Source organism: Aotus nancymaae, unplaced genomic scaffold (genome assembly GCF_030222135.1).
Source record: "Aotus nancymaae isolate 86718 unplaced genomic scaffold, 86718_ANA_hifiasm-v0.15.2.pri h1tg000058l, whole genome shotgun sequence".
NCBI classification, from domain to species: domain Eukaryota; kingdom Metazoa; phylum Chordata; class Mammalia; order Primates; family Aotidae; genus Aotus; species Aotus nancymaae.
In genome coordinates, this window is record NW_026988472.1 from 47157124 (window position 1) to 47986851 (window position 829728).

The window sequence follows — 829728 nt, forward strand, 5'->3', positions numbered from 1 at the left end:
ATCAGAATATATCCTTTGATAGTAAGATATGTGTGTTTGTAGAATAGTCTCTCAAGGGAATAGAAAGAATACTGAGGAATTTTCTAGGATCTCTGATAAGAGGATAGCTTGATGTCAGTCCAAGGATTCTAGAACTTTTATTGGAATATTCTTGTGTCATGACCAGATGGAATGGATAGCATAGATGTTTTTTAAATCCTAGATTTCTACAATTATCATGGGGAACGAACAGTGAACAGAATGTTCTGCTCTTTAATAAAAGGTATCCCAAGTCTTTGATTAACTTTGTCTCTGAGGAAAAAATTAACAAATATAGTGACTATTTTTTTAACATCAAATGCCCTAATAGAGAAGCAAAGCAAAGTCTTAGAAACCTGTTTTTAAAAGTATACACATTAAAACCATTTATTTCTTGACTACCAATTATATTGCTTCTGAAGCTAGCTGATGAATTGTTAGAAGAATTCTGGGAAGCAATGTAACAAAATGAGCCATTTTTTGAAATTGGTAACCAAAACCCAAGGATCTTTCTTAATTGAATTTGGCATAACCTGACAGTTGATCGTAAAGGCCAATGTGAGTTGAGTCTACATAAGCAAAGAGAATATATAACAAACAAGAGTTAAATAAGATGCTTTCAATAGAAATGAATGAATCCACCATAAGCCACCATGACTGCAAGGTAAACCTAATAGCAGTCAGGTTGAAAATCAAAATACTTTTAAAAATTAAAAAGAAATCCCAAACGATTCTTATGAAGTCTTTCTTTCCAGCAAAACATCGACATCCCCCACCCCATGTATTAAAAGCACACATACTTACACTGAGATTTTAAAAGGACCCCCAGTCGAATTTGATTAATATTTAAAACAATTTATTCACTGTTCCCAACAGTGACACAAGTTTCCAGTTTCCTGGAGGGTCAGGAACATTTGGAAACTAGATGATGAATTAACTGGCATGTGTCTGCTCCAAGCCCTACGAGTGCCAATAGAAGAATCCCTCCGCTGGTCGGCTCTCCAACACCCATGACGAAGAATGTATGCCCTTGTGCCTGGAGGGCATTCATACTAGGCTATATAGTCATAGCAGGAGTGCGTTTGCTACCCCATGGTCATCATATGGGCTTAGAGAAATAGAACTTATATGAATCATCAAATACAATCACCAAGTTGCTCAAACCCCTTGAGTTACTACTGGTTCTGTGAAGTGATTCTGTTAACCATCTACCCTGAATGCCAAACTCCAATGAAGCATAACCATGCAATGAGGCATAACCATGCAATGGTATCCCAGTGGTAGAGACCTTGTGTTTCCATTACTAGTGATAAGTTACACAGTTTTGTTACTAAAGAAGGGGCAGACGAGACCCACCCACTTTTACATCTAATGTGACTTGTATGAGGAGGGAAGAAAGCCAATGCCAACAAGCCCCCAAATGTAACTTGGCCTGTGTATGTAGTCAGGCAGGGGAGCAAGAGCTCTTTTTAAAGACTGCCTTTCAGCAGTACACCTGATTGACAGCCACTGAAAATACTTAAGAGGCTCAGGGTGAGAAGAGATGGACAGCGATGGGGGATGGGAAACTAGAATCACACACCGTCTTCAGGCAGCAGATAGCTCGTTAAAGCTACTGGAAAAAACTCACCGGGTGCAGTCTGTCCCGCTGCGTTTACCAAAAATGAGTACAGCCAAAAACTGGCAGTCCGACGCCCTTTGTGGAGGCATAGAATTCTCCTAATTAGATTTCACGACACACCTCCAAAGTAGCTGAACACCTAGGAACACCAAACACGCTTTTCAAAGAGTCAAAGGTAACTAACTTTTCCCCTGAAAATGTCATAGGGAATAAAGGAATTCTTCCAAAATCAAACTTGGACAATTCTGGTAGATATGCAAGACAAATGTTCGTGTCAAACACGTGTATTTATAACTTCATTGTAATTTTTTCTCCAAAATAAAAGAAATGGTAAACGAAAGTCACCGTTACATTTGTATAAAATTTTCTTCATCCCGAAGTGATAAAAAAGGACACAAACACAAAGTAGACGTTTCCAACATTATCTGCTCCCTGCTGAGATGGTTGTAAGATGCATTGCAAAGCTTAAATGTTACGTCAAAAAGCCCTCCAAGACGAGGGCGAGGCTTTGCGCTTTATAGATTCCAGGGGTCCAACAGCGAGAGAAGCTGCTCTCAGACTCAGCTCCTTGCCAGGAAGATTGATTTCACCAGCGTTCTCCAACTTCCCAGGATTGTGGCCACTGCGCGCTGCGCCCAGAGGCGTCCCAGAGCGGGACTCCGAGACAGATTGCTTTGTGAGCGCCAATCTCTGTAGCCTCAGGGCTGAAGCTGCGCCCGGCGCCTACCCCCTGCCCGGCCTCACTCACCCTTCCTCCTAGAGCACGTTTCCTCACGTGCTCAGGACCCCTTCGACAGCGAGGACTCCTCCCCCTCCTCTTCTTAGTAGGTCTCCAGCTCCAGCTCATTCATTGGCAGCCACTGCTTTTAGACTGAGTCTCCTATCTATCCTTCCTTTTTAAAAACAAAAACAGCCGAGGGAGGGGCGGTGGGGGCGCGGGGAGGAAAGGCAGGAGATTTAACTCCAACTTCAGAGCAACCGTGCCGGGCTGCCCATCTGACACCAGTGGGTGGGGTGCAATCTGACACTTCCCTTCCTTTCCAGAAACGTGAGTGGAGCTGGCGCGACCCTTGATCTGGGGGTGGGAAGAGCGGGTAGAAGGTCCGCACTTCCGTCCTCACGACTTTCTCCCCAGGAGACCCGGTATCAGTGGCAAGCTGCCTTCTCTCCGCGCCGCTGGCAGGTTTGGCGCCTGGAAAACTCTTCACGTTCTGCTTTCTCCTGCTCCTGGCTCCGCCCCAGCTCCAGCCCCGGCATTCCTCCAGCCCTACCCGTTCCGGCCGCCCCTTTCCCGCTGCCTCTAGCGCTAGCGTGCGGGGCATCTCCGCGTCTGCCCTGGGCCCAAGGCTGGGCTGCGAAGATCATGTTCCTCTCCGGCGGAACACGCGCGCTCGGTCTTGGGGCTCTCTCCTGAGCTCCCTCCTCCACCGAGAGCGCTGAGCGCAGCCGGGAATTCTCTTCCACCCTGGGCACGCAGCCTTTGGAGGTTCTGGGCGCAGCACGCTCGGTGTCGTCACACCGCAGCAAGACTGAGACCCCGAGGGAACCTTGAGCTTGAAACCACCCTTGAGCCCCTCCAGTCGGAAGAGTGGGCGCAGCAGCCCAGCGGAGGCCAGGCGCGTAACCTCGGGCGCCGGAGCAAGGAGAGGGTGCTGGGTTCAGGAGCCAGAGGAAATTCTCGCGGCGCCGGGAGCGCGGTGGACGCGCCCGGGGCGCACTCCCAGGCAGCCTCCTCCCTAGCCCTCGGGACTGTCCTCGGGCAGCAAGGAGGAGCTTGCTGGAGACTTAGAAGCTGTCCGGAGCCAGCAAGCAGGAGCGCCGCGTTTTTTGCCTCAGCTGGGAAGGGGGAGTGGCGCTGGCAGGCTGGAGTTGGGAACTCAGCGAGCGCCTGACCTTCCTCCTCTTCTTCCTGACCCTCTTCGCGTCTTGGGCTCCAGAGGAAGGTTGTAGCGGCTGCAGGAGGCCCCCAGACCCACTTTCCTAGAAGGCTGGTGATGGATTTGCTGCTTCTGCCCCCGCTGGGGCATATGGAGCGCGCCGGCGGCGCTTGAGCCAGGCTTTGCTCGCCACCGCCCTGGACAAACCCCCACGGCCAGTCCCGCCTGGCAGCTTTGCCTGAGTCCCTTTGCGTTCCGGACCCAAAGCCAACAGCGTCCTTCTCAGGGAGAAGGTGGTCCTCAGGCGCAGCCCCGCCGCGATGTCCGGGCAGAGCCTGCTACACAGCGTCTTCTCTTGCTCCTCTCCTGCCTCAAGTAGTGCGGCCTCGGCCAAGGGCTTTTCTAAGAGGAAGCTGCGCCAGACCCGCAGCCTGGACCCAGCCCTGATCGGCAGCTGCGGGGGTGGCGAGGCGGGCGCGGAGGGCCGCCTCTACTCCCCATCACTCCCAGCCGAGGGTCTCGGCCCTCGCTTGGCGTCCTCTCCCCGGGGCCCGCCCCCTAGGGCCACCCGGCTACCGCCTCCTGGACCCCTTTGCTCGTCCTTCTCCACACCCAGCACCCCGCAGGAGAAGTCACCATCCGGCAGCTTCCACTTTGACTATGAGGTTCCCCTGGGTCGCGGCGGCCTCAAGAAGAGCATGGCCTGGGACCTGCCTTCTGTCCTGGCCGGGCCAGCCAGTAGCCGAAGCGCTTCGAGCATCCTCTGTTCCTCCGGGGGAGGCCCCAATGGCATCTTCACTTCTCCTAGGAGGTGGCTACAGCAGAGGAAGTTCCAGTCCCCACCTGACAGTCGAGGCCACCCCTACGTCGTGTGGAAGTCTGAGGTAAGGACCGGTGCCGCGCGTCCCAGGGCCCAAGGCTGGGCATTCCAGGCAGTTCCAGGGGACCGCCTTTAATTCCATTAAATTTACAGAGCGAGGCACCCACTAAGGGGTTTCCCTCTTCTACTTGCTAAATGGTGCCTAGAAATGGGACGTCCCTAGTGGCCACCTGCGTGTGTGTCTTGCAGGACTTGTTGGCTCCACTTTGGAGCAGTCGTGGGAGCTGGAAAAGGAGATGGTGTTCCGGTTTCCTGTTTGTGCTGCAGGCAATTTCAAAGGGTCACCTTATCCCTTCACCCAATGTTGGTATTTTTCCAAACTCAAAGGATCTATTGCTAAGTTGTTTGTAAAGATTGGATGAAGTATATTTTGAAATATGTTTGCCATCTTGTTGTTCTATAGAGAATTCAGAAACATTATTTTGGAGGGTGTCGTTGGTTGTATGAGAGTGTGTGTGTGTGTTTGGGTGGCAGAAAGGATGAGAATTCTCTAGTTTTCACCTTTTCTTTCCCTAAAGGGGCAATTCCAGAAATCTATGGTACTGAGTAGTAGTTTAACCTACAGAAGAGGAAGAAAATCACTGTGTAGGGGTGTGAAAGTTCGTGGAAATATGCTGATGCCTAAATTCCATTAAGAACAGTTAGTAGTTTCGTGAAGAATCAACAATACATAGGGAACTAAAAGGAGCTATCTGATACCTTTAAAATGTTTGCTGTCCAGTTAAGAAGAATGGTAAATTGAGCTATTGGGAAAGTATCACTGATGGCCACTTTGAAAACAGCACACTTTCAGAGAATAAATAGTAGTTGTTTTAAAAATGAACAGCCCCTATCCCTTTCACTCCACAAACTCTATAGATTTGCCTTGGCTCTGTTTCCATAAAGGAAGGGAGATTCCATCAGTTGTAATTTAATATTTTAAAGTACAGTTAGCATTACAGAAATGAAATACCATGTAATTGCTGGAGATTTAGGCTAAATACACAACCAAGAAAAACTATTTGAAAATAGCATATGAGATCATACTCAGCTGTGTTAATGTGAGATAACTTAGACTTTGGCTTTAATAGGCTGTCTTAGAGAAATAAGCATCATTTATCGGAATTATTAGCATCACATATTATTAATGTTAGTTACTGTGTCAAAGTAACTGATGCTGTTAGATGTTGGGGTGCAGATTACAAAAAACTAACGAATACTGCCAAGTCTTCTGCCCATTTTCTTGAGAACGATAGGCAGTAGAAAGGAAAGAGGCAGAGGGCAAGATGTCACCTGCAAACCAGGGAACTCAAGATTAGAAAGAGGATCAAAAATTGAAATGTTGAATTTCTGTTGGTCTTTAGGAGGGGTTGGATTCCCACTGTATTTCGGAAGCAAACATTATCAGATTAATCTGTAGGAGTTGAGAGAAAGAAATGCAAAAGCAAGCCAACATTTTGGACTAGCTAGCCACTAACATTTGTGCTTAAAACCAATTGCATCACTAATAACAGTTCCTGCTTTACTTAGCAACCATATACATAGTTGCAATATAGTATACAGATGCTGCTCATTGCTTTTATCCTCAAAAGGCATTTGGCTGTAGATGATTTCACTTGTTGCAAATTATATTCTTATCCATTAGCATCTCAATCAATGGGCAAGGATCTGAACTGCAGCAATACTGGGTGGCTTCTATTCCATACAGTGGGCAATCTGCACAAGACTCGTCTACCATGTTTTTCACCTTTTTGCGGTGATTAAAAGTAAGGATGTAGCCATCTAGCAAAAGAACAAAATTTTCTCATAGAATGTGTGTGTGTGTGTGTGTGTGTGTGTGTGTGTGTGTGTTTGGTGAGAAGGGGGTGGAAATCCCTTTATGCTTGAGGCAGACGTGGAGTGATTGGATAGAACTCTAGCGTGTAGAGCCAACCCTAGTTTTGTTTAATAAAGGCAAAGATATCCTAACATAAGCCCTGGATCTCTAATTTAATGGTCTGGATTACCTTTCAAAGGTTTAATGCCCTGGAATCCTCTCAAAAAACAAGAAAATGCATCTTATTGGGCACTGCCTGTCCTTTTCACTTGCAGGCAAGCTGGGTCTTTGGTCCTTAAAGGAGAATCCTTACTAATGACGTCAAACATCAGCAAATGAGCATCTTGCAAGGCTGCTTAGAGGCCCTGGAGGGAATATCTGGTTTATACAGATTTGGTTCTTAAACTTTTCTGGTTGCTCTGGCTCGGGGTTTCTCAGCCTTGGCACTATTGACATTTGAAGCTGAATGATTCTCTGCCATGCGGCTGTCCTGGGTTTTCAGGGTATTTAGCAGCATCCCTGGCCTCTTTCCACTAGATGCTAGTAGTGCTCCTCCAGACCAGTGTGACAACGAACAATGTCTCTAGACACTGCTGAATATCCTCTGGGTGTCAAAATCGCCCTAGTTGAGAACTGCTGTGTTATTAAGGTTGAGCATAGTACCCCATGCTGGCTATCAAGAGAGTGCTCACAAAAGTGTTTACAGCTGGCCTAAAGTTTGCCTGGGATCTTCGTTTGATTCCAAAACCACGAGGATCCCTCTGGAGTCATGTACCCTTTACAGTCTGTTCAAATTGTGTTTCTCTTCTATTGAATCCATAGGAAATCCTAAGAATTCACCTTCAGGTTCAGCCATTGACGGATCTCACCCATTTCCACTTTGTTCTTTCAGAATATTGTCTGCTTTTAACCTAAATTGTTCATACAACAGCCCCTGCTCCTAAGACTCTCACAAATGCCTGCAGCTGTGTTACTTGTGCTCACTCAAAGCTTACAAATGACCATTTTATGGCATAAACCTGGGAGATGTTAGGCAAAGTCGGTTATGACCTTGTTAGCATTTCCTTACTAAGTGTTTCAGGATTGCTTTCACAAAATCTGATTCCTGGACGTGCTGTGTAGATTACCTATTGAGTAGAAACATGGAGGAGATAAAGGGTAAATGGTACATGGTAACACAGTTGGAATATGTTTCTCAGCTTGTGTTCTTAGCAGCCAAGCTCTGCCCCTGAGTCTAATCACAGGAAAGGGAATAAAGTCACATTTCAATCCTGAGCTTCTCTTAATTCTTGTTGATCAGAGCTGGGATTATGTCCATAGCTAACCTGGAGTTTGCCAACTTCTGCAACCTATAATTAAAATGATTTCTATATATCACTGGCATCTATACTTTTCTTCATTCATGGCACAAGCATTTCTTGAGCATGAGCATTTCTGTAGGTACCAGGAATGCAGAGAGGCTACAATGTGGGGTTATCCCTTAAAGAGCTCACAGTCTAATTGAGGGGACAGGTGAGTTAACTGATAGGGAGATTACAGAAGATCAGCACAGTGAGAGACCAGAGAGGGGAGGGTAATGATTCACTGTGCTTTGGGGGGCCTTGGAAGGATTCACTGTGCAGAGAACATTTGAAGTTGATCTTCAAAGATGACTGCCATTTACAAGGAGAAGAAGGAAAATGATTCCTTGATGAGACAAAAAAGAGTGGACAGGCAAAGGAACAGAGGTGTTGGTGATGCTACAGCTCCCCACAAAGAGGACTTAGAGGACCCTAAGTGCAATAATTTGTTTGGAGGAGGAGGTCTGCAGTTTGATATATGTAGCAACCACATAGCTTTTCATGTAATAAAAGCCTGACTTAATAAAGTCAGAGATCAGACCTGTTGGGATTTTTTTTTTTTTTTTTTTTTTTTGGAGATAGAGTCTCACCCTGTTGCCTAGTCTAGAGTACAGTGGCACGATCTCAGCTTACTGCAATCTTTGCCTCCCATGTTCAAGCGATTCTCCTGCCTCAGTCTTCCCAGTAGCTGGAACTACAGGCATGCACCAGTAGAGAGTAGGTTTCACCGTGTTATCCAGCCTGGTCTTGAACTCCTGTCCTCAAGCCATCTGCCTGCCTCAGCCTCCCAAAGTAATAGGATTACAGGCATGAGCCACCACCCCCGACCTCTACTGCGGGGATAATTATGGGTATGGATAAAAATGTGACACCGGTCAGAGCCCGTGGGCATCACAACTGCAGAGAGTGAAAGCATATGGAATGATTCCCAAGTGAAGTTTGGTGTGCCTGCAGCAGAGGATGTATCTTGCTGTGTGTAGGATAATAGTGTTCAACATGTAGGATAGAGGCAATTACGAAGAGTCTCACTGTGCTCTTCTCAGGAGTTTGGACTCTATGCTGATTCTTAACCTGGAGGTGACTTTGTCCCCAGGGGACATTTGGCAATGTCTGAAGACATTTTGAGATGTCACAAATGGAGGTGGTAGTGTATTAATTTCCTATCACTGCTGTAATGACCACAAACTTAATGGCTTAAAGCAGCACAAATTTACTGTCTTACAGTTCTGGACCTCAGAAATCCCATCAGGTTTCACCAGGCTAACTTCAAGGTGTTGGCCTATGTTCCTTCTGAAGGCGCTAGGATCTGTTGTTCCTTTTCTAGTGGCCCCCTTCCTTCATTTTTAAAGCCATCCATGTTGCATCTCATCGACCCTTCTTGTGCAGTCATTTCTCTCACTGACTCTTTTCAGGACTCTTGAGATTGGTCTCACCTGGATAATCCAGGATAATCTCATTATTTTAAAATCGGCTCATTAGTGACCTTTAATTCCACCTGAAACCTTAATTCCACTTTGCTATGATGTATTCACATGTTTCAGGGATTGGGGCATGGGCATTTTTGTTGGGACATTATTCTGCCTACCACAGGGGAGTTCCTACTGGCATCTAGCAGGGAGGCTAGGGTTGCTTCTAAATGCCCTACAGTGTACAGCCCCACAAAGAATAATCATCTGGCAGTCAATGTTAAGAGTGTTGAGACTGAGAAACCCTGCTGTAGAGAGCGGGGAAAATTGGTGATTTTTAAGCATGAGGGTATAGCATGATCAGATGTGTTTTAGAGGTGAACTGGTATCTGGGGGAGCATGGATTGGAGGCATGAAAGAAGTGGAGGACAGATCCTCAGAGGAGATGGGCGTGGGGAAATCATGCCAAGAATCCTGTAAACCATTGGTAGTTGGCATATAAACATAATACTTTTATATTTCCCACAGCTCCATGTTAGCAAATTGTTCTCTTGCACTGTTGATCTCCTGGAAAGCAGAACTGTTACTCATCTTTGAATTCTTAAAATCCGGCCCCTATACTCTGGGGGTTTTAGAGAGATCATCATAAAGACCAGTGGTTCTCACCCAGGAGAAAGTTTGTACCCTAATGTATGTTTGGCAATGCCTGGTATCATTTTTGACTGCCACAACTGGAGCAGGAGTGTGCTACTGGCATCTAATGGGTATAGGCTGAGGGTACTAAAAACACCCCAAAACACACACAATGGCCCCCACAAACAAATACTTATCTTGCATAAAATGTCAATAGTGCTGAGGTTGAGACGCCCTGTATACAAGAAACTAAATTCTAGGTTTTGCTTTTCAGTACCATTTTTTCTCATGCTTGTGGCTTTACTATTGGTCATTTTCTTCTTCTTACCTAGTATATGTCAACCAAGGCTTTGAAATTGGAAAAAATGACTTTCAAAAGATATTGAGCATATGAAAAAAATATGCGATGTCTAAATATATCTATTGGGAAGAATTGAATGGTAAATATATAATGATGGAGACTGGAATTAAATTTTAAAATGCAGGAGAGAGGAATATTGTGTTTAAAAATAGAGGCTCACTCATGTCACCAAAGAGAAAATAATTAGAATAAGACAGCTTCAAAAATAAATTGACAAAAAGTGTTTTACAAGGATTTTTGTGTGAAATCAGTATAATGCTTTACGGTTTTTAAGTTAGAAAAAAAGTTATTCAACTTTCACACACACAGTCTCTCAGGCTATCTCTGCTAGAATTCCTTCTGAAGGCAATTTTTAATTTAAATGGAGAATACTCTGAAGATAGCTTCTCAGATGCCTTAGAATTGAGTTTTCACCAGCATTTTGGGATCTGAGGGTTGGAAAGAGCAAAGTTTAGACTCAGAAAGAAACTTGGGTAGCATCTAGCTCCAAACTGCTTATTTTACAGTTGAAGAAAGGGACTGTAAAGCTTATGCCACTCAAACTCAGGCAAAGAGCCAAGGACAGAACCACCCTGAAATCCTTCTTGACTCTCTATATAAACTGCCAAGCTTCTGGAAAACATAAGTGACCATGACTACTTTTGTTCTCTGGTGAGCACCTTAAACCTTGGCAATCTCTTTTCTATCCCCTTTACTTACTGAAACCATTCTCTTAAAGTTCCCTAAGTTCCAAGAATCTTCTTAGACCCCTTTGGCTAGACTTCTGGGCGAGACTGAGAGCACCATCTCCCCTCCCTCCTCCTCCTATCCCCATCACACACAGATAATCTCAATTTTCTCTTTACCTTTCTTCCTACTCTTCTGTCTCCAGGAATTGTCTTTGGCCATCCCTACAGTTCTGTGATTTTCCTTCAGGTCATTGTCCCTTGATTGTCCCATTTACTTTTGTGACTTCAACCATCATCCCTCTAGGGGAGACTCCTCACTCTGTGCCTATCCAGAATCTTGTAGTTGAGCTCCCAATATATATTTTCTGATTTCTTCCTGGATATCTGCTCATCATGCCCAATGGGCTCAAATTCTCCATGTCTGAAACAGGACAAATCAGCTCCCCTTTCCTCTGAACATGTTTCATTTTATGTGTTCCTTATTTTGGTTGGTATCACCATTCTTCTGCTTGCCTAGGTTTACCAGGCCAGAATGCCTTTACTCCTCCCCCTTTTGTTTCCTCTTCTCTTCTTCCATAAGTTTTCAAATCCTGTAGTGTGTACTTCCCATTTGCTCCATTCTAAAAAGGATTTGAAGTAGAATGTGTCTGAGTTCTTACATCCGTCTCCAACTGTTCACTCACAATGTCACTGCCTAGTTTGGGTCCTCGTTTGCTGGGTCTCGGAGTGTACAGAATAAAATCCAAATTACTTAGCTAGTCATTTCAATGCCTTTTACAACATAATCTCAGCCTGCCTTCTCCCAGGAACTCTAGTCCAGTAAAGCCAAGTTGGCCACTCAACCAGTTAGTCATCAAATATTTATTGCATGCCAGCTATGCAATGGACACTAGAAATGTATGTGAAGCAAACAGGAATGGCTCTGCAAGGTGGTTCCAGTTTATGAAAACAATACCTTCAAATCAATTAATCTCTATAGTTTTTCAGAGTATTGTGGCATTATGATGAGAGAACTGTGGTAGACAGAACAATGTTCCCCAAAGATGTTCATGTCCTAATCTCTAGAACCTGTAAATATGCCACTGTACATGGCAAAAGGGATTTTGCAGATGCGAGATTATCGTAGACTGTCTTGGTGTGGCCAATGTAATCACAAGGATCCTTAGAAGTGGGAGGCAGTAGGGTCAGAGTCAGATAAGGAGATGTGAAGATGAAAGTAGGGAGAGAAACAGAAAGAGAGAGAGAGGAAGTGGGGAGGGGGAGGGCGATGAGAGAGATTTTGAAGATGCTACACTTCTGGCTTTGAAGATGGAGGAAGCAGCCATAGCCCTTGGCTGTGCCAGGCCCAGAAGCTGGAAAAGGCAAAGAAATGGATTCTTAGAACATGTAGGAGGAATATAGATCTACTGACATCTTGATCCTAGCTCAGTGAGACTTTTGATCTTGAGGATTGTAGAAGAACATGTGAGTTGTTTTATGTTACAAAATTTGTGGTAATTTTGAGCAGTGATAGGAAACTGATACAAGGACTAAACAGGTGTGGGATGTCTCAACTGAAAGCATTGTATGAGGAGGCATTTGCCAAACAAAAAGAAAGGCTACAGCCCTCCTGCAAGAAGGAATGGCCTGTACTAAAGAGGGAACACAGCATGCTTCAAGAGTTTAGAGAAATCCAACTAGAATGGATTATGGGAGTGGGAAGATGGTGAAGAGTAAGTTTCGCTGGACTTTGAGCTTAATGATATGGATTTCACCATTTAATGTAAAGATTCCCCACACAGATTTTGTTTCCTCTCCTTCTCACTTTACTTTTGATAGCTTGGTCCCATATCTACCTGAGAAGGCTCCATCTGTACTTTATGGCTCAGCCAGATGCCGCCAAATAAATGAGCTTGACTCTGGTACATGTCATGACACATTCAGGGTTTGCAAGAACAGAAACTCATGCTTTCATAGTGAGATTCACATTCTTCCAATCTCGTGCTTGAATAAGAAAAAGTATGTTTCATATCAACATCTAGTAATGACTGAGGGAGTCTGCATGCAGATAGCAGTTCTCCCAGATTCCTATCCCTTTGGGGCATGACATCTTGTTCTAAAATTTACTGCATCCTCTCTGAGCCATTACTTAGATAAAGAGTGAGACTGTGATTGCAACTATGTTACGATATGGCAGAAAAACTCTTGGAATGTAATGTGTGAAAAAATGAAATTAGTTGTTGTGTTATCTGGAAAAGAACGATGTTTTCATTAGCTATTGGGAAATGTGAATCAAAACCACAATGAGGTATTGTTTATACCCACTAAGATGGCCATAATAAAAAAGATAGATACTAACAAGTGTTGACAAGATGTGGAAAAATTGTAACTCTCATACATTGCTGGTGAGAATGTAACATGACACAGCAGCTTTGGGAAACAGTTTGGCAATTCCTCAAAAAGTTAAACAGTTATTCCATGGCTCAGCAATTCCATTTCTGGGTATATACCTAAGAGAAATGAAAATGTATGTCCACACCAAAACTTGTATATGGATGTTATAGCAGCATTATTCATAATAGCCAAATGGTAGAAACAATCAAATATTAATTAATTGATGAATGGTTAAACAAAATGTGATCAATGAAAAATTACTCAACAATAAAAAGGAATGAAGTACTGATGAATGCTATGACTTGGATGAATTTTGAAAACATTATGCTAAGTGAAAGAAGCTAGTCAGAAGGGTCCACATATGGTATATGGAATGTCTAGAATAGGCAAATGCATAGAGACAAAAAGATTACTTGTCAGAGGCTGGTAGGGAGGGATATGGAGTGACAGCTAATGGGTACAAGGTTTCTTCTTAGGATGACGAAAATGTTCTGGAATTAGATACAGGTGATGGCTGCACAATCTTGTGAATATACTAAACAATCACTGAATTGTACACTTTAAAAGAGTAAATTATATGGTCTGTGAATTTTACTGAAAAAAAGATATCTATAACTTTCAGAAAATATACTAAATATTGTTGCCACATCTTGTTTTCAATAAAACATAAACATAAATGTAGAAGAGCAGTTATGTAGTCAGTTGAAGCTCCATGTATTCAACATGAAGCGAGGGAGGTAGTACCAGCCTCTGGCAGATTCAACAGAGGAGTGAGCAGTCAGCCGTGGAGTTTTCTGAGATTGGTTACTGTGGAAATTATATGTCTTGATTATTGCACTTTGAAAGCAAGCACAGAGACGCTATTAAAAGATTGCTTTTTCAGAAGAGGCAAAGATTTTTAAATCTACTTAGAATCTTGCAAAATTGCCTGGCCATATCTCACCTGAACAATTAAAAAGCCAATGATTTTCAAGAGCCACTAGAAATAACAGCAGTTCTAGAAACCACCCATCAAATGATATGCTGATGGATCCAAGAGGAGAATGCTGAGCCTAAGAAGCTATCCAACTCTTTGGAGAAATTGGAAGTGAATTGAATTACGTAGCCTGATGGACCAAAAAAATAACGTTTTCATTTCTGTAGAACTGGGAAGCTCATGGAAACAGGTGAATTAATATGACCTAGAGGAGCTAACTGTGAATAAGCATTGTATCAGTTCTCAACTTGTATTGCTGATAACTTCATCCCTCAGGGGTTTGAGAAACAGCTGGGCAAGCTGGTACTTTGAGGCCCAGATGTAGATGGAGAAGGGGAAAGAGAAGCATTGGACAACAATAGCCATGCTGCCTCAGAGTTTAATATAACAAGGCCTTTACTCTAGCTAATAATTTGATTCAGGAAAATCTTGGACTGGGCTGCCAGACTTTCTGAGCAAAGTATAATTTTGCTCAAATTGGAACTTCCAGGTGATTCCTTGCTCACTTATTTCACTCGAATAATCATTGATGGGTGATGATGATGATGATAAACAAAATAACAATTAGTATTTGTAGAATGCACACCAATTTTGTGTTCTTAGAACAACTCTGGGGTGATAGTATCAACCTTCATTTTATGGGTGAGGACACTGAGACTCAAATTCAGAGGTAGCCAGATTTAGCTGCAGAGAAAATGAAGTGAATTGGGTTAGCTAGACCCTGAACCAGACTGCCTAGGTTTAAATCCCAGCTCTGTTCTGATGTTAAACAAATTATTAAGCCCCTTTTGTGCCTCAGTTTCTTCATCTATCAAGTGGGGATGACAAAAGTGCCTACCTCAAAGAATTTTTCTGAGGATTTCATGTAATAATTACCTGGAAAGTGCCCAGCACATAGGAGTGCAAGTCTAAATAACATTAGAGATGTGGTCACACAGCTAGGAAGCAACAAAGGTAGGACTTAAGCTAAAGAATTAATTTAGTCAAAAATACTTATTGTGCACCTACTATGTGTGCCAGGAACTTTGGTCTTTCCACCAGGTTAGCCGAAGAGGGTGTAGGTGATCAACGACTCAGTGAGTAAGCCTAGCTGCATCAGACAACAGCAGAAGACAAGTGAGACTTTATTTTGTAAGCTGTTAAATAAGGTATAGTTTTTATGGTAGGCATTGGAGTGACAGCAGGCCTAGTGACTTGGAACACAGGAATTTGTCAGACTTGTATTGTGGATTTGGTGTAACCCAAGGCATGCCAACAGACCAAGGGGCTACCTTCATTCCAATACATGGTAACTTCACTGCATTTAGACACTTTTTTTAGTAGAATATTTACAATGTTGCAAACTGGAAAGTTCCCAGTCCAGCCTTGGTTCTTTAGCTGGTAAATGGCAGTGTGCTTCTCATTTCAAGCCAGGTGTGTTTTCATTTCCACATACTACAGTTATTACATGAGACCAAGTTGACTGCTTTTCAAGGTGCATCTCCACAACATCTCCAGGGGAACAAGGCAGCAGCACTAAGTTAAGACAATCCTATCTACAATCAGACCCTCTTTTTGCTCAAAATCTAAATGTAACCTCCATTAGCATTTCTAGACTTGTTTTAGCATTCTATGAGCAAATAGAATATTAGGAGGAAAAAGCCCTTGAAAGTGCTCTATTCCAAACATTCATGTCATGCTTAAATCCCATCTACAACACCCACAGTCTATGCCTAGCTATCACCTGCAGAGACCTTCATGGTTCTGCCTTTAGATTATAATGGACATAAAAATTCTCCATGGAACTGTGTTCACAACCAGTCTCCCTGAAACTTCCATCATGTCACAGACAAATTCTGCCTCTTTGGTTTTACAAATAATCACCAATACCACGTTATTATTGTTGCTAAGGAAGTACGGGTTGGCATAGCTTGCTTTCTGAGCATCAGCACAAAAGTTTGGGTCATATTTTCTCTCTGGCAGATGAGAACTGTGAATATATCCAACTATAACTGGAAAATATTTTAAACTAAAGTTAAACTATTGCCCCCAAATACATTTTGCAAACCGCTTATAGAAACTAGGATTAGGTAGAGAATCCTTCCCCATTGCTTGTTTTTGTTGGGTTTGTTAAAGGATTCCCTATTCAGTAAATGGTACTGTGATAACTGGCTAGCCATATGTAGAAGATTGCAACTGGACTCCTTCCTTTCACCATATATAAAAATTAAGGTAGATTAAAGACTTAAATGTAAAACCGAAAACTATAAACACCTTGGAGGATAACTGACGCAATACCATTCAGGACATAGGCATGGGCAAAGATTTCATGACAAAGACAAAACCAATTGCAACAAAAGCAAAAATTGACAAATGGGATTTAATTAAACTAATGAGCTTCTGCACAGCAAAAGAAACTATCAACAGAGTAAACAGATAACCTATAGAATGGGAGAAAATTTTTGCAATCTATGCATCTGATAAAGGTCTAATATCCAGCATCTAAAAGGAACTTAAATACATTGGCAAGAAAAAAACAATGCCGTTAAAAAGTGAGTGAAGTATATGAACAGACACTTTTCAAAAGAAGGCATAAATGTGGCCAACAATCCTATGAAGAAAAGCTCTACATCGCTGATGATTAGAGAAATGCAAATCAAAGCCACAATGAGATACCATCTCATACCAGTCAGAATGGCTACTGTTAAAAAGTAAAAAAATAACAGATGCTGCCGAGGTTGTGAGGGTAAATTAGTTGGACCACTGTGGAAGACAGTGTGGTGATTCCTCAAAGACCTAAAGACAGAACTACCATCCAACCCAGCAATCCCATCACTGATTGGGTATATACCCAAAGGAATATAACTCTTTCTATTATAAAGATACATGCATGTGCATGTTCATTGCAGCACCATTCACAATGGCAAAGACATGGAATCAACCTAAATCCCTGTCAATGATAGACTGGATAAAGAAAATGTGGTACATATACACCATGGAATACTATGTAGCCATAAAAGAGAATGAGATCATGTCCTTTGCAGGAACATGGATATAACTGGAGGCCATTATCCTTAGCAGAACTAACTCAGGAACAGAAAACCAAATACCACTATGTTTTCACTTATAAGTGGGAGCTAAATGATGGGAACTCATGGACACAAAGAAGGGAACAACAGACACTGGGGCCTACCAGAGATGGGAGGGTGGGAGATGGGAGGAGATCAGGAAAAATAACTAATGACTACTGGGCTTAATACCTGCGTGATGAAATAATCTGTACAGCAAAACCCCTGTGAGACAAGTTTACCTGTGTAACAAACTTGCACATGTACCCCTGAACCTAAAATAAAACTTAAATAGAAGGAACCTAGGACTAGTACTCATGGGCTCTAGGTTCCTGCTGCTGATGCAATGAATCAGGTTTCTTCATTTCATGATTTATAAGAGAGCTCAAAGACAGGTGCAGTTTTCATATCATATCAGAGTGTTACCCTGGGTATTTCAGCAAGTCCTCAAGGAGGCATGTTGAATCTGGCTTCTAATGTTTTAATATATTGTCAATAAATGATATTGTCAGAATGTGTCAAAATGCTGAGAAAGCAAACATGAAAGGTGATATGAAATTTATCCATAAGCTTGAAGGTCACAAAGTGTGATATGAGTCCCAGATCAGCTCCAGACACTCCAAGGTATGAGCTCAGCAAATATACTGTTGTTCTGCAATGGCAATATTTTAATCTTCTAATTTATTATTCAATTGGAAATATATTACTTTTTCTCATGCAGCTGAAAGTGTATGGTGAAAGATAGGTATAGTGTTACGGAAATGATCAGATATTTATTCTTGTTCAGAGTTCTTTTAGCTGAAATTAGTTATTCAGAATTACAAGTTTAAAAAAATGTGAAATAGTTCATTTTCTTTGAAATATTCTGTTTTGGTACTTCCTGGGGAGAGCCAGATGTGTCAATCGGTCTTGATTGTCTAGTTTGCCCTTCCTTATCAAGAAATAACCTTTTGTACAGAAAATGTTTAAAATCCTACTGTGTATTTTGCTCTCCTTATCAGGTTATCATTTCTAATTTATATAAAGATATGGTAAATGTTGCTTATATAAATGTTCATTGTCTGAATCTAAAACCAATCTAAAAATAAAATTATTTTTTTAAAAGTTCATTGAATAAGAAAGTTGAGTGGTTGGGCCAGGTGCAGTGACTCATCCCCTTGAAAGCAGGCTGAGGCAGGAAGATCACTTGAGGCCAGAAGTTTGAGACCAACCTGGGCAACATAGTGAGATCCCATATCTACAAAGGAATTTAAAAAATCAGCTGGGTGTGGTGGTGGGTGCTTATAGTCCCAGCTACTCGGAAGGCTGAGGCAAAAGGATTGCTTAGGCCCAGGAGTTTAATGTTGCAGTGAACCATGATCATGCCATTGCACTCCAGCCTGCAACAGAGGGAGACTCTGTCTCGGAAGAAAAGAAAAAGAAAAAGAAAGTTAATCTCAAAAACAAACAAAAAAAACAAAACAAACAAACCAGAAACTTGAATGGTCAAGAGTAATAATATATTTGCAAAGATTCCTTCTAATTAATTAATTAAATGTTTTTATGTAATATTTTTATAATGCAGAAAGGTTATTTTTTATTTTTATTTAAAAATACTTCTTACAGAGTTTTAGATCACAATCTATTCATATAATTTCTCTGTCTATATGTACATACATATAACTTTTAATAATAACTGGCTTTATAATAAAAATGAAAGGTTGGTTATTACCATATGTAATTGGAGCAATGTGGATACATTATTTTTATGAAAATACAACTTTTAAAAACTTTGTGAAGAAAGTATGAGAGTGGAAAAAGCTCTGTTTCTCAGTCTGAGTTTTCCCAAAGGCAGGTCCTGGGTGAATGCAGTTTATTTGGGAGGTAATCTCAGGAAGTAGTGGAGAAAGGAGAATGAAATGGGAAAGGAAGGGAAGTAAAGTTGTATCGTGGAACTTGTAATTGTGGAAAAAGGGATGGTTCAGGTTCCACCAGGAATGCTGAAAAGTGTGTAGAATGCCTCTCGAGATGAACTACCCATGTTTTAATTCTCTATTGCTGCATAACAAACCACCCCCAAACTTAGTGGCATGATTCTGTGGGTCAGGAATTAGAACACAGCTCAGCTGGGTAGTTATTTGGCTCTGCATGACATCAGCTGGGTTTGCTCACTTGGCTGCTTTCAGCTGGCATCTGGGATGCCTGGAAAGTTCAAGGTGTATTCATTTACAGTGATTCTCCACGCGGCCCTTCTGTCTCCAACTGACTAGTTTGGGCTTTTTCTTTGCATGTCGGTCTCGTGGCATTTGATCAGAGTGAGTCACAGGGCCAGCCCAGATTCTAGGGCAAGGGAAAAAGAGTCTACCCCTTGATGGAAGAAGTGAAAAAGAATTTGTGGTCTTCTTTAATCTGCCACAAGCTAAAGGATGGGAAGCTGGAGAATGTCTCCACTGGTTTTCATGTTCCATTGGTTAAGATTGCTTCTGGGGTTTTAACTACCTTGTGCTTCTTACATATGATGAGGTGTGCACTAGAGATGAATCACTAGCAGCATACAAGGTCAGTCCAAGCTTGCAAAGAACTGCCCAGCATAGTTGCAGCAGAACTCAAAAACTTTAGCACAGGTTCATGGGAAGTAGCATTTAGAATCAGTCACCCATAATCTTAGCTACTCAAAAACATAACTGGAGGACAATATGATCTTAGACAAGCCTGGGATCAAATCCCAGTGCCACTATTCATTAGGTGTGAATTTCAGTTTTCTCAATTTAAAGAGAATATAACAGTTCGCACTTTGTAGGAGATTGTGAAACGAATTGGTGGGGGTACATGTGCTATAAGGGGTCATGTAGAAGTGTTTGTTGTTTATTACTATATCTAATTAGTTCTCAAATGCTGCCATAGGAAGATGCATATCAATTTTATAATGCTTCGAGGGGAAAGGGGAGGCAACGATACAATGGTAAATGTGGATAACAATTGTAAGATGCAATTTTAGGTTTTTTAAAGTGTAGGGAAAATATGTAGTAGTTGGAGAATTATGATACAGTGTAGTTTATCCTCTACATTCATGGAAACTAAGAAATAAACTTTGGCAACAGTTTTATTACTGGGATAATCTTGGTAATAGTTTCAATACTTTAGCAAAATTTATAATTGATACATAACAGTTGTACATATTTATGTGGTACAGTGTGATATTTCAGTGCATGTATACATTGTACAATGATAAATTCGGGGTAATTCCTGTGTCTACCACTTTAGACATTTATTATTTATTTATGGAGATAGCATTCTATACCTTCTAGCTATCTTGAAATGTACACGTTATTGTTATTAGCTATAGTTACCCTACTTACTGTACAATAGAACACCAGAACTTATTTTTCCTAACTGTAACTTTCAAATACTTTAAACTGAAATATAGAACTTACTTGGATTTTTATCAGTTTTTCCACTAATGTCCTTTTCCTGCTCCAGGATCTGATGCAGAATCCCACATTACATCAGGCTGGCAAGGCTTCTTAGTCTCCTCCAATCCGTCTTTATTTGTTTTTCATAAGCTTGCCACTTTTGAAAGGTATTGGCCAGGTATTTTGAAGAATGTCACTCAATTTCAGTTTGTCTGACATTTTGCATGATTAGAACGGGATACTGGGAAGAATACACAAAACATCATTTGAACACCAAGTGTCACTGTTTATCTATGTTAGTTAAATACAAGGTTTCTATTATTGGTGATGCTTTTCACCCAATCAGCCCTCATTCTCCTGTCCCGTCTGCCTGGTCGCATGGTGTATGCTTGTTGATAAGATGCAATACTGAAGGCTGTGCTAAGGGACTGAAAAAAGTCACCTTATAACAGTGACCCCATTAGCAACTAACTGACTTCATTGGCCCTTCAGGTGGATTATCTTCTCTGTAATTTGGATTTGCCTGCCCTTTTTTTCCATTATATGGGAAGCTCTCTGGCAGGCTATTGCTTTGTCTGTCATTATTGCCTCCCTGGGGCATCAATAGTGTGTCTTTGGGAGCTACATTTGTTAATGTGTGAGCCTGGGAGAAATCCAAGATGAAAATATTCCTTGTCATTCCCCTATCAGAAGCGGGAGGGAGAGCTAAGCTGTGAGTACATATTCATTTACATCAGCAGCATTCTTCTGTGCTCATTGGTTGCTTACTTCTCTGTTATTAAGAGTGCTAGAATAAACACACAATTCTACCGAAATATTAGCAGTGTGTGCTGTTTTCTTTCACTTGCCAGGATTGTTTTATAATAAATACCATTGGAAAAAATACCACTGGCAAGCATCCTCAGCAATTACGTTAACATCTTGAGAACAAAGCATGGTTTTGGAAGGTTCTTTGCAAAGAGAAGCAGAACATGTCTGGTTTATACTGAATTCCTTGAATATACTGATCTTGTTACCTATGAGTTTGATTTTAACTTAAGTATTTCTTTTGATTGACAAAAATTGATGGCCATTATTTTGTACAATATTCACTAATTAATTAAATATATTTTGGAAGACAAATCTAACATAAAGCTTCCTTTAAAATGAAGTGGCACTAAAACATGTTCATAATGTGCTTTCATGGTAGGAATTTGTAGATTAAATCAGATATTCATGCTTATCAAAACGTTTTAGTCAAATGGAATAAATGAGTTTTCTCAATGTTGTTTGTTTGGCTTATATCATGTCTTAATTTATTTAAACTCTCATTTCTATCCTTTAGAGGTACAAATTGTTATTTCTCTCCCCTGCCGAACTCTAGTTCCATATTTCTATTTGCAAACAAAATGTTTCTACTTGTTGATTCTACCATCACTTCAAACTCTAAATGTTTAAAATAATTACCAGTCCATTCCCCCAAGAAAAGAAAAGTAAATACATGAACACACAAACCACAAACAGCCCTTTCTTTAAACCTTCCTGTTTTCTTCTGTAATAACCATTTTTGTAACCTTGGAATCTTGAACAAATTTCTCATTGTTCCTCTGCATTTATATTCTGTATTCAAATGATCCCCAAGACTTGTCTGTTTTTCTAGGCAATGTTCACATTTAGCCTTTTGTCTCTGCTTCACTGGGCATTGGCCCTCGTTTCTCATGCTGGGTGATATGGTTTGACTCTGTGTTCCTATTTACATCTCATATCAATTTGTAATCCCCTCATGTCGAGGGAGGGAGGGACCTGTAATCCCAGGTATCGATAGAGAGAGGTGATTGGATCATGGGAGTGATTTTCCCCATGCTGTTCTCATGTTAGTGACTGAGTTTTCAAGAGATCTGATGGTTTTAAAAGTGTGTGGAAGTTCCTCCTTCCCTTTTCTCTTTCCTGCCACCGTGTGAAGAAGGTCCTTGCTTCCCCTTTGCCTTCTATCATGACTGTAAGTTTCCTGAGGCCTCCCCAGCCATGTGGAACTGTGAGTCAAACCTCTTTCCTTTATAAATTAACCAGTCTCATGTATTTCTTTATAGCAGTGTGAAAATGAACTGATACTCTGGGACTTCTAACTACTTTCCTGGGTGATGGGTTCTCCTTGTTTTAATCTATACCTTCCTCTTCCTTAAGCATTAATAACATCATTTAATTTCCTGTTATGAAGTCCCTGTTACCATCAAGACAAAATCTCATCTGTCATACAGACCCTTCCTACAGTCATCAACCCCTTGCCCATTCTTTTCCAGTAGGTCTTCTTTGTTCTTACTCCTTTCCTTCTCTTCTTTCCTAAATCCAAGCTTCTTATTTGCACTCTTCAACCACCTTATTCAAATTTCACAGTCATATCTTTGGCTCTAAAAACCAGTTAAGGAGAACACCGAAGTACTTTATTTGAAAAGACATTTAGAGACAATTAAAATAAGTATGGCTTGTCTAATTTCTGAGACAATGACTTAAAACCATTTTCCATGTAATCTGTGATAGCATCTTTGGAGTTGGGCAATTTGCTGAGAACCTTGGTAACCACTTCATATTGTTGAACTATAGTTTCTCTTCTTTAGAAATGAAGTAAAGTTTCCCCGAAAAACTACTGTGGATGAGATGTTTGGAGTATTGAGTAGTCCATATTAATGTAAGGGATAGTGAAAAGTTTTATTTTTTTTCTTTTGGAGTATAATTCTATAGATTTTAACACATATATAAATTTGTGTAGCTACCACTACAATCAGAATACAGAACAGTTTCAGTGTCCCTCAAAAACTGTCTTGAATGATTGCTTTATCATTCCTAACCTGCCCCTACTGGCAACCACTGATCTGTTCTCCATCACTATAGTCTTGTCTAAGAATTCCATATGAATGGAATTGTACAGTATTTAACCTTTTGAGACTGGCTTATTTTGCTCAATATAATGCCTTTGTGATTCATCCAACTTGTTGGATTATCAATAGTTTGTTCTTTTTTATTGCTGAGTAGTAAGTTCCATGATATGGATGTCAAAGTTTGTTTATCTATTCACCTGTCAAACTAAATTTGGCTTGTTTCCAATTTGGGGGCAATTAGAATGGCTATAACCATTTATTTATAAGTTTTTATGTAGGTACAAGTTTTAATTTCTCTAGAGTAAATTCCAGGAGTGGGATTGCTGTGTCATATAGTGAGTGTATGGTTAACTTTATGAGAAACTATCAAATCATTTTCCAGAGTGGTTGTACCATTTTCATTCCCATCAGTAATATATGAGAGTTTTAGTTGCTCTGCATCCTTACCAGCACTTGGTATTGTTAGTACTTTCTATTTTATTAATTTTAATAGGTGTATAGTGGTATCTTGTCATGGTTCTGTCATGGTATCTTGTCATGGTATCTTGTCATGGAATTTCTCTAACAGCTGATGATGCTGATCATATTTTCATGTATTTATTGGCCATCCATATATCCTCTTTGGTGAAGTATCTGTTCAAGAACTTTGCCCATTTTTAAAAATCAGGTAGATTTAATTTTTGTAAGAAAATTCTTCCTAGATTTCTCTAGGTAACAGCATAATGAAGGCATCCATTTTCTAGCAAGGGTGGCTAGAAGCAGAGGTTTCTAGCTTTTACAGGCAGCAGTGGCAGCACAGTTGAGTTTCTAATAAAAGTGACATCCATCTGGTGACAGTGTAGTTATAGCAAAGTTTAGGTTTGGGAGGCAACATAAATTATAGCATCTGGAGCTTGAAGAGGGCCAAATTCAGTTAAATTACCAGGTCAGCTTCATTATGTGGTTTTGAAAATTTTTCTGGGAAGCTTGGTTCTGAGCCTCTCCATGATCCCATTAGCTGCCCATTATCCTCACAACTCCATTTTTCTTTAGGTGGAGTTAGCTTCTAAGAACTTAAAGTACAATGTTGAATTACCTACTGCACCAGTTATCTATGGCCATGGATAAAGCTGTGTAACAGACAACCACAACACTTGGTTTCATGTAACAATGAATAATTAATTTTGCACGAGTCTGTAGGTTGGTGTAGTTTGGTTGATGTGGGAAGGGCATGGCTGACCTCTACTAGGTTTGCTAATGCATATGCAGTCAGCTAGCATGTTGGTGGGGATAATTCATGCTGATTCCCTATGGGCTCATTCTCCAGCAGGCTAGCACAGATTTGTACTCATGGTGGAAGCAGAGTTGTAAGAGAGAAAGAAGATGCTCCAAGCCTCTTGAGGCATAGGCTGGAAACTACGCACTTCCACTTCCGCTATCTTCTATTGGTCAAGCTACAAGGCCAGCCCAAACTCAAGGGATGGGGGCTAGACTCCATCTATTAGTGGAAATTTCTGCCACAATGTAAGGGGTCAATTCTGTAATTAATCTCCTTTATATATAGATGGCTTGGAATTTTTAAATGAGTGTAGTATAAAAAGAGAACCCAGAAAAACACATCAAAATATTTAATTATAGTATCTCTGAATGAATTGAAATCCTCTTTTGCATTTTTGTACTTTTAGTTTTTCTACAATAAATAGGCATTACTTGGTATAAGTTAAATAATAGTTGTAAAAAATTTATAAAGTATGTTGGAAACAAAGAAGAGGGAGTGATTAATTCTGGCTGTGAGAAAGGTGCTAACATTTCTTCCCAAATTGCCAGAATTGTAAATAGTCCTGCAGAGTGTAAACTTGTCCAGAATTTTTTGGGGCCTAAAATATTAAATACGCTATTTGTGGATGGGAACCTCTGACCTTTTTCAAACCTTCAGAGGTTTTAGACTTATTTTTTACGATAGCTGTGAGCTAAGAAGAAAGACTATAGAAGGGGATACAAGGCTCTGGTATTATCCTCTTAAATTTGGAAGACTAGAATCATGCTGGGGAAGGGACTCTATAGTATGGATTTTTATGTGTGCTTAATGTTGAATAGACAGCTTGGTGGTGGATCTATGGATGGCGTGATGGCTACAGAAAACAGCTTTGCTTCCCCAGTGCCTTCTGACAAATCTCAAATGAATTGTTCACAAAAACAGAAGCAGGGAAATGCTACAGGAGAACCCATATTAAGTAGATTTCAGTTATAGCCATTATTTCCTTTTTTTAAAAAAAAAAAAAAAAAACCAGCTTTATTGAGCTTTATCTTCCATGTAATTCACCCATTTAATTTTAGAATTTTTTTATCACCCCTCAAGAAGAAATCTTGGCCCATTAAGCAGTCATTCTCTATTGATCCTTGCCCTCAGTTTCTGTCTAATCTACTTTCTGTCTCTGTGGATCTGCGAATTATGGATATTTCATATAAATGGAATTATAGCCGGACACGATGGCTCACGCCTGTAATCCCAGCACTTTGGGAGGCTGAGGTGGATGGATCACAAGGTCAAGAGATCAAGACCACCCTGGTCAACATGGTGAAACCCCATCTCTACTAAAAATACAAAAAATTAGCTGGGCATGGTGATGCGTGCCTGTAATCCTAGCTACTCAAGATGCTGAGGCAGGAGAATTGCCTGAACCCAGGAGGCGGAGGTTGCAGTGAGCCGAGATCGCGCCATTGCACTCCAGCCTGGGTAACAAGAGCGAAACTCTTGTCTCAAAAAAAAAAAAAAAAAAGGAATTATATAATATGTGACCTTTTGTGTCTAGTTTATTTTACTTAGCAAAATGTTTTCAAGATTCATCCATGTTTATGTTATAGTATGCATCAGAACCTCATTCCTTTGTATGGCTGAATGATACTCCATTGTGCGGATAGACCACATCTTGTTGATCCATTCATCAGTTGATGGATAGTTACGTTGTTTCCACTTTTTGGTTATTATGAATAATACTTTTGCCAACACTCTTGTGCACATGTTTGTCTAGATACATGTTTTCAGTTCTCTTGGGTATTTATGTAGCATTGAAATTTCTGAGTATACTGAGGCTTAAATAAATTTATTGCTTAGGCATGTTTGGCAAATATGATAGTTGATTTTGCTGGGAATATTTTTTTTGGCTTAAACACAGTGTGCATATAGGACATTTTATGAGTAAACATTCTAGGAGAGTTCCTCAAAAGCAGGTCTGTAGATACTTTTAAGTGATAGAACACAAGTTGGAATAGGTGCCCAGCATCTGTAGCTAAGTAATTTGAAGTGACGGTGTAAATTCTGTGGCTTGTTTACAAGATGTACTACATCTATTAAAAATTAAATCTTTGCACATTGATTTTGTATCCTGATACTTTGCTGAAGTTGCTTATCAGTTTCAGGAGATTTTGGGCTGAGGTGATAGGGTCTTCTAGATATACAATCATGTCGTCTGCAAATAGAGACAATTTGACTTCCTCCTTTCCTAATTGAATACCCTTTATTTCTTTTTCTTGCCTGATTGCTCTGGCTAGCAAAAATCACAAGCATTCCTATACACCAATAACAGACTTAAAGAGAGCCAAATCAAGAACGAACTGCCATTCACAATTGCTACAAAGAGAATAAAATACCTAGGAATACAACTAACAAGGAACGTAAAGGACCTCTTCAAGGAGAACTACAAATCACTGCTCAACGAAATAAGAGAGGACACAAACAGATGGAGAAACATTCCATGTTCATGGTTAGGAAGAATTAATATCGTGAAAATGGCCATACTGCCCAAAGTAATTTACAGATTCAACGCTATCCCCATCAAGCTACCAATGACCTTCCTCACAGAACTGGAAAAAATCACCTTAAACTTCATATGGAACCAAAAGAGAGCCCGCATAGCCAAGTCAATTCTAAGCAAAAAGAACAAAGCAGGAGGCATCACACTACCGGACTTCAAACTCTACTACAAGGCTACAGTAATCAAAACAGCATGGTACTGGTACCAAAACAGAGATATAGACCAATGGAACAGAACAGAGACGTCGGAGGCGACACAACATATCTACAACCACCTGATCTTTGACAAACCTGAAAAAAACAATCAATGGGGAAAGGATTCCATGTTCAATAAGTGGTGTTGGGAAAACTGGCTAGCCATATGCAGAAAGCAGAAACTGGACCCCTTCCTGACACCTTACACTAAAATTGACTCCAGATGGATTAAAGACTTAAACATAAGACGTAACACCATAAAAACACTAGAAGGAAACCTAGGCAAAACCATTCAGGACATAGGCGTAGGCAAGGACTTTATGACCAAAACACCAAAAGCATTGGCAACAAAAGCCAAAATAGACAAATGGGACCTAATCAAACTCCACAGCTTTTGCACGGCAAAAGAAACAGTCATTAGAGTGAATCGGCAACCAACAGAATGGGAAAAAATTTTTGCAGCCTACCCGTCTGACAAAGGGCTGATATCCAGAATTTACAATGAACTAAAAAAGATTTACAAGAAAAAAACAAACAAGCCCATTCAAAAATGGGCGAAGGATATGAACAGATACTTTACAAAAGAAGACATACATGAGGCCAACAAACATATGAAAAAATGCTCATCATCACTGGTCATTAGAGAAATGCAAATCAAAACTACATTGAGATACCATCTCACGCCAGTTAGAATGGCGATCATTAAAAAATCTGGAGACAACAGATGCTGGAGAGGATGTGGAGAAATAGGAACACTTTTACACTGTTGGTGGGAGTGTAAATTAGTTCAACCACTGTGGAAAACAGTGTGGCGATTCCTCAAGGACCTAGAAATAGAAATTCCATTTGACCCAGCAATCCCATTACTGGGCATATATCCAAAGGATTATAAATCGTTCTACTATAAGGACACATGCACACGAATGTTCATTGCAGCACAGTTTACAATAGCAAAGACCTGGAACCAGCCCAAATGCCCATCGATGATAGAATGGACAGGAAAAATGTGGCACATATACACCATGGAATATTATGCAGCCATTAAAAAGGAGGAGTTCACATCCTTCGTAGGGACATGGATGAACCTGGAAAACATCATTCTCAGCAAACTGACACAAGAACACAAAATCAAACACCACATGTTCTCACTCATAGGCGGGTGTTGAACAAGGAGAACACATGGACACAGGGAGGGGAGCACTATACACGGGGGTCTGTTGGGGGGAGGGGGGATAGCGGGGGGGTGGGGAGTTGGGGAGGGATAGCATGGGGAGAAATGCCAGATATAGGTGAAGGGGAGGGAGGCAGCAAATCATACTGCCAGGTGTGCACCTGTGCAACAACCTTGCATGTTCTTCACATGTACCCCAAAACCTAAAATGCAATTAAAAAAAAAAAAAAAAAAAAAAAATTCCTTAGTTTATAAAACCTGAAAAGATATTAAGATTACTACTTTATTCTTGATAGTAGTCAATTATTACATAGTTGTTTGTCCAATAAAGACCAATTTTTATCCTTAAAAAAAAAAACAAAAAAATTAAATCTTATAGTTAATATTCAATATATGAGGTATCAGCATGCATTCAAGGTGAACTGAAAAAGAGAAAATGCATCTGTGCCTGTGGCCTGAAAAAAGTAAAAGAAAGGGTAAAATCGGTCTGTCAAGCAATGTAGAAAAACTATGGATGTTTGTTATTTTTTAAATGGTATTTTTTTTTCATGGGGAGAAAACAGAAAAAAGAAGAGAAAGCAAGTGATGATGAGATGATTGATAAGTAAATGCAGTTGAGCAGAAACAACATGGACATGCTTAGAATTTGCTTTAGTAGTTTCTATGCTTCCTTCCCTGGAGGCTGTTAAAACTCTTTAGCATAAAAGCATTTAAACAAGGAGAATATTGCCTTTTTTCCTCCTACTGCATCTATTCAAACATGCAGAATGTATGTCTTGCTGAAATGCTCCAAAGATAGCTTGTGGAAATATTTATAATGTATGTACCAGCATTTTTCACATAATTTAAATACATGCTTATAAAGTTTTTATTCTTCTCTGAAGTTTTGCAATATCTTATGACCAAATTTATTTTATCATCTGCTAACTTGACTGAGTTGTTAATGTGTGATGTGACCTTCTTCAGGTTGAAAGTGACGGTTCAGCATATCACAAGGAAAAGGTTCTCCTTAAACGTTGAGACTTTGAGTTACTTGCCACAGTTGTCAGTATGCCAAGTCCCAGGCTACTTGCTGCTCATACTGAAGCACAAAATATCTTTGGAAAACATTTTCTCCCATTTAGGCCATCTTTTTGGAACCAGAAATTGCTACACTTCTATGCGAGGGAATAGGTTTTTACTCTCTCCATTCCCTGTATCGTTTGGGCAAGTTCTTGTTACTGTTAATTCGGGGGGGCTGCCAATTTGAGGGATGCAACGAATGTCAAAGAGGCCATATCTGTCCCATGTTTTCCCTGAGGCAGAATGTAATTTTTACATTGTGATCCTTTGTGAAATCAGATAACTAAGGACCACTGATTCCAAAGACAAGTCTTCTCCCTATATTTTTCCCACTTACTAGTCTGGAAAAATAAAAATGGCTTTATCAGTCTCTCTGCCAGCAAGTGTTTGTTAAACTCCCATGCCCTTGTTACTGTACACAGGCTTGTGATATAAAACTGCCTTAACCTTCATACAGCTTACTGTTATAGGTAGGTAGGACACAGGGAAATTTACAGAATAACACATCAATGTTAAATTGGGGTAAAACTATATGAGGATTCCTGCCAATTCCATATATATTTAGAGAAGGGAGAATTTGGGATGATTGAGAGTGAACAAAGAAGACCTCACAGATGGGGAAAACTTGAGGTGGCTCTGGAGGTAGACAGAACAGAACATCAATATATGAAGTAGAGACTCTTTTGGGTGTTTGAGGTTGGGGAAGAAACATAAACAATGCCTCTAAGAAAGAAGCAGCCTAAACAACAGCTCAAAGGAAGATGGGTGTGTGAAATCCACCATGTGTGTGAAATTACAACAGGAGTCCCAGTTATAGGATAAAGCAGCAAAACCAAAAACCAAGTGTTTAGACAGTTAAGCAAACCTCTTATTTTCTTACCTGTGTTTGACCCATCACATAATTTACAGTTGAAAGTTCTTTAAGACGAGGCAGCACTGTTCATCAGGCTTCCATTTATGTATTCAATTTTGAAAACACTATGACTTTTGGAAGCAAACAAAACAGAATTAGGCTGAACACCCAACTCCAGAGTAGGAGAATTTTTCTTCAACTCACTAAACAAACGAATATTTTGGGGTTTCTGTAATGTTCAGATGGGAAGCAAAATGCAGTAACAAGCCTAGAAAATAATGTAGATGCCAAGTTGATGTGTTATTGAGCAATGGACGTGGAATCAACAAATAGTCTGATGAGAGAGCAGTGAGGGTGAATTAGGAAATGGAATATTCATGTTTGCTTTCCCAGGGCGCTGCTCTTACATCTCGTTTACATTTTATTAGATTTAAAACTAAGGAATCAGAAGCTGATAAAAAAATATTACTGTAACACAACACATTGAATAAAGGAGTGGTGAGAGGATTCATTCCTCTATTAACATCAGCAGTCATCTAAACATGTACTTTTTGTTCTGGCATAAAATCATAGCTGTAGCATGACCTTCTTGCTAAAGATCACTTAAAATTTTTAATAAAAATTGGCTTAAATTTAAAAGGAGGCTTTTAAAATGTTAAGTATGGTTCTCATCTACTTTTAAAAATCTAATGGTTGAGGCCAGGGGAATGGGGGTTAGAAGTTGGTAGGGGATCAGGAGCACGTTGGTGATTATCTTTCTCTCTCTCTCTCTCAAGCACTCTTTCTCTTTCTCCATTTCTCTCTCTCTTTTCATCTCTCTTTTTCTTTCAGTCTCTCTCAATCTCTCACTTTCTTACGCTTTCACATTCCTTAGACTCTGGGTTTCCATTCCTGATTTTTGGCAGTCAGAAATCCCTTCAAATGAGGCTGTCAATTTACGCTTCCTGTGGCCTCCAATTTTCAGATTAGCCAAATTATAAACTTTCCCACTTAGAAGTGTGGCATTCCTCCGCAGCCTAATGTTTATCTAAAAATGGTGTTCATTATCCATTAGGTCTTATTTACTCTAATTTGTAAATTGAGTAGTTTGACCTCTTTTACTAGCTAATACACTTATTTAAAAATACTTTTTATTTTTAATTTTTGTGGATACATAGTAGGTGTTTATATTTATGGGGTACATGAGATGTTTTGACATGACTTTGTATTTAATAGTCTTGGGCTATATATAATTTTTCCTTTATCTGCTAGAAATTACTCTATTCTTCCTTTGGGTTGGGGATTAAAACTTGCATTTAATAGGGGTGTGGTAATAATTTGGCCCTGTTTTCTCTGTATGCTTGCTGACTCCTTGTTCTTAGGACAGATACTGGGAAGAATTATTTTTGCAACTGAGGACAAGTAGAGATTTTAATAGGGGGTATAGAATGAATTTTAGATGACAGTAATCACTAAAAGTATCTAAACAGTTCAAATTAGTTGTGTGTCATGTGGACAACTCATCGAAATATTTGAAGTTTGGTTATTTGCACACTATTTCAAGCTTTAGGTTTTAACATGTGCTGACTTGTAAACAACTTTCAAAAATTTAAGGCAGGCAAGTTCACCTCAGCCCACTGAATTTGAATTGCTTTTGTGTATATTTTCAGCATTACCCTTGTTCTTTTTTGACTTTGTCATTTTCTTCAGTCCAACTGAACATGTTAGTCAGAATTTATTTTACATTAGAGTATATATTCCTAGATGCCAAATCCCTGAGTACAACCTTTTTTACCCTCTTTTGTTTCTTCTGGTGATACTTATTTGCATTTTGCGTTCAAAAGGTGTCCATCCACTGGATGCCAAACTTGTGTTATTAGCTATCTTTATCTGCCTAAGCCTCTGGTTTGCTTCCTTATGGGAATTAAAATAAGATTTCTCTGAAAAATCATCATTCTTTCAGCTTTGACCATATTGTTTTGATAAAAAACATCTGATTTGTATTATTGAACATCTTTCTCATTTTTCTTTCTCCATAAGGAGAAATTCATCACTATTTATTACCTGAACATTTGTGAAACCAATTTTAGAGAATCCCAAAAGAATCAATTTAAGCCACCTAGTTACTGGTAATTAAGATGACTTTAAAATGCCCCCAAAATTATCAAAATTACAGCTAACAAATTCAGAGGAAATGATAAAATCAATTACTGAAAAATCCAATCAGTTTTGGGAAGAAGCTGAACAGAATTTTATTTAAACTCAGTAAAATGTCTTTTTGAGATTTTCACATGGACCCATTTGAGTTAAAACTCTTTATTATTAAGAGCTGGTTATATCTTTGTTTTCTGTTAGTGTAGTAGGTTTGAATAGGAGCCCTTGAATAGGAGCTGAAATAATTAGGTTAATGGTTTTTCTTTTCATACATTATTAGAGGAATAATACAGATGGAATGAAAATGAAAGCAAAATTTAGAATAAAACTTTTTAAAAAGTTTATGAATTGTTAAAGTTAATTGATGCACTCCCAGCAGTGTCTGGGAAAATGGTAGGATTTTATGCCAAATATTATTACTGTTATCTTTTGCCAGAGTTTAGTGGAATTGCCCTGAACATCAATTTGGTCATTTTAACTCTCTTACGTTTGAGGTCTGCTGCCAATAGTCAGACCATGATAAAAACCGATGACGTGCTAAGTAACGGATGCTAGGCAATAAGGATCTTTCTAAAAATGGCTCTTCTTAAAAAAAAAAAAATCATTATCTTGCAACTGTAAATGGCCTGTTTGTTAATAGATTATTTTCCTCCTTTTGGTCAAGATTTTCTGCTTATGTTTACAGCTTAAAAGTTTATAAATAAAGTACTGCCTTGAAGCAACATTTTTATTAGTAGATATTTCAACTTGGATGTTGTAAGGGCCTTTTAATTTCACTTTGCACAAAGTGAAATTATAGAAATATTTTAACAAATTGATCATGGCCTAAAATCTTCTGCAACATATTTGGTTGACTGAAGTTATTGTTAAATTTGGCCTGACCAAAATTAGAATTTCATATTTTATGGTTACCAGTGTGCTCTCTGTAACAAATTGTACTTTTCTCGTGATTACAAGAATTCTGAAAGATGGTTGAGTTAGTACTTTGAGTTTCACATTGTACTGAAAAATGTGGATGCCCAGCTTAGCCTTGATATGACCAGGAAAAGAGCAGCACTTAGTTGATTTTAGACAAGCAAATCATTTAATTCTGTGAGCCTTACACTCTGTTTCTTAGAAGAAAACTGGAGAAGAAACCCTATCTCAATCCTTGTCCTGGAGAATCCTAGAAAATCCACATAATTATTTTTCCCAAGTCATTGGAGACCCTTATTCATCCTATAAACTCTAGACATGCTTGTTACCGTGAAGCTTTAGGAGCCTTACTAGTATCTACTGTAGTATCTTGATAGCTCTACAATAAAAAAAGAAAATAATATGCAAAAAGTGCTCTGATGTATAGTCCATATCTCTAATTGGGTATTATTCTGCAGTGACAGTAAAAAAATTAAAACAAATTGCCCTTTACATTAAATTCACACTCAGTGAGAGAAGAAATAATCTGAATGAACAAACATTCTCTTTTTGATGCTGATAGTAATTATTATCTATTGAGCAGATCGACTCAATTTAATGAACATAGATGCCCTCTACTTAGGGTGTTCATATAATTTCTTGTCAAAATTGTAGCATTTTGGAAAGTGAAAAATGGCACTATTAATAATTACACTAAAATAACAGGCATGACCTGAATCGTCCCTGTCAAACCTCACCTGGAATGTATTATTCTCCTCCCTTCCATGTGTATTCAAGTGCTACCCATTTTTGATGGCCCAGATGAAGTTTTGTCCAAGAAGGCTCTTTAGAGTACTTTGTCCATATTTTACCTGAATTAAGGCATCAGGGGTGCCAGCATGTGAGAAATTAGGATGTTTTAGGTATTTCAAGGAAATAATTATTGCTGTTATTTGACACGTATTTGTTCTCTCTTACCAACTAGAATGCAACCTTCTTGAGCACAAGGAATATGTCTTATTCTTCTGTCTTGCTGAAGCACTTAGGTATTTTGCAATGCCCAAAGTGAAGAGAAAGAGTAAATTCTTGCTGCATTGCTATTCATGGTAACATTCCTCTCTATGTTTGTGAATAAAATAATGGGTGTTGGTGCCAAAACACAGGTTATTTAAAAAATTTTCTTCTGGATTTATAATCTTATGCAGTAGAAAGGGATAAGAATCAAACCAAATACAGTAAAATTATGGCCTGAATACCCATTTAGTCACCAGATATTTGAAAGTGTCTGCTCAGATTTAGATATTTAAAAAACAACCAGACCTTTACTAGGAGCACTGTATCATACAAAGGATCATTTGAGAATATCTTACTTGTAGCATTCTGAGCAAAATTATAATTAATTTTTACTATTTATTAAAAATATAAAGTGGATAGTTTTCTAATTATAAAAGTAATATATGCTCATTGTAAAAAAAATCTCATAGAATACAAAAAAATATAGAAACAAAACCAGAAACCACCCATAATCCTTTATTTTAGAGATAATTACATGGACTATTTGGGTATATATCCTTCTAGCAATCTTCTGTGTTATTTACATACTATACAGTGATCCTTGCCTTCTGGCATTCACAGCCTTGTGTAATCCCCTCTGTATAACTTGCCTATAACCAATAAGAGATGACAAATTTGGGAGGACATTACTTACATGATAAGGTCACAAAAGATTGTGAATTTTGACTTGCTAGCAGGTTCTATCTTGCTGGTTTTGATGAAGCAAGCTGTCAGGTTGGAGAGGTCCACATGACAAGGAACTGAGATTGTTCTCTGGCTAACAGCCAGCAATGAACTGATTTCTCAGTCTAATAACTCTTAAGGAACTGAATCCTGCCAATGACCATGTGGATGAGCTTGAATGTGAATCCTTCCCCAGTTGAACCTCCAGATGAGACCCCAGCCTCAGTGAAACCTTGATCATGGCTTTATGAAAGTCTGAGCAGAGGACTCAGCTAAGTTGTGCCTGGATTCTTGACCCACAAAATCTTTGAGATTACAAATGTATATGGTTTAAGCTGCTAAGATTGAAGTATTTTATTACATAGGAATAGGTAACTAATACAGTTAGAGAGTGTCTCATTTATATTTTTATAGCATTTTTGTTTAACATTTTCTTATTAAAAATCTTCTGTGTCATTAAAAATTGCTGAAAATGTTATTTTCTTTTCCAGGTGGAAAAGAACCACATAGTAAGGATATGCCAAATTTTAATTATTCTTATCTAATTGGATATTTAAATTATTTCCAATTACTGGCTACTGTGACTAACACTAAAGTGAACATCCTCATACATCCATCTTTCACTAGAATGACTGCATATCTTATTATCCCAACAACATTCATTCCCATAAGATAAATGATTCAAAGAGTATGCATAATTTTAAGGATTTAAGAATATTGCTAAATTACCTTTTAGAAAGTTTAGATTATTAAAGTGCCTCTGAGTATTTCAGTGTACCTTGGCCAACAATGGTTAAAAAAATTAGTCAACTTGAGAAAGAGTATCTCTTTGTAATTTTAGTTTTTATTTCTTGTAAATAAAAACTATATCTTCGCATGATTATTAGTTGGTTAAAGCTTATTAAGCATTTAAATAAAAATAATTGCCAGCCTGGGCAACATAGGGAGACCCCATCTCTACAAAAAATGGGCATGGTGGTTCACACCTGCAGTCCCCCTGCCCAAAAAAATAGCTAATAACATGGCCTAAACCACCCAATCCATAAGTAAATATATACGTAGGAGAATGTTTTTCAGTGAACATTTATCAAGTGCTTCTTACTTGTTTTACAAATATTAACATATTTGATCCTCACAACAACTCTGAGTCAAGTACCACCATAACTGCTGTTTTACAGAAAATAGTCAGAAAGCAACTTACTGAGATGAGAGCAGCACAGCTAGCACAGAGCTAAGAGATGGAGACAGGAATACCATTGACTAATATGTAATAGACACCCCGCCCCCATTTCAAACAAAAGGCCACATCCATTCACCAAATGCCAAAGGAGGCATTAATTCCTTCATCATAGATCAGAAAAATGAAACTCAATGCATCCTGTCTAGTGAATGGTTCAAGGTTATGCAGCTTGTCAGTACTATGATTTAGAACTCAAATGCTAGTCTGTCCACCTGCCTTCCAATTCCACATTTCCTATAAGGAATAAGCACACAAAGCAGGTGGTCAGTAAATATAGGTTGATTGAACTCCAACAGACCACATGCAATATGAGAGGGTGATGGAATGTCAGTGAATTGGAAACAGTGGGTATAGTGGAGTGATGCTAAGAATGATCCATCATGGCAGGTCACAGGAGGACTCCCAGTGGCTCAGCCCTTGGGAAGAAGGTATGGACAAGTGATGAGGGAGATAGAGAGAAACAAAAGACAAATTTAAAGAGATCCTACTCCTAGACAAGCTTATGACTGTTTCTGCAAAGGCATTCATGACATTGGGACAGGGAGGGTGTATTGGCACACAGTCAATACTGTAAGGGAAAAGGTAAAACAAAAACCAAGGCACGTTTGTCCAAGTAGCCATAGCTGTCACCAGCAGCATTTAGATAATTGTATATGTTTTAGGTTGTGTTCTCCCTGAAGCAGACAGAGCCAAATGTTTGAGTGCTAGTGATTTATAGGAAAGAGCTTTAGAAAGAAGCCAGAACAGTAGTGTGGTAGAAAGGGGAAGAAGACAAGCAAGGGTGTAGTTTTGGGTGATGTCCCAGGCTCAGCCTGATCCCATGGGGTGCTTGGGAGGGTAAATTATACCTCAGAGTTTGTTCCACCATGAGGCAAAGGCTTTGGGCATTGGTACTCACACAGCAGTCAATGGATAAGTGTCTCATGCACTTCTGGCATGGGTGAGCTGGCTTCAGCACCAGAGGGACAGATGCCAGTTGCTAGCAGCAAAGCCCACAAAAGCCAAGGGATGGGGACACAAAGTTAGTAAAAGGGATCTTAGAAGATGTTGTAGCTACCAGAAGTGCCCATTACAGCATGCTTTAAACTACATATGACAGTGCATCCACTTAAATACATGTATTTGTAAGAACTGGAAATTTCTAATTTGACAGTTCTTATTTCCTCAGTTCCTGCTGTGTCTTAATGTACCACATAGAAGTAGAAATTTTGTTCAATTCTTTACACTGTGACCATTTATGCAGAATCTGTGGGAATTAGAATTAGGTCAATTAAAACTGCAATTTGCTAAGGGAAAATGAAAAATAGAACAAATAATTCCAAGTCTCTAATTTAGAGGGTTAGTATTCAAATCAAATTGGAGCTTTGCAAATGGTAATAGATAAGCTATGGTTAGGGCATTTCAATTCTCTACTCATAAAGGCAGGTTTTAATAAAGTCACGTAGATGATAATCCCAAAGGCTTTCTAGCAGCAGGATGGCAAGTTGTTATGTATTATTGGGAAATGAAGTATATTTAATACCTTTCTAATTGTCATCACTCTAAAACACACTTCAACAATTGATTGAGTTGAAACCAGAAGCAAATTATTTCCCCTTACTTTTGTTTTCTTAATCTAATGTCTTTGCTAGAAAATGTAGAGATTAGCTAATATGGGTCTGGCAGCAAATAACTGCATGTTTTAAGTATTCACGAATTTCACTAATAGAGTATCTTGATAACAGTTCTTCATTTCTATGTAAAATATTAAATATTATATTTCTTAACTCTTACTGTCAGATTAGGAGAACATTTACATCATATTTAAGGCAAATATACCTGAGTTGTTAAAGCACTGTAGCTGGGTATTTAAAAACTGCCTGCTATAGACCAGGGATCAGTGAACTATAGCCCATGGGCCCGAGTCAGCCTTTCATATATGCATTGTTGTACATCCTGGGAGCAAAGAATGGTTTTTAGAATTTTTAATGGTTGAAAAAATCAAAACAATATTTTATGACATGAAAATTACATGAAATTCAAATTTCAAGGTCCAAATAAAGCTTTACTGGAACATAGGTACACTCATTTATTTACATATTGCCTGTGGCAACTTTGGTGCTTTTACACCAGATTTAAGTAGCTATGACAGAGACTGGATGGCCCTCAAAGCCTACAATAGTTATTATCTGATCCTTTACAGAAAATGTTTGCTGCTTTCTGCTTCCCTTTGCCCATACTTTGTGAACTCTCAAAACAACATTAGAACACATAGAACTTGGGTAATCATGACATGGAGACACTAGAAATAAAGTCTATTTTCATTTTTGAGGGAAGCGTTGATTATCTTGATGAGCATTTTACTGAAACACATATGGCTACAACACAGACATTGCACAAGATCTTTTATCTATGCATGTTTGAAGTGATTGTAGATTTCCAGGGTCCTACATTATCTGAATTATTATCTCTTTTCCATTTACATGAGGGATATGTCCTTTGACATAGAGACAATCATCAACTCTCTTCAATTTACCTTTTAAAAAAACAGTGCCAGACAGCCCAGTGGCCCCTTTCATTGTTATTCCATTCCATCCTCTCAACAACCCTATGAATAAATTTTATTTTTCAATTTTAGACATGAGGAAATAGGACAAAAAAGGTAATGTTATTCTTATTAACATTTCATAGCTAATCAAAGGTTGCTTCAGGATCCACATTTTGATTCACCTAACTTCAAAGCTTTGCTCAGAGTGTTTTGTCTTATTCCCAGTAAAAGGAAGAATGCCATTAGCATTGGTCAGAAATACTATCCTAAATCATTGATTATTCTCTACCCCAACTCATCCTCCACCTGTCTAGGTAACTATATGCATTCATCTGCTTTTCTATCTGTTCGTCCATGCACCCATCCATCCATCCTTTCACTCACCATTAACTCAAACATCAAATGTTTATTGAGTACACGTCAGCCATCTTGCTAACTGCACTGGGCAGTAGAAATACATTTGTAAACAGAAGAGACATGGTCCCTGCCCTCACAGAGTCCTTTTTTACTTGGAAGAGCTGCACAGAGGATGGGTTTTATTTGTCCACAGATTTATAGGGCCCAGGCATCTATATCATAAGAGAGATTTGATGTCTATATGTTTCATAATCTTCGCTTTTGGAAATCATTTGACTTGTACCTCTTGGATGTTTCGCTTTTACAAGTAGTTTAGATAGTGTATTGAAGATGTTATAATCAGATTTTTTAATTGAAGGATAAAAAATATATGACATTGCATCATTTATTTTTAAGTAAATGTAACACTTTACATAAACATTTCCTTCAAAGCTACTAAACACATGCCAAATTCTACTAACAACTATCTATCTATCTATCTATCTATCTATCTATCTATCTATCTATCTATCTATCTATCATGTATATGTATTTGGTAATACATTTTTGTTGATCCTATCCCAAAAACTTTCTACCCATTGCTTGTCACTTTGAGAGAACAGAAACTGACAGGAGGTAATTAATAGACTTCAGCTCTAGGGTGAACAGACACACACACCAGTTGGGGGAGCCTCGATTCTTTTCAAAGGACTTTGTTGGTGAGACTTGAAAGTGCCATATGACTGCTGGGAGTTTCATTTTGGTAGTAGTTACTGGTTAGGCTTTGGAAATTTTTATTTCCGACAACTGGTTGGTTCTCAAAAATTGCCTTTAAGAATTTTATTTTGTAACTTAAGAGCAGAGGCTATTATTAGCTGTGTGTTTGTGGTTGAAACATGAGGTCAGGTTTGGCAGGGAACTCTTAAGGGTGTGTGAAGGCGAGCCTCAGCCCAGCCATCCTGTGGCCACTCAGTGCCGTAGGGAGCAGCTTATTCCTGGGTACAGAAGGAATGCCTTTGTCTTAGAATTCGTGGGAGTATGTGCTTTAATAATGGAATGCTTCCTTTGGGATTTAGGAGTGACTTGCAGTAAATTTTTATTAAGGATTTAATGTCCTATTGGGAATATACATGTAGGAATATATACAATATTCATATTCATAATTGCTTTATTAGATCAGGGATCATGTTAGTCTTCTCTATCATTTTACTCCCTGTTCCAAGTGCAGTGCTTGCCATACATTATAAATATCAATATTTGTTAAATAAATGAATGAGTGAAAAATGACCATAAAGAGCAGGTGTAGCTTTCTACACCTGCTCTTTATGGTCATTTTTCACTCATTAATGTCCTATTGGGAATATACATGTAGGAATATATACAATATTCATATTCATAATTGCTTTATTAGATCAGGGATCATGTTAGTCTTCTCTATCATTTTACTCCCTGTTCCAAGTGCAGTGCTTGCCATACATTATAAATATCAATATTTGTTAAATAAATGAATGAGTGAAAAATGACCATAAAGAGCAGGTGTAGCTTTCTACACCTGCTCTTTATGGTCATTTTTCACTCATTCATTTATTTAACAAATATTGATATTTATAATGTATGGCAAGCACTGCACTTGGAACAGGGAGTAAAATGATAGAGAAGACTAACATGATCCCTGATCATGTTAAGGACATGTGTTAAATTGAAGAATAAAAGTTGGCAGTCAGAGAACATTTATAGGTCAAGCACTTCCAAGTGATGGCAGATATCTAAGATGGGGTGACCATACTCATGAACTGCAACATTCGAATAAATACGGAATTCTCTCTACCTGAGAAAAGTGTGGAAATGTGAGGTAATAGTATGCTCTGATGTTGAAGCCACTAAAGGTAATGGCGGAAGAAGGAGGTGGAGGTGGAGGAAAGTAGGCAAGTTCCCTCCTTTCCTGGCTCTCTCTTAGAATGAACTAAGTAATTTTATATAGCTGTATAAAGATAGAAGATCTGCAAGACTCGAGCTCTAGCTCGTGTACACACACATACACATGTATCTGAAGCATGGAGATGATCATGTGATAGTAATAATAATTAAACACTTATTGTAAGCAAATGACCAAAATTAGCTGTGGTTGGACGTTATGGAATGATTAGTACACACAATTATTTTCTGCTAATAGCAAGACAGGAAGTATTTATACCCACTTGAAATATTTAAACAGGGAGAAAACATCCCCGATTTTCTCAAATGTTTGTTTTATCCATTTTGTGGAAAAGACTCCATACTAGGGAAGAGGTGTTGACCTGTTCATTGCTCACTTGCTTTCATGTAACGGATTTTTAGCGACATTTACAGGGTGAGCTCTGGAGGAAATGACTAAAATTATTCTAGTTCACAGCAGTACCTAAAATTGTGAATGGTTAGAATCTCTTCATGCTGTGATGACCTAACTAGCCGTAGAGTATCATAGAAAGAAATGTTGTTTTGCTACCATTTGCATGTATGCAAAATATACAAAGAATTGAGCTGTTTTAAAAGTAAGCTTTGTAAAAAGAAACTAGTAAGCTTTCAATAAGAAATCCTTTAAATCCTCAATGTTACACAATAATACAATTCCCTCTTTACCATACCTTTACTGAATCAGAAGATGATGTTGGGGGAAAAGTTGCTTTTCAAATGTAGCCATAATAGAATTTTTCCTGTGGCTTTCAAATAATTGTCTGTGAAGTCATTTTGTGATTTCTTTTTCAGAAGTTTAATCATGACAGCACAATCATAAATATTTTCCTCTATGTCAGCCATTTTAGATGACAGACAGATCCATCTAGTACATTTTGTTTTCTTCTGAAATCTCCAATACTACCTAAGTCAGCTCTTTTTAAAGCTGTGGCCTAATAAACAATTGGATATTGAATTGCTTTATTGCAAATAAAATGTCTCGTTTTTGTTTCAATTTTTTCTCAAGTTACCAGTGACATTCTGTAAACTTTTATATTACATTGCTAATGAAAATTTACCTGTGGATCTAAAAATAAAAGGCAGAGAACTGACTGGAAAACTAACCATTAGGGATATTAATTTTTTTGGAAACAGTAGTTTTATTCTAAATAGTGTGGACTACCTGAAGGCTTGAAGGTTACAAATGTCACAGTCTCTGAACTCCATAGTGGAAATGGTGTCTACAGTAGCAATCATCACTTAATGATAAATTATTATTTATTATGCCAGGTACTGAGTGAATTAGATTAGTAATTGGATTTTATCTCTCATTAATCTCATGTAAATAATGTTAATCCTCTACACATGACAAAACTGATACCCAGAGATTAGATAATATGCTCAAAATCACAGAATCAGTAAGGGCAAAGCCAAGACTTGAAGCCAGATACATGTTCCTAATCACTTTGACTTAATTACTGGGAGAAGCATAATAATAAAGATAATTTATTGTGACCTCTATATTATGTATTCATGACTGAAAAGCATTTTTGCATGTTTCAAAAATCTCTGTAAGTGGTATTATTTGATAGGTATTATTCTGCAGCATATTTTCTTTACTCAGCATAGTTCTAATTATCAATTTTAATTGTTATATATTCCATTTTATAAGTATATCAATTATTTTATCTCTTTTTTCTATTGATGAACAGAGTATTCTTCAAAATTTTCTTGGCTATTCTTTAACACTTCTTCATTTACATAAGTTTTATGGTATGCTTATCAAGTTCCTGATTAATCATGTTGGAATATTGTTTGGAATTTTTTTGTATTTGCATATTAATTTAGGAAAATTGTCATATGTATGATATTGAGCCTTCATGTCATAAAATGGTACACCTCTCCATTTACTAAAGTAATGTTATATGTTATTAACAATATTTTAAAATTGTTTCAACATGCCCTGTACTAATTTTCTTGCATGTATTCCTAGGAAACTTAGAGTTATCATTAACTTTTTTTGTATGGGGTGTTTGCTTTCTAATTTGTTATTACTCTTATATGGTAAAGGTATTGATTGTATGTTGATCTTGATTAAGTAAACTTGCTGAATTCTCTAACTTGTTCTAATAGTTTTTCTATAAATTTCTGAGATTTTCTATGGGATAGCATCATATTTTTACAAGTATGGGCTGTTTTATCTCTTTCTTTCCAATTCTTATACATCTTAACTCCTTTGTTTTTGTTTTGTTTTACTTACATTGATTGTGGCCTTCAGAAAAGTCTGATGCGGAAAGTGGTGATCTAACATCTTGTCTCAGATTTTTAAAATAATGTCTATCAAGTTAAAAATTGGGGGTTCTTTAATTTTTGATTAAGAGTTTTTAAAATAATGAATAATGAATTTTATGGATGTTTTGTGAGATGCAGATATAGGTTTTTATCTTTAATTTACTAATGTGGTATATTCATTTTTATATTTTCTTTTCCATTGAACCATCCTTGCTTTTCTGATGTACATTATATGATGCATTAGAAATACCAGCTGTATTTTTTTTCTTCCAGACTTTAACATCTATGTTCATTGTCAGGTTGATCTCATATTTTAATTTTTTATACAATCCTTATCAAATTAGTACAAAGAACATTTTAACTTCTTTCAGAGATTTGGGTAATTTTTTTTCCATTTTCTGAAATAGTTTGTACAAATCATAAAACCCTCTGGGCCTGGATGTCATTTTCAAGGCAGACTTCAAATTGACAATTGAATTTCTCTGATGGTTCTTTATTTGTTCTGGTTTTATTTTCTCTCTCTCTCTCTCTCTCTCTCTCTCTCTTTTTTTTTTTCAGACAGAGTCTCGCTCTGTTGCCCAGGCTGGAGAGCAGTGGCATGATCTTGGCTCAGCACAACCTCTGCCTCCCAGGTTCAAGTGATTGTCCTTCCTTAGCCTCCTAAGTTGCTGCAATTAAGGCATGTACCACCATGCCCAGCTAAATTTTGTATTTTTGGTAGAGACAGAAGTTCACCATGTCAGTCAGGCTGGTCTTGAACTCCTGACCTTGTGATCCGCCTGCCTTGGCCTCTGAAAGTGCTGGGATTACAGGCATGAGCCACCATGCCTGGCTTAATTATTTTTTTCTCTCGAATAGTTTTTGTAATTTTTATGTTTCTTGAAAGTTATCCATTTTACCCAAGTTTCAAAATGTACTGTATTACATTCATATTATTCTGATTTAAGATTTTTATTGTATTTGTATTTTTGAATTCTTAATATTGTGTATTTGTATATTTTATTTTGGCATATCTGACTTATAGGTTGCCATTTTACTAGTTTGTCAGTAAAAAACTAGCTATTGGTTTTACATATCTTTTATTACACCTTGTGTATTTCATCAATTTCTGCTTTTCTCTTATTCTGTTTTTTCATGGTTTTATATTTTGTTTATTTGTGAAAATGTGTTAAGAATATATTATAGGCCAGGCACTGTTTAGAGATTTGGCATACACTTAGTACAAAATTTCAGTAGTTACTAGAAATGTAATGACTCTTGTAATTTTTTTTCATTTTTCATTTTCATGGATACATCACAGTTTTATATATTTATGAGGTATATGTGATATTTTGTTGCAAGCATACAATGTGTAATGATCAAATTTGGGTAACTGGGATATCCGTCACCTTAAACATTTATCATTTCTTTGTGTTGGGAACATTCCAAATCTTCTCTTTTACCTACTTTGAAATATGTAACAAATTACCATTAACTATATTTGTCCTATTATACTACAGAATACCTGATCTTATTCCTTCTATCTAATTTGATTTTGTACTTATTAGCCTAGCCCTCTTCATTCCTCCCCACTACCCTTCCCAGCCTCTGGTAACCACCATTCTATTCACTATCTCCATGAGATACACATTTTTAGCTCCCACATATGGGTGGGTATGTGAAGTATTTGTCTTTCTGTGCTTGACTTACTTCACTAATGTAATGTCCTCCAGTTCTATCTGTATTACTTCAAATGACAAGATTTTAGTCTTTTTTGTGACTGAATATTTCATTACACACACACAAACATACACACATACACACGCACACACACACACACCACATTTTCTTTATCCATTAATCCAGTGATGGATACTATATCTTGGCTATTGTGAATAGTGCTGTAAAAAACATGGGAATGCAGATATCTCTTGGACAGATGGATTTTCTTTCTTTTGGATATATATCCAGCAATAGGATCACTAGATCATATGGTATTGCAGTTCTATTTTTAGTTTTTTGAGGAGGCTTCATTTGTTTTCCATAATGGCTATACTAATTTACATTCCCACCAACAGTATACTAGCACTGCCCTTTCTCCACATTTCCACTGTTATTTTCCGTCTTTTGGATATAAGCCATTTTAATACAGGTGATACGGTATATTGTGGTTTTGATTTGCATTTCCCTGATGATTAGTGATGTTGAGCATTTTTTTCATATACCTGTTGGCCAATTTTATGTATCCTTTTGAGAAATTCAGATCTTTTGCCCATTTAAAACTTGGATTATTATTATTATTTGCTATTGAGTTTAGTTCCTTATATATATTCAGGTTATTAACTTCTTGTCAGATGAATAGTTGACAAATATGTCTTCCATTCTGCATATTTTCTCTTTAATTTCTTGATTTTTTTCCTTTCCACTGCAGAAGCTTTTTAGCTTGATGTAATCTGATTTGTCAATTTTTGCTTTGTTTGCCTGCATTTTTAAGGTCTTACTCAAGAAATCTTTGCCCAGACTGGTGTCCTGAAGCATTTGCCCTGATGTTTTCTTCTAGTAGTTTCATACTTTTGGGTCATAGGTTTAAGTCTTTAATCCATTTTGATTTTATTTTTGCTTATAATGAGAGATGGGGGTCTAGTTTCATTCTTGTGCATATGGATATTCAGTTTTCTTAGCACCATTGTTGAAAAGACTGTCTTTCCCCATTGTATGTTTTTGATGCCTTTGTGTAAGGTGAGTGGGCTATAAAGTGTGGATTTATTTCAGGGTTCTCTATTTTGTTCCATTGGTCTGTGTCTATTTTTATGCCGGTACCATGCTGGCAGTATATTTTGCAGTATATTGTGAAGTCAAGTATTGTGATGCCTCTAGATTTATACTTTTTGTTCAGAATTGCTTTGGCTATTCTGTTTACTTTTGTGATTGCATACAAATTTTAAGATTTCCTATTTCTGTCATTGGTATTTTGATAGGGATTGCATTGAATCTGTAGATCACTTTGGGTAAGATGGACATTTGTACAATATTAATTATTGTAATTTATGAGCATAGGATATCCTTCCAATATTTTATGTCCTCCTCAATTTTTTAAAATCAGTGGTTCATAGTTTTTATCGCACAGATCTTTTACTTTTTTGGTTCAGTTTATTCCTAGGTATTTTCGGTAGTTATTGTAAATAGCTTTCTTGATTTCTTTTTTGAGATTGTTTGCTGTTGGCATCTAGAAATGCTACTGATTTTTGTATGTGGATTTTGTATACTACAACTTTACTGAATCTGTTTATTAACTCTAACAGTTTTTTTTTTTAGAATCTTTAGGATTTTTATTAAGCATCTTTAGGTTTTTCTAAATACATGATTATATTGTCTGCAAACAAGGGCAATTTGACTTATTCCTTTCCAATTTAGATGCCTTTTATTTATTTTTCTCATCTTGTTGCTCTGGCTAGGACACCCGGCACTATATTGAATAAAAGTGTGAAAGTGGACATCCTTGTCTTTTTCCACATCTTATCTTTTGCAATTCTTATCAGCAAATGGGAAAGGTAACATAGAACATAGTTCTTTGACTTATAAATATTAAGATTGTAGTTAGGTTGTTGATAATTACTACGTTTTTCTTCCATGATATTTATTGAATATTTACTACGAAAAACTTGGCATAGAGCCATGGAAAAATACAAAATGTTTTCTTGGGAACAGCAAAAATTCTAATCCATATACATATTTCAAGGTTAATATTTTATACTTGTGACTACTAGATCACTTATGCTCAATAGTATAGCTTAAAGATACTATAACAATAACCTTTTAGATTAACCAACACCTTTGATCAAGGATCAAGGAAATTTGATTTCCCTTAATCCCTTATTTTTCCGATTAAGCAGTTGAAGTAATCAGTCATTTTTGTGACACAGCGGGGTCCAGGTTACAATAGTTCTCCCCATTTTTGATGGTCTAGACCCTTCTCCTACCTATCTTCCCCCAGCCCTCTGGTTTGGTAACTATTTCTCTGAAGAGTCTTTCTGTTTCTTTGGTACATTTTTTTCTGTATATTATTGATTTATGCTAGTCATTTAAAATTTCTATTAAAGTCTCTAAATGCTTTTCCTTGCCCAAATTTATTTTTCATGGCATTTCTGGGAGTGAAGCACCTTAACTACCACAGCAATATCACTTGTTTTTCATTGACAAGAAACACAAAATTGTTTTCTTTGTCTCATGCCTTTCCCTTGAATTCACCTATATTTTTGCTGAAATAGATTCTTTCACAGTTCTTTAATGAGAGCCTGTGGGTATAAAACAGTCTTAATGTTTTATGTTTTGTAATATCATTGTTTTACCCTCAACATTGCATGATGGTTTCTCTGGGAATAAAATTCTATATTGACAGTTATTTTTCCTCATCACTTTAAAAGGCATTGCTCTAGGTTCTTCTATCCTCTGTTGATGATTATCAGAATTCTTCTGTGTGTGTGATAGTAACTTCTTTACAGGTCAAACTGTCTTTTGTCTCTGCTAAATTTTAAGACTGATACTTTGAAGTTTGACTAAAATGTGTCTATGTGTAGGACTTATTTGATTTATGTTTCTGAATACTCATAGGGTACTTTCAACCGAGGATTCTCATTTTTCTGATTCTGGAAAACTCTTGGATATTAATGTTCAAATTCTGCTCTTCATTAAAAAAATCTCTAAACATAGGTTCTAAATTTCAAGTAAGCCTTTGAAGCTAGAGACTGTCAAACCATCTGCCATGATTCTTAAATGTTTCTTTACAAGTTTTTATTACTTTTTCTCTTTTTTTCTGGCTTCTGGGTAATTTTTTTGGTATCAAAATCTAATTCACTAAAACACTTTCCAGCTGCCTCAAATCTAAAGATTATCCTATCCTTTTAATTTTTCATCTTAAAACACTAATTTTTTTCAAATCTTTATTTTTTTGTATTTACCTCTTCTTATCTCCTTTCTGGCTGATTTTGTGTCATAATCTGTTTGATTTTTATACCTGTGATTTAATCTATCTTTCCGAATATTTTAAACATGCTTGTTTTGAAGTCTTTGTCAAGCTATTTTATAAAATTAATTTCATCATAGCAAACTCATATTCTGGATATTGATATATTGGCTGTCTTCTTCAGTGTTATATTTCTTCAAATTTTTTAGAATTTTGATTCACAGGCTAATTTTGAGTGAATTTTCTGTTTGTGTTTTTCTGTCTCTTGCTTGCTGTTCATGTACTTTCATTCTCTCTCACTCACTTTCTCTCTCTGTATGAGCATCTTTTTGTGGCTGGCATTTTTCAGTTGACGTCCACCCATACCCCAGGACAAAACTACATTTTAGGTGATGGTTTAGAGCTCCTGCCATAGAGTAAAATAATGCAGAGCCAGTCTCCAGGTCAGTAGCAACTTGTTTCACATCTTTGTCTAGACAGAGGCTGTGTTGATGTTTCTTATGTCTGTAGTTTTTAGCTTTATATAAACCAGGATTTCTCAGTAGGACACTGCTGACACTTTGGACCAGATGATTCTTTGTTGTGTAGGGCTGTCCTTTGCATTGTAGAATGTTTAGCAACATCCCCAATCTCTACTCACTAAATGCCAGTAGTGCCAACTTCCCTCCAGTTACGACAACCTAAAATGTCTCCAGACATTGGCCAAATGTCCTCTGGGGAACAAAGTCACTGACTCCGTCGTCTGATAACCAGTGGTAAAACCTCTAAACCCTGGAGTCAATTGGCAATGTCTGATTTTAGCTTCCTTTATCAAGCAAAGGGTGCCAAATCCAGTCCAGCTTTAAGCCTAAAGCCTAGCTTCAGCCTTTCATAGTAAGTAGAGGACCTTTCATCTCCCATGGGAAATAAATTTCAAAAAGGAGGAGTTCATGTCCTTTGCAGTGACAGGGATGAAGCTGGAAGCCATCATTCCCAGCAAACGAACACAAGGAAAGAAAACCAAACACTACATGTTCTCACTCATAAGTGGGAGTTGAACAATGAGAACACATGGACACTGAGAGGGGAATATCACACACCAGGGCCTGTTGTGGGGTGGGGGGATAGGGGAGGGATAGCAGGGTGGTGGGGAACTAGGCAGGGATAGCATTGGGAGAAATATCTAATGTAGATGATGGTTTGATGGATGCAGCAACCCACCATGGCATGTGTATACCTATGTAACAAACCTGCACGTTCTGTACATGTACCCCAGAACTTAAAGAATAATAAAAAAATTCTCTGTTTCATTGCCTGATTTGGGGCTCAGTACCCTTCAGGCTGTGGCTTCAGCCACACTCACCATTACTGGTCCCTGAGGATGTGTATCTTAATTTCTATTCTGTTGTTGTCTTTTTGGTATTCTTTTGTTACATTTCACTTATCACAACTGCATGTTTTGAGCAGGGGGACACCATACAGCATGAACTTAAAATTCTTTCTTAACCAGAAGTCATAGAAAAAAGTTTTCAAAAACTGTTGTTGTTTGTATAATTGCACTGCTTGGTAGTTCAACATCTTTAAATGCCTTATTACCTTACTGCCCTGACTTGATTATGCGTTTGCTTCTTCTTTATTTGTGATTAACAAAAGCCTCCATAAACCTGCTTTAGTTTTAGCCAAATTCTATACTTGGAGTATTGATAAGACTAATAAAACTAGATATTTTTGAACGATTTCTACAGACATCTCTATGACTCTGTGTATGATCTCATTGGAATTGAGCACAGGCATTGCATTTGGGAAATTAAGACAATGAGGAGATTGTCCTACAAAGTCAGAGCAAAGGAAGCCTGTAGTTAGTTATACTGCAGAGTGACAGTGAAGACTGTGAGGGAGAGGAGGGCAGCAGGAGGCTTAGACCTTGCTGGAAAATCCTCAGGAATGAAGCGAAACGTAGCCAAGTTGGAACCTACCCCAGCCCTTTCCCTCCATGTTAAAGTTAGTTAAATCAATTCCAGTGCCTATTTATAGTTAAGCCTTGGTTTTGATTAATGATGTTGGAGAGAGATAGGAAAGGGGGGAGGAGGACTGTTAGGAGGAAGGGAGGAGGCAAAGCTGTTGAAGCTGATATGTTCATCTGTTATTTGGACCCTACTCTTCATCACACGCAGATTTCTGGCCAAATATGATAAAAATTATTTTTATTAGAGGGCAGTAATCCATGTCAACATTTTCAATGTATGCCAAGTGAAGAAATAAAATACCTAAACACTGAATAAACCATATGATAAATCATGGTGCCCTTTTTTATTGAGTCATCCAGCATGCATTGTCGTGGACACAACCTAAGATTTAAATGTCTTTAGAAGTTATCCTTTTATACGTGAACAAAAATGAAATCGTTAAAACAAACCCGCATTCATGGTTAAGCATAGATTGTTTTTGAGATGCAAAGAGCTTTAGAGACACACAACTGGTCCAACATTGAATATTGTCTGGAAAAAACCAAGATTTGAGAGTCCAAAGGACTTGCTTAAAGCTGCACAATACCTTGGTTGCAGAACAGGGACTAGATCCCTTGTCTTCCCGCCAATCCAAAGATCCTGTTACTTCTGCCCAAAAGATAATCAATTTTAATTTTGGTAGCTAGCCATAAATACTTTTCTGGTTGACTTATTCTCTGCTTTTAACGTTGGAAATAGATTAAAGTTCATAGTTCTCATAAATTAGCTTCAGTTACTAAGGAGATTAGTGTATTATTAATCCCTCCTGTTTTTTAAAAAAAGTTTTACTGAAACCCACTTTCCTTGAAAAGTGATATTTTCTAAAGAATTAGCTCTCTAGCTATGTACTCAAACACAGAGGATTGTGAATAGGGATTGTCTGAATTAAAAAAAAAAAATTGCTTTCCTGGTAATCATGAATTTAAATATTATAGACAGGTAGAGGGACTCACAGCAACTATGCTCCTACTTCCACTTAGGTGGCTATGTAAAATGTCTTTTCCTTGATTTATGTAATTGTTGTTTATTCACAGTAATTTTATTTTATGTCAGGATCTCAATAGCATGGGTTGGGTAATGACTATCCATTTGTTTATCTACAGGAAAATAGTATTGTGTATGAAGCAAGTTCATTATATAGGACAACTGATTTTTTTCATGGAGATAAAATATCCTTAATACATTTTATTACAGTTTAAGTTCTAGGGTACATGTGCAGAATGTTATATAGGTACACATGTTATATATTGTTATACCTATATATGGTTGTACCTATATAACAATATATAATATGTAACAAAATACAGTTATATATTGTTATATAGGTACACATGTGCCATGGTGGTTTGTTGCACCCATCAACCCTTCATCTACATTAGGTATTTCTCCTAATGCTATCCCTCCCCTAACCCCCTACCCCAACAGGCCCTGGTGTGTGATATTCCCCTCCCTGTGTCCATGTGTTCTCATTGTTCAACTCCTACTTATCAGTAAGAGGTGTTTGGTAGGACAACTGAATTTTTATTTCATAACTTTATCTTCTTTTTCTCTTTAGTGATTTCTCTTTGTGGCCCCATGCATATTGTGCAAATTAATTAGTCATGCATGAGCTCAGCAAAATCCAATCTACAATGATTCATTGGGTAAAGTAGTTTTAGGGAATGCATCACATTATAAATGTGGAGATGGGATAGACACCTAGAATATATTAGCTATCAGTGATGTCCTTAATCATAGTCATATAGAGTTCTACTTACTAAAATGGAGTCATGTATTTTGGTAGAATCTTTTGTTTTGAAGGAAAACTAACTTGCAGCATAATCTATGTGTATGTGCATAAAGCTGTATTAATTTCCTGTTGCTGCTGTTACAAATTACTACAAATTTAGTGGCTTACGGTTCCAGAGATTTGATGTCTGAAATGGATTTCACTGGGCTAAAGCTAAGGAGTTTGTGTATTTTGTTTATTCTGGAGGGTCTAGGGAGGAAGCTGTTCCACTGTCTATTCTGGCTTCTATTATAGAGGCTGCCTGCATTCCTTAGTCTGTGGCTCCTTCCACCATTTTCAAAGCTAGCATTATACTTTCTTCTATTTTCTCTCTGGCACTGCTTCTATTATCATATTTCCCTCTTGCTCTCCTGCCTCCTCTTTCCCTTAAAGACTCTTGTGATTATCGTGAAGCCCTAAGCAGTCAAAAGAAAATTGAAAAATGGAATTACCTGGCAGGAACATAAATGAGTCTGGGGAGCAAATATTTTGAGAAATGGGGTAAACCACAGAAGGCTCACTGGCACCCACAGCATCCTGTTACAAGCATTCAGCTCATGGTCCACCTGCACTCAAGCATTCTGTCTGCAAGCATTCAGCTCAAGCAGCACGACCTTATAAAACTCCCTTTCCAGCCCCTGACTCTTTGCAGGTAGCAGACAGCCTTCTTTCTGCTGTCTTGAAATGTATCTCCCCTTTTCCTCTAAATAAAACTGACTTTCTAAACTCATTACTATCTTGGTAAATTCCTTTACCACCCATACATTGGCCTCAGACAGTTGTTAACCATGACAATTCCATTGAGTCTACCTAGATAATCCAGGATTATCCCTCATCTCAAGGTCTTTAACTTACTCACATCTTCAGGGTCCCTTTTGCCATGTAAAGTAACACATTCAAAGGTTCAGTGGACATCTTTGGTGGGGGGTTATTTTCCCTGTCACAAAAGTATATGAAATTGGGAGACTATTTTGCAATAGCCTGTACTTGTGCTACTTTGCATGATGAATATACTGTTTAAATTATACTGTTTAAACTACTTATTTTCTATAGCAGCAATCTCTATAGCACCAATGGTCATAGAAATACAATGTAAGCTACAAATACAAGCCAAATCTGGAAATTCAAATTTTCTAGTAGCCACATTTAAAAAATAGGAGAAATTAATGTTAATTATATATTTTATTTAATTCAGTAAATCCAAAATATTATATCAACATGTAGTCAATATAAAAATATCAATGAGATATTGATATTCTTTATTTTATACTGTCTCCAAAATCCAGAATATATTTTACACCTACATCACATCTCCATATGGATTAGACACATTTCATGTGCTCAATAGCTGCATGTGGCTCATGGCTCTTACATTGAGAAGCACAACTCTGTAACCAAAGTTTTTATATCTCCACACCCATTTCACAGCCACATTGTCTACTCAAAGGAATTTTGTGTGATGGCTCGGACATTGAATAAGACCAGGGTTTCTCAACACTGGCAGTATTGACATTCTAGACCAGGTAGCTTTTGGTTGTGGGAAGCTCCTTTGTATTGTGGAATGTTTAGCAATATCTCTGGTCTCTACCACTAGATTCCAGTAGTAACCCTCCAGCTATGACAACCAAAAAATGTTTCCAAATATTGCCAAATATCCCTTGGGTGGCAAAATTGTGCCTAGCTGAGAACTACTAGGCTAGACATAGAAAGTGTGTTAGTCTGTTTTGTGTTGCTGTGAAGGAATGCCTGAGGCTTGGTAGTTTATTAAGAAAACAGGTTGGCCTGGCACAGTGGCTGACGCCTGTAATCCTAGCACTTTGGGAGGCTGAGGTGGGTGGATCACTTGAGATCAGGAGTTCAAAACCAGCCTGGCCAACATGGTAAAACCCTGTCTCTACTAAAAATATAAAAAAATTTAGCCAGGTGTGGCGTTGGGCACCTGAGTCTGGAGCAGAAGAATTGCTTGAACCCGGGAGGCAGAGGTTGCAGTGAGCCAAGATTGCACCACTGCACTCCAGCCTGAGCTACAGAGCAAGACTCTTTCTCTGAAAAAAAAAAAAGGAAAAAAAAAAGAGATTTATTTGGCTTATGGTTCTGCAGGCTGTACAAGAAGCATGGCACTGGCATCTCCTTGGCTACTGGCAAGGACTTTTGTGCTGTGCCAAAACATGGTAGAGAGGTTCTAAGGGGAATCTGGCACATGGAAAGGGGGGCCAAACCCAGGCCATCCTAACCATTCTTGCCAGACCTAATCTATTCCCTTGAGAACTAATCTGCTGTCACTAGAGTAAGAACAGCACCAAGCCATTCATGAGGAATCTTCCCCCATGACCCAAACACATCTCTCTAGGCTTCTCCTCCAACACTTCTACACTGTGGACCAAATTTCAACATGAGATTTGTTGGGGATAAACAAACTATACCCAAGCTGTAGCAGAAGGGTTGAGTTTGAATTCTGTTCTCCATACATTACTCTGTGACCTTGAAAGAGGAGCCACTTTAAATTGTTAACAGTTTTATCCTCTTTAAAATTAAGTGTTATCTAGGCTGCTTGAGCCTCAAAAGAGACAGTGTAGGTAAAACAGCTCTGTAAACTGTAGATACTCGGTAAGATAAACTCAGCATTGTTTTTATTTTATTTATGTTCAGCACTTGAGTTTAAGTACAGCTATTTCAGTACTCATGTTATTTTCTCAAAATATTTGGCTTATTTTTTTAATGCCCTATTTATAACAATTGGACTACAGTGTAGACAAGATGTTTTAGGTGTTTTGTTTTCCTGTCCGTGGGTGCTATGGGAGTACAGAAATACGTAGAACTGGGTCTTTTCAATGGGTGGATCAAATTTGAAATAACTGGGAGTTGTTCTGTGGCCTTCTCAGCTCTCACAGGGTATACCTGCCTAAGGAACTTGCAAAGATATTCTGTAAATTACTTTGATTGACCCAACAATTATTGAACACTCATTCCTGTTAGGAATAGTGCTAGGTCCTGGGAGTAGAAAAAAGAATGAGGCAAGGTTCTATCCCTCAGAATGCTTGCAAGAGTAGTAGGGGAAAAGGCATAGAAATTAATGGAAAGTATTTAGATGGAAGTGGTGCTTGGAAAAGAGTCAGGAGAATGCAAAGAGAAGGTTCAGTTTGCACAACAACATTTATGGGAAGGTCAGAGAAAGGCCTGAGAAAGGTACAGAATGAAAAAGTGCATGGACTGGTTTGACATTTTGGGAAATGGAACATAGCATGAAGGAAAGAGAAAAAATGGAGAAAATAGGAGAATAGCCTCCCTAAGAAAGGTGGGTCCCTTTTTGCAAAGGCCAATTCTTGGGAGAAGGAGTAAGCTAGGAGTTCTTAGCAACTGGGAATGGGTTCCCCAGCAGTAAGAGTCTGGGGCAGCACCACAGCATCCACTATAGACTCTAACGTGTCTCTACTTTTTTTTCATCATCGCCCCCTCAAGGAAGCTTTTTAAAACATTTTTGTCTAATGTCCCCAGCCCACACCCATGAAATTTAAATAGCACAGATATCCTATTTATCTATTTGTGTGGTGTATTTCTGCGCTTTATACATAAAAATAATACGTTTTCTTCACCTCTCCCAAGAATTGCTTTTCACCTCATCGGTGGCGATATTGCCTGGTCGAGAATACACGTGCTACACTTGTCACTCATGAGCTGTGTTCTCGGCTTTGGTTCCCTTGACTCATGAAGGGTTTAACCATCATTCTGTGTTTCAGGGTGGTATGGTTTAGTTCCGTGTCCACACCCAAATCTCATGGTGAATTGTTAATCTCCAATGTTGGAGGAAGGGCCTGGTGGGAGGCAATTGGATCATGGGGGTGGATTTCCCCCTTGCTGTTCTCAGGATAGTGAGTGAGTTCTCATGAGATCTGGTTGTTTGAAAGTGTGTAGCAGTTCCCCCTTGGTACTCTCTCTCCTGCTCCAGCCATGTAGGACGTGCCTCCTTCCTCTTCACCTTCCTCCATGATTGCAAGATTCCTGAGGCCTCCCCAGCCATGCTTCCTGTACAGCCTGTGGAACTGTGAGCTAATTAAACCTCTTTTCTTTATAGATTACCCAGTCTCAGGTAGTTCTTTATAGCAATGTGAAAAAAGACTAATATACAGAGGCTGCACTGAAACAATCCCTTTCTCAACCGTTGGGGGAGAAAGCTAGAGTAAGAGTTTCTGAGAGGCATAGGGGTGTGATCCTGCTTGTGTGCCACATGTCTGCCCAGCAGATCCTTGTGGATAGGGTTGGGGTGGAGGTGGCTAGGTGGCCATGGAAGAGGTCCTGTTTACTGAATTTGCCATATAGGGAAGTGGGCGGTGCCTGCACATGGACCATATGTGTCAGCGTTCTGGGATCCCTGGATGTGGTGCCATGATGGTCTGCAGATCAAAACCCTTCCTGGTTCCTCCCAAGGATTCTTGGCTTCATCTGGGGTTATTAGGAAAAGGCCCAGCTAAAAGTAAAGTAGAACCTTGTTTTCTGTTTTGATATTTTTCTTTGTGTATGTAACTCTCCCAGGAACTTCTGGGTAGGGGATAGAGAGTGAATACAGTTAGGATTTGGCCCAAAGCTATCAAACAGCACCAACCATTGAGTCTTTCTATGAGTATGATTCTATTTTCTCTTTTCCAAAGAATGACATCCTGGTCACAAACTACATTGCCAGAAGTATTATGGGACGGATGCTCAAAAGCCTTATAGTTGAATTATAGACAGGGAATTCCAAGGAAGAAATGCTGTGAGAAACCTCCACATTTGTCGTTTATCATTTACTGTTAAAAAGCTCTGTCAGACCTTCCCAGAACTTTATTAGATAGGGCTCTGGTCACTAGTAATCTAAACTGATTGAACTAGCTAAAGGACATTTTGTGAAAGTATATAGGAATGTCTGTGGGCATCAAAAGCAGGGATGGAGCCAGATCTCAGAGAAGGCTGAAACCTAAAGTTAGAATTATACATGCATTATTCCAGAATCTCTCATTACCATGCATTTCCTTTATTCATCTTTCTCTGTTCACTGTCCTTCTCAGATTCTCAGTTTCCTTGGTGGCCAACAGGTAGCCTGTCTTCAGAGGTTATATCAAATGAGCCCTGCTCCTCACAGAGCCTGCTAACAGTTCTTCAGCCTTGCAGTCTCAATTCCCTGATGCAAGAATGTGATTCACCCTGCTTGGGTCAGTTTAAAGCTCCAGTTTGGTCAGATGTAATGGAAAAAACATGGCTGCTGGAGGCCAACCTCTGGAATAGGGATGCAATGAGTAGATAAGTAGATGGAAGCTCCCAGAGAAGATAATATCATATTGTTGGCTTCTGAAGCTATCTACTGCAGACCGTGATCACTGATTTTTCCAATCCAAATAAACCATTTAATTTCAAGAAACTATGGGCATTTTGAATAATGGAAACTTTAGTGTTTAAACAATGTTCTTTCCTTATTCTAAGTTTACAGCTAGTAGGCTTGGTTGGTTGGTACATAAACAAGGAGTGATAACTTGATTTGAGTCGACATTTTGGCTGTCTACCTCTTTCTTAATTCTTAACCAGAATTCTAATAACCTATTATGGATCCAAGGGGAGTGAGTGAGAATGTTTAAGGACTAGCTGGATCATAATGCCACTTACTGAAGAACCCTGGAGTTGCATCACTATGGATGCTGAGTTATTGTAGACCTCTCCTCTATCAGAAGTGTTCTTTCTTTCCATCTTAGTCAGTTCAGGTTGCTATATAACAAATGCCTGTAGATTGGGTGGATTATAAACCATAGAAATTTATTTATTATGGTTCTGGAGGCTGAATGTCCAAGATCAGGATGTCAGCATGGTTGGGATCTGGTGAGGATCTATTTCCTAGTTCATAGATGGACAGCTGTCTTCTTGCTGTGCCCTCACATGGCAGAAGGGGCAAATGAACTATCTAGGGCCTTCCAAAGGCTCCACCCCAAAATACCACCACATTGAGGATTAGGTTTTAACATGTAGATTTGAGGGGTACACAAACATTCCATTTATAGTACTTCCTATCTCAAGTGACAGCTTTTTAGATAAGAAGTGGATACTTACCTGGCAGGGGAGATACCATGATCACGAAGGAGGTTTTCCCAGGGCGAGGCTTATCCATTGCACTCCGGATGTTCTGACCCCTGTGATTTCCCCAAATGTGGGAAACTCGACTGCATAATTCGTGGTAGTGGGGGCCTGCGTTCGCGCTTTCCCCTGGTTTCTATTGAAAAAAAAAGAAAGGAAAAAAATAGACAAGGAGTGGATACCTGACCCAGATGACAACCTGGCTTTTCTCTTCTGAAATTTAGAATTGAGATTGGAAGACCTTAGTCAGTTTGGACATCTGCAATGTGCCAGAAGCTAGCAGTTGGGTGTACAGTATTTAACAAGAGAGAAGTTGTTGCTCACATAAAATGTGCATTTCAGCTTTATGTTCAGCTATGTGCAGGCAAACATACATGTGGAATTATGATGATTTTCACTTCTTCCTGAATCTAGCTATACATGTGGCCCTTCCAGGTCTGTGAGATTGAGATCACATTATCACATTATCAGTGATCACACTAGGAAGATTGAGCTAGTTTGAAGTGAATTTTTATTACCTACAACCAAGAATGTGTGTATATCTCTGTATATTAAATGTTTTTAAAATTTATTTGATTGGTTGATTAGTCTCCATCTTTTTCAAAACAGGGTAAGTTCTTTGAGGGAATTTTTTTGTGTACTTTTCCATCCCCAGGGGGTACTACCCACTATGCTTTGCACATTACAGTCACTCAGTTGTCGCTGCATGTCATCTGGTGCTCCTGAGCACTCAGTAATATGGCGTGAAAGAAAGGATGGTTATAACTTTGGGGAACTGCAGGGAGACTTGATGGAGTAAGTAGCCTTGAAGGATGAAAAACTTGTAAGTGGAAATGGAAGGGCAAGAAGTAAGACCGGCTACTGTAAAGAGGGGATTTACTGCTTGTTGGTGCGAATTGAAAAAAGTCATTGGCACTTCCTTTGGAAGGTTTTAAGAAGATTTTTTTTCTCAGCTGTGGAGTGAATGTTAGGCAGGGACATATAAATCATTAGATCTTCACTAGATCCCAACTAGTGATTCATTCCTTGGAAAGATAAGCTTTAGCAACTACATCTTTTACCCTAACGGGAGTAATTCTGTTTGTTCCTCGTCATGCACTAAGTCAAGGGAAAAGAATGCTGGATAACTTTTTCCCATTGTTGTGTTCAGAAATGTATTTACACTCCATTTTAGCAAGCACATTATGCCCTAGCTTCTTGCTATTTTTCTTAAAGGTGCATTTCACTCCCTACAAGGTCTTATATTCTCTTGTAAAGTGTCTTTTATTATGGGTTCTTCGTAATTGTTCCCTTCAATAGTTAGAAAAGTTATGTTTTAGAGCCCTAGCTGTAGAGCTCTTTCCTCTTTATGCCACAATGGATTATATGAAAACAATCTGAAGAAAACTAATGCATATTTAGAATTAAAACCCAAATGTTGCACACAAATGTTTATAGTAGCCATACCCATAATAGACAAATAATAGAAACGACTCAAGTGTCTGTTGACTCACTCGTGAATGGATAAATAAAATATGGTACATCCATAAAATGGAATATAATATGGCAATAAAAATGAAGTACTGGTATATGGTACAACATAGATGAACTTCGAAAACATTATACTAAGTGAAAGAAGCCAGACACAAAAGACCACATATTCTATGATCCCATTGATAGGAAATGTCGAGGACAGGCAAATCCATAGAGACAGAAAGTAGAATAGTGGTTGCCAGGGCCTGGGGAGAGGTTGGAGGAGGGGATGGGGCATGACTGCTAATGGACATAGATGGTATTTATTTGTGTGGTGATGAAATATTCTAAAATTAAGTGTGATAATGGTGGTACAACCCTGTAAATATACTAAAATCCTCTGAATTTTATACTTTAAATGGGTGAATTATATCATACATAAATTACATCTTCATAAATCTGTTTACAAAATAAGACATTTCTCTGTGTGTGTGTGTGTGTATAATATAGGTTTCTGTGTGCATATATTTACATATATTTGTGATGTTTCAGATTTTGTCAAGTGCAGCAAGCATCATTAGCATGGGCACTTGTTCCATATGACCACTGGAGCAATTCAGAGTGCATATAACAATCCAGGGCTCTGCCATTGGCTATGTGAATTTGGATGGGTCATTTCATCTTTCTCAGCCTCAGTCCCTCACCTGAGAAATGGGAATAAGAAACCACATTTGCATGGTCCCTGTAAGAATTAAATGATATATGTGAGGTGAGGTGATTCACTTATTAGGCACAGAAGGGCACAGTGCCTGGGACTGACAGTACTTCAAGGGCCCATGAAAATGTTTTTATTTCTTTTAAACGCAGAAGAAAGAAAGATGTCCTTTTAGGCCCAATAAAAAGTTTTAATGTATAATACTAATTTATTTGTCTTTCTACCAATGTGATCATATATTTTGTAATTTATTTTTTTACTGGAGGAAGAGACCCATGAAGCCAAAGTGTCTCAGGCCCGTGGAAGGCATCATGGGCACTTGAACGTGGCAGCTCAATGACACAGGCTGGGTTTATCTTATTGCTCTGCAAATTCAACAAAAACCTACTCTAAAATCATACCAACAATTTAGCAACAGTGCAAGCAAAAATCATACCAGTAATTTAGCAACAGTGTAAGCAGTCTGTGTTGAGCAGCTCACCTGCACACACCTGGAGGCATACACTTAGAGGAGAGGAGGAGCACTGGGTTGGCCAGCCTGGGTTACTGGCAGTTTCTTCCGTTTGGTAGTGCCCAGCCTCCTCTTCTAGGGCATCTTTGCCACCATTGCTCCCATTTGTTGAGTCCCTGTTATGGACCAGACACTTTAAATCCCTTATCTCTGATCCTCACAGTCTCCTGCAAAGGTGAATAGTATTGTCCTGAGTGTAACAGATGCTGTTGATGCCCTTTCCACTTCCATTCTAACTGCCTCGTATTCCCTGTAGCTTTACAGTGTGCAGTTTTTGGTATGCTGATAGGTTGCCGCTGCAAGGTCCTGCCATTATCTTCTTTGCCATTGCTGCCTCTCCTCCTTCTCTTCCTTCTTAAAGTCTGCCTGATGGCTTCTTCTGGCACCCCAACAGCTTGCTTTATTATATATAGAGGCAAACTGAAAGTGTCAAGAGGGTTTGACACCTTAGAGAACAGCCCTCAAGTAACGGTGGATAGAAGTAAGTAGAAAAATGTCATAGCCCCCTCCTTTCTAGTGAGTGATTCTGAGGTGTGTTCCTTGTGGTTTCTCAGAGAGAGCTTGACAAGATTGAGCCCTAAATGTCCATAGCAGCAACTGACTCATCTATGTACTTTTCACTTTTTTTTCCTTCTTTTCACATGTCACTTCTTCCCTTGGGCCTCTTGAGATCACCTCCTACATGAACTCCCTGTATCCCCATACTTCTCCAGGGCCTTCTTTTGGTGGAACCCAACGTTAATGAGTTTGTAAATATGAAAACTAAGGCTACGAAGAAGTTGGGGAACTTGTCCCAAGCCCACTTCCCCTAAACAATGGAGCCAGGTTTGCAACCTACATCTGTCTAGTCGCAGGGCATTCTGTCTTTCAGCCATTGCAGTAACTACTATTACAACCCAGGAGCTGTTTTCTTAATTATAATGGAATCTGCCATTCCTGGTGCCCCATAGGTGTTCGGCCATACCTTACGTGGGTGTGTGAGTCTGTTTTCATACTGCTGATGAAGACATACCCAAGACTGGGAAGAAAAATAGGTTTAATTGGACTTACATTTCCACATTGCTGGGGAGGCCTCAGAATCATGGCGGGAGGTGAAAGGCACTTCTTACATGGCAGCAGCAAGAGAAAATGAGGAAGATGCAAAAGCAGAACCCCCTGATAAAACCATCAGATATCGTGAGACTTATTCACTACCACAAGAACCATATGGGGGAAACTGCCCCCATGATTCAAATTATCTCCTATGGGGTGCCTCCTACAACATGTGGGAATTATGGGAGTACAATTCAAGGTGAGATTTGGGTGGGGACACAGAGCCAACCATATCAGTGGGCAGAGACCACCCAGCTAAGAGGACGCAGAGTCATGACGTCTCATTGCTAGATCTGTCCAGCTTCAAAGTCTGGGTTTTTCTCCAAAGGCCTCATGCTTCTTCTTGGTGGTTATGATGGTGGTGATGATGATAATATTGATGATGGTGGTGACAGATTTGGTTGTCAAAGTTTACTGGGCATCTATTTTGAGCCTGGAAATGTGCAATGTATCATAACCATGTTTTCAGATTTAATACATTCCATAATCCAATTTTGCAGAAAAAATATTTTGATATTTTGAACACTAAAATGTGCCAGAACCATCATTTTCTCATTGATGATATTGTTCTGTTACTTAAATTTATTTGTTTTTGAAGGTAAAGTATCATTTCAGTTACTGTGCTCATATAATCCTGCCATGTTTGCAGGGTTACCTTAGGGTTACTTACTCTAAAGTTGTAGCTATGAATTATCACTTTGTAAAACTGAAATATATTTATATAGTGGTACTAAATGGGAGATTAATGAAAACCAGGCTTTATCTATTTTTGTCCAGTAAGGAAAAAACATTCTTAAATAATAATCTGCTGTATCCACAAGATATAATTGCATACAGATTGCAGACTTAATTCTTAAATTAGTGTTTTTGAAGCAAATACCCAAAGAAGAACAAAATATGATTATTTCCCCTTATTTTTCCTTATTTTTCATTGAAGCCTGTAGTATCAGATGTGCTGTTAGGCTTTTGCACTGGTTCGCTCAAAACTTGGTTGAAATAAGCCAGAAGATCATAAGTTATTTGTTGCCCCACCTTTGTGGCTATAATCAAACATAAATTTAAAGTCGACTATAACGTCACTGTCACAAGATATACTTTTATATATGCCCTAACTTAACAGTAACCAAGCAGCCAATAGTAAGAAGTTGATTACATTCCTTTATGGCTATTTTAAAAATACATATTTACAAAGGAAGATGGAGATTTTAAACCCTGAACATAACCTCAGATTCTCAGTTACTTTGTCTATAATTCTGTTAGCTTCATGAATTTTTCCCCTGAGTAATTTAAACATCACCTGACCCATCTCTGAACACTAAATAATGGTGGAAATACCTTCTCAGCTTGCTTTTTATTAGGCAAAGAAGTATGGAATCAACTATTGTGCTGTAATCACTACCAGGGATCTGTCCTTTTATATCCATTTATTTCTGGATCTGGCCTTTTCAAAGTATTTCAGACACAAAATGCTGCCTCTAGAGGAGCTTCATCATTTGTACATTGTCACTGCACAGCATCTCTTTGGACTTCTGTTGATATTATTGCTTGAGGTGACAGATTATGACGAGAGAAACAAGGTTCTCTGTAAGGCAGCATTGACTTCAGGAAGAGGCGAGAATTGTAAGTTGTCAAAATGCAAAAGGCAAAAAAGTGTAGTCTGCCAGGAATACGTTCATACAGATTATTATATACACTTACTGTCTATAACAGCTAAGCACTCAAAGATTACAATGAAAATGCTTCCAGAATTTTTAATGGGAACTATGGATTAGTGCATGAGTTGGCAATTGTAAGAAAAAAATCCCACTTAATCAAATTAATACTGACTGAGGCAGAAGGATTTGCACATCTTGTTATGAGAAATCAGAAGAATGAAGGAAATAAGAAACAGATTGGAGAGAATGAAGTATTGAATGAAGTGGTTTTGCAATGTGGAATTTGTAATCACTACATTTTGAGCAACATTTATGTTTTGCTAAGTGGTCCTCCTAATGTATTTAAGCTTTTAAATTACTCCTTATATATATGTTTCATTTGAAAGTGAAAATGGTACCTAAATTAAACAATGACTAAACTTACTATTGGATCCAAACGGAGTTTTAAGATTTTAAAGAGTAGCCGGGCGCGGTGGCTCACGCCTGTAATCCCAGCACTTTGGGAGGCCGAGGCTGGTGGATCACGAGGTCAAGAGATTGAGACCATCCTGGTCAACATGGTGAAACCCCATCTCTACTAAAAATACAAAAAATTAGCTGGGCATAGTGGCGTGTGCCTGTAATCCCAGCTACTCAGGAGGCTGAGGCAGGACAATTGCCTGAACCCAGGAGGCGGAGGTTGCGGTGAGCCGAGATCATGCCATTGCACTCCAGCCTGGGTAAGAAGAGCGAAACTCCGTCTCAAAAAAAAAAAAGATTTTAAAGAGTAAAACTGAGCCTCGAGAGACCTAAAAGTAATTTAAGAAATGGTGTCCTCACACTAATAAGATGCTCCCACTGTACTTTCCCCTATTTATTCCCTGGACTATATCTAAGGGAGATCCTGGCCATTGATTTCATTTTCACTCTAATGATGTGACCCCATCAGGATCCATTCATTCATTCTCACAGGTTTCATTGATCCTGTTTGCTACAAGGACTGCTAAGACCCTTGGATCTGCATGGACAAACCTTGCTTTCGGAGAGATCATAAAGCATGTACACATTATAAATAAGTGGAAACTGCAACAAGAGCACCTTCCTGGGATTCTCAGAAGCAGATAACACAGCAAAGAATTTAATATAAATGCAAGACAACCGTTGGAGAACCATTACAAGGAATTCCATTAAGTGTAGCAGCTTTATCTTGGCAAATCTTTATTAATTATCTCAGTTCATTTGTATTACTTGGATAAAGCTAAGCCACTTCCTATCTAGTCCAGTGAGTGTCACATTCAAACCAACACAAATTCAATAAACTCCTTGAAAGTTGAAAAGCAATTTAAGTATTTGTTGCTATCTTCTTTACGGTGAAATTAAGTTGCATAACACAGCAAATCATCCTGAAAATCTTCAAGAATCTAAACTCCCAAATCCTATTCACCACAGCGAACTTCCTTTGCATAATTTTTTTCTTCCTTATCTTTTCTTCCCTCTCTTCTCTTCCTTTTCCATTCTCTACTCAGCGTCCTCTCTCATAGCACTCCATGCCCTACAACTTATTTTCTGGATCTATTCTTTTCTCCCTGGGATGGGGTTGCTCTTGGCTCTCGTATAGCTCATACTCTCTTCTCTGGGCATTTTTTCAGTTCGCTTTTCTATCCATTACCCGGATAATACAAATGAAGGGCAGACCCTATACTCTCAATAAAAAAAGACTCCATCTTTTTGGAGGGCTGATGGGAGGCTGTGAATATTCAATTGTTGTTATTATGATTTTCCTCTGTCACATCAGTTTCATGGAGTGTTTCTGGGAGAAATAATCATATTTCTTAGCCCTCTTGGGATATCCAGATTAGAGGAAAAGCTCTTGAAATTCAAAATTACAATGAGACATTTAAAAGAAAGCATCAGGCACCCAAATGCCTACATACTTGCCTTCCTCATATGGCAGTAGAATCTTAACAGTGTCCTTATTATTTGGGAGAATATCCAGAGAGATCTTGTACAAGTAACACAGACTAGTTAGCTGCCACGCCCATTGCCATTCACCCTGTTCTTCTTCTTCTGCCCCATCTCCAAAGCTTCTTCTCCAGCACCTGCCCTGTAGCAGAATACCAGTGTCTCTATCACCAGGAACTCCCAAATTCCCAGTCCTCCATATGCCAGTTTGCTGCTGGCTTCCATGTAGAAGTGAGGAAGAGTGGACAGCTCCCCAGCTCTGAGTCAGGCTTTGTCATTTTGACCTGAAGCTTGGGTACTGAGTCTCCCCTGGAAATTTAAGAGTCTTAACCAGAGAACTCAAACCCAAATTTAGGGAACAAATGGAGAATATTGCATCCATTCTCTTCCTCCTTCCTCCTGTCCCTTGTGTACAATCACCAACTCTTATCTCCTCCCTCTGTTACTCAGCATGTCTTCCCAAACAGATCAGTGGATACCAACTGTAGTGGATTCTGTAAGGCTCCATCCAGGCCTCTCTTCAGGAACAGCTCATTCAATCCCAGCTTCTGGGAATGGTGTGTACTGAAGGCTCACAGCTATGCCTCTGACCAGAATTGTCCTTGGCCCCAGGGAACTGGCTGTCCAAAGATTATACTTCCTCTGAAAGGGCAATCCAGTACCATTGACTGGCTGATTTAGGGATATGAAGGCCTGGCTTCCTTGCCTCTGAAGGGCCACCACAGCTCCATAGCTCCTTGTTGGGTGAGCTGAGGCCTCCATTGCAATTGTATTACAGGCCAACTCTTCTTTCTGCCTGATCATTCCTTGCTCACTTTCTCATAGGTTTATCTGTTTAAAAGATTTTCAAATAAACCTTTTGCATGAAACTCCCTGACTCAGTCTTTTTCTAGAGAACCTAATCTAAGACCCCACAGATACTTTTATTTGGAGAGGGTGGGGCTTGAGAGACGCCCCAGATAGGCTAGGTTTCCACCCAGTTACACAATAAATAGCAGCTATTTATGCATGAAGTATGTGGATTCCATGTGGACACTGGGAATTTCTAGATATTTGTAGAACTCAGCCTCCCAATTCACTCATGAAACTTGAGCCACTTTGTGACTTATGTGGCAGTTTCCCATTGTTGATAAACTCAGTGACTAAGTCACTCATGTCTACCGTCTACACAAAACTATTCTTCATCAAAATGTGTTTGGGGTGTTTGATCTGTGCCCTTTATGAGTCAAAATGATGGGATTCTTGTACAGTGTGATACCTTGGTTGTGTTTTTAGTGCTTCATTCTCTCCTGGGCAGTATGATTTTTCCAGTACACTAGAGTGGGTTGAGTCTATTTTTGCACCAATAATTGATGTTGGGGGCCATATGACTTGCTTTAGCCAATGGAATGCTACTAGCTATGATGCAAATGGAGGTCTTAACATATGCTTACATGGTTAGACTTGTCCTCTGGTCTCCCAATATTGCTGTGATTAGAGCATGCTCCAGGTACTTATTATTCTTTCATCCTGGGCTTCACGAAACAGACCAGCCTGAGCCAAACCAAGCTGACTGCAGTCTGAAATAGAGCCACTGAATGGGATTGCATGAGACTTGTTACCGCTGGACACAGAGCTATAATTCAACAATTTGGGGTAGCACTTTTGATAGCTTCACCCATAAAATTTTCTGAATTTTTCCTTTCCATTTTGTTGTATTATACTCTTTTATCTTGTCAAATCGGAGACATTATGCATACAGACCACAAAAGTGCACCTTTAAGAAGATTTTGTTCCTTATGTGTAAACCTCAGTCTTTTCTACACACAATCCTGTTTTCTTCTTTAAGTATAATATGATTTTACATACAGAAGTAAAATCATAAATTTTTCTTGATAAACTGTATTCTGATGCAGTTTTTTAATTTTTTAATTTTTTTTTTTTTTTTTTTTTTTTTTTTTTTTTTTTTTTTTTTTTTTTTTTTTTTTTTTGAGACGGAGTTTTGCTCTTGATACCCAGGCTGGAGTGCAATGGCGCGATCTCGGCTCACCGCAACCTCCGCCTCCTGGGTTCAGGCAATTCTCCTGCCTCAGCCTCCTGAGTAGCTGGGATTACAGGCACGCGCCACCGTGCCCAGCTAATTTTTTGTATTAGTAGAGACGGGGTTTCACCATGTTGACCAGGATGGTCTCGATCTCTTGACCTCGTGATCCACCCGCCTCGGCCTCCCAAAGTGCTGGGATTACAGGCTTGAGCCACCGCGCCCGGCCAATTTTTTAATTTTTTAATCTTTTTTATTGCATTTTAGGTTTTGGGGTACATGTGAAGAACATGCAAGATTGTTGCATAGGTGCATACGTGGCAGTGTGATTTGCTGCCTTCCTCCCCTTCACCTATATGTGGCATTTCTCCCCATGCTCTCTCTTCCCAACTCCCCACCCCCCGCTGTCCCTCCCCTATTTCCCCCCAACAATAGTGCTCCCCTCCCTGTGTCCACGTGTTCTCATTGTTCAACACCCGTCTATGAGTGAGAACATGCGGTGTTTGATTTTGTGTTCTTGTGTCAGTTGGCTGAGAACGATGGTTTCCAGGTTCATCCATGTCCCTGCAAAGGACGCGAACTCATCGTTTTTGATGGCTGCATAATATTCCATGGTGTATATGTGCCACATTTTCCCTGTCCAGTCTATCATCGATGGGCATTTGGGTTGGTTCCAGGTCTTTGCTATTGTAAACTGTGCTGCAATGAACGTTTGTGTATGATGCAGTTTTTTGATAAGCTGTATTCTGACATATAATCTCATCCCTTTTTTTCTTGATAAACTGTATTCTGACATATAATCTCATCCCTCTTTCCTGAGTATATGGATAAGGTAAAAGCTTCCTGTTAGTAAATAACAAATAATATCTAATATCAGAGTCACAGAACCCACAGACCCCTTGATGTCTCAAATCTGATGTACTTAAAGCATCCCCCTCTATACATACATACACACAAATGAGGTCTGTAAACATTGCACATACACACCCACCCATGCATCTGTAAGTCAAAGCAGCAATAGACTGAGGGTAAAACACATTCTAGAGCGTTATTTTGTACCTCGTTTTGTGTGAGAAGCAAAACAGTTTTCACATTGAAGCTCTGTCGATTAAAAAAAAAAAACCATTATAAAAACAGGACTGAAGTGCTCACATCTGTAGATCCTCTTCATCAGTGTAGCTTTTGCGATTTCTCAGGATTCAGATACTCTCAGTGGATTAAGTGGCCTGAACATCGATTTAGGAATTTCACAGTTTCTGCTCAGGACTTAAATGCTGCTTGAGAGCCACTACCAGCGGGATGGAATGAGCAACCTTAGTGCTACTTTCCAGGGCAGAAATTCTACTCTGCTTTTCAGAGCCAAGATCATGTTCATGACCCTTTCTGGAGCACATAGCCTCAATCAAGACCATGCTGATGAAAATGTATATCACAATCTTCATAACTTAAGAATAATCATAAAGTCAGGTGGACCAGTTTAGTGGTTTTCAGTCTTTAGTGATTGTTTAATGTCCTGTCACTCAGACACATCTGGTGTTCTGGGCAAAGTATGAGTCCATAATCACTCAAGTGAGTTGAGCTCACTTCCTCAGTGGGAATCCTAATGCTAATGCTTGCATGTAAGTGCCCTGATTTCCAGTGTCTTCCAGCGTCAATTGGGGATAATGGTAATTGACCACATAGAGGTTTAGTAAAGTGCTCCAGCGTGGGTCTGGCAGATAAGCACACCTTTAGGTTGTGGACAGTTGGCAGTGCCACATTAGCAACCCTTTCTTCAACTGGAAAATACCCACCGTGTGAGTTGGTATGGGAAGCATATCCCTACCTCCTTCTTCAAGAGGTTGAGGGGGAAGATAATCAGTCCCTCTCACATCCCCAGCTGGGCAGAGCAAGGGTTCATGACATACACTCAACCAATCAGTTATTTCTTCCTGAGCTTGTAGCCTGGAGGTGAGTGGCAGGCAGTGTGGCCACTGGCCACTGGGTCCCATGACACTAGCACTGCACAGGCACTGAGGCAGTGTCAGGTATCCAGGAGAGACACTTCTGTCATGTAGCTTCCCTTGATTCCTGTGCATTTTCCAAGCCTGAATCTTCAGAAAATGCTAATATTCTTTCAATATATTGTAATATACCTCTTTGCTTTTTAAGTTAGATGTAGATTTCTTTTGCTTGCAACCAAGAATCCTGGCAGATACCCAGACATATGTTTTGTTTGATAAACTTTAAAGCATTTTACTGATGGGAAGCATTGCTTTTTTTATTAAGATATGTCACAATCTAAGGAACAAGTTATATATATTTATGAAGTATCAAAATAAGACTTAATTATCAGTTACATTTTACTATCTGGTGGTAGGGAATATTTGTGCTGTCCACAATTATGATATAAATATCCCTAGTTCTTTTTTCATCTTTAATCAACTCTTGAACTCACTACATTTTTGCTAAGCAACCCCCTCTCACCTCAATACAGACAACACCACCATGACCAGTAAAACTGCACTGTAATCATAGGTTCTTTCAGGCTCTGTCTTATTTTTTTTTTGGTACTTACTGGCCATTTGTTCTTGGCTTCTTTCAAGTGTTTTGTTTGCTCTGGTTGTCCTTCAGATATTGGAGTTGCTCAGAGTTCTTCTGTTCTCAATGTTCGTGCTCTCCCTGAGCATGTTCTTAGCCACCGTGATTTCTGCCAACATTGATGGTTGGTTGTGCTGTAAGCTTCAAGAAGGAAAAGACTTCTTACTTCATATTCACAACTGCGTGTCTCTAGAGATTGACACATTGGCTGGCACAGGCACATAGTAGACATTTATTTTAAAAATCTCGTTGAATTAGTTTTATCTCATGTTGGATGCTATGAAATATTTGTCTTCAGCATGGACTGCTTCTGGGTACCCTACCAGTAATGTCCATAGCGTGCTTTTATTTGGATACCCAATAGGCCTCAAACTAAAACATGTTAAAAACTAACTTGTGATGCTCACTCTGAGGCATAAATAAATGGTCTGTCCCTCTGTGTCCCTGATATTGTGAATGGTGCAGCCATCTGGTGTCTGGAGGCAGACATCTGAGAATCTCCGTCTTTTTGTGATTCTTTACTCTGCCCCCATTCACCACATCCTCTTGATTCCATTCCCTCTCTCCAGCTCTACCTTCTTTCCCTACCACTAGGCGTGCATCATTGCTCTTTTGGATAAGTTAACCAGTCTCCCACCTAACAGGCCTCCCTTCATAATGGCACCTTTCCCACACAATGCTGCTGTGACTCTCTCACACCTCTCTCCCAAGCCCCACTGGCTTCTACTCGTCCTTCAGAACTTATCCCAATCTGTCACTGGGAATTGCTTGCTGATACCCTCCTTCCTGGTTTGTGCTTCTCTGTGCTTAACATTCACTGTTCCTGTATGGTCTGACTGTTGATTTCCATCTACCAGCCCATGTCGTCCTCTGGATATGCCTCTGTGGATGCTGCAGTCTTTCTAGCCTCTGCATGGTGAAGGCTGGAAATGCCAAGCAGTCACATCTGCCAGGATCAACCCTCAGCACATGTCCAGTGGGCATTGGTACATAAATACCACCGGCTTCCTTAGCTTTGCTAGGAAATCTCTGAGACACGTTCTACCCAGGCTTGCAAACGTCCCCAGTAGAACTGAACCCCAGTTGCCCATAACGGTAAGCTGTGCTACTGGCTTCCTTCCCTTGCCAATCTCACTTAACACTCTTCTATTAGTGTTTCCTGGGAACATCAGCAAAATAAACTTCATACACTCATATGCTTTCCCACTGGGCTCAATCCTGCCAGAAGACTTTGGGAGATAGTATAAAATACCTCTCAGAGTTATCCCAACTGGGGACCAGGGAGGTTGATGTATTTGCCCACCAATACTTCAGTTGTCATTGGTAAGGGCTGCTTCCAAGAGCATGAACTTTCTGGTATTTCCACTTAGCCCTGCACAGGAGGTCTTGCTCCTTGAGCCAGAAGAAAAGCCCTCAGGCAGAGATTTACAGGTGTTCCCAGTAGGCAGGCTTCAACAAGCAGAGGTGGAGGTCAAGGGTGGGGCATCAATAATATCTGCTCTACAAGTTTAAATTATATAAAAGACTTTGTTATTCTGCTGCAATGCTGAGATTTTCCCTATTTGTTTCTGGGCTTGGAGCTTATGAAATAGAATGCAAGAGTGTTTCTTCCCCAGCATTCAACACTGAGAGCATCTGGTCCTTGACAGTCTAGTTAATCTGGTGTGTTACCATCCAGATATACTCTGGGATTCTTATATAGTCAAAATTGCAACTGTCCTTCTGGATACTGTTTTCCTTTGGCTTACCCCGGATTCCCAGGAATTCATGTATGGGCAGCATGCTGTGCCTGTGTTCTGGTCAAATGGCTTTTGAAAGTGGTGCATGGTATCTTGGCTATTATTGCAGAGCCACCCACCTATGAGAAAGTTTCCAGAAAAAAAGCTTTCCTGGAGCATAGGGTATTATATCACTGAAATCCCAGACTTATTACAAATAGACACCTCTGTTCCATTTACTCTCTGCATTCTTTATTTTGTACAAGTAGAAACATTTGTTTTGAAACTACACATTTCATTGTTCTACTGTGTTTTCTTTTGATGTATGTTCTTAAGGTGTACAACTTTATGATTTGGTATACATTGTGAAATAATCACTACAGTTAAGTTTATGGTCATATCCATACCTCACATAGTTACCGGGTTCGTGTGTGTGTGTGTGTGTGTGTGTGTGTGTGTGGTGTGGTGTGTGGTAAGAACACTTAGGATCTATCCCCTTAGCAAATTTCAAGTATACATTTCAGTATTGTTACCTATAGCCATCACGCTATCCATCAGAGCCCCAGAGTTTATTAATCTGGCATAACTAAAACTTGTACTTCTTTACCAACATCTCTCCATTCCCCTGTTCTCCCAGCCCCTGAAAATTACCATTCCACTCTCTGCTTCTATGAGTTCGGCTATTTTAGATTCTACATATAAGTGATATTATGTAGTGTTTGTCTTATTTAATTTGGCACATTGTCCAAAAACACATGAAGATTCTTCAAAAATTTGAAAATAGATTTTTGAGTATTGCTACCATAAAGAAATAAAAAGTGTTTAAAGTGATGGATATGATAAAACTACCCCAATTTGATTATTATACTATGTATGCATGCATTAAAACATCATATGGTACCCCATAAAATACGTACAATTATTATGAAGAAATTAGAAATTTAAAAAATAAATAAATAGAACTATCATATGATCCAGAGATCCACTTCTACATATTTATCCAAAGGAATTAAAATCAGGATCTCAGAGAGATTCCTACACTCCCTTGTTCCTTGCACTATTATTCACAATAGCCAAGACATGGAAACAACCTTAATTCCCACAGATGGATGAAGGGATCAAGAAGATGAGGTGTACACACACACACATACACACACACACACACACACACACACACACATGGTTTACTACTTAACTTGAAAATAAATGGCTTTTTTTCTTTTCTTTTCTTTTTTTTTTTTTTTTGAGACAGGGATTTGATCTATTGCCCCGGCCAGAGTGCAGTGCCATGATCATGACTCACTGCAACCTTGACTTTCCAGGCTCAAGCAATTCTTCCATCTCAGCCTCCCAAGTAGTTGGAACCACATGCATGTACCACTATGCCTGGCTGATTTAAAAATGTTTTTCTAGAGATGGGATCGCACCATGTTGCCCAGACTGGTCTCGAACTCCTGGGTTCAAGCAATCTTCCCACCTCAGCCTCCCAAAGTGCAGGGATTATAGGCGTGAGCCACCGTGCCTGGCCATGGCTATGTTTCTTAAACGGAAACTATGTATTTAGAATATAAAAATGTGGTACATATATACTGTGGAATACTGTGCAGCCATAAAAAGAATGAAGTCACATCCTTTGCAGCAACATGGATGGAGCTGGAAGCCATAATCCTAAGTGAATTAACACAGGAACAGAAAACTAAACACTGCATGTTTTCACTTCTAATTTGGAGCTAAATATTGAGCACATATGGACATAAACGTGAGAACAATAGACACTGTGGACCACTAGAGTGAGGAGGGAGTGTGGATTGAAAAACTACATATTAAGTACTTTGGTCACTACCTGGGCACAATATACCCATGTAGCAAACCTGCACATGCACCACCATATCTAAAATAAAAGTTGAAATTTAAAAAGAAAGAATAATAAAAGTAACTATGTATATGTTTTTTAAAAAAGTGGCACTGTAAGCTCGCGCTCTTTGTAGGTTCTTGTCAACTTAAGAGTCAGTATATAAAACAGCTGAATTCATCATCTCCCCATCCCCACTCATCCTCTTCCAGACTTTCCATCCCTGTGAAGGGCACCAGGTTCACTGATTGCCGAAGCCAAGTACTTGAATGTCAGTTTCTGCCTTTCTGTCCTCCCATGTCCTCACCTCACATCCAATCAGTTATCAAGTGATATGTTTTCCATTTTCTAGTCATCTCTTCAGTTTCCCTCTCTCCAGTGTCCCATGTGAGATCACACCATGACCTGTGACAGTTTTAGAACTTGACTCTCTGCCTCCAATTTGACCCGCCAACAATGCACTCTTTCCTTTTGTTATTTGAGTGATTTTTTGAAAATAAACATCTAACATCTAATTCCCTGCAGAAATGTTTTGATGGCTCTGCATTGCTCTTAGAATCAAGTCTAAACTCTGAATTCACTTCTCTACTTTTTTGTCCTTAACCCCAACTCTCTAACCTCTCAATTTTTCTTCTCAAACAAAACACACTTGTAGCTTCTTGAATATGCCTCATGGTTCCTCACTTGTAAGTCCTTACTCACGCTCTTCTCTCCGCCTGGAACAATGTTGCTTAGTCTTGATCGCTTGTGTTTCTCAAGAGCCAAGTTCAAGCCCTGACCTTCTGTCAGTTTCTGATTAAAAATGTTGATTTTGGCTTTGCTTTTTATATTAACAGTGATAAACTCTATAATTCCTTACAGCTTACAGAATGATATTTGCTTCTCCCATGGGGATTCAAAGTAATTTTTAATGCAATATATTTGACAAGGAGAAAAGGGTAGATTCAATACTATCACCACCAACAAAAAAGGTGCTAGAACAGATGCTAATCAGCTATATTAAATTGGCCATAAACTTTACTCCCACTGAAATATTTCTTAGTGGTCACAGATAAGATGTAGACTTAGTTAGCAAGGATTTTCCTAGCTGTTCCATGTTTTTTAAAAGCTATTAACATTTTTGACTTTGAACTTTTCTTTTTCTCTTTATGTTTAGGTTGCCAGGAACTGGCAGACCATTTTGTCTAATTATAACAGTACTTGGACCTTATGATAAATTCACAGAAAATCACTGTTTTGGAAATGGATGCTTAAAAATGCAGCAACAAAAATGCATGCAATTGAAATTAATCACAAATATTTCTGAGTAAATGTTATACTTAAATCCCTAAATTAAGCCTGTGGAAAACACAGATAAGCTCATAATTTAAATAAAAGGGTATAGGGTGACGAGCCATCCCAATTTGCTTGGGACTGAGTGGGAGAAGGAGTCCTGAGAAATAGAATTTTCAATGAGATAAAACAGAAGGTCCCGGGAGAAATGGTATGAGTTGATCCCCCTAGCCACATACCAAAATAATAGCAGGAGTTGTTTTATGAAAAGTGCCACACATTAGTTTTTAACAAAAAATAATTTGTTAAATGCTTGGGTCAGGTGGGCAAAGAAGAGATATCAAGACACTCACAAGCCAGGAAAATGGCTATGATCAAAGACAATGTGCCTTGAAACCTTTAAGTGTATCAAAGATAAGTGTGGGCCATGAGACCAGAAAATTTAGAAGAGGCTGAACTTGAACACCTTTCCAGTTCCGAGTCTGGGGATCAGACCTTATTCTTTAAGGACTTGGGTGCTAACTTTGGAGAATTTGGGGCAAGTTCGACCAAAATTACAATATTAAAAAAGTGACTTTTATGGAAGAGTAGTGTAAGTTCTTTTTTGATTCTTCATTTTTAAGAGAATGAAGAAATCTGCAGAAAGTTGTTTTTACCAAGAAGACTGCATCATCTCAGGCTTTGTTTTTTATTTTGTAAACAAGAACGAGTGTTCAGAAACTTGTGCGTCTTAAACAACTAGCAACATGACAAGCAATATTGAAAACTACGGGTTTGCCTTATTTTATATAAAACTACTTTGCAAAATATAGATTTTTACATATGAAGCAATTAGAACAGCATCTCCAGCCTTTTTGCCACCAGGGGGATCAGTTTTGTGGAAGACAATTTTTCCATAGATGGTGGGTGGTAGAGTGGTTTCAGAATAAAACTGTTCTATCTCAAATCATCAGGCATTAGATTCTCATAAGGAGTGTGCACCTTAGATCCCTCGCATGTGCAGTTCGCAAAAGGGTCCATGCTCCTATGAGAATCTAATGCCACTGAACTGACAGAAGGCAGAGCTCAGGTGGTAATGTTCACTCACCCACTGCTCACCTCCTGCTGTGAGGCCTGGTTCCTAACAGACCCAGTGCCAGTCTGTGGCCGGGGAGTTGAGGACCCCTGAATTAGAAGGCTATTTCTTGCATGAGAAAGGTATTTTTCTTTTCTAAATTAAATAGCATTTTAAAAATAGTGTTAAATATATTTAAAATAGTGTTTGATATATAATATAAGCATTGATTTACTTAGCTGTGGCCTCTCTGCTGAACTAAGACCTGCAGGATCAATAGCAGAGTGATGAAAAATGGGAGGAATTGTATTCCAGGTAAGGGAAATATATACAAAAGTCTTGAGGCAAAGGGAGCATGGAAAATTTTAGAAAGTAAAGGAAGCTTTGGGTGACTAAAGCACAAAGAGTAGGGTGGGGCTGAGAGAAATAAAGCTGAAGGGGTAAAGGGGCTGGGAGATCATGAAGGGCACGTCAAGCTAGTTAAGGACTTCCAACTTTCTCACTGTTTACGGAGGACTTTGAAGGGTTTTAAGCAGGGAACTGCATGTCAAGGCCAGAGCCAATTTCATCAGCATGTGATGAACGCCCATTGTTTAGAGAGGACCCATGCTTGCTTTCATGCTGTTGCCACCATTTTGGAATTTTAATTTTTGACCAAGTGGCTCTGCATTTTCATTTTGTGCTGGGCTCTGCCAGTTACCTAGCTGACCCTGGCCAAGGCTCTAGGTCAGTGGGATATAGCGAATTAATGCTTACTGAGAGGACCATGTTTTTCTGCTCACTGTTTTTTTTTTTTAAACAAACTTTATATTTTAGAACAGTTTTCAGTTCAAAGCAAAAATTGAGAGGAAGGTGCAGAGAGTCCCCATACATCCCCTGTCTAACCCCCGCAACAGCTTCTCCCACTATCAATAGCTTTGTACCAAAGTGATACCTTTGTTACAACTGATAAACCTACAGTGACATATCTTTATCACTCGATGTCTATAGTTGACATTAGGGTTACTCTTGGTGTTGTACAGTCTATGAATTTGGAAAAATGTATAACACATGTGTCCACCATTATAGTATCGTACAGAATAGTTTCATTACCCTAAAAATCCTCTATACTCCACCTACTTGTCCTCCCTAAAGTCTGGTAACTAATGATCTTTTAATGTCACTATGGTTTGGTCTTTTCCAGAATGTTACATAACTAGAATTGTACGGGATGTAGTCTACTTAGATAGGCTTCTTTTCACTGCCTTTTCCCCTGCTAGCTTCAGTTAATTCTGCAGGGCACTCTATGAGAGCCAAAGGTCACATTTCTACTTCTGGAATAATCATGAGAACAGGAGGTTTTGCAGGAAGAATTGACTTTAGAGGTTTAGAGGACAAATAAACATGCCAGTGGTTGTGATATTCCTGAGCAATAACATGAAGAAAGCATTGAATTTTTATTCCTCCGGATTTTTGTATTTCTAGAATAGTTCAAAGTATGTGCAGAGTTGACAGATCTTTTCAACTGACTGGTCACTCATTACAAATTCCAAAGAAATAAACTGTTTAAGAAACAACTAACTGATGAGATACATTAAATATCATTTCTCTGATTCTAGACACTAAAGTTATTTTACATGTCCAAATTTTGTACTCAGACATTAATTCTGGGGTCTGCATAGAATTAAAGGTGCAAATACACTCTAATAGAATGCTGCCAGGTAGTGAGGGTCATATTCTGGCCAGAACTTCACCAGAGGCTCTTCAAACTTTGCTTTTCCCAAAGCAAACCCTACCACCAATAGTTTCCACTGAGCTAACAAATAACTCCTTGTCTTCTGTGATGGTTTGGATTTTAATTCTCACTTCTTCGAAGAAAAGGCAAGTACATCTTCTCTTAGAAATTTTCTACAAATTTTATATACTGTCTCAGAAATAGTGTCCAACTGTTATTATGTACATGTGTATATATTAGTATATATATTAAGTGTATAATATGTACATATATACTAAATATATTAGAGATATAATCACTAATACTATAATACTGTATAATGATATGCTATATTTTTATATAATATACCAGAAATATACTTTTTTTCTATTTTGTCTACTTCTGCCTATATAATAAAAATATGCTTGTTGAAGATGCTGCCAGAGCTTCATCTATATTCTCATGCCTCCTTGTACCATTTATTGAGCACATCAGTTCCTGGGTGCTTTCACTCCCAGCAGTCAAGTACTCATATCCCTTTCTTGGAGGATCAGCTTTAGGCTGTGGCACACAAAGAACCACAGGTTCCTGTGAATTTACTATTCCAGGCAGGGATGGAGGTAGGGATGTCAGCCAATGGCTGATTGGTGTTGTGTGTTGCATGTTTGTATGGGTGGTACTGTAAATACTCCAACTTCCTGAGCAGATGACTTTGAGTGGGACCTACACTGTCTCGTCAACTTCCCCTTCCCCCATTTTCCTCCTCTGCAGGATGGAGCCATAGTTAACCTTCCCAGGCTCTTTGTCTGATGTCACATATTTGCTTGGCATTCTTACCTACTTAGTCTCACTTTCTCATGCTCCTATTTTTTCCTGGGACTACTGCTTATGAATCGCTTTCACACGATTCTTCATCTCAGGACTACTTTTGGGGAACCTAGTGTAAGAATTTGTTGAGGTTGAAAAGTTACAAATCATTGTGAAGTGTAAAAAACAACAGGAAATGAATCATACTATTTCTCTACCCCCAGGAAACCTGCTGTCAGTCTTTTTCTATGAATTTTTAGAAATTTTGAGGCATACTTTGAATATCATTTAATTTATCCTTTCAAGTATACATTTCAATGATGTACTTAGTAAATTTGCTAATCAGTCATTTTCTTTTTTTAAATATTTAAAATTTTTTATTTTTATACTTTAAGTTCTGGGGTACATGTGCAGATCGTGTAGGTTTGTTACATAGGTATCCACGTGCCATGGTGGTTTGCTGCATCCATCCCCCCATCATCTATATTAGGTATTTCTCCTAATGCTATCCCTCTCCAATCCCCCCACCCCCTGCTATCTCTCCCCTAGCCCCCACCCCCCAACAGACCCTAGTGTGTGATGTTCCCCTCCCTGTGTCCATGTGTTCTCATTGTTCAACACCCACTTATGAGTGAGAACATGCTCTGTTTTCTCTTCTTGTGTCAGTTTGCTGAGAATGATGGTTTCCACCTTCATCCATGTCCCTGCAAAGGACATGAACTCATTGTTTTTATGGCTGCATAGTATTCCATGGTGTATATGTGCCACATTTTCCCTGTCCAGTCTATCATTGATGGGCATTTGGGTTGGTTCCAGGTCTTTGCTATTGTAAACAGTGCTGCAATAAACATGCGTGTGCATGTCTTTATAATAGAATAATTTATAATTCTTTGGGTATATACCCAGTAATGGGATTGCTGGGTCAAATGATATTTCTATTTCTAGATCCTTGAGGAATCGCCACACTGTCTTCCACAATGGTTGAACTAATTTGCACTCCCACCAACAGTGTAAAAGTGTTCCTATTTCTCCACATCCTCTCCAGCATCTGTTGTCTCCTGATTTTTTAATGATTGCCATTCTAACTGGCGTGAGATGGTATCTCAATGTGGTTTTGATTTGCATTTCTCTAATGACCAGTGATGATGAGCTTTTTTTCATATGTTTGTTAGCTGCATAAATGTCTTCTTATGAAAAGTGTCTGTTCATATCCTTCACCCACTTTTTGATGTGTTTTTTTTTTTCTTGTAAATTTGTTTAAGTTCTTTGTAGATTCTGGATATTAGCCCTTTGTAAGATGGGTAGATCGTAGAACTTTTTTCCCATTCTGTTGGTTTCTGGTTCATGCTAATGATAGTTTGTTTTGCTGTGCAGAAGCTCTTTAGTTTAATTAAATCCCATATGTCTATTTTGGCTTTTGTTGCCATTGCTTTTGGTCGTCATTTCAAGAAGACCCATCATGCCCATTTAAATGACATTAATCTTCATTTTCTTCCACTCTATTCCCTGGCAACCACCAATATACTTTCTTCTTCTATGGATTTGCCCATTATGGACAATTTGTATAAATGTTACCATAAAGTATGTGATCTTTTGTATGTGCCTTAATTTGGCAACCATGTTGTAGTATGTATCAGTTCTTCATTTCTTTTTATGGCTAGTATTTCATTGTATGGACTGAGCACTTTTTGTTTATCCATTCATTCCTTGATGTCCATTTGGATAGTTTATCCTTTTTGGAATATTATTAAGGCTGTTATACACATTCATGTACAAGTCTTTGTTTGGCTATATCTTTTCATTGCTCTTGGGTATTTATCTAGAAATGCAACTGCTGGGTTATCTGATAACTCTATGTTTAAAGTTTTGAACTGCCTGTTTTGCAAAGTGACCAAATCATTTTATAGTCCATCAATGTATAAGTGTTCCACTTTCCCCATATCTTTGCCAATACTTGTTATTATCTGTCCTTTTGAATATAGCCACCCAGGTGTGAAGTACTGTCTCATTGTGGTTTCCATACCCTTGATGACTAATGAGGTTGAGCACCTTTTCATACGCTCCTATGAATTTTAACCTGATTGAGATATTACTATACATATGATTTTGCATTCTTTCACTTACTAATAAGACAGAAACATCCTCTCATGTCATAAAACTACTTATAAAGATATCAAAATGTGATATAATATTTTGATATATGCATGTGCCACATTTTATGTAATGCCTCCTTAGCTCCTTAGCATTTGTTTTCAGATATTTCCTTAATCTTATTTTTCTTTAATTTTATTCTTTGAGACAGAGTCTCTCTCTGTCATCCAGGCTGGAGTGCAGTGGTGCAGTCTTGGCTCACTTCAACCTGTGCCTTCCCAGGTTCAAATGGTTCTCGTGCCTCAGGCGCCTGAGTAGCTGGGACTACAGGCGTACACCACCACACTGGGCTGATTTTTATTTTATTTTATTTTTTAGTAGAGAATGAGTTTGCCATGTTGTCCAGGCTGGTCTCAAACCCCTGAGCTCAGACAGTCGGCCCACTTTGGCCTCCCCAAATGCTAGGATTACAGGCGTGAACCACTGTGCCTGGCCCCCTCAATCTTATAAATCAAATAATTCAACTTTTTTTATTTTTATTTTTTGAGATTGAGTCTCGCTCTGTCACTCAGACTGGAATGCATTGGTGCAATCTCACTGCAACCTTTGCCTCCCAGTTCAAGTAATTCTCATGCCTCAGCCTCCCTATTGGCTGGTACTACTGGTATGCGCCACTACACCTGGCTAATGTTTGTATTTTTAGTAGAGATGGGGTTTCACCATGTTGGCCAGGTTGGTCTCGACTCTAGACCTCAAGTGATCTGGTCACCTCAGCCTTCCAAAGTGCTAGGATTACAGGCATGAGCCACCATGCCCAGCTGATCCCACTTTCTTTAAGTTATTTGTATTCATTTGTTTAATTTTGTTAATAATTCAACAGTTTTTAAGAGTATTTTGCCAGGCATTGTGTTTGATACTGGAAATACAGGGTTATATTTTTGAAACCAAATTTCAGGGCATGATTTGACAATTGCATATGTGTTATTGGAGATGATAAAACAGAGCTTTGGAAGTCAAGATTGGCGAGAAATAATTTAGATCATAAAAAGGGGAGATACAAAGAATTATAATATAGTAATTAACCTCCGGGACATGCTACCTTTGTACAGTTATGATCTAAATCTTTCTCAAATCTGAATGGATTTTAAAAATCTCCATATAGACACCATTGCCATGTATTTTTAAGGTATCAGATTCCCATTCAGGGCCATAGAAATCTTAGAACACAGAAAGTCAGTTTAAATTGTGTTTACCCTTATTCTCCTTCTCTTCACCCTGCCCTTCTCATAATCACTTCTCTCTCAAGTTCTCTGTTTCTTCAGGGCTGGTACTTAAAGGCATGTCTCATTAGTCTTAACCGTTTCTTTCTCATCAAAGGCTGTATAATTACCTTGTAGATTCCAGTGGGAGTGTGAGTGAGTGTGTCTCATCACTGAGCTTCAGGGTTCTTATAAGCTAGTGATAAGGTAACAGTTTACATAGATGAAGGGGGACTGGAAAAGTGTGGGTAGAGGTTTTTGCAATGAGGTAAATTTTCTTCTGCAAGGCTCTAATGAGACATCACCACATGAGTGGGCCGGTCTGGATTTTGTCACTCTCCTGTATCAGTCTTTCCCCTCCAAACCAGCCTATCAGGCTCCCTATTAGATAATTTTGTTTGGACTCAGCATTTCAGCAGATAGTAACTAAACACCTTCTTTCCTTCACTCAGAAAAGTACCCTGTTTTTATAGAAAACAAGAAGAGCTTACTGAAATCCTTCTCAGAGGCAAACTCTCCAAGCAAGTATATTTTCTCAGACTTTTTATAGTTTAATCTACTTACAAACTTCCAGAAGCATAGTATGTATCTTTCCATGCAGTCTTCTGCCTGATATCCATGTATGAGAAACTGCAAAAAAAAAGTTATATTTGATTTATAAAAGTTCTTCATTATTTATAAGTGTAGTAGAACAAGTCAGTAGAAATTCCAGCACAGGCCGGTGGAGTGACTTGCGCCTGTAATCCCAGCACTTTGGGAGGCAAGGCAGGCAAATTACATGAGGTCAGGAGTTTGAGACCAGCCTGGCCCACATGTGAAACCCTGTCTCTACTAAAAATACAAAAATTAGCCGGGTGTGGCGGTGTGCATCTGTAGTCCCAGCTACTTGAGAGGCTGAGGCAGGAGAATCGCTTGAACCCGGAAGGCAGAGGTTGCAGTGAGCTGAGATCACGCCACTGCATTCCAGCCTGGATGATAGAGCAAGACTCCGTCTCAAAAAAAAAAAAAAAATTCCAGTGCAGCAGACAAATGTATCTTATTATCCCATATACAAATATTGACAATAGAATTACAGACAAACAATAGAATACAGGATTGCTTTTTAATAACACCTTTTTTGGAAATATAATCCACATAGCATAAAATTCACCCTTTCAAATCATGCAGTTCAGGGGATTTTACTATATTCCTGAGGTTGTGCAACTATCATTATTATCTGATTTTAGAATATTTTCATCAGCTAAGAAAGAAATCCTGTGTCCTTTAGCAGCCAGCCCTCATTCCGTCCTCCCCCGCAGCCCTAAGAAACCAAAAATCTACTTTTTGTCTCTATGGATTGGTCTGTTCTAGACATTTCATAGAAATGCAGTCATACAATATGTGGTCTTTTGTGACTGACTTCTTTCATTTAAAATGATGTTTTCAAGATTCATTCATTTTGTAGCATGTATCAGTAGTTAATTTCCTTTTGTTGCTGAATAATCTATTGTATGGATGATCACATTTTGTTTATTCATTTATCAGGTGATGGATAGTTGGGTTGTTTCTACCTTTTGGATATTGTGGATAATGCTGCTGTGAACATTTATGTATAAGTTTTGGGGTAGGCAGATGTTTTCAGTTCTCTTGGGTATATACCTAGGAATGGAATTGTTGGGTCATGCAGTAATATTATGTTTCTAAGTTTTGGAGGAATTGGCAAACCATTTTGTAAAGCTGCCACACCCTCTTAAACTGACAACAATCATGGGGAACGATGATTATCTACCTTTGTAGACCAGGAAGTAGTGGCCCAGAGAGCTTAAAAGAGTTGCCTAAGTCAATAAGATAAACCTATATTATTTTTCAAAATGTTGGATCACTCCAGAAATGAAGCCCTTTCAGATTCCTTTAAGAATTTCCAATGACAGAGATGGAAGCCATGAGGTTGGGACCTGAGTAATGGATGCGTCTGCCTCAAACTCTGGGTATCTCAAGGGCAATTCCAAAAATGAAAAACACATCTGTAAAAAGCATATTTCTCTTTTTAACAACAGAAAATGTTAATTCTTTTTAAAATGAACACATATTTTGTTCAGGGAGAAGGCAGGGGGATTAAATATGTACAAAACATCATGCCACTGAAACTATCATACTCTAAGAATTTATTCTATTGTAAGGTTAACTCTTCTCCCTTTGCTTTCTATATGCGAAGGTGAAGAACCCTATGGCCTATAGATTTTTACAGTGTTCTCCATCTTGTAGCACATTAAGGAGTTAATTCCTTTCAGGAAATCAATTTTGCTGAAGGGCTGACTTTTCCAGCCCCTGAACAGCATATGTGACCTATGGTGGTTATTCCTAGCAAACTTGTTCCCAGGGCTGACCCAATAGGAGCAGCATAGCTTAGTCTTTTCATAAAGAGAGAAAACATCTCAGATTCTTTTCATGTTTTAAATTATTAGGAACTGATGGCTCAGAACTATAGCAGTTATAACTAACTGCATTATCATCTTCCATCCTTCTATGCCAGTCTTGCTAGTCTTTCTTGCTGGCTGTAGTTCTTGGAACTGTTTAACCAATCTTGAATTAGGGTCTTCTTTCAGATTGCTCTCTATGCCTGTGATTAGCTCCCAAATTCTTATCTACAAAGAATTTTTTTTGGTATTCATGTATTCTTCATATGCATTACCAAACACATTGCTTTAAAATTTATGTAGATACCTCCAAATAATAATAGCCATCTATGACAAACCCACAGCCAACATCATACTGAATGGACAAAAGTTGGAAGCAGTCCCCTTGAAAGCCAGCACAAGATAAGGATGCCCTCTCTTACTGCTTCTATTTAACATAGTATTGCAAGTCCTGGCCAGAGAAATCAGGCAAGAGGAAGAAATAAAGGGGATCCAAAATCAAGAGAGAGAAAGTCAAACTATCCTTGTTTGTAGACATGGTAATTCCTCAAAGACATAAAAACAGAACTACCATTTGATATAGCAATCCCAGTACTGGAAATATATTTGGTATATACCCACAGAAATATAAATAATTCTATTATAAAGACACATACATGCATATCAATAGCAAAGATGTGGAATCAACCTAAATGATCATCAATGATAGACTGGATAAGAAAATGTGGTACATATACATCATGGAATACTATGCGGCCATAAAAGAGAAGGAGATCATGTCATTTGCAGGAACATGGATGGAGCTGGAGGCCATTATCCTTAGCAAACTAATGCAGGAACAGAAAACCAAACACCGCGTGTTCTCACTTATAAGTGGGAGCTAAATGATGTGAACACATGGACACATAGAGGGAAACAACAGGCACTGGAGCCTTTATAAGGGTGGAGGATGGGAGGAGGGAGAGGATTAGGAAAAATAACAAATGTGTACTAGTCTCTGTATCTGGGTGACAAAATAATCTATACAACAAGCCCCCATGACACTAATTTCCCTATATAATGAACTTGCACATGTACCCTGAACTTTAAAAAAAAGTTGAGTTTTATGCTGTTACACATCTGCAGTTATTACTGCTGTAACACTTTAGAGCTAAACAGACTCAAAGGATCAGCACTGCCAAACAGTTTTGACAGCAGAATAATCTGAATAGATACGAGATTCAAGTGGGCTTTTGCTTAATAAATGAGGTTGCTTATATTCTTTGAAATAGTATGGGAATTCATAATACTCCAACACATGACTGCCTGTGGGCAGACCCTCCTGCTCAAGGTACTGTGTGGGGTATCACAGAATACTGTCTAGGAAGATATCACTGGGGCCTTCTACTCTCCAAGGGGTTGATAAACACTTGAGAGCATGAGGATAAATACCCAAGGGATTAGGTGTGCTTTGGGCTCTGAAGCTGGCCACATCAGTAAAATATCACTTACTTGGCAAATTAGATTTGAGTAATCGAAGAGAATAATTCAGCATCTCTCCCCCGTAGAGTTTTAGTAGCTGATAATAGTTTTCATTTGATGATAACTATTGATCACAGTAATCCTCAGCAACTAGCAGCTTTTTACTTCTGTAACTTTCTTATATAGATTCGGCACATTTCTTGTTAATTTTATTCTTCAGTAGTTTACAGATTTATTTTTTTGTTTCTTGGTTGTTTTTGCTTATCTGAGTGAAATGTATTTTTCCAATATGTTCTCAATTTGGTTATTTATGACTTATAGGAAGTCAATTAACTTGTAAATTGCTCTTGTATCTAGTGACATTATTGCTTTCATATTAGTTCCAATAAACTTTAAATTGACAAGTTGGATTTCTAGACAGAAAGTCATTTATTTGGTAATAATAACATCCCGTATAGTCCTTTTCCATATTTAAGGCTTTTAAAAAATCTTCTTTTCTTACATATTGCTGAAGACTTCTGGTACAATATCAAATTTGGGCATCTTTGGCTTGCTCCTGAGTTTAATGGGACCAATTTTTAACTTAAGTGAGATAAACCAGTTTCCTTCTATCTAGACTTGTTGATAGTTATATTTTTCTTTCAACTTGGAAAGCCTGCGAAATTTTCTAAAATATATCTCAGCATCACTTGAGATGATCGTGTTTTTTTCCTGCTTCTTTAATATAAATACATAGAGAATTCCATTAATAGCTTTCCTAAAGTTAAACCTCCTTGAATTCCTGGGATAAAGCCTGGTTGATTGTGATTTATTGTTGTGGAGTTCTTTATTTGCTTAGCTTTGCAATCATTCTCCATTAAAAAACACTTATTGGCTAAGTAAACCAAAATATCTAATGAACCATGAAGTTATTTGAAATTATAGCAAGGAATACAAATAGACTAGTTGGCTATGCTGTTCACTTTTTAAAAATAATTTCATACCATGCTGACATGAGCAATAGGATTTGATCGTAATAGAGAGAGAACTTCTTGGCTGTGTAGGCCATATTTTTCCTGATAAAATATCTAGTGTTTAATATCGAATAGGCCTTATGGCTTATTTTGTATGTTTAAACAATCTGGTCCAGTTCTCTTAAGTGGCAACAGACATCACTTACTATCAAAACTTTTCTGAGCCTTTGGAAATTACTACAACTGTGGAATGTACTTGATTTCAATGTGCTGCATTAATGTTTGCCCAGCAATTTCTAGTTGCAGAGACTATAGCTTGTTCTTCCACCAATCATCCTGGAGAGGAATTAGAAAGGTGTAGTAGTTGATAGCGTGAATTATCTGCTTTCACTTCACAGCTCTGCCATTAACTGGCTGTGAAAACCTTAAATTCCTCAGTTTTATTATTTTTAAAATGGAACTATTTAAGGTACCTTTGAGATCTTGTGAATATTTAGTTGAGTAAATATAAAGCACTTAAAATGTACTCGGTACATAGTAAGTGTTACATATGTGCTAGCTATGATTTATTTTATTTTCGTTTCAATGTAATTTATTCTTTTTTAAATTTAAAACTTTTCTAGCTTTATTGAGGTATAATTCACAAATAAAAATTGCATATCCATATATATTTATAGTGTACAATGTGATGTTTTGACACAGGTATACACTCTGAAATGATTGTTAAAATCAAACTATCATATCTATTACCTCACATAGTTATATTTAATATTAATATTTAAGATTATTCTCTTAGCAATTTTCAAGTATACAATACACTATTAACTACTAGCTATGACTTTATTTTATTTTATTTTATTTTATTTATTTATTTTGAGACAGAGTTTCGCTCTTGTTACCCAGGCTGGAGTGCAATGGCATGATCTCGGCTCACCGCAACCTCCGCCTCCTGAGTTCAGGCAATTCTCCTGCCTCAGCCTCCCGAGTAGCTGGGATTACAGGCACGCGCCACCATGCCCAGCTAATTTTTTGTATTTTTAGTAGAGGCGGGGTTTCACCGTGTTGGCCAGGCTGGTCTCGATCTCTTGACCTCGTGATCCACCTGCCTCGGCCTCCCAAAGTCCTGGGATTACAGACATGAGCCACCGCACCCAGCCTAGCTATGACTTTAAATAATCAAGATAGAATGATCAATTTGCCAGGATTTTTTGTTACAGATGTCAGAGTCCTATGATCACACATGAAAGGTTTGCTTTTTTTCCTTATATATGACAAATGGAAACATATCCCTTGTGGAATTTGACTAGTCTTTTACTCATTCAAGGAATTTCTGAAAATAGGCAGATTTGTTTGACTAATGTTTTCCCAATAAAAAAGGGCTGGCTGTTTTTCTCACAATATTTTACATTTTCAAAAATTCAAAGAGATGAGATTGAAGCTGATTATCAGAATCTGTCTACTGATACAAGGAAGAAATCATTAAACATTGGCCAGCTATAGTAAATAGCAATGGAAGGGCAACTTACACCTCTTTGCTCTAGAGGAGGCTCTTCTGTCACCTCTGTGTTGACTGGTTCATAGTTAGCAAAAGTATCTTGTAGGGGGACTCCAAAGACAGCGAGACTGTGTGCAGCTTCTGCTCTCAGACTCCCTGGGTCAAATCTGAACTTTGCCACTGGTCATTAGCCAGTTGACTTTGGATGTGTTTCCAATGCACCAGTTTCCTCTTTTGTAAAAAGGTGATAACAGTAACAATTACCTCACAGGGCTGCAGGGAGAATTACAAGAAAAAGTCTCTGTGTAGGACCAACATAGAACCTTGCACATAGGAAGTGTTCAATAAGTAATGTGTCATTTAGTACAAAGCATGTGTTATTTGGGAGCTTTTTTTGGTTCTAAGTTGTAAGTCATTGTATCTCCAGTTAGGCAGTATGTCATACGTGAAAGTTTGGAACAGGGGGATTCATTTTTTAAAAAATAATTCAGTGTTTTTAATATAATCACTGATATGTGTAACCATCACCAAAATTGATTTTAGAACATTTTGATGACCCCCAAAAGGAACCTCATACCCAATAACTCTCGTTTCCCCCTACCCCATCCACCTAGCTAGCCCTAAGCAACCACTAATCTACTTTTTGTCTCTATAGCCAAAAAGTCTAAAGTCTATAGATTTGCCTATTCTGGACATTTCATACAAATTAAATTATACTATAGTCTTTTGTGACTGGCTTCTTTCATGCAGCTTAATATTTTCAGTTTATCTATGTTGTAGCAAGTATCAGTACTTCATTTCTTTGCATGGCATAATAATCTTTCAGGGTATGGATATACCACATTTTGTTTATCCAATTATCCATTGATGGACATTTGAGTTGTTTCTACCTTTTGGCTATAGGGAATAATGCTGCAGTGACTATTCATGTACATGTTTTTGTATGGATGTATGTTTTTATTTTTCTTATGTATATGTCTAAAAGTGGAATTGTTGGGTTATATTCCATTTGAGGAACTGTCAGACTGCTTTTCAGAGCTGCTGCACCATGTCATGTTCCCACCAGCAATGTATGTTTGAAGGTTCCAATTTCTCCACACTGTCGCCAATACTTCTTATTATTTTTGTTTATAGCCATCCTGGTAGATATGAAGTGATATTTCATTGTGATTTTAATTTGCATTTCCCTGATAACTAGTGATGTAGACCATCTTTTTATGTGTTTACTGGCCATTTGTACATCTTCTTTGGGAAAATATCTATTCAGATCTGTTGCCCATTTTTTAATTGGGTTGCCTTTTCAATTATTAAGTTGTAACACTGATAATTTTTATTGAGCCATTAATTGCTGTTCACACTTGACCTTGCACACAAATCCCTGGGACTTGGTTAAAATGCAGACTCTGCTTCACTTAGGTCCCTTCGGGAACCTAAGAGTCTACATTTTCCAGTAGTCCCAGATGGTGTAGTACATGGACCCTACTTGAAGTAACAAAGACACTTTATTTTTTTTTTTTTGAGACTGAGTGTCACTCTTTCATCAGGCTGGAGTGCAGTGGTGCGATCTCGGTTCACTACAACCTCCACCTCCCAGGTTCAAGCGATTCTCCTGCCTCAGCGTCCCAAGTAGCTGGGGTTACAGTTGCACACCACCACGCCTGGCTAATTTTTGTATTTTTATTAGAGATGGGGTTTCACCATGTTGGCCAGATGGTCTCGATCTCTTGACCTTGTGATCCACCTGCCTTGGCCTCGCAAAGTGCTGGGATTACAGGTGTGAGCCACTGCAACTGGCCAACAAAGACACTTTTTAAAATGCTTCATGATTGGGTTTTTATGTATTACACAGAAAAGCCATTTGAAGAGAGAAACACAAAACCTACATTTTATTTCTTCTTTTCTATCTTCACTTCCACAAATTGAACTGTTAAAGAAACGTAAAATATAATGTTTTCTCACTATTTTTAAAGGGAGTTAACAATGTATTAGTGTCTGAAAATGAAGATATATTTAGAACAATTTAACTTTTTCTCAAATACTTGTATTATAATTTAAAGCATTTAGAAGCAGTATTTGCCAAGTGATTAGATGTACTTTCAGTTTTAAAAATAGTTTTGGCTACAGATGTAGCTGTAAGTTTGGACTTTCTAGTACTTATTTATTATCTTTTGCCTTTAAAAAACAGTTTGAGGCACACTCTCCTTCTAATGAAAGTGCATTCATCATCTTCTTTGGTCATGCTTCATTGGGAGGCACTTGTATTGATGTAGGAGAGGAAAAAAGGAGAGGGGCCCCGGCTGAACCAGCCGGATTTGTAGAATTAGTGGCCAACACGTGTCTCATAGACGTATGTGCCTACAGTCTTGGCAGCATCCCAATATAATGGTATACTATTCCCAGGGACTTAAATCCCCCCACAGTGTAAAAGAGCAATGGAAAACAAGTTTGGAAAAGAAACTGCAAATGAAAAAAATCAATGTAATGAAATGAATTGTGAACACTAGAGTTTGTTCAAATTAGTTGTTTTTTGTTTAGTTTTGGTAGCCATCATCTTTATAGATACCCCAGAGATACCCTACAGGACGTATGATTTCACTTTCGAGGGGATTTTCTGGCCTTTAATGAGTCGCAGCAGTAGTTACCACTAGTTGCAGTGGCTGGTAGTATAATTTGGAGGTGCTTTCTGTTCTGTAGTGACATTAAAATAGAAAATATGAGCACAGAAAATGATTTCTCTAGGGATGCACATACATGGTTACAGCTCATTATGAACCTGTCAACATCTTCTCCTCTGCCCTTCCTTGGGGGAGATTTTGTCTCCTGACACAGTTTTGAATGAGAGTTTCCCAGTGCTGAGTCTCGTACCTTTTACAGTAAAATATTTGCCCAGATGAAATCATCTCCTTCAGAATTTAAAATTTCCCTCTGAAAATATGGCTAAACCCACAAGCTATAAAGAATCATAATAATTCATTTAGAGAGATATATTTTAAGCAGCCGGAACCACTAGAAATTTTCTGGAGTATAGATTTTGGTAAGTTAGGCCAAACAGCTCTGCCCCCAGATAAGCAGCCCTTAGGGAATTTTCCATCTCTGCAGGTAAGAAGGACTATGGGAAATCAGTTCATTGATAGAGTTAGTTAATCAAGATGTTATTTCTGGCACCTTTTAATAGTTAACATTTATTATACACAAACTGATAAAGTTAAAAAATACTCTGAAATATTGGAACTATAATTTTTAAATTTAGCTTAAATAATAAAATTATCATTTATAACATTATACTACAGTAATACTATAGTATCACCATACAGATACCACTATGGGGCTGATTTGTTATAGAAATGTTTCATAATCTGTTATTTAAGATTATTTTCTTTTTCTCAGTGGGCCCATGATTGTCCAAATATTTCTCTAAAGAAAGTCCCCTTGAGTAAAAGTGGCGTCTTTGGTCATGAAAGCAAAAGAGATCCTCCATATGCAGAGTGGAAGTGATAACCCTTCATTGGTGAGAAAATATCCCATTATTTGGATGAGGGAATCTTCACATTGTTACGCTTTGACCTTAGAATATAGAGGGTGGGGGATGCCCATGCCTGGCTGCTGGGGCCCGGGGGCCTCATCTCTTCTGCGAGCAACAGTGTTGCCTTTACATCTTTTCCAGTCTACATCTCCATTTTTAAGCCACTTCTTAAATAGTATCAAAATATCCTCTTCTCTTTCCTTTTTCCCCCTTCCTTACTTTTCTTCTTTTCTTCCTTCCTTTTATCCCTCAAAATTTAATGAGTACACTCATGCATGCTGGAGAGTATGCCAGGTATGAGGATAGAAGTGGTCCTCAAGATGATAAGTATGATATGACCCCTGAGACAGTCATAGCCTGGGGCCCAGAAAGGAGGCAATATAGATATAGGCAGAAAGATGATGAGTTTCCTTCTGGCTGTATTGAGTTTTAAGAACTGGGAGCATGTGTCAAGGCCCTGATACAGTGCCTACCACATAGTAGCCTGAGACACTGAATGGAAGCCACCATCAGTGCTCTTCTTTGGTCATGTGACCTTGGGCAACCTCCACCACTCACCATTCTGGGCCTCTAGTTGCTCTTCTGAAAAAAACGATATCGTTGAATTAGATGACTCTAGAAGCTTCTTCCTTCATGAGAAGCTGTTGGTACCCTCTATATGTTTCCTAGACACACACCTGATGCAAGTACCTACTAAGAACACCTGCAGCTCTCTTTCTAGTACTTTCTTTCTGGTCATGGGAACATACTCTGCCATCACAGGGCAAGCTTCAGAAGTGACGAGAGTTAATGACCCTAGGAGCAGCCCTCAACTGGTGATGGATGAGGAGTCAGTGGGAAATTCCAGGTTAACTCTTTCAGGGTAACTCTGAAGCATATCCACTCTATCTTGCAGACTCTCCCTGCAAGACTGAGTACCAGTTTCCCTCGGTGATAACTATATTGTTAACTCATGTTTTATTGACTTCTTTCTCTTTCCTATCTCACCTCTTCTCACTCCCCTACCACTGTTTCCTGGTGTTACCTCCTGTGGTCAGCAGAATAATACCCCAAGAGATATTCACATCCTAACCCTGGGACTTGTGACTCTGTTCTCTTAGATGGCCAAAGAGACTTTGCAGATGCAGATTAAATTAAGGATCTTGAGATGGGGAGATTGGCCTGGGTTATCTGGGTGTGCCCACTGTAATCACAAGGTTCTTATAGGTAAAAGAGGGAGGCAAGGGAGTCAGATTCAGAGAAGGAGGTATGACAACAACAGAGTTAGAGAGAAATGGGAAGATGCTATATTGCTGGTTTTGAAGAAGGAGGAAGGTGCCACAAGCCCAGAATTGCAGGGGGCTTCTAGAAGCTGGACAACGACAAAAAAAGGGGGGCTCCCCCCATAGGACCTCCAGAAGGAATGCAACTCTGCCAATATTTTGGTTTGAGCCCAGTGAGATCCATTTTGGACTTCTGATCTCCAGAACCAAAAGAGAACAGATGTCTGTTGATTTAAACCACTAAATTTGTAGTAATTTGTTACAGCAGTGACATGAAATTAATACTCCTCCTAAATAAACCATTTGCCCAGGAATTGTTGTTTCAGCATCTGCTTCTGGGAGAACCCAAATTCAGACACTTCCTAATCTGATATTGTACGCTTATTTTTACCTTAGTTAAAATATAAATGTTTTTCAGTTGTTCAATAGCAATTAGTTATTGTGTCCTATATGCTTGATGTTCCTGTAAGGCAAGTCACAAAGATGAAATTAACTCAGCCCTTCCTTGCATAAAGCTTACATTCTAACAGTGGAAATAGGAAATGCCACAAAAATTGTGGTACGTGTCTTGTACTATTGAGCACTTTTTTGTTGAATAGTCAGTTAACTATGAGCATTTATAATGCATCTCCTGTGAATGTTGAGCAAAGCATCAAGTACATAAACATATGCCGTACACAATGAGGTATAAAACAATGTCATAGTCACTGCCAACAACAACAAAAAACACATTCTCAAATCTAATTTTTAATAAAATGACGGTATTACCCTAAAAGAGGCCAATCTTATTTTGTCAGTAGAAGAAAAGGAAGAAGAACAAGGAGTTCTCAGTGTAAACAATGCAGGGATCCCATTTTAGGGAAACTGAAACACTGATTTCACCTTCTAGATTCCCATAAAAAGCATGGAAAGTTTATTTTGTTCCCAAGGAAATTCACTGTTGTTTAGCTTCTGAACCATCAGCACATTAAAAAAAAAAAAAAAAGATAATTTACTGCAGCATTTTGGCTGTGAAATATGCGGAAAGAAAGTTGAAGTCAGATTCACAAGGTATGAGTTCAAATCCTAGATCTGTCACTTCATAAAATCATGAGCTCTCAGGCAACAATTTAACTGTTCTGAACGGCAGCTGTAAAATAACAGTCGTGGATGGAGGCCAGCACACTAATGTCCCAAGCCCTTTCTCTGTTTTATATGGTTGGGCATGTAGTAGAGTAAGCTTTTTCAACCCTTTAGGCTGAAATTCTGGAATCCTTGTTGCTTTCATTTCTGCTTTCAAAATGGCCAATTTCTCTACCATCTCTCCTCTACCCACTTTCCTTTTAATCTCTTGTCAGACACAGTCAAGAGTAGCCAACATATGCTAACATTTTGATTCTAAAGGTGCTTGCCTTGAGGGTGTGTGGTCGGCCTGCCACGTTATCACAGGTGAAAGTTGTAGCAAGTTTTTTGCTGCCATATGATATGAGTCACCTGTCTTTCTATCCTCTGGTATCTAGTTCCTCTCTGTTACCTGAGGGCTAGCCAGTTCTAAATTCATTATTATGTCTTGGTTATGGCAGCCCCTCACTTTAAGATTCAAATATCTCAACTAGGGTAGTCCTGTTGCTGCATCAAAAAGCTAATTGCTGGAGGCCAGGCGCGGTGGCTCATGCCTGTAATCCCAGCACTTTGGGAAGCCAAGGTGGGCGGATCATGACGTCAAGAGATCGAGACCATCCTGGCCATGGTGAAACCCCGTCTCTACTAAAAATACAAAACTTAGCCGGGCGTGGTGGCACACACCTGTGGTCCCAGCTACTCAGGAGTTTGAGGCGGAATAATCGCTTGAACCCAGGAGGCGGAGGTTGCAGTGAGCCGAGATTGCGCCACTGCACTCCAGCCTGGCGACAGAGCAAGACTCCGTCTCAAAAAAAAAAAAAAAAAAAAAAAAAAGCTAATTGCTGGAAAAAATGAACTGAACATTTTTGTAACTTAACACAAATTTAGTTTTTGCTTGCACTGGAATTAAATCAGGTATTTGGAGAGCACGCTTCCATGTGGGGATTCAAGGACTCAGGCTTCTTCTGTCTTATGGCACCCCATGTTCAATCTGTGTGCTCTATGGAATGGCATGGGAAAATTACAGATTCCATGAGCCTGACCTGGAAGTGACACACATCACTCCTGCCTTTGACCAGAACTCTGATCATTTCATTGACCATTACTTGATAACATGGCTCCATCCTAGCTATAAGGGAGGTGGGGAAATGTGAACTTCGGCTTAGCATAATCCCTTAGTCATTAGCTAGCCATCTCTGTCTTCTTGTGCTTACTTCAAAATGTCGCTATGTGGATGCAAAATGTAAAATTGATGTGAGAGTTCCTTTTAGAGTAAAAGATATGGTACAGATGAGAGGGACTGATTTTGTTCAAAGAAACCTCATTACCCATTATGATTGGATTATCCTGATAGTACAAATAGTTCAGCACCTAATCGATTAATCAATTAAATGGACTTGAGCCCTAATCAACAGGTGTTAACATTGCCTTTTGGGAAAATGCCTGTTTCCTTGCTAGCTGTTGACAGCAGGTCAATCTCAGCTTTGAGAGGCTGTCAGCATTTCTTGTTTCATGATCCCTCAGTCTTGAAAGCCAGCAATGGTATGTCAGGTCCTTGTTATGCTTCCAATGTCTTTGACTTCCTCCTTTTTAATTTTTTATTTTTGAGACAGGGCCTCTGTCTCCCAGGCTGGAGTACAGTGATGCAATCACAGCTCACTGTGCCCCAACCTCAAAGGCTTAAGTGATCCTCCCACCTCAGCCTCCAGAGTAGCTGGGACCACAGGTATGCAGCACTCTACTCAGTCAGCTAGTTAATTTATTTTTCTATATACAAGGTTTCCCTAAGTTTCCCAGGCTCATCCTGAACTCCGGGGTGAATCTATCCTCCTGTGTTGGCCTCTCAAAATGCTGAGATTACAAATTCACACCTGAAAAGCCACCATGCCCAGCCTTTGACTTCTTTCCTTTAAAGGGCTAATGTGATTAGAGCACGTCCACCCAGATAATCTCCACATGTAAGGGTAAGTGATTTGAGACCTTAGTTACATCTGCAAAATCCCTTTCTAGCAGCACCTAGTTAGTATTTAATTTAGTAACCATGGGATGGGAATCTTGGGAGGCTATCCTTAGAATTCTACCTACTGTAGTTATCTGAGTTGCCTGAATTCACATGACTAGAGTAGTGAGTAAAGCAAGGATTTAAACCCCAGTCTATCTGGCATCAGTTTATGCCTCTTCTACCTATCAGGTGGCCTCTCTATGAAAATAAGTGATGGACATTATCCCCAAAAGAATTTTCTAGAAGGAAAGCCCAACCCTAATTCCTAACCTAGAGGAATGTCTTAGTTTATTTGTGCTGCTGTAACAAAATACCATACACTGAGTAATTTATAAAGAACAGAATTTTATTTCTCACTGTTAAAGACCCCAGCAATGTCATTTTCTGGTGAGGGCTGCTGTCTGCATAAAAATGATGCTGTCTGCATCTTCTAGAGGGGAGAAATGCTGTGTCCTCACACGGCAGAAGGAGAGCAAAAGGGGCCTAAGCTAGTTATCTCTGGCCCTTTTACAAGACACAAATCCACTTTCTAGGGCTGAGCCCTTATTATTTGACCATTTCTCCAAAAGCTCGCACCTCTCAATACCACCACAATAGGGATTAACTTTCATCATAAATTTTCGAGGGGACAAAAATATTCAAACCTTAGCAAGGCATATAATTTAAATAATTATTACATTTAAAATTGTAGATTTAGTATTTAAAAATTATGTACCAAAGTAATGCTGGATCTTTCTCAAATGCCACTACCAAAGAGATGGTATTATTGTGGGCTATGTAGACAGATCTGGATAAAGTCTAAGGACCACCACTTACATGCTCTGTTTCCCCATGCCTCAGTTTCTGCACTGTGGGGATAATAATAATAGTATCTTCTGGTTGTGTTGAGAGATTGAAATTATAACACTTATCATAGTTCCTAGGACACCGTAAGTGCTCAATAATTGCTAACCACCACCATCACTACCATTATCATCATCATGTTATTGTTATCACCAACCTTCAGCCCAGATGTTGGATATCTATTAAACATACTATCAAATATTTATAATTTTATATCAATAACATATAAAATAAATCATGTCCATTCATCAAATGAGCAGAAAAACTATCATCCCATAATCTCCTTTTTAACTTGCATTTGCTTCTGAAATCTCAGCTGTAGATTAGTAAATGTAATACTTGGTAATTTTTTGATCTGATGTTGTATCTGCCCTTCCTGTAATTTAGAGTTTGTACACTTGGTTCTAATTCTGTCAGTAATTTAAATGAATATAAATTTAATGTCATAGCTCATGAGACTTAGTGTCACTTTCAAAGTCCTCCTGTCAACCTGCCCTTCTCCTTTTTCCTCTTGATCCAAGACCCATTATTCTAAGGTTTCTAACACGTTTCATTTTACTTATACTCCAGACTTGAGCTTGCTGTAAACAAGAAATTTATTTTTAGATCTTTTTGCTCTGCATTTTACTCAGTGCCTTTCTCTTTCTGAGTTTTCACAACATTCCTAGGCTTCTGCTCAGCCAACATTTTTTTTAAATATGACAAAAATAAATGCGATGGAGGGAAGACTCTGTGGCAACAACAGAAGTGCCTGTTGAGTCCCCTGTGGATGGAAGCCTGAGACCCCTGGGTGGTTTAAGCAGAAATTTGAGTGAAGAAATGTGAAGGACAGAGGTGTCAGAAGGAATCTTCAAGAGTGTTTATAAACAGTATATGCTACAGAAGGTGCAGGGCTACCGAGACCTCAATTAGGATTGGGGGGTATGGTTAGGAGAGGCCACTATGGTGCAGACATCCACCCACCCCAATTTCTGTAGAAATCAGCGATGGAAATGCCCAATGGTCCAATAATGTTCCCATTGGTGCTAGACCCAGAGCTTTGGTTTTTATCACCTTACATGGATTTTACACATTATTAAGACATAAGCTAGAGGAGAGAAATTTCTTATTAACAAAACCTGAAATCCTTCTAGCACTGCTACTTTCCCCCAACACCTGTACTAGCCACCCATGACGTCCTCTACAGATTAGTGTGCCTTCTCTGCTTTCCATGTTAACCTTTTAGCATCCATATCATTTCCTCTAAAACAGGGCTTCTCAACTTTGACACCATTGACATGTGGAACCAGACAAATCTTTGTGGTGGGGGCTGTCCTGTGCATTGTGGGATATTTAGTGGCATCTCTCACTTCTACCCACTAGATGCCAGAAACCCCTCCTTAAGTTGCTACAACCAAAAATGTCTCCATAAGGATTATAAATGGTCCAAAGGATTATAAATCGTTCTACTATAAGGACACATGCACACGAATGTTCATTGCAGCACTGTTTACAATAGTGAAGACCTGGAACCAACCCAAATTCCCATCGATGATAGACTGGGCAGGGAAAATGTGGCACATATACACCATGGAATATTATGCAGCCATCAAAAACGATGACTTCGTGTCCTTTGTAGGGACATGGATGAAGCTGGAAACCATAATTCTCAGCAAACTGACACAAGAACAGAAAATCAAACACCGCATGTTCTCACTCATAGGTGGGTGTTGAACAATGAGAACACATGGACACAGGGAGGGGAGCATCACACACTGGGGTCTGTAGAAGGGAAATAGGGGAGGGACAGTGGGGGGTGGGGAGTTGGGGAGAGATAGCATGGGGAGAAATGCCACATATAGGTGAAGGGGAGGAAGGCAGCAAATCACGCTGTCATGTGTGTACCTATGCAACAATCTTGCATGTTCTTCACATGTACCCCAAAACCTAAAATGCAATAAAAGGAAAAAAAAAAAAGAAAAAAAAAACCATAAATTAAATAAATACATATGATTTAAAAAAAAAAAAAAGAATGTCTCCAGACACTGCCACATGTCTCCTGAAAGTCACGATGGTCAGTGCTAAAGAACTACTAGTGTAGAACCCCCTCTTTCCTCTCCTCTACTAGTTTGTCCTTCCTTGGTTTCCTTTATAACTCGGCTCCTAGCTCACCTGTACAAAACAATTCATTCATTAATCCCACCTAGCTCTGAGCTTTTTCATCACTAAGTACCTTCTGTCCCGCTGGGCCTAGACATAGATTTTACCAATTATGTTTTTTGCCATAGCCTTCATTTGGAATAAATCAGTTTTTGTTGCTCCTTCCATATGTAAGGAAAGAATAAGTTTGACTTCACTTTTAAAAGTATCTCCAGAGTTCCTACTAGCATATTGTGCACAAAATGGCTTCAGTAAAACTTTGATTCAATGAGCAGAACTACATTTTTTATTTTTAAGGCAGAGTCTTGCTCTGTCACCCAGGCTGCAGTGCAGTGGTGCAATCTCAGCTCACTGCAACCTCCACCCTTGGGATTCAAGCAATTCTCATGTCTTTGCCTCCCGAGTAACTGGGGTTACGGGTGCCCTCCATCACACACAGCTAATTTTTGTATTTTTAGTAGAGAAAGGGTTTCGCCATGTTGGCCAGGCTGGTTTCAAACTCCTGACTTCAAGTGATCTGCCTGCTGCTGGGATTACAGGCGTGAGCCACTGTGCTCAGCCAGAACTGCAATTTTCTATTACTACCAGTTGCATTGCTTGAATTTTATTTATTTAGCACTTTTACCATTACTGAATTGCTTCAGGATTGAAGAGAATGAATCTTTAGAATCTCTATTGAAATAAGGAATTAAAGAATTGTGATTTCTTTTATTCTGCTAAGAACTTCCAATGTACTCATTTGATGATAAATACATTTTGAAAGTAAATATTCCCCACATACTTTGGACCACTGTACCTTTCAGCTATATGGCATGTACCTGAGTGTGCAGACACTACACTATTTTTGTTGTAGATTTAGCAGTTATTTTGTGTACAATTGACAGACTTTTTTTTTCCAGGTCCTCCCTGGGATTTAATTTTGTGATACTCTTTGTATTTTCTCATGTCCCCTTAGTATTCACTCTATGCATGGAAGGCTGCTTATTGGGAACACCTAAAGCTCTGCCACCTGAGGGCATGTTTTTCTAACAATGAGAATTGCCTGAGTATTAATAGCCAAGACAGCAATTCTCCCAGCCCACAGCCCTTAGGAAGGCTGAGGTAGGAGAATTGCTTGGGCCCAGGAGCTGGAGACCAGCCTGGGCAACATGGCTAGACCCTGTCTCTACAATAACAATAATAATAACAACAACAATGATAATAACTGGGTGTGATGGTACATGCCTGTAGTTCCAGCTACTTGGGAGACTGAAATGGGAGGATCGCTTAAGTCCAGGAATTTGAGGCTGCAGTGAGTCGTGATTGTAGCACTGCACTCCTGACTCCAGCCTGGGTGACAGAGTAAGACCTTGTCAAAAAAACAAACAAAACAAAACAGAAAAAGCAAAACGAGAAAAGAAAACAAGCAGCTCAGCTGGATTGATGGGGATTTGGCAAACAGCTGCCCCAGCTTCCTAGTTCCCCAGTTAGGACAACTCTGAGGCATATTCTATACTTTTTCTCAGTATTACCTAGTAGGATTGATAAAATTGCTCACAAAAGTAACTTGTGTGATAACACACCTCTGTTGGTTTCTTTCCCTTCTCTATCTCACCTTCCAAATAAACTACTTACACTCAAATCTTTGTTTCAGACTCCACTTGTAGGAGAACCCAAACCAAGAATCCATGTTAAAAACATGACGATTTAACATGTTTAGAGAAATCTTGAGCTAATTCACAAAGGCTTGTTAATGAAATGCTGTTGATCAGTGTTGTCACCAAATGTTCTAAGGCCTACACTCTGGGTGGGCCAGACTGCATCAGGGACTGCTGTGCAGTGATATGTATGTCTGTGGTGATGTGGGCAATGTTATTTTTCTTGGGTTTGTTGTGAGTAAAGCTTTTGGAAATTATGTTTTCCCACAAGTTCCACAAATGTTTTCACATTTTAGAAATTGTTTGAGCATTCTCTAAGCCATAACTTTGAAAGTCAAACAGTTTGGCTGTTGATATTATTTTTAAAGAAACAAAAGTTTTGTTTTGTTTTCAATTTTGGCTTTTGTTATGCTTTGCAATGCTTGCTTGCTCTCACAGCCTTAACTTACTTTGTCTTGTAAGTACTTTTGCATAATACTCATGGAGATATTTCACAGACATTTTTGTATGGATATGATTGTAATAATTTTTTTACTGATAATATTTTACATTCTAAATCTCTTATACATATATTTTATTTAATTCTCACAAACCCACTAAACAATAAGATTATAATCACGGTTTAATGATAGAGAAGACCAAGTTCCAGAGAGTTTAAGTGAGTTTCTCTTCAGCACTTTTATCTTGTCATGAATTAGCAGAAACATTTTATTCATGTGATAAGCAATTCTACAAAGACAACAAAGAGTGAGAATGTGATCTTCAAGGGAAGCAGAGTGTGTATTAGCAAAGCTGTAGGGTAGGGGAACTTGGGGATGAATGGATACAGACCTCAGCAATCTTCCTAGGTCTGGTTTTCTTTTAGATTTGTTAATTCACCACATTCTCATGTAATGGAAAGAGTAAACATTCTCTGTATGCTAGCATTCTTTTACAAAATGAACACCAGTCAACCAGACATCAAAGCAGCATTTTCCCAGTGCTTTTTTCACCTTCTAGAAAACCTCCTTCACTATTGCTGTCAGTCTCTGGTGGATTATCAGCACCATCAACACTATAGTCCATATTTTCTGTATCACCAACCAGGACACCATGAGCACCATGTGTTGGTTTACATGCAGTCTTTATTGCACTTGCACTACATTTCTGTCTAGGGTGAAGTGGAAGTGCATGCACCATCATCTCAAATGTCAACACTAAATTTTGAAGTCAGGTCCAAAGCTAGTAGATGCTGTTTCTTCCAGGAGCTAGAATCCTGCCTTTGATAGCCAGCTCTGAATAGGTCCCTACTTAACAATTGCCATCCCTTATGTTGGACTCAGTATGAGTCCTTTGCTTGTTATCTGCTGTTGGTACCTGAAATTCTATGGAGGCCAGTTAACCCCCTTTGGCCCTTCCACCAACAGTGAACTTGAGTTATGACTAAGCCATTCTGCACTGGCGAGGATTCAGTTGGGAAAACAGAAAACCTGTAGATATTTCAAGAAGAAAGATTTATTACAGGAGAGAAAGGCTTACAAAAGCATTAAAAAGGACTGCAACTAGCATTCAAGAAATTAGGAAGATAGTAACAGCAGGTAAGCACCACTGATGGTCTCAGATACCTACTGCACCTGAAAACATCTAGCAATACCTCCCATTGGCCGTCGGCCCACGCCTATTAATCTGTCTGTCATCACTATATTGGACTTTGGCTTCTCTTCTGCCTTGTGAATGTGTCGCATTTGTGTGACCTCACCCTGAAGTGTATGGCAAGGAGTCTGGAAAATGTAATTCCCAAACTTCTAGCTGCTGGGATACAGAAAAGAACATATAGGAAAGAATATAGTTCTGAGTACCCTACTGATAGTTCAGGCCATATTGTGTTTCTAGGAATTTTCTGAAACTGATCTGTGAGCCTGGGGTGCCCAAAGAAGAGGATGTTATTCCTCCAAAACTGAAAGTGCTAAGAAAAACATTTCTGATCTGGGACAGGGCAATAGAATCAGGGAGAAAAGCAACTGGGGATGTGATGACCCTCAAAATTATGATTCAGTCATAGTTGTTGATGTGAAATAGGAAAAGACTGGGACCTATGCTTCACACAGAGCTACCAGAAATATGTTGTACACTTTAATCAGCTGGCTGAGTGTCTTCTCTACCCCTGTATGTCAAGGTCAGAGTCTTTGGATAAGTTTTCTCCTTCAGAGACAAACCTTGGAAAAAGTCTCCGGGAGGCAATGAGATATGTCCAGGAGGTCATCCTTGCACACCTGCTCCATCCAGCCAGTCCTGTAGGGCATGGGACCTGGCCAGGAGTGGTAGAACAACTTTTGGGATTGTTTTTAGTGGCATATTCTACTTGTCATCTGATTCATAACATTTGCTTCCAGAAGCCTGTGTTTTTGGCCTAGATACAAGACTGAAAGGCTGAAGCATCCATGAAATTGACCTAATGCTGTATAAATATGTTACTACATGTTACAAGTCAAAGTCTGATTTATTCCTCATAGAATGCTATCAGTCAGTTTTCTTTTCATCATGATGTGAAATAGTCTTTGTATATTCATTATTACGTTTTATGAAGAAATCTTATTTAGATGAATTAATAGTAAATATCAAATAATGGTATTTTTTCCCCTCAAGAATATATTATAAAACCAGAACCCTGTAAGAGAAATTGTTTTCTTGGATAAGTCAAATAAAAAGTACTATAGCTAAGCACTTAATTTAATCAAACTGAGATACTAACTTCTAATTTTCTTAATATGTTATTAATACTTTTAATCTTTTCTTAGGAAATTTTTATGGAAATTGTATTCAATAATATTCTGAAGATTTTAAAAACTTCTAGTTGGAAGCCTATACTTTCAGGAATCATTTCTATAGTTTCTTACTAGAGAAGTTTCTCTGAACGTGTAGAGCACCGACCAATATCACCCTGATACCAAAACTTGGCAGAGACACAACTAAAAAAAAAAAAATTAGGCCAATATCCATGAGGAACATCAATGCAAAAATTTTAAATTAAATACTGGCAAACTGAATGCAAGAGCACATCAAAAAGCTTATCCATCAAGATCAAGTAGGCTTCATCCCAGGGATGCAAAGCTGGTTCAACATATGCAAATGTATAAACATAATCCATCACATAAACAGAACCAAAGACAAAAACCACATGATTATTTCAATAGATGTGGAAAAGGCCTTTGACAAAATTCAACAGCCTTTTATGCTAAAAACTTTCAATAAACTAGGTATCTATGGAACATATCTCAAAATAATAAAAGCTATTTATGACAAACCCACAGCCAATATCATACAGAATGGGCAAAAACTGGAAGCATTCCCTTTAAAAGCTGGCATTAGACAAGGGTGCGCTCTCTCACCATTCCTATTCAACATAGTATTGGAAATTTTAGCCAGAGCGATCAGACAAAAAGAAATAAAGGGTATTCAGTTAGGAAAAGAGGAAGTCAAATTGTCTCTCTTCACAGATTACATGATTATATATTTTGAAGACCCCATTGTCTCAGCCCCAAATCTCCTTAACATGATAAGCAACTTCAGCAAAGTCTCAGAATACAAAATCAATGTGCAGAAATCACAAGCATTCCTATATACCAATAAAAGAGAGCCAAATCATGGTCAAACTCCCATTCACAATTGCTACAAAGAGAATACAATACCTAGGAATACAACTAACAAAGGACGTGAAGGACCTCTTCAAGGGGAACTACAAACCACTGCCCAATGAAATAAGAGAGGAGACAAACAGATGGAAAAACATTCCATGCTCATGGTTAGGAAGAAGCAATGTCTTGAAAATTACCACACTACCTAAAGTAATTTATAGATTCAATGCTACCCCCATCAAGCTACCATTGACCTTCTTCACAGAACTGGAAAAAGCCACCTTAAACTTCATATGGAACCAAAAAAAAGCCCACATAGCCAAAACAATTCTAAGCAAAAAGAACAAAGCAGGAGGCATCACGCTACTGACTTCAAACTGTACAAGTCTACAGTAATCAAAACAGCACAGTACTGGTACCAAAACCAAGATATAGACCAATGGAACAGAACAGAGGCCTTGGAAGTAATGCCACAGAACTACAACCATCTGATCTTTGACAAACTTGATGAAAACAAGCAGTGGGGAAAGGATTCCCTGTTTAATAAATAGTGTTGGGAAAACTGGCTAGCCATGTGCAGGAAGCTGAAACTGGACCCCTTCCTGACACCTTACACAAAAATTAACTCCAGATGGATTAAAGACTTAAACATAAGACCTAACACCATAAAAACCCCAGAAGAAAACCTAGGCAAAACCATTCAGGACATAGGCATAGGCAAGGACTTCATGGCTAAAACACCAAAAGCAATGGCAACAAAAGTCAAAATAGACAAATGGGATCTAATTAAACTTAAGAGCTTCTGCACAGCAAAAGAAACAATCATTAGAGTAAACCAGCAACCAACAGAATGGGGAAAAAATGTTGCAATCTATCCAGCTGACAAAGGGCTAATATCCAGAATCTACAAACAACTTATACAAATTTACAAGAAAAAAACAAACAACTCTATCAAAAAGTGGGTGAAGGATATGAACAGACACTTTTCAAAAGAAGACATTTATGCAGCCAACAAACATATGAAAAAAGGCTCATCATCACTGGTCATTAGAGAAATGCAAATCAAAACGACATTGAGATACCACCTCACGCCAGTTAGAATGGCAATCATTAAAAAATCTGGAGACAACAGATGCTGGAGAGGATGTGGAGAAATAGGAACACTTTTACACTGTTGGTGGGAGTATAAATTAGTTCAACCATTGTGGAAGACAGTGTGGCGATTCCTCAGGGATCTAGAAATAGACCATTTGACCCAGCAATCCCATTACTGGGTATATACCCAAAGGATTATAAATTGTTCTATTATAAAGACATGTGTGCCTGTATGTTCATTGCGGCACTGTTTACAATAGCAAAGACCTGGAACCAACTCAAATGCCTATCATTGATAGACTGGATAAAGAAAATGTGGCACATATAGACCATGGAATACTATGCAGCCATAAACAAGGATGAGTTCATGTCCTTTGCAGGGACATGGATGAATCTGGTGTCCATCATTCTCAGCAAATTGACACAAGAACAGAAAACCAAACACTGCATGTTCTCACTCATGGGTGGGTGTTGACAAGAACACATGGTCACAGGGAGGGGAGCATCACACACTGGAGTCTGTTGGGGGGCGGGGGACTAGAAGAGAGATAGCAGCGGGTGGGAAGACTGGGGAGGGATAACATTGGGAGAAATATCTAAGGTAGGTGACGGGGGGATGGAGGCAGTAAGCCACTGTGGCATGTGTATACCTATGTAACAATTATGCAAGATCTGCACATGTACCCCAGAGCTTAAAGTATAATTTAAAAATAATTTTAAAAAACTAAGGAGAAAAAAAATTCTAGTTGGAAAAATACTTCACAGACTATATATAATATTGAAATTTTGTTTCTTTTATAATGATTAGGATGCAAACAGAAAGGCATAGTAACCTCCAGTTAACTAATTGCTAGGTGTGTTATTTAATCTGTGTATATTGGAGATCTCCTTTAGTTGCACTGAATGCTGGTTTATCACCTATTTTTGCTATCTCTCATTTTATTGTTTTTCATTGGAATAATGGCACTTTTTAGACTTTGTGTGAATTGTTTGGTTCACAATGATATGCTAACATGTCAACAAAATGTTTTATAAATGAGTCATTTTAGCACCTGCCTCTCTTTGTGACCTTTAACATACAGTGCTTTAGATCTCTAGACTAGAAAAAGTGACAAGTCAAAACTAAGAATGCTAGGAGACATGTTACTGAAAATAAGGCTTGCAAAAAAATCATTTTAAGTTAACCAACAGTAACTTATCAAAGAGTATTGTGTTTCACATTGTAGGAGAAACTAAGAATACCAGTATTTGTTCCAGAATTTAACTTCACTTTGATTTTAAGTACAAACATAAGTGTGAATTTCTGCCAGTTCCTTCTAGACTTAGGTTATGATGTGAAATTAGGAACTTGATTGTAGCTGCAATCAAATTCTTAATTGTTATGAATGATTAATGTTTGCAAAGTATGTTTCCAGTCTTTGCATAGATGTGCTCTTCTGGCTCATGGGAGCATCTTTCTAATTAGTAGGTGGATATGTACTTATATGTGTGTGCATGCATGTGAGAGAGAAATACTTTTCTCAATGTACTTCCAATTATATACATCTTGTGAGCTTTCATACAATTGAAAATTAGCTGGAAAGAACAATAATACTGATTTGTCTTCATAACACATTTTCATGATGCTTGCTCCATTACTCTTGTAATTTATATATTTGAACTTCTTTATTGTTATTAAATTGGATTATCTTATAGTTTTTTAATAGTGGGTATTCCAACTCTTGGCTCACAAAATTACAATTAGTAATTCATTTCTTCAATGAATTTTAATATTGATAAATTATTTCAAATGAATTCAGTTAATATCATTTTTATTTTCTTATGAGTTTTCTAATAAAAACGGTTTTCCTCTCTCCCTCTCGTTTTTAACTCAATGGCTTTTTAAAAAATGATATTAATGTGTAGTTATAATTACGAATTTTTTCCAGGTGCTCAATGGCCCTTATGTCTCTTTTAAAAATAACTTTTATTTGTTGTGGGTTTTCTCCCCAAAGCAGAAGTTATTCCATACACATGGCATAGAAATTTCACAATTAGGCAATTAAACTAGAAGTATAACAGCTGACATGTGTTCAAAGTAATAAAGTTCCAAAATTAGAAAGTGAATCAAATTAACATAAAGGCATTATTAACTTTTTCTGGGAGGCGTGAGTTTGCAAAAGTCTTGGGTAATTTGATTTGCTTATTCTCAAAATAGCCAGTGAACCTTGAGTGACTTTGCATTTCAAAGGTGGGAGCCAGAGGGAAGGTCACTGTTAGTACTGGAGTGGCAAAGAAGAAAGAGGTTTCACTTTGAAATCATCCAGGGTAATGCCTGCTGCTCTGTTTTGAGATTCTTAGCTAGATGCTATGAAGTTTTGTTTTGTTTTGTTTAGTTTTTGTGAGAATCAGAAAGTTAATAATTCCTTAATTTGGAACTTCATGTGGTTTTTAAAACTTCTCCTTGTTTTATAGTTTTCTCCGTTGTTTATATCTTACTAACATTCAAATAATAAAGCCATTTTCATTTTTAAAAGAAACAAAAATAATACCATTGTGTGAGAGATCGTTGACTCTAAGCTTCGTGATTTCTTGACACACCAATTACATGCTAATAGGCTTTGAAACATCTATACAGGAACATTTTAAGATTGTTTGAATGAATAATTATGTCATTTCCATTACAGGCTGTTACACTGCAGTTTCATAGACTATTGATGTGGGTCTGAGGGCAGTTCCGCAAATTAATATGGTGAATCCACTGTTTTGAAAGACCATTTCCATTTTACACAACTTCTGGCACGTTCTTAAAAAGAATTACACACACACCTTTTAAGTAGTTCCCCCAGTGCGGCTGCTATTCATTCTGTTGTCATCCTTGTTGTTCAGGTCCGGCCTAGTCCCTTCATGATATATTGCCCCCGTTGTTCTTGCTTTCTTGCCCTTCCTAAGAGCTCCTGCTCTCTTTTCTGGTCCTTAGGTGGAGCAGCACTTTTCTTGTTGCATATAGATAGAGTCAGCCCTGCCTCTGGCCCCTCTCAAAGGACATGCTGTATCACCTGCCCCAGGAGGTTCAGTGGTACGCCCACAGGGCTTCCACTTTGTGAGTGTTGCCACTGGCCTCTGTCTGAGTGTGTTTCACTGCCCTAGCCATATGTGGACATCCAGATGTTGCATCCTTAATGTTCATGTGGGACAACCAATGCTTCCTGATACCAAGGAGGCCAGGGCTTTCTGCATCTTCCCTTCTTTGACATGAAAAAAGGAGGTGGACAGGGAAACTTGAAATAACTAGTCCATTTTTGTCCAGAGCTGGTAGAAAATTTGGATTGGCCAGATATAACTTTATTTCCTTTAGGGTCATAGCCAAACTTGATTTTATTTAATGCATAAATTTTCAAAAAGTGTTATTTTTATATACTTATTAATGTTGAGTGCATGTATAAATGCAGTTAAAAAATTGAAATGGTCTAAAACAATATGTCCTTTTTTAAAGGTCTAATTACCATCTCGATTCCTGAGTCTACCATTTTACTTACGCAGAGACAAGTGATACCAATGTCTTGCATACTTTTCCATTTTTCCTGTGTTATTGTATGCATTTATAAGCATGCCCATGTCTGAATCTGTCTCTATCTCTATGTATACCACTTTTGTACAAATTATACTACCCAGTTTGTACACAATATCTTACACTTAACATACCTTGGTGATAGTTTTATATCTCTGGGTGCACAAATGCTTCCTTTGTTTTAGCTTTTATTTTTAAGGGTTTTATAATCTACTATATGGAGATTAACTATAAAGTAGTGATCCCTTAATTTGTTTAACCTGTCCTCTACTGATGCATATTTCTGTTGCTTAGCATCCTTTGCTTTGGATCACGGGTTGGCAAACGTCTTCTGTAAAGGCTAAACAGTAAATATTTTACACTTTGAAGGCTATGTGGTTTCTGTTGAAACTGCCTCACTCTGTATTACAAGAACAGACATAGACTATATGTGGCTATGTTCCAGTTAAACTTTGTTTATAAAAACAGGCTGCAGTGCAGATGTGGCCCCTGCCCTAGATGTTTCATTTTGAGAGACTGTCATAGCACCTAGCACTGTGATTGGCCTGCAGCAAGTACTTAACGGATAGCTGTTATTTGATTGATGGGTAATTTGTCTGGAAATTTGTCGTTAGAATAAAGAGAATTCTAACCAGTAAAAGATTTGAAAAATACATTTGTATCAAAACAGAGAAAATAGAAAAATGCATGAATTTAAGAGCATTTGACTTTCTGGTGTTTTAAAAAATTGTTTAAGATGATGCCCTGACTTCTTTTCAAAGTGTAGTAAATAGGAATAAGAAAATGATATAATGGAGAAAGGATTATCTACCTCTTTGTAGCACTACTACCCTTTGAAATTTCGCTTCCTGCCCCATGGGCCATCAGTCTGACCAGTAAACTCAGATTCAGCCACAAAACTGGGTATGTAACATAGTTCATGGTTATTAAACCCACTTGGTTTTAGATGCTGAGTGTGTTTTCTTGAAAATTCGTGTCATCCTTATCATGTCCACATACAAATGGCCTCCATAGGCTTTTCCCTGTTTCTGGGGTTCTAGAGAACACATGAAAGTACTGCCCTTTTCATTAAGTACTAAATTTGATGCTTTTAAATTCTTTGAAGTTCTATATTAGGGATGAGTAAACTAAGGCCTGCAGGCCAAATTCAACCTGCTGCTTATTTTTGGAGGTAAAGTTTTATTGGAACACGGTCATATGCATTTGTTTATACATTACCTGTGGCTGCTTTCATGTGACAACAGTCAACTTGAGTAGCTGAAATAGAGAATGTAGAACTCACGATAATGAACAAATTTACTCACCTTTATGAAAAAAAGCTTGCCAACCTTCTTTTTGATTGCACTATTTTTTCCCCCAACTTTGAGAATCTAGTGCTCTCTTCTCTGAAGTTGTAGGGGATCTATTGTTATTTTTTTAGGATAGAGAACTTGCAATCAGCATGTTTCTTAGCTTTTTAAAAACAGGTGTGGTTGTTTGGTTGATTTATCTTTTCAATATAGTGAATTCCTAGATTATTTGTTGAGCAGTTATTAAATTGTCTCTTAAATAGTTATTAAACCTCTTATGTTCAAGCCTGGGAATACAAAGACAAATTAGATTGATTTCCTGTTTGGGAAAAAGTTTGGGGGCCAATAGTTAACATAGATAAGTAAATTAGTGATTATAGAGAGTTACAGAGGTGTGAAGGAACTGTTATGGGAGGAGGAGCCCTCCATATTATCCTAGAGGACAGCGAAGTCTTGCCAGTGCAGAAAGGTGACATTTTGAAGGATAACAAGGAATTGGACAAACTAGGAAGAAGAACACATTCCAGGCAGGCAGAAGGTACACTAAGCATGTACAAAGGTGCTGAGATCTTAAACAGCTTTAAGCAGCTTGAGGTAATGGAAGAAGTGGTGACAGAAAGAGAAATGAGTCTCATCATTTTTTTTCATTACAACACATTCTTATTGTACAAATTTGGCAAATACAGAAAACCAGTAAGAAAATTAAATTTATCTGTAACATCATCATCCTATGCTAATAATTTTTAACATTTGATATATGTCATTCCACTTTTTTTATACATAGATATTAATATACTGTATTTCTTTTTAAAAACAAAATTAGAATTTTACAAGTCTACAATGTTTTTTACTTTTTAAATAACATTACACACATTTTCCATGTCGTCGAGTATTCTTCTATAATATGTTAACAACTACATTATATTTTATTGCATATGTATGCCACAATTCCTTTAACTAATCTCTCATTGTTTAACAGATTTTTTTTTTTTTGCTGATTTAAAAAAATGGGTACTTTTGTAGATAACGTCTTGTTCACCTTTTTAATTGTCTCCTTTGGTCTCCTCTTTTCTTTTTTAAATATTTTATTGCACGTTAGGTTCTGGGGTACATGTGCAGAACATGCAGGAGTGTTGCATAGGTACATACATGGCAATGTGATTTGCTGCCTCCATCCCTGTCACCTGTATCTGGCATTTCTCCCCATGTTATCCCTCCCCAACCCCCTACCCCCCACTGTCCCTCCCCTAGTCCCCCACAAAAGACCAAAGTGTGTGATGCTCCCCTCCCTGTGTCCATGTGTTCTCACTGTTCCATACCCATCTATGAGTGAGAACATGTGGTATTTGACTTTCTGTTCTTCTGTCAGTTTACTGAGAATGATGGTTTCCAGATTCATCCGTGTCCATACAAAGGACATGAACTCATCATTTTTTATGGTTGCATAGTATTCCATGGTGTATATGTGCCATCTTTATTTCTGCCTTCATTTCATTGTTTATCCAGTTAACATTCAAGAGCCAGTTGTTCAGTTTCCATGAAGTTGTGTGGTTCTGAGTTAGTTTCTTAATCCTGAGTTCTAATTTGATTGCACTGTGGTCTGAGAGACTGTTATAATTTCCTTTCTTTTGCATTTGCTGAGGAGTTTACATCTGCTGCAGCAGAACTCCTAACTGCCTTTTTTTCCCAGGTGCTCTGTCCTGGGAAGGTGGGGCTTCATTTATAAGTTCCTGATGGGCTGCTGCCTTTTTTCAGAGATGCCCTGCCCAGCGAGGAGTTAGCCTAGTCATAGTCTGCCAGCAGAGGCATTGCTGAGCTGCCGTGGGCTCTGCCCAGCTGCTGTGTGAACTTTCTTATGGTTTTGTTTATAGAGGTATAGTTACAAGTGCCTCGGTAATGGCAGTCTCTCTTGGTAATGGCGGACTGCCTCGGTAATGGCAGGATGCCTCAGTAATGGTGGACTGCCTTAGTAATGGCAGACTGCCTCGGTAGTGGGGACTGCCTTGGTAATGGTGGATGCCCTTCCCCACACGGAGCTGGACCGTCTGTCCCAGGTCCAGCTGTGTTTGCTGTGAAACTCTCAATCCAGAGCATCTCAGATTGCTGGTCTTTGTGGGGGTGGGACCTGCCGAGCCAGATCACCTGGCTCCCTGTTTCAGCCCCCTTTTTTTCAGTTGAATGGGCGACTCTGTCTCCCAGGCATTCCAGGCACCAGTTGAAATGGCTGCCCAGATTTGTGTGAGTTTTTGTGTGGAGACCCACTGTGCCGGCTGAAACAGCCATGCTGGAGACTCATGGCGCTTTTCCGCCCATGAATCTCCTGGTCTGTGGGCAGTAAAAACTTGTTTGGAAATATGGTGATCACTCACCCTCTGCATTCTCGCTGGAACTGCCCTCCAGAGCTGTTCCTATTTGGCCATCTTGGATCATAGGTCCACGAGTCTCATCATTAAAGACAAGAGCGTTGATGATGTAAGAGGTGAAAGTGGCATTGCTTCTCCCTTCCATACCGGCCACCAGGGGGCCATGACCTAGAGATTGCTAGAATACCAAGGACTGATCTTCTTGAGGAGCTGTTGCCATTTCTGATCCCTTTAAAGGAAGGGCTAATAAAAATCTGTCACTATAGCTGAAAAAGCTGTAGATAGAGCAGACGAGTAGACAAGCAGAAGCAGAACAAAAGGTCCCAATAAATTCTGAAAGCAGTTAAACGTAGTAGAGGGAATTTATATGACTTAACTCTAGAATTCTCCATAAGGGGAGCTTCTTCATGGAACTGTGTAAAATTTCTCCTTTTTAAACTGTAGCTGCAGCTCTTTATCTTAGTGCAACTAGAGTTGATAAAGTCTTCATGATCTTCTGCAGCCTAGTTCAAGTTAAAACCAAGAGAGAAGAAAACAAAAGCAGATTAAGCCCATTCCTTTGCCAAGAAGAAGTGTTACTTGATTTTTATTTGCATCCTGAATGTTCCTTGGAGAAGAACATGACGTTTGGCAATGTCCAAATGCCTGTTGACATTCCTTCGACATCATTTTCTGTTTCCATTTTTTCACTCAGCACAAGGGCTCTCATAAGCTTTCCAGTCAACGATGAAGCCCAGATGTTATGGATAAGCCACAGACTTTGAGGGGAAAATAAGTAAATACCAATAATAAATAATGCCTTGAGGACATACTGGCTATTCTCTAAGTATCATGATGGTCAGGCTTCATTGTTTCCCAAGCAGATTGCTTGGATTTTATTTTGGCAGCAAATAACATGGAGCATATGAGTTTGTAAATGGTAGCTCTGTCCCAATAATTCCAGATGATGAGCCCATTCCAGCTTTCTTTGACTTGGAGATTTGAGCATGCATTGTGGTAGGTCTACTCAGCATATCTGTCTAGAATGATTCAGAGGGGCCACTTCTGAGTTGAGTTATTTCTCATACATACATATCATTGGAGGCCATATTAGCCTGCAGTATAACTTGAGAATTAAGATTTGCTCAAAACCAAGGCTGAGTTTGATTAATAGGTAGTAAGTTAGAAACTTCCTTTCATGTGTTCTGATCCCAAATTCCCACTTTATATTGTGGCACCTATAAAATTTTTCTAGTTAAGTATGACTTGATGGTGCCTAACATGAGGATGGTTTATGGATGAAGTTCTTTGTGCTTACATGTTTTTTTCCCTGATAATTAACACTGGGATAAATAGCAAGGCCCATCTTCGCAAAAGGCAGTTTCTTTTCTCATTTTTTGAGGATTATTCCTGAAATGATTTTGTTCATGTTTTGGCTTCTGTAATATTTCTATTCATTTTTTTCACAGAATTTTTTCTTTGGGGCTTTTTTCATATATATATATTTTTTGCCTTTCTGTAAACCTAGAAACAAATGGTTAAGATTCAAGGGATTGTTGTAGCTCTGAGGGTAAAACTTGCAGCCTGTTGCTGTCATTTGCTACCCGTACAAGCTCTTAATATTTTATTTCTGTTGCAGCATTGGGGTTGCTATCTTTCTCATCATGAGTAATCTAGCATTCATGCCGCATTCTATTCATAGCTGTCATACTGTGTCTGACAGGGTGTTTTCAAAACTTTGATTTGCTTCCAGAAAAGACTTCTACATGGGTAGTAGGATTTATGGAGGAAACTTTCAACTGAATACCAGGTATTACCTTCTTGGAAAGAGCAAAGTATCAAACATGAAATATCTCCTTTTTCTTCTTCTTCTCCTCTTCTTCTTCTTCGTTTTTATATTATCAAAGCTCAGTTTTTAGTAACTTTATGTTTCCTTTTTATTACAATATCTTTGTACTCTTCAATTGCAGTGTCCAAGGGGTAGAAATTTGATTATTGTTGTAGGGGAAGAAGCAGGAAAAACTACTTATTTCAACGAATATTTACCGAGCACCTAGTATGTGTCTGACTATGAGCAAGTTGTTGGGGTACAGAGATGGATAAGACGTAGTCTCTGTCCTTGGAAATTTCAGAACCTAGTAGGTAGATAGTCACATTAACAGAAAATTTCAGTATAACATAGGAAGGAATGAACAGGATATTCTAGAAATATCAAAGGCTCTGAAAGTAGGGTGATTTCTATTTTTAAAGAAGGAATTTAGGTTCTGAAATTAAATTCCTGAAAAGAAGGGCCACCCTAGACCATACCATAACACAATTAGCCACAGTTAGTTATGCTATTAGTAACCACTTTCCTGTCCCGAGGAACTCCTTTTCTTTAGTCCACAAAGAGCCCCACCTTCACGGGAGATCCAAAACAAGAAACTCCAAGTCTGGTTTTGAGTGTTGGTCTTTTTAAGAAACTCTAATCCACAAAGAATAGGTCTGTTGCAGGAAGTTGCCCAACTGGAAGTTGCCCAACTGGATGTTAACTAGTCAGATAGCAGCCTTGCTGTGGTATAGCACAAGTTGGCCAATTCGTACTGGCATGTGACCTGGCCTCTTGGGTCTTCCTGGTAACTCAAATTACATTGCAAGCCCTGGTAGCTTTACAAAAGTCAGATGTACCCTTAAGTCTCACCCCATGCACTCAAATATCCTGGAAAGAAAAAGGTGTTAGATCTTGGCCCACTACTCAGGAAAGTGTATTGACCACTGGTTGTATAGTTAAGTAATAGCATTTTGAAGATGATAATGATAGTGATGATGGTGTTGATGATAATGGCATTGGTGGTGCTGCTGGTGCCAGTGCTGTTAATGATAAGGATATGCGATGATAATAATAATAATAGGGCAGGAACTATATCTTATTCCTTTATACCTGGTATTTGTCACAGAGTAGGGATTTCAAAAAGTTTGTTGTAGATGGACTGAGCAGTCAGAGTTTCCCACTTAAAACGTGACACAGAGCATGCCATTCCACTTACTCAGCACCCTCCAGTGGACTTCCATTTTATCAGCATCACCCTGTATTATTTTTTGCATTGACCTATGTATTCTGGCTCTCCTCTTACTTATTTATTTTTATTCAAACACATCCACGGTCTGAACTGGAGGTCTCTGCATATACTCTTCCCGCTGCCTGGAATGCTTTTTCCCCAAATATCGATGTGGCTCACTTTTTGTTGTTGTTGTTGTTGTTTTTGAGTTGGAGTCTCACTCTGTTGCCCAGGCTGGAGTGCAGTGGCATGATCTTGGCTCACTGCAACCTCTGTCTCCCAGGTTCAAGAGATTCTCCCACCTCTACCTTTCCAGTAGCTGGGATTACAGATGCCAAGCACCACTCCTGGCTTTTTTTTTTTTTTTTTTTTGTATGTATTTTTAGTAGAAATGGGGTTTCACCATGTTGGCCAGGCTGATCTCAAACTCCTAAATTCAAGGGATCCACCCACCTTGGTCTCCCAAAGTGCTAGGATTACAGGTGTGAGCCATCATGCCCGGCCCCAATGTGGCTCACTTTTTAGCTTTCTCAGTTCTCTGCTTAAATGTCCTCTTCTCAGAGAAGCCTCCCTTCACCACTGTGCACCCCTCTCTCCATCCCACGTCTCTTTATCTGGCTTTATTTTTCTTTGTAATATTTACATATTAAGCATTATTTATGTATTTGTTGCCTATCTCTACTCACTCCATCTCCACTGAATCTAAGCTACAGGAGGACTAACTCCTTTGTTTTCATCATAAGCATTTCCCCAGAACCTAGAACAGTGCATGGCATATAGGCATACCTCTGTAAATATTGTTGAATTAATTTGAAATGAGTTGATGAATTGCTTATACCATCAGAAGACACATTTCATGAACTGGCATATATTTCTAGGTATCTTTCTAGGTTTGTCTTTCTTATCACCCTCTTGGTTGTGTGAGCCCCTTCAGAACAGAGATCCTGTCAGATGTCTTTGTTTTTTGGTCCCAAATGGAGCCCAGAACAGACTCATTGACACAGTAGTTGTTCAGTAAATGCTTATTCATTGGTAGATTGCCTCAAAGGTCCTGCTTAGGATTATTACTCTTCTCTCTTGCTCTCCTTCACCACATTTTTCAGTTACCATGTTTTCCTTCCTGTATTTTGATGCGTTATCAAACTATATTTTTTCATTGTAGACATCTATGGGAGGGAGAGATTATACAAAAGTATTTATATTTCCACTGTCAAATAAATGTGGTGGCATCAGGTTTAATTTTGTATTATTCATACCACTGCACCAAAGACCAACTACCAAGAAAGCTGTAGAAGCCAGGTAATATATTTTCTATTCCTGATGAAATGCAGGTTCTGTAAGAGAAACCAAATTTCTAACTTCAAAAGATTAAATAGGATGATTCTTTTTAAAAATTGACACATACTATTAGTTCATATTTATGAGGTACATGTGATATTTTGTTACATACATAGAATGAGCAATGATTTAGTCAGGGTATTTTTAGGGTATTCATCACCTCAAGCATTTATCATTTCTATGTGTTGGGAATATTTCAAATCTTTTCTTCTAGCAGTTTTGAAATATACAATACATTGTGGTTCTCTTTCTGTGCACGGCATATTTCGCTTAACACAATGACCTCCAGTTCCATCCATGTTACTTCAAATGATGGGATTTCATTCTTTTTTTATGGCAGAATAATATTCCATTGTGCATATATAAAGCACATTTTCTTTATCCATTCAGTGAACAGAATGATTCTTAAAAGCAACTTCTAGCTGATTACATTTAGGCGATTACATTTAAACATTTACCATGGTTTTTAGCATTTTAGTAGCTTTTGAATATGCTACATTTTGCCTACTCAATGCCCTTGAAATGTCTTTCTGAAATAGTTAAATTCATGTTGATATTCACATTGGACTCTATCACTGCGTCCCTTACCCAAAGGAGTTTGGCTAGTTACTTGCTAGTTGAAACCAGCTTGGTACAAGCCAACACATTTTTTCAAGAAATAGTTATGCAATACCTGTTGATATTCTTTGTTCTTCCTTTCCTTATTCATCTATTTGACTCCTTTCTTCGATATTCTTTGTTCTTCCTTTCCTTATTCATCCATTTGGCTCCTTTCTTCTTTCCCTGACTCTATTCCCTCCTTCTTGACTTTTTGGAAGCCATTATCTGCTTTAGTAAACTTAATGGTGAATTACCTCAAGAGTAAAAATGCTCTGCTTTTCAAATTAGAAAGGACTACTTCCTGTATTCTTGGGTGTCTCATTCTGTCATAGCTCTTCTTTAAAAAGTTCTGGCCAGCTGCAGTCACTCATTCCTGTAATCCCAGCACTTTGGGAGGCCAAGACAGGCAGATTCCTTGAGCCCAGAAGTTGGAGACAAGCCTGGGCAACATGGTGAGACCTCCTGTCTACAAAAAATATAAAAATTAGCTGGACATGGTGGCACACGCCTGTAGTCCCAGCTACTCAGGAGGGTGAGGTTAGAGGACTGCTTGAGCCCAGGAAGTTGAGGCTACAGTGAGATATGATTGCATCACTGCACTCCAACCTGGGTGATAGAATAACACCCTGTCTAAAACAAAAACAAAAACAAAAACAAAAATAGAAAATGTTCTAAGCAACTATTTTGTTTGTTTTCTTGTTCAAGATTGGATTTTCTACTCATTTAAGCCTGATTCATCACAAATAAAGCACTTTCTCACATCCATTCTCACAAAACGTAGTCTCAACTAATTATTATTTTCATTACTAGCACTGTCCTAATTTTATAACAGATAAACTTCCCCTGGTTTTATTTTTAATGTCTTGACATATGTATACATTTTGGAATGACAAAATCAAGTTAATTAACACATGCATTACCTCACATACTTATCTTTTTTTGTGGTAAGAACAGTTAATATCTACTATCTTCGCTATTTTCAGGTATACAATACAATGTTATTAACTGTGGTCACTGTGTTTTACCATAGTACTCTTAAACTTATTCCTCCTAACTGAAATTTTGTATCCTTTGACCAACATCTTCCAATCCTCCCTCCCCATCCCCAGCCCCTGTCAACCACCATTCTACTCTCTGCTTCTATGAGTTCAACTTTTTTAGATTTCACATATAAATTGATATCATGCGGCATTTGTCTTTCTATGCCTGGCTTGTTTCACTAAACATAATGAATTCCAGGTTCATCCATGTTGTTGCAAATGATAGGATTTTCTTCTTTTTTTTTTTTTTAAGGCTGAACAGTATGCCATTGTATGTGTGCGTGTGTCATATATATATATACACACACACATACAATGGCATACTGCATGAGCCAAATGGATGAATAAGGAAAGGAGATATGTATGTATATGTGTGTGTGTGTATATATATATATTCTTTGTTCAATACATTTCTGTATATACACACACAAACACACACACATGTATATATGGCACATTTTCTTTATCAGTTCATCCACTGATGGACCTTTAGGTTGATTCCATATCTTGGCTCTTGTGAATACTATCACAGTGAACATGGGAGTGCAGATATTTCTTTGACATACTGATTTCATTTCATTTGGATATATACTCAGTAGTGGGATTGCTGGATTATATGGTAGTTCTATTTCTAATTTATTGGGGAACTCCCATACTAGTTTCCATAATGGCTGTTCAAATTTACATTCTCACCAACAGCGTACCAGGGTTTCTTTGCCTCCACATCCTCTCCAGCACTTGTTATGTTTCATATTTTTGATAATCATTCTAACAGGTATGAGGTGGTATCTCATTGTAGTTTTGATTTGCATTTCTCTGATGATTAGTGATATTGAGTATATTTTTTATATATTGAAAAAAATATCGGTCATTTGATGTCTTCTTTTGAGAAATGCCAATTCAGGTATTTTGACCATGTTTTAATTGGGTTGTTTATTTTTTTACTGTTGAGTTGTTCCAGCTTCTTATACCTTTTCCAGGTTTTTATTTCATCTCTACTATCTTCTCTCACAGTTCGTTGTGTTAGTCTGCTAAGGCTGCTATAATGAAGTAGCACAAACTGAGTGGCTTAACAGAAATGTATTGTCCCACGGTTCTGGAGGTTACAAGTCTTAGATTATGGTGTTAGCAAGGTTGGTTCCTTCTGAAGGCTGTGAGAGAGAATGTATCTATTCCAAGTCTATCTCCTAGTTTTAATGGTTTGCTGGCAATCTTTGGCATCATTTAGCTTGTAGATGCATTACCCTAATCTATACCTTCATCTTCACATGGCATTCTCTCTATGTGCATATCTGTCTGTATGTCTAAACTTCCCTATTTCGTAAGGACACCAAACATATTGGATCAAGACCCACTCTAATGACATCATTTTAACTTGATTACTTCTGTTTATTCCCTATCTCTACATAAGGTGTCATTCTGAAGTAGTGGGGGTAAGGACTCCAACACATCTTTTTTGGGAGACACAATTCATCCCATAACACTCATCTTCTGAAATGTAAAACTCCAGGGTTAGTAAAACCAAGCAAAGTGTTCATTGCAGCATTATTAACATGGGTTAATAATGGGTTCTCTGGTTTATCAAATGTTTAACTTTGACTCTTTAGATACAGTAAAACTTTAACTGAGTAGGATCAGAGATTCTAACAGATGGAATTTTCTAATTTTCTGGCAATTAGCCTGTAGATGACTATGTGAGATGCCAGCTCTGGTTCCTTCAGTAGAATATACATAATTGAAATTTTGATGATTAACAATCCTTCTATTTAGTATTCATCCTGACCTCGGACTCTTCATTTCATTTAATAAGCCTGCCTGCCCATTTTGGCACAATCGAGACGCTGTGATGTTGTCCATGACATTTATCTTAGTCCCAAGTCACCCTTGTGTGGTCCATGACTTTTATCACAGTCCTTTCTTCCTTGTTCTAACCACTCCTCCAGCTCCCGAATCTTGTTTCTCTCCCTTACTTTTGTACATTTTTATTTGTTCTCTAGATTTTTTTTTTACTCATTTCCCCCTAAAGAATTTGTTTTATATATGCTCTACTGGCTGTCCCTGATTCAAATCAAATTGTTGGATGGGCCATCCTAACTAGTCCTTTAGACATCAGTCACCACTGCCAACGAGTCTGCTCACAGGCACACAGACTGGCCCCCCTTAGTTTCTCCACAAAGTGGAGAATTTGATACGGTGATATGCTGTCCTCTCATGATATGTATTGTGTGATGCCCTTTTAAGAGACTTTTCAAATGGCTAGTCTCTACCCATCTGATTACATTAATATGCAGTTATTCAAATCATCTTCCTAATGTGTAATTCTGAAAAGCAATTTGTGTTCAAAATCCATCAAGGCCCCTCCCTCCATTGCCCACTCAATGAATGCATTCTTCAGACTGACGGACGTCTCACCTTCACATACCTACTAGAGCTCCAAACAAGTAGTTCTCACCCTTGCTTGCACATCGAATCACCTCAGGAGATTTAGAAACTAAAGATGCCTGGGCCGTACCCAAGAGGATCTGATTTAATTGGTCTGGAGTGTGGTCTATGCATCAAGATTTTTAAAAGTTCCAATATTCAGTCAGGGTTGAAAACTGCTTATTTAGAACAACAGGTCTCCAATTTTAATGTGTGCGGCAATCGTTTTGTTCAAATGCAGATTCTTATTTGGCAGGTCTGGGGCCAGTCAAGGTTCTATATTTTTAATAACCAGTGATGCTTTTGGTTCACACTTTGTATAACAGGGTGATAAATGAAGCTCTGTCAGGTCCAGTACCACATTTTTCTCATCTTTGTGTCTCCAAAGTATAGTGTAGAAGCTCTTAGCAAATGTCTGAAATCAAATTAAATTACAACCTTCCACAACTTTCCAACCTTTTTCTCTGTATATTGAAATCCATATAAGCTTAGGCTTATCTCTTTTGAAGCATATCCCTAGCCACAAGCAGATGGCCAGTGTTTTTTTTTTCTAAGTTTCTTTTTCTTAAGAATACATTATTTATGCAACATATAGTGGATCTATTATTTTTAAATGACTAAGTACACATTAAAATATTTTCAATTTTAATTTTGTTTCTTTTTCTTTTAAAAAATTTTTTTTTTATTGTACTTTAAGCTCTGGAGTACATGTGCACATCCTGCAGGATTGTTGCATAGGTACACACATGCCATGGTGGTTTGCTGTCTCCATCCCTGCCCCCACCTCCCGTCGCCTACATTGGACATTTCTCCCAGTGTTATTCCTCCCCATCCTCCCCTGCCCCCCACCGGTGTCCCTCCCCTCCCCTGCCCCATGCCCCTGCCCTGCCTACCCCCGTGTGTGATGTCCCCCTCCCTGTACAGATGGCCAATGTTTTTTACTCATTCTTTCAACTAACATTTTCTAAGTGCTTTTTATGTCCTGTTACCAAGCATTCTATAGATAATAAAATGTAATTTCTGCCTCAAGTTTGCGTGTCCAAACAGGGGATTATCCTCGAGGTATGTGCTTCATTGATTCTCTGTGCTGAAAGACCAGGTGTTTTATTGTAATATGCTTTACCTTTGTAAAATACAAAATTCAACATTGAATGTCTCTGCAATGTCAAGTTGCTATAAATGTTTCTAAACAGTGTGCTCAAATTCTCTCCTTACGAAATGGCAGTAAGTAATTTTCAGATCACATTGGTTCATGGACCACACTTTGAGTACTACTGTTTCAGGGCCTTCCCAGACAAAGTGGAGTCTGTAGACCAGCAAAACCAGCATCCTTGAAAGCTTCTGAGAAATGCAGAAGGTTGGATCTCATCACAGGCCTACTGAATCAGAATCTGCATTTCTAGGTAATTTGTGTGCACATTACAGGCTGAGAAGCACAGCTCCAGAGCAGTGACTCTCAACCTTGGCTACATATTAGATTCACCCCTGGGGCTTTAAAATATTCTGCTTCCCTTCTTTTGAGAATTGTCTGTTCAGATCCTATTTGTTTTAGTTGCTATTGAGTTGAGTCCTTTTTATATCCTGGATATTAGTCCTTCATTGGATGAATAGTTTGCAAGTATTTTATTCTATTATATAGGTTGTCTCTTCACTCTGTTGTTTCCTTTCCTGTGAAGAAACTTTTGTTTAATATATTTACATTTGCCTATTTTTGTTTTTGTTGCCTTTGTTTTTGATGTTCATAAAAATTTTATGGCATTACTTAAGTCTAATAGGATTAGCTGAAAGTAGTTTCCAAATGTGCATCTCTACCCCTTGCTTTGCAACCTTCTGAAAACCAGACAACACTCTGATGGAATTTGGGAAAGAAGATATGCGAGTTTAGGCCTAATGTCTTAATGTCCTGAAGACCTTCCCTGTGTTTTCTTCTAGTAGTTTTATGGTTTTGGATGTTATATTTAACTATTCAATACATTTTGAGTTTATTTTTGTATATGGTGATAAACAGGGGTTTAGTTTTATTCTTCTACATATGTAGTACATATACACAATAAAATACTTTTCAGCCAGCTGGGCATGGTGCCTCATGCCTGTAATCCCACCACTTTGGGAGGTCAAGGTGGGTGATCACCTGAGGTCAGGAGTTTGAGAACAGCTTGGTCAACATGGTGAGACCCTGTCTCTACTAAAAATACAAAAATTAGCTGGATGTGGTGGTGCATGCCTGTAATTCCAGCTACTCGGGAGGCTGAGGCAGGAGAATCACTTGAATCTGGGGAAGCAGAGGTTGCAGTGAGCTGAGATCACGCCACTGTACTCCAGCCTGGGAGACAGAGTGAGACTCTATTTCAAAAAAAAAGAAATAAATACTTTTCAGCCATAAGAAAGTGAAATTCTGTCTTTCTTGGCAACATAGATGAGCCTGACTGACATTATATTAAGCAAAATAAGTCAGGCACAGCAAGATAAATGCTGGATGTTCTCACTCATATGTGGTAGCTAAAAAAGATTGAGCCTAAGGAAGTAGAGAGTAGAATTGTGGGTATTATAGGTAGAGAAGGTCTGAAGGGAGGGAGTATGGGGAGAGATTAGTTAATGGATACAAACTTACATCTAGGTAGGAAGAATTAATTCTGGTGTTCTACAGCACTGTAGGGTGAATATGATTGACTATAACTTACTGTATATGTCAAAAAACTAGAAGAGAGGATTTTGAATGTTCACAACACAAATAAATGATGTTTGAGGCAATAGATATGTTAATTACCTTGATTTGATCATTACACATTGTGTATACATATATATATATATATATAAATATTCTGTATCCTGTAAATACGTAGAATTATTACATGTCAACTAATCATAAAAGGAAAAATAATTCTGCTGCCCAAGCTATATCCCGATGAATTAAACTAAAAATCTCTGGGGGTGACCCCCAGTCATTGATATTTTTTTTAACAGCTCCGCAGGTGACTCTGGCATGCAGCCTAGAGTGGGAACCAGCACTAAGTCAGCCCAGCATCCAGAAAGTCCCAGAAAGTGGTCAGCCACTGCTCTAGCCTTCAAATCAGCTCAGATTCTCAGATGCTCTTTTATTACTCATTCCCTTCACCTAGGAAACTCAGGACCACAACTAAGGTATTCCTGTGTGGATATTTAAAGAGGACTGATTAGATCAGTGGTCCCCTACCTTTTGTTGCACAACAGTTCCTGAAATTCAATGGGTGCATCTTTAAAGTGCAATTGCAGGGCCTGTGTCTTTTTTATTGAGGTGGAGCAATTGTGACCCTGTTCTGGTCAGTAAGACATAAGGAAAATGTGCTGGGTGGCTTTCTCCATGATAAAAAAGAGGAGTACAGAAATAGAAATATTATTAGAAACAGAATTAGAAATAGATAGAGGTCCACACTCATGAATGTTCACCTGGACTTTTTAGTATCTCAATTTCTACTCATGTAAGCTTAGATTTCTCAGTGAGCCAATTGGCAAATCCCAGAGAAGGACTAGAGAACAGACCTCATTTGGAAATACTCTATTATTTCAAATGTGGGCCATGGACCAGCAACATCAGCACCATCTAGGAGATCATTAGAAATGCAGAATCTCAGGTCCCAGCCAGATCTGTGAAATCAGCAGTGTGCCCAAGTGATTGCTATGCACATTCAAATTTAAGATGTGGTGGTCTGTAAGAGGCAAATTTTTTTTTCTCAAACTACTTTTCAATTCCCCTCTTTTCCTTCTGCTGTCATGGAAGATGAGCTTGCCACAAAGGGAAGCTATGAAGAATCTAGCACATTCTTCCCTTGGAAATTCAAACACCCATCTCTACACTGCAGTGGAAGTGTTGTGACATGTTCTGTTGGGAAACCACTACCTACATGCCATCATGTGGAGCCATAAACTATTTTTAGATTTTCTGGATAGGCCAAAGATTCTGCTGCCCAAATGACTCCAAAGAACGTGAGGCTGATGTGTCTCAGATTTTATTGTAACTCTTGCATTTCTAAAAATATCTTGGGTGTTTACTGTTGAGTTCAGCCCTGTTTTACTAATAAACAAAGCCTTTTTATCTACTATGTCTCAATTGGTAGGTTGTTATTTTCTCCCTTTTCATTTCCAATGAGACATCATGTTTCCTGATACTGATTTATCAGAAAAGTAGAACAAGAAATTGATTCAATATGCATAATATTTTATCAAATGACCATCTCTATCTCAAATTTCTCTTGGAGTTTGAAGTGGGGAGGAACATTGGATGTAGACCTGGAAAAGTGAAGGTGTGGTGGAAGTTCAAGTTTCTTCATTTTTGTTAGAGGAGTTTGAAAGCTACCAGCAAGTGTTTAACAAATAAGAAGGCAGCCACCTGAGATAGTCCATTGAAATGGAAAGAGTGATTGTAAAATACAAACAGCAACATGTGGTCCTACAAAGAAAAAAAAAATAGCATGGGCAGGAATTACTTAAGTCTAATAGAATTAGCTGGAAGTAGTTTCCAAATGTGCATCTTTACCCCTTGCTTTGCAACCTTCTGAAAACCAGATAACACTCTGATGGAATCTGGGAAAGAAGATATGCGAGTTTAGGCTTAATACTTTCCTAGTCTTTATTATAATATAGGATTTTCATAATGTAGATTTTAAAGATTCTTACTACCATAATTAAATTCTGCCCAGTATGATGATCAAAAAGGGCTTACTGGATGGAGAAAGACATTTATATAACAGCTAGCAATCATTTATTCAAAGCCAATAAGTGCCAGGCATTAGGGATATAGCTGTAATATCCCAGAATAAAAGGCAAACATATATTTATTTGCCAAATATACATATATTTTATGTTATACATATTTTTCAGGAGTTCACAGAAAACAGTGAAATAACCCTGAAATCATAGTTAATTTCTTAATTTTCCCAGTAGGAGAAGGCTCACTTTTCATACTTTTCTTTATTATTTTGAAGACAGGACTTCAAAAAGGAATAAAAGCAGAAGGTCGATTGCAGGGCAAATCACAGCAGCTCCATTCTTACATATCCAGATGAGCCTCACCCTCGTTCACCTTCCTAAATTGGCAATCTTTACATCCTTTCACAAAAACATGATCCATAATTATTTTCTTCCAGTTCACTTTTTTAAACTGATAGAAAGCATGTTGTTAATGTTATAGTATGAACTTACTCTGTGAATAAGAAAATGATCAACATTTTTCAAGCCTGTGTTTTGGGGAGTTACCTTGAGCCCACATTGTGCTGCTCTTAAACACGTCAGCTCATGCAGTCTTTGGGGCAGCTCCCTGAACTAAAGACTCTCATACTGTCATTTTAGAGATGTTGCAATTAAGGTTTAGGGTCTAGTTTTCTCCTAATCTCAGCTGACTTCTGAGATATCAGAAGTCCAAGTTGGTATCTGCCTGACTTCTATGCTTAAGCTTCTAAATGTTGCCTTGCATACTGTTTGTTTTGTAATCTGGGAGTCATAGTTTATCTGCTATTTTGAAGCACAAATTACTTCTTTACAAGAAAAAAAAAAGCCTGATAGCTTTATCTGAGAGAATTAGCTCTTACTATACAAAACTTTTAAGGGAATAAACTATATAGCTACCTGAATGTTTGTATTTTAAATTTCAAGGTTATTGAAAGTACTAGAGATGTACTTCATAATATTTGCAAATAAGAAGCACAATATCTTATTGAAGTCAAGATTGTTGAAAGGCATTATTACTTGGTAAATTAAACATTGCTTTGCCAAGTAGATTTTTTTCTTATTCTGGAGAATTATATAATAGTATCATGGGTCTTTTGTAGTTGCCAAGAATCACTTCTTGTGACATGTAGAACACTCCTGACTCTCTCGCCTCACATCATTGTATAGATGAAAAAATCAGAGAAGGAAAGGCACATGCCCCAAGTCACACAACTTGCTGGTGTCTGAAATGAATGAAACCTGAGAGATTGTCTAGGCCACACTGCAGTGGATCTCCAGCTGAATGGTAAACATAATTACGAACTATCTACATATTTTTTTGTAGGGAGTTTCAGAGTCATGAGATCATTTCTTCAAAGGTTTTGTTTGTTTGTTTGAGATAATGTTTTAATTTCTGCCAAATAGATTTGGCCCTATGGGAAGGCTTGCATTATGTAAGTCTAGCATAAAATATTTATTATATCCTTCATTTGCTAAAATGTTTGATCTTCTTACCACTGCATCAAAACAAGCTGGGTTCTGAAAGGCTGATGGAGAATTAATTTATTCGCAAGAAAGAAATCACACTATTCAAATGACCCAAGATGTCAGTGTGAAATTAAACTCCACCAGAGAACTGATGATACTGAGATTGACCCTTGCTTGAAACAAATAAACAAGATGAACCATGAATTGAACCTCTTTCCAAACATGGCATCAACAAACATAAATGAAGACCTAAAAAGTGACTTGTTTTGGGTGCCAGATTTTTCAACCTCAAAATTGAAGTGGTTGTGAACCCAATTTCAAAATGATAGGCATAACCCAACCTTTAGAGTTTACTGGAAACTAGGTTATGTTCTTAAGGCCACTCATTTTTGGCATGGTTTAAAGATTTGCCACTCTGCCCTACATATGATGAATCTGTGACTTTTGGCTAGAGTCTGGCCTATAGAACTTTACCCATATGTGGATCTTAAGCTTTCAAACATGTTGCATTCTTCTAAATAAACATTGGGCCACTAAGCATCTGCTGTTAATGTGAATCTTGTAGTCATGCTTTTTTTAAAAAAATCATTTCATTCATTCTCTTCATCTCTTACTGAGCATTATCCATTACATGGACAACACATACCTTTCACATGTTCTGTGTTTCACTTTGCGTGCGTCATGATTATCCCAAATGCCTAATAACAATTGAACCAGCCTAGATACAAGAAAAGGGCCAGAGGGAGCCTTAAAGGGTGAAGGTACCTTCTAAATAATGAAAAATTGAATTACACTTGATATGGCTTTAGCATTAAGGCAATTTCCTTGTATACTTCTTCTTTCAAAATTGGGTAATCAGTCTATGAAAAGTATCTGTTCTTAATGCATTGCTCTGTTCCTCAGAGAATCTTAACAAAATACTTCAAAAATTGAGCAAATTAGCAAAATAAGCACTAGAATATAAAACTCTTTCTGTACCTCTTTCTACACACACACACACACACACACACACACACACATACACATTTGCAATTGTTTACAAGGTTCCTGGGCTATGCATATAGCATGCAGTTTAGGAGTATAGGTTTTAGAGTCAGACAGTCTTGGGTCCAGACTTAGCTTTGTCTAGTGGCAGTGTCACTTGTTGACATTGGCAAGATCCCATCCTCATGAAAGCAACCAAGAGGGGAGAATAATACTTACCTTTTGGAAATTTTATGGTCTTAGTGAACTAATTTGGGCAAAATACCTTTGCATTGTCTAAACTGGGATCTCTCAACTTCAGCACTATTGATATTAGGAACTGGATAATTCTTTGTGGTGGTACCTGTTGCATACATTGAAGACCTTTAGCAGCATCCATGGCCTCCAACCACTAGATGCCAGTAGCATGCTCCTTCCCTCTGAATTGTAACAACCAAAATGTCCCACGACATTGCCAAATGTCCCCTGTGGGGCAAAATTGCCCCTGGTTGAGAGCCACTGTTCTAAAATTATACAAAATAGCCTCCTTTTGCTAAAGCAAAATAATTGTTAGACATTCTAAGACTCAGAAGAGAAGGAAACCTGAAATGATTCAAGCCACTAAGGACATTTGAACTGAGAGGTTACATAGAACAGAAGCTCCAAGGAGACCCCAAGGGTCCCCCATCTATATTTCCTGCTCTCCTAAAGCTCCATTAGTATCTGCAATAAATCAACTTTTTTTGTAAAATCCACTGTCTCCATTTCTTAAATCGTTGCTTCATCTCTCATTTGTGAAAGCTGTTGTTTTTGATTACTCCCAAATATGATATTTTCTTTCCTACCCAAAGGAGATCCTTCCTACTCTGTACCCTAAAGTGTCTGTGTTGACTCAGTCAGTAAGGTGGTTGCTATGTAAATTAATGTGCACTAGTTGATCTTTTGGTTTGCTCTCCTGGCGTATTTGTCAAGCTTGGAGGGTTTTCTAACTTTACAACTTGGACTCAGAGACTCCTAGCCTCAAAGAAATATTTTTGCACCACCCTTAAGTTAACATCCAAGATGTGACAGATTGCATGTACTTGGGGTTGAGATGACAGAGGAGGGGAATAAATAAACCCATTTTTAGGAAGTACAGTCAGCACTTACACCCTTCCATCATGCCTTTCTGAAGGCAGCACCCCAAACCCAGACTTGAAGTTGAGCAGACTGCTTGAATTAGGGGCATGGGCATGATCTATCCGTAAACCATAGATGGTTTCTTCCTCCCCCACATTCCCCCTCTTTTGACTCTATTGACCACTCCCTCTCCCCACGAATTCTCTCTTTTGATTTTATTGGCACCAGGAAATCTTTTTTTTTTTTCCTTTTTATTGAGATGGTGTCTTGCTCTGTCACCCAGGCTGGAATGCAGTGGCACGATCTTGACTCACTGACAACCTCTGCTGCCCGGGTTCAAGTGATTCTTGTGCCTTAGCCTCACGAGTAGTTGGAATTACAGGCACCCACCCACCTGGCTAATTGTTTTGTATTTTTAGTAGAGACAGTTTTTCGCCATGTTGGCCAGGCTGTTTTCAAATTCCTGACCTCAGATGATCTACCACCTCGGCCTTTCGAAGTGCTGGGATTACAGGTGTGAGCCTCTGTACCCAGCCAGAAATCTTAAGATTTAATTGGCTTCCAGTGAATGAGCTGAGAGAAATAGGATTTATTTAAGAAGAGTTGTCTTCTCCCTTTGGGAGTGAGAAAAAACAAAAGTAGGGATTTGCCTAACCATTATTTACAGCTCTAGAAAACCAAATGCACAGTCTAAATCTAAGTAAGGAAAAACACAAACACAACCTTAGAAGATAGAAATCATTTGTATTCCAGTATGTGATGTTATATGCTTTCAGTTCAGTTCAACTGACATTTTGAAAACCAAACACTTATACAGTGTTTGCAGTATTATTATTACTATTATTATCATCCCCATTTCACAGATAAGGAAAGTGAGGCATAGAGAGGTTAACTAACTTGCTTAAGGTATGCAGCTAGTAGTGATGGCTCTACAATTCAAATTTATTGAGCAACTACTAGATGTGCTAAGTCTTGGGCGACAAAGACAAGTAAGAAGCCAGCAGTTTTGTGGGGAAGACCTCTGAATGTTTAATCCTGTGACGGAGTGGTGAGTGCTATGTTAACTGCTGGATTAATTAAGTATTTTTAATTTCTGTATTTCTGATCATTTGATATCCGGAGTCTTGCTGATCCTGAAGGGACTGCCCCTCCGAGGGCTAGCTAATTCCTAGGGATAGTAAACAACTCACCTGGAATCATACCTTTCCTATGCAGACCAACCAATCCAGAGCTCATACCCCAACCATCTCCTTAATTGGGCTCTCACAGGGCTCTCAAACCCTGGGCCACTATTCCCTTGCCCTAATCACCCCAGGCCAGGTACCAGACACTAGAGACAGCCCCAGAGTCCACTGAAATTATTCAAGCTAGCTAATTCTAAGCCTGCTAGCCCTGCCTCACCCATTGCTTCCCACGCAAACCACAGTAAGGGCTCTTGCCCGTGTTTTCTCTTTGCTCCCTCTTTCCCCTGACCAGCCCTGGTGCTTCCCCACGTGGCCCTATGTGGTGTGGCATGACTCTCCTCTTGGGAACTGTGAGAAACAAGCTGTTTTTTTCAAAGGCAATTGTCTCCTGATCTGTTGGCCTCACTATACCTGAATAATAACAAAACCTACATTTAGAAACATTTGCGTGCCTGTGGAGTTCCATACAGGCACTCAGGAGACAAGTACAGCTGGACGCTATTGTCAAGCTGCTCACAGCTGTGCTGCACTGTGCCACAAAATGCAATTCTTCTGCCATGGTTGGTGCACAACAGCTGTTTGGCTCCCCACTGGTCTGGTTTGTACAAGTGCAACAGATGACTTCCATGCTGTTCTTAAATTACAGCCCAGAGAAATCAGTTGGTTTAAATAGTCTCACTTATGGACTACTTCCAACACCCTATGATTGCTTTGTCCCTTCTTTATTTGAAGGTTCACCATGTTCTTCTTTATAGAAGGACACTGTGTTCTTCTACAGAATTTTCTGTGTGTTCTCTCAAGCCTTCTTGGTGTCAATAAGCCATCTTCAACAATGAAAGCCATTGGTGGCTGCTGAGTAGGAGTTGGTCACCTTTGGAGACCCCAAAGAGGGATCTAAGACTCTCTCAGGCTGAGGGACATCAAAATGACTAGCTATTTGGCCAAGGAAAGACAATTAGCTCTCAGATGGGTAATTTTGCTTGTGGAACTCTGCGGTCTACCCCAAAGGTGACCATTTGCCATGATTATTGAAAAGAAGATTCTAGAACTGGGTGAACAAATGAAATTTGAGGTCTCTTATAGCATAGGGCCTCCTCCTTCTCCTATTAGCTGCTCTGTAAAGCTGAAGTATTGCTCCTCATGGTAACTTTTCTTATTTAAATCTTCTCAATATTGCATTTGTTGGAGTTTTGTTTTTTGTTTTTTGTTTTTCTTAATTTTTGCCCCTGGATAACCAATGCGATTAGGCACTAATTAATCTACTCTGGCTAGTTTTCTCCATTAAGCTAACTGATTTTCATTCTAAACAGGTTTAAAAGAGCTGTTTATAGACTTAACTAAAGGCTAAGGGGCTGGTGATTTGGAGGTCTGTATTCTTTGCCAGACTAAGGATAAACTCACATTCCTTTTTCTATCCCCAACTCCTCCTAAAGCAGTGGGAGGCCATGGTTAGGCACTCCACTAACATTTACTGCGTGTGGGTATTTTCTGATGTTGAATCAGTTAGGCTAGTTCAGAAGTGGGAGCTGTGGTCTGGGTCTTTGTAAAACATTTCCTGAGAAGATGAGAAAAAACTGTTTACTCTCGAGTGTCTGAGGTTATGCCCATGTAAATGATTAGGGGGTCCGTCATTTGTTCAGCAGAGTGGGCAGCTCTGCAGATCCCAGGAAAATTACCTTTCTTGGAATCCATGGAACAATTTTAAGTTTAAATCATAGTAATGAAACAAAGCTGTTATGGGGATCGTGCCAAGAAAGTTCAGTCATATTCTGAAGTCCTCTAAATTTGCATGTGAAGGGTGTGTTGTCTCAACGACCCATTTCTCAGACAGTTGAATGATAAATTGATAGACCTGTAGCAATGGTTCTCAGCCAAGAATGATTTTGCATTGTCTGGAGACATTTTTGATTGTCACCACTTGGGGAACGTTACTAGCACCCAGTGGGTAGAGGTGAGGGATGCTGCTAAACATTGTAAGTGGTACACAGTGGGCCGAGTGTGGTGGTTCATGCCTGTAATCCCATCACTTTGGGAGGCTGAGGCCTGTGGATTGCTTGAGGCTACAAGTTCCAGACCAGCCATGCGTGGTGGCACATACCTGTGATCCCAGCTACTTGGGAGGCTGAGATATGAGAATCACTTGAACCCAGGAGGCGGAGGTTGCAGTGAATTGAGATCACGCCACTGCAGCTGCACTCTAGCCTGGATGACAGAGTGAGACCTTGTCTCGAAGAAAAAAAAAAAAAAGGCACATAGTAGTCCCCACAACAAAGAGTTTTCTGGCCCCAAATGTCAATAGTGCAAAGGTTGAGAAATCTTGATCTTTATTAATCTAATAACTGGATTAATTTCAGTGAATCTATACTAAAAAATCAAGTGTCCAGAGTATTAAGAAATGGAGAAAATGATTATTTTAAAATGAAGTACCTTAATATTTTTAAAATTAGAAGCATTTCCTGATGAGACATTTAGTATTTGGTTATTATTGTACCCATTCTATGAGTTAATTCTTTATCAAATTGAGAAAAAATTATAAAAATATTGAGTTCTTCCTGAAATCTACATAAAGAAAAGAGCCATTCTGGGTCTTCTTTCTGGGTAATTGATATTTTGGGGTACAGCTTGTGTTAGTTACTCTTCTCATAAAGATAAATTTTATTGACAGGTGCTCAGCTATAAAGGGCTAGGAAAAGCAAAGGAAATATTATTCAAGATCTTGAAGTCTCTTTTTATTACCAGATTTCATTGTGCTTGGGCACATAAAATATGAGACCATGATCTTTTGATAGTTCCAGATGTCTCCAATTACAAAATGCAAATGACTGTTTTTCTCAAATGATCTCTAAGAGCCAATGTACATATTCAATATTTTAAAAGATCAAAAGTTGCTGTTATCATGTTATAGTTGATTTTTGTTTCTCTTGTTTGTATACTTTGGGCCATAGAGAAACTATAAGAGACAAGTCTTTGTATGCTTTAGAAATGAGCATATATTTACAAGGAGAAAAACTCTTTTATGTCGCAAAGGATACTAGGATATTTATCAATTTTTAGGTCTTTAAAGTGATGCCTATAGTCCTGCAGTTTCCAAAGTATGGTCTGAGAAACTATTGGGTTTTCTTTTTTAATTCCCAAGAGTTCCTTGAGTTCAAAATTATTTTAATAATATGAAGATATTATTTGTGTTTTTTAGTTCTTGTTCCCTCAAGACTGTACAGTATGAGTTTTCCAGAGACCACATGGTGTGTGATGAATATCATGCTGATAGCTGATAGAATATGTTCTTGTGTTTTAAAACTTTCTTAGTTTTGATTGCTGATTCAATAAACAGCAATAGATAAAACATAAACACAAGCTTTTGGAGCTTCTAACAATTTATGAGTGTAACGGGGTCCTGAGACCAGAAAGTTATGAAAACTACTGCTTTAGTGAATGACATAGAAAATGAATCAAGTTGAACAAAAGTTCAGGACTTGGGATATTTCAAATACCACGGCTAATAACATAAGCCAGCATCATCTTTTATTTCTTTGTAGATATCAGAGAAGTGAAAAACCCTTGGATTCTGTGCCAGAGCTTAAAAGAACCAGAAGCAATTGTTTCTGAGTTCTTGTTTCAAATCCAGTGTCTAATTTGGAGTTTTGTAATCTCTGTGCCATTGACATTTTGGGCAGGGTAATTCTTTGTTGAGAGGAGCTGTCCTGTGCATTGTAGAATGTTTAGCAGCAACCTTGGTCTCTGCCCACTTGACACCCGTAGGAACCTCAGTTGCAACAAGTAAAAATGTCTCAAGACATTGCCACATGTCCCCTGGCTGGCAAATCAACCAGTTGAGAACCACTATCTCTTAAGGTGAGTTATCTATTGTTACAACAGGATGTTTCTGCTTACCATTCATTGTTCAGAATTTATTCCCATAGCCATTCCTAATTGTAAACGGGCTGAGTTATCTAATACTCATTCTAGGTGGGTATATACCGGCTAAAATTGGATGTTCTATTACTGTGACAGAAGAAGAGAACAAGTATTGTGGGAAAGCTCCAAGTTTTCATCATGTGTGGAAAGAGAATCTATGCTTGAAATATTTGTGATAATGATAGCACATTCTATCAATGCTAGAAAAGCAACAAGTCACTGGATTTTTTTTTTTTTTTTTTTTGAGGCAGAGTCTCGCTCTGTCACCCAGGCTGGAGTGCAGTAGTGTGATCTCAGTTCACTACAACCTCTGCCTCCTGGGTTCAAGTGATTCTCCTGCCTCAACCTCCTGAGTAGCTGGGATTACAGGTGTGTGCCACCACACCTGGCTAATTTTTGTATTTTTAGTAAGATGGGGTTTTGCCATTTTGGTCAGGGTGGTCTCAAACTCCTGACCTCGTGTTCCACCTGCCTCAGCCTCCCAAAGTGCGGGATTACAGGCGTGAGCCACCATGCCTGGCCTGTCACTGGATTTTACTGAAGTATTTAGGTGTAAAACATTGAAGGCCCTTCCATGAAAAAGTTCTAATTGGTAATTTCTATAATTTGAAATTTCTGTAATTTCACATAATAACATAACACTTATTATGTTATTATTTGAGAGAGTTCAAGCATACCTTTTATCCTTGGTAGATATTACACAGTAAAAAATTCAACTATCAGAGACAATATAAAAATAATTGGACTGACTCTTTGCTTTGTTATTTTTTGTCCAGAAATATGTTTTTGTGCATATTTTCATACCACAAATTCAATTATTTTTCAGCTTTCATTAAGGTTTTATCATCTCTCTTGATGGTGACTGTTCACAAAGAAACAAAACATGTATCTATTAAGCAAGGTGTGATTTGCCTGAGATTCTCCTGGAAGTAGCATCTGATTTGCATGAGGTTCTTCTGGAAGTAGCATCTGAGTCAAGGACTCATATTCAAGGGGTTTATTTGGGGAATACAAGTAGAGGAGTGGAGGTGTGAGACAGAGAAAGAAGAAATCCAATAACGGGTATACTATTATTTTTTTAATATATACTTTAAGTTCTGGGGTACATGTGCAATTCTTGTAGGATTGTTACATAGGTAAACTCATGCCATGGTGGTTTGCTGCCTCCATCCCCCATCACCTACTTTAGGTATTTCTCCCAATGTTATCCCTCCCCAACCTCCCCATCCCCAACTATCCCTCCCCTGGCCCCCTACCCACCAACAGACCCCAGTGTGTGATGTTCCCCTCCCTGTGTCCATGTGTTCTCATTGTTCAACACCCACCCATGAGTGAGAACATGTGGTGTTTGGTTTTCTCTTCTTGTGTCAGTTTGCTGAGAATGATGGTCTCCAGATTCCCTCCAAAGGACATGAACTCATCCTTTTTTATGGCTGCATATTATTCCATGGTATATATTTGCCACATTTTCTTTCTCCAGTCTATCATTGATGGGCATTTGGGTTGGTTCCAGGTCTTTGCTATTGTAAACAGTGCATGTGTCTTTATAATAGAATGATTTATAATCCTCTAGGTATATACTCATTAATGGGATTGCTGGGTCAAATGGTATTTCTATTTCTAGAACCTTGAGGAATTGCCACACTGTCTTCCACAATGATTGAACTAATTTATACTCCCACCAACAGTGTAAAAGCATTTCTATTTCTCTGCATCCTCTCCAGCATCTGTTGTCTCCATATTTTTTAATGATCGCCATTCTAACTGATGTGAGATGGTATCTCAGTGTGGTTTTGATTTGCATTTCTCTAATGACCAGTGATGATGAGCATTTTTTCATATTTGTTGGCCGCATAAATGTCTTCTTTCGAAAAGTGTCTGTTCATCTCCTTGACAGTTACAGTAATCAAAAGAGCGTGGTACTGGTACCAAAACAGAGATATAGACCAATGGAACAGAACAGAGGCCTCAGAGGCAATGCCACACATCTACAACCATCTGATCTTTGACGAACCTGACAAAAAGAAGCAATGGGGAAAGGATTCCCTGTTTAATAAATGGTGTTGGGAAAACTGGCTAGCCATGTGCAGAAAGCTGAAACTGGACCCCTTCCTGACACCTTATACAAACAAATAACTGAGGATGGATTAAACACTTAAACATAAGACCTGACACCATAAAAACCCTAGAAGAAAACCTAGGCAATACCATTCAGGACATAGGCATAGGCAAGGACTTCATGACTAAAACACCAAAAGCAATGGCAACAAAAGCCAAAATAGACAAATGGGATCTAATTAAACTTAAGAGCTTCTGCACAGCAAAAGAAACAATCATTAGTGTGAATCAGCAACCAACAGAATGGGAAAATTTTTTGCAATCTACCCATCTGACAAAGAGCTAATATTCAGAATCTACAAAAATGAAAATAGGTGTACTGTTGAGCACATTTCCACTTTAGGAGATGGGCTGAAATCCCACTAGGGAACCCTATAAGGTAGTATAGAACATAACTCAGAGTTATCCCACCCAAGGGGCAAGGACACTGAGGTATTTATCCTCCAACTCTCCTATGTTGGCTCAGGGCTACATCCAGGGCCATTAGCTCCCTGGCACTTCTGGCTTTCCTTTTTTCCCTGGTCAAGAGCAAGCTCTTAGGCAGAGAGCTGCTTATGTGTGAAGCAGGATGTCAGGGGATGTCCTGAAGTAGCAAATGCTGAAAGGACATGACAGGGTACTGACAGCATCTGTTCCACCCTCTACACTGGTTGGTTGGCTTGGCTCATTCACCAGCCTCTGGCCCACCAGCCTTGCTCTATGTTATGTTGTAGGCTTACTGAGGTCGGATAGTCAAGGAAAAATGAGTTAAAGCAAGACTTCAAAAGGCTGCTAAAAAAATTCCTTGCATGATGAATAAATGGTGAATGAATTTCATCAATTTGATGGTCAGGAAAACATAAACATTAACAAAAATTTGAACCTAGTTTTTAGGAGTAATAGCAATATAGTTTTAAATTCCAACCCAAAGGAGATCTGCAGAGCAACATGGGAATTGGAACTTTTGGCTATTGTCTGCCTTGAACATATCACAGATTCCTGTACTCTAGGATGCTAATCAGGGCCATCTTTGGATCGTACTTACTGTCAGATGTAAGCCAGACCACTGTTAATGAGACACTGGAATGCAGCCCCAGAATCAGTGTCTGCTTCAACCCAGTGGGCATGGGAATGAGAGATGCTGGGTGGTTGTGGAATATGGGGAAACAATATGGTGACTTAAAGAAGGGCAGAGGCCCTTAAAACTTCCTTTTATAGTCCATCAAAGCTGTTGATCATTGGGAGAAAAAGCTTAAGGTGGGCTACTGAGACCTACTGCTTTTAGCAAGAAGGCTCATTATTTTGAGGATAAGTAAAACGAATAGCTTCATGTAAGGACCAAGTGCTCATCAGCAGATGTTGGTTGAGTCCATATGGTTTGCAGAACATCACATTAAAGTTTGCTGACCCATTCCTTACAAGATTTAAGCAATTTTTCCAAGGAGACGATATGGCTGTCTCCATGTAAATGGGAATAATTCTAGAAGGCTAATTTTAGTCAGCAGAGAAGGTATGTGATGAAGAAATAGAGACTTCTATAGGCAATGGGGGTAGCCACATCACAGGTACATGGGATGCAGAGTGGCAAAATGCAAGTGTGTTTTAAGCCAACAAAGCTAACAGTGGCCATGGTGGAGGAGCCGGAGAGAGGGGACACTCGTTGGTGATTTATTCCACCAGCCCTTATTGCAATAAAAAGGAACTGTGTAGTACAGTGTGTGCTTAAAAATATAAAACTAGTAAGATAAAGGGAGATGACGGCAAAATAGGGGAGAAGAAAATAAGATGATGTCAGTATATAAAAATGTACACTATGAGATGCTGTCTCTGTGCTGTCCAGTATAGTAGCCCTTAACCCATGGAGCTGTTGAGCACTTGTAAAGTGGTGAGTCCACGTTGAGATGTGCTGTTGGGTTTAGGTATGCACACTGGATTTCAAATACTAACATGAAAATATGTAAACTATATCATTGATAATTTTTATGTAGATTACATGTTAAAATGATGATATCTTGGCTATACTGGGTTAAATAGAATATAGCTTAAATTAGTTTCACGTGTTTCTTTTCACTTTTTTAATGTGGCTACTAGAAAGTTATAAATTACATAGTGACTCTCATTTGTGGTCACAATATATTTCTTTTGAACAGGGCTGTTCTCTACTATGTACTATACCAGTGGTTCTCAACCTGGGGTGATTTTGCCCCCGAGAAGACAGTTGGTCATGTCTGAAGACATTTTTGGTTGCCACTGCTGGAGGAGAGGTATGCTTCTAGAAGCCCTCTAGTGGTAGAGGCCAGGGATGCTGCCAAACATTCTATGATACATAGGAAAGCCTCCACCACAAAGTATTATTCAAATGTCAGTATTGCCAAGGCTGAGAAATCCCACTCTACACCATAGATATAGGGTGCTGGGAGCCCAATATGGGGGTACAGTAACAACCTAAGCATGAGGATGTAAGCATCTTCTCTAGAGTGTATACAGCGGGACCCATAATATCACCCTTCGCTGCTCAACTGCATTTAAACAAGCAGTACATCAAGCACTTGATATTAATGCTATTTTATTTAATTCCCTTGAGAGCACTATTGAGGTTGGTAGCATCTCCGTTTTGAATCTAAGTCAGTTGATTCCAGCTTATGGGCTTTATCATCCACAGAGATAAGAAATGTAACTGCTTCAAGTTCAAGTATCTTCAGTCCATTTATTTCTTTCCATTGTAAGGACCCACTACCCTAGATAAGGCCACCTAACTAGTCTCTAGTCTTGACCACTTCAGTCCTCCAGTTCTTTCTCCATGTCACAATGATCTTTCCAAAAATCCAAAACCTTTCAATATTTTTTTCATTACTCTCAGGATATAGCCCACATTCTTTATCATAGCCTAGAAACTAGGATTTGGATTCAAAACATTTTTGTCGAGGATGCACAATGTATTTTGGACTAAATATGATAAGAATCACAAAATCACTGTAAGATGTTGCATGTTAATGGCTGTCACTAACAGAAATGCATCTTGAAGACAGGATTGGTAACCATTCTCTCTGTAAACAAAGACTTTTAGGGCAGTATTTTGTTTGTGTGGGACCTGTGATCATTTGGATAAAACATGTTTATGCAATTTAAATGATTATCAAACCAACAATAAGTTTATTGAAGTGGAAGATTTTAATTTGGAAATTCACTAGGAAGATACATGTTGTTTGTTTTACTTTAAATCTACAAATGACCAGTTCTTTGGAGGGAGAGGTTCTGATTTGTATCTTTTTCTGTGTCTCCAAAAATAACGAGTATAAAGTAGGTTTTGATAGTTCCACCTTAATTAAATTACAAGCCTTGTGGTGAGTCTGAAATGTATGTTTTGAATAAAGGATCTTAAGTGCCACCTAGTGGCGGTGAGGGGATATATTACACATTACATTACAAAATATATTAGTTTTGAAAGTATAGATGATCTTAAGTGCCACCTAGTGGGAGTACAGGGTTATATTACACAATATACTACAAAATAGAGCCGTTTTGAAAATGTAAAATGTCTTAAGTACCGCCTAGTGGAAATGGGGGGATATATTACAGTTATTTCACAATATGTTACGGAGAAGTTGCCCCCTTCTCAGTGGTAGCCCCAGTATGACTTAAGCACTGTGAATACAAAGCATGAAAATAGCATCTCCTTAAAATTATGCATTCTTGCATTTTCTTTATTTAGTTTACCTGTCTGTCCCACTGTTCTTTGGACATCTAATTTTTATAAAAAGAAATTTTTGTATTAGTTGAAACAGATGAATCCTGAAATCTGAGTGAAATTTTAAAACTGAAAGTTTATTTCTCTCTTATGTAAGAGTCCAATAGGATATTTGGTGGTCAGCTTTCCTTGTAGTGATTTGGGGACCCAGGCTCCTCCCATCTTGTACTTCAGCTAAACTTTAGGGCAGGGATTAGCAAACTGTTCCTGTGAATGGCCAGATGGGAAATATTTTAGGCTTTGTGGACTTTTTGGTCTGTGTCAAAACTACTCAGCTTTGCCTTTTTAGTCTGAAAGCAGCTGTACACAATATGTAAATGAGTAAGTGTGGCTGTATTCCGATAAAACTTTATCTTTGGATGCTGAGATTGGAACTTCATATGTTTTCCATGAAAATAGTCTTCTTTTTAAAATTTTCTTCAACCATAAAAATGTAAAAAACATTCTTAGCTCACAGGCAGTGCAAAACCACTTTGGTAACACTTGCCCTAGGGCTTCGGAATCCTCACTTCCAGCCAGAGCCTGGAGAAAGATCTTGCATGGGAAGTTTTCTTCTAGGCCAGCCTGGAATCAGTCAAGCACCATTCCATTGGCCAGAACTCAATCACATGATCACAGACAAGATGGAGAGGGAATAGGTTTTGGTGAACACATAGCAGTGTACCCACAATCTCTAATACAGTCCACCCTGTTACTTTAAAAATATAATTTCATCATTCATTCGTTTATTCTTTATCAGTTGATGCCATTTCTTAGCCATGTTTTCTTGCTATTTATCATTACACACATATGATTCTGAACATATATGCACTTTAAAACCTTGTCTTTAAATTCGATACATACATTTAAAGGGATTATAATGAACTTAAGAAATGGCATCAACTAATAATGAATGAATGGAATTGTATTTTTAAAGAAATATCATGAATTATATTAGAGATTGTGGCTGCAATGCTGTGTGTTCATCAAATCTTTAACCTCTACCCACCTGGCTGAAAACAAAGGAGCCTTTGAACCCCAGCTCATTGTAGCACCAATGCCTTGATAGCATCCTTGGAGCAGAGCTCCTCAAATGAGAATGTGCATGCAATTGTCTGATAAATATTATCAGCACAACAATGGGGTCTGAACTTCAGAATTTTTAATATTGGTGATGCTGATGTTGCCAGCCTGTGGAACACACTTTGAGTTGTAAGAGTAAGTGTACTAAGTTAATAAGAGAAACCACGTTTCTTCATCTCTGTAATGACCAATACTTTTGACTGTAATAGCTGGGACCCCAGGAAGCTGTCTGGATTTTGGAGAAAATAAGGATATAAAGGGAATGTGAACTGAAGCTCAAAGCCTGGGATAGCTGTGGATTATACTAAATTTTAAAGCATTAACTTGCAAACAAATGGGCATTACATATCTGATGCAGTTCAGGTTTAAAAAATAAATCTTACAGCCCAAAAAAAACCCCGTCATTAATCTAGGTTGAAAAACATAAATGAAAAGTTTATCTAGGAAAGAAAAGAAACAGAGAGATGGAGAAGAAGGGTGAGGTGGTTGGGTGCATGGAGGAATGTCTTAGACTGACTAGAGAACTGGGAGTTTTGCTTCATGTGATTTTTTTCATATTGCCAGGAGAGGGCAGCCAGTCCCCACTTTAAAAACAATGTAAAGTTTTACATTTGCATCTACCATTTTCAGAAAGTATTATGATATACAGTGATTTTTTTTTTTTTTTTTTTGAGACGGAGTTTCGCTCTTGTTGCCCAGGCTGGAGTGCAATGGCGCGATCTCGGCTCACCGCAACCTCAGCCTCCTGGGTTCAGGCAATTCTCCTGCCTCAGCCTCCTGAGTAGCTGGGATTACAGGCACGCACCACCATGCCCAGCTAATTTTTTGTATTTTTAGTAGAGACGGGGTTTCACCATGTTGACCAGGATGGTCTCGATCTCTTGACCTTGTGATCCACCCACCTCGGCCTCCCAAAGTGCTGGGATTACAGGCGTGAGCCACCGCGCCCGGCTACAGTGATTTTTTAAGAAACTTACTTCTACTGTTTGTTCTATTAACCATAATCGGAAGCTCAATGTATACAAAGGGCATTAAACTAAGAGTTAAACAAACATCTGAATTTGGAAGGTCCTTTTTCCTAGATCTTAGCAATTCTGTGTCTGCAGGCAAATTGATGAACATCCTAGGTTTCTTTATCTGTAAATTACATGCAGTAAGACTAGATCTGCCTCTTGAGAGGTTGGCAGATAATTAATGAATTTTTTTGTGAAAATCCTGTATAAACACATTAATTCATTCATCTATCCATTCACTTGTTCAGTCACAGATTTAAGCCTTAATGTGTTGCAGTGCTGGTTGCTGAAATACAAAATGACCATCACACAGATTCTTCCTTCAAACAACCCATTGCTAACTAAAGAAAAATAGGATGGTTATGCTATAATTTAACTGCAAAGTGACAGTCTAATAAGGCGTGGTATGAGCACCCTCTACTGACAACCGTGACCTGCCGTCCTTTTCCCCCCGTACTTGGCACTTCACTCATTTCATTCCATTTACACAGGTCTCCCCCAGTTGTTCCTCAGACTCAACATATTCACTGTATTTTGGGGAATTTGAATTTCAGTCTCTTGCCTGAAGTGTTTTTCCTTTAGTTATCCACATGGCTCACGCTCAAGGATTTTTTAAAAAAGATCTCTGCTCCCCTGTACAACTCTTAGAGGCCACTCAGAGTACATTATCTAAAATAGCACTTCAGTTACTCTCTATTTCACCCTCTCTCAGTCTGAAATTCAAGACCTTATTCCCTAAGGCATCCATTGTGTGCAATGAATTAACTTCTCTCTTATGTATCTAGAATAGTAATAGCTGTGCATCATCTTTGGGAAAAATTGACAATATAGTCTGTCAAAGCACTTTCTGTGTTCTGTGGTTCAGATGAAGATAGCAAGTTAAGTCCGTGTTTTACTTTTCTTTATAACACTTTTCACTTACCAAACACAATATTATGGATATATTTAATTTGTTTTTCTCTCCTTTCTCCTCATTAGAACACAAACTCCAACGAGGTAGGAACCATGGTTTGTTCCATGTTGTATCTCCAGCACCTACCCTACCATGTGCCATCTCCAGCTTGGCACATGGTAGGGTAGGCAATAGACTTTTGTTGGATGGATGAGTGTGAATAACAAACGAATGAATGAATGTTCAGAATACACTCAAGAGGCAACTCTTGATCTTGATCTTGTAAGATCAGAAGAATCTTCCTTGGTAGATGGGGATGGGAAAGGTATTCAAACACAGTATGGTTTAATGCCACAGTCTTGTAAACTTGAGAGAGCCATATCCATGTAAGGCAGTGGCTTTCTGAAGTGGTAAATCCATACCTGTTGTAGCTTTTCTGATTTTTGTCCTTCTTTGGAGAGTATTATATACATATACATCATATTATTCACAATACATTTTGACAGAAATAAGTTGTATTTCCTGAGTAGACACCTCCACTCCTTGATGGCCTGTATACTAAGGAAAATACAGATTTTAACATTAGCCTAAATACCACATAATTAGAAATTTAATCTACTAAGGAAAAGAACATTAAATTCTCATAGTCCATATATTACTTTTGCTTATCAGAGTTATTCTACTCTTATTAATAAAAGAACAAGATGTCAATTTACTAACTGATGAAAACAATCATATTATTCTATTTCAAGAGCCTATATTTTCAATAGTGAAGTGCATCTTTAATGATCATTAGATCCGTACTACTCAAAGTATGGTCCCCGGACAAGTGCCAGTTCTTAGATAGTGCTTGCAGGTCTACAAGGAGATAAGCAAATTCAGCTTGGAGTGGAACTGGCTTCAAACCAGGTGACAGTGCCTGTTAATAGTGCTGATGGCTGGCATTTATCAAGTACTTATTATGTTCCAGACATTACACTAAAGACTTGAGAGATTTTCCTTGTGGCAAGGAACTGAGAAAAGTAAAAGTAGATGGGGGAGAGGGAGATTGTGTGTGTGTGACATCATAAGCACAGGTGTTTCTTGCTCTATCCGACTTCTTTCAGGGATAGAAAGTCTAGAATGCCAACCACTCTACTGAGAGTTACACTGATTTGAACATTCATTTTCTTTTATTTCTGGGTTGGTATTAGCAATGTTTTGGTAATGTAAGCCATTAGGCTTACCCGTGGGTGTAGGAAAGGCTAAGAGTTTCAGGTTGTTTGTTTATGCACGCATGCATGCCTTGGAGACCTCATAGAGAACCCAAAAGCTTAATAGAGGCCTTTGCTTAAGGAAAGCTGACTACTTGACCCAGGGGCAAAGTCATTAGTGTCCAGGATGTGGGCCTTGTTGCATAAAGATCTTGTAACTGGTTCGATTCTAGGAGGTCTGGGGAAATAAGTTTTTTAGAAGCCCTGGAATTCACAACCTTATTGTCCATTGTGGTCTTTTCAAAGCATTCAGAGAATCTGCATTGATAACAGTCTATAGATTAAAAGGACAGGCAACCTTTGCTATAGTTTCCTGCATTTGGAAGCCCTGTGGACCCTGCTAGGCAACACTTTTGGTAAAAGGCAGGCAGTGAAATGCAAGAATCGGTGGAATCTACACAGCATCTGGGCTAAATCAGAAGTGTGCCTGAATGACAGAGGAATATATGCCTTGATAAGCTGAACTTCAGTAGCAGGGCTTCATTTCCCTCTGTGCTGAATGGCTAGCAAATATTTTATATAAACGTGCCACAGAAAGGTACCATAGGAACTATCTATTGGTAGAATAAATAGTTCAATCAAAAGCTCAGTGTAGTTTAAGTGGAATTTAATAAGACTTTGGAAGCAAATGGACTAAAAGAAACAGACACCATTTGGGGCCCTGGTTCTGTAGTGATTACTCATACAAGAATGTGAATCTTTAGACTAGGTTTCCTAGAAGGAATCCAGCCATGCTTATTTAAAATTTTAATGGAATTTGTAAAAACTGAACTAAAACTGGTATCCACAAATACTTAAGCCTTTTGACTGCCTCTGAGATTAGGCATATTCATCTAATATAACTACTTGACAGATTTAGCAAATCACTCACTTACATTTGAATTTCAGAAAAATAAATATTTTAAAAGTATATCCCATGTGATATTTGGTATTTATAAGTAGATCCCATGCAGTGCTTTGAAAAGACCACAATGCACAATAAGGCTGAAAATTCCAGGGTTTCTAAAAAGCAAACCCATCTAGAATCATGCAATATTTGGGATGTATTTATATTAAAAATATTCATTTTTATCCGAAAGTCATTTTTTTTTTTAGATGGAGTTTCGCTGTTGTTGCCCAGGCTGGAGTGCAATGGTGCAATCTCAGCTCACCACAACCTCCACCTCCCAGGTTCAAGTGATTCTCCTGCCTCAGCCTCCCAAGTAGCTGGGATTACAGGAATGCGCCACCACACCCGGCTAATTTTTTATATTTTTAGTAGAGATGGGGTTTTTCCTTTCTCCATGTTGGTCAGGCTGGTCTTGAACTCCTAACCTCAGGTGAACCACCCACTTCGGCCTCCCAAAATGCTGGGATTACAGGTGTGAGCCACCGCGCCCGGCCCTGAAAGTCAAATTTAACTGAGTGAACTGTATTCTGTCTGGACAAAAAAGATGCAGCAGACAATCATTTCTTTTTCTTTTTCATGTGGAATCTCACTCTGTCACCCAGGCTGGAGTATAGTGGCATGATCTTGGCTCACTGCAACCTCTGCCTCCCAGGTTCAAGCGATTCTCCTGCCTCAGCCTTTCAAGTAGCTGGCATTTACAGGCATATGCCACCACAGCTGGCTAATTTTTGATTTTTAGTAGAGACATGGTTTCGTCATGTTGCCCAGGCTGGTCTCCAACTCCTGACCTCAAGTGATCCACCCACCTCAGCCTCCCAAAGTGCTGGGATTACAGGTGTGAGCCACCATGCCTGGCAAAAATTGGTTAATTTGTAGCTGAAAGCTTTATACATATATCTCACTTAAATTTTACAACAGTCATAGAAGAAGGACATATACTCATAGAAGAATCTTGTTTTACAGATGTAGAAATTCAGGCTTGGAGAAGTTAAATCATTTGTCTAGGGTCAGACAGCTACTTAAATCACAGAGGTAAGATTCAAGATCAAGTTTAACTTTGGAACCTAGACTCTTAAACACGTCAGTATAGTCTTATGTGACATTTAATAATACTTTGGAAGAAGATGGATTAAAAGACACACATACACATGCTCATAGACACACACAGAGAGACACACTCTCCTCATATTAGCAAAGCATCATTAGGACTAATTCTCCTTTAATGTTTTCCAATCGTATCAATGGTTTCCAAACTTTTAAATTATGGACACCTCTCCTCCATTTTAACCTCTCATGGTTAGACTTACTAAGCATGGTAGTTTTAGTTTTGTTGTCTAAGAAAATATAATGACAGAAATTAGCAAATTAGTTTGTCCATCAAAATGAATTCATAAAAATTTTTCACAATACAAGTAGCATCTGACAGCATATGAAAGACACCAAAACACATCTTCAGATAAATGATTTATTCTAGAAATGATGTTGAGTATGCAAATAGGTTGAAGGAGTCCCTTATATAACTTGAGGCTCCCCAACTCCCACCTCAAAGCAGGTCATGTCCTACAAGTTGGGAATCTATAACTTAGAGCAATTAAACCTTAGAGATAGACCCAAGATGAATGAGCTTCCTTTTTCTGTATGCAGAAATGAACCCAAAAGAAAACAGACTACTGAAGTTGGGGATAAATGCAAGAAGCAGGGGAGTGGAGGGTCAATGATTTAATTCTGGACCACAGCAGGTGCTTCTGGTGCCCTGCCCGCATCAACCTGAGGCTTTATAATACAAACACTGGGAACTCTTGACCTGATGGCTTTCTCTGCCACCTCTCCCTATGCCTCATGTTCTGTCGATAGGAGAGCAGGGAAGTCTGGAAGTGGTTACACTTAGGAAACAACACTTAGCACAACGAGCTTCCTTGCCCTTTGAGTGGGATGACTCAGAGTAAAGCTCTACCCAATCTCCCAGAGGTCCCCAGAAGGACTAAGCCCCAGGTTCCCGCAGTAGTCACCAGTTCATGCGTGCATTTGAATTGATCAACCTTCCCTTCCTTATCTCACTTTCATCCTTTCCCAGTGCTTCCTGGGATCTCTTACCAATTAAACTACTTACATGCAAATTCTCATCTTACCCTCTGCTTCTGGGAGAACTCAATGTTAAGAAATGGATTAAGGAATTTTATATTTTTGAACTCTGCCATAGGTATCAGTACTAGAAGAGATTAGCTCTCATTTATTTTTCTGATCCTCAGTGCCTTGAGAATTAGTCTAGCCTTTTGAGAGTAAGCTGATTGGTGAGCCTGGTTAATATCAGTTCTCAACAGAGGAGCCCATGTAGTTACTAACAACATGGGTAAATAGAGCCTGACGTCAATTAATTATGCTTACTTAGATTTTTTCCCTCTGTAAATTTTGGTCATTATAAATAAAGAATTGATAGATTTTTGTATACAGTATGTGGCGAATAACTGCTGTCCTTCAGTGCTTCCCTCCTAGCATCTTTATTTGGGCATTTTCTTTGAACTGAACTATAAAAGATAAATTTGATTATTTTATTGGGTGAGAAAGTTGTGTAACAATAAAGCAGAATAATGTATTCACTCAGTCTTATGCCAGGCAGTATGGGGTAGTAAAAGCAGAATTTAAACGGGAGTTGGGACCCTAATTTCTGCATGGCATGTGACACCTCTGGGTCTTATTTTCCTTATGAACCGAATGAGCTCTAGCAATCCATTCACCAATAAGTGTCTATGATCTTTTCCACCAATAAAATTCCCAGTGTCAGTTGCAGAGTTGAAAAGGATTGTTTATTATGCGCAGACTTCAACATCTCAAGATTTCCTGCTCATCAACCCCTGGAAAGAGATCATGCATGCAGCATTGTGAATACCTCTGAAGAGGAGTAAGAGGAGTTACTGGTTAGTTATGGTTAGATCGGCTATACCACTGGTATTCAACCAGGATAACTTTGCTCTTCAGGGGACATTTGACGATGTATGGAGCCATTTTTGGTTGCCGACAACTGGAGTCAGGGAAGATGCTAGTGGCATTAGTAGATAGGGATGCCTCCAAACATCCTATAGTGCAGGGGTCCCCAATCCTCTAGCCATGGACCAATACCAGTCCATGACCTCTTAGGAATCAGGCCACACAACAGGAAATGAGTTGTAGACATGTGGGCGAAGCTTCATCTGTATTTACAGTGGCTCCCCATCACTTGCATTACCACCTGAGCTCCGCCTCCTGTCAAATCAGCTGCGGCATTAGATTCTCATAGGAGCATGAACCCTGTTGTGAACTGTGCATGCAAGGGAGCTAGGTAGCACACTCTTTATGAGATTCTAACTCATGTCTGATGATCTGTCACTGTCTCCCATCATCCCCAGACGGGACAATCTAGTTGCAGGAAAACAAGCTCAGGGCTCCTACTGATTCTATATTATGGTGACTTGTAGAGTTATTTCATTATATATTACAATGGAATAATAGAAATAAAGTGCACAATAAATGTAATGAACTTGAATCATCCAGAAACCATCCCCCTCCCCTCCGGTCCTTGGAAAAATTGTCTTCTATGAAAGTGGTCCCTGGTGCCAAAAAGGTTGGGGACTGCTGCTATAGTGCATAGGATGGTCCCCCAACAACCTAGAATTATCCAGTCCCAAAAATCATTGGTGCTAAGGTTAGAATAAGGCAACAAATAGACCAAAGCATTCAATGGCTGAAGACAATGGAAATTTAATTTTTGCATCTATAACAATCTAGGATTGTTTAAGCTAGACTAGAGTGGGGTTGTGGGAGTAGGCAGTGGAGTAGGAAGGTAGATCCAGCTCTGCTCTATGAGAGAATATCGACTGATGGCGTTCCTTTACTTGCAGTATATTGTTTCCATAGCTACACCAGGCTCCCTCCATTTCAGCCAGCTGAAAAGGGGAAATGGTATGGAGGAACATGTATAGGAGGTTTAGATGGGTAAAATCTGGCAATAACACACACGCCTTCCTCTCATGTTCCATTGACTAGAAATCAGCCAATGCAAGGCAGACTAGGAAACATAGTATGAACTAATCCATTACTCAGAAAGAGGAGGAAAGAATATTTTGCTAACTAGTTAGCAATATCTGCCTTAATGTGCAACTGCATCACTTCTTTCATTATAATAATGAGTGATAATAACTTCAGTTTTTGAGTACTTGTATTTTATGAATTTGTATGTATTTTGCATATGTTAATTCACTGAATTCTCCCAGTACCCTAATAGGCTACATTCTGTTATTAGCTCCATTTTACTTTTCAGAAAACCAAGGCATGAATGGTTAAATAATTTCTGTAAAATACACAACTAATAAATGTCAGAGCCTGCTTATAAACCCAGACTGACGCTAAAACCTGAGTTCTACCCATTGTACCACCATGCCTGTTTTCTCCTTGAATACCCTGGTTGTTATTTCTTCTATTCAACCCAAATCTGCCTTTCCACACCCTCCCCTTCCACTTGCTGATTCTACTTTTGTTTTCGGGGAGAAACAGGACAACCTTACTTAGAATTTTCAATATAGGCAACTAGAGGCATGGGTGGAAGTCAAGGTAATGTCCATGTGGGCTGGAGAGAAACAGGCAGATATAAGAGATGCAGACTCCATAGGATAATTCAATGGCCTGGAATTTGTTTATAAGGTAACTGGTAAGATTATCTAACTGTTAAAGAAAATTGGGCAAGGCACAGTGGCTCATGCCTGTAATTCCAGCACTTTGGGAGGCCAAGACAGGAAAATCGCTTGAAGCCAGGAGTTTGAGACCAGTCTGGGCAACATAGCAAGACCCCATCTCTACAAAAAGCAATTGAAAGTGATAGCCAAGTGTGGTAGTGTGCGCCTGTAATCACAGCTACTCAGGAGGCTGAGGTGGGAGGATCATGTGGGCCCTGGAGTTCAAGGCTGCAGTGAGCTATAATTATACCACTACACTCCAGCCTGGGTGATAGAGCAAGACCCTATCTCAAAAAAAAAAAAAAAAAAAAGAAGGAAAAGAAAATTGAAGACAGGAGGACAAACTGATTTGAGTTGTGAATGAGTGATAGGGTGAGGCAGATACTGACAGTTTCAGATTTTAAAATGTTAGATTAAGGTATTTGGGGCTGGGATGTTTTCATGATTATTTGATTTTTAATTTTTTAAAAAAAGTTTTATTTTTTTTTCTGGGGTACATGTGCAGGATGTGCAGGTTTGTTACATAGGTGAATGTGTACCATGGTGGTTTGCTGCACCTATCAACCCATCACCTAGGTATTAAGCCCAGCATGCATTAGTTATTTATCCAATGCTCTCCCTTCCCCGACCCTACCACCTGACAGGCCCCAGTGTGTGTCATTTCCCTCCCTGTGTCTATGTGTTCTCATTGTTCAGCTCCTACATATAAGTGAGAACATACGGTGTTTGGTATTCTGTTCCTGCATTAGTTTCCTGAGGATAATGACTTCCAGCTCCAGTTTCATCCATGTCCCCTCAAAGGACATGATCCATTTATCACAAACCTACAGCCAATATTATATTGCTTGATGATTTTAAACCAAACTCATAGGTTTAAAGCTTAGGAGAGAGATGAGAGCTAGAGATAAGCATTTTATCATTATCTTAATAGATATGACAGTTGAACCTATGGATGTGGAAAGGATTCATGATAGAAAACAGTGTGCATGAGAAGATAAGATTAAAAGCAGAAATTGGTAAGGCCAGTTGTTTTATTGGCCTTGATTCCTCACCTACCCTTGCATCCACACCCCCACACGCTTGTAGACTTAGAAGTTCCATGTACAAAATGGGGAGAGTATGTATTACACTGTCCCTTGATGTTTAACTCTTTGACTTGCTTTGGCCAATAGATAGGACAGTAATGACAGTGTGCCAGTTCCTAGCCTAAGCTTAAGATGTTTTGCATGTGTCTGTTTGTTGTCTGGGCTAGCCAAGTTTTCTTGGGTAAAGGATGAATGACATGTGAGACAGAGCCCAGCCTACATTAGCCAGCCTCAGCCTACCTGGACACTCATGAGCTACATCAATGCCTCTTGTCATATTGTTATGGGCCTCTGAGATTTCATTACTTTTGTTATTGTTATTATTGTTATGCAGCACGGATTTTGAGTTCTGGAGGCCTGCAGATAGGCATAGAAGTTTATTTTCCAAGAAACGGTAGTTGAAGCTGTGAAAGCGAATCGGGGCCTTGATGGAGAATACAATCTGAGAATGCCTACATTTACAGTTCTGGAGGAAGTGTGGAGATGATGACAGAGAAGGAGGCTAGAGTGTGGAAGAAGAAGACAAGGATAGCATAGTCTTTAGACTTGGAAAATCTCTGCATTATCATACATTTACCATTTACTAGCAGTGTGACCTTGAGCAAAATATGTTTTGAAACACACACAATATGTTTTAAAAGAAAAATCAATAAAAGTGAAACGTTAAACTCCCAAGGCCTCAGTTTTCTCATCTGTAAAATTGAGGAATGAGGACCTATGTTGAATATTACTACAATAAATAAGTAAACTTATCACGGTATGTGTTAAATCTAACAATGCTCGGTAAATGTTAGCTGTTCTCTAAGAAACTCAATAATTATGATAGCTAAAATATTGCATACACACTTGGAAAGATATTGGAAATATCTTCTTAGGAGAAAAAGGATGCATCTCGAAAGAGAATAAAAAAAATGAAGTCAAAGGCTGGGGAGAGGGAGGAATCGGGAGTTGTTTAATGCAAATAGAGTTTCAGTTTAGGAAGATAAAAAAGTTCTGGAGATAGACGGTGATGATAGTTGCACAACAGTGTGAAAGTACTTAATGCTACTGAACTGTACACTTAACATGGTTAAAATGTTAAATTTTATATTATGAATATGTTACCACAATAAAAGAAATAAAAGAGAAAGAAAACATTTGAATGAAAGGAAACTTACAAACTATAACTTGAAAAAATACTTAGTAGATTAACTTCTCAACTGACAAGTATTAGATCCGAGATATAGTAAGTGCTCAGTAGCTGTTTTTGTAAATAAAAACGTGGTTGCAGAGAGAGTTACCCCAGAAACAACATTAGAAATAGCCAGATTAGATTGACAGGAGACCTTGATGGCCGATGTCTAACCCGCAGACAATCAACTTTAATAGGAAAATTGTTGGTTTTCATTGGGGATTTCATGTTTGAGGGTGAAACACCCCTGATGGGGGTGGTCTAGCAATGCAGAGGTTCATGGGGGCTTTTGACTCCATCTCAGTCTTCATTTTTTTGTTTTAGGAATACCAATAACATTTCATAAATCATGTGGGGTTTTACGATAAAGTTCAACTAAATTTTAGAGACTGTTTTGTGCAAATCACTTACTGCTTCTGGAAAGGACAGATTTCTTTCATTACTAATTTGTATGAGTCATTTTGCAATAAACAAGATGATTTTGTGCCCATGACAATGACACATCTAATTCTTTTAATAAAAATATGTCTTAAGAGAAAAATAAATAAAAATAAAACATTAAGGAGACAGATGTCCAAAAACATATTTTAACTGGTATAAATTTTCATGGCCTGTAGGTTTTTAGCCAAGTGCAGAAATTTAGCCAAGATTATTGAGGGAAAGGTTTGGTTGTTTAAAAAAAAAAATGGGTTGGGGAGAGGTATAGTTATGTGCTTCAGTATGTATATAATGTATAGCTGCTACTCAAACTGATAATTTTGATGAAACCAAAATAATGTTCCCTAATATGACACTGTGATTGACACAGAGCCTAGGGAATGATTGCATCAGGACACAACTTTTCCATCTTGGTAAATGTATTAGGAAAATGTTTGGGGATGATTTCACAAAGTTATATGTACTTTAGTGACTTATATACTGATATTTTACTTTCCAAGACAGTTCTTCCTTCTGCATGAAACGCATATCCTGCTTTTAACGAAATTATACTAGGACTGGGAAAAGTCAACAGAGAGCAATATAAGACAATCTATCTTGGATGGCATGGCTACCACCATTCTACTTCAGGTCCATGACAGACGTTACTCTTTGATCGCAACATACTGTTGCTGAGCCTGTGTATACCCTCACTTTTTCAATGCTATGCTCCAGGTGGCCATTGTCAGTTATGGTTTTTCCGTGAGATGGAATCCATTGTTCATTCTGTATTAGACTATATGGCTTCAATAATTTACAGAGAGGACAAACCAGTGAGGGTGGAATTGAAAGCTTCATGGGAATGGATAGTAGGATCAAACACACAGAAGTAGAAATGTGTGGATGAATGTGTGTGTGTGTGTGTGTGTGTGCAATGCATAGACAAAGGTGAAGAGGGCAATACAGGGAGATTCAGTTGATGTGCTAGACGGTAATTATTAAGAACTTTGGAAAGTAAAATTGGATCAAATCAAGAAGATACTGAAAATCACATAGAGGACTTTAGATTTCTAATTATAGAGAATTGTTTGATAACTAGATGAGTGAAACCTGTGCATACCAAATAGATGAGAAATGGGATATAGTAGGCATAAGAGGCCATTGGGTCTCAAATGGAGGAAATTTGTCTTCCCAGGGGACATTTGGCAACATCTGAAGAGATTTTGGTTGTCACAGCTGAAGGCAGGAGGCGGGGTTCTACTTGTGGTGGAAGCCAAGGATACTGCTGAACATCCTATGTTCAGGATACAATATCCTGATAGGATACTCCACCATGACAATGAATTATCCAGCTCAAAATATCAGTAGTGCTAAATTGAGCAATTATTGTATATGCTAGTTGCTGTAATCTATAACCCCAAATCTCAGTGATTTAATTCAACAAAAATCTATCTTGCTCCTGAAAAGACCAAAGCAAGTATTTTAGGTGAGGTAAAAATTCTGGGAGTTCTCTTTCAAGAAGTCACTCAGGAATTCAGTTACTATTCATTATGTAAAACCTCTTTCTTTTCTTTTCTTTTTTTTCTTTTCTTTCTCTCTCCCTCCTTCCCTCCTTCCCTCCTTCCCTCCCTCTCTCTCTCTTTCTTCCTTCCTTTCTCCCTTTCCTTCTCTCTCTCTCTCTCTCTCTCTCTCTCTCCTCCCCCTCCTCCCCGCCCAGGCTGGAGTGCTCAAGCGATTCTCCTGCCTCAGCCCCCTGAGTAGCTGGGACAACAGGTATCTGCCACCACGCCCAGCTAACTTTTGTATTTTTAGTAGAGACAGGGTTTCTGCATGTTGCCCAGGCTGGTCTTGAACTCCTGAACTCTAGTGATCTGCCTCTCTTGGCCTCCCAAAATGTTGGGATTATTGGCATAAGCCACGATGCTCAGCCTGAGCCAGTCTTTAATATGTAGCCACCAAGGTAGACATGGAAGGGGAAGGAGAGTGTGTTCATAGAGAAGGCATCTTTGCTCTCACCTGTCTTGGACAAGAAGTGACCTATCAATCCACTCACATTCCTTTGGAAAGAATTTATCACATGGTTCCACCTAGATGCAGGGTGCCTAGGAAATGTGGTTTATCTCTGTGCTCAAGGAGAAAAAGAACTGGGTCTCATATGTTTCATAGCTCAGCTGGAAAAGTATAGAGATCCAGTGCCAAGTTGTAAGCACCTGTGCAAATGGTGGCATGAGGACAGAGGGCTTAGCAGGAGACTCAATTTAACAGGTAAAACAGTGCAAGTGTCCAAAGCAAGTCAACAATGGCAAGTCTGAGATGTTACTTACACCTTCCCACTAAGCTGTAATCTCCTTAAATGTGATCTTGAGTCTTACTGCTCTTTGAAGTCTCAACTTTCTTGGGCATAGGTTTATGGCCCACAGTTCCATGCAAGAAAGTATGGATATGTGGGAATAAAGTAGGAAAGAACAAAATCTTGTAGGTTTTTTTGGTTGTTGTTGGTTTATTTGTTTTTGCTGAGGGTTCCTGGAGGAGGGAATGATTACTTAAGATTTCAAACATGATGAGTTTTCAGTGATGGTAGAATATTCTAAGAGCTGGGCCCTAGACTATTAGATAAGAGTGCAGCATTGCAGATGTAGTTTTAGAGGCATTATTAGTTGAGTGGATTTCACTGCTATATCCCTGGAGTCCAGTTCAGAACCTGAGATAGAATATATGGTTGATAACATTTTGTTAAATGCATAGATCAACAGGTATTTGACTAACATAAATAAGGAAAAGGATACTTTTCCCTTTCACTAAAATGAAAATAAACCTGATGCTTATACATCTTTGTTTCAGTTAGCTATTGACGTGTAACAAACCATCCCAAACGTCAGAGGCTTCAAACAGTAGATATTGATTATCGCCATGCATTTATGAATCAGCCAGATGATATTTCTGGTCTCGGCTGGGCTTTCTTATGCATATGCAGTCAGCTGTGGGTCATGGAGAAGGCTCTGCTGATCTTGGCCATCTCTTTCATATTTTTGGAATTCAGCAGGTCTATGATGGTCATGCATGAGAAAACTGGTTTCTTTTCCATATGGTTTCTAATCTTCCATCAGATTCTCCTGGGTTTTTCTTATGGTGTGGCAAGGATCTGTGAGAAAAAGTAGAAACACTCAAGATATCTTACAGTCTAGGCTCAAAACTGAAGTACTATCTCTTGTGCCACCATCTGTTAACCAAAGCAACAAACAAGACCTGCTCGGATTCAAAGGTGGAGAAATAGATCCAACTCTTGATGAGAGTGATTGTAACGTCACATTTCAGAAGTTGTATATATGGAGAAACTATTAATAGGCTTCATCAATAAGATAAACTCACCACAGCCTGGGAGGAGGTTGCTACATAGTGTGGAAAGAAAGAATGCTAAGCTTGATTTATTCACTTCTGAACATCCTGATCTCCACGGTAATTAATGAGATTTCTAAAATAATTTCCAGGCTATGTTTTTATTACTCTTGATCAGTGAAGAATTAATTTGAAAGGCCCAAGGTTTACCCTGCACTTTAAAAGTAAATAGCTGTCACACAAAACTAATCTCTTTATAGGTTAAATCCTGACTCAATTTGCCCCAAGTGTATCCTATCCATTTTCAATGTCATGGCACATAAAGAAAAAATAATTGTCATTTTGTGGCACACTAAAGGAAAAGGACAAGGCTGCTTGTGATTGGGGGGAGTAGTCTCAGGGGCTCTGGCTTCCCCAGGTCTGGTTCACTTGGCTGGTTCAAGGGATGAGTTGATTACCACCTCCACACACGTGTAACCCACCAGCAGAGTAAGCCAGGTAGGATGTTCTGTCGTGGACCAAAATATCAGTGGGTCTAGGGAATCCCATGACTTAGTTGCAGGGTCAGGTATAGAAGCCAGATCTCTAGACCTTCAGTCCCATCCCTTCTTTATGGAACTATGTTGTCTTCAGAGATACGTCTTTAATCAGCACATGTTTCTCATTTATCTGCTGTTAGCCTTGAAATATGCAAGATATCTGAAGGGAATATAAACACTGTACAAGACATGGCCACTGTCCTCCAAGGGGTTAGGAAAGAAACTCTCATCCACCCATTTTGATTTCCTCTCTGGGTACAGTATCAATCAGTATCAAGTCTAATGCAAGGTAAGGAGGCAAGTGCCCATTTCTTCTGGAGTTGCAAGCATTGCAAAAATGTCTCCTTCCTCTATTTCAGTCACCGTATTTGGATGCAAAATAATCCAGCATGGCACAGGAAATATAATCAATTTACTCAAGAATCCCTGGCAATATGATACAATAGGAGGCTTGTATAACCCATTCAGGAACCAGGAACCAGTAGATCTTCTGATTCTTCTACATTTGTGTTATTTTAAGTATGTTCATTTCCTGTAATGCAATTACTAATAATTATTTACTGCTCTTTTGTAGGGGAAAATCACTTGCATATTGCTGCAAAGTAAACCACTTCAAAACTTGGTGTCTTCAAGGAGAATCAAAAAACTCTTTTTTGGAAAGAGCTAGATAGTAAATATTTTCAGGTTTGCAGGTCATATGTTCTCTGTCCCAGCTACTCAACTCTGCTATTGTAGGGCTAAAGCAGCCATAAGCAATACATAAACAAATAAGAATGGCTATGTTTTAATAAAACTTTATGTATGTATAGATACTGTGATTTGAATTTCATAAGATTTTTTATGTGCCACAAAATCTTCTGATGTGTTTTCTATGCTTTAAAAAATGTAAGATCTATGAATGGTTTGCTGATAGAAGCTGGATTTGCCTCAAAGGCCTTACTTTTTTATCTCCTAGCTTGAAACAGACATCATTATCACTCAATAGTCTTCAGATTGATTGAGAGTGGGCAATGCAAGCTTGGGCTGTGTGACTCTGATTCAGGTTCTGGATCCACATGACCTTGGATTCTTACCAAAATTGGAATAACTTTTATCCTTGTGTATTCACTTTGGGACCCAGGCTGGGTGGCAGCAGGTTTTTTCACAGCTGTCATGGAAAAGAGTGCAAGCCCAACCATCAAGTGCATCTGTGGCATCAAGCTGGCTACCATTCATTTGGCCATTCCATACGATCACATGGCCAAATTCAAATTCAGCAGGCAGGGAAATGCCCTCTTTAGTGATAGAAATTTCACAGGGTATGAATTCGGGGAACCATGAAGAATTGGGACCACTAGTGCTGTCTATCACACACACCTTCCCTTTTTCTTTATTGAAAAATGTAATTGTCTCCTTCTTATTTTTCCTCCAACTTTCTTTCTAGACAAAAAAGAAGGACATATATAATCTATTTTAGATTCTTTCTGGAGGGAATAACTTCCTATCAGTACTTGTCTTAGTCATCTGCAGGAAAATGCTGTTTATAATTTTGCCCTGATCTGATATCTGTCATACAGGAAAGTACACATTACATATCTTTTACTGGACATTCCACAGCTTAATCTGATACATCAAAGGTCAACTGAGTGTTTTCCTTGAGAGAATTTTGAACCACCAACTATTATCTTTGAATATTCTTTGTTTGGCATCTGAAGGTATCCCTGTTACCCAAGAGGTCCTCTCATTCTGAACACAGGGAAGTGAGAGGAGTTATTCCTGGAAGTGGGGCCTATGAAAGCACTGGACATTTTCCTGACAATGGCTATACCGACGTCACTGACCGAGGGCTGTTTAACGTAGCTTTTCTTGCCTTTAACCACATTCCTTCCACTTACCATTTGTTGATGCAACTTTTAACACAGGACAAAGTGTCTTATGTTTTTCTAACCTTCCTCACTTTCTGGATTTTCTTTTCTGATAACCTTCTGGAGTCTAGACTTATGATTTCAAACTCCTGAATAGAATATTTCTCAAAACAAAAACCAGTTTTTAAAAATATGTACCCTGAAATTAAAAAGTAATGAATCAGTGAACAGAATGTAGCAAATATCAGGGAGGACTGAGAATGTGAAGGTCCACCTGATAGGCTAGGACAGTCACTTTCCTTGGCAGAGCCTCAGTGTTTGCATATGAAAAGAAAAGTCACTCCCAACTTGGAAATCATTTGATTCTGAGGTTCCACAAAATGCATATAATCAGAATTCTGTATAGAATTTGAGATACAACTTAAAGAAGACCTCTCTATCCTCTGTATATAGGCTATATGTTGGGTCTAAAACATTCTTTTTCAGCTCCCTAGCTATCCCCCTTCTTTTCTGCTTCCATCTGTTCCTGGTTCTAGATACAGAAATCTCAAATTTTATTTTGTTTAGCTGAATAATATTAGTCGTGGAGATGCTCTTAAATATATGATGAATGGCAAATAAGGAATTTGGAGGAGTTTATCCAGTATGATGAATTCTGTTAACCGTCATTGTAGGGATCAGATATTTTGATCAAAAGATCTTCTCATGGGATTATGATCAACAATGTAAGTAGATGGATTACTTGTTTGCAGAGCTTTAGAATCAATAGCATAACTTAGCACCCAAACTCAGATGGGTATAATTTGAAGTTTTGATTAATGATTCCAATATCAAGGTTATCAATATGTTGATGAGGGATCGTAAATAAAGACATCTAAATGATAAAAGGCCAAATGGTGACTAGCTTGCCATATAGATTGCATGTGTGATAAGTAGTGTGTGTGTGTGTGTGTGTGTGTGTGTGTTTAATAACATGAGTTGGCTCAGACATGAGGCACATTTTGGAATTTCATCAGCATTTGAGGTAGTGAAGAGGCAAGGAAGCTGAGATTTGAAAGAGGTTGGGGCTGGAGAAATGATGGTCAAAGAGATATCTTAGACTCCAAAGACTATGCCAAGCACAGGTGGCGTACAGTGGAAGACTGGGGAGGAAAGCATATTGCAAAAGGACTCCAGTCCCTGGATGGGTCCAAAGGCAGCTGGAGTCAGTTTTTGGGAGCTATGAGATTGCCAGGCTAGGAGTAGCCCAGCCAAGCTGACTGGCATGTGGTTTAGAAGGAAATGGAAAGACAGACTTAGTGGCGTGGAGTTAGGAGTTGGGGTTACGGTCAGGGTCAGGGCAAGCCTACATCTCTAAAACTACAGCTATATTTTATCTCCCTAGGGTTGCCAGGTAAAATTCAGGATGCTAAGGTGAATTTGAATTTCAGATAAATAATAATATTGTTGGTATGAATATGTCCCAAATATAGCATGGGACATACTTATGTTAAAAAGTTAGCCAGATGAGGTGGCTCACTCCTATGATCTCAGCTACTTGGGAGGCTGAGGTGGGAGGATGACTCGAACCCAGGAGTTCAAGGCTGCAGTAAGCTGTGATCACACCACTGTATCATAGCAACAGAGCAAGACTCTAACTCTTAAAAAAAATACTCATTTTTAATGTGAAATTCAAAATTAGCTGGATGTCCTGTGCCTTATTTACTAAATCCCGTAACCCTACCTACCGACATCCATGCTAGATAAACACCCCATACTTTTCTCTCCTTGTACCTTTCCATTATATGGGTGATTTTTTTCATTTAACAACTGTTTCCCTCTTGAGAAACCAAGCTCCACGAGGGTGTTTTGACTTTCAACATATTTTGTGCAAAATCATAGGTGGGGCTCAAAAAGTATGTGTTGAATGAGTGCATACTACTTTATTAGCAGTGGGACTCCTTTATAAGCACCACTAAAAGTCTCTCTTGAGGCTGCTGGCCAAAGTTTTACTCTATAATAAGGGCTTAGGATTTTATCAGTAGAGACAGCTGCAAGGAGCTGGGGGCGAAGTGGCCCAGACAGGAATGACAGTCCCCTAACTTTATAATTATTCTCATATCTAAATACACATGTCTGCCTGGGGGCACAATTTCCTCTGTTGGGATCCACGGCCCTCAATGGAGAATCAGATGGCTTGCTCTGTCATTAATTGGCACGATGGCTTTAGGAAGGTGCCTCAACCTTTGTAAGCCTCAGTTTCTCTCTACAAAATAGGAGTGAATCTCTTAACTCACAGGCACTCACAAGGATTGAAAACTCATGACATGAAAGTGTGTATTGGAAATAATTATACTGTTTTTTTTTAAAGATAGAAATGTACATTTTATGTCACAGAAACAGTAGAGGCCCTTGAGATAAATTTCCCTGTCACCTGAGCAAATATCCCTTGTTCTAATGACATGGAGAGTGAGATGTGGAATCCTTCTCATGCAAGCACACCCTCAGTCATTGTTTAAAAGCTGTGCTGCCATGTCCATCCCAAGTGCCACTGGAAGGTCACATCCTGGAAAGTGTAGGGAAAGGATTGCCCCTGCAAAGAACTGATAACTGCCCTTGTTTCTGAAGGGTCACAGAGTCACAAACCTCTAGATATTTCTTAGGAATTTCTCCCCCTTTAGAATGAGGCTTTTATGACTCAACTTTCTCTACTGAATAATCAGTAGGGATTCAAGAGTATATTAATAGATAAGGCTCAATTAAACAAACATTTTTGGAGTCCTACAAGGCTCTGTGCTTAGTAAAAACAGAGGAGAAAACAAAGATGATTAAGACGCTATGTGCTAGATTAGGAAGAAAAAGCCCCCACTCAGATAATGCTAATGAAAGAGCAAGCCAAAGGCTAAAGAGAAGAAGCTGATTCTTCTGACTGAGAGCTGGAGAGAATCAGGGGAGACTTCAGGGAGAAGGGTCTCTTCGTTTGCATAGAATCGATGTAATCCCCATTCAAGCTCTTCTGTGTTCTTTTTTTAACTTTGATTTTAGGTTCAGGGGTACGTATGCAGGTTTGCTATATAGGTAAACTCATGTCGTAGTGGTTTGTTGTGCAGGTTATTTCATCACCCAGGTAATAAGCATAGTACCTGCTAGTTATTTTTTTCTCCACCCTCCTACCCTCCACCCTCAAATAGGCCCTAATGTCTGTCTTCTCTTCTTTGTCTCCATGAGTTCTCATCATTTGGCTCTCACTTATAAGTGAGAACATGCAGTGTTTGGTTTTCTGTTCCTGCATTAGTTTGCTAAGGATAATGGCCTCCAGGTTCATCCATGTCCTGGAAAAGGACATGACCTCATTCTTTTTGTCTCTGCATAGTATTCCACGGTGCATATGTACCATACTTTCTTTATCTAGTGTGTCATTGATGGGCATTTAGGTTGATTCTGTGTCTTTGCTATTGTGAATAGTGCTGCAGTGAACATATGCATGCGTATGTCTTTATGATAGAATGATTTATATTCCTCTGGGTATATACCCAGTAATGGGATTGCTGGGTTGAATGGCAGTTCTGATTTTAGCTCTGGGAGGAATCACCACACTGCTATCCACAATGGTTGAACTAATTTACACTCCTGCCAATAATGCATAAGCATTCATTTTCTCCACAACTTCACTAGCATCTTGTTATTTTTTGACTTTTTAATAGTAGCCATTCTGACTGATGTGAGATGGTATCTCTTTGTGGTTTTCATTTGCATTTCTCTAATGATCAGTGATATTGAAACTCTTCTGTGTTTTACCACTCAATAATAGTATGAAGCCTCAAGTCCATGAATCTGTGCCATTTACATGTTTGACTAACCCAAGTATAAAACAAGGGGAGTATAACCTGCTAGTCTGCCACAGAGAGCCAAACAGGAGCTCATAGGTGAAAGTGTAATGCACTACACTGGTAGGAGGAAGGTCTTTTGTACTGGCTTGTCACCTGCCTAGTTTGGATTCGGTTACTCCTTCCCTCATTATGTTGCTCTTTGCAGGGAAAATTTCAGGGAAGCTCCCACTTTTCTTCACTAAAAGCCACCCAGACTTCTCAGTCATTTTTTACTTTGAAAAAAAAAAAAATCCAGTCTTCTTTCAGATGTTTTCATTTACCAGGGCTAGGGAGGAGAAGTACAAAAAGGAACACGTGCTAATTTTTGGGTTTACTCTTCTCATTAAAATTTATCCAGTGTGGCATTGATCTATCTTTCTAACATTGTTGGTGGCTGTTAACCATTTGGGTTCATTCTCTCCCTGTGTGTTTACCTCCAGGAAAGGCATGAAACCAACATCGTCCATTTCCTGACTTTAACTCTGTGTCTCTTCAGTCTCAGTCTTCTGGCTCAGTAAGCTAGTATGTGCATATGTGTTTTCCTCATTTGGTTAAAGACCTGCTTATTTGCACTAATGTGGGTAAAGATATAGTTGGGGTTTTAATCAATAATTTTCATTGCATCTTCTTTAATAGCTGCTTGGTGAGCAAGTTTAGATATAAGGGCTTAAAGGAGTTCTAGAATACTTATTTACATAGTTAAGGCACTGATTCTTTACAGGGGGTAATTTTATCCACCAGAGGACATTTGGCATGATATGGAGACATTTTTGACTGTCACAACTTGGGAGTGGTGGTGGTGACACTGCCAACATATAGTGGGAAGAGGTCAGGGATATTGCCTAACAACCTACAATATGCAGCACAGCATGACAACAACAAGTTAGCTAGTCTAAAATGTCAATAGTACTGAGATGGAAAACCCCCAATTTAAGATATGTACTCTACCTGCTTTCCAAGGAAGCTTAACAAAGTAAACATAATAACAAAAAATAATTACAAATAAAAGTAGAACTGAAACAGAATAGAAGGAGCAGAAGCAAGGATGTCACTGGAGCCCTGAAATGACTTAATCGTTAGGGTTGAACATTTGATTGAGTTCTGTATTTCCTGACAAAAGAGAAAGAAAGAAAGAAACAGTTCTTGGGTCAACCCTCGCCAAAAAAAAAATTTGACACATAAATTCATCAGCCAAGACCACTTTTTTTCCTGCCATTGATTTTAAAGAGAAATATATCTTGTAGGGCATTTTATGTGGGACATTATATAAGAAAATAGATAATTTTTCAACCATGGTTTTGCAAAAGACACAGATCTCTTTGTGTGTGTATACAAATGGATATTTCTGGTCTAAAGTCTCTACTAAAAAAGTAGCAGAGGGTATATAACATTAGGTTTTGTGAAATGAAATGCATTTCTTTGAGTTGCAGAACGAATACATTCTGGGTATTGCCCTCGCTTGTGATCAAATGCATAAGGAGTCATGTCTCTGAAGATCTGAGAGAGAGAGAAAGAACATTTCCATCGAACTTTGGGAATCTCTCCCTGGATTATCAAATGACTACAATTAGTCTTTGGCAAGGGCTAAAGAGTAATCAACTCATGGTGGCATTTTCCAGTGATCATCCAAAGTTCTTGAAATCATTTGGTAGTGTTTATTCCTAGTCTGCTTTAGATTGGTCTATTTGTTAGTCTTTGGGCACACAAAGATGATTAAAATATAGTCCCTGTTTTCAAGTAGCAGGAGTCTAACCCTGGCAAGAACATATATAAATAATCATGAATTAGTACACACAGTAAAGGAATGTGCAATGTGCCATGGAAACTCCATGTAGGAAGTGACTAAGTCTGTCCCAGGGCTGCAAGGAAAGTTTCACTGAGGAAACAGGATTAAAACTGTGTGGATTACTGAATAAGTCTTCACAGGTTGTATTTATAAATACTGATCCCTGAACAATAAGGGGTTAGGGGTTCCTACCCTTTGTGCAATAGAAAATCTGCATATGGCTAGGCGTAGTGGCTCACACATGTAATCCTAACACTTTGGGAGGCTGAGACGGGTGTGTTGCTTGAGGTTAGGAGTTCGAGACCAGCCTGGCCAACATGGTGAATCCCTGTCTCTACTAAAAATACAATAATTAGCCAGATGTGGTGGTGCACGCCTGGAATCCCAGCTACTTGGGAGGCTGAGGAAAGAGAATCACTTGCACCTGTGAGGTGGAGATTACAGTGAGCCAAGATTGCCTCACTGCACTCCAGCCTGGGTGACAGACCGAGATGCCATCTGAAAATTAAAAAAAAGAAAAAAGAAAATCTGCATACAACCTCTGACTCTGCAAAAACTTAACTACTAATAGCCTACTGTTGACCAGAGGCCTTACAGATAACATAAACAGTGGACTAACATGTATTTTATATATGAGTGATACCCTGTATTCTTCCAATAAAGTAAGCTAGATAAAAGAAAATGTTATTAAGAAAATCATAAGAAAAATTCATTAAGTAGAAGTGGATTATCATAAAGGCTGTCATCTTCATGTCTTCCTGTTGAGTGGGCTGAGGAGAAAGGAGGTCAATGAGGAGTTGGTCTTGCGGTCTCAGAGGTGGCAGAGGAAGGAGAAAATCAGCATATAAATTGACTTGCATATTTTAAATGCATGTTGTTGGAGTCAACTGTATTTTATTGATGCCTAAAGTGCATGCAGAAAAGTGTACAGATAGATCATAATACACACCTTACTTTGTTTTCACAAAGTGAACTCACCCATGTGACTAGCATCAGATCAAGAAATAGAGCATCATGAGAAATAGAACTGCAGAAACTTCTCAGGCCTCCTTTTCTAGGCATTATCTGCCCCTGTCTGCCAAAGGTAACCATTATCCCAACTTGTAACCCCATAGATTAGTTTTGCATTTTATATAAATCACATGTTATATATTATTTTGTGTCTGGCTTTAACATTTCGTGACATCTATCTAGGTTGTCACATGTATTTGTAATTAATGCACTTCTATTACCATGTGGTATTTCATTGTTTGAATATGCAATAATTTACTATACTGTTGATTAACATGTGAGTTATTTCCAGGTTTTGGCTATTGCAAGTCATGCATTGTTGTAAAAGTTTTTTAATAAACACACTTGTGTATTGCATGTGTCTATACCTAGAAATGAAATTGCTGAGGCTTCATTTGTATACACACATACACACACGTGCACACACACAGTTATCTTTCAACAACACAAGTTTGAACTGTGTGGGTCCACTTATATGTAGATTTTTTTCTGCATCTGCCACCCTTGAGACAGCAAAACCTAACCCTCCTCTTCCTCCTCTTTCTCTGCCTTCTCAACATGAAGATGATGAGATTGAAGAGCTTTATGATGATCCACTCCTACTTAATGAATTGTAAATATATTTTCTTTTCCTTATGATTTTCTTAATAACATTACTTTTTTTCTAGCCTACTTTATTGTAAGAATGCAGTATATGATACATGACATACAAAATACATGTTAAACGACTGTTTATGCTATTGATAAGGCTTCTGGTCAACAGCAGGGCATTAGTAAAGTTTTGGGGTAGTCATAAAGTTATACACAGACTTTTGACTGCATGGGAGTTTGGCATCCCTACTCCTCTCATGTTGTTCAAATGTCAATTGTAATTTAGTCTTAGTTTTCCAGCTTGCTTGTACAAATTTACATTCTCGCCAACAATGTATTAGAGCAGGAACTGGCAAACTGTGGCTAGAAGACCTGTTTTGTTTTGTAAGATCACAACTCACTGCACCCTCAAACTCCTGGGCTCAAGTGATCCTCCTATCTCAGCCTCCCAAGTGACTAGGACTACTGATATGCACCACCACGCCCAGGTAATTCTGTAATTTTTTTGTAGAGTCAGGATCTTGCTATGTTTCCCAGAGCAGTCTCAATCTCCTGGCCTGAAGCAATCCTCCCTTCTCAGCTTCCCAAAGTGCTGGGATTACAGGTGTAAGTCACTGTGCCAGCTTGTAAGTAAAGTTGTATTGGAACACAATCTCAGTTTTCTTTTCTAATGTATTGTCTATGTCAGTTTTTCTGTGGCAAGGGCAGAATTGAGTAGTTGTGAAAACAACTGTATGTCCCACAAAGCCAAACATATTTACTATCTGGCCCTTTACAGAACCAATTTGCCAACCAGTATATTAGAGTTTTGAGAGTTTCAAAACCTTGCCAACAACCATGCTGTTGGCTGCTTCATGTCAGCCCTTCTAGTGTGTGCTCTGGTGGGTGTTTCATGAATCATGTTATGGGATTAATGTCCATGATCCTATTGAAATCTTCATATACATTATAAATATAGCTTACAGGAGAGAGTTGTCATTATGGTTAAATGTTGAGCTCAACTTGAGATTCTATAACCTTCCCCCCAAAAAGATTTGATTTATTTTATATGATTTTACTAAATGGTATACTAGTAATTTCACTTTGAAAAAATATTTATCTTTGCTTCTTTTGTGTTTTTGAGGCTGGAGTGCAGTGGTACCATCTTGGCTCACTTCAACCTTCGCCTCCCAGGTTCAAGCAATTCTCCTGCCTCAGCCTCCTGAGTAGCTGTGATTACAGGCAGGCATCACCATACCTGAGTAATTTTTGTATTTTTAGTAGAGACAGGGTTTTACCATGTTGGCCAGGCTGGTCTTGAACCCCTGACCTCAAGTGATATGCCTGCCTCAGCCTCGCGAAGTACTGGGATTATAGGTGTGAGCCACCATGCGTGGCCTTCTCTTTGCTTCTGAAACTTAAGTTGTGGGATTTAATGAAAAGTTACTAAAATGTACTTGGGAAAGGGTATTTTATTCTCAGTGGAGTACAGCATAGTAGGCAAGTCAATAAGGAGAGGGAGCCCCCATGGATGAAGCAGGTAGATGACCAAGTTACTTGGGAAGTACCTTCCAAAGAAAGGAAGGGTCCATAAATATTTATTAATGGAATAAAAAGAAAAAGTGGTTCAGGTGGCTCAATGCCCCTTCAAGTCCTTTCATTTTATAAAATCACAGGAAAGTTTCTACATGTGACTAAACAATTCTCTCCCTTCTTTAGATATCCTCCTATTCTAAAGACTGTTGGAAAATAGTATTACTCTTCCAGTAAGAAAATTAAGCAAGTTAAAAAAAAAACCCACAAGACCTAGGTATCTGAATCAGTCTTTGAGAAGAAAGCTGATATGCACACTCATTAAACTGCAGAATATGGCTCAGTAAGTCTTTCTGCCTCGAGATTGTTTCCAGCTGAAGTCATCCTTGGCAAATCTGGGTGCTTCAGAATGTAAAGATGGCCCTTGTCCAGGGGCAGACCTCCATGCCACTTCTTCCTCTTCCCATTTGCATCCAGCAGTGCTTGGGAGAGGCAGGGATCAGAGTCCCTTCAGGCAGTAAGGATGAAATAGATGAAAGACGAGAACATTAACACTAGGAGCCAGAGGTCAGGAAACCTAGAGCCCAAGATAGCAAAAAGATGTGAGAAAACAATCATTATATAAACACCTAAAAACCTTTGCTCTTTGGAGATGAATTACTGCAAGAAAACTATTCAGAGGATCTTTAAGTCCTGGAAGCCCCAGAAGGGCATGGAGAGGGAGAATGAGGAGATGCCATTTTGTTTAAGAAAGCAAAGGAGTGGAGAAGTACAGGACTACTATTTTCAACATAAACAAATTAATCGAAAAAAACTTCTACAGTATGTTTAGAACAGAAAACAAATACTGATTGCCTGAAGTTGAGAAAATATTTTCATAAACGTAAACTTCACAAATATCTTCAGCTCAAGCACATGACTAACTAAAGATGAATGACTCCCAATGCCACGGTAAACATTGAAGTTCTGTCTACACACAAAAGTCAGCTTGACTCAATGTATTAGAAGTAGAAAAGATAAAGTCAATGAAACAACCTGTTCTTAGAGTGCCAAGTACCTGATTTGCCTGTGTGTTTTAGTTTTCACTTGTTTTGGCATTCTTATACATAGCCAGAAAATATTACAACAGAAAAATCTCATTCTAGGATATTATTTTAGTTACTGGGACAGGGGAAGAGAGAAGTGCTTTCCAAGATATAACTTAGTTGATAGTACCCTGGTTCTTAAAATCAGGGAAGTTACCAGAGACCCTGACCAAATGCAGCATAGTATGAATGCCACCTCATAAATATGTACATTTATTAAATGTCAATGAAATAAGCAAAAGAAATAATGAAATGAAAAAAATGCTTCCAGGTATTGCTTTTTACCAAATGGTTTCAAAACATGGACGGGATTACTGAGGTCACTTCTTCTACCTGAGTATAATTGTTTATTTCAACAACAACAAAAAAGTATTTGAGAATTGAACCATTATTTTATCTTTAAAAAAATTTCCCCTTGCCCACAAATGCTTCGATATAATCAAACTTTGGATTACTTTTTACTATTTACTCAGTGAGGTGAATCTCACTTTGATTAAATCTCACTTTGATTAAACCCCACTTTGATTAAAATGAGACCAAAGTTCAGGGAGCTGATATGAGTAGCCTAAGATCTTATTGTTGGGAGGGCACAGACAGGTTTTCCTACTCTGACACCCTCATTGAAGTGAGCACATAGTGGGCCCTTTATCAATGTCTCTTGAAGGAGCGACTGAATGCACAGATGGTGAGAGTAGAATGAGGTGGAGCTGAGTTTGTGATATAGATACTTCTTTTTCAGTCATCTGCCAACAGGCACAGATAAATTTTTGGAGTTAATGAAAGTGAAAAAAATAAAGACAATATATATGAAGTTCTCATCCATTGCTTGTAAACATGTAAGCATATAAATTGTACCACCTCTATGGAGATCAATATAGTGATGTCTAGTAAAGTGGACGATACCAGGCTCTTGATCATCAACTTCACTTCTAAATACATACTCTAGGAAAATTCTCATACACATGCATGAGACTGTTCATTGCAATGTTACTTGTGATGAGAAAAAATTGGAAAGATCATACCCTTATGAGAATAGATAAATTAATTATGGGATAATATTTCAGTAAAAATAAGTGAACTGGGCCAATATGTGTCAATATGGATAAATCTCAAATTTTGACACAATATAATTTATATATTGAAATTCAATCAAATTCAAGGTTACAGCAACAATACTGTTATGCTGACTTATATTTTAGCATCCTTTTCTGATTGAAAGAAAAAGGGTTGCAGCTAATTGTACACAACGTTGGGATTATATCCTCATGGAAGAATGTCATGCATGTGAGCATCATTGTTTTATGTGTTAAAGTGAACAAAAAGAAGGTTGAGAACCATTACTCTAGAGCTTTGTTGTTCAAATAGTGATCAATAAGGAAGAAAAATTTTTGTGAACTCTGTCTTAGTCAGCTCAGGCTGCTGTAACAAAATACCACAGACTGGGTGGCTTAAACAATGGGAACTTATTTCTCATAGTTCTGGAGACTGAGAAGTCCAAGGTCAAGGTGCTGACAGATTCAGTTCCTAGTGAGGCCTCTTTGCCTGGATTATAAATAGTCATTTTCTCCTTGTGTCCTAGTGAGGCCTCTTTGCCTGGATTATAAATAGTCACTTTCTCCTTGTGTCCTCACATTGTGCTGAGAGAGAGAGAGACAGAGAGAGAGAGAGAGAGAGAGGGAGAGAGAGAGAGAGAGAGAGCGCAAGCAAGTATGGGAATGAGCTCTGGTCTTTCTTCCTCTTTTTATAAGAGTATTAATCCTATCATGAGGTCCCATCTTCATGACTTCATCTGGACCTAATTACCTTCCAAAGACCTTCCCTTCACATACCATCACATTGGGGGTTAGGGCTTAAACATAAGAATTTTAGGGGAATCATTCAGTCCATAACAGACTCTCAGTGTTGACTTACTCTAATTTTACTGAAATAGAGCTATAGTTATTTATGTAAGACTATGAATAAACTTCTTATATTCAGAAATCTTATCTATATAATCTAAGTTTTTATTAGTATCATACAAACATGTCTGGATGTATTACATTAGAAATTGATGTTTCTTATGATCTTACTTAAAACACAGGCTTCGTAGCATACAGTAAATTCACTTTGATGGCCCTCAGGGAACTGCAAAAAGTTAAATCCTCCTCCTCCAGAGCAGCTGAAGCTAGTGCAGAAGAAAGAAGATCTAGTGATGGCTAAACCAATAAAAGATGTACACATAGCAGAGAACATAAACAGGATTTCAAACATGGGCCCCAAAAGAAAGTCACCAAAATAGTCACTACAACTTCTAGGGCTGATGTGTGATACAACTTCCTACTAGGCAGCTCTTTGGTGCTACAAAATAAGGGGCAGGAGGATTTATATATTCTCTGGGATGTTCCTCTACTACATTGAAACCACCTACTACTAAATCTATAAATCAAAACAAATACTTTATGTATAACAATCAGTAAGTTTCACAGTAGCAATATTAATTTAATTTGACAGATGATTTGGCTTTGTTAAAATCCAGTGATGGATGTATGGTTAAAAAAATGAAGACTTGGGTCCAACTCCATGCTTTGATTTCAATAACACAAATGTAGAAAATATCTGTTTGCATAAAAATGCTTTAAAATGTTACACATAAGCACAACAATTATTTTTCACTTACATGGCCGTACCTAACTGTTAATGGGGCCAAGAATTGAAGTGTAGCTGGGAGGCTATATGCCAAGCTACAATTCTATTATATACAATAAATGAAGAACAAATTTTGGTAGATAGTGACCTAATCATCTGGTTTGTTCCTTCTCTCTTAACATAAATAGGACTATAGCATATGAGCACATTTCCTTACCTTCAACATTGTCCATGTTAGTACATATAAATATTCCTCTTTTTTCACAACTATATTAACTATATTACTCTTGACTTTTATGAGGCTCATGTATAACTTTCCCCCATCAAGTTTATCAGATTGGTTTTCTGAGCACTTCTGTCTGTTTAGTTGTTGATTAAATGCTCAGCACATAGAGGACTTGGTCAATAGAGAGCAGTGCTCTTTGAATGGCTGGCTAGGGTTTTCTTTTTAAGCCATTCTTTTCTAGCATTGATATTTTCATTCTGATATAGAATGTTTAGTTTCTAATTATTTAAAACTACATATTAAAGAACTGGGCTACTCAGCCACAGCAGTTTGCAAAAATTGTTAAGTTGTATTGTTTATTATTGCACTATTAAATAATGAGGGTCATTAAAATGATACACTGCAAATTACATTCTGTTTTCCAAGGCTAGACACAAATTTGAATTCCCCCAAAGTCTGTTTCTGGCTTGCTTTTACACTGTTAACATTCCTCAGAAGTGGCAAGAATAAGCAGAGAATTATGTGATGCCTGTTTCAATTCCAACCTCTTGACTGCTTCATTCTTACCCTTCACCATTCACATTTGGCATTACGATTCCAACATTACTCTTTTTAAAAATGATTAAGTTTTTATCTGATGTTTAAATGTTTATATACTATGATTGGGTCTGATTTTTCACAGTGAAGTCAAATTCGTGTTTAAGTAAAATGATTCTAGCATGGTCTTATTCCACCTCCAACCCATTATTTGAAAAGCGACAAGAAAATGTATAAAGCTGGTAATAATTGCGGCATTTCTAGGCTTGGGCCTTCCAAAGACTGGGAATAGCCATAAACTGGCAAATAGAATGAGACCTGGAAACCAATTGCAGTCTGAAATCACAGCACCATCTGGGACACCATTTTCCTAATTGTATTAGTATTCTATTGCTACATAACAAATCACTGCAAACTTAGAGGCTTACAACAACACACATTTATTATTTTGCAGTTTCCATAGGTCAGGAGTCCAGGCACAGCTTAACTGAGTCCTCTGCTCAGGGTCCTATAAGGCTGCAATCAATGTGTCAGCTGAGCTGTGTTTCTCTCTGGGGCTTCAGGTCAACTTCTAACTCATGTGGTTGTTGGCAGAATTCATTTCTTTGTGGTTGTAAGATCAAGGTCCCTGTTTTCTTGCTGACTGTTGGCTGGGGACCACCCTCAGCTTTTGGAGTCCACCCTCATTCCTTGCCTCTTGGCCCTTTCCCAGACCTCTCAACATGGCAGGTCACTTCCTCAAAGTCAGCAAGGGAGAGTCTCTTAGCTCAGCTTGCTAAGATAGAGTCTTATATAATGGAATATAATTATGGGAGTGGTATCGTATCACTTTTGCCATATTCAGTTGGTACAAAGTAAATCATAGGTTCTGCCCACACTCAAGGGGAAGAGATTGTATAAGAGTGTGATTCATTGGAGGGGGTGTCACCTTAGGATATGCCTGCCACCCGCATTTCTGGTTTAACTCACTACCTTCTTTACATTTCACCTTTAGTGCCCTTCTAATGCCTATCTGGTGCCTGGTTTCAAATTCCTACCTGTCCGGTCCCCACATTTTCAAGGCTCTCACATGCTTCCTGATTACCTTTTACCTTACATTTCCAACACCTTCACAGAATGCATCCCTTTACCTGTCTCTATGGCCTTCTTTTCTCTATGGTCAAGTCACCGATCCCTTGCCTTTGCTAGCCCTCTCCTTTTAGTGTTCAAGCGCAGCAAGGGTAAGATGAAACTGATGCTGCTATGTTGAATATCTCCTCCTCCCGGCTTTTCTACTCATCTTAGTGTTGTGATCATTCTTCAAGTTACCCTAAGTCAAAACCATACAGTTACTAATATCCTGGACTCCTCCAAACCAGGGTTTGGCAAATTATGGCCTGTGAGCCAAATTTGATCCACATGCCTGTTATTGTAAATTTGTTTAAGTATGGTTTATGGCTGCTCTTGCACTACAATGGCAGAGTTGAGTTGTTGCTACAGAAACTGACCTAAAAGCTGAAAATATTTAATACCTGGCTTTTTTTACAGAAAGCATCTGCCAACTTGTGCTCTAAACCAAAGAAGACAAAGATTGTTTCTTTTGCCTTTAAAATTCCAGTAGTGTTCATTCCTTACCTTCTCTTCCTTCTGCCATTGTTCACCTTGGTTAGCGCTTTTGTTATCATATACCTGAATTGACTCAGCCATCTCCTAATTGGGCCTAAGTAGCTATTCAGAACTTCTCTTTTTTGAAGCTCTTGGTTCATTGCTATTGTTTGTGCATCTGAAGATCTTCCTTGTCTAGTTCTAAATTCTTTCTCTTTATTTTTCGATGCTTTTTACAGAAACTCATCTTCCTTGGGTGGGCTGAGAGCAAACACTAGCTCAAAGACTTTACCCAGTTTTGCATGTATGATTCATTTGGAACGTCTCATAAACTGTCTGGATTTAATAGTTACGTCTTACCCTGCATAAGCCCTAGATCCTCTATATATTATTATAAAATCATTGCATACAAGACTTATGTCATACATGTTACATGTGATAAAATGCTTAACATTGGGTTGAACTGGACAGAGAGTTATAGAAGGTGTAGACCCGTGGTGCCCAACTGTTTTGGCACCAGCTACCAGTTTTGTGGAATACAGTTTTCCCACAAACCAGGGTTGTGGGGAGGATGGTTTCAGAATAAAACTGTTCTACTTCAGATCATCAGGCATTAAGTAGATTCTCATAAAGAGTGTGCAACCTAGATCCCTTGCATGCACAGTTAACAATAGGGTTCGCACTCTTTTGAGAATATCATGTCACTGCTGAACTAACAGGAGGTGGAGCTCAGATGGTAATGCTCACCGGTCTGCCAGGCCATGGATTGGTACTGGTCTGCAGCCCGGGGGTTGGGTACCCTTGGTATAGACTATTGATAGGTCTCTGTGACAAGCTGCTTTGCTATTTAAAAATAGAGCTTTGTTTCATTTTATGTTATTTTTAATAGTAGCACTTAAAGATACTTAAATACATTTACACTTACAAAAAGGTTGAAGTAATGGTATAAGGAACTTTTTCTCTAAATCATTTGAGAGTAAGTTTCCAACATGATGCCCCATCCCTCCTAATAATTTATTGTGTAGTTCCTAGAAAAAAGTAGCCAGAATACTATCATCAAAATCAGTAAATGAGCATGGTACCTGATGGCCATTTAGTCCCCATGCTCTAGCAAGTTTAATTAATTGTCTAAGTAGTCTCCATTGTATCAAAAAGATCTAGTCCAGGATCATGAATCGTACTTAGTTGTCATATCTCTTTACTCTCTTTATATTTGGAACAATTATTCAGTATTGTTTGACTTACATGACCTTGACATTTATGAAGAGTACTGGAGAGCTGTTTTGTAGAATGTAAAATTGTATTTTGTCTGATGATTCCTTATGATTAACTTTAAGTTATATGTTTTTGACATGAATATCACATTTGAGGAGGTATAAATATCTCATTTGACATCAAACTTTCACTCACTAGTTTTAGTGGTGTTTCTCGGCTAAATTAATTATTACTGTGATAGTTGACATTTGATAATTTTCTATTTCCATCACTCCTATAATTATTATTTGACATTCCATCACAAGGAGAAGAATTATTCTCTTCCTGTTAGTTCATTTATATCACCATGGACTCATGGATTCTTATTTTATTCAATGGGTTATAATCCATCACTTTCATTTATTTTGATGCTCAAAGGGTTCCACATTTAGCGGTGGGATAAGGTTGCCTGATAAGATATAGAACACCCAGCTAAATTTGCATCTCAGATAAAAAATTAATAATAATAATACTAGTTTTAGTAAAATATGTCTAAAATATTGCATATACATGCTTAATATTGCATAGACATACTTAAATTATTAGTTGTTTATCTGAAATTCAAATTTAACTGGGCATCTTCTATTTTATTTGCTGAATCTGAAGCCCTGCAGTGGGAGCCCCTTCAAGATGCTTTCTGTGTTCCTTTGATATGTCCCCATCATTTTTTGAATGTGTCCTTGATTTCTGGCCCAAGAGAATGCTCTAGTCTCACCTTGTACCTTTCTTGCTTCAGCTCTCAAGCCACTTCCCCAAAGAAATCTGGTTCTGTTTAGTATAAAATGGTATGTAGAAACTGAGATCCGTACATAGAGTATACTCATTACTATTGAATGTCACAACTCTTACACCTTCTCAGTGAAGAGATTCGGGACAATATATGTATTTATCTATATACACATATACATATGTGTACATGCATCTACATATGCATGTACCTCTATATCTATCTCCATATATTGAAAAATCATGAGTTCACACCAATGTTTCTAATTCCAATCTAGTGCCACATGAACATTTCTTGTGTTTTTCCTTTTCTACTTCTCTGACAATGAGAAATTTGGTGCTCCCACCCTCCATATAACCATAATTGGTCAATTATCCCCATGTGTACCCAATCTCCCATTGCTACCACCAGCCCCCACACCTCTACATGTATGCTTTTCTCAACTTTCTTGGGCTCTGACAACCCACCCTGTGCTTCCTCTCACTGCCTCAGGCTCCAAAATCCCATACCAAGCCACTGCCAGTACCACTTCCCCCCACGTGGCACATGGCATCTTATTCACTTGATTCAGGCTCTAGCATCCCATGCTAGTCCAGCACCATCATCCCCCTGCGTGGATGCTATCCTCATGCCACTTGGGCTTGATCCCCAGCAACAGACTACCCTGAGTGAACGCCCTCCTCTTGATACTTGATACACTGTGCTGGGTCACCACTCCTGCCCCACCTGATGCAGATACCTGTCCTGCAAGGCCTGACCTCATGGGTCTTGGACTGAATTTCAGGAAAGGAAGGAAGGAAGGAAAGAAGGAAAGTATTTCTCACCATGTTACACTATAACTGATTTATTATTTTTTATAATTGATTTACGTTTTCATTCTCTGTTTTCCCTTCAACCTGGCTCATTCATTGGTAGATTACCTTATTACAAAAACAATGTCTGCCTTATCAGCACTCAAAGATTATCCATTGAATAAGTGAGTGAATTAACGAACAAATGAATATGTAGAGATCTAAAGTTTCTACACGTCCAAAAAATTTTAATTCTTCTAAAAATTTCTTTTCTCTTGGCCCTTGAACTTATTTAACTTCTGATGTAGCTTTCACCCCTGGCAACCCAATGATTGTTTGGGGTTTTCTACCTGACTTAGCATGACATCTGGGTGAGTTGATTTTCAGGTCACTGTAACCCAGACTTTTTTGTTGCAAGAGTGTGGTCAAAACATCATTTTTCCTTATTAGGAGGTGGCTTGTGTGTTTGTGTTGGGCTCACATTTCATGCCTCCCAAGCTTCTCCTGCTCTCATCCCCTGTGCAGACTCAATCATATGCCTAACTGTGATTTCTATATACTGAGATCAGAATCAGCTTCTGTTTCTTGTGCTATCAAATAAAATATCTACTGAGTAAAACTCCTCCTACATATCAAAGAAAGAATTGGGGACCAGCTCTTCAATTGATATGAATGAGTTGGAGAGAAGGGACAGTAAGGCACCCACCCATAGGTCCCCAGGGGTCAGGAAGCGATGTTCGGTGTTCTCCTCCTGTCACTAGCTAGCTATATTGTTGTGGGAAAAGTCCCTTCCTCTTGACCTGCAAATTGAAGAGATGTAGCAACTGGGCTCACTGATCCCACCCACCCCCACCCTGCCCCAAGTCATCACAAGGAAAATGAGCAGTGCGTGCGTGAATGGGTATGGCATATAAAATTATATTTTCATTTAGCATTTATTAGAGCTGATTGGAAAAATCACATGAAAACTATTACAAATTGCTGAACAGTTTCAAAGTTTGTTTTACTTATGTGTATGGAGGAGAGACAAAAGTAGACGGGAACTTTAAAAATAATGTTTATTGCATGACTAAGAATTTGGGGGCTGAGGAGGGAGACTAACATTATGTAAGCTCAGAATATTTTTGGAAATTAAATGGCATTTCCTACAATTTTATTTCCCATGCATTCAGCTGCTCACCTCTCTGAAAACACCTTGTGCCTTGCATGCCTTTTGGAAGCTTACTTTCCCCTCTCTCATCTCTTCTCCTTGATAAATCCTCATTCATCATGGAAGACTAGGCATTAAAAACATTTTCTCTATGAAACTTGCAATGGCTCTTGAGTGAATTCATTAGAACAGTGGTCATGATTAAAACTACGTATTTACACTGTCTCCACCATTGGCTGTGAACTTCCAGACAGGGGAATGTTACATTTCATTTTGTTTTCTTTTACTTATATTAAGGATCTCAAATATACAGAATTGGGTAATTACACTGGCTAGCTCATGACACCTAAGTGATAAGTTTATATTTTTTCATTCTCAGTGAGTGTCTTCAGTGGCATTTAGCACAAGTGTGGCTGAGAGTGGGGCTATGGACTTAGGCACACCTGGGCTAAATCCCGGCTACCCACTTAACTGTGTGACTTGGGGCAATTTATGTAACTTTTTGAGCTTCTGTTTTCTTAAATGTAAAATAAGAAAAATAAAAGTTCCTATTTAATAGTTTTTCTTTTTTATTTTTGAGTGTTAAATGTAATATTGCAAACTAAATGCTAAACATGATTTCTGTTACAAAAAGCAGCCAGTAAATTTTAGCTTTTTAATTTTTTAATGGAGTGGGGCTCAACAGATACTTGATGAATAAAACATCCATGAAGCTTTTTGTAATCCCAATTATGTGTACAATTTTATTCCTTTCCTTTTTCTTTTTGCTTTTTTCTTTTCTTTCTCTTCTTTCTTTTTTTTCTTCTTTCTCCTCTTCTTCCTTCTCTTCTTCCTCCTCCTCTTCTGCCTCCTTCTTCTTCTTCTTTTTTTTCCTTTTTTTCTCTTCCTTCTTTTCCTCTGCTCTTATTTTTCTTCCTCTTCCTCTTCCTCCTCATCCTCCTCTTCCTCTTTCTTCTTTTTCTTCCTCTTCCTTTTCTTCCTCTTCTTAATTCCATCTTCCTTCTCTTTTTCTTCTTCCTCCTCCTTCATTCTTCTTCCTCCTCCTCCTCCTCTTTTCCTCCTCTTACTTCTACTTCCTCCTCTCTAAAATTCTTCTCTCTCTCTCTCTCTGCTTTCCTTTCCCTTTCCCCTTCCCTGCCCTCCTCTCTTTTTTGGACATCTCTGAGCACAGCTGCTACCATACCAGGGCAAAGGTGCATCAGATGCCAAAGTCTTTTCAAAGGAGGCCAGTTTTCAAGCTCGGGCACACTGACTTTTAGGATACAACTCAAATACTGTTGAATAACAAAACATTAAGATTCTTTGCAGATAAGCCTGGAATACCATATTCTCTAGGTATTTAAATTTAAGAGAAGTGGAACCAGGCAGTTTACAATTTGAAATGTTGTTTCAAATTATTCTCATAGCAGCCCTGCATGATGAGAATTATTATTCCCACTTTACAGATAAGAAAGTTGAAGATGATGTCACCACAAGACTTAACATTATTATCTCATCTCTGTTTCCTTCTCTGCTGGCTTTAATTTCTTCCACTACATATGTCTTTCTTCCTATAGTCATGAAAGACAATCACAGTCCAACAGAGGCATCTATCCTTATAGTTCATGATACCAAAAGAAGTGAGACCATTTCTATTATAGCATCCAAATTATTAAACAGTTTCATGAGAGGGCTGTGATTGGCCTTCATCACAGGATATTTTCATTGTTAAGCACAGGAGTAATCAGCAGTGGCTTAACTGAATAGGAAAAAAAAGACATTTGATTATCTCACAGAGCTAGAAGTTTGGAGGTAGGGGGCTCTTGGGTTGAGTCAGTGACTCATTGATAGCAGGAGCTGAGCAGTGTCTTATGATCCTCTTGAGTTCATGCTCATGGTTGCAGATGCTTGTTGCAGCTCCAAGCATCACTTCTTCATCTCAGCATCACAGGGAGGAAGAAAGGATAGAAAGAAATCATTCCTCTGACTACACTCTTATTTGGGGGGTAGAAGATCTCTACTCTATAAAACCCCAGTGGAGATCTGTTGGGGGGTAGGGGGCTAGGGGAGGGACAGAAGGGGGTCAGGAGATTGGGGAGGGATAACATTAGGAGAAATGCCTAATGTAGGTGATGGGGGAATGGAGGCAGCAAACCACCATGGCATGGTATACCTATCTAGCAATCCTGCAAGATCTGCACAGGTACCCCAGAACTTAAAGTATAATAATAAAAAAAAAAAACCTCAGTGGATTTCTCTTTATATCCCATTGGCCAGAAGTGGGGCACGTGTCCACTCCAAGACCAATTACTGGCAAGAAACAATGGGGTTAACATGAGTGGTTTGGAGCAATCATGACTTGGCCTCTGAGGCTAAGTGAAGGGACAACTTTTCCTGAAATCAAAGGTTCCTGCCTCTTGAACACATCGCAGGTTCTGTGTGCAGGGCAGAAGAGGGTGTGTGTACAGATAGTTGTTGGTCAGGCAGTGGTCAATATCTGCTGCAGCCCATTTGGGTCATATGTCTATCCCTCAAATCTGCTGAGGACAGCACGTTGAGTTCTGCCTTCGACTGTGTTCCCCCGGTGCAGTCTCTAAGACTAGGATTAACAGGAAAGGGATTGGTCAGGAAGTACTGTTGGGGAAAAAATGGTAGAGGAAGTAGGTGAAGAAGAAAGGGAGGCTCCACAGGGTTCATGGTCTCATAAAATTCACCCCCCCCAGAGGGTAACTTAAGTGCAACTCCATAGAGGAGAACTGGGGACAGTGTATACCCCACTCAATGCTGTATTCCCCATCAGGATAGCCCCACCAACACTGTGGGGAGAGGATATAAATTTCCGGGCACTCCTGGTTCTTCACATGTGCAGGCTAAAGTGTTTCTGCAAGTCTGTGTGTGGTTCTCCAACCAGGAGACACAAAACTGACCCTTTGAAGTAAGAGCCTGTTAGAGCCACTAAGCATAATACTGAGGATTTGGCTGGGATATGAGCTGAGCCCCAAAGGCATTTGCCACAGGGTACACGAGAGTCCAGACCGGCATCAAGTCTGCACACAAGAGCCACGGTGTGGGTGGGCATTTCTTGATGGTTGCCAAGAGAACCAGGACAATATGAGCTCAAGGAAGGTGGCCCCTATGGAAAGAAAAATGCCGACAGCTCAACATCTCAGGACACCCACTCATCAGCCCTCTGCACATTCCCCAAACTCATTAGGGTGCCTCCAGGAGCGGTTTTACATGAGAGCAGAAATGTTGGCTGCGCAGATACTGTGTGGAGTCTGCTGGATTCTCTTTATCTCCAGCTGCTGGGGTTATACCAGCCGTCAGTGATAACTTCTAGTGCCATTCCTCTTTTCCCCATTTAGGCTTCTCTTACTCTTTAGCTGACAGTAGAATTTCTCCACCCGAAGTACTATTGACATTTGAGGCTGGATTATTCCTTGTTGTGTGGGACTGTCCTGTGTACTGCAGAATATTTAGTAGCATATCTGGCCCTTCTCCACTTGAAGCCAATTCCACCAGTGTTCCCCCACCACAGTTGTGACAGATATCCCCCAGACCTTGTCAAAACCCACTCCTGCTTGAGAACCACTGGCTTAGAATACTGGGCTCCTGCAACTGTGGTTTCCAGGTTTCACGTGCTCAATTGGGGAAAATGCCCTCTAAACTGTGGATCTCTATGAACTTCATGGGAGTTTACCAGATCTAGTGTGACCCTTTTACTCTTAGTGAGTTAATTTGGCATTTGTGTCTTGTCTCCTCTATGCTAGGGGTGTAAAGAATACTGGACCTGTATTCAGCATTTCCTCTCCCTCCTCACATTTACCTGGCATTAGTGAGCTGAGGCTTTCTTTCCTTAGAATTAGGACTGCTAGATTAAGCAAATAAAAATACAGGGAATCTAGTTAAATTGGAATCTCAAGAAACAATGTTTTAGTATAAGTGCATCCTGTGCAATATTTGAAATGTACTTCTACTACAAAAGTATGTGTTCTTTATCCAAAACCAGGTTTAACTGGGTATCTTGTGGTTTTTCTGGCCACTGTACTTGGCATGCATTCTTTCTCTAAGGACTCCACTAGGAAATGCCTGCCATGACTGTATTCTGGTACACTCAGCTTATCCTTCAATCACTGAGTCCCCACTCTGCCTATTGATTAGCTCGTACTCCACTCACCATGGCACCACAACTTAGGCTGTTTCTATCACAGCACTTTCAGCATTGCTGCTACTTTCCATATCCCTTCTTTTAGCTTTTATGTCTTTCCGCAAGTTCATTATATGGAGTTGGATTAAAGCCTGCAGCAGTTATGTGTGGGTGTGCATGCATGTGAAAAAAAATTACTCTTAGCTTCCCTAAGAGAAGCTCATGGGAATCCAATCATTGAGTAATACAGCCGTGGAGGATCCTGGGGAAGGAATTCTCCAGCATTCCACAGTAGCCTCTATTCTGAAAGCCTCCAGTTAGTATCACCATGAAAATATCAGCGGGAGAGGAAACAACCCTCTGTAAATAATAGCACTCCAGGGGAGATCCTAGTAGTTTGCATTTTTAAGACCAGATACAGTTAACCTTTCATATATTGTACATATTTTAGGATGATTTTTTTCTAAATCACTTTTATTATTAACACTATCATGACCTAAAAGATTAGCTGATTTGTGAGTTATTTGAATAAAACAAACTAAAAAATAAGGAAAACAAATGCTGCTTGTCATCTTCCTTGGATTCACTGTGGCAGAAAGGACAGCGATGAGGTCTTGTTAAATAAGAGAACTACAGCAGAGGTGCAGCATGCAGCATCATGGGAACCAGTGTTCATCCGAGAGACTCGATAACTCTGATGACTGTTTATTTAGTGACCCAGGGGAAATTTGTCTTGAGTTATAGTGTGTGTATTGCTGAGTTCTTTCTGTGTGTCTTGGTTATTTCAACTAAAAATGATTGAGGGGAAAAAGCAGCTAATAGGCTAAAATTGCAATGATCACTTAACATTACATTTTGGAAAAATGGCTTTATTGAAATATAATTCACTTATCATACAATTCATCCATTTGAACTGCACAATTATATAGCTTTTAGTATATTTACAGAGGTGTACAGCCATAACCACAATCAATTAGAACATTTTTATCACACTACAAAGATGCTCCATACCCATTAGCCAGCCATCACTCCCCATTTCTCCCATTCCACACCCACTCATCCTCAGCCGTCGGCAATCACTAATCTACTTGCTGTCTCTGTGAACTTACCTATTCTGCATATTTTATATAAATGGAATTATACAGTATGTGATGTTTTGGTTTCTGGCTTTTTTCATTTAGCATAATGTTTTTAAGGCTCATCCATATTGTACCATATATCTATACTTTATTCTTTTTGTTGCCAAATAACATACCATTGTGTATGTCACATTTTACATTCATCAATTGAAAGTCATTTGTGTTTTCAGTTTCGGGCTATTATGAATACTACTGCTGTGAACATTCGCATACAAGTTTTTGTGTGGATTGGCAAAGACGAGCAGAGAAACAAACTGGAGAAAGAACAAACTGCAGAAATCCAAGTGAGAACAATTAAGAGCTCAATGGTAGTGTGTTTCTTTTTCCTTTCCTTCATTATTACTCTGACTTTATCCTTGCCTGGCCTTCCTTTCATTTTCACAGTATTCTGCTCCCACCCTAGCTTGTGTATTTCAAGGAACGGCTTTTTGTAGAGCCAAATTGAAGGGCCATCACCTGGCCAGATTTGCAAATGTAAATGTAGAGTGGTACATAGATTCTCCCACCACGGTATACCCCCAACCCCCAGTGAGTTTAAGAACCAAATAAAATATATAGATTGGCTTTTGATTAAGAGCAGCAGGACCAAGTTTCCCTTTAAGTCTCAAGATCCAGGAGAGATGAGCACTTGTAGTTGTAGTAGCATCTGGGACTGGCTACATAATTGGTAGGACCCAGTACAAAATGAAAACATGAGACTCCTTTTGCAAAAATTATTAGAATTTTAAGATGGTGAGAAATAAGCCTTAAACCAAGTGCAGAGCCCTTCTGAGCATGGAGCTGTATGCATAGGTCATGAACCCATTAAGCCAGCCCTGAAAACAGTTCTAAGTTTGAAAATATCTAGATTCTATCTGCCATAGAGTACCAGCTTGTAATCAGAATGTCACATTTGCAGATACTTCCTAAGCAGCTGAATGTACACCATGACGTATTGATCAGAGGGATGGTACCCTCCAGAAATGAGTGTGTTACTTGGTGTCTCCAACATTAAATCTCTTTGGAGCTGTGTTCTGATGAGCTGAATCAGGATGTTGCCCTTGTTGGTTGTCCAGTCATACCGCTTCACATTTCATGATAGCGACAGTAAAATACTGTGAACTAAGTGTTGTTTCTTGTGTGGCAGGCACTGTTGTTCTCATGGCCTGTGAGAAACATTCCAAGGCACAGTGCTTAAAACTCAGAACACTGTAAGTCAGATAAACTGTGACCGCAGACTACATGAGTTGTTAGGAGTAACTCTGGGAGAAAGCCACATTTCATTAAAGTGGGGACTGAATGGATTCAAATGCATTTTAAGACATCTGTCATGGCCAGATTGCCATTTCAATAGCCCCATTGCCTGACTGGAGCTTTTGCATGCATGAGTATTTCTGCTAGGAAACAGAAAATGTTTGGATTCCCAATTTAGAATCCCTTCTGTGAGTTCAAAGAGTTTGGGCTTGCACCGCTCAGCAGTCTCCTGGTTTTGTTTCTTTGTGTCCTCCTGAAACTAGAGCTCTGTGTCACTTTGCTCTAGGAAGAATATTATTGTTGGTGAAGAATATTCTTGATAACTAGCATCTTTGAAATCTCTATGAAAATGAGAAAATAAGCACAAAGGAACACAAGCTCTAATGAACTCTCAACCCCCCAAATCTTTCTGGCTTCAAATTTTATTTTTATGTTTTTTTCATGCCTTGTAAGGTACGTTTTACATATAGTAAAATGCAGCAATATTAAAGTGTACAGCTTGATGAAATTTGAGAAATGTACATGGCCATTACCCAGATTAAGATATAAAACATCTTCATCACCCCAGGAAATTTCCTCATGCCTCTTCCAGTTAGTTCTCCTGCCCAGAGGCAACTGTCATTCTAATTTCTATCCACATAGTTTAGTGCTGCCTGTTTTTGAAATCCATATAAATAGGATAATACTGTATGAGTTGATGTGTGTTTCACTGTATACAGTGCTTTTGAGACTAAGTTGTTGTGGGCATCATTAGTTTGTTCCTTTACACACCAGAATTTGTTTATCTACTCTCCTGTTGATAGATATTTGGGGAGTTTCCAGCCTTTGGCTATTACAAATAAAGCTTCTGTGAACATTCTTTTACAAGCCTTTTTGTGGACATACATACTCATTTCTCTTGGGTATAAAGCTAGGAGTGGAATTGCTGGGTCATAGGGAAGCTGTTTATTTAACTTTAACTGCCAAATAAGTTTTCCATCAATGTACAAGGGTTCTAATTATTTCATATCCTTGCCAACACTTGGTCTTACAGTCTTTATAATTTTAGTCATACTGGAGTGTATGCAGTTGTATTTCTTCTTTAAAAATATCACTTTTATTGAAGTATTATTAGCATACAATAAAATATGCCATTTTAAGTGTGTAGGTTGATGAAGTCTGGCAGGTATTTATATCCATGTAATCACCACATCAAGATATCAAATATTTCCATCACCATAAAAAAATGTCTTCATGCCCCTTCCCAGTCAGTGTCTGGTAGCAGGCAATCACTGATCTGTTTTCTCACCCTATAGATTAGTTTTATTTGTCTCGAATTTCTTAGCAGTAGAATCAAGTTGTATGTGCATTTTTTGGCCTAGCTTCTTTTTCTCAAAATATTTTTGAGATTCATGCATGTCCTTGTGTATATCAGTACTTTATTTCTTTTTGTTGTTGAGTCATATTCCATTCTAGAGACATATCAAAATATGTTTACCTGTTCATCTGTGGATGAATATTTGAGTTGTCTTCCATTTTGTGCTATTATGAAAACAGCTGCAATAATCATTTGTGTACAATTCTTTGGGGGAAATATGTTTTCCTTTCTTTTGAGTAAATACCTAGAATTAAAATGGCCAAGATGTATAGTAAGTGTATGTTTAACTTTATATGAAATTGCCATACAGTTCTCAAAGGGTTGTCACATTTTATGCTTCCATCGGCAAGGCATGAGAGTTCCAATTGTTCCATGTTCTTGCTAACATTTATCATTCATACAGTAATCATATAGTCTATTTTTAAATTCTAGCATGTTTAATGGTATCTAGTGTTTTAATTCACATTTTCTTGAAGAATAGTGCTGATAAATATCATATATTATGTATTTATCAGTCATTCATTATCTTATTTTGTAAAGTTCCAAATCTTTTACCAGCTTTAAAAATTGGATTTTTTACCATAGTTGGAATTCTCATAACTGAAAAATATTGTCAATTTTTGAGTTATAAGTTCTCTCTATATACTCTGAAAATAAGTCATTTGTCAGATATAAGTATTGTGGATATTTTTTCTAGTCTCTGTCTTGCCTTTTCATTTCTTTTTTAATGATATCTTTCAAAGAACATAAATTTTAAATTGTGATGAGGTCCAATTTTTAATATTTTTATCTGTTCTTGTTGAGTTTTTCTCGTATCTTAAGAAATCTTTGTATACCACAAGATTGCAGAGGTTTTCTTCTATATTATCTTGAAAACATTTTATAGTTTTAACAATTTCATTGAGATCTATGATTCATTGTGAATTCATTTTTATATATGATGTGAGGTTGAGGGACAGTTTAATTTTTTAAGAAAACATTGTTACACCATCATTTTTTGAAACTCGCTCCTTTCTCCATTAAATTACTTTTGACACATTTGTTGACATCAGTTGACCATATTATGAGTCTGTTTGTAGATTCTCTATTCTGTTCCATTGTTCTATATGTCCTTCTTTATGCAAATACTACCCTGTCTTTATTTCTGTAGCTTTATAGTAAATCTTGAAACCAGATATAAGTCCTATAATTTGGTTCTCTTTTTTCAAAACATATTAGCTAATCTGGGTTCTTTGTATTCAATACAATTTTATAATGTTTTTCAATTGCTGCAAGAACTGATGTGGAGATTTTGATTAAGATTGCACTGAAATTATAGTTTGATTCATTTGTCTGTTTTCTTTCCTCAGGAATATTTGTAAATTTTCACCTTTTAGGTCATTGTATATATTTGGCTAAATTTATTCCTGAGTGGTTTGTGTGCTTTGATTAAATTATAAGTCATATTGTTTTTCTGGTTTCGTCTTCCACCCTTCATTGATTACAAATAGAAATTTAGTTGCTTTTGGATGTTAACCTTGCATGCTGAGGCCTCGCTCAGTCTACTTATAGCTCTAGTGGCTTTTTAAAGTAGATTTCTGGATTTCCATCCTACATAATTAATACATGATTGTGTTTTCTGGGGGAAAAAAAAGCTTGGTATTTCTCCTTTGTTTTCAATGTGTATGTCTTTTATTTCTTTTGATTGCTTTGTAACACTGTCTCAGATATCTTATTCAATCTCTCTGTGGCTTTAATATGCATTTCCTTGCTGGGCAACTCTTCATATATTTATTGACAATCTAAGTATTTTATTTTGAGAATTGCCTGTTCATGCCGTTTCCCCCATGCCTATTGTTTTGTTTATTTGCATTATTTATTTGTAGGAATTTAAAAAAATTAATTACAAGTCCTTCATTAGACGTGTGTTTCTTAAAATTTCTCCTAGTCTGTGGTGTCTTTTTTTTACTTCAGCAATGGCGTCTTTTCATGAGCAAGTGTTTTTTTTTTTTAATTTGATGAAGTGTATGAAATTTTGTATTGTAAGAAATGTTTTCCTACCCCAAAGTTGAGAAGATATTTTCCTATATTTTTGTCTAGAAGCTTTTAAGTTTTTAGATTAATGATTATTTTCTTGATAGGTGTGTGTGTGTGTGTGTGTGTGTGTGTGTATGTAGTTTTTAAAAATATTACACTCAAATGCTTTTTTACCATTTTTTTGTGGGTAACTTTGGCAAAGATGAAAATCATATAATATATAATTCTGGTAATTGGATTGGGGAAGAAACACTCAAGATATGCTGCTGGAGGTGCAAATGCATACATCTTTTTTGGCATGGGTAGGGAACAATTCAGTAATAATAATCAAAAGCAGTTGGAACCAAATGCCTTAAAGATGTTAATTTCTGAAACTCTATAGGTTCACATTAAGAAATTTATCCTATAGAAATAATCCTGTGTGTGTGCCAAAATTTAGCTTCAAGGATGTGTTATAATAGTCTTTTTTTAAAAAAAATAGGGCAAAGGACGAATGGAAACAGACTATAATAGTGGATTGGTTAAATGATCATATATGGAATACTGTTTAACCATTGAAGATAATACTATAGAATATTAAATGCCTGCCTTTGTCTGTTTTGTGTTGTGATAAAGGAATATGTGATGCTATGTAATTTACAAAGAAAAGAGATTTATTTAGTTCATGGTTCTTCAGGCTATAAAAGTACTATGATACTGGCATCTGCCTGGCTTCTGGTAAGGGCTTCTGTGCTATGCCAAAACATGGCAGCAAAGATCAAAAGGGAAGTGGGCACATGCAAAGAGGGACCAAAACCCAGGGGCATCCTGGATTTATAATAACTTTTTTTGGGAGAAATAATTCATTCCTTTGAGAACTAATTCTGTTTCACAAGAGCTAGAGCTCACTCCACCAAAAATGGCACCATTCATGAGGGATCTGCCTCTATGACTCAAACATCTCCTACTAGGTCCCACCTCCCAACACTACCACACTGGAGATCAGATGTCAACATGAGATTTTGTGAGGGCAAACAAACTGTATCCAAACCATAGCAATGCCATGGAATGCCACATTTTAAAATGAAAGGCAAATTATAAAACTGAACTTAAACTGTTGATTGCCATTTGATCTCTGTGCATATACATAAATGCCAACATTCTTACCCTTGAATTTTGTACTTGTGTGTTTCTCCAGTTGCTTAAATGCACATATATTCCAGAAAAAGAAGCACTTATAAAATGTTTGACTTTAGAAGCATAGAGAATATGAGGGAAGGAGAGACATGAAGGTAATTGGTAACTGGAAATGAATGTATTACAGTGAGAGCTTATGTACTTTTAAAAATGATTAAAAGACAAATTCCAGCATGCTATAATTTTTATGCTATTTGTTTGCTGCTTTATACTTTTAATTTGTCTCTGATTTCATATTTTTATTCTTCTGTATGACTAAGAAAAGGGGCTTTTTGTCCCCTGCCTAAGAGTTGAAAGCATATCAAAGAAGGACCACCATCCAAAACATTTCTCTTGCTGTCTAGCATTCCATCTTCTGAGTTACGATGACTTGGGCCCCTTATAATTTGGTGAGATTTATGCATCCATTTAAATTTTTATTAGCTGGTTATGGAAGTGGATGTAAACAAGAAGCATTGATTAGATCTAGAGAAGTTGGTATGTGGACCCAAAGGAGCACCAATAGACAAGGCCATAGACAGACTTGGGGATGAAACCATTGTGTACTTCCTGGCATTTTGCTGACTCAGTTGTGGTGCAAGGGTGATACCTCTAGAAGACTGTGTTCAGGTCTCTTTGGAGTAGTGTGTGCTTGTCAAATTTACAGCTTGTGGTAAAGAGTAATCAGAACATGCAAAAACTCAATCAACATTTACTGAGGCTTCCTCAGCCATGGTACTCAGGCTTCAGGGCCCAGAAGGTGCATATTGAATTTCACTATGCAAAGAACCCAGCATGAGAGCCTGGACCCCAGGAGCTTGGGTCTAGTGGAGCAGTTGAGCAGCCAAAAGGAGTGTTGAGAAGGCAGCTTTAACAGGGCATATGCGTACAACATCAACTGAACTCAGAAGGTCAAACTGCTGGAGTTCTTCATCTTATTAACCTTCATCATTCAAATAGTCTGTGTTACACCTTTTCAACAGGAAATTCACATGTACTTAAAATGTACTCTTTTTGGCCCAAACTGTCTAAATGTGAATTGTATTAGTTTCCTAGGGCCACCAAAACAAATTACTACAAACCGGGTGGTTTAAAACAAAAGAAATATATTCTCTCTCAGTTCTCAGTTCTGGAGGCCAGAAGTCCAAAATCAAGGTGTCAGCAGGGTCATGCTCCTTCTGAAGGTACTAGGGGAGATTCCTTCCATGCCTCTTCCTAGTTTCCAGTGGCTCCTGGCGTTCCTTGAAGTTCCTTAGCATGCAGTTACATGACTCCAGTCTCTGCCTCCATTGTCACATGGACTTCTTTCCTGTGTGTGCTTGTGTCTGTATGTGTCCCCTCCTCTTTTTAAAGGACACCCTTACAAATTTAGGGCCCACCCAGCTCCAATGTGACCATCTTAACTAATTACATCTGCAAAGATCCCATTTCCAAATAAGGTCACATGCACAGGTAATATGGGGTCCTAACCCCTTGACCATATCTTTTTGGGGGACACAGTTCAACCCATGATTTCAGTCACTGTTTAAGTATCCCTTTAGGGGCTATTATGTTGTACTGTACATTCCTCTTTCTTGCATTTTTGACCCCTGTGTGTACCATGTCTTTTGTTCATAAGATGACTCTGAGAAACTTCCTAGACCCTTCTCTGGAATTTATGATGAAGATAATTCTTGGGTTTCTATATTCATAAAAACAGAATGTTCAGCTTTAGCTCCCGAGAGACTTCAAGTTCTGGCAGTGTTTGGAGGGAAATCGGATGTAAGAAAATGGCAGGGAGGCTAAGGGAAAATGAGGTTGCTGGCCATGGAGCTCACTAGGGCAGTAGTCAGGGGTGACGTATTAGAAGATGAGGGTACAGAGTGGGGCCAATATTCACAGATTGAGCCCAAACAGGAATGCAGCAAATCTGGCCTAGTTGGAGGCAAGAGTGGATTTCCAACAAAATAAAGACAATAGGACCCATCTTGCCAGACATCTAAAGGGGAAGGGGAACTTGTTGTCCATGTCCAGTCTATTAGCAAGGCCTCTCAACTCCATCACCATATGACATATCTGTCCAGTGTCTCCCATTTCCTTCACTAAAACCCCATGTCTGCTCCCACCATCTTTTTTCTTAGGTTAGGAAATTTCCCCTTCTATTCCAACTACCTCAAATTGTTCTCCACAGAGCAACTGAATTGTCTTTTCAAACATAAACCCTACGTTGCTATATGATCTGGCCCCTGATCACTTATTCTATGTCATCACACCTCAGTCACTCTGTTTTCTTTATGTTCCTTTAACATACCAAGCTCCTCGCCACCTCAGGAACTTGTCATCCACTGTTCCCACTGCCTAGAACTCCCTGCCCTCATATACCAATGCCTGATTCTTAGCCTTCTCCCCTTGAAACATCCTTCTGTGACCCTCCAGTCTAAAATGGTGCCTCTCCATCTCTATGCATCATCCAATTTTATTTTCTTCATACTATTTATCACTATGTGAAATTATTGAGTTCGTTTATTTCAGTGGTTCTCGGCATGGAATGATTTTGTCTCCCCAGGGCAAATTTGGCTTTGTCTAGAAATTTTCTTGTTCTTACACGTGGGGTGGAGGGTGCTACTGGCATCTGTTGGGTAGAGACCAGGGATGCCGCTAAAATCCTACAATGCACAGAACCACCCTCACAACAAGGGAATCATTCTACCCCCGGTGTTAGTAGTGCCAAGGGAGAGAAACCTATTTATTTGTTGCTTTTGTATTCTCTACTCTGTGCTTAACCTCATTTTTGATTGTATATCCCAAGAAAGCAGTGTGGGAAGTAGAAAAGTTCCTCCTCAAAGTTTCCTTTCTTGTTTAAGAAAAATTCATAAATGTTAGAAATAAGAGTTTGTTTTAAACACTTTCTTCAAAAGCCTTTTGCCTTTTTGTTAGAAACCCTATACTATGTAGCTGTTAGATATGCTTACAGGCACGTAGTACGTTCTATGTCCTTGTACTTTAACCAAGGTATCTATGCTAGACATGCTTACGGACATATCCCAGCTCATAGCCTATGCCCCTTTCTTATTTGGACTTCCTTTTTTGCTCTCCATTGCTTGTACCTGTTTAGAAAAGTTTCAAGTTATTAGCCAGTCGGGTTTTACTTGATTGTAAGGTCTGGCTCCAGCCAACAGAGATCAGATGCAGCAGTAAGGACAACCCCAAATGCATAAGAAATTAACATGTCTGCTTTCCTTTGTTTGTTATACTCTTGTGGCAAGATTGCTAGTGTGAGTACCCTTTCTGGAAGAGGTAAATAGAATTGCTTTGCTGAGAGATCCTTTGTCCCAGTACTAATTTTTCTTTGTGGCACCAAAAAGAAAAATTTTATACATAACAGCAGGGAGCAAACTGATATGGTGTCTGGTTTGCTTCTCTATCTCTCTACCAGAACAGTGTCCTGGCTGGCCAGAGTTGGTGATCAAAAAATAATTGATGGACAAATGAATGAGTTAATGACTGAATAAATGGCTTCAAGCCCTGGTTCTGTCCTTTCCTAGCTCTTTGAGCCTGGGGACATATTTTTTAAGTGAATTAACCCATTGTTGACCTGGTTCAGCCTCAGTTTGAGGTAGGCCCTGTATCCCTGGGTCTCAGGATCAGACTATGACATTGTCCTTCCCCCCAGGATGCTTCCCTGCACCCTTCAAGGGTATAGAGATTTTTCATTATCTTTTTCAGATTATAGAAAGATTTTTAACATGTGTTACTTCAGACAAGTCTAATATTTTTATGAAATTAAGCATTTCTATCCAGAAATGAGATATGATTCATCATTAACTTGGGTCTTCTTTAGTATCTTTTAGCAAAATTGTATAGTTTATTCACACATAAAAACACATACACATATAGTTAATGCACATTTCTTACAAAAGGGATTATCATTTTTGCTATTGTTGAGTCCAAAAGTAGACTTTTGAGTTTTAAACATATTTTTGCTATATTTAAACAATTCTAAATAAATCCTTTAATGGTTTTATAAAAATAAAAATTTGGAATATATTCTCAAATTTACAATTTCCATTTTTAATTTTCTTTGATCAAGTGATTTTTAAAGAAGAATGTTGCTGTTTGTTTTTATTTTTAATTTTCAAGTGTGAGACTTTTGTTGCTGTTATTATTTCTGGTTGTTTTACAATTGTCTCTTTATAATTACTACCTTATTTTTTGAATTGATGATGAGCTGGTCTTTATATTTTGCAATAATTTTAGATTTACAGAAAAGTAGTTGCCAAGATTATACAGATAATTCCTGTATACCTTGCACCCAGTTTCCATTTCTTCTAATGTTATCATTTTACTTTACTGTTCTTTCATCCTCTTTTTTGTCCTTGTGGTGGGCCAAAGCTTTCAGAGACTCACCTACTAAAAGATACATTTTAAATTTAATATGACTAGAGAATCCTGTATATGCAAAAAAGAAGTAAAGATGCCTAGGAAGGAGGTAAAAGTAAAGACACATTGCTGTTTCTAGGATTGCAAGGCCCAGTGCAAAATGAGAATGCAGAGCCCCTTGTTCAAGAATTATTAAGAATTTCAAGATGGCAGCAGGAGAGCATTTAACTCAGCACAGAGCCCTTTGCAGTGTGAAGCCCTGAGCCACTGCCTGGTTGCATGCCTGTGAAGCTATCCTTGCTGTTACTACAGTTGAAAGAAATCTTTCAACTTCTTCCATGATACAAATACCTCAGTAAGTTAAGAGAAAGTGTCCTGTACGACAAAGCCAAAGCTACTCATATTTGAGTTTTTCTAGAACATTCAAAGTCATAAGCTTTGCAGCTTGCCTGTCTTCTAAATCTAAGTTCAAAAGGCTTTGAGTTGAGGACAATAGTATTAGCTACCCCGAAATGGCAGTGAAGCTATTTCTAAAATAACATCCACATTAGCTCACACAGGCTGATATTTTCTTTGCTGAAGATCAGGCAAATGGAGTGTTTGTTTTGACTGCCTTCCAATAATACTTATAAGTAGCCAAGAATGCTTGGGCTCTTGGAAACTGTACCTATGCCCAGAGGCTCTTGGTGAATATATTTTTTTAACCAGGTTTACTCATTTAACTTGTCCAAATGGGGCACTTTCACAAGGGAACCCATCCTCCAGTCATTTCTGATGAAATACCAAAAGGACCTGTGAGGAAATGAAATATGAGAACTCTTGGTAAGCTGAGATTTTGAAAGTATCTGGGAAATACATTGCTGGAAATTGGTTTAGCTTCATCATTTATTTATCGGTGTTCAACAGCATTGTATCTTGAAATTTGAGGGCACAATGTCCACTTACAGTATTTGCTTAGCTATGCTAGCCAGTTAGCAACATACCTTCAACTTACAACATACACACTGCATGGGCTACATAATTCCAGTTAGGCCCATCTTCCCTTCTGTGTCCCTTCTGTACCCATGTTCTATTCATCATGGTAAAAGAAGGTATCCTGGATTGAGGCTGCTTCCTCCTGTTTATACAACATGGGCACTGGCTCCACTTTGGAACTGAATCCCATTGGATAGAACAGATATACCCACCTATCTCTCCTGCCTCTTTTGACTCATAAGTGTGCCCCTCTAGTTTCTGGGAATTAACTCCCACTAAGAACAAATGGACAGGTGACCTATGATAATGACATGGAGTTAGGCTTTTCTTCTGCTATTATTCCCTTCCTTGTAGGTAGGGATTGTGTGCAATTAGTGTGAAGATCTAATACTTTATATCCTCCCACCCTTGGATCTTAGTTCCTGGGGTGCAAAGAGGTAATTGTCACTTGGACTTTTGGCGTGTATTTTAGTGGATTAGAGTTGCTAGAAGTCTGCAAGAGATTTCAAGTCAAAGACTCCTCAGGAGACTATATCAGCATTCTATAGACATATATGCAAACACACATCTCTGTAGATATACACACATTTGACTATAGTATGGTACTTGTGTTTTTAAAAAATCAAATTTATTTAAAAGAGTACAAAATAGGTCAGTTCAAAGAGCAAAACTGAAAAGGAACTAAATAAGTTTCTAGAATTAGAGATAGAATTGCCTTAAAGATTGCATTGAATCATTTATTTTTAATAACATCATCACATTTGTTTTCTTTTTTCAAGAAAGTCCTAACTTATGTGCAAATTATCTTCCATGGAATTCTGACATAGTTTCTTTAAAAAGCATTATCATATTCTAAAAGACTTAATTGTCCTTGTGTCTTAGCTAGTTCAGGCTGCTGTAACAAATACCATAGACAGGGTGGTTTGAACAGTAAACATGTATTTCTCACAGTTCTAGAGGTTGGGAAGTCCAAGATCAGGATGCTGGCAGATTCTTTGTCTAGTAAGGACCTTCTTCCTGATTTGTAGATACCTGCCTTCACTCATGTCATCATGATCATCTCTCTCATCTTTCTTCTATGTTAGTGTCTTTGTAAGACATGAATTCCATTCACGAAGGCTTTACCCTCATACCTCATACCGAATTACCTCTCAAAGGCTCCACCTTCAAATACTGTCACATTAGGTATTAGGCCTTCAATATATCTACTTTGAAGGCATACAAACATTCATTGCATAGTACCTTGATATAATTACATTTTCATAGCTTTCCCTTTTTGTCATTTAGAAATTGTCACTTAGCATCAATTCTATGTTTGGAATTTTGTTGGGAGAAATGGTCTCAAAGTGGAAAGCAAAAAATGGATTATAAAATATTTTCTAGAAGTCAATTTAGGTATTTTAAATACTTCTGCTACTAAGCAGATACTGCTTGATTAATATTTTTGTCAGCAATGTCCATCTCAGATCAATGTTCTTTACATTTAAAAAATATTGCTTTTTATTAACTATTGAGTAGATTCAAAATAAAATTTGTGGTTAAGAAAAGAAGAAAGCGATAGCTAGAACACTAGAAGGTACCAGGATTTAAGGAACAGAGGTGGAAGAGAAAAAGCCAATGAAAGAGAGAAGGCAGAAGACTTTAGAAAGATTACTGTGAAATGAAGGGGCAGGGGTTGAACTGCATTCAGCATAATTTCCAAATGTATCCTCCAGGTGACTGATTCAGCTATGCTTAATCCACTTTTGAAACTGTTCATTGAGTTTCATTTTTGTTTCCATTTCTTATTATACCGAAGTGTATTATATATACACAAAAGTATACAAATTATAAGTGTACAACTTAATGAGTTTGCACCAAGCAATAACTGCCATATAACTAGCACCCTGATCAAGAAATAAAACATCATTGGATAGTCAGTTTTCATGTCTATGTGCTTCAGAAAGTCAGAAAAAAATTAATCACATGAGCTTAAAATTCTAAACAAGAAAAGCTCAGCAAAATACATTGTATTGAATGCACAGTGATTTCTTTTAAAATGAAAAGGTAAATAATTTCTCCTTACGTGGAGGTAAGGCGATAGCTTTATAAATATTCCTCTTTGGGAAAAAGTTCCACTGTGGTTTACATTCAGCCACAAAGAGAGCATGCTTCTTATATTATATCTCAAAGTGGAATTCATTTTGCATTTAAACAATGTGTAGATGAGGAAGAGGTTTAGCCACATCTATCCAAAAACTCAACCATAGCTGAGAAAGATGGGAAGTTATTGTTTTCTCATTTAGAGGAGACTGGAATAGTGGCTTCACATTTACTTGGGACCCAGGTTTCTTCAAGCTCCTTCCTCCATCTTCCCAGCACATGTCTTTAGTCTCAAGGGCATTTCATGGTTTAAGATGGTTGTTGCTATAACAGCCAACTATGAAACAGTTTGACTTATAATTGAAGGCCATGTTGTATTTTAAGCATGTATGACTTTGAACACTAAATGTAGTTCATAGTTTAGCTTGGTGAGGTGCTGTCTGTGGAAAGCACGCAAAGGCAGATAGCGACTGAACAGTCAGTCAGCTGTGATCACTTTGAAGGAATCACATTTTCTTTTTTCTTTTTTTTTTTTTTTTTTTTTTGAGACGGGGTTTCGCTCTTGTCACCCAGGCTGGAGTGCAATGGCACGATCTCGGCTCTCCACAACCTCTGCCTCCTGGGTTCAAGCGATTCTCCTGCCTCAGCCTCCGGAGTAGCTGGGACTACACGCGTGCACCACCCATTTTCTAAGTTATGTGCACTCCCAGGGGGACATACTCGTGAGTGGAATGTAGCATGGAATCAAATATTTGAATTACAGGCTGGGTTCAGTAGCTCATGCCTGTAATCCCAGCACTTTGAGAGGCCAAGGCAGGGGGATTGCTTGAGCCCAGGAGTTCACGGCCCTAGCCTGGGTAAGATAATGAGACCCCATCTCTACAAAAAAATAAAAAAGTTAGCCAGGTGTGGTGGTTAGTGCCTGTAGTCCCAGCTACTTGGAAGGCTGAGTTAGGAGGATCACTTGAGCCCAGGAGGTCGAGGCTGCAGTGAGTCATGATCATGCCACTGCACTCCAGCCTGGGTGACAGAGTGAGACCCTGTATCAACAAACAAATAAATAAAAGAACAAAAAAACCCACAATAACTGAATTATGTTTTCTCACAGGCATTCTCCCATTTTTCCCTCCATCCTCCCACTCTACACACCCCACCCATGCCTTTTTCAGAGCACCCAAGTTGAATTAAAGGCAGATATATTAGCATGTTACGTAACTTCACCATATAGTGAAGTCTCCCTACTCTACCAACACTACCTTCCACTCTGCTCAGGCGATCTGTGGAACCTGCAATTCTGTACCAGACACACAAAGAGAGAAATTCACCAATACTAATTGGAGACATCTAAAAGGTAACAATCACAAAGTATAAAGATGGCTACCCAGATTTCTGGCTGGGGCAGACAGCATTTCTCAGCCATGGGGCAGACTGCAAGAGGAGAAATGTAAGAATACCCTCAAGTACTTTCAAGAGTCTTGGCACTACCTTTTAAAAGCCGTTTCAATCAGCCATGCAGTTAGTGGAAACGCCTGTGACAATCTAGCAAAGCACTGGCAGAGGTCCAGTTTTTGCTGACACTGTGTCTTTTTAGCTTTTGTGGTGTCACCATAGGTATTTGGCTTTAAAAGTTGGGAGCAAATTCATCATAGAGTCCTTACCACACAACATTATAAATTTGAATCCCATGCAGCTATAGCCTTTATGTTAGATTTGAGGGAAGAAATAGCTACTTTCTAAGATTTGAGGAATCAGAATGTCATCCCAAATCTCATTATAAAAATCAAATTAATCGATTTGGAATGAATTGTCAAACACAGTACGATGGTAATGTTTTCTTTCTTGATTGAGTCATTAAACTACAAAATCACTGCTGTGTTTCTATTGTGTTATTCCTGAACCACAGCTGAAATAAATTTGGAAAGTGTTTTTCAGACAGTTTGGATGGAGGAAACACAAGGATGCCATTACTACACCGTACAAACAATGCAAAGGTCGCTTTCCCACATCATCCCAAGGCTTGCTGTTAATCTGGGACAAACACAGTTTGATATTTTTTGATGGAGAGGGCATTGTTGTGGGTGGAGGAGAGATGAGACAGTTCCCTCTGACCCAGCTGTGACTCAGCTCAGGTCACAACCTGTAGCCTTAAATCTCAAAGAGAATTAGCTGTGTGTGATTTTACAAGTTGGACTTTTTTATTGAACCTATTTCTAAAGCACAAGAAGGAAATGTGCAGCCTACCATGCATTAAAAGGGCAGTAGACACTTACTATCTTTATGCCCTGGTTCCTTTTGTGTCTCATAATAAAATATTTCTACAAAAATATGGAAAATATCCTCACTCTAAATTAGGAAAGCGGCCTTGCTTTAATTTCCTTCTCTGCAAGTTGGCAACTGGGTAAAAGAAAATATTTTGACTTCCAGAGATGCTATTGTCCCTCCTCCAGTCTCCCTCTTAGCCCTGGACTGCAGGCAGTCTGCAGTGGTGTTCTTTCTGGACAGTCTCTGGTCAGATCTGATATGTTTCTTCTTGACAGAGGCCCCTGTTTCTCAGCCAGCAAAACCTGCAGTGGGGAAGATTTGCTGTCTGCAGGAAGTCTAAAGTCCAGTCACATCTTTCAGCTCTATCCTTAGCCTACAAGATAGGAATGTAGTTTCCTTGATAATATTCTGCTGAACTGTCTTGTACACAAGATAATTTGTTTGCTTCACATCCCTGAAATATGTTTCCAAAGCTTGGTTGTGATGGTTAAGAAGCAGTCTGTACCTTGAAGAGGTCTGGGGAATAAAAATCAGAGAGACAAGTATGTCAACCCCACCACCTCATTCATGTAGTCATTCAGTAAACAAAGTGTCTGAGGTTCTCCCGAGTGCCCAGCAAGTGTGTTAGGCAATTGGGGGACAAGTGACAAGCACAGATAACTCCCACTTTTGTGTGGCTACGAGTCTAAGAGTTGCACTTTCTGTTTCTCTCACTCTCTTGCTTTTGCTCACTCTGCGTGAACTTGCCCCTCCCTATCTCTCCAATGATTTCGTCTATAACTCTTGTCCTTAGTCACCACACAACTGTCACACTGAACGTCTTACTCTTTCGTGACCATGTCAGTCATTCCTTCCCCACAGCCTGTATACTGGCTGTGCTCTGTACATGAAAGGATTTCCACATGGTGGGCTCCTAGTTTGTTGTCTCTTTTCAACCAGCTTGAGTTAGGTGAGATCACATGACTGGTTTTGCAGTATGGACTGTGAATGGAAGTAGCATGTATTACTTTCTGTCCAAGAAAGTAAATGACCCTCTGCCCCTTTATAGTCCAACTTCTACCAGGTAGCCCTTCTAGCACCCCTTTAACTGTTTTTCATTAAATAAAGCTATTGTGGTGTAGTGATTTGGCACTCAATACTTGAGTCAGAATGTGTTGTTTGACCTTTCTTTCCCGACTTTCTTGCTGTGTGGCCTTAAGCAATCTACTAATTTCTGTCTGCTTCAGTTTTATCATCTCAAAAATAGGATAGTACCTCTCTTAAAGATAGTCTCATCTCAAAGAATTCCTGTGAGAATCAATTTACTTGATAGATAAGAAACCTAAGTAGTTCTTGATACATCATGAGCACTAAATAAAGGCTTACCATTTTTTTTAAATTATTGTTATTGTCAATATTGTTCAATTAAAAGCCACTATAAAGATCGCTAGTATAAATTAATGTTCATTAAAATATATTTATGTATTTTCCTGGAGCACTCGTCCCCCAGATATCAGTACTCCAACTCCCTCGTCTTCTTTGAATGTTTTCTCTAATCTCAAACTCTCATTGAAGCCTACCCTGACCACATTATCTAATACTGCAGGCTTTCTTACCTCACCCCATCCCACTCCCTCTTTCCTGATGTTTCCCTACCCTGCTGTACATTTTACTTCTCCCTGGTATTTATCACCATTAACATCCTAAATAATTTACTTGTATATTATATTTGCTTTTTATTGTGTTTCTCTCCGTGGTAGAATGTAAGCTCCATGAGGACAGAAATCCATGCCTATTTTGTTTGCTAATGTATCCCAGGCTCTTAGAACAATGCCTAGCACATTAGCAGCACTCAGGAAATACATGCTAAATAAAGAAATTGGAACTTATGGCATAAGATTTATATTATCACATATAATCCTTGCAACAAAACCATGAGATGTAGATATTATTACTACCTTTTAATAAATGAAGAAAGTAAATCTTAGAGATGTAGTAGCTTGCCAGAAGATACACAGTTTAGTTGGTACTACTCCAAGACACACTTTTTTTGACTGTAGTATTCCATATGGAGGAACGTGGAGGAACCCTAGGGTGGATGTGATGAGTCAGGCATTGCTGCCCAGCTCTAGTAACCCACAAGCAATTTGTATGTTTACATGCACTGAGTTTTAGATCCACTGGCTTATGCCAAGCCAATTTCTTATTCCTACCCTGCTGCTTTTCAAAATACTGAAGTGGCAAGAGGCCGAGGCATATTTCTGAAGGATGAGCTCATTCCCTGGCTGGCAGCCTTACTAAAGTCTTGAGTAAATCTGTTGAATCTATTGCAGGAGGTTCAATTGCATCAATTTAGGATTATTTTGCTTTAATACAACTAAGAACGTAGAAGAATGAAGATTTGGACCATCATGTAACTCTGAATCAGGGACCATCTTATTACAGGAAAGATCTTTAAAGTATGACTTCCTCCATTTTTTAGGCAATGTCTACACATCACAAAGTAAAGATGTCAGTTGTGGACACTAACTGATGTGGGTTTATTTCTTTGCTCTATCTATCTTGGTATGGATTTTCCAAAACTAGGCCCTGAGACCAGGAATTGAATTTAGGTCGTTTATTTGGGAGGTAATTGCAGGAACTCAGTGAGAAAGTAAGGAGGTAAGATGAGGAAAGGAGGAAAGCTAGTAAAAGCTATGTTAATGAGTTAATGTTAAGCTATGTTAATGAGTTAAAAGCTATGTTAATGGTTACTGCTGTGGGAAAGTGGGGCTCACTGCGGCTGAGGGCCTGTGTAGAACACAATTCAGAAACGTCCCAGTGAGGGGTGTTGACGCAGGGGTATGTATGCCATCATCTGTAACCTTTTCTGGGCCCTCACTGCCCCTGTACTTCCAGCCTGCCCAGTGCAGGTGATCTGGTACACTCCCATTGCCAGAGATTGCCCTGAAGCAGTCTGAATTTAGGGGAGCTTTCTGCAGCTGACCTCTGTTGAAAGACAGTTCTCCATGCATCACTGGCATTTCTAACATCTTGTGAACAGAGACATTGACACTTTTCGAATATCTTTTCAAAAATATTTCTTTAGTGAACAGTCTCAAGAGAGATAGAGGTCATGTCTAACTCTAGAGAGAAGGGCATGCTTGTTTTCTGTCCCTAAGGAAGAGACTGTCTTCCTTAGGGAAAAAGTTTAGGCAAACTTACCACCCATCACAAAATATTTAGGTTCTCTAAGCTCAGGGTTGATGCCTGTAATGCAGTCCATTATGTGAGCAGGTGTCACCTGACTCTCTTAAGTCACCTTGTAGGGACTGGAGCTTGGAGGGACTGGAGCAAATGCTGATGCTCTGGCTATTACTATTGCTGTGAATAATGTATTGTCCTTGGTCTTGGACTCAGGTGTCTCATGTCTTTTAATAGCATCCATGAAACTGGCAGAATGACTCACTAACTTGAAAGTAGAATAAAATTTCAGACCTATCACAGTTTTGGGGTTCTTCCATGGTGGTTCTAGGATATATGGACAGGGTTCCAGCTGTGACTACCAAATGCTATGCTTCTTTCTATTGATAGCAGTATTAACAGGACAGTACAAAATCTCTATTATGTCCTGCATGTTTGATTGAGCCTCAGACCTAAGCATTGTGTTCCTCTAAGTAGTACCAGCCCTCTTTTAAGGATAACAAGAAAAAAATAATATTAGGCGCAAAACCTATGAGTGTATACAAATATATTACCTATTGAATATAGTTAATATCACTATATATTACATTTTTTCAAGGCAAGACATGTTTTCTATTTTGTAATATTTTAAATAGAATAGATTCACTGATTAGTGAACATTGTAATTATTCTTTTTTGAATTTATTATGTTGAACACATTAGAAAGTTGCTAGGATTGTCTTTTGTAATGGATGTTTTATGTTGTTTCCATTTTCAAGGAGTTCTTTCATGTACTGTGATATGCAGAGAAGGGTTGTCTTCTGCTGGGCCCGAGGAGGCATCAGTGGGCTTGCCCTACCTCCATTACTTGCTGCTGGTTAAGTTGGGTAATTGAAGTTCATTATTCTGTGAGGCCAGGTTTGTCATATATCAAAATTACACCAGTATGATCTGGATCTGTAGCTAAATTCTGTTCTTTTTCAAAGTTTTCTTTGTTTATTCTTTCACCCTTGCCACATTCTCTTAATGACATTGGGCAAGGCAGGTCTGTCTACCTGTTTTTTGTTTTCCTTGAAGAAAATTTTGGACACTTTTGACCTTTTCCTTAGCGACTTCAATTGAAAATAATTAGTTTGGATTTTGATTGGAATTGTAAAATATCTATAAAAATTTGGGAGAATTAACATCTTTATTAATATTTTGCCTTCATACTCACAAACATGGTATTTCTCTCCATTTATTCACATTTCTTTAGTGGTTTACAATAGTTAAAATGTATAATTTTTTACATAAAATATTGGACATTTTGATTTTTTATTGTATACTATATATTGCAATTATAAATGGCACAGTTTTTAATATTAATATTACAGTTTACAACTGCTGGCTGAAAGTTTATAAAAATGCACTTTGCTTTTGTATATTGAAATTATTGCAGCCACTTTACTGAACTCTCTTGTTAATTCTAATAATTTATCTGTGGAGTCTCTTTTTTTTAAAGAAAAAAAGGAAGAAAGAAAGAGAGAAAGAAAAAAAAGAATGAAGAAGAGGAAGAAAAAGGAAGAGAAAGAGGGAGAGAGAATGGGAATATTGCTTTATTGCCCAGGGTAGGATGCAGTCTAAAAATGGGAACTGAAAACCTCTTTTATGCCAATAATTGTGCTTTACAATGGAGACAGGAAGGAATAAGGGAAGAAAATAACAAACAAGCAACCAACCAATATTTCATTTAAACCTATGAAATGCTATGCAATTATTGAGGAGTGATTTACTTCCAATTATGTAGTCACTTTTGGAATAGGTGTGATGTGGTACTGATAAGAATGTGTGTTTTGTGTATTTGAAGTGGAGAGTTCTATAAATGTTTATTAAGTTTACTTGTTCTGGGTCTCAGTTCAAGTCCTGGATGACCTTGTTAATTTTCTATCTCGTTGATCAGTCTAATATTGACAATGTGATGTTACAGTCTCCCACTATTATTGTGTGGGAGGCTGAGTCTCTTTATAAGTCATTAAGAACTTGTCTTATGTATCTGGGTACTCCTGTATTGGGTGCGTGTATATTTAGGATCGTTAGCTCTTCTTGTTGCATTGATCCTTTTACCATTATGTAATGTCCTTCTTTGCCTCTTTTGATCTTTGTTGCTTTAAAGTCTATTTTATCAGAGGTGAGAATTGCAACTCTTGCTTTTTATTTACTTATTTATTTTAGCTCTCCGTTTGGTTGGTAAATCTTCCTCCGTCCCTTTGTTTTGAGTCTTTGTGTGTCGTTGCATGTGATATGGGTCTGGATACAGCATACCGATGGGTTTTGGCTTTTTATCCAGTTAATAATATATATGAGTTTAGTACTGCCATTTGATGCTAGCTTGCTGTTTTGCCCATTAGTTGATATAAGTTCTTCATTATGTTAATGCTGTTTACTTTTTGATATATTTTTGGAATATTTTTGGAAAGGCTGATACTGGTTGTTCCTTTATATGTGTAGTGCTTCTTTCAGAAGCTCTTGTAAAGCAGGTCTGGTGATGGTAAAATCTCTAGGTACTTGCTTGTTCGCAAAAGATTTTATTTTTCCTTCTCTTGTGAAGCTTAGTTTGGCTGGATATGAAATTCTGGGTTGAAAGTTCTTTTCTTTAAGGATGTTGAATATTGGCCCCCACTCTTTTCTGGCTTGTAGGGTTTCTGCTGAGAGATCTGCTGCAAGTCTGATAGATTTCCCTTTATGGGTAACCTGACCTTTCTCTCTGGTTGCCCTTAGTATTTTCTCCTTCATTTCAACCCTAATAAATCTGGCGATTATGTGCCTTGGGGTTGGTCTTCTTAAAGAATATCTTTGTGGTGTTCTTTGTATTACCTGGAGTTGAATATTGTCCTACCTTACTAGGTTGGGAAAGTTTTCCTGAATAATATCCTGAAGAGTATTTTCCAACTTGGATTCATTCTCTTCGTCACATTCAGGTACACCTATCAAACGTAGATTAGGTCTTTTCACATAGTCCCATATTTCTTGGACACTTTGCTCATTCCTTTTTATCCTTTTTTCTCTAATCTTGACTTCTCGTTTTATTTCATTAAGTTGGACTTCTACCTCTGATATCCTTTCTTCTGCTTGATCAATTCGACTGTTAAAACTTGTGTATACTTCGCGAAGTTCTCGTGTTGTGTTTTTCAGCTCCATTAATTCACTTATATTCGTCTCTAAATTGTCTATTCTCGTTAGGATTTCGTCAAACCTTTTTTCAAAGTTCTTAGTTTCTTTGCATTGGGTTAGAACAAGTTCTTTTAATTCACAGAAGTTTTTTATCATCCACCTTCTGAAGCCTACTTCTGTTAATGGAACGCACTCATTCTCCATCAGGCCTTGTTCCGTTGCTGATGAGGAACTGTGATCCTCTGTAGAGGGAGAGGCATTCTGATTTTGGGTATTCTCAGTCTTTTTACGCTGGTTTCTTCCCATCATTGTAAATTTATCCACCTGTCGTCTTTGTGATTACCGACTTTCAAATTATGTCTCTGAGTGGACGTCCAACTTGTTGATTCCCAGCGCCGAAATCTGAGCAATCCACTGTGCCGGCCAAAACAGTGGTGTTAAGATTGATGGTGCTTTTCTGCCCAGGAATCTCTGGTCTAGCTCCCTTCTTGAGTCCGTCCTTCAATCAGCTGAATAGGCGACTTTGTCTTCCCTGAGTTCCAAACAACATCGGCCAAAAGGGGACCCAGTCTCGCTCACTCTGCACCAAGAACTTCCGCGCCAGCCACAAGAGTCACGCTGGCAACCTGTGGGGCTCCTCCGCTGGGAATCTTCTGGTCCATGAGCAACAAAAATTCTTATGAAAGTGTGGCATCCTCTCGTTCTCTGCACTTTCACTGGGAGCTACAATCCCGAGCTGCTAGTGATCAGCCATCTTGGATCTCTCTCCCTCCTGTGGAGTCTCTTGAGTTACTTATGCAGATAGTTATGTCATCTGCAGATTATAACAATAGGTTAGACATTTTCAAACACTTTCACATATATTATGGCATCTGACTTTCCCAGAGTAAGTATTATCATCTCCATTTTAAAAGTGAGAAAATAGATCAAGGGATTTTTGTTTGTGTGTGGGGGGGGGGCGGTGGGCAGAGTCTCACTATGTCACCAGGCTGGAGTCCAGTGGTGCAACCTCCACCTCCCAGGTTCGGTTCTCCTGCCTCAGTCTCCCGAGTAGCTGGGACTACAGTCATGTGCCAACATGCCCAGCTAATTGTTGTATTTTTGGTAGAGACAGGATTTCACCATGTTGGCCAGGATGGTCTCGATCTCTTGACCTCATGATCCATGCGCCTCAGCATCCCAAAGTGTTGAGATTACAGGCATAAGCCACTGAGCCTGGATCAAGGGATTTTAAGTGACCTGCCATAGGTACCAGGTACCAAGTGATTGAAGTAGAAGAATCTAGTCTCATGTCCTCTTATTTCAGTATAACATTGTGCCTTCCAAAATCATTTACTTTGAAAAGGACATGAAAACTACAACTAGAGAGAAGTCACAGATAGTGAGGGTAGATGGAAAAGAGGAAAATAATTTCAGTTACCACATGAACATCAAAATATCATGAATTGGCTAAGTCTTGATTTATTGACCATAGGGACTGACAGACTCCTTTTTGTTTTTTTCCAGTTTGCAAGGTTTAATATTATTGGTATGTTTATAAAAGTTAATATTTCAGTTTTGTCCCAATGCTACTGAAGTAATGTAGTTGTTGGCTGCAATTACACAACTGTGGCAAGATCCAGCTACTGCAGTTTTTAATGGTTACCTCATAAGTGGTAGGAACTGGTATTAGTAACTATTCTGCTTCTTGTAATGCTTTGTAGAATGGCAAAGATGTCACCAAAGAGTCTAGCCATGTTTATGTCATCCTAACCATTATTTCAAATAGAAGGTCACAATTTCTTCTTTTGTCTTCCCTCTGTAAAATCTGCAAAAGTACTTTAGAGTTTGGATTCAGTAAGAGTATATCCCATTTCTTCCTGTGGTTATTTTCAAAAGACGCCTGGAAAGCAAATAGAGGAATTTCCATTTAGTAAATATAGGAATTTCTTCCACTGCCTTGGAGAATATGTTTTCTCTCCAATGTCAAGTAGATATATTGAAATCTACCCATTGGATAATAAGGAAATAGAGTCCTGGAAAACTCACGAGAGATTAAGTGTTGGTTTCCATGTTTATTATAAAGATTTGGCATCTCCCCAAGTTGTACTTGAAAAAAATACTTGTTTTGTTATAAAGCCAGCTCCTATTCCCAAGTAGTTCAATATTGGTTAATAGTCTGCAGTGATTCCGATTATGAAACCAAACTGGACTGAAGTGTATATACTTAATAACAAATATTTTACACTGTACATGTCCTGTGTCATGAGGTCTGTTTCAGGCCAAATGCTATCTAAAGTGCCCAGTGCAGACCAAGAACTTCTTAAGTTCCCTTGTTGAACCATTTTTTTCATATGGAATTGGAAATTATAGGTTTTTAAGCAGGACTTCTTGTCACTCATGTGAGGCTGGGCTACACTGACTGTCCAACCAGTAAATGAAATGATATAAACCTAATCAACTCCAACACCTGAAAACCACGCTCCTTGATTCTTGCCAGTACAACCCCATATGGAAACTTACTATATGAAATACTCCAATGAATTCAAGTGCCAGATTGTTGGAAACCTTCCTTAAGAAAAAAGAAATCTCTTTTATTCAGGTAATTATTTTCTTTAACAAAGATGCCCTCAGTTTTATTTATGGGAATTAAAATTAGGTGCCTTTCTTTTTTTCTTTACTCTGAATGCTTCAAGGAAAGGATTTTAGAGTTTATATTTTAAACTGTGATTTTATGGAAAAGGAGCTTCATCATGGAAGGTTCCATGCAAACCTACTAATGTTTGAAATGATCCTTTAAGAAACAGCTTTTCTGGTTTCTGGGACAGCATGAGGCAAAGCTGAGGAAAGAAGATGAAAAAACACCTGAAGTGCAAAACCACAACAGATTGCTTAGGAAGATACATTATTAGTGCATCTTAAAATGTAGCCATTACCAAAACTGAGAGCTGGCGTGTATGCTCTAAACGCTACTTTGCTTACTTTTCTTTTGGAAATACTAAACAAAACAAAAACAAGTGGATTGTTAGGCTTTTTTATGAGCCTTCCTGAGCAACAATATATCTTCAGAGGACTGTGGATATATCATATAACCCATGTGTGGCTTAGTTTTAGAAGAGTCAAGAGAATACTATTGGTACAACCAAAAGTAATTTTAAAACAACTCAAACCATTGACTTAAGCTTCTTGGAAACAACTAAATATTTAGTACCCAGAACTACTGCTTACAATGTCTTCTTTCCTCTTCCATGCACCATCCTTAAACACTATAACCAGATTTGTACCTCTTTCAAGTGCTCAAAAATCTCAAGAACAAGTTTTGCAAGGGTCCCACTTGGAGGCCAGGGCAGGTACATACTGAAGCTGGATGAACCAGAAGATCTTTAACATTCTGGAGAAGGGAGTATCTAGGAACATTCTTAACAATTTGTTTAAAAAAAAACACACAAAAAAAACAATTACACATAAAATTGCAGAAAATAAATTTAATCCCAAATGAAATTTTAGCTTGACCACTTCTAAGTTCTGAGTTGACAAAGTGTAGCTAATTATTTCTGGGTTTTCCAAATCCACACTAATGTTACTTTATTTTGAGTAGGGGCTTTTATAATTGCCCATGTAAGAATGTCTCTAAGACAATCTTTCAACATATGCTAGCAAGGAGTAGATTTGAAGAACTTGACTTTCACAACTTTGCAAGGCTGAGAAAAATTGTAGAATTCATTTAGCTTCTGCTTGACTTCCCTTTGCTATTTATCTTAATAACTAAGTGAGCTTTCTGCCCTTGGACAAAACCCAGGGGACAGTCACAAAGCGAGAGTCTTGTGTGCAAATGCCTGCTTCTTTGAAAAAATCTCCATAGAGTAAAATTCATTAGCTGTCATGGTATGTGAGCAGAATATTGAAGTTTTGAAGGTTGAAAAATTCAGTTATTTGCTTGTTGAGAAGCATGCAATTCTTCAGAGGTATCATTCTGAATGGAAGTTGTAAAAAGAACACTAAGCATAGCATTGGTCAGAAGAGCCAGATTTCTCACTTTTATATGATTTTAGGAAATGCAACCACTCAACGTGTTTCTGGATATTCCTCTGATTAGGTACTGTGGATGAAACTGTTGCATGGACCGTAAAACCTTATAGAAATATAAAACATGACCTGGTGCAGTGGCTCACACCTATAATCCTAGCACTTTGGGAGGCTGAGGAGGGTGAATCACCCAAGGTCAGGAGTTCAGGACCAGCCTGGCCAACATGGTGAAATCCCATCTCTACTAAAAATAGAAAAATTAGCCAGGTATGGTGGTGGGTGCTGTAATCCCAGCTATTCAGGAGGCTGAGGCAGGAGAATCACTTGAACCTGAGAGGCGGAGGTTGCAGTGAGCTGAGATCATGCCACTGTACTCCAGCCTGGGCAACAGAGCAAAACTCAGTCTCAAAAAAATAAAAAATGTTAAAAAACCATTATTATTCTCATTTGTCATGTACTTGGCCTATAATAGATATTTAATAGATATTCCTTGAATGAATGAATAAATGAGCAATGTAGTTACTCTGAACCCATTGATGGATTATTTAGGATTTCAGATTGCATTTATAATAATCTTATATCTCCTGCCAGAAGTCTGGGATCAGGGGTTGATGCATAATTGTGGTTTTTCTTGTTTTTCTAATTTTTGCATAAGTTTCTTTTGTTATCTGTTTATTTTATCTCAAGTGCCAAACATAAAGAGTCATTTCAATTCAACATTTATTAAACCCTTATTAAATGCCAGAGGAGGCATCATCTCTACCTTTAAGGAGTTTCCAGTCTAGCAGTAATTTCAAACATGTAAAGAAATGGCACTGCAGTGGGGCCGATTGTTACCAAGGTGCTATGCATATGGAGAAAGGGCATTGTCTTAGCCTGGGTAGGAGGGGCATGACACCAGTGCAGGGTGCAGAAGGTACTGTAGAGAGACTGAGCAGGAAAAACAAAGCTGAAAATATAGATGAGTGGAGTTGTAGGTCTCCAGAATTTTGTTCTTCAGAACTTTTACTTGGATTGCTAGATTTGCCTTCATATAAAACCCTCTTTCAGCTTGAAGAACCACATGTTTGAGTGTTTATCATCCGTTGTAACTAAGGTTTTGTTTCTTGAATTGGTAATCCTTGAGTGGACTGATTGTTTCTGTGTTAGAAAATCAGATGACACCAGAAACCTGCACTGTGAACTCAAGGGGTACAGTAAATATACTCTGGCTTTGTTGCTATGGTAAAAAGTGGTTCTCCTGCTTTTTAGTTCCATTTTAGGCCATGATGATAACATTTTCTCTTTGGGTAATTATGAAAAATAAAGGAGAAATAAATAAAAGTCATATGGTGGTGTTTGCCCCTGCATCTAACAGCTGAATTATAGTCCAGCAACTGTTAAAGGCATTGGAATGAACTCTTGTAAGGGGCAGCAGTTGTGATAACTTTTCCCTGAGGGGCCATGTGATATTGGCTTTAAGAACACTTTTAGTATGTGCAGGGTACAGGGAGACTAAGCATCCCTGGGCAAGCTATGTTGCACAGCCAGATCCATGAGTGGGAATGTTGAAGTCTCTCACCTGGGCTCATATTAACAGCCCTCTTGGTAATTCTCCAGCAAGATGCCATCCTTTGGACCAGTGGTTTGTGATGGAGTTGGGGGGTAGGGAAATGGGGGAGGATTTTGCCACCCAGGGGACATTTGATAATGCCTGGAGACATTTGATTGTCACAACAGTGGAGGGAGGTATGCAAATCGCATTTAGTGGATGGAGACCCAGGGTACTGTTAAATGTCCTCGAATGCACAGGACAGCCAGCACTACATGGGGTTATCTGACCACAGCTGTCCATAGTGCCGAAATTTAGAAACCCTACTTTGGACCACGATTTTCAAGTTTTGGAATGCTGGCATTCAAGAAGTACTAACATAACAAAGCCAGCATATGAATCTGAAGCTGTAAAATGGATATCTTCAGGGTGAGTTTTCTGTGACTTCTTAGAGGATGTCAGAGATGTTTGACCTTGGAAGAACGTGCATTACAAAGGGCAGGCTTGCCAGAGCCTTGCAGTAAAGGGCTCATCTCACGCTAGCATGACTCCAAAGCCCAGCAGGCTCAGGTGCTCAATTCTAGAAAAACATTTCTCTTCTCCGCATATTGTGTTACTTGTTTAGAATTTCACGTAGGTAGCTGAGCACATTGAAATGACACATTTGTTGTATTTTGAACACCGTATGTTGACAGGGCTGTAAGCCCAACAAGCTGTTTTGTTTTTTTTTAATAGGATTTCAGCTGTCATCCTTTCATCAACCTGGGATCAAACACACCATAGACAGCAAAATAACACTAACACACATACACACACACACACACACACATTATTTATTCTACAAAGGGGATTTCAAGCATAAATCACTTATCACACTATGCAAATATCAACTACATGTCAGCTTCTTATTTTTCTGGAAAGCTTTCCCTTAAGGGAGCAAGAAAAAACTGCCTTGTTGTGGGTATCTGGGGGCTTTTCTGGTGACAATTGTGAGTATACATAGCTGTGGAATGTGTCCACTCATCAGCCATTTCTCTCAGGGTGAATACCTCACCTGTCACAGGGAAATGACCTGTGTAAGTGTCTTAGAGTGTTCCCTGGCAGCACTGTGGAGCTTCACAGCCTGACATTTTTCTTCTTAGCCAAGATATTTCTGACATGTCAGTCCATGTGTGTTTACTCCTAGATTTACCTAAGGCATCTATGATCACTGATGCCAGTCAGATACAAATCATCCTGGAATCCTTCCAAATCCCTGGACTTTGACACATCCGTCCATGTAGCCTTTGTCAGCACATCCAACAGTGTGCCAATCCCTGTGCTGAATGATGCAGATGTAAAAATCAGGAAGTTGTGGCTCATGCTTTCAGGGGAACTCGGTAAGGGAAAGAAGGCACATGGGGAAAATAAATGATGACTTTTAATCCAAGAGAAGGCATGTACAGGGGCAGGGTAGCCCAAAGAGGGAGGGATGCATTGGCCTGTGGGTGTCAAAGGAAGGCTCCAGCAGAGGAGGTGTGACTTTAGAGCTCAAGCCTAGAAGTCTAGTGAGAATGTGCCCAGGCAGGAGAGAAAAGCTGGGATACATGCCTGGGAGCACAAAACAACATGGGGTCTCCCAGGAACTCTCAAACAACACACAATGGCTGCCTGGATGTCAGATTTCTGTTGCTAATCGGATGTAATTGATTGAACTGGCACTTGAGAAAGATAGTTTGGCAGTGGAGAGTAAAATATATGGATTGGGGCTTGGGAAGGTGGGGACAGCAGGCCAAAGCCAGGGAGACTAACAAATATACTATTGGTGGTGAGGACACAAAGGAAGTAAAATGTATAGATTCAAGAGAGAATTCTGACATGGGGCCCCCTGGCCTTGATGGCTTGTTGGGTTGGGGACCAGGGGTGGTGTCTCAGCTGGCAGCGACAAAGGAAGGCTAGTGAATAATATGCTTCTCATAGCTTTCACAAGCATCTTGTTCCTAGCCACCTCAGATAAGCATAGAAACCAAGTCAACAAAACTTAGTCCCAGCCTCTCACACCAAATGACATTGCTGCGTATAAAATCCTGGAGGTTAGAAATTTGGATGAAGGTGAGGCATTTCAAGGAAACACACTTTATGGTAGGAGAGAAGTATGGATCATGTTTGGTATTTCACATGATAAATTTGAGATCCCTGTGGAATGTACATGCAGGGTGTCCAGGGAGCTTTATGGTAGGAACTCAGAGAAAGAGCTAGGATGAACATGCTCATTTGGGAGGAATTAAGGTCTAGACCAGTGGTTCACAGCCCTGAGTGAATCATCTGTGGAGCCTTTCAGAATCCCGATGTCCAGGCCCACCTCCAGACCAATTATATTGGGACTACACGGCAGCATATTTTAAGGGATGGAGAATTGGTTAGTTCTCAGAAAATCATGGTTTCTCTGTGAGAGGGGAAGCAACTTTAAGTGGTACCAGTTTATGCAAGGGCTTGAGAAAAGAAGTAGAGTTAGTACAGGCTAAGAGCTGCAAGTCCTGGAAGAGGGAGGAATGCAATGGACTGATGGCCAACCAGTGCTCTGAACCCCTCTGGGATAAGAATTGTGGATCTGTGTCCAGTCTGCATATTTGTGCAATTTTTTGCCCCAGTGTACTTACCATCCGACTTGGGGAAGGGAGGTATGGTGGTACGGTCTGAGACAATGGAAGGGCAAGAAGGGTTTCTGCAGCTGACTTTGGAATCCAGGCTGGATAAGGAAGGCATGAAAGTCAAAAGGGGCTGATGATCCAGAAGAAAATCAAGTAAGAAGGAAGGACTGGAGACTGTGCTCAAAGACTGGAATATTTGAGGTTGAGATTTCCAAGTGGTACAGTTATAGTGGATGCATGACAGAGAGTGGCTGAATATGCTTGGAAGTGAAAACTGTTCCAATTGAGGTGGAAAGCATAAGTGTGGATAAATATTTGTTCAGTCTTCTTGTATTCCTTTGTTCTAGAAGTCTGCCTTGGTTATTCCCAATTTCCTTAACATAAAGGCTGTCTAATGGTGACTGCAAGTGTTTTAGCACAGCTGTCTTCTATAGAGTGGGTTATTATATCTGTTATTTTAAAACATTCACAACAACAAATCAAAAACCCTCATCCTTGAATTAACAAACGTACATGTCAGCCAAATTCCTTATATTAATTAACAATTATTTCTGAAAATTGCAATGCTTTAAGTGAAAATTTTGTGGAGCCAGCATCACTTAGAAAACCTTTCTTGCTAGAACCGTGTGTTCTTGCTTTGTAACTGTTTGCATATTTTATTGCTAAGTCTGTAGATAACATTCTTTCTTGAAGATTATTAATTATGTATACAAATACCCCTGTGTAAAAGTATTCACTTGGAAGAGACCCAGTAATCTAAGGCAGGGGTCAGCAAACTGTTTCTGTAAAGAGCCAGAGAGTAAATATTTTCAGCTTTGCAGACTAGACAGTCTCTGTCACAACTACTCAACTCTGCTTTTGTAACCTTAAAGCAAACAGACAATACATGAATGAGTTGTGGCTGTGTTCCAATAAAGCTTTATTTATAAAAATAGGCAGTGGGCTGAATTCGGTCTGAGAGCTAGTTTGTTGACCCCTGATCTGAGATAATAAAAGACTCTAGTGGATTATGTAATTTTGTGGGAAGGTTTCCGAGTTCATATTTTAATTGATTTGACTTTTCAATTTTGGCTTTAAATAAACCATTTATATCATAGTTTGTTATGGTGCTATAGAAATGAAGTAACTTGTAAATGATGACACGTGGAAGGTTCTAACTACAGATGGGTTTGTGGAAAACTAATAGGTCATGATATTCTGATGTAGACAGTTGTCAGGTTTGTCATCTTAACTTCCTTGAAGACTCAAGTATCTCCTCCCTCATCTTGGAGAAAGTGTGTGTCTGACATTACAGTGTCATTTCCTTCAACCACATAATCCATAGGCAAAAGTGAAACAGTGTAATTCAATGTTGACTAGACCAATTGTGGTATTTTAAACTATTTCCTTATGGAAATTCAGTGTCTTCTGGGAAAACTAACATTAGATTGAAAATCTGTTTCTAGCTTTTAGAGGAACAGATTAATTAATAAGCACCTTTTAAATAGTGAAATACGGCCTAACCAAAAAAAAAAAAAATCTCTGACAAGATGTGAGACTCCATGTTGTTCTTAAGATTTAGAAGGCACACTGAAGTGAGATATACTTCCCTACAAATAAAATAGATATTCCTTAAAATATCAATGAGAGTTCTGTGGTTTCATTGTCCCTGTAAAATATTTACATATTTACAACTAAGGCCTATCAAATATTTACCATTAAGGTTGCCACCCTCTGAGGTGGTTTGATGTTTCAATCAGGGCCCAGAGGTTTTTTTTTTTTTTTCATCAGTCATTCTTTGGAATTAAATGTGTGTACGTTGGTAGGACAGAAAAGGAACGGAATGTCAGCTTTCTGCCAACAACTCTTCTGGCTGCAAGAGAATTTCTCATTTTTTTTTTCTTTTCAGTGTGAGTCACATGGAGAATTTATCTGAGGAGGGCATCAAATGGAGTGAAAAGCAATTAAGGAGAAAAAACAGCTCCTTACATCCATTTTGGTCCATATTGGAAAATGAGTACTGAGTATCATTGCTGGTTATCAATTTCTGTTCTTTTTAAAGCTTAATTGCTGAATTTTTCACTTGGAACATGCCCAGTTGGGATGAAACTTATTCAGGCTCCATTCTGAAAAAAGGATACCAGAAGTCATGATCTGCTTTTCTCACTCTGGACATGGAAATTCTCATCACAGTGGTCAGCTGGGGTGATTTCAAAGAATAATACCTGAAGGGATCCTTTAATTCAGGTTGTAGAACAAAAGCCCAAACAAATCATTAACAATAATTAACCTCTAGGATGTAATAAATTACTTTTAAATAAGTTAGTTTATTTAGAAATATAATTTGAACATATATAATAAAAAGAGTCTGATACTAACTTCTGTATCCTTTGCTTGAAGTAACTGGGGAACCCTGACTGTGGTGTGATGGGAAGTTAACTTTGCTCAACCTGTGAGACTGGATCTTTCTTCTGCACCATCCATGGACCATAAGGCTCACGCTGATATGCTTTGGAATGAGCATGACCCATTCTATCTATTGCTCTAGCTTCTGCTGGCTTTAATTCAGAGTTTCTCAACCTCAGCATTGTTGATATTTGGGCCACATGTGGGAGGCCATCCTGTGCACTGTAGGATGTTTAAGAGCATCTTTGGCATCTACCCACTAGATGCCAGTAGTGCCCAGCCCCTGACTCTGGTCATGACAACTAAAATGTCCCCACACATTGCCCTATGTCCCCTGGGAGGTAGAATCACCCTGGTTGAAATCACTGCTCTAATAAGATATTGAAAAGCTCCAGGTTTGATATCATTTAATTGATATTCTCAAAAGCATTGGTTACATCTGCATGCTGCTGCCTATGCTTCTGTCTGCATATTTGATTTCAACTTTGCATTGAGTCTTGCAGGGAAGGGGCCATGTGTGTAGGAGGTCCGTGCAACTAGGTTTGCCTAGGATAATCTAGTTTTTGTCTGTCATCTGGATGTAATTATTAAGTAGCACCACCTTGAAGAGTGTCCCAGTAAGAGTGAGAATTATCTGGCCCCCATGTGGCTTTGGAAAATAGGGAAGCGTTTTGAGTTCTTACAATGTCAGAAAACTCTTTTACTTTGCAGAGGTTTTTGATGCCTTCCTGTCCTATTTTAAGAGCTTGGAAATTCAACTATTTCATGCCCATATGGGCCACATACTCAAGTCTTCTGCCTTAACTCTTAACAGCTTCATTTTTTGTTCAAGTAGGCAAAGTGAGCTCAGACAACAAGGAAAAGAACAGTGCTTTTAAAAGAATGTTCTTCTCACTAAAAATAAATTCTGAAGTTCTAGTAGGAAGTTACTGCTGAGTTTGTAATGGCTTTTATATTTGCTTTTACAATCACAGTATTGCTGGGCTCAGGCTTCCTGCTTGGAAAAGTGCTTTGCAATTCTTCAGACAGAAGAGAACGACTTTAGAACAGGCTGGGCTACAAGACAAGAGAGTTGAAGAAACCAGAGGTGATTTGAAAAGCAATCATTCCTTTGGTCTTAAAGATACGGGCAAAAAATTGTCCCTCCTTATTAAATCCTGTCACATGTAGACGAGAGTGCTTGTTAAAGCCTCGAGTGGACATTTGCATTGCACGGTTCTCTGGTATGTACCTTTGCTAAAATAACTATGCAAAAGTCTCCAGGTAGTAATATACCCTTGACCCTGTAATCAGAATCAGTCTTTCACCTGGAAATGTGAAGACAAGATGTTCGGCTGGTAATGAAATTAAGATAATCATGTGGGACCACACCATTCAAAAGGTTGTCTCATGCTCACAAGATGAATGCTACATTTCCAGCCATCATGTCCATGTATCAGACAGAAGGAATAAGAAAGAGGGGAGCTCAAAAGGGCATCCTTGCTGAGACAGCTTCCCCAAATTACTGAAGCCGTGCACCTAACACTTGGTCTCCAATATCTATAATTTTTTCAGCCACATATTTTGACTATCTCCTCCAGTATTATCTTACCAATAAATAACAGAAGAATGGATATTGGGTAGACAATTAACAAGCTCTGGTATATAGCCCAACTTTTGCTAATGTTTAAAAGTCGAAACCACACAGATCTTCTAAGCCAGTCGTGGACATTCACTGCCTGTGGACTAAATCCAGCCCCCTGACTGTTTTGGTAAATAAAGTTTCATTGGGACGCAGCCACACCCATTCATTTACATATGGTCTGTGGCTGCTTTTGTGCTATCAAATAGAGTAGTTGTGACAGAGACTATATATAGCCTCCAAAGTCTAAAATGTGGTCTGTCTGACCCTTTACAGGAAAATGTTGCCAACCCCTGTTCTAGACAGATAACTCAATGGAAAAATGGGCAGAAGACCAGAACAGACACTTTACAAAAAGGATATCCAAAGACCAATATGCACATGAACAGGTGTTCCAACTCATTAGTCACCAGGGAAATGTTAATTTAAACCACAGTGGGATAGCACTACTTTCCCATCAGAATGGCTATAATCAAGAAAGAGAGAACTGACAATATCAAGTATTGCATTAATATGGGACAACTGGAACTCTCATACATTGCTGGTGGCACTGTAGGTTGGTATAAAGACTTTGAGAAGCTATTGGGCAGTGTCTAATAAGGTAGAACGTACGTACCCTCTGATGGACCAGTTCCACTCCCAGGTATATGTCCAACAGAAATGACTACATATATTCACCAAAAGGCATGGACTAGAATGTTCACATTGGCACTATTTATTAATAACCCAAAATTGGTTAATAACCCAAATGTCTATCAACAATAGAAAAGGAACAAATGTGTTTTATTCATACAATGGAATACTTTTCAGCGACGAACAGGAGTCCCACTACCTGTTACAACATGTAATATTGACTAAAGAAGCCAGACAAAAAAGACTGATTCTATTGCCTTAAAGTTCAGAAACAGGCAAACAAAGTGTTGGAAGTCAGAATATAGTACCTTTTAGGGGTAGAGATCAGGAGAGGACTCTTCGTGATTTGGGTGGTCATTATACAGGGGATTCGCGTTGGCAAAATGCATTGAGTTGTGCACTTATGAGTTCCGAATTTTTCTGCTTATATATTGTATTTCAATAAAGATGTTCAAAAACAGAAAAAAGAAAAGAATACACATCTCTTTAATGATAGAAATGTATCAGCATTGCTCTCAGCCAGTTATCTATTGAAAATGATACCTATGACATGTCCCTCATGAAACAACCACATGAACCTACACAGTAACTCTGGCGCTTTTGATTCCGATCTTATTCACAAATGAAATAAATTTTCTGTTTTCAGTTTTTTTGCATTGGACTACATTGACCCTGACAGTCTGGTTGAGTAGGTGGTCTCAGCTCCACAAACTCCATGGCAAGAATAAAAAGGTTGTATCTAAACTTCAGTGGATTAACCCACTGAGCCGACCGTGTGCCCCTAGGCTTTCTTGCCAAAGGAGAGAGCAAAGGCTGCAAGGAAGCTGAATGTGGAATACCAAAACGCCCAAGGAAGGCAATTTGGAAGGATTTTCCCCCATTTCTGTTTAGTCTTGGTGAAGTTGTGAAGAGGTGCTGGAGACTGGGGGAGCTGTTTTTATGTGAAGTGTTGTCTGCCTCAGTTGTGCTCCTGAATTTTGACTGGCTGCCCAGTCTTATATAGGAAGCTGAATAAAATGTGCATACTTCTTTAAAAAATCGATTTAAGATTTTAAAAAAGGATTCAAATATTATTACTCTCAAGGGAAGGATAGAGGCAGTTTTTTTTCTTTAAGAAGAAGGTCAGAAGAAATAGCCAGGTCTTTTTTAAAAAATCACCCAAATTTTTAGCTGACATATTGAGTTAAATTTGTCCCCTCTCATTGATGCAGGTGGGGAGTTATAAAGGAAAGAAAAATAATAAATGCTAAAAATGAATAAAAGGTATGTAATAATCCAAGTATTAGGGCAATTGAGGGTATTTTTTTTAAAAGACACTGTTATAAATGAAATTTAAATAACTGTAACTAAAGCTAGGTATTCAATCCAATAGTTATAGTATATACATAAGATGTACTAGTTTTTGTCTCATAATTATCCAAAATGTTTCATTTAAAAATATCATTTTATGTTTCTTAGACTATATATGTGTGTATGTTACATATATGTATATATATATGTATGTGTGTGTGTGTGTATATACATATATATATATACTTCAAATGCATATGTGTGGACATTCATGAGATTTTTTTAAAAAAATTACCACCCTCCAAAGGAAAAAAAATCTGGCAAATGATGAGAAGGAATTGGAGCTGTTTACAAGAATCTCACAAGATGGCCAGGCACAGTGGCTCACGCCTGTAATGCCAGCACTTTGGGAGGTCAAGGCGGGCAGATAATGAGGTCAGGAGTTCGAGACGAGACTGGCCAACATGGTGAAACCCTGTCTCTACTAAAAACAATACAAAAATTAGCCGGGCGTGGTGGTGTGCGCCTGTAGTCCCAGCTACTCAGGAGGCTGAGGCAGAAGAATCGCTTGAACTTGGGAAGCGGAGGTTGCAGTGAGCTGAGATTGCGCCACTGCACTCCAGCCTGGGTGACAGAGCAAGATTCTGTCTCAAAAAAAAAAAAAAGAAGAAGAAGAAAGAAAAAAGAATCTTAGGAGATTTAGGTGATTTTCATGCAGTCTCCCAGGTCTGGTGTAGCACCTAAAAGGATCATTCTGTAAAAAGAGTTCCAAATATTAGTTTAGGAGAAAACACATAAAATCTCATGACTCTCGTTTTTGTGGAAATTAAAATCTGACAGTAGAAGGCAAAGTGGCATGGCCCCTGTGCTTGGGTTACTGCTGCTTCCCAAGGGGATCCTCAGGGAAATAACTTCCCTGTTCCTTCTCTTTTTTAATTGGCAGTCCCAGGTGGACAGTTGAGTTGGGGGCCTGGGGGCATGGGAACAAGGGTGTCCTTGCCAAGCTCCTGTGGTTGGCTGCTAAGTGGGTTTCTCACTTTGTGAACCAAAACATTTAAAAAGTTTTGTCTTAGGGAAAGCAAATTATTCTGCCCCATGATGGCCCTTCAGTGTGGAAACACCAAAGAGATAGGTGTCACTGATAACAGAGTTGATCAGGGGCGAGTTTGCAAAGACAAGACTCAATTATCAAAGCACAGCCTTTTCAAAGGGTTTTGAATGGATTGCACTTGTTTTGTGAGAAACAAAGGTAGAGAGCCCTGCCTTCTAAACTCTACACAGACTAATGTGTTGTTGGGGAAGCACCCCTGCTCTGGGAGCCGCATTTACCTCTTGGTCATACTGAATTCCTTTGTAGAAGGGCCTTTAATATATTCTATAACCAAAAATGGCAGCTGTGAGATTGGACAGCATCCCTTCGATTTCCTGTGGACTGTCCTTTTCTGGTGATATGGTATATTTTTTCCTAAGGGTCAGAATTATGATTTTCAAAGTTTTGCTTTTGAAATACTACATCACAGTGTCCTAATGAGAATGGTGAGCCATCTACAACATTCAACACGTGGGCATGGCAGTCAAGTCTGGGCCCAATGAATGATTCTGTTATATAAATCACCAGGTACCTCCAGGCAGCAGTCATTGCCATTGTAATTGATTCCTGTTGAGACTATTTCTTGATTTGCTGGTGCTGTAACCACTGATGCTGATTGTTCTCATGTCCTGAAATTGTATTTAGTAACAGCGTTCAACAAATTTTCCTCAAGTGGTTATTGTATAGCAGGAATGGGACAAGGCCCTGGGGCTAAAAAATGAATATGACAGCCTTGTCTTTGAGGAGACAGTTGTTTCAGGAGGAAACAGACAAGATGAGCATCCTAACAGAGGTATAAACAGGAAGCTAGCAGAGCTCCTATTGGAGAATTGTGAGGTAAATCAGGGAACGTCCCTCCAGGAAATCCAGAGAGGCTAATGGGAATTACACAGGCAAAGGAGAAATGTTTGAAATGTAAGAAACTTCTGTGAATTAAAAGAACTTGTTGTAACCCAATACAAAGAAACTAAGAACTTTGAAAAAAGGTTTCACGAAATCCTAATGAGAATAGACAATTTAGAGAGGAATATGAGTGAATTAATGGAGCTGAAAAACACAAGAACTTCGTGAAGTATGCACAAGTTTTAACAGTTGAATTGATCAAGCAGAAGAAAGGATATCAGAGGTCGAAGACCAACTTAATGAAATAAAACGAGAAGTCAAGATTAGAGAAAAAAGGATAAAAAGGAATGAACAGTCTCCAAGAAATATGGGACTATGTGAAAAGACCTAATCTACGTTTGATAGATGTACCTGAATGTAACGAAGAGAATGAATCCAAGTTGGAAAATACTCTTCAGGATATTATTCAGGAAAACTTTCCCAACGTAGTAAGGCAGGGTAATATTCAACTCCAGGTAATACAGAGAACACCACAAAGATATTCCTCAAGAAGACCAACCCCAAGGCACATAATAGTCAGATTCATTAGGGTTGAAATGAAGGAGAAAATACTAAGAGCAGCCAGAGAGAAAGGTCAGGTTACCCACAAAGGGAAGCCTATCAGACTTACAGCAGATCTCTCAGCAGAAACCCTACAAGCCAGAAAAGAGTGGGGGCCAATATTCAACATCCTTAAAGAAAAGAACTTTCAACCCAGAATTTCATATCCAGCCAAACTAAGCTTCACAAGCGAAGGAAAAATAAAATCTTTTGTGAACAAGCAAGTACTTAGAGATTTCACCATCACCAGACCTGCTTTACAAGAGCTTCTGAAAGAAGCACTACACATATAAAGGAACAACCAGTATCAGCCTTTCCAAAAATATATCAAAAAGTAAACAGCATTAACATAATGAAGAACTTATATCAACTAATGGGCAAAACAGCCAGCTAGCATCAAATGGCAGTATTAAACTCATATATATTATTAACTGGATAAAAGGCCAAAACCCATCGGTATGCTGTATCCAGACCCATCTCACATGCAACGATACACAAAGACTCAAAACAAAGGGACGGAGGAAGATTCACCAACCAAACGGAGAGCAAAAATAAATAAATAAATAAAAAGCAGGAGTTGCAATTCTCACCTCTGATAAAATAGACTTTGAAGCAACGGGGATCGGGAGAGGCAAGGAAGGACATTGCATAGTGGTAGGGGGATCAGTGCAACAAGAAGAGCTAACAATCCTAAATAATGGTAGAAGGATCAATGCAACAAGAAGAGCTGGTGATCCTAGGTGTATGTGTGCCCAATGCAGGAGCACCCAGATACATAAGCAATATTAGACTGATCAACGAGATGGAGAATTGGCAGGGACGTCCAGGGCTTGAACTCAGACCCGGCGCAGGTAAACTTGATGGATGTTTATAGAACTCTCCACTTCAAATACACAAAACACACATTCTTCCATATCACACCTATTCCAAAAGTGACTACATAATTGGAAGTAAATCACTCCTCAATAATTGCATAGCATTTCATAGGTTTAAATGAAATATTGGTTGGCTGCTTGTTTGTTATTTTCTTCCCTTATTCCTTCCTGTCTCCATTGTAAAGCACAATTATTGGCATAAAAGAAGTTTTCAATTCCCATTTTTAGACTGCATTCTACCTGGGCAATAAAGCAATACTCCCATTCTCTCTCCCTCTTTCTCTTCTTTTTTCTTCCTCTTCTTCATTCTTTTTTTTTCTTTCTTTCTTCCTTTTTTCTTAAAAAAAAAAAGACTATCTTTAAGTACTTCTCAAACCAAGCAACCTCACAAATCCTTAAAAAAAAAGGGGGGGGGAATTACACAGGCAAAGGAGGAATGGAATGGGGGTGACAGAGGAAAAAAAGCATTATAGATGGAGGGAAATTTCTCCTTCAAAACAAAGGAATCATGTTCAATGTGTGACGTAGAATTTCAATGGGCATCTCCTCTGGTAAGAAGTTGAGTAGAAAGATGGCTGCATTTTGGAATGTTCAAAGTATGGAAAGGATGCTACATGCACTGTAATAAGTACAAAAAATGGGTTGAATATTTGAAAACCTCCCCAAGTCTCAACTAGCCTGAAAATTTTGTGTACAGACATATTTATCTGTACAGTGTGACGTGACTTAGAAGTCATAGCCTGTTGAAAAGTTTATGCCATAAAAATAAGTAACAATTCGAGTTCACTTCCTGTAAGTAGCCTAGGGTTTTTAAGACAAGACAGGATAATAGGACACCAAGGGCCAAATATAGACATGGATGTTTTAGATCCTCCGCTTTTCTGATCTCAGAGCACGTGGCATTTTGTGTAATTGAATCCAGGGCATATGGGTGCAAGCCCCAGTCAACTTTGGAGGGAAACCAGTTAACAAGCATGTGTCCAAATGTAGGATTAAACTTTCAAGGCAAATGAGTTGCTTCCAATAACACTTAGAAAACACTAATTAGTGAGAGGGAAATACTTTGTCAAATGGTTTGAGAATAGTAAATACAAATGCAACAAGGGATCATTGTTTTTAGTTATAATTCATATTGATCTAGAAGAAATGGGGCTGCAGGTGTTTTCCACAGGCAGAATGAATCCCACATACATTTACCTAAGACTTCTTGAAATAATACAAATGTGTCTTTAAAAGCTCAGATACATAAAGCAGTGGAATCCAATTTAGAAGTCCTCTTGACCTAAGCAGTCTGATTTCTCTTTGGTAAGTTGCCTGTCTTTTTACAGACTATAAATGAAACAAAATAATTGCTATGTTAATAGAGATGAATATATAGAAGATAATTTTTTCTTTTGGGCTTATAAAACTCCAGGAGGGAAAAGATGAAAGTCTAAAGTAGAAAAAAATTCAAAGGAAACAAAGTGCAATTTTAGTTTTCTAGATCAGGGATCGGTGAACATTTTCTGTGAAAGGCCAGATATTTTAGGTTTAGCGAGCATGCGGTCAGTCTCTGGCAACTGCTCACCTGTGCTGGTGTAGTGAGAAAGCAGCCATAGACAAGTACTTAAATGAATGGGTGTGACTATGTTCCAAGGAGACTTTATTTGTGGATGTTGAAATTTGTATTTCATGTAATTTTCACATCATAAAATATTATTTTTTAAATTTTTTCCAACCATTTAAAAATGTGAAAACAATTTTACCCACCCTGTGCTAGGTCTGAGACAGTTATCACCCCACAAGTTTGTTCTGTTAGAAACTCCTGGGTTGAAAAGCAACATGCTTTCCTTTTGAAGTTTTCATAAATTTATTAAATGATGATGTTTTCTGCTACTGGTATTTTCCTAGGTTTCTCTAGAATGCTCTGTGCTCTCGTAACACTTTCTAACAACCATTATCATCATGCATTTATTAAGCACTCACCATGAACTGAAATGCTGGGGACAGACGTCAGAGGAAAAGAAAATATTAGCAATAGAAAGTGGTACAGAAGCTCCTCTATTTATGGAATTTCAACTTGTGCACTTTCAGAGATACAAACAAAACCATACTCTGGAGCAAAGCCCTCTGGCTCTCTCCTCATCACCAAAATATGCGTCAAGAGGTTCTGGGAGCTCTTTTAGTTTCTGCCCTTTTAAAAAAGAATTTCTCATTTTTCAGTCTATGCAATATTTGCTGTCTTTCTGCTTGGTGTTGAGGAATTTTGCCAGGAACCTAATCTTACGTGATACCTCAGAGGACTTGAAAGAAGAAAGTACTAGTAAGAAATAGTAGAAGTAAATGCAAGATAGAAACATTTTTTTTTTTATTGAAATATGTCAGAAAAACTATTGCAAGCCCTTTGGCAGGAAGAATGATTTTGAGGACAAAGATCCCGTCACATAACCTGAAAGAAGTTCTGTACCTGTGTAATAGCAAACATTGATACAGAGCTTCTATGTGCCCGGCTGTGTTTTAAGTGATTACACGATCATATGAGTGTGCATATGCAGTACTTTAATCACCACCAAATAAGTGTAAATCAACTAATGAGCTCATGAAATGATTGATGAAACAGAGAAACTTGAAGTGTGTGGCTCCGGAATTAGCATCATAGGCCTATTTGTGTTAATTTAGGAGAAGGAAACCGATCTGATAAGTGTACCCAGTCGTGGATGGTTCCATGGGTTTGCAGCTTTTGGCATCTGCCCAACCTTCAAGTAAGAGGCAGAAGAGCAATGCTATTTTGGGGTGATATTATAGATGCTAAAGCTGCTGAGGAATTCCCTATGGTGCTTGTGGGTAGATTCGCCATTTCAGAAGATTTTCCGCGAATGAAAGGAAACAGGTCGAATATAGGCAAAGATGCCAGCCAAAGCATTTATCAGTAAGGAGGAAAATGAAAAAATCAACTCATACCTCACTTCAGTGGAAATCTGGGGGTTGCAAGCTTCTACCCTGTTCAAGACCTCTGGACATAGGAACAAAGTCATAAATAGCCTTTGGAGCTTAACGTGTCTTCACCCAAAAAGCATAGTGGACTCTGTCTGTGCTCTGCCTGGAATATCTCAGATCTTTTACCAGTTCTATGTGCCTGCCCTATTTACCAGCTTCTGTGTAGTTTTGCTTCTAATGACTAACATGTGTGAACATTCTGTGGGGTTCTGGAGCAGTTGCCCCATATTCACAAAGAGCAGGAAGTGCCTTGGAGTTTACATCACCCTGGAGGCATCCCATAGCACATGACTGGTGCATGTGAAAATATTAAAGCCCAAATTCTTTGGCGAAGGCAAGACAAAGCTTAGATGTAATTAATACTCCAGAGCTTCCCACAGGACCAGATTGAGACCGGGACTTTGCTAGAAATCACAACCTTACTTCACTTTATTCCCTTCCCTACCCTGTTATGCTCACCCCTTAGCAGTTTCTCCTGGGAACAGGTTCTTAATAAATCACTTGCACACCAATCCTTATCTTAGTATCTGCTTCTGGAGAACTCTACCTAAAGCAACAAGCACATATATTATTAAGAGAGAGAAATATTGCAAGGCTTTACGTTAAGTTAGCAATGAAATATTGAATGAAAGAATGGACTGAATGAACTGATAGAAGCCAGTCTTAGCTTTGCACAACTCATGTTGCAGTTAGGGAAACAGGAAAAGGAGAAAACATTGAAACAGTGACTATTACGTTTTAGAGTTTGAAGGTCATATAATGAGACTGCCTACATAGTGCAGTCTCTCTGGCTGATGGTAATCTAGGCTCAGCTTATATGTGGCCAGGGAAGAAGATACTACCACCTCCTGGGACAGTTGCCTTCCATCTAGATTTGTTATAAAGTCAGCCTTTCCTTCCTTCCTCCATCCCTCTCTCCATCCCTCCTTTCCTTTCTTCCTTCCTTATTTCCTTCCTTCTACTTTATGGAGGTAAAATTCACATGCCATGCAGTTCATTCATTTAAAGTGAACAATTCCTTGGTCTTTAACATGTTTGAGTTGGGAAATCACTATTACCATACATTTCAGAATATTTTCATCACCCTGTAAAGAAACACTGTATACTCTAGCTATCACCCCCTCAACCCGCAAGCTCTGCAGTCCTAGGCAACCCCACATCTACTCTGTGGATTTGCTTATTCTCGACATGTCATATAAATGAAATAATATGCGGTCTTTTGTGACTGACTTCTTTCAATTAGCTTATAGTTTTTGAGGTTAATCCATGTTGTATCATGTATCAATATTTCATTCCTTTTAATGGGCAAGTAATCCTTTATTCTATGGATAGATCACATTTTGTTTATCCATTCATCAGTTGATGGAAATTTGGTTTCTTTCTACTTTTTGGTCATTATGAATAATTCTACCATGAACATGTGTATACAAGTTTTTGTGGACATATGCTTTTATTTCTCTTGGTTATATACCTAGGAGTAGAATTGCTAGGTCAGATACAGAAAGTTCTTTCTTATATTCAGACAAAATCTGAGTCTCCTTAACTTCCACACTTGGTACTTGTCCAGCTTTCTAAAGAAATATGGACAAGCCTTTTTTATGCATGACATCCCCTCAAATTATTCGTCATCTTTATGTCCTCCTTCAACTTTCAAAGATTGAATATCTTCTGTTCTTTCAATCACTCCACTGCAAAAATGGGACTTACAGAAATGCAAACTGATAGCTTTGAGGTTGTCACATTATCTGTCATAATGTACAAAACAGCTTTATTTTGTTCCAAATCTCAGACTTTCACATCAACAACAGGGAAAAAGTGGCTAAGTTTATTTTGCCAAGATAAGAGACAACAAATTATTTTCTGGATAAGAAGGCTTTTCAATAGACTCTGCAGGGATTTTCCCTTTGGAAAATCAAGAGGACTAATGATTTGTGTAGTTTATGTATACATTTGTCATTTCTTGACATGTTAATGTGAGAAAAAATTCTGTGCTTCTGAAAAATAAAATTTGATGGAAATCAATTATCTTAAGAACTTTAAAAGAAGTCACATGTAGCATTCTTTTTACTCTTAGTCATGAAGACAATGGGGAGAAAACTTAACAAAACCACAGGAAAATGTAGCAAGTTACTTAGCAGGCTCTGGATCGTGCTGAACTGGGCCAAATGCTATGGTCGTTTCTTCTTCTGTAGCTATGAATGGATCTGATCCTTGCTTATTAGTCATACACTTAGGAATATTTTCTGTCTTTTTTTAACATGAAGTCCAGAGCTCAGGGTGGCTTCTGGCATTGTCTCATGCTTTCTGCATGACATTGATCAAGTCACCTGGACTTTCTGAGAGTCAGTTTCTGCACCATACTACCACTGTATCAGTGGCTTTCAAACTGTGCTGCACGGGATAGCAACCAAGGGATCTTACTAAAAATGTCAATCCTATCGTGCCGCAAGGGATTCTGCAAGTAGGTTCTGGGGAGGTCCTCACGATCTGTTTTTAAAAACCAACCCAAGTGATGCTGATGCCCGTGGTCCTGAAGACCATACCTTGAGAAAACCTGACTAGCCATTTCCTTCTGGTCCCTCTTCCTCTTGTTTTGTATTTCACTGAAAGGGAGAAGAAATCTTATCATTTTTCCAAGTACTATATTTTCATCTGTGCTGTGTGCAAAGACACTAAGGAAGACAACCAAAGTCAAAATAATGAAAAAATCCCAGTCTGATGCTTAGATTCTGATTTATTAGAATTATTTTGACCATAACAATTTTTACTGTAAAGTAGGGTTTCTTAACCTTGGCACCTATTGACATTTGGGACCAGATCATTCTTTGCCTTGTGTGTGGGAGGCTTTCCTGTACATTGTAGAAAGTTGAGCAGCATATCTGGTCTCTAACTACTAGATACCAGTAGCAGCTCCCCCTCCCTCCAAGTTACAGCAACCAGATATACCTCCTAATATTATCGAATGTGCCCTGAGGAGAAAATTTGCCCCTGGCTGAGAACTACCTTCATAAGTCCCCAAAGCAAAGAGTCAAGATATTAGGCTTGGAGCAGTTTTCTTTGGTTAGTTCTTACTGCAGAGCAAGGCAAAGAAAGCCCTGCTAAACTGTTGGTGCTTGACCTTTATGTACCAAGCATTCCTTGGGGATCTGGAACTCCCTGGCTCATCCTCTCTATTTGCTGGATTAATGGGATACAGACAGTTTAAGTGACTTGGCAGGAAAAGGACATTCTGTTTTATTCTCCTCATTTTATTACACTCCTGACAACAAATTCTTAACATTTGCCTTATATGTTCTGCTCCCTATCATAATCACAAGATAGATTAATTGCGGGAAGGGAAACCAATATATGTGAAATTACTTTGAAACCTACAGGCACCAGAGTAATGCCAGGTGTCATCATTCATCCTGTTCCTGAGCTTTTGAAGCCAGGAGTTTCTTGAGGTTACAAAAATGGTGTGGGTTTTTTTTTTTTTTTTTTTTTTTTTTGGTGACTAGTCAAGTACTCCAAAGAACTCCAGAGTGGTCAGTTTTGATCACACAAATGGCCAATTTTTACCCAATCTGTTAGCCTTTTAACAACACGCCATGTTGCGTGGAGACCTGCTTGTGTATGGGTCCCCAATGCTGGGTGGAGACCCAGTGCCCAGCTCTACTCTCCGGCTCTGGGGAAGTTTCTCTTTGTTTTCTTGGGTGGTACAAGACCTACTTCAGTGAAAGAAAATATATTGTTCATGTGAGATGCACTGCTAAGTGGAAATTATTAAAGGATGAATTTTGTATGTCCGTGAAAGGTTTCTCCACCTTGGCACTATAGACAGTTGGGAACAGATCATTCTCTGTTGCAAAGGCTATCCTGTGCAATGCAGGATGTTTAGCAGCATCTCTGGTCTCCACCCACTGGACGCAAGTGACACCCTTCCCCTGCAGTTGTGACTTTGGCTTCAATATCTGAAGCCAAAGATAGCTTCAGATATTGCCAGGTTTCTCCTCAGTGGCAAAATATTCCCTGTTGAGAATCAGTGGCTCAAGGGATATGGATGAGACACCAGCAATCTAATGAATGGGTCTGACTTGTCCAAAAGAGTCTCCACTTTGAAACATATTGGAATGGCCCACAAAGAGATTGGGGTCCAACTACCATTTACATCTCAACTCCACCATTTCTTAAATGTGCAAAACAATTTAATTATCCTCATAAATAGAATGAATATAATCATACTTTCCTTCCCCAGTTGTTCTGAGGATCCAGATGTTTGCAAAGCATCTAGTTGAGCCTGTGATGTAGGTGTTTAATGAATAATGGACTTGTTACCATTTCAAACAATAATTCTAGCACCTGCAGTGTTGATGTTGTCATGGAAATTCTGCAGACTTTAGACAACTGAAACACTGCAAATGTGCAGAAGAAAGGAGATTATGATCAGAGGGATGAAGGCAATAGACTAACATTAGATTATGGATATAAATGAAAAATCATTTCTTAATTCCCAAACTACTATTTGGAAAGTCATAGCTGGAAAAATTGCAGTCTCTCCTCTTTGCCTAATGACCATTGCATAGAACATGTATTTTAGAAATGTCTCTTTTTTATTATACTTTAAGTTCTGGGGTACATGTGAAAAACATGCAGGTTTGTTACATAGGTATACACGTGCCATGGTGGTTTGCTGTACCATCAACTCGTCATCTGCATTATATATTTCTCCTAATGCTATCCCTCCCCTTGCCCCCAGCCCACAACAGAACCCAGTGTATGGTGTTCCCCTCCCTGTGTCCATGTGTTCTCATTGTTCAACTCCCAGTTATGAGTGAGAACATGTGGTATTTGGTTTTCCATTCTTGTGTTATTTGCTGAGAATGATGGTTTCCAGCTTCATTCATGTCCCTACAAAGGACATGAACTCATTCTTTTTCATGGCTGCATAGTATTCCATGGTGTATATGTGCTACATTTTCTTTATCCAGTCTATCATCGATGGGCATTTGGGTTGGTTCCAGGTCTTTGCTGTTGTAAACAGTGTTGTAATGAACATATGTGTGCATGTGTCTTTATAATAGAATGATTTATAATCTTCTAGGTATATACCCAGTAATGGGATTTGCTGGGTCAAATGGTATTTCTATTTCTAGATCCCTGAGGAATCACCACACTATCTTAGTTCAACAATGATTGAACTCATTTACATTCCCACCAACAGTGTAAAAGCATTTCTATTTCTCCACATCCTCTCCAGCATCTGTTGTTTCCTGACTTTTTAATGATTGCCATTCTAACTGGCATGAGATGGTATCTCATTGTGGTTTTGATTTGCATTTCTCTAATGACCAGTGATGATGAGCTTTTTTTCATATTTGTTGGCTGCATAAATGTCTTCTTTTGGGAAGTGTCTGTTTGTATCCTTTATCCACTTATTGATGGGGTTGCTTGTTCTTTTTTCTTGTAAATTTGTTTAATTTCCTTGTAGATTCTGGATATTAGCCCTTTATCAGATAGATAGATTGCAAAAATTTACTCCCATTCTGCAGATTGCCTGTTCACTCTGATGATAGTTTCTTTTGCTGTGCAGAAGCTCTTTAGTTTAACTAGATCCCATTTGTCAATTTTGGCTTTTGTTGCCATTGCTTTTGGTGTTTTAGTCATGAAGTCTTTGCCCATGCCTATGTCCTGAATGGTATTGCCTAGGTTCCCTTCTAGGGTTTTTATGCTTTTAGGTCCTATGTTTAAGTCTTTAAACCATCTTGAATTAATTTTCATATAAGGTGTAAGGAAGGGATCCAGTTTCAGCGTTCTGCATATGGCTAGCCAGTTTTCCCAACACCATGTATAAAATAGGAAATCCTTTCCTCATTGCTTGTTTTTGTCAGGTTTGTTAAAAATCAGATGGTTGTAGACGTGTGGTGTTATTTCTGAGGTCTCTGTTCTGTTCCTTTATATCTGTTTTGGTACCAGTACCATGCTGTTTTGGTTACTGTAGCCTTGTAGTATAGTTTGAAGTCAATAGCATGATGCCTCCAGCTTTGTTCTTTTGCTTAGGATTGTCTTGGCTATGCAGGCTCTTTTTTTGGTTCCATATGAAATTTAAAATAGTTTTTTTCAATTCTGTGAAGAAAGTCAATGGTAGCTTGATGGGGATAGCATTGAATCTATACATTACTTTGGACAATATGGCCATTTCATGATACTGATTCTTCCTAACCATAAGCCTTGAATGTTTTTCCATCTGTTTTTGTCCTCTCTTAATTCCTTGAGCAGTGGCTTGTAGTTCTCCTTGAAGAGGTCCTTCATATCCCTTGTAAGTTGTATTCCTAGGTATTTTATTCTCTTTGTAGCAATTGTGAATGAGAGTTCACTCATGATTTGGCTCTCTGCTTGTCTATTATTGGTGTATAGGAATGCTTGTGATTTTTGCACGCTGACTTTGTATCCTTAGACTTTGCTGAAGTTGCTTATCAGCTTAAGGAGATTTGGGACCAAGATGTCAGGGTTTTCTAAATATGCAATCATGTCATCTGCAAACAGAGACAATCTGGCTTCCTCTTTTCCTAACTGAATACTCTATATTTCTTTCTCTTGCCTGAATGCCCTGGCCAGAAATTCTAATACTTTGTTGAATAGGAGTGGTAAGAGAGGGCATCCTTGTCTTGTGCTGGTTTTCAAAGGGAATGCTTCCAGTTTTTGCCCATTCAGTATGATATTGGCTGTGGGTTTGTCATAAATAGCTTATTATTTTGAGATATGTTCCATCAACACCTAGTTTATTGAGAGCTTTTAGCATGAAGCGTTGTTGAATTTTGTCAAAGGCCTTTTCTGCATCTATTGATATAACCATGTGGTTTTTGTCATTGGTTCTGTTTATGTGATGGATTACGTTTATTGATTTGCATATGTTTAACCAGCCTTGCATCCCAGGAATAAAGGCAACTTGATCATGGTAGATAAGCTTCTCGATGTGTTGCTGGATTCAGTTTGCCAGTATTTTATTGAGGATTTTCACATCGATGTTTATCAGGGATATTGGCTAGAAATTTTCTTTTTTTGTTGTGTCTCTGCCAGGTTTTGGTATCAGGGTGATGATGCTGTCTTCATAAAATGAGTTACAGAGGATTCCCTCTTTTTCTATTGTTTCAAATAGTTTCAAAATTAATGGTACCAACTCCTCTTTGTACCTCTGGTAGAATTTGGCTGTGAATCCGTCTGGTCCTGGACTTTTTTGGTTGGTACGCTATTAATTACTGCCTCAATTTCAGTATCTGTTAATGATCTATTCATGGATTCTACTTCTTCCTTGTTTAGTCTTGGGAGGGTGTCTATGTCCAGGAATCTATCCATTTCTTCTAGATTTTCTAGTTTATTTGCATAGAGATGTTTATAGTATTCTCTGATGGTAGTTTGTATTTATGTGGGATTTGTGGTAATATCCCCCTTATCATTTTTTTATTGTGTCTATTTGATTTTTCTCCCTTTTCTTCTTTATTAGTCTCACTAGCAGTCTATCTATTTTGTTGATCTTTTCAAAAAACCAGCTCCTGGATTCATTGATTTTTTGAAGGATTTTTTATGTCTCTATCTCCTTCAGTTCTGCTCTGATCTTAGATATTTCTTGTCTTCTGCTAGTTTTTGAATTTGTTTGTTCTTGTTTCTCTAGTTCTTTTAATTGTGACGTTGGAGTGTCAATTTTAGATCTTTCCTGCTTTCTCTTGTGGGCATTTAGTGCTATAAATTTCCCTCTACACACTGCTTTAGCTGTGTCCCAGAGATTCTGGTACATTGTGTCTTTGTTCTCATTGGTTTCAAAGAACATCTGTATTTCTGCTTAATTTCGTTATTTACCCAGTAGTCATTCAGGAGCAGGTTGTTCAGTTTCTATGTAGCTGTGTGGTTTTGAGTGAGTTTTGTAATCCTGAGTTATAATTTGATTGCACTGTGGTCTGAGAGGCTGTTTGTTGTGATTTCCATTCTTTTGCATTTGCTGAGGAATGTTTTATTTCCAATTTTGTGGTCAATTTTAGAATAAGTGCAATGTGGTGCTGAGAAGTATGTCTATTCTGTCGATTTGGGGTGGAGAGTTCTGTAGATGTCTATTAGGTCCACTTGGTCCAGAGCTGAATTAAAGTCCCGGATATCCTTGTTAATTATCTGTCTCATTGATCTGTCTAATATTGACAGTGAGGTGTTAAAGTTTCCTACAACTACTGTGTGGAAGCCTAAGTCTCTTGTAGGTCTCTAAGAACTTGCTTTATGAATCTGGGTGCTCTGGTATTGGGTGCATATATATTTAGGATAGTTAGTTTTTCTTGTTGTACTGATCTCTTTACCGTTATGTAATGCCCTTCTTTGTCTCTTTTGATGTTTGTTGGTTAAAGGCTGTTTTATCAAAGACTAGGATTGCAACCCCTGGGTCTTGACTCTATCCAATTTGCCAGTCTGTGTCTTTTATTTGAGTCATTTAGCCGTTTATATTTAAAGTTAATATTGTTATGTGTTAATTTGATCCTGTCATTATGATGCTAGCTGGTTTTTTTGCCCTTTTGTTGATGCAGTTTCATCATAGCCTCAATGGTCTTTACAATTTAGTATGTTTTTGCAGTGGCTGGTACCAGTTGTTCCTTTCCATGTTTAGTGCTTCCTTCAGGAGCCCTTATAAGGCAGGCCTGGTGGTGACACAATCTCTCAGCATTGCTTGTATGTAAAGGATTTTATTTCTCCTTTGCTTATGAAGCTTAGTTGGGCTGGATATGAAATTTTGGGTTGAAAATTCTTTTATTTAAGAATGTTGAATATTGGCCACCACTCTCTTATGGCTTGTAGGGTTTCTACCAAGAGAACTGCTGTTTGTCTGATGAGCTTCCCTTTGTGGGTAACCCAACCTTTCTCTGGCTGCTCTTAGCAGTTTTTCCTTCATTTTAACCTTGGTGAATCTGACGATTATATATCTTGGGGTGTCTCTTCTTGAAGAGTATCTTTGTGGTGTTTCTCTGTATTTCCTGAATTTGAATGTTGGCCTGCCTTGATAGGTTGGGTAAGTTCTCCTGGATAATATCCTGAAGAGTGTTTTCCAACTTGGTTCCATTCTCCCTGTCACTTTTAGGTACACCAATCAAATGTAGATTTCATCTTTTCACACAGTCCCATATTTCTTGGAGACTTTGTTCTTTTCTTTTCACTCTTTTTTCTCTAATCATGTCTTCTCCCTTTTTTGATTTATTTCATTGAGTTAATCTTCAGTCTCTGATGTCCTTTCTTCTGCTTGATCAATTTGGCTATTGATACTTGTGTATGCTTCATGAAGTTCTTGTGCTGTGTTTTTCAGCTCCATCAGGTCATTTGTGTTCTTCTCAAACTGGTTATTCTTGTTAGCAATTTTTCTAGGCTTTTTTCAAGGTTCTTAGCTTCCTTGCATTGGGTTAGAACATGCTCCTTTAGCTCAGAGAAGTTTGTTATTACCCACCTTCTGAAGCCTATTTCTGTCAATTCATTAAACTCATTCTCCATTTAGTTTTGTTCCCTTGCTGGCAAGGAGTTGTGATCTTTTGGAGGAGAAGAGACATTGTAGTTTTTGGAATTTTCAGCCTCTTTGTGATGGTTTCTCCCCATCTTCATAGATTTGTCTACCTTTGGTCTTTAATGTTGGTGGACTTTGGATGGAGTCTCTGAGTGGATGTCCTTTTTGTTGATGTTGATACTCTTTCTTTCTGTTTGTTAGTTTTCCTTCTTACAGTCAGGCCCCTATGCTGTAGGTCTGCTGGAGTTTACTGGAGGTCCACTCCAGACCCCATTTTCCTGGGTATATATAACCAGCAGAGGTTGCAGAACAGCAGATTGCTGCCTCTTTCTTCCTCTGGAAGCTTTATCCCAGAGGAGCACCCACCAGATGCCAGCCAGAGCTCTCTTGTATGAGGTGTCTGTCAACCTCTATTGGGAGGTGTCTCACAGTCAGGATACATAGGTATCCTTGACGAGGTAACCTTTCCCTTATCAGAGCTTGAACACTGTGCTGGGAGATCCACTGCTGTCTTCAGAGATATTAGGCAGGGACGTTTATGTCTGCTGAAGTCACACCCACAGCCACCCTTTCCCCCAGGTGCTCTTTCCCAGGGAGTTGGGGATTTTATCTATAAGTCCCTGACTGGGGCTACGGATTTATTTTTCAGAGATGCCCTACCCAGAGAGGAAGGATCTAGAGAGCAGAAATGTCTCTTTTTAGGTACTTTTTAAGGATACTCTCCCTGGCTCCATGACACAGAGTAGAAATCCTTCAGTGAAAATATCAAAATGGCAAGAACAAGAAAAACAAATAATACCAAATAGAACCTACTGTAATGGTCATTTTTTTCCTCACCCTTCTTCACTTGTTTTCTTTCCCTGAATTCTCAGATTATCATATTCTCAACTTCAGTTGATGCATAACTTTATGATGTTCTTTGTACTAGGGTTTGAGGCCAAAGACAATGGTAGTGGGCTGTGCCAGGATGTTCTCTCTCTTCTCCATCTTTCCTATGTGACCGCAGCTCCAGGCATCATTTTTGAAAACACCAGGAATTCCTTCTTCACTAGTCTTCAGCTCAGCTGTCTTCAGGCTGGGGGTTGTCTTTCTAAACTTACCTGGAAAAAAGAATGAGGACCTTCATTATCCCTTAGATTTCTCTTATCTCCATATCCCTAGAAGGGTTAAGAGGGTGGGAAGAAATTATGGCTGTAGAGCAAAATGATAATTCCTAAAATGGCATATATGTTTACAGTTGTTAGGTTGAGATTTTACCCCCAGTTTGCTGAACTTCTGCCTAACAAGATATTTTCCCTCAAAAGCACATTTGGTATATCCATTGCTCTTGTCTGTGCGTATGGGTGAAGTCAGCTTTAGCATTGCCAATGCCAGGGCCTTAGCAGGGCTGGTAGGTCCGTCACTTATAGGAGACACATGACTTTGGACAAGGAGGGCCTTAAGCTGCTACTCCAGCTCTCCTTTCTGATCCTGGAGTTTGATTTCCTTAATTTTATCTTTGTAGCCCCATGAAAAAACTTAAAGAAGAGACAACTCTAAACTATGTTCAGTCTTCATATAAACTGTGTTCAGTCTATTTATACAATAGTGTAAATAAAGATTCTAATTAATACAGTTTGGAAAACTGTTGGGCATTGTCCAGTAAAGTTGAAGATATGCATGCCTGTGACCCAGCAATTATATTCCTGGGTTTTCCCCTATAAAAATGCAAGCACATATGCACAAGGAGATAGGTATAATGATGTTCAAGAAATGTGGTTTTCCGTAGCCCAAAATTGAAAAGGACATAAATGTCTATCAACAGTTGAAAAGATAAATAGTAATAAACACATGTAATGGAGTACTAGACAGCAATGGGAATGAACAAACAACAGCTACATACAGCAACATGGATGAACCTTAGAAACAGAATGTTGAGCAAAAGAAGTCAGCTATAACAAAAACATACTTATAAATCTGTTTACATAAAGTTAGGAAACAGGCAACACTAAGCTCTAATATTTATGGATGCCTGACTTCCTAAAAAGCAGTGGATTTTAACCATGGGTGATTATGCCTTTCCCCACTCCCTGGGGGACATCTGCAATGTCTAGAGTCATCTTTGGTTGCCACAATTAGTGTAGGGGGAATAATACTGACATGTAGTGGGTAGAGGCTGGGGGTGATGCAAAACATTCTGCAATGTCCAGCCTCTACCACAAAGAATGATTGGTTCCCAAATGTCAAGAGTGCTAGGGTTGAGAAATGCTGCTGTAAAAGGGAAGTGAAGAAGTGAAGTCACGACAGTGTCTGCCACTGGGATAGGGAAGGGAAATGCAGACAAGGGACATGGGGGTCTGGGGTACTAGCAATATTCTTTGACCTTAGTGAAGGTTAGACAGGTGAATATTTTGAAACAATTCATTAAGCTGCACATTAAATGCTATTGATTTTTCTATTTCAAAATATTAATACTCTAGGGACTAGATTAACAGGACAATATGATGGTATAGTGTGGGCACTGGGTTTTGGGGAGGGGGTTCCCTATCTAAGAGGGTCTCATAGCCACTCTGTTAACAATGGTGGGGCTGGGCCTCCAAGAAGGGCCTGCCCTGCCATCCGAAGTTATTTTTAGTTCTCAGATGGGCCTTCAGCTCTTCCTACACTGTGAAGTTGAATTTGCTTCCACAGATTGAGGTAAAGGTTTTCTGTAAAAAAGTAATCACCCTTGCTTTGGCACTAACTATGGAAAATTTTAACTCAGCCTATAGGCAGGCAGAATAAATGCAAACAAGGATTTTAATTTAAATGCTCTGGCAGAAAGGGCAGCATTTAGTCCTGGAAATGCTGTAACGTTTAGAGACAGGAAGACGTGGAAATTCCATAGTTAGCAGGGCACGTTTTCTCTTAAAAGTGATGCTAGTAGAGAAACTCATAGAGATTATTTTTAAGTCCTCTCTGGGGTGAACTATAAACATCAGATAAATTTATTATTTTCTTTAAAAAAAAGAAAAAACACTAAACAAAAAAGAACATTAGCCTGGCAGGCTCTTAACCAACAAATAGGATGAACTTCAGCCTCCTCTGAAGTGAGGTTGTATGCCTTTCTTGCTCCCTTTTTATCTCCCTCCATCACCGCAAAGGATCAAATGCGCATTTTGAAACCGTATGCCATGTCAATATACAGTTTAGTTGACCTAGAACAATACCTGTGCATAGTATGCATTTAAAAATATAAAGTGTGGAATAATAGACAATGGACACTCAGAAGGATGATGGTACATTACTTAATGGGCACAATGTACTTTCTTCCATTCTTTTGGTGATGGATACCTTCATCACTACACAATCTATCCATGTAACAAAATTACCCTGGTACCTCATACATTTATACAAATGAAAATGTAAAATAATATTTGTTGAATAATAACCAAGTGAACAAATAACATGGGCAAAATACTGGGAAGTAGATATGCAAATAAGAAATTTTTATTAGGGTGGTGTTTTAAATATACCCTGAAATATATTTAAATGAAATGATGAATAATGTGTGAAATTCAAATCGTTTGATTGAACAGACTTCTTAGAGTTCTGCATGGTCTTCTAGATCCCTTCTGGATCTTTGAGCCTTAAACAGTTAGACTAAGAATTGAAGGGGGTGAATGATTCATTCCAAGGTGATTTAAGAGTCTAGCAGCATGAACTGATCATTTCTTTAAGTGCTTTGCCCAAACTCACAAAACTCGTCAAACACAGAGAAAAAACAACAGTATTGCACTTGAACATTTTACTCCAACTTAGCTATGGCACTTTAGCAAGAAATAATGCTATAAGGCAGAAGTCATTCCTAAAATGTAAGTACACAGTTTGGGGACGATGGAGTATTTTTGGCTTACAAGAATGTCATTTAGTAACTTACTACATTTTTCAAAGAAAGAGTACAAACAAAATCTAGGATGACCCAATTTTAAGAGGTGACTTACTCAAGAGTAATGATCAAAAGGCTATGGTTAAGGTTTTAAAGACCCAGGGATATACCTTGTATTGTTTAAATATATTAATATTAAATAGCGTTTTTAGGGAAAGGGATTTTTAGCTTCAGGGCCTTAAAGGTAAGCATGACAAAAGAAAAAGTCCTAAGGCGGGAGTGTTCATCTTTTGGAATAGACCACATGAGTGAAAGTCCCTCAACTGGGGCTTGTCCAGGCCATTGAATTGCATCTGTATACACACGCCCCCCTCAGGCTGCCCTGGCTGCAGTTCTCTGAAAGATGCCAGATGGTGAAGCTTGAGCTCCTTCTCTGTCTTATTCTAAGGGTCTTTGATGACTTTGCTCTAAAGGTTGCTTTTAGCAGCAGAACAGAGTGAAAGTAAAAAGGGAACTTTAGTGTGTCATTTTTCCAGCTCTGCCTGGACATGTTGCAGAGCAGGGAAGTCATCCAAGGTGAATGGGCATACTCTTTTCTACCACAAAGCAGAGGAAAGGAAATAGTTCAATTGACTTTCTCATAAGACAGGCAACACTGTATTTGGAAGTTCCTGTTTTTGGCAAGGGATTGATTTTAAATTTATTTTTATTTTGTATTGCAGTATAAAATACACATAGTAAAGGGTATAAATTGCACTAGTCTGAACTATACTGCTCAGTGGATGCTTACATATGGGTGTACTCCAGTAGCTGCCGTACAAATATACAGATCAAGATATAGGCCATTTCCAGCACCCTAGACGGTTCCCTTGTACCACCTTCCTGGTCAATACCACCTTCCTACTTTGGTAACCACTATTATGACATCTATCACCATGGATTCCATTCACCTATTGCACTTAAACATTTGAATTTCAGTTGCAGCATAAATAAGTAAAATCTTACAGTATGTACATTTATGTCTGATTTCTTTGTCTCAATGTAATGTTTGTGAGATTAATCCATTCGTTCTGTGCATCAGTAGTATTTTCCTTTTTATTCCTGAGTAATATTCCGTCATGTGCCGAGACTACAGTTGGTTTGTCATACACCAGTTGATGTACATTTGGATTGCTTTTATTTAGGGCAATTATGCCTCATTCATGTATATGATGAGATTCTTGTACTCTGTATATACCTTTGGTTGGAATTTGCTGGATCGGAGGGTAGGCCTGTTATTGGCTTTAGCAGATATAACCATAAACTTTTCCAGGTGGATAAACCATCATGGAACTATCTAATGGTAGATTCCTCAGGACACTTGCACCCCTGACTTCACATTCCCACTGCTAATTAAAATTATGCTGCGAATTGTTTTAAAATACTACATACCAATGGATGGTTCATTCAAGTAAATTGTAAGGGCTGAAACTCAGGGGCCACATCCGATTTTCCTCCCCGCTCCCCTTACACAGAGCAGGTGGAGAGTCATTCAGCCAGATCACTGCAGTGGGACCCTGACAAATTGGCACAAGCTACCCCCAAACACGTCTTCCACTTTGTAGCCAACCCTCTGGGGCTTGCATTGGTTGATTTCATGAGTCTGGAGTCTCCACTCTGGCCCCAGGCTTTGCCTTTGTCTGGGCTCAACTTGTGGGAGGCTGGACGCCAGTTACAGAATGTCAAGGCTGTGGAGGGAATTCATTGATCTTCTCAAAGGTGTTTTAAAGTGCAGGTTTCAGAGGGGATTTCAGAGCAGAGGCCAGTTTTAAGGGTTATTGTGAACCTACCAGATGTGTCCTGCCAGCCCACCTGGAACTCGGTTCACCCTAAGTGACCAGCATCCCACGCAGCCTTGTCCCCTCAGCAGTTCCCCGGGGCAGCATGATTTAGTTCCTCTCAGTCCTGCCCTCTCCAAGGGTCCCCGTATTTGAGACTGTCAAAGCAGAAGGCTTTCTAGAAAGGGTAACCGCCCTCCTGGGAGAAGATTCTGAATCTCCTTCCAGTGTCAGGCCCACACCTCCTTCAAAGTTAATGAAAGTCTCTCTTTCTTGGAAACCCAAGTTCGCCTTCTCGCTGGCATTGAAGGCGTTGGCAGTCCCCGCCTCAGCAGCCAGAGTTCCACAGGCCCGGGGAGGGTGGGGTGGCAGGAGGCTGGAGAGCCGGTCAGCCCAACACCTGTCGTGGGCGCTTTCGTCCTCCGTAGCCCCCAACAACTGTCAGCGGCGGCTGCCACAGGGACCCGCCAGGAGCGGAAGGAATTAAACGCCCGCCCATCGCATCAGAGTCAGCCAGTCCCCCCCCCCCCCCGCCTCCTCCTCCTCCTCCTCCTCCTCCTCCTCCTCTTCCCCCTCCCGCTTCGCACCGCCAGGTCCCCACCGGCTCCGCGGTGGGACGCTGTGCCAAGGGCGCTTTGCACAGCACTCAGCGGGCACGGAGCAGGGCTTGCGCCCTGGGGCTGCCCCGGGATGGAAGTGAAGTAGGGGGAACTCCGAGACACCGTGACCCCAGGCTGAGTCCAAGGCGAGCCACTCCTCCCGGCGGCGACATGGGGCACCCGGTGTACCGCGGCGAGAAGCCCCAGCTGCACTACGCGGTGAGTGTCCTGATGTGCGCAGAGGCCACAGGGGGAGCCACTGGGCCGCTCCAGGAGGGGACTCTGGGGGGCGATGGTAGTCGGGGCTCCCCGCAGGTCCACGGCTGAGGGAGTGGCGGGTGGCCGGGTATGTCACCCCGAAGTGCCACCTGCTCACTAACTCAGAGGCGCTTCCCCAAATCCTGTAGAAGGTACGGGGTAGCCCCAACCCTGGAGTCAGTGTTTCTTTGCCCCAGAGCCGTGGTCACTGCATCCGGGACCGGGACTAGACTCTGCTGCCGCCTCGCTATCAAGGGCTGACAAATGGGGTTCCTGGGGTTGGGCCTAGGTCGCTCATTCAGCCTCTGGTCAGATACGTTGAAAGGACGGGAATAAGACTGGACGGGAGGCAGGGCCGCTTCACAATCTCAGTTTGTGTCGACTGCACTTGCTAGAGAAATGCAGAGAGCCTTGGGGTGCAGCTGTTTCACTCTTTAGAAAGGGAGTGTATTTCCCTCCTACTTTGTGGCAGGACAGAAGGTTGTACATTATCATTAATGTTGCACGTTAATACAAGAGAATACCAGGGGCTCCTCTGTCACACCTTCCCCCTCCCTTATGGTGGCTTCTGTTCTCCCTGTTGATACAAAGATTTACTGGGGACCTACTATGTGCCAGGGACTGCGCTAGGTGCTGCAGGTACTGCAGGAAACACAACAGATAGAAAGCTCATGGGATTTGCCTTCTTTGAAGAAGGAGTCAAGATTTCAAGGTTAACAACCGACCAAATGCAGATACCAGATTGAGTATGTTTTTTGAGAGAGAGAAAAGAAAGGAAAGAAGGAAAAAAGGAAAGTTGTTTCTGAGGAATGACTATTACTTCTGAAGATTTCGAATGCCCCCTCCAGGAAGGGGGCAGGGAGAAGGTTTACTTTACTCCAGTCTTCAGACATTGATTTTCCACTTGTAAGATGTGTCATTTTGAGTTGGGACACTGCAATTCTTCTGCCACTTGCTAATTTACAGAGTTTTCCTTGAATTGATTTGCACTGTTGAGACTGGATGTCATGACTGCCAACTTTAAAAACTGGAGAGAAGCAGGCAGAAAGTTGACAGGAATCATTAATATTTATAATAAGGCAAAGAGTTAACTGTCCAGAATTTGTGTCTTCTAAAATCCAGTCCCCAACATCCAAAAAAAAAAAAAAAAAGAGGTTTTTTTGAAGAAAGGAGTTGAGGTGGACAGGGATGGTGGGCTCAGACATCCCAGAGCTGCTCCAGTTGGTTCCTGGTGTCGCCTGGGGGCTCCTGGATCAATTGCAGAGCCATTAGGCAAACTGCACACCTCTTCTACTGCACTTTCCTCCACTGGAGAAATGAAGGCCTGAATTAGAAAATTGTTAAGATACCTTCCCAGGCAAATGTTCCAGAAACCTGTGACAACTCTTTCTCTGGTTTTTCTATAGTTAACTTAACTTGAAACACCAAATGAGACACTTGTAAGTTACTAATGCTCGTTCTATCTTTGGGCACACTAGTGACTCAGTGATTTGCCTTTTAAAGTGGTTTAAAGGGCGACCACTTTTTGACAAAGGTTGCTTTGCATTGAAGGAGGTAGAGTCTGTGCTCATTGTACTCATCGGGCTCATCTCCACCTTTTCCAGACTTTGAACTGTGTGCTGGTGCCTTTTGATTCATAATGTGAGGTCTTTTCCATTTACAAGAGTTGGGGTGGGGGAGGAAAGGTGAGAATGTGCTCCTTAATTTAAAAAAAAATCAATCTATTCAGTCAATGAATGGTTATTGCCTCAATTATGTAACTACATCACAAACATATTTTAAAATTTTATTTTAGTTCAGCTGTCTCATTCTTCTAAAATCATAAACTGAAGAATCAAGCTGATGCTAATGTCCCCTCTGGGGCTCTGAAGACTGCTGATGAAATAGCCCTTTATTTTAGTACAGATCATCATGTATGTGTATTCTGATTTAAGACTATAAAAAGGAAGATTCCAGAGGAAATTCATTGGGATTCCTGGTTGGAAGAAGTCACCCGGGCTGTCTGAAGTTTCCTATGCATACTTTAGGATAATAAAGCAGCAGCTCTGAATCAGTCACGTGTCCAGAGAAGGTTCTTTATTAAGTGTGACCTGTTGCTTTTCATATTGGTATAAACCTTGATGGTGTAATATCTATTCTAACGCTGCACTTATGTTTACATCCCTCATGTGGGTTTTGATAATCCAGAGCTTGTTTTGCCCTTCAGTACAAATATTCCACTTTACTTAACATGGTTTTGTCCCACTGTGCATTTTCCTGTGATCTTAGGGTTTTTTGGGTCTGTTTTCTTCAAAATGAATGCCCCTCCATGTGTCCTTAATACCTCCTGCCTCCTCTGAAATATAATTTAGGGATAAGTATCTAATGTTCTTCCTTCAGTGTTTTTTCAGTTGTCCAAGGTGAGACTGCATGTAAGAGGTTAGTGGCTCACATTTGATTCATTCAACAAACATTTGTTGAATGCCTATTATATTCCAGCTATTTGGTCAATTTTCCAAAGAGACAATTAGATAGTGAAAATGTTAAGAGTTACTATGTACATCTTACTCGTCTTTTTAAATGGTCATAATGGTCACAGAGAGCAAAATACAATTAAGTAGACAAGAGCATCCTCTATTTATATAATCAGACATTTTCAAAGTATAGCACAACTGTCTTCTTGCTTTATCATCACACACACACAAAAATTGTTTTAACACACAAAAAAATGTGTGTTAGCAGCTAATGTTCTCCTCAAAGATTTCCTCCCAGTTTTCCCACATTCATGTTATGGTGACTCCATCCTTCTAGCTGGGCATCATCCTTTTTGCCTTTTGGTGTCTGAATCAGATTTATCTTTTCAAAACCCTATCATGATCCTGGCATGGAATCAGAATAAGGAGGAGCTAGAGTGCATCCTGGTATTTGGGCCTGGGAGAAATTCAAGAAGATGACCGACACTCGGGTGGCAGCTGGGCAGGAGGTTGAGAGCAGTTGGTGTATTTGAGAAATGCTTAGAACATAGAACCCATCAGACTTAGTTTGGATGGGAACCAGAGGTGATAGAGTATGAAGGATGAGGATGACATAAATGAATCAATGATTTTTCTGGCGGCACTTCTAGAAAAACTCTAGAAGTTTATATAATAATCAAATAATCATAATAAATATTGCCCTCGTTATTGTCTTACTCAGATTGCAAAACATTTGAACACAGTCAAGGTCAATTTCAGTCTCAAATCTATTAGCTGCCTTATGCAGGTTTTCTATTTCCTGATTGAAGACAGCTAAGCTCAGAGCAGTGGAATTCAAGATGGCACATCTGTCGCTGTTGACAGAACTGAGAGCTTTATCCAGGTGCCCTGATCCTGCGGTGCTCTTCTGAGTCATTTAGATAATTGGGATAGTTGAACCAAATCATCCCTCTGTGATCCATGTTGCCACAGTAATAAAGCAACAACGAAATATTGGACCTTCAGTGACTTACTGTGACTATCTATATTGGCAAATTGCATAGTCAAATAGCTCTTTAATTTCACTAGTGTAGACAAAAACTAAAAATTTAAGTATCCATTAAGTTCAATGCCATATCTTTATGTCTTTCTGAAAGACATTTTAAGAAATCTGGATTAAAAGCTTGGCCTGGTGACTTACTGAGGACTGTAGGAGGCTCAAGCTCTTCTCTCTTGGCACCTCAGCCTGTCTTTGCCCTCAAGTGGGGCAGAGAAAAGCAAATCAGTGTCCATTATATGGTCACCATCAGGAATCCCTGGACTGACATCATTTATTTCTCTCTGGCTGGCAGGTTGAAAACTTGCTGGGAGTAGTACTGTGTGTGTCTTGTCCCTGCTGTCACCTAGTCACCTAGCAGAGTGCTGGAAGCCCAGTAGGTGCTCAGTAGATATGTGTTGAATGACTTCATGAATCTAGTAGTTGAGACTTAGTTTTTGAGGTCCTAAGCTGCTCATTCTCCTCCTTTGTACTGGTCTAGTCTGAGCTCCTCTGCTGCTGATGTCACTTCCTGTTTGGTGCAGTCACCACACCATCTGTGCTTTTGACCACAGCTTTGTAATCAGATGCTGACTGTGCCCTTGTTCCAGTTAACCCCTTCCTTCAGAACTCACCGGAAGTGCCAAGCTGCTTACCCTGACAGAGAACCTGTTTTCACATAGAATGGTTAAAGTCTTACTATGAAAGTTTCCAAATTTGTTCTCTATGAACATTCAATTTTCAAAGACTTTGAAGTCATTAAGTTTGCTTAATAATTCAGTGGTATTGAATATAGGACACTCTCTGGTAATTCTAAAGATACTCAGGACTGGGTGCCGTTGCAAGCCTGTGCTGATATGAATCAGTTATCATACATCAGTGCTAACAGTGTAGACATCTTAGGAAACAGCAGAACTTGTACTGACCTGTGGCATGGCACAGAACTTACTTTTATAAAACCATTCCTAATTAACTCTGCTTGTCATTTTTATCATCAAAAAAGCAAATTTTTTTCAAGTTACAAATAAGTGAGAGATTACCGAATCATCTTAACACCTCTAATAACTGTAGATACCTTTTCTACTCCCACCCCACCCCGGCATGCTTACTTTTCTGTTGTATGCAGAAATTTTCCTGGACAAGGCATCTTTGGTGTGGAAGATTCATCATCTTAGGAAACTACATCTCCCATCCTTCAAACCACTCATTAAATACGACTACTAACTGATAATCATTTTTCTGTTGGGTGTTGCATAGCAGATATATCTGCCAATCATTTGAAAACAGTTACTGGCCTTTGCCTAGTCCTTTCTGGTTATGCACTTTTATCATTTACATTTCCTGTTCCCCACATTGTGATAACCGTGAACCATGCACACTTGCCTCTCAACTTGGTTGTGAAGTGATTGTCCAGTCATACAAAGTCTTCATTGGGTTCTTGATTCCTCACTTTCCTGTCACCTGTTTCATTCTCAGACTTTCCCATCTCAGTGAATGATTGGTTATCCCTATGTCCAGTGCAATCTTTTAAAAAGGTAATTACATAGTGAAATTTCAGTGCTTAAACTCTTTGGTTGGTTGCCATTAAACTTTGAATAATAACTTGATCCATGACTTTGACTTTCCAAGTGCTCCTTACATGATCTTCTCTGCCTCCTACCACCCTCTCCCAGCTTATTGCCTGGCCACATTTGTGCCCTTTCTGTTCCTCAAATGCCACCAATCCTTTTCTGCCCCAAGCCTTTGTACTTGCTGTCCCTTCTGCTTGGAATTTCCTCTGTGTGGTAAGCTTTTTTTTTTTTTTTTTTTGTATCCTTCAAATTGCAGGAAAAATGTCACCTTTCCTGACTGCTTTCTCTGAAGTGTTTCTGAGCCCACTCAGTTACCCTGGTTCATATCACACTAGCCACTGCCTTCGTTGTTCACGTCAGCACTTGGTATTATATTGTATATTCATTATTTGTCTGTCTCCTCTGACTAGTGTGTAAGTTTATTCAGGGCAAGGACCCAGTGATCCTTTCCCACTGTCTTTCCACTGCCTAGAGCAGGTCCTGGCACAGGGTAGGCACATAATAAATATTTATGAGAACATGAATCTGGCTGCCTGTGTATTTTCCCCTAAGTTACGCTAGGAGTTTCCAAACTTAACCCTTTGTTACTTGATGATTGAGGTCAGAGGGAGAGACGAGACTAAAAATTAGCTGTGGGGTTTCACTGAATTCTTACTAAGTGAGAATCTCTAAGGACTAGACTTGGAATCAATCCTTTGAAAAAGCTTTGGAGGTGTTTCTGATATCAGCTGGCTTTGGCAACTACCGATTAATTTACACGGTGAAGCACTTACTACACAAGCAACACCTACAAAATCTAGGATTCAGCAGCAAAGTAGATTCAGAAAGTGCAATGCAATACTTCACCTCAGCTGACTCTGAGGTGACCTAGTACAAGTTTGCAGAGAGGTCCTTTGTTTTACCACCTAGTGTTTGTTTCAGCCAAACTCTCTAATGATACAGCAGGTATAGGAATACTACCTCTATATAATGTCATCTGGCAATATGTCCCTCAGTATCCATATTCTAGGTAAAATCAACCAGTGGTTCTGAACCAGAGGACCTTGGGCAAAGTCTGGAGGCATTTTGGGTTATCATAACTGGCACAGGTTGCCACTGGCATCTATTAAGTAGAGACCTGACATGTTGCTGAACATTCTACAAAGCACAGCACAACCCAACAAGGAGTTGTCCAGCCTCGAATGTCAATAGTACTGAGATACAGAAAGCTTGACTTAATTGCATCTCAGTAGACATCAAAATCTTAAATGTTTTTGAGAACAATTTTGTGTGGCACTTTCTAAAATACATTATTCGTAATTTCCTGGGTTTTGAGAGATAGAAGTGAGAAAATGTGCCTGTGGTTCCCTGGCGTGAGTTACAGTTATGAACAGTATATTTCATACTGCATGGGGATTACTCTGGAGAGGGTGTTGGTGGTCCTTCCAGAAGCCTCACCATCTTGGACTTTTTGTTTCTTCACTCCTCAATGCCAATGCCCTTCCTAATCTTGGGTTAAAAAATGTTTACTGTCTTCTCTCTCATGTGAGACATTAGTTAACTTCTTCATTTATGAACGTCTAATAACCTTGCGTAATTTGCCACCTCTATTCTGATTTAGCCAGAATACCCGTTTAACAAATGTGTTAGTCGCGGGCCTAAAATTAGAAGTTATAATCTCCAAATGAGGACGTGTGGGGTGCTCGGCAGCCTTGGCGTGTGGATATGGGATCTGCATCTGTATGAAAGTGAGAAACTAGAGTGCCTGCTTCCGTCCCCACTCCTTGAGGATAATGACGCAGACTGGCCTGCTCTGGGGAAAAGCGAAGAGATGCTGAAAGGAAAGCCAAAGGAAAGAGGAGGGAAACCATGGCTCCCAGCATTTCTGTCTCGCTCCAATGAGGATTCAAAATCTCCTGAGCAGCCCAGAGTAGCAGGAGGGTTTGTAGCCTACCTATTCTCCCATTGAATTGCAGAGCCCTTTCTTAACTCCTGGCCATGTCACTGAATGTTCGTTAGCATGGCCTGTTTTAGATTGTGAGTTCTGAGATGATGTAGGGGTAGAGATAGATTTAAAGGTCTTGGGTGCTTGCCAAATTTTGGACTGAGACCACTGTTTACAAACACAATTAATTAATTTAATATATTTTAATGTACCTTCTGTTCTCAGATTTTCTCATTCTAACCTTATTTTCAAAAGACCAATTTTTCTGGTTTATTCCTAAATATACCTGAATACTTAAAAACTTAAGGATAGATCCGGTGATGCAACAAGGACTTCCACCAGTCATTATGTGATACTGCTTTCAATAGCTTTGTGGTGACTAGTTGGATGTGAATATGGGATACTTTTCAATATAGGAAACATACACAAAATATATTCCCATTTTTTTTTCATTCAAATACAGTTACTGTTACTGAGGACTCTTCCACTTCCAACTTCCTTAAAAGATGCCATGACCCTTTGAAATGAAAACCTGTCAGAATTTTTTTTCTCTTCTCTTTGGCTATTTGTCAGATTCTTAGAACTTTTCTAACATTAAAAAAAATCTTATAGTAAAATTTGAATGTTTGGGATGTCAGCTAATTTAGATTTCTGAAATAACATTTTTAGAAGAATTTGGAGTTGTGGCTTTAGGGAAAAGTTGTCATGGCAACAGCAACAGAAGTAGTATAGATGAATAAACTTTTAACATATTTTTGAATGACTTCTTTCTACAGTTGACTGAAATATCTGGTAAAGAAATGTGTAAACCAGTCCAAGTGCAATACAGAGGCTAAAAGCATCTCACCAGCTTGTGGAGCATGTGGGCTCCATATTTGCCAAGCACCTCTGTGCCAGGTGGGTGCCTCTCCACATAGGCACAAATCCCTGGACATTGCTCTAGGTTCCTAGCTTGATGATGCCATATTAATTAGACCCACAGAGGAATAATAGTCTAACAAGGGAATGGAACATCAAGTTTGCTAGCAGAATTTGAAAATGGTAACATAATACATAGTATCATTTCTGTCATGACTTTCAACAGTTCCATTTGTGTTAAGATGTCATTTTGACGGTCTGAGCAAAATGTAAAACACAGTCTTAACTTTTATCTCAAAAGTTAAGGCATCCTCCCACACTAGCTACTGATTCACAGTCAAGGACATTTTGTTGATCAGTATCCAAACAGGAAACAGATAAGTCACTCAAAAGGCTTAATTTGAGGAATGAAGTATGCCAATGTGTTGACAGGTTTAAGGGAACCAACGGTGAGTGGTGAAGCACCCAGCCATTAGCAACATTGGGAAGCTGTTACCAGGGAGGGACCAGTGTTACCAGAGCCCACTGACTTCCAGCCTTGGCTGGAAGGGACCTTGGCAATGTTCCCAGAGGAGACTCCAGCAAGGGCAAAATATGGAGAAGCAGGGATAGACTAGAACAGTCAATACTCTGACCTCTTGGTCTCCCTATTCTCCATCTCCTTCTGGCCCCAAGCCCAGCCAATCCAGTGAAACCAGCACAGAGAAGGGCAGAACATTTTATTTCCTATTTTTGTTGAGGGCTGGGGCTTTGGTGTTGACAAACACAAAGTATCATCACAAGCATTTTCAGTCTTGTCTGGAGTTTGCTTCTATTTATGAAAGACCTTAAATTCCTAAGTATGTAGAAGACTCCCAAATTGCTTCAAATGTCTCTTTCTTCCACACTGTGGATTATTTTAACTACCACATTTAACCTACTCAGGTGCTATGCCAACTCCATACGTGGTGTGCTTGCTTTAAGGACTTTTATATCACAAACCTATTAAAGCACTTAGTAGAGAGTGATATACTCTACATATATTTTGTCGTTAATTTAATATTGGAAAGTTCCATACTTTAAAGTGCCCTGGTCTAAATTTATTAGTATTTATTAATATAATTCAAAATATGTAAATGTATTAATATAGACTAGAATTAGATTTTTTTTCCTCGAAGTCCATCAGGATAGTCTAATGTAATTTACTTCCCAAACAATGAAAAAGGAACATTTTGTTTGGCTCTCTTTCTGGTTGATGAGTTTTAACCCTTAAAGTTGCACGTCAACACAAATGAGCTAACATGTGCTTGATTGAAAGGCAATTTTCATTTATCTCTGCTGGTCAAGGAATGGTTGCACCTGAGCACTGCAGTTTAACCACCCTGCACCCCAGTTAATTTTAGAAGAGAGAAAATTCTCATTTCAACCTTGACTTCAGAAAGTGCCTTCTATTCTTAAGTTAGTTCCTCCTTGAGTCTCCTGTGCACCCACTTTCATAACATTCATCCTGCTTGTTTGGAGACCATATTCACAACAGAACCAGAAAATCCAAAAGGGCAGAGACCAGAACCAGGGACCATATTGTGCGTGACTCAGTGCTTGGCCATTTATAGCATGTGCCTGATGCTTAGCATGTACTTGAGTGTCAATGAAATTAATCAGAGATTTAAATCTCTCGGAAATATTTAGTATGACTTAGAGTAATCATGGCCAATATTTACTGAATAATTTCTATGAGTCCTGCTTATTCTACATATATTATCTCACTTAATCCTTAAAATAACTCTGTGATCTAGGCTCTATTATCATCCTCATTTAAAAGATGAGTAAACCAAAGCACTGACTTTATGTCTGTTTCAGAGCCACACAACTAGTATGTAGTAGGGCTGGGACTCAAATCCTTGTCTCTTAATTTGACTGCAAAGTCTGCATGCTTGAACCACTGTGCAGTGGGTGATTGATGATATGCCATTGGCTTAAGATTATAGTTTTGAGGTAATACTTTTTAAAGCCCTTTCATTTTATAATAATTGAAGACTTACAAGAACTGACAAAAATAGTACTGAGAGGTCCATGTACCCCTTATCCAGCCTCCCTCAATGGTAGCATCTTATATGAATAAATATAGTACAATATCAAAACCAGGAAGCTGATGTTGGGACAATCCTATTAACTAGACTACAGACCCCATTCACATTTCACCAGATTTTTACATGCATTCTTTTTACATGTATGTGTGTGTGCCTGTGGTTCTGTGCAATTTTATTACCTGTACAGACTGGCATATCCACTACTACATTCAAAATACAGAGCTGGTCCATTACCACAAAAGCACTCCCCCATGCTACCTCTTTGTATTCACACCCACCCTATTCCTGCCCGCAGCCTGAATCTGGGCTACTACTGAACTGTCTCCATAAGATGACACATTTTAAATTCTTTCTCCTGTTCTTCCTGCATGGTGGAAACATTTGTCTCCACTGATTATTTATACCCAAAGCATCCATAAACATAAACAGTGTTTAATCAAATTCTCCTGAGAATACTGATATTTTTAAGCAGGTGCAAATCTAATCCTGATTCTTTTTTTCTATTTTGTCAGCAAGTTCTTTCTGTCATGGATGTCAATATCTATGCCATCATTACCCAATTAAATGGCAAAGGCAGGGTTTCGATGTTCTCTCACTGATAACAGTTCCCATAAATCCACAGTGATTGGATATAGACTGAGTAGACATTAAGGGGATATAGAAATAGACTGAATGATATTAACATTTAAGCAGAATTGCCACAGTCATTCCTGTTTTCTTGTGTGTAGCAGCTAGGGTGAATTAATAGTGAGATAGAGAGGATTTTGGTATGTCCTTGTTGCCAGCAAATATATGTATCTGCAAATAAAGAACATCCTGTTCATCATTTTTAAATTTTATAATTCCAACTCCTGTGTTTTCACTAGCAAACTGCTTTTGATTGAAACATGGCAGTTTATCTCCTGTGTAAATGCGGCACACTCCCTCTTTGCATGGCTGTTCTAATGGCACATCCATTTCTGGACCAACAACTGCGTGATTGAACTTGCAGCAGCCTGGAAAAGGTACATGAGAGCTGGCACTGTGCCCTTGTCAGTTTTCCAAAAGTATTTATGAACAAAGATAAACACGAATCCTGCATGGATTTGAGGTAGCCATGACCGAGCTGGGCTCTGGTCAGCACAACAGTTATGTAAACCTTGGCATTCATGGCACACATGCATTTTTATTCTTTCATTTCAAAGGGAGTGGCAGTTTATAGACCCCTCTTGGGGAAAGGTTTGAACCTTATCAAGATGAACTGGTTCAAAAAATCCTTAATAGCTGTTTTTATTCAGGATTGCTGCATAGGGAAACCTTATCATCGGGACACAGTTAGAAAGACTTCCTGCATTTATTTGGTTCTCACCATTTTAAAAAAGGTGTCCAAACTGCTGATGCTGTCTGATTCTGCAAACATGCCCAATCTTACTAGATACTTCACATATTTCAGTTTCACCATATGATTATGACTTGATATTTATTAGAAAGGAAGAACATTTTTTAAATGTAGACATACTGAGCCCAACCATTGCTTTTAATGCAATTTAATGCATTACAATTAGGCAAGTAATGTCACCATTACCATGCAGATACTTCATATCACCCGTTGCAAATATCTATAAAGGATCAAAGGCTCTTGTAGTGAGTCTAAGAGGAACCTGGATTTGAGAATGGGGCCTTCCAGCATGTTTCTGTACTACTGCAGGTGGGGGAGGGGACATTTTTATTTAAGGTATCATTAGAAAGGAATGAAATATAGAACTCCTAGCATGCATACATATATGCACACAGACACACAAAATGGTGCTTTACTTTATAGCTGTGTTGTCTAAAATGTAGAAGTGTGTTTATATCAGCTAGCTATCACCACACTAATGCTATGTAACAAACTACTTTGACATTCAGTGGCATGAAACAACCATCATGGATCCTTTTGGATTTGTGGGTCAGCTGGGGTTGGCTTACCTAGGCAGAGCTCAGCTGTTTGACCAGAGGTCAAATTGTCAGCCCCAGAGGGCATGGCTCTTCTGTCAGTTCTGTTCCATGTGTATGTATTCTGGGGCCCAGGCTGGCAGCATCTACCCAAAGAAGTTCAGCAATGACAAAGGCACAGGATGGCAGTGAAGACTCTTGAGACATAGGCAGAAATTTGACATACTGTTTTCTCCACCCACCTACCACTGACCACGGCAAGTCACATGTCAAAGCCTAACTTCAGTGTGTGGGGAAATGCACTCCTTCCATGATGGGGCTGTGGTAAGGATGTGAAGCAATGAGGGATGAAGAGATGGGGGAATTGATTCACTTTACCGAAGCATTTAATCAAATTCTCCTGAGAATACTGATATTTTTAAGAAGGTATAAATCTATCCTGATTTTCTTTCTCTATTTTGTCAGCAAGTTCTTTCTGTCATCGATGTCAATATCTATGTCATCATGACCCAATTAAATGACAAAGGCAGGGTTTCGATGTTCTCTCACTGATAACAGTTCCCATAAATCCACAGTGATTGGATATAGACTGAGTAGACATTAAGGGAATACAGAAATAGACTGAATGATATTAACATTTAAACAGAATTGCCACGGTCGTCCCTGTTTTCTTGTGTGTAGTGGCTCTGGTTCCTCAAACTATCAAAAAGAAACCATTCAGAATCACCTCCTTGGAGACTTTTTAAAATTTATTTTTAAATTGATAATTAAAAATTAAATATATTTATGATGTACAATGTGATGTTTTGAAATATGTATGCATTGCAGAGTGACTAAATTGAGATAATCAACATATGCATTACTTCACACACTTATTTTTTTGTGGTGAGAACACTTAAAATCTATCATCTTAGCAGTTTTCAAATATACAATACATTGTTATTAACTATAGTCACCACGTTGAACAGGGAATGTGAACTTACTCCTCCTGTCTAACTAAAATTTTGTATCCTTGACCAACATCTCCCTGAAGTTTTTTTTATCTGCTTCTATTTACTAGTGTCACTTTTAAAAGATTTCTGAATTTAGGTGCTGTTTCAAAACCTAGAAGAAATTAAGGATGAGGTGATTTACGAATGGAAGAAAAATGCATTAGTCCTTTAGGTCAAACACACCCGAGGCAACATTTGGCAATTAGATTGTTAATTTGATCAATTTTGACATGTAAATGGATAAACTACATTAAAAGCAGTGCACTTAATGTACACACAGACAATCTCGTCTCTTTGAGGTTTGAACATCTACCATATCTTCCTCTATTATGTCAACTTGATTGGACAGTTGCCAAGCCCTGTTTTTTCTTTTTCTAGTTTGCTCTGTATGTGATCATAACTAGTAGACTGTCTGCTATATTACAGTAGCTCAGTTCTTAAATCAGGGGTCAAAAAACTATGGCCCACAGGCTAAATCCAGACCACTGCCTGCTTTTGCATTTCCTATAAACTAAAAATCAGTTTTACGTTTCAGATGGTTGAAAAAATACCAAAAGAAGAATATTTTATGTCATGCAAACATTTTATGAAATACAGATTTTAGTGTTCAAAAATAAAGTTTTATTGGAACACAGCCATGGGCATTTGTTGACATATTGTCTTTGACTGTTTTTGTACTACAATAGCAGAGTTGAGTGGTTGGTTGCAATGGACTGCATGGCTTGCAAAGCCTAAAATGTTTACTCTCTGGCCCTTTACAGAAAAAGTTTGCCTATCACTAGTCTAAAGCTATGTCTCAAATTACCACAGACATTGTAGATAGATCTACTGTTACATCAGTATGAAGGCAAAAGAAAGAGACACACGTTGTTGGTATGGAGTGGAGTGCTGGGCATACTTCAGATAAGGGCAAAATATCAGTGAACATTCCTTGATTCACCAGTATATGTGGAGAACTGGGTATGTGTGTAGCACTAAGGCAAACATTTTTTTAAAAAGGATAGTATCCAATTTTTACTCTAAGGCTTCTTCATGAATAAGAAGATGCATCTGCAAGTATAGTATCTAAAACCTATTTGCCTTGTCCAATCTCTACATCAATAGCAAATGCTTTAAAAATTTTAGGTTAAAAATAGTATCTGTTTCATGGTTTATTTTGCAATTATTATAGGCAGAATAATTTTCATAAACATTGCTATTCTTGCTAGTGCAAAAGGGAGACTTAAATTCAGAAAAGCGTCATTTACTCACGGGTTTAAAATGCTAGTTCTCCTTTGGATGTATTTGAGATTTTTACATTACTGTATCCAGAACTCCCTCAGAGGCAAGAATGTAAAGGGCCTCCAGGAGCTGACTCTAAAAATGCCAGCCTCCTATTCTTTAAACCGTGTAACTCGCTGAGCGCTCAGCCGCAAGAGCTAGGGGGTGAGCCATGTCTGGGTCCTGCCAATGCAGCTGGTGTTGTGCCAAAGGATGTGGCCCTGTCTTATACTTTGTGATGTTTCTTTTGGCTGACTCTTCCACATTCTTGTGACCCTTTGAATGAAGACATCTTAACAGCTTTAGCTTTACAATATGGCCTCCCGCTATCATTTCCTGCAGGTCTTGTCTTAGATCTCAGCAGCTTCCTGAGTAAATGTCACCTTGGTGTCTTCTAAGAGGGTCTCAGAGGCTTACAAAACTGTGGCTCCCACCAGATTGAAAACATAACGTCCACGAGTCTTCGTCTCACTGGACTGTGCAGGAGGATGAACCTGGAACTCTTTTTGGTTTTGAAGTAAGGGACTAGGTCAGGGCATCGAACAGAGAACCAGGAAAATGTCTCTGAGGGTGGAGATCAAATGACCCCAGAGGAGGAAATTCCAGTTGAAAATAGAAACTGGGTCAGCACCCTTGTGAGAGCCACAGCATCCTAGACTTGGAAACTGGCAACCTGTGGCCTGTGAAGGCTGCTATCAGAAGTCCATGGACTGGCTTGAAAAGAGTGCTGTGTTTTATGGCAAACCCAAATTGAAACAGGATTTATCTAGTTTCACAGATGGTGCTCTGCTGGAGAGTTATGTGGAAATGACTCAATTTCATAAATTGTCTTTAGCAGAAAAAGACAATTTGGGAACAATATTTTCTTGAGAACTATGATATATGTATACATGATGGTAGTAACTTCCAAATTACCATGGTAAGAATTCTCTCCATTGGCAATTAAGGGGAAAAGGGTTATTTTGTTGCAGCTATATAATGTTCCTTCATTAATTAAATAAAAAGATCTCAATTAGTGATTATTCCTTAAAATGACAGATCTATAATTAACTTGGAAATGACCATAATATTATCATGTTGCTATGAAAACTGGTGGTTTTTAAGCTAGTCTAACATAATTCCAGATTATCTTTAAAGAGAATTTAATGTCTAGAAAAGTTTCTGTAGCTCTAAAAAGCTGCAGAATAGGATGTCATTTTTGGAAGTTTCCTTTGCTTGATTCAGTTTGTGATTTAAATTTGGAGGAGACCAGGAGTTTTGTCTGCAAATTAAATGAACAATATGTGCTCTAAAGTGTTTTGGATTTTTGTTTGTGGTGGGAGCCTGGTCAGTTGTGGAGCAGGGTATAATTGAAAACTTTTGGCTTTAATCAGGAAAATGTCGCATAATTGCAAAGTGCTGTCTATTAATTGGTTATTATAAGCTTTAAAATAGTATATTATGGTGGAGAAACGTCTTATTTTAGGGACTGTTTTTCAGAGGCTTTGTGGCAACTTTTAGTTATTACTTAAAAATTTTAAAGATCACAGACACTGATATTCTGGTGTAGAGCTAGGATTTTGTTAAAAGAGAGATGTATTTTTGATATATTTTTTTATCTGTGTGTGAAAGTATAATGCTTTCCAGAAATCCATAGAAACAGAAAATAGATTAGTGGTTTCCTGGGGCTGTGGTTGGGAAAGGAGAGTGACTGTCAGTGAGCTCCAGGGATTTTATTGAAGTGCCAAAAATGTTGTAAAATTGGATTATGATGATGGTTACCTAACTAAGTAAATATACAGGTGAAGTTTGTAGAATGTAAATTACATCTCAATAAAGTTGTTTTAGAGTATGCATTAATAAGAAAATCAAAAAGCACTTATTTGCAAGTAAAGGATAAAAATCAACCTTATACAATCAAACTTAAAATATATTAGTAATGGTATATATTTTTTCCTTTCTAGGCCACCTCTTAGAAAGTTCAAAATGTGATAAATGAGGGGAAACACCTTTTTATTTTTATGCTAGTTGTTCATGATTCAGCGATCTGACCAAGCACCCATTTGTAGTTAACATGTAAACATCCCACTGAACTAGGCCAGACTTCTAAGAAACCCAGCTTTCTAAAATCCAAAGCAAAAACACATCTGAGCAGCGACCAGGACTGTCTATATAATTTGATTAAAATGTTGCAAAACTGAATTAATAGTTATGGTTACACAATTTTGTACATTTACTCAAATATCATTGAATTGTACACATAAAATGGGTAAATTTTATGCTGTATAAATTATACTAAAATAAAGTTATCTTCCTACAAATATATTTATTTCTTTTTATATATTTATGTTTATATATAAACATAAACATATAACATGTAAACATATAAATATATGTTTATATATTTCATATATATTTATATATGTTTTATATATATATATACACATATATATATAATGTCTGCCAGTGACACAGACCCAATATCTATATTCTATATAATGAGGTCACAGCAATAGGGCCATAATCTTATCTTCCTCATCCTATTTTGGGATTTTTGGCCTTAATTATGTGACACTGAAATTTGCTTGGGACTGTTGAAAGCATTCCCTTCGTTTAAAAAGGCTAAAGACGACTTTTCACCCATTCTGTTGTTGTTGTTTCTCTTTGTTTTTTTCCTAGCACAGAGGTAACACCATATTTCCACTTTAACTTCTTTTCCTCCCTTCTTTTTTGAAAATTTTCTAACTTGTATTTATCATTCTCTTGCTCATCAAGGTTATCCAGACACTATGGTTCTGTTCAGGTGGATTTTTAGTCTCATAGCAATCAGGAAGACTGTCTCATGAGAGCTGGAAATGTGTTCATTCATTTGAGAGGCCTTCCTGCTAAGTGGTCAACCATGGAAAAACAAAGTTACGTAGGGACATCTTGCTCTGTAAACTCAAGGTACAGCATCATTCATTTAAAAGCTCTATTGAGATACATTTCACATATGATAAAATTCACCCATTTAAAGTGTACAATTCAATGGGTTTCAGTGTATTTACAGACTTGTACAACCATCACCACTAGCTAATCTTAGAATGTTTTTGTTCCCCTAAAAGAAACTCCATGCCACTAGCAGCCACTGTCTTTTTATCTCCTCCACCAACGCTACTCTGAGCCCCTGACAACCATTAATTTGCTTCTTGTCTCTGGATTTGCCTGTTCTTGACATTTTACATAAATGTAATCATATAATACGTGGTTCTTTGTGACTGTCTGCTTTCACTGAGCATGTTGTAAAGATTCACCCATGTTGTAGCATATAATAGTACTTCATTCCTTTTTATTGCCATATAATATTTAATTGTATGGAAACATCATACTTTGCTTATCCATTCATCAGGTAATGGACATTTGTGGTACTTTCAGTTTTTCTGCTTTTATGAATAATGTTGCTATGGAATTTTGTGTATATGTTTTGTGTGGATGTATGTTTTCACTTCTCATGGGTATATACTAGGAGTGGAATTACTGGGTCACTATGGGAACTCTATGTTTAACTATTTTAGGAGCTGCCATAGTGTTTTCTAAAGTGACTGCATCATTTTATATTCCCACAATGGTGTTCAAGGGTTCCAGTTTCTCCACATCCTCACTGGTACTTGTTGTTATTATTATTATTATTTTTAGTAGTAGTAGTAGTATTTAGAGACAGCATCTTGCTGTGTTGTCCAGGCTGGTCTTGAACTCCTGGGTTCAAGGAATCCTCCAACCTCAACCTTTTGAGCAGCTGGGACTATGGGCATGTGCCACCACACCCAGCTTTGTCTATTTGATAATAGCCATCCTAGTCAGTGTGAAGTGTTTTTAGTTATAATTTTTATTTGTATAATAAACAAAAGGCACGTTAGATGGTGATCATTTACTTTACAACATTATTTTCTGTAGTCCTTCTTTTAAAATCACAAAACCACCTATGAATTTAAAACCAGAACCTTTTCTTTAAAAATACTCCACTGTAGTCTGCCCATATTCCAGCAGTATACATTATAAAAGTAAAGTGTACACAAAAGGCTCCCTCCACCTCTCCTTGCTTGCGAATCTGTGTCCTCCCAGTATGGATGCCCTGCTCTACTATCACAGTGTCACCTTGGAGGAAGTGGCAGGGGGTCCTCCACTTCAACCATTTTCTAGCCCTGGCACTTGGCAGCAAGACTCAGAGAGGCCAGAGGGCATGTGGCCACAGGTCCCTGCTTGTGCTCCTGAGTGAACACTTGACATAGATATCCAATGAATCATGGGGTGCAAGCCAGAGACAACCCCCACCCCCTTCCCTACAGACTGTGGATCTACCTGACTGTGGCCCTAGTTATTATATCTAGAAGTGAAGCCTAGGCCAAGACCTACAGGCTGAAGATTATTAGGTGGATGAACATAGGGAAAGCGCTCTAGAAAACAAGGAAGAGTTTGTGTAAAGATGCTGAGGAACAAAGTGGCATGGCAGGTTCAAGCAAATGAGCGAAGAGAGTAGCAGAATGAGTGAAGGAATAAGGAGAACAATAGCAGAACAGACCTTTGGAGAGATGGATGGGGTGGTCAAGAAAAATGGCAGAGACTTACAGGCCGCAGAGTAAGGATACTGGAGCAAGCGAAAGCAATAGAAACAGTTAAGTAGTGTGAGGGTTGGAGGGTGTGTGTGTGTGTGTATGTGTGTGTAAGATGATCAATTTCCTCAATTATAAAAAAAAGACAAGATGAAATTGTGTTACAGCCTTTTAGAGACTCAGAATAGGAGGTCCTTTATTGCCAGGATACCTATAGCTTTGCCACCCTCAGAGATCTTGTAAACTCTGGTAGGAAGAAATCATGGATGATTCCTTTGTGGTCCTACTACCTTTCAATCTGCTTCTGTCTGTTCTCGGCACTGAACAGCAATTTCTACAACTCTCAATTTGGGCAGCAGCATTCATACTGGGAAAACGTTTCCATCATGCCTCCTCATAGACCCCTATTGATTGGGTAATTACTGCATCAGTCACCTCCCCTTCCTGGGTCTATTATAGCTATGACTAAGGGTGCTTCTGTTGTACCTGGAGAGAGTTTTATGCTTATAAGCTGCTCGTGGTTACTAACCAGAGCAAGAGGCAACTGTACATGGAAGAAACTTTGTTGCCCTTCTCTGTTATAGACAAGCAAACCACCACCGACAGCAACAACTTTTAAAACAAACCCTGGCAGAGTTGTGGCAAGGATAACCAATACTGTAGTTCACCCACGAAACTTATATCATGCTTGCCACACAGTCTGCATTGAGAATCTGGTTGTGATTTTTGTTATAAACTGTTCCATTCCACTTCCCCCCACACCCCCCACGACACACACACACACACACACACACACACACACACACACGTTCACTTCAGTGAACTCTGCTTGACAGACTAACCAGGCTGAAGTCTCAATCTGTGACCTAGGAGCCACTGATAACACCTTTGACCAATGGAAAGAAGACTTATAGTTCTATTTTTGTTGTTTTTGTTTTTTTTTAAGTTACGGTGTTGAAGTCATTTGTTGTCTTTAGTTATTAATCTTACTTCTTCATTCAGAATTTTGTCAAATAGATTTTCATCATGGTTTGGTTAAATGATTTATAGTTAGCTCACAAATTCCAGGCTCAAGATTAAAAAGCTACTCACAAAGTCCTTAGAACATTCATTGTGACAGCTGAAAGAAAAACATACTGGACTATAGGATATCATTCCTGTATCTGATTCCTACACAATTCTATTGAATACCATCCCACACCTCCTCCCCATTCACCTCCACATGGCCAACGAACACATGAAACATACATATGGTTAGCCAAAAAGAACATGAAAATATGCTCAAAATCTTTAGCAATCAGGGATATGGGAATCAAAACCACAAGGAAATACCACTTTACACCCACCACAATAGTCATGATAAAAAATACAGAGAATAAGTGTTGGTGAGGATGTGGACAAATTAGAACCCTCATAAACTACTGGTGGGAATGTAAAATGCTGCAGCCACTTTGTTTATATATATATATATATATATAGTACTTTAGATTCTGGGGTACATGTGCAGGTCATGCAGGATTGTTGCATAGGTACATATATGGCAATGTGGTTTGCTGCCTCCATCCCCCCCTCACCACTGACAGCCTGTCAGTTCCTCAAAAAGTTAAGTTAAGCATAGAGTTACCTACTATATTACTCAGCAATTCCACTCCTAGTTATCTACCCAAGAGAAATGAAATGTGTGTACACAAAAACTTATACATGAATGTACCTGCATTATTCATCAGAGCAAAAGAGTGGAAGCAACCCAAGAATCCAGCAAATGACTAACAGATAAACAAAATGTGGTCTATCCATACAATAAAATATTATTCAATAAGATAAAGAATGAAGTACTGACTCACACTCTAACATGGATGAACCTTGAAAATATGGTGCTAAGTCTCCCTTGAGCTGGACACAAGAGATCACATATTCTGTGATTCCAGTTACATGAAACATCCAGAATAGGCAAATCCATGGAGATAGAATGTAGATTGGTGGTTCCCTGTGGCTGGGAATGGAGTAAAAGGCAGAGTGACTGCTAATGAGTATGGTGTTTCTTTTTGAGGTGATAAAAATATTCTAAAATTGGTTGTGGTGATAGTTGCACAACTCTGTGAGTATACTAAAAACCATTGAATCAAACACCTTAAATGTGTGAGTTGTAAAGTATGTGAATTATATCTCAATAATGTAGTTATAAAAAAAATGAACCAAGAAAGCCAACCAATGCTAGACGAGAGTGGTCTATTCCACTGTAAGGTAACAGTCGGTCTAGGCACATTTACTTATTAAAAAAAAACAAACTCCCCAGTTTTCTATTTAGATGTTGCTTTGTTATATATGTACTTAACAGTCTTCTTAGTTTACTTGCAATTTGTAGGTGACAGTTTATTTTATGTCATGGGAAACTGAAACAGAATGCACCAGAAATATTTATGTGAACACCGTCTGGCCTTTTGCTGGACACTGGGATACAGTATATTTCAATACCCCCACTCACACATCCCACACACATTAATCAGGGCCAACATGCTGGGAGCAACCACGACAGCCAACCACAGGAAAGTAGGATGCTTTTTATACAGACATTTGTGGGCAAATGTACCATAATCTATTTAACTGGCTGATAGTCCTGGTGGCAGTGGCATACGTTTGTGTGTTTATATTGTGTGTGAGTGTGTGTGTGTGTGTGTGTGCAGTTTATAGCAAGCTCAGTCAGAATCCCGTAACCCAAACAGTACTGTGAATCTCTCTAAAAAAAAGATCATTATCTTTGAAAGTGCATTCTTACATGCTGTCAATTATTTGAGAATTGCTTTTCCTAGCTGAGGCTCAGTGTAGTCATCTTTAGTCTGTTGCCAGAGGATCAGCAATGGGTAAGATCTCCACCCCCATTTCAGTACCCACTCTGTGTCAAACGTTTTCCTTGATGACTTACGTGAGTATTCTATAATCCTTACAACTCTCGCTGGGCATGGTGGCTCACACCTGTAATCCTAGCACTTTAGAAGGCAAAGAAAGGAGGATCACTTGAGCCCAGGAGTTAGAGACTAGTCTGGGCAATACGGCAAGACCCTGTCTCTAAAAAACTTAAAATATTAGCTGGGCATTATGGCATACTTATTAGGCCCAGCTACTCAGGAGGCTGAGGTGAGAGGATCACTTGAGCCAGGGAGGCTGTGGCTGCAGTGAACCATGATCATGCCACTGCACTCCCGGGCAACAGAGTGAGACCCTACCCCCAAAAAATTCCTTACAATTCTCTAATGGGGTTTCTTTATATCATTTTATAGATAGGAAAACCGCGGCTTGTAGAGGCAAAGTAATTTTTCCAAAGTCACAAAAATAAGGGCTGCAGTTGGGTTGTAAACTCAAGTCTGCTGATTACCCTGACCATACTCAGGGTCCCTTCAGTTAAGCTGTTATACATCTTCCCAAAGAGAAATGACATGCTTTACTCTTTTGCTACTGACTTAATCATAATCATTAACAAAACTGAAGTGGAAATTTATTATTTGACTAGAAATTGATTACACAACAATTCAAGGTTTAGACTAAGAACCAAGGATTTCCAATTTCTATGCCAGAGCTTGACATTAAAATTTTTTAAATTGTCATTTTTTTCTTATGAATATATAATAATAATACAGTAAATGCTTGATTTTTAGAATACCAACCTGCAGGAATGACTAATAATATTTTTTAAAAGAAAGAATGAAGAAATTCTCCTTAAAAGTAGAATTGGGATACAGATGTGTTTTTACTCAGCAGTGTCTTCCTGCATAGATTTGTCTTATAGAAGGAAAAAGACATTCCACCCCAATGGTGATAGGTGCATGAGAAGCTCATTTTGAGAACTAAGTGTGGAGAAAGCAAAGAGGAGCAGAGTGGTAGCGATCACAGTGGCAGCAGCACTGGGGTCAACTGAGACCTCAGGGTGGGCACTCATGGCCACATGGCGGTGGAAGTGAGAATCAGCAAACGGATAGCAGTTTGCCCTTCCTGTTGACAGTGGAAAAGAGCAGCAATGACAAGGTAGAGTCAGGAACTGCTCTAACGTTTGCTGGAGGGGCAGTCAGCAGCCCCTTATATTACACCTACCAGGATGCTGGGTGCCATACTGAAAAGATATAACAGTCATAATGGATTGTCAGTGTGAATGCCTGGAGACATTTGTTTCATGTGATAACACCATGACAGATTCATTCAGCTCTTTATTTGATCTGTATTTTCACTTGTAATTATGCTTATATGACAAACTGTTCAATGGTTTTAAAAGACATGAAAATGTCTCCATTAGAGGAATAAAAGCTCTTACAATAAGATAGTTAGAATATTAACCCTGAGCTATCCAGGATGTGTGCTTATCTAGAATGACTCATTCCTACATGATCCAGGGTCACTGAGGATTTACCATACTGGGCCTTAAGAGCTATGATCTGCTCTTTTATTTTTAATATTTTTGGAGATATTTTTCATTCCTGAGGTTACCCACAGCTGTATCCTTTGACCACATTTTCTTTGAGCTCTAGATTAGAAAAACATTTATTACCACCCACAAACACAAAACTTCTTAAGATGAAGTTTTGAGTGGTAAAAAGCTTATGAACTGAAGAGAAAATTTAGTTCCTGTTGGCAGACAGTGATACTTTCTTTGAGTTCTAATTATGTGGAATAATTTCTAAATGAATTAACCAAATGCAAAACAAAGGGATTATTTTATGTTTTAATTTGAATGCTGTATTAAAAAGGCTGAGGATTGACGTGAATAGATTGGAAGACTACTTCATTATTAATGTTTCTCATGCTTGTCTTTGGAATCTCTTGCTTGGCTGGGTTATATAGAATTGGATTTTTAGGCTTTGATGCAAGGATGACCTTGATCCTGGGCTGCTTGCTACTCTGATAGGCTCTTGAGCCAAAAGTTGAGATGATTTGCAATGGTAGGAGGACAAGACAGATTAACAATAGGAGATGCAAAGTGTAGAGAGGCTCATCAGAGAGATGACGAAGACAGCTTTGCCTCTGCCCCAGGTATGAAACAGTTAAGTGGTAGAAATGAAAATGAAGAGGAGATGCCAAAAAGCAAGAAGTATAGGAAGGCATAGACTGGTGAAACTTGGATATCTGTAACATATTTGCATTCATAAACGCAACGTTTCCTCTCTTGCCTTGTGCAGACCTGGCCTTTTTCCATCTATGTGTCTTTTTGAAACATTACAGGATATTCAACATTAGCACCTAATTATGAGCCCATTTCAATCTTAGAGCCTGTTTTATCTCTGCTTTAACATGGGTTAAGTATGTCTGTAAAGGAAAATTTAGTTACATTGTTAACCATCTTTTTTCATGTCTCAAAGAGTAGAAGATTTGTTTATCTAACAGATTTTGCCAAGAAGACAGTGAATGAAACTTCAGTTTTGAAGTATATTTGAAGTTAACATTTTGAGATAGGGAGCCAAGCTCAGTCAAGCAACACTTTTCTATGGAAGCGCCTTCCTTTGAGCTCAACATAAATTATGCCTTAAAGTAACTTTCAGCCTGATTAGTGCTGTCCAATAGAAATGAAATCCAGACCACATATGTAATTTTAAATTTTGTAATAGCCACATTTAGATACGTTTAAAAATAAAAGGAAACAGTAATATATTTTATTTAACCTAATATATCTGAACCTAATATACCTGAAATATTATCATTTTCCTATTCAAACAATAGAAAAGTTACTAATGAGATATATACATTTTTATGCCAAGTCTTTGAAATATTATGTGTATTTCTCACTTACAGAACATTTTAATTCTGACTAGCCAAGCCACATTTCCAGTCACTTGGGGCTAGTGGCTGTCGTATTTGACATCAGGACTTTAGAGAGCTGAATGAGGAACCAAAAGATGACCGATTTGACTCAGTTCCCTACTGGAGAAGGTTTCACATCAACTATCTCTAATTCTCCCCTATACCTACATGCAGCCCTGAGCCCTCCAAGATTGCTGTTCTTTTCTCATGCTAAAATTGTCAGGATGTCTTAATAGGTAGGGAGAATACAGAGCATTGTTTTAACATTGCATAGTAAAATTCAGTTGCTCTTCTCTGCCCATATTCTACTGGGCTTTGAATTTCAACCCCTTGACTTTCCCATACTGAGCAGCCAACGCAAACTATTGTTTTCAATGATACCTGTTCCTTTATAAGAAGATGAAGGCAGTAAGCAGATTTGTGCTTAGTACAAGGTGTTCAAGTGAAATTACCTATTTATTTTGGTGATCACCCTCCCAGATTGCTAGGGTGTATCTTCATCTGGGCTTATATAAATAGGACTTGCCCACCTCCTAAATAGAGTGTGTGATAATGGAGGTAACCTAGGCATCCTCCTACACCCTGCCACAACTGATGCTCAATTATTCCCCAGAACACCTAATGCTTTATGTAACAGGGCTCTGGGAGAATAGGGGAGTGGCAGGCAAAAATGAAATAGATATTTCAAACATCACTCCTTTGTGAAACATTTAGATTTGGCATTTGGGTGGAAGGCTCTTTTTTCCTTCCACTTACGGGGTTTGTTAAATTGCAAGCATGGCTTGGTGTTACCAGAGCAGCGTCTTGGAGCTGATACTCACAGAGAGCCAGTGATTTGTAGACTTCTCTATACAAGCATAGTTGTGGACAAAGCCATTCTAGAAGGGAGGTGACCCCTGTACGATAAAGCCTGGGTTGTTGCAACGTGAAATAGAGCAGGGCAATCTTCTATTTTGCTAATTAATCTGCTATATAAAGTCTTGCTTAAATTAGGCATGGGCTCAAAGTCTGACTCACAGTCTTTTATATTTTGAAAATGTTCAAAGAAGGTAGAACCAAAATGGGTGAAAAAACTTGACACATATTTGAATTGTTCTCAATTGTTCATATTTGTAATTCTTTAAAACTAAGCAGATGAACTTAAGACACTTAGGTACAGCATACTTCTATGGCCAAGAGCGTGGGAATCAGATCCTGAATTTCATTGCAATGTTGTACTTTGGGTTTGGGTTTGGAATCAAGCATGGTTTCAAATCTCATCTACTAACTACTTAATGGTATCTACTAACTGGAGGACTTCTAGCAAGTTCTTTGTGAGCCTTGGTATTATCATAGTATAATTGAGTCAGCAGATCTATCTCTCTCAGAGATGGAGTCAGAATTTAGCAGAATGCTATACATAAAGTTATTGGACTGTAATGGGACACAGTAAAGCCTGACTAAATAATAACCCTACTGAGTCTTAAAATTTAACATGCTGTCAGATCTCTTTCAATTATTTATATGTATATATGTATGTAATAAAAACATATGTACTAGCCTTTTTACTGACTTATTCTAAAACAGGAAATATATGCAATCATATGGTTTTATTTAAGTCAACAAACATTTGCTGAGTTTGGGTAATGTCAAAGAACTTGCTGTTGGGTGATGAAGGGTATATTATTGTTCAAGTTGTAAGTATTCTAATATCCTGTACATATGAATGGCTGTTAGGTCACAGCCTCCCTTCTGTAGTTCTTAACATGTAATGCCTCTAGTCCTGTGGCTCAAAACTGGGGGCAATTTTGCCCTCTCCCACCCCTGCTCCCTGACCAAGGGACATTTGGCAATGTCTGGAGACATTTTTACATATTTGCTTGCCACATCTTGGGGAGGGGTGCTATGGGCATATAAGTGAGTAGAGGTCAGAGATGCTACTAAATATCTTACAGGGCACAGAACAGCCCCTACAACAAAGAATTATCCAGCCCTAAATGTCTATAGTGCCTAGGTTAAGTAAGAAACATGCTCTTGATATTATGTATTTTTCTAGAGTTTATTATGTCTTCCGTCATTTGTGGCTTTGCCCATGCTAAGAGGACTGTATAGATAAAAATTGTCCAGTCATGAGCTGGTTGAACATAAAGCTGTGTCTATTTGAAGTCAAAGTGATTCTTACCTAATAGCATTGTCAGAGGGAATTTGTTCATTGGGCAGGAGGCTGGATTAGCTGCTTTTGAATGTTCTTCCAATCCCAAGAATCCCATGCTTTTCCTCTTTTGTCCTACAGAGCTATGTTTCAGCAGGAATCTCTCCCAAACTTTGTGCTCACTATGACCAGCTTCTTCTCAGATCCTGTGATCAGGGCCAAGCAGAATATTTTTGGAATGTGGATGAATGTGCCGAGAATGTTATTCTTAAATGGCAATTATGCTATGCAACACCATGATACAGTCTCCTGAATGGATCTGATTCCAACTGGAGACTTGACCTCTAATATCTAATAGTAAACTATAGAAACCTTATCAAGATAAGCAGCATTGTTTTCAATTCTATTTACACGACTAAAAGTTGACATTGATGTCCTTTTTGAAACTCAGACCCTCAAATATTGGGAAAGTCAAGTACAGTACGGCACAGTCATAGGATGAGTATCATACAGTGATAGATCATGCAAGGTTAATGTCAGCCATTAAGAGTGTAATGCTGAAATATTTCTGGGTGAAAGATAGAATATCTCGGATTTTGTTCAATGTAATCGAGTGGGACAGAACTCTAAAAGTTGGTATTTTAAAGAGAAATTGGTAAGCCACAGCTGTGAAAATGGAGACTTAGATTGTTTGCATATTGGCTGCCTTGAACTGTGAATTCCACCTGAAGCAGAGGTAAATGACAATGCTTTTAGCAGGGGAGGGCGCAAGTTCATTGACAATATTATTACAAGATATGTTGGTTCTTTTTTTCATGACTAGAACAATGACCAACTTTCCTTTGTCACCATCTTCATCGCCTATGAAATGCCTTCTCTCCTTAAACCTAAATCTAATGCATCCCTGAAGACCTAGCTCAATTATCCCCTCCTCCTGGAAGTCTCTAAGGTCTTCTAAATTTTATTAATATTTCTCCACTGAACTCCTCCAGTGACACGTCTTTTGCATATTTTAAGAAATTGACGTCTGGTTCACATACCATAAAATTTACTTTTAAAGTGTACAATTTAGTAGTTTTTAGATATATTCACAGAATTGTGCATTTATCACCACATGTTCCAGAACATTCTGATCACCTCATAAAGAATTGCTGCTCCCATTAGCAGCCAACCACCCCTCCATTTCCTTTAACACCTCTGGCAACTGCTAATTACTTTCTGTCCCCATAGATTTGCCTTTTCTGGATATTTCATAAGAATCGAATCATACAATATATGGTCTTTTGTAACTGTCTCCTTTCACTTAGCATACTGTTTTCAAGGCTCATCCCTGTTGTACATGTATCCGGATTTCATTTTATGGTTGAATAATCTTTAATTTTATGAATACACCATATTTTGTTTATTCATTCATCAGCTGATGGACATTTGGGTTATTTCCACTTTTTAGTTATTATGAATAATGCTATGAACATTCATGTGCAAGTTTTTGTCTGTACATGTGTTTTTGTTTCTCTTGAAGTGAAATATAGCTAGGAGTGGAATTCCTGGGTCATATAGTAACTCTATATTTAAACTTTGAAGAGCTGCCAGACAGTTTTCTAAAGTAGCTGCTCCATTTACATTCCCACCAGTAATGTAACAGTGATGATTAAAAGCAATGGCAAAAACTGCAATTACTTTTGCACCAACCTAATACAGGGATTCAGATTTCTCCATATCCTCTTTGGCATTTGATGACACTATTTGTCTTCAGGATTGATTATCCCACATCCCAAATTAATCTCACCTCCCAAATTAGTCTGTAAGCTGCTTAAGACAATGATCCATTTGTATGGTCTTTATTTAAGCTAGTGTTTTCTTGATTGCTTATTGCATGACAGGAACTAGTAAGTGCTAAGGCCTTGATTAAGAAGCTTTGTTTTGTGGGGAAGGCACTTACCATCCCCCTGGCCTGTTTAGGGGTGATGGGTGCAGTAATAACAGCCTATTCAAGGTATAGCCTTTGCTTCATACAGTTTCCCTCCCACAATGTCATACTTACAAACACCACTCAAGTCTACTATTTAATACATTCTATTAAAGAAAGAACAGATCTCTGTGTGTGTCCTCTTTTTAGTCCAAATGTAGAAGCTCTGATTTTTCTTTTGGCCCTTTTGTGTTTAAATGTGCTTAGAGAAACCAGTGCCAGCAATATTTCTAGCAGTAACTTTGGATGTACCATATAAGTTATTTTGAAACAGTGAATCATCACGAATGTTAATCTGTTGACTTGTATGTATAAAAACTGCTTCGGATTCTAGGCTAAGGAGAGACACAGCACCTTCAAAAATTTAATTCTTCTGGATTCAGAAATAAATTATCTACGTGCTGTTTTCACCTGCAGTTAATCTGGTTTTATGTTTGTCTTTCTGCAACTCTCAGTCAGTGTTTTGGAGAAATTAGGACATTTAGAATTCCCTAATGACATCAAGGATAAAAGGAATCAAACTGCAAACTGTAGAAAAGAATGCATTGTTATATATAAAGATATAATTATATAATTGTAAGACCATAATAATTAAAGCATACTATATTGTGCTTAACAATAGTATCAAATTGTTTTCATCTGAGTTATTAATATAAATATGTTTATGCCAGCCATGCCAAAGCAGGTACCTAAAGGAATTTCTTGTATCTAGGAAAAAACTTGTTGATCATTTGATGCATTTAAGGGAAGAGAATGGCACTTTCATTCCAATTTATAAATCATGTCAATTTTAACAATAACTTAAAAATTCTTTTGTGATTTGTTTAAACTCTGAAAAGAGGCTTGTTTATGTTAAAGAAAAATCAAGAAACTGAGAATGAGTTATGTGCTCATGTTATATATAGATGAGTAAAATTCTTACTGCCTCTGCAAACATTAGAAAACAATAAGATACACGGTTTCTTTTTTCTTTCTTTCTTTCTTTCTTTCTTTCTTTCTTTCTTTCTTTCTTTCTTTCTTTCTATTTTTTTTAAGCAGTTATGCAGTCCTTACTATTTAACAGGCACTGGTTTAGAAGTTTTACAAATACTTCTTTAATCTTCATAACAACCCTAGGAAGCACATACAATTATTATCCCCATTTTACAGGTGAGGAACCTGAGAGTTTCAGTAACTTGCGTGAGGTCACCCAGGTAGTGTAAGCCCATGAGATTTGGCGCCTGCTCCAAAGTAGAGTAGACCTGCTCCAGAGTAAAGAGTGCCTGCTCTAGTCTTTATCTCAAAGAAAGCAGTGATTTAGATAATATCAGTATGGGGAATCTGCTGGTCTGACATCATTCCAGGTTTCAGGGGCAACTTGGCTGCAGGTTTTGTTTTTGTTTTTGTTTTGAGACAGGGTCTCACTCTGTTGCCCAGGCTGGAGTGCAGTGGTGTGACCTTGGCTCACTGCAGCTTCAGCCTCCCTGGGTTCAGGTGATCCTGCCACTTCTGTCTCCTGAGTACTTAGAAGTACATATTTGTGCCACTACGCCTGGCTAATTTTTTTTGTATTTTTTGTAGAGATGGGGTCTCGCCGTGTTGCCTGGGTTGGTCTCAAATTTCTGGGTGCAAGTGATCTGCCCACTTTGGCCTCCCAAAGTTCCAGGAAAACAGGTGTGAGCCACCATGCCAAGCTTGCAGGATTTTTTCATACAGCTTAGGAGAGCAATGAAATTAAGTGTGAGAAATAAAATATACATTGTCACCTACCTGTTCTGTGGTCTATATAATGGATTATCTATACCATACATTATAGATCATATATATTATATTACATTTTCATATTATTTATAGTTATTCTATCTGTGGTATACATACACATATATATGCATAAATTATACACACACATAAATGCTTAGCCCCTTGCAGGCTACCCTTTCCTATGTGCTTCCATGGCTTGGATAATAATTCTTCTCAGACTTTCAGGAAGTACAGTGCTACTAATATTCCTGGAAGTTATTATTCTTTCTTCTTGGTGAAGAGGATATTGAAAGATCAATAATGTCAATCTATCTCCAGATGGTAAGGCTGGCTTGTGGAAGAGAGATCTGAAGACCCTGACATGTCCACAGCTTTGCAACCTGATTCTGACCTTTCTGCTCTTGGGGAAACTTCCATCAAAAGGAGTTTCTTGTCACAGTTCTTATAGGCAGGAGCATCTCACAGCAGTTGCTAGTAATGATATCATCTACTTCCAAGAATGGGAAACCTATACTCATCTACTTGGCTTCCCAAAGATGGATCCCATTTAGAGTGTGTGTGCACATGTGTGTGTTTATGTGTATGTATGTTTTAATGGACCAAAATAATGAGTGTTGCCAAATCTCTAGGTGTCCATGCCTAGATCTCTAATTAAGTAGGACATTCTATGTGCTCATACTAGACAGTTATAATGGCAAAAAAGACACTAGATTAAAACTGATAATGTCCATATAGGTTCTGAGATTTTTTTTTTAAGGACCAAGCTTATGTTAAACAGAGATAATGAAAATAATCAGTCATCTAGGCTTCCCTAATGTATGTCAGTGTCTCTTATCTTGGCATTCATTCCAGAACTTTTTTTAAAGAGGCTTCCATGTGTACAGTATATTACCTTGCCTTCCAAGCACTGTCAGAATTGGACTGATACCTAAGAAACATATCAAAATTATGAGTCCTAGAACAGTGCTTGGATGTAATAAGCACTCTGTAAATTCTTTTGAAAAAAAGTAAGTTGATCAACTACAGTTTTATTAGATAATTTTAAAAAGATAACTTTAACCCCTGCCCTCTTTGGAGGAGAGAGTGGCTATAGTAAGAGGGAGTTGTTATCTCCAGACCTCTCTTTGATGCTTCTGGGTGTTAGAAGGGCAATTCAAAAGGGATTTAGGAAATGCCAGGCATGCTGGGTGAGTAATATGGCTGCCACCTAAGAGACCATCAGGGAAGTGTCTTCTATGGTATCATGCCCTGAGCCAGAATTTGGTTGACTGCTTGACTCTGAAGAAATTTTAAAGTGTTCCTGAGGTTGGGAGAGGTCTTTTGAATTAGGAATTCTCAACATAGCCTATGGTGTTTTGAAATGTTTACATTTTAACATCACACTCTCCTTTCTATTGGAGGCAACTAAAACTGTCAGCGAAGACTTAATGCTTTTGTTGTAAAGACTAAGAGTTGCATATCTCCGGTATGATAGTGCTCCTAGAGAGTGATTCATAGGTTAAAACATTGGAACATGAAAGAGGAAATATTTTTACTTGGCCATGCTCTCCTTTTTAAAAACAAATATTACTATTTTTTTTAAAGCTGTATCACTGGCATAGTTTTCAGTTGTTTTTACAATTGGTTGCTCTTTAGGCATGCAATTTTTAACTGTGAAATTATTCAGAGATAATTATTTTTGGAAGAAAAATGACAAGGGAAATAGTTATATAGTCAATTTTTTATTATCCAAGATAATTTTGCCATTGGAATTAGAATCCTATTTTAGCAAATAGCAACAGTCACCTTCTCTCTTTGCTAACCCTTGGAACAAAATGTTTTATAAGGAACAAAACCGAATTTTATTTCTCCTCTTGTGCCCCAGGCCTGTCTTATATTTTCACTGCCGGTAGCACCTAATGTTTTCCCCATTTCAGCAGTATGCTGGAGCTGGCTTACATTGGTTGGAGAACCAATTGTGTGCATCTCTTCCTAATTGCATGTCCTGCATTCTCACCTTGGTACCTGGAATCTGCCACAATGAGTATTTATATCATGGAAATTGACAAATGCTGCAAATCAGAGCTCTCCCCCAGACAACCAGTTGTTAAATGTTTTATCAGCACACTGCTGCCCCATTGAGTCCTTCCTTTTTTTGATGAATATTTTCTAAAATGTATTAGATGTCCTTGCAAACAAGGTATAATAGAGAAAGTTACTCTTTCCTGGCCTCATTATTACAATTCATATAGCTGGGTTCGCTTCTTAGTGTTTCTTCACTTTTCCCCTTCAGAAGAGTGCTTCTTCCTTTTGAAATTTTCCAGTCAGTTCTTATGTGTTGATTTTGATTGTCCTTAGTCCATCAGATGAGGTAACCAAGTCCATAAATTTGTATATAGAATAAAATGAGAGTTAGAGGACTTCTATTACAGAATAAAGCTCTTGAATAAAATGCATGGCCTTAGTCCAGAGCTTTTGTGGCAACTAGTTTGATTGCCAGGGACAGCTTTATGAGTATCCTACTTGTTTGGTCACACAGGGCCCATGCTCAGAAGGACAGCATGGCTGATGCTCTGCTGTCATCATTTAAAAATTACTGGTCTTCTGAGCAAGAGGTCCTTCATTTTCATTTTGATCAGGGCCCCATAAATTATGTAGCCAATCCTGACAGTTGTTCAGATGGCTTTTTTTGCTTATGATTTTATAAAGTTGAATTTCTTAGAAGTCTGGTGTCTATCTAGATCAGTGGGCTAATTCTATATTAGCCACAGACGGATGCTGGGTCAGATCCCTGTGAATCCTGAATAAGTAGTAACAAAAAATTATGTTTATTCTCATTCATTATATTGTAATTTTTCTAAATGGATGGCCTAGGAAGGAAAATGATACAATATAATGTTACTTATTTATTTTGAATGTATAAGATTGATTTTAATCCTTCTCTTGCAAGTAAGTACTTTCTGGTTCTCTTATTGATGTATACTTTTAAAATAACTTTATGGATGGCCAGGCATGGTGGTTTATGCCTGTAATCCCAGCACTTTGGGACAACGAGGTGGGTGGATCACGACATCAGGTTGTTGAGACCATCTTGCCAATGTGGTGAAACTCCGTCTCCACTAAAAATACAAAAAACATTAGCTGGGCATGGGGGTGCGTGCCTGTAGTCCCAGCTACTCGAGAGGCTGAGGCAGGAGAATCACTTGAGTCAGGGAGTCGGAGGTTGCACTGAGCCAAGACTGCACCACTGCACTCCAGCCTAGAGACAGAGTGAGATTCCATATCAAAAATAAAAATAAAAATAAATAAAATAACTTTATGGAAGTAGTAATTTTACATAATAAAATTTACTCAGTATAAGTATACAATTCAGTGGTTTTTAAATAAATTTACGGAGTTGTGCAACATTCCCACAATCTGTTTTAGAATATTTCCATCATCCCAATGAAATTGATCATGCCCATTTGCAGTCATTCCCTGTTCCCACCCCCAGCCCCAGGAACCCATGAATCTACTTTCTATTTGGAAAGATTTACCTTCTGTGGACATTTCATATGAATGGAACCATACAATATGACATGTGGTCTTTTATGATTAATTCATTCAGTATAATGTCTTTGAGGCTCATTCTTGTTGTGGCAGGTAAATGCACAACTTTACACTAAGATTCAGAGGATATGTGAGGTTGGTGTAGGAGAAATAACACTAATCTACTTATTTGTGAGTGCATATTTATTTTGGCTCAAATTTACATTGAGAATGGAAAGGTAGCCCCATTGCATTATACAGGAAGTCCATTTTCAGCATGTAATGCTTATCATTTTGACACCTTATGGATCAACTACTCACCCTACCTTCTGAAGAAACTTTAAGCTATTTATGACGGTCTAAATGAACTTGATATTTGAGTTCAATTACTACCAAGCGCACTTTCTGGAATTACTACTAAATTGCAAACATATTCCAGCAGTTATAAAGATGCTTTTTTATGTTAATGTTTGTCAATATTTAAAAAGTATTTTTCTCAGCATTAAAACAAGTTTAAAATGCCATTGATAAGAATTCAGGCTTTTGACTGAGACAGTTCTCAGTGGAAATCCTAGCTCTGCCTCTCAAAGTCATGACCTAAAATAAGCTATTAAATCTCTCCAATACCTGATTTCCTAGATTATGAAATAATACTATACCTTATTGTTGACAGAATTAAATAAGTCAGGTAATGCGTCGAACACAGTGCTTAGTACAGCAGATGTTACTAGATGTCAACATGATCATGAGTGATGATTCTGTTATGTACAGATAAATACCACCATTTGCTAGGGTATCACAACAGAATAGAACAAATCATGTAATATGGTCCAAGCTATATTAATAACATATAATGTCTATGCATGTATTTTCTTATATCCATAGAAAAAATTTAAAAACAGCAGTGTGGCCTTTATTACACTCAATAAATATTATCATATTATTATTATTATTATTATTTACAATGGCTTTCTCTAGGGGGTGGAACTATAGGGGAGTTCCTCTTTTCACAGTATATTTCTGCTATTTTTGGGTTTTACTTTTTTTTTTTAAATATGTATTACTTTTTTAAATAGGAAAAATTAAAAACTAAAACCTTAAATTGTTCTTTAATAGATTTGTAAACATTATCATATACTTTCTTAGATCACTGTTATTCACCTTTTACAATCTTAGTATAAAAATTAAAACTTCCATTTCCTTTAAATAAGAAAATCATACTGCTTTATAAATAGTAATACCAAGTAACTGACTATTTCATTAATTTGATAGTGTTTTTTTCAGGATATCCTTGGTGCTTTTAATTCAGTAAATGGAAAGGGCTCCCATTAAAAATCACATGGAGAAAGTAGGGTGCAGGGTTGGGACAAACACACCAATGTGACTAGCCTTGTAGCTCTTATTTTAGATGCTGGTGGGTTAAATTTACTTAATATCATGTTTAAATATATGTACAGTTTTAGGACTTGGTCCTTGGTTCTTAAGAGTGTGTTGTAAAAATAAAGAAGTCAGCTAGGAGAAGTTGAAAGACCTTAGATTTTTAATTCAGAGGCCTGCCTTCAATTCTTCCTTCTATGACTTTTGTGCTCTGTGGCATCTCAAAAACTCAGTTTTCCTACCTTGAGAATGGGGAAAATCCCCACCCTATGAGTTTTTCCTAGGCCTCAAATGAGACAATCAATATGAGATAAAGCCATAAATTTAAAGACTTCTCCAAAGTGCCAGCCAGAGTGATTTTTTAAGATCATACATCATTTTTCTTCCTTTTAGGATTTCTTTCTCCCAAGACCCCTGTACTGACCAATAGTCAGGCTTCATGCCGGTTTCAGCAGGGCGTGGGAATGGTTGTGGGTTTCTTTGCCCTCACTGGTCATTTATTGTTATTGATTAATTAACTCGTGATAAACAGCTGGTGAAAAACCCAGGATAAGGAAATTAGAGTGATGGGGTGGGGTTGGGCGTGATACCTAGGAGGAGGCCGGAAGGATGAGTAGGAAACAGCCATGCAGAACTCTGCTGAAAGCCTTCCAGAAAAGGGAACAGCAAAAGCTAAGGCTGGGGCAAGTTACCTGTATTAATATAAGATAACATCAAATGGGCTGTCCTTCCAGAGGAGTAAATGCACTTGTTTTGGCCTACATTGGAATTTCTTCCCATTAGAAATCCGACCCATTTTTTCTTGAGAAAGGTAAGCCAAAGATATGTGGATTGCATGACAGTGATTTAGCGATTCCTTATTTGAGGAATGCTTATTTTTCTATTTTACTTCTGTGCCCACATAGCACCCAACTTAAAACTAGGAGCTTAGTCATAGATGGTTCTCAATGCTGGCAGCACATTATAATCAACTAGGAAGATTTTGACACCTCACTATTCCAAGTGTGGTACTTAGAACAGCACTGTTGACACTGCAAAATGCAGAATCTCAGGCACACCCCAGACTCACTCAATTAGAATCTGCATTTTACAAACATCCCTAGGCAATCTACATGAACATTAAAGTTTGAGATGTGCTATACAATACTGTGCCAAAGATCAAGCCTCACTCCTAGAGTTTCTGATTTATGTGGTCTGGGAAGAAGCCGAGGCATCATTTTAAGAAAGAAAAAGCTTGTAATCTCCAACTGATGAGAACGTACAGCCAAAGGTGAAGACCACTGACTTGATTGTTCTCACTCACACTCCCCCAATCATTGATGACTATCAAGCACGTGGAAATGGGCTTCATCAATTATTTAAATTGCTTGTTTGAGCGTACCAGTCATGTTTTAATGTTTTCTGGCTTATAATGAATAATATTAGTCTGTAAATCTTTCTCTAGAATAGTCTTCTAGTTCCTATTAGAACTAGACTAGTAGTTAACATTACTGTTATCACAGATCAGAGACTGGGATGAATGATAAGTTTTCCTTGTCTTTCTAAACCAGGTAAGACTTTTTCTCCAGCTCTAACTACACTGACTTTCTCATGTTTGGGGGTGATATTACTTCTCACTGTTAATTTGCATTGCAATTCTGAAAAACACCTTCCTATCCCACCTCTGTTTTGATTTTCATGAAGTGAGTAAATTTACCAAGTGGCTTGGAAGAAATGAATATAAATGTATAGCTTAAAAAGCCTTTTTTTCCTACAAATGCATGATTTAGGACATGTAAAATGTAGTAAACATAGATATTTTAAGCATAATTTATTAAATATTATGATAATGCATTCTCAGATGTCTTCATTTAGAGGACTCTCAATTTGTCTGAGTGTAAACTCAACTCCAACAATCAAAATAATTTGAAATCTGTTTTTTTCTTTAGCAACTTCACTTGGTTGGCCAACATTCTAACTCTCCAGTCCTTGATCTCTCATTGTGGTAAACCCACAAGATAATTTTATTAGTGCTTTGATTTTCTGCAAGAGGCTTTTTTGTTTTTCTTTAACTCAGCATATAATTGGTGCATGTTGAAACCTATTTTATTTGTGTTTTGGTTGAAAGGCAGTTATTAGTAGAGAGTATCAATAGAGAGTTATTATAGAGAGTATTAGCTATTATTTGCAGAATGTTAACCTTACTGTCTAGAGCAGTATCTCTCTGCCTCAGCACATTGATATTTTGGACTGGATAAATTTTTAAGGGATTTTTAGTGCATTGTAGGGTGTTTAGCATTGTCTGTGGTTGATCCCCAGTAGATTCCAATAACAAGCTGCCAATCATGATAATCAAAAATGTCTGAGCTTTGCCAAATGTCCCCTGAGGGGGCAAAACTGTCCTCAGTTGAAAACCATTGATCAATAGAGATGAAAACAGAAAAAGAATCTGTAGATAGTTTGTGATCTAAATAGGACATTCTTATCTCAGTGTTGCTAGCTTTTATTTTGTAGCTAGGTGAATTGTTATCTGTGTGAAAGCCAATGATGTTATTGGATTTCTATTTAAAGATGGTTCCAAATATGTAAAATAATTGATACTTTACAAGCCACCAAAACATATTTCCCCACTTCCTTTTCTGAGTTTAGTTGAGAAAAATTTCTTCCTTTTTTCCTTCTGAGTTTTAAAGCTCCTTAAGCCAAGTGAAAACTCTCTAGTCGTTTACCTGCCAAGTTCAAATAAGGAAATGACTTGGGCTGCAATTATTGGAGTGTTTCAGGTGCAAGTGGCTGTGTGGGCCTGATAATTTAGAGATATGGGACCTCACATTTACTCTCTCTGTACGCAAAGCAGTGGGTCTCAACCCTAGTTGCAAATTGGGATCACCTAGGAGCTTTAGAAACTTCATATGCAACCCCAAACCCCAGAGATTCCAGCTCAGTTGTCGAGGATGGGGCATAGGTAGTTTGTAGATCTCCCCAGGTGACTCTAGAGTGCAGTCAGAGTTGACACCCACTGATGTAGGTAGATAGGGCTGTGCTGCCTTTCTCCTTCACTGATCACTTTCCCACATTTCCCTGTAGCCTGCTTTCTTCCTGTCTGTAATATCCTGGTCAAACTCTTCTGCCTATCACTTGTTATTATTTTAACCAAATGATTTTTTTCCAAGTGTTTTTCCTTTGTTCAGTCCTGGACTTGCATGTAAATTGCTGGGTAAGTCTACTTAATCCATGACCTTCCTTCAACTGCTGCCTTCCTTTCAACTGTTAACCTCATTCCACCTTAAAAACAATTATTGTTTTTAAGCAGGTATTTCTTCTTTTGTCAGCAAATCATTTTCCACAATTCCTGCCTGTTTCCCACCACCACTTGCCTCTATTTCTTTTTTCTTACTGCTATTTATAGTTTAATTTTTTCTTTTCTTTGTGCTCTTTCTTATTCATGTTTCCATCCTTAGATGACATGCTCACATTTTGGGAATTAAGTGTGTTTCAAGATGCTGGGAAAGTAAATTTTCTGTACTTTATAACTTCAGACCTGTGTGTTTGGTTCGTGTCTTATTTAAAAATGCATGCTCTTATGGCCCTGTTTGCCCCACCTAAGCGTTTAAATGTGACACCTCATGTCTGCTGGGCTCCCAGGTTCCTATTATGGCCGATGGATCTGGGCCAGGCAAACCATCCCAGGCCTCAGGCATCTCGTCACGTCTAGATTCACCTCTCCCCTTCCCACAAGACAGGCTCACCTGCCTTCCAGCCCTGTAGCTGCTGGCCTCTCCCTGAACTCCGTGGTCTCTAGCAACCTTTGGACTTCTAAGTAATATTGCAAAGATCTTTATCCTTGGCTTGCTTGAGAGCATTTCGGCTAATCCCCACTAGCAACTTTCATCTTGTTTCCTCAGATAGTTCTTCCAAAATAAATCATAAATTGCCCCATTGCTAAAACTTACGTCACATTCTTTCAATTCTAGTATCTGAGTCATTGCAAAAAGGCATCTCAGGTTCATTCCAGAGATTTGGCAGGGGAGCTTCCTACAACACAGCAATGCGTTGGGCCCCTTTGGGCCTTTTCATTGAAACTTGAGGCTAGATTCACTGTAACTGCTCTGTCCTTTCCCTTCTTCTAATTTTCCAGGAATTGTCTTTGCTGTCTTCATATGTTCTCTGAGATCACACTTCCACACCTGTTTCAGAAACATCACACCACTTGTATATTTTAAAGCCTTAGCTTTTGTTTGTAGGTTCACTTGTACAAGAATATTAACATTGAATCTCACTTTGTGTAATAGTATATCAAGTTAGTCTTTTAGAAAAAGCTTTTTAAGCCATTAAGCTCAATTTATACATCTTAATTTATTTGTAAATTTATCATTTTGCATTAATGTTTAAAAACAAAACAAAACACCTTTCTTTTGATCCCGTAAATACCAGCCAGTGAGTTTCAAAATGAACACTTAAATTTTTACTGAGCATCTAAATATTCCTCACACAATTTAAACTTCTAGATTTAACTAATCAGATTTCCTCAAATATTTAAACAGAGATTACAAACTGAAATCATTAAATTCCAAGTATTTTAGTTAAAGTCATGAGTTCAGTATGTCAGATTCTCCAAAAGAATTCAAACACCTCAAAAAACAAATAAAACTTGCATATCCTAACATATTGACTCCAGAAGTTATTTTTACACTCAACAGTATTAATACCAAAGTTTGGTGAATTTCTTCATTTGCTCCATGTATTTTATCAGTATTGCTACTAGTACCTGATTACTATTAATATTAGTAGCAGCATTATCATTAGTATTCATAATAGTGTTAATGTTAGAACTGCCATCATTATTAGTACCAGCACCAGCACTATTAGCATAGAATTAGCCTTAGTCTTAGAATTATATTAGTATTAGTATACCTCTCAGAGTTGAAGGTTACTGACAAATAAGGAAAACAGAGATGATGGATACAGTTATTAGTTGAGAATGTGACTTCAAATTTATAAATTTGGGGTTTTCAGTCAGAGATTTTTGACCACGGCACCAAAAACTAGGGTTTGCCATTGTGATCCCTCAACCTCATTCAGCCTTTATTATGCTATAGCCATTTATACAGTAGTAAGAATTTCTAAGCTTCAACCTTTTCTTGCAATCTGGGGAATCATGGTCATTTATACTTATTTTTCTTACAGTGTTTTCTTATGTAATTTTTATTGAAAATTTCTGTGACAACTTTTTGTTGCCTGTTTGGAGAGGGTAACCAGTCATCCTTGTTTGTCCAGGACTGAAGGGTTTGCTGGGACATGGGACTTTTCAGTGCTAAAACCAGGAAAGTCTCCAAGATGACTGGTAATCCTACATTCTAGGCCAGTGATTCTCCACTTCCACTAAAATGGTCTGGGAAAATTTTCAAACATACTAGGACCTAAGCCCTACCTCCAGAGATTCTGATTTAATTAATCTGGGGATAATGCCCAGTCATCGATATTTTTTTAAATTTTCTCAAGTGATTTTCACGTGTAGCCAAGGTTGACAACCAGCATTCTGCATTCTCTACCCAATTTGAAACACCCTATGCAACATTTTATTGTCCACTTTGACCTACTGGAAGTTAGCAAAACTTGAATTTGACAAGCATGTGTTTGGGTTCATCAATGTGAAGTATTTCCAGTAAATATTTCAGGGGGAAGTCATGCACATCTTTCTTGAGCAGATCATGCTATTTGTTATGCTATTTGTTGTTTTTGAGTATATGTATTCTCATGACTTTTCACAGAGTTTTTGGTTGTTGCTTAAACTGTCATGTTTTCATAAGTGACAACTGCATTAAGCTGGCCATTTGTCCAGTAGCACCACCCTTGGAAGTATTCAAGATTTTTGGTGACAACAAAGTGTTCCGGACTCATCCTGAATTTTCTTGCCACAGGACATGGAATCACCTACTTTTCAAGGATCCCTGTGTCTTTAGATGAAAGTTTTAGATGACAAAATCTTGGCTACCCGGGGGCACATCAGGTTGCTTTACAAGAGCATTGGTAGTAGGTAGATCTTGGATCCATGATCTTGTCTGAAATTGAAATTCTTAATTCTCTCATGTGGTTTTTATGCATCCCCATTGTCCATCCTATAGAAACTTTTTATCCTTATTATTTTTTTCTACACACCAATATGGTGTTCTTTGTGCTTTTTTCAAGCATTAAAATTCTGTCACTCCTTTACTCTCCTTTCAAATTTCAACTGCAAATTAGGAAAACTGTGTGAATAGACTTTATTTATTTTCTAGTTTATACTGAGAGGCAAGGGGAAACACCCTGTTCTCTTTTCCAGGAGCAGACTCTATTTCCTTTTATAGTTTGATAATTTATTCATTCTCCAGTACTCATATTTTCTGAAGAGTCATCACTCCTTAGCTTACTTCTTCATAAGTTATAGCCAGCTGAGTTTTATACATAAAGTGGAAAATGGATTTTCCTCTGAAATGAGAGGAAATAGCTATTTTGTTGCCTTTTTAGAAGTGGTAGAAATGTGTGAGCAGATGACCCTCTCAGTCCTCATATGGGCTGATAATTTGTATCTGAGATTACAGATTTAGGATATGGGGCAGAAACTGAGATCAGAACAATACAGCCACCAATGGCAGGGACCACAGACCAAGGCTCAAAAATAAAACCCACATAAATGTTATTTTCGTGAGTTTTGTCCTCATCCTGGGTTGCTTTATAGGAAAAGTGATGGGAGAGAGAAGGGGGCATATCTCAAGAAGGCAGTCTGTTTTGCAATCTTTTTTGACTCGATCTTAGACCTAACTCTTAATTTTAGAATTCACTCTGAGAAGATAGTAGGTAAACTCTTACTATCAAAGGATTTCCCTCATTTGGGATCCTGAGTTTCGTCAAGTCACTTCAAATCAGCAATAAAACCCCCTTGAGAGTTTCCAGATTTTTCTCCACAAGGAACCATGAAGCATGCTGTTTATTTGTGGAACTCCCAGTCCTGGTTCTTCAGGACGCTTTCATTTGCTGATCTAAAGATAGCAAAAAAGGCTCTTAAAAATACACGCCTTATTGATTTTGGAATGTTCTGGTAAATGCCAATCTGATTGATGTCATTTATGTAGGGGAGGCTTTGGCTTAAGCCCCAAAGTTGTTTTAGCCGAAAAGAAATAATGTATCTAATAAATAATGTGGAGTTTATATATCCATCCACCAAATAATTATTATCACTAAAAATATGACTAGAGATGCCACATCCACTTCTACATTGAGGTAAATTTCTAACAGACATAGCCAAGTGAAACTTGATGTCAGTATAAGCTGCTTTGACCCCATTGTTTCTGACTTTCATTACAGGTGAATTTCTATTTGTATTTTGTTGTTGTTGTTGTTGGTTTCCTTGGTACTTTGATTTGTTTGGGTGAAAATTCAGTGACTCTGTAGTGATTTAGTAAACAGTTTAATCAATACGTGCACGCATATTTCAGACTCAGACATGCAGCTGATATTTATTCTGGATATATTTGGGGGAGCTACACCTTGCATTTTTTCTAAGATGACAAAGCTGCATTATTTTATATATAACACACACTCATTGTAAAAAAGTAAAAAAGTTGCAGCGATAGAAAAAATTATAAAGTCATCTTTATCATCACTACCACCATCTCTACCATGACCAATGACATTACAGTCACCAACAGTCATCACCACCATTGTCATCATTGTTATCATGTTTTAATACTAGGTTTGAGGAAGCTAAAGGGAGCCAAATGTACATTTCTGTCTTACGTAACGTTAATTTTACTTGTCTTGTTCCTAATGCCTATCTTAAATGTAGAGAAAGCAAGAAGACCCAGAGATAGTTAACTTTGTCATGTCTTGACTCCCAGGATCAAAAATAGCTGTTGCTGCAGTGTTTGGAATAAAAAGGCTTAAAAGGACCTTGTATACAAAAGTGGTTCGTACAGCCTTCTCTCGTGAATTCATGCCAGCAGATATTTTTATCCTGGTAGGAAGTAACTAAAAGCTTTATTCAACCCTGGTCTGTCAGCCTCCGTAATGCATGTCTGACAAATACATGTGACTCTGTGAGAAAGTTTGATTCTCCCCCTGGTGGCAAAAAGAAAAACTAACATTAGTGCTCCTTATGGGAGGGTATTGATAGGATCTGAGATATGGAAATACAGCTTTACCCTTTTTACCAGTTTCGCCTGAGATTTTTGTCTCAGCCCCCTTGGTTATTTTTGTTCTTTGGACAACAACTGGTTTTTATCTTCTATGGTTGTTGGAATGAAAGGGATTTGACAAACTGACAAAGCATTTTGCTTCAGAAACAACTTGAAAAACACATCTATGTTTCAAATCAAAATTATTTCAGGATCATAACAGTATGCTCGGTGTGTTAGTCATGGAACTAGATTTTAAGCTTCATGATCATAGAGATAGATGTTGGGTTTATTTTATTGTTATTGCCTCTGAACTGAGAAAAGACTCTAGAATTCTAAATATAATGTACACACTTGAACTCATTAGACAGAAACTTACCCTTCTATGATAAACAGAATTTGGAAGATATTGCCTCATAGAAAGATTTTTTGATGCAACACTCAGGAACCTTTATAGACTGCTGCCTTGGGGCCAGGCCTCATGCCACTTGACTAAATACATCCTCACTTAAACTGTCCCTACAACAACTCTATAGGGGAGGCATACTCATACCGATGCTTTAGCCATGTGGACACTGCTCCCCTGAATCACATGGGGAGTCAAATGGTTAGGACAGATTTCAACTCAGGTCTCTTTTGTTCAGGACCTATCCTTTAAGCCAATAGTTCTCAATGGGGGTGATTTGGCTCCCAAAGGACACTTGGCAATGTTTGGAAATATTTTTTGGTTGTCACACCTGGAGAGATGTTACTAGTTGGTAGAGGCCAAGGATGCCCTTCAACATCCCGTAATGCACAGTGCAGCCCCCACAACAGAGAATTACTTGGCTCCAGATGTCAATACTGCCAATGCTGACAAACTGTACTCCAAACAAGTGCTGCTCAAAATGTGTTCCACAGAACAGCAGCATCTGCAATACATGGGAGCTTGTTAGAAATGCAGAATCAGGAGCCCTGTCCCAGATACAGTGCACCAGAAACTCCATGGTTGCAGCTTGGGAACGCGTGGTTCTACAAGCCCCCAGGTTCTTACTTGTGCACTCAAGGGAGAGAAGCTCTGCTTTAAAACATCAGATCATTCTGTGTCTATTGAGCTGGACACAATCGTATGGTTTCCTCATCACTTTCCAGTGTTCTGTTGTTGCATAGAAGTATCTCTTCAGGCATCTAAAAGGGGAAGGTCTGGCATACACTAGGAACAAATGTGACTCACGGGGAAATCAGTGCAATTACAAATCCAGGAGCCACGCCCAGCCCAGCTGAAAATCTAGGAAGGTTCTTTTTCTCTTATTTTCTCTACTTAAGGAGAGAAGTCTTGGAGACTTAGTCTAGGTTCAAAAGATGTTAACATATATACAGGTTTGGTTTGGGATTTTATTATCTAAAATTAAACCTTAAATTAGGTAAAACCCATTTTGGAGAGCCACAGAATTCTAAATTGCAAATTACATTGAGTTTCATATTTACTGGCCCAAATAAGTTATCTTCTCTATTTGTGCATTTTTCTAATCACAAATTGTCTTCTGAAAGCCAGTGAAAATGATTATTTTTATATGGGTCTCTCTCCAATCATTGCTCATTGCATGGTATTTTATGTGATTTTTGTGGGGCATACATTATAGGCAAGGATACATTGTAAAGGATACAAATGTCAGACAAAACATCTGTGTTCAGGTAGTTTGTACTTCACTGTCCTCCATCCCATTTCGCAGATTCCTACTGCTTGGCTATAACTAAGAGAAGAATTTAAGGCTGACAAAGGAAACCAGATAACCAAGCTCATCAAGTAACCTTAATCAACTCTGGCCAGAGGGTGATTTCAGAGCTCCCCTATCTCGAGAAGAAAGTTCATGAGAAAACTCTGGGGTTACCTTCAGATTAAAGATTATGTTCTGAATAGTTCAAGCCCTCAACAACAGACACATGAATAAATGGAGACATTTCTATCATACTTTTTCAGGGTGTGAAGATATAAATATTGGTATTTGTTGTAAAAGGATTTTGTTTTTAAACCTGATGATGCATATATTTTTCAATGTGATTTCATAGTATTCCAGCTCTTCAAAAACCTAATTTGTTTGTAGATCCCTCATTGTCATCTTTGAAAGGTTCCAGTAGACTTCAGTTTCTGGAATACTTTCTTTTCCTATACCAAATAACAGCAGTGACCAAGAAATCCATCTGAAGGATTTGGATAGTGTGGTAGAATGTATTGATGGACCTAGTGTTTCGCTCATCCCTGTATACATGCTCTTTAAGTAACATGGCAGTGCTCTCTAACTCTGACTCTGGAGTCAGCCTCTTGACTGGCTTTGGTCAATAGGGACATGGAGCGGTGATGGCATGCCTGCTGTGATCCTAGACCTGAAGAGGCCTTGCTTGTTCCTACTTGCCCATTTGTGCTTCTGCCATGCCATGAGAAGGACGTATCTGAGCTGGATTGATGGAGAGGGATGAGAGACACATGGAGTCGAGCTGCATAGTTAGGCAACTCTACCCAAGCCTGGCCTAGATCACAGCCCCTTGCAGATGCCCGAGCTAGTCAATTCAGGATCAACCACTCTCCAGCCTCTGAGTAGGTTATTACACAGCAATAGCTGACTGATACACATGAGTAGAGAAGAAAATAGTTTTCCAAGTAAAAATAATAGTATTGATAAAACCATGAAGAGAAGGGTTTATCAACATGTTGGATCATGAGAAAGTTGGCTTGAGTGAAGTAGAATATATGCTTATTGAGAAATAGTCAAAAATAAAACTGGATAGAGAGTGCTGACTCAAATTACAGAGGAGTTTGAAGGCCAGCCAGAAGAATCATAGTATTGTGTGAAAGTACCATAGAAATAATCTGGTGCCAGGTCTTCAACTAAGACAAAGTGAATTAGTGGCCAAACAATAACGGTACTCAATTCTTAGGTGTTCATAGATGATGCAACAGGAAACAGACAATGGAATGATGGAATGGGGATTTTAATACGGTAAATATAAGTGTGAGTTAGAAGGAATGGTTTGGCTGTCCCCAGACATATTACCTGTGAGACTTTTGTAGTGTTATGGAACTGAGATCATGAAGCTCTGGAGCAGAGGATGGTCTTGAGGAATGGAAAGGGTAGATATGGAAGAATTTTGGAGAAAGAAAAAATATTGAGGTTATCTATTGATGAAACCCATGTTTCTCTCCTGGTCACAGTTGGTATTTAATGAGTGAGTTCTTGTTAAAAGTAACCATGTCCGGCCGGGCGCGGTGGCTCAAGCCTGTAATCCCAGCACATTGGGAGGCCGAGGCGGGTGGATCACGAGGTCAAGAGATCGAGACCATCCTGGTCAACATGGTGAAACCCTGTCTCTACTAATACAAAAAATTAGCTGGGCACGGTGGTGCGTGCCTGTAATCCCAGCTACTCAGGAGGCTGAGACAGGAGAATTGCCTGAACCCAGGAGGCGGAGATTGCGGTGAGCCGAGATCGCGCCATTGCGCTCCAGCCTGGGTATCAAGAGCGAAACTCCGTCTCAAAAAAAAAAAAAAAAAAAAAAAAAGTAACCATGTCCATGAAGGATCTTATTGGGATAAAGAAAGTGTTCTAAAACTGGTTTATGATGATGGTAGCACCACTTGGTAAGTTTTCTAAAAATCATTGAATTGCATGCTTGAAATTGGTGAATTTTATGATATGTAAAATATATCTCAATAAAGCTGTTAAACAAACAATGAAAACCCCCACCAGTTATGTTCCATACTCCCTGGAAGGGGCTGTTTTCATTTGAATACCCAAACTCATCCTGTCAAGCACAGGTGGCATCCTACCCTTCTTTCTCAGATGACACTATACACAGTGAACCATTGGGGTGCCCACATGTTCCACTCAGTCTAGAGCCATCACTGTGCCCATGCCAAAGGTACTCCATGTAGATGCAGGGGAGCTCTTCTTCTTCCTGTCCCTGACTGTCAGAGAGTAACAATGACGTGCTGTTTGTATCCATCATGAAAACAGTCCCTTTCATCTTGGCCAGAAACCCTCTTTTCCTAGATCTCAGAAGTATATCCTGGGCTTGCACCAAGGGATCAATTCCTTGGCTCCTCTTCTCAACCTTTCCTTTCAGTTGCTATCCTTCTTGCTTTTTCTGTCCTGGATCTATCTCTCTCACTGTCATAAACCCCCAACCTCTTTTGAATGTTAGCAACGAATGAATGGTAGCAAATGCTACTACTAAAAACCTGCTCACAAGTGAACTAATTAAAGGTGACGTTGAGGTAAGTCTTCTGGATTTTAAGCACAATATAGGACAAATCAGGAAATTGATAAAATCTTTGTAAAAAAAACTTTAATAGCATTATTGAGCTCTGATTCACAGACCAAACAATTAACTGATTTAAAGTGTACAACTCAGTGGTTTTAGTACATTCTTCTAGTTGTGCATCCATTACCACAATCAATTTTAAAACATTTTCATCACCCTAAAGGAAACTCCATACAGATTAGCAGTCACACCCTATTTCCCCCATCACCAACCAGTCTCTGCAAACACTAATCTGCTTTCTGCCTCTATAGATTTGCCTATTCTAGGCATTTCATAGAAATGAACTCACACAAACTGTGGTCCTCTGTGACTGGCTTCTTTCACTTACAATCATGTCTCTGTGTTCTTGATTCAATTAAATTAACACAAAACTTTGGTAGCCATTTTGTGCCAAGCACTATGCTGGGCGCTAGTTAGAAAAAGAGCTTACCTTTCTGGGAGAATAGAATAACAAGGAAGCATTGAATCCCATTTCATTTAAAAGAGGAATTGATCATTTGGAGTGTGCAAGTTGAAACATGAGGCATGGGACTTATACTGGAAGAATTTTGCTCTGCAGGCTATCAAAGTACCAGAGTATTGAACCAGGCAAATAATTTTAATTATGCTCTTGAGTTTATTCGATGTGAATGTCTTGCTGGTAATCATGGTTTTACTACAGAAGCATTTCACGGTCTTAGAGAGCTCATTCCGTCCTTAATTCTAACATTTAGTATCAAGACCTTGGACATGGTACCTCTCTAGGCCCCCACTTGTCTCATCAGCAGGGGTAAAATTGATGGTCTTTGCTTATATTCCACAGGTCTTAGAAGCATCAGACTAGACAATGTATGTGAAAGGGCTTTGTATGCTGTAAAATGACACCCAAGCATGATTTTAACAGTCGTGCTGCACAAAATAAGCATTTGACTGTAATCATTTGTGATTCTATAAGTATTAGTCTTCTATTGATGCAATAGTAAAGTGTCTTAAAATACTATAAATGTATTATCTTCCAGTTCTGTAGATTAGAATTCTGATACAGATCTCACTAGGCTAATATCAAGGTGTCACCAGGGTTCTTTCGGGAGGCTCCAGGGGCAGATCTTTGCCTTTTGAGTTTCTATTAATAGAAGCTGTCCTCATTCATTGGCTCTTGGCCCCTTCTTCCATCTTGAAAGTCAACAATGTTGCATCTCTCTGTGCCTCTGTGCTTTTCCTCCATCTCCCTTTGACAGACTCCAACTGGGAAAGAGTCTCACTTTTAAATACTCATGGGATTAGACTGGTTTTGCCTGGATAATCCAGGATAATTTCTCCTTCTCAAGGTCTATATATTTAATCGTATCGGCAACATCCCTATTACCATGTCAGTCAAAATATTCACAGGTTCCAGGGATTGGTGCGTGGACATCTTTGGGGCCATCTTTCTGCCAATAGATGAGTTTCTGTTATTTCTCTCTTTATCACATCTCACTGTGTTTGTATGTGTACATGATCATCTTGTTATTTTCTCTCTTCTGTATTTACAGTCTTTTTTGGTTTTCTCTTTTCATGCCATACCATTTTTTATCCTTTTTTGCTGTCTCTTTTTCCCTTGCTACACATTTCTTTTTTTTTTTATTGTTACTATCCTTTACTCCTCCTTAGTATTTTCTTTGTATTTCTTATTCATTTGGCTATTTATGGATGTTTTGAACTTGCTTTATCTTCCTGGTTTTTTCTCTCTAATTTAATTTTCGTATCATCTTCCTTTGAACCCTCTTGGTCTCTATTTTTACACATCATTGACTCAGTCTCCTTTTCTGTCCTTCTTAGCTTCCCCTTCTAACCCTTGCTCTCATGCAGAATTCTTATCTTCATGCACACACATTGTTTAACTTTTGCGGCTCCTTCAGCCCTGACTGTGTGGTTTATATTTTGACAAATGGGAGGCAGGAAAGCAGACATAGCAGGGAGAAGCCATTGGTACTGGGAATCACAACCCAGATCTACACAAAAATGCCCCAAGGTCTGCAGCCAAACTTGAGCCTTTTGGAGCTCCTGCTAAAACCTCTTAGGGAAATCTCAAAGACAAAAGGTACATGATTATTGATTACACATGTGGATATATATAGGTATGTTTAATAATAAAGGTCAGAAGAGAATTTGGATTGATCTAAATTACCTAGGAAAGATGAAGTTCTTTTTGGTGTAAATTCTCTTAGAATTACAGAAGCAAAAACAACAAGCCTTTTAAATATAAACTTTTCATGTCATCGCTTTTTCGACTTATGTTTATTTTGTATGATTCTATTTTTTTCTTTCATATTTTTAAATTTTTTATTATACTTAAAGTTCTGGGATGCATAATAAAGTGAGCATTTTATCAGTTGCAGAACTTTCATGTATGGACATTGGAGAGAATGATGTTGCTGATAATGAAATGGGATTATATATGTATAACTCTGGTTTTTAGTCTTTGTAAGCCCCAGAACAAATCTGTTCAGAATAAGACCTATGTTACACATTTGCTCTCCAGAGGAAATGTATATAAACAAAATTTTGTATCTGCTTTCTGGAGGTTCCATTCATAAATTCATTATTTAAGTATTTACTAAGGATAAATAAAGTGAACAAAACAGAGATACTGTTCTAAGCATTAGGGATACATCAGTGAATAAAATACAATACTTTCTTTTAAAGAGATTATGCTGTAGAATAGGGAGACTGACAAGCCAATAAGTATGTAATATGCCATGTGGTAATACAGAAGATAAGGGGATAGAATGATAGAGAGGAGTCAGTAGGATGGTTAGGGAAGCTTTCTCAAAAGGTGACAATCAGAGATACACGACATAAAGGAGACCTGATATTTAAAAGATGACTCAACCATTGTTAACAGCTTGCTATCACCTAGGTTCCTGTGTGGGAAGTCAACTTAGATAATCAGACAAAGCACTGTGAAGAACAGGTTTTAGTTTAACGTCTTATGCATAGCAGTGAGTAACTAGAAATTAGCACATTCCAGGGACAACATACTCTTTCAGATTTATTTGATTTTCCAATTTGACTAAGCAAACATATGATTATTCATTGAAAAATTAGCTCCAGGGGTGGTATTAGATTGCCTACTTCTGGGGAATTAAGAGAAGAAATGGTTGCAGATAAATTTTAAAAAGCTTGTTTTCTTTTTTGTAAATTTGTTTTAGTTCTTTGTAGATTCTGGATATTACCCCTTTGTCAGATGGGTAGCTTGCAAAAATTTTTGCCCATTCTGTTGGTTGCTGATTCACTCTAATGATTGTTTCTTTTGCTGTGCAGAAGCTCTTCAGTTTAATTAGATCCCATTTGTCTATTTTGGCTTTTGTTTTCATTGCTTTTGGTGTTTTAGTCATGAAGTCCTTGCCTATGCCTGTGTCCTGAATGGTATTGCCTATGTTTTCTTCTAGGGTTTTTATGGTGTTAGTTCTTATGTTTAAATCTTTAATCCATCAGGAGTTAATTTTTGTATAAGGTGTAAGGAATGGGTCCAGTTTCAGCTTTCTGCACATGGTTAGCCAGTTTTCCCAACACCATTTATTAATCAGGGAATCCTTTCCCCATTGCTTCTTTTTGCCAGGTTTGTCAAAGATCAGATGGTTGTAGGTATGTGGCATTACTTCAAAAAGTGTGCAAAAGATATGAACAGACACTTTTCAAAAGAAGACATTTATGCAGCCAACAAACATATGAAAAAATGTTCATCATCACTGGTCATTAGAGAAATGGAAATCAAAACCACATTGAGATACCATCTCACACCAGTTAGAATGGCGATCGTTAAAAAATCAGGAGACAACAGATGCTGGAGAGGATGTGGAGAAATAGGAACACTGTCGCACTGTTGGTGGGAGTGTAAATTAGTTCAACCATTGCGGAAGGCAGTGTGACAATACCTCAAGGATCTAGAAATAGAAATTCCATTTGACCCAGCAATCCCGTTACTGGGTATATACCCAGAGGATTATAAATTATTCTATTATAAAGACATATGCATATGTATGTTCATTGCAGCACTGTTTACAATAGCAAAGACTTGGAACCAACCCAAATGCCCATCAATGATAGACTGGAGTGGCACATATACAACATGGAATACTATGCAGCCATAAGAAAGGATGCGTTCACCTCCTTTGTAGGGACATGGATGAATCTGGAAACCATCATTCTCAACAAACTAACACAACAACAAAAAACTAAACACCACAGGTTCTCATAAGAGGGTGTTGAACAATGAGAACACACGGACACAGGGAGGGGAACATCACACATTGTGGTCTTTTGGGTTGGGGGACTAGAGGAGCAATAGCAGGGAGTGGGAAGGTTGGGAAGGGATAACATTAGGAGACATACCTAATGTAGGTGAAGAGGGGATGGAGGCAGCAAAACACCATGGCATGTGTATACCTATGTAAGAATTCTGCAAGATCTGCACATGTACCCCAGAACTTAAAGTATATATATATATATAAAGCTAACATTTTAAATTTTATAGCACCTAGATATACATCATTTTCCAATAGAAATTTTTGTGATGCTGGAAATACTTAATATCTGCCCTGTCCCAGTGAATAGTGTTCCTCAGAGGTTTTCTTTATAGCCTCCACGTCTCTGTTGTTTGAGATGTCCCAAGGAACGTGAAGACTGAATCTCCACCCTAGAGCCTACCTGAGAGGGAATGACTACTCAAAGCCTCTTGAAGAGCAAAACTGTGGCTCCTAAGTACCTGTCCAAGTCAACTACAGTCCTCCAGGATCTTATTTTGAATTTTAAAACTGCTCTTTCTTGGACCCACTCCATATTACTACCACGGAGAGGGTAACTAGACCGCAGTGCTTCTGTGAAGGAGGAAAAGCCCCTTCAAACTCCAGTCCTTTATCTCAACAGACTTAGCTTTAGGGATGTCTCCTCAGGCTTGTGATTGTATCTTCTTATAATTTCCATGGGATATTGGTCTTGATTATTTTATTCCACGTCATATAATCAAAAGGATGATAATTGCTTGGTCTCAATTAGTAATAAAACATTGCCTCCTCATTGAAATATTAATCAGAATGGTAGGTGGCTGCTATCTCTGTAGAGTACCAATCAACTTAATCTCATTTGGATAAATTTGAAAATTCAGGAAAGAAATGTGGCTACAAACACCATGTTTTATTTTTCAGCACCTAGAGTTCCATTCCGAAGGAAATAAATTTATCTCACTAACCTTACCAAACAAATCAAATTTACCCACTAACTCCACCTGTACCCACCCTGCCTAGGAGTTCACACTTATTCAATGATTCCATTCCATTGCAGTCAAAGCGAAAAAGACTGGTTGAAATTCAGGTGTGGCCTTTGCTTAAATTTCATCCCCAAATTGTGCCCTTCAGAATGTCACATTCTTTTGGTAAATAGCCCTTTCACAAAGTGAAGACACAATTATTTCATCTTATTTATATGCTTGAAATGCAGACCTATTTTCCAAATGCACAAAAGCAATGATTTAATTTTCAATAGTTAGGATGTTCTTGGGTCAAATTTTAGCCACCATGCTTCAGGATAAATATTGCTATCATTTGTTTTTTTCTATCTCTTTTTTTAAAACAGTGTCTTTATTATGAACTTGAGAGGGCTGGTGATGATTTTGTTTTGTTTTGATTTATTTTCCCCAAAGTAGAGAAAGCAAGGACTCCTGTTTTATATTTTACTTTTTATTTTACTTACCAAGCAGGAATTTGTTGGTCTGTTGTCTTACCTACTAACATCTATGTATCCTAGTATTGAAGATTGGCAACCACAAGCTCTTTAAAAGGCTGATACAGATGTGCAGAGATTTAGCATCCTAATTTAAAATATGTATGTGTGTGTGTGTGTGTGTGTGTGAAAAAATTAGAAAACATTCATATTTAAAAATGCAGAATTACTAGAGTCTTTAGTTTCATGGTTAGGAATTTGTACGAATAATTTTTATTTCCATATTTACATATGGCAAGCATTCTATAAGCATTCCAAGTTTTTTTGTACCTGATAAGAAAGAAAAGAATAAAGCAATATTAATTGTGCTTGGCTTTTGAATTTCCAAAGTCTTTCCTTAACCTTTCAGCATAAGTAGAATTGTAAATCATTTTTCCAATTAAATTATCAATAATTTCTTAACTATTCTGTACAATGCACATAGAATAAGGAATATGAGATCCCAAAGTGAACACAAAGATTTAAAAGAATCCCAAAGTGAACATGAAGATTTAAAAAAAAAATCCATTCTTTATTAATATCCACTTAGTATATATTTAATCACTGACTCATTAGTCAAAAAGTATCTGTCGTGAGAAAAATGTTTAGTTTTACATATTGGTTTCATGTGGGGAAAAGTTGATAATATATAAACACATAGTCCGGTATATACTTTATTTACTAAGGAAACATAATTTTGTTGAATTTTCCATCTGATTAAAATGACACATCTAGATATTTTAATAATAAAGCTACAGCAAATGCTTGAGGGTCTTTGAAAGGCGAAAGGAAGTTCTATATTTCAAAAGTAGCTTGGATATAAATTGCAAAATTTTTTCTTCAGATGGGCTTGTTTCCCCTTTTGTTTTATCAAATCTAGATATTTATGTCTTAAAATTAACTAAAGCAGGACACAGGAATAACCCCTTTCTCCATTTAAATATATATTTCTTTCATCCGGGCTCTAGATTATCAAATGATTATACATATACATTGTTAAAAGCATATAATGAGATACACTAAATCTAGATTAAGGTGATAATGTACTTTTAAAGAGACATTTCCTATAGTACTTCCCGCAAAGCCTTAGATCAAATCATCTATTCCAAATTATTGTGTAGATACCTAGGATATGAGCATAAGCTCAAGCACTAGTATTTACTTTATGATATACTGGCAGAAATCAGAGATATTGAATGTCTGTGCTTGTTATCTGTCATTTTCATTAAGATTCTAATATATAAAACTAGGTATTATCTTTCTCATAAATAATATTTGATTAATTTTTTAGTGATTAACCATATAGTAAAGGGATATTTGCATAGAAATTTTTATTCCAAACCTCTTAATGCTAGCTTTTAATTACCTCTATTAAGGATTATAGTAATTTAAAATTATTAAAGATATCCATGACTTCTTCAGACTAAATCACTGAAATGTCAAGGCAAGCTTAATGCTTTTGTTGTTGTTTTTGGTAAAGTAGCATGGTCTTTTAGTTAGTTAAGACCAGATAGTAAATATTTTAGGCTTTGCTGACCATATGATCTCTGTCACAACTCTGCTATTTGAGTACAAAAACAGTCATAGACAATACAGAAATGAATGTGCACGGCTGGTTCCAATAAAACTTTATTTACATTAATAGGCGATGGGCTGGATTTTGTCCATGGATTATAGTTTGCTGACCCCTGCTTAGAGGATAAATAGCTGTGTGCTTGTAGAACCAATCTGGTGAGAGAAACACTTAAGGAACCATGTTAATTTTAATGTTGCGCAGATCCTGGCTGCTGTTCTCTAGGAAACAGCCATCCCTCCCGTCAGATAATGAAAATATGCTGGTGATTTCTCTCCCTGTCTGCATGGAAATCTTCTTAAGGGATTTTGAGAATTATCCGTCTAGTGAGATCTGTCAGTGCCCAGTGCAACCCTGGTGGAAAATATGAATTAGTTATTCCTACTATCTCTATAAGTAGGCCCTCCAGTTGTTGTGATAGTTGGGTCAGTCTTTGTTAAGAACATGGTTTTTTTGGTTTGTGTTGTGTTTGTTTTGTTTTGTTTTTATAGGCATACTTTGGAAATGACCTGCCATCTAAGTGTCAATAATAGTTAACTCAAGTTAGAATCATGATAGACTTGTAGAGTGTAATGGACCTCAGGAAGCATACCCTGGTAGTTCTATGAGTTCTCAGTAGGGAGAGACATTTTGTTATGTCCTTCATGCCATAGGTATTATGGTCTAAGCAAGCATACAATGAATAAGTCAATGAATTAATCAATCAATGGAAAATATAATCTATAGTGAGCTTTGAATTGTAGGAGGTGAACCTATAACACATTGTCACTTCAAACTCAACATCCAGTTTTACAGTGACTAAGTAGAGATTTTCTAGTAAGAAAATTATCCAAGTTTTTGATATCACTTTCCTTCTTTCATTGGTCACTCTACCCAGAGAGAAAAAACATGGGTCCTACATTAGGACTGATATCAGAGGAAAGAGAAATGTTTATAGCCAGAAAGGACCTTAAAGATGAGAAAGAAGATAACAATTTTGATGACTACAACAATGACGTTGACCCTATAGGTTTAAATAGTAAATTGTTATTTACAAAATGCTATTTCAGTCCTAACAAAGGTTTAGATTATGTGACTTTTGAAAGGCTAAAATAAAGTAAGTGAAACTGAAATACTTGGAATTCTGCTACCTGATACTCAATTAGGAAACAGAAGAGACAAAGTTTAAAACAAGATCTAGGTTGAAGAGTTGGTTTGTTCAACATTTCTATTTTTCTAATATTCATTCTCTTTCTTCTGCTGGTAATTCTGGGTTTAAGAAGATTGTATACTGTTGAATTGCTTCTGATTGCTGCTATTGATGCATGCTAACTAAGGGAGGCAGCCTCAGCCCAGAGAATTTAATCCAGTCAAGTGATAATTATGCATCTATGAATTGGAGTTAATTACCAACTTTTGGCCTTTCCTGTGGATCTGTCCAAACCTTAATTGTAATTCCTTCATGTACTGACAACTTCATAATTTAGCATATCCAGGTGTCCATTTTTAAGGCCCTGTCTAAAATGTAGCTCTACTCATTACCCTCTGATATTTATCTAAACAAATACCTTCTGACGTTAAGCTTTGAGTGAAATGGGGGAAATAAATGGCAGGGAAGAACTGGACAGAGTGGATGGCGGAGGAATTCAAACTATACTTTGATGACTATGATGATGACAATTTCAGCTACCACTATTTTTGAACATTTACAATGAGGGAAGACAATACTGTTTTATATTATTTCATTTAATCCTCACATCATTCCTCTGAGATAGTTATTATTCTTTGTATCTCATATATAAGAAAACTGAGCTTCAGAGAGATCAAGACTTTGTGTAAGGTCACAAAGGTATAAGTGATGAGGGCAAGGTTTGACCTCAGCTCTGTGGTTTCTAATGAGTATGCTGTTGAGCACTAAGCAATGTTATGTCATAACAGCTGGGCTCTAAGTCGTGGCTAACTAGGAAAGCTTGGAGACCCTTGTTACTCAAACTGCTGTCCTTAGCCCAACAGTATCAGTAGCCCCATTCCAGACCTTCTGGATAGGATCTGTGTTTTTATAGAAGCCCCTAATGATACATTAAAGCACACTAAAATTTGAAAAGCATGGTCCTAGACTCTTCCTAGACAACCGCTACCCAGCAGTCTGAAGGTCCATAGAGACACTTCGTCATCAGGAAGGGGAGCAGGAACAAAACAAACAGAAACCACCACAATGTCTCGTAGAAAGAAAGCTTTCTCCAGCTTCTGAAATGCACATATAGAATTTTTCAGAGGGGCTCAAGGGAACCAGGGGAATAGTGGTTATGGGGTCATTCAAACTGGGATACTTTTGAAAGGGAAAAGATCACTAGGAATAATTACCCTGGGACATTAGGCATGAATTGGAATGGCACTAAGCAAACTGGGACATAGGGTCACCTCAGTTATAGCACCTAAGTCTTATTTGGTGAGAATCTACCAAAATATCACGATTCTTTAGACTGTAAAACATGACAGCAGAGAGATAGGAAATTTAAAGTCTATGAATTTAAAAGGGTGACAATTAGTTATTGATTAAATTATTTATTCCACAAATATTTATCAAGCTCTTTCCTTCTTTGTCAGGTACTTTATAAGCTACAGAGATATGAGATGGACAAGACACAATCGAACTTAACAGGACTAGACAATACTCTTTAACTGGACAACATCAATATTAGGACACATAAAATAAGAGTTAACCTCATGAAAGTCATAAATCGCCAGCATCCTGGTTCTATTTCTATCCTGTATCTTAAGAAGTGATACAGTCTAATATTTAAATTCATGGAAGAGGAATCCAAGTGTGACAATTAAGGCAGGTTGGGAAGCTAGAATTGGAGGAGGGATGAGAATGCTATTTTAGACGATAGCTAAAAAGCTTGCCCTCCCTAATATGTCACCTTGATCTTCTGATAGATATGGAACTCTGGGCCAGATGGGCCATGATGAAAATTAGAACACATGTAAGCTTTGGAGTTTATCATCTTTTGTGAGTTTTAGAAAGGAGTATTTATCTTAAGGCTTTGTTCGCCCGGAGCTGTACCTTGTAAATTAAAAGTACAATGTGTGCATCTTCCATGCTGAAAAATAAACAGCAACCTTACCCTTTTATAAACAGTAATGCAATATGTTCCAGCAAGATTTACAGACGCATCCATTTAGATAAACAATAAGAATCCTTATTAACAATTAGTCCTCATGCAAGACCCACAGCAATCAATGCTATATAGGAAAGCTATTTTATGATCACCATGATTTCTCCAGTGCCTAGGACAGAGTCTAGTATATGTATAAATCAGTTAAAACCTGTGGGTTTAGTAAATGAGTCAGACAGCATTTCAAAGATGCTGAAAGAGTAGAACCGTGCAGTCCTTCCTGCTTTAATTCTGTCTGCAGAGTGCAGAATTGGTTGAAGGCAGTTCAAGTAGGTAGTCTCAGGTCAGTGCAGGAAACCAGGAAGGAGAGGGCAAGGATTGACCTTGCGGCTGTGCCAACTGACTCTTCTATTCTGGTTTTGTTTCCTTCATCTGGAGAAGCAGATGTGCCTGCCTGATAGGGCGGAAGCCTGGAAGCCCCACAATCTGGAGGTAACATCCTGGTCTCTAAAACTTCCTGGGTGATTCATTAGCCAGCCACAAGTACAAGATCTGTCGCTTCCGGAAACTCAGCCCCATCAGTGTTCTTGTAATATGACTTTAAGATCCAGAACAAATAACAATAATTGGGAAATTTTAGATGGCCATACTATTTATACATAATACTTTGTGAGGTTAAAACAAGCTCACTTAAAACTTTAAATATTCCTTTGTTACAGCTAGTTCCATATGAAAGTACTGGGTCAATTTGTCCTTGTGGTCAAAGATTCATCACAAATGAAATTCAAGAATGGGCAGCACAGGACCCATTTCCTCCAATCTCAGAGGCAAAGCTATCTGTCATTCTTTCCAAATCCCACACAGTTCTGCTTCATCAGGGTCACTCCAGATAGCATCATCTTAACTCTCCCCCAGCTTCAACTTCTACACACCCAGTCTTCTAGTCATGCCAAAACCCTTCCTTGAGCAAACCTCTTCCAAAAGCCATCTCTCTTTTGCAGCTACATCTCCCATAAGAATATTTTACACTCAAAGCTAGTTCACATGCTCATCTATCTACTCCTGAACTCTCTGCTATCTGGCTTTCACCCCATCACTCTTTTGAGTCATCTTTTTTCAAGGTTATAGGAGACCTTATTACAAATTCAGTAGAGTAAGTCCTTACTGCATGTTACCTCTGCAACTTTTGAATCCATCTGGTTTTTATTTTTTCCTGACAACCTCTTTTCTTCCCTTTTTCTGTTATTTCTTTTCCTACCTCTGGGAGTAATATGTCTTGGTCTCCTTTGAAGACATCTTATCCCTCATCTGCTCCTTAAACATATTTCCATTTAGTTGTCTTCTCCTCTCATTGTAAACACATTCCTTTCACCCTTTTTTCAATTCTGTGGCTTAGGCTACCACTTTGTTTTATATTCTTCCATGTTGCAAGAAACAGAGACATGCTTGGTTATTTCAGGTAGGAGAAATCCATTGTAAAGTTACACAGGAAAGAACTTAAGAGGAGAAAAACATCTTAGCCCTCGCAAAAACTAGAACACCACTTCATGCAAGACTCAAAGGGAACTAATCCCTGTGCAAAGTATGACTCTAGTAACATTTGACGTTTGCCAGACTGTAGACTCAACTTCTCTACCCAGCTAACTAGCTTTCTCTCTTTCTCCCCACATCCCTCATTTACTCACTTCTCTCTAGTCTACTCTCAAATACCTTTCCTTGACTTTTCTTCCCTTTCCCTCATGGTTTCTGCTCCTTTGTGTCATCTGCTATCTCTTGGTTTCTGCTCTCTCTTTATCTATCCAAAGTTTCTTGATAGATACAATTTATTCTGTAACTTAAAACATTGTCATAATTGTTATATTTACTTTCCGGCTGCTTTCAATGCCTTCTGGAACTAGGTGGCATCTGAATGTATGTATGTATAAATGAATGAATGAAGATTCAGTCAGATCTATTCACTTTGCCTTTATATCCTCACTGGCTGCCCATGATGTCATAGTTGCCAGTTATTGAGCAACTACTATATAACTGCCATTATGTCTTTGATATATTTTTTCAACCTTTACACTTTCTTTTTTATTTATTTTTTTTTTTATGATTATTGGCCAGAATTTTTATTGAAAACAGTGGGCTATTTGTTTTTTATTTGAAATTTTCATGCAACAATATTTTCTTAGGTAGTTCAGACACTCTAGATGTTCAAACTTTTACAAAGTACTTATTTTCATTTATTCTGGGCATTTTCTAATTCAATGTATTAGCAAGTAGAGAAAACACCTGAATGCCAAAAACAAAAGGAAACAAAACAAACATAAAATCCAAGCTCTCCATAAAGAGAAAGATGAGATATATTTTTAAATGATTGACTCACTTATATCTAACAGTTAATTAGTTTTAAATACTTAGTTTAAAATCTATTTGAAAATCATTAAATAGAACAGCTACATTCTGTGTTTTTCCCAATTTAAGGTAGTGTTTAAATACTATAGATTATACAAAATTGTCAGTTATCTAAATTACCCTTGGCTTCATCATAAAATCATTGACTATTAAAGTTAGACTAGAATTTGAGACCGTCTCCTCTGGCTCTTTCATTTTTCAGATAAGAAAATGATGCCAAGAGAAAAAAATGTTTCAATATTGCAAAAAACACACATTCTTAAGAAGAGATGGTTTTATGGACTGAATGTTTGTGTCCCGCAAAAATTCCTGTGTTGAAGCCTAGCCCTATAGCCAGTGTGATGCTATTTGCAGGTAGGGCCTTTGGGGAGTGATTAGGTTTAGCTAAAGTCATGAGAGTAGGGCTCCCATGATGGGATTAGTGCCCTTATAAGAAGAGGAAGGGACCAGACCTTGCTTTTTCTCTGCCATGTGAAAACACAGTGAGAAGGTGGTTGTCTGCAAGCCATGGAGAGATCCCTCATCAGAACTGGACTCTGCTGGCACCGTGATCTCAGATGTCCATCCTCCAGAACTGTGAAAAGTAAATGTCTGTAGTATACACCAGACAGTCTATGGGATTTTTTTTTATGACAGCCATGGCTGACTAAGACCAATGGTATCCCTCTCCTGTTTTTTAATGTATAAGAAAACTATGGCTCTCACAGATTGAATTACTTGCCTTAGATCACAATGCAAATGGTAAGGCCAGGAATTAGAACCTCAATACCTGAATTATTTTATGGTTTTCTACATTCATTTTATAAAACAATAAGCCAAAAGATAAATGAACAATTATTTTTAAATGAATGTGAGCCTGACATATTTAATGAATTTTATATTTTTTTTCTGCTTTTCTATTTTGGTCTACATGACTATAACACATCACTATAGGCATATACATTAATATTGCTAAGGCAATAATCAAGATATATTTTGCTAATAGTGATCAAAACAAGAATTGATTGGTCTTCTATGTCTCTAGAATTTTTAGCTTGTGAAAATACAAACCAAGAGGGAGAGATAACTGCCTTTAAATTTGTAAGGCCTATCGGATACGTTGAATAAATTTGAAGACATTTGGCTGCAAGTAACAGAAGATTCCCCCTCCATTGGAAATAAACACTAATGAAATTGCCATCTAAGATGACAAGAAGTCCAGCATGGCTTAGAATCTGGGTACTGTACAGAATGTCAGGTTGTTGGGTCTTTGTTTCCACAGGCTCTGTCCTGCTCTGTGTATTGTTGGCTTTGCATTCAGGCTGGTAGCAAGATGGCTGCATCAGTTTCAGACATCACATTGCGATGTGACACTGATCAGAGGAGGAAGTACAGTTCATCTCTTTCTGTTTCTCTTTCATAGCAGGAGACATTCCCAGAAGCTTCATATTTCGTAGACTGGATTTTGGGCCACATGCTGTGACAATGACTACTGGTTGCCTCCCCTTCTCCCTGCATTTCCCCCTCCTTCCTTTCACTACCTCCTGTATAGCTAACTGTGGTCATGTGAGTAAGTCTCCTGCAGTGAGGGCTTCCTGTTAGCTGAAGTTGTCCAGGGCTCCTAGCAACAGTGCTGAACCTGAAACAACACAGCTAAATGACAGAAAAGTAAGCTAGTTGGGAGCGTCATCCCTAATGCATAGGGGTGCCCCCCATTGCCTAACACCTGACTTCTTTTCCCCAATAGGGAATTACATTTGCAACTTATTTAAAACCACTGTTATTTTCATTTCTTGCTCTTTTTTTGTAGTTATGCAGCCAAACCCAATCTGATATGTATGCATTTCCCTTCTTAAAACATTCCTGGCAAATGGACTGGTGTAACCACAACGGATTAAAAATAATGAGGATCTATCTTTGGAGCCAGGATGGGTCATCTACCCTTGGTCACATGGGGAAAGGTTGAATAGTCAAATAACATTAGACCTCTCTTTGGAAGGAGGAAGAAAGGGGAAATCACTGTTGGGTAGGCAACTAACTGAGGCTGCTAACAAAGTTAAGTAACTTTTCCAAGGTCACATGGCTAATTATTGATGGAAGAGTAATTTCTTTTTTAAAAAAATATTTTTAGTTTCAGAGGTACATGTGAAGGTTTGGTATATAGGTAAATTGCATGTTGTGGGGGTATGGTGTAGAGATTATTGCATCAACCAGGTAGTAAACATAGTACTCAATAGGTCGTTTTTTGACCCTCCACCTTGCACCCTCAAGCAAGCCCTTGTATCTGTTGTTCCCTTCTTTGTATCCATGTGTACTCAATGTTTAACTCCCACTTATAAGTAAGAACATGCAGTATATGGTTTTCTGTTCCTGTTACTTCACTTATGAAAATGGCCCCTAGTTCCATCCATGTTGCTGCAAAGAATGTGATCTTGTTCCTTTTTATGGCTGCATAGTATTCCATGGTATGTATATACCACATTTTCTTTAGTCTACTGTTGATGTGCATTTAGGTTGATTCCATGCCTTTGAAATATTGTGGATAGTGCTGTGATAACCATACATATGCATGTGTCTTTATGACAGAACAATTTCTATTCCTTTGAGTGTATACCCAATAATGGGATTGTTGGGTTAAATGCTAGTTCTGTTTTAAATGCTTGAGAAATTGCCAAACTGCTTTCCACAGTGGCTCAAGTAATTGACATTCAGAAAAGTAATTTAGACCTAGGTTGTCTAAAAGCAAGTTCAGTGGACTTCTCTTTATAAGCTAAGTTTAGTCAATGATTTGTCATTGATATTATAAGGGAAATTCATACATAGCTGGGAGATGACACCTAGCTGTTAAATATTAATTGCTTCATCAATTCCCTCTTAATAAGATACAAATGTGAGCAATTACCTCTACATTGCTGAGAATAATATGCATACAAGTCAATGTTATACTCATATGGAAAGAAGCAGACAGAACAGACCACCTCAAAGTTATATATTTGGCCATGGGTAATAAGGTGAGAAAAATTTGCGTTGCTAATGTTGTCCTGAGCTAAATATTGAAATAGCATGCATTTACTTAGCATGCGAACCAGGCAGTGTGGAGTAAGGCAAACTGGGATTGTTTTTTGTGGTGGCACAAAGGTGATCCAAATGTGTGCTTTTTAGAGTTTGAGGCCAATTTAAAAAGCAGTCTGCACTGCACCATGCACATGGGTTTCTTTGTCAACACCATCTGGGTGCTGACTCTAGAAGTTTCGCTTCCCTTAGCATACTGTGGCTCCATTAGGAGATGGGGCACAGCACTTTGATTTCAAAGGTGTTTGGCCTCATTAGCTATTTGTGGAACTCAATAACCAGCAGAAATTATGCTGCTGGAAAATCATCTACCTCAACTTCAATTCATATGATTTTATTTTTTTCTTCTGGTTTTGAGGGACTTTCAAAGTGAAGTATCAGAAGGAAACTGTTTTTTTATATGCACATGTGTGTAGTTTTTTTCTTAGTCAACTGAAAAGATAGAAAAAACATTCTTTGTGGATAGTATTCATATAAAATTCAAAGGCAAATTTTATCTGTGTGATTGATTAACAAATTACTAATGCTGCTAATCCCAGTGAATTATACAAAATGGTTTGACTGGCGCTGAGAGACAGGAGAAAGACAGCAAAACTGAACTCTATAAAATCCCTGAAGGAGTATCTTCTTAGAAGACCAAGGAGGAAATACTTTTTTCAAATGTGAAGCAAATCACAATATAGAATTACAGTGTTTAATAATGCATATGCAAAGATTATTAGGAATTTTGAATACATTGGAATATGGTGATAGGAAGTTTGGTACTGATACACATGTTTTGCAAGCCTTTTATTATAAGCTAAATAAGATTTAGAAGTTGTATTGACAGTACATATGAGCAAGACTGGTTACCTTTAATCTTTTCTAAGTACCATTTACAGAATTAATTTGTTTATTAAACGTGGCATCGTCTTATTATCTAACAAAGTTTCTTATCCTAAAAATCTGAATGATTATGTGTTCCTGAATATAAAAATGTTTACATGGAAAAACTTGTTTATTTCCAGTGTCACTAATTCAGATTGGTCCCTTTGTCTCATGTAAGATGGGTTTGACATTACCAGATTTTACAGTGAGCAGAAAATGCTTCTGTATAGATTGATACTATCAGCTCTCAGATGACTTGACATTCATATAAGGAAGAAATGATTTCTTATACCTAGTACCTCAGGTGTTTGCTTTTTTAAGGAGATGCTATAACAGATAGTAATATAACAAAGTATTATGAATGGGGAATTTACCCATTTTGTTACGTACAGAATTCTTCTAAATCAAATTGAATTTATTTTTTATTTTATTTTTTTTTTTTTTGAGACGGAGTCTCGCTCTTGTTACCCAGGCTGGAGTGCAATGGCGCGATCTCAGCTCACCGCAACCTCCGCCTCCTGGGTTCAGGCAATTCTCCTGCCTCAGCCTCCTGAGTAGCTGGGATTACAGGCACGCGCCACCGTGCCCAGCTAATTTTTTGTATTAGTAGAGACGGGGTTTCACAATGTTGACCAGGATGGTCTCGATCTCTCGACCTCGTGATCCACCCGCCTCGGCCTCCCAAAGTGCTGGGATTACAGGCTTGAGCCACCGCGCCCGGCCGAATTTATTTTTTAAGGAAATAAGTACTTAGGATTTAACTTTCTGAAGCACTTTACATTAAAATGTTTCTAGACATGAATGGAGGACCTTTATGATGATAAAATAGAATAAAATATACCAAACCAATTTTTCAATTATAAAAAGGGAAGAAATCACTAAATAATAAAAGAATTTACAGAAGAATTGAGACCACTCATAGCTACCTGAGGAAAACAGTTAAGATATAGTTAAAATATAGAACTACCATATGACCCAGAAACTCTACTCTTGGATATCTACCTAAGAGAAATGAACATATATGTTCATGAATGTTCAGAGCAATGTTGTTTATAATAGCTAAGAAGTGAAAACAATCCAAATGTCCATCAACAAATGAACAAATGTGATATATCAATACAAAAGAATATATTTAGCCACAAAAGGGATAATTCATGTGAAAACACAGGCAAACCTTGAAAATGTTTTGCTAAGTAAAGAATCCAGACGCAAAAGGCTACATATTGTATGATTGGATATATATGAAATGTCCGGAATAGGCAAATCCATGGTGGCAGAAAGTGGATTCATGGTTGACAGGGGCTGAGGGAGAGGGATGTGAGGAGTAACTGTTAATGGATATGGTTTTCTTTTTAGAGTGATGAAAATGCTCCAAAATCGATAGTGGTAATGGTTACGTGACTCTGAATGTACTAAAACTCACTGGATTGTAGACTTTAAAGTGGTGAGTTTTATAGTATGTGAATTATATCTCAATTTTAAAGAAAGATGCAATTAAGATTCAAGCTTGAGAAAAAGCAGACCTGGATAGTATTTCTAGTGTTTCCATCCACACAACAGATATTTATTAAGTAAATTGCTATGTCCCTAGTGTATTGCTATTCGTGACTTGTAGGACACCCAAGATAATTTCTGGGTTTTAAAAGACTTATTAGCAATGGGGAGATGCTATCTGTCACATAGGCAGAATCTTTGCAGCTGGCCAGAGACCCCATATCCAAAAAGTACTACAGCTGTGGGGGAAGAAAGGAGAAAAAAGTACTACATCTATCTGAGCACAATGAATAGAATTAGGAGTCTTATTAATTGACCAAATCACATAAAATTTGGAGAACAATAAAGACATGAGCCAAATCATAAGCATGTAGGATGTGAGTTTCCCTAACCCAATCCCTCATCTAACTTAAAAAGAGGAAACATTTTCCATCAACTGAGTGGGAGAAAAGCCAGGAATCTCCATGAATCAGGGCCCCCTGGATTTCTTCCATCCTCATTGCTTTGGAAGTGATTAGGTCCAATGATGAACCAGTGTCTATAAAGAATTATGCTTTCTGTATAAGCCTGTAATTTTGAAATTAATTATAAAATGTAAATAAAAGAAAATGACTTCACAATTCAGTGCAGTTTCAGGTTGGTTCGTAAGCACAATACCATTGTAATTAAAATCTAAAATGAAATACTCAGAGACAGCAGGATCAAAAGCCATGGCATTTTAAATTGACCTGAACTATCACTTACTGGCAGATAATATGGCTGTGATGAAATTCCCTAGCAAGAAAAGATCAAAGTGAATTAATGAGAGGTACAGGCTCAGGTAGCACTATGTGTGTAGCCAACATAGCAACAAGGAGGTAAAAAGGATATTTGAAAATGTACTCCCTCCATCAATTATGCTCTACAATATTATTCTAACCTTGCTTTAACACTGTAGCATCATTTTTCTCATTTCTGGGTCCAGGCAATATGTATATTTTGTGTTATTTAATTATGAAATAAATTCTCAATTTGCTTTGGTGTAATTTAATATATAAATAGATGTAATTCTTCTAGAAAGTTTTGTTAGATATTAAGGTAGATATATCAAAATATAATGTATGCTATCAAATTATATTAAATCACTATAGTGTTGAAGCAGTCTAACAATATTCATTAATGTCTGATCAGACACTAAAAAGCATATTTTAAAAAGACAAATTTTAAAAATTAACAGTGATCAAGAGATTTAAGAAAAAACCCACATTGACATACTACTGTGATAGTTTCTCAAAAAAAAAAAAAAACAGCAAAAAAGTTTGTTATCTCCATGTCAAAATACTTCAACTTAGGTTGGGGCCATATATCCTAATGAAAGTAGTCAAGCAAATAGTCACCTTGCCAAACTAGTTTTTTGTTTGTTTGTTTGTTTGTTTTTGTTTTGTTTTTTAATTTACTTTAAGTTCTAGATACATGTACAGAACGTGGAGGTTTGCTACATAGGTATACACGTGCCATGGTGGTTTGCTGCATCTATCAACCTGTCATCTAGGTTTTAAGCCCCACATGCATTAGTTTTTTGTCCTAATGCTATCCTTCCCCCTGCCCGCCACCCCCTGGCAGGTCCCAGTGTGTGATACTCCCCTCCCTGTGTCCATGTGTTCTCATTGTTCAACCCCCACTTATGAGTGAGAATATGTGGTGTGCCAAACTAGTTTCTATTGTCGACTAATCATTCCTCATTCTTTAACCTGAACTCCCTGGAGACAAAGGAGAAAGTTAATCAAGCTACTGCCTAAGTTGTCGTGAGGACTGTGAAAAAAGAATAAAACATCATTCCAGCATTCAGAGGGAATGGATTAGGCCACAGGGCACCAAGACAGCTGTCTTTGATTCAGTTGTCTTTAGAATAGGACTAACATTTAATACAATTCCAAAGTTTGGTTGAACCTTTATTAATTAATTAGTATAAATTCGTTTATCATGGGAATTATACTACCTGCTACACTCCTCCACCACCCAGAGTCAGCAGCATACTGCTCTTTCCCCATTTCCAGCCATACCCTTCTCTAATAAACCCCTCCCTCTTCTTCATATTGCTCATTGACACTTTACCTAGGAGAACTGAATTACAGTTGCGGCACCCTAACTGTCATGTTTGGCCACTCACCCAAAACAGGACTCCTTTTCACCACATTCAGGATGGATAATCAGATGATTATCTGTATGAACCTTTAAGTATTAAGAATCCCCTTCCCCCTAAGTCACTTATCCTTGGGTGAGTATTTTCTTTCATTAGAATCTCCTTGAGAGAGGCCCAGGCCTACTTCCTGAAATTTTCATTCTGTCATTTGAAATCTGCTCTCTTGAAAGATAGGCCACATCTACTACTTCACTGTACAAATATTTTAGGTCGGCATTTCCATTACTGCACAGTCTTTGCAACTTCAGACTCAATATCAGTTTATTTCATGGATTTCAAAGGTGGGTCAAATGACAAAATGTTCACCATTTTCCCCTCCCTAGCCTCACTACCCTCTTCAGAAGTTGCTGGATATATCAATGTGTTTCAAAGGTGTGACCTCCAGAACAGAGTTTAGTGCTCCATGTGTGCTCTGGCTGGACTGGAATCCATCGCATGGTCACTTTCTTCTTTTCTTGAGTTATTTTCCAAAATTCTTTTCATGTAGCCCAAGTTTCCATTGCCTGGTGTAATGCTTTTGTCCGACTTGGAGTCCATTTGAGCTTATTGAGCAATTGTTGGCTCATTAAATATTCTACCTATGCCTTTTCACAGAATTAAACTCAAGTTGCCTCTCTCTGTCTAATTAATTGTTACAATTTAAGTGAAATTTCTAATTGCTTGAATTTTTTTCAATACTTTAAAAAAATTATTATACTTTAAGTTCTGGGGTACATGTGCATAACATGCAGGTTTGTTACATAGGTATAATCATGCCATGGTTGTTTGCTGCACTCATCAATGTATCATCTACATTAGGTATGTCTCCTAACGCTATCCCTCCCCTAGCCCCCCAACCCGCAACAGGCCTGGTGTGTGGTGTTCCCCTCCCTGTGTCCATGTGTTCTCATTGGTCAACTCCCACTTATGACTGAGAACATGCAGTATTTGGTTTTCCGTTCTTGTGTTAGTTTGCTGAGAATGATGGTTTCCAGCTTCATTTGTGTCCCTGCAAAGGACATGAACTCATCCTTTTTTATGGCTGCATAGTATTCCATGGTGTATATGTGCCACATTTTCTTTCTCCAGTCTATCATTGATGGGCATTTGTGTTGGTTCCAAGTCTTTGCTATTGTAAACAGTGCCACAATAAACATATGTGTGCATGTGTCTTTATAGTAGAATGATTTACACTCCTTTGGGTATATACCCAGTAATGGGATTGCTAGATCAAATGGTATTTCTAGTTCTAGATCCTTGAGGAATCGCCACACTGTCTTCTACAATGGTTGAACTAATTTACATTCACACTGGCAGTGTAAAAGCATTCCTATTTCTCCACACCCTCTCCAGCATCTGTTGTTTCCTGATTTTATAATGATCGCCATTCTAACTGGTGTGACATGGTATCTTATTGTGGTTTTGATTTGCATTTCTCTAATGACCAGTGATGATGAGCTTTTTTTCATGTGTTTGTTGGCCACATAAATGTCTTCTTTTGAGAAGTGTCTGATCATATCCTTCACCCACTTTTTGACAGGGTTGTTTTTTTCTCGTAAATTTGTTTAAGTTATTTGTAGATTCTGGATATTAGCCCTTTGTCAGATGGATAGATTGCAAAAATTTTCTCCCATTCTGTAGGTTGCCTGTTCACTCTGATGACAGTTTCTTTTGCTGTGCAGAAGCTCTTTAGTTTAATTAGATCCCCATTTATCAATTTTGGCTTTTGTTCCTATTGATTTGGTGTTTTAGTCATGAAGTATTTGCCCATACCTATGTCCTGAATGGTATTGCCTAGGTTTTCTTCCAGGGTTTTTATGGTTTTAGGTCTTATGTTTAAGTGTTTAATCCATCTTGAGTTATTTTTTGTATAAGGTGTAAGAGTTTCAGTTTTCTGCATATGGCTAGCCAGTTTTCCCAACACCATTTATTAAATAGGCAATCCTTTCCCCATTGCTTGTTTTTGTCAGGTTTGTCAAAGATCAGGTGGTTGTAGATGTGTGGTATTATTTCTGAGGCCTCTGTTCTGTTCCATTGATCTATATATCTGTTTTGGTACCAGTACCATGCTGTTTTGGTTACTGTAGCCTTATAGTATAGTTTGAAGTCAGGTAGTGTGATGCCTCCAGCTTTGTTCTTTTTGCTTAGAATTGACTTGGCTATGTGGGCTCTTTTGGTTCCATATGAAGTTTAAGGTGGTTTTTTCCAGTTCTGTGAAGAGGGTCATAGGTGGCTTGATGGGGATAGCATTGAATCTATAACTTACTTTGGGCAGTGTGACCATTTTCACAATACTGATTCTTCCTATCCATGAGCATGGAATGTTCTTCTATTTGTTTGTGTCCTCTCTTATTGCCTTGAGCAGTGGTTTGTACTTCTCCTTGAAGAGGTCCTTCACATCCCTTATAAATTGTTTTCCTAGGTATTTTATTCTCTTTGTATAATTTCTTGAATTTTTTAAGTTCCATTCTAACCTTTTGATTCAATAAGATTATTATACACAAATTACAATTATATTTGAAAACCCCAATTCTCTCTTCTATCATAAAGATATCATGATTTGATATCTTTACATATTTGATATGTAAAGATACATATCATTACGTATTCTTCCTAGCTTAGTTGTCTAGTAAAAATTTGATAATCACAGCCCATGCTTTTATGTAAGTTGCTGATGAAGATCTTAAACAAGATGGGACCAGGTACCTGCCATGGTAGATTTGCTTACTTTATTAATTAGTACCTGATATGCATAGTTCTTCAGTCCATTTGTAAGTACAGCTATATTTGCTACATTTTACAGTCTAATTCACAAAGTTTCCAGAAAAATTTGTCCAGCACTCTGCTGAAATCAGCGATTTATCTAAATCTTTTGGGGTCAGGTTCCATGGTAATGAAAAAAGTGGATATATGGTTTGTTGGGAAAATATATGGAGACTGATGAACTCTCAGGGCATCCTTCTACATAGAAGAACTATGTATTACTGTGTTTACCTTTCATTTTATTCTATCATGGATGGCACTCTTCTTGTCCTAACTAAAATTTTATAATTAGTAGTCCTCATTTCACAAAAAATATGGCAATGATGGTGGTCATGGTAGTGGTGGTGGTGATCACGATTATGATGATTATGATGATGAACATAAATATATATATATATATATATATATATATATATATATATATATATAGCTCTTTCCATGTGCCAGGCACTACATAAGTACTTTATAATTTTTATCTCATTTACTCATTACAACAAACTTGTAGGCTAGGTGTTGCTCACTGACCCTAACCAGTTTAGATGTTCACAACTGTTAGGTTGTCTTTGGTAGGTAATGGAAACACTTAAGAAGTGACAAGTGGTAAAAGTTAACTACTGTACTACTATGTCACTACCAGGTTGTATGAAAGACCAAATTCTTCTGTATAGATAACGATTTAATAGCCAGCAGGCACCAAAAATCCAGCCTGTTTTGGTAGCTTGGAAATAATCAATTTCTCTGTCTTTTCAGGTTTTCTGAGCATTTCTTTGCATGAAAAATTTGCCTGATGCAGTCACAAATGATTGTTGGCTCATTAAAAATCCTAAGCAGTGACTTTTCTAGAATATGGCTTCACTCACTTTCTGGGTACACCCTTTCTAATGATGGGGTCAAGGAAAACGATCAGCAAGTACAGAGAGGAGGCAGAACAATTAGGGAAGAGAGGACTAAAATAGAAGTGAGGGATCAGACAAAAATTAATTTGGGCTACTTGCCACATTTCCAATTTCAAACTCCTTATCCTAAATTAGGTTTGTTCAACTATCAAGAAATAGGTGTGGCCCTTGGAACAAGTTGGCACAGAGTGACATACTACCATGTGCACACACCACACACACTCACACACACACACACACACAGACAGAGAGAGAGAGAGAGAGAGAGAGAGAGAATGTAAGCAATACTGTTGCCTGAGACATGTTGTTTCTGATTAAATAAGGACACCCTAGCAAATACCTCAACACTAAAGACTTCTAAGCACTGGCCAAGTTCAGTAAATTTCCTGAAAGGAAGAAGTTTAGTTCTCAGGGTGACTTGAAATTAGAACTTTTTTGCTGTTTTTATTTTAAAATGCTTTTGCCTGGGAGAGAGCACTATGTAGAATTAATATCCCCTTCTGTTTCCACAGCACCACACTGGTCAGCCTAACAGGGAAATTCTTTGTTACCTTTTTTTCCAAATACCTGTTAAAGAACTTTTGCTGGGGCTTATGTCTGTGTGATCAAACTGCAAATTTTCAAAGGATCTGAGGCTTCTCTGGAGCGTAGACTAGTGTTGAGATTTCTTCAATAGTGCAAAGTATGATGTTCTTCACAACCAACACAGATATGCATGTTTACAATTTACCTTCAGTCTGGAAACATGTTAGTGAAGCATGAATTTCTAATTGGCTACCCACAGATGGGTATGGTACTAAGTATGCTTGAGCTGGATAATATAATTTGAAGGCATTTCTAAGGGTCAGTTGACATCTATTGTATAACAAAGAAAGATTATATATATATATATATATATATATATATATGCCTATGCATATATACATCTGTAGTATATATACCTATACATAGTATATACACATCAATCCAGGTGAACATAGTATATATGTATAATGTATAGTCTACATATGTGTGTGTATCTGTATATTATATACCAACTAAAATAACATTCTCAGGCATTTATTTTAAGAAAACAACCAATCTGCTCTTACCTCATTTCAGATTCCCCATGGGTGCTGGAATATTTTATCCTTGGGGATAATTAAGTAAGAAAGATACAATACCAACACTGAATTATCGTTAGTGACTCAGTCTTGGAGAATTGAGAATTATTCAAATGTGTTGAAATCTCTCTTCCCACCCTCTACATAGAGAGCAAGTCACTACACTGATGTTGGCCCTTGTCTGTGCCCTTGCCCTTTGGTTAAGAACTTTGATCAACTGACTTAAGACAACCTCAGATTTGGGAGACCCTCTGCTTTTTCATGCCCTAATTTGGTCTCCAGTGGCTTCTGTGATGTCTTTGATTAGGTAAGGGAGGCTCTACTTCTTTCTGGTGAATAAACTGAAGATATACCAAAGGTACCTGCTTCAGCATGACCATTGCTTTATTTGGACTGGTCAACAGTGCTTACTTAAGGCTCCCAGGCAGTGAATATCCTTCATCTCCTATAAGATTACAATCTGCTAATATAATCACTCCCCATCTCTTTTGCATTGTTAGCTGTCTTTGTGTTTGTATTGTGTGTATATGTAAACTACTTGACCTTGTATTTCATCAACTTATACCAAACTACCCCTTTGCTATTGATGAAAACAGTATTCTTTCTACACTTAAGTTCCACTTATTCAAGAGGACTATTATGTGATAATGTCTCTCAGTTGATTAGAACATGGTGTTACTGAGGTATAATTTATTTTTATAGTCATTTTATTAATGGAAACAGTAAAATATACCCATTACTTGCCATGGAACAGATCATATGCTGAATGTTGGACTTGCCTTATGTTTCTCTGTACGAGAGTTGACTCTCATGATCACTAAAGTATTTCCAGAAGGGAAAGGTGAGAAGTGATTGGTCAATGCCTAAGGCTCTCACAACTTGCGGTCTACAGCCCTGTTTGACAGTGAGTTGTTTGGGCCTCAGTAGGAATTTTCCCACAGAAAGGATGTTCTCACTGGCAGGCTCCCAGGACCGCCCACAAATCCATTTAACCATAACAGAGCTGACAGCATTGTCAGGGCTGGAGTTGGCTTCCAAGTGGGAAGTCAGCTTAGTATTAATAGCACAGTTCCAGCTGCACTGTGGGTCCAGCAGACTTCTGATGGACCGGCCTGGGAACCAAGGCAGTCTTTGTAACATTTATGGGAAATGGAGTCCTCATTGAGAATGGTGGGAAGACAGTACTGTGGTGGTACAAGGCCCATGGCTTCTCACTTCCCCTTTCTACTCTAATCACTTCCAGTGCCACTATCCAGCAGGAAGAGACCAAGGGGAATCCTAAGGAATCCTTCTCTAGCCTTCAAGTCTGGGGAGAGCCTGCCCTGTTCCTGGCCTGGCTCACTTGGGTCGACTGTTCTCATGTACAGGATATTTGTAAGTTGGGTGTTTCTAGGTCACCTGTATTTAGTTATGTGATATGAATGTTTATTTTAATATATTAAATCTTGATCCAGGCACAAATATATTAGAATGTAAGGTTCATTTTTATTTTTAAACCATTTTATTCATTTTGACTAATTTCAGTTCTGATTATGATCTTCTGCTTCTTTAATATTTTAAAGCCATCATTTTTATGGAAGTAAAATGTGTGTGCATGGTTGTAGTAAAACATTAAATTTTGTGGTTACAACAGGAAATGGGAGAAGTGGGTGGTGCATTATGTGCGTGTGCATGTGTGTGTGTGTGTGTGTGTAATTCGAATATGACCTAAAGGATGGGTGTGTTTGTTACACCAAGACATACTTCAAGGAATTAAAAATTGTGTTGTACTAAAGGGAGGTCTTTTTCACTAATGTACTTAGAAGTACTGCAGACCATTTTTTTTTTCCATTGGTCAGAAGTATTATAATTAAGAGATTTTTTTTTTCCCCTGGGAGCTCTTTGAATACATAATTTCTTTAAAAAGATTTTTAAAGATTGGCCAGAAACTGGTAAATTATTTTCTGCTAATCCCAAATAAATGTCTCTGTAATGTAAGTGCTGCTTTAAAGTTATTTTATGGGGTACATATAATACAAAAGGAAAATAACTTGTTTATTAAGTTGATTTTCTTTCTTTTTTCATGATTCACAAATTGTCAAATTAATCCTGTTTGGGACAGTAGAAATGTGGAAAAAGGTAAATGAATAACAATTTTAAAGTGTAAATCAACTAAAATGTATAGAAAACCATGCTGGATTCTTAGGTGGTCTCTTGATACTTCTAAACACACTTCTCTCTTCTAGGATTCTATATTGTGATATAGTCATAAACACAAAAGGAAGATTTCAGCACCAAATTATATGCATATTTAAAATATTGGGCCCCTTCATCCCCTTCCAAGCATTGGAAAACTCTGTGGAGTTTGATTCGCCAAGCCATGGGAAATTTTTCTTCCAGAATATTTTTAAGAGGAAATTATATTTTATGGTTATGAATGTAGAATTATAACACAGATAATCTACCATATTTAATAAGCCTCTATAGCTAAGTCTAGGTTCTCTTTAAAAGACCTTGTTTTTTCACCCAGCCCCATAGTTACATATTTGAGGGAGCGAAACTGAGTATACAGGATTTTTGGAGCGGCAGGTCCATTTGAAATCATTCTGATCCAACATGTTCATTTTTTTTTCTATTTTTTTTATTGCATTTTAGGTTTTGGGGTACATGTGAAGAATATGCAAGATTGTTGCATAGGTACACACACGGCAGTATGATTTGCTGCCTTCCTCCTCTTCACCTATATCTGGCATTTCTCCCCATGCTATCTCTCCCCAACTCCCCACCCCCCGCTGTCCCTCCCCTATTTCCCCCCAACAGACCCCAGTGTGTAGTGCTCCCCTCCCTGTGTCCATGTGTTCTCATTGTTCCACACCTGCCTATGAGTGAGAACATGCGGTGTTTGATTTTGTATTCTTGTGTCAGTTTGCTGAGAATGATGGTTTCCAGGTTCATCCATGTCCGTACAAAGGACGTGAACTCACCGTTTTTGATGGCTGCATAATATTCCATGGTGTATATGTGCCACATTTTCCCTGTCCAGTCTATCATCGATGGGCATTTGGGTTGGTTCCAGGTCTTTGCTATTGTAAACAATGCTGCAATGAACATTCATGTGCATGTGTCCTTATAGTAGAATGATTTATAATCCTTTGGATATATACCCAGTAATGGGATTGCTGGGTCAAATGGAATTTCTATTTCTAGGTCCTTGAGGAATCGCCACACTGTCTTCCACAATGGTTGAACTAATTTACACTCCCACCAACAGTGTAAAAGTGTTCCTATTTCTCCACATCCTCTCCAGCATCTGTTGTCTCCAGATTTTTTAGTGATCGCCATTCTAACTGGCGTGAGATGGTATCTCAATGTAGTTTTGATTTGCATTTCTCTAATGACCAGTGATGATGAGCATTTTTTCATATGTTTGTTGGCCTCATGTATGACTTCTTTTGTAAGTATCTGTTCATATCCTTCACCCACTTTTGAATGGGCTTGTTTGTTTTTTTCTTGTAAATCTGTTTTAGTTCTTTGTAAATTCTGGATATCAAAAATTTTTTCCCATTCTGTTGGTTGCCGATTCACTCTAATGACTGTTTCTTTTGCCATGCAGAAGCTGTGGCATTTGATTAGGTCCCATTTGTCTATTTTGGCTTTTGTTGCCAATGCTTTTGGTGTTTTGGTCATGAAGTCCATGCCTACGCCTATGTACTGAATGGTTTTGCCTAGATTTTCTTCTAGGGTTTTTATGGTGTTAGGTCTTATGTTTAAGTCTTTAATCCATCTGGAGTTAATTTTAGTGTAAGGTGTTGGGAAGGGGTCCAGTTTCTGCTTTCTGCATATGGCTAGCCAGTTTTCCCAACACCACTTATTAAACAGGGAATCCTTTCCCCATTGCTTGTTTTTGTCAGGTTTGTCGAAGATCGGATGGTTGTAGATATGTTGTGTTGCCTCCAAGGCCTCTGTTCTGTTCCATTGGTCTATATCTCTGTTTTGGTACCAGTACCATGCTGTTTTGATTGCTGTAGCCTTGTAGTATAGTTTGATGTCCGGTAGTGTGATGCCTCCCACTTTGTTCTTTTTGCTTAGAATTGACTTGGCTATGTGGGCTCTCTTTTGGTTCCATATGAAGTTTAAGGTGTTTTTTTCCAGTTCTGTGAAGAAGGTCATTGATATCCTGATGGGGATAGCATTGAATCTGTAAATTACTTTGTGCATTATGGCCATTTTCACGATATTGATTCTTCCTAACCATGAACATGGAATGTTTCTCCATCTGTTTGTGTCCTCTCTTATTTTGTTGAGCAGTGGTTTGTAGTTCTCCTTGAAGAGGTCCTTTACGTTCCTTGTTAGTTGCATTCCTAGGTATTTTATTGTCTTTGTAGCAATTATGAATGGCAGTTCGTTCTTGATTTGGCTCTCTTTAAGTCTGTTATTGGTGTATAGGAATGCTTATGATTTTTGCACATTGATTTTGTATCCTGAGACTTTGCTGAAGTTGCTTATCAGTTTCAGGAGATTTTGGGCTGAGACGATGGGGTCTTCTAGATATACAATCATGTCGTCTGCAAATAGAGGCAATTTGACTTCCTCATTTCCTATTTGAATACCCTTTATTTCTTTTTCTTGCCTGATTGCTCTGGCTAGAACTTCCAGTACTATATTGAATAGGAGTGGTGAGAGAGGGCATTTTTTTTTTTTTTGAGACAGAATTTCCCTCTTCTTACTCAGGCTGGAGTGCAATGACGCGATCTCGGCTCACCACAACGTCCACCTCCTGGGTTCTGGCAATTCTCCTGCCTCAGCCTCCTGAGTAGCTCAGATTACAGGCACACACCACCATGCCCACTAATTTTTTGTGTTTTTAGTAGACACGGGGTTTCACCATGTTTACCAGGATGGTCTCGACCTCTTGATCTCGTGATCCACCCGCCTTGGCCTCCCAAAGTGCTCGGATTACAGGCGTGAGCCACCGCGCCTGGCCCCCAACGTGTTCATTTTATAGAAAAGGGAACTGGAGCCCAGAGGGGTTCAGTGACTTGAGTAAGGCTACTGCTGGTGATGGCAGTAGTAGGAGTGACCATCATTTACTGAAGTTCTTCTGTTTCTGGGTTTCCTTATGTTTTATTTTACCCTCCCAACAACCTTGTAAGGCAAGGGGCCATATTCCAGTTTTATAATGAGAAATCTGAAGTTTAGGAAGTCCTTGCTGCTCAAAATCAACAGGCACTAAGAGGCAGAGCAAGAATCCACTGATTCTGGAGACCTGGTGGCTTCTGCCTCAGGGTATTTTCCATTGTACCAGACATTTCCCAGGCCTAAGTAGAAATACAAGAAGCATTCCTTCTTTATACATGTTTACTTCTAATATATCAATAGCATCTCTATCTAAGCAATCACCTTGGTTACTGAATCTGTTGGGTAGTAGTGTGGGGTGTTGGGTCTCCTTACCTTAGTTTTTCTGACAAAAAATAATCTCCCTCCTACTGGATTTCATAATATTCCAAAATTTGTCTTTAGTTGATGCCTCAACATATACTTTGAAATATCCATTTTATTTAGATCTGAAGAAGAGTATACTTCTTTTCTCTCATTCAGTGATTCATCCATTTATTTATTCACTAAGTATGTTTTGAATACCTACTATGTGCAGATGCTATTCTAGGCTTTGGAGATACAGTTCTGAACAAAACAGAAACAAATCCCTGCCCTGATGGTACTTTCTTTCTAGAGGGCCAAAGGATGGCCAATACATACATAATAAAAAAAGATAAGGTAAGTGAAATTGTGATAATGGTGATAAATACACAACAACAACAAAGAAATTTGTTTAATAAGGAGAAGAAGATACCAGGAAGACAGGGTAGGAGTTACTCAAAAAGGACTTCCCTGAGAGGGGGAAATTGGGGAGTGTGTCTTATCACATTGTCAATTCAGCAAAAAATGCAGTGTCTATTAAGTCTTCAATCCCCCACCAATAGTAAAATGCTTATCCTAACTCTGTCTCTATCCTCATGATATCTTTCCCATCCACCCTTTATGAAACCTATTGTTATCACTATTATACAGAAAAACAGGAGTAACAGGAGTTATCCACAGATCTAAGGGCAATACAGTTTGAAAGTAAGAGAAGCTTAGTGCCTGGTCCGCTTTTCCCAAACATCTAATTTATTAGAGGAGAAACCTGAGTCTCAGAAATATTGAAGGAGAGGGGAGGCTGGGGCGGGAGAGTTGCTTGAGCTCAGGACTTCGACACCAACCTGGGTAACATAGCAAGACCCTGTCCCTTAAAACATTTTTTTTTAATTAGCAGCTTGTGGTACCCACCTGTAGTCCCAGCAATTTGGGAGGCTGAGGCAGGGGAATCGCTTACGTCCAGTAGGTTGAGGCTGCAGTGAGCCAAGGTCACATTGCTGCACTCTAGCCTGGGTAACAGAGCGAGACGCTGTGTCAAACCAAAACAAAGCAAAACAGAAAAAAATAAACGTTCAAGTGACTAAATGACAACCTCAGATCATAATGCAAGGTGCTTATTATTTTATTTCCAGTAAATGATATGCTGAGTTCTCATGGTGGGCCAAGTGATTGTGCTGGATCCAGGGACCTCAGCACTGGCTTCAGAGGAGATGGTCTCTGGCCTGGAGGCACAGAGAAGGAACTGATACAGACAAAGGCTTCTGATCTCAAACCAGTGTTTCTTCCCCTACCCCATGATGGGGACTCTTCTCTGTTTTCTAGGGTCTCAGAGGGTGAGAACGGGGTTCCCATTTATATTTGTACTTCCCACTCTGTATTTCAAGTGTGTCATAGGTTAAATGAGACTACCTGAGCTGACCTACGAACTAAAACCGCTGTATCATTATGTCTGTGGGAAAATGCATGTGGACTCTGAAACATCCAGCTATCTTAACAGACTTTCAGAATTGGGGAGTATCTGAGTTGGAAAATAGAAGCAAAGATCACTTAGTGTCCAGTGAGGCAAACTCTGGCTGCCCAGCCTCTAAGATATTGACTATCTCCTAGAGAAAACACAATCCTCTGTGGTCCTCAAGGAAACATCAGATGAGATGCGAATAAGTAGTAACAGTTTCTTCAAAACTGTATGGAAAAAGTTCTCTTCACTATGAAGACAAACTGATAAATAGTCATGATGGGCCATGGGGATCTATCAGGGGATTGCAGCTCATTTAATCTGTATTTACTACTTTACCTATGGGCTGGACTCATGTTTCTGTTAATGGTAGTAGCCAGCATAGTGCCACAAATGCATGCCAAATGGCGTGGAGTGGAAGGACATGTTCTCTTAGCTATTCTGTATGCTAGCAAGTGTCGTTTTCCCATCTGCCTTCCATAATGGGAATGCCATGGACATTTCTGTTCCTGTTCTACATTCCTATCATCACCTGATTGATTGGAATGATATTGCTATATAATAAGGACTTCAAGCATATATAAGCACTCAGAGGAAACATGAGGTTAGGTTGAACTGCAGTGGATGCTCTAACACAGTTCAAGGGAAAGATGATTATGGTTGCCTTGGCAACCATAGCTCTGCACTCTCTGTTTTATTACATACTCTTTTCCTATTTGGGAATACTTTTGAGGAGAAACAAAAGAAAGAATGTTAGTAAGATCTCATTTTCAATTTATGAGGCTTCTGGGAATGATAGAGTTTTATGTTGCTACAAAAAATCTCAATTTCTTAAAATTTCCCCTAACATTGGAAAGTCCAGGCATATGAAATGAACCAAAAATAAGCTTTTACTTATGTCAAAACACAAATATCATCTTTGCTCTCATTAGAGGTAATTATTTTGTAAGGACTGAAACAAAAAGATTACTTTTCTATTTCTCTCTAGCATACAGCTGTGACTTCTATTTTTCTATAAAAAGGGAAATATTTTTGCTTGCAAATTTTCCTTAGTAGTTTTACCTGTAATATAGTTATTTAACTGCAAATAGGTATATAAATAAAATAATCTTACTCTAGGAAATGCCTAGGTTGAGAGACTGTCAAACAGTGGTATTTTAACAATGTGTTAAATTTTTAATTACCAACACATCCTCTTTTAGGTTTCCTTTGTAGACCACACAAGTTTTTAATTTTTTAGAAAAGAAAAGGTCGTCATATTTGGGTCTTTATGATTTTTTTTCTGTATTAAAGCAAAAATATAGTATAAATATATACTACTGCATGACTATAAAATAAAAGTCATTGAGAAATATATTTTATTTTGTCCACTCACTTGTTATTAAGTCTGTCTTTTCTTTTCTTTTCCTTTCTTTCTTCTCTCTCTCTCTCTCTTTCTTTTCCTTTTTTCTTTGCTTTCTTTCTTTCTTTCTTTTTTCTTGAGACAGGTCTCACTATGTCACCCAAGCTGGAGTGTAGTGGCATAATCTTCGCTCACTGCAACCTCCATCTCCTGGCTTCAAGTGGTCCTCCCACCTCAGCTTCCCCAGTAGCTGACACTATAGGCACCCACCCCCATGCCTGGCTAATTTTTATAGAGACAGCATTTCACCATGTTGCCCAGGCTGGCCTCGAACTCTTGGGCTCCAGCCATCCTCCCATCTCGGCCTCCCAAAGTGCTGGGGTTACAGTGGCTCTATGGAAAAAATTTATGTTAATACTCTAGGACAGGAGTTAGGGAACTTTTCTATAATGGGTCAGATGGTAAGTGGCTCAGGCTTTTGAGGCTATACAGATTTTGTTACAACTACTCAACTCTGCTGTAGCTGAAAGAAGCCATAGATAATATGCAAACAAATGGAGTGGGCTATGTTAAATTAATACTGTATTTACGAAACAGACAGTGGACTAGATTTGTCCCGGGGGCTGTAGTTCGCCAACTTCTACTCTAGGAGAAAAATTGTTTTGCTTACTTATCTGTCCACAGTCTGTAGGGAAGTGTAGTGCTTCAGGCAAATTGCTTCTTTTATAATATATGCCTAAAGTAATGCAGTGGTGTACACCTGTAATCCTAGCTACCTGAGAGGCTGAGTTGGGAGGAACACTTGTGCCCCAGGAGTTTGCGTCCAGCCTGAGCAGCATAGAGAAACCCTCATCTCTTTAAAAAAAAAATTTGCCTAAAAGGCCATCTTTTCACACTGCCTTTTGTGTAAAATGTCCCAGTTGTTACCATATTGGTTCTGTTAGAGAGAAAGGCAGGGGTTACATACTTTTGCAACTCATTAAGGAGGGTAGAAGCAGATATTGATAATAATTTCCTTAGTTTAAAAGCTATTAGAACATATGAAAAAAAATCAACTACTAAGATTTCCTTACACCCTGGCTGAACTGCTCAGTTAGAACTGCTCTTGAATATCAAAGGCCTAATGTGCCCTCCCTGCATAAGCTCGCAATATAAACTGAGGTACACACTGTAGGACTCAGCCTCTTGGGCCCCAGCTGGCGTCCCCATCCCAGTGGGGTCTCCATAGTCACCTGGCACCAAGAAGAACATGCTTTCTTCTTTTTTTTCCTTTGAAGTATTCACTGGTGCTTTGTTCAAACTGATTTTAACATCCCCTTTGAATTTTAATCAGATACTTCAAAGAAAAGTATAGAAAAATGAAAACAAATATCTACATACTTGTTACTCAGATTTAATAACTGTTAACATTTGTTAACTGCTTTGGATATTTTTATCATTTTAAAAATAAAGAATACACTTACAGACACAATTGTAACCCAAGATTTTTCCCCATTCCAACAATTTCTAAAGAGGCTATTGTCAGAGGAATCTGAATTCTTTTCCACTTATTAAAATTGGTTATTGAGAAGCAAAAGAATAGAAAGAATATCTATTTTATAGTATATATTCAGACCATCGCTGGTGCATAGTATGACCGATTTGATCAAATTTATATGGTTTCCTGCCCATAGAAGACTGAATAATACCATGAATCTACTCCCAAGAGAGACTTAGAGAGTACATCACATCCCTTTCCTATTGGGAATGGGATATGCATCTAAGAGACAATAAATATAAATCATCCTAATTCATAATGAAGAGCTGGATACATTTTTCACTTTCAGTGGCAACTTTGAAAAGTGCATTGTTTTGCTCTGCTGCCTTTAACATACTTATTGCCTTGTGGTACAAATGCTTTCGTAAATGTTCTCTCATATGATCTTGTGTGGTGGTTAGAACAGATGATGTTAACAGCTCTTTCCCAGGTAAAGGCATGCATGTACTGGGATGTCTGTACAGTGCTTGGCAGTCTTGGCTGGACCTTTGTACCACTTACTGAGCTTTGAAAAGGCACTGATCCTGAGCCTATCCACGGAGGTTAAAGCCAACCAGGCTGCAGGGCATCAATAATCTTTTTTTTTTTTTTTTGAGACAGAGTTTCACTCTTGTTGCCCAGGCTAGAGGGCAGTGCACAATCTCGGCTCACTGCAACCTCTGCCTCCCGGGTTCAAGTGATTCTCCTGCCTCAGCCTCCTGAGTAGCTGGGATTACAGGCACCCACCACCACCACTCCCAGTTAATTTATGTATTTTTTTAGTAGAGACGGGGTTTCACTGTGTTGGCCAGGCTGATCTTGAACTCCTGACCTCAGGTGATCCACCCACCTCCGCCTCCCAGAGTGCTGGGATTACAGGCAAGAGCCACCACATCTGGACGGGCATCAGTATTCTTAATTGATTCTACTGTACTGCCAAGGTTGAGAACCCCCAGTGGACCAGGGACTATTTGCCCCTACAAGGGGACATTTGACAATGAGACATATTTGATTATCACAACTGAGAAGGGGCATACCCTGGCATCTAGTGGGTAGAGACCAGGGATGCTGCCAAATATCCTACAGTACCCCTCCAACATAGAAATATCTGGCCCCAAAGGTCAATAATGCTTGTTGAGTAACCCTGATTTAAGCTGGACTGAAGTCCCTCTGAGGCTAAATCATATTGTTACTTCCTTAGTCTCAAGTTGCTAGGTTATTCAAATTAGTCATCCTGTTATTATTGCTGCTAATAAAATATATTTTAAGTAGGCTGCTCTTCAAAACTATGATGTTTACAATGACTTTTTAGTTTATCAGGACCAAGTCATCTTGTGTCATAACCATATTAGGATAGGCAAAAATCCTTATATTAAACATTTTCAATTACTTTTGTCAAAATACAAAACAAGCAAACACACAAAAAATAACACGCCATCAAAAAGAAGAGCTACTTCTCAACACAAATCGCTCTGTATGTATTATCCCAAATAAGCGATTTGTATCATATAAAGCAGTGGATTTCACACTTGAGAGTGCATTGATGTCACCTAAAGGGCTTGGTAAAATACTGACTGCTGGACTCATCTTCAGAGTGCAGTAGGTCCGGGGTAGAGTTCAAACAGTTGCTTTTCTAGTAAGTTTCCAGCTAAGATTCACATTTCTTGCCTAGGGATTATACTTTGACAATTGTTAATGTAAAGAATTTCTCTGTATTAGCATTTCAAATGAATATTAACCCAGTATCATCTATTAGAGCCACAAGTATATATTCCTAAAAATTGAAAAATCATTTTATCATAGTATACAAATAACTTAAAATATGATTCGAGAAGTACAGAGGGCTTCCTAGTTCTACAGTTACAGTCAGAACAGCCCTATAGAATCAAACCTTTTGCTACCACTTCTAAGAACAGCAAGAGCTAGCTACAGCAAGTGTTGCTTAATAACAAGCCTAGTAGTGTTAAGAATGCACAGCTCTCTACCTGATCAGAAATGAAGGGATGCCAGTTCACTGAGATGTTTTTAAATGCATCTGGTCAATGAGAAAGTTGATATTTTCTGTTTCTTGTGTATGCTTCAAATTATATATAAGTGCTTAAGTGAAAGAAATAACTTGGTCCAAATTCCCTTAGCTTTGGATACATTAACATATGCTTATGGAAGTGGATGGGATATCTAAAATTTTATTGAAGTGTATTGCCTCTCTATAAAATAACAAATCTTAATTCCTTAAGTAATCAAAATATTTGGCAGAGATGGCTAAATAATGTTAGATTCAAGTATGGAATTTGAAACCCATTTCAAGTATTTCAAGAACAAGTCAATGATTGATCCAGTCAATCAGCCAAAGACACTTTAATTACTTTTGTCACGATATAAAACAAGCAAACAAAGTTTAAAAGACAGACAGTAGTGACATGGTGTTTTGTAAAAAACATTTCCATAGTACTAGTGCCCCCCTTTTGTTGTCATCCAGTAGAAAGAAGTGTATATATTTGTGAAAAAATGCATGAGAATAATAAAAATGTTTAAAAATCCACATTTTCTCAATTTAGATGGACTTTTCTTAAACCAGTCAAAAGTTAGATGTCACAGGATATTTTGTAGGAGTAAAAATCTAAACCCCAAAGTGGCAGAATTCAAGAGTACCTGTCCCTTATTTCCTACAAGATCTCATCTGAATCCCTTGATAGTAAAGATTTTCTTTCTTTCTAGAACCTGACATAATTCCTAGTACATACCAAGTGATAAATAAATTCACTTTCATTTTATAAATTAGGTAAATTCACTTTCATTTAATTTACTTAAATAGCTATATGAGAGGTCCATGCATTTCTATATTTCATGAATTTTAAATTATATATTTCAGTCCCATTTGAAGTTAGGATCCTTAAAAAGAAAATTCTGAAGAGGATCCAGATTGTAGAGTCCGATGTGCAGATTTTTAATTGTGAACTAGAGAATGAAAATAAAGGAAGGTTATTGGAAAATTTTCCAAGAACTAAGTCTTTCTGTTGTGCTGATATTGATGATATTTGGCAGTCAGCAATGAGACTACCAAAGGTGAACTAAATAATCCCATACCATAAAATATTATATAAAATTTAAACTAAAAAAATCTAAACATTAAAAAATGTACCTATTCACATAGTTCTGCTGTTGTGTGTTTAAGAGTAAATTGGGAGGTTGCTATGGCATTACTTATGCGTGCATGGCAACAGAGTGAACTCAGTGATTCAGCTTGATAAAAGAGGAAATTAGCTCACCATTTCCCTTTCCCCAAATCAGAGTCAGATATCCAAATATTTCGTTTTGAAATGGTATATCCATCAACACATTCTAATGGACGAAAGTCAATAATGGGGGTGGGGGTAGGGGTGGGGGAAAGGTCATAAGATGAAATTTGTATGTCATGTGCTTACTTTAGAGAATACAACTTGTGTCTAACCAGTCTATTCATAGCTCTGCATCCTTCTTCCCCCTTGATAGGATGGGGTTTCTCAGTGCGCATCTGTTGGGCGAATATACAATGATGAGTAACGCTTTGGCAGAAGGCAGCAATTTATCAGCCCATATAACTTTGTTCTAATGAAAGTGGATCATCCTGGAATTTGAGAAAGAAACATTGTTCAGCTGTGAAACTATAATTCCCTGTGTATAACAGCCCTCCAGGGAAGGAGTAGATTTTGCCAGCATAATATGTGAAGTTTAGTCATTATCAACTGCACAAAGCAGAGGTCAGCCGTGGGTGTACATGTGGGAGGCACCATTATGAAATCAACCCACAGCCACTGCCCTGCTGGGTGATCCAATACAAACAGAGCCAAATGTCACGAATAAATGCTGACATTTTATCACATGATTAGTTTAAATATTACTACTGTGTCTTTTCTTGTATTGTTTATCTTTCACATCTTTATTTTGTTTCCGGTTTCCTTTCTTTAAACTGATAAATGAAAAATAGGGAAGTATGGTTTGAGTCAGTACTTTGACCATAAACACAGGAAGTTAACTGAACCCACCACCATCCAAAAAAAAAAAAAAAGCTCCAAATTGTGAATCTTGGAATCTTACATTTGTTCTGGGTTGACATGGGTTTGGGAATCATAATTTTATTATTTTTTAATTTACATAGAGTAAAATTGACCTTCTGCGTGGTATGGTTCTATCAGTTTTGACAAATACATAAAGTTGTGTAGCCAATATCACAATTGTGATACAGAATTCTATCATATCCCACCCCCCACCCCTGCCACCACCACTAAGTCTCCTCATTCTGCCTTTTTATAGTCAACCCCTGTTTTTACCCTCAGGCCCTGGCAACCATTGACATGTTGGAACTGTACTAATATGACTGTTTTCCTCCACTCTATCCATTCATGCAGCAGCCATTTATTGATAATCTACTATATGCTGAGCTCCATTTTAGGTGCTAGGGATGAAATGGTGAACAAGACTGACATAGATCTTTCTATCTAGAAACAAGATAATAAACAGTAGTAAATCAGTAATTCCAAATTGTGGCAAATGCTGTGTAAAGAACAGAAATATTTCTGTGATAACAGATATCCAAAGACAAAATCTATTTTAGATAGCGTTAAGAATTTTGCTCTGAGAAGGCAGCATATAACCTGAGGACTGGAGCAGGAGAAGAAGCCATCTATGTGAGGTGGGCAAGGGGTGGGGACACATGGGGTAATCATTTCAAGCAAAGGGAACAGTATATACAAAAGAGAGTTGGGAGTCTAGTGAGTGAAGGGAGCAATGGCATGGTGTACTGTGGATAGATAGGCAGAGCCTCACTAAGGGATGTGTACTTTATTGCATTTAGAAAATCTATGGTAGATTAGCAAGAATGGATACAAGGGACGAGTTGGTTTGCAGCCACCATCCAGTTGACTGTTAATGGAAGACTGGGCTTCGAAGCAGCTGTGGAGTTGGAGAAGGGATAGATTTGAAATATATTTTAGAAGTATAAGCAACAGGGCTACGTGTTTAATTAGATATGGCAAAGTGGCTGGTGAAGGAAAGGGAATCAAATGTGACTCTCAAGGTCTTGCTTGAGCAGCTGGGTGGGTGATGCTATTTACTAACATGAGTAAAATAGAGAGAAACAAGATTGTATTGGGGGAAAATTTAAAAGCTGGGGTTTTGGACAGGGTGAAATAGAGAACCCCATTAGACATCCATTTGGAAATGTGAGACCCTTAGATGGGTATATGTATGTAGAATTCAGAGGAAAGCTCAGAGATGGAGAGAGAAATTTTTGTCATTTTTAAACTTTTAATTAATCATCATATAATTAATATATAATTTAAATATATTTATTGTTAATATATTTTGATATGTTAACATTAATATAAAAATACATTAACAATTTGTTCACTGATATTTATTGAGGGCCCACTGTGAGGGAGACTTAGGAAATCGTGGTATGATGGTGAGTGCAAGCCTGCATGATCTGAGACAGGCTGGCAGGAGAGAGAGGATTTCATTAACAGTCACATAGATATGTGTAAAATTAAAGTGACCTCAGTACCGCAAAGGAGAGGGTTCTATGAAAGGGCACGAGAGGGAGATTTGACTGAATCTGGGTGGAGGTGAGGGTCGGGAATGGCTTCCCTGCACATTAAAGAATGAGGAAGTGGGAGAGGATATCAGGTTAAAGAAAGAACATGAATAAAAGGCAGTGTGGTAGAAGACCAGAGATTTTGGTCCTCAGATGCACTGTGATTCCAATTTAGGAGTCCAGAAGGGTATCCCAGGAGCATCTCAAGCACTTTAGGCAATTCACATTCCTTCAGCAAATATTTGTTGAGCACCTGGAGTGTGCCTGAGATTCTTTCAGGTGTTGGGAATTCAGCAGTTAATATGCAAAGGTTTTTTCCCTCATGAAGCTTGTTTCTTTCTGGTGGGGCTGATTCAGGAGGTTCACAAATTCCAGGCACATCTTGAGAAGGATTGACTAAAAGATGTTGGCCTGGAACAGAGCCATGAGGAGTGCCAGAATTTAGAACTCTAAAGGAGCAGAAGCAACATCAAAAAACCTAGAGCAAGTGGCTAGTGAAGGAAAAAGAGAGGAAAGGGGTGTGTATAACAAAAGCTGGGGGAGAAAACTGATTCCAGATGGCAAGGCCAATGACTGGCCAGCTAGGTTTAGTGGTGGTGAGGGGTCAAGTAGAATGAGAACAGAACAGTTCCCCTTCAGCTTTACAACATGGCAGCATTGGGAATTTTTACCAAATCACTTTTATCTGAACAATGGAAGTAGAAAACAGATTGAGTTGCTTTAAAGAGTGTCTGGGAAGTGAAAACTGAGAAAGTGAGAAGATATTGGCAACTGCGAAGTGAGAAATTGCTGATGACTTTGGAGAAATTTGCCTTCAGTTTGGGACTTCATTATTGTCCTGCAGGAAAGCGTCTTCTGGTAGTAGTAAGATTAACTTACTTTTGCCTAACTTGTCTATCTAAAAGGAAGAAAGTAGTAATACATTATGAGACTGAGATTGCTGAGGACGAAATAACGTAGTATATGCATGCAGTGGATACTCACTAAAAATAAGGGGTTGTATTTATAGTGTTTTAAGTTTACCAATGCCACTCTACCTGACATAAAACTTTTAGTAATTATCTTATTAAATGCCAAGTAGTATTTGAATTATTAACTGATACTCAAGGGAGGAAATAGGATAGGTTAAGCAAATTGCCCTAATAACGCTACTCATAATCCATGGCCCTTGGAGAATTTGAATCATATTTGCTATGTTTGGGGCATGGTTTGTTTGTCCCCATCAAATCTCATGTTGACATTTGATGATTGACATGGTGATATTGGAGGTGGAGTCTAGTGGGGATATCTGGGTTCCAGGGTTGGATCCCTCATAAATGGCTTGGTGCCCTTCTCATGGCAGTGAGGGCATTCTCACTGTCTTGAGACTAGATTGGTTCTCAGGGGAAATGATTAGTTCCTGCAAGAGTGGGTTGCTAGAAAGCCAGGATGGCCCTGGGTTTGGTCCCTCTTTGCACGTGCCTACTTCCTCTTTGACCTTCTCAAACATATTTTAATGCAGCACAAAAGCTCTTGATGGAATCCAAGCAGATGCCAGTGCCCTCTATCTTGTAAAGCCAGCAGAACTTTGAGCCAAAATAAACCTCTGTTCTTTATTAACTACCCAGCCTTAGCTATTCCTTTATAGCAACACAAAATGGACTAAGACAACATCTTTTGACTTGGTTCTATGCTATGTTTGCTCCACTTGGTGTTGTAATTTTATTCCCCTGTAAAAACTGTAACTGCTTAAGTGAAGACTGAGTATTCATCTGCTTTATATCTCCACACCACCATTGCATTTAACCCAGTGCCTGGCACAAAGTTTTCAGTTGTGAGTGGCATTGATTTCTCAGCCCTTGGCCCAACCTTCCTGGGCTGCTCTTGTTTTTGAAGCTCCGGTTTATATTCAGGAGAAATGCTTTGGACTTCAGACCCCCAAACTAATTCATGTACACATATTGTCAGTGGAGAAAGTGGGAGAGAGTAAAGGGTGGAGATAACTCTTGAACATGACAATAGAAATGGTATGATGTGAGCAGAAAATTAATATGTGCACATTTGACTGTATTGAGAAATAAATACTCTATCAGGAAGCCAATAAAACTGATAATTGCTAGGTGTCATATATATGTAGTAGATAATGTAAAAATGCATATGTAGTGTGTGTATATTATGTAATTGTATATTCCATTATATATCATGTACAATGTACATTTATATATCTATAGATATCTACCCTTGTGCATTTTTTCCTCCAAAATGAAAGACTTTCACCATCAGAGAGTACCAAGTAAGAATATTCCCAGGACAATTTGGGAGGCCGAGACGGGCAGATCACGAGGTCAAGAGATCGACACCATCCTGGCCAACATGGTGAAATCCCGTCTCTACTAAAAATACAAAAATTAGCTGGGCGTGGTGGCATGTGCCTGTAGTCCCAGCTACTCAGGAGGCTGAGACAGGAGAATTGCTTGAACCCAGGAGGCGGAGGTTGCAGTGAGCCGAGATTGTGCCACTGCACTCCAGTCTGGTGCCTGGCGACAGAGTGAAACTCTGTCTCAAAAAAAAAAAAAAAAAAAAAAAAAAAAAGAATATTCCCAGGAGGGTCAGAGATTGGGATGCAATCTCAGAACTCATTAAAGAGCCTGGGGACAGGTGGGCTGTAGGAGTCCTGTGGAGAGCTTGAAAGCTGTCTCTCACCTCTTGAAAGAAAGGACTATGAGGGCTGAAGTAGACTGATTCAATTTACATCTCCTTGGGATATTACTTACTGACTTTTAGACATTACCTAGGACATGCATTTAGGGAATGTTCCAGTATCATGCTTGGTTGCATTATTTCCCTGTAGTGGCAAAAAAGGCCTGCAGAAGCTGTGCATTCTGGGTCATTACTAGAACCCAGATGAGTATTGCTTGGGACCTGGAGAAAGAAAATGGAAACAGAGCACTCCCAAGTTCGTTCCCAAATCCCTTGGGTTGAAACATCTTAAATTGCTGTTTTTATATTTCCAAGATGGTCAAATAGTAATCATTTCATGCAGCTCCACCAAAAAGTATGATCCAGCTACTATAGAGATGTGGACGTTGGAAGGCCTTCTTGTTGGTTTAAAGTTTTGCCAATCGGTAGACGTCTGGGGCTGTATATTAAGGTCTCTTGATTTTCTGAGCCAAAGCAAAGGCATTCTTGTTCCTGTCTCTATTTGAATAGTATCTTGGGTGAGAGAGTGCCAGCATCATCTATTTATTACCCTTCATGCTCACTGACTATGTGAAAAGAAAGGAAAAGACCTTTAAAGCTGGGGTGATTGTCTAGACAGTCCTAAAATAGCTGCTCCAGGTGCAAAGGAAGCCATAAAATGCAGACAAAGCATGAGGCTCCTTTGGCAAAAATACAGTGTTTTTGAACTCTCATAGGCTCCTTATAAATTATGAAGTAGAAAATGGCCAGGAGACTAGATTCCAATAATTATAATCATTAGTTATTTTAAATTACCACCACTTATTTCACACAGAGGCATTCTCTGTGTGCTAAATTATATTTAAAATATTTTAAAATAATTATTTGGATAATTCAGAGCTGAAATAGTCCAGGCTGAACTATTTAGCAAGCTGAAACACATGTGCAAGCTTTAATTCAAAATATACTGAAAATTGACTTCATTTTTCACTCCACTGTGGAGGTCTTGTAATATAAAACAAGAACAGTACCTTCAGCAGGAGCCCATGCCCCCTTGATCTGCATCCTCTTGCTCTCTACTCTGTCCTGTGGCTACCCACTGTGCTCTCAAGGTCAACCATGACCCTGCCGCACTCCAGCCATGTCCTCTAGGGGATCTCTGCCACCTTTCACCCAGGTCTCCCCACCATGGCCTCTGCCAGAGCCAGCTCCTTGTGGGCCCATGTGGAAATGAGACCTCCAGATCCCATCTTGGGAATCACTAAAGCCTTTAAGAGGGACATCAATAGGAAAAAGATGAGTCTGGGAGTTAGTACCTACTGGAATGATAAGAGACCCAGTTAGATTGCCATAAAAAATTTAGACAAGGAATACCTGCCCATTGTAGGACAAGCTGAATTTTGCAAGGCATTTGCAGAACTAGCCCTGGGTGAGAACAGCAAACTGTTGACAATTGGCCACTTTGTCACTGTGCAGATCATTTCTGGAACTGGGGCCTTAAGAGTTGGAGCCAGTTTTGTGCAAAGATTTTTAAAGTTTTTGAAGACAGATGTCTTTCTGTCCAAACCACCTTGGGGAAATCACACACCTATCTTCAGGGTTGCTGTCATACAGCTACAAGGTTATCAGTATAATGACCCCAAGACTTGCAGTTTTGACTTCACAAGTGCTATGGAGGACATTTCAAAAATAGCAGAGCAAAGTGCTCTTCTCCTGCATGCCTGGGACCCTCATGCAAAGCAGTGGAAGGAAATAGTAACAGTGGCAAAGAAAAAGAATCTCTACATTCTTTGATATGGTCTACCAAGGCTTTGCCAGTGGTGATGGTAACAAGGATGCATGGGCTGTGTGCTACTTCATTGAACAGGGTATTAACATTTGTCTCTGCCAATCATGCTCCAAGAACATGGGCTTTATATGGTGATCATATGGGAGCCTTCACTGTGCAAAGACAGTGAATGAAACCAAAAGAGTAGAGTCACAGTTGAAGATCCTGATCTATCCTGTGTATTCCAGTCCTTCTCTCAATGGGGCCTGTATTGCCTCTACCATTCTGAACATCCTGGGTTTGCAAAAATAATGGTTGCAAGAAGTGAAAATCATGGCCAACTGCATTATTAGCATGCAGATTCAGCTGATCTCCAACAGTAAGAAGGGTTCCTTGCACATCTGACAACACATGACTGACTAAATTGGTATGCTTTGTTTTACAAGGCTAAAGCCTGAACGGGTGGAGAAGCTAACCAAGAAGTTCTCCATCTATATGGCATAGGTTGGATGCATCTCTGTGGCAGGGATCACCTCCAGCAACATGAGTTATCTTGCCTATGCCATACACCAGGTCACCAAGTAATGTCCCTGGTGTGAGGGGACAGATAAAACTTTTCTGTTTTCAGCTGCTGCTACTGTGAGCTTCACATGGAGCATGAGGGAGGGTAGATGCTGGTAAGTAGATCATTTTTTTCAACCACAATGCATAATACTGAGTGATTGAATGCATTTCTCAGAAAAGAACATGTAATGACATTGGGCAGAGGCATCTGTGACTGGTGTCTGGAACTTTGTCACTCTAAGCCAAACTCTCCCCCATCTTTCTATCTTCAACTTTTCTCAAAGGGTTTACATGTGCCAGAAACTCATAGCACCAAGAAACCTGCTAATTATGGCACTACAATATTTCAGAATCTTTAACTGAAGCATCTTACATTGTCAGGGTTCTTCATGAGAAATAGCACACATTAGAGGCTTTGAGAGAAGACCTAGTTCTGTCATTAACAATTGGTTTCATGTTTGTCCTCCCGTGATGGAGCAACCTTATCAACAGACCATATTGCAGAAATTGTGTTTTATGAAAACCAATGAGTCTGCTGACACTGCAGCAAGGAAAATAAAAGGTGCTCTCTCCTGTCTTATTTAAGAAAAAGAGAAGCCTCTGTCTTCTCCCTTTTCAACCTGTTCTTTTCCTTATGCACAAAGATTTTTAACTAACCTAGATTTTCATTCCATTCTACTGCTGGATTGACCATCTACCCTATATTAGTCTGTTTTCATGCTGGTAATAAAGAGATACTCAGGACTGGGTAATTTATAAAGGAAAGAGTTTAATTGACTCCCAGTTCAGCATGGTGGGGGAGGCCTCAGGAAACTTACGATCATGGTGGAAGGGGAAGTAAACAAGTCCTTCTTCAAATGGCAGCAGCAAGGAGAATCGCTGCTCAAAAGTAGCAAAAGCCTCTTTTAAGCCATCAGATCTCATTAGAACTCACTCACTATCATGAGAACAGCATGGGGGTAACCATCCCCATGATTCAATTACCTTCCAGCTCCCTCCCATGACATGTGGGGATTATGGGAACTACAATTCAAGATGAGATTTGGGTGGGGACACAGCCAAACTATCTCAAGCCCCATCCTACTTGGATTTATGTAAGAATAAAGAACATAATTTTCTACTGATGCCATAGCCTCATTTTTCTCAGCAAAGAATAGTGGAAAAGGTAACTACTTTATCTGAGCATCCTCTTCAACAATTGTGTAATTGTCTCCTGCTGGATGTTGCCTCTGCCCAGTTGGACCTCCTCTTTTCATTGAATATGGTTGTATAGTCTCTATTTTCACATCATGAGTCAAGTAGTACAGGAAAGTACCAGGAAGAGGATATTTTAGGCTTTGTGTGCTGCTATCTGGGTTCAGGCTTCACCCTTTGGAAAGATAACCACCATATGCTCTAATCATATAGACTTATTGCAACCTGGATTCTCTGTTACAATAAAATTACTGTAGACCCTCCCCCTAAAAAAGAACAAGATCATTTATGTAATTCCCCATCAAGTGATATGATATACTACAGCACTGGTGCAGTTAATAAAATTGTATCAAATCAATAATTTATTTCTGGTTAAACAAACTGTGGTATGACCATACCATAGAATACTATTCAACAACAAAAGGGAATTAACTATTGGTATACTCAATAATTTGGATGGATCTCAAGAGCATTATGTTGACTGAATAAAGCCTGTCAAAGAAGGCGACATGCTGTATGGTTCCCTTTATATATCATTCTTGAAATGATAGAATAATAAAAAAGGAAAGCAGATTAGTGGTTGCTAGATTTAAGATGGTGAGTTAAGAGGGAGGTGCAAGTAGCTATAAAGGGGTAACATAAGGAATCCTTGTGGCAATGAAACTCTTCTGTGTCCTGACTATTGTGGTTGTCACACAAAGAAACGTATGTGATAAAATTGCATAGAATTTAATACACACACATGCACACATTCACACACAAATGAGAACATGTAAAACTGGTGAATTATAAATAAGATAGTTGAATCAATGTCAGTTTTCTGGCTTTGACATTTACCATAGTTATGAAAGATGTTACAACTTGGGGAAGCTGGGAGAAGAGTATAGGAGATAGCTCTCTATTACTTCTTGCAGATGAATGTGAATCTACAATTATCTCAAAATAAAATTTTAGTCTAAAAATGCATTTCTCAACGTGATCTTGAGTCAAACCATCTTGGAAGAGAGGCACTTTGATGTATTCACTTCACAAAGCATAGGAAAGATTTCTGGTATTACCAGCAAGCCAAACCACATGACTTTCTGCTGTCTGCACCCTATGGTCCTGCACTGTGGATGAGGGAATGTATGTGCTCTCTAGAACAGTTTAGTTTTCTTTGTGTTTGTTTGCATCAAGAAAAAATTTGCAAATGAAGGAGAATATATGTGTACATATCTAAGATTCATCAGCACTCAAAATACCAGAGCAAGCTAGACACCATAGAGAAGCACTGAGCAGAATATACAAAAAGAGATTAAATAATTTGATTATTCAGAGAAACCATATTTCTAGGAGATGGATCTAAGAGGAGCTTGTTCATGAAAATGGAAAAATTATAGCGGCAAGAGGGTCACTAAGTGTAAGCAATGTCTAGTTTTTGTGAGAACCATACTTGAACTAAACCTTTAAAATTTAATAAAAGAATGAAAATGAATATAGTGTGAGAAGGTAAACAATCATTTGAAAATAGTCTTGCACTTGGGTACTTTGCTCTCATTGATGCAGGACTATGCCCCATTTTGTTAGTTATTTATACATAGCCTCACGGTTTTAAAGTAAGCATAGCCAGTTATGGCTATGATTTCTCTGTAGTCAGTTATGTTTGCCCAGGAAAGTCCAATCGACAAAGAGTTATCAGTTATCTTACCCATGACAACATTGTGAGATGTTGTGAGATGCCAAGAATAGACCACAAGAGTGATGGTCTCAGACTTTCAAAACAAATGAAGAAGACTAACACACAGTAAATCAGTAACAGATCTATAGCATTTGAATTCACATAGAGAATTTGGTTAGTGGACGTACTAAATGCCTTCACTTTGCAGCATATTTCTTAATAAATACTTTGCACTCTGTTTATTCTACCTATCTTAAGCATGGTTTTACTCATTTAGTGGGAGCAGTTGGCTCATGTCTTTTACCTGTTTTCATTTACTAACTCTAAGGAAGTGAAGGAGAAACTTTCCCTTTGCCATCTGAAGGGTCACTGGAAAAATCACTGGTGTGAGGCAAATTGATTAATAGAAGAAAAGGAATACACATTTATTTAACTTGTATGCACAGGAGCCTTTGGAATGAAGACCTAACATACAGGGGAAGTTATCTATTTTTATGCTTAGGTTCAACAACATGTGGACAGCCGTGTAGAAATGTGATTGGATAGAAAGGGTCTGATTTGAATGCTAATGGACTGAATGGGGGAAACCCAGCAAGGCCTGTCTGTCTAGATTCTTCTTAGCTTCTCTGAGAAGCATTTCTTCCTTCTTGGTGTAAGAGAGGACTTTGTCTGGAACAGGAATCTTAGGACCTACAGTCAGACAAGGTAGGTCAGATCATTTCTTCATGAACAGTTTTTATGTAGAATATTTTTGGGTTTTATGACTGACTTATGGGTAAAGGGGTTCTGATTTGTATGTCCTATCTTGGGGAAAAGGGATTCTAATTTCTATGGCTAGCCTCGGGGCAAAATGGGACCGAGAGACAGGAGGACAGGAGAAGATAAGAGAGAAACTTTTGCTTCTGAAGCTGCTCAGCAGCAGTCTTCATTTTGAGGTACTGTTTTCTAAGCCCCAATAAAACTCTTCTAACCTGCTGAACATGTGCCCGGCACTATTCTAACAGCCATGAGAATAGAGAGGAGAGGAAGAAAGGGATCCTGCAACTTACCAGTTGGGTGCTGAGATGGTGACACCATTCACTGAGTGACTCCAAGTGATTAGCTAAATATATTCTCTTCATTTTGACTCTGCCTCCTTCTTACCATGGGTCTATGAGCAAGTTTCTCCACGCTTCTATTAAATATCTGTGAAATGGGAGCAATGGTGGTGTTGTGATGATTAGATGAGTAAATACATCTAAAGCATAGAGCTCTATGCCTGGCACAAAGGAAGCCTTCAGTTAGTATTTATAGGTTCTGTAAAAAATCATGTTTATTTGGTTTTCAAGACCATCATCTTCAGAGATGCCAGCGAGATAGTTACTATGCTTTCTGGAGTTTTAAGACCCACGTGCATCTTGTTAACCCTTGGGAAATCTAGTGGGCAGTCAGAATTTTTAAAACTGTATATTAATAAATTATAATTGTATCTATCTGGTAAAAAGTGATGTTATGATTTTTAATACAATGTGAAATGATTAAATTGAGCTGATTAACATATCCATCACTCAAATATTTAACCTTTTTTCTGATGAGAACATTTGAAATTTACTCTCAGTAATTATGAAATGTACAGTAGTCAGTTATTAGCTATATTCACCATGCTGTGCAGTAGATCTCAAAAAAAAAAATTCAAACATCTTCCTCCTTTCTGAGGCTTTGCACCTTTTGCACCCATTGCTGACATCCACCAACTTCACCAGCTTGGTGGAGCACCTTGAGATGTGCTGATAACAATAGCTGGCATCTAGTCAGTGCTAAAAAATTGTTAGCTTTTGCTGTTGTATATGTGGTTGTTGTTGTTATTGTAAAATGGTGACTGAAATTTGCTTGTGAATATGCAGTCATGTGCCAAATAAGGACGTTTCTGTCAATAATGGACCACATAGACAACAGTGTTCTCGTAAGATTATAATACCATATTGTTACTGTACCTTTCTATGATTAGATACACAAATACTTACCATTGCATTACACTTACCTACAGTATTCAGTATAGTAACATGCTATACAGGTCTGTATTACAGGAGCAATAGGCTGTACCATCTAGCCTAAGTGTGTAGTAGGTTTGTGTAAGTACATGCTATGATGTTCACTTCGTAGTCCACTAGGTCACTGGGAAGCTTTCCTGTACCTTTTTGTATATTTCTCTTTGTATATCTGCCACACGCAATGATAATGCTTAGGTGTTTGTGTAAATACACTCTATGATGTTCACAATGAAATCATCTAATGATGCTTTTCTCAGGATGTGTCCTCATCATTAAGTGACACGTGATTATACTTTAACAGAGATACAATTCTTGAACAGCTTGTTAGAATGAGATAGGAGAGATAACAGAAATAAGGGTAGCATCTTGAATTATTCAAATACTAAATGAATCAATTCATTAAAACAGCTGTCATTAATTACTTAAAGGCAGACAGGTGAGGGAAAGAATGGCTTGACATTTTCTAAATTATCACCCTTATGTGTTGCCTCTGGCTAGACAACCTGCGGCTACTGCTGCAGCTAAGTATGTCAAACTGTTGAATACCCAAGCCAGGCTTGTGAAATATTGAAAAATGACTACTCCCATGTTGATCCATTAAATCTTTACCACCTTACAGAGAGCTGATGAATCACCTTTCTAGCACCAGGTTCAGGTACTCCCTATAACGATCTCATAACTAGTGCCAACATTGCCCAGACTCGGTAGCCTTTATGAAATTCATTATTAAAGTTTGACGTTTGTTCTTGTGTAGGTGTAATGGGATTAGTCTAATTGCAAAGATGATAGAGCTGCCATTTAGAGAAAAAGCTCCTTTCTAAAACTTGCCTCTTCTAATGAGTCACCGTAATACCTCTGTAATTATTACACTAGTTGTCTTTCTCAGAATTGGATTTTTTGTACCCTGGGAGATTTTGATTAGAAAATTCAGTTATTTTGTCTGAAGAGTGACCTAGCTATATCCGTTAATATTCTTTGGATTGAATGCATTGAAAATTAAGTTGAAATTAGAATTTTTGTATACCAAGCCTTTAGGTGCCCTTTAGCAACTTTGGGACATGAAAATATCTCTACACTCAGAAATAAGTTTTACTGATAAGTTTTTGGTGTTGAAAAAATAAAATATCTCAAGTTGCAGAAACAAAGATTTTCCCAGAAATTCTCAACAACTATGAGGATAGGTAGAAGTTCTGCAAGGGCAGACACTCGTCTATCATGAATCCTTGCCAGAATTAGTAGGAATCCTTTGGATTTTAGCCAGTGTGGCAGAGTACCCTGAGACATGGCAGAAGAGAGTGGTGGTGGTCAGGCACTGAATTCAGTTAACTTAGTGGTTTCTAAGAACTCATCATGCATTCATATAGAATCTTTGTCAACTTCTCAAAAATCCTAGTAGAGTGAGATTTTTAATCCCCATTTTAAAAGTGAGCCAGGTAGGTAACTTGCTCCCAAATTACTCAATAAATGCTGCATCTGGATTAGAATCTATCTAAGGCTGGCTTCCCCTTCTGGATTTCAGGATTACTCCATTAGTGCTCCCCATCCTATCCAGCCCTACGCTGGTCCACTAGTCACTGGTATACCTTCCTATACCATAACTATATCTCCCACACAGAATAATAATGCTTAGGTATTTGGAGATGAATGTGCAAAGTTCAGAAATGACATTAGACAACATTTTATCTTCCTTCACAGTGAAATAAGAACAATTAACACCAATCTAATACCAAAACAATTTACAAAAAAAGTGATTTTCTTGTAATGTGAAGGATTTAATATAAACTATCACCGAATATTGTTTGAAAGGATTCCACATTAATGCATGTCAGAGAAGCATGCCAGATGCTGACTAAATCAGCAATGTCTATGGTGATGCTTTTGGCCTGTAAAGTATCTTTAAAACCTTGTAAAGTATCTTGTAATGGAGTAGAATAATCAAAGACTTGGGATAACTTCTGTGGTCAGCAAGCCTGTTGTAAATGAATAACCAGGCCTTTTGTTTTGATAAATTCAATCTACTTTCCTCTGTAGCACAAGATTATACTCAAAAGCAGGTTATGTTTGCCCCCAAATTCCTAGTTACCATTGTGAAGTGAGGCTCAGACCTGACTTTTTCATATCTTTTTACCCGAGCACCTACATCCCTGGCACCGATAGAGGGCATGGTAAGAAGTCACTAAATGAACCCACAATATGTGTTTAGGAAGAGTGACTTTTTTGGCTTTTAATTGGTATTCAAATACCTCTTTGCTCACCTATCTTTGACAACATCCCTCTGGATTATGGTACTCAGTGTGCCCTTTCTACAGGTGTTCAAGATTCCAAAATTATTTGATACTTTGCAAAGTAAAGTATCCAGCAGCACCAAATATTTTTCAATCTTTAAAAGGCTGAATTTAGTTTGGCCTTAGAACAAAACAATCTGATTAAATAATGCATACTAAAAAGTGAATGGCTAATATGTTTTATTTTGTATTATTTGAAATTTTCGAGGAACATTTTCTTCCCCACTTACAAGTCTTTAAAATGAAACGTGTGAGCAAGGTTTTGTTTTCTTTCTTAGCAGGAATGAATGTCAGCCGTCCTTTTCTTACCTTAGCTTCTCTTTACTACCCATTTAGAAACTTGACACCTCTCTCCTGAAGTGTTGATGACATAAATCTAAAGAATATCTTGGACACTTAGGAAAATTAAACACATAGGAAACTTTTTTTTTTCCTTCCTAATATGAAGTTTTCTATTTGTCTTTCCTTTGGGTGGGGCAAAACATTAATAACTTATACAGTGCTACTCCCTAATGTAAAATTATAAAGTAATTTATATTTAGGGATGTAGATTGTTATTTTAGATTTAATGTGTACTTATGTAATCAGTGGATGATTATGTCAAGCCTATAACATTATTTAACTAAGTGGTCTGCCATGGCATTATTTAATGAAATAATTTTTTAAATGCCTTTATTTGGAAAAGATACTGTAAGCCATTGAAGAAAAATTTTACTCAAAGTTTAAAAAGTCTTTAGTTCATGATGAGGCATTTGCAGCTGTAAGCAATCATATTACTGTGCCATTTGTTTTATGGAAAATGAAGACATTTACTTAAGGCTGTTAAACATTTGATTTTAATACTGCCTCCTAAGCGATACAGACTATCACTTACTTTTGACATTGGAGGAAAAAGAGTTACTCAAATTCACTCAAGCTTTAGCTGTATTGATTTATAGGATGGATTTTTGTTAGCATGTCAAGTGATTCCTGTTTTATAATGAAGACATTACTTTGAGTCAATATCAAAGTACATGTTTCCCTCAACCTTCAGTTGACGTTTCCTGCTTTTTGAGGTGCCAACAGTAGCAAGAAGGGGTAGTTTAAATTCCACTTTCCATAGAAAAAGAAAAATCCTGGCAGGTGTGGTGGCTCACACCTGTAATCCCAGCACTTTGGGAGGCCAAGACAGGTGGATCACCTGAGGTGGGGAGTTTGAGACCAGCCTGATCAACATGGAGAAACCCTGTCTCTACTAAAAATACAAGATTAACTAGGCATAGTGGTGCATGCCTGTAATCCCAGCTACTAGGGAAGCTGAGGCAGGAGAATTGCTTGAACCCGGGAGACAGAGTTGCAGTGAGCCCAGGTTGCGGTTAGCAGAGATTGCGCCATTACCCTCCAGCCCAGGCAACAAAAGCAAAATAACTCTGTCTCAAAAAAAAAAAAAGAAAGAAAAAGAAAAATCCCTTTGGTAAAACATTATGTACTCTCTGAACAGGGATTCTCTTCACACCATTTTGAATTTTATGCTTCTTGCTTTGTTGCACAGATTAAACTGGGAAACAATTTTATATGTAGAAGGGTTTCTAAATCTCAGCTCTATTGACATTTGGGGCCAGATCATTCTTTTTTGTGATGGGCTGTCCTGTGCATTGCAGGATGTTGAGCAGGATCCCTGGTTTCTAGCCACTAGTTGCCAGTAGCACCTTCCCCTCAGTTGAGACCACCAAAAATGTCTCCAGGCATCCCTAAATGTCCTATTGGGTATGCAGTCAGTCTCAGTTGAGAACTACTCATCTAGCAAATTAGCTTATTTCTAGCAAAATAGCATAACGATTTTAAAAAATAAGTTTGGTCTAGGATGTTTTTCTCTCAAATGAGGAATATTTTAGATCATTATCATTTCAATAATAAATAATAATTACAGAAGCCAAAATACAGGTTTCAGATGTTATCTGTGTAGGAATGTGAATAACGTAACAGTGACAGCATTTTCTGAAACAATAATTTGTAGAGACTAACAAAGGTGTTTTTTCTCATTTGTCCATTAAATTATGATATTTAGTAGTGATTGGTACACATTTTGATCTCTAGATTTATTATCATTAAACAATGCAGACACACACTTTAAACAGACTTAGTAGAAAAAAATTGCTTATTTGTCTTATTTGGAACATTTCTCAGACTAAAGAATTTTAAGTGAAACCAACCACTACTTTGTGCTGTATATATGAGAGGACTTCAAAAAGCTCATGGAAAAAATGAAATTAAAAGATAAAAAATAATAGATAGAAACTTTATTTCTCAGCATCAAGGTCAAGATACTTTTGTAAGCAATGATACCAGCCATTTTAGTCCATCTCTAAAGAACTAAGGGTCCTGGGAATTTTACCATGTCATTGCAGTCTTTTTTACATTATTAACTGAAGAAAAATGGGTGCCCTTTAGTTATATTTTTTAAGATTAGGAAGCAAAAAGAAGTCAGAATGAGCCAAATCAGGACTGGAGGGTAAATTCTTATTGATTTCCCATAAAGATGCTCACAAAATTGCCCTGTTCAATAAGAGGAATGAGCCAGGAGCATTGTTGTGGTCATTTTTTTGCTAAAACTTTGGCTAACATTCTCAAAATACTCTCATAGTAAGCAGATGCTAACTGAGTTTTGGCCCTCTAAAAAGTCAACAAACAAAATGCCTGGAGCATCCCAAAACACTGTTGCCATGACCTCCACTCTTGACCAATCTGCTTTTACTTTGACTGGACCACTTCCATCTCTTGGCAGCCACTGCTTTGATTGTACTTTGTCTTCAGGATGGTACTGGGAAAGCCATGTTTCATCTTCTGTTACAAATCTTTGAAGAAATGCTTTAGGATCTTAGTCCCACTTGTGAAAACTTGCCTGCAAAATCTCTGCTTTTGTCTGCAGCTGATCTGGGTGCAATGGTTTTGGTAACTTTAGGGTGGAAAGTTTGCTCAACTTTAATTTTTCAGTCAGAATTCTGTAAGCAGAACCGATTGACATGTCTATGGTGTTGGCTATTGTTTCTGTTGTTAATCATTGGTCCTCTTCAATTAGGGCATGAACAAAATGAATATTTTTCTTAAAAATTGATATGGATGGTCTGCTGCTGTGGGCTTCATCTTCAACATCATCTCATTCCTTCTTTTTTTTTTTTTTTTTTCCTTTTTTGAGATGGAGTTTCACTCTTTTCACCCAGGCTGGAGGGCAATGGCATGATCTCGGCTCACTGCAACCTGCACCTCCTGGGTTCAAGCAGTTCTCCTTCCTCAGCCTCCTGAGTAGCTGGGATTACAGGTGCCTGCCACCAAGCCCAGCTAATTTTTGTAATTTTAGTTGAGATGGGGCTTCACCATGTTGGCCAGGCTGGTCTCAAACTTCTGACCTCAGGTGATATGCCCACCTCAGCCTCCAAATGTGCTGGGATTACAGGTGTGAGCCACCACATCCAGCCCTCACCCCTTCTTAAAATGATTTTTCCATTTGCAAACTTGATATCTTTGGGGCACTGTTCTCATAAACTTTTAATCAAGCATCAGTGATTTCACCATTGTTCCACCCAATCTTCACCATAAATTTGATGTTTGTCTTCAATTTTAGCAGAATTCATGTTTCCCTGACAGGGATTCTTTTCAAACCAATGTCTTATCTTTCTTAATGCCTCAAACTAGATCCTGTTCAGACAGGTTATAACAAGTTAGTAAGAATTTAATTTGGTGCAATATTTATTTCAAATTTTTGCATAGTTCTTTCATAATGCATATTTTCTATGAACCTTTTGAAGTAGCCTCATATTTTCTCTTTGTTCATTTTACTAGCATGTTTAACTAAGATAAGTTTTAAAGGCAAAAGTATGACTTATATGGTTTTTATAATTAAGTATTTCTGTAATATTCCATATTATTGCCAGTTCTCTCCAGGGAGAATCCTTTCTAGCTCTTTCCTGAATAATTGTTATAAACTATTCATATTTATCTAAGATATTTCTGATAACTAATATCAAAACCTTAAGAATTTCAGGGTATACTATGCTTAGCAATATTACTTTGAGCTTCTATTCAAACAGCAGAAACAGATTGTTTTCCTTTATCCAAAATATAAGTTATATCATGTAAAGCAGTGTTAACATTTTGGGTTATGCCCCAAATCACAACTTCTGAGTGAGAATCCTTGAAATTTTTATATAATCAGCAGAAGCATTCTAGTAGAGTTTAAAAATGTTTATACCTAAGAAACAGTCACTCTAGATTTATCAGTTTATTGTGCTTAAATATGAAAAAATGTATACATACAACACAGGCAAAATTCACAGAATGAGTTTTGTATGAATATAAAATTGTGGACAGTTTTATCCTATTTACCACATCAATTGATTAAATAAGTTTACGTAAATGTATGCTATTATGGGAGGCCAAGCGGATAGATCACCTGAGGTCAGGAGTTCGAAAACAGCCTGGCCAACATGGTGAAACCACACATCTACTAAAATTGCAAAAAAAAAAAAAAAAAAAGACAGGTATGGTGGCACATTCCTGTAATCCTAGCTACTTGGGAGGCTGAGGCAGAAGAATTGCTTAAACCTAGGAGGCAGAGGTTGCAGTGAGTTGAGATTGAGCCATTGCACTCCGGCCTGGGCAACAAGAGTGAAACTCCTTCTCAAAAATAATAATAATAATATATGCTATCAGTGTTTTTCACGGGGTGAGTTTTGCACCTCCCCCCAGGACACATTTGCCAATGTCTGGAGACTTTTGTGGTCACATTTGGGAAGGGTGATTTACTACTGGCTAAGGATGCTGCTAAACATCCCACAGTGTAGAAAACAACCCCTCCACAAGAACGAATGATTTTACCCCAAATAGCAAGAATGTCAAGATTGAGAAACTCTGTACTGTAGAGATGATCAGTAAAATGTTTTCTTTATTCTCCAGCAATTTTCTTGAGATGTTCTTCAGATTTGGGACATTTTGCAAATGTTAACTTGCATCACCGTATCATTGGGTATGCCAACAGTCTCACTCGCATATGTCACGTCACAGCACAAAGAAGAGATAATCTCTTAATTGGCTCCTTATCTCATTTTCCAGAGCGTCACTTTAACTGCAAGTTCTTCACAAAGATTTCTCACCAGGAAACTGGCAGCTCTGATATAGTTTCTTTTTTATTTTTAATTTGTTACAATTTTTAATTTTTAATGTTTGTGGGTATATAGCAGGTGTATATTAATGAGAAAACGCCACTTGTGTAGCAAATGTTTTTGAATTTTTGATGCAGACTTGTTTTGTAACTGCTTTGTGCTTTATTTGTACTTTTTAGAATCTTTTCTTTTTGAATAATATGGAAATTGCTATAATGGCTGTGGCTAAACTATGCATTTTTTTGGTGTGATGGAAAGTTACAACTTCTTTTAACACAGGCTTATTTTTAATAGGATAACATTTAATTTGAAAGTATGTATATGTATGTGGCTGTTGAAGTTCTGGGAGCTAAGATCTGAGAGCCAGCAGATTTAGATGTATTCTTTTATTCACTCATTCATTTTATTGAGAAGCTACTTGTGAGTAGCATTTATTGAACTACTTTTATATCTAAAATACTACATTTTTTAGAAAAGATACTTATTTTGAAAAATGTTTGATTTTCCTGCTTTTATAATAAGTTTTACATCAAAATACCATTTTGCAACTAAATTTTTGCCCAATTAAACAAATTTTCAAACAAATTAGAACTTCAGGCCAAATTGTTACATCTAGAAAACACTTAGAAATGGTCACCATTTCTCCTGTTTTGTTGCTTCCAGTACATTTCCTTCATGGCACAATTTACAAAAAGGAATAAATATTGAACATGTATTTAACATTAAAAACACTACTTACATGCATATACAGTTATAGATCTTAAAATGCAGACTTTTCTATTATAGCAGTCTATGAGTTCTCTCTTTTGTGAGATATTTTTCTTTGTAGTAATCGCTTTATTTCAATGTTAGATGACTATATCTTTTATTCAGTGACTATTTGCTGAAGTATTTGCAGCTAGGGGCATTTTGAATGTCTAATGGGAACAAGGAGACCTTATATACAATTGGAATTATTCCATAAAGTCTGAGTGTGTATATGCATGTATGTATATATAGGGGTGTGTGTGTGTGTGTGTGTATGTGTGTGTATGCATACACATATGTGTGTGCATATATATATACATATATTTGGGTGTGTATATTATATACCTATGTGTGTTTGTGTATATAAAGAGATAATTTTCTTTGAATTGAGCAAAACACACATCTTCCTTGTCTCCGTTAGGGCACAAGTTTTTTTCCTTTTCCTTTACTCTGTTCTGATACCATAAAAGCCATTCACAATGTTATAGTTGGCTGTAACTTATAATCATTTCAGTAGTGAAATTCGTCATCCCTGGGATTATTCCCTCTCTTCTCACATGTTAATTCCTGGCTTCAGATTGTCTTTGCTGTGACCTTATCTGTAAAGATTTGCTTCCTTTTTCAATGTCTGCTTTTCACTTTCTGGAAATAAAACCTTTTTTTCTCAAGATCTGAATGCATGGAATATGAAACTTTCCCCAGCTCCACCAGCACAAGTGACCTCTCTTTCTCTCAACCCTGCAGCTGTTTATTCATTATAATTACCAATTATATTTCCTTTTATACACATCTTGTCTCCCACTAATTGGTAGCCGCTGAGGTCCGAGACAGATCCCATATTCTTTAACTTGACCCTGAGGAGATACAGGTCTAGCTTTTATTTAGGTTAGGGCTGGCATCTGAGGAACTGTGTTTCTATTGCATGCTGTAGTCATGAGCAAACAGAACCCTTAAATCAAGAGCTGTCAACCTAACATGAAAAGGCAGCCACAGAGCTGTCTCTGAGAAGCTTTATTCTTTGACTCACATCTCCAGTATGGGTAATGTGGTTGAAACCTAGCAAAGTCAAAATTTACTTGAAGTGATATGGTGGATGTGGTGCTGTAGATGATGACTGTAGACCTGAAAAAAAGGAGTTAGGAGAATAACATCTGCTTTTCTGTGTGTATCCGTCCCCCCGAGCTGTTTAGAGAATTACAAATTGCTCTGTCAAGAGTTTGTGTACAAAAGGCTGGCCAATTTAAAAATGAAGCTTGCCTTTGAATTGTCCCTGTTTCATCTCACTGTTTGGAAAATAAATATGAATCATTAAGATGTAAATATATAAAGTGAAAAGCCAAAGGCAGTGAAAACCAAGTAGAAGCAAGAAATGTACCACAATTTAGCTATTCTTCTGAGGGGGGAAATGGTAATAAGTTTTGTATCTTATACTTTTATTATTAAATTAAGGGGAGATAAATTTGAAATTAGCATAGTATCTACTTTGTGTAGTATTTAACACTATGATTTTTTTTAAAAAGAAGAAAGAAAGAGAGAGAAAAAAAGAAAAAAGAATGAAGAAGAGGAAGAAAAAGGAAGAGAAAGAGGGAGAGAGAACGAGAATATTGCTTTATTGCCCAGGCTAGAATGCAGTCTAAAAATGGGAATTGAAAACCTCTTTTATGCCAATAATTGTGCTTAACAGTGGAGACAGGAAGGAATAAGGGAAGAAAATAACAAACAAGCAACCAACCAATATTTCATTTAAACCTATGAAATGCTATGCAATAATTGAGGAGTGATTTACTTGCAATTATGTAGTCACTTTTGGAATAGGTGTGATATGGTACTGATAAGAATGTATGTTTTGTGTATTTGAAGTGGAGAGTTCTATAAATGTTTATTAAGTTTACTTGTTCCGGGTCTGAATTCAAGTCCTGGATATCCTTGTTAATTTTCTATCTCGTTGATCAGTCTAATATTGACAATGTGATGTTACAGTCTCCCACTATTATTGTGTGGGAGGCTAAGTCTCTTTATAAGTCATTAAGAACTTGTCTTATGTATCTGGGTGCTCCTGTATTGGGTATGTGTATATATAGAATTGTTAGCTCTTCTTGTTGCATTGATCCTTTTACCATTATGTAATGTCCTTCTTTGCCTCTTTTGATCTTTGTTGCTTTAAGGTCTATTTTATCAGAGGTGAGAATTGCAACTCCTGCTTTTTATTTATTTATTTATTTTAGCTCTCTGGTTGGTAAATCTTCCTCTGTCCCTTTGAGTCTTTGTGTATCGTTGCATGTGAGATGGGTCTGGATACAGCGTACCGATGGGTTTTGGCTTTTTATCCAGTTAATAATATATATGAGTTTAATACTGCCATTTGATGCTAGCTGGATATATTTTTGGAAAGGCTGATACTGGTTGTTCGTTTATATGTGTAGTGCTTCTTTCAGAAGCTTCTACAAAGCAGGCCTGGTGATGGTAAAATCTCTAAGTGCTTGCTTGTTTGCAAAACATTTTATTTTTCCTTCGTTTTGAAGCTCAGTTTGGCTGGATATGAAATTCTGGGTTGAAAGTTCTTTTCTTTAAGGATGTTGAATATTGGCCCCCACTCTTTTCTGGCTTGTAGGGTTTCTGCTGAGAGATCTGCTGTAAGTCTGATAGGTTTCCCTTTGTGGGTAACCTGACCTTTCTTTCTGGCTGCTCTTAGTATTTTCTCCTTCATTTCAACCCTAGTGAATCTGATGATTATGTGCCTTTAGGTTGGTCTTCTTGAGGAATATCTTTGTGGTGTTCTCTGTATTACCTGGAGTTGAATATTGTCCTGTCTTACTAGGTTGGGAAAGTTTTCCTGAATAATCTCCTGAAGAGTATTTTCCAACTTGGATTCATTCTCTTTGTCACATTCAGGTACCTCTATCAAACGTAGATTAGGTCTTTTCACATAGTCCCGTATTTCTTGGAGACTTTGCTCATTCTTTTTTATCCTTTTTTCTTTAATCTTGACTTCTTGTTTTATTTCGTTAAGTTGGTCTTCGACCTCTGATATCCTTTTTTCTGCTTGATCAATTTGACTGTTAAAACTTGTGCATTCTTCACGAAGTTCTCGTGTTGTGTTTTTCAGCTCCATTAATTCACGTATATTCCTCTCCAAATTGTCTATTCTCGTTAGCATTTCGCCAAACCTTTTTGCAAAGTTCTTAGTTTCTTTGCATTGGGTTAGAACAAGTTCTTTTAATTCACAGAAGTTTCTTATCATCCACTTTCTGAAGTCTACTTCTGTTAATGGATCGCACTCGTTCTCCATCAGGCCTTGTTCCGTTGCTGATGAGGAACTGTGATCACCTGTAGAGGGAGAGGCATTCTGATTTTGGGTATTCTCAGCCTTTTTACGCTGGTTTCTTCCCATCATTGTAAATTTATCCACCTGTCGCCTTTGTGATTTCCGACTTTCAAATTAGGTCTCTGAGTGGATGTCCAACTTGTTGATTCCCAGCGCCGAAATCTGAGCAATCCACTGCACTGGCCAAAACAGCGGTGTTAAGATTGATGGTGCTTTTCTGCCTGGGAATTGGCCAAAAGGGGACCCAGTCCCACTCACTCTGCACCAAGAACCGCTGCACTGAGGTGCCAGCAAAACCGCCGCGCCGGCCGTAAGAGTCACGCTAGTGACCCGTGGGGCTCCTCCGCTGGGAATCTCCTGGTCCGTGAGCAACAAAAATTCGTCTGAAAGTGTGGCGTACTCTCATTCTCTGCACTTTCACTAGGAGCTACTATCCTGAGCTACTAGTGGTCAGCCATCTTGGATCTCTCTAATACTATGATTTATACTGACAACTGGTAATGAATCAAAGTCAAAGTATGTGAGGCTAACTGTATGTTCATTAAATTAGAGTTTGGTAATGAGATGGAGAGAATGAGAGGTATACCGGTGTAAGCAGGAGTTCTCAAAGTGTAGACCCAGAACCAGCAGCAGATGCATTACCCTGAAACATGAGAAATGCAAATTATCAGGCCCTGTTGAAGACCTACTGAATCAGAAACTCTGGGGATGGGGCCCAATAGTCTGTGCTTTGACAAACCCTCCAGGGAATTCTGATGCACACTCCAGTTTAAGAACCACTTCTATGTAGATGGATGGATGGTTGGATGGCTGGCAAGATATATGGGTACAATAACGTACATATATAAGTGCAAGTATAGGTATGGGTATAAATACAGATATGAATGCACATATAGATATAAATACATATATTTGGAGATAGATATAGATATAGATATTTGGAGTTACCATCACAAGATTTTTGTAGAGGAGCAAATTATTTCCTTTCATTTATTATATGATTGGATAAAAGCTGTTCTTTTCTCTAGGCAATGGGTCTGTCACTTAAAAACTGAGAAAATCTACTCGTGGTTCATTTGTTGAACCTTTTTCCATTAGGTTCATTTAAAGTGTTTGTTCCATCAAGTCTGCCACCCAGGTGGTTTCTTTCACTGCAAGACTGATTTGCTCTTTTCTCCCCTCTGTCCTCTTGGTGGTTGCTGTTTGCCCTGGTTCTATCCATTGGTAGAACTGATTGCTTTGGAGATTGGATCAACAGTTGAATCCTCACAGGATTCTGAAGCCAACAGTATCCTACATCTTGGTCCATTTTCTGGAATTACTTCATTTTTGTTTTCTCCTTCCATTTTTGTTTCTAAGCATATATAATTTATTTAGGTTGGTGCAAAAGTAATTGCAGCTTTGCCCCAGTAATTGCCATTTGCCCCAGTAACTGCCAAACTGCAGTTACTTTTGCACCAACCTAATAATTTCAGCCAAACATTCATATGTAACACTGATTACAATGGGAATTAATAAGTAACAGCTAAATGTCTGATAAAGGGGTGTGTTTTAAATATTGCAGATTGCAAAATAATATGCTATTTGAGAAGAAAATTTCAATATGCAAAAAATATGAAGGATAATATTCATGAACATAATGATTGACTGGGATTATGGATGATTTTAATTTTACTTATTTTGTTTATTTTTATATTATTTTAGTTTTAAGCTCAAATTGTTGTTATAAGCAAAGATAATACATATATATATATATATATAAACAGTAAAATAAATTGATTTTATTTTTTATCTTCTTCCTCTCCCCTCTATACCTTGAACTTAAAGGCCAACAATTATGCCAGCTGTATCTTTTCATCATTTGTCACATCAAACTGGCTGGTAGAATTAAATGACAACTCTGCTTTTGGAAATGACAGGAAGTCTGCTGTAAATAGATAATTGATGTAGACGTTAAAACCACATAGAATTGCCATTTATGGAGAAGGGAATATTTAAGGGTATGTGGCTATAAGAAAATATTTCTCTTTGCTTTTAACACAAGCTGTAAGGTGATTTGTCATGCTCAGGATATGTTTTGAAGTGGATAATGGCACTTTCCCTAATATTTGGAGGCACAGGGCTTGATCCTCTTTTGAAGGCCTTCCTTTGAAGATAACATAGACATTGGTTTCAGCTTAATTCTTCTTCCCTAAAATTCCTTCCTTTCTAAAATTTTATAATTCCATAACAAGAGTGTATAAGCAATAATTATGAAATGGGAAAATAAGCCATTCTACTTGTCATCCTTCATGTAAAGCTGCACTATGGAATCATGCTCTAAAGTGTGGCTGGGTACATTTCTCCAAGCAATATGATGCCCTAGAAGAAAGTAATGTGCAGTGGCCTGTGATGCTGGACCCTGGATCAGTTTGATACCTTTGGCTTATAATAACAGCAAAATTCACTTAAATCAGCTTAAATAATTAGGAATTTTAGAGGCTCATGTCACCAAAATCCATAAGTATGTTGGGTTTCATCCAGTGACCTGATCTTTTTCCTGCAATCCTCTTCATTTTATGTCCCTCTAAGTGTCACTTCTAAACCGATAGCAAGAGAACCTGTGGCAGTTTGGGGATATATATGACAATGTGTAAGCTAGTGGTTCTCAACTGTGGGTGACCACCCCAGGGGACATCTGGCAAAGTCTGGAAACATTTTTGGTTGTCACAACTGGAGAGATGCTACTGGCAGCAAGTGAGTAAAAACCAGAGATGCTTCTAAACATCGTCAGTGTACAGGACCGCACCACAAGAGAGAATAATCCAACCCAAAATGTCAATAGTGCTGAGTAACTCTGGCGTAGAAGAAGAAAGGTTTCCTTTGTCTATATCTCTCATTTACATTCTAGAAACATTTCCAAAAGCTTCCAGCCACATTTCCTTCATATGCTTCATATGCTGCTGCCTATAGTATAGAAGGCTTTAGGCCTGGGTTCTGAGATCAATCATGGATAGGGAGCAGTATTAATAAGATCAGCTCAACGAGCCCCAAAATACTTGTGGAATGTCCACACTATACACTGTCTACTAGAACAATAAATGTCCGTCATGTAATACTAGTATTTTGTATTAGCAAGAGAGGGGAATTCAGACATCATTACTATTCAGCCCTAAAAAAGAAGGAATTCCTGTTATTTGTGACAACATGGATGAACCTGGAGGACATTGTGTTAAATGAAATAAGCCAGGCACAGAAAGTAAAGACAAATACTGCATTTTTCACTTACATGTGGAATCTTAAAAAGTTGAACTCATAGATGCAGAGACTAGAATGGGGCTTTCCAGAACCTGGTGGTGGGGCTGGGGGTTGGAGAGATGTTGGTCAAAGGATACAAAATTTTACTTAGACAAAAGGAATAAGTTCAAGAGATCTGTTGCACAGCATGGTAACTATAAGTAATAGCAAAATGTATTTTATTTTGAAAATCACTAACGGAGTAGATTTTAAGTATTCTCACCACAAAAAGTGATAGCTGTGTAAGTAATGCATTGTTAATTAGCTCAATGAAGCCATTTCACAATTGTATATGTATGTCAGGACATCATCTTGTACACAATAAATATGTACAATTTTTACTTGTTATTTTAAAATCCTGTGAATAAACATACTCTCTATTACAATTTAATCCTTTCTGTGGGATTTGGGGAAGTCTTTCTTCATCTGTGTTTTTTTCTGGGTTATCTGCATTAATATCTTTCTAGAAAAGGATATGACTAGAAGTGGCTTACTGACAATATGAAGATTTTTCCAAGAGAAATTACCTTCAACCAAGAAAGATGACTACTTTAAAGAAGGGCTTTGCAGAACTATCTCTTTACTGAGTCATTCAGCAATCCAGGTGAGAGATGATGTTAGCTTGGACCATTGAAATTATAAGAAGAGATCAGATTCCGGCATGTTTTGAAGGTACAGCCAACAGGATTTACTGACAGATTGACTATGGATTATGAAATGGATCCATTGGTGATACAGAGTAGAAGTTTTGACCTGATCTACTGGAAAAATTGAGTTGCTATTGACTTAGATGGGGAACACTATAGAGAAGCAGATTGAGAAGAAGTTGAAGAACTCAGGGAATTCAAGAGAAAAATGTCCTAGTTGGAAATATAAAGTAGGTAACTCTCAGTGCATAGATGTCATTTTAAGATATAAGGTTGATTGAAATCACCAAAGAGGGATTGCCGATGAAACATAAAGGAGATCCAAGAACAGAGGTGTGGTGAATTCCAACATTATGTTACAATCAGAGAGATGACAGACACTCAAGAGAGTGTGGCATCCACAATGCTTATTGCCATATTTGTTAATTGACGTCAAAAACTTGGCTGGTTGTTTTGTTTTTGTTTTTAACTTAAGCTCTTTCAAATTCTGGAACTTGGGTATCTTTACCTAAAAGAGAAAAAAAAAACAGCCTTCTTTGTCTTTTGAGCAAGCCGGGAAGCCTCTTCCTGCTGTCAATTATTATTTTTCTTAACATTATCCACTTATCATCTAAAACAGGGGTTCCCAACCCCTGGGCCGCAGACCGGTACCAGTCCATGGCTTGTTAAGAAGGGGGCCACACAACAGGAGGTGAGCGGCGGGTGGGTGAGCATTACTGCCTGAGCTCCGTCTCCCGACAGATCAGTGGTGGCATTCATTAGAGTCTCATAGGAGCCCGAACCCTATTGTGAACTGTGCATGCGAGGGATCTAGATTGCATGCTCCTTATGAGAATCTAGCTAATGGCTGATTATCTGAAGTGGAACAATTTCATCCCAAAACCATTCCCCCCATCCCCCAACCCCTAGACTGTCTGTGGAAAAATTTCGTTCTGCAAAAGCAGTCCCTAGTGCCAGAAAAGGTTGGGAACAGCTAAAAAGATAACCAAGCTATGGGCTAAGGAACTTACCTTGCTTTTTTTTTCATCTGGGTAGTAGTTCATGCTACCCCTCAAGGGTGAGAATTGCTTGCACAGTTCACATGCCTGTCCCTTTCTCTCAATCTGTACATGCAGGCTAACAAAAGGTATTTTTCAGAGATGATTTATTTTACCAGAAAGATTATTGATAATTTGCATTTATGGACACTTGGTGACCTTATCAATATTTTTATGTTTTCTCTTTTTTGACTTTTAAGTTCAGGGGTACAACTGTAGGTTTGTTACATAGGTAAACTTGTATCATAGGGTTTTATTGTACAGATTATTTCCTCACTCAGGTGTTAATCCTAGTACCCATTAGTTATTTTTCCTGATCCTCTCTCTCCTCCCACCCTCCACCCTCTGAGAGGTCCCCAGTGTGTGTTATTCCCCTCCAGGTGTCCATGTGTTCTCATCATTTAGCTCCCACTTGTAAGTGAGAACATGCAGTAGTTAGTTTTCTGTTCCTGTGTTAGTTTGCTAAGGATATACACCTTGGAATACCATGCAGCCATAAAAAGGAATGAGATCATAACCTTTACAGGGACATGGATGGAGCTAGAGGCCATTATCCTTAGCAAAATGTTTTCCCTTTTTGTGAGACATTATCTTGAATGTCTCGGAATTCAACCACGAATTTAAAGAGTGAACATTGGATATCTATTGTAAAATTTTCTAAAAGAACATACGTAAATCTAGCTAAGAGAAAAATAGTTTTCAAATTTTATTTTTCACAAGAAAAAGTTCTGTATTGATCAATTTGGGACTGGACTCCAGTTGGTCCATTTCATCCATCCCACACCATTATCTGATTGCAGGGCAGAGGATCCACAAGCTGTTCAGGAACTCATACAAATTTCTGCAAGCTGAAAAGGAAATTGTTAATTCCCAAGGTACTAATGTAAATACCTATATATCTAAAAACACAGCAAGTATCAATTTCATTGTCAATTAGTATTTTTAACAATCTCATCACATGTAAAAGCAATTTTTATGTACATTTTGTTCTCTTAACAAGTATTCCTGAACATACACAATAATTACTTTAAAAATCACAGCCAAACAAGTATCTGCTGAATTACTTATTGCGAAATCATGTCAAAATCAAAATTGTAAAAATTCTTGATAATACAAGGAGATGGACCTCGAAAGTAATTGCTTAAAATAGCTCAGAGCTCTTGGAACTCTACTTTTGACAAAAAGCATCCCCAGGTGATTCTATATTTGATATTTTGCCCACATTTGGAGAATCTAAGGTCTATGTGGTGATGTTTCATATCATCAAAGCATACTTATCTTCTTTCATGTACCAAAATTCTTAGCACCTAAATCTAGCATCTTAGCATTGTCCTAGATTATAGAAATACAGTGATAAGCAGTCTTTCTAATTGTGAAGCCTCCAGCCCAGTAAGAGAGACAGCCAGTAGACAAATGCACAAACAAGTGAAATCAATTACAAGTTGAAATAAGTGCTAAGAAGAAAATCAATCATGTGTTGAGATCAAGAAGCCAGGAAACATTAACATCAGATTGGGGAAGTCAAGGAAGGCTTTCTGAGCAGGTAATATTTAAGCAGAGACCCAAATAAAAAGGAGCCAGACCTGTGACTGATGCCTTAGGAAAGCACTTCAGACACAGGAAACAGCACAGGCAGAAACCCCTAAGCAGGACCCAGCTTGCCTTGTCCATGAGTGTTTAAAGAACAGGAGGAAAGAGAGGAGGCATGAAAGGTGAGGCTAAGGAAGTTGGTCTAGACCCTTTGACATAGTTCTATGTGGATGGATTTTATTCTAAGTGCAATGGAAGCACATTGATGATCTTTGCTTGCTTGTTATTTTGTAAAGGTTGGATATGGTGTGGTACATTGTACGGCAGTTGACCACATAGCTTTGGAGCCAAAGTGCCCAGGAGGGAATTCTGGTTTTTCCTCTTACAGGCAGAATGAACCTGAGCATGTTACAACCTCTCTTTACTCAGTCCCTCACTGTAAAATTGAAGTAATAACAGTACCTACCTCATAAGGTTGTCTAGAAGGTTTAATAAATATTGATATGTTCTATATGTCTCAAAGTGAAGAACTGTCTTTAAGAAAATTACTGTTATTTCTCCTGCGAACATTTAATTGAGTAAAGACGAGCGGATGGCTAGGTTGTTTAGAAGACTGCTAAATTTGTTTGGGAGAAATACAATGGGGGCTGGAATTGGGATGACGAAAGTAAAGATGGAGAGGGGGGTCAGATTCCTGATTTATTTTGGATGCAGAGTTGACAGAAGTTGGTAATAGAACATGCAGTGAAGAGAAGAATAAAGAAAAAGACTTAGTTCCTGGCCCAACTAACTGGGTGGATAAAAATAATCATTATTAATCATCATTATCATCACCACCACCACCATCATCATCATCATCCACAACATTGATTAAGCAAGTGCTGCATGCCAGGCAGGCACTGTGATAAATGCTTTGTACACACCTCTAAAGATGTGGGAGGCTAGGATACCAAAACGTTTGCCAGAAGAGAGAGTCAAGAGTTCAGTAATGGAGAAGGGAAGTTTGAGATGACCCTGAGATACCAGGTGGAAGGGTCAAGAAGGCAGCTGGATAGTTGGCTCCGTAAAACACAAAGATGACTGGTTTGGAGATAATATTTGAGAGTCCTGAACTTTGCAGTGGAATTTACCACCATGATTTTTTGTGTAATGACTTGGGCTGCTACGATTATATTTTTATGTTTTTTGGTCAAATTCTTTTTAGTTCAAAACCTGCTTCATAAAAACCTTAGTGTCAATTAGATTTTCAGTCAATTCTCCATAGTGTAGAATAAAGTATTGCATTAACATTTCTGACTCTGAAACAGAATTCTGCTGAACTCATCTTACTTAATCCGAAGTTTGTGTTGTGTGTGAAACATTTCCTAATCAGAAATCAAAGAAACTTTAGTTCAAGTTATGGCCTGAAATCAACAGAATTACATTAATTCATATGGATATAGAAAATAATTTATTTACAGTGTTTAAATTGACATTTAAACAGTTTTTCCAATCCCACACAGTTAGTGGCATAAGGTCTTGAGAAAGCATGAAACATTTTTTTATCAGCCTCATATTTCGTTGAGCTTGCCAAATACAGTTCATTTTCCATAGAAATTTGCAAACCTGAGCAGTGGCCAAATTTTCAGAGTCGCTGAATGTAAGCCAATGAATAAAATTGTTAAACCCTTTGATTTCCCCCCACTTTTTTTCCCTTAAAAAGTAACATAGTGTGTGCCTGAGTTTTATTATTTGACATCTATTACCCAAAACACTCAAGTGTGTTTCAGAATGAGCCTGTATGGACATTTCAGTACAAAATGAACACAGCTGGCCCTTTGGGAAACATTCATTTGCAGCTTTGTTATCCTTAGATGGGAAGCCTTCTCCTCCATACTTCCATCGACATTTTTCAGAAGGAAATGGCATCAACCTTTAAAAATGGATACTTTCAAGGGCTTTAAAGGTTGAAGATTTTAAGACAAACCCAGAATAGGCAAAAGTTACATACTTGTCCCAAACGTGACTCCAGAAACTATGTGTTGTAGCTCATTGGGGCCACTAGCAAATCTTAGAGACTTTTGTCCTATTAGCAGAATGCACTGATCAAAGTAAACCTTGAGCATGACAGGATAAAACTAGTTATTGTTCAGAAAGTAATGTTCAAGGGCATTGGTCCATTGTACACAGGAACCATTTTGAAAGATGAAGGATATGGAAACAAGCAAAAAGAAGAATTAAAATTAATAATTCAAATGTGTCTATAACTCTAATCTATTGCTCTTAGTGGATGATAAAATTACATAAGAATGTTGACGTTTTCTTTAACCCAACAGTGGCAGTGTCTTCACCGGACTGCTTCCTTCATTGGCATTACCTTCTAATTTCATTTTCACTTATAATAGTGAAAATGCACAATGGCCCCTAGAGGCAATACCTTAATTCTTTTGTTTAAGTGCTCAAAAAAGTATATCCTTTCCCTGTGAAAAAGGCAGAGGGCCACAATTAATTACTGAATTTCAGCTATGAAAAACCCAGTGAACTGTGAGAGTCCACTGTGCTTATGTTGCACAGTGGAGTTGCACAATCTCTTTGGAGACACCAGCTACCTGGGATACAAGAGCAACTGTAAGTTCTAAAAACTCTCATAGATAGGAACCATAGGCATGGAGAAAAGGGACCCACCACTTGGAAATGAAGGAGTCAGGGAGGAGTGGGGCTGAACCATGAAGCTAGAGCAGAAATTTTGTTAATGGCCTAGAAGCAAAGCTGAGAAGAAGGATCCGAGTGTGCTAGGGGCCAGTGGGTGTTGCTCCACACTGAGATGCATTGTATTCAAATGATTTGTTCCCTCCAGCATTCATACTGCATTTCTACCATCTAATGTAAACTGGCATATGTCTATCTCATTTATCTCAACTTTTTTAACTTTTAGACTTTTCTTCCTAGTGGGTACTTGGGGGCTCTCAGCCTTCTGTGGGTAGGGAGGACTTTCAGAACTAAGAGCTCCCCAGGGTGTCTGACTCAGAGGATCACAGTGACCCAAGGCTTTCTCCCTCCCAGAGCCTCTAGTTGTGCATTCCAGACAGGGAGCCTGCCTGGCCAGCTCCTCTAGCACTTTGGGCAGTGTCTTTCCCTGCCTCCTGTCTCCTTCTCTGTTCCCACACTGCACAAGGGCTCTGCGAGAGGAGCATGGGGGCTCGATACTGCCTGGAGCTGCTGCTGTTGCTGAGGTGTAAGAACACTGGAGAGGTAAGAAGATAGAGTGTGTGTATTTCAGGCTCTGGGTTTTGTGCCTGCTGCTAGAAGCAAGGTAGGACCCAAGCCAGGAAGACGTGAAAGATTCCACGGAGTAATAATCCCAGAGCAGCATCTGGGAATGGTGAATATAAGCAGGAAAGAAGGAGAGAAGCAATACCATTGGAGGGATTTGCTCAGTGTGTTCCAGCACTTGAGACTCTTTTAACAAAGTTCAGGTGGTTCAAATGACAGTCACACTGTCTCTGTCTGTTGCTTTACAGTGTTCAAACCAGGCTCATTGGAGCATTACATATCATTTCCAGGACACTTACATTTTTATTGAAAACTCAGAGCAAATTGTAGCAAGGAACCACCATTTCTTCTACACCATTCCTTTTGGCTGTTTTCTCAGTATTTGAAAATCGGTGGAATTTGACTTTAATATGCACATTGGCTTATAATGTTACTGTTACATGGGTCTTAATGATCTTCCAGTTCAGTGTTTTTCTGCTAGAGGTAGAGAAACTTAAGTTCAGAGTGGATCAGGCATTGCCAGGGTCACCAGACTAATCCAGGACAGAACTGACCTGAAACATCATTGCTATGGAGCCTCTCTTTGGGTCTCAATCATTGGGTACTATATAATGACTGATGATTGCTGACAAGGGCACAGGTTGCCCTTTTCCTTAGTATGATGGAGGATCATGATTCTGTGACATCTATGAGTGATTAGGGTACTGACATAGAATCACAAAATGTGGTTCAACTCTGTCCTGTGGCCATTCCATGCAGCAAACACAGATGGCTGGTTCAGAAAACTTTGGTTTTGTTGTTTGCATACAATAAAGGCAGCCTCTGGTATAAATTTTTTTTAATGATTCCAGGATTTTTTTTTTAAATGATTTCATAGAACCTTAAAACTCATCTTTACATATTAATTTAGAAAGTTACCACAGCGTTCATAGAGCCTAATTAGATACTTGCTGGTTTCATATAGCTACAAGTAAATGCGTGAATCCTTCCTAAAGTATCATTGATTTATTTTTTGAATTGTTTTTTAACACCAAGCAAGTGAAGTCACTAGCTTTTCTTCAGATTGGTGATCTAATACCTTAAACAATGTGATCAGGTCACATCAATTCACTTGCAAATTCCTTCCTCTCTCTATCATGTGGTGACAGGTATAAAGTAATTTAAATATATATGAATTATTTAGTTTGTTAAAAGTGAAGTTGCTTTTGAAGGAAATTTACTGCTCTTAGATTATGATTATTTAGTTTGTTGAATGATTTCATTTTGTAGGCAAAGACTTTATATTATGATTCTGATTATTTACAGTAATAGTAACTACCAAATCAACTAATATTGTGGTGATTGCAGATTTTTGATTATCTATTACTGTTTATTGGGAACATTTTTTTCACTACCTGAATGGGAAAAAGCTACAAAAGCAGTAAATCCCATTGATTTCCAAGTGTCTTTGTAAATCTTGCTGACAAGAACTACACATTTTAGCAATACTTAATAAGTACTTTAAAAATTGACAACTGTCTAAAAGAAATAGATTTTGAACTTTCTCTGTTGTACCTGCTTCCAGATTTTAAAAAATCATTTCTGGAAACCAAGTTGATCCCAAGTTCCCAATCACGGGGAGAAGATGGGACTTTGTAAGCCTGCAGAGCCTAAATTTGTTATTGCATGCAGCTGTGCAAATTTGCAAACATTTCCTTCTCTAGTCAGGACCCTATTGAAGGAACCAGTTTGGACTGCTGCCTTGATAGCTAACATTTGTGGAGGCTGCAGTGCGGGAAGCTATTGGGATATTTGAACATTGTCACCTATTTTAATTTGGGCATTAGATGCCAGGGAGAATATGCAAGCCAATTAGTTCTGCTTCATGTCATGGTGGGGATATATCAGTAGCCTTATTATTCTGGTCATTCTCAGTGAGTTTCAGAATGCTGCTTGAAATGGGCTTTCTGTATGTGTTGAGTGTGTGTTCAGTGGGCTGTCTGGGAAGAAAGACAGGGGAGGGCCAAGGCCTGGGTCTCCTAAAACACATCATTATTTTATTGAACTAATCAGTGAGAGAAAGACAGGGCCTTGTGGTTTCTACGAGCACTGGACTTGGGGTTTCTTTTCAATCTATCCTTTGGAACCAGAGAAGGCATGAGGACCATACATGAGCAGGTTTACACTGAAAGCTGGGATAGTTGGTCGTCCCCTAGTTGCCATGGCAATGCTGTCCTAGCGTGAGGTTACTTGCCTATATTTGTAGCTGTCTCCTCCCCATCTTTGGCAGTTTAGGACAAGAGGCAACTCCCTCATGCAATTACAGAGCACTTATTGGGTTAGGGATTCTTCATTTTGAGTTACAGTTAGTTCTCTACTTTTGGGAGGACAAATGGACAGGAAAAATTAAGTCACAGAAGGAGACAAGCTTCATGACTCTAATGGAGTTGAATTTATATTTGCAGTTAAAAATAGCTATAGGTTGTTTAATTAGAATCCCAGAGGCAGATGACGAATTAGTTTATCTTTCAAATGGTACTCATCAAAAATGGGGCTGTGTGTGTGTGTGCGCATGTGTGTGCATGTGTGTTTTTAAAAGAACCTAATTTCTTGTTAAAATTTAAAGTTCAAACAACCCCTCATTTGTAAATTGGTGATAGAGACAATTCTATAATGTTGTGAGAATTAAATGAGCTAATACACGTCATGTGCTTAGAATAGTGCCTGAAATATAATGAGCCCAGTAGATGTTCAATGCTATTATTATCATTACTTTTATATTACAGCATCCTGGGTGTTTAATGCTGATGATGGCTCATTGAGCAGATATTAAGCATATCGACCAATTCCAGGTATTTTTCTAAATCTGCCTCAAGGAGCTTGCCAGCTAGGGCAGAGATGAAAGTAGAAAGAAGTAGTTGTTTGAAATAGAGGCATGGTCAACACATCCTGGGGAACCTCTGAGCCTGTGCACTCCAGCCCATGTGGACCAGTGAGAGAAGGTTTCTAGAAGAGGTGGCATAGAGGTGATGGTCACTGATGGCTGCTCCCAGATGTGCAGGATACGGGGGCAAGGAGACTGGGGAACCTCACTTCCAGGAGTACCAGCCAACGTAGAGCAGTGAGAGAAAGTTTCTAGAAGAGGTGGCATTGAGGCGACGGTCACAGATAGCTGCTCCAAGATATGTGGGATACAGCAGCAAGGAGGCAGGGGAAACCCCACTTCAGGAGTGCCTAGAGTTGGTTATTTGGACAGATAGGGTGTTCGATGGCCTGGGTCTGTCAGATATTCTTAGCTGTGGAAGGTAAGTGCTTAATCGTCTCCTCTCCTTACAATACACTGCTTTATATTCTCCATGCTGTAGGAGTTTTATTCTGTAACAATTTTGTATCAAAAAGTTCTTAATTGAATAATTCTTTTGGAGAGTGGAGATTCTCAAGATCATGAGAATTAAGACATCTTAAATTACTGCCCACTTTATGGACAGAACCACTCATTTCTCATTATTTTGCCAAATTCAAGCAAATCTCAGATCAGAATTTATCCCAGACTAACTGAATAAGCTTGAATTCAGTAGTTACACTCATGGCTAAATTGATTATTTTTCTCCTCTTTATCAGTCAGGTAGACACAATCACTTTTAGAGGTTCTTCAGTCTGATTTACAATTAGCTCCTTAGCACATCTTTGGAAGGTCAAACAAGCAGGAAAAATTAAGTCACAGGTGACAAGCTTCTTGTAACCTCCCAAGAAACAAATAACACACTTCTAAGTAAGTTCTGAAGAAGGAAATAACTATTCTAATTTAATTTTATAGATTTAGAGGGTAGAAGCGCTTTCTTACATGGATATATTGTGTAGTGGTGAAATCTAGGCTTTTACAGGATAGTTTTGATTTAGAGACATTAGCTGACTTAATCATGGGACAGAACTTTCTTTATTTTGCAAATTCTCCTTAATGCCACTACCACTCCCCAGGCTGTTTTGATTTGTTTAGATGCAGTAGGAACAGAAAGTGAAAAGCCTATTGTATGTGGTCCTATATCAAGTCTGCCAACTTTAAGATTTGAGCTCTTGGTTTTTCTTCCTCAATGATGTAAAAGAAATGGACATGGACTTCTATATTTGTTTAGAGTCTCATTCTTCTGTCTGTTAAAATCTGAACACATGGCATGACTCAAAGTTGACATTGTTTTGTAGAGTAGGATTTCTCAGCTTTAGTAGAGTTGACATTTGAGGCCATGTAACTGTTGTGGGGGCTGTTCTGTGAATTGTAGGTTAATTAGCAGTAGCCCTGGCATTCATTCAGGAGATACTGAGAACATCACTCCAGCTGCCACCCCACCCCACCCTCTGTTGTGACTCCAGACATTGCCAAAGGTCCCCTAGGAGACACAACTGTCTCTGGTTAAGAACCACTTATCTAGAGGAAAATGGTTTGGTAAATAAATCCTTATAAGCCAGGCATGGTGGCTCACGCCTGTGATCCCAGCACTTTGGTAGGCTGAGGCAGGCGGATCACAAGGTCAGGAGATCGGGACAATCTTGGCCCACATGGTGAAAGTCAGCCCCATCTCTACTAAAATACAAAAAATCAGCCGGCAGTGGTGGCGAGCGCCTATAGTCCCTGATACTCAGGAAGCTGAGGCAGGGAAATCACTTTGACCCAGGAAGTAGAGAGTGCTGTGAGTCAGGGTTGCACCACTGCACTCCAGCCTGGCGACAGAACGAGACTCCGTCAAGAAAAGAAAAGAAAAGAAATCCTTATAAAGTGGAATTAGCTGAACTGTGCTAATGCCAGAGTGACAAGGGAAGGGTCTGAGTTGGGAGTCACTGTACACAAAGGCTCAGCCCTAGAAAGAAGGTGAAAGGAAAACATGCAGATACAGGTGGTCTCAAGGTCTAGCCTCCACCAAGTGGAGTGCCACCATGACACTTGCCTGGTGGATTTGCTCTCCTCTTACCCTCACAATGGTGAATTGAAGATGAAGGCTGGTCTTGAAGGCAGCAAAGAACAGTGTCTGGGGATATCAGATAGGAGAAGGCAAATATTATCCAGGGTCACAATCAGTAAGAGAGGTGTTGAGGTGGCTACATAGTCAGAAATGATGCATTGATAAATGACAGACATGGGCTGGGCATGGTGGCTCATGCCTGTAATCCTAGTACCTTGGGAGGCCAAAGTGGGCTGATCACTTGAGGTCAGGAGTTCAAGACCAGCCTGGCCAACATGGTGAAACCATGGTTTATATTTTCTACTAAAAACACAAAAATTAGCTGGATGTGGTGGAACACTCTTGCAATCTCAGCTACTCAGGAGGCTGAGGCTGGAGGATCACTTGAACCCAGGAGGCAGAAGTTGCAGTGAACCAAGATTGCACCTGCACCCCAGCCTGGGTGGCAAAGCAAGACTCTGTCTCAAAAAAAAAAAAGACAGACATGATATACTTCAGTGCCTGTGGCATGAAAAACTTCCATGTTATTTCCAAATTTTGTATCACTCTGGGTAGTGTTCTCTTTGAGAGTCTACAGAGGCAGGACAAAGTTCTCTTTCTAATTATAAGAACTGTAGCCAACATTTTTGAGCTTGGGGCTCATAACATAAAAAGACTCAGAGAATGATATTAGTACACTTTATAGACGAGTGTACTGAGCCATAGAGAGGCCAAAAAAATTGTCCAAGTTTCCACAGAAGATAGTCAGTGGTCATGAGAGTGAACCAAATAGTTTGGTTATGGAAGCTGCACACCCTACCACCACACTGGAAAGCCATCTTTGTGCTTCTGTGGACAACTAACTGCCCCCCCAGAGCCTCCACATTCCATGGCCAAATATGAAGCATGGAAAATTATTTGGAGAGGCAAACAAAATTTGGCTGTTTGAAGAAATTGAGATATTTTAATATTGTTCATTTTTTAAATTAATAATATAGTGAATTCTGGATCCTGTGGTATTTTTTGTTGACCATAGGGCAATGATATTTGTAAATGGGCTTTATTGATTTAGATTTTTTGTGATAGAGGATTCAAGTGTGATTTAGGTAAATGTTTTGAACCCAAATGACTACTCCTTTCTTCTTTCTTCAACTCCTCACCACTCCCAGCCCAATATTATTCCTCAATAGTTATTTATCATCTAGAAGAGTCAGGTGTTTCAAATGAAGTTAGCATGGACTTTTCCCAGCAGGGATGTATTTTTTTTAATATCTAAATGTCAGCTTATGATCCTTGCTTATAAGGCTCCAGATCAAAGGGGGCAAAAGGAATTGAAAGTCAAATCACAAAAATATGTAAAAACTCCAACTAACAAGAATTTCACAGCAGCTATTAAAGCAACGTGGAGTACTACTAAATACTACTATGTTCTGGAAATGTAGGAAATTGGTTGAAGTTGTCTTTCTCTTGTGAGTCCCATGTTAAGTTGTTCATAGTTGATCTCTTCGGTTACTTTTTCCAGTTAATACAGTTGTCTACTATTTTATATTCTTTTTAAAACACTTGGCCTTAAACTCAGTCTTGGCATTTTCAGCTATTGTTTACTACTAAGGGAAAAACTTCAGATTTAGGGAAAAGCCTGTGTTTTTATTTTGTGTGGAGTTGAGAAAGGAGGTGGTAAACTTGACATTGCTTGCAAATGAAATGCACAGCTTGATCATTTTTTCTTGATATAATTTTTGTATTGGAAGATGTGTAGTATATCTTGGCGGTGATAATGAATGCCATAACCATATAATCATTCTCTGAATGATTGGAATGGAAAGAAGTTTCATTTAAAATTTCAAGGTACTCAAATGGCACATGTCTCCACATGTGTCTTTTTACTACAGGTAAACCCAGAGCACATGTGTGCTTGTAGGGGTGTGTGTGTGTGTGTGTGTAACATGAATGTGTGCCTCCATGTTATATTGCACTATTAGTTTGAACTACAAAATAGAAAAGAATGTAAATATCTTCTGAAGTCTAGATGCATCTGAACTCTGGATTCTTCTGTTCTAAATGAAAACTAGAAGGGAAACCATTTTAGTATGTGGGGTTTGGCCTGAGGAGGAGAATGGCACTTCTACAGTTCTTAGAAAATTCTCATACATGATCAGGATTACTGGCATGCTTGGGGAACAACTTGCTGTGGATAGTTGAGTTCTTTAGTTTCAACCGGCAAATCTGTTTTGTTTCATCTTTTGTTTATAATATTTGAATTAATAAGAATTTTTCAACTTCAAGAAGTAGTATATAGAGCAATGCTGTCATGTCATATAGGACATACAGTCTAGATCTTAAATTTTATTTTATCACACTTTCCCCACTAATACATTTTCTTTTAAAGCACACTTTTTATCACGGTATTCAAGAAAATTTAAGCTAGGTTCAATTTCTTACTGGTATAAATAATACTGTAATTAATATCTTTGTATATATCTTCTTGTGCATTTTTGATGAATGTCTTAAGGTAATTACTAGATATGTATTTGTGCTCTGGAAAAGTTATGCATATCTCATCAACAAAGAGTGAATGAGAGCAGAGCAAAATTTAAATTTATTAGTGAAGTAGGAATGGTTATTGTGAGATAAGAGTTTCCTTGAGATGGTTTACTCTGTTTTTCAAGAGTTCATCTCTTTAGCTGAATTCCAAAGATGGTGCAAAGCATTGTAAATAATCTGATTTTACATTTTTACCGATTTAAGTATTGTATACATATAAGTTTGGGTTTATTAGTACATTTATGATCAGTATTGTTATTCAGCCTGGACTTTGAGTCTTGGTCATTAATATCTTGTAATTTTCTTTCATATTAATTCAAATACCTATAATACTAGGCAGTTGACTAAGCTTGGGTTTTAATAAATTAGAAAGGCTTTGCTTTATTCAATTTATATCACCTTATGTATCACTGTATAGTGACAGCCACATACATGTACATGTCAGAATTTTGTCAGTGGCAGCCATTTTCCAAAGCTGGGGAGTCTGAAAATCAAATAGTCTCAAAGTGACTGTGGAACTTCCAAAATAACAACCCCAAAACCAGTGCACTTCATTTGTTAGAAAGAATATGTCTACAAAATAAGCTACATATCAGAAGATGTAGGTATACATTAACAAAAAGAAGTGATATCCCAAGAGGAATAATGAACAGAACAAAAGACCAGTTAAAACAGGAATAAGAATATTATTTTCTGTGACTCTCCAAGACAACACACTTCATTGATGAGTATTTATAAGTCTTATTTCAGACCATTGAGGAGATGCTATATTGTGATTAACATATGTTCTTTAATGTGGTAGAACAATGACCGTTGTAGAAAACTGTCATGAAAATGATTATATTAAAAGCACATTTGGAGATTTAATAGACAAATTTTAGTTTTTTATCAAATTAACTTAGGCAGTACATGTCAGTTCATAGTGAATAAGTCTTCAGAGTCCAAAGCCTGACATTTTTCTTGTAATTCAATATGTGATTTGAATTATGTTTATATATAAATCAATCTCTGTGTGTGTGTGTGTGTGTGTGTGTGTGTGTGTGCGCGCGCGCGTGCGTATAGACAGAAAGAAGGCATAAATCGTTAGGGTTTTGGCATTGATATCATGACTTAGTAATCAGTTAGGACCCACAATCCATCTAGAGCTAAATGGTTCAAGAGTTGGTTAATTCCCTGGCACAGTGATGCCATCAAGAACTAGGGGCTTTCCATCTTTCTGCTTGCTCCTTCTGGTCACAAGATGACAGGCATCAGATTCTCAAACAAAGAGATGTAAAGACAAACGGCACTTTTTCCTAGTATGTATCTGTGCATTCTAATTAGAGGGAAGTCTTTTTCCCAGAAGCTCCTCTTCTCCCAGGAGGCTTTCCCTTGGCCTCATTCAGTGTTCAAGTTCCACCATAACCCATCCCTAAACCAATCACCAGCAAGGGAAATAGAGTTACAGTAATTGATGCCATGATTGACATGGAGGAATGAACATTTGCTTTCTGGGGCAGGGGAGGGGACTCATTGCTCCTGAGCTGGTGGCAGGCTGAATGCTGGAATTGATTCCAGCTCTCCCAACAAGGAAGGAGTGGTGAGTAAAGCCGTTGGACAGCTAGCCAAGGATATTTGCTATATTAGCCAGAGTATTTTGACTGTACCTCTGTTATAGTATTAATACCATTTGGCCTTTTAAATCATTATTTGTGAGCTTATTTTATCCCTTCGGTGGCTTCTAGATTCCTTAAGGATGGGACATACTATGTTCACCAGCACATGGAGTAGTACCTCGCCCTAGAGTGTACTTAATAAATATTGACTCAATTGATTAGAATTGGTCCATGCCAATTGATTAAAAGCTTTTCTACCTTTAAAAATTGATTCTAAACTCTTTAAAATCAAGTTATTTGTTTGAATATTGACAAGCTTCCAGTAAAGTTATGTTTATTCTTTCCAGAAAATGATTAAGGGGCCTTAATCATAAAGGTACTGGAATAAAGTTACCATGGGTGTGTGTAGTATAAACCCTGCAAAGACTGTTTACAATTCTATGTGGGTGTAGGAAGAAAAAAGGATTCAAATATAAATATGAGTGGGAAAGAAAACTTGTTTTGAGTCCATTTTATGCATCTGTTAACATTTTAAAGAGTATGCAGTACAATTTATCATCTTAAAGATTATGAGGTGAAAGAAATGACTTGTATTTAAAATCACTGCAATTCTCTATTTGAAGCTCCATTAGTAGAATTTTTTGGGAAAACAAATTACTTGGATACTTTCAAATTTAGTACATTATTATGCATACCACATAATTTCATTTAAAAATCTTTTTCCATAGAATGAGATCAAAAGACCAGATTTTGATTGCCAATGTTGTGTGAAGTATAAAGTCAGTATTCCATGTCCTAATTTGTTTTAGAATATAAACATTCTTCAAAAGTTTATCTTTTTTAATGTAAAGGATTTTTCATATAAACTTTCCTTCATTTGGTTCAGGTTTCAGTGATTGTACATGTTCATAAATTTTCATTTTACCAACTGTTTTAACTGATGTATAAACTTCCTTTTTCAAAACAGATTTGAGATAGTATAATTTAAATTTTCTCTAAAAACAAATATAGTCCTTTTTTGCTTGCCAAATGGTGAATTTGTGTGACTAAACGAGCAGTTAGTTCCTTATTCAAGAATATTCATTCATAATATATTGTCTCAAGTGAAAGGAAAACTTAAGTTTCATTCAACACAAAGACATGAATGATTTTTAAAGCATTTTATTGTCAGTTAATCGTACTTTTTTAGTTACAGAATTTGCTAAGCTAAGTGATTATAATCGAAAATCATTGTGTTCTTGTGTCATTCCTGAAAGCAACTGAAGTATTTTTCCCCTCTCATATTCTGATCTTTTAATCCTGAAAAAATAGCAAAAGGAACAATTAAAATAATTTACAAATGTTTCTAGTAAGTACCATTTACAAAAACATGTATGCCTTCAGCTTTGTCACAACGATGTGCAACCATTTAAGTTGAACTCTATAATTTCCAAAGTTTCTTTGTTATTTCGTTGTCAATAGATATTAGGTGTCCATGAGGGCCGCTTCCACCTTCAGGACACTTAAAGCCTATTATTTGATAATAACAATTGCTACCTTTTTGAGGGAACTTCTTGCATGTCAGGCTTCAAGCTTATCACACTATTTTGTTTTCCATAAAAGAACTCTAAGAAACTATCAATGTTTATACTCAAATTTTACACAAAAAGAAACAGTTTTAGAGTTCAAACTATCTACCCAAAATCACCTTTCCATAAATAGCTTTCTCAAGATGTGAGCACATTATGAAGTTCATGTGTTAATTATTAATAAAGAGATAAATAAATGCATTTTCTATGCACAGGGAGAACACACACCTTAGACTAGAATAGCCAATGATAGGCACCAGATTACTTGGGATTCAATCAATTTTTGAAAATTCTGCCCCATATTTTCCGTAAACATGCTCACAATTATAAAGCCATTTATTACATATTATGATTTTTTAAATTCAGAAACTATGGTAACTATAATTGGACAGAGACTTAAAAATGATCTGATTTTGTGATCTTCCCCCATTTAAAAGAAAATAAAGTACCCATACATTTGAAGTAACTTTTACAATACAGCCTATTGTTTCAGGGCAAAGCCAGAACTGGAACCTAGGTGTCCTAGCTTCTCATCCTGGTCATTTTCACCTCAATTCTCTCTGCTTATCAGAGGCAAATCATCAATAGTATGTATAAATTGGAATTACAGTTGGATACATATACATAATTGAATCACATAGTCTCGTACACATAGCAGTAAGAGTTTATGGATGTAGATTAAGGTTGTTTTGTTGACTATTCCCATTCATTTGTAAGAGCTACCTGTAATGGAAGATTTAGTGCTAAATTGCAGTAATTTCTTGCTAAAAGCTTACTCATCTATACAATCCCAGTACAAAAAAAAAAAAAAAAAAAAAAACTAACAGTGTGTTTAGCCTCCTCCAAGTTAGATTGAAAAGTGCTGGAAACAGGAAATCTTACTGTATGTTTTTGAAGAGATTTCCCATCTACCTTTTGTAGTCTGTTCAGATATTTGCACTCTCAAAATTACCCGCTGCCTCTATTCTTAAGCCTTCAGTGCAACTTTAGCCTATTTTTGCTAGTCAAACCTTTGAAATATAAGGAGAATTGATAGTCTCTTATACTGCTGCCCTTAAACTTAATAGGATTTTGTAATATACATTTCTATAAATGGGTTTTGGTAATATATATATATATTCTGGTAGAAATTCAGTAATGGTAAAATTGAAACCTGCCATAAAAACTGTGATCTTAATTACCAAGCCATTTAGATGAAAGATGTATTTGTTTTTAATATAAAGGTATAGCATATTGCTTGGACTAATAGACTCATAAACCTGTAACTACTGCAACTCTAGAACCTTGGTTGTTTGGAGACCTTAGAACTCTGGGGCCAATTCTGCTGTACCATTTTCACAGGATTTGCACTGTAGTAGCTTCAAGATATACTCACCACTTCTTCCCGCTTGGTCTTGTCTGTTGCTGGCCAAGCTTCCAGAGGCAGATCAGGAAGCATGGGAGGCAGGGGCTGCATGGGGAACATCGGAGGCAGAGGTGGCTGTGGTGGCAGGGGCTGCATGGGGTGCACAGGTGGCTGGGGCTGCATGGGCTGGTGAGGCTGTGGCTGAACAGTCTGGGGCTGGAAGGGCTGCTGGGCGGGCGGAGGAAGGTTTGGCTGGTGGTGTTGGGTTGGAATCATGGAGTGTTGGCCAGGAACGGGCATCATTGGTTGCTGGGGGACCACGGGCTGCTGAGCTGGCACCACTGGGATGTGGTGATGAGGCTGCAGGGTGTGAGTCGGGGGGTGCTGTTGGGACAGCACAGGGATGATTTGGTGGTGCAGCCATCCACCCATGGGCTCGTAACCATAGGAAGGGTACTGGTGAGAAACAGAGAGGCAGGTTTACCATTGGCTCAGGTGACTCCAACCAGAGAAGTAGCAGTGTTTTCTTTACCATTATGGCCATAGGAATAATTTATTCATTTTTCTTTGCAAAAATTTGTAACTATGTACACAGATATGATTTTTTTACAAGCTAAATTTCCGATTAGTGTCAGTATGTGGAGTAGACATATTTCACTTAATATGGGAATTTAAATGCATGCCTAATATTTTCAGGGAATAAAGAAGAAAATATCTACGTACCGCTGGCCTTATCATGCTTTGGTACCACTTCAAAGGGGTAAGCACCTTAAGAGAAAGAGATATTAGAATACATTTGATTTCATTTACTTTCATCCAATATAGAAACTCACTGATGCAGTATGAAATATAGACTCACTAATCCAGTCCTGTCAATATTGATAGCCTGAGAATGTGAGTTCTACAAAAGAAAGAAGAAGGTAAACATTTGTCGGGTGCTTCCTGTGTGTCATGCACTGTGTTTACATCCATCACACACATTCTTCATGAGGCAAGTATTATTACTCTCACTTTCTAGATAAGGTCATGGGGAGTTAAAGAGGTTCATTAACTTGACTGAGGTTTCAAAGAGAGTCAATCTGTTTAATTCCATAGCTCCCACTTTCCATTGTAAGAGCAAAACAAACACAAAATTATGGCATATTAATATGACCTGATGTTAATTTCATTTTTTCTTTGATGTCACAATGGGACAAAAGGAGGTACAAACACTGTCCCTCATCATAGGAACACAGATTTACTGATCAAACTTGTCAATCTCTTAGGTTTAACAGAAAACCTTACCTCAGATTCTTACTAACATTTGTCTAAGTAACTAAACACAGATTTTTACCTGAATCTGTGAGAGAAGTAAGAATTCTATTCCTTTCTGAACAGTGTATATACTTGGTTAACCTTAGGTATGAGGATTTTTTATATGGTAATATGGCATTTAATTGATACAAAAAATAGTAACTTTGCTCATATTATAGTTGACAAAGCACTTTTCATATCTGTTAATTATATTACTCTCCAAACAATATTTTGAAATATTATTAGAATTATTTCCTTTCTCCAGATGAGGAAACCAGGGTTCCAGAAAGAGGAAATGAATTGCCCAAAGTCACACAGTTAGTAAGAGATTGAGGAGAACCTCAAACCTGATGTCCCAAAACTCATGCATTCCATTGTTCTGCAGAGTCTCTCATATACCACTTAGTCACTAATATTTCAGCAGAGCCAAATGAGAGACACATGTAGAGTGTGACTATCTTAGAATCAGGAGTTTGTTGAGCTGGAAAGAATCTTAAATAACATCTTACCTTATCCTTATATTTTACTAGCTGGAATAGAACCAAGCTGGTCAGTCAGAGTTGACTTTTTGCCCTACCATAGAGCCTCCCTGAGCAGTGGTTCATGATGGGTAAGGTCACAGTCATATTTAGGAGGTGAGACTGAGTCAGAGTGGCCAGGCAGGAGGGTGCTGGGACAACACAGGCTTGAGGCCAACCATTAGAGCTTAAACTGGGAAGCTGCTGGTAGAAACTGTAAAATCAGGGCCACTTGAGAAACATCTGGGATGAAGAATCAACACACTATTCTTTACAGAGCCCAGGGCACTGTTAACGCAAACAATGGTCAAAATTAGTAAAGAGAAAAATTACCTCATAGCTGAAGTTGATATAACCAGGGTGCCCAGGATGAGGTGGTAGCTTTTATAGGGAGGAGGAGAGAAGAATAGAAAGAGAGAGGAAGGGAGAGAGCGAAGGAAGGGAAGAGAGAGGAAGAGATTAAGTCAATATGCAATTGTTCACATTAAAGGAGACTGAAGCTACTTTTAAAAAATCTATATAGTGCAGAATATATTTGAGATCTGTTTTTAGTTTGGACAAATGTACCATGTAGAAGAGGAGACCTCTGAGTTTAAAGAGGCCCAGAACAGCTAAATGACTGTCCCTGGGGTTATAGTCTTATGATTGGAGACCTGGAAGCAGAAACCAGCACACATTTACTCTCCAGTGATCTTTGGACAACATCCCACCCCCACCCCCAGTGTTGTCAATGAATCCTACCCTACCCTGCCCAACAGTTTACTTTCTGATCAAACTCACCCCATGTTGAAGAGAGAAGTATGTTTCTCTTATACAATAAAGAAATATCAACAAGGAGAGAATTGTCTCACAGATGTTCCCTTGTAGATCAGGAGGTGGTCAAGTACTTTAAGTATCAAAGGGATTTCTCATATTTGACATGCAAAGTAAACAACACATCCATACAACAAAAGAACCCACAAAAGAAACCACAAGGTGGGAATTATTGATGAATGCCAGAACAAGGTGGGTGGAGCAAAGTGGAAACATTATAAATCTCATGGAAAATGAAAGAGTTGATTTATGATGTTTAGGCCAGTCTTTTTTATTATTCTGCCAATGGTTTTATAGCAGAAAAATTTTAAAGTTAGAAATGCCACCTAAATGATCTAAATCAGGGCTGTCTATCCTCTCAAAAGTGGGGACCAAGTGTCTGGTGCCTGCATTGTGGAACTCTGGTTGTGCCTGGGGTCCAGGCGAGGGAGAGAAGAGACAGTCCTACAGAAAATCTCCCTCAGACATTGGCCTCATTTAGGATTGGCTCTATTATATTCTTTAAAAATGCTTGCATTTCATAGGAGGGTTTATTCACTCTCATCTGGATGTCAGTGGTTTTAGTCAGGTCCTATACCATCTTGATCAATACCATCTTAGAGAGTGGGAAAAAGGTAATGCAGGGACCCCTCAGGAAACTAGAAATTACCGCAATGCAGGATTTCAGGAAGTCAGAGCACAGAATCTTGGTTTTGTGGGTGAGAGAGGAAGAGAGGAGGCAGGTGTGCAGGCTTGCTGGCTTCTGGTTGTATCAACTGCTCTTTATGCTACCAAAAAGCAGATGCAGCCTGCTTGGCATGCATGTGATCTAAGTTCTCTGCCCTTATGCACCTGTGTCCAGACAGAGTAGATCTGACGTCCTGATCTTTAATACATTTGAATATAAAATATATCACTATGTATTGGGTGTAGGCAGGATCCCGGGCAAGAAAACCACTTACTTACTGATGCACCCAAAAAGGTGGGGACTCTGAGAACAGGAAGATGACTCAAGAAATGGATTCCTAACAGAAAAATCTTACCCCCTGAGGGGTAACAGCAACAATATGTGGAGGGCAGGAAGAAATTTGGAAACTTGAGAAGAATTGATTTTAGACAAAACTGGCATCTCTGTAATATTTGCCCAAAGCTGGTGAAGCACTTTGTCTAGAGACCTTTCAAGGCTCCCTTCCAAAAGCTTCCTCCATCTAGAGATGGGTGGTGATACATACAAGCTAATGGTTTCAACAGAATCTCCTGTGGTGCTTATAAAAATGCAGAGTCCTGGGCCCCACCCCAGCTGTACCAAATCAGAATCTTTGCTGGAGGCATTTGAGAATCTATCTTTTTAAAACAAGCTCCTGAAGTGTTTCTTCAACCCAGAGACTTTTGAAGACATCTTATCTCATACTGTTTTAAACCCTAATTTCACCAACCACGGGGCAGACTTTTCTCGCTCAGCTTATGACATTGGACACTGACTTATGCAGGGGATGTTTTACTCACAGGCATGGCAAAAGCTGCTCCCAGGAGGCAGGCAAACAAAATCCAGGTCCCCATTTCTTGATGGTTCTGAAATGTAAGTCAACATCCACTTTTCTTATCTCTTCTGAAATATGGACTTAATGAATGCTCCGTAAAACACACATAATCTGTATTAGTCCACTGCTAGTAAGAAAGATGGAGCCATTCTTTGTGCGTTTACTTCAGTCATATGTGATTTCCAGCTCTCAGCCTATTTCATTGTTTCTGGAGTCACAATAGTGATAAAGTTACATTTAATTTAGGTTGAGGGCTGAACAAGTTACAGGGACATGAATGATCTATCCTTATATGACTTTGCATGCCGTTTTCCTATGTCTATACAGCCTATAGTCTTAGAAGCTAAATGGCATTTATAATTAATGATTAAAGGAATAACGTTGGCTCTGAAGGATGGGAAAATCATCAAAGTGCACAATATTTTATAATTTCAGAACAAGGAGGCACAGAAATGTATCCTACATAGTCTGCTGGGGCATTACTACTGTTGAAAACTAATCATTTGAGAAAGGTATTAATTTGCCAAGATAGTAGATTTTAGTTCCAGAAATTCCTATCTATAGATCTTCAGGTAAGACCCTCCAGCAACATCTCTGAGCTCCAGATTGTGGAGCAAAAGATATGGCTGAACCAACAGGAGAGGATGGTACTAATTTTCTGTGATTCTTTAATAAATTTTGAATAATTTCTCCCTAAGAGGTTCCATTTTCTGTCAATGAAATCTTCTTTTTGTTTGATGTTGCACTGTATTATTCTATAAATAAGACCCTTGGGACATTAAGCAAAACAGGTCATCCTAAAATGTGGACATTGATTTATGGCACAAATTATTAACTAACTTGGAAAACCGTCACAAGAAAGACTTTAAATTTTGTATAGGAATTGAATATTACATGGAATAATGCTGTCTATGAAAAGTACACTGAAATTTTCTACCTCCTAAATTTTTTTGGTTTGTTTTTTTTTTTTGGTTTGGGTTAATGAGAAAAAACATTTCATTGATGGTTCTATTTTATGTAATTAAATAAAAAGCCTTTCAAAGTACTAGATCACAGCCTATGAAAGTATTATTTTTACTTTAATCGGTAATTAAAATAAATATTTTAATGTGAAATGTGGCCCCAAAAGAGCTTTGGAATTAGACGAGCACTTTGTTGCATTAGAAAGTAAAAAGAAAAAAAAATCATTTCAGTAATCAGAGTCTAATTTAATTATGGGCCAACTAAAAATTAACTATTGACGGCATATAGTATTAGAAATGTAGAATACATTTGTATCTTTTAAAAGCAATGCAGAGAAAGAAATAAGCACAATAAAAAGAATATCAAATTAGAAATAAAATCCACATACCTTTGAATGTATTCAGTGTAAGTTTCTGTTTAAAACTCAGGGATGCTTGATCCTTTAGATTTCTTCCGACTATGAGCTCAATTTATATCAGTCACGGCATCTAGAACAACCAATCCGGTTTCTGAAGGAAAAAAATGTGTTGAGTATAACTAAAAATCCCTGTATCATGAATTTTTAGAAGCTATGATCAGACATAAGGTTGTATGTTGTGATTAGTTCATATGGAATCTTTCATTATGGGCAATAATAGGTTTAACAGGTAAGGAGTTTCATCAGGCTATTCTGAAGTCAGCAAATTAGTTGACTGCACATGTTGATGTATTCAAATTTATTTTTAAGAAGCTGCTCTGCCATCATCCTTTCCTCCCTTCTAGCATACAACATTGTTCTTTACAAAAATCTAGCTAGGTGGTTGAGATTCTCTAGTGTAATCTGGATATCCTCAAGGATTTTTGCGGCCCTTTCAGATCAGGATAAATTGATTCAAATTCCCATTCTGGTAAAAATCCAAAGCTCTCTAGTATCTCTCTGAGGAATTATACTTCCAGGATCACCATTGCTCTATTTTCTGCTTCCATTGAAGGTATTTTCTCTGTTCCCTTTGGCTGCTCCTTTATCACCACTCTGGTGTCCACCAAAACCAGGGACAAAACCCCTTCTTGGCCCCATCCTGAAACCCATCTACCATAAAAACAATCAAGAACTTAAGGTTCTTGCAGTAGCAAAACTTTTACTGATGATCTGAAGCACAAGGCAAGGAGTGCACACCAGACAGCACATTTAAAAGTATATTTTGTTCTTGACAAACAAACTCATGTCACAGGGGCTATTGTCCTGTCCCTCCCATCTCATAGAGCAACTCAACCTCTCAGTATGGTGGCCCTTCTTTGCCCACATCCTTCTGGCTCAATCTCACTTTCTCATACAGGCAAACGCAAATTCTTCTCTCTTTTTCAGCGCCTCTTAACTGTCTGGCTAGTTTCCATGTTCTCAGCAGCCTCTCTGTTCCCTAAACAATAACCAAAGCTATTCACTTTCTAAAAGAACATCTGATCTAGCTATTAAATTCATGTGTGTCTTACCCCTCTACCTTGGTATAACATGTGTTTTTTTTTTTTCTTTTATTCTGGAATTTGATCAATTAGACTGATGTAATTGAGCAAACTTGTAATTAGCGACAGGAGCTAATGAGCTGATGAGTTGTCCATCAATATTAGATCAATAAAGGAGATACTGAATATCTACCCAGATACAGTTGATGTTATACCTGAATCTCTTTGAATACTCAAGTAATATTTATAAAGTTTGTTCATATACGTGTGTGTGTGTGTGTGTGTGTTTGAGACAGAGTCTCGCTCTGTCACCAGGCTCCAGGCTGGAGTGCAGTAGCGTGATCTCACCTCACTGCAACCTCCACCTCCCGGGTTCAAGCAATTCTCCTGCCTCAGCTTCCTTAGTAGCTGGGACTACAGGTGCACGCCACCACACCCAGCTAAATTTGGTATTCTTTTTGTAGAGATGGGGTTTCACCATGTTGGCCAGGATGATCTCGATCTCTTGACCTTGTGATCCACCTGCCTCGGCCTCCCAAAGTGCTGGGATTACAGGCGTGAGCCACCACACCCGGCCATACATATGTGTTTATATGTATATGTACAAATCACTTAGCCTGTCTGAGCCTCAATTTCCGCATATGTAGATTGGGAATAATAATAGAACCTAGCTCAGGGAATTAGTGTGAAAAGAAGATGAGTGACATCTCTGGGGAAATGGAAGGCTATTTATTATTCTCTCTAACCCTGTCAGCTGGCATATGGTAAATGTTTAAAGAATGCTAATAAATAAGATTCCAAGATGATCTTTGGGGATAAATTAGTAGAGATGAATGTTGCAGAGAAAGGTAAGACCTTCCAATCAGGGAGAGAGAGATTGCAAAGAAGGAAGTGGAAGATTATAACAGGCAAAATGTATACATGAAAACAAACATAGAATATGATTCTAAAAGCCAAATGTGCCCAGGATTTGCATTTATTTATGAATATATTTATTGGTGAATTTTATAACGGAGACAAGAAGGATTCCCTTTGAAGGAAGTTGCAAAATGGACCTTAGGATGATTGGCAGGGGTGTATAGCAAGGTGGTAAGGGAGAGGAAGGAAAATGTGGATCACATTATGTTTACTTTCAGTCTTTTTCCCCATTTTATATAATTACGTATATTGGAATGTGGGTAATCTCTACTAATGAAGTCACTGATTTATTACTAGTAGTCTTGTAGTTTTACAAAGATTGATCTCATTACTTTTTCTCACCTTTTAAGAATGATTGGATGATATATTTTGCCATAATGATCAACAAGATGCTTCCTTAATGTGGTATTAATTCCTCTGGACCACTGGATAATGAGTTACTGCTAATTCACCATGTACAGTTGAACAAGCTTTGATGGCCAATTCTATAGAAATAATTGATTTTCCCCTACTGCATATCCTGAGTCATAGGACATTAAAATATGGATCTCTGTTTGAAATCTCTTCCACTAATTTAGGCCCCACTTACACAGCTTAAAAATTGCTGAATGTTTTTGAGGAAAATGAAATTTCAATTGAAATATTTTTCCTATAAGCGATTATTTTATTAATAAATTGACTTCATAAAATAGTTCTTTTGCTCATTTTTTGTAGCAGGTATTATTTTTCTTGACTTGCAGCCCATTATGTCTTGCTGTTCCCACAGTACTTATGCTAGCAACTTCTCCCCTCTAATTTGCTGCTTCTAATTTATGGTATGCAAGAAAATCATATGCCCAAGCTTGTTAGAAGTATGGGTGAACTGCAAGTAAAGGAACGCTCTCAGTGGGGCTGGCCTGGGAGGGCCTCACCTGTGAGAAAAGCAGAGGAGTTTCAGTTTGGGGGCATTTATTTTTGACTGCTGGGAGGGCGTTTGATTTGGGGTTCCCCTCCCCTGGCTTACTGCCTCGGTTTCAACAGCACTCAGCACATGAGGGTGGTCTTTGGATAAGTCAGGTATTATGAGTTTGAAAAGCCTTTCTTATCATCTATAAGAGTTCAACTCTTGAGTCTTCTTTTAAAGCATGCCCAGGGTTGTCCAATATTCTAGAATAATTTCAACAGTAAGTATTCTTAAGTAGCTGGAGCCAAAGTTAACTTTTAAATACTTTCTCTGTAGATGTTTACTAATAAGAAAACATTCTCTAGGGTAGTTTCTTGCTGGGATAGAGTTGGAGTTGTATTCTCTTCAGATGTTAGGCACAAAACCACCAATTAATTCCGATAAACATTGTAACTTGGACCTCGTTGCAACCCTTAGAAATCAGGTATTGTGTCTTATACTTTCTTGGGAGCTCTTTGGTACCAAGAAAAACAAAGTACCTGCTAGATAAAAGTGTTGATTAACTGATGAAAATGTAGAAAAGTTATCCATGACGTTGAAAATATAGAAAAGGTGGGTTCTGAAAGAAATGCTACAGTGATTTAGATGGACCTTTTTAATAGCTAAGATGAATAACTCAGCATTGCTGTCAACTGCTACTGTGGACTTTTTGTGCAAATGACCTCTGATAAGTACCTGAAATGGGAGATGCTATAAAAGTGCTAGAATCTATTATCCTAATATCCTTATTACATTTGGCTCTGACCTCTTAGTTCAAATTATAATATACTCCAAGCAAATATACTATGATAGATAAATTTGATTTTTTCTTATTTATGACTGAGTTTATTTGCTTACTATAATAAAGCTGTTGTTGTTGTTAGTTTACTGTGCTTCTAGAATCAATTTAGCCCTAGAAGTAGGGCACATAAAAGAAGAGGCAAATGCATTGTGATAGTAATTTCAGGTGGTGACAGGCTCAGCAAGCCATAAATGACCTAAAAATAAGAAAGTGAACTTAAGAATGAAGCAGAAGGAAAGAAAACATCTTTGTAGTAAAGAGAGGTGGCCCTAGGGTCACCAGCCCCTGAACAACATATTCCTCAAAGGTCAGAATTATGGTCTAAGTTCAACAGCCGTTATTAAGCATTTAGTGTATACCTCACATGACCATTGGCTTTGGAGTACAAAAAGGAATAGGACAGTGGTCCATTTGTCAAACCCACAGGGTCTAGAAGAATCTTCCACTCTGAGTTGTAGCAGAGAATGCTGGGAGTGAGTGTTGGGGCAAATTGTCCTTACGATTAGAAACCTAATACACTTGGTAGCCATGTCTGTGATTGTGAACGAGAGAGGCATGAGGAGGGAGGAGGGAGAAAGTAGTGATACTGAAGTGTATGTCAATGATTCTTTGGCTGAATCAGGAAGTTACATATTAACTGTATATAGGACCACTTCAGTCCTAGATGATCTGCTTCTGCAGTGATTGTGCATTAAATGATAGGTACACACTGAGTCATCAGGGAAAGATTACAGCCAGTGCATGCTGCTTCAGAGGACATATGAAATAGATAGAAATGTTGTTTGTTTGTTTGTTTGTTTGTTTGTCTGGACATGGAGTCTCCCTCTGTCACTAGGCTAGAGTACAGTGGTGCAATCTAGGCTCACTGCAATCTCTGCTGTCTGGGTCCAGGCAATTCTCCTGCCTCAGCCTCCCAAGTAGCTGGGATTGCAGGCACACGCCACCATGCCCAGCTAATTTTTGTATGTTTAGTAGAGGCAGGATTCACCATTTTGGCCAGGATGGTCTTGATCTCCTGACCTCATGATCTGCCTGCCTTGACCTCCCAAAGTGCTAGGATTACAGGCATGAGCTACCATGCCCGGCCTATGAACTAACATTTAAAACAAAATATCTACCAATAGGGGGCCTGATTCCAATCTGTTATGGCACAGATAGCATTCAAGATGAGAATGTCACTCTGCATTTGTCGACATAAAAAGATGTTGGTGACACATCGTTGAGTGGAAAAATAGATTTTTGAAGGTCCCCTTCTCTAATCTTTTCTCTCCCTCCCTCCCTGCTCTCCCTTATATTTGGGGAGATATTCACCAAAATACAACAGTAATTATCTAGGGACTCCTTCTTGAAAATCTCTGGGTAGCCAATATTTAAATTTATTTCTTTTAAATAATCTGTGAATACAACAAATACAGGGGAAATACAAGAAGTTTGGAGTACGATATTTCTCATTCATGTTCAGCAAGTGAGGTAAGTAAGTGATAGTGCTACTTGCATAGGCCCTGGGTATAGTCAGTGTTCATTCGTACGGGGAAAAATGTTGGACATAAAATCCAAGACAAAAAAACAAAACCTTGGTTTTTTTACAGAGCTCTTTTAAATCATGAGTAGGAAATATTTTAATAATATAAACATTTACAGTAAGTGTTCTTACAGCTTATAATTTGAAAAGTCCATAGGCATTTGCTAAATATCAGGTAGAACAATTTTCAACAAGGGAAATTATATGCAGTTGGAGAGTGTGTTGCTTGGATTATAATTAACTAGTAACTGTCAGCAGTGAAAATGGTATCTCTGTGTTAAAAGAGGTAGGACAGTAATGTAAAAACAAGCATTTTTATTCCTGCCTATTTGATAAAACACATCAAAGTAAGTTGGACTTTGCTACTGAGGTTCAATGGAAACATATACAGATTAGTAGTTTTTTTTAGTATTGTTCAGCCATAAAGTGGAATGAAGCACTGATCCATACAACAACATGGATGAACCTTGAAAACATTACATTCAGTGAAGCAAACCAGCCATAAAACACCATATACTGTATGACTCTAATAGGACATGCCAAGAATAGGCAAAATCCATAGAAACAGAAAATAGATTCATGATTGCCAGGGGTTGAGGGAATGGGGATGTGGGGAGTTACTGCTAATAAGCACCAAGTTTCTTTTTGGGATGATAGAAACATTCTGGAGTTAGATAGTGGTGATGGTTGCACAATCTTGTGAATATACTAAAAGCCACTCAATTGTACCCTTTAAAGTGGTGAATCTTATGGTATGTGAATTATATCTTAAATTTTTAAAAGACACATATTAACAAATATATATAGCATGGTCTTGGCCCTCAAAAAATTTGCAGCCTTTATACATTATGTAAAATATAGATACATAAAAGGCTAAACACAGTGTAATGATACAGAACAATAGTGTAAGGGCTGCCCCAAGATGACAAAGTTGATGGTGATGAGTATGATGAAGATGAAACTAACCTTTATTGCCGCTGTGGTTCTAAGCATTTTACATGTTTAAATGTTTATTGGTCACCTCACACATGCTGGGTATATTCTAGGTTTATGTTTTACATCAGTGATTAAAACACACAAAGACTCCCTCTCACAGTCTAACAGAAAGCAACTATAAACAATGGATGTAATAAAGAAATATGGTAGAAGAAAAGAAAGCCTATGGAAAAGGAAAAATTAGAGCAGCTAAGAAGGATTAGAAATGCTGAGTTGCATGTTTCAATAGGGTGGTCAGTTTGAAACAATTTCTTGAAGAACGTGAGACGTTCACCTGAGCATCTCTGGAATCAGCACAAAGGCACGAACATGGAAGTGGCCTAGTGTGTTAGCTAGCTGGCAGGAACCCAGTACTGCTGGTGTGGTGCAAGGTGGAGCATAGTAGAAACTGAAGTCAAAAAGGTGACATCTTCTCATGCTTCCATGATCTTAGCAATTAAATGTAGAATTCCTTGCCTAAAGTAATTTCTATTATTCATTGTGAGCCAAGGGCTTCGGGCTTTGGAGATGTGAAGGATTTGGATAGACATAGAGGCTGTTTACTCATAGGGCTGAGTCATTGGGAGGAAGAGAAACGAGAATGGACAGAGCATGCTTAATGTACAGAAGGAGACCAGCTAGGCCCCAGCAGAGGTTCTAGGTAGAAAAATGGCAATGGCAGATGGCTCCTGGGGAGAAAGAGACCTTGATTGTCGAACAGGGAACTCGACTTGTGTCCCATCGGTAGTGGCGAAGTACTGAGCATTTGTACCCACTATCCTTGCTTGCTTTCGAGTTTCTACACGAAAGTTCATCAGGAAGCTGAGACTTGTGTCAAGAATGAGGAAGTAGAAACACAAAGCAGTCAGATGACTTGGCTGTCTTCATATCACATTGAGAGCCAGAGCAGAAGGAAGACCCCTGGGCTCTGGCCCTGGCTCAGACAGTCTTCACCCACTTGCTCACAGATGAATGAGACATATCTCAGGGCCCCAGATCAAATGATAACATTATGGGAACAACTGGAAATAGGTAAGTTTTTTTTAAAATAAAGAACATAATGTTTTTCCTATGAAATAGAGGGTTGCATTCAAAAACTGTTACCAGAGAATATTCTCCAGGGAAACATACAGCTATTCAAAACTGCTCTACAGTATAACCTCTTGTTTAGTAAGAAATAAATCTATTTAATGAAAAGTCTATAAAAAATCTTAATAACTTTATTGATACATAATTCACACACTATAAAGTTCACCTGTTTAAAGTGTACACTTGAGTGGATTTTAGTGTATTTGGAATATATTGACCTAGTTTGCTACCATCACCATAGTCTTGTTCTAGAACATTTTTATCACTTGAAAGGAAATCCCATACCCATTAACAGTCACTTCCCACTCCCCTCCCCTTAGCCCTAGACAACCACCAATCTATTTCCTATCTCTATGGATTTGCTTGTTTGGAACATTTCATAGAAATAGAGTCATACAACATATGGTTGGAAAATGGGTCTCTGATAGCACTCTTGGCATTTGGGGCCAGATAATTCTTTGCTGTGGGATGTTTAGCAGCATCCCTGGCCCCTACCTTCTAGGTGTTAGCAGCAACAACACCCTCTGTCTTAAGTTGTGAATAACCAAAAGTGTCTCCAGACATCTCATGTTTCATAGGGTAGTGAGGGGGTAAATTTGCCCCCAGTTGAGACCCACAGATTTACAGTTACCTAAGAACTGAGCTAGGTGTAGGAGTATATAAAGTGAGGTGGGTGCCTGGACCTAGGTTGCTGTTGTGGAAAGACAACTATTTCAGGATCTATGAAGGTCCAAACTTTGGACCCTGAGTTCCAAAAGTCTGTGATTCATTTTAGAAAATAAGAAAGAGATGACTAGGGGCAAGAGGCATAATTTTTATTTAGATGAAATTATTATTCAAACAATAGCTGGTGGGGAAAACACTCATTTTTTAGGTCATTAAAAAAGATAGAGGGTGATGGGTGCACCAAAATCTCACAAATCACCACTAAAGAACTTACTCATGTAACCAGATATAACCTGTTTCCCAAAAACCTATAGAAATTTTAAAAAAAATTAAGATAGAAATTGTTATTTTAAAATAATAGCGTATGCCAGTGGTCTTTACCTTCATTATAAAGGACTGGAATCATGGTGTCAATAATTCAAAAAGTGTCTAAATTTGGATTTGGGCTGTTTTATGTTACAACAGTAAGAATTAGTGGTTCTCAAAGAGCCTTACTTAAGTCAGCTTTAACATTACTCTGCAAACTATAAACACCCCTTGAGCAGCAAAAGGAAGCATGAAATTTGATTTATACCGTAGCTAACGAAAACAAGTGGGCAATCACAATTTGATCATACCCTACTAATCTAACTTAGTCTCAGGAATGGAGGAAAGAGAGGAAGTTAGAAATATGTAAATTTCAGAAAGTCAGTTTATAAGTGTGACCTCTTTTCTTTTCAGAATAGTCTGAGTGAAGGAAGCTCTCATTTTCCCTGGTAAATCCATTTGTAAATAAATGGGCTAAAGAAATCATGACTATGGTCCTTTCTAGTTCTTAGGATCTTTCCTGCTCACAGTGGGAATCACAAAGTGATTGAGGTAATAACTGGTATGTTTGTTGTTCTCAGTTTAAAGGAAGTGTTCTCTCAAACTGCCTTAGACTGCACAGCGTTGACCCTCTAGGACTGGATGCCTTGTGTATGGCATTACTATCAGATGCAAGTTAGGAAACCCAGATTGTGTTTACAAGTAGGTTGCCATTATACGGTGGCTTCCCTGTAAATACAAAATGTGCATTTCCTTTTTATTTATCATGGACTATAGCAATTGCAGAATGTAACTCTTGTTTTTATCAGGGATATTACCGAGTCTCTTAAACTCAAGCTGACTTACATTTATTTTAAAATACATGTTCCAAAAATGTTTTCAAAATTTTAAATGTGCATATTTTTAAGATTCTCTCCTTTACCTGTTCTCCCACCCTGGCACTTAGGATGGGGAATAGGCAGACCTTATGAGGGAGTTTGGGTCTCACAGATCAGCTCTTGCATGATATGACGGGATGTCACGTTTGAGTAAGAGCAAAATGTTTGGAAAAAACAATCTGTGTGTGGTTCATCTGGAAAGATCTGTTCCCCACTCAGTAGCTTACAGAAGGCCCAGCGTGATATGGATCTACTTGAATTCATTATCTGACCAAACAGCAATTCAGGAATCTTATGTCCTGTCCGAGGTGTGCTGTGGGACTCAATGATCTCTTTCCAGATCTATTACATCTTTGTAAAAACATGCACGAGAATCAGATAAACCAGTGAGCCTCAACCAGGAATGATTGTGCCCTTCGGGGTACATTTTGTAATAATTGGAAGCATTTTTGGCTGTCACCACTGGGGGACTGGGATGTTCCTGGCATCTAGTGAGTAGATGCCAGAGATGCTGTTAAGTATTCTGCAGGGCACAGGACAGACCCCCAAATAAAGAATTATCCAACCCCAAATGTCAGCAGCATTGAGGTTGGGATACCTTGCTCAAGCAAATTCCCAGTGCCTCAGGTTGTTTTATAAGATGTGAAGCATGTCAATACCCACAGTTGCCAGTTGTGCCATAGGGAATGCTGCAAGAAGAAAATACAGATATACATAAAAATGTGTTTTTGGGTTTTAGGGAAATACATCTATGGATTTGATAGTTTTGTGTTCCAAAAGATGTGGCTATTTTAGCTCACGAGTTTTGCCCAAAATCCCGGGGCTCTGTGGTGCCTTTTTCACAGAGCAAGTACATAAAGTACAGAGTGTTAAGCAGATCACTCACCTGCTAATAAAATGTCAGTTAATAATGAGGTCCCATCATAGATTTTAGTTGAATGATAAGTGTCACTTCTTTCCGCTTACACGTTTATTAGTGTCATCTAAAACAATGACTCTCAAAGTGTGGTGGCTGGACGAGCAGCATTGGTATCACCTGGGAACTTGTTAGAACTGCACATTGTCAGGCCCCTCCCACATCTACTGAATCCAAAACTCTTGGGGTAGGGCCCAGCAATCTGCGTTATTTTAACAAGCTTCCCCGTGATTCTGATAAACTTCAGTGCTTAAATTGGAGAACCATTGAAGACCAGCAGCACCTGGGAGCTTGTTAGAAATCACATGACTAGGCCAGGCTCTTGTTGAAAGGCAGATTCTCATTTAGTAGTCCTGATAAAGGGATCAAGATTTTGGACTACAGATATGATAGCTTGGGTGAAAACTACAACATTTCTCCTTCTTCAGCCTTCTATTTCCCTCTTCAAAAATTGGGAAGTGATAGTATTGGTTTCCTGTTGCTGCTATAATAAATAACCACAAACTTAGTAGCTTAAAACAACACAAATTTATTATCTTATAGTTCCACAGGTCAGAAGTCTGAAATGGGGCTTACTGGGCTAAAATCATGGTATCTGCAGACTGTAGGGGAGAATTCCTTGGCTCATGGTTCCTTCCTCCATCTTCAAAGCCAGAAATGGCCTGGTGAGTCTTTCTCACATCACATCACTCTGACATTGACCCTTCTGCCTCCCTGTTCCACATGTAAGTTGCTCCTGTGATTATATTAGTCCCATATACATAATTCAGGACAATCTCCTTATTTTAATATCATGTGATTAGCAACATTAATCCCATCTGCAGCTTTAATTCCTCTTTGCCAGGTAGCATACCACATTCACATATTTTTGAGCTTTGGATGTGGACATGTTGGGGGGGCCATTATTGTGCCTCCTACACAAATAATTTTACTTTTATTCCCCAGAAAAATATGTGTCATAGAGAAAAATCTTAGAAGGAATCCAGTCAGGACCAATCTCCTACCAATTCAGAAATCTTCATGCAAAATCCTCCAAACTTGGCCAACTGATACTAGCTTCTCAGCTACACTGTAAACTCTGTCCTACAGAAGATCCTATCTTATAGTGATTCTCCATCTCCTCAGTGCCTAGAAGAGAATTTAGGTCATAATAGATATTCAGAAAACATTCTTTGATTGGTACACTGGTTTCAGGCATATAGAGCACGATATGACTATATAGACTGTGGAAACTTGACTTTGTGAAACTGAGGGATTGATGCTGAATCTCTGCCAAGCCTGATTGGCCTCATGTGTAAAATGGGGATCATATTGCCTTCTGCATAGGATTGTTGTTGGAATCAAATGAAATGATGTAGATAGAGTACATGGAGACATAGATACAATTTACATAAAACATCTGAAACCTGGTAACATGGTTACCAGGTAGAATACTACCTTGTGATTATTTTCTAACAAAACTGTACAAGATGAGGACAGGTGGTATTGAGTCTACAAAACGCTTCTTGAAGTGTTACCTCCAGCTTCATCTGTAACATAAATGTAGAAGCAGTGTTTCTCAACACAGACTATATTTTCGAACCATTCATGTAGCTTTTAAATAATATTTTTGTCTGAGTTCCGTTCTACCTAGTTTCTGATTTACTTGGTCTAAGCAATGGACCCAACTTTTACTATGTTTTTGAATCACCTAGGGGAGATTTTATAAATATTGATGGCCAGGTGCCACCTCCAGAAATTCTGTTTCGATCAAATATAATGTGTAACCATGGTTGAGATTCATTAAACACAACTTACTGTACCTTGTGAATTGTTACATCTGTCAGGCCTTTACTGTATCTGAAAAGTTGTAGTTTTATCAACTTTTCCTAAATGAGTGGATTTTTTTCTAATTTCCATTCAATGTCATGGGTGGAATTAAGAACACTCAACACAATGACATTTGCAATTATAAAGGTGGTATCACATCCCCAGAGTGTTAGCAGAATGGCAGAACCACAGCACTCAGAAAACATTTGCTAATGATGGGCAAAAAAAAAAAAAAAGTGTTTTTTATGGTCTCTGGATTTATTCAGGAGTATTGCATTGCAGTTGAATCTCTCACAGAGTCCACTTGAGGCTGCTAACATGTTGATTTAATGAATGGGTGCATTTCATGAACCACCCATCTGAGTGGGTTACTTTGGGTGTAGCTGTTTTGATTTTTCCTTCCTCTGAGTATATGGTTTTGTTCATTTAATCAAACAAATTTAGTTGTTTTACCATTTTGTAGACAGATTCTTTGTGTGGCCAAGAATCCTGTTTGTCGTGGCCACACCACAACTAGATTTGAATGTGGAGCAATCCAGCAAATAAGTGCTAATTTGAAACAATTGTTAAGATTGCCAGCAACAAACCAAAGTGACCTCCATCAATGGGTTTAGCTAGCAACCCTGAAGGCAAGACACTGTGTTTATTCCATTATCATTTCCTTCATCCATCAGAAACCCTAATCTTCATGGATGATGAAATAATAACAATCTTAAACTTACGACATATTTTGTTCATCTTAATTTTCTAAATGTCCTTTTTTCTTTCAGTACAAACATAATACATATTTGTAAATAAATTCCAACACTATAAAAATTCATTAGGTAGAATGTCAGAGTCCTACAAATCCCATCTTCAAGTGATAGCCACTAATGGCCATTTGAGGATATAACCTCAGATCTCCCTGTTAAATTATAATAAACATTTATGTCCATAGCTTGTGTTCTGCAACTTCTTTGTTTAGCATTACATATAGTGGATATCTTTCCAAATTTATTCAGAGAGAGCTACTCCATTTTTTTTCATGACTGCCCACAACTCCATTGAATAGATATCCCATGCTTTAGTTAGCTAGTTGCCCACTCATGGACACTTAGGTTTTTTATGTTTCCTTAAACATATATGTATATAACTAATATATAATAAAATTAATTATATGTGATAAGCATTTATAGATATATTTTTGGTAGAGTATAATGCACATGTAGAAAAGTGCACATAAGTTTACAACTTAATGAATTTCTGAAAAGTGAACACACCTGTGCCAGATGAAGAAACATCCCTGACCAGCACCCCAGAGGGATCCCTTGGACTCGCCTGAGTCACTTCTCCCCAGAGGTAACGCCTATTCTGTCTTTTTGTACCACATATTGGTTTTATCTGGTTTTATACATTACATTACTGGTATCCTACAGCATGTTATCTTTTGTGTCAGACTTCTTTCACTAAACACGATGTCTCTGGGATTCATCTGTATTGTTTTAGGTGGTTGGAGTTTGTTTTTTCATTCCCATTACTGCATAGTTTTCCATTATGTTATATACCACAATTTATTCAGTCTACTTTCATGAACATTTGGATAGTTTACAGTCTGGGGCACTTTTGAATAATGCTGCTATGAACATGGTAGCATACATATTTTGGTGAACATATGCTCACATTTCCATTGTTTTTATTGGTGACTGGGTTTTTTTTTTTTTTTGCTATCAGATATTGTACTGAAGTGAATGTCTCTGCAAATGTATCTTGCACATTTTGCAAATATTTCTATAAATTAGATATTAGAATTGCTGGGTCAAATGGTTTTCACAATTACATTTTGAGTAGATATGGCATAACTGCTCCTGAAAATTTTTGACTTTTTTTTTTTGTTAGACAAGGTCTTGCTCTGTCGCCCAGGCTGGAGTGCAGTGGTACAATCATGTCTCACTGCAGCCTCAAAATTCTGGGCTCAAGCGATCCTCCCACCTCATCCTTCCAAAGTGCTGGGGTTCCAGGTGTGAGCCACCAAGCCTGGCCTAAATAATTTGATTTTTAAGCTAGATCTGGACCCCAAGTAACCTATTGTGGATGCATGCCTTTGCTATTACCATTATCTGTGACACAGATGCTACTATTGTGTCTTCTTGACTACAAGGCAAGACTAACAAAAACAAGAATCTTCTGGCTCTTTTCAGTCACTCTCTGGTGAACTAGTGCCTCTTTCATGTATCCCCTGAGGGACAAAAAGATAAAATGACCTAGAGTCCCAGGATGCCAACTTAAATTTTTGAATAAATCAATGCTATGATAATATGCACCAAATGGACTCCGGCTCTAAGTACCATCCATTCCAGATTGAGATAACCTCCTTTCCCAGGTAGAGATGGAGGATTCTAACCTGGAAGTGAGAGTCACTTGCATGTCTTACCAAAAATGTCCCATTCAGAATGCCCTGACATTGGGAGACATTAGGTTAGAGCAGTGTTTCCTAACCTTGGGACTATTGGCATTTAGGGTGGGATCATTCTTTGGTGTGGTGGCCGTCCTGTGCACTATAGGATGTTGAGAAGCATCACTGGGCTCCACCCACCACAACTGGCACTTTCCTCCTCAGTTGTGACAACCAAAAATGTCTCCAGGCAATGCCAAATGTCCCTGGAGTGGCAGAATCACCCCAGTAGAGGACTACTGAGCTAGTGCTTGTAGAAGACCCTAGCTCTAAATCAGATTATATTCAGATTCTGGCTCCGCCACTTTTTATGTGACCTAAACCAAAGTACCTAAGTTCTCTGCCTCATTTGGCTCATCTGTGAAATACAGATGTTAATAGTAATATTTACCTCAGTTGGTTGTTGTCAAGATTAAATGAGATTCTTAAGGTGATGAACTTGGCATAGTCTTTGGCAAAAAATAAGTGTTCAAAGTTGTTATGTTTATTAGTCATAATCTTTATTATTATTATAAAAACCTGAGGGGTGGAAAAAATGTTCCATTTGTGTATCCTGGAAAAAGGATGAGGATTATGCATATCTGAAAAACATCAAAGGACAAGGGGCTCATAGCTCTTGGAACAGGCAGTGGGAAATGGAAATGTGGAGAAAGCATTAAGTACTATGAAGGAAGATGATGGCATTTGGTTGTCTCTCTCTGTTCCTTCTCAAGCTAACATTTATGGAAACTAGAATTTGTGGAAAATAAACTTTGGCAGCAGAATTAGGCATTTTTAGGAACAGGATAAATCACTGTGGGGAAATATTGTATTACTCTTGTTAATATAAAATTAGTAAACTTTCAATAGTTTATTAAATGCTTTTATTTTAAATAATAAAATATATTCAGGGCTAAAGCAGCTGTATTGTTTTTGATATTATTGAGTAAAAAAAAATGATCTGTTAGGAGCTTGGTTGGGTTGATTTGCACCTGATACCCTCTTTTCCCACCAAAAATCTAACTTTCATGAATTCTGGCACTAGGAAACCAAGTCGTCATGTTAAGCTAGGTCTGGACCTTAAGAAACCCACTGGGGCTGCATCCCTTTGTTATTGCCGTTATCTGTGATGCAGATACAGTGAGACAAAGTGGCATCTTGGATGGGACTCTAGATGGAGAGTATGAGGCCAGGGTTATGTCTTTGTGTTGCCAAGCTGCCACCTTGGCTTGTCACTTCTTCCCGTTGGGCCTCAGGTTCCGAGCAGATGGAATTAGTTCAGCATGTCCCAGCTATATTTTGGGGAATTCGAGCGATATGAAGACATGGTCTGAAAAAAATAAAATAAAAGGAGGTGAGATTATAGCAAATGTATCTAGGAGGTACTCTGAGTTATAATTTCCCCTCTGCAGGGCTTCTCTATTATTCTTAGTTATTGTTTATTGTGACTATTTAAGGTAAAGCTACCATGTACAACTTTTTCAAATATATTTGATTATCAAACAGTTTGGAAAATCCTACATTAAATAATTTATGAGTCCCTTGCAGGCATAAAATTAATCTGATTTCTTTTGAATTAATCTGTTATCACTGCTGTGACCAGTTACCATAAATGTAGTGCCATAAAACAATACACATTTTTTATCTTAAAGTGCTGTAGGTTAGAAATCTGACACCAATTGCACTGGCTAAAAATTAAGCTGTTGACAGAGCTGCATTTCTTCTGGAGGCTCTAAAACCACCCACACTCCTTAGCTCATGGCCCCCTTCCTCCAGCTTCAAGACCAGCTGTATTTCTTCTTTTAGATCATTCTTCTATAGTCACATATCCCTCAAACTCTGAATTCCGCTGAAAAGGGTTCTCATATTTTAAGGGCCTGTGTGGTTACATTGGGCCCACCTGGATAATCTAGACTTCTGTACCCCTCTCAAGGTTATTAACTTAATCACATCAGCAAAGTCCCTTTTGCCATGTAACATAACATATTCTCAGGTTCCAGAAATGAGGGTGTGGAAATCTTAGGGGTGAGGGACATTATTCTGCACTACCTATCCTAATGGCTTCTTCCATTTCTCAACACTGGAGGGTGTGGGGTCATGTTCTGTAGAGCCAGGAAGAAGTTCAGCATTTGTTCACCTGCTTTTGACACTATCAACTCATGAAATGTGCAATGACTATCTTGTAAGAGGTATTAAGTTCTTCTGGCTTTTCCTCACTCAGTAAGCAATAAAATCAAAGAGGATAAGAGGCTATAGAATTATTTTGTGTAGCATTTTCTTTTTAGCTTCTCTTCTGATATAGGCAAGAATATCTCCCTGAAAGGAACTAGACTCTGAACTATAACATGTAAAAGTTCCATGCTGAATATTAACAATTAGTCTTTAGAGTTAAAATATAAACATAAATGATTAAATTAGTTAATCTACTCTTTGTGGTATAGCAATTACAGGGCTCATTTTAAAAAAATGAACACTAGAAACCTCTAAATTTTTCAAGCTACTCATATTCATTAGACTATAAAAAGCAAAAGAAACTGAAGGATTGTGTTCCTTATCACAGCTTGGCAAAAGCTCTGATGGCCAATCTATAAGAAGTGGAAACATTGCATGAGTTTTCTTATAATTGTTGATATCTCATGTGAATGGAGTGGAGTGGAAAACAAGTTTTGCACTAAAATGAATTTTTGAATCTTGCTATTTGGAGTCATGTTGTCAAAAGTTTTCTGTTTTTGTTTTTGGCTATATAGTTACCATATGATCCAGCAATTTTACTTCTAATTATATACCCAAGATCAGGGAAAACTTATTTTCACTTTACTTATGTTCACATGAAGTGTGTATGAATATTCACAGCAACTTTATTCATAGCTGTCAAAATGTGGAAACAACCCAAATGCCCATCAACTGAAGAATGGACAAGCAAAATTTAGTATATACAGTGAATATTATCCTGCCATAAAAATGAATGAAGTAATGACATACGCTACAACATGGATGAACTCCAAAAACATGCTAAGTGAAAGAACCCAGACACAAAAAGGCCACATATTATATGATTCCACTTTTATATTAAATGCCAAAAACATGCAAAACCATAGAGATGGAAAGTAGGTAGTGGTTCCCAGGGACTGGGGTGAGAGGGGATTGGGGAGTGACTGGGTATGGGCTTTCCTTTGGGGGTGATGAAAGTGTTTTGGAATCAATGATGATGGTTGTGCATATCTATGAATATACTAAAAAGAAACATGGAATTGCACACTTTAAAATGATAAATTTTATGGTATTTGATTTTTATGTCCAAATCCTCTATTATTTTATTATATTTTTGAAAACATGTTTTAGTATTTCATTTTTCAGAGGAAGCATGATTTTCTATATATCAGAGCAAAAGTATTTACCCAGGTCTATGAAACACTGTGTAATTTATCATTTTAAAAGTCGTACATTGAGGAAAAAACATTTTTGAAAAATAAATCTGAAAATGGCAACTTGAAAATCAGATGTGTACCAGTAAATGCAGATGGTTTGTTTTCACGTCATGCCTGCATTTGCTGTCATTCTTCATGTTGGTTTCTCCCTTTTCAATTTTCCCTTTTACATGTTTGTCTCTTAATACTAAAAGCCAGGAAGCGAGATTTTTTTTTTTTTTTTTTTTTTTGCATTTTTACTGGAAGTGACTTTAGCTACTTTAAAATAAATGTCCTAAATATAAATATTCCCTGCTGGTCTTGTTTCCATGCTAATAGACAGAAATGATTTTCTGTATAGACACAGAAGTGCTACTCTCCCCCAAATTTTCTTTTAACCAGCAAATATACAAAAGCACAAAATGCTAGTGCTGTTTCTCTTCTTCCAGAATATACAGTCTAGCCAGGGAGAAAAGGCACAAATGTAGATAATAGAATAGCTTTCCAATGTTTAAATAAGAGTCAATAAAATAGCTGAGATGGGGCAGGGTTGGGGTAGATGAGTGTGATAGTTACATAGGAGGGATGTATCTGTGACGTTAGAGTTTTCTGGAAAAATAACTGACATTTAAACATTCCCGCCCCTCCTCTCTCCTCTCTCAATGAGACATCACACAAGTGATTGTCTAAACATCTCAAGTGTCTAGGTCATTTGGAACCTTGAAAGAAGCAGATTTGCCTTTTTTAACAAACATAAGGTGAATTTCCTTTGGTCATGTTTCAATGTTCCTTATAGGTCCATAGTAAACTTGTTTGTGTTCTAGATGGTATGATTTTCTTGTTAATGTGATGGTTCATTTGCAATGTCCATGTAGAGGGACAAGAGGGCTTCTCAGAGGAGCTGATGCTTCAATAAGCATTGCAGGGTGAGTAAGAGTTAGTTGATCCAAGACATGGGGAAGGTATTTGGACTAAGAGCACCCATCACCCCCACCATGAAGTCCTTTGGGCTCTTCCATGTGGCTGAAATTAAGGGATGTGAAGTAAGTGAGGCTTGGTGAAGCCCCAGAGCTAAACAGTGGCCAGATCTTGAGTGATCTTGTGTTTTCACCTCAGAGTTCAGAACTTCATCTGGAAAACTAGGAATCTCATTGATGGTTTTCATAAGGGAAGGGACCGGATGAGTTTTGCTTTGCAGGGAGAAAGAGCCTACAAGAATGTGGAAATGCTGGTGGACATTGCCTCAGAGAGAAAGTGATGAAGGAAAGGACAGTTTTTAATGAGGTGGAATCCACAGAAACTGGTGACTTTCTGAGTGCGAGTAGGAGAGAATAGGGAGTAATGTGATAAATAGTTTTGCTTCAGTTTTCCTGGGTCATTACAGGGAACCCATACTGATGTATTTAAACCACAAAATCATTGCCCCTACTTTTGTGTTTTTTTCATATACTTAAAGCAAGATGCATTCATTTGCATATATACCCTTTACCCACTGTGTATTATCATATACCTATTATAAATATTTGTCTATATAAGATGTAAATATGTTACATATATAATTCATATAATAAATATGTAATAGTCAAGATATATATATAACTTTAAATATAATAGATGTAGAGATACTTAAATCTATTTTATATTGACATATATCTATAATGTTTGCAGTTTTTAATTACAAGTTTCCCAGGCCGGCCATAGTGGATTTGATAGGCACACTCTAATATGAATATCTCTTCTTTCAAGAATACTTGGAAGAAATACTGATTCCTAATAAGCAGCTCATACCAAATACTACAAGCCATGCCATTGATTTCACTTTTTTTCCCTGAGCATTTTCTCATTATGTGCATAAAAGAAAATAAGATATTGAGTGATCTCTCTGGACCCATCTGCTCATACATACAGAGATGTCACAATGATAGTTCTAAAAATATGTGGTTCCCAGACACAGGAAGGGGAGTGACACATACTGGGGCCTGTCAGGTTGGAGGGAGGGAGAGCATCAGGATAAATAGCTAATGGATGCTAGGCTTACTACCTAGGTGACGGGTTGATAGGTGCAGCGAACCACCATGGCACATGTTTACCTATGTAACAAACCTGCACCATCCCGCACATGTTCCCTGGAACTTAAAATCAAAATCAAAATTATTTTTCAAAAGAAACAGACAAAAACACGTGGTTCCTTTGCTGTTCGAAATAGTGAAATGCTCCACCATCAGATGTGAACATTGTCATCTCCTGTGTCATATGCCTGGTGATTTCTTTTCAGTGGGTCCAGATCTGCGGTCAGCAACCTTTTTCTGTAAAGAATCAGATAGGAAGCATTTTAGGTGTTGTAGATCATACTGTCTCTGTTGCAACTACTCAGCTTTGCTGTTGTATCAGAAAAGCAGCCACAGATAATATGTAAATGAGTAGGTGTGGTTGTTTTCCAATAAAATTTGATTACAAAAACAGGTCTTAGGCTGTCCTTTGCTGACCCTGCTGTAAGTCAACAGTTGCCACCTCAAGATCAAGGCATGCCTCAATCAATATGTTAGAAGTAATTTATTTTTTTTAGTTGGAGCCTGGCTCTGTCACCACGCTGGAGTGCAGTGGTGCAATCTCAGCTCACTGCAACCTCCACCTCTTGGATTCAAGTGATTCTCCTGCCTCAGCTTCCCAAGTAGCTGGGACTACAGGCATGCGCCACCATGCCCAGCTAATTTTTGTATTTTTAATAGAGACAAGGTTTTACCATGTTGGCCAGGATGGTCTCGATCTCTTGACCTTCTGATCTGCCCGCCTTGACCTCCCAAAGTGCTGGGATTACAGGTGTGAGCCACCGCGAGTGGCCAGAGGTAATTTATTTCCTATAATGATTAAGTTACAAACTTGAGAATCTTTATAAGAAAACTAAATGGGAGAGAGTGGTGAGCCTAGAACCACCTCAGACAGTCATTTTGATGAACTTTCTTGAGTAGGAGAGCAAGGTGCAGAAAAGTAGCATAGGATAGTGGTTAAGACCACAGACTCAGGACTAAGGTCCCTGAGTTTGAATTCCAGCCATACCGCTTGTGATATGTATCCTGGGACAAGTTACTTGACCTCCCTGTGCTTTGATTTCTTCATCTATAAAATGAGCATATTAATAAACCTCACATCTTAAGATTGTTTAATGATTAAAACCACGAGTGCATGGTAAGGGATTAGAATAATAATGGGTACACATTATATGCACAAGATGTATTAGTCATTCCCCACATATCTAAATCAGTTCGATTTAGATCCAGGACATAGCTCTCAGCTTATTTTATCTGTGCTGTGAGTCACTGATGAATAAGCCATACTGTGCATCACTAATTAATAGTTGTGGTGACTACAAATTTTTTATATTGCTAATGGGATGCAGTTTTGTCATTTCTTACATTAAAAAATAGTCTACCCATAGATGGATACTTAACAAGAACGAAGCAGCAAAACTCAGTGTAGAAAATGTGAGCATGCATGAATCCATAATGCCCGTGAGTAAAAATGACAAGGGAACATGTTGTTAGGGTACAACCGTTGAAATTACCAAAAGGTCAGCAAAGCAATTTTGTACTTGAACATTGGACATTATGTTCTTTATGTTCACATCACTGAACTCTGGAATTTTGAGTCTACTTTTTTTAAAAAAAATAAAATGTAGCTATGTTTATGGCATACCCTTTCTTGTCTATCCTATTAATATTAACTGGTAGCACAGAAGTCAAGAAAAATGAAGACTCATTGAAATAAATGTGTTCAATATTTAAAAAAATCAGATTAGCATATAATTGATTTTTGTTTGTAACTGTTTTCAAAATGGTCTTCATATTGCCACGTTAATTGATCATATGCTTGGAACGTGCTTTTAGAGATTTCACTTTCTCCTTCAAAAGTTGGCTCTGCTATTCATTTTATTTACCAAATAAAATGGTGAGGTGTGGGCAGGGGTGTGAGGAAAAAGCAATCATAACCTGGATCTAGGAGCGCGTGTGACACATTCATTTGTCATAGGTGTTACGTGTGTAGCTCTCTCCTCTCTACAAGACATTTTATCTCCACTTTACACAGCAGGTAATTGAGGCTTAAAAGGGTTGGATACTCACTTGGCTAGTTATGTGCTGAACTTGAATTCAAACACAGGCAGCCAGAAAGAGAGTCCTCCCTGCAACTACTGTGCTGTAACACTGCATCCCATTTGAACAAAACAGTGGCAAAATGAACAGATAAGATGAAAGCTGCTTCACTGGGCTACTATTCAAAATATTCCCCATCACATTTGTGGCAGAGCTCATGGAAGGTGACATCTGGATCAAGCCTGTGCACATGAAAAACAATTTTAAGTTATGGATGCATGCGCTTGGAGATTTGATTTCTTAATTGGTAGCATTGTCAAGTTTTCTTTCTGGACCAGTGGAAGAGAAAGGAAAAAAAGAATCTGGACTTTGAAATGAGGGCACATTATGCCCTTGGTGTGGGAGAAATCTGGCAGAGTCAATGAATGAAGGAATATATGGAGAATATACTCATCACATGAGTATGTGGAGGAGTGCAAGAGGCAGCAGGGACGGAAGCAAAGGTACATGACGAATGCTTAGTAGAAGTTTCTATGGCCATATCTCAAGTGCTCACTAGCCATTGGTGGCTAGTGGCCACCTTAGCAGTTAGTATGGCACATATACACCATGGAATACTATGCAGCCATAAAAAACGATGAGTTCGCGTCCTTTGTAGGGACATGGATGAACCTGGAGACCATCATCCTCAGCAAACTGACACAAGAACAGAAAATCAAACACTACATGTTCTCACTCATAGGCAGATGTTGAACAATGAGAACACATGTACACAGGGAGGGGAGCATCACACACTGAGGTCTGTGGGTAGGGGGAACTAGGGGAGGGACAGTGTAGGGTAGGGAGTTGGGGAGGGATAACATGGGGAGAAATACCAGATATAGGTGATGGGGATGGAGGCAGCAAACCACATTGCCACGTATGTACCTATGCAACAATCCTGCATGATCTGCACATGTACCCCAGAACCTAAAATGCAATTATATATAGATATAGATATAGATATATATGAAAAAATGTCCATTATTATAGAAAAGGCTATTGAACCATACTGTTTTTGAGGAGATGGACATGGTCATAAGAATTTTTGAAAACCACAGCAAGTAATTCTAATGTGCAATGAGCTTAGAGAACTCTTGGTCCTTAGAGAATACATTTGTTCTAAAATGTATCACTACTTGTATCTGAGCTAATTTGGCTTTGGAAAATGATTCTGAAAATAATGTTATTGCTGGACTTTTCGTGCAGCCTAGAAATATAGCTGCATATATTTTTCTTTAAAGCAGCTTGCTTGCTCATTTTCTCTACAAGGTTTAGATGAGTTAACTACCAGACTGCAACTAAAAATGCATAACTTGCCTTCCCCCACTTAGAATGAAGTGGTACAACAAAACATGCTGATTTTGAATTACTTATTAAGAGTTTAATAAGATAGATTATCTTATAGTAAAACTGAGAGGCTCATTGTCCACAGGTCACATTTTAGGCAACAGATTAGAGGCAACTGATGCCTGTATAATTGATCATAACCCAAATTAATTTATTAAGGTAATATGTTTATTTAATCTTATGTAATTTTGAGGAAATTGTTTTCCTTTCTCATTAGAGAAGAACCCCATTAAGAAGAGACTTTTGCAAAGTGCCAAAGTGTAGTTGATGAAACACAATGTCACCAAATGTAGCACCGAAATGAGAAAGTGGAAAGAAATTCACTTTGGCATTTTTTATTTTGCCTAGTTTGTTTGGCCGAAGAGTTTTTAAACTCCTAAATATGATATTCATCTATGCTTAAGGCTTGTTTTGTATCCTGCTGATTTGTAAATATCTGACTTGGGATTGGGTTCTTCAGTTTGAGGTGACAGTACTTCAACATCCCTGTATCTTTTAGGTAATCTTGCACTGAAATCCATTTCATGTTTAATGAGCAGTGAATATACCCATAACAGAATAAATGACCTGCCCTACAGAGAGTTCCCATGACGTCTTACTTACAATGAGTGCCCTCTTATCTGAATTTCCTTCTTTTTGGAAGAAACCTGAAGCATCCAACCTTATAACTCAGCATTCCTCACTACATGAATAGAAGGAGCAGCTACAAAAGAAATGCCATTCTCTGCAGTGCGGTGGAACCAGCGATATTCAGATTTTTCCGTGAGAATCAGGATAAAATGCTTTTCTCTAGGTCAACCCTCCTTGGCACCTAAACTGAGATGCAGATTTCCCACTCTGTACTCAAAGGTATTTCTCCAGCTATAATCTTGGGCTTGATTTTCTGGGGATCCACATTTATTGGAAAAAGAGAGGGACTCTCATAAAGAAAGAATTCCTAGAGTCAGCTTGTTTTATTGCTGCCTAGAGTTGCTTCTTATCAGTTCATTCCACACATGGGGCCTCCCTTTACCAGTTACATTGTAGACTCAGTGTTTGCTTCCTCTCTTTATCCCCTTCCTATCTGTTCCGCACCACTTGGCCTCATTCATCTTTTCTAAAACACTTCTTTCATGGTGTTACACCCCTACCCAAAACTGAGAGTGGCTAATTCCACTTGCAAACGATCTGGCATCCAGGAGCGTTTCTAACATGCCTTTCCTTTTTCTTTAAATAAAATGCCTATTCCTCTCCTTACTCCTGGAGGTCATTGCCCCATCTGTTGGCTTTTCTTTTCTGTTTCCTCCTGGTGCCCTGCCTCTGTTTGTTCATAATTTTGTGTCGCAATTCCACGGGGCTTTGAGCCCTGAGCTGTCCTCCATGTATTTACCTGAATTCTCCCAGTTGCAGAGACGCCTTCCAGTCTCTGTTGAATGCTCTGTGTCATACTTACTTTGTATATAGGTCTTCCAAGGGAGTGAATAAAGAAAAGGTTGCTGGCATGCTGTGATATTGCCTCGGCATTAAAATTATTGTATTTGAAAACAGACTGCCTGGGTTTGAGTGCCAACTCCTTACTTCCCAATTGTGTGACTTCTGGCAAGGTGTTTACACTCCCTTTGTTTCAATTTTCTTGTCTGCAAAATGGCGGTAATTCCAGTACCTGCCTCCAAGAGGATAGTGAGTTTCATGGAGGCAATAAGCACCCAGTAAATTTTAGGTGTTCTTTATTTTGGTTTTGACTGTTTCAGATTCATGGTCTTAAATAGCTTTCCAGTTACTAGATTTGCTTTGATGGTAGAGTTTAGATCTGAAGGATCCAAAATATTCTCTCCCTGCAAATAGGTCACAGTAGCAGCAGGAGGACATTATCGATTGGACCAAGGTCAGGGTGCTAGGATGGGAAAAGGACAGACAGCTACAGTTAAGGAAGCAAATGGCAGCAATGAGAGAATGTCCTTTGGCTTATAACCTAGCTTCTGGAAGTTCTGAGCAATCCAAAGACAGAGTTGGACAGTTAAATTGATGGTACCACATTTTCACCAAGCACTGTAAGGCAGCAGATGAACTAAAATGTCCCTCACAATTCACATGTTTATATACAGTCATAAAAAATATTAAGACCTTACATGAAAACTCTATGCTACACTCAGAAAAGTTTAACAGGACCAGCCCAAATGCCCGTCAATGATAGACTGGATAAAGAAAATGTGGCACATATACACCATGGAATACTATGCAGCCATAAAAAACGATGAGTTCATGTCCTTTGCAGGGACGTGGATGAAACTGGAAACCATCATTCTCAGCAAACTGACACAAGAACAGAAAACCAAACACCACATATTCTCACTCATAAGTGGGTGTTGAGCAATGAGAACACATGGACACAGGGAGGGGAACATCACACACCAGGGCCTGTTGGGGGGTGAGGGCTAGGGGAGGGATAGCAGGGATTGAGGGGATTAGGGAGGGATAACATTAGGAGAAATACCTAATGTAGATGACAGGGGGAGTGGATGAAGCAAACCACCATGGCATGTGTATACCTATGTAACAATCCTGCATGATCTGCACATGTACCCCAGAACTTAAAGTATAATAATAGTAAAAATAAATAAATAAAGCAAAAAAAAAGGTTAACAGGACCAGTGAAAGGTTTATCAGTAATGAATGTAACCTCAATGAAATTTCACTGTGCCGTTTTATTAGAGTCAGTCATGATTCTGAAAGATAAAAGCATTACCTATTTCTAACCACTGACTATAATTTAAAATTTGAAGGATGTCATTAGAAATATATTTATGTTCTTTTTTATTAAGGACTTTCTACATGCTCAGCAAAGAATGTATAAAGAGAAATTTTTACTTTACCATTCAGTTGATCAACTATTCTCTTTCCATGTGAGAATGTAGGAAGGGAAGAAATGAGCCATCATGTCATTCAGAGGGAGGTATAGGAGGAGTTTCAAGAGCAAGGGCTCCAGATCAGACTGCTTAGATTTATTGTCTGTGTTGATACGGGAAGATCAGGAAAGTGAGGTCAGCTGCTATATCAGATACATCCTCAAATCTCACAATATAAGTCTATTTGTCATTCATACTGTTAGATTGACCATGATTGGTGGCACAGCTGTGCTCTAAGTAATGATTCTGAACCTGGGCTGCTGCTTCTTTCATTCAGCTGGAGGTAGGGTAGGCTGGATTTAGGTTGAGACATTGGGGCGTCGCCTCTCCACATGGTCTCTTCAACATAGTGGCTACACCCATGACATGGTGGCTCAAGGGTCCTATAAATGCAAAAGCAGAAGTTTCCATGTTTTCTTATGTCTCAAGCCCAGAATGGGCTTGGCATCCCCTTCTGCCACATTCAGTTGGTTAAGTAAATCATAGAGCCAGGCAGGCTTGAAGGGCAGGGGACTACACTAGGCAAAGAATGCTGAAAAGTATGGTCTGTTCCTGGGACTACCACACATGGCTATGCGGCCTGCCTGGATGCTGTCTCCAGGTTTTTATGGACCAGGGCTAGATGTGAAGCTTGTCACTTCCTCTGGCATTCCATTAACTAGTCTCCAGTCATATGACCACTATTAACTGCAAGGGAGACTGGGAAATGTAGACTAGCCGAATGCCCCTGAAAAGAGGGCTCTGGCCCTCATGAGCAGTCTTTTCCTCACTGTGTGCCATCCATTTCTGTGCCTCCATCACTTCCTCTATAAAATGAAATTGTTGGAGGCACACATAAAGTGCTTAGCACCTAATATGTGCTTAGCACCTAATATATGCTCAGAAAATCTCTGTTACTATTCACTATTATGTAGTGGCTATTTGATTTTATTCCATCTAAGTCAACACACATGGCACTAGATACCAGGCTAAGAAATTTGGACTTTGTCCTGGAGCTAAAAAGGAGATATCAAAGGGTTTTAGACAAAAGAGTGCTATAATCAGAAATGTGTTCACTCCAAAATTTGACAGAGTGATTTTATATTTTTGCCTTAAATGTGCAAGATATCATCAAGGATGTAAACAGAAATAATCCAGGTAAGAGCTAAGAAGAAGTTGGAATTAATGCTTAATGGCATAGATTCTCAGGCTATAAATTGTTTCTTGGTGTGCTTAGCTATGGGAGGGTTAAATGGGAAAAAAATGACTGTTGTGTTCTCAGCATTTTTTGTGATTAGCAAAAGTCTTCCACAGATTGAACCTTTTAATTGCTTCCTGATATTTATATCCAAGGCTGTTTCGGTGACTCTTTGGTCTCTTATTGGTTTTACTTAAAGAGTTGTTATTTAAATCTTAAAAAAGGATTCTTTATCATTACCTTTTGTTTTTCTGGTTTGAATGCATTTTCCAAACAATACCAAATATACACACCTTCTCCATTATTTCTGCATTTCTTCTCAAGGCCTGCCTTGCTTCCACTCTTAAAAGAGACTACAAATTTCACAAGACATTGTCTCTTGAGATTATTCACTTAAATAGTCACCTTTTTATGAAACATTTGTTGACCTGAAAGTGTATGTCTTCATCAAATAATTGATTTAACAGACCACTCTAGTTTTAGGTCATCATTCTTATTTCATCACTGTCTCTTCCTCATTGGACATTTATAACATGGCTCCTACTAGTGCTGACTCTGAACTGTGGCTTTATCTTGCAGTTAATTTGTAATCTCATAGTGGTTGAGATCACAGCTACATTACTTATGAGCTGTGAATCTTTGGGCAAGTTACTCAACTCCTCTGAGCTTCTGTTTCCTCGTCTGTAACATGAGGATAATAATGTAACCTACTATGAAAAATTCTTTTGATGGTTAGATAAGTCAGTGCTTATAAAATGTCTTAAACAATGCCTGATGCTTAGTAAATGCTCAGTCAGAACTACATGTTGCTGTCATCTATTCATGAACTAAAGGATCATTTGCCTAATAAAAAATGAATAGCATATTTATCAATTTCATGTGCAATAATATATTAAGATATTAGATATATTGACATTAAGATATCAAATCTCTTTAAATGAGAATGTAACTTCCATTAATGAGTATCAAATATGAGCCCTATTGAGTGTCTACTGGAATTATGTGTATTTGCAACATCAAGAGTTTTGGGGGTAGTGTTGGTGGAGGTATGTGCGGTAAAAGGTAGATTTTACACTGAATCTCTGTTTAAGTTTAATCATTCTAGTAAAGAAAACCACCTGGAATATTTTACTACTTTAAAATTCCTTCCTTAGCAGCAGCAGCAGAGGCTATGTGTGGCTTACATGATTAACCTCACAGAATCCTAGTAAAACCATACCGAGTCCTTAATTTTGAATCAGTAAGATCTTCCATGAAATCATTTCCTGGTTTGTCAATTATAATCACAGTGATTCTTTTGTTGGAATTCACTTGAGACCCATGGGAGAGCTATAACTTCCTATCAACTGGGAAACAAAGATGTCTTTTCAAATTGGATTCGGTTCAGTGCCATGTGGAATACATGGAGATCAAGGTAATTCACGATTGGAATTCATCTTCCCTTTTCCCTCCACTCTTCACAGATGCCACCTCCAGCCCCCACACCAACCTGCACCCTCTTAGACATGGCCATGTGGGTACATTCACTCTGAACTCCACACCCTCTGTTCAGGAAATGAACGACTTCTCAAGGACTGCTGTCGCACAAAGAGGATAAAATACAGAGCATGTGCTATGCTTCAGTGTGAAAGAGAAAAAACTTTTTCTTTTTAATGTGTGCGCTAGTGTTAGAAAAATGAAGTCAGTGGTTTTAAAATACGATTTGAGAATTGAGAATTTGTCCTAAACAAAGAAGGCATCCTATGTGCTTTATCTTGCTCTCGGGGTTTTCACCAGTGGCTTCCAACATTCTTTGGTTGATTCCTAATAAGGACAGTTTACACAGTTACAATCCAATTACCGTTTGTAGATCCCTGTGGAAAAGGGGATTTTTTTTTTTAGAGGAATCCTTTTCTAACTCCAATATATTTCTTCAAAATCGTCTTATAAAAATAAGAAGCAGGAAATACAGTTTCAATTTCTCTTCATTCTTTTTGTCCCTTCCCTCCCCTCTTTCCTTCTCCCCAACTCTGTCTCTCTCTTTCTCTCTCTCTCTCTCTCTCTCTCTCTCTCTCACACACACACACACACACTCATTTGTGCACTTACTCGGGGACACAGCCTGCCTCCGTTCTGAAAGGACAGGAACTTCTCAATGATCCGATGAAAAGATTGCATATTTTTGGTCCCAAGATTCACAGTAGCGGAGGTCTCTGGCAACAAAAGGTATCGTGGGAGTCACAGCTATGCCAGCTGGGCCATTTCTCAGACACTCGATATGATCTGCCATTTCAGGATGCATTTTTCACCAAAAAAAATAATTTTTTTTTAAAAACAGACTCAACTTCTTACTCCAAGCTTAGTTCAGTTAGATTAGAGAGGACAGCAGAGACGCAGCTGATTACAATTTATGGGTAAGCAATATAAATATCTATACTTACACTTCTTTTTTAAGACAATTGTGATTAAAATTTTGTGATTCTTTCACATCCATCTTGTGCTTTAGGAGAAAACTGGATTATCAGTGTCTGAGATGCATGACAGCTAAAAACTGTTTGTGTCAATACAGATTTATGGGAACCTTATTTTTAGATTAATGATGTTGCAGCAGCTTGAAATGAGCAAACTCAAGCAGAAAGGATTGTGTTATGATTAACGGAACAGCATAATTGGGCTGGTTTCTGTAAAAGATTCGGGCACAGGCTGTTTTGAAGTCTGAAAGGGTAAAGTGGTTTATCTTTCCTTCTTAACTTCTTGAATATGGGTGGAACATTTTCGTTGCTGTGGCTGTGATAAATATGGGTTTGGGGGAACAGTTGGGATATTATATAAGGCTAATAATAAATTTGATTTGCATGTGCTGTTGTTTACAAAAGAGGAAAACTTTAAGCCTCTAAATTTTAAAACGCTGTCTGGCTTTCATTATTATAATGGTATGTCGTTCCATATCTCATTATGCCACTGCAGCCACTTTGCTCATTTGTGAAGTTAGAGGTTTGGATTGGTTTATCATGAAATGTTATGAAATAGATATAGTCGTTATGAGTCTAAATTCCAGAACCTAAAGCCTGGCTTCAAATCCCAACTCTGCCACTTAATTGGTTTGTGCTCTTGTCAAGTTACTTAAGTTCTGTGCCTCAGTTTCTTCCTCTGAAATATGGGAATAATGATGGTAACATAGTCCTTAGGTTGTTGTAAGAATTAAATGAGATAATATAAATAAAGGGCTTAGAACAGTAACTAGCAGAGTGGACCATCTATAAACGTGAGCAGAATCTTCAACGTTTAATCTGTCTCTGGAGGTCTGTTCTAATTTCAGTGAACTAAATTTAATTAGAGAAAGACAAGTAGAACCATCAGCTGCTGGCCCTGTCATTGAGAAGTTTCTAATTCATGCCAGTGTTTCCATTTTCTGCAACTCTGAGATCTGTGCAGGCTGTTTTACCTTCTTCCCATGTAAGACTCAGGAAAAGCTTAGAACTAAGAATTAAATTGACGGCCGTTAGAAAGGTCCACAATTCAACTGGGGCTACACAGAAATAAAATTGACCTTTTGCTCTGACGTTTTTGCCCTTGAGGACTTCCAGTATGTCCCCTCTATGCTAACCATTGGAAAGGTTCTTTCCACTGGAAACAAGATACAAGTGACATTTGTTTTTTTAGATGGTGTTAGCCCAGCACTGAGTTTGACAATGTTCATTTCTACATTTTTAGTTTATCAGTAACCCAAGTGAACAGGCCATTGGGAGGTAACCACTTCTATTTCACCCTAGTATTTGCCTATTTTCTAATATCCTAAATTATTTTAATGTTGTGTGATTTTTTTTTTTACAGGCTCTCTGGGATGTTTCTCAGAGACAAAATCTTGGGAGAGGAGGAAAATGGTGATGGCAAAAGGCAGATCTAATCATAGATGTGCCTTTACTTTTAGTCTAGTCAAGATGTCAGTAAACTTTTTCGGTAACGGGCCAGATGGTTAATGGAAGGGCAGCTTCATGGACTGGGCAGCCTCTGTTGCAACAATTCAACTCTGCAATTGTAGCTTGTAGACTGCCATGGACAATAACAATGAATGAGTGTGGCTGTTATTTTCATAAACCAATAAAATTTTATTTATAAAAACAATCAGTGGACAGGACTTGGCTTCCCTACTAATCAGCTTGTATCAGCAAAATCCCTATTATCATCCCCATTTCACAGATGAGGAAAGTGAGGCATGCGGGGTGTAAGTAGCTTGCTAAAAAGCCACATGCCTGGCTAGTAATTGGCAAAACTGGGACTCAAACTCAGGCAGCCCAGCTTGCCAGCCCTTGCTTTTAGCCACTATGCCACTATGCCATGCCGTACCTATGTCAACCAGTCTCTGCCTGGACTGCTGGGCTTCTGAAACCTGCCTGGCTCATTCCCTCACCTCCTTAAAGGTTGATGCAAATATGTTCTCTGCAAGGCTGTCCGGGTAGTTCACCCAACACTCCTATTCCCCTCACCCTGTGCTACCTCCTTCTCTAGCTCTTATCACCTTGTAAAACTTCTTTGTATTTCAGCACACATTTCTTATGAATTTTTGGTGTCTCTAAAACTTCCAAGTTAAGATGTTGTGTTAAGTCTTTCTTGTATCACCATAAAAATATCTGAGACTGAGTAATTTGTAAAGAAAGGAAAAGAGGTTTAATTGGTTCAGAGTTCTGCCGACTGAACAGGAAGCATGGTGGTGGCATCTGCTCAGCTTCTGGTAATGGCCTCAGGGAACTTTTACTCAGGATGGAAGGCAACAGGGAGTAGTCTGTCGCATGGTAAGAGCAGAAGCAAGAGAGGGAAGAAGTGTCACGCTCTTTTAAACAACCAGATCTCACATGAACTCAGAACAAGAATTCGCTATTGCAAGGACAGCACCAAGACATTCATGAGGGATCAACCTCCATGACCCAAACACTTCCCACCAGGCCCCACCTCCAACGTTAGTGATTATATTTCAACCTGAGATAGATTTAGAGGGGACAAACATCCAAACCATATCAGATGGGGATGCAGATTTAGAGTGGTGATGATTAATATTAATTATAACTTAAATTTCCATTTATTCAAGTCTTGTGGGAGCTTATAAGCCCTCCACAAGAAATTCATTTGTATTGTCTGATATTATCCCTACAAACTAAGAGTTAAGTCTTGTTCTTTTCTCCATCTTATTAATGAGGAAACCGACGTTCAGAGGTGTTCTGAATCTTACCAAAGACCTCCCATCTATTTGAATCTCAACCTTTATTATGCAAAAAGTAAAATTCATCTGGGGATGCTGCTTTATAATGGAGGTGCTTGGGCCCTACTACTTGTGACTCTAATTCTCTAAATCTACCTTAAAGCTGAAGGAACCTACATGTTTAGCAATGATCATCTGCCCAGGTGATTCCGATGCCTTGCATCCACAAACCATATTGTGAGCAGCCCTGCATCACCCCTTGTTTGGCCCTGGGGAGTTTACAGTTGAATGAGATTGAAGAGATGCTGCAATTAGACACTAACTGCAAGAACATAAGAAAACAATGTGGTATAGAACCAAACCAGAATTACTTCAATCAATTTTATTTCATGGGAAAATCAAGTCTGTGTGTAAAGATGCAACTTAGCTCAAAAGAATGACTTTCTGAATAAACCATAGGTATTAGATTGTTTGGGTTTTAGTTTGTATTTTGCTTCTTTTTTTTCTAAACATAGAGACATATACTTCTGCTGGGAAGGAAATCTACTTAGTTAACACTTTTGGTGAGTTGTTCTCCAGTTAGTCAAGATTCTTTCGTTTTCAAACATTTTTGTTTGCTGCTTTTAATTAGGTTTGTTGTATTTGTGCTTCTTAATACTAGTTTAAAATAAGGCCTATAATTCTGTTTATGTGTACAATATGTAGAAAAATACATGTAAAATACACATAGTAATACATGATATATATATGAATATATAGTGCATGTTTTTGATGATAAAATATATAACTGATTGTTAATATTTTCCAGCACCATCATTTTAAGGAGATTCTATATGATTCGGGCTTAACAGAATACTTATTTATGCTAAACCAAGGTTTCTCAACCTCTGCACTATAGACATTTTGATCCAGATAGTTTTTGATTTGGGTTAGTAGTCCTGTGCATTATAAGGTGTTTAGCAGCATCCCTAGCCTCTATCTTCTAGACGCCAGTATCAAATGCTGCCCCAGTTGTAACAATGAAAAGTGTCTCCAGACATTGCTAAATGCTCACTGGGGGCAACATTACCCCGCCAAGGACCACTATCCTATATCCTTTTTATCATATTGCTACCCTTTATTAATGCTGTCACATAGTACCCTAGACCTTTACAACTGCCAAAGTCTTTAGTCTATCCAGAGACACTGGTTGGGTTTCAATTTCATCTACATTTATAAAATCAAAACAAATTTGAAATCATCCATTTTTAATCCTTAAAAAAATATCCCATTATGACCACTCAAAAGACTAGATTTAGAAAGCCTTCAAATGAGTCATCCATTTATAAGATAAACAGTCACCAAAGAAAAATGCTGGCCTGGACCATGTATCTGGGAGTTGAGGAACCACCAGAAACATATTCTAGACTGTGCTGGTAGGCTCTGGTGCCCTTCCTGGGTGCTTGTTTACCAGTTTATGCTCCACGCCATGAGAGTCACAGGGAGACTATGACCTTTGTGTTCATGTCTTACTGCTCTTATGAGGTCTGATGGGTGGGTTTAGGTATCATGGATTCACTCTTCCCTACATCACTTATTATCACTTTTATTTTTTCCCCTCCTGTACTGGCATGGGTTTTTTTGGGTGTTTTTTTTTTTTTGGCTTTTCAACAGGCCATTTCAAAAGACTGTCTCTTAATGGTTTATTCGAATCCAGAATACAGTTTCCAGCATATATACAACATTGTATGGGTTGGTTAGGTTTCCAATTTATTTAACTCATGATATGCCTGATTCGTTAGTCCCTTGATTGACAAATATTCAGTGGCTGTTAAGTGCCAGATACTGCCTTAGATACTGAGAACACCAAAGTGAATAAGCCAGACAAGGCTTATTCAGGATTTCCTCCTGAATCTGGCTGACATATGTGGCTGATAATGCAAGGCCCTAGGACTGGGTTGCTGGAACATGGCAGTAGATGCTACATAAATACGTGTAGGGCACTAAATGACCCTAATGTCTATATCAGAGGTTGGCAAACTACAGCCAGTGGGCCAAATGCAGCCTGATGCCATTTTTGTATGACCTGTAAGCTAAGAATTATGTTTACATTTCTAAGTAGTTGAAAAAATTTTGAAGGAAGGATATTTTGTACACATAAAATTACATGAACCTTGAAATTTCATGTCCGTAGATAAAATTGTTGGAACTTTGGTTTATGTAGAGTCTATGGCTGTCTTTGACCTGCAATGGCAAAAGTTGAGTAATTGTGGAAGAGAACCTAAGACTCACAAAGCCTAAGGTATTTGCTGTATGTTATTTTCTATAATTCTATTATATGAGAGAAGTGCTTTCAGAATTCCAGTCTTGGAACCTCTCCAGCGCAAATCATTGGTGGTGGTACCTGTAATATGAAGCAGCACCTTAGCATCAGGTAGTAGGGAGATAAGAATGTGATGGAATGTCAAAACCTACTTTTAAGTGTCTGGGAGCATGCCCTTCACCCCATCGACCTTCTTTGCTAATGCTCCTTTCTACTCTTGGATCCATTTCCTATTGCTGCCATAACAAATTATCACAAACTTACAACAATACAAACTTAATGTTTTATAGTTCTGGAGGTCATAAATCTGATGTGGGCCTCACTGGGCTAAAATAAAAACCATGTTCCTTCTGGAGACTCCAGGAGAGAACCCCCTTGGCTTTTTATGCTACTAGAAGCTGTGTGCATTTCTTGGCTTGTGATTCCTTTTTCCATCTTTAAAGCCAGCAGCTGAGCTCTTTAAAATCTTTCTCTCACCGGGCGCAGTGGCTCACGCCTGTAATCCCAGCACTTTGGGAGGCCGAGGCGGGTGGATCACGAGGTCAAGAGATCGAGACCATCTTGGTCAACATGGTGAAACCCCGTCTCTACTAAAAATACAAAAAATTATCTGGGCATGGTGGTGCGTGCCTGTAATCCCAGCTACTCAGGAGGCTGAGGCAGGAGAATTGCCTGAACCCAGGAGTTGGAGGTTGCGGTGAGCCGAGATCGCGCCATTGCGCTCCAGCCTGGGTAACAAGAGCGAAACTCCGTCTCAAAAAAAAAAAAAAAAATCTTTCTCTCTCCCACCTCTGCTTCCATTATCACATTTTTGTCTCTGGATCTGCCTCTACCTCTTCTTGTGATGAGATTGGGCCCACCTGGATAATTCAGGATAATCTTCCCATCTCAATAATCTGAAATTAATAGCATCTGCAAAGTCGCTTTTACCATGTAAAATAACATACTTACAGTTCTTGGGATTCGGGTGTGGACATCTTTAGGGGAGACATTATTCTGCCAACCACACCTTCCACCTGATAACTCTGTACTGTTCTTCTCTCTACTGCCACAGAACAAAATGCGGGCTGAGGGGCAACTCACAAGCTTGCAACAACCAGCCAAGATATTGTAGTGGCTTCTGAGAATGTCAGGTTCAAGTCAATTTTTTTGTTGAATGAAAACACAAGGATTATGGCATCATTTCATTTGTTTAAAAAAGAAAATAGGATCATGATTACTCTCAGTTTCAAAAAGTAAAATCCTTACTATTATGACTATCATAGAAATAGCTTTCTTTCCCTTGGTAGATTTGCATCTTTCTTTGGCAATGGAGGGCTTCTTGGATTTTCTAGACTTACTACAGAGCACTTATTATAGCCTAACTGAACAATGAGGATGCACGCTCAAACTGAACTAGAATCTGTTCAAGCCTTGAGCTCAGTGGTTCTCAACCCTGGCTGCATGGAAGAATCATCAGGGAACTTCAGAAAAAATGGACAAAGATAATGTAGTACATATACACAATGGAGTACTATTCAGCCATAAAAAAAGAATAAGATCCTGTCATTTGTAACAACATGGATGGAACTAGAGATCATTATGCTAACTGAAGTAAGCCAGGCACAGAAAGACAAACATTGCATGTTCTCACTTATTTGTGGGATCTTAACATCAAAACAATTGAATTCATGGATAGAGAGTAGAAGGATGGTTACCACAGGCTGGGAAGGGCAGTGTCGGGGGTCGGGGGAGGTGGAGATAGTTAATGGCTACAAAAAATAAATAGAAATAATGAATAAGACCCACTATTTGATACCACAACAGGGTGACTATAGTCAACAATAACTTAATTGTACACTTTTAAAATAAAGAGTGTAATTGGATTGTTTGTAATTCAAAGGATAAATGCTTGAGGAGATGGATACCCCATTCTTCATGATATGATTATTATACATTGCATACCTGTATCAAAACATCTCATGTACCCCATAAATATATATACCTACTATGAACCCCCCAAAATTTAAAAAGTAAAAATAAGGAAATAAACAAAAAATACAGATATTGTCTTGGTCAACTGGGTTTGCCATTATCACAATAACCCCAGATCTCTCTTTTGGTTAACAATTCCAAATATACCAAAGAAGTTTAAAAATCCAAAAGGTTAAGAACCATGGGATTCCATATATAATGGACTAAAATAAAAGCATCACACTTCACTTTTTATTACGCTAGGGGTAGTCATTTGTAAACAGCTTGAAAAAACATGTATTAGTTGATTGTATTGGAACTGTTTTTCTTTTTTTTAATTGTACTTTAGGTTCTGGGGTACATGTGCAGATCATGCAGGATTGTTGCACAGGTATATACATGGCAAGGTGGTTTGCTCCCTCCATCCCTCCGTCACCTATATCTGGCATTTCTCCCCATGTTTTCCTCCCCAACCTCCCCCCCAACTGTCCCTCCTCTAGCCACTCCCCAACAGACCCCATTATATGATGCTCCCCTCCCTGTGTCCATGTGTTCTGATTGTTCAACACCCACCTGTGAGTGAGAACATGTGGTAATTGAGAGAAGAAAATCAAGGCTCAAGAAAAATATAAATCGGCCATGTTCTGTTTTGCCAGACTTAAGAATGTTTTAATTCTATTTTTTTAAAAAAAAAACAAAATACCATTTTCACCATGTCCAAAACTGGGTGATCTTCCTTCTCCCCCTGCAAACCTAATTCCCTCTGCCATTCCCCATCTTCATGATTAGTGTTACTATCTGCCCAGTTACTGAAGCTAGAAACCCAAGAGTCATTGCAGATTACTCTCTCTTCCCCTCACTGCATCCACTTTGTTCTCCAGCATCTATGTGGTTCTAAGTGTCTTCCCTGTTTGTTCAAATTGGAATCAGCATCCTACTTAGCACAGAGTCTTTTCTCATCTCTGCATCTTTGACTTGCTCTCCCCTTTAATTCCTTAAGAAGCTTGTTTCCAGTCATCTTTCCCATATTTCAAATTTGCTTATGCTCCTCTCTTACTCAAAGTTCCTGAATGACTAGCCATCACCTATGGAGGAAAATCTAATCCACTTTGCATCGCCAACAGAGACGGCCCTACAGAATCTGGCCCTGACTTCTGCTTGGCTTCACCTCTTTCCATTTTCCTCCTTCCAACCTTGTGATTCCCCAAACAAGCCTGTTTTCTCAAACTCATTTGCCTTGGCACCTGCCGCTAAAGTTGTATTGCTACTTCGCGAACCCTGCCCCCACTTACTCAACGTTCAAGCCTGCCTTCTCTATAAAGCTTTCCTTGATCCTCCAGATAGATAACAAAAGCCTTGTTTCCTAGGCATTCTGTGTTTTATGGATTGCTTTTATTCTACCTACCTGAAAGTTAACTCTGAGGACAAGGACTGTATGGTCACCTTAATAATCCCAATCCTATCACAGAGCTTAGCATCTCATCTGTGCTTATTAAATATTGTTTGAATTAATTAACCAGGAAGACTTAGTAAATAAGAATAAAATGTCCCTTCTAGGAATTCATTTATTTCAGTCATAAGCTGTAGTTCACAGGTTGGGAAACTCTATCCCACCAGCCAAAACCAGCCTGCTGTTTTCTTAAATAAAATTTTATTGGAATATGGCCACACTCACTGATTTATAAATTATCTATGGCTGCTTTCATGCCACAAAGGCAGAGTTGAGTAGTTGTAACAGAGACCACATGGCTCACAAAGCCTGATATACTTTCTATGTGGTCTTTACAGAAAAAGATTGTCAAACCCCTACTACAGATAATTAAGCTCATTGGAGGTCACATCGTTAAATGCTTTTAAAGAATGGGTATGTAATTCTGTTATGACACTTCAGTTAGCAGTCAGCTCCCTTAGGTAGCTAAGCTTCACATCTAAAATTTATAAACTCATCTGGGGAATTTCTATCTGGGAGAAATTTTTTTTAATTCCCTGATAGTGTTCCTTGTAGTTCCCTATGCTTAGAGGGTGTGAGTGAGGGGTACACCCAAGCCCTGAGCCCCTAACCCTAATACCTATATGTCCTATTTGTTCTTAGTCTGGTTATAGCAAAAGAAAAGAAAAGAAAAGAAAAGAAAAGAAAAGAAAAGAAAAAGAAAGAAAGAAAGAAAGAAAAGAAAAAATTCGAATACACTGGCCCTAGAAGAATTTTCTTCTGTTCACTGAATGTGACTGCAACGTCCTCACTTTGACTAGATTTGCTCACTCACTCCTCTCCCCACATCCCCTCCTGCATCAACCTCCCTGAGCTCCTCCTGGGTTCCTGCTAGTCTTCATCATTATCCACTGGATGTAATTCATACATGTCAAGGCAAAGAAACTAAAATCCATAACTTCTTTTAGCACTTGCTCAAATTTTGCCTTCTCAGTGAGGTCTTTCCTGAGTGCTATCTCTAAAATTGCAAATTCCTTTCCTCTACTTCCCCTTCTTTGCCTTTTACTCCTCCCTAGCAGTTATCATTATTTAACACACCATTCATTTTACTTACCCTGTTCATTTTCTGCCCCTACCAGAGTATAATACCTTCATGGATTAAATGAATGAATGAAATCCCAGCTGAAGAGGGAAAATATCAAAGAATTAATATAGTGCCATTCACTATTTGGAATGAATATACTAGGTAGTAATTTGCCACCAGTGTGAAACAAAGTGCTATGGCGCTTTGTTGCTGGGACCAGTCTTTCTGTCTCCCTTCTTTAAGGTGAGTGACTTCTTTAAGATGAAGTCTTAGGGGATTCTGTAAGTGTTCCATTCATTGCAATGAATACCTGCATGGGCCAGCACCTCTACTTCCCCAATAGAACTTTTGTTTTCTTGATCATTGGGCAACAGTAGCTGCCTCTTCAAATCTGTTGCAGCATCCCTGATATATGAGACTCACAGGAAGTCTTCTTTAGTAAGGAGACACTGAGTTTCAGAGGATTGTAAAGTACTTTTTCTTCGGGCATCACTTTCTCACTGTCTGCATTGAGTGGGGAGCCATTCACCCTCAGTGGGCTGCAAGGGTGTGTGTGTGTGTACACGTGAGTACACTTTAAGGATTGTGAGAATCTTTGCTTTGACTCTTTGATGCACAGTATTTTAGCATCAAATATCTCTATAAATACTATACATGTTCCTATTGATCATGTTTCTCAGCTTATTGTGTTCAAAATAACTCACAAGAGTGCTATAAATAGAATCTAGAGTTTAAAGCCCTACATTCTTAGCTTGAGTCCTGGTTCCAAATTTTATAAGTTTTATGAATTGGAGAAAATTACTTAACTTCCACAAGCCTCAGTTTCATCATCTATATTATTATATGTATATATACTATATGTTACTATAATATTCATATACCATACATATAAACTTTACTATATGTTATATGTCATATAATAATAATTGATTATATTATCATATTATTATATTTCACATAAGATAGGTCAAAAATGTTAACCACTTCATAAGGTTGTTGGAGAGATTAACTAAAAAACCCTTGACTATGGTTAACGGTAATATATAATCTCAAATAGCTAGAAGGAGGATGTTGAATATTAGCAACCAAAGAAATGATAAATGTTTGAGATAATGAATATGCTTATTACACTGTTCTAATAACCATATGTATGGAAATACATACGTTGCAATTTGGCAACATTTATCTAAATTGTATTTATTATGATTATTTTATGGTTTTTTGAGGAACAGGTGGTATGTGGTTACACAAATAAGTTCTTTAGTGGTGATTTGTGAGATTTTGGTGCATCCATCACCCAAGCAGTATACACTGAACACAATGTAGCCTTTTATCCATCAACCCCTTTTCACCCTTTTGAGTCCCCAAAGTCTATTGTATCATTCTTATGCCTTTGCATCCTCATAGTTTAGCTCCCACTTCTTAGTGAGAACATACAATGTCTGGTTTTCCATTCCTGAGTTACTTCACTTAGCATAATAGACTCCAGTCCAATCCAGGTCTCTGTGAATACCATTAATTCATTCCTTTTTATGACTGAGTAGTATTCCATCATGTGTGTGTGTGTGTGTGTGTGCGTGTGTGTGTGTATATATATATAATTATCAATCCATGAGTGGATGAAGAAACTGTGGTGTATGTGTATGTATATATATACACGTATATATATATATATATATACATACACACACACACACACATACACACACACACATACACACACACACATATATACATATATACACACACACACACACACACACACACACATACATACACATACATCACAGTTTCTTTATCCACTGATGGATTGATGGGCATTTGGGTTGGTTCCACATTTTTTGCAATTGTGAATCATGCTGCTATAAACGTGTGTGCAAGTATCTTTTCTGTATAATGACTTATTTTCCTCTGGGTAGCTCTCAATAGTGAGATTGTTGGATCAAATGGTAGTTCTACTACACTGTTTTTCATAGCAGCTGTACTAGTTTACACTCTCACCAGCAGTATAGAAGTATTCCCTGTTCACTGCATCCACACCAACATCTATTATCTTTTTATTTTTTGATTATGGCCATTCTTGCAGGAGTAAGGTGGTAGGCATTGTGGTTTTGATTTGCATTTCCCTGAAATTAGTGATGTTGAGCATTTTTTCATATGTTTGTTGGCCATTTGTATATCTTCTTTTGAGAATTTATTTGTGTCCTTAGCCCACTTTTTGATGGGATCGTTTGTTTTTGTTTCTTGCTAATTAGTTTGAATTTGTTGTAGATTCTAGAAAGAAATAGAAAATCTGCATAGAAATACATATGGTTATTAGAAATACATATCTACTTATTAGAAATACATATCTAATAACCATATGTATAGAAGCATCACCATGTGCCCCATGAATATGTAGCATTATTATTTACCAATTTTAAAAAATGCCCTTGATGCAGCCACTGGCACACAGTAGGCTCTCGATACACATTCATCCCCCTATATCTGATGTACATGATGGCAATTAGCAGCAGCACAGTTTTTCCTGTTACTGAGATACAAAAGTTAAAAGTTCCCATGTGTTCCCATAAAAAGTAGGAAATAGGATCCTCACAGTATCTTTCTACATAGTTTCCTTAGGCCTATATGCATAATGAGATGAGGTCATGTAACCCAGCAGACACTGGAGATTTAGACTTTTGCAACTGACTGAGAAGATCCACAGTGAACTAAAAGAGGATTTGACTTTGGGAATTGAGACCCAATTTTGGAACACAAAGGTGGTTTGCCTGACTTTATTACTAAGAGAGGATGAGATTTGTGAGAGGTAGGTGAACTCTGTAACAGTTGATTTTTTTTTTCCTTTGGCCTACAGGGTGATTTCACCTGGAACAGCATGTCAGGCCGCAGTGTACGGCTGAGGTCAGTCCCCATCCAGAGTCTCTCAGAGCTGGAGAGGGCCCGGCTGCAGGAAGTGGCTTTTTATCAGTTGCAACAGGACTGTGACTTGAGCTGTCAGATCACCATTCCCAAAGGTAAGGCCTCCTCTGCTTTTCTGCTGGGGAACACTGCAAGTCAAATAGTGGCTCTGCCAAAGCCATGAGCTGTGAACTCTTCTCACACCTAATATTCACACAGGAAGGAAACTACAGCTTCTTGGTTGTTGGCTGACGTTAGTGTCCATTTGAAGGACATGTTAAAGTGGGACAATTTTCATGTCAGCTGATATGTTTATTTAAAGGGAAGGTCAACTTGGGTCATTACAAAGGAAAGCTGTGTGTATATAAACAGTCTATATGAATTCAGAACAACTAACTAAAAAGAATTTTCAGAAGGGTCATCTTAAAGGATCAAAAGAAAAGCTGTGTCTATCTAAGTTTTGTTTCAAAATAAGCCATTTGAAAAGAATGCCTTAACACTCTGTTAAACTTGTCATTTGACCCTATGCCAACTCAGAATCAGGGATTTCACCAAAGTTAACTCCTTTTTATCCACTTTTTCAGCTGGTGTGCTCTATGTTGCACTGGAGCCAGTGCACACCTGATTGGCTGATATTTGTTTTGTAAACAGATCCTGATTCCAGTAAAGATGAGATACATGTACTTGAATTTCTTGAATCCATAAAACGTTGTCTCTATATGTTTACTATGTCTATAAAGGCACTTTATAATATATATTGATATGTAGCAGACAGCTACTTTGAGGCAGAATGAAAAACTATGATATACAATCGAGTAATATGCCATGAAAAGCAACGTTGACCAGTGGGCCTGAAACTTAAAGGAAAGCAGAAGACAGATAGGAAGCTTCTAGAAGCTAGAATATTGCCTTGGAGGATTTTGGTATCTGCAGAACTTCTCTTCTACTTTGTTTTCTTTTGGAGGAGGTTGAGGGGATGCTTCATGAATATTTGTTCATAAATAGTTCATATATACACACAACATATGTGCATATATACATATACACATATACACACAAATATGTGGTTCTCAAGCAGGGTTGATTTTGCTCCCCAGCCCCTGGGGACATCTGGCAATGTCTGGATATACTTTTGGTTATTGCAGCTCAGAGGATGGATGCTCCTAGAATCTAGTGGGTAGAGGCTGAGGATGCTGCCCAACACCCTATAATAAACAGGACATCCCCCTGCAACAAAAATTATCAGGCCCCAAGTGCTAAAGTTGGCTTACCTTGCTTTACACACATATATTCACATTCTGGCACCCACACTGGCAGTGGCGCAGTTCTCTTGGTTCAGCTGTGGCTAACAGAAAGAATGCTGGCTTGGAGGTCTAAAGACTAGGATTTGTGAACTCATCCTGTCACTCATCACACATGCGAGCTTCAGCAACTCGCCTTTGCAGTAGGAGGCTCAGTTATCTGACCAGAAAGAGTAACACAAAAACACTGACCAGAGTTTTTCTTGGGCTGGTGAGCCTTAGGGCCACGTTTTGCCTTGGAGCAGGAACCTGAGACTCCACTGGAGGTCATGAAAGAGTTCAGACGGGCGAGGTAGGCAAGGCCAAGGGGCTGACAAGACATGCATATTTCATTGGCATATGCCTTGCGCCTTTGGCCTTCTTGTCACACTTTGTTCACTACCACAATCACAGCATGTTCTTTCTAAAAGGAAATCCTCACCCCTGTTTTGTTTTTTCATGCTAATCTCACACATAGAGGCCCTCAGCTCAAGTAAGAAGAAAATCACTTGGACAATTGTGAAAAATAAATACTAGTGACCGTCAGGCCATGTCGCTCTTTTCCTTAAAAAAGGCTCTCCTGCCTTACCTGATATTGATTTGGTTGTAGGGTGAAGATGAGGCCTGTTCTCCCTCCCACTTAACTCACACAGTGGCCCATGTGGGGCCAGGGCCAAGAGTTTTGTCTCCCTTTAATAAGCACAGACATTCTTTTCGTTCCTAAGGAAAAAAATGGAAATATTGTTAGCAAGCTCAATTTGTAGTGAAGGGAAATGATAACTTTGAAAAGTTTTTGAAACTTGGATTGAATGCACATCAGATAAGATATCAGGGAACAGATACTCTCTGTGGCTTTGTTTTAAAATCCAGTTGATTTGTTTTTTCTCTTTGTTCCTGCTTTTGAAAGAGTCCACCAAACAAATAACCTTTACCAAAAACAATTTCATAAAACTTGTCTACTAGAGGCTCTGTCTGCATTGATTATTTCTGAGGCTGTGTGGTTATCAGCACATCCAGGGAAAGATTTGTGCTATCGAAATGTTCGAACATATTCCTAGGCCACAGCAGTTATTTTCATATTTTCTATAAAAATAGGATTTACAAAAAAACAATTTCTCCCTTATAGAGGAGAGAGGGAATTGTATGGCTGGTGAAAGAAACAGATACCACTTGAGGGTTTCTGAAGCTATTGAATTGGGCATATGAATATAGACATCAAATATTTACTGACATCCTTGGAATGTGTGGCTGGTGGCAAGTTCTATGACAGTAGCTTTGATCTAAGTGTGGCCACTTGGTCCCCATGCAAACCTTCAAATGGGGGTTCTAAACAGGGTCAGATTCACTGTGTGAATAATTTTCACAGGAAAATAAATACTGTAGCCAGGACCTAAAGCCTAAAGAAATGATGTCAAGCCGAATAGGATATAATGAAAATCATGTATACAATGAAAATGGGCACATAGTCAAGCTCACATTTCTGTTCTCTGTCACATTAGGATGATCATAGGGATTTATTTGTGGTTATCTATTTGCAGAACCCTCTCCTGTGATACTGGTGCTTCCAGGGTTCAAATGAATGCTATTTTAAAATCAGCTGCCAGAATTTACCATAGAGAGGAAAGAATTGAGGATGGGAGAGTTTGAAATTACTGGATGATTTCCTAAAATGGACCACAGAGGTGGAACCCAGAGTACAAGTGGAGTGTTTGACCTTCTTTTATGCTATAATAATAGATGGACATTAGTTATATGGACACTGATGCAAGTGAGTTAGAAGATGGTGGGAGAGCATGTGGGATTTTACTCCAGATTACTTCTCAGCATCCAGCAAAATAGGAAGCAATTTAATCCATTAGGAGTGAAGAGGGAGAAGAGGTCCTGGAAGTTTGAGGAAAGAGGAGAGGAGTGGAAGAGAGAGCAGCTAACGGACCAGCAATATCACAGGATTGCAGGACAGGCCAAAAGGTCCATTTGAGGTTAGTAGCTGAGAATTTTAAATAAAAAATAAACATCCTAGTAGCTAAACACTGTTAAGCTAAATACAGCATTTCAAACTTTTAATTTCCCAGCCTTATTTAATCCAAATCTCCTCTTTCGAGTTAGTATTTTCTAGTTGAATTTAGTGAAGGTGAAGAGGGACATGGCAGTTGAGAGTCTATCTGTAGTAGCCAGAATAATGGACCCCCCCCCCCCGCCAAAGATGGCCATGTCCTCATCCCTGGAACCTGTGAATATGATACCCCACAGGCCAAAAGGAACTTTGCAAATGTGATAAGTTAAGGTCCTTGAGATAGGGAGATTATCCTGGATTGTCTGGGTGGACTCAAACTAATCACATGGGTACTTAAAAGTGCTGAAACTCTCCCAGCTGTAATCAGGGAGAGATGTGACTATGGAAGTATGGTCAGAGAGATGCAATGTTGCTGGTTTCAAAGACACAGGAAGGGGCCATAAGCCAAGGAATGCAGATGGCCTCTAGAAGCTAGAAAAATCAAAGGGACAAATTCTTCCCCTGGGCCTCCAGAAAGGAACAAAGTTCTGCTGACACCTCAGTTTTAGCCCAGCGAGACCCATTTCAGACTTCTGGCCTCCAGAACTGTAAGATGATAAATTTGAGTTGTTTAAGACACTAAGTCTCTGGTCATTAGTTACAACAGCGCTAGGAAACTAATAAAGTATCCAAGGGAATGATTACAATCCCACAACACAGAGTCTAAATTGGATAAGAAAGGAAATTAGGAAGAAATATAAAAGACAAGAATAAACAATATGAAGATGTCAATTATGTCATTAATTATCTAAAAGCTGAATGTGATTCCAAAATAAGGTACCAATAGAATTTTTCTTTTTGGTAATTTTACTAAATTAATCTAAACATCATCTGGGAAAATAAGTGAAGGTTGTCAGGGAAAATACGATAAAGAGATAAAATGGAGATTAACACTGTTTGTTTACTAAAATGTGTCACAAAACTATAGAATTAAAAATGAACCAAAATATATATGAAAATTTATTAAATGTAAATATAGTACTTCTTGTAATGGGAAAAAGATGGGTTATTTTTGTATTTGAGACAATGAGATAATCATTGTTAAGAAAATAATAAATTGATATGAAAAAAAGATTCAAGGATCAAAAATGAAACTATAAATGATGTACCTGAAGAAATCATAGCTGGATATATATTTTTTTACACTAGGGAAGGCCTACCCAGAAAACATAAAGAGAGGGACAAATTTCACTACATTTTAAAAAATAGAATTATCTGTGACAGATAAGCAAATAAATAAAACTTTATAGCACATTTGACAAACTAAAGGCTAACTTCTCAACTACATAAAACTTTATTACAAATTAATATAAAAAATGTAAAATATAGACAAATTACAGGTGGCTCACAGAAAAATACAAGTGGTATAAATAGATTTGAAAAGATGCTCACCCTCACATTCATTAAAGAAATGCAAGCTAAACACCAAGGAGATTTTTTTTTCTCTCAGATTGTTATGGCTCCAAAAGTTGGATGTTACACTTTATGGGGAAACAAGTACCCTCATACACTGTTGGTAGAGGTATAAATTGTTGCAACAAAGTGCAAGGCAATTTGGCAACATTTATCTAAATTGTATGTATGTATGTATATATGTATGTATTTATTTTCTCCGTGGTTTTTTGAGGAACAGGTGGTATTTGGTTACACAAATAAGTTCTTTAGTGGTGATTTGTGAGATTTTGGTGCATCCATCACCCAAGCAGTGTACACTGAACACAATTTGTAGTCTTTTATCCCTCACCCCTTCCTTCCCTTTCCCTGAGTTCCCAAAGTCTATTGTGTCATTCCTATGCCTTTGCATCCTCATAGTTTAGCTTCCACTTATTACTGAGAACATACAATGTCTGGTTTTCCATTCCTGAGTTACTTCACTTAGAACAGTCTCCAGTCCCATCCAGGTCACTGTGAATGCCATTAATTCATTCCTTTTTATGGCTGAGTAGTATTCCATCACATATATATACCATAGTTGCTTTATCCACTCATTGATTGACAGGCATTTGGGTTGGTTCCACATTTTTGCAATTGTGAATTGTCCTGCTGTAAACATGTATGTGCAAGTATCTTTTCCGTACAATGACTTGTTTTCCTCTGGGTAGATACCCAGTAGTGAGATTGTTGGATCAAATGGTAGTTCTACTTTTAGTTCTTTAAGGAATCTCCACACCGTTTTCCATAGCAGCTGTACTAATTTACACTCCCACCAGCAGTGTAGAAGTGTTCCCTGTTCACCACATCCACACCAACATCTATTATTTTTTTATTATGGCCACTCTTGCAGGAGTAAGGTGATATTGCATTGTGGTTTTGATTTGTATTTCCCTGATTATTAGTGATGTTGAGCATTTTTTTCATATGTTTCTTGGCCATTTGTATATCTTCTTTTGAGAATTGTCTATTCGTGTCTTTAGCCCACTTTTTGATGGGATTGTTTGTTTTTCTTGCTAATGTGTTTGAATTTGTTGTAGATTTTGGATATTAGCACTTTGTCAGATGTATAGATGTGAAGATTTTCTCCCACTCTGTGGGTTGTCTGTTTATTCTGCTGACTGTTCCTTTTGCTGTGCAAAAGCTCTTTAGTTTAATTAAGTACCGGTTATTTATCTTTGTTTTTATTGTATTTGCTTTTGTGTTCTTGCATTTGTCTAAATTTTAAATGGCCCAACAATTCTACTTCTAATAATGTGTCTCAGAGATACATACTTGTATTTGTTGGGGTAGGCTAACTAACCACTCTGTGCCTTAACACTGTAAAAGTTTCTTTCTTGCTGAAGCACTATCTAATGCAAGTTGGCAATGGGGTGAGAGGGGCAAACTCTGCTCCAGGCAGTTATTCAGGGACCCAGGCTTCTTGCATCTTGTGGCTCTTCCTTCCTCTATATCCATTTAGCCTGGAGATGCATACACTGAATAACTAATAGGATAAAATAGCCGAACTTAATTTGTTACCCCTTCTAAACTTAACGTGGTTCAAAAGGAGACTTTTGAAAATCCTTTTGAGAATCTGGAGAAATCTTTAGTGGTTGAAATCAGGAAGCAATGATTTTCCCTGTCAGCCCGAAATTACTTCATAGAGGCAAGCATGGACTCTTCTGATTATTCAAATGGCTACTCTTGGCATAGGCTCTTGGATCAGACTATCTAGTTTATAAATGGCCAACTCTTAGTAGCAGAACCAGGAAACAAATGTAGTAAAAAATAGTCAAGAAATTAAGCAAAAACTAATGGTCTACATGAACTTTTCACTTATTCAAATACATCAAAGGAGCGCTTTTTATATATCAGGTAGTATGTTAGGTCCAATTAATATTATTTTGGTAACATTTTAATATAAATTGTCAAAATCAGGGGTTAGCAACTGATCCACTGCCAAACCCAGCTTACCATCTGTTTTCGTAAATAAAGTCTTACTGAAACACAGCCATGCTCATTCATTTACATATCATTTATGCCTGCTTTCACTCAGTTTCAGAGTTGAGTAGCTATGACATCATCTCAAAAGTTTGCTATCTGGCCCTTTACATGAAAAATTTGCTGATGCCCAATCTAATGTAAAATGAGAGAAAGTAACTTATTTCTGCCACAATCAGTACAGCATGTTAGTGCAGGCAATATGGCTTAACCTTATTATATTGTAAACAAACGTTTTCAGTTCAGTGATTCTATGAGAGAGAAATACATATTTGTGTTTTCTTTATAGCTGACTCTTTTTCTTGTATCATTTTATTTCTGATATCACAATCGAGAAAAGCTTTGTTTATGTATTTTGAAAACAGTATATGGAACGAGGAATGGCTGATGGTTTAAGAAAATATGGACAATAGTCTCGTGAAAGAGTACCCTGATGCCTCAAAATTGCTCAATTATATGACTTGCTTATAAAATGATCCCTCACCATTATTCCTTAGGCAATGTCAAACCCAAGTAAACAACTCAGTGAAATAAGGAAAATTATATTCTTGCTAGGCCAACATTGCAGCCGTCTTCAGTTTGTGATTTAAATGTTGATTTAGAAAATAAAAGTAACCGGGTGGACAAGGAAATTGAGATTGGGTGTTTATATAACAACCCTTGATAGAAAAATGTAACTGTCCTATTTCTGTTATTCTTCCTGGCAATGCCCAGCTGAAGAGGTGATGTGCTAGAACTGTCTGCCAAAGCCTTTTGTGTAAGTAAGAATAACACTGAAACCTGGTGCAGAAGCCACAAAATCCACTGTAGGTAGAAATGCCAATGGGAAGCAAACACCACAAAATGGGGATTATCACAGAATAATGAGACCATTGGGGCTACAGACCCTCAATAAAGGTCTCTATTGTGTGAACTGTGGAGCTTATTGTACCTTCTGTGTGTCTACAATCAGCTTTTCTATGATCTTCACACAGAGGATGGTAATTTTCCATGGGGTAGGGTTACGTCTTGTTTGTCTTTGATCTGGAACACCAACTGTACTGCCTAATACACCAGTGGCCCTCAGCAAATCGTTGAGATGTGAATGAATGTATGTAGGCATATTATTTAATAATAAGCATTTAAATTAAGCTCCTTCTCTCACTCTTCCCTATATCTCTAAAAAGCATTGATCACCTTTCTCTCATTTCTCCCAGTGTCTTCAGTAATGATTTTAAAAGGACCTCAACACTTCCTTACTGCTTTACTTCATGCTCAGTTTCCAGTTTTCCCTGATGGCCTCACAGGGTTGATGTGAGGTTTAAATGAAGTAATAACCACAATGAGCTTAAATCACTTCCTGACATCTTACATACTCTCCACAAAACTTATCCATCACCATCATCGTCGCCATCGTCGTTGTCATTTTTGCCATCACCATATCACTTTGTCCTGTATTTCCCCTCAACCCCATGTCATTGCATCATTATGCTTCATTTTAATTATAGCCATGGACCCCCACCTACTTGCCTCAATTCAGGGCTTCTCCTTTATTCTGTCTACCACCCGTAAAATCACCATAGTGAATCTTCAACCACAGTAGCTCTCCTTTGTTGGAAAAACAAACAACAAAACAAAAGTCCCAAGACTCCCTATTGTCTACCGATCTCACTATCAAAGCTATTTTGTATGAAATGCTATTTCATATAAAAGAAGAAATCCATTTAGTTTGCAGCCTGTTCTCAGGATGTACCACAGACTTTTATTTGTTTATTTGTCTTAGAACAACAAGTTGCAGATTTTTTGTCCACAACCTATCTGCAGTGAGAAGTACATTTTATATCTCAGTCCAGGAAATTCACAAAGCCAAACAGCTTATCTTTATCAGAGATACATTTGGATATTCTTTATACTATTCTCTCCTATCCTCTTGTGTCTTATTCTCTTTCAGTTTCAAAATACATTGTCGTGATCCACTAAATTTTCTTAATTTATTAATAGGTTATAACCCACTATTCAATAACACAGTCTTGGAAGGTATATGAAATAGAGAACAGGGAATCACAAAGTAAACAACAAAAATATCAGTATGGAAAAATTAGTTGTTCTTTGTTGTGGCTCTCAGAGCCTTGATAAAGTAGATGGGAACTTTTGTTTCCATAGGGCCATGGTGATGAACCTAAGGCTGGAACCATACCTGAGTATCTTATGCCTTCTCTCTCTAGAGCCAAACTGAGGGAATGACACCCAGAGGGCTTTCTACACTGCCTCACTGCTCTTTCTCATAATACCAATGGATATGCAACCTGAAGGAGATATATATGTGGGGCTTTAAGTTCTAGCTGCGATAGAGGATTCAAAACTGTGTCAAAAGGAGTTCCTATCATCAAGGAGTTCCTAGCCAATAGAGAAAACATGAATACATCAATTATATTAAAAGATAGAGCAGTGGATATGATCTGTCCGAGTTGACTTTGGTGACCCTTATAGATAGAAGCTGCCTCATCCACCTACTCTAGTAAACACTAAGAATGATAAAGACATTTTCCTGCAAGTTATTTTGTAATTTTCTTCTTCGATGCTCTTCTTAGCACCCTAGGACTTTTACCATGTAAAGTTCTCAAGTGTCTGCTGCCACTATATGATCCTGTGTTGGTCCCAAGCAGTTGTGGAATTATTTAAGCCATGTGCTTTGTACCATGGTATCGCAAATGATTTCCTTTGTGTTCTCAGACAACATAGTTTTCTATCCAAGTTCTTGTCTCAGCTGGTCACATTTACACATATTTATATGTCTTGTTGGAGCAGCAATCACTATTGCACAAGACTTTGGCATCCTGACCAAAACTTCTGTCACTGCAGTTTCTGAATATTCTGGCACCTTTCAAAGATTTCAAGACTGCACTATTATCTCTGTTGGGATCATGGCCCAAAATAAACTTGAAAATTATGAAGAGTGTCGCATCTTTAAAATATTAACAGGAGCTTTCATTTTTGCCTTTTTTCTTGGTTTCCCCAAGGGCAAAATAAAAGCAAATATGTATACATTGAAATTAGATACTGAGTGTATTTTTTAACCAATCAGCCTTTTTAGGTCATTTGGAATCAAGCCCTCAAGATTATTTAAAAATTCAACTAGTGGGTGTTACTAGAATTTTACATATGGAAAGCTCTGGAAGAGTTGTTTAATGGGTTTTCACTTAAGATAGATGTGGGCAAACTAAGCTCATGGGCCAAAGCCAGTTCACTGCCTATTTTTATAAAGTTTTATTAAAACCCAGCCATCTCCATTTCTTTCTGTATTTCCTATGATTACTTTAGTGCTACAGTGACAGAGTTGAGTAGTTTTGACAGAGACTTTATGGCCCACAAAACCAAAAGTATTTACTATCTGGATCTTTACAGAAAAAGCTTACCAACCCCTAATTTGAGATTAAAATTATAGTAATTCATTGTTATTATTTATGCAGTTGATCAACTATACTATTCCTGTTCATTTCACTTTCTTCATTATTTTAATTTCATGATGTAGTAATTATGTGCTTTTTTTTTTTTTTTTTTTTTTTTTTTTGAGACGGAGTCTCGCTCTTGTTACCCAGGCTGGAGTGCAATGGAGCGATCTCGGCTCACCGCAACCTCCGCCTCCTGGGTTCAGGCAATTCTCCTGCCTCAGCCTCCTGAGTAGCTGGGATTACAGGCACGCGCCACCGTGCCCAGCTAATTTTTTTTGTATTAGTAGAGACGGGGTTTCACAATGTTGACCAGGATGGTCTCGATCTCTCGACCTCGTGATCCACCCGCCTCGGCCTCCCAAAGTGCTGGGATTACAGGCTTGAGCCACCGCGCCTGGCCAATTATGTGCTTTTTAATGATCAGATTTTTGTTATTCTTAGATGTTTTAGTGCTTATATTACAGTTATGCATGCTAATGACAGATTTATCCTGAGAAATGCATCATTAGATGATTTTGACATTGTGCAAAACATAATAGAATATACTTACACAAACCTAGATGGCATAGCCAATAACACCTAGTTGATACGGTAAAGTCTACTGCTCCTAGGCTGTAAACCTGTACAGCATGTTCCTGTACTGGATACTGTAGGCAATTGGAATGCAGTGGTAGGTATCTGTGTATCTAAACATAGAAAATGCATAGTAGAAATATTGTATAAAAGATAAAAAATAGTCTAGCTGTATGAAGCACCTCCATTATAATATCCTGCGACCACTGTCTTATATGTGACCTGTTGACCAAAGCGTTGGTATGTGGTGCATGACTGCATATATGACCAAATATTTTTTCAAGGTGGGGTGAATTCCTTTGATGGCATTAAACAAGAAATAAAAGTTAATATTTGTATGACTGGTTTAAACAACTGATGCCACTATGCAGTCTATATGCACATAAGTTATACATTAAATGGGTGACTTTAACAAGTCAATCGTCAGCACAAGTTATTAGTTTTACTATTACTATCTTGTTTGATGACTGAAAGGTTAGCAGTATTCCCTTCTCATGTCCTAGAATTGCAACACCTTCCAGTGCCCAAATCAATACTGGGAAGCAGAAAGAAATCACTGAGATTGGCTTGAACTAAGGTTTGTTTCCCCAGGTTGGGGTGAGAACTTATCCCAGGATGAGCTGCATGGAGGGTGAGCAACTGACAAAATGGAGCAAGGAATAATTGCAGCAGGTGGGTTGAGGGGAGCAGGATAGAGATGGATTTGGATTAAACACCACTGGTATACGGAAGAACATTGTCATCTTCTGCCATTGCAGAGAAGTGATAGAGAGGAAACTATTTTTATATTTATTTGCCTTGGTGTCTAGCACAATGCCTTATACATAACTACAGTACAATAAATATTTGAGAAATTAAATGAGATACATTAAAAATTCAATCATGTCACATTTATTTATATAGTGTTTCCATAGCATATAGAATTGTTTTGAATGGCTCAAGGGATAATCAAAAACAAAGAATGGAAAAGGAAAGGATAGGGAGTATAATAGTTTCATTTAATTGTATCATCTTTTCAGCTACAGAATCAGAAAGAGCTGTTTTCATGGGAGCAACTGGCAGCAAATTTTAGGCATTTCCAAGACTTTTAACAAGTAATGATAAGACTCCCAAAATTTGTGTTTTTATTTTCTTGAGTTAACTACCCACGGTATTTATTTGGGATAAATGATTTTTGTCTTTTTGTTCTCCTACCTACTTTCTTTCTTTACACCCTAGGAATGAAATGTAGCTTAAAGAAATGACTTAGCAAGAACCATTTTTTCTGCCCTGATATTTGGAAACTTCTGTCTCTGCAAGTACAGTCCCTACCTAGACTAAGCTGAAAGTATTGCTTTCCATTTAAGGACTGTTTGATGAGAGATACAAATTCAGGAGACTGGAAGGACATACTAGCTCCTCGGTTATGAAAAGTTAGCAGCAGAGCTGTCTCTTTGGGACATGTGCTTATAGCTTTGAAAAAAAATATGTATTTTTTTAAATCATAGAACTTGACTGTGGAAAAAATGACAGCAAGTAAAAGATCCTTCTAGGGCATAATTTGATCATTACCAGTTGTTACAGCAAGCAGTGATCACAAAGAACACCTAGTTAAGGAAAAACGATAGTTGAGCCTTTAAACCCATGGCATCTAAACCATGAGATCAGCTTCCCTACCTCACGTTTTGACAGAACAAGGAGACATGTTCAACAAATCAAATATCTTAATGATTTTTCTGTAATAGAAAAACACTTGCTTTGAGATTCAAAGATCCAGAAGTTTTTTTTTCCCCTCTTGAAGATGATATAGAAAAATTTTAGAACTAATTACCCTGCCAGAATAATTTACACAAAACAGAACAGGTTTCTTAGTGTTTAATTGAAAGCATGGTGACCTCCAAGAGTCGACTCCTGTTACAGCAGTGAGAGACTCACAGAATGTTCTTATTTTCTGACCACAAATCTTTGATAATTTCACCACTACTTCAACATGTAAACTGTGGTGATTAGTACATTTCACAAATACTTTGGGGAGCCTCAGCCCTAAGGAGAGGCATCTCTATTGCTTAAGAATACCATAAAACATTTTCTTCCCCAGGGAAACATACACACCTCGGAAAGAGATTTTGGAAATCCTAGCCTACAAAGTGCTAGCAGGAAAAAGAAAGTGTTTAATTCACTGGGACTTATATCAAGAAAAGTGACCCAATCACCTTGTTCCTACCTGCCTTCTTCTATTTCAATTAAAGTTAATGAAAGAACTGTTAAGTGTAAGATGATAAATAAGCGAAAAAATTGATAACATGGGAGTTTAAATAACCAACAATCTAGAGTATGTAAGATTTCTTGAAGATGACACACACACACATACACACACACGCATATGCACACACATACATACACATGTATTCAGCATTGCCTGAATGATGGGACCAGTTTGGGCTTGAATATGTTGTTTTCCATTTTTTCCATATAGATTGTTTTCTTCCACAATTATTATTTTCCCCTCTCTTGAACCCTGGTTCCTACTTAAACTAGCAATCTACTCTGAATTTGCAATTTTCTCATCTTTTTCACCAATATAATGCTTACTTGGTAAAGGGGTGGATTATAAGGAATCAAACATTAAGAGGGTTAGTATAATCAGGAAGGAAGGATTTCCTAAACTAAGCTGGTGGAAACCCCTACCAAAATTCAAAGACCCCAGAGAGGGATAACTTCATCCTTCAAGGCTGAACTCAAATATTAGCCTTTGCAAGCAGAACTGGAAGCAGTCTTCTCTCTTCTGTCCTAGCACCTAGTAAATGTCTTCTCTTCAGTGAAGCATTTCTTCATATTCCTTTTTTTTTTTTTTTTTTTGCACCCAGGCTGGAGTGCAGTGACACAATCACAGCTCGCTGCAGCTTCAACCTCCCAAGGCTCAGGCGATCCTCCTGTCTCAGCACCCCCACCCCACCCAGTAGCTGGGACTACAGGCACGTGCCACCATGCCCAGCTAATTTTTGTACTTTTAGTAGAGACAGGATTTCACTATGTTGCCCAGGATGATCCCAAACTTTTAGCTCAAGGGATCCACCTGCCTCGGTGTCCCAAAGTGCTGGGATTACAGATTATTAGCCACCATGCCCAGCCTCATTTTGCTTTAATTAGTTTTCCACTTGTCTATCTCTAGCACTGAATTTTGAATTTTTCAAAGACAGAGATAGCATTCATTCATCTGGGTTCATAGCACCTAGCTCAGAATCTCATCTATTGATCAATCGATGGGTGGATGGATAGATCAGTGTATGGAAGATGACATTTAAACAGGTAACTATTATATTATACATAATATTCCCAAGTCAAGAAGAGTCATCATTTTATATGGTACAACATACCTGGGCAGAGAGTACTTGCTTAAGAATAGAGAAGAGATCTCTGTCTTGGCTCCCTTCTGAAATCTCTGGGATTCATCCCGGGTTAACTCTTAAACCAGAGCATTGCATTCATTTCCCTTTCCTGGACCACGGCATTGGTCCCACTGGCTTCCCTTTCCTGGGTTACTATTCTTCCCCTTTCCTATCAGAGCTGCTTTCCCTTCCATTTCTTGGGATAGACTTTGAATATGAAGCAGGCAACTCAAAGTAGAAGGAGCAATTTTGAATTTATTCCACTAGGGGTGGTGATGGCAGTAAGTAGATCCTATGTCCAGCCCAAGTTGTCCTCAGATACACCTGTTTTCCTGTGTAAACTTACTGGGCCAATTTAACTTATGTTTCTGGGATTAATCATTAGAAAGCACCAAACATGGAGTACAGGCACAATGAATGGCTCCCAAGTGCCAGGGGCCATTAATAATATCATTACTTCTTTAACAAACCTCCTGTTCCAAACTGGAAATCAAATATCTTGTTCAGTCTTTTTCTTGCCTTATTTTTTGGACGGTCTGTGGCTTGAAAGCCACACAAAAAAGCCGTCAAAGTGAGAAATAATGAAATGAAAGAATGAATTTTAGTTTTATTAAAGGATAAAATATGGTATTAGTAAACCTTTTTACAAGATATCCACAGATTGTATAACTCACTTAATTCACATTGACATGTACCTATATATATAAATAGATGTTTTATTTTTAAAAACAATATTTTGGATTACAGAATAGGCATTGGAGCTTAAAAATAAACAGATTTCTGTACTAATCAACTAATCAGTTTCATGAATGCAAATGAAAAATGCTCTCTGGATGACTTAGGCAGAAAAAGGATTTAGAGAACCTAAGATTTAGAATCTAACGACGACCTAATAAGCCACCTATGAAAACATCACCAGCCCCATAAAAACAAATCTGGTCCATCTTCTTAGCTGTCCCCTCCCTTTCTAACAAACATGCTCCACCATAATAGCAAATATAATAGATATTTCATGTCAGCTTAGGCACATGTTTTCTTTCAGATCGAGGAGATGCAAATAGGAGATTATTTCACTAGTTTCAGCCTGGCTTGTGAGTCACCTCCCTTCTTGTCACTAAACTGAGCTTCCAATTCTGTGGAGCAGTACAGGCCTCCATTTTCTCACGTGCTTGATAAAATGAGTTTCCAACCTTTGTTTGAATACATCTGGTACCTGGGAGAAAGGACTTAATTTTTTTAAATTTTGGAATAATTTTAGATTTACAGACAGTTACAAAGAAAGTATAGAGTTTCCTCATACCCCTTCCCAATTTTCCCTGTTAACATGATAACATAACATCTGTGCTATTATGTTAACTTTAATAACATAAATTTGTTACCTTGGTACATTTATCACTGCTAAGAAACCAACATTAGTGCATTGCTATCAACACAACTATAGACTGAATTCAGATTTCACCAGTTTCCACACTAATGTTATTTTTCTCTTCCAGAATCCTATTCAGAATACCACATTGCATTTAACTGGGTATCTTTTCTTTTCTTTTTCTTTTTCAAATACAAACATTTATCCTGTAAAACAGCTTCTGCAAATACCTTAGCTTGGGTGTTCTGGTCCAGGGGCTCCTGTGAAGTTGCAGTCAATCACAGATGGGGCTGCAGTCATCTTAGGGCTTGACTGGGGCTAGAGGAGCAGATTCCAGGCTCACTTATAAAGCTTTTGGCTGGAGACTTACCCTTGGCCTTTTGCATAGGGCTGCTCCTGACCTAGTTTCTCACAAAGTGGTGGGATGCAAGACAGACTACAACAAAAAGGAAGCCGCAGTGAATGATCCTTTTTTTTTTTTTTTTTTTTTGAAGCAGCTCATTCCACTGGTGAACAGTTCCATTTGCTGGCCAGACTGTCTTCTTACGATATTTTCCTGAATTTTCATTCTGGCCCATGGAGGGCCAGCCAGTAAGTCTCTTCATCTACCATGTTTAGTCCTCTAAGTAAAAGCAAAGAACCACAGTGTCTCCTGAGTCTTCCCTTAATGTTGAACAACATCCATTCATACAACTGTTGACCATCAGATGCTGTTCCTTACCTGATCTTGCCCCACCCAAAGGAGAAAGAAACAGTTTGTACAAAGAAATATAAGGCTATTTCCTCAAGAAACTTGGCTTATTCCCCCATCTGTAGTAATAATTTGGTAGAAAGATAACTATATACAGACTTTCGTTTCTTTATAAATTAAATTGCTATTGTGCCCCAAATTCAGAGTGATACATAAAGGCTTAATAATTTGTAAACACTTTTACATTGTTCTGTTTAAAACAGAACCTTTGATAAAGTATAAATTGAGCATTGAGACAAGTAGGAAAATGTGAATGTTTTGTTCATATTTACATGGTTTGGGTTCATAGGTGCTCTCTAAGTTGAGTTATACATAGACCAGTGGTTTTCAATTGGAGTGAGGAGTTTAGACCCTGGGGGACATTTGGTGATGTCCAGAGACATCATTTGTTGTCACAACAGGGCCAGGGTGATCTGGCATCTAGTAGACAAAGGCCAGGGAATGCTGCTAAAGATCCTATGAAGCACAGGACTGTTCTCCACAGCAGAGTTATCTGGCCCCAAATGTCACTAGTGCCTAGGCTGAAAAATCCTGGCACAGATTGTATGCAATTTCTAAAGGGCCACCTCCCACTCTGCCACCCAAGTATATCTTTTTAGATAATTTCCCCTCACTTTTTCATTGAGCTCTCCTCATTGCCTATGAATTCCTTTGGTTTGCTTTCTCTGAGAGTCTATTTTTCTGGTCCAAGTACATAGTAAGACAGCTTTGGCTGATGAAACCAGGGAGATGGTGCCAAAACACATTCTTTCAGTCTTTTCTCAGCAGGATTTTTTTTCAAAGATTTGAATAACCTAGGACCTTCCTTTTAGGCTAGAGTGGGGTTGCAAACTCTGAGGCATGCCAGGTAATGTAAGTGGGTACAGTGGCCCAGGGTTAGGTGCCTATGCTGCCTTGGGGCACATGTGAGGAATTTGAGACCCACTGCTGCTAGCTACTCCACCTTCTTCAAGAGGCTGGAACTCTAGATATGTATGTGAACTTTCCAAGATTTTGCATCAGGACTCAACTTTTTATAAAACTTTGTGTGGGCTAAATGCCATCCGAATAGTAGGGGACTGGATATGGTCATTTTGCACTCACGAGACTAGATCTTTGCCTGTTTGTGCAGCAGCAGCAGAGGAGGGCATCGTCTCCAGCAGAGATTAGTGACTCTTTTTTGCCATCATTTTATATTTCATTGCATGTGATTTCTTTTCCTTTCCAATAATGTAATCTTTATTGAGCTCTGCAAATGAAGGAATTTAAAAGGGCTTAAACATCAATGTCATATCCCACATTCAGGTGCACCTGTGAATTGACGCTGTTTACACCCATTCCCCATGATTGCCTGGCTAAGAAACAAGCCTTAGCACTTCTTGCCCATCACATAGACTTCTGGGAGGGCAGAGTCTAAATATGCCACACAAATGGATGTCCATTGTTTTACAAACACCTCCTGGATAGGAGAGCCCTGAGATTGCATCTTTCATGTTGCAGAGGCAAAGTGACCTTAAAGAAGGACTTCCAGTTTCTCCTCATAGGCATCTGTGTTCCACTCTTAGCCACATCTCTCAAGACAGAACCATGCTTATTGGAAAGAACTTGAATTTGGCATTCAATGTCAGCCCTGCCACCTACCAGTTCTGTGATTTTGAGAGAATTTGCTTTAATTCTGATTTTCAGTTCTCTCAATTGTAAAATGAATAAATCAAAATGCCATCCCAGTGGACTGTGTGTTGACATGTATTAAGTATATGATATAAATATTTCATATCATTAAAAAAGAACTTCTTCCAGTCCCGGTGCATATATAGAGCTTGGAAATTATTAGTTTCTCATTCCCCTCCCTCTCTTACTCTGTGTTACCTTGGGCACGCCAGTCCATGTATCTGGCTGTTACTGTCACATCCCTCAAATAGGCCTCACATTTCCTCCACTACAGCATAGGTAAAGCATGATATGCTTTGGCTGTGTCCCCACCCAAATCTCATCTTGAATTGTAGTTATAGGAACATAATACCCATGTGTGGTGAGAGGGACCCAGTGGGAGGTAATTAAATCATGGGAACAGTTACCCCCATGCTGTTCTCATGATAGTGAGTTCCCCAACTTCACTCTGCACTTCCCCTTGCTGCTGCCATGTGAAGAAGGACATGTTTGCTTCAGCTTCCACCATGATTATAAGTTTCCTGAGGCCTCCCCAGCCCTGCGAAACTGTGTCAATTAAACCTGTTTCATTTATAAATTACTTAGTCTCAGTTCTGTCCTTATAGCAGTGTGAGAATGGCCTAATACAGTAAATTGGTACTGGTAGAATTGCGTGCTGCTATAAGGATACCTGAAAATGTGGAAGCAACTTTGAAACTGGGTAACAGGTAAAGGCTGGAACAGTTTGGAGGGCTCAGAAGAAGACAGGAAAATGTGGGAAAGTTTGGAACTTCCTAGAGAGTTGGAGGGCTCAAAAGACAAGAAGACGTGGGCAAGTTTGAAACTTCCTAGAGACTTGTTGAATGGCTTTGACCAAAATGCTGATAATGATATGGGCAATGAAGTCCAGGCTGAGGTGGTCTTAGATGGAGATGAAGAACTTGTTGGGAACTGGAATAAAGTTGACTCTTGCTGTGCTTTAGCAAATGGACTGGTAGCATGTTGTCCCTGCCCTAGAGATCTGTGAGACTTTGAACTTGAGAGAGATGATTTAGGGTATCTAACGGAAGAAATTTCTAAGCAGCAAAGCCTTCAAGAGGAAGCAAAGCATAAAAGTTTGGAAAATTTGCAGCCTGATGATGTAATAGAAAATAAAAACCCATTTTCTGGGGAAAAATTCAAGCTGGCTGCAGAAATTTTCATAAGTAAGGAGCCAAATGCTAATCACCAAGACAATGGGGAAAATGTCTCCAGGGCGTGTCACAGACCTTCACAGCAGCCCTTCCCATCACAAGCCAAAAGGCCTAGGAGGGAAAATGGTTTCCTGGGCCTGGCCCAGGGGCCCCCACTGCTCTATGCAGCCTCAGAACATGGTACCCTGAGTTCCAGCTGCTTCAGTTCCAGCTGTGGCTAAAAGAGGCCAACGTATAGCTCAGGCTGTTGCTTCACGGTGTGCAAGCCCAAAGCCTTGGCAGCTTACATATGGTGTTGGTCCTGTGGGTACAGAGAAGTCAAGAATTGCAGTTTGGGAACCTCTGCCTAGATTTCAGAGAATGTATGGAAACACCTGGATATCCAGACAGAAGTCTGCTGCAGGGGCAAAGCCCTCATTGAGAACTTCTGCTAGGGCAGTGTGGAAGGGAAATGTGGGATAGAAGTCCCCAAACAGAGTCCCCACTGGGGCACTGCCTAGAGGAGATGTGAGACGAGGGCCACAGTCCTCCAGACCCAGATGTCATCTATATAGCAGGAATCATACAGCATGCAGCCTCTTCAGATTGGCTTCTTTAAATTAGAAGTATGCATTTCAGGTTCCTCCTGGTCATTTTATGGCTTGTTAGATCATTTCTTATAATTGCTGAATAGTATTGCATTGTATGAATGTACCACAATTTGTTTATGCCCTAACCCATTGAAGGATATCTTAGTTGCTTCCAAATTTTGGCAATGATAAAGCTGGTTAAACGTATGCATGTAAGTTTTAGTGTGGACGTAAGTTTTTAATTCATTTGGGTGGTTACCAAGGAGTGCAGTTGTTAGATTGTATGGCACATCTATGTTTAATTTTGTAAGACTATGCTTAGTTTTTGCAACATTTGGCAACCCTATTCTCAATGAGTTGCACCTCTTTTGAAGAGGCAAAGAACAAGCATATATTTCAATGAGAAAAGGCTATAAAAGACATCTGAAACTCATGTGTTCATTCATTCATACATTCATTCATTCATTGGATATTTATTGAGCACAATTATGTGCTAGATCCTGGAAATACAAACAAACATATATAATGGAAAAAATGCATGCTGTAAAACAAAGCAAAGCAGCATAACAAGGGCAGTAGGAAAGGCTCCCAATATGCAAGTGACAGAATGAAAATGGAGAAATTTCCCTGTTGTGGCTTCAGGAGAAGCTCAGAGGTATGAACTAGTGAAGTAACACATTTATCCAATCAACATTTTGTACCCTTCTCCTACACTGGGTCTGACACAGCTATCGTGAAACAGGTGACCTCACCCAGTATCCTACAGAAAAACAACTAAAGCACATTTGTGCAACTCAGAGCTACAAGCTCTTCCTCATGATTTGGACAATAGATGTCTCCAAAGAGGGTTTTTTTCCCTATATTTTCCTTCCCTTCTCTTAATGGAGAATTCTTTCTTCCACCCTAAAAAGGAAACATGACCATCAGTCTCCCAGATATGAAGAGGGAAATGCATGTGTGTATAAAAGATGGTTACCGTCTAGTAGAATTTTAAGCCTTTTTTTAACGATGTTTTCCCTGTAAGGATTGCAATTTCCTAAGTTGAGTCAGCATTCAGAACTTCAGTTACCATTGTCCTATGTGAGATTTTTGTGTCTTGTATCCAATGTACTAGTTAGGTATTTCTTTATAGGCTTTTTAAGGTTTACAGGTGTAGCTAATCAAAAATAGCTGGAAAGATCTGAGATGTTTTTTACTGGATAATTTATTCCATGTGCACCCAACAGCCAACAACTTGGCAAATAACCAAAATATACGATTTTAAAAGCCAGAATAGCTTGTGCAAGAAATAAGTAGCTGACAGATAAAGAAAAAATGGCAACTTTATGCTTTAATGGCAGTGTAAACTATCTAGAAGGGACATTTATCAGTTCAACAGAAATTAATTTTCTTTACTCTCAACTCCTATTAACAAGTCTTCTTTTTCTAAAAGATAGGAATGTCTGACCCAGTAATTAATTTGTTTATGATGTGTAACTAGTACATTGTGAGAATCTGTATAAGGCATCTTTCTCTGGCACATATTTTATCTTGATACTGGATGGAAGATAATGATAGCCAAGTGACCTGTTTGTTGAATAGGGCACACTTCAAAGCCAGGTATTTGATTTTATTTGATATTTGATTTAATGTGCATTAGCAGGACATTGATACAAGTGTTGTGTGAGTACTGAGGCAAGTAGGCAAATGGCGGGGTGAACTTCACTCCTTAAAATAGTGAGCTCACAGGACATGAACTATCTAAGCTGTTTGATTTTGTTCCACGTGTTCTTTTAAAATGATATAAGACAAAAGAGATTTAATTGGTTAATTAGTGAAAATCTAGTAATGAAAAGTGTCTGGTTAATTCCTGGAAAATGGGAAATTTGAATAAATTTAATGTTTGAATTAGGCAGAAAAGAAGTTAATTCTTGTGTTTGCATAAACACAGAGATTGGAGAATTGCTTTGTATTTAGCATTTATTCTTTCAAGTGACCATTCATTTATTTAGCACATGTGTATTTTGCACCTCCTGTATGGCTGGAAACATGCCAGTTTCCAAAAATAAAACTAGGAGTATGATAAAGTTTTTACTCTCAAGGGTAACAGTTAAGTAAATAATAGCCACAATACAGGGTTTCAGTGGTCCAGAACCACTAAAAGAGAGGAAAATGGGCACAATTTTGTTTGAGAACTAACAGATTCCAGAAAAGGTGAAGAATACTTTGACGCAAGTCTTAAAAGAGTAAGTAGGCACTTGCCACACATAGATGAAAGTAAGCATAGCAGACAAAGAATAGATCAATTATGATTATTATCAACTAGTCCATTTTTTTTTTTGAGATGGGGTCTCCCGTTGTCACCCAGGCTGAAGTGCAGTGGCACAATCTTGGCTCACTGCAACTAACCTCTGCCTCCTGGGTTCAAGCGATTCTCTTGCCTCAGCCTCCCTGAGTAGCTGGGACTAAAGGCGTGCACCACCACGCCCAGCTATTTTTTTTTTTTTTTTTTTTTTTTGGTATTTTTAGTAGAGAGGAGGTTTCACCATGTTGGCCAGGCTGGTCTCAAACTCTTGACCTCAGGTGATTCACCCACCTCAGCTTCCCAAAGTGCTGGGATTACAGGTGTGAGCCACCACACCTGGCCCACCTTTACCACTTACTTGCTATTCATTCCTGGATACAGCTGATCTCAGGGAGGTAGTGAGTAGAATGGTGGTTACCAGAGGCTGGAAACAGTAGCAGGGATGACAGGAAAAAGAAATGCTGGACAATTCGGACAAACATACAGTTAGAAGAAATAAGTTCTAGTGTTCAATAGCACACTCGAGTAACTAGAGTTATCCTGTATTTCAAAATACCTAGAAGAGATTTACAATGTTCTCAATACAAAAAGTGATAAAAGTTTGAGGTGATAATATCCCAACTACCCTGATTTGATCTTTACATATTCATGTATCAAAATATCACATTTACCCCATACACATTTACAACTAATACATATCAAGGAAAATCATGAAGATATTGGTAATAGCTAACATTTATTCAACATGTACCATGAGTCTAACCTTCTCACCATCATTGTTTTCTCTGACACTCACAGTAACTCTCTGACACCGATACCATCATCACTGTTTTACAAATAAATAATAAGAAGAATTGATTTCAATGTGCTTTGGGTGAGCAGCGCTGAGAGAGCCCTGATTCACCTGGATATGAATGCAGTGCACTGCCTGGTTCAATTTTACATCTCAGAGCTTTTGTAAGTGGAATAAATCAGGTTTGTGCACAGAAATCAGGGTAGAGTTAAGCTCCTTTTAAGAAGTGAGTCAAGTATTTTGTGATTTGACTGGATCATCTTAATATAGATATCTTCACAAATATATTAACCTATCAACCCAAGATGAAATTTTAACTAACATCAGGGAAATGAGATGACCATTTCCCTCTGGTGTCAGGAGAACCCCTCTCCAAGAGGCAGAGGCAAGAGACTCTGTTTCTCCTGGATTCCAGTTGCTGAAGAAAAGGACTTGCCACTGGTCTGTGGGCAAACTTTCTTGGGAGCTGTCTTTGCATATGACCTCTGAATTTTGTTCACTGCATCATTGTTCTAGGGATATATTTACGGCTTTGTGACTGTACATTTCAACATTCAGCTGTTGAGTGAGACACAGTATTAGGAGACAGGATGCCCTTGATGTCAGCCATTCCTCAAAGGGGTTGCTTATTATGGAACAAAAGAAAATATGTGCTTCAATCTAGAATTTAAAAGCACTAACTGCAATTTTTCAAGCGTATATATGTAAATAAAAGTTATCTGTCTTACTGTTTTCAGGAGAAAAGTGAATCTTTACATTTGTTTTAGTGCGACTTGTTTCTGATATCCAAACCTAAAACTTTATGGTCACAAAAATGTCTAAATTAAAACATGTATACCTATGTAACAAACCTGCATGATCTGCACATGTACCCCAAAAATTAAAGTATAATATAAAATGTTTGAAATGTTGGACATTTAATTACCCTTATATGATCACTATACATTGTACATACCAAAATATGTACCCCATGAATATGTAAAATTATTGGTTAATAAAAAATATTGAAAATAAAAAAATTAAATGTTCTCTTAATGAAAAATAAAATGGGCTATAGCACAGATAACATGAGGAAATAGTCACTAAAAAAAATCTAATCAAGAATGAACCTTGAAGTAATCCATAGATTTGGGGTGATAATGATGTGTCAATGTAATTTCATGGAGTGTAACAAAGGCACCACTCTGGCGGGTGATATGGATAGTGAGGAATGTCATGGTGGGAGAACAGGGGGTAAAGGAGAACTCTCTAGACCTTCAGATCAATTTGTTGTGAACTAAAAATTCTAAAAAACAAAGTCTCGTATATGTGTGTGTGTGTGTGTGTGTATTCACATTACATATATGCATATTATGTATGTATATATACATACATATATATATGTATATACACACATTTACACACACACACACCCCTAATAACTTTTTTTAAATTGTATTTTGGGCTCTGGGGTACATGTGCACATCCTGCATCCTGCAGGATTGTTGCATAGGTGTATACGTGCCATGGATGTTTGCTGTCTCCATCCCCACCCACCTGGCCCCACCCCGTTGCCTACATCAGGCATTTCTCCCAGTGTTATCCCTCCCCATCTTCCCTTCCCCCATCTCCTCCACCCCCACACCTAGCCCAGTGAGTGTTGTTCTCTTCCCTGTGCCCAAGTGTTCTGATTGTTCATCACCCACCTATGAGTGAGAACATGTGGTGTTTGGTTTTCTGTTCTTGTGTCAGTTTGCTGAGAATGTTGGTTTCTAGATTCATTCATGGTTGTACAAAGGACACGAACTCATCATTTTTTATGGCTGCATAGTATTCCATGATGTATATGTGCCACATTTTCTTTGTCCAGTCTATCATTGACGGACACTTGGGTTGGTTCTAGGTCTTTGCTATTGTAAACAGTGCCACAACGAACATATATGTGCATGTGTCTTTATAATGGAATGATTTATAATCCTTTGGATATATACCCAGAAATAGGATTGCTGGGTCAAATGGAATTTCTATTTCTAGATCCTTGAGGAATCTCCACACTGTCTTCCATAATGGTTGAACTAATTTACACTCCCACCAACAGTGTAAGAGTGTTCCTTTTAATCCACATCCTCTCCAGCATCTGTTGTCTCCAGATTTTTTAAGGATTCCCATTCTAACTGGCATGAGATGGTATCTCAGTGTGGTTTTGATTTGCATTTCTCTAATGGCCAATGATGATGAGTATTTTTTCACGTTTGTTTGGCCACATATATGTCTTCTTTTGAAAAGCGTCTGTTCGTATCCTTCGCCCGCTTTTGAGTGGGTTTGTTTTATTCTTGTAAATCTGCTTTAGTTCTTTGTAGATTTTGGATGTTAGTTCTTTGTCAGATGGGTACATTGCAAAAATTTTTTCTGATTCTGTTGGTTGCTGGTTCACTCTAATGATTGTTTCTTTTGCTGTGCAGAAGCTCTTCAGTTTAATTAGATCCCAATTTGTCTATTTTGGCTTTTGTTGCCAATGCTTTTGGTGTTTTAGTCATGAAGTCCTTGTCCATGCCTATGTCCTGAATGGTATTGCCTAGGTTTTCTTCTAGGGTTTTTATGGTGTCAGGTCTTATGTTTAAATCTTTAATCCATCTGGAATTTATTTTTGTATAACGTGTAAGGAACGGGTCCAGTTTCAGCTTTCTGCACATGGCTAGCCAGTTTTTCCAACACCATTTATTAAATAGGGAATCCTTTCCCCATTGCTTGTTTTTGTCAGGTTTGTCAAAGATCAGATGGTTATAGATGTGTGGTGTTACTTCTGAGGCCTCTGTTCTGTTCCATTGGTCTATATCTCTGTTGTGGTACCATTACCATGCTGTTTTGACTGTTTTGATTACTGTAGCCTTGTAGTATATATAGTTTGAAGTCAGGTAGTATGATGCTTCTAGCTTTGTTCTTTTTACTTAGGATTGTCTTGGCTATGTGGACTCTCTTTTGGTTCCATATGAGGTTTAAAGTGTTTTTTTCCAGTTCTGTGAAGAAGGTCAATGGTAGCTTGATGGGGATAGCATTGAATCTGTAAATTACTTTGGGCAGCATGGCCATTTTCACAATATTGATTCTTCCTAACCATGAGCATGGAATTTTTTTCCAACTGTTTGTGTCCTCTCTTATTTCCTTGAGCAGTGGTTTGTAGTTCTCCTTGAAAAGATCTTTTACATCCTTTGTTAGTTGTATTCCTAGGTATTTTTTTCTCTTTGTAGTGATTGTAAATGGGAGTTCACTCATGATTTGGCTCTCTGTTTGTCTGTTGTTGGTGTATAGGAATGCTTCTGATTTCTGCACATTGATTTTGTATCCTGAGACTTTACCCAAGTTGCTTATCAGCTTAAGGAGGTTTTGGACTGAGACGATGGGGGTCTTCTAAATATACGATCATGTCATCTGGAAATAGTGACAATTTGACTTCTTTTCCTAATTGAATGCCCTTTATGTCTTTTTCTTCCCTAATTGCTCTGGCTAGAACTTCCAATACTATATTGAATAGGAGTGGTGAGAGAGGGCATCCTGGTCGAGTGCCAGATTTCAAAGGGAATGCTTCTAGTTTTTGCCCATTCAGTATGATATTGGCTGTGGGTTTGTAGTAAATAGCTTTTATTATTATTTTGAGATACGTTCCATCGATACCTAGTTTATTGAGAGTTTTTAGCATGAAGGCTGTTGAATTTTGTTGAAGGTCTTATCTGCATCTATTGATATAATCATGAGGTTTTTGTCTTTGGTTCTGTTTATATGGTGGATTATGTTTATAGATTTGCATATGTCGAACCAGCCTTGCATCCCCAGGATGAAGCCTACTTGATCGTGGTGGATAAGCTTTTTGATGTGCTGTTGGATTCAGTTTGCCAGTATTTTATTGAAGATTTTTGCATCAATGTTCATCATGGATATTGGCCTGTAGTTTTCTTTTTTAGTTGTGTCTCTGCCAGGTTTTGGTATCAGGATGATGTTGGTCTCATAGAAAGAGTTAGGGAGGATTCCCTCTTTTTGTATTGTTTGGAATAGTTTCAACACACCTAATAACTTTTAAGGGCAAAAAATTTCTTCCCTTCAGAATATCTTCCAGAGTGACTTCAACTACGCAGTTACTCATTTGAGGTAGTAAGGGGTGGCATAATTATCAACTGTTTCATCACTAAGTACGTTGTGGCCTCTTTCTCATCCTTCCACTATAAATAGTCAGATAGCCCAGTGTGTGTAATAGAACTCTCATGTGGACCTCTGCACAGTGCTTATTTTGCCTCTGTAACTACTGAAAGAGAGCTCACAAATAAGGATCTTCTTAGAAACTTGAAGAAGTACTTAGACTTACTTACACACCAACACATGCTTTAGGTAAAAGGAAAATCCTTTATGAAAATGCAAACTTTAGGAATTAAATGCTCCTCATAAAGACTTACTTATTTCTGTATAAGTGACTGCAGGCAGAAAAAAACAGAATCTGAATGAACTTGTTTTATGTCTTAAACTTGGAAAATCTTGAAAAGATAAGAGTGGTATATAGGGGTCAATTAAAATGAAAAGCACAAGGAAAAATGAGAGGAAGTTGCTCCTCTCCTCCCAATAGAGGTACTGTGTTTTGAACAATTCATGAATGGAAGTACAGAAACTCAGCAAAAGAATACATTTAATGGACTTACTCCAAATATATTCTGAATTTCACATTTACTAAATTGTTTCCAAATGAACATTTTGTATGTTGTTACATATAAAAACTGCACATTACAAAATGAAAGGTAGGAGAATTCATCATTCAGGTTTTTAGATGCATGTATACATAAACTTCCACATACTCCACAAATACCAAACTTGAAAAACAAAGCACCCTACATAATTTGCTTTGCCATAGATGTGAAGTAATTGTAAGTATACATAAATGTAAATAAAATACTTTCACTCAATGCTAAGGGGAGGTATCATTGAATGGTGGACCAAAATGAACTAAATGGCATTTTGATATCTTTGTGGACATGACATACCCACAAACCAGTGGCTCAGCACTGATATTAATATATCCTGCTCAGTTGTCTTAATAATTTACAGTAGTATAATTTTTTTAAGAACACAGACGTTAAGGTACTTTTAATAATTTTGATAAGGCCATAGCATATGTCTATTTTTTGAAGCATACTTTAATTGGAATTGTCTCTTTAACCTAATGAGTAAATACAAAAGAATGCAAAAATAAAATAGGTTTTGTCTTCTTTTATTAGAGAAAAATGTACTTTTCCATGCCCATGCTTTCTACATTTTTGGAACTGATACAGATCCACAGAGGCCAAACCTAAAACTAAATTATCTTTAATGTTAAAATTTAATTGATCGTTTATGTAACTGTGCAATTGCTGCTTTCTCACAGAACTGTTTAGCCTTCCTTCAACAGATCATAGAAACAAGGTCTGGCAATAAAAGACTAATGATAGAGGAGGTATACTAATTTATACAAGAATTAACACTCATGTGGTTTAGTGTAGCTCAAGTTATACTTGTATCATTTAACATAGGTTCAAGTTCTGTCGTCAGTCATCAGAATAGAGGTTGAATAGACATCTGAATAAGTGCCAACTCTTGTGGCGGGTTGTTTCAAAAAAAAATTTAATTGTGATACACATTTCTACAAATAAAATATTTCAGTGCTTACATCAATCCTGAATTCTGAAGATTAAATATGCACTGCTTACAGTCTCTGACATAATTTTATTTCGGAACAAGGCGATTTATTTTTTAAGTAAGTTGACTTTCTTCACCAAAAAGAGTGCTTTCATCATACTTTTCCAAGTCCTTGATACTCTAAAACAAAAAGTCTAGTTCACTGATTGATAGAGTATCCCTTTACATCTCGCATTTTAAATAGGGGAAATTAAGTGTCAAAAGGAAACAGCTTTTAATATTTAAAGGATGCTTGTTATTTATTTCAAATTTAAAAACTGTAATCAATACATGGAGCCCCAAATACTTAAATTTTTTAATGCCAGATTTCAGTTAAATATTATTTTTTTATACTTTAAGTTCTGGGGTACATGTACAGAACGTGCAGGTTTGTTACATAGGTATACACATGCCATGGTGGTTTGCTGCATCCATCACCCCGTCATCTACATTAGGTATTTCTCCTAATGCTACCCCTCCCCTATCCCCCCCACTCCCTGCTATCCCTTACCTAGTTCCCCACCCCTCAACAGGCCCCAGTGTATGATGTTTCCCTCCCTGTGTTCATGTGTTCTCCCTGTTCAACACCCACTTAGAAGTGAGAACATGCAGTGTTTGGTTTTCTGTTCTTCTGACAGTATGCTGAGAATGACGGTTTCCAGCTTTATCCATGTCCCTGCAAAGGACATGAACTTATCTTTTTTATGACTGCATAGTATTCCATGGTGTATATGTGCCACATTTTCTTTATCTGGTCTATCATTGATGGTCATTTTGGTTGGTGCCAAGTCTTTGCTATTGTAAACAGTGCCGCAATAAACATACATGTGCATGTGTCTTTATAATAGAATGATTTATAATCCTTTGGGTATATACCCAGTAATGGGATTGCTGGGTCAAATGGTATTCCTAGTTCTAGATCCTTGAGGAATTGCTACACTGTCTTCCATAATGGTTGAACTAATTTACACTCCCACCCACAGTGTAAAAGTATTCCTAGTTCTCCGCATCCTCTCCAGCATCTGTTGTCTCCAAATTTTTTAATGATTGCCATTCTAACTGGAATGAGATGGTATCTCATTGTGGTTTTGATTTGCATTTCTCTAATGACCAGTGATAATGAGCATTTTTTCATATGTTTGTTGGCTGCATAAATGTCTTCTTTTGAGAAGTGTCTGTTCATATCTTTTGCCCACTTTTTGATGGGGTTTTTTTTTCTTGTAAATTTGTTTAAGTTCTTTGTAGATTCTGGATATTAGCCCTTTGTCAGATGGATACATTGCAAAACTTTTTTCCAATTCTGTTGGTTGCCAGTTCACTCTAATAATTGTTTCTTTTGCTGTGCAGAAGCTCTTCAGTTTAATTAGATCCCATTTATCTATTTTGGCTTTTGTTGCCATTGCTTTTGGTGTTTTAGTCATGAAGTCCTTGTCCATGCCTATGTCCTGAATGTTATTGCCTAGGTTTTCTTCTAGGGTTTTTATGGTGTCAGGTCTTATGTTTGTTTAAATCTTTAAACCATCTGGAGTTTATTTTTGTATAAGGTGCAAGGAATGGGTCCAGTTTCAGCTTTCTGCACATGGCTAGCCAGTTTTCCCAACACTATTTATTAAATAGGGAATCCTTTCTCCATTGCTTGTTTTTGTCAGATTTGTCAAAGATCAGATGGTTATAGATGTGTGGTGTTAATTCTGAGGCCTCTGTTCTGTTCCATTGGTCTATATCTCTGTTGTGGTACCATTACCATGCTGTTTTGATTACAGTAGCCTTGTAGTATAGTTTGGGATGCAAGGCTGGGTTCAACATATGCAAATCAATAAACATAATCCATCAAACAAAAAGAACCAATGACAAAAAACACATCATTATCTCAATAGATGCAGAGAAGGCCTTTGACAAAATTCAACAACACTTTATGCCAAAAATTCTCAATAAACTGGGTATTGATGGAACGTATCTCAAAATAATAAGAGCTATTTATGACAAACCGATAGCCAGTATCATACTGAATGGGCAAAAAGTAGAAGTATTCCCTTTGAAAACTGGCACAGGACAAGGATGTCCTCTCTCACCACTCCTATTCAACATAGTATTAGAAATTCTGGCCAGGGCAATCAGGCAAGAGAAAGAAATAAAGGGTATTCAATTAGGAAAAGAGGAAGTCAAATTGTCTCTATTTGCAGATGACATGATTGTATATTTAAAAGACCCCATCATCTCAACCCAAAATCTCCTTAAGCTGATAAGCAACTTGGGCAAAGTCTCAGGATACAAAATCAATATGCAAAAATCACAAGCATTCCTAAATACCAATAAGAGACAAACAGAAAGCCAAGTCATGAGTGAATTCCCATTCACAATTGCTACAAAGAGAATAAAATACCTAGGAATACAACTATCAAGGGATGTGAAGGATCTCTTCAAGGAGAACTACAAACCACTGCTCAAGGAAATAAGAGAGGACACAAACACATTCCATGCTCATGGTTAGAGAGAATCAATATTGTGAAAATGGCCATATTGCCTAAAGTAATTTATAGATTCAGTGCTATTCCCATCAAGCTACCATTGACTTTCTTCACAGAATTGGAAAAAAACACCTTAAATTTCATATGGAACCAAAAAAGAGCCCACATAGCCAAGACAATCCTAAGCAAAACAAAGTTGGAGGCATCATGCTACCTGACTTCAGTGAAATATTATTATAGCAGGTCCAACAGTCATGGAGTTTCCTTGAAAATAATGGTTTGATGAACATGTAACAGACAAGATAGAACAAAGGCAGAAAAACTAGCAGTCTTATATCATAAAACACCCTATTTTTTTCACCAGATAGTGACTGATTTGTTATCACAAATAGTCTACATAACATGGTTCCCATTGAAGGGATAAAATGGTCTGTGATATGACCTCATCAAGTTAGAGAAAACATAACTATGTTTGAAACATATACTATCCCCTCAACAAATAGTTCAGCAGTTCCTATTCCCTAAAATGTTGTGTGTTAATGCTGAGGAAGAAGTAAAAAAAATAAATATATACACAATCTCTTCCATATTCCTGTGACATGAGCAAATGCATGAGTAAAAAAAAGTAATACAAAAATTGTGTAACTGTTATGGAAGGGCAACTCATTCGGACATGTAGCCAAGGAGACAGATGTGGATTGACTTAACACAAGATTTCAATCGTTAAAAAAAAAGATTTTAAAAGCATTGGGAGGGAAGAGCATGAGCAAAGCATGGGAGTAACGATGAGTTCCTTCAGGGAAGGCTGTCAACCTGGAGAGGTGAGAGAAAAGACAGAGGGCGGCAAAACAAGCCTAAAAGGGAGTCATCATGTAAAGGGGAGAGTCTGTGAATATCTAAGAACTGAGACATGGGTACCACTGACAGGCTGGGAAGAGGGAAGGGCTAGGAAGCATCTTAGGAAGGGAAGCGTTTTAGGAAGATAGTATTACTGATCAATGAAGGGTGTGGCTCAGGGCCAGGCGCAGTGACTCACACCTGTAATCCCAGCACTTTGGGAGGCCGAGGTGGGTGGATCACGAGGTCAAGAGATCGAGACCATCCTGGCCAACATGGTGAAACCCCATCATCTCTTACTAAAAATACAAAAAATAGCTGGGCTTGGTGGCCCATGCCTGTAATAATCCCAGCTACTTGGGAGGCTAAGGCAGAAGAATCACTTGAACTGGGGAGGCAGAGGTTGCAGTGAGCCCAGATCGCACCACTTCACTCTAGTCTGGGCGACAGAGTGAGATTAGAAAAAAAAAAAAAAAAAAAAAAAAAGTGGCTCAGAAGAGAACAGAGAACTCAGAAAAGAGTTTAGTTTAGTATGTACCCCAAAACCTAAAATGCAATTTAAAAAAAAAGACTTTAATAGTACAAGCAAGAATGAGGTCTTGAACTAGGGCAGCCTCACTGGGAATTTAAAGAAAGAAATAATTAAAGAACTATTGCAGAGGTAAAACTTGTCTCATGGTAACTGCACGGGCAGGATAATGGACTCAGAAGAGTCCAAGATGATGATAGCAAAGTTCCTACCCTAAGTGGTAACATGTAGCATTAACATCGACAGGAAACTTTTCTAGTCTCATGTTCATACCAATTAATAAGTGGTTTCTGGGGAGCATTATAGCAACATGTTCTCTATATGTGACTTCTATATAAGTAACTGTTTTGTGTATAGATCATCCTCTAGTTGCTCGAAAATGTTATTTTCATACTGTTTTCCCAGTTTATTTAACACATCACAATTAGTGTAGAAGTGTGAAATATGCACATGTCTTTTCACAAGGTTATCAGAAAGAATACCTCTCAAAAGATAATTCCATTGTCTCCTAAATAATATACATCTACATGAAGAAGAGGTCATTGTCTGATGATGACAATTTGCTAATGTGCTGTACGACAGCAGGTAATTCCCAATTCACAACGTGTTAATGATCTACTGGCTTTCCCATTCTGTTACACATCAGAACCATCTCTTATGACTACAAATTGTCATGTAAAACCATTACTAGTCACTATAATTTGGAAAGTGAGTATGCCATAAAACACTCCTACATTACAGCAGGAAATAAAAGAGATAGTCAGTAGTTAACACTTGCCTACTTCCTATTTAACTAAAACTGTTGAAACAAGACAAGTAAAAAAGACATCCAGAAAGGATTTATGGACTCCTGACTTCCACTAAAGATTTGTCGCTGATCTCCTAAAAACCGAATATAAAATCTTCATTAATGTGTCATAAAGTATCAATTTTATATACAAGACGTATATTTCTAGGTAAAATTTCCAATTTATCTTTTCCTGTTATAAATAACTCCCACAAAACTATTCATAAATCCTAAACATATATATACCAATTATGTTAAATCTGGAACAATACATTCAAAGTGAAAATGGTGAGTAATTTAAAATATATAACCAAAGGGTCTTTCCATACATTCAGAAACAAGTAGACTATCTTCTATTTTTATGTACACATTGTATTTTGTAAGAATGTACTGTGTTACCAAATAGAAAAGACCTTTGTGAATTGCTCATGTGGCAGCTCAATCTCTTTCAGTTCCTTTCCCATCTTGTTGTCACCTCTCTCTCTTGTTGCTCTTGAAATATTTTCTAGAAGCACAAAACTAAAAAGTGATTAAAATTCGGTAAATTTTAATACTTACAAAACAAATTCTGCATTACCTTTAAAAGGATATTCTTTAAATCAATACTTCTGAATACTTTCTTTTAAACAATTGTGTTCACTACTCATATGCTAAAACAACATGATAATCTTTTTTATCAGTCATTGAGTAAAGAATTTTCTTTCTTACACAAATTCAACATGTTTGTCCTAATTCTTGATTTCAAATGAAGAGTACTTGATGACCCTTCCTACAATTTGTTGACCACACATTGGTAAGATCTATACAGAAATTAACTAAGAAACATTCTTTCTTACTAAGGTTTTAAACACTTGGTCATTTCAGTATGCACAAAGATGAACCTTGCAATAATGACTGCCCTTCTGCACCGTGACCTCATCTCCAACAACAGTGTTCTCCTCTCCTCTACGTGGCACTCACTTGCACAGTCATCCCCTAGATTTTGTCATTCCCAATGTCTGCAACATCTCACGTAATATTAATGATAGTAATGATAAAGAGCAACCAGGGGTGAGATCACATCCTGAGAAATTTAAATAAACCCATTACATAGGAACTCTTTGATTCTCCAAACAACTCTGAGGTAGGTACTTTTACCATGTCTCCTTTCGTAGATAAGGAAATTGAGGCACAGAGATAATTTGCCCACATTTCCAAGCTAGCAATGGTCAAATTGGAGTTGGATCTGAAGCAGCGTGGCTGCAGAGTCGCAGCCCCTGACCACTGCACTCGGCTGTTTCTCAATCTTCCCAGCCACTACGTCCCTGCAATTGTAGGTCACTCACTTCAGTACCACAGCTCAGGAATCTGTAGGGACCCAACACCCACTGAATGGAGCACTTTTCACTGCCCAATGCCCCACCCCCATGTGCTCAGGTAACTCAATCCCAGCTGAAATTCCACAGCCAGTCATCACAACCCCATCCCGGCATCTATGCCCTGCCCAACTCTCCATCTATCAACACGCTTGGCTACACCCCAACCCAACCCTATAGCAGTTCTTGCACAAATATGCCAACTGGACTGACTTTAACTTCTTAATTGCTACGACACTGACCTCAGTTGGACCCCTAGTGCTGTGTGGCAATTACATTCCCCTAGGCCACAAGTCCACTAACGGGCCCCCCTCTCTGGGCTCGTGCTCTCTTCCTTCTTTGCTGGATGTCTGCATGAACTATTACTACCTGAGACATTGATACAATAGGTTAATCTTAAAACTAAGGCTGATAGCAACAATTCGTTCTTCTCCTTCTTCTTCCTTCTCCTTATCTTTTGCTTGTCTGTGATGTATTCTGCAAGGACATTTAGCAACTTCAGAGAATGTCCATAACTATGTTTCTGCCTCTAATACATAATAAGTAACACAGTCATACGTCATAGAGATGAAAAATTAATCCTATTCAAACCAAAACTGACTTGACATAATTTATACTATAAAATAGCAAGGGAGTAATAGCAGCTGAAATCTTGTTTTGGGGGAAAGGTGAAATGAGTTATTCTCATGCTGAAGGGATTCCTTCCCTCCTGACTACTAGAGCAGGTATCTTACATTCTTTATGTGCTGAAGACAAAGGAGGATTTACTGCACTATAAATTTCCCAGAAACATTCATTTTCTCTAAGAGCAGTTTACTTTTCATTTCCTCTTACTGAACAACATATGGGTTCTCATAAGTAGGTTCAAGAATATCATAGCCATTCATCCTGTAAGATTTCCCAAAAGACATACTTCACTTAACTATTTCTCCACTTTGGCACAACAATGATTTTGTAAAAGAAATAGTGAAAACAATTTAACTAAAATAGATAACTTATTTGCAACATAAGGTTATCCCTTTCTACATAAATGAATTATCATTAAGGATCTACAGACTAAATGTTGAAGACATTTATCTTATATTCAGCTACCATATTTCTAGAAATGGATGAAAATTAATTTTACAGGGAGACTATTTTTATCTGGAAGACAAAAAGAGGCCATCCTCATTGGCTTCTAGGTAATATCTCTCAACTCTGTTAAACTGAGGTTATAAAACTAAAACTTACATGCTTAGGGAACAGTCAAGTAAACACGTGTTGTTCACCAGAGACGCCAATACGTACAGGATAGTTTTTGAAATTATTTGCACCAACAAACACAAAGAAATGATATAAATATCATTATGCAAAAAAGCCAACAATCATACCTTTTTAGTCGTATTGTTCTCAAACACATTTAATTCTGTTCTTTGTTTTGCTGTAAGCTTTTGTATCCCTTTCAATCCTTTTTCTCTTTGCAGCAAGATCCTCTCCAATGTCAGCTACATAGTAAATGAAAATGCATTAAAAGCTAATGTTGAAAAGTAGCTTCTTTGCATATATTGAAATCAATATGGGACATGATGGTTCAGCAATATCAGAGGGATATTTAAAATGTAAAATGCAAAGATCATTTCAAAAAAGCAAGATTTACTCATTTTCTGTAAAACCTTTCAGGTATTAATATTAGTTTTCCAATTCCAATTGGTGGAACAACAAATCACTTAATTGACAGATGATGGGAAAAAAAGCAAATAAACAGTTTCTTTCTTTTTTTTTTTTGAGACGGAGTTTCGCTCTTGTTACCCAGGCTGGAGTGCAATGGCGCGATCTCGGCTCACCGCAATCTCCGCCTCCTGGGTTCAGGCAATTCTCCTGCCTCAGCCTCCTGAGTAGCTGGGATTACAAGCACGCGCCACTATGCCCAGCTAATTTTTTGTATTTTTAGTAGAGACGGGGTTTCACCATGTTGACCGGGATGGTCTCGATCTCTTAACCTCGTGATCCACCCGCCTCGGCCTCCCAAAGTGCTGGGATTACAGGCTTGAGTCACCGCGCCCGGCCAGTTTCTATTTTTTTAATGTGCAGAAAGGATTACAAACACGGACTTTAATTTCTACATTTGCAAAATGTCCTACAATTCAAAGGACATGTTTTCATGAAATACTGTCACAACCCATTATGTAAAGAACACAGAAGTATCTTATTTAATAAGACCATCAAAAGGGTAGAAATAATACACAATAAGGAAAGTATTTTTAAGCAATTTAGTGATTGATGCTATTAACAGTATTTTAGTAAAAGCAGAAATGCCCATGGGTATAAAAATTGGGGTTTAAGCAGATAAAGAAATACATTCAAAAACATGTTTGAAATATTTTCTGGGAGCTTTTTATATGACATTTTTATCCATGGTGCTGTGTTTCAGAAAACTATAATGCTGCAAAGAATGCTTTCCTAAACATGGTATCACATCAGATATCTACCATCAATTGTAGTTTTCAGCAGTCATAAAAGATCTGCGCCATAGTACAATTGTTTTTACATACAGTCTCCATCTATAACTCTCAGTGTATTAGGCAGCTCACAAAACCAGCACTTTGTCACCACCAAGCAGAGCAAAGCTTTCCAAATATTCTGCTTGTATGAATTATCGCCATAGAAGAGCTGAAAATTGAATTGAGCTTCTTAAAAATGAGTATTGTCTCCATTGTCTCTACAGAAATTTTCTCAAACTGTTTTGAAAATATTGTTCTATAACAGTCAGTGCAATTAGTATTTCACATGGCAATATAAAATTTATGAGTTTTTTCATCCAATTAATTACATGTTTCTCACTGGGTAGAAAAGTTGTCTTTACTTTTCTACTACACAGGTTATTACTGGAATAATAATAGAAAATCATCATTTTTGAGAATTCATTTTTCTCTGGTACTTTAAAGAAAACAAAATCAGAAAGTTGTGCCAATAGAATAGCTAAATTAGGAAGATGAAAAACTCATATTAAACACTCTGAGCACATAGGGACAGGAAGAGGGGAACAACAGACACCTGGGCCTACTTGAGGGTGGAGGGTAGGAGGAGGGTGAGGATGAAAACCACCCATCAGGTACTATGCTTATAATCTGGGTGGCAAAATAATCTGTACACCAAACCCCTGTGACATGCAATGTATTTATATAACAAACCTGCACATGTACCACCAAACCTAAAATAAAACCTAAAAAAACTGATATATGAGTTAATCTGTGTACACTAAAAGGAACAAATAGAGCTGTTTCTCTTCCAATGTCCTCTAATATCCCCCAATGAAATTTCCGCGTGTACGAAAGAAAAGCCATCCCTCTCGCTTCACCATTGTTAGAAGCATTCTCACATTCTGTATCAACAATCAAAAAGGTAAGTAAGAAAAATTTATCAAACACATTATGTTAAATACTTAACATAATCTAAAATAATCTAAAATCGACACCCTAACATTACAGTTAAAAGAACTAGAGAAGCAAGAGCAAACAAATTAAAAAGTTAGCAGAAGACAAGAAATAACTAAGATCAGAGCAGAACTGAAGAAGACAGAGACACAAAAACCCCTTCAAAAAAATCAATGAATCCAGGAGCTGTTTTTTGAAAAGATTAACAAAATAGATAGACTGAGCCAGACTATTAAAGAAGAGAGAAGAATCAAATAGACACAATAAAAAAATGTTAAAAGGGATATCACCACTGATCCCACAGAAATACAAACTACCATCAGAGAATACTATAAACACCTCTATGCAAATAAACTAGAAAATCTAGAAGAAATGGATAATTTCCTGGAAGCATACACCCTCTCAAGACTAAACCAGGAAGAAGTCGAATCCCTGAATAGACCAATAACAAGTTCTGAAATTGAGGCAGTAATTAATATCCAACTAACCAAAAAAAGTCCAGGTCCAGATGGGTTTACAGCAGAATTCTACCAGAGGTACAAAGAGGAGCTGGTACCACTCCTTCTGAAACTATTCCAAACAATAGAAAAAGAAGGACTCCTCCCTGACTCATTTTATGACACCAGCGTCATCCTGATACCAAAACCTGGCAGAGACACAACAAAAAAATAAAATTTCAGGTCAATATCCCTGATGACCATTGATGTGAAAATCCACAGTAAAATACTGGCAAACCAAATTCAGCAGCACATCAAAAAGCTTATCCACTATGATCAAGTCAGCTTCATCGCTAGGATGCAAGGCTGGTCCAACATAAGCAAATCAATAAACATAATCCATCACATAAACAGAACCAATGAGAAAAACCTCATGATTATCTCAGTAGATGCAGAAAAGGCCTTCGATAAAATTCAGCAACCCTTTATGCTAAAAACTCTCAATAAACTAGGTATTGATGGAACGTGTCTCAAAATACTAAAAGATATCCCATAGCCAATATCATACTGAATGGGCAAAAGTTGGAAGCATTCCCTTTGAAAACCAGCACAAGACAAGGATGCTCTCTCTCACCACTCTAGTCAACATAGTATAGGAAGTTCTGGCCAGGGCAATCAGGCAACAGAAAGAAATAAAGGATATTCAAATAGGAAGAGAGGAAATCAAATTTTCTCTGTTTGCTGATGACATGATTGTATATTTAGAAAACCCCAACATCTTAGCCCAAAATCTCCTTAAGCTGATAAGCAACTTCAGCAAAGTCTCAGGGTACAAAATCAGTGTGAAAAAATCATAAGCATCCCTATACACCAATGTAGGATGTTAGAGGTGACTCCTGAACCTTGTGAGTGCAAAGATACACTAAGGAAATGGGGTGTCTGAAAGGAGAGCAGTAGCACACGGGGCTTGGGAGGGAGCCTGGGCCCCACCCACAGGGTGATAGCCATTCCACTCAAAGGGGAAGGGGTGGCTGGAAGGAGCCCTGGGGCAAAGTCCTAGGACCCCATCCACTTGGCATCCATTCTTCAGGGCAGCATTCCCAGCACTCCCCATTCCCGGGTCCTTGCTTCCTTTCCCAGGATGAGGAGCTGGAATACCGTGGGGACAGAGGCCTCAGAGAGCCACCCTCTCCCTGAGTCCACAGCAACCATGGGCAGCCCCTTAGTGGGAGGGCAGGCCTGCAGGGGGCGTGGCCCCACACAGCCCCACCACCTGCATGCTCACTGAGCTGAACAATCAGTGAGGAGCTCAGGAAAGCGAACTTGTTGCTGTTGCAAGAACTGAGGACCCAGGCTCTCAGAGGAGCCTAGTGATGTCTGCATCTGCAGGTCCTGTATGTATAATTTTTATTTATATATATATTTTTAAATCAAAGCATGTACATAATTCTGTGGCTGAGTTTAATTTTATCTTCATGCATAGAAATCTATAGACAACTGTAATGCAGAGACACTTTATTAGCATGACCTAACCTTTGAAATCGTGTCTAGGTGAGTCATGAATGTAGTTCATTATCAGTCAATTCTCTCCTAGTTGGGAAACATTCACACAGACACACAGGGGCCTCAATTAAACTGCGTCAGTGTGATATTTGCAGGGGCTCTAGTGATGTGTGAAACACACAGGGAAACTAAGATCTAAGTTTATGATCTTCTGTGTCAATAGGAGAGAAGAAAAGGACTTCTGAATAACATCACCATCAATTGCATCACAAAATCTCTGAAAGCAGTGCTCTAGGAGTTACAGTGATTGCATCAGGAGCAGCAGTCTTGGGGGCAATTGAGAAGGAACTCCTTTCTCTGTATAGCTCCAGAGTTCCTGAAGCTTCTCCCAATTAGAAACATACAAAATTATCACGCCTACTTACAAGTGCCATAGGACCTGGGACTACTCAGAGAAAAGGGCTGTTTAAAATAAAATGTCTAAAAAGAAACCAAAGAACATTACCCTCAAAGGCAACTTCAGTAATCCAACTATAACATTTTCAGGTATATATAATACATATATAGTCTAATACTCTAATAATATAGTAAAACAGATCAAGTTTAGAACAAATTAGGAGACATATTCCGGGTCAGATGCCAACTGTCTCTGCAATTTTGGGCAAGGTAATTAACTGCCTGGAGTTTCTGCTAAATTGAGGTTGGCAGGGTGCTGGGTTGACAAATTTAATCCTAAAAGCACCATATCTTTATTAGGGAGCTATTTCTTATATTAATAAAACTCCTTTACTAATTTAAAGGTGTTTTCCTTCCTCTACCATTTACAATTTAAAAAAATTGTCTTCAGCCAGGCGCAGTGGCTCATGCCTGAAATCCCAGCACTTTGGGAGATCGAAGCAGGTGGATCACGAGGTCAGGAGTTTGAAACCAACCTGGCCAACATGATGAAACCCTGTATCTACTACAAATACAAAAATTTGCTAGCTGTGGTGGTGCTTTCCTATAGTCCCAGCTACTCAGGAGGCTGAGGCTGAAGAATCACTTGAAACCAGGAGGCAGAGGCTGCAGTGAGCTGAGATCGTGCCACTCCACCACTCCACCCCTCCAGCCTGGGTGACAGAGCAAGACTCTGCCTCAAACAAAAAACAAACAAACACAAAAACTGTTCTCATAACTTATCTCCATTTCTGTTTTGCATTTGAACAAATGACAGTTAATTCATCCAAATTTTTTAAAGAGCATTGCTGACTGAACTCTCATAAGATGAGGCTGGTTGTATCATTTATAAAATATTTACAACGTCTCAGAGAACTCTGAATAATAAATGACTTCTATTCAAATGACAGACTTTCAACATTTTCAAACTTGGCTTTTCAACAGGTATTAAGGCTCTCAATCTCATTCCATTTGTGAGTCTACTTTAAAATGGCTTTATTCAAATGTATAACTTAATAGTTCTTTTTTTTTTTTTTTTTTTTTTGAGATGGAGTTTCGCTCTTGTTACCCAGGCTGGAGTGCAATGGCGCGATCTCGGCTCACCGCAACCTCCGCCTCCTGAGTTCAGGCAATTCTCCTGCCTCAGCCTCCTGAGTAGCTGGGATTACAGGCACGCGCCACCATGCCCAGCTAATTTTTTGTATTTTTAGTAGAGACGGGGTTTCACCATGTTGACCAGGATGGTCTCGATCTCTTGACCTCGTGATCCACCCGCCTCGGTCTCCCAAAGAATAGTTCTATTAATAGAAAAAAAATTTTCTCTATATATATTTTTAATAATAATAGTAGCAAAGGATCCACACCAAAATCAATTTTCTAGATTAATGTTGGAATCTCCTGGTTTCACTTTTGAAAAATCACTCTTAGTCTAAATTGCATCATTACATTGTTTGTAATGATATTTAAAAGATGGAGGAACGTAAACTTCACAATAACTGTTTCATTTTTAAATTTGACCCATCTTCAGTTTGTGGAACTTGTCTGAAATTGCACAACTGTTTTTATTTATAGTCTAACTGGGAAATTTCACTTATCAAAGATGCTATGGCAAAAGAAATGTCCTTTTGTCCATTGCATTCTGTGGCATGGTTCACTTATAAGCCAACAAAATGTCAAGAAATACCACTAAAATCCTTTCAGCTATGAGGCTAAATTATCATTCTTTTCAAGTTCCTGCTTTTTGAGGGACTATTATAAGAGAAGTTCACAGGTAGAAGAATTGCATTAATTTATGTACCTGCTTACTATTTTTAATTTAGACAAAAAAAGTCAGATTCCTCTTTGAACCTCAATACTAACAACTTCAATCAGTAATAACAGGCGGTCCTGTTATTTTGTACTATTTTTTTTTTGAGATGGAGTCTCACTGTGTCACCCAGTCTGGAGTCCAATGGCGCGATCTCGGCTCACTGCAACCTCCACCTCCCAGGTTCAAGTGAATCTCCTGCCTCTGCCTCCCAAGTAGTTGGGATTATAGGTTCCCACCACCACGCCCAGCTATTTTTTTTTTTTTTTTTTTTTTGTATTTTCAGTAGAGATGGGGTTTCACCAGGTTGGCCAGGCTGGTCTCTTACTCCTGACCTCAGGTGATCCACCCACCTTGGCCTCCCAAAGTGCTGGGATTACAGGTGTGAGCCACCGCACCTGGCCTCTGTACTACTTTTATTCAGCAGGAATAACAGTCTGTACTGATGGATGTACTACAGTTGTGCAAGGACTCCAGTAAACTGGCAGGCAGTGAAGAGATATGCTTCAGGAGTGTCACGAAAGTGGTGATGGATTTAGAGAGAATAGAGCCATCCATTCATCTGCCTGCCTCTGCTTAATGTATGTTGCTCCAACACCTCTATCAAAATACTGCCCCAAATACAAAACTATACTATTAGACTGCCCTTCCTTTATAACTTTCAGGGATGATCATTGTCACTTGCTAATTGCTAAACTCTTTTACAAAGTACATTTTCGATTTATTTCCCTGCATGCAACTGTATGACGTATAGTTGTTTTCAAGAAATGATGACTAAAAGGTTCTGATTGAGAGACTTGTCATTTCTTTCTTCAAAAAATGTCAACTGGTTTCCTGTTGGTTCTTTCCACTTTAATTGGCCATAGAAATCCCAGGGGTGTCAAAAGCCTTTCTTCTTGTTGCCATAGAGTTGGCCTCCTGATAGTAACAGACACACTCCACTCACAGTTATTTCAGGATCAAGTAGATCCATTGGCCATGGAGTGATGGTCTTTTCAAGTAAGGCTAATTTGAGAGGTAATAAAATATCCACACACTTTATTTCTCTTTTGCACTTGCTTGTTTTAAAATACAGTTCTACACATAAATGTTTTTGACAAGATGAACAATAGATCTATTTTTTCACTTAACAGAACAAAATTATTATAAAGGTAAGTAAAAAATGACTGTAAGTAGAATGTTCTATTTGGTTATTAATTTTCACTGGGCTTTCAAAACATTTTTCTGTATAACATATTCAGATATATTGAATACAGCAATGCAGTCAGATGTTTTATATAAGTGATCAGGCACAGTGACTCACACCTGTAATCCCAGCACTTTAGGAGGCTGACACAGGCAGATCATTTGAGGTCAGAAGTTCCAGACCAGCCTGGCCAACATGGCGAAACCCCATCTCTACCAAAAACACAGAAAAAATTAGCCAGGTGTGGTGGTGCATACCTGTAATCCCAGATACTCGGGTGGCTGAGGCACAAGAATTGCTTGAACCCAGGAGGTGGAGGTTGCAGTGAGCTGAGATCATGCCACTGCACTCCAGCCTGGGTGACAGCGAGGCTCTGTCTAAAATAAAATAAAATAAAACATGTAAGTGTAACATGTAAGATTAAACATAATCTTATGTGGTGATACCTGAATTGTTTCTTTTTTCTTTACTTTTATTTCACACTGGTATTTTTTCACCTGCTTTAGAGAGTTGTGTGTTCATAATAAAAGCTCCCTTTTCTACATAGTTGGTTTTTCCTTCTTCTCTCAACATTTTAAAAAAATTCTACAAAACCTACACAATCAACATTCCTCCTTTTGATTTAAGCTTCATTATTGATTTATCCCCAACAGCATTACAGTTTTTCAGCAGCTTGGAAATGGAACCAAATAATGTTTAATTCTCCCAGCAGTGAGGTGAGGAAACATGCACAGAGCATTGCTTCCTGGAAAACTCCCCCAAGCCTGGCATCCAGTGTGGTTACTGGGGCATATAAGCATGGCAGACTGTCTGCATGACTGAACTTAGTTGCCAGCCCCTCCAGAGGTCCAGACTGATACAGGTGGCCCAAACCCCCACTATAAATCACATTGTTACCATTAACTATCTAGCATAACTCAAAGCTCTAGATACACAAAGACATTATTATCAGGTGAGATATTCCAAGGGTTTGGATTTTATCTCCTGGAAAGCTGTCAAAGAACAGACCTTTCTTTGGAAAGTGCAGGGTCTGGACAACACAGACCTGCTGAGCTAACCTCCTACTGCACTCTCAGTGAGTGGCTCATTCAACTCTTATTCTGAGTTCTTGCTCTCTCTTTCTAAAATGTTCAGATCCTTATGAATGAATGGATGGGAAAATCTGGGAAACACAGCACTCACTGTAAACACACCATTCCTAGAATTTAGCTCCTCTTCAACAACCCAGGCTTTTGAACTGGGTCAAAGTCACTATGCCAGGATGACACTTTTTTTTTAACCTTAGAATGAATTCCTCCCTGATGGGTCCTCATCATCCAGGTAACAAGGCTCCTGGATGACCCATGGCATCCACAGGGCACACCAGAGTCTGAATCACAGCTTATTTTCTGGATTGCCCTTGGCCTCGGCAGGATGATTCCACATCTTCCAAATTCTAGATATCCTAATATCACAATATTTCTTATCCCTGTTTCTTAATGAAAGGGTAAATGGAGGTAGAGCTGTTTCTCAACAATCTGTAACAACACATTTTTCTTTCTATCATTCAGTACTTAATTGGAAATCAAAGCCCTTTTCTAATGTATTGATAACATTGGAAATTGATGACTACTGTGTAGTTGTACTTAATCTATACGATGCTAATTCCTAATATGGGCTATTGAGGCAGCAGAGCTGCAGGTGACAACATATGCACTTCTCTACCCCTCTGCCAAAACTCCCGGTAACTGTCAAATGAGCAGAGGACAGGGGAAACAATAGGAATATTTTAAAACTGTGGTTTTCAGGATGGGAATGTATTAATATCACACAACCTAATTATTTCCAAACTTTCTGTGTATTGTTGGATATCACCCAAGCTTCAGAGCTGTCAGAGCAAACCTCAAAGATGAGGAGCCAACAGGTAAAAAGTCAAGCCAAACAAAAACAGCCTGTTTCTCAAGGACTAGGATTTTTAGTTCAATTACATTTCCTTGCCATCTAAATAGTTAGATGCAATAACCCATAGATAGAGCCAGTGTAGAAAATATTTCAACCTAACATAATAGTGTCTAAAGGGGGGTAGTAAATGTTCTACTCAATTTGTTTCAGCCATTCTATTGGAATTCCAATTAATTTGAATTAATGGTAAATATATGGAATGTCATATAGTGAAATAACCTATTTATAGCATGCCAGGTTTCATGGAAAACAGGTAACAAATCATGTGTTTTTTTAAATTTTACTTTAAGTTCTGGGGTACATGTATAGATCATGCAGGTTGTTACATAGGTATACACGTGCCATGGTAGTTTGCTGCATCCATCCCCCGTCACCTACATTAGGTATTTCTCCAAATGTTAATCCCTCCCCAATCTCCCCAACCCCTGCTATCCCTTCCCTAGTCCCCCACCCCCAACAGACGCCAGCGTGTGATGTTCCCCTTCCTGTGTCCATGTGTTCTCATTGTTCAACACCCACTTATGAGTAAGAACGTGCGGTGTTTTGTTTTCTGTTCTTGTGTCAGTTTGCTGAGAATAATGGTTTCTAGCTTCATCCATGTCCCTGCAAAGGACATGAACTCATCCTTCTTTATGGCTGCATAGTATTCCATGGTGTATATGTGCCACATTTTCTTTATCTTGTCTATCACTGATGGGCATTTGGGTTGGTTCTAAGTCTTTGCTATTGTAAACAGTGCCACAGTGAACATACGTGTGCATGTATCTTTATAATGGAACAATTTATAATCCTTTGGGTATATACCCAGTAATGGAATTGCTGGGTCAAATGGAATTTCTATTTCTAGATCCTTGAGGAATTGCCACACTGTCTTCCACAATGGTTGGACTAATTTACACTCCCACCAACAGTGTAAAAGCATTTCTATTTCTCCACATCCTCTCCAGCATCTGTTGTCTCCAGAGTTTTTAATGATTGCCATTCTAACTGGCACGAGATGGTATCTCACTGTGGTTTTGATTTGCATTTCTCTAATGACCAGTGATGATGAGCAGTTTTTCATATGTGTGTTGGCCTCATAAATACCTTCTTTTGAAAAGTGTCTGTTCATATCCTTTGCCCACTTTTTGATGGGGTTGTTTTTTTCTGGTAAATCTGTTTTAGTTCTTTGTAGATTCTGGATATTAGCCCTTTGTCAGATGGATACATTGCAAAACTTTTTTCCAATTCTGTTGGTTGCCAGTTCACTCTAATGATTGTTTCTTTTGCTGTACAGAAGCTCTTTTGTATAAGGTGTAAGGAATGGGTCCAGTTTCAGCTTTCTGCACATGGCTAGCCAGTTTTCCCAACACCATTTATTAAACAGGGAATCCTTTTCCCTTTGCTTGTTTTTATCAGGTTTGTCAAAGATCAGATGGTTGTAGATGTGTCACATTACTCCTTTGGCCTCTGTTCTATTCCATTGGTCTATATGTCCGTTTTGGTACCAGTGCCATGCTGTTTTAATTACTGTAGCCTTGTAGTATAGTTTGAAGTCAGGTAGTGTGATGCCTCCAGCTTTGTTCCTTTTGCTTAGGATTATCTTAGCTATGCAGGCTCTTTTTCGGTACCATATGAAGTTTAAGGTGGAGAACATAAACGATTTGATGGAGCTGAAAAACACAGCATGAGAACTTCGCAAAGCATACACAAGTTTCAATAGCTGAATCGATCAAGTAGAAGAGAGGATATCAGAGATTGAAGATCAACTCAATGAAATAAAACAAGAAGGCAAGACTAGAGAAAAAAGAGTGAAAATAAATGAACAAAGCCTCCAAGACATGAGGGATTATGTGAAAAGACCTAATCTATGTTTGATCGATGTACCTGAATGTGACAGGGAGAATGAATCCAAGCTGGAAAACACTCTTCAGGATATCACTCAGGAGAACTTCCCCAACTAGCAAGGCAGGCGAACATTCAAATCCAGGAAATACAGAAAACACCACAAAGATACTCCTCAAGAACAACAACCTCAAGGCACATAATTGTCAGATTCACCAGGGTTGAAATGAAGGAAAAAGTGCTAAGGGCAGCCAGAGAGAAAGTCGGGTTACCCACAAAGGGAAGCCCATCAGAGTCCCAGTGGCTCTCTCAGCAGAAACCCTACAAGCCAGAAGAGAGTGGGGGCCAATATTCAACATCCTTAAAGAAAAGAAATTTCATATCCAGCCAAGCTAAGCTTCATAAGTGAAGGAGAAATAAAATCCTTTATGGACAAGCAATTGCTGAGAGATTTCGTCACCACCAGGCCTGCCTTACAAGAGCTCCTGAAGGAAGCTCTAAACATGGAAAGAACAACCAGTACCAGCCACTGCAAAAACATACCAAATAGTAAAGACTATCGACACAATGAAGAAACCGTGTCAACTAATGTGCAAAACAACCAGCTTGTATCACAATGGCAGGATCAAATTCACACATAACAATATTAACCTTACATGTAAATGGGCTAAATGCCCCAATCAAGACACAGACTGGCAACTTGGATAAAAATTCAAGACCCATCGGTGTGCTGTATTCAGAAGACACATCTTACATGCAGAGATACACATAGACTCAAAATAAAGGGAGGAGGAATATTTACCAAGCAAATGGAGAGCAAAAAAAAGCAGGGATTGCAATCCTAGTCTCTGATAAAACGGACTTTAAACCAGCAAAGATCCAGAGACAAAGAAGGGCATTACATAATTGTTACAATGCAACAAGAAGAGCTAACTATCCTAAATGTATATGAACCCAATACAGGAGCAGTCAGATACATAAAGCAAGTTCTTAACAACCTACAAAGAGACATAGACTCCCACACAATAATAGTGGGAGACATTAACACTCTACTGTCAGTATTAGACAGATCAATGAGACAGAAAATTAGCAAGGATAAGCAAATCACTTTTAAAAAATCAATACCAATCAGGCCAGGTGTGGTGGCCCACACCTGTAATCCTAACACTTTGGAAGGCCGAGGTGGGAGGATTGCTTGAGGCCAGGAGTTCAAGACCAACCTGGCCAACTTAGAAAAAAATTAACACCAACAAGTACAGTGAGATGAAAGAACACTAGCTACCATCTACTCTTGGTTTAATACTCTTAAATCCTGGAGAAGGCTGGCATACATGAAGTCTCTCCAGGAAGACATTTGAGGCAGAAAACTGGAATAGGAGCAGGCAGTGTGTTATTTCATCTTCTGAAATGGGGACTTTATTAACTCACCTGAGTATAAAGTCAGGAAAGAAGGTATTTTTCAGGACTGTTTAATTAAGCGTCATTCTGTTTATCAAAACAGGGAAATGTGGCAGCAATTTCTAACCATATGGGATTTTTGAAAATATATGAGAAACGTGATTATGTGTTTAGCTGAATATTATATAAAATGTATGCAAAATCCTGAGAAGACTTTTGAACTAAGTTCCTAAAATCATCCTCTGGTGCATCCTATTTGATATGCTGCTGTGCGCATACAATTATTCCAATAGAAATAAAGCAGAGCCTCAATGAAACCAACCCAGCCCCCTTTAATGAGCTGCTTCTTGTAATTGTAGATATCCATAATAGTTTACTACGACTGTAATATAACAAGACAAAACCTATAATTTTTTAAAGGAATAGAACCAATATAAAAACAAAGGTGTTTCATACTACTTACAGAAGATAAATATATCCTGCAAGCTGAATAATGGCACATCAGCTTGTGCTGTTCTAAGTCATCTAAATATCATCAGTGCCTTTCATTACAGCCTCATGCCCAGTGCTTAAAAAATCAAAGTTCACTTTCAAGGAACGTCATTTAGAAACTGCTGATCATCTAAGCTTTGGGAGGTCAAGGACACTCTTATTTCCTTTATACTTACAAGTTTAATTTGATGTTTGCCAACATAGACTTAGGTATAAATTTCACAGCAAGATGCTAAGCAGAGCCCCATACAGAATATTTCTGAGTGGGGTTTGTTAAATATTAGATTATTTTTATGACTGGGACATTACAGATGCGATCATCAATGAATAAAAAAATAAATTTTAACAACTTTCTCTTGCATCAAGTTGAAACTCATGCCTCAATAGAGCAAGTTTCAGGAACAGGTGGGATTTCAGGTAACATGGAGAACAGCAGCTCAGATCCACTTCTTAAAGGGGAACTCCCCCTTGACGTGAAGCCAGCAACTCACTCTGCGTGCAGAACATGCAGCATATTTCCATGCCAGGGAGAGGAAAGTGTGACCTCATTCATTCACTCATTCAGTCATTCCCTTATTCATTTATCTAATAGTTGTCAAAACTCCTAGTATGTGTTGGGCATGGTACTACATGCTAAGTATATAAAATCTCTTTTCTAAACTCAAAAAGTTGTAAGCAGGTGGTAGTAGTGGTCAGGGTAAAATACATTTGTGAAAGGAAGAAGTTCCAGTGACAAGTGCTACAATAGATGGTAAGTGATATAGGAGCCACAGGAAAAAAGGACAGATTATTTATAGTGTGGATAGGGAAGACTTTGCAACAGGAGAAAGTATCTGAGATTACTTTAAAAGGATAAGAACAAAAAGTTACTCCAGTGGAAAATGGGTACAAAAACTAGAAAAATGGGGCATTTTTGTTTGGGAGTCATAAAAGGTGGAGTATACTTGGAAAAAATAAGTTTTCTATAGAACTGTAAGAGATGTCAGGGTCTGTGTGAGTTATAGTTTCAGGAGATAAAGTTGAAGATATTTGGGTACAATATCTTGTGGTATATTATAAGCCAAGAGAGAATATAGGTTTTACTTCTGCAGGTCAGTGGTTCTCAATTGGAGGCAACTTTGAGCCCCGTCCCTGGGATATTTGGCAAGGTCTATATTTTGCTGGTACAACTGGGGAGGTGGGCAGGCTACTGGCATCTAGCAGGTGGAGACCAAGGATGCCGCTAAGCATCCTACACTGCACAGGGCAGTCCCTACAGCAAAGACTCTGACCCAAATGTCAACAGTGCTGGGGTGAGCAACCTTGCTCTAGATTATGGAGAGTAACTGAAAGATTTTACATATGGGAGAGAAGAGGTAGTTTCTAGGAAGATGACGTGGCCCCTTCCAGGAGGTTTGCCACATCATGATGGTCATCAGAATGCTGGGTGTCAGTAAGACAAACAACGTTCGCCTGCAGGGAGAAAGATCAACTAACTTCTTCAGCATCTACTCTGCGCTGGACATTCAGTGTGTTATATCAATCCCCACACGATATTGGCAACTGCTACTTTCCGCAGCAGTGGGGAACGTCAGATGAAACAGGATGAGACTAGAGGCTGGGAGACCATACAGATCAATGTTCACTCTCACGTGAAAACGGTGGAGGTCTGGACTGTAGCAGTGTCCATGGAGATGGAGATGGGAGAACAAAGAGGAAGATCAAATCAAAAGGAGTTTTTTAACAATTACATGTGAGAAGGGATTAGCCACCAAATGGAAGGTTTACAGAACGACTTTGAGGTGGCTAGTTCAGAAGAGTGGGTAGCTGCAGAGACTACAAAACAAAGTCTCAGAGGGCAGGTACAGGGCTACCCACACTTGTGACCTTTGAGGTGCTCATGGGAGGTTCAGATGTAGATGCCTGGTAAGCAAAGGTAAAATTAAGTCTCCAGTTGTAAAGAGACCTCAAACAGAGATGTGTTTAAGAGTTTGCAACGTCACGATGGTCATCAAAACACTATGTGTCATTAAGAGAAACAATAATTGCCTGCAGGGAGAAAGATCAACTAATTTATTGAACATCTACTCTGTGCTGGACACTCTATGTGTTATGATCTCAATCTCCCCATGATGTTGGCAAGGAGACTGAATGCAGATAGGCCTAGGAAGGTGCTCAAAATCAGGCAGCCAGTCAGAAGCAGAGCCAAGCTTGCAACAATGTCTCTCCAAAACCAGTCGCCATCCATTCATTCTTTCAATAGTATTTATAAAGTGAATTGCTGCGAGGAGAGGAGAAGCTACAGAGCAGGTTGAGAAGGAAGACCCTGAGATAGGAAAAGAAAAGGTGAAGAATGATGTCATCAAGTCCAAAGGAAGGAAGAGCTTCAAGTAATAGTTTCAGTTATCAATTATAAAAAGACTCAGAGTCAGACCAGAGGATGTTTCTGTCATAAATTGCGATCCAAATGATATCAAGTCATGCACACACACACACAGACTTTTATCAGAATTAGAATGTGTACACTGCATTAGACACTGACCGTCATCAGGGACTTGCTGGAGTGGAAGGAGCAAAAAAACAGACAGTAATTTGTATAAAAGCACTTAGCATTTGAGGAAGTAGAGCCAGAAGAACAGAAAGAGGGCAGGGTGGTTGCTAAAGGGAAGATATTTTACAGATGAAGATTCAGACTTGAGCATAGATGTAGGCTGAAGGACTTGAGTTGAAAAACCAAGGTTTAAGTATGCAGGAGAGACGGTCTAAATGAGAGAATGAGGAGTTGGCCTTGGAGTGGAGCAGGGTCTACTCTTCCTCTAAAATAGTGGTCTTCAATCTTGTTGAGCCCATAGACTCTCTTGAGAATCTTGTGAACATTTTTAGGTGTCTCCCCAGAAAAACATACGTAAACATTCACAAAACTGGGTATGATCTTAGGGAGTTATTGCTAAAATCTCCTAAGCTTCAAATTTAACACACTCTCCTTGAAAGTGAAGAGGTGCTATTAATGTTATAGAGGACAACAGGCTCCATCTAAGCTTCAAGCAATCCCAGATTGGTGAATTAGAAGTGGCTGGAGAATGTGATGAGTTGGATTTCCTCTGTGCCGACATTGATTAATGAGGCCTGACTGAATCACAGTGACAGTTCCCCTGAAAAGAGCAGTTTGAGTTTGTTAGGAAAATGGTGTTCTGGAAATTGATTTCTTTCAAACAATTGGCCCCTGTGAAATCCTTGCAACATCCTTGTGTGAATCCAGGGTTACATGGATAAACTCTGAAAGCCACTGATGTGGAAATTCCTAATGTAGAAAAGGTATCAGAAATCTTTCTGGAAATATTTACACCTGGAGTATCAATTTGGTATATCCCAGGGGAAGTATCCAGTGTGAGGAAATCAACAAGAGCCCAAAGTTTTGCATTCTATTTACTGAGTAAAAATGCATAGATTGCTACATGACAAGACCTGTTCCAAGGGCTTTATGAACTAATTCATTAAATCCTCATCACAAGCCTACTAGATGGATACTAATATTATTGCCATTTTACAGAGAAGGCGATAGAGGCACAGTGAGATAGCAGGGTTGATCTTGGTTTGGGTCAGAGACTAGATCTGGAACCAGGCTGTCTGTTTCCAGAGTCTGGCCTCCCACTTTTACTCTATGTTGAGAAAGTTTACATATTATAATATGTTCACACATTCACTCAGTCAATTTTTTTTTTTTTTTTTTTTGAGATAGAATCTTGCTCTGTTGCCCAGGCTGGAGTGCAGTGGAGCATTCTCGGCTCATTACAACCTCCACTTCTTCCTGGGTTCATGCAATTCTTCTGCCTCAGCCTCCCGAGTATTTGGGACTACAGGCATGTGCCATCACACCCAGCAAATTTTTGTATTTTTAGTAGACATGGAGTTTCACCATGCTGGCCAGGCTGGTCCTTAAGCTCATCAGCTTAAGGAGATTTTGGGCTGAGATGATGGAGTCTTCTAAAAATACAATCATGTCATCTGCAAATAGAGAAAATTTGACTTCTTTTCCTAACTGAATACACTTTACTTCTTTTTCTTACCTTATTGCCCTGACCAGAACTTCCAATACTATGTTGAATAGGAGTGGTGAGAGAGGGCATCCTTGTCTTGTGCTGGTTTTCAAAGGAATGCTTCCAGTTTTTGCCCATTCAGTAGTATTGGCTATGGATTTGTCATAAATAGCTTTTAGTATTTTGAGATATGTTCCATCAATATCTAGTTTATTGAGAGTTTTTAGCATAAAGGGCTGTTGAATTTTGTCAAAGGCCTTCTCTGTATCTATTGAGATGATCATGTGGTTTTTGTCTTTGGTTCTGTTTATGTGATGGATTATGTTTATTGATTTGCTTATGTTGACCCAGCCTTGCATCCCAGGAATGAAGCCTACTTGATTGAGATAGATAAGCTTTTTGATGTGCTGTTGGATTCGGTTTGCCAATATTTTATTGAGGATTTTTGCATCAACATTCATCAAGGATATTGGCCTGAAATTTTCTTTTTCAGTTGTGTCTCTGCTAGGATTTGGTATCAGGATGATATTGGTGTCATAAAATGAGTTAGGGAGGATTCCCTCTTTTGTATTGATTGGAATCATTTCAGAAGGAATGGTACCAGCTCCTCTTTGTACCTCCGGTAGAATTCGGCTATAAACCCGTCTATTCCTGGACTGTTTGTGGTTGGTAGGCTATTAATTGCTGCCTCCATTTTAGACCTTGTTATTCGTCTGTTCAGGGATTTGACTTCTATCTGGTTTAGTCTTGGGAGGGTGTAAATGTCCAGGAATTTATCTGTTTCTTTTAGATTTTCTGGTTTATTTGCATAGAGGTGTTTATAGTATTCTCTGATGGTAGTTTGTATTTCTGTGGGATCGGTGATGATATCCCCTTTATCATTTTTTATTGCATCTATTTGATTCTTCTCTCTTTTCTTCTTTATTAGTCTGGGTAGCAGTCTATTTTGTTGGTCTTTTCAAAAAACCAGCTCCTGGATTTATAGATTTTTTGAAGGGTTTTTAGTGTCTCTATCTCCTTCAGTTCTGCTCTGATCTTAGTTATTTCTTGTCTTCTGCTAGCCTTTGAATTTGTTTGTTCTTGCCCTCTAGTTCTTTTAATCATGACATTAGGCTGTCAATTTTAGATCTTTCCTCCTATCTCTTGTGGGCATTTAGTGCTATAAATTTCCCTCTACTCACTGCTTTAAATGTGTCCCAGAGATTCTGATACATGGTGTCTTCGTTTTCATTGGATTCAAAGAACATCTTTATTTCTGCTTTCATTTTGGTGTTTATCCAGCAGTCATTCAGGAGCAGGTTGTTCAGTTTCCATGCAGTTGTGCGTTTTTGAGTGAATTTCTTAATCCTGAGTTCTAATTTAATTACACTGTCGTCTGAGAGACTGTTTGTTATGATTTCCATTCTTTTAGATGTTGTTCATATCTATGAACACATGCATAATGGGAGAGATTGATGGCTCTTGTCATCAATTACATTACATTAAAACTGATATACATAATTTCCCCTATACAAATTGTGTGACTACAAGACTGAAGATTCTTATGAACTATTTGTGTGTGTGTGTGGAAGAAGAGTGATTTTTGAAGTCTTTGAAAAGAAGGAAGGATTGAATGTGACTGTTGATTATACTGTGATGTTCTTTTGCCTCCAAAAAATGTAGAGTTGAGAACATCTACAACTGTGAGGATACCAAGAATGCTCATTTCTGTTTCATAATACTTACTGTGTTTTTTCCTGATATTATAGTCTTGCTTTTAAATGTACTGGGCTGAATCTTTCTTTACATTTTTAGTGTGTCCTGCACAAATAATTCTTAGTCATTTTTTTCAATATACATTTCCTTGCGGCATGGTCTACATGTCCCCTATTGGATCACAGTGTAGATTCTGAATTCGCACCTCCCACATGTTAAGTTGACAGCTGCATAACCTCAAAATGCATTCTGGCAATGATGAATGCCAATATTTTATGATGACATCCCAGGAATTTGATTGCAGCTGCTCACTGATATGAGTGGTATCTTTATTATTGGGCGAATTAAACAGACACATTAAGTACATTTGTAGCCAATGCTAGATTGTAAAAGAATATATTTCTTATAGTGAACAGTGAGAAACAACTAAAATGTCCATCAATGGAGGAATGGTTAACTAAATTACAGCATAGCTATGCCATGGAACGCCCCACAAAGAAAGTAGCCTGACCTGTGTCAGGCTCTCTATTAAGTGCTTTATACTTGTTTCATTTAATTCTCACAACAACCTTGTAAAATTCCCATTTTATAGATGAGGACAAGAAGACTTGTCCAAAGTCACATAGTAAATGGTGCAATAGTTAGACCTAAGTTCTATGTACCTCCAAATCCATTTTCTTATCCAGTTATACTCGCCTAGCTCATGAATGTCAAAGCTATACATACTGTTAACTCTCTTTTCGTGGAGATTTGGTTCAAGATGAACATTAAGTTATATAACCACAGAGGAGAGGAAGAGACTTAGGTCATAGTAAAATTAAACCTATCTAAATGTCAATGCTAAATTACTTCCAAAGGAGGTAAGTTTTCTATGCATTCCGTAACTGAAAGGAAATTCAAGAATATACACCAAAATTCTGGTAATATGTGCTAAGTCAGGATTTTCATATATTCTCAGGGCTGTCACTGTTTAAAATGACAAATTATAAGTGAAGTAACAGAAAAGCCATACTTTTGCTCAAATATAATTATTGATACTGTAAAGTATCACTTGTATGTTTATCTTTATAACTTCTCATTCTTTTAATATTTACAGATGGACAAAAGAGAAAGAAATCTTTAAGAAAGAAACTGGATTCACTAGGAAAGGAGAAAAACAAAGATAAAGGTAAAAGATAAAGTAACTACTGCAAATCCATCTACCATGGAGCATAATGGTTAAATTTGGTGGGGTTATTGAATTGCGTAGATATACGTGGTTCAACTCTGTTATGAAAACTGGATTTCTACAATGGAATGCCATTAAGGGCTGTCTTGGTCTACTCTTCTGTGTTTGAATAGCGCTGTTCTGAACTGATGAATTCAGCTTGTTTGAGGAGAGTTTGACCTCGGCCAAGTTTATGGTTCCAATTATGATTTCGACCAATCAGCTATGCATAAAGAGGACTTGGGTTGAGTAGCCAGGGACAGCATCTCTAACACTAACCAGCTGTCTGGCAAATCCAGACAGGCAGGGTTAGTTGAATGAGAGTTTGAATTCACCTACCATGACTACTGGAAAGAAAATAGTCTCATCCTCATAAGTTATTGAAGATAGGCCATTCTCAGCATTTTTTTTTCACCCAGTTGAAAAATATTTATTTGCAACTAACCTGAATGCTTACATTTTACTTTGTTACATTGCCTCAGCCAAGATAGGTTAAAGCAAATGCCCTTAATATTTTGGGGGTCACAGAGTCCTTTAAGAATCATTGACAACAATGATGCTCTACCAAAGGCCCGAAACTCACCCAGTGCCCACCCCATCACCCCCTAAATTAAGAATTCCTAGATCAGACATTCAGTTGAGTTAACAAGTATTTTCCTTTTTAAAAATCCAGGGGCTTTAGGGAATAGTCAGTGGCTGTCAATATTTTTTTAACTCTTGTTTTAGGTTCAGGGGTACATGTGCAGGTTTGTTGTACACATTATTTCATCACCCAGGTAATCAGCATAGTACCCAATATATAGTTTTTTTATTCTCACCTTCCTCCTACCCTCTACCCTCAAGTAGGCTCCAGTGTCTGTTGTTCCCTTCTTTGTGTCCATATGAACACGATGTTTAGCTCCCATTTATAAGTGCATTCTCAGCATTTTTATGTTAGATCACAGTATGCTCATCTTTTGCTTCATATGTTTTGGGGATTGTTTACTCTCATCATACTGTTTTGTGTCCCCTTCTGCATCTATTTAGGGAACTAAAACTTTAGGCCAGGCACGGTGGCTCACGCCTATAATCCCAGCACTTTGGGAGGCCGAGGCAGGTAGATCACGAGGTCAAGAGATCGAGACCATCCTGGTCAACATGGTGAAACCCAGTCTCTACTAAAAATACAAAAATTAGCTGGGCATGGTGGCGCGCGCCTGTAGTCCCAGCTACTGGGGAGGCTGAGGCAGGAGAATTGCTTGAACCCAGGAGGCGGAGGTTGCGTTGAGCCGAGATCACGCCATTGCACTCCAGCCTGGGTAACAAGAGTGAAACTCTGTTTCAAAAAAAAAAAGCTTTAGCCACTCTCTCAGAGTTATTTATGGTCATTTAAAACTAATATTCTTCAAGCCCACATAATGGATGCCTGAGCCACATTGACATAGTCCCATTTTTTGTGGCTTTTTTTTTTTTTTTTTTGACAGAGTCTTGCTCTGTTACCCAGGCTGGAGTGCAGTGACATGATCTCAGCTCACTGCAACCTCCGCCTCCCGGGTTCAAACAATTCTCCTGCCTCAGCCTCCCAAGTAGCTGGGATTACAGGCACACACCACCATGCCCGGCTAATTTTTGTATTCTTAGTAGAGATGGGGTTTCACCATGTTTGCCAGACTGGTCTCAAACTCTTGACCTTGTGATCCGCCCACCTCAGCCTCCCAAAGTGCTGGGATTACAGGCATGAGCCACCATGCCCTGCTTTTTGTGGCTTATTTTTATGGTCCCTTATGAAGTGGTTGCTGAATGGTACAGTTATATGCATCTATTTTCATTTTATGTGACACAATGAATGAGTCTTGAATGAGAACAGCCATACACATCTCATCTTGGAGTCCTTTTATGTAATGATTGAATTTCTGCTTTAAAAGCAGTGGAAGGCAATGAAACCAAGGGTATTAAAAAATGCATTCGTATCAATGTTGGACAAGAGCTATTCCATACCATTGATCTCAGTCTCTACACCTATATCTTGAACCGTTATGACATTTGGTTCTTTGGACTAAAAAATGATGAAGAATTCTAAAGAATGGAAAACCATTGTTTTACTTCCTTTGGAGTGAAGTTTCTCAACCTTACTACTGTTGTCATTTTAGACTGGATATTTATCAGGGGTAGGGGCTGTCCTGTTGATTGTGAGATGTTTAGCAGCATCTCTGGCCTCTACTCACTAGATGTCAGTAACACCACCCTCAACCCAAATATCTTCAGACATTTCAAATGTTTACCTCAAATTAGAAAAAGGAAGATGAAAGTGTCAGTGATCTCTGCCCCAACTACACAGTAGAATCACTTATGGAACCTTTAAAAATTCCAAGACTCCCACCCAGGGAGGCTGCAGGAATACGTCAGGTGTGGGTATTTTTAAGAGCTTCTAATGTGCAACTTCTAGGATAAGAACTCTGATTCATATTAACTAGGATAATCACTAGGGCACGTTCTGTCACAGCAGAATCTACTGCTGGAATAATGAAGGCAAAGGGTTGTCCAGCTACCTATTATAGTCTGATAAATTGTATTATATTTAATTGAAATGTTTGTGCCCTTATTTTTGTAATGACCTAAATATTAGGAGCCAGCATTGCTCTTTTAAACTAGAGTTTTTGCTCATTCTATTCCTGCAGTAGAGCACTTTTACATCTCTAGATTAGAGCAATTTTCCATATATATATAGAGCATATTAAAGGGATCACTCAGGTTGGTATTAATAATGCATGCTCTTTTAAATTTGATTTATTCTAAGATAATGATATTGATATTGGGATTTAAACACATCTAATGTGGACTTTAAGTGATTTTTCAGAAAATGTCCATTTGGCTAGACTAAGCAGAATGAGCATTTTTGCAGGAGGAGATAGATGTTCCCTCAGTAAAAGGAGATTTTATGTTTGCTTGCATGTATTATATACAAAACAGCAGGAAGCAAGAATTTGAATTAACAGGGAAGGAAGGTCTAGGGAAGTAACTGACCAATACATACTGGGCCATTATACATTTTTTAAATCATATTTACATAGGCTCAGTGAAAACTCTGCAATGTTCTATACTGCCTCAATGGTAGCTAAGTGGGAAAAGGAAGGTAGGTCCTGGTGGTTCCAAAGAAAAGACATATCACCCACCCAACTAAGGGGAGTAATATCAGGCTTCATGGCAAAAAAAAAAAAAAAAAAGGTTTTCTTTTTAAAAGTAGCATTAATGTTTAAAAACAAAGTATCCTAGGCTTAAGTGAAGGTTAATTATATGGCATCTTTTCAGAACATAAAGCCCCGTCCATGTCAGCACTGGGAGTCGTACATGGATGTCCTGGGAACCAAGGTGTGAGGGGAGGGGCACTGTGCTGGTCTGGCACAGATGTAATCTATTCACATTATTTCCTTCCAGTTGGATATTAGCATTTAGGTTTGTAACAGCTGCACATGTTAAAAATGATCATTTGAATCCAAGAGTAAAAGAAGGAAAACAGGAAACTCTAAATGATCTCTTGAGTTAGGTCGTCTAAAAATAACTAGAAGCAGCCTTTTAGAATCGAATTGCTCTCCTAATAGTGATTCATAAATGGTTGATATGCTACCATATTAATTGATTTCATCAGAATGAATCATGTCCTGTATGTTATTTAATTGCCTTGTTATATAGCATATCATGTGACACTCCTGTGTTCCTCATGCCACTTAAGCAGTGCCCATGTGATTTTTGATTTACATATGGAAACTAATTCAAGATTGACACTGGTTCAGAAATGTATTTTCAGGCAGAATAATTCCAAGTCCTTAATTTCTCTTAGTTATATTTCTTGGTAACCAAAAGTGTTTTTAAGACTTTCAGAACTTCAGGAAATTTCTTTCTTGTGTCAAAAGGAAATCAGTGTTTTGAGGTGGAGGGGTAAGTAATTTTAAAAATAGCTACTTTGTTTTATTAATGTGCTTCCTAAACTGATCACGTGGTGAATAGGTTTTACTGTGATGTAACTCTGGGAGATTGTACTCCCCAACCCCTTCCAGGACATTTTCAGATTATGCCATATATTTATCCACATATAATCTGGAAAGAGTTCAATTCTGGCACTGTTCTTTATGGTGAAATCATATTGTATTATATTTTCCTCACTGTCTAGGTATGTTACTGTATGTGAGCTGTGAAATAACACTATATACAAATAGCTCACACAACTCTTAATTTTGATCCATGTTAAATAGCATATCAAGTATCAATGATCACTATGTAGAAATTCTCAAAGAACATATATTGAATATTGTCATTGAGTGCTAGTACTTCTAGGATAAGAAGAGAAGAAAGAACTAGGGGGCGTGTGGTTTCTGAGGTTAGGAAGGGGCCAGCTCACATAGTACTGGGTCACAGCACAACTTTTGATTTGGAAGTTCAGGAGAAAGATAATGGTACCTTGGACTGGGGTGAGAGTGATGGTGGATGTGGAGAGAAGTGGATGGAAAAGAGAGATAATGTGAAAGTGAAATGATAAAGATTTGATTATGGAGTGAAAATGGGATGTAAGGTGTGAAGTATCAAGGTTGACTCTCAGATTTCTGGTTCTTCCACATGAAGAACAGGCAAACTTTTGGAAATCTGAGTAAGACATGATAAGGGAAGATAAAGAGTTAGAAATGCCTTTGGGACATGCAGATATGAAGGTGGAAGAAGTGGTTGGTGCTCAAAGAAGGGGTCTGAGCTAGAGGTAGCAGCGAGGTGTGAAATTTCTATGGATGAAAGTTTAAGTTATGGACATTGTGCTATTACTTACAGAGAGAGACCAGAGTGATGAGGAAGGTTAAGAGTGAGCTCTGAGGACCTTCCACATTGTAAACTCAGGTAGAAGATGATAAGCCAGAAAAAGGGTCAAGAATGTAGCCATAAAGGTAGAGGAAAACCCAGTTAGTATATCCAACATGCAAAGGACAGGGAGCATTTCAGGGAATGTCAGTCAGGTTTAAAGGCTGAAAATAGGGCAAATGAAACAGAGCTGTCAAAAAACACTGAATTTAATGACCCTGAAGACAGCAATGACTTGGAGGGAGCTGCTTTAGAATCCAATGGAGGTATCAGCTAGATGGGATGAAATGAAGAAAGAATAGTAGTTGAGAAAGTTATAGGCCAGAAAGTAAAGGAAACACTTTAGAGAATTTTAACTGTGGCAAAAGGAAAGGGGGTAAACCATGGAGAAAAGAAAAGAGTGGGTCAAGGGTTATTTATTATTTTAAGAAGTAGCTGCTTGAACATATTTAGTATAAAATATCTAGTAGAAAAAAGAGGTTGAAGATACAGGTACAGGAAGATGTAATTTATAGCAGGGGTGGCTCACCAGCTGTCTTTGTAAATAAAGCTTTACTAGAACATAGCCATGCCCATTCATTTACTTACTGTCTGTGGCTGCTTTCCTGCTAGACTGGCAGATTGAGTAGCTGCTACAAAGACTGTGCAACCAGCCAATAGGGCGGAGGCTAGAGTGAGGCAAATTGAGCACCTAGGCCACAAAATAGAAGGAAATGCTCAGTCTGCATGCTGACTCTGCAATTGCCCCATGCTGAATGCAAGCACCTTATCATTTTGCATCCTAGCCCTTCTAAGCCCCAGCCGTGTCAACAAAGCCTAAAATATTTACTCTCTGGCCCCTTCTAGAAAGCAATTGCTGAACCCTACTTATACTCTAAGAGTATTATGGTAATTTTTTGAACTCTCGAGTTCAGTACAACATTATCCATGGTTTAAAGTTATCAATAGTTGAATGGCAGGTAGGAGAGCATGGGAACCAGGGAGAGGCAGAAAGACTGGCAGGATGCAGAGTCATACCTCCGTATCATGCAAAGGGAGGTGGTAGAAGGCACAGGTACAGCAGGTGTGAAGAGTCGGAGCCTTTGTACCTGCTGGTTGCTCTTCTCCTGAAACAAGAGGCAGAATTATTTGCTGGTGGGGAAGATCTGCACTGGAGGTATAAGAAGTCTGTAATCGAGTCTGGTTGGTTTTCCTTATGTGGAAAAAATGACTGGGAAAGGGCTCAATAGCCCCCATCTTACAGTAAATCCCTGCCATGCATATGCCTACCTGAGCAGATGTGTACTTGCTACATTTATCAATGTTCTTTTCACTCTTATTATCCCCCTCTGTTTCTGTTATTTCATGTAGCTGTCAGCCTTACCATCCACATGTTTCTAGACTTTTCCAACCTTTTAAAAGTAATGTTTGATTATTTCTACAGACAAGATTATATATATATATATATATATATATATATCTTCAGGGTGCATAACAGGAGGTCTGGTACTATCCCCTTTGGTTTCTAATTTTGCTAGTAGTAGACACAGCCTATTATCAATAGTGAGAATTATACCTCACTACACTGTCCACATTGATCAAAGAATTATTTTTTATTAGCGTTTATCACCTAGCTTGTTGCTAAAGAATGGCAACTATCCTCTGAAAATTCCAAAAAGTTTTGATTTTTTACTTCACAATAAATTGCATGTTTTGATAGAACCAGAGGTTCAGGCTTTTCAAGTAGCATTTCTGCTTTTAATGTAGACTTGGCCTTTTAAAGTCCTTCTACCCGATTTAATGTTAGCCTTTTCTTTCAAAGAACAACCAACCTTGGAATTATTTTCCCTTGATCATTCTAGTTTCATCCATAGGGCTTATAAAAACAATGGAGAGGTTAGATTCCAACTTACTGCTGCTAGGAGACCTAATTTGGAGTCTAAAAAGAATAATACATTTGACTATTATTAGTGCCTTTCAGCATGAATCTAAAATATTGCCAATAAAACACCTGGCCCAAAGGATCCAAGGTACATGTATACAAACAGATTTATGACAGAAATTCAGAAAGGAACTGTATGCAGGTCTCCAAAAAAAAGCCATCGATTTCTGCACTATGCCCCTTTCCCCAGATTGTCCTTACTAGAGGATTTAGCAAATTGTTTCCTGGGCCACCCACCAGATATTGAGTATCCCACTCTGCATGTGGCGAGCAGAGTGGCTTGAGTGTAGATCACAAGAGTTACAGCCCCAACCAGCTGGCGGAAAATAGAATGTGGGGATGAGGAGCACAATGAAAACAGAGCAGACATCTTCCCAAGCAGTTCCCAAGCTGCTCCTCTGCCTCTCAGGTTATCATTTCACATGCTGACTCTTACTGGAAACCTCAAAGTGTCTTCAGTTAACTAAATTTCAGCCTTAGCTTCATGCATCTCTCTATTGTAACACCTGATAGTCACTCTGTTATCATGATTTGCATTTCTGATTCTCTACTTCTTCACCCCAACCCACACTCTGAATGTAGGGAGGAGATCCCATAAGCACAGAGGCAGGAGCAAAAGGCCTCAGCCTATTTCTATATAAATAATGAAGAAGAAAGTAACTAGAAATATAACTGTAGTAGTTATTAGTTATTCATGTGTGATCTTAGTTATTCATAGGTGATCTTAATTCTTTTACTAATACCTCTCAGGTTGGAAGTGTGAACCTGGGGTGACATTGTGAAATGAATGACACTAAGGCAAGATGCTCTAAGCCCTCTGTCATGCCCGCATAAGGGCTGCTGGAGGGCACCGCGGCTGTGTGGCAGCACCAGCGCTGTGAAAGCGCCTGCTGCTTAACCAGCTAGGGAAGGAGATGTCCAAAATGGCCGCGACATCTCCTTCCTGGGAAAGTTTGGAGAAAACTCCGCTTCTCCAAGCTCTTGTGGTAAGGCCTGACAGCTGTCAGGGAGGCCCACAGACATCCAGGGGCTTAACTGTCTGTATGTGATGCTGTGCTTCAGTGGTCACGTTCCATGTCTACTCTTATGTTCTGCTTCTGCACCTGGTTCCTTTTTACTTAGAAAAGATAATCAGTAATAGTAATATAAATCTTAATGTTTTAGTTCTTTCTTGATAAGTATGGAAAAAGTGCTGATGCATTATGCGCCTTACCTCACTTCGGGTGCGAAATTCCTGAGCCCCTACCTAAATGACACGTGATGTACTTGACCCTATCACTGCCATGCCCTACCTACCGTGCCCCCAGTCTCCAACCACCAAGACCATGCCCTACCTACCCTGCCCCCAGATTTGCAACTCAATAAAAGTGAGAGAGCGCGTCCAGGCATTTGGTGTTTGGGGCCACTGCCAGTCTCCGCGATTTGGGTAGCAGTGGACCCCTGGGCCCAAACTCTCTTTTCTCTGTGTCTTGTGCCTTTTATTTCTACAATTTCTCATCTCCGCACCAGCTGGGAGGGGCTCACAGAACCCTATAGGGCTGGACCCTATGCTGAACACCTCAGGAGAAAGGACTGTACCTTTTATAAGCTTTGCACCTCCCATTGACTAGCTTGTTGTGGTATGTAGTAGGCATTCAATAAATGCCTATTTGAATGAATGGACAGACTTGACACATGTGGAGAAAAAGTAGAGACCTAGGTGTCTAAGATGTGTGTTTATAAATACTAGTTTTCTTTATTGAAATGGAAACTTGGGCCATTCTGATAAGCACAAATGTCACCTTTGTATTTTGATTGATGAGTCAATTCTTCAGAAAACATTTCTTTGAATATGTCTGTCCTTACTTAGCTCTTAAACATAAATGAGAGTGTTTTCAATGGTCCAGTCAGTCTCTGAAAGTGAATGTCTGTTTTTTTGATTCCAGAATTCATCCCGCAGGCATTTGGAATGCCCTTATCCCAAGTCATTGCAAATGACAGGGCCTATAAACTCAAGCAGGACTTGCAGAGGGACGAGCAGAAAGATGCATCTGACTTTGTGGCTTCCCTCCTCCCATTTGGAAATAAAAGGCAAAACAAAGAACTCTCAAGCAGTAACTCATCTCTCAGCTCAACCTCAGAAACGCCAAATGAGTCAACGTCCCCAAACACCCCGGAACCGGCTCCTCGGGCTAGGAGGAGGGTGAGGTGGCCAGTATTTGCTCTGACACCAGTGCTAGGAAAACTGAAGATGTACAGTTATTCTTTAAGTTTTTGTTCATGTGAAAACTGGTTATGTAGTTGGTGTTCAGATATCTGTCAACAACTCCATTAATGAAGAATGAGCACTGGGCATGTGGCACCTGGCATAGCCTCAGACCTTGTCCTGACTCCTCTTGAAGCTGTTGGGTGTCCCCCCTTTGTCACTTCTGTGCTCCATGCTCTCCTAAACATTCAACAATATCACCATTGATTCTGGTCTCTTATAATCCATCAGTCTTGCTAGACTTGACTGCTAGACTGGGAGGCTCGAGGGCAGGGTCCGGTGTTTTACCTATTAATACTTTCTTCATCACTAGTCTGAGAACATGCCTGGCCAACTGAATTGGCGGTGGGTCTTCCTAAACAATGAGCTTTTTCCTTATCAATGGAGTATTTCTTTTTCTCAAACAGAACCACAGAATCCTCTATATATCCTCTTTCAAAACAATACTCTAACAATGTGATACCAATTGTTGAGTACTATGTTCTAGACAGTGTGCTATTATTTGAATTCTTCAGGCAAACTGGCTGATGATTGGCTGAGTCAGTTGATAAGCATCTCTAAAGCTTCCAGGTTACTGGAAGATCTTCTCTCCCTTTTTTAAAACAGATCAGCATTTTATTTTTATTTTTTTGATTCAGGGTCTTGCTCTGTTGCCCAGGCTGGAGTACAGTGGCATGATCGCTGCTCACTGCAGCCTCAATCTCCTGGGCTCAAGCAATCCTCCTGCCTCAACCTCTCCAGTAGCTAGGACTACAGATGCACACCACCATACCTAGCTAATCAGATGCACACCATCATGCCTAGCTAATTTTTTTTTTTTTTAGTAGAGATGTGGTCTCACTGTGTTGCCCAGACTGGTCTTAAACTTTCTAACTCAAACGCTCCAAAGTGCTGGGATTACAGGCATGAGCTACCATACCTGACCTTCTCTCCCTTTTTTCTCTGTCACTTGGGGATCCTAAACTTTTGCCACCTCCAGCTGTTGAAGACTGCCCTAGTTAAAAACATCAGACACTTCCCACTTAAAACCCACATTTCACAATCAGCCCCTAACATTCATTGCTTCTCCAAAGTAGAGGGAGACCTGATCCATTGCTGTTTTTGCTGTATTGACCATGTTTAAAAATGAAGAAACTACAAAATTATGGAATGCCTGAATTTGCATGATGGAATTGTTCTTCTAATTCTGTCATTGTATCTCAGACTGTATTGTCATACAACAATGACACTAAAACTCTAAATTTTAGCTTTCTAGGAATGTAGGGCTCAGGCAATGGGTCTCCCAAATGCCCTCTCCTCTGTCCAGGCCTGGCTAGCCAACTGCTTTCTCAGTGCTTCATCAAGTATGGCTGGCTATGGCAAATGCAATTGGTGCCCTGCTCCCTTTCCCTGACCCTTTACCATTCCTAGCATGCCAGCTCACCTTCCACCTGCCAACACCTTCTTTGCTGAGGGCTTTCTCTGATTCCAGAGTCACCCAGCCCATGCAGATGGAAGGCTGTAAGTACTTAGGAGATATTATTATCTCTCTGCCCCCACCAGAGGCTGCCCTTAAGCAGTGATACCTGAGGCCTGGTGTATAAATACCCCAGCTCTCTCATTTGATAGGGATAGCTGTGAGGTGCATAATACGTAGCTGTCTCCTAGAGCTCCCTAGAAAGACTGAGCTCCAGTTGCCCGCGATGGTAATAGGCTTGATAATGCTCCCTTCATCAGCTGCCTTTCCTTCCTCATCTCATTTCCCCACTCCCCTACTGGCATTTTCCAGGACCTCCTCTCTAGTAAAGTACTTTGTGCTGTTTCTCAGGAAAATTAAACTAAGGCTGTTTAATGGAATTATTCCACTTTAAAAATCCTAGAGCCATAGTTTTTTATTTACAAGACTTCTCTGACTACCTCATTCATTGAGTATGTAATTTTTTTCTTGTTTCAAGAAATGAAGTTGTTGGGCCAAAATACTTTAATTATATGTTTCCCATTGCTTGTCTTCCATTTGGAAAATTTTGGCTATTGTTGAAATTGTAACTGCCATTACCTTGAGGAAACCTTGTAGAGGTTTTCTAACTTTTTCAAAAGGCATCTTTTTTTTTTAATATACAAACAGTACAATTAATGCAATCAAGCAGTATTATTTTAAGTGTGATAGAGTCATGAGCAAAGTATGTATTGGCTAGCATCTGGGGGCAGCTGTTTTTCTTGGCTATCTGTATTTTTGTTCATGGCTCTGCGTCACTTGCAGGGTGCCATGTCAGTGGATTCTATCACCGATCTTGATGACAATCAGTCTCGACTACTAGAAGCTTTACAACTTTCCTTGCCTGCTGAGGCTCAAAGTAAAAAAGAAAAAGCCAGAGATAAGAAACTCAGTCTGAATCCTATTTACAGACAGGTCCCCAGGCTGGTGGATAGCTGCTGTCAGCATCTAGAAAAACATGGTAAGTAGACTTGTCTGTCTAAAATACTAAAGGCTTTCATTTATTAAAGCATCATTCATTGAAGTACCCAATTACAATTGTGTTCATTTGATCATGCTCTGAGCTGAAATTTCCTATGTGAAAGTGTACAGATGTGAGTGTTTGCTAAGAGATTGTGGGGCTAAACAAGATCGGAGGAGGGGGTGAGTCAACTTGATGATATTCAGACTGCTTAGCTCCCAGTAGTCCTCAGAAGTGACCTTGGAGGCCAAGCAATTTAGGGAAGGGTCAGGTCTGTTGGACTGGGTTTGTCACCAGGACTTCTTTCAAACAGACCGGAGCCACTTTTATTAATTGTACATAAAAGTAGCCTAGGAGGTTACTCACAAGGATTCCTTTAAAAAGTAAGAGTCCAACTTAAAAAAAATTGGGGAATCATTGCTTAAGCAAATGGAAAATACATCATTTTTGACAACAGGTTTACATATTGCTATTCGCCTTTTTGCGGAAGCTATTCACTTAAAATTTCTCCACAGTCACCCTTTGCAAGTCAATTCTAGTTACTAAGTTGACTTAAGAATGATATACAGTTCTTTAAAATTTTTTCTGAAATTTAGACTTCTGGCTTATTAAACTGCCATTTTCATAAACTAAATTTGTTTGCTGTAGTGTTAGCACGTGTTTTATGTACATGAGAAAAGTTTACTTTTTTACTATAAAAATAACAACTCATTGTAATAAAGTAAATGTGAAAGCAAAGAAAATTCTGAGGTTACCATATAGACATAACTACTATTAACATTCTCATGTTTGCTTCCTAAGAAAAATTGAACTTTATTTAAAAATTGTTAAGAATATATCTAAATTTCTTAATTCATTATAATGGAAATCACTGGATAACACATGGATAACCTAAAACTAATGTAGCAAAATCTTATTTATGCAAAATTTTAAGCATAGGTTTTTTTTCCACCTTATCTTTCACATGCCTGTGTATTACCTATGTACATACCTTGAACGTACCTCTCCCTGTATACACACACACACACACAAACACCGTCATGTACCACATAATGAAATTTCCATCAACGATGGACCAATAGGCAATGGTCATGGAATAAGATTATAATACTGTATGTTTACTGTACCTTTTCTATATTTAGATACACAAATACTTAACATTTTGTTACAGTTGCCTACAGTATTCAGCGCAGTCACATGCTGTACAGGTTTGTAGTGTAAGAGCACTAGGCTCTGCCATATAGCATAGGTATTTAGTAGGCTATACCATCTAGGATTGTGTACGTACACTCTATGATGTTTGCACAGTAATGAAATTGCCTGATTTATTGCTTCTATCAATTGGGGAACTTAGAAAAAAATCACACTATTTAGAATAAAATACAGAATTGTATTTCTTCATCTGCACAAATGAACATAAGTACCCACCTCAAAAGTTCTGCAATGATTCAATTAATTAACATGCATACGGTACTTAGAATAGTACTTGGCATATATTATTATAGAGAGAGAAATAGACCCTGAATGAACTGAATGACTCTTCTATGTATGAAATAGAAAACTTTAATAGTAGGTCTCAGTAATTTTAATTTTGGCTGCATTTACTTTTTTATTTTCACATGGTTTCTGGATAATTTAAATTTCTACAGAAGCAAGATATCACATAAGGGCATTTTCTACACAAGTGGGACTATTCTCTTCCTACCAAGAGATAGAAAGGACAACTAAAACAAATTGAGATGTTTACTTTGTTTCTGGATATAAAGAAATAATGTTATAAAGAGTTAAGGCTGGCACTGTGGTTCACGCCTGTAATCCCAACACTTTGGGAGGCCCAAGGCAAAAAGATCACTTAAGCCTGGGAGTTTGAGACCAGGCAGGCAATATAGCAAGACTCTAACTCTATATAAAAAAATCCAATTATTTCTGATTTAATTATATGTTGTACTAGTCATAAATTTTTCAGTGGCAAGAGAAAGGTACCCAAATAAAATAGGTTAAGCAAAGTGACCTCCCCCAAATAACAACCATCTTTATTTATATACTGGGAGCTTGATCTAGATTTAGGCAGAGCTGGGTCCAGGATTCAAATGATGTCATGAGTGTCCTCTGTTTGCTGGCTTTACTCTCAGACCAGCTGTCTTCATGTGGTGGCCATCACTCTCATAACTGAATCTAATGAGCCCCCAATGAAAGAAGTAATGTACTTGATGCTCATCAATGGCAATGACTAATGACTGGCATAGAAAAAGGAGAGCCATTCAGACATTCCATGCGCCCAAAGGAAGTATACAATACTTTTTGTGAAGTATTCTTGCCCTATAAAATCACACCACAGTCAGAGAAATCTCTGGCTCTAGCTATCTCTTTACAGAAAATAAAGGGGAGAGAAGAACATATAAATAACACCATGGAGTATCCAAATCCAGACAATAGGTAGATCTACAGTAGGAAATCACTGAGATTTCTTCACTAAACCAATTATAAGGAATAAGGAAACAGAGGGGGAAAACACAGATTAAGAGACTAAAAGGCACATCAACCATATCACAGTGTGTGACCATTATGTGGATGTTGACTGGAAATTTAATGCTATTAAGGAACTATTGTTGAAATTTCTAGTACGTGATAGTAAAATTACTTGCGTTTTTAAGAGACCTAATTTTTTAGAACTGGGTTTCTCAACCTCAGCACTGACAGTATATTCTCACATCTAGGACATGATCCTAGGAAAAGCAATCAGAAATGTGAACAAAAACATGTCCACAGAGTTCTTCACAGTAAGGTCATTTATAATAGCAAAATAAGCGTGTATATTTTGGGGACCTGTACACCATTTAGAGGGGAATATGGAGTAAATTGTGGCTCATTCATACAATAGAATATTTTGCATCTTTTTTATATTTCCATAGATTTTTAAGGAACAGGTGGTATTTGGTTATGTAAGTTCTTTAGTGGTGGTTTGTGAGATTTTGGTGCACCCATCTAAGCAGTATGCACTATACCCAATTTGTAGTCTTTTATCCCTTTTAAGTGACATTTACAAGGAATTGTTACTAGCATGAATGAAAATTCTTGTGGCATAAGAAAGGCAGTAACATTTTCTCTGTTAATAGATAGATATTATATATGTTCAGTGTGATCTCAACTATGTAAAAATACATACATTCATGTGGAAAAGGCTGAATTTTAAAAATGAAATATTAGCTAGGCATGGTGGCTCACACCTGTAATCCCAGCAATTTGGGAGGCCAAGGCCGGTGGATCACTCGAGCCCAGGAGTTGAGCTTGAGCCTGGGCAACATGGCAAAACCCTGTCTCTCCCAAACAAACAAAAAAAATTACTCAGGCATGGAGGCATGTGCTGGTAGTCCCAGCTACTCTGGATGCTGAGGTGGGTCAATCACTGGAGCCCAGGAGGTCAAGGCTGCAGTGAGTCGTAATCACGCCACTGTACTCTAGCCTGGGCAACAGAATGTGACCCTGTCTGAAAAAAAAAAAAGAAGAAGAAACTTAAGAGTGACTATTTCTGCATCAGGTATTTCTAAAAGTATATTATTTTTACATTTTTCTCCATTTTCTAGATTTTCTTTAAGAAGCACACTTTATGGTCAGACAAATATTTTTTTAAATTGATAACGAGCTAGAATCCCTATAAAATGTGTGTTTAGGTAATAATTCTGAATAATGAAATAAAAGCTCATTTTCTCTGATAAGGAGAAGGTTAGAAATATATCACATCACATGAAAATGATCAGAAACATTAAACATAAAATTCTGGTGCTTAGAGGGCTGACCTTTAAGTATCTGGAAAATAGAAATAGTGTGAAAGAAGCTTTACTGTATGCTTCCAGGTTACTATTGCTCTGCATGTTATGGCACTGTCCTGGCATTCTGCTCTCCTTTTTTGATTTCTTCCAGAGTCTCAAGCCTTAAAACAAGACTGTTGATTTTGTTTGCTTATTTTCAGGCCTCCAGACAGTGGGGATATTCCGAGTTGGAAGCTCAAAAAAGAGAGTGAGACAAGTAAGTGAAAAGTAAAGATTATATTTTATGTTTTACTTGACTTTCAGTTGAATTACCTTTTGCAAAGTTCAAGTCTATGCAAATTCAATTTTGATTATCTTTTTTTTTTTACCCTCCAAGCTATTATAAAATAATTGAATTCCAGGAGGTAAAAGGCAACAACTCAGCAATGTTGTTACAGTTAGGCTCAAACACTTGAAAGCAAAACATATGGCTGCATCTGTGCCATGTGCAGCCAAACAAAACTAATTTATATACATCTTATTGACATTGCAAAAGCAGGAAATTCAGAGTACCCGATCAATAAGTGATAGAAAATAATTGTATGTAGCATCTGTTTTACTAAAATGTGATACTAAAAATGCCGTTAACATTCCCTTCACATAAGATGCTATTATAGCTTTACTTTATCAAAAATAAATAATTCTTATGAAGTTTTCATAGAACCATTGACCCCCTAGGGGCTGTGCTCCTTTGTTTCCTTCAGCCCTGTGCAACATTCCTGCCACAAACTTTGATATGAGACCTTCAACAATAGGTTCCTGTGATGAGGCAGGTATTCGTGTTTGTGATGGCATCATAAAAGGCAAACCATCCTTTGAGAAAAGAGTTCATTTGTTGGTGAAGGAAAATTAAATCATTATTTTCTTTATGTTGTTTACAATGGAAGGAAATAAGGAACTCAGCAACTCAAAAATTAATTCAAATGAAAATGAATTTTGGTTGGATGAAGCTGAAGAAATGACATTTGTTCATATTATTGAAAGTAATTGAAATAAATATATCATATATATTTTTTATCAAGACAAAAAAGGCTTTCAAAAGAAGTATGTTTTCTGATTGGCTGGTTGGTTTTTATTCCCACACAAGAAACAGCATTAAATGGATCAACATTTAATGTTCCACAACAGAATTTGCAAGAAGGAAGATAGTACGATAATATTTCGTAGGCCTCCACCTATGCAGAATTGCAGAATATTTTCACAAATATTATCTCATTGGATCTGCCAACCTGCTGTGAGCATAGCCTCTTTAGCATACTTCTGTCAAGGCTTAGAGAGATTAAGAAATGTAATTCAAGATCACACAATTTAACTAGTCACCGTTAACTTCACAGGCCAAGCTATTTGCATGTTCCATTCTTTCTGCATGTGTGTATGCTCAGAAAAGAAGTATGGTGTGTTTGAAAGATCACAAGTTGGAGGAGTTTCAATGGAAGCCTTCGTTTTGGTTGCCCAACACATGCTGATGGCGAGTTGTCTGGAATCAATGAGTGGTTCAGGATAGTGATGGGTATTCATTCTCCTCAAGTGGACAGGTAGCGAATGCCAAAATTTACTCATCAGTTATATCTGGATTCGTCAAAGGGGAAACCTTTGCATGGAGTTGTATTTAAGGATTACCCAATAAAAATATAATTAGTGTTTATTTAGAAGTAGATTTTGACTATGAAATATGCTCTAACTCACTCATCATTTTATTTTGTTATATAACCCCTTAGCACCCTGCACTTTTTCCTTAGATGACTAGCCACAGTGTTAAGAGTGAATCATTTGTGGGATTACCTGCTTATCACTTTGTTTCTCTAGAGGTACTTTGCCTCTTTATTCACTAGTGTATTTTGAGGGCCTGTAACAGGACCTGTGACACAGGAAACATGTAATAATCTTTGTTGAATGGATGGATGGATGAATGATTGAAAACAAATGAACTCTTAGAGAAGTTTATTGCATAGTGTAGGATTACGAAGTTACATGATTATTTCTACAGCAGAGAACAATGCATAAGAGAAGTTGAGCTGTTAGAGACAAAAGCAGGGTGTGGAGTTAATTACACTCCTGTTACTTTGTTTTCTTGCTGCTCTAAGTGCTAATAGACCTAGTGTAATGATTACAGCAGGGAATCCTTCTGGTAATTGTTAATAAGACTACTTTGACAAATCTAAGACAGTATTTAGTTATTGTCATCTTTTAAGCCTTAGTCATAAATGTCTTATCATGGTTCTTAATTTCAGTTTTGCAGAAAAATCTCTTTGTTCTCTTGTTGAGTAACCTCAGTAAAATATCAACATTCAAACATGGCAGGATTGGTGACACACAGAACCACTGTGTAATATATTAATTCCTCCCTCCCACATTTATAGTTGACCTAAGTTGTCTTCTACCTTTTAGGTGTTCCTCCTAACCTGTTGTCATTACTGAGCCCTTCTGCATACATCATTAATAATAAATCCACAGATAGTTTTATTTAATAATGCTTTTAAATATATATATATACACACATATATATTCATAGCTGGACTGTGTAAACTTGACAGATCAAGGTGGCATGTTGTTTGCTTCTCCTTCTTGGGGTCTGTACAGACTTAATTCCAGATGCTACGTGTCACAGCACTTCTCTTGCTGGGCACTGCACATTGAGATATGATGTTATGTGACTGCCACTTGAACCGTTGTTTTTCCAGTTACGTGAGGAATTTGACCGTGGGATTGATGTGTCTCTGGAGGAGGAGCACAGTGTTCATGATGTGGCAGCCTTGCTGAAAGAGTTCCTGAGGGACATGCCGGACCCGCTTCTCACCAGGGAGCTGTACACAGCTTTCATCAACACTCTCTGTGCGTAATACAGCCATTTGTGGGAAAGTGGCCCTGGAATACTGAGATGTCCAACTCATTTATCATAACTTTATGCATATGTTTCCTGATAACTTTTTTGTCCTTCTTTATCAACCTCTAAAGAGTGGGCTATTTGGAGACATTTATCAGATTTACCCTGGGAATAATTAGCAAGAAGAAAGTTGCAATAAAACAAATGGAAATAGCCAAGAAGAATTTGAGAGGCTTTGAAATGACCCAAGAACAGTAGAAAGTGCTATGAGTTAATGCTTAGAGTACCAACAAGAGTTCACATTGATTCTGTGCCTAAAATTGAGTTAGTGTTTCTGATATGAAGAAGGAGGGAACCATGGGAACCCAGGGGAAGCAAGATGCCATAACCTAGTGCCAGGGCTTTCAACATAGCTGCTTATGGGCTGTAGCTACAAATCCCACGAAGAAGAAAAACAGGAGGAGGTAGAGGAGGGATAGGCTGAACTTGGGTCAGCCTTCATACATTTCTTGCCTCGATGCTACAATTCAAATAGGATCACAACAGAGAGAGAAGATATTGTCTTTGCTGTATCTTGGTTATTGCCATCAAAATATCTGTCCTTGTGAATTGCCAACAGAAAAGAGCCTTAAATCCATTATAAACTCAAACTTCAGAATGTTCACCAATTCCCATTCATTGTTAATAAATATTTACCAAGAATGGAAGACTAAAATCCTTAAACTAGGTGATGAGTTATGCCAGGGAAGGGGGTAGAAAAAAGTAAGGGAAATTTAGTTACCCTTTTTTTTTAACCTGGATTACAGTTATTTTCCTAGATATTATACTGCCCCCAGGTCTAATTTTATATCTTTCACAGAATCTTGCTGCTACATTGCTAAAGTAATGGGCAAGAGAGTGAAGGCATGAAATAGGACTTGCTTTGATGATCTCTTTCTTAGAACAATTGAGAGGAGGCTTTTCCTCTGTGCCTGAGTGGTATGGGCTCCCCTTTTATTTGAGCGCCTCTTTTTGCCTTGCTTAGTGTTGGAGCCGGAGGAACAGCTGGGCACCTTGCAGCTCCTCATATACCTTCTACCTCCCTGCAACTGCGACACCCTCCACCGCCTCCTACAGTTCCTCTCCATCGTGGCCAGGCATGCCGATGACAACATCAGCAAAGATGGGCAAGAGGTAAAATGCATTTGCTGTCATAGATGCTGTGACTCTTCCTCTCCCCTGTTTTAAAAGGGCATATCAGCAAAATGGCCAAACATTTTTCCTGGAGTTAATGACATCTCCCCTCTCCAACCTAGCTGCCTATGTAGGAAGAGACTCATGCAGGGCCTTCTCTGGAGGGGCAGTTCCTAAGACTGCATGGGCCATGAGCCTCCTTATATGTTTCAAGTATGCTTCCAAATGAGGCTGTAATTTTCCATGATGATGCTTTACTCAAGACTCTGAACTTCTATTTGTGAAGAAGAAAAACAATGAGCTATAGAAGTGCTTGCAACCATGTAAAAGTGGATTGATGGGGGTGGCAGGAGATTGTTGGCCTTGTAATTGATTTTACCTGCTTCTGTAACTTGGAGCCCAAATACAGTATCACCTCTTTATTCTTCCAGTTTGTCCCTGGAGCTCCCATCTGCACTATTAGCAAGAAGTCTAGTATCTCCCTTTTAAGGGATCCTTTCCTTTCTTAATCCCTCCCAGCAAAACAGGGAGTTGCTCAATTCAAGGGAGGGTGAGTCCTGCTTCCAAACCAAGTATGGAGGAAACTAGGTCTGATCTGCTGACCATTGCCATTGTGTCTCGATGTCATAGGTGTCAACTGCTCACAGCAGGTTGAACATAGTCCCACAGACTCTTTAGGGATGTTCTTGTTGGACCTGATCCGCAGTCAGGCCCCAGTGAGCCCCCCACCAAATCTAAGATATTGGGTTCTGATTCTCTATGGTTACAGTCGTATTTCAAGATTTTTTTTGGTTTCACCCTTGGACAAATGAGATGCTGGCTTCAATTTTAAGTTTCTTACTAATAGGCAACCTATTTAATCTTTACCTTAACAAGAGACCCCCCCACCTTCCCTCTTTGATACCATGCAGTTATACCTCTCCCTGACCTTGGATTCCTCAGGAGGTTTTAGACTCTTTAATAAGCTAATATGCACTGTAAATCAACAAGAAGGGGCCAGAGGCATTCCAAACTTACTTAACCACAGGAACTTTTTTGTAAATCCTTGTTAAACAAAGCTGAGCTGCATTGTGCCTTCAGTTCTGTGTTTGTCAAATTTTCTTCCCAAATAACATGGTTATGTATATTTTTTTCACTCTAATCCAGAAAAGCAATTTTGCATTTCTTCTCATCCTCCTCCTTATGGGTATGAGAATGGAACTCTCCTGACTTAGCCATTTATCTCTATAGTAGTTATAATTAGTGAAGCCCCAGATGGCTTCAGGTTTCATATGGCACTGACACCTTATTTCAGCATACACATCTCTTTGATGGGCATACTGTAATTCTCATAATTGTTAAGTAGTTTTATTACTCATTTGGGTGTCAGCCTTTATCGACTATAGTTATAACAGGAGCTGTAGCATTATCTGCCTAATTGCTGGGGAAAAGCAGAGCTCTGTGTTTAAAGGTACTTCAGTTACTTCTCTGACATTTCTTAAGTACTATGTGAGAAGGAGAAAATTGGGTCTCAGGTAATTAAGAAGGCATTGAGGAAAGCGAAAGGTCCAATTGAAATAATTATTGCCCTTTTAGCATCATTTTCAGACATTCTTTCCATTTAAATGCTGAACAATCTCCATTACCTATGCCAAAAAGAAGAAAATATTCTAGAATAGGTGTAAATGAAATAGCCTGCTGGAATATTAGCTACCATTTATGTCTCTCCTTCCATGTGCCAGCTTTGTGCTAGGAGGTATATATGCAAATCCTCTTAATAGGCAAGAGAGATATCACTGCTCCATGTTTCAGAAGCGGGGCTAAGTAACGTAACCTAGCAACCCACAGACAGCTTCCACTTAAGGTTGTACGAGTGACATATTAGTCCATTTCACAACTCTAGGGGAGGTGTCATGGACTCCATATTCACTGTAGATTTGCAGAATTATTAGGACAGTATTTCAGTGGATAATACAAAAAGATCTTGAAGAAGAGCAATGTCATTTTACTGGTTAGTGGGTCGGGTTGGTCCCCTGACTAGTCAAGTCCCAGCTGTGCATGAAACCCGAGACAGTCTAAGATAAAAGAAGTACAGAATAGGAATTCAAAGAAAAAAAAACCTGTACTGGGGTCTAGGTCAGGGTTTCTCGGCCTGTGCACTGTTGATATTTAGACCTAGGAATTCTTTGTCATGGGGCTGTCCTGTGCATTGTAAGATGTTTCCCAGCATCCCTGGCCTCTACCCACTAGATGCCAGTAGCAGTACATCTCCTCTCTCACCAAGTTGTGACAACCAAAAATATCTCCAAACATTTCCAAGTCTCCCCGCTGAGGAGAAGGGCTCAAAATCGCCCCTGGCTGAGCGCATTTGGTAGCTCTTTAATTCACTGACCATGTGTTGTTGAAAAATTATATTAACCTTCCTATACCTGGTTCTCTTCATCTGAACTGGGGAAATGAATATTCTTCAACCAGCCCTAAAGAATGGTTGAGAGACCTAGTATACTATAAGGAATATGAACTTATCCTGGTGACAGTGAAGTTGTAGAAGGAAGCCAGGGTTTACAAGGGTTTCTAGACACTCTAAACCTAAACACTGCATCAAAATGAAAGACTAATAGCCAAAGATTAAAGCAGCAGGAGAAACATAAGGAGAGCATTGCTTCCGTGAAATCGTTAGCAGTGACAGGAGATCAAGCAGCTCTCACAGCCATTGCAGACTGTAGTAAAGGCTACAGAGCAGTGAAGTACTGAAGGAGACAATGGGAAATCGGGCCATCTTCATAAAGTGCTGAATACCTCTGTGCAGGGCAGGTGGTTGATTCTTTTAAGCTGTGAATCCTTGGAGGGATTCAACAAAAAGGTGATATAAACTGTGTTGTAGACTGGCTAGAGACAAAAGGAGAGTGAGTTAGGAGGCTTTTGTATCAATAGAAATATGGACAACATCAATTCTTATTATAAAAGGTTCCATGTAAGAATAGCCTTGGGATTTGAATCATGCATGTCCTGAGCATTTACCTTAGGTTCCTCTAAACCAATGACTGTTGCTTAGAGATTTTCTAATGACTGTCCTCAGGATACAGTGGTATGTAAGAAGTGGAGGAGGTGAGGACACAAGGCAAATATAGAATTAGGGAATGCACTGCAGAGTCATAGCAGACATTCAGAGAAGAAGTGAAGAGCATGGGCCAGAAAAGTTAGGAAGCCTTCATGGAGGAGGTTGAATTTAAGATGTACTTCAAAGGGTGTGTAGGGATTGAATACATGGACCACATAAGCACAGCATTGGCATGGGAGTTAGCCACACCTCTTCTGTTAGAAGTCAAGAGTAGAAGGAGAGGATCAAGAGAGAAGTTGTTTATTATTTTTTAGTCGATTTGGCATGAGCAGGTAGAGAATATGGAAGGGGCAGACTGGAGTACGGCTAAATATTAAATTGTAAAATATGGTCAAAATAGAATTTTTCAACGTCTTTTACCTATTTTTAGTGCGTATTATCTATTTGTTAGGGTGTCGTTTTTGGGGATTGCAACATAGTTGATACCTGATGCAGACTGTCAAAAAGCTTGAAGGCTCACACAGGTTTGGCCAGCACCTTGCTGCAAGACTTGTTTTTATGAGAGAGAGGAAGAGGAAGGAAAACAGAGTTGGGATGGGGGATGGTGTTAGCTTTGTCATCTACAAAATGAACATAATATTTTCTCTTTGATAGGTGCTTAAAATTCAATGCATCATTAACTGGTGAGATCTTAAAGATGTCGAAAAGAAGGGCATGAGAAAAATTGTTGACCAGTCAATCAGTGCTTTTTTGGGAAAAAAATAGCAGTATTTTATTGAACTGTGGTGTTTTGCTATCTTGTGTTTGTTTTGTTTTCTTCTATTTTGTTTAGTTTGCTATTTGCTTTGCTCCTAAGGGAAAAGAGAAATTCCCAAGTGTAAGAAACATTGCATTTCTTCAAGAAAGAATATAGCAAGAACCAAATTGAAACCTCCTGAGCAGTGATTTTTCAGAGAGTTCAAGAACCCCCTGGCACTGCATGGAAAATGTGGTGTGAATATGCACTTGTTTGGTGAGAGAGAGTCCATAGCTAGTATTAAGTTCTCAAAGGGTCTATGAAGCAAAAAAGAAGTTACAAACCACCAGTGTAGGGCCATGATTCCTGATCTTTGAGGAGGTACATGCCTCTAGGAAATGGTAGGTTGGCTTTGGAACAACAAGACCTGTGTCTTACCTCACCCTCATCCAGCCCTGTTTTAAAGCTCATTTTCCCATTTCCCCATGCCATGGCTGAGTCTGCCAAGCAAGAGGAAACAGGAAGAGGTGTAGCAACAGGATGAAGAGAGTAGGGCTGCCTAGAGTGGGGCCATCAGCTTCGCTTCTTGCTGTATAATCTCCTGGCTCTGGGCTTTGGGCATCACTTCCCTCATCTATAAAACAGGGACAACAGCAGCAGCTGCTTCTTAAGCTTATAGTGAGAAAGAATTGAAATGGCCAGTGGAAAGCCCCTAGCCTGGTGCCTGTGCATGCTAGACTTTTAACACATATGAGCTATTCATATGAGGCTTAGAAATGATCTAGGATGTTTATTTAGTGAAAATAAAAGTTTTCTTGAGTTGATAACTAATTTTAAAATGAAGTAATGGCCTGGCTCAAGTGCACATTGCATTACCTAGACAAGCCATACAGCACATACAAATATATGCTGAAACACATGGAGAAAAGGTAGCCATTGCCTGGGAGCAAGTCTCCTTTCCATGTTAAAAAACAATAAAACCCCCAAAGCATTAACAAACCCCAGCAGCTTGGTCTGCAGCTGGAATCTGTGTGCAGTTTTACAGATGGGTTGTATTCCATTCCCAGAATAGCAACAGGAGAAGGAAAGAGCGGAAACAGAGCTCTAGATTGTCCTTGTACGAAACATTCTTTTAAAAGAAAACAAAATCTTCCATTTGTTCATGCTTAAAAAAAAAAAAATGAGAAAACCCTACTATGACTTTAAAGGAGTAAGGGGAAACACTCCAAATACCCCTTGAGTTCTAAAGGGAGGAATTTGAAAATGACATGTATTTTATTTTCACCTTAATCATGAATTTGCAGGAAAAGAAATGAAAAATAAAATGAAAACTTGTCAGGTTTTATATCAGTGAAATAAAACAAAAATGATTGGACGATCCTACGTAAAGGGCACTTTCTTTCAAATTGTCAGTGTTTATCACATGAAATAATTTCCCTTGGTGGCCAATCATTCATCTGAAAACAGCCTCACCTTCTAAAAATAAGGCAACTTGTGTATCATGCTGGGATTACAGGACAGGGCAGTCACCAGCTCATGGCTCCAGAGGATGAGAGTGGGGCTCATGGGGGCTTTGTCTCAACTATTCATCAGGACTCCTAAATTCTATGCCGAGGTATTTCTGAAAGGCTGTATAGATCTTCCCAGGCATAAAATCCCCAAGCAGACACAGTTCCCATACTTATCCTAACTCTCAACTGATATTGACAAGAGAAATAAAAACTTACACAAACCAGTGGTTCTCAACCAGGAGTAATTTTACCGCACAGGGGACATGCGACCATATCTAGAGATAATTCTGGTTGTCACAACTGTAGGCTGGGGGTAGGGGTGCTCCTGGTATCTAGTAGGCTGAGGTCAGGGGTGCTGTTCCACATCTGCAATGCACAGGACAGCCCCCACAGCAAAGAATGATCTGGCCTTACATGTTATTGGTGCTGAGGTAGAGAAACCCTAGCCTAGAGAAACTTACTCAGACTCTCCCATTCACCTGAAAAAAACACAAGTAGAAAGAATGCCCACACCTTTAAAAATGTTCATATTCCTTATTACAACAATTCAACTTGTAGGAATTTACTCCTAAAAAGTGCTTACCCAAGCTCACAAAATGTCTTTTCAAGGATATTTTTGTACTATTGTTTATAATAACAAACAATTCAAGACAACATAAATGCCTATCGGTTGACTGTGATTAAAACACATCATGGTTTATTTGTGCAGTGGGATTCTACGGGCCAATGAAGACTGAAGACAGGATTTTTTTTTGTAGTGGAAAGATTATTGTAGCATATTGTTAAGAGACAGTAACCAAGTTACAAAATAACATATGGATGGGATCCCAGTTTTAAAGAAAAAAATTTCAGGTATACATGTATATATGTGCACAGGAAGACATAGGAATGGATGATTTTGGGCAGTGGTGGAATTATGGGCATTTGTTTTTCTTTTTGCTTACCTGTACTTTCTAATTACTAATATATTGAACATAATTTTTTATACTTCAAGCTAAAAAATAGTTCCCTTCCTTCACCCTGTACTCCCCTTTAGTTTCCTGTATTTTTTCTTCCTCCTTCTCTGTGAGATCTTTCTTTTGAAGAAAGTGTCTACATTCACTGTTTCCACCTCTGCAACTGTGGCTTATTCCTGCCACACCACTGACATGACTCTTATCTGGGACATCAGAACCATCAGAGAGTCCATTCTGGAGGGAAGGGTCATATCTCAATGACCCTCTGCCACAGCTGATCACTCACTTGAAACTCACCTATGATTTCTTCTAGGATATAGGTTTCTCTTATTCTAACTTCTCACCCATTCTTGACCTCCTTCATCAGCTGCTCCTTAAAGATGCTGGAGTCTCCCTTGTCAGCCCTTCATGTTCCTCACTTAACTTTCCTTCCATTTTTTCATCTGTTTAAACACAAGAGCTTCACCCTCTGCATTATCCTCCTACCCTTCCATCCCCTCCATAATTTGGGAAGCTGCTCTTCATCCCTACTTCTTCCTTCCTAGTTCAGATGCTAGCTGCTGTAGCCTAGACTGTTACAGTGTGTGTCCCAGGTAGTCCTACTCCCTTGCATCCCCTATCCCCTGTTTCATAGATTGCTCTTCCTGAAATGCAAATTCCATCTCCATTCTGCTCTGTTCAGAATCCTCTTGCCCTTAGATGACAATTTGAACTCCTTGGTCTAACACACAAAGATCATCTTACCTGGCCCTTGCCTGCCTTTCCTGCAGAACCCCTACCACACTGAGTTTCCTGGGGCTCTGTGACATATTTTAGATGTTTCTGTCTTTGCATGTGTGGTGCTTTCTTCACTGTGAAATTGTCCCCTGCCCCAGATCCTTTGCTTTTCAGCCTAGCAAACTCTATTCTTCTTTTGAGAGTTTGTGCAAATATTTCCACCTCTGTGGTGGTGATCCTGGGGACTTCGGAGTTGAGAGCTTTATAGTTTGCAATCATTACCTGTAAGTGATAGGTTTATTTCCTCCCTAGAAGGAGAGCCATTTAAAATAAGGTCTATGTTGTGATCATTGCTGGAAAAGTTTTAAAATAATTATAGCATATGAAAAATGCCCAGCCTATGATAGGTGCTGAGTGGATGAATCAATGGCGAGATTATGGATTGATAAATGAAGGGATGGATGAAGAAACAGATAGATGGATGGATGGGTGTCAATATTTCTTAAGTGCAAACAGGATAGAAATTTTATATAGTACCCATTTTAAAATAAATGACTTAGAGTTGCAGATTTTTACTCAATATGCTATTGAGATGACCACTGAACTATGAGCTTCAATCCAAGATATGAAAGCAAAAGGAAAATGGTGATGCTCTCCATGGATGGTGATAGAAATGATGGCATCCTTGCAGGATTATAAAAAATGGAGAAGAAAATGTTTCAGTGATGATTGAATCACCCAGTATTTTGAAAGGCAAACATAACAACAGTCCTTGTGTTCTCTTCTCCCCTAGGTCACTGGGAATAAAATGACATCTCTAAACTTGGCCACCATATTTGGACCCAACCTGCTGCACAAGCAGAAGTCATCAGACAAAGAATTCTCAGTCCAGAGTTCAGCCAGGGCTGAGGAGAGCACAGCCATCATCGCTGTGGTGCAGAAGATGATTGAAAATTATGAAGCCCTGTTCATGGTAGGTAGCCCTTCTGTGGCAGAACATCACAACAAACTGCCTACTGGTTGCCTCTGGAGGCAGGATGAAACTCTAGTAGACCACTCTCTGGTGTGTAGTGCTGATCACTGAATTCATTTGAAGTCAGGCAGTTTCAGCAGGAGTAGAAATTTGCACAACTATGATGTCATTTTAAGTTTGTGATTCCATGTTTTAACAAACATGCCAAATTATAATTTTCATTTTGTCATCCTCTAAACCATGGTCCCATTTTGGAGTCATTTAATTATAAAGCAGTGTCCTTGCTCAAGACATTAATAAAGCCCTTCTTTTTGGAATTCTGTGTTCCTCATGAATTCATGTATTCAGAAGCATCTTCAGTGGCTTCACCTCCTCCAAGGTCAATCTTAACATTTTACCTCCTACATGAAGCTTCACCTGTCCTTCCTTTGTCCTTCCCATGCCACTTCTCTGTCCCTGAACTCCATTACTGTTCTTACTGATGTTTATCTTGACCAACATTGTATATAGTCATTTATGCTCATTTCCCCTAGTAGAGTATAAATTCATTTAAAACAAGGGCTGCACCCTTGTTATCTCCTCTCCGTATCCTCTGTATACTTTTGGAAAGCCCTCCATCTGGCAGGCATTCAATAAATATTTTTTTGATTTGTATTGAATTACCAGTTCCTGTTTTCCTTCATAAAACTGCATTGCTTGCTACAACTTCCCTTGAAACATTAGAACAAATGCCAACTCTCTTCTATTTCTGTTCACCAGTAATATTGCATGTCAAAATTTACAGGAAACTTCTTCATGTTTCTTCTCCCATTTCTCTTGTCAATTTGCAAGCACTATAAAGCCTACTTATTCCACTAGAGCCTTTTGTGCATCCTTTAATTAAGAATGCTAGTTACCTCTTTTAAATCTCTCTAGTAATTTGTCTACACTTATCAATTGCTGTGCATTATATTTATGTCCATGCTTGTCTTATACCAATTATTTTTTATAAATTTGAGACCCAGTGGTTTAGACTATTTGCCCTCTGTGTCTTACCTATGTGATTGTGAGCAAGTAATTCAATACTCATTAAGCATCAACTCTAGCTTTAGAAATGAGAAATATACAAAGGTGATGTAATTCTCAGGGTTGTGACCAGAATCATTTGATATGTCAAAGTATTGTGCAAACTGTAGCGGTTTATGTAAGTGTTAATTAATAATTATATTAGTTGGGTAACACATGCTGCCTCAAATCTCAGTGCTTTAACACAGACATAAATATCTCTCTCACATAAAGTTTTATCAGATATTAGGTGGACAGCCTTCCAGGTGATGATTTAGGAATTCCAGCTCCTTGTATCTTGAGGCTCTGCCATTTTTTAGGGTTTTATGGATAACCCCAGAAAGGTCATCCATCTTGTCCACTCAGATCTCATTGGTCAGAACTTATGCACAAGCCACACTTAACTTCAAAGGAGGCTGGGAAATGTATCCCGGTTGGCAGCCCAGGAGGAAGAGCAAATGGATTTGCCACAGTCAAAAGTTCACTGAGGCAGAATGGCATCTTTCTCTTGTTTGTATCTCTGAAACACTGTCCCTGGATTGCCCATGATAAGCTCTCAAAAAAAGGTTGAATTAATAATTGACTGTACATAAAATTTACACTTCAGCCAAAATCCTCATAATTAACTACATATTTGGATGAATCAAATGTCTGAGCTTTTCAACATTTTCATCAAGTTTTAAGTCACGTATCATCTTGCCAAGTAGTCTTGGCATTACTTCATGTTCTCTGGATTTTTTTTTTTAACAAAACAATACTTCTCGCCAATCTTAATTCTATTATCTAAGCAAAGTTCTCCTTTATATGAAACTACAAACCATTGGGTATTTCTTTTCAACTCAGATACTAACAAAACTCTTCCTGGCTTCTTTGAAAATACAGCTGCTGCCATTTTAATTGTGCCATGCCTCTTCTCTCCATTTCCTGCCACCTGAATTACTAAGAGCAGTACAAAAACATCAGTATTCTACCTTTTCCAGCTTTTCCCAAATCTGATCTTTGTTTGCCATTCTCTGTAGGGATTGATGTCAACATTATAGTCTTTACTTCTCAAAGAGGCCTTTCCTGGCCACCTTGTCTAAAATGCACCTCCCATCCCCCCCACCGCACACATACATGCACGCGCGCACATGCACACGTGCACCTTCACTCCCTATTTCCTTTCCCTGCTTTTTCCCCTTAGCACTCGCCACTGTTAACATAGGGTTTTACAAATTTATCTTGTTTGTTTTATGTTAACTACATGACAGGATTTTTTTTGGTCCATTTCTATCTATAGTACTTTCTTTACTGCATTACCCCTGTGCCTGGGACATGGTAGGAACATAATAAATATTGGTTGAATTAATGAATGGCTCAATGGTTCTTCTATGAGATATGATTTCCATATTACCAAGTCTTACTCCTTATACGTATGAAAACATTTGGGCATGGAGAAATTAAGGATACCTTTCTTGTAATAAATTAACCATTAATGCAATCATTCTTGATCTCTTTAGAAGGATTATGGGACTCATATATTAAGAAAAATAACAGCCAGCACAGATGGCTCACACCTGTAATCCCAGCACTGTGGGAGACTGAGGCAGGTAGATCACCTGAGGTTGACAGTTTGAGACCAGCCTGACCAACATGGAGAAACCCCATCTCTACTAAAAATACAAAATTAGCCAGGCATGGTGACTCATGCCTGTAATACCAGCTACTCAGGAGGCTGAGGCAGGAGAATCACTTAAACCTGAGAAGCCGAGGTTGCGGTGAGCCAAGATCGCACCATTGCACTCCAGCCTGGGCAACAAGAGCGAAACTCTGTCTCAAAAAAAAAAAGAGAGAGAGAAAGAAAGAAAAGAAAAATAACAATGGAGTGGGAGGAAAATGGAGACAATTATCTCAAGTCTGGGTCTATGAAAAGAAACTGACTTCTGGAACCAGAAAATTTTACTATCGTCCTCTCTCTGGTATATATTAGCTATATAACCTCATCTTTCATTTATTTTTTTAGTTATCAAAAGACTAGATTTGAATGAATGATAGCCAGAATCCCTTCTAGTTCTAAAATCTGCATGGTTCTATGCCCTAGCACTGACTTCCCCACCTTCCTTTTTTATAAAACACACAAGAAAATTAATCTGATCACATTTTAGATTCTCTTGGCATATTTGGCAGTTTAGAATCTAGTTGGCTATACCAAGGCTGGTGGTTGGTCAGCAAAGCTGATCTGCTTGGGTGAACAAAAATGTAATCATGTATGTAACTATTTTGTTTTGTTTTGCTTTGCTTTTTAAAGAAGCTTTCAGAATTATTATAATTCCAAACAAGGAAGGATAAAGCTAGTCAGGGCTTGATGGTTAAAAGTAGTAATTGTGCAGTTTCACAGTACTTGGGTTTAGGAGCTCCGAAAGGGACGCCTTCACTTCCATTAGCATTAGAAAGGAAGTCTTGTTAGGAGAGGTAGCTATACACTTGTCCTGGAAGGCAGAACAGACCTGGAGGCAGTGACTCCATAGAAGAACCAGTGGAAGGAATATAGAAGCTCACAGAGGCCTAGCAGGGGTCCAAAATTTGTTGTGAATGTTCTAATGTCCTTCATTTCCTGATGCTGAGACTGCCTCTCCCAAGTTATCTGAGTTAATGGGAAATGGCAGAAAAGAACCTGGCTTCGTCCTGTAATACAGAAGAGGCACCTAGATGCAGAGGTTGACATACAATTTAAGAGTCTGGCTAGGACATTCTTTTAAATTGGTTGCTTGCTTTTCGGGTACTGGTTTGGAAATCCTTGAGCTGGAAACATATCATAATAGCAGACACCATGACCACTCTATCAAAATACCAAGGCAGTAATTATAATAGTGGTTCTCAAACTTGAGTGTGCAGCAGAGTTGCAAGGAAACTTAGACATTCAGATTCCTAGGATGCAGTCCAGAGAATCAGATTGAGCAGCACTGTGATGGGGCTCTGCGATCCGCACTTTCTAGTGAACACCTCCATGGAGTTCTGGCAGTTTCCTAACCACAGCTTTGGAAACCAAATCTTGGGAAACACTGGTAACATAGAAAGACCATGTGCATTGGAATGAGCTACCAAAATTCAAATCTCTGATCAGCCACTTATTTGCTATGTAATCTTGGGCCCCCACACTTAACTTCCGTAGCCAAAAGATGAAATGACATGACCTAATTTACAGAGTTGTGATAAGAATTAGAAATGACATTTTAAGGCACCTAGAACAGAATTAACATATACTAGGCACTAAAAAAAGATTTCTGCTATGATTACATTAAAGTGATAAGGTGCCTGCTCTATCAAAGCATGTTTCGACGTCTTCTTGGAAATCAAGCCCACCCTGCCCACACTGTGTATAATGCTGTGAACTGCTCCCAGACAAATATACTCCTAGGCCCTTACTCTGCTCTTCTTTTTATTCTATAGCACTTACTACCTTTTAACCCACTGTATAATTTACTTATTTATTATGGTTATTGAAACCTAATAGAATACAAATCTTATAAAGGCAGGGATTTTTGTTTGTTCTATTCACTGACATTCACATCACCTAGAAAGTACATGGCAAAAGATGGGTTCTCAGTAATTATTTGTTGAATAAATACTGCAATTCTCTATTACTAGAAAAAAATGTATTTTTGTTGTTTGGATTTTTTCCAGTGTCCATACTGCTTATATTTCCTTACTTTTAAATCATGATGCTCCATTTCCAATATCAACACCTATTAAAAACTGGCTAACATAAAATGATACTCTGTGGGAGCACTGGAAATCAAAGAATCATGAATATCTGGACAAAGTCATTGGTATTATCATAACCAGAAAGCTCTCACTGACTAAATCACTGACACATGAATTGTTCTGACAATTGTTGCTACTGTAACTAATATTGGGAATTCCAGAGAAAACTCATCATTGCTCTTGGGATTAGTAAGAACTTCAGAGCAGAATGGAGAAAACTGTCAGCTTCTTCCAAGGGCTGATATTATACTATTCTTACTAGGGCTTCTTAGAAGAGGGGCAAAAACGAGAAGGCACCACCCTTGCAAGCTGATGAAAAGTCCGGAGTGCAATGGAGACGTGGGAAAGCCAGTGTGTTCCCACCCCAGTGAGCTGTCAGCCTGAACTAGGGACCAGCTCAGTGCATGTGGGAAATTTCAAATGAGCACTACTGGGAGCAAGGGTCAGAGGCTGTGATGAGGATTCCAAGTCAGAAGCCAAGCTTTGCTTTGTGTTCTCTTCATTCCCCGATGCAAATTGCATTTTCTTAAAGCCTCTTTGCACGCCAAGTCAAAGAGTCAAGCATTCATCCAGGTCATTAAGCAAGAAACCACCCCTCCCAATATATACACAGAATTATATATGATTTCTAGTTCCTTTTCTATATAGCACAAATACCACCATTTATGTGCCAGGGATGGGCTAGTCATTATGTACATCATCGACTTTTTTAAAATCTCACTACCATTTCATGAGGAGTAAGCTAAGTTCATTTGCCCAAGTGATGCAGTGACTAAATGAATTATTTCTACAGCTGATGCCTCCTCACATAAAAGAAGAGGCACTTTGATGTGGCATCTCAGATATGGAGTCCATTTGCAGGGAAAGAATAATATATTTTAGTCAATCTGAAAATGAGGAATGAAGACCTTTAATAGCAGTAATACTGCGAGACTAATCATAGCACCCCCTGATGTTCACACCAGCAGATGGCTTCAGCAGCCAGCACATGTTCCTGCTATAGCCTGCTCACCTCGTCCCTGTCTGCAAACACAGAACATGTGTACAGTTGATGTCCCACAAAGGTGGAAGGAAGCAGAATCAAATTATGCCTGAACCTTTTCCACCTCCTTTAGCCCATTGCCATGGAGCAAAGACTGCTGCTTTCTTTCATCTTTGCTTGAATCGTCCTCCGACATCATTCCATGAGCCCTGGACTCTTCCACTGTATTTGTTCACTGATGTACCTCTATTGCCAAAACACGCTGCCTGGCATGCATCAAGCACTTAAGAAATATTTGCTGAATTTAATGCATCTCGACCCTCCACTGCACCCAGATCCCCTTAAATTATTAAACCACCTGTCACAACAGAACCACACCAAAGATTCTAAGCTAGGCCTGTCCTTGTTTGAGCTTTTGCTCCCATAAACAGCCAAAGTAATTTCTTTTAGTGTGTTTGTTAACTATAAAATGCCATCATGATTTCCAGTGATATTTACTTTTGCTGGGTTTTAAATGCCAAAGCATCCTTCTTGGTCAAGTGCAAAGTGGTGGATTGGGGTGGAACACCCAGTGACAAGTGCAGTAGGGCTGGGTCCTGGGAATAGCTCTTCAAAAAGCCCTTAATTGTTTATTGAGGTGATTTAGTAAATGGAGAAAACTTGTACCATTTTTCTCTCTCAGTGGTTTATGGAATAAACTACCTCATAGCAATTATACCCTAGGCAATAATTCAAGATTTCATTTTTAATTTGATCGGGTAGATTTTAATTGTGACAGTTTTATTCTTTCATATGTGCAGTGTTTACATTTTTTTTTCTCTGAAGCAGTAGAGGCCAAAGTTCTTTTGATTTTTGGAATAGCATTATGCTTTGAAGGAACTCATTAAAATCTAAGGAGTTGAGTCTCCAGATAAACACAACCATAAATGGTACCCTTAGAAAATATCTAGAATTGCTACATGGTTGACTAAAACCCAGTAGAGATTTTGATGTGAAACAATGAATTGTAAATGAAGAATCACTTGGGGCTGGGTTTTGTTTCTTCTTTTTAACATGCAGAATTGCTTTTTTTTTAATGTAATATGTCTTTCACTGTCCTTCTCCTTAGTTCCCATTTTGCTATATACAAAAATCCCAGAAGCAGAAAATGAACATTGTTTAATTATTGAGCTTTTTCAGTTTTGGAGTTTTTGTATTGATAAGAAAAATTGCGGCCGGGCATGGTGGCTCACACCTGTCATCCAAGCACTTTGGAGGCCAAGGCGGGCGGATCACCTGAAGTCGGGAGTTCAAGACCAGCCTGACCAACATGGTGAAAACCCGTCTTGAAAAAAAAAAAAGAAAAAGGAAAATAGCTTAAGAACATAGAAAAATTCTGATGATACTCAGTTGGGAAAGAAAATGTATTTTCCTACTGTAGAAATGAATAGCAAGAAGATTGTGCTGCAGCATGACATTGGTACCACTGATAAGTACAGAAAAACATCTAGACAAGGGCAACATAACACATGCAGATCATGATTCTGCGTGATTTTAGATTATTATTATTTTTAGCCATTTCAGCAAACCACCATGGCACATGTATACCTATATAACAAACCTGCACGATCTGCACATGTACCCCAGAACTTAAAGTATAATTTTTTAAAAAACCATTTTATTGCTAGATCTCTTTGCAATTGGTAATGTATTTTCAAATTTTATTAGCCCTTTTGATTCCCATAATACCCCCATTAAGGAAATGAATATACACATGTTTTCAGATGTGGGAACAGAATCCTAAAGAAGGTGATTGCTGTGTCCAAGTTTATATTAATTATAAACAGCAGAACCCAAACTGGACTTCAGGGGCTGTTGCCTCCGTTTTTTTTTTTTTTTTTTTTTTACAGCATCCTAATTTCTGAAAAAGTATGCTTAAGTCAATGGTCTACCTGGATATTTCTTTCTTACTTATTTCAAGCTGATGTTTCCTATCAGTTTATTTACTTGACTTTTATTTCTCCAATAAGTACCTAAATTAATAGAGAAACAAATGTTCTTCCAATTTAACTGAGCCAGTAGTTTGAAATTTTTATTAAATGTTAGGAAATGAAATGTGTGGTTATAGCCAAAAATTAGAGGAATTATAGGAAAACAGTACTGGGTGCTGTTGTATGAACATTAAAAAATCAGTTCCAGGGATCATTTCAAATTTCTTACCTCATTTTCCCACTGACCCCAATTTTCTAAACCATTCCTTTATTTTTTTAAATGTGGTTTAATCACATAAATTTTGAAGCTGCCTTAAATCATTCGGTAGCAAAATGGATTATAAATAAATTAATTAAACTAATGAATTATATACATTGTAGTCAGTTTTGCATAATACGTAGGAAAATATTATCTGCCTTCTTGTAATACAGGAAGGAAATGCTGGGGAAGATGCAGTTTTAAATAGGATGGTCAGGTCCCAGATATATGAAGTTTAAACTATATCTTTTCATTTAATTGTAAATAGTATCTCCAAGCCAAAATGGTACCATGGGCCTTTTAAAAGGAAACTATAGATAGATTTATAACTGTCACCTTTTCAATTTGCATTTGTTACCAAGTAAGAGTCATACATGCTACATAAAAGAGACCTCAATAATTATGATTGCTTGAGAGTCAAGCCTAGTTGAATGAGGAAAACCTCTGAATTGCAGACTAGCTTAACAATAATTCATGGAAAGTTACTTTTTAAGTAATGATACTTTCTGAAACCTATGCTAATAATGCATCCAAGTTGATAATTTATCTTAGACATACCACATAGTCTCAAAGAATTAATATTGTCATGTTTGCACCACTCTGAAGGGCTTGCACTCTAATTGTTTATTCTTTAAATCCAAATGGTAATGGATTCATGCTTGGAGCAAAATTTTTTATTACATGTCTAAGCCTAGCAAATTTTAAATTAAACTAACTGGAAGGAAATGCAAGTACTTTTCCTAATTTGTTTATGGAAGTTTCATCTAAAAAAGAGATTGGGATATACATTTTTGTCCTACATTATTTTTTGCTTTGCTGTTCATTAAAAAAAAAGAGTTCTCTTTCTTCTCATTTTCACCCCTTAGGTGTTATCTTTTTTAAAAAACTGTTATAATAGCACATGGCTGTTGAGTAATGATCTTTGAAAAAAATACCATAAAAATGATGTCTTTCTGTTTACTTTACTTTATACAGTAAGAGAATAGATAATCTCACCCTTGACCTAAATGTCCTGCCCTTTCTCTTCTCTCCCCTTTCATTCCAGGCCACTGCAGCTGGTCACTGGGCTTTAAATACCATCTATATGTGTCTCTTAAATGTCTATGTCCAACCCAGACCTCTCCTATGAACTCTGAATCCTTATTGCCAACCATCTACAAGATATCTCCTTCATTTGGATGTCTTGTGACCTCTCAACATTATCGTATCAAAACTACACTCCAAAACTTGACCCCCAAACTTATCCTCCTGCAGCTTCTCCAAACTGGTCAACAGCAACTCTATCTTTCTAGTTGCCTAGGCCGAAGCAATGAGGTCATCTTTTCTTCTCCCTTTCCCTCTCTTCTCTCGCTCTCCATCCAATAAATTAATTCTATCACCTTTATCTTAACTATCTCCATGGTGGAAATATTTCTCATCATCTCACTGTCCTAGTTCAGGACCCACCATGTTATCTGGATAGATCAGCAGCCCCTCTCTGCTCTCCTTGCTTTATCTCTTCCTCCACGTATTCTCTGCTCAACTCAGCACCACCCAGAGTGATGATGCTTCATGTTAGTCATCTGTTCAAAATCTCCAGTGGATCCCCACCCACTTCAAGTAAGAGCAGAAGTCCTTATCATGACCCATAAGACTCTGTGACATCAGGTCCTGGCCCCATGACTCCTTCCTACCACCTACCTCCTTTCCTGCTCTTTTCCAGCCTCACAGGCCTCCTCATCACTCTTGACTCAAGACCTTTATCATTGGTTTTCTTTTCCTTCCTTTTACCTGGAACGTTTTTCTCCAACTCCTTTATCAATTTCAGTTTTCTGCTAAAATGTCAGCATCTCTAGGACCTGACCGTCCTATTTAAAACTGTGACTTCCCTAGCATTTCCCATTGCCTCTTTTTGCCTTGTGTTTCTCTATGTTTTCCTTGTATATTTAATGCCTGTCTTTCCGTGTTTGTTATCAGCTTCATGAAGACAAGGATTCTTGTCTGTTTGGTTTGTAACTGAATTCCCAGCGTCTAGTACCTGGCACTCAGGAAGCATTCACTCAACATTTATGCAGTGAATGAAAGGAAGGGAGGGAGGAGAAAACCCAAGGGAGAAGCACAGTGGTGCTGAAGTAGAGCTTGTGTGGGATGACCGCTAGGGGAGAAGATGGGAATGACAGATTTAGGAGAGAAAGCAAGTGGATGGCTTCAGCATGGGGATAAAAAGAGTTTCCAGTAAGTGAGTATGTTGACCACAGCATTCTGACAAACACATAGAGAAGAAATATGATGCACATGTTGAGGAAATAGCACACAAATTAGCAAGCTGTTGTATCAAAGGTTCATCAAGTATGTATTTTTCTTTGCAATGAAAAACTCAAATTAACTTAAGTAATTCGAAGGCTCACATAGCTGAACAATCCACAAGCAAATATGGCTTCAGACATAGTTTGTCCCAGGACTCAAATGATATCAAGACATCCCTTTTTTCTCTCTCCAGTACTTAGTATTGTTTGCTCAATTGTCGGGCACAATCTTCAGGCCTCATATGGATACAAGCCCTGTGTCCTCTCTTAGAAGTCTCAGGGAAAACCTCTAGGCTTTTCGTTGCCTCTGATGGAGTCACATGCCCATTGCTCAGGCAACTATGATAATCTGGGAATAGAATGCTCAATAGACTTAGACTAGGATGCGCACTTCACCCTTGAGCTAAGGGTTGGGTAGCAGTTGGTTTTCCAGAGGGAACTTGTGGTATAACTGTTATAAGAGGAGGGAAATTGAGGCTTTTATGACTAACAGATGACCACTACAAAAGGGCTAATGAGGACTTGAACTTGGGTCACTGCAGTTGCAATGGAAAAGAGCGATAAAAAGTAACAGAGATGAAGTCTAGTAGGCCTCCTGGCTCTGAATGGAGAGGAGAGGGGATTCAGAGAGGCTTTAGTACAACTCTGAGATCTTGAGCTTGTGACATTAAAAGTTAGCAATGTCATTAATGAAGATTCACGATGAAGTAGGAGGAACAGATTTCTAAGAGATGGAATGCATTTCCTTGCTTTCTCGTCCCTGTTTTTACTAATAAAATTGTTTCCAGATTCTCAGAGCCCAAGAACCATAGAGTTCTGCAAGAAGCAAGAAGCAAATTCTTCCACCAACCACTTATTTTCGGAAGACTTGTCCCTGTGGTTTTAAAAAGTCTTCTCTCTGAGCTCATGAGTGAGAGGATCAGACTGAAATGTTATTTTCTCTCGATAGTTTGAGTTTCCTTTGGTTGAGCTATCAGCTTCTATGGAATAAGAAACCACAAGTCAGAGCGGGGTTCAATTATCTCTTATAGAACATTTCCACACAGATGACTTAGGGTTGTGAGGCTGTCCTCTAATGTACTGTGGATGGATTAGGCTTAGAGAAAACATATGATGCTCATCTACAGAACTGTAGTGGATCCCTAACAAATTACAAAGTGAGAAACTTTTAATTTTTGATGGACCAGGTGCAAGAAAGGAGTGAAGGCAGGCACTGAATAACAGTGACATGTGCAAATGTAGTAGCCAGTGATTTTTTGAGTATTTGCCATTGACCAAGCACTGCTTTAAAGTCTCAACATATAATAAGTCATTTAATCACCACGGCAATGCTTCATGGTGAGTACTATTGTTATCCCCATTTTACACATGAGGAAACTGAGATCTAGGAAGATTCTTGTCCATGTACCTTGTCAAGGGTCCTACAGCTAGTGAACTGGTGTGGCTAGGATTCAAACCCAAGCAGTCTGACTCAAGGGCCTGCCCTCTTAATAAACTGATCAGATATTCCAGAACTGCCCAATACAGTCATCATTTATGGCTGTTGTCTTGACATAATTATAAATGTGAACTCTAGAAAGTGTTCCCATTTGGGCAATAAATTATGAACAGTATTTCTCTTAACCATGATATTTTCCTTATTCAAAACCAAGAAAATCTAGCCTGAGCAATAAAGGCATCCAAGTGGTTCATTTGTATATCCAGGCATATGAGGGGTGACATTTTGGATTGAATATAACTATTTGATAATCATCCAGCTGGTCCTAAGAATTAAAGCAGCTCTATGGGTTGGCATAGGTTTGGTTTTAACCAGGAAATCACTCTGCTCTCTTGCAACTTTTAGGACTCTGTTTTATGCTACAGTAAAGTTGTCAATGACTATATTTTGCCTATTTCTGGAATGGTTTTATTTATGCCTCAACATTTGTCTCCTCCAGGTTCCCCCAGATCTCCAGAATGAAGTGCTGATCAGCCTGTTAGAGACCGATCCTGATGTCGTGGACTATTTACTCAGAAGAAAGGCTTCCCAATCATCGTGAGTATGCCAGTTTTCCATCTTCCAAAGCCACATTGGAGATTTCTATTTCCATTTCTGAGAAATTGGAAAGGTTTACATAACTACATGCAGGATGATCTGAATTGGAATTTTGGCAACTTTCTGGCAATTCTGATCAGTCCATCTAACCAGAAAATTCTTCAGTCCCACCAATCCACTTACCAAATTAGATACCACTTTACAAGACTTTGTTTCATTTTCAGCTTTCTCTGGCCTTAAAGGTCCCTTTGACTGTGTTTACAGGGAAAAAGCACTAAATCACTGGCAAGAGACTATAATGCATGTCAATGATTCTACTTCCAAAATTCTGATAAGCGTGTGTAGGGGCCCTTAAGGCTGTGCCTGGATGCATCTTACTTATACAGCTTTACCAGTGGGAGTAACCCATTATCAAACCACAAGACAGACCTTAGCAGAGGCCTAGGTGCCCATTTGAAATTACAGGTGTACACCCTCTTGGCTCTCCCATTTGTTATAGCTAGTATTATTTTGATAGAAATGCACATGGGTCTCTACATGCACTCATGTTTGCAATGAGTAAAATGCAAGCCATGCTGTAGGCTATGGCTTGCTGCCATTGTTTGCCCCCAAAGGAGGAGCACAGAATTTTTTTATTAGCCAGATTTATGGTTACTTCCAGTCTTTGCTGCAGAGGCAGAGAGTGTGGGGATGCTGAGCATTTGGCATAACTAGTTAAGGGCAAAATATAGCATCATTAACCAGGAGTAGTATCACCACCATGACACCAAATCATAAATTTGTGACAGGAAAAGTTGTTGCTATGCTCTTACAAAATTATCACTTGTGTTATACTTGTAATCTACTGAATTTCAACAGTTCTAAGACACGTTTCTCCCATGCCCTATCATTTCTGAAATTAAAACTAATCTTATAACCAATGACAAGCTCCTAATGTAATGCATAGCATTTTTTCTTAGTCATATAAAATAATGATATGCCTTGGCCGGGTGTAATGGCTCGTGCCTGCAATTCCAGCACTTTGGCAGGCCAAGGTGGGCAGATCACCTCAGGTCAGGAATTCAAGGCCAGCCTGGCCAACGTGGCAAAATCCCGTCTCTACTAAAAATACAAAAATTAGCCAGGTTTGGTGGTAAGCGCCTGTAATCCCAGCTACTTGTGAGGCTGAGATGGAAGAATCACTTGAACTCAGGAGACGGAGGTTGCAGTGAGCCGAGATCGCACCACTGCACTCCAGCCTGGGTGACAGAGCGAGCCTTTGTCTCATAATAAACAAATACATAAATAAATAAAATGGCACATCTTAATTGATGGTCTCTTATTAACAGTAACACATGTTAAGTTATTCCTATATATTGGCATTAAATTTGATAAATTAATTTTCACTTATGATTACTTCAGATACTTAAAAAATTATATTATTTAGAGAAATTTGGTGAAAAGGAATTCCACGTTGTTCAACCTCCTTCTTTCCCAGGTCATTACATTGATAGCACAGCTAAGTTCAGCTTCACTCCATTTCCAGCTTAGCAGGGAAGATCTTTTAATTGGATTACCCTTTTAGACGTACTTTAAAAAATCTATGCCTGTGCCAATCATTATCAGACCAAATTCTGATTCAAGTGAGACTAAATTCTGATCAAATAAGAACAAATTTTGTGAAAGTAAGGCCTGGATTCAAGCCCCAAGAGCCATGAGTGAATAAAATTATATTCAAATTGTGTAGATGAGCTAGTATTTTATGGTCTTGCTTTTCATATCAGAGAATTAGACTTACATTTAAATTTTTCCTAGATTTCTAACCCTCATCAAGGTATAAGTTCTAATTTATATTAACAAATGGCTTTTCTTTTCAGCAGATCATGCACCACCATAATTGTAATGAACTCATTTATTTCCCTCCCTTGTGCAGAAAACAGATATGGTGGCATTTCTATTTATGAGCCCCTCATTAAACTGCACTTATAACATACGGTTGATACTGTGTGGGAAAGCTACAAAACACACATTTTTGAGGAAAACCACTGATTTTTGCCTGGCCAAATTTCTACTTTCGTGTGGCATTATTGGATAGATATTATACTTTAAAGAACAGTTGATAGAAGTTATTTTTACATGGTTTTCAAATACGCTCTTTGCATATAAATGCCATGGTAAAAAAGCAAAGCTTTCTCTTCTATTAGGAAAAGGAAGAACCATGTAAGCCCATCCCAAGCTGTGTAATTATCCAGCCCCTTCTGTTCCCTATCCGTAAGAGTAAGAAGTCGAATTGTAAGGTGTAGGTGAGAAGACCCTAGACCAAGATCTTAGGTGAGTATCAGGGCTTCCAAGAAAAGAAGAGTGAGCCCATAGGAGCTCTGTGTATGTCAGGGGCTACCATTATCAGTGAACAGAAAACCTTGGGAGAAGACTTACTTAGAAGGAGAAGACAGTATTTGGTTTTTCTCTACATATAAGCCAAGGAACAGCCCAGAAGTCTGATAATGATGTAATGAAGTAAAAATGCATACATTAATAAATGAATATTTACCTTTAGTAGCCTCTTGAAATTCCTACCCCTCCAGCTGTCTGGGTTCAAGTGATTCTCCTGCCTCAGCCTCCCTAGTAGCTAGGATTACAAGTACAAACCACCATGCCCAGCTAATTTTTGTATTTTTAGTAGAGATAGGATTTCACTATGCTGGTCAGGTCTCGAACTCCTGACCTTGTGATCCGCCCACCTCAACCTCCCAAAGTAGATACTGTTTTTGTGCTTTAAACTCACACACTCATTCTTCCCAAACTTTGCTATGCATAGGTATCACCAGGAGATCTTGTTAAAATGCTCTCTGAATCAGTAGGACTCAGGGAGGTAGTCTATGTATGTGAATTTCTAACAAGCTCCCAAGTGATGCTGATGCTACTGGTCCATGATCCATACTTTGAGTTTAAAAGCTTAAAATATCAAAGCATATTATTGCCTTTAAGAGCTTTCATATTTGTTGGAGGAGGCCTCCAAGGGTAGAATACAAAACAATAGGTGCTGGGCCACTGGCTCTCAGACTCACTAGCCCCTTGGAATAACATGGCAGACTGAAGAACAACTATGCCTGGGCCACCCCTCAGAGATTCTGGTTCATTTTCATAGGGTGCAATCGGGGCATTGGGATTTTTTTTAAGTTCCTTGCATAATTCTAATGAGCAACCAGGGTTAAGAACCTCTAGCTTAGATCCACCACATTGGATATCACAAATTTACTATCACATGGGAGTTTCAGTGGGGTGATTTTTGACATTAAAAAGGTATCCTTGTGTTGACAAAGGAAGGGAAACAATGCTCCAGACCATGAATGTATTTGGAGCTTGGAGAAGAAAAAGAGGTGTGATTTGAAGTCTCAGAGATGGCTTCTGAGAAGAGGAAGGATTTGCATGAACTTTGAAGACTGCGGAATATATAAACAAGCCTGGATATTTGGGGAGCTTTGAAAAGGACCTGGACATAACAGTAAATATGTTGGCTAGCTGGGGACACAATAAAGAGGCTGGCCAGCACTGAGGGTAGAAGCCCTTAAATGCCAGGCTGAGGGTTGGTGCTTAAATCAAGAAGCAGTGACAATAGATTACTATAAAGCTAAATTATAGTAAATTACAGTACCCCAAACTACCAGATGGTCCTGCCTGCATTGGCAAGTCAATTATCCGTCAGTAACACATGTTTTTATAGTCTATCTGTCAATAACACATGCTTGTGTAGTTTAATAGACTGGTTACCGTTTCAGACCCAGAGCCAGATTGCCTGAGTCTGAATTCCATTTCTATTGGTATTAGATGTGCGGTCTTGGGTATAGTAGTTAAGAGTTAATCAATCTCTTGCGCACGCACACTCTTTCTCATGCACACTTGCTCTTTCTCTCTCATTCGCATGGGCTCTCTCTCTCTCTCCAGTTTCCTCATCTGTAAACTAAAGAGTAGCACCAACTCGAATACAGAATTATGCTCTTAGAATATAGTCTAGTTTATAATAAATACTTAATAAATGTTAACAGTTACTCTCTGGTTACTTCAAACTTCACCGATTTATTCATTTATAACTACTTACCAAAGGTTTGGGCATCGCTAGATTCTACTTTGGTTTTCATGAGATAGCAACCTCCCAGGCAATACGACACAAAAGAAAAGCCATTCACTTTAAGTTGTGACATTGTGTCTAAAACCAAAGCCCTATATTTGATTCTAACCCTTTGATTTTTTTTTTTTTTTTCCTGAAGCTTCTGTACTCTGCCACCAGTTCACATACCTAAATAAAGCTTTACATTCCTGTGAGGCCAAGTGGAAACTGCACAAGAGTTTATTTGGAGGGGAAAAGAAACAAGTTTTCAAAAGAGTGTAAAACTAAGAACAAGAAAATACTTATTATAATTTCTGTTCTGAAAGAGCAAACATTTAGTGATATTTGGGAATTTAATGTTTTGATTTGAGTTTTTCTCTTCTTTATGCAACATTGGTATTGGAGGAGTTAAAGGATAATTCCTTGTTTCTTCTCATGCTTGTCTGCTTAAATGTTTGGCTTCAACCAAAATGGGATGCCAGAGGGAGATTAGAAGAGATTTTTATGACTAAGAATGCAAGACCAGGAGTTTGTGACCAGCCTGGTCACCATAGCAAGATCTTGTCTCTATGAAAGAAAAATTTTAAAATTATCTGGGCATGATGTCTCATGCCTGTACTCCCAGCTACTCAGGAGGCTGAGGTGGGAGGATTGCCTCAGCCCAGGATTTTGTGGCTGCAGTGAGCCAAGACTGTGCCATTGCACTCCGACCTGGGCGACAGAGAAAGACCTTGTCTCTAGAAAAAAAGAAAACCAGACTTTCATTTAATATATATATACATATATATATATATAAAATGCCCCGCCTCCTCCCCCAATATACACACTCCACTCAAGAAAGCCTTTCCAGCCAGTTTTAGGAAAAAAAAAAAATTATATATATATATATATATATATATATGCCAGGCGTAGTGACTCATGCCTGTAATCCCAGCACTTTGGGACACCGAGGCAGGCAGATCACGAGGTCAGAAGTTCAAGACCAGCCTAACCAACATGGTGAAACCCCGTGTCTACTAAAAATACAAAAATTAGCCAGCCGTGGTGGCAGGTGCCTATAATCTCAGCTACTCAGGAGGCTGAGGCAGGAGAATTGCTTGAACCTGGGAGGCGGAGGTTGTGGTGAGCTGAGAGTGCGCCATTGCACTCCAGCCTGGGTCACAGAGCAGGGACTCCATGTCAAAAAATAAAAATAAAAATAAAATTTATATATACACACACACACACGCACACACACATATTTGTCAGTTATATTTACTAGCATTATATATGCTCTTTTCTTCAAAGGTACTTAAAACAGTTCCCCTACCCTTTGATGTGAGGAAATAGGGGATAAGAATGGAAGGTTAATCAAACAAGACAGCATATGTTGAATGTGGGTATTCGCAGTATAACAAAAGAATCACAGTAGGACTGGGACTTAGTGAGAGGCTAGTGAGACACTTGCCTAGACACAGATATTAAGGTGATGCTGGAAAACTCAGCCATCAAAATTGATTATATTGCAATGTAATATTCTTTTTTAAATGCAAGCTAATGCCAAAAATGTTTGATGAACAAAATATCAAAAATTTAAAAATACTAGCCGTGGTTAGTCATAGAACCTGAAGCAAAAGGTGAAATATGTGCTGCTGCCTTAAGCGGATGCAACTTACAAGTCATATTTTATTATTTTTATTTTTTGAAACAGTGTCTCGCTCTGTTACCCAGGCTGGAGTGCAGTGGCCCCACCATGGTTCACTGCAGCCTCAACTGCCTGGGCTCAAGCAATCTTCTGTCTCAGCTCCCAAAGCAAGATTTTCAAAATCTACTTTGTTTATCTTGGTTCCAACTGAGAGAATTGCTATGTTTGACAGTTTATCTGGACCAAGTGACAATCTTAAATAAATTTTAATTAATTAACCTGGAATAAAATAATAAGGAAATTCTGTTAGGGCATCAATAAAACATTTAAATTTAATATAAATGTTAGACGTTCAAATGTATCTGCTTTTCAGTTTTTCAATATTTTTCAACTTCTTTGATGTTCTGGGCAAAAACTTATAGATAAAACCATGTATATGGAGGTGCACAGTTTTCTTTTGCCTGAGGCATCTCGGGTCCCTAAGTTCTGCAGAAGGGATGCATTGCAGAACTGAGCATGATTAATGTGAAAATCTCCCATAAATCCAGAGTTCAGGAGAGCTCAGTAGAGCTCAGATCATCTGTGACACAGTAACTAGTTTCAATAACAGGTCTTGTAATTTTTAAATATAGGCTTGAGAAAACATGTAAAGATTTGCTCTTATTCTATCAAGCCTCAGGTGCTTCCCAGAAATAGAATATTAATTAAATAAGACTAAGTAAAGTATCTTCCCTTCTATACTCTAGAAACAAGATCAAAATAGAACAAATTTAACTGCACTTGGAGAGAAGGCAGATATGGATGAACTAAACTCAGGTATATATATTTAAATTTCATTGTGGTAATTCTGTTAGTGGCCTTCACAAAGATTTTACTGAAAAAAATTAATTTTAAAAATTAGCAAAATTGGTGGCTAGTGTATCAGGACCATAGTTGAAGATCTGTAATAATCTGAAAAAAAAATAAAATTTAGAACTGAAAAATAATTGTATTGTTTAGCTAGAAGTTTATCCTATTGAATGACAAATCTGACTTCTTCATTCTTTGGGAGCATTAGGCTTTCTTGTAATTTAAAGATATTTCATTTAACTTATTAAATAAATATGACATAGATCATTTCTTTTAATCTTTCAAAGTTCATCATTAAAAATACCTTCTTTCACAAATCCATGGAGTGTTATGAGATGGATTATAATTTGTGATTTTCTTTTATTAGGATTTTTCAAATCAGAGAGGGTTTCAGGAAATTTTCAAAGACAAGAAATCTCACTTTACCAGTACAGTATAACAGCAAAGAGTCCTATTGAGTGGCAGTAGCTGTTGGCCTCAATACCCTGGAAATTATGACGCATTAACTGCCCCTGTCCCTCCCCCAACACACACACTCCATTCAAGAAAGCCTTTCCAGCCAGTTTTAGAAAAAGCTTATGTGGAATAGGGAATTCCATAATGAAAAATTCCAAAAAGTATGCACATGCCTTCTATGGAAAGGCACTCAAAATGGAGGGAAGGGAAAATGTGTCACATCACCCCTTCCTTCCTCACACTTCTACTGTGATGCACAGCTGCTTTATAAATTTGCAGAATATTAATTTGAAGATGTTATTTATCAGGACCACTGTAAATAATGAACACAACACTGTCTTATCTTCACCTGTCATAAATGTTCCATATGCCAGGGATATTAGGAGGGAATTAATAAGGACTAAAAATGAGGGGACAAATTTCACCAAAGCCTTGTGCCCAGGGTGTTAGCTTCATCATCCACTGAGGAGTTTAGAGCCATGTCAGCTCCTCTTTGAAGGAGGGCACCTTTGTCCCTAGCAATCTGCATAAGGGAGGCTTTGCAGAACTTACAGTGATTAATGTGAACATCCTTCATGATTCCAAAGCTGCTCCAGCAGTGGATTCCTTTCCGAATATCACTGATATAATCCAAGATGGATGATACAATCCTTTCAGTTCCAACAGACTGGAACTTATCAGTCAAAAGATTAAGCCAAGGATGAACTGAACACACATTTGAAATGTCCACGGTTCTTCTTGCTGGGGTAGTTCAGCAAGGTGCTGGGTGGACCCCACCCAGTGATTGAACTGGAGTTTTCCATTTGTCCCCAGAACAAGTTCTGTGCTTCCGGCTGCAGTGCAGGCCTGCTCACAGTACCCTGCCAGTATGTTTACGCCCTGACCCAGAGGGACCAGCTAAGGATGAGAATATGTCTCGCTCTCCATGCCCATCCCTTGCTTGTCTGGTTAGCTGAGACTGGCCATGCATGCTGTGGATGGTCTTGGAGTTTGGGGGTCTAATGGAGAAACCCTCCATGCATGGAGGCAAACTCATGTGGACTGGTGACCTGTCCACCCAACCTCAATCCATGATGCTCTGAGACTGCAAAGAGAAGCCACCAGGCACTTTTAGGTGCCAACTCATGTCAACTAGCAACTCATGCACTCAACATTCTGAACCTCAATCCATCAAACTCCAAGATATACAAAAAGAGGCCACTATGTGCTTTTAGACTATTCCTCATCTAGTGACTCACTGGTCAGAGTAAATATTTCATGTAAATAGGTGCACAAGTATTTTAATGTCTTTATTTGGAACCCTGAACTCAAAACTATCTTCTTAGAGTTGGATTATCCTAGAGTCAAATCTGAGAGAAAATACTGTGGTTGCTTATCTCATTTTTTGGACATACCTAAAGGATGGTATGGTTTTCCAGATTTGACACTGAGTGTTCTGTGTAAAATCACTAAGCCCTCCTCCTGGGCTCATTTCTCCACCAGTGTTCAGAAATTAGAGTGCTGCTAATTGGAACTGGTTTGTAGGAAGGTAATGCCCACTCAAGGAGCCCCCAGAACTGACACACAATAGTGGGTTTTAGCCACCCTTAGGGCACCCTGGTCCTGGAAGACAACCACTTCTCTGACAGTTGTAACCTGAAAGGTAGTTTTTCTTTCTTCTCTCACTTTCATCTCTAGGTTTCAGGCTCAGAGAAATTTATTTTCCTATATACTTTTACCATCCACATTTCCACTACACTACACCTGGATTTATTCACACCCTGTCCTCTTGCAGAATTTCCAGATTATAAGAATTTGTTTTTTGATTTGTGATTTTTATATGGAAAATCTTACAGAACTTTACCTGATTTATATATTTGACAAGCTGCTTTTACAATAGCTTCCATAAACTTAGAAATGTGTCAGAAGCTTTGGATAGAATAGAAAGATTTAGAAGTGGAAAATGGACAGACATAGGAAGCATAGGTGTATAATGAAGGTATCCACAGTGACTGGATGCCCAGCCCCCATTGTAAGACAGATATGCTCTGAAAGGCCCTTACAGTTCTGCTTCCAAGTCTCTGGAAATTTCTCCGGACTCCAGCCTCCACTCAGTAATCCTAGTCTCTCCCTCTGTTTGTGTCTTTACTTCCAATTGTATTTATTGCCTAAGTGGATGTATATATGCATGTACATATAGTTGCATGTATGTGTATATGTAATATGTGTATATGTGTACATGTCTGCCATATTTGTGTGCATGTATATGTTTGTGTATGAATATGTATATGTGTGTATATGTCTATGCATGTATATGTGTATTTATGTCTGCATATATATGTGTGTGTGGTGTGTATATATGTGTGTTGGGTAGGTATATATGTGTATGTGTGTATATGTTGATCCTGGATTTGCTTCTGAAAGATATAAAACAATAGAATGACACTAATTTTTTTAAAATCTATGAACTGCCTATGTTGTTATGAGAGTCCTGAGGAGTGAATAAAACATTCTTTTTTTAATCGGTGGGCTTTCATGTGGGAAGATAATTCTTGGACATAGGTCCTTAGGCAAATTTAGCTGCCACTTTCTGACGTCTGCTAAGAAAATAAAATGATAGGGAAATATTTTAAGCATTTTAAAAGGCCATTAATTCTAAGTAAGAAAGAGCATTTTACTATTGATTTGTAATGATGTTGAATACTCTTTAGCAAATAAATTATAGAAGGGTCCCAACCACAACTGACTCTGCTGCTAGAGAGCATGGTATTCAGTATTCAGTCAGCTCTTTCTTTCTTTCACTCAATCCCAGACTCAGGTCAGGAAAAAGGAGTGTTGTTAACAGTAGCTTAGTACAGTGCCTACACATAATTAACTCTGTATAAATATTAGCTTTTACTCTCCTCACAGGCCAAGGGGATATTTCACATAAGTATATTTCCCAAACTGCTTGCCATATGTACTTACACTGTGTCTCCTCCCATGGTTGGAATACACTGGGGGTTGGAGGGATTTCGAAAAGACGACATCATCTCTCATTAGATGCTCCCTCTGTGTATGTCCCTGGCTGTGACCCCAGCCACCCCCAGGAGGTTCAAAGTCTGTGTCTACTGTGAGACACCTCATCTACCTCTGCCTCCAGGGATTTGCTTCAGCCACCTCCCGTGGTTCCTCCCCTGATGGAGGGCCCAGCTGTGGTCACTTCAGTGGCTTGACTTAGGAGACCGAACCAAAAGAGCAGAGAACACTGCACTGGCCCTTCCTACACCCCTTTCACCTCAACATGTTCTGATCCACAACAGGACTACACTACGTTCAGTTGTCTGGATTCTGCTTAAGGCAGACAGAGGAAGTCCAGGAATCAGCTGGGATGGGGACGCTCTTCCTCCTTCTCCTAGCTGTGGCCTCAGCCACCCCAAGGTCAGGACCACCACATTCGCTCCCAGGCCAGCCAATGCTGCAGTTTTGGCCACCATCTTTGGTTTCCTTCCTGATTTGACTCTTAGCAGACCTTTAGCCCACTGTCACATACGCAGAATGAGAGAGGAAAGTAATGTTTGGTTATTACAGGTTCCCAAACATCCCCATGCATCAGAATCACCTGGAGGGCTTCTTTAAACAATTTGCTGGCCCCACCCTGAGTTTCCCTTTTAATATCCAGAGCTCACTTCCAGGACTGTGCCTCCACACTCAGAAGCAGCCCACATTTGGTTTACTGATTTGCAGTCACCGTCTTGAAATGCTTAATGCTTTTTAAGCATGGGGCCTCACATGTTCATTTTGCACTGGGCTCCACAAATGTTGTAGCCAGTCCTGTCAGTAGGTCCAGAATGGAGCTGGAGAACTGACATTCCCAACAAGTTCCCGGGTGAGACAGATGCTTCCACCCCGGGATGCACACTTCACAACTACTCAAAGAGATCTTGCAGACCTAAAGAGTAGAGGAAAGGGACAAGGGACAGTGGCCCTCTGCCTCCTCCTCTCTCACCTCTGCTTAATCAGATGCAGTCAGAAATATTAAAACAAAGGAACAAATGGTGTGGCAACTTCAGTTAATTTTGTTATTGTCATTATTGTCTTTGATTTTGTGTTGTTTTCACCAACTAAATGCTTTCATGAGGCATACTGCCTTTTCAGCACCCCCCAACAATTAATGTAGTTATGATTTCCCCTGCCTGTACATCAGTCCAAAAATTTTTTGAAACAGCTTGAAAAATATGTAAAGTAAAACAATATAATAAGTAATTAATTAGAGATACTATAAGTCATTTGAAATGTTAGGGAAAGGAAAACAATACAAAGAGTGATAAGATGAAGTTGGGATGCAAGACTCACAAAGGTACCCCCACGCTTCAAAACACCAACTCAACGGGAGCCTTAATTCTCTGAGCCTTTTAGCCATCATTGGAGACAGAAATACATTATTTATTACATGATTCATGGTAAAAATAACCTACTCGTTCAGTAGCCCAGATGTCCCTAGTACCAAAACTTAAGGGATATTTTTTCCATCAAATATCTTTATGCACGTAACTCCTGGCTAAATCTTCAACTTATAACACTTTGTTGAATGTATTCTGTTCTGCATGGGTTGTAACATGGATGAACAAGACGGAAGAGAATTATTGGGCTCTCTGTAAGCTAAAATATGACCTTTCCAAAACTTTCCTCCCAATATGAGTGGGGCAAAATGTAAAAGCAAACGTTGGTAGCACTGATTTTGTTTTGGTTTAGCTAATGAATTGACTCTCTAAGTCACCCCATACAATAAGGCTTTATGTACTCACTATTACTGATAGAAAAGTATGACATATATTTTTACTGAGTGGACACAAGACATTTTTATTAATGACTGGAAAAATGTCAACTAAACAGGGAAAACAAATAAAATCATCCCAGTAATAAAATTTCTAGCCCTAATCAGAACAAAGAACACTGATTCTGAGCTCACAGCCATGTTAGCTTCCAGTTCAACACATGCGATTTTTCTCATTTTCATAATAAACTTTCTTTAACCAGCAACAGCCCGTGATAACGGACAAGTGTCTATTCATTTTCTTTTGTGTTTTCTCAGCTAGAATGAGGAAGACTTTTTCGTCTTTAATTAGATTGGGTGGTTAAATAACCGCCCTCTCACCACTTTCCTGTAGAAATTGGTTGCCTAAAGATCTGGAAAATCATCCTCATGGAAGTCCTCTGGCTCCTTCCCATAAAATTGTGTGATGAGTTCAAATAGGAAGCAAGGAAGGGGCTTCTTTATTCCATGTCGGTAGTAAATGTCCCTAGCAAGAGTGCTCAAGACCCTGGCTGCCTCAGTTATGACTGTGGTGGTATCACAGATGCTGGGATGTTTTTTCCTCTGGATACTAACCCCTGCTGGGAACCTCAGACGAAGCTAGACCCCTGTGAATGCATTCCTCCAGTTTGCATGCACAAAACCATTTGGTTAGGGAAGTATTGCTCAGGCATGTGTTTACCTTCTTTAAGATTACAAAGGATTTGTTTTGAAAAATTAAGCCAAAAGAGAGCAAAGTAAGGGGGAAGCGAAGTAAGGGAGAAGAGATGCAGGTTCTGGAACTTTTAATCAATCTGTGATTGTTTCCCTTCAAGATGTTGTCAGGGCCACTGTTCTGAGGAGGGTAGAAAATAAAGATGTTTCCAGGTAAGACTTCCCACGCTCTTTTCATTTCCTCAAGTTCTCATTTTTCCTGTTCCACATACATTTTCACTGTTATTTCTGTTTCTGTGACAACTCATGAACACAGGATTATGATAATGGTATGCTAATTAGTACATCATATCAGCTTGTACAAGCACTAGTACCTTGCAGAATCATTTTAGACGTATTTGAATAAAATGGAGTCTAGTGACTCCATTTTCATACATTTGTTTTTGTCGCCACTTTATACGTGAAACACTTATTCCCACCACCGGTGGCATCATCATCTTCATCACATGAAAGATAGATTTACTTACACTAAGTATTTTGGGGGGAAAGAAAAGTTGTCCCTAAAGCCACAATGAACTTCAAGCAAAGTGTCAACCCACCATAGTTTTATGGGAATTATTTTTAATGCAGGATATTGAGGAAGGTGAAAGAGTTATCTACTAGTATATCCTTACCTAATAGATAGTGAGCATCAGACTTTCACTTAAAAATGGAAGCAGGAATGAGTCCCTGAGGCACTTAGCCATCCACATTGGCAAATGCAGGGCTCCTTGTAGATTTCATTCCCACCCTGCCTTCGCCCGTTGGCTTTCCCCGTTACTTCTGTTGGGTTTTACTGCCCTCTGCTGGCCATATCGTTGAAACACTGTCACCTCATGGATGTAGATGTCTTGGAACATGGCTCCAACTGGTCTTTTTTTTTTCAGCTCCTGTGTCCATACATCCTCCTCCATCATTTGTGTAACGGCCGTATTGTTTGATTCTGGTCACTACTTGTTAACATACTCACACATGTGTAATTGTCTCTTTGTGCCAGAAGCCCTGACATGCTGCAGTCGGAAGTTTCCTTTTCCGTGGGAGGGAGGCATTCATCTACAGACTCCAACAAGGCCTCCAGCGGCGACATCTCCCCTTATGACAACAACTCCCCAGTGCTGTCTGAGCGCTCCCTACTGGCTATGCAAGAGGACGTGGCCCTGGGGGGCTCGGAGAAGCTTTACAAAGTGCCAAGGCAGTTTATGCTGGTGGGCCACTTGTCCTCATCAAAGTCAAGGGAAAGTTCTCCTGGACCAAGGCTTGGGAAAGGTAACTGGAGCCTGGCCAGCCAGCACTGGCCAAAACAAGTGACCCTCCTCTTGTTGCATGTGGCATGGTGTGGGGCTCTTCGGACCTTCTCTTCATCTCTCCCTATTTGATGTTTCTGTAATGCAACCACCATTTATCGAGTACCTGCTGAATGCCTACTCTAGGACGAGGAAGGTGTGGCGAGCCCAGTTGTTGGCTGGGTGGGTCTCCACAGGCCATGCTCCGATTCTCAGATATCTGGGAAATAAGCACATGCCCAGAGGAGCCACTCCTATTCCCAGCTGACTCTTTTTCCCTCCAGCATCCTAGGAACTTTATGTGTACTGGGCTTGGGTTGCATATTTGCTAGTCTAATACCACCCAATTACTGCTGTTGCTTTTCTAAGGAAAACAAGCTGAACCTACTATGTATCAAGACAACCTTCCAGAACCAAATAGTGTTAGTATCCAGTGACAAGAGCACTAGACTGGGAGTCACAAACCTGCTCTGCCACTTTCAACCTGCAGGATCTCCAGTGAGCGATTGAGCTTCCCAGAGTCCCATTTCCTCCTGCTGTGAAAACTCAGAATGCTAACAGTATTTAATTCATTGAGTTTAATGAACTAATCCGTGTAAAGCCCTCAACGCAGCACTTCGAATGTCATACGCACTCGATAATACTTGCTGTGTAATCTTGTGTGCATTTCTTACCTGCTCCTTATGCTAGTTGCCTCGTCTGTAAAATGATCTCCTGGGAACCTCCTAGGAATGAAGTGAGATAACGCATGTGAACTGCTGAACACGTGGAGGCACCCAGTAGACGTCTGCTGCTATAAATCGTAATTATGATCCCATCATGGGATTGTAGTGAGGATTAAGTGAGATGGTGAAAAAGTCTAATGTAGTGCCTTGCTCCATAAATATTGATGGATAAGCTAAGGGGATTTATGAATGAATGCATGCATAAAGAAATGTGATGACACCAATAGCGAAGTATTCCTGAGGGTAGTACAGAAACTCTGCTGTTCCTCTAGCTCTGTGTTAATGTGGTTAAGGCCTATAAAGCTGTTGCCACCCATCACCCTTCTATTCATTTCCCGTAACACGCAAACTTATTATTTTATGGTTCTGGAGGTGAGAAGTCTAAAATGGGTCCACAAGGCCTCTTTCCCTTCTGGACGTTCTAGGGCACAATTGTTTCCTTGCCTTTTCCAGCTTCTAGTAGCTGCTGCGTTCCTTGGCTCAAGGCCCCTTCCTCCATCTTTTAAGTCAACAATCTAGCAGCATCTTCTCTCCTGCCCCTCTCTTATAAGGACCCTTGTAATTATATTGGCCCCATCCAGATAATCCAGGAAAATCTCCCCATCTCAAGAACCATAACTTAATCACATCTGCAAAGTCCTTTTTGAAAATAACATCTTTGTAGATTTGTGAGATTATGACAGACATCTTTGCGGGGGGCTTTATTCTGCCTTCCACAAGCATGATATACAAAGAGCTTTTTTTTTGCAAATCCCAAGTAGAATGAACGTGCGGAAAGTTAGATCTGAACTGTATTCTGTTTTGTATGCAACACGACCTCGAATGCAATACTTTGCACAGAAGAGATGCTATTGAAATGCTCATCGGTTTTTACTTTTCCTTTTGTGTTATATACCTTTTAATACACTTTCTTCCTAGATCTGTCAGAGGAACCTTTCAATATCTGGGGAACCTGGCATTCAACATTAAAAAGTGGATCTAAAGACCCAGGAATGGCAGGTAACGTATTCATTTTAAACTTCATTGCATTCACTTTTTAAATTATTTTGCAAAGTTTTCTTTACTGTCATTTTATTATATGCCTGTCAAATATTATTTGGGAAATGCTGAAAATAAGAGGGGATGAAACTAACCTTAGGTTTTCCACCCAAAAATGACAATCTTTGACTATATTTTATTCTATTTCCTTTGCAAAGGTTTTCATAGTTACAATCATTCTGTCTGTGCAACTTTGTATTATTTTCTATCCATTTTCCAGGTATTCTCCATTATCCCTTTTTTTTTTTGAGACAGAGTGTTGCTCTGCTGCCCAGGCTGGAGTGCAGTGGTGCGATCTCGGCTCACTGCAACCTCCACTTTCCGCTTTCAAGCGATTCTCCTACCTCAGCCTCCCAAGTAGCTGGGACTACAGGCGCCCACCACCACTCCCTGCTAATTTTTTTATTTTTAATAGAGACGGGGTTTCACCATATTGTCCAGGCTGGTCTCGAACTCCTGACCTTGTGATAACGCCCACCTTGGCCTACCAAAGCGCTGGGATTACAGGCATGAGCCACCGCGCCCGGCCTCTCCATTATTCTTTTTAAGGGCAAGGAATATTCCACAGAATGCATATTCATAGTTTACAACCCAATACTAAGTCATTTGAAATTTTTTGTTATCGTTGTAATAAGTTCCACTGTTAGGAGCCTCTTTTACATAATTATTTTTTCAAATTATTAATAGATTCACAAAATGTTAGAAAGCAAGTCAAAGGTTATAAATCCCAAATAGGGAAGTGGGTCAAATATAACAAGCCTTTCCAAGAATCTGGAGATACAGTCTCCTCCTGTTCTGTGTAGGATCCAGTAGCTTGCATTCTGTAAACTGTGGATGGCAGGACATTTTTCACTGCTGTCTGCAAATCTCATCATATTACAAATTAGTGGGTTTTCATTTTTGCTGTGGGTTTTCATTTTTGCTAACTGAAAAAACAAAATTGCGTTTATTAATTTGCATTTCTTTCTCACCAGTATGTTTCAGTGTTTCTATTAATTCACTGAATTCCCCCCCATTGAATTGTTACTTATATCATTTCCTATTTATGTGTGCTAGAAGTTTAAAAATTGATTCTTGTGAACCCTTTATATAATAAAGATGTTAACTCATTTTCCATATTGTTTACCACTTGCATTTTCTTCTTTACATAATCCTATCACTGTCTCTTTTCTGTGAATTCTTTCATAATCTTTAGTTCAGCATTGGATACTCAGTGATCTCTGTGCATTTCTTTTTAATGTTATTTCATTGTTTCAACCCTTAATTTTTTTAATCCATCTGGAATACATCTCATGTATGGTATACAGTGTGTAAATTATTTGTTTGGTTGTTTTATATTTATACTCCCCTTCTCATTGTTTTGCAATGTCTCCCATATTACATTTTAAAAGCACAGTGCATTTTTATTTATTTATTTATTCATTTTTTTGAGGTGGAGCGTCACTCTGTTGCCAGGCTGGAGTGCAGTGACACAATCTCGGCTCACTGCAATCTCCGCCTCCCAGGTTCAAGCCATTCTCCTGCCTCAGCCTCCCGAGTAGCTGAGACCACAGGCGCACAACACCACACTGAGCTAATGTTTGTATTTTTAGTAGAGACGGGGTTTCACCATGTTGGCCAGGATGGTCTCAATCTCTTGACCTCATGATCACCCACCTCAGCCTCCCAAAGTGCTGTGATTACGGGCATGAGCCACTGCTCCTAGACGCACAGTACATTTTTAAATTTGATGGCCTCTAGGACTGATTCCTTTTCTAACTATATCTCACTGTGTCCTGTGAAGAGCCTTACTCCCTTTTCCTTCTCCAGTTTCAGCTGTCACCTGTTTCAGCTATCATTTGTTGCTTTGTGAATACTCAGATCCCCCACTCCCCCGCCCCCAACATGGCCTTGTTCTTGTTCCTTGTCTGCTTTTTAAGAACTGGGAGATAGAGCAGATTCACAGGAAAATGGTAGTCTGGGGACACATGCCCCAAGGACTCCTCCTTTGCCTTGCAAAATGGACTGTTCTTTCTTTCCCTCAGTTTCCTAAAGAAAGTTGTATCCTTTAGGGAAAGCTAACTGCTGTAACAACTCCAAAGTGTGAGTGGCTTAAGCTATTACAACTGGATTTCTCTCTCACTGTCCCAGTACAGTGTAGATTGCAAGGGGGTGAGGAGGGGTAGGAGTGGGTAAGGGAGGGAGTGCTGTCTTCCACAGTCACTCAGGGGCCCAGCCTAGGCTCCACCATCTTCAGAGCCCCAAGGAGTCCTTCAAGGCTTCACGCTAGGCTGGTAGTTAAGGGAGGGGGGAAAGCAAAGAACAGTGGGAAGGCATTTGTTTAGTTTTCTTTATTATTAGTTCAGGTCTAGAAATGGCTCATGTCACATCTGTCCATATTTGTTGCCCAGACCTCATTTCTGTGGCCCACCTCACTGCCAGAGAGGCTGGGAAATGCCATGTAGGAAGTAAAGGGGAATGACTGGGTGATCAGCAACTGTGTCTTTTCCACACTGACGGTGGCAGAATATGCATAGTGGCGGACCTGCCTTCTGGCACGGAACGGGGTACTTGAGATTCAAGTCACTTCACTGATGTGATAGAAACATGAAAACATAATTTGTATCTCTCCTGGATTACAGAATGCATTGAAAAGAAGGTAATGCTTCTTTCACCTTCTGGATTCTGAAAAGTTTTCCCAGCCATGTAGAGGGGCCCTTTCCTGAAACACAAATTGGTGGCAAAACCAATTATTAATCTAGTTTGATATCTCAGCTAACCCGTCGAAGTCTAGGCATACGAATTGAGCATTTGTTTTGCTGGGAAGCTCCTTTTCTTTAGGCAGCAGCAGCTAAGAGCATACTGTGCAGTTTCAAAGTCCACTGGGACTTCTTAGATGAGAGAACGAAATAACAGGATTTGAATCCCCAAGAAGGATTCTACAAACTCATTCCACTTCTTGGCTTTCTCTCTGGCTTCCAGGTTCCTCTGGAGACATTTTTGAAAGCAGCTCCCTAAGAGCGGGGCCCTGCTCCCTTTCTCAAGGGAACCTGTCCCCGAATTGGCCTCGGTGGCAGGGGAGCCCCGCAGAGCTGGACAGCGGCACGAAGGTGGCTCAGAGGACTCAGCCCGCGGCCCCCGCCACGGAGGGCAGGGCCCACACTGCGGTGCCGCGTGCCTACAGTACGCCCCACGTCCAGGGTGGCAGTGGGAAAGCCGAGCGGCCCATGGCCAGATCTGAGCAGTACTTGACCCTGAGCGGCGCACACGACCTCAGCGAGAGCGAGCTGGACTTGGCCGGGCTGCAGAGCCAGGCCGCATCGAGGTGCCAGAGACCCCGTGGGAGCATGAGGGATGACAAACGGCCCCCGCCTCCGTACCCAGGCCCCGGGAAGCCCACAGCAGCAGCAGCGGCGGCCTGGATCCAGGGGCCCCAGGAAGGCGAAGGGACAGCTGCAGACCAGGGAGGGCAAGAGGCCGAGCGAGAGCAGCAGGCCACACAGAAAAAACTGAGCAGTGCCAACTCCCTGCCAGCGGGCGACCAGGACAGTTCGCGCCTGGGGGACGCTGGCTGGCTCGACTGGCAGAGAGAGCGCTGGCAGATCTGGGAGCTCCTGTCTGCTGACAACCCCGATGCCCTACCTGAGACGCTGGTCTGAGCCCGCACCCAGCCGAGCCCCTCCTGCCTGGCGCTCCCCCACCCCGCCCTCCAGCCCAGGGGAAAACGTGGGTGGTGGCCACTGGCACACTTAGTGTTCTTCTTTCACACTTCCCAAAAGCAACACGAGAAATCCAGTTCACCTACAGAGGTAGAGCACTCACGCCCCTGCCACTGAGAATAAGGTTCCACTGCATAGCCAGCCTTAGGAAAAACAAACAGAACCCAAACCGAATGGCAATGTCCAATACAAAAACGTCCCTCTCGGCTCTATAATAAGATACAACTCTTGCTTTCATATAGCCTAACTGTATTTATGTGTCTTCAGTTTTGACTATTGTATATTCTGTAACAGATTATGTATGATAATCATATATGATATATTCACAAAGAGAAAACAAAAGGAACATTTTTTAAAAAATCACTTCACTTATTTTAAGCAATTAAATATACTAAACAATGAGATTCTGTAGAATGTTCTAGAATATGCACAAGCGGGTTTCTGTGCTTTTGCCATAGCTTTATAACTGGGGATAACCCTTACTTCAATACCTAACAAAAACACTAACAAGACGAAACAGAACATGAGAAGCCATATTTTTATATGAGTCAGATTCAAGAACAAAAATCACTGAATGCTTTTTGATATTGAATACGTTTTACGGAAAATGTTAAATCTGATAGATTATGAAATATATTTTTAGAACTTGTTTAGAAATGACTCAGCCAGACAAGAAAAAGGCAGTGCCTCACAAAGAAATTAAGAAGTTGTCTGTCCCACTTTACGTCAAATTGTTTTATATAGCCAGTATATAATAGATATTTATAATGTATAATTTTTATGTATTTTTCAAAACTACAAACTGGAATCCAACTATAAAGTGTTTAAGAATCTAAATAGAATATTCAAATTATAGAACATGTTTTTCCCTTTGCCCCATAATCAGTATTTGCCAAATTACACGCAATTCTTTAAAAACTAAATCACATTTGGAAAAAAGCCTACAGCTTTGTACTTACATTGTGCCAAAGGCTGAGGAAATGTTTTCTTTCTTAATTTTATGTGTATTGTAAAATGTTCCTACTACCGTACTTTAGAAGTTTGAAGTTTTTCAATTGCATAACTGTTTTTGACCAGCAGATGGCGATTCGCTTTAGTATTTTACGCGATTTTTTTTCACTTCTGAAGGGAAAAGTTTTTTTTTTACATATAAAACATGCTACTCTTAATTTTCATGTTGGTGATGAAATTTCCAGTGGTGTTTCTTAAGGTTCTATCTTGTGCCATGATGAATAAAAAGTTAAGCAAAGGCTTTGCTCCCTGACTTTAAATCTCTTGAATGAATCTGCACCGCATTTCAGACATATACTTCACTATCCACAAGTCCAAGCATAATAAATCATGGCAATTCTACGCATATACATATATAGCAAAAAATCTGTTTTAAAAATATCAGCTGGCTTTGGGACATCAACTCAGTGACACCAAAGCATTTAGAAATTTATAATAATTTGTGGCAAGTAAAGGCTGATTTCCTCAACTGTCGAAGAGGTGGTTTTCTGTAGGACTGAAACTCAGGTTTTCTGAGTTTCCTGAACTGTGTCCAGCAGGTGTTGCCTATCACAGTTCCTGTAAGTTACATCTGCTCTATGGGCCTTAGATGCCTAATTTGATTCAGGACCAAAATAATAAAATCTAGAAGTGGCATGTGATATTTCTTATTTGGGGAATGGTTGATATAGCTTCAGGCTCTGCCATCAGGTCCAGTACTTCCACCTCTGGCTGGGAGTCAGGGAGGATTTGCCTGCAGACCTCTGGTTCTTCCTGACTGCCCACACTCAGCCAAAAGTTGTCAACAAGATCCAGAGGAAATACTGCTTGGTTATGGATCACAGGTGGTTTTTTCTGTGCCACCTACTCTCATCCTACTCCTCATGATACTGTTTCCTTGGCTTTGAATTTGATCTGATCTGACTAGTTCTTTTCCTCTTTCCTGGACTGGATGGCCTGATAAATGGGACTCTGTTTCTATCACATTCTTGCTAGAGTAGTCCTATTTTTTAAAACATCCAAATCAAATGATCCCGAAGTTGATGCCTATGTCAGAAAAGATAATGACAATTATGTCCATCTATTCATAGATCTAAAATAAGCAGTCCTGAAAACAGGACTCAGAATATCTTTTACACATATCTTAATATTCACTCTCCTTCTCTTTGTATGTTTAAGCCTAGGGACCGTATCATTACCTTAGTGAGTGACAGCTTCTTCTTTTTTTTTTCTTGAGACAGAGTCTTGCTCTGTCGCCCAAGCTGGAGTGCAGTGCTATGATCTCTGCTCGCTGCAACTTCCGCCTCCCGGGCCCAAACAATTCTCCTGCCTGGGCCTCCTGAGCAGCTGGAATTACAGGCACATGCCATGGTGCCCTGCTAATTTTTATATTTTTAGTAGAGATGGGGTTTCCCCATGTTGGCCAGGCTGGTCTTCAACTGCTGACCTCAGGTGATCCACCCGCCTCAGCCTCCCGAAGTGTTGGGATTATAGGCATGAGCCACCGTGCCTGGACTTGTTTCTTAAATGCCTTTATCATATGGAAACTAAGTGGTGTTAAAGAAAATACATGAAACCCACAAGAGCTGAGGGAAGTTATCTTTTCTAATACCTTATAAATGATATAATACCTGACAAGAAAAAAATAAAACTCAACTCTTTCAAGCTGTCCAAAACCTCTTTAACAAGCTGTTCAAGTCACTCATTCCTCATGAATAGAGAGATTCAACAAGCAAGAAACAAGCTCCAGTGTGTGACATATGTGTCTGCATCTATGAATACTCTGACACTGAAGCAATATGAACCATTGTTCTGTTTGTTTGTTTTTGTCTTTGGCAACGGGGCCAGAATGGGGATGGCAGAAATGGCCAAATACGAATTTGTCTTGATCCATCTAAGTAGCTATTACCATATGTTTGTTGTGGATTTTCATAGAAAAAAAAACAACCTCTTATACCAATGGAGTTTGTGCAAATGGAGGAAATTTCTAAATAAATCCAGCTTGCTTCTTTTCTTATGCACATTTTAATACACATCTGCTTGGCAGAGAAACAGCATTGGGATTAAATATAAAGGGACGTCAGAACAAAGTCCAGGCCTGTGGGATATGTCGGTCTGATAAGCAAAGTGCGGGAGGTAGATTATACTGAACTGAGACGAAAGGAAATGACTGAAGAAGAGTCATACAGAGGTTAAAACAGGACATCTCTGCTGAGCAGAATTTTAAAACAGGACTAAATCAGCAGCAAATGTTCAAGAGAAAAAAAAAAAACAAGGGAAAATTCTGACAAAGGTTGGAATTCTTCAGCACAGTCAAGGTGACAGATGGTGTCATGGAGATGGCGAATGGCAGACCATGGTTTCTGGGTGCCCACCTCAACGTGCATGCAGTGTCAGCTCCAACTGGAAGCCCCCAACAGGTTACAAAAGGACCAGAAGCATCTCTAAGTTCAATTCAACCAATATCTTTTCAGCTTAGCGTGCCCAACTCATCCCAGTTTCTCCAGGAATGTTCTGAGTTTAGGAAAAAACAAAATGTCTCAGGTCCGGGACACAGGCCATTCTATGACGTGGCAGGGTGGGGAAAGGTTGGCATGGGGGATCCAAGACACTTGACCTTGGTATCTCTTAAGTAGGGTAGCCAAATAAGATACAGGACACCCAGTTCAATTTGCATATCAGATAAACAACTGACCATGTATTAGTATGAGTATTCTTATGCAATACCTGGGACACAGTTATGCTAAAAAATGATTCTTTATCCCACATATTGCATGGGACATACAATAAAAAGGGATTCGTTGTTTATCTGACATTCAAATTGAACCTAGCACCTATTTGCTAAATCTGGCAACCCTAATCTCTGACCTTAACATCCCACCCATTCTCCAATGGCCTGCTTGACATGCTCGCTGAATGTCCCTTGATGCCTCTACCATCCTGAAGGACCAGTGAGCCACATTCTCACCAGCCACCACTCCCATCTCTGTGAAGAGCACCGCTTCCTGCTCCCCACAGGCATCCTGGCCTGGGATCCCCCTCTTGTTGCCCTCCTACGCACGTGTTTACCGTTTGTCCACCCCACTCAGAGTGGACCCTTCCATCTCTGGCCTCCCACCCCTCCTCCGTACTGCCATAGTTTATAGTTCTGATGTGCACATTGCATCAGAGGCCCATTACCGCTGAAAAGCCATTGATGCTCTCCTGCTCCCGGATATACAGTACAAAGTCCATACCCACCATAATATCAACATACTCCACGATCTGGTCTCATCTACCTCCGCCTCTTATCTCTCCCCAGTCTGGCACCCCATACTCTGGCCGTGTACAGAAAACCTTATTTTCATGTGCAGGGCACACTTTTGTATTTTTGTTCCAAGGGTATCAAATGCTCTTCCCTGCTTTTCCTATTCAACTGGAAGCTATTTTCCTTGCTAAATCAGCTCAAACTTTCCCTTCCCACAAACACGATTCAACACAGCTTATTCTGGCCCTTTGCCCACGTGGCCATGTGAGCAAGCATTGCTGTGCATTACACTTAGTTACTGTCTTATTCTTTTATCTGGAGGTTGTTTCCCCTCTATCCCTGAGGGTGGAGGTCATGTACTTTTTTTTCTACCTTCAGGACTGGGATACCTGACACACAATTGGCATTTGATAAAGTTTTGCTGAATGTATGTGTGTAAATATGACCAACAAGCTTACCATGGAGTAGAGAAAAAATACATGTCCTTCAACTTGTATTTATCCAATATTGGTGGATTCATCCAATAATCTACCTGGCAAATGCAGATATAGTGATATATTTTCCAAATAAAACTAGGTTTTTGAAGAAAGGAGGAGACAGGCTGAGGAGAAGCTGATGGCAAACACAGAGACAGAGATGCTCTCTCAACCAGCACTCCCCTGCAGAGATGCACCACCTCAGCTCTGTGCTGTATGGAACAGAGGAAGTGGGTGGCTTTCCGTTCTTAAGATTAAAATTTGAATGGTAAATGAGGTAAGTAAATCTATAGTTCTATGCTGCCTGGTGAGCATGCAATAGACACTTAGCAATCGTAAAGACAAGAATGTTTCAAGATACGGGCTTCAGCATCCAAGAGAACAAGGTTTGGATTCGTGGCTTTCCCGTTTATCCACTGGGTGACCTCAGGCAGGTTGCTTTAATCCACCAATTCCCCATTTTCTCAGAATAGTTGGGGCATAAAATCACCGAACTTCCAGGATTCTTCTGAGGGTTATGTGAAACAATACCAAGTATTCAACAAATGGCAGTGTAATTGGTGTCCTATGTGAGATCATTTTAGAAACAAAAATTGGGAAGCCTGCTGTGAAATGCAGTAGTAGTAACTAACATTTATTAACAACTTCTGCTCTAGTCTCAGTGTTTTATGCACTTTCACTCATTTAACTCCTTCATCTTCCAGAGGGCACAATTGACTCAAAGTGACATAAAATGAGTTGCCCAAAGCCACGCAGCTACAAGGTGTAGAACCAGGATTTGGTCACAGGCCATCCAACTGTGCCACCTGCTGTTTGTATGATGCAGAGTCTATGAACAAAGCTCTGTGGTTATTTATTGGAGCCCCTGGGTATCTCTTAAAGAAGAGGGCTCAGCTGGACCATCCTCTACAGAGGGCCTCTGCCTCCGGGATGATCCGCAGCTTCAGGGGAGCATTGAAGGGTCTGGGCTCCCTGCCCATTTCCTACTGAAGGAAGGGAAATGAAAGCTAAAATTTAAAAAGGTCCAAAGAGAGTTTGATTTTTGAAAAGTTTTAGATAGCAAAACTACATGGAAGAATGGGTATGATTTAGTCATTGAACTTTCCTGGTTGAATTATAATTAAGAATATTCAATTTACATATTTATTAATTTGACACCTTACACTTAATTTTAGTCTAGCATTATCTTTAGATTTTCCTTTGGTTCATACAGCTACAACAGCCATGCACTGACTTTATTAGGTCAATTGGTTGGTCGATGGATTCATCCAATAACTTATCTAGTCAATATTTACCAGTGGCCTACTGGCTTCCAAGCTCATTAGAAAGACAGATAAGAAAAGTCCAGATCTGCCTTCAAAGATTTCTCAGCTAATAAAATGGTCACTCTGGTAAAATGTACTGCAAGAAGGGTAGCAGATGCTGTCAAGTCCCAAAATCGAGCAAATGCCCCAGTGGCTTGTATCTGGTACGCAAACCATAAATCATTGCATAAATGAATCAACAGATCCATCTATCCATCCATCCATCAATCTGTCTGTTCCAGGGTAAAAAGTTTTTAGAGGGTCTAAAACAGGAAACACAGTTTCTGGAAGTAAAGCAAACACCTTAGAAAGAACTTGGCAGGGCTGGGCATGGTGGCTCAACCCTGTAATCCCAGCACTTTGGGAGGCTGAGGTGGGTGGATCACCTGAGGTCAGGAGTTTGAAACCAGCCTGACCACTATGAAGAAACCCCATCTCTACTAAAAATATAAAATAAGCTGGACATGGTGGCACATGCCTGTAATCCCAGCTATTTGGGAAGCTGAGGCAGGAGAATAGCTTGAATCTGAAAGGCAGAGGCTGCAGTGAGCCAAGATCATGCCATTGCACTCTAGCCTGGGCAACAAAAGCAAAGCTCCATTTAAAAAAAAGAAAGAAAGAAAAGGAAAGAAAGAAAGAAAAGGAAAAAAAGAAAGAACTTGGTAGAAATCAGGGATGGTATGGTCACAATTGTGGGCTGGCTTCCTTTGCAGTCACATAGGACCCCATGCTTGAAAGAGCCCAGAACTTATTTGAATGCTCTGTCAGTGCCATCTTGGAATTTTCATACTTTTGAACAAGCGGCCTCACATTTTCATTTTCCACTGGACCTTGCAAATGATGTAAGCAGGTCTGGCCACATTCTTTGCTAGATAAAGAGAAGGACCCAGTTTCAGACCAGGAAGCCCCTCGTAATACAGGTGAGCCACCTGAGGTCCAAGGAGGTTAAAGAAAAGAGAGAATAACCAAATAGATGCATTAAAAATGATAAAGGGGATATCACCACAGATTCCACAGAAATTCAAACCATCATGAGAGATTATTACAAACAACTCTATGCACATAAACTAGAAAACCTAGAAGAAATGGATAAATTCTTGGACAGTTGCCTCCTCCCAAACCTAAACAAGGAAGAAGTCGAAACCCTGAATAGACCAATAACAAGGTCTGAAGTTGAGGCAGCAATTAAGAGCCTACCACCCAAAAAAAGCCCAGGTCCAGATGGGTTCACAGCCAAATTCTACCAAACATACAAAGAGGAACTGGTACCATTCCTTCTGAAACTATTCCAAATAATCCAAAAAGAGGGAATCCTTCCCAAATCATTTTATGAGACCAACATCATCCTGATATCAAAACCCGGCAGAGACTCAACAAGAAAAGAAAACTACAGGCCAATATCCACGATGAACATAGATGCAAAAATCTTCAATAAAATACTGGCAAGCCGATTACAACAGCACATCAAAAAGCTTATCCACCATGATCAAGTAGGATTCATCCCGGGGATGCAAGGCTGGTTCAACATACGCAAGTCTATAAATGTAATTCACCACATAAACAGAACCAAAGACAAAAACCACATGATTATCTCAATTGATGCAGAGAAGGCCTTCGACAAAATTCAACAGCCCTTTATGCTAAAAACCCTCAATAAACTAGGTATTGACGGAACATATCTCAAAATAATAAAAGCTATTTACGACAAACCAACAGCCAATATCATACTGAATGGGCAAAAACTGGAAGCATTCCCCTTGAAATCTGGCACTAGACAAGGATGCCCTCTCTCACCACTCCTATTCAATATAGTACTGGAAGTTCTAGCCAGAGCAATCAGGCAAGAAAAAGAAATAAAGGGTATTCAATTAGGAAAGGAGGAAGTCAAATTGTCTCTATTTGCAGATGACATGATTGTATATCTAGAAGACCCCATCGTCTCAGCCCAAAATCTCCTGAAACTGATAAGCAACTTCAGCAAAGTCTCAGGATACAAAATCAATGTGCAAAAATCACAAGCATTCCTATACACCAATAACAGACTTAAAGAGAGCCAAATCAAGAACGAACTGCCATTCACAATTGCTACAAAGACAATAAAATACCTAGGAATACAACTAACAAGGAACATAAAGGACCTCTTCAAGGAGAACTACAAACCACTGCTCAACGAAATAAGAGAGGACACAAACAGATGGAGAAACATTCCATGTTCATGGTTAGGAAGAATCAATATCGTGAAAATGGCCATACTGCCCAAAGTAATTTACAGATTCAATGCTATCCCCATCAAGCTACCAATGACCTTCTTCACAGAACTGGAAAAAACCACCTTAAACTTCATATGGAACCAAAAGAGAGCCCGCATAGCCAAGTCAATTCTAAGCAAAAAGAATAAAGCGGGAGGTATCACACTACCAGACATCAAACTATACTACAAGGCTACAGTAATCAAAACAGCATGGTACTGGTACCAAAACAGAGATATAGACCAATGGAACAGAACAGAGGCCTCAGGGGCAACACAACATATCGACAACCATCCAATCTTTGACAAACCTGATAAAAACAAGCAATGGGGAAAGGATTCCCTGTTTAATAAGTGGTGTTGGGAAAACTGGCTAGCCATATGCAGAAAGCAGAAACTGGACCCCTTCCTGACACCTTACACTAAAATTAACTCCAGATGGATTAAAGACTTAAACATAAGACCGAAAACCATAAAAATCCTAGAAGAAAACCTAGGCAAAACCATTCAGGACATAGGCGTAGGCAAGGACTTCATGACCAAAACACCAAAAGCATTGGCAACAAAAGCCAAAATAGACAAATGGGACCTATCCAAACTCCACAGCTTCTGCACAGCAAAAGAAACAGTCATTAGAGTGAATTGGCAACCAACAGAATGGGAAAAAATTTTTGCAGCTTATCCATCTGACAAAGGGCTGATATCCAGAATTTACAACAAACTAAAACAGATTTACAAGAAAAAAACAAGCCCATTCAAAAGTGGGTGAAGGATATGAACAGACACTCTACAAAAGAAGACATACATGAGGCCAACAAACATATGAAAAAATGCTCATCATCACTGGTCATTAGAGAAATGCAAATCAAAACTACATTGAGGTACCATCTCACGCCAGTTTGAATGGCGATCATTAAAAAATCTGGAGACAACAGATGCTGGAGAGGATGTGGAGAAATAGGAACACTTTTACACTGTTGGTGGGAGTGTAAATTAGTTCAACCATTGTGGAAGACAGTGTGGCGATTCCTCAAGGACCTAGAAATAGAAATTCCATTTGACCCAGCAATCCCATTACTGGGTATATATCCAAAGGATTATAAATCGTTCTACTATAAGGACACATGCACACAAATGTTCACTGCAGCACAGTTTACAATAGCAAAGACCTGGAACCAACCCAAATGCCCATCGATGACAGACTGGACAGGGAAAATGTGGCACATATACACCATGGAATATTATGTAGCCATCAAAAACGATGAGTTCGTGTCCTTTGTAGGGACATGGACGAACCTGGAAACCATCATTCTCAGCAAACTGACACAAGAACACAAAATCAAACACCGCATGTTCTCACTCATAGACGGGTGTTGAACAATGGGAGCACATGGACACAGGGAGGGGAGCACTATACACTGGGGTCTGTTGGGGGGGAGTGGGGGGACAGCGGGGGATGGGGAGTTGGGGAGGGATAGCATGGGGAGAAATGCCACATATAGGTGAAGGGGAGGAAGGCAGCAAATCACACTGCCACGTATGCACCTATGCAACAATCTTGCATGTTTTTCACATGTACCCCAAAACCTAAAATGCAATTAAAAAAAGGGCCTTTTGCCTGAGGCCATTTCACAAAGTACCTAACTCTGCCATAGAGCTCTTTTCCATCTGAACATAATTCCATAATGTAAAATAATGTAAAACTGTACCTTGCTCCATTCCAGGGAATATAAGCAATGTTTATGATATGCAAAACCCATTCCACTTATTTCCTTCCACACTTTTCTTCTTTCTGTGTTTCTGTTTCTGCCATCATTTTTTGTATTCTTATTTCTGAGTCACCATTTCTCTGGCATTATCTTTTATTGTGTGCTTCTCTTACTGCTAGAGTCTGAGTGTTTGTGTCCCCTCAAAATCCATATATTGAAACCTAACTCCCAAGGTGATGGTATTAGGAGGTGGGAACTCTGGGACATGATGAAGTCATGAGGGTGGAGCCCTCATGAATGGGATTAATGCTCTTTCAAAGAGGCCCCAGCTCTTTTGTTCCTTCTACCATGTGAGGACTTGGGGAGAAAGCGCTGTCTATGAACCAGGAAGCCCTCACCAGGCACCGAATCTGTCAGTGCTTTGCTTGGACTTCCAGCCTCCAAAACTGTGGGAAACACATTTCTGTTGCTTATGAGCCACCCAGTTTATAGGGTTTTGTTATAGCAGCCCTAACAGACTAAGCCATTTGCCTAGTTCCAAGATCAAATGTAGTGTTGGGCAATGAATGAAAAGGAGGACAGAACCCTCAAATGTCCAGTAGGGGAAGGCCAAAGCTGTTTCTTGTTTCTACACAAAGGAGATGACTGCATTCCCTTAGAGGGTAAATGAATTACAGAAGGCATTAGAAACAGGCTTTTTCCTACGGGAAAGAAATGTAGCTGATCAGTGTTCAGTGCCTTCTTCTAGTCGACTCACTTTACTGGGTCAGACACCAAGGGTCTTGGCCCAGGATCTGCTTGGGAAAATCAATCATGAAATGAACCTGGGGGCAGATGAGCTACCTGGCTTTTTCATTCCTGATGCTTTGCAGGGGATCAGACGATTTTCTTGCCCTCCCCCTCTTCTCTCACCAAGAGACTTCCATTACTGGTTATCCTGTCTGTGGAAGGACCATAAGCACGTGGAGCTTGGCAAAAGGATGAAGCCCTTCTGGGTTCACCCTTTTGCCAATACAGGAGCCAAACCACACTGGTTTGCAATGCCATGGCCCAGCAAAGTGTGCAAGTGGGCACAAGTGGAGCAATTCAGCAGTGACAGGGCTCAGACACCAGATAAATGAGCTGGCCTGACCGTGGATGAAGTTTTTCATGATCATTCTGAAAATGTGAGTGTTAAGGGTTGAATTGTGTTCCCCCCAAAAATGTGGAAGTCCTAGCCCCCAGTACGTGTGAATATGATCTTATTTGGAAATTGAGTCTTTGCAGATGATCAAGTTAAGATGAGGTCAGTAGGGTGGGCCCTAATCCAGTATGGCTGGTGTTCTATAAAAAAGGGGGGTGAGGATGTTGGTGCAGAGACAGACACACACACACACACACACAAACACACACACACACACGGAAAACACCAGATGAAGATTGGAGTCATGCTGCCCCATGCGAAAGAACTCTCAAAAGCTGGAAGAGAGGCCTGGAACACATCCTTCCCTAGAGCCTTCAGAGGGAGCATGGCCCTACTGACACCTTGATCTTGGACTTCTGTCCTCCAGAACTGTGAGATAATAAATTTCTGTCATTTATGCCACATTTGTGGCACTTTGTTATGTCAGCCACAGCAAACTGATGTGTTGAGCAAAGGTCAAGTAACAGGAACCACTCAGAGCACCTCTCCTGCTCCAGTGAGTGGCTACCAAGAAAGCGTTTTCCTTTCGAGACCACAATTCTCATAGAAGCTGCGCACACGATAAGAGGGACCTTCTGTTACCCAGTCTGGGAGGCTGTTGTCTTCACCCCATTATCTTCCTGCCCCCACTAACATCACCTACAGAAGTCACGTGAAGAACTGAACTTTTAGAGGAAAGCTTTTCATTATGAAAGCAAAACAAAGGTGGAATCATGCAACATTCAGAACTGAGTGGAGCAGGAGGACTTTAAAGAAAAATGGAAAATAAGCAAAATTGGGGAAGTGGCATTTACATTTAAGATTTGCTTTTTCATCTTCTGCATGGGAACTTTGACCCATGGCTATGTGACTATGAGGCAACTGGAAATTCATCACAAAGATGGGGGTGGGTAGAAGCTCAAAGGATTCAAAAGATGCCAGAGGAAAGTGAAGATCAAATCGGGCCCCCGGCCCAGCAGCATCAGCATCTCCTGGGAGCTCGTTAGAAACGAGAATTCTCAGCCTGCCTCCGGCCTACAGGATCAGGAACTCTGGGTGGGGCCCCAGCCATCTGCGTTTTAACAAGCCCTCTAGGGGATTCTTATACACAGTACACAAAAGCTTGAAAAGCATCTTGCTAGGGAAACGACAAAAGGGGAAGAGGTGGAAAAGGAAAGACAGCAAGATCCAAAATGCTGTTCTACAGCAATGCTTGGCCCGAACAATGTCAAATCATGCTTTTAAAAAAGTCACCTGAAACTAAAAATCATAAAATGACCACGTTACATTTTACCTGAAAGCATAAATGTGCATCTTTTGCTAATCTTTCAACATGGAGCCAAGGCCTTTTGCATCTCTGGGTGCAGTGGGTCAGCAGTTCCACTGCATCCAGTTCCAGTTTTTTTTTAACGGGCAAATTTAAGAAATGACTGCAAAGCAGTGAATGAAGAATTATCCTAGATTTTTATATTTTCCAAACCCCTTCCAGTTTCATGGCAACATTTTTTGTGATTCTCCTTTAAACCCTTCCTCATCATTCATTAGACTTTATGTACTTGGCTTAGGTATTACATCGCATTGTCTGTTGTTTCGGTTAATTAAAATAATTACGTGACTGGCTCATGCTAAGCTGACTGCTCAACTAGGAGGAGCAGAGTGGGGACCTGCTAGCTGTAGGGATCAACCAGCACGTTTCTATTTCTTTTTCATTTTTAAAAACAGCTTTATTGAGCTATAATTACAAATACAATTCACTCATTTAAAGCATACAGTTCAATGGTTTCTAGTACAGTCAGAGTTGTGCAACCATCAATTTTAGAGCATTTTTATCACCCCCAAAAGAAACTCCCACAGCCATTAGCAGTCACTCCCCATCCCTCCTCTGTCAGCCCTGGCAACCACAAATCTGCTTTCTGCCCCTACAAATTTGCCTATTCTGAGTGTTTCATAGAAATGGAATCATACTAAAGGTGGCCCTTCGTGTCTGGCCTCTTGGAGCACAATGTTTTTAGGGTTCATCCATATTGTAGCATGTATTAGTACTTCATTTCTTTTCATGGTTGAATAATATTCCATTGCATGGATATGCCAACGTGTGTTTATCCATTTACTAACTGGTGAATGTTTGAATTGTTTCCAAGCCTGCACATCTTATAGAGGGAAAGGAAGGCACTGGTTAACTTGGAACTCGCTTAAGTGTAGGTATTTTAAGAGTCTGTCTACTGATGTATTTTATGTAAAAACTAGTTTGAAATAGGGTTTCAAACCACATTATTTTCCCTTAAAGATTCTCAACCTGAAACATGACACATTTCAGTCCATCCTAATGTGAGGTCACATGAAACACGTAAACATTTTGTATGAAAGGAGCCTTTAAGATCATTTCATGAAAGACTTACGGACCTATGACTTGTCTCAAATCTGCCAGCTTAACACAGGGAATCAGCACAGAAACAAAGCTCTCCAATCTTGTCTCATGCCATTACATTAGCTACCACTTCCAGATTTAAAACCCTGGCCTTAAGAAAAGGGCTCAGGCCGAGCTTGGTGGCCTATGCCTGCAATCTCAGCACTTTGGGAAGCTGAGGCAGGCAGATCTCTTGAGTTCAGGAGTTCAAGACCAACCTGGGCAATATGGTGAAACGCTGTTCCTACAAAAAATACAAAAATTAGGCCGGGCGCGGTGGCTCACGCCTGTAATACCAGCACTTTGGGAGGCCAAGGCGGGTGGATCACAAGGTCAAGAGATCGAGACCATCCTGGTCAACATGGTGAATCCCCGTCTCTACTAAAAATACAAAAAATTACCTGGGCATGGTGGCGCGTGCCTGTAGTCCCAGCTACTCAGGAGGCTGAGGCAGGAGAATTGCCTGAACCCAGGAGGCGGAGGTTGCAGTGAGCCGAGATCGCGCCATTGCACTCCAGCCTGGGTAACAAGAGCGAAACTCCGTCTCAAAAAAAAAAAAAAAAAAATACAAAAATTAGCTGGGTGTGGTGGCACACGCCTATGGTCCCAGCTACTAAGGAGGCTGAGATGGGAGGATCACTTGAACCTGGGAGGTAGAGGCTGCAGTGAGTCAAGATCGAAGGACTGCATTCCAGACTGGGTGCTATAGTGAGGCCCTGTCTCAGGAAAAACAATTTAAAATTTTTTTTTAAAATTTAAAAACATTTTAAAAAGGTTCAAATGAAGGAAAAAGACCTTAATGAAATGATGACTAAGAATGGGATTTAAAATCAGCAGTGAAGGAATCCTCTTGTGGTCACTACATTTCCTCCTGATTTGTCTGAGCTAATCTAAGTATGAAGCACCCCCAGGAACATAAAATGGGAGGGGTGGTAGGACACAGGCCCAGTGCTGAATTGGCCCAATTAAATTGAAGAGAAACCTTATGCCTCATGGTTGTGGTAGATGGCCCACTCCCACCCCACCTCATATCTACTGACCATAAACAAGGATCTCAAAGCAAGTGAGAACCATTGATGCTGATAAAAGGAACCGGCCCTATACGGACGAAGTTAAAATTGAATATGGAAGGAAAGGGAGAGAAGCACGATCGACCAAGTACATACCCGACCTCTGCACTTCTGGCTGTGAGTTCAAGCAGGGATTTAGTTACTGGAAACCAAAAGTATCCTGATAATATTCTATAGCAAAGCATTGAAGGGCCACGGGAATTAGTCATATCGTTATCCCAAATGTAGAAGGAATAGCAAAGTGTTTAAATGATGATTCTGCATAGAGCTCCAAAATAGCAACTTTGCATTGTTCTTTAGGATTTCACTCGACTATGAGCCTGAAGCCTTCTCTTGTCTCACAGTTTCTGTTACACCACTCAAGATGGATTATTTCTGTGGTCCCTATCACATATGACCTTGGGTGTGTAAAAGTGTCAATTAAAAGCTAATTATAAATGCAAGATACAACCACATGTACACGCCTCATTCCCTAAACCAGTGTTAGGAACTATAATGTTTGCTCCAGCATCTGGTATGACTCCACAAAAACATTCGAATCCTTGCCATGTGATGTATAAACCCCAGGCTGAATCATCTGTAGAAAGTGCTGTCAGCTTTTTCTTCCAAACTGCAGCGTGCACAAGCACGAAAATAGACCCTTTACCACTTACACCAATGGCTTGAAATCTTACTGAAGGTACAGTGACAATCTCTACTGCAACAGTAAATGTTTTTCAACTCCAGGAGTACTTGTGTATGCTTGTTACATAGGTAAACTTGCATCATGGGAGCTTGTTGTAAGGATAATTTTGTCACCCAGGTGCAAAGCCTAGTTCCCATTTTCCTAAGCCTCTCCCTCCTCCCATCCTCCACCCTCCAATAGGCCCCAGTGTGTGCTGTTCCCCTCTGTTCTCATCATTTAGCTCCCACTTATAAATGAAAACATGTGACATTTATCGTGAGTGAAACAAGGCATAATTCATATGCTTCATTTTAATATACTGTATACCCCCCAAATTATATAATTGTTAAAATGTTACCTTAAGTTACAAGGAATATATATGGCTTTTGAAATAATTTTTGGTACCTTTTTCTTTGCAGTAAACATAACCTTGTAATATGTTTTGAATCTAGATATGTAATATATTTTCATGGAGGGATATAACTTTGTGATCCAAAGGACACAATGAGCTATATTTTAGATTAAGAAGCACAAGAATCTCAGCATTTTGGGAGGCCAAGATGGGTGGATCACTTGAGGTCAGGAGTTTGAGACCAGCCTGACCAACATGGTGAAACCTCGTTTCTACTAAAAATACAAAAAAAAAAAAAAAAAAAATTAGCCAGGTGTGGTGGGCACCTGTAATCCCAGCTTCTCTGGAGGCTGAGGCACGAGAACCTCCTGAACCCAGGAGGCGGAGGTTGCAGTGAGCCAAGATCATGACAGTGCACTCCAGCCTGGGCTACAAAGTGAGACACTGTCTTTAAAAAAAAAAAAGACGGTAAATAGAATATTTTTGTCAAGTGGGACTTGCATATCAAGTACCTAATTGTTACCCTGATATGTTTTGAAAGATCAAAGGCTATAACCTGTTCTTTTTCCATTTGATTTTAAACAACATGAGCTTGTTTAGAGTAAGCACTCAAACACCTGGTAATTCTGAAAATTGATCAAAATGGGGATTAGAGCCTGCTGTTTCCCCTCTAACCCAGTTCTTCTTGGTGGGGGTGGGGGGAATAAGGACAGAGGATGAGAGACATAGATTCTATCTCAGCACTTTGATTTCTGTCCTTGCCGCTGTCAGTCATGAGGTGATAGCTAATATTTGCCAAATATTTCCACCCTCAGACTCTGTTCTCAGTGTTTTTAGGCATCATCTCAAAGCTAAGTTGGTTCTATTACTCTCATTTCATAGCTGAGAAAGCTGAGGCCCAGAGACATTATGATCACACAGCAACTAAAGGGGAGATATATACAAGATCACACATGTCTGACAGTCACTGCAAAGGTGAGACAAGAAATGTGTATCACTTCACTTTCCCTAGGACACAATCTCTGGGAGAGAGAAACCATGATAACTCAGTAAAGAAACTGATAGCCATCTCCATATATTCAAAAATACTTATGTGAACTCGAACGCTGTGTATTACCACAATGTGTTCCTTAAATTGGAGTTCTAGCATTTACCACCATTTCATTTATAGACCGTCCATAAGACTGAGTTCCCTGCAAGTAGGGGTATTAGTCTGTTCTCATACTACTAATAAAAACATGCCCAAGACTGGGTAATTTATAAAGGAAAGGGCCTTAATGGACTCACAGTTCCTCATGGCAGGGGAGGCTTCACAATCACGGCAGAAGGTGAAGGAAGAGCAAAAGGACGTCTTATGAGACAGCAGGCAAAAGAGCTTGTGCAGGGGAACTCCCATTTAAAGAACCATCAGATCTCCCGAGACTTAGTCACTACCACGAGAACAGTATAGGGAAACCGCCCCATGATTCAATTATCTCCACCTGCCCTTGACACATGGGGCTTGTTACAATTCAAGGTGAGATTTGGGTGCAGACACAGCCAAACCGTATCAGGGTCATACCTTTTGCAATTTTGTATTCCTACTATGATGCACAAAGTGGACATAACTACATTTTGTTAGCCAATGAACTCATAGGAATATTAAATGTTAATATGCAATCCATTTGTAGCTCCACCTTGTCTGCCAATACTTAGCCCAATGTTCAGTAATTTGTTTTGATTCTGAATAGTGCTATTTCCATAGACACAAGACTTAGTTTAAAACCCCAGAGGAGGCCAGGCACAGTGGCTCACACTTAAAATTCCAGCACTTTGGGAGGCCGAGGTGGGCAGATCACGAGGTCAGGAGTTCAACACCAGCCTGGCCATCGCGGTGAAACCCCATCTCTACTAAAAATACAATTAGCTGGGCATAGTGTCACGTGCCTGTAATCCCAGCTACTCAGTAGGCTGAGGCAGGAGAATTGCTTGCACCGGGACCTGTGAGGTGGCGGCTGCAGTGAGCCGACATCACACCATTGCACTCCAGCCTGGGCTATAGAGAGAGACCCTGTCTCCAAAAAAAAAAAAAAAAAAAACCAGAGACTATCCTAAATGAGTTTCAAGCTGTACCTGAACACGCCTATCAGTAATGACCTCTGGACCCAATCAAGCCTAATCTAGACAAAGCAGCTCTGACAATCCAGGAAGCCATGGTTTTTTCTGGAAGTGGTAAAAAGATGTATAAAACTGTTGGATCTTGTCATCAAGTTTGCTTATCTTAAATAATACCATAGCTCTATAAGAGGTGAATCCTGCCTTTGGCCTAATTTTTTGTTTCCAGTTACAGTGCTTTATTTTTCATAAGAATGTCTTATCCCACAGGCACTCAGTAGCACTTAAGACCACCCCCCAAAATGCCAACAGTCATTATTTTCCTCTACAGTTTAAAAACATGTGATTAGTAGATGAGAAAGTGGCTGCTTTGAGTAGGGAGACTATAGCATTGCTTTTATAAAGATAACATGGTCTGAAGAAACAACGTTAAGTGTAAAATTACTCTGAAAAATTTTCAAAACCTGTGAACTATCAGCTTTATTTTTAAATATACAAGTATTTTGAAATGTAGAGTTTAAGGCTATTGTATTTCTTAAACTCCACACAAAACTTACAAATCCATACCAAATTAATCACAGGCTGCCAATTTCATCCACTAATTTAACACTACAGCATTCAGAATAAATTAAAGGATTTAATAGTATAGACAGTTTAAAAGAAAACAGCAGTCATTTGTAACATGCTGCTATAATTAGAACGACCAGTTTATGGATTACTGGTACAAAAAATTTCAATGGCAAACTTAGAGCTTCCTTAAAACAAACCAAAAAACTCTAGACCAATTGAGTCGATGCAAACATTCATCTCAGAAAAACACTCATCTTAGGAATTTTAACACTCAGCCAAATATAAAATCATGTTTTACTGGGGACCATCACCATACTGGGACTTACGCCATGCTTTCAAGGTTTGGATTAGACCAACTTATGGGGGTTGAGGGGAGGGTGGAGGCTGCCAGCAGAGGAAGGAATGAGATTCGACGTTGGGATAACTTGTCAAGTGCCAAAGACAATGAGGTGATCTGTTTGTTGGAAGCACAGTTACATATCAGAATAACAGGAATTAAAGGGAACATTTTTTTTAAAGGTATGTTCCAGAGCATAGTGTAGTTGAAAGTACTCTATAACAAGGTCTAGTCCAAGACATTCATATAAATCAGAAGTTGGAGAGAATTTTGCTGAGTACCTTTCCAGTATATAACTCTGCATTTTGTTAAAGGTCACAATCATATCACAAGAACTTTAGAAACAATAGTAACTTTTTTAAAAAAGGCATAACTACCTCTTATTTATAATAAACAGTTTTGGTTAAAATATTTGGCCAGATGAAAGCTCCTGAGCATCACCGCGGACTCTCAGGTTTTACATCTCGAGTATTCCTGAGAAAACAGTAAAAAAAAAAAAAAAAAAAAAAAAGCAGTTTTCATCACTTTTTAAAAGCTCTTTTTCAGAGGTTGTTCCGGCTTTTCTAGATGAAATACACAGGCAATACTGCAGGTAAGGAAAAACTGAGGTACTGCTTCCCACTTAAGCTAAGTAGGAAGAAAACAAAATGATCTGCTATAAACTGCAAGGTACAGTGCAATTCGAAAGTGAGTAGTGCATAGTATCCTTCGCTAAATGAAGGATAAAGTGTGATTACCCACTTGAAGTTACCATTACATCATAAGTGCAATTCAATTTGGGGAAAATAGTTTAATGTATCTCTCAGAAAAATAGTTTATATTTTTCCATCTCAAACAGTGCTTTACGAGGTCCAACGCCACCAAGCGACTTTCATTCTGTCCCATACTGCCGAAAGCGAATCCAAGGCAGGACGGACGTCCAGGATGGTGAACTGGTAGTTCTTGTTGACTTCACCACCATCGTAATAATCAATCACATATCTAACTTCCGTCCCGCAACGGTTTATGATCCAATCGTGCCTATCGAAAGGCAACTCATACCTAGAATAAAAACATGCCACTGAGTGTTAAAATGCTTGCTCTAAATTCAGTCCCGGTGTAAGCCATGAGAAAGCTCAAGAAGCACATGCAACCACCTGCTCCCAAACACCTAACTGGGGAAGTCAGTCAGACTTGAAGAATCACACAGTGAGCAGCACTAAGGGAAGATGGCACTGAAGAACTGTGATGAGTCCAGATCAGATGATAGCTCATCTGTCTACAAAGGAGTAAGGTCAATAGGAAGTGACCTAGGCCAGGGAGGTCAGCTGACATACTGCAGTAATGCAGGTGTGAGCAAAGAATCTGAACTATGCTGGAAAAGAAAGGGAGGATCGCTAAGTGCATAAACCCAAAAAGACAGATCATGGGAAGAGTAAGAGGGCAGATCCAAGAACAGGGACGATAACTCCATTCAACCCTATGATAAACAAGAAGCAATCTACTACACCCTAATACATGTGCCCATTAATGGGCAAACCTCAGGGAGAGAAATAAATCTACAGCTGAATATGGATTAAGTTTTGCAAGATGGCACTGCAATTCTTAGATGGTTTTGGTGTGAAGAGAAAGTTGACCCTGACATGAGGATGGTGAAACAACACTTCTGCGCTGACACTCACCCCATCCAGGAACGAATTCGTGCCCTTGGTGAATACTCTTTTGCTTTCCCTCCAAACCGGATCAATGATGGACCACTAGGACACTCTCTAGAATTCCCCAAATAAGAAAAGTCTGTTAAAATATTTTCTTCTCTTTGACAAAGATGATGTTCTAATTTTTTAGTAATATACATTTTTTTCTGTATGCATTTCACATAATATCACATTCACAGAGAAAGGTAAGTTCTCAAATAATTCAAACAACAAGTGCCTATTTGTTAAAAATGTTCCTCTTTCCTTCTGCACCGGGTGCGTTCCACTGCCTCCTCTTTCTTCTGGACATATCCATACTGCACTTTGCAGGAGTCAGGAAACAGGGCCTTTCCATTTGGTGTAGGAGGACAGGCACATTAAAAACAAACCAGCCTCAAGTATTGTGCATTATGCTTCTTTCTCTTTGGCACAGAGCAGCTGGGGTTTTCAGACAAACAAGAAAATCCTATACTCTTCTTTCATTTCAAACCAATGAACAGCTTTTATGAAGAAAGGAAAATGATGGATTAATCCCTATAAATGGATTGTAATTAATGTTGGACCAGTTCCTTAATAACTACACATAAGCTGAGGGGTGGTGGAGTCCTAGCTGGCAAATGCACTCCCTCTGCCCGCAGACCCCTGCTGAGGACTCTCTAGGTGCCAGCCCTCTATGGGCACCGGGGTGTAGCAGCGCCAACAAGACCCTCTATGCCCTGTCCTCATTGAGTTCACAGCTCACCTATAGGCTAGACAGACAGCTGTTTCCCAGACAGAGGGGGTGGTGGCTAAGATAGAAGGCCACGTATCTTGTTAGCTGCTCCCATGGATAAGACAGGCTTTGGTATTCATGTGTCTAATTAGGTGGGAGGGAGAAAAAATTCCAAAGTATAAAGGACTCCTATTTGAGGACTTATGAGTCACTTTTCTTCTTTTAGGAACTGCTCCTTAACATCTCTTCTCAAGAGGGTCACAGGCAAAAAGGTAAACTCAATCTAGGTAAAACTTTCTCCTGGACACCACAGTATGAGTCTTTAAAAGGTCTACTTAATTTTGATGGAAAATAACTGGAGAAGGAATTCAAACTGACAAAATGAAATTCCCTTTTCTCTTTGCTCCATAATCACACAAGTAATTACCAGGTGGTCTTAATTATAACACATTTTCAACGTAGGTCACCGCAAACACTTGTGGCTCCTCTCAGGCCAATGGTTACTAAGGAGAATGTGGTTGCAGTTGTTCCCCTCTCACATGCACCCACCCCAGGTCTGAGGCCCAGCCAGTGACAGCCAGGGTGTGCAACTAATGAACTTCAGAGTGCAAATATTAAAAACAAACAAAACACCTTAAAAAATTGAGTGGACTTTAGTAAACCACTGTTTATGATATAATCTGGCTCAAACCAGCACTAGATGCAGTACTCTAGATACACCCAGTCTAGGCCCCACCCGAAATAGACTAAGTCAGACACCCTGGGGGTGGGGCCCAGCATGCTGGGTTTTAACAAACCTTCCCTGTGATGCTGATGCACGCTCTAGTGTGAGAACCACTACTCCCAACAGAATGAAGGCCTATCTCCTTTAATACACACAACTGCATTTACCTATTGTCCCTGAGAAAAAGGGCTCTGAGTTAGGACATCTCTCTGTGTTTAGTCCTAATGGGGAGTCAATAAATGCTATTGAGGGAACAAAAATGTCTTTCCCACCTTCCCTGGGGCAGATGGCATTTTAGCATCTCCCTTCTCACATACTCCTCCTGCTGAGAGGTGGGGTCTCTGTCCCATCCCCTTGAATATGGAGAGGCTCCTGACACTTTAGGACTTCCCAGGCTGGGTCAGAAAAGGAGAGATGCTTTTTGGAACTCTAGCTATTGGAACCTAGCCACCATGATATGAGGAAGCTGAAGCAGCCACATTCAGAGGCCATGGGCAGGTGTTCTGGCTAAAAGCCAGTACCACTCGTGAGAGGAGTAAACAGTTAGGCCTTCAGAAGATTCTAGCCCATGGCTCAGAAGCCATCCTGACCACTGAGTCTTCACAGCTGAGGACCCAGACATCAAGGAACAGAGACAAGCCACCCTTGCCCTGTCCTTGCTGTACTCCAGACCCAATGAATCCACAAGCCTAATAAAATGGTTGCTATTTTTCACATCACTAAGAAGGGTGGCCTGTCATGTAACAATTGTCACTAAGCCATGCCTGCTATATAAAATGTTTTATTAGAACAACAAATTATTTGAATAAAATGTTAAAACTTTAGAAAGCTGATAGGAAATAAGAAAGATGCTCCATTTTTTTTTTTAAGATCTCAAACATACTTACGCAGCATGAAGGGCTTCCCACTTCAAAATCTCCTTCCAAGCCTGCTCGTTATTCTGATTGTGAATTCTAATGATATTATACATATCCTTCTGACTGATATCCTCATCTTTCCACTTCCACCTAGGAAAGAACATCTGGTAAAATCTGACAAATGTTCTTGATAATGCCATAAAGTTAATCCACATATTTTCATAAGATGATTTATTCAATATTCCCCTTTGAGAAAGAACTAAGAACGGTCATTTTCTCTGAATTTAACAGACTTAAGGTTCATTTTCAAGATGTACCCATGATCATGGAACAGCATTATAAATCCAAAGCTACCATAGAAGCATTTAAAACAAATATAGAAGGTTCACCTTAGTCTCTTTTTACTGAGTCACAGTAAACCAGTTACAGAATCATGAGGTGACATTTGTTCAGATAGTGCTACTGATCAATGATTACCTAACTTTTTCTAAACATTTTATCTAACAGTGTTTCCAGTTCCTTAAAAATCCTATTACTGGCTGTGATGGTTCATTTTATGTGTCAACCTGATTATGCCACAGGATGCCCAGACATTTGGTCAAACTTTATGCTGGGTGTGTCTGTGAGGGTGTTTTTGAACCTGAGTAACATTCTTATCAGTAGGCTAAGTAAAGCGGATTGCTCTCTCTGCTCCATGTGGGTGGGTCACATCCAATCAGTTGCAGACCTGAATGACAAAAAGGCTGACCTTTCCATGAGTAAGAGGGAAAGCCTCCTGCATGACTGCTTGAGTTGGGACATTGGGCTTTTCCTGCCTTTGGACTTGAACTGAAACATCAGTTCTTCTTGCATCTTAAGCCCACTGGCTTTTCAGACTTGGCTCTCCTGGGTTTCCAGCTTGCTGACTGCAGATCTTGGGACTTCTCAGCTTTACATAATTGTGTGAGTCAATTCCCTACAATAAATATCTTCCTGCCTTCCTTGCCTCCTGCTTCCCCACACATATCCTATTGGTTCTGTTTCTCTGGAAAACCCTGATTTAATACACTGGCCTTGCACTTACATTCTGACAGGTCTGAAAAATCAGGTGATTATAAACTGAATACATAAAAATTTGTTATATTGTTTTGAAGGTAAAAAATCTCTTTAGCATATAACTCTTGGATACATTTGACAAGCAAATTTTTACTTTAAATAATATGCTCACTCACCCTTTCCTTAACATTGCATTCCAGAACATCTGCTCAGAAGGGTAAACCCACTTTTTCTCTGAATCCGCTCTGGGAATGGAAGACTCTTCTCTGACAGTAGACAGTGCAAATGGCTGATCTGGAGCTGGTGTTTGATTGGGTGGTGGCATCTAAATAAAATAAGCAGATTTACTTTTATAGGATATAAAGTCAAAGGCAATATAATTAACTACTTCCTGGAAAGCAATACGTCACATAAAAAGCATAGATTACTTATTAAATCAGTGACATAAAAATTTCAGACTTCTCAGATAATTTGACTGTTTTGAAGAGTCAGATTACTGAAGTTGTGTTTTTTCATTGATTAAGTTCTCAAATGTGGTAAACACTATGGTTAAATTTTTGGCGTCTCCTTTGAACAAATTTAGAAGAAATGTCAACAAGGAATAAGAAGTAAAAACTAATGCCAGGATCTTCAGGCATTTCTAAAAACTTTTTTATGACAAGCTTTTCAAAAATGACTTGTCTTGGGAGACTGTATAAGCATCTCTGCATAAAAAGCTCCAGAAAGAAAAGATGAGTGTGGATTACCAGATTTGAAGGATCTAGGTTCTCCTTATTCTCAGCTGCAGTGCCCTTAATGGGACACTCCACGTACTCGTAGGCGCGTTCCTGGTGGGCAGGCACAGAGTATGTTTTCTTCTCACAGGTTGGGTCGGATGGCTCTGCATTCACTGGACAGCCTGAAATAATCAAGTATAAAAATGGTGTTACCATGAAGGCAGGACATCTAGCTCTCTCAACAGAAGCCCTAAAGAGCTGAATTTCTGACCAACTGTTTACCACTGTAGGAAAAGCCAGGTTTCTTCTGTTTAAATCTACCAACAACTGAGCTAGCTAACATTCCAAAATGCTAAAGATGAGAAGATTCTACAAATGTACTTTTCCTTTGAAAGAAAAATGAGTACCCATTCTCTAATGTCACATCCCCAGCAAAAATCAGCCAAAAAACCGTGACAGTTGGAAGAGTATGTGTTATCCATACCATGGCTTTAGTAACCTGGCTGGATGAGCAGCTGGGAGCTGTTAGCGGAACCTATATGGGGACAAGCCACATTTCACAGGGTCTCCTTGACTTTCTATTCACTAGTTCCAGAGAAGCCCAACCCCAGTCAGGACACAGCTGCGATCCAGGCTTTCATTACTGATGCATTATCTCAGGTACAAGGAACGGGAGAAGAACAGAGGAGACAACACAAAGGCTATTGGAAAAAAAAATCTGAATGCCACTCTGCCTTGTCCCAAGACTGAAACAAGGCACAGGAAAACCACGTGGCCTAGGTAATATTCCCATCAGTCAAAAGCGAGAGTTTAACAGGAAAAGGCAGACATTAAAGAAAACATTCCACGACCCATATGGGATCAAGATGCTCATTACAAGGGAAGATCTGAGCCTAATGAGATGAGCAATAGCAAGTACTATGCCCAAAGACCCAGGATGCTGATCCCAGTTAGTGGGGGACTGAGAAGCTGGTTCAGAGAATAAGCCAGCACTTGGAGAGCTGTGACCCAGAAGACAGCTGCTCATGTAATAGAATCCTGGCCTCAGGCAACAGCAGTAACTACAGCAATACACACAAAAAAGATGAGTTTGCTTTCACTACCTTCCCTGCACCTCTCTTCCCAAGCCCTCATTTCCTGGTAACCTGTGCTGCTGCCCACTTTAGTGGTCAAGGAAGACTTGCTATGCCTTCCCTCTCTACCACTGAAAGCACCAATCCTTTCCAAGTCATGGATCCCAGTTGGGTGTTAAAGAAAATAAGGTTTCCATTTTTCAAATCATATAACCAGTAACCCCTTTGATCTCCTATCCACATTCTTTACTAATGTAATAAGTCTGACAGCTCTCCAAGATACACAGCAAATGACATAAAACCAGAGAAAGGGATTTAGGATCTTCCTGAGGACACTCAGAACAAGAGCATACCTGCTTCAGCTGATCTGTTTCAATTCTTCCTATACAAAAAAACCCCAGAAGAACACCGTCTGTCCTTGTCCAAGGTCACAGAACTTTTGCTGGCTTTGCCACTTACCACCTATGTGACTTGGAGCATCAGTTACTCCAACCCTTAGTTTCCTGACTATAAAAAAGGGAGAAAATCAACCACATAGCTATGACAATGAGAATGTAAGCTCCACCAGGCAAAGCTGCATTTCGTACAATGCTATTCTCTCGTGCAGAAACAAACCAACCCAGCAGTGCTTGGTACAGAATGGGCAGTGACCTCTCAGAATAGGCTGGCTGACTGAAGAAATGAATAACAGCAGCACATGCATTAGTACTCAGTAAGCACACCACGCTGCTTCTGCCCCTCACAACTTACTGATTCAAGCCATACTTAAATATGAACGATCTAAAGTAGACATGCATCAATTAAAAATGAAAGACAGCTTTTCCATTTTCATTTTCTTATCTAAAGAATGGACAGCAAGCCCCATTAGGTGACGGCTTACTTTTACATAGAAGAATACTGAAATGGCTATGGGAACAAAGGTTATTTATTAAGACAGCCAGATCTAGACAAAGGTTTCTCAACCTTGGCCCTCTTGATATTTGGGGCCAGCTGATTCTTTGTTGGGGGGCTGTTCTGTACATTGTGGGATGTTTAGGAGCACTCCTCGCCTCTATTCACTTTCCTCTCAGTTGTGACAACCAAAAATGCCTCCAGATATTGGCAAATGTTCCCTGTGGGAAGTGGGGATTGCCCACCTCCAGTTGAGAACCACTGATGCAGGCACAAGTAAACTTTAGGAAGTTGGGGCTGGTTTAGAGTACTCACTATGTTCTCATGTACTATCTCAACCTGTTCATGACAGGCCTGTGAAATATTATTATATCCTCATTTTACAGATGACGGAATGAGACTTACAGAACTAACTTGTTTAGAGTCACAAATCTCAATAAGAGGCAAAATAAGGACCAGACCTAGGGTGCCTGACTCCTATGCCTACCAGCCTCAGCAGCATAATACACTGCCTCTTCCTTTAGAGTCTTTCAAGAACTTTTTAAGACATGGTCTCACTGTCACCCTACCCGGAGTGCAGTGGTATGATCTCGGGTCACTGCAACCACGGCCTCCCAGGCGATCCTGCCCACCTTAACCTCCCGGGTCGCTGGTACTATGGGTGCCCACCACCACGTCCGCGTATGTTTTTTTTTGTAGAGGCAGGTTTTTGCCATGTTGCCTAGGCTGGTGTTGAACCCCTGAGCTCAAGTAATCCACCCACCTTGGCCTCCCAAAGTGCTGTCACAGGCCTGACCCACGGCGCCCGGCAGTGAATTAGCTTTTATTTTTATAGACAAAGGGTTGATTACCTTTCAGTTTCCCTTCATGCATTGGGCATCCTGAAGGTGGGGATGCTGAAGCATTTGAGGCCTGAACTGCAACAGCAGGAGTAGATGGAGACAAACCCATGGCTGGAAACAGTGCCGACACCAAGCAATTCTCTATTTCCACCTGTCAAAACAAAGAGACAGATTAATGTCTCTGGACTCAAAACTATTCTTTCGTTATTCCTAATCTGGCCAACTCTTGTTCCTCCTCTTTGCCATCCCATGGGCATCTACCAGGCAGGGTACCAACTTCGAAGGACAACTTTAATATATTGCTCCCTTAGGGAAATACTGCGAAACCTACACCAACCTCTGGGGGGACGTTTCTAAGGCAGTGAGATTGTGGGGACTGAGGTGAGGCAGTCGCTGAGAAACCACGACACTATCCGGAGGTATAGTCCTGAGGCGGGGGTGGAGGTGGGGGTTTCCTAGGAGTTGTGACCCGGGTGGAGGAGGGGAGGCCCGTTGAGTCCAGACTTGACCCCTGTCCCCAGCGCCTCAGCGAGGGACTGGGGGTCCGGGAAGAGTGCGGCGCATGAAGAGAAACCAGAAGAAAGGAAGGGACAGCGGAGGTCAAGGCGCTGCCAACTGTCTTCCCCACACCGTCCCAGCGCGTGCCCACCGGCTCCAGCCCGCAGTCCCCAGACCAAACCGGCCGCGGTCAGCCCGCCCTTCTGCACCTGAGCCCTCCCCCGGGCTGCTCCGGGGGGCCGGTACCGCCTTCAATCGCCAACCCGAACCCAGAGCAGCAACGACTTTCGCCACCACCGCCGCCACCGCCGCAGCCTTCCTCTCGCTCGGTCACCGCTGTGGCCGCGGTCACCCCCGGCGTTCTCACGTGCCGCTACTTCCTTTTTAGAAGGCGGGACTTCCGGGCACGCGGGAGGCGGGCTGAAGAGTAATGTTTTCCGTCAATCACGGAGAGCGGGTTCCGTCCTCTCCGCGCCTCCGCCTGTAACCGCAGAGGGGGCCGCTCTCTGGGCCCGCCCCTCAAGGCCAGGACGCTTTTTCAAAATGCCCGCGCTGGCAGGGAAGGCTGTCTGTCCAGAGGCTTCCCTAGAGAGAAGAGCTCTGCTATGTATGCTTTATGCAGCAGAGGGAGTGCTTTGGAGGAGTTTTTAAATTTCCGTTTCTTTAAATGTTATCCCATCAGTTTTAATTATAGCAATGATTCAAGAAACATTAGCAGGTGCCCATAACTGTGGCTGGTGGAGATCCAAAAGTGAACAAGACAGTGTTCGGGCTGCCAAGGTCTTCTTCACTGGGTATGTGATTTTGAATGTCTGTATTTTCATTTACCTCCAACAGAAATTTAGCATTTTCTTCCATCAGGAATGTAGGCAACAAATCCTAGTACTATTAGCTACATATGACACTAATAGACATCAGAGATAAATTATGTCACATATGGTTGTTGTGTCTATCTCAAAATATTATCCATCCACTACTTTGAAATTAAAGTAATTTGATCGTGTTACTTAAAGTGTTAGTAAAGAAACATATATCTTTCTGTATAACTAGTGGATCTGTAAAATACGTCCAGGTGCTCCCTGGTGCAGGAAGTGTTGGGGGCTCACAGCTTTCAGCTGAGTCTCCAGGAATTGTCCTCTGCCTAAGAGAATTGCCGCACACAAAATCACATTTCCTCCTTGGGAACAGTCTGCATCCTATGAGGGTCTCTGCAAAGGCACATAAGCCCAGGCCCCTAGCCCCAAGGGGGACAACTCAGAAGGGCCATCCCAGCATCAGAGCTGTCTATAGGAGAGCCTGAGGTTTCCATTTCAACTACATTGACTACATCACAGCTCAACTTCTCTCTTTACCCACAATTCTTTTATCCCTCCCACAATTCCCTTTCACTCTGATAATTCTGTTTTGTTACCCACAATTTTCTTTTCCGCAATTCTCAGTTCTTTGCACAATCTTATGTCTCCCACAATTCCTATTTCTCTCACCATCCCAAGTCACTCCCAAAATTCTATTCCTTCCCACAATTCATTTTTCTGTCCCACAATTCCTTGTCTTGCTCACAATTATCGTGTTTCTCCCACAATTCCCTGTATCTCCCACAATTCACATTTCTGTTCCACAATTCCCTGTCTTGCCCATAATTCTCTTGTTTTTCCCACAATTTGCTGGGTTTCCCAACAATTCTTTATTCTTTCCTACAAATTCTTATATCTCTCAAAATTCTATTTCCCACAGTTCTGTTTCTCCCACAGTTCTTTGTCTTTTCCTTCATTCCCTATGACTCTGTCTCTCACAATTCTTTTCTCTCAAAATTATTCATTTCCACAGTGTTCTCTTCATTCACAATACTCTGTTGTTATTCTCCAGTCTCTCCCATTATTCCCCATTCTCTCTCATAATTCTGTTCCCTCACAATATTCTTTTTCATGATTTCCTTTCTTCCACAATTCTCCCTTCATTCTCATTAGTCCTTTTCTCCCACAACACTTTATTCTCTCCCATGATTCCCTGTATCTCCCAGAATTCTCTATTCTCTCCTCTACTTCCCTTTCTCTCTCCTAGTTCTCTGTTCTTCCACAATTCCTTATCTTAAACATAATCCTGTATTCTATGCTACAATTTCCTGTCTTTCCTGTAATTCCCCGTCTCCCCCACAATTCTTTGTTCTTTCACAGAATTCTCCACTTTTACAATTCTCCATTCTCTCAAAATACTCCATTATTGTTCACAATTCCCCAGTCTTTCTACTAACTCCCATTCTCTCTCATAATTCTGTTTTCTCTCAATATTCTCTTTCACAATTTTCTATCCCACAAGTGTTCCTTTTCTCCCAAAATTTTGTGTCTCTTCCACAGTTTTTTGTTCTTTCCCACAATCCTGTCCCTCCCACAGTTCTTTGTCCTGTCCTCTTCCACAATTCCATGTTTCTCCCACAATTCTGTTCTTTTGGAGCTCCCTAGTCTGTCTCCCAATTCCACATTGTCTCACAATTCTCTGTTCTCTCATGATACTTTATTATCTCCCACAATTCTCCCTTCTCGCATAATTCTCCCTTCTCTCCCACAATTCCCTATTTCTCCTACTATTTTCTATTCTCTACCACAATTCTCAGTTCCCTTTCACAATTTCTCAGAAGACCCAAGCCTGGTCCTGTAACTTAAGTGTTTCCTAAGAGCAGGACAAGAACGGGAGGTTTTTCAGGCCCATAGCCAGAGCAGTGGAAGAGGGTGCAGCCTGGGCATGACACAGAAGGTAGGTCAGGGAAAAGCACAGCTCGCTTTGCATGGAGGTATGGGAGTGGGCAGGAAGGAAAGCAGGGCCCAAGTGGAAGAGAATGGCCCAGATAAACGGTGCGTGATCAAGAGGAAAGGGTACAGTGGGAGGGTTTGTGGTTATAAGGAGAACAGGCGTCAGGAAAGTTGTGACTAAGGGGGAGCACAAAAGACCAATTCTTTGTTTTTTCCACAATTCCTGAATTCCTTCACATAATTCCCTATTATAGCACTTGACCAAAAAATTACAATTATCTATTTAAATGTGTAATTCTCTTACCTAAGTATGATTTTCTGAAGTTAGAGAATAGATCTTATTTAGCTTTTTATCCCCTATATCAGCACAACTCAAAATGTGTCCTGCCAGTAGGGACCAGTTCACACACTGTTATCATTCTAATATGAGATGAGGAGCTTTCACCACAAGGTAAAGCAAAACATTCCTTGCTTCAAGTCAAGAAAGTCTTACTATGAAAAATGTCTCATCTCATATAAAATTGTGCTTAGTAACACAGCAGATTTATATTATAGCACAAGATTCTTATCAGTACCTGGACTGGCCCTTGAGTAGCACTGCCCTATCATTACAGTGTAGTTTCTGTTGTATAATTGAGTGCCCACTGAAACAATCAGAAGCAGACACTGAAGGGATCACAGAGTTAATGAATCTTGAACATCACCACTCATTCAACAGTATTTATGGAGCATCTATGTTGTGTCAGGTACTGTGGGAAGTGCTGAGAATTTAAAAGTGCTAGACAGACTCCTTGCTCTCAGGGAATTTACATTCTAGTAAATGAATAGCTTAGATAACAAACAATCCAACACAAACAGGTAAATAATTTCAGATCCTGAGAAAAGCCAATTAAATGACACAGGTAGTGTCACAGAGATTGAGGGATGGAGATCTACCCACCCCGTGAGTAGATGATCTGTGGAGCAGAAAGTTTGTATTCCTTGGGAGCTTGTTAGAAATGCAGAATTTCAAGTCCTTTCACAGAGTCATCGAGTCAAAATCTGTCTTGTAACATGATCCCCAGATGATAAGTGTGCACGATATAGACTGAGAGCTCAGGATACCTTCTCAGATATGGTTGTCAGTAAAGACCTCTCTGAGAAGGGTGACATTTTAGCTGAGACCTGAATGTTGAGAAGGATATATGTAAAGATGAATGCAAAGAGTGGTCCAGACAATGAGAATTCCATGGTAAAATGTTCCAAGATCAGAAAGAACAGGGGAAGACCAGTGTGGCCCACACAGAATGAGTCAGGGACAGAATGGTTAGAGATGTTGTTGGGGCTGGATCATGCCATAGGCCATTCATTTTCTTCTAATTGAAATGTGAAGCCATGGAAGGGTTTTTAAAAATAAGAGTCATTTGATTTGACAATAGAGATAGTTTGTTTTTCTCAACTTTGCTCTTCACTACTCTCCAGTTATACCTGGAGACCTTCACTTGGTTCTATGACAGCACTGCCCATGAACTTCATAGACTGTGGTCTTTGCTAAGCCCTAAATGAATAAAGTTAAGTTCCTAAGACACAGCCAGGAGACCCCCTGCTTATATGTCTGTGTTCCATGGAGTCTGCCAGAATTCATCACATATGTACTCAGAGGGACCACATCTACATCAGAGGCTAGGGCTGCCTCTTACTTTTGAAAATGAACACTGCTTTTCCTTAAAGGGATTTATTGCCGATAAAATTATAGATGGCCAGAGGTTATCATTCTATTTAATATTCTCACAACCATTGTAATAACTTCAGAGGATATATTACTAATTGGTAGGTCCCAAGCTTTTTTGTGTTTTGATGAGAGTCAAGGGTTTCTTAACATAGACCTCTAAAAATTCAATTAATTAATTCACTGATTGTGGATGACTATGTTATATGATGGAACACTCCCAATTTCTTATATGAAACCTAGTTTCATGTCTCCAGATGTATACAGCACATTGCTTTTTGTGAAAGTTTCTTTAATTTATAGCTGTACTTATTTAAAACTGGACTTCCCTTAATATCTGCCAAGGGGATCTGAGTGGGCACTAATGGGCCTACAATGGGGTCAATTCAGAAAACTTAAGGCTATTCTTTGTGAATGCCAACAGGGAGATTGCCCAGCTTCTTCTCATGCTGGGGAATTAAGTGGGGATGAGATTTGATAGGAGACAGAGCCCTGATTCCCTCTATAGCAGTGCTTCTCTACTAGGACTGATTTTGCTAGCCCTATCCTGGGAGTATTTGACAATATCTGGAGACATTTTTTGGTTGTTACACTGAGGGTAGTGGTTGCTACTGAAATCAAGTGGCTACAAGTCTGACATTCTGCTAAGCATCCTATATTGCAAAGGCCAGCTCTAGCAACAAATAATTATCTGGCCCCAAATGTCAATAATGTTAGAGTGGAAAGACCCTATTCTAGGAAAACCAAAGGCCAGAAACTTCCTCTCCTTGATACCTGGCAGCTAGAGCATGGGCTTCTACTTTCTCAGCTTACTCAATATATATATATATATACATATGTACACACATGCAAACATACAGGCATGTAGTGTGCATTAAGTAACTACACTGGGACTATTTAACTCATTACCCCTTCTTTCTACCCCGAACCAACACACACAGTCATTCAGAAGCAGAAATGGGGGAAGGAACTCACTGTTTTCAAGTGGCAAAAACTATTATTATTATTATTGAAGTTATTATGATTAAGTTGCTGATCCAGTTGTTGTCACAAGTGCTCCCTTATGAATCGTTAGATTTAACATGGCATGCTGAAAAAGATGGGAATAACACTGGTAAGAATGGGTGAAGTGAACATTGTTCTGGGGAGGAGTTCTGGAGAGCCGTGTGAGTCACTACCCATACAGGCAGGAGACATCAGTATAGTCTTGGCTAGAAGAGTGAGGAATTTCGTGTTTTCTTCCCTATGGAAATAATTAGTAGTGGATATGGTTACCAATGTTAGAAATAGGGAAACCATGGGGTTATGTTAATGAAATTTCCAGTGGGTATTGGATTTGCCTTCCAATTTTTAAAGCATAAACTGTAATCAAAGACCTTCTGACATACTTATTCTTTCTAAAACGAGAAGGATGGTAGAATACAGTTGTCTGAAATTACCATCTTACTGCATAAAGAGAAATCTAAGGTGAAGTAAATAACAAGAGAGGAGTAAAACAAATGGCTACTGATTTTGAGAAATATTTAGGTTTAGGGGCAAGATGAGTTCAGGTTGCACTTGAGGTGATAATGGTTATATAGGCAGTGAAATCTGAGAAGCAGTTCAGAACACAGAATTAGAACTCAGGAAAGAGCTGGTTGCAGATGTGGAAATTAAGTTATCAGGTTTGGTTAGATGTTAAGCCATAAGAATGGATGGTAAAATCCTTCAAGGCTTTGATTTTCTTTGCTCTCATTCCAAATTTACCAAAGAACTTCCTTAGTTTGACTTTCCTATTAGGAAGAGAACACTTCACTAGCCAACCTAAATTCCTTCTTCCTTGGCAGTTTTAATTTTTATTGTAAGCAGTATGAATTAATAAATTGGAGAAAATAGCAGTAATGGAAGGAAAATCAAGAAGGCAAGGTATGAGTGGCTATAGAGGAAGGAGGGAAAGGCTCTTTTGAGTGGTTCGAATTTATTCTAAAATGGGATTGAAAGATTAAAGCCACAGAAGACAAGTTGACAAACCATTCTCTACTACCACCACATGAAATGCAGTTTTCCAAGAAATGTGCTTTAGGGGATACTAAAACTCATATTTTAATTCTTGAATCCTAGTAGGTACAGGAGATGACCTCTGAATTGACATTTTTATTTTACCATCTTAACTGTTTTTCAGTGTACAATTCAGTGGCATTAAATATAATACATTCACAATGTTGTGCAACTATCACTGTGAATTGATTTTTAAAGGCTAATTAGGGATTATTTCAGTATGGCAAACACTGCTAGATGCTATAGAACGGTTATTCTCTCCTTGACCCCATTTTTAAAACACAAATAGTAGCATACTTTATATAGGGATTTAACTGTTGTTCTTCACCTAAAATATCTTGGAGGTTTTCCATATCAGTGTTTCTTTTTATTTAACAGATTCAATGATTAATATATAAATTTTCATATCAGTATATACAGTGTTCCTTTTTGTTTGTATTTAAGATAGTTACAATATTCCATCATATTGATTAATACAATGAATGTAACTGGTCCCTTACTAATGAACTAAATTTATGTTATTTCCAATACTTTCCTATTACAACAATACTACAATGAGTAATACTGTGCTTACATCATTACTCACACTGTGTGAACATATCTGTGTAATACCTAGAATTAAAATGACTGAGTCAAAGGGAATGTGCTTTTAGAACTTTGATAGTCACTTCTAAATGACCCTTAATAGGTGGTTGTACCAATTGTAGCTTCTTCTCTCAGAAGTGGATGAGAGTGTCTGTTTTTCCACACCTTTATCAATAAAGTGTATTGCTCTTTCTCTTTTTCTATTGATTTGTAGACATTCTTTATAAGGAAATTAACCTTTCTTCTACACTATGAGGTTGGAATATTTTCTAAAATTATCTCTTTTTGTTTTTGCTTCTGCTAAGTTTTGCTTTGAGTAATTTTTATGCATCTTAATTTTAAAATTTTCTATGATTTCTGGATGATGTGGCAGAATTAAAAATATTTTCTTTAAGTCCTAAATTCTCCCAAGTTTCTTCAGTTAAAAAAAAAAAAACTTCACTTTTTCCTTTAAATCATTTATATAGTTGAAACTTATCCTGGTGAAAGGACTAAGGTACAGCTGTGTTATGATATGAATATGATTTGTTTGTCCCCAGCAAAGCTAATTTTGAAATTTGATCCCCAGTGTGGCAGAGCTGGGAGCTGGGGCCTAATGGGAGGTGTTTGGATCATGGGGCAAATCCTTCATGAATGGCTTGGTGACTTTCCTGTGGTAGTGGGTTCTCACTCTCACGAGACTGGATTAGTTCTCTGGGAAATGGATTAGTTCCAGCAAGAGCAGGATTGTTACAAAGTGAGGATCCCCCTCCTGTTTACTCTCTCTTCACACGTGCCTTGTTCGCCTTTGACATTCTCTTCTATGTTTGACTCAACATGAAAGCCCTTACCAGCAGTTGAGAAGATGCTGGTTCCATACTTCTTGAACAGGCTGTAGAACTTTAAGCCAAACAAACCTCTTTTCTTTATAAACTAGCCAGCCTCAGGTGTTTTGTTGTAGCGACACAAAATTGACTAAAGACAAGCTCCAGTGACTGCATCCATTTTATGCTCTGCTATGCTTTGGATTCTCTTGTCTTTAGTCTTAATATTTATGTGTTTATTTTGGATTTTCCAGGGATTATTTCATATAATCTCCACTAATAATGATTTTATTTCCTCCCATCCAACTTTAATGCCTCTAATTTCTTTATCCTGCATGACCTAAGACTTTCCAGCAAAACGTTAAATAAAAGTGGCAGTCGACATTCGTAATTTTTGTAGAAAGGTGTCTAGTGTTTATCCATTAAGCATTTTGCGAACTTTTAGATTGGCATGAAGTTTTTTGTCATGTTTAGGAAGTAACCATATATCTCTGTTTTGTTATGAGTTTTTTTTTGTTTTTTTACAAAATCAGCAAGTAATTTAGTAAATGGGTTTTCATAGAAGATAGCAAAGGGGCAGAGTTTCCCATCTAGGTCAATGTAAACTGAGCCAGCACAAGCAGAGAGAGGAGTCTAGAGGCAGAAGTGATCATGGGAACCTAAGTCCCTGAGGAGTAACATATAACTCAGGGAAACTTGATATTCTATGGACCATGAACTGGGAGATTCCAATGAATAAGACCTTGGGTTCCAGGAGATGGGGTGGCCAGGCCTAACTCACAAAGGCTTCTACTTTGTTTAAGGGTGAATTTATTAAACAAATATTATACAAAATACAATGAGCTGATAAAACATTCTATGTTCTTAAATATATATATATAAATTTAAGTGTTTACATGTACTAATACTGAGGCACTTAAACCACTAAGATTTAGAATTCTTAAACAAAAGAGATTAGGTAGTTTGCCTTCCAAAGCCAAGGGGTGAGGGGTGGCCAGGGAAGGAGAATGTTCTGGCCAGAAAGGAGATAAAATCTGAGTGAAGGAGGCTGAAGGACAAATACTTCCACTCAGGATTTAGCACTGGCAGGACTGTTTGGTGTGTAAGAATTTAGAGCGGGTATAGTATTATTTTAAGGACTGCAACCTGGCCTTAAATTTAAAAGGGGTGTGAGGGTGGAGCATGGCAGGTGGTGAACTGAGGAATTTACTATGATCTGTAAAATAAACTTAAGTACTAACTCCATTGTGGGCAGGGAGGCAAGAAACTTCCCTTTTTTGAGTTGAAGATAAGCCTCTTCAGTCTGGACTTTCCTAAATTCCACTTCTTTCTTTTCTATAAAACAAGATGATAAAGAAAATGTGGCACATATACACAATGGAATACTATGCAGTCATAAAAAAGGATGAGTTCATGTCCTTTGCAGGAACATGGATGAACCTAGAAACCGTCATTATCAGCAAACTAACACAAGAACAGAAAACCAAATACTGCATGTTCTCATTCGTAAGTGGGAGTTGAACAATGACAGCACATGGACACAGGGAGGGGAACATCACACACTGGGGCCTGTCGGTGGGTGGGGGGCTAAGGGAGGGATAGCATTAGGAGAAATACCTAATGTAGATGATGGGTTGTTGGGTGCAGCAAACCACCATGGCACGTGTATAGCTATGTAACAAGCCTGCACATTCTGCACATGTACCCCAGAACTTAAAGTATAATAATAATAGACAAAGTGAAGTACTTTATTCTATCCATCAAAAATCACTGAATATATTTTGCATGAATTTGTGAGCTTATTATGCTAGAAAAGTTTTCCTTGGCTATTTCATATGTATGTATGCTCTCTCCTCAACACAGTTTCTGCTTTTTATTTTTAGAATCTCACATAGTCCATATCTTGTTTTTCAGAGTAGATACTATCGCTGTGGCTGGCTGAGTTCTCATCTCTCTGCAACCAAGGCTAACTGGTTCTTAGGTTACCTTGATGCCACCCACCAAGAGTCCTTTCTGGATTTAGTGATTTGGTGCTGCTTATTTCCACCTTCTCTGAGGATGGAGCCTCAGAGTAGAGACCAGGTTGAAAAATCAGTCTTTTACTTAGAACTGTGAAAACAGGTACTACATCTTATCCATGTACGACCCTGTGACCCAGAAGCCATTAATTCGACATTACCAACATACCTCCACACAAGGACTTCATAATCTTCAATGTGATAATTAAAAACAAAAACTTAAGTAACTTTGGAGGGGAGGAGAACGATAACCTAAATTTTAAGTCAGAAAATCTCTAACAAAAAGATCCCAATAATTGCCACTTGGGGGAGATGGAAGTTCATGAATTGCTCTGCTAATCCCTGAGGCAACTGAGCACTTTAGCTGGTTTATTTATTCAAAGCTGGAATTTGGACGTGTGAACCATCAAGCTTTGGGAAATTCCTGGATGAGGAACACAGTCCTGGGAGAAACCTACCAAAGATGGAATTAGCACCTTGGCGAACTGCCTTCAGCACAAAGAACTTTCTTTCCTTGTGTGTCTTAAGAATTTACTTCAGTTCCCTTCTGTCTGAAGCAGAGGAGGCCAAGTTAAACTGTGAAGAAGAGTGCTTATTTATCACTACCTGCAAACACATGTAAGTGCACAGTTTAAACAGCGTTAAGACATCTCACATATACTTGGATCAGAGTTTTGGTTGGTGTGGGTGGGCCTCAGTTGGTACCTTTCTGAGGAAAGGAGGGAGGTTATAGAGTTTATCTTAGGAAACTCTGAGTCATAGGTAACACTTGAAGTGACAGTTAAGGAATCTAGTGAGAGGGAGTTTGGACAGGTTTAGAAAAGCATCCTATGGAAAACAAAGGAGAGAAAAAAACCTTCACTGCAGGAGTAATATTGCAGCCGCTTGGTGGCATGCTATGGGCTTTATTTCTCCTTTCTGATTCCCTCGGTGGTGCCTGGAACCACTGGCAGGGTAGGGGTCCTGGCATCAGATTTTGGCCAGCCCAGTCATCAAGCAATGTAAATGTTAGGGGTCCAGTTGCTACTTCTACTTGGTTTTTTTTTCCTTCCCAAGATTGCCAATAAAGTGTCATCAGCCACCGGGTGCAATGGCTCATGCCTGCGATCCTAGCACTTTGGGAGGCCAAGGTGGGCAGATCACCTGAGGTCAGAAGTTCGAGATCAGCCTGGGAAAAATGGTGAAGCCCCATCTCTACTAAAAATAATAATAATAATAATTAGCAAGCATGCTGGTGTGTACCTGTAATCCCAGCTCCTTGGGAGACTGAGACAGGAGAATTACTTGAACCCGGGAGGCTGAGGTTGCAGTGAGCTGAGATTGCGCCACTGCCCTCCAGCCTGGGCAGCAGAGTGAGACTCCATCTAAAAAAAAAGTGTCATCAGCACAAGAATTTGTCCTGCTTCTACTCCAAGAAGGGAAAAAGTGGACAAAGAAATGGGGAACTTAAAAACACAAATCTAGAATGCACTTTTGTGTATAAGAGAAGAAATAAACATAGCCAAGAAATCAGGTTGCACCCCCTGTGTCATAGGCTTTCCATTTCAGAAGCCCTCCATCCTGGCATAGGGATGACCTAACGGCTCTAAGATTGCAGCTAGGAGAAGGACCCATGGATCCCCACACTCAGTGCCCTATGCCCTCTGGAAGTTGCTGACACATGTTTCTGAGGGACATTCAGAAAACCTGGAAGCATGTGATGTTAGTGAGGACATTTTGGATTTAGAGTGAGAAGTCCAGCTTGAGTTAGCTTAAGCAGAAAAAGAAATTTGGGGATCACACCCTTAGGAAGTCCAGGGGTGGGTAAAGCCTCAGGAAGGGCTGGATCCAGGTACTCTGCCTCCATCTCTTGGCCTGATGCCACTTAGTGTGAAAGCCTCTCTCCCAACTTCTTTAACATTTGGGGGAATTTGCTCTGACTGGGTCACATTCTTTCCCCTAGATCAATTACTGTGTCTGGGGAGGTGAGGCAATATGATTGGCTAGGTCTAGTGTGTTGTGATTGACAGCCCACCTGGGACCACCTAAAATGGGGGAGAGGATGTTCCTCAGAGGAAATGATGCTGAACAGACAAAAGCAGCATGAATCTCCAGGCAAATCATTTGTCTGTATAGACAGGAAGATCAACAAGCTGAGAAACAGGAAGTGATCCATTAGCCAATAGTAAAATTAATCCCAATTGCTGTTTTGCTTCCTTAGATTCTAACATAGGCCTAATGAAAAGGCTCTGGATTCTTTTGTAAATAATTTGGGAAATGCCTCTACTAATTCAAAGAGGATCTTGGAACTGTTTTCTATTGACAAATGCCCATAAAGAGGAACCTGAGTTGTAATCACATGCTTCTCTTATTCCTACAATAAAGAAAGCACCAAGAGTTCAATATCGAATGCCGAAATGAAAGAAAACATTCTGTTTAATCATGAAAAGGACCAACAATTGCATTTGGGTCTAAAAGTCCCCAAATTATCCCTAGAAACCTCTTAAGGTCTACATATTATTTGCAAGGCTCCCTTAATGCAAATAATCTGCTTTCTATGTCAGTCATAGTCATATAAAACACATGCCCCAGCATGAAACATAAACTAAAACAATAAAATTTCAAGAAACCTAGGGCCGAAAATAGCTATAGTCAATTGCTGATAAGGTGTGAGTGGAAACAGTGGGACATTCTGTTCTGAATGACAATTATCCTTGATCTTCCAGGCTGAGAGGATTGTAGGAAGCTGTTGTGCAGATGGGTGGACTTACTTGGCCACAGGCTGGCAGCGACATCCACACACCATTCTGAGCCTAGGAGAAAAGCCCTGGGCCCAGAGGTGAGGTGGTCTGGAAAGGGCACCCTTTGGAGTCATGAAGCTCCAACTCTGGGCTCTCTGTCAGCTGTGTGATATGGATGTCGTGTTATTTCTCAGAGCCTCCACTACCTCATTAGTGAAGTGACAAGAATGCTGACATCTCATAGAGAAAATGAACACTTATATATTGATCTAACTCAGGAGTCAGAATGTTTATTCTGTGAAGGGCTAGAGAGTAAATATTTTGGGCTTTGTGGCCAATAGACTCCATGGCAACTACTGAACTCTACATGAAAGCAACCACAGACAATGTGTAAATGAATGGATGTGGCCGTGCTCCAGTGAAAGTTTATTTACAGCCTGAAGGTGGCCTTCAACTTTGGCCCAAAGGCCATACTTTGCTGACCCCTGGTTTAATGGTTAGTTCCTCCCCATTCAATAAGTGTTAGCAACTCCTTGCTCATCCTGTTAACCCTCCAGCCCATTGTCAGAGAACATTCTGGTGATAGGCTGAATTGTGTCCTACAAAATTCATATGTTGAAAGGCGTCACCCTTAATTTGACTTTATTGGAGATAGGGCCTTTAAAGAGGTAACTAAGGTCAAATAAGGTCATTAAGAGTAGGGCCCTTAGGGCCCTAATCCTATAGGACTGGTGAGGACTGGTGTTCTTATAAGAGGAATAGACACCAGGGCTTGTATTCTCTCTCCACATATAGAGAAAGGACCATGGAGAACACAGTGATCTCAGGAAAGAGGGCTCACCAGAAACTAACCCTGCTCGCACCTTAATATTGGACTCTTAGCCTCCAGAACTGTGAGACAATACATTTCTGTTTTTTAAACCACTGTCTGTGGGATTTTGTTATGGCAGCCTGAGCAGACTAATAGAATCCCCCATGAATTAGCTGGGTAAATGATGATGCCACCTTAAATTCTTTCCTTCCTTTTAAAAAAATCTTTTTATAAAAATAATATTTTCATATAAAAATTTTATATCACTTTTATATAAAGCTTTATATTTTATATCTTTTTATAGTGGAGGTAAAAACGTCTGCCCTGCTTATGTAACAAAATTTTTGTGAGGTTTAAATTGAGTAGAAAACACAAGGTGTGATACAGCACAAGTAATTACTAAGGCATTTCTGTTTCCGCTATGTCACTCATATTTGCAAATGTAAGCTCGAAGGTGAGAGAGCAAATCTGGACTCAACTGTTGAAGTCTTTTCTTTCCCTAAAGTAAATTACTTGGTCAGTGGAAAGCGGTGTTGGTATTTGTTTGCTTTTCTTTTTTTGAAAGGTGGGGAGCTACAAGGAAGCTAGGAGGAGAAAATATGTATAAAAAGGATTCTAGCTCCAGTCCAGAGTGTTTGCCTCTGCCCTTTGATGGCCAATGGAATCATTTCATTCAGTGTAGTAAATTCAGAGAAAATGTTCACGCTATGTTAGGTGCTGTGCTGGGTATGGTAGATACAGAAGTGACAAACCAGACAAAGTCTCTGCCTCCAAGGAGCTTACGTTCTAGGGCAGAGGTAGAAGAGGTTGAGTTCAAAGCAGAGAACAGATGAATGAATAAAATAAGTACAGAATTTGAATAATGCCAGAAAGAAGGCTGACAGAAGTAACATGGTTGGGGTCTTCATGCCCAAGATCTTCATGCCAAGATCTTGCCTTTCGTCCTCTTCTCTCAACTCTGATGTCCAAGGGTTTCAAGCTCCTAGTTCCTCCTGAAGATGTTGAATCAAGATGATGTTCTTCTTGTTGGCATCATTTCTAATGTACAATTCACAAAAATAGTAACAACAATTATGTATTCTGGCCTGGGCACTACTATGCTAGGCATTTTTTGGGGATAGTAAGCTTTTAAATTCAGAATAGTTTTAGATTTATAGAAAAGTCACAAAGATATACAGAGAGTTTCCATTTACCCTACCTTCATTTTGTTCATTTATTAACATCTTACATTAGTATGGTACATTTGTCACAAGCAATAAACCAATTCTGATACAATAATATTAACCAACACCCAAGATTTATTCAGATTTCCCTAGTTTTTACCTAATACACTTTTTCTGTTCCAGGATCTCGTCTAGGATGCCACATTACGTTTCATTATCGTATCTCCTTCGGCTCTTCTTGGCCCTGACAATTTCTCAGACTTTTCTTCTTTGTGATGACCTTGACAGCTTTGAAGAGTGCTGGTCAGGTACGTTGTAGAATGTCCCTCAGCTGGGATTCATCTCGTGTAATGCATTATTTCTCATTCTCATCCTTAACCTTCAGTATAAGTATAAATTATTCATCTTTTATAGATGAAAACACTGAGACACAGAGAGGTTAAGGAGCTTCCTGAAAGTCACACAGCTAGCAAATGGCAGAAGCCGTGATTCAAACTCAGTGTTGACATGACTTCAAGCCACATACTTATTTTGCCTCCCTGGTCTCAATCTGCTAAATTTCTGACAATGGAATTGTTCCCATCAAGGCTACTAGGGTGATCTCTTTATAGTTCTTTCATATACTTTTAAACAATTTGATGACATATTTAATTACATTAGAACAATTTCCCCAATCAGTTGTTTGCTGAACTGGTTATTTGTGTAACTTTGTTGGTTGTGTTCTTAGGACAGTTGGTTAATCCAAAAGGAACATCACTAAAAAAGTTTTTGAGAGCCTGTGTTTATAGAAGCAGTTCTCAAACTGTGCTCATAAGTGTCACCTGGACTGCTTGCTAGTAATGCACTTCCCTGGGTTAGGGTGACCCACTGCCCCTGTTTGCCCAGAACTGAGCAATTCCCAGTAAAGTCCCAGGCAAACCAGCACACTTGATCACCCTACCATAGAACTCCTGTGACTCACTATGGCCCAACAAACTGCTTTTGAACAAACTATCGAGGAGATTATTCTAAACACACAGAAGTCTGAGATCCACTACATTAGATATGGAAATGAATTACTGAAAGAACTGATGACCAGTTTCTGAAGATATTGAAAAATTGATTTTCACCTGGTTGGGTGTATTTAACTCTGCCTGAAGTTGAAGGAGAATAATATCACCCAAACTTCCAGCCTTTTCATCTTTACCTAAGAAATTGTACTACTTCCCCAGCTCTATATTTTAGTTGAAGAATGATGGGAGTTCCCAAAAGATATAAAGACCCTATGAGGCCAGTATTTATCGTCAAAATTAATGAATCTTCTATTAACCCTGGGTGGTGGTTCTCAAACTTTGGAAGCTCAATGGAATCACCAGGGAAAGTTTAAAAATCCCAATGCTCAGTTCAACCCTAGATCAATTGTATCAGAATATCTGGGAGTGGGAGCCAGGCACCAGTAATTTTACATTTGAGAAGCATGGATCAAAAGACATGCTGTCCAGCAGAAATGGAATGTGAGCTGCAGTTTCCTAGTAGTCACATTTGAAAAGTAAAAGAGAACCACATGAATTTTAAGAATATATTTAATGTAACCCAACGTATCTGAAATTTTATCATTTTAACCTGTAATCATAAACTTTTTAATGACATATTTTATCTAAATGTTTTTATACTAAGTCTTTGAAGTCTGGTGTGTATTTTACGCTTACAGCACTTCTCAATTTGGATGCTACATTTTCACCAGAAATACTTGATCTATATTTAGATTCATGTATCCAAGTTGTTTCGAACATATTGAAAAGTATTCCAATAACTGAACTGGGTATGAGTTTTTAAATTTTAATTAATTAAATGTTTGAAATGCAATCTCTCAGTTTCAATAAGTACATTTCAATAGCTGAAAAGATGCATGTGGCTAGTAACTTTGGAAATGGACAGCACTTCTCAAACTTTAATTTGGGTACATAAATTAGGCAATCTGGTAAAACCTTAGGTTCTGTTCTGAGAGGTGTGGGGTGGAGCCTGAGGTTCCTCATTTCTAAAAAGCTGCCAGGTAACACTGTTGCTGCTGGGCCAGGGACAACATTTTGAGTAGCAAGGATCTGGGAGTAATATTGAATGATGGCTACTTCCACTCTTATTTCTCCACTTGCTCAGTGTTATTATCTTATTTCAGAGGCTCAGTGTGAAAACAATAAGCCTTTCCTTTTTGGTTAGGAAATGTGTGTGTGAATATATATACATATATTACACATATGTATAAATGCATGTGTATATACACAAATATGTGTGTATCCATACATATGTACAGATAGGTCTGAACTTGTCTGGAAGCATAAGCTAGCTCTGCAAATGTAAAGAGCACTTCAGTACCTCATATATTATGTGTCTTCATTTTATTTTAAATTCAGTGTACACTTCTTTGGTTCACTGGAACTGAACAACAGCTGAATGTTTAATCTTGATGTTTCTATGTTCATTTGTTTGCTTTTTAAAATGAATTAAGTAGGTTCCTGCATTGTGTTTCAATGTTTGAAGGTATTTAAAAAGTATTTGATGACCCAGGCTCTGGTTTTGAGTACAGTGCAGAGTAAATCCCAGTTTCATCTGTATGTGGAAATTTTGAGCTCCGGTACTTGTGTTTCTTTCTACAGATGCTTTCTTATTGTTCTTTAGACATCAGTGTGGAGAGGAATTGCTCTGAAGTGCTGTTTCAATGTTTATTCAATTATTCAGTTGATTAAATTCAATTAGTTCCTCAGAGCAAAAGCTGATTTAACTGCTGTGCCAGTATCTAAAAAATAAACAAACCCCCCAAACCTAAAATTGACAGTTCTTTTTGAGGATTTATAATCTGAGAAAGTTATTCGAGCATAAATAGGAACCAAAATCATAATGAAATTGGAGAAATTGGTCATGCACGCCTCTTTTACTTTCTTTTAGGAGCCAACTTTTTTTAGAGGGAAGCCACCACTGTATTTAGCAGTTGTTGAAATCACACGAAGATGTGAAGGATATTCAAAACTTATGGAAAGAGCAGGCATGGTGACTCACACCTATAATCCCAGCACTTTGGGAGGCTGAGGCAGGCGGATCACCTGAGGTCAGGATTCAAGACCAGCCTGGCCACCATGGTGAAACTCCGTCTCTACTAAAAATACAAAAATTAGCCAGGTGTGGTGGCAGGCACCTGTAATCCCAGCTACTCGGGAGATTCAGGCAGGAGAATGGCTTAAGCCTGGGAGGTGGAGGTTGCAGTGAGCCAAGTTCACGCCACTGCACTCCAGCCTAGGTGACTGAGCGAGGCGCTATCTCAAAAAAAAAACAATTTTTGGAAAAAAATCAGGGGATAACCCATTAAAATAAAAGGAAATAAAATGAAAGATAGCAATTGGGTATATCAAGGCAGGATTGAGAGGAGAAATATTAATTTTTACTTTAATCAATTTTTAGCTATTTTATCTATTATCAGTCATATGAAGTGGGAAAATTATATTTCTTTTTCTTTATGAGACAGAGTATTTATTCTGTTTATGATTAGGTATCCCAATAAATGTAAGACCCAGCATCATCCATGAAAATGGCTACTGATTCAAAAACTTGATTCCTTGGACTAGACACTGGAAGACTCAAAAGTCCCAAAGGAAATCAACATTCTCTGTGTTTTATTTATTTTAATTTAACCTCATGGGTATCTATAGGTGAAGTTTGGCATATAATATATTTTTTGTTTCCTATGGACCAAATTTCATTTAATAATAGATAATAACAATAGCTAGCATTCATTGATTAAAATGTGTCAGGGCCTTACTAATTACTTTATATTATTATTATTATTATTTTAAAGATGGGGTTTCACCATGATGGCCAGACTGGTCTTGAACTCCTGACCTCAGGTGATCCACCCACCTCAGCCTCCCAAAGTGCTAGCATTACAGGCATGAGCCACCATGCCCGGCCTACTTTATATTATTTTTATTTAACTATCAATCATAACATCCTTATAAGTACTGTTAAAGTACAATTTTTAATTAGTTAAATACATGAATGTCATATAAATACAGAATGAAAGCATGCCAAACAGTCGTTTCACTCATTAATGATTGAAACCATTACAAGATTAAACTAATTCCAAGAGCATTTTGAGGAATATGGTATTTATAGACATTTTGAGGAAAAAAAAGTGTTGAATAAGATTTTGAGGCTACATTAAAAACTGGTTGATATCCTTCAAAGCAATAAAAGCACAGTATTTTGTATTATCTTTTCCATTGGATAGAAATTTATAAAGTAACGAAACTTCAGGTCATCTAAATTCTAATCAATAGAAAATAGAAAGTCAAACACAGGTACATTCCCTAGATGATGAGATAACTCTTAGCACCAGTCAGTGCTCTGGTAAAATTTTGAAAGGTCATGCCACAGCCTTTTAACCTTATTTAACATTTAGATAATTTTTCTTAATAAAATTATAATTATCCACATTTTACCAATGAAGAAATTGATGCTTAGAGATATTAAATAACATGATAAGGGAATCACAGTAAGGGCACAGCAGAAGTAGATCCTTCTGATACTTTAACCTACTGTCTTATACCAGTTGAAAGCCATTTTTATCAGTCCTATAAAATTGTGTGTGTGTGTGTGTGTGTGTGTGTGTGTGTGTTCAACATTGCTTAAAATAAATAGAATCAGAATTTGAGATTGAAAACCTTTATTATATGAAATTGTTTATTATGATGGTATTAGTTGCAGTGATATTGGTCCTATTAAGGATTTTGTTTTGTTTTGTTTACATGTACATACATCCTTACAATAGTGGAATGATGCATTCTTTGTAAGCAAACCAGATTACAACTAATGGTGGATAAAGAACTCAGAGTTAGAAAGTTATGCTGAAGATAGACTATAACTGGATATGATCCTGGGCTAAAAAATGAAGGAGGGAGACAGACTTTGACAGCAGTGATCTGAAGAGCCTTGAGGGAAGAAAGCTGAGAAGGAAAAGTCTACAAACACTGAAATCTAATTAGCTCTCACCTTTTCAATTTGAAGCTGTTCGTAGTGAACCCAGCCTGTGTTCTAAATAAACAGACACCAAAAAATCGTGTGGGAGCTAGAATGTTGACCCTGGGGATTCTGAATATTGAGCTGTTTTATAGTATTCCAATTCTTTGATAAATGTCTAAAATGTTTGAACACTTAGGCTACCTATGATTAATTTGTATTTGATATTAGCTTTATGATGATATTGTTTACAAATCAGCATGGATTTTGTGTGAGTTAATACAAGAAAACTTTCCTATTCTAACTAACTAAAGAAAGAACCACCTAACTTTATGAAACATCTGACTAATAGACATTTGAAATGTATTTGTTGGCATGCTTTTCTAAAATAGGGAGTATAATAAAGTAGGTTAAAATAACGTTGTATAGTGAAAGTCCCCAAGAGATCGTCCTAGTTTATTTATTGTTTAAAACAAAACAGAACAAAACTAAAAATGATGGACTTGTATTTCAGACTAGTATAGAATACAAGGTCCAGATTTACCCTCTTACATGAAATAACAAAAAAAAACTACACAAAATATACAAAGCAGTGATTTTCAAGACACTGATGTCAGATAATGAAGGACAGTGGTCCTTGAGAGATGATAAATAAATGATGTGAACTCTATGGTTTCCCAAGCTTACTGCCTGGAGAGAATTTCCAAGGCACCATGTTGGGGGAGAGGGTTGGTGAAGCTTGATGAACTCCTTGGTATGAGGAGATGCAGCTGAGAGTCCAGGGAGAGCAAGAAGGCTAGAATTCACAGAAAAGAGTACCAAGGAAGAGAGAGCTGCCCAGAAACAGAACTGTAGATACTTGCAGAATATCCATCACAGTACTGACCAGTGTATTCGTGTGAGCTTGCTACCTAGAACCAGAGAAAGAATGACTTGAAAGGATTACAGGGAGTGATATGCAGCACTCACACTGGCATGGGAATAGTGCCTATTCCACCAGGAAGACTTAGAAAACCTCATAATTCATGAAGCACTAGATGGTATACTCAAAAGGATCTTGCCTCAGTAGTGGGAGACTAATTAGTTCTAAATACAGCTCTGGCCCTACCTAACAAATCTTAAGAGCAAGATCCAAAGGGATCAAAAAGTTAGGTAGAGACATGGAAGATATAGAAAAGACCCAATTCAAATTTCTAGAGATCAAAACTGCAATGTTGGAGACAAAGTAGACCACATGGGAATAGTGACAGAGTAGACATTGTAAAAGAAAAGGTTAGTGAATGTGAAGATATGGCAGTAAAAGCTATCTAAAATAAAACATATAGAGAAATTTTTTAAATGAACAGCACATCAGTGATCTGTGTGATAACTTCACACAGCCTAAGATATATGTGCAACTGGAGTTCCTGAAGGGGGAAGAGAGATTATAGGAAACAATTTCAATGCAATGATCAAACTATAAACTCACATATCTAAGTAGGTCAATAAACCTGAAGCATAAAAAATAAGAAAATGACACTAAGACACATCATAATCAAATTAAACTCATAAAAGCATCTGGAGAAATAAAGACACTAAAGATACATTACATACAGATACATTACAGAGGAACAAAGATAAAGATGAAAGCAGATTTCTCACTGGAAACAATGCAATCAAGAAGACAGTGGATTTGCATCTTTAAAGTACAAAAAAAACCCCCAAAAATGTCAACCTAGAATTCTATAGCAATGAGGCTATTTTTGAAAAATAAAGGTGAAAGACTTTTAGACATCCAAAGTCTGAAAGAATTTACCACCAGCAGCTCCACACTATGAGAAAGTTTAAAAAAAATCAGGTAGAAGGAAACTGATATCAAATGGAATTTTATTTACACAAAGGAAGAGAATGCATTTGAAATGGTCACTATATGTGATAAATATACAAGAGTATTTTCTTACTATTTAAATTTCCTCAAGAGATCATTGAATGCTTAAATAAAAATAATAATCCTGGAAACCATCATTCTCAGCAAACTAACATAGGAACAGAAAACCAAACACCACATGTTCTCACTCATAAGTGGGAGTTGAACAATGAGAACGTATGGGTACAGGGAGGGGAACATCACACACTCAGGCCTGCTGATGGGTTGGGGGCAAGGGGAGGGATAGCATTAGGAGAAATACCTAATGTAGATGATGGCTTGATGAGTGCAGCAAACCACCATGGCACATGTATACCTATGTGACAAACCTGCATGTTCTGCACATGTATTGCAGAACTTACAGTATAATAAAAAAAATACTGTCATATGTGTATTATAGCATAGGTAGAAATAAATGTATGGCAACGGTAGCACAAAGGTTGGGGAGGAGAAATGGAAATATACTATAGAAGCTTCTTATACTACATAAGAAATGGTGTAATAATCACCATTTAGCTCACTTTTTAATGGAGTTGTTCGTTTTTCTCTTGAAAACTTAAGTTCCTTATAGATGCTGGATATCAGACGATGGTCAGGTGCATAGTTTGCAAATATTTTTTTCCACTCTGTAGGTTGTCTCATTACTCTGCTGTTAGTTTCTTTTGCTGTACAGAAGCTCTTAAGTTTAATTAGATCCCACTTGTCAATTTTTGCTTTTGTTGTGATTGCTTTTGGTGCCTTTGTCATGAAATCTTTGCATGTTCTTGTGTCCAGGATGGTATTGCCTAGGTTATTTTCCAGAGTTTTTAAAGTTTGGGGTTTTACATTTAAGTCTTTAATCCATCTTGAGTTGAGTTTTGTATATGGTGTAAGGAAGGGGTCCAGCTTCAATCTTCTGCATATGGCTAGTCAGCTATTCCAGCACCATTTATTGAATAGAGTATTTTCCCCATTGCTTGTTTTTGTCAGGTTTGTTGAAGATCAGATGGTAGTAGGTGTGTGGCCTTATTTCTGAGCTTTCCATTCTGTTCCATTGGTCTATGTGCTTGTTTTTGTACCAGTATCATGCTGTTTTGGTTAATATAGCCCTGTAGTATGGTTTGAAGTCAGGTAGCATAATGCTTCCAGCTTTGTTCTTTTTGCTTATGATTGCCTTGGCTATTCAGGTTCTTTTTTGGTTCCATATGAATTTTAAAATAGTTTTTTCTAGTTTTGTGAAGAATGTCATTGGTAGCTTGATAGGAATAGCATTGAATCTGTAAATTGCTTTGAGCAGTATGGCCATTTTAATGGCATTGATTGTTCCTATCCATGAGCATGGGATGTTTTTCCATTTGTTTGTGTCATCTCTGATTTTTTTGAGCAGTGTTTTGTAATTCTCATTGTAGACATCTTTCACCTCCCTAGTTAGCTGTATTCTTAGGTATTTCATTCTTTCTCTGATACTTTTCAAAAGAAGACATACATGTGACTAACAAGCATATGAAAAGAAAGCTTAATATCACTGATCATTAGAAAAATGCAGTCAATTTGATTGGTAAGGTTGCAGAGAACAGGGAACACTTATATACTATTGGTGGCAGTGTAAATTAGTTCAACCATTGTGGAAAGCAGTGTGGTAATTTCCCAGGGAGTTAAAAGCAGAACTACCATTCAACCTAGCTATCCCATTATTGGGTATATACCCAGTGGGATATAAGTCATTCTATCATAAAGACACATGCACATGAATGTTCATTGCAGCACTATTCACAATAGTGAAGACATGAAATCAACATAAATGCCAGTCAATGACAGATTGGGAAAAGAATATGTGGTACATATACACCATGGAATACTATGCAGCCATAAAAATGAGATCATGTCTTTTGCACGAACATGGATGGAGCTGGAGGCTACTATCCTTAGCAAACTAATGCAGGAACAGAATACTAACATGGCCTCCAAGATTCCCTCTCCTGGTGTACTAAATGCAATAGGTAATCTTTTATTGGATCTTGGATGATTTTTTGAAAGCAGTCATGAAGTACATGATTTGGTGAATATGAGGAATAAATATGGATTGTATATTAAATAATGTTATTTTAAGTAGCATTTAAATATTTAACGTTTAAATAATATCAAATATTTAAAATAACATTAAGTAATGTTATTTTATCAGTATCAAATTTCTCAGTGTGGTATTGGTGTTGTGGTTTAGTAGGATAATAAGATAATGTCCTGTTCTAAAAGATGTATGCTGAAGTATTTAGGGATGAAGTACTGTGAGATCAGCTTCATCTTACTCTCAAATACTTGGGGTGGGTGAGAGAACAAAGCAAATATGGCAAAATATTAGCAAATGGTGAATTTAGGTATATGGTTGTTTATTTTGCTTTCCTTGCAAGTTTTCTGAAATTGGAAAAACTTAAAATGTCAAGAGAAAAATTACTTATATCTTTTTTAAAATTGAAAGTGACATCTTGAGAAGGAAATAATTTGCTAATTGATTAAAGGGAAGTGTTTAAAGCCTTATGTAACTGCTCAAATGTTCAAATAGGCCCGCAGCCAGATTGGAGAAGGGCAGAGGAGATTAGAAAAAAAAAAAAGCAAGCAAGGAGACTGAACCTTGGTAGGCCAATGCCTTTTCTCCATCTTTTTACTTCATGGTGATTTCCTTTCTCTGCTCAGAAACACACATCAGCCTTCCCTTGAGGTTGACTCTGGCTTTAAGACTCTTTGCTTAAGAATCTAGACGGACAGATCACCTGAGGTCAGGAGTTCAAGACCAGCCTGGCCAAAACATAGAGAAACCCTATCTCTACTAAAAACACCCCAAAAATACAAAAATTAGCTAGGCATAGTAGTGTGCGCATGTAGTCCCAGCTACTCGGTAGGCTGACGCAGGAGAATTGCTTGAACCTGGGAGGCAGAGATTGTCGTGAGCCAAGATCTCACCACTGCACTCTAGCCTAGGCAAGAAGAGCGAAACCCCATCTCAAAAAAAAAACAACAAAACTTAGTCTTAGAATCTGACAATCAGTCCTGAAATGTTGGCTGTTTCTCCTGGCAAACTCCAAAGCTGACTAATTTTTGTTTAATATCCTAAGGAACTTTTTACAACCACAGTTTATTGGGCCCATTCCTAGAAATTCAGATTCAGTGTGTCTGGATTGGAGACCCAGAGATCTGTATTTTTTCAAAAGCTTTCCCAGGGATAGAGCATAGCTTCCTTCCACTGAGTTAGAATTTCCAGGAGAGGCACTTGAGAAGCTGTATTTTTAACAAGTGTCATTGACACTTCTTATCATTATAAGAGAGGAACACTGGCCTCTAAAAAGCCCACATTCAAACAAGAATTCTGGTGCCTTACTCTGACATTTCAAAGATCTTGATAATCAGTATCCCCAGATCTTCATTGCATTGAGGTTAAGAAAAAGTGTGTGTGTGTGTGTGTGTGTGTGTGTGTGTGTGTGTGTGTACGTATGCGTACACCTGTATGTGGGATGGGAAAAGAATTTGGAAATGGGCATTCTAGCCTGGACATTTGGGAACTTTTATTGGGTGTCTTATTCAGATGATACTAACATTTCGACCAATTTTTTTAAATAAAGAAGAATCTCATTATCTCTTGCCCATTAAGTCTATCATTAAGGGAAACGTTTTCTCTGTTGGTTTCTTAGGAATGAGGGAGGGATTGCACTGAATCATCACACATACTATCTTTGCCCTTGACCACCAGCATACATTGAGAACTGGCTGGCCAGGAGGAGTTAGACTCTGAAGTCCTAAAATAGGCTTTTTCTTGGTACAAAGCAAAATGTGTTCATAAAGAATCTAAGTCCATGAACCCCAGCCTGTAATCAACTCAGCTATCCAGCTTAGATCAAAGAGAGTTAATACATGCCTTTAGTTGTAATTTGAATGAAGATATTCCCTGTAAAATCTATTGGATTTTACAGTGAGTGGGAGAGACAGAGAAAGTCTACATTAGTTGAAGGCAAAGTTAGACGTTATACCCCTCAAGTGGACCAGGGACCAGATTTAAAGGTTAAAAAATGTGGGTCAGAGGTAGGAGGAACACAGAAGCGTGAATGGATCTGTTCCCTTCCTTGAAACTCCAGACTTTAGGGTGTTTGCCTCCTTTGAGCCAGGAAACTGCCCAGAAGTGGGTGACTAGAGTAGGTGAGGCCTTGGGCTCTGTTAGGTGCCCCTGCCATTACGGAGACCTGAACTGGACTATTGCACATCACCTGGTGATGACTGGGGAATGGCAAATCCCAGCCTGGCATTCAGGATGAATAATTACCCCATTTGAGTGTTCTAGGTTCTGAGATCCCCATAAGTAGTAGAAAACTAAAGTTGTAAATACTGAAAAGGGCCATGTGATCAGTTGTAGAAATGTGGATTGTAATAGGTATATTTTCTTACTTGTTTGATATGAATATATCTGTACCTATTAATGAAATTTGTCCTCCATTCCTCTATCATAGAATATAAGGGGTGAGTTAAGCCTATTTTTCAATATTTAAATTGCAGGATAAAGAGCTATTGTGACTGAACTAGAAGACAAATAAAGATCAATCAGTTATGGATAAAACAAGAAATAGGACATTGTGGCTCCACTTTGGGGGAAAGTGTGAGTGGGTTTTGGATGTATGAAGAATAGTTGCATCAAGTAGGACAGAAACATTATGTGGTTTACTTTATTTGGAAGTTAAAAATGGGTAAAAAGGGTGCATATGGCTGCTGCATTGACAAAGGGGCAAACTGTGGTGGATTGTCCATTGCCAAGTAGGCGTTACTACCATCCTTTTCTAAGAGCTCTTCTGCATTGCAGGAGAGAAGTAGAGTGCTATATATTTTCTATCCCCTTCCCTGTACGTTCTTGAGTTAGTTTGCCAGAGAGAGTAATATAATCTATTTTTTGGAGGGTTGAAAGAGAAACAAGCTATTATGCTTGGGCTGGTTGCAACTAGATGGTAGGCAGGCAGGAGACTTAGAGAGGCTTTGCAGGGAGTGCTTGAGAACAAGATACTCTGCTGGTGCAAACTGAAACAGTTAGTGAAAGGTTTCTCAGATATTCTTGCAAGTAGAAGCAGTTTTCTGTCAAGCTTTTGCTAACCACCCACTTTGATGAGTGCAACAAATACTTGTAGTAATTTCTTTATTCCTGGAATGCTTAAAATGATTTTTTTTTTACTAAATTTAAGTTTATGCAGATACTTTGATAAAAGACATGCACATCTAAAAGGTGCATTTAAGGAAAATTCTATTGAAAGGCAAACACCATTAAGATCCACATGAGAAGTAAGGGTACTGCTAAGCACATTTTAAAATGCAAGGAACTTAAAAACACTGTAATTTTCGACTCGACTTTGAGATCTGCGTGTTCCCTTAGGCTTCAGTCTGTTTTGGAGAGCCATCTACATAATACTCCAGGGATCGGAAAACTATGGCCTGTGAAGCAAATCCAGCTTGCCCACTTGGTTTTATAAATAAAATTTTATTGAGACACAACTTTGCCCACTTATTTGCATGTTGTCTATGGATGCCTTCACTACAATGGCAAAGTTAAGTGATTGTGAGAGACCATGTGGTACACAAAGCCAAAAATATTTGCTCTAGGACCCTTTACAGAAAATGTCTGCTGACATCTGTATTATGCAAATTCCTACTTCCTTCAAAAATTGATTCTGCCTCTGTCTTCATCAGCTTGGCTCACTTTGTGGAATTAGACTAAATAAAATCATTAATTTTTTGGCAAAGAGGTTTTGGATGCCTGGAAGAACCTTTTAATAGGCTCAAAGCACCCACTAACACTTGCAACGTGGCACAACAATGTGCCAGTTTTAAGTAGCAGAGTTCCTCCTTAATCATTTGATTACCTCTGCAGTATTTCCCTTCCTGCATTGCCTAAGGTTGATATGTATATGGTTGTTGTCTTGTATGACTCCCAGCCATCCAATCAACTCTTGGGCTTTTCTGAAGGATATTTCTGCTCTCTAATTGGACTTGTATATATTACAAATGCAGAGAGGATTACTCATTTCTGTTGTAATCGTTAAATACGAAAAAGAAAGGTTTAGATATAAAAGTGGAGCATTTTGCATCTTACGTTCAATGTTTTGGAAGTAGTTGAAAAGTAATTTAATACTTTACTGGAAATATAGAGACATGATTATTAAAATGTTTGATGAGCAATACCTTTTAGCGAATCTAGTCAATTTTTTTTTTATTAATAAAAATTAATTAAAAAATTCTTTGGAAAGGTATAATTTAGAACACATAGCATCCATGTTACGACACTCAGAAGGGATTCTTGAACTTTCAGTTATGATGCTGCTTCTGCTATAATCCAGTGAGCCTGCAAATGAGAGTTGCAATGACTTGTTAGTTCCCTGACTTAGGCTTATTTTTTGAAGTAGTTTTTAGACCAAACTTACCTTTGGAGGTTTTTAGGACCCTGAGGAATTTTGGGTGAATGTTAGCCGTGCAGTTGCTTTGCCTCCTTGGTGGCGCTTTGGGGCCCTGAGATAGCTCAGGGGGCGCCTCCCCTAGAGTCCGCCGAGGCAGGAGCGGCCACCCGGGCGAGATTCTGAGATGGCTTTTGTCTGGTGATGAGAGAATATCTCGCTGGGGCCTCCAGAATAAAGTAGTATTGGGATGCGAGATTAAAATAATTTACTAAGACAAAAGTATGCTAAATTGCAGGGTTTTTATTGCTGGCGATTACGGAGGACTTAAGTTTTTTAAACCCGCGGCTATGAGGGGAGAGTGTTAAGGCTTTTTATACTTGAAAGACTACTTTGGGAGTGGGGTTGAGGAGCGGGGAGGAGGATAAAAGGGCTTTAGACATTTTGAGGGCTGGTGGATTTTGTAAATTATTTTTTGGGCAGGGACGGGGGTGGGGGCTTTTGGACATTTTGAGGGCTTGGGGACTTATTGTTACTTTAATTGCTACATAAATGATTTACAAAAGTTAAGACAAACGTTAGTTTACACATTGGGTACTGACAAAAGTTAAGACAAATGTTAGTTTACACATGGTTTGGGTACTGGTGGAAATTATAGATTTTAGTTTATAGGGGCTAAGATGAGATTAGCTTGGGCTGTGCATTTTGATAAGCAAAGGCTAGCAATTTTGTTAGTTACTGATGAGAAAGGTAAACAATTTTACCTGGTGGATATTATTTAGAGCAGACTAGCAGTTTTATTTACAGAAACTAAGTTAGCAGTTATTGCAAAGAGAATGGGGCAGTTATTACAACTTATTTTTGGAGACACAGCTTTGTTTTATAAAATGTCATTGCTTAGGTTCTGGCTCTAGGCTAGCTGTAGCACACAAATATAGTATATAAGATAATGAATCAATTAGTATTTATTATCTATCTATCTATATAGCTATGTAGTTATCTATGCAGTCCCTACTATGGGCCAGGCCCTGCTTTGATTCCTGCACTTATGAGGACAGGATGACAATAAGGAGAGAAAGGAAAGTTCTAGAATCCCTTCTTTTGCTTAGCTATGGAGAAGTAGTATTTGTGGCTCTCACTCAAACAGCTTGAGTGTGGCTCAGTCTGGTTCCCTCCTCCACGCTTACCTCTGGCTCATGTCCTCTTGCTGTACAGAGTAACTGAAAAAACACAGGAGAAACATTTAAAAAGAATTTTTGTTTGTGTGAAGAGTCAACTCTAAAGTTTGTATTGGACCAAAGTTAATATGGAGCAGCAGGAAGCTGCTTGCACTTTTCTTTCCAATTCCATAGTCTGATATTTATTCTTCTTGACAGGAAGATAGACTGCCAACTTTGTTTTTAATTATTTGAATAAAATCACATACATCATTCTCCCTTTTCTCGTACTTTCCTCTGAAATCCCATCTTCTGTGTAACTGATGCTGATGAAATTGCCGGTTTTGGCATTAGTGCTTCTGTCAGCCAAGTGAGATTGACTGAGTTAATCTCCATACCCAGAAATGAAGCCAGGAACACTGACCCCCACTTCCCTCTCTCTCCCCCTTAGCCCTATACCTCCTCTCAACTCTGTACCTGCCACCCTCCAGACATACTGCATGTCTCTGTGGCATCTAACCTGGCACCTGAATAAATATTTTCAAGTGTTTTCTAATTCCCTACCTTCCCACATCCCCCCTTTTCTTTTCTTTTCTTCTCTTTTCTCTTTTCCATTTTCTTTTCCTTCCTTCCTTCCTTTCTTTATTTTTCTTCTTTACAAAATAGTTGAATCCTCTTTTTTGTATTCTATTGTAAACATGGAACAAATGTGTAACTCATCATAATGGACATCTGTTACATGAATAGTGGTGAGCCCATATCTCCCAGATTAATCACTGTTTCTATTCATTTGGAATTAGCAACCTGTGACTTCAAGTAACTCCCTGATGAGATGGAACACACATTCTTTTCACAGATGTATAGAAATAGGAATAAATCTACAATTTGGCAAATGCACCAGATGCAGAAAACAGTGCATGCTTATAATAAGAAAATATCACAACTGTCTTGGACTAATATGTGGTAACTCTGACAAAGAGGAATTTATATAGTTGAAACTTCTTGAAAACAGCCTCACCTGCATAAGCGTTTTCTAAACTCTGGCCCCAGGGGCCTGCAGTTTCCTGACAAAGTTTTCTCATGTTATTTGTTCTCCTTGGAGACTTGAAATTCCTCATCACTTAGAAGCAAGATAGAAATTTGGAGGCTATGAAGCGTAACAGAATTATCGTCTGTAGGAGCCAGGGTCTTACTGGCTACTCTTCCTTGTTGAGGCATGTTTTCAGAAAGAGTATGTTTCTGTGTGCTAGGACTGTGTATCCAATACATCTATCATATATGGACCATTGAGTGAGTCAGCATAAGCTAATGATTCACAGTTGTATCCCATAGCACATTTAGAGAGAATATTTTACTCATACCAGAATAAGGAGTGTCCAGCATAAAATGTTTGCTAAACTTATTTATTCTATGAAATAATGCCAGCTTTTATAACGAAGTCATTTGTTCATTCAGCAGTCGTCTACTCTTCTGATCCTGGCACTGTTCTCATTTTTAAGGAAAATATACAAGATATAAAACTTGTATATTTTCCTTAAAAATGAATAGTCTAATAAAGGAAAAAGATTTGTCTATGCATGAGGACAGTACTGCATATGAGATCCTTTTTGATAAGTACCTGCACAGTGAAATGGTCAATCTTTCTTCAGTGAGCTGGAAGCAGTGAAAAGAAATACAGAAATGACTTGAGGGAGAAGATGCCATTTTAGCAGAGTTTTGAAGGTGGGTGATTTACTGGGACCTAGGGAAGAGTTTTGGATGTAGAGTGGGTATGTGACTATCTTCCTTAGATTACATCCTGTTTCCATTCTGCTTCTAAAGGTAAACTTAGAGTGTATAAGATGTAAGTAGGAAAATTATATAGTGAGGTCCAGGTTTGAGAGAAAGAGGTAACAGCTTAGGCCACATGAAATGATTATAATCTGATGGTAGGAGAAACACCAAATAGTTCACCTGTGGTTCCTTACACTTGACTATGCTGAGTATAGACAAGTTATAAGAAAACTTTGACCAAAAAATGGTGAAAATTATATTTCCATGAAGTTCAATCTAACAGTTATAACATGCATGTACATGGCATAAAATCCCAGAAAACAAAATGGAGTGAAAAGTATGTCTCAGTCCCATCCCTCTCCCATAGCCACCCATTTTCCTCCTCAGAGACCTCTGTTAGAGTTCTTCCAGAAGGTATTCTTGCCATATTCAAGCATTTACATAATGTAACATGTTAAAAGCGGGGACTCGTCCAGAGTCAGTTTTGGTTGAGGAATGAAGACAATGAACATCACACTCCAAGAGACCAACCAGGACGATAATTCCAAGTAGATCATGGAAAACCTGAATAGAAGACTCACTGATCTGACAGATAAAAGGGTCAAGAGGACAGAGGAAAGAGGTGTTTGACAGAGGGATTTCCTTGGAAGAAGTAGCACTGAGAGTCTCAAGAATGAAGGCAAGAAAACTCCTACCCCAGCCCCAATCCTAGTGAGGGGAGCATTGGTGCAACCCACACTGAGATGTGAGGTCTGTCCCTTGAAACTGGGGAGCCCAGAGGGCTGTCACCTGACTCATCTGAGGAATCCTGAGTGGCCTATGGTAGAGGAGAGGGGGTTCCATTTGAAAGGAAACTGCCTTCCCTCCAAAGTTGCATGGATTTTAGAGACCAGCTGTGGAGCTTGTAATAGGAATATTGGCCCTAGGTTGTTAACAGGAATCTTATAGCAGGGTGTTCCAAGTTGGTTTCTCTAGTAAGCACACCATGAGAAGGAGTTTAGTGTACACATGTCTAATAGTTTAGTGTGCACATGACCCTTGGGGTCAACACCTGGGAAAAGGAGAGGAAGAAAGCAGTATTTGCAGAGAGGGAAGCTGAGCTTCAATGTAGGCCCAGACTCAGCCTTGTCCATTTCCATGGGGAGTTCTGGAGTAAAATGGCTCGTCATAATGGTCCCACTTGGGGCAAATGACAGTAATTTACCTTTGCTTTGACCAGTGGTCATTGGGTATAGGCCACACTGGGAAGGATGTGACCTTGGCCATGGCAGCCCTCTGCTGCTAAGTTGCTGCCAGCTGAAAGCTGTCAGCCTGCAGCACTCTCAGCACAACAAGGCTTTCCTTGAAAAGGAATCAAGATGACACATCTGAATGTCCATCATCCTAGGCAAGGGGACCTCAGCATTAGGAGGCAATTGTGTGCAGTGCTAGGGCAGATGCTGAGGGGACTGGGAACAGTGAGTCAGATGAAAGGCCATGTCATATTACAGGTGTTGTGGTCAGAATGGCCCGAAGGGACCCCGTGAAAGCTTGGGTACCTGCCTCAAGAAGGCAGCCATCCTAGAGAGTACAAATCCATCTCACAACAGTATGAGTTAGAAGTTTTTAAACTGCTTGTATAACTGATGGCACATTTACGTTGAGTAATCTGAAAAGAGTTTAGTAAAGGGTCTAGTTATAAAGGCGTGAAAACTTCAAGTGTAGGTACGCTACCCATAAGTGAATGGACACTGTTGACATCCCATGCCTGAAGGGTGGAAGGGAGAGATCAGCTTCCAGGACCCAGATACAAGGAGACCTGAGTCAAGAGGGCTATCTGACTAGGCTGTGACCTTCAGCTAACAGAGGCTGACCAAGATCACTTTGCAGCTACAACACTGGGGGAATTCCTACTTCAAACTGAATCTCCTCACTTTCTCTGATAATATCCTGGGACTCCTCATTGGAAGGCTCATTCACAAAGTTCATTTAGGTCAGCCTCCAGGAGCACAGAGCCAGACCTATAAGAGAGGAGTGTGCAAATCCTCTCTTCCCCTAATGGATCCAGAGAGAGGGAGAGAGAGAGAGAGAGAAAGAGAGAGAGAGAGAGACAGAGAGAAAGAGAGAGAGAGACAGAGAGAGAGAGAAGGAGAGAGAGAGAGACAGAGAGAGAGAGAGTGTGCCACTGCTTGCCCTTCCCAAGCAGCAAGCAACTGGACAGTAGCCTGTGATGGCTGGAGAAAGGTGTGGAGACTGTTTTCAGATGATGGCCGAGACCACCTTTCATGTCTATACTCTATACCACCCTGAGGTCACAATACATCTGTGCAACTTCTTACTTTTCAAGATGAGACACAAAATAAAGTGCAGTTCTTGGGTCTAATTGAATCATAGAATGGGTAGGAGGAGGTGGAGGAGTAACCTATCTCTTGGGGTTTGCTCTGGAAAGGTGAGGGGTATCATGTTTGGTTCCTCTCCTTATCCTATCTCCTCCCAGTATCAAGGCTGATCTTTCTTTCCATCTCTGGTCACATGCTGGGCCACAGCTTTCCTTTCACTGAAACTTCTGAATCTGGATGAAACAAATCCCCGGAATTTTAACCCTGGGCCTTAATTGTAGAAATTAATCCTGCGATACTTGAGTCTTGGGAGAAAAAGACACACTAGTGTTGCAGTTTCTGTGGTTTATTTTGTTGCTAGAGATGGATGCTTGATTCTCCATTGAGGATGAGAGCTCTTTAGTTGTGGGGGAAAAAAGACAACCACAGTAACTCTTTTGGTTATGCCAAAGGGAAGTCATAACTCTAAGCCATCTGCATAATAATTCTTCATTGTGGGTCAGAGATGTACCCTCACAGGAGGCATACCTGAGGCTGGTAATCAAGGATAAACTTTTGTTGCCTCTCTCTAGGTCCCAGGAGAGTGTGGGTATAGGAGAGGCAATGGTCAAGAGACTTTCCAGGAAGAGTAGGAGGGGGTGGGAGAGGTGGGCTCAATTCTGCAACACAGTGGGCACTGGGAGCTACACTATTTTATGTCCAGTTTTATATTTTCTCTTCTGTATTACAATTCTCTCCTTTTAGCCTCCTGTGGTCAGTAAGTGTTATTAAACCCTGTAGCCTGGTCTTAGCAGTGCTTTCTGAAATCAAAGGAGTGGTCAGTGTCTCTGTACGGGTCAAAGCTGCGAGAAGAGTTATTGCAGCCTGCTGGGAAAGCTTATGAGACATTAAGGTGCTAAATTCCAGGGCTGACTGTAGCCTCAAGGCACCAGGCTAAATGAACTTAAGGAATAGTCAACGATTCTATTTAGGAATGTCTGTGTCAAAGATACCTGGGCAGGAAAATATACTGTGACATGGAAATTTGACCACTTGTCTTGGGATATTAAAGGAAAGTGCCACAATGAAACAGGAGCACTTGGGACATCTGGATATTAATTCCAAGGAGGAACCTTAGTGGTTTCTCTAAAAGATCATCTTATCCAGCTGCTGCTTAGATATTTGTAATCATCCTTTTGTCTTGTTGGATGGTGCTACTTACTAGAAAATTCTTCCAATGAAAGATAAATTTGAGTTTTTGACCTGCCTCTTCCTAGCTACCTCTTTCTATTCTCTTCTGTTCTGTACTTTTCTCTTCAGTTAAACGTTGCTCAAGAAGCATGGTGTATGGTGGAAACATTGATTTGGAGTCACAAAAACTCATATTCAACATTGACTGTACTTACAGCCTGCATTTCCTTGGAAAAATTACTGAATTTCCCCCAACTTGAGTTTTTATAGTTATTACTTATAAAATGAGGACACTTAACTGCAGTTACTCTTTTTGATGTTCATGTTTTCATCATAGATTTAACTAGTAGGAGCCTCTTTAAGCTGGTTCTAGTTTCTTTCTGAAATTACCCGATTTATCATTGAAATCTTCCTTGATTTCTGGCACTACGTGGTGTCACAGGCTCATCTTGTATCTTCTCTACCACTACACCAGACTTTGAATTGGCCATCTCTCCAAGGAACACTAGTACTTTTCTGTGGGGGACTGGAATTAGAGGCCAAAATCTAGGGACTTGGGCACTATTTCTACCAGAATGCTGTTGCTCCTAGGTCATTTTAGTTGACAGAGCCAGAAAGTACACATTTTTAAACTTGTGAGTTCTTATTAACATTTTCAACTCACATGAACAGTACTTTTTTTTTTGTTTTTTGTTTTTGCTTCTTTTGATTTATAACTGTAACTTTGTTCTCTTATATGGAAAATCCTTTTACATAAAACTATTATCATAATTACTTCTTGTCTTTATATTAAAAAATAAAGAAGATATTTCAAAGTAACAATGTAAGTATTACCACAAAAAATAGAACAATGGGATGAATGCTAACAAGAACAACAGCAAACTACTAATTGAAAACTACCAAGCTCACAGAGTTGTAATGAGGAGTAAATGACCTCCTATGTCAATTTCCCAGAACCTAAGACACAGTCAGTACTCAATAAATGTTAGTCTTCTATTCCTCCCATTCCCAACTCTCTATCTCAATCAAATCTTTCCTTAGTGATCCTTTCACTATTGGATAAAGTCTAAACACAACCTGACATTTTAGCGTTCTCCAAAGATACTCCTATCTGCTTTCTCTAATTCCAAACTGCTCCCTGTGCTCTTGTTCAAATGCCTTCAATCCTTTCAAAATGCTATATACACTTTGCCTTTTGAGTTTGGCTTGTAGTGTTCTTTTTACTTCCTTTCTTCTTTCCCTTCCAAATTCATCATCTATTCCTTTCCTTTTGAATTGGAATGACTGCTTTAACAGACATTAAATTCGTGTGTGTGTGTGTGTGTGTGTGTGTGTGTGTGTATACATACTGTATATATTTGGATCTCTTTCTAGATTTTCTACTGTGTTATATTGATCTCTTTATCTTTTGTCATGTTAATGCCACATCCTTTCATTATAGTAACTTTATTGTATGTTTTAAAACATTATTAAGCAAATCTTCATTATTACATTTAAAAATTTTCTTGCAATTTTCATAAACCTTTATAATCAGTTTTGAACTGATTCAACCTCCCAACCGCCAGTCAAGAAAAAAAGAAGTCCCACATTCCAAATAACTTTGCTTGGACTTTTTTGGAATAGTATTAAACCAGTAGATTGGCCTTTTTGTGACCTTAAGTCTTCCCAGAAAGGAACTCTTCCTGTAGAAAATCTTGTTTTATTCTTTTAATATAATTTTATGGTTTTCTTCATGTAGGTTCTGTACCTGTTTTTAAAATATATTTTGAAGTATTTTGTAGTTTTTCTTGCTATCATATTTTTCTTTCAGTTTCCACTTTAATTGGTGTTTTTAAAACTATTGTTATTTAAAATAATAAAACTATTATTTTAGAATACTTTTACATTTACAGAAAGGTTACAAATATAGTACAGAGAGAGTTTCCATATACTCCACACCCAGTTACCCCTATTATTAACATCTGACATTAGCATGGTATTCCTTTCAAAAGTAACAAATCAATATTGAAACATTTAAAACTAAAACCCATTGTTTATTATATTTCTTTAATCTTTAATGGCTTTTTTCTAACCCAATATCTCATCCAAGATACCCATTGTAGTTAGTTATCCTGTCTCTGTGGCCTCCTCTTCACTATGATGGTTTTTCAGACTTCCCTTGGTTTTGATGATCTCTACAGGTGTTTTGTAGAGTGTCCCTCAATTAGGATGCATCTGGTTGTTTCTCATAATTAGCTGGGGCTGTGGGTTATTGGAGAAAGACCACGGAAGTGACATACCCTTCTCATCACGTCATATCAGTGACACATACTACCAATGTGACTTTCCACTGCGGATGTTGAGCTTGATCACTTGGCTGAGTAGTGTTTGTCAGGTTTGTCCTCTGTGAAGTTGTTCTTTTATATTGACCCTTTCCATACTACATTCTTTAGAAGGAAGTCACTATGCATAGATCATATTTAAAGAGTGGGAAGTTATCTTCTACCCACTGGGGCAGAAGATCTACGTGAATTATTTAGAATTCTTCTGCATGGAAGATTTGTCTGTTCTCCTGTGTATTTATTTATTCAATTATTTATTTATATCAATATGGACTCATGGATATTTATTTTATACTTTGGGTTATAATCCAATACTGCTTGTATTGTATTCAATTATTTATTCATAACAGTATAGACTCATGGATACTTATTTTATGCTTGGGTTATAATCCAATGCTGCTTTATTTATTTTGTTGCTCAAATTGTCCTAGCTTTGGCCATTTGGAGCTCCTTCACTTGGCCCCTGTGTCCCTTTGACATACTCTCATGATTGTGATTATTTGTTTTTTAGTGCTTCTTTACTTCTAGCACTACAAGATGTGCCAGGCTCGTTTTGTGTGTTTCCTGCACCAGCTGTAGGCTTAGCCATCTCTCCAAAACTCCCTGGTTGCTTTTATTTGAGAATGATATTAGAAACCAAGATCTGGGTGCTAAGTTGGCTTTTTACTGGTCAACTCTTTCAGCTGGTAGAACTAGGAAACATATTGTAAATATATGTTTGCAAAGTAAGCCATGTATATGCACATATCTATAAATATTTCTATATGTGAACATTTGTATCCACATTAAGCTAAACATAAATAGCTATTGATTTTTGGCAGTATCTGCTAATTTTAAAATGGACATATATTTTAACTCAATACTCCTAATTTGGAAACTTAATGCTGTAGAAATAAAATTACCAATAGATGTATATAGAGAGCAAGGGATGTTTATTGTGGCATTGTTTGTGGAAGAAGTTACTAGAAATTATTGTTCATAGAAGTTTATTACTAGAAATAACCAAGATGCCTATAAAAGTGTGAACATTTTAATAGATTATTGGATATTCATACTGTGAAGCATTAGGTAATCATTAAAATATAATTAATCCTTTCATGTATTAATCAGAAATATATCGATGATTTTTTGGTAAATGATAGAAGCAAATTGTGGAGTAATCGAGTCCTATTTTTTTAAAAGGTTCTTTTTTTTTTTTTTTTTTTTAATGTAGGTACATGTTACAATGGACCTGAGAAAGACGTAGAGAGAGATGTAGAAAAATATATACCAGACTGTTAACAAAACTGTGGGACTTGGGAGGAGTAAAAATATTATTTTAAAATGTATGTACCTTAATATTATATGCTTCCTGTGATGATCATACATTACCTTATTTTATGTTTTTAAGATCTAACAAGATCATTTCAACTATACACAAGAAAATATGGAGGGATGGATTTGGATTTACACAGAAAAGGTGCTTGAATATTATTCCACTTTAATTTGCATCCTGTAAGCTCCATATGTTGTTACAAATTATCTTTGGGGCTATCATTTTGGGAAACATACAAGATAGAACAGAACTTCATTATTAGAATTATGAAAGTCAGAATGGCATTTGAGAACCTTGTCTCAAATATTTGTTACTGTCTGCTAAAAAGATATTACATTGTAGTCTGGTGATAGTTAATATTTCAATCATATAAAAATGTTTTATAGATATATTTATATCTCCCTATTTAATAAAAATAAATATACTTTTTTTTCAGATTCTTAAGTTGGTATAGAAGCCCTCCTTTTTGTTCCCCCCAGGTGCGATCTAAGGACACCTTGTTTTCACTTTTCTCCACTGTGAAATACCAGAAAGAGGGATAAAGTAGCTAATTTTTCAGCATTTATGAGTTGGAGATACAATTTCACCACATTAGGCAGTGCAACTGAAATAGTCCCAGCACCTCTCCTGGACACCAGCAGGGCTGCTGGACAGTGGTGGCAGGAGTGTGCTGACTTATTCCCAGGTTAAACCCAAATCTTTCTCTTCCTCTTTTTCTCAATTTTGTCCTGTGATAAATTACCAAATCTTCTCAGCAGCAAAGAGGAAAACAGGCACAATGATGATGAGGAGACTGTTCAATTTCTTGTAAGAAATATTCTTCAGGTCCAATATAAGAATTTTATTGATAACTTAAAGTTTGCTTATACTTTCAATTTTTATTAATTTTATTAAGTAGTAAATGCTATATTTCTAAAAATACTAATAAGCACTTAATTAGGATATTAAGAAATTAAACCTCCAATAGTTTAAATGTAGGTAACTAATATTAGTAATTTAGGATTAAGGGGGGTATAGTTCTAGAATATTTTTTAAAGCTCTTGTTAATATTTTAGAAAAAAATCTTTAATCTAATATAGCTTGTTCTATTCATCCTCAATGAACATTTAGTTGGTAGTTTTCACAAACGCCCCTTTATGATGGTATTGCCAACTTCCTTCAGTTGGAGATAGCATAGCACAGTGAAAATTACGTGCAGTGAAAACTGTGGTGGTATCAGTTCTGGGTTTGAATTCAGCCTCAGTTAAGTTATTCAATACCTCAGAAACTTGTTTTTTCATCTCTGAAATGAAAATGAAAACACTACCTTGAGGATTAAATTAGGTAATACATAAAGCAGCAAGAGGGCCTGTTTAGCAAATGGTAGTCATTGATGTACATATTGAACAATTTCATAGCTCTCTGCTTCTAAATAGTGAGCCAATGAATAGGTGCAATAACCTATCTGCTTAAATGAAGAGAAAATGAGGTGATGATGCAGGTTAGGTGAGCCCCCAAATTGGGGCTTAGCCCAGGAGGGTTCTTGGCTTTGTGCAGGAAAGAATTCAAGGGTGAACCAGTGGTGTTAGACGGTAACTTTTATTGAAGCTGCAGCATACAGCAGCAGCAGAGGTACTGCTTCTTGTAGAGCAATGCCATCCCATAGACAGTATGCCCAGAGTAGTAGCTTGAAGGCAGTTCTGTAGTCATATTTAAAACCATTTTTAATTATATGCAAAATAAGGGGCAGATCATGCAGAAATTTCTAGAAAAAGGGTGGTAACTTCCGGGTCATTGGGTTATTGCCATGGAAAGGTGTGGTAACAACTGGGTGTTGCCATGGCAATGGTAAGCTGGTGTGGCACACTGGTAGGCATGTCTTGTAGAAAGCTGCTTACACCCCATCCCTGTTTTAGCTAGTCCTCAATGTGGTCTGAGGTCTAAGAGCCCCACCTCCAGAGTCAAGTCCTACCTCCTACTTCAATTCAGAGCTGTACAAAGGAAATTAAGACCTTGACTTTGAATTAGAATGGATGTTAAATAATCCAACTCCCTGAAACACATTTAATTATTATAGCCTAATATTACAAGGGAAAATGTCAGTATTTAAATGAGCCCTCAAATGTATCATGGAACTCCCTTGTAGGATGAATTATTTATGGCTACAGTTCATATTTTATTTTACTGAACCAGAATAGGTTTTCCTCCAGAAGTTTCGGAGCAAATATATCCTTCTCAACATTAGTCATATTGTCTCCAATTAAACTTTGATTGTTGCCAATTCACAGGAAATTTGGTTCGAAGAAAACATTTATAATTTTGGGAAATCAATCATTGAAATGCCACAGAAGTAGAATACAGATTAAAGAAACACTTTCCAAACCAATGTCTGGATTTTGTTTGGAATTATCCTCAAAACCCCAACTCTGAAGCTTAACTGGGAATATCAAATGACTTTCCATATCAGTTATCCCTTCTATACTCTCCTTGTCCCTCCTTTTTGCTGAATAAATTTTCTCTCTAATTACGGCATTATTCATTCAATTGAACTACCATGAAGGTGAAGCATACTGAAAACCCATGCAATGTCAGAAGTGGAAAAATCAGCTCATATTTTCAATCGTGTTATAACAAGATATGGATTATACATTGTAGTCCATTCATGTTGCTTCCTTTTGGAAGGTCTTACCTACCACTGACACATGAAGCCAGCTGCGCCTGCCCAGAGTTGGAAATGTTACAGATTTCAAGAGGCAGTTCCTTGTGCTTTTATTTGGAACGCAAGCTCCTCTGTGTGGTGTCCCACCCCACCCTGTTATTGGTATGAAGCTACATATTTCAAAATGTCTGGCTTATGAATACCAGGCAGAAAAAAACACCCATATAAGCATTTAAAGAGAGGGAAAAAGGGCTAAACTGGATGAAGAGAAGCATAAATGAATTTTGGAAGCCGTATTTGTTTTTCAATGAGATCCCTTGCTTCCTTTTTCCTCCCCCTTCTTTCAGTCCTTATGGAGCTATGTCAGAGCCAAAAAAAAAAAAAAAAAGAGAAAGAAGAAATTCAGGAGAAAAATAATGTTTCAACTTTCATAATGTTGTAATATTTCTTCTCTTTGCATTTTTCTTTTCATGTTGAACAAATAATTCGTTTTTATTGTATTTTACCTAATTTCCTTTTGAATTCACATTTCTGAAACTTGGCCATTGTGGAAATACTTATTAAAGCAATCTAACCTATTATTAACTATCAGATTTTGCCTATTGGAGTCACTAGCGTCTGCCAATTTGCTTCTCTCTTCCTACTCCATACACACAAATCCATTCTCTTTTTCTTGCCTGTCCTGAAGACTGTTGCATTTCTGCGATTTTTATAACACTCAATTATTTTGAAATCTCTTACAACTTTGTTGTTCACCACTCATATTTAAGTCCTTAAGGAAATTCTACAATAAATAATGCATTTAAGGCTACAGCTTATCTCTTTGTAAATTTATTTATTTATTTTTTGCTTCATTCTATTATATCATGACCAAGATAACAAGCCAGTCTGCCAATTGCTATATGTGTAATTTCCAAGAAAGGAGAAACTGTTAGATTCAAAGTACAGTTGTTTTCAATAATTTATTCAAGGCAAAAATTACCTAGCTAGTTTTGTGAATCCTCAATTATTTTGTTCTATCTATACTTACGTTGTCTGTTGCTAAACTTATGTGAAGACAGAAACATCAAACTAAAGCAAATAGAAATCGAGATATTCTCTTCCTACCTTCCCTCCTCCCCTTGTTCCTTCTTCTTTTTTCCCACTGAGGCCTTGTCAATTTCTTTACTATAAAGGGCAGGTGAAATCAAGATAATAATGATTAATTGCCTTTATAAATAAGGAGACTCCTGGTGTCTTCTAAAACAGATGATGACTTTTGGAAAGGGAGCACCCACTCTCCAGGTCAATATAAATGCTTAAAATATGAGAATTACTTTTGCCTTAGGATTTTGGATTATTTCATTTTCTGTTTGGTAGTAGAATAAAAGAATCACTTTTACTATTCATCTTCTTGTCATTGTGGACTCTATTCTCCTTTATCCCCTTTAATTTGTCACTTAATTCTTTTTAGCACATTAACCAGAGGAGAAATGTATCTGGAAAAACTATGGTTGGGCTAGACCTGTAACAAGCAGCTAAATGAACTTAGGAAATCATGTTTATCCTAGTTATTACCACCTTCTACTAACACACACACACACACACACACACACACACACACACGACTAGAATGAAATTTGGTTGATTTTCTGCTAATATCAGGGATTTAAATAAAATTTTCAGTACCTAAACGGATGTCAAGGTATATCTTTTTCCTTCCTAACTGTACACTATTATGCCTAAAATAATAGGATCCAGAATTATTTGAGTTTCTGGTGCCAGCCAATTCAAACTAGATTAAAAAGTAGAATGTATTGGTTTATGTAACTGAAAGTTAAAATAATTAGGGCTGGCTTCAGGCATGATATGATTCAGGGAGTCAAATTATGTGGTAAGGAGATATACATATGTATCTTTCTGTCTATATAACTATCCATCTAATCTTTTTTCCTTTTTAAATTTTCAGCAATCTTGTGCCTTTTAAATATTTTATTGTGATAAAATATATATATATAACATAAAATGCTATTTTAATCATTTTTAATTGTATAATCCAATGACATTAATTACATTAGCAATGTTATAAAACCATCATGACTATTTGTTTCCAAATCTTTTCCATCATACCAGCGAGAAACTCCATACCTATTAAGCATTAACTTCCCAATTCCCCTCTTCCCAAGCCCCTGGTAACCTCTAATGTATTTTCTGTCATTATGCATTTGCCTATTCTAGATATTTCATATAAGTGGAATTATACAATATTTGTCCTTTTGAGTATGGATTATTTAACTTAACATAATGTTTTTAAGGTTCATCCATGTTGTAGCGTTGATTAGTACTTTATTTCTTTTTATGGTGGAATAATATTTCATTATATGTCTATAGCATATGTTGTTTATTCATCTGTTGGTAGATATTTGGTTTGTTTCCATCTTTTGGCTACTATGAATAATGCTGAAATAGACATTAGTGTACAAATATCTGTTTGAGTTTCTGTTTTCAATTCAATTGGGTATATATCTAGAGGTGGAATTTCTATAATCTTGATTCCTTTTTCCTCTCCATGGTTTCATCCTTAGGTGAGCAAAAACAACTTGGTCCTCACGCCTAAAGTTCTTTAAAGAAGGGAGCTATTTTCTCTCCCATTGCACATATTAACCTCAAAAGATAAAGTCTGATTGGACATGTTCTGATGTAAATCTCTGGATCAATCACTGTACATAGAGAGAAGCCCCTTCATAGCTTTGTGACTAATAACCCCACTGTGTGGGAAAGCAGTTCTCTACTGAAAAGAGACATTCTGTTTCTATGCTGGGGGTGAGGAACAGAGGAAGAGACATTTGCTGCAGTGTCATCCCAGGTGTGGGTAGAAAATTCACCTTGATTGTTTACCAGGGACCCTTGGGTGAATGGAATAACTTAAGAATGATAGAATTTTGACAAGAATTAGGGAAAACAAAAACTGTCAATACTGCCAGTTGAAATACCAATTGCTATCACCTCTCTGGAGAGCATTTTGATAGGATCTAGCACAGCTGAAAATGTGCAGATGTTCTGACCAAGCAGTTCTGTCCTTAATATAGTCCCAAGAAAACCTCTTCCCTTACTGCCTAGGAAACATGGACAATACTGTTCATTGTAGTACTGTTTGTAATGGCGAAAAATGGAAAATAGCTGAAGGTTTCATTAGCTGACTAAAAGATAAATTGTAGTGTATTCATAGAATAGAATGTTATGCCACCATTAAAAATAACCTAGATCTATCCAAGATGGCTGATCACTAGCAGCTCGGGCTCGTAGTTCCCAGTGAAAGCACAGAGAACGAGAGGACGCCACACTTTCAAACGAATATTTGTTGCTCACGGACCAGGAGATTCCCAGCAGAGGAGCCCCACGGGTCACCAGGGCGACTCTTGTGGCCGGTGTGGCGGTTTTGCTGGTGCCTTAGCATGCCAGTTTTTGGTGCAGAGTCCAGAGATTCCCGGGCAGAAAAGCACCATCAATCTTAACACCGCTGTATTGGCCGGCGCAGTGGATTGCTCAGATTTCGGCAGCTGGGAATCAACAAGTTGGACGTCTGCTCAGAGACCTAGTTAGAAAGTCGGTAATTACAAAGACAACAGACGGATAAATATATAATGAAGGGAAGAAACCAGCATAAAAAGGCAGAGAATATTCAAAATCAGAATGCCTCTCCCTCTACAGGGGATCGCAATTCCTCATTAGTAACGGAACAAGGCTTAATAGATTACGAGTGTGTTCCAATAACAGAAGCAGGTTTCAAAACGTGGGTGATAAGAAACTTCTGTGAATTAAAAGAACTTGTTCTAACCCAATGCAAAGAAACTAAGAACCTTGAAAAAAGGTTTGATGAAATGTTAACAAGAATGGACAATTTAGAGAGGAATATAAGTGAATTGATGGAGTTGAAAAACACAACACGATAACTTCGCAAAGTATGCACAAGTTTAAACAGTCGAATTGATCAAGTAGAAGAAAGGATATCAGAAGTTGAGAACCAGCTCAGTGAAATGAAACGAGAAGACAAGATTGGAGAAAAAAGGATGAAAAGGAATGAGCAGTCTCCAGGAAATATGGGACTATGTGAAAAGACCTAATTTACGTTTGATAGGTGTACCTGAATGTGATGAAGAGAATGAATCCAAGTTGGAAAATACTTTTCAGGATATCATTCAGGAAAACTTTCCCAACCTGGCAAGGCAGGGTAATATTCAATTCCAGGTAATACAGAGAACACCACAAAGCTATTCTTCAAGAAGACCAACCCCAAGGCACATAATCGCCAGATTTATTAGGGTTGAAATGAAGGAGAAAATACTAAGGGCAGCTACAGAGAAAGGTCAGGTTACCCACAAAGGGAAACTTATCAGACTTACAGCAGATCTCTCAGCAGAAACCCTACAAGCCAGAAAAGAGTGGGGACCAATATTTAACATCCTTAAAGAAAAGAACTTTCAACCCAGAATTTCCTATCCAGCCAAACTAAGCTTTATAATCGAAGGAAAAATTAAATCCTTTGCGAACAAACAAGTACTTAGAGAGTTCACCACCACCAGGCCTGCTTTACAAGAGCTTCTGAAAGAAGCACTATACATATAAAGGAACAACCAGTATCAGCCTTTCCAAAAATATATCAAAAAGAAAAGAACATTAACACAACAAAAAATTTACACTAACTAATGGGCAAAACAGCCAGCTAGCATCAAATGCCAGTATTAAAGTTATATATATTCTAATCGGATAAAAAGCCAAAACCCATTGGTATGCTGCATCCAGACCCATCTCACATGCAATGACACACAAAGACTCAAAACAAAGAGAAGGAGGAAGATTTATCAACCAATCAGAGAGTAAAAATAAACAAATAAATAAAAAGCAGGAGATGCAATTCTCGCCTCTGATAAAGTAGACTTTAAAGCAACAAAGAGCAAAAGAGGCAAAGAAGGACATTACATAATGGCAAAAGGATCAATGTAACGAGAAGAGCTAACGATTTTATAGATCAACGAGACAGAAAATTAATAAGGACATCCAGGACTTGAACTCAGACCCGGAACAAGTAAACTTAATAAACATTTACAGAACTCTCCACTTCAAATACATAAAACATACATTACCACCTCACACCTATTCCATAAGTGACTACATAATTGGAAGTAAATCACTCCTCAGTAATCGCATAGCATTTCATAGGTTTAAATGAAATATTGGTTGGCTGCTCGTTTGTTATTTTCTTCCCTTATTCCTTCCTGTTTACATCAAGTATAATTATTGGTATAAAAGAGGTTTTCAATACCCATTACTAAACTGCATTCTAGCCTGGGCAAGAAAGCAATACTCCTATTCTCTCTCTCTCTTTCTCTTCCTTTTTCCTCCTCTTCTTTATTCTTTTTCTTTCTTTCTTTCAAAAAAAAAAATAATAACCTAGATCTATATGTGTCAAAAAAGATAAACTCAAAGGTATAACACTGAAAGAAAAAAATCAAGTTTCAGTATCATAAATACTATTTGCAATAGCATTTATGTAGACATTTGAAAACATACAAGACTATATTATGTATTCTTTAGGGATATACCATGGGATTAAGATGTATATGAAATAAAACTATAAACCTATGTACTGGAAGAGTACCCAACAAGTTAAATAGTGAAAGGCAAATGGGGCACACAAAAACAAGGTTTTTTTTTTTTTTTTAATTATACTGCTCTTTTTTATTTTAAGATTAGCTACGTTATATTGAATAAGTGTGAACAGTTGTTAATTTAGGCTGGTTGATACTGTATTATTTTCTTTTCTTCACCATTCTATATTTTTCAAGCTTTTCACACTTAAAGTAGCACACAGTTGGAGTTCAAATAGAAATTTGATTTTTTACTTTATGTTAAAATTCTGGGATATGTAATAGGTAGACAGTTTATCCTAAGCAAATTAATGCAGGAGCAGAAAACTAAATATCACATGTTCTCACTTATAAGTGGGAGCTAAATTTGGGATATTCATGAACATAAAGATGGCAGCAATACAAACTGGGCATTACTAGAGAGGGGAGGGAGGGAATGGGGAGAGGATTGAAAAACTAACTATTGGTTACTGTATTACTCCATTCTCACACTGCTATAAAGAAATACCCAAGACTGGGTAATTTACAAAGGAAAGCATTTAATTGAGTCACAGTTTTGCATGACTAGAGAGGCCTCAGGAAACTTACAATCATGGTGGAAGGTACCTCTTGATAGGGTAGCAGGAGAGAGAATAAGTGCAAGCAGGGGAAATGTCAGGCACCTATAAAACCATCAGATGTCATGAGACTCACTCATTCCCATGAGAACAGCACTGGGGAACTGCCCCCATGATGCAATTACCTCCACCTGGTCCTGCCCTCGACACATGGAGATTATGGGGATTACAATTCAAGGTGAGATTTGAGTGGGAACACAGAGCCAAACCGTATCAAGTACTATGCTTAGTATCCGGTGTGACAGGATCATTTGTACCCTGAGCCTCAGCATCACACAATGTACCCAGGTAATAAGCCTGCACATGTACTCCCTGAATCTAAAAACTTGAAATAAATAGCCAGGCAGGTAGGTTTGTTGGGGGCGGGGGAGAGAATGAGAGAATTGTGTTTCTTTTTAACTTGGTATCTTTTTCAAGCAATCATAAGAACAAGCTCTTGCCAAAATCTCCCTGCCATGCTATGCTACTTTACGCCATTGTATATCATTTATGTGTTAGAATGCATTTTGTCCATAATCTTCCCTGTGCCAAAGTATTTCCCCTAAGAAAATGCCCAGTGTGTTTTCCATTAACCTCAAAAATCCTACCAGGGTTCAGCCTTACAACCCTGAAATGCCTCTTATCATTTCAGCAAACAATGAGACTGCTCCCTGTATATTAAAAGCTGGCAAAAGTAAACTATCCAAATCAGTATTCCTATGAGAAGAAAGCCCTGTGAGGTAAAGATAGATTTCAGAAATCCTATTCATATCAAGAGGAAAAAGTGATTAAATAATTGTGTGTGAGGCAGTTGGTGACAGCCTTGTCTCTTTTGGTTTTACAAAAACGATAACAGAAAGATTTGCAACATCTTGCATGATTCTGAAGTGGTTAAAATTTTATAATAGAAACTTTAAAGGCAAGAAAAAGAATCGCAGAAAGAGCATTGCTCACTAAGCACTGACATCATTGCGTGTGAATGAATGAGTATTGTCTTACACAATGGAATGCATTCTATCTCTCCTCTGAGAGGGAATTTGGCTTGCTATGCAAATTAAAATATTGTTTTGAAAAATCTGTTGCATCAAATTACAGAAAGAATTCTTTTGCTAATCCAGTTCTTTGGTACATTGTTGGCAAAGCAGTTGACAGTAGGCTCGTCTAGCCAGTTTGTCTGGGGCTCCGCTCTTGGATTTTGTGACAGAGCCCAATCAAGGAGAACTGTCCTTTGGCAAAAAAGCAAAAGAGTCCAAAATTCTTGGGGTCTCTGCTTAAATGGTTTTCTCAGGCATAAAAGAAGGAATGATAATTTACTTGAAATACTTGTAAACCCTTAAAAGGATTTAGAATTTGAGTGTTTGTTATTTTGTTCTTCCTTTGTTGGGAAGTTGGCAGGTGAGGGACTAGGTAGCTGGCTTGTGTTGGTAGGTGGCCTTCCTCGTCTCCTTTCAAGCTTACCTGACGGGGCCTATCCCCAAATAAAGACTTTCAGTCCGAAGTTCTGCAGTCTGGAAATAATCTGAAACTATTCAGAAATGTCATACATTTCACAGCTCTGTTCCCCAGTCTCCTTGGCTGGAGTTGGCCCTGAGTTTGCTGATGAGGATTCAGAGAACAACTGATGCCAACATTCATACTCATGGCTTATGCCTCACTCCAGAGCAGTGGCTTGTGAAGAGTGGTCCTGAACAACATCATCAGCGTCACCTGGGAGCTTGTTAGAAATGCAGATTCTCAGTCCATCCAAGACCTACTGGGGGTGGGGCCCAGGAGTATGTGATTTAGCAAGTTCACCATGTGTTGGAATCTATACTCAAGTTTGAGAACCACTGCTTTAGGGTAATCTGTCTACTTGCATGTAGAGAACCCCAATTCTGAGCTCCTTCACTCTTCCACCTCCTGTTATAATAATTGTTCCTTACTGAAATAATGTTAAAATTATTAATGAAGGAGGTAGAGGGAGAAAACTGGGATTCGTGAATCAGCTAGTATAAGCCAAGTGATTTACATATGCAATCTCTGTTAGTGTTCCAAGCAATTATGAGAATAAGTCATTTGGCCCAATTTACAGATGAACAAACTGAATCTTTAATTACTATTTGTAGCAAATTTGGTTGTTTGGATGTTCAATGGTGATTTCTTTTTTTCTTCTTTTGTTAACAGAGGAATCCAGATTTATTGCAGGTATCACATAGTTCTGTGTTCAGGAAAGAGGGCCCAGCCCCAGGGTATGAAATATGACTGGGTTTAAGTCAAACATGGTATTCCTTCTCTTTTCCAGTAATTGACTTGAATGTGGCCATGTGACCTGGTTCTGGCCAACTAAATGTAAGGGGAAATATGTGGATGCTGTTGGGAAAATGTATTCTCTCTAATGAAGTAAAGACTTGCATAAATAAAAATCCTCATTCCTTCTTACATCGGACTGCTGTCTTGTGAGGATGCAGTATTTGGTTGGAACCACAGCAGCCATCTTGCAACCATGAAGAAAAAGCCAAGGGAGAGCTGTTGAGATTGCCCTGCCTAGCACTGTTCTGTTTCTGAATTTCTGGTTGTTTGAGTTAACAAATCTCTGTTGTTTAAGCCATATTTTGTTAGGCATCCTATTATTTGCTACTAAAAGCATACATTCTGAGGGCACACATGTTTACCAGGCACCAGAATAAAGATTAGAATCCAAGTTCGACTGATGATAAACATCATTCTAATTTGTTGTCTCTCTTACCTATCTGCCCTCCTGCCTTTTCTTCCAACAAAAGTACATTTTGCAGGGGTATATGGATAATCTCTGTACCTTCCTCCTAATTTTTCTGTGAACATAGAACTACTCTAAAAGAAGTCTTTAAAAAATTATAGTTACTTTTCAGTGACCCCCTCCACCACTAGATAAATAAATAAACTGTCTACAATCAGCCTACAGAATTTAAAGTCCTAGAAAAATGACTAGCAATGATATGAAGGTTTTTGAAAACATTATATTAAGTGCAGTTTATTCTAGGCCAGATTATCACAAGGAACATTTTATCAGTGCTTTTCAGGTAGCCTGATATATTTTAGGTACACATATGATAAGTACATTGTTCTGGCAAAAATCCAAATATTACACAAAACCAAAGTTTTCCATGACTCACTCAATTCCACTTTTCTCTCCAGAAGTAATCATCCATCTCTTGTTAGTAACATATTTTACTGGTTATTTTCTGTGCATTTATATATTTATATGCTCAGATCAAGATATTTTTAAAATACATTCTTACATATATTGCACTGTGATTTTTTTTTAACTTCACAGCATGTCTTGAACATTTTTTCACATCTGTTAAGTGTACTTTTTTCTTCTTATATTCAGCCTAGTGCTTTATCATAGGTGGATACCAAGGTTTTATTTAATTATCCCTTTGGCTAAAGCAATACTTGTCACATAATAGGCACTTCATAAACATTTGTTAAATGAAGTTGTCTTTGAAATTACTTAGGGTGTTTGCAGTTTTTCCTTGTTTTAAACAATGTTTCTATGTAAATTGTAGAGTCTGTTTGCTAATTTGCCCAAAGTAAATCCTATTGGAACTTTGACTGGACTTTTATTGGCAAGGATTGACACTTTATAATATTAAGCTTTTCCATGCCTTTTTTGCATGTGCATTTCTGCAAGATAGATATTTTGGAGAGAAATTGCTGACTCAAATGGTATATGAATTGTGAAGATTTAATAGTTATTACCAAAATTATTTTTAATAAGGCTTCTCCCATTTATTGTACTATCAATAGTATATGATGGTAGCAGTAATGGTGATGATGACAGTGATGATGGTGATGATATCATATTGCAAAATAACCCAGTACTTTTCTATAATAATTTATCTGAGTATCCTCATATCTGATCACCTTCAGATTTTATTACTACTCATTTTGAGTATGGAGAAAAGTCCTGATTCTTTAGCTAAACCCATGTTAGGAAAATTTGCCTTGCCTGAGAGTATGTATTTTATGATCACCACCAACATCTTGGACTAATCTCTCTTAAATATTGAGTAGTACCTTAAACCACTGTCATAAAATGCCCTAGTATGGCAGAGGAAGACTTCTAGAAGGGATGACAGGCACTGAAAACAGAATAAATAGTTGCCTGTTAGTTCATGTTTATGTAGCTGTCTTGCTGAGTACTAGGTATCCTAGCTGAGCACCTTGAAGTTCCTATTTCCTAATAAATCTCTAGGTCTCTGTGAATGGATAGATCCCTGTACCTTAGTTGAAACACTTAACTAGATGCCTTCATTTAAAATTTATTTTTACATTTTAAGCAGGCTATGCAAAGTTTGGAACTCCTAACCTTCATCACACCATGACTAGTCCGTCTTGTTAAACTAGCAAAACTATGAACAATTTGAAGAGCTGTTCTTCTGCCGTCATTTATGTGCCTATGAGTTTTAGTTATTTGTGTTTCTTTGACAGAGCATTTGTGTGCCTGAGGATTAATGCCACTGACCCAATTAACAAAAAACCTGATCAGTTGCAATAACTCAAGTGTATATCATACCACATGTGTGTATATTATATCACATTAAGCACTGATATTTCTTGTTTTAAATATAAAGTTTTATTCTGAATGATAAATTAAATCCTTAAGTAAAATGGTTGGGGGACTTATGAATATTCTGAATTGCTCAGATTCAATGATTCCAGTACATTTATAAAATAAAGTCTGGAACTCTTGCATAGAGTTAACATTTTTGTCATCTTACATATTTATTTAAAGATTTTAGACTTTCGATATATGTCCCTATGGGATGTCAAATATAATCCTGTCACTGTAATCTTACCATCTCTTGTAATGCTATTGCCCAAAGGTTACTTTGGGGCAAAATCTGTTTTACTCTATGTTTGCCTGAGGAGCAACATTGCACCCAGCAGAAACCACTGGGAAAAGAAGCTCTTTTCCCCGACCTGATTGTGGAAGCAGGCTCTGGCCCATCCCAGAGAGGGACTCCCTGACCTATATTCCTCCTTCCCTGGCTATCAGACAGGGTGTTCCTGCTGAAGCAGGAGCTGAGGTGTTGGTGAGGCTCCAGCATGTGGCCCACTGCTCTGGTCTTAGATGATTCTGCAAGATCTGCTACCTGTCCTATGGGAGCTGCTAGTCAATAAAAATCCTACAGATTGATGATGGGAATGCATCAGGGGAGATGAATTGATTTTGAGTGAATACACAAAAACTAGAATGCCTGTCCAAATGTTTATTTTGAAATCCAAAAACTATCCTTTGTCTACTGTTGGGACCTTAGCTTGCACATTTTGAACCTGAAGCTATCAAATATCAAAGCCTGGATTGCAAATCTACACATGGAGAGAGGCGATTTCTAGAAACAGAGAACATAACCATAGAGAAAAGAGTACTTGGTCCTTACAACTCGAAGTGTGGCCCATGGCCCAGCATTGTCCCATTACCTGCAAGCTTTTAGAAATGCAGAACCTTGGGCTCCACTCCAGACCTACTGAATCAGGATCTTCATTTTAACAAGATTCCTTGGCGATTTGTATGCACATTAAAGTGTGAGAAGTGCTATTTTAGGCAGTGTTAAGACTATGAGATGTTCTTTTTCTCACTTACAGTCACCTGTAGTCAGTTTGGAATACTTCAAAGGAGCCTCATGGGAAAGTATTTGCACAGACTTGTACAGAGAACTTGAGATCAGAAGTGGCAATAATGAAACAGTCAAGCAGTTAATGGTAGAGCTCTCACCAGCCATACAATCGATAAGCTCTGCATGGTTAGAGTGGGAATCCCCAGTGAATTAAAGGCTGACCCTAAACAATTATAGGCTGACACTGAGAGATTATAGCAGTGACACCTCAGCAGGTTTTGGGTGAATCAGCCTGAGATAACACTGGCTAGAGACAGATAAAAGGAAAAGATCACTAATCAGGTATGGGATTGTGCCCTTTTTATAGCAAGCCTTGTCCTGTCTGTAGCTGTCTATTAAATGCTATGAATAAGAAAACTACTGTGATTTTTAAAATATTGGCCTTGGGTGGCTTGCAGGACCTGGCTTTTAACTCTTATATCATGGACTGAATTTGAAGCTGACTCATTCTCAATATTCTGAAATAATGATATTTGACCATGTACAGTTAAAAACTGAGGTATAATTATGCTGCAATAAATTGCACAAAACTTTGTTTCAGTTAAGTTTTGAGAACTATATGCACTAAACATCTGAAACCAAATAAAGAATCTTTTACCAGGCCAGAAGTCTTTCTTGGCCCCTTTCGGGTCAATTCAATTACCGTTTTAATTTCTATCACCATATATTATTTTGGTGAACTTCATATAAATGGATTAATATATATATACTCTTGTGTTTGACTTCTTTAACTCAGCATAATGTTTTTGAGAAATATCCATCTTTGGGGGTATATGAGTAATTTATATTTTTTATTGCTGAATAGTATTCAATTGTATGAACAAAGTTTTATCCATGTACACATTGGTGAAGCATGTAGGTAATCTCCAGTTGTGACTTATTATGCATAAGACTGTTTTGATCACCAGTAAATAAGTCTTTTTATGAACATGCATTTTCATTCAGCTACAGTAATTGCCTAGGAGTGGAATTGCTGAGTCTTAGGTCAGATCTATGTTTAACTATTAAAAACTGCCAAACAGTTATTCAAATTGGTTGTACTATTTCATACTCTAACCAGAATTTTAACATTTTTAATGTGTGGGGTTTTAAAATTATTTTTTAGAGAAAGATCTCACTCTGTTGCCCTGGAACTGCAGCCTCAAGCTCCTAGACTCAAGCTTTCCAAAGTGCTAGGATTATAGGCATGAGCCACTATGCCCAGCCTACACTCTAAATAGAAATGCACAAGAGTTCTAGTTGCTTCCTATTCTCACCAATATTCAATGTTGTCAGTCTTTTACATTTTGGTTTAATTTGCATTTACCTGGAAACTGAAGATATTGGCCACTATTCTGTGTACTTATTTGTCTTTCATACAATCTTCTTTTGTGATGTATCTGTTTGAGTAACTATTTTGCCCATTTTTATTGGGTTGTTTGTCTTTCTGTTGTTGACTTGTGGGAGTATCACAGATAGATTTCTCTCAACTTACTCATGCCTTCAGTACCTCAGAGCAGAGAGTGTCTCCGATGTGCTTTCTGGAGTTTTCAGTTCTGTTTTTAGAGGTGGCCGCCTTGCACTTAGAAAAGGCAAGTGGGTCATCTCTCTTTTTTCTACCTATCTCAGCTTGATATATTTGGATGTTGTCCCCACCCAAATCACACGTTGAATTGTAATCTCTAGTGTTGGAGGTGGGGCCTGGTGGGAGGTGATTGGATCATGGGGGCAGATTTCTCATGAATGATTTATCACCATCCTCTTGGTACCGTCATCACAATAGTGAGTGACTTCTTGTGAGATCTCATTATTTACAAGTGTGTGGCATCTCTCTCATCACTCTCTTTCTTCTGCTCTGGCCATGTGATGTGCCTGCTCCCCCTTTGCCTTCTGCCATGATTATAAACTTCCAGAGGCCATTATGTTTCCTGTATAGCCTGCAGAACCATGAGCCAATTTCAGTCTCTTTCCCTTTTCTTTATAAATTATCCAGTCTCAGGTATTTCTTTATAGCAATGCAATAACAAAGCCCAACACACAGCCTTTGGCACAATACCCTGAGCACTTGGTGACAATCTGTGGGAACGATTTGATGAGTCAGTGCAGACCCTGTGGCTGAACTCCTTAGCATTCTCATCTGTCACAGCAGACCACATGTGGCCATTAAACTTTCGTTAAAATTTTGCCTGGTTTCTCCTTGTTCTCTTCCATGGTAGATTTCCTCTCCACCCATCATTCTGCTCAGATTGAGAACAATTAGGGCCATCTTCTCACCTGTAAGAGGCTCACTGTTTTCTGGAACCATGTTCATTCATAGTTCTTTGCCTCCACTCTCTAGTGAATTTTATAAAACTTTGATTTTGTAGCTTATCAGGCTTGTTTTGGTGGTTAGGGTGAAAATGATGCTCTATTGTGAGTTTCTACGTTCTAGCCAGAAGTGGAACTCCTGCACATTTTTACCCAGTCTATTTCTTCTTGAAATGTGCCAGAAATGTTCTCTACTGAAGCCTGGAGAGAGACATTGCTTTAAAAATAACAAGCCAACGTGTTCACAGTGACCCAGTGTAGAAACCCTGGAGTTATCAGAAGCACCAAACCACATTACACATTTATGCTGATAATTTAAAGCTTAAATTAGCAACTAGTAAACCATGATAGCTGTTGACCCTGAGCACTTTAATAAACATCACTGTGACTTAGTTTCCTTGTTTATAAAACAGAAATCAAAAGAATACTTACATCATGGGATTGCTGGATGATTAAGTGAGTTAATATATGTAAAGTGCTTAACAATATACTTGGTACATAGCAAATGCTTGATAAATGTAGTGTTAGCTGTCATTATTAATATATTGCTACAAATGACTGTTGTTCTAGCAGGAGAGGTTTCTTTAAGAAGCATTTATTTATTCTCAGTCAATCCCTGTTATGTCCTAATTAAACATTAAGTTAAAGCTTTCCTTGGGCTTTGATGAGAGTTAACAGATCTAAGCAACCAATACTCTGGTCTATTTCAGTTCCATGAACAAAAGGTTGGAAAATTTTGGTTTAACAATTGGTTCCTGTGGTAGTGTCAGAGGTGTTCAAATCAGAGTGACTTCATCTTGAATAGGGGCTGGATAAATTAAAGCTGAGGCCCACTGGGCCGCATTCTCAGGATGTTAGGCATTCTTAGTCACAGGATGAGATAGGAGGTTGGCAGGACTGGTATCACAAGAAACAGGTCACAAAGATCTTGCTGATAAAACAGGATATGCTAAAGAAGCCAGCCAAAACCCACCAAAACCAAGATAGCAATGAAAATGGTCTCTGGTCATCCTCACTGCTCATTATACATTAATTATAATGTATTACCATGCTACAAGACACTCCTACCAGCCCCTCAACAGTTCACAAATGCCATAGCAATACCTGGAAGTTACCTTATGTACTCTAAAAAGGGGAGGAACTCTTAGTTCCAGGAATTCCCCACCCCTTTCCTGGAAAACTCATGAATAATCTACCCCTGGTTTAGCATACATTCAAGAAATAACAATAAAAATAGCCAACCAGCAACCCTCAGGGCTGCTCTGCCTAAGAAGTAACCATTCTTTTGTTTCTTTACTTTTTAATAAATTCACTTTCACTTTGCTCTATGGATTCACCCCTAATTATTTCTAGAATGAGATCCAAGAACCCTCTCTTGGGGTCTAGATCAGGACCCCTTTTTGGTAACAGTAGTAGTTAGTATTATTCAGCAATATCTTTGGTTCTCCTGTCTTTGGGTGGAATCTTTTGTGCCTCCTGACACGAAGCATGCCTATGTGATGCATTGGCCAATTAATTTTGAATGGAAATGTATCACTTCTGGTCAAGTCTTTAAGAACTGGTTTGCAATGCTATATGCTTTCTTCCCCATGTTATGTGACCAGTGATGGTCCAACAAGAGGAGCCTCTGAGTGAGGGTGATTTGGTGCAGAGTCACAGCCGGCTCATGGTGGGCCTGTAGAATAAGCCAAACATAAACCTCTGCTGCAGACTCCAGTTTGGGGCTGTTGGTGACAGAAGCATCCCCAGGCTTCTCCTGACTGACTGATAAAGTACCTTCGCAGGATAGAGGCTAGACTGTTTGTTCTGCTCTGTCTGGGCAGGGTTGAGTATGATGGATAGAATAGTCAGGCAGAGAACTCCTGGAGACTAGAATTTGAGTGGAGGGATAGCCAAATTCATAGGTACCAGAGTGAGTTCAAACATCTATGACAAGGTGCCAAAAATCTAAGTGTCCAAATCTGCCTAAAGTGCAGGTGTAGTTCTGGAAGCAGAAGACAGAAAGTGGAGACCAAATGTTTGAAGCTGAGTAAAGGCAGGGATGGAGCAGGAACCCAGGAACAAACCTTGGAACTAGATAAGAAGTTCTCTCCATGACGTTTCATTGAGTAATACAGAAAGAGCCAAAGTGCTGTGTTATTGGGGCAGCTATTTGTTGTATGATGGGCTGCTTGATTGAAAGGTCAAGTCATAAGGTCAAGTTGACCACATCTTGGGGCGATTTCTCCTTGTATAAACCAGTGTTCACACCAGCAAGATTCCACCTCAAGGTTGGAAGAACAACTCCACAAAAAATTTCACTCCGTTCTGGATGATGTTTGTGCTTATTCTCTATCTTATGCTCAGTATCTCCCAACCCAGGTTTAAAGGTTGATCACTTTCAAATTAGCTGGACAATCACTCTCATTCTGCCCCAGGGAATCACTTCTGAAACATCAAAACACCTATTTTGGCTCCCTTTTATGTTACCCTGTCATTTAAATCATACAAAATGTTACAGAACTGTCCATGTATGTTTTTAATAGGGTCAGCGATGTTAATGCAGCAGCAATGTAAACAGAGCATTTTAAGAAATTCTTCCAGTCCTTTTGGAATTCAGCTTAACAGACATGTATTGACATAACTAACTTGTTCAACATGTCTCTCTGTAAGTTCTAAGTGAGGAAAAAGCAAAGCTTTCCATTAAAGTAACAGATGAGATTTTTGTATTAGGGATAATGTACTAATATGATACACACTAATAGGATATATATTCCAAAGTGCTGGTACATCCTTTAATGCAAAGTTACCTCCTACTGGGAACTAAAGATTATTTTGTAGAAAATATAAATAATGTGAAGACTTTTTGGGTGCTCAGTAATAACCTGGGATGTGAAATAACTTGACTTGTGCCACTGGCCATGTACAATATCATTTGTTGAAGATGCTTATCAGGATTCTATGGAAAATGTATTGTCAGGGCTGTAGAATGGACAATTCCTGTTACGATCACTAGGGAACAAGCTTTGTAAATGATTGTTTTTGTTCTTAGTTGTCCTCTAAATAAACTAGAAAGGTAGAAAGTATTCACCTAAGTCTGTTTCCATTTGTGGTCATGAGTTTGTTTAATATTATTATTTGTCAGTTAAGTTGTCTGATTTTTTTTGACAATTGACTTATTATGGTAATGATACACATTGACATACACTAGCATATCCACCTATATACAGTAGATATTTAACAACTGTTTGTTGAAAATGATTCTATTAATACATCTATAAAGTTTGAAATCTACATTGTCAGAAAGCAGAGGAAAACTCTATTGTGAGGAAAAAAACAGCAAATCTTAGACATTTCAATTGTTTGTAATATATATGTTATATATATATATATACACACACACACAATACATATATAAATACTTCATAGGAAATATCTTGAAATAAATATCATCAAATAATCTTTGGGTGTTTAGACAGAGATTTGTATGAGGAAGGTATATTCAAAGAGGAAAGCTGCCTTCACTTAATTTATTGCCTATTTGCTAAAGGTATTTACTCAGTAGATCAAGAGTAAAACTTTAAACTCAAATGTCTGAAAGAATTTAAATATATGTGAATGTGTATGTTTAAACTGAAAAAGAATGTTGACAGAAATAAATCACTTTTAGAGAGAATTCCCAGGACCTGGTCCCTTTTAAGAAAGCTCTCCTGGTCCTTGTGCAAATACATAGTTCTTTAAAGTACCAGCCCACATACTTTATGGGTTTATGTCTGTATGCCTCTGTTTATTTTTGAAATAAAAATCCTTTCTTATAAAAAAGGTAGCTAAGTATGGTACAACATAGCTGTGATCCCTTTGGCCTGACTTAAGAGTTTGTACTTAAGGAACATAAACTAAAGTCAGAGATAATTCAATTAGCATTTTGAACACACAAAGGCATGCTTGCTTCCTAGCTTTAAAGGCACAAAGCAGCCCCGTTAAATTATAACAGTGATTACACCACTTGCACATATTCTTCAAAGTTTCATGAAGTGCACAGCTAAGCTCTACTTTGAGAGGTTTGTCTGTCTCTGGAGAATCAACTGAAATAGGAATCTAGAAGTCAAATAGCTTAACTCCTTGTTCAACTTCACAAAACAAAAATTGCCTCTTTCCCTTCTGGGACATGTATGTGATACTCACTGTTTTCTTCTCACTCCTACTAATCCATCAATAAACTTCACAGATGTTAACTCTGAAATAGCTCTCAACTCTGTCCACTTCTTCCCATTTTCCTTGCCACTGCCCTGGTTTGGGGTGCCACCCTCTCTTGCTCATACTTATGGAAGTGGTCTTCTACCTGTTCTCCCTGCCCTGACATTGTCTCTTCCCATCTCCCCTCCCCTCTGCACAGAGCTATCCTTTCAATAAAATGAAATGTCAATAATAATACCCTGATCCTTAGCTCCATCACCTTAATCACTTCCCAGGTCATCCCTGATTCATCTCCTTTACTCTGCACTACTGAAGCCCCTATAATAACTCTGGTGTAGTAAGTGCCACATTTTATTGTGCTTCCTCACATAGTAGTCTGTTTCAGTAGATCATAAGTTCTGCGAAGGTAGGGACCATGCTTGTCTTGTTTATCCCAGAATTCTTGGATTCAAGCCCAGGGTATACTCTCAAATTATGAAGGAATTTATCACAGCTCTTCAATATCAGAGCAATTCCTGAGCCAAGGCACGTTCCAGCGCTCTCTAACATACTAAAATACTATTTTTTTCCTCATGCTGGAGCCTTTATGGCTCTAAAGGAGAATTCCCTAAGGCAGTGTGTCCCAACAGGCTTTATTTTACTAGTGAGAACAGTGAAATCGTATAAATTTCTCCTTGAACTACAAGCACCAACTTAAATTCCTTCTCTCAACTTTGACTAAAATGCCAGTAATTAGATTTTAAAATATTTTTATTTTATGTATACTTTATGATATATGAAAATGACATGACATATAATGATGATGCTATAAAAACAAATAAACTGATATAAAAATCTGCACATGTGTGGGATGGGGTGTGGCCTAGGTTCCTTTAACTAGTAATAGGTTAGATGACTTTTCTGTATTTTTCTTATTTCTTCGCAAATGCCTTATTTACAGACTTTTACCCATGGTTCAAGAATCTAGTTCAGTTTAGGCTAGAGAAGTGAGATACAGGAAGAAAAATTACATATGTCTTTCTGTGTGATTTGTATGTATATATGTGTGTTGATTGATTAACGACTGTTATTAGCCATAAAAATAAAACATATGGGGGTTCATGGAACAGAAGTTTATTCACAGCTCTATTGTGAAAGAAAAAGGTCATTGTCAGTTCAAATGAAATCTCATCTTTGTTGTATATATGCTGTCCAAGTGAGCACTCATCTTTATTGTAAATGTTAAAAGTGAGTAGTGTTGAATAGATTTGGTTCCTGTTATGAAAATAGCAGAAATAAATATAATTCTTGTATAAGTCAAAACATTCATTTTAATTATGGCCACTGATAGATTTGGCATAAAACTCCATACAGGAAATATAAACCTAAACATACATGTATGTACAGAAATAATTGTAGGTGAAATGGCAAGTGTAGGGTTTGTTTCAAAATAATTGTAGTGTGGGGAGGGAAGGGAAGAGTGGACAGGGCCATGGAAGACATAGGAAAGGCCCTGAAATGATAGTTGTTGAAACTAAGTGATAAGTATATGGTGAGTTATTATATATTATCATGACTTCTGTATATGTTTGAAAATTTGCATAATATAAAGTTTTTATAAGGAAATAAAAACAATTTATATGTAAAAGTGGGAGTACCCTGAAGCTGAAGAAGCTTAGGCCTGAGGACCCGCCACTGGATGGGTTCCTTCCAGAATGCTGAGAGGAGCCCTGGGGATGTCTTCATATTTTTTCTGTGAAACTTGAAAAAGTGAGATAATTTAATCACAGTTGGCTAAGACTGTAGTCCCTTCCCCTTTCAAAAGCCCCTTCATCATGCTTCCCTTCAAAATGAGAGATGTTTGAGCAGCTGTGAGCTTCTGAGGGCTCTAACTAAGGGAAAGTCAAGTTGGGGATATAAAATAACTTTCAATTATCTTTACTCATAGATGAAAGATACAGATTTAAAATTCCCAGCAGGAACATGTACTTTGACACTCCCACAATTCATTGGTGGAATATATTTATTGATTACCAGTCCCTGCTATGTATGTTATGACTAGTTGCTCTGGTGTAGGAAAGGCTTCCAGGAATACTGTCCACTGTGCTGAGCCACCCTGTATTGTGACCTAAGGCACAAGACCAGAGATCGTATCGTGACGTGAGTGTGCCCCATGTTACCTGTCACCAAAGTATTCAAGTAGTGTAGGAAAAGCAAGATTTGAAATGTATGTAGTCAGAAGCCTATCTATGGGCAATCTTTCTAATCATCAGATGTGTAAAATTATATGCGTTGGGTTTGGTTTTCCTTGATACCTACTTAAACTCAAAGTCATCTTCAGTCAGAAATATACTTGATGATGCTGCAGTTATAAATGCATCATATTTTTTATATTTTTGATATAAATCAAGAGAAATAGAATTTATCAAAATGTTCTGTTTACAGGGTATAAATATATACTACCAAAAATATAAGTTTATATGTATAGCTGTTTGAATATCCATTTATTGTGTCTTAGCCTATCTAATGCATTTTTTGCCCTGAGGCAGTGTAGGATTCCAAATAAAAAGACACATAAAAGAGGAAGCAGAGCAAAATGGCTGAATAGAAACCTTCACTGATTGTCCTCCCTGTAGAAACAGAAAATTGAACTATCCACACAAAAAAACACCTTCATGAGAACCAAAAATCAAGTGAGTGATCACAGTACCTAGTTTTAACTTCAAATCACTGAAAGAGGCACTGAAGAAGATAGGAAAGACAGTCTTGAATTGCTAACACCACTCCTCCCCCATTCCTCAGCAGCAACTGCGTGGTGTGGAAAGAGAATCTGTGCACTTGCGGGAGGGAGAACACAGCGATCGTGGGACTTTGCTTTGGAACTCAGTGCTGCCCTGCCACGGTGGCTCATGGATGGAGCATTTAGACCAGCCCTAACCAGAGGGGAACCACCTATCCCAGCAGTTGGAACCTTAGTTGTTGCAAGCCTCACCACTGCAGGCTAAAGTGCTCTGGGGTTATAAATAAACTTGAAAGGCAGTCTAGGCTGCAGGACTTCAATTCCTGGGCAAGTCCTGGTGGTGTGCTGGGCTCGGAGCCAGTGGCCTTGGAGGGGGACACATGAATTAGTGAGATACCAGCTGGGGTGGCCAAGGGAGTGCTTGTGCCACCCCTTCCCCAAACCCAGGCAGTGCAGCTTGCAAATCTGGAAGACATTTATTCCTTCTACTTGAAGAGAGGAGAGGGAAGAGTAAAGAGGACTTTGTCTTGCAACTTGGATACCAGCTCAGCTACAGTAGGATATAGCACCAGGCAGAGTCCTGAAGCCCCCATTCCAGGACCTACCTCCCAGACAGTACTTCTAGATGCACCCTGGGCCTTGAGGAGGAGGACCCAGTCCAGGCAGGATTAATCACCTGCTGACTAAAGAGCTATGGGGCCTCAAATAATCAGCAGCAGCACCCAGGCAGTACTTGCCGTCGGCTTTGGGTGGGACTCAGAGACACACTGGCGTTAGATGTAACCCAGCACATTACCAGCTGAGTTGACTAGGGAAAGGGACTCCTTCTTTTTGAGAAAAGGAGAGAAAAGAGTAAAGGAGACTTTGTTTTACAGCGTAGGTACAAGCTTGGACACAGTTGGGGCTCTTGGAGTCACTGATTACAGGCCTTGTCTTTTGGGTGGCATTTCTAGATCTGCCCTGGGCCAGGGGTGAGCCCACTGCCCTAAAGGGAGAGTGCCAGGCCTAACAGCATTCACTACAAGCTGACTGAAGGGCCCTTGGACCTTGCGTGAACATTGGCAGTAGTCAGGCAGTATTTGCCACAGGCCTGGGGCAGTGGCAACCACAGGGAGAGATTGAGAAGAGTGGGAAGGACTTTGTCCTGTGGCTTAGGTGCCAGCTCAGCTGTAGTATTATAGAGCACCAGATAGATTCCTAAGGTTTCTGACTTCAGGCTCTGCCTCCTGGATAGCATCTTGGACCTGCCCAGGATGAGGAGGAACTTTCTGCCCTGAAGGGAAGGACACAAGCCTGGCTGGCTTCACTGCTGGCTGGCTTCACTGCCGGCTGACTGTAGAGTTCTAGGGCCTTGAGTGAACATAGACAGTAGCAGACAGTGGTTAATGCTAGCCTTTGGTGAGACCCAGGGCTGGGCTGGCTTCAGGTCTGACCCAGCAAAGTTCTAGTGGTGGTGGCAGCCACAGGGGAGCTAGTATCACCCCTCTCCCAGCTTCAGGCAGGTCAGCACAGAGAGGTACTCCATTTGTTTGGAAAAAAGCAAGGGAAATGAACAACAGTCTCTGCCTGGTAATTGAGAGAATTCTTCTGGATCTTATCCAAGACCACTAAGGTGGTACCTCTATGAGTCGGCAAGAGTTACATTGTTACTGGGCATGGGGTGCCGTCTAAGGCAGATACAGCTGCAGTGACCAAAAACTTAGATCACAACACCTAAGTCCCTTTGAATACCTGGAAAGCTTTCTCAAGAAGGATGAGTACAAACAAGCCCAGACTGTGAAGACTACAACAAAGACCCAACTCTTTAATGCCCAGACATGAATAAACATCTACAAGCATCAAAATCATCCAGGAAAACATGATCTCACCAAACAAACTAAATAAGGCACCAATGATCAATTGCAGAGAAACAGAGATATGTGACCTTTCAGACAGAGAATTCAAAATAGCTGTCTTGAGAAAACTCAGTGAAATTCAAGATAATACAGGGAAGGGATTCAGAATCTATCAGAAAAATTTAACAAAGGGATTGAAATAATTAAAAAGAATCAAGCAGAAATTCCGGAGCTGAAAAACGCAATTGACATACTGAAGAATGCATCAGAATCTCTTAATAGTAGAATTGATCAAGCAGAAGATGAATTAGTGAACTTGAAGAAAGGCTATTTGAAAATACACAGTCAGAGGAGAAAAAAGAATGAAAAGAATGAAGCATGCCTGTAAGATCTAGAATATAGCCTCAAAAGAACAAGTCTAAGTTTCTTACCTTAAAGAGGAGGTAAACAGAGAGATGGAGATAGAAAATTTATTCAAAGGGATAATAGCAGAGAACTTCCCAAACCCAGAGAAAGGTATCATTATTCAAGTGCAAGAACTTTATATAACACTAAGCAGGTTTAACTCAAAGAAGACTACCTCAAGTAGTACCTCAAACTCACAAAAGTCAAGGATAAAGAAAGGAACCTAAAAGCAGCAAGAGAAAAGACATAAATAACATACAATGGAGCTCCAGTTCGTCTGGCAGCAGACTTTTCAGTGGAAACCTTACAGGCCAGGTGAGAGTGACATGACAAATTTAAAGTGCTGAAGGAAAAAAACCTTGCATCCTAGAACAGCATATCCAGTGAAAATATCCTTCAAACACGAAGGAGAAAGAAAGATGTTCCCAGATGAACAAAAGCTGAGGCAGTTCATCAATACCAGACCTTTCCTACAAGAAATACTAAAAGGAATTATTCAATCTGAAAGAAAAGAACTTTAATGAGCAATAAGAAGTGATCTGAAGGTATAAAACTCACTGGTAATAGTAAGTACACAGAAAAACAGAATATTATAACACTGTAACTGTAGTGTGTAAATTACTCTTAAGTAGAAAGACTAAAAGATAAACTGATCAAAAATAACTAACATGATTGTTTCAACACATAGTAATATAGGATATGAATAGAAACAATAAAAAGTTAAAACACACGAAGATGAAGTTAAAGTTTAAAACATACAACCAGAGAAAATTGCCATCACTAAAAGGAAGACAGGAAGAAAGAAAAGAAAGAGAAGACCACAAAACAACCAGAAAACAAATAATGAAATGGCAAGAGTAAGTCCTTACTTATCAGTAATATTGAATGTAAATGGACTAAACTCTTCAAACAAAAGGCATAAAGTGGCTGAATGGATGAAGAAAAAAGATTTCATTATTTGTTGCCTATAAGAAACGCACTTCACCTATAAAGACACATATAGACTGAAAATAAAGGGATGGAAAAAGATATTCTATGCCAATGGAAACCACCAAAAGCAGGAGTAACTATACTTATATCCGACAAACTAGATTTCAAGACAAAAATTATAAAATGAGACAGAAGATAATTATATAATGATAAAGGGGTCAATATATAACAATTGTAAATGTATATGTACCAATCCTGGAGCACACAGATAGATAAACCAAATATTATTAGATCTAAAGAGAGAGATACACCCCAATACAATAATAGCTGTAGACTCAACACCCACTTTTGACATTGGGCAGATCATCCAGACAGAAACTAAACAAAGAAACATTGGACTTAATCTGCACTATAGATAAAATGAACCTAATAGTTATTTACAGAACTTTTCATCCAAAGGCTGCAGAATATACATTCTTTCCCTCAGCATAGGGATCATTCTCAAAGATAAATAATGTGTTAGTCTATAAAACAAGTCTTAAAAAAAAAAAAGAAATTATATCAAGCATCTCCTCTGACCTCAATAGAATAAAACTATAAATCAATAATAAAAGGAAGTTTAGAAAACTATACAAACACATGGAAATTAAATAATATGCTCCTGAATGACCGGGGGTTCAATGAAGAAATTAAGAAGGAAATGTAAAAATTTCTTGAGATGAATGATAATGGAAACACAACATAGCAAAACCTATGGGATATAACAAAAGCAGTACTAAGAGGAAACTTTATAGCTCTTAATATAATTTCCTACATAAAAAAAGTAAGCAACCTAATGATGCATCTTTAAGAACCAGAAAAACAGTGCAAACCAAACACAAAATTAGTAGAAGAAAAGGAAATAATAAAGAGCAGAGTAGAGATAAGTGAAATTGAAATGAAGTAACAATACAAAAGATCAACGGAATAAAAAGTTACTCTTTTGTAAAAGATAAACAAAATTGACGAACCTTTAGCCAGACTAAGAAACAAATAGGTAATACCCAAAGAAATAAAATCAGAGATGCAAATAGAGACATTACAACTTTTCCCACAGAAATTTAAAGGATCATTAGAGGTTACTATGAGCAACTATATGTCAATAAATTGAGAAACCTAGGAAAAATGGATAAATTGCTGGACACATACAACCTAGCAAGATTGAACCATGAAAAAATCCAAAATCTGAAAAAGCCAGTAACAAGTAATGAGAACTCAGAGGTGGCGGAGCAAGATGGCAAAATAGTAGCCTACATGGTTTGTACCCCCTTCCAGAAACATCAAATTTGAACAACTATCTGCACATAGAAAAGCACAATCACAAGGACCAAGAATCAGGTTAGCAATCACAGAATCTGGTTTTAACTTCATATTGTTGAAAGAGGCATTGAAGAGAGTTCGAGAGATAGTCTTGGATCACGAATGGCTCCACTCTCCCATCTTCTGGCAATAACTGTGCAGTGCAGATAGTCTGCGCACTTGGGGGAGGGAGAGCACAGTGACTGGGGGATTTTACATTGAACTCAGTGCTGCCTTGCCATAGCAGAGCAAAGCCATGTTGGGCTCAGCCATTACCTGTGCATGAAGGGAGCATTTAGACTAGACCTAGCCAGAGGGGAATTTCCCATCCCAGTGGTCTGAACTCGAGTTTCCTGGCAAGTCTTGCCACATTAGGCCAAAGTGCTCTGGGGCCCTAGGTAAACTTGATAACAGTCTAGGGCACAAGGCCTGCAATTCCTAAGCAACTGTTAGTGCTGGGCTGGGCTCAGAGTCAGAGGATGAGGGTGGCACATGACCTAGGGAGACATCAGCTGGGGTAGCTAAAGGATTGTTTACACCACTTTTCCTTAAACCGCAGGCACTGAAGCTTGCAGCAATGAAAGTGTCCCCTTCTTTTTGCTTAAGAGGAGGCGAGTGAAGAGTTAAGAGAACTTTGTCTTGCATCTTAAATACCAGTTCAGCCACAGTAGGATAGGGCATTGGGCAGAGTCATGAGGACCCTGTTCCAGGCCCTCATTCACAGACAACATTTCTAGACACACCTGGGGCCAAAAGTGAACCAGCTGCCTTGAGGGGAAGGACCCAGTGCTGGCAGGATTTATTATCTGCTGACTAAGCCCTGGGCCATGAATAACCCAAGGTGATGATCATATAGTACACTGTGGGCCTTGGGCACTGCAGTGTGCTGACTGTAGGTGTGACTCAGCACATTCCCAGCTGTGGTGGCTGCAGTAAAAGATTACTAGTAAAGGGGACTTTGTTTTGCACCTTAGGTACCAGCTTGGCCACCTTGCAGTAGAGCAAGAAGCAGGCTCTTGGGGTCCCTGAGTCCAGGCCTTAGGTCTTGGACAGTATTACTGGACCTTCCCTGGGCAGGATGAAGAAACAAGATATCATTATCTGTTGCCTATAAGAAACACACTTCACTTATAAAGGTACACATAGGCTGAAAATAAAGGGATGGAAAAAGATATTCCATGCCAGTGAAAACCAAAAAAGAGCAGGAGGAGTATACTTACATGGGACAATATAGATTTCAAGACAAAAACTATAAAAAGAGACAAAAAACGTCCTCATATAATGATAAAGGGGTCAATCCAGCAACAGGATATAATGATTGTAAATATATGTGCAGCCAACTCTGGAGCCCCCAGATATGTAAGGCAAATATTAGAACTAAAGACGGAGATAGAACCCAATAAAAGAGTTAGAAACTTCAACACCCCATTTTTAGCATTGGACTGATCATCCAGACAGAAGCTAAACAGAGAAATACTGGACATAATCTGCACTATAGACAAAATGGACCTAACATATTTACAGAACTTTCCACCCAAAGGCTACAGAATAAACATTCTTTTCCCTGGCACGTGGATCATTCTGAAGGATAAACCATATGTTAGGTCAAAAAACAAGTCTTAAAACATTCAACAAAACTGAAATAATATCAAGCATCTTCTCTGACCTCAATGGAATAAAACTAGAAATCAACAAAAAGAGGAATTTCGGAAACTATACAAACACATGGAAATTAAACAATATGCTCCTGAATGACCAGTGGGTCAATGAAACAATTAAGAAGAAAACTGAAAAGGTTTTTGAAACAAAATGATGATGGAAAGACAACATAGTAAAACCTACGGTATATGGCAAAACCAGTGGTAAGAGGGAAATTTATAGCTATAAATACCTACATCATAAAAGAAGAGAAACTTCAAATAAATAACCTAGTGGTGCATTTTAAAGAACTAACAAACCAGACCCAAAGTTAGTGCAAGAAAAGGAATAATAAAGATCAGAATAGAAATAAATGAATTCAAAATGAAGAAAACAATATAAAAGAACAGCAAAACACAAAGTTGAAAGGATAAATAAAATTGACAGACTTTTAGTCAGACTAGTGAACAAAAAAAGGGAGAAAATCCAAATAAATAAAATCAGAGAAGAAAAAAGAGATATTACAACCGATACCACAGAAATTTAAAGGATTATTAGTGGCTACTATGAACAATAAATATGCCAATAAATTGGAAAATCTAGAGGAAATGGGTAAGTTCCTAGACACATACAACCTACCAAACTGGAATCATGATGAAATAAAAAACCTGAACAGACCAATAACAAGTAATAATATTGAAGCCGTAACAAAAAGTCTCCCAGTAAAGAAAAGGCCAAGACTCAATAGCTTCACTGCTGAATTCCACCAAACATTTAAAGAACTAATACCAACCCTACATAAACTATTGCAAGAACTAGAGGAAGAGTATGGCCAAACTCATTCTACCAGACCAATATTACTCTGATGCTAAAATCGGATAAAGACCCATCTAAAAGAGAAAACTACAGGCCAATATCTCTGATGAATATTGATGGAAAAATTCTTAACAAAATACTAGCAAATCGAATTCAGCCATACCTTAAAAAGATCATTCATCATGACCAGGTGGTATTTACCCCAAGGATGCAAGGATGACTCAACATATGCAAATCAATCAGTGTGATACATCATATCAACAGAATGAAGGTCAAAAACGATTTGACTGTTTCAATTGATGCTGAAAACAAGTTTGATAAAATTCAATATCCCTTCATGACCCTCAAAAAACTAAATATAGAAGGAACATACCTCAACATAATACAAGCCTATATGACAGACCCATAGCTAGTATCATACTTAATGGGGAAAAACTAAAAGTCTTTCATCTAAGATCTGGAACATGACAAAGATACCCAGTTTCACTACTGTTATTGAACATAGTACTGGAAGTTCTCAGTAGACCAATCAGAGATAAGAAAGAAAGGGTATCAAAATTGGAAAGGAAAAAGTCAAATTATAATTATTTGCTGATAATATAATCTCATATTTGGAAAAACCTAAAGACTCGACCAAAAATTATTACAACTGATAAATTCAGTAAAGTTGCAGATTACAAGATCAAGATATAAAAATCAGTAGCATTTCTAAATGCCAACAGTGAACAACCTGAAAAAGAAATTAAAAAGTAATTCCGTTTACAATAGTAACTAATAACATTAAAATATTTAGGAATTAACCAAAGAAGTGAAAGATCTCTACAATGAAATCTATAAAATACTCGTGAAATAAATTGAAGAGGACACAAAAAAATTGAAAGATACTCCATGTTCATGGATTAGAAGAATCAATATTGTTCAAATGTCCATATTATCCAAAGCAATCTACAGATTCAATGCAATCTCTGTCAAAATACCAATGACATTCTTCACAGAAATAGGAGAAACAATCCTAAAATTCATTTGGAACAACAAAAGACCCAGAATAGCCAAAGCTGTCCTGAGCCAAAAGAACAAAACTGGAGGAATCACAGTACCTGACTTCAAATTATACTACAGAGTTATAGTAACCAAAACCACATGGCATTGGCATAAAAACAGACACATAGGCCAATTGAACAGATGAGAGAACACATAAACAAATACATACACCTAAGTGCACTTATTTTTGACAAAGGTGCTAAGAATATGCCTTGGAGAAAGGAGAGTCTCTTCAATAAATGGTGCTGGGAAAACTGGATATCTATATGCAAGAGAATGAAACTTGATTCCTATCTCTCATCATATACAAAAATCAAATCAAATTGGATTAAATACTTAAATCTAAGACTTCAAACTATGAAACTACTACAAGAAAACATTGGGGATCATCCTGCATGTAGAATTTTTAAAAGAAAAATAAATGAATAAAAAAGGAAACAGTGGGGAAATTCTCCAGGACATTGGTCTGGCTAAAAATTTCTTGAGTAATACACTGCAAGCACAAGCAACCAAAGCAAGAATGAACAAATGGGATCACATCAAGTTAAAAACCTTCTGCCCAGCAAAGGAAACAATTGATAAAGTGAAGAGACAACCCACAGAATGGGAGAAAATACTTGCAAACTATTCATCTAACAACGGATTAATAACCAGAATATATAAGGAGCTCACACAACTCTATAGAAAAAATGTAATAATCCAATTAAAAATAGGCAAAAATGTAAAGAGCCATTTCTCAATAAATGACATAGAAATGGCAGACAGGGATATGAAAAGGTGCCCAACATCATTGATCATTACAGAAATGCAAATCAAAACTACAATGAGATATCATCTCACACCATTTAAAATGGCTTTTATCCAAAAGTAAGGCAATAACAAATGCTAGTGAGGATGTGGAGAAAGGGGAGCCCTCATACACTCTTGGTGAGAATGTAAGTTAGCACAACCACTATGAGAACAGTTTGTTGGTTCCTCAGAAAACTAAAAATAGAGCTACTATATGATCCAGCAATCCCACTACTGGATATGTACCCAAAAGAAGGGAAGTCAGTATATCAAAGAGTTATCTATGCTCCCATGTTTATTGCAGCACTGTTTATAATAGCCAAGATTTGGAAGCAACCTAAGTGTTCATCATCAGTCGAGTAAATAAAGAAAATGTGGCATATATACACAACGGATTACTATTCAGCCATTAAAAAGAATGAGATCCTGTCATTTGCAACAACATGGATGGAATTGAAGGTCATTATGTTAAGTGAAATAAGCCAGGCACAGAAAGACAAACTCATGCTCTCACTTATTTATAAAAGCTGAAAAATAAAACAATTGAATTCATGAAGATAGAGTGTAAAATCATGGTTACCAGAGGCTGGAAAGTTTAGTGGGTGGGTAGGTGGAGGGGCAAATTGGGAATACTAATAAGTATAAAAATATGGTTGGAAGGTATAAGATCTGGTATTTGATAACACAAGAGGGTGACTACAGTCAATAATAATATATTGTACATTTTTAAATAACTAGTATAATTAGACTGTTTGTAACACAAATAAAGGATAAATGCTTGAGGTGATGCATACTCCATTTACCCTGCTGTAATTATTACACATTGTGTGCCCATATCAAAATGACTCATGTACCCCATAAATATATAAACCTACTATGTATGAAAAAAATTAAAAATTGGAGGCATAAAACTGCCTCCAATGCAGCAAAATGATGAGAAACACACACACACACACACACACACACACACACACACTAATACACAGTGGATTGAACCGTTAATGAGTGTAGGAGGTGCTCAGATATTAGTGAGTGGCTGAAAGTGTTGCTGTTTAGCAAATTCTCCTATGAACAGAAAGATGTTTGGAAACCATCTTCCAGAATGACTTAAAATATGCAATGTACTCCTTGAGGATAAAATTTAAAATAGAATAAAATCAGTTGCATTTATAGGTTTGAATTCAAAGTTTTCTGCTACTTCAAATTTGAGCCCATTGTGGAGATAGTTTCAAATATAACAATATGAATTTTTTTTTTTAAATAGGGTCTCTCCAGAGAATTGAAGCATAGCTAAATCCTTCCATAGAAGAGATTAATTGCTTAAAAGAGAAAAGCAAGTCATCCTGTTTCACTTGGTTATTTTCTCTTCCAAGTATGGACTATATAGACGTCTAAAAAGCATGGTAATAGTGGGTTAATATACATCATGCTTTGTTTATTTTGGCCTTTAAAATAACACACTTCTAAAATTTCTAGTTTGTGTAATCTCTATATTTATCCAACCAACCTTGTATCTTTTCCTATTTTTCACTTTTAAGGGAAAATCTTCGTTCATTTTCCTCAAGTTTTCCTTTTCTCTTTTCAGACATTGTTCATTATTTTTGCTAAGAATCTGTTTATTCAGACTATGTCAGGAGGATATTTTGTTTTTGAAACAAAATTTAAGTACATTAACACACAAGCAATGGTGTGTGTAATATGTATGGGTGAATATAATTACATGATCCATTTATATCGTCCATAGCTAAATATAGGATGCCAGTTGTTTTTGGTTTGTAAGTGGTTATGCCTTTGATTACATTACCTCCACTTGCCATGCCTATAATGGCAAAGAAGTCTCTTTTTTTCTGAATTTTCTAGGATGCTGTTTTATAGGGCTTTTCTAAGACAGTTTCTAAAACATTCAGAAACCTTCTGGCAAACCTAGTTCTTATGGCTGCATTCAGATGTAGCTAAAGCCAATGTATTAAGGTAAGCATTACTATCCAGGTGACCTGAAAATCTCTCTGGCATAGACCAAGCATGGTTGATATAGTGTAGAGAAAGGCTCTATTGCATTCAGCCATTCAGGGGCTCAGGCTCCATTCATGTTATGGCTCCATGCCCTGAGACCTTAGAATTCAACTTGATTAACGACAGACAAATGGTAGAAAAAGTAAAAAGGAGCATGAAGAATTATGTGTGTGGTTCAGGGGGGAGGTGGTAAGGGAACAGGCCTAGAAGTGGCAGGCATCACTTCTACCCACATAATGTAGGCCAGAATTCAGTCACATGGCCTAGTTGCATCACAGAGAAGGCTGGGAAATCTATAACATTGAACCTAGGATTTGGTGAATTCATGGCATTGTCTCTGATACCATATAGTTCACTGTGGTATGGCACCGTAAAGGTCCCTCATGTTCTGTAAGTAGTCTCTGATGACAAGCTGATTCTTTGATGGAGCTTGAATCAAGGTTGAATGGCAACCTTAATTCCTGTTAGGTGAGAGTAAAATATCATCAGTCATTTAGTTCCCATATTGATGAAGGCTTTCAGAGAAGGTCTTGTTAAAGGGTGGGTGGGGAAAATTCCTAGAGCTATGAGGGGCCAGTGAGGAGTGGAAGCTTTCCCAAGATGTGACAATCAAACATATGCCTAGATATTATAAAATGTCACCTGGACGCTCAAATCACCCCCAGTTGAGAACCAGTGGGATACACTTGTGCAAAAAGCAACACTGGCCATGATAGCAACTTCTCTATGAGCAGGAGACATTCCCTTTATGAGGTAGAAAAGTTAGGAGTGTGTTCAATGTTAATGGAAGTCCAAATGCCAACACTCTTTCTTGGGAATAATACACTTTTGGTGGGTGTTTCACTCTCTACTGTTGATGGTCTGTCTACCTAACAAAATATCCCTAGAGTTGAGATCTGGTATAAGGACCCTATTTTCCCTAAAGTTAATAGCTCCACTTTTTCAAGTGCTTCTTATGGAGTACATGGTCATAGAATAAAAAGATCAGAGTTAATAATCAATTGTTTATTATTTTTTGGAAACTTTGACCAGCAGGGAAGTATGAGGATTTCTAGAAATCACCAGGGTATGGTGAAAGTTGCCAATAAAAATGTAAAATAATATAGATGTTGTTATGAAGCACAAACATGTTATGTTTTAAATAAATCAGTATCCTTAACAATTAGCAAAAGAACTTGAGTTTTTTAAAAAAGAACAATAGTATTATAAGTTTATTATCTTTTTCTTACACATCTGGAATTTTAAAAACTTTTTGAATTAAAAAAACCTTTAGATTATTTAGGTCACTCTTGAGTTAAGTAGTAGTTTTGAAAATACATGGAAAAGTTCTGCCTCAAATATCTTTTCCTTTTACAGAACCTTCTTAATTATTTAAAAGAACTTATCTGTGAGTTATTGCGTGATATATATAGTCAAAATCCAGAGAGAGACTACAAACTTTAAAATTACTCATTATTTTTTCTTCTATAAGTATAAAATTTGAAAACTAGAGATGAGTATAAAAGTGTAATTTATAATATTTTGATGTAATTTTTGACCTTTTTTCTTGCTTATTTTTTAGTGGCTTTTAAACTTTAATGTATGTAAGAATCATAGATAGAACTTGTTTAAAATGCATGTCCCATGGCACTACAAAAGAAGAGTACAGGATGAAACCTGGGAAACAGCATTTTAACAGCTATCCCAGATGATTCTGATTCAGAGGGTCCATAAAAACCACCTGGAAAGACGGATGTATGTTCTTATGTTGCCATCATATCCTTACTGTCTATTGACTGATTAGGGGAGGGGAAAAAGCTTTTGCTTTGTCTGTTTTTAAAAGAGCCCTGTTCTTTGTATATACCATTCTTTCTACAACAATTAGCTTCTAGTTAAGATACAACATTCATTTTAGTCTTTCAGTACACTTTTGGGTGACTTTCCATGGATTGGTAATCATTCAGTGTTTTTTGCCTTCTGTCATCTGGAACAGATACATGAATGATCCATTTAAGAATTAATAATCTCCTCTGGACTCCCAGTACATTTGGCCTGTATTTCTCTTGGGATGTATTAGCTCCAGGCATGACATAATGTTGATGTGACACACAGAGCATCTGTGGAAGGATCAGATGAATGGCACAGACCTGGATGATTTTGGCAGGCAGAATCTGTAGTAATTAGCACCTCTTAAGGTAAGAGGGTGAATGACAAGGAAACATCTTGTCGCAGGTGATTCCAAGTTTGGGAACCTGGGCAACTTGAGTGAGAGGAGCTGTGCTGGGGAATTTGGGAGCATGGGTCAGTGAATATAAGAAGAGTTGCAGTGATATGGTTTGGATTTGTATCCCCGCTCAAATCTCATGTTGAATTGGAGGATGGGCCTTATGGGAGGTAATTGGATCATGAGGCAGTTTCCCACTTGCTATTCTCATGGTAGTGACTGAGTTCTCATGAGATATGATGGTTTAAAAGTGTGGCACTTCTGCCTTTGCTCTCCTTTCTGCCTCCATGTGAAGAAGGTGCTTACTTTCCTTGTCTTCTCTCATGATTGTAAGTTTCCTGAGGGTACCCCAGAAGCAGAAGCCTGTACAGCCCACAGAACTGTGAGTCAATTAAACCTCTTTTCTTTCTTTATAAATTACCCAGTGTTAGGTAGTTTTTAATAACAGTATGAGAACCGACTAATACAGGTAGGATGCAAAAGTTTCAGCGGCCAGTAGGACATCTGTTAGAGATGTGTATAAGGAGTTTAGAAATTTCAACCATGCTTAAGAAGTTAATCAAGGTTCGAAATAGAAAAGTAGCAGCGAAAGGAGTAAATGTACTAACTAAAAGCTAGTAAACATTTCATGGAATACTATGCAGCCATAAAAAACGATGAGTTCGTGTCCTTTGTAGGGACATGGGTGAACCTGGAAACCATCATTTTCAGCAAACTGACACAAGAACAGAAAATCAAACACTGCATGTTCTCACTCGTAGGCGGGTGTTGAACAGTGAGAACACATGGACACAGGGAGGGGAGCATCACACACTGGGGTCTGTGGGGGGAAACAGGGGAGGGACAGCAGGGGGTGGGGAGTTGGAAAGGGATAACATGAGAAGAAATGCCAGATATAGGTGGTGGGGAGGAAGGCAGCAAACCACACTGCCATGCATGTACCTATGCAACAATCTTACATGTTCTTCACATGTACCCCAAAACCTAAAATGCAATAAAAAAACAAATAAATAATAAAAAAATAATAATAATTACAATCCTAAAATATAAAAGAGAGCCAAAACCTAAGCTGTGAGATGTGCCCTCATTTAGAAAGTGAAGAGGGGAAAAGAAGGAAATAAGTAAGAAAGGGACAAAAAAGGAAGTTGGGACTTCCAGTAAAAGCCTGTCCTGGAATCAAGGTAATGCTTCTGAAGGAAGACATGTCTAGCAGAGGCAAGCCCCACTGAACTGAGAGAGGAAAAGTATTGAAACAAAGCTTTTGAGTTTGGTGGCCAAGGTTTCATTGGTAACCTTTGACAAAACCTGTTATTTTAGGAGACTTAAATGAAGTGAAAAGTCATGAGCTTGAGGAATAACTTAAAACTCAAAATTACAGTAAGAACTTGATTCTTCCAAGCTCACTTGTCATCAGGTTCCTTGTTTTTATTGTGGTGCATTTTTGCCTGCAGGATAGATTTTCCCCTGAAGTCTTCCCTTGGTGACCCCTTCAATGTATCAGTTCAGTATTTCTGCTATACCTCCATTACCCACATCTGATGCTCTGAATTAGGTGGAGTTAATTGGTTCAATTGGAGAGTCACACCCATGGCACCTTGTCATCTCCTAACCTCTTGATAGAGTATACCAGGGAATGAGAGATGACTTGAACTAATCTGACCCTTTCATTTCACATCAACAGCACAATTACTCACCCTTTTCCTCACCTAACACTATCTCAAATACTAAAATGACCCAATCCAGCTTATTAGATCCCCAAATAACTTAATAAAATAACATAATACAAAATTCAGACATTGGAAAAGGAACATGGGGGATCCGTGTATACCTGTTCCCATTTTTTCTAAGGTTCAAAGCACAATTTTAAGAAATAAGTTATTTTTCTTCAGTGAGGTCTATTTGCCAGCTTCTCTCTAGTATGGGAATAAGGTCATTAACCTATACTTGGTTCCGAAAAGCTAAAAAAAACTTTGAAATTGCAAACTTGAATTTTTGCCCTGGTATCTCTGACTCTATTGAAAATAATATTTTCCACCACACCATAATACCTTGACAGATTATCTTTCTCTTCAAATTTTATTTTGTATAAATGGATAGTTGACATGTTTTCTTTCTGCTGCCTCCTATGGCATATACATACAGTTAAGCAATAAAACCAAGGAAACACAGTATCAAATTGATTATGTATGACCCAAATGTCTAGGAAAAAACATTTAGCCTTATACCTATTCATGCTCCATGTGCAGCTAAGAATGAGTCCAGTTTCCTAATGCACCTCTTCATGAGCTAAAAAAAAGAAAGGGACCATAATGAGTCTGTCTTCTATATCACACCTCTAATGTTTATAAATATTTCATATAAAGTCAATTCGTGGAGTTAAACTTCTGGAATCAGATTATGGGATCTGACAGATCCCATCTATTTAAGGCAAAAGTTGAAAATGTCTAACTCAAAGGCATCATAGCTTATTTATATGTAAATTTAAAAATTTAAAGTTTCATTTTGGCTTGTTTTCATTTTCGGAGAAGGAAAGGGTCGTGTTAGATCTGATAACAAGTAAGTACAGTTATATATCAACATATTCCAGATATTTGGGTGTGAAATACCCCCATAAAGCATGCTTGTAGAGCAGTGTATCTTATTTCTGAATTTTAGTGCTCTGAGGCATTGGGCTAGTGTGAGATTGAGGCTATCAAGTCTAGGAAAGATGTGGGTTTGGTTCTATACCGTGGTTGTGATCAAAGGAGTGTAATCTGACTGCAGGTCAGAGTGTTAGACACTAGAAGGACAGACTTTGTGGTGGTAGATGATGAGTCCCTCAGAGAAGGACCCCAGGCAGAAGTTACGGAATTATGGGAAATCATACCCACCACTCAGGGACAAAGTTGGCAAGAGTTGTCAATGGCTGCTAGGTCAATACCAGCCAAGTGTGGGTCACACAGGAGCTCCAGGCAGTCCCAGTGGAGAATTCAAAGGATAAGGATGATTGTCACAGTGGGAATTATGGAAATTTCAGTGGCTAACAATTGAGTAGCACTTTTGGTAGGACTTGGTGGTAGCACTTGAGACTCTATGGCCACTTTGTCTCAGAAATTTGGTAGCATTGAGCCTACAATAACTCCAGCTACAAAGGTCCAAGAAAGAGGGAAGCTGACAACTTTCAGACTTTTAGTCTTTGGCCCTACAGTTCAGTGATTTTATATACTTTTCTTTTGTTCTCCTTGACATACTGATTTTATTTTATATAGTTTATTTTTATGTATGTGTGATTAAGTCTCTTAAAAGTCAACCAAGCACAGACTCTGGAGCCAGATTGCCTGGGTTCAGCTGCGGGTCTTTGGACAAGTTACTTGACCTCTCTGTGGTTTAGCTTTGTCATCTGTAGACTGGGGACAATATCCCTACATTATTAGTTATGAAGATTTAATGAGTTAATATTTGCTTTACATAGAGTAAGAGTTCTCTGTTAAATTGCTAGAACTAAAAATAAAATTTTATCTAGGTTAGTAGGTCCTTTTGTATCCATTTCACATGGGGACATGGTTTAAAATGCAGATTCTGGAGTGTCACTCCAGACTTACTCAAATTCTTAAGGGTAGCCCTAGGAATCTATATTTCTAACAAGTCTCTCAGGAAATTCCATTTATCAAAGTAAGATTTGGGAATTAAATAAGCCACATTTCTTGTTCACAATAGATTTAAAGTTATTAGCAAATTTTTTTCTGACTCATTTCTTCTTTTTTTTTTAAATTTATTTTACTTTAGGTACATACTATATGTACTTATATGTACCAACCTCCCCTCCCTCCCCACCCCTCATTGTCTCTCCCCTACCCGCTCCCCAACTGTCCCCTGTGTGTGATGCTCCTCTCCCTGAGTCCAGGTGTTCTCATTGTTCAACACCCACCTATGAGTGAGAACATACGGTACTTGGCTTTCTGTTCTTGGGTCAGTTTCTGACTCATTTCTTAAGAAAAATCCTTAGTAGATTGTACAAGCCTTGCTTACTTAGTTTAAATGTTATTTAGAACAAGAAAGGCTATAACTAAATCAAGCTTTCTCTAAACCATTCTTCATGCAAGATTTGCTCTTACATCTTCCTCTATCAACTCCAGATGCAAATATATCACCTGTGAATTAGAAACTACTCTCCAGCTATTTGTTGGCCATGTCTTTTACTAAGACTAACCTGGAATTTGGTTTGAATTATCAAGTATTTGTAATATGATATATAGGAAATGCAGTTCTGTGTATCAGAAATCCCCAGTTCCTAAAGGAAAGGTTCACTGTGACAGGCAATTGCTAACCATTCATGAGCACATTTTTAAAAAGTATAGCAATGATAGAAAACCAAACAATAGAGCCTCCATAAAGACTTATCCAAATGTAGTTGCCAAGACAAATAGTGTTGCATTTTAACAGTAACATGGTTTGTTCTTCGTTAAACAAAACAAAACAAAAACAAAAACGTGATCTTGTCTTCTATAAATGAGTTCAATAGAGTGGTAATGTGCAAATGATTTATTTGAAAGGAATGAAAACATAATTTCCTATTCCTATCACTGTACATGTTTATGGGCTGCCCATTTTTAGGCACAGAAGATGTCTTTTTAGTAGATCATTTGTCAGTAGAAAAGGATTTACACTGAGATTCTTTTTGGCGGGGTGTGTGGGATGTCTGGTTGTCCTTGTTCACAGTATTATTTGTTTTCAAGGTGATTGACTTGATGTAGGGATCTAATCCATGACCTTGAAGCAAAGCAGAGTTAATTGATGTAGCAAAGGATTCATTAGCATTTGTCTCTCAACCATGAAACCAGATGGGCAGGGTAGCCTAACTGAGAAATTAACTGTGTTTTCTTGCCTATGGGCTTTTAATGTACAAAAACAAAGGAAACATTTTTTCTTTCTCTTCTTTTTTTCCAACTTTTATTTTAGATTCAGGGGGTACATGTACAGGTTTGTTACCTGGGTATACTGCATAATGCTGAGGGTTGGAGTATAAATGATCCCATCACCCAGGTAGCGAGCATAGTACCCAATAGTTTTTCAACCCTTGATCCCTCTCTTTCTCCCCACCTAGTACTCTCCAGTTTCTATTGTTACCATCTTTATGTCCATGAGTACCCAGTGTTTACTTCCCACTGGTTTTATGTTTCTGCATTAATTCTCTTAAGATAATGGCCTCTAGCTTCATCCATGTTGCTGCAAAGGACATAATTTTGTTCTTTTTATGGCTGTGTACTATTCTGTGATATGTATGTACCACATTCTCTTTATTCAGTCCACCGTTGCTGGACACGTAGATTGATTCCATGTCTTTGATATTGTGAATAGTACTGTGATGAACATGCGAGTGCAAGTGTCTTTTTGGTAGAACAATTTGTCTTCTTTTGGATATATGTCCAATCATGGGATTACTGGGTTGAAAGGCAGTTCTGTTGTAAGTTCTTTGAGAAATCTCCAAACTGCTTTCCACAGTGGCTGAAATAACTTACATTCCCACCAACAGTCTAAGTGTTCCCTTTTCTCTGCAGCCTTGCCAAAATTGATTGTTTTTTTGACTTTTTAGTAATAGCTATTCTGACTTGTGTGTCTCATTGATGTTTTGACTTGCATTTCTCTAATGATCAGTGATATGCAGCATTTCTTTATATATATCTTGGCAGCTGATATATCTTCTTTTGATAAGTGTTTGTTCATGTATTTTACCCATTTTTGATGGGTTTATTTGTTTATTGCATGTTCATTTGTTTAAGTTCCTTATAAATTCTGGATATCAGACTTTTGTCAGATGCATACTTTGCAAATATTTTTTCCCATTTTGTAGGTTGTCTGTTCATTCTGTTGATAGTTTATCTTCATGTACTGCAGCTCTTTAGTTTAATTAGGTCCCACTTGTCAATTCTTGTTTTGTTGCAATTGCTTTTGAAGACCTAGTCATAAATTCTTTCCCAACACCCATGTCCAGAATGGTGTTTCCTAGGTTTTCCTCTAGGATACTTATAGTTTGAGGTTTTTGTAATAAAAATTTAAATCTTTAACCCATCTTGAGGTAGTTTTTATATATAGTGAAAAGTACAGATCGAGTTTCATTGATCTGCACATGGCTAGCCAGCTATGCCAGCATTATTTATTGAGTAGGGGGTCCTTTTCCCATTCCTTATTTTTCTTGTTTTTGTCAAAGATTGGATGGCTCTAGGTGTGTTATAACTGGATTCACTATTCTGTTCCATTAGTCTATGTCCATTTTTGTACAGTACTATGCTGTTTGGGTTACTGGAGTTAGCCTTATAGTTTGAAGTCGAGTAATCTGATGCTGGTTGTTTTGCTTAGGATTGGCTATTCAGGCTCTTTTTTGGTTCCATATGAATTTTAGAATAGTTTTTTTTCTAGTTCTGTGAAAAATTACATTGCTAGCTTCATAGGAATAATGTTGAATCTGTAGGATGCTTTGGGTAGTATGGCAATTTAAATGATATTGATTCTTCCAATCCATGAAGATGAAAGTTTTTCCATTTGTTTGTGTCATCTATTATTTCTTTTAATAGTGTTTTGTAGTTCTCCTTGTAGACATCTTTCACTTCCTTGGTTAGATGTATTCCCTATTTTTCTGTGGCTATTGTAAATAAGATTGCATTCTGATCTGGCTTTTAGCATAAACATTTTTAGTATATAGAAATCCTACTGATTTTATCTCAATGTAGTTTTGATTTGCATTTCTTTAATGACCAGTGATGATGAGCATTTTTTCATATGTTCGTTGGCCTCATGTATGTCTTCTTTTGTAAAGTGTCTATTCATATCCTTTGCCCACTTTCGAATGGGCTTGTTTGTTTTTTTCTTGTAAATATGTTTTAGTTCTTTGTAGATTCTGGATATCAGCCCTTTGTCAGATGGGTACATTGCAAAAATTTTTTCCCATTCACCCCAGTTAGAATGGCTATCATTAAAAAATCTGGAGACAACAGATGCTGGAGAGGATGTAGAGAAATAGGAACACTTTTACACTGTTGGTGGGAGTGTAAATTAGTTCAACCGTTGTGGAAGACAGTGTGGTGGTTCCTCAAGGACCTAGAAATAGAAATTCCATTTGACCCAGCAATCCCATTACTGGGTATATATCCAAAGGATTATAAATCGTTCTACTATAAGGACACATGCACATGAATGTTCATTGCAGCACTGTTTAAAATAGCAAAGACCTGGAACCAACCCAAATGCCCATCGATGATAGACTGGACAGGGAAAATGTGGCACATATACACCATGGAATATTATACAGCCATCAAAAACAATGAGTTCGTGTCCTTTGTAGGGACATGGGTGAACCTGGAAACCATCATTCTTAGCAAACTGACACAAGAACAGAAAATCAAATACCACATGTTCTCACTCATAGGCGGGTGTTGAACAATGAGAACACGTGGACACAGGGAGGGAAGCATCACACACTGGGGTCTGTTGGGGGGAAATAGGGGAGGGCCAGTGAGGGGTGGGGAGTTGGGGAGAGATAGCATGGGGAGAAATGCCAGATACAGGTGATGAGGAGGAAGACAGCAAACCACACTGCCATGTGTGTACCTATGCAACAATCTTGCATGTTCTTCACATGTACCCCAAAACCTAAAATGCAATAAAAAAAAATAAAGACAAATAAAAAAAAAGAAATGCTACTGATTTTTTGTACACTAATTTCATATCTTGAAGCTTTACTGAAGTTGTTTATCTGTTCCAGAAGCCTTTTGGCAGAGACATTAGAGTTTTCTGGGTATCGAATCATACCATCTGTGAAGAGAGATAGCTTGCTTCTTTTCCTTTTTAGATGCCTTTTATTTCTTTCTCTTGCCTGATTGCTCTAGATAGCATTTTCAGTACTATGTTGAATTGTTGTGGTGAGAATGGGAATTCTTGTCTTGCTCCAGTTCTCAAGGGGAATGCTTCCAGTTTTGCCCATTAAATATGATGTTGGCTGTGGGTTTGTCATAAATGGCTGTTATTATTTTGAGATATGTTCCTTTCTTGAAGATTTTTATCATAAAGTTGTGTTGGATTTTATTAAAAGCTTTTACCACATCTATTGAGATGATCATATGGTTTTTGTTTTTAATTCTGCCATGTGGTGACTCACATTTGTTAATCTGCGTATGTTGAACCAACCTTGCATCCCAGGGATTTAGCTGATTTGATCATGGTGAATTAACTTTTCCATGCACTGTTGGATTCAATTTGCCAGTATTTTGTTGAGGATTTTTGCACCTATATTCATCAGGGATATTGGCCTATGGTTTTCTTTTTTTGTTGTTGTGTCTTTGCCAGGTTTTTGTATCAGTGTGATGCTGGCTTTGTGGAATGAGTTATTGATCAATAACTATTTTTGAATTACTTTCAGTAGAATTAATACCAGCTCTTCTTTGTACATCTGATAGAATTCAGCTGTGAATCCATCTGGTCTGGGGCTTTTTTTGGTTAATAAGTTTTTATTATTGATTCAATTTTGGAACTTGATATTGATCTATTTTGGGTTTCAGTTTCTTCCTGATTCAAATTTGGGAGATTGTGTGCTTCCAGGAATTTATCAATTTCCTCTAGCTTTTCTAGTTTGTGTACATAGAAGTGTTCATAATAGTCTCTGAGGATCTTTTGTATTTCTGTGGAATCAGTTGTAATGTTACCTTTGTCATATCTGATGTGTTTATTTTGATTTTCTCTTTTTTTCTGTTAATCATCTAGCTAGCAGTCTATCTTCTTTATGCTTTCAAAAAACAAACTTTTGGTGTCACTGATTCTTTCTATAGATTTTTTTCTCAATTTTGTTCAGTTTCCTCCTCTTCTTTTAAATATAGTAAACCAGGTGTGGCAGATAATATTTTCTAAAAATGACTGCAGCAATCTATCCAGTCCTACATGTTCCTTCAGAACCATACCTCCCTCCCATCAAGAGGTGGAATCTATTTCTTCTCTCTTGAACCTGAGTGGAACTTTGAGACTGGTCAACAAATAGAATGGAGTAGAAGTAATGCTGCATGACTTCCAAGGCTAGGTCCTATAAAGCAATATGGCTCTACCTGGCTCTCCCTCTTTAGCATGCTCACCCTTGAGACCCAGGCACCATGCTATATGGAAGCCTCAACCACGTGAGGAGACCATGTGTGCACTGACTAACAGCACTAGCTGAGACCCCCAGCTGGCAGCCAGCATTAGCTACCAAAGATGTAATAAAATGCAATAAAAAAAAAAAAGAAAGAAATAATGAGAGCTCACCAAGCAAACAGAACATTTGAGAGTCACAGCACGGTGGCAGAAATTGGCATTGTGTGCTGTAAGTCATCAGTCTCGTCTAAGTGGAAGCCTTAAACTGAAAATTCATCAAGTGAAAACCCTTAAAGAGAGAAAGAGAACATTCAGATGGAACATTCTGTCCATATATTTTCCTTATGACTAAGGGAGACTGCATATCAGACATGGGAAAAATATTTTCTATTTATAAATGTAATGTCAACTTCTTCATATTCAGAGATTTACAGGCAAAGTTAAAATAGTCTGGCCAGCCATACTGTTGACTATAAACACACGCAAAGACTTTAGAAATACAGACCTCCCCAAAGTTATTAAATAAGAGGCCATTGTGTCCAGTTAATGGGCAAGAAAAAAAAAAGATGTTAGTGAACTAGCCTCTAGATAATTTTATATCCTAGTCCTCAGTCTTTGAGCAACCCCAAATTACAAGTTCTTGAGCAAAAAAAAAAAAAAAAAATTGCTTAAGGTGAAAAGTTTGGGTGTGATTTGTTAATCAGGATGAGATAACTGTAACAACAGGGCTTCCTCTTCTGGACATGTGGATAGTTTTTTGCTTCAATGACAGATAAAAGGCCCTTGTTTCCAGACAGGGTGAACAAAATCAGGGCTCAGAGGGTTCAAGCAGTGAGGTGGCAGTCTAGTCCACAAGGAATAAGATTCCTAATCTGAGTAGCTAAGGGCAGGGAGTTGTGAGAGCAGTGGAGATGGTGCCCTGCTCTCAATCTGGCTTTGGGGAAGGGGTAGGACCTCTGATAAGACTAGCAACCAAATGCTAAGCACAGTGACCTTGGAAGCTGCGGTTAAGGCTGTCATGATCCCCTGGGGAGGGAAGAGGTGTACATGCACATGAGCATAAGCATATGCATGTGTGTGTAGTGGAGGGATTGAGTCAGAAAAGCCAGCTGCTTTCAGGAGGACCACAAGAACTAGAACAAAGAAAAATGGCATAGTTACAACCACACACTGAAAGACACTCTTGGAGTTCTTGTCATCCCCTGGGACTCTTGTCAGACCCTAGGAAGTAGAACGGATCCTCAAATTTTATTCTGATGAGGTTATATTTATATATTGAAAAATTGTTAATAATTTGTTTTAATATCATTTATCAGCTGATTACTTACCTGGTTAATCCTTTTAGTACTAATTTGAAATATTGTGTTATCGTATAAGAATGTCTTTGGTCTGCTGTGTTTTTGTTCCATTAATCTGTCTGTAATCACCAATGTGATTCCATTTTAGTTACTATTTAAAATATGTTTTGGTATCTTATAGGGGAAAAATCTCATTAATACATTCTCGCAGAAATTTCTTGGCTTTCTCACAAGTGTATTCCTTCAGGCAGGCTTTCAAATCATCTGGTGATGTTCCATTCAAAAAACTCACTGGGGCTTTGATGAGTATTGTCTTGCATATGAATAGTTAAAAAATGGTAGAATGAACATACACTTAGCTCCTCTCCCTCCCAGAATCCCACTAAATGAGAATAAAGGAATGTTTACAAAAGATATAAATACATAAGAACAAAGTATGATATAGGAGACAACAGTGACACAATTTTGGAAGTTGGTGGACATATGGTAGGGGTTAAATGATTTAACAGACATGAGACAGCTGAATCCTAATCTGGAAGTTGGAAAAGAGGAGAAATAACTTAATGTACTTTGCAGACTCCTCCAAAGAAGCAGGATTTGGCAGGTGGAATAATCAGTTGAAAGACTGTTTAAGAATTTAGTCCTTTGTATCTCCATTCCAAATTTATACATCTGAGCAAATATCTATCCCCTATTCTGGCAGGAGACTTGAAGTTTATTCTCTAACGATGATAAGCAGATGATCTTTGAATTAGGTAATACCAGATACAACTACAACAGAGATATCAAACAGAAAACATGGGGACTAAGATAAACCTTATATATAGGACCTAAGATCTCTAGCCATCTTCCCTCATATAGCCAGATATATATGTTCTTAAATTCTAGAAATTTTATTTTGAATTCTTTTATTACTGATTTCCTTCTATTTTCTCTACCCTCTATTCATAGAATTCCAACTATTCTAGACCATTCTTACCCTTCTGTGGAGGAGGTCAAAGGCATCTTCTTTGAGAAATCTGTCTTCCAAGAGAAATAAGCACAAGATACTTAAAAGTTTTCCAAATATTATCCTAGAGAGGAGAGTACCATTGAGAAGCACTCCCCCTGCCATGAGTGCCCAGGCTTCTTTTTAGCACCTGCCTTACTCTTAAATATGAGCAGACAGCCAAGGACTGCCAGGCATTTATGAAAAAAAAACCCTCATTTTAAATGCCAAAGCAAATAGAAAGAAAAACTTAATAATAACTAGTATTAATATCCTTAGAAAATATGAATATATAAAGCGAGATTTGGATACTATAAAACAAACATTCAGTGAACATGAAACCTTAGAAATAAAAAATATGATCACATAAACTTTTGGAAGATATGCTGGGCATGGTGGCTCACACATGTAATCTTAGCACTTTGGGAGGCTGGGGAAGGTGGATCACTTGAGATCAAGAGTTCGAGACCAACCTGGCCTACATGATGAAACTCCATCTGTACTAAAACTACAAAAATTAGCTGGGCATAGTAGTGGATGCCTGTGCTTGGGAGGCTGAGGCACAAGAATCACTTGAACCCAGGAGGCAGAGGTTACAGTGAACTGAGATGGTGCCACTGTGCTCCACCCTGGGCAACAGAATGAAATTCCATCTCAAAAAATCAAAATTAAAAATTAAAAATATGTACTGGAAGATAAAATCAAGTGAATCTCCCAGAAAGACTAGAAGAAATCAGATAAGATTTTTTAAAATAGAGACTTATCTAGAATGTTCTAGAATAATTGAAGTTCTATGAATAGAGGACAGTGAAAATAGATAAAAGGAAATCACTAATAAAATAATTCAAAATAAAATTTTCAGAATTTATGAAGAACATGAATGTCCTGATTGAAAGGGATGTCACTAAGCACCCAGAACAATGGATAAAGTAGACCAAATCCAAGGCACATTATTGAGGAATTTTATAAAGCTGGGGACAGATAATGGACAATATAAAGTCTCAGGAAGGAAAAAAAAACAGATTTCATACAAAGTATCAAGTATAAGATGACATCAGACTTATGAATAATAAATAGTCGAAGCTAGAAGGCAATGGAGCATCCACACACTAAAAATTTTGAGAAAAATAAGTTCAAGAACGCCATATTCAGTGTCTAAAAAACAAAACTTCTTATGTAGTCCCTTTTCAGGAAGCTGATTGAAAATGTGCTTCTAGAAATTTATGGAGTGAACCAAGAAAAACAAAAAAAGACACAAAGTCCAGCAAACAGGGAAAGAAATTCAAGAGAAAGGCTGAGGGAATCTCTGTGATGATAATGAATGGAGATTTCTGGATGGCTTCCAGTTATTAGGTATAATGGTAAGGAAAACTGTACGATGACCCCCAAGATTTCCACCCCTTGATATATTTGCCCTGTAGAATCCCCTTCACATGAGTGTGTTCAGGACCTGTGAATATAATGGGATGTCACTCCTGTTATGTTATATGGTGAAGATGAAGAGGTTTTCAGATATTATTAAAGTACCTAATCAGTTGACTCTAAGTTAATCAATAGAGAGATTATCCTGAATGGAGTCTTACCTAACTAGATGAGCCCTTTAAAAATGGTCTAGAGATCATAGAGGAAAGGAGTCAAAGAGATTTGAAACATCAGAGATTCTATCCTGCTCACCTTAAAGAAGCAGACAGCCATTTATCTGGTGAGGACCACATAGCAGGGAATGGTGGGTGGTCTATAGAAGCCAACAGCCTCAGTCCCACATCTACAAGGAACTGAATCCTGCCGAGAGTGACATGAGCATGGAAGAGGACCTGCTCAGCCTCAGATGAGAACTCAGCCCTAACCAATACCTTGATTTCAGTTCAGTGAGATCCTGAACAGAGAATTCAGCTATGCTGTGCCTGGACTCCTAACCCATGGAAAGTTTGAAATAATATATGTATGTTATTTTAAGCCACCAAGTTTGTGGCAGTAAATAATTAATGCAGGTGTAGATGGCAAACAATGCAGACTGAAGCACCTCAGACTCTGGAGGGATTTATCCAGAGATGGAAAATTGTCCTGTTGTCCTGAGAGATATATACAACTTGAGGATAATTGAGAAATGTATTAGTAGTAAATACACACAAAGCTAAGCAATCAACCACCAGATGACTGCTAACTTTAAGAAAAACAAAATGCTGCATAGAAAAATAGTCATCATATATAAGGCAACTCAGCTATAAATAGGATTTACAGAGTCAGTGTGATGTACAAACCAAATGATTTTATAAGCAAAATCAAATAATAAATACAGTGGGAGGATGAAGTTGAGAAATATATGCAGGAGTGCAAATGGGGTGAGATTTTGCAAGAGCAAAATCTTCATCTTTCATACTAGGAGTCAGACAATAACTAGAAAGAAAAATTCAGAAATTGCAGTGTATGTCTATCATGGTGCCTTTGGGAAGGGAAACATTTCAGTGGATGAAGCAGGTAACTTTTGTTTTTTATTGAAATCTTGTGAAATTACTTGACTCTTTAAAATATGTGAATGTATAACTTGGACAAAAATGAAAATAAAGCAAAGAATCGAAAGTTCAATAGATTAAAGACATATAATATTAGTTCTTGAGGTGATGTTTTCATTTAATTTTATTTTCAAATACCTCCCACTTATTGACTGTTTATAAATGAATAAGATTATAAACTGTAAAATTCAATTTGCTTATTCTGTATGTGAACAAATGCCACAAAAGAAAATAAGAATTTTCTTTTCCCAATCACAAACATTTTCCTTACAAAATGACCTTCAGGAAGTAGCTTGACCAAATAAACAAGAACTTCCATTTCTCAATTTTTAGCACATCACCAGGTGATGGGATTATTTCTGTTTTCCCTTTTGTTCCTTAGAGTAGCGTTAAAATATTTGTGATATATCGACACCCCCTGATGAAAGATTAAACATTTTAGTGTTTGCTCCTTCAACAATCAACTATTCATTTGGAATAGCTGGAATCTGAATTTAGTTTTCTAACACTTTGCAGTCTTTAGTTGCTGGAATTGAGCTAGATCATGAAGATATGTTGTGGTTGTTTTCATATTTTCTAATGAGTAGTATTCACCAGAAGTGTGACAGAATTCAATGTTCATCAGCAGGGTGTACCTTTTACCATTACATGCACTTACTATGTGAGTTCCTAAACCCTGTTAAGCAGCTATCTCCATTTCAGTAAAATGGAGATAGTAATAACATCTCCAATATGGGATTTTTGAGTAGCTTCGTGAGATCAATAAGCAAAGGGCTTAGCATAATGTAAGAAGTCAATAAGCATTAACTGCTGATATCATTGTTATTCAGGGAAAAGAACTATGATGAATAATAAGCATTAATATTCATGTTTAATAAATTTAAGAATAAAATTCTAAATTTAACCCAGTGGAAGTTTTGACGCTGGGCAAGATGGCTGAATAGGAACAGCTCCAGTCCGCGGCTCCCAGTGAGATCATTGCAGAAGGCAGGTGATTCCTGCATTTCTAACTGAGGTACCCAGCTCATCTCATTGGGACTGGTTAGACAGTGGGTGCAACCCATGGAGCACGAGCAGAAGCAGGGTGGGGCGTTGCCTCACCTGGGAAGTGCAAGGGGTTAGGGAATGCCCTCCCGTAGCCAAGGGAAGCACGAGGGACTGTGCTGTGAGGAATGGTGCCTTCTGGCCTAGATACTGTGCTTTACCCATGGTCTTCACAACCTGCAGATCAGGAGATTCCCTTGGGTGCCTATACCACCAGGGCCCTGGCTTTCAAGCACAAAACTGGGCAGCCATTTGGGCATACACCAAGCTAGCTGCAGGAGTTTTTTTTCATACCCCAGTAGCATCTGGAACACCAGTGAGAGAGAACCGTTCACACCCCTGGAAAGGGGGCTGAAGCCAGGAAGCCAAGTGGTCTAGCTCAGCAAATCCCCCCTTCACAGTGCCCAGCAAGCTAAGATTCACTGGCTTCAGATTCTTGCTGCCAGCACAGCAATCTGAAGTCGACCTGGGACAGTTGAGCTTGGTGTGGGGAGGGGTACCTGCCATTACTGAGGCTTGAATAAAATACCTAGGAATACAACTTACAAGGGACCTCTTCAATGAGAACTACAAACCGCTGCTCAAGGAAATAAGAGAGGACACACACAATGGAAAAACATTCCATGGTCATGGATAGGAAGAATCAATATTGTGAGAATGGCCATACTGCCCAATGCATTTTATAGATTCAAGTGACTATATTGACTTTCTTCACAGAATTAGAAAAAAGTTACTTTAAATTTCATATGGAATCAGGAAAGAGCTCGTATAGCCAAGGCAATCCTGAGCAAAAAGAACAAAGCTGGAAGCATCATGCCACATGACTTCAAACTATGCCACAAGGCTACAGTAACCAAAAGAGCATGATACTGGTACCAAAACAGATATATAGACCAATGGAACAAAACAGGGGGCTCAGAAATAACACCACACATCTACAACTACCTGATCTTTAACAAACCTGACAAAAGCAAGCAATGGGTGGAGGATTTCCTATTTAATAAATGGTGTTGGGAAAACTGGCTAGCCATATGCAGAAAGCTGAAACTGAACCCCTTACTTACAAAAATTAACTCAAATGGATTAAAGACTTAAATGTAAGGCCTAAAACCAAAAACCATAGAAGAAAACCTAGGCAATACCATTCAGGACATAGGCATGGACAAAGGCTTTATGACTAAAACACCAAAAGCAATGGCAACAAAAGCCAAAATTGACACATGGGATCTAATTAAACTAAAGAGCTTCTGCACAGCAAAAGAAACTATCATCAGAGTGAACACGCAGCCTACAGAATGGGAGAAAATTTTTGCAATCTATTCATTTGACAAAAGGCGAATCTCCAGAATCTACAAATAACTGAAACAAATTTACAAGAAAAAAACAACCCCATCAAAAAGTGGGAAAAGGATATAACACTTCTCATAGAAGACATGCTGCCAACAAACACATGAAAAATGTTCGTTATCGCTGGTCATTAGAGAAATGCAAATCAGAACCACAATGAGATACCATCTCACACCAGTTAGAATGGCGATCATTAAAAAGTCAAGAAACAACAGATGCCGAAGAGAATGTGGAGAAATAGGAACACTTTCACATTGTTGGTGGGAGTGTAAATTAGTCCAACCATTGTGGAAGACAGTGTGGCGATTCCTCAAGGATCTAGAACCAGAAATACCATTTGACCCAGCAATCCCATTACTGGGTATATATCCAAAGGATTATAAATCATTCTGCTGTAAAGACACATGTACATGTATATGTATTGTAGCACTATTCACAATAGCAAAGACTTGGAACCAACCCAAATGCCCATCAATGATAGACTGGATAAAGAAAATGTGGTATATATACACCATGGAATACTATGCAGCCATAAAAACGATGAGTTCATGTCCTTTGCAGGGACATGGATGAAGCTGGCAACCATCATTCTCAGCAAACTGACACAGGAACAGAAAACCAAACACCACATGTTCATACTCATAAGTGGGAGTTAAACAGTGAGAACACATGAACACAGGGAGGGGAACATCACACACCAGGGCCTGTCAGTGGGTGGGAGTGTAGGGGAGGAACAGCATTAGGAGAAATACCAAAGTAGACAACGGGTTGATGGGTACAGCAAACCACCATGGCACATGTATACCTGTGTAACAAACCTGCATGTTTTGCACATGTATCCCAGAACTTAAAGTATATATTTTTAAAAAGATACTAAAAATGAAAGCTATTTACTACTTAAAAAAAAACAAAGTTTTACAATTCTATATATGGAATTTTCTCACCCTGCTTAAGAAATAAATGGCTAATTAATTTCTACCCTTTTTCTGAAACTAAATTAAACTTATAATACTCTTCATAATCTTTTTTAATTCATTTGAATCTGTGTAATTGAGAAAATGTTTTGATGACAGGGGTAGGTGCATTTATACACCTGTATAAAATAAAAAAATATATTTCAGAGTTAGAATTTCATAAATACGGCCGGGCGCGGTGGCTCACGCCTGTAATCCCAGCACTTTGGGAGGCCGAGGCGGGTGGATCACGAGGTCAAGAGATCGAGACCATCCTGGTCAACATGGTGAAACCCCGTCTCTACTAAAAATACAAAAAATTAGCCGGGCATAGTGGTGCGCTCCTGTAATACCAGCTACTCAGGGGGCTGAGACAGGAGAATTGCTTGAACCCAGGAGGTGGAGGTTGTGGTGAGCCGAGATCGCGCCATTGCACTCCAGCCTGGGTAACAAGAGCGAAACTCCGTTTCAAAAAAAAAAAAAAAAAAAAAAAGAATTTCATAAATAATTTTGTTGGAAACCCACAAGTTCTTTGGAAAGTTGGTAGAAAAATTGTGTTTAAATAGCCACTGACTTTTAATTCTCAGAAGCTACAAATGAATTAATCTGACCTTATCTAGAAAACCAGATTACTCCATGTGATTATTATTTGCACATATGGAGCGAGAAGGCATACTAAAGAGTTAACCTTGTGTAAACTTAATTCTTCAACCATTAAGACTTTGGCTGGGGAAGAAAATGAGAAAGAATGAAGGTTTTTCAGTTCAGATTCTTTTTTCAATCACCTTTACCCATTTATTTCTTGCTCAAAAAAAATTTTTAAAGCACAAATGCCTATGCTTTCACATTTCCAAATGACCAGCTTAAAAATCCACTTTAGCAGTATGCTCATCATTGCTCAGGAAAAAATTCTCAATGCAGTATAAAGAATGAAAGCCTATAAAGACATATTAATCTTTTGCTTTGAGTGGTTTTGTTCCACTGCAGTCCTATAAAGATATATGAATTAAGAACATTGGGGTTAGGAACTGCTAAATTGAAGATTTCTCTAGAATGCTTTCTTCTCTTGTAAACTCATGGAAATTAAATGCAAAAACTATGTTACCACGTAGTTTCTGTGCAAAGACCAAACTTTAGAAAAGTTTTCAGGAAATTCCAAAAGTTCTACACCCTAATTATGTTGGTGTTGTGGCCTGAATGTAATTTTTCTATTCCTCTTTTCCTTGTTAAATTTTTACCTTCAGTACAGTTCTCTTCATGTGGTAAAAACTATGTCATAATTTGCCCAAGGTATGCAATGTGGCCAAGTTCTCACTGTTCTTAAGATCCTTAACTAGGCATTTTCTGACTTTTGATTTTTCACCCTTTAAACAAGTTTGCGTTAATGCACACTATGCAGAATATTAGCTTGAGAGAAAAGGAAGAAATTTCAGATACAGGTATTTGTAAACATGTGGCACCCACATAGAACAGTTCAATAAGACCAGGTTCGCTGTTTGAGTAAGTATGCTTTTTAGGGAAGTCAGCTTATTCTTCTAAGCATGAGAGGAAGAGAAAGACAAATCTTTATTTTGCATTTTTTATAAAAGCTATGTTAGGTTCACCTCATTTATCATTCAGCTACAAAATGGAAACTTGGCCTTTGTTCACACGCAACTCTAATTTTTCAAAAAATAATGCACAGAGTTGAACAGCTCTCACTTCTGAGTGGTTAACATGAAATCTTAAGTTTTTAGAACTTGGAAAACAGTTTCAACAAGGAAGGAGAACATTTTCAACCAGGCAAGAAAACAGTTTAATTTGGAGATTCAAGCCCTTAAATAATGGCGATCTAGAGTAGGATTAGAAATCAATAGAGATCAAGATCTCCACAGACCATAGTTAAAATGAAACTAGTTCCAGTGTAGTGCAAATTGAAATTGATATTAATGTAATTGTTAATGGTTAATGTTGTAGTGGATTTAAGGAATAAATTTTCTGTACTAGTGTAGGAAGCAGTGATTGACATCTAATATAATGAAGTTTGCCCTGTTTCTTAACTGAGTTCTGGTCTACCAACATCCCCTCTATGCTTCCGTCCTCTCCCCATCTCTCCCTCCCCCTCCCCATCTCTGTCTCTCCCCACCACTACTCTGCTTTTCTGTCTATGTCCCCCTCATCCCTCTCCTGTTTTCCAAGTGGAACAGGGTTGGCTAGAGATGGTATGATCTTAGCTGTATGTCCCGGTCTTAGCTGTATGTCCCTTCCACCCTCTTTCTTTTGTTGCCTAATTCCTCCTACCTCAGAACCCTATCTCTTTGGATTCACATACTTTTGGCACTTAGTGCCAACTTGCCTCTGCCACTTGGCTATCCAGCTACTGTGCGCTCTCTGATGGGGCAGGTGGCAAAAGGAGGGGCCATCACTCCCTTGATTCACAGATGTGATCATTTAATCAATCGCTCAACAATAATTAGTTCATATCACCATGTGCCTGGCACTTGGATTGGAGACCCTGGGAGAGATAATGTTTTTCCAACTTACTTTGACTCTTCCTCTGCAGCTCCTTAAGGTAACACTTCATAGCTTTGCATGGTTAGCAGGGTCTCACTTTCTTTGATGATCCTGGACTTCCAGTTTTGTTATTCTAGACTTAGGAAGCTGTCAGACATTTTTCTCAACTTCTCAGCTGCTTCGTTGCCTCATTTGGGCTTGATAAGTGTCTCTAAAAGAGAAGGAGCACCCAAATGGTAGGCTTACTTCTCTGCAGTTCTGTCTGCTCGCAGTTCCTTGAAGTTAAAGTTGTTTAGTCCCTTGTTAGCAGTTCAATGCCTTAAAGCAGCTGGTTTAAACAAGTCGTCCAGCTTTTCTCAACAAGTTGTTTTAAACAACTTGTCCAGTTTGTTGCTCATTGGAGGGGTGATTCCAATGATCTGGTCTGCCCTCACCTTTTAAGATTCATTTCCACATCTTTTCTTTTTGAGATCATATCTCTGATACCCTTTCTTTTATGCAGAATTTGTCATGTCATCCCCTGTGTCAGCAAACTCCTGAGTGCATGCCTGTATTAGAGTGTATTCATTTTATAAAACTTATTAAAACATTTGTCTCTCATCTTAGACAGTTCATGTGTAAAGGACATTAATTACATCTAATATATATTTGTGCCCCTAGTGCCTAATGTTGCTGCACGTAGTAGGTCTTCAATAATGTTTAATGATGGAATAGATGGTATTTCACATAAATCTTATTGTTAGTTAGATTCAGTGTCTCAAATGAAAGTTATGAGCTTTCTTCCCATTACAAGAAGAAAAAAAAATGAGAGGAAAAGAACAAAACTTGTATATCTCATATAGGATGCTTCAGACAGGGAAATTAGAAAACCAAATGTCTTTGGTTGTGTCAAAGGAGGAGTGGGGAAATAGAAAAAGAGAAGTACAGTAATCATCAAGCTTAGAAAGGAACAAAGAAAGAGAAGAAATATTTATATACAGATTTTTGGGATGGTTTTCCAAGATATTAGCCTGTTTACATTGTTCAACCTCTGCATGTGTGTCATTATCTCCCAAAGGAGAATCACGTGATACCCAAATATCTGCCTTTAATTCTCAGGCCTGGTGGAATAGGCATTCAGAAGGAAAGGAATCACAATTGTTTTCAGAGATATCCATCTCAATATTTAGGTTTTCTCTCTGGATACCTGATTGGTAAATTTTGTAGAAATATTTAAAAGTACAGAAAAAGATAATAAAAAGTGCACTTTTGGCACAAGATGTGGACGGAAAATAATAAAGGCAATGGCAGTTTTTCCTCACAGTGAAAATGTATAAGAAAAATTGTCCTATTTACAATACATTAATTACTGCAAATGGCATAAGCAGAAGGAATGTATGTGAAATTCCAGTTTTGCTTTTTCATTCTTGTCCTGTTCTCAGCCCTTTTTTTCTCTATATCTTCCCTTATAAAATAAAATAGTCACATGGACAATTGCCTTCTGTTGTTCAAAGATGTCTCAGTTCTCAGAATAGCAACAGTATGCTATGATAATGTTCCTAAGCTCAAATTTTACAGTTAAAAAAATACAAAATCTATCACTCATGATCAATAATGCATGGAAATCATGGAGTGACAGTCTCTAAAATCACCATTAAAATAATGTGAGCAACAGGTTTCACCATGATCTGTTTATTTAGCACAATTTTACTGTGAAAAAAAAAAAAACAAAGTCAAGGGAACCTATACACATTAAGCAGCTTAACCCAGTGATCTTGTGTTCTCCCTGGTAAGCATAAGAGGTAGGTGGTCTTACCCTCAGAGAGCCAAGGAAGCAAGCATTCTGAGAAATGTAGTGCCTCGTCCAAAGCAAGGAAGTGAAAAAAGAGAATCCAAACACAAACTCCAGTTCTCTTGCTTCCAGAATCTCTGCTGTTTCCACTTGACCATACCATTTTTAGTCTTCAGGCAGGACATGGATAGATCATGACTCTAACACCTAAAAAAATGAACCCCTCCAATGTAATGCAAAATAAAATAATGCCAAACCCTAGAAGAAGTACAAAAACATACCACATTGTCTTACTTTTTTTGCATGGTGACTACCTTATTAATTTATAGAAGTATCAATAACCAATTTTTTTTTCAAAGGTCCCTCTCCTTCCCTCCTCCTACCCCTCTCTCATCTGCTTTGGCAGTATCCTAAGCACATAACTTGTTTTTTCATTTGCGTAATCTGGTACTAGTCAGGGTAGGAAAACATTTTTCCTGTGGAACAGAGTTTCTTAAGTAAGGTTTACGGACAACTAAGGAGTCAATAGAGGGACAAAAGATATCAATGAGAGCTGTGAAGTAATGTGCAAAATGTTGTGTATATAGGCAGTTTTCTGCGGTGTAGGGTAGAGCTTTTGTTACTGTCCTCAATGGATGAAAAACATTGGATATAAAAAGTTGATGCTGCTAGGAATTCCTATAAGCAGGAGAAGAAACTGAAGAACGAATAAAGAGCAAGTTTTTCAAATTGCTTTTATAAGACAAATGCTAGAAATTTTATACATCCGATTATTAATTAAGGACAAGGATTATCAAATGCTATTTAATAACTACCAAAAATCAAGATAATTCTTGCTAAGTTATCTTTACATAATTTTCATTTTTCCTTGGCATTGTTGTAAGCATTTCATGTATATTAACTTACTCAATCCTCACAAGAACCCAATGAAGTTAGTATTATCATCGTTTCCACTTTATTTAAGGTGTAAGATATTTCATAAATAAAAACATCTCAGTTCCATATTATGATAATAGATAATGGAGAAAGATAGATGAAAAGAAGGGAGGGAAAGAGAAAAAGGAAGAAAAATAGAGCAAGGAAGGATGCGGATGAAAGGGTGATGAAGAGGAATCTAGTCCTGAAGTGTTATAGGAAAACAGAAGTAACAACTATGTGTAGGCTGGGGCAACTGTAGCTGTAAAAATACTACTCTATTTTCCAAAGCCACAAGCATTAACAGATTAATCATTTTAGAAGAAAAAAAGTATATAAACGATTAGATTAAAAACATGTATAAACACTGTCAGAATTTATTAGGAGAAATGTTTGAATTTCAGCCTAATATTTAGAAGCACAGATATTTCTGAAATGTTCTCTTTTCTTCATTTGATGGAAAATCCTTATTCCCACACTGTGGACACAGGCTGAGAAAATAGTAGTTTCATTGAATAAACATCCATCTTCCACATGGTCTTTTGGACTTTAATTAATGGTCCCTCATAGCTCACCCTGTATATTGGTGAAATTAAGCCAAAAACTGTATCAAAAAACTGTATCAAGACCACGGATGAATGCCTGTCCATCCTTCCTCACTCGCCAAGTCTACCATGAAATTAAACTGAGCTGTCATAGTTGGAAAGTAGATTATATATATTGTAACTGAAATGCTCTCAGTATGTTTAAACTAGCCCTGTATACTACCTGTAATAATAAATATACTATTAGAGGAATTTGAACTGGATTCTTTCTGCTCTTTAATGAAAAGCTCATGAATATTGTAAGTGTATTTAGGACAGGGAAGTTCATATGGTTTTCCTTTCATATTAAAGAAATTTTGTTACATGAGAAAGAATGAATGATCTTGGCTCAGTGTCAAGTTTCTCGTTTTCTTTTTAGTTTTTCATCTTTAAAAATGTGGAGAGAAGAGTGGATTTGAATATGAAAATTGACTTTGTTTTCTACCTTTATTCTCATTGATCAAGGTGGATCTGAGATGCACATTTTTCAAGCAAATGTTTTCTAATATATTTGAAATTTGTTGTGTTATGCCTTCCCTACACCACCCTCATCCCTCACATACATTGTCTACTCTATTAGACTGCAGAGCCATGGAATTAGGGGCACAACATAGAGGACAGGCGGTGGAGGTCTGGGGACCATTCAGGCTCTATGTGAATTGTTCTCACGGAACTAATGGATTCACAATTTAGACTAAATGGCTATCAAAGATGGATGTTAAATACCTTGAATTGGCTCTGAATGACTAAATTTTATTTCAAAAAGCTAAGCATATATATTTCAAAGATAGAAAGGGAACTTATTCTTTGTTCTCTTTATGTTCACTTATAAAAATACTTACTCCCTACTTGCCCGTTTCTTTTCATTGGACATAGAGACTGTTGTCATAGTCAGCTCATGAAGCTGTCAGCAGATCCGTGGAGACCACTTTAAAATAAAGGCAATGTAACATCAATGCAAATCCCATGATTATTAACAAAACAAATAGAATTCATTGAAAATGACTTTTACAGTTGAGGTTTCCTCTCAGAACTCTTCCCCACTATTCTGTTTCCATTTCAAAGTCACATCTTTGTTAATGACATCATGGGATCCTGAAATCAAATTGCTTGTGTTTTGTTAAGCTTTGGGAACACTCATGCTAGAGTTCCAGCTTTGCTTGGACATATTAGTAAACCACATAGTATTTAGAAGGTTTTTAGTATTGATTAAATACTTTGTGTATTAAAATGTTATATTATTACAGCAGAGTTTAAAATATTCCCTTGAATTGGGGATATTGAGTAAAAGAATTCAGCTAAAGGTATATCACTAAAATATTTGCAGATAAAGAACATTTGAACCATGACTCCAATTTTTACTAATTTTTCCAAAAAGAACATTAAGTGCTTACCATCTGCCAGACATTAGCTATATGTTAAATAAGGAGACGAGAATAATGCAAAGAAAGATCAGTCACACCCATGATGCACAAGGATTTTTTGGAGTTTATAAGTGAGAATGCAAATGCATAATTCCAGTACAGCATGAGGGTCATGGTAGGGATATACCTCATGAAATTGAGAGCTGATTGCCTGAAGGAATCTGGTGATTAGTCTTGGCAGGGAAATATGAATTTGGCCATCAAAGAGGAAGAATGTTGTGGATAGTTGCCAGATTCTCTAGCTGCCTAGACCCTTTAAACACTCTTGTAATGGTTGAGAAACTTCTTGCATCCCCAATATAGAAGCCAAAAAGCTTTCTTCACCAGACTCACTTGGAGCTACACACTTGCCCATGACCTAGATTCCAGCAGTCAAAAGGGGTAAGCAGCAGACATTGATATAGAGGTGAGCAGTGGAAGTGGTAGGTGTATGGGTTTTGCCTTCTGGAGACAGAAGTAGAGCTTTAGTGTGAGCTATGCAGGGGTGGAGAAATCTGTGATGTTGGAGTTGCAAAGAGGAGGTTTGAGAATTTGGGCATTGTTCTTGGCATCTGAGTACACAAAAGTCTCTGACTCTTCTGGAAATTTTGTAAGCTTCTTCATACCATTCAATACATTTTGTGAACTACTAGTATCCTATAATCAATGTCCTTTTGCTAGCTAGAATGGATATAATTTGGACTTGAAGACCTCGACTGATAGAAATATGTAGGTATGTGTGGTATGGCCAAGGCAGAAAGAAGAGGGTGTGCAAAGAAAAGAAGAAATTAAGGAAGTGGAGTAAGTTTAGAGTCTGATAGGGATGGTTTTGATATGACCATTGGTAGTGAGGTAGGGAGTAACATAAGGAGATGAGATTAAGAAAAGTTAATATTAGATTTGGGGGCAAACTAGGATATAGTTCTAAATTATCTAGACTTTACTCCATAGGCAATGGGAAACTTTTGAAAAGTTTTAATTGAAAGACTGACAGACGTTTTGATGTCTCTATTTTCAAGCAAGAACCCTGGTGGTATTGGGAGAAGGCATGAATGAAGAATTGCTCATGGTGGGAAGACCAGTTTGGAATCTGATACCATAGTCCATTTGAAAAATAATGAGGCCCTAATGAGACGGTCACAGTAAAGATATGGGTCAGTGGGGAGGGGATGGCTGGCAGGTGTATTTGTGAGATCTCTAGAGAGCACAATCAGTAGGACTTTATGACATTGAAAGTAATAGGACAGGGTGCAGTGGCTCACATCTGTAATTCTAGCACTTTGGGAGGCTGAAGTGGGTGGATTGCCTAAGCTCGGAAGTTTGAGACCACCCTGGGCAACATGGCAAAACCCCATCTCTACTAAAAATGCAAAAATTGACTGGGTGTGGTGGCACAAGCCTGTAATCCCAGCTACTCAGGAGGCCAAGGCACGAGAATTACTTGAACCTGGGAGGCAGAGATTGCAGAGAGCCAAGATTACACCACTGCACTCCAGCCTGGGTGACAGAGTGAGACTCTGTCTCCAAAAAAAAAAAACAAAAAATTAATGAGTCATGAGGAAGGAAAATTGGGATAACTCAAGTTTTCTACTTTACATTATTAGGTGAATAGTAATGAAAGTTATTGAAATGGGAATTATAGTGGAAAAGGCAAGTCCTGAAGTGAATGCAAGAGGATAACTTAATTTTAGACATATCAAAACTTAAGTACTTGAAGGAAATAGTTGGGAATACACATCTGGAATTTTATAGAGCAGTCAATGTTGCATATAAAGTTCAAAATCATTAGTAATTAAGTGGTAGTTGGAGTCATGGACATAGATATATTAAACAAGGGAGAGTATGTAGGGGAAAAAGGAGCAGAGACCTGGATAGGGGCTGGGGAGTTGTAATTTTAAGGGGGCAGAAAGAAACCAGTATAAAAGACGGAAAACTGGGAAAGGATCATCATAGATGTAGAAGGAAAACTAGAAGTAACACTCAAGCAGAGTTGAGTCTTTTACTTTTGGAAATTAATGTCTTATTTTACTTCATCTTAACCTAAAGGTCCTGCTGTTACCTTTAAAAATATTTTCTTTTCTCTGGAATATTCCACATAGCATACATCAGAATGTTAACCATGTTCAGTAGGTACTGCCACTAATTTATCCTGCAAGCCCTATGTTCAAGGTTTTAGAAGAGGGTATAATGTACATAAAATAAATACAATAAAGTAAACATTAAGCACATGGGTTAGGTTTTCTGCAGAAAGTGAACAGTCTTCATTTCATTTACAGATTTCTAAATGGTAAAACCCCCAAACAATTCCTTGTGGTAAATAACTGCAGACAGCATGAAAAATTCCTTAGGTAATTACTACTCTCAAGGATTTTTGGTAAGGCAACCAAACAAGCATAATACTGACAGTCCAGACACCTTAGTTTGAGCTTTCAACAGGTGATCCACATAACAACATTGAAATATATATGTTCATGTGAATGGAAACATTTGGCACATGTACAGAAACCTTTCTTTTCAGAAGTTAATGATTACGATTTTTAACTAGGAATTTTATTCACAATCCTTCAATGACTTTCAGCATTGACAATAGCTTAAAAAACTAGAGTTGGTTGAGTCCCTACTTCTAGATATTTATCTCTTGAGTTCGTCAGTTCCTCATCTGTGATGTTTGAATATTGGATTCCCTGGATTCTTCTACTGACACATAACAGTTCTCCATCTTGTGAAAGATTCCTCCAGGAGTAGGAATTATTCTCAGTTCCTTTAATGTGCTATTACCATTTTGTCCCATCCTACCTGGAATCATGTCTACACTCTTCTTCTGCCTACTTCTAGTGTGAGAAGAGCCCCACATTCCAATTGCTGGTATAAGAATTCACCATCAATATCAAATCCCATGCCTTTTCATCTTATATTTACCTGGCATTTTTCTTTTTCTTTTTCCTTTTTTTTTTTTTTTTTTTGAGTCAGAGTTTTGCTCTTGTTACCCAGGCTGGAGTGCAATGGTGCAATCTCAGCTAACCACAACCTCCGCTTCCTGGGTTCAAGCAATTCTCCTGCCTCAGCCTCCCAAGTAGCTGAGATTACAGGCGCGCACCACCATGCCCAGCTAATTTTTGTATTTTTAATAGAGACGGGGTTTCACCATGTTGACCAGGATGGTCTCAATCTCTTGACCTCATGATCCACCCACCTCGGCCTCCCAAAGTGCTGGGATTATAGGCGTGAGCCACCGCGCCCGGCCTACCTGGCATTTTTCATGGTGACTTATCCAATGAATTGTAAACAGAATTACCCTGAATCACAAATAGGTTTATAATGGTAACCAACAACATTTATGTAATTTTTTAGCAGCCTTCAGTACAAACTTAGGAATGGAGAAAGCAAATAACTACTATGGGTTGCTGGTTGACAGAAGTGGGCATGATGGACAAATTAAAGGTTTTCAGGAGAGCCAGTTAAATAACTAACCCTAGAGTCCAAACGGGAGGGAAATTTATGAATTCATTTATTCTTTTAGCTGACTATTGTGTGCTTGTTCTGCCAGGGTCAGATTACTCTTATGCCCCCAGGTTTTTGCTGTTTCAAGGAAAGATTTAAGAAAGGAAATGATAAGATATTTCATAGATCAGGAAACAGAGGTTCAGAGAAGCTAAGTAACATGTGTAAGAACTAGTAAGTGGTGAACTAGAAAGTCAGACCTAGTCTGCCTTCCTCAGAGGTCCTTGCTCCTTTCAATACACTATGCTGGGATTTTTGAATCCTTCACAAACTCATTTTGCCCTTAACACTTCCCTCCGTTGTCAAAGGGTCATGCAACCCTGAGAGCAGGTCAGGTGCCTCAATATAAAGGTCAAAATGCCCCATGGGCCCTGACACCATCAGAACCTGTGTCTCCACATCTGGGAAGATATAACCATTAGACCAAGGTTTGCTGTCCTCCAAGCATTATCTCCTAATGTAGGAATGTAGTCAGAGAGTTTGACAGCTTTGATGTCTGTCTCCTTGAGTGTCCTACCCTCCCAGACTCCCTCTCCCTAAGACAGTCTTCAATATCTGGTCTCTGACACTGCAGTTCCTGAGATGCTTTTGGTTTCTCTGACCATGCAATGTTCCAGGGAAGAGCTGTTTTGTTTTGTATTGTTTTTTTCATGCCTTAAGTTCTGTTTTGTTCAAAGCAACACCTTTCTTCCCAATTTATATTATAGTGGAGGCTTTCCACTCAATAAAGAAGGAAACCATCAATTATAGTAGAAACCAGTAGGGTATGGGAGAGGTAAGGGGACCTGGTTGATGAGAGAAGGGAAGAAGGAGGAGAAAATGAGAAATGAAGACAGGGACCAAAAAAGGAAAAGTTTTTAAAAGCTTGACACAAAAAAAATTGGAGGAGGTAATTATCACTGAAAGGCTGTGGGGAGAGGTCATTAGGAAATCTTTAAGATAAAAAAATACTAATATCCATTTCTGGGGAGGTGACAAGGTCATTAAGCGTTGCTGGAAGCAGTGTAAATTAGTATGGCTTTTTTGGCAAGAATCTAGAGTTTGGCAAGAGCCTTAAAAAGGTTTATATCCTTTGGCTCAATATTATACATCTGGAAATACATCCTAAAAATACTTCTGAATTTTGAGAGAAAAAAAAAACTTTGTGCACAAAAATTTTTTCTCAGTAACACTTACATAACAAAATAATTGGTGACAACAAATGTGTCTATCAATAGACAAGTGGTTAAATAGTTTTAACCATTCAGTAATTTCTGTTACTTGATTGAATATTAGGTAGCCATTGAAAATGATGATTTTCCAACACCATGCAATGTAGCAAGTGCTTACAGTAAATTGTTATAAAAACAAGCTACAAAAAGCTATATGATCCAAATTATGTTTACAAATGAAGAAATAAGTGTCTATGAGAAATGGTGTGGGAAAACATACCGGTGTATTAATAGCAATTGTGTTTTAGTAGTGAGACTACAGGGTTGGTATATTTTTAACAAAGCAATTTTTAAAATTAAGATATTATTTGCACACAATGAAATTCACCCATTTTTAGTGTATAATGTGATGAATTGTGGTATTGTGTACAATTGGTTACCACTACCTCAATTAAGAAATTCTTTGTGAGGGATGAAAAATTATCTGTTGGGTACAATGTAAACTATTCGGGTGACGGCTACTATAAAAGCCCAGACTTCACCATTGTGCAATTTATCCATGTAACCAAAAAAACTCTTGTACTACTAAAACTATTGATTTTTTTTTAAAAAAAGGAGTTCCCTTATGGCCTTTCACAGTGAATCCCCTCTTCTCACCCCTGACCGACAACTGCTGCTGATCTTTTTTTCTGTCACAGAAGTTTTTCCTTTTCTAGAATGGCACATACATGGTTTCATATGGTATATGAGACTATTGTTTTTAGCGTTAATCTACTTTAAAATGCTTCTTCAATGAGTACATTAAAAATTATTTGAACCTAAATCATAGATTTCAACTGTTTCTTTTTCTACTGAAGTGGGAAAGAAGAGCTTTGATTACTTAAGAGAAGAAGATAGTTCAAGCAGACCTGAGTTATCAGAGAGCTTGGAAAATCTCCCTGCTTAGAGGCTATAAATAGTATGGTGTAATACTGATCCTCATTCAAAGCTCTGATAAAGTAGAAGATAACTTTTCAAAGTTTGTTTCTAATCCGATAAGAGGATAATAGGAGAAGAAGAGAGATAAGAGATGTTTGTCAGCAGAAAACGAAAAAGGAGGCACACTTTTTCATTGCTTTGTATTCTGAACATATGCTATCATAAATTTACCATTCTGGAACATTCTCTTTAAAGAATGCAAAATTTATCTGACCACCCAGCTTTATTTCTGTTTTTCATTTTTAATGTCTGCACATTAGTCCTTTATTTTAAGCCATATAATTTTAAGACAAAAGATGCTAGGTTAAGTATAAATATAACCATCCATAAACATAAAGTCATTTTTGGTAAAATTACAGTCTGAGTTACTATATGTAGTCACGTGATTATTGGCATAAAGACCTATCCATTTGAGTCAGTATGAAATAACAAAGTTAAATATTGAGTGAAAAATGCTATACACACATTATGTTTTTATGTGTGTATACATCAATATATATGTAGTAGAGAATGTTAAATAAAAGTGTTATTTCATTCTTTTCTTATTTTTATAAAAGAAAAAATTTTGAATGTTTTGCTTCCCAGTAACTCCCCAATACCTTATTTAAAGTTTTTTAATTGTGGTAAAATATGTATAACAAAATTTACTATTTTGATCATTTTAAGTATACAGTGTGGTCACATTAAATACATTCACATCATTGTGCAGCCACCATCCCCATTCATTTCCAGAACTTTTCTCATCTTGCAAAACTGAAACTCTGTACCCATTAAACATAACTTGTCATTCTTTCCTCCTAGCAAGGTCCTGGAAGCCATTGTTCCACTTTCTTTATCTATGATTTTGAATACCATAAGTACCTCATATGAGTGAAATAATACGCTATTTGTCTTTTTTTTATTATGTGGCAGAACATTTCTATGAGATTTCCTCATGGCGACATAATGAAGTTGATCCTATAATGATACCAAGATGCTCTGGGCTGCTTTCTTCATGTATCTTGATGCTCCTTGACAGAAAGACCTCTATCTGTATTTTTTGCTGGAACATAGTTAAGTATTAATGGTACATTGTGTTATAGCCATATAATGGAACAGAGTAGTCCTTAACCTGACTGAAGGACTCTGTTGTGTTGAGAACTTGACAGGAATTTTTAATCTGGAAACTTCTTAAATTTTAGGAATTTATTTTTCTATTATTTCTTATATATTTTTCGCCCTGCACTATTCTCTGCTCTTTCTGAAATTTCTAATAATTGGATTTTAGATCTCTTAAACTTATTTTCTAATGTTTTTCTCTTCCTCTCTAGTTTTCCCAATTGTTTGTTTTACTTTTTTTTTTTTTTTTTTTTAATTGCATTTTAGGTTTTGGGGTACATGTGAAAAACATGCAAGGTTGTTGCACAGGTGCACACCTGGCAGTATGATTTGCTGCCTCCCTCCCCTTCACCTATATCTGGCATTTCTCCCCATGCTATCCCTCCCCAACTCCCCACCCCCCCACTATCCCCCCTCCCCCCAACAGACCCCCGTGTATAGTGCTCCCCTCCCTGTGTCCATGTGTTCTCCTTGTTCAACACCCGCCTATGAGTGAGAACATGTGGTGTTTGATTTTGTGTTCTTGTGTCAGTTTGCTGAGAATGATGTTTTCCAGGTTCATCCATGTCCCTACGAAGGATGTGAACTCCTCCTTTTTAATGGCTGCATAATATTCCATGGTGTATATGTGCCACATTTTTCCTGTCCAGTCTATCATCGATGGGCATTTGGGCTGGTTCCAGGTCTTTGCTATTGTAAACTGTGCTGCAATGAACATTCGTGTGCATGTGTCCTTATAGTAGAACGATTTATAATCCTTTGGATATATGCCCAGTAATGGGATTGCTGGGTCAAATGGAATTTCTATTTCTAGGTCCTTGAGGAATCGCCACACTGTTTTCCACAGTGGTTGAACTAATTTACACTCCCACCAACAGTGTAAAAGTGTTCCTATTTCTCCACATCCTCTCCAGCATCTGTTGTCTCCAGATTTTTTAATGATCGCCATTCTAACTGGCGTGAGATGGTATCTCAATGTAGTTTTGATTTGCATTTCTCTGATGACCAGTGATGATGAGCATTTTTTCATATGTTTGTTGGCCTCATGTATGTCTTCTTTTGTAAAGTATCTGTTCATATCCTTCGCCCATTTTTGAATGGGCTTGTTTGTTTTTTTCTTGTAAATCTTTTTTAGTTCATTGTAAATTCTGGATATCAGCCCTTTGTCAGACGGGTAGGCTGCAAAAATTTTTTCCCATTCTGTTGGTTGCCGATTCACTCTATTGACTGTTTCTTTTGCCGTGCAAAAGCTGTGGAGTTTGATTAGGTCCCATTTGTCTATTTTGGCTTTTGTTGCCAATGCTTTTGGTGTTTTGGTCATAAAGTCCTTGCCTACGCCTATGTCCTGAATGGTTTTGCCTAGGTTTCCTTCTAGTGTTTTTATGGTGTTACGTCTTATGTTTAAGTCTTTAATCCATCTGGAGTCAATTTTAGTGTAAGGTGTCAGGAAGGGGTCCAGTTTCTGCTTTCTGCATATGGCTAGCCAGTTTTCCCAACACCACTTATTGAACATGGAATCCTTTCCCCATTGATTGTTTTTTTCAGGTTTGTCAAAGATCAGGTGGTTGTAGATATGTTGTGTCGCCTCCGACGTCTCTGTTCTGTTCCATTGGTCTATATCTCTGTTTTGGTACCAGTACCATGCTGTTTTGATTACTGTAGCCTTGTAGTATAGTTTGAAGTCCGGTAGTGTGATGCCTCCTGCTTTGTTCTTTTTGCTTAGAATTGACTTGGCTATGCGGGCTCTCTTTTGGTTCCATATGAAGTTTAAGGTGGTTTTTTCCAGTTCTGTGAGGAAGGTCATTGGTAGCTTGATGGGGATAGCGTTGAATCTGTAAATTACTTTGGGCAGTATGGCCATTTTCACGATATTAATTCTTCCTAACCATGAACATGGAATGTTTCTCCATCTGTTTGTGTCCTCTCTTATTTCGTTGAGCAGTGATTTGTAGTTCTCCTTGAAGAGGTCCTTTACGTTCCTTGTTAGTTGTATTCCTAGGTATTTTATTCTCTTTGTAGCAATTGTGAATGGCAGTTCATTCTTGATTTGGCTCTCTTTAAGTCTGTTATTGGTGTATAGGAATGCTTGTGATTTTTGCACATTGATTTTGTATCCTGAGACTTTGCTGAAGTTGCTTATCAGTTTCAGGAGATTTTGGGCTGAGGTGATAGGGTCTTCTAGATATACAATCATGTCGTCTGCAAATAGAGACAATTTGACTTCCTCCTTTCCTAATTGAATACCCTTTATTTCTTTTTCTTGCCTGATTGCTCTGGCTAGAACTTCCAGTACTATATTGAATAGGAGTGGTGAGAGAGGGCATCCTTGTCTAGTGCCAGATTTCAAAGGGAATGCTTCCAGTTTTTGCCCATTCAGTATGATATTGGCTGTCGGTTTGTCATAAATAGCTTTTATTATTTTGAGATACGTTCCATCGATACCTAGTTTATTGAGGGTTTTTAGCATAAAGGGCTGTTGAATTTTGTCGAAGGCCTTCTCTGCATCAATTGAGATAATCATGTGGTTTTTGTCTTTGGTTCTGTTTATGTGGTGAATTACATTTATAGACTTGCGTATATTGAACCAGCCTTGCATCCCCGGGATGAATCCTACTTGATCATGGTGGATAAGCTTTTTGATGTGCTGTTGTAATCGGCTTGCCAGTATTTTATTGAAGATTTTTGCATCTATGTTCATCATGGATATTGGCCTGTAGTTTTCTTTTCTTGTTGAGTCTCTGCCGGGTTTTGGTATTAGGATGATGTTGGTCTCATAAAATGATTTGGGAAGGATTCCCTCTTTTTGGATTATTTGGAATAGTTTCAGTAGGAATGGTACCAGTTCCTCTTTGTATGTCTGGTAGAATTCGGCTGTGAGACCATCTGGGCCTGGGCTTTTTTTGGGTGGTAGGCTCTTAATTGCTGCCTCGACTTCAGACCTTGTTATTGGTCTATTCAGGGTTTCGACTTCTTCCTGGTTTAGGCATGGGAGGAGACTACTGTCCAGGAATTTATCCATTTCTTCCAGGTTTTCTAGTTGATGTGCATAGAGTTGTTTGTAATAATCTCTGATGATGGTTTGAATTTCTGTGGCATCTGTGGTGATATCCCCTTTATCATTTTTTATTGCATCTATTTGGTTATTCTCTCTTTTCTTTTTTATTAGTTTGGCTAGTGGTCTGTCTATTTTGTTGATCTTTTCAAAAAACCAGCTCCTGGATTTATTGATTTTTTGTAGGGTTTTTCGTGTCTCTATCTCCTTCAATTCTGCTTTGATCTTAGTTATTTCTTGTCTTCTGCTAGGTTTTGAGTTTTTTTGATCTTGCTCCTCTAGCTCTTTCAATTTTGATGATAGGGTGTCAATTTTAGTTCTCTCCTTTCTTCTCATGTGGGCACTTATTGCTATATATTTTCCTCTAGAGACTGCTTTAAATGTGTCCCAGAGATTCTGGTATGTGGTGTCTTCATTCTCGTTGGTTTCGAAGAACATCTTTATTTCTGCCTTCATTTCAGTGTTTATCCAGTCAACATTCAGGAGAAAGTTGTTCAATTTCCATGAGGATGTGCGGTTCTGGGTTGGCTTCTGAATTCTGAGTTCTAACTTGATTGCACTGTGGTCTGAGAGACTGTTTGTTATGGTTTCTGTTCTTTTGCATTTGCTGAGGAGTGATTTACTTCCAATTATGTGGTCAATTTTAGAGTAGGTGTGATGTGGTGCTGAGAAGAATGTATATTCTCTGGATTTGGGCTGGAGAGTTCTGTAAATATCTATTAGGTTTGCTTGTTCCAGGTCTGGTTTCAAGTCCTGGATATCCTTATTAATTTTCTGTCTCGTTGATCTGTCTAATATTGACAACGGTGTGTTGAAGTCTCCCAGTATTAATGTGTGGGAGTCTATGTCTCTTTGTAAGTCTTTAAGAACTTGCCTTATGTATCTGGGTGCTCCTGTATTAGGTGCATATATATTTAGGATCGTTAGCTCTTCTTGTTGTATTGATCCTTTTACCATTATGTAATGTCCTTCTTTGTCTCTTTTGATCTTTGTTGCTTTAAAGTCTATTTTATCAGAGATGAGAATTGCAACTCCTGCTTTTTTTTGCTCTCCATTTGCTTGGTAAATCTTCCTCCATCCCTTTATTTTGAGCCTTTGTGTATCCTTGCATGTGAGGTGGGTTTCCTGGATACAGCACACTGATGGGTTTTGGCTTTTTATCCAATTTGCCAGTCTGTGTCTTTTGATTGGGGCATTTAGTCCATTTACATTTAGGGTTAATATTGTTATGTGTGAGTTTGGTCCTGTCATTTTGATGCTAGCTGGCTGTTTTGCCCATTGGTTGATGGAGATTCTTCATTGTGTTGCTGCTCTTTACCATTTCGTGCGTTTTTGGAGTGGCTGGTGCTGGTTGTTTTTTTCTATGTGTAGTGTCTCCTTCAGGAGCTCTTGTAAAGCTGGTCTGGTGGTGATGAAATCTGTGAGTACTTGCTTGTTCACAAAGGATTTTATTTTTCCTTCACTTATGAAGCTTAGTTTGGCTGGATATGAAATTCTGGGTTGAAAGTTCTTTTCTTTAAGGATGTTGAATATCGGCCCCCACTCTCTTCTGGCCTGTAGGGTTTCTGCTGAGAGATCTGCTGTGAGTCTGATGGGTTTCCCTTTGTGGGTAACCCGACCTTTCTCTCTGGCTGCCCTTAGTATTTTCTCCTTCATTTCAACCCTGGTGAATCTGATGATTATGTGCCTTGGGGTTGCTCTTCTAGAGGAATATCTTTGTGGTGTTCTCTGTATTTCTTGGACTTGAATCTTGGCCTGCCTTGCTAGGTTGGGGAAGTTTTCCTGGATAATATCCTGAAGAGTATTTTCCAGCTTGGATGCATTCTCTTCGTCACATTCAGGTACACCTATCAAACGTAGATTAGGTCTTTTCACGTAGTCCCATATTTCTTGTTGACTCTGTTCATTCCTTTTTACCTTGTTTTCTCTAATCTTCCCTTCTCGTTTTATTTCATTGAATTGATCTTCAACTTCTGATATCCTTTCTTCTGCTTGGTCAATTCTGCTGTTGAAACTTGTACATGCTTCGCGAAGTTCTCGTGTTGTGTTTTTCAGCTCCATCAATTCATTCATATTCCTCTCTAAGTTGTCCATTCTCGTTAGCATTTCGTCAAGTCTTTTTTCAAGGTTCTTAGTTTCTTTGCATTGGGTTAGAACATGTTCTTTTAGCTCACAGAAGTTTCTTATTATCCATTTTCTGAAAGCTGATTCTGTCATTTCATCACACTCATTCTCCGTCCAGTCTTGTTCCCGTGCTGGTGAGGAGTTATGCTGCCTTGTAGGGGGAGAGGTGTTCTGGTTTTGGGTGTTTTCATCCTTTTTGCGCTGGTTTCTTCCCATCTTTGTGGATTTATCCGCCTATTGACTTTGTAGTTGCTGTCTTTCTGATTTTGGTAATTTTAAGTCTGCAGCAGCTGAACTCATAAACCCCCTTTTCTTCTCCCCAGGTGTTCTGGCCCAGGGGTTTAGCACTTTATGTTTTTCAGCTGTGTTGCTACCGTTTTCCCTGCCCACAAGGTGGCAGTCTAGTCACACTCAGCCTGCAGAGGCTTCGCTGAGCTGTTGTGGGCTCCGCCCAGCTTCCGTGTGAGCTTCCCTGCAGTCCTGTGAGTGTAGTTAGAACTGCTTCCGCTATGCTGGCCCGCCCCTGTAGTGATGGAGTCTCTGTAGTGGCGGGTTGTCTTGGTTACGGAAAATTGCCCCGGGAACTGTAGGGTGTTTCCCGATGGAGGACGCCCCTCCCCCACAGAGCTGAACCGTCCCGGGTTCAGCCGTGTTTCCAGAGGGGCCCTCTTTGTCCTGTAATCTCTTGGCTTGCCTCCTTGCCACAGTTCCCCTTGCTGGCCCAGAGGGGACACAGTCTCGTTCACTTTGTTCAAGGAGCCGCTGCTCCCCGCCCCCCGTGCAGGCCGAGCGGCTGCTCCGGTCCAACCAGCGGCGCTGGGAATGTGGGGAGCTTCTCCGCGCAATTAAAATCCGCTGCCCTGTGTGCCGCTGCGTCAGCCGAAGCAGCGGCTCTGAGATTCGTGGCACTCCCTTGCCCGGGGGTCTCCTGGCTTGGCTCCCTGCTTCAGCTCCCCTTTCTGGCTCAGAGGGAACTCTGTCTCTCTCGCTCTGTGCAAGAAGCCACTGCCCCCCGCTCCAGGGCGTAGGCTGAGCGGCCACTCCGCTCAAACCAGCGGCGCTGGAGACCCGTGGGGCTTTTCCTCCTGTGAATCTCCTGGTCTGTGGGCAGTAAAAGTCCGTCTGGAAATGCGGCGTCCACTCACCCTCTGCGCCTTCTCTCGGAGCTGCAATCCCGACTTCCTCTTAAGTGGCCATCTTGGATCGATCCTGTTTTACTTTTTGATCAAGATTATCAACTTCTAATCCTTCTTCAAAATTTCTAATCCTTCTCCTAAATTTTAATTACTGTTACCATGAATTTAATTTCTATGATCTGATTCTTCTTTCTTTCCTTTTAAAAATAAAATCCTGTCCTTCTTTCCCGAATGCCATATCTTTTCTATCTCTTGGATGATTTTATAGTTTTTTTGAAGTGTCTTCTCACTGATTTACTTCTATTTTCTTCAATTCCTCTTTGGTATTCGCCTGTCATTCACATTAGAGGCTTTCTCGAAAGTCTGGGGATCCTTTGCTTCCAGCACGTAAAAAAGAGCTAATTGATAGCTCTGGATTCCTGTGTAGGTGTTGGGGGAGGAGGGCCTTTTAGAGTGTGGACTTTAATGTAGGATTACTGGGATGAGTTAGCTGGGTAAGCTGTGGGGTACAATCTCAGTAGCTTTGAGCCTTTTCTTTGAGCTGAGTTTCCCAGGGAGAAGTTTTGCATCTCCTTCCTGGGGTATTTAATGCTGGCTTCTCAGTGGGATATCACTTATTAGGCAGTAGATTTTTACTTTATTGTTCTGTCTACAGTATAGCACCCTTTTCTCTGACCATCCCCAAGTCCAGAGTGCCTTTGATTCATCACTGCTGGAGAATAGGCCTGCACACTTTTACTGAAATGGGAGTAGTTTCCAGATTATTTGAGTTAGGGAAGAGATACATGTCCCTAACTGCTTTTTAAAATGCAGCTAATTGTACAATTTTCTATTTTACCTGTAACCCAATTTTAAAGATAACCAGTGATTCTAATTCCTGAGTGGTTCAGGAGTTCTGTGGTATGAATTGCCCTGCTTTGGGGTTTTTCTTATTACCATTGTAAATTTCATCTCTATTTCTGCTTCCAGAACATAGTGGCTGTGGCTTTTCCCCCTACTTCTTTATCTTTGTAAGTTTTCGCATTTTTATATCCCTGTAATTTTAATAGTGTTTGGGGAAGGCATAGTGGTGAACATGTGTATCTAGATTGATATGTGTGATTGGAAACTCAATGTGTGATTTTTAGATCCCTACTGTAATTTTATTATTATTTAAATATTATTTTTTAGCTGTATGTTACTGAATTGCGATTAGAAAACATGAGCTGTATGATTCTAGTTCTTTGGTGTTAAGATTTTCTTTTTGAACTGCTACAAGGTCATTATTGTAAATGTGCCATGAATATTGGAAAATAAGCTCAATTCTCTGATGTGGGTGCAGAAATTTTCTGTTTCAATTAGTTAAGGTTTGTTAATTGTGTTGTCAAAGTCTTCTATTTCCTTGCTATATACAATATAATATATTCAATAAGTTAAGGTTTGTTAATTGTGCTGTCAAAGTCTTTCTATTTCCTTGCTATATACAATTTGGCAGGTCCTTAAAAAGTTAATTATGGGAGTATATGGGAGATGTATAATTAACTTTTCAGGGACTTGCCAAATTGTTTTCCAAAGTGGTTGTGCCATTTTACACTCCCACCAGCAGTCTATGAAAGTTCCAATTTCTCTCCATTCTCATCACCAACACCTAGTATGGTTAATTTTTAAAATTTAGTTATTTTAATTGGTGTGTAGTTGTGTCTCGTAATTTTAATTTACATTTCCTTAATGACTAGTGATGTTGAGCATCTTTTTATGGCTTTTTTGCTATCTGTATATTTTACTTCTAAAGTGTCTTTTCAATTTTTTTTTTTTTTTTTTTTGACGGAGTTTCGCTCTTGTTACCCAGGCTGGAGTGCAATGGCGCGATCTCGGCTCACCGCAACCTCCGCCTCCTGGGTTCAGGCAATTCTCCTGCCTCAGCCTCCTGAGTACCTGGGATTACAGGCACGCGCCACCGTGCCCAGCTAATTTTTTGTATTTTTAGTAGAGACGGGGTTTCACCATGTTGACCAGGATGGTCTCAATATCTTGACCTCGTGATCCACCCGCCTCGCCTCCCAAAGTGCTGGGATTACAGACGTGAGCCACCGCGCCCAGCCCTTCAAATCTTTTGTATATAAAAGCTCCTTTAATATCTATTTGAAATAATAACATTTTTCTCCTTTGACATATTCAAGTGCTTAATCAAAGTAATAAAATTTCTAGTACTAAATCCTAGGTAAATTTTATGTTTCCAAGTTGTGTCATTTTTCAATATACAGCAGATAGTTTGGTGGGTTTTTCTTTTATTTATTTATTTTTTTGAGACAGGGTCTCACTCTTTTGCCCAGGCTGGAGTACAATGGCAGGAACATGGCTCAATGCAGCCTCCACCTCTTAGGGTCAAGTGGTCCTTCCACCTCAACCTCCTGAGTATCTGGAACTATAGGTGTGCGCCAACATGCCTGGCTACTTTTTTAACTTTTTTGTACTGAAGAGGTCTCACTGTGTTGCCAAGGCTAGTCTTGAACTCCTGGGCTCAAGCAATTCTCCTGCCTTGGCCTCCCAAAGGGCTGGGATTACAGGAGTGAACCACCATGCCTGGCTTCAGCAGCTGTTTTAATAATCATGATTGCTTGAATTCAATGTTGATTTTTGCCTATGAATTTAAGAATGGCTTAGTCTATCATTCTTTTCTATAATCTTTCCTTGTCTGATTTTTAATCAGTCTTATGTTTCTGCATTTCTCATGGTCTGAAATGTTTCTAGAGCAAGAGATTCTGTTTCTTAAAAACTTGATAGAACTCGTCTGTAAAACTTTATGGACATGGTGGATTTTTTGGAGATAATTTCTAATAATCATAGTTTTAGAAGTTATTGTTATAACCAGAAGTTTTCTTATTTCTTCTCATGTCAATTTTGGTAACTTTTACTTTGCTAGAAATAATCCATTCAGTCAGATTTCAAAATACATTAGCATATGATTGTAATAATATTTTTAAAAGCATCTCCATGGCTGCTTTTTTTTTTTCTTTTTTTGAGTCTCACTCTGTCGCCCAGGCTGGAGTACAGTGGCACAATCTCGGCTCACTGCAACTTCTGCCTCCCAAGCTCAGGTGATTCTTTTGCCTCAGCTTCCCCAGTAGCTGGGATTATAGGCGCCCGCCAGCATGCCTGACTAATTTTTGTATTTTTAGTAGAGATGGAGTTTCACCATGTTGGCCAGGCTGGTCTCAAGCTCCTAACCTCAGGTAATCCGCCCACCTCTGCCTACCAAACTGCTGGAATTACAGGCATGAGCCACCGCACCCAGCCTCCATCACTGTTTTTTATAGCCCCTTTCTCATTTCCACATTTTGGTGTTTGATATTTCTCAGTTTTGTTTCCTAAAACTAAACCAAAGATTTTCTCTGTATTTTTTAAATCTTTCAATTTCTCAGGTATTTGTTTTTAAATTATTACTTTGTTCTATTTTCTAATTCATTAATTTTGCCTTTTACTTTTATTATTTTTTTCCTGACTTTTCTTATAATCTTGTTCTCTTCTTAATAAGTGAGTTAACTCATTTATTTCCACTGTTTTATTGATTAAATTCAATAAAATGTTATGAAGTTACCTTTGGGTATAATTTTGCCACAATCTATTTATCTTGATATGTTGTAATTATCTTTAATTGTAGAGCTTATTTACGTTATATATATATATGCACAAATTTAGATTAATGCTTCTAAAACCTCCAATTTGTTGTTTTTTTGGTGTGTATTTCACTAAAACTTTGTTATAAATTTCTAAGTCATTACATTGTAGCTGGTAAAATGTCTACTTTGGGGAAATCTAAAAATAGGCTATTTGTGGGTCACAATTTGTAAACATCCTTGAATGTGAGTACACATTCCTTGAGGCAAAGTTCTATATGTAACTATTAAGTAACTTTAGCAATTAAATTATTCAATTTATTTATATTGTATTTGGTTTTGGCCTATTGAATATTTCAGAATTGTTTTATAATAAAACAATGAAATATGCTTCTCTTAAACTCTGTTTAATTATAGCAACATTACTTCATATATATTTCTACAGACACCTAGACATATATTGTGACTTTTTACATTTAAATTAATTAAAATTAAATAACATTTAAAATTCAGTTTATATATTACTCTAGTTGCATTCCCAGTGCTCAAGAACCCCATGTGCCTATTGTATTTTATAGTGAATTATACCTTTGATTAGTCTAGTGTTGCTGTTTTTTTATTTATTGCAATCTGCATTTAATGCTTCCTGTTTTTTCTTTCAATTTCCTGATACATATTTGCCATCCTTGTATTTTTAATACTTTGGAACATTTTGTTCTATATATTGTCTCTTCTAAATAATATATAATTCTATTGCTACAATATTTGTAAATGAGTTTAACAAATTTGTTTATTTTCATACTACTATATTTTATCTTCTGACGTCTTCATTTATGTTTTTTTTTTAATCGCTTCCTAGTGTTCTTACTGGTTTTCATCTTTTGATCCATGTGTAGAATATTGGTTAAGACCATAAGCTCAAGCATATGCCTACTTGGGCATGGGTCCCATTTCAACATTTCAGGAATCAGAAGCTCTTAAATTCTGTGTGCCTAAATATCCTCATTTTTAAAACTTGAAACATAGAGATAAAAATAGTACCTATTGTGTAGGATTATTAAGAGAGTTATAGGAATAAATGTTTTAAAAGTGGCTGATACATTAGTAGTCAGTGCTTATAACTACTACTAGTTATTTCTTGGGCTGCTTTGTCTCTAGAAACACTGAATGTATTTTTATTATGATTTTACTGTTAAATTACAAAATATGCATAACTTGTATATCTCTAATTGTCAGTATCACAAAATAAATAAAATTATTTGAATCCCATCTAAATTGAGGTCAATAGCTTCTTTTTCATGCCTCCCTCTTGTAGATACATCTTATGAATTTTGTTAGAATTATTTGTCACTATAGATCCATGTTATTTAATATTAAATACTATTTTAACCCATTTAGCTTTGCTTTCAAGAATGATTATTTTTGCATTCTGTAATATAATCATAAGTATTTGGTTCACCACTAGACCTTTTTAATCTTTCTGATACTCTTTTTTCTTTATTTACTTATATGTTTTAGCCAAATAGTATCACATAGTGCTTTTTTTTTTTTTTTTTTTTTTGAGGCAGATCCTCGCTCTGTCACCCAAGCTCGAGTTTAGTGGTGCGATCTCAGCTCACTACAACCTCTGCCTCTCAGGTTCAAGCAATTCTAATGCCTCAGCTCCTGAGTAGCTGAGACAACAGACATGCACCACCATGTCTGACTAATTTTTGTATTTTTAGTAGAGTGGATTTACCACGTAGGCTAGGCTGGTCTTGAACTCCTGGCTTCAAGTGATCTGCCTACCTCAGCCACCCCAAAACACTGCAAATTTTGAATCTGCCTTTTTCCTTAAGAATCTTTGAGAGACAGAAACATTTATCCCAGGAGCAAAAAGTAATTAAAGTTCACTTGATAGGCCAAAAAATGTGAAATATAGCCATCCAATTTCCTCTATTTATTCACATTGTTTGGACCATATAGTTCTCTATGTTTGGGTGGTATCCATTCAGCCATTTCATTAGGGGTGTGTCACTCTCTATATGTTTTGCTTGGAAGCTGAAATGGATCTCTTCCCTCTGTATCATCATAGATGAATTCAATTACTGCTTGTACCTATACAGCTCCAAAGTCTGCATGTCCATTTCTGGACTCCTTCTCTCTCTCTGGTACAATAACTCCTGATTTTAAAAGCTCTTTCCTCATGCCTGTTATTCATAAGATGTTCATTTATTCATCTGTAAATAATGATGTTAGATTAAATGATCTTAAATGTTTATTCCAGAAATAAAAGTCTATGATTTATAGCTGTTATTCCTTTATTATTCCACCAGCAGTGCTCTTTAAAATTCTTTTAAACTCTTCCTCCTGAATTTGTTCTTTTTCCACTATTGGTGTGAAGCTGGCCATTATTTCTCTAACAAATTGAACTATCTTTTAACTGGAGCACAGAGCCTTTGTAAAACATCCATGATCTTTGATTCTCTGAAACCCACTTTGTTAGAATTAGTGGCTCCAGAATCCAAATGGAACATAGTCACCACCTGTGTTCTCAGCATTGGACTGCTCCAAGACTTCCTTTTTCTACTCATCACACATGCTCTCAATTCTCTAAGACACATGATAACTCTCCTTTAGGTGCCACTCAAAAAGCAGGATCATAAGGGCCAGTATCAATAGGATAATGAACTGGCTCAAGGGACAGTGGCTATCCCTCCATTTCTGTTTTCTTTGCCTTTCAAAGATTTTCAGTAATACCTGACCACCCATCATTGCCTCATCTCTTTCTTAGAGAGCTCAAACTGTACCTTTCACCTCAGGAGTATCAGCACAGTTTCAGTACAATAGATATGGCACATGCCACACTACTGAGAGCACCAAGAGAGAAGAGCAGACCTTTCTGGGGCTGAGGGAGTCATCTCAACTGAATGATGATTACTTGTGGACTATAAGTTCCAGAGATGGCTTCTGATTCCAGTTTTCTTGGCTAATCAGAACATGTTGCACTCTCTCTCTCTCTCTCTTGCTTGCTTGCTCACTCTCTGCCATTAATTTTCATGTCTAATCCATACCAGAAAAAAAAAATCAGGCCTCTCCTTAAGTTACTATCGTACTAATATTACTGCTGTTACTACTATTACCATAACCGACACTGTTGCTGCTAATACTCTTACCTTAGTGCTGATACTTCTGCTACTGCTATTACTATGGTTAGGGATATTATGACTATCATGCCACAGTTGTCATTCTGGTAGCTTTTACTCAATGGCATGAAATCAGCAAAACATTTTCCATACATTATTTCATTTAATCTTTGTATCAGCTCTTTTGGATAATATTACTTATCGCTACTTGAGAGAGGATAAAATTGAATTTTAGGGAGGTTAAGTAAATTTCCCAGTGTGACAGAGATTGTAGGTAGTATAGCTATGGTTTTTGAACCTAGATCTGTTTGGCCTCAAAGCCCACACTCTTAACTGTTACAGGGCCCCAAGCTGGAAAATTCCTCAAGAGCTGATAGCATCTCCTTCCACAGTACTAGTAAATGTTGCTAATAGATTTCAACTCTCTTCCTGCCTAAGACCAGATACAACCTCAGAATTCTTCTCCAGTTAGAGCCTGGGCAGCCGCTAGAGAAAATCCATCAGATTTGGCCTGTTGAGCTAAAGTCTGTTTGTGAGCCCTGTACTCCATGACATAAAATGGCATCTCCCCTCCGCTTTCCATTCGTTAGCTCTCCTGTGGCATTGAGATCACAAGGGGCTAAAGTCAAAGCCCATTCAGTTGGGAGATACACATAATAATGTGGAACCACAGGCAAAAGTGAGGCTGTTGCCGCTATATACTCCTGACCCTTTTCTTGAATAACACATGTCGATGACTGCTCCATATACTAGAACTTCGAGCATTGATTGTAAGGACAAGAGTAACTCAAACATTTTGCATTTTGTATATATTGTCCCTTAATAGTTTTAGAGCATAGGCAACTCTCTCCTTCTCCATATCATTGACCACACAAATTCTTCTCACCAGACTTCATTCTTATTATTTAGAGAATGGGATTTATAATACTTAGAACTTTCTATAACTAGAAAGCTTTCAAATCATGAAATGTGCATATATGATTGTCACCAGGAAGTTCAAGATAATTATAATAGATGCAGTGAAACAAAGTCAGGCTGAAAATGCATATCCATACACTTGCACCTTTAGATATATGTTCATTTATTCTTAGTGTTGGTAAAAAAAATGTCTCAATTCAAGGAGAGGAGGAGATTTCTTCCTGTTATTATGAAGCAGTGCCAAAAAGAAAAGATCAATTATTCTCAAGACACATTTAGTTGAGCCTTCCTCCCACATCCAAAATACTTATGTGAGTTATATATCCATACAATGCAGCAATTGTTTCATCTTTCTCAAACTAATAGAGATGCTAGAAACATCTGGTAGTTGATAGTTAATTTGTTTTTTTCATTGCACCTTTTCATAGGAAGCAGGGAACGCAATTCAATATATCCCCTGAGAGTGTCTTGCATTTATGACAGGTGTGTATTTCTTAATGAGTCGTTGTTTGACACCATTGCTTCTCTTAAGTCCAGCTGGAAGTACATTCATCTGGCAAAAAAGAGAGAGGAGGAAAAGTGAAATTTGAAAGAAAGTTGGAGTGTCAGGTGGTTATTGCATAAACCATCCAATTCACTCCAGTAATATTTATGCTGCTTATTTTGTACAATTTCCTGCAACTGCCTTTTACAACTCTGTCACTACGATGAGTTTTTCTGTTTTGAGTTATTTAGCTGCATACTATTAATTTATCTGAGACTAAAATGATACTTCTTTTCTGTGTAGAACTAAGAATTGATTCAGCATACGGCTTGGCCTATGGGACAAACACCTTCATCCCAGCATTCCAGTATCCCAGCATTCCAGCATTCAAGCCCCAGCTGGGGTTCAGAAAGAGCAGAAGGATATAAGGTTAGTTATTATATCCTGAATTTTCCGGCTCCTTATTAGTGTAACTCTTTAATCTCAAAAGACTTATTTTTAGCTATTTGTGACCTCACTGAGATTATCTCTATCCTTCCTAGCAATTATGATTAGCTGAAGTTATTTTTACTGAAACTGTTTCAGGGCTTGAAGTGGGAGGGCAAGGATGCTGCATTGTTGGTGGAGGGCCCAGTATTTGGAATTCTTCCCTTGATATGACATAATGAATCTTAATTGGCCTGCCGTTGGGCCATGGCGTAGCAACCCTGGCTGGGTAAGCCTGAAGGACAGATGTTGCTTAGGGAGATGGTTAGAGCTGGCCCAAAGAGTTGCCATTAGCAAGCAGAGGTGAATGTAGGGCCACCTTGATGACCAGGACCATGGCATCTACCTGCTGCCTCAGTGACTTCTTCATGTGAAGACTTGGTTTGCTGGAAAGCTATAGAATATGTATTCTAAAAGACTCAGTGCTAATGGTGTTTATATCACCATTGCTTATCTCAAACTTCCCAGACTTCTAGGCTCTGTTGACAATCTAGCCTTTTAGTTGGCTTAAAATACTCTTTCCTACACACAAACACACACACACACACACACACTGAAATGAAGAACTCTGCTGTTAATAGAAGCATTTCACTGGTCTTTTTTAACATTCAATGTTAGGCAAAATATGATACTTGCCTACTGACTTAGTGATTTCTTCACTTGATTCCAGTGAGAATGGCTTGGAATATGGGTTATTTCTAATTTGTTCTTCAAAATGCAAATAAAAATACATGCAAAATTATAGAGTACAGTACAGCAGAACCCAACCCTTTTTATCCATTTCTCTGAAGAGTCTTCTAGTAATAATTTGACAATAATATTCTCACTGGTCTCATGAGGTCACTGGAGCAATGAGAGATTCAAAATCTGACCAAGGCCAATGCTAATGAACAAAGCGGCTGTGCCTTTACATTAAATTACCCAGTTAGTCCTGGTCATATAATTTCACTTAGCATGCTAAATTATTTTGATTTCCTCTAAGCATCTATTTTAAAGTGGCAGAGCTAATCCAAGTAAGCAATTGGATTCACACAGGATGAGGACATGGTGGGTTGGCCTCTTGAGTGTCGGTGACCTCAGTGCCCAGGCATCTCCATTCCTTCAAAGTCCTCTCTTGCTGATAAGGTCAGGAAGACTCTTGCTCTGTTCATGCTCTTCTATTGGCTGGCATGCCCTCAGTTATCATTACTGCCACTTACTGACTATACAGAAATGTGTTTCCATAGGATAATCACTTGGCAATGGCTTTGATAATTACTATTTGTGCTGCCGCTAGTCCATCTTCTTTTGCTGTCTTTAGGGGTGGTCTCCTGATGGTCTCATGAATGCCATGAATGTAAGGAATGTGTAAGAGTCTGGGACTCTGATTTCAAGGCAATTTTACCTGAACTCCTCTTCCCTTCCTTTATGACAGGAGTAAAGAGAACTTTGGTAATTAGATTAATCTCTTTAGGAAGATTTCTTGTTAGAAATTGTGTGTCAACACTGGAAAAGGTCACTATGGAAAGGTATTCTCATTCATCTTGGAGACTCTGTCTAATAAGTTTTCTTTGTCTTAGAAACCAATGCAACAGATTTTTGAATTACCTAATAATAAGTGTTATATTTCTCCCATAGCAGGAGAAAGATTTCTTTTCCCAAGTATGGCCTTCTATTCCTCTTTTCTTTAAGTCCCAGGAGTGGTATTTAATCTTTGAGAACATTATACTTTGCATATGGTAAAGATTGTTAAAACCGTTGGGGAAATTTACCAGGAAATTGGTGCATTTTTTTCCTTCTTCCTTTTCTGCAAAGAAGTAACAATAATTCTAACACTGTGTTTTCTGTGATCTAAGGCTTATGGTAACAGGATGAGCTTTAAGGATTTCACCAAAACCTGTACAGGCCTGCTTTGCCCATATCTACTTGGCTGTGATGGAGATGTACCAGAGTTACCCAGAGAATTTGTTAAGATTCAGATTGCTAACTTCCACCCCCAGAGTTTCTGATTCATTGTGTCTGCAGTGAGCGACAAAAATGTCCCTATCTAACAAGTTTATAGGTGATATTGATGCTGCTGGTTCTGGGAACACAGTTTTTTGAGAACTCCCAGAGATGGGAGTAAGAGTAACAACTGCCCCATGCCCAGCATCTGAAGTTACTATTCCTTGTGCTAGAGTAACTGCAAACTTCTGGATTTAGTACATCAAAAGGGTTGGAACAACGTACGCTACTACTGGGAAGCTTCTGAGTTCATCACATCCTGTTAGGATGCTTGAAAAATGGACAATAATATGTTTGCAAAATATGACTCTAGCTTCTTAAGAGATATCCAAGCACCATTATTTTTGTTGCTTTTTTTTTTTTTCCAAATCCTTGTCTTGAAACTGCTGGGTTGTGAGAAAAATGACTACAAATGCCATCTGGAAAGGAAGGTCTTAGCATGATAGTCAGTTTAACTCTTGAAGAAGAATTTGTTTTTCCTGTGTCACATGGTTTAAAAGTTTAGTTAAACCAGGACAAGCCTCGATGTGTCTGTATTGAGCTAATGAGTAGCTGAATAGTTTACCCATAAGTGCAGAGTAATCTTCATGACCATATGATATAATGTGGAAAGTAATCAACAGTTTCAAAAACTGACATCACCCAGCCTGTTGTTTTCATTTGACTTAACTGATAATTCTTACATGCCTTAAAGGGAAAACTAGACTAATTAGTAGAGGAGGAAGAAACCACCTGACAAAGAGGCACAACTCTAATTACATATGCAAGCCCAGCCACAAAATTCAATTGCAGTATGAGATGGGTGAGAAAACAAGACAGAAAGAAGCCAGTGCTGGGCAAAGATTAGAGGTAGAACCCTCCGCCAAGGGACTTAATAACAAGTTTTAACAATGTCATGAATGCTTTTGAAAGGAACAACCAAATTGTAATAGACCAACTCTTATAAATGAAGTGAAAAATTATGTCTTCCTCTTCTAAATAACCTCTTAAAAGAGGCTAATATACACACACACACACAAAACAAACAAACAAACAAACAAAAAAACACGTATCACTCCTGACAACTTAGTGATGAATCAGTAGCCTCTAAATGAAAATATTGGCCAGGCACGGTGGCTCACACCTTTAATCCCAGCACTTTGGGAGGCCGAGGCAGGCAGATCACTTGAGGTCAGGAGTTCGAGAACAGCCTGGCCAACATGGTGAAACCCAGTCTCACTAAAAATACAAAAATTAACCGGGAGTGGTGGTGCATGCCTGTAGTCCTAGCTACTTGGGAGGCTGATGCAGGAGAATTGCCTGAACCCAGGAGGCAGAGGTTGCAGTGAGCTGAGATCACACCACTGCACTCCAGCCTAGGCAACAGAATGAGGCTCTGTCTCTAAATAAATACATAAATAAATGCACAAATTAGTTGCAGATGTAAATTAGTTTCTGTTATGCAGTGAAAGGAAATGGTACAGAATTATAAGGTGGGAATAATAGACTAACAAATTACTTATAGATGGAAAAACATAATTTATGATCTCTCAGCTCAGCATCTCTGTGTTACACAACTCCAGGGGGCACCATTAAATAGGCTGGGTGCTTGGGACACTTTGGAATTATCTAATGGGATTTTCTCTGTTGAGAAAAAGCTGAAGAACAATTACAGACTTTGGGCTCTAAATGCCTCCTATACCATGAGGCAGTTTCTTATACTATTCTCCAGAAGGCACCTAAAAAGGAAAGCCTAGCAAACATTTGACTGGAGAGTCTAGTTTTCCTCTTCTCCAGGCATTTCTCATTTCTGCTTCTTGGCTGCTTTTGTTTCCCAGTTCTGCCACCCTCACTGCATTAACTGGTGTCTTCACCTGCTTTCTGTCTTCTCCCTTGCTACCACTGCCTACACCAAAGTCAGAGAATTTGGAGAATCTCAAGCGATTATAGTCTGGCCTCTAAGTGACCTCAGCTCTTTTGGGCCCTCCTTCCCAAAGGAATTTTGCCATTTTCGTTTTTGCCAATTTCCTCAGGCTAGGCTGGAGAAACTTAGTGTACTGTATCTTACAAAAGCAACTCCCTCTCAGTCCCTGCCCATGAATATAGAGCTAAAGATAATAAAAATCCAGTCTGACATATATGAGTATTGAGAACTTATTATGGTAGTCAGTTTTCTAAGCTCCTGAATGCATTAATTCATTTTACCTATGTGGCAACCTTATAATGTAGTTGCCATAATTATCCCTATTTTTACAAATGAGTGAGCTCGACACCATGCCGTTAAGTAACATACAAAATTCCCCAGATAATAGGGTAGAGCTAGGATTTGAATCCAGGCAGTCTACCTTCACAGTCTGTGCTGTTAAACATCTGCAGGTGCTGAGAGTCTTACCTTCCAGGGAGTAAATTCTTCCTTTTGTAGGGGTATATGCCACCTCCCTCAAATACTGCCCCTGTTTGCAATAAGATCCAGGTGGTCTCATCTTTCTACTTCCTCTAGTATCAAAGGATCATTTTTGGCCTTCCTAAACATGACTGCCAAAGACCAAGTCCTCTGGGAGACTGGGGGATGGGCTATGTCGGGGGCTGGGGTGAAGGAGCTCATGCAAATCACACTTCTGGTGTTCTTTATCTTGATTTTTTTTCCCTGAGAAAATGATCAAGATATTTCCATATCACTAATAAGAGAACTTCCCTCACCACCACCCCCACTTTTAACACCAAGAGTCCACTCTTTTGAAGTAAAATAGTCCCAATTAATCTGAATTTACTAAATAAATTGGGAGGAAGGATGTTTGTTAATAGGATGACTCCATTCCCTTTGAGTTGCTAAGTACAATTAAAGTAGAAATTAGTTTTCACGTGCTCAAAACGTATACAACTTTATAAGAATATATTTGTGCCTATATGGCATTTTATTTTTATAAAAATGTGCAGAGATAAGAAATCAGGATTCAAGAATTTTCTTAAGTAGGAAACAAGTGAATTTGGCTAACTTTGACAAATGAAGCAGCATACTAGATACAGAAAAATTCTTTAAAAAAAATGAGAATACCTTGGTGATGAAATAATCTGTATAACAAACCCCCATGACACAAGTTTACCTGTGTAACAAACCTGCACATGTACCCCTGAACTTAAAATAAAAGTTAAAAAAATAAGATTTATTGGTTTCCATATAAATGTTAGGATTGTTCATGTCTTTATTTAACAAATTTTTATTGACTTCCTACTGTGTGCTTGGCAGTGGAAACACAGCCCCGAGTGCGAAGGAGAGATGTTTTCTGTCCATGGGTATTTAAAGTGTAGTGGTAAAAACAAACAGTGAAATAAATAATTATGATAACATTTGATGTGAATTGTTGGTGGGTGGAGGATGGCTGATGGAAGCTTTGAGTAGGGGATCTAACCAAGCTAGAAGAGAAAGCGTTCTGGAAGATTTGACGTTTATGCAGAGATTTGAAGAATGTGGAGGGCCAGCCTGTGAATGTGTGAAGGACAAGCATTCCAAGAAGAAGCAATAGCATATGTGAAAAATCAGAGGTGAGAAAGAATCTAATATATTCATATAATTGAAACATCATCTAGAACGAGATTTCATTTTCCTGATGAGGACATTCAAACCTAGAATGGTGAAGAAAACTGCTCAATGGTACGGGGTATAGAATGCAGATCATCTGATTTTAAGAGCTAGTCTCCTGCCATCAACTCCATGGCCTTCCAGAGACTGGGCAGACCTTGGGGCAAGATTGCTGCTTGCTCATATGGCACCTTTGCATGAGTTAGAAATATATTTCTATATTGTTATAATATAAACATTTTGGGCGGGGTGCAATGGCTCACGCCTGCGATCCCAGCACTTTGGGCGGCCGAGGCAGGCAGATTGCAAGGTCAAGAGATTGAGATCATCCTGGCCAATGTGGTGAAACCCCATCTCTACTAAAAATACAAAAATTAGCTGGGTGTGGTGGTGTGTGTCTGTAGTTCCAGCTACTCAGGAGGCTGAGGCAGAAGAATTGCTTGAACTGGGGAGGTGGAGGTTGCAGTGAGCCGAGATCGCACCACTGCACTCCAGCCTGGCAACACAGCAAGACTCCGTCACAAAAACAAACAAAAAAATATAAACATTTTATTAGAAAGAGTCTGCCAGAATTATATCAAGTACACAAGTCTACAGTGTCTGCCATCGTAATGGTGCTCCATTAGATGTACAACATGCATAAACATATTGGCTGTTGAGAATTCAGGTCAATCAAATCTAAATTAGTAATCTTTTAAGCATCTGTTGGGTAAGAATCTATAGCCATCTCATTCCCCTGGCTTTTTAATGGTTCCTGATGAGCTGCGCAGAGTGGAACCATTGACCTTGACCTTCTCTCAGGTGTTTGTGTTCTCTTGGCTCCTGATTTATGACCCATTGCCTGCTGTGACCTTCATCATTCCTCTCTGTTCTTCTGCCTGCTGGCCTCCTGGTTTCTAATTTATTACTTACCATGATCGGATTTCTTTTCTTAATCTGAAATAAATAGAACCATAAAATTATAAAATTTGACATTTAATTTTAAATTTTACCTCTTTACTGGGTTTCTTGTCCTCTTCTGTTTAGTCTTATTTTTGTTATTGTTGGCTGTAATCCTTGGAACCTTGTTTGGGAAGGTATTTGGAGTCTCTTCTATAAAGAGCAAGCTGGAGAAAAGAATGGGAGCTGGGCTTGGGTTAGAAGAGATTTTCTCAAATATGTTACACAGTAGAAAATACTAGTTTTACATGATATGTGCAGATATACAGCAAAAAGGGACAATTCATTAGTTAAATAATCTTGGGCAACTGTGGGATGAAAAAGGGCAACCACTTTTCTACACCATGGAGACTTCAGAGTCTTTATATGCTAATGTGCTTGTGAGTATGCTATTGTATGCAGCATTTGTAAGATTTAGTTGATTGTATAAATAATGAGGTTCTTGTGCTCGATGGAATACTCTTGCCACCTAAGCTAAATGCTCTAACTAGGCCATAGAGAGCCCTTATTCAAAAGAGGGAGATAGTAGTAGCCCATTCATTGACACACAAGGAGGTATAACAAATGGAGGGTTCATTCAGGGTGGGCTATCCATATCTCAGGCAATGTTTAGTGGAAAGCAGGGAGGGGCCAGGAAAGGCCAGAAGTAGAAGCCTCCCCAGGGAAAAAGAAGTGGTGAAGTCTGATGATCACAACTTCTTAGCTATGTATGGCAGGGCTCCAACCACACTGAGAAATTTGAGTGCCCATCTGGAAATGGGCTGAGAGATCTTGGTTAGGGATAGGGGTGGTGCCCCTAATAAATCCCTCAAGGTCATGGCCAAAAGCCCTGATTTCAGAGTCAGATAGATTTTTTTCCTATTTCACATCTAAGTTTGAAGGATCATTTTGAAACACATTATACAATGTTTTACACAAGTGGTTACACACACACACACACTGTCCTGATACTTTTTTTGAACCTGACACTCAATCTGTAAAATCCTTCTATATAGAGCTTCCTCATTTTAAAAATAACTACACAGAATTCTATTGTATAGGCGTGTTATAATTTACTTACTTGTCCCATATCAGTGGGTATGTATGTGGTTTGGTGCATTAAAATTATGCAATAAATATTGACCACGTTACTTCACACAAGAGAATATTTCTGCAGGATAAATATTTTAGGAATGGAATGTCTGACTCAAAAATAATCATTTTTAATTTTGATAGATATTTCCAAGTTACCCTCTATAGCGACTGAAGCAATTTATCCACACTCCTATAACGTATGAGAGTTCATTCTTCATTTTAGTTATGTTTTTGTTTGACCTACACAGTGCTGTTAAAAACCTGAATTTTCAAAAATGAGAGTGTATTCATTTTCTATAACTACCATACCAAAATACCACAGACTAGGTGGCTCAAACAACTGTGAGAAACTTATTTTCTCACAGTTATGGGGGCCAGAGGTGTGAAATCAAGGTGTCAGCAGTGCTGGTTTCTTCTGAGTCCTCTGTCTTTGGCTTGCAGATGGCCACCTACTCGCCGTGTCCTCACATGGTCTTTTGTCTGTATGCATACATCCTTGGTGTCTCTATATGTCCCAAAGATTCTCTTCTTATAATGACACCAGTCAGATTGGAGTACAGCCCTCCCTATCAGCCTCATTTTATCTTAATTACCTCTTTAAAGGCCCTATCTCCAAATACAGTTAGGACTTCAACATATGAATTTGGGGAGACATAATTCAGACCATAACAAGGAGATTTAAATTAAAAGTTCAGAAATGTTTGTTTTCTTGAAGAACTTGACATTGATCCCACAAAGCCACAGGGATCAAAGAGTTGGAGTGAACACTGATGCCAAACTTTAGGTGCCATTTATCTTTATGTATATATAAATGCATGTGTGTGTATTCACACATATATGCACATATAAATATATGCATTTATTCACATATAAGAGAATTAAGAGGAAAGTGTGATACAGATGCATATATATGTATGAAAATTAAGAGGAGAGTGAAATATTTCTTCCCCACAGTGAAGAGGGACATATTGCAGACATATTAGATACAGTACTCAAACAGCTTTTTGCCCAGTACCCCAACACATAGAAAGCACTCAGTAAAAATATACATATAATGTTCAGAGTCAGGATTAACTGGGCTTGGGCTAGAATCAACTCACCTCTTGGGAACCTTTAGTACCTACAAATGAATGGATTTGGGGACTTGGGGGCTAACATTCAATACATGTTTTAAAATCAAATGTGTAAAATCTAATTTTACAAATGATTCTTAATCTCTAAAATATTTTAGTTAAGCATGCATCTATTTAAAGTGGTTTAGTTTTACAGTCTTGATTTAAGATTAACATCCTATCCACAAAAAGACAAAGAACCAGCAAAAGAGCTTCAGATGTGAATAATGGAATGTAAGAGTTTCAGTGCAAATGCCTTAAGCCTAATTTTTTTGCATTCCTCTAAAATATCACAGAGAGCCAGGATTTTTTCCCTCAGATCTTTATTTATGCTGTATAGATTCCATGGGCCAGGCGGTGACGGTCAAGGTGAGCAAGGGACCCTGGGCTCTCATTTGTCTCACAGCATGCTGTAAGGCAAGTCAAGCAGCCTTAGCTTTACTTTCCCGTACCCTAAGCAGAAAGATTTGAACTTAATATATTTATTTCAGGGGGGAAGTGAGGATACAGCAACTTAGAAGCATCAATTGAGGGTCAGCTAAGTTATAAGAGCAGTGATTTCCCTCCCCCTCCCCTTAATACCATCACCTGCTATAGTGGATCTGACCTGTTAAAGGTTTGTGAGCTCAGGTTGAGGCTCTGCAGTATTTGGATGGCCCCAGGGACACAATAAACATCTTATTGTTACTGGTGAAACCTAAAGTGTTAGGATTTTTAGCAACCAGGAAAGCAGGACCACTGGGTGTTCTCAGAGAATAATGGTTTACTCTTATACTGTAACTTGAGCCATAACAATTTCAGTAAGGAAGGAATGCCAAATGGTAACCTCCAAAAGTGTTTCTCTGGCTGCTCTGCCTCCACTGCTCAAGTTGTCCCTCCGTAGTCTTGGGGATATCCAGGGAATGTGCCCACTGGACTCTGTGTCCTCCCCATGCTGTGGTAATGCGCACCACCTGATGTGGTTTGCTTCTGTGTCCCCACTCAAATCGCATGTTGAACTGTAATTCCTGATGCTGGAGGTGGAGCCTAGTGGAAGGTAAGTGGATCATGTGGGTGGTTTCTAATGGTTTAGCACGATCCCTTCTAGTGCTGTCTCATCATAGAGTTCTCACAAAATCTGGTTGTTTGAAAGTGCATAGCAACTTCCCCTTCACTCTCTCTTTTTCCTGCTGCCATGTGAAGACATGCTTGCTTTCCCTTTGCCCTTCCACCATGATTGTAAGTTTCCTGAGGCCTTCCCAGCTGTGCCTCCTGTACAGCCTGTGGAACTGTGAGTCAATTAAACCTCTTTTCTTTGTAAATTACCTAGTCTCAGGTAGTTCTTTATAGCAGTTGAAAACAGACTAATACACCACCTCTTTCTTCCTCTCTTCTGAGTCTCTGTGGGAAGGGATTTGATTGCTTCCATCTGCAATGGAAGGGAATACTTCCACTGCAGATGTCTCTCAAGAGCACTGCTGCTACAGTTGCAACCAACAACTTCCATCAAGATGAATAGAGGTGGATAGAGGCCACCATATCACCAACTTGGTTGTCAGAATAAAGCAGGCAGCCCTTGTAGGCAAAGTATCCACTAATGCCAGCTTCTTCTTCATAGTTATAAATCCAATAATATTTGTGCTTTAAGTAGCTCTTGGAAATTTAGCAAAAACAATTTTGGTTCTTAGTAGGTATATTTTTTTTTGAGACGGAGTTTTGCTCTTGTTACCCAGGCTGGAGTACAATGGTGCGATCTCGGCTCACCGCAACCTCCACCTCCTGGGTTCAGGCAATTCTCCTGCCTCAGCCTCCTGAGTAGCTGGGATTACAGGCACATGCCACCGTGCCCAGCTAATTTTTTTGTATTTTTAGTAGATACGGGGTTTCACCATGTTGACCAGGATAGTCTCGATCTCTTGACCTTGTGATCCACCTGCCTCAGCCTCCCAAAGTGCTGGGATTACAGGCGTGAGCTACCGCGCCCGGCCCTTAGTAGGTATTTTTTAATGTTTCCTTGTCCAGGGATTCAGGGTGAATTCATGATGAGGCTTATGCTGTGCTTAGAGGGACCCCTTTCTTTCAAAGCTTACCTGTTGTCCTTGAAACACTCTTTTCCTGTTGACTTTTTATTCTTCAAGAATGAGTTATTTTCCATGAGGGTCTTTTGTCTCTTATGTGCATAGATTCCTGGTGAGATCACCCTACTGTATCTTCATGAGTCACAAGGTGAAAAAAGTTGCACCTCAAGCCCATGCCTGAGTCTGTGATCAATGATGGATGAGAAATTTCAGTTTTAGAAAGAGGTGGGTTAGAAAGAAAAAATAAAAAAGGGAAGGAAGATCAAGGAGCTCTGAAAATGTCAGGCTGTGGGGAAAAGATCCAACCATCCACTTCCTTGCTCTATCTCTGTAATATTCATTCCAGAGGTTACCTAGAGCAAGAAAAGGGAAGAGAAGTGCTCTTTGTGAAGTGCCTGTTATTTGCAAATCACTGGTGAGAACTGCTTCATGTTCAATATCTTCTTTAGTGTTAGCAAATACCTATGCAACCACTGTTACGATCCCAGTCTTACAGATGAAAAAATTAAGACTGGGAAACATCAAGTAATTGCTGGAATCTTGATTCTGACTTTGAAACTTCTGATGTTTTAGCAACACCATTCTGACTTCTCATTCATTTATCATCTTGAATTAGAAGTCCTTCTGAAGCCCATGTCTGACTTTGTCCAACTACGTCCCTCTTAGCCATGTAATCTGGCTGCTCCTGCATCACCAAGCTAGGGGTGGCTTCTTTTAGGCCAGGGTTTCTCAACCACAGTTCTAGTGACATTTAGAGCCACATAATTCTTGGCTCTGGGGGCTGCCCTGTTTATTTTAGGATGTTAACAGCATCCCTGGCCTCTATTCACTAGAAGCCAGTAGCATCCTCCCTTACCCTGAGTTGTGACAACTAGAAATGTCTCCAGACATTGCTCAGGGTTGCAAGGGGTCAGAATGACCCCTGGCTGAAAACCACTGATCAAGGGATTCCAGTCCTAAGGTGTGTCCTCTTAGATGGCTCCACTTCTCTGGTTATCTTCATCAACACTTCCTCATTACTTTTTATACCCACATTCAACAGACCAGCACCTGGCTTTCCTCAGAAAGGATACAGAGACTCATGTACACAGTGAGCTGAGTTGAGCAGGCCACCTGGGTTCTAGACAGAGCCTGGGTGAAAATGGTGGCCCTGAGGAGGAGGGAGGAGCCTTTAGGCAGGACTAGCTGATGCCCCAGTATTCTTTTTCCTGCTTCCTTCCTTCGAAGTGGGAAAGATGGTTAGAGTGGAAAGTATCTGAGGCCCCATCCATACTTGCACTTCTCTCATCCCCATCCTCAATGGATTTTTAACTTTTTGTCTCAGGTTGCTGTGTCTCCCCTGCTCTGGTTTCCTGTCTCCCTCATCCTTTCTCTGCTTTCCACTCCTTCCATGGAGAGTTTGGGCATCCCAAGCAAAAGAGGAGACTCATTGGGATGAGTTGAATTCTCTTTATCAAAGGAAGCATTACATCCTTTACGTTGGCTTCACTCTCTCTCAGTGATACCAAGTCTCTTAGCTGAGCAAATTCCCGAGCAACACTTTGCCAACTGTGATTAGATGCATCACAGCACACATGGACACATATGTGTTTAACACAAACACAGATAAAGATACTTTTGCTCTAACTGAAATGGTATATTTTTGTTCCTCTTCTCCATTGTCTTATCTAGACACCTCTTAATATGGGACAACTTCAAGTCGCCTTATCTTTGATCGGGTTGTCACCGAACTCTGCAGATAGCACCCCTGTGTCCGCTTGGCTGTCTTTAAAGAACACTAGAGAAGAATGACCCAGTCCTGATTGACTGGGCTTGGTAGAGGACAGATAGAAGGGCAATTGAATGCTCATTGGTTGGCCCAAAGAAAATAGGTGGCCAATATTTTATGGAACAGGCACGAAGCAGTTGGTGTTTCTTGCCATCTGTTCCTCCAAGAGAACTCCTGGTTTGCTGGTTTGGAATAGTGATGATCTCAGGTGCCATTTGCATTGTTATCACTGATAGTTTCATTGTTTTCTTTTAATTTTTTTTAACTAAAAGTACAATTACTTAAACATTGAGGGTCAAATGTATGTGTTATGGTCACAGGCTTACATGCATGATACATAACTGCTAGCAAAAAGTGGAACATGTGCAGATAGGTAACCATGTTAGTGATGAATTAAAGGGCTATTTCCTTGTTATGTTGTGTTATAACAACTTGTGTTAAATATTGACCATTATTGGGTTCATTTTAGTGTGACTTGGTGTTGCTTTAGCATAAATAGGTTTAATTTGGGCAACAGAAATGTATAAAAAACTTTGCCAAAGTAATTTTGTTTTTTACTTATGAAAATTTACATTAGGAAGGGTTTTTTGTTTTTAGAATGTAGTGACTCTCAAAAGGTAGGAAGAAGATTGTGTATGGTGTATGTGTATGTGGTGTTCATGTTTAGAAATAGATGTGGATTTTTAAAAACTTAAAAAATATATATGCTTATATATATATAACATTTTTTAAATTAACTAATGTGCTTACGGTTTTGTATTTGAAATCTAGAAGGTATATATTCAGTGAAAAAGTTTTATACTTTGTTTGAAAATACTAACTTAGCAGTAAGATAATGATGATTTTAGAAAACAAAAATTTATCCACAAAGAATTCATGTCCTAGACAGGGGGATTAAAGGCAGGATGGTTAATGGGTACAAAAAATACAGTTACATAGAAGGAATAATACCTAGTATTCAGTAGCACAATAGGGTGCTGATAGTTAAGAATAACTTACTGTATATTTCAAAATAATTAAAAGAGTGGAATTGGCTATTCCTAAGACAAATGCTTGAGATGATGGATATCCCAATTACTCTGATTTGATTATTATACATTGTGTGCTTGTATCAAAACTATTACATGTATAATTATACATACAACAATTTATGGGGTACAGGTACCCCATAAACATGTACAACTATTATGTATCCATCATTTTTTAAAAGTAAATAAAAAGGAATTTGTGTTATAAATAGTATTTTAGTTTCTGATTTTATGCTATATTTTTAGTCCTTGTTCTAACCTGTAATTTTGCAACAGGTTATGACTCCCAGTGAATTCACTTGGAATGACTGCTTTTCTGTAGTAGGAAACACAATGTCCTTAATATCAGATTATCATTAGTTCACCTAAATTTGCCCTTTCTTTGCAACTAATTATTTCAATCCGGTGACTCTAGGGACAGTCTAAAGGTAGCTGGTATACATTGTTTCATTTGCAAGAGACTTATTTTGGTTTTCTATTTTCCATCTTTTTGTTTTTTGTTTTTGACAAACATAGTTTTAAATACCTGCAAAAACTGGCAGCCCCTCCTTTTAAAATGGCATTGCTGTTTTGTGGTTATTGTCTTGTGTTGCCTTAAAACTTCTAAACATGGTAGAAAGAAAGCATTGTTGTCCCATGTGATCCAAAGAACATCAGCGTTGATGAGGTAATGCCAACCCCCTTTCACCCAATGTCGTGTCAGCTCAGTGAAACAATTTCATGGTATTTGACTTAGTGAAAATTTCAGGGACTGTCGCACTGGGCCTCTGGGATTCTCATCACATAGTAAGTCTAGTTGACTGTAGCATGAAGAAGAAAGATACTGCCAAATGTGTCGCAACCACTGATGTAATTTGCAGTTAACATCTTTTCACTGAAATAACATAGAGCATATGTGGCTAGCCGAAACTTATTTTAAGTCACAACTGGAAAAGTAAATGAAAGAGAGGAGAGAACGTCATAAATTAATTGAGTGGCACTTTAGAAGTGGGCACAACCAGGCTCTTGAAAGCATACATCTCAACCCTGGAAGTCTGCATTCCAGCTCTCAATCCTTCCAAGACAACTTTATTGGCTTTGAGGTTTATGATTTATGACTTGCCATTTATGGAGTCTTTATAAAATTTCAGTGGAGAATATTCTAACCAATGCCATGATTAAAGGACAAGAGTTTAAACAAGTTGGCCAAGGTCAAAAAGGGAGTTAATTCTGAAGCTGGCATTAGATGTCTGGTCTAGTTTCCATCTTCTCAGTCAGAATTAGCATGAGTGGCCGTAAGATCCAGTTTTCTCAGCAAAGTCCAGGTTAAACAGTCCCAATATAAATATTGATCATCCCCCCTTCACTCAGAAAGTCTCCCAGTTTCATGAAAAATTCTATATTCACCTTACTGTCACGTGTTCTATATCTTCATCTGCATTAATATATTTTCCTGACTAATTATTTACAAAGTTTATCTATTTTCCCTTTGTGTAAAATAAATGAGAGAAGATCATTGAAGTCTTTATAACAATATAAAAAATTCAGATTGATTGATATTTTCCATTTTTAATATTAGAATTTTATTATTGGTTATATACCCAAGATAAACAAGTGCATATATTCACACAAAGACTAGTACACCCCATTTTCTTTGCAATTTTATTCTCATATATATACACACACACACACACACACACACACACACACACACATATACACAGACACAAATATCCATCAACAGGAGTCTGTGTTTTATTTAGATGAAGGAGTACTACATAGCAAGAAAAAAGAACAAACCATTATCACACAAAACTGAATGAATGAACCTTAGAAACATGTTGAGTTTATGAGGAAAAAGGGCACAAAGAGTACATGTTGTACAACTTATAGGACAAAAAACAGACAAAGCTAATCTTTCATTGGTAGAAATCACAATATTGCTTTCTAGGGTAATGAAAATGTTCTATATCGTCATCTGGGAAGCAGTTGCATGAATATGTACATATGCAAAAATTTATAGACCTTTACAGCTTAGATTTGAACAATTTATTGTATGTAAATTATATCTCAAGCTGTAAAATGCCAGAGAAGAAATTATGTAAGAACTACATCTATTAAATATTTCTATTAAATTTCTACAGCATGCTTATTACTGACATATTCAGAGAAGTAACACAGGCTATGAATAAAATAATACCATAACTCATTTTAATTAAGAATGGGTATTTATGCTAGGTGATGAGTTGATACGTGCAGCAAACTACCATGGCACACATTTACCTATGTAACAAACCTGCATATCCTGCACATGTAACCCAGAACTTAAAACAAAAACAAAAATTGAAAAAAGAATGGGTATTTATCATTGTATAGTATTAACTTGCTCCAGTATATCCACATTCCAATTTGCTTTGATGTATCTTGAATCAAAATAGCAAGAACAAATTGATTCTCATGGCTCCCTTGGGATTCCCTTGTCTTACCTCTTCCTTCCTTTTCTTCACCATCATTGAGCCCTGACTAACTCTTACCAAAGTTCTGTGGTTTTGGGTGAAAATGCTGAGCAAATGAAGATGGGTCAGAGACAAGGAGTTTAGAGATATGGTTGCCAGGTCCTGGAGACCTGAGAGATTTATGCTCAGTGCAGGCATTAGGAGGTCAGAGCTAAGGATAAGAGGCATTCTTCCCTCATTCCTTCCCTCTCTCCAAACTTCTGGCTAGGGAAGGGAGATGAAGAGGGAGAGAATTTGAGGTTGGAAATGCACCAATTGGCATTTTCTGAAATTTGCTGCAGAATAATATTATAATTACAAACAGGCAGGCTGTGTTTTCATGGCAACAAAAACATACTTTAAGGCAAAAGTATGGTGGGAGTGAGGAAAGGCATATGGTTGATTAAAACAGCTTTCCCTTTTTTTCACCAAAACATTTAAATGGCTTTAGAGCCAAGGAAGATTCATAGTCAAAGGTGCCAGTGAGTTCCTTTGCATCCCACTTTTCATCTTTGCTTTGCTCCTATTTTGTGTCAAGGTTCATATAAGTGCTAAAGGGTTTAGACCAATGGTCTTCAATTTGAGGTGATTTTGTACCCCCACCCCAGGAGACTTCTGGCAATGTCTGGAGACATTTTTGGTTGTCACAATTTAGGGGTGGGGTGCTACTGGCATCTAGGGGGTAGAAGCCAGGGATGCTGCTAAGCACCTTGCAAGACATAGGTTGATACTCACCAACAAAGAATTATCTGGCCCTAAAAGTCAATAGTGGTGATATTGAGAAACCCTGGTTTAGACTAAACCCAATGTCTAGGACTAAGGGGGAAGGCAAAATGTGTTAGGATTTAGAATCATATCATAGAACTAATCTCTTAGGAATCTTTTCATTTCACAATTCTGTTAGATATGAATATATCTATATCCAAGGGCTGGGATGTACCCAACCCTCACAGCATTTCTCAGTGACTTTGTGGGACATTAAGACAAGTACAGCCACAAGAATCAATTTGTTTTTGCTATTTTGATTCAAGATACATCAAAGCAAATTGGAATGTGGTTATGATGGAGCAAGCAATACTACACAATGATAAAATATAACTTTCTTGAGGAAAGGGACGATGATAAATGAAAAGATCATTGGACGAGTCATTAGAAAACCAGGGTCCTAATCCTGAACTGCCATAGATCTGTGATTTTATGACCCCGAATTCTTGGGTACTCTTTCTCAGCATGACTTTCCTCATGCATGAAATGAAAGGCCAAGTAGATTACTTCTCTTTAGATCTCTTTTAACACAAATATTCAACAATTTGATGGGAACCAACATACTATTCACTAAAAAAAAAAAAAAAATTGGCACCATTAGTTCTGGAATATTTTAGACAATAAAATGACTAGAGGAATGTAAAAATTGTTATACAAATTACTCTAAAAAATCTCTTTATTATGCCTGTCACATAGATGAAGTTTCTTTGTCTCTATAACATCATGATGTGTCTTTCTAAATTGTCAGTTAAACTGTTTGGCCAAATGTGTTCCAGGTAAAGAAAAATAACTGTGCAGAGCTGTTTAACATTTGTTCCTAATGTTAACTTTTAAACTCTGTAAGAAAAATAATTCTGTTCAGAAATTTGATCTGTCTGCCTTCCTTTTGTATTGCTTTTGGCTCTTCTAGAACTTCAGAAATGTCAATTTGCTATTCATGTTGGCCTTCGCTAATCCTTCCAAAGAATGTGAAAATGCCCACAGTCTTTTATATTAGGAAATAACTGAGATTAAAACAGATTAAATCTAAGCTTCTTTCTTTGGCTCTATTCTGATGTAATGAGTGCTATAGCAGCATTTACAAAGGCAATGGGGTTTTTCACACTAAACTATCATTTCTTTGTTTGAGCATTCAGTGGGGGCATTAATACAGTTAGGTCTGGTGACTTTTCACAACTTAAGTGCCAAGATTCTGGGGTGCCTCTCTTAAGTGTTGAACAAGGTGGTAGATGGGGAGGAGTTAGAGAGACAGAAGTGTGTGTCATGCCAAAGTCATAAAAAGGGAAAGGGGGATGGATAGACTGAGTGCTGTGGACTTACAGGACCAGTGGGGGAGCATGGCGTGGTGTGAGCAGCCAGCTCACATGCTAATGAACTGGAAGTTGAATTGAATATGTGAGTATCTTCTAGGTAGCATCTACTCTTATCACCAAGAATAATATAATGTTCTCCTTTTCATGGAAGATGCTACAGGACTCACATCAGAAGGAGGGTATCTTTATTTTCCAGTAGTTACAAAGAATATGGTGTTCTGTCCACACCCATTCATCCTAAACTGACTTAGGATGAGACACTGTGACACAGGGCAAAGCTAACCAACCCACAGTGGCTGAAATGCATATGGCATTGGGCTTCAGTTCTACCCCTAAGCTGGCATGGTAGAGGCTTTAAAGAGAGTGAATGCATTTTGATACTTGTTAGTTATTACTCAGCCACATTCTCTCCAACCCAAAGCTAAAAGAAAGCTAGAACAAAATTCTCTCAAGGGTCTGAGATAAGCTTTCTGTTTTTCAGAGCCTGGATGAGAAGAATCCCTCCCAGAAATCTGAAGTCTATTATTGTTTCCTGTAGTTGCACTTGCCCAAAGGAAGTTCTTGTTTAATTGACTCTGTCTGCTGCTCCATAGTGACTTTCCAGCTCTCAGGCCTGTTCCAAGGAGCCACAGAGCATGCCCATCAAGAGCTATGTGGGGCCATGGGGGCAGGCCTGGGTTTTGTGTGAAGCAATGGCTTTTCAAGCCTGGCATGACAGTTCACAGTCCAGCATGGCAACCAGCAGCCCAGCATGAAGGAGGCAGACAGGTGAATAGATTATTTTTATGGTTTCCTTAAAGAAATACTCGTGATGACAAATCCATTTAGGTTTCAAATGGGAAAATCAGAGTTAACCTCTCTACACTATTCAGAAAAATCAGCTGAAAAGTACAAAAACCAAATTGGTTTACTAACTGGTTGTTGTCATGCCAGAGAGCAGTATAAGCAATGCTCTCCTCTTCTCTTTGCATCTCCTTCACTCCAGTTGACTAATTGTTTAGATACAATTAACTTTCATTTGTTGGATGTTGCATGAACTAGACTTTACAACTAGGTATAAGAAGAACAAGGAGGGAAGAGTATCTTCTTTGTATTGAAATATGTCTCATTTTTCACAAGATAGTTTGTATCTCCTTTTAATAATGATATATGCCTCTTTAAATGTTGTGATTGCTTGAAATTGTGAAAAAAAATTAAAATTATTGTTGAAATCCTAAAGATTTCAGAAGATAATTTTTAGCACAATGATATTTTTTATCCTGCTTGGTGGTTGTTTTGTCAGCATAACCACATTCTCCATTTTTTCTGTCTTAAAAAAGCAGTAAGACAAGCAAAAATAAACAAAAAAATTTTTAAAAACAGCATATGTTCCTATTCCCCCAAGCCTTGAGCTCTTCCCCAAAATTCACTGCTCACTTAACGCTAATATTTCAGAGGTCACCCATGATATCCTATTAGGAAAGTCATGGAGTTTCCTTAGTGCTCATTCAACACTCCTGCTCCATAGCATTCAACCTTGCTAACCAAGTCTTCCTTAGAAATGTCTCCCATCTTATTTTTGCGACACTCTGTTATCCTTGTCTTCCTATTTCTCTAATCACTTGGTTTTGCCTCTACTTTTTGGTCCCTTTTTCTGTTTTTTTAATATAGTTTAATATAGACATTTGTCAAATCTCTTTCTCACCCTGTTCCTCTCCCTCTCTCATAACAATCATGTACTAACATGGCTTTTATTAATTGTCCTAAATGGAGAACCCTACATCTTTATTCATTACGCATCTCTCTAGATCCAACTAAATTAGATTTTTTCAAACTTGGCATCGTTGTTATTTGGAAGCTGGACAATTCTCTGTGGAGGGGGCTGTCCTGTACATTGTATGACGTTCAGCAACACCCCTGGCCTCTACCCACTAGATGCCATTAGCACACCCCCAGTTGTGACAGTCAAAAACATCTCTAGTCGGGCTGGGCACAGTGGCTCACACCTGTAATCCCAGCACTTTGGGAGGCTGAGGCAGGCAGATCACAAGGCCAAGAGATCGAAACCATCCTGGCCAACGTGGTGAAACCCTGTCTGTACTGAAAATATAAAAATTAGCTGGGTGTGGTAGCATGCGCCTGTAGTCTCAGCTACTTAGGAGGCTAAGGCAGGAGAATCACTTGAACTTGGGAGGTGGAGATTGCAGTGAGCTGAGATCACGCCCCTGCACTCCAGCCTGGTGACAGAGTGAGACTTCGTCTCAAAAACAACCAACCAACCAAAAAAACCAACATCTCTAGTCATTGCCAAATGTGCTCTAGGAGGTAAAATCTCCCCTGGTTGAGAACTACTGAAATAAATACTGATCAGCAATGGGTAGCAAGAGGTGGACACAGGTCTTAGAAGAGTAGAGATGATGTTGAAAATAAGTAGATTTTACCCAACAACTAGATTAATTTGTAAGGTTTTCTCAACATTAATTAATTTAACTTTTCCAACAAATTATGAAGGAAAAATATTTCCGCTTTTTCTCTAGAAGGTAGTCAATTTTGGAAGGTTTTTGTTTTCTTACAAAGTACTTAGCTGTAAAGAGATAAATGATAATAAAGAGAAACGGTGTTCTTAGAACTTTAATCTTAATTTTGTATTAAATACCACTTATTTGACCATTTTCCTCATATATTAACATTAAACTCCTTTAGCAAAGCTCTGGAACATACCCAATACAAAAGGGAAGAACTGTGTGGTTAAAGGTTAGATAAAGTGCAGAGTTAACCTTTAGACATTTCAAATAGACAAGGCAAACGTTTTCCTTTAAGCCACGTGTCTGTCTCTTTAGAGTCTATCAATTTAATTTTTATCAGTTTTAACCAACTTCTTAAGAATTAAAGAAACTACGTTTATATCTTGGAATTTTAGTATTAGGGGAAGGCTCTAGATTTAGAAGACAGAGAATGTTGGGATAATAAGCCTGCCATTCAAGTTTTACTAGAAAGATTTGCTTCCCTGGGGATTTTTGTCAAAATTACAATCTTCAGACTAAAATTATTTAAGTGTAGGTGCACAAAACAAAATTTAAAAACTACTATGAACTTTTGACTGGATAAGTTATGTCACTGGGAAATTAACCTTATTTTCAATTATCTTAGCATGGTCTGTTTGGATTTCCACTAGCTTTCAATCTTTATTTATAATAAGAAGACAAATAATGCAGCTAGGTATGTATTAGTTTCCTATTGCTGCTGCAACATATTGCCACAAATGTAGCAACTTAACACAAAATGTCACTACTGTGTAAGTCAGAAGTCTGAGTTGGCTTGGCTGGTTTCTCTGCTCAGGGGCTCACAAGGCTGAAATCAATCTCAGCCAACTAGGCTTTCCCCGGGAGACTCTGAGAAAAATGTACTTCTAAGTTCATTGGAGTCGTTGGCCAATTCAATTCCTTGCGGTTGTAGGATTGAGGTCCCTGTTTCCTTGCTGGCTGTCAGTCAGACCACTCTGCTCCCAGCAGCTGCCTGCATTCTTTCTCTTGCTTTCCCTGGCCCCTGCCCACAGTGGTGGGTTGAGTCCCTCTTACCCGTGGAATCTCTTCAATTTCCCTTTCCTCATTGCTATAAACTGAATATTTGTGTACCTCCAAAATTCATATATTAAAACCTAATACCAAGGTGATGGTATTTGAAGGTGGGGACTTTGAGAGGTGATTAATTCATGAGGGTGGAGCCTCATGAATGGGATTGGTGCCCTTATAAAAGAGACCCCAGGGAGCTCCCTCACCCCTTCCACCATATGAGGACACAGCAAGAAGGCTCTGTCTATCAACCAGAAAGCAGGCCTTCACCAGACACCAATCAGCCAGTGCCTTGATCTTAGACTTCCTAGCCTTCAGAATTGTGAGAAATAAATTTAAATTATTTATAAATTACCTAGTCTAAGGTATTTGGCTGTAGCAGCTCAAACAGACTAAAATATCTTTCTATAGGCTATATATATCTAGTTTGCTCCTTTCTTTTACAAAAAGCATATGAGATTCCATTTATATAAAAAGTACGGAATAAGTAAATCCATACAGACGGAAAGTAGTGGTTACCTAAGACTGAGGGCGGGGTGTTGTATGGATTAACTGCTGAAAGGTATGGGGTTTATTTTTAGAAGGATAAAAATGTTCTCAAATTAGACAGTGGTGATAGTTTCACAACATCATGAATGTACCAAAAACCACTGAACTGTATAGTTTAAAAGGGTGAGTTTTATGATATATGATGTATCTTAAGAAAAAGAAAACTACGTCTAATCCTTGCTTTTCCTGTGACGTGGGCAAGTGAATTATTGAAACTTAACCTCAAATGTCTGTCTTGTGAAAATGAAGGAGGGGCTTCCAGCAGGAATGCTAGAAGGGTGAAAGTTGATATTTGTGAAGCCCCTGTACATGGTCTGCTCTCTATAAATGGGGATGTGCTGTCTCCTTAGCTCACTCCCCAAATCCTAGAGAGGGGCCCCATGAGGATGCTAAAGGACTGGTTGGTACCTGCAGGGGAATAAGGAGTACCAAGGAGAAGAGGCAGGGACTGCCCTGGGTGATTAGAGTCTAATCACTCTTTCTCCATTGGTTTATTTTTCATGAGCTAGTTTTGGTCTTGGGAAAGCCACCTTGGAGTAAAATCAGGAATAGCTGTTCAGAGAGATAACATGTTTATTAAAGGTCAAGTATATAAAACCTTCTCAAGCAATACCATGGCTAAAATAATGCGTTTTCCTTTTCCTTAAATTTTGGCATCCCTTTTCTTTTTAGCCACTTGATTGCCAAGCCCCATAGAACACAGATAATTCACAAGAAACTCATAGAGACTCAAAATGTAAAGTTGTCTGAAAGAAATTGAGGTGTAATTCCTAGGTGAATAAGAATTAACTTGATTTATCTGTGAAGGTTTTTTTCTCAGTGTGGAGGAAAGTAGATAATATACATTGCCAAATGATTTGAAAGACATTGATTTACTCAGTAAATGCTTATTGAGTATTTACTTTGTTTAAAGCATTGTGTTGGGCACTCTTGGGGAAAAATTGAATACACTTCTTAAACAGAAGGAGGAAAAGAAATCTGTGTTTTTGGAGAATTTGTGACTCATTCAAACTCCATAACATTAAGGAAGATGAGAATTACAATATTATTGTATGTAATTTTTGGTATTAATGAGATTGAACTTATGAAATAATACATATTGAGTGATAAAGGTTCAAATTCATGTTGGGTTGACTCAAACATGTACCTTCTTTTCAGTACTCCGTACTGCTTTTCTTACTTAAATGTCTTCATAATTTCTTTAAGATATTTTCATAAATTGGGATTTAAGATGTATTCTGGTACTATCATTGAAATGGTTCATATATTTCATATATATGTAAATTCACAGATTGAAAATATAAATTTTGAGAAGTTAATATATGTAATATACTTTTTAAATATAAGTCTGCGTGCTTTACATACACATGCAATTGATTTAAGCAAAAAGAAAATAGCTATATGAAAAAATCTGTATCTTTTTCACAAGGATTATATTTCTGCAAGAGCTTGGTTCTTTATTTATTTGGCTAGAATAATGTTAGACATTTTAAAATAAGCAATATTTTCCCCCCAAAATGTTGACATCTTTAACATTGACATAATGTCAGTTATTATGTGTGTGTGTGTATACACACACACACACACACACACACACACATATATATATATACAGTTGTTCCCTTTTATGCTTATTTCTCTTCATCCATGGGCTTCAATTGCCAGCAAAAATTTTGGAACTATTACATGACATTTCTGAAGCCAATAACAAGCTCTATATTAGTGTCAGCAGTAGAAAGCACATAATTCTGTTTTCACAGTGGGAAGCCACATGGTAAAGGTTATACACTGATGAAAATATTATTTTGTAACAAATTTATGGGGACAGAGATGGAAAGATTCTTACCTGAAGGCAAATCCAGCTGTTTGGGGTAAGAGTTCTATGGCCCATGATGTTGCAGGTCATGAAAAATATGCATTTTAATGAGCTGTTTTGAATATTTAATTCAATAAATATTTAGTGAGTGTCTATTACACAAAAGACACAGTTTTTTCGGTATCATGGGAAGAGTGACCCTAATTTCCAAAACAAAACAAAACAAATGGATCATTTTATATTAATGGAGCCAATGATATAGAATATTTGCAATCTACATGATCTTAGAGAATTCCTATTAATGTCATTGTGTCATTTCCTGTGTGTCTCCAAAAGGCAGAACAATAGAATGTTTTCTTCAACTTGAGAAAGTCTTTACATTTAAGGCAAGAAAATACAGTCAGAGGAAACAAGGTATGGATCTAGCTTTAAGGATCTTAGGAAACAACTTGAGAATGATTTTTATCTTAGATGGCTTAGGTAGTGCTTCCCTGAACCTGGGATTTAAGCTCCCAGTGCCTAAGACTTCGTCTTATGCACCCCAGTGATTGAAGCTAATAGATGGTGTAAGACCCAGGAAGATGCAGAGTGGCGTGGTATCTAGTGGATATGGAAAGGACGTACATAGAGCTGAGAAGGAAAAGGGCACTGAATTTGAGACAAGAAGGAAGAAAAGAGGCAGTTAAAAGTAGAAGAGGTGCATGAGATATTTTGATACACGTATACAATGTGTAATGATCAAATCAGGGTAATTGGGATCTCTATAACCTTAAACACTACTTTTCTTTGTGTTTGGAACATTCCAATCTTCTAACTATTTTGTGTACATGTATCAAAATATCATGTGTACCCTAAACACATGTACAACTATTATATATCAATTAAAAATTAAAAAATTACATTTTAAAAAACAGTTTTAAAAAAAGATAGAAAAAAAGGTTGAAAGGTTGTAGATTATCTCAATTTTGTCAGAGAAGGTAGGTTCATTGAAGACTGAAGTGGGTGGAAGTAGATTTGGAAACAGCATAGAAATATTTGCAGCATCTGCTACTGAGCCACTGGTGAGAAATCTTCAAGGAAAAATAAGATTTCTATAATTCAGTAATTTATAAATGATCCTAATTAACTAGTTTAAGGTCTGCTCTAACATCACTCAAAAGCTGATGTGTAGGAATGGAAAAATTCCATAATTGTAATGTAAGTCAGTTGGGAATTGGCAAGGCAGCAATCTGGAAAATAAAGTTTGTTGGGACTTGGCAAGAGGAATTCTAGGGTGAAGGGCAAAACAAATTATTGACCATTGGCTCTTTCAGAACCGAGACAAGAGACCACTCAGCTACGTGGTTGTATATTAATTTCTTATGGCTGCTGTAACAAATTACCACCTACTTGATGGCTTATACAACACTTACTATCTTTTTTTTTTTTTTTTTTTTTTTTTGAGACGGAGTTTCGCTCTTGTTACCCAGGCTGGAGTGCAATAGCGCGATCTCGGCTCACCGCAACCTCCACCTCCTGGGTTCAGGCAATTCTCCTGCCTCAGCCTCCTGAGTAGCTGGGATTACAGGCACGCACCACCATGCCCAGCTAATTTTTTGTATTTTTAGTAGAGATGGGGTTTCACCATGTTGACCGGGATGGTCTCGATCTCTTGACCTTGTGATCCACCCGCCTCGGCCTCCCAAAGTGCTGGGATTACAGGCGTGAGCCACCGCGCCCGGCCCAACACTTACTATCTTAAGAGTTCTGGAAGCCAGAAATCCAAAATGAGTTTCACTGGGTTGAAATCAAGGTGTCAGCACTAGGTCTCCCCTAGTTCTCCAGGGTGAATCTTTCTGGACTTTTCCAGCTTCTAAAGGCAACTGACTTTCTTTGGCTCACAGCTGTATACTCCAGTGTTTACTTCCATCCTCACATCACATTGTGCGACTTTGATCGTCTTGCCTCTTGCTTACAAGAATCCTTGCTATTACTTTGGGTTCCTGGAAAATCACCTCATCTCAAGATCCTAAACTTAATAGCATCTGCAAATCCCTTTTGCCATGGAAGGTAACATATTCACAGGTTCTAGGGATTAAGATGTGGAAACCTTTGGGAGGGTCATTATTCATTGGACTACAAGTGGCACTCTACTAGAAAAGTAGGGAGGGATCCAGGAAGTGGATGTTATCATGAGGAAGGAGATGCAGCAGGAATCAGGATTTGAAAGCATGGGAAGTTCAGGAGGTGGTTGTCTATCAGAGGGGTCTCATCCTAGTCACACTAAATGGTCAAGTGTATTGTAATGCTTCCTTAGAGGGGAAGTGCCAAAGAGTTGAGTTCTTATTGCACTGAAGGACAAGGATCTGTGAACTGTGGTGTCAGAAGGGGCATCAGTAGGGGTTGTCAGTGCCTTGGAGGATGATGTCTTTAAAAAGAAAGACTGCAGTGGATGCCTAGTGTCTTAAAATACCTGGCAATATGTCTCAGAATGGAACAACAATAAATGGCAAATAAGAGATGTGTAAGTATATGACAAAAGACCTAAAACCTAGGAACAGAGCCAGGCTCAGTGGCTTACGCCTATAATCCCGGTACTTCGGGAGGCCAAGGCAGTAGGATCTCTTGAGCCCAGGAGTTTAAGACCAACCTGGGAAATATAGTGAGACCCCATCTCTACAAACAAAAATTACAAAATTAGCTGGGTATGATGGTGTGCACCTGTAGTCCTAGCTACTCAGGAAGCTGAGATGGGAAGATCACTTGAGCCTGGGAAGTCGAGGCTTCAGTGGACCATGATCATACCACTGAACTACAGTTTGGGTAACAAAGCAAGACCCTGTCTCAACAAAACAAAACAACCCCCCGCCAAACTAAAAACATTATTGCATGATGATGTTGGGGCAGGAACCTAAAATCTACAGAAGAAAGTAGGGAACATTCCATTTCCTCCTAGTCATTCTACTCCTATCCCCAAGTCATGGGAAGTGTGAGAAGGAACAATCAACTTCCTTTGGAAAGGCTGAGAAGGAAGGTAGAGCCTTGAGGATAAGGCAAGGTGCAGAGATATTAGAGAATATGAAGGAATATGGAGATGTTATCAGTAGACTATGGGCTGCAAAATGGTAGGAGTGGAGTTACCTTCTTGAGAGCAGGCCTGGGATAGTTCTGAGCTGTGAGAAGGAAGTTTTCTGGAGATCAGAGTGGGGAGACATTTGTAATTACAGCAGTGAGTGCTGATACCTGAGACAGTTCCCATTTCTTCCCAGCGGGAGAAGAAGCAAGCCAATGCATTCTTTTGCCAGATATTTTATGTCACAAAGATGCCTCTTAATAAAAATTACCTATATGTAGCCTCTTGGCACTTACAAAGCTTCTTCACAAACTACCATATCTTTGAATACCTACACATACCACTTGTGTAGGTATTTATATCATTGTTTTTTAGGTGAGCCCACTAGGATCGGAGGCATCACAGGACCAGCCACAGGTCACATGGCTAATAAACGACAGAGTTGAGGCCAATCCCAAATTTTCCTAATTCAAGTCCAATCTTTTGGTTTTTTTCTCTCTGCCCCCTGCATTTAGAAAGAAGAGTAGCCTGGAAAACACTAGCACAGTTGAAGAGAGTGTAGAAAAATAAGAGAAGTTTATTAAACCACCAGATAATTTAAATATTGGTGTTGAACAGGAAATGGGAGGAGGTGGGATAATTTTTCAAAGTTAGAAGTAAATATGAAAATGGTACCACAAAACCTTGGAGGAAAAATTTATTGCCTTGTAAACTACCATTGTATTGACTTGTTGTTCATATTGTGGTGAATCCTGAGAGTGTTGGCCTACAAATTTTCCATGTGGTGTGGACACTGCAATTGTGGCTTCTGAAATAACCATATCATTTTGAAATTTCAAGTGACAGAAAGAACAAACTCCCAAGCAAAACAAAGCTGAAGTCATCCTAAAAAGTTCCCTAATGGTTAAAAGTACACAGTGATTGAGTAGCATATGTGTGTGTGGGGGCAGGGAGTGTGTTCCTCAGGGCTATTTATTTATTTTTATTTCCAACTTTGATTTTAAGTTCAGGGGTACATGTACAGGATATGCATTTTTGTTACATAGGTAGATGTGTGCCATGGTGGTTTGCTGCACAGGTCATCCCATCATCCAGGTGTTAAGCCAGTATCCAATAGCTATTCTTTGTGATGCTCTCCCTCCTCCCACCCTCCAACAGGTCCCAGTTTGTGTTGTTGCCCCCTCCCCATGTGCCATGTGTTCTCATCATTCAGCTCCCACTTGTAAGTGAGTACACACAGTATTTGGTTTGCTGCTGCTGTGTTAGTTTGCTAAGGATAATGGCCTCCAGCTCGATCCATGTTCCTGCAAAGGGCATGATTTCTTTTCTTTTAATGGCTGCATAGTACTCCATTGTGTATATGTAACACATTTTTTTAATCCAGTCTATCATTGATGGGCGTTTAGGTTGATTCCATGCCTTTGTTATTGTAAATAGTGCTACAATGGATATATGCATGCATGTATCTTTATAATAGAATGATTTATATTCCTTTGAGTATATACCCAGTAATGGAATTGCGGGGTTTAATGGTATTTCTGCCTCTAGGTCTTTAAGGAATTACCACACTGTCTTCCAAAATGGTTGAACTAATTTACACTGTCACCAACAATGTAAAAGCATTTCTTTTTCTCCACAACCTCACCAGCATCTGTTGTTTTTTTGACTTTTAAATAATATCTTTTCTGACTGATGTGAGATGGTATCTCACTGTGGTTTTGATTTGCATTTCTCTGTGATGTTCAGCTTTTCATATGATTGTTGGCTGCATGTATGTGTTCTTTTGAGAAGTGTCTGTTCATGTCCTTTACTCACTTTTTAATGGAGTTGTTTGGTTTTTTTCTTGTTAATTTGTTCAAGTTCCATATAGATGCTGGATATTGGACCTTTGTCAGATGGATAGTTTGCAAAAATTTTCTCCTATTGTGTAGGTTGTCTGTTTACTCTGTTGATAGTTTCTTTTTCTGTGCAGAAACTCTTTAGTTTAATTGGATCTCATTTGTCAGTTTTTGCTTTTGTCGCAATTGCTTTTGTTGTCTTTGTCATAAAATTTTTGCCTGTGCCTATGTCCTGAATGGTATTGCCTAGGTTTTCCTCTAGGTTTTTTATAGTTTTGGGTTTTACACTGAAGTCTTTAATCCGTCTTCACTTGATTTTTGTATATGGTGTAAGGAAGGGGTCCAGTTTTAATTTTATGCATGTGGATATCCAGTTCTTCCAGCACCATTTATTAAATAGGGAATTCTTTCCACATTGTTTATTTTTGTCAGGTTGTCAAAGATCAGATGGTTGTAGATGTGCAGTTTTATTTCTGGGTTCTCTATTCTTTTCCATTGGTCTATGTGTCTGTTCTTATACCAGTGCCACACTGTTTTGGTTACTGTAGCCCTGTAGTATAGTTTGAAGTCAGGTAGCATGATACCTCTAGTTTTGCTCTTTTTGCTTAGGATTGCCTTGAATATTTGGGCTCTCTTTTTTGTTCCATATGAATTTTAAAATAGTTTTTTCTAATTTCGTGCAGAATGTCAATGGCAGTTTTACGGGAATAGCATTGAATCTATAAATTGCTTTGGGCAATATGGCCATTTTCACAATATTGATTCTTCCTATCCATGAACATGGAATGTTATTCCATTTGTTTGTGTCATCTCTGATTTCTTTGAGCAGTGGTTTATAGTTCTCCTTGAATAGGTCCTCCACTTCCCTTGTTAGCTGTATTCCCAGGTATTTTATTCTTTTTGTGGCAGTAGTGAATGGGAGTTTATTTGTGATTTGGTTCTCAGCTTGCTTTTTAGTGTATAAGAATGCTAGCGATTTTTGAACATTGATTTTGTATTCTGAGATTTAGCTGAAGTTGCTTATCAGTTTAAGAAGCTTTTGGTCTGAGATGATGGGGTTTTCTAGGTGTAGAATTATGTCATCTGCAAACAAAGATAGTTTCACTTCCTCTCATCCTATTTGAATATGCTTTATTTCTTTCTCTTGCCTGATTGTCCTTGCCAGGACTTTGAATACTATGTTGAATAGGAATGGTGAAAGTGGGCAACCTTGTCTTGTGCCAGTTTTCAAGGTAAATGATTCCAGTTTTTGCCCATTCAGTATAATATTGGTTGTGGGTTTGTCACATATGGCTCTTATTATTTTGAGGTATGTTCCTTCAATACCTAGTTTATTGAGAATTTTTAGCATGAAGGAATGTTAAATTTTATTGAAGGCCTTTTCTGCACCTATTGCAATAATGTGGTTTTTGTCTTGATTTGTGTGATGAATCACATTTATTGATTTGCATATGTTGAACTAGCCTGGCATCCTGGGGATGTAGCCTACTTCATTGTGGTGGATAAACTTTTTGATGTGCTGCTGGACTTGGTTTGTCAGTATTTTGTGCAGAACTTTTGTATCGATGTTCATCAAGGTTATTGGCCTGAAGTTTTCTTTTTTTGTTGTATCTCTGCCAGGTTTTGGTCTCATAGAATGAGTTAGGGAGGAGTCCCTCCTTTTCAATTTTTTTGGAATGATTTCAGTAGGAATGGTACCAGCTCTTCATATCTCTAGTAGAATTCAGCTGTGAATCCATCTGGTGGTGGGATTTTTTTTGGGGGGGCGGGTAGGGAGGGTTGGTAGGCTATTTATTACTGCCTCAATTTCAGAACTCCTTATTGGTCTATTCAGGGATTCAATTTCTTCCTAGTTCAGTTAACAGGGTGTATGTATCCAGGAATTTATCCATCCTTCCTTGTAAATTTTCTAGTTTATGTGCATAGAGGTGTTTATAGTATTCTCTGATGGTTGTCTGTCTTTCTTTGGGGTCAGAAATCAGTGATTTCTGATTGTGTTCATTTGAATCTTCTCTCTTTTCTTCTGTATTTGTCTAGCTAGTGGTCTATCTATTTTATTAGTTTTTTTTTTTTTTTTTCCTCCAAAAAAACAGCTCCTGGATTCATTGATATTTTGGAAGGGTCTTTCATGTCTCTCTCTTTCACTTCAGCTCTGATTTTAGTTATTTCTTGTCTCCTGCTAGATTTGGGGGTTGTTTGCTTGTTCTCTAATTCTTTCAGTCATGATGTTAGGTTACTAACTTTGAGATCTTTCTAGCTTTTTGATGTGGACATTTAGTGCTATAATTTTCCCTCTGAACACTGTGTTAGCTGTGTCCCAGAGATTCTGGTACATTGTAGTTTTTTTCTTGATTAGTTTCAAAGAATTTCTCGATTTTTGCCTTAATTCCATTATTTACCCAAAAGTCATTCAGGAGCAGGTTGTTCAATTTCCATACAGTTGTACGATTTTTAGTGAATTTCTTAATCTTGAGTTCTAATTTGATTGTGTTGTGGTCCAAGAGATTGTTTGTTATGATTTCAGTTATTTTGCATTTACTGAGGAGTGTTTTACTTCCAACTATGTGATCAATTTAGTGCTGTGTGGTGATGAAAAGAATGTATATTCTATTGTTTTGGGATGGAGAGTTCTGTAGATATCTTTCAGATCCACCTGATCCGGAGCTGAGTTCAGGTCTTGAATATCTTTGTTAATTTTTTGTCTTGATGACCTGTCTAATATTGTCAGTAGGATATTAAAGTCTCCCACTATTATTGTGTGGGAGCCTAAGTCTCTTTGAAAATCTCTAAGAACTTGCTTTATGAATCTGGGTGCTCCAGTATTGGGTGCATATATATTTAGGATAGTTAGCTCTTCTTGTTGAATTGAACCCTTAACCATTATGTAATACCCTTTGTCTTTTTTTATCTTTGTTGGTTTAAAGTCTGTTTTGTCAGAAACTAGGATTGCAACCCCTGTGCTTTTTTCTGTTTTTTATTTGCTTGGTGAATTTCCCTCTATCCCTTTTTTTTGAACCTATGTATATCATTGCATGTGAGATGGGTCTCTTGAAGAGAGCATACTGATGGGTCTTGGTTCTTTATCCAGCTTGCCATTCTATGTCTTTTAATTGGGGCATTTAGCCCATTTACATTTAAGATTAGTATTATTATGTGTGAATTTGATCCTGTCATCATGTTGCTAGCTGGTTATTTTACAGATTTGTTTATGTGGTTGCTTCATAGTGTCACTGGTCTGTGTACTTCAGTGTGTTTTTGTAGTGGCTGGTAATGGTTTTTCCTTTCCATGTTTAGTGCTTCCTTCAGAATCTCTTGTAAGGCAGGTCTGGTGGTAACAAATTCCCTCAACATTTTCTTTTCTGAAAAGGATCTTATTTCTCCTTCACGTATGAAGCTTAGTTGGGCCAGATATGAAATTCTGGATTGGAAAGTCTTTCCTTTAAGAATGTTGAATATTGGCCCCCAATCTCTTCTGGCCAGGAGGGTTTCCACTGAGAGGTTTGCTGTAAGTCTGATAGGCTTCCCTTTGTAGGTGACCTGGCCTTTCTCTCTGACTACCCTTAACATTTTTTCTTCCATTTCAACATTGGAGAATCTGATGATTATGTGTCTTGATCTTCTCCTGGAGTATCTTACTGGAGTTCTCTGCATTTCCTGACTTTGAATGTTGGCCTGTCTTGCTAGGTTGGGGAAATCCTCCTAGATGATATCCTCAAGTATGTTCTCCAAATTGGTTCAATTCTCCCTGTCTCTTTTAGGTACCCCAGTCAGTCATACATTTGGTGTCTTTATATAATCCCATATTTCTCAAAGGTTTTGTTCATTCCTTTTCATTCTCTTTTTCTCTATTCTTGTCTGCCTGTCTTATTTCAGAAAGGTAGTCTTTTAAGCTCTGAGATTCTTTCTTCTGCTTGGCCTATTCTGCTATTAATACTTGGGATTACATGGTGAGGTTCTTGTAGTGTGTTTTTCAACTCTATCAGGTTGGTTATTCCTAAACTGGCTATTTGGCTATCAGCTCCTGCATTGTTTTATCATGATTCTTAGCTTCTTTGCATTGGGTTACAGCATGATCCTTTAGCTCAGTAAAGTTTGATTTATCCACATTCTGAAACCTACTTCTGTCATTTCAGCCATCTCAGCCTCAGCCCAGTTCTGAGTCCTTGCTGGAAAGGCATTGTGGACATTTGGAGGAAAAGGGGCACTCTGGCTTTTTGGATTTTCAGTATTTTAGGGTTGATTCTTCCTCATCTTTGTGGGCATATCTCCCTTGTATCTTTGAGGTTGCTGACCTTTGGATGGGGTTTTTATGGGTTGTTGTTGTTGTCTTTCTGCTTGTTTGTTTTTCTTTTAACAGTTTGGCCACTCTTCCATAGAGCTGCTGTGGTTTACTGGGGGTCTACTCCAGACCCTAGTCACCTTGGTTTTTCCAATACTTTGAAAATATCACCAGTGAAGCCTTCAAAACAGCAAACATGGCAGCCTGCCCCTTCCTCTGGAAGCTCCATCCCAGGGGTACTGACCTGTTGCCAGCCCAAACACACTTGTAGGAAGTGACTGGAGACCCCTTATTGGAATGTCTTACCCAGTCAAGAGGAATGGGATCAGGGACCCACTTGAAGCAGTCTAGCTGCTTTTTTGGTAGAACAGCTGTTCTGTGTCGGGGATCCCTTCCGCACCTGATCAGTTTTGGCTCTCCAGGGCCCACAGGCTGAACTGGCTAAGACACCCGAACAGCTGAGGTGGCAACCGGCCTTACTGCTTGGACACTCCATCCCAGGGCGAAGTTAGAACCCTGCTGCGGAACATGGGCAGGAATGGCTGGAGGCCCCGGCTGGGAGGACCCAGCTAAGAGGAGTGGATTGGGGTCCTGCTAAAAGAAGCACTCTGGCCATGCCTCGACAAAACAGCCATGTCATGCTGGGGAACTGCCTCTGCATGTTCTATCAGCTTAGATTCTCCAAAGCCCACAGGCTGGAATGACTGAGTCTACCAATCAGCAGAGATGGTGGCCTACCCCTCCCCCTGAGGGAACTGTCCCATCTCTGGCAGGCTTCACCCTGTTGCCAGTAGTAGGCTGGAATTCCAAGTCAGTGGGTCTTATCTTAGAGGTGCAGTGGAAGTGAAGTCTGCAGACTGATGCTGCTCAGCTCCCTGGATCCAGTCCCCTTCCTAGGGGTATGTATGGACCTCTTGCCTTGCCTGAATTGCAGACATGTCTGCTGGGGATCCTGGGCCCAGAGTATGTAAAGTTCCTGGGTCTCTGTGCGATCCTGAGCAGTTGCTCTGCTGAGACTCCACACAGCTCTGTGTGTTGAATCCAAGGCCTTGGTGGCAGGGGATCATGAGGTGATCTCCTGATCCACAGGTTGCAAACATCCATGGGAGAAGTGGTGGTTTCCCAGGGTTGCACAATCACTCACTGCTTCCCTTGGCTGGGGGTCGGGGTTCCCTTGCCTCTGTGTCAATCCTGGGAGGGCCGTTACCCCACCCTGCTTTTCTTCGTTCTCTGTGGGTGGTTTCCCTGATCAGTCCCAGTGCGAGTGTACCTGGATATTTCAGTTGAAGGTGCTGTATTCACTTGCCCCTTCTTCTCTGTGAGTGCCTCACTCCACAGCTGCTTTCAGTAGGCCATTTTTGGCCCCCTCCCTAGGGCTATTTAATTAGGAAAGCAGAAATCACTATTCTCCCAAATTAATATGCCCTGGTTACAAAGTCTTGAGGATAATTGAATCTGTTCTTGGGTCAACTGAAAAGAAAACTCAGATGGACAAAACAGAAATGTAACTCTCCCCCTTTCTAGAATTTAAACTTAGAAATTGTGAATACTGAGTATATGCATAATTTCTTTTAGCCAGATCTGGAAACACAATCAGGTAGCTAAAATTGTAAACATTTTTCTAATATTTTTATTCCCAGTTTCCGGTAACGACATAGAAAGAGAAGTGAGGTAAAGAAGAGCTAAAAAAAAAAAAAAGAAGATTTTACATGAAAGTGAATTTTTTGGTAATTATGGAGAAAATTAAACAACATCAGAGATTAGGGAAACAAATTCCTTCAGGTGACACTTTTTGGCTTTTCAACAAAATATTTTACCTCAACTCAATTATTCTGCTGATGTTTATGTGAAGTACTGTGGAGGAATTTTAGATTTTATTTCTGCCAGTAATTTAATTATATGTCATAAAAGTTAGTTTATTCTAGCTCAACTAGTGATGAATATTTTCAGCTTTGGAATAAATCAGAGTTAAAAGATTGTGGAGTGGAGGGATTACTTGGTTAGAACATTTTAAACTTTTTCCTGTGTCAGACTTAGAACATGTACCTCCAAAGGAGACCAAATGCAGTAAGCACCTGTAGTGGATTTTAAGCATGAAGAAAAATCACTCTGTGCTGCTGGAGGAAATTAAGAACCCTGTGGAATGGTTGCAAATCATATTCATGTTGTATTTTCATGTTCAGACAGAAATTCTGCTTGACAAACAACCAGAGATCATTACCAAACAGTTAAACTTGCAATTCTTAGTGGATGCATAGATATTCTCTTTAATGGAAAAATAATCCACCAATTGCCAAGAGATTGGCTTCCAGAAATACATTTTCCAATTGCTAAAGGGATGAAATGGCATATATCATAGAAGACAAGCTGCTAGGAGGGAGGGAGGGAGGGATATCATGCTACATATTCCAAAAGGAATATGGAACTATTACATGGGGAATAACTTTTCAGGCTTGGAAATAAGACTACATAAAACATTGTCAGACACTCAAACCAATCTGAATGATTATGCTATTCTCCAACAAAAAAAAAAAAGAAAGAAAGAAAAGGAAAGAGCTTCCTCAGTTCAGTGGGTAACTGCAATGACCCAGAAAGAAGTGATGCAAACCAATTGGTTCTCTCTTAGGTGTGCAAATACAGATGACAATGTTGAATAGCCGTCAGTCTTGCGAACTCATCTTTTCTGTATTCTCCCTTACCTTCCCCTTGACAGTCATCTTCTTAGCTCAACTATTACTCCAATTTGGAGATCTGTGCTATTCTCTTTTCTCCAATGACAAAGCTGTAGTTAGAAAAGCCCAGGTTCTAAAGGCTTCTTTTCCATGAGCTATGTGTGGGAGCTTTGGCATTGTACGTAAACCACTTGATTCTCAACTTCTCGTTTCTGAAAAGGCAGAAAACATTGACTTTGCAGAGTTGTCATGAGCATGAAATGAGATAAAGGCACAGAAACTGCCAACCATAGAGGCTAGCATATTTGATCAGTAATATCTGCTAATATTAAAATTTCAAATGCTGCCAGGAAAAACTTCGTCTTCCTTCTTTTTTTTTTATGCTTGCTCTCCTTTAACATTTATGTTGAGGATATTCCCACCACACTTACCTGCCAGTTCCTCAATTTCCAGCACTTCCTGGGCCTCCATTTTCACCTCACCCCTGATATCTGTCCCTGCCACCACCATTAGTAATCAAAGCTTTCCAAACTTCAAGATCTCCAGCTCAGAAAGACCATTTCCCTTCCTCCACCTCTCCCACATACTATATATATTAACTTGCTCAATCCTCATAATGACACACAAGGCTTTGTTGCTATTGCTGTTTTAGAAAGAAGGAAACCGAGGCACAGGAAGATGATGTGATTTGTCCAAGGTCACACATCCAGGAAGTTACAGAGACAGGATTCCAAAACAGGTTAAATGGTGGCAGAGGCTGGGATCTTAACCATAACATACTTCCTCTCCTGGAGCAAGGCACTCTTGGGACATATTCTCCATTATTCAATGTGAATCACAGACCTGTGGTTCCTAATCTATCCCCATTCTAGGTATCTCTCTGGCCTGACTGTCTCATTCACTACCTTAATCTGGGCTTCACAGCCTCTTCCAAGACCTGAGAACCTCCAAGCACATCAGTTCTTCTGTGTGGTTGCACCCTATCTAGTCTCTTGCCCCTTACTTTGCTCTCTTTCCCGTCCGCCTTACCCCTCAGTGATCTCTCTGAATGCAGTATCACTGACCTCTGCATTTGTGTTTTCCATAGCCCACTACTCCTCAAATCCAACAGAACCCCCACCCAACTCCCAAAAGAAGCCAACCCACCCTCCACATTTTTCACACAAATTATTATACTATTTGTTTAGTCACCTACTTTAAAGCCTTTACCATCTTTGCCTTCCAGAATTCAATGTGTTTCCAACCCGGTGATGCTCTCATTTTCTTCTCACCTCTGCTCCAAGCCTTTCCATTCTGTTGCTATCACCTGAGATCCAATTACCTCTCCATTTCCTCATTGTCCAGGCCTCCTGGTGATTCTGCTTTAAAGCAGTACCTCTACCTGCATTTGTCCTCTTCACTCCTCACCTGTTAGTCTTCTAGAGCCAACTGTACTCAGACACACAGATTTTCCCAGCTCCTCTCCTTTAGGAGACACAGAATGTTATGCTTAGGAACCATGCAGGGTATGTATGATAGGACCTGAAATCAATTCACAGAGGTGGACATTCAGTTTTGCTCCAGTGGCAAGTGGGCCTCATGGCTTCAGAAAGAGCTCAAGAGTCAGAAATGACTCTCTCAGTGAACTATAACCAACAGAAAGAGAAATGAATATCCATACACATTCTATTTATATAACTGGAGGTTTACTTTTTCAGATATGTATTTTGAATAGTAATCTGAAAACCAATATTTAGAATACATGAGAGAGAAAAACATGCATAGAGTGGGATCAAATAAAATTATTTTGGTAGTATGTGCTCAAAAACAAGTTTGTAGATATCCCATTCAAACTGGCACATGGGTGATTTTATATTAACATAAAATACTTTGTATTTAACGTAAAAATGTCAAGTATAAATACTACATCAAATGTGGAATGAGTGATTCAGGAAAGCTCCAATGGATATATACAATGAATATGCTAATTTCATGACATACTAAAATATGCAAATATAATTCTTTAATGTCATAGAGACAGAGAGTGGATTTAGTGATTAACTTCTCTTTGTCTTCAGGACTTGGTTCAAGGTCCGCTTTCCTTAGATGTATTTTCTTATCCTGCCTTCTAGCCTCAAGCTGAATTACTTAGATACTGTTCCCCTGGAGTCCTACATTTTAGAGCCAGATGCATCTCTTTTTGTGGTACAGATCATAGTATATCATGACCTTTAATTTTCTTGTCTACATTACCATCTAGACTGTACTATCCAATATGAAAACTACTAGGTACATGTGACTATTATATTTAAAATAATTAAAACTAAATTCAGTTAAACATTCTGTTCTTAAGTTGCAATAGCCACATTGTCAGTAGTCTTTAGCCACAGGTGGCTAGGGTTACTGTACTGCACAGTACAGATATAGAACATTTCCGTCATTGCAGAAAGGTTTACTGTACAGGACTCTGATAGCCTCTGATTCCCTTAAAGGATTGATTTTTGCCCTTTGTATTTCTATATTCCCTACAGCTAGCATATAATAGGAGCTCATTAAATATTTATGGGATGAATGAGTACAGGAAGTTCCCATGCTGAGCTGAAGGAAATAATTTATAACCTATATTATTTTGAAGCCTTAAATTTAAGTTTTTCTCATTTATTTGGTTGCTCTGGTGAACATTTGATTGTTATTCAAAATGATGAATTAAAACAAAAATTCTGAGTTGTGTACAAGATTGGCAAATATGTGTGCACTCAAGTGGTTTGAACTCCAAAGACATTGCTTTCCCTAAAGATTAATGATATTATTTCTGGGTATATTGCCATCCAGCTATGAGATATGTCTGTAGAAATTTGTTAATAAAGAGCATTTCTCTTCTAAATCTTCAAAATGCCAGACTATTTGCATTCCTCGTGAAGCCTCAGGTTACCAAATGCAGTAATACAGCTACTCCATGCTCCTTTGTATTTTGAAATAGTAATTTGAAAACTGATTTTAGAAGAGATGAGAGAGAAATACATCCAGAAAATGGCATCAGATAAAAGGCTTCAGGAGCATGCTTTTGGAACCAAGACATTCTCAATTAAATTGACTTGAACTAGAAGGAGAGGTATTAACTCACATAAACACCCATAGATGGAGCATGTTCAGAGTGGTTGATTCCATGACATAATGATGTCAACAAAAATCCAAGTTCTTGATACCATTTGCCCCACGGCCATCTTTATTATCAGTTTAACTTTAGGCAAGATGATGGATCTTGGCATAGCCTATGGAGACAATGCTTTACAAAGAAAGAAGAGAGACAGTCTCTCCTGTTGCCGTCTCAAAAGAATTAGGAAACCTTTCCCAGAAGCCCTATATGACTTCCTCTCATCTCTCTTTGGCCAGAATAAGGTTATATACCCATTTTCTATCGAATCACAAGTGAGAAGATATACATTATTGCTGTGTCAACCAGGTCCACAGGTAGAGCTGAGGATGGGTTCAGCCTCCCTTGCTTGAAACACATGATGGCCTAGGAGTAAGAGATCTTTCAATGACATAGGGATCCCTTAGCAAGGAAGGAAGGCAATGGATGTTATACAGTCAACCAACAATTCCTGCTTATAGGAATTAGTATCCCAATCTTTTAGAATATGTGACATAGAAATCTTCTAAACCTCAGTGGAAAGATAGGTAGCTTGATCACCACCCTAGGATATTTTTAAAAGTCAGTAAATTCATGAATATAAGTATAAATAAGTTTGTCGTGTCAACTAAATCCTAAAGTCACACTTTGACGAACATGTCTCTTCTATTCAATGAAAAATAATGAATTATGTTATTTAGATTCATATTTAAGCCACCAAGCTTAGCCATTTTACATATATCTGATTTAAAATATGTATAATCTTTGCATTCTCTTTATTTCATTTCAACTTCTGGGATGCTTGGAGACTATTCAGACTCCAGGCTGGTGATTCTCAGTTGGTGGTAAGGTTGGGCATGGCATCAGAATCTCTTTGGGGAGCTTCTTCACATACCTCCTTTACCCCTCTTCCCATCCCCTTTTTAATATATTCCTGCTCCTCTCTCTGATTGTGCAAGTACATTTTATTAAAATATATATCTTTTCCTAAGACTTCAGTTTTTTTCCAATTTTTACATGAAATGTAAAAAAGCACATCTTAAATAATAAAAGTCTTTAGGTGGTGGAATCAATATCAAGCAATTGCCGTGTGCCAACCATGGTGCTTGGCCATTTCATCCTCATTTAATCCACGTAGAAATTCTCTGAGGGGAATCTCATACCTGAGTTATTAATGAAGGCACTCAGACACAGAGGGTTTGAGGGAACTGCTTCTGCTAATGAGTGGCAGAGCTGGGACTCACAACCATGGCTCTCTTTGTCTAAAGGCAGCCCTCTTCCCATTAAATGATTGATATGTTATTCTAGAGCAATGTTTCAAGCTTGTTGAGAATAAAGCACAGCATGTCCAAGACAGACAGAGAGCTGGAAGTGGGACCACAGCAGGCCAGTGGGCAGAAGAGCAGAATTCTGGCCTTGACTTTATTATTGATGAGTGATGAGGTCTTTAACATTTCCAGACGTCTCTTTCCATAGAAATCTTCTACTAGATCAGGGGTTGGTAAACCATGGCCCTTGGGCCAAATCTGACCCATCACCTGTTTTTGTATATATAATTTTATGGGAACAGAGCCATGCCCATTTGTTTATATACTGCCTAAGGCTGCTTTTGCCATGGAACAGCACAGTTGAGTAATTGTGACAGAGACTGAATGGTCAGCAAAGACTAAAATATTTACTAGCTGGCCCTTTGCGGAAAATACTTGCCAACGCTTATACTAGATCAGTGATTCTAAACTTTGGTGGCACCTTGGAATATTTAAATATTGCTGATGTCTGAGTCTCACTCCCAGAAATTTTTATTTAATTGGTCTGGGTGAAGCTCAGACATAGCTACATTTTTTTTTCAATGTACTTCAGGTATATCTCATGTCAAGCCAGAAATTTTCCAAGTGTAACATTCTTTGAGTCCATGAAGATGTAGATGTTCAGAAAAAGTTCTGTCTTAAGTAGCAATAAGCTCAATGACTTAAGCTAGAATTTTACTCAGATCTACGTGGCTCCAAAGCATGGGCCCTTTACCCAATTACTTACTAGCCAACCCAGTTCAATTCTCTGAATTTCTGTTCCTTCATCTACAAAATGGGGATAGTAAAATTTTTCTTGCCTGCCTCAATAATCAAATTGGAATTGAGTATCCAAATATACCTTAAAAACTGTGAAGTGATAAATAAATGTAAATATATTCTTGGAAACATTTTCTAGAATCACTGGAAGAGACTTTAAAAGAAGAAATATTAATGTTTTTTTCTAAACTCTGGTAGGAAAATATGGATCCAATATGTATTTTCCAAATATCATTCTATTTTATGTTTTCAAATCGTCAGATAGAATGAACAGCACATACCTCTTTCTGCAGCATGTGCAGCATTCTTACATAAATGCTTTCACGTGTCCCCCGTAGTCTTCCTTTATTCCACTCTGTTTCATAACCTGGGGCCTTTTTAATCATTCTGCAACTGTTCACTTCCCAAGCTGCCTTTCTGGCTTCATGCTTCTGAATGCACTCCAGCGACTAGGAAGGCTTTCCAATGTTTTTGGACATTTTTTTCCATTTTCTCCTTAATGAAGTGCCTGGACCTGTCTACATTTTTCCAAGTGTGATCTCATCAGCGTATTCTAGAGAGAGGATCATCTTTTCACAATCATGGAGTGAAGCTCCGGAGCGTGACCTAAACCAGGATATGGCCATTGGTATTGCTGCTATTTGATTTTTCTGTTATTATTTTTATTACTGTTTCATTTTTTTTTCTACACATATTAATTTTCACTCTAGTGTTCTGGATTCTTTTTAACATTGATTTTTTTTCTGTTTATTTGTTTTTATTTTTAACAGCAACTCTGATTTTCTTGATACTGTGATCTACGTGCTATATTACCATTTGGTAAACTGTGGCCTGAAGGCCAAATCCAATGATTGCTTATTTTTTAAAATAAAGTTTTATTGATACACAGGCACACCCATTTGTTTGTGTATTATGTATTGCTGCTTTTGTGCTACAAGCACAGAGTTGAGTAATTGAGACAGAGACCATATGGCCCACAAAGCCTAAAATATTTACTTAGTGGCCCTTGATAGAAAAAAAATTGCCAACCCCTGTATTAAGGGAATTCACTGATTTAGACATTAACCATATAGTTTGGGAAAGGAATTAACTATGGTATATTTGTATTTCTCTTTCACTTTGTACATTTTAATAATAAAATCCATTTATGATATATCTTTCATTAATGATTTCTTCACCACCACCACATGTCAATGCACAACTCTGAAAGGATAGAGAAGGAAGCAAGATATTCAAATTGCTTCTCTTTTGGGTTTACATGCTAGTGATGACACAGACAAACAAGCAAATGGAGACAGGCATCAAGACCACTTCAGATCCTAAGTGTGGTAAAGAAAATAAGACCCAGTTGTGTGATAAAATGTGATGTTCAGACTGGTTCTGTGGTCATAAGGAAAGCACCTCTTGAGAATTTAACATTTGCATTAATTCTGAATGCATGAAACAGCAAGTCATGTGAAAATCTGGGGATGAGCTTTTGAGGCAGAGGGAGGAGCAAGTGCTAAGACCCAGAGGAAGAAATAAGCCTGATGTATTCTAGAAATAGAGAGATGACCTCAGTGCCTAAAGTAGAACGGAGAGAGGAAAAGGGACGTGGGAGATGAGGCGGTGTTCAGATCTTATAGGGTCGTGTGGGTTAGCGCAGGGGTCCCCAAACCCTCGGCCATGGATCAGTACTAGTTCTTTGCCTGTTAGGAACCCGGTCATACAGCCGGAGGTAAATGATGGGCAGGTGAGTGAGGGAAGCTTCATCAGTATTTACAGCCATTCCCCATCGCTTGCATTACTGCCTGAGCTCTGCCTCCTGACAGATCAGTGGCTGCATCAGATTCTCATAGGAGCGTGAACCCTTTTGTGAACTGTGCATGCGAAGGATCTGGGTTGTGTGCGCCTTATGAGAATCTAATACCTGATGATCTGTCACTGTCTCCCATCACCCCCAGCTGGGACTGTTTAGGTGCAGGAAAACAAGCTCAGGGCTCCCACTGATTCTACATTATGGTGAGTTGAATAATTAGTTCATTATATATTTCAATATTATATTAATAGAAATAAAGTACACAATAAATGTCATGCAGAAGAATCATACCCTTCCCTGATCCATGGAAAAATTGTCTTCCATGAAACTGTTCCCTGGTTCCAAAAGAGGTTGGGGACCTCTGGGTTAGATATAGGAGTCTGAGTCTGGACTTATGCTAAATGTGATGGAAAGTCTTGGGAGGATGGTGCATATGTGACAGACCTGCTCTGATGTCTGTTTGTGAGAGATCACTCTACTTGTTCTCTGAAGAGTGGATTACCGGGATCAGGAAAAAAGGCAGCCATCCAAGTTATTAGCTATACACACAATACTGCCTTCGATTACAGAGGAAACTTGGTAAAACTTAATGGAGCCCACACTTCCACTTGGAACAGAAGATCCAATTTAGCAAACTGAGAGGCAAAGATGAGTAAACTAACATCTAATCTCCAACTGAGGAGGTCAGCCAAGGAGAACACGCATATATATTGTCCATTCTGCTAATGATATCTCAGTTGCTGGTCATCTTTCTCTTTTTGCCCTTGCCAGCAAGAAGCTCAGAGTTAAACTTGTTTAGTGCCATCAAATGTGCCAGTGTACATTTTCTTTCTACTTCATTCCATGACCTCAATTTCCTATTTTTATTTGGAATTTATATACTAACTTGTAAGCTGTATCAAATCCTACTTTGAAAGAACTGACCAATCCATAAAGTAATGATGGAATCTGTAATTTACAAAGTCTACTGGAAGTTTTTTTTTCCCTTTGCTCCAATGTTAGCATTTTGGTTTATGCTCTCTGTGAAAAGACATCTTCATAAGAGTTTGTTATATAAATGATGAACTGACAGTTACAGTTACCACCAAGCACTCAAAAAATTGTCCCCAATTGTTCAAGGATGCCATGGACACTTCTCATTCCCACTGAACTCCAAGTATTTTGTAAAATTAACTCAATCTCATATGTGAATATAAATATAAACATAAATAAGAAGGTCTAATTAGTTTGTTAGTGGAAAAGAACTCTGGCTATGACAGATTTCCTTACTATTGTTACTACCCTGAGCTACATAATTAAGAGAAGAATTCAGGGGAAAATGGAATGCTTAAACAACACTTTTGTTCATTGGTTCATGGGTTGCTGGGCTCATGTGAGGGATATTTCCTTTCTCAAAAGAAGTGCCATTCTGTTTGAAGTGCAGTTAGCTGTTAGATACTAAATGCAAGGCTGAAATGCAGGATTTCTTTCTGATAAATTTACAGTCTCAGGCTACACTAGAGAGGCAGTAGAATAAACAGCCTCAGTAAACTGAGGTCTGTAGTCAGATTTGCTGGACCAGCCACAGCAGCACTATTCACTCATATATGTGTCATAACAAAGACGGCAGCTGCTTGTACAAGATTGCACTCTAAAGACAGAATTTATTTCTTCTTACTCCCTTTATTTTCAGGGCCCAAAATGGCATGGTAGCAATGCTGAAAGGTTATTTGTTGAATCAGTGAATGAATGAATGATTCTATAAGGATGGAGAATGTGTACCTAGATAACTATGATTTAGGCTAGGATTTGTTGAATTCCATAAAAGAGTTTTAAACAATGACCTAAGGTAACAGACAAGGCCCATGGGGCAGTGGGTAGGGGAGGAGAGTGGCATATGACCTGGGACTTGGAGGCTGGGCAAGATTTGGCAAATTAGAGATACTGAAAAGAGTCCTCCTATGCTGGGAGTAAAGAATGGACAAATGTAGGGTCTGCACCCTACATGTAGTTCTACTTGATCAGACCTACAAACCCCAACAATTAGGAAATAACAGAATCCTTCCATGGCCATATATGGCTTTTCGCATGCCCATAGGAACTTTTAAAATTGCATAATTTTTCATAGTATAAATTAATAAATTTCAAGTAGAATTATTAAACTTTATATAAATACTTATTTTAATATTTTGATGGTTAATAACTTTTAAAATTATATATAAAGACAAATTTTGTCTTTTCCCACTTAATACGTTCCTGTTTAGCAGTCATTAGTAACATTAAAAAAAAACCTAAGGTCTATGGGGAAAAAAGAGGAGGGGAAAAGAGGTGATTTGTTGACACATAAGTTAATAGCGGTGGGACACTGAGCTAATTATTTACTGTTCACCACGACCTCTTCTGCATACAGAGGCCATACTGCCTCGTCCACAGAATTGTCATAAGCATGAAATAATATATCAGAAGATCTTTTAGCTGTTATAAGGTACCATACAAATGCAATACTGAATGCGGAGTTTGGAAACATCTCCCTACTAGTTTGGAGCCTACTGCATAGACTAAATGAAAGAGAAAGAAGGCTGAACTAGTAGTAGTAATTTGGAGATGATCCAATGGGCATGAACATCATTTCAGAAGCAGTATGAACCCAATTCAGTGGCTAATTAAATGAGCAAAGTTCACAGGAGGAGGATGATTAGAAAATGGCTAAAATCTTGAACCTAAATGATTAGCCAAGTGATATTAGCACACATACACACATATAAATATACTCCCATATACACAGATATATGCATGTGTGTATACGTATATGTTTGTGTGTATTTTTTTAAAGGTGGGAATGGAAATTAGATTCCAGAGAATGTCCTTCATCTGTTTATGCATCAAGAAAAATCTTGTTCTTTGGTGTTTTTGCCAAAATGTTATGGTTGGAGTTGATACATCCAGGGAAATGGCCACCATCCCTCCAGTGCCTTTTGGGTGATTGCACAAGATAGAAGGTGTGATTGAGATTGAGTTTTCTAGTAGTGAGTGTAATTCAGCTCTGAAACAAGGTAATAAGGAAGATTTGAAGCCTCTTTTACTAGGGTTTGTAAAGATAGGGGAGCTGTCATTCATCTAATAGATGTAGCTTTCAGACTGAGGACAAATAGCAGACTAGATGTCCTCTCTGGTTTCCGTATCTACAGATTCCCGTGATCATGTGTGAAAATGGTGATTGAAACTGTAGAGAAGATAGAAAGATAAAAACTTAGTTGAATGACCAAATCTGGTGATCACTGCTTCAATGAGTCATTCTGCAAATATTTATGGAGTGCACACATGTGGCAGACCCTGTACCTAGTCGAGCCCAGGGCAACAATTAGGAAAAACCTGGTCACCATTCTTAAGGTAATCATCGTGTAGTGGAGGACAAAAGGACAAAAGGATTGATACTATTTGTAATTCATAAACCCTGAATAGCACAGTTAAAATTTCTGTCTACTTTCTGCATCGCTTCTCGTATAGTTCATTAGCCCTGAAATCATTGCTGTCACTCCTAGATGTGTGACAATGTGACTGTGTCACAGGGAAGTCTATTATCAGACTGGAACTGGCAACCACTTGTGTGGTGGGCCCTGATATGTGCCAATAGCTCCGCTTATTTTAAAATAGCTTCCCCTGCAGCCTGACTGTCCTGCTTGAGACCCATGCCACTGGGATATAGTATTAGATCTTGAAAAGTTCCTTTATGCCGTTAACATTAGCAGTTGTTTCCCAAAATGAATTATATGGTCTAATCTTTCTATAGGACACTCAGGAGAAAAAATATGGAAATATTTAAACATTTAAAAAAAATCTGTACTTTGCTATCCCATATGATATATTTATAATAAACAATAACATGGAAAGTTCGGGGCATAAAAGGTTTTGAGAAGTTTCGACTTCCTATGCTTTTAACCATGGGACCCATCTTTTCATGGGACTCTTGCTAACAGCTGCTAAAACACACATCTTTGGGAAATGCTGGTTCATCAGACTGGGTGGCATCAGTGAGAGCAGAGAGTTAAGCCTCAAGGGAATGGAACACAAGACAAGCAAATTTAGATGGAAGAGGAGGAAGAGAAGATTCTGGACCATGTGTTCTCTCAGCAGCTGTCTGCCTGCAGTATTGGCCTTGTTCGTGCTACAAGAAATGGAACAAAATCTCACTTGCAGCCGCCTTGTTGCTCAAGGAATTTTTAAGAGACAAGGGTGAAGGATTCCAACTGCAAACATATATACATATGGGTGTAAGAAACATAAACAGAAGAGAGCACTTATGGGTAACAGAAGTGCCAGCTGGGACTTTAGAGCTGGGTGGTTTGTGTTTGCACAGTTTTTTTTTTTAGTCAAGAGTAGTTCTTAGAGTACATAATCCATATGGTGTGTTTAAAATAGACCACATAGTCCGAAAATGGAGCTCCTGAGAAATTCACAGATAACAATCTCAACTGCTATTTTCATATGTTAAAGCTGAAATCATCTCGTAAAGATAATTCAGGATGAAATATTTCCATTTCCATTTGAATGCAGAATTATTTGGTTTTCATTGCAAAAAGCTGCAGCCAGAGCCTCCTAATAAAGTCACATGACTGACTCCAGGCATTTTTGAAGTGTCTGGTACAATACTGTGGTATCTAGCTCGCAGGAAAAGATCAAAAGAGAAGATATGCAAAGAGAATAAAAGATCTGGAATTAATGTTTTAATAATTAATTCTACTAGGGAAGAGGGAGAGGCAACCTGTAGAGTTACAATTGTGGAAAGTGCTTGAGAACTTGGCTTTATGATAAAAATCCCAAATCACTTACAGCTTTATTCCTTGCTTAACAACAGTAATTTATTACTGAAAACTATGAAATAAACAAGGTTCACTAATTAGATTAAATGGATACTAAATAGATAAATACCTAAGTAGATTTTGTACCTATAAATATAAATATTATGAAGATTTGTTGTGTCATTTTTTTCTGACTCATTTTCTTTCCCAACTTCTCGGTCTTTGGGGGCTCATGGTTGTATTATATTCAGAATACACTTACAAATAGTTATAGTGCAGAAAAAAATATATACTTTGGGGCAACATTAAGGTGTGTCTCAAAAATGTGGAAATGGTACATGTGGCCAACAGCCATCAACCAGTTCATCCTTCTTGCTTAGCTTAAAAACCAAGCAAAATCCTTTGAGTTCATTCAAGCATAGTATATGTAAAACGTTCCATATTACTGTATTCTCTTACTAAAAATTGTTGTGTCAAGTAAATTGGTGAATATATCTTTGCCTAAATTAATAATGTTGATATATTACCTCTTGTAGTTTATTTAGTGTGTTTTTGGGGTGAAAAAATTGATATTCTGGTAAAAAAGTATTGTTCTAAATGTGGTATGATTCCTCAAAAATCATTAAGAGAAAAAAATCATTAACTATACCATATTATATATTAATTATTATGTATTACACATTGCACTTATAATGTCTGAACTTTTCAGCTCACCTCAGAGAAGAGAGCATTGTGCTGTGTGCCCAGTGGAAGATTTTCATTTCAGACAAAAGAATGGGAATAAATGACTTGCTCAGGGACTTATACCAAGTTTATAGACTCACAATAAATTACCCAACACAACTTTACAAAGCAGTTATGGAAAGTTTGATTCCAAATAAGTTAAGCAAAGAAAGATTAGCTTGTTGGAATAATCCCAGAATATTTTAACGGAAGAGTAGCTCTTGTCCCGGACTGGCCAATAACCAGCTCTGTGGCCTTGGAAAAGTCTCATATCCTCTGGGATCCTCTTTCCTCATTTGTAATAAAAAGGAGTGGTTGCACTAGATCTTCCTTAAAGTCCATCAAGTATCCACATTCTGGAAAGCTAATGTTTTAGTTAACCTCTTAAAGTAGAGAACACAATAGATGTGGAATTTTTAATCTAATTTGGCCTCAGCAGTTACAGGGTTATACCTTGACCTATATTTATAGATGTAATAGGGGGAGATTGAATTGAATGTTTTGAAATAAAAGCATTCTAAGTCATCTCATACCGCCTCCATTTATAGAAATTGTGGGACCTTATTAGACCCAAAAAGATTTTGAATACTATATCAGGTTGATAAATGTAGACACTAACAAACCATTCAGAAACTTGAATTTCAAACACATTCTGACTGGAGTTAAGACATTACCAGATATTTCCCACACATACTATGTGCAATGCAGTATGCTTCATGCTTCTCTATTCGTCTCCAGGATATCTGTTTGGTGCCAGATCAGTATTTGAGGAGATTAGTTGTTACTGAGTTTTTCTCAGAGTAGTTCCAAAAGTCAGTTTAGTGCTACATGGGTGACTTTAAAGATGACATATGTTAATTTATATAACATTATCCGAGATGAAAATGTAAAAGCTATGCCTTCAATGAAAGACATCAAAAGTCTGAAAATCAGAAGTCTACTTACAAAATGTAAATCTTTTAAAATTGGACTTACCTCCCATGGCCCCATGGAGTAATGAGTGTTGTAACTTCAAAGCGGTTTCTAAAACTTGACACTTGTGATATATTGGGCCAGGTAGTTCTTTGTGATGTCAGACTGTCCTGTGTACTGTAGGATATTTAGAAGCATCCCTGGCCTCTACTCACTAGATGCCATTAGCAATCCCCCATCACCATGTGACAACCAAAAATGTGTCCAGTTATTGCCAAATGTGCTTTGGGAGACAAAATATCCCCAAGTTGAAAAGCACTGCCTTATGGAAAGATAAGCTGGCAATGATATTACATCACAATTTTGTTTTGTTGAAAATACTCATGTAATTATACATGTGACAAGAAAAATTAGTTTGCTGCTAATTGAACCCTGATTTAAGTTTTTGGTGCTGCTATGCTGACCTCTGTTTGTGAGTAGGTTCAGTAGAGTTAATTTACTGTCCTTTTAAATACTTAGGCAACATGGAGCTTATTCACATGGAATAAACTGGACAGGGAGTTAGAAGTTAGTCCATATATTAAAATGGATGGAGGAAGATTACTATCGAAATTGCACAAAGAAGAACATGTTCCTTTCCCTTGGAGTAGACGTAAGGAACTTAATTTATATTGAATTTTTTCCTTAAGAATTGGAAACAATGAAAATAAAGCCAGAAAATAGGCACATTTGAGAGTGAATAAATTAAAATAATTTCTTCCATACTTATTTCATCTGAGAGTATTCTCACTAGCTGATAATGGATACATTTCAACTTCTCTTGGAAGGTCGTGATGCTTTTGCCTAAGAAATCTTTTATAATCAGAAGCAGGCTAACAGTTTGTGAAAACATCCAAAAAAACAGAGACCTGAGGAGTTCATATTGGGGTGTGTGTGCATGTGTGTATGTGTGTATGTCTTTTTGTGTTTGCAACTCAACCTTGGCAGAAGCAGAGAAACCAGTCAGGGACCATTGTGATAATCCAGGAAAGAGTAACAGTAGTGTGGACCTGGGTGGACCAAGTGGAGGTGATGAGAGCAGGTGATAGGATTTGTTAATGGATCAAATGTGAATACAGAACAAATCAAGGGTGCCTCTAAGTTCTTTGGTCAAAGCATACAGATGGGGTTGTCATTAACTGAGATGGGGAAGACTGGGAGAGGCAGGATTGGTAGTAAATAGTAGGTGGGAGAATATAAAAGGTATCATTTTGGATATGTTGCATTTGACATGCTTATTAAACACCCAACAATGAATGCTGAGCAGGCAGTTAAATATAACAGTATATTTAACTGGAAGAGAGGTCTGAGCTGGAGATATACAGCATTCAGATATTGTAAAAAAATCATGCAACTGGAATAGGTCCACTAAAGAGTGATGTAGAAAGGAAAATGGAGAGAAGAGGTGGGAGGACTAAGCCCAGAGCACGCTGATATTAACAAGTCAGGGTCAAAATAACACAAAAGTAAACAACCCAAATGTCTATCAACAGATGAAAGAAATTATAGTCTGTGTGTACAATAGAATAGTCATCATTCATCAAGGAATGAAGTACTGACACATATGACAACATGGATGTACCTTGAAACCCTTGTGCTAAGTGAAAGAAGCCAGACACAAAAGACATATGATTTTATTCATATGAATAACCATAATTGTAAAGCCCATAGAAACAGAAAGCAGATTAGTAGTTACCATGGTTACCAGGGGCTAGGTGTAGGGGAGGATGTTGAGTGACCTTTTTATGGATACAGGGTCTCCTCTTGGAGTGATAATAATGTTTTAGAACTAGATAAAGGTGAGTAGTTGCACAACATTGTGGATGTACTAAATGCCAATGAATTGAATTGTTTTGTATTATGTGAATTTCACCTCAATTTGAAAAAAAAAAAAGGAAAAAGAAAGGAAGAGGAGAAGTGACCAGTGAAGCAGGCTCAGGAGAAACAGGGGCAGAAGGAAAACCAAGAAGGTTTTCCTGTGCCTGTCCTGACAGTCAAGTATAGAAAATGTTTCTTCTTTTTCTTTCTTTCCTTCTCTTTCTTTTTCTTTTCTTTCTTTCTTTCTTTCTTTTTTTTTTTTTTTTTGACAGAGTCTTGCTCTGTCACCCAGGCTGGAGTGCAGTGATGTGATCTCAGCTCACTGTAGTCTCATCCTCCCAGGTTCAAGCAATTCTCATGTCTCAGCCTCCCAAGTAGCTGGGATTACAGGCACACGCCACCACACCTGGCTAATTTTTGTATTTTTAGTAGAGACAAGGTTTCACTGTGTTGACCAGACTGGTCTCGAACTTCTGGCCTCAAGTGATCCTCCTGCATTGGCCTCCCAAAGTACTGGGATTACAGGTGTGAGCCACCGCGCCCAGCCTAGAAAGTGTTTCCAGGACAGTGATGAACTTTGTAAAATGCTGCCCATGAGCCACGCCTGATGTGGACTGAGAACTAACGTTGGATATAGTAATGTGGATGTAACTAATGATCCTTCATTAAAACAGCTTTGGTGGCTGCAGTGGCTTGGAAAGAGGAGGTTCACAAGACTGGGAGGCAGGAAAGTGGAAACAGGAAGTAGAGGCAACACTTGGAGTCTCCTTGTAAAAGGAAGTTGAGAAATGTGTCACTAGCTGGAGAAAAATTGGGTGATGGGAGAAATAACTGCATGTTTTGAAGGTGATTTTAAAGCTTTGACTTATTGCCTCCCTACTCCGTAATTACTCAGAAGTTGCTTGCAGGGTTTGCTATTGGAGAGTGAATACACTTACAAATCGATCAATCACCCTAGCCTACAGTTATCATTAAGGAAGCAACATGTTCAGTGAGCACAATTATAGAAGTGCAAGATGACTGAGTGACATTTGTGTACTTAAAGGGTATACAGCACACATATGTATACACACTCTATTTACTGGCCCTGACTAAAATGGGTGGAAACACAGTATTTTAATTGTGTGTCATGATGAGTTTTTTGGCATCATACCAGATTTGGACAGACCTGTTGATACTAGAAAATACTGCTGCCTGCAAATAATAACTGACAATAGATTAATATTTGTGCTGCAGAATGAAGTTGTAGACAGTGTTTTTACTAGGATTTTATTGGCCTGTTTAAGGACCCACCAAGGAAGAGCATAGCAGTGAACTAGTACAGGAAGTCAGCTTGTACTAATGCATAAGCCTGATTACAGCATGGTCTTAAAATTAGAGAGTGGAGGACTAGAAAGAAAATGAAATTAACTGAAAAACAGAGCTGATTTTTTTTGTGTTTTGGAAGTTTTCATGTAAATGAGTTTTATAATGAGGTAGATAAATTGAAGTAGCAAAATGCATGGGAAAAAAGAAATTGGCTTCAAGGAGTCCAGACAATTCTTCAGAAGTTTTATTATAAATGACAGGAAATAAAGGATAGACTAACTTGAGGGGGACTGGAATAAATATGTTTTTATCTTTAGATAGAAGACCTAGTAGGATATTTATAAAGGTGAGTTTTAAAAGCTTAACCTATTCCTATTTCTGCTCATAACTTTTCAAACATTACTATTAATTGGTGGATGCACTAGCAAGTGAATATCCATTATCCTCACTTAATAGCACTATGTTTGGGAAATGACCTTCACCCTTCCTTTTCCCCTTCATATGAAAAGTTAAAATCATTGACATTTATTTCCTGAAATAGTAAATGAGAACATAGCTTTAAAAATCTGCATTTATCAAATTTGTAAGCTTTTTCATAATTCCTCAAATAAGAAGGGACATAACTGCTGTGTTCATTGGCTGGGACAATGGCTGGGAAAACGGATAACCAATATGGTAGTGCCTGATGGATTCACTGGATGACCAATTAGTTTCAGACATTTGTATAACAGCGAACTGCATGGACGTGTTGATGAGTATGTAGGCCCAGCATGTCAGGGATGTCCTGAATCTGCTCCCACTTCTCTAAGAGGAAACACACAAAGAGTGGGATGCATGGGGAGGCGACCCGCCAAACATCTGTGTTTAATTTTTCAACAGCAGTGACCACCCAGGGGGCAGCAGCTTCTTCCCAGGGAAACTCGATTACACCAGCATGAGGTGCCTTCACTTCCTGGAGGAAAAATTATACCTTTGGTCAAGCGAAAAATCTGCTTTGGAAAGTTTCGTAAAGTGTTGTCCCTGCTTCAGTTTAAGAAGAAACTTTGGAAAGATTTTTAAGAAAAAATGTTCTCAGCCTAGTAGTTTCCTCTCTCCTGTCACTGGAAAGTTTTGAAAGAGGTAGGGGAGGTGAGTGGAGATGTGGGGGTTCACATTGGGGCAAGTCAGTCAATCAGGAGCTGATGGGTCATGTGTTTTGTGCCCAGTCTGCCTAAGTCGTTAAGGCCAGAGTATATGAATTGGGTACGTTCATGGAAGAATTTGTAACTATCTTCCTTTAGTTCTTCTCTTGGTCGGCCAGAGAGTTGTTTGAGGCTGGCTTCCAGGTGTTACTATGTGCTGGCAACATCCTTGAACATTCCAAGAGAAGTCTTGATGGATTTTGTGGGTTTTTGTTTTTGTGTTTTTAGAGACAAGGTCTTGCTCTATCACCCAGGCTGGATTGCAGTGGCATGATCATAGCTCACTACAGCCTCCAACTCCTGGGCTTAAGGTATCCTCCCAACTCAGCCTCCCAAGTAGCCAGGACTACAGATATGCACCATCATACCTCGCTGGTTTTTTTTTTATTATTTTTTGCAGAGATGGGGTCTTTATATTACCCAGGTTGGCCTTGAACTCCTGGGCTCAAGCAATCCTCCCACTTCTGCCTCCCAAAGTGTTGGGATTACAGGTGCCTGGACCCTGATGGATTTTGATAGAGACCCAAGTGATGTTCATGGTGCCTCCAGGTGGCATTTGCCAGCCCTGTAAGCTTGCCCTGCCTCTTCATATCAAGTTGCATTCCCTTTCCATTGGCATCAATTATCTCCATCTTTCTCCCCTTTGCGTAACAACCTATTCTTTACCAATCTTTGCTCACTTACTCATTTTAAGATTAATTTGTATTAGGTTCAATGCTCAGTCTAAATTTTGTTTCCATAATATTGAATGATTTTTGATAGAATGTTTCTTATTCTTATAGCATTCTCTCTTGTTAGACTTTGTACGCCCAGAAGGCAGGGCCCATGTCTTATCCCATTTGCATCTTTGTCAAATAACAGACTGCCACTGACCTTCTCTCACCATTACCTTAAGTATAGAATTCAAGGGACTTGTCTGTTTCATCCTCAAGCCTATTACCATCCCTGCCATATAGCAGCATTCCATGAATATGTATTGAATGAATGAATGAATGAACAAGTGAATGAATGAATGGAATGAGCTGGCAAAGTCAGTCATGATCTCATGTATGTTCTGCATACCTGCCTGGTAGAATTAAACTGTGCACTCTGGCTCCAGGCTGCCTGGATTTGCATCCTAGCTTTATACCTTACTGGGCACTCTGACCTCTCTCTGAGTTCGTTTCCTCATCTCTAAATAGTAGTGCCTATCTCCCAGGAGTTGTGAGGATTAACAAGCAGTTATTAAGCAGGACGAACCACAAGTGGCATATAAGACTATACATGGATTAGCCATTTTATATTTCTTCACTCTATATCCTACAATCTATGCTCAGATCATATCTACTTTCACAGATGATGCTTTGGGGATGCCCTCCCACCTCCTGCAATGCAGTTGTCCCTCTTTACTCATCTTGGCCCACAGCCTCCATAAAAAAATCTTCCTTGGCCTCCACAGTCTGTGCAAGCTTCCTCAATCATGAGTTTGGGCAGCACCACATGCCATGCCTCTATTGGAATGCCTATATTATTTTTTAACTGGCTGTTGTCTGTTCTTCCCACAAAAATGTAAGCTCCTGTAGGATGGGGACACTTTCATCTGTAGATCCTCAGTGGGGGGTGTGCAGAAAAAAATAGACCTCCCAAAATGTTGGACATTGAGGAGTCTCTGGACCATAATAACATTTTGGGGTAAGAATATATCCCTGTGTTTGACTATGTTTTTGAGGCATTAAATGGATAAAACACTAAAGCAGTTTTTCTCTAGGAGTAACTAGAAGATTCGAAGAATTGAAAGCTGAAAGATAATATGTGAATTACTAGGATGCAAAAGAATGTGAAAGCTAGCCAGGAACTTATCAAATTCCAAATGCAGTAAATTAAGTAAAACCAGAGGCTACTGAGAGAGACGGTTTTGAAACTGATATGGTTTGGTCAGTGGAAGGAGATGGCAACTTAGGCCTCACTGTGCTGGTAAACTTTTAGCAAGCTTTTCAACCTTTGAAAGTCCTCCCAGACTCAGGACAATGTAATTGTGTGTGGTACATTATCACAACCCCCATTCTCAGACCAGAAAAGAATCGTTAAATATATCCATCATGGGGTCACGGAAAATACATCTTGTGCCTTAGGGTCAGGTTCCCAACATAGGTTTGGAAGCCAGAACATCTGAAATTTTCTGTTATCAGTATTTATTTTCTTAATCCTTTGAGCCAGATTTCAGAATCTTTGGTTCATGTCTCACCAGAGTGTTTCGTTTTGGTTTTGGTCATATAGAGTACTATGTTTGGTGATATTTTTTCAGTAATTAAGATGAATAAAGTTAAAGTTGTTTATTAGAAGAGAGTCAATATCACAGATTTTTGTTAAAGTTGTTTATTAGAATAGACCCAATATCAGAGATCAGTTATGACTGAGGACTCTGGAGTTGGATGCCTGCAGTTTGAATTCCAGCTCCACCACTTGAGGACCTTGGGCAAGGGGTTCAAACTCTTCAAGCTTTAGTATTTTCATCTATAAAATGGGGATCATAACCATCATTATCTCAGAGGGTTATTTCAAGGTTCGCAGACGATAATGTTATCCCAGAAGTCAGGAAAAGGAATAGGCTCTTACCTTCATGGATGTACACTAGGCACCAAGGGGCCTGCTGGCCTACCATAGCCTCATTATGCTTCAAAGCAAATCTAATACTCGGTCTAAGACCTGTTCATCTTTACTCTGTTAAAATATGATGTGGCCAAGAAAGGGGCAACACCTTCCCAGAGTGGTTTAGCCTATAACCCTTTATCAGCAGTAGGGAGACTGATCTCAGCTGAAAGGTCCATAGATCTGGAATGCATAAAGTGGAATGCTATGATTCTCCACCTTGACTTCCCAGTAGGATCCACTCAGAGCTTTGAACAAACACCAGTGTCTAACCCCCACCTTAGACCAATTAAATCAGAATCTGTTGCATAGGAAACACCTGGGCTTCGGGTATTTTCAAAGGTCTCCAAGTGCTTAGAATGTGCAACAAAGATTGAGGGAAGTTATGATAACTGCTTGATGTGGTGGAAAGAACATAGACATATTTTGGTTCAAAACTAGATCTGTTGGAATTTCCCTAAAAAGTTAAACATAGAGTTACCATATGACCCAGCAATTCAATTCCTAAGGTATATAGCCAAGGGAAAGGAAAAATCTATGTTAATACAAAAACTTCTACATGAATGTTCATAACAGCATTATTCATAAGAGTCAAAATGGTGAAAACAACCTAAATGTTTATCAGTTGATAGATCCATAATTAAAAGTGGTATATCCATACAATGGAATATTATTAAGCTGTAAACAGAAATGAAGTAGGGATTCATACTACCACATAGATGAAGCTTGAAAATGTTTATGTTAAGTAAAGAAGCCAGATCACACCAAAAAAAAAAGTCTGACTCAATTTATATGAAATGTCTAAAATAGGCAAGTCCATAGAGACAGAAGGTAAATAAGTGGTTGCCAGGGGCCAGGGAAAGGGAAGAATGAGGAGTGACTGCTAAAGGGTATGGGCTTTCTTTTAGGGGTAATATAAATGTTCTGGAATTCAATAGGGGTGATGGTTGCATGTTATGAATATACTAAAAACCACTGAACTGTATACTTTGAAAGGGTGAATTCTGTAACATCTGAATTGTATCTTTAAGAAAAGGCTAGCTCTATCCTTACTTTTTCTGTGACATGGGCATATGAATTATTGAAACCGATTCAACCCCAAATGTCTCTCTTCTCAAAATGGAAGAGGTGCTCCCAGCAAGGATGCTGGAAGGGTGAAAGTTGATGCTGTTTATGAAGCCCCTGCACATGGTCTGCCCTCCGTATATGGGAATGTGCTCCCTTCACTTGCTCCCCAAATCCCAGAGAGAGGACCCATGAGGACACTAAGGGACTGGTGCCTACAGGGGAATAAGGAGCACCAAGGAGAAGTGGTAGGAACTGCCCAGTCATGCTTACCTGATTAGACTCTTTTCATGAGCTGGTTCTGGTCTCAAGAAAGCCATGTCGAATGTTATGAACTGAGTGTTTGTGTCTTCCACCCCAGGTTATCATGTTGAAGCCCTACAACCCAACAGATGGTATTTGAGATGTGGCTCTTGGTAGATAATTAGGGTTAGGTGAGGTCATAAGAGTAGGGCCCTTGTGATGAAATTAGTGATGTTATAAGAAAGGACCTCAGAGATATACTAGGAATACTACTGGCCAGTGCCTTGATGTTGAATTCTCCAACTTCTAGAGTGGTGAGAAATAAATTTATGTTGTTTAAGCCACTCGGTCTGTGATATTTTGTTATGGCATCCTGAGCAGACTAAGATACTGGAGTAAAATTGGGAATAGCTCTTTGGAGAGATGATACGTTATTCAGAGATTAAGTATATGAAATTTTCTGCAGCAATAGCATGACTATAGCAGTGTGATTTTCTTTTTAGTTGTAATATCACTTTTATTTTTAGCCATGTTGTTGCCAAGCTCTATAGAGGACAAATATTTAAAATTGTGTTGATTTTTTTCTAAGTTGGGAAAATTCACAATTGAAATTTTCATGGTGTAATTATTTTCCTTAGTCTGAAGAAGCAGTTAAATTAGGCTCACAGCACTGAGATTAAAGTTTAGATTGGCTAAGGGGATTGAGTTCTGATTGGATAAAAGGGAAGATAGCATTCTCATTTTAGTCATCATCATTTCTCTAATCAATTCTGGAGAATTCCCAAGCTTTATCTCACAGTATTTACAGTCTTCAAGACTTGGAATGAGATATTGGAATTCTTGGAAATTTCACAAATTATTCTAAGTCATATATTATTCTTTGAATACTTCCACTATTCTTCATATCTTACTATTATGGACATTTAATTATTTAACAAATAAGGAATTTTCAGTTTACTATTTTTACCAAGAATTATGGTTTATAATAAATATTCAAACACTGAAAAATGCTGACAAATATTATTGGATAAAATATGAATAACCTCACATTCAGATCTCCTAATAAAATTAACATCACTTTCCAGAGTCACATATAGAAATTGTCAGTTGAAGGACTTATTTTGCTTCAAAAACTTGTTATTTTTTGGAACAACAATCATATGATTTGTATAAAGTATACTATACATATAAACTTATTAATATTTATTTTATCTGCAACAAACACATACATGTATCATGGCAACAGCTGCAAGAAAGGATGAGTGATTAGCTCATGACCAATGTTCTGTACTCCTGTCATGGTTCTGGAAATGCCATCCTTGATCTTTGACTCCATGTCAGAGTTTCCTGCTCTTTTGACTTTTTGTCAGTGGCTTCCATCAAACTAGTTATATCTTTGTGTTGATTGTTCAGTTTTAATTTTTCAAGGAGAATTATAACACCTTTTCTCATTTCCTCAATGTTTCAATGAATTTTTCTTACAATTTGGGTTTTATAAGTACATCTACATTTCAGGAGAAATGCCAGAGAGGAATTCACACTTGAAAATGCTACTGGTAATAAGGCCTGACCTGACTGTCTGTTGATTCCAGCTAGATAAAGCAGGCTAGAAGAGACTGGGACCTGAAGGTAAAACAGCATGCTTGTAGAATGAGATAGCTACCTTGGGGTACAGACCCAGCTTTGGGTGCTGGAATAAAGTCCAAACTGACAATTTGTGAAGGTCATGAGCGTGCAGGTGGCACACATGTGACTATAGGGAATGTAGTTGACTGAAACTCCATCTAGTGCACTCTGGAATCTGTCAGTGGGTTTGTGCCATGGCCCCTTTCCCACAGGCTGCTCTCTACCAATGACTAACTGTGATTGGGGTTAAGGGGGTTCTAAGGCAGGTCCTTTCCTGAGAGACACAGTACCTCTTTGATGGGTGACTTTGGATAAGATGCCCTGGTGGCTTTCCCAAACCTTCCTAAGACGGAAGGACAGTCTAGGAGCTTCCATCTTCTCCTCTTTCTCCTTCACTGAAGTCAATTTGCATCAAAAAGTGAAGGCTCTCTTGGCCTACTCCTTTTCCCTCCTAGTTGTTTTCATGCGGCCATGTCCCCTAATGAAATCCTTGCATACTTCATCTTGTCTTAGCATCTGCTTCTTGGAGAATATGAACGAATACACAGGTAGATCACGGTATCCAGCTACTATGGCTACAGAAAACAGGGGCTAGGAGATCCTAGTGGAGTGTCTAACAACTAGAAGGAGTATGTTGGCAAGCAATCCCAATAACAGGCAGGTAAAAGATTTTAGGAAGGTTCTTCCCTGAGCTGGTGGGGAGCAAAAGAATTCAGCCCTCCACCATTGTAGGAAACCTAAAAGGTATGAAGATGGTACAGCCCTAAGGAGGCTGAGCTGATTCTGACTTACTGAGATTCAGATTCAACTCAATAGATGAGCCAGTAGGCGACAAATTGAGGTGGCTGTCCTGGGAACAAAGAAGAACTGCAGTTATATGAACCAGAGGCAAGATCAGAGCCAAAATGGCAGCCTGGAGGACATAGGAGGGTATTCTGGGTATTAAACCAGAATTCCTTAAATCCCCCCAACAAAGATAAAGGCTGGGTCTGGAAACTAGTGCAAGATTGAACCTTCAGTGATGAAGAAAGACTTTTTGTAGAAATTACAAGGGCTTAGCCACAGGAGAAAATGGAGCTATTGAGGGCCCTGCAGCGTGGGGTAAACATTTGTATGACCTGGAAAACAGGGCCACTGATATGGTTTGCCTTTATGTCACCAACCAAATCTCATTTCAAACTATAATCCCCACATGTTGAGGGAAGGACCTGGTGGGAGGTGATTAGATCATGGGGACAGTTTCCCCCATACTGTTCTCATGATAATGAGTTCTCATGCAATCTGATGGTTTATATGTGTGCCATTTCATCTCTCTTTCTCCTGCCACCATGTAAAATGTGCCTGGTCTCCCATTCCAACCTTATTGTAAGTTTCCTGAGGCCTCCCCAGCCATGTGAACTGTGAGTCAATTGAACCTGCTTTTCTTTATAAATGCCCCAGTCTCAGCTATTTCTTTATAGCAGTGTGAAAACAGACTAATAGAGCCACTCACTGAAGTCACCCTGGCACAATCACTTTATTTCAATGTCATGCTAGTTTCTAGACCCAACCTTTATCTTTGTTGGGAAGATTTAAGGAATTCTGGTTTAATACCCAGAATATCCTCTCATGCCTTCCTGGCTGCCATTTTGGCTCTGATCTTGCTTCTGGTTCATATAACCGGAATTCTTTGTTACCAGGACAGCCACCTCAATTTCTATCCTACTGGCTCATCTCTTGAGTTCAAGCCAAATCTCAGTAAATCAGAATCAGCTCAGCCTCCTTAGAGCTGTATGGTCTTCATCCCTTCTCATTTTTCTACAATGGTGGAGGGCTGTATTCTCTTGTTCCCTACCAGCTCAGGGAAGAACCTTCCTGAAATCTCTTGCCTGCCTGCTACTTGGATTGCTTGCCAACATGCCCTTTCCAGTTGTTAGACACTCCACTAGGATCTCCTAGCCCCTGTTTTCTGTAGGCACAGTGGCTGAATACTGTGATCAACCTGACTATTCCTGGGAGATGGGCTCACCTATGAGAATATAGGCCTGGGGACCAGAGAGATGCCAAAAGACTGAAAATGATGAGTGATTTGAACTACATTTTACAATTGGAAGTATGTTGTTTTAAAATTATCCAGGTCACAGTCTGGCCTTAACATATTTTGGCTGATGGATATAGAGAAATATTTATAGAACTATTATTCTTTTCAAAAAATACCCTGGACAGCTATGTACAAAGCAAATATAGAAAGATGCTCAGTTATAAAGATATTTATATCAATGCTGTAACATATCAATTATTTGTACCCGTAAAGTATATTTGTTTTGTTGAAAGCCTCAAGAAATCATGAAAAATTAAGTGTTGAAATAGCCCAATGTAATCCAAGATCATCAGAATCTAAAGTAATGAGATTATGCAGTAAATAAGAAGCTCTTAAATGGGCAAGTTTATTCATTTCTTTGAGTATCCCTATAAGTGAAACAAAAGATTTTAGCATATTTCTCCTAAGAAATATGGGGTATTGGCAGCATTAAATTTGAATTTGTTCTCCAAAGAAATCTGGAAGCCAGTATTCCTATAACTTATACCACTGTTGTCATGGATGATCAAATTTGGCATAGCTATTCTGGAATCAGAGCTTGTGAGAAATTAAAGCAGTGGAAAAGCCAGGAGAAAACTGGAAGTAAAATCTCCTAAATACAAGCTGAAAATATCAGCCAAATTATGAAAGCCCACATTTTTTAGGCCACTTGTCCTCACTGTTGCTGGCCACGTTGTCACTAATAAGAGAAGGGAGTGGTGTAATTGAAAGGTCAATGAGCATTTTTGCAATCAAACTTCTTAAAAATTTTTAAGCTGAGTGGATGGAATAACTTGAGAACTCTCACCACTGTCATTGCAAACTTATCAGTGGAGATACAAAGATATTTTATGAGCTTTGAGAAAAGTCACTCCCCTGGGATCAAAACAAAGGTTAATCTTGTTAATTGGTTACTGGCTGATAGTCTCTACGGTCTTCACCATATGAGGTAAAAAACTGCATGCCATTGTCATGTTCTGGCTTCAACATAAAGCTGCCCTTGGAACTGCAGATATATGTGGGTTATGGTGATCACCTTCAGTGTCTCAATGATATTACCAAATGTATGCCCAAACCGATGGCCTAATGTTGCATTCTGGAAGGCAAGCCTGATTTACTGCTGTGTCTGAAACTTTTATTGGAACAGGATACTGTGTTTTCTTTCCAATGACTGCACAAGAACTATACGCTCTCTCAGAGGTGTCTTAGCCCAAGATACCTATAAAGCTACTTTCAAGTGTTTATAAGATTGGAATCAAAACATGAGATCATGGCTCTTTGGCTGCAAATATCATTATTTGTTTAAATGTCCTTTTCTGTCATATTACAATATCAGGAAACCACTCTTAATGTTTTCGCTCACAGCACAATTGAAATCAGAAAAACCATGCTCAAAATCTTCCCAGCTTACATGTCTATGTTGGTTTAACTTAATTGAAAAGTTGAAAAAAGGAAAAAGAATCCCAAGTCTTTATCTTATGCTGATTTATCTTGTAAGATGATGGTTTGTTTTCTATCAACATTTATTGGACACCTGCCACATGCAAAGATACCATGAAGGACATTGGAAACTAAGACATACTCTATTCTTAATGAGGTCCCACAGTTGAGTGGGGAGTAAAGTACCCCATTTACTTTGGAGCAAAGCATAAGATTAGAGACAAGTGTCACCAAGCAGGTGCAAAGTACAGCTGTCCATGTGACTGCCTAGAGATGACATCTCTAAGCATGACCCATGGCTTGGCTCTGCCATGAGCACTGATAAAGCAAGCACATTTGGCTCCAACAAAACTGGCATCAGGAAGTAGCTGATAACTCAGCACATCACACATCATTTAGTTCTTTTCATGCATAATAGTTTTCTGGAATGATGTTCCTTCCGCAGCATCCCTTCCTCCTCTACACTCCAATCATATTACTCATTTGGCTTATCTAAGTCCTGTTTATTTCTAATATTTCAAAACAATGTCAATTGCTTTAGGAATCTACCCTGACCCATTCTCAAAGGGGTCTCTGTGCTCCATTTCACCGTATAATTCTTATATTACCCATCATGCTTTAGTCATGAATACTTCCTTAATTCTTTGACTCTCCTAATGTCATATTAACTCCATGAGGACAGAAACTTCATTACTTTGGCTCACCAGGGTCTAGCACAGAGCCTGACATATGATAATTATGTAGAAATATTACTGTTATGTCTGTCATGAGCAGCTGAGCAGGTTGTATACTGTACAACTCCAGGGAACACTATTCACATCAAAGACTTTATAAATGACTTTTCCTGTAGTTGTGCAATGTACAACCAGCACAGTCTTACATGATCATCTTGCCTCTTATCTGCTATGTATTGCACCCAAATGTTCCTTTGCTGATTTATTTTAAAGACAGGCTTTTAGTGTGTAATAAAAGCCAGACTTGCATTTTAGCCTGCATGTCCAATGAAAATTAAAAATTCCTTAGAAAACTGCTTATGACTTACAAAACTAACATTTGCATGGCCGTTTGCAAGGAATAAAGTCTTGAAATATGGTACAGCAGGAAATTGTTTGTCATTAGAGAAGGCATTCTGGGGTGGTGAAGAAATATGTTAAAATGAAGGAAATCAGGACAACCTTGAATGAGCCAATACTCTTTTTCTTTATCTGCTTTATCCAGTTAAGAAACAGTAATCTACAAAGAACTTAAATTTACAAGAAAAAAACGAACAACCCCATGAAAAAGTGAGCAAAGGATATGAACAGATAATTCTCAAAAGAAGACATTTATGCAGCCAACAAACATGAAAAAAAGCTCATCATCACTGGTCATTAGAGAAATATAAATCAAAACCACATTGAGATACCATCTCATGCCAGTTAGAATGGCGATCATTAAAAAATCAGGAGACTACAGATGCTGGAGAGGATGTAGAGAAATAGGAACAGTTTTACACAGTTGGCGGGACTGTAATTTAGTTCAACCATTGTGGAAGACAGTGTGGTGATTCCTCAAAGATCTAGAAATAGAAATACCAGTTGACCCAGCAATCCCATTACTGGGTATATACCCAAAGGATTATAAATCATTCTATTATAAAGACACATGCACATGTATGTTTATTTTGTCACTGTTTACAATAGCAAAGACTTGGAACCAACCCAAATGTCCATCAAGGATAGACTGGATAAAGAAAATGTGGCACATATACACCATGGAATACTATGCAGCCATAAAAAAGGATGAGTTCGTATCTTTTGCAGGGACATGGATAAAGCTGGAAACCATCATTCTCAGCAAACTGACACAAGAACAGAAAACCAAATACTGCATGTTCTCACTCATAAGTGGATGTTGAACAATAAGAACACATGGACACAGGGAGGGGAACATCACACACTGGAGCCTGTTGGGGGGTGGGGGCTAGGGAAGGGATAGCAGAGGGTGGGGGATAGGGGAGGGATATCATTAGGAGAAATACCTAATGTAGATGACGGGGTGATGGATGTAGCAAACCACCATGGCATGTGTTGTTCTGCACATGTTCCCCAGAACTAAAAGTATATTTAAAAAACTCTCATAAAAAAAGAAACAGCAAATCCCTTCATCTCCAATCTTGCAGCATCAGCAGAAGAAGATGAAGAAGGAGGAGAAGGAGGAGCAGGAGGAGGAATAATAACAGTAAAAGGAGGGAGAAAGGAAGTATTTGCAATATCCCAGAATAGATGGACAAAAAAGAAACCAAGGATGAGAATGAAGAAGTTAAAATTTAAATACTTGTGTGCTTTTTAGGCTACGATGTGATTGAAGTCAACCACAAACTTAATACTGATTTTTCTGGTTTTTCCCAGCCATAGGAGAGGTGTCCATCACACTGGCCCAAGTCAATCAGCCATTGATGTGAAAGCCTTTACTGCCAAGGAATAGGCTAGGAAATATCTATGGACAGTGTGCTCAGAAAGTTACTCATTTGTCACCTGGTTAAGTGCCGTATCTTGGAACATAATTTTACCAGCTACTCTCAGTTTTATGTATTGTATCCCAAGGAATGCTTCCCTGTATTCCATAATTGTTCTATCTATAAAGAGTGTGCTCTTCCCTTAAGGATTGCTGATCTAGCTATATTAATTAATAGCTTGATAAGTATCATAGATGACTCATCTGTCTCCAAAGGATTGTCTATATTGTCTTCTGATTTGGCTTAATTCCCTTGAGTAATTCTGGTGATTTCAGGACTTCGTTTCCCTGTTTATTCCATTCAGATTTCACTAATTCTTGAGTTCATTTTCCTACTCAAGGATTTAAATTGTTCTTCTGATATTTGAAGATTCAAACATGAATCATAATCAGTTATTTTGACCATAGTCACCAGTTAAGTTGCTGAAGTGATTTGCTCAATAGCACATAAATGTCTCTGCCAGAGCCAGATTATATGTCCTTTTTCTCTTGACCTCCACACCAATGCCCATTCTCTTGTACTTCCCTGCCTCCTTAAACCCACCAGCCATCTTATAGATATATGCATCCATAAAGAAGGTACATGCCCGATGCTGGAAGCTTCTCTCAGAACCAACAAATACACCTGTCTGAGGATGATCCTGAAACATTCGTATTTTTAACAAGGTATTATATGCACGGCAAGACTAAACACCCACACCTTATTTTATACCCCTCACAACATAACTATTTTTCTTATCTTGTATTATAATTATGTCCTAGTCTTACATGCTCTGTCAAATATGTCCCCAGAAAACACGGACTATATGCTATGCATGTTTACTCTTCAGGTGATGCTCAGGGTAGTATCTTGCCCAGAGCAGGCATCCAAGTTAACATTTGTTGTGTAGAATTGTGTTGAATATATGCTTGAGAGATGTATAGACAAACAAACCAGACCATGTTTGCACTGAATTTCAGAGAAAATTCTAATTCATCAGCAAAGCAAAATTACTTGCATCCCTGGACATCAACCTTTCAGTTTTCCATATTCTGTGGATTTAGGTACCCCTAGAAAGACAGGGAGAAGTACACATTTGATCTTAAAGTAAGATCTATAGGAGCACTGTCCAATCAAACTTTCTATGATGATGGGAGCCTCCTAATCTGTGCTGTTCAATATGGTAGCGACATGTGGCTACAGAACAACTGACATGTGTCTTGTGTAATGGAGAAACTGAATTTTTAATTTTATGTAATTTTAATTGATTTTAATATAAATAACTTCATATAACTAGCAGCTTCCTTCTTGGACAGAGCAATTCTAAAGAATAAGTAGACAGCCATTAGCACCTAAGATGGTTGGTATTTTTATTCTTCTCTTTTTTTTCCTCCTCTACATAGTGTCTGGCATTTTTCCTTTGTTATTTGTTCCACTCTTTTTCTTTGTGCTATTCTTGGTTTTTTGTTTTTGCTGTTGTTGTTTTACTACATTTAAAAATGTATTTTCCTTCCTATGTCTTAGGTCTTTCCCATTGGTCCTATTGGTGATCCTCATGGATAAAGTAGAATCTAACCCATAATACAAGACTTCCTGTATTTTTTAACTTGATAGGGATTTAAGAATATACAACTTCCTCGGGTCAAGGAATCAGTAAATATGCACTGAAGGTTCTGGATGATTTCTGTATGGCTCTTCACTGTCCATATCCAACAGGAGGCTTTGATCTTAAGTCCCGTATGGAATGGTCATACATTTTAAGTGTCACTTCCTCTCCCCTTGGCCAAACCTGAGGCTTAACACCTTTGCTAATTCAACTCTCCCACAAAGTAAATTGTCATGCCAAGATAGGTACAGAGATCAGCCCATCTGATTAAAAATCCAGCCATGAAGTTTAAAATGTCAGACTGTTAAAATGCAGAACTAAATGAAGCAAGTAATCCAGTGATTTCCTAGCCAGGCATACCAGATGCACACACCTGGAGACCGTTTGTAGATATTGACAGTAGTACTCATTTGTAATCCTTTCCAGCTGAGTCCTCTCGTAATGGACTGTGTTGGACAGTCTTCAGTTTGGATGGTTAACTTGAATGAAATCAAGGAGAAGGAGAACATACAGATCTCAGCTTTCAGGGATGTTTAATAGACACACCATCTCCTCTCAAATATGACTTAAGCTTCTTGCAGGGAGGGGCTTTTCAAATATTAGGGCAGTGGTTCTCAAACTTGAGCATGCTCCAGAGGGCTTATTAAACACAGATGCTGGGCCCCTCTCCCAGAGTTTCTGTGTTGGGAGTGAGGTAGGGTAGGTTTCCCTGCTGTTAATTTGCATTTCTAACAAACTCCCAGGTGATGCTGCTGGTCCAGAGACAACACTTTGAGAAACACTGTCTTAAGAGATATATACTTACTATATATAGCCAACATAAATCCTGAATTTTTCAGGATAGTTCCGATATCTTTTCATTTTATTTTTTATAGTAAAGCTTATTTTTTTAAATCTGTGGCTTGATTTGTGTACATTTATCAGATGTTTTATGTAAATATGCATACAAATTAATTCATTTGGCAGTAATTTCCCACTGTATGCCAGACACTATACTAACTTCTGGGGATGCAGACAAGAGTCGGACAGACTGTCTCTTACAGAAATTGTGGTAGTGGGTATGGACAAAAAGTGAACAAGTAAATATAGAAGTGATAAGGTGCTAGGAGAGATGGAGTACAGGGAGTGCTGGGAACTTGGGTACTTGAAGGTCTTCTTGAAGGAGGCAAAATCTGAGATCTAGTGAACAGTAAGTTAGGTGAGCATAAGAGAAGACAGAGGAGGTGGGAGAGTGGAGAGAGAACAACAACGTAGAGGACAGGGGAGGGAACTACATGTTGGTGCTCTGCAAGAAGTGAAAGGATCTCCCTGTGGCTGAAGGACAGAATTTGAAGAAAGGCCAGGCGCGGTGGCTCACGCCTGTAATCCCAGCACTTTGGGAGGCCGAGGCGGGTGGATCATGAGGTCGAGAGATCGAGACCATCCTGGCCAACTCGGTGAAACCCCGTCTCTAATAAAAATACAAAAAGTAGCTGGGCATGGTGGCACGTGCTTGTGGTCCCAGCTACTTGGGAGGCTGAGGCAGAAGAATTGCTTGAATCCAGGAGGCGGAGGTTGCAGTGAGCTGAGATTGCGCCACTGCACTCCAGCCTGGCAATAGAGCAAGACTCCGTCTCAAAAAAAAAAAAAAAAAAAAAAGAATTTGAAGAAGAGAGTGTTACGTGACTAGGAGGGATAAGCAGGCTCAGGCCCACGCTGAGTCTTATGAGCAGTGGTAAGGAATTTGGATTCATTCTCTTAGCCTCAAGCCAAGCTTTCTGTCTGCCATATCCTTCATCACCTCTTTCATTTTGGAAAATATGGTCTACTAGGGAAAATAAGAAAAGATACTTGTAGGTCAAATAAGCACAGGCAATGTTACAATCAAAATGCAACTTTATTTCTTATCTGCTACATTCCTGATATAACTTTTATTCGGAAGGGTTGAATGTACCCTACCCCAAGATGAAAAATTTTCTGTTCATTCTTAGGTAACGTGTAGTTTTTATGGTTATAGACAGTTGCAAATAGTCTCAGTTCTCAAGTCATTGTCCAATCCAAGATATAGATGAAAACAGAAAGCTTGATTTAAAGGCAGCACTTTATCCCTTTCCCACACTTGAAACCTCCAGTGAAGATATGGGTGTGAACTTGGGTTTCTCCTCTTCCCCAACCCCCTAGCATGTTGGGCAGACCACTCAAGAGTTTGGGCATAAGGAGGAGTAAGATAGGGAAGAGAAAGGAAAGGAATGGAGTTGGTCTCTTCTGAGTTGCCTTCATTTTTTTTATGCTTGGCAGACCTTTAAAGCTGGTCCTTTGTCATATGGGCCTTTTTTTGAAGGCTCCTTGGAGGATCTCTGCTTGAACCCTCTGACTTTGACCCCCTTGAGCTAGGCAGGTGCTTCTCTCTTCTGTTTAGTCACTTGTGTCACCTCCTTCCACCACATCGTGTAGCAGATACTCATGATATCTTTCACTATGTGCTCTTAGCCTAACTGATCTCCCTGCAGCTGGGATGGACATTCCATGCATACTGCCAATGTGTCATATCTCAGTCTTGGCATCTCCTTGCTTTTGCTCAGAACTTTCTCCAAAGCAGAAGGAGATCCTTTAGGCCTTCAACAGACACGCCAGGTATGAGGGGGATGTTGATGCCCCAAGAGTAACCAATGAGAGACAACAAGAGTCAACAGATAAATGACTTCACTTCCATTTAGTTTGATGTGACAATTCTGAGATCTGTTCTACTACTTCCCCAGATGGCACTGATTGAGCTTGAGCCCCAGTTGCCCACACTATTTACCAACTTAATAACTCACTATTTTGTGGCTTTTTCTCCTCTTCCTGTCTCACTGTCTTCATTCACTCACTTCTGTTTCTGGGTAGGACTTTCTAAATCAACTCCAAAGGGAGATACCCTGGCAATCCAGGTTATCTCTCATTTCTTGTTGCTGGGGTTCTTCTACCCTATAAAAAGCCAGTTATGTAGAACCTCAAACCATGCCCCACTTACTATCTCTCCTGTGTTGCCCACATCTTGGCTAAAGGAATTACTAAGATACCACTTCACTTATAAAACTCTGGGAGTGTGGAAGATCCCAATCAACTAATCTTGCTCTGCCTCCATAACCCAGCCTTTGTTTCCATATCAGGCAATTATTTCTTCCCCATCCTTGTAATTCTATGCATACATTGAACTAGAGAGACTTGAGACTAGGGATGATACCTGGCACATGTTAAGCTGAAGGTAAGGGTGAAGTACCAGTAACATAGAAAATGATGGGAACACCACTCTCCATTCCCACCCAATCTCCTGTCCCTGTATTGTTCCCAGAAAATCAGGGCCACGTGGATAATTCATGACACATAAATGGAGCTCATCCAGTGAAGAAGCCAGTGGTCTATGCAACTGTTTTGCAGGAAGCTCACTAGTTGCTCCCTGCCCCACATGGAGCTTTCAGTCAGACTTCTAGTGCTTCAGTCTAAAGAAGTATGGCAGCCCTGTATCATTAAGACATTATGAAATAGCTTCCAATACACACAAAGGAAATAAATGATTTAAAAATCAGGAAATAATTTAAAGCTATAACTATTATCCTCAGAGGTAAGAAGTATGTTGAGTTAGTCAAACATGAACTATATACCCTAAAATATACTATAATAGAAGAATCAAAGAAATACTCTTGGATATTAAAAAAGTATGATAGCTCTCTCCCTCTTCATCCCCCCTTCGAAGTTTTTCAATAAAATAATTGAAAGAAATTATCAAATCAAATTCACTGAAAGTAGGCAAAAAAGGCCCAAGAGATGGATAGGATGTGAGAAAATATAAGAAATTTGAAGATTAATCTAGGAAGTCGAATATCTCACTGATTAACATTGCATGAATTTGGGAACAGAGAAAGCAGTTTGGAGGATATTTCAAAAAAATGTATCAGTCAGGGAACACTGACCACTATAACAAACCTTTAAACATCAGTGGCTTCACAAATTAAAGTACTTTTCTCACTCAACACATGAACGCCCATGGTTACTGGCTACCAAGCTGCTTGTCTCCTCATGATGACTAAGGGATCCATGATCCTTCTACCTTGTGGCTCTACTATCCTAGCGCCTTGACATTTGCTGCATCCATCTGGCAAATGGGAGGAAAGAGAGTGGAGTAAATCACCTACTTCTGCAATGCCTTAGCCCAGATGTCCCTTCTCCTATTATTGGTGAGAATTTAGCATCTGGCCTACCTGGATGTAAGGGGAATAGGGGTTGGGGGTGCACTCTGGGAGGAGAAAAACTAAATTCCAATGAGGAGTTTAGCTGTTCTGCCACATAATTCAAGAAGGAGTTCCAGAACTCAAGTATCTTGAGTCTCAACATTGAAAAGACATCCCTAGATCATAATTCAAAGAATTTAAAAAAACCCACATTATGGTACACAATTGTGAAACTGCAGAACACAGATGATTAGGAGAAAGTCCTAAAATATTCCAGAGATAAAAATCAGGTCCCATATGAAAGATGAGGAAAAAAAAAAAAAACAGTCTTTGACTTACCAACTTTAGTAGCTAGAAGAAAATAGATCAATGACTTCCAAAAATTCTAATAATTTCTAACCTGGAATGCTATATCAGCCAATCTACTCATTGAGAGTGAGAGTAAAATAAAGATTTTTTTTAAAGGTATCTCTCATGTATCTTTTCTTACAAAGTCTCTAGAACATGAGCCACACCACAGTAAATCCAGAAAGAAGTAGTGAGGCCCTTAGACAGGAGATCTGACACAGGAAAGAGGAAAAGATAATCCCCAGATTGATGGCAAAGAGAAGTTTCAAGAAGACAATTGTCAGAAGTCCAAGAAAGTAATTGGCCTTAATGGACATGAAGATGGAAAGTACTAGGAAGAAAGTCAGAAAGGAGAAAAAGATAACTGATATATAAACAGATATTTGACTGCATGGAAATCTCCATTACTCATAATAGGACATAGGAAGAATTAGCCATAGATAAAAAGACAACTAAGCACAAGAAAATGAGACAGTTATCAGCACTAGGGAGAAAAAAGGTTAGAAGAAAGTTTAGTGATAGCATACATTTGGCTTATATTTACCTAATAATACTGAATAACAATTTAACACAAAGTTACTTGGATGATGCGTTCATGTGAAGGGAGATGTAAGAAAATTACATAATTATATGCCAGAATTGCTAATAAATAAATGGTGATAACTAAAAACTGGTTCTTTTTTTAAATTAACCTAATCTGAGCTAATTTGGGGTTTTGCTGCTTGTTATCTTATGTAAACTACTCCCCCCAAGTGTTTCCAAAGGTGTTTAAGTAAAATTTAGATTTTTCCATTAAGATAGCCAGGCAAGTTCATGTTTTGGTGCACAGTTTCTGCTCCCAACACATATTAATGAGATATCAAAAAGATTTTTAAAAGCTCGTGATAAAGATAAATATTGCTGTGGTCAAAAAAAAAGAATAACAGAAACGCAAAACCCAGCAGCCTCTCAAAACCTGGGTCTAACAGAAGACAGTTGGGCTTCAAAGTAAGGGAGACTAATGTGCCCTGTGGTTATCCATCTCCACTTGCTATGCACTGGACCAAACTCATTCCTTAAAGCTAGGGCTGAAGTGGGTCTTCCTCTTTCCCCACCAATGAAAACAAACTGAAAAATCTGCTGCCAGTCACTGAGTTCACAGTTACCTACAGAGTTCACAGTTACCTACAGGCCAAACCAGTGGAAGAACTCAGTCATAGCTGATCCACTAGGAACTTAGCCAGGTCAGCAAATGCCTTGAGGTTCAGATCTGTGATAACTGTAGCTGACTGAAAAAAAACAAAGACCCTGAATTCTGATTTAAACCTGGTTCTAGAATTGAAGTCTAGTGTCTTGAGAAAGAGGTAATGAAGTGACTATAAAAAGACAAGGGATCATTGAAATAGAGAGAGAGAGAAATAAAGCAAAATCTCTTTCTCAAAATGAGCTTGTGAACCAAAATTCAAAAACAGGCAAAGAAATCTAATGTGAGGAACATAGCCAAAAATATTGTAATTAAGTCATTAAGTTCTTCCTACTTAAAACTAATTTATAGATAATTCTGACAATGACTTTAAAATTCATAGGCTTTGCTTCCAGGAAGATGAAGTAGACATGCTTTTTCCTATTTTTCCAGCTAAGTACCATGAACAACCCTGAACATTAAACATAAATCAAATATAACAAGCCTCTGAAAGGTAGAGAAAAGAAGGTAGACTGGCTAGGGACCTTGGGACCTGAGATTTTCTTTTTGCATCATATATTCCAGACTGGATACCTGGAAATGCCAATAGATACAGACCAAAACAAACAAAAAAGCCTGAGAAAAGCCAGATCTCTCTAGACAAAAACTAGGAAAAGGGCAACTGGCAAAGAACGTTTAGATACTAACCACTCTTCTCCAGCTAAACTCCAAAAAAAAAAAGAAAAAAAAAAAACACAAAGAACAAACTGCAGCTGTACCTCTACCCCAGCCAGCAAAGGCAGAGTGCAGAGCTTAGACTTCCATCCTGGCCAGGCTGTAATGAGATGCCCCAAACCATCACTTTGACTATGTTGGAGTGGCATCAGAGAAGTAGGGTGCCAAGAATGGAGGAAATGTCTGTTATTATAGCTGGAAAATATCTAAATTGGAGAAAGACATGAGTCTTCAATTTAAAAGAATGCCCCAAGTACCAAAGAGGATAAATGGAAATAAATCCACACCTAGACACTTGTAACGAAACTACAGAACATGAAGGGTAACATACAAAATATCTTAAGAGTTGCCAGAGAGAAAAGACAGAGAACTGACTCCTGTTGGTTATATTCTCAGTGCATTTCTTTGTAATTGGAAATAGATGCCAGAATATAATGAATTAGTAGCCTCAAAATGTTGAGGGTAAATGCCAACCCAGGATTTTATACCCAGTCAACTATCATTCTAAAGCAAAAACAAAGTAAAGACATTTTTCAGATAAAGCCAAAGACGTTCACTAAAGTTACAGGAGGTGAGGGGCTTCTGAATGATGAAATGGAAACTCAGAAGAAAATGTGGAGTACAAGAAACAATTGGAAGCCTAAAATTAATAAAATATGTGAATAAACATAATTAACTTTGTTAAAAAATAAGTTTTTTTGAAAGAGATAAGAGTAAATTTATAGACACAAGTAACAAGAGAATGGGAAGAAGTTTCTATGGCTATTTAAATCATTAAAGGTCTTGCTATGTCCTGCAGGAGGGTGGGACTACCAAATAACCTTAAAGTTGTTAGAAAAATTTAAACTTGCTGTGTATGCTAACGTATGTGAATAACCACTAAAGTAATACAAATGCAAACCTTATCTTATTAAAAGAAGACTAGATTAAAAAGTTATTCATCCCACAGAAGTTAGAAAAGGAAAATAAAAATAGTAGCAAATCAAAAGATAAGAAAGAAAAAGGAAAAAAGACAGCATAAATAACTGTATCATGTCAGTAAAAATATACACAAAAAGATTTAATAAAACCATTAAACATGGAGATTATCAGATTGGATTAAAAATTAAATGTACCTATATGCTGCCCACAAAAGAAACACATAAAACAAAGTGACACAAACTATTTTAAAATAGTTTGAGAGAGTAAAAAATATATATCCAGAGAAAGACCAATTACCAAAACGAAACAAGTATACTAAGTACTATAAAGTAGAGAAGAGTTTAAGAAAAATATATTTAAATAGAAAAAAAGAGATACTAAAATAAAGATTGGATAAGAAAAAAGTAATGATCTCATAAGATTATTAAAAGGTTTTGGTAAAACATGTTTGTATAGGAGATGACTGCATCATTAATCTCTAGGATTTCTGTATATTTCAAGTATTTTATTAACAAAAGAATTTTAAAAAGAAAAAGGATCGATATCCAGATTAAGAGGCATTATGTATGAACACTGGAAGCCATCATTCTCAGCAAACTAACACAAGAATGGAAAACCAAACACCGCATGTTCTCACTCGTAAGTGGGAGTTGCACAATGAGAACACATGGACACAGGGAGGGGAGCATCACACACTGGGGCTTGTCAGGGGCTGGGGGCAAGGGGAGGGATTAGCATTAGGAGAAATACCTAATACAGATGACAGGTTGATGGGTGCAGCAAACCACCGTGGCACGTATATACCTATGTAACAAACCTGCACATTCTGCACGTGTACCCCAGAACTTAAAGTATAATTTAAAAAGAAAGAAAGAAACTATATGTACAAGCTAAAAAAAAAAAATTCAGTTGATCATTCTAGAAGATTGAATTGTCTCTCTATTCTTTCTCTATAAAGTTATATAGGACCATTGTCATATGAGGAGGCAAAATATGAAACATATAAAGGTATACAAGACAGTCAATAAAATATTTTTTTGAATTAAAGAAAGAGGCACTGTGTATTTAAAAAGGAATAGTGCAGTCACTAACAAAGGATGAAGAGCATGTTTTTGTCTATTTTACAATTTCCTGATTATCACAAAACAAGGTTATTAGGCTTGTAGTAATAATGCAGTCAGGTTTATTAAGCTGTTAGTTTCAGTTTTTAGTGTCTACAAATAAATACAAACCCCCAGAAGAAAAATTCAATTTTCTAATTTTCTCTGAAAGAAATTAGAATGTGTAAATATTAGAACACTGAAAGATATTTAAAAGGCAACTTACTATGTAATTGATAAGGAAATAAATGCTTATCTTGTCCGAATATTGAAGATTTTGATATAGATATAACTAGTTTGACCTGGGAGTTGTATATATCAAGAGTCACATTTTCAAGGGTAAGTTACAGAAAAGATATGGCAGAAAAATGACTCCATGGGTATGGATGATTATATTAGTGATACTTTTTTTTTAAGAATGCTGATACTCATTCTCAAGTATTGTCATACATATGCTCACTTTCCCAATCTACAGTTGTAAGTAAGTCTTGAAAATAACCAAGGAGAGTTGTTCTTGTTATTTGTCACAAAGTTTTTATAACTTGTTATTTTCATATCCAAAGGCTCACACATTATTAGGCCTTACATGTTAATTTTGTGCACGTTTGATTGCTTTACAAAACTCCTGTCAATGTTAATACAGCCTTAAAAGCAGATATTATCAATCACAATGTCCCATTGAGAGCAGGATGGTTAAGTAAAATTGAGGCAATGTCACTCAGTGGAATAATCAACCTAATTATTACAAAGCAGAATTGGTGAACATGAAATCATATTGATAGGATAATGTGGGGTGAAAGACGTTTGTAGTAGAATTCTATGCAGACTCTGTCTTATGAAAAAGGTAACACATATTAAAAGAGAATAATTAAAGAGCTATTGCAATTGGACAGTAAAATTATAAATGATTTTCTCATCCTTTTCAAAAATAGATTATTACTTTTATATTAAATGATTTTGTATAAATCCAATATGATTGTAGCTTAAAATAGCTTAGAGTTTTGGATAAGAGTGGAGAAAGACATAAACTTTAAGAAACTGAAAAATAAAGAAAGGAGAATGAACATGGCATTAAAAAGGATGTTCACAATCAAACATTTGGTGGTAAGAAGAGAGAGGGAGTTTAGGCCGAGGAACAAATCAAATACCAGTGCTCAGAAGAAAAGCAATACTTGAGAGTTAAGCATTCCAGATATTTTATTAGCTTTAGCAAATAAAGTAAGATTAAAGGAAAGCATCAGAGACAGCCAAGAAATCTTCACTCCTTACCCTCCTCTTAGTCTTGGCGGTAAGCACGAAGTGACTAAACAAAGACCATATGTTTTCTTACTTTACCTGGCCAGCAGGCTGTAGGGTTTTGAAGGAAAATAAAATAAGGACAGCTTCCCAGAGTATTCAGGTACAGAGTTCAGTTTGGGAGGCTGAACTTTGCATTCACTGGAAGTAGCCACTTAATGCAACCAAAGAGTCAATGCTGAAACAGATTCATGCACAGCTTGATTTTTCACGGGGTGTAAGAATTCTACTCATGACTACCTGCAGCACTGGCTTGGCCTTTTTCTGTCTTCAAAGAATGCTATGGATACCCACCATTTACCTAACCAAATGTCCATTCTGTCTCTGAAGTTGATTTCGGATATAGAGGAGACTGAGGCAGATCAGCAGGCATGTTTCCTAAATTTGAAATGGGAGTAGAATCAGAATAGGAATTTTTAGGTTACATCCCTGACCAAGGGTTGTGTTTCATAATGGGTTCTTCAAAAGCTCTGATATACCCTTTGGGTTTTTTAAACATCTAGGTGAAATATAAGTGAAAAAATAAGTGCTTTGTCAAGAATGATATGTAAAGTCTACTGACTTTCTGTGTGCCACCTTTTCCCAGCCCAGCGGTGGAGAGAGAGGTTCATCCCAGCAATAGAGGCACTGACATTCACCCTCTCGCCTGCACAGGGCACCATGAGATGGCTCATCCATCTGTTTCCAGTCCTGAGTCTCAGCTTCCTGAACTTTTCATTTTGAGCAGGTATCCAAGAGCAGACCATGTCATTCAACTGGAATATATAATCAGATCACTTTTATTACTTAACATGGAACCTATCCAGAGTCCAGAGGGGAAGCCATACAGTAGCAGCCAGTTAAAAGTAACTTTTAATGTTCTTCTCTTTAATGACATCAAATCCAAGTTGCTGTTCAAGATTTTGTCAAGGTGGAGCCAACCAGATGATGTACTGCTCTACCCCCAATTACTGTTCTCCTCTTTAGCGCATGAATTTCTCTATGATGCTATTGAAATAACGCAGAGGTCTTAGTTCCTGGGCAAACAGGAGTGCAAAATGTGCAGAGCACTTGTGGCATCAACCTTGTTTAAAGAATGCAAACCATGTCACAGCTTTGCCTGTTTTCTTTCCCTGGATTGTCTTTCTTTTGCCCAAAGGTTTGGCTGGCCTATACTGTATCCATTGAATTTAATGGTTTAACTTTCATAGCTGATCTTGAGTCTTTCCCCCTCATCCTACACAACAGAGGACTCTATTTTTTTTTTTTTTTTTTTGAGATGGAGTCTCATTCTGCTGCCCAGGCTGGAGTGCAGCGGCCCAATCTGGGCTCACTGCAACCTTCACCTTCCATGTTCAAGCAATTTTCCTGCCTCAGCCTCTTGAGTAGCTAAGATTACAGGCACATATCACCATAGCTGGCTAATTTTTGTTTTTTGTATTTTTTTAGTAGAGACAGGGTTCACCATGTTGGCCAGGCTGCTCTTGAACTCCTGACCTCAAGTGATACACCCGCCTCGGCCTCCCAAAGTGCTTGGATTACAGGCATGAGCCACCACACCCAACAACAGAGGCCCCTTGATTGATCATTTTCACTCAACAATATTTTTAAATAAAGATTGGCATTATTTATTTAATTATGGGCTAAAGCTTACAATTATAAGGACCCTTAAATGCATTCTTTGCCTCTGGCTCATTGCCACATGGGGTTGATGTTTGTCATGAACTGTTCATCTCTTTCTCCTTGGTGATTTCCTTGCAATCTTCGGCACTCATCATAGAAAAGCAATAAAATTACCTTTGGCAATTCTGATCACATCCAGGAAAATCCAAAGCAAAAGTGCCAGCCAAATTTGCCTGTCAGACAGTTTAGCATTTCAAAGGTCTTTGCTGAGAAAGCAGCTAGAGCCAAAGAAAACTCAACACCATTGTACTGTAAATTCATCATTGCTAAGTTTTTTAGCTGGGAATCAGAGACCCCATGGTCTATGGAAATATTCTTTTGAGCCTGCAAGTTCTTCTATGAAATTTTAAAATGTATTTGTTTTCATGGAGTGATAATCTAAAAAAATATAAACTTATTCTAGATCACGAGGATGATAATATAACCAAGAATTTCTTATCTCAAATCCCTGAAATAAGATGTAACACATCAGAATTCATGGCTTTTCAAATTTTAAGAATATTATATGCTACATATATTGTGTATGTACCCACATTAGAGACTAGGGCAACCCCAAGAAATAACTCATATAAATATTTCTGTAGTGAAACATGAATATTCACTAAGTATGATGAACATTGAATTTAAATAGACCATATTCTGGACAATAAAACCTCAGCAAACTGAAAAGAACTGAAAATATGCACAAATACTAGTAAACCAAATTCAACAGCATGTCAAAAAGATTATATACCATGATCAAGTGAGATTTGTCTCTGGGATTCAAGGAGAGTTCAACATGCAAATCAATAAATGTGATATACCACATTTATAAAGTGAAATATAAAAATCATATGAGCATCTCAATAGAGGCAGAAAAAACATTTGATAAAATTCAACATTTTTTTCGTGATAAAAACTGTCAACAAATTGGGTATAGAAGAAGTGTACCTCATCATAATAAAGGCCATATATAACAAGCCCACCTCTAACATTATACTCAATGGTGGGAAACGGAATTATTTTTCTCTAAGATCAGGAAAAAGAAAAGTATGCCCACTCTCACCACTTCTATTCAACATAGTACTAGAAGTCCTAGACAGAACAGTTAAGCAAGAAAAAGAAATAAAAGACATCCCAATCAGAAAAAGTAACATTTTCTCTGTTCTACCATTCATCTTATGTAGAGAGAACCCTAAAGATTCCACCAAAAAACTTTTAGAACTAATAAATGAATTCAATAAAGTTGCAGAATACATAATCAACATATAAAAAATTAGTTGCATTTTTATATATTAACAATAAATTATCTAAAAAAGAAAACAATCCTTTTTATAATAGCATCAAAAACAATAAAATATTCAAGAATAAATTTAACCAAAGAGGTGAAAGATCTGTACACCGAAAACTATAAAACATTGGTGAAAGAAACTGAAGACACACAAAAAATGGAAAGATATCCTATGCTCATAGATCAGAGGAATTAGTATTGTTAAAGCATTCATACTACCCAAAGTGATCTTTAGACTCATTGTAACCTCTAAAAAAATTGCAATAGCATTTTTCACAGAAATAGAAAAAAAAAAATCTTAAAATTCCTATGGAACCACAAAAGACCCAGAATAGCCAAGACAATCTTGAGAAAGAAGAAGAAAGCGGGAGGCATTACACTTCCTAATTCGAACTATATTACAAAGCTATAGTAATCAAAGCTGTATGGTACTGGCATGAAAGCAGACACATAGACCACTGGAAAGGAATAGAGAGCCCAGAATTAAGCCCACACATATATGGTCAACTAGTATTTGACAAAAGTGCCAATAATACACAGTGGAAAAAGGATAGTCTTTCTAATAAATGGTGGTGGGAAACTAAATAGTCACATGCAAAAGAATGAAATTGGATTCCTGTCTTTCACCATTCACAAAAATTATTTACTTCAATGTAAGACCTGAAACTATAAAAGTCATAGAAAACAAAACAAGTGAAAAGCTCCCTAACATTGATCTTAGCAATTAGTTTTTTGGATTTGACACCAAAAGCACAAGCAACAAAAGCAAAAATAAACAAGCAGGACTACATCAAACTAAAAAGCTTCTGCACAGCCAAGGAAACAACAAAATTAAATGGCAATTTACAGAATGGGAGAAAATATTTGCAAACCATATATCTGATAAGAGGTTAACATGCAAAATATATAAGGAAAAACCCAAATGACTATTCTAATCCTTTTGATATTTAAAGATATGAATAAATATCCTGAAATTGTCAAAGTAATGTCATCCTTTAAAATCTCCTCTGATTTACCATAGCAGCAAACCTAATCTCCATAGGCAAGACAATGATAATAACTAAGAACAGTTTGTGAAAAAATAGAGATGTCCACTGGGAGACTTAAATGGAGAAAAGTGTCTCCTGAATTGTTAAGAGCATATTATGGAAATAAAAGTTTATTAAAGGTGACCAAATCACTTAATTCTTCAGATATGTTCCCTTTAGGGAGAGCTGGGAGTATTGAATGGAACCAGTTACTCATTATGTTTTCGTAGTAGCTGTACTTCAGCAGATGAAGACAGATATATTATTACAGCAAGATCTTCATATTCTAGCACTTTCTAAAGTGAACTTCTCTTATGGATAACAAAAGATAGTATTTTCTAATGAAGCTCATTGGTTAAAAGTAGAGAAAAATGAAATGAAAAGTGTTTTAGGAAAAGCTTAAACAAAATCAGAGATCTCAGTTGTGGAAGGATTATCTTGGCAATGATTTTTTTTATATGACACCTTGACTGTGGTAAGGCTCAGAGGGCAATGAGCTGATAATCAGAAATCCCTTGGCATTCCCCATGGAGGCTTTCCAAATGATTAGGAGCAATGTTTAAATGCACAGTATTTGCAAAGACTAAGATATAACCCAATTTCTATGAAAGAGATGGAATTTAAATTATAGAACTTGGATTGTTTTAAAATGTGACTACGTATGCCTTTCTTTTCATATTTAATTTTAAAATATTTTCCATTTGGAAAAAAAGATGTTTATTTAGCCCCATTTTCCCCTCCAACTTTCAGGACTGTATCTCTGTCCCTTTTATACTCATTGTCCCCACTTCACCCTCTCCCAATCTCTCCTGCACCCATTCTAGTCAGGCTTTTGTCACCATCACTCCGCTGAAATGTCTCATGTCAGGCTATGAATAACCTCAGTGTTTTCAAATCCACTGGTTAATTATCTGCCCTTAATTGATCTGACAGCACCATTCAATACAGTTGATTACTTATTCCTTGAAACACTCTCCTGGTTTGGCTTCTAAGATATCGCAGTTTCCTGGTTCTCATACCTGTCACTACCTGATTCTTTTCCATCTCCTTACCAGACATCCAAGTGTTGGGATGCCTAAGAGCTCATCCCACTAACTGTTCTTCTCTCTCCACGTGGCCTCATCAAACACCATAATTGTAAATTCCATCTATATGCCAGTGGCTTCTTGAGGCAGATAGAGAGCAAGTTGACTTATTCAATATTCATTCTAAACCTTTCTAGCTTGTCTTCCAATATTACAGAAACTGCAAAGCTAAAACTGTATGTTTTTCTTATAGCTAGAGTGGAGACATGTGGCATCAAATGCACAGGTGCAAGATTTGGGCACAATTGTGACTAGGAGAGATAGGGTTATCTAGCATGAAGGCTAGAACACCTGCTTGGTCTGAGGCAAATTGAGTACATCTCCAATGTCCAGTCTGTAAAGTCATAGTGGATAGTAGCAACAGTGGTGTTTTCACCAGAACTTTCCTATGGTGTGGTTGGCTGTGTACCCTGGATATATTGTTTCTGACCAAATACCATCAGATCTTGTTCTATCCTACCCAGAGATTATTGGAACTATGTAACATCTCCTTTTGATTTAAATGGGCTAGAATGGATTCTGCTGTCTGCAATTAAGAATCCCATGCAATACCACCCTCACGTTTATATTTGCAACCAAACATGTCACTTTAGGTTCATGTTTCTAAGATTCATATTTATATATGGCTACTTAGATAGCTAATAAGTTCTCAATGTTAATATGTTAAAAAATGAATTTTTGATATCTTCCCAAACTTGCTACTCTCCCTAAATTCCTCAACACAGTAGTTCACACCAGAAAAGTTGGAGTCGTTCTTGAGTCACCTCTTATACTAAATTTATCTACAAATTCAATTGATTTGGTCTTCACAGAATATCCTCAATTTGACCACTTTTCAGTCTCTACCCCTGACATCTGAGTCTAATGAAGTTGATTCCTGCTTTTACCCTGAACCCACCACAGTCTGTTCTCTTCACAATGGTAGAGGTATCCTGTAAACCAGAGTTTCAAGTATGGCACTGTTGATATTTTGGCCCAGGAAATTCTTTGCTGTGTGTGTTGATGGTGGGAATGGGCAGTGGTAAGAGAAAGGGGTTGTCCTTTGCATTGTAGGATGTTTAACAACATCACTAATCTCTGCTCACTGGAGGCCAGGAGCACTTCTCCCCAGTTGTGACAACCAAAATGTCTCCAGACATTCATGGCCCAATGTACCCTGGAGGCAAAAATGATCCCCGGTTGAGAACCACTGCTGAAAACTGTGAATCAGATCATGTCATTGTTTAGCCAAAACACTCCCAATTTCTTCCCATCACATTTGGGGAGAAAACCCTGAAGTCCGTTCCATGGTCTACAAAGCCCTTAATAAATTGGCCCTTACTCCCTCTTGACTTCCTCTCCTTCCCTTGTCACTCATTCTGCTCCAGCAACCTGGCCTCACTGATATTTCCCTAAGGGGCCAAGAACTTCTCCTTTCCAGGACCATTGCACCTGCTGTTTCCTTTGCTCAGAATAGTCCTCTCTAGGACACTGCATAGCCTGCTTCCTGCTCTCCTAGTCTACTCACATGTCACTTCACTGATAAAAAATAACACCTCAATCACCTTCAATCCTATTATAGCGCCTTAGTTGTCTTTATTGCACTTAAAACCACATGATTTATTACATATTCATTTCTTTATATGTTTACTGTTTGTCTCCCCTACTAGAATGTACACTCCAAGAGGACAAGAACAAGGAGTTTATTTTATAATCCCCTTTATTATCAGTGCTCAGAAAAGTGGTCTGACATATATGAGACAGTCAATATTCATTTACTTTAAAATTAGTGCTTGAGATTATTCTGCATATTATATAACTAAGTGAAGATTATTTATAAGGAGGATATCATTAATTTAATTGGCATTTCTAAAAATATTACATTTTAAGGAAAGCTTTACTTGTCAGCTACTTTTTTGCTACTTTTTTTCACATTGAAGAAAAAGAAACGTGGTGCAGTGAGCTGAGTGGCGAATAATGCCATGTGAGGCTTCACATATGTCATCTTGGGAGCCCAGATTTATTGATTCTGATTTCAGGCCTCTTGTATTCATATTATGTTGCCATTGTTTACATGTGATATTGTTCAAAAAGTGAGTCATCCCACCTCCTGTTTGGTTGCTCTTAGTTTATATCTAGACTTGATGTAAGAATAGAAAATTCATAAGAATATTACTTTCAAATGAGGAAAGTTACATGAAGAATGATGACCTCAGTATATCAGGATATCTTGATTCATCTCAATACTTATATTTGTATTTAATGGAGAAACCACATTTTCAGATCCACACACTGAACTTGAGTCCTTTGACTTTCAATTACTCTGTAATGATTATTTCCTCTTGCATAATCTTATTTATGTTTTCTTTGAAATGGCTCTCCTTTTTGTTCCTTTGTTCCTCATTGGCATTGCTGCTATTCTGCCACTGTACTTTACTGATCCATAGAAGGAATATAAAATTATTTTATTCTCTCTTCATCTTCATGTTTTCTCTTCTCTAAATCTTTCTAGTAACATGACATGTGGATGTTACTGAGTAATCAGTCATGTCATTCCCATACTAAAAGAAATTGTCTCCAAACTCTTTAGTTTGGCTGCCAAGATGCTCCAAAATATTTGACCAAACAATTCATCCAGGCAGCTAGCCAAATCTATTTTATGGAGGGTGCTAGTCATTAAAAATAAGAAAACGATGAACTGTACACAGTGTCTATAAACTGGGCAGTAGATAATCAATGACACAAATCTAATACCCTGGAAGAGTTCAAGAGAGAATGGAGTCATCCCATTTGAGTGCCCACTGAGGCTACACAGATGCTCTGGTTTGGGGAGTCAGGGTCAAATAGGCAGGTAATGAGCCAATGCAAGGTGTGAGTTTACATATGGGTCCTAGCCTACCTATACTGACCCGGTTCATGACTCTTGCCAGGGAGGCGTTAAGAATGAGGTTAGATTGTGAGCTTTCTAGGCTAACTCATAAGCTCTGTGAAAACAAGCTTTGTACAAGGATCATATCCAATAGTGTCTAGCACCACCCCTTACACAGGAGCCAACTGTGGAATGTATTAATAAATAATTCAAAAGACTGAGGATGAATACCTGTCTTGCTGTTTATAAAACTCATTCTTAATAGGGGACAGTTTTTCTCCCCAGGGGATAGTTGGCAATGTTTGAAGACATTTGTGGTTGTCATGACTTGAGATGAGGTTTCTACTGAAACAGTGGGTAGAGGTCAGGGATGCTGGTAAGCATACAATGCACAGGACAGTCTCTACCCCAGCAAAGAATTGCCTAACCTAAATGTTCATAGTAGCAAGTCACCTGATTAGAAAAGATCACTTCAGATATCTTTGTTTCTCTCATCTGGCAGTAAAAACAACAAATGTCATAAGTGGAAGGAAGTAATGACTTTGCCAACATGTATGATTTAAGGAATTTGATAAGTAACATGATAATTTCATGGCTTTGGCATGTAGGTCCATTATGCTAATGAAATACTTGGCATTTTCCTTCCATTGGTGAAGGCCTAAAAAAAATCTAAATCTCAAAAGAATAATTTGGCAGAAACCAAATGTAACTATGAAAGAAATGCCCTGGGAGAAACCTACCTTGAGCACAGACAATTAAGTAGAAACTTAGATCTTCAGGTTCTAATGGTGACTAATTGAATCCATAAGAGGCTGGTTGTGTATGCATCGCAAGTCCCCTAGTGCTTAAAATACTGTCTTCTAGAGTTACCTTGAAAGTGAAACTACAGAATTCTTTGGGGCTAGAAGCAATGTAGTAGGCTAATTTTATGTAATAGAACATAAATACTAATGTTTACTTTTTAGCTACCATGAAGGGTGAATGTGTGGACTGCCAAACTGCACTATGGTTCAGTAAGAGAAATGAATATTCTCCATAATCCAAACCCATTGTTGCCTTCATGAAGGGGACATTCCCCATAATGACTCAGTGTCCTTAAGTACTCTGACAATTGATGGAATACATTCCAGTGTAATGCACAGTCCTTTCAAGTCTCCCTTGGGTTTTCCAAGTTTTATTTATGTCAACTTTGCCCCCAGAAATAAAACCCACATACCTTGGCTCAGGTCACTCCATGAAGGCAAAACAAAAAGCAAACAAAAAACCCTCTTTGGAAAGGTTCCTCCTGGATCCCAAAAGCAAGGGTTGTAGAGTAAACTGGATTCAAAACCAATGCGTTTTTCAGACCATTTAAAAGTGTACCTTTATTCCTGCCACATAAAAGAAAAGCAAACCTTTGTTTAATGGTTAACAATTTTTGGCAGCTACTACCTTTTAAACCACTCCAGGGCCAAGATGACTATCTGGAGAGGTGAATTACAGATCGTTTAGACAGGAGATTATGCCATGTTGACCTGTGCTGAAGTTTGATTTTAAACAGTGATTATATTCTTATTGTGCAGGTTACATTTACTTGAACCTTCTTATCTGTACTAAACAGTAATAGAGCAAGCAAATATGTTTGTGCAAATGTTGAAAAAGAGCTCAAGGCTGTAGGAATATATATAGGTTTGAATTGAACAAAAGCCTTGTTCCAACCAGGAATTTAAACTGAACCATATACTTAAAATAATCAGAACAGGAAACACCAAGATGCTGATCTTCAAATCTAAATATTAATTACTTTTATATGACTTGGCTGTGAACTAAACCACATTTTAAAAAGATAAAAGCAACAATGGAACAAATTCAAAATAAAGTCTTGTCTATTTACTAACTAAAGTGAAAGAAAAAACTAAAATGAAAGAAAGAAAAAATTATTTTAAACAAAATAAAACCAAAATTGTATTTGGATGAAACTTCTGGGACAACACACACATATACACACATACCCCCCCCCACCGCACACACACCCCTCTCTTGATAGTGTTTTATTAATTCCATAGTTGTTTGGGGCCTACTATCAACAAACCTTATTTGTAACAATGCCAGGTGAGAGAAGTGAGCCATTCCATCTGTTGGCCAAATAAAGAATCCCTTCCCCTTCCCCTACTACCACATTTGTCCTATCCCTGCTACCCTGGGCTGGTAATGCCAACCCATATATTCACTGCCAACAGAATCAATTGACTGTACTGTCCACTTTTGGCAGGCATCTTTTAACTGTTTTGATCTGTGGGTTAAATGATATACCAATTCAATGTTCCTAATATCTGCCTTATAATTCCCAGTAGCTGTCGTAGAATAAAAATATAATTTGAATAGATAAACTATAGCTCAGTAAAATCTGAACTGACTTCAAACTATTTCTGAAAATTGAGTGGAACCACAATCATTTGAAAAAAAGTAGGACCTCGGATTTATAGCTTCCACTTCATGTCATAAGCAAATTAAATTTCAATAAAGCAATTTTTAAAAAGACATGCTTGAGACAATTGAGGATATTTGAAAATTCACTGATTATTAGGGGACATTAAAAATTATTGCTAATTTTGTTATATGTGATTACCTTTGCTTTGTTTTTGACGTTCCTCAAGGGATTCATATTGAAATATTAACTAATGAAGTAAAATATAAAATTTGTTTTAAAGGACTTGAGAAACAAACAAAATTGATAGTCGTGACTGATAAAAAGAAATAGCAAATACTGTCTGGGTGCGGTGGCTCACGCCTATAATCCCAGCACTTTGGGAGGCCGAGGCGGGTGGATCACAAGGTCAAGAGATCGAGACCATCCTGGTCAACATGGTGAAACCCCGTCTCTACCGAAAAATACAAAAAAAAAATTAGCTGGGCGTGGTGGCGCGTGCCTGTAGTCCCAGCTACTGGGGAGGCTGAGGCAGGAGAATTGCTTGAACCCAGGAGGTGGAGGTTGCGGTAAGCCGAGATCACGCCACTGCACTCCAGCCTGGGTAACAAGAGCGAAACTCAGTCTCAAAAAAAAAAAAAAAAAAGAAATAGCAAATACTGACAAACGTTGAAACTATGTGATCAGTTCACACAGATTTATTATACTCTTCTCTCTAATTCTGTACAAGTTTTTTAATGTTAGGAAACAAAAAAAAAATAACAAAACAGGTTACCTTAGATTTTCAAAAATAAGGTTAAAAAAATACAGCCGAGGATAATTTAGGGCATCAAAACCTAAAGGGACTGCAATGAGATATCACTACACAGAATGGCTAAAACTAAAAGAAACAAACCAGAAAGCCTGGCAGTATTAAATGCTGATGAGTATGCAAAACAACTGGAACTCTCATATATTGCTGATGAGAAGCCAAAACACTGGGGTCTGCTTGAAAACAGCTTAGCAGTTTCTTATGACGTTAAACATACAATTATCATGCAATCCTACAGTCCTACTCCTAGGTAATAACCCAAGAGAAATTAAAATTTATATTCACACAAAAACCTGTATGTGAATGTTTATAGTGGCTTTATTTATAATTGCCAAAAACTAGAAACTGCTCAAACATCTTACAATTGGTAAGTGAATAAACAGTGGCATTTCCATTCAATAGAACAGTATTCCATTTAAACGAACAGACTACAGATACATGAAACAACATGGATCAATCTGAAATTTATTATGCTATGTGAAAAAAGCCAGACTCAGTATTCCACTTATTTGACATTCTGAAAAGGCAAAACTGTAGAGGCAGAAAAGTGGTCAGTGGTTGTCTTTAGGTAGAAGGAAGAGCTAACTACATAGAGTCAGCATGAGTGAAATTTTTGGGAGTGATGGAATTGCTGTGCCTTGATTGCCGTGGTGGTTACCCAAGCTTATGTGTTTGTCAAAATTCAGAACAGTACACAAAAAGAGATTAATTTCCCTGTATGTAAATAATACCCCAACAGAATTTTTTAAAACATAACAGGGAAATTTTTAATATGTTCAAATAAAAATTATTGCAATTGATTCAAACTATAAGGTTCTTATGTAGCATATTATAATACTTTTTTCTTGTCTCATATCTCCTTCCCTCCCGTCTTACTTCCCTCCTTTCCTTTCCTTTTTCCTTTCCCCTTTCCTTTTTCCTTTTCCTTCCTTTTTCCTTTTCCTTCTCATCTCACTTTCCTTCCCCCTTCCCTTTTCCCTTCCTTTCCCTTTTCCCTTTTTAAAAATAGTGGAACTAAAGGATTAAGTACATGAAATTTTATATCTATATTGCAGTGGAAAGGCTGTGTGACAACGGAGTATTCTTCTTGGATTCACCTCCTAGCCTTACCTTAGAGCAGGGTTCCCCAACCCCCAGGTGGAAGACCAGTACAGGGCCACACAGCAGGAGGTGAGTGGCAGGCTTACCACCTGGGTTCAGCTTACTGTCAAATCAGCGGCATTAGATTCTCCTAGGAGAGCAAACACTATTGTGAACTGTGCATGCGAGGGATCTAGGTTGTGCGCCCCTTATGAGAATCTAAAACTTGGTGATCTGAGGTGGAACAGATTCATCCTGAAACCCATCCCTGCATCTGTGGAAAAAATTGTCTTCCATGAAACTTGTTCCTCTTGCCAAAAAGGTTGGGGATGACTGCCTGAGAGGGATCACCACTTTCTATGTGTATTAACCCTGGCTGCACATTAAACCCACCTGGGAACTAAGATAATCAAATGAAATGCTGATGCCCAACCTCCAACTCCTAAGAGTTTAATTGGTCTGCTGTAATTGGTCTGGGGTGGGACACAGGGATCATATTTCTTAAAAGCACTCTAAGTAAAATCTAATGTGCAGCTAGGGTTGGGAATCCTGTGTTAATTCATTTAGGATATGTTCCTATGTTAATTCACTTAGGATAATGGCCTCCAGCTCCATCCATGTTGCTGCAAAGGATGTGATTTCATTCTTTTTGATAGCTGCATAGTATTTTATGATATATATGAACCACATTTTTTTTATCCAGTCCACCATTGATGGGCGCTTAGGTTGATTCCATGTCTTTGTTATTGTGAATAGTGCCAAAGTGAACATAAAAGTACATATGTCTTTTTGGTAGAATTATTTATTTTCCTTTGAGTATATACCCAGTAATGGATTGCTGGGTCAAATGGTAGTTCTGTGTTGAGTTCTTTGAGAAGTATCCAAACTGCTTTCCACAGTGGCTGAACTAATTTACATTCCCAGCAACAGTGTATAGACATCCCCTTTTCTCTACAGCCTTGCCAGTGTCTGTTTTTTTTTTTTCACTTTTTACTAATAGCCATTCTGACTGGTGTGAGATGGTATCTCATTGTGGTTTTGATTTGCATTTCTCTGTTGATTAGTGATGTGGAGCATTTTTTTCATGTTCATTATATGCTTGTATGTCTTCTTTTCAAGTGTCTGTTCATGTCTTTTGCCCATTTCTTTATGGGGTTACTTTTTATTCTTTCAATTGTTTAAGTTCCTTATAGGTTCTGGATATTAGACCTTTGTTACATGCATAGTTTGCAAATATTTGTAAGTTGTCTATCTACTCTATTCATAGTTTCTTTTGCTGTGCAGCTCTTCAGTTTAATTAAGTCCCACTTGGCAATTTTTGTTTTTGTTGCAATTGTTTTTGAGAACTCAGTCATAAATTCATTCCCAAGGCCTATGTCCAGAATGGTATTTCCTAGGTTTTTTTCTAGGATTCTTATAGTTTTAGGTCTTACATTTAAGTTTTTAATCCATCTTGAGCTAATTTTTTATATAGTGAAAGGTACTGGTCCAGTTTCATTCATCTGCTTATGGCTAGCCAGCTATCTCAGCACCATTTATTGAATAAGGAGCCCTTTTACCTGTGGATCTTGTTAAAATGAGATGCTGATTCAATAGGTTTGGAGTGGGGCTTGAGACTCTCCATTTCTAACAAGCTTCCAGGAGATAGAGTGCTAGAGATTCTCAGGAATCAACTTTGAGTTGCAAAGACTAAACCAGTGTTCCCTGAACTTGGCTAATGATTAGAATCACTTGGGAGCCTTGTTTGAATGTAGAGATTTTCACCCTATTTCCCTGGAAATTCTAATTTGGTATGCCTGGTTTGGGGCCCATGAATATGTCCTGTAGCAAGGGACATAGTGACTTATCTTCAGAATAATTAGGGAATATTGGAATCCTGATTTCTGGATTTGTAATAGGCCATTTGCTGTCTTTGAAACTGTGTTAGCTGCCTTTTTCACTCTTACTTTTCTTTTTTCTAAGTTGATCCTATCAAAGGAACATGTTCACACAAAAACTTGTACACAAATGTTGATATTATTTATAATAGCCAAAAAATAAAAACAATGCACATGTTCATCAATGGATGAATGATCAAAATGTAGTCCATCCACACAGTGATGTATTTTTCAACTATAAAGAGGAAAGAAGTACTGATTCCTTTTACAATGTGGGTGAAACTCAAAGCATTATGCTAAGTAAAAGGAGTCTATCACAAAAGACTACATATTATATGATTCCATTGATATGAAGTGTCCAGAATAGACAAATCCATAGAGACCAAGAAGAGATGTGTGGTTCCCAGGGACTAGGGGAAACAGGGAACAGCTAGTGACAGCTTAGAGGTTACAGAGTTTCTAATTCAGGTGATGAAAATTGAGTTAGATAGTTGTGACACTTGCAACTCTGTAAGTATACTAAAAACCACTGAATCATTCACTTTAAAATGGCAGATTTTATGGTGCATGAATTGTATCTTCATTTAAGTAAAAAGACAGAAGTTTCACCAGTTAAAAAAAAGGAATACTTTCTTTTGATTCATGTATTCTATAGACCAAGTACCAGGTTTTTGTTTTCAAGGTGGCTTGTATATGCAGTTGATCTCAGCCTTATGTGTTGATATTATTGTTCTAACTGTTGGGATTCTGAGTATAATTTGTTGTCACTTACATAAATTGCCTTTACAATAACAGTCATTTGCCATTTCTCATGACAATATAAAATTATTGATTATCTTTTATGTTATGGGTAGGGATCAACGTTAGTAACAATATCCTGATGCCTGACATGTAGCAAGGATTTTATATTCATTAATGTTTACTGAATGAAACATTCTTTTAGATGAAAGCAAGTTCTGTTTAGTTTGAAGAGATTGTCAAACTTCCTTTTCAGAGTTATTCAATTCTTTTATTAAAAATTTTTTACCTACATATTCCTCCACTTTAGACTAAAAAGCCTACATTAGAACTTTCAAACCTTAAAACTATTTTCAAGTTGCATGCAACTCTGTGAATTCCTTCCAGCTAAATATTCCATCACTCTTTTGTTCATTAAAAGAAATGTATTCCAGCAGTTCAACTTTGTAAACAACTTTGCAATAAAAAACAAGTGTTCACATACAATGAACGAAAACAATTTTAGACAGGAAATAGGCTTCAGGTTCCAAACTCAGTGCCTATGTTCCAACTAGGAATGTGATTGGGAAAATATTGGATTGGCAGTTGGGAAGTCTTTTCTCTAAATAGTAAACTAAAGACTTTTCTGTTCCTTCAAAGTTGAAAGGAATAATGAATTTCAAAACTCCGCCTTTTCTATGGTAAGAAAGGATTCTTATATTAGGTATTTATGTTAAAAAAATTTTTTAAAAACTAGTTATTATCTTTTATTTTGTGGAATGAGTAAACATTTTGAAGCTACTGCTGTCCATTGAACACTTTTTCACACAGCTGTTTGGGAGTGGAAATAATAAACCTGGACTAAGAAACCCTGAGTTCTCATCCCAGTTATTTTGCTTTCCTACTATGTTACCTTGGAACTTTAGCAAATTAGGATAATATTGCCTAACTGGAAAAGCCATAGTGAAGTTTAATTTATAATAAGTAGAGGAAACATGTTGCATAGGGGCTAAAAACCCCAGATGTAATCAACCAAACTAAAATGTTTATTGAGCTCCTATATTATGTACAAACTACCATACTAGTGTTGATGACACCCTGAAGGATACTTAATGTCCCTACCCTCACAGGAATTATAATCTAGTGAGAGAAAACAGACAATTTCTTAGGCAATTGAAACAGTACTTTTACTCTTCCTGGTCTTCACTTATCTATATGAGTGAGTTCCATGAGGTTTTGGTTATTTTCAAGGACACTCCAAGTAAACAGGAATATTTAAAAATAAATAAACTAGGTATTAACAGAACGTATCTCAAAATAATAAAAGCTATTTACGACAAACCAACAGCCAATATCATACTGAATGGGCAAAAACTGGAAGCATTCCCTTTGAAATCTGGCACTAGACAAGGATGCCCTCTCTCACCACTCCTATTCAATATAGTACTGGAAGTTCTTGCTGGAGCAATCAGGCAAGAAAAAGAAATAAAGGGTATTCAATTAGGAAAGGAGGAAGTCAAATTGTCTCTATTTGCAGACGACATGATTGTATATCTAGAAGACCCCATCATCTCAGCCCAAAATCTCCTGAAACTGATAAGCAACTTCAGCAATCTCAGGATACAAAATCAATGTGCAAAAATCACAAGCATTCCTATACACCAATAACAGACTTAAAGAGAGTCAAATCAAGAACGAACTGCCATTCACAATTGCTACAAAGACAATAAAATACCTAGGAATACAACTAACAAGGAACGTAAAGGACCTCTTCAAGGAGAACTACAAACCACTGCTCAACAAAATAAGAGAGTACACAAACAGATGGAGAAACATTCCATGTTCATGGTTAGGAAGAATCAATATCATGAAAATGGCCATACTGCCCAAAGTAATTTGCAGATTCAACGCTATCCCCATCAAGCTACCAATGACCTTTATAGAACTGGAAAAAACCACCTTAAACTTCATATGGAACCAAAAGAGAGCCCGCATAGCCAAGTCAATTCTAAGCAAAAAGAACAAAGCGGGAGGCATCACACTACCGGACATCAAACTCTACTACAAGGCTACAGTAATCAAAACAGCATGGTACTGGTACCAAAACAGAGATATAGACCAATGGAACAGAACAGAGGCCTCGGAGGCAGCACAACATATCCACAACCATCCGATCTTCGACAAACCTGACAAAAACAAGCAATGGGGAAAGGATTCCCTGTTTAATAAGTGGTGTTGGGAAAACTGGCTAACCATATGCAGAAAGCAGAAACTGGATCCCTTCCTGACACCTTACACTAAAATTAACTCCAGATGGATTAAAGACTTAAACATAAGACCTAACACCATAAAAACCATAGAAGAAAATCTAGGCAAAACCATTCAAGACATAGGCATAGGCAAGGACTTCATGACCAAAACACCAAAAGCATTGGCAGCAAAAGCCAAAATACACAAATGGGACCTAATCAAACTCCACAGCTTCTGCACGGCAAAAAAAAAAACAGTCATTAGAGTGAATCGGCAACCAACAGAATGGGAAAAAGTGTTTGCAGCTTACCCATCTGACAAAGGGCTGATATCCAGAATTTACAAAGAACTAAAACAGATTTACAAGAAAAAACAAGCCCATTCAAAAGTAGGCGAAGGATATGAACAGATACTTTACAAAAGAAGACATACAGGAGGCCAACAAACATATGAAAAAATGCTCATCGTCACTGGTCATTAGAGAAATGCAAATCAAAACTACATTGAGATACCATCTCACGCCAGTTAGAACGGCGATCATTAAAAAAGCTGGAGACAACAGATGCTGGAGAGGATGTGGAGAAATAGGAACACTTTTACACTGTTGGTGGGAGTGTAAATTAGTTCAACCATTGTGGAAGACAGTGTGGCAATTCCTCAAGGACCTAGAAATAGAAATTCCATTTGACCCAGCAATCCCATTACTGTGTATATATCCAAAGGATTATAAATCATTCTACTATAAGGACACATGCACACGAATGTTCATTGCAGCACTGTTTACAATAGCAAAGACCTGGAACCAACCCAAATGCCCATCGATGATAGACTGGACAGGGAAAATGTGGCACATATACACCATGGAATATTATGTAGCCATCAAAAACGATGAGTTCACGTCCTTTCTAGGGACATGGATGAACCTGCAAACCATCATTCTCAGCAAACTGACACAAGAACACAAAATCAAGCACCGCATGTTCTCACTCATAGGTGGGTGTTGAACGATGAGAACACATGGACAAAGGGAGGGGAGCACTACACACTGTGATCTGTTGGGGGGAAATAGAGGAGGGACAGCAGGGGGTGGGGAGTTGGGGAGAGATAGCATGGGGAGAGATGCCACATATAGGTGAAGGAGAGGAAGGCAGCAGGTCACACTGCCATGTGTGCACCTATGCAACAGTCTTGCATGTTCTTCACTTGTACCCCAAAACCTAAAATGCAATAAAAAAATTAAATAAATAAATAAATATTGTGCTACCCATTTCTGTCTTGTGTGGGATGCTTAGCTAGACAGCAGGAGAATAAAGTACACTGAGAAAAATCAATCAATCAATCAATAAAGTCATGATTAGGCAACCAAAGAGTTCTGACTAATAAAACCATAAGTGATACTCTGAATATTCCAGGGGAAAGTAAGTGAGAAACTGGAACAAATTAAGAGGCTCTGTGGACTAAGTATTCCACCAACTAGGAATTATCCCCTAAGTGAGGAAACAGCACTCATTGAGGGTCAACACTGCAATCCTGCCTTGTTGTAGAGGTAGATTTCCCTTGCAACTTTTTAGCATGTTAATTTCATCAGCCTGTCCTGTTTTATGGAAATGTTAGATTGTAAGTCAACGAGTTTCATAATGTTTCACCAGTTCTAAAAGCATTAAGAAAATATGTCAGCATTTTTCAGATTTTCTTTTATTTTTCAAAGAAAAATCTGGAAATACACTTTCCTTTCACAGTCAAGGAATTAGAGTGGGAACTTTTGATCTACATGAACGTAGTACTGCTGGTCTGACTCAATTTTTCATTAACTCGAACCTTTGAAGCATGAGGTTGACTAATGTGTTTCTGAAGCTCCTTTGTCTCTGTTCTCATGGATGTCTAGGTACTTACTTGGTTCCTGTGCATGTCAGGATTTTATAAAATTTCTCAATGTACATATGGATGATGTTATTCAAATCCACAGCCCAGGAAATGATTGTAGCTATGATATTTCATCTAAAATCTTAGAACATTTCAATAATCCCACATTTACTCAAAAATGCACATATTTTACTAATCAGAGAATACACTGTTCAAATAATTTATTCAAATATTGAGGTGATCTTCCAAAATGAAAGACACCCATGAAAGCTTCTAATTTATTTACCGAGACAATCCCCAGAATATCTTGAAGCCAACAAAAGGAAACTGAAATAAGAGTCATTGTATGTTCTGAAAACCTTTCTTAGCTCATGACTTGCAGATTTGTAAAAATTTTGCAATTTGAAATACTCCTGATTCACATTGTTGCTTACGTGAGACAACTGAATATTTCTGTATCCAAAGACCAATATGATGGTAAAGCTACCAATTTTCTATTGGAAATTCCAGGTTTTAAAATCAAAACCTCAGAATGAAGTTCTCACATTGCTTAGTGGTGAATATTTTTCAGTGAACCCATATCTTACAACCACATCTGCTGAACCATAAGGTTTGTAAAGCTGTGGTCATTCTCCAAAACTGTCCCATGGCCTACTTAATTTATGCTCAAAGGAAAGCATGAATATAATAATCGGAATTTTTATAGCCCTAAAACCTAAATGATTCTATAGTCTGTCTACTGGTTTGGGGGTGTGAAACTATTATTTTTTTTACAAGGTAAAAGCACATTGCTGAAAAATTTCTTAGAAGAAAAATAATTTGCATAATATTTCAACTCCAACGTTATAAATTGTAGATTGTGACATGAATCCTGTATGTCTTATATTAATATTCAGTCTAATGAAATTTAAAATGTGAAAACATCTTTTTGATATTTTACTGAAATTTATTCCTCTACTTCACATCAAATCTGTAAAGTATGGCATATGTTTGAAATTAAATTTCCAGGGATCTAATAGAACATTATGGAAACTGAAAATATTGAAAGGTAATTTTTCTTTTTATTCATCTCCCAGATGAAAGGTCATGCATTTTGTGTATCTTGCCTTGTATTTGTGTCTATATAAGTTCCAAAGCTGTCAAAATTATAAAACATTATACAATTTAACAAAGAATTGTAAAGTATTTTTATGCTACTTGGGAATAAATATACAGAAATATTTTCACAGGGATTCCAGTTATAGGGAAAAGATTTCAAAGATTCAAGAAAAGCCCAGAGGGTACAAGGAAAATAGAATTGATATTTCACTCCCAAAAGGATTAGTTTAACATTTTATATATATTTTAACCCTCCTAGAGTGAAATGATTTGAAGTTCTCCCCTGGTTCATCCTCCTCTATTTAGTCACTGTTACGCTCTATAAGCTTATATTTCAAAGGTATAATGTTAAAGGAGAACATTAAACAAAGCACCAGGCCAGAGATGAATCAAAGGATGGAGAGAATGTTAGCATTTCCTTTATTTCAACTTACTGAAATAATTTAAGGCAAGAACTTGGTTCAAATTACTCATATCATAAAATTTCAAGTTAAGAGGTCATTTAATAATAACAGTGGCTTATGTTCAATTTTGGTTCAAAAAAGTCACATGAAACTTTAACATAAAGTACTTCTAAAATCCAACTTCTAAATGAAAGTATGTAATGAATGTATCTAATTTGGGGAAATGTATTATAAATAAGTAATTTGGCTAAGTTTCAAAGTAATGCTTACCCCTCTATCTAGATCAAAACAATAACTAAAGTAACTCAAAGACCCTCTCATTTGCAAGAATTCCTAAAATCTTTACACTTCATTTTAAGTGACTATAGTCAATTTTTAGTTCTCTGCCCCTTGGAAAGTTTTTAAATCAAGACAGGACTGATCAAGAGGTAAATTATATAGTGCCCAAATCACATTCTGGCTACTACTGCAAGTCAAATTTTTCCATGGCCATTCCTTTACATAATGTGTATGGCCATGTTCATGTGACAGCAGCAGAGTTGAGTTGTTGAACAGAGACTGTACAGCCTATAAAGCCTAAAATATTTTCTTTCTGGCCATTCACAGAGAACAATTCTGATGGTACCAGCTATTCTTTTTATTTTCTGTGTCTATGACATTTGCCTGGAATTCCTGCTGTTACCCAAAGTCCTCTGTATTCAGTCTTTAAGCCCCATTAGATTTTGGCCTATTTTCCTTATGTAATTTCATCACAGACCCTGCCACTTTTTGCTTGGACTCTTTTGATAGTGACTAGTTTTATGATTAAGCATCAGTTGCCACTCACCTGCTCAGCCTTTTCTGCCTTTATACTCGCTGAACCTCAGAAATGCTTTTGTTCCTGGCTAGTATTTCTTCTTCCTCAGATGGACACAATGAGGAACAACCCCTTCTCACATCATCTCCACCCTACTCCACCCTAAACCTGGAGTTTAGGTTTAAACTCCAGAACTTTTCACATCTTATGAATGGTTTTTTGTTGATTTGTTTTTTTCTTTGAACAGTCTCACTCTGTTGCCCAGGCTGGAGTGCAGTGGTGTGATCTCAGCTCACTGCAACCTCTGCCTCCTGGATTCAAACAATTCTCCTGACTCAGCCTCCCGAGTAGCTGAGATTACAGGTGCCTGCCACCAAGCCTGGCTAATTTTATTTATTTATTTATTTGAGATGGAGTCTCACGCTGTCACCCAGGCTGGAGTACAGTGGCATGATCATGGCTCACTACAACTTTCACCTCCCAGGTTCAAGTGATTCTCCTGCTTCAGCCTCCTGAGTAGCTGAGATTACAGGTGCGTACCACCACACCCAGCTAATTTTTTATATTTTTGGTAGAGATGGGGTTTCACCATGTTGGTCAGGCTGGTCTTGAACTCCTGACCTCAAGTGATCCTCCTGCCTCGTCCTCCCAAAGTGCTGGGATTACAGGCGTGAGCCACTGTGTCCAGCCCTGTGCATGTTTTGCTTGTTTTTAGAGTAGAATACCATCATTGGATGGTGGTCTAGTATCATATTTTTAAGATCCAATCATCTATGCATGCTGTTCTACCAGTCCACCTCAAATTATATAGCCTGTTTCTGTGCTTTCAATATTTTGTCTTAAATTGAGGAGAAGCAACAACTGTTCCTTATAGAAGAATTCCAATAAATAAAAGTAAAAAGAATGATGGAAATAAACAAATAGAACTTCTAAATTTAGTAGTTCAAAAATAGAATTAGTAAACTATGGTGGTAATTGTCTCAGGAAAAATCCACCAATGAATGTTAAAATGAGTGGGTGATAGTCTAGGCAAAAACGGGATATTTGTTTAAATAGTATCTCTCCTAACATATTTAATAATTACAAAGAGAAAAGAGTAAGTTTATTGTAGAGAATTCTGGCAGACACCAGCTTAGCTAGGTGATCCAGGAGTATTATTTCACCAAACGTGAAACCTCAGACTAAATCATGAGAAAACAAGTAACCAGTACTCTTCAAAAGTGTCAAAGTCCTGAAAGACAAGGAAAGAAAGAGAAAGTCATGGAACAGAAGAGACTAAGGAAATGTGACAAGTTACTGCAATGTGGATTCCTCAATGGGTGCCTGCAACAACAAAAACAAAAGACATCTTGATTTAAAAACCTCTCAAGGGACAGGATTTCTTTTTCATCAGTGGGAAAACTGATGAAATATGAATAAGTTCTGTACTTTGGTTAATGGTATTATGCTAAAGTCAATTTCTTAGTTTTAATAAAAATTTGATGGATATATAAGATGTGAAGGATAGGGGAAGCTAGGTGAAGGATATATGAGAACTCTCTGTATTATCTTTGAAACTCTTCTATAAGTCTAAAACTTATCTCCCAGGAAAGATGAACTGATAAAAAGAAATCACATCTTAAAGGGGTGAGGGATAAGAGACTACAAATTGGGTTCAGTGTGTACTGCTCGACCGATGGGTGCACCAAAATCTCACAAATCACCGCTAAAGAACTTGCTCATGTAACCAAATACCACCTGTTTCCCCAAAAGCCTATGGAAATATAAAAAATCTTTTTTAAAAAGAAGTCATATCTTGATTCCTGAGGGGTGTCTTGTTGTAGAAATCATATTAACAAAATTAGTTCCAGAAGTTCTCTTTTAATTCTTTTTTACTTCCTTCTGCCATTTGTGCTAAGTCTTCAAATAAGAGTTTCTCGGGGCTGACAGTATGATTAACCAGTTCTGTAACTGTGTTGAGATTGCCTCTTCTAGCATGAGGTGTCCAGAGTCTAATAGCTGGTGATGAATCTCCTCCCCTCCTTTACAGCAGGGCTCACACATTTCCCACTTGGAAGGCCATGTCTTCCTGTGGAGAGCTTGTAATATATATATATATATATATTTCAGACTTATGGTTGGGGGGACAAAACAGAAATGAAAATATATTAAGAAAACATATCACCAGTCAGAAAACTGCTTGATACTGTTTGGGGAGGTATTTCATGTCATGAAGAAAGCCTGTGGAGCTATTTTCCACTGTAGAAAATACTGGAAGGTAAAATGAAATGATCACATCTTCTCAAGAAGAACCTATTGGTCAAACCACATTGGGAAATTTTGGACAACTCTGCCTAATTTTAAAGAATAGTATTTATTTTCAGATATTACTTTTGACATTCCTTTCTTACTCATTCAGTATGTATTTGGGCTCCTCCCGTTTAGGGTGCCATGCTGTTCAGTACCTCATGGCCAGTATGAAATGGTCCAATAAAAAAACCGGGAATTCAAGTTGGAGAAGCTGGTTTCCAGTTTCATCCCTAGCTCTGTCAGTACATCTCTGGGATATGGTATAGAGCTGTGGTTCCCCTCAGAGACTGACTCTGAATTTCTTAGGCATTTAAAAATACAGACGCCTATTCCACCTTTGGAGATTCTGATACAGTGCGTTTTGTTTAGAATTCTGGTATTTTGAAAAAAATAAAGCATGTAATATATAGTCAAGTTTGAATTTCCAAAAGATGCTTGAACATAAGCCTCACTAGGAGAGCCTCCCACCTGGAGACTCTGCAGGGCTGGTGGAACTCAAGAATCATGATTTTTTGCAAGTTCCATGGGTGATTATTATGATCCTAAAGTTTGGGAAACACTGATTAAGAAACTAAATTGTAACGCAGGCTTAAATGACTATGGAAAGTACAATACAAATGAAGGTTGTATTGTTCTAGTATATATTGTTGATCTTGCAGTATCCACTGGTGATGTGTTCTGCATATGCACATCCAGAATAAGTGAAGCCCTTGACTGAAACTAGCACTACATGCATCTGTTGAAGAATTTAATATTTCTGAGCTTATAGGTGCAGGAGGAACCTACACAGGGAGTAGTACAAGTGAAAAAAAGAAACACCATTCCATTCAGTAAAATCATCAGAATCAGCCCTGGGGATCAGGATACTGATGTTTTATAGCTATCATTGCTTCATATGCAGACCACCTGAATAGAAAAGTGACTGTGTTATCATGAGGTGGTGACCCCACTTTCCAGAATAAAATAGATTTTAGGTCATCCCTTGAACACAGACTGTCCCAAAGTGCCTACCATAGAGCATTACTGCTGTATGAAGGTCATAGTTCTGTGAGAGAGGTAATTCCATGAAAAAGGAGTTGTGTGGACAAGTAACCTGTTGGAACACAGCATTTCATTTTATGCTCTTCTCTTGGAGATCCACAGCATGTATTAGCATTTTTATGGCTCTGATAAGTCTTGTATGCCTGATTAACATTTGATTCAGTATTTTCAAATTAACTTTAATATGATATTTTTAAAAATAGGGATATCTATTCACATCTGAAGAATATGCTTCTTGGAGATACTGTGAGGAACATTATTCTAAGGTGCTAATATTGTGCTGGGCTCTAGAAGGATTGTTTATGGGATTTAATACTGATGACAAGGAACTAGTGTTTCCTTTGTTCTAAGAAGATGAATTTTTAAAACTGAGTACACTGTAAAAAAAAAAGCATTTAAAAAAAATAACTGATGAAAATAACCACATAGAAAAAAAAGAAAAAAATTTTGTTTTATAGGTCACCTATTATATTGTGGGACTTAGGAAATCAAACAAACAATGGAGTCCTAATTTGTAAATCAAATAACAGGTATTTAATAAATACTATTTTTACTCTTTGCCCTGTTAGTTGCTGTGCACACTATAAAGGGATATGGGGCACAGAGATTATGATAGATTTATGATGTTAATAGTGAATATCTATTGAGTCCCTAACATGTGCTAGGGTCCAGTCCAGTGCTTTACAGGTATTATCTCACTTTATGCCTACAACAGCCATATAAGGTAAGTACTGATATTATGCCCATATTGTCTGAGGTCTGGTCCGGGACCTTTTCTAAGTCATACTGGTAGTTGGTAGTGAAGCTTCCATCTACGGCCAGAAGGTTTCACTCCAGAAACTAGAAGCTTGACCATTATGCTACACAGCTATCAAGTTGCATGCATGGGTCTTCGTTAACTAGGCTTGTGGCAGAGAGGATTACCAGGTTTGGGAACTCATTACAAAATTCATCACTTGCTGCGGCTTTACTTTAAAAATCTCAGCTTTGCTCAATTTCAAATACGTGTGTGTGTGTGTGTGTGTGTGTGTGTGTGTACACATATATACGCACATGGTATGTGTTCTTTGGTTTAATCAACCAATATACATCCACAGTATCCCATACATTTGCTTTCACCTTCCTATCTCTTCAAGGAAGTTCCTATTCCTTGTTTTTGTAGGAGCTCTTTGTCTTTAAAAAACAGCTTGGCTGACTTAATTTTTATGGTCCCACTTCAATGGCAGGCCGCAAGTGAAACTTCAGTCGTGTTTGGGCTCTGCACATGGACAGATTTCATAGTCTGTCATTATTTCCCAGCAACATGGAATTAAAAGCTTTTCCTTGTGTTTGTTGGCAACTTTTGGTTCCCTGGTCATATTGAGATACTATAAGCATGAAGCAACCCTGCTGGGTTACCAGGAGTTTTAGTTTAGCACGCCAGATATTATTTCAGGCAAACACTATTTGTTCATTTTCTCTTGGTTGACTTTGGTCTTTGGACTTCTATCTTTGGTTATTTATTTGTGTTTCTGTTGTTTTAGAATGCAAGCTTCCCTGTTCCATAGTGTCCTTTCAGACTATTAAGTCAACCATGAAGATGACAAAGCATCCTTATTAAATTATCTTTTCTTGTGTCGCCTTATCCCCAGTTTCTTGGTCGGGGGTTAGGGTAAGACTTGCTACTGACTGGGTGCCAAGCTGTTCACCATATCATGTCTGTTAACTGTACACATGGTGAGAGCTCATGTGCAGGGTGAGGGGCATCCTTTGATAAGCCCCTTGCCTTCCAAATCCCTTCTAGAATGACTTTCCCATTTCCTGTCCTGCTGATCACACCCTTGGTGAGGATTTGAAGTCTGGAGTGTCTTTGATGTTTTCTTCTGGCCATGCCAAAGCCTCTCCAGGGGACAACAGCCTCTCTCAAGCCAGTGCAAAAGGGTTTTTAACTCAGGAGCATCTGCCAAGTGGCTGTGTTTCATCCCACTCTCTTTGATGTCCATCTAGCATGGTGCCTTGTAGGCCTCACCCAGTGCCTGGCATGTGGTGAGTCCTTATTACGATCGGCTTACTATGGAAACTTGTGTAGAAAATATTTCTGGAACTCCCCCTCCTATGGCAAGTTTATTTCCTTATTCCCATTCCATCTCTTTCCCTCTCCCCTCTACTATATAGACATTTGCCAAATGTGAGCAAACTTCAGTAAATTGAAACAAAACAAAACAAAACAAAACAAACAAATAAGTAAACCCAGGATGTAATAAGAACTGCCTCCTTTAAATGGCAGACTGCAGGGTGGGAATACATTTGAGTGTCACTTACTGGGAATCTATGGTTTCAAGGCTTCATATATTCTGACAAGGCTTTTGACTCATTCAGTAAGCCCAGCTTACATGTATTCTGTTCTTGTTCTTTCCGAGGTTTGAGAAAGGTATTTATGGAGGGGCTGAATGCAAAAATGAGGTGTTAACAAATTGGACAATCGCTTTCACCACCTTTTGACACATAAATGGATATCTACTGACAACTTTCACCACATTTTTAAATTTTATGCTTACTAGTTGGTTTCTAAATGGAATCTTTTCTTTTTAACATGGTGAAACTAGTAAAACAAAACACAAGGGGTGCACCTTTAAAGGATGCTCTGTCAGATTTAGAGTCTGGATAAGGCACTGATATCATTCAAAATATACATACATATACTTCAATTCATAGGCTTTTAGAACTAAAAGGACACCAGAATTTTCCAGTGTAAATCTACCATTATACAAAGAAGAATACTGAGATGTGGAGAGATTATGAGACTTGAGTCCATGGCCATTCATTGAGCCACTTTTTCTCTTGAGACTTTCTTTGAGCGTTCTCTTCTCTTTCTTCCTGACTGATGATCAGAAATCTCTGCTGTGTTTTGGCTCATCTTGGTTGATGTCTCAAATGAATGACTTGCCAATTGTAGATTATTAAGACTAGCCTAGCCTTGGCAGACTCTAGTCCTGGGAGTATTTCCTATGGGACACGTCAGGCTGTACAGTCATAGGATTCATAGGATTAGCTGCATCATATTGCTTCAAGTGATAATAAATAATGCAATGAGAGGAGGATAAGGGCAGAAACGTTACTTCCTTTGGATCTTTGTTAACTGTGGAATGGAGAGGGGCTTAGACACAGATAATTCAGATACCTAAACATAATTTTTTTGCATGTGACTTAAGACTGCTCCCTTTGCAATGAAATTTGAATGTGAGGCTTTTGGCCTTCCAGTCTCACTTTAAACACCACTGGCATTTATTTAAACACTGGTCTGAGGCACTGGGCAAGTTGTCCAGATTACTTCTGAAATCCTTCTTTCAAATTTCATTTGCTGAAAATGGGCAGTATCCCATACTCTACTGCTTTTTGTAGCCCAGACTGTTCTGGTTGAAGAATGTTTTTTCCCAATGCATCCTGCCTTCCAAATACAGGAGAGAATCATTAGACATATCAGCCTAGCACTCCTGACCTTCTGTGTTTCCTCCTTCCAGGGGGTCATAGGTCAGAAAATTTTGCAAAGGAAATATTCAACACAGAAATTGTGGTCTCTGGTAATGTACTTCTTTTATAATTATGGCCAAGTGTGCTTTCAGAAGGAAATACATACATATACACAAAAATATGCAAAAACTATATAAATTTATAAAATGGTCACATATATGTCTGTATTTATTTATTTATTTAAAACACAACCAACTTCCTGCCTGAGTGGAAAAAGCATTTGTCTATGGTAAAATCATAGAAAATAAGAAAGAGTTAAGGAAACCATTGAACCAAATGTCCAGCAAACAAAAAGTGTTGCCCTACACACAAATTTTCAAATTCTTTGTAAGTATTTATGGAAATGTTCTAAAGTGGCTTTCACTGTCTTACATATACAGGTGTCTAAGGAATAAATACAAGAAATTATATTTGCAAACAAAGGATTTACTATTTTAAAAACAAACTCCGCATTTGGCACATAGGTAGCATTAAAAAATAAATGTTGAATGAAAGAATACACATTGAGTTAAAATTATGTTGATCATAAGAAATAGAGAAATGCTTCATCTTCATGTAATGCCAGAACCCATATAAATTTAGAAATATTTACTCATGAAAAATAGTTCAGAGATTTCTTAGCAATATGTCCCAGTCAGCAATACTGCTACTAATTTACTACCTTATATTTCTGCAGAATATAAGAATAGTAAATAGAGAACAAGAGAAGGAAAAAGAGAATGTGCTAACAGTAGGGACAGGATTCATTTTAGAAATGTATTTCTAACTCAACCATGGCTGAAGTTGATTGCAAAATATTAAATTATGGTCTCTTTTGAACACCAAATGGGATCATTCAGAAGACTGTCAGAAGACAAATTGGAAGACAAAAAGGCTGCCTTACAGGTACTTGAGACCATCAGAATTAAATTGCTACCACGCCCTAAATACTTTAGCTTGGTACTGTGACTGTCAACATTGAAGGTTCTTAGACACAAATGTACTAAACTTAGTGTTTTCTAAAAGGAAATTTTTGCTGGGCACCATGGCTCATGCCTGTAATACTAGTATTTTGGAAGTCTGAGGAGGGAGGATCACTTCAGTCTAGGAGTTCAAGACCAGCCTGGGCAACATAGTGAGACCTTGCCTCTACTAAAAAATACAAAAAAATTAGCTAGGCATGTTGGTGCATGCTTGTAGTTTCAACTACTTAGGAGGCTGAGGTAGGAGGATCACTTGGGCCCAGGAGTTTGAGACCAGCCTGAGCAACATAGTGAGACCTCACCTCTGCTAAAAGTAATAATAATAATAATAAAAGCTGAGTGTGGTGATGTGTCCCTGTAGTCTCAGCTACTCAGGAGGCTGAGATGAGAGGATCACGAACACCTAAGCGTAGAGAGGTCAAGGCTCTGCAATGAGCTGTGATTGCACCACTGCACCCTAGCCTGGGCAACAGAGCAAGACTCTGTCTCAAATAAATAGTAAAAAATAAGTAAAATGAAATTTTAGATTAGATTACATTTTATCTTATGACGAGACAGATGGCCTCTTCCTATACCCATAAACATTAATTTATTCCTTTGCTGTCTCCCTTCTCCCAGGCCTCCTATTACTCAGCTTCTGTAGTTGAGTTGTAGTGGGGGGGAGGGGGATGTCTAGCTGTCACATAAACAATCTGTGAGTGATAACAGAAGATATTACTTTTCCTTTGGGCTGCGACAGTTTGATTGGCTGCGTTATGCAGCCCATGACACTAATTCAGAAAAGGTTGGAAAATAGCAATACAAACAACTAAATCTGAAAGCCAATTCTGCTCTTACCCTGTGTTGTCCCAGGTTTTGCTTGACATGTAAGAAGAGGTTAGATGGTTATAGGTGTTGGAATTTCTGTAGCTTGCCAATTTGCATAACAGCCTTGTTTACCTGAAGTGTGAATTGGGCTAATTGTGTGTTCAAAGGTGAACAGATCTCACATGTGAGGTTTAACAGAGCATATGTAGATAGGTTCTCTAATTCTCTCTACTAGAAGCACGACCCCTCTGTCTTGTGTGGATATGAAGACACCCCATTAGCCATGATTTTGAAAAGTGGGGTTTTCTGCTGCTTTTGTAAAGTCTGAAACTGAAAATAGAAAGCCAGAAAGAAATTGGGGATTGCAGGTGAACTCTCAGCTCCTGAAACTCTTTGTTACAGGCAAGAAAGGGGCATGTGCTAATTATATTTATGTAACTGAAAAACAGAAGTTCAATTGAAGTTTAAATATATTTAATCTAAATCCAGATGATAACTCCTAATAAGCTAATCAAATTTTCGCAGGTGCTTAAATGCACTAGTGGGCATTTTTTATTTTTATTTTTTTGCAGTTCTGTTTGTCATACTCCATAGAGAAAAGCAGCAACCATAGAAGCAGTAGGTGTATTTGAGGGAAGAAGTTGCTAACGTTTCTCAAATATTTATGTGCTAGACCAGTGCTTCTCAAAAAAAATGTAGATAACATTTTAGCAAATCAAATTCAACAATATATAAAGAGCATAATACATCATAACTATGTGAGGTTAATCCTAGGAATGCAAGTTGGTGTAAAATAGGAAAATCAAACAATGTAATTTACCATTAAGGTGTTATTTCCCCAGATTGATCTGTAGACTTGAGGTAATCCCAATCACAATCCCAGCTGGGTTTTTTTTGTTATTGTTTGTTTTTTTGTTTGTTTGTCTTTGAGGCAGGTTCTTGCTCTGTCACCTAGGCTAGAATGCAGTGGTGCAATCATGGCTCACTGCAACCTCAACCTCCTAGGCTCAAGTGATCATCCCACCTCAGCCTCCCTAGTAGGTGGGACCACAGGCATGCACCACCACAACCTGGCTATTTATTTTAAATTTTTTGTAGTGACAGGGTCTCACTATGTTCCCCAGGCTGGTCTTGAACTCCTAGATCTCAAACAATCTTCCTGCCTCGGCCTCCCCAAGTGCTGAGATTACAGGTGTGAGCCACTGTGCTCAGCCCCAAGCAGTTTTTTTAAATAGAAATTGAAGAGCTGATTCTAAAATTTATATGGAAATGCAAAAAACCTAGACTAGCCAAAACAACTTTGAAAAGTAGAACAAAAGTGCTTAACACTACCCAATTTCAAAAATTATTATAAAGCTACTATAATCAAGACAGTGTGGTATTGACATAAACATATACATCAGTGAAACAGAATAGAGGAATCAGTGATAGACCAACATGCATATGAACAACTGAATTTTTACATAGATACAAAAGCAATTCAATAGAGAAAATGTAGCCTGATCTACAAATGGCGATGGAACAATTATGTCCATATACAAAAAAATTAACTTTTATCTGTGTCTACCACCACATACAAAAATTAACTTAAAAATGGATCCTAGATCAAAATGTAAAGCCTAAAGGTAAAGGCATGAAAACTATAAAACTTCTATAACAGAACATTTTTCTTCTCTTGACTTAGGCAAATATAACACCAAATATGACCTATAAAAGAACAAAGTGATAATATGGACTTCATCAAATTCAAAACAGCCACCATTAAGAGAATCAAAAGACAAGCACATACTGATAGAAAATATTTGCAAGTCATATATCTGATAAAGGACTTATATCCAGAATATATAACCAACTCTTAAAACTCAATAATAAGAAAAAGTAACCACTCAGTAAAAAGTCGACAAAATTCTGGATAGGTAGGATACTTTTCTCTATGCCTAATTTCAGAGTCCCATGATCCTTCTCCTATGTGGCTTTGCCATCTTCAATGATTGTCAAAGAAGGAGAAAGAATGTGGAGAAATCACAAATTGGGGATTTTATGAGCCAGGCCTGGTGATGGTGTGATGTACATTACTCTTGCCCACATGAAATCCTACTGAACTGCCCAACAAATGGGGAGAAAGGGTTAAGTGAACAGCTAGTTAATCTCTTCCACATTCTACATCATTGGAACTAGCAAGTGTCAGTAGATGCTTAAGGTGGTTTTATGGCAAATAAAAGAGTATCCTACAGTAAATCCCAAATGTATACAATCATTACCATAATACCACTGGTTTAACCCAATTTAATGGTTTTCTATCCTTCTTTCTTTTTCTTATGGCTTCATAGAATGAAGAAATACTTTCTGGTTATATAGAGTTATGGAAATTATATCCCTTTTTTATCTGTAAATATGAGATTTGTGGTTCTTTATCCTTAATAATGCACGATAGGGTCTGAAAAAAATGTCATTTTTTACTCTGGTATGACAGTTTTAGGAAGAGAAATAATAGATTTCTTGAGCTGTAGCAGATGATATCCCAATGGCTTAAATGTTAACAAGAATCTAGGGGGCACAGCAAATATTGAGTACAGAATGGAGATCATAGAAATGATACAAGGCTGGGAATGTGAAAGACACGACAAGAAGTTGGAGCCTATGGAAAGATACCTCATGAGAAATTCCAAGCTTGGGGTGTAAGCAAAGTATTTTAAGGCAGAGATGCTAAAGATTCAGTTTCATATCATTTGGTGTGTAACAGGGACCACTATCCTTTGCCTCCAACCTTCAATGAAAAACTGCTATACACAGAACTTTGTGTCATTGGTACTTTTACTGGTGTCTAGCACAGGTAAATAAGAAAAATCCATGTGTCAGTTTGGCTCTTCTAAGAAGCACATACGCAGATAGAGAAAGTGCCAGTGAAAGATAAGCAGGGGGAGTCAGGGAGAGTCATTAATCCATGATGCAACTCTGACACCTGTGAGGGAAAAGAAGAAAGGAAGGAAGATTGGGGCAGAAAACTCCTAACCTTCAGTGCAGCTGCAAGAACGTCTCGGCCTGTTTAATGGGGAGCCTCTGAACAAAGCTTGCCCATTAGAGGAATCCACATCAGACAGGGGTCTTCTCTAGTCCTCTGCTGTGCTCAGTCATTGGCTTGGAATGACTTCAGGGAATAAATGCCACAGGGGAGCTGTATGGACAAGAACCAGTGGCTGTCTGCTAACCATACTCCTGGTAGCAAGTTTTCATACAGGGATATCTGAGTGGCACAAGCCTATGGTCACCAAAGATGATAAACTCAGTAAGGTGAGGTGATCGAGACACCAGTCTAATTCATCAGAAGCAGAAATTTGAGTCAGAAACAACTAGAAGAAACCCAAGCCCCTCCTACCTCCATGAATCCCTGGAGGACCTCCACTGTCATTGGGATGGAGATACCAACCAATTTAATGAGAATCAAAAGGGAAAGCATGGCTCAGCCAACATCTGAGTTATACCCTGACTCATAGAATGAAAAGGAGAAAGTTAGGTCAAGCCCCTCTTGTCCTTCATCTGTGCATATTGTCTAGCAGTGTAATCAACTCAAAAGTAGATGGAAGAGTTCTCAACCAGAACACTTACCTCAACCAATGTTCTGGTTGAGAACTTGTTCACTATGGCCAATTGTGAACAAGAGATAAGAGAGGTGTCTAGTCATTTTAAAAGCACTTCATATTTTATCTGTAAGCATAAATATCTTCTTTTCAGAGGCTTTTGCTTTACACAAGACGCATTTCAAGATAGTCCCCAATTCTGGACATAGCTGAATATAGGCAACAGTGGCAGATTCAAGTATAGTTTTTTCAGAACTTGACACTAGAATATTAGCCTCTGGTGACTTTTTCATGTAAAATGGGCATCCTATTATCTTAGAGAATTCAATGCTTATGATAATAAAAGAAGCTACTTTCTAAATTGCCTTCTTAACATAATATTGCATTTTCAACATATATAAACATCTCTCTTTCCCTCACGGCAAAGCAGTAAGTTAATGTTCATTTTAGACTTGACACTTATCTTAGGGGGAGTTGATTTTATTTAATTGAATTTTAGAAAATGTTTTGTTTATATCAATATCCTGACTATTCTGGAGAAATCAAACTACAAAAGGCATTCGTTATAGCCTTTTAAAACATTTAAGATTCTATTGAGGTTTCAGGATTTTTTCCTCCATTTAGACACTGTGAATATTTCCAGGGATGATCTCAGTTCTGGGTACTTGAAGGACAGTCATGTGTTCCAATAACAAACCCGCTGATGGGTGCAATTTGTAACACCCAAGGCAGGTTTCCCTGCTGTATGCTAACCAACTCATTGTGGTTTGCCCAGGAAAATCCTGGGCACTGAAAGTCCCACATCTTGGAAACCTCCCCAATCCCAAGCAAATGGAATGGTTGGTCACCCTACCATGCTCTCACCCTCAAACAAAATGGCAGAGTGGCTATTCTTGACTGGCAAATTGCATTCCCCTTTACTTTCAAAGGTAGTAAAATAGTAGGACGCTTTAGACTTCTTGAATTGCTGTCATTTATTTCAAACATTTAAGAGTCACATTGATGTATAGTATCTAGTGGATTTACCAGCGTTACTGATTTAACAGAATATATTCTTCTTAAACTTAAATATTGAACAAATTGAAATAATACTTATTTTCCAGAAGCAGTGAAGGGGTGGAAACAATTGTGTTCTAAACAACCTACATATATATATATATTTCTCCATCTTAAATTTGCTTTTATTCAGCTTCTCACTTCTCAGAGCTACTCTGTATAAATAAACTAAATTAACAGTAAGTTTAACCATGCATGCAACTCTTGCTTTATTTTAACTTCAGTTGTGCATATGCACATACATATACTATATATATACATGTATACAATATATGTATACCTATATTTCTATATTTCCTGGCACATCTTGAAAATCAGTAAATCATAAAGGAGAAAAATGCAAAAGTGGTGGTTTAGTCTTCAAAGCAAATTCAGTACAACTGAATTACTATTTCAGTCCACAATGTGACAAAGCCAATTGGAAATTTTCCAGATGTGGAAGAGGTAAAAATGCCAACTTTATTAAAATGTAAGCCAAAGCAAAATTACAGTCTAAAATGGAAATAGGATTGAGAAAAATGCTGATTTTTGTTTGGCATGTACTGTAAAATTCTAATTTCATGTAGGTTAAAACAAATGAAATTCCCACACTTATATAGCCATTGAAAGAAAGACAGGCCCACACTAAGCAGATTGTCCATAGTTCTTAGATTTTTGTGTTAATAATAATTTAAATTTTTGATAACATTTTTAAGCTCAATTGATAATGGCATTGAATGATTTCATAAACTAAAACAAATTGTTTTAGTAGAGAACACCAAAAAGGAGACACAATTTGATCTTGGGAGACCAACTTGGACCTACCACATATGTGTATGTATCCTACAGATGGAGTCATAGAGGAGCCACATTTCTGGAAAAGATTGGAAATATGAATACAGCCTTTCCATAAACTGAAGAAAGGCAGTGTTTTTAGTGCTTTAGGTATGATTTCTCATAGAAGAATGATCCACATGCCTGTTTATAACCTATAGAGGAAGCCATAGGGGAGCCACATTTTCACAAAGGGAAAATGAAGAAAGTGTCTTCTCTGTGACTTCAGGTATGATTTTCTTTAGGAAGATGACCTAAATACTGTGCATACCAATGAACTGAGAAGGCATACAATCAGTAAGGCATAAAGTACTTTGATGAGTAGAAAGATTGTGGGGTTTGGAGTCAGGTAGAAAGCGGTTCAAATCCCAGCACAACTTAACTTGGGAAAACTAATTAAGCTCTCTGGACAGCACTGTCCTCAACCACAAAATGAGGGTGATAATACCTACCTAATGATGTCTAGATAATAATTACAGGTAACCTTTCTTGGGTGCTTAGTGTGTACTAGAAGAGGTGCTATCCTAAGTGCACTGCATGATCCTGTTCAATCATCACAACCACCTGATGACATAGGAACTCATATTTATCCCATTTAATAGAAAAAAAATTGAGGTTTATTGAAGGCAATTAACTCCCCCCAAGGTCATCTAACACAGGGTGTAGAGGAGCTGGGACTTGAGTCCAGAACAATCTGATTGCACTGGGTCTGTCCTATAATGCATATTTACAAAGTAATAAGCATGGCACTTTGCAAATAGTTGCTAATACTGTAATTATATCATCTGTCTTAGGCTTTTCCACTGTGTGGTTCCTAGAGGATATTGCTACCTGAGAGGATATCCACAGCATGCTTTCCTTCCCATGCTCAACTCAGTACCACATATACCTCATTTCATTTTATAAGAACCTATCAATCAAACAGCAGATATTTTCCAACACCTTTTACACTCACATCTGCTACCCAAGCAAGTTCCCCAGTCACTGGAAAGCGTAGAGTCTTGTATCTTTGTATGTTATTCCAACCATCTACAAAAATGTCAGGTAAAACTATTTTTAATATATACCTTTTAGTCTGCTATCCAAAGAAAAACCCTTTACTCTTTTTGCTCTTTGCCATTTACAACTCTGTTCTTTAACTGCAACAAAATTTTTCTTAAAAATAGTAAAAGAAATATTTCAAAAGATGAGATTCTTTAAAAACATAATTTTATAGTTAAAACAAATTTCCAAGCAAGATAGAAACTCTAAAAGACATAAAAAAAAAACAATTTGAATCCTAATAATGAGATAAATAACATAAATGTAAATTATAACAGTGGAAGCTCATATTTGCATGCTCATTATATGCAGTCAATAATGTAATATCATGTATGTATTAACTCATTTTATCCTCAAAGGAACCCTAGGAAGGATTTCCCACCATATTAATAATGATAGATAACTGAGTGTAGAAAAGTCCCTGAGTCATAGAACTACTAAAGAGCAAAAACAACATTTGAACATAGGATATCTAATTTTAAAGCACGTTATACAAAAACGAAAATTTCTGATCAGCAAAAACCCTACCTACACAAAGTTGAGAAACAAATGAAAAATATGGCAGATAAAGAGTTTAGTTTATTGAGATATAAAGAATTTTTATGAATCAATATCCAAAAGGTGTATATAGGCATATAACAGAAAAGACAATGAATAGCTTTTACACAAATGAAGTTCCAGGTTCACTTATAATTAAGTAAATGCATGTTAGAAGAACAAAATTCTAAAGATGAAAACTGTGCAGTAGAGGTCCCAGCTGTTGACTTCCTTTTGTATTGTTTAATGAATGATAAACACATAAAAAATATGTTAGTCCAATATTCTGCAAGTAAGAGAGTACCTGGGGCACAATGGCTTAAATAAGTTCAGGTTTACTTTTCTCACTTAATTAGAAGTTTAAAGGCAGGTGGCTTCTGGTTTGGTGGCTCACTGCTTCCATTATCTGTTATGGTTCTCTTGGCCATTCCCTCTCACTGTGGCAAGATGCATACCACAGCCCAAGGAACCATGTTTGCATTCAAGTCAGTAAGGAGCAAGGAGAGAGAGAGGAAGTAGTGCTGACACATCTCTTCCTGTATTAGGTAAATAAAATCTTACCTAAATAGGTCCCAGCAGACTTTGTTTTATACCGTACTGGCTAGAACTGTGATATAATTGAACACTCATAGGTGCAGGGGAGACTGAGAATGTATTAGCTTAATGGAGAGAGGCAAGGAATAAAGCGGGTGGGAACAGATGTTGGTTTAAACAACTAAAAATGTTGCATCTGATATACATTCGGAGCATAATATTTGTCAAACTCTACATTCTAACTGACCATATTATGTATTGGCAAAGATTTGGAGCAACTGGAACCCTCATACACTGCTGTGAGTATAAAATGGCATGATCACTTTGTAAAACCATTTGGCAGTTTATCACAAAGTTAAACATACACCCAGAAATTCCATGTCTCGGTGTTTTCCTGAGAGAAATGTACACCTGTGCCCCTCAAAGATATTTTCAAGAACATTTGTAATATCCCAAAGCAAGAAAGAATTCAAATGTCTATGAGAGATGAATAGATTAACAAATTGTGGTATATTCATACAATGGAATCCTACTCAGCAATAAAAAATAAAGAAACTATTGATAACAAAATAGCAAAACTATGCTGAGAAACAGAAACCAGGCACGAAAGTGTGCACACTGCATAATCCCATTTGTAAAATTCTAGAACAGGCGAAACTATGATGATAAAAAGCAAGTAACTGGTTGCCTAGAGCCAGGGCTTGGGGAGGAATTTTCTGCAAAGAGTTGTGAGAGAACGTCTGTGGTGATGGAATTTGTATTAACCATGCTTCTACCATCTGTAAATTTGATGCTTTAACATCTGCCCTGTATGCATATGCCGAACACACTTGGCACTGGATAACCCAGTGAAATACCTAAGTCACTTTAAATACAAACCAACCAATCCATAGTCTACATTCCCCTCTCTAACAACCAAAGGTAATTTCTCCTCCCTTGTGCTTCCTGAGGAAACCATGAGAAAGGCTTAGGCCCACAGTTCCTCTTTCTCTTTCCCACTGGCTTCATTCATTACCTTACCCTCAGTGCTTCCCCAGGTGACTCCCCAGTAGTGTGAAATGTATTCCCTCTCTTGAAAACTGTGAGTATAATAAACTGTCTTTTCAATGGCAGTCATTTCCTGCTCTGTCAGCCTTACCACACCTAAGTCATAATAAAGCCTATTAAAACTCAAATATTTGATATCTGAATTGTGTTGATGGTAACATGGATGTACACAAACTGCATACTTAAAGAGGATGGATTTGATTGTATATAAAGTTTATTCAAAGTAAACAAAAATATACATACCTTTTATTTCAGCACTTGATTGCTAAGACCTTATTATTATTTTTTTCTCGAGATGGAGTCTCGCTCTGTCGCCCTAGCTGTAGTGCAGTGGCGTGATCTTGGCTCACTGCAACCTCTGCCTCCCAGGTTCAAGCTATTCTCCTGCCACATCCTCCCTAGTAGCTGGAACTACAGGCATGCACCACTAAGCCCAGCCAATTTTTTTTGTATTTTGAGTAGAGATGGGGTTTTACCATGGTGGTCAGTCTGGTCTTGAACTCCTGACCTCAAGTAATCCATCCACCTCAGCCTCCCAAAGTGCTGGGATTACAGACGTGAGCCACCATGCCTGGCCTATTCTTTAGATATACTTGCATATGTATGCAAAGGTAGAGCAAGATCTTCATGGCATTGTCTACAATACCCTCAGACTGAAAAAAGCATAAATGTCTGTCATCTGGAGATTGTTTATTAATGTAGTATAACTGTGCTATCAAAATGGGTATAGTGCATGCTATAATTTTGAGCTGGAACTACCTACAGCTTTCCAGCTTGGTCATCTGCACCATAAGCCAGGTCCTAAATGTACAATGGAATATTATTTAGCCATTAAAAAGAATGGGTAAATCTATATAGACTAAAGAGGAGCAATGACCAAGATAACATTGTTAAGTTTAAAAAGTCAAGGTTAAGTAAGCAAGGTCAAGAATGCTGTGTACATTCTCTTTAATTTATGTTGATAAATATGGGAAGGGCAGGTTTTAAACATTGTATGCATCATATATTATACTTGTGTATGCATGTAATGTGTAATGGTAGTAAGGATTGCTCCTGGGACCTGGATGCCTGGAGTGAAATGAAATGTAGTTATCCCTGTATATCCTTTTATAAGCTTAATTATTATCTTAATCCATTTTCTGTTGCTTATAACAAAATACCTGAAACTAGGTAATTTATTTTTTTAAAAAGGAATTTATTTCTTACGGTTATGGAGGTTGAGAAGTCGCAGGTTGAGTAGCCATATCTGGTGAGGGTCTTCTTGCTGGTGGGGACTCTGCAGAGTCCCAAGGCATACTTCAAGAGGACACATTTGATTGTTTGTAAAGTCACATGGTAAGGTGGCTAAGCATGCTAGCTCGGGCCTCTCTTCCTCTTCTTATAAAGCCACCAGTCCCATTCCCATAAAGACCTATTAATCAGTTAACCCTTTAATCTATTAATTGATGAATGAATTAATCCATTTAATGAGTTCAGAGCCCTTGTAACCCAATCATCTCTTAAAAACCCCACCTTTCAACACTGCCATGTCCGGCGTTAAGTTTCAATGTGAGTTTTGGAAGGAATAGATTTTCTAACTATAGCAATTATTATTGTAACATTGCATAAATATATTACTATTTTAATAAAAAAGTGGACATTACTTTATAAACAAAATAATAAAATTTTAAAAATTAAAACATTTCGAATTTGCAGAAACACAATATTTTATTGCCATCTCAGGCTGATATAAGAATATCCTCTTCTTACTGGATTAGCTGCTACTCTTAAATCAGTAAATAAGTGTAGCAAGCCTGTGTTTCACTACTGCTGGGGCCAAATATCTCAATGGAGAATGAATATCCAAACAGCTTTAGCATGTAATAAATGTGGGAAAATAGATAACAGATTCCAGCATCATCTGAAGGTCCATAGTTCTCTGGACCACTGCTTTGACTGGAGTGCCTTTTTCAATTATAGCTCACTTTATGCAAAATATACAACATTTTCCCTAATATCCTCTTAGTTATACAACGCCCCCCCCACACACACACACACTATCATAGCCACCTTGGGAAATATAACTCTTGTCTTTGCTTTACAGAGTAGCAAAAGGAAACCCGAGATGACAGTGGTTTGCTCAAGTTATAACGAGTCACTGGAACTCTTAGTATGCATATATTCTTATAAGCTAAATTTTAGCTAGTTGAGTCTATGTCAAATAAATCTCTTTTGGGAGAAAGAGAGAAAGAAAATGATAGTAAAATTTGGCTTGCTCATAGCTTTATATATTAGTGTGAGACTCAGAGAGAAAAAAAAATATGAAGTCTTTACCTCCCTTCCCTAAGGATCAAATAAGCACAAAGATGCTGATGAATGTGACATATGTTATCAAAATGATGCACGTGGTCTAGCCAGAGGACGATAGGTGAGCCAAGCTTAAAATCATGAGACAAGTCAGGTTAGTGCAGGTTAAGCTGCATTAACAATCAACACCAAAAACTTAGTCACATAACACAGTGAAGTTTATTTTTGTATTGTGCCTCATAAATAGCAGATGCCCATGAAGGATGTTATTCTATGTTATCCTGCCTCTGGGACCTGGGCTAGTAGAGATAACAACATATGGAACATCACTGGTCATAACATCAGTAGGAAGAATGCCGTGAGGTCTCACCATGGCAATAAAGTTTCCCAATTTGGAAATGATGCAAGTTACTTCTGCCCAAAGCCTATTGGTCATTACTAGTTACATCCCTCTGTCCAGTGGTAAGGGTATTGGTTAAGTGTATGTCCTCTCATACTTCCAGGGAAGAAAAGGCCCAGATGTGGGTAAACAAGTAGTCGCTACCACCAGAATGAAAACAAAGGCAGTAAAGAATGGTGAGCTGGGATCCTATAGAATGGCAGCCCATCTGATCTCTTCACCTGGAGTCATCTCTAGGATCTCCTAAAGGGTTGTGTCTTGGGCTAAGTTTTTGCCTAAGAGAGCAATCCTTAAAAGAACTTTGATATTCCTAGAACATTCAGACTACGCCCACAGGTTGACATAGAGCTCTATTCCTTTTCTCATACTCTGCCAAACTTTCAGAAGGAAATGCATGGGAAATAAACGTGTGTAGGGGAACCAGAATCAGTGATATGTATTGTGTATATCAGTTAGACTGAAAGCTCAGGGATCTTAGAAGGAGTGTAGACAGCAGTAAGGTTAAAGATGCTACACCAAGGCTTTGATTTCACTATGATCGTTAGGGGATCCAGGGACTACTTAGGGCAGATCCACAAGAAAACGTTTACCAAGTCTAGATTTGTACTCCACATGCAAGATGATGCCATTTCAAAGAGTGTCAAGTTTAATATAGTGTGAAAACCATAGTTTAGAACTATTATAGTGGTTGACTGAAGTATAAATAAATAAAATTGCCAAGCAATATTATTTGTTACCTATGACCACAAGCTGCTATCCCAAAAGGACCACATGAATGAAGGTAAGGAGGATTGTTTGCTTTTAAATAACTGAATAAAGACAGATATGTGCTAAGTGTATGTACAGGCTGTTGAAGAAATCCATTTCTCTTGTGCCAGAGTTATTGCTAAAGACCCCAAGATCAAACTGAATGGCAAAAGGAAGGACTTCCAAAAACTCTCTTATAGGAGAAATGAGAACACTAGCAAAACATCTTTAGAATCAACTTTTTCAGAACTATGGAAATTAACCAGAAAACATGCAAGAATAAAGAAATTCAAAAATGACTGAATCTCAGTAAGAAAAGCAAGACTTATGGCACCTTAATTTGCACTATTCCTATCCTTGCCCCCCAGCTTTGTGGTAACCTTGAAAACCAACAGTCCATAATTGTGGTAAAAACCAGCAGCTTAGCAGCCACTGGAGGGAAAAGATCAGAGTTAGATCTCCTTCAGAGCTTCATTTCCATAGAACTGTCTACTTTACCTGTCTGATGTTTCCCTGGAAGTCCCCACTCATAAGACTGTCTTTATTTGACCTGACTCAGAGCTCACAAAGTGCAAACAGAATTTTCCCTGGAGTATTTGTCTAAAAAAATTAAAGGTGATTATTAAACATCTCAGCTACTTAGGCAGTAGGTAACAGTTAGGGCAAATAATAGGCTAACCAAAAAAAAAAAACTTAAAAGAAAAAGCTAGAGAATGAGATATCCGTAGAGCGATTTGAAAGACTCTGACATATTTCTGAGAATCTGGACAGCTACATGCATGTGTAAGGCTGTGTGCATGCCTAGGGCTGTGCACATGCTCCAAAAAGACCTAAGAAGGCACCAAGTTCTCACCTCTGCCTAACCTTGGAGCTCTGTGCAAGCAGGAAGTAAAGGATAAGGCCAAGTTCTAAACTGCTTTGCTGAGTGTTGAAGGTATGACCCAACATGCACAAAATGCCCCTTAGCAGAGACTGGAAGACTTATTAATTCCAGACATTAAAAAAATCTCTGTCTAGTCATTAGCTGACCACTAAACTGAGCAAAGACTTTAGTGTCCATGCACATGACAAAGAATACAGACTTTGCATAATTAGTTCAGGAAAGTTACTAAGCAAACAACAAAATAAAAAGTAGCAATAACAGTAAATCCTAGAGAAGGGAAAAAATCTGATTTCCAGAGTTGCCATGTTATATTATTTCAAATGTCTAGTTTTCAACAAAAAATTATGGACTGACAAATAATAAAGTGTGGCCCATACACTGTGGTGGGGGTAGGTGTGGGAAGCAGTCTACAGAAGCTGTCTGTCCTTGAGGAAGCCCAGATTTGAGCCTCACTAGACAATGACTTTGATCAGCAATTTTGAATATATTCAAAGAATTAAAAGAAATCATGTCTAAAGAACCAATGTCTCGCCAAATAGAGAACATTTCATGAAGGGATTGGAATTACTGGAGAAGAAAAAAGCCAAATAGATATTCTGAGGTTGAAAACTGCAATAACCAAAATGAAAAACTCACCAGCAGGACTCAACAACACATTTGAGCAGATAAAGACCCTAGGGTGAAAATAACAGGCATAAAGTGTTCTCACAGTCTATTCACAAACTCTACAAAACTTAATGAGAGTTGGGAGGTCCCATACAGCTGCAGTCTCCTCACCAACTTTCTCAACCTTTACAGGCAGAAGTCTGGAAATGCACTGGAGAATCATCAGAGAACACCTATATTTTAAGTCAAGTGATGAGAAAGTTTCAGAGATGGAGGGTGGAATATTATTCCATAGTCAGCTATTTGCTTGCATAACAGACTTGCTGGTTTCTTCTCTGGATCTAGGGGCAGGACAATCACTGGAGGGAGAGAAGAAGGCAGAGACCAATGAGCACACACTCGGGGTGTGGCCAGGATGTTTGGGTTTTGCATGAGTCCAATGGGCATGAAGTAAGGTACTTGGGTTTGGGCTATTGCCCCACCCATGATGGCTGCCTATTGGGTGAGGGGTCCTTGGCAACAAGAGGTTGTGTGGTCCACCACCAAAGACAGTCTTTGAAGTGGGGTCAAACTGAAGTATATCTTTCACATTTGAGAACTGTGTAGTGGAAAGACCCATCCTAAAGGGGTCTCTGGAAAAATATTTCCATGAGCTGTAGGACAGAGCAGGCATTTGTTTTTATGTATGCACAGGGCCTCTGGGGAGAAGCAGGAATAGTCAACAGAGAGTTGACTGCAAAGGTACCTATTCTATCAGAGTTGTCTGCCCCCAGACACCCCCAACCCTGTTCCTTCTCCCTAAGCCCTGACATTAAATAAAAAGAAAGAACCTGGCACCAAAAGCATTGGCAAAAAAAGCCAAAATACACAAATGGGACCTATTTAAACTCCAGAGCTTCTGCACAACAAAAGAAACAATCATTAGAGTGAATCGGCAACCAACAGAATGGGAAAAAAAAATTTGCAATCTACCCATCTGACAAAGGGCTAATATCCAGAATCTACAAAGAACTAAAACAGATTTACAAGAAAAAAATAAACAAGCCCATTCAAAAGTGGGCGAAGGATATGAACAGACACTTTACAAAAGAAGACATATATGAAGCCAACAAGCATATGAAAAAATGCTTATCATCACTGGTCATTAGAGAAATGCAAATCAAAACTACATTGAGATACCATCTCACGCCAGTTAGAATGGCGATCATTAAAAGATCTGGAGACAACAGATGCTGGAGAGGATGCAGACAAATAGGAATACTTTTACACTGTTGGTAGGAGTGTAAATTAGTTTAACCATTGTGGAAGACAGTGTGGCAATTCCTCAAGGACCTAGAAATACAAATTCCATTTGACCTAGCAATCCCATTACTGGGTATATATCCAAAGGATTATAAATCATTCTATTATAAGGACACATGCACACGAATGTTCATTGCAGCACTGTTTACAATAGTAAAGACTTGGAACCAACCCAAATGCCCATCGATGATAGACTGGACAGGGAAAATGTGGCACATATACACCATGGAATACTATGCAGCCATAAAAAATGATGAGTTCGTGTCCTTTGTAGGGACATGGATGAACCTGGAAACCATCATTCTCAGCAAACTGACACAAGAACACAAAATCAAACACCGCATGTTCTCACTCATAGGCGGGTGTTGAACAATGAGAACACATGGACACAGGGAGGGGAGCATCACACACTGGAGTCTGTTGGGGGGAAATAGGGGAGGGACAGCGGGGGGTGGGGAGTTGGGGAGAGATAGCATGGGGAGAAATGCCAGATATAGGTGATGGGGAGGAAGGCAGCAAATCACACTGCCATGTGTGTACCTATGCAACAATCTTGTATGTTCTTCACATGTACCCCAAAACATAAAATGCAATAAAAAAATTTGCTAAATTGAAAAAAACTGTATTAGATAGTCTCTATGTTCCATTCATTCCCACCCATCTTTGCTCAGTAGTTTGTCTCTCTTAGAGAGACCTACATGGACTGTATCCTGTAGACTACCTACCAGCTGTGGTAAGTAGTTTGGTTGGGTTTATCCAAGAGGAAGAGATGGATGAGTGGGTGGAAGGAGAGGTCATGGTAATTACCCTTTCCACTTCCTCCCTGCTATGGTTCTGCCAGTGACTGCATTCTACTACAGCTATGACTCCTGTTAAGACATCCCACTTCCAGAGCTCTAGCTCTTTCTGGTACCATTAAGAACATTCCCTTCTCTTGCCCACTCAGGCCTAGCAGTGGCAGCTGCAGTTTCCCACTATTGTTAATCCCATGGTGCTCTACCATTCCGACATCAGTCTTTTAGCTCTGCCCAACCATCTGTAAAAAGTTCACTAATCTCTCACCATGTAAACTCATTTGAGTGTGCCATCTGCTTTCTTTGGAGACCCTTAATAATAACAATGACTGAGCATAACCATTCCTGCTAGGGGTCTCAGGTGGCAGAGAGTGGGGGAATCTTTGGTGTGCTTTGTTGGAGAGATAGTGGTGGGGCAGAATATGATTTCACTATTAAATAGCTTGCAATGTTTACAGTTCTTACTTTTATGTGTATATACGTCACTTACCATATGCCAGGATGTGTTACTACCAATGGTTTCCATATGGATAGTTCATAAAGCATTTTCCTGTTGGATCATTTTTTTCTGGTGCACTCTGTAGTGAAGACTGGGTAGCAGTGCTTGACTTGATTGATAGAAAATCATAGTCCAACAAGTGCTAAGTCTCTTCAAGTATCACAATTATTTCAGTTCCAGCCGATGGTACATTTCTTAGGCTATTATTTCTAGTTCTATCTGAGAAACAATGTTGGATATGTGAGCCCATAATTTTCATTACAGGAATAGGTTTCAGGCAGCCAAGCGTCAGACTCTGAAACCAGGAAAGATCTACAGGTTCAAAGACCACCTCCTGGATATCTGCGTCTCTTGTGTTGGTCTGTTGACATTTATTAACACACACTCCTTACAGAGCCTGATCCTGTTTGTTTAGTTTCCAAGAGACAGGAGGCTTGAACTGACCCTTCAGGTAGTTTATGATATAACTATTGCTTTGTGTCAAATAAGTGTCTTTTTGCATATGAACTTAGAGTTATAAATAGCACACACAAGGACTTGGCATTATTATCCAGTTTGCATAGTTTAAAATGATTCTTTGATTAGTAAAACTCAGATCTCAGGAGCTCTAACTAGATTACTTTTTTGAAGCCATTAAAATTTCTCTGAAGCTAAATGTGTCTGAGGAATTGATGGGTTTTTAAAAGTACCTATTCTAAAAATATGGTTATATTAGTTTCCTATAGCTGTTGTAAGAAGTTACCACAAATTTAGCGGCTTAAAACAAAGCAAATTTATTGTTTTATAATTATAGAAGTCACAAGTCCAAATGGCTATCACTGGGCTAAAATCAAGATGTCAGCAGCCTTGTGCTCTTTCATGAAGCACTAGGGGATAATCAGTTTCCTTGCCTCTTCCAGCTGCTTGGAGCTGCCCACATTCCTTGGCTCATGGCCCCTTCCTCCATCTTCAAAGCTAGCAATGCTGGTTGAGTCTTTCTCACATTGCATCACTTTGACATTGCTTCAATCCTCATACCTCTGCCTCTGACTATCTTGTCTCCCTCTTTCACTTACAAGGACTCTTTTAATTGCACCATGCCCACCTGGATAATCCAGTATAATTTCCCCATCTCAAAAACCTTAACTAAATCACATCTGCAAAGTCCTTTTTGCTATGTAAGGTAACATAATCATAGGTTCCAGAGATTAGGATGGGAGGCCTTTATTTGGGTCTACCCTAAACTTTGCGGGCTGTTATTCTACCTACCACATCTGTTAAATAATTATTTAAAAATTTAAAGCCTTTGTCTTTGCTGTTATAAATAATTGAAAATGATGGAAATAAAAACTAAAAACTAAAATGTATTCTACGGGTGCTTTCAATTTTCTCCTGACGCCATAACAAAACTGAGAAACATTGTGTTACCCTGATGTCTTTAAATGGAAAAACACAAGCACTTCAAAGGGCTTGAATTTTTTGAATTTAAAATGGCTAATACAGGTAAAATTACTAAAGTAGAGAATATGCTCAAAAATAGTCCTCTATTCATTGCATACTATTTTTAATATATATTATTTTCCCTAAGTTAAGAAAAATGAATATTTCACTAGTAATAATTATAATTGATTAGGTTTCAGATGTCATTTTGTGATTTGGAAAGCTCTATGAAATAATTTCATAGTTTGTTGCATCTCATCTTCAAAATTAATAAAGAAGAAACATGTTTTTTGAGCCTATATGTAATTTTTACTTAAGTAGCTTTGGGTTTGGCTCGCTACAAGATAGGAACTAGAAAAATTTTTGGTTTCTATGGTGGAAGCTAGGAATTCTCCCCCTAATTACAAGCCAACTATGATGTATGATTATTCATTTCGGCTACTAAGAAGACAATTGGAAAGTTTGAAGATGGCCAGGTTGTACTTCTTAGCACCATAAAGTGTCATTGCCATGCCACTGTACTGAGGACAATGAAGTAAATGGCCAGCCAACAAAACTTATAGTAATCAAAAAGATAACTAACCACCAGGTCAAGGAACAGGGGTGACATAGACAGATAAGGGACCTGCTTTTGTGGTACTTACATTCTAATGGCAGAATGAGAGGGAAATAATACACCAATAGGTAAGTGAGCCAATATACAAACAATGTAAATCCAGAGAAAGGGAAATGTTATGGTTAAAGTGATATGCTAGGCTGTGTCTGTGTCAGAGTGGAGGCTACCGTAAGGGAAAATGTCTCTGGGGAGGGGGCATTTGAGCTGTCATTTGATGACAGGCATCACATCCTGTAAGTCCTTAAGGGCCCAAATCCCTGATCTCTAAAGTGGAGTATATACACTACCAAAGGCAAGCAAGAGAATCTATTGGAGTATAGGGAAAAAGATGAGAACTTATGTTTGTATTTATTTTTATTTAGAAAACAAGAAATAAATTAAACTTTGCTAACATAGGGGAGGAAAAGATTTCCATCACTAAGTTTGTGTCCAGTTTTCTATAAGAAAAACTAGATTATTAACAAGAAAAAATATATAAATATACTTAATATAAGTTTTATGTAACACAGGGGCCTTCAGAAATGAAGGCTCAGAATAGGTAAACTTGTATATTTTTATACTTAAGATTGATAAAGAATGGACAGTCGTGGAGAAATATGATTGGAGGACAAAAGGATATGATCTAATGATAATAAACTGGGGGGAATTTACAAGACTTGTTTATTCAGATTCTTCTCTGCATCCCTGTCTTCAGATAAAACGATGTTCCTTTACTTCAGGTATAGTTCCTTTCCTACAGGGAAGAAACCTCTCCCATTAGGGTCTAACAACCTGCTTTATCTAATTTTAACTTGAATAAGCCTCACACAATGGACTAATGGCTTTAAAAGTTTTCTGTAAGGAAGCCACAGGTTGAGGAAGTACTACTATTGCAATCTTAACTCAATTATAAGAAAATGTCAGAAGCAATTCTTTTCTTACTCCAAGTAGGCCATCATCAGCCATATTATGACTCTTTATTCTGAATCAAATATAACTCAGCCACAAATATTTAACATTATTAAGAAATCCACATACAGCATGTATTAACAACTACTTATATTCTATACAAACTATACCCTAAGAGGGAATTGTGCCTTCCCATAGGATGTTATCATGGTGAGCAACACATTTCAAAATATTATCTATTTACCTTTATTCCATTATGTTTATTTTATAAGATACAAAACATATTGGCTTCTGGTTCATGTATGTAATTTATAAATATAAATATATATATATATATATTTAGAATACATGTGCATTGATTGTTACTTCTACACCTGCATAATCAAACATACTTTTCAATCGTTCTAAGCTATTTGATAGCTATGGCCCTTGTTAAAGACTGTCAGCAACTACATATAGGGCAACCCATCTCTGAATTCTGAAACTAATTTTCAAAGATGGTATGAAGTCTTCAGCATAAGGGGCCAAGAATCACATAATCCAACAAAATCTAGGTGAAGTGGCAATTTTCTGATGCTTTGGAAGGTGCATTCTAGTTCCAACTAGAAGCGTCAAAGAATCCGTGCCAATACCTAAAGCAATGTTGTAATTTCTGTGTCTTTGGTTCATAGACGGTGAGGGTCAAGATTTCTCTGCATATCTGTTCCCCAAAAATAGTTACATGAGTCTATACAGGATCCCATCATCAGCAAGTTTTGTATGAGTGTGTGTGTATGTGTCCTTGCATGCATGCACACACATAGACCTACATGACACCAACCAATCTTCCGTTGGGCCCTTTGTGATTTCATCAAACACGTTTGAGGTGCTTTGACAGACAATTTTAACATTGGATAAACTATTTCATATAAAAGTGGTTGTTACTTTTTTTGGTCAATAGCCAAGAAAATCGAGAATGCTGACTATAAATATATTTATAATTAAGAGTTAAATGTATTTTGAAGTATGTGCATGTGTTTTACTCTCAGTGGCATTGATGAAATAATTTTCAATTTTGTTTGTCCTTGAGTATAGGCATTTAATGCAGTACATTTTGAGATGCTTTCATGTTATCAATTGTATGTGGCAAATAGCAACTGGTCATATTTCAGGATTTCCTGAAGACTAGATTGGGATGCTTCAACATGCAACACAAATGCTTTCCCAGGAGAAAAGGGAGATGCAAAAGTGCCTCAAGGTTTCCACGTCCTATATCTCACATTTATCAAATTAACAACTGTCCTATGAAAGGATTTTTCTCCTGTTCATTCTTTCTGCTCCCTTTGTCCCCTCTTCAGCTAGGCACACACATCCACTTCTCAGAACACAGACTAACCTATCCTAGAAACACAAGCAGGGTAGAGTTACCGAAGACTCAGCCAGTCATCAGCATTTTCAGAGATTTGGTGCATTTCATTCCCATTGTTCATCTACATTTATACCATGCCATTCTTTGAAGTGTAATGCCACATAAAGAATTTTAATAAAAGCATCTTGTATAGGTAAATATATGTGTGCTCAGATGATGGTGTCCAATCTTTCTGAGGAGACAGATAACTTTATGGGAGTATTCTAAGGAAGTCACTGCATTTTTCTGTGGTGCTGTTGGTGGTGGTAATGGTGTGTGCATGTGTGTATGCATGCATGCATGTTGGCAAAGACTGAAGGAATAGGTTTTCATAGAAAACCATCTTTCCCATACTGTGGGAAAGAAGATAGGTTGGAAGCTGCTTAAATTACTAATCAAATACTACCTGAGGGTCCATACCAGGCACATGAAACTTATGAAAGTGGTTTGAATGATCCATGAAAACTGTATATTTGGACCTGATTATTTGTTCCCTGGAAAATCTTTTCTATCCCTTTCTTATTTTTACCAAATGTCCTAAAGGTAGATTCTGGATTGATTCAGGGAATCTATGAGTTCCAAATCTATTTTAATAAAAACATTTCCAGTCCTGAGCAACTCAGGGGTCAGTGACAAGCTAGCCCCTATCTGGGTGAGGCAGTCAGTGCACATGCACCTGGTGGATTTCATCAGCAGTGGGAAGGAAAGGGTGGGGATGGAGCCTTATGATCATTTTGGTCTCTTCTTTCTTCTCTCTAGAGACCCAATTAATCATTTCAATCTTTCCATATCAAGATCCTAGTAGATTTTCTCTGGAGAGGACAACTTCCCAGGAAGTTTCCAAAGCCTGATATCATAAACCAAAAACCCAGAAACCCAAGCCCCCCACCTACCTCTTATTATCACAACAAACACCTACCACAATAGGATGGTTTATTTTACGTATGGAAGATTTTATTAAGTTTAAAGTAGATGGGTACACAGTTCTTTCCTGCAGCTGCAGTTTATGATGAGGGTAACCCAAGACACATGACCACATGATAAAATAATGTAATGGAGTGCTTCAAGAATTCTGAGTGGACAGAAGGTTGGAAAGCAATTCTTTGTGTAAATAAGAGCTGGTCTCACATAATGGTAGATGCTTGTAGATCTACAATCCAAAGAAACATGCACTTTCTCCCAGGATGTCATTTTCAGCATAATAAACATGATTCCAAATGCTTTTATACAAATATTGTCACATGAAAAGTCTGGACGTCTGTCATCCTCTAACACCATCTATTTGGACAAAATTTAAACCTAGAAATCATTGGAGGGGCTGTTTTTTATGAATGTAAATTCAAGAAAGATTCCAGCATTTCTCTTCTTGATCTTGCTGTTAGGTTATCGACCAACTCACTTACTTCTGACGTTAGTCCAACTGGAGGAAACTTCTTAGATAACTTTTGCAGGTGTCTCATGTTCCTGAAGCTCACTGACTTTTTTCTGGCTCGTCTAGATGCACATCTTCAGGCCGTTCAGACAGGAAAAACATGTAGCACCGTCCCCTCTATCACCACCAGGGATCTGCTCCAGCAGTTAGGAAACCTTTGCAGAATGTTCTTTTTTTTTTTTTTTGCTCACAAGTATAGTCCCCTCACAATGCACAAAATGCTAAGAGATAAAAATGTCATTTTGGAAAATATTTTGGATGGCATACACATGAATTTAACTAAGCATGAAATAGTGTAGTTTACTAGGAAGAGGAAATGCTGTTGAGTTGGGAGGCTTGATTCATGGTCCTCACCCTTCCATTCATCAGCTGGGGCAACTTGGGCAATTCACTTGACATCTGTAATCCTCCTGATCCTCCCAATATTAAAAGGGACCATGAATATCTCCCCTACCTACTCACAGGGTACTTCTAAGAATTGGATTACTTGAATTATTTATTGGTATACAATGATTGGATACTGTGTTGAAGAAAGAGTAAAGAGTTACTGAGTTACTTCTTAGGGAATACTTGGTAAAATCAGTTCTTTTTTCTGGATCAGTGATCTGAGGCACAGGGAAGAGAAGAACTCAACGTTTCTCATGGTTACACAGTGGATGTACATTTAAGATAAAAAAGAGTAACACAAACAATTGTTTGGACTACATACTCACTATAATATTTTCCATTATATCTATGTGGAACTGGTTTATAGAACATGACAAGAGTATTTTTTCTCCAAAACTTTGCCTTCAAACATTTTCTGTCTGGCTGCCAGTTTCTTCCTCAAAGATATCCCAGGCAGATCCTTCCACTGATTGCTTATTTTGGATTTGAAAATGACCAGCTCACTCCATTCTAAAACTTCAGTCTCATATTATACGAGCTTAGTAGGAACTCCTCCTCTGAGCTCCCAGTGCTGGGCCTTGGCTTGAAGGGTTTTAGACAGGGAGAGGGCTTTTTACACTTCTTTCATATTGTCCTCTTCCAGGTTCTTTTTTTTAAAATATATATTTTATTGCATTTTAGGTTTTGGGGTACATGTAAAGAACATGCAAGATTGTTTCATAGGTACTTACATGGCAATGTGGTTTGCTGCCTTCCCCCCCCATCACTTATATCTGGCATTTCTCCCTATGTTATCCCTCCTCAACTCCCCACACCCCACTGACCCTCCCCTAGATCCCCCCTGAAGACCCCATTGTGTGATGCTCCCCTCCCTCGGTCCATGTGTTCTCATCATTCAACACCCACCTATGAGTGAGAACATGCGGTGTTTGATTTTCTGTTCTTGTGTCAGTTTGCTGAGAATGATGGTTTCCAGGTTCATCCATGTCCCTACAAAGGACACGAACTCATCATTTTTTATGGCTGCATAGTATTCCATGGTGTATATGTGCCACATTTTCCCTGTCCAGTCTATCATCGATGGGCATTTGGGTTGGTTCCAAGTCTTTACTATTGTAAACAGTGCTGCAATGAACATTCGTGTGCATGTGTCCTTATAATAGAATGATTTATAATCCTTTGGATATATACCCAGTAATGGGATTGCTAGGTCAAATGGAATTTGTATTTCTAGGTCCTTGAGGAATTGCCACACTGTCTTCCACAATGGTTAAACTAATTTACACTCCTACCAACAGTGTAAAAGTATTCCTATTTGTCTGCATCCTCTCCAGCATCTGTTGTCTCCAGATCTTTTAATGATCGCCATTCTAACTGGCGTGAGATGGTATCTCAATGTAGTTTTGATTTGCATTTCTCTAATGACCAGTGATGATAAGCATTTTTTCATATGCTTGTTGGCTTCATATATGTCTTCTTTTGTAAAGTGTCTGTTCATATCCTTTGCCCACTTTTGAATGGGCTTGTTTATTTTTTTCTTGTAAATCTGTTTTAGTTCTTTGTAGATTCTGGATATTAGCCCTTTGTCAGATGGGTAGATTGCAAAAGTTTTTTCCCATTCTGTTGGTTGCCGATTCACTCTAATGATTGTTTCTTTTGCTGTGAAGAAGCTCTGGAGCTTAATTAGGTCCCATTTGTGTATTTTGGCTTTTGTTGCCAATGCTTTTGATGTTTTGGTCATGAAGTCCTTGCCTATGCCTATGTCCTGAATGGTTTTGCCTAGATTTTCTTCTAGGGTTTTTATGATGTTAGGTCTTATGTTTAAGTCTTTAATCCATCTGGAGTTAATTTGAGTGTAAGGTGTCAGGAAGGGGTCCAGTTTCTGGTTTCTGCACATGGCTAGCCAGTTTTCCCAACACCATTTATTAAACAGGGAATCCTTTCCCCATTGCTTGTTTTTGTCAGATTTGTCAAAGATCAGATGGTTGTAGATGTGTGGTGTTGCCTCCAAGGCCTCTGTTCTGTTCCATTGGTCTATATCTCTGTTTTGGTACCAGTACCATGCTGTTTTGATTACTGCAGCCTTGTAGTATAGTTTGAAGTCTGGCAGTGTGATGCCTCCAGCTTTGTTCTTTTAATTTAGCAAATATTTTAATGAGCATTTATTGTGAGCCATGCTCTCTGATAAATGCTGAAGAGCTGAAGATTAAAGTACTCTGGTTTGCCTTACAAAACTCAGAGACTACCAGGAGAAGACAGACGAGTAAAATGGCAATAACGATATGATTCAACAAGAACAGAGTATTATGGAAACACTTAAAGGAGCTAGCCCATACTTAAGAAGTCAGTGAAGGCTTCTAGAAGAGAATTTAATCTAAGCCAGAAAATGAAGAATTCATTGGCCATCAGTAACTTTTATTGAGGACTGTTTAAGTGCTTTGCACATTGTAACACATTTCATCCTTCCAAGGACCTGATGAGTCCAGATCTGTTATTAATCCTTAATTTAAAGATGGGGAATTTGACATACAGAGACATGACTTGCCCAAAGTCATATGACTTTTAGTTGGTGAATTCAGGTGTCTAACTCCAGAGCTGCCCTTTTAACCACTACCCTAGAGGGAAGGAGATTTCTAGATAGAGGGAACAGCCCAAGATAAGACTTAAAAGAGCACAGTCTGTACCAAAAACTAAAATTTAGTCTGATTGATGTAGGGAAGGTTAAGGAGCAAATGAAGCAGAGGAATAGGATTAGAGGCTGCAGAGTGAAAACAGGTCATATAAGGCCCCATAAACAGTGTTGCAAAGTTTTTATTTTAACTCAAGAGCAATGGGAAGCCCCTGCAGCATTTTTAACCAGGCAAAATAATGCCTGGATTTGCAGTTTCAGAAGAATATTTTACAATGTGTAATGATCAAATCAGGACAGTCACATCCATCAGAATATCACCCTGTACCCCCATACACATGTATAATTATGTGACCATTAAAATAATTTTTAAAAAAAGAAATATCAAAGATCACACTTTAGGAATAAAGACATTTCAACAAGAAAAAACAAAAAAACAAAAAGACCATTCTAGCCATAGTAAAGAGAAGGTCTTAAAGTGGGTCCAGATTGAGATGAGTAGAAGAGTTCAGAGACTGTGACACATAAATCTACATGACCCAGCAATTTTAATCCTAAAGTGAAACATAGAAAAGATTTATATGTGTGTGTTCACAGCAACATCAGTCATAATAGCCAAAAAGTGAAAACAACCCCAAATGTCTATCAGTGGGTAAATTGATTAATAAAATGTGGTCCATCCATACAATGGAGTATTATTCAGGTATATAGAGGAATGAAGTACTGATTCATGCTGTAACATGGATGAACCCTGAAAACATTATGTTACATGAAAAAACCAGTCACAAAAGGTCACATATTATATGATTCCATTTACATGAAATATCCAAAAAGGCAAATCTGGAGAGATAAAATGTAGATTAGTGACTGCCTGCAGCTGGGGGAAGGGAGAAATGGAGATTAACTGTAAATGGACATGAGAAATATCTTTGAAGGTGTGCAAATGTATTAAAACTGGATTAAGGTGATGGTTGTACAACTCAGTGAATTTATGAAAAATAATTGAAATGTATACATAAAGGGGGGTAAATTTTATGATATGTAAATCACACTCCTACAATCTTTACCAAAACAAAAACCAAACAAAAACAAAAAGGCTATTGCAGTACTGTAGGGAAAACAGGATGGTAGCTTGAACCAAAGAAAGGACAATAGAGATGAAAAGTGAGGAAGTGATTGAAACTGGTTATGCCACTTGTGTTTGTTAATGATCACTAAAATATTTCCCACCTTGACCAAGAGGCTTTGAGAGAAGGCTTTACCATTCTGGTGTGGGATGTTTGTTTTCTTGGAAGACAGATCTCCAGCTTCGGAAGAGAGGTTATTCCAGCAGGCAATGACTTCAGTTTGAGCAGTAGCACTCTGCTGATGATAATGCATAGAATTCTTGCATAAATATTTTATGGCATCAGAAGGGAGGCTTTGAGAATTAGCTCAGTATTTTGTATTAAACTTTAAGAAGGCACTAAGGACAAGTGTAGCATGATATTTATGTCAAATATGACTGTCTTCATATTTGTCAATTTTCCAAAACAAGAATAAGAATATCTGGGTTCTTGAGTTAATACCCTTTTCCATGTCAAGTATAGTGATATTTGGTATCCCTTGAGGAATGTTTGGGTTGCAAGGTTCCCCTAAGGTAGCTTTAGAGCCAAGAAAATGTCAATGATCTTTCTGCTTTCCCCTTGAGCCACAATAAAATCCAGGCTCTGATTAGTTGTTTGGGCGACACCTAGTCTTGTTTTGATGGAGTTTGGTAAAACAAGTAAGAAGATCCATTTTTCCCAGGCCCGTGAAATGCATACAGTGGTAAGAAAATTGAGTTAGACTGTGTTTCCCCTGCCAGGACATAGAGTCCTCCATGTAGTTTGATATCCCCTAAGGGATGGTCGAACCTTTCAGCATATGGTTAGTTAATCTATCCTATGCTGGGTTATCAGTGGGGCAGCTGAAAGGTCAGAAGCCACAACAAGAACATGAGAAGTCTGAGCTTGGAGTTCTGAATTATAGGGTGACTTTTAAGAATTTGGGATGGGGTGAGACACGTCTAGGGAAGGGTAAAAAGGGGAACACTCTTAAGATATCGTTTCTTCCCTGTTCTATTTTGGCAACTTTTCTCTCGGCCTGTGTCAGAATTATCTGCCTTTCTGATATAATATTTACTCTGTGTACTTACATTTCTGCCACCTGGTAGGCAGATGTAGTGGAGTTCTGTCCCAAAGAAATGTTCTCAGCATATCAACAATTTTAAGCTGAGACCTGGAACACTTTATTTAAAGCAAGATATTTCTTCTGGTTAAAAATATCATAAGCCAACAATCTAAGCTACGAATTTTGTACAGAGAGTGACAAATATTGCTGGCACTCTAATATAGTTTAACTGTGAGACGTAATAACAGGCAAGTTGGGGTGGCAAGAAGGAAGCTTTTGCATCACCTGCTGATCAACACAACACATCCTCTCTCTTGGTCATGTCACATGCTATTCCTGTACCCTTCAGAGTCATTCATGGAGTACCTGAAAAAATTCCTTAGTTATGAAAGTTGTTTTAAGTTCTACTTTCAATATTTTGTATTGAAAACAGTCATATTCTGTTGCCTTTTAAATAAAGAAAACTGAGAGACGACATATTAAACTTAATAAGGCCTCATTTTCTTTCTTATCCTTTTAATTCCTTTTAAGTCTTCAAATCTCATTGTTTTCTTTGACAATAACAAGACATATTTTTAGCCTGGGCATTTGGGAATCAAATGAGCAAACTGAATTCTGTACCTCCTGATAGAGCACTGAGTTGAATGCAAGCTACAATTGGATTACTGGATTGTTATTGAGAGAAAAGAGTTAAGAGGCAGATGGGAGCCAACCCAGATTTCTCATGCTGGGTTTGAAGATCTTGCAGCTTGAAATAACATATCTTTGTTCCAAATAAACTTATTAGGAAATTACCAAGAGAAGATAAGCATAGAATGTTATGTTGAGAGGCCTTTGTTGACAACAACATTTGAAAATGTGGACACAGGAACTTACAGAAACTTGAGTCACAGTGAGGAAGCGCTTGAGAGTGATTTGGAGAACTCTTCTTTTTGTGTAGAGGTATAATTACTTAGATTCTTTGTTTAAACAATGGCTCCCCATTTACTGCATAATACATTTACTTTATGGAATTTCAGACATGATTTAACTAACAGGGAACATCAGTGAAAATATATTTTGGTAGCAAATTCAGGAGTAGACACTATTTGTTTCTGAGGATAAAAGAGGTTCTTCATTTTACCTTTGGGCTGAAACACTAAGCTTTGGTGTTTGTAATTAACTGCTTTTCTTAACAGTAGGGTGTTGTGGAAGCCTAACTTTTCCTGAAGAAAAATGATTGATTCCTATAGTAATGAAAATAAAATGTAAATATTGCTGCAAATCTTATGGAGATTTTAATGAAACACTATTAAAACCTCATCTAAGTGTAAGTAAACGAGATTATTTACTTGGGAAATTCTGTTGAGAAAGAAGATACATGTAAACATGTGTGCTCGTCAGATTATTTTTTAAATAGCTGTCAGATGTCAGAAAAGTGAAATGCATAAAGTTTAATATCTGTTCCTAAGTAATTTAAAAAGTAGCCTATATAAGAGCATATTCTTTTTGAAGTAACTCTTCCAGATCTCAAGAGTTAGTGAGAATTGAAATTTAAACCTTAGTTATTCTGATGGAGGAAAAAAGTTATAGCCACATGGCCAGAATTTAAACTAGATGGAGAAATTGGACGAGGTCATTGGTTAGTTTCAGGATACCTTCTAAAGAAGAGGCTCAGAGCCAACTAAGAATCAGAAGGAAAGTCGACATCCTGAATCTCATCCAGATAAAAGTTGAAAGCTGCAACGGAGTCCAGGTCATAGGGTTACAGCTCCCTGCTGAAGGCCCTGATCTCTTAAATGTGCTCCTGCATTTTCTACACTAGTGGTTCTACACTAGGGGCGACTGGGCCCCCCAGGGGACACATGGCAATGAATGGAGACATTTTCAGTTGTCACAATTAAGGCAGTGACTACTGGCATCTAGTGGATAGAGGCCAGGGATGCTGCTCAACATTATATAATGAGCAGGACAGCCCCCACAGCAATGAATGGTTCTGTTCCAAATGTCAATAGTGCTGAGGTTGAGAAATCCTGTTACGTAGCCAAGAGCATGAGGGGCTTGTGATATGACATCAGTATAACACAATTCTAGAAATGTAACCAAAGTGTTGTTTAGAAAATTAAAAGTGAAATCAAGACCTCATTATTATACGCCCTAAACTGAGAAACATGCAACCATGACCCATACAGAATTTAATTCATAATATCAACTAAACTGCCAAGATTTTTATCATTAGTAAACTGATGTGACATCGTGTAACTTGACAGTCACCTCATATGTGTGGAAAATGGTGTTGTGCGATTTATCTTGTTTTAGTTTTAGACAAGAAAATCCATGGTATATATACTTCATAGCCTTAATTACCATACAGGTTTAATAATGTGCATTCTCATATCAGTAATTCATGCATTTGTTAATTCATCCAGTAAATAAGTTATCATTTGTTGAATACAAGCTAAGAAAATGTTCTGCCTAAGTCCTGACTATTTTTATCAAATTTTTTATAGCTGGTTTAGGAGATAATATTCCAAAGCTCTCTCTATATATACATGCTAAGTTAAAGATGATAGATATTTTTAAATTCTCTGTATTAAAAAAACCTTAAGAACTGTACTTTAAAGTATTATTATACATATTGCATAAATCACACAGGCTCTGAATTTGTCGTATGAGATAGCAAGTGTTTTTTTTTAAAGTAGGCATTTCAAGAATAGCATTATAATGAATTCTAGAAATAATCATTAGTATTATTTTATAAACCACAGCACAACCTCAACTTCTACAGTCTGTTGTCTCTTTCTATTGGCAGGATGTGGAAGGTGTATATTTCTAGCTCTTTGCAAAACATTTCAAATATGTGCTGAAATTATTAGAAGCTACCCTGAAAGAAGTTAACATCTAGAACTTAGAGCAGGTCAACTTTCATAGATTTGTGAAGCTAGAATGGATTTCCACCTCTGTCACTGGCTTTGTGACCTTGGCCAAATCAATATATCCTCCTTGAAAACTCTGTTTCCTTACACACACACACACACACAAACACACACACACGCACACAAATACATAGTTTAAATCCTATTCAATGCATACATATATATATACATATATGGTTTACATTATATTAAATGCATATGCACACATATATATAAACATTGTTGACAATTTATTATATACATACAGCACACACATACATATATGTGGTTTAAATTCTCTTCAGCTCTCATGCACTTATGGTTTAAAGTCTATTCATTAAATATACATATGTATACATGGTTTAAATACTATTCAATGCACATATATATTTCTATATGTTTTAAAATCCATTACACACACACACACACACACACACACAACTTAATAGTATTGCCTTTGGAATTAGACTTGCCTCCTAATCCCAGTTCTCCCCACATATTAGCTGTGTGGCAGATTACTACTCTGAGATTCATTTTTTTCATCAGCACATGTCAACATAATCCTGATATCTTACCCTAAACATTTAAATAAAAGTGCATAAAACATGATATATGATTAGCACAAGGCCTCACACATATTAAATGACATTTTGTCCCTTTAAAAATTGTCTTGGGTTTCAGCAAAAGACAGGATGGTACCTTAATGGCACAGGTTAGTATATTAGTGTAGAAATAAGACAATGTCTGAGTAGTCCCTGAACTCTCAAGTGGAAGGCAGCGTTCCACTACAGGGTGTCTAAAGAGTGTAGCCAACGTATGCTTGGACCAGGCTGGCATCAGGATGAAGACTCTCTAGTTGGGTGGGGCAGGGCACGGGTTGTCAGCAGGTGGTCATTGTTTCTATTTAGATTGGTGGGAGTGTGGGAATTCAGGGCAAGGCATCCCGTTAGAATCAGTGTCTGAGTCAGAATAGTGGGCCTGCCCTGTCATAGAGACTCACTGAGAAAGAGCTCAATTTCCACAGATAGAGAATTGACATCTAGAATGATCCATGCTAATGTACAGTTTAGAGAAAAAGAACACAAAGGGAATATGCACACCAACATCACCCCATGAACTATTCTATTACATGTCCCTCTACACTGAGCATGTGACTTCTATCCTGCAGAAGAAAACAATACAACTCTTACTTAGTGAGGGTAATGTCAGCTGCTATAATGAACAGTGACTTCAGAGTACAATTGTTCATTTGTTGCTCACATTTCACTCCTGTGCAGTTGGCCAACAAGAGTAGAGGAGAAGTCCACACAGATGCCTGGGGCCCCAGGCTTCTTCAGTCTAGAGGCTCCTTCAGTCCTGTGCCATCATGAGAGCCTCAGAGGCCTTTTCTATGTTCTCAACATCCAACCAAGGATGAGCGAAGAGAGAGTTTCAAGGACCGTGAGGGAGGCTTCAGGAGCCAGACCACTTGCCACAGGCTGACTCTATTCCCTGGCCTCACTTAACTTCAAGGGGCTGGGAAGTGTTTAGTGTTGTGCCCAGGAGGGCTTGGCAAGTACATGCCAATGTTTCTGCCAGAATAACATTTTGGTATCTGAGGAAAATGTGATGGAGCTTGAAACAGGGTAGTATTTAAAATCAGCTGTGTAAATTGTGAAATGGATTCTCTTTATAGTGTGACAGGGCAAAATTTACATTTTTTGCGAAGAAACTAAAAATAATCAGAACTCATGAATTCCATAGAGACCCACTCTTACCATGCCAATTTACCCTCCCTCTTTCCTACTCCCTTTCCCCCCAAAGCTGATCCCTTGAGATGTTGAGGTCAACTTGGGGACAGTGAGCAATTGACTGGTAGCAGAGAGGGGCCTGAAAGTACTGATAATGGCTATCTCCAAGTTCCAGACACTATGCTAACTTACAGCATTTGTTATGAAAAGGACATAGCAGAGACATCACCAGAGACACAGTCTTGGATTGTTTCACATCCATTTCCTGTCAAAAGCCCAGCTGGAATGGTTGATTCCTTCTATTCATTATTCTCCTAAGTTAGTACTTCACAACTTGCTCATACGCAAAAATCATCTGGGATGCTGTTAGGTCAATTAGAAGCAACCTAACCGCATCCCAGATAATGATTCCCATTGATCTCCTCTTAGTGTTGTCACCATTGTGTAATCCCTTCCTTCGAATGTGAATGGGATCTGTGACTTGCTTCTAACCAATAGAATATAGCAAAGGTAACGGAATATACTTCCCTGATTACATTACTAAGATTGTAAGCCCTGTCTTGCTAGTAGACTGTCTTTTGCTGGATTTGATAAGGCAAGCTACCATGCTGGAGAGACTCACCTGATAAGGAACTAAGGGCAGTCTCCAACCAATAGCCAGCCAGGAACCTAGGCCCTCAGTCAAAAAGCCTTTAAATAAGAGGGATAAAAGACTACAAATATGGTACAGTGTATACTGCTCAGGTGATGGGTACACTAAAGTCTCACAAATCAACACTAAAGAACTTACTCGTGTAACCGAATACCACCTGTACCCCAACAACTTATAGAAAAATTAAAAATTTTAAAAGAGAGAAAAAAATGCCCTTAAATAACTAAATTCTACCAACAACCTGAATGAGCTTAGTAGCAGATCTTTCCCCAGCTAAACCTTCAGATGAGACTCTAGCCCCAACTGGCTGCTTAACTGTAGCCTTATAAGATCCTGAAGCAAAGGAATTAGCTAAGTTGTGCCTAGATTTCTGACCTACAGAAACGGTAATAATAAAAGTATGTGTTTCAAAATATTATATTTGTGGTAATTTGTATGCAGCAATGATAACTATTACAAATGCTTGTTAAAAATCCAAATTCCTGGGTCCTAGCCACAGAGTCTGTTTAGCAGAACTGGAGAAGGACTTGTGGATCTGAATTGTTCACCATCTCTTCAGATGATTCTTACATACCTGGTTTCTTACATCTAGACAGCCTTCCCAGAACATTACATAAATAAGCCATATTATTTTTAGTCCCAACAGAAGTGATCTAAGTTATATTTTAGTGATTTTTCTCACAATCTATTATAAAACAGATCTATATTTGTTTTCTCTTGCTGCTATAACAAAGTATCACAAATTTAGTGGCTTAAAACAACATAAATTTATTATCTGATAATTCTGAAGGTCACAATTCTGAAGATGGTTTCACTAGGCTAAAATCAAGGTTTTGGCAGGGCTGATTCTTTCTGGGAGCTCTAGGGGAGAACCTGTTTCCTTGCCTTTTTCAGCTTTTAGAGGCTGCCCACCTTGCCTGGCTCATGGTCCCCTTCCAGTAACCATATCACTCCAACTTCTGCTGCTATCATCACGTCTCCTTCTCTGACTCTGACCCTCCTACCAATTTCTTTCCCATACAAAGACTCTTGTGGTTACATCGGGCCCACCATGGTAATTTAATATTATCTCTCCATCTCAAGATCCTTAACTTGATAATATCTGCAAAGTCCCTTTTGTCATGTGAGGAAATAGTCACAGATCTATTTCCTCACATGACAAAGGCATTCTTCTGCCTACTACAAGACTCATTGAATAAAATACCTATATTTTTATTTTGTTTTTTTTAGAGACAGGGTCTCACTATATTACCCAACTTGGACTTGAAGCCCTGGGCTCAAGTGATCTTTCCACCTCAGCCTCCAGAGTAGCTAGGTCTACAGATGTATACCATTGTCCCTGGCTAAAATATCCATCTTTTGGTGCTAGTAAAATGGTTTTCTCTTTCTTTGTATCATGCAAACTATCAATTAGTCTCGTTTTTCTTCCTGCCTTGGCTGCCTTGGCTCCTGGAGCTAATCATTGTGTTCAGTTCTAATGACTCTGCCATACTTGCTTTCTAAGCAACTGCTTCTCTTGGTTGATTATGTTACTCTTTTATCCTTATTTTAATGGTTCTTTTTTGTTTGTGTCACTTATTATAATTTGATTTTGAAACCTAACTGGAATATACAAATCCTCACATTTAGGCTTAACCCCTAAGTTTCTTATTCCTAGTCTCTTACCTTCCAAGGCCACCTATCAATGAAACATTTTCTCCACTTGGTCTCTGGACTTCCTTTCTTCTATGTTTCACTCTACCTCTCCTTCTCTGTCCTCCTCACAGCCATTCCTGGCCCTACAAGCCATTCACCAATCTAGTTGTCAATTTCCCTCAAGGGACTGTAGGTGAGGAGTTCACCTTCCACCCATTGGGTTGATTCTGCTAAGGTCCCTTATACCGTGATGGATGAACTGGTTTCTGAACCCTTAGTCAGCCTGCCCATGGAAGAAAGATCTTCTGAACTGATTTCAAATACACTGGGCTCATTAAAGTACTTGAACAAATTGCCCTAGAAACTCCTGTAATAACCACACAGTTCAGGGAGACAAATAATATTATCCATATGTTAAAAGAAAAAATACTGACTGAGTCAAAGAACGCAGAGAGAACTATAGATTCTATTTCTCTGAGAAAAATATCTTGGTTTCGGGGTTTTAGATGACTTAGATGGATGAATCCCAATCCCGGTTTTCCATTTCATAAGTACACCCCAATTATTGTTAGAAGTGGTTTGACAAAATAATTTTGTTAGTCTAATTAAAATATATATTTCAGATACCACATTTTGGAATGGGCAGAGCAGCAGAGAATTTAGTGCAAACTTAAGAAACATAATGATTAAAGTGTCTGTCAACATTTTTCAAGTTAAGCATATATGTGCAGTTTAACAATTTTTATAAAATGAATAACTGTATTGCCACTCTCTCCTTACACCCAAATACTATCTGTGCCTCAAAAACCACCCAACATGCCCTTCAACAAAGATTTTCATGAGGCCCTTATCTGTCATCTTTTTTCATCAAATTCTAAAAAACATCTAAGATGGATTATTCTTATGTCTTTATCATTTGTATTATATATATACACTTATACACCACACACACACACACACACACATATATAATTAAATATTAGTAGTACAAGCAGGTGTATAAATGTAATACATTTGTAGCATTAGTTATCTGTATGTAATTATCTTCTCATTTCCCCTCCAGGCTCTAAGATGGGTAAAGGCACAGTGAATTCTTGAATCATCCTTTGATCTTCCACAAGACTCAGTATCACTGATTAACTACAATTTGAATACAGTTCATTGGTGAAGGAATGAGTGAATAAATGAGAAAGTGAGCGAATGAGGCCACGGTGGTCACTTAAACTGGGAGTCAGGTTCATAGAGGTCACCCAACACAAGGTGGAATAGTCAAGTAAACCAAGTTTAGGGAGTTAGACAAAACTCCATAAGGCAAGGTCAACAAAGGCAGCTCTGATAAACTGTTCAGTCCTGACTTTAGGCTGATGCTGGTCTCCATTCTTTCTGCCTCCTGAGAGTAGGTGTCCCGGGGGCCCTTAAACAATTGCCAGGTTTAAAAGGGAGTTCAATATTTTCAAGTATACCTAGCTCCTATTTGAAGAGAGATAGGGTAGAAGAGTTACCTGACACACACTGCCACCTCCGTTGCTATAATATTTTACTCTTGTCAGCAGGCTTTCACATATATGGTCTTGAGTCAAGCACAGGAAGAAATAAATTGTGCTACTGAATTTGAAGCAATTGACCATGGAACCCAGTCTCCAGGGGCATTAAAACAAAGGCCTAATAAAAGTTTGTTATAAGGCACTTGCTCTAACTGAACTCATTTCATCCTCAGGAAAAAACCTAAGAAGTAAAAATTAATATATCTCCCTTTTTACAAGATGATGGAATCAAAGAGCCTTAACAAGTTTTAATGGCCTGCCCAAGGTCATTTGACAACTTCTGAGTCCAATCTCTACGTTCTACTCATGACACGGTAGTTGTGGTATAGAGGAGTCTGATACATTATGAAAATATAAACCCACAGATTTTTATTTTAAGAAAGTGGCCCAGGTTGTGCCCATTATGGTCTTGCTTAAAATTAAAGTTTAGATTGAAATGATGCCAGTTATGTGTTCTTAAAAACCTGCCATGATTTACTTTAGATGATAATGATTGAAGACCTACTGTGTGCAAGCCACTGGGATGAACATTTTATATATAGTCTTTTATTTCATCACCATAGTTATCCTAGAGATAGGCATGATTCCCTTCTTTTTACAAGTGAAGAAACTAAGGCTCAGAAGCATTGAGTGACTTGCTCCGAATCATAAAATGAGTGATGGAGAGAAAATTTAAAGACAGGTTGTCTGGTTCTGGAATCTACACTTTTACTAACTGCTCGCAATGGCCTCTCCTTAGTATTTGTGCTTTCATTGAACAAAATGGTTTCAAAACTTCCAGTGTGCCAAACACTCTTTTAGGTGCTGAGGATATAACTATACAAATGTGAGTCATCTTTTGAATATGTTATTCTTCAACATTTTTGGACTTAGCTATTTTAATAAGTTCTATACTTGTAGGAAGTTTAAAACTTATAATCACATCATTAAGGGGCAAAAATACATTATTTCTCTATAACTAAACTAAATTGAAGTCACTGTTTCCACTTAGCATAAGAATTCTTTGTTAATTCAATGAGAAAGGTCACTTCTGGTTCAAAGTGTGGTTCATTCAGAGCTTAAATCCAGCCAACTTGGGAATTTCTCTTCTACTGACCTCTGCCATTATCCTAGGAAGGGTGGTCTGAGTGTGGGGAGGCAGTGAGGGAAGGCTATTTCATTAGCAAAACGTGGGTAGAGGTGGAGTGGACAACACACTTGATCTTCATCCCTGCTAATTTGTTTCCCACCCAGGCCCTGAAATTCAGCCTCATCCTTTCACTGGTCCCAGACTGAAATGTCCCACTCATTGCAGTCTCTGGGATGGGACCCTTTATCTAGAGTAACACTACACACATCTTTTAGCAGATTCCCAGCTCTCAAGTTCCAACCACTCTATCCATACCACTTATGGCGATACATGAACATCTCCAATTGACTTCTCATCAAGGAGCAGCCAAGAAAAACGGAGCCAGCCAGCTAAGACCTTTCCTTCATTTCTGCTCTTCTCTGGCTGCCCCCAAAAGGAGCAGGGAATCCTACAAAGCTCTCTCTTCTCAGTCTTCCAGCTGGGAAATAGAACACAACTCGCCTTGCTTTCAGAAACCGAATCTTGTTGGTCCATTTTTTAAAATTTCTATAGTCTAAATCAGCTGAGGCTCTGACTGTTGATATTTAAAGAAAAACTTTTTAAATTCAAAAAAATATCATCTCTCCCTCAAAAAATCCTAGTTCTTATATATCAAATAAGCTTTCATTTTGAGATTATTATGATCTGCTATGGATTTACTAACTTAATTCATTAAAACAATTAAATGTTGTCTGTTAATTTATGACATATTCAAAGCAGTATCTGAAAGCAGTGTGTATAGAAAAAGTTGGTTGCCACCAAGGATAATAGGTAGAGGCATATTCTCCCCTAGAGAATATGTACTTATTACTTATTATTCTAGTTTATTATTATATTATACATACTATCATAGGTAATGAATGTGACCAGCATCTAGTGGGTAGTAGTGAGAGCCCAGGGATGCTGCTCAGCATCCTACAGTACACAGGGCAGCCCCCACCCCCTCACGCGCGCGCACACACACACACACACACACAACAAAGAATTATCTAAAATGTCAGTAGTGCTGAGGTTGGGAAACTTTGAGATAGTTAAATGATAGATATACATGGATAGATGATAGATGCATAGATGCAAAAAATAAAGCCAGATACGGTCTAAGTGTCAAACACTGATAAGCAGAAAATAACCAAGCCATCCCTTATTAATAGCTTAGCTTAACCTAAAATCATTATATGTCTTCACAACTCAGAATTTCAGCCCTGTTTTCAGCCTATGTGCAAACCCAATTCTTTATCAGGGAAAATGAAGTTTGGCTTCTCCCAGGATTTATTGCCTTTCTAACCAGACTGCTTTTTTTTTTTTTTTTTTTTTTTTTTTTTTTTTTTTTTTTTCTGGAGTAAAACCACCAAAACATGCATTTCTAGGTGAGGTTAATTTTCTGGACAGAATACATAGTTCCTAGCACTGATAACAAATTCAGCAGGCTTAATCAGATTCAGATTTGGTATGCTGTTTCAGTGGAAAAGGAAAACAAATCTAAGAGGGCACTTTAGACCTTTGGCTCTTATTAAAGAGTTTATGTAATTTGCCGCATTAAAGTTTAAATCCAAGCTCATGAGAACTTCACATTTAAGATATGAAACTAATTCAAGAGGAAATATGCATCCCCCTGAGATGTTTTCCAGATCTGTCTCCCTACTCTCCCAATTCCAACTCAACAACCATTATCAAAATCTTAATCAGTTTCTAAGTAGAGATTTCTTTCATGTAATATAATATGTGGATTCTCTGATCAATATCAATAACATATTTTGAGACCTAGGTATAAGTATCTCATCCATGAAGTACATGTTTGGACTGACTTAGGGCACACACTAATCAAATACCTTTAATTGGCTGTTAATACCTCACACTTAACCTTGTCTAGACTCTCCTGATATATAGTTAATAGTGTTTCAAATCCCCTTTTCAAAAACACCATAGAAAATATGAGTACACACTGGTCTGCAGAAATGCCTAGCATATGTTAATTGGAGTTAAATGTGGGGTTCAATGATCAGGAAATCTTCTGTGAAATACTGGGACTCCTTTGAAGAGGGGACCCTCTGAAGATATCATATGTACAACTGTGAAAACTTAAACTAACCTTATGGATTTTAAAAATAGTTTTTAAATTTGTTTCTCATTGTATCTATTCCAAGTTAGACCAAAAACTAGACGATTTCTAAAATGAAGTGTCCATTAGGAAGAAGTCAAGGCCAATTCTAAATGTATCCTTCTGGCATTAGGACACTAGACAGTATGAATCTCTCAAATAACAACTCCATGGCACATGACAGCTTTCAGTGTCAAAAGCTTGGTGGTCAGTCTTTGCCAAGGCTCCTGAAAAACTTGCTAACCCAAAGCTATTCATTCACACATTTGCAAACCCTTCTGAATCACACAGAAAAAAATACCTAACATTTAAAAATAGAAAAAGATAGAAAAGTTTCTATACTCTAGTGTATGTTTTCAACCTATGTCAAGTTTCTCAGTTCTTTCAAAGAATCATCCGTTTCTCTGGTTTCTATGCCCTAAGAGATAGCAGTCACATAACAAGGCCATTGTGCTCTAACACCTTCCTGGAACCCTCCAGTCTATTTCTGTATCTGTCTGTTTCTCTTTGCAGGTCCCTGCCTCTGTGTCTCTATCCTTGCTTTCAGTGGATCTTTTCTCCATCTTATTTTTCCTTTTCTTGCCACAGGTAAAACTAATGTGGTATACTGTTTGGTTGTTCTTGTGTGTGTGTTTTTTTAAGTAACCTTTTAAATTTTTAATAATTTTAGGTTAATGAAAAAGTTACAAAGAGAATACAGAGAGATCCTGTATACCTTCACTTGACTAACCTTCATTTACATTATGCGATACACTAGTCATGTTAAGATACCAACTTCAATACATTACATTAAAAACTCCATACTTTATTTGGATTTCTCCAGTTTTTCCACAAATGCCCTCTTTTCTTTCTTTCTTCTTTTTTTGTGAGACAGGGTATCACTTTGTCTCCCAGGCTGAAGTGCAATAGCACAATCACAGCTCACGCAGCGTCTACCTCCTGGGTTCAAGCCATCCTCCCACCTCAGCCTCTCCAGTAGCTGGGACTATAGGCACATGCCACCATGCCCAGCTAATTTTTCTATATTTTTGTAGAGATGGAGTGCTGGGATTACAGACATGAGTCACCATGCCCAGCACACAAATGTCCTTTTTATTTTCCAATATCCCATCAAAGGTACCACATTGCATTTAGTTATCATGCCTCTTTAGGCTCCCCCGAGATGTGACAGTTTCTTTGTCTCCATTTTCAGGACTTTTACAGTTTTGAGGAGGACTGGTCGGGTATTTTGTAGAGTTTCCCTCCAATGTAGGTTAATCTGTTGTTTTCACATGATTAAACTGAGGGTATGGGTTTCAGAGGAAAAAAAAAACTGGTGGTGAAGAGCCCTTCTCATCATATCTAACAAGGCTGTATGTTACCAGCATCACTTATCACTGGTGATGCATTCTTGTTTTTTAGTATCACTAAATGCACATTGTTTTTAATTTTAAAATGAGGCTGGGAGCGGTGGTTCACACTGTAATCTTAGCACCTTGGGAAGCCAAGGCAGGCAGATCACCTGAGTTCAAGAGTTCAAGACTAGCCTGGGCAACACGGTAAAACCCCATCTCTACAACAAGTAAAAAATTAGCAGGGGGTGTTGACACACACCTGTATCCCCAGCTACTAGAGAGGCTGAGGTGGGAGGATCGCTTGAGTCTGGGAGATCAAGGCTACAGTGAGCCGTGATCGTACCACTGTACTCACTCCAGTGTGGGTAACAGAGTTAGACCTTGTCTCAAAAAAAAAAAAAAAATTAGAAAGTGGAATGTTTTCTATGTTTCACTAACACATAAATTTGAAACTCTTCCAACCTTTGAGTAAGTTGTTTTATCTACTCTAATATATGAATGTGTCTCTGCCACAGAATTTATCCAGTATTATTTGTTGAATTAGTGAGTGTCTCTATATCTGTCTCCATCCTCATCTATACCATGGATCAAGCAGAATCCATGAGTGGGAAACAGTAACTGTAGGCTGCCTAGATGCTAAACCATTTGAGAGTCCAACCACTGTTATCAATTTGAGCTTTAAAAAGTTCATTGAAAATAACTTTGGAAAACTGTGATATATTTTCATCTTTCTATAAGACCATTCTAAGTTCTCATTTGGTTTTGATATTCAACTCTGATGTTTTAAACAGTGCTAATGAAGTGAGAACTAAGCATGTAAGAGTTAAGAAATACAGACCTTGGGAAATGGGGTGGTGCTTTGAATTATTACTGGAAAATTGCTCATTTTCATTGCTCTTTGAAGATTTTTTTGATCACGTGGTTATTTGCCATCTCATTAAATAAGAAACCCTCAATGACATCATCTTGAAATACTTGCCTAGCCAAATGGAAAGAGACTGCCATTTAGGAGATTTGTTTTATTTTCTCTGTATCTTGATGAATGTTCATGCTTTAGCCAAAGCAGTGAGTTTTACATTGCTGACAGACACAATTCAAAGATGCAAAGTAAAGTGAATTGTTTAAAAATACAACTTACTTTATTTTGCAAAATGTGCGTTCACTCAAAGCTAACTGTAAAAGGCCAAAATAATTGCTAGCCTGTGCTGGTGGCACTGGTGGCTTTGAGAATGTTGTGCAGGTAAGTCAACCTTTCTTGTGCCACTCATACAGAAAACGTATTGGCCACTGTAGGGAGATGAAGGAAACAAGGCCGACCTGAGGAAATAAGAGTTTCTTTTATTTCCTATTTATTCTACATTAGTTGTTAATTATTTTAAACTATGCTGGCATTTTACTAGCAATTAAAGACAAAAAAATTCCCTTTTT

At 38.5% G+C, this 829728-nt stretch overlaps 3 protein-coding genes, 1 long non-coding RNA gene, 1 other non-coding gene and 2 pseudogenes across 10 annotated transcripts; 5 read left to right on the forward strand and 2 right to left on the reverse strand.

Annotated features, from left to right (window-relative positions):
* Nucleotides 1–2765: 2765 nt before the first annotated feature.
* ARHGAP6 (Rho GTPase activating protein 6) lies at nt 2766–534932 on the forward strand. Of its 6 annotated transcripts, none has more exons than XM_021674827.2 (13): nt 2766–4400; nt 419225–419384; nt 474865–474936; nt 483643–483899; nt 486202–486397; nt 490368–490423; nt 492888–493038; nt 494055–494203; nt 501957–502136; nt 514358–514455; nt 527936–528204; nt 529865–529945; nt 532946–534932. In XM_021674827.2, the coding sequence occupies exons 1-13, from the start codon at nt 3837–3839 to the stop codon at nt 533620–533622; spliced, it is 2910 nt and encodes a 969-aa protein (XP_021530502.1). In that variant the 5' UTR covers nt 2766–3836; the 3' UTR covers nt 533623–534932. The 6 variants fall into 6 exon arrangements, with proteins under 6 accessions (XP_021530502.1, XP_064220590.1, XP_064220591.1 ...); XM_064364520.1 differs by lacking the exon at nt 2766–4400 and adding an exon at nt 240388–240641; XM_064364521.1 differs by lacking the exon at nt 2766–4400 and adding an exon at nt 314450–314738.
* On the forward strand, nt 58167–58330 carry LOC135270017 (U1 spliceosomal RNA). Its single transcript, XR_010338244.1, has one exon. It is a non-coding gene; the product is annotated as a U1 spliceosomal RNA (small nuclear RNA).
* On the forward strand, nt 103560–103638 carry LOC135270028 (small nucleolar RNA U3; annotated as a pseudogene).
* LOC105705384 (aspartate aminotransferase, mitochondrial-like) lies at nt 332422–333845 on the forward strand (annotated as a pseudogene).
* Nucleotides 359340–375892, reverse strand: AMELX (amelogenin X-linked). The gene is made up of 5 exons (XM_064364645.1): nt 375827–375892; nt 373862–373909; nt 372441–372485; nt 371748–372173; nt 359340–359852 (listed from the first exon to the last, which is right to left on the reverse strand). Exons 1-5 carry the CDS (start codon nt 375878–375880, stop codon nt 359340–359342), a joined length of 1086 nt encoding a protein of 361 aa, XP_064220715.1. The 5' UTR covers nt 375881–375892.
* Nucleotides 534933–551867: 16935 nt separating the features above from the next.
* On the reverse strand, nt 551868–561674 carry LOC105705407 (holocytochrome c-type synthase). The gene is made up of 7 exons (XM_012435300.2): nt 561543–561674; nt 560845–560986; nt 558060–558211; nt 557490–557638; nt 556309–556428; nt 553974–554060; nt 551868–553353 (listed from the first exon to the last, which is right to left on the reverse strand). The coding sequence occupies exons 2-7, from the start codon at nt 560942–560944 to the stop codon at nt 553155–553157; spliced, it is 807 nt and encodes a 268-aa protein (XP_012290723.1). The 5' UTR covers nt 560945–560986; nt 561543–561674; the 3' UTR covers nt 551868–553154.
* Nucleotides 561675–561984: 310 nt separating this feature from the next.
* On the forward strand, nt 561985–681915 carry LOC135269958 (uncharacterized). The gene is made up of 4 exons (XR_010338195.1): nt 561985–562127; nt 571128–571849; nt 576109–576233; nt 681827–681915. It is a non-coding gene; the product is annotated as an uncharacterized LOC135269958 (long non-coding RNA).
* The last annotated feature ends 147813 nt before the right edge of the window (nt 681916–829728 follow it).

What these genes read in the sequence shown, in the direction of transcription:
- LOC105705407 (XM_012435300.2), bottom strand. Translation starts at nt 560,944, where the DNA reads ATGGGTTTGTCTCCATCTACTCCTGCTGTTGCAGTTCAGGCCTCAAAT. An exon ending in GCATGAAGGGAAACTGAAAG is followed by an intron (nt 558,212 to 560,844) that starts GTAATCAACCCT and finishes TGATTATTTCAG; the next exon opens with GCTGTCCAGTGAATGCAGAG. An exon ending in CGAATTCGTTCCTGGATGGG is followed by an intron (nt 553,354 to 553,973) that starts GTGAGTGTCAGC and finishes TTTTTATTCTAG; the next exon opens with GTATGAGTTGCCTTTCGATA.
- ARHGAP6 (XM_021674827.2), top strand. Translation starts at nt 3,837, where the DNA reads ATGTCCGGGCAGAGCCTGCTACACAGCGTCTTCTCTTGCTCCTCTCCT. An exon ending in ACGTCGTGTGGAAGTCTGAG is followed by an intron (nt 4,401 to 419,224) that starts GTAAGGACCGGT and finishes TTTGGCCTACAG; the next exon opens with GGTGATTTCACCTGGAACAG. An exon ending in TCAGATCACCATTCCCAAAG is followed by an intron (nt 419,385 to 474,864) that starts GTAAGGCCTCCT and finishes TAATATTTACAG; the next exon opens with ATGGACAAAAGAGAAAGAAA.
- AMELX (XM_064364645.1), bottom strand. Translation starts at nt 375,880, where the DNA reads ATGGGGACCTGGATTTTGTTTGCCTGCCTCCTGGGAGCAGCTTTTGCC. An exon ending in ATATCAACTTCAGCTATGAG is followed by an intron (nt 372,486 to 373,861) that starts GTAATTTTTCTC and finishes CTTTCTCTTAAG; the next exon opens with GTGCTTACCCCTTTGAAGTG. An exon ending in AAAGCATGATAAGGCCAGCG is followed by an intron (nt 372,174 to 372,440) that starts GTACGTAGATAT and finishes GTTTCTCACCAG; the next exon opens with TACCCTTCCTATGGTTACGA.